An 849612-nucleotide genomic window follows, 5' to 3' on the forward strand; every position below is an offset into this window, starting at 1 on the left:
GGGCAGAGGGACAGGGAGACAGAGTCAGAAGCAGACTCCAGGCTCTGCGCTGTCAGTACAGAGCCTGACATGGGGCTTGCACCCACAAACCATGAGATCATGACCTGAGCTGAAGTCGGATGCTTTATCGACTGAGCCACCCAGGTGCCCCTGAAAGGGAACAAATCTTATACAGTGAAGTAGCTCTTCCCTTATACGAATTGATTCAGTGGAGTATACAACCAATTCTCTTCTCTTCTCATCTTATCTCACAGTATAAATGTACCACATCTTCTTTACCTATTTATCAATCAATGGACACTTAGGCTTCTTCCATATCTTGGCTATTGTAACTAATGCTGATATAAACATTGGAGTGCATATATCCTCTGAATTACTATTTTTGCATTCTTTTGGTAAATACCTGGTAGTGGAATTACTGGATCATAAGGTAGCTCTATTTTTAACTTTTTGAGGAAACTCCATACTGTTTTCCACAGTGGCTGCACCAGTTTGCATTCTCACCAACAGTGCCAGAGGGTCTCTTTTTCTCAACATTCTCACCAACACCTGTTGTTTCTTGTGTTGTTGATTTTACCTGTTCTGACAGGTGTGAGGTGATGTCTCATTGTGGTTTTGATTTGCACTTTCCCTATGATAAGTGATGATGAGCATCTTTTCATGTGTCTGTTGGACATCTGGATGTCTTCTTTGGAGAAATTTCTATTTATGTCTTCTGTTCATTTTTAAATGGATTATTCATTTTTGGGGTGTTGAGTTTTATAAGTTCTTAATATATTTCGGATGCTGTTTATCAGATATATCATTTGCAAATATCTTCTCCCATCCTATAGGTTGCCTTTTAGTGTTGTTGAGTGTTTCCTTCACAGTGCAGAAGCTTTTTATTTTGATGTAGTCCCAATAGTTTATTTTTACTTTTGTTTTCCTTACTTCAGGAGACACATCTAGAAAGAATTTGGTATGGCCAATGTCAAAGAAGTTGCTGCCTGTGTTCTCTTCTAGGATTTTTATGGTTTGAAATCTCACATTTAGGTCTTTCATCCATTTTGATTTTTTGTTTTTTTTTTTGTATATGGCATAAGAAAGTGGTCCGGTTTCATTCTTTTGCATGTTGCTGTCTAGTTTTCCCAACACCATTTGTTGAGAGAGACTGTCTTTTTCTCATTGTTTCTCTTTGTTAAATATTAATTGACCATATAATTTTGAGTTTATGTCTGGATTTGCCCTTCTGTCCTATTGATCTGTATGTCTATTTTTGTGCCAGTGCCATACTGTTTTGATGACTACAGCTTTGTAATGTAACCAAAAGTCCAGAATTGTGATGCCTACAGCTTTGCTTTGATTTTTCAAGGTTGCTTTGGCTATTCAGGGTATTTTGTGATTTCATACAAATTTTAGGGTGGTTTGTTTTAGCTCTGTGAAAAATGCTCATGGTATTTTGATAGGGATTGCATCAAATGTGTAGATTGTTTTGGGTAGTATAGACATTTTAACAATATTGGTTCTTCTAATCCATTAAAACATGGAATGTCTTTCCATTTCATTGTATCATCTTTAATTTCTTTCATCAGTGTTTTATTGTTTTCTGAGTAAAGGTCTATCACCTCTTTGATTAGGTTTATTCCTACATATCTTATGGTATTTGGTGCAATTGTAAATGGAATTATATTCTTAATTTCTCTTTCTGCTGCTTCACTTTTGGTGTATTGAAATTTCTGTACCTTGATTTTGTATTCTGCAACTTTACTGAATTTGTTTATTAGTTCTAGCTATTTTTTGGTGTAGTCTTTGGGTTTTCTCTATATAGTATCATGTCAACTGTAAATAGTGAAAGTTTCCATTCTTCTTTATGAACTTGGATTCCTTTTATTTCTTTTTGTTGTCTGATTGCTGTGGCTAAGACTTCCAGTATGTTGAATAACAGTGGTGAGAGTGGACATCCTTGTTTTGTTCCTGACCTTAGGGGAAAAGCTGTCTGTTTTTTCCTGTTGAGGATGAAGTTAAGTGTGTATTTTTTATATATGGCCTGTATTATTTTGGTGTATGTTCCATCTAAACCTGTCTTGTTGAGGGCTTTTATCATGAGTGGATGTTGTACTTTGTCAAATGCTTTTTCTGCACCTATTGAAATGATCATATGGTTATTAGTCATTCTCTTATTGATGTGATGTATTACAGTGATTAGTTTGTGAATATTGAACCACCCATGCAATCAAGGACTAAATCCCAATTGATCGTGTATTTTTGTGTACTTTTAAATTATTTTTGTATTTAGTTTGCTAGTATTTTGTTGAGAATATTTGCACCCATGTTCATCGGTGGTATTGGCCCGTAGTTCTCTTTTTTAGTGTAGCTTTTATCTGGTTTTGTTATCTAGATAATGCTGGCCTCATAAAATGAATTTGGAAGTTTTCTTTCCTTTCCTATTTTTTGGAATAGTTTAAGAAGAATAGGTATTAACTTGTCTTTAAATGTTTGATAGAATTCACCTGTGAAGCCACCTGGTCTTGGACATTTTTTTGTTGGGAGTTGTTTGACTACTGATTCAATTTCTTTGCTGGTGGTCAGTCTGTTCAAATTTACTATTTCTTCCTGTTTCACTTTGGGTAGTTTATATGTTTCTAGGAGTTTATCCATTTCTTGCAAGTTGTCCAATTTGTTGGCATATAGTTTTTCATGATATTCTAATTGCTTGTATTTCTGTAGTGTTGGTTGTTATTTCTTCTCTCTCATTTGTTATTTTTTTTATTTGAGTCCTTTCTCTTTTTTCTTGATAAGTCTGGCTAAAAGTTTAACGATTTTATTGATTTTTGCAAAGAACCATCTCCTGGTTTCATCGACCTGTTCTATTGTTTTTTGTTTTGTTTTGTCTTGTTTTAGTTTCTGTATCATTTATTTCTGCTTTAATGTTTATTATTTCCTTCCTTCTGCTGGTTTTAGGTTTTGTTTGCTTTTCTTTTTCCAGGTTAGGTTGTTTATTTGAAATTTTTTTTGTTCTTCACATAGGCCTATATTGCTATAAACTTCTCTTTAGAACAGCTTTTTGCTGCATCCCAGATGTTTTGAACCATTTTGTTTTCATTTTCATTTGTTTCCATTTATTTTATTTATTCTATGGTTTCCCAGTTGAGCCATTCATTGTTTAGTAGCATGTGTTTATATAACATGCATATGTGGGCTTTCCTGTGTGTGTGTGTGTGTGTGTGTGTGTGTGTGTGTGTGTGTGTGGTTGACTTCGGTTTCATAGCATTGTGGTCAGAAAAGATGCACAGTATGCCTTTGATCTTCTTAAATTTGTTGAGTCTTGTTTTATAGCATAATATGTCATCTCCTCTGAAGAATGTTGTGTGCACTTGAAAATAATGTGTATTCTGCTTTTTTAGGATGGAATATTCTCAATATATCTCTTAAGTCCATCTGGTCCAGTGTGTCATGCAAAGCCATTGTTTCCTCATTTATTTCCTGTTTAGATGATGTTTCCATTGATGTAAGTGGAGTGTTAAAGTCCCCTACACTTACTGTATTATTATAGGTTAGTTCCTTTATGTATGTTATTAACTTTTTTCTGTATTTGAGTGCTTTTGTGTTGGGTGTATAAATATTTACAATTGCTATGTATTCTTGTTGGATTGTCACCTTTATTATTATATAGTGTCCTACTTTGTCTCTTGTCACAGTCTTTGTTTTAGAATCTAGTTTGACTGAAATAAGTATTTCTACTCCATGTTGTTTTTAACATCTATTTGTATGATGTATGTTCTTCCATCCCTTGATTTTCAATCTGGAGATATCTTTACATCTAAAATGACTCTCTTCTAGTCAGCATATGTATGGGTCTTGTTCTTTTAATCCATTTTGTCACCCTATATCTTTTGATTGGAGCTACTGGTCCATTTACAATCAACATAACTATTGAGGGATATGTGCTTATTGCCATTTTATTACTTGTGGTAGTTTCTGAGGATTTTCTGTATTCTTTCTTGTCTTTCATGTTTTGCTGATTATTTAGTAATATGTATTTATATCTTTCTCTTATTATTTGCATGTTTATTAGTGGTTTTTTAAATTTTTATTTATTTATTTTTATTTATTTTTATTTTTTTTTTAATTTACATCCAAATTAGTCAGCATATAGTGCAACAATGATTTCAGGAGTAGATTCCTTAATGCCCCTTACCCATTTAGCCCATCCCCCCTCCCACAACCTCTCCAGTAACCCTCAGTTTTTTCTCCAGATTTATGAGTCTCTTCCATTTTGTCCCCCTCCCTGTTTTTATATTATTTTTCTTTCCCTTCCCTTATGTTCACCTGTTCTGTCTCTTAAAGTCCTCATATGAGTGAAGTCATATGATTTCTGTGTCTCTCTGACTGACTAATTTCACGTAGCATAATCCCCTCCAGTTCCATCCATGTAGTTGCAAATGGCTAGATTTCATTTTTTTTTGATTGATTATATATGTATATATACCACATCTTCTTTATCCATTTATCCATCGATGGACATCTGGGCTCTTTCCATACTTTGCCTTTTGTTGATAGTGCTGCTATAAATATGGGGGTGCACGTGTCCCTTCAAAACCGCACACCTGTATCCCATGGATAAATGCCTAGTTGTGCAATTGCTGGGTCGTAGGGTAGTTCTGTTTTTAGTTTTTTGAGGAAACTCCATACTGTTTTCCAGAGTGGCTGCACCACTGTTTGCATTACCACCAACAATGCAAAAGAGATCCTCTTTCTCCGCATCCTCACCAACATCTGTTGTTGCCTGAGTTGTTAATGTTAGTCACTCTGACAGGTGTAAGGTGGTATCTCATGGTGGTTTTGATTTGTATTTCCATGATGATGAGTGATGTTGAGCATTTTTTCATGTGTCTGTTGGCCATCGGGATGTCTTCCTTGGAGAAGTGTCTATTCATTTCTCTTGCCCATTTCTTCACTGGATTATTTGTTTATGTTTTTTGTTTGTTTGTTTGGTGTTGAGTTTGTTAAGTTCTTTGTAGATTTTGGATACAAACCCTTTATCTGATGTGTCATTTGCAAATATCTTCTCCCATTCTGTTGGTTGCCTTTTAGTTTTGCTGATTGTTTCCTTCGCTATGCAGAAGCTTTTTATTTTGATGAGGTCCCAGGAGTTGATTTTTTCTTTTGTTTCCCTTGCCTCTGGAGTCGTGTTGAGTAAGAAGTTGCTGCGGTCAAGATCAAAGATGTTTTTGCCTGCTTTCTGCTTGAGAATTTTGATGGCTTCCTGTCTTATATTGAGGTCTTTCATCCATTTTGAGTTTATTTTTGTGTATGGTGTAAGAAAGTGGTCCATATTGATTCTTCTGCATGTCACTGTCCAGTTTTCCCAGCACCACTTGCTGAAAAGACTGTCTTTATTCCATTGGATATTCTTTCCTGCTTTGTCAAAGATTAGTTGGCCATACGTTTGTGGGTCCATTTCTGGGTTCTCTATTCTGTTGCATTGATCTGAGTGCCTGTTCTTGTGCCAGTACCATACTGTCTTAATGGTTATAGCTTTGTAGTATAGCTTGAAGTCTGGGATTGTGATGCCTCCTGCTTTGGTTTTCTTTTTCAAGATTTCTTTGGCTATTTGGGTCTTTTCTAGTTTTCTGGTACAAATTTTCAGATTATTTGTTCTAGCTCTGTGAAGAATATTGGTGTTACTTTGATAGGGATTGCATTGAATATGTAGATTGCTTTGGGTAGTATCGACGTTTAAAAAATTTTTTTAATACTTTTATTTATTCTTGAGAGACAGAGATAGACAGAGATTGAGCAGGGGAGGGGCGGACAGAGAGGGAGACACAGAATCCAAAGCAGACTCCAGGCTCCGAGCTGTCAGCACAGAGCCTGACACAGGGCTTGAACTCACAAACAGTGAGATCATGACCTGAGCCAAAGTCTCACACTTAACCAACTGAGCCATCCAGGCGCCCTTGGCATTCTAACAATATTTGTTCTTTCTGTCTAGGAGCATGGTGTATTTTTCCTTTTTTGTGCATCTTCTTCAATTTATTTCATAAACTTTCTATGCTTTTCAGCGTATAGATTTTTCACCTCTTTGGTTAGATTTATTCCTAGGTATTTTATGGGTTTTTGTGCAACTGTAACTGGGATCAATTCCTTGATTTTTCTGTCACTTCATTGTTGGTGTATAGGAATGCAACCGATTTCTGTGTGTTGATTGTATATCCTGCAACTTTGCTCAATTCATGAATCAATTGTAGCGGTTTTTTTGTTGGAATCTTTGGGGTTTTCCATATAGAGTATCATGTCATCTGTGAAGAGTGAAAGTTTTATCTCTTCCTGGCTGATTTGGATGCCTTTTATTTCTTTGTGTTGTGTGATTGCAGAGGCTAAGACTTCCAATACTATGTTGAAGAACAGTGGTGAGAGTGGACATCCCTCTCTTGTTCCTGACGTGAGGAAAAGCTCTCAGTTTTTCCCCATTGAGGATGATATTAGCGTTGGGTTGTTCATATATGGCTTTTATGATCTCGAGGTATGCTCAGTCTATCCCAACTTTCTTGAGGGTTTTTATCAAGAAAGGATGCTGTATTTTGTCAAATGCTTTCTCTGCATCTATTGAGTGGATCATATGGTTCTTGTCCTTTTGTTTACTGATGTGATGAATCACGTTAATTGTTTTGTGGATATTGAACCAGTCCTGCATCCCAGGTATAAATCCCACTTGGTTGTAGTGAATAATTTTTTAATGTATTGTTGGAGCCAGTTGGCTAATATCTTGTTGAGGCTTTTTGCATCCATGTTCATCAGGGAAATTGGTCTATAGTTCTCCTTTTTAGTGAGGTTCTAGTCTGTCTGGTTTTGGAATCAAGGTAACGGCTTCATAGAAAGAGTTTGGGTTTTCCTTCCATTTCTATTTTCTGGAACAGTTTTAAGAGAATAGGGTTAACTCTTCCTTAAATGCTTGGTAGAATTCCCCTGGAAAGCCATCTGGCCCTGGACTCCTGTTTTTTGGCAGATATTTGATTACAGATTGGATTTCCTTACAGTTTATGGGTCCTTTCAAATTTTCTATTTCTTGCTGTTTCAATTTTGGTAGTGTATATGTTTCTAGGAATTTGTCCATTTCTTCCAGATTGCCCATTTTATTGGCATATAATTGCTCATAATATTCTCTTATTATTGTTTTTATTTCTGCTGTGTTGGTGGTGATCTCTCCTCTTTCATTCTTTATTCTATTTATTTGCATCCTTTCTTTTTTCTTTTTGATCAAACTGGCTAGTGGTTTATCAATTTTGTTAATTCTTTCAAAGAACCAGCTTCTGGTTTCATTGATATGTTCTACTGTTTTTTTGGTTTAGGTAGCATTAATTTCTGCTTTAATCTTTGTTATTTCCTGTCTTCTGCTGTTTTGGGGTTTTATTTGCTGTTCTTTTTCCAGCTTCTTAAGACATAAGGTTAGGTTGTGTATCTGAGATCTTTCTTCCTTCTTTAGGAAGGCCTGGATTGCTATATAGTTTCCTCTTATGACTGCCTTTGCTGCATCCTGGAGGTTTTTGGTTGTGGCGTTATCATTTTCATTGACTTCCATATACTTTTTAATTTCCTCTTTAACTTCTTGGTTAGCCCATTCATTCTTTAATAGGATGTTTTTCAGTCTCCAAGTATTTATTACCTTTCCCAATTTTTTCTTCCGGTTGATTTTGAGTTTCATAATGTTGTGGTCTGAAAATATGCACAGTATGATCTTGATCTTTTTGTACTTACTTAGGGCTGATTTGTGTCCCAGTATATGGTCTATTCTTGAGAACGTTCCATGTACACTGGAGAAGAATGCATATTCTGCCGCTTTAGGATGAAATGTTCTGAATACATCTGTTAAGTCCATCTGGTCCAGTGTGTCATTCAAAGCCATTGTTTCCTTGTTGATTTTTTGATTAGATGATCTGTCCATAGTTGTGAGTGGGGTGTTGAAGTCTCCTACTGTTATGTTATTACTATCAATGAATTTCTTTATGTGTGTGATTAATTGATTTATATATTTGGGTGCTTTCACATTTGGAGCCTAAATGTTTACAATTATTAAGTCTTCTTGGTGGATAGTTTCCTTGATTATGATATAATGCCCTTCTGCATCCCTTGATACAGTCTTTATTTTATTTTATTTTTTATTTTATTTTATTTTAAACGTTTATGTATTTTTGAGACAGAGAGAGACAGAGCATGAACGGGGGAGGGTCAGAGAGAGGGAGACACAGAATCTGAAACAGGCTCCAGGCTCTGAGCTGTCAGCACGGAGCCCGATGCGGGGCTCGAACTCACAGACTGTGAGATCATGACCTGAGCTGAAGTCGGCTGCTCAACCGACTTAGCCACCCAGGCACCACTACAGTCTTTATTTTAAAGTCTAGATTGTCTGATGTAAGTATGACTACTCTGGCTCTCTCTTTTGTTGATGGTTAGCATGATACCTGGTTCTCTATCCCCTTATTTTCAATCTGAAGGTGTCTTTAAGTCTAATGTGGGTCTCTTGTAAACAGCATATAGATGGATCTTGTTTTCTTATCCATTATGTTATCCTACATCTTTTGATTGGAGCATTAATTCCATTGACGTTTAGAGCGAGTACTGAAAGATATGAATTTATTGTCATTATGAGGCTTGTATATTTGAAATTTCTGATGGTGTTCTCTGGTCCTTTCTAATCTTTGTTGCTTTGGTATATATATATATATATATATATATATATATATATATATATATATATTCCCTTCAGGGAGTCCCCCTTAAAATTTCTTGCAGGACTGGTTTAATGGTCACAAACTCCTTTATTTTTTGTTTGGGAAACTTTTTATCTCTCCTTCTATTTCGAATGACTACCTTGCTGGATAAAGAATTCTTGGCTGCATATTTTTCTGACTGAGTGCACTGAATATATCCTGCCACTCCTTTCTGGCCTGCCAAGTTTCTGTGGATAGGTCTGCTGCAAACCTGATCTGTCTTCCCTTGTAAGTTAGGGACTTATTTTCCCTTGCTGCTTTCATGATTCTCTCCTTGCCTGAGTATTTTGTGAATTTGACTATAATATGCCTTGTTGATGGTCGGTTTTTGTTGAATCTAATGGGAGTCCTCTGTGCTTCCTGGATTTTGATGTCTGTGTCTTTCCCCAGGCTAGGGAAGTTTTCCACTATGATTTGCTCACATAACCCTTCTGTCCTATTTCTTTCTCTTCCTCTTCTGGGACCCCTATGATTCTGATGTTGTTGTTTTTTTTTTTAATGAGTCACTGATTTCTCTAATTCTTAAATCGTGCTCTTTTGCCTTTATCTCCCTCTTTTTTTTCTGCTTCATTATTCTCTATAATTTTGTCCTCTATATTGCTGATTCTCTGTTCTGCCTCATCCATCCTTGCCACTGCTGCATCCATCCATGATTGCAGCTCAGTTATAGCATTTTTAATGTCATTCTGGCTATATTTTACTTCTTTTATCTCTGCAGAAAGCGATTCTAAACTATTTTTGACTCCAGCTAGTATTATTATCATGATTCTAAATTCGGGTTTAGACATCTTGCTTGTATCTGTGTTGGTTAAATCCTTGGCTGTCATTTCTTCATGTTCTTTCTTTTGGGGTGAATTCCTTCGTTTTGTCATTTTGAACGGAGAAAAGGAATTAACGAGATCGAAAAATTAAAATTAAAAAAATAAAATTAAAAAAATATTAAAATTAAAAAAATTAAACACACACACACACAAATAGAATAAATGATGCTAGATCCTAGGTGTGTTTTGGTCTGGGTGTCGAAAGTGGTTTGACAGATTAGAGGAAAAAAAAGGGGGGAAGAAAAAAAGGCAATAATTTGAGAATTTGAAAAAATGAATACTTTGAAGTAGACTAAAATGAGATGATGGAAGTAAAATAAAATTTGAAAAAATATACACAAAAGTATAGAATATAATAGAGAAAATGAAAGAAAAATATTTTTTAAAAAAACTAAGTAGATACACTTATTCTTTTTTTTTTAATTTTTTTTAACGTTTATTTATTTTTGAGACAGAGAGACAGAGCATGAATGGGGGAGAGGCAGAGAGAGAGGGAGACACAGAATCAGAAGCAGGATCCAGGCTCTGAGCCATCAGCCCAGAGCCCGACGCGGGGCCCGAACTCGTGGACCGCGAGATCGTGACATGAGCTGAAGTCAGACGCTTAACCGACTGAGCCACCCAGGCACCCCGAAAAATATTTTTTAATAAAAATTAAAAATAAAAATGATTTTTTTCTTTTTCTATATTATAGAAAAATTAAGGAAACGAACAAGAGAAAAAGAGAAAAAAAGGAAATTGTTTGAAAATTTGAAAAAGTGAATACAGTGTAGTAGACTAAAATGAGATGATGGAAGTAAAATAGAATTTGAAAAAAATTACATAAAAGCAAAAAATATAGTGAAAAAATTAAAGAAAAATACTTTTAATAGAAATTGAAAGTACAAATGAAGTTTTTCTCTTTCTGCATTCAAGAAAAGAAATGAAAAAGAGAAAAAAAAGAGAAAGTTAAAAAAAAAAGGAGACCGTTTGAAAATTTGAAAAGGTGAATACACTCAAGTAGACTAAAATTCAATGATAGAAGTAAAATAGAATTTGAAAAAAATTACACAAAGGTAAAAATATTGTAATACAAATTAAAGAAAATATTTTTAATAAAAATTGAAAATAAAAATGTATTTTTCTCTTTCTGTATTGACAAAAAAGACATGTAAAAGAGAAATGAAGGAAAGAAAATTGAATAGATGGAGTTGCTAACAGATTGAAGTAGGACTGAAATTACTTTGTTCCCCCCTAGAAGTCAGTCTGTGTAGCGCTTTATAGTCCATAAATTAAGCCAGTGGTGAGACGTGTTTTTGAAGAGCAAAGTAGGCCCAGTTGGGCGGGGCTCAGTGTAATGGCTCTGCTCTCCCCTTGATGGTGCTGCTAGCTTGGGGTGGAGTGTTGTGGCACTCATAGGTGTGTATGTCCATGCGTGGGAGCAGAGAAGATGGCACCACCCAGCTACCCAGTCTGTTCTCCCGGATCAGCAATCACGCACCTGTCCTCTGTCTTCAGCTTTTGTCCACTTCCCGCTTTTTTACTCTCCGTGACCAGGCCCCAGGCAGCACCTCTTTCCCGAGTTTTGTCTCCGATGTGGCTGTTTTCCCTGGCCCCTTATTTCTGAAGGACTGTGGCTTTGACATGTTCCGCCCCTCTGTGGGAAGGTACCACTGAGCAATGGTCAAATAAGCAATGGCCAAATGTTGACTGCACCCAGGAATGCATGCTGGACCCTGTTGCTGTCACTGCCCAGGGACTATGGCCAGGTGCCAGCCCACCCCAGAAAAAGTTTGTGAAATAGTGTAGCAGCAGCGTTTCAGGGATTATGGAAAATCACAACACACATCTGGTACCAGGCTTTACCCTTAATGACCTTGTTCCAGCACCAGCGAATGTGGCCTTTCTCTGGGGTCTGCTGGGTCCAGGTGGCTTAAACAGTCCTTACCAAATGTCCTTCCAGCAGTGGAACCACTTTTCCCCATTTGGCCCTAGAACCTCTTGGGCCCCACTCTGTTCCTGGGGATTCGCCTTTCCCACCAGAGCACTGCCAGGTATCGAGCTACGGAGTTGCAGACTGCACTCCCCTTGTTTACAGTCTTAATGGAATTTAAACCCTCTCCTTTCTCCCTTTTTAGTTTAGTCCCTGAAGCTGTTTCCAATTTTCCACTTTCTCTCCAGCTGCTTTTGGGGAGGGGTGCTTTTCCTCTATTCTCTACCCCCCACCAGTCTCCATCCTCTCTCTACTCACAAAAGCACCTCCCTTCCTGCACCTTCTTGCTCCCCAAGTTCACTTTGCATCGTGTACCTGCTGAATTCTGTGGTTCAGGTTGTGCAGATTGTTGTGTTAATCCTTCAGGCAGTTTTCTAGGTGTGTAGGATGGTTTACTGTTGGTCTGGCTGTATTTCATGGACGTGAGACACACAAAAAACTTCCATGCTCTTCCCCCACCTTGGCTCCTCCTCCTAAATTATTTATATATTTGGGACACTCACCCTTTATCAAATATGTAATTTGGAAATATCTTCTCCCATTCCATAGATTTCCTCTTAGTTTTTTTTTATTGTTTCCTTTGATGTGCACAAACTTTTTGTTTTGATGAAGCCACAATATTTTTTAGTTTTAAGTTTATTTATTAGAGAGAGAGAGAGAGAGAGAGTGAGTGCTCACAAGTGGGGGAGGGGCAGAGAGAGAGGGAGAGAAGAATCAAAAAGCAGGTTCCAGGCCCCAAGCTGTCAACGCACAGCCCAATGCAGGGCTTAGACTCAAACCATGAGATCATGACCTGAGCTGAAGTAAGATGCTTAACCGACTGAGCTACCCTGGTGCCCTGAAGCCACACTATTTTATTTTTGCTTTTGTTTCTCTTGCTTCAGGAGACATAATTAGTAAGAAGTTGCTATGGCCCAATGCAAAGACAGTACTCCCTGTGTTCTCCTCTAGGATTTTGATGGTTTCCTGTCTCACATTTAGAACTTTCATAATTTTTGAATTTATTTTTCTGTATGTTATAAGACAGTGGTCCAGTCTGATAGTTTTTGCAGGTTGCTGTCCTGGTTCTCAACACCTTTTGTTAAAGAGAATGTCTCTTTTTCCTTTGGATATTCTTTCCTACTTGACCATTTAATTGTAGGATCATATCTGGGTTTTCTATTCTGTTCCATGGATCTATGTTTCTGTTTTTGTGCCAGTACCATATTCTCTTGATCACTACAGCTGTGTGAGGGATTGTGATGCCTCCTGCTTTGCTTTTCTTTTTCAAGATTGCTTTGGCTATTTTGGGTCTTTTGTGGTTACATACAAATATAGGATTGTTTGTTGTAGCTCTGTGAAAAATGCTGCTGGTATTTTGATAGGGATTGGTATTAAATATGTAGATTGATTTGGGTAAGAGAGTCATTTTAACAATATGTGTTCTTCCAATTCATGAGCATGTAATGCTTTTCCATTTCTTTGTGTCATCTTCAATTTCTTTCATTGGTGTTTTATAGCTTTCATAGTACAGATCTTGTACCTCATTGGTTAGGTTTATTCCTAGGTATCTTAAGGTTTTTGGTGCAATTTTAAATGGGGTTGATTCCTTAATTTCTCTTTCTCCTGCTTCATCACTGATATACAGAAATGCAACAGATTTCTGTACATTGATTTGTATCCTGTGACTTTACTGAATTTGTGTCTCAGTTATAGAAATTTTTGGTAGAGTCTTTTGGGTGTTCTACATAGAGTATCATGTTGTCTGAAAATAGTGAAAATTTGACTTCTCCTTTACATATTTGGATGCCTTTTATTTATTTTGGCTGTGTGATTGCTGAGGCTAGAACTTCTAGTACTGTGTTAAATAATAGTGGTGAGAGTGGATGCCCCTGTCTTGTCCCTGACCATAGAGAAAAAGCTCTCAGTTTTTCCCCACTGATGAGGATATTAGCTGTGGTTTTTTCCTATATGGCCTTTACAATGTGGAAGTATGTTCCTCTATCTCTACTTTGCTGAAGATTTTACCAAGAATGGATGCTGTACTTTGTCAAGTGCTTTTTCTGCATCTACTGAGAGGATAATATGGTTCTTATCCTTTCTTTTTGTAATGTGGTGTATCACACTGATTGATTTGTGAATATTGAACCAGCCCTGCAGCCCAGGAATAAATCCCACTTGATCATGGTGAGTGATTCTTTTAGCTACTGTTGGATTCAGTTTGCCTGTAATTCTCTTTTATAGTGGGGTCTTTGTCTTGTTTGGCATCAAGGCAATACTGGCCTTGTAGAATTAGTTTGGAAATTCTTCCATTTCTGTTATTTGGTATAGTTTGAGAAGAAAAGTTATTAACTCTTTTTAAAATATTTGGTAGAATTCCGCTGAGAACCTGTCACTAGACTTTTGTTCATTACTGATTCAATTTCTTTGCTGGTTTTACATCTGTTCAACTTTTCTATTTCTTCCTGTTTCAGTTTGGTAGTTTATATATTTCTAGGAATTTATCCATTTCTTCCAAATTGACCAAATTTTTGGCATATAATTTTTCATAATATTCTCTTATAATTGTATTTCTGCAGTGTTAGTTGTGATCTCTCTCATTTATGATTTTACATATTTGAGTCTTCTCTCTCTCTCTCTCTCTCTCTCTCTCTCAGTGAGTCTGGCTTGGGTTTATCAATTTTATTAATTCTTTCAATGAACTATCTCCTTGTTTCATTGATCTGTTCTACTGTTTCTTTTGTTAAGTTTCTGTATCATTTATTTCTGCTCTAATCTTTATTATTTCCCTTCTTCTGATGGCCCTAGGGTTCATTTGTTGTTCTTTTGGTAGCTGCTTTAGGTGTTAGATTAGGTTGCATATTTGAGATTTTTCTTGCTTCTTCAGTTAAGCCTGTATTGTTATATTGTTCCCTTGTATGACCTCTTTTGATGCATCCAGACGGTATTAGTCTCTAAGGTTTTCATTATTACATATTTCCTGTACTGTTTTATTTCTTCTTTAATTTCCTAGTTAACACATTCATTCTTTAGTAGGATGGTCTATAATCTCCATGTTTTTCTGGTCTTTCAAATTGTTTTCTTGTGGTTGACTTCAAGTTTCATAGTGCTGTGGTCTGAAAGTATGCATGGTATGTATGATCTCAATCTTTTTGTACTTGTTGAGGGCTGACACATGAACCAGCATGTAATCTCTTCTGGAGAATGTTCCATGTGCATTAGAAAAGAATGCATATTTTCCTGCTTTAGGGCAAAAAATTCTGAATATATCTGTTAAGTCCATTTGGTCTAGCATGTCATTCAAAACCATTGTTTCATTGTTTCCTTAAATGATTTTTCCATTGTTGTAAGTGGGGTGTTAAAGTGTCCTACTATTATTGTATTGCCATCGATGAGTTTCTTCATCTTTGTTTTATTTTTGTTGTTGTTGTTTATTTTTTCGAGAGAGAGATGCACAGTGTGAGTGGGAGAGGCACAGAGAGAGGGAGGCACAGAATCCAAAGCAGGCTCCAGGCTCTGAGCTGTCAGCACAGAGCCCGACGCAGGGCCCAAACCCCCAAACTGTGAGATCATGACCTGAGCTGAAGTCAGACGCTTAACTGACTGAGCCACCCAGGTGCCCCACTTCATCTTTCTTTTAAAGTGATTTATAGGGGCGTCTGGGTGGTTCAGTCAGTTAAGCGTCTGACTTCAGCTCAGGTCATGATCTCATGGTTCATGAGTTCAAGCCCTGCCTTGGGCTCTGTGCTGACAGCTCAGAGTCTGGAGCCTGCTTTGGGCTCTCTGTCTCCCTCTCTCATTCTGCCCCTCCCCTGCTCGTGCTCTGTTACTCTCTCTCTCTCTCTCTCTCAAAAATAAACATTAAAAAAATTAAACAAAAATAAAATGATTTATATATTTGTGTGCTTTCAAGTTGGAGGCATAAATACTAAAATTGTTAGATCTTATTGGTAGATTGACCCCTTAATTATGATATAATGCCCTTCTTTACCTCTTGTTACAGTCTTTGGCTTAAAATCTAGTTTGTTTGATATAAGCATGGCTACTCTGGCTTATTTTGTTTTCAATTAGCATTGTAGATGTTTCTCCATCCATTCACTTTCAACCTGCAGGTGTCTTTGGGACGAAAATGAGTCTCTTTTAGGCAGCATATAGATGGGTCTTATTTTTTTTTTTCATTTATTCTGATACCCTATGTCTTTTCATTGGAACATTTAGTCCATTTCCATTCAGAATGATTATTGATAAATATGTATTTACTATTATTTACTATCATTACTAACATTTACTATATTACCTGTAAAATCATTGTTTCTGGAGATTTTCTCTGTTCCTCTCTAGTCTTTGTTGCTTTTGTTCTTTATTTTGCATACTCAAAATGTCACCTTTAATATTTCTTTCAGGGCTGGTTTAGTGATTATAAACTTTTTATGTTTTTTGGGGGAAACTCTTTATCTCTCCTATTCTGAATGACAGCCTTGCTGGATAAAGTGTTTTTCACTGCATATTTTTCCCATTCAGCACGTTGAATATACTATGCCACTCACTTCTGGCCTGCCAGGTTTCTGTGGAAATATGCTGCTAACCTGATGTGTCTTCCCTTGTAGATTAAGAATTTCTTTTCCTTTGCTGCTTTCAGAATTCTTTTCTTATCTAAATATTTTGCAAATATTATTATGATATGTCTTGTTTTTGGCGTGCTTTGGTTGATTTTGATAAGATTCTCTGTGCCTCCTAGATTTGGATGTCTTTTTCCTTCCCCACATTAAGGAAGTTTTAAGATATAATTTTCTGAAATAAACCTTCTGCCTTCTTTTCCCTCTCTTCTTCTCTTGGGACTCCTATAATACAATGTTACTCTGTAAGGAGTTGCCGAGTTCTCTAAGTCTACATTCATGATCCAATATTTTCATTCCCTCTTCTTTTAAGCTTTGTTATTTTCCATAATTTTATCTTCTATGTCACTTGTTTATTCCTTTAATTCTTCCATCATTGTGTCATTATATACAGTCAGTTTTGCATGTTGGTTATAGCATTTTTTTACCTTGTTTTTAGGTATTTTGACCTTGTGGTAAGGGTCTCCCTGGTTTCTTCTATGCTTTTCTAAAGCCTAGCTGGTATCCTTATGATGGTTGTTTTAAATTCTGGATCAGGCATATTACTTGTATGTATTTTGATTATCTCCCTATCCATGACTTTTGTTCTTTTTTTTTGAGATGAAATCTTCCATCTTGGCATGTTATATAGGTTTTATATCTTTTGTGTGTTAGGAATTCCTTTGCCTGGTCCTATTTCCACTAGATCTGAAGCTTTTCAACACTCTATGATCAGTAGACCTGGTGTGTGTGTGGGGGGGTTCTGCTGGTTTTCTGTGGGAGACGGCCTGCTGCTTCTCTGGCTCTCAATCACACTTGCCCTTTGTTAAAAGGGCACAGCACAGCACAGAGGGCAGGGCTTAGTTTAAGCAGTTCAAGCATCCATTGTGTGTGTGGTTTTGCTTGCTAAAGTCCACTTGTGCTGATGGGAGGGGTAAAAAATGGTGTCAGCCTGCTATCTTCCCCACAGAGGGGAGTTCATGCCTGCCACTGTTTAGGAAGCCCTCACAAAAGAGCAAATAATTTCCCCACTTGTGTCCCAGGCTTCCATCAGATTCCTACCTTCAACTGGTCTATGACCAAGCCATCTGCCCACCCAGGAACATGCTGATCCTGTGTTTTATCTCAGGTGACTGTCTGGGTTTCAAAAGTCCAAATTTAAGAAAAGCAATATGCAAAACAATTTAATTCTACGCTGCCATTTACACAGTATGCTATTATTTGTGTAAAAAGAAGGAATACAAATTTACATATATGTATACATTTTATATGCACAGTATAGTTCTGGATGGATACATAAGAAACTATGAAGCAGTGGAAAAAGGAATCCTAAAAGCAAAACTTATCTTAACTTTCATAACTCAAATGAATTGGAAAAATTTCACATTTTTATATTTACACTTACATTTTTATAATAAAATTAAGAAATATTAGCTGAGAGCTTTGTGAAGATGGCAGCATAGGAGGACACTGGGCTCACCACACGTCCTGCTGATCACTTAGATTCCACCTACACCTGCCTAATAACCCAGAAAACAGCCAAAGGATTAGCAGAACAGAGTCTCCAGAGCCAAGCGCAGACGAGAGGCCCACGGAAGAGGGTAGGAAAGGCGGCGAGGCAGTGTGCGCTGCACGGACTGGCAGGAGGGAGCCGGGGCGGAGGGGTGGCCCGCCACCAAGAAGAGCCCCCGAGTCTGGCTTGCAAAAGCAGAGGGGCCAGACGCAGTGTGTTTCGACAGCAAGCAGGACTTAGCATCTGGGAGGTCATAAGTGAAGAGTTCTGCTCGGAAAGCAGGAAGGCTGGAAGACAATGGGAGGGAGAGTTGCTGAGCTCTGGGACGACAGAGCTCAGTTTGGCAGGGAACAAAGGCGCTCACCAGCATCATCTCCCTCGCCCATTCCCCAGCCAAAATCCAAAGGGAACCGGTTCCTGCCAGGGAACTTGTTTGTTCCACGCAAACACCCAACGCTGTGCTTCTGCAGAGCCCCCCCTCCGGCAGCGGGTCTGATCCCTCCCACTGCCACAGGGCCCACCCTGAAGTGGATCACCTTAGGAGAAGCGAGCTAAGCTTGCCCCTCCTGCCCCTGTGCTCCTTGCCTACCCACCTTGCCTACCCCAGTTAATATGACAGATCCCCAGCAACACAAGCCTGGCAGTGTGCAAGTAGCCCAGACGGGCCACGCCACCCCACAGTGAATCCTGCCCCTAGGAGAGGGGAAGAGAAGGCACACACCAGTCTGACTGTGGCCCCAGCAGTGGGCTGGGGGCAGACATCAGGTCTGACTGCGGCCCCACCCACCAACTCCAGTTATACACCACAGCACAGGGGAAGTGCCCTGCAGGTCCTCACCACTCCAGGGACTATCCAAAATGACCAAACGGAAGAATTCCCCTCAAAAGAATCTCCAGGATATAACAACAGCTAATGAACTGATCAAAAAGGATTTAAATAATATAACAGAAAGGGAATTTAGAATAATAGTCATAAAATAAATCGCTGGGCTTGAAAACAGTATAAAGGACAGCAGAGAATCTCTTGCTACAGAGATCAAGATACTAAGGAAGAGTCAGGAGGAGCTGAAAAACTCTTTACACCCACACGCTTCCAAACTCAATCAGGAGGAAATAGAAAGCTTGAACAGACCCACAACCAGCGAAGAAATTGAATTGGTTATCAAAAATCTCCGAACAAATAAGAGTCCAGGACCAGATGGCTTCCCAGGGGAGTGCTACCAGACGTTTAAAGCAGAGATAATACCTATCCTTCTCAAGCTATTCCAAGAAATAGAAAGGGAAGGAAAACTTCCAGACTTGTTCTGTGAAGCTAGTATTACTTTGATTCCTAAACCAGACAGAGACCCAGCATGAAAACAGAACTACAGGCCAATATCCCTGATAAATATGGATGCAAAAATTCTCAATAAGATACTAGCAAATCGAATTCAACAGCATATAAAAAGAATTATTCACCATGATCACGTAGGATTCATTCCTGGAATGCAGGGCTGGTTCAACATTCGCAAATCCATCAACGTGATACATCACATTAATAAAAGAAAAGATAAGAACCATATGATCCTGTCAATCAATGCAGAAAAGGCCTTTGACAAAATCCAGCACCCTTTCTTAATAAAAACCCTTGAGAAAGTCGGGATAGAAGGAACATACTTACACATCATAAAAGCCATTTATGAAAAGCCCACAGCTAACATCATCCTCAATGGGGAAAAACTGAGAGCTTTTTCCCTGAGATCAGGAACACGACGGGGATGCCCATTCCACTGCTGTTGTTTAACATAGTGTTGGAAGTTCTAGCATCAGCAATCAGACAACAAAAGGAAATCAAAGGCATCAAAATTGGCAAAGATGAAGTCAAGCTTTCGCTTTTTGCAGATGACATGATATTATACATGGAAAATCCGATAGACTCCACCAAAAGTCTGCTAGAACTGATACATGAATTCAGCAAAGTTGCAGGATACAACATCAATGTACAGAAATCAGTTGCATTCTTATACACTAACAATGAAGCAACAGAAAGACGAATAAAGAAACTGATCCCATTCACAATTACACCAAGAAGCAATTTGACAATAAATTTCATATATTGAAAAAAATAAATAAATAAAAATAAATTAAAAAAAAGAAATATTTGCTGAATAATTGGGTGAATACTAATTAGTGAATCAGTATCAACCACAAATAAATAATCTATATTGGACCACAGAACACTAGTCTCCATTCCGCTCGGAAAGGATAGGAATGACTTGGATGAGAACATAGATTACATAGTCATCAATTTCCATTATATCAGAAAACTCATAAAAATAAAAAATACATTGGATTGTTGGTCAGTGTTCAGTGCTCTTGTCAACCATAGTAATCTACATCCCTTAAAAAAACATTAGGATAAAAATAGAGAAAATAAGAGGAACTGACATAATTTTCATAAAGTTTATGTTTCTAATTCAAAATTTGACTATTACTATTTTCTCTACACTTGATAAGAGAATTAATTTGTTGAATTCCAACTCAAATGTGGATTGATAATTTTCTTTAAACCTAAATAAGAAAGTTTACTAATGTTTGCTGTTTATATCTGCCTATAAGCATTTATGAAATTTTTTATTATGAAATTTATTGTCAAATTGGTTTACATACAACACCCAGTGCTCATCCAAACAGGTGGCCTCAATACCCATCACCCACCCACCTCTCCCTTCCACCCCGCATAAATCCTCAGTTTGTTCTCAGTTTTCAGGAGTCGCTTATGTTTTGGCTCCCTGCCTCTCTAACCATTTTTTTTCTTCTGCTCCCCCACGGTCTTCAGTTAAGTTTCTCATGATCCACATAAGAGTGAAAACATATGGAATCTGTCCTTCTCTGTATGACTTATTTCACTTAGCATCACACTCTCCAGTTCCATCCACGTTGCTACAAAATGCCATTATTTTTTTTCTTTCTCATTGCCAAGTAGTATTCCATTGTGTATATAAACCACAATTTCTTTATCCATTCTTCAGTTAATGGACATTTAGGCTCTTTCCATAATTTGGCTATTGTTGAAAGTGCTGTTATAAACATTGGGGTACAAGTGCCCCTATGCATCAGCACTCCTGTATTCCTTGGGTAAATTCCTAGCAGGGCTATTGCTGGGTCATAGTGTAGATCAATTTTTAATTCTTTGACAACCTCCACACTATTTTCCAGAGCGGCTGCACCAGTTTGCATTCCCATCAACAGTGCAAGAGGATTCCCGTTTCCCACATCCTCTCCAGCATCTATATCAGCAAGCCTCCCGATTAGTTCATTTTAGACAATCTGACTGGCGTGAGGTGATATCTGAGTGTGGTTTTGATTTGTATTTCCCTGATGAGGAGTGACATTGAGCATCTTTTCATGTGCCTGTTGGCCATCCGGATGTCTTCTTTAGAGAAGTGTCTATTCATCTTTTCTGCCCATTTCATTACTGGATTATTTGTTTTTCAGGTGTGGAGTTTGGTGAGCTCTTTATAGATTTTGGATACTAGCCCTTTGTCCCATATGTCATTTGCAAATATCATTTCCCATTCCGTTGGTTGCCTTTTAGTTTTGTCAGTTGTTTCCTTTGCTGTGCAGAAGCTTTTTATCTTCATAAGGTTCCATTAGTTCATTTTTGCTTTTAATTCCCTTGCCTTTGGGGATGTGTCAAGGAAGAAATTGCTACGGCTGAGGTCAGAGAGGTCTCTTCCTGCTTTCTCCTCTAGGGTTTTGATGGTTTCCTGTCTCACATTCAGGTCCTTTATCCATTTTGATTTTATTTTTGTGAATGGTGTGAGAAAGTGGTCTAGTTTCAACCTTCTGCATGTTGCTGTCCAGTTCTCCCAGCACCATTTGTTAAAGAGACTGTCTTTTTTCCGTTGGATGTTCTTTCCTGCTTTGTCAAAGATGAGTTGGCCATACGTTTGTGGGTGTAGTTCTGGGGTTTCTATTCTATTCCATTGGTCTATGTGTCTGTTTTTGTGCCAATACCATGCTGTGTTGATGATTACAGCTTTGTAGTAGAGGCTAAAGTCTGGGATTGGGATGCCTCCTGCTTTGGTCTTCTTCTTCAAAATTACTTTGGCTATTCGGGGCCTTTTGCGGTTCCATATGAATTTTAGAATTGCTTGTTCTAGTTTCGAGAAGAATGCTGGTGCAATTTTGATTGGGATTGCATTGAATGTGTAGATAGCTTTGGGTAGTATTGACATTTTGACAATATTTATTCTTCCAATCCATGAGCAGGGAATGTCTTTCCATTTCTTTATATCTTCTTCAATTACCTGCATAAGCTTTCTATAGTTTTCAGCATACAGATCTTTTACATCTTTGGTTAGATTTATTCCTAGGTATTTTATGCTTCTTGGTGCAATTGTGAATGGGATCAGTTTCTTTATTTGTCTTTCTGTTGCTTCATTGTTAGTGTATAAGAATGCAACTGATTTCTGTACATTGATTTTGTATCCTGCAACTTTGCTGAATTCATGTATCAGTTCTAGCAGTCTTTTGGTGGAGTCTATCAGATTTTCCATGTATAATATCATGTCATCTGTAAAAAGCGAAAGCTTGACTTCATCTTTGCCAATTTTGATGCCTTTGATTTCCTTTTGTTGTCTGATTGCTGATGCTAGAACTTCCAGCACTATGTTAAACAACAGCGATGAGAGTGGGCACCCCTGTCGTGTTCCTGATCTCAGGGAAAAAGCTCTCAGTTTTTCCCCATTGAGGATGATGTTAGTTGTGGGCTTTTCATAAATGGCTTTTATGATGTTTAAGTATGTTCCTTCTATCCCGACTTTCTCAAGGGTTTTTATTAAGAAAGGGTGCTGGATTTTGTCAAAGGCCTTTTCTGCATCGATTGGCAGGATCATATGGTTCTTCTCTTTTTTTTGTTAATGTGATGTATCACGTTGATTGTGTGGCAAATGTTGAACCAGCCTTGCATCCCAGGAATGACTCCCACTTGATCATGGTGAATAATTCTTTTTATATGCTGTTGAATTCGATTTGTTAATATCTTATTGAGAATTTTTGCATCCATATTCATCAGGGATATTGGCCTGTAGTTCTCTTTTTTTGCTGGGTGTCTGTCTGGTTTAGGAATCAAAGTAACACTGGCTTCATAGAATGAGTCTGGAAGTTTTCCTTCCCTTTCTATTTCTTGGAGTAGCTTGAGAAGGATAGGTATTATCTCTGCTTTAAACGTCTGGTAGAACTCCCCTGGAAAGCCATCTGGTTCTGGACTCTTATTTGTTGGGAGATTTTTGATAACCGATTCAATTTCTTCACTGGTTATGGGTCTGTTCAAGCTTTCTATTTCCTCCTGATTGAGTTTTGGAAGAGTGTGGGTGTTTAGGAATTTGTCCATTTCTTCCAGGTTGTCCAATTTGTTCGCATATAATTTTTCATAGTATTCCCTGATAATTGTTTGTATCTCTGAGGGATTGGTTGTAATAATTCCATTTTCATTCATGATTTTATCTATTTATCTCCCTTTTCTTTTTGAGAAGCCTGGCTAGAGGTTTCTCAATTTTGTTTATTTTTTCAAAAAACCAACTCTTGGTTTCATTGATCTGCTCTACCATTTTTTTAGATTCTATATTGTTTATTTCTGCTCTGATCTTTATGATTTCTCTTCTTCTGCTGGGTTTAGGCTGCCTTTGCTGTTCTGCTTCTATTTCCTTTAGGTGTGGTGTGAGATTTTGTATTTGGGATTTTTCTTGTTTCTTGAGATAGGCCTGGATTGCAATGTATTTTCCTCTCAGGACTGCCTTCGTTGCATCCCAAAGCGTTTGCATTGTTGTATTTTCATTTTCGTTTGTTGCCATATATTTTTTAATTTCTTCTCTAATTGCCTGGTTGACCCACTCATTCTTTAGTAGGGTGTTCTTTAACCTCCATGCCTTTGGAGGTTTTCCAGACTTTTTCCTGTGGTTGATTTCAAGCTTCATTGCATTGTGGTCTGAAAGTATGCATGGTATAATTTCAATTCTTGTAAACTTATGAAAGGCTGTTTTGTGACCCAGTATATGATCTATCTTGGAGAATGTTCCATGTGCACTCGAGAAGAAAGTATATTCTGTTGCTTTGGGATGCAGAGTTCTAAATATATCTGTCAAGTCCATCTGATCCAATGTATCATTCAGGGCCCTTGTTTCTTTATTGACCATGTGTCTAGATGATCTATCCATTTCTGTAAGTGGGGTGTTAAAGTCCCCTGCAATGACCACATTCTTATCAATAAGGTTGCCTATGTTTATGAGTAATTGTTTTATATATCTGGGGGCTCCTGTATTTGGCGCATAGACATTTATAATTGTTAGCTCTTCCTGATGGATAGACCCTGTAATTATTATATAATGCCCTTCTTCATCTCTTGGTACAGCCTTTAATTTAAAGTCTAGTTTGTCTGATATAAGTATGGCTACTCCAGCTTTCTTTTGGCTTCCAGTAGCATGATAAATAGTTCTCCATCCCCTCACTCTCAATCTAAAGGTGTCCTCAGATCTAAACTGAGTCTCTTGTAGACAGCAAATAGATGGGTCTTGTTTTTTTATCCATTCTGATACCCTATGTCTTTTGGTTGGCGCATTTAATCCATTTACATTCAGCGTTATTATAGAAAGATACGGGTTTAGACTCATTGTGATGTCTGTGTGTTTTATGCTTGTAGTGATGTCTCTGGTACTTTGTCTCACAGGATCCCCCTTAGGATCTCTTGTAGGGCTGGTTTCATGGTGACAAATTCCTTCAGTTTTTGTTTGTTTGGGAAGACCTTTATCTCTCCTTCTGTTCTAAATGACAGACTTGCTGATAAAGGATTCTCGGCTGCATATTTTTTTCTGTTTACCACACTGAAGATCTCGTGCCAATCCTTTCTGGCCTGCCAAGTTTCAAAAGAGAGATCAGTCACGAGTCTTATAGGTCTCCCTTTACATGTGAGGGCACGTTTATCCCTTGCTGCTTTCAGAATTTTCTCTTTATCCTTGTATTTTGCCAGTTTCACTATGATATGTCGTGCAGAAGATCGATTCAAGTTACATCTGAAGGGAGTTCTCTGTGCCTCTTGGATTTCAATGCCTTTTTCCTTCCCCAGTTCAGGGAAGTTCTCAGCTATAATTTCTTCAAGTACCCCTTCAGCACCTTTCCCTCTCTCTTCCTCCTCTGGGATACCAATTATGCGTATATTATTTCTTTTTAGTGTATCACTTAGTTCTCTAATTTTCCCCTCATACTCCTGGATTTTTTTTTATCTCTCTTTCTCTCAGCTTCCTCTTTTTCCATAACTTTATCTTCTAGTTCACCTATTCTCTCCTCTGCCTCTTCAATCCGAGCCGTTGTGGTTTCCATTTTGTTTTGCATTTCGTTTAAAGCGCTTTTCAGCTCCTCGTGACTGTTCCTTAGTCCCTTGATCTCTGTAGCAAGAGATTCTCTGTTGTCCTCTATACTGTTTTCAAGCCCAGCGATTAATTTTATGACTATTATTCTAAATTCCCTTTCTGTTATATTATTTAAATCCTTTTTGATCAGTTCATTAGCTGTTGTTATTTCCTGGAGATTCTTCTGAGGGGAATTCTTCCATTTGGTCATTTTGGACAGTCCCTGGAGTGGTGAGGACCTGCAGGCCACTTCCCCCGTGCTGTGGTGTATAACTGGAGTTGGTGGGCGGGGCCGCAGTCCGACCTGATGTCTGCCCCCAGCCCACCGCTGGGGCCACAGTCAGAGTGGTGTGTGCCTTCTCTTCCCCTCTCCTAGGGGCGGGATTCACTGTGGGGTGGTGTGGCCCGTCTGGTCTACTTGCACACTGCCAGGCTTGTGGTGCTGGGGATCTGGCGTATTAGCTGGGGTGGGTAGGCAAGGTGCACGGGGGCGGGAGGGGCAGGCTTAGCTCGCTTCTCCTTAGGTGATCCACTTCAGGAGGGGCCCTGTGGCAGCAGGAGGGAGTCAGATCCGCTGCTGGAGGTTTGGCTCCGCAGAAGCACAGAGTTGGGTGTTTGCGCGGAGAGAGCAAGTTCCCTGGCAGGAACTGGTTCTCTTTGGGATTTTGGCTGGGGGATGGGCGGGGGAGATGGCGCTGGCGAGCGCCTTTGTTCCCCGCCAAGCTGAGCTCTGCTGTCCGGGGGCTCAGCAGCTCTCCCTCCCTTTGTCCTCCAGCCTTCCCGCTTTCTGAGCAGAGCTGTTAACTTATGACCTCCCAGACGCTAAGTCGCGCTTGCTGTCGGAACACAGTCCGTCCGGCCCCTCCGCTTTTGCCTGCCAGACTCGGGGGCTCTGCTTGGCCGGTGAGCTGCCCCTCCACCCCAGCTCCCTCCTGCCAGTCTGTGGAGCGCGCACCACCTCGCAGCCCTTCCTACCCTTTTCCGTGGGCCTCTCCTCTGTGCTTGGCTCCGGAGACTCCGTTCTGCTAATCCTCTGGCTGTTTTTTGGGTTATTTAGGAAGGTGTAGGTGGAATCTAAGTGATCAGCAGGTCACGCGATGAGCCCAGCGTCCTCCTACGCCGCCATCTTCCCTCTCCCTCCTACTGAAGTCTTTATGATGTTATATTACTTCATGTAATTCCAAATTACAGGGTGTTGATTAACAAGAATTCCTTTGGCCTTGTGGAAACCCAGGCTTGTTTAGAAATAGGTTTATAGAAGACATGAAAGGTCAAGATGTGATAAAAGCAAACTCTCCATGAAGAATTGTCTCAATCTCAAAGCACACATAATAAGATTAGAACTAACAGCTATAGAAAGAGAGTAATAAAAATATCAAGAAAAACCAAGGAGACAACACCTGGCCTCTTAGATCTAAATGAATAAATCTTTAAATTATAAGTATCCCTTAATGCAGCAAAGGTAGACCTAAGAGGGAAGGATATTGCCATACATGTCTACTTCAAAAAACAAGATAAGTATCAAATATACAACCTAACCTTATGCCTAAAGGAGCTAGAAAAAGAACAGCAAATAAAGCCTAAAGCCAGCAGAAGAAGGGAAATAATAAAGATTAGAGTAGAAATAAATGATATAGAAACAAACAAATAAAAAACCCAGTAGTATAGATCAAGAAAACTAAGAGCTTGTTTTTTGAAAGAATTAATAAGATTGATAAACCCCTAGCCAAACTTAAAAAAAAAAAAAGAGGACCCAAATAAAACCATGAATGATAGGGGAGAGATCATAACCAACACCAGAGAAATACAAATCGTTATAAGAGAATATTATGAAAAATATACAGCAACAAACTGGACCATCTGGAAGAAATGGACAAATTAATAAAAACACACAAAAACCAAAGCTGAAACAGGAAGAAACAAAATGGGAACAGATGCATATCCAGCAAATAAATTCAATCAGTAATAAAAAATCTCCCAACAAACAAAAGTCCAGGACCTGATTGATCCCCAGGGGGAAATCTACCAGACATTTAAAGAAGAGTTAATTCCTATACTTCTCAAACTGTTCCAAAAAATAGAAATTGAAGAAAACTTCCAAACTCAGTATATGAGGCCAACATTACCTTCATTCCAAAACAGACAATGACCCCCATAAAAAGGAGAATTACAGGCCAATATCCCTGATGAACATGGATGTAAAAATTCTCAATAAGATACTAGCAAATTGAATCCAACAGTACATTAAAATTATTATTTACCATGATCAAGTGGGATTTATTCTTGGGCTACAGCGGTGGTTGAATATTAGCCAATCAATCAACATGATAATAAAAAGAAAGGATAAGAACCTTATGATCTTCTTAATAGATGCAGAAAAAAGCATTAGCAAAATATGGCATCTGGTATTGATAAAAACACTCAAAAAACTAGGTATAGATGGAACATACCTCAGTATAATAAAGGCCATATATGAAAGAGCCACAGCTAATATCATCCTCAAGGGGGAAAAACTGAGAGCTTTTCCTCTATGGTCAGGAACAAGAACAGGATGTCCACTCTCACTCTTACTATTTAACATAGTACTGGAAGTCTTAGCCCCAGCAATCAGACAACAAAAAGAAATAAAATGCATTCAAATAAGCAAGGAAGAAGTCAAACTTTCACTCTTCTCAGGTGACATGATACTCTGTAGGAAACTTGAAAGATTCCATAAAAAATTGCTAGAACTAATACATGAATTAAGCAAAGTCACAAGATATAAAATCAACATGCAGAAATCTGTTGCAGTTCTATACACCAATAATGAAGCAGCAGAAAAAGAAGTCAAGGAATTGATTACATTTACAATTGCACCCAAAACCCTAAGATACGTAGGGCTAAACCTAACCAAAGAGGTGAAAGATCTGTACTCTGAAAACTATAGAGCACTTATGAAAGAGATTGAAGAGAACACAAAGAAATTGAAAAATATTCCATGCTCATGGATTGGAAAACAAACATTGTTAAAATGTCTATACTACCCAAAGCTATCTACACATTTAATGCAAACAAAGTACCACCAGCATTTATCACAGAGGTAGAACAAACAATGCTAAAATTTGCATGGAACCACAAAAGACCCTGAAAAGCCAAAGCAATTCTGAAAAAGAAAGGCAAAGCTGGAGGCATCCTGATTCTGGACATCAAGTTATATTACAAAGCTGTAGTAATCAAGACAGTATTGGTACTGTCACAAAAACAGACACATAGCTTCATGGAACAGAATAGAAAACCCAGAAATGGACCCACAATTATATGGCCCACTAACTTTTAACAAAGCATGGAAAAAAGACAGTCTTCAACAAATGGTGTTAGAAAAACTGGATGGCAACATGCAGAAGAATGAAATTGGACCACTCTCTTACACCATACACAAAAATAAATTCAAAATGGGTGAGAGACCTAAATGTGAGGCAGGAAACCATCAAAATCCTAGAGAACACAGGCAGCAACTTCTTTGACCTTGGTTGGAGCAACTTCTTAGACACATTGCTGGAGGCAAGGGAAACAAAAGCAAAAATAAACTATTGGGACTTCATGAAGATAAAAAGCTTCTGCAAAGTGTAGGAAACAATCAACAAAATTAAAAGGCAGCCTATGGAATGGGAGAAGATACTTGCAAATGACCTATCTGATAAAAGGTTAGTATCCAAAATCTATAAAGAACTTGTCAAACTCAACACCCCAAAACCAAATTATCCAGTTAATAAATAGGCAGAAGATATAAACAGGCACTTTACCAAAGAAGACATCCAGATGGCTAATAGACACATGAAAAGATGCTCAACATCACTCATCAATCAGGGAAATATAGATCAAAACCATGATGAGATACCATCTCACTCTGTCAGGATGGCTAAAATTAACAATACAAGAAACAACAGGTGTTGATGAGGATGAGGAGGAGGGGAACCCTTTTGCACTGCTGGTGGGAATGAAAACTGGTGCAGCCACCTGTGAAAACAGTATGGAGGTTCCTCAAAATGTTAAAAACAGAATTACCCTATGATGCAGTAATTGCACTATTAGGTTATTTACCCAAAGGATACAAAAATACAGATTCGACATAGTACATGCACCCCAGGATTATCAACAACAGCCAAACTATGTAAAGAGCCCAAGTGTCCATCAAGTGATGAACGGATAAAGATATAGATATTATATATAAAATGTATATATAGATATACAATGGAATATTATTCAGCCATCAAAAAGAATAAAATCTTGCCATTTGCAAGGACATGGATAGAGCCAGAGTGTATTATGCTAAGTGAAATAAGTCAGTCAGAGAAATACAAACACTATATGATTTGGCTCGTGTGAAATTTAGAAAAAACAAACAGATGAACATATGGGATGGGGAAAAAAGAGAGTGAGGGAAACAAACCATAAGAGACTCTTAATGATAGAGAACAAACTGAGGGTTGATGGAGGGTGGTGAGTGGGGAATGGGCTGTATGATTGATGGGTATTAAGGAGGCCACTTGTTATGATATGAGGAGCACTGGGTGTTGTACGTAAGTGACTAACCACTGAATTCTACTTCTGAAGCTGATATTGCACTGTATGTTAATAAACTAGAATTTAAATAAAAATTTGAGAAAAAAAAACTATGAGTATCCCTTAAGAAAATTTTACCAAGTTTATTTTCTAGAAAACTTCTAATGGGAAGGAATCCAAATAACTAAGTGTAGAGTCTGTTGTGTATTGATAAGTTTCCAACGGACTTTAACACTTAAGTGGTCAATGGCTAATTTTACTCCCTAGTATTTTTACTAGAATTTGAACCTTAATCTCTGGTAACAATTAAGATATTACTACATATCTGATAGATCACATTAAATATATGACAAATCTAGTTTGAATCTTTTCTAAAGTTGTCAAAGTACATTTATTTTTCAGTATTGCAAATAGTGATTGCAGCCTGTTCCATCTTTTCTTTTTACATTTCAGAATTTATAAAATTTGAAACATCATAATATATGTGTAATGTTCTATTGCTGAAAGCTCCAAATCTCTTTGCACAAAAAGGGATTTAGTAATGTGAGTGCAGCCCTATAGAGGGAGTAGGTTGGCTTTAGGATTTTTAATGCCTATAGAGGAATTTCCAAATAAAGGAAAAAAAAAGAAAAGAAAACAACTTTCCTTTAAAGTCAAATCTAAAAATTTCAATTACAAGTTACCAGAGATAAATTATTTTAACACACATCTTAATAAGCATTTCTGTCAAAACACCTGTTGAACACAGTTTAGGATTTATCTTTAAAAAAATTTTTTTATGTTTATTTATTTATTTTGAGAGAGAGCAAGCTGGAGGGGGGAGAATCCCAAGCAGGCTTGGCACTATTAGTGCGGAGCCCAATGAGGGTTCAAACTCATGAACCATGAGATCATGACCTGAACCAAAACCAAGAGTTGATTTTAACCCACTGAGCCACCCAGGCGCCCCAGGATTTATCTTTTAAAAAGCTGGTAAATATAAACATTTCTGTCAGTGCTTTTTGAAAACCTCTACTGCTTTTCTATTCCTTTTTGAAAACCTCTACTTTTTGTGGAAGCTTTTTCTGCCTCTGATTTCTCTTCTCAAATGTCCTTTTTTGCTCCTTCTTCTTTTTTTCCCACAATAACAACGTAGTAAAGATGATTTAATACCTTTTAAAAGTGTTTTATGCTTGCATGAATTGTAGTCTATTATGTTAGAGTCACTTATCACTGTATTCCAAAAGCAACTATCATCACAACTTCTTAACACTTTAACTCCATACAATTAAAAAATTGTAACAGTATGAAGCGATTAAAAGGATAGTTCTTACTACTTGTTTGATGAAATGACAAAAGGAGAAAATATGTTGAAGAGAGATACAGGAAAATCTAATTGAGGACATTTATGTCTCATTAAGGGGAAGGGAAGCCCACCCACTTTTCCTTTTTGATACTGCTATGTACAAGATCTAAATAGAATTCAGTAAAGATCTAAAATTATTTGCATTTTGGAACGATATTGGAGAAGTGGCCATAGCTGTATCATTGGTAACGTTTTGTAAGGAAATGAAGCATGGATTTCACTTTATGAATAACAGCCTGTAAAGGAAAGGAGCACAGGAAAGGAAACACCTCGATTTCAGAGAATCAAAAGCTCCACGGGAGTCTTAAAACAACTTTGCTGCAGTGATCTAACCACTTCATGCTGTGTGGAAAGGACCATGCCTTTTCCCTGGAATGTACCTTGCCTAGACATTTTGCTTATCGTGAAATCTAGTAGTGGGTTTAGGGGCACTTGACGTGGGGGAAGAGGAATCTTGAGCTACAGTGCAGGACATGGCGCTGTAATTACTGGGCCATCAAGCCCATAGATGAAGGAAGAAAATGTAGTATTAAAGAGCGCAAACCCTTGCTGTTCTCTCATATTCTGTAATGACTGTCTTGAGTCTTACGGGAACTTTTCCTATCATTTTTTTTTTTCCCCAGGGATGGGGCAGGACAATCTTGAAACTAGGGAAAGGAGACAGAGAAAACAGTCTGTTACTAGACAGTGAAGCAAGTGCGGTAAAATGAGGCGTCAGTCCACCACCTGCAAACCAAATCCCTTAGCCTACTTTCCAAAGTGATTCATCACTGGCTCACCGCGCCTGCTAGTGCTTAGGATTAGGGTTAGCAACCTGCAACTCTGATCTGAGTGCGGTTTTGAACGCTGGTTCCTCTGTGCGCTGAGTATTGGAGAATTTACACCAAGCGCTCTAGGTGGGCTGAACTCACTGGAGTCTTTCTCCTGGAAGCTGGGTGAAGCTATCTAAGACCCACAGAGTTTAGGAGCAATGTGCAAATGGAATTGGAGCTGCCACCACCCTTTCAGGAATTGAATCCAGGTGCAGGGTGGTTCAGGGTTGCGGAGAGGCATGTTTTGGACTCGCGCTTTGTGTTCCCACATCAACGTTGGTGGGGTATGGAGTGAGGGGCCTATATCCCAGGCCACTTTGAGAGTTCTGCGTGATAATTGGACGTTCTCTCCTCTGCCTGCTAGGCTAGAAGCAAAGGAACCACACCGCCCCCTTCTCAAGCTCCATCCTCTTTTACCAGCGAACCCTGAAAGCCCCTCAGGTAGTTGGGAGGCCGGCCAGAGAGTCTCCACCTCCTCGCGGGCAGCAGCCATTGGGCGCGCTCAGGAGCCGAGGCGGGTGGGGTCCATTGGCTGGGGGACGCTGCCAGTCTCGTAAGAAGGAGTGTTGGGGGTGGGTTCTCCGAACGCCGCGCGTCCGGGCTACTAGCCATTTGCTGCGTAGTGGGTGAGCGTGAACGTGAGTGTGAGCCGGGCTACGATAGACTTGAAAACAGCTTGGAGAGAGCAAAGCGCGCCAGAGTGTGGGAGCGAGTGCGAGGAGACCTAGAGGAGACAGGGCGAGAAAACAGGGCCCAAAAACCTACGATTTGAGACTGAATGACCATGGCTGTCTCCGTACCTCCGGTGATCTCTGCAACTTCCAGCGGTGCCGGCGTTCCGGGGGGCTTATTTCGGGCAGAAACCTTGTACTCGACTCCTGGGGAGCCTCCTCGTCTCACCCCTAATATGATCAACAGTTTCATGGCTAATAACCACAGCAGCAGCGCCAGGGGTGGCGGAGTTGGTGGAGCCACCGGAGGCAGTGGCAACACCAACACCGAGTGCAGGATGGTCGACATGCATGGGGTGAAGGTGGCTTCGTTCCTGATGGATGGTCAGGAACTGATTTGCCTGCCGCAAGTCTTTGATCTCTTCCTTAAGCACCTGGTGGGAGGGTTGCACACGGTGTACACCAAGCTGAAGAGACTGGGCATATCCCCCGTGGTATGTACTGTGGAGCAGGTCCGGATACTCCGCGGTCTGGGGGCCATCCAGCCGGGGGTGAACCGCTGCAAACTCATCACCAGAAAAGACTTCGAAACTTTGTTCACCGATTGCACCAATGCCAGGTGAGATACTCATTTTTTAGCTTACTCTTCCCTCTTTGCCCTCTTCTGCATGTTTCATCAACAGCATCCAACTTTGTAGAGTGCCTTAACTAGATTGCCTCTACTCTTCAGGCTGTAAGTCGGTGGGGAAAGGGGACTAGAAGGACTCATTAATTGTTCTTCCCTTCTGGTCTCCCCGCTCAGTGTCAGGGCATGGGTCTAAGTCCGGTACAAACTTCAGTTTGCTGTCCTCTACTGAAACTTTTCAGCTTTTCGTCCATATCTTGCATGGCATTTTTGGCTGCTTGTGGTTGTTAATTTCTCTATGTGGTTTTCATTCTTCTTCTGTGGCCATACGGGTCGGATAGGTTTTCTCCTGAACACAGACACCAGGGGCTTTTTTTTGGGGGGGGGGAGAAGGCTGGCAGAGCTGTAAACTGGTCTCCTAAACTGGCAAATCCAGAATACAGCATTTGGGGGAGGCAGAGGGTCTGAAATCTAGAATCCAACCCAGAGGGTGATTCTTTTCCCATCCTGTGTGTTTGTTGTGAGAGTGCACGGCGTGTGTGATGGTGGTGATGGTGATGGTGTGTTTATGAGTGTCTGTGTATGAAAGAGAGCACACACACACACACACACACACACACACACACACACACAGAGAGCGCGCAAGAGCGCGCGCTAGAGAGAACGCGTGTGTGTGAGCCAATGCAGATGCCTGCTGGGCAAAGCTCCCTGGTTCAGGATACAGAAAAGTCAATGGATCCCATTAAAAAAAAAAAAAAAAAAAGAATGACAACAGATGTCACTTTCCTGGGGTCGTCTCTTTTGGGTCATCCGCACAGGGCAATGTGGGGAATGAAACGCTGGGTCTGGGAACTGGTTGAGGGTTGAAGTAGAAGTTGGAGAGGATGCTTCCAGCTCTTCCCCACCGCCAGGCAAACAGTTGGAAGGATCCTATTCCCCCCACAGAGAGGATTCCTTAAATGATGATCATGACCAGCTTCTCTGGTTGTAAGTGTACCTTCTTCATATGACAGTTTAGAAGTACATTGTAGAACAGATGTCTATTCGCATATGCCCATAAGCAAATTGTATTCAGTATTTTCCGAGTTTAAAAAAAGAAAGTGAAGTAAACTATACTCAAGAGTATTTGACTTTTTAAAGACCTGTGAATTAGTCCTCTTAGTGTTTTTATTCCATCTCCAGGCTGGTAATCATGTTGTTAATGTACACATTTGGCATACAAACCAATAAATCATCACTGGGTTAAAGAGAGCAAAGGGATTTGTTGTAAAACAGCACTACTGTTGATCATTTTGCAGAAAACTTCTGCAGAGGTGGACTTTCTCACAGGGCAACTTTAAATCATAAGAGCCCTGGATTTACCAACTAAAACGAACTGAATTGTCACATCTGTTGTAAAATCCAAATTACTATGTATTGTTGAAGTTTACTGACGACTTGTAGACAAACTGTTGCTGACTGCTACAATAAAGTAATGCTACAGAACTTACAAGGGAACCTTTCTTCCCCCACTTTGAGCAGTGTTCTCCTGTGTTCTAGCAATTAAACAGAAACCTGTTTTATGAGAACTTCTAGGTGATTCATATCTGGGGCTTATAAACCTGGTTTATTAGATCAAATTTTCTCAAGGTAGATAGATGACATTAAAACACAAAGAATAACTGCTCCCTCGATAAAATAAGCAATTATGTTTTAAGAGTAGAAAGGAAATTTTATTTTGACCACAAAGCACTGTACTAACATACAAACTCAGAAAATTACCAGGGACTTCAGATGAAAGTCATCTAGTTCTTTTGCTGCCATTTAAAAAGACACATTTAAACAATTGCAGACATGAAAACCTATCTCCCCCACCTCCACTCTTACTCCTCCTCCTTCCCTTCCCTCTTCTTTATTACAAACACCCATTCTTAAAGTGGAACAATTATTATATGCAAGAAATTTGCCCTACTTCGATAATTAATTTACACATCCTTGAGCAAAATCTATGACTTTCATTTAAAAGTAAATAGATTAGTATTTTAATGTGACTTTGATACTTCCTCTGTAAATGGAAAGTTTTCTTTAATTAATTTTTACTACAGCTACTTACTGAAGGGAAAAATGATAGATTACTCTGTATCAAGAAGCAGGTGTTCTTATACTATTTTTGGACCCTAATATGTGATGTGTTTTTAGGTTATTATTTAATTCAGTTAAGTTTTATTTACTCCTTATCACAGCATTGGCAGTGCTAACTTTTTTGAGGGCTTAAATTGCTTTTATATATGTATATGCATGTATACAGGTCATAGGGAAATATTAAAAACATAAGAAGAAATATGTATGAGATATGATGCCTGTGCCTCCTTTTGCATTTATTTGTTTATGGGGATGTTATTTATTCACGTGCATTTTATATGAGTGACAAGTGTTACGATATATAATTGTAAAAATTTATGAAATATATTCTATGAATGCAGCCCATGAATGGAGATGAGGAAAACTACTAGAAACACATCTATAATGAAATTTCTAGATAGAAAAAAAAAACACAATATCTGGGAAAAATCTAATTAATGATAAAATAACATTACCCAATTTTATCAAAGCAAAATGCCCTCATAACCATGTTGTTAAAAGCTACAAAATGTGATAATGCTATATATAATGGATGCTTTATGACTTTAGGTAACATCATTTACAGAAATGTGTACCTTCAATCACTCCCAGTATCCAAATGATTTTATAAAATTGTGAGATTATTATTTAGATCAACGTTATTTCTATGACTTTTCCAGTCCGTGAAAAGAAAGGTGAGGGATGTAAATACGAATGGGGCCCAAGAGAGACAAAATGAGGTAGATAAGACATGAAGCCAGTAAGAAAAAAGAGATATAGGATATGAGCAGAATGATGCTATGAGAGGAGGTAAAAGATGAATCCGAAGAGCTTATAGAGATGCCTAAAAACATGAGCGATGAATCAATGGAGACTTGGCTAACGAAGATTGTCACTGAGGACTCAAGACTTCTTAGCTCTTTTGGTTAAAGGGGAAAATGCAAGGAAAGAGTATATATATGTTCAGTGAGTAGAAACTCTTATATGCGATTTTTATTTGAGAAAAAAATTCATCCTTATTTCCTGATGAATAAATTCCCATAATGTATTGTTCAGTTGAAGGCCTATTTGTAATGGTGTCATTGGTAATTTTCTTTTCCTACATACTAAACATTTCTTCCTCTCTGTGTCAGTTAACTGGGGAAGAGTATAAGTCCTGACTTAGGGTATTCTAATTTGGAATGCTTCCTACACTATTCCAGAAGACGCAAAATGGACCATTTTCAAATTGGTCACTTTCCAAGACCTTAATGTATTGCCACTAAGTGACATTTTGATTCAGCTGAGGACACATATTTATTTATGTGCACTGCCGAAGAGTGAATGAATAAAATACATACATGATTGTTTCTTTTACGGTACTGAGAGTCATAAGAACTCTATCAGTGGTTTATATTAATTATTTTGTTATTAGCTAATTTTCAAAATATTCCAAGTTGTCTTCCCAGAAAAGTATTTGGAAAATAATACTTGCCTCAGCTACTAGAGAATAGTAAGACTAAAAAAACTTCTTGACTATACATTGTTCTATTAATTAAACCAAGCTTTACATCACTGCAGTTCCAAAGGACTGTACAATATTTTTCCTGGTTACTTTTTTACTTCAGAAACTAATGGTATGGAGATTATTTTGAGGACTATTAAGAAAATGATGATAAAAAGAACTAAAACAAAGTTATCTTGTTTTAGTTTTTTTTTTTTTTTTGGCAGATGAGTCACCATGATTTTTTTTTTCATTTCTTGTGCAACAAAACTTGGAGTTTTTAATATCAGAGCAGGCAGATTCAGAAAGCAAATGTCTAAAAATCTCACTCCCATGCAATGAATTTTCCTTTCTAAATTCTTCAAAGTTTAATATAGCAGTAAAATATTAAATTAAAAATTGATACTCAGTAAATGTGAAAAATCAGCACGTTTTGGTGTTATCTATTTTTATCTATCTGTCTATGTAAAAGTAACATTGTTAAATTTCATCAGCATTTACTTTCATTTGGGGATCAACTGATTAAATGTTATTCAGTCATTTATATAGTTAAATGAATGCTTGGAGAAACAAGAATATATGATTAAGAAAACATTTTAACATATTTGGAGACACGACTCAACATATATTCAAAAGAATAAAATTCAGTTTTTATATTAAAAATTTAAATGATCCAATTGTAGTTAATTGTTATTTTGACTGTGTGAACAAAGCATAAATGGGCATCCATGTTAGAATAACTTTATGTGAATTATGACTTTAAAATAATTTAAAACTACTTTCAAATACAAGAAATGCAATTATTATAAATACTCAATGATTTTGGCTTTGTATTCACACTCAATGAATATAATTCATAATCTACACAGAATAACAATTTACTTTGAAAATTGATGTTTTCATTCATAAGAAAGTTATGCAAAACCAGATTTTTGAAGAACTTGCATCACTTTCCTGGGCTAATATTTTGAATGACTTAACATTTGCAGAAATAATAAAAATGTTTTAGAAGTTAATCTGGGTAGTAAATACAGACTATTTATTTCATGGGCTAATGAGAGGATAGTCAGATTGTCTATTAACAGCAGTCAAATAGTTGTCAATGATCTTTTATTAGAAGGATGATTCAATATTATAATTAAAGCAATTTAGTCATGTGCCAGTGTACATAACTTCCACATGTACATTTATTTTAAATGTACAGTTCTGCATAACTAACAATTTTTGTATTTATCTAAATACTCTAACTGGATTTAATATTTGTCCAAACACTCATTTATTAGGTGATGGATATTACATTAAAGAAATGATGCATGATATGATGGAGAATTTCTTTGGATATTTATGTGTGATATTACCCTTAATGTATAGTACATGAATGCCAGTAATTAGGAAGTAATGGTCTTCAGACATTAATGTTTTATATGGTTTCACACAGGAAATTCCTAATACTGTAGAAAATATTGTCTGAATTATTTGGTGCTTTCTTAAGTGATCTTTGTCTGAATGAAATCTCTATGTACTTTAAAAGTGCTTCAAGCAGGCAAATGTAATTGTAAGAAACCTTAATCATGATATGTTTCATTTGGCAATCTAGATCTTCAGGGTCACTTTATCTGGTGCGCTTAAAGATACAAATGATTTAGGTTTATCCACTATATGCATTTCAAATATGTATTAAAACCACCATAATTGACCAAAAGTGAAAATGTTGTTTTCAGAGAAAGGGCATCAAACCTTCTCCCAAAGCAAAACAATTAGGTATTAATGATATTGTTGCATATTCAAAAGGTCTTTTGTAGCATTTTCCCCTCTTTTTCTTCCCTTTTACCATCTCAACATGCAAAACTCTTCACTGTCACTTCAGATTACACAATTCTAAAAAGATAAAACAACATTTAAACACATTTGCTTTGGAAGGGAAAATGAGCATTTGTACCCAATAAGCCTGATTGTGGAACTGCATGCAAATTGCGTTTTGATTTATCTCTTTTACACTTTTTTCCATTTGAATTGATCTTGCATTAATTTCACCAAGCGCTCTGTGAGGCTGCAGATGTTGCCGTGTGTTTAATAAATCAATGAGACAGATCTGAATGAATCACTTCAGATGGATTCTCTGCTTGGTTTGATGTCTAGATGTTATTCTTAGCTTGTTATCATGACAGATGCATTAATGTTCCCATACTCTGCCAGCAATGTCAAAGAGATCGAAGCTTTTAAAGTGGCAGCATCCCTTTTTCCATTTTCTGCTAGAACAACTAAATTCATTTTATTTTATTTAGGAATCAGTGAAAAATATCAAATTAATCATGAGTTTCTTCATGGGAAAAAGTCTTAATTTTCATGCTATATTAATTATTCTAAAATCGTGGAAATCAATATATTAAAACCTAAATATAGTGTAGCTACTTAAAAGTGCCCCCCACATTAATACTTAATCATGGTAGGAAAAATGAGAGTAAGTAATATATGATTGGGACAAATTGAAAGTGTCACTATAAATACAATAATGCTGTATCCAAATTGATTACAAAAAGGATTATTAAATCCATACTAATAAGCTTCTTGTTGGTTTAATGCAGCTGTAATATACTCTTACCAAAGGATTCAGAACTCTTTCAGGATTTAATATTTCTTTTTAGTAGGAAGAAGATAGCCTGTCCATTGTATATGCATCATTCCTCAGTTTGTAAAGCTGAAAATTTTAGAAAAGTTTATTTCAGTTTAGTATATTTCAGTTATTTATATTCTGTGTAATTATTAGTAAGTCATTCAGTAACAATAAATGCTACTTTTATAATCTAATTTCTTAGACTGTAGAAAAGCATAGGCACACCAAAAGAACTTTATTGTAATGCTAGTGAAATTTATTGTTTACATGCATCAAATATCATAATGATCATACTTTATTTCATTTAACCTGTGGCTTTATTACCTTGATTTTAGGAGAGAAACAATTCTGTCGATTGTGAAATATTTTGAATTGAATGTTGTAGGTGTTATAACTTTTTAGTTAATCTCTGAGACAGGTTTTACTTTTTTTTTTGGCGGGCGGGAAAGCAATATAGTTTTAATTTTAGTTTTCACAAAGAGATACCAGTTGTATGTACCAGACGTCATTCTAAGCACTTTACATGTACCCATTTAATTTTCATCACGGTTCAATAGAAACAAAACTGGAGCAAATATAAACTTTGACTAAGAGAGGTACTTCAAATAAGGGTTCAGACTTACCATCTCAATTAAAGTGTGAAAATCTACTTTCAGTATCTAACATTCTCTGAGACAGGTTTTAAAAAAGAAATTCAATTTTTCTATGTTAAACTTTCTGAAGAATATATATTAAAAAATCAGCTTTTAGAGGTAGTTCCTCTTTGCAGACCTTTACAGTATTCTTTCATCATAATTTTGTTACCTTTATTAAAATAGGAAAACTGGAAACACTGTTAATTGATACCGTTGAGGTCTTAAATTCTTCAGGAGAATTTTTATCTCCACTATTAGGCTAATTTTAGAAGCTTAGAATACATGCTATTGTCTACAGTGTAAAGATAATTTTATAATGAAGTTTAATAAAGTTATGGACAGGAATCTTTTTTCAAATTTTGCTTAAAACATGGGAATGTTTTCATGATAATATTTTGCCACATCTTTCTTTAGAGCTAAACTTATATATTAGAATTGATGAAATTATCATATCAAGAATGTGAATATAACATAATGCATATTATTTTATGAAAAATTGAATGTAATAAAGAGAAAATTGATATATTTATCACTACCTATAATGATATTCTTAAAAGAGAATGGAATTTGTTACATAAACAAAACCTTGAATTTGTAATAATAATTTCTGAGGAATAAATTTTAACTTTAGTCATATTCATTGCAGAACTTCATTAAGCCTAATATTGTGTATATTTCAGGTACTTAATTCACATTTGTTAAATGAATAAACACATGCACACATGCACATTTATTCATCTTATCAGAATTCTTTGCACAAATTGCCATTCCTTTGAAAAGCTAGGAAATAGTTACATAAGGTATGCAGTTATTAAAGACACTAATCCTGAAATTTTAATTCCATTATAAAACCAATTTTATTCATGCCAGAAACTTTTCACAAATATACCTATAAAGGTATCAAAATCTAATATATGAAATTAGAATTTTGAATTGAAATATATCTTTAAAGAAAAAATGACTTCCTTATATTTCCTTTTAGTGAAAACCCACAGAAGATGCTCTAATATGAATAGCCAAGAATTAATAAATAAGGCAAGCCTACTACCATAAAATCAATCTCAGCTATATAGATTTATACTACTTGATATCAGCACCATGCCTAGTGACAGTTTACTTTTGATCTTTCAAACAGTAAATGCATGTTTATCCAAAATTAGTTGGTAAGAAGAGGGTTTTTCTCCCTTCTATCTATAGCCTGTGAATAGAAACACAAATACTTAAGTATTATGATTTACTTTTTCCCTGGATAATCTCAAGATCTATCCAATGCAACATTAATTTTCATGAAGTATCCCCCATCCATTTAAAGGAATAACTTAGTTCTTTCAGTTGTAATTAGTTTTGAAGAGTAAAATTTCCTTTCATCTAGGATCCCTGAGGTTGAAGCTACTCATATATATGTATTATTTTGACCCATTATAGTTATTTAGTTTATTAGAGGAAATTGTGATGAAAACTTTGCAATTGCACTACTGGAAAAATATATATATAGTATAGGAAAGTTAAAAAGAATAATGAACCACAGTATTTTTATTGCTGTATAACCATTTTATTCTTAAACAAGTTGACTGCTTAATAGTGTATAATATAGTGTGTATGTTAAGATAAAAAAACATTCCATTGCAATTGTATCCAATGATCTTATCAGGTTTCTGGCAACTGTTAGCTGGTAACAGCATTTAGGCTACATTTAGTCTATCTGCTATTTATGTGATGAGTTAAAAAGAAAAAAGTAATATTGATCTGTCTCTGGATTAAAGTTTGAAATGGGCAACAGCCTAAACACAAAAGGCTTTTTTTTTATGATTTCTCAGCTTGCCATTGATCTTCTAGTTTTATTGCATTCATTATTTATTAAAAGAATTTGCAAGCTAAACATAACGTTAAGCTAGTTTGCACACAGGGACCGCACTTAGGAAATTGAATGGAAATTGCATTAGACATGAACATCTGTGCTATTTTTCCACTCATGTGTTTATGGGTTTGTATAAAAGGTGTATTGGATTAACAGTTATAACCATTATAGCTTACAGCAATATGTTAGATTCTGAGCTTTTAGTTATTTTGGAAGAAGTCTGTCTTTCACTTATTTTGGAAGAAGTCTTTCTTTCACTTATTTGTCTAAAAAGCATAGTAATAGCATCACAAACATTGAGATAGATTTAATTTTTATTATATTTGTTAATTCATTATCTATATTATGTATCAATTGTGAAATACTGTGCTGTATTAAAGTAAAATATTAAAAAATACATACATAATTATCATTTAAGATTATTCTATCTCTTAATGGCTTTAGATAGTAGGCTACATAGGTGCAATTTACATAGTATCTATTTTAAGAACGTTGAGTTTAATGCCATATTAAAGCACACCAAATTCACAAAAACAATATAAAATCTTTAATGTGTCCATTTATACTATGTTATTATATATGCATGTTAGACCTTGTTCCTTCTGGGAGGATAATAACTATACAGACACTGAGGACTTGCTTTGTATAACACTATGAACAATAGGGTAGGATGCTGTATGATATGGGAATTTATTTACAAAAATTTCAGTACTTCAATCGAAACAGTTCTCCACAGAACATTAATTAGACCCTCGTATCTTTTTTGCAGTATTGTCTTTAATCTGTAGACATTTGAAGAACTCAATCTACCAATTTAATTATTGGTATTAAAATAAAAACCTCTTCATAATAATTTTGGTATTATGATTAGATTTGACATGAGTGTGTGTGTGTGTGTGTGTGTGTGTGTGTGTGTGTGTGTGTGTGTTTAGAGTATATTATGTGGTGCCAGACAATGTTTTAGTTGCTGCAAACAGAGTGAACACAACAGTCTTTTCTCTCATGGAGCTTACGTTCTAGAATCATGCTATCTTTAGCTTAGGGTATGTAAACTATATATCTCTCTTATTATATTTGCTAAATTGTGAAATCTTTGTGGTTACAAATATTTTGCTATATATCCATTGTTGAATACTTAAATTTCCTTTCTCATATCTGCCTCATGTATTATGTCAGTAAACACTAGATTGTTTTTAGTCTATAGAATTATACCAGAAATGTTCAACTAAAAATAGAGTTATTGAGATATAAAACACAATATTTAGTTTTATGAATGTAGAGATTACTCATGTTATAAATAAAATATACATCAAGAGGAGATTGGAATAAAACAGGTATTTCTACTTATAGAATGGCTATAGTTAATTGACTTTAGTATCTTTTCTCTGACATATATTTGCTGAATCTTTATGATATGAGCCCTTAAAAACTCATGAAATTAGCCATTCTGTGAGACATATTTTTGTAGTAAAATGTGCAACTTTGGATTAAAAACCATGTTTTTTTTTCCCTCATGTGCAAAAGCTTTCTTTCATTTGTGTTAGAGTTTTAAATAGATCCTTAAGCTTAGAGTTTGATTTGCTTTGGAAGAATATTTGCAAACATGTATAATTAAATGTTTAATATTAATATTTAGCTTGCTGCTTTGAAAATAGCCTGTGATCTGCTAAATTTCTAAATTTATTTTGTAAAAAATATTTATGAGTAGCCTCTAGGTTTTTATTTGAGGAAGACAAAAGGGGAGTCTATTCATAGAAAAAAAAATTACTGCATAGTATATTTTATAGATAGCATACAAGTTTTAGGTCTCATAAGCCAATTAGAATATTCAGTGGAACACACATATATTATATGTGTATATACAGATATATATAATATAAGTATATATGTGAGTATGTTTATAAGTATACATTTATAATGTTAACCAATAGTATGTTAATATTATATATTCATATGTAATATATAAATATTATGTACATGTATACATATATGTATAAGATATTTTCCAGGTCCATTCTTTTGTCACTTCATTTCAGCAAATATTTAATAAGTACATACCATTCATCTGAACAAGGCTACTTATCAAGGGGAAAGTAGTGGTCTTAAGAACTATCCAAATTCTTATTTTTCTTATTTCCAGATTACCCAGGTAGCGTTTTATTGTTACATTGTTAACTCTCAGCTAACATACATTAATGCAAGGAAAAGCAAATAATGTATGCAATTCAAAATTATGGAAAATTAATATAACATTAATTAGGTTTTGCAGTACATTATAAAATATGTATAGTATATTTACCTGTCTAAATATATTTTGCTTATTCTACTATTAAATCGTATTTACATTTTATGCGTATTCACTGGTGAGAAGGAGAGATAGCCCAGGAACATGCTAAGATTGAATTAAATCTGAAATTAAATGCTTTATGTGAAGAAAATATCTGAAATGAATAAATAATAAGCAGACACAGAGCTTATATGTTATAGCTAACCGTGTATTGGATCATGTTATTGATTAACTAAGTGTATTTTGCTTGAATTTATTATGTTGTCTATAGAAATACTTATATACGTAATGGATACAATAATCATTAAAACTCTTAGCAGATCGGGGCGCCTGGGTGGCGCAGTCGGTTAAGCGTCCGACTTCAGCCAGGTCACGATCTCGCGGTCCGTGAGTTCGAGCCCCGCGTCAGGCTCTGGGCCGATGGCTCGGAGCCTGGAGCCTGTTTCCGATTCTGTGTCTCCCTCTCTCTCTGCCCCTCCCCCGTTCATGCTCTGTCTCTCTCTGTCCCAAAAAAATAAATAAAAAACGTTGAAAAAAAAATTAAAAAAAAAAAAAAAACTCTTAGCAGATCAAAACCTGGAAAATTGCATGAAGCCAATTGTTGATTTTAACATATTTTCCTATGCTTAGGTCCCCTAAATGACCATCTTCCATAAGCTAAACAAACATTTGTTGACAGAAGAATCATGACTTTTGAGTGAAAACACACTGATGAGTATAGTGCTAAATCATTTCTGTGAAGTGTTTCTACTCTATGAAAAGAATAATTAATCTATTTTCAGCTTTTAGTTTTAAAAAAATGGAACATTTTAGTCTTAGTGCCAATCATGTCCTGCAAGAGTGGTCATTTTGATGATGGGCACATGTTGAACACCTTGACCTCTGAAGAGGGTAGTAACTACTCCAGAGCTTAGCTGATCTGAGTTTATTTGGTATAATCACTTTCTAACATTTGCAGTTGTTTTGGATTGGTCTTTGTTATACTAGAAAACTGACAGCTTTTTGTTATTTTAGGGGCATGTTCTTTTTCACAAGGTTGTGTGATGTTTACATATCTCCATGTTGCCAGAGTTGAAAGCTTTTATTATTCTTTGAAATTTAGTCCCATTGAATTGAATGATTGTTCTTCTGTGTATTTTGTTTTCAAGAGCACTCTCAGTTTTTAAATGTAAATAAAACTCAAGAAATTCCTTCTTTTAGATATTTTTCTGTATTAGTGGTAAAAATGTAAAAGTATTTGTCTCATGGATTCATGTTTCATCAAGGAAGAGGCAGTGGTGCTCAACTATTTAAAGTTTTCTGTCTAATTAGGAAGGCTCTTTAAAAAAAGATTTTGTCATTTTCAAGTAATCTCTACACCCAATGTGATGCTTGAACTCACAACCACCAGATGAAGAGTTCCATGTTCCCCTGACTGAGCCAGCCAGGTTACCCAATTAGGAAGGCTCTTAATTTAAAGATAGGAAGACTGTAATTTGGGTTATGTCAGCATTGATTTAGTTCCATTTGGGCATGGACAAAGAATGAAACTAAATAAAGGTGGAGAAGGCTTGGTGAGAAAATATTTCTCATGGAAATATTGAATGGATCAAGAACTAGCTGATAGATAAGAGGTAGGCAGTGTAGTGTGGACTGATAAAAGCCTTTCCACAGAATTCTTAAATGAATTATCCCATTTAATTGCATTCATTTTATTTTAGTGGTTAGTTTAAGCAGATTCCTGAACAGGAACAGAAAGCATAAAATATATTAGCTGTAAACAAAAATAAAAACTCTAAAGGCAAATGTGGAAATGTTATTCCATGTGAGATGAGCTGGTGGCATTTGAAACCATAATAGAACATTTTAATACATGTTATCACTAAAATATTTGTTTACTATGCTAGTAAATGTTAATTTAATTTCTAAAATATTTTATACAACATCCATTTACATTTCTTGTGTAAATTCTATTACTGTTACTGGTCTATTAGCCTGCTTCTAGCTTGCCATAGCACATTTTTAAAACACATGTTGACTGAATTTTTTAAAAAAGGTTACATTGTGCCTTTGGGTATGTGTGTGAAGTTTTATAGTATTCAATAATAACTAAGTGTGCATTTTAGGAAGTAATTTGAACCACTGCATTCAAGATTATTTAATGAACATTAAAATTTGAATTAAAGAATATCAAAGTGGCATTTTTGTCATTTTTGTATTTAATAAGTGCAGTAAAGTTTAAATATTTCCTTCATGCCTTCTGCCTGAAAATATATCTGGAAATTTAAAATTACTAGCTAGGTGTAATAGTAAAAACTTTACATGTATATACTGGTACATAGTTTATATAGTGCTTTCATATATGTTAGCTCATTTAATCTGATCATTAGAATAGCCTGCTTTTATAATTTTGTTGCGAAATTTCTAAATTTTTATAAACAGATGGCTGATCATTTTACAATATGGTACTTCTGGGGATCACTTAATCTCATTTAGATTTTCTTCACTAAATGCTAAATCAGCATCATCCATAGTTATAATGAAACTTATAATGCTTCTGGGGAATAATAGTACCTTATGTTTGTGCAGAATCTCATAGGCTACAAAGCTTGTTCATACAGTCTCTGCATTTATCCTCACAGCAACTCTATGAGGCAGGTCATCTGATTGTGAATTTAGGTGAGAAAATAGAAATGTAGGCAAGTAAAGTAAATTGCTTAAGGCCATAAAATCTAGTCAAGGCAGAACAGTTCTTGAATCTAAGTCTTCTGTTGTACCTCCTCTGTTGCACTTCCTCTGGTACACTATGCTCTCTATGCTGTCTATGAAGTCGTAAATCTTGACAGATGAGTTTGAGCAAACAAGTTTAGTTAGGTGGTGGATTCTTCCAGTTATTCACAGAATTATGGAAAAACTAGGAGTGGGAAATAGAGATAAGGAAACTAGTAGGGGAGATAAGCACTACACAAGATCTTCCCTGGAATTTCTTCAGGGTACATGCCCTGATAGGAATTTCTGCATTTTAATGATGATTTTTTCAGAAATACAGTAACTAAACTCCCTTGGTGGTGATTCAATTCCATATGCATGTACAGGAAGGTTTTGGGAACGAACAAAAACTTAACATTTTGAATGAAAAAGTGAAAAGAATAATAATAATTCAAGAAAATGTGTAGAGATGGCAGTAGTTCATTAAAACACAACATTGAAAGAACTTATGAAATTGACAGTAGTTCATTAAAGCACAATATTGAAAGAATTTATGAAATTGGGACCTAGTTACTAAAACATATGAATTTTGTCTTGTGTCCAAAATACTCTGTGGGTACCTTCAGAGAGCTTTAAATCTTATTGTATTGATAAGGTATACACACATAAAAAAGATTGTGTCATTCATTCATTCATTCATTCATCAAATAGCTTTTGGGTGTCTATTCTGTGTCAGGCACTCTTCTAGGTGCTTGGGATACATGTATTAAAAATAAACAAAGACCCCTGCTTATATTCTAGGACACTGTAGTGTGGATAGAGGAAGACAATAAACAATATGAATAATAAAGGAGTCAATTATATTGTAAGAAGGTGGTAAGTGCTATGGAAAAAATAAAGTAGAGCAAGGTACAGGTATGAGTGAACTGGAATTGGTTGCAGTTTTAAATAAAATGAGTATTATAGCCCTCATTGAGAATGTGAGCTTTGTTCACAGACTTGAAAGGGAGGGGAGTTGGCAAAGCCAAATCTGGGGAAAGAGATCCTAGGTTGAGAAAACAGTTGACCAAATGCCCTAAAGCAAGAGCATGCCTAGCGATTTTCAAGTGCAGTAAGGAGGCTAGTGAGGCTGGAGTAGAATGAGCTGAGGAGGAGAATAGTAGGAATCAGATTATAATGGCAATGTTGCGGGTGTGGGGGTGTCATATATGGCCTTTTAAACCATTTTAGTTTTTTTTTTCTCTAAAAAATGGGGCACCTGGGTGGCTCAGTCAGTTAGTTAAGCATCCGATTTTGGCTCAGGTCATGATCTCGTGGTTCATGGGTTTGAACCTTGTGTCAGGCTCTGTGCTGACAGCTCAGTCTGGAGCCTGCTTCAGATTCTGTGTCTCCCTCTCTCTGCCCATCCACCCGCCCCAATAAGTAAACATCAAAAAAAAAAAATTAACGAAATTAGGAGTCACTGCAGAGTTTTGAGCAAGGATGTAACAGGATTTGACTTAGGTTTTCAAAGGATTGATCTGGCTGCAAAATTGAGAATAGGCTTAAAGTGGAGCAAGGGTAGAAACAGGATGCTATTGCAGTGAACTGGGGGAGAGAGGGTGGTGGTTTAGACCACAGTAGTAGGGTAGAGGTAGTGAAAATTAGATTCTGGATAGGTTTTGAAGGTAAAAACAATAGGACTTCCTGAGGGATTATACACTGAGTGTGAGACAAAGAAGAGTCATGAATAACTCCAAGATTTTGGTATGAGCAACTGAGAAGATGAAGTTTTGAGTCATTTCAGAAGGGGAAGGCTATAGGTGAAACAGATTTGGGGAGAAAGTTCAGGAGTTCATTTTTATACTTGTTTTTAAGTATTTTTCTGCCTTTTCAGCAGAGATTTAGTCATGTATGCAAGTCTGGTATTTGGGAGAGACATCTGGACAGGAGATATAACTTTAAGACAGGAGTGATTGTAAATAGAAAAGAGGAAAATTTCAAGGACTGAATTCTGAGTCACATCAACTCAAAGGTTAGGAAGAATAGGAGGAATCAGCAAAAGCCTGAGAAAGAAAATCCAGTGAAATAGGGGGGAAAAAAGAGTATGGTGTCCTAGGAAAGAAAATGTATTGGGGCACCTGGGTGTCTCAGTCGGTTGAGCGTCTGACTTCAGCTCAGGTCATGATCTCATGGTCTGTGAGTTTGAGCGCTGTGTCTGGCTCTGTGCTGACAGCTCAGAGCCTGGAGCCTGCTTCGGATTCTGTGTCTCCCTCTCTCTCTGCTCCTCCCCCACTCATGCTCTGTCTCTCTCTGTCAAAAATAAAATAAATATAAAAAATGTTTTTAAAAAGAAAATGTATCAAAAAGGAAGGAGTGATCAACCATGCAAATGTGGCTAATCAGCAAAAATAACTAGGAGGACCAAGAATTAGCCATTAGATGTGAGAATGGAAGTCACTGGTGATCTTGATGAGAGCAGTTTTAGTGGAAAAATGGGAATAAAAAGTCTGAGTGACATGTGTTTAAGAAATAATAGAAGGAGAGGAATTGGAGACAGAGTATAGACAACTCTTTCCAAGGATTTGCTGCAAAGATAGCATACAACTCAAGGTCAGAGGGAGTAGCTTGAGAGCAGGGAGCAATGGATCAAGAGGTTATTATATTTTATTAAGATGGTAGAAATAACGGCATATGCAGTCAGCAATTTTCCAGGATAAATTTTTAAAAATTTATGTAGAGAAGAGAGAGGAGTATTGCTAAAGTGATATTCTTGAATAGGAGGGAGTGGATAGGTTCCAGTACACAAATAAAGTCATCAGTTTTAGATAGGAGCACAGATAGTGCATTTCCAGATAGGAAGCCTGAGTATGTGAGTGGAGATTCTGGTTGATCTGGTATTGGGACTCTATGGAAGTCGAGTACTGATTGTTTCAATCTTCTCAACAAAGTGGGAAACAAATCATTAGTTGGGAGGACTGGAAAAGAGGTGTTAGAGGTGTTGGAGGTGTTGGGTTTGCGGTGAAAAAGAAAGTGTAAAATAGCCATCTAGATGAGTAGGAGAGTAAAGTATTTAAAGAGGTTTAGTATGATTCCCAGGCAGCACCAAACACCCATTGAGGTTTTATGATCATAAATTCAAAATGGTTAGTGTGGTTGCATGTTTTAATCCCACTCTGTAGGGCTGCGTTGGTACTGGTGCAATGTAGGCAAATAATTGGCTTTAATGAGATTTATGGTTTTGCTAAGTGGTATGTGTATAAGAAAACCAGAGGTCAAGAGAGTTGAAAGTTTTTGCAAAAAGTTATTATAATTGATGACAATGCATTTTAAACTGCTAAGGGAAAAAAAAGGACATCAAGGATGTGAGAGATAGTGAAAGGATGGTAGTATCAATGAATTTGAGGTTCCAGGAAGAGGTCAAAGGATTGTTGGAGTTCGAGTATTAGAAGGTGTGAACAAGAAAGAAGTAGTGAGAGTCAGAGAGTAGGATGCACAAAATTAAAAATAAGAAAGTGTTGCAGTTAATGGTAAATTACATGGTTTAGGGTATAACCATGGGCATGAATGGCTGAAGTAAAGAGGGCAAGATATTTGGAAAGGAGGAGGTCAAGAAACTGAAAGGCTAGAGTGTTGGTCATATCATCTATGTGTACATTGCTCATTGAAATTGCTAAGGATTAAAAGATAAGTCAATGTATCATATTTCAAGCTTTATAGTACATTTCATAATGCTACCAGAGTTTGCTTTGTTTAAAAACTATTTTTATTTTATTTTATTTTTTTTAAACGTTTTTTTTTTTTTTTTTTTTTTTTTTTTTGGGACAGAGAGAGAGCATGAACGGGGGAGGGGCAGAGAGAGAGGGAGACACAGAATCGGAAACAGGCTCCAGGCTCCGAGCCGTCAGCCCAGAGCCTGACGCGGGGCTCGAACTCACGGACCGCGAGATCGTGACCTGGCTGAAGTCGGACGCTTAACCGACTGCGCCACCCAGGCGCCCCTAAAAACTATTTTTAATTTAATTTCTAAAATTTTAAAATTAAAGTTGTTGGAATTAAGAACTCAGGGGACTCAAATTGACTGAATTTTAAAAAGTATTCCTCATTCACTATATTATGAAGGTTTGAACATTTACTTTAACAATCCCTGTTTTGCCACAAGCATGCTGTGCTTCAGTTAAACTGTCCTGAATAAAATGGTGAAAAATGATGTTTTCTAAATAATTTAAATAATGTTTGTTTATTTGATCTATTAACCTTTTTTACAATAGATAATGCACTTAATTTTATTATGAGTTTTTATTTAAATTCCAGCTAGTTAACATACAGTGTAATATTAGTTTCAGGCATAGAATTTAGTGATTCATCACTTACACACAACACTTGGTGCTCTTCACAAGGACCCTCCTTAATCCTCATCACCTATTTAACCCATCCCCCCCATCCACCTCCCCTCTAGTAACCATCAATTTGTTCTCTATAGTGAAGAGTCTCTTTCTTGGTTTGCTTCTTTCTCCCCACTATGTTCAATTGTATGGTTTCTTAAATTCCACATATTAGTGAAATCATATGGTGTTTGTCTTTCTCTTACCGATGTATTTTGCTTAGCATAATACTCTCTAGCTCCATCCAAGTCATTGCAAATGGCAAGATTTCATTCTTTTTGATGGCTGAGTAGTATTCCATTGTATATATACACCACATCTTCTTTAACCATTCATCAGTCCATGGACATTTGGGCTTTTTCCATAATATGGCTATTATAGACATTGGGGTGCATGTATCCCTTTGAATCAGTATTTTTGTATCCTTTGGGTAAATACCTAGTGGTACAATTTCTGGACTGTTGGTAGTTCCATTTTTAACTTTTTGAGGAACCTCCATATTGTTTTCCACAGTGGCTGCATCAGTTTGCATTCCCAACAGTGCAAGAGGATTCCCCTTTCTCTGCATCCTCTCCAACACCTGTTGTTTCCTATGTTGTTAATTTTAGCTGTGAACTGAGTTTTATACCAGGAACATTATTAGTCCGAGGAAGCATGTGTGTTGATATTATTATGTCATATATTCATGAAGAGTAAATTAATTTCCTACTTTCATTTCAGTACATTGGTATTTTATAAACAGAGTACTAAAAGTTTGCTAGGCATAGCCCAGAACTGGTAGTCATAGTTCTTTACCTATAGATGGTTCATAATGCATTCTAAGTTGAAGAAACCCAATCAATATGTGTATGTATATATATCAGAGAAGAGCAGGTGCTAAATTCGTTATTAACCTCACGTGGAAGTTACTTAAACAGCTCCTGCTGTAGTCACCACTTCTAGCTTCTCTTTGACTACTGGTTGGATTTCTATGACCTTGGAGGTTTGGTGATGAAGAAATGGTTAAACTTTAAATGAGGTTCTCATGTGAAATCTTTGCAGAATAAAGCTAAGAAGTTGGTGATCCCAATAGCAATTCCTTGCTAATTACCTGGGAAACGAATTTTCTCTGGTGGAGTTTGCCCAGTCATTCACCTGGCATCTTAGCAAAGTGGTTGGGAAGAAGAGTTTGGTCAGCACTTTCAAACTCCCATTAGATTCTGTCACTGATCCTGAGTGAGTTTTAATTTCTGTAGCTGGAGAAAAGCAGGGAAAGCCAGATGTAGTAACATCTGCTATTAAGACTCTTGTTTAGGAAAAAAAAGCAGTTCCATTGTTAAAATTTGATTTTAGCTCTGTTGGGTTGATTTAAAGGATCTTGTTTCCCTTCCTTATGTAGCACTAAAAAAAGACATGTGCATACAATAGACACTGGATTATCTCAATCAGGATAGCCTGTCCAAAAAATGTAGAAATACTGTTTTAGGCACCGTGACCCTAGTATCTGTTATACAAAAGCAAAGTAGAGAAACAAATGATTTTTCATCCTGCCTGATATTTCAAATTTGGTGAGATTAAACTTCAAATGAATATTATATCCAATGAATGATCATTGGCAGTGCACTGATATAATATAAACTGCCTAAGGAACTGATATCAGAAAATGTTAATATTGAGATTCCAGGAAGAATAGCCTATACTCAAGAGTTTAAAACCATCGTTAATGATCTAGCTGAAGTCTTAACTACTCTGTGAAGACTTCCTTTATCACCTGCAGTGATTTCTTGCTTCTTTGAAATTTTATCTGCAGATAGCCTTCCTCCTCCTCCTGCTCCTTCTCTTCTTTCTCTAAATTGTTAAGTTTTAAGATGTAAATGTTTTCTCTTTCTCCAAACTACCTTCTAAATTATTCAAATTCAGGAACAGTCTGATGTTTGTCATTTTATCACTCATATTGCCTATTATAGTGCACAGATGTAAGTATTCAAAATGTTTTCACTTTTCTGTTTGACAGTGTAACTGTGATTTTTTATGATTAAATTATTTGCTTTGGGAAATATTCATATTTTAAGGAAATTCATTGCTATACCTAAAGGGTGTATTATTCTGATTCTGATTGACAGCTCCTCTTGAACAACAGAAACCTAGGGGATTACTGTTCTGTCTCAGATACTGGCATTTGTAGATATATAACCATCCAATCCTTAAGTTTCCATCTAAAAATGGGGATAATATTAGTTACATAACTGATGGGGTTAAGATTAATTGAGATCACATTCATAAAGTGCTTAACACATAATAAAAGTTCAGTAAATGTTAGCTTTTAATACTGAAAGTGGTATCACACTAATATGTATGAACCCACATGTATACCTACATTCAGAACACAAGAAAAAAGGAAAATCTCAATAAAATGAACCAGTTAGTTTTCAGAAATTTTTGCAACCAGTGCTAAATTAACTGGTTGACTGTGAGTGACACTCTATGCACTTCATATTCCAGGAAATTCTTGCATGTTGACTTTCTAGCCTGACATGGCAGCTGGTAGGCCATTTATTACCAGTTCTATTTTGATGGAAAATTCAGCCTTGTGTGTCATTTAGAGTTTTTGACACATGTACCCTCCTAAGGCTTAATGATTTGTCTGCATATGGGCTGTTATATATTACAGTCATGTAGAATGAAATTGATTGTCTTCTAAAATTAATTTTTCATTTGCCTCCAGCCTTCCTTTAATAGAGGACATACAGTTGCCTGTTTGCAGAAATACTGTTTAATCACATTAATATCTCAGCCCCCCAGGCTGGAGAAGATAATTGTACAAACTAACAGCAAAATCTGTATCTTTAACTTCTTTTTATGATTAAATTATGCAAATGAATTATCTCTTGCCCTTCCAAGCACTAATCATCTAATTGGGAATGATGTGTTAAAGGGATGGTTTTAAATCAGGGGAGGGATGAATTCAAGAAGCAGAAAATGGGGCTGATAATGAAACCACTGAAGGTACAGTAACGTGTACTAGATGAATCTATGCATTTGGTATGAAAAGAGGTGGGAAGGCTCATATATACTATCCATAGACCTGACATGTGGCATCTTTTGGCAGGAAATATAATTCCGTATCTCTGATGACATCATTTTTGGATTAACCTCAAATTTGTTGTAAGGCAAGTGTTAAGTTTCCTTTATTCTTGAACACCAAGTGATCTATGGTGTTTAACATTTCACTGAGTGAAGGAGTTGGCTTGCTCTTCCAATCCATGGAGGATAAGCTGCAGCAAAGGAATGGGACTCCACCTTGATCATGAACATACACTTGGTTTTTCAGACTACTTTAGCAGAAGCAGTTCCCTTTCCCTGAAAAAAATTAAACAAATTCAAGATATGCAAACTCAGAACAAATATAGTCTTCCTCTTAGGGAACTCAGGCTTAAATTCCAAGTTGTACTCTAGATATGTATTTGTAAGATCTGACTATGGTTTTGTGCATCTGCTTCCAGAAATTGACTGTATAGAGTTTTTAGCACAATAGTCCTATTTAGTTGTATCTATAATTATTCTATACAATATATTGTCTCTTTTTTTATAATAAATACTGTGTTAGCAATTAATAACTATGATAATAATAAATCATGTTAATGTTCCTTAGCAGCCATGTCAAACTTTGTACATTGACATAGTTCTTATAATAATGTAAAAATGTAATAAATCATATAGAAATAAAAGAAAATAAGCTTACTGTGTATATTTTAGAGCCTCTTGAAATCCTTTCCTATAAGTACATTTGTGGGAGTCAGAAATCATAACATTTATGTACTTTTCATATGGTCTTCTACTGATTTGAATTCTGTGCTTTAACTGGTTATTATGGTGAACTCCAGGGTATTTTCTTTTTATAATGTAAATCATTTCCCAATGTGTTTGAGAACAAAATCTCAAGAAATGTATTCTAAACAGAATATAAACATTTGTGGATTGCATCAGATAATTTTTTTCAAATTCTTGAGACCAGTGCTGTCATTCTTTTCTTATTTCTTGTAGAGCTTTTTCTTCTGCATGTGCTAGTCCAGTTCATTAACAAGACCCACTGATACCCAACAACTGTTATTTTCTATTGGAGTGTGGCACATCCTTACTATATTGATGAAAACTGTATATAGACATTTATATAACATCATTGCTTGTTAAGAATAGGCATCAAAATTCAGTTCATTTGATTTTATTGGGGAAAAATGTTTAAGCTATTTATTTAGACAATTGGAGCTAATGGGTGTAACTTGTTGGACATTCCAACGTTGACTTTTTTGAACTTTGGAGATTTGACATGTATTCCTGTAAGACAGCTATTTATAGATTTCTACAGTGAAGAGACCACTGCTTTCAGGATTGCACCAAATTAAGAAGGACCAGGTTATCCTATGGAAATGGAGGGTGATTCCTTTACAACTTATTCTTTTTTTTTTTTTTAACGTTTTATTTATTTTTGAGACAGAGACAGAACATGAACGGGGGAGGGGCAGAGAGAGAGGGAGACACAGAATCGGAAGCAGGCTCCAGGCTCTGAGCCATCAGCCCAGAGCCTGACGCGGGGCTCGAACTCATGGACCGCGAGATCGTGACCTGGCTGAAGTCGGACGCTTAACCGACTGCGCCACCCAGGCGCCCCCCTTTACAACTTATTCTATTGGTATCTCATGAAGCTTTATCTATCTTTTTTCCCTTTGGAAGCTAACGTGATTATTACATTCCCTCCCCCCAAAAAGTAGTGCATTACTGTATCATATGATAAAAACAATGAACTGAATATGCCCTTGTTAATACATTCTTTAAGATTGAGTTAATCCACAAAGTCATTGTTGTGGTTTTCCAAAAAATCTAAATAAGTTGAACAGACATTGCTTTGCTTTTAACGGAGACCAAGAAGAATGGTTTGAATATTTGGCAATAGTAGAAATCAATTTTATAATCCCTGACTTCTAGTAAGTTTTCCACAACATGTTATTTGCATAACAAGTATGAAACAGTTGTGTTCAAGCTCATTTTTATTATTTTATTATAATAAAATAAATACCTTTATGGTTTATCATTTTATCATTTGCATAAAAGTTTAACAAGAGATCTGCTTTCATTGATTGAGTCTCCACATTTCCACTGACTCATTCACAACATCAACTGCTACCCACACCTCCTGGGTTCTGAAAACACTTCTTCAGAACCCTGAGGTTATGAAAAGCAGATTTTAAAACATAGTATCGAGCAATTAAGTGATTTTTAAGTATTTTTAAGAAAGCTAGAAAACAATTTGAATCTAAAGCTCCAATAATTTTTTTTTTCATTCAAGGATCAGAATAAGGAATGCATAAACCAGTTGATTATTCACCAAATAAGAGATTAAGTGCCCTCTATGAAGGAGGCTTATATTCTCTGAGAATTAAAAAAAAAAACTCAGAGAAGTTTATCAGCAATTGTTGTATTAGAGTCAGAATTATGACATCACTCTCTTAAAATTCCAAACTATAGAGCTAAGCTTGAAATATGCCTCAGAAGGACTCAGAGGAATACCAAGTATGGAAGATTAATCTGATACTGTTCCATTTCTCCTACTCTTCAATAATTGGGAATGTTGAGTGATCTTTTGAAAAACCATACGTATATGCCATACATATATGTCAAACCTTAGTAAATGATCTCTCAATAAAGAATATGTATCTCTGGTTAACCCTACCTGTAAGAGGCAACCTTCTCAGCTTTCTAAAAATATAGGGAAGCACAGTCAATAGTTTTTCTCAATGCTTTACTCATTGATCTTTTTCTTTTTCTCCAATCCTTTTTTCTGTGTAGAGGTAGGGAATCTTTTTTTTTTTTTTCAATATGTGAAATTTATTGTCAAATTGGTTTCCATACAACACCCAGTGCTCATTCCAAAAGGTGTCCTCTAGAGGTAGGGAATCTTAATGACATGAGACATAGTCTAACCCCAGGCTGTAATTTCTAGGTAATTAGTTTAAGAGGCCGAGACAGGGAAGAATATGTCTTTTAGTTTTCTAAAGGGCCTGATTCCTTACCCAGTACATGGTTAACTTTCTGGCATGCTCAGTTCTCTAGAATCTTGCTCTTAGTTGATACAAGTTTGTAATACATTAATTAATTAATTTCTGTCTTTTTTTAATGGGGGATTTTGAAGTTTACTCATTTTAACAGTTCTAATAAACTACCCAGAGGGACATTTGTCAAATATAGAGCATTATATAGCTTTTTAAAAATACATATTCTGTATATAGCAGTTACTAAAATTATGAATAACTGTCTAACTGCCAATAATATTATTTAAGAACCTGATTTAGTAAATGGCATCCATTACCATGTATCTATACTCAAAAATAGACATGGCTGTTACACTATTATTAAATGAAAACTTGTAGATTAAGGTTTCTAGAAAAAAGTAAGCCTGCCATATTTTTATAGGATTTGAAGTTATAATAATAGTTTCTATTTATTGAGTAGCATCTGTGAGCCAAACACTGTCCTTGGCTCTTTTCATTCATTACCCAATTTAATGCTCATAACAACCTTATGAGTTTGCTACTGCTTCTCACTTTTACAGTTAAGAAAGGTGAAGCTAAGGGAAATTAGGTAAAAGAACTAGTTAGTACAAAGCCAGGAATTCACTGACACCAAACCCAGGCTCTTTTGATTATATAATCCTGTACTAACTAAAATAATACATTAATTAAACATCTTTAAATTATGGCACCAACTAGATCAGGTTTGAGGAAAGGCTATTTTAGATAAGGACATAAAAGTGAAATATATACTTTTGGTTGCTTATAATATGGAACACATTTTGATCATTGATATATACTAGTACATTTTAGAGGGGTGGTAGTATTGGCAAATGCTAGTTTTCTTCAGATATACTCCCATTAAGCTCTGATTACAAATGGGATAGAGATTGTTGTCTGTAAAATGAATACCTATGTATTTTGACAAGTCCCTTACCCATTGAACTTATCAGTGGACACCCCAAATCATGAAGAATCTATTTCAGGGGCAAATAGAGTCATTGAACCCACCATTGTTCTGGTTTTCTTCCCTACTGCCTTTAAATGATAACATGGTGTTTTTGAAGACAGGTGGTAACAATTCTCTAAAAAAAGTGTAATCTGTTGAATGTTAAGTGGGATATTTATAGGGAGCTATAAACTGGAAAGAGTCTTATGTTTCTACTGCACAGGATTTAATTATGCAATTTGTTGTGTCTTCAAGGAGAATGAGAACATTGTTTCATACAATATTGCAAAGGAAGCATATTGGGGAGAGGAGTAATGAGAATTCATACAAATTGGGGTCCAGACCCCAGGCAGGGATACAGAATTGGTAAGTCAATTAACATTTTCTTTTTTTTTTTTTCTTTTTTTTTTTGGGGGACAGAGAGAGACAGAGCATGAACGGGGGAGGGGCAGAGAGAGAGAGGGAGACACAGAATCGGAAACAGGCTCCAGGCTCCGAGCCATCAGCCCAGAGCCTGACGCCGGGCTCGAACTCACGGACCGCGAGATCGTGACCTGGCTGAAGTCGGACGCTTAACCGACTGCGCCACCCAGGCGCCCCAACATTTTCTTAATAATAGTGGTGATCTAAATTGTAGGGCATATGTGGACTCTCTTCTTCACACATATATTTTCATGATGCCTTTGTTGAGTTAGTACTATCTTATTTTGCAATTGGAGGAACCAAGTCACAGAAAGATTTAGTATCTTATCAAAGCAAAACTGGCAATAGTGGAAGAGAAATGGCAGTGTACTTAATTTGAGCCATCTAGTCACTGGACAATGTTTCCTATATCATTTTCATTGTTGTGTAACTCAATTTATTTAGGGATCTTGGAATAGCTTATTATCAATAGTTAATGAAATATCAGTTATATAGGATAACAATAAAACTTAATGAGAAGTATTTCATGAATAGAATGAGCTTTTTGGATATTGTGAAAACATGGTCAGAGGTGTCAACTACCTTGAGATTATAATTGATGCCACAAGAGGAAAATTTCCCCTAAATTTTTGGCATAGTATAAACCACTCTAAGAGTGTATAGACAAAGGTTTAGATATGGTCCCTACTTTCAAATCTTACAATGTAAGTGGGAAGCTATAAGATATTTTAGTTGATGTATAATTCCTATTCAACAGTAACTAATAAGTTAACTGTCTGACTTAGATGGTTTTGGGGAACACTTTTACAAAATTTTTCCAACTTGAGGCTAATAGTCTACCAGAATGTATATGAAATTCTTTAAGAAAGAAGGAAACTCTAGGACATAGGATATGAAAAGGGTAGTAATAAGATGGGATATGGGATAAAATAATACCTCTCAGGTTTGATTTTTGCATTATACTTCTACATAGTTTGCAGATAACTACTGACCTATCTTCAGCAACTACTAATAAGGAAATGCTATTCCAGTAGTGAAGGAAGTTATTTTATTGCTTAGATAGCCTGTTTAACCCCAAGAAAGGGAGCTTATAAAATTTTATGTGGTCTGATACATTTTAGTCATTTTATCTGTATGATTGATAAAATGAAAGGGACACTCAATAATAAATTCATACCAACAAATTTTTCCTGAGAGTATTACTGGCATGAGTTGTCAAGTCCATTCTCTTTTCTGTGGTCCACTGTATAATTGCTGAGAAGATAGTGATTGAAACTCAGCGTGAATCAGTAGGTGGGAAGAATTGTGTTGCCTTCTACTTTCAGCCTTTGGTCTACTTACAGGTAAGGAACTGTATCTTTGGCGGTGCCTATGATAGAGTATTTATCTTAGTTATACCACTGATTTTACCAGATAAGGTATTTGACATCAGTTTCTATTTTTTTAACGTTTTTATTTATTTTTGAGAGAGAGAGAGAGAGAGAGACAGAGACTGAGCATGAGCAGGGGAGGGGTAGAGAGAGAGGAGGCACAGAATCTGAAGCAGGCTCCAGGCTCTGAGCTGTCAGCACAGAGCCCGATGTGGGGCTCGAACTTGTGAACCATGAAATCATGACCTGAGCCGAAGTCAGCCACTTAACTGACTGAGCCACTCAGGTGCCCCAGTTTCTATTTTTTTAATATGATGTGTCCTGTGGTTGGCTGAATAACGGCCTCCCAAAGATGTCCTAATCCCTCGAACCTGTTTATGTTACCTTACGTGGCAAAAAAGATCTTGCTGATGTGATTAAGGCTTCATTTTAAAATTGAAATGAAGAGATTATCCTAGATTATCTGAGTGGATCTGACATAATCACAAGGGTTCTTATAAAACTAGGTTGGAGGATCAGAGTCAGTTGCAGAAGATGTGACAATGGAAGCAAGAGGTTGGAGTAGTATGAGGAAGGAGCCATGAACCAAGGAATTCAGGTAGCTTCTAGAAACTGAAAAAGGCAATGAAGTGGATTTTTCCTGAAGGAACCAGGGGAGATACCTTGAGTTTAGACTTTTGCCCTCCAAAACTGTGAAGGAATACATTTGTGTTGTTTTAAGCCACTAATTATTATAGTAGCAATAGGAAACCAATACAAGCCTTAAGCTCTGTTGTCTCTCCCACAATATCTGTCATGTGACTGAGTACATGGTAGACAGTAAACACTTTTTTGCTTGGCTATCTTTCCAGAAAACCTAGGAAATGATTAACTAGAAGTGATTCTGAGACTTTTTATATGATCAGTGGACAGTTGTTGTAAAGGACTTGGAAAATCTGCAACATTTCTCTAAGAAGCTGGAATTTTCCCTGAGCAGATTAAGGATTAATGTAATTAAATTCTATGCAAATACTGTAGGTACCCATATTCAAACACAAATATTTAGAAGTTATAGGAAGCTAATAGTCATTAGACATTTTGATTTTGTTATCATTTAACTCTAGCAGAAATGTTTACCTTGCTATTTTTCTCACTGGAATTAAAATCCAATTATAGTAAGTAGGAAGAAAGATAATTTGGGGTGTTTGGGGGGCTTTGGTAGCATTCACCTTCATAAACCATGTCAGTGAACAAATGTCATTTATTTAATTGCTTATTAGGACTCTATCATATTGATAGGTTCAAATAATGGACAACGGAATATTACAGCTAAGAATGTTTAAAATAACAGTAGCCTGTATGGCTCTATAACAGCCTTGGAATGAGTTCTATAAAACACTATGTTTGTTAGTATAGTCTGAAGGCCCTTAGGTAGGGTGCATTAATCATTAGTAGGTACCAAAATCAAAAGAATATAGATAAGAATTTTTTTAGTCTATGTTGCCAAAATTCTCATGTTATAAATATTATAGTTGAATTAAGAATACAGAAAATATTAAGAGAATATTCATATATTTTTCACATTCATATTTTAATGTCCTTCTGGCATTAAAATATCATACAAATGAAATTTATAATTTTCCCATTACCAGATGATCACACTTTTTCCATCTTGTTAATAGGGTCACCTAATCCCCTAGACTTTTGATCTTATAGTAATTTAAAAAAAAAAAAACCTTGACTTTGTCTTTCATATCCAAACTGTCAAATCCTGCTGATTCTTCTCATTATTTCTGAGACCATCTCCTCTCTGGACTCTTATGCAGATCTCTACATTTTGTTCTTTTATGTTCTTAACATAACCCCCTAAAATAGCTCCTCCTTTTTTCATTGTCTGCATATTTGACTAATGTCATTACTCATTGATCTGCATCATGGAGGCTATTCTGCAGACAGTTTAATCTGCTTCAATTTCCCTGATTCAAGATGCGTTCATCTCTGGAGTTCCCTTCCTGTACCTTTGCACTAATACATGTCTCTTACCCTTTCAAAACTACTTGAAAACATATGTTTTAAAGCAATCTCTCTGCATCAGTCTTTTTTTAAAAAAGTTTATTTTGAGAGAGAGAGGGCACAGGCTTGTGTGTGTGCACCAGTGCGGGAGGGGCAGAGAGAGAATCCCGAGCAGGTTAGTGCAGGGCCTGATGCAGGGCTTGAACTCATGAACCATTAGGTCATGACCTGAGCTGAAATCAAGATTAACTGACTGAGCCACCCAGGTGCTCCTCTTTATTAGTCTTACTTAACTTTTATTCCCCTTTATTCTTACTGTGGTTTTCAACACTTCCTGACTTCCTGACTTGTGTTTTGTATGTGAGGCAATATTGGCCTATACTCACAATAGCATGCCTACTGCCAAGTGCTCACCTTGCCTCAATCAGTGTTCAATATGCATGTAGTATCTGTACAGTGCAATTTCAAATTTATACCTAGGCAAGATTCACAGAACAATGATCAAAAATATTACTCCATATTCTCACTATTATGAATAGTGTTGAAATAAACAATCATTTGAAACCCCCTCCCCCCAAGAACCATAGCTAAAGAAAAGAGCATTTCGTGCATCTGGTTGCTTTCCTTGGTTGTTATCTCCTGGAAATCAGTATAAGCCTTGTGTGTTTTAATTTTTCCATTAAACAATGCCTTACATATAGGAGGTGCTCAATAAGTATTGAGTTTAATTGGAACATTATAGTGAATATTTTATTAAAAATTAGTTGATAAAAATAGCTACTTTTGTTTTTCATTATTCAATCTGTTTACAACCAGCTTTATTTTAACAGTGAGAAATATTGCCCAAATCATGTGATATGGTGAAAAATTCAGTATTTTGTGTGTGTATGTGTGTGTATTGTGTATAGCCTAGCACAAGGTGTGTCACATAGTGAATTCCCGGTTAATATATTTGAAAAGATCCAGTCTTCCTTTATGGGACATGAAGTAGAGATTTGGTGGATTGCTGTCATAAGTTGTTGTCTTGGTTAACTGCACCATGACCTTCTAAGATACATTTACCAAGTAGTGTGCACTAATGTATTTAGTAAATGACCTGTTCCTGTGTCCTGACTTCAAGGAATCCTATTTGGTGAACAATATGTGCACACATGAAGCAACAAAAGAGTATAATTAATTATCAAAATATGTAATATAGATTCTTTAGATTATGTAGAACTTTAGAAAAGGAATGGATCTTGATGTTTTAATAAAAAGTCTGGTTTTCATTTATTTTAGGATGGTGTGGAGAATCATAGTCTCCTTATTCTTACACATTTAAACTATATACTGCAAGAATTGTTTTTTTTTTTTAATGCAATATAGTGCCCTCTGGTGAATGTTCATTTCAGCATAAGAATTCTATTCCACTGACTTTTTTTTGTAAAATCATTTATTCTATGAAACATTACTGGAAAATAAATTCTATTTGCTCATTAGTTTCCAGAAAACAATGACAGGTGGAATAAGAGAAAGACAATATTCTGATTTATAATTAAAAATTTTAAATGATTACAATTTAAGCCCATGTAGATTTCTTTTACTCAGTACACTAAAAATTTGCCTGCCTTCTTTTTTCTGTTACTTCCTATGTGAGAAGTAGATTGAAATCCCTGCATCTATTGATAGTGTTGCCAGTTGCTACTTTTGCATTTTTTAAATGTTTATTTATTTATTTTTGAGACAGAGAGTGAGACACAGAATCTGAAGCAGGCTCCAGGCTCTGAACTGTCAGCACAGAGCCTGATGCAGGGCTCAAAATCATGAACCGTGAGATCATGACCTGAGCCAAAGTCAGACGCTTAACCAACTGAGCCACCCAGGTGCCCCTACGTTTGCATTTCTTAAAGGTAAAGAGGTGGTACTAATACTGATACTTCAATAAAATACAACAAAGTCAACAGTGGAATTATTCTACAGGGTAAAGCATTTGATCTGTAGGCTCAAATATCACAGATCAAAACTAGGTTTCATTATTTTTTCTCCTTATTTAAACCATAAATATTCTTAACCCTTTGCTTACAACATGCTTACTTAGGAGATAGATACTGTTTTTTTCTTCTGGACATAACTGGAAACTATCTCGTGCTTAAAGTGGTTCATAACAATATAGTAAGGTAGAGCAAATAGCTGTTTTAGACTGATATATTTGAAAAATTTTCAATATAGACCTCAATTTATAACCTCAGCTTAATTCTTTTTTTTAATATGAAATTTATTGTCAAATTGGTTTCCATACAACACCCAGTGCTCATTCCAACAGGTGCCCTCCAATAGCACTGCTAGGAATTTACCCAAGGGATAGAGGAGTGCTGATATGGGGCACTTTTACCTCAGCTTAATTCTTGACTATTCGTAGGGAATAAACCAAACTTCACCAGAACAAAAAAAGGTGAATATCTTAAAAGAACAGTGATGTCCTTCCCAGTTTTTTCTAGGCATGAAGAATTCCTTTAGACAGTTTATATGCTAAGAGGTAAGTGAAGGTAGTCATAAGACAATTAACTGCAGATTCCATCTACCATTTATGAATGATTCTATTGTTTTATTTAGATACTTGCATATGACATCTGTATTATAAAGATATTAATTTTGCTTTTGTTTTTTAAATGATTATAGGTCAAAGTGAATATACGTACATTCTTCTCATTATTTATAGCTAACTTAGCTGTTCACATCATTGTAAAGTGATCTTCATGCCCCGCTAGTAACCTCCATGTGTATCACTTGAAACTGACAGATTGATGGAATTATTTAGAATTTTGTGTGACATAGAAATAAACCAGAGTGACCCAAATTTAGCTAATTTTACTGAGAGAGACTAATTTGCATTGAGTTGTGTTTTGTAAAAGTATCCAAGCTGTGGTTAAACTTGGTTAAAGTGAATACCCATCTTATGTTGGGGAATTTAGTGCATCTTGGGAAAAATCCTACATATTCTTCATGAAGAAATGTATAAATTCATTAAATGTCATCTCCCGTTAAGATATACCTAAGTAGAAAAATTTGACAAGTATTATCTTATGCAGTTAGCTAAAGGTATTTATTTCAGTTAGTTGTTCATCCTAAAATTCTCTGCTATTGTAGTTTCTTAAACTACTTGTCAAGAGAGCAAAGATTGAACAGTTTTAACACGAGCAATTTTATAGAATGAAAATGAAAAATTATGGACTAATAAGATACATAACTTATTTAGTAGTTATGTTATCTATTAGTTTAACAGATTAAGGTATTTTTTCTTTTTTTTTTTAAATTCAGTTAGTTAATATACAGTACAATATTGGTTTCAGGAGTAGAATTCAGTGATTCACCACTTACATTCAACACCCAGTACTCATTATAATAAGTGCCCTCCTTAATACCCATCACCCATCTAGCCCATCTGTCACCAACTTCCTCCATCAATCCTCAGTTTGTTCTCTATTTTTAAGAGTCTCTTGTAGTTTTTTTCCCTCTCTTCTCTTCCTCTCACCCATATGATCATCTGTTTCATTTCTTAAATTCCAGAATATAAATGAAATCATATGGTATTTTTCTATCTCTGATTGACTTGTTTTTCTAGACATAATACTTTCTAGCTCTATCCATATCATTGCAAATGGCAAGATTTCATTCTTTTTGGTGGCTCAGTAGTATTCCATTATATATACTATATATTATATAATATATAATATATAGTATATATATAATATTATATAAGATTATATATATGTGTGTGTGTGTAATATGTATATACATACACACACACCACATCTTCTTTATCCACTCATTATGCAATGGACATTTGGGTTCTCTCCATAGTTTGGCTATTGTTGATAATGCTTCTGTAAACATTGGTGTGCATGTACCCCTTTGAATCTGTATTTTTGTATCTTTTGGGTAAATACCTAATTGTGAAACTGCTGAATTGTAAAGAAGTTCTATTTTTTGTTTTTTGAGGAACCTCCACAGTGTTCTCTAGAGTGGCAAAACCAGTTTGCATTCCTACCAGCAGTGCAAGAGGGCACCCCCTTTTCTCCACAACCTCACCAACAAGTGTTGTTTCTTGTGTTGTTAATTTTAGCCATTCTGACAGGTGTGAGGTGGTATCTTATGGTTTTGATTTGTATTTCCCTGATGATGAGTGATTTTGAGCATCTTTTAATGTTTGTTAGCCATCTGTGTGTCTTCTTTGGAAAAGTGTCTATTCATGTCTTTTGCCCATTTCTTCATTGGGTTGTTTGTTTTTTGGGTGTTAAGCTTGATAAGTTCTTTATACATTTTAGATACTAATCCTTTATCAGGTATGTCATTTAAAAATATCATCTCCCATTCCATAGGCTGCCTTTTAGTTTTGTTGAGTGTTGCCTTCATTGTGCGGAAGCTTTTTATCATGATGAAGTCACAATAGTTCATGTTTGCTTTTGTTTACCTAGCCTCTGGTGACAGGTCTAGTAAGAAGTTGCTCCAGCTGAAGTCACAGAGGTTGCTGACTGTGTTCTCCTCTAGGATTTTAATGGTTTCCTGTCTCACATTTAGGTCTTTCATGCATTTTGAATTTATTTTTGTGTATGGTGTAAGAAATTTGTCTAGTTTCATTCCTTGGCATGTCTCCATCCAGTTTTCCCGAGAACATTTGTTGAAGACACTGTCTTTTTTCCATTAGATATTCTTTCCTTCTTTGATGAAGATTAGTGGACCATATAGTTGTGGGTCCATTTCCGGGTTTTCTGTTCTGTTCCTGAGATGTATGTGTCTGTTTTTGTGCCAGTACCATACTGTCTTGATGACTACAGCTTTGGAATATAGCTTGAAAACTGGCATCATGATGCCTCCGGTTTTGTTTTTCTTTCTCAATGTTTCTTTGATTATTCAGGATCTTTTGTGATTCCATACACATTCCAGTTATGTGAAAAGTTCTCATGGTATTTTGAGAGGGATTGCATTAAATGTGTAGATTGCATTGGGGAGTATAGATATTTTAACAATGTGTATTCTTCCAATCCATGAGCATGGAATGTTTTTCCATTTCCCTGTGTTCTGTTCAATTTCTTTCACAAGTATTCTATAGTTTTCTGAGTACAGATCTTTTACCTCTTTAGTTAGGTTTATTCCTAGTTATCTTATTGTTTTGGGTGCAGTTGTAAATGGGATTGATTCCTTGGTTTCTTTTTCTGCTGCTTTGCTATTGGTGTGTAGAAATGTGACAGATTTCTGTGCATTGATTTTATATTCTATGACTTTGCTGAGTTGATGTATTAATTCTAGTCATTTTTTAGTGGAGTCTTTAGGGTTTTCTAGATAGAGTATCATGTCATCTGCAAATAGTGAAAGTTTTACCTTTTCCTTGCTGATTTGAATGCCTTTTACTTCTTTCTGTTGACTGATTTTTAAGGGTAAGGCTTCCAGTACTATGTTAAATACTAATGGTAAGAGTGGACATTCTTGTCTTGTTTCTGACGATAAGGGAAAGGCTTTCAGGTTTTCCCAACTGGGGATAATATTAGCTGTGGGTCTTTCATATACAGCCTTTATTATTTTTTTTTAATTTTTATTTAATTTATTTTTAAAATTTACATCCAAGGTAGTGAGCATATAGTGCAACAATGATTTCAGGAGTATATTCCTTAATGTCCCATACCCATTTATCCCATACCCCCTCTGACAATCCCCCCAGTAACCCTCTGTTTGTTCTCTATATTTAAGAGTCTTATGTTTTCTCCCCTTCCTTTTTATATTATTTTTGTTTCCCTTCCCTTATGTTCATCTGTTTTGTCTCTTAAAGTCCTCATATGAGTGAAGTCATATGATTTTTGTCTTTCTCTGACTAATTTCACTTAGCATAATACCCTCCAGTTCCATCCACATAGTCGCAAATGGCAAGATTTCATTCTTTTTGAGTGCCGAGTAATACTCCATTGTGTATGTATGTATGTATGTGTGTGTATATATATATATATATATACACACACACATATATATCTATGTCTAGATATATATATATATATATATATATATATATATATATATATATATACACACCACATCTTCTTTATCCACTCATCCATCGATGGACATTTGGGCTCTTTCCATTGTTGGTAGCATTCCCACCAACAATGCAAAAGAGATCCTCTTTCTCCACATCCTTGCCAATATCTGTTGTTGCCTGAGTTATTAATGTTAGACATTCTGACAGGTGTAAGGTGGTATCTCATGGTGGTTATGATTTGTATTTCCCAGATGATGAGTGATGTTGAGCATTTTTTCATGTGTCGGTTGGCCATCTGGATGTCTTCCTTGGAGAAGTGTCTATTCATGTCTTTTGCCCATTTCTTCACTGGATTATTTGTTTTTTGGGTGTTGAGTTTGATAAGTTCTTTATAGATTTTGGATACTAACCCTTTATCTGATAAGTCGTTTGCAAATATCTTCTCCCATTCTATTGGTTGCCTTTTAGTTTTGCTGATGGTTTCCTTCACTGTACAGAAACTTTTTATCTTGATGAGGTCCCAGTAGTTCATTTTTGCTTTTGTTTCCCTTGCCTCTGGAGACGTGTTCAGTAAGAAGTTGCTGCGGCCAAGATCAAAGACGTTTTTGCCTGCTTTCTCCTCAAGGATTTTGATGGCTTTCTGTCTTACATTGAGGTCTTTCATCCATTTTGAGTTTATTCTTGTGTGTGGTGTAATAAAGTGGTCCAGGTTGATTCTTCTGCATGTCGCTGTCCAGTTTTCCCAGCACCACTTGCTGAGGAGACTGTCTTTATTCCATTGGATATTCTTTCCTGCTTTGTCAAAGGTTAGTTGGCCATACGTTTGTGGGTCCATTTCTGGGTTCTCTATTCTGTTCCATTGATCTGTGGGTCCATTTCTGGGTTCTCTATTCTGTTCCATTGATCTGAGTGTCTGTTCTTGTGCCAGTACCATACTGGTTGATGGTTACAGCTTTGTAGTATAGCTTGAAGTTGGGGATTGTGATGCCTCCTGCTTTGGTTTTCTTTTTCAAGGTTGCTTTGGCTATTCGGGGTCTTATCAAGTTCCATACAAAAATTTTAGGATTATTTGTTCTAGCTCTGTGAAGAATGCTGGTGTTATTTTGATAGGGATTGCACTGAATATGTAGAATGCTTTCGGTAGTATCAACATTTTAACAATATTTATTCTTCCTATCCAGGAACATGGAATCCTTTTCCATTTTTTTGTGTCTTCTTCAGTTTATTTCATAAACTTTCTGTAGTTTTCAGTGTATAGATTTTTCACCTTTTGGTTAGATTCATTCCTAGGTATTTTATGGTTTTTGGTGCAATTGTCAATGGGATTGATTCCTTGATTTCTCTTTCTGTTGCTTCATTGTTGGTGTATAGGAATGCAACCAATTTCTGTGCATTGATTTTATATCCTTCCACTCTGATGAATTCATGGATCAGTTTTAACAATTTTTTGGTGTAATCTTTTGGGTTTTCCATAGAGAGTATCATGTCATTTGTGAGATAAAAATTTGACCTCCTCCTGGCCGATTTGGATGCATTTTATTTCTTTGTGTTGTCTGATTGCTGAGGCTAAGATTTCCAATACTATGTTGAATAACAGTGGCGAGAGTGGACACAAATGTATTTTTTCCTGACCTTAGCGGGAAGCTATCAGTTTTCCCCATTGAGGATGATATTAGTGTTGTGTCTTTCTTATATGGCTTTTATAATCTCGAGGTAGGATCCTTCTATCCCTACTTTCTTGAGGGTTTTTTATTAAGAAGGGATGCTGTATTTTGTCAGATGCTTTTTCAGCATCTATTGAGAGGAGATGTGGTTCTTGTCCTTTCTTTTATTGATGTAATAAATCACCTTGATTATTTTGTGGATATTGAACCAGCCCTGCATCCCAGGCATAAATTCCACTTGGTCGTGGTGAATAATATTTTTAATGTATTGTTGGATCTGGTTGGCTAATATATTGCTGAGGATTTTTGCATCCATGTTCATCAGGGAAATTGTCTATAGTTGTCTTTTTTAGTGTGGTCTTTGTCTAGTTTTGGAATCAAGGTAATGCTGGCTTCATAGAAAGAGTTTGGAAATTTTCCTTCCATTTCTATTTTTTTGGAATGGCTTCAAAAGAGTAGGTGTTAAGTCTTCCTTAAATATTTGGTAGAATTTCCCTGGAAATCCATCTGGCCCTGAACTCTTGCTTTTGGGGAGAGTTTTGATTACTAATTCAATTTCTTTACTGGTTATAGGTCTGTTCAAATTTTCTGTTTCTTCCTGTTTCAGGTTTGGTAGTTTATATGTTTCTAGGAATGTGTCCATTTCTTCCAGATGCCCACTTTATTGGCATATAATTGCTCATAATATTATCTTATTGTCTTTATCTCTGCTGTGTTGGTTGTGATCTCTCATCTTTCATTCTTGACTTTATTTATTTGGGTCATTTTTCTTTTTGATCAAACTGGCTACTGGATTATCAATTTTGTTAATTCTTTCAAAAAACTAGCTTCTGGTTTCATTGATCTGTTCTACTGTTGTTTTGTTTTGTTTTTCTTTCAATAGCATTGATTTCTGTTCTAATCTTTATTATTTCCTGTCTTCTGCTGGTTTTCGATTTTATTTGCTGTTCTTTTTCCAGCTGTTTTAAGGTGGAAGGTTAGGTTGTGTATCTGAGACCTTTCTTCCTTCTTTAAGAAGGCCTGCATTGGTATATACTTCCCTCTTATGACCACCTTTGCTGCGCCTCAGAGGTTTTGGGCTGTGGTGTTATCGTTTTCATTGGCTTCCATGTACTTTTCAATTTCCTCTTTGACTTCTTGGTTAGCCCATTCATTCTTTAGTAGGATGTTCTTTAGTCTCCACGTATTTGTTATCTTTCCAATTTTTTCCTGTGGTTGATTTCGAGTTTTATAGCACTGTGGGCTGGAAATATGCACGGTATGATCTAGATCTTTTTGTACTTGTTGAGGGCTGATTTGTGTCCCAGTATGTGATCTATTCTGGAGAATGTTCCATGTGCGCTGGAGAAGAATGTATATTCCACTGCTTTAGGGTGAAATATTCTGGATATATCTGTTAATTCCACCTGGTCCAGTGTGTCTTTCAAAGCCATTGTTTCCTTGTTGATTTTTTGTTTAGATGATCTGTCCATTGCTTTAAGTGGGGTGTTGAAGTCCCCTAGTATTATATTAGTATTATCAATGAGTTTCTATATGTGTGTGATTAATTGATTTATATATTTGGGTGCTACCACATTTGGAGCCTAAATGTTTACAATTGTTAGGTCTTCTTGGTGGGTAGACCTCTTCATTATTATATGTTGCCCTTCTTCATCTCTTGATACAGTCTTTATTTTGAAGTCTAGATTATCTGATATAAGCATAACTGCTCTGGCTTTCTTTTGTTGACCATTAGCATAATAGATGGTTCTCCATCCCCTCACTTTCAATCTGCAGGTGTCTTTAGATCTAAAGTGGGTCTCTTGTAAACAGCATGTAGATGCATCTTGTTTTCTTATACATTCTGTTACCCTATGTCTTTTAATTGGAGCATTTAGTCCATTGACTTTTAGAGTGAGTACTGAAAGATATGAATTTATTGCCAATTTGTTTCTTGTAGAGTTAGAGTTTCTGGTGGTGGTCTCTGTTCCTTTCTAGTCTTTGTTGCTTTTGGTCTTTTTTTTTTTCATCTTTCCTCCCCTCAGAGAGTCCCCCTTAAAATTTCTTGCAGGGCTGGTTTAATGGTTACAATCTCCTTTAATTTTTGTTTTTCTGGAAACTTTTAATCTCTTCTTCTATTTTGATTGACAGCCTTGCTGAATAAAGAATTCTTGGCTGCATATTTTTCTGATTCAGCACACTGAATATATCCTGCCACTCCTTTCTGGCCTGCCAAGTTTCTCTGGATAGGTCTGGTGCAAACCTGATCTGTCTTCCCTTGTAAGTTAAGGACTTTTTTCCCTTGCTGCTTTCACGATTGTTTCTGTGCCTGAGTATTTTGTGAATTTGACTATGTTATGCCTTGTTTATGGTCAGTTTTTGTTGAATCTAATGGGAGTCCTCTGTGCTTCCTGGATTTTGATGTCTGTGTCTTTCTCCAGTTTAGGAAAGTTTTCCACTATGATTTGCTCATATAACCCTTCTACCATTTTCTCTCTCTTCATCTTCTCGAACCCCTATGTTTCTGATGTTGTTCGTTTTTGATGAGTCACTGATTTCTCTAATTCTTAAATCATGCTCTTTTGCCTTAGTCTCCCTCTTTTTTCTGCACCATTATTCTCCATAAGTTTGTCCTCTGTATCGCTGCTCTGCCACATCTATCCTTGCCACCGTGGCATCCATTCAATAATGGAGCTTAGTTATAGCATTTTTTATTTCATCCTGCCTAGCTTTTACTTCTTTTATCTCCACAGGGAAGGATTCTAATCTATTTTCAACCACAGCTGGTATTCTTATTATCATGATTCTAAATTCTGGTTCAGACATCTTGATTGTATCTCTGTTGAGTAAGTCCCTGGCTATCGTTTCTTCCTGCTGGTTATTTTGAGGTGAATTCTTTTGTTTTGTCATTTTGAAGGAAGAAAATAAATTAATAAGGTAAAAAATAAAATTAAGATATTAAAAACAACACACACACATGCATACACACACACACACACACAAATCAAAAAAATGATGCTAGTTCCTAGGTGAGTTTTGGTCTGGTTATTGAAAAAAGCTTGAAAGATTAGAGAAAAATGGGGGGGAAAAAAGGAAAATCTTTGAAAATTTGAGAAAATGAATACAATGAAATAGAATAAAATGAAATGGTGGAAGTAAAATATAATTTGAAAAATTTACAAAAAAGTAAAAAATATAGTAGAAAAACTAAAAATATTTTTAATAAGAATTGAAAATAAATATATTTTTTTTCTCTTTCTGTATTCAAGAAAAATAAGAGAAACAAAAAAGAAAAAAAAAGAAAATTGAATAGATGGACCAACGAACATACTGAAATATGATTGAAATTACCTCATTTTCCCAGAGAAGCCAAACTGTGACAGCCTTTATATTCCATAAACTAAGCAGGTGGAGAGATTTGTGGTGTTCTTCAAGAGCTAGGTTGGTCCAGTTGGGCAATGCTTAGTGTAATGGCTCCATTCTCCACTAGATGGCACTGCTTAGCTTCCTGGGTAGATTGTTGTGGTGCTTGTAGGTGTGTATGTGTATGCATGGGAGGGGTGAAAATGGCATCACCCAGCCACCCAGTCTCTAGTATCTTAACTCTGGGCTCTCCCGTACCAGCAATTGCACACCTGTCCTTTGTCTCTGGCTTCCATCCACTTACTGCTTTTACACTGTCTGTGACCAAGCCATCAGGTTGCCAGGCGGTACCTCCCTCCTTAGTTTTATCTCAGATGAAACTGTGTTTCCCAACCCCTCACTTCTGAGGGACTGCGGCTTTAACTCATTCAGATCCTTTGGGGGAGTGTCTCATGAGCAATGGCTAGGTGCCAGCCACACCCAGGAATGTTAATGGGACCGTGCTGCTGCTGATGTCCAGAGACTGCAGCTGGGTGCCAGCCTGCCCCAGGAAAGTTCACATGATCATGTGGCAGTAGCATTTCCAGGATTATGGAAAATCACAACACACATCTGGCACCAGGCTTCACCCTTAGCAACCTTGTTCCAGCACCAGCGAATGTGGTTGTTCTCTGGGGTCTGTTGGGGCTGGGTGGCCGCATAGCTTCTATCAAATGACCTTCCAGCAGTGGAACCACTTCTTCCCGCATGGCCCGAGGACACCCCACTCTGTTCCTGGGAATTCACCCTTCCCACCAGAGCACTGCCACGTTTTGAGCTGCAGAATTTCAGGTTCTGCACTCCCCCTGTTTATAGAGTCTTAATGGAATTTAAACCCTCTCCTTTCTCCTTTCTCCCTTTTTAGTTCAGTCCCTGTGGCTGTTTCCACTTTTCCACTTTCTCTTCAGCTGCTTTTGGGGTGGGGTGCTTTTCCTGTACTGTCCCCCCATCTCTGTCCTCTCTCCACAAGCAAAAACAGCTCCCTGCTCTCCATGGCTTTTTTCTCCTCAGTTCACCTCTCTGCACTGCATACCTGCTGAGTTCTGTGTTTTAGGTTGTGAAGATTGTTGTGTTAATCCTCAAATCAGTTTTCTAGGTGTGCAGGATGGTTTAGTGTTGATCTGGCTGTATTTCATGGATGCACGATGCAAAAAAACTTCCATGCTGTTCCACCATCTTCCATATATGGCCTTTATGGTGTTCCCTTTAAACCTACTTTGTTGAAGTTTTTCATTGAGAATGTAAGTTGTACTTTGTCAAATGCTTTTCCTGAATCTATTGAGAGGATCATATGGTTCTTATCCTTTCTTTCAGTAATGTGGTCTATCATGTTGATTGATTTATGAATATTGAACCAGCCCTACATCCCAGGAATAAATCCCACTTGATCATCGTGAATAATTCTTTTAATATACTGTTAGATTCTATTTGCTAGTATTTGTTGAGAATTTTTGCATCCAGATTCATCAAGAATATCAGCTTTTAATTCTCCTTTCTAGTGGGGTCATTGTCTGGTTTTAGAATCAAGGTAATGCTGGGTTCATAGAATTAGTTTGGAAGTTTTCCTTCCATTTCTATTTTTTGGAGCAGTTTGAGAGGAATAGGTACTAACTCTTCTTTAAGATCTGGTAGAATTCTTCTGGGAAGCAATCTGGCCCAGGACTCTTGTTTGTTGGGAGATTTTTGATTTCTGATTCAATTTCTTTGCTGGTTATGGGTCTGTTCAAATTTTCTATCTCTTCCTGTTTCAGTTTTGGTAGCTTATATGTTTCTAGGAATTTGTCCGTTTCTTCCAGATTGCCCACTTTGTTGGCATATGATTTTTCAGAGTATTCTCTTATAACTGTTTATATTTCTGTGGGGTTGGTTGTGATCTCTCCTCTTTCATTTGTGATTTTATCTATTTGGGTCCTTTCTCTTCTCTTTGTTTTTAAGTCTGACTAGGGGTTTATCAATTTTCTTATTCTTTCAAAGAACCAACTCTTAGTTTCGTTGATCTGGGTTTTTTTTATTTGTTTGTTTCTTTATCACTTATTTCTGCTCTAATCTTTATTATATGCCTTCTTCTGCTGGCTTTAGCCTTTATTTCCTGCTCCTTCTCTCGCTCCTTTAGTTGTAAGGTCAGGTTGTATATTGGGTCCTTTCTTGCTTCTTGAGATACGCCTGAATTCCAATACACTTTCCTTTTAGGACTGCCTTTGCTGCATCCCAATGGTTTTGGACTGTTGTGTTTTCATTTTAATTAACTTTCACGTATTTTTTAATTCTTTAATTTCTTGGTTAACCCATTCATCCTTTAGTAGGATGTTCTTTGACCTCCATGTATATGAGGGATTTCCAATGTTTTTCTTGTGTTTTATTTCTAGTTTCTTAGCATTTTGATTTGAAAATATGCATGGTATGATCTCCATCTTTTTGTACCTGTTGAAGTCTGATTTGTGGGACCTGTATATGATCTATTCTGAATAATGTTCCATATGTACTCAAGCAGAATATGTATTCTGCTGCTTTGGATGTTCTGAATGTTCTGAAAATATCTGTTAAGTACATCTGGTCCAGTGTGTCATTCAAAGCCATTGCTTCCTTATTGGTTTTCTGCTTAGGTGATCTGTCCATAGCTGTGAATGGGGTGTTAAGGTCCCCTACTATTATTGTATTATTATTGACTTTGTTTATGTTTTTTATCAATTGATGCACATATTTATGATTTTTCAAGTTGGGGCATGAATATTTACAATTGTTAAGTCTTCCTGATTGATAGACCCCTTAATTATGATATAATGTCCTTCTTTATCTCTTGTCACACTCTTTGTTTTAAAGTCTCATTTGTCTGATATAAGTATGCTACCCCAGCTTTCTTTGACATCCATTAGCATGGTAGATGGCTCTCATCCCCTCACTTTCAGTCTACAGATTTTTTTCAGTCTAAAATTGGTCTCTTATAGGCAGCCTATAGATGGATCTTATTTTTTTAATCCTTTCTGATACCATATGTCTTTTGATTGGAACATTTAGTCCATTTACATTTAGAATGATTATTGAAATATATGAATTTAATGTCATTGTGTTACCTGTAGAGTTGGGTGTTTCTGGTGATGTTCTCTGGTCCTTTCTAGTCTTTGTTCGGTCATTTTTGTCTCCATTCAATGAGTTCCCATTAAATTTTCTTATAGGGTTTGTTTAATGGTTATGAAATACTTTAATTTTTGTTTTTCTGGAAACTATTTCTCCTTCTATTTTTTTTGACTATGTTATTTGCACTACACAGTGTGAATATAGTCTTTCTTTTTAATGTATTAAAAATATTTTTAATGTTTATTTTTGAGAGAGAAAGAGAGCACCAGTGGGGGAGGCCCAGAGAGGGAGACAGAATCCGAAGCAGGCTCCAGGCTCCAAGCTCTAAGCTGTCATCACAGAGTCTGACATGGGGCCCGAACCCATGAACATCGAGATCATGACCCGAAATTGGACACTCAACTGACTGAGCCACCCAGGTGCCCCTAGTCTTTATTTAAACATTAAAAAAAAAGTTTTTGAGAGAGAGAGAGAGACAGAGTGTGAGTGCAAGAAGAACAGAGAGATGGAGACACAGAACCCAAAGCAGGCTCCAGTTTCTGAGCTGTCAGCACAGAGCCTGATGTGGGGCTTGAACTCATGAACCATGAGATCATGACCTCACCCAGATTCAGATGTTCAGCTGACCCAGGCACCCCTATTTCTCCTTCTTTTCTGAATGACAGCCTTTGTATAAAGAATTCTTGGCAGTATATTTTTCACATTAAGAATGTTGAATTTTTTCCTGCCACACCCTTCTGGCCTGCCAAATGTCAGTGGACGGGTGTGCTCTTGACCTTATTTGTCTACCCTTGTAAGTTAATGACCTTTGTCCCTAACTTTCAGAATTCTCTTTATCTTCATATTTTGAAAGTTTCAGTATAATATGTCATGATGTTGACCTGTATTTGTTGATTTTTAGGGGAGTTTTCTGTGCCTCTTGGACTCGAATTCCTGTTTCCTTCCCCCAATTAGGGAAGTTCTCAGCTATAATTTGTTCAAATAAACCTTCTGGCCCCTTTTTCACCTCTTCTTCTGGGACTCCTAGGATATGAATATTATTTCACTTTATGGAATCACTGAGTTCCCTGTCTTCATGATCTAATAGTTTTCTTTCCCTCTTCTTTTCATCTTCATTATTTTCCATAATTTTATCTTCTATATGTTTTTTAAAATTTTTTTTCAATGTTTATTTTTGAGAGACAGAAGACAGAGCATGAGAGGGGGAGGGGCAGAGAGGAGGGAGACACAGAATCGGAAGCAGGCTCCAGGCTCAGAACTGTCAGCCCAGCGACCAACATGGGGCTCAAACTCACGAAAGGTGAGATCATGACTTGAGCTGAAGTCGGACACTTAACTGAGCCACCCAGGTGCCCCATATAATTTTATCTTCTATATCACCTATTCTTTCCTCTGCTTCTTCAATCCATATTTTGACTATATCCACTTGGTTTTGCATCTCAGTTATAGCATTTTTTATATCAGCCTGACTAGTTTTTATGTCTTTTATCTCTGCAGCAAGGGTTTCTCTGGTGTCTTGTATGCTTTTTTTCAAGCCCAGATTTTAAGTCTTATGACTGTTGTTCTAAATTCTTGTTCAGATATATTACTTATATTTGTTTTGAGAAAGTCCTTGGCTGTGATTTCTTCTTGACCTTTCTTTTGGGGGGAAGTCCTCCATCTTCTCATTTTGGCTGTTCTGTCTTTTGAAAACTTACTATGTTTACTGCATCTGACAGAACTATTATATGAAAAAGGGGTCATACAGTGCCCATGTCCTGGCACTTCAGGAATTGTTTCTGGTTTATACTGTTTGCACTTTGCTGTTGCATTCTGGCTGCTCTTTTCCACTGGTAAGTCGTGTGCAGAGCTCATCCTTGCTTGCATAAGGGGTGTTTGGACCTTTAACTAGGTGTGCTTTGATTTGTTTGTTGATATACATCTGGGGAAAAAAAAAGAGAAGTATGAAAAAAAAAGCCTAAATCAAAAAAAAAAAAAGGAAAATGAATAGGAATTAATAAACCAAATGATCAAAAAACTATAAGCCTGATTCTAAAGAAAAATTTCCAAAGAAAAAAAAAAGAAAAAGATATAAAGAAGCCCAATCCAGAAAAAAGAGAAAAGATAATGAAAAAGCAAACTGACAAAGAAGAAACTATAAGCCTGATTCCAAAGAAAAGACAAGAGAAATATAAAAGTCAAGAAGAGAGAGAGAGAGAAAAAAAGTAATCCTGGTCTTATTTCCATCAGAAATGCGGGTGACACTTTGAAGCACTCTATGTTCGGTAGACTTGGTGCATGCGGGGTGCTGCCTATGCTGGTTTTGTTAAGGAGAGGCCCACCTTGCTGCTCAGAGTCAGAACTGTCACAGTAAATATTCATTTGCCAGGCCCAGTTGGGTAGGGGTTGGTACAAGCAAGTCCTGCCTCCACTGGGGTCGCTGTGTTGCTCTCTGAAGTCTGTGTCAGTGGGAGGGGGAAACTAACATTCTCCCACTCTCTTGTCCCCAGACAGGGGATCTCATACCTTTCGCTGTTCAGGAAGCCCTCACAGAATAGTGAGGGCCATCAGTGTTTCCTTGCAATACAGTTCTCATGCGTTTTATCTTTGGTGCACAGCTGGGATTCAAAACTCCACATCTTAAAGGACCAGGTGCTGTGTAGACTTGGCCCCTCCTTCAGAGCCTCTCTCCATGCTGTGTCTGATTTCCTTTGTCCCAGACAAACAGTCCCATGCCTGTGTGGCCCATGGAATCTATGTTGTAATACTGCGAAAAGCAACAAGCAGATTTTCTGCTCTCTGTGAACACATCCGTTCCCTGCTAATGAAAGGCTTTTTGCTGGTACCTGCTGGGTCTTTTGTCCCTGGGGAGGCAATATCCCCTCTTTCAAATGTACTCCAAGAAGCATAATATTATCTCCCAGTGCAATCCTGGAGATCCCTACACCATTCTATGGGGCCAGTGCGCTCCTTCTCCCCAGGAGCTCATGCCATAGCTCTGCCCAGGATATAAAGTCACACACTTCCACGACCTCAGAGTAGGCTCCACACGCTGTTTGCAGAAAACCTGCAACACTCAGTTACCCTCAATCACCAGTCTGTGGTCCAGAGAGGTTTTCATCTTGTGGGAACCCAATGCTGCACTCTATCAGCCCCTCTTTCTTTCTCTCCCTTTTCTCTCTCCAAGGGAACGATTCTCTCCCTTCAGCAGCACCACCGTTTTTCTCTTCCACAATGTACTTCCACACACCTTGCACCTGTCACACTGTGTTCCTCCAGTGGAGATCCTTCTGTCAGTCCTCAGAATGATTACCTGTGTGTTCCAAGTGATCTGACCTCAATTAAGCTATGTTTGAAGGACAAGGAAAGCCTAGGATTCCCCTACTTCTCTGACATCTTAACTTCTCTCCCTAAATTAAAAGTATTTTTTATTTGGGCAGGCTGAGAGTAATTCCCCCATGATCCCAAATAAATTCAATCTAATTTCATACAACACGGGCAACTACTTGCTATGAATTTACATTCTTCAGTCTAGATACTTACTCTGAGTCAAGTGACTGAAGTTCTAGTTTGTCCCTCTCCCAAGTTTTCCATTTTTTTCATTTTTAAGAAGAATAATTGACAGAATTGTGTATTCTTGTGTCAAGAATAATTGACAACATTGTGAAATACACCGTATTTCGAGTGTAAAACATGGTGATTTTACATATGTGTACATTATGAAACGATTACCACAATCAAGTTAATTAGCATCCAGCACCTCACATAGATGTTTTTTTTTTTTCTTTTCTTATTCCACATGTAAGTGATACCATACAGCATTTGTCTTTCTCTGTCTGGTTTATTTCACTTCACATAATGTTCTCCAGGTTAATCCCCATGTTAATGCATATGGCAGGATTTCCTTCATTTTAGAGGCTGGATAATATTACACTGTGCATGTGTCTGTGTATCTCTGTGTGGGTGTATAATCACAATTTCTTTATCCATTCATCTGTCAGTGGATACTTCAGTTGATTTCATATCTTGTCAATTGTGAATAATGCTGTAATGAAAATGGAAATGCACATATCTCTAGAGTATGCTGATTTCATTTCCTTAAAATACATACGAAGAAGTGGGATTGATGGAGCACATGGTAGTTCTATTTTTAATTTTTTGAGGAACCTCTGTAGTTTTCTCTATAATACCTGTACAAATTTACGTTTCCAGCAACAGTGTATAAGGATCTGAATAGACATTTTTCCAAAGAAGAAATACAAATGCCAAGCAGATACATGAAAAGACTAATCATCAAGGAAATACAAATAAAAATCACAGTGGGATATCACTTCATACCCGTTAAAAATGGCTGTAATCAAAATGACAAGAAATAACAAATGTCGGTGAGGATGTGGAGAAGAGGGAACCCTTGTCCCTCTCTAATTTTTACTGTGTAATGTGGGGAAAGTCACCTATCCTTCCTCAGACCTGTTTATTTGTAAAAGAAGGATAATAACCGTTTAACATACTTATCTGAGTGATTGGAAAAATTAAATAAAAAAATGTGACTGTAGGTTTCCAAAACATCAATATACATTTTTATATTTTTTATCCTTCTTTTCACTAAATAATAATCTACTTGAAGACAGAAATGACATCTTATTGTCTTATCCTAGTTTTCATTTAGTAGGTACCAGCTATAAGCTAGGCTATGTTCTAGCTATTTGGAATAAAAAGGTTAATAAAATATAGTCTCTATGCTGAAGGGGCACATACTTTATTTTATGGAGGAAGAAAGGAGGGGATAAAGTGGGAGCAGTAAACAAATATTTAACTAAATATGATGCTATAGAGTTATGCAATAGAGGCATATTAAGACTGATGAATGAATAAAGAAGATGTATATATACACAATGGAATATTACTCATCCATCAAAAAGAATGAAAACTTGCCATTTGCGATGATGTAGATGGAGCTAGAGTGTATTATGCTAAGTGAAATAAGTCAATAAGAGAAAGACAAATACCATATGATTTCACTCATATGTGGAATGTAAGAAACAAAACAGATGAACATACGGGAAGGGGGAAAAGAGAGAAGGAAACAAACCACAAGAGACTCTTAACAATAGAGGACAAACTGAGGGTTGATGGAGGGAGGTAAGTGGGAGATGGGCTAGATGCGTGATTGTTATTAAGGAGGGAACTTGTGATTAGCACTAGGTGTTGCATATAAGTGATGAATCACTGAATTCTACTCCTAAAACCAATATTGCACTGTATATGAAATACGAACTAAAATTTAAAGAAATAAAAAATAATAGAGGCATATTAAAAATGCAGAAAATGCCATGACAATGGAGATGGGGACGTTATTGATCCTGACTTGGGATATTCAAACAGTTTTCCCAAAATGGCTTTAGAACTGATTCCTGATGCGTGGGTAGAATTTCTTTCCAGGCAGAATTGGAAAGAGAGGGCATTCCAAGGAGAAAGAAGAGGACAGAGAAAGTACAAATGTATGGAAATAATTTACATGTTCCGGAGAGACTGAGTAATTTGGTGTGGTTGAGCTGTAGAGTAGATGCATGGGGAACTGGCTAAAGATCCTGGGGAAGTTGGGAAAATATATTGGAGTGAAGAAGAGACTAGAGGCTGGGAAATTATCTAGGAGATTGCTGTAGTGCTCTGAGAAAGATTTTGAAGACTTGGTAGTGGCAGTGGAAATGGAGAAGGTTTTGTTTGAGAGCCATCCCAGAAGTAACACTGACAGGATTTGGTGACTGAATGTAAACCTAGAGGGAACCTTGTAAGTAAAGAGAATTAACCTTTTTAAGTCTTGTGACTCAGAACTATATACAGTGACTTGTACATAGAAGGGGGTTATTAAATCATTGCCTAATTGGATTGCTTAAAGCTCCTCACTAGAAGATGTTAATATCATCATAAAGATAAGGCTTTATTTTCTTGTATCCACAGCTGCCATTCCAGTAACTTTTAAGAGTATTAAATTCGCTATTAAATGATTTTTAGTGTCTCCAAGAGCAAAAAAAAACAATTCTATTTTTCAAGTAAAAATATAAAGAATTTATAGATTGGCTTCTTTGTTATTGAGGACAGGGAAGAATAAGGATATTCAGAAATTTGCTACTTATTATCATGTGAACAGAACTAGATTGATGTTTATCCTTTCAATATATACCTGGTAAAAGGATTTGCTAGACAGATTTATAGTATTTTATTTTTATTTATTTTTTTTTAATTTATTTATTTATTTATTTTTTTAATATATGAAATTTACTGTCAAATTGGTTTCCTTACAACACCCAGTGCTCATCCCAAAAGGTGCCCTCCTCAATACCCATCATCCACCCTGCCCTCCCTCCCACCCCCCATCAACCCTCAGTTTGTTCTCAGTTTTTAACAGTCTCTTATGCTTTGGCTCTCTCCCACTCTAACCTCTTTTTTTTTTTTTTTTCCCTTCCCCTCCCCCACGGGTTTCTGTTACGTTTCTCAGGATCCACATAAGAGTGAAACCATATGGTATCTGTCTTTCTCTGTATGGCTTATTTCACTTAGCATCACACTCTCCAGTTCCATCCACGTTGCTACAAAAGGCCATATTTCATTCTTTCTCATTGCCACGTAGTATTCCATTGTGTATATAAACCACAATTTCTTTATCCATTCATCAGTTGATGGACATTTAGGCTCTTTCCATAATTTGGCGATTGTTGAGAGTGCTGCTATAAACATTGGGGTACAAGTGCCCCTATGCATCAGTACTCCTGTATCCCTTGGATAAATTCCTAGCAGTGCTATTGCTGGGTCATAGGGTAGGTCTATTTTAAACTAAAACATTACATTTGCAAAAACTTTTGATTGCCCTAGGTAGTTCTCAAAAAAGCCCTCTGAAGTTGACAGAATATATATTACTATATTCATGTTGTAACTGAAGACACTGATACTGGAAGAAGAAAAAATAACTTCTCTAAGTATGACAGCTAGTCAATCTTAGTGTCAAGAATTCCTTTCATTTCTGATTTCAGTTTCTCAGCAAGACCCAGGAATATGTATTTTTATCAAGGTCTTTGGGTTATTCTTCAGCAGATAGTACTTAAGAATCATACACTTATAAACTAACTGGAGTTGGGAAATGAGAATGAAGTAGAGGAGAGGTGTTATCTAAAAGGAAAGTAGGTGTCTAAGGTGTTATAATGGGATTATGGAGGAGGGTGGGATAAAGTCCAAGAAAGGTAGGGAAACAGTCACATTTCTAAGCCCTTAATCTAATTCCTGGGTTTAGAAATGAGGAGCATTGTTCTTGTGATGGTTGTTGCTGCTGTTGTTTTTGCTGGCGTTTTATTATTATTTAAAAAATTTTTTTAAGTTTAAATTGAGAGAGAGAGACACACAAACAGAGCACAAGTGGGGAAGGGGCATAGAGAGAGGGAGACAGAATCCAAAGCAGGCTCCAGGCTCTGAGCTGTCAGCACAGAGCCTGATGCGGAGCTCAAACCCACAAACCAACTGTGAGAGCATGACCTGAGCCAAAGTCAGATGTTCAACCGACTGAGCCACCTAGGCACCCCATTATTTTATTATTATTAATTATTAATTATTATTATTAGCTTTTTAAAGTAGATGGGTAGTTAAGCACACGTGGAGCAAATTCAAGTTACTTCTTAAAAGTGTTTGCCTTCTCTCTGCCCCTCCCCCGTTCATGCTCTGTCTCTCTCTGTCCCAAAAAAAAAAAAAAAAAAAAAAAAAAGTTGAAAAAAAAAAAAGTGTTTGCCTTATCTTACCAAGACCTAATGGTGAATATGTGTCCATGACTTTGACTGAATGTCAGTATGCATTTCTTTCATTAAAATAAAAGTTCCAAGAAGGTAGGATTTTTGTTTGCTTTGTTCATTGTTGTCTTTCCAGAACTTAGAATTGTTTCTGCCACAGACTAGATATACCAGAAGCCTTTGTTGAATCAAATTTCTTGTAGAAAGACATGTCTAAATTCATACATTTGTTGTTGTTAAGCAAGGATACTTTTCTGTAATTGAAGTCTCAAGAGGTTAAGATATGTGACATAAACATGATAGTTTTTTGGTTATGTTGATGTTTGTAGGACTGCCACAAGTACTTCCCAGGACTGGACCAAGCAGTTTCTAAAGACCTGATCTCAGTAGTAGTTGGGTCTATTAGAAATAGAATGATTACTTCAGGTACTTATACATTAAATAGGCCTTTGTGGGCTGGCCTAGGGACATTATATTTTGAATGAGTTGTTTCAATTAACTTAAAATTTAGGAAAGGGGTAAATTGGAATACAAGGTATTATTTTGACATAATCAAAAAACTGTTCACACCTTAGCAATGGTTAATTTACACTGAAATTTCAAAGCATCAAAGAAATACTTTTCAGATTGGATTTAAAGCAATACATGATAAGAGTACAGTTAGAATAATTTGCTGCCTAGCACAAGTCCAACAATATAATAAAAGGTAATGAGAATTAGAAGTAACTAAAAATGAGGAATAATTTATAATTTCCGAGGCACTTTTACATGCCTTATTGCATTGGATTCTTGAAATAATGCCTATTTTATAGCAAGGAAACCAAAGCTCACAGAAAATAAGTGACTTATCCAGGGGTACCTGGCTGGTAATAGTTGTGTTCCACTTCTATAAAGTACATTTCTCCAAATGTATGCACACACACACACACACACACACACACACACACAAAATGAGTTTTGAGGGTTTTAAAGAATCCTCCTTCCCAAATGAGAGGAAAATCTATTTTCAAATGTCTGTGAAATCTAAATCGGTTTCTTAATGGCAGCATTTACAATCTTTAGCCTGCAAAATGCTAATTTGTATTCTCTTTTCACATATCTAAGTGGAAAAGGCAATAGACAAAGTTTTCTAATTATTTCTGATCATAGAACATTTTTCTTTTCACAAAGCCTTTCCTGAAATTGGTGTCTCTCAGAATTTACTTCAGGAAATGCTATTTCAGGACCTTGTTCTCAGCTGTCAAAGTCAAAAAGCATTGTCATAGTAGTGTAACTGCTAGAGTTATTTGACTTTTACTATAAGAATCTTGAAGATAGAAGTTTTCAAGTTCCAAAAAAAGTCCTTAATGCAATGATTGTCTTTAAACAAAACCAAGAAGCTGAGGTTGGCATCTGGGGGGGGGGCAGGAATTATATCCTGAGTGCTCCTCAAATTATATTATGTAAACGACTACCTATTCCATATACCTGACAGGAAACCCTATGTAGTTGACCTTGATAAAGAAACAAGGCTTTTGCATGAGGATATGACACATATTGTAGTATATTTTTTCTTTTCCTCCTTATTAATAAGAAAGGCAATTTATAAATGATTTATGCTTTTACTTATAATAAAAACAGAACTATATATTTCTAGCCCTTGGATACTTTAAATCAATCACTTGAAAATGATTTGAAAGTGGCTGGAATGATAGCCTTGGGGAATAGGGAATAAGTTTTCTTTTTGGAGACTATTTTATTTCATTCATTTTAACAACTCAATTCAATAAATGGGTTTGCTGAGTGAATGAAAAAAAAATCCATGAATGAATAAATGCCACCTGTGTATAATGTTCCATCTGAACAAGGAATTTTGAAGACGGCTAAGAGGTGGTTCTTTATCTTCAAAAGTTTGTAATGGAGTTATGAGCTCTTACCTGTTGCCTACTCCAAATAAATAGCTTTCATGCTTTACAAAGTGTTTTTACATTTATTCTCTCATTGAACCTTCATAAAACTCTGGTATGTAAAATCAGACTTTTCCCTCATTTTATAGGGAGGGAAAATGACTTGCCTGGGGTTCTATTGTAGAAAGATTAGTGTCAGCTGTCATCTATGTGTTGAAAGGCAAATTCTAATCAATCCTTTGCTGGCAAGCTATTCCTTATGAACCACGCCTGTTTTATCAATCTGTTTAGTAAGGATTCCATATGAATTTGAACTCCTTGGTATATACATTTAACTCGTTCTTAAGTTGTTTTCACTGGGACATGTTCCAAAAGGAAGAAGGTAGACTCGTTTTTTAAACCTTCTCTTAGTGTTTTGTTGGCACATGCTGAAGAATGCACTTCACTGAGAATCTTTGGGACCAGATGATGGTTGTGTCTGAGGTCTGTTTGGTACTTTCCCTCCTTGTATTGGCTATCTCCATGAACATTTTTGGTAAAGTACATACTGCATTTGTAAAATATAAAATGATTTGCACACTTGTCTTCTCAAAATACAAATATATGCATTCCACTTACCAGGAAGGCATCAGGAAAAACACCAGAAGCTAGACAAGAGAAGACCCAATTCAAGTTATGGCTCCAGAATTTACAAACATGTAGCCATGACAAAGTCATTTAGCCTTGCTAAATCTCTTTCCTCACTTATAAAGTGACAGGGTTACTTTTCTTTGTCTATCTATAGATTGGTATTTACAAAACTACTGGGCAGACAATGTCTTTGTAGAGGACTTTGAACTTCTACCAGGAAAAGCATTATAAAAATGTAGCTTTTATTATCATCATGCAGCCATTATAGCTGGTACAATTGGTTTTGGTAAGCATTGAAGATAAGGGTTCATGGATTATAGTGTCAGTTTTGTCATAAACTTCCTATTTGACTGTGAACACCCAACTTCACACTTTTGTTCCTGAATTTACCTTCTGTAAAATACAGATAGTAATATTTAACTGCATCATACAGGATGTTATGAAACTTTCCTTTTTCAATATTCTCAAGTATAAAGAAACATAACAATTATTAGCACTACTTTATTCTGACTGGCATCTTTGTAGGACAGTCTTAGCATATATGAATAAATTAGAGAGGTAAAGTCTTCTTTCTAGTATATAGTTAAAAATTTTTGCATATATCTTTGTCCTATATTCCCTCCTTAAACTGTTATGGAACCAGGCTGGAATTCTGGTGGAAAAACCAAGCAGCACTCGGAGATCTTGGTGGATTGGAGAATTATTTAACACCACCGGGCTCAGAGGAGACTGTTTCTCCAAAGATCTGAGTGCCGAATGCAAGTGGGAAGGGTAATTTATAGTTGCCAGCTTCCATATCTGTGGGGGTTTTCACGTGTGTGGCAAACAGGGCAAGAAGAACCTGGAAGAGGGGTCTCTAAGCTAGAGACTAGAGATTGTTTTAGTCCCATCGGCCTTCTTATGGTGTAAAATTTTATTCATTTTCTCAACATTCTCCCCTTTTATGCTTTTTAAAAAATCTTTTATTAGGCATCACTTTTTAGCTCTAGGGGTTGGTACCCTTGGAGGGCTAGGATATGTGCAGCAGTTTGGTGAGCAGCAGTATTTTCAATAAAACGTACCAGGGTATTTAGTATATAGGGGCCAATGGTCACAAGTAAAATTATGGAAAGGAGGGACCCTGCCAGGGAAAGGAGCCAGAATGCCCAGTCTGTGAGATTCCATCCTCTCCATTAACTGATATTTTCCTGTTGTCTATGTTGAACTCTTTCCTTGAGTTACTTAACCTTAGTCCTGACTATTCCTGATTTGCTTACAAAACAGCAACATTCCTCCTCCAGAAAGATACAAGCCCCTCCTTTTTTTGAAGTGAGGAGGTCGAGGGCTTGCCTATTTTGAAGGGACACTGCTTCCAGAGAGTTTATTTGGCTTTGCAAGGTTAACAGGGAGTCTGCCATCTGTTCCATGTCCAGTTTGTTGGTGCAGTCTCTATTAGCTCAACAGCAAGAAGCAAGATCAGGGCTATGACACCAGTAAGGGGCAAAGGCTGGCAGAGTTGCATCCAAACCCCTGGGCTCGGTCCATATGTTGATTCCTCAAGCTTCTGCCGTGAGCAAGCCAGCCAGCTTCTGGGGTGTGGCTGGAGCAGGGCAGGAGATGTCAGGGGCCAGTGTCTTTTTGAAGGTCAGTTTAAGCAGGTTGACTGGATCTGGATCATTTCACCAGGTTGCGAGGTCCTCTGAGTTGGCCTTCTTAACTCTGGAGTGATGGACCCATGGGGTGATACCTGAAACTGAATCCTCTATTTGGTGGTATATCTGTAAAGTCCACCTCCATGTTTTTGAAAGGGGTGGGTTTCTGGTAACTGTCAGATCAGGTTTAGGGAAGATATGGTTTGCATATTTAGAGATCCATCCTGTTTTCCAGTTGTTTAAATAATCTTATGCCCATGAGGTCTTATTATTATCCCCTCAGAATAATAAGCACAGAAGATTATCTATACATGAAATACTGTGACAATTTTTCTGAAGTTTACCTCAAGTTGTTTAGTTTAGGCAAACAACAAACATTTAAAGGCAATCATAACTAGAATTTAACATCCATAATGGTGCATTGTTGAAACATAGTTTTTCTCTCTAAACCCCACCCCCCCTTTCCTGAGATAGCCAAATTGAGACCAATGCATTTGTAGAACAAGTCCAGTCTTAAAAAACCTGGCCTAATTATTTACATAAGCTCAGCAAGAATAGCGATTGATTGAGGCACCTGGGTGGCTCAGTCGGTTGGGCGGTTGGGCGTCTGACTTCAGCTCAGGTCATGATCTCACAGCTTGTGAGTTCCAGCCCCGCAATGGGCTCTGTGCTGACAGCCCAGAGCCTGGAGCCTGCTTCAGATTCTGTGTCTCCCTCTCTCTCTGCCCCTCCCCCACTCATGCCCTGTCTCTCTCCTTCAGAAATAAACATTGAAAAAAATTTAAAAAAAAGAATAGAGATTGATCATGAGGCTTATTTATTTATTCGGTGAGCTTTTATTTTATTTTTTTAATATGAAATTTATTGTCAAATTGGTTTCCAAAGAACACCCAGTCTCATCCCAACAGGTGCCCTCCTCAATGCCCATCACCCACTTCCCCTCCCTCCCACCCCCCATCAACCCTCAGTTTATTCTCAGTTTTTAAGAGTCCATGAAGATCTTTTAAAGTCTGCTTTGCTGGAACCTTTTATAAGGAATCTCTGGGTTGAACTTTTAGCAGCCTCTCCAGGCCAGAAGCCAAGCCAAATACTTGCCATCAGACAGGCCTGCAATACCTGTAGAATTGGGTGAATTCCTCTTCATGAGGTCCCCAAGATATCCTGAGGTTCCTGCACCTGCCAGGAAGTGACCTTCTTTACTCACCTGGTGAGGCTGCTGGGAACTCTGTAAGCAAGGTATCAGGCCAACATTTCCAACGGGCTTTATGGTTCCATGTTTCATAAAGCCAATCTTAGTTCCTTAAAGCTGTCTGGTCATATCTGAGTTTATGAATGCCACTCTCAAATATGACATTCCAGTCAAAGCCTTGGTAAAACCAATATTTGAATGGTGACCTGTCACAAGATGAACAGATTCTTATTGAACTTATGCAAACAATTGTAATTGCTATGAAAGAAAGAATACTCACTGAGAGTTTTTGAATTTCAGGGGAGTTATGTAGAGAGAAAAGATAAATGCTTCAGTTTACAAATAAATACGTTATGACATTTCTGTATATCATAGATATCTTAAGAGAGAGTTTCCTTAATCTGGAAGAGCAAACATTAGAGAACCAGCAATATTTTCAACAAGAATCACAAAACTATAATGTTCCTCAGTTCATTTAATCCCATGTTCCTAATTCTTGTTCAGTTTGAATGCAGCTTTTTAGTTCTGGAAATTCTTACCCATTTTAGTATTAATCTTAAAGATGTCGAATACCTGCATTTGTCCCCAAAGTCCTTTTATAAATCTCCTTGAGGAAGAAACACGTTTTGTGAGAGAATAAGAACAATATAAATGATAAAAATCTCAGAAATAGACATTTTTAAAGATCTGATGAGAGTTCATTATGATGCAATTGACAAAGAAATTCGGTTATTTCTGTGACACATAACACTTCAAGTAATCAGAATATTAAGTGATGACCTTATACCAAAACATTAAAACTTTAGGAATTGCATATATATTTGGGCAGTTACAGCATTTACCTGTGCAATACAACCTAAGGTTTACCATTGTATGACAGTGCCTTTCCAAGTAACTTAGCATCCCAAATAAAAAGGCCTAATTGGTCAAAAAGACTTCATTTACCATTTAAATCCTGGGAAGTTTGTTAAAACCTTAGGAAGTTATAAGTACATCCTAAATAGGATCACAGATCATTACAAATCTTAAAACTTTATTTATTCAACCAAGGTGGCAATAAAAGATCCTATAGGTGAATGTATAGCATTATATAGTTGTTACCAAAACCTAGCTCCTTTAACATTGAGAAATTTTAGCTAGTAATCAAAGACCTGATAAAGATGAAACCTAAAACTTTGGTTTTCCTGGAAGACAAACCTTTGTTTGCATTGTCTTATCAAGAGCAGATCAACAATGCAAGAACACTTTGACATTTGAGCAGAGAGAAAAGCAGAATTTTAACCTTATACCAGTGTACTTTTAAAATTCCATTCATCTCAACCTTAGTCCATCCTGAGCACACATAAAATTCCTTTCCAAAGATTTCTCTTCATGAACCTTCTACAACTTTCCTTTGCCTTCAAACTTTGTCCCAAAGCCATTTCTCTCCAAATAACCAGTCTCATTTAAGATAAAATTACTTTCTTCTACCCTCAACAAAAATGTATTTCCATTCCTTATATCTTTCTTACATACTTCCTACTTTCCTACGTACAGGGTTGCTTTCCTTATTTCTATCAGTCTTAAGTACACTTAGCAGAATTTTAACTCTTAGGAAACCTTAGTCTCCAATTGAGGAGTTAGTAACCAAGTGAGAGGTGTTTACACCAGATTTTCTTTAGATGGTAAATTCATGAACCAATTAAGTACAAAGCATGTTTTCCAATAGGTCCAAATAGCCTTAATTTCTCTGCAATAAGAAGTTAAAAACACAAACCTGTGTTCAGTAATCAAAGCTTTAGCACTCCATCCTATTTTGAAAAGACCTAGATGTCCAAGGGGGTGCACTTTACTCCTTGACCTTGAGGATGGGAGGAGCCAATGGTGCCTGAGGCACTGAGGAGGGTATTGGAACCAGTTATGTAGACCACACCCAAGTTGGTGCAGAAACAACAGGGAGAGGGGAAGGCAGAAGAGGCAAGGTGCCAGTAGAAGTCAGAGAAGGAAAACCTAATTCAAAACCTTTACTCAGACAGAGGAGCAGACACCATGTTGTTTTTCCACCAAAGTGGAAATATGGAGTCCACATCAGTCCAGAGAAGACCGGGAATTTCCCTGAAACAAATGGAGTTTCAGCAACTGCTTGGGAACATTCCTTAAAGTCCCCATCCCGAGGTAGACTAACCACAGTTGGCTCCAATTACAGCTGTTAACCTGGGAAATGAGGGGGAATCCCTCACATCTATTAGGCAGAAGAGGGAGAGAGAGTCAGTGTCTCTTTCAGTCTGATTCTATATCGGCCAGACCAATAAGGTCCCCTTCTCAAGATTCCTCCTCCTGGTATCGGCTGGGTTTCTGGGACTTTCACTGGTTGGGACATTTATTATTTTAATGTTTTTTTTCCTTGCAGTAGGCTTACTGACCCCTTGCTAAGGAGGTTCTGGGCCTCCCCCCTTTTGTCGTGGTTCTTTTGTGCCTCTGGAGCAAACAGTGTGTAAACCTCACATAGTCTCTTATAATAATCCCTGGGGGAATCCCCTTGCTGCTGGGAATATTTATGGGCTTCTCAGCCCCTGTTCTGATCCCCTGGAGGAGAGCCTCTTGGTACCTGCAGGTGTGGACCGGCATCTGGAGAGCTCCTGCACCTGGCCAAGGGTGCAATCTGGCTGCTGATTCTTGTGGGGGAGGGTTCTCCGGTCCGGTGTGGGAGAGGAGACAAGGGCGGCAGCGGTGGAGAGACAGACTGGGGGAGGAGTTTCAAGCTCAGGGTCAGGGGGGAGGGAGCCCGGTGAGTCATAAGGTGGCAGAAAGACAGGATCTTCCTCCCAGTCTCCTGCAAACACTAGGGGAGAGGTGGGTTGCTTCTTTGGGTCCCTGGGTGAGTCTCTGGATAAAGCAGCTAAAACCTTTGCCTGGCTCTGCTTGCTATGGATGAATCACACCCAAGGCGGATGATTTTGGGCAATTTCAAGCCAGAAGTCGATGTATGGAAATTGATCAGGGTGACCTTGGTCTCTGGAGACAACATGCCAGATGCAGTGGACCATTGGGACATCTAAGGTTCCCTCAGAGGGCCCTCCTAAACCAAAAGTGGGCTGTTCTAACTCACATAGGGTCCTTAACATGCTGGGGGTTATCTTAATTCCATAGTCTCCCAAAAAACCCTTCTTTGGTCTGTCCCAACCCCATAATATTCCCGTGAGGCAGAGTCGCATAGACAGAGGGATAGGGGTGCCCCCTCTAATGAGGAGATGAGTCAGATGCCTGTCTGGCTGTGTCCTGAAGGAACTTAGGTGACGCTTAGCTGTAGCGGTCTCAGCTTTGTGACTTACGATCAGAAACTATTCCAATGCCACCATACGCTGTGTGGCATTCACCACGGAATCGCAGATGGGCTCACTCAGACTCCGTGGGCTTTTGGGGACCTTAAGGGTGCCTGCCCGTGGAGCCACAGAATTGAACTTGGCAGGCAAGCTAGACCGAGTTGCACACTCACTCACATACACACCAGAGGTTATTACATTCCCTCCCATAGAATTCCTACCTGTGAGACTTCTGAGGTCTCCGGGGAGTGATCAGGTCCCCCTTCCACTCTTGTGAGTGGGCCTGACTAGATTGGGCCCCAGCCTTACCGGTTCTGACCTCAGGTCCATGTCCTCACCTGCCAAGTTTCCTCGAGTCCCGCGGGAACGGCAGAGCTGGGCTGGCCTGAGGCAACCCAGTGGGAGACTGCTGAAATTCAGGCAGGGCGCACCTTCTCCCTTGCAATTCCTCCTTCTGTCACCGCCTCGCCATTCTTCCAAACTGGTGGCAACATATGGGCCAGCGTGTTTGGGTTTCCCTGTCAGGGAACCAAATATATTACGGAACCAGGCTGAAACGCTGGCGGAAAAACCAAGCGGCACTCGGAGATCTTGGTGGATTGGAGATTTATTTAACACCAGTAGGCTCAGAGGAGACTGTTTCTCCAAAGATCTGAGTGCAGAATGCAAGTGGGAAAGGTAATTTATAGTTGTCAGCTTCCATATCTGTGGGGTTTTCTCTCGTGCGGCAAACAGGACAAGAAGAACCAGGAGAGGGGTCTCTAAGCTAGAGACCAGAGCTTGTTTTAGTCCCATTGGCCATCTTATGGTGTAAAATTTTATTCATTTTCCCAAAACAACTAATATTTACTGAACTCCACCTGTGTGCCAGGAATTGAATTTAGTGCTGAGAGTTCAAAAGTGGCACTTCCCTGTACCTGCTTTAGGAGGTTTAGAAGTAGAGATCATAAGTTTCTTCAACTGAGTCCTGCTGCTGCTTCAGGTACAGTGCAAGAAAGCAGGATGCTGACAGGGTCCAACAAAGCATGACAGTTGAAACTATTAATGATGATGTCTACTATTTCATAGGAATGAGGCTTGAGGTGCTTACTGGGTCTTAGTTTCTACTATTAATCCATTACCTAGCTATGTGAATTTGAGCACATCAGCTCCACTCCTTGGCATCTCAGTTTTCTCATCTGCAGTCTTTAAGACATCATTTATTTTAGGGTTTCTGTCTTTCAGCTACAGGCAAAAGTTTATAAAGACAAGGGAGTTTGTTTCTTATGATTAGCTTCATTAGCCAATCAAGATTGGAAAAGAATGTCTGGGATGAATGGTCCCTTATGGACCTTTGAATGACTAACACCTTTCATGGTGTGTGTAAAGGGAAATGATGAATTTGTTGATCCAATGTAGCCCATTATAAATACAAACTCTCAAGCCAAGTTTGTTGTTTTCTTGGATTACATTTCCTTAATTTACAGGATCAATCAAAATTGGAGTTTACCTTGAGGTTAATGATATGTACAGTGTTAAGTGAAGGCAGAAATGAAATATTTTATTTTTCAGAGGGCTTTATGTGATTTACTCTATCTTTGTAGTAGGCAGATTTGTCTTGCTCAGAATATCCTTATTGTTTGTACTCCTTGGAGTCCTAAGAAAAATCATGCATAATTTCAATTTCAGTGCAGATAACACAAGCTTCCTAAAAGTTTCAACTTAGAATTTGTGTTTCTTTCCCCCTGCTTGACTTGAGTGGCAGGAGGCTTAAGGGGGTAGGGCCATGTCTCCTTCCACTTGTGTATCATGGCCCAGCAACTTGATGCTTTAGGCATTATTTAAAAATCCAATGTATTGAGTTCCGGAAGATGGCGGCATAGGAGGACGCTGGGCTCACCGCGCGTCCTGCTAATCACTTAGATTCCACCTACACCTGCCTAAAGAACCCAGAAAACCGCCAGAGGATTAGCAGAACGGAGTCTCCGGAGCCAAGCGCAGACGAGAGGCCCACGGAAGAGGGTAGGAAGGGCGGCGAGGCGGTGCGCGCTCCACGGACTGGCGGGAGGGAGCCGGGGCGGAGGGGCGGCTCGCCAGCCAAGCAGAGCCCCCGAGTCGGGCTGGCAAAAGCGGAGGGGCCGGACGGACTGTGTTCTGACAGCAAGTGCGACTTAGCGTCTGGGAGGTCATAAGTTAACAGCTCTGCTCAGAAAGCGGGAAGGCTGGAGGACAAAAAGAGGGAGAGCTGCTGAGCCCCCGGATGGACGGCAGAGCTCAGCTTGGCGGGGAACAAAGGCGCTCGCCAGCGCCATCTCCCCCGCCCATCCCCCAGCCAAAATCCCAAAGAGAACCAGTTCCTGCCAGGGAACTTGCTCGCTCCGCGCAAACACCCAACTCTGTGCTTCTGCGGAGCCAAACCTCCGGCAGCGGATCTGACTCCCTCCCGCTGCCACAGGGCCCCTCCTGAAGTGGATCACCTAAGGAGAAGCGAGCTAAGCCTGCCCCTCCCGCCCCCGTGCACCTTGCCTACCCACCCCAGCTAATACGCCAGATCCCCAGCACCACAAGCCTGGCAGTGTGCAAGTAGCCCAGATGGGCTACGCCACCCCACAGTGAATCCCGCCCCTAGGAGAGGGGAAGAGAAGGCACTCACCAGTCTGACTGTGGCCCCAGCGGTGGGCTGGGGGCAGACATCAGGTCTGACTGCGGCCCCACCCACCAACTCCAGTTATACACCACAGCACGGGGGAAGTGCCCTGCAGGTCCTCACCGCTCCAGGGACTATCCAAAATGACCAAACGGAAGAATTCCCCTCAGAAGAATCTCCAGGAAATAACAACAGCTAATGAACTGATCAAAAAGGATTTAAATAATATAACAGAAAGTGAATTTAGAATAATACTCATAAAATTAATCGCTGGGCTTGAAAACAGTATACAGGACAGCAGAGAATCTCTTGCTACAGAGATCAAGGGACTAAGGAACAGTCACGAGGAGCTGAAAAACACTTTAAACGAAATGCAAAACAAAATGGAAACCACGACGGCTCGGATTGAAGAGGCAGAGGAGAGAATAGGTGAACTAGAAGATAAAGTTATGGAGAAAGAGGAAGCTGAAAGAAAGAGAGATAAAAAAATCCAGGAGTATGAGGGGAAAATTAGAGAACTAAGTGATACACTAAAAAGAAATAATATACGCATAATTGGTATTCCAGAGGAGGAAGAGAGAGGGAAAGGTGTTGAAGGGGTACTTGAAGAAATTATAGCTGAGAACTTCCCTGAACTGGGGAAGGAAAAAGGCATTGAAATCCAAGAGGCACAGAGAACTCCCTTCAGACGTAACTTGAATCGATCTTCTGCACGACATATCATAGTGAAACTGGCAAAATACAAGGATAAAGAGAAAATTCTGAAAGCAGCAAGGGATAAACGTGCCTAACATATAAAGGGAGACCTATAAGACTCGTGACTGATCTCTCCTTTGAAACTTGGCAGGCCAGAAAGGCTTGGCACGATATCTTCAGTGTGCTAAACAGAAAAAATATGCAGCCGAGAATCCTTTATCCAGCAAGTCTGTCATTTAGAATAGAAGGAGAGATAAAAGTCTTCCCAAACAAACAAAAACTGAAGGAATTTGTCACCACTAAACCAGCCCTACAAGAGATCCTAAGGGGGATCCTGTGAAACAAAGTACCAGAGACATCACTACAAGCATAAAACATACAGACATCACAATGACTCTAAACCCGTATCTTTCTATAATAACACTGAATGTAAATGGATTAAATGCGCCAACCAAAAGACATAGGGTATCAGAATGGATAAAAAAACAAGACCCATCTATTTGCTGTCTACAAGAGACTCATTTTAGATCTGAGGACACCTTTAGATTGAGAGTGAGGGGATGGAGAACTATTTATCATGCTACTGGAAGCCAAAAGAAATCTGGAGTAGCCATACTTATATCAGACAAACTAGACTTTAAATTAAAGGCTGTGCCAAGAGATGAAGAAGGGCATTATATAATAATTACAGGGTCTATCCATCAGGAAGAGCTAACAATTATAAATGTCTATGCGCCAAATACCGGAGCCCCCAGATATATAAAACAGTTACTCATAAACATAAGCAACCTTATTGATAAGAATGTGGTCATTGCAGGGGACTTTAACACCCCACTTACAGAAATGGATAGATCATCTAGACACACGGTCAATAAAGAAACAAGGGCCCTGAATGATACATTGGATCAGATGGACTTGACAGATATATTTAGAACTCTGCATCCCAAAGCAACAGAATATACTTTCTTCTCGAGTGCACATGGAACATTCTCCAAGATAGATCATATACTGGGTCACAAAACAGCTCTTCATAAGTTTACAAGAATTGAAATTATACCATGCATACTTTCAGACCACAATGCTATGAAGCTTGAAATCAACCACAGGAAAAAGTCTGGAAAACCTCCAAAAGCATGGAGGTTAAAGAACACCCTACTAACGAATGAGTGGGTCAACCAGGCAATTAGAGAAGAAATTAAAAAATATACGGAAACAAACGAAAACGAAAATACAACAATCCAAACTCTTTGGGACGCAGCGAAGGCAGTCCTGAGAGGAAAATACATTGCAATCCAGGCCTATCTCAAGAAACAAGAAAAATCCCAAATACAAAATCTCACACCACACCTAAAGGAAATAGAAGCAGAACAGCAAAGGCAGCCTAAACCCAGCAGAAGAAGAGAAATAATAAAGATCAGAGCAGAAACAAACAATATAGAATCTAAAAAAACTGTAGAGCAGATCAACGAAACCAAGAGTTGGTTTTTTGAAAAAATAAACAAAATTGACAAACCTCTAGCCAGGCTTCTCAAAAAGAAAAGGGAGATGACCCAAATAGATAAAATCATGAATGAAAATGGAATTATTACAACCAATCCCTCAGAGATACAAACAATTATCAGGGAATACTATGAAAAATTATATGCCAACAAATTGGACAACCTGGAAGAAATGGACAAATTCCTAAACACCCACACTCTTCCAAAACTCAATCAGGAGGAAATAGAAAGCTTGAACAGACCCATAACCAGTGAAGAAATTGAATCGGTTATCAAAAATCTCCCAACAAATAAGAGTCCAGGACCAGATGGCTTCCCAGGGGAGTTCTACCAGACATTTAAAGCAGAGATAATACCTATCCTTCTCAAGCTATTCCAAGAAATAGAAAGGGAAGGAAAACTTCCAGACTCATTCTATGAAGCCAGTATTACTTTGATTCCTAAACCAGACAGAGACCCAGTAAAAAAAGAGAACTACAGGCCAATATCCCTGATGAATATGGATGCAAAAATTCTCAATAAGATACTAGCAAATCGAATTCAACTGCATATAAAAAGAATTATTCACCATGATCAAGTGGGATTCATTCCTGGGATGCAGGGCTGGTTCAACATTCGCAAATCGATCAACGTGATACATCACATTAACAAAAAAAAAGAGAAGAACCATATGATCCTGTCAATCGATGCAGAAAAGGCCTTTGACAAAATCCAGCACCCTTTCTTAATAAAAACCCTTGAGAAAGTCGGGATAGAAGGAACATACTTAAAGATCATAAAAGCCATTTATGAAAAGCCCACAGCTAACATCATCCTCAATGGGGAAAAACTGAGAGCTTTTTCCCTGAGATCAGGAACACGACAGGGATGCCCACTCTCACCACTGTTGTTTAATATAGTGCTGGAAGTTCTAGCATCAGCAATCAGACAACAAAAGGAAATCAAAGGCATCCAAATTGGCAAAGATGAAGTCAAGCTTTCGCTTTTTGCAGATGACATGATATTATACATGGAAAATCCGATAGACTCCACCAAAAGTCTGCTAGAACTGATACATGAATTCAGCAAAGTTGCAGGATACAAAATCAATGTACAGAAATCAGTTGCATTCTTATACACTAACAATGAAGCAACAGAAAGACAAATAAAGAAACTGATCCCATTCACAATTGCACCAAGAAGCATAAAATACCTAGGAATAAATCTAATCAAAGATGTAAAAGATCTGTATGCTGAAAACTATAGAAAGCTTATGCAGGTAATTGAAGAAGATATAAAGAAATGGAAAGACATTCCCTGCTCATGGATTGGAAGAATAAATATTGTCAAAATGTCAATACTACCCAAAGCTATCTACACATTCAATGCAATCCCAATCAAAATTGCACCAGCATTCTTCTTGAAACTAGAACAAGCAATCCTAAAATTCATATGGAACCACAAAAGGCCCCGAATAGCCAAAGTAATTTTGAAGAAGAAGACCAAAGCAGGAGGCATCACAATCCCAGACTTTAGCCTCTACTACAAAGCTGTCATCATCAAGACAGCATGGTATTGGCATAAAAACAGACACATAGACCAATGGAATCGAATAGAAACCCCAGAACTAGACCCACAAACGTATGGCCAACTAATCTTTGACAAAGCAGGAAAGAACATCCAATGGAAAAAAGACAGTCTCTTTAACAAATGGTGCTGGGAGAACTGGACAGCAACATGCAGAAGGTTGAAACTAGACCACTTTCTCACACCATTCACAAAAATAAACTCAAAATGGATAAAGGACCTGAATGTGAGACAGGAAACCATCAAAACCTTAGAGGAGAAAGCAGGAAAAGACCTCTCTGACCTCAGCTGTAGCAATGTCTTACTCGGCACATCCCCAAAGGCAAGGGAATTAAAAGCAAAAGTGAATTACTGGGACCTTATGAAGATAAAAAGCTTCTGCACAGCAAAGGAAACAACCAACAAAACTAAAAGGCAACCAACGGAATGGGAAAAGATATTTGCAAATGACACATCGGACAAAGGGCTAGTATCCAAAATCTATAAAGAGCTCATCAAACTCCACACCCGAAAAACAAATAACCCAGTGAAGAAATGGGCAGAAAACATGAATAGACACTTCTCTAAAGAAGACATCCGGATGGCCAACAGGCACATGAAAAGATGTTCAACGTCGCTCCTCATCAGGGAAATACAAATCAAAACCACACTCAGATACCACCTCACGCCAGTCAGAGTGGCCAAAATGAAGAAATCAGGAGACTATAGATGCTGGAGAGGATGTGGAGACACGGGAACCCTCTTGCACTGTTGGTGGGAATGCAAATTGGTGCAGCCGCTCTGGAAAGCAGTGTGGAGGTTCCTCAGAAAATTAAAAATAGACCTACCCTATGACCCAGCAATAGCACTGCTAGGAATTTATCCAAGGGATACAGGAGTACTGATGCATAGGGGCACTTGTACCCCAATGTTTATAGCAGCACTCTCAACAATCGCCAAATTATGGAAAGAGCCTAAATGTCCATCAACTGATGAATGGATAAAGAAATTGTGGTTTATATACACAATGGAATACTACGTGGCAATGAGAAAAAATGAAATATGGCCTTTTGTAGCAACGTGGATGGAACTGGAGAGTGTGATGCTAAGTGAAATAAGCCATACAGAGAAAGACAGATACCATATGGTTTCACTCTTATGTGGATCCTGAGAAACGTAACAGAAACCCATGGGGGAGGGGAAGGGGAAAAAAAAAAAAAAAGAGGTTAGAGTGGGAGAGAGCCAAAGCATAAGAGACTGTTAAAAACTGAGAACAAACTGAGGGTTGATGGGGGGTGGGAGGGAGGGCAGGGTGGGTGATGGGTATTGAGGAGGGCACCTTTTGGGATGAGCACTGGGTGTTGTATGGAAACCAATTTGACAGTAAATTTCATATATTAAAAAATAAATAAATAAATAAAATAAAAAAAAAATAAAGGAAACATTTCAAATCAAAAAAATAAATAAAAAATAAATAAGTAAATAAATAAAGCAAAAAAAAATAAAATAAAATAAAAATCCAATGTATTCAAACTTTGGCTTCTGAGAGCAGTAGAATCCGTACAAACAAATAATAGAGTGATAAATACAGAATTTTCATTAAGGAAAAGACTATACTGTGTCCTTTTAAATCAGTATTCAGAAGTTAATCTCAGCATTCACAACCTACTATGTGCTTTAGCTTTGTGCTCATGAAGAAAAGAAAGGAACAAAAAAGTTGATAGTTCTTCTTTCAAATATTATTGTGGCATAAAGAAATAAGTTTAATATATGCCAACAGTGAGCTCCACTAACATTGTGATATTAATTTAATGCTAGTCTCATTAATTTAATACAAGTCTCTTTGAGCCCTGCATAATTGCTGCCAAGAAAGATAGTGCAACTCAGTGAAGAAAAGTTTGTGCAGAGCCACCCCAAATTCGTCTGGTTTACTAGAGTAACACAACTGTTAAATTTTCTAGTTTTATTTTTCTTCACAGTATTGGTTCACTCATGAAGATAAAAAAAAAAAAGGAGGGGCTCTTTAAAAATACCCATGCATGATTACTATCTAGATTTTCCTTGAATTGCTTGTTACTTCATGTTCACAAAAGCTATTTTATATTAAAATGCATGAACTTTTTCATTTAGAATGTGTCTAATTTTTCTCAGTTGTGGTTATATCCTTTTAAGAATGATAATTTTAAAACCTCCTTCTTTTAACCTTGTGATACTTTAATTTAAAAAAACTTAAAAAGCAAAGGAATGAATTAGTAGTAGCTTTATTGTTGTTAGTCTATGGACTTTGACTCTGCAAACTTCTGTTCAGGATTCCTTTGATAGAGAATTAATTTAAAAGAAAATAAAAGAAAGACAAGAAACGCTGACATCAGCTCAAAAGTTTTTTGCTGACCTTTAGTTAACAAAGCTCTAAATGGCTACTAGTCTTCCACCTGCAATCAAGTGTAATAAACCTTTGCAGCAGAAGTCAAATTCTAGGAGAAAAAAAGTTGGAAGCACACACTTACACCATAAAACCTTATTTATTGCAACCATCAGTCTTCTAAGATGTGCTCCACAATGGGATTTGGTAAAGCCATTACAAGGTGCCGTATGAGTTCCATTTGCCTACAGTAAATAGAATGTCAGAAATGTCAGGGGGAAATAAATATCAGGCTGGTTAAAAGGGAGCAGAGATGGCTCAAAGCATCATTGAGAGGATTGATTTATCTGGCATGCTGTAATGACTGCAGATGTGGATCTGTTATTCTAGATGAGCAATGAATTTGATGAGCTGATAACATACGGCCAGAGAGCCTGGCTTTAATTACTGATGAGGAATTTATTTGTGAAGCACTATGATTTACAGAGGGTTTGTTCTGTTATTGACAGGTGACCTTGGGGCTTTTCTCTTCTGATGAATCCCCAAAAAGGAGCTTTTAAAAGAAATAATCAAACGAAAAGTATTTTATCTGTGCTTAGAACACAAGGAAGTCATTTGAGATACATTGTTGGGGTGGAAGCTACATTCTTGCTACACACAAAAAGTTTGCTGTTCTGGTTATTTGCTGCTTATAAATTACTGCTGATTTTTACTCAAGTATATTTTTATGTTTTTCCTCTAAAGTAAGCCTTAATTCTGAGACTAGATGTTGGTATTTATTAGTGTGCTTCTGTCAAGTCAGTTTGAAAAGTAGTTAACTAAATTTCTTTTTCAAACCTTATATCTTATTGTATTTCTTTCTTGTTTTACTTCTGAAGAGCTGGCGGGCATTGGCACTGAGATTTTTTGTGTGAGTATTGTAATGTTTTCTGCAAAAAGTATTATACAGTCTACAATGAAAATCTTAGCATAAATAGGCTGAGGCTTTTATATCTGCATTTGTTTGCATGTATAGAACAATAACTAAACTACTTTATACTATTATATTATACTATTATAATAATACTATTATATTTTATTTATACTGGATTTTATTAACTAATATCTGTCTTCTGTATTTCGGATGGGAGGATTTTATCATTAAGGACAAATGTGACTTATTTATTTATTTATTTATTTATTTATTTATTTATATGAAATTTATTGTCAAATTGGTTTCCATGCAACACCCAGTGCTCATCCCAACAGGTGCCCTCCTCAATGCCCATCACCCACTTTCCCCTCCCCCCACCTCCTATCAACCCTAAGAAAAATATGGAACGCTTCATGAATTTGCATGTCATCCTAGTGCAGGGGCCATGCTAATCTGTTCTGTATCGTTCCAATTTTAGTATGTGCTGCTGAAGCGAGCACAAATGTGACTATTTTAGAATAAATTTACACCCTAAATTGTGTTACTATAATGTAGAACTAATGTATATATATTCCTAAAACTAAGATTTTATTTAATTTATCAAAGCAGGTCGACTTGAAATTTTTTTAAATTGGAGGTTAATAAAGATTAAATAATAATTAAAGCAGGCTTTACCCGTTTTTTCCTGTTTTGTGGTTTTATATTTTTAGGTGGGAAACCTTTTTTTTTTCCTTTTGCTTTTTTTCTATTGTGGATTTACCATTATAAACTATATATAGACTTATTTTTTAATTTTTTTAATGTTTAATTATTCTTGAGAGAGAGAGACAGAGACAGAGTGTGAGTGAGGGAGGGTCAGAGAGAGAAGGAGACACAGAATCTGAAGCAGGCTCCAGGCTCTGAGCTGTTAGCACAGAGCCCGACACGGGGCTCGAACTCACAAGCTCTGAGATCATGACCTGAGCTGAAGTCGGACGCCCAACTGACTGAGCCACCCAGGTGCCCCTGTATATAGACTTCTGTATTTTCCCCTCAAGTAGAAGATTCACTTCTCATCTTATTCATTTTAGATAGGTTAAGTTCCACCAAACAAATGTCAAGTGTATGTTTTCAGGCAATGGGTAAATGCTCTCATGGTAGTATGATCTGTATTTTGGGAAGCTCAAGCACACTAAAAGGTCAAATAGCTAAAATCACAGTTTTCTTACCACAGAATTTTACCATGAGGCACAAGAGTCAGTTCCTACTTCAAAGTATGTGACTTACTTCCATAGAACAAAATATATGCATTTACACACTCTCTTTATATTCTTTCAGTGTAATCTCCTGACAGCATTTTATTAGTCTCCAAGGCCAATTTCTAAAGAAAATAGAAGTAAATGGAATAAATTCCATTTGCTATGGTGAGACTGAGGAACCAAAATTAAGTACTTTAAAGAAGTTGATTCAGAAAAAGAATGAGCATAATTAACAGGCTACTGCTCAACAAAGAAATAAAGGTAGATTAGTCACTGAAATATATCTACATCTACAATGTGTTTTTTAATCAACACATCAGAATTTATGCATCCAAACTAGTTATTTAGATATAAACTTTTCCAAATAATACTGCTTTTGCTCATAACATTTTTGAATCATGCTTTATGGAATTATATGCTAATCATATGTTTTGTTTTTATAAATGTAATCAGTAATAGCAGTCATTATCCTTTAGGATGAATTATTTTTCATTATAACCTCATAAATTTTACGTATTAGTGGAAAACTGAAAAACTCAGGTGATCTTTTTCCGGTCTTATTTTCCTTGACCTTTCTGCAGCTTTTGAAAAGATTGAAAATCTTTCTTCTTGCCTTCTGTAACAATATAATTTTCTGGTTTTCTTAGGTCTCTTTGATCTCTCTTCATCACTGTTACCTCCATAGCTAAAGAATAAAAAATTCTATTGTTGGCTCTGTTTTTCTACCTCTGTATTTACTTCCTTAAATAGATCATGACTTAAAACTACTACCTCTTCAAAAATGATCCTGAAACTCCAGAAACAATAGCTTTTCGTCTTTCCTGTCTTAGAATTCTAGCTGCCTTTAGTCATGTTTATATACCTCCAAACTGGGCTTAGAATTCTCATCTCTAAATCACCCTTCATAATTGTCTATATTAATATTAGTTGTATATATAATAATTGTATATATTTTTTATAATTGTGTATAGCAGTATGATTCCATTTTACAATGGAATTCAAACTTTACTGCCTTTTGACCCCCGCTTTCCCCCTTTTTTCCCCTTCCCTACTGTCCATTTCTAGTCCACCCTAACACACAGTAACTATAATGTTGGAATTGCCTCCTGGCTTTTTTCAGTCCCTTATTCTTCTGGATTACCTTCATATTGCTTCTAGCATAATCATTTAAAAAAATTGTATAGTTTGCTGTTTTTATTTTCCTTAAGAGTCTTTAGTGAATCTTTTCTTTAAGTTTATTTATGTGGAGGGGGAGGCAGAGAGAGAGGGAGAGAGAGAATCCCAAGCAGGCTCTGTGCTGTCAGCCTGACACCGCTCGCGATCTGACAAACCAGGGGATCGTGAACTGAGTGAGAATCAAGAGTTGGGGAGTCTTAACCATCTGAGCCACCCAGGCGCCCCATCTTTAGTGGATCTTTTATTGATTTTTAATTGCCTTTAGTATTAAATTTGAACTCCTGAGCTAAGAATTCAGTCTTTTCTATTATATGATTAACTCATACCTATTAAAACCTATCTGGTCTTCTGAGTTTTCATTCTAACAGCTTCAGTAATCACTCATGGGTGGGTGGCTCACAAATTGCTATCTTAAGTTTGATGTTGTCAGAAGAAGGATGAAACTGGTGGATCAAGTTACTTGGTTTTGCCTCTAGCCAAGTAAGTATGGATAAGTCAGTGATCTCCACAGTACATGCAGAAGACATTTAATGAATGTTGGTAGAATTAAAATACTGTCTTAAGGTGTTTCTCTGTGACTGTTTAAGAGTAGTTAAAGAGTTAAAGAGTAGTTTATTTCCATGGATGCACATCTATGTCACAAGTAAAATGAAATCCAGAGAGTTTTCTGTATTAGTTCTAGACCTCCTCATTTGCTTCTATTTAGTTTAATATAAAATTATCTTCTTTATGTAAGCTACATACAGTGTACTACTCTTCCTCATCCTTATATACGAAGGTGTGTTTTGTTTGTTTGTTTTTACCAAATAGAAAAAAAAAGTTAACTCCAAACTATTCTTTATTTTCTTTCATCTCTCAGCAGAGTTGGGCATTTGATGGCTTCTGGGCATTCTTATTTTGACTTCTCTGAAGTAATAATCTCAATTTTCTCCTTACCCACTTTATCTCATTTTAGAGATCTTAAAAACACAACACTTGACGTGTACATGGCATATAATTGGAAAAATCTTTATTTATTCTGATTTTCTTTTTTTTTACAGTTTAAAAAATTATTATTTAATTTATTTTTAAATTTTCATCCAAGTTAGTTAACATATAGTACAACAATGATTTTAGGAGTAGATTACTTAATGCCCCTTACCCATTTAGCCCATCCTACTCCTCCACAACCCCTTCAGTAACCCTCTGTTTGTTCTCCATATTGAAGAGTCTCTTATGTTTTTGTCTCCCTCCCTGTTTTTATATTATTTTTGCTTCCCTTCCCTTATGTTCATCTGTTTTGTAAAGTCCTCATATGAGTGAAGTCATATGATATTTGTCTTTCTCTGAAGAATTCACTTAGCATCATACCCTCTAGTTCCATCCACGTAGTTGCAAATGGCACGAATTCATTCTTTTTGATTGCCATCTTCTTTATCCATGCATCCATTGATGGACATTTTCTTTTGGAGGAACCATTCCTCTTATAGTGGCATAGAATGATTTATTGAGTTCAGAAATTTATATGGGATTTTACATCTGGTCTATGTAAGATTCAAAATGATGAAAATTAGTAGCTTTCATGGTTTTCATAGGGAATCATTTGGGTTCACAGTGAAGGACCTTGTGGTTGAACTGAATTTTCTTGCATCTATTTAGCTGAATAGAGGGGAATGCATAGTCGTTTAGCACTCTTATCATGTAAAAAATAAAGAGAAACCTAAACCTATTGTGTTAAACATAAAATTTATTTTATTCAAGTTATTAACATTCTAAAAAACAAATTAACATTAAATTATGAAGAAAGCACTTGTGATGTCAAGATATGGCACAAGATGTAGAGAGTGAGATAGTTTCACCTCTCCTCTCTCATTTTGGTTACAGTCCCTCCCAGTATGCCCATAATTACATTAACTTTATTTAATAATCACAAGTTATATAAGTCATACAGAGAAAGACAGATACCATATGTTTTCACTCTTATGTGGATCCTGAGAAACTTAACAGAAGACCATGGGGGAGGGAAAAGAAAAAAAAAAGTTAGAGAGGGAGAGAGCCAAACCATAAGAGACTCTTTAAAACTGAGAATAAACTGAGGGTTGATGGGGAGTGGGAGGGAGGAGAGGGTGGGTGATGGGCATTGAGGGGGGCACTTGTTGGGAGGAGCACTGGGTGTTATATGGAAACCAATTTGACAATAAATGTCATATTAAAAATAAATAAATATTTCATAACATAAAAAAATAATTACACTGTTTTCTTCTTATTGGAGATATTTCTTTCTCCATTTATTCCTCTACAATTTGTGGAAATAAATTACATAGTTGACAAATTGGATGCACATCTCTAGAATATGTGGATCTGAGGAAAAGGTAGAGTTAAATCTCAGGAATTCTATTTAAGAATTCTTGACATCTTATTACCTAGATGAACTGAAGTTTTGTTTTTGTTTTTGTTTTTTTTTGGTACCCTCCATGGGAAGAGTTTGCTAAGCAAAACAGTAATGGCAAAATTTAATATGTATTATTTTTAAAACTATGCTAGATAATTTTAAGTGTTTTAATAATATCTAATCATATACAAGTAATGGAGTACTATCCTATCTTGCAGAATATACATAGGCTTTTATAAAATTGAGGCTCATTATTTTTGAATAAGTAATGGATGCATGTGTTAAGAAAAATTACAAAAGAGTATGGGATAAAAAGGAAGTCTTCCTTCCATAGACTCCTGTCCGCTGGTCATCTATTTCTCTTTGATTGAGTTTACATTTGTTTGAGGTCTGTGCCACTTTGTTTCTGAGCACCTGCCCCTTACTAATTAACTGAGTAGCTTGAGAAGCAGTTGGTAAGGGTATATAGACACAAGTGCCAGGTCCTTGTGTTCTTTTTTATTTATTTATTTTTTTAAATTTTTTTTTCAACGTTTATTTTATTTTTTGGGACAGAGAGAGACAGAGCATGAACGGGGGAGGGACAGAAAGAGAGGGAGACACAGAATCGGAAACAGGCTCCAGGCTCTGAGCCATCAGCCCAGAGCCTGACGCGGGGCTCGAACTCACAGACCGTGAGATCGTGACCTGGCTGAAGTCGAACGCTTAACCGACTGCGCCACCCAGGCGCCCCAGGTCCTTGTGTTCTTGATAACATGTGAGGGGAGTTCTGCTATTTGAAGTAACTAGACAAGAGTAAAGATAGATCATGACTCATATTCCTACAAGAAAAGAAGTCAGTTTGACATGTGTTAGACTCAAAATAACTTATTATGATAATTGTAAATGAGCCATATCTGAGTATTACAGTGTTACTTCCTTTTGGCAACTTTGTTAGCAGTTTTCAGATATGACTATGTGGCTCTATATTCTATAAGTAGAAAAAATTTCACTATATCCAATGAGTATTTCCTCCATTTCTGAATAAACAAATTGATATATACTTATCAAACTCTAAGTTATGTATATTAATAACTTGTCCAGCAATATAATGATTTTGTGTCCATTATAACAACCACCTTTAAATATATTATTGATCTGAAATTCGATGCAGTATTTGAGCATATATAGACAAGTTGAGACCAGCAAATGTTGCCATGGAGATATCATGGCTTTAGAAAATATAACTATAAGTGAAAGTTTCATACTTTTGGAAATGGGTGTCTTTCTGAATACCTGTTTGGTAGTTTTGAATTGTGTTAAGGAATATTGGGTTGAATGCTGAATTCAATAAATACTGCTCCAGGGACTTTTCTTTCTTTTTTTAAAAATATAATTTATTGTGAAATTGGCTTATATACAATACCCAGTGCTCATCCCAACAAGTGCCCCCTCAATGTTCATCACCCACTTTCCCCTGTCCCCGACCCCCATTCAACCCTCAGTTTGTTCTCAGTATTTAAGAGTCTCTTATGGTTTGCCTCCTTCCCTCTCTGTAACTTTTCCTCCAGGGGCTTTTCAAGAGGGATTTGGTTAAAATTAATGTAGTTGAAATGGGAGGGAGATAACACTAGTGAGTAGCAATAGTTAATAAACATTGAAAAGTAATAGGATCGTAATAACTATACAGAGACTACTTTATTCAATATGGCATTGGAATACAAAATTGTATCTTTGAATAATGCAATAATAAAAGAATCTTTAAAAAGAAATAGAAATAATAGGAAAGTTAAGAATGAAATAAACATTTAACTATAGAGAACAAACTGATGGTTAGCAGAGGCGAAGTAGGTGCGGGGATTGGTGAAATACTTGATGGGGATTAAAGAGTACACTTATCATGATGAGCATTGACTAATGTATAGAATTGTTGAATCACTATATTGTACACTGAAACTAATATAACACCGTATTTTAACTATACTGAAATTAAGATAAAAAAAAAACTTGGGGTGCCTGGATGGCTCAGTCAGTTAAGTGTCCGACTTCATCTCAGGTCATGATCTCATGGTTGGTGAGTTTGAGCCCTGTGTTGGGCTCTGTGAGGACAGCTCAGACCCTGGAGCCTGCTTCAGATCCCGTCTCCCTCCCTCTCTGCTCCTCTCCCACTTGTCTCAGTCTCTCTCTGTCTCTCTAAATAAATGTTTAAGAAACTTAATAAAAATGAAATAAACATAGTATCTAAAATGCCTCATTGATCTTATGCACATCCTATTTGGAAAAAAAAATTTGCAAACCACTCGACCCCATTCTGCTCTTCTACTCTAACCTAATAACAAAACAATTATGCATTTGTTTTATGCATTATGCATAAATTTCTATTCATGAAATTTAAAAATGCCCTTTTAACCTTCATCCAGTGTTTGTAAGAATGCAAATTGGTGCAGCCTCTGTAGAAAACAGTTTGGAGTTTCTCAAAAAAATAAAAATAGAATTACCCTATGATCCAGTAATTTCACCTGTGGGTATTTACCCAATGAATATGAAAACACTAATTCGAAAAGATATATGCACCCTGTTTATTGGAGCATTATTTATAATAGCCAAGATATGGAAACCCAAGTATCTGCTCATAAGTGAATAAGGAAGATGAATATATCATACCATCCAGGCACTCCAAAACAAGTGTACTCTTAATCTCCTTTATTTATTTCATCCAACCCCCCACCTATCTCCCTCTGGCAACTACCAATTTGCTCTCTATATTTAAGAGTCTGTTTTTTATTTGTCTCCTTTTCTGCTCATTTGTTTGTTTCTTAAATTCCACACATGGGTGAAATCATGGTATTTGTCTTTCTCTGACTGACTTATTTCCCTTAACATTATACCCTCTAGTTCCATCCATGCTGTTGCAAATGGCAATATTTCATTCTTTCTTATGGCTGAGTAATATTTCATTGCATATGTATACACTACATTTTCTTTATCCATTCATCAGTCAATGGACACTTGGACTGTTTCCATAATTTGACTATTGTAAACAATGCTGCTATAGACATTGGGATGTATGTATCCCTGTGCATTGGTATTTTTGTGTTCTTTGGGTAAATACCTACTAGTGCATATCTGGTAAACGGTCAGTATCCAAAATATATAAAGAACTTATAAAACTCAACACCCAAAAAATGAATAATCCAATTAAAAAATGGGCAGAAATGAATAGACATTCTTCCAAAGAAGACATACAGATAGCCAACAGACACATGAAAAGATGCTGAACATCACTCATAATGAGGGAAATACAAATCAAAACCACAATGAGATATCACCTCACGCCTGTCAGAATGGCTAAAATCAACAACACAAGAAACAACAGGTGTTGGTGAGAATGTGGAGAAAAAGGAACACTTGTACACTGTTGGTAGAAATGCAAACTGGTGCAGCCACTCTGAAAAACACTATGGAGGTTCCTCAAAAATGTAAAAACAGAATTACCCTATGGCCCTTTTAGAAAATTAATGTATAAGCTCTAAATTCATTATTAGTAATAAAACTACAGAAAATATGTCACTCATCATATATAAATATTTACAATGGTAACTTGAGACAGTAATAATTGTTTAGAGAATGAAAGACCTATTTATTTGAATAGTATACTGGTATTTCAGGGAGTATATCAACACACATATAAAATGCATAAAATAGCAGTTAAGTCAGTAATCAAAACTGGCAGTGAAATATGGCCCTAAATTTAAGAATAATGGATAATATCAAAACTACAAAAATATTAGAAATATTGAGATCCTTACTACATATAAAACTAATAAAAAAGAAATACTAATACCTTAGAAAAAGAAACAAAGAATTTAATAACCTTGTAGAAGAAATCAGGTAGATGAAGAAGGAAAGATCATGTAGAAAGCAAAAGAAAGTGTTTAGGAATTATAAACAGAGTAAATACAGGTAACAAATATGATGTAATGGAAACTTTTCAGGTTACATTGCCATAGATGGACATATCTAATGTTTTTCCAGCTGTGGTTCTTGGAATTCCAAGATTAGGTAGATCAGGGGCCATCAACCAAAGTGCGGTCTGACAGTTATAAAGGATATTAATTAGAGCAATTATATTACATTATGGGCTTCCAGGTAGGATTACTTAAGTCAGTATAGAGTGGTGTATCTCTTCACTCTTCTCTGTCACTCTCCCTCTCTCTGTCTTTGTGTCTCTGTCTCTTTCTGTATCTCTGTCTCTCCCTTACTCTTGCGTTGGTTGATTGCCTAAAGTCTCACAACCAGTATGAGGAGAAGGCATGAATATCATGCTATGTGTTACACCTAAGATAGTGTGTAAATAAAACATCCAAGAAAAATATATGAATTTGTTACTCCTCAAAAACATTTAAATCTTAACTTTCTTGGTTTTAGGTTTTCAATAATTTTATAGAAAAATTGCTTATTAATTTTTATAATGTTTATTTATTTTTGAGAGAAAAAGAGCATGAGAGGGAGAAGGGCAGAGAGAGAGAGGGGACACAGAATCTGAAAAAGGCTCCAAGCTCTGAGCTGTGAGTACAGAGCCCAATGTGGGACTCAAACCCATGAACTGTTAGATCATGACCTGAGCTGAAGTCATACGCTTAACCCACTGAGCCACCCAGGCACTCTGAAAAAATGCTTATTAATAAGTATTTGTCTTGTTATCTAACTTTTTGTATTATATTTAGTGATTATGTAAATGGTTTCCTTAAAATAACAATTAAATTGCCTAATAATTTCCCCTCAATTGTTGAAAAATGTTTACCCATTTTCAAAAAAATGTTTACTGATTTTCTAAAATTGGTCATCAGCAGCAAGTTTTCTTGTGATTAGTGAGAATTAGTGGAATTCTACTGTATTGGTTAACTCATGGTTATCAGCACTATTACATTTATTGCTTGTTAATACTTTCTAATTATCCTTTGTATTAAAGTGTGATTGTTGATGGCATACACCTGAAGTGAATAATTGCATGAATTCTAATGAAGAATAAAGCACAATTCTGTGGAACAAAAGCTGCAGTTTTGTTGTGAAACTTTAAAGTTTGTAAGGGATTCCACTATCCCCTTTTATTCTTTTTGTGATTTCCCATTAGGATCTGCACATTATATAAATTCTGAGATTTAAATAAGGACAAGTATTTTTATATTATTTGTAGTCCATATAATATGGCTTAAAACTCCATTTTGTTAAAAAAATGTGCCTAAAGGGAAACACTTCCCCAATCCTATGAAACCTTAATCCTTATTCCTCGGTTGTAATTACAAGAAATGTGATAGAAGGATATTTAAAGAAATACATACAGGGTTGATTTGCTCTCATATATTCTTTGATATCCTTGTAGAACTTGTGAAAATAGTTTTAATGTCCATCAAATACACATTAATGGAAAGAAGATGTCTGATCCATTATTATATTTTTTTCTTTAGCACATGATTTTAGTAATAACTGGCACTGTGACAAACTACTTAATGCCAGTTTTGTAATGAAACATCTGTACAAACTCAGAATGTGAGTTAATGCATTTATAATGTAATAAATGTCTGAGTTTATGCATCATTTTCAAGGTGGGGGACACTTCATATGAAATAGATACCTTTTTAGCAATTGCTGAGAAGAGGATTTATGATACCGAAGGAATATTCCATGGAATTATTTTTCATATTATGTTGTTTAGTGCAAAAATGCTGTAACCAAACTACTCTTTGGTAAGTTGAAACTGATAATTTGTAGCACAACATTAAATTTTATATAATGGAATTTGTGGATCAAATTAAGACATAGAATGCCATTACATTAAAATAAAAATTAAATGAGTATATGGCACTGTAGTGAGTTCTAATTCTTGTTTCTTGAGAGAAACAATTCATGATCCTTGCCATTCAATAGTTGGTATATTTATATGCATATGTTAACATAAATATTTTTTTAATTTTTTATGGTTTATTTTTGAGAGAGAGAGAGAGAGAGAGAGAGAGCGAGCAGTGGGGAGGCAGAGAGAGAGGGAGACACAGAATCTAAAGCAGGCTTCAGGCTCTGATCTGTCAGCACAGAGCCTGATGCAGGGCTTGAACCCACGGATGGTGAGATCATGACCTGAGCCAAAGTTGGACGCTTAACTAACGGAGCCACCCAAGTGCCCCTTAACACAAATATTTATTAACATAAATACCAAACTAGAGTAATACTTATATCCAGCTGTATTTGTCTACCTAGCTTGCCATAACAAAATACTACAGACTTGTTGTCATAAACAACAGAAATTTATTTTCTCACAGTTCTGGAGACTGAATGTCCAAGATCAAGGTGTCAGAAAGTCTGTTTTCTCCTGAGGCTTCTCTCCTTGGCTTGTAGATATCTGATTTCTCCCTTTGTTTTCTCACGGCCTTTACTTTGTGTATTTGCACTGCTACAGAGTAAGATCTCTGGTGTCTTTCTCTTTTTATATGGACACCTGTTGTATTGGATTAGAATCCCTCTTTTATGACCTCATGTAACCTTAATTACCTCCTTAAAGGCCCTATCACCAAATACAGTTACATTGGGTTTTAGGGCTTCAACATATTAATTTAAGGGGGAACAATTAAGTCCATAATATCAGGTAAACTCTGCTCTGCAAGAAATAATTTTCTATACATGAAAATAATGCATTGAATTGTATTAAACATAAGAATAGAAATCTCACAATCCTCTCAAATATTTACAGGACGGATTGGGTCTCTAGAAATTATTGCTTCAAATTGTGAGAGGCTAATGGGTCAGTTCTAGAAGATGAACTGTCATGCCTAAAAGTAAGGATCTGCACATATATTCAGAATACTATTCTGGAAAAAGAAGATGGGCAAGATCTAGCTTAACAGCATCATGTAAACAAATGGCCTAAGAGCCAACAGTGCGAGAACAGGATCAAGGTAGGTATCAGTAAGATACCTGTAGTAGGTAGAATCAGTGTAGATTCCTTTGGCAATGTATACAAGACAACCATATTGGGACTGGGCATGGGGTCAGTCATTGGGTGGGAGGGTTTAGGCAGTTGGGGATAACAGAAAGACCCTAGGACTGGTATTAGGAGAAAGAAGCTGGCAGTAAAATGGTAGTTGAAGAGTCTCAAAATGCAGACTTAATTTCATGATTTTATCCAAAGATACTAAAAGGAGAACTAATGCAGCACTAGCAAATGGGACACAAAGCAGGCTACTTAACCAAGAGAGTTAAATCAAGGAAAATGGCCACCAACCAGGAGGGCATTGGAAATAAAAGTCTGAGAATATGACATGAAAGATGGAAGGGAAGTTACATTGGTCCTGTGTGAAGGGAGGCCAGTTTATAAGGACCAAATCTGAAAGTGACAAAAAGAATAAAATGCTTCAGAATGTACAATAAGAAAGTGATATGTGTGGGAGCAGGGAGAAAAGTTTAATGTCTAGGAAAGAGGGTACAAATTTTTTGTTATGATGCAATGTGAACTTGCCTCAAAAACCATACCACCAAATACCTACAGCTCTGTGAGGAGGTGGGGGAGGAGGGACTGTCGTCCCCACTGAGAAGGCATTTTGAGACCAGAAAACCAAGCACGCGACTCCATACAGTTTACACAGTTTTATTCAGGGTAATTTACTGACAGAGGATTGGTCAGGCAATGATCCAGAGCTGTGCAGCTATTCTCCACGAAGTTCAGACCTTAGTCCACAGATTTTACAGATCGAGGGAACGTGAAAGGCATTGTAGTGTGACCAAAGGGTCCATGTGCACCTCAAAGGGTTTGCTTGTACCTAATTGACAGTTAACCTTTAATTAGATCTCTGGAGCCATCTGTGTGTTAGGAAGGGGAGAGAGATATGTTATCTTTTCTTTCTTTCTTTAAAAAAAATGCCTATTTATTTAGAGAGAGCAGGCGAGTGAGGGAGGGGCAAACAGAGAGGGAGAGGAAGAATCCCAAGCAGGCTCCATGCTGTCAGTGCAGAGCCTATCGTGGGGCTCCATCTCACAAACCATGAGATCATGACTTGAGCTGAAAGCAAGAGTCCATGACTCAACCAACTGAGCCACACAGGCACCCCAGACTATGTTGTCTCTAACAAATTTACAGAGGGCCAAAGTAAGGCTTCCCATATCCTGGCCTTGGCAGGCATTTCTAAGGTATGTTTATTAATCTCCATAGGGCCCAAAACATCTAGCCTCAAGAGAGGACATGAACAAGATGGAGGGTTAAAGATGGAGTCAGTATTGTCAGCACTCCTACAAGCACCTGCTTGCAAAGTGGAGGGTATTCCAAAAGAAAGCCCCTTATTAAATGGTTCTAATGTAACTTGTGGATGAATTAGTGATTCATTGCTTTGTAAGCAGTAAGAATTCAATAATACCTAATTGATAATCACCGGCTTTGGCACTATAGCCATTTATCCTGTACATAATAAAGGATTGAAGTATAATCACTTTGTTAAACTTTATATTTTTTCATGTATAATGTACTGTACTTATTAGAGAACTTTGCCTCCTTTTACATCAAACTTCAAAAAAAAGTGTTTGTTTTTTACCTCTAGAGTTTGGTTTCTGTTGGTGCTTTTTAAAATTTTAGTCTGATCTCCTTTTTGTTAAGTCTCTTGCATTAGCATGATGTTGCAGCAATGAATTCCCCTCCCTGAGCTCAAGAATATTCTGAATTTTGATGCCTATAATTAACCTTACATACTTATGTATATTATGTAAGTAAATGTGTATTATTTTGTATGTATATATAAAGGACATATTTTTTTTTCTTTCCGTCATTTATTTGGTACCAAATAAAACAAAAACCTTTTTCTTATACCAGAAAATAGAAATGCGAGGCCTTTATAATAACAAGCTTACTATCAGCTCATAGATCATCTTGTCAACTTCTGTTTTCGAGGGAATGTCCAACAGAATGGGATATCACAGTTTGTCTCTTTGTCAAAGGGAAAAATAGACTTGAGCTTTAAGGAGAAATAACCTTTTGCTGTTCATTTGACTGTTAGGGTCGTAGTTACTTATCTTTCATTGGGTGCACATTCTAAAGCATTGAATGCTGAAATGATGTTTCCATTTTTAGACACTGACCATCTCTTGAGAAGTAGGGCCTTGGTGTATCACTATGTAGCTTGTATACTTCAATGACATGGTAAGCTGTGTCTTCATTTATCAAACAGGGTTTTCTTTGAGATTCTAGTTTCATAGCTTTCTCCATCAGTCTCTTCTGATTGTTTGGAATGTTGTTTCTCTTGTTTTGGCACTATTCCTCTGGTTTTTGCCTCTCCTATAGGAAAGAAAACTGCCATTTATAAATGATGTGAATTTCTATATTTATTCTGTTTTTTACCCCTTTAGGAACTGAAAATTGACTGAAGTGTGCACATTTATCTAAGGATGAATTAAATAACTTTAAGAAGTTATTTAGGAACATGCACAATTTTTTGTGAAGTTTTGGTCATGTGTTTTCAGAAAACAATCTTGAGAATTATCACGGGATTTTATTTGGTTCTTGTGTCTGTATTTGCTGCTGTGCTTATTATCTCTTGCCTGGGAAACATACTCCATACATATCTGTTGGTTAACACTGATATATATATATATATATATATATATATATATATATATACATTCTGTAACTTACTAATCACGAATCAGCACCTTCCACATTGAATTGTACAAATGCCAGTAGATGTTCCAAATTACCTAGAAATTTCAGAATAAGGTTAATAATCATCCTTATTTTTCTATTTGAAATGGTTGTTAATAACTTAAAAAGTGAAGTGGCTCATTACAAGTTTTTTAATTAGAATTTTTCTTTTTATATTTAATTGGGTGTCAAAATTTGCAAATATAATTAATAAAGTATTTAAGAGTAAAGAATTTCTTCAAATGCTGAAAACAGTTGGATTTTTTCAACAAGTTTAACATTCTGTTAGTCATACTTCTGAAATAATGATTGAATGTGCAACCATTTTGTACAGTTTATGAACAAGAAAATGCATAGCCTTCAAGAAAGTCTAAAGAGTTCTCTTATTACTGACATCACAAATAATGAATGCAATTTACACATCAAAGCTACTTTGTTGTATCTAATGCAACCCCAGCTCCCTTTTCACCCCTATATTTGGAGAGTCCGTTCCTGTGTGTGGCAATAGCCTTCAGTGAAGTTCTAAATGATCGGTTAGAGTTGGCAGTACTGACAGGGAATGGAGATGTTCTTTGTTAACAAAATGAGTGATAACTTGCTGTTCACTTCCTAGTGAGCTCTGCCTTTAATATTTCTTCAATAAAATTATGAATTTTTCACACACTGTTAAAAATTCATGAACACTCTAAAATGAGAGCCAATTTGTATTTCCAAATTTGCTGATCACCTGCATCTAGAAGTGTAGTGAATTTAGATATATCATTCTGGATTTAAGTTTCAATAAATAATTTTATTGTGATTTTGTTTACTTTCAATATTGCAAAATATTTACTGTCCCCTATTGCCATTTTAGGAGGCTAGTGTTCTTTAAAAAAAAAAGTTCTTCAATTAGCTGATTTTCATGACTCTGGTAATTTGTGCCTTGGGATGTTCTTATTTCAGATTTAGAATGGGAGTGACCTAGTTTTAGAATTTACCAAAGATATTTTCCCCCTGTTCTTTCTTTTTTTCATAAAGGGGGGTTTTAACTTATAAAAAATATTACAAAATTCAAAATTCTTCTCAGTGGATATTTTGGTTTTTGAATCTGGATCTGACATTTGTCTATCCTTTGCTTCACAAGTTTTCTCCTTTGGAAAAAAAAAAGTCTGGAGCTCTAAAGTAACCTATTTGTGCCAAAACTTATGAATAGGAGGGGAAGGGAGTGCTGAGGCCCATCTTTTAAAAAAGTTTTTATTTAAATTCTTAACGTGGTTTAACATACAGTGTTATATTAGTTTTGGGTGGGACACATTTGATAATAACAATCAGCCTTTGTAAGGATTTATTCCAGGCTACTAGCTGGTGAAATTATTTTGGGTAGTTAAAATGAAGTGAAATGAATTAAAGAACGTGAAGTAGAGCAAACAGAATGGTTTATTGATTTTCTTTGAAGACACAATAGTTATAGTATCTTTTTTTTACTCATTATCTATGTGGTGGATATTTAAAGCCAGGATTTTGAAGACCATGATGGCTGAATGAGGGCTATAAATCCAGGCTAAAGTGCAAATTTCTATGGCTAGCAGTTACTAAAATGGGATGCCAAAGACTCCAGTTCTCAAATTGTTTTAAATGATGAATATTCATAGTTGAAGAAAGGAGCAGGCACAGTTTTCCCCCTCTCTGAGGAACATCATATTAGAAGTGAAAGAACTAATGGTTGATTTAAAAAAAAAAAAAACATGTAATGAATATGGACATAAGAAGGCCATGCACCATCCAAGTCAGAACTGGTATTTGTTTCAGAAGTGTTTGAAAGTTTCCATCTATAAAAATGAAGGCAGTTTTGAATGTATGAGATAGTCAAGTGATTTATAATTCAATTAAAAAATTTAATCAGCTAGGTGACTTGGATCTTGGAATGAAGAAAACTTGTACTTTTAAATGTCTGGAAGCTTGGGGGCGCCTGGGTGGCGCAGTCGGTTAAGCGTCCGACTTCAGCCAGGTCACGATCTCGCGGTCTGTGAGTTTGAGCCCCGCGTCAGGCTCTGGGCTGATGGCTCGGAGCCTGGAGCCTGTTTCTGATTCTGTGTCTCCCTCTCTCTCTGCCCCTCCCCCGTTCATGCTCTGTCTCTCTCTGTCCCAAAAATAAATTAAAAATGTTGAAAAAAAAATTTTTTAATGTCTGGAAGCTTGAAGATATCAATGCAAACATTTCATGAGTTAGTATAGGGCAGCTTAAAAAGCACTTGGTTTTATGGTATTGTAGCACAGCTGAAAAAATAAAGTGTCATATCAGGTTGGGGTCACATTTGTCTAAGAAAAACTAACAGGATTTCTTTTGTTAACACAGGAGATGAGATTTATGATAAGGGAAAATTATACTCTTACCCTTCTCTTATGGAAGTGAGTAGAGATTAAAACCTCAGTCTGGAGTTGCATTACTTTTATACATTTTTCATGTAAAGCAATTTTTGCAAGAGAAAAATGATAACAAAAAAAGAGTCCATTTTTTTTTTTTTTGCAAAAATCACAAGTCTGTTTTGGATTTTCATTTTTATTTCTTTATTGGTATTCTTACAAATGGATTTGAAAGGATAAAAAGCGAAGTATTCCAAACCAAGAAATTGTGTGCATGCATACGATGTGTTTCTAATATGTCTGTATTCATCATAAGTTCTATATGAAAAACAATTTACTTATTTTTATTTCAATTAATGGAATATGTATTACAGTGTCAATATAATTTGTCATTGGCAAATTACACTATGTTTTTCAAGTTTTTATTTTAATTGCAGTTAATATACAGTATTATGTTAGTTTCAGGTGTACTATATAGTACTTCGACGCTTCCATACATCCCCTGGTGCTCATCAGGACAACTGTACTCCTTAAACCCCATCACCAATTTAAGCCAACCCCCCCACCCATATAGTAACCTCTCATCTAGTAACCATCAGACTGTTCTTTATAAGTGTCTTGTTCTTCCTTTGTCCCTCTCTCTCTCTCTCTCTCTCTCTCTCTTATTTTTCTTCCCTTTGCTTGTTTGTTTTGTTTCTTAAATTCCACATATGAGTGAAATCATATGGTGTTTGTCTTCCTCTGATTAACTTATGTCGCTTAGCAGTATTCTGTCTAGCTCTATCCATGTCTTTGCAAATGGCAAGATTTCATGGTTTTGTATGACTGAATTATATATATATATATATTTTTTCCTCTTTTTAAATATATATATTTTTATATCTATATTATGTATATATATAATTATATATATATATATCTTTTTTAATTTTCCTTTTTTTAAATATGAAATTTATTGTCAAATTGATTTCCATATAACACCCAGTCCTCATCCCAACAGGTGCCCTCCTCAATACCCATCACCCACTCTCCCCTCCTGCCCACCCCCCATCAACCCTCAGATTGTTCTCAGTTTTTAAGAGTCTTTTATGGTTTGGCTCCCTCCCTCTCTAACTTTTTTTTTTCCTTCCCCTCCCCCATGGTCTTCTGTTAAGTTTCTCAGGATCCACATAAGAGTGAAAATATGGTATCTGTCTTTCTCTGTATGACTTATTTCACTCAGCATAACACTCTCCAGTGACATCCACGTTGCTACAAAAGGCCATATTTCATTCTTTCTCATGGCCACATAGTATTCCATTGTGTATATAAACCACAATTTCTTTATCCATTCATCAACCCATGGACACTTGGCCTGTTTCCATATCTTGGCTATTGTAAATAATGCTCATATAAAAATAGGGGTGCGGGGCACCTGGGTGGCGCAGTCGGTTAAGCGTCCGACTTCAGCCAGGTCACGATCTCACGGTCCGTGAGTTCGAGCCCCGCGTCAGGCTCTGGGCTGATGGCTCGGAGCCTGGAGCCTGTTTCCGATTCTGTGTCTCCCTCTCTCTCTGCCCCTCCCCCGTTCATGCTCTGTCTCTCTCTGTCCCAAAATAAATTAAAAAAACGTTGAAAAAAAAAATTAAAAAAAAAATAGGGGTGCACGTATCCCTTGGAATTAATGTTATTATATTCTTTGGTACAATAGTGTGATTGCTGTATCATAAAATAGTTCTATTTTCAACGTTTTGAGGAGCCTCCATACTGTTTTCCAGAGTGGCTGCACCAGTTTGCATCCCAACCAACAGTACATGCATGATTGTTCTTTTTCTCCACATCTTCACCAATACCTTTTGTTTCTTACGTTGTTGATTTTAGCCATTGTGACAGGTGTGAGGTGGTATCTCACTGTAGTTTTTGATTTGTATTTCTCTGATGATGAATGATGATGAGCATCTTTTCATATGTCTGTTGGCCATCTGGATGTCTTCTTTGGAGAAATGTCTGTTCATGTCTTCTGCCCATTTTTAAATTGGATTATTTACTTTTGGGGTGTTGAGTTTTATAAGTTCTTTATTATTTTAGATACTAACCATTTATATTATATGTCATTGAGAATGTCTTCTCCCATTTCATAGGTTTCCTTTAGTTTTGATGATTATTTCCTCCATTATACATAAACTTTTTTTTTTAAGTCCCAATAAGTTATTTTTGTTTTCGTTTCCTTTGCCTCAGGAGACATATCTAGAAAAAAACTTGCTACAGCCTTTGTCCTCTTTACAGCCTGTATTCTCTTCTAGGATTTTTATGGTTTCCTGACTCATATTTAGGTCTTTAATCAATTTTGAATTTACTTTTCTGTATGGTGAAAGAGGGAGGTCCAGTTTCATTTTTTTGCATGTTGCAGTCCAGTTTTCCTGACACCATTTATAGAAGAGACTTGTCTTTTTCCTGTTGGATATTCTTTCCTGCTTTGTCAGAGATTAATGGACCAGGTTTATTTTTGGGTTTTCTATTCTGTTCTATTGATCTATGTACCTATATTGGTACCAGTATGTTACTGTTTTTGGATTATTACTGCTTTGTAATATAACCTGAAGTTTGGAATTGTGGTGCCTCCAGTTTTGCTTTCCTTTTTCAAACTTGCCTTGGCTCTTTGAGGTCTTTTGTGGTTCCACACAAATTTTAGGACTGTTTTTTGTGGCTTTGTGAAAAATGCTGGTAGGATTTTGATAGGAATTGCATTGAATATATAGACTACTTTGGGTAGTATAGACATTTTAACAATATTTGTTCTTCCTCTCCATGAACACGAAATATCTTTCCATTGCTTTGTGTCATCTCCAGTTTTTCTCATCAGTCTTGTCTAGCTTTCAGAGCAGAGGTTTTTCACCTCTTTGGTTAGGTTTGTTACTAGGTATCTTATTGGTTTTGGTGCAGTTATAAATGGGATGGATTCCTTAATTTTCTTTTCCCTGTTTCATTATTGTTGTATAGAAGTGCAACAGATTTCTGTACATTGATTTTGTATCCTGTGACTTTACTGAATTGGTTTATATGTTCTAGTAGTTTTTTTTGGTGGAATATTTTGGGTTTTCTATATATATAGTATCATGTTATCTTCATATAGTGAAAGTTTTACTTCTTTCTTGCAGATTTGGATTCTTTCTATTTCATTTTGTTGTATGAATGCTATGGCTAGGACTATGTTGAATACAAGTGGTGAGAGTGGACATCCTTGACGTTTTCCTGACCTTAGGGGAAAAGCTCTTAGTGTTTCTCCATTTAGGATGATATTAAGTGTGGGTTTTTCAAATATGGCCTTATTATGTTGAGGTATGTTCCATCCAAACCTACCTTGATGAAGGCTTTTATCATGAATGGATGTTGTACTTTGTCAAATTCTTTCTCTGCATCTATTGGAATGATCATATGGTTCTTATCCTTTCTGTTACTGATGTGATGTATTACATGGATTGATTTGTGAATATTGAACCAACCTTGAAACTCGGGAATGAATCATACTTGATTGTGGTGAATGCTTTTTATTGTATTGTTGAATTTGTTTGATAGTATTTTGTTGTGAATTTTTTAATCTATGTTCATCAGAGATATTTCCGCGTAGTTTTCTTTTTTAGTGTAGTCTTTATCTGGTTTTGGTATCAGGGTAATGCTGACTTCCTAGAATGAATGAATGAATGTGGAAGTTTTCTTTCCTTTTCTGTTTCTTTTTGAAGAGGTTAAGAAGAATAGGTATTGACTCTTCTTAATTTTTTCAAATTTTTATTTTAATACGAAATATTTTATTTTAATACTAGTTAAAATATAGTGTAATATTGGTATCAGGAGTAAAACTTAGTGATTCAGCACTTAAATATAACACCCAGTGCTCAACACAAAAGGGACCCTCCTTAATATCCATCACCAATTTAGAATAATCCCTGCCCACCTCCCCTCCATCAACCCTCAGTTTGTTCTCTATAGTTAAGTCTATTATGTTTTGCTTCCCTCTCTTTTTTCCCATGCCCTATATTCATCTGTTTCATTTCTTAACATTTTTTTAATGTTTATTTATTGTTGAGAGAGACAGAGACAGAGTGCAAGAGGGGGAGGGGCAGAGAGAGAGGGAGACACAGAACTAAAACAAGCTCCAGGCTCTGAGCTGTCAGCACAGAGCCCGATGCAGGGCTCAAACTCACAAACCATGAGATCATGACCTGAGCTGAAGTTGGATACTTAATAAACTAAACCACCCAGGCTCCCCCATCTGTTTTGTTTCTTAAATTCCACATATGAGTGAAGTTATATGGTAATTATCTTTATGTGACTGTTTTACTTAGGATAACATCCTCTGGCTCCATCCATGTCAATGCAAATGGCAAGATTCCATTCTTTTTGATGGCTGAGTAATATTCCATTGTGTTTATATACCACATCTTCTTTATCCAGTCATCAATCAGTGCACATTTGGGCTCTTTCCATAATTAGGCTGTTGTTGATAATGCAGATATAAACATGGGGATGAATGTGCCCCTTTGAATAACTATTTTAATATTCACGGGGTAAATACCTCATTGTATTACAATTGCTGGGTTGTAAGGTAGTTTATTTTTAACTTTTTAAGGAACCTCCATACTGTTTTTTCCAGTGGATGCACCAGTTTGCATTCCTACCAACGGTGTTAGAGGGTTTCCCTTTCTCCCCATCCTTGCGACAGGTGTTGTTTCTTGTGTTGTTAATTTTAACCATCCTGACAGGTGTGAAGTGGATTCTCATTGTGGTTTTGATTTGTAATATCCTGATGATAAACGATGCTGAGCATTTTTTACATGTGTCTGTTAGCCATCTGAAAGTCTTCTTTGGAAACATGTCTATTCATGTCTTCTGCCCATTTCTTCACTGCATTGTTTTTGAGTGTTGTGTTTGATAAATTCTTTATAGATTTTGGATAGTAACCCATTATCAGATATATAATTTGCAAATATTTTCTCCCACTCCATAAGCTGCCTTTTAGTGTTATTGACTGTTTCTGTCGCTGTGCAGAAGCTTTTTATCTTCATGATTTCCCAATAGTTCATTTTAGCTATTGTTTTCCTTGCCTCTTGGATGTGTCTAGTAAGAAGCTGCTACAGCCAAAGTCAGAGAGTTTGCTGCCTGTGTTCTCCTCTAAGATTATGATGGTTTCCTGTCTCATATTTAGGTCTCTCATCCATTTTAAGTTTATTTTTGTGTATGGTGTAAGAAAGTGGTCCAGTTTCATTTTTCTGCATGTCACCATCCAGTTTTCCCAATACCATTTGCTAAAGGGACTGTAATTTTTTCATTGGATATTATTTCCTGCTTTGTCAAAGATTAGTTGACCACATAGTTGTGAGTCCATTTCTGAATTTCCTCTTCTGTTCCATTGGTCTGAGTGTTTTTGTGCTGGTACCATACTGTCTTTATCACTATGCTTTTTAATATAGCTTGAAGTTCAGAATTTAGATACCTGCAGCTTTGCCTTTCTTTTTCAGGATTGCTTTGGCTATTTGGGGTATTTTGTGGTTGCATACAAATTTTAGGATTGTTTGTTCTAGCTCTGTGAAAAATGTTGGTGGTATTTCATAGGGATTGCATTACATGTGTAGATTGCTTTGGGTAGTATAGACATTTTATAACTATTTTTTATTTCAATCCATAAGTATGGAAAGTTTTTCCATTTCTTTGAGTCATTTCCAATTTATTTCATAAGCTTTCTCTAGTTTTCAGAGAACAGAGCTTTCACGTCTTTTTATTCCTAGCTATCATATGGTTTTGGGGGCAATTCTAAATGGGATGGATTTCTTGATTTATTTTTCTGCTGTTTCATTATTGGTGTATAGAAATGCAACAGATTTCTTTAATTTTTTAAAATGTTTTATTTATTTTTGAGACAGAGACAGACAGAGCATGAGCAGGAGAGGGGCAGAGAGAAAGGGAGACACAGAATCCGAAGCAGGCTCCAGGCTCTGAGCTGTCAGCACAGAGCCCGACGTGGGGCTCGAACTCATGAACCGCGAGATCATGCCCTGAGCCAAAGTTGGACGCTTAACCGACTGAGCCACCCAGGCACCCCAAATGCAACAGATTTCTGCGGGTTAATTTTATATCCTGTGAGATTCATATATTAGCTCTAGCAATTTTTTGGTGTAGTCTTTCGGATTTCTACTTAAAATATTGTGCCATCTGCAAGTAGTGAAAGTTTGCCTTATTCCTTGATGATTTGAATGCCTTTTATTTCTTTTTGTGGTCTGATTGCTGAAGCTAGTACTTCTAGTAATATGTTAAATAACAGTGGTAAGGGTGGGCATCATTGTCTTGTTCCTAACCTTAGGGGAAAAGCTGTCAGTTTCTCCCCATCGAGGATGATATTACCTGTGGATCTTTCGTATATGGCCTCTATGGTGTTGAGGTATGTTCTCTCTATCCCCACTTTGTTGAGAGTTTTTATCAAGAATGAATGCTGTACTTTGTCAAATGATTTTTCTGCATCTATTGAGAGGATCATATACTTCTTATCCTTTCTTTTATTAATGTGGTGCATCACATTGATTGATTTGTGAATATTGAAACACCCCTGCAGCCTAGCAATAAATCCCACTTGATCATGGTGAATAATTCTTTTAACGTACTATTGAATTCAATTTGCTAGTATAGTATCTTTTTAAGAATTTTTGCATACATGTTCATCTGGAATATTGGCCTGTAATACTCCTTTTCAGAAAATGGGGTTTTTGTCTGGTTTTAGAATCAAGGTAATGCTGGTTTCATAGAATGAGTTTGGAAGTTTTCCTTCCATTTCTTTTCTTTTTTTTTTTTTTTGGAACAGTTTGAGAATAGGTATTAATTAACAGTCTGGTATAATTCTTCTGGTAAGCCATCTGGTTCTGGATTTTTGTTTGGTGGGAGCTCTTTGATTACTGATTCAATTTCTTTGCAAGTTATGGGTTAGTTCAAATTTTCTATTTCTTCCTCTTTTAGTTTTGGTAGTTTGTATGTTTCTAGGAATTATCCATTTCCTCAAGATTTCTCAGTTTCTTGGCATATAATTTTTCATAATATTCTCCTATAATTTTTTGTATTTTGGTGGTGTTAGTTGTGATGTCATCTCTTTCATTTGTGATTTTATTTTATTTATTTGTTTCCTTTCTCTAGCTAGACGTTTATCAATTTATTAATTCTTTCAAAGAACTAGTTTCTACTTTCATTGATCTACTGTTTTTTTTTTTGTTTGTATATCATTTATTTCTGGTCTAATATTTTTTATTACCTTTCTTCTGCTGGCTTTAGACTGTATTTGATATTCCTTATCTACATCCTGTCAGTGTATGGTTAGGTTGTGTACTGAGAATTTTCTTTCTTCTTCACATAGGACTGTATTATAACATCCTTCCCTATTAGGACCACCTTTGTTGCATCCCAAATATTTTGGACTGTTTTGTATTCATTTTCTTTGCTTTCATGTATTTTTTTCTTTAATCCTGGTTAACTCATTCATTCTTTTTTTAAAAAAAAAGAATATGTGTTTAGATTCAAATTTTTTAACATACACTATAGTATTGTTTTCATGAATAGAACCCAGTGATTCATCACTTACATATAACAACCAGTGCTCACCCCAACAAGTGCCCTCCTTAATGCCCATCACTCATTTAACCCATCCCCCCATCCACCTCCCCTCCCATAACCCTCCGTTTGTTCTCTGTATTTGAGTCCTTATGGTTTGCCTCCCTCTCTGTTTTTATCTTATTTTTCCTTCCCTTAAACTATGTTCATCTGTTTTGTTTCTTAAATTCCACATATGAGTGAAATCATATGATATCTGTCTTTCTGTGGGTAACTTATTTAACTTAGCATAATAAACTCTAGTTCTATCCATGTTGTTGCAAGTGGCAAGATCTCATTCTTTTTGATTGCTGAGTGGTATTCCATTGTATGTATATATCACATATTCCTTATCCATTCATTAGTCAATGGACATTTGGGCTCTTTCCATAATTAGGCTATTGTGGATAGTGCTGCTATAAAAATTGGGGTGCATGTGCCCCTCAAATCAGCATTTTTTTAATCTTTGGAAAACACCTATTAGTGCATTTCCTGGGTTGTAGGGTAGTTCTATTTTTAATTTTTTGAGGAAACTTCCATACTGTTTTCCAGAGTGACTGCACTAGTTTGTATTCCCACCAATAGTATAAAAGGCTTCCCCTTTCTCCACACCCTTGCCAACACCTGTTGTTTCCTGAGTTGTTAATTTTAGCCATTCTGTCAGGTGTGAGATGATATCTATCTCATTGTGGTTTTGATTTGTATTTCTCTGATTATGATTGATTTTGTGCAACCTTTTCATGTATCTGTTAGCCATCTGGATGTCTTCTTTGGAAAAGTGTTTATGTCTTCTGCCCATTTCTTCACTAGATTTGTTTGTTTGTTTTTTGGTTGTTGAGTTTGGTAAGTTTTTTTTTATAGATTTTGGATACTAAACCTTTATCAGATATATCATGTGCAATAACTTCTCCCATTCCATTGTTTGCATTTTCATATTGTTGATCATTTCCTTCATTGTGTAGAAGCTTTTTATCTTGATGAGGTCCCAATGGTTCATTTTTGTTTTTATTTCCCTTGTATCCAGAGACATGTCTCATAAGAGGTTGCTATAGCTGAGGTCAAATTGGTTTCTCCCTGTGTTCTCCTCTAGGATTTTGATGATTTCCTGTCTCACAATTAGGTCTTTCATCCATTTTGAATTTATTTTTGTATTTGGTGTAAGAAAGTGGTCTAGTTTCATTCTTCTGCATGCCACTTTCCAGTTTTCTCAGCTCCATTTGCTGAACAGACTTTTTTCATTGGATACTATTTCCTTCATTGTCTAAAATCAGTTGGTCATACATTTGTGGGTCCATTTCTGAGTTCTCTATTCTGTTACATTTATCTATGTATTTGTTTTAGTGCATACTGTTTTGATGATTGCAGGTTTCTAATACAGCTTGAAGTATGGAATTGAGATGCTTCCAGGTTTTGTTTTCTTTTTCAACATTACTTTGGCTATTCAGGGTCTTTTCTGGTTCCATACAAATTTTAGGATACTTTGTTGTAGCTCTGTGAAGAATGCTGGTGTTATTTTGATAGGTATTGCTTTGTATGTGTGGATTACTTTGGGTAGTATAGACATTTTAACAGTATTTGTACTTGGAATCCATGAGTATGGAATGCTTTTTCATTTCTTTCTGTCTTCTTTAATTTCTTTCATAATCTTTCTATAGTTTTCAGTGTATAGATCTTTTACCTTCTTGGTTAGGTTTATTTGTAGGTATCTTATGGATTTTGGTGAAATTGTAATTGTGATCGATTCCTTGATCTCTCTCTCTATTGCTTCATCATTGGTATATACAAATGCAACCAATTTCTGTATGTTGATTTTATATTCTGTGACTTTTCTGAATTCATGAATCAGTTCTAGCAATTTTTTTTGGGGTTTCCACGTAGAGAACCATGTCATCTGCTAAGAGTAAAAGTTTGAGTTCTTTGCAATTTGTATGCTTTTTGTTGTTGTTGTTGTCTGATTGCTGAAGCAAATACTTCCAGTAATATGCTGAACAAAATTGTTGAGAGTGGACATCCCTGTCATGTTCCTGACCATAGGGGGAAAGATCTCAGTTTTTCCCCATTGAAGGTGTTATTGGCTGTGGGTCTTTCATATATGGCCTTTGAGATTTTGAGGAATATTCCTTCTATCCCTACTTTCTTCAGTGTATTTTTTTTAATCAAGAATGGATGCTGTATTCTGTCAAATGCTTTTTTTGCATCTATTAAGAGGATCATATGGTTCTTTTCCTTTCTTTTAGTAATGTGGTGTATCACGTCAATATTGAACCAGCCCTGCAGCCCAGGAATAAATCCCACTTGATCATGGTAAATAATAGTTTTAATGTACTGTTGGGATCAATTTGCTACTATCTTATTGAGAATTTTTGCATCCAGCTTCATCAGAGATATTGGCCTGTAATTCTCCTTTTTAGTGGGGTCTTTTTCTGGTTTTTGTATCAAGGCAATGCTGGCTTCATAGAATGAGTTTGGAAGTTTTCCTTCCATTTCTATTATTGAGAACAGTTTGAGAATAGGTATTAACTCTTCTTGAAAGGTTTGAAAGCCATCTGGTCCTGGACTTTTGTTTGTTGGGAGATTTTTGGTAACTGATTCAATTTCTTTGCTGGTTATGGTGCTGTTGAAAATTTCTATTTATTCCTGATTCAGTATTGGTAGTATGTGAGTTTCTAGGAATTTGTCCATTTCTTCCAGATTGCCAGTTTTTTGGCATATAATTTTTCACAATATTCTCTTATAATTGTTTGTATTTCTATGATGTTGATTGTGATATCTCCTCTTTCATTCATTATTTTATCATTTTTATTCCTCTTCTCTTTTTGATAAGTCTGACTAGGGGTTAATCAATTTTATTTATTCTTTCAAAAAACCAACTTTTAAATTTCATTCATCAGTTTTACTGGTATTTTATTTCTGTATCATTTATTTCTGCTCTAATATTTCTTATTTCCCTTCTTCTGCTGGTGTTAGGCTTTATTTACTGCTCCTTTTATAGCTCCTTTAGGTGTAAGGTTAAGTTGTTAATTTGGTACTGTTTTTCCTTCTTGAGCTAGGCCTGAATTGCAATGTACTTTCCTCTTAGGACTGCCTTTGCTGCATCCCAAAAGGTTTGGATTGTTGTGTTTTCATTTTCATTTCCTTCCATATATAAATATATATTTATTTCTTCTTTATTTTCCTGGTTAACCCAGTCATTCTTTGGTAGGATGTTCTTTCACCTCCATGTATTTGAGGGATTTCTAAATTTTTTCTTGTGGTTGACTTCCAGTTTCATAGCATTGTGTTCTGAAAATGTGCATGGTATGATCTCAATCTTTCTGTGCCTATTGAGGTCTGATTGAGTGACCCAGTATATGATCTATTCTGGAGAATGTTTCATGTGTACTATAGAAGAATGTGTATTCTGCTGCTTTAGGATGAAATTTTTTGAAAATATCTGTTCAGTCCATCTGCTCCAATGTGTCATTCAAATCCATTGTTTCCTTGTTGATTTTCTGTTTTAGATGATTTGTCCACTCCTGCAAGTAGGGTATTAAAGTCTCATATTCTTATGGTATTATTATCAATGAGTTTCTTTATGTTTGTTATTAATTGATTTATATATTTTGGATTTCTCAAGATGAGGCATAAATGTTTACAATTGTTAGATATTCTTGGTGGATAGAACCCTTAATTATGATATAATGCCCTTTGTCATCTCTTGTTATGGTCTTTGGTTTAAAATCTCATTTGTCTGATGTAAGTAAGGGAACTTTTATTTCTTTTACCTCCATTAGCATGATAGATGTTTCTCCATCCTCTCACATTCAATCTACAGGTGTCTGTAGGTCTAAAATGAGTCTCTTATAGGCAGCATATAGATAGATCTTTTTGGTTTTTTTTTCCTCCATTCTAATTCCCTATATTTTTTATTGGAGCATTTAGTAAATTTACATTCAGAATGATTATTGAAAAATATGAATTTTGTGCCTTTTTGTTATCTATAGAATTGGTGTTTCTGGTGTTGTTCTCTGATCCTTTGTAATCTTTTTTTTTTTTTTTTAAATTTTTTTTTTTCAACGTTTATTTATTTATTTTTGGGACAGAGAGAGACAGAGCATGAACGGGGGAGGGACAGAGAGAGAGGGAGACACAGAATCGGAAACAGGCTCCAGGCTCCGAGCCATCAGCCCAGAGCCTGACGCGGGGCTCGAACTCACAGACCGCGAGATCGTGACCTGGCTGAAGTCGGACGCTTAACCGACTGCGCCACCCAGGCGCCCCGATCCTTTGTAATCTTTATTGCTTTGGTCTATTTATTTCTCCATTCAGAGAGTCTCCCTTAAAATTTCTTGTAGGGCTGGCTGGTTTAGTGGTCATTAACTCCTTTAGGTTTTTGTTGTTGTTGTTGTTGCTGTTGTCTCGAAAAGTCCATATGTCTCCCTCTATTCTGAATGACAGCCTTACTGGATAAAGTATTCTTGTCTGTATATTTTTCCCATTCAACACATTGAATATTTCCTATTTTCCTATTCAACACATTGAATACTTCTGGCCTGCCAAGTTTCAGTGGCCAGATCTGCTACTAACTTTATATGTCTACCCTTGTTGGTTAAGGACCTTTTGTCTCTAGCTGCTTTAGGGATTCTCCCTTTATCTTTGTATTTTTCAAGTGTCACTATTATATGTCATGGTGTTGACCTGTTTTTGTTGATTTTTAAGAGAGTTCCCTGTGTCTCATGACCTTGAATGCCTGTTTCCTTCCCCTGATCAGGGAAGTTCTCAGCTATAATATGTTCAAATAAACCTCGTGTCTCCTTTTCCCACTTTTTTTGGGGACTCCTATGATATGAATATTGTTTTGTTTCATGGAATTTAGTTCTCTATGTCTCCCCTCATGATCTAGCAATTTCCTTTCCATCTTTTTTCAGATTTATTATTTTACATAATTTTAGCTTCTCTTTCACCTTTCCTCTCCTCTGCTTCTTCAATTCTCATTATCACTGTATCCACTTTGTTTTGAATCTCAGTTACAGCATTTTTTTTCCATCTGGACTAGTTCATAGGTTTTTGACCTCTGCATCAAGAGTTTTTCTGGTGTCTTCCAAGCTTTTCTTCAAGTCCACCTAATATTCTTATGACTGTTGTTCTAAATTCATGTTCAGATATATTGATTATATTTATTTTGAGTAAGGCTGTGATTTCTTCTTGACATTCCTTTTGCGGGGAATTCCTCAATCTTGTCATTTTGCTACGTTTATGTTTTTTGCGTGTTTTTAAAACTTAAAAACCTGAGAGTACTGCTATATTAAAAAGGGGTCATACACTGTGCCCTGGCACTTCAGGAAGTGTTTATGGTGTATGCTATGTGCACTCTGATGTAGCATTTTGGCTGGTCTTTCCCAATGGTCAGTCCTCTGCAGAACTCCTTGCTTGCAGTGGTGGAGTGGTAGGACCTTTAACTAGGTGTGCTTTGATTGTTTGTTGAAGTAATCCGGAAAAATAGAGGGTAAAGCCTGATACCAAAAAAAAAAAAAAAAAAAAAAAAAAAAAAAAAAGCAAAGGAAGGGATAAGAAAATCCAAACACTCAAAAAATAAGACTGCTTACAAAGAAAAAGAAAGGAAAAAATGATAGAAGAAGAAAAGAAAAAGGAAAGAATAAAATAGCCTGATCCAAAAAGAGGTAAACGGAAATGAAATAAAAATAAATAAAAAAAACAAAGACGACACTATGAGCCTGAATCCAAAAAAAAAAAAAAAAAAAAAAAAAACAAGCAAGCAAGCAAGCAAATAGCTGTAGGTGTAGTTTTGAAGTCCTAGATTTTTAGTGCATTTGGTGTGTGTGGGCTGTTTTCTGTGCTTGTCTTCTGGGAGGAGAGATCCACTGTTTTGACTTAGTCTTGCCACAGTAAATAAGCAGTTGCCAGGCATGGGGAGGTGGTCAGGGTTTGGTGTAAGTGGTTGCTGCCTCCACTTAGGGCTGCTCTGTTGCTCTATGGAGTCCCACCATGTTGGAGTTGGCAGGAAAATGGCTCCAGCCCAATCTCTTATCCCTGAACTGGGGATTTTATATCTCCTACTGTTCAGGCAGCCCTCTCAGAATAGCGAGGGTAGTAAGCTTACCCTGTGCCACAACTCTCCTGCTTTTTTTTCTTTAGCATATGGATGGCATTCAAAGACCAAATTCTTTTTTTTTAACAAATTTTTCTTGTTTTAAATTACTTTATTTTTTACTTTTTACTTTTTATTATTTTTTAAATATAATCTCTTGTCAAAATGGTTTCCATAAAACACCCAGGGCTCATACCAATAGGTGCCCTCCTCATTGCTCATCACCCACCTTCCCATCTCCCCCATCCCCCATCAAACCTCAGTTTGTTCTCAGTATTTAGGAGTCTCTTATGGTTTGCCTCCCTCCCTCTCTGTAACTTTATTTCCCCTTCCCCTCCCCTATGGCCTTCTGTTAAGTTTCTCAGGATCCACATATGAATGAAAACATATGGTATCTGTATTTCTCTGTCTGGCTTCTTTCACTTAGCATAATACCCTCCAGTTCCATCCATGTTGCTACAAATGGCCAGATTTCATTCTTTCTCAATGCCAAGTAGTATTCCATTGTTATATATAAACCACATCTTCTTTATCTATTCATCAGTTGATGGACATTTAGGCTCTTTCCATAATTTGGCTATTGTTGAAAGTGCTGCTGTAAATATTGGGGTACGTGTGCCCCTATGCATCAGTATTCTGGTATCCCTTGGGTAAATTCCTAGCAGTGCTATTGCTAGGTCATAAGGTAGTTCTATTTTTAATTTTTTGAAGAACCTCCACACTGTTTTCCAGAGGGGCTGCACCAGTTTGCATTCCCACCAACAGTGCAAGAGGGTTCCCGTTTCTCCACATCCTCTCCAGCATCTATAGTCTCCTGATTTGTTCATTTTTGCCACTCTGACCGGCGTGAAGTGGTATCAGTGTGCCTTTGATTTGTATTTCCCTGATGAATACTGATGTTGAGCATCTTTTCATGTGTCTATTTGCTATCTGGATGTCTTCTTTACAAAAGTATCTGTTCATGTCTTCTTCCCATTTCTGCACAGGATTATTTGTTTTTCAGGTGTGGAGTTTGGTGAGTTCTTTATAGATTTTGGATACTAGCCCTTTGTCTGGTATATCATTTACAAATATCTTTTCCCATTCTGTTGGTTGCCTTTTAGTTTTGTTGATTTTAGTTTTCTTTGCAATACAGAAGCTTTTTATCTTGATGAGGTCCCAACAGTTCATTTTTGCTTTCAATTCCCTTGCCTTTGGAGATGTGTCCAGTAAGAAATTGCTGGGGCTGAGGTCAAAGAGGTTTTTCCTGCTTTCTCTTCTAGGGTTCTTATGGTTTCCTGTCTCACATGCAGGCCCTTCATCCATTTTGAGTTTATTTTTCTCTATGGTGTAAGAAAGTGGTCTAGTTTCATTCTACTGCATGTTGTTGTCCAGTTCTCCCAGCACCATTTCTTTTTTTTTTTTTAATATATGAAATTTACTGTCAAATTGGTTTCCATACAACACCCAGTGCTCATCCCAAAAGGTGCCCTCCTCAATACCCATCACCCACCCTGCCCTCCCTCCCACCCCCCATCAACCCTCAGTTTGTTCTCAGTTTTTAACAGTCTCTTATGCTTTGGCTCTCTCCCACTCTAACCTCTTTTTTTTTTTCTCCTTCCCCTCCCCCATGGGTTTCTGTTACGTTTCTCAGGATCCACATAAGAGTGAAACCATATGGTATCTGTCTTTCTCTGTATGGCTTATTTCACTTAGCATCACACTCTCCAGTTCCATCCACGTTGCTACAAAAGGCCATATTTCATTTTTTCTCATTGCCACGTAGTATTCCATTGTGTATATATACCACAATTTCTTTATCCATTCATCAGTTGATGGACATTTAGGCTCTTTCCATAATTTGGCTATTGTTGAGAGTGCTGCTATAAACATTGGGGTACACGTGCCCCTATGCATCAGTACTCCTGTATCCCTTGGATAAATTCCTAGCAGTGCTATTGCTGGGTCATAGGGTAGGTCTATTTTTAATTTTCTGAGGAACCTCCACACTGCTTTCCAGAGCGGCTGCACCAATTTGCATTCCCACCAACAGTGCAAGAGGGTTCCTGTTTCTCCACATCCTCTCCAGCATCTATAGTCTCCTGATTTCTTCATTTTGGCCACTCTGACTGGCGTGAGGTGGTATCTGAGTGTGGTTTTGATTTGTATTTCCCTGATAAGGAGTGACGTTGAACATCTTTTCATGTGCCTGTTGGCCATCCGGATGTCTTCTTTAGAGAAGTGTCTATTCATGTTTTCTGCCCATTTCTTCACTGGGTTAATTTGTTTTTCGGGTGTGGAGTTTGATGAGCTCTTTATAGATTTTGGATACTAGCCCTTTGTCCGATGTGTCATTTGCAAATATCTTTTCCCATTCCGTTGGTTGCCTTTTAGTTTTGTTGGTTGTTTCCTTTGCTGTGCAGAAGCTTTTTATCTTCATAAGGTCCCAGTAATTCACTTTTGCTTTTAATTCCCTTGCCTTTGGGGATGTGCCGAGTAAGAGATTGCTACGGCTGAGGTCAGAGAGGTCTTTTCCTGCTTTCTCCTCTAAGGTTTTGATGGTTTCCTGTCTCACATTCAGGTCCTTTATCCATTTTGAGTTTATTTTTGTGAATGGTGTGAGAAAGTGGTCTAGTTTCAACCTTCTGCATGTTGCTGTCCAGTTCTCCCAGCACCATTTGTTAAAGAGACTGTCTTTTTTCCATTGGATGTTCTTTCCTGCTTTGTCAAAGATGAGTTGGCCATACGTTTGTGGGTGTAGTTCTGGGGTTTCTATTCTATTCCATTGGTCTATGTGTCTGTTTTTGTGCCAATACCATGCTGTCTTGATGATTACAGCTTTGTAGTAGAGGCTAAAGTCTCCCAGCACCATTTCTTAAAGAGACTATCTTTTTTCCATCGGATACTCTTTCCTGCTTCGTCAAAGATTAGTTGGCCATACATTTGTGGGTCCAATTCTGGAGTTTCTATTCTATTCCACTGGTCTATGTGTCTGTTTTTGTGCCAATACCTTACTGTCTTGATGATTACAGCTTTGTAGTAGAGGCTAAAGTCTGGTAATGTGATGCCTCCCGTTTTGGTCATCTTCTTCAATATTACTTTGCCTATTTGGGGTCTTTTGTGATTCCATACAAATTTTAAGATTGTTTTTTCTAGCTTTGATAAGAATGCTGGTGCAATTTGATTGGGATTGCATTGAATGTGTAGATAGCTTTGGGTAGTATCGTCAGTTTAACAATATTTATTCTTCCAATCCATGAGCATGGAATGTTTTTCCATTTCTTTATATCTTCTTCAATTTCCTTCATAAGCTTTCTATAGTTTCCAGCATACAGATCTTCTACATCTTTGGTTAGGCTTGTTCCTAGGTATTTTATGGTTCTTGGTGCAATTGCAAATGGGATCAGGTTCTTTATTTCTCTTTCTGTTTCTCCATTATTGGTGTATAAAAATTCAACCGATTTCTGTTCATTAATTTTGTACCCTGCGACTTGACTGAATTCATGTATAAGTTCTAGCAGTCTTTTGGTGGAGTCTGTCAAGTTTTCCATGTAGAGTATCATGTCGTCTGTGAAAAGTGAAAGTTTCACTTCATCTTTGCCAATTTTGATGGCTTATGTTTCATTTTGTTGTCTGATTGCTGATTCTAGGACTTCCAATACTATGTTAAACAACTTTGGTGAGAGTGGACTTCCCTGTCATGTTCCTGATCTCATAGGGAAAGCTCTCAGTTTTTCCCTATTGAGGATGATAATAGCTTTGGGCTTTTCATACATGGCTTCTATGATGTTTATGTTCCTTCTATCCTGACTTTCTCGAGGGTTTTTATTAAGAAAGGATGCTGTATTTTGTCAAATGCTTTTTCTGCATGTATTTACAGGACCACATGGTTCTTATCTTTTCTTTTATTAATGTGATGTATCACATTGATTGATTTGTGAATGTTGAACCAGCCCTGCCACCCAGGAATGAATCCCACTTGATCATGGTGAATAATTCTTTTTATATGCTGTTGAATTCAGCTTACTAGTATCTTGTTGAGAATTTTTGCATCCATATTCATCAGGGATATTGGCCTGTAGTTCTCTTTATTTGCTGGGTCTCTGTCTGGTTTGGGAATGAAAGTAATACTGGCCTCATAGAATGAGTCCAGAAGTTTTCCTTCAATTTCTCTTTTTTGGTACTGCTTGAGAAGGATAGCTATTAACTCTGCTTCAGGTGTCTGGTAGAATTCCCCAGGGAAGCCATCTGGCCCAGGACTCTTATTTGTTGGGAGATTTTTGATGACTGATTCAATTTCTTCACTAGTTATGGGTCTGTTCAAATTTTCTGTTTCTTCCCATTTGATTTTGGTAGTGTGTGGGTGTTTAGGAAGTTGTCCATTTCTTCCAGGTTCTCCAGTTTGTTGGCAAATAATTTTTCATAGTATTCCCTGATAATTGCTTGTATCTCTGAGTGATTGGTTGTAATAAATCCATATTCATTCGTGATTTTATCTATTTGTGTTCTCTCTCTTTTCTTTTTGAGAAGCCTGGCTATAGGTTTATCAATTTTGTTTATTTTTTCAAAAAAACAGCTCTTAGTTTCATTGATCTGTTCTGTGTTTTTTGGATTCTATATTATTTACTTCTACTCTGATCTTTATTATTTCTCTTCTTCTGCTGGGTTTGGGGTGTCTTTGCTGCTCTGCTTCTGTTTCCTTTAGGTGTGCTGTTAGCTTTTGTATTTGGGATTTTTCTTGTTTCTTGAGATAGGCATGGATTGCAATGTATTTTCCTCTTAGGACTGCCTTTGCTGCATCTGAAAGGGTTTGTATTGTTGTGTTTTCATTTTTGTTTTTTTCCATATATTTTTAAATTTCTTCTCTAATTTCCTGGTTGACTCATTCATTCTTTAGTAGGATATTCTTTAACCTCTATGATTTTGGAAGTTTTCCAGATTTTTTCCTGCAGTTGATTTCAAGTTTCATAGCATTGTGGTCTGAAAGTGTGCATGGTATGATCTCAATTCTTTTATATTTAGTGAGGGCTGTTTTGTGACCCAGTGTGTGATCTATCTTGGAGAATGTTCCATGTGCACTTGAGAATAATGTATATTTTGCTGCTTTGGGATGCAGAGTTCTAAATATATCTTTCAAGTCCATCTGATCCAATGTATCAATCAGGACCATTGTTTCTTTCCTAATTCTCTGTCTAGATGATGTATCCATTGTTGTAAATGGAGTATTAAAGTCCCCTGCAATTACCACCTTCTTATCAATAAGGTTGCTTATGTTTGTGATTGTTTTATATATTTGGGTGCTTCTGAATTTGGCGCATAGACATTTATAATTTTTAGCTCTTCCTGTTGGATAGGCCCTGTAATTATTACACAATGCCCTTCTTCATCTCTTGTTACAGCCTTTAATTTGAAGTCTAGTTTGTCTGATATAAGTATGGCTAATCCAGCTTTCTTTTACCTTCCAGTAGCATGATAGATAGTTCTCCATCCCCTCACTTTCAATCTGAAGTTGTCCTTAGGTCTAAAATGAATCTCTTGTAGACAGCAAATAGATGGGTCTTTTTTTTTAAATCCATTCTGAGACCGTGTGTCTTTTCGTTGGAGCATTTAGTACATTTACATTTTGTGTTATTATTGAAAGATATGGGTTTAGAGTCATTGTGATGTCTGTAGGTTTCATGCTTGTAGTGATGTCTCTGGTACTTTGTGGTCCTTGCAACATTTCACTCACAGTGTCCTCCTTAGGATCTCTTATCGGCCTGATTTAGTGGTGATGAATTCCTTCAGTTTTTGTTTATTTGGGAAAACCTTGATCTCTCCTTCTATTCTGAATTACAGGCTTGTTGGATAAAGGATTCTTGGCTGCATATTCTTCCTGTTTATCACATTGAATATTTCCTGCCATTCCTTTCTGGCCTGCCAAGTTTCAGTAGATAGGTCTACTACAACAATTATGTGTCTACCTTTGTGTGTTTGTGCCCGTTTATCCCTAGCTGCTTTCAGAATTTTCTTTATCCTTGTATTTTGCCAGTTTCACTATGATATGTCATGCAGCAGACCAATTCAAGTTACATCTGAAGGTAGTTCTGTGTAAGTCTTGGATTTCAATGCCTGTTTCCTTCCCCAGATCAGGGAGGTTCTGAGCTATGATTTGTTCAAGTATACCTTCAGCCCATTTCTCTCTCTTTTTCTTCTTCTGAAGAAATATGATATGGATATTGTTCCATTTGATTGAATCACTTAGTTCTCTAATTCGCCCCTCATAATCCTGGATTTTTTATTCTTTTTCTCAGATTCCTCTTTTTCCATAATTTTATCTTCTAATTCACCTATTCTTCCCTCTGCCTCTTCAATCTGTGCTATGACCTCCTCCGTTTTATTTTGCACCTCATTCATAGCATTCTTTAATTCATCATGACTAGTTTTTAGTCCCTTGATCTCTATAGCAGTAGATTCTCTGCTGTCCTCTATGTTGTTCTCAAGCCAGGCAATTAATTTTATGAGTATTATTCTAAATTCTTGTTCAGTTATATTGCTTAAATCTTTTTTGATCAATTCTTTAGCTGTGACTTCTTCCTGGAACTTCTTTTGAGGAGAATTCTTCTGTTTCATCATTTTGGCTAGTTTTCTGTCCCCTATGAGTTTTAAAAGCTTGTTGTGTGCTCTGCACCTGTGAGCACTGCTACATTAAAGTGTGGTCATACACTGTCCAGGGCCTGGCCCTTCAGGAGGTGTTTTTTGGAGAGTGTTACTTGCTCTCTGTTGTTGTGACTTTGGTTATTTTATTTTCCTACTCGTGGTGATGTATTGGGCCCTCCACCAGGTGTGCTTTGATTTGTTCCTTGGAGTAGCCCTGTAAAGGAAAACAGACAAACAGGAGACAGAAACACACAAACACACAAATAAAACAAACAAATAAACAAAAACAAAAAAACAATCCAACAGCAAAAAACCAGAAACACTGGCTACAAGTAAAAACATGGTGGTGGCGATGATGATGGAAGAGCACATACAAAGAGAGAAATGACAGGGGCAGGGAAAATGAAAACATAGACATTGTCTAGGCAGAGAGACTAAAAGGCTTAATCCAGAGAGAGAGAAAGGAAAATAAGGAAGGAGGTGGGGAAAAAGAAAGAAAGATAAAGTCACCCAGACAGAGAAACTATATGGCTTGATTATTGCAGAGAGAGAGAGAAAGGAATGTAAAGAAGAAAGTGTAGAACATGTATCAAGAAAATGGATTAAATATGTCTATTTAGACAAAGCAATAACCAGAGTAACCTTCATAGAGGAGGGAAGAGATAAGGAGTAGAAATGGTGAGGAGAATATATCTGTATATCCAGAATTGACCTTGAATTAATCCAGGCAATGCTGCAGTCCTGGTCTGTAGGAGCTGTCTGTCTGGTTCCATAGGGTCTGTCCTGCTCCAGTAGATACACAGTTACCTAGTGTGGAGGGGCATGGTTTGTTGTAGGCTGGTCCCGCCTCCACTGTGGACCCCTCCAACCCCATCCCTGAAGCCCCGCCTTGGTGGTGGTGGTGGTGGGGAATTGTGATCCCCCAGTCTCTTCTCCATGGACCCAGTAGGCTCCATTTGAGTCATTCTCACTGTGCCGCAGGCACAGATGGGGTGGTACTAACTCTGCCAACATCTCTGACCCTGCACTTGGCTAGGATTCAAAGACCCACTCCGTGCACTCTAGCACTGGGGAAGCACCTCTCTGTGCAGCCTGACATATGGTCCTGGCTGGCTTTATCTGTGCTGCATCACTTCTGGGAGGACCACCTTCTCCTACTGTGGACTGCACCACTGAACTCGCCACCAAGCCCAGGGGTGGAAGATGCAGGCAGGCTTTGTCCTATCATGCTGCCCTCCAGGGAGGGGACCACTTTCTCTTACTGTGGTCTGTGCCCCTGATCTACCACCAAACCCAGGGATGGCTCCCCTCCTCCCCGGGTGCACAACCAGGGAGCCACCCCCAGTCCAAAGAAAGCCCCGCAGTTAGAGATGGGATTTTTGTCATTCCCAGTCTGAGGATTTTCTCTTGTCCAGATATAGTCCTACACTTTGTCTCTCTGCAGAAGGGGATCCCTTCCTTCTGTGCCTACACAACCCATTTTATCTCCCACAACTCGCAATCACCCACCTATTATGTCTCAGTTTGTCCTGTTTTCTTCCTGGTATATTCAGTCTCTTTTCCTCCCAGACTCTTGGGTTTCAAAGCCCTTTGGCTTCAGCACTTCTTTGTTTGTGTGACACAGGAAGTATGGATCCCCCTACTTCTCCACCATGTTGGCCCCTGTCTATTTATTTTTTAGAAAGAGAGAATGTGTGAATGGGGGAGGGGGAGAGAGAGAGAGAGCAAGTGAGAGAGAGAGAGAGAGAGAGAGAGAGAGAGAGAGAATCTGAAGCAGGTTCCAGGCTCTGAGCTGTCAGCACAGAGCCTGATGCGGGGCCTGAACCCATGAATCATTAGATCATGGCCTAAACTGAAGTCAGATGCTTAAACAACTGAACCTCCCAGGTGCCCATCAAAGCCCAAAGTCTTAAAGGACCTGGCACCATGCAGATCCCTCTCCTCCTCTGCAGTAGAGCCTCTCCATGTTTTGTGAAGTCCTCTGTCCCTGAGAAATAGTCCCATGCCTGCATAGTGCATGAAATCTGTGGTGTAGCACTGCTAAAAGCAGCAAAATGTATATTTACCTCTAGGTGCACCTCTGTCCCCTGTTGATGAAAGGCCTTTGGCTGACACCTTCAGGGTCTTTTGTCCTTGGGAGGCAATAAACTCTCTTCCAAAAGTACTCTAGGAAGGGGAATGTTCTCTCCTAGTATGCCCCAGAATTCCCTACTCCATGCTATGAACTCCGGGGCTTGTTTCATTCTCCCCATGAGCATGTGCCACTGCTCTGCCCTGGAGAAAGTTGTGCACTTTCAAAACCTGAGTTTGAGCTCCAAATGCAGTTTTCAAGAAAGAACTGGGACACTCAGCACCTCTTGCTGCCCAGTGTGTGGTCTAGAGAGGTTTTCCTCTTGTGCTAACTCTATGCCACACTTTCTCAACCCCTCTCTCTTTCTCTCACTTTTGTTTCTCCATGGCAAGGGTTCCCTCCCCTCCTTGGCACCACCATTTTTTCTCTCCCAAATTCACTTCTGTGCACCTTGCAGCAGCCAAGCTGTCTCCCTCCTACCATCTGCAGATCTATATCCTGTGTGTTCCATGTAAACTGACCTCCATACAGCTGTGTTTGAGGGATGAGGAAAACGCAGTGTCCCCCTACTTCACCATCTTAACTCCTCCCCAACCGTTTCATTCTATAGTAGGATATTCTGTAATCTCCATGTGTTTGTTGGTCTTTCCAAATTTTGACTTGACATTGACTTCAAGTTTCATAGCCTTCTGGTCTGAAAATATGCATGGTATTATCTCAGTCTTTTGGTACTTTTTGAGGCCTGAGTTTTGACCCAGTATGTGGTCTATTCTAGAGAATATCCCATGTGCACTGGAAAAGAATGTGTATTCTGCTGCTTTAGGATGAAATGTTCTAAATACATCTGTTAAGTCCATCGGTCCAGTGTGTAATTCAAAACCATTGTTTCCTTGTTGATTTTTTGTTTAGACGATCTATCCATTGTTGTAAGTAGGGTTTTAAAGCCCCCTACTATTATGGTATTATTATCAATGAATTTCAGTATGTTTGTTATTAATTGATTAATATATTTGAGTTTCTCCATCTTGGGGACATAAATGTTTACAAGTGTTAGATCTTATTGGATAGACCACTTCATTATGATATAATACCCTTGCTCATCTCCTGTTACAGTCTTTGTTTTAAAATCTAGTTAGCCTGATATAATTACCGCTACTTTGGCTTTCTTTTGGCATCTATTAGCATAATATATGGCACTCCATCCCCTCACTTTGAATCTGCAGGTGTCCTCAGGTCTAAAACAGGTCTCTTGTAGGCAGCATATAGATGGATGTTTTTTTAAAAAAATCTATTCTGTTACTTTATGTATTAATGAAACATTTAGTGTATTTACATTCAGAGTGATTATTGATATATATGAATTTAGTGCCATTGTGTAATCTGTAAAGTTGTTGTTTCTGATGATGTTCTCTGTTCTTTCTAGTCTTTGTTGCTTTTGGTCTTTATTTCCAAGTCAAAGAGTCCCCTTTAATATTTTTTGCAGGGAGGGTTTAGTAGTCATGAACTTCTTTAGCATTTGTTTGTCTGGGAAACCTTTTATCCCTCATGCTATTGTGAATGAAAACCTTGCTGGATAAATTATGCTTGGGTGCATATTTTTTCCCATTCATCATGTTGCATATTTTATGCCACTCCCTTCTACCTGCCAAGTTTGTCTGGACAGATCTGCTGCAAACCTGATCTGTCTAACCTTGTGTGTTAAGGGCTTTTTTTCCCTTTCTGGTTCAGGGTTCATTCCTTGTCTGTGTATTTTTTAAATTTGACAATACGTCTTGGCAATGACCTTCTTTTGTTGAATTTGATGGGAAATCTCTGTTTGTATTGGATTTGATATGTTTCCTTCCCCAGATTAGAGAAGTTTTCAGTTATAATTTGGTCAAATAAACCTCCTGCCTCCTTTTCACTCTTTTCTTCTAGTACTCTTATGATATAAATTTTCACATGCTTTGAGGAGATTCTGAGTTCTCTAAGTCTACATTTTGATCCTATACTTTTTTCCCCTCTACTTTGCAGCTTCATTATTTTTCATAATTTTATCTTCTGTATCACTGATTCATTCCTTTGATTCATCCATCTTCATTGTTATTGGAAAACATCAGTTTTGCATCTAAGTTATGCCCTTTTGTATTTTGGGCCTAAGTAGTTTTTAATTCTTTTACCTCTGCTGTAAGTAATTCTCTAGTGTCTTCTATGCATTTATTAAGGCCAGGTAGTATCCTTATGATTGTTGTTCCAAATTCTGGTTCAGGCATCTTATATCTGTATTGATTAAATCCATGGCTGTTACTTACTCCTATTATTTCTTTTGGGGTGAATTCCTCTGTCTTGTCATTTTGTCTAGGTCACTGCTTTTTTTTTGTCTGATTGTTAGGAAAGCCTTTTACATTTTTGCTCCTGAGAGTAATGGCTATATTAAGAAGAGGTTCTGTACTGTCCTGGGCTGCATTCTTCAGGGGGTGTTTCAGAATGTGCACTTTGCTGTTCTGTTTTGGTTGCTCCTTCTCTCAGGTCAGTTCTCTGGAGAGATTCTCCTTGCCTGCGGTGGGGGGAGGGGGGTTGTACCTTGTCCACTGTGTGGCAAGGTTTAACTATATGTATTTTTGTCTGCTTTTTAAATGAAGCTGATCCTATTTTCCCTAGAGCTGAAGTTTTGCAGTGCTCTATGATCTGTAGTCTTGGTGCATGTGAAGGGTTTGTGCTGGTCTTCTGGGGGATGGGCCTGCTGTGCTGAGTATCAAGCAGACTTTCACTAGTGGAGATGCACCTGCAGGGTTCAAGGGTTGGGGTTTGGTTTACATGGCTCCAGCCTCCACTGGGGGGGCACTGTGTTGCTCACTGAAGTGTGTCAATGCTGATGGGTTGGGGAAAATGGCGTTGCTCCCTTCTATCTCATCCCTGGAGTGGTGAATTTGTGTCCATCACTCTTCAGGAAGCCCTCACAGAAGAGAAAACAATCTCCCCTCTTATGTCACCAACTTCTGTCAGATCCCTGCCTTCACCCTGTCTGTATCCAAGTTGTCAGTCTCTCAAGTGGCACAGTAATCCTGTGTTTTATCCCAGGCACACAGCTTGGTTTCAAATCTCCAAATTTTAGGGATCCATGCTGCATGGATCCTCTGTTGTTAGGGTCTTGATGTGCTTTGGCTAGTGCTGGTTTGTCTCAGAAAAGTGGTCTCATGGCTGCTTTATGGCAAAATCCAGCAAAAAGCTAACACCAATGTTTGTTGCCCTCAGCAGGTTTCTTTGTTTATATGCTAGTGAATAGGGAAGCATGTTGGCTCCCACCAGCCCTTTTGTCCTTGGAGATTCCATGCCACCACTCTGAAATGTAATCCAAGAAAGCGGACTGTTTCTCCCCTTGTGAGGATCTTCAGACCATGATGCCTGTTCCTTAGCCTCCAAGCTCCTTCCCCACAGGAGCTCCACTAAGCTAGACATGATCCCAGCGATGATGCAGACTTCTAAAACTTCAGACTTTGAGCTCCACTGCTTATAATTCTTGTGGTAGTCAACCTCTCTCCTTTTCCAAGTAGAGGGTTTTGGGGAAATTTTTTCTTGTGCAATTCCCTTTGCACTGCTTTCACTCTTTCTCTCTTCCTCCTGTCTCCATTATCAGAGCTGCCTACATTCTGCAGCACCTGCTATTATTTTCTTCCTTAAATCAACTCTCCACAGCTCCTACCTTCCACTATGTGGCTGATTTTTTACCTATAGATGTGTAGTTTGGTTCCTTCAATCCTCAGATTGATTTCTTTGGTATTCAGAATGATTTGTTATTTATCTAGCTTTGTTTGAGGGATGAGGCAAGCTTAGGGTCCCCCATACTCTACCAGCTTAATTCTTCCTCCCCCTATGTCTTTTTATTGTATAATTTAGTCTATTTACAATCAGAGTCATTATTGATAGATATAAATTCAGTACATTGTATTGCCTATGAAGTCATTGTTTCTGGAGATTTTCTCTGTTCCTTTCTAGTCTTTGTTGCTTTTGGTCTTTCCCATGCAAAGAGTCCCCTTTAATACTTCTTGCACTGATGGTATAGTGGTCACAAATTCCTTTAGTTTTTGTTTGAGAAATTCTTTCTCTCTCCTTCTATTCTGAATGACAGCCTTGCTGGATAAAGTATTCTGGGCTGCATATTTTTCTCATTTAGCACGTTGAATATATCATGCCACTCCCTTCTGGCCTGCCTAGTTTCTGTGCACAGATCTGCTGCTAACTTTATTTGTCTTCCCTTGTAAGTGAAGGATTCCTTTTCCGTTGCTGCCTGCATTTTTCAAATTTTACTACACTGTGACTCGGTGTTGGCTTGCTTTTTTTCATTTTGATGGTTATTGTCTGTGTCTCCTGGATTGGGTGTCTGTTTCTTTCCCCAGGTTAGTGAAATTTTAGCTATAATTTGCTCAAATAAGCCCTTTGCCCCCACTCTTCTTCTGGGGGTTCTATGATACAAATGTTATTACATTTTATGGAGTGGCTGAGTTCCCTAAGCCTACATTCGTGATGCAATATTTTTCTTTCGCTCTTCTATACAGCTTCATTATTTTCCATAATTTTATCTTCTATGTCACTTATTAGTTCTTGTACTTCCATCCTTTTTTTTATTAATTTATTTTTTATTTTTTAATATATGAAATTTACAGTCAAATTGGTTTCCATACAACACCCAGTGCTCATCCCAAAAGGTGCCCTCCTCAATACCCATCACCCACCCTGCCCTCCCTCCTACCCCCCATCAACCCTCAGTTTGTTCTCAGTTTTTAACAGTCTCTTATGCTTTGGCTCTCTCCCACTCTAACCTCTTTTTTTTTTTTTCCTTCCCCTCCCCCATGGGTTTCTGTTACGTTTCTCAGGATCCACATAAGAGTGAAACCATATGGTATCTGTCTTTCTCTGTATGGCTTATTTCACTTAGCATCACACTCTCCAGTTCCATCCACGTTGCTACAAAAGGCCATATTTCATTTTTTCTCATTGCCACGTAGTATTCCATTGTGTATATAAACCACAATTTCTTTATCCATTCATCAGTTGATGGACTTTAGGCTCTTTCCATAATTTGGCTATTGTTGAGAGTGCTGCTATAAACATTGGGGTACAAGTGCCCCTATGCATCAGTACTCCTGTATCCCTTGGATAAATTCCTAGCAGTGCTATTGCTGGGTCATAGGGTAGGTCTATTTTTAATTTTCTGAGGAACCTCCACACTGCTTTCCAGAGCGGCTGCACCAATTTGCATTCCCACCAACAGTGCAAGAGGGTTCCTGTTTCTCCACATCCTCTCCAGCATCTATAGTCTCCTGATTTCTTCATTTTGGCCACTCTGACTGGCGTGAGGTGGTATCTGAGTGTGGTTTTGATTTGTATTTCCCTGATGAGGAGCGACGTTGAACATCTTTTCATGTGCCTGTTGGCCATCCGGATGTCTTCTTTAGAGAAGTATCTATTCATGCTTTCTGCCCATTTCTTCACTGGGTTATTTGTTTTTCGGGTGTGGAGTTTGATGAGCTCTTTATAGATTTTGGATACTAGCCCTTTGTCCGATGTGTCATTTGCAAATATCTTTTCCCATTCCATTGGTTGTCTTTTAGTTTTGTCGGTTGTTTCCTTTGCTGTGCAGAAGCTTTTTATCTTCATAAGGTCCCAGTAATTCACTTTTGCTTTTAATTCCCTTGCCTTTGGGGATGTGCCGAGTAAGAGATTGCTACGGCTGAGGTCAGAGAGGTCTTTTCCTGCTTTCTCCTCTAAGGTTTTGATGGTTTCCTGTCTCACATTCAGGTCCTTTATCCATTTTGAGTTTATTTTTGTGAATGGTGTGAGAAAGTGGTCTAGTTTCAACCTTCTGCATGTTGCTGTCCAGTTCTCCCAGCACCATTTGTTAAAGAGACTGTCTTTTTTCCATTGGATATTCTTTCCTGCTTTGTCAAAGATGAGTTGGCCATACGTTTGTGGGTGTAGTTCTGGGGTTTCTATTCTATTCCCTTCGTCTATGTGTCTGTTTTTGTGCCAATACCATGCTGTCTTGATAATTACAGCTTTGTAGTAGAGGCTAAAGTCTGGGATTGTGATGCCTCCTGCTTTGGTCTTCTTCTTCAAAATTACTTTGGCTATTCGGGGCCTTTTGTGGTTCCATATGAATTTTAGGATGGTTTGTTCTAGTTTCGAGAAGCATGCTGGTGCAATTTTGATTGGGATTGCATTGAATGTGTAGATAGCTTTGGGTAGTATTGACATTTTGACAATATTTATTCTTCCAATCCATGAGCAGGGAATGATTTTCCATCTCTTTATATCTTCTTCAATTACCTGCATAAGCTTTCTATAGTTTTCAGCATACAGATCTTTTACATCTTTGGTTAGATTTATTCCTAGGTATTTTATGCTTCTTGGTGCAATTGTGAATGGGATCAGTTTCTTTATTTGTCTTTCTGTTGCTTCATTGTTAGTGTATAAGAATGCAACTGATTTCTGTACATTGATTTTGTATCCTGCAACTTTGCTGAATTCATGTATCAGTTCTAGCAGACTTTTGGTGGAGTCTATCGGATTTTCCATGTATAATATCATGTCATCTGCAAAAAGCGAAAGCTTGACTTCATCTTTGCCAATTTGGATGCCTTTGATTTCCTTTTGTTGTCTGATTGCTGATGCTAGAACTTCCAGCACTATATTAAACAACAGCGGTGAGAGTGGGTATCCCTGTCGTGTTCCTGATCTCAGGGAAAAAGCTCTCAGTTTTTCCCCGTTGAGGATGATGTTAGCTGTGGGCTTTTCATAAATGGCTTTTATGATCTTTAAGTATGTTCCTTCTATCCCGACTTTCTCCAGGGTTTTTATTAAGAAAGGGTGCTGGATTTTGTCAAAGGCCTTTTCTGCATCGATTGACAGGATCATATGGTTCTTCTCTTTTTTTTTGTTAATGTGATGTATCACATTGATCGATTTGCGAATGTTGAACCAGCCCTGCATCCCAGGAATGAATCCCACTTGATCATGGTGAATAATTCTTTTTATATGCTGTTGAATTCGATTTGCTAGTATCTTATTGAGAATTTTTGCATCCATATTCATCAGAGATATTGGCCTGTAGTTCTCTTTTTTTACTGGGTCTCTGTCTGGTTTAGGAATCAAAGGAATACTGGCTTCATAGAATGAGTCTGGAAGTTTTCCTTCCCTTTCTATTTCTTGGAATAGCTTGAGAAGGACAGGTATTATCTCTGCTTTAAACGTCTGGTAGAACTCCCCTGGGAAGCCATCTGGTCCTGGACTCTTATTTGTTGGGAGATTTTTGATAACCGATTCAATTTCTTCGCTGGTTATGGGTCTGTTCAAGCTTTCTATTTCCTCCTGATTGAGTTTTGGAAGAGTGTGGGTGTTTAGGAATTTGTCCATTTCTTCCAGATTGTCCAATTTGTTGGCATATAATTTTTCATAGTATTCCCTGATAATTGTTTGTAAATCTGAGGGATTGGTGGTAATAATCCCATTTTCATTCATGATTTTATCTATTTGGGTCATCTCCCTTTTCTTTTTGAGAAGCCTGGCTAGAGGTTTGTCAATTTTGTTTATCTCTTCAAAAAACCAACTCTTGGTTTCGTTGATCTGCTCTACAGTTTTTTTAGATTCTATATTGTTTATTTCTGCTCTAATCTTTATGATTTCTCTTCTTCTGCTGGGTTTAGGCTGCCTTTGCTGTTCTGCTTCTATTTCCTTTAGGTGTGGTGTGAGATTTTGTATTTGGGATTTTTCTTGTTTCTTGAGATAGGCCTGGATTGCAATGTATTTTCCTCTCAGGACTGCCTTCGCTGCGTCCCAAAGCGTTTGGATTGTTGTATTTTCATTTTCGTTTGTTTCCATATATTTTTTAATTTTTTCTCTAATTGCCTGGTTGACCCACTCATTCGTTAGTAGGGTGTTCTTTAATACCCATGATTTGGAGGTTTTCCAGACTTTTTCCTGTTGTTGATTTCAAGCTTCATAGCATTGTGGTCTGAAAGTATGCATGGTATAATTTCAATTCTTGTGAACTTATGAAGGGCTGTTTTGTGACCCAGTATGTGATCTATCTTGGAGAATGTTCCATGTGCACTCGAGAAGAAAGTATATTCTGTTGCTTTGGGATGCAGAGTTCTAAATATATCTGTCAAGTCCATCTGATCCAATGTATCATTCAGGGCCCTTGTTTCTTTATTGACTGTGTGTCTAGATGATCTATCCATTTCTGCAAGTGGGGTGTTAAAGTCCCCTGCAATGACCACATTCTTATCAATAAGGTTGCTTATGTTTATGAGTAATTGTTTTATATATCTGGGGGCTCCGGTATTTGGCGCGTAGACATTTATAATTGTTAGCTCTTCCTGATGGATAGACCCTGTAATTATTATATAATGCCCTTCTTCATCTCTTGTTACAGCCTTTAATTTAAAGTCTAGTTTGTCTGATATAAGTATGGCTACTCCAGCTTTCTTTTGGCTTTCAGTAGCATGATAAATAGTTCTCCATCCCCTCACTCTCAATCTAAAGGTGTCCTCAGATCTAAAATGAGTCTCTTGTAGACAGCAAATAGATGGGTCTTGTTTTTTTATCCATTCTGATAGCCTATGTCTTTTGGTTGGTGCATTTAATCCATTTACATTCAGTGTTATTATAGAAAGATACGGGTTTAGAGTCATTGTGATGTCTGTAGCTTTCATGCTTGTAGTGATGTCTCTGGTACTTTGTCTCACAGGATCCCCCTTAGGATCTCTTGTAGGGCTGGTTTCGTGGTGACAAATTCCTTCAGTTTTTGTTTGTTTGGGAAGACCTTTATCTCTCCTTCTATTCTAAATGACAGACTTGCTGGATAAAGGATTCTCGGCTGCATATTTTTTCTGTTTAGCAAACTGAAGATATCGTGCCAAGCCTTTCTGGCCTGCCAAGTTTCAAAGGAGAGATCAGTCACGAGTCTTATAGGTCTCCCTTTATATGTGAGGGCACGTTTATCCCTTGCTGCTTTCAGAATTTTCTCTTTATCCTTGTATTTTGCCAGTTTCACTATGATATGTCGTGCAGAAGATCGATTCAAGTTACGTCTGAAGGGAGTTCTCTGTGCCTCTTGGATTTCAATGCCTTTTTCCTTCCCCAGTTCAGGGAAGTTCTCAGCTATAATTTCTTCAAGTACCCCTTCAGCACCTTTCCCTCTCTCTTCCTCCTCTGGGATACCAATTATGCGTATATTATTTCTTTTTAGTGTATCACTTAGTTCTCTAATTTTCCCCTCATACTCCTGGATTTTTTTATCTCTCTTTCTTTCAGCTTCCTCTTTCTCCATAACTTTATCTTCTAGTTCACCTATTCTCTCCTCTGCCTCTTCAATCCGAGCCGTCGTGGTTTCCATTTTGTTTTGCATTTCGTTTAAAGCGTTTTTCAGCTCCTCGTGACTGTTCCTTAGTCCCTTGATCTCTGTGGCAAGAGATTCTCTGCTGTCCTGTATACTGTTTTCAAGCCCAGAGATTAATTTTATGACTATTATTCTAAATTCACTTTCTGTTATATTATTTAAATCCTTTTTGATCAGTTCATTAGCTGTTGTTATTTCCTGGAGATTCTTCTGAGGGGAATTCTTCCGTTTGGTCATTTTGGATAGTCCCTGGAGTGGTGAGGACCTGCAGGGCACTTCCCCTGTGCTGTGGTGTATAACTCGAGTTGGTGGGCGGGGCCGCAGTCTGACCTGATGTCTGCCCCCAGCCCACCGCTGGGGCCACAGTCAGACTGGTGTGTGCCTTCTCTTCCCCTCTCCTAGGGGCGGGATTCACTGTGGGGTGGTGTGGCCCGTCTGGTCTACTTGCACACTGCCAGGCTTGTGGTGCTGGGGAGCTGGCGTATTAGCTGGGGTGGGTAGGCAAGGTGCACGGGGGAGGGAGGGGCAGGCTTAGCTTGCTTCTCCTTAGGTGATCCACTTCAGGAGGGGCCCTGTGGCAGCGGGAGGGAGTCAGATCCGCTGCCGGAGGTTTGGCTTCGCAGAAGCACAGCGTTGGGTGTTTGTGTGGAGTGAGCAAGTTCCCTGGCAGGAACTGGTTCTCTTTGGGATTTTGGCTGGGGGATGGGTGGGGGAGATGGCGCTGGCGAGCGCCTTTGTTCCCCGCCAAGCTGAGCTCTGTCATCCAGGGGCTCAGCAGCTCTCCCTCCCTTTGTCCTCCAGCCTGCCCGCTTTCTGAGCAGAGCTGTTAACTTATGTCCTCCCAGATGCTAAGTCGCGCTTGCTGTCGAAACACAGTCCGTCAGGCCCCTCTGCTTTTGCCAGCCAGACTCAGGGGCTCTGCTTGGCCGGCTAGCTGCCCCTCTGCCCTGGCTCCCTCCCGCCAGTCCGTGGAGCGCGCACCGCCTCGCCGCCCTTCCTACCCTCTTCCGTGGGCCTCTCGTCTGCGCTTGGCTCCGGAGACTCGGTTCTGCTAATCCTCTGGCAGTTTTCTGGGTTCTTTAGGCAGGTGTAGGTGGAATCTAAGTGATCAGCAGGATGCGCGGTGAGCCTAGCGTCCTCCTACGCCGCCATCTTCTGGAACTCCCTTTACTTCCATCCTAATGGTTATTACATCCAGTCAGTTTTGCATCTGTGTTATAGGATTTTTTATTTTGGCCTGACTTGTTTTTAGGTCTTTTATCTCTGCAGGAAGAGTCTCTCTGGTTTATTCTATGCTTTTCCCAAGCCCAGCTAATATCCTTATGATTTTTGTTTTAAGTACTGGTTCAGGCATATTACTTATATGTATTTTTATTATCTTCCTGGCAGTGACCACTTCTTGTTCTTCCTTTTGGTATGAGTTCTTCTGTTTTGGCATTTTGTCTAGGTCTCTGTCTTCTGTGTATTAGGAAAGCCTATTATGTTTCCTGCAGCTGTGAGTAATGGCTCTATTAAGAATAAGTCATATATTCTCTCAACCTTATGCTTCAGGAAGTGTTTTTGGTGTAGCTGTGTTCCCTCTGCAGTTGTATTTTGGCTGCTCTTTCCCTCAGGTCAGTCCTCTGTGGAGTTTCTCCTCGCCTTCAGTGGGGAGTGTCTGGACCTTGTCCACTGTGTGCCGAGTTTTAACTAGTTGTGTTTTGGCCTGATTGTTAAAAGAACCTAGATACTATTTCCCCCAGAGCTGAAGCTTTGCAGCACGCTATGGTAAGTAGTTTTAGTGGGTGCAGGGGATTTATCCTGGTCTTTTGGGACCTGCTGTTCCTCTGACTCTCAGGCACCCTTGTCCTTGTAACAAAAGCATCTGTAGAGCACAGAGGCTATGGGGCTTGGTGTAAGTGGCTCAAGCCTTTTCTGTGTGCACTGTGCCCTTCGCTAAAGTCTGTCAGTGGTGATGGGAGGAGTGAAAATGGCATCAGGTGCTTTATTTCCCAGAGAAAGTAGTTTACATCCACAGCTGTTCAGGAAGCCCTCATAGGATAGCAAATAATCTCTCCTCTTGTGTCCCAGGTTTCCATCAGATCCCAGCCTTCACCCTGTCTGTGTCTGAGCCATCTGCCCACCTGGCAGTGCAGTGCTCCTGTGTTTTATCTCAGGAGCATGGCTGTACCTCAAAACTACAAATTTTAGGGACCTGTCATGTTGCAGACCCACACTGATCCTCTGGGAGAGGGTCTCGTTATGCTGTGCATGGCTTGGGTTTGTCCAAGAAAAGGAATTGTACAACTGCACAGGGACTTGACTCTTATGGTAAAGCATAGCAAAAATCTGGCATCCAGGTTAGCTGCCCTCAGCAGGCATCTCTGGTCATTTGCTAATTATTGGGGCAGCTCAATGTTGCCCTGCCCCAGCTCTTTTGGCCCCTGAGAGGCAGTGCTGCCTCTCCCAAATGCACTCCAAGAAGGGGAACTGTCTTTCCCAGTGTGACCTAGGGGATCCTCAGAGCACACAGTCCTCTCTCAGGACTCTGCCCTCCTTGTCTATAGGAGCACAGCTACAACTGTCAGGTTTGACCCTGGTGATGGCATGGACTTCTAAAACGTCAGACTTTCAGTTCTGCTGTTTGTAAAATCTTGAGATAATCAGCCCCTCTCTTTTTCCCAGTCAATGGTGTTGGGGAAGTGTTTTTCTTGTGCAGTCCCCATGTGTGCTGCTTTATTTCTCTCTGTCTTTCTCTTTCTCTCTCTTTCCTCTCTCTGTGATCCAGGCTTCCTCCCCACTGTAGTACCTCTGATTCTTTTCTTCCCAAATCATATCACCGCACCTCCTACCTTCCACAATATGGCCTCTTTTCTCACTCTAGTTGTATAATTTGTTCTCTCAGTCCTTAGCTCGATTTCCTGGGTATTCAGAATGATTTGATAATTATCTAGCTGTTTGGGGATGAGGAAAGCATAAGGTCCTCTTACTACTCCGCCTGCCATCTTAACTCCTTTCCAACTGTTCTTTAACTGTTTGGTAGAATTCTCCTTTGAAGCCATCTAGCCCTAGACTTTTGTTTGTTGGGAGTTTTTTGATTACTAATTCAATTTCTTTGCTGTTTAGTCTGTTCAAATTTCCATTTCTTCCTGTTTCAGTTTTTGGTAGATTATGTATTTCTAAGAATTTATTCTATGTGGTTGAATTTTTTTTCATAATTTTGTTCATAATAATTTTTCATAATATTCTCTTATGATTATATTTTTATGGTGTTGGTTGTTATTTCAATCCTCTCTCATTTGTGATTTACATGAATCCTTTCTGTTTTTTTCCTGATAAACCTCCTAGAAGCTTATCAATTTTATTACTTTTCTCAGAGAACCAGCTCTTGGTTTCATTGATCTGTTCTATTTTTTTTTAAATTTCTATATCATTTAGGGGTGTCTGGGTTGATTAGTTGATTAAGTGTCAGACTCTCGATTTTGGCTCAGGTCATGAACTCATGGTCATGAGACTGAACCCTTCATCAGGCTTAGCACTGAGTATACAGCTTGCTTAAGATTCTCTCTTGCTCTCCCTTTGCCCCTGCCCTGCTCTTGTGCATGCACACTTTCTCTTCTCTCAAAATAAAAACATAAAATTTATATCATTTATTTTGCTTGAATCTTTATTATTTCCTTCCTTCTGCTGGATTTAGGTTTTGTTTGTTGCTCTTTTTCTAGCTCCTTTAGCAAGGTTAGATTGTTTGAGATTTTTCTTGGTTCTTAAGATAAGCTATAAACTTCCCTCTTTGAATCACTTTTGATGCATCCCAGAGGTTTTGGACTACTGTGTTTTCATTTTAATTTGTTTCCATGTACTTTAAAAATTTCTTCTTTGATTTCCTGGATGAGCCATTCATTCATTATTGGCATGTTATTTAACCTCCATGTATTTGTGGTCTTTCCAGATTTTCTCTTGTGTTTGACTTCTAGTTTCTTAGCATTGTCATCAGAAAAGATGCATGGTATGACCTCAATCTTCTTGAGTTTGTTGAGGATTGTTTTATGACCTACAGTGTGATCTCTTCTGGAGAATGTTCCATGTGCATTTGAAAAGAATGTGTATTCTGTTTTAGGATGGAATATTCGGAATATCTCTTAAGTCCATTTGGTCTAGTGTGTCATTCAAAGCCATTGTTTCCTCATTGATTTTCTGTTTTGTGATCTGTCCATTGATGTAAGTGCGGTGCTAAAATCCCCTACTATTATTGTGTTATTATCAATTAGTTCCTTTATGTTTGTTATTAACTGTTTTATGTATTTCAGTGCTTCTACATTGGGTGCATAAATATTTACAATGATTATATCTTCTTGTTGGATTGTCCACTTTATTATTATATAGTGTCTTTCTTTGTCTCTTGGTACAGTTTTTGTTTTAAAGTCTGTTTTGTCCCAGAGCGACTGGGTGGCTCAGTTTGTTAAGCGTCCAACTCTTGGTTTCAGCTCACGTCATGATCTCACAATTCATGAGTTCAAGCCCTATGTTGGGCTCCAAGCTGAGCACATGGAGCCTACTTGGGATACTCTTTCTCTCCTCCCTCTCTCCTCTCTCTCTCTGTTCTTCCACTCTTTGTGCTCCCTCCCAAAAGAAATAACTTAAAAATGCCTATTTTGTCTGAAATTAGTATTGCTACTCTAGCTTTCGTTTGACATCCATTTGCATTTATAGAATTTTCTCCATTTTCTCATTTTCAATTTGTATGTATCTTTACATATGTTGTGAAATGAGTCTCTTGTAAGCAGCATATAGATGTTTTTTTTTTCTTTTTTTTTTTATTCATTGTGTCACCCTATGTCTTTTGGCTGGAGCACTTAGTTCATTTACATTCAAAGGAATTATTGATACACATGCATTTAGTGCCTTTTTATTACTTGTTTTTTTTGTTGTTGTTTCTAAAGATTTCTCAGATCCTTTCTTGTTTTTCTCTCTTTCATGTTTTGCTGATTTACTTTAGTGATATATTTGGATGTCTTTTTATTTATTCTTTGCATGTTTATTAGTGGTTTTTGATTTATTATTACCATTAGGTTTGTATATAACCTTTCCTGCGTATAGCAGTCTATATTAAGTTGATGGTCATTTAAGTTTGAACCCATTCTTTTCTCCTCTACTCCCCACATTTTATATATTATTAATTTTATATCCTTTTTTTAGTTTATTGACTGATTTTTTAGAGAAATATTCATTTTTGCGACTTTTGTGTTTCCTACATTTATTCTATCACTTTTGGTGTCTCCTTTCCACACCTAGGTTCCCCTTTAGTACTTATTAACAGGCTGGTTAATGGTCATGAACTTCTTTAGTTTTTGTTTGTCTTGAAAGGTCTTTTTCTCTCCTTCTATTTTCAATGATAGACTTGTTGGGTAGAATATTCTTGGGTACAGATTTTCCCCATTCAGCACTTTGAATATATCATGCCATTCACTTCTGTCTTGCAAAGTTTTTGTTGAAAAATATCCTGCTAGCCTTTTGCTTTCCATTTTAAGTTAATGACTTATTTTGCCTTGCAACTTTGGAAGTTTTTTTTCTATATCACTATATTTTGCAAGTTTATTACAATATGTCTTAGAGTGGGTCTGCTTTTATTGATTTTGATTGGAGTTCTCTGTGCCAAAATTTGGATATTTGTTTCTTTTCCCAGATTTGGTAAATTTTCAGTTGTTATTTCTTCAAATACATTTTCTGGTCCCTTTTCTTTCTCCTCTTCTGAGACTTTTATAATACGAATCTTATTACATCTGGTGGAGTCACTGAGTTTTCTAAATCTAGTCTCATTTTGTGTAATTCTTTTTTTCTTTTTTGTTTAGCTTGATTACTTTCCATTACTCTGTCTTCTAGGTCACTAATTTGTTCCTCTGCTTCTTCTATCCTGCTATTAATTCCATCAAGCATGTTTCTCATTTCATTTATTAAGCACTTTATCTCTTTAATATTATTACTTATGTATGTGTTAAGGGTCTCACTCATATATTCCACTCTTTTTTCAACTCCAGTGAGTATCTTTGTTGTCATTGGTTTAAATTCTCTCTCAGGCATGTGACTTAAATCCGTTGCACTTAGATCTCTGACTATAACTTTGTCTTATTCTTTCACTTGGGATGAATTCTGTGTCTCATCATTTTGTCTGCATCTCTGTGTCTCCTTCTGTGTGTTAAGAAATTCAGCTGTGTCTTTTGCTTTTGAAAGTAGTGAGTTTATTAAGAAGAGGATCGGGGTGCCCTTCAGTGCAGTGTCCTCTGTTCCCCAGAATCTGGCACTTCAGAAGAGTATCCTATGCATGTTACATAGGTCCTGCTGTTGTCACTTTTCCTTTCAGTGCAGTCATATTTCTTTTGTGGGCTGTTTTTACTCTCTATGGTGTTAGTGGGACTCAGGCAGGCTAGGTCTGAAGGGGTGTGACCTTCGGGGAACTTGGGAGAGGGGTGGTGGTGTTAGCAAAATTTGCACTGGGTCACTAGTCCTATGCCACATAACCTTAGGAACTGCAGCAACTGGGGGTTCTGTACCATGCTTATTAGGGCTCATGGCTGGGTGAGGTGCAGAAAGATGGCTGGGTACAGCTGCACTTGGTGCATGATCATGGCTGGATGCTTGCAGCTGTGCCTGGTGGGTTGACCAGGACCCAGTGCAGCAGCTGGGCATGGTGTTTTATGGCACCTGGTGGTGCCCTGTTGGGCAGGTGCAGTAGATATGCACATAGGGGCTGGTAGAGGTGCATGCATGGCTGTAACAAAATTTACTCTGATCCTAGAGTCCAGGCCAACAAGCTTGGATTAGGCTAGTTCTTCAGAGAACTTGTGGGCATGGAACACTGCCAGTGGGTCAAGTAGCAAGTGTCTGTGCAGCCCTGCCTCTGGCAGGTCACTCCGTGTTTATTCTGCTCCTGCAACTCCCCCATTTTTAGAGAAGTCACCCAACAAGCTCCAAAATCAGTATGAAAGATCTGTCTTCTGTTTGCCCCCAGTATTATGCAAACTTCTGGCTTTTTGTTGCCTTTCCATGCAGACTGCTCTCCCTTTAATGGCAAGGACCCAGGTATCACTCACCCTCTGGGTTCACCCAGTGCTGAGTCAGCAGACTTTTAAAACTCTAGTCTCCAAGTGCCATTGGCTTTATAAACTCACAGAATTAAGCCCCTCTGGTTTTCAAAGCCAAATGTTATAGGGATTATTTTTCCCCATGTGGGCTCCCTGGTGCATGGGCTTGTTTCTATGACCTCTCTGTTTTCAGAGCTCCCTCCCTCCTGTGAGTAGCTTCCCTCTGCCTTTCTGACCTTCCTAGATTTTCAGCTGCAGGTTCTTCTTTATATTTAGTTATGGAGTTTGTTCTTCCAGTCTTTGGATTTTTCTCTGGTTTGTTGACTTGGATGTGGATGATATCTAGCTCACAGAGTGAGCTCAGCTTTCTCCTATTCTGTCATTTTCTCAAGGTTCTCCAAAACTTTCCTATCAGCTATTAAATACAGCTTTATTTCCTCCTTTGAAAGCCTTCAAATATTTTCATGGCTGTCTGGTAGCACTAGATGCATGTGATACATTCTTGCAAGGAAGTAATCAAATCCTTCATAACAAAAAAGCAAATACCAAACTAGCAGCATTCTATGGTTATGAAACCTGTATTTTATTTGAGAGAGATACAGGGAGAGCATGAGTGAGGGAGAGGGGCAGAGGGAAAGAGGGAGATAGAAAGAGAGAGAGGGAGAGGGAGAGGGAGAGAGAGAGAAGAGAGAAGAGAGAAGAGAGAAGAGAGAAGAGAGAAGAGAGAAGAGAGAGAATATTAAGCAGGCTTCACACTTAGCATGGAGCCTGAAGCAGGGCTCAATTCTATGACCATGGGATCATGACCTGAGCTAAAACCGAGAGTCAGACGCTCAACCGACTGAGCCACCCAGGTGCCCCTGTGAAACCTATTCTTAAACTTTAAAAATGATATATATGCTGGTAAAAATATAATGTTCCAGCAAAAGTCATTGCCTGATTATTAAGCTACTACAACAGTACTATATTTATATAATGAAAAGTTGACATTTGGATAGTGTTTACTTTAATAAAATTGCTCACTGCTTCTTTCTGATTTTATCTATCTTTTGATAAAAAAAGTAATTCGGATATAATAATAGTTTGCATGGCATAATGAATGTGTGTTCCTACCAGTACATAATGCAACAACATGAAATTAATCAATATGTTTTTTTTTAGTTTCCAATATTGGGTGTTTGCTTTCATCTTGAGTTCAGTTGGTTAGTGGGATGACTGAATTTTATATTAAAATTCAATAAAGAGGGTTTTCATTTGAAAAATATTAGAGTTGTTCTTTAAACAAAACAAGCAAATGTAAATCATGATAATTAAACTGTGACATGATGGCTTTACTGTGTGTCTACTTATGAAGATTAATAAGGTGACTGCTAGTAAGTGCGAAGTACTAATAATGAAAGGAGAGCAAAGAGGAATTTTTAGGATTTGCATTATTGTTACCAGTGAGCCACTTCTCTCTAATAGAGAAAAGAGTAACGTTGCAATACCAAATCCTGTCCATCATAGTTTAAATCATAGATAATGCAGTATTATTACAAGTCAGAGTAATGGGATAAAGCAATCATGGTTGCTGGTGTGAACTGTGAAGTAACTAATTCAGGTTGTTAATTTTAGTTTTCTCTCCCCTCCTTTTAATGTAACATAAATACAAAGGAGTACACAGAGCATAAGTATACAACTTGATTAATTTTCATAAGGGGAACACACCTGTGTTTGTGAAGCCAGCAGCCAGATTAAGAATTAGAGCATCATTAGCACCCCAGAAATCCTTTTTATGCCCCATTTTATATACCACCACCCTGCCAAGGAATAAGCTGTATTCTGACATTTCTCATCATGTATTTGCCTATTATTGAGCTTCATCTAAATAGAATTATGACATATATAGTCTTTTGTATCTGGCTATTTTTTTATTTTTTTATTTTTTTAATTTAAATTTTAGTTAACATACAGTGTAATATTGGTTTTGGGAGTAGAATCCAGTGATTCATCAGTCACATGCAACACCAAGTGGTCATCACAAATGTCTCCTTAACACCCATCACCCATCTAGCCCATCTTCCACCCATCTCCATCCATTAACCTTCAGTTTGTTCTCTATTGTTAAGAGTCTCTTGTGGTTTGTTTCCCTCTCTTCTCTTTTTTACCCCTTTTCCCATATGTTCATCTATTTTGTTTCTTAAATTCCATGCATAAGTGAAATAATATTGTATTTGTCTTCCTCTGATTGATTTATTTTGCTTACCAAAATTCATTCTAGCTCCATCCATGTTATTGCATATGGTAAGATTTCATTCTTTTTGATGGCTGAGTAATATTCTGTATACGGCTACTTTTATTCACTATTATGTCTGTAAGATCTATCCACGTTTTTATGTGTAGCAGTTTGTTCTTTTTAATTGCTGCATTATAAAGTATTGTATGAATATATAAAATTTATTCATAGTAGGATGAATATATTCAATAGTAGAATGAATAAATATATGAAGTTTATATCAAATTTATTTATTCATTCTACTAGTGATGGATTCTTGGATTGTTTCCATTTTTGGGCTATTATGAGTAGTGTTTGAGTATTCATGTGTTTATCTTCCTATCTTTGATGGACATAAGCATACATTCCTATCATAAGATATATATGTTTAAATTTACTTTAAGCATTATAGATATTGCCAAATAGCTTTATACTCTCACCAGCAAACAGAGTGTGAGAGGTCGAGTTTTTTAACTTCATTATTAACATTTGGTATTATTCATATTTTCATTTTAGACATTCTTATGGGTGTGCAATGAGGTCTGTTGGAATTATCAGAAGGGAAAATATGTGTCTGCATAGAGGTTTTTAAATATAGAAAATTATGTTCAGTTAACATCTGTAAGTGATAACCTGATGTTGATTGTAGAGTCCTTTGGGAAGAACCAGTGCTCAGTGTCATCATTTTTCTATGTGGCAACTCAATGCCATTCACTTCATTTTGGTCTTTTCATCTCTCCAATTATAACCAAAGCAAGCAACTTCCAAAACTGATTCTATTTAAGCTGTCATTTTAAGCCAGCTCTGTAAGCTAGAGTACATCTTTGAAATAATCCTGAGAGACTAACCTGATTAAACCCAATTCTGAATTTTAAGCATACACTTACCACATTAGAAAGTTTTGTTGTTTTTTAATGATCAACAGGTAGGCTATGAATTTAGAGTCTATGGAACTTTTAAGAAATGTTAAAGTTCGATATCCTCAAGTTGAAATTTGAGCTACATTTTGCAATTGAATGTATTAAGAGAAGACATCACCATGGCTGCTGTTATCAGAGCATTGTTATTTTATTTCTTGTTCTGTATCCTTTCCCAGATGGTTTTTAAAACTAGGTGGCGGTGTAGAGATAGTTACTCTGTCAACCATCATTTTCTGATCAGTACCTGTTTAGGACAGATTATTTTTCATCTGCTTTAAACAGATTGTCTCAGTATGCTCAAAGAAAATGGATTTATAGAGGCAGAGAATAGTTTCTTTGGTATAGGCACCACTCAGGGTTCCTTCCAAGAAAGGTATGCTGTCCCCAGTCTCTGGTTATATTTTTTAGTTCATCATAATAAGTCTGTAGTTACAGCATAGAAAGAGATGTTTGGAAGATATATGGTCATTGTTTATGAAGGCCAACTCCTAATAGGGTATTCAATTAGGTCATCAATTAACTGTGAGGTGGCATTGTCTTCAGAGTCATGGAATCCATTTAGATTTTTCTGTCTGAAACTATGAGATTATTTATATTTCTACTCCATTACCCTAACATTAAGCAGTTGACAGTATTTTTGTAGAGTTATATTTAATATTTTAATATTTATTAAAATTTTTGAATGGATAGTACAGAATTACTCATTTTGATTTTACAATACATCAATATCTCACTGTGGGAAATTCATCAAGTGTCCTATATTTAGAAAGCAATATTGGTAGGCTAGGTCTACACTGTAATTCATTTTAAGAATTGATTATCTTATATGAAGAGGTAGGGTTTATTCCTAAAAGGACTTAATGTCTTATTAGGTTGGAAGAGAGGCCACACTGAAAAGCAACTCAAGAGCATTGGTTACATCATTCTGGGTTTATTGCGTGTCCACAAAGAATTTAAAAAGAGGACAAAAGTCTATTGTGTAATCAACCTCTGAGTGAATTGATTATCCTAATACTACAAATACTACTTCTAATACTGAAAAGTATCTTGAAAAGATAGAGTTATAACTAAGCCATGGATGGAATAATGAAATATATTTGTTTTTTTTTTAATATATTTGATTAGATAGATGGTAAGGCAGTGTGTTTTAGCAGAAGGAATAATGGAATAGGTGGCAGAAAATTTCTAGTTCTTGGTTGGCAGGGTCAGTTGCTATCAGTGTAGTATTATGAAAGTCACTTAACTTCTCTCGATCTTCGCTTCTTTATCTGTAAAATAAGAAATAGTCACTGTTATCACCTTATATATTCACCATAAGCATTAAAATCATTTGTAAACTTAAAGTATTTTGTAAATATAGTACACTATTATTAGGATTTTACAAATCTAGGATAGAGAGATTACCACTAAAAGTTATTACAGGAAGAAGGGACTCCTGTTGGGTGTCCAACTCTTGATTTTGGCTCAAGTCATGATCCCAGGATCATGGGATAGAGCCCCACTTTGGGCCCCACGCTGAGTGTGGATTCTGCTTAAGATTCTCTCTCTCCTTCTGCCCCTCTCCCCTGTTCATGCTCTCTCTCTAAAATAATAAAATAAAAATAAAATAAAATAAAATAAAATAAAAATTATCACTGGAAGAGAGGAAAACTTGGTTTCTGTTGGGTACACATTATATATGAAAACTGGTGAAATAATTGAACATAAAACAGAGAAACCATTCATACCTTGTGCTATGGTATATTATACAATCTTATTTAATAAGGTTTTGCACTATCAGTAAGATATAGTCTGATAAAGGATTTAATGCAGGACTATAAGAACAAAATTAATATAATTATAGAAAGTGATATATGATATAATGTAATAAAACCAGCAAAGCAAGGATATTAGTATATTTCTCTTCCTTTGAGTAAACATTGGAAAAAAAAAAACCTCACTATGCATTCTCTACCATTCATTCTTTCCCTTAGTGGCAAAGGAATTTAAAAAGTAAGTGTGTATATTAAAGGTTACCAAAGAAAAGCTAATGAAAATGTCATCAGTGAGATCATGTACATGTACTGGCTAGGTATATTTGACAACTGAAAGTCTATTATTTTGGTACTAGTTCACGAGGAATATCAAATACTTGCCTATCACTTGGATATTTTTAACTCAGAGTATTGTTTTGTTCTTGGACAACAGGTCCATATTCTTTTATGGATGTATATAAAATTAGTTGGAGTTATAAAAACAATTAATAATATTACATATTTTAGACACATACTATATCCAAATGCTTTTTACATCTTCTTCTCATTTTCTTCATTTTAAGTCATTACCAACTTTGAAACTGTTATCTGAGTGGTCAATATACATTCTTAATGTAAATTGCCTTTATGGGTAACCACAAAGGGCCAAGATCAGGAAAATTAGGATATACCATTCCAAATAACATGTATTTGGTTTTTAAGTTAATGCCACTGAAAAACCTCTGCAATATAATAATTCGATGAATCCACAGTAATTTAACACCAAATAAAGAGATTATATTATTGATCTTTCTGGGTTACTATATCTGCTTTTAAAGGTAAAGGAAGCATTAACACTGGAGACTGCAGCATTAATCATAACAGTGTCATTGTGAAAGCCTCATTGCTGTCAATTTAATTCTAAGATAAAATAAAGGATTAGCCTACCTTCAAAATCAGGTGGTTAACTTACTGGCCTGCAATGTGAGGTTTCCAGTTAGTTTCAACAAAGTATGTTTCCCTGTAGGAGTTCTGACTCCTAACTTTATAGATGCTGCAGGCATCAGATACTTGCTTGCATTGTATTCCCAGTAATACAGTGTATCCACATCTGCTGTGTATTTAAAAAAAAATGTTGCTAAAATAATTTATTTAAAGCATAGTTGTCCGTTAAAAATATACATATACATTAACGAGTCTTGGAGATGGTCTGCTTCACAGTCTCATGGAAATATCAAAGATGTGAAAGAAGATTTTATCTGTCTCATTAAATGAAGAAATACTTTAGCTTGTTTGATATTTCTTGATCGTTTATTAACAATCCTATCTCCTCTTAAATGACTACTTCCTAAATTCCCTTCTATTATGTTTTTATCACCCAAATAATCAACATGTTTTGCTTTTTTGATGTTGATGTGCGAATCAAATAATTTTTAAAAAACCCTTCCAACAAGACTAGCGAATTCAAGTTTAACATGTAAATATCCCTGGAAGATAAACTTCTCAACCAATTTTTCCCAAAGTCAATTTTGACACAATTTGACACAAATAATAGATTTTATGGTGTCAGTTTAAGAATTCTAGGGGAACTTTTTATAAACATGTGACTCTCAGAGGAATGTACTACTTGTCTACAGAAAAAACGTTTTGCTTTACCCTCTGTTTGCATTCATCTTTAGTTTAAGAAGCAGATGGGTTTTGAAAAACAAGAAGCTCTGGGATGGACAGAAAGGTAAAGAAAAGCTAAATCCATAAATGCCATGTAAGCCATCCAGAGGTCTGGTTGGATTCTTCATGCTTACTGTATTAGGGAAATTATATCAGAAGGGAAATGACACACATATTTACAGATTATGTTATCTGTATTTTTGACACTGTAATCAGTATGTTTCCCATATTTACAGAGAAATCTATTAAATCCTAACAAATATTTTGTATGGTTTATTGGGTTTTTAAGTGTTTCCTATGAATCTTATAAATAAAAGAATACTAAGTTAAAAGGAATTAGCTCCAAGAACAATCCCTGAGTATAGGGGGGACGTCAAACTTACTGTTTAGGTGATCAGCTTGTATCAAAATATATTCTACTTTGAATATAGTATCTACATCTCAGAATATGGGGAAATTGAGAGTTTCTGATGATTTATTCTTTCTAATATATGTAAATAGTTTAAGCATGTATTATAGATGATCATCATATAAACAGATATGTGTAACAGCATCACTTTAATATTATTTCATCTATTTCAGAGTAAGGCAAATATAATCTTCAGAATTATTGCTGGATATCTAAACATGGATTATATTATATATTTTCTTTCTCTTATTCATTACCTTTCAGAAACTAAAGAACTCATGTGATGCTCTCTCCTTCTTTTTTATGTCTTAAATACTTTTTGCAAAGAAATTAAAAGGCTTATTTCAGTAATTTACATCATGTGCCAAATTCACAAATAAGAGCTAAGAATAAAGTTTAGCTCTAGCAAGAAAGGCTTTTAAAGGGAAATCCTTGCATCTGTTCCAGTGACTTCCTCATAGTGATTAAGTCATTTCTTGACTCACTATTTCCATAATACTTTGCAAATGAAGCATTTTACTTTTTTGTTATTTCACAAGAACTAAAGAGGAGGTCATAAAAAGGGGAAGGAAGAAAAGCAAGTATAACTTAAGTTATACTGCCAAGTATGTGGTATATCATTCAAATATATATGTGAGGGGAAAGGTTTGTAAAACAAAAATTGTAGAAAATACATTTTCACAGTTTGTTTAAAGAAGAATCCACACAAGAAGTTTCTCTGAGATAAAGATGAAAAATGCACACTGGAGCAGGTGTTGCCATTAGTCCTGCTGTTGGGACTGATGGATCAGTACTGAAGTGGCATAAGGGCAGGGGGGCATCAGCCTCAGTAATGGAGAGATGTCTGGGGGAAAGATTGCTCTATCACAGTGATGGGTTCCTAGCATGTTATAAATCGAAGTTTGTTCTTTCCTGCCAATGAGATGAGCAGCCCTTTCTCCTTTTCCAAATTAAGTGTCGGACAGAGACGGGAACAAATGAAAACAAAAAAGTAAGGGAAAGTTTAATCTCCTTAATGTAAATCTCCAGAATCAATCTGCAGCTTAAACAGGAGGTGAAGAAAATACTTCCTTTTACCAATTCCTTCTCATCTCAGGATGCAGAATAGGTAGGTTATGATAGCAGTTTTCTTCTTTGCTTGGTGTAACTTGATTCTTAATTTAAAAAAATTGAAAACAGGGGTGCCTGGGTGGCTCAGTTGGTTAAGGCTTTGACCTCAGCTCAGATCATGATCTCCCAGTTCGTGGGTTCGAGCCCCACGTTGGGCTCTGTGCTGACAGTTCAGAGCTTGGAGCCTGCTTTGGGTTCAGTGTCTCCCTCTCTGTCCCTCCCCTGCTCTCTCTCTCTCTCTCTCAAAAATAAATAAACATAAATTTTTTTAATTGAAAACAAATGTTTTAATACATTCACACTTTTGGTTTAGCCTGAAAGACATGTTGAACTGGGATGATACTCAGAAGAAGGGACAGGATAGATTAAAATATGTAGAGCCCAGGTCTTGATTTCTGGCTAACCATAATTCTGTAAGTAAGTAAACCTGCAATTTTAAGCAAGGTACTCACCCTCCTTGAGTTTAGGTCTTCTCATAAGTAAACTGAGAACAGTAATATTGTTTCATAAGTTACTGGGAATATACATGGGATGATATGTAAAAAAAAAAAAACAAAAAACTAGCACAGTGCCTTGTGAATAATAAGTTATCGAAAAGTGTTAGTCTTTCCCTTTTTTACCAGGCTATTAACTTATGTAGCCAGCATTTATTTGCCTTTTCCTAGAAATGATTAAATGAAAACAAAAAAAACTTTTTTCTGATTATTAAAGAAATATTACTGTCATCAAGATGATATCAGCAAGGTTCTATATGTATAAATCACCAAGTTACCAAAATTGCTTGCACTTTTAATAAACAAAATGAAAGAAAACACACAAAATTTATGGAGGGATAATTTCCAACAAAGTATTAGGGTAAATTTGTAACATAGGCAGGGTGAAAACGTTATTATCATCATTTTAGCCACAGGTTGGTTAAGTGACTGGCCTAAAATACCATAGAGGATTAGTAGCAGAGCTAGAAATGAGCAGCAAGTCTTCTTTCTTTCCATCTAGCATTTTAGATTTTGGTTCATATAATTTGTTACTGGGCAAGCAAGAATCACATAGGAATTTTCTTTTTAAAAAAGTAAAAGAGAAAAGAAAATTAGCAGGAAAAAAATCATGCAACACAGACTTATATACCCCTTTTAAGGGAACAGGAAGAGCATCAGTGAGGATCCTAATTGATCTGTATGATAATTAATCATCATACTTGTCAGCTGTAAATGCCAAATTCTAACTTCTTGAAGAGCAGCATGTTGTTCCTTGACCTAGTCTATTTTGACCAAAGTCATAGATCATAACTTCCTCCTGAAGAAATATAACTGATTTCAATATGAGAATTATAGTAATTCACACACATACATGTAAAAAGAGAGAGAGAGGGAATCTGATTATAAAAGCAAAATACAGATTAGACAAAATTTGGGAATCTATATAAAGGCAAATATAAACCCCTTCTATTCCCAGCACCCATTGTTACTGCTTGATATTTTCTTTCTTTTGTGCACACATCTTCATATTTATTTAAACAAAATTGGGATTACAAAGTATACATATTTCTCCCTTCTTTTTCTTTTATTTAACTTTACATCATGATTATTTTTACAATGGTTTTAATAATCTTCAGAGACATGCTATTTAATGATGGTGTAATGATTTCTTATATATAATCTTTAAGCATTCTATTAATTGGGATCTAGATTATGTTTTATTTTTAGATATTGTTATTATCATCTTATCGTCTTGGCTTTTGTCATTATATCTAACATTTATTAGGTTCTAGTTATGTTCTAGGCACTGTGTTAAACTCTTAACATGCCTTAGTGCATTTAATCCACTTTTGGGATGTCTATTTCCTCTAAGAAATGGTCTTCTTCTTTCTTTTGTTCCTTCAATTCTTTCTATCATGGCATCTAAGTTGGTAGATCATACTTAAAAGGGAGCGTGATGGGGGTGTCGGGTGGCACAGTTAAGCATCCGACTCTTGATTTCGGCTCAGGCCATGATCTCACTCACAGTCGTGAAACTGAGCCATGTGTTGGGCTCTGCACTGAGTGTAGAGCCTGGTTGGTTCTCTCTTTCCCTCTTGCTCTGCCCTTCTCCCACTTGCTTTCTTTCTATCAAAATAAATAAATAAACATTAAAAAAGAGAGTATGATGTATTGGACCATCTCTTGCTTTTAACATATAAGAACCAAGGGAAACAACATCTAACTATTGCAGTCTAACTCATTCTAATGAACAGTACTGATATAAAAATACTGTGGTTATGTTTTCTTCCTGCTTGTTTTATGTGATTAGCTATGATGTTCTCTCTCTCTCTCTCTCTCTCTCTCTCTCTCTCTGTGTGTGTGTGTGTGTGTGTGTGTGTGTGTGTATGTGTGTGTGTGTCTTTTCTATTCAGGATTCCTTGGATGAGGGAATTTGCTTTACTTTGTTTAGTTAGAAATGGTGCAGATTTGGGTCCAGAGAAATTCTGCCTCACAGGTATGCAGTGTACTGCTAATTCCAGTTAACTATGTTAAGCATGCATGAGGACAATCAGGCAAAAGAGAGTGGATATCTCAGTATAAGCTATCCACAAGAATGGTGGAGTACTAACAACATTCCTTGCGTATTGAAAAAAAGTATTTTCCAGGACAAGATGCTAACATAGGAATTCTTAGTATTGCTTCATTTTCATACAGTTCTTTTTAAATTATTTTATCAGAAAATTGTTCATATTTTTTAGCTTGACTTTGCACACTAGATTTTTAAAAGTATTTGAGCATTCTAAACATCACAGACATGAGGAAACAAAGAACACATTTATTGAAGTGCAAAACTGGGAAACAATTTTCTTTAGCTGATTTTTTTTCTATTTTGCCCTTCATGAATATAACCAGTGAGTCTGATTCTGATTTAATTAGATAAGAAAATCAGAGGTTAATCAGATGTTGCCTCTTACCTGCATGTGCCATACCATTTGAAATAAGTGATTATTTTCTGTTACAATAAATATTAGCTATTATGAATACTTTAAATACCATATCCTATAGTTTATGTATATATGCTTTTTAAATATAGCATCTTAGGGGTGCTTGGGTGGCTCAGTCAGTTAAGCGGCTGACTTCAACTCAGATCATGATCTCATGCTTTGTGGATTCCACCCACATGTTGGGCTCTATGCTGATGGCTCAGAGCCTGGAGCCTGCTTCAGATTCTGTTGTCTCCCTCTCTCTCTCTGCTCCTCCCTGGCTTGTGCTCTGTCTCTCTCTCTCTCTCAAAAATAAATAAACATTAAAAAATTTAAATATACCATTTTATTAGAAACTCAGGTTAGAAGTGTAACAGCTAACAGTGGGAATGTTTTCTTAAAATAATTGATCAAAATGCATGAAGGAACAAGAATGCTCAGTCTAATACATTTTCCTCTGTACATACTTATGTGCCATGTTTAGCTTCAAAGTCATATTCTTTGAATAACTTTTTTATTTTCAGAACAGAATATTTTTTCAGAAAGTACCCATGTTATTGTGACAAGACTCATTAAACGTTGTGTTATTCAATACATCATTAAAATACATGTAGAAATTATTTATTTTAGGTTATCTGTATATCACATATAAAATGTTATTAATGTGCTGAGTTGAGGAGATTTTGCCTAGTCTTTGAATGAGTTTATTGTAATCTAATCTTTTGGGAGTATTTCCTTTCTTTAAGGAGACAAATTAAAATGAAATTTTATTTCTATGAGTGGTTGTGACAACCACATTTAAAAATGAGATGTTTAATGGAATTACAAATAAATGGAAATATATTTGCCTGCCAAAAATTAAATAGAAGTATTCTTTGACTAATATCAAAATCTAATCTAAAATAGTTTTAGCCATTTCATACAGGTGACATCTGTGCTTAAATATAATTTTCTATCCCTGTTCTGGTATTACTGTTAATTAATTACACAATGTAGTTGAACATTTAGTTAATAAATATGTCAGGCTTTTACCATAGCGTTCTTTTTGCAGAGTTGTGAATTTGCAATTAGTTTTAGATTTACATCATGGTGACAGACAGTGCTGTATAAATAGAGGTTAAACACACAATTTACATATTAATTTCATGATTCATTTAGTCAATGATTTATGTGGATATAGGTTGTATTTAATCTCTGTACTGTAGTTGTTTCAGGCATGATGAACAGAATCACTATACTGGCAGAGAAGTAATGATGAACTACGGGAAGTTCGGAGGAAAATAAGAAAAGTTTAGAAACACAATGATTCATTATCTTTAATACTCTCTGAGAGGCAAGTAAAAGCAATAATGGATTTTTAAAAGGACTACATCTGACAATCTTAAGAGTGGGGGAGGATGGAAATTAACCAGCGAGCACAGTGTAGCGCATAGTAAGGACTGCATCATTTGTTAAGTTGAAATGACTTGAATTTGGGGATGATAACATATTTCTAATTCTGGATAAAACCTAAATTAAACCTTAAGAAGTGTAAAGCAATTCCTTTTAACTGGCTTCCATTAATTAGCCTTGTTTCCTCATGACAAATACCCCTATACTTAATCCTCTTCTTATCCATTCATGTAGTTTTATTTTATATTCTTGGCCATATTGATACAATGTTAAATATAGATTACAGTAAATAAGAGATTTTCTTTCTGCTTATTTTTTGAAATATTGAAATATATGGACTACTGAAATAGATTATGTCACCTAATTTAAATTTTTTTCTAGTTTGTAGTGGACACAGGCCAGTTTTAAATTGATCTACTTAAAATTTTCAACATATTTCAAAAAAGATCTATTTAAGATAGGTAAATTCATGTATACTTTTCTTTTTGCAATATAAAACCTTGTAATTAAGCAGTTTAAATTGGACAAAACTTAATAATTATGGTAATATTTCTGGAACAGCTTATAGTCTTCAAACTGACCTCATTTTGCTCCTTTTAAATAGGGATCACATTGTGGATATTCCTTAACTTTAATGCTGGAAGGTTGACCTTATTTTGTTCTTCAGAAGGAGATCATGCCCTACAAGCCTCATATTCTCAAGACCCTTTCCTATGTGAACATATAGATGTAAAACTCATAAAGGACTGTGGAATGCTTGTTTACACAGGTCATTGGGCTAGATTCTCCCAGTAGGTAAACTACTTTGGACGTCTTTGTATTAAGCATATTTTCAAGCCACAAATGTTAACATTTAGTATAATAATTGCAAGTTTTGAAATGAAATAAAAAAACACCATTTATTTAATTTAATAAAATGAATCTATTCAATATGCATTTATTTAGCTTCTATTTTATGCTGGGTCCTTTTATATACTCAAAAGGTCTTATTTAATCCTTGCATATCCCTGAATAAGGTATTATCAATTCAATTTTGTGGATGAAAACTCTCAGCCTCTGAGAGATTAAGTAGCTTGTCCCATGGCCAATTTATGAAGATTTGAACCCAAAAGGGGGCTCCAACTTATTTTTTCTTTCACATTATGCTGTCTCCTGTTAAGGGAAGGAGTTAATGTGTTTGCAAATGTACCTAAAATATTCCAAGAAGTAAAAATAAAGGATCTAATTCAGAGTGCTCAATCTTCACTCTTGGCAATATTGGTTCCACTCATGCTTAAAGTTTCCCAGTCTAACAGTGTGTATGATGATTCCAGTAATTTTAGTGGATTTACTTAGTAGACAAAATTGATTTCTTCTGTTGTCTATATTGCCTTTTGTTGGTTCAGTTCCAACTATTTCTCATGTTCAGAGCTCCTGTATTCTTCAGAAAAGTTCTAAGAGCCAAAGAGTTAGATGATTAGTGAGTAAATGTTCACACTTCTTCACTCTCTAGTGTCTCAGCATTTTTCTTGAATGCAGTAGTTTCTTGTAGAAAACATACAGGTAGAGAGTTGGAGAGGGAATATGGCGGTGTAGGAGGACACTGGGCTCACCGCGCGTCCTGCTGATCACTTAGATTACACCTACACCTGCCTAAATAACCCAGAAAACCGCCAGAGGATTAGCAGAACGGAGTCTCTGGAGCCAAGCACAGATAAGAGGCTCACAGAAGAGGGTAGGAAGGGCGGCGAGGCGGTGCGCGCTCCACGGACTGGCGGGAGGGAGCCGGGGCGGAGGGGTGGCTCACCGGCCAAGCAGAGCCCCCGAGTCTGGCCGGCAAAAGCAGAGGGGCCGGACAGAGTGTGATCCCACAGCAAGCGCGACTTAGCGTCTGGGAGGTCATAAGTTAACAGCTCTGCTCAGAAAGTTAGAAGGCTGGAGGACAAAGGGAGGGAGAGCTGCTGAGCCCCCGGGCGACAGAGCTCAGTTTGGTGGGGAACAAAGGCACTCCCCAGCGCCATCTCCCCCGCCCATCCCCCAGCCAAAATCCCAAAGGGAACCAGTTCCTGCCAGGGAACTTGCTCCCTCCGCGCAAACACCCAACTCTCTGCTCCTGCGGAGCCAAACCTCCGGCAGCGGATCTGACTCCCTCCCGCTGCCACAGGGCCCCTCCTGAAGTGGATCACCTAAGGAGAAGCGAGCTAAGCCTGCCCCTCCTGCCCCCGTGCACCTTGCCTACCCACCCCAGCTAATATGCCGATCCCCAGCACCACAAGCCTGGCAGTGTGCAAGTAGCCCAGACAGGCCACAACAACCCACAGGGAATCCGACCTCTAGGAGAGGGGAAGAGAAGGCACACACCAGTCCGACTGTGGCCCCAGCGGTGGGCTGGGGGCAGACATCAGGTCTGACTGCGGCCCCGCCCACCAACTCCAGTTATACACCACAGCACAGGGGAAGGGCCCTGCAGGTCCTCACCACTCCAGGGACTATCCAAAATGACCAAACAGAATAATTCCCCTCAGAAGAATCTCCAGGAAATAACAACAGCTAATGAACTGATCAAAAAGGATTTAAATAATATAACAGAAAGTGAATTTAGAATAATAGTCATAAAATTAATCACTGGGCTTGAAAACAGTATAGAGGAAAGCAGAGAATCTCTTGCTACAGAGATCAAGGGACTAAGGAACAGTCACGAGGAGCTGAAAAACACTTTAAACGAAATGCAAAAAAAAAAAAATGGAAACCACGACAGGTCAGATTGAAGAGGCAGAGGAGAGAATAGGTGAACTAGAAGATAAAGTTATGGAAAAAGAGGAGGCTGAGAGAAAGAGAGATAAAAAAATCCAGGAGTATGAGGGGAAAATTAGAGAACTAAGTGATACACTAAAAAGAAATAATATACGCATAATTGGTATCCCAGAGGAGGAAGAGAGAGGGAAAGGTGCTGAAGGGGTACTTGAAGAAATTATAGCTGAGAACATCCCTGAACTGGGGAAGGAAAAAGGCATTGAAATCCAAGAGGCACAGAGAACTCCCTTCAGACGTAACTTGAATCGATCTTCTGCACGACATATCATAGTGAAACTGGCAAAATACAAGGATAAAGAGAAAATTCTGAAAGCAGCAAGGGATAAACGTGCCCTCACATATAAAGGGAGACCTATAAGACTCGTGACTGATCTCTCCTTTGAAACTTGGCAGGCCAGAAAGGCTTGGCACGATATCTTCAGTGTGCTAAACAGAAAAAATATGCAGCCGAGAATCCTTTATCCAGCAAGTCTGTCATTTAGAATAGAAGGAGAGATAAAGGTCTTCCCAAACAAACAAAAACTGAAGGAATTTGTCACCACTAAACCAGCCCTACAAGAGATCCTAAGGGGGATCCTGTGAGACAAAGTACCAGAGACATCACTACAAGCATAAAACATACAGACATCACAATGACTCTAAACCCGTATCTTTCTATAACACTGAATGTAAATGGATTAAATGCACGAAACAAAAGACATAGGCTATCAGAATGGATAAAAAAACAAGACCCATCTATTTGCTGTCTACAAGAGACTCATTTTAGATCTGAGGACACCTTTAGATTGAGAGTGAGGGGATGGAGAACTATTTATCATGCTACTGGAAGCCAAAAGAAAGCTGGAGTAGCCATACTTATATCAGACAAACTAGACTTTAAATTAAAGGCTGTAACAAGAGATGAAGAAGGGCATTATATAATAATTACAGGGTCTATCCATCAGGAAGAGCTAACAATTATAAATGTCTATGCGCCGAATACCGGAGCCCCCAAATATATAAAACAATTACTCATAAACATAAGCAACTTTATTGGTAAGAATGTGGTAATTGCAAGGGACTTAAACACTCCACTTACAGAAATGGATAGATCATCTAGACACACGGTCAATAAAGAAACAAGGGCCCTGAATGATACATTGGATCAGATGGACTTGACAGATTATATTTAGAACTCTGCATCCCAAAGCAACAGAATATACTTTCTTCTCGAGTGCACATGGAACATTCTCCAAGATAGATCATATACTGGGTCACAAAACAGCCCTTCATAAGTTTACAAGAATTGAAATTATACCATGCATACTTTCAGACCACAATGCTATGAAGCTTGAAATCAACCACAGGAAAAAGTCTGGAAAACCTCCAAAAGCATGGAGGTTAAAGAACACCCTACTAACGAATGAGTGGGTCAACCAGGCAATTAGAGAAAAAATTAAAAATTATAAGGAAACAAACAAAAATGAAAATACAACAATCCAAACACTTTGGGACGCAGCGAAGGCAGTCCTGAGAGGAAAATACATTGCAATCCAGGCCTATCTCAAGAAACGAGAAAAATCCCAAATACAAAATCTAACAGCACACCTAAAGGAAATAGAAGCAGAACAGCAAAGGCAGCCTAAACCCAGCAGAAGAAGAGAAATAATAAAGATCAGAGCAGAAATAAACAATATAGAATCTAAAAAAACTGTAGAGCAGATCAACGAAACCAAGAGTTGGTTTTTTGAAGAGATAAACAAAATTGACAAACCTCTAGCCAGGCTTCTCAAAAAGAAAAGGGAGATGACCCAAATAGATAAAATCATGAATGAAAATGGGATTATTACAACCAATCCCTCAGAGATACAAACAATTATCAGGGAATACTATGAAAAATTATATGCCAACAAATTGGACAACCTGGAAGAAATGGACAAATTCCTAAACACCCACACTCTTCCAAAACTCAACCAGGAGGAAATAGAAAGCTTGAACAGACCCATAACCAGCGAAGAAATTGAATCGGTTATCAAAAATCTCCCAACAAATAAGAGTCCAGGACCAGATGGCTTCCCAGGGGAGTTCTACCAGACGTTTAAAGCAGAGATAATACCTATCCTTCTCAAGCTATTCCAAGAAATAGAAAGGGAAGGAAAACTTCCAGACTCATTCTATGAAGCTAGTATTCCTTTGATTCCTAAACCAGACAGAGACCCAGTAAAAAAAGAGGACTACAGGCCAATATCCCTGATGAATATGGATGCAAAAATTCTGAATAAGATACTAGCAAACCAAATTCAACGGCATATAAAAAGAATTATTCACCATGATCAAGTGGGAGTCATTCCTGGGATGCAGGGCTCGTTCAACATTCGCAAATCAATCAACGTGGTACATCACATTAACAAAAAAAAAAAGAGAAGAACCACATGATCCTGTCAATCGATGCAGAAAAGGCCTTTGACAAAATCCAGCACCCTTTCTTAATAAAAACCCTTGAGAAAGTCGGGATAGAAGAACATACTTAAAGATCATAAAAGCCATTTATGAAAAGCCCACAGCTAACATCATCCTCAACGGGGAAAAACTGAGAGCTTTTTCCCTGAGATCAGGAACACAACAGGGATGCCCACTCTCACCGCTGTTGTTTAACATAGTGTTGGAAGTGCTAGCATCAGCAATCACACAACAAAACGAAATCAAAGGCATCAAAATTGGCAAAGATGAAATCAAGCTTTCGCTTTTTGCAGATGACATGATATTATACATGGAAAATCCGATAGACTCCACCAAAAGTCTGCTAGAACTGATACATGAATTCAGCAAAGTTGCAGGATACAACATCAATGTACAGAAATCAGTTGCATTCTTATACAATAACAATGAAGCAACAGAAAGACAAATAAAGAAACTGATCCCATTCACAATTGCACCAAGAAGCATAAAATACCTCGGAATAAATCTAACCAAAGATGTAAAAGATCTGTATGCTGAAAACTATGGAAAGCTTATGAAGGTAATTGAAGAAGATTTAAAGAAATGGAAAGACATTCCCTGCTCATGGATTGGAAGAATAAATATTGTCAAAATGTGAATACTACCCAAAGCTATCTACACATTCAATGCAATCCCAATCAAAATTGCACCAGCATTCTTCTCGAAACTAGAACAAGCCATCCTAAAATTCATATGGAACCACAAAAGGCCCCGAATAGCCAAAGTAATTTTGAAGAAGAAGACCAAAGCAGGAGGCATCACAATCCCAGACTTTAGCCTCTACTACAAAGCTGTCATCATCAAGACAGCATGGTATTGGCACAAAAACAGACACATAGACGAAGGGAATAGAATAGAAACCCCAGAACTAGACCCACAAACGTATGGCCAACTAATCTTTGACAAAGCAGGAAAGAACATCCAATGGAAAAAAGACAGTCTCTTTAACAAATGGTGCTGGGAGAACTGGACAGCAACATGCAGAAGGTTGAAACTTGACCACTTTCTCACACCATTCACAAAAATAAACTCAAAATGGGTAAAGGACCTGAATGTGAGACAGGAAACCATCCAAACCCTAGAGGAGACAGCAGGAAAAGACCTCTCTGACCTCAGCCGTAGCAATCTCTTACTCGGCACATCCCCAAAGGCAAGGGAATTAAAAGCAAAAGTGAATTACTGGGACCTTATGAAGATAAAAAGCTTCTGCACAGCAAAGGAAACAACCAACAAAACTAAAAGGCAACCAACGGAATGGGAAAAGATATTTGCAAATGACATATCGGACAAAGGGCTAGTATCCAAAATCTATAAAGAGGTCACCAAACTCCACACCCGAAAAACAAATAACCCAGTGAAGAAATGGGCAGAAAACATGAATAGACACTTCTCTAAAGAAGACATCCAGATGGCCAACAGGCACATGAAAAGATGTTCAACGTAGCTCCTTATCAGGGAAATACAAATCAAAACCACACTCAGATATCACCTCACGCCAGTCAGAGTGGCCAAAATGAAGAAATCAGGAGAGTATAGATGCTGGAGAGGATGTGGAGAAACGGGAACCCTCTTGCACTGTTGGTGGGAATGCAAATTGGTGCAGCCGCTCTGGAAAGCAGTGTGGAGGTTCCTCAGAAAATTAAAAATAGACCTACCCTATGACCCAGCAATAGCACTGCTAGGAATTTATCCAAGGGATACAGGAGTACTGATGCATAGGGGCACTTGTACCCCAATGTTTATAGCAGCACTCTCAACAATAGCCAAATTATGGAAAGAGCCTAAATGTCCATCAACTGATGAATGGATAAAGAAATTGTGGTTTATATACACAATGGAATACTACGTGGCAATGAGAAAAAATGAAATATGGCCTTTTGTAGCAACGTGGATGGAACTGGAGAGTGTGATGCTAAGTGAAATAAGCCATACAGAGAAAGACAGATACCATATGGTTTCACTCTTATGTGGATCCTGAGAAACATAACAGAAATCCATGGGGGAGGGGAAGGAAAAAAAAACAAAAGAGGTTAGAGTGAGAGAGAGCCAAAGCAGAAGAGACTGTTAAAAACTGAGAACCAACTGAGGGTTGATGGGGGGTGGGAGGGAGGGAGGGTGGGTGATGGGTATTGAGGAAGGCACCTTTTGGGATGAGCACTGGGTGTTGTATGGAAACCAATTTGACAATAAATTTCATTTATTAAAAAAAAAAAGAGAACATACAGGTAATATACAAATCCATGACATATGATCATTCCCTGGGGTAATCTAATGATTTAATACAGATGTATTTAGTGGAAAACAAAGCCATCTCATCAAAGCAATTGGTGTTAAAGCAAGCAGCAAATATCACAAACTAATTCTTTGTTCTTCTTCCCCTAATGGTTCTTATCCTCTTTCTTCTTCACTCAATTTTCTACTGCCACGCCACTTTCCAGAGGGTGAGGCAGGGATTAAGACTTGATTTAATCTGAAGACATTTTCTAACTACTTAAAATTTACAGCAAAAAGTACTGGTTTAAAATTGTCAAAAATGATTGACTAGTTGTGGAGGATGGAGAGGAATTTCTGGGAGGAAGATGTTTAATGGAGTATATTGTATTCTGGGGCCCATAGTTGAAATCGTCACTATTCCCATTTGATGGGCACATAATAGGAACCTTTCAGCTTGAGAAAATGGCAATAAATAAAATAAGCCTCTTCCCAATAAGGAAAGTTAGTTTATTATAGTCTTCTGCACTGCAAGCTGTCTTCTTAGCCAATGAGCAATGACACCTAAAGTATACATATGAAGGAAAATTGAAGACGTAGGATGAGTGAAGAGTCATTTCCAACAGCAGATAGACTAGAAAAAGGCAATTTAATGAATGAACAAACAGGTAGTCTTGGCAAGATTTCAAACATGATCCCAAAAATAAACACTTGAAATCTAAGGGCAGGAAAGGGTGCCAAAGCCTAAATATTCTTCTCCCATATAAACCCACAAAACTGCATTTCCATTTATTTAAATAATTTGCATATTATCAAGCAGTGTCTTGCTTTATAGATGAGTTTCTTTTGTCTTATTAGAGTTAAATCTCACTTTTAAGTCCCTTGAAATTGTAATGTGATGAGTAGCTGACTGTAGGGAGCAGGTGTCAAATAATACCTAAATGACATTCTCAATAAAAATAGATATTGAACCATCCTGTCACTTTGTTGAGGGAATAATCTGCTCTCCCAAAATCCCATTAATCGTATATCGCCTCTGACATTGTTCTTCAGGAATTATTTGCAGTTTATCTTCTGAGCTGGAGCCTTTTATCAGCACAGCAGTTGAACTACAGTGTAAAAAACTGGTAATTGAGTATTTTATCAAATGCTTCTAACAAAACGGACTTTGCAAGTCATAAATGAAGATTAAAACCATTGCTTGCAGAGATGAACAAATTGGAATGATTTATTATCGGAAACATCAATGTGTCGCTGTTCAGAAATAAAATAGAAAGAAACAAACAACCCTGGCTCCCCTCCACATTAACACTCCCCTCCCTACCCTACTCTCAGAGATATACATCCGAAGCATCCTTAGTTGCAGCCAAAGCAGTGGAAGGAAGGTAAGTACATTTTAATTATTTGTGCTAGCGAAACAGATAAAAAGACAGGAGGAAAAACATCATAATGATAGTCTAGCTGCTGTGGAGTACTATGTAAGAAAAAGAGACAGTAATAAAAGAACGGTGTAAAGGAAAGCAACTATGCATGCGTACTTTAGTGCTCCTGATTATAGAAACGAGGATTAAATATAACAAATGGGACGATTTAGAAAAGTGGATTTACTGCTTATGTTGAACACCTAAGTAGCCAATGCTTTTAAAATGGGCTTTATCTCACTTATCTAAAATTTAAAATGGGCTTTGTCTCACTTATCTAAAATAGCTTTAATGAATGATGTTAGAATAATATGCATTGCAAGAATATTCTGTCTTAATTATTTTAATTTTAGGACGATTTGGATTAATGCAGCATGTCTGCCTATTCAGAGTGCAGCCATGAGGGAAGTTAACAGCAAGTAAATAATTTATAGGAACTTGATATGGTTTTTCTCACATTTCATTAAATTAAATAATAAGTTTTTGTTTGCTTGTTTTTGTTTTTAAGAATTAAGTTGAGTAAAAGAAAAATCCCCTTTTTGGCGGTGGTTTAAGCTACTAAAAATGGTGTCATTACTTTGGACATGTCATTGAATAAGAATCTTTAGTTTCCTTCCAGGATTCCAGCAGGATACCATTGTCTTTGCTGTTCATTCTCTGTATGAACCTAAGAGCTTACTTATTCACTAAGTACAAATCAGATGTCCTTGCATCAGGTAGAAACCAAGGCTGCGAACTTTTTAAGGGATGTGACAATTAGGTACAGTTCTTTTGGTTTGGATAGAAGGAGCTTTATTCTCTTCCCTCATTGCCCCAAGGCTTCCATATTTTTCATATCTTTTGCATATAAAATTTAAGAGACAATAGATTGTTACACAGCAAGCATAGCATAATTTTATAAAGAAGTCATAAATGGTTGAATATTTTTTTAAAAAGCTAAAGAATCTGCTTCTCTGCTATGTTTCTGTCACATGAAAACAAAATGATTTCCTAAATATAATTTATATGTAATATATGCTTAAAATATTTCTGTGATTTAGATGTTGGAAGCAACTTGCAAAATGGGATTCATCTAGATAGATGCACATAGATTTGAGTAAAACTAGCAAATTTGTAGAAAAAAAGAAAAGATAAAATCAGATGTACTAAATGAGCAAAGGGAAAAAAAGAGAGAGATAAACCAAGAAAGAGACTCTTAACCATACGGAACAAACTAATATTTACCAGAGGAAGAGGGTAGGAGGATGGGTGAGATAGGTGATGAGGATTTGGGAGTGCACTTGTGATGGGCACTGATTGATATATGGAATTGTTGAATCACTGTATTGTATACCTGAAACTAGTATAACACTGTAAGTTAACTAACTGGGACTAAAATAAAACTTTAAAATTTGTTTTGTCAGGTGGGTTGTCACTCCACCTACCACTTTATTTGTACCTTCCATAAGTTTTGCAAACTCCATTTTTGATAGACAGTACAAAGATATTCAATATTTTATCTGTGAAACCACAAGATTAAGTCCTTGATATTAAAAGGCCTAGTATCTTTCCAACCTAGGTTAAGTAGATTGAGCTTTTAAAACCTGAAGATGCTACAAAACTACTCCCTTACATTTGAACCAACAAATTACTATGTGTGTCCATTTGTGTAACAATGCAAATTTTTTGAAGGTTTCTATTTTTGTAAGAGTTGGAAATATAAATAGTATTATTGAAAGAGAGGTATTATGGTGTTATAACAAGGACTGATGGGCAGGACATCAGGAGATGAGTTTTGCTGCTGATCTGGTCATTTGGCTAGAGTAAGCTAACCTCTCTAGGCTTCAGTTGTCTTATTTGTAATATGATAGAGGCTTATTTCCTTTAACTTTTAACAATCTGTGACTTGCCTGAAACTGGGACTAGAACCTTGGCATCCTGTTTTATAGCTGATGGCACTATGCTATATAGACTTGTACCTCACTGTGAAGGCTAGTTGATTGGTTTCTTTTGGACTAGAGAAGAAGACTTCCCAAGTTCTCAGCTTTCTGTGGGAAATATCTTTATTATGATTTTTGCTGAAATACAATCTTGGGATAGGGTAACAAGAGTGATGTAACTAATCTTTAGTCATAAAGCTACATGAGGTTTTGAGAAGGGGTGGGTAATCTCCATGGCCATTAGGTTCAAAGCCATCTTAGAAGTTTTAATATATATAATGGAATGTTAGTTATAAAAAGAATGAAGTCTTGCCATTTGCAATGACATGGATGGAGCTAGAGACTATTATGCTAAGTGAAATAAGTCAGTCAGAGAAAGTCAGATACCATATGATTTTACTCATATGTGGAATTTAAGAAACAAACCAAATGAACAAAAGGGGTAAAAAAAGAGGGAGGAAAACCAAGAAACAGACTCTTAATTATAGAGAACAAACTGATTGTTACCAGAGGGGAGGTGAGTGATGGGTTAAATATGTGATGGGGATTAAGGAGTACACTTGCTGAGATGAGCATAGAGTGTTGTATGCAAGTGTTGAATCACTATATTGTACACCTAAAACTAATATTATAAAGTATGTTAACTAACCACAATTTACATTTATTTATTTTTGAGAGACAGAGAGAGAGAGAGACAGAGCACAAGTGAGGGAGAGGCAGAGAGAAGGAGACACAGAATCTGAAGCAGGCTCCAGGCTCTGAGCTGTCAGCACAAAGCCCGATGCAGGGCTCAAACTCATAAACCGTGAGATCATGACCTGAGCCGTAGTCGGACACTTAACCTACTGAGCCACCCAGGTGCCCCAAATAACTGCAATTTAAATAAAAACTTAAATAAACAGTGGCACCTGGTTGGCCCAGCCAGTTAAGCTTCTTACTCCTGATTTTGGCTTGGGTCATGATGTCACTGTTCATGAGTTCAAGCCCCCCATATCAGGCTTTGCACTGTCAGCAAGAAGCTTCTTGGGATTCTCTCTCTCCCTCTCTCTCTACCGCTCCCCCACTTTCTCTCTTTCTCAAAAAAAGAAAAAGTAAACTTTAAAAAGCCTTTAAAAATTAAATAAAAATATAGTTTTAAATAGGAAAATAAATATTTAAATTATAAAACATTTTAATATATAAGTTCAGCATTGAAATATACAGAAGTGCATTTTGGAGAGAGTGTAGCAGTTCCTTATATTTACATGTTTCAATAGAAGCAGTTCCTTTTATAAATGAATGCACACAGGCAACACTACTGTGGGATGGATGACTGGTAAAACAGATTCTCCCAGTTTTCCTAGACTGTAGGTATCACCTCCTCTTAAGGAAACATTTATGCTTACTTCCAATATTGCATATTGTATTAACTATCTAAATGACTAGTTTCACCTTTTGCATTTTAAAAGACTTGTTATCACTTTTTCCCCTTTTTCAGTTGTTAACCAACATTCATAGAACAAAGACAAAAGGTGAAGGTAATCAAAAACAGAAAACATTAGTTCATTTTGCCATTGGTAATTAGAGTCTTTAAAAAATTCACCCATGAAACAATTCCAGTAACATTACTGTTTTGTCTTTTTAAAAAGTGCTATCTGAATAAAAGTAATCTGATGGGCACACTCTGTCTTTGAATCAACATTTTGAATGGTGAGTCAGTACATTTTTTCATACTATAAAATGAAAGAATAAACAGAATAAAAAGATAAAGCATTAACCACGCATCCCTATTTCTTTAGTTAGGACATTTCTTAGAGTCACTTGTATTCAAGCAACTTTTCATCTTATCAAAGAAGTGGTGCCTAGTATAATGTAGCCCATAGATGCTGAGATCAGAGGGAAAAGAGGAGGCATTTCACAATCTTTTTTTTAATATGAAATTTGTTGTCAAATTGGTTTCCATACAACACCCAGTGCTCATCCCAACAGGTATCCTCCTCAATACCCATCACCCACCCCCCATCAACCATCAGTTTGTTCTCAGTTTTAAGAGTCTCTTATGTTTTGGCTTCCTCCCTCTCTAACCTTTTTTTTTTCCTTCCCCTCCCCCATGGTCTTCTGTTAAGTTTCTCAGGATCCACATAAGAGTGAAAACATATGGTATCTGTCTTTCTCAGTATGACTTATTTCACTCAGCATAACACTCTCCAGTTCCATCCATGTTGCTACAAATGGCCATATTTCATTCTTTTTCATTGCCAAGTAGTATTCCTTTGTGTATATAAACCACAATTTCTTTATCCATTCATCAGTTGATGGACACTTAAGCTCTTTCCATAATTTGGCTATTGTTGAAAGTGCTGCGATAAACATTGGGGTACAAGTGCCCCTATGCATCAGCACTCCTCTATCCCTTGGGTAAATTCCTAGCACTGCTATTGCTGGGTCATAGGGTAGATCTATTTTTAATTTTTTGAGGAACCTCCACACTGTTTTCTAGAGTGGCTTCACCAGTTTACATTCCCACCAACAGTGCAAGAGGGTTCCTGTCTTCTCCACATCCTATCCAGCATCTACAGTCTACTGATTTGTTCATTTTAGACACTCTGACTGGCATGAGGTAGTATCTCAGTGTGGTTTTGATTTGTATTTCTCTGATGAGGAGCAACGTTGAGCATCTTTTCATGTGCTGTTTGCCATCTGGATATCTTCTTTAGAAAAGTCTCTATTCATGTTTTCTGCCCATTTCTTCACTGGACTATTTGTTTTTTGGGTGTGGAATTTGGTGAGTTCTTTATAGACTTTGGATACTAGCCCTTTGTCTGATATGTCATTTGCAAATATCTTTTCCCATTCCGTTGGTTGCCTTTTAGTTTTGTTGGTTGTTTCCTTTGCTGTGCAGAAGTTTTTATCTTCATGAGGTCCCAATAGTTCATTTTTGCTTTTAATTCCCTTGCCTTTGGAGATGTGTCAAGTAAGGAATTGCTGCAGCTAAGGTCAGAGACGTTTTTCCCTGATTTCCACTCTAGGGTTTTGATGGTTTCCTGTCTCACATTCAGGTCCTTTATCCATTTTGAGTTTATTTTGTTGATGGTGTAAGAAAGTGGTCTAGTTTCATCCTTCTGCATGTTGCTGTCCAGTTCTCCCAGCACCATTTGTTAAAGAGACTGTCTTTTTTCCATTGGATGTTCTGTCCTGCTTTGTCAAAGATTAGTTGGCCATACTTTTGTGGGTCTAATTCTGGGGTTTCTATTCTATTCCATTGGTCTATGTGTCTGTTTTTGTGCCAATACCATGCTGTCTTGATGATTGCAGCTTTGTAGTAGAGGCTAAAGTCTGGGATTGTGATGCCTCCCACTTTGGTCTTTTTCTTCAAAATTACTTTGGCTATTCGGGGACTTTTGTGTTTCCATACAAATTTTAGGGTTGCTTGTTCTGTATTTGAGAAGAATGCTGGTGCAATTTTGATTGGGATTGCATTGAATGTGTAGATTGCTTTGGGTAGTATTGACATTTTAACAACACTTATTCTTCCAATCCATGAGCTCGGAATGCTTTTCTATTTCTTTATATCTTCTTCAATTTCCTTCATAAGTTTTCTATAGTTTTCAGCATACAGATTTTTTACATCTCTGGTTAGGTTTATTCCTAGGTATTTTATGCTTCTTGGTGCAATTGTGAATAGGGTCAGTTAGTTTATTTGTCTTTCTGTTGCTTCATTATTAGTGTATAAGAATGAAACTGATTTCTGTACACTAATTTTGTATCCTGCGACTTTGCTGAATTCATGTATCAGTTCTAGCAGAATTTTGGTGGAGTCTACCGGGTTTTCCATGTATAGAACCATGTCATCTGAAAAAAGTGAAAACTTGACTTCATCTTTGCCAGTTTTGATGCCTTTGATTTCGTTTTGTTGTGTGATTGCTGATGCTAGCACTTCCAACACTATGTTAAACAACAATGGTGAGAGTGGACATCCCTGTCGTGTTCCTGATCTCAGGGAGAAAGCTCTCAGTTTTTCCCCATTGAGGATGATATTAGCTGTGGGCTTTTCATAAATGGCTTTGATGATATTTAAGTATGTTCCTTCTCTCCCAACTTTCTCGAGGGTTTTTATTAAGAAAGTTCTTAATTTTGTCAAATGCTTTTTCTGCATCGATTGACAGGATCATATGGTTCTTTTCTTTCCTTTTATTAATGTGATGTATCACATTGATTGATTTGCAAATGTTGAACCAGCCCTGCATCCCAGGAATGAATCCCACTTGATCGTGGTGAATAATTCTTTTTTATATGTTTTTGAATTCGATTTGCTAGTATCTTATTGAGAATTTTTGCATCCATGTTCATCAGGGATATTGGCCTGTAGTTCTTTTTTTCCTGGGTCTCTGTCTGGTTTAGGAATCAAAGTAATACTGGCTTCATAGAATGAGTCTGGGAGTTTTCCTTCCCTTTCTGTTGTTTGGAACAGCTTGAGAAGGGTAGGTATTATCTCTGCTTTAAATGTCTGGTAGAATTCCCCTGGGAAGCCATCTGGTCCTGGGCTCTTACTTGCTGGAGATTTTTGATAACTGATTCAATTACTTCACTGGTTATGGGTGTGTTCAGGCTTTCTCTTTCTTCCTGTTTGAGTTTTGGAAGTGTGTGGGTGTTTAGGAATTTGTCCATTTCTTCCAGGTTGTGCAGTTTGTTGTCCCATAGTTTTTCATAGTATTCCATGATAATTGCTTGTATTTCTGAGGGGTTGGTTGTAATAATTCCATTTTCATTCACTATTTTATCTATTCGGGTCACATCCCTTTTCTTTTTGAGAAGACTGGCTAGAGGTTTGTCAATTTTGTTTATTTTTTCAAAACAACTCTTGGTTTCATTGATCTGCTCTATAGTTTTTTTTTTAAATCCTATATTGTTTATTTCTGCTTTGATCTTTGTTATTTCTCTTCTTCTTCTGGGTTTGGGGTGTCTTTGCTGTTCTGCTACTATTTCCTTTGGGTGTGCTGTTAGATTTTGTATTTGGGATTTTTCTTGTTTCTGGAGATAGGCCTGGATTGCAATGTATTTTCCTCTCAGGACCTCCTTCGCTGCATCCCAAAGCGTTTGGATTGTTGTGTTTTCATTTTCATTTGTTTCCATATATTTTTTAATTTCTTCTCTTACTGCCTGCTTGACCCATTCATTCTTTAGTAGGGTGTTCTTTAACTTCCATGCTTTTGGAGGTTTTCCAGACTTCTTCCTGTGGTTGATTTCAAGCTTCATAGTATTGGGGTCTGAAAGTGTACATGGTATGATCTCAATTATTTTATACTTATGAAGGGCTGTTTTGTGACCCAGTGTGTGATCTATCTTGGAGAACGTTCCATGTGCACTTGAGAAGAAAGTATATTCTGTTGCTTCGGTATGCAGATCTAAATATATCTGTCAAGTCCATCTGATCCAATGTGTCATTCAGGGCCCTTGTTTCTTTATTGATCCTGTGTCTAGATGATCTATCCATTATTGTAAGTGGAGTATTAAAGTCCTTTGCAGTTACCACATTCTTATCAATAAGGTTGCTTATGTTTGTGATTAATTGTTGTATATATTTGGGGTCTCCAGTGTTCATCGCATAGACATTTTTAATTGGTAGCTCTTCCTGATGGATAGACCCTGTTATTTGTATATAATGCCCCTTTTCATCTCTTGTTACAGCCTTTAATTTTTGTCCAGTTTGTCTGATATAAGTGTGGCTACTCCAGCATTCTTTTGACTTCCAGTAACATGATAGATAGTTCTCCATCCCCTCACTTTCAATCTGAAGGTGTCCTCAGGTCTAAAATGAATCTCTTGTAGACAGAAAATAGATGGGTCTTGTTTTTTTATCCATTCTGATACCCTATGTCTTTTGGTTGGAGCATTTAGCCCATGTACATTCAGTCTTATTATTGAAATATATGGGTTTAGAGTCATTGTGATATCTGTAGGTTTCATGCTTGTAGTGATGTCTCTGGTACTTTGTGGTCCTTGGAACATTGTACTCACAGAATCTCCCTCAGGATCTCTTGTAGGGCTGGTTTAGTGGTGATTAATTCCTTCAGTTTTTGTTTGTTTGATAAGACCTTTGTCTCTCCTTCTATACTGAATGACGGACTTGCTGGATAAAGGATTCTCGGCTGCATATTTTTTCTATTCATCACATTGAAGATTTCCTGCCATTCCTTTCTGGCCTGCCAAGTTCAGGGGATAGGTCTGCTACTATTCTCATATGTCTACCTATGTAATTTAGGGACTGTTTATCCCTAGTTGCTTTCAGAATTTTCTCTTTATCCTTGTATTTTGCCAGTTTCAGTATGATATATCGTGCAGAAGATCGACTCAAGTTACGTCTGAAGGGAGTTCTCTGTGCCTCTTGGATTTCAATGACTTTTTCCTTCCCCAGATCAAGGAAGTTCTCAGCTATGATTTGTTCAAGTACACCTTCAGCCCCTGTCTCTGTCTCTTCATCTTCTGGAATTCCTATGATATGGATATTATTCCATTTGATTGCATCACTTAGTTCTCTAATTCTCCCCCTCATACTCCTGGATTTTTTTTATCTCTCTTTTTCTCAGCTTCTTCTTTTTCCATAATTTTATCTTCTAATTCACCTATTCTCTCCTCTGCCTCTTCAATCTGAGCTGTGGTCTACTCTATTTTATTTTGCACCTCATTTATAGCATTTTTTAGCTCCTCATGACTCTTTCTTAGTCCCTTGATCTCTGTAGCAATAGATTCTGTGCTGTCCTCTATACTTTTTTCAAGCCCAGTGATTAATTTTATGACTATTACTCTAAATTCTTGTTCCCTTATATTGTTAAATCATTTTTGATCAATTCGTTAGCTGTCGTTACTTCCTGGAGTTTGAGAGGAACTTTGGTAGGGAGGAGATTCTCTATGTTGGAGTATGAGCTTGGACATGTTGCTTCTCTGTGCCTCCTACCTCATGGGATTATAATGAATAAACTATTATCCATGTAAAAGTACATAAAACATGTTCCTGACCCACAATAGGTGTCATATAATGATCAGTAATCAATATTATTTGTCAATTATATAAACATATCTCTATAAAATATTTTATGAAATATTGAGCTAACTTTTCCTTTTTTGTCTTTGATATTTATATCCTGTATGGATGAAAAAATAGTAGTGAAATAATTATAATGATGTATGTATCTCAGACTATTTTCTAAATTATATTTTCTAAATGTTTGAAGCCAAATTTAAGTCTTTCAATTGTGTAATTATCTTTATATCGATAAATGATCATGAGTTTACACAAATGATTAGCCTCAATGTTGATATGTAATTTTTGAAAAGAATGTATCACTGATTACTGTGGATGAATTCTCTGTATACGTATACTGAGTATTCAGTATCTAAATGTTTGAGAATATTACAGTAAGTGCTCGAAAATAGAGATGAGTGAACACAACCTTATGCATTAGGACTTCTGCTGCTATTGAGATGTGTGTCCATATAAAGATATGAAGAGATAATCTGTTTATTTAAATATAAATAAGCATCTGAAAACCGTCCTGACTGGCATCTGAAATTTTAAATCTGAAAATTTCAAAAGCTATTGAATTTTTGAAAATATTTTCTTTAGCTTCTTGAGAATCAGTACCTGATGGGGTGCCTGGGTGGCTCAGTTGGTTAAGCATCAGACTTCGGCTCAGGTCATGATCTAGCAGTTCATCAGTTCGAGCACCGTGTAGGCTCTGTGCTGACAGCTCAGAGCCTGGAGCCTGCTTCACATTCAGTATCTCCCTCTCTCTCTCCCCTTCCACCGCTCATGCCCTGTCTCTGCTCTGTCTCTGTCTCAAAAATGAATAAACATTTAAAAAAAGGAAAGAAAAGAAAATCAGTACCTGAAATGAAGACTAATGATTGAATGCCTTCTTAAAGATGAATTAGTATGTTTATTTATGTCCCCAATATTTGTGTGTCACTGATCTATTCATTTAATCATTTTAGGCCTCAGTTACCTCAGCTGTAAATGTAGTCAGCTGTAAATGTAGTCAGGACATTAAGGTCCTTTTCATAGGACATTTCATAATGTTCTATAATTCTTATATTATTAGTACTATAAGAAAGTTATCATAGTAGTGTGCCAACATGATTATTCATATTCATGATCTGAATGTTTAAAAAGCATTCCTGACTTAGTATGTTACATACCTCTCCATTTTATGGCACTAAATATTATAATTCAATTCATTATAGATTTAAATCTTACCGTACATTGGCTTCACGGTTAGTATAGGTAAAACAAGTGCTCATTACTTGAATGTCATAGACTTCGCTCTGCCAGGTTAAATTCTGACACCCACTCTGCGCTATTTTTTCATTTCTATGTGTTTGTAGTTGGGAGAACACTGGTAGATGAGAACAATCAGCACGGGAGAAGAATTACTAGACAGCATAAAGAATGTTTTTTTCCAAAGCAAGTAATGATTTCAGCTCTGTGAATGAAAAGAGCCTGGTAAAGTTCATTTTATCATGTACCAAAGGACCATAGACTTACTTCACTGCTTTATTCATGTAATGGAAATATAATAATCTCAAATTTTTTAGTTCCTTGAGAAAACCCAGTGTGCAAGTTAAAAGTAATCATAGCAAATAGCAACTAACATTTAGTGAACACTTTCTATGTGCCAAGAATTCTTCTAAGTGTTTTATATATATTGACTCACTTAATCTTCACAAAAACCTTTGAGTAAGGTACTATCATTATCCCTGTTTTTCAGCTGAGGCACACAGAAGCTAAGCAACTTGACCAATGTCACATGGTAAGTAAAAGGTGAAGCTTATTTGAGGATTTAATACCATGCTAGTGGTAAACAGTACTCCTTATTGACTGTTATTACTAGGTGCAGCTACTTACCTGAGCTAAATATAAAGTAATAGTAGAGATCATTTTCTAAAGACTAAGGTTACACAATGATGATGATGCCTCAAAATTAATATGTAGGCTTCATCTAGCATGGTATTTGAAGGTGTGGTTAGGCTGCCTTTAGGTTTCTGTTGAGCATTCTACACTCTACTGCTGCTGTCTTTGGAAAAGTGTAAGTGTTGGTGAGAGCTCTTTTTGGTTTATCACCATATTTGGCTTGAATTTTTAGCAGCTAATTCTACATACAACATAAAGGGACAATTCACTGGCATGTATTTTAGTGACTCCAGCGGTATGCTGACAATTTTTTTAAAAAGTGTAAGCTCTTGACAATACAGATAATCAAATCTCATAATTCAGAGAATAAACTGGTCTCCTGCAAGGGCAGGGAGAAAATTTTCTTCCCTCAATAATTGACTCAATAATTTTCTTCCCTCAATAATTGCAATAATGCATTATTATTCTTAACCCCCATCCACAGCACCTGGTATTTTACCAAAGGCAGGACTAAGAATTATATTATGATGGAACAAAATTTATATAGAAATGACACATTAGGCACCAACCTGCAGAACTAGAGTAGAATGAGCTGAAACTACAGATATTACTTTTGCTGTCTAATGGAGTTCTTTGAGATTTTTCATTTTGTGTTAAAAATTACACTGAGACTTTAGGACTTTGCTGCTTGATTTTATACATGCAGTATTATTGTCTTTTAGGTTTCAATCTTAAAGCTAATGGGATGGCTGATTATAAATGTAAGGCTTTTCAGAATAGTGAATAGGAATCAATTCTCCACCCACTCCTCAAAATGGGAATCAAAGATGAAATTCATCTGTTAATTATATTTTTGTCTAAAGAGTTTACCAATGTTTACATCTATTTTCTAATTTATATTCAAAAGATTTGGGTTGGAAGTGAGGATGCATGCAGATTGCAGAATACATGGGTATATTTTGGTCGGTACAAAGTTGAGCAACTTGTTGAGATTTTTAAGGACTTTTAAGTTTTAATTCCAATATAGTTAGCATACATGATTATATTAGTTTCAGGTGTGCAATATAGTGATTCAACAATTCACCCAGTGCTCATCATGACAAGTGCACTGCGTAATCCCCATCTCCTATTTCACCTATTCCCCTACCCACCTCCCCTCTGGTAACCATTGGTTTGTTCTCTATAGTTAAGAGTCTTTTTTTTTTTTTTTTTTGGTTTCTATCTCTCTTTTTCCCTTTGCTCATTTGTTTTGTTTCTTAAAGTCCACATATGAGGGAAATACTATGGTTAAAACTAGAACTACCCTATGATCCAGTAATTGCACTATTGGGTATTTATCCGAAAAATACAAAAACAGTAATTCAAAGGGATATATGCACCTTCAATGTTTATTGAAGCATTATTTACATCAGCCAAAATATGGAAGCAGCCCATGTCCATTGACTTATGAATGGAAAAAGAAGATGTAGTATATATATACAATGGAATATTACTCAGCCATCATAGTTTGGCTATGTTGATGATGTTGCTGTAACCATTGGGGTGCATGTACCCTGTTCAAATCTGTATTTTTGTATCTTTTGTGTAAATACATAATAGTGCAATTACTGAATCATAGGGAAGTTCTATTTTTAGTTTTTTAAGGAAACTCCATACTGTTCTCCAGAGTGGCTGCACCAGTTTGAGTTCCCACCAGCAGTGCAAGAGAACTCCCCTTTCTCTGTATACTCATCACCTGTTTTTTAGTGTGTTGTTAATTTTAGCCATTCTGACAGGTGTGATGTGGTATCTCAGTGTGGTTTTGATTTTTATTTCCCTAATGATGAATGATGTTGACCATCTTTTCATGTGTCCATTAGCCATCTGGATGTATTCTTTGGAAAAGTGTCTATTCATGTCTTTTGCCCATTTCTTCACTTGGTTTTTTTGTTTGTTTTTTGGGTGTTGAGTTTGGTAAGTTCTTTATAGATTTTTGGATACTAACCCTTTATTAGATATGTCATTTGCAAATATATTCTTCCATTCCACAGGCTAACTTTTGTTGATTGTTTCCTTTTCTGTGCATAAGCTTTTTATCTTGATGAGGTCCCAATAGTTGATGTTTGCTTTTGTTTCCCTTGTCTTCAGCAACATGTCTAAAAAGAGGTTGCTCTGACTGAGATCAAAGAGGTTACTGCCTGTGTTCTCCTTTAGAATTTGATGGTTTCCTAGGGGTGCCTGGGTGGCTCGGTCGGTTAAGCGTCCGACTTCGGCTCAGGTCATGATCTCACGGTCTGTGAGTTCGAGCCCCGCGTCCGGCTCTGTGCTGACAGCTCAGAGCCTGGAGCCTGTTTCAGATTCTGTGTCTCGCTCTCTCTCTGCCCCTCCCCTGTTCATGCTCTCTCTCTTTCTCTCTGTCTCAAAAATAAATAAATGTTAAAAAAAAATTTAGAAATTGATGGTTTCCTGTCTCACATGTAGGTATTTCATCCATTGTGAATTTATTTTTGTGCATGGTATAAGAAAGTGGTCCAGTTTCATTTTTCTGCATGTCGCCATCAAGTTTTCCCAACACCATTTGCTGAAGAGACTTTATATATATATATATATATATATATATATATATATATATATATATGATATTCTTTTCTGCTTTGTCAAAGATGAGTGGACCATATAGTTGTGGGTCCATTTCTGGGTTTTCTATTCTGTTCCATTGATCTATGTGTCCGTTTTTGTGCCAGTAGCATACAGTTTTTATGACTAGAGCTTTGGAATATAGCTTAGAATACAGAATCATGATGACTCCAGTTTTATTTTTCTTTTTCAGGATTGCTTTGGCTATTTGGGGTATTTCGTGGTTCCATACCAATTTTAAGGTTGTTTGAGTTAGCTCTGAGAGAATGCTGGTGGTATTTTGATAGGAATTGCATTAAACGTGTAGGCCGCTTTGGGTAATACAGACATTTTAACAATGTGTGTTCTTCCAATCCATGAGCATGGGATGCTTTTCCATTTCTCTGTGTTCTCTTTGGTTTCTTTCATAAGTTTTTCTATAGTTTTCAGAGTACAGATCTTTTACCTCTTTAGTTAGGTTTCTTCCTCAGTATCTTATTATTTTTGGTGCAGTTGTAAATGGGATCAATTACTTGATTTCTTTTTCTGTTGCTTCATTACTGGTGTATAGAAATGCAAGATTTCTTGCATTACTGGTGTATAGAATCTGCAAAATGCAGATTTCTGCACATTGATTTCATATCCTGTGACTTTGGTGAATTCATGTATTAGTTCTAGTAATTTTTTGATGGCGTCTTTCAGGTTTTCTACATAGAGGATCATGTCATCTGCAAATAATGAAAGTTTGACTTCTTCCTTGATATATTGTATGGCCTTTATTTCTTCTTGTTTTATGATTGCTGAGGCTAGGATTTCCAGTATTATATTCAACAGTAACGGTGAGAATGGGTATCCTTGTCTAGTTCCTGACTACAGGGGAAAGGCTCTCAGTTTTTCCCCATTGAAGAAAATATTATCTGTCGGTCTTTTGTATATGGCCTTTATTATGTTGAGGTATGTTCCATCTATTCCTATCTTCTTGAGGGTTTTTATCAAGAATGGGTGCTTTATTTTGTCAAATGCTTTTTTCTACATTTATTGACAGGATAACATAGTCCTTACCCTTTCTTTTACTAATGTGGCGGATCATGTTGAGTGACTTGTGAATATTGAACCAGCCCTGTAGCCTGGGAATAAAACCCACTTGATCATGGTGAATAATTCTTTTATTGTAATGTTGAATTCAATTTTTTAGTATCTTGTTGAGAATTTTGCATCCATGTTTATCAGGGATATTGGCCTGTATTTCTCCTTTTTAGTGGGGTCCTTGCCTGGTTTTGGAATCAAGGTAAGGCTGGCTTTGGAGAATGAGGTTGGAAGTGATTCTTCCATTTATATTTTTTGGAACAGTTTGGAAAGAATAGGTGTTAACTCTTTTTTAAATGTCTGATAGAATTTCCCCTGGGAAATGATCTGATGCTGGACTCTTGTTTGCAGATTTTTGATAACTGATTCAATTCCTTTGCTTATTATGGAACTGTTCAAATTTTCTATTTCTTTCTGTTTCAGTTTTGGCAGTGTGTGAATTCCTAGGAATTTGTCCATTTCTTCACGATTGCCCAATTTGTTGGCATAATTTTTCATAATATTCTCTTATAATGTTTGTATTGCTGTGGTATTGGTAGTAATCTTTCATCTTTCATTTGTGATTTCATCTATTTGGTTCTTTTTTCTTTTCTTTTTGATAAGACTGGTTTGGGGTTTATCAACTTTGTTTATTTTTTTCAAAGAACCAGCTCTTAGTTTCGTTGATCTGCTCTACTAGATTTTGTTTCTATATCGTTTATTTCTGCTCTCATCTTTATTTTTTCCCTCTTCTGCTGCTTTTAGGCTTTATTTGCTGCTCCTTTATTTAACTAGTTCCTTTAAGCTTTATTTGCTGCTCCTTTATTTATCAGCTCCTTTAGGTGTAAGGTTAAATTATGTATTTGGGAACTTTCTTACTTCTTGAGGTAGCCCTAAATTGCAATATACTTTCTTCATAGGAGTGCCGTTGCTGCATCCCAAAAGGTTTGGACTGTCATTTTCATTTTCATTTGCTTGCATGTATTTTTTATTTTTTTTAATTTCCTGGTTAACCCATTCATTCTTTAGTAAGATGATATTTAACCACTGTATATATTTGTGGTCTTTCCAATTTTTTTTTCTTGTGGTTGATTTCAAGTTTCATAGTGTTGTGATCTGAAAATATACATAGTATGATTTCTATTATTTTGTACCTGTTGAGGACTGATTTGTGACCCAGTATGTGATTCATTCTGGAGAATGTTACATGTGCACTCAAGAAGAATGTGTATTCTGTTGCTTAGGATGGAATGTTCTGAATATATCTGTTAAGTCCATTTGGTCCAGTGCATCATTCAAAGCCACTGTCTCCTTGTTGAGCCTTTACTTAGATGATCTGTCCATTGTTGTAAGTGGGGTATTAAATCCCCTACTATTATGGTATTATTATCAATGAGTTTCTTTATGTTTGTTATTAATTGATTTATATATTTGGGTGCTTTCAAGTTGGGGGCATAAATTTTTAAAATTACTGGATCTTCTTGATGGCTAGATCCCTTAATTATGATATAATGCCCTTCATCATCTCTTGTTCCAGTCTTTTTTTTTTTTTTTAATCTAGTTTGTCTGTTATAAGTATGGCTATTCTGGCTTACTTTTGACGTCGATTAGCATGATAGTTGGTTCTCCATACCCTCACTTTTAATCTGCAGGTGTCTTTAGGTCTAAAATGAGTCTCTTGTAGGCAGCATATAGATGGATTTTTTTTCTTTTCCATTCTGATATCCTTTGTCTTTTGATTGGAGCATTTAGTCCATTTACATTCAGAGTGATTATTGAAAGATATGAATTTAGTGCCATTGGGTTGCCTGTAGAGCTGGTGTTTCTGGTGATGTTTTCTGGTCTTCCTAGTCTTTGTTGTTTTGGTCTTTTTTTCCCACTCAAAGAGTACCCCTTTAAATTTCTTGCTGGACTGGTTTAGTGGTAATGAACTCCTTTAGTTTTTGTTTGTCTGGGAAACTCTATCTCTCCTTCTATTCTAAATGATAGTCTTGCTGGATAAAGAATTCTGACTGCATATTTTTCCCATTCAGCATGTTGAATATTTCTTGGCACTCCCTTCTGGGCTGCAGAGTTTCAGTGGCCAGATCTGCTACTGACCTTATGTGTCTACCCTTTTACCTTAAGGACATTTTTTTCCCTAGATGCCTTTAGAATTCTCTCTTTATCTTTTTCTTTTGCAAGTTTCACTATGATATGTTGTGGTGTTAACCTGTGTGTGTATGTGTGTGTGTGTGTGTGTGTGTGTGTGTGTTTAATTTTGAGGTGAGTTCTCTGTACCTGTTTCCTTCCCCAGAATAGGGAATTTCTAAGCTACAATTTGTTCAAATAAACCTTCCCCTTTTTCCCACTTTTATTTTTCAGGGACTCCTATAATACAGATATTGTTTCATTTTATGAAATCATGTAGTTGTCTAAGTCTCCCCTCGTGATCTAAAAGTTTCCTTTCTCCCTTCTTTTCAGCTTCATTATTTTCCATAATTTTGTCTTCTGTATCACTTATTCTCTCCTCTGCTTCTTCAGTCCTTCTGGTGACTGTATCCAGTCAGTTTTGCATCACAGTTAGAGCCCTTTTCATATCAGCCTGACTAGTTTTTGTCTTTGATCTCTGAAGCAAGGGTTTCTCTGGTGTCTTCTATGCTTTTTTCAAGTCCAGCTAGTAGTCTTGTGAGTGTTGTTCTACATTCATGTTCATATATATTTATTATATCTGTTTTGGGCTAGTCTCTGGCTGTGATTTATTCTTGACCTTTCTTTTGTAGACTATTCCTCCATCTGGTAATTTCATCTAAGTTTCTGTCTTTTGGGGGTTTTGTCTTTTAAATGTTTATTTATTTTTGAGAGAGGGAGAGGGACAGTGTGAGCATGGGAGGGGCAGAGAGAGATGGAGCCACAGAATCTGAAGCAGACTCCAGGCTCTGAGCTGTCAGCACAGAGCCTGATGTGGGGCTCAAACTTATGTACTGTGAGATCATGCCCTGAGCTAAAGTTGGGTACTTAACCAACTGACCCACCCACATGCCCAATATTTTGCATGTTTTGACTGCTTGTTATGTTTCCTGCACCTGAGAGTACTGCTATATTAAAAATAGATCATACACTGTCTTCAGCCTGGCACTTCAGGATATGTTTCTGGTGTATGCTGTGTGCACTCTGCTTTTGCGTTTTGGCTGTTGTTTCCCACTGGTCAGTCCTGTGCAGAACTCCTTTTTGCTTGCAGTGGTGGAGTGTTTGGACATTTAACTAGGTGTGCTTTGATTTGTTTGCTAAAATAAACCTGGGAAAAGGAGGGGGGAACCTGATTCCAAAAAAGGAGAAGAAAAAAGGGAACAAAAAAAAAAAGAAAAAGGAAAAAAAAATAAAAAAAATAAGAAAAGAAATAAAAGAAAAAAAGAAGACTGGTCCCCCCAAAAAGAGAAAAGGAAGTGAAAAAAATAAACAAGAAACTGTGAGCCTGATTACAAAGAAAAAAAGGAGATTAAAAAAAGAGCAAGCCTAGTCCTATTTCCCCCAGAACTGCAGGTGTCTTTTTGAAACACTTGCTTTTTAGTACACTTGGTGCATGTGTGGTGCTGGCTGTGCTGTCTTCTGGAGGAGAGGGCCATTGCATTGGTCGAGAGTCAGTCTTGTCCCAGGAAATAAGCAGTTGCCAGGCATTGGTGGGATGGGGTTTGTGTAAGCGGTCCCACCTCCACTGGGGTCCACCGTGTGGCTCTCTGAAGTCCAACCATGTTGGTGTTGAGGGGGGGGATGGTGCCACCCCAATCTGTTGTCCTGGACAAAGGACCTCATGTCCCTCACTGTTCAGGCAGCCCTCACAGAATAGTAAGGGCAGTCAGCTTGCACTGCTCCACAGCACCCCTCATCTTTGATTTGATGTGCGGCTGGGATCAAAACTCAAAATCATTAAGGACCTGGCACAGAACAGACCCATATTCCTTTTCTAGAGTAGAGCCTCTCCACCCTGTATCTGATGTCTTTTGTCCCAGAAAAACAGTCCCACACCTGTGTGGTCTGTACAATCTGTGGTGTACCACCACTAAAAGCAGCAAAAAAGTTATATGTCCTCTGATTGTACCTATACTCCTGCCAATTAAAGGCCTTTTTCTGGTGCCTACAGGGTCTTGTGTCCTTGGAGAGGCAATATACACTCTTCTAAAAGTACTCTAAGAAGGGGATGTGCTTTCCCAGTGTGCCCTGGAGATCCCTACACCACACTGTGCAATACAGGGCCAGAACCCCTCTTCTCTCCAGTAGCATTTGCCACAGCTCCATTCCTGAGAAGATCACATAATTTCAAAACCTCAGAGTTTGAGCACCACAGGCTGTGATGCAAAAACAAACAAACAAACAAAAAACCACCAAAACCAAAACCAAAAAACAAACAAACAAACAAACAAAAAAAACCTGTGATACTCTGAACCTTTCACTCACCAGTCTGAGGTCCAGAGAGGTTTTCCTCTTGTAGGAACCTGACACTGCACTCTCTCAACCTCTCTCTCTTTCTCTGCCTTCTATCTCTTCATGGAAAGGGTTCCCTCCCTTCTAGGGAACCGCCCTTTTTCTCTCATGCAATTCACTTCCATGTACTTTGCACCTACCGTGCTGTCTCCCTCCAGCTGTGGAGATCCTTCTGCCAGTATGCAGATCAATTTCCTGGGTGTTCCAAGTGCTATAGAGCTATGTTTGAGGGACCAAAAAAAAATCAGGGTTCCCTACCACTCTGCCTTCTTAACTCCTACCACAAAATATGATTTTAAATATTAATGCCATTGTTTCTACCCAGAAACTAAATATAGAAAAGAAACAACACATAGATTTCTTTTTGAACCTATAGCAGGAGGCTCTGATAATGGAGCAAGTTGGAAAGGAAATTGAGACAATGATCATTAGGTATATTTCTCCATATGCATACTTGTGAATAGCTCACTCTATATAAGAGTTATGAGTTCAGTGTAATTTTCCAGCACCTCTAGAAATCATTTGGATTGGGAAAAATGGGTAGTTAGAGGTGGGAATAGTTTCATGTTGGATTTTTCTCTAAATATATAAGATTAATTCCTCAGTAGTTATTGATTTTGATGCTTCAGAACTATAAGCAAGTAATCAAATCCTTTCACTCTTTACACTTGCACGTTTTAGCATTTTTTCTTCCAAATCATTGATTATCACTCTTGCCAAATGTATAATGGTAAGAAAGGATGTAGACTCAATACTATTTGAAATATATTTTTCCATTTGATTTGATAGCAGACAGATTTCATCTGTTTCACTTTTAACATGCAAATGAATACAGATATCCTTTTTGCATGCTTATGGATTCCCAAAAGAGAAGATACCTCCTCTTAAAAAAATAATCAAAATAAATAAAATTAATATTTAGACAGATTTCTATAAAACCTTCCATTTGAATCAATCAATAACTATTGCTTAGTTGTCTACTATGTGTCTACTCTATAATATATGTTGTAAGGGAAATTTGTAAGAAATGTAAGATGTTTTGACACTCACAGAATTTATAGTGTCTTGCAGCATGACATACAAAAAAGAGTATGTGACAGCCCTATAGCAAGTAAGTGCAGAAATTTATATTATGGAGAACAAGCAATATAGGAGGTCAGGGGAGAGGTTGATATGAAATAGTTCCATCAAGGGCCTTCAAGCTTTTGAGTCTCTGAGTTTGTTAATTCTGGTCTTTCAGCTTTATAGTTCATCTTGACAATTTTTCCTTCCCCACCCCCTCCTCAAATTTCTGCTTGTAATATTTTAAGACTAATTCAAATTCTACCCTTTCCATGAGTTCTCACAGTTAGGTTTGATTTTTCCTTTTTTTGTGCACAGAATATCATAACATAATATTTCTATTATTTTATTTGCTTCTAGTGACTATCATAGTGCTTTGCTAATAATAGAATGTCAATATATATTTATTCAATGTATTTGACAATGGAATTGTTACTACAGGTGGGAATTGTATAGAAGCTGATCCATGAGAGATGAGTAGGAATTGGTTAGGGAGAAAAGTAAGGAACACAACTCTGGGGGTACAAATGAATTTGACCATTTAGAAGGAGCACAAAATGTGCATTTAAAAATATACACTTTGAGTATAATTTGTAAACTTTAATTCTATTCCCCAGAACAAATGGATTTTAATGCATGTACTAAAATATGTTACCTTAAATTTTATCATGCCTTTATTAAAATAGTTGTATAAGAAGGCATGGTGTATTTCCAATTATTCTTAAAATAATGCCTGTTATGTTAAATATACTGTTTTATTTTATTTATTTATTTATTTATTTATTTATTTATTTTTTAATATATGAAATTTACTGTCAAATTGGTTTCCATACAACACCCAGTGCTCATCCCAAAAGGTGCCCTCCTCAATACCCATCACCCACCCTGCCCTCCCTCCCACCCCCCATCAACCCTCAGTTTGTTCTCAGTTTTTAACAGTCTCTTATGCTTTGGGTCTGTCCCACTGTAACCTCTTTTTTTTTTTCCTTCCCCTCCCCCATGGGTTTCTGTTACGTTTCTCAGGATCCACATAAGAGTGAAACCATATGGTATCTGTCTTTCTCTGTATGGCTTATTTCACTTAGCATCACACTCTCCAGTTCCATCCACGTTGCTACAAAAGGCCATATTTCATTTTTTCTCATTGCCACGTAGTATTCCATTGTGTATATAAACCACAATTTCTTTATCCATTCATCAGTTGATGGACATTTAGGCTCTTTCCATAATTTGGCTATTGTTGAGAGTGCTGCTATAAACATTGGGGTACACGTGCCCCTATGCATCAGTACTCCTGTATCCCTTGGATAAATTCCTAGCAGTGCTATTGCTGGGTCATAGGGTAGGTCTATTTTTAATTTTCTGAGGAACCTCCACACTGCTTTCCAGAGCGGCTGCACCAATTTGCATTCCCACCAACAGTGCAAGAGGGTTCCCGTCTCTCCACATCCTCTCCAGCATCTATAGTCTCCTGATTTCTTCATTTTGGCCACTCTGACTGGCGTGAGGTGGTATCTGAGTGTGGTTTTGATTTGTATTTCCCTGATGAGGAGCGACGTTGAACATCTTTTCATGTGCCTGTTGGCCATCCGGATGTCTTCTTTAGAGAAGTGTCTATTCATGCTTTCTACCCATTTCTTCACTGGGTTATTTGCTTTTCGGGTGTGGAGTTTGGTGACCTCTTTATAGATTTTGGATACTAGCCCTTTGTCCGATATGTCATTTGCAAATATCTTTTCCCATTCCGTTGGTTGCCTTTTAGTTTTGTTGGTTGTTTCCTTTGCTGTGCAGAAGCTTTTTATCTTCATAAGGTCCCAGTAATTCACTTTTGCTTTTAATTCCCTTGCCTTTGGGGATGTGTCGAGTAAGAGATTGCTACGGCTGAGGTCAGAGAGGTCTTTTCCTGCTGTCTCCTCTAGGGTTTTGATGGTTTCCTGTCTCACATTCAGGTCCTTTATCCATTTTGAGTTTATTTTTGTGAATAGTGTGAGAAAGTGGTCAAGTTTCAACCTTCTGCATGTTGCTGTCCAGTTCTCCCAGCACCATTTGTTAAAGAGACTGTCTTTTTTCCATTGGATGTTCTGTCCTGCTTTGTCAAAGATGAGTTGGCCATACGTTTGTGGGTGTAGTTCTGGGGTTTCTATTCTATTCCATTTGTCTATGTGTCTGTTTTTGTGCCAATACCATGCTGTCTTGATGATGACAGCTTTGTAGTAGAGGCTGAAGTCTGGGATTGTGATGCCTCCTGCTTTGGTCTTCTTCTTCAAAATTACTTTGGCTATTCGGGGCCTTTTGTGGTTCCATATGAATTTTAGGATGGCTAGTTCTAGTTTCGAGAAGAATGCTGGTGCAATTTTGATTGGGATTGCATTGAATGTGTAGATAGCTTTGGGTAGTATTGACATTTTGACAATATTTATTCTTCCAATCCATGAGCAGGGAATGTTTTTCCATTTCTTTATATCTTTTTCAATTTCCTTCATAAGCTTTCTATAGTTTTCAGCATACAGATCTTTTACATCTTTGGTTAGATTTATTCCTAGGTATTTTATGCTTCTTGGTGCAATTGTGAATGGGATCAGTTTCTTTATTTGTCTTTCTGTTGCTTCATTGTTAGTGTATAAGAATGCAACTGATTTCTGTACATTGATTTTGTATCCGGCAACTTTGCTGAATTCATGTATCAGTTCTAGCAGCCTTTTGGTGGAGTCTATCGGATTTTCCATGTATAATATCATGTCATCTGCAAAAAGCGAAAGCTTGACTTCATCTTTGCCAATTTTGATGCCTTTGATTTCCTTTTGTTGTCTGATTGCTGATGCTAGAACTTCCAGCACTATGTTAAACAACAGCGGTGAGAGTGGGCATCCCTGTCGTGTTTCTGATCTCAGGGAAAAAACTCTGTTTTTCCCCATTGAGGATGATGTTAGCTGTGGGCTTTTCATAAATGGCTTTTATGATCTTTAAGTATGTTCCTTCTATCCCGACTTTCTCAAGGGTTTTTATTAAGAAGGGGTGCTGGATTTTGTCAAAGGCCTTTTCTGCATCGATTGACAGGATCGTATGGTTCTTCTCTTTTTTTTTTTTTTTTATTAATGTGATGTATCACGTTGATTGATTTGCGAATGTTGAACGATTCATTCCCAGGAATGAATCCCACTTGCTCATGGTGAATAATTCTTTTTATATGCCGTTGAATTTGATTTGCTAGTGTCTTATTGAGAATTTTTGCATCCATGTTCATCAGGGATATTGGCCTGTAGTTCTCTTTTTTTACTGGGTCTCTGTCTGGTTTAGGAATCAAAGGAATACTAGCTTCATAGAATGAGTCTGGAAGTTTTCCTTCCCTTTCTATGTCTTGGAATAGCTTGAGAAGGATAGGTATTATCTCTGCTTTAAACGTCTGGTAGAACTCCCCTGGGAAGCCATCTGGTCCTGGACTCTTATTTGTTGGGAGATTTTTGATAACCGATTCAATTTCTTCGCTGGTTGTGGGTCTGTTCAAACTTTCTATTTCCTCCTGGTTGAGTTTTGGAAGAGTGTGGGTGTTTAGGAATTTGTCCATTTCTTCCAGGTTGTCCAATTTATTGGCATATAATTTTTCATAGTATTCCCTGATAATTGTTTGTATCTCTGAGGGATTGGTTGTAATAATCCCATTTTCATTCATGATTTTATCTATTTGGGTCATCTCCCTTTTCTTTTTGAGAAGCCTGGCTAGAGGTTTGTCAATTTTGTTTATCTCTTCAAAAAACCAACTCTTGGTTTCGTTGATCTGCTCTACAGTTTTTTTTAGATTCTATATTGTTTATTTCTGCTCTGATCTTTATGCTTTCTCTTCTTCTGCTGGGTTTAGGCTGCCTTTGCTGTTCTGCTTCTATTTCCTTTAGGTGTGCTGTTAGATTTTGTATTTGGGATTTTTCTCGTTTCTTGAGATAGGCCTGGATTGCAATGTATTTTCCTCTCAGGACTGCCTTCGCTGCGTCCCAAAGCGTTTGGATTGTTGTATTTTCATTTTCGTTTGTTGCCATATAATTTTTAATTTTTTCTCTAATTGCCTGGTTGACCCACTCATTCGTTAGTAGGGTGTTCTTTAATCTCCATGATTTGGAGGTTTTCCAGACTTTTTCCTGTGGTTGATTTCAAGCTTCATAGCATTGTGGTCTGAAAGTATGCACGGTATAATTTCAATTCTTGTGAACTTATGAAGGGCTGTTTTGTGACCCAGTATATGATCTATCTTGGAGAATGTTCCATGTGCACTCGAGAAGAAAGTATATTCTGTTGCTTTGGGATGCAGAGTTCTAAATATATCTGTCAAGTCCATCTGATCCAATGTATCATTCAGGGCCCTTGTTTCTTTATTGACCATGTGTCTAGATGATCTATCCATTTCTGTAAGTGGGGTGTTAAAGTTCCCTGTAATGACCACATTCTTATCAATAATGTTGCTTATGTTTATGAGTAATTGTTTTATATATCTGGGGCCTCCGGTATTCGGTGCATAGACATTTATAATTGTTAGCTCTTCCTGATGGATAGATCTTGTAATTATTATATAATGCCCTTCTTCATCTCTTGTTACAGCCTTTAATTTAAAGTCTAGTTTGTCTGATATAAGTATGGCTACTCCAGCTTTCTTTTGGCTTCCAGTAGCATGATAAATAGTTCTCCATCCCCTCACTCTCAATCTAAAGGTGTCCTCAGATCTAAACTGAGTCTCTTGTAGACAGCAAATAGATGGGTCTTGTTTTTTTATCCATTCTGATAGCCTATGTCTTTTGGTTGGTGCATTTAATCCATTTACATTCAGTGTTATTATAGAAAGATACGGGTTTAGAGTCATTGTGATGTCTGTATGTTTTATGCTTGTAGTGATGTCTCTGGTACTTTGTCTCACAGGATCCCCCTTAGGATCTCTTGTAGGGCTGGTTTCGTGGTGACAAATTCCTTCAGTTTTTGTTTGTTTGGGAAGACCTTTATCTCTCCTTCTATTCTAAATGACAGACTTGCTGGATAAAGGATTCTCGGCTGCATATTTTTTCTGTTTAGCACACTGAAGATATCGTGCCAATCCTTTCTGGCCTGCCAAGTTTCAAAAGAGAGATCAGTCACGAGTCTTATAGGTCTCCCTTTATATGTGAGGGCACGTTTATTCCTTGCTGCTTTCAGAATTTTCTCTTTATCCTTGTATTTTGCCAGTTTCACTATGATATGTCGTGCAGAAGATCGATTCAAGTTACGTCTGAAGGGAGTTCTCTGTGCCTCTTGGATTTCAATGCCTTTTTCCTTCCCCAGTTCAGGGAAGTTCTCAGCTATAATTTCTTCAAGTACCCCTTCAGCACCTTTCCCTCTCTCTTCCTCCTCTGGGATACCAATTATGCGTATATTATTTCTTTTTAGTGTATCACTTAGTTCTCTAATTTTCCCCTCATACTCCTGAATTTTTTTTATCTCTCTTTCTCTCAGCTTCCTCTTTTTCCATAACTTTATCTTCTAGTTCACCTATTCTCTCCTCTGCCTCTTCAATCTGAGCCGTCGTGGTTTCCATTTTGTTTTGCATTTCGTTTAAAGCGCTTTTCAGCTCCTCGTGACTGTTCCTTGGTCCCTTGATCTCTGTAGCAAGAGATTCTCTACTGTCCTGTATACTGTTTTCAAGCCCAGCGATTTATTTTATGAGTATTATTCTAAATTCACTTTCTGTTATATTATTTAAATCCTTTTTGATCAGTTCATTAGCTGTTGTTATTTCATGGAGATTCTTCTGAGGGGAATTATTCTGTTTGGTCATTTTGGATAGTCCCTGGAGTGGTGAGGACCTGCAGGGCACTTCCCCTGTGCTGTGGTGTATAACTGGAGTTGGTGGGCGGGGCCGCAGTCCGACCTGATGTCTGCCCCCAGCCCACTGCTGGGGCCACAGTCAGACTGGTATGTGCTTTCTCTTCCCCTCTCCTAGGGGTGGGATTCACTGTGGGGTGGCGTGACCCGTCTGGGCTACTTGCACACTGCCAGGCTTGTGGTGCTGGGGATATGGCGTATTAGCTGGGGTGGGTAGGCAAGGTGCACGGGGGCAGGAGGGGCAGGCTTAGCTCACTTCTCCTTAGGTGATCCATTTCAGGAGGGGCCCTGTGGCAGTGTGAGGGAGTCAGATCAGCTGCCGGAGGTTTGGCTCTGCAGAAGCACAGCATTGGGTGTTTTCGCGGAGTGAGCAAGTTCCCTGGCAGGAACTGGTTCCCTTTGGGATATTGCCTGGGGGATGGGCGAGGGAGATGGCGCTGGTGAGCACCTTTGTTCCCCACCAAACTGAGCTCTGTTGTCCAGGGGTCTCAGCAGCTCTCCCTCCCTTTGTCCTCCAGCCTTCCCGCTCTGCGAGCAGAGCTGTTAACTTATGACCTTCCAGATGCTAAGTCGCGCTTGCTGTTGGAACACACTCCGTCCGACCCCTCCGCTTTTGCCAGCCAGACCCGGGGGCTCTGCTTGGCGGGCAGGCTGCCCCTCCGCCCCAGCTCCCTCCTGCCAGTCCGTGGAGCGTGCACCGCCTGGCCGCCCTTCCTACCCTCTTCTGTGGGCCTCTCATCTGCACTTGGCTCCGGAGTCTCCATTCTGCTAATCCTCTGGCGGTTTTCTGGGTTATTTAGGCAGGTGTAGGTGGAATCTAAGTGATCAGCAGGATGCACGGTGAGCCCAGCATCCTCCTACGCTGCCATCTTCCCTCTCCAGAAAATTTATTTTAAAAGTAATAGCAGAAAACTTCGCTAATCTGGAGAACAAAACAGACATCCAGATCCAGGAGGCACAGAGAACTCCCATCAAAATCAACAAAAGCAGATCAAACCAAGACATATTGTAATTAAATTTGCAAAATATAGTGACAAAATCTTAAAAGCAGCAAGGCAAAAGAAATCCTCAACTCAAAGGAAAACCCATAAGCCTAGCTGGAAACATCTCAGCAGAAACTTTGAAAGCCAGTAGGGAGTGGAATGATGTATTCAAAGTGCTGAATGGTAAAAATATGCAGCCAAGAATATTCTCTCCAGAAAGGCTATCATTCAGGATAGAAGGAGAGATAGAGTTCCCCAGACAAAAAAAAAAAAAAAAAAAAAAAAAAAAAAAAAAAAAAGCTAGAGGAGTTTGTGAGCACTAAACCAGCTTTGCAGGAAATTTTAAGGAGGACTCTTTGAATGGAAGGGAGAGACTAAAAGTGACAATGACAAGAAAAGACAGAATATTTTCAGAAAAAAAGAAAAAAAACAATTAATAATTTGGCACTAAATTTGTATCTATCAATAATTACTCTGAATGTAAATGGACTAAATACTCCAATAAAAAGACAAAGGGTATCAGAATGGATAAGAAGTCAAGACCCATCTATATGCTGACTACAAGAGACTCATTGAAAAAAAAATAAAGTAAAACAATTAAAAATTTCTCTTTCTGTATCCAAGAAAGGAAAAGAAGAAAGAAAAAAGAAAACAATTTAAGCAAAAACAGAAGCAAAGAAAACAAATAAATGAACCAGCAAACAGAATGAAACCCGAATGAGTTTACATCCAGTTTCCTCTAGAACTGAAACTGTGAAGATGTCTACAGTCCATACACTAAGCAGGTAGAGTGACTTGTGCTGGTCTTCAGGGGATGTTCTTGGAGGTTGCAGTTGGGTGGGGCTTGGTGTAACAGCTCCGTTCTCCACTAGGTGGCGCTGCTTAGCTTACTGGGGGCAGGGATCCCTGTGCCTGGGAGGGGGAAATGGCTCCATCCAGCTCTCTCCTCTCTGGTGCAGGAAATTTGCACTCTCACCAACCTGCAATCAAGCCCCCCTCCTTTGTCTCAGGCCTCTGTCTACTCCCTGCCTCCACACTGTTCATGACCAAGCTGTCCACCTGCCAGGCGGCACCTCCCTCCAGAGTTTTATCTCAGATGGGCTATATTTCAAAACCTCACACTTCAGAGACCCTGAGGCTTGGACCCACACTGACTCTCTGGGGGAGGGTCTTGCTGAGCAATGGCTGGGTGCTGGCTTGCCCTAGAAAATGTTTGTGCCATTGCACAATGCAGAGGTTCAGAGATTATGGCAAATCACAACATATAGCTGGTACTAGGTTTTGCCGCACTCTGACGTCTTTGTCCCAATGGCAGCAAATGTGGCTTCTCTCTGGGGTCCTTTGGGACCCTTGACCACGGGGAGACCTTATGGCCTCTACCAAATGCTACCAAGCAGGGGAACCATCTCTCCCCATGTGGCACATGGACCCCTCTGACTTCACTGACTGCTCCTGGGGATTCAACTTACTTCCTCACCAGAGCAATGCCAGGCACTAAACTCCGAACCTTCAGACTCTGTGCTCCACTGTTTATAGAATCCTGGTGTTAATGAAACCATCTCCTTTATCCCCATCAATGGCTTTGGGGAACAGGTTTCTTGCTCAGTCACCTGTGAATGTTTTCACTTTTTCTCTCTTTATCTCCAGCTGCTTTTGAGAGGAGTGTTTTTCTCTATAGAGTTTTTCACTATCCTGATATGCCACACTCTCCCCCTTGCTCTATCTCTCTCTGTCTACTGTCCGTGGAAATGGTTCCCTACCCTCTGTGGCTTTTCTCTCCCCCAGTTAACCTCTCCCTACTGCATACCTGGCAAGTTCTGTGGCTCAAGATATGCGGATTTTTGCATTAATCCTCAGATCAATTTCCTGAGTGTTCAAAATGGTTTAGTGCTGATCTAGCTATGTTTCAGGGATGAGACAAACCCAGGGTCTCCATGCTGCTCTGCCATCTTAGCTCATTCTCCCTACAAGAGACTTATTACAAGAGACACCCTCCTCCCTACAAGAGACACCTGAAGATTGAAAGTGAGGGGATTGAGAGATATTTATAACACAAATGGATATCCAAAGAAAGCCAAAGTAACAATGTGAATATCAAGAGAAACTAGACTTTAAAACAAAAAATCCAAAAAGAGACAAAGAAGGTCATTATATATAGTGTTAAAAGGGAAAATACAACAAGAAAATATGCCAGTTGTTAGTATTTATGCCCTCAACATGGAAAAACCCAAATATATAAAACAATTAATAACAAAAATAAAGGAAATAATTGAAAATAACAATAATAGTAGGGGACATTAATACCCCACTTACATCAATGGACAGATAATCTAAGCAGAAAGTTAACAAAGAAACAATGGCTCTGAAAGACACACTGGATGAAAGGGACTTAAGAGATATATTCAGAACATTCCATCATAAAACAGCAGAATACACATTCTTTCAAGTGCACATGGAACATTCTCCAGAATAGGTCACATATTAGGCCAAAAAATAGGCCTTAACCAATACTAAAAGACTGAAATCATGCCATGCATGATTCTGACCACAAAGCTGTGAAACTAGAAATCAATTACAGGAAAAAAAATTGTAAAGAACAAAAATACATGGAGACTAAAAAATATGCTACTAAACATTGAATGGATCAATCAGGAAATCAAAGAAGTTTAAAACACACTAGGAAACAAATAACTAGGAAACCAAAGAAGTTTAAAAAACACTAGGAAATAAATGAAAATGAAAACACAATGTTCAAATATATTTGGGATACAAAGACAGCAATCCTATAAGGGAAATAAATAGCAATAAAGGCTTACCTCAAGAAGGAAGAAAAATGTCAAATACGCGACCTAACCTTACACCTAAAGGAGCTAGAAAAACAACAAATTAAGCCTAACGCCAGCAGAAGATGAAAAATAATAAAGATTAGAGCAGAAATAAATGATATAGAACATAAAAAAACACACAGTAGAACAGATCAGTGAAATCAGGAACTATTTATTGAAAAAATTAATAAAATTGATATACCCCTAGCCAGACTTATCAAAAGAAAAGGGAAAGGAGCCAATTAAAATCACAAATGAGAGAGAGGGAATTCACAACTAACATGACAGAAATACAAACAATTATAAGACCATGCTATATGAAATCATATGCCAACAAATAAGGCAATCTGGAAGAAAAGGATAAATTCCTACAAACGTATAAACTACCAAAACTGAAACAGGAATAAATTGAAAACTTCAATAGACTGATAACAAAGCAATTGAATCAGGAATAAAAAATCTGCCAACAAACAAAGGTCCAGAAGTAGATGGCTTCAGAGGGGAACTCTACCAAGCATTTATAGAAGAGTTAATACCTATTCTTCTCAAGTGATCTCAAAAAATAAAAAAATGGAAAGAAAAATTCTAAACTTATTCTTTGTGGGCAGCATTACCTTGATTCCTAAACCAGACAAAGACTCCACTAAAAAAAGGGGACTATAGGCCAACATCCTTGATGAACATGGATGGAAAAATTCTCAATAAAATGCTAGCAAATCAAATCCTACAATACATGAACAGAGTCATTACCACAATCAAGTGGATTTATTCCTGGGTTACAAACATGGTTCATTATTGACAAATCAATCAACATGACACACCACATTAACAAAAGAAAGAATAAAAACCATACGATTTTCTCAATAGATGCAGAAAAAAAAACATTTGACAAAATAAATCATCCATTCTTGATAAAAACCCACAACAAAGTAGAGATAGAGGGAACACACTTCAATCTCATAGAGGCTATATATGGAAAACCCACGATAATATCATCTTCAGTGTGGAAAACTGAGAGCTTTTCCTCTAAGATCAGGAACAATGCAGGGATGTCCACTCTTACTGTTATTTCACATAGTACTGTGAGTCGTGGCCTCAATAATCAGAGAAAAAAAAATAAAAGGCATCCAAATAAACTAGGAAGAAGTTAAACTTTCACTATTTGCAGATTCCATGATACTGTATATAGAAAACCCAAAAGACTCCACCAAAATATTGCTAGAACTGATAGATGAATTCAGTGAAGTTGCAGTATGCAAAATCAATATACAAAAATCTTTTGTATTTCTGTACAACAACAATGAAAAGCCAAAAGAAAAATCAAGGAATGAATCCATTTACAATTGTACCACAACCAATATAATACCTAGGAATAAACCTAAATGAAGAGATAAAAGATCTATACTCTGAACACTACAGAACACTGATGACAGAAATTGAACATGACACAAGGTAATGGAAAAGCATTGCATGCTCATGGATTGGAAGAACAAATATTGTTAAAATGTCTATGTTACCCAAAGCAATATACACATCTAATGCAACCTTATCAAAATACCAACAGCATTTTTCACACGGTTGGAACATACCACTTTAAAATTTCTATGAAATAACAGAAGACTCTGAATAGCCAATGCAGTCTTGATAAAGAAAAGGAAAGCTGCAGGCAACACAATTCTGGACTTCAAATTATATTACAAAGCTGTAATGATAAAGGAATTATGGTACTGGCACAAAAATAAACACAGAGATCAATGAAATGGAATAGAAATAGAAAACCCAGAAATGGACCCACAACTATATGGTCAACTAATCTTCGACAATGCAGGAAAGAATATCCAATGGAAAAAAAGTTTATTCAACAAAATGTTGTTGGGAAAACTGGAAAGCAACATTCAAAAGAATGAAACTGGACCCTTTCTTATACCATACACACACACACAAAATTCAAAATGGATGAAAGATCAAAATATGAGGCAGGAAATCATCAATATCCTAGAGGAGAACACAGGCAGTGACCTCTTTTACTTTGGCCATAGCAAGTTCCTACTAGATACGTCTCCTGTGGCAGGGAAACAAAAGCAAAATAACCTATTGGGACTTCATCAAGACAAAATCTTCACAGTGCAGCACACAATCAACAACACTAAAAGGCAAATTTCAGAATGAAAGAAGAGTTTTGCAAATGACATATCAGAGAAAGGGCTAGTAATCAAAATATATTTAAAAAGTTATAAAACTTAACACCCAAAAAACAAATAATTCGGTAAAAATGTGCAGAAGACATGAATATACATTTTCCTAAAGAAGACATTCAGGTGGTTAACAGACACATGAAAAGATGCTCAATATCATTCATCATCAAGGAAATACAAATCAAAATTAAAATGAAATATCACCTCACGCCCATAAGAATAGCTAAACTTACAGCACAGGAAAAAAACAGATGTTGGCAAGGATGCAGGGAAAGGGGAACATTCTTACCATTTTGGTGGGAATGGAAATTGGTACAGCCACTCTGGAAAACAGTGTGGAGGTTCCTCAAAAAGTTAAAACTATAACTACCCTATTACCCAGCAATTGCACTACTAGGTATTTGTGCAGAAGATTAAAAAATAGTGCTTTGATGGGAATCATGAAGCACAATGTTTACCAGCACTATCAACAATAGCCAAATCATGGAAAGAGCTCAAATTTTGATCTACTGGTGTATATACAAAGCAGCTGTTGTGTATATATATGTGTGTGTGTGTGTTTAGTATGTCTATATACATATATATATTGTATATATGTATGTATGGGTCTATATACATATATATATATGTTGTGTATATATATATATATATATGTTGTGTGTGTGTGTGTATATATATATATATATATGTTGTGTATATATATATATGTTTGTGTGTACACACACACACACACACACACACACACACACAATATGGAATATTACCAAGCCATAAAAAAGAATGAAATCTTGCCATTTGCAATGATATGGATGGAGTGAAAGAATATTAGGCTAAGTGAAATATGTCTTTCAGAGAGAGACAAATTCCACATGATATTACTCATATGTGGAATTTGAGAAACAAAACAGATGAATATAAGGGAAAAAAGGAGATGGGAAAACCATTAAATGCACTTTTCACTATAGAAATCCAAGTGAGGGTTGCTGGAGGGAAGATGGATAGGGAGATTGGTTAAATGAGTGACGGGTTTTAAGGAGGATACTTGTGATGAGTCCTGTGTGTGGTATGTAAGTGATGAATCACTAAATCCTACTCCTGAAGCTAATATTATACTGTATGTTAAATAACTGGAATTTATTTATTTTTTTTATTATGAAGTTTATTATCAAATTGGATTCCATACAACACCCAGTGCTCATTCCAACAGGTACCCTCCTCAATGGTCAATGCCCATTACCCACTTTCCACTCCCTCCCACACCCATCATCCCTCAGTTTATTCTCAGTTTTTAAGAGTCTCTTATGGTTTGGCTCCACCCTCTCTTTTTTTTCCTTCCCCTCCCCCATGGTCTTCAGTTTCTCAGGATCCACATAAGAGTGAAACCATATGGTATCTGTCTTTCTCTGTATGGCTTATTTTACTTAGCATAGCACTCTCCAGTTCCATCCACATTTCTAAAAAAGGCCATTATTTCATTCTTTCCCATTGCCACATAGTATTTAATTGTGTATATAAACCACAAATTCTTTCTCCAGTCATCAGTTGATGGACATTTAGGCTCTTTCCATAATTTGGCTATTGTTGAAAGTGCTGCTATAAACATTGGGGTACAAGTGTCCCTATGAATCAGCACTCCTGCATCTCTTGGGTACATTCCTAGCAGTGCTATTTCTGGGTCATAGGGCAGATCTATTTTTAATTTTTTGAGGAACCTCCACACTGTTTTCCAGAGGGGCTGCACCAGTTTGCATTCCCACCAACAGTGCAAAAGGGTTCCCGTTTCTACACATCCTCGCCAAAATCTATAGTCTCCTAATTTGTTCATTTTAGCCACTCTGACTGGCGTGAGGTGATATCTCAGAATGGTTTTGGTTTGTATTTCCCTGATGAGGAGTGATTTTTAGCATCTTTTCATGTGCCTGTTGGCCATCTGGATGTCTTCCTTAGAGAAGTGTCTATTCATGTTTTCTTCCCATTTCTTCACTGGACTATTTATTTTTCGGGTGTGGAGTTTGGTAAGTCCTTTATCGATTTTGGATACTAGCCCTTTGTCCGATATGTCATTTACAAATATCTTTTCCCATTCTGTTGGTTGCCTTTTAGTTTTGTTGATAGTTTCCTTTGCAGTGCAGTAGCTTTTTATCTCCATGAGGTCGCAGTGGTTCATGTTTGGTTTTAATTCCCTTGCCTTTGGGGATGTGTCAAGTAAGGAATTGCTGCGGCTGAGGTCAGAGAGTTTTTTTCCTGCTTTCTCCTCTAGGGTTTTGATGGTTTCCTGTCTCATATTCAGGTCCTTTATCCATTTTGAGTTTATTTTTGTGAATTGTGTCAGAAAGTGGTCTAGTTACATTCTTCTGCATGTTGCTTTCCAGTTCTCCCAGCACCATTTGTTAAAGAGACTGTCTTTTTTCCATTGGATATTCTTTCCTGTTTTGTCAAATATTAGTTGGCCATACTTTTGTGGGTCCAATTGTGGAGTCTCTATTCTATTGCATTGGTCTATGTGTCTGTTTTGTGCCAATACCATGCTGTCTTGATGATTACAGCTTTGTAGTAGAGGCTAAAGTCTGGGATTGTGATGCCTCCCACTTTGGTCTTCTTCAAAATTACTTTGGCTATTCGGGGTCTTTTGTGGTTCCATACAAATTTTAGGACTGATTGTTCTGGCTTCGAGAAGAATGCTGGTGCAATTTTGATTGGGATTGCATTGAATGTGTAGATAACTTTGGATACTATTGACATTTTCACAATATTTAGTCTTCCAATCCATGAACACGGAATGTTTTTCTATTTCTTTGTATCTTCTTCAATTCCCTTCATAAGCTTTGTATAGTTTTCAGCATACAGATCTTTTACATCTTTGGTTAAGTTTATTCCTAGGTATTTTATGCTTCTTGATGCAATTGTGAGTGGGATCAGTTTCTTTATTTTTCTTTCTGTTGCTTCATTATTAGTGTAATGCAACTGATTTCTGTACATTGATTTTGTATCCTGCGACTTTGCTGAATTCATGTATCAGTTTTAGCAGACTTTTGGTGGAGTCTCTCAGGTTTTCCGTGTATAATGTCATGTCATCTGCAAAAAGTGAAAGCTTGACTTCATCTTTGCCAATTTTGATGCCTTTGATTTCCTTTTGTTGTGTGATTGCTGATGCTAGCACTTCCAACACTATGTTAAACAACAGCGGTGAGAGTGGATATATCCCTGTCGTGTTCCTGATCTCAGGGGGAAAGCTCTCAGTTTTTCCCCATTGAGGATGGGGCTGTGGGCTTTTCATAAATGGCTTTGATGATGTTTAAGTATGTTCCTTCTATCCCGACTTTTAGGAGGGTTTTTATTTAGAAAGGATGCTGAATTTTATCAAATGTTTTTTCTGCATTGATTGACAGGATCATATGGTTCTTATCTTTTATTAATGTGATGTATCACATTGATTGAGTTGTGAATGTTGAACAGTCCCTGAATCCCAGGAATGAATCCCACTTGATCATGGTGAATAATTCTTTTTATATGCTGTTGAATTCGATTTGCTACTATCTTATTGAGAATTTTTGCATTCATAGTAATCAGGGATATTGGCCTGTAGTTCTCTTTTGTTGCTGGGTCTCTATATGGTATGGGATGAAAGTAATGTTGGCTTCATAGAATGAGTCTGGACGTTTTCCTTCCCTTTATATTTTTTGGAATAGCTTGAGAAGGATAGGGTTATGTCTGCTTTGATTGTCTGGTAGAATTCCCCAGGGAAGCCATCTGGTTCTGGACTCTTATTTGTTGGGAGATTTTTGATAACTGATTCAGTTTCTTCGTTGGTTATGGGTCTGTTCAAGTTTTCTATTTCTTCCTGTTTGAGTTTTGGAAGTGTGTGGATGCTTAGGAATTTGTCCATTGCTTCCAGGTTGTCCAGTTTGTTGGCATATAATTTTTGAGAGTATTCCCTGATAATTGCTTGTATTTCTGAGCGATTGGTTATAATAATTCTATTTTCATCATGATTTTATCTATTTGGGTCATATCCCTCTTCATTTTGAGAAGTATGGCTAGAGGTTCATCAATTTTGTTTATTTTTTCACAAACCCAACTCTTGGTTTCATTGATCTGCTCTACAGTTTTTTTAGACTCTATATATTTTTTTCTGCTCTGATCTTTATTATTTCTCTCCTGCTAGGTTTGGGGTGTCTTTGCTATTCTGCTACCATTTCCTTTAGGTGTGCTGTTATATTTTGTATTTGGGATTTTTCTTGTTTCTTGAGATAGGCTTGGATTGCAATGTATTTTCCTCTCAGGATTGCCTTCTCTGAATCCCAAAGTGTTTGGATTGTTGTATTTTCATTTTCGAATTTTCCATATATATATATTTTTTAATTTCTTCTCTAATTGCCTGGTTGACCCATTCATTCTTTAGTCGGGTGTTCTTTAATCTCCATGCTTTTGGAGGTTTTCCAGACTTTTTCCTGTGGTTGGTTTCAAGCTTCATAGCATTGTGGTCTGAAAGTGTGCATGGTATGATCTCAATTCTTTTATATTTATGAAGGTCTGTTTTGTGACCCAGTATGTGATCTATCTTGGAGAATGTTCCATGTGCACTCAAGAAGAAAGTATATTCTGTTACTTTAGGATGCAGAGTTCTAAATACATCTGTCAAGTCCATCTGATCCAATGTATCATTCAGGGCCCTTGTTTATTTATTGACCTTGTGTCTAGATGATCTATCCATTTCTGTAAGTGGGGTGTTAAAGTCCCCTGCAATGACCACATTCTTATCAATAAGGTTGCTTATGTTTATGAGTAATTGTTTTATATATTTGGGGGCTCTGGTATTCGGTGCATAGACATTTATAATTGCTAGCTCTTCCTGATGGATAGACCCTGTGATTACTATATAATGCCCTTTTTATCTCTTGTTGCAGCCTTTAATTTAAAGTCTAGTTTGTCTGATATAAGTATGGCTACTCCAGCTTTCTTTTGACTTCCAGTGGCATGATAAATATTTCTCCATCCCCTCACTCTCAATCTGAAGGTGTCCTCAGGTCTAAAATGAGTCTCTTATAGACAGCAAATAGTTGGTTCCTCCTGTTTTTTTATCCATTCTGATACCCTATGTCTTTTGGTTGGAGCATTTAGTCCATTTACATTCAGTGTTATTATGGAAATATATGGTTTAGAGTCATTGTGATGTCTGTAGATTTCATGCTTGTAGTGATGTCTCTGGTACTTTGTGGTCCTTGCAACATTTCACCCACAGAATCCCCCTTAGGATCTCTTGTAGGGGTGGTTTAGTGGTGGTGAATTCCTTCAGTTTTTGTTTGGGAAGACCTTTATCTCTCCTTCTATTCTGAATGACAGACTTGCTAGATAAAGGAGTCTCAGCTGCATATTTTTTCTTCTGTTCATCACATTGAAGATTTCCTGCCATTTCTTTCTGGCCTGCCAAGTTTCAGTGGATAGGTCTGCTACCATTCTTATATGTCTACCTTTGTAAGTTAGAGCCTGTTTATCCCTAGCTGCTTTCAGAATCTTCTCTTTATCTTTGTATTTTGCCAGTTACACTGTGATATGTCGTGCAGAAGATCGACTCAAGTTACGTCTGAAGGGAGTTCTCTGTGCCTCTTGGATTTCAATGCATTTTTCCTTTCCCAGATCAGGGAAGTTCTCAGTTCTGATTTGTTCAAGTACAACTTCAGCCCCTTTCTCTGTCTCTTCATCTTCTGCAATTCCTATAATACAGATATTGTTCCAGTTGATTGCATCACTTAGTTCTCTAATTCTCCCCTCTTGATCCTGGATTTTTTAATCTCTCTTTGTCTCAGATTCCTCTTTTTCCATAATTTTATCTTCCAATTCACCTATTCTCCCCTCTGCCTCTTTAATCTGTGCTATGGTCACCTCCATTTTATTTTGCACCTCATTTATAGTATTTTTTTTAGCTCCTCATGACTATTTGTTAGTCCCTCGATCTCTGTAGCAATAGATTCTCTGCTGTCCCCTATACTTTTTTCAATCCCAGCGATTAATTTTATAACTATTATTCTAAATTATTGTTCTGTTACATTGCTTAAATCGTTTTTGATCAATTCGTTAGCTGTTGCTTGTTTCTGGTTTTCTTTTGAGGAGAATTCTTCTGTTTTGTCATTTTGGATAGTCCCTGGAGTGGTGCAGAACTGCAGGACACTTCCCCTGTGCTGTCTGGAGTAACATGTGTTGGTGGGCGGGGCTGTAGGTAGACCCAATGTCTGTCCTCAGCCCACTGCTGGGTCCACGGTCAGACTGGTGTATGCCTTGTCTTTCCCTCTCCCAGGGGCAGGAATCACTGTGGAGTGGTGTGGCCCCTGTCTGGGCTACTTGCACACTGCCAGGCATGCGGTGCTGCTTCTATGGGATCTGGCGTATTAGCCGGGGTGGATCAGCAAGGTGCATAGGGGTGGGAGGGGCAGGCTCAGCTTGCTTTGCCTTCAGTGGTCTGCTTTGGGAGAGTCCCTGCAGCACAGGGAGGGAGGAAGACCTGTCAGAGAGAAGGATCCACAGAAGCACAGCATTGGGTGTTTTCATGGTGCAAGCAAGTTTGGTGATGGGAACTGGTTCCCCTTGGAATTTCACCTGGGGGATGGGAGAGAGAAATGGTGCTTGCCAGTGCCTTTGTTCCCCTGCCTAGCTGAGCTCTGTCTTCTGGGGCTCAACAACCATCCCTCTCAGTGTCCTCTTGCCCTCCCTGTTCTCCAGGAGGACAGCTGTTGTCTTTTAACTTTCCAGATGGTAAGTCCCGCTGGCTGTCAGAACTCATGGAGTCTGGCCCCTCTGCTTTTGCAAGCCAGACTCGGTGGCTCTAACTTCCTGGGCGGGCTGCCCGTCCCCTGCCCAGCTCCCTCCCACCAGTCCGTGTAGCATGCACCGCCTGTCTGCCCTTCCTACCCTTTTCCGTGGGCCTCTTGTCTATGCTTGGCTCTGGAGAGTCCGTTCTGATACTCTTCTGGCGGTTTTCTGGGTTTTTTGGTAGATGTGGGTGGAACTAAGTGATCAGCAGGATGAGGTGAGCCCAGCATCCTCCTATGCTGCCATTCAAAGAGTCTTTCCTCTGCCTTCAGCTCCTGGGAGGCGATGTCCAATAACTGGAATTTATTTTTATTTTATTTTTTTAACGTTTATTTATTTTTGAGACAGAGAGAGACTGAGCATGAATGGGGGAGGGTCAGAGAGAGGGAGACACAGAATCTGAAACAGGCTCCAGGCTCCAAGCTGTCAGCACAGAGACCGACGCAGGGCTTGAACTCACGGACCAAGAGATCATGACCTGAGCCGAAGTCGGCCACTTAACCGACTGAGCCACCCAGGCGCCCCCAATAATTGGAATTTAAATAAGAATTTGGAAGAACAAAGAGAAAAAGAAACTACAAAAACAAACAGGAAATAGAAAACAAAAAATAGAAAATTTGAACAGATTGATGAATCAGTAATGAAAAGAAATTGAATCAGTAATCAAAACACAAAAGTCCAGGGCTTCACAGGGGAATGCTACCAAATATGTATGTATGTATGTATGTATGTATGTATGTATGCATGTATTTTACATTTTTGTTTATTTTTGAGAAAGAAATAGAGCACACAAGACTAGGGAGCAGCAGAGAGAGGGCGACAGAGGTTCTGAAGCCGGCTGTGTGCTTATATCAGTGAGCCGGACATGGGGCTTGAACTCACAAACTGTGAGATTATGACCTCCGCTGAAGTCGGACGCTTAACTGACTGAGCCACCCAGGCAACCCCAAATATTTAAATGAGTTACTACCTATTCTTCTCAAACTAATCCAAAAAATGGAAAAAGAAGGGTAAAGTACAAATTCATTCTATGATGGCAGCATTACCCTGATACCAATCCACATAAAAACTGCACTAAAAAAAAAAAAAAAGAACAACAGCCCAACATCTCTGATAAACAATTGTTAACTTGAGACAAGTACAGAATGGGAGAATATGATTGCAAATGACATATCTGATAAAGTGTTAGTATTCAAAAAATATAAAGAACTTACAAATCTCAACACTCTAAAAGCAAGTAATCTTATTAAAAAGTGGACAAATAACATGAATAGATGTTTTTTTTTCCCAAAAAGACAAGCAGATGGCCATTAGGCACATGAAGAAATTCTCAACTTCATTAATCATCAGGGAAATACTGATCAAAGCTACAATGAGATATCATCTCACATCTGTCATAATGGCTAATATCAACAGTACAAGAAATGACAGGTTCTGGTGAGGATGTGGAGAAAGTGGAACCCTCTTGTACTGCTGATGGGAGTACAAACTGTTGCAGCCACTCTGGAAAACAGTATGGAGGTTGCTCAATAAGTGAAGAATAGAACTACCCTATGATTCAACAATTACAATTCTTGGTGTTTACCCCTAAAATATAAAAATACTAATGCAAAGGGTGACATTTACCTGTTATTTATAGCAGCATTATCTACAATAGCCAAATTATGGAAACAGCCTTAATGTCCATCAACTGATGTATGGATAAAGAAGATGTGAATAAAGAAAAAAAAGGCTTAAAATTATATAATGAAATATTAGCTATAAAAAATAATGAAATTTTGCCATTTCCAATGACATGGATAGTGCTAGAGAGTATTATGTTAAGAAGAATAAGTCATAGAAAGATCACTACAGTATTATTTCACTATATTTCTATTTTAAGAAACAAAGTAAACAAGCAAATCAGGAAAAAAAGAGAGAGACAAACCAAGAAATAGACTCTTAATTATAGAGATCAATTTATGGTTACCAGAGGGGAGTTGGGTGGGGATGATTGAAATAGGTGATGGGGACTAAGAATTGTGCTTGTAATGAGCACTGGATGTTATATGGTAGTGTTGAATCACTATATTGTACACCTGAAACTCATATTACACTCTATGTTAACTAACTGGTATTTAAATTAAAACTTTTTTAAAAAGTTCTTAAAGGAATCTAGTGAAATGTGTTACATATACTGGAGTTAACACAACATTTTACTAGGCTTAGTAATTTTATTTTACTTGAGTTTATTCTTGAGGGTTCAGTATTATATGTAGAGTCTACACACAGACAATACAATAGTAGTTGTTACTGGCATTATCTTGTTGAAAGACAGTAAACCAAGGAAAAGAGATGTAGCCCATTTATACACATATATCGTATAATACACAATCCATTCACAAATATAGTTTTACTGGCTTTAGAGTCCTATACAGAAACATATACAGTCACATACAAAAACATAATTTGAATAGTTAAGGCAATGAAAACACCACAATTCTACCCACACAAAGTGTCAATTTGGTAATCTTATTATCGGGTGATAAGTAGCCTCCTTTTCAGAATATTATACAATTAAAAAAAAAGAGCTTTGACCTTCTTTGATTAAAATGCTTCTAAAAGCCAAGCCACAATCAAGCCCAAGTTCACAGTCCATGGGTCACATCTGGCTCCCAATATGATTTGATACAACCTATATTACTACCCAGTGACAGCGAGTGCCTTTCTGCTTTCTGGGTAAATAATTTGTCAGTTATATTGGTATGTGAGCAGCTGCCTGAACACTAAAGTATATAGCAACCCTATCATAGGAGGTTAGTTGTACTAGGAATAGGTGGTCCTGTGATTATATGATTTCATTTTATGTGGAACATTTCAGAAGCCTTTTAAATGAAATCTTTTTCTGACAAGAATAATGACAAAAGGAGAATTTATTGGAATTCAGTCAGATTGTAGGAGGCTGTTAAATTACTCTGCTGCAAGTGAATCAGGCTAAGTGTGTGAAGTGGTGGTAGCTGAAATGTGAGTGATAATCCTCGGAGGTCATATCATATTATGGCCTAGAAAATGTTTCATGTTGTACTCATACTGCTGTCTGAAGAGCAATCTCTGGATAAAGGAGGAAGTGAAGATATTTCTTCTAGTAGATAATTCTAGATATTTATTTTTGGTCAGTGAGATATTAATAGGGAGGCCATATAATTTATCTTCTTACCAGAATACTTTAGAGGGTGAAAGGGGTTACCAATAATAATTACATCAGTACAACTGGCATAAATCAGGAAGCACTTTCAGACAAACTGGAATGTATAGGTACCCTAAGAATGAGATATAAAATTTTATAAGATAGTTCCATAGGTGGCCCAGGACTAGCCATTAATGAAACTCATTGTCATTATCCTAGTACTGAAATGACATTTTTATAAATGAAATTTCCATATAATAAGTATCCATCTTATAACAGGATATAATATGGTTCCTGAACATGTTGTGTGTATGGATTTCCTTCTGAGCCCTAAAAAAGTTTGAATATGGTAGGGTATTGCAGCATCATTAGATGGAATGCCTGATACAATGGCTGTCATAAAAAATGATATAATTCCATAATTTCCACTAGTGTTTTGACCTTTTTGGCCTACTCGAGTTTCTGTTTCTTTCTCTTTAGAATTTTCATTTGAGACTGATTTACAGTCTAATTAAACATGCTATATTTAATTTGCTTCCTCTTTGAACCCAATTTTTTTCTGCATACCTAATATATTGTAGTTAAAAGAGAGGCTTCAGAGAAACACTTGATTCTCTGGTTTACTCTGATGCAATCTCCCTGGCCTCTTAGACAAATTATGAAGTGGTTTTGTTGATGTCTTTATGAAGTTTTATAATAAAGTAAAATGTGTGAGTGCATTTTATGCAACTTACTTAGGTTTTTAGCTGTAAAACAATATAGCTACATGGAGTAGTACTATCTCAACACACCCGCAAACTAAGCCCTTTGCAGATGAAACGTTCATTCACAAGTCTTTAATTTCTTGTTCAAAATGCTGTTGTAAAGATTTTTTCAATTTGAAAACACCTAATTATATCAATTTTCCACTGTCTTTGAATTATTTTTATAGAAAAGATTTCAAAGTTAAGGTGAAACTTGTAAAATGATGGTAAAAGTTATTTTAGCTATGAGCTGCTTGCCTAATTCACATTTGTTTCTGTCTTACTGTGCCTTTGATGTATAACTAGATTTACTAGATTTATTCTTATGATAGTTAAACATATGGCTAATGCTTCTTTATCTGAAAAATAAGCTGATCAGAAAGCTCAGCTAACTACTTACATTATTTCTTAATTTGTATCTTTAGATTCTAAGATCTGTTGAGTTTGTAAAGTTCTTCTTGGCTCTGTCAACATTTTTTTCTTTTTAAATAATTGCCCACTTTGTACTCACATATTTTAGTGACTTCAAGCTTTACTTTTGTAACCTAGACAGCTGTTTTTCATGAGTATATAGTATCTTTTATTGAAGGAGAATAGGCAATGTCAGTTACATTTTAGAATTAAGTTACTCCGGACCAACTTTTCCACCATAAATAAGAGGCAGCTGTATTATGATTCTTATGTTACATTGCAGTGGAGTTCACCTCTCTTTACCACACCTGCCCCCTCCCAACATGGGGATTTTCATTATACTTCTGCTTTTTTATATACAATGATATGTGTACATAATGATTATGTTAAACTATGCAGTGATTATGAAAGTGTTCAGCACAAAGTAGATGCTTAGTACATTTTTGCTGAATATATTGCCATAAAATTAACCCTTGTAACTCACAAAGATATATATGCTTTGATTACTGAAGGAATATTCAGGGCAACTGGGAGTTGTGATGGTTGCTTTAGACTAGGTTTTACCCACATTTGATGGGAGAAAAGGGTAATTACCTCCCCAAATTTGTTTCACATTCTGAGAAGACAGGTTATTCTGTAACTTGAAAAAGATGTCATTGCTCATTCAAATGAAGAAGCAATTGTTTCCAAATAATGTATATACACATAAAGCTCAGATTAAGATCAGGGCCATTTGTAGCATTTCTCCCCATTTGGCCTCCTCCATCTGTTAGCATTTTGAGAAGGGTCTATGTGTTTGTATACAAGTCATCTTTTCTATTGAAATTTTGAGTTTGCTTAAAGCAACAATATGAAACCTATTTTAAAGATTCTCTATATATTTTAAAATGCAGTCATCCAAGATAGAACACTTAATGAAAAAACTTGAAAGAACTAAACTTTACTTCTTTGTGAAAGAAAATTGCATCTTGGTAATTGAAAAGATATCTCTAATTCATTACTGATAATGTTGGGTTTTAATGGGATTTCACTTTACTGGTAGAATTTCTCCAGCTATGTTACTTTCATTTCATTATGAGAGATACTTATTTTTTAAAAAGTTTCCTTTATGAATATACCAGTTTTCAAATTAAAAAAAAGTTTTAGTAGTCTAATAAAAATAGCTGAAATTCATGTGGCTCATCTTAATTTAACTTTCCAGTGGCTTTGTACTTGGATGCTTGACTATACAATTTGTAGTAATTTCAGGATGTGGTACACAAAAATTCTATTTTGACAGCTTTTCTGCCCATTTATTTTCCTACAATTTAAGAATTATTAAAATTGAACAAATATTTTAGCCTCATCTAAGACAAGTTTTCTTGCAATATGAAACAATGAAAATATTAATGTCAGTATTGTGACCAATGTAATATGGAATGGATTCCTTTAGTGGTCCATATACTAAGGAAAGTAACAGGAAAAAGGAGAAGGTATTCAATGTATGTGTTATATGTGATCTATCTTGCCCATAGAATATTGTTTTTTTTTTTTCAAATTTTTATTTAAATTATAGTTAGGTAATATATAGTGTAATATTAGTTTCAGGAGTAGAATTTAGTGATTCATCACTTACATATAACACCCAGGACTCATCATAGCAAGTGCCCTCCTTAATACCCATCAACCATTTAGCCCATGCCCCACCTCTCCATCAACCCTCAGATTGTTCTCTATCATGAAGAATCTCTTATGGTTTGTTTCCCTCTCTCTTTTATTTCCCCTTCCCATATGTTCATCTGTTTTGTTTCCTAAATTCCACATATGAATGAAATCATATGGTATTTGTCTTTCTCTAACTGACATATTTTGCTTAGCACAATACACTCTAGCTCCATCCACTTTATTGCAAATGTCAGGATTTCATTCTTTTAGATTTTCTCTTACAATATTGAGCACACTGGACTTGAGAATGGTAAGAGGAATAATGATCATAAAGCATTTACAAGCATCCATTGCTTGTGGCTCTCAATTATTTCAGTCATGGAAAAATTGCACATAGGACAGAAATGAAATTATTCTATGTGCTCTATAATATTAACAAAGAATACCATAGAAATTTCTTAATAAATTTTTCACTGCAACACAATGGATTGGGCAACAGATATACATAACAGTATAATTTTCTTTGCTTCTACCAGTGCCAGATGCACACTAATAAATATATTATTGAGGGTATTTTAATTTTTAAAATCTTGTATTCCTGATTCAGTGCTGAAAATTACTCTTGAAATATTGAGAAAATTATTTTTGAAGTATAAAGAAACTGCCCTGTGGACAATGATAGTCTTAATTACCTGTCAATCAAAAGCAGAAGTTTGTTGAGACATTTAATTACAAGATAATGTAGCCATCAAGGTGTCATTGTGGTAACTGACAGCTCATTTTGGACTGAAAACATGCAACTTCTTCCCCTGAGGTCAGAGATGTTTGGAGGTTAACTTAGTAATGACAAGTCCTTTATTACCATATTATGACACTGAAAAAAATGCAATTATACTAATAAATTAATAACAGTAATAAAATGACAGTCATAATTGCATAATATACAAGTTATCAACTACATTTTTGTTACATGATTGGAATTTTTATCATATCAGTATATCTGCACTGTGTTAATTGTTCCCAATATGGCGTAGACAAAAAAGAATTTCTAAAATTTTTCAAAAGCCATGTCTATATTTACGGGTGGTCACTGTGTCCATATTTTTTGGTCCCATTTATCTTTTACTCTCCTCTTTCTCCCCCGCTATCTTACAAAACCTTAAATAAGGGAATTAATAGCTATCACCTGACCCAGTGTTAATATATAGCTAACATCCTTATTACTTCACCATGGTTAGTTTTCTGTCGACTCCAGATTTTTTTTTGGCTTACATGTCTTCTTTATGCATTATGATACATGAAGGGAAAAGGACATTTTGTATTTTTGTTCTATTTTCTTTTATTCTATAACCTTGACACTCGAGGAGAACACGTTGTATTCAGCCAAACATTTTGCACAGATTTACTCTAGAGTAGAGGCACTTTTTATGTTAAAATGAATGATTATGTCAGTAATTACTTCTAAACAGCTGTAAATACAGTTTTAGTACTTAGGTTAATCTAAATAGCTGTAGGCAAAATCTTTGGTTTCCTAATTTTACATAAATCTGGAAAGTAGATCTCTTTAGTATCTGACTTCTTTCTGGTATACTTTCCAGTTAATGTAATTTAAGGAAGGATAGACTTCTCTATGAGTAGATTATAAATGGATTTATGTGTGGAGTGATCTAGCCATGAGTTTGCACTTGGTAGTTGATATTTATTTATATAGAAAGCCTGTGAAAAGGTGTTTAGATGGCTTTTGTTTCCATTGATCTGAATTCCAGAGAGTTAATTGTATGCTTTTGCAAGCTTTCTCCTGGGATCAGAGAGGACTTTTATAATAATGATTTTTTTTCTTTTTATAGTTTTTCTTTATAGTTTTTCGTATCTGTTTATTTATATCTTCTTTTGGGTATGCTTAAAAAATTCTGGGTGTGCTGTGGAGAAAAGTTTTTCTCCTTGGGTTCCAGAGTCAGAAAGTTTACCCAAGTTACTGCCCAGGCTATAGGACACAATAGGACACACACACACACACACACATATATATATATATATATATATATATATATATATATGTATATACTAACAAATTACTAGTAAAATAATAATAATATAATAATATAATAATAAAATAATAATAATAAAATACTAGTAAAATATATATGCTAATATATATATATATATATATATATTTTTTTTTTTTTTTTTTTTTTTTTTTTTTCCTGAATAGAGAGGAGGAAAGCTCCAGATTGAAATATGTTTTAAGGAGACTAAAGAGTCATAGGAACTCACTGGTAATATGGTTGTGGATTGGGAGTGTTATGTAAGTTTGAAAAGAATATGAATGATAATAATAATAGCCAATATTTACTAAAAAAGTTTACTATATTTCCTGCACTGCTTTAAGAACATCACATATAGAAACACATATACCCCACCTAAAATCATATGAAAGAGGTACCAATATTATCTGTGTTTTTCAGATGTAGAAATTTAGGCAGAGAGGGTAAGTAGCTTGTCTCAGGTTAAACAACTAGTATGTTGTAAAGATTGGATTCAAATCCAGGCCATCTTTAGAGTCCATGTTCTTAAACCAGTAGGGATATCATAGGAAAATATACTTTAAAGATCACTGGGATGGGAATCAGAAGACCTGAATTCTAATCTTATTTTATTGATACTAAATAGTCCTATGATCTTGCACAAGGTGATTCATTGGTCCCAAGTTTCCTCACCTGCAAAATGGACAAGTTCAGGGGCTCTAATCTGGGGTTATGAGAGTTTCAAAAACAGACTAATTCATTTGGTATCCACTCCTTGCCCACTTTCTGTTTCAGTGTGTACCATTTGTTATGTTGTTATAGAGGGTGAACTTAAAAGAAAGTTTTCATCCAAAGGTGAAGTACAACTTGTTAGTCTAAGCTATCCAAAGATGGAATAGACTTACTTAAGTATATAGTGCATTTGCCATTAGTGAACATGTTCAAACAGATGTTGGATGACCACTTGATGGGATGCTTAATAGAGGATTCAAGTATCAGTTGGGCAGTGAAATAGATTGGATGACTTTCCTCCCTCACGCTTTATTGATATTTGAGTGACTAATAAATCATATAAATTCAAATTGTACAATGTGATGTTTTTATAAGGTGCACAACATGATGATTTAATATAGATGTACATTGACTTTTCATGTTCCTTTCTACCCTGAGATTTATGATTCTAAAAATCCTATCAATATCTCATTCATTCATTTAACAAAAGTAATCTATCTACAACTATATCTAAGTACGTATATATATGATTATGTGAATATACTGCATTCATTTTTCTTTAAGAACCAGACTTAAAGAATGAATCTTGCGTGGATTTCATCTGTTTAAAAAGCTAGTAGATGGTCTAGTTCTAAATAAGCTAAAATGTAACAGGTAATTTTGCTTATTTTAAAAACAGGCACACAATGTTTAAGAACATTGATTTATAGTTTAATATAGCATTGCACAGGAGGCTTCAGATATCTACCTAGCAGATATTTTGGAATGGAGCATCTCCTAAGTAGGTAAAATTTAATAAAGAATGTCACTGGGGCTAAGTTGTGCTCCCTTGACAATTTCTTCCTCATGCCTCAATTAAAAACAACCTAATGGCTATAAGTATAGGCTTTGGAGAAAACATCATCAGATTTCAATGAAGAATCTATCACTACTACTACCTGTGAAATTTGGGAAGCAATTTAACCATTTCAAATCTCATTTTCATCATTTGTGAACTGGGAGTAATAAGACACCTACCTCCTAGGATTATTGTTACAATTAAATTATTTAATATACAGGCCTTTTAGTTATTATTTTATATCTACATTCTATCTGGGTTTTTTTAATGTTTAATGTTTATTTTGAGAGAGAGAGAGAAAGAGAGAGAGAGAGAGAGAGAGAGAGAGAGAGAGAGAGAGAAAGAGATGAGCAGGGGCAGAGGGAGTGGGAGAGAGTATCCCAAGCAGGCTCTGTGCTGTCAGCACAGAGCTTGATGTAGGGCTTTGTGAGACCATGACTGAGCTGAAATCAAGAGTCGGACCTCAACTGACTGAGCCACCCAGGTGCCCCAATTTTTTTTGTTTATTTATTATGAGAGGGGGAAGGGGAGAGAGAGAGAGAGAGAGAGAGAGAGAATCCCAAGCAGGCTGCATGTTGTCAGCACAGAGCCCCACACAGGGCTCAAACTCATGAACTGTGAGATCATGATCTGAGCCAAAATTGAATCAGACACTTAACAAAATGAGCCACCCAGGTGCCCTTATTCTGTTTTTTTTTTAATTATTAAGTTTTTAATTTTAATTCCAGTATAGTTAACATGCAATGTTTTATTATTTTAAGGTGTCCAGTATTGTGATTCTACAATTCCATACATTATTCAGTGCTCATCATTATAAGTGTACTCTTTAATCCCCAACACCTATTTCACCCAGCACTCCCACCCACCTTCCCTCTGGTAACCATCAGTTTGTTCTCTATAGTTAAGAGTTTGTTTCTTGGTTTGTCTCACACTGTCTCTCTTTTTCCTTCACTCATTTGTTTTGTTTCTTAAATTTCACATGAGTGAAACCATATGGTATTTGTCTTTCTCTGACTGATTTAACTTAGCATTATGCTCTCTACCTCCATCCTTGTCATAAAAACTGGCAAGATTTAAATTTTTTATGGCTGAATAATGTCCCATTGTGTGTGTCTGTGTGTGTGTATACATACATGTGTATATATATATATATATATATATAGTATATTGTGTATATATGTATGTATATATATATATATATATACACAATATATACCATGTCTTCCTTATTCAGTCATCTATTTTTTATTTTTTAAATTTTTTATAAGTTTTATTATATTTTATCAAGTTAGAGAGAGCAAGTGGGAGAGGGGTAGAGGGAGAGAGAGAGAATCTTAAACATGCTCCATATGCACGGTGCCTGATGTAGAGCTCGATTCCACAATCCTGGGATCATGACCTGAGATGAAATCAAGTGTCAGATGCTCAACCAACTGAGTCACCCAGGAGCCCCTGTTCATTCATCTAATGATGGACACTGGGCTGCTTCCATAATTTATGGATTTATTATTGCAATTTAGTTATTATTGTAAATAATCTTGCAATAAACATAGGGGTGCATGTATCTCCTTGAATTAGTGTTTTGTATTTGGGGGGTAAATACCCATAGTGCTATTGCTTTACTGTAGGGTAGTTCTATTTTTAACATTTTGAGAAACCTCAATACTGTTTTCCACAGTGGCTGCACAAGTTTGCCTTCTCACCAACAGTGCAAGGGGGTTTCCCTTTCTCCACATCCTCACCAGCACCTGTCATTTTTTTGTATTGTTGATATTAACAATTCTGACAGATGTGAGATGATATCTCATTGCAGCTTTGATTTGAATTTCCACCATGATGACTGATGATGAACATTTTTTTGTTTATCTGTTGCCCATCTTGTATGTCTTTAGAAAAATTTCTATTCATGTCTTCTGCCTATTTTATAATTGGATTTGTTTTGGGTGTTGAGTTTTATTGGTTCTTTATATATTTTGAATAGTAACCCTTTATGGGGCATATTATTTGCAAATATCTTCTTCCATTTAGTAGGTTGTCTTTCTGTTTTGTTCACTGTTCCTTTCATGTGAAGAAGCTTTTTATTTTGATGTGATCCCAATAGTTTATTTTTCCTCTTATTTTCTTTGCCTCCAGAGACACACCTAACTACATCCAGTGTCAGACAATTTACTTCCTATGCTTTCTTCTAGGATTTTTATGGTTTCAGGTATTATACATTTAGGTCTTTTATCCTTTCTAGTTTATTTTTAAGCTTTATTGAAGTATAATTGAAAAAAAGTAGGAATTGCATATATTTAAGGTGTCCAACTTGGTGTTTTGTGTTTTATTTTTAAATATTATTCTATGTTTTTTTTTAAAGAGATGGGAATTTATAGAATACACTGGAAGGGAGCAGTGGGCAGGACAGCAAAGGAGAAACTATCTGAGATGAGGCGATGGTGAGAGGCCACAATTATAGGGTGGAATGAAGAGGTATGAGGATGTATGGAATTGCCCCTTTTTTGGTAATCTTAGGAACTATGCCCCATTGTAATATGTCAGTTAGGGACTATGGCTATTTTGAGGTAGGTTGCTTAATAAGCTTGTTTGCATTCAGCTCAGTGGTGGCTATAGGCCCTTTGCCTTGCTTAAGTTTCCATTGCTCAAGCCTGTTGCCTAAAAGCAGCCTCTATATTTCCCCCTGACAGACTGATAATAAAATTTTTTTGTCATCTGGGCATATATGTCATCTTCAGTAGCTTCTTTCTGCTGAATTAGGGGCATAGAGATGTCCCTACTTATGGGTCAGCATTGCTCAGTTGGGAATTATATGTAGGAATTATGAATGGCAGAGGCAGCCAAATTCAAGGTAGACAACATATATGAATTTCCCTGAGTAGAAAGGATAATCTGTTCGTTTGAAGGCATGGCAGTGAAGGAATCTTGGCAACAGGTGGAGACATCAGAAAAGATAGCAAAATAACTTATTATTATGAGAAAGAACAAAATACCTTTGATTGTTGACCAAAATCTACTTCAAGTCCAAGAGTTTAATCAATTTAAGATTAGAGAGAGATTGTTTAAAGCGCCAATTTGAGGGTTGCCTGGGTGATTCAGTTGGTTAAGTGCCTGACTCTTGGTTTTGTCTCAGGACATGTTCTCATGGTTCGTGAGTTTGAGCCTTGCATTGGGCTCCATCCTGCCAGTGCAGACCCTGAGAGAGGGATTCTCTCTCTCTCTCCCTCTTTCTCTGCCCCTCCCCCGTATGCTCTCTCTCTCTCTCTCTCTCTGTCTCTCAAAATAAATAAATAAACTTAAAAAAAATTTAAAGCACCAATTTGAGTATTCATATCTTCTAGTAACCCTGTCACATTTTTGTGGTAATTGGGAGTATATACATAGCATTCTGTTTTAATAAAGGCATAGATTCTTCCTTGAGCTACAGTCAAGATATCAAGGGCCATTCAATTTTGGAGGACCACCTTTTGAATTTGTGGGTAATCATGTCAGCCTTGATTAAAGTTGGCCACTGTATGCTTGGCTAAAGCCTCTATTTGCAATTTTATATCAATAGAGTCAGTTCTTGGGACAAATATGGCTAAGGGATAAAACCATCAAGAAGCCCTCTTTGTTTTATGTCTGGCCTTAACAATATCTTAATTATGAGGAATCACCAACAAGTGCAGTCTTGGAGAAGACTTGTCCAAGGAGGTAAGGGCATCCCCAAGTGCATCATCCAATCCAATCATAAGGAAGGTGGGGCTAACCATTATTTCCATAAGTCCATAGTCAATCCCATGGAGTGGGGTACACTCCAGCTTTTAAGGAATAATTTTGTCATTCCAGCCACACAGAATTGGTCAAGATGATAGTTGAGTTATACAATTGCTGGGGAATCCATCCCGTTTTCCAGCTGTTCAAATAATCGTATGCCCATGGGGTCTCTTTATTATCACCACAGAATAACAAGCATGAATATTGTTTATACATGACTTATAGTGACAGTTTCTCTGAAGTTTACCTGAAGTTGTCACACTTAGGCAAACAACATATATTTAAAAACAATTAATCAAAACTAGAATTTAACATCCACAAAGGTGTGTTGTTGAAAGGTGTATTAAGAGTTTCTCTCTAGATTCACCCTTATTTCCAGAGTTGACCAAATCAAGACTAATTTGTTTATAACACAAGTCCAGTTTTAACAAACTTGGCCTAATTATTTACATAAGCTCGGCAAGAATAGTGATTGATCATATAGATCTTTTAAAATATGCTTTGCTGAAAACTTTTTAAGGAATATCTAGATTGAACTTCTAACAGACACTTGAGGCCATAAGCCAAGTGAAATATTTGCCATCAAAAATGCCTGCAATACCTATATATTTGGGAGAATTCCTCTTCTTGAGGTTCCCCAAAATATCCTGAGTTTCCTGCACCTGCCAAAAATGACATTCTTTACTCACCTGGTAAGGCTGCTCAGAACCCTGTAAGGAAGGTATCAGGCCAACATTTCCAAAGGCTTTTTTGGCTCCATAAAGTCAACCTTAATTCCTTAGAGCTGTCTGCTCATATCCGAGTCTATGTGTGCCTCTCAAATATGACATTCCAGTCAAAGCCTTCGTAATATAACCAATGTTTCCAATGGTTTCCTGTTACAAGGAAAACATTCTTATTGAACTTATGTAAATAATTATAATTGGCATGGAAGAAAGAATACTCAACAGTTTCTGAATTTTGGAGGGTCCAAGTTGGGAGAAGAGTTAAATGTTTCAATTTGTCACAAAGGAACACTTTATCACATTTCTGTATATCATGGATATCTTAAGAGAACGTTTCCTTAATCTGGAGGAAAAAAACATTAGAGAACCACCAATGTTTCAAACAAGAGTCACAAAAGTATAATCATCTTTCTCAATTAATTTATTCCTATTACCAATTCTACCTGTTTTCATGCAGCTTTTTTGTTCTGGAAATTCTTGCCCAGTTAGGTTTTATGATCTTAAAGATATTAAATACGAATAATTGCAAAAAAAAATTCCTTTTCATGAATATCCTTGAAGACAAAACTCACTTTGCAAGAACATCCGAACAATTACTATAAATGATAAAAAACCCTCAATAAATGGACATAGGTAAAGATCTGATATGAGAGTCCATTATAATGTGACTGGCAAGGAAATCTGATTACTTCTGTGGCACATAACATTTCAATAATTCAAGTAATGATGTTATAACAGAAAATGTTAAAACTTGAGGAATTTCATATAATTTCTAGAATAGTTAACCAAGATGGCAATAAGAGATTATATAGGAAGTCATACAGTTGTTAGCAAATCTTAATTCCTTTAATATTGAGAGATTTTAACTTAAGTAATCAAAGACCTGATAAAGACAAAACATAAAAACTTTGGTTTTCTGGACAGATAAAGAAAAACCCTTTTGTTTACATTTTCTTATCAAGAGCAGACCAACAATCCAAGAAAAATTTGTCTTTTTAACCGAGAGTAAAGAAGAATTTTAAACTCATACTAGTGTACTTTTAAAATACATTCATTTCATTTTTTTTCAATATATGAAATTTATTGTCAAATTGGTTTCCATACAACAGCCAGTGCTCATCCCAAAAGGTGCCCTCCTCAATACCCATCACCCACCCTCCCCTCCCTCCCACCCCCCATCAACCCTCAGTTTGTTCTCAGTTTTTAACAGTCTCTTATGCTTTGGCTCTCTCCCACTCTAACCTCTTTTTTTTTTCCTTCCCCTCACCCATGGGTTTCTGTTAAGTTTCTCAGGATCCACATAAGAGTGAAAACATGGTATCTGTCTTTCTCTGTATGGCTTATTTCACTTAGCATCACACTCTCCAGTCCATCCACGTTGCTACAAAGGGGCATATTTCGTTCTTTCTCATTGCGCTGTAGTACTCCATTGTGTATACAAACCACAATTTCTTTATCCATTCATCAGTTGATGGACATTTAGGCTCTTTCCATAATTTGGCTATTGTTGAGAGTGCTGCTATAAACATTGGGGTACAGGTGCCCCTATGCACCAGGACTCCTGTATCCCTTGGGCAAATTCCTAGCAGTGTTATTGCTGGGTCATACGGTAGGTCTATTTTTAATTTTCTGAGGAACCTCCACACTGCTTTCCAGAGTGGCTCCACCAATTTGCATTCCCACCAAAAGTGCAAGAGGGTTCCCATTTCTCCCATACTCACCAGCATATATAGTCTCATGATTTGTTCATTTTGGCCACTCTGACTGGCGTGAGGTGATATCTGAGTGTGGTTTTGATTTGTATTTCCCTGATGAGGAGCGACGTTGAGCATCTTTTCATGTGCCTGTTGGCCATCCGGATGTCTTCTTTAGAGAAGTGTCTATTCATGCTTTCTGCCCATTTCTTCACTGGGTTATTTGTTTTTCGGGTGTGGAGTTTGGTGAGCTCTTTATAGATTTTGGATACTAGCCCTTTGTCCGATATGTCATTTGCAAATATCTTTTCCCATTCCGTTGGTTGCCTTTTAGTTTTGTTGCTTGTTTCCTTTGCTGTGCAGAAGCTTTTTATCTTCATAAGGTCCCAGTAGTTCATTTTTGTTTTTAATTCCCTTGCCTTTGAGGATGTGTCGAGTAAGAGATTGCTACGGCTGAGGTCAGAGAGGTCTTTTCCTGCTTTCTCCTCTAGGGTTTGGATGGTTTCCTGTCTCACATTCAGGTCCTTTATCCATTTTGATTTTATTTTTGTGAATGGTGTGAGAAAGTGGTCTAGTTTCAACCTTCTGCATGTTGCTGTCCAGTTCTCCCAGCACCATTTGTTAAAGAGACTGTCTTTTTTCCATTGGATGTTTTTCCAGCTTTGTCAAAGATTAGTTGGCCATACTTTTGTGGGTCTAGTTCTGGGGTTTCTATTCTATTCCATTGGTCATGTGTCTGTTTTTGTGCCGATACCATGCTGTCTTGATGATTACAGCTTTGTAGTAGAGGCTAAAGTCTGGGATTGTGATGCCTCCTGCTTTGGTCTTCTCCTTCAAAATTACTTTGGCTATTCGGGGCCTTTTGTGGTTCCATATGAATTTTAGGATTGCTTGTTCTAGTTTCGAGAAGAATGCTGGTGCAATTTTGATTGGGATTGCATTGAATGTGTAGATAGCTTTGGGTAGTATTGACATTTTGACAATATTTATCCTTCCAATCCATGAGCGGGGAATGTTTTTCCATTTCTTTATATCTTCTTCAATTACCTTCATAAGCTTTCTATAGTTTTCAGCATACAGATCGTTTACCTCTTTGGTTAGATTTATTCCTAGGTATTTTATGCTTCTTGGTGCAATTGTGAATGGGATCAGTTTCTTTATTTGTCTTTCTGTTGCTTCATTGTTAGTGTATAAGAATGCAACTGATTTCTGTACATTGATTTTGTATCCTGCAACTTTGCTGAATTCATGTATCAGTTCTAGAAGACTTTTGGTGGAGTCTTTCAGATTTTCCATGTATAATATCATGTCATCTGCAAAAAGTGAAAGTTTGACTTCATCTTTGCCAATTTTGATGCCTTTGATTTCCTTTTGTTGTCTGATTGCTGATGCTAGAACTTCCAACAGTATGTTAAACAACAGCGGTGAGAGTGGACATCCCTGTCGTGTTCCTGATCTCAGGGAAAAAGCTCTCAGTTTTTCCCCATTGAGGATGATGTTAGCTGTGGGCTTTTCATAAATGGCTTTTATGATCTTTAAGTATGTTCCTTCTATCCCGACTTTCTCAAGGGTTTTTATTAAGAAAGGGTGCTGGATTTTGTCAAAGGCCTTTTCTGCATCGATTGACAGGATCATATGGTTCTTCTCTTTTTTTTTGTTAATGTGATGTATCACATTGATTGATTTGCGAATGTTGAACCAGCCCTGCATCCCAGGAATGAATCCCACTTCATCATGGTGAATAATTCTTTTTATATGCCGTTGAATTTGATTTGCTAGTGTCTTACTGAGAATTTTTGCATCCATATTCATCAGGGATATTGGCCTGTAGTTCTCTTTTTTTACTGGGTCTCTGTCTGGTTTAGGAATCAAAGTAATACTGGCTTCATAGAATGAGTCTGGAAGTTTTCCTTCCCTTTCTATTTCTTGGAATAGCTTGAGAAGGATAGGTATTATCTCTGCTTTAAACGTCTGGTAGAACTCCCCTGGGAAGCCATCTGGTCCTGGACTCTTATTTGTTGGGAGATTTTTGATAACCGATTCAATTTCTTCGCTGGTTATGGGTCTGTTCAAGCTTTCTATTTCCTCCTGATTGAGTTTTGGAAGAGTGTGGGTGTTTAGGAATTTGTCCATTTCTTCCAGGTTGTCCAATTTGTTGGCATATAATTTTTCATAGTATTCCCTGATAATTGTTTGTATCTCTGAGGGATTGGTTGTAATAATCCCATTTTCATTCATGATTTTATCTATTTGGGTCATCTCCCTTTTCTTTTTGAGAAGCCTGGCTAGAGGTTTGTCAATTTTGTTTATCTCTTCAAAAAACCAACTCTTGGTTTCGTTGATCTGCTCTACAGTTTTTTTAGATTCTATATTGTTTATTTCTGCTCTGATCTTTATTATTTCTCTTCTTCTGCTGGGTTTAGGCTGCCTTTGCTGTTCTGCTTCTATTTCCTTTAGGTGTGCTGTTAGATTTTGTATTTGGGATTTTTCTCGTTTCTTGAGATAGGCCTGGATTGCAATGTATTTTCCTCTCAGGACTGCCTTCGCTGCGTCCCAAAGCGTTTGGATTGTTGTATTTTCATTTTCGTTTGTTGCCATATATTTGTTAATTTCTTCTCTAATTGCCTGGTTGACCCACTCATTCGTTAGTAGGGTGTTCTTTAATCTCCATGATTTGGAGGTTTTCCAGACTTTTTCCTGTGGTTGATTTCAAGCTTCATAGCATTGTGGTCTGAAAGTATGCATGGTATAATTTCAATTCTTGTGAACTTATGAAGGGCTGTTTTGTGACCCAGTATATGATCTACCTTGGAGAATGTTCCATGTGCACTCGAGAAGAAAGTATATTCTGTTGCTTTGGGATGCAGAGTTCTAAATATATCTGTCAAGTCCATCTGATCCAATGTATCATTCAGGAACCTTGTTTCTTTATTGACCATGTGTCTAGATGATCTATCCATTTCTGTAAGTGGGGTGTTAAAGTTCCCTGTAATGACCACATTCTTATCAATAAGGTTGCTTATGTTTATGAGTAATTGTTTTATATATCTGGGGCCTCCGGTATTCGGTGCATAGACATTTATAATTGTTAGCTCTTCCTGATGGATAGACCTTGTAATTATTATATAATGCCCTTCTTCATCTCTTGTTACAGCCTTTAATTTAAAGTCTAGTTTGTCTGATATAAGTATGGCTACTCCAGCTTTCTTTTGGCTTTCAGTAGCATGATAAATAGTTCTCCATCCCCTCACTCTCAATCTAAAGGTGTCCTCAGATCTAAACTGAGTCTCTTGTAGACAGCAAATAGATGGGTCTTGTTTTTTATCCATTCTGATAGCCTATGTCTTTTGGTTGGCGCATTTAATCCATTTACATTCAGTGTTATTATAGAAAGATACAGGTTTAGAGTCATTGTGATGTCTGTGTGTTTTATGCTTGTAGTGATGTCTCTGGTACTTTGTCTCACAGGATCCCCCTTAGGATCTCTTGTAGGGCTGGTTTCGTGGTGACAAATTCCTTCAGTTTTTGTTTGTTTGGGAAGACCTTTATCTCTCCTTCTATTCTAAATGACAGACTTGCTGGATAAAGGATTCTCGGCTGCATATTTTTTCTGTTTAGCACACTGAAGATATCGTGCCAAGCCTTTCTGGCCTGCCAAGTTTCAAAGGAGAGATCAGTCACGAGTCTTATAGGTCTCCCTTTATATGTGAGGGCACGTTTATCCCTTGCTGCTTTCAGAATTTTCTCTTTATCCTTGTATTTTGCCAGTTTCACTATGATATGTCGTGCAGAAGATCGATTCAAGTTACGTCTGAAGGGAGTTCTCTGTGCCTCTTGGATTTCAATGCCTTTTTCCTTCCCCAGTTCAGGGAAGTTCTCAGCTATAATTTCTTCAAGTACCCCTTCAGCACCTTTCCCTCTCTCTTCCTCCTCTGGGATACCAATTATGCGTATATTATTTCTTTTTAGTGTATCACTTAGTTCTCTAATTTTCCCCTCATACTCCTGAATTTTTTTATCTCTCCTTCTCTCAGCTTCCTCTTTTTCCATAACTTTATCTTCTAGTTCACCTATTCTCTCCTCTGCCTCTTCAATCTGCGCTGTCGTCATTTCCATTTTTTTTTTTGCATTTCGTTTAAAGCGTTTTTCAGCTCCTCGTGACTGTTCCTTAGTCCCTTGATCTCTGTAGTAAGAGATTCTCTGCTGTTCTCTATACTGCTTTCAAGCCCAGCGATTAATTTTATGACTATTATTCTAAATTCACTTTCTGTTATTTTATTTAAATCCTTTTTGATCAGTTCATTAGCTGTTGTTATTTCCTGGAGATTCTTCCGAGGGGAATTCTTCCGTTTGGTCATTTTGGATAGTCCCTGGAGTGGTGAGGACCTGCCGGGCACTTCCCCTGTGCTGTGGTGTATAACTGGAGTTGGTGGGCGGGGCCGCAGTCCGACCTGATGTCTGCCCTCATCCCACTGCTGGGGCCACAGTCAGACTGGTGTGTGCCTTCTCTTCCCCTCTACTAGGGGCGCGATTCACTTTGGGGTGGCGTGGCCCATCTGGCTACTTGCACACTGCCAGGCTTGTGGTGCTGGGGATCTGGCATATTAGCTGGGGTGGGTAGGCAAGGTGCACGCGGGCAGGAGGGGCAGGCTTAGCTCGCTTCTCCTTAGGTGATCTGCTTCAGGAAGGGCCCTGTGGCAGCGGGAGGGAGTCAGATCCGCTGCTGGAGGTTTGGCTCCACAGAAGCACAGAGTTGGGTGTTTTCGTGGAGCGAGCAAGTTCCCTGGCAGGAACTGTTTTCCTTTGGGATTTTGGCTGGGGGATGGGCGGGGAAATGGCGCTGGGGAGTCCCTTTGTTCCCTACCAAACTGAGCTCTGTCATCCGGGGGGCTCAGCAGCTCTCCTTCCCTTTGTCCTCCAGCCTGCCCGCTTTCTGAGCAGAGCTGTTAACTTATGACCTCCCAGATGCTAAGTCGCGCTAGCTGTCAGAACACAGTCCGTCAGGCCCCTCCGCTTTTGCCAGCCAGACTCGGGGGCTCTGGTTGGCAGGCGAGCTGCCCCTCTGCCCCGGCTCCCTTCCGCCAGTCTGTGGAGCGCGCACGGCCTCGCCGCCCTTCCTACCCTCTTCTGTGGGCCTCTCGTCTGCGCTTGGCTCCGGAGACTCCGTTCTGCTAATCCTTGGCGGTTTTCTGGGTTATTTAGGCAGGTGTAGGTGGAATCTAAGTGATCAGCGGGATGTGCGGTTAGCCCAGATACCTCCTATGCCGCCATCTTCCCTCTCTCCTATTAGTGGTTTTTAAATTTTTTATTTATTTATTTTTATTTTATTTTTTATTTTTTTTAAAATTTACATCCAAATTAGTTAGCATATAGTGCAACAATCATTTCAGGAGTAGATTCCTTAATGCCCCTTACCCATTTAGCCCATCCACCCTCCCACAACCTCTCCAGTAACCCTCAGTTTTTTCTCCAGATTTATGAGTCTCTTCCATTTTGTCCCCCTCCCTTTTTTATATTATTTTTCTTTCCCTTCCCTTATGTTCACCTGTTTTGTCTCTTAAAGTCCTCATATGAGTGAAGTCATATGATTTCTGTGTCTCTCTGAGTGACTAATTTCACGTAGCATAATCCCCTCCAGTTCCATCCGTGTAGTTGCAAATGGCTAGATTTCATTCTTTTTGATTGATTATATATGTATATATACCACATCTTCTTTATCCATTTATCCATCGATGGACATCTGGGCTCTTTCCATACTTTGCCTATTGTTGATAGTGCTGCTATAAACATGGGGGTGCATGTGTCCCTTTGAAACAGCACCCCTGTATCCCATGGGTAAATGCCTAGTTGTGCAATTGCTCAGTCGTAGGGTAGTTCTGTTTTTAGTTTCTTGAGGAACCTCCATACTGTTTTCCAGAGTGGCTGCACCAGTATGCATTCCCACCAACAATGCTAAAGAGATCTTCTTTCTCCACATCCTCGCCAACATCTGTTGTTGCCTGAGTCACTAATGTTAGCCATTCTGACAGGTGTAAGGTGGTATCTCATGTTGATTTTGATTTGTATTTCCCTGATGATGAGTGATGTTGAGCATTTTTTCATGTGTTGGTTGGCCATCTGGATGTCTTCTTTGGAGAAATGTCTATTCATGTCTTTTGCCCATTTCTTCACTGCATTATTTGTTTTTAGGGTGTTGAGTTTGATAAGTAGTTTATAGAATTGGGATACTAACCCTTTATCTGATCTGTCATTTGCAAATTTCTTCCATTCTGTTGGTTGCCTTTTAATTTTGCTGATTGTTTCCTTCGCTGTGCAGAAGATTTTTATTTTGATGAGGTCTCAGTAGTTCATTTTTGCTTTTGTTTCCCTTGCCTCTGGAGACATGTTGAGTAAGAAGTTGCTGCGGCCAAGATCGAAGAGGTTTTTGCCTGCTTTCTCCTCAAGGATTTTGATGGCTTCCTGTCTTACACTGAGTTCTTTCATCCATTTTGGGTTTATTTTTGTGGATGGTGTAAGAAAGTGGTCCAGGTTGATTCTTCTGCATGTTGCTGTCCAGTTTTCCCAGCACCACTTGCTGAAGATACTGTCTTTATTCCATTGGATATTCTTTTGTGCTTTATCAAAGATTATTAGTTGGCCATACGTTTGCGAGTCCATTTCTGGGTTCTCTATTGTGTTTCATTGATCTGAGTGTCTGTTCTTGTGCCAGTACCATACTGTCTTGATGATTACAGCTTTGTAGTATAGTTTGAAATCTGGGATTGTGATGCCTCCTGCTTTGGTTTTCTTTTTCAAGATTTCTTTGGCTATTTGGGGTCTTTTCTGGTTCCATACAAATTTTCGGATTATTTGTTCTAGCTCTGTGAATAATGCTGGTGTTATTTTGATAGGGATTGCTCTGAATATGTAGATTGCTTTGGATAGTCAACATTTTAACAATATTTGTTCTTCCTATCCAGCAGCAAGGAATCTTTTTCCATTTTTGTATCTTCTTCAATTCCTTTCATATGTTATCTAGTTTTCAGTGTATAGATTTTTCACCTCCTTGGTTAGATTTATTCCTAGCTATTTTATGGGTTTTTGTGCAACTGTAAATGGGACCAATTCCTTGATTTCTCTTTCTGTCCCTTCATTGTTGGTGTATAGGAAGAAAACCGATTTCTGTGCATTGATTTTAAATCCTGAAACTTTGCTGAATTCATGAATCAATTCTAGCAGTTTTTTGTTGGAATCTTTGGGGTTTTCTATATAGAGTATCATGTCATCTGTGAAGAGTGAAAGTTTGACCTCCTCCTGGCTGATTTGGACGCCTTTTATTTTTGTGTTGTCTAATTGCCGAGGCTAAGACTTCCAATACTATGGTGAATAACTGGCGAGAAGGGACATCCCTATCTTGTTCCTGACCTTAGGGGGAAAGCTCTCAGTTTTTCCCCATTGAGGATGATATTAGCGTTCGGTTGTTCATATATGGCGTTTATGATCTTGAGGTATGCTCCTTCTATCCCTACTTTCTTGAGGGTTTTTATCATGAAAGGATGCTGTATTTTGTCAAATGCTTTCTCTACATCTATTGAGAGGATCATATGTTTGTTGTCCTTTGTTTTATTGATGTGATGAATCATGTTAATTGTTTTGTGGATATTGAACCAGCCCTGCATCCCAGGTATAAATCCCACTTGGTCGTGGTGAATAATTTTTTTTTAATGTATTGTTAGATCCAGGTGGCTAATATCTTGTTGAGGATTTTTGCATCCATGTTCATCAGGGAAATTGTTCTATAGTTCTCCTTCTTAGTGGGGTCTCTATCTGGTTTCTGAATTAATGTAATGCTGGCTTCATGGAGAGTTTGGAAATTTTCCCTCCATTTCTATTTTTTGGAACAGTTTCAAGAGAAGAGGTGTTAACTCTTCCTTAAATGTTTGGTAGAATTCCCCTGGAAAGCCATCTGGCCCTGGACTCTTGTTTTTTGGCAGATTTTTGATTACTCATTCAATTACCTTACTGGTTATTGGTCTGTTCAAATTTTCTATTTCTTCCTGTTTCAGTTTTGGTAGTGTGTATGTTTCTCGAAATTTGTCCATTTCTTCCAGATAGTCCATTTTATTGGCATATAATTGTTCATAATATTCTCTTATATTTGTTTTTATTTCTGTTGTGTTGGTTGTGATTTTTCCCCTTTCATTCTTGATTTTACTTATTTGGGTCCTTTCCTTTTTCTTCTTGATCAAACTGGCTACTGGTTTATCAATTGTTAATTCTTTCAAAGATCCAGCTTTTGGTTTCATTGATCTTTTCTACTGTTTTTTTTTTTTCATTTTGATAGCATTAATTTCTGCTCTAATCTTTATTATTTCCAATCTTCTGCTTGGTTTGGGTTTTATTTGCTGTTCTTTTTCCAGCTCCTTAAGGCATAAGGTTAGGTTGTGTATCGGAGATCTTTCTTCCTTCTTTAGGAAGGCCTGGATTGCTATATAGTTTCCTCTTATGACTGCCATTGCTGCATCCTAGAGGTTTTGTGTTGTGGTGTTATGAGTTCCATTCACTTCCAAATACTTTTTAATTTCCTCTTTAACTGCTTGGTTAGCCCATTCATTCTTTAGTAGGATGTTATTCAGTCTCCAAGTATTTGTTACCTTTCCCAAATTTTTCCTGTGATTGATTTCAAGTTTCATAGCCTTGTGGTCTAAAAACATACATGGTATAATCTCGATTTTTTTTTAATTTTTTTAACGTTTATTTATTTTTGAGACAGAGAGAGACAGAGTATGAACTGGGGAGGGTCAGAGAGAGAGGGAGACACAGAATCTGAAACAGGCTCCAGGCTCTGAGCTGTCAGCACATAGCCCGATGCAGGGCTCGAACTCACGGACCACGAGATCATGACCTGAGCTGAAGTCGGCTGCTTAACCGACTGAGCCACCCAGGCGCCCCAATCTAAATCTTTTTGTACTTACTTAGGGCTGATTTGTGTCCCAGTATATGGTCTATTCTGGAGAGCATTCCATGTGCACTGGAGAAGAATGTATATTTTACTGCTTTAGGATGAAATGTTCTGAATATATCTGTGAAGTCAATCTGGTCCAGTGTGTCATTAAAGCCATTTTTTCCTTGTTGATGTTTTGACTAGATGATATGTCCATTGCTGGGAGTGGGGTGTTGAAGTCTCCTACTATTAAGGTATTACTATCAATGAGTTTCTTTATGTGTGTGATTAATTGATTTATATATTTGGGTGTTACCACATTTGGTGCATAAATGTTTACAATTATTAGGTCTTCTTGGTCTATAGACCCCTTGATTATGATATAATGCCCTTCTGCATCCCTTGATACAGTATTTAAAAGTCTAGATTGTCTGATATAATTATGGCTACTCCAGCTTTCTTCTGTGGACCATTAGCATGATAGATGGTTCTCTGTCCCTTTATTTGCAATCTGAAGGTGTCTTTAAGTCTAAAGTGGGTATCTTATAAACAGAATATAGATGGATCTTGTTTTCTTATCCATTCTCTTACCCTATGTCTTTTGATTGGAGCATTGAGTCCATTGACGTTTAGAGTGAGTACGGAAAGATATGAATTTATTGCCATTATGATGCTTGTAGAGTTGGGGTTTCTGTTGATGTTCTCTGGTCCTTTCTTATCTTTTGTTGCTTACATATATATATATATATATATATATATATATATATATATATGTAGTATCTATTCATCTTTTCTACCCTAAGAAAATCCCCATTAAAATTTCTTGCAGGGCTGGTTTAGTAGTCACAAACTCCTTTAAGTTTTTTTTTGTCTGGGAAACTTTTTATCTCTCCTTCTGTTTTGAATGACAGCCTTGCTTCATAAAGAATTCTTGGCTGCATATTTTTCTGATTTAGCACACTGAATATATCCCGTCACTCCTTTCTGACCCGCAAGTTTCCTTGGATAGGTCTGCTGCAAACCTGAACTGTCTTCCCTTATAGGTTAGGGACTTTTGTTCCCTTGCTGCTTTCATGATTCTCTCCTTGCCTGAGTATTTTGTGAATTTGACTATGATATGCCTGTCGATGGTCGGTTTTTGTTGCATCTAATGGGGGTTCTCTGTGCTTCCTGGATTTTGATGTCTGTCTTTCCCCAGGTTAGGAAAGTTTTCTGCTATGATTTGCTCATACAAACCTTCTACCCCTATGTCTCTCTCTTCCTCTTCTGGAACCCCTATGATTCTGATGTTGTTCCTTTTAATGAGTCACTGATTTCTCTAATTCTTAAATCGTGCTCTATTACCTTCATCTCCCTCTTTTTTTCCTGCTTCATTATTCTCTATAAGTTTGTCCTCTATCCATCCATCCTTGCCTCATCCATCCTTGCTGCCGTTGCATCCATCCATGACTACAGCTTAGGTATAGCTTTTTTAATGTCATTCTGGCTACTTTTTACTTCTTTTATCTCTTCAGAAAGGGATTCTAATCTATTTTAGACTCCAGCTCATATTCTTATTATCATGATTCTAAATTCTGGTTTAGACATCTTGCTTGTATCTGTGTTGGTTAAATCCCTGGCTGTCGTTTCTTCATGCTCTTACTTTTGGGGTTAATTCCTTCATTTTGTCATTTTGAAGGGAGAAAAGGAATTAATGAGGTAGAAAAATTGAAATAAAAAATTAAAATTAAAAAATATTAAAACTAATAAATTAAACACACACACACACACACACACACACACACACACACATTGAATAGATGATGCTAGATCCTAGGGTTTTTTTTGGTCTGTGTTGAAAGTGGTTTGACACAGAGAAAAAAAGGGGGGGGGAAAAAAAGAGGAAATCGTTTGAGAATTTGAAAAACTGAAAACACTGAAGTGGACTAAAATGAAATGATGGGAGTGAAATAGAATTTGAAAAAACATACACAAAAGTAAAGAATATAATAGAAAAAAATTAAAGAAAAATATTTTTAATAAAAATTAAAAATAAATATGAATTTTGTTATTTTCTGTATTTAAGAAAAAAGAAATGAAAAAGAGAAAAATTAAAAAAGAAAATAAAAAGAATAAAATCGTTTGAAAATTTGAAATATTGAGTACACTGTAGCAGACAAAAAATAAAATGATGGGAGTAAAATAGAATTTGAAAAAATTTACATAACAGCAAAAATATAGTAATAAAAATAAAATAAAAATATTTTAATATAAATTGAAAGTAAAAATGAAGTTTTTCTCTTTCTGCATTCAATAAAAAGAAAAGAAATGAAAAAGAAAAAAGAAAAAGAAAATAAAGGAATTTGAAAATTTGAAAAGGTGCGTACACTGAAGTAGGCTAAAGTAAAATGATGGAAGTAAAGTAGAATTGGAAAAAATACACTAAAGTAAAAAATATAGTAATAAAAGTTTAAGACAGATATTTTAATAAAAATTGAAAATAAAATTGAGTTTTTTCTCTTTCTGTATTCAAGAAAAAGAATTGTAAAATAGAAAAAGGAAAAATAAAAAAAAGAAGGAAAGAAAATTGAATAGATGAACCTGCTAACAGATTGAAGTAGGACTGAAATTGCTTCGTTTTCCCCTAGAAGTCAGTCTATGTACCTCTTTATTGTCCATAAATTAAGCCGGCTGTGAGACTTGTGTTCTTGAAGAGCGAAGTTGACCTAGTTGGGCAGGGCTCAGTGTAACAACTCTGCTCTCCACTAGATGGCACTGCTAGCCTACTGGGGTGGATTGTTGTGGGGCTTGTGTATGCACATGCGCGGGAGTGGTGAAAATAGTGCCACCTAGCTACCTAGTTTGTTCTCCCGGATCAGCAATCGCGGATCTGTCCTCTGTCTTCATCTCTCGTCCACTTCCCACTTCTCCACTCTCTGTGACCAGGTCCCAGGCAGTACCTCTCTCCCAAGTTTTGTCTCAGATGCGGCTGTTTTTCCCAGCCCCTTACTTCCAAAGGACTGCAGCTTTGACCCCTTCCACCCCTTCGTGTGAGGGTCTCACCAAGCAATGACTGAATGAGCATGGACAAATATTGGCTGCACCCATGTACACCAGCTGGACCCTGTTGTTGCCGGTGCCCCTAGACTGCGGCCAGGTGCCAGCCCATCCCAGAAAATGCTTGTGAGACAGTGTAGCTGCAGCATGTCAGGGATTATGGAAAATCACAACAGACATCTGGCACCAGGCTTCACCCTTAATGACCTTGCCCCAGCACCAGTGAATGTGGCCACCTTCTGGGGTCTGCTGGGACCAGGTGGCTTCAATAGTCTCTACCAAATGTCCTTCCAGCAGTAGAACTGCTTTTCCTCATGTGGCCCAAGAACATCCCAGACCCTACTCTGTTCCTGGGGATTCGCCCTTCCCACCAGAGCACTGCCAGGTAATGAGCTGTGGAGTTGCAGACTCTGTGCTCCCTTTGTTTACAGTCTTAATGGAATTTAAACCCACTCCTTTCTCCTTTCTCCCTTTTTAGTTTAGTCCCTGCTGCTGTTTCCAATTTTCCGCTTTCTCTCCAGCTGCTTTTGGGAAGGGGTGATTTTCCCGTATTCTCCCCCCCTCCCCAGTCTCCGTCCTCTCTCTGCCCGCAAAAACGGTTCCTTACCTTTCGCCGCTTCTTGCTCCCCATGTTCAACTCTTTGTGCCATGTACCTGCTGAATTCTGTGGTTCAGATTGTGCAGATTGTTGTGTTAATCCTCCAGTCAGTTTTCTATGTGTGTAGGATGGTTTAGTGTTTGTCTGGCTGTATTTCATGGACGCGAGACACCCAAAAAGCTTCCATGCTGTTCCGCCATCTTGGCTCCTCCCTTTTAGTGTTTTTTTATATATAGGTACCATTAGGTGTGTATATTGCCTTTTCTGCATACAACAGTCTATACCAAGTTGACGGTCGTTTATGTTTGAACCCATTCTTTTCTCCTCTCCACACCATGTAGGTATATGTTATTATATTTTATATCTTTTTTCTGAGTCCCTTGTCTGATTTTTACACAAATATTTATATTTATGGATTTTGTGTTTCCTACTTTCATACTGTCACTTTTAATCTCTGCTTTGCACTCAAAGTGTCTCCTTTCATATTTCTTACAAGGGTGGCTTAGTGGTCACAAACTCCTTTAGTTTTTGTTTGTCTGGAAAACTTTATCTCTCCTCTATTCTTAATAATAATAGCCTTGCTGGATAAAGTGTTCTTGGGTGCAGATTTTTCCCATTCAGCACTTTGAATAAATCATATCACTCCTTGTGGCTTATAAAGTTTCTGTTGAAAAATCTCTAGCTAGACTTAAAGGCTTTGCCTTGTAAGTTACTGACTTCTTTTGTCTTTTTACTTTAAAATTTTTTCTTTATCACTATATTTTACCAATTTAATTAATATATATCTTGGGTTGGGTCTGATTTTTTTGTGTGTGTTTTGATATGAATTCTCTGTGCCTCCTGGATCTGGATATTGGTTTCCTTCCCCTTATTAAGGAAGCTGTCAGCTATTATTTCTTCAATTATTTTGCTGTCCCTTTTTCTCTCTCTTCTTCTGGGACTCCTATAATATAAATGTTATTATATTTAATGGAGTCAGTGAGTTCCCTAAATTATTCTCATTTTGTGTATTATTTTTCCTCTACTTTGTTCAGCTTGATTACTTTCCATTACTCTGTCTTCTAGGTCACTAATTTGTCCTTCTGCTACTTCCATCCTGCTATTAATTGCATCAGGAGTTTTTCTTATTTTGTTTATTATGCCCTTTACCTCTGCTAGGTTATTTCTCATCTCTTTGTTATGATTTTCTCTCTTGTGTTCCACTCTTTCCTTAAGCCCAGTGAGTATTGTTATGCTTACTGATTCAAATTCTCTATTAGGCATGTTACTTATATCATTTTTGCTTTGGTCTCTGGCTGTGGCCTTGTGTTGTTCTTTCATTTGGAATAAATTTCTCTGTCTCTTCATTTTTTTCTGCATTTCTGTGTCTATTTCTGTGTTAAGAAAGTCAGCTGTATCTTCTGTTCTTGAAAGTAGTGACTTTATGAGGGCAGCTGGGTGTTTCAGTAAGTTACGTGTCTTACTCTTGATTTCAGCTCAGGTCATGATCTCACAGTTTATGAGATCAAACCCTGCAATGGGCTCTGCGCTGCCAGCACAGAGCCTGCTAAGATTTTCTGTCTCTCTCTGCCCCTCCCCTGCTCATTCTCTCTCTCTCTCTCTCTCTCTCTCTCTCTCTCAAATTAAATAAACATTAAAAAAATGAAAGTAGTGACTTTATGAAAGGGGGGTCCTGGAGTGCCCTGTAGTTTAGTGTCCCCTGTTCACCAGAACCTGGCAGTTCAGGAGAGTATCCTATGTGTGTTGCTTATGCTCTGGTATTGTGTCTGAGTCACTTTTCCTTTCAGCACATTCACCTGCAGTGACACACTGCTTGTTCTTGGTTATGCTTTCTCTCTGTGGCATCAGTGAGACTCAGACAGGGCAGTTCTGAGAGGGTGTGCCCAAAATGAAACTTGGGGGCCATGTGGTAAATTTAGCAACATTAGCAAAATTAGTTGTATGCTGGCTCCCCTAAGCACTGCAGTGGCTGAGGTCTATGGCAGGGGTGGCCAGGGACACAAGCCTGGGTGTGGTGTGTGACAATGGCTGGGTGTGGCTAAGCCCCATGTTGATGGTGGTTGGCATGTACAGCTGGGTATGGTGTGGCAGCTGGGCATGGTAGGTGGTGGTACCTGTGCACCTGGTTGCTGGGTAGAACAGTCAACAGCACTAACAAAATTTGCCCTGGGCCATATACCAAGGGTATAATTATTTGTGAAGCTCTTCCTCCTTTATGTGGCTCTGTGTTTATATTGGGAGGCAGGGGAGAAGCATGATGCCTGCCCACCTCATCATTTTCAGACAAGCCCCCCCAACATGCTCCCAAATCATTATGAACAGATGTCTCCCATTTGTACTTGACATTGTGTAAACTGCTCTTTTTATGTCGCCTCTCCACACAGCTGCTCTTTAAGGACAGCATTCTAGCTATCACTCTCCTTCCCCACATGCTCATTTGGCTCACCTAGTGCTGAGTCAGCTAACTTTCAAAGCTCCAGGCTCCAAGTCCCACTGAATTTACAAACACACGAGTTCAACCCTTCAGTATTTTAAATCCAAACATTATGAGGATTTGTCTTTCCTATGTGGGCTCCCTGGTGGGAGGGTCCATTCCTCTTCCCTCCACACATGCACCTGCCCCCTCTCTGTGGGCAGCCTCCCTCCACTCATCTGACCTTCATTAGCTTTCAGATGTAGCTTCTTCTCTATATTTAGTTGTGGAATTTGTTCTCCCAGTCTTCTGATTGCTTTCTGGTTTATTGACTTGGATCTGGATGATATCTAGCTCTAAAATTGGGACAAGGTGAGAGGAGGAGTTAAGATGGTGGAATAGTAGGAGGACTTTATGCTTACTTGGTACCATGAATACAGCTAGGTAATTATCAAATCATTCTGAACACCCAGGAAATCGATCTGAGGACTGAGAGAAAAAACTTCACAACTGGAGGGAGAAAATGGGCCACATCTTGGAAGGTAGGAGGTGCAGAGATGTGATTTGGAGAAAAGAATCACTGGTTCTGCAGAGGGGAATGAGCCCTGATCAGTGAGAAGAGAGAAAGAGAAAGAGAGGGAGAGAGAGAGAAGCAGGGCACAGACATCGCACAAGTAAAGCCCTTCCCCCAAACTATTGACTGAGAAAATGAGAGAGACAGATAATTGCAAGTTTTTATAAGAAGCAGAGCTCAGGGGCGCCTGGGTGGCTCAGTCGGTTAAGTGGCTGACTTCAGCTCAGGTCACGATCTCGTGGTCCATGAGTTCGAGCCCCGCGTCGGGCTCTGGGCTGATGGCTCAGAGCCTGGAGCCTGCTTCCGATTCTGTGTCTCCCTCTCTCTCTGCCCCTCCCCCGTTCATGCTCTGTCTCTCTCTGTCTCAAAAATAAATAAAATGTTAAAAAAAAAAGAAGCAGAGCTCAAAATCTGAAATTTTAGAAGTCCACACCATCGCTGAATTGTAGCCTGGCAGGCATAGAGGTGCCTATGTGGGGTAGGAGGGCAGAGGCCCAGGAGTGGACAGCATGGTCTGATGATCCCCTGGGTCACACTGAAAGAGACATTTCCCCTTCATGGACAGCATCTGGGAGAAGTGTCACTGGCTGTCTGAGGTCAAAGGAGCTGTTAGGCACCATTGAACTTTCCATTTCATTAGCATAGGAGCAGAGGGAGCTGGTGAAGGCAGCTAGCTTGGATACCAGCCTTTTGCTGCACTTTACCATAAACTCCAAGCCACTGAATGTTGGTGCCACTGCCCTTCTGGGACAAAGCTACACCAGCTACAATGCTGCAAAACCCTCCTCCAGAAGATCATTGGGTCTGCACTCCACCAGTCCATAAAATTTGCAGTTTTGAAATACAGCCAACGCGTCTGAGATAAAACACAAGAGCACTGCACCGCTGGGTAGGCAGACATCTCAGACACAGACAGGGTGAAGCCAGGATCTGAGGAAAGCCTGGAACAGAGAAGGGGAGGTTGTCCTCTCTTGAGTGAGGGCTTCCTGAACAGCAACAGGCATGAACTACTCTCTCCAGGGACATGAGAGCCAAGTGACATCATTTTCACCCTAGCCCATCAGCAGGGACAGACTTCAATGAGTAGCACAGGGCCTGCAGTGAAGGCTTGAGCCACTTGTACCAAGCCCTGTGCCCGTGTGCTGCAGGTGCTTTTTTAATATGGCAAGTGTGACTGAGAGTTAGAGCAGCAATGGGTGCCTCCCCTATAATACCACTTCAACCCCCCTGTATCCACTGTCTACTGACCATGCAATGCTGCAAAGCTTCAGCTCTAGGGGAAATACAATCTAGCCTCTTTTAACAAGCAGAACAAAATACATCTAGTTAAATCTCGACAAACAGTTGACAAACTCCAGGCAGTCCTCACTGCAGGCAAGGAGAAACTCTGCAGAGGATTGACTTGACTGAAAGAGCAACCAAAACACAACAGCAGAGTGTGCACAACATACACCAGAAACACTTCCTGAAGTGTCATGCCCTGGACTGTATATGACCTCTTCTTAATATAGCCATTACTCTCAGGAGCACAAAACATAAGAGGTTTTCCTAATACACAGGAGAGAGAGCTAGACAAAATGCCAAGATGGAGGAATTCATCCCAAAGGAAAGATCAGGAAGAGGTGATGGATGGCCAGGGATCTAATCAAAACAGATAAAAGAAATATACCTAAACCAATTTAAAACAATTATAAGGACACTAGCTGGGTTTAAGAAAAGCATAGAAGACACCAATGACTCCCTTCCCACAAAGATAAATTGCCTAAAAACTAGTCAGTCTGAAATAAAAATAATATCATGCAAAATTGAACTGATGTATTATCCACAAGGATAAAATAAACAGAGGAACAATAAGTGAAATAGAGACAAAATTAGGGAAAATAATAAAGCTGAAAAGAAGAAGGAAAGAAAAATATTGGATCACAAATGTAAACTTCAGAAACTCAACAATTATAGAAAGTGAAATAACATTCTTATAATATGTGTCTGAGAAGAAGAGAGGTAAGATAGGGCAGAAGGTTTATTTGAGAAAATTATAACTGAAAACTTCCATAATGTGGGGAAGGAAACAGAAATCCAAATCCAGGAGGCACAGAGAACTCCATCAAAACCAACAAAAGCAGGCCAACAAGAAATATCATAGTAAAATTTGCAAAATACAGAGATAAGGAAAGAATCCTGAAGGCAGCAAGGGAAAAGAACTCCTTAACCTACAAGGGAAGACAAATAATGTTAGCCATACACCTATCCACATAAACTTGGTAGGCAAAAAGTGAATGGCATGATGTATTCAATATGCAGAATGGGAAAAATATACAGCAAAGAATACTTTGTCCAGCAAGACTGTCATTCAGAGTAGAAGAACAGGTAAAGAGTTTCCTAGACAAACAAAAACTAAAGGAGTTTGTGACCACTAAACCAGCCCTTTGAGAAATATTAAAGGGGACTCTATGAGTGGGAAGGAAAGACAAAAAGCATCAAAGACTAGAAAGGAAGATAGAAAATCTCAGAAACACTGAATTTATAGGTAATACAAAGGCATTAAATTCATATGTATCAATAATCACTCTGAAAGTAAATGAACTAAATGCTCCAATCAAAAGACATAACATATCAGAATGGATAAAAAACATGACTCATCTATATGCTGCCTACAACAGACTCATTTTAGACCTAAATACACTTGCAGATTGAAAGTCAGTGGATGGAGAACCATTTATGATAATGGACATCAAGAGAAACCTGGTCAAGCATCACTATACTTGTATCAGACAAACTGGATTTTAAGCCAAAGACTGTAACAAGATCTGAAGAATAGCACTACATCATATAAAGGGGTCTATGCAGCAAGAATATCTAACAATTGTAAGTATTTATGCCCCCAAATTGCAACACACAAATATGTAAATAAATTAATAATAAACATAAAGAAACTCATTGATAATAGTACAATAATAGTACGGGACTTTAAAATAATACAATAATAGTAGGGAACTTTAACACCCCACTTAAATCAATGGACAGATTATCTCAGCAGAACATCAACAAAGAAACAGTGGCTTTGAATGACAAACTGGACAAGATGGACTTTACAGATATATGCAAAACATTTCATACCAAAGCAACAGAATACACATTCTTTTCAAGTGCACATGGGATATTCTCAAGAATAGATCACATACTGGGTCACAAATCAGGCCTCAACAAGTACAAAAGATTGAGATCATACCATACATATTTTCAGACCACAACACTACAAAACTTAAAGTCAACGACAAGAAAAAATTTGGAAAGGCCACAAATACATGAAAGTTAAAGAACATCCTATTAAAGAACGGATGGATCATGATTTCACTCATGTGGAATTTAAGAAACAAAATATATGAACATAAGGGAAGGGAAAGAAAAATATGATAAGATAAAAACAGAGGAGGCAAACCATTCGACTCTTAACTATGAAGAACAACTGAGGGCTGCTGGAGGGGAGGGTGGAGTGGATATGGGCTAAATGGGTGATGGGCATTAAGGAGGGCACTGTTTTTGATGAGCACTGGATGTTATATGCACATGATGAATTATTAAACTCTACTCCTGAAACCAATACTACTGTATGAATTAACTAACTTTAATTTAAATAAAGTATGGGAAAAAAAGAATGAATGGGTTAACCAAGAAATTAAAGAAGAAATACAAAATATATGGAAGCAAATGAAAATGAAAACATGACAGTCCAAAACTTTTGGGATCCAGGAGAAGTGGTCATAAGAGGGAAGTATATAGCAATACAGGCCTACCTCAAGAAGCAAGGAATGTCTCAGATACACATCCTAAACTTACACCTAAAGGAGCTAAAAAGGAATATAAAATAAAGCTTAAATCCAGCAAAAGGATGGAAATAATAAAGATTAGAGCAGAAATAAATGATATAGAAACAAAACAAAACAAAACAAAACAAAACTACAGTAGAACGGATCAATGAACCTATGACCTGGTTCTTGGAAAGATTAATAAAATCAGTAAACCCATACCTAGACTTATCAAAAAGAAATGAGAAAGGACCCAAATAAACAAAATCACAAATGAAAGAGGAGAGTTCACAGCTAACAACACAGAAATAGAAACAATTATAAGATAATATTATCAAAAATTATATTCCAACAAATTGGATAATCTGAAAAAAATGGATAAATTCCTAGAAACACACAAACTACCAAAAGTGAAAGAGGAAGGAATAGAAAATTTGAACAGATCCATAACCACCAAGAAATTGAATCACACTCAAAATTCTCCAAACAAACATAAGTCCAGGGCCAGATGGTTCCCAGGGGAATTCTACCTACCAGACATTTAATGAAGAGTTAATACCTATTCTTCCCAAACTGTTCCAAAAACTAGAAATGGAAGGAAAACTTCCAAACTCATTCTATGAAGACAACATTACCTTGATTGCAAAACCATAAAAAGACCCCATTGAAAAAGAGAATTACAAGTCAATATCTCAGATGAACATGGATGCAAACAACATCCATATCTTCTCAAAAAGATATTAGAAAATTGAATCCAGCAGTAAATGATATGAATTGTTTATCACAGTCAAGTTGGATTTATTCCTGATCTGGAAGAGTGGTTCAATATTTGCCAATCAAATGTGGCATATCACGTTGATAAAAGAAAGGATAAGAACCATATGATCCTCTCAATAGATACAGAAAAAGCATTTGACAAAATACAGCATCCATTATTAATAAAAATCCTCAACAAATTAGGAATAGATGGAACATACATCATCATCATGTAGGCCATATACATATACACCAATAATGAAGCAGCAGAAAGAGAAATCAAGGATTCAACCCCTTTTACAATTGCCCCCAAAACTATATGATAGCTAGGAATAAACCTAACCAAAGAGGCCAAAGATCTGTACTCTGAGAACTATGAAAAACTGATTAAAGAAATTGAAGAAGACACAAGGAATTGAGAAAACATTCCATGCTTGTGGATTGGAAGTACCATTATTGTTAAAATGTCTATACTACCCAAAGCAATCTACACATTTACAGCAATGGCTATGAAAATACCACCAGCATTTTTCACACAGCTAGAAAAGGCAATCCTAAAATTTGTATGGAACCACAAATGACCCGGAATAGCCAAAGCAGTCTTGAAAAAGCAAAGCAAAGTTGGAGGCATCTAGACTTCAAGCTGTATAACAAAGCTGTAGTGATTAAGACAATATGGCACTATTAGAAAAACAGACACAAACATAAATAGAACAGAATAAAAAAAAACAGAAATAAACCCACAACCATATGGTCAACTCATCTTTTACAAAGCAGGAAATAATTTCCATTTGAAAAATGACAGTCTCTTCAACAAATGTTGGGCAAACCGGACAGCAACATGCAGAAGGATGAAACGGGATCACGTTCTTACACCATACACAATAATTAATTCAAAATGGATGAAATACTTAAATGTGAGATGGGAACCCATCAAAATCTTGGAGTAGAACACAGGCAGCAACCTCTTTGACCTTGGCTGTAGCAACTTCTTACTAGACACATCTCCAGAGCCAAGAGAATCAAAAGCAAAAATGAACTATTAGGAATCCATCAAGATAAAAACTGTACAGCGAAGGAAACAATAAAAAACTAAAAGGCAATCTATAGAATGGGAGAAGATATATTTTTTTAACGTTTCTTTATTATTGAGAGACAGAGACAGAGCATGAGCATGGGAGGGGAACAAAGAGGAGAAGACACAGAATCTGAAGCAGGCTCCAGGCTCTGAGCTGTCAACACAGAGCCCGATGCAGGGGCTCGAACTCACAAACTGCGAGACCATGACCTGAGCCGAAGTTGGATGGTTAACCGACTGAGCCACCCAGGTGCCCTGGGAGAAGATATTTTCAAATGACATATCTGACAAAGGGTTAGTATCTAAAACCTATAAAGAACTTATCAAACTCAATGCCCAAAAACAAATAATCTAGTTAAGAAATAGGCAGAAGACATGAGTAGACATTTTTCCAAAGAAGACTAACTGACCCATGAAAGAGGCTCAATATTACTCATCATCAGGGAAATACAAATAAAAAGTACATGAAATATCACCTCACACCTGTCAGAATGGCTAAAATTAACACATGAAACAACAGATATTGACGATGATGCAGAGAAATAGAAACCCTCTTACAGTTTTGGTAGGAATGCTCTGGAAAACAGCATGGATGTTTCTCAAAAAGTTAAAAATATAACTGTCTTATAACCCAGTAATTTAAATACTAGATATTTACCCAAAAGATACAAAAATACTGATTCAATGTGACAACATGCACCCTGATGTTTGTAGCAGCATTATCAAAAATAGCCAAATTTTGGAGAGCCCAAATATTTATTGACTGATGAATGGCTAAAGAAGATGTGGTATATATCTATCTATCTATCTAATATATATATATATATATATATATATATATATTAGATATTAGATAATATATTAGATATTATTAGATATATAGATATTAGGTATATATAGATATTATCTATATTATCTATAGATATTAGATATATAGATATATAGATACTAGATATATTAGATATATATTAGATATATATTAGATATATATAGATATATATATTAGAATATTACTCAGCCATCAAAAGGAATGAACTCTTGTCTTTTGCAGTGATGGAATGAAGCTAGAGTGTATTTTAAGCATAACCAGTCAGAGAAAATCAAGTACCATATGATATCATTTATATGTGGAATTTAAGAAACAAAACAGATGAACATAGAGGAAAGTGGGAAAAGAGAAAGGGAGATAAACCATAATTGACTCTTAACTATAGAAAACAATCTGAGATTTGATGCAGGGGATGTGGGTGGGGGGATGGGCTTAATGTGTGATGGGTATTAAGGAGAGCACTTGTTTTGTTGAGTACTGGATGGTATATATAAGTGATGATGAATCACTGTTACTCTTGAAACCAATATTATATTATATGTTAACTCACTAGAATTTAAATAAAAACTTGAAACAAAAAAATAGTAAATTAAATAAACATGGGATGGAGTGAGCTCCGGGTCCTCCTACTTGGCAATCTTCCCAAGCTCCTTGAAGATCAAGTATACAAATGATTTTAGATCATCTATCTTCTATTTGTTCCAAATAAGAATTCTTTTGTGGAATGTGTACTTGTTTACATTGAAAATCTTGTTTAACTAGAAAGATCAGGTAAGAGGTTCCAGCTAATTGAAGTTAATCATAAACTTGTGTTGTCAACCCTTTTGGAAATCTTTTTAATATTACTGGTCCATTTTATTGCCTGCTTTAGCTAGCATAGTACAGTTAACATAAATACCACTTTATTTGGGTCATTGAGCTCTTAAGGCCTCAGAAACATCCTTATACTCACCAATTTTGATTGCATAGCAATATGTGAGTTAAGGTGTTATCCATACAGAAGCTATAGAGTTATCCGTATAGAAACTCTCTCCATATAGAAGTTTGTTCTTAGTGTGTTTTGGAATATACTTGAAATTTAGTGATGCTACACAAAATAAGCAATTTTTAAATATCACTTATTAATAATTTTAAAATGGTTTTTCTCTTAATAATAGTATAATTTTTTTAATGATATGGGGCTACGGGGTGGTGCAGTCAGTTGAGTGTCCAGCTCTTGATTTTGACTCAGGTCATGATCCCAGGGTCATGGGATTGAGCCCATGTCAGGCTTGGCACTGAGCATGAAGCCTGCTTAAGATTCTTTCTCTCCTATCCCTCTGCCCCTCCCCAACTCATGCTCTCTCCCTCTCTCTTTCTCTCCCTCTCAAAAAAATAAAAATAAAAAATGGCATTAACTGTTTAGCTAATTGAGTTTTAGATAATCAAGGTATTTAATTTGGGTCTTTGGATGGCAGTGAATGGAGTAGTATGAAGAAATACCCAAGTGGTGGCTCTTGGGTGGCTCAGTCGGTTGAGCATCTGACTCTTGGTTTCAGCTTGGGTTGTGATCCCAGGGTCATGGGATCTGCCCCATGTCTAGCTCTGAACTGAGCATGGGGCCTGCCTGGGATATATTCTCTCTCTCTCTCTCTCTCTCTCTCTCTCTCTCCTTCTGCCCTTCTCCCCAGCTCATGCTTGCACTCTCTCTCCCTCTATAAAATTAAAATTAATAATAATAATAATAATAATAATAATAAAAGAAATACACATGTTGAAAGCACCCCTCCCTTGAGGTGAAGGTGTTTAGTGACTGGAGGTGTATCATTTAGAATAGTTAGACCATGACCATGTGGATTTAGTCCCTAGTTCACAATTTCAACAACTATGGATAACATAATTTCAAATATACAAAGATCATCTGAATTTAGTATACTATTTACACATGTATTTTTATTTACAAAACCAGAATTTCACTGTTTCTCTGAGAATGAGAAAGGGAGAGTGTATTTTTCACTACAGAATTATGAAACAAACTGTACGATAAAAAAATATAACACTAGTCTTGTATTTTTACTTGGAAAGCTACTTTTAAAGTCTTTTGATTCACCATGGGTTTGCACATGTCAAAGCAAACATCTTTGGCTGTCATACATCATTGGATGAAAGGTTTATCAATTTACTACTGTTGGGATAGTTACAAGGGAGAACGTGGTGGTATTGGTAAATATAGGCTCCATCAGCAAAAACTAACCAAATGTGGTCAATTATACTGCTTCCTGACAACTGCTTAAAGTAACAGTAATGTCACTTGCATAGCATTCCAGACAATAGCCCTTTTCTAGATACAAAGAACCTTTATATTACCTCTAGCTTTAGAATATTAAATACTGTGAATTACCATAGGTCTCTGAAATCGAAAAAAAAAAGAAAAAGAAAAACAGAAGTAAGTCTGTCTGCCGTCTAATTTCTGACTTGTGCCTCTCCTCCTGGTTGACTTTGCTATCATATAAGGGATTTTATCTGCACTCTACTTTTACATAAGGGGTAAATGGCAGGAAAATGTGCATATTAGGGTTTTATTATGGAAACTCTCAACACTTCTATTGATTGTAGGTGATTTTTTACTACCAAATGTCTACTTTCCCTTACAATTAAAAAATCATAGATTAATACGAAAAAATATACTAGTATAGGTGTCAAACTTTCCATTTGTAGTGTGTGTAATTGGTGTGGTTTTGAGGAGAAGGAGGAGTAAGAGGTTTGACACAATTCCAGGATCTTACCCTTCTCAAAGCTTCAGGTACTTATCTTAGTGATGATGTGTAGAGTAAGCACTGTGAAGCCCTTGGAGGTCTGAACCATCAGAAAACAAAAGAAACAAATTTAAAAAAGGAAATGCATTCCCATTCTGAACTTATAAGACTCCACTTCAAAAGATTTTCATCAATGTGCACTTTTCTGTTTAATGCCCAGTTTACCTGAAAATTAAGCTTAAGTAAATCTCACACTTGCTTAAAGAGCATGGTAGCTAAGATTTCCCAGTAAAATGCTGATAAATTGTTTTAAATTTATAGCTTTATAGTCACTGAGTGTAATGTCTGAAAAACTACCAAGTGGTAAGTAAAATTTTTGTGACATATTGGTATATGTGCCTTACCCCTCTGGGTTATTTATTTCTCACCATTATTTTTGTAATAAATTATATGATTTTATTTTGAAAATGCCATGATTCTTCAAAATTAGCTGTGTCCAGTTAATAAATACTACTTTCCAGTATAGTAAATTGTATCTAAGGATCATAATTGTTGGTATGGTCTCACACTACCAGCTCTTTGTGTATGATCAGATCTAATATGTAGCAGTGTATTTCAACAAGTACATTAATACCTAAGGCTAATTTTGATTACAGTTCCACCTTTACTACTGAACTCAACTTCTTAATGAAAGTTGATCTGGAAATTAATGATTATAGTATCTGTCTTTGCTACTATTTTTGTATATGTGTATTAAGATAATATATTAAAGATCATTTTTAGTTTTTTTAAAAGAAATATTATCAGTAGACACATAACACTAACATCTCTAAAATACAGGGACCTGAGAAAATGTTGTACTGTTATCATAGAGGATTAGCTGTAATAGTGGCAATTATGATGAACTGAACATTTTCTTAAAGTAGACTTAAATTCTGAACATTTCCTTGTCTTTTGTGTTTGGTTATGAATAAGACTAAAATTACATAATGGCAGGCTGAAGAATTATACCAACACAATATACCATAACTTATTTATTTCATCCCATCATATTTTTAAGATTATATCACAGAAAAAATGCATTGAAAGAAAAGCATGTTTGTGTTTGTGTATGTTATATTTTGCTTAATGCTACAATTTTATTTTTTTAAGTTTTAAAAAGTTTTAAAATTTATTTTGAGAGAGTGAGAGAGTGTGTGTGAGTGGGGGAGGGGCAGAGGGAGAGAGAGAGAGAGAGAGAGAGAGAGAGAGAGAGAAAGAAAGAAAGAAAGAGAAAGAAAGAAAGAAAGAAAGAAAGAAAGAAAGAAAGAAAGAAAGAATGAATCCAAAGCAGGCTCCATGCTGTCAGTGCAGAGCCCAATGTGGGGCTCAAACTTATGAACCAAGAGATCATGCCCAAGCTGAAATCAACAGTCAGATGCCATCTGGTACTGAACAACCTGGGTGCCTCACTTAATGCTACAATTTTAAACAAAATTTTAGTAATTTATACTTAGTTTTTCATTGATATGTTGCTATGGCTAATAATTTGTAAATTGATATTATATTAATTTGTGAAATAAAAAGAAAACATACAGAAAGTACCTTGTAATTTAAAATATTCAAAGTCCAGAAATAAACCACTCTATGATTTAATGCCCCTAGATGTAGACTCCTTATATTTTCAATTTTTCTTTTTTCATTCTGTTGCTTTCCAACTTTTGAGGTTTTATATTTATCAAATAATCATTTAATCTCATTTCCTGGATCTCAAATAAAATAAAACTTAATAAATTATGTAATTGCATTTTTAAAAATCATGCACATATAAAAAAAGGTAAGTGCTGGATAATTTCAAAAGGCTGTGTCATTGAAAGATGATTGTATTTTATTGAAGGGAAAATGCAATAGAGGGCTTACTCCATATCTTTGTGTGAATTCTCTAATGAGTCTATGGAAAGGAATGACCTTGCTGACCTCACATTCTTAACAGTAGCAAGTGTAGTCGCTTTAGTCTGAATTGGAAGCAAGGGAGTCATGAAAAAAGCCTGAAGACTAACAATGATAATTAGTGACTAGAAGACAAGTTTAAACATAGGCAATAGTGCCCTAAATGACTTAAATTAAAAACCTGGCATTCCTTTATGTACCACTCTTTTCTTAATACTGATCAAAGTACAATCAATATTTGAGAGAAAATAGACAAAAAATCCTGTAAGGTTAATCTTGATCAAATGTTAACCCTTTGATAAGTATTTTTAAATTAAATTGAACATAAATCTGAATTTCATTTGCTGGAACAATATGAAACAGGACGTATCTTAAAATCTGATACTTTCTCTCAAAGAGCAATTACAATATCTGATGGAAGAACAACTTATTCCTTATAACATTATTTCAAAATAAGTCAGAGCAAGGGAACTCACCCATCAAAACTTTAAAATGTTGAAGTTTCATTTAGGAAGTAAAGTAGATTTTATGGACTTTCTGTCCCCCAAAAAGCAAATGAAACAAATTCCCTTTAATGTTATTGTAATGTTACGTGATTTATGAGAATAATCATCTTAGCAGACATTTATATCCCTTACTATTTTCCAGGAATTAACATGAACACTTTAATATATTTTGAGCTCACTGAATGTTGGCAACAGCTCTATGAAATAAACGCTAAATATTATTCCTACTTACAGATGAGCAAACTAAGGCACAAGAAAGCACAATTATGTACTCAAATTTACATGGCTAATAAGTGGTTGAATTTCCTGAATGAAGTTTCCCGTTCTGGCTTCATATTCCTGCTCTTTATCCCTGCACCACATTGCCTCTTAGGCTTGGTGCAAGCTTGCCAAGAAATCAGAAAAAAGGAAAGAATTTGAAGATCTGCAATAGTTTAAAAAAATTCTCTCTGAAAGTTTCTATTAAAAATATTAATATAATGCAGATTCACTATGTTTACCTGATTTTCTTTCCTTAATGAGGTTAAATTAAACCCTAGAAAATAGTAAATGAAATACCCTGGTACCACAACATTAAATTTTTTCCCCCACAGGGATTACTGCATGCTCTATCGAGAACTTGTTGGCTGTATAAAGTGCTTTAATAAACTTTGTAAATTATCTTTAAATAATTGCCAAACTTTTTAAAGTCCTTTTAAAAAGTTTTTAAATGGTTGTTTTCTTTCTTTCTTTCTTTCTTTCTTTCTTTCTTTCTTTCTTTCTTTCTTCTTCTTTCTTTCTTCCTTTTTTGGTTTTAGAGAGAGGGAGAGAAAGATGGAGTGGGAGAGAGTCAGAGGGAGAGAGAGACTCTTAAGCAATCTCCATGCTCAGTACAGAGCTTGATGGGGGGCTCTATCCCATGAACCTGGGATCATGACCTGAGCCAAAATGAAGAGTTGGATACTCAACCGACTGAGCCACCCAGGCACCCCTTGAAAGGTTTTTATCACCTTATCACCTGCACAGTTAATAACAATCAGTAAAAACACCTTTTTACCTTTTACCTAGCAAATGTTTTTAGCTTAGATGATTTTTTTAGGATGCCTTAATCTACTGTTCGATTTGGGTACTGGCTTATTCTTCATCCAGGAAGGTAAATGTCAAGTGTCAATTATTAAATGGAAAAATAATCTACTTCCATTGCAGAGCTATTTAATTTATAAGTAACTAAAAGTGGTACTGGTGGGGCGTGATTATAGTAGCTGTGTGACATCTCTTCATGTAATTCAGATACCAAGCTTCTAACAACAGTTCTTGATCAGGAAATTAGAGACTTGATCCTATCAACTGATCTGAATATGTTTTTAGTCTCAATTCCAATTTGTGTCATCTGTGCCCAGGACTATAGAATGACTTAGAGCCTAGTAAATTACAACCATAGAGGCTTATAATCATTCAATGGATGAAGTATCTATTTTTTAGAAGGTAGCATTCTGTTGCAGTCACTGATTGCCTAGAGGAAAAGAGAGACTATAGCTCAAATAATAAAGGTCAAGAATAGCAACTAAAATGATAATGATTCCCTTGGCATTAATAATGCCTTAGGCATTAGAGTTTGGACTTAGAGACTTCAAGAATACTGGAAGGTCCTTAACGCTTTATCTGCAGATTGAGAGTACCTCACAAGGATTAACAAGTGAAATTTGTGAAATAGTGTTCATTATATTAATGTTCTTGGAACCTATAATTTAAAAAAATCTGCAATATATTAAATAGAGGACAGATAATGGAAACTTAGATCACTATTTTTTAAAAATCTAGAATTTGAAGAACACCGTGAAAGAAGCAGCAAAAATCAAGGTCTTAATGGTATAGACCCAATTAAAAGTTAATTGGAGAGGATTTTATGTTACTGTTGATGCCTTTTGGAGACTCTAGTGTGGTTATGATCAGGAATTCCAGAGATTTACATGAATGAGCAGTACAATGATATTACTCTTCCTTTTGACTGAAATCATTAAGCTTTTCAAACGATTTCTTATTTTCCTGTAAAGTTTCTCTCCCCTTTCTGTGAAAAGGAGGTAATTTAGAGGCTGAATTCAACTTTAATTAACCAATCAGTGTTGCTGGTTATTGATGTCTTTATCCTGAAGAAGTTGCTCTGTCAGTTGTAGTTTCTTTACCCTTATGGGCTCAGGAAACTGGAAGTGTTGTGGTTGCATCACACTTTTTCCATTTCCAATAAACCATATTTTAATTGCCCTGTGAGTTCACTGTTGCAAACATGAAATGATGAAGGTAAGAATGCAGCTCTTTTCATTTATAGATAGGTTTCTTGAAAAGGATAAGGTTGTGTTTTTTTTTAACTCATTGCAGAAAAATAGAAGAAAGGAAGAGAAAAGGAAGGAAAAAAGAGAAAGAGGGGCGCCTGGGTGGCGCAGTCGGTTAAGCGTCCGACTTCAGCCAGGTCACGATCTCGCGGTCCGTGAGTTCGAGCCCCGCGTCAGGCTCTGGGCTGATGGCTCGGAGCCTGGAGCCTGTTTCCGATTCTGTGTCTCCCTCTCTCTCTGCCCCTCCCCCGTTCATGCTCCGTCTCTCTCTGTCCCAAAAATTAAAAAAAAAAAAAAAAAAAAAAAACGTTGAAAAAAGAAAAAAAAAAAAAAAAAAGAAAAAAGAGAAAGAAAAGATAGAGGAAAGGAGGGAGCAAGGAGTGAAGGATATAAGGAAGGGAAATAAAGAAAAATAGTCATTAAGTGAGAGAAAAAAGAATAAAAATTATTTGAATAAAAGTTGCGACTTTCTAGAGGTAAAACAATTCTTCGATGTGATTCAAAGAATTAACTAAGTTTATTAGGAAGCATAATGGACCGTTCAGCCTCAACCCACACCAACTGCCTGACAAGGCAAAGCTGGATTTATGCAAATCTCCTGTTTACCCAAGTATGCAGACATTTCCCTTACAAAATGAAACAGCCTTATCTTTTTTAGTCTAGTTCATTTTATTTACAAATTTGTTTTAAACAGTATTTCAGAAGCATATTTCAAGATTCCTAAATGAATGGACAGTAAATAATAATGCTTAGTGCTGGTAATATATATTTCATAGATTGCAAGACTAAAATAAAGTATTGTCAAACATACAAGTAATTTATTTTTTTTATTTTTTTCTATTTTCTTTTCTTTTCTTTTTTTCTTTTCTTTTCTTTTCTTTTCTTTTCTTTTCTTTTCTTTTCTTTTCTTTTCTTTTCTTTTCTTTTCAATATGTGAAATTTATTGTCAAATTGGTTTCCATACAACAGCCAGTGCTCATCACGAAAGGTGCCCTCCTCAATACCCATCACCCACCCTCGCCTCCCTCCCACCCCCCATCAACCCTTAGTTTGTTCTCAGTTTTTAGCAGTCTCCTATGCTTTGGCTCTCTCCCACTCTAACCTCTTTTTTTTTTTCTCCCCCTCCCCCATGGGTTTCTGTTAAGTTTCTCAGGATCCACATAAGAGTGAAACCATATGGTATCTGTCTTTCTCTGTATGGCTTATTTCACTTAGCATCACACTCTCCAGTTTCATCCACATTGCTACAAAAGGCCACATTTCATTCTTTCTCATTGCCACGTAGTACTCCATTGTGTATATAAACCACAATTTCTTTATCCATTCATCACTTGATGAACATTTAGGCTCTTTCCATAATTTGGCTATTGTTGAGAGTGCTGCTATAAACATTGGGGTACAAGTGCCCCTATGCATCAGTACTCCTGTATCCCTTGGATAAATTCCTAGCAGTGCTATTGCTGGGTCATAGGGTAGGTCTATTTTTAATTTTTTGAGGAACCTCCACACTGCTTTCCAGAGTGGCTGCACCAATTTGCATTCCCACCAACAGTGCAGGAGGGTTCCCGTTTCTCCGCATCCCCTCCAGCATCTATTGTCTCCTGATTTGTTCATTTTGGCCACTCTGACTGGCGTGAGGTGATATCTGAGTGTGGTTTTGATTTGTATTTCCCTGATGAGGAGCGACGTTGAGCATCTTTTCATGTGCCTGTTGGCCATCCGGATGTCTTCTTTAGAGAAGTGTCTATTCATGCTTTCTGCCCATTTCTTCACTGGGTTATTTGTTTTTTGGGTGTGGAGTTTGGTGAGCTCTTTATAGATTTTAGATACTAGCCCTTTGTCCAATATGTCATTTGCGAATATCTTTTCTCATTCCGTTGGTTGCCTTTTAGTTTTGTTGGTTGTTTCCTTTGCTGTGCAGAATCTTTTTATCTTCATAAGGTCCCAGTAATTGATTTTTGCTTTTCATTCCCTTGCCTTTGGGGATGTGTCAAGTAAGAGATTGCTATGGCTGAGGTCAGAGAGGTCTTTTCCTGCTTTCTCCTCTAGGGTTTGGATGGTTTCCTGTCTCACATTCAGGTCCTTTATCCATTTTGAGTTTATTTTTGTGAACGGTGTGAGAAAGTGGTCAAGTTTCAACCTTCTGCATATTTCTGTCCAGTTCTCCCAGCACAATTTATTAAAGAGACTGTCTTTTTTTCCATTGGATATTCTTTCCTGCTTTGTCAAAGATTAGTTGGCCATACGTTTGTGGGTCTAGTTCTGGGGTTTCTATTCTATTCCATTGTTCTATGTGTCTGTTTTTGTGCCAATACCATGCTGTCTTGATGATGACAGCTTTGTAGTAGAGGCTAAAGTCTGGGATTGTGATGCCTCCTGCTTTGGTCTTCTTCTTCAAAATTACTTTGGCTATTCGGGGCCTTTTGTGGTTCCATATGAATTTTAGGATTGTTTGTTCTAGATTTGAGAAGAATGCTGGTGCAATTTTGATTGGGATTGCATTGAATGTGTAGATAGCTTTGGGTAGTATTGACATTTTGACAATATTTATTCTTCCAATCCATGAGCAGGGAATGTCTTTCCATTTCTTTATATCTTCTTCAATTTCCTTCATAAGCTTTCTATAGTTTTCAGCATACAGATCTTTACCTCTTTGGTTAGATTTATTCCTAGGTATTTTATGCTTCTTGGTGCAATTGTGAATGGGATCAATTTATTTATTTGTCTTTCTGTTGCTTCATTGTTAGCATATAAGAATGCAACTGATTTCTGTACATTGATTTTGTATCCTGCAACTTTGCTGAATTCATGTATCAGTTCTAGCAGACTTTTGGTGGAGTCTATCAGATTTTCCATGTATAATATCATGTCATCTGCAAAAAGCAAAAGCTTGACTTCATCTTTGCCAATTTTGATGCCTTTGATTTCCTTTTGTTGTCTGATTGCTGATGCTAGAACTTCCAATACTATGGTAAACAACAGTGGTGTGAGTGGGCCTCCCTGTCGTGTTCCTGAACTCAGGGAAAAAGCTCTCAGTTTTTCCCCATTGAGGATGATGTTAGCTGTGGGCTTTTCATAAATGGCTTTTATGATCTTTAAGTATGTTCCTTCTATCCCGACTTTCTCAAGGGTTTTTATCAAGAAAGGGTGCTGGATTTTGTCAAAGGCCTTTTCTGCATCGATTGACAGGATCATATGGTTCTTATCTTTTCTTTGATTAATGTGATGTATCACATTGATTGATTTGCGAATGTTGAACCAGCCCTGCATCCCAGGAATGAATCCCACTTGATCATGGTGAATAATTCTTTTTATATACTTTGAATTCGAGTTGCTAGTATCTTATTGAGAATTTTTGCATCCATATTCATCAGGGATATTGGCCTGTAGTTCTTTTTTTACTGGGTCTCTGTCTGGTTTAGGAATCAAAGTAACACTGGCTTCATAGAATGAGTCTGGAAGTTTTCCTTCCCTTTCTATTTCTTGGAATAGCTTGAGAAGGATAGGTATTATCTCTGCTTTAAACGTCTGGTAGAACTCCCCTGGGAAGCCATCTGGTCCTGGACTCTTACTTGTTGGGAGATTTTTGATAACCGATTCAATTTCTTCGCTGGTTATGGGTCTGTTCAAGCTTTCTATTTCCTCCTGATTGAGTTTTGGAAGAGTGTGGGTGTTTAGGAATTTGTCCATTTCTTCCAGGTTGTCCAATTTGTTGGCATATAATTTTTCATAGTATTCCCTGATAATTGTTTGTATCTCTGAGGGATTGGTTGTAATAATTCCATTTTCATTCATGATTTTATCTATTTGGGTCATCTCCCTTTTCTTTTTGAGAAGCCTGGCTAGAGTTTTGTCAATTTTGTTTATTTTTTCAAAAAACCAACTCTTGGTTTCGTTGATCTGCTCTACCGTTTTTTTTAGATTCTATATTGTTTATTTCTGCTCTGATCTTTATTATTTCTCTTCTTCTGCTGGGTTTAGGCTGTCTTTACTGTTCTGTTTCTATTTCCTTTAGGTGTGCTGTTGGATTTTGTATTTGGGATTTTTCTTGTTTCTTGAGATAGGCCTGGATTGCGATGTATTTTCCTCTCAGGACTGCCTTCGCTGCATCCCAAAGCGTTTGCATTGTTGTATTTTCATTTTCGTTTGTTTCCATGTATTTTTAAATTTCTTCTCTAATTGCCTGGTTGACCCACTCATTCTTTAGTAGGATGTTCTTTAACCTCCATGCTTTTGGAGGTTTTCCAGACTTTTTCCTGTGGTTGATTTCAAGCTTCATAGCATTGTGGTCTGAAAGTATGCATGGTATGATTTCAATTCTTGTATACTTATGAAGGGCTGCTTTTTGACCCAGTATATGATCTATCTTGGAGAATGTTCCATGTGCACTCCAGAAGAAAGTATATTCTGTTGCTTTGGGATGCAGAGTTCTAAATATATCTGTCAAGTCCATCTGATCCAATGTGTCCTTCAGGGCCCTTGTTTCTTTATTGACCGTGTGTCTAGATGATGTATCTTTTTTTGTAAGTGGAGCGTTAAAGTCCCCTGCAATTACCACATTCTTATCAATAAGGTTGCTTATGTTTGTGAGTAATTGTTTTATATATTTAAAACATTTATATTATATATATATTTATATATGTGTTTTAATCTGCATAATTGTTAGCCAAGCTAGGTAATTAATTCTACTTATAGGAATTTCCAACCAAGAAGTCCAAGATAAAAATAACTGCTTAGAGAAAAAATGAAAATAACAGTGGCTTTCTTGATGAATGACAGCTTTTTACCTGCATACATGGTTATAAGAAAGATCTAAAAATTTAAAGGATATATGATGAGATTATAGCATTTCTATAACCTCACTTACATTATTATGTTTAGTTCTGTTTACCATATTTAAAAAAAGATGTAACATTTGAAAAGGGGAATTAGATTGATGTTATGCTACAAGGTATGAGCTGTGAAGACAGGATAGAATCCTGAGTTTATGTAACCTTTAAAGAGCAAAGGTTGAAGAATATTTAATTGAAAATAAACTCACTTCAGTATATATATAGATTGATAATGTCAACTCTGTTTTTACAGATTATTGTAAGGAGATGTATAAATTTTAATGGAAGTGAAACTTGACAAAAGAAACATCTGTACTCCTCAGCTTTTCAAGTCCATCTTTCTATAGCATGTAAGCAGAATAATGCTCTACTGATTTCTTCTATAAGTAAAATGTCTGAAAAATTTTCAGTGTTTGTCTGAAAGATAGAAAGGAGATGCCCTTAGCTGAATACCACTAAACAGACATCCTAATAACTGCTTATCAAAGGAAAGGAAAAAGAGTATGTCTTAGGAGTGGCAACTGAGTTGCAATTGCCACTAACTTCTCAGAGAAATTTAATTTTAATCTACCTGTATTTTAGGAAGATAGACAGCAATTTAGGAATCAGAGAACATAGGGTATTTGAGTTATTATGGATCACAGAGGTCAATTTGTCCAATCCTGGCTTTACAAATGAGGATACTGGGACCTAAAGAGAAGTCATTTGTTCATAGTCACACAGCTAGTTTGTTGCATAGTTGAGACTAATACCCAAGTCTCCTTATGCCTTGTTCAGTGTTCTTTCTGTTAACACTATTGCTTCCAGAATAGGTTGCTATTTGAAAATTGATTTATAACCTGGTTTCATGGAACTTGGAAAGTAACTTTTCATAGAAACAATGTCATAAGCTCAGAATTCTTCTTTGCTCTATTCTATACACAGTTACCATGTTAATTTAAGCTTCCAATCATATCAATGCTAGCTTTAGACTTTTTGTTGCACATGTTCCTTCCTTTTGATTCTCATCTCTACCAACTTGGTCATCTCATGCAGAGAACATTGAAGTAACCTCCAACCTGTTCTCACCTCCAAACTCTTTTGTAACAATTCATTCTGCCCATCCTGTCTGTTGCAATTTCCCAAAGTGTTTTTCTCCTTTTTCTGTCTTTGCTCTTCCAAACGTATCTTCACTACTCAAATCAAATTTCATCTCTTCCGTAATGACTTCACTGACTATTGTAGGTAAAAGGGATATCTTCATCTAAATTCTTATATCACTTAGTTTATATCACCTATGCATTTAACATTTGTTCATCAGATATTCTTTTTAAATATTTATTTTGAGAGAAAAAGGGCCCATGAGCAAGTGAGGGGCAGAGACAGAGAGAGAGAGGGAGAGGGAGAGAATCCCAAGTAGGCTCCATGCTGCCAGTGCAGAGCCCAATGTGGGGCTTGATCTCACAAACCATGAGATCATGACCTGAGCCAAAATGAAGAGTCAGCTTACCTGATTGAGCAACCCAAGTGCCCTGTTTACCAGATATTCTTGAGTGCCTACTCTATGCCAGGAAATGGTGTGGTTTATCACTCACAAACTTTCAATGTAACAATTTGGAACTATGATTTATCACTCTTCTTAGATTTTTATATTCTTGATATTATGAGCCAGGATTGAAAATCTTTATATTCTACATAGCTCATAGCAAAGAGCCTTTTGTACATAGTTGATGATCAGTAGGTATTTGTAGAGTAAATAGTGAACTAAAAAGCTGCTATTCATAGGGTGAAGAGATAAATGTGGCCTCCATGGGATCAGTAAACAAACTGTTAGATATCAATCATAAGTATGTTTGAAGAGCTTCCTTTCACTCTTAAAGAAGTTCTTTACGTATCATAAAAATGACACGATGATCAAGGAGAAAAAAGTATCAAGAAAAACAGTATTTCAGTCATATTCTGATAGATAAATATTGTGAACAACAAAAAGTGATGGAAGAGCATGGAATTGGATTTAAAACCCTTCAGTTTCAGCTCCTACATATGCAAAAGTGGGACGGGGCGCCTGGGTGGCGCAGTCGGTTAAGCGTCCGACTTCAGCCAGGTCACGATCTCGCGGTCCGTGAGTTCGAGCCCCGCGTCAGGCTCTGGGCTGATGGCTTGGAGCCTGTTTCCGATTCTGTGTCTCCCTCTCTCTCTGCCCCTCCCCCATTCATGCTCTGTCTCTCTCTGTCCCAAAAATAAATAAAAAACGTTGAAAAAAAAAATTAAAAAAAAAAAAGATATTAGTACTTAACATGAAATTTTAGATGCATAAATGAGCTATATTTAGATTTTCAAAAGGTAATCATTTGTAATTTTAAGTAATTGCTTCTGGTGTCTTACTTGGTAACGAATATACTTTATTTAATTAATTAATTAATTAATTTATTTATTTATATTGCATTTTATTTTGTTTTATTTTATTTTACTTTAAGACAGTACAGTGGTCTTTGTCGGGGATTAAGTCAGGGGATGAATGTTAAGGGATTTAACAGACTTTCAAGTAAGTAATCCTCTTCATTCCCACTCCTGCCTTTTAGTAATACATTGAGAGTATGTCTAGGACAAGATTTCTTTGCTCTGACCCTGCTTGATTGTCTTCATCTGTAGCTAGACTGAACCAGATAGGATTACCAAGAGTGATCAATTGGCAAATGAACTCATTTTCTTAGAAACAGCTTAGCTGAGTTCTACTTGCAGAACTGTCAGCATTTTACATCCAATTTAAGCTTCACTAAATAGGCCAAATGCTAGAAAAAGTTAGGGTATAAGTAAAACAAAATTTTAGAATATTTTTCTCTCTTTGAATAACTATAATGAATCTATATTTGTTTATCCATCAATAATTCAGTATATTTGATGTCATCAACTAAGTTTGGGCTCATGATGTTTCTGATCAACTTTAAGTATTCAGTGAAAATTTATACAGATTCTAAAGCACCATGGCTACCCTTATATAAATTAAGCATCATTATTAATAATTAAAACTGTGCTGCATAGTGAAAATAGATTAGTAAAAATATGTATTATGAAAATAAGCTTGAACACTCTACAATAATGAATTTGAATAAGAGTAAAGCATCCCTTTACACAGCCAACATTCAGTTTTTTTGACAAATATTTACTGGGTGCCCATTCTATCCCAACATCTCTGTTAGATTTTGGAGTGAAACAGTAGACAAGAAACACATACCCATTCTTTTATGGAGATTGCATTTTCATAGGAAGATAGATGTAAAACAAGTAAATAGATAAACTATTTACACATTGTTATCAATGCTATGAAGGAAACACCATTTTAGCAATTCAGAATTGGAGGTTGCTACTAAGTTCTCTACATAGGCAGCATACTGGTTAGGAAGTAGGTCAATTTACTATCATCTCAGTGTAATATCAAACCATCAAAGCTAAAGCAAACTAGAAGCTGATAAAGCAGTAATTGTGTCTAATGTGTCAAGGGTTTTGATATATATCTACCATAAATATTTTATTTGGTTTCTGCAACATTTCCTTAGTGCTTTCTGTCAGTCATTCTGAACATGCAATAGCAAGACAAGATTATCTATTAGACGGCATGAAATATAACTAATGTACCATGTTCAAAAAAGCCTTTATAGAAAGCTGGCTAGAACCCCATACAGATCAAAGGACAGGATTCAAAGGGCCACACTGTGTCTTTAGCCAAGTCTACAAACATGGATAACAAGACCATAAGGAGAAAAATTTCCAACAGAAATATGGAAAAAAGATGCCACAGCATTAAGAAATTTAAAATGTATGAAGATGTTGAGGGATATTTACAGTTTTATACAATATAAATGATTTCAGGTAGGCCATCTAATAGTCAGAGTTCATTTGTGTGACTGATATTTACTGAGTTTGAATATGTGGAAGTATATAGTTGAACAACATATCTGAGATGCACTTATAGTACCACTAAAGATATTTAATTGGTCTTTTTGATGGGACATATACTCATATTGTGCATATGGGCATATTGTGCACATTGTATTATGATTTTTAAAAGTTTATTTATTTTGAGAGAGAGAGAGAGAGAGAGAGCTAGCAAGCGGGGAAGGGGCAGAGAGAGAGGGAAAGAGATTCCCAAGCAGGCTTTGTGATGTCAGCGCAGACCCCAATGCAGGACTCAACTCACAAACCATGAGATCATGACCTTTGTCAAAACCAAGAGTCAGCTGCTTAACTGACTGACCCACCCAGGTGCTGGAGAAGAATATGTTATTCTAATTTTTTATAATTATTTCCTTGAAAAATACATTTGATATTCTGAACCATAATTCTATTTCTGAGATTCTTTGTTATTGTAGGACATATGAGAAATATCACTGAACCTACTGAGGCTCCATAGGCTAGATTGGCAAAGTACTGTCTGTATAAAAGATCATCTGTCAGGGGTGCCTGGGTGGCTCAGTCGGTTAAGCATCAGACTTCGGCTCAGGTTGTGATATCACAATTCGTGAATTCGAGCCCCAAGGTTAGGCTCTGTGCTGACAGTTCAGAGCCTGGAGCCTGCTTTGGATTCTGTGTCTCCCTTTCTGTCTACCCTTCCCCCACTCATGCTCTGTCTCTCAAAAATAAATAAAGATTAAAAAAATTAAAAAATATATCATCTGTCAGAGACAATTAGCATAGAGTCTTTCATTCTTTAAACAATATTGGCAGCCTTTGTTAATACAATACATATCCTGAAACTCTCTTTTGTACAAATTTTAAAACTACCACAGGCTCACTATCTTTACGATTACCCCACCCCATATTTAATTTTTCTTTTTCTTTTTTCTCTAGATTCTGATTTTAAATTTCTCCTACTTTTTAAAGAGTCAAGCTTATGCACCAAAGTCTTTCAGAAGAAGGAGATATTTAATATGACCAAAAGTTTTGTTATTCCCAAATAGTTCTAGGAAAAATAAATTTCTGAAAGGAGGAAAATGGTCAGTTTTAATTATTTGGGCGTTGAATCAGAAGAAAATGTTTTTGGAGAATTAAGTGATACAGAATTTGTTTGGATGTCTTCTGGATATAATATATCCAAGACTTTATTTTTATACTTTTATATTGAAAGATATTTTCAGTTCCTTTTATTTTTTGTTTTACATACATGTTTATAAAAAATTTCTGGGATTCCTAAAGAGATTAAATAGCTGCATAACAGCTGTTATGCAACAAGAGTTGGTATATAAAATGAATATAGTTATTAGCTAAGAGTAAGAAAAGCTCCCTGAAACCTCCAATAATGGAAATGCAAGAGTTAATATGATTTAATCATGTCTCCAAAGAGAACCTAAAAATGTTTTACTAACACATATTTACAGGCCATTTGTCCCCTACAGATGAAGTTGGGTGTGGGGGGGCAGGAGCATTGCTTGAGTTGTGTTCTATTTATTTGTTACATTTTTTTCCCAATCAACATTTTGTTTATTGTATTGGGCCAGAAAAAGAAGTTGCATGACTATAATATCTTGTATGTATAAGGGGCAGCTAAAGTTTAATGTAGTAGTCCCTGAAATATGGCAGTAAGTATGGCCAGGTTAACAGGTGACTTCAATTTCAAAGCATAAGAAACACTTTTTTTCTAGCTTTATTTAGGTATAGTTGACAAAAATTATATATATTTAATATATATAATCATTTCATATTGTATGCATATATTGAAGCATAGGAAACATGTTACTGATATGTTAGAACTTTAAATATGGTTACTACTCTGATTGATAATGTTTCTCTGAGTGTAATCAGTTTCTTATTGAATCTATTTTCATCTAACTTAATTTGCTTTAGGTGCTTTTTTATATGTAAAAAATAGTAAAATGGTGTCTACTTCAAGGGTTGAAGGCTTGTCTTTCCTCATTAAAGAAAGTGCATATGACTTTTTAGGTAGATAAACAATCTATCACTTTTAGTACACCCTCAATTAATAGTATACACATATATGGAAGTTTCCAGATATCTCATATTTTCTCTGAGGAAATTGACTACAGTTTGAAGTAAATTATGTCTACAAACTTTAAAATAGTGGCCATAAAACTCAAATTCCTACTGAAACCAGGGAGGTAAAATAAATTAATTTAGAGGGCTGGGAATACTCTCATAAGACACTGTGGGATCACAATTCTATAGGGGACAGAAGAGTACATGCTCTGTCTATGGGTAGCCACTACTTCTCTACTTCATCTAGCTGTGCTGAGCCAGTAAATATGTGGGACCAGATCTTTTGCTAGATATTTCTTTTCAGAGTACCTACTAGAAATTCAGATTTTATGTAAAAACCTCAGGTTTTCAAAGCTCTGGGAAGACCGAATAAAATATATTTGGCAGCCTTTGCTGGCCAGTTTGCAGTCCTTGCTTTCAAAGCAGTGTGATGTAGGGGGGCCTGGGTGGCTCAGTTGGTTAAGCGTCCAACTTAGGCTCAGGTCATGATCTCATTGTTTATGAGTTTGGGCCCCGCGTCAGGCTCTGTGCTGACATCTCAGAGCCTGGAGCCTGCTTTGGATTTTGTGTCTCCTTCTCTCTGCCCCTCCCCCTCTCGCACTCTGTCTCTGTTTTTCTCAAAAATAAACATTTTTTTTAAAAGGAGCATGGTGTAGAAAAATCACTTGCTTAGAGATCAAGAGAGCCACAGATCTTGTCTCTTCTACTGTCTAAATGTGTAGCACATCTGTTGACCTTATTATGTTCTCATGAGAATAAAAGAGATATGACAATCTTTGGGGGATATTTCAAAAAATGGTTCCCTAATATACAGTAGAGGAAGAGGGTGATGAATTCAGGGGCAGTATCTTGAGTTAGGAGTTGGGAGACTTCTGACATAAATTTTCTATGCAATCTTGGCCAAATAATTGTACATCTGAGCGGCTAATTTTCTCATCTGGTAAATGGTGGTGGTGGTGGTGGGTAGTAAAGTAGAGCAGTTCAGACTCCCAATATATTATGTAGAAAAAAATAGCTTCACTATTAATTGAAGGGATGAAAAGGAATGGCTCCCTCTTATCTTTCCTTCTACTAACCACCAGCACTTTCCTTAAGTTCCTTAGAGTCCAGTTTCAAATCCATTGGAGTGGATCATCTCAAAGTTTGACTATAAAATGCTCTATTTTAAGTAATTTTCTCTATTTGAATAATTAGCAAATGTAACACTTTATTTGGTTACCTTCACATCAGAGGTAGGACTTACTATGTGACATTTGATAGTGAATTTTCAATTTATCTTCAAAATGACTAAAATACTTAAATCCAATGGTTCTGTGACTTCTTAAGCGGACTCCTCACTTTGTAATATTTTGTTACCTCTTGTCATGTGTTTTGTATGCTGTTTATCAATTGTTAAATATGATTCTGTGGTCCAAGTTTAGGTTTCAAATGTAAGAATTCCATATCTCTGATTCTTCTACTAATCTGACTCCAATCAGAGAAGGATATGGGTGGCAAGCATTGCTATTAACTTTGTTGCCTTTTGTCCACACACTACAAGTTAGAAGAATCAAAGTATGAAAATGTATTTATAATTATTACAGATTAAAAATGATCTTGACAAAGTAGAAATATCACCTTCCCTCACTTATTCAATTCTTGAGTCTCAACTGGTGCAGAATCAATTTCTAGTCATAACTTGTGTATGGGGGAGAGTCTTCCTACAGTCAGGATAACTGGTGTTCTGATCATGTGCAGCAATGACGATGATTGGATCTGCTAAGCTGTGTAGAGACCCTTACTACTTTTGTAGAGACATTACTACTTTATCACAATATGATATAGGATCTTGGTAATAGTTTTATTGGTGGTAGTGATGTATTGAATATAGTATCTGACCCAGTGTTCTTGAACATGTATAACCCCATTTTGTCAGTAGCTTTATAAGAATGTGGTTGTTAGTATATTTCAGCCACAAAGATAAGTTCTAGTGAATTTCAGGCCCTTTATTCATAGTTTTAATTTCACAGCCAAACTTAGAAATGGAGAGAGGGAGCAAAAGGTAATTTCAAGAGACTAGGAGGTATCAGAGGGAGATAATCATTCTAGGCCAACTCCAGGAAACCCAAATTACAGCTGTTTTATACTGATTTGATAATATCTGTAGCATCATCTGCTTATTTAGTCAAATTTTCCAAAATGTTGATTACTTGGAAAAGTATAAGGAAATCTAAAATAAATTGACACACAGAATGAACAAATTCAGCAGTACAGAAGTCACACTTTTTTTGAATGTCAAAAATAATGTATATGTATTTAACTTGTCTATGAAGTCCTAGAGCCATAGCTAGTGTTAGGCAGTATTGTAAAATACATTCTCACACCTGACCAGACAAAGAAAAAAAATTTTAAAGTTAAGTGAACTCCTAATTTCTAAGAAATGTTAAAATCCTTAATAACAGAACAGTTAATTCATGGACATTTATATATTTATTGGATAATTGTAACAAGAATGTTTCAGTATTTGGTAATTTTATTTTATTTTATTTTTTAAATATTTTAATGTTTTTATTTATTTTTGAGAGAGGGAGAGACAGAGAGAGTCGGGGAGGGGAAGAGAGAGAGAGAGAGGGAGACACAGAATCCAAAGCAGGTTCCAGGCTCTGAGCTGTCAGCACGATGCGAGGCTTGAACTCACAAGCCATGAGATGACCTGAGCTGAAGTTGGATGCTCAACCTGGGTTGGGTGCCACTCAGGCACCCCAGTATTTGGTAATTTTAAAGTCTAAACTTAAATAATCTATGAATCTCAGGTAATAGAAGATGTAAATGATTTTTTTGAACTTAATATAATTATATACATATGGGGACAGCCAAAAAAGTTCTGTTGGCTTCAGAAAGTTTTGTAGAAACTTTGGAAAGAGAGGATATCACTACTAAAAGGAAAAATAAAATCCTCCAATCCAGTAACATATAGCCCATTGAATTAAGGAAGTATGCATTATCATTGACTTAGTATGCATGAATATATTTTACTTTAAGAAAGTGTCATTTCAAAACAGGTTGGGTGAGGGAACTATAAAGCAAAATCAAATAGTTCTGACAGTCAAACGACAGAACACAAGAATAGGTGAAAAAAAGGTTCACTTTCCTTCACTCCCACCTCCTTTCCCTAGCATCCCCAGATATATGTTTGCATTTCTGGTTTATTTAGTAACCTTTCTGCAGACCTTTAAGCAGAAAAGAGTTACCTTTCAAAACAAACAAGCAAACAACAAAAAAACCTGAAAAGAGACTTTTTTCAATTTAATTTTTAAAAATTCCAATAAAATTAACACAGTGTTATATTAGTTTCAGGTGTACAATATAGCAATTCAACAATTTTAAACTCAGTGCTCATCATGATAAATACACTATTAATCCCCTTCACCTATTTCATCCATCCCCCACCCACTGGCCCTGTCATAACCATCTGTTTGTTCTCTTAGTTGAGATTCTCTTTGTCTCTTTTTTGTTTGTTCATTTTTTTCTTTTATAAAAATTTTTTAATGTTTATTTATTTTTGAGAGAGAGAGCATGAGTGGGGGAGGGCAGAGAGAGAGGGAGACACAGAATCCGAAATAGGCTCCTGGCTCTGAGGTGTTAGCACAGAGTCCAACGCGGGGATCTAACCCACGAACCACAAGATCATGCCTGAGCTTAAGCTGGACACTTAACTGACCGAGCCACCCAGGTGCCCCCCCTTTTTTTTCTTAAATTCCTCATATGAGTGAAGTCATATGGTATTTGTCTTTCTCTTACTGACTTACTGGAGGAGATTTCTAACAAAAATGCTATTGCGAGAGATTACAGAAGGATGATGAACCAACTATATATATATTTGTAGTGGGCATTATAAGGAGGTTCCTATTTCTGTACTACCAAGAAAGTGTGCTAAAGCTCAAAAGAGCCAAATTGCAGTCCTTATAGTTTTTTTTAAAGCATATTGTTTTATTTTATATGTACTTTTTTCAGTTTTAGTTTTAATTCCAGTATACCTAACACAGTGTTATATTATATTCAGGCATACCGTACAGTGTTTCAACAATTCTATACATTACTCAGGGATCATCAGTACTCTTAAACTCTTCACCTATTTCACCTATTCCCCTACCCACCTCACCTCTGGTAACCATTAGTTTGTTCTCTATAGTTAGTTAAGAGTCTATTTTTTTTTTGTTTCTCTTTTTCTAGGTTCATTTGTTTTGTTTCTTAAATTCCACATATGAGTGAAGTCTTATGGTATTTGCCTTTTTCTGATTGCCTTATTTCACTTTAGCATTATACCTTCTAGATACATCTGTTTTTTGCAAATGGCAAGATTTTATTCTCTTTTGTGACTGAGTACAATTCCATTGTCTATATATACTTCATCTTCTCTATCCATTCATCTATTGATGGACACTGGGTTACTTCTATAATTTGGCTATTGTAAATAATGCTGCAGTAAAAATAGGCGAGCCTATATCTTTTGAATTCATGTTTTTGTATTTTTTGGGTAAATGCTGAACAGTGGAATTACTGGATCATACGGTAATTCTATTTTTAATTTTTTGAGGAACCTCCATACTGTTTTACACAGTGGCTGCACCAATTTGCATTCCCACCAACAGTGCACAAGTGTTCCTATTTCTCCACATCCTTGCCAACATCTGTTGTTTCATGTGTTGTTGATTTTAGCCATTCTGGCAGGTGTGAGGTGATATCTCATTGTGGTTTTGATTTGCATTTCCGTGATGATGAGTGAATTTGAGCATCTTTTCATGTGTCTGTTGACCATGTGGATGACTTATCTGGAGAAATGTCTGTTCATGTCTTCTGCTCATTTTTATTTGGATTATTTGTTTTCTGGATGTTGATTTTGTTAAATTCTTTATAGATTTTGCATACTAACCCTTTATAGGATATGTCATTTGCAAATATCTTCTCTCATTCTGTAGGCTGCCTTTTAGTTTTGTTGATTGTTTCCTTTACTGTGAAGAAGCTTTTTATTCTGGTGTAGTCCCAGTAGTTTACTTTTGCTTTTGTTTCCTTTCCCTCAGGAGACATATCTAGAAAAATGTTTCTACGGCTGATGTCAGAGCATTTACAGCCTGTGCTCTCTGCTAGGATTTTTATGATTTCAGGTCTCCTTCTGAAGGTTTTTTTTTCCATTTTTAGTTTATTTTTGTGTGTTGTGTAAGAAAGTGATCCAGTTTCATTTTTTTGCATGTTGTTGTCCAGTTTTCCAAACACCATTTCCCCTTTTTCATTGCATCTTCCTGCCTCCTTTGTCAAAGATTAAATGACCGTTTTTTCATGGGTTTATTTCTGGGCTGTCTATTATGTTATATTGATATATGTGTCTATATTTGTGCCAGTACCATACTATTTTGATTACTATGGCTTTGTAGTATATCCTTAAATCTGGGATTGTGGTATTTCCAGTCTTGTTTTTCTTTTTCAAGATTGCTTGGGCTATTCAGGGTCTTTTTTGTTTCCATACAAATTTTAGGATTGTTTATTCTAGTTCTGTGAAAAATATTTTTTGTATTTTGATAGGGCTTGCATTAAATCTATAGATTTCTTTGGGTAGTATGGGAATTTTAATAATATTTCTTCTCCCAATTCATTCGTATAGAATATCTTTTCATTTGTGTCAGCTATAATTTCTTTCATCAGTGTATTATGGTTTTCAGTGTAGAGATGTTTCACCTCCTTGGTTAAGTTTATTCCTTGGTATTTTGTTCTTTTTGGTGCAATTGTATGTAGAATTATTTTCTTAATTTGTCTTTATGCTTCTTCATTATTAGTGTACAGAAATGCATTGGATTTCTGTATACTGATTTTGTATCCTGAAACTTTACTGAATTCATTTATCAGTTCTAGTAGTTTCTTGTTGCAGTCTTTTGTGTTCTCTCTATATAGTATCATGTCATCTGCAAATGGTGAAAATTTTACTCCTTTCTTACCAATTTAGATTCCTTTCCTTTTGTTATCTGATTGCTGTGGCTAGGACTTCCAGTACTATGTTGGATAAACGTGTTGAGAGTGGACATCCTTATCTTGTTCCTGACCTTAGGGGAAAAGCTCTAAGTTTTTCAGCATTGTTTATGCTGTTAGCTGTGGCTTTTTCATATAAGGCCCTTATTACATTGAGGTATGCTCCCTCTAAACCAATTTTGTTGAGGATTTTTATCATGAATGGATGTTGTACTTTGTGAAATGGTTTTTCCTCATCGATTGAAATGATCAAGTGATTTTTATCCTTTCTCTTATTGATTTGATGCATCACACTTATTCATTGGTTAATATTGAGCCACCTTTGCATCCCAAAAATAAATCCCACTTTATTAAGTTGAATGATTTTTCAAATGTATTATTTGACTTGGTTTGCTAATATTTTGCTCGGGATTTTTTCATCTGTGTTCATTGGAGATATTGGCTTGTAGTTCTCCTTATCTGGTTTTGGTATCAGAGTAATTCTGGCCTCATAGAATGAATTTGGAAGCTTTCTTCCTCTTTTACTTTTTGGAATAATTAGAGAATAGGTATTGATTCTTTCTTATGGGTTTGGTAGAATTCACCAAACTTTATCAAAATTTATCAATTTTGTTGATTTATTTCAAAGACTCAGTCCCTGAGTTCATTGATCTGTTTCATTTCTTTTTTATTTTCTATTGAAAGTTTTTTAAATTTATTTTAAGAGAGAAAGAGACACACACACAGAATCTGAAACAGACTCCAGGCTCTGAGCTGTCAGCATGGAGCCCGATGTGGGGCTTGAACCCACAAACTGCAAGATCATGACCTGAGCCGATGTCGGATGCTTAACCAACTGAGCCACCCAGGCGCCCCCTTTTTATTTTCTATTTAATTTTAGTTCTGCTTGACTCTTTCTTTTTTTCCTTCTTTCTACTGTTTTTAGGCGTTGTTTGTTCTTTTTCTATATCCTTTAGATGTAAGGTGAGATTGTTTATTTGAGATTTTTCTTGCTTCTTGAAATAGGCTTGTATTACTGTGAACTTCCCTCCTAGAACCACCTTTACTGCATCCAGAATTGTTCTGACTGTTGTGTTTCATTTGCATTTATTTTCATGTAATTTTTATTTTTCTTTGATTTATTGATTGACCCACTCACTGTTTAGTAGCATGATATTTAAAAAAATTTTTTAACGTTTATTTATTTTTGAGACAGAGAGAGACAGAGCATGAATGGGGGAGGGTCAGAGAGAGAGGGAGACACAGAATCTGAAACAGGTTCCAGGCTCTGAGCTGTCAGCACAGAGCCTGATGCAGGGCTTGAACTCAGGACCACGAGATCATGACCTGGGCTGAAGTCGGGGCTTGAACTCACGGACCGCGAGATCATGACCTGAGCTGAAGTCGGACGTTTAACCGACTGAGCCACCCAGGCGCCCCTAGTAGCATGGTATTTAACGTCCATGTATTTGTGTTCCTTCCAGGTTTTTTCTTGTGGTTGATTTCTAGTTTCATGGTGTTGTCATTGGAAAAGATGCATGGTATGGCTTTGATCATTTTAAATTTGTTGACACTTGTTTTGTGGCCTAATATGTGACCTATTCTGGAAAATGTTCCATGTGCACTTGAAAAGAATATGTATTCTGCTTTTTTAAGATGGAATGTTCTGAATATATCTGTTAGATACATCTGGTCCAATGTGTCATTCAAAGCCACTGTTTCCTTGTTGATTTTGTTTGGATGATCTGTCCATTGATGTAAGTGGGTATTAAAGTACCCTATTATTCTATTACTGTCAACTACTTCCTTTGTTATCAGCTGCTTTATGTATTTGGGTGCTTCCATTTTGGGTCATAAATATTTACAATTGTTATATCTCCCTGTTGGGATTTTCTCTTTATGTAATGTCATCCTTTGTCTCTTGTTAACGTCTTTGTTTTAGAGTCTATTTTGTCTGATATAAGTATTACTACCCCTGATTTCTTTTCACTTCCAATTGGATGATAGATGTACACTAGAGGGAATGAAGAATAGACTAGAAGAAGCAGAATGACATAAATGTTTCTCCATCCCTTCACTTGTAAACTGCATGTGTCTTTAAGTCTGAAATGAATCTCTTGTTGGCAGCATATAGATAGGTCTGGCTATTTCTTCCATTTTTTTTCAATGGTACATATAGCCAATTAACTTTCAAAGTCATTATGGATACATGTATGTTTATTGCTATTTTGTTACTTGCTTTATGGTTAGTTTTGTAGTTTTCTCTCTTCTCTTGCTCTCTTCTCTCATAGTTTGCTGGCTTTTTTTAGTGACATACTTGGATTCTTTTTATTTTTTTGCCTATATATTACTAGTTTTTCATTTGTGGTTATCATTAGGCTTGTATATAACATCTCATGCATATGGCAGTCTATATTAAGTTGATGGTTGCTTAAGTTTGAACCCATTCTAAAAGCACTAAGTTTTTATTCCTCTTTCCTGAACATTTTAGATATATGATGTAATACTTTATATCCTTTTATATTGTGAATCCTTTGGCTGATTTTTATAGGTATAATTGATTTTAATGCTTTTGTGCTTCCTACTTTTATTACTCTTGCTTGTGGTTTTCTTTCCACTCAAAGAATCCTCTTAAACATTTCTTGTAAGGCTGGTAGTGGTGATGAATTACTTGAACTTTTGTTTATCTTGGAAACTTTGTCTCTTCCTCTATTCTGAATGATAGCCTTTCTGGATAGAGTATTCTTGGTTGTAGTTTTTTTTTTTTTTCTTTTCTTTCAGCACTTTGAATATATCATGCCACTCCATTTAATCCTGCAGTTTCTGATGAAAAGCCAACTGATAGCCTTTGTCACCACATTTTGCCATTTTAGTAACTGTGTGTCTTTGTGTGGACCTCCTTCGGTTGATTTTTTTGGGGCTCTCTCTGTGTCCCCCCAGATCTGGATTTCTGTTTCCTTCCCCATATTCTGGAAATTTTTAGCTGTTATCTCTTAAAATACAGTTTCCATCCCCTTTTCTCACTCTTCTCGTTATGGGATCCCTATAATGATAATGTTATGCTTTGTGGTGTCACTGAGTGTCTCTAAGTCTATTTTCATTTTATTATTATTATTTTTGCTATGTCATGTTCAATTTGATTGCTTTTCTTTATTCTGTCCTCCAAGTCACTGATCTGTTCTGCTTCTTCTAATCTATTCTTTATTCCTTTTAGTGTATTTTTATTTTCAGTTATTGAATTCTTCATTTCTGATTGGTTCTCTTTTATGTTTTCTATCTTTTAAAAGTTTATTTATTTATTTATTTATTTAGAGAGCACATGAGTAGGGGAGGGGGAGAGAGAGAGAGGGAGAGAGAATCCCAAGCAGGCTCCACACTGTCAGTGCAGAGCCCAGTGTGGGGCTCAAACTCACAAACTGTGAGATCATGACCTGAGCCGAAGTCAAGAGCTGGTGCTTAACTGAGTCACACTGACACCCCCTATATTTTCTATCTTTTTATTGAGGGTCTCGCTGAGGATTTACACTCTTTGTTCAAGTCCAGTGAATTATCTTTATGACCATTACTTTAAGTTTTCTATTAGTCATATTACCTATCTTTGATTCATTTAATTCTCTTGCTGTGTTTTCATCCTCTTTTTCATTTGGGTCATATTCCTTTGTGTCCTCATTCTGTCTAGCTCTCTGTGTCTGTTTCTATGTGTTAGGAAAGTCAGGTAAGTCTCTGTCTCTTGAAAGAAGTGACGTTATGAAGAAGAGGTCCTGTCATGCCCTGCAATGCAATGTCCCCTCTTTTCCATAACCTGGCACATCAAAGTTGTCTTCTATGTTTGTTGCATATACCCTGCTATTGTTGTGTCTGAGCTGTTTTTACCTTCAGTACAGTCATCTGCAGTGGCTCTCTTTGCCTCTTGTAGTCATGGTTTGGTCCCTGTGTTGTTAGTGAGTTTGAAGCTGCCTTAGGCTTGAGTTGAATCAGACCAGGCATTTGCCAGAGCTACGGCAGCACCAAACTGCAGGGCACTCTCCCTATCTTGTCCCCTGAGAAGCTGTCATTGGTGGGCGGGTCCTATAATTAGAGCAGATGTATATGCCTCTGCTGGGTTTGCAGTCAGAATTGCATGTGTGGGTATCTTCCTCTTTCCCTAGGGCAGGGATCACTTTGGAGTGGTGGTGGCCTCTGTCATGTTTGCTTCACCCTGCCAGACTTATGGCATTCCTTTGGATGGTCTCCTAACAAAGGCCTGTTGGAGAGGGCATGTCTATAGGAGAATGTGGGGTGGGGCGCACAGTGTCAGCAAGGTCTATGCTGCTGTACTGCAGGAGGTTAACTTCAGCCACCCTGGGAAAACTCTTCCCCAGTCTGGGATGGAGGGGATAGTCTGTAGATGAGCACAGGGGTGGGGCAAGATTTGTGGAGAGTATTCATCTGCAGTAGTTCCCACACTTGTCTGGGTAGGTAGGCTGTGGGGCAGGAGAGGGAAATGCCCCCTGCCAGCTCTTTTTTTCTAGAAGTCCTCAAAGAGCTCTTCCCCAGCACCTGCTCTGACATTAGTAAATAAATCTCCTTCCTGTACACCCCAGGCATTTTTCAAACCACTGCTTCTATGCTGTATTTCAGTGGGGCTGTTTGTTATGGTGTTTATTTAATGGCAGGCACTCAGGTTGCAATTGCCCTCTGGATCTTCCAGAGTGGAGTTGCTGAATTTTAAAGTTCCATGTGTTAAGCCCTACTGATTATTAAGAACACACAAAGTTAGGTTCCTTTGGTTTTCAAAGCCAAATATTATGGAGATTCATCTTCCCACTTTGGGTTCCCCATGCCTGTCATGTTTGGTGTAGGGTCTGCTCCCCTTTATTTTCTTTGCCCAAGGTATCTCTCCCTTCCATGGACAGTCCTACAGGTCAGTTTGACTCTCAACTATATCTCTGCCCTTTCTACCCTCTTTAATGTGGCATCTTTTCTACATTTATCTATGGAGAGTCTGTTCTGTCAGTCTTTGGGTCGTTTTCTGGTTTATTTACTCTAATGTGGATGTTATCTATGTGTAACCATGGGACGAGGTGATCCAAGGGTCCTCCTACTCTGCCATCTTCTCTGGAAGCAATATGTTTTAGATTTCACTGTTCTTCACTAAGGAGTTTGGAAACAGTGGGAAATACGATACTACTGGAAAAAAATGTTTGCTTTCTTAATTAAGCTAATTTTGTGGGTTTTTTTATTAATCTCTTTTGCATGTGTTTATTTTGTGTGGATGTGTGTATGACTCTGTGTGTGTGTGTGTGTGTGTGTGTGTGTGTGTGTGTGTAACCCTTTTGGGGAGGATGTAAAATAGTTCATTATTGCTCCAGAAATAAGTATACAGTGAGCTATGTGATTACATGGCTCCATGTTTAGAAAATTAAGACATAAAACTGATATTGGCTCACTGTCATCATCCTGTTGGCCAAATAAAAAAACTAAAAAAAACCTAGAAGGGGATTTTTTTTCCTCTAAAAGTATTGGAACACCCATTGGGATGGGAAGAAAGCTCTTGAGAGAGAAGAAGAAGACTCAATATTGCTGAATTTTTTTTTGAATTGTTATGACCCGAGGCCATTTTTATAAACGGAAATCTATAATCTTATTTCCTTGCCTTCATATATGGAAAAGCCCTAAACCACATGACATTTCAGATTATTCTTTACCCAGTGGGGATTAGACCAGAAATATAATACCATTGTCCATATAATTTAAAACATTATCTAATAACAATTCAGGATTTTCTACCTTCTTTGTGCTCTTCCTTGCTGGTGTTTCATTGTGTGTAACCTATCTAAAATTCTTGAAGAATTTAAGATTTTTGTGTGTGTGAAATATAATAAAGCCTTGATTAATTGGAAGCTAACTATCCAGAACTCTTGATTAACCAGTTTTATTTATTTATTTTTTGCTACACTCTCCTTTTAGAAGGAAGAGGCAAATGACAAGAAAACAAGCTGTTAACAGGTATTTATGTATTTATTTTTTTAAAATCAACTTTCTGGGAATGTCCTGGAGCCTGTACAAATTCAGCCCAACTTTAATAATTTTGTTTCCTGTACTATACTTATTAAGGTAGGAAAGTAGAGCCATTGAAATGTTTAAGAACAAATGTTGAATCTTTCTTAATCCTTGGTAAAAAGAAAAATGAAATCCAAATAGCTAATTAGATCCTGTCTATTTGAAGGTACTAGTTAATTTGTGTTGCTGTAGTTTCACTATTGACAGTAATCATTCATATCTCTTAACTGAGAATGGATCCTAGGACCATCCAGTGGGGAGATGACTTCCAGCCACAGGAAGTAACTCCTTCCCTGGGAACTAAAGCAGAGTCTAGAGAAAGGCTACAAAATTGATGTGGGTTGAGTGAGGGTCACTGACATGAAAACCATGACACCTTTGTAAAACAGTGAGAAGGTAATTCACTCCCCTCATGACTCTGTAATGCTTAGGAAGGTACATTCACTTTTGAAGGGCAGCACAGGCTATTAAGTGTGCTATAGTAATAGTGGAAAAAAAATAAGCCATCTATTCTTCTGTAATTATTCTAAGCATTAGGCATGGATATATTTTGTAAGCATGCTAGTAGTTCTAAAATATTCTAAATTATTTTTTTCTAAAAATATATTTTTAAAAAATAGTTTGAAATCTAGGAAGATTTATGCTTGAAACTTCCTGAAATATCTATGACAATTTCAGTTGAGTTGCAATCAGAGATACCATATTGCTCTAGGCTTTATACCTTTTAGGTTGTAATGGGGAAAATAATGGACAGTAACTCAGAGAAGCAAGGGAAGAGGAAGGCAACCCATCATGCTCAAGTACATTTTTTACAAAGATTTTTTTTTATCTTTTAAGTAATCTGTACACTCAACATGGGACTCAAACTCACAACCCTGAGATCTAGAGTCTCATGCTCTACTGACTGAGTCAGCCAGGCATCCTATAAAGTTCATTTTGATATTGCCTGGCAATACTGCCCCCTGTTCTCTTCCCTGTACCCTTCTCAGGTTAAGTCACCTTTTGGGGATTTTTCCCGAATATCTTCAGGGCTGCCCTTGATAAATATTTTATCCATATTTTTGTACAACAAAAATGTCATAGGGTTGTGGGGGAGAAGGGAACCACACCATGTGATTTATTCTGGATTTTCAACATAGAAAATTGAAAGCACTATGGTGATGTTTATAATATCTGGGATATTTCCTATACTAAATGTTACTTTTAAATATCATGCACACTAAATAATACCCAAGTGACCTGAAGCAGTGGATGCGCCTCCTTAAGTGCCAAACTTTCCATTGGACACTTTTGTGTTATGGGAGATTAGAACCCACTAGATTTCATTAATTAATGATTTTAACCGAAAAATTTAAATGGATTGAGTTTTGAGTTAAGGTTTGGGATTTTGAAAGTAATTTTTTAAAATTTTATATGAGTACAATTGAATTCAGACATTGAAATTTACTTTCATTGTATTTTAATTTTACTAGTAAAATGACATGCAAATTAATGCAATGCCCTCTTATTTAATTAATTATAACAGTTTATCATTATAGATTTATTTTTTTTTTTAATTTTTATTTTTGAGAGAAAGAGCACTCAAGTGAGGGAGGGACAGAGAGAGAGGGGGTCCAAAGCAGACTCTGCACTGATAGCAGCAAGCCCAACATGGGGCTGGAACTCACAAATTGCGAGATCATGACCTGAGCTTAAGTCAGACGTTTAACTGACTGAGCCACCCAGATGCCCCTGTATAGATTTATTTTATTTTATTTTATTATTTTATTTTATTTTATGAAATTTATTGTAAAATTGGTTTCCATACAACACACAGTGTGCATCCCAACAGGTGCCCTCCTCAATGCCCATCACCCACTTCCCACTCTTCCACCCCCCATCAACCCTCAGTTTATTCTCAGTTTTTAAGAGTCTCTTATGGTTTGGCTCCCTCCCTCTCTCTTTTTTTTTCTTTCCCCTTGCCCATGGTCTTCTGTTAAGTTTTTCAGGATCCACATAAGAGTGAAAACATTTGGTATCTGTCTTTCTCTGTATGACTTAATTCACTTAGCATTACACTCTCCAGTTCCATCCACATTGCTACAAAAGGCCACATTTCATTCTTTCTCATTGCCACATAGTATTCCACGGTGTATATAAACCATAATTTCCTTATCCATTCATCAGTTGATGGACATTTAGGCTCTTTCCACAATTTGTCTATTGTTGAAAGCTCTGCTACAAACATTGGGGTACAAGTGCCCCTATGCATCAGCACTCCTGTATCCCTTGGGTAAATTCCTAGCAGTGTTATTGCTGAGTTTTAGGGTAGAACTATTTTTAATTTTTTGAGGAAACTCCACATTGTTTTCCAGAGTGGCTGCACCAGTTTGCATTCCACCAACAGTGCAAGAGGGTTCCCGTTTCTCCACATCCTCGCCAGCACCTACAGTCTCCTGATCTTCATTTTAGCCACTCTGACTGGCATGAGGATATACCTCAGTTTGGTTTTGATTTGTATTTCCCTGATGAGGAGTGACGTTGAGCATCTTTTCATGTGCCTGTTGGCCATCCGGATGTCTTCTTTAGAGAAGTGTCCATTCATGTTTTCTGCCCATTTCTTCACTGGATTGTTTTTCAGGTGTGGAGTTTGGTGAGTTCTTTATAGATTTTGAATACTAGCCCTTTGTCTGATATGTCATTTGCAAATATCTTTTCCCATTCTGTCGGTTGCCTTTTAGTTTTGTTGACTGTTTCCTTTGCAGTGCAGAAGCTTTTTATCTTCATGAGGTCCCAAGAGTTCATTTTTGTTTTTAATTCCCTTGCCTTTGGAGATGTGTCAAGTAAAAAATTGCTGCAGCTGAGGTCAGAGAGATTTTTATAGTTTTATTTTATATTGATCAGAGCACACATTACATATGTACATATATAGGTAGTGCGTTCTTACATTTCCTGTGATCTGAGAAAAACCATTAAATGTTCTTAAAAGTATATGTACTGATTCACTCGCATAAACTACAGAGAAACAGGAGAGTTGCAAACTCTAATGCCTACTGAGGCAAGGCTGGTAAAGTAAATGAAAGACTATAAGCAATAGGGATTGGTGGGGACTATGGTGACCTAGAGAGTATGTATTCTTTCCAAAGGTGGCAGCTATTTTTTTTTTTTTTAATTTTTTTTTTCAACGTTTTTAATTTATTTTTGGGACAGAGAGAGACAGAGCATGAACGGGGGAGGGGCAGAGAGAGAGGGAGGCACAGAAGCGGAAACAGGCTCCAGGCTCTGAGCCATCAGCCCAGAGCCTGACGCGGGGCTCGAACTCACGGACCGCGAGATCGTGACCTGGCTGAAGTCGGACGCTTAACCGACTGCGCCACCCAGGCGCCCCTAAAGGTGGCAGCTATTACTTAGCTCAACTTATTGCTACCATCTGGGAATGTAGGCCCAATGTTGTTAAGCTCTCAGTTTTTATTTTTTTTTTTTTCATTAATTTTTTTAGAGAGAGAAAAGAGTGGGAGAGAGTAGAGGGAGAGGAGCATAGGGAGAGAGGGAGAGAAAGAATCTCAAGCAGGGTCCATGCCCAGCATGGAGCCTGATGTGCGGCTTGATCTCACCAACCGTGAAATCAAGACCTGAGCTGAAATGAAGAGTCGGTTACTTATCTGACTGAATCACCCAGGCCCCCCAGGTTCTGAGTTTTTAAGAGAAGCTGGGAATGCAGATTTTTACGTGAAATTCCCTAATTCTTCTTAAATGTTGGTAACCAACTCAATAAAAAGCAAAACAAAAACAAAAGAAAAGAAAAAGAAAGAAATACTATGCAGGTTAAGCAAAATCATCTGTGGTCTGCATCTAGTCCATGGGCTCTCAGTTTGCTTTAAATTGTAAATCCTCCTAGGGGCGCCTGGGTGGCGCAGTCGGTTAAGCGTCCGACTTCAGCCAGGTCACGATCTCGCGGTCCATGAGTTCGAGCCCCGCGTCAGGCTCTGGGCTGACGGCTCAGAGCCTGGAGCCAGTTTCCGATTCTGTGTCTCCCTCTCTCTCTGGCCCTCCCCCGTTCATGCTATGTCTCTCTCTGTCCCAAAAATAAAAAATAAAAAAAAAAAAAAAAAAAAAAAAACGTTAAATTGTAAATCCTCTAGGTATTGTAATTAAAAAAAATCACAATATATTATAAATACACCCAAAGACCTTGATGACAGAAAAATCCATGTAAAGTGAATTAAAAATAAATGGAGTGTTGGGTCACCTGTGTGGCTCAGTCGACTGAGCCTCCGATTTCTGCTCAGGTCATGATCTCACAGTTTGTGAGTTTGAGCCCCGTGTGGGGCTCTGTGCGGACAGCTCAGAGCCTGGAGCCTGCTTTGAGTTCTGTGTCTCCCTCTCTCTCCCTGCCCCTCCCCGCCCCTGCTCACACTCTGCTATCTCTCTCTCTCTCAAAAATAAATAAACATTAAAAAAATTCTTTTTAAATTAAAAAATAAATGGAGTGTTTGTAAATAATTCTCTTCATACTCAAAATTGCGGCTATGCACTTCGTGATTTTTCCTTGCTATATGGAAATAGCCAGGATGATTCTTCCTTAATTTGGTTTGAAAATTATGATAAAGTTATGAATATTTTGCTTTCATATTTATCAATGAAATGCAATATGAAAGATCATTACTTCCACATCCAAAGAGAACATTTAAATATAGGTTCTGTCACATAACATAATTAAAACTTCTGGTGTTTTAATAGGAAGAAAGCCATAAGAAAGCCATATATATATATATATATATATATGGCTTTCTTATGGCTTTCTTATGGCTATATATATATATATATAGCATGTGTTCTTTTAATTTTAAGTTGACTTGTCTTTCAACAAATTTCCAATTTCTTCTAAAAAATTCCTTTATTTTTTATAAATGGTTAAAATAGGAAATAAAAGAAATGTAAGTAGTTAATAAAAGTTCATTTGAACTTTTAATTGGCATTGGCAAATATAAAACAAAAGTTAGTTATCTGAAATTTTATTAAGAAGTAACTCTTTGACTAATGTGAGACTTCACTTGTTTATCTGTCTTGCCTTGGACCTTAGAATGTAATCTCACTGTGCTACAATGCTTTTAATATTTGTATACCCCTTTCATCACTGGCAATTCGAAAGCATATTTGTCTAAAAAGGAACAGGCACATGAAAAGATGTTCAACGTCGCTCCTCATCAGGGAAATACAAATCAAAACCACACTCAGATACCACCTCACGCCAGTCAGAGTGGCCAAAATGAAGAAATCAGGAGACTATAGATGCTGGAGAGGATGTGGAGAGACGGGAACCCTCTTGCACTGTTGGTGGGAATGCAAATTGGTGCAGCCGCTCTGGAAAGCAGTGTGGAGGTTCCTCAGAAAATTAAAAATAGACCTACCCTATGACCCAGCAATAGCACTGCTAGGAATTTATCCAAGGGATACAGGAGTACTGATGCATAGGGGCACTTGTACCCCAATGTTTATAGCAGCACTCTCAACAATCGCCAAATTATGGAAAGAGCCTAAATGTCCATCAACTGATGAATGGATAAAGAAATTGTGGTTTATATACACAATGGAATACTACGTGGCAATGAGAAAGAATGAAATATGGCCTTTTGTAGCAACGTGGATGGAACTGGAGAGTGTGATGCTAAGTGAAATAAGCCATACAGAGAAAGACAGATACCATATGGTTTCACTCTTTTTTTTTTTTTTTTTTTTTTATTTATTTATTTTTTAATATATGAAATTTACTGTCAAATTGGTTTCCATACAACACCCAGTGCTCATCCCAAAAGGTGCCCTCCTCAATACCCATCACCCACCCTGCCCTCCCTCCCACCCCCCATCAACCCTCAGTTTGTTCTCAGTTTTTAACAGTCTCTTATGCTTTGGCTCTCTCCCACTCTAACCTCTTTTTTTTTTTTTTTTCCCTTCCCCTCCCCCATGGGTTTCTGTTACGTTTCTCAGGATCCACATAAGAGTGAAACCATATGGTATCTGTCTTTCTCTGTATGGCTTATTTCACTTAGCATCACACTCTCCAGTTCCATCCACGTTGCTACAAAAGGCCATATTTCATTCTTTCTCATTGCCACGTAGTATTCCATTGTGTATATAAACCACAATTTCTTTATCCATTCATCAGTTGATGGACATTTAGGCTCTTTCCATAATTTGGCGATTGTTGAGAGTGCTGCTATAAACATTGGGGTACAAGTGCCCCTATGCATCAGTACTCCTGTATCCCTTGGATAAATTCCTAGCAGTGCTATTGCTGGGTCATAGGGTAGGTCTATTTTTAATTTTCTGAGGAACCTCCACACTGCTTTCCAGAGCGGCTGCACCAATTTGCATTCCCACCAACAGTGCAAGAGGGTTCCCGTGTCTCCACATCCTCTCCAGCATCTATAGTCTCCTGATTTCTTCATTTTGGCCACTCTGACTGGCGTGAGGTGGTATCTGAGTGTGGTTTTGATTTGTATTTCCCTGATGAGGAGCGACGTTGAACATCTTTTCATGTGCCTGTTGGCCATCCGGATGTCTTCTTTAGAGAAGTGTCTATTCATGTTTTCTGCCCATTTCTTCACTGGGTTATTTGTTTTTCGGGTGTGGAGTTTGATGAGCTCTTTATAGATTTTGGATACTAGCCCTTTGTCCGATGTGTCATTTGCAAATATCTTTTCCCATTCCGTTGGTTGCCTTTTAGTTTTGTTGGTTGTTTCCTTTGCTGTGCAGAAGCTTTTTATCTTCATAAGGTCCCAGTAATTCACTTTTGCTTTTAATTCCCTTGCCTTTGGGGATGTGCCGAGTAAGAGATTGCTACGGCTGAGGTCAGAGAGGTCTTTTCCTGCTTTCTCCTCTAAGGTTTTGATGCTTTCCTGTCTCACATTCAGGTCCTTTATCCATTTTGAGTTTATTTTTGTGAATGGTGTGAGAAAGTGGTCTAGTTTCAACCTTCTGCATGTTGCTGTCCAGTTCTCCCAGCACCATTTGTTAAAGAGACTGTCTTTTTTCCATTGGATGTTCTTTCCTGCTTTGTCAAAAATGAGTTGGCCATACGTTTGTGGGTCTAGTTCTGGGGTTTCTATTCGATTCCATTGGTCTATGTGTCTGTTTTTATGCCAATACCATGCTGTCTTGATGATGACAGCTTTGTAGTAGAGGCTAAAGTCTGGGATTGTGATGCCTCCTGCTTTGGTCTTCTTCTTCAAAATTACTTTGGCTATTCGGGGCCTTTTGTGGTTCCATATGAATTTTAGGATTGCTTGTTCTAGTTTCGAGAAGAATGCTGGTGCAATTTTGATTGGGATTGCATTGAATGTGTAGATAGCTTTGGGTAGTATTGACATTTTGACAATATTTATTCTTCCAATCCATGAGCAGGGAATGTCTTTCCATTTCTTTATATCTTCTTCAATTACCTGCATAAGCTTTCTATAGTTTTCAGCATACAGATCTTTTACATCTTTGGTTAGATTTATTCCTAGGTATTTTATGCTTCTTGGTGCAATTGTGAATGGGATCAGTTTCTTTATTTGTCTTTCTGTTGCTTCATTGTTAGTGTATAAGAATGCAACTGATTTCTGTACATTGATTTTGTATCCGGCAACTTTGCTGAATTCATGTATCAGTTCTAGCAGACTTTTGGTGGAGTCTATCGGATTTTCCATGTATAATATCATGTCATCTGCAAAAAGCGAAAGCTTGACTTCATCTTTGCCAATTTGGATGCCTTTGATTTCCTTTTGTTGTCTGATTGCTGATGCTAGAACTTCCAGCACTATATTAAACAGCAGCGGTGAGAGTGGGCATCCCTGTCGTGTTCCTGATCTCAGGGAAAAAGCTCTCAGTTTTTCCCCATTGAGGATGATGTTAGCTGTGGGCTTTTCATAAATGGCTTTTATGATCTTTAAGTATGTTCCTTCTATCCCGACTTTCTCAAGGGTTTTTATTAAGAAAGGGTGCTGGATTTTGTCAAAGGCCTTTTCTGCATCGATTGACAGGATCATATGGTTCTTCTCTTTTTTTTTGTTAATGTGATGTATCACGTTGATCGATTTGCGAATGTTGAACCAGCCCTGCATCCCAGGAATGAATCCCACTTGATCATGGTGAATAATTCTTTTTATATGCTGTTGAATTCGATTTGCTAGTATCTTATTGAGAATTTTTGCATCCATATTCATCAGGGATATTGGCCTGTAGTTCTCTTTTTTTACTGGGTCTCTGTCTGGTTTAGGAATCAAAGTAATACTGGCTTCATAGAATGAGTCTGGAAGTTTTCCTTCCCTTTCTATTTCTTGGAATAGCTTGAGAAGGATAGGTATTATCTCTGCTTTAAACGTCTGGTAGAACTCCCCTGGGAAGCCATCTGGTCCTGGACTGTTATTTGTTGGGAGATTTTTGATAACCCATTCAATTTCTTCGCTGGTTATGGGTCTGTTCAAGCTTTCTATTTCCTCCTGATTGAGTTTTGGAAGAGTGTGGGTGTTTAGGAATTTGTCCATTTCTTCAAGGTTGTCCAATTTGTTGGCATATAATTTTTCATAGTATTCCCTGATAATTGTTTGTATCTCTGAGGGGTTGGTTGTAATCATTCCATTTTCATTCATGATTTTATCTATTTGGGTCATCTCCCTTTTCTTTTTGAGAAGCCTGGCTAGAGGTTTGTCAATTTTGTTTATTTTTTCAAAAAACCAACTCTTGGTTTCGTTGATCTGCTCTACAGTTTTTTTAGATTCTATATTGTTTATTTCTGCTCTGATCTTTATGATTTCTCTTCTTCTGCTGGGTTTAGGCTGCCTTTGCTGTTCTGCTTCTATTTCCTTTAGGTGTGCTGTTAGATTTTGTATTTGGGATTTTTCTTGTTTCTTGAGATAGGCCTGGATTGCAATGTATTTCCCTCTCAGGACTGCCTTCGCTGCGTCCCAAAGCGTTTGGATTGTTGTATTTTCATTTTCGTTTGTTTCCATATATTTTTTAATTTCTTCTCTAATTGCCTGGTTGACCCACTCATTCGTTAGTAGGGTGTTCTTTAACCTCCATGCTTTTGGAGGTTTTCCAGACTTTTTCCTGTGGTTGATTTCAAGCTTCATAGCATTGTGGTCTGAAAGTATGCATGGTATAATTTCAATTCTTGTAAACTTATGAAGGGCTGTTTTGTGACCCAGTATATGATCTATCTTGGAGAATGTTCCATGTGCACTCGAGAAGAAAGTATATTCTGTTGCTTTGGGATGCAGAGTTCTAAATATATCTGTCAAGTCCATCTGATCCAATGTATCATTCAGGGCCCTTGTTTCTTTATTGACTGTGTGTCTAGATGATCTATCCATTTCTGTAAGTGGGGTGTTAAAGTCCCCTGCAATGACCACATTCTTATCAATAAGGTTGCTTATGTTTATGAGTAACTGTTTTATATATCTGGGGGCTCCGGTATTTGGCGCATAGACATTTATAATTGTTAGCTCTTCCTGATGGATAGACCCTGTAATTATTATATAATGCCCTTCTTCATCTCTTGTTACAGCCTTTAATTTAAAGTCTAGTTTGTCTGATATAAGTATGGCTACTCCAGCTTTCTTTTGGCTTCCAGTAGCATGATAAATAGTTCTCCATCCCCTCACTCTCAATCTGAAGGTGTCCTCAGATCTAAAATGAGTCTCTTGTAGACAGCAAATAGATGGGTCTTGTTTTTTTATCCATTCTGATACCCTATGTCTTTTGGTTGGCGCATTTAATCCATTTACATTCAGTGTTATTATAGAAAGATACGGGTTTAGAGTCATTGTGATGTCTGTATGTTTTATGCTTGTAGTGATGTCTCTGGTACTTTGTCTCACAGGATCCCCCTTAGGATCTCTTGTAGGGCTGGTTTCGTGGTGATGAATTCCTTCAGTTTTTGTTTGTTTGGGAAGACCTTTATCTCTCCTTCTATTCTAAATGACAGACTTGCTGGATAAAGGATTCTCGGCTGCATATTTTTTCTGTTTAGCACACTGAAGATATCGTGCCAAGCCTTTCTGGCCTGCCAAGTTTCAAAGGAGAGATCAGTCACGAGTCTTATAGGTCTCCCTTTATATGTGAGGGCACGTTTATCCCTTGCTGCTTTCAGAATTTTCTCTTTATCCTTGTATTTTGCCAGTTTCACTATGATATGTCGTGCAGAAGATCGATTTAAGTTACGTCTGAAGGGAGTTCTCTGTGCCTCTTGGATTTCAATCCCTTTTTCCTTCCCCAGTTCAGGGAAGTTCTCAGCTATAATTTCTTCAAGTACCCCTTCAGCACCTTTCCCTCTCTCTTCCTCCTCTGGGATACCAATTATGCGTATATTATTTCTTTTTAGTGTATCACTTAGTTCTCTAATTTTCCCCTCATACTCCTGGATTTTTTTATCTCTCTTTCTTTCAGCTTCCTCTTTCTCCATAACTTTATCTTCTAGTTCACCTATTCTCTCCTCTGCCTCTTCAATCCGAGCCGTCGTGGTTTCCATTTTGTTTTGCATTTCGTTTAAAGCGTTTTTCAGCTCCTCGTGACTGTTCCTTAGTCCCTTGATCTCTGTAGCAAGAGATTCTCTGCTGTCCTGTATACTGTTTTCAAGCCCAGCGATTAATTTTATGACTATTATTCTAAATTCACTTTCTGTTATATTGTTTAAATCCTTTTTGATCAGTTCATTAGCTGTTGTTATTTCCTGGAGATTCTTCTGAGGGGAATTCTTCCGTTTGGTCATTTTGGACAGTCCCTGGAGTGGTGAGGACCCGCAGGGCACTTCCCCTGTGCTGTGGTGTATAACTGGAGTTGGTGGGCGGGGCCGCAGTCCGACCTGATGTCTGCCCCCAGCCCACCGCTGGGGCCACAGTCAGACTGGTGTGTGCCTTCTCTTCCCCTCTCCTAGGGGCGGGATTCACTGTGGGGTGGTGTGGCCCGTCTGGTCTACTTGCACACTGCCAGGCTTGTGGTGCTGGGGAGCTGGCGTATTAGCTGGGGTGGGTAGGCAAGGTGCACGGGGGCGGGAGGGGCAGGCTTAGCTCGCTTCTCCTTAGGTGATCCACTTCAGGAGGGGCCCTGTGGCAGCGGGAGGGAGTCAGATCTGCTGCCGGAGGTTTGGCTCCGCAGAAGCACAGAGTTGGGTGTTTGCGCGGAGCGAGCAAGTTCCCTGGCAGGAACTGGTTCTCTTTGGGATTTCGGCTGGGGGATGGGCGGGGGAGATGGCGCTGGCGAGCGCCTTTGTTCCCCGCCAAGCTGAGCTCTGCCGTCCGGGGGCTCAGCAGCTCTCCCTCCCTTTGTCCTCCAGCCTTCCCGCTTTCTGAGCAGAGCTGTTAACTTCTGACCTCCCAGACGCTAAGTCGCGCTTGCTGTCGGAACACAGTCCGTCCGGCCCCTCCGCTTTTGCCAGCCCGACTCGGGGGCTCTGCTTGGCCGGCGAGCCGCCCCTCCGCCCCGGCTCCCTCCCGCCAGTCCGTGGAGCGCGCACCGCCTCGCCGCCCTTCCTACCCTCTTCCGTGGGCCTCTCGTCTGCGCTTGGCTCCGGAGACTCCGTTCTGCTAATCCTCTGGGGGTTTTCTGGGTTCTTTAGGCAGGTGTAGGTGGAATCTAAGTGATCAGCAGGACGCGCGGTGAGCCCAGCGTCCTCCTACGCCGCCATCTTCCGGAACCCTCTCTGGTTTCACTCTTATGTGGATCCTGAGAAACGTAACAGAAACCCATGGGGGAGGGGAAGGGAAAAAAAAAAAAAAAAAGAGGTTAGAGTGGGAGAGAGCCAAAGCATAAGAGACTGTTAAAAACTGAGAACAAACTAAGGGTTGATGGGGGGTGGGAGGGAGGGCAGGGTGGGTGATGGGTATTGAGGAGGGCACCTTTCGTGATGAGCACTGGGTGTTGAATGGAAACCAATTTGACAATAAACTTCATATATTGAAAAAAAAAAAAGGTCATATTTCATTCTTTCTCATTGCCAAGTAGTATTCCATTGTGTATATAAACCACAACTTCTTTATCCTTTCATCAGTTGATGGACATTTGGGCTCTTTTCATAATTTGGCTATTGTTGAAAGTGCTGCTATAAACATTGGGGTACAAGTGCCCCTATGCATCAGGACTCCTGTATCCCTTGGGTAAGTCCCTAGCAGTGCTATTGTTGGGTCATAGGGTTTATTCTTCAGAGAAGCAAGGTTGCTTTTAAAAAAGTATTAGTATAGATTACTCTGCTATTCTTTTATGATGGAATGAAGTCCTTAAACCCTGAAAAATCAGTTCTTTCACCCAATGCACTAAATGCCAAAATGAAAATATTCAAAAGTATTATACTTAACACTATTTTAATAACCTATGAGGATTGGGCAAGTCATGGTTTGTAAAAAAGAAGTTTTGCCATGAGTTATTCAAACAATTAAAAATAAATGTAAAAATGTCTTCTGTTACTGAAGGTAATATGAGTTTTTAACAAGTTTAAGTAGTAAGACATACGCTCTTAAGTAGGAAAATGGTTTATCCAAAGAGCACTTTAAGTTTTTACAGAAAGGGAAATATTAGAATTATAGGAATAAAATATGTTCATAGGACTTTCATTAATAAAAACAACATAAAATATGGTATTGACAGTATTATAAATTTAATTAAGAAGTTTATTAGAGGTGCTGCTGATGAAACTGGCATGGTTTAGTTTGTAGTAACAGAACTTAAAACATAGACATAATTTACGTATTTCAGAAATGTTAAGATATGTCTAGAATACATGAGAGAATGACTATTCCCTATAATAAACTTTGGTCAAGTGTTGGGAAAAATATACTTCAGATTTTTACTCATATTCTAACACCAGAACAAATCTATATCCCTATTTTCAAAGTTTCTATAGATAATAACATGTATTCTGTAGATAATAACAGGTCCATGGTCTAAAGAAGAGTTTTGGATCCTGATTTTTAAAAATCTTATTAAAATTACTTACTCTAGATATTTTTAAATGTAAACTTTCCATCTGAAGAATTTCATAGACCTAAAAGGAAAATGTAGGGGGGAAGGAAATGCATGTGAATCAACTCATGAAACATAAACTTTAGAATTAGTGTCAGGTTATTAATTTTTTCCTTCTTTTCTGGCCACCTAAGGTAAAACTACTTGAGCACAGCAACTTGAACTAACATGACTTAGCCTGAAAAGTTTCAGTTAATATAATAATGTGATAATCAAATAAGTGCATTTATCCATTCATTCCACAGTATTCAGAACAGATAGTGCTGTGCTACGTGCAGGGAATAAAGCTTGGAAATCTGGAAATCTAGCTGGGAAAACAGCACAGCAAACATGTATGAGCATGATAGGCCTGGATTTATATCCCCAGCTCTGTCACTTGTTTTGTGACCTTTTGCTACTTATATTATCTTATTTAGCCTCAATTTTCTTATTTATAGAAAAGGATAATTTCTAAATTATTTTTTGTTGTGAGAAGATATAATGCATGCAAAGTGCCTATCCCTTAGTACTCAATCAACCAAGGGTGGCTTTTCTTATTATAACACAAAATCTACAAATTTCAATCCATTTTCTGTGATTACAAGTCTGGCAGGATTAATACAGACAAAAGTTTTGAGGAGGGAGAGATCACTGTGGCCTATAACACTTTGTGAATCCATGGATAAGAAAATGACATTGAGGTTTTGTTGAATGTTGAAGTGTATTCAATTGCTAATGAATGGGGAAGAGTTTCTAAATGGGGGTATGCCATACCCAAAGATGCAGAGAAAGAAAGGGAGACAAGTTTGATAAGTCAATTAAGGCAGTTTTTTCTAGGGCCTTGAGGCCCAAAGGTCTAAGATCATGGGTATTACATCTTAAAAGGATAGGCAGAATATTCCATCTCAAGGATGGATGTAGATTTTGTATTAGATTTAAACAGTTCCTCAGAAGAATTGATTGAGCAATTGACAATGATGCTTCTTTTTTGGCTTGCATTTTTTATTTTACACAGTTTTCTGAGATTCCCAACCCATTTATTTCTCAGGCCATCCATGTGAAAAGGACAATAATAGATATTATTTTTCTTCTTTTCTTCAGATGAGGAAACAAATTTTCTAAAAGTGTTATCCTTATATAAATGTCCTTTATCCTAAAAGTAGTATATTAAATCATTTCACTGGGATTGGGATAGGTGCTTCAATTAGAAAGTAGTTATGATAACCTCAAAGTAAACCAGATAAATTAGTGTGAGGATCATGGGACTTGAGAAATAAGAGTCAAATTGAAGTGGAATAGAAAGAATATCTTGGAGGAGCTCTTCTGGGATGTGCATTTTCTACCTATTTCTGTTAGGTCCTTCACACAAGACAGTCCTTGAACTACAATTAGTAACATACACCATATAGGTTTTGTTTTCCTAACTATACTGCAAAGAAACTTGTTTTGATATCCTAGATCCAATATTGTGCCTATTGGTGATGCCCCATAAATAACTAAAATAAATAAATGAATCATTAAATAAATATGAATTGAGCAAAAGAAATGGTTGAACTAAGGCAGAAAGTGATATTAAATTAAATAGAAGTACATTAAGTCTTTACCCCAGGTCCTTCAACATCCTATTTTTATTCTTCCAGGTTACCCCAAAGGAGTAGTTTAATTTTGAGATTAGCAAAGGAGAGAAATATTTGGCTAATTATCTGTTGAATAGAGAATACTGAACGTCACTCTTCCTTGCTGAGGGTTTGTCAAGTTACTCATACAAGGCTGAATAATTTTTAATTATTTTTACAGACCATTACATATTTTACCATCCCTTGGGTTTGCATAGATATAATGTATGATGCAGCTGATTAAAAGACTATTCATAATTAAGTGATCAGTGATGATTGAAGCACCTGGAGTAGTAACTGGGTAGAGTGGTACTTCATATGGATATGCTGAGTGTAATATAGCAAATATAGGAAAGGGAGTAAAACTGATATTTTTCATATAGTTGATCTAAAGTTTGTTTCAATTTGACAAATGCCATCTGTCCAAACAAAAAACCAAACAAACCCAACTGAAAACTTGCTCTGAAGTAAACAGGTAGTTCCCCAAAGGCATTCTTAGTACATGGTCATTATTGAACCTCTGACTGAAAATAAACAATGTTGACAAGAATATGTTGGGGAGTTATGATACATGAACAGTGTCAATGCTGTAGGCTGATAACCTATAACTTGACATTCTTGTCTATAAACTTTGACAGATACATCACTTTGTTATTGTCACTTTATTAACTTCTTTGATAGCAAAAGATAATCTTCTCACTGTATGGAACAGCAGTAGTTTACTGAATGAAATATTTGGGAAGGTGTCAATGAAGTTCAGTTTTTACTAAGGACAATCCTTACATTGGATTTGTATTAATTAGCGATTTTTCAATATGGGGTAAAATTGTTTGCATATCAACAGTAAACTGATTTGTCACATTAAATTATTTATGCCAAATAATCATGACAGCCTCCTTTTAAAAATAATGCTTTGCTAGAAAATGTGGGTTAGGTTTCCTAAATTAAACATTGTTGCCTTATAAATTAATGTTTTGGTCTTGTGAACTTTAACTGGAAAATAACTGTTGTCCCTAGTTGGAAGTGACTACTTGCTTTTCTAGTAGTTTTCTACTCTGCGGATACAGTGGGAGTTACAAAAGCCTCCAGAAAAGCATGGGAAACTAAATAAGTTTCATAATATTGTGTCTGGGAATTAGAAAAATAATCTTCTAAAAACTATAGAAATCTTATGAAGGAAATTGAAGAAGATACAAAGAAATGGAAAAACATTCCATGCTCATGGATTGGAAGAATAAATATTGTTAAAATGTCAATACTACCCAAAGATATCTACACATTCAATGCAATCCCAATCAAAATTGCACCAGCATTCTTCTCAAAGGTAGAACAAGCAATCCTAAAATTTGTATGAAACCACAAAAGGCTCAGAATAACCAAAGTAGTTTTGAAGAAGAAGACCAAAGCAGGAGGCATCACAATCCCAGACTTTAGCCTCTACTACAAAGCTGTCATCATCAAGGCAGCATGGTATTGGCACAAAAACAGACACATAGACTAATGGAATAGAATAGACACTCCAGAATTGGACCCACAAACATATGGCCAACTAATCTTTGACAAAGCAGGAAAGAATATCCAGTGGAAAAAACACTGTCTCTTTAACAAATAGTGCTGGGAGAACTGGAAAGCAACATGCAGAAGAATGAAATTAGACCACTTTCTTACACCATTCACAAAAACAAAGTCAAAATGGATAAAAGACCTGAATGTGAGACAGGAAACCATCAAAACCCTAGAGGAGAAAGGAGGAAAAAATCCTCTGTGACCCCAGCCGCAGCAGTTTCTTACTTGGCACATCCCCAAAGGCAAGGGAATTAAAAGCAAAAATGAACTATTGGGACCTCATGAAGATAAAAAGCTTCTGTACAGCAAAGGAAACAATCAACAAAACTAAAAGGCAACCAATGGAATGGGAAAAGATATTTGCAAATGACATATCAGACAAAGGACTAGTATCCAAAATCTATAAATAGCTCACCAAACTCCACATCCGAAAAACAAATAATCCAGTGAAGAAATGGGCAGAAAACATGAATAGACACTTCTCTAAGGAAGACATCCAGATGGCCAACAGGCACATGAAAAGATGCTCAACGTCGCTCCTCGTCAGGGAAATACAAATCAAAACCACACTCAGATATCACCTCACACCAGTCAGAGTGGCCAAAATGAACAAAACAGGAGACTATAGATGCTAAAGAGGATGTGGAGAAATGGGAACCCTCTTGCACTGTTGGTGGGAATGCAAACTGGTACAGCCGCTCTGGAAAACAGTATGGAGGCTCCTCAGAAATTTAAAATAGACCTACCCTATGACCCAGCAGTAGCACTGCTAGGAATTTACCCAAGGGATACAGGAATACTGATGCATAGGAGCAATTGTACCCCAATGTTTATAGCAGAACTCTCAACAATAGCTAAATTATGGAAAGAGCCTAAATGTCTATCAACTGACAAATGGATAAAGAAATTGTAGTTTATATACACAATGGAATACTACGTGGCAATAAGAAAGAATGAAATATGGCCTTTTGTAGCAACGTGGATGGAACTGGAGAGTGTTCTGCTAAGTGAAATAAGTCATACAGAGAAGGACAGATTCCATATGTTTTCACTCCTATGTGCATCCTGAGAAACTTAACAGAAGACCATGGGGGAGGGGAAGGAAAAAAAAGTTAGGTAGGGAGCCAAACCATGAGAGACTCTTAAAAAACTGAGAATAAACTGAGGGTTGATGTGGGGTGGGAGGTAGGGGATGGTGGCTGATGTGCATTGAGGAGGGCACCTGTTGGAAGGAACACTGAGTATTGTATGGAAACCAATTTGACAATAAATTTCATATTTAAAAAAAGGGAAAAAAAGAAAAAATAATCTTCTGGTGACACTTTCCAACAGTTAGGTTTTTGTTTTTGTTTTTGTTTGTTGTTTTCTTTTTTTTTTGGTTTGATAGATTTCTTACTATTGACTTTATATCAGTCATTTGCTATTAGATTAAATCCTGGTATCAATTTGAAATTTGTTGCCTCCAATCCGAAACCTAATGTGTTTAGAACTGGGATGCAGATCCTAATTAAGTTTATTTTTCTCACCTTTTCTTTTCCCAAAGAATGTCCTAATTTACCCTATTTTCCCTGACAACATCTTTGCTATTCTGACCTCCACAGTGTCCTTGTTGTGTCCTGTTTCTGAGAATCTTTAATTGATGGTGCAATCCATCTTTCTACCATACTTGTTGGATCTGTACACTCATATTAATCTTACAGTTTATTGTCAAAGTTGTGCTTAGAACATGAGAATAGATTCATGAGTTATATAGCTTTGGTAAGTGTATCAATGGTTTGTCTATAAGAAAACAATATTCTCCTGATTTAGATACATTGCCAATATGTACTTAGCACATGTGTCTTATTAAGTAGACTAGCGTAGATGGAAAATATGATGCAAAAGCAGATTAAGAATATCATAGCTGGGATTTTTATCTTTTTGTTTTCAACTTAGAACCCATTTATGGAGAACGTGGGTATAAATGCTTAGTCAAGTTTATATAGTTTCCTTATTGCTCTCTATGGTGTGCACTGGAGAACAGAGCCCCATCAGAAGCAAACCAGTTCATATTTGTTTTCATTTGCTATAATTCTAAATTATCTTTTCCTTTGATTTTTCCTGTGATAAGGAAAAAATGAATTATGATTTCCCTTTATATATTTATTCTATTTTAGTAACATCATAATTTTAGACAATAGGCATCATGATTTTTTTATTTTAGTTCAGGAGATCATCTTGCTTTTGAGTTTGGTTTGGTGTAGGTTTTCCTTAACTTCCTCATACACTGCCTCCTCTCCTCTACATTCTTGGTACTGGCATTCAACTTTCTGTGTCATATGAAAATATTTCTTAATAAGATTACCCTCAAATTTATAAAAAAATAAAGTGTACTCATTATAAAACTTCATCTGGAGAAGATGTGTGGCTGCCATTGTACATTGGCTCTAGATAGATTTTCCAGCAAGAAGAATGTACAATATTTCCTCCACCAGAAAGAAATTATTAGAGGATGTTTGGGACAACTATTTACCTGATGCACTGAGAAACTCTACCAAAATGCTTTGTGTATATAAGATGATATCACTGCCTCTATAAACTATCAGGTTTCTGAGAAGGAAGAAAATAAGCTCATTAGTTTGATTCCTATTTTAAAAATTCTCAGTCTCTTTTTGCTTATATTCTTTGTTTGTAGTCAAACATGTTTGCTAGCCCTTATTGAGAAGCAGATGAACCAAAATAGGAGCCATTACTGGGAAATACAGAAAAATCCAGCAAAATCTGGGAGAGTGAGGTATATAGCTTTAAGGATTTAACAAGATTGTATGTACAGAAAACTCTTTTTGTACCTGAAAAGAAATTCGACAGAGGGATGAAGATTAATGTGTCTGTGAACTTATTTAAAGAAATGAGTGGTCAGTTTAAGTTCTTCAGATTGACTGGGTAGATTGACTAGGTAAGGTGGGAGGAGTATAACTCAGACAATTGACTTTAATAGTGAATGGATTCAAGTCACTTATCCTCTGATTTTAATATCTTCAATGCCTTATTTGGATTTATTATATACATATTTATGTATTCATTTATATATTTTTTATATACCAAATATATATTTTTATGTTTATTGTTGCAATTTACATATGATATTTTTATTTTTTTAATTTTTTTATTTTTTTTAACGTTTATTTATTTTTGAGACAGAGAGAGACAGAGCATGAACGGGGGAGGGTCAGAGAGAGGGAGACACAGAATCTGAAACAGGCTCCGGGCTCTGAGCTGTCAGCACAGGGGCCCGATGCGGGGCTCGAACTCACGGACCACGAGATCGTGACCTGAGTTGAAGTCGGCGCTCAACCGACTGAGCTACCCAGGCGCCCCTGATATTTTTAAAAATAAAAAAAAATACTATCTGGGGCACCTGGGTGGCTCAGTCTGTTTAAAAGTCCAACTCTTGATTTTGGCCCAGGTCATGATCCTCAGCCCCACATTGGACTCCGTGCTGAAAGTGTGAAGCCTGCTTGGTATTCTCTCTCTCTTCCTGTTTCTCTGTCCCTCCCCCTGCTCACTCCATGTCTCTCTCAAAATAAATAAACTTAAAAAAAGAAAGACTGTCTGAGGGGTGTGTATGTGTGTGCATTTATTGTAAATGAGTTAGTTAACAGAAACTTGAGTCCCTTCAGGTTGCATTTCTTTCTGGTTATAATAGTAGCAAACAGATGCAGAGATATCTGTTCATTAGGAAGGTGGGAATGAAAAACTCTAGATTTACTTAATTGTTTAAAAGGGAAGTGATGCCCTTGTGCAATGTGGAATAGGAATTTCATGAAGGTGTAGTTTTTGGGAGTGGTCTCAGAAAATTATGTGAGATGGTAACATCACTAGGTACATAGTTGCTTTTGTAGGTAATCTCCCAATTCTTGGATTGAAGGGAGGCAGCCATAAAAGCATACAGTCATTACTTAGCTTCAGGAAGTAGCAGGGTCTAATACAAAGGGCCGCAGTCTTTTGCATCAGACAACTCTTGGTTAAAATCGATGCACTATTTCTTCTAGCTATTGTGACCTGGGACAGGTTTCCTTAACTTTCTGAGCTCAGTGTCCTCAGCTGCAAAATGAAAATAATACGTATCTTGGAGGGTACATGTGTGGAGATTAAGTGGGACCTCACACGTATCAGTGCTCAATAAATGGCAGTCTGACCTGCAGTGAACATCCCTAGTTATACAGTTTTCCTATTGACTTCAGTTCCTGAAAGAGAACAAAAACACTTAAGGAATAAAGCAAAGTGGCTAATCAATCAAATTTGTCTCAATGATAGGAAGGCATGCCAGTAAATGCACGGTACCAGTACCATATGCCAGTTAAATAAATGATTGCACTTTCTGTGTCTATATTTTATTATTCTCTAGGTGTCTGAATAAGATATTTTTCTTTTGACCAGAAATAAACATCACTAGTGACTTTATCGTCTTGTGATGCATAAATGTGGAGTCAGGTTGTTAATAAATTTTTGTGATAGGCACAGACATGCACATTTTCTTCTTCTTATGCAATTGTTAATTAGCATCCTAAGAGAAGTTTTTCTTAAATATTTCAGGGAGTTTATGCCTTGCCTAATAAAATTACAAGTACTGAACATGTATTTGTGCCCAAGCATTTTCTTATTGTAATAGGACACAATTTCATAAATAAAAAACAGAACTTGTCACATTTTCCCTGTCATTTATTTTTATGCTATAATTGCATTACAGAAAATTTACCCTCTGTCTAACCTTCAATCATATTCACATGCATCTAAAGTGTATTGCTTAATGTGAGAAGTTAATACTAATATTCCTCATTTACATTTATATAAAATTGAAAGAACATAAGAAGTACATTTAAAGTGATCTGCTTCATTACAACACGAATTAATAAAGGGTTTAAGCCTATGAATTCTGTCTCTTAGATTTCAATACTTTTTATCATAATTTATTGCTTTTCTTTAAATTTTAACATTTATTTATTTTTGAGAGAGAGAAAGAGGGAGAGGGGGAGGGGCAAGGAGAGGGAGACACAGAATCCAAAGCAGGCTCAAGGCTCTGAGCTGTCAGCACCGAGCCCTACGTGGGGTTTGAACTCATGAACCACAAAATCATGACCTGAGCCGAGGTCAGACGCTTAACGGACTGAGCCACCCAGGCACCCCTATTGTGTGTTTTTTTTAATTATTTATTTGAGAGAGAAAGAGAGAGAGAGGAGAGAGAGAGAGATGGGCAAAGTGAGAGGGAGCTCAACATGGAGCCTGACATGAGGCTTCATCCCACAACCCTGGTATCATGACCTGAGCTGAAATCAAGAGTCAGATGCTCAACCGACTGAGCCACTCAGGTGCCCCCATATTTTATTGTTTTTAACCATAGAATATCTTGAACAGTTTTTTTAAATGTTTATTTATTTTTGAGAGAGACAGAGCATGAACAGAGGAGGGGCAGAGAGAGACAGGGAGACACAGAATCTGAAGCAGGCTCCAGGCTTTGAGCTGTCAGCACAGAGTCCAACATGGGGCTTGAACTCACAGACAATGAGATCATGACCTAAGCCAAAGTCAGATGCTTAACTGACTGAGCCACCCAGGTGCCTCTATCTTGAACAGTTTTAAAGAAGTTTAGTATATTGTATACTGCCCTTAAATTATTTTAAATGACTTTTTATATAATGAATCAAATCTAAGGAAAAATATAAATATAAATTATGTGGAAGTTTTTAGGAACTGACAGTGGAAGCTAATTTTCATCCACTTATATAAGCATAAAATGTATGTTTCTTTTCTAGATTTTGTTTTTTCTCATAATTTATCATGCTCCAAAGCGCACAATACTTCATAATGTACACTTGCACCCAGACTTTAATACAACTAAATGGTACATTATGAATAAAAACTTTATGGCATCTTCTCATAAAGCTTGAAGATTAAGGAAATATTTCATGGTTATGAGTAGATGCTTCCATTCATGTATCCAGCAAGTATTTTCACGGTGCTTACAGCAATAGTTTACAATTGTATATTACTTCATAATTTAGTAAGTGGTTTAACACATCTTATTTCATGGATCTTTAAAGCAGGCCCAGGAATTGGGTGGTGCTAAGTAGAGGCCTTTTAGAGTGACAGATCAAAGATGCTAGGATTATTAATGGCTGAGAGAAGATTTATTTATTTTTATTTATTTTTAGAGTTTATCCATTTATTTTGAGACAGAGTGTGTGCACACGAGTGGGGTGGGGCAGAGGGAAGGAGAGAGAGAATCCCAAGCAGGCTCCATGCTGACAGCGTGGAACCTGATGCGGGACTTGAACCCATGAACTGCGAGATCATGACTTGAGCAGAAACCAAGAGCTTAACTGATCCACCCAGGTGCCCCCAGAGAGAAGATTTAAAACCTAGTATTTGAGTATTACTTTGAAGGGTGATTTATTTGAATGGGTGGAGATTATAAGGATATTCAAGGAGGAAGGAATTGCACAAGAGTGAAATGAAGAGAAAGCATAGGGTGTGTCTGAGAAATGAAGACCAATTCTGTTGCATTAGAAATAGAAACAAAGGTTTTTAAGTGAAGACCTGGTAAAATAATTTCTTTGCCTTGCTAAGCTCTTTAAAGATAAATCCAAATTCCCAACACATAAATTTATTAATTGGAAATTAGGGTTAGCTGGTGGAAGTTTTTTCACAGAGCATTGATTTATATCATTTCTAAATTAATTTTTAAAAATCTTTTGTAGTATGAATGTATTGGTATCACCTTCCTTTGTCAAATCAACTTATATTATAAAAATAATCTTATATTCAGAATGTTACTTAGTTTTTAGCTGGAGGAGAAAAATTCTTAGACATGTGAAAGAATTGCTTATACTTTGTTTATTCCAGCTGGTTGTACTGAAAACAAGACCTGCCTAGTCACATAGGATAACATTTATAATACTTAAATTCTTACACTATTGACATTACACCTATGTAAATAGCTTCATAGTTTAATGGAAAACACAAAATGAGAGAAAGGCCCCTGGGGAGTGTTTAGGCAATAGGCTAAATAGGCTTTATTCAGACTAAAGCTGAAAAACTTAAATTTATGCCAATAATGTGCATGTAGGAACTACAATGAAAATTAGAGGGAAAAAACTCACACTGGGTAAATATAGTTTATTGTTTATTTTTTAGTTTATAGTTTATTATTTAAGAATATGGCATCATTACAATTAAGAGACTTTTTGTTAAGTTAGTACAGAACAGAAAGTAACTGACATATATAGTATGCATGGCAGAATGAATTAAGTAAATATTCTATGGGGAAAAAAGTTATAGATCCAAGTTTCTATTTGATATTTTTCTTTCTTTCTTTTTTTTTCCCTGAATCAACTGACAGGATAGTTTTAAAAAAACTATTTTCCCTTGTTTTGTTTTATATTATGATTCCATTATTTACCTTATTTGGCTATAGTTTTCCTTCCTCTTCCAGAGGAAGTTGATAGAATAGCACTGCCATATTTAGAAACTTTTGTGATACTTATGGGGAAAGGCTACCCTATAATTGTCCCTCATACATTAAAATCACCCTTTTGAGTCATTATTTTAATGTTTTTAAAAATTATTATTTTGTTGTGCTTTAGCTTTGTCTGTTATCTTATCTACACCCCCTTTTTCTTCCAATTATGTGCCTTTCAAGAAACCTTACTGGTGGTAGGAGACAGTCTGTAATTGTTGGCCCACACAGGGATCAAAACTTTTGCTTTGGCCCACCCCAGGGTTCTAACTAACCAGTCTATATTCATGATGAGTCAAATGCTAAATTGCAAAAAACCTTTTTTCAAATAAGCAGCCAACTATTATTATACTTGAGTAGTTACTTATTATACTGCCCTACTGACCTCAAACAGTTCATGCAACCTTTAGAAATAACATCATACTGTTAAGAATGATCCGTAATAGAAAATAATCATAATTATTAGGTTCATCATCTTTATCATATCAAATACTGTTCAGTAGGCATATATTTGTCATCTTTCCATGCTAGCTAGAAGTTATGTAGATGATTTGAATACAATGAGCGCTTCCGGAAGGATTTTGAAATTGAAAATGAGTCTGATGTACATCACCTAAAGGATATGTGGCAAGATAAAAACATTGAAGAATTATGCAAATAGGTAAAATATTTACATTATGTACTTGATACGGCTAAGTGTATCTTAGGTATGAGGACCGCAGGTAAATTCTTTTTGGGAGTAGAAAAAGACACAATTAATTTTGAGAGTTCATATGTTGACTGAATCTGGATATAGGAAAATGATCTCTCCTTCTTTGATCTTTCTAGGAAGTTTCAAGAAGGGAAAGAATATTTAGGAGCTATTAGTAAGAATAGCAATGAAAAGGTTTGGTGATCTTTGGAATCCTAGCTTTTCTTGTACCATTTGGGTGAAGCCCTTGCAGGAGAGGAAAGGGATTTGCCATATTTGACCTAAGTTTTTTTAGGGATGCAGGGTTAAAAGATCAGCTTTACTTACTCTAAAGAGTTCTTGCAGAGAACTGTGAAGCATACGATATTAAATGAAGTGATAAACTAGGGTTAGGTAAGGTTTAAGGCACAGTGTGACCCAGATAATGGGGTAAGATGACAGCATTCCTTACAGCAGCAAATAGCTATGCTTAGTGGTGTTAAAGGGTAAAAGAACAAGTTGGGAATTACACCAACTGGGATAAGCAGGCGGTGGACTGGTGTAAGATCAAAAAATAAATTCATACAGAGGAATGCTTAGGAGACTGGTATATTGGAATAATTTGCTATTTTAAAATAGCAAATACTTTAGTCATGAAATTGAATGATGACTGTTGACCTATTATTTCCCCTTTCCTATATGGACTTGGTGTGTGCATAAAGTTAGCTATGCAAAATCAGATTTATTACAGTATTAAAGTTGATGGCACTGCCATAGTTTCCATCTGTTGATGGTGGTGACATTACTTACATATGTGTATAGGTGGGGTGTGTGTGTATGCACATGCACGTAGCATCCTTTCCCCACTCCGTGTGCCCTATTTCTCTCTTTTTTTGGTAGCTATAGTTATTTCTTTAAAATCTGACATGCTTTTTCTCTCTACTTAAGAATAAGTCACATTCATTCTGAGAATTGATTTGACCATGCTGTCTAGGGTGTTTCTCTACAAACTTTTTAATCAGCAGAAGGAATTTATTTAAAGCTATATTTACTAAATATATTTTTTTGTAGAAATTTTTTAGATAACTTTGTAATGTAATGCATTCCAAACACTGAACAACTTTACTGATTTATACAGTTATTTAATCCCGGCCATTTCTAGATACTTATTTGTAGAATTTTAAAGATTATGCCTTTATTTACCTGTATACCTCCAGATTTCTCTCTCAGAGAAGATAATTTCTTGTCATCATGATTAAAATGTTTTAATTCATTATGCTTACCAGAATGCTAGTGTGTAGAGCTAGCATTTTCAGTCTAACAATCATTTCTCAATCTAACTCCAAAAAGAAAAAGTACAGGATCTCCCCAAAGTATTTATGCATTCTGAATATTTTTATTTGCCTTTATTTACAAAAGAAGATAAAAACAAATTAAAACAAAGCAGAAATATTTAAATAATAAACAAGAAAAACATTGAATAAAAATAAATTAAATCAAGTTTAGACTCTCCAGAAGAGCTGATGTATTTCTTTTTCTTATATAGATTTTTTTTAGCAAGTGCCTATCAGCCAAATGCAGAAGCAGTAGTAAAATATTTAGACTACATCCCTTGTTGTCAGTTTTCTTTTGTTATTTCTTTTGCCTGATGATTCCACTTATATCATTCAAAATAATTCAATCCAGATGACAGCAGCTCTTTGTTACATTTAATAACTTGCAAGAGCAATGTACTCTTACCTTAATGAGTCTGCCCTTTATCTTCTTTTTTTAAATATGAAATTTATAGTGAAATTGGTTTCCATACAACACCCAGTGCTCATCCCAACAGGTGCCCTCCTAAATACCCATCACCTACCCACCCTTCCGTCCAAACCCCCATAAAACCTCAGTTTGCTCTTAGGTTTTAGGAGTCTCTTATGTTTTGGCTCCCTCCATCTCTAAGCTTTTCTTTTTCCTTCCCCTCCCCCATGGTCTTCTGTTAAGTTTCTCAGGATGCACATAGGACTGAAAATATATGGAATCTGTCCTTCTCTGTATGACTTATTTCACTTAGCAGAACACTCTCCAGTTCTATCCACGTTGCTACAAAAGGCCATATTTCATTCTTCTCATTGCCACGTAGTATTCCATTGTGTATATAAACCACAACTTCTTTATCCATTTGTCAGTTGATGGACATTTAGACTCTTTCCATAATTTAGCTACTGTTGAGAGTTCTGCTATAAACATTGGGGTACAATTGCTCCTATGTATCAGTATTCCTGTATCCCTTGGGTAAATTCCTAGCAGTGCTACTGCTGGGTCATAGGGTAGGTCTATTTTAAATTTTTGAGGAACCTCCATACTGTTTTCCAGAGCGGCTGTACCAGTTTGCATTCCCACCAACAGTGCAAGAGGGTTCCCGTTTCTCCACATCCTCTCCAGCATCTATAGTCTCCTTATTTGTTCATTTTAGGCACTCTGACTGACGTGAGGTAATATCTGAGTGTGGTTTTGATTTGTATTTCCCTGATGAGGAGCGACATTGAGCATCTTTTCATGTGCCTGTTGGCCATCTGGATGTCTTCCTTAGAGAAGTGTCTATTCATGTTTTCTGCCCATTTCTTCACTGGATTATTTGTTTTTCGGATGTGGAGTTTGGTGAGCTATTTATAGATTTTGGATACTAGTCCTTTGTCTGATATGTCATTTGCAAATATCTTTTCCCATTCCATTGGTTGCCTTTTAGTTTTGTTGATTGTTTCCTTTGCTGTACAGAAGCTTTTTATCTTCATGAGATCCCAATAGTTCATTTTTGCTTTTAATTCCCTTGCCTTTGGGGATGCGTCGAGTAAGGAATTGCTGCAGCTGATGTCAGAGAGGCTTTTCCCTGCTTTCTCCTCTAGGGTTTGGATGGTTTCCTGTCTCACATTCAGGTCTTTTATCCATTTTGACTTTATTTTTGTGAATGGTGTAAGAAAGTGGTCTAGTTTCAACCTTCTGCATGTTGCTGTCCAGTTCTCCCAGCACCATTTGTTAAAGAGACTTTTTTCCATTGGATGTTCTTTCCTGCTTTGTCAAAGATGAGTTGGCCATACATTTGTGGGTCTAGTTCTGGGGTTTCTATTCTATTCCATTGTTCTATGTGTCTGTTTTTGTGCCGATACCATGCTGTCTTGATGATGACAGCTTTGTAGTAGAGGCTAAAGTCTGGGATTGTGATGCCTCTTGCTTTGGTCTTCTTCAAAATTACTTTGGCTATTCGGGGTCTTTTATGGTTCCATACAAATTTTAGAATTGCTTGTTCTAGCTTTGAGAAGAAAGCTGGTGCCATTTTGATTGGGATTGCATTGAATGTGTAGATAGCTTTGGGTAGTATTGACATTTTAACAATATTTACTCTTCCAAACCATGAGCAAGGTATGTTTTTCCATTTCTTTATATCTTCTTCAATTTCCTTCATAAGCTTTCTATCGTTTTCAGCATACAGATCTTTTACACCTTTGGTTAGATTTATTCCTAGGTATTTTATGTTTCTTGGTGCACTTGTGAATGGGATCAGTTTCTTTATTTGTCTTTCTGTTGCTTCATTATTAGTGTATAAGAATGCAACTGATTTCTGTACATTTATTTTGTATCCTGCAACATTGCTGAATTCATGTATCAGTTTTAGCAGACTTCTGGTGGAGTCTATCAGATTTTCCATATATAATATCATGTCATCTACATAAAGTGAAAGCTTAACTTCATCTTTGCCAATTTTGATGCCTTTGATTTCCTTTTGTTGTCTGATTTCTGATGCTAGAACTTCCAACAGTATGTTAAACAATAGCGGTCAGAGTGGACATCCCTGTCGTGTTCCTGATCTCAGAGAGAAAGTTCTGTTTTTCCCCACTGAGGATGATATTGGCTGTGGGCTTTTCATAAATGGATTTGATGATGTTTAAGTATGTTCCTTCTATCCCGACTTTCTCGATGGTTTTTATTAAGAAAGAATGCTGAATTTTGTCAAATGCTTTTTCTGCATCGATTGACAGGATCATTTGGTTCTTATCTTTTCTTCTATTAATGTGATGTATCACATTGATTGATTTGCGAATGTTGAACCAGCCCTGCATCCCAGGAATGAATCCCACTTGATCATGGTGAATAATTCTTTTTATATACTTTGAATTCGAGGTGCTAGTATCTTATTGAGAATTTTTGCATCCATATTCATCAGGGATATTGGCCTGTAGTTCTCTCTTTTTACTGGGTCTCTGTCTGGCTTAGGAATCAAAGTAATGCTGGCTTCACAGAATGAGTCTGGAAATTTTCCTTCCCTGTCTATTTTTTGGAATAGCTTGAGAAGGATAGGTATTATCTCTGCTTTAAACGTCTGGTAGAACTCCTCTGAGAAGCCATCTGGTCCTGGACTCTTACTTGTTGGGAGATTTTTGATAACCAGTTCAATTTCTTCGCTGGTTATGGGTCTATTCACGCTTTCTATTTCCTCCTGATTGAGTTTTGGAAGCGTGTGGGTGTTTAGGAATTTGTCGATTTCTTCCAGGTTGCCCGTTTGTTGGCATATATTTCCTAGTATTCCCTGGTAATTGCTTGTATATCTAAGGGATTGGTTGTCATAATTCCAATTTCATTCATGATTTTATCTATTTGGGTCATCTCCCTTTTCCTTTTGAGAAGCCTGGCTAGAGGTTTATCAATTTTGTTTATTTTTTCAAAAAACAAACTCTTGGTTTCATTGATCTGCTCTACAGTGTTTTTAGATTCTACATTGTTTATTTCTGCTCTGATATTTGTTATTTCTCTTCTTCTTCTGGGTTTGGGGTGTCTTTGCTATTCTGGTTCTATTTCTTTTAGGTGTGCTGTTAGATTTTGTATTTACATTTTTCTTGTTTCTGGACATAGGCGTGGATTGCAATGTATTTCCTCTTAGGACTACCTTTGCTGCATCCCAAAGTGGTTGGATTGTTGTATTTGCACTTTCATTTGTTTCCATATATTTTTTAATTTCTTCTCTAATTGCCTGGTTGACCCATTCATTCTTTAGTAGTGTTTTTTTTAACATCCATGCTTTTGGAGGTTTTCCAGACTTTTTCCTGTGGTTGATTTCAAGCTTCATCGCATTGTGGTTTGAAAGTATGCATGGTATGATCTCAATTCTTGTATACTTATGAAGGGCTGTTGTGTGGCCCAGTATGTGTTCTATCTTGGAGAAATTTCCGGGTGCACTCGAGAAGGAAGTATATTCTGTTGCTTTGGGATGCAGAGTTCTAAATATATCTGTCAAGTCCATCTGGTCCAATGTATCATTCAGGGCCCTTGTTTCTTTATTGACCGTGTGTCTAGATGATCTATCCATTGTTGTAAGTGGAGTATTAAAGTCCCCTGCAATTACCGCATTCTTATCAGTAAGGTTGCTTATGTTTGTGATTGTTTTATATATTTTGGGCTCCTGTATTAAGCACATAGATATTTATAATTGTTAGCTTTTCCTGATGGACAGACCCTGTATTTATTAGATAATGCCCTTCTTCATCTCTTGTTACAGCCTTTAATTTACAGTGTAGTTTTTCTGATATAAGTATGGCTACTCCAGCTTTCTTTTGGCTTCCAGTAGCATGATAGATAGTTCTCCATCCTGTCACTTTCAATCTGAAGGTGTCCTCAGCTCTAAACTGAGTCTCTTGTAGACAGCAAATAGATGGGTCTTGTTTTTTTATCCATTGTGATACCCTATGTCTTTTGGTTGGAGCATTTAGTCCATTTATATTCAGTGTTATTATTGAAAGATACAGGTTTAGAGTCAGTGTGATGTCTGTAGGTTTCATGCTTGTAGTGATGGCTCTGGTACTTTGTCTCACAGGATCCCCCTTAGTATCTCTTGTAGGCCTGCTTTAGCAGTGATGAATTCCTTCAGTTTTTGTTTGTTTGGGAAGACCTTTATCTCCTTCTATTCTAAATCACAGACTTGCTGGATAAAGGATTCTTGGCTGCATATTTTTTTGTTCATCACATTGAAGATCTTCTGCCATTCCTTTCTGGCCTGCCAAGTTTCAGTAGACAGATCTGTCATGAGTCTTATCGTTCTCCCTTTATATGTTAGAGCATGTTTATCCCTAACTGCTTTCAGAATTCTCTCTTTATCCTTGTGTTTTGCCAGTTTCACTATGATATATCATGCAGAAGTTTGATTCAAGTTACTTCTGAAGGGAGTTCTCTGTGCCTCTTGGATTTCACTGCCTTTTTCCTTCCCCAGTTCAGGGAAGTTCTTATCTATGATTTCTTCAGCACCTTTCCCTCTCTCTTCCTCCTCTGGTATCCCAATTATGCATATATTATTTTGTTTAATTATGGCACCTAGTTTCTAAGTCTCCCCTCATACTCCTGGATTTTTTTATCTCTCTTTTTCTCAGCTTCTTCTTTTTCCATAATTTTATCTTCTAATTCACCTATTCTCTCCTTTGCCTCTCAATCTAAGCTCTGGTCGCCTCCATTTTATTTTGCAGCTCATTTATAGCATTTTTAAGCTCCTCCTGACTGTTTCTTAGTCCCTTGATCTCTGTAGGAATAGATTCTCTGCTGTCCTCTATACTTTTTTCAAGCCCAGCGATTAATTTTATGACTATTATTTTAAATTCATTTTCTGCTATATTGCTTAAATCATTTTTGATTAGTTCGTTAGCTGTCGCTACTTTCTGGAGTTTCTTTTGAGGAAAATTCTTCTGTTTCGTCATTTTGGATAGTCCCTGGAGTGGCGGGGAACTACAGAGCTCTTCCTCTGTGCTGTTTGGAGTAACTTTAATTGGTGGGCAGTGCCACAGTCAGACCTGATGTCTGCCTCCAGCCCACCACTGGGGCCACAGTCAGACTGGTGTGTACCTTATCTTCCTCTCTCCCAGGGGCAGGACTCACTGTGGAGTGGTGTGGCCTCTGTCTGGGCTACTTGCACACTGCCAGTCTTGTGGTACTGCTTCGATGGGATGTGGTGTATTAGGCGGGGGTGGATCTGCAAGGTGCACAGGGGCGGGGGGGTAGCGTCAGCTTTCTTTGCCTTCAGTTGTCCCCTTTGTGAGGGGCCTTGCCACACCAGGAGGTAGGCAGACCCATCGGAGGGATGGATCCGCAGAAGCACAGCATTGTGTATTTGTACTGTGCAAGGAAGTTCTGTGACAGGAAGTGGTTCCCTTTGGGATTTGGCTGGGCGATGGGTGAGGGAGATGGCACCGGCCAGTGCCTTTGTTCCCCGCCAAGCTGAGCTCTGTCCTCTGGGGCTCAACAACTCTCCCTCCCACTCTCTGAGCAGAGCTATTGACTTATAACATTCCAGATGTTAAGTCCTGCTGGCTGTCAGAACACACTCCGTCTGGCCCCTCTGCGTTTGCAAGTCAGACTCGGGGGCTCTGCCTTGCCAGGTGGACTGGGTGCCCCTCAACTACCTTGGCTCCCTCCTACCAGTCCATGTAGCGCACACCACCTCTCCACCCTTCCTACCCTCTTCTGTGGGCCTCTCATCTACACTTGGCTCCAGAGAGTCTGTTCTGCTAGTCTTCTGGTGGTTATCTGGGTAAATTAAGCAGGTGTGGGTGGAATCTAAGTGATCAGCAGGAAGCGGTAAGCCCAGCATCCTCCTACGCTGCCATCTTCCCGGGCACCTTTTTTTTCTTCATGTATCAATATTAAGGAAACTTGTGTCTAAACTTATTTTTGGTAATGTATCAAATTATTTGGAGATAATATTGATTGATATTTCTTCCCTTTTATATAAATAAAGGGTAGGTTGGAGACTTAAAAGTCAAATATGTGGTTACAGGCTCTGTTAATCCAGGGCCTGATCTACTTGCTTTTCATTCTATTCTTAGTACTTGGCATGGCTCATTGCATATACAGGTTGTTGAATATATAAATAAAGGCCAGCTTAGATTATCTCTCAATTTGTCCTTTATAAAATCTTAGATTTTGTGGACTTGGAAAAATACAGAGAATACATTTATATACTTTTATGAAGAACACAAAAATTGGGATATTAACAAAGCTATATAAATAGTGTGAAAAATATCTCCATGGATTCACTTTAACTTGGCCCTATCATTTTTTCTTTTACCCGCTGCATTTCCCCTCATACTTCCTATAAATTGTATCCACTAGTATTTAAGTAAGCAAAATATTATTTTGATTTGGGAAAAGAAAAACACTTGGGATATTGAATTAAACAATACTTTCAAATGTAATCTAAAGGTGTTTTTGGAGGATGAAGTTCTAATATTTAATAATATAATTCAAAGAATAATGAGAAGGATTCTACATCTCTTCATTGTTTTTAATAAAATTACTGTTTTGAAGTGGGTTTCAAAATTTATGCTGTTTCTTTTCTGAAACGTAGAATGTTTAGAATTTCATAAAGATAAATCAGACATAGCAATAACACAACCTTTGGAGATGAAAATGAGAATTTCCTTTGTGTCAGTACTGCACAAAATGCAGAATATTTTCAAACAGGCTTTTATAGAATTCATCAGATTTCAAGGACTCTAGTGACAGATTCCTATCAATTTATGCAATATTGTGGCAAAGTTTGAGGAAGTATAGGCTAACTTATCTGGCGTTTCTAAACTTCTTTTTATAGTTTGCATTATATTTTCTGTAATACATTTTATAGTTTGTATTATAGTTTTATATTGTGTGGCTCTAAACCTGCAGTGTCCAATATGCTAGGTAGTAAAACCTGCAGTGTCCCATAGGCTAGGTAGTAACCAGCTTTTTGTAACTCTTGAGTACTTGAAGTGTGGTAGTCCAATTTGAGATGTCCTGTAAGTGAAGTACACATTAGGTTTTGAAGACTTAATATGAAAAAAAATTATACCAAATATGTTTGCAGTATTGATTATATGTTGGATTTATAATATTTTGTATATACTGGGTTAACTAAAATATTATTAAAATTAATGTCACTGATTTCTTTGTCTTTTTAAAAATGTGACTACTAGAAGATTTAAAATTACATGTATAATTCACATTGTATTTATTTTTATTTAACAGTGCTTTTCTAAACTGTTTTAATTCAGTTTTATCTGAATCTGGCAATTACACTGTAGGTGGTAGTTAGGGACTCGCTTTATAGAAGAGAACTGAGCATAAAGGGTCTAATCTATTAGTGCACTTCCTGGAGCCAACTGAAAATGCGTATTATTGTACCAGTCACATTTGATAGAAATATTATCTTGTCCTGAGGGGACAGACAGGAAGATGGAGGCATAGGAGGACGCTGGGCTCACCACGTCCTGCTGATCACTTAGATTCCACCCCCATCTGCCTAAATAACCCAGAAAACTGCCAGAAGACTAGCAAAACGGACTCTCCAGAGCCAAGCATAGACAAGAGGCCCACAGAAAAGGGTAGGAAGGGCAGAGAGGTGGTGAGCACTACACGGACTGGCAGAAGGGAGCCAGGGCGGTGGAGGGGCAGCCCGCCTGGCAAGGCAGAGCCCCTGAGTCTGACTTGCAAAAGCAGAGGGGCCGGATGGAGTGATTTCTGACAGACAGCAGGACTTAACATCTGGAATGTTATAAGTCAACAGCTCTGCTCAGAGAGCAGGAGGGCTAGAGGACAATGGGAGGGAGAGTTGTTGATCCCTGGAAGACAGAGCTCAGCTCAGCAGGGAACAAAGGCACTGGCCAGTGCCATCTCCCTGACCCATCCCCCAACCAAAATCCCAAAGGGAACCAGTTTGCTGCCTTGAAGTTGTCTACATTTTAACTATTGAGTTCATTGAGTAAATATCCTCTGTTCTTTAGGGTTGAGAGTTAAAATAATCTAGCCATAGCAGTCATATATAGTAATTTTTTAATGGATTCATAGCTTCTCCAATGAAAGACCGGAAGCTGCAGAAGGCAAACTTACATTCCTCTCATGATGGTTTTTAAAAATGTTTATAGCCAATTTAAGTCAATTTTGTGTGTCTTGAAAAATTGGGGTCATTTTTTAACCAAATTGGTTTTATTGAATTATCTAAGGATGAAGTAATGGCCTATGTAATGCTCAGAATAATTTTTAAAACCAATTGAGGGAAAGAGGTGAAAAAGAAAAATGAAACAAATGCTATTTCACTTAGAATATTGTGTTCAAATGGATTTAATGACCAGAAACTTTTTCATAATAGTCATGAATCACAAGAATAATGTGAGCTTTTGAAGATATGTATCCAACTGAGAAGATTAAAGATCAGACAGAAAATGTGAATGTGATGATTGTCATAGGTAGTGTAGTGAATGAAATGATAGAATTATTTAAATGCATGAGTCTGAATGCCATACACAGAGTGACTCAGCAACTCTGCTATAATATCATTACATTGCCACAGAATCATAACAAATATAATAAAAACAACATAATAGCAATGTAATGAGAACAATACCAGCAGTAATATTTATAGTCTCTTAAAATTTAAAGTTCTTAGTGGTTACATTATTTCCTCAAGATTAGTTGTATAATTTGTACCATTAAGTACACTGTGGTTGTTTTGAATTTACACTAGTCATCTATTTGACTTATGCCTTTTTAAACAACTCATGAAGTTAAACTTGTAAATATACTGTTTATTATTCTCTTTTTGATAAATATTTTTTCCAGTTTCTCTTTTGAGAGAGAGAGAGAGAGAGAGAGAGAGAGAGAAAGAGAGAAAGAGAAAGAGAAAGAGAAAGAGAAAGAGAAAGAGAAAGAGAAAGAGAAAGAGAAAGAGAGAATTCCAATCAGGCTCCACAGTGTCAGTGCAGAGCCCAATATGAGGCTTCATCCCACAACCCTGGGACCAAGTCTTGAGCCAAAATTAAGATTCAAACCCTCAATGGACTGAGTCATCCAGGTGCCCCTGTGATAAATATTTTAAGGTGACATTGGGAAAACATGCAAAAGAATGAAACTGGATCATGTTCTTACACCATATACAAAAATGAATTAAAAATTGGTTAAATACCTAAATATGAGACATGAAACTCTAAAAATCATAGAGGAGAACACAGGCAAGTAACTTTTTTGAGATTGGCCATAGCAACTTCTTTCTAGATATATCTTCTGAGGCAAGAGAAACAAAATAAAAAATAAACCATCAGGACTTCATCAAAATATAAAGGTTCTGCACAGCAACGGAAACAATTAACAAAACTAAAAGGCAACCTACAGAATTGGAGAGGATATTTGCAAATGATATATTTGATGAAGGGTTATATCCAAAATATATAAGGAACAAATAAAATTCAATACCCAAAAAAGGAATAATCCAATTAATAATGGGCAGAAGACATGAATAGACAATTTATCCAAAAGGACATACAGATGGCCAACAGACATATGAAAAGATGCTCAACATGGCTCACCATCAGGGAAATAGAAATCAAAACTATAATGAGATATCACATCACACCTGTCAAAATGCCTAAAATAAAAAACACATAAAACAAAAGGTGTTCACAAGGATGTGGAGAAAGAGGGACCCTCTTGCAGTGTTGGTGAAAATGCAAACTGGAGCATTCAGTCTGGAAAACAGTATTAAGGTTCCCCCAAAAGTTAAAAACAGAACTACCATATGATTCAGCAATCACACTACTAGGTATTTACCCAAAAGATTAAAAATTACAAATTCAAAGGGATACATGCACCCTAGTATTTATAGCAGCATTATCTACAATTGCCAAACTGTGGAAACAGCCCAAATGTTCATCAACCAATGAATGGATAAATAAGAGGTATATATACACTGGAATATTACCATAAATAAGAATGAAGTCCTGCAAATTGCAACAACATAGATGGAACTAGAGAGTATAATGCTAAGCAAAAGATGTCAGCCAGACTTAGACAAATACCATCTGATTTCACTCATATGTGGAATTTAGGAAATAAAATAAATGAGCAAAGGAGAAAAAAAGAGAGAAAGAGTAAGACCAAGAAACTGACTCTTAATTGTAGAGAACAAAATGATGGTTACCAGAGCAGAGTTGGGGAGGGGGATGGGTTATAGATGTTGGGGATTAAGGAGTGTATATGTGATGAGTACAGAGTTATGTATGGAAGTGTTAAATTACTATATTTTACACCTGAAACTAATATAACACTTCATGTTAACTAACTGGAATTAAAATAAAACTTTAAAATAAACAATTGAATTAACAATGAATTTTCCATATTTAGTTTGAGTTTTTATGGTCTTGGTGAAAAAAATCATTTGTTTTTTTCTGTATTATCAAATCCATAATAAACATTTCAAGGTCCAGAGAAAACTCATTTTTTAAATGTTTATTTTTGAGAGAGACGGAGTGGGGAGGGGCAGAGAGAGAGGGAGACACATAATCCAGAGCATGCTCCAGGCTCTGAGCTGTCATCACAAAGCCTGATGCAGGGCTCGAACTCATGAACTGTGAGATCATGACCTGAGCCGAAATTAGGACACTCAACCAACTGAGCCACCCAGGCGCCCCCATAGAAAACTCATTTTAACTAAAAAGAAAATTTTTTGTTTTATGTGGATTGACAAGCATGCTCAAGATACACTGTTGGCTGCCACTGAAACATGCTCCATCAGGGAAGTCTACAAAGTCCCCAAAGTAAGCTGAAATGTTAACATAGAATATCAGAATCTTGGGAAAGTTTGAGCAACAAGAAATGAACAGGTTTTCTTTTTTCATTTTGTTTGTAGGTGCAAAAAAGAATTCCGTGAGTGTTTACATCTTCTTATGACATTTTGCACTGCTACCGTTTTGAACAAGTTAGACTAGAATATTAAATAAAAACCACCAAATGAGCTCAGGGTTCTGTTTCCACTGGTACTGACAGTAATCCTCTCTGACAAAAGAGGGTTTGTTCCATTACTAAAAGCTGTTACGTAGTTCCCTCTGTAGCCTCTATAGTATATAGTAATATACACTGAGAAAGATAAAAAGGGCCAGAAATAGCAGACTGAGAAGAAATGTCATTCATGTGAAACTTGGAAGAACACTTAGGTGTTCCAGATGTCCCAGATAAATGTATATTATTTCCATCTTTACTGAGATATAATTGATATATCACAATGTGCAAGTTTAAGGTATACAATGTGATGATTTAATACACAAAAGTATTGGGAAATGTTTACAACAATAAAGTTTTAGTTAACATATCCTTCACCTCAGATAATTATCATTTTATTTTTGTTATGGTGAGAGCATTAAAGCTTTATTCTCAGCATTTTCAACTGTATAATACAGTATTTTTAACAATAGTCACTATGAATCCTATTCATCTTATAACTGAAAGCTTGCACGTTTGACCAGCATTTCTCCATTTCTCAAATCCCTCAGCCCCTGGTAACCACCATTCTATTCTTTGTTTCAATGAATTTGCTGTTTTTAAATTCCACATATAAGTGAGATCATACAGTATTTGTCTTTCTCTGTCTGACTTATTTCACCGAGAACATTCCAGGCAAATATCTTGATTATAGACATGTAAGTTGTCATTGTGTGACTTACACATAACAGTGTACATTGGAGACTCAAAACCTCATTTATAGAATGGCAGATTTATAAATGGCTCAAAGACTTATCTATGAAGTTACTTTCATTAGAATTTTATTTTTAGATTAACAAAATTTTACACTTATATGGCTGGATGAGAGTTGTACCCTAATTAAAAGTTGTGCTTGTGTATTTTGAATTACATTATGAAAATGAAACTGTTAAGACTACAGGATACAATTATGCCATTGGAGAATTGTAGAACATCAATAAAATCATTCTTAGAAGAAGTATAGTGTTGTGGTCGAACACATGAACTTTGGAACTAGACTGAGGAGACTCTAACTCTAGATTCCTCATTTGCTAGTTATGTGATCCTGGACACGTTGCTTAAACTGGGTGTCTTTTAGTTTCTTAATCTGTAAAACAAGGATGGTGATAATAATAGTATCTACCCCTAAGGCTAACTTAAGAATTAAATGAGTTATTATCTGTAATGGCCTTAGGACAATGCCTGATATACAGGAAGAGTATATGTGTCAGTGAAATACATACATAAAATTGGTGGAAGAAATACTTTCATCCCTAATCCATGAGATTATAGGTTGCTATTTTCTTTAGTGGTGTCTAGAAAAACATTGCCTGCTTAGGCCCTCATAGGTAAATATGTAAAGCTCGCATATGGTATTGCGATTTCTGTGATAAATTTGCTGGGTGTTTCAGATTTATCCAGATTAGCTTTAGCTTTCCTTTTCTACTTTTTTTATATACCTTCTGTATACCAGCTAGTGTGCTAGGCACTTAGAACTTTCACTAGAGCATGGATCAAGAAAATAAAAGGAGATGAAACTCCATTTTTCAAGTTATTGGTAGCTTTGATAGGTGATTTGGCTGGAAGAACCATTAAGCTGCAATTGTGGTAATAAATGCGTGGTTTAAGTTCATTTTTTTTGGTCTTTTTTGAGGGGATTATGTAGATAGATTGTTAAACTGTTCTGTAAAATCAGGCTAAGAAATTAACCCTGCATTTAATTTTTCAATGGTGGCATATTATCACGTGTTTACTGTACTAAGAAAGAAGAACAGGGGTGCCTGGGTGGCTCAGTCGGTTAAGCATCCGACTTCAACTCAGGTTATGATCTCATGGTTTGTGGGTTTGAGCCCCGTGTTGGGCTCTTCCTCTCTCTCTGCCCCTCCCCCACTTGCTCTCTCTGTCAAAAATAAATAAACTTAAAAAATTGTGCTTTTTCAGAACTTAAGGTGTTTTTTTCAATTATGATATCCTGATTGGTTACTGTATAATATTTTTCCAATCTCTCCAAGAAAAAAAACTTATCTCGATGGTTCACTTATTCATCTTGACATACATACTTAACTCTGTGACTCAAGTAAAAGTATAGAAACATATTTTATTATGCAAAATCATTTTGTAGTCTGAAAATACTGAAGTACAGCTGCAGAAATTTCTAAACTATCTATATCATGTGTATCCATTTTGTCTTTGCCATGTGTATCCATAGAAGTCCCTTCCTCCCACCACTGTTTTTTCCTCAATTCTCTTCAAATGGAATTTGGTGGAAAAAGTATCATTTGTCAGAGCTAAATTAAAGGAATGCCAAGTGAGTAAATGTGTTGTGACTCATAATCTGATGATTGGTTTAAATTTTGAAAAACATCTAAATTCTCAATTCTAGCCTCTGTTGTGGCAATTAATTTCCATAATTGTCAAGAATTTTCATCAACAAGGTTTTCAAATTGTGATTAAATATAAGATTATTTCAGAAATAATGAGCAACTTATACTGAAAATTTTTGTATTTCCCAGCTTGTATTAACTTGAACTTTTAAAATATTTTAAGTTTATTTATTTTGAGAGAGAGAGAGAGCACACGAACAGGGGAGGAGCAAAAAGAGAGGGATAGAGACAATCTGAAGCAGGCTCCATCTGTGCTATCAGCATAGAGCCTGATGTGGGGCTTGAACCCATGAACTGTGAGATCTTGACCAGAGCCATGATCAAGAGTTGGATGCTTAACCGATTGAGCCACCCAGGTGCCCCGAACTTGAACTTTTAAATTCTATGCCTATTATTAGAAACTTAAATCATAACATACTAAAACTTAAATTTGACCTGAATCAGAGCAAATGTGACTAACAAAAATTTTGATCCATTCAATATTAAGTTCTCAAAAACATGTGAAGTGTGACTTCAAAGAAATTTCCCAACTGCTTTTTTATTGGGTTTGGATACATAAATAGGGGATGTTTTGGATTAATTCTGAAAGGAAAATACAATTGCAGATTTATATTGTTTCTAAAGGCCTATGGACCCTGTAGCAGTGTATATAAATGGGTTTCCATTTAGTAAAATGTTAGTTTGCATACTCCATTTAGAGGAAACTGAGCCACCCAGGTGCCCCTGCATACTCATTCTTAAAGCAGCCTAGCCACCCTTTTTACAAGTAAAATAAAGGATTAGTGATCCAAAGAAATGAAATCTCTGTCTCCACTAAATTTGTGGCATTTGCATTATGAATATTTTTATTCCGTAATAATTTATGAGTATTGACTGATTTTAACTGAGTTTGATTTACTAGTAAATATATTCCAGAATACCTTAATATATCTTCTGTAATTGCCCTGAGGGAGATCTATAGCTCATTAATCAATACTTAATTAATTTACAATGTATTATGAAATATGAGCTGTCCTTTGAGTTATAGATTTCCCACTGGACAATACCATAATTCTAAAATTTCCGTTGATGTACTATTAAAAATTAAGTTATGTTCATAAGAAAATTTTTATCAACTATCCTTTGAATTAAGTGTATAGTGGAACCCTTCAATTAGTGTTCACCTTTTTCTCAAAATCAGTTGACTCTTGTTTTCATCTTGTTCAAGACTAAATTCCTGTGGCAAAGTGGAACTGAGGCCAGTTGCATTGTCCTCTTCCTGAGGTGTTTTTTTTTAAATATTTAATATAGAAAGCATAAGTATGAATACAACACAAGTAGTTTTCTCCTTTGGTTCATTCATGTGATGGAGTATATTAATTGATTATCAAAAGCTGAACCATACCTGGAATAAACCCCACTTGCTCTTGGTGTAAAATTCTTATTATACATCGTAAGTTTGATTTGCTAATATTTTGCTGAGGTATTATGAGAAGTTAGTCTGTAGTTTTCTGGTAATGTTTATACCACCTATTTTTTATCCATTTATCAGTAGATGGACATTTGAACTCCCTCCATAGTTTGGCTATTGTTGATAATGCTCCTATAAACATCCAGGTGCATGTGCTCCTTCGAAACAGTATTTTTGTATCCTTTGGGTAAATATGTAGTAGTGAAATTGCTGGATCACAGGGTAGTTCTATTTTTAAATTTTTGAGGAATCTCCACACTGTTTCCCAGAATGGATTTACCAGTTTGCATTCCTACCAACAGTGCAAGAGAGTTTCCCTTTCTCCACATCCTCGCCAATATCTGTTATTTTCTGTGTTCTTCATTTTAGCCATTCTGACAGGTGTGAAGTTGTATCTCATTGTGGTTTTGATTTGTATTTCCCTGATGATGAGTGACGTTGGGCATCTGTATGTTTTCTTTGAAAAAATGTCTATTCATGTCTTTTGCCCATTTCTTTTATTTTTTCCAAATTTTAATTTAAATTCCACTTAGTTAACATATAGTGTAATATTGTTTTCAGGAGTAGAATTTAGTGATTCATCACTTACATATAACATTCAGTCCTCCACAAAACAAGTGCTCTCCTTAATACCCATCACCTATTTAGCCCTTCTGCAGCCCACCTCTCCTCCATCAACCCTCAGTTTGTTCTCTATAGTTGAGAGTCTCTTATGGCTTGCTTCTGTCTGTTTTTTCCCTCTTCCCTTATGTTTGCCTGATTTGTTTCTTAAATTCCACATATGAGTGAAATCATATGGTAGTTATCTTTGTCTGACTTATTTTGCTTAGCATAATACACCCTAGCTCCATCCACATTGTTACAAATAACAAGACTTCTTTCTTTTTGATGGCTGAGAAATATTCCATTGTGTGTGCATATATATATATATATATATATATATATATATATATATACAGATGTGGTATGTATATGTATATATATATATATGCGCCACATCTTTACCCATTCATCAGTCAGGACATCTGGCCTTTTTCCATAACTTGGCTACTGTTGATAGTGGTGCACATGCCACTTTGAATCAGTATTTTTGTATTCTTTGGGTAAATACCTAGTAGTGCACTTGTTTGGTCATAGGGAAGTTATATTTTTAACTTTTTGAGGACCCTCCATAATGTTTTTCAAAGTAGTTGCACCAGTTTTCCTTCCCACCAACAGTGTAAGAGGTTCCCCATTCTCCCCATCCTCCCCTTCCCCCCCAAAATCTGTTGTTTCCTGTGTTGTTAATTTTAGCCATTCTAACAGGTGTGAGGTGATATCTCATCCTTGTTTTGATATGTAATTCCCTGATGAGGAGCGATGCTGAGCATCTCTTTTTGTGTCTGTTGGCCATCTATGTCTTCTTGTGGAAAATATATATTCATGTCTTCTGCCCAATTCTTGCTTATTTGTTTTTGGGTGTTCAGTTTGATAAGTTCTTTATAGATTTTGGATACTAACCCTTTATCAGATATGTAATTTACAAATATCTTCTACCATTCCATAGGTTACCTTTTAGTTTTGTTGATTGTTTTCTTCACTGTGTAGAAATTTTTTATATTCACGAAGCTCAATAATTTATCTTTGCATTTGCTTCTCTTACCTCAGGAGACATGTCTAGTAAGAAATTGTTCAGGCTGATGTCAAAGAGGTTGGTGCCTACATTTTCTTCCAGGATTCTGATGAATTCCTGTCTAATATCTATGTATTTCTTAAATTTTATATTAATTTTTGTGTATGGTTTAAGTGGTCCAGTTTCATTTTTTTTGCATTTTGCTGTCCAGTTTTCCAAACACTATTTGTTGAAGAAACTATCTTTTTTCCATTGGATATTCTCTGCTTTGTCAAAGATTAGTTGACCATATGGTTGTGGGTCCATTTCTGGATTTTTTATTCTGTTCCATTGATCTAAATGTCTGTTTTTGTGCCAGTACCATACTGTCTTTATTGTTTCACTTTTTAATATAGCTGGAAGTTCAGAATTGTAATACATGCATCTTTTCTTTTATTTTTCAGGATTGCTTTGACTATTTGGGGTATTTTTTTATTGATAAAACATTTTAGGATTGTTTGTTCTAGTTCTGTGAAAAATGCTGGTGGTATTTTCATAGGGATTGCATTAAATGTGTAGATTGCTTTGGGTAGCAAATTTTATCCATATTTTAATCAATATTTCATCAATATTTTTTCTTCAAATCCATGAGTATGGAACATTTTTTCATTTCTTTTTGTTACCTTCAATTTCTTTCATTAGTGTTCTATTGTTTTCAGAGAACAGATCTTTCACCTATTTGGTTAGAACTATTCCTAGTTATTGTATGGTTTGGGGGGTAGTTCTAAATGGGATGGATTCCTTGGTTTCTTTTTCTCCTGCTTCATTATTGGTGTATAGAAATGCAACAGATTTCTGTATGTTAATTTTGTATCCTCTGACTTGACTGAATTTGTGTTTCAGGTCTAGCAATTTTTTGGTGGAGTCTTTCAAGTTTTCTACATAGAGTATCATGTTGTCTGGGAATATTGAAAGTTTCACTTCTTCCTTGCCAATTGGGATGTCTTTTATTTCTTCCTGTTGTCTTATTGCTGAGGCTAAGACTTCCAGTACTATGTTAAATAACAATAGTGAGAGTGGTCATCCCTGTCTTGCTCCTAAACAAAGAGGAAAACCTTTAGTTTTTCCCCATTGAGGATGATATTAGCTGTGGGCCTTTCTTATATGGCCTTTATGATGTTGAGGTATATTCCATTTATCCATACTTTTTTGGGTATTGTATTTTGTTAAATGTGTTTTTTTTACATTTACATGATAAGAATCATGTGGTTCTTATCCTTTCTTTTATTAATAAGGTGTTTTATGTTGATTGATTTGTCAATATTGAACCACCCTTGGAGCCTAGGAATAAATCTCACTTGATCATGCTGAATGATTATTTTAATGTACTGTTGGATTTGATTTGCTAGTATCTCGTTAGGAATTTTGCATCCATGTTCATCAGGGATATTGGCCTGTAATGCTCCTTTTTAGTGGGGTTTGTCTATTTTTGGAATTAATGTAATGCTTTCCATGTAGAATGGGTTTGGGGGTTTTCTGTCCATTTCTACTTTTTCAAATGGTTTGAGAAGAATGAGTATTAACACTTCTTTAAATGTTTGGTAGAATTCCTCTTCAAAGCCATCTGGCCCTTCACTTTTGTATTTTGGGAGATCTTTGACAACCAATTCAGTTTCTTTGCTGGTTACTGGTCTGTCAAATTTTCCATTTCTTCCTGTTTCATTTGTGGTAGTTTATATATTTCTAGGAATTTATCCATTTCTTCTAAATTGTGCGATTTGTTGGTATATAATTTTTATAATATTCTCTTATAATTTATTGTATTTTTCTGGTGTTGGTTATGATCTCTAACCACTCCTTCATGATTTTATTAATCTGGATCCTTCTTTTCTTTTTGATAAGAGTGGCTAGTGGTTTATCGATTTTATAGTTCTTTCAAAGAAGCAATTCCTGGTTTATTTGATTTGTTCTAGTGTTTTTTTGTTTGTTTTTATATCATTTATTTCTGCTCTGCTTTTTATTATTTTCCTTCTTCTGCTGACTTTAGTCTTGATTTACTGTTCTTTTTCTAGCCCCTTTAAGTTTAAGGTTAGGTTGTGTATTTGAGATTTTTTTTGCTTCTTGAGTTAGGCCTATATTGCTATATACATCCCTCTTATGACCGCTTTTTGCACATACCAAAGGTTTGGACTGTTGTGCTTTAATTTTTATTTGTTTCTATGTATTTTTTTATTTCTTCCTTAAATTCCTTGTTAACCCATTCATTCTTTAGAAGGATGTTCTTTAACTGCAATGTATTTGTTGTCTTTCCAATTATTTTTTCTTGTGGTTTACCTCAATTTTTATAGTGTTTGTGGTTGGAAAATATGCATGCTCTGATCTTAATCTTTTTGTACTTGAGGCCTGATTTGTGACCCAGTATGTGAGGCATTGTTGAGAATGTCCTATGTGTTCTTGAAAAGAATGTTTATTCTATTTTAGGATGAAGTGTTCTGAATATTTCTGTTAGTAGACCCAGTCCAGTGAGTCTTTCAAAGTCATTGTTTCCTTGTTGATTTTCTCATTAGGTGATCTGTCCATTGATTCAAGTGAAGTGTTCAAGTCCCCTACTATTATTGTATTATTGTCAAAGAGTTAATTTGTTTTTTAAAATGTTTTATTTATTTTTGAGAGTGAGAGAGAGACAGAGTGTGAGTGGGGAGGGGCAGACAGAGGGGAACACAGAAGCTGAAGCAGGCTCCAGGCTCTGAGCTGTCAGCACAGTGCCTGATGTGGGGCTTGAACCCATGAACTGTGAGATCATGACCTGAGCTGAAGTCTGACACTTAACTGACGAGCCACCCAGGCGCCATATACTTTGTTTGTTTTTAATTGTTTTATATATTTTGTTTCTTCCAAGTTGAGGGCATATGTATTTAAAATTGTTAGATCTTCTTGTTGGATAGATCCCTTTATTATGATGTCGTGCCCCTGTTCATCTCTTTTTAGTTTTTGGTTTAAAATCTAGCTTGTCTGATATAAGTACGGCTACTCTGGCTTTCTTTTGATATCCATTAGCATGGTAAATTGTTCTCCATCTCCTCACTGTTTATCTGCATGTGTCTTTAGGTCTAAAATAGGCCTCTTTTAGGCATCGTATAGATGGGTCTTGTATTTTTATCCATTCTGATACCTTATGTATTTTGATTGGAGCATAGTCCATTTACACTCAGAGTGATTATTGATAGATATGAATGTAGTGCCCTTTTTTACCTGTAAAGTCATTGTTTCTGGAGGTTTTCTCTGTTTCTTTCTAATCTTTGTTACTTTTTCTTTCTTTCCCACTGAAAGAGTCCCTTTTAATATTTCTTTCCAGGTTTAGTGGTCACGAACTCTTTTTTTGTTTGTTTGTTTGTTTGTCCGAGAAACATGTTTTTTTATTTTTTACTAAATTTTTTTTAATGTGTATTTATTTTTGAGAGAGAGAGACAGAGACAGAGACAGAGAGAGGCAGAGAGAGAGGGAGACAGAATCCGAAGCAGACACCAGGCTCTGAGCTGTCAGTGCAGAGCCCGATGCAGGTTTGAAATCATGAACCATGATATCATGACCTGAGCTGAAGTCAGTCGCTTAAGTGACTGAGCCACCCAGGCAGCCCTGTCTGAGAAATTCTTGATCTCTCCTTCTGTTATCAATATCAGTCTTACTGTATAAATATTCTTGGCTGCATATTTTTTCCCATTCTGCATATTGGATATATCATGCAATTCCTGGCCTGCCAAGTTTCTGTGAATAGGCCTGCTATTAAACTTATTTGTCTTCTCTTGTAAGTTAGGGATTTCTTTTCCCTTGCTGCTTTTAGAATGCTTTTCTGTTTTGCGAATTTTACTACAATATGTCTTGGTGTTGTCCTCCTTTTGTTGATTTTGATGGGAGCTATCTGCGCCTCCTTCATTTGGATATCTCTTTCCTTCCCCAAATTATGGAAGTTTTTAACTATTATTTCCCCAAATAAATCTTTGGCTCCTTTTCCCCTCTCTTCTTCTGGGACTCCTATGATATGAATGTTATTACCTTTAATGGGTCACTGCGTTTCCTAAATATACATTTGTGATCTTATATTTTTCTTCCCCTTTTATTTCAGCTTCATTATTTCCCCTAATTTTATCTTCTATATCAATTATTAATTCCTCTGCTTACTCCATCCGTGTGGTCATTATAATCAGTCCATTTTGCATCTCGGTTATAGCATTTTTTTTCAACCTGACTACTTTTTAAGTCTTTTAATTCTGTGGTAAGTGATTCCCTGGTGTCTTCTATGCTATTCTCAAACTTAGGTAGTATCCTTATGATTGTCGCTTTAAATTCTAGATCAGACATATTACTTATATCTATTTCAATTACATCTCTGGCTGTGACCTATTCTTGTTCTTTCTTTTCAGATGAATAACTCTATTTTTGAATTTTGTCTGGGTCTCTGTCTTCTTCTCTGTGTTAGGAATGCCTGTTATGGTTCATGTTCCTGAGAGTAATGGCTTTATTAAGAAGAAGTCATATACTATTCAAGGCCTGGAACTTCAGGAAGTGTTTCTGTTGTATGCTTCTGCACTCTGCTGCTGTGTTTTAGCTGCTCTTTCCCTCAGGTCAGTCCTTTGCAGAGTTTCTCTTTGCCTGCATTGGGGAGTATCTGGACTTTGTCCAGAGTGTGGTGAGTTTTAACTAGTTGTGCTCCGGTCTGCTAGTTAAAAGAAGCCATATCCTATTTCCATTAGAGTTGAAGATTTTCAGCACTCTATGGTCAGTAGACTTTGTTCATGTAGGTTTTTTTTTCCCTGGTCTTTTGCAGGAGGAGTCTCCTCCTCTGGTTCTCAGTCACACTTTCTCTAGTAAAGAAGCAGGTTGATCGGGCTTGGTGTAAGCAGCTGAGGCCTCCACTGTTGGTGCTGTTTTGTTCCCTGAAGTTGCTCTGTGCTAATGGGTGGAGGAGAAAAATGGAACCTGCCATTTCCCTCATCCCCAGAGAGTGGAGTTTGCGGCCCCTAGCAGAAGGTCTGGGAAGCCCTAGCAGAAAAGGAAATAATCTCCCCTTGTGTATCCCAAGTCTCTGTCAAATATTTTTCTGGCTGTCAAAACAGCTAGATAAACATCAAATCATTCTGAACAAAGAAGAAATCCTTCATCCTGTCTGTTTCTGGGCTATCTGCCTGCCTGGCAGTGCAGGGAACCTGTATTTTATCTCAGGCAGACCAGCTGAGCTTCAACACTCCCCGCTTTAGGGACCTGGCCTTGCACAGACTCAAGCAGGTCCTCTGGTGGGAGGGTCTTGCTGGGTTGCATCAAAACTGATGCAGGTTTGTCCAAGAAGGACAGTTGCACTGGCACACAGAGCCAGAGAATTTAGAGCAAAGCACAGCAAAAAGCCAATGTCCAGGTTAGCTGCCCTCAGCAGGTGTCTCTGCCGCTATGCTAAGGAATGGGGCTGTGCAATGACACCCTCCATATCTTTTGTCCACTGTGGGGCAATGCCATCTCTTCCAGATGCACTTCAAGAAGAGGTAAATGTCTCTCCTTGTGTGTCCCAGGGGATCCTCCTATCATGCAGTCCACTCCAGAGCCTCTGCCCTCCTCCACAGGGGCACCACTGTGCCCACCAGACTCCACACTGACCATGGAATGGACTACTAAAACTCTCATTTTTGAGTTCCACTGGTTGTCAAAACTCATGATAATCAAACACTCTCATTTTCCTAGTCAATGGTTTTGGGGAAGGGTGTTTCTTATTTTATCTCCTGTGTACTGAGCTCTTTCTCTCTCCCTCTCTCCTCTCTACGACCAGGGCTCCCTCCCATCTGAAACACCCATAATCATTTTTCTCCCTCTAATCATATCTCTACACTTCTTACCTTCCACAGTGGAACCTCCCTCTGTTTCCAACCTCCCTCTGGTTGTGCAGTTCTGTCAGTCTTCAGATAAATTTCTTGGGTGTTCAGAATGATTTGGTACTTATCTAGCTGTGTTTGAGGGAGGAGGGCAAACATAGGGTCCTCCTACTACTCCACCATATCCTCCTTCAGCTGATTGTGTTTTTAAAGAATTGGTTCATTTCATAAAGGTTATCAATCTATGGGTATAGAATTGTTTATAATATTTTATATTATGCTTTTAATATCCATGAAATCTGTAGTGATGTCCCTCTTTCATTTCTGATATTAGTAACATTTGTGTCTTCTCTATTTTTTTTTTTTTACTTTCTATGGTTAGAGTCAGTGTTTTTATAAGATTTTTCAAAAAATCAACTTTTGGTTGTGTTGATTTTTCTCTATTGATTTCCTGTTTTCAGTTTCATTGATTTCCATTTCTCTTATTATTTTTTGTTCTTACTTTAGATTAAATTTGCTCTTCTTTTTCTAGTCATAAAGTGATTTTCAGATTTTTATTGAAAATGGTTTCAGATTTTTATTGTTTTAAAATATAGACATTCAGTGCTTGCCTCAACAGCACATAGAGTAAAATTGGAACAGAACAGAGAAGATTAGCAAGCATGGTCGCTGCACAAAGATGGTATGTAAAATATATGGATTCAGTGCTCTAAATTTCCCTTTTAGTACTGCATTCACTGGATCCCTCAACATTTGATGAGTTGTATTTTCACTTGCATTTCGTTTGAAATATTTAAAAAATATTTAAAATTTTTCTTAGTTCTTTTTTGACACATGTATTTTTAAATCTTCAAGTATTTTGGGATTTTTCAGCTTTCTGTTTATTTCTCCTTTAAATCCATTATGATATAACAGCTGACATTATACAATTTCTCTTTTTCTAAATTTGTTGAGGTGTATGTTATGGCCCTGAATCTGGTCTCTTTTAGTGAATGTTACATGTGAGCTTGAGAAAAATGTGTATTCTGCTGTTGTTTGTTGAAGTAGTCTATACATATCAATTATATGCAGTTGATTGATGATGCTACTGAATTCAACTATGTCCTTACTGATTTCTGCCTGCTGGATCTTTTGAAGTCTATGACTATAATAGTGGATTCATTTATTTTTCCTTACAGTTCTATCAGCTTTTGCCTTACATATTTTGATGCTCTGTTGTTTGGAGCATATGCGTTAAGGATTGTTGTGTCTTCTTGGATAACTGACCCTTTTATCATTATGTAATGAGTCTCTTTAACCCTAATAATTTTCCTTGCTCTGAAGTCTGCCCTGTCTAAAGTTAATATAGCTAATCCAGCTTTCTTTTTATTAGTGTTAGCATGGTATATCATTCTCCATCCATTTATTTTTAACCTAAATGTGTCTTTATATTTAAAATGGCTTGTTTGTAGACAACATATAGTTGGATCCACTCTGACAATATCTGTCATTTTATTGGTATATTTTAGGCCATTTACATTAAAATAATAATTTATATAGCTAGATTAATATTTACCATATTCATTACTGTTTTCTTTTTTTGTCCTTATTATTTGTTTCTATTTTTGTCTTCTGCCTTTCTTCTACCTTCTCTGGTTTTAATTGAACATTTTATATCATTCCATTTTCTCTTCTTTCTTAGCATATTAATTATACTTTCTTTTTTTTTTTTTACTTTTTTAGTGGTTGTCCTTGTGTATGCAATATACATTTTAAACAAACCCAAGTCTACCTTCAAATAGCATTATACTACTTCCCAAGTAGAGCGATTACCTTATAATAGCAAAATATATCTAATTCCTCCCTCCTGTACCTTGTGTCATTGCTATCATTCATTTCACTTATACATAAGCTATAATCATTGACCACATTATTATTATTTTGAACAAACTATCATCTGTTAGATAAATTAGGAATAAGAAATGTTAATATTTTTATTTTACCTTCACTTATTCCTTTTCTAATGTTAATGTTATCTCTATGTAGAAGGAATTTTTGACTTATTTCTTTTTCCTTCTCTGTGAATAACTTATTTTGACATTTTTTCTTTAAGGCAGATTGGGTGGGACCAAATTCTCTCAATTTTTTTTCAGCTGAGAAAGTGTAGTTCCTCTTCAATTTTAAAGGATAATTTTACAGAAAATAGAATTATACGTTGGTGTTTTTTTTTCTCTCAACACACTCTCTTCTTGCTTGCATAATTTCTGAGAAGTGAAATTTTGCTCTAAACTTTGCTTTACTATAGGGAAGGCATTTTTAAACCCAACTACTATGAAGATTTTTTTACTTACCTTTAAGTTTCTGCAGTTTGAATATGATATAGCTAGGTGTACTTAAATGTAGTTATAATACTGATGTCTTTTGCTTCCCTACACCTATGGAATAGAATCTGATGGTGAGGACTTAAAAATTGTCTAAATAGGGGCGCCTGGGTGGCGCAGTCGGTTAAGCGTCCGACTTCAGCCAGGTCACGATCTCGCAGTCCGTGAGTTCGAGCCCCGCGTCAGGCTCTGGGCTGATGGCTCGGAGCCTGGAGCCTGTTTCCCATTCTGTGTCTCCCTCTCTCTCTGCCCCTCCCCCGTTCATGCTCTGTGTCTCTCTGTCCCAAAAAATAAATAAAAAACATTGAAAAAAAAAATTAAAAAAAAATTGTCTAAATAATTTAGTTAGAATGCAGCCTTAAGCTGATGGCAAAATTATGGGAGAATGGGATGAATGAGTCATCTTAACAGCCTATGGTACTCAAAGATTTCTCACTCAGCAAGACAGATAGCATTTCTGTGAGTAACAACAATGGTAGGGGCCAGAGTACTACATGGCCTGTTATCTAAGCCAAAGGGAGAGAAAGGATCATGAACCTGGACTTTTATAGGATTAACTGTATTTATGACTGGTTGAGAGGAGCTAGGCATTCAGAGGCATTCACATGCAAGAATCTCATCAATCAATTTAACTTATATGGTTGTGTAAATTTAAATGTAACTTGTACCTAAATACAACCTATGAAATTCAAGGTTATTAATTTATTAATTAACAATTTCTATTGATAAAATTTGCTAGATTTTGTTCTAGGACAGAAATGCAATAAAGAACAAAACAAAATGACACCTTCATTATAATTGAGGAAGAAAGATTATAAAAAAATAAACAAGTAAATTACAGGTCATATGAAATAAGTGCTATGAGAAAAATAAAGCAGAGAAAACAAAATGAAAATGACTTTGGGATGTTCTTTCAATTAGGATTGTAAAGAAAGGATTTTCTGATAAGGTGACATTTGAGCCTGAATAAAATGAGTGAGCATGCACCCTACATATTGGGCAGGAATGTTTTAGGCAGAGAGAGCAGAAGGTGCAAAGGTTCTGAAGCTAACATTTCAAGGCCTATTTTGGTGAGAGAAGGATGAAACTTTTCTGTCCATTGGCATTTGATTGGGGGATGGCTGATCAAAGTGGATTGTCCTTGGGGATACTTACCAATACATTTATGAAATATGAAATACAACACAATTGTTGAGCTTGAATAAACACCTCTCTTCATTTAGTAGCTATATCTTAGTCAATTGTTCCAACAAATTACATGATAGGCAAATTTTACTTTTAAACCCTCTTTCTTATGCATCTCTTTTAACATCACAGAGTCTAAGTTTATAATTGAGCCATCCAATCTCCTCCTCTTACTTTTAAAGATGTTTTCTAGTTTATGTTCTTTTTGCACCATATTTTACATAAATAAATTGTCACAAAAAAGTTAAACATTGGGAAAATCTCCAAGTCAAAAATGATTCTTTAATTTGGCATTCATGATACAAATTGTAGGTCTTTATATATGTATATATATATAAATACACTTATGTGTTTAATATATTTTAATTTTAATTTCATTTATTTTATTTTATTTATTTTTAAATTTTATTTTTTATTTTTTAAAATTTACATCCAAGTTAATTAGCATATAGTGAAACAATGATTTCAGGAGTAGATTCCATAGTGCCCCTTAACCATTTAGCCCATCCCCCCCTCCCACAACCACTCCCGTAACCCTCAGTTTGTTCTTCATATTTATGAGTCTCTTCTGTTTTGTCCCCCTCCCTGTTTTTATATTATTTTGTTTCCCTTCCCTTGTGTTCATCTGTTTTGTCTCTTAAAGTCCTCATATGAGTGAAGTCATAAGATTTTTGTCTTTCTCTGAATGACTAATTTCACTTAACATAATACCCTCCACTTCCATCCACATAGCTGCAATGGCAACATTTCATCATTTTTGATTGCTGATTATATATATATATATATATATATATATATATATATATATATATAATCACATCTTCTTTATCCATTCATCAGTTGATGGACATTGGGGCTCTTTCCATACTTTGGCTATTGTTGGTAGTGCTGCTGTAAACACGGGGGTGCATGTGTCCCTTCAAAACAGCACACCTGTATCCCGCAGATAAATGCCTAGTAGTGCAATTGCTGGCTTGTAGGGTAGTTCTATTTTTAGTTTTTTGAGGAACCTCCATACTGTTTTCCAGAGTGGCTGCACCAGTTTGCATTCCCCCCAATGCAAATGAGATCCTCTTTCTCCCCATCCTCGCCAACATCTGTAGTTGCCTGAGTTGTTACTGTTAGCCATTCTGACAGGTGTAAGGTGGCATCTCAGTGTGGTTTTGTTTTATATTTCCCTGATGATGAGTGATGTTGAGTATTTTTTCACGTGTTGGTTGGCCATCTAGATGTCTTCTTTGGAGAAGTGTCTATTCATGTCTTTTGCCCATGTCTTCACTGGATTATTTGGTTTTTAGGTGTTGAGTTTGATAAGTTCTTTATAGAATTGGGATACTAACCCTTTATCTGATCTGTCATTTGCAAATATCTTCTCCCATTATGTCAGTTGCCTTTTAGTTTTGCTGATTGTTTCCTTCTCTGTGCAGAAGATTTTTATTTTGAAGAGGTCCTAGTAATTCATTTTTGCTTTTGTTTCCCTTGCCTCTGGAGATGTGTTGAGTAAGAAGTTGCTGTGGCCAAGATCAAAGAGGTTTTTGCCTGCTTTCTGCTCGAGGATTTTGATGGCTTCCTGTATTACATTGAGGTCTTTCATACATTTTGAGTTTATTTTTATGGATGGTGTAAGAAAGTGGTCGAGGTTCATTCTTCTGCATGTCGCTGTCCAGTTTTCCCAGCACCACTTGCTGAAGAGACTGTTTTTATTCCTTTGGTTATTCTTTCCTGCTTTGTCCAAGATTAGTTGGCCATACATTTGTGGGTCCATTTCTGGGTTCTCTATTCTGTTCCATTGATCTGAGTGTCTGTCCTTGTGCCAGTACCATACTGTCTTGATGATGACAGCTTTGTAGTATAGCTTGAAGGCTGGGATTGTGATGCCTCCTGCTTTGGTTTTCTTTTTCAAGATTGCGTTGGCTACTCAGGGTCTTTTCTGGTTCCATACAAATTTTAGGATTATTTGTTCTAGCTCTGTGAAGAATGCTGGGATTATTTTGATAGGGATTGCATTGAATATGTATATTGCTTTGGGTGGTATCAACATTTTAACAATATTTGTTCTTCCTATCCAGCAGCATGGAATCTTTTTCCACTTTTTGTGTCTTCTTCAATTCCTTTCATAAGTTTTCTATACTTTTCATTGTATAGATTTTTCATCTCTTTGGTTAGATTTATTCCTAGGTATTTTATGGTTTTTTGTGCAACTATAAATGGGGTCAATTCCTTGATTTCTCTTTCTGTCGCTTCATTGTTGGTGTAAAGGAATGCAACCGATTTCTGTACATTGATTTTAAATCCTGCAACTTTGCTGAATTCATGAATCAATTCTAGCAGTTTTTTGTTGGAATCTTTGGGGTTTTCCACATAGAGTATCATGTCATCTGCAATGAGTGAAAGTTTGACCTCCTCCTGGCCGATTTGGATGCCTTTTATTTCTTTGTGTTGTGTGATTGCAGAGGCTAAGACTTCCAATAGTATGTTAAATAACAGTGGCAAGAGTGGATATCCCTTTCTTGTTCCTGATCTGAGGGGGAAAGCTCTCAGTTTTTCCCCATTGAGGATGATATTAGTGTTGGGTTGTATGTATATGGCTTTTATGATCTCGAGGCATGCTTCTCTATCCCTACTTTCTTGAGGATTTTATTAAGAAAAGATGCTATATTTTGTCAAATGCTTTCTCTGCATTTATTGAGAGGATCGTATAGTTCTTGTCCTTTCTTTAATGATGTGATGAAGCATGTTAATTGTTTTGCAGATATTGTACCAACTCTGCATCCCAGGTATAAATCCCACTTGCTTGTGGTGAATAATTTTTTTAATGTATTGTTGGATCTGGTTGGCTAATACCTTGTTGAGAATTTTTGCATCCATGTTCATCATGGAAGTTGGTCTATAGTTCTCTTTTTTAGTGGGGTCTCTGTCTGGTTTTGGAATCAAGATAATGCTGGCTTCATAGAAAGAGTTTGGATGTTTTCCTTCCATTTCTATTTTTTGGGACAGCCTCAAGGTAATAGGTGTTAATTATTCCTTAAATGTTTGTAGAATTCCCCCGGAAAGCCATCTGGCCCTGGACTCTTGTTTTTTGGCAGATTTTTGATTACTAATTCGATTTCCTTACTGGTTATGGGTCTGTTCCAATTTTCTATTTCTTCTTGTTTCAGTTTTGATTTAATTCTTGATTTTTCATTTTTGATTTTATTTATTTGGGTCCTTACCTTTTCCTTCTTGTTCAAACTGACTAATGGTTTATCAATTTTGTTAATTTTTTCAAGGAACCAGCTTCTGGTTTCATTGATGTGTTCTACTGTTTTTGTTTGTTTGTTTTGATAGCATAAATTTCTGCTCTAATCTTTGTTATTTCCTGTGTTCCGCTGTTTTGGGTTTTTTTTTTCTGTTCTTTTCTAACTTCTTAAGGCGTAACGTTAGGTTGGGTATCTAAGATCTTTCTTTCTTCTTTAGGAAGGCCTGGATTGCTATATACTTCCCTCCTATGACCACCTTTGCTGCATCCCAGAAGTTTTGGGTGGTGGTGTTATCATTTTCATTCACTTCCATATACTTTCTAATTTCTTATTTAACTGCTTGGTTAGCCCATTCATTCTTTAGTAGGATGTTCTTTAGTCTCCAAGTATTTGTTACTTTTCCAAATTTTTTCTTGTGGTTGATTACGGGTTTCATAGGATTGTGGTCTGAAAATATGCACGCTATGATCTCGATCTTTTTGTACTTACTTAGGGCTGACTTGTGTCCCAGTGTATGGTCTATTCTGGAGAATGTTCCAGGTGCACTGGAGAAGAATGTATATTCTGCTACTTTAGGATGAAATGTTCTGAATATATCTGTTAAGTCCATCTGGTCCAGTGTGTCTTTCAAAGTCATTGTTTCCTTGTTGTTTTTTTGATTAGATGGTCTGTCCATTTCTGTGAGTGAGGTGTTGACGTCTCCTACTATTATAGTATTACTATTGATGAGTTCCTTTATGTGTGTGATTGATTTATATATTTGGGTGGTGCCACATTTGGTGCATAAATGTTTACAATTGTTAGGTCTTCTTGGTGGATAGACCCCTTAATTATGATATAATGCCCTTCTGCATCTCTTGATACAGTCTTTATTTTAAAGTCTAGATGGTCTGATATAAGTATGGCTACTCCGGCCTTCTTTTTTTTGACCATTAACATGATAGATGGTTCTCCATCTCCTTATTTTCAATCTGAAGGTGTCTTTAGGTCTAAAGTGGGTCTCTTGTAAACAGCATATAGATGGATTTTGTTTTCTTATCCATTCTGTTACCCTATGTCTTTTGATTGGAACATTGAGTCCATGGGAGTTTAGAGTGAGTACTAAAAGATATGAATTTATTGCCATTATGATGCTTGTGGACTTAGAGTTTCTGGTGGTGTTCTCTGGTCCTTTCTAATCTTTGTTGCTTTTGGTGTTTATTTGTTTATATATATGTATATGTATATATATATATATATATATATATATATATATATATTCATTGTTTCTCCCCTCAGAGAGTCCACCTTAAAATTTCTTTCAGGAATAGTTTAGTGGTCACAAACTGCTTTAATTTTTGTTTGCTTGGGAAACCTTTTATCTCCCCTTCTCTTTTGAATGACAGCCTTGCTGGATAAAGAATTCTTGGCTGCATATTTTTCTGATTCAGGACACTGAATGTATACCGCCACTCCTTTCTGGACTGCCAAGTTTCGTGGATAGGACTGCTACAAACCTGATCTGTCTTCTCTTGTAGGTTAGGGACTTTTTTTCCCTTGCTGCTTTCATGATTCTCTCCTTGCCTATTTTGTGAATTTGATCATGATATGCCTTATTGATGGTCGGTTTTTGTTGAATCTAATGGGGGTTCTCTTGCTTCCTGGACTTTGCTGTCTGTGTCTTTCCCCAGATTAGGAATGTTTTCTGCTATGATTTGCCCACATACCCCTTCTACCCCTATTTCTCTCTCTTCCTTTTCTGGGATCCCTGTGATTCTGATGTTGTTCCTTTTTAATGAGTCACTGATTTCTATAATTTTTAAATTGTGCTCTTTTGCCCTGATCTACCTCTTTTTTTCTGTTTCATTATTCTCTGTAAGTTTGTCCTCTATATCACTGATTCTCTGTTCTGCTTCATCCATCCTTGCCGCTGTTGCAACCATCCGTGATTACAGCTCAGTTATAGCATTTTTAATGTCATTCTGGCTATTTTTTACTTCTTTTATCTCTGCAGAAAGGGATTCTAATCTAATTTAGACTCCAACTAGTATTCTTATTATTGTGATTCTAAATTCTGGTTCAGACATCTTGCTTCTCTGTTGGTTAAATCTCTGGCTGTCGTCTATTTGTGCTCTTTCTTTTGGGGTGAATTCTTTCATTTTCTCATTTTGAAGGGAGAAAAGGAATTAATGATTTAAAAAATTGAAATTAAAGAAATTTTAAAAAGTATCAAAATTAAAAATTAAACACATACACACACACAAATTGAATAGAAGATGCTAGATCCTTGGTGTGTTTTGGTCTGCGTGTTGAAAGTAGTTTGACAGGTAAGAGAAAAAAAGGTGGGTGGAAGAAAAAAAAGGAAATCATCTGACAATTTGAAAAAATGAATACATTGAAGTAGATTAAAATGAGATGATGGGAGTAAAATAGAATTTGAAAAAATATACACAAAAGTAAAGAATATAGTAGACAAAATTAAGAAAAATATTTTTAAGAAAAATTAAAAATAAATATATACTTTTTCTTTTTCTGTATTTAAGAAAAAAGAAAAGAAATGAAAAAGAGAAAAAAGATTTTAATAGAGAAAAAAAGAAATCATTTGAAAATTTGAAAAAGTGAATACACTGTAGCAGACTAAAATAAAATGATGGAAGTAAAATAAAATTTGAGAAAATTTCATAAAAGTAAAAATATAGTAAAAAAATTAAATGAAAATATTTTTAATAGAAGTTGAAAATAAAATGAAGTTTTTTTCTTTCTGTATTCAAGAAAAAGAAAAGAAACAAAAAAGAGAAAAAAAGAAAAAGAAAGATAAAAAAGGAAATTGTTTGAAAACTTGAAATGGTGAATATACTGTAGTAGACTAACATAAATTGATGGAAGTAAAATAGAATTTGAAAAAATTTACGCAGATGTAAAAAATATAGTAATAAAAATTAAAGAAACATATTTTTAATAAAAATTGAAAATAAAGATGAAATTTTTCTCTTTCCGTACTCAAGAAAATTAATTGTAAAAGAGAAACAGAAAAGAAAGAAAATTGAATAGATGATCCTGCTAACAGATAGAAGTAGGACTGAAATTGGTTCATTTTCCCCTAGATGTGAATCTGTGTCGCTCTTTATAGTCCATAAACTAAGAGGTCAGTGAGACTTGTGTTCTTGAGAGTGTAGTTGGCCCAGTGGGCAGTACTCAGTTTAACAACTCCGCTCACCACTAGATGGCGCTGCAAGCCTACTTGGGTGGAGTGTTGAGGTGCTCATAGGTGCGTATGCACATGTGAGGGAGTGGTGAAAATGATGCCATCCAGCTACCTAGTCTGTTCTCCCGGATCAGCAACCATGCACCTGTTCTCTGTCTTCAGCTGTCGTCTACTCCCCGCTTTTGTACTCTCTGTGACCAGTCCCCAGGCAGTACCTCTCTCCCGAGTTTTGTCTCAGATATAGGTGTATTCCCCAGCCCCTTAATTCTGAAGGACTGTGGCTTTGACCCGTTCCACCCCTTTGCAGAAGGGTCTCACCGAGCAATGGCAGAATGAACAATGGCAGAATGAGCAATGGCCAAATATTGGCTGCACCCAGGAACGTCTGTAGGACCCTGCTGCTGTTGGTGCCCTGAGACTGTGGCCAGATGCCAGTTCGCTCCAGAAAAAGTTCACGAGACAGTGTAGCAGCAGCATTTCAGGGATTATGGAAAATCACAACACACATCTGGCACCAGGCTTCACCCTTCATGACCTTGCCCCAGCACCAGTGAATGTGGCTGCCTTCCGGGGTCTGCTGGGACCAGGTGGCATCAACAGTCTCTACCAAATGTCCTTCCAACAGTGGAACCAATTTTCCCTGTGTGGCCCGAGAGCCTCCAGACCCCACTCTGTTACTGGGGATTCACCTTTCCCACCAGAATACCATGAGGTATTGAGCTGTGGAGGTGCAGCCTTTGCACTCCCCTTGTTTACAGTCTTAATGGAATTTAAACCCTCCTTTCTCCTTTCCCCCTTTTTAGTTTAGTCCCTGTGTCTGTTTCCAATTTTCCACTTTCTCTCCAGCTGCTTTTGGGGAGGGGTGCTTTTCCCATATTCTCCCCCGACCCCCGCCACAGTCTCCTTTCTCTGCCCGCAAAAGCGGTTCCCTACCTCCTGCAGCTTCTTGCTCCCGAAATTCACTTCTCCATGCCACGTACTGGCTGAATTCTGTGGTTCAGGTTGTTCAGATTGTTGTGTTAATCCTCCAATCACTTTTCTAGGTGTGTAAGATGGTTTAGTTTTGGTCTGGCTGTATTTCATGGATGTGAGACATACATAAAACTTCCATGCTGTTCTGCCATCTTGGCTCCTCCCTATATATTTATTTTATATATGAAGTATATATATAATTTTAATTGTGGTATAGTTAAGAAGTATATGTATCTATCTCTTTCTATATATATATATATATAATTTTAATTCTAGTATAGTTAATATACAGTGATATATCAGTTTCAGATTTATAGTCAATTGCTGTAGTAATCAAACATCTCTATAAATTACTCAGTGCTCATCAAGGTAAGTGTGCTCTTAATCCCTTTAATTTATTTCACCCATCTCCCCACCTACACCCCCTCTGGTAGCCATCAATTTGTTCTTTTTTTTTAATGTTTATTTATTTTTGAGACAGAGAGAGACAGAGCATGAACGAGGGAGGGTCAGAGAGAGAGGGAGACACAGAATCTGAAGCAGGCTCCAGGCTCTGAGCTATCAGCACAGAGCCCAACGTGGGGCTTGAACTCACGGATTGTGAGATCATGACCTGAGCCGAAATCGGTCGCTTAACCGACTGAGCCACCCAGGCGCCCCCATCAATTTGTTCTTTATAGTTAAGTCTCTGTTTTTTAGTTTGTCTCTTTTTTTTTCTTGTTTGATTCTTAAATTTCACAAATGAGTTAAATCTTATGATATTTTTCTTTCTCTGACTGGTTTATTTCACTTAGCATTTTACCCTCTGCATCTATTCATGTTGCAAATGGCAAGATTTCATTCCTTTTTATGGCTGAGCAATATTCCATTGTCTATATATAGGAGATCTTTTTTATCCATTCAGCTATCAATGGATACTTGTAATGGTTCAATAAGTTGGCTATTGTAAATAATACTGCAATAGACATAAAGGCGCTTTTATCTTTTGAAATTAGTGTTTTCATATTATTTATTTAAATTTTTTTTAATGTTTGTATTTATTTTTGAGGCAGAGATGGACATAGCATGAGCGGGGGGGGGGGGCAGAGAGAGGGCAGGCTCCAGTCTCCGAGCTGTCAGCACAGAGCCTGACGTGGGGCTCGAACTCACAGACTATGAGATTATGACCTGAGCTGAATTCAAATGCTCAACTGACTGAGCCACCCAGGAGCCCCAGTTTTTTCATATTCTTTGCATAAATACCCAGTAATGGAATTACTGGATCATATGGTAATTCTATTTTTAATTTTTTGATGAACCCTCAAACTGTTTACTACAGTAGCTCTACCAATTTGCATTCTCACCAACAGTGCACAAGGGTTCCTTTTTTTCCACATCCTTGCCAATACTTTTTTCTTGAGTTTTTGATTTTAGCCATTCTGGCAGTTACGATACCACATTTTGGATTTGATTTGCATTTCCCTGATCATTAGTGATGTAGAGAATCTTTTCACATATCAGTTGGTGATCTGTATATCTCCTTTGGAGAACTTTTTATGTCATCTGCCCAGTTTTTAGTTGGGTTAGTTGGCTTTTTTTGGAGTTGAATTGCATAAGTTCCTTATGTATTTTGGATACTAATCCTTTATCAGATATGCCATTTGCTAATGTTCTCTCCCATTTAGTAGATTGTCTTTTACTTTTTGTTTGTTTGTTTCCTTTTCTGTGCAGAAGGTTTTTAGTTTGATGTAGTACCAATAGTTTATTTTTCATTTGTTTCTATTGCCTGAGGAGACATGTCTACAAAGATGTTGTTATATGTGATGTCAGAGAAATTACTGACTGTGCTCTCTTCTAGGATTTTTATGGTTTCAGGTCTCCCATTTGGATTCTCAACCCATTTTGAGTTAATTTTTGTGTATGGTGAAATATTCACACCATACACAAGATATGGTGAAAAGTGACCCAGTTTCAGTTTTTTGCATGTTGCCATATAGTTCTCCCAACATCATTTGTTAAAGAGGCTTTTTCCCAGTGCATATTCTTGTCTCCTTTGTCAAAGATAAATTGACAATATAACCATGGTTTTATTCCTGGGCTCTCTATTCTGTTCTGTAGATCTGGTGTGTCTGTTTTTGTGTAACTACCATACAGTTTTTATTAGTTCAGCTTTTTAGTATATCTTGAAATATGGGATTCTGATACCTTCAGCTTTATTTTTATTTTTCAAGATTCCTTTGTTTTTGGGGGGTATTTTGTGGTTACACACAAATTTTAGGATTATTTTGTCTAGTCTGTGAAAAATGCCATTGAAATTTTAATAAAGATTGCATTAAATCTGTCGATTGCTTTGGTAGTACTAACATTTTAACAATAGAAAATATTCAAAATAAAGCAGTAAGAGAGATTTTTTTTATTTTTTCAAGTTTTTATTTAAATTCCAGTTAGCATACAGTGTAATATTGGTTTTAGGTGTAGAATTTAGTGATTCATTATTTATATAGAACACCCAGTGCTCATAACATGTGCCCTCTTCAAGAGGGATATTTTTAATCATAAATATTTGATTTCAAATCATTTAAATATTCCCAAAATAATTTTTTCAACTCAAACGTGAAAATAACATGCTATTTTGTTCTTTGATTCTTTTTATAACGCATTTACCCATGTAAAACTGGTTTTCATATGAAGCTTATGTTGTAATTCAAAAGAAGTATTTATAGGAGCTCTATGAACTTAAAGACTATTAGAAGACATCTAGGTGCCACTCAAAAAAAAAATTTAAAGGTTAATTATAGTCTTGCAACAACATTTACTTTTACTTTAAAATGGTTTCTGAAAAACTTATTTCTGTTATTAAAAAACAAAAAGCCTTTGAGCACCCACTATGTATCTGGCAATATGCTATAAGCTTGCTTTATATGTTTGCTCACTTGAATTCATTAAGATACAAATGTATTTTACTAACCTCTAACTTTATGTGACAAGGTAATGTAGAATACAAATATATTTTTCTAACATTTAATTGGGCAAACATAACTTGTAAATATTAAAGATAATGTAAATGCCCTGGTTCATTCTTTGCCATCTCTGCTTTCTTAGATAAATGTTTAGTTTTACTTAGTAATTGACAGGCCTCTTGATTTCAGTTTACTAAATCTAATGATTAGAATGGTAATAGCTTTGTAATGAAAACAGCTCTGATATGATAATAAGTGTGCAGACCTGGTGCTATTAAGTAGAACGCTTAGCATTTATATTCCTAAAGATAAATTTCTTTACTCAAATTCTCTTTAATAAAATAAAAATACCATTAACAAGATCTTGAATTTTAATAGGCCATTAAGAAGCTGTCTTTGTATGATATTACTGATTTCATCATTTCTCACTGTTTAACTACTATGAAATTGTCCAGCAATTCTCAAAATGTGTTTCTACACTTGAATTGCTAATTAAGACTTAATTTGAAAATCAGGCTTGCTCCTTCTTAAATCTTAACAACTCAAAAACTTCTCTTTTATTTTTTTTGGTAATGCTACAATTACACATTTTATTGGTTATTTGCTTAGTTATAATTTTATTTTATTTATTATTTTTAATATGAAATTTATTGTCAAATTGGTTTCAATACAACACCCAGTACTCATCCCAACCCAACCCATCTCAACCCAACTCATCCCTCCTCAATGCCCATCACCCACTTTCCCTCCCTCCCACTCCACATCAACCCTCAATTTATTCTCGTTTTTAAGAGTCTCTGATGATTTGGCTCCCTCTCTCTCTTTTCTTTTCCTTCCCCTCCCCCATGGCCTTCTGATAAGTTTCTCAGGATCCATATAAGAGTGAAAACATATGGTATCTGTCTTTCTTTGTATAACTTAATTCACTTAGCATAACACTCTCCAGTTCAATCCACGTTGCTACAAAAGGCCATATTTCATTCTTTCTCATTGCCAAGAAGTATTCCATTGTATATATAAACCACAACTTCTTTATCCATTCATCAGTTGATGGATATTTAGGCTTTTTTCATAATTTGGCTATTGCTAAAAGTGCTGCTATAAACATTGGGGTACAAGTGCCCCTATGCATCAGCACTCCTGTATTCCTTGGGTAAATTCCTAACAGTGCTATTCCTGGGTCATAAAGTAGATCTATTCTTAATTTTTTGAGGAACCTCCACACTGTTTTCCAGAGCAGCTGCAACAGTTTGCATTCCCACTAAGAGTGCAAGAGGGTTACCATTTCTCCACATCCTTTCCAGCAACTATAGTCTCCTGAATTTTTCATTTTAGCCACTCTGACTGGCGTGAGGTGGTATCTCAGTGTGGTTTTGATTTGTATTTCCCTGATGAGGAGTTACATTGAGCATCTTTTCATGTGACTGCTGGCCATCTGGATGTCTTCTTTAGAGAAGTGCCTATTCATGTTGTCTGTCCATTTCATCACTGGATTATTTGTTTTTCAGGTGTGGAGTTTGGTGAGTTCTTTATAGATTTTGGATACTAGCCCTTTGTCTGATATGTCATTTGCAAATTTTTTTCCCATTCCGTTGGTTGCCTTTTAGTTTTGTTGATTGTTTCCTTTGCAGTGAAGAAGCTTTTTATCTTCATGAGGTCCCAAGAGTTCATTTTTGCTTTTAATTCCCTTGCCTTTGGAGATGTATCAAGTAAGAAATTGCTGAGGCTGAGGTCAGAGAGGTTTTTTACTGCTTTCTCCTCTAGGGTTTTGATGGTTTCCTGTCTCACATTCATGTCCTTTATCCATTTTGAGTTTATTTTCGTGAATGGTGTAAGAAAGTGGTCTAGTTTCATCCTTCTGCATGTTGCTGTCCAGTTCTCCCAACACCATTTGTTAGGGAGACTGTCTTTTTTCTGTTGGATATTCTTTCCTGTTTTGTCAAAGATTAGTTGGCCATAGTTTTGTGGGTCCAATTCTGGAGTTTCTATTCCATTCCATGGGTCTATGTGTCTGTTTTTATGCTAATACCATGCTGATGATTACATGATGATGTAAGCTTTGTAGTAGAGGCTAAAGTCTGGGATTGTGATACCTCCCACTTTGGTCTTCTTCCTCAAAATTACTTTGGCTATTCGGGGTCTTTTGTGCTTCCATACAAATTTTAGGATTGCTTGTTCTAGCTTTGAGAAGAATGCTGGTGCCATTTTGATAAGGATTGCATTGAATGTGTAGGTTTTTTTGGGTAGTATTGACATTTTAACAGTATTTATTCTTCCAATCCATGAGCATGGAATGTTTTTCCATTTCTTTGTATCTTCTTCTATTACCTTCATAAGCTTTCTATAGTTTTCAGCATACAGATCCTTTACATCTTTTGTTAGGTTGTTCCTAGGTATTTTATGCTTCTTGGTGCAATTTTGAATGGGATCAGTTTCTTTATTTGTCTTTTTGTTGCTTCATTATTAGTGTGATGTAACTGATTTCTGTACATTAATTTTGTATCCTGCGACTTTGCTGAATTCATGTATCAGTTCTAGCAGACTTTTGGTGGAGTCTATCAGGTTTTCCGTGTATAATATCATGTCATCTGCAAAAAGTGAAAGCTTGACTTCATCTTTGCCAATTTTGATGCCTTTGATTTCCTTTTGTTGTCTTATTGCTGATGCTAGGACTTCCAACATTATGTTAAACAACAGCGGTGAGAGTGGACATCCTTGTCATGTCCTGATCTCAGGGGAAATCTCTCAGTTTCTTCCCATTGAGGATGATATTGGCTGTGGGCTTTTCATAAATGGCTTTGATGATATTTAAGTATGTTCTTTCTATCCCCACTTTCTCGAGGGTTTTTATTAAGAAAGGATGCTGAATTTAGTCAAATACTTTTTCTGCATTGATTGACAGGATCATATGCTTCTTATCTTTTCTTTTATTAATGTGATGTATCACATTGATTGATTTGCAAATGTTCAGCCAGCCCTGCATCCCAGGAATGAATCCCACTTGATCATGGTGAATAATTCTTTTATATGCTGTTGAATTCGATTTGCTAGTATCTTGTTGAGAATGTTTGCATCCATATTCATCAGAGATATTGGCCTGTAGTTCTCTTTTATTGCTGGATCTCTGTCTGGCTTGGGAAACAAAGTAATACTGGCTTCATAGAATCAGTATGGAAGTTTTCCTTCCCTTTCTATTTTTTTGGATCGGCTTGAGAGGGATAGGTATTATCTCTGCTTTAAATGTTTGGTAGAATTCTCCTGGGAAGTCATCTGGTCCTGGACTCTTATTCCCTGGGAGAGTTTTGATAACTGATTCAATTTCTTTGCTGGTTATGGGTCTGTTAAATTTTTCTATTTCTTCCTGTTTAAGTTTTGGAAGTGTGTGGGTGCTTAGGAATTTGTCCATTTCTTCCAGGTTGTCCAGTTTGTTGGCATATAATTTTTCATAGTATTCCCTGATAACTGCTTGTATTTCTTAGGGACTGGTTGTCATAATTCCATTTTCATTCATGATTTTATCTATTTGGGTTATCTCCCTTTTCTTTTTGAGAAGCCTGGATAGAGGTTTATCAATTTTGTTTATTTTTTCAAAAAACTGACTCTTGGTTACATTGATCTGCTCTACAGTGTTTTTAGATTCTATATTGTTTATTTCTGCTTGGATCTTTATTATTTCTCTTTTCCTGCTGGGGTTAGGGTGTCTTTGCTTTTCTGCTTCTTTCCTTTAGGTGTGCTGTTAGATTTTGTATTTGGGATTTTTCTTGTTTCTGGAGATAGGTGTGAATTGCAATGTGTTTTCCTCTCAGGACTGCCTTCGCTGCATCCCAAAGCATTTGGATTGTTGAGTTTCATTTTCATTTGTTTCCATATATTTTTTATTTTCTTCTCTAATTTCCTGGTTACCCATTCATTCTTTAGTAGGGTGTTCTTTAACCTCCATGCTTTTGGAGGTTTTCCAGACTTTTTCCTGTGGTTGATTTCAAGCTTCATAGCATTGTAGTCTGAAAGTGTGCATGGTATGATCTCAATTCTTGTATACTTATGAAGGGCTGTTTTGTGACCCAGTATGTGATCTGTCTTGGAGAACGTTCTATGTGCACTCAAGAAGAAAGTATATTCTTTTGCTTTGGGATGCGCAGTCCTAAATATATCTGTTAAATCCATCTGATCCAATGTATCATTCAGGGCCGTTGTTTCTTTACTGATCCTGTGTCTAGATGATCTATCCTTGGTGTAAATGGGGTATTAATGTCCCCTGCAATTATCACATCCTTATCAATAAGGTTGCTTATGTTTGTGATTAATTGTTTTATATATTTGAGGGCTCCCATATTTGGCATGCAGACATTTATAATTGTTAGTTATTCCTGATGTATAGACCCTGTTATTATTATATAATGGCCTTCTTCATTTCTTGTTACCTTTAATTTACAGTCTAGTTTTTCTGATATAGGTATGACTACTCCAGCTTTCTTTTGACTTCCAGTAGCATGATAGACAGTTCTCCATCACCTCACTTTGAAGCTGAACATGTCCTCAGTCTAAAATGAGCCTCTTGTAGACAGAAATAGATGGGTCTTGCTTTGTTGTCCATTCTGATACCCCATGTCTTTTGGTTGGAGCATTTAGTCCATTTACATTCAGTGTTATTATTGAAAGATATGGGTTTAGAGTCATTGTGATGTCTGTAGGTTTCATGCTTGTAGTGATGTCTCTGGTACTTTGTGGTCCTTGCAACATTTCACTCAAAGAATCCCACTTAGGATCTCTAGGAGGGCTGGTTTAGTGGTGATGAATTCCTTCAGTTTTTGTTTGGGAAGAAATTTATCTCTCCTTCTATTCTGAATGATAGGCTTGCTGGATAAAGGATTCTTGGCTGCATATTTTTCCTGTTCATCACATTGAAGATTTTCTGCCATTCCTTTCTGGCCTTCCAAGTTTCAGTAGGAAGGTCCGCTACTACTGTTATGTGTCTCCCTTTGTAAGTTAGAGCCTGTTTATCCCTAGCTTCTTTCAGAATTTTCTCTTTATCCTTGTATTTTGCCAGTTTCACTATATGTTGTGCAGAAGATTGAGTCAATTTACGTCTGAAGGGAGTTCTCTGTGCCTCTTGGATTTCAATGCCTTTTTCCTTCCCCATATCAGGGAAGTTCTCAGCTCTGATTTGTTCAAGTACACCTTCAGCCACTTTCTCTTCGTCTTCTGGCATTCCTATGATACGGATATTGTTCCGTTTGATTGCATCACTATGTTCTCTGATTCTCCCTTCATATTCCTGGATTTTTTTTGTCTCTCTTTTTCTAAGCTTCCTCTTCCTCTTCAGTCTGTGCTATGACCTCCTCCATTTTATTTTGCACCTCCTTTATAGCATTTTTTAGCTCCTCATGCCTATTTCTTAGTCCCTTGATCTCTGTAGCCATAGATTCTCTCCTGTCCTCCCTGCTTTTGTCACGCCCAATGGTTAATTTTGTGAGTATTATTCTAAATTCTTGTTCTGTTATATTGCTTAAATCGTTTGTGGGTTTATTTCTGGGTTTTCTATTCTGTTCCATTGATCTATGCACCTATTTTAATGCCTATGCCATACTGCTTTAGTTGCTAAATGTTTCTAGTATAACTTAAAGTCTGGAATTGTGATGCCCCTAGCTTTGCTTTTTTTTTTTTTTTACCAAAGTTACTTTTGCTCTTTGGGGTCTTTTGTGGTTCTACATAAATTTAAGAATTGTTTCTTCTAGCTCTGTGAAAAATGTCATTGGTATTTTTATATGGATTACTTTAAATGTGTAGATGGCTTTAGGAATTAGAGACATTTTATAAATATTTGTTTTTTCAATCCATGAGCATGGACGTTTTTCCATTTCTTTGTGCCATCTTCAATTTCTTTTATCAATGTTTATAAATTTGAGAACACAAGTTTTTGATCTCTTTGGTTAGGCTTATTCCTAGGTATCTTATTACATTTTGTGGAATTGTAAATGGGATTGTTTTCTTAATTCCTCTTTCTGCTACTTCATTATTAGTGTAGAGAAATGCAACATATTTCTGTATATTGATTTTGTATCCTGTGACTTTTATAAATTCATTTATCAGTTCTACCAATTTATTGGTAGAGTCTTTAGGGTTTCCTGTATATAGTATCATGTCATCTGAAAATAGTGAAAGTTTCAGTTCTTCCTTACCAATTTGGATGTCTTTTATTAATTTTTTTTGTCTTATTGCTGTGACTAGGACTATGTTGAATAAAAGTGGTGAGAGTGGACACCCTTGGCTAGTTCCTGAACTTAGGAGGGAAGCTCTTAGGTTTGCAGCATTTAATATGATGCTCACTATGGGCTTTTTATATATGGTCTTTATTATATTGAGGTATGTTCCCTCTCAACCTATGTTAAATCAATATGGTTAGTATGTCATTCAAAGTCACCATTTCCTTGTTTATTTTGTGCTTAGATGTTATGTTCACTGATGAAAATGGGGTGTTAAAGCCCCTTCTATTGTTGTATTAGTATTGATTAATTTCATTATGTTTGTTATTAAATGTTTTATGTATTTGTGTGTTCCCATTTAGGGTGCATAAATATTTACAATTGTTATATCTTCCTGGTGTATTGTCTCCTTTTTTATTATATAGTGTCCCTTTTCATCTCTTGTTACAGACTTTGTCTTGAAGTCTATTTTGTGTGATATAAGTATTGCTACTCTAGCTTTCTTTTGACCTCCATTTACATGATAAATGTTTCTCCATCCCCTTGTTTTCAATCTGTGAGTGTCTTTAGGTGTAAAATTAATCTCTTATAGGAAGCATATAGATGAGTCTTTTTTTTTTATCCATTCTGATACCCTATGTATTTTGATTGGAGCATTTAGTCCTTTTACATTCAAAGTAATTATTGATACATATGTATTTATTGACATTTTGTTACTTGATTTGTGGTTGTTTTTGTAGTTTTTCTGTTTCTTCTCTTTCTCTCTTTTATGGTTTGTTGATTTTCTTTAGTGATATACTTTGGTTTCTTACTTTTTATTTTCTGCATATCTATTACTGCTTTTTTTAGAACAATAAACACCTTTATTACATGACCAGATATAGGGGGGAGGAAGATATATTGGCCTTTCTGAGTTTTATTTTCATCAGATTAAACTCTACCTCCCTGCCCTCTAGCATGTAGCCGTCTGCTTGGCCACACTGGCCTGGTCTTGAAGTGATGTATGCAAGAAGCTTTTCCTGCTGGAACTGCTCCTTCAGAAAACTGATGATTTTGACTTTCTTTTTCCTTTCATCATATTTCTTCTTCTTCTTTTTTTGATAGTTTTTTTTTGTTTAAAATCTCTTCCTTTGTCAGCTTGAGCCCTTTCTTGTGGCCCAGGAGCAGTGCGTAGCAGGACTCAATCCACTGTGGGTCCTGTGTGCTGTCAATGAGCATGACATTGTTCTTAACCAGGGTCTTGGTGCAGACCAGTTCATTGTTCGATGTATTGTAGACAACGTCAATAATCCTTGTTTTGTACATACAATACCTATAGTCTTAAGCGAAGTTCCCCACATCCATCCTCAAGGCATGGTTCTTCTTGTTGCCTCCCCAAATGTGGACTGTGTGTATGTGGCAGGGGCCAATCTCAGTGTTGGCAGTGGGGCATCCAAGCTCTTACTTCTGCTTTTTGTGGTAAGGCTTTCCCTTGCCCCCAGTATTGTGGTGATTGTGCCAGGTGTCCTGAGAGATTCCCATTACTTGGTACTAGCTGCAAAAGAGGTATTACTATTTTTTTTTAATTTTTGATTTGTGGTTAACATTTGGTTTATATATAACATCTTCTGCATATGACAGTCTCTATTAAGTAGATGGTTGCTTATTTTTGAACTAATTCTTTATTCTTCTCCCCTTCGTGGTTCAGATACTTGATATCATCTTTAACATCCTTTTATTTTGTGCTTTCTATTTTTCTTGCTTTTTTTTCCTACTCACAGAGACCTACTTAACATTTCTTGTAAGGCTTTTTTAGTGGTCATGAAAGTCATGGAGATTTGTTTACCTTTGTTTCTTTTAAGTTTGTTTATCTGGGAAATTCTTTATGTCTCCTATTCTGAATGATATCCTTGTTGGATAGAGTAATCTTGGTTGCAGATTTTTATCTTCTAGCTCTTCTAATACATCATGCCACTCTCTTCTGGCCTGCAAAGTTTCTGCTAGAAATAAGCTGAAATCATTATGGGGTTTCTCTGTATGTAACTGTCTTCCCTTATAATCTTTCAAATCATTTCTTTATCACTAGTTTTTGCCATTTTAATTACTATATGTCTTGGTGTGGACTCCTTGGGTTGAATTTGTTGGAGGATTGCTGTGTCTCCTGAATCTGGATCTGTTTCTTACCCCAGATTTGGGAAATTTTCACGTATTATTTCTTCAAATACATTTTCTGCCCATCTTTCTCTCTCTTCCTTCTGGGATCCCTATAATGCAAATGTTACTACACCTTTTGGAGGAACTGATTCTCAAAGTTTATTCTCGTTATTCAGTATTTGTTTTATTGCTTACATGCTCAGCTTTATTATTTTCAATTACTCTATCTTCCAGGTCATTGATATGTTCTGCTTCCTGTGGCCTATTATTTATTCCATCTGTTATATTTTTAATTTCATTTATTGAGTACTTCATCTCTGATATGTTATTTTTCATCTCTTTGTCAAGGGTCTCACTGATGTCCTCTACCCTTTACTGACATACAGTGAGTATATTTTTTCCATGTTTTTTTTCAGTTTTAATTTAAATTCCAGTTAGTTAATATACAGTGTAATATTAGTTTTAGGTTTCGAATATAGTGATTCACCCCCTCCATAAAACACCTGGTGCTCATCACACGTGCACTCCTTAATCCCCATCACCTATTTCACCAATCTCCCTGCCCACCTCCCTGCTAGTAATCATCAATTTGTTCTGTATACTTGAGAGTCTGTTTCTCAGATTGCCTCCCTCCCTCTGTTCCCCCCTTTTGCTTATTTGTTTTGTTCTTTATATTCCACATATAAGTGAAATCATATGGTGTTTGTTTTTCTCTATTTTGCTTAGCATGATATTCTCTAGTTTCATCCCCATCATTGCAAATGGCAAGATTTAATTCTTTTTTGTGGCTGAGTAATATTTTACTGTATATATATATTCCAATTCGTCTTTATCCATTTATCAGTTGGTGGAAATTTGGGTTCCTTCCACAATTTTACTAATGTAGATAGTACTGCTATAAACATTGGAGGTGCATGTATCCCTTTGAATTAGTATTTTTTATTCTTTGGATAAATACCTAGAAGTGCATTTGGTGGATAGTAGAGTAGTTATATTTTTAATTTTTTGAGGAAACTCCATGCTGTTTTCCAAGTGGCTTCACCAGTTTGCATTCCCACCAACAGTGCAAGAGAATTCTCCTTTCTCTACATTCTCACCAACATTTATTGTTTCTCATGTGTTGTTGAATTTAACTATTCTGACAGGTGTGAGGTGATATCTCATTGTGGTTTTGATTTGCATTTCACTGATGATCAGTGATGTTGATCATCTTTTCATGTATCTGTTACCCATCTGTATGTTTTCTTGGGAAAAAATTTCGATTCATGGCTTCTGCTATTTTTTAATTGGATTATTTGTTTTTGGGATATTGAGTTTGATAAGTTCTTTATAGATTTTGGATACTAACCCTTTATCAGGTATGCCATTTTCAAATATCTTCTCCCATTTCACCAGTTGCCTTATAGTTTTGTTGATTGCTTCCTCCACTATGCATAATATTTTTATTTTGATGAAGTTCCAGCAGTTTATTTTGTCTTTTGTTTCCCTTGACTCCAGAGACATATCTAAAAAGAAGTTGCTATGGCCAATGTCAAATTGATTACTGCTTGTGTTCTCTTCTAGGATTTTGATGGTTTCAGGTCCCACATTCAGGTCTTTCATCCACTTTGAATTTATTTTTTATGTATCATGTAACAAAGTTGTTCAGTTTCATTCTTTTGCATATTGCTGTCCAGTTATTCCAAGACCATTTGTTGAAGAGACTGTCTTCTCATTGGATATTATTTCTTGCTTTGTCAAAGATTAATTGACTATATAGTTGTGGGTTGATTTCTGGGTTTTCCATTCTGTTCCACTGAACTATGTGTCTATTTTTGTGCCAGTACAATACTGTGTGGATCATTACAGCTTTGTAATATAATTTGACATCCAGAATTGTGATGCCTCCTACTTTCCTTTTCTTTTCCAAGGTTGCTTTGGCTGATTCAGAGTATTTTATGGTTCCATACAAATTTGTGGATTGTTCTAGCTCTGAAAAATGCTGACGGTATTTTGATAAGGATTGTATTATATGTGTAGATTTCTTTGGGTAGTTTAGACATTTTAACAATATTTGTTCTTCTAATACATGAGCATGGAATGTCTTTTCATTTCTTTTTTGTCATCTTTATTTTTTTTTCATCAGTGTTTTACAGTTTTCAGAGCATAGGTCTTTCACCTTTTTGGTTAGGTTTGTTTCCAGGTATATTACTATTTTTGGTGCAATTGTCAATGGGATGGTTTCCTTAATTTTCCTTCTACTATTTGACTATTGGTGTATAGAAATGCAACAGAATTCTGTACATTGATTTTATATCCCACAAGTTTATTGGATTTTTTTTTTATCAGTTCCAGCAGTTTTTAGTGGAGTCTTTTGGGTTTTCTATACAGAATATCGTGTCATCTAGAAATAGTGAAAGTTTTACTTTTTCCGGAAAGGTTTGGATGTCTTTTATTTCTTTTTGTTGTCTGATTCTTGTGGCTAGGACTTCCAGTACTATGTTGAATAACAGTTGTGAGAGTGGACATCTCGGTCTTGTTCCTGACGCTGGTGATAAAACTCTCAGATTTTTCACCTTGAGGATAATATTAGTTGTAGGTTTTACATAGACGGCCTTTATTATGTTGAGATATGTTCCCTCTATCTCTACTTGGATTAGGGTTTTTTATCATGAATGGATGTTATACTTTCTCAAATGTTTTTTCTTCATCTATTGAAACAACCATACGGTTCTTATCATTTCTTTTATCAATGTGGCATATCACATTGATTGATTTGTGAATACTGCACCACTCTTGCAACCCAGGAATAAATCCCACTTTATCATAGTGAATGATTCTTTGAATGTACTGTTGCATTTGGTTTGCTAGTATCTTGTTGAGAATTTTTGCATACATATACATCAGGGATATTGGCCTGCCATTTTCTCTTTTTTTAATGTTTTTATTTATTTTTGAGAAAGAGAGTGTGAGTGGGGGATGGTCAAAGAAGGAGACACAGAATTTGAAGCAGGCTCCAAGTTCTGATCTGTCAGCACAGAGCCCAACGCAGGATTCTAACTCATGAACTGCAAAATCATGACATGAGCTGAAGTCGGATGCTTAACCAGCTGAGCCACACAGGTGCCTCTGTCATTCTCTTTTTTAATGGAGTCTTTACATGGTATTGGTGTCAGGGTAATGCTGCTCTTATAGAATGAGTTCAGAAGTTATACCTTCTTTTCTACTTTTTGGAATAGTTTGAGAAAAATAGGTATTAACCCTTCTTTAAATGTTAGATAGAATTCTCCTTTGAAGCCATTTAGCCCTGGATTTTTGTTTGCTGGGAGTTTTTTGATTATTGACTCAATTTTTTTCTGGTTATTAGTGTGTTCAAATTTTCTATTTCTTCCTGTTTCATTTTGGTAGTTTGTATGTTTCTAGGAATTTATCCATTTCTTCCAGGTTGTACAACTTGTTTCATATAGTTTTACATAATATTCTCTTATTGTATTTCTGTGGTGTTGGTTGTTATCTCTCCACTCTCATTTGTGATTTTGTGTATTTGGGTCCTTTCTCTTTTCTTTTTGGTAATTCTGACTGGAGGTCTATACATTTTATTAATTTTCTCAAAGAGCCATCTCCTGGTTTCATTGATCTGCTCTTTTGTTTTTTAGTTTTTATATTATTTATTTATGTTCTAATCTTTATTATTTCCTTTCTCCTGCTGGTTTCACGTTTTATTTGTTTTTGTAGTTCCTTTAGATATAAAGTTAGGATGTTTATTTGCGATTTTTCTTGCTTCTTAAGTTAGGCCTGTATTGTTATATACTTCCCTCTTAGGACTGCTTTTGCTGCATCCTAAAGGTTTTGGACCATTTTGTTTACATTTCTGTTTGTTTCTATGTATTTTTTAAAATTTCTTCTTTGATTTCATGGTTGAACCTCCATGTAGTTGTGATCTTTCTAATTTTTATTTTTCTTGTGGTGGACTTCTAGTTTCATTGCATTGTGGTAAGAAAATTTGCATGGTATGATTTAAATATTTTTGTATGGTTGAGGCCTGATTTGTAGCCTAATATTTGATCTATTCTGGAGAATGTCTCATGCACACATGAAAAGAATTTGTATTCTGCCATTTTCAGATGGAATGCTCAGTTCAGTTCATCTGGTCCAGTGTATCATTCAAAGTCATTGTTTCCTTGTTGATTTTCTCATTAGATTATTTATCCATTGATATGAGTGGGGTGTTAAGCTCTTCTACTATTCTGGTGTTATCATCAATTCATTCCTTAATATTTATTATTATTTTATATATTTCAGTTCATCCATGTTGGGTCCATTAATATTTATAATTGTTAGATCTTCTTGTTTGAGTGTCCCCTTTGTTATGATATTGTTCCCTTCTTTATCTTTTGTTGCAGTATTTGTTCTAAGGTGTAGTTTGTCCCTTATAAGTATTGCTCCTCTGGCTTTCTTTTGCTATCAATTTGCATGATATTTCTCCATCCTGTCACTTTTGATCTGCAGGTGTCTTTAGGCCTGAAATGAGTCTCTTGTCAGAAGCATATAGATGAGACTTGTTTTTTTTTTAATTCATTCTGATATTCTATTTCTTTTGATTGGAGCAGTTAGTGCATTTGCATTCAAAGTAATTATTGATGGATATGTTTTTAGTGCCATTTTATAACTTGTTTTGTCATTGTTTCTGGAGATTTTTCTCTGATCTTTTCTTGCCTTTGTCAATTTTTGTGTGTCTTTTCTATTCAAAGATTACCATTTAATTTTTTTGCAGGGCTGGGGTAGTGGTCACAAACTCCTTTAATTTTTGTCTGTCTGGGAAACTATCTCTCCTTCTATTTTGAATGATAGCCTTGCTGGATATCATATTCTTGGCTGCATATTTTTCCCATTCAACACTTTGAACTTATCATGCCACTCTCTTCTGTCTCTCAAGTTTCTGGTGAGAAATCTCCAGCTAGTCTTTTGAGTTTTCTCCTGTGAGTTAAGGACTTCTTTTATTTTGCTCCTTAAAGAATGTTTTGGGGGTGTCTGAGTGTCTCAGTTGGTTAAGCATCCGACTTTGGCTCAGGTCATGATTTCATAGTTCATGAGTTCAAGCCCACATTGGGCTCTGTGCTGACAGCTCAGAGCCTGGACCTGCTTTGGATTATGTGTCTCCCTCTCTCTCTGCCCCTCCCCCACTCACTCTCTCTCTCTGAGAAATAAACATTAAAGAAATTTTTAAAAAGAATGTTTTGTTCATTAACTTTTTTTTGTAAATTTAATTATAATATGTCTTGGTGTTGACCTGCTTTTGTTGATTTTGATGAGAGTTCTCTGTACCTCCTGGATATGTATGACTTTTTCTTCATATTAGGCAATTTTTTGGCTATTTTTTCTTCAAATATATTTTCTGTCCCCTTTTCTCCATCTTCTTCTTTTTGATGTCCTATAATACAAATGTTATTATATTTGATGTAGTCACTGAGTTTCCTAAATGTTTCTTGTGTTGTGTAATTCTTCCTGTCTTTTGTTCATTTTAATTACTTTCCATTATTTTCTCTTTTATGTCCTCTGCTTCTTCCAACTTGCTGTTCATTGCATCAATCCTGTTTCCAATCTTGTTTATTGAATTCTTCATCTCTGATTTTCTTTTTAAACTTACTTATCTCTGTGGTACATTTCTTACTCACATCTTCTTTTCTCAAGTCTAGTTAATATCCTTATGATTGTGTCCTTAAATTCTCCATCTTGCTTATAACTTATATCTGTTTCACCTAGATCTCTGGCCATGGCCTTATTTTGTTCTTTCATTTGGGAAAATTTCCTCTGTCATTGAATTTTGTCCAAGTTTCTGTATTCTCTGTTTTTGAAAATCCAGTTATGTCTCATGCTCCTGAAACTAATGGCCTTATGAAGAAGAGTTTCTGTATTCCCAGGGCCTGGCACTTCAGGTAGTGCCTCTAGTGTGTGTTGCATGCACTGAGCTATTGTGTTTTGGCTGCTCTATCCTTCAGATCAGTTGTATATAGAGGCTCTCATTGCCTGCTGTTGATATTTTTTATCTCTTTCATGAATGTGGTGTGTTTTAACTAGGTATGCTTTGGTCTGCTTGTGAAATGAGACCTGACACCTCTTCCACCAGAACTAAGACCCTCGGAACTCTCTGTTTGGCAGAGATTGTGTGGGCCATAGTTTTGCTTGTCTTCTGGAGTAGGGGTACTCTGGGATGAGACTCAGGCAAACATGACTAAGAAAGGCAGTCTAACTTGAGCTCAGGGGATTTGGGCTTTGTGTCAGCAGATAGGCAGCCAGTGTTGGTGCTAGGCTGCTTCCTGCAGGTAGCTCTGTGTTTATGCTGAGGAGTGGGGGAGAGAAATTATGCCAATCAGCTTTTTCTGTTCCTGGAGAGGTGTCTCCATAAATGCTCCCTCTCAGGGACATACTCTGGAAAGACTGAATAATAGTCCCTCTGTGTGCTCCAATTGTTCTACAGATTGATGTTTTCACACTGTTTGCCCCTGGATTGTTTGCCTGCCTTCTTTCCAAGAGCAGAGCAGTGCCCTCCAAGTTGTGTCTCAGCCAAGCCCACTGACATTTAAAATACCAGGCTTTTAGCCCTACTGGTAGCAGAAACTCATGAAAAACATCCGAGCTCATTTTCCAAGCCAATGATTATGAGGAAATATTCTCCTTGTGTGTTCCTCTGTGTCCTCCCTACACATACATATTTCTCAGTGACCATGCCTACCTCCAGCGTCCCTAAACCATGTCTCCACACTTCCTACTTTCTTCAGTGTGGCCTCTTCTCTCCCTTTTGTTGTGGAGTTAGTTCTGTGAGTCTTCAGGTTTTCTGGGGTATTTAGGATGGTGTAAAGTTTATTTAATTGTGTTCGTGGGCTCAGAGTAGCCTAGGGTTCTCCTACTTTGCTGCCATCTTTCTCCAATATCCAGTAAGTATCTTGATGATGACTATTTTATCATCTATCTATCTACCTATTCATTCAGCAGGCTGCAAGCCCAGTGTGGAGCCCAATTCCCGAGATCAAGACCTGAGCTGAGATCAAGAATCAGATGCTTAACCTACTGAGCCACCCAAACACCCCTATTTATGATGATTACTTTAAATTCTATATAAGGCATATTGCTTATTTTTCTTTAGCTTAGATATCCTGCTATAATTTTGTCATGTTATTTCATGTGGGAAGTTTTATTCTGTCTCTTCATTCTGTCTACCTCCCTATGTCTGTCTCTTTGTGTTAGGGAAGTTAGCTATGTCTTCTGCTCTTGATTCAGTGGCTTTATGAAGAAGAGGTCCTGTAGTGTCGTGTCGTGCAGTTTCCCCTCTTCACCAGAACCTGGCACTTCATGTGAGATTGCTATGTGTGTTGCTTGTGTTGCGCTTTATACCTAAGTCACTTTTACTTTCAGTCCAGATGTCTGCATTGACTCTTTGCCTGTTGTTGGTTGTGCTTGCTCTCTGTGATGTTAGTGAAATCCAGGCAGGCTGCCTCTGAAGGGGCATGACAGCAGAAGTGCTCGGGTTGGGGTCGCAGTGTAGGAAAATTTGCACCGAGTTGCTAGTTCTAGGCGATCCCTAGAACTAGGGATATAGCTGGGGATGTGGTGTACAGTAGGCTAGGGGCCTGCAGCCTTTGTGTGCACATGGCTGGGCACAATGTCTGTATGCCTGGTGGCTGAGTGTGGCATGCAGCATCTGTGTGTGTGGTGGCTGGGCACAGAGTGTAGTGGCTGAGGAAAGCCACACTTGTGTGTGGTGGCTGGGCAGAGCATGCAGCATCAGATTCTGTGTCTCCCCGTCTCTCTACCCCTCCCCTGCTCATGCTCTGTGTCTGTCTCTCAATAATAAATAAATATTTAAAAATTTAAAAAAAAGAATGAAAAATGTGGATTGATTTGGGTAATATGGGCATTTTAACAATATTAATTCATCCAATCCATGAGCATAGAATGTCTTTTCATTCATTTGTGTCATCTTCAATTTCTTTCATCAGTGTTTTATGATTTTTGGAGTATAGATCCTGATCTTTCACCTCTTTGGTTAAATTTATTCCTATGCATGTTTTTCTTCCTGGTGCAGTTGTGAAAGGTGTTTTTTGTTGTTGTTTTCTTTTACATTTCTCTTTCTGCTACTTCATTATTAGTGTATAGCAACACTATTAATTTCTGGGTATTAATTTTGTAGCCACTTTACTGAACTTGTTCATTAGTTCTAAGTATTTTTTTTAATTTTTTCATCTTTATTTATTTTTGAGAGAGAGAGAGACAGAGCATGAGCAGGGGAGGGGCAGAGAGAGAGAGAGAGAGAGAATCTGAAGCAGGCCCCAGGCTCTGAACTCTCAACACAGAGCCTGACATGGGGTTTGAACTCATGGAGCATGAGGTCATGACCTGAGCTGAAGTTGGCCGCTTAACCAACTGAGCCACCAGGCCCCCCCAGTTCTAGTAGTTTTTTGATGGAGTCTGTCATCTTCAAATAGTGACAGTTTAAATTCTTCTTTACCAATAAGAATGGCTGTTATTTCTTTTTCTTGTCTGAGTGCTGTGGCTAGGACTTCCACTACTCTGTTGAATAAAAGTATTGAGAGTGGACATTCTTATTTTGTTCCTGATGTTAGAGGGGATGTTCTTAGTTTTTCAGCATTAAGTATGATATTACCTGTGGGTTTTTCATATATGGTTTTTATTATGTTGAGGTATGTTCCTTCTAACCCAACTTTGTTGATTTTTTATCATGAATGGATGCTGAATCTTGTCAAATGCTTTTTATGCATCTATTGAGATGATCATATGATTTTTATCTTTCAGTTTGTTGATGTGGTTTTTTTTTTTTTTTAATTTCTTTTTTCAACGTTTTTTATTTATTTTTGGGACAGAGAGAGACAGAGCATGAACGGGGGAGGTGCAGAGAGAGGGAGACACAGAATCGGAAACAGGCTCCAGGCTCCGAGCCATCAGCCCAGAGCCTGACGCGGGGCTCGAACTCACAGACCGCGAGATCGTGACCTGGCTGAAGTCGGACACTTAACCGACTGCGCCACCCAGGCGCCCTGATGTGGTTTTTTATATTGATTGATTTGCAAAGATTTAATTCAATCTCTATCAAAATACCACAATTTTTTTTTACAAAACTAGAACAAGTGATAGAAAATTTGTATGGAACCACAAAAGACCCCATATAGCCAAAGAAATCCTGAAAAATAAGAATAAACCTGGAGAAATCACAATACCAGATTTCAAGATATACTACAAATCTGTAATAATTAAAACAGTTTGGTGTTGGCTCAAAAATGGACACATTCAATGGAACAGAATAGAGAGCCAAGAAATAAACCTATGATTATATGATCAGTTGGTCTATGACAAAGAAAGAAAGAATATACAGTGGGGAAAAGACGGTCTCTTTAATAAACAGTGCTGGGAAAACGGGACAGCTATATGTTAAAGAATTAAACTGGACCACTTAAAACACCATACACAAAAATAAAGTGAACATGGATTAGTGACTTAAACGTGAGACAAACCATAAAAATCCTGGAAGAGAGCACAGGCAATAATTTTTCTGACATTGGCCATGGCAACATTTTTCTAGATCTGTCTCATAAGGCAAGGGAAACAAAAAATAAACTATTGAGACTTCATCAAAATAAAAACCTTTCCACAGGGAAGCAAACCATCAGGAAAACCATAAGACAATCTACTGAATGGGAGAGGATATTTGCAAATTGTATTACCAATAAGGGGTTCATATCCAAATTATATAAAGAACTTATACAAGTTAACACCAAGAAAACAAACAATTAAAAAATAAGCAGAGGACCTGAATAGACATTTTTCCAAAAAAGATACAGAGATGGCCAACAGACACATGAAAAGATACTCAACATCATTAATCATCAAGAAAATGCAAATCAAAACCACAATGAGATATCACCTTCCACCAGTTAGAATGGCTAAAATTAAAATAACAATGAATAAAAAGTGTTGGTGAGGATGTGGAGAAAAAGGAACACTTGTGCACTGTTGGTAGGAATGTAATTTGGTATAGCCACTGTGGAAAACAGTATGGAGATTCCTCAAAAAATTAAAAATAGTAATACTATATGATCTAATAATTTCACCATTGAGTTTTTAGCCATAGAAAAGGAAAACCCTAGTTCAAATATATATATGCACCCCTATGCTTATTGCAGCATTATTTGCAATAGTCAAGATGTGGATGCAGCCTAAGTGTCCATCAGTAGGTGAATGGGTAAAGAAAATATGTAATATGTACACAATGGAATATTATGTAGCCCTAGAAATGATGATATTGTGCCTTTTGAGACAACATGGATGGACCTAGAGGGTGTTATGCTAAGTGATATGTTAGGCTGAGAAATAAAAACACCATATGATTTCACTCAAAAATGGAATCTAAGAGCAAATAAATAAATGAAAAGCAGAATCAGACCTATAAATACAGAGAACAAACTGATGATTGCCAGAGGGGAGGGGGGCAGGGTTTTGGCAAAATAGGTGAAGGGGAGAGGGAAACAGAGGCTGCCAGTTATAAATTGAATAAGTCACAGGAATGAAAAGCACAGCATAAGGAATACAGTCAATGATATTGTAATAGCGATGTAACAGGACCGATCGTAGCTATACTTGTGGTAAACCTAGCATAATATATAAATTTGTCAAATCGCTAAATGGTACCCCTGAAATGAATGTAACATTGTATGTAAACTATGCTCAAATGAAAAAAAGAAAAGAAAAAAAATGAAAAAAATGTGAAAGAACTGCCAGAGCAACCTTTAGTTGATGCATTCTTATTTGGATAGTATAGTCAATCAAAAAATGTATAGTAACTGTCAAAAGGTAATGGGTCAAGTTCATCAGTGCTTGGATAATGAAATAAAATAGAATATAGGCAAAATACTATGAAATATGTAAAGCCACTAACTTAAAATTTGGTTTTGGAGTATTGCTGACTACAGTAACGTAGTAAATACTTGGATATCGTTTAGGGAGTTTCCCCTTTATTTGGCTATATTTGAGACTTTGTAAGCTATTCCCCATTTTATTCATATTGTTATTTTCGTATTACTTATTGGTTTTCCATCTATAATTTTCTTTATTCCATTTTTAACTAAACATTTTATTTAACTCTTTTAAGGTGTTAGGCATGCTTTTTATTTTGCTGTCATTTGAAAGGTAGTGAAAATATTCCCAATTTTTTGTTTTGAATATTTTGCTAAATATATAAACTCATCTCATTTCCAGTGAAGACATCCATAGAATACCATTCTATATGCCGATTCCATGCTTGTTACTCCCAGAAATTAATGTACCCCACAAACAAGGTCAGGGAGTGTATTTTCTCACTATGTTGAAGACTTGTATTTAAAGTCCAACAAAGCCCAAAAGACAGTTATAATATGACATTGTCGAATATGTTGGAAATTAACAAGTTGCCTCATTATTTAGCATATGTGGTTTAAGAGGGAAGGGTGGGGCAAAGTAATAAGGACTAGCAGTTGAAAGAAGTTTAGTATCCTCCATTTCAATACCCACTCCCTAATGAGTCTGAAAAAGACAATAATGTTGGTAGGGGATATATGACAATAAATTTTTAAGGAGTTGCCAGTGGAAAATTAGAATGGATTAAATCATTACGTCATTCTGTAAACATTTAAGAGTTTACCATATGAAATGCATTCTCCCAGGCTCTGTTGATGTGAAAACGTGTATACGTACATATTATTTGTGTGTATACACAGTTTCCAAATTCTACTAAATCTGTAGTGAGTGTTAATCAACAGCAAATATTAAAAATTCAGTAATTATTTGCCATATCAAATGAATGAATTGAGATTGTTACTACCTTATCCTACAATTTCGACAATGGGAATTTAACAATATCTGTTTCTTGCCTAAATTCTATTGCTATCCTGACAGATAATATCAGGAAGTAATAGTTTTAATAGATATTATGATGTGGCACTGTTAATCTTATTGTGATTGAAAAAGGGTGTAGACAGCCAAATTGATGGGTGCTTATGATGAGACCATTGCAAAAGAAGTGGTAAAAAGGCTTCATATTTAGTCATACCTGGGGCAAGAATTATGACCTTCCTTAAAGTTATAATTTAGGAAATACTTTGTTTATTGTGCCTCTTTTAGCACTGTGTGGATTATCAATATATGTATTTAAGCATTTTTAATATCTTTGTATTTGGATTGACATACTTCTTGTCATTTTTAATGATTTTTTTGCGTAAACAAAAAATGATAAAGTGTCCCCATGGATAGAGCATTTATCTTTCTTAGTAGGTAATGTCTTTTCCAACACACAAGTTGTACAGCCAGTGATATATCTTATAATGCCATCAGATTCTTGAAGACAAATATTATACAGCATATTTATTGCATAAATTAATTGTTAGTTATAAAATATAAAGAGGAAATAAAATGAAAATTAATACAGTGTAGAAGGATGTTATGCTTAAAGTACACATGATTTGTCAAAAGACAAGATATTTTCCCCGTGATGTGATTTAGTCATTAGTCTAACCCTTTGCTATTATATAAAATAAGTATATTTGGCTATTATATAAATTAAGTGTTTGAACTAAACCAAATAATTATGTAAACATTCAGTAAGCCTTACTGAGCCATAATTTATAGGATCCAACTCTCCACATTATTATTATCATTATTATTTTTACTAAATCATAAGCTGAACGTGTTTTTAAATCTCATGATATGGTTAGAACTGGGATTGAATTTATAGATATTTCTATAACTATTAAAGTGGGAAAAAACTAGTATATAAAAATATTCTCTAAACTGAGCAGATATTTTGTTCAGTTCACACATTCTTACAGTAAAATATTTTATACTTCCTCTCTCCTTAAGATATGTTTAAAAATAAGCTTAGAACACTGAAAACATTGTGAGTTTTTCCCCTTTAATACTTTATTTATAGTGAATATTTGACAGACCTTTTTTCCTCTTTACTTCTGGTTTACAATATCTTTTAATTCACTAGTTGCTTTTTTCCCAAGTTTTTATTTCAGTTACAATTAGTTAATATACAGTGCAACATTAATTTCAGGTGTAGAATCTAGTGATTCATCACTTACATACAATACTCAGTTTTCATCACAAGTGCCCTCCTTAATAGCCATCACCAATTTAAATGGTCACTTTGCCCACTTCTCCTCCAGTAATCTTCAGTTTGTTTTCTTTTTTTTTTGACTTTTTTTTATTGCTCAACCAGAATATATATATTAATAATATTATATATGTATATATATTAATATGAAATTCATTATCAAATTGGTTTCTATACAACACCCAGTGCTCATCCCAACAGGTGCCCTCCTCAATGCCCATCACTCACTTTCCCCTCCCTCCAACCCCCCATCAACACTCAGTTTATTCTAAGTTTTTAAGAGTCTCTTATGGTTTGGCTCTCTCCCTCTATAACTTTTTTTTTTCCTTCCCCTCCCCTATGGTCTTCTGTTAAGTTTCTCAGGATTCACATAAGAGTTAAAACATATGGTATCTGTATTATTCTGTATGACTTATTTCACTTAGCATAACACTCTCTAGTTCCATCCACGTTGCTACAAAAGGCCAGATTTCATTCTTTCTCATTGTTGAGTTTGTTTTCTATAATTAAGAGTCTGTTTACTGCTTTGCCTCTCTTTCCCCCCATGTTCATGTGTTTTGTTTCTTAAGTTCCCCATGTGAGTGAAATTATAAAGTATTTGTCTTTCTCTGGCTGACTTATTTCACTTAGCATAATACTCTTTAGCTCTGTCCACATCATTGCAAATGGCAAGCTTTTATTATTTTTGATGGCTGAGTAATATTTCATTGTGTGTGTGTGTGTGTGTGTGTGTGTGTGTGTGTCCTTTGGGTAAATACCTACTAATGCAATTGCTGGATTATATGGTAGTTTTATTTTTAACTTTTTGAGGAACCTCTGTACTATTTTCTAGAGTGGCTGCACCAGTTTGCATTCCCACCAACTGTGCAAGAGTGTTCCCCTTTCTTGGCATTGTCTCCAACACCTGTTATTGTGTTGTTAATTTTAGTCATTCTAAAAGGTGTAAGGTCGCATCTCATTGTAGTTTTGATTTGTATTTCCCTGATGGTGAGTGATGTTGAGCATTTTTTTCATGTGTCTGTTGGCCATCTGGATGTCTTCATGGGAAAAATGTCTATTCATAACTTCTGCCCATTTCTTAACTGGATTGTTTGATTTTTGGGTGTTGAGTTTGCTATGTTTTTTTATAGATTTTTGATACTAACTCTATCAGATGTGTCATTTGCAAATATCTACTCCCATTTTGAACGTTGCCTTTTAGTTTTGTTGTTTCCTTCGCTATGCAGAAGGTTTTTATTTTGATGAAGTCCCAATAGTTTATTTTTGCTTTTGTTTCCCTTGACTCTAGAGACATATTTAGTAAGAATTTGCTATGGCTAATGTCAAAGAGGTTGCTGCCTGTTTTCTCCTCTAGGATTCGATGGTTTAAAATTTTTTTAATATTTATTTATTTTTGACAGAGAGAGAGAGAGACAGAGCATGATCAGGGGAGGGGCAGAGAGAGAGGGAGACACAGAATCTGAAGCAAGCTCCAGGCTCTGAGCTGTCAGCACAGAGCCCGATGCAGGGCTCAAACTCCCAGATCGTGAGATCATGACCTGAGCCAAAGTCGGATGCTCAACCAACTGAGCCACACAGGCGCCCCTAGGATTCGATGCTTTTAATTAATGTTTAAAATACTGAGTAACTTAGAGTTGATCTATATGTGGTAAAATGTCAGTCGTGTTATTTGGATTGTGGCAGTTTATTAACAATTAAATTTATTAATTGAATTCCCTTTGGTTTAAATTCTGCTATGCTTTTTCACTGAAGAAACATTTTCCTTTCTTTAAGAATTAGGAATTTAACCACAGTAAGCAAGGAAATGAAAAAACTGTTTTATAATCATTCAATAAGACATTATTGAATATGAGGGCTGTGTGCCTCTGAAAAATTTAAAAAAACTGTTTTTGGGGTATAGCATTTAACATTTTTTTTTCTGGAAGGAAGGAGAAATGTGTCTTTCTTGAAGAGAGAAATTTGGCAGGTATAATGCATTACTCTTTATTTATGGAAAGATACTAAAAGACAATTTTTAGTTGTGAATAGCAGTTATGATTTAAGACCTGTGTCCTGTAAGGCAAAAGCATTATAGCGGTAAATGATCACTAACAGTTCAGATACAGTAACCTTATGTTGTACGTATCTACTACTCTGCATTATTTAGAATTAAAATAATAGTTATTAGTCAGTTTAATTGTTGTAATGAATAATTATTCTGAAAATCTGTATAAATTTTTTTCGACTATAATACAACTACAGTTAGCTTCTTGATCATAATTAAAACCCATGGAAATTTAACAGAGCTGAGAAGTGGAAGATTTGAAGAAGGCTTGAAAAACTAACACTGAATGTTGGAGCATCGAATCCATTGAACATCAGTTATTTTGCTAACATTGTTAACTGAAACTGATAACCTGTGAGAGATTCTTTTGTTCAGAACCAAACTCAAATAGTTTTTCTCAGGGTTACATTGTAGCCAGGCTAGTAACATTATGCCTGCACACTGAATATTTTGTTTTATAGTACTATTTACTCCCATTCCAGATAGTAAAAATTCTACCTTTTATAAAGTTTAACATTAAATTTATATGACAAAAGTAATATAAACCTATTACTATTATCTGTTAGAAAGAAATCAGGATTTTGCTAGTTGAAATAAAAGACAAATATTATTTTCTTATAGAATAAATCCATTGTTGTTGCTATCTTAATATTCTAGCTAATTTTCAGCAGCAAGATATTTCCGAAGAGACTTTAAGATTGGCTCATAGTCAATATTTGACACATATAAAAGCACAGTTTATACTAAACTATCTGTACACCATGAAAAATAGTAGATAACTAGAAATAGAATGTTTATCTCACATAGTCTTATTTTTCATCTTTGAACATTAGTGAGATTCCCAAGCTAGTTTTGAATTTGTTTTTTTTTCTAGCAACACACATACTAAAATTGGAATGATACAGAGAAAGATTTATAGGACCCTCTACAAGGCATGCACATTTTTAAAAGTCTTCATATTTATCTTACTCATCTTTAAAGTACAAATCAAATGCCACCTCTTTTGATCTCCTCAGGTTGAAATTTATCTCTATCTTTTGTGCTCCAAATGCATTGTTTACATCAGTAGTTTAGTCATTAGTATATGTGTATATCTTTCTTACATCCATGTATAAAGTATCTTTATATTTCTCACAACATTTAACACAATTCCTTGTAGTAGTAGGCACTCAAAACATCTTTATGGATTTCAATTTCTATAAGTCACTTGTTGTTACTGCAGTATACACTTACACAAATACACAGGCATATAACTTATATAAAATAAATGTGAGAAGACCATATAAATTTTCCAGTTGCTATAAACTTTAGGAGTTTTCTGGATGTCCAGATAAAGAAATTGGTGACAAATTTTAGAGAGGAGAAAGGATTTTGTATGAAGGGAGAAATGTCCCTGGTTCAGGTGTCACTTTTTACAGCCAGTGGAATTCTGAAACAAATATATTAAACATTAAGATATACACTCATGCAAAATATTGTGGCAGTTGTTGATCTATGCTGGAAATAGCTTATCCTGTTAGGTCATTTAAATTGCTTCCTTGTTTCTTATATGTGGTGTTTTATAAGCATACCATTTTCCCTTTGGGACAACTGGAGTGAACTCTCTTGTCAGTATGTATAAAAAGTTAAAGGTATTTGTAACAGCTTTTGATCATGGAGAAAATGTATCTTTGCATCTGTTTGGTGGTAGACATGATACTGTTAAAGGCTTACAATTTTCTTCCCAAAAATAGTCTAAGAAAACTGAGATCTGGAAAAATTAGGGACATTTTATTTTTGCTACATCTTAAAGCTTTCTTTTTTTTTAATTTTCAAAAAATGTTTATTTTTAAGAGACAGAGAGAGACATAGTGTGAGTGGGGTGGGGCAGAGAGAGAGGGAGACATAGAATCCAAATTAGGCTCCAGGCTCCAAGCTGTCAGCACAGAGTGCGATGCAAAGCTTGAACCCACCAACTGTGAGATCATGACCTGAGCCGAAGTCGGATGCTCAGCCAACTGAGCCACCCAGGTGCCCCTAAATTACCTTTTTAAAAAAGGTACCTGAAAAAAAAAAGGTTTCTGATATGGTAGTTAAGACTCTACATCAAAACATTAATTTGAAAAACAAATTTAGAACCCCAAACCAACCAACGAATCAGCCAGTCAAAAAACATTGTCTAAATTCTCTGGATAGGTGTGTGTGAAATTATGCTTTTTGGATGAATTCGAGCCTTGGCTCAGGTCATTATCTCATTGTTCATGGGTTCGAGCCCTACATCAGGTTCTGTGCTGACAGCTCGGAGCCTGGACCCTGCTTCAGATTCTGTGTCTCCCTCTCTCTCTGCGCCTCCCCTGCTCACACTCTATCTCTCTCACAAATAAACATTAAAAAAAATTATACACAGAATTAGGATTCTTCAAGTACCATAAAGTGCTTCCTATGTCTTAAATCTTTCTGAATGAGCCACTGAACTTTGGTATTTTCACCTCCCCCTGCCTTAATATGTGTATGTGTGCGTGTGTGTGTATGTATGTATGTATGTATGTACACACACACACAAGTATATATATATTTTTTACTTTTTTCTTTACCTTATTCATATATGCCATGCTAAATTAATGGTTACCTTGTATAAACTTGCAGAGAATATTTTTAACTTAACTATTTTGGCTGACTATACTAAAGCTCACCAATGATTCTGTAACTTTACTGTAATTTTAAAACTTTCCATGAATGCAAGAAGAGCTGTTGAATTGCTACCAGTATGCAGTTGCACTAAGATTAAAATGAACATCTCTTTCACACAAATTTAGCTCAATAGAATCCATTAAATTATAGTCACAATTTTCTAAGTGTGCTTGGAACTCTGGATGTGCAAACAAAAGGCCATATGGAAATGGCTTTCTCTAAGGTACCAGTTGGTATGGTTTTGTGGGATGCATGTGCCTGTTGGCACTGTTGGCAGTTCAGAACCCTGGGAAAAACATTGCTTTCAAACATGAGTAATTGATGAATTGTATGTAATATGCAAATGTGAATACATAAATCTCCTGAATGACAGCTTAATTTATGTGAACTTTTAAGAATGTGGGATTAGATTTTAATTAAATACCGCAAAGGCACCCTGACTTTTTCAGATTTTTGGCTGCTATGTTTAGAAAGAAGTCGGGGAAGGTTTAAATCATAATTTTATGTAAATTATTCACATTTTTCTAATAAGTGGTCATTTTTTAATAGAAAAATCAAGGTATTTAAAGAAGAAAGGCATTTATCTTTAATTATAAAAACACTTCCATTATATTACAATGTCTGCAGCTTATCATATAGGATAGAAAAAAAATATGTGGTTTGAAAATTAATGTCGTATACTTCAAATATAATTCTTAAACATATTTCAGATACTACCATATATTTTAGTATCCCAAGTTGAACAATGGTAACTATAGATGACATTTCTTAGTACATGTTGTTGGGACATTAATATTGTATATTACATTCTACATATTATTACCTTCAAAATGGCTAAAATAAAGAATTGATGGAGATAGAGCTGTCAGTCCCCCTTTGCTCTTAAATATGTAATGTGTATAGATGCAGCTGTGTATGTGTGTAGTTTTAACTTCTGATAATATTATTTTGAACCTTACATAATATGCAGATTAGAATAAAAAGAAGCTAATAAAAATCTTTGAAATTTATGAGCATTTTATCCACCTAATCTTTCTATGTGATCAGCTATAAATTAACATTAACATGTATTAATTATTGATCTATCTAGAGTATGCTGTAAGTACTGTTGTTTTAAAATATTCACATTTTATAGTAAATCACATTATCCATAAGCAATAAATACATAAAAATCCTGACCAGTTATGGGCTTTGCCTAGTATTTCTTTTTTTCCTATATATTTGCTTTCTTTTTTTTTAACTATTTTTTTTAAAATTTATTTATTTTTGAGACAGAGAGAGACAGAGCATGAACGGAGGAGGGTCAGAGAGAGAGGGACACAGAATCTGAAACAAGCTCCAGGCTCTGAGCTGTCAGCACAGAGCCCCACGCGGGGCTCGAACTCACGGACAGTGAGATTGTGACCTGAGCGGAAGTCAGACGCTTAACCGACTGAGCCACCCAGGCGCCCCTGGTTTCTTATAATTTACATTAAAAAGCTTATTTTTTGACTACATGAAAAATTACTACCTATAACTCTTCACTTGAATATGTATTTCTTCTTTTTAAAAATTTTTAACATTTATTTATTATTGAGAGACAGAGAGACACAGAGCATGAGCAGGGGAAAGGTAGAGAGAGGGGGAGACATAGAATCCGAAGTAGGCTCCAGGCTCTGAGCTGTCAGCACAGATCCCGATGTGGGGCTCGAACTCACAAACTGTGAGATCATGATCTGAGCTGAAGTCGGTCGCTTAACCAACTGAGCCACCCAGGTGTCCCAAATATGTATTTCTTCTAATGTATCTTCTATATATCTTCTAATGTATCATTGTAGTGCTTGATTGCATAAACTCTGTAATCATACTTTATAGATTCTAAATCCCAGCTCTGTCACTACCTATTGTGTGACCTTGGGAAGATTATTTAATTGTGTCTAAGCTTCAGGATTTTTGCCAGAATGAGGGTACTGAATATAAAGTACTTAGAAGTGTGCCTGGAACTTGGTAAGCCCTATGCAACTTACTGTTATTATTTATTTCCACTGTTCCTATTATAACCTCATTTTTACCAGGAAGGCCTATCTCTTCTCTGATCCTAAAACAGCTTAATTCCCATCTCCGTGATTTAGTCTGGATTGTGTCTATCATGTGTCTTCTTGCCTAGGTCCCACCTAACCTGAGACTTGCTAAGGGCCTCTTTCCTCCATAAAACCTTAACTGACTCCCTCCGAACCAGTTCCACTTTTCCTTAGTTTTCTTCTATTATAGCCTTTGTTGTTTAATCATTACCTCATTTCTTTTAATTGTTCTAGGCTTATAGTTGTGAAGTTTATAGTCTGCGTATTTAGTATCTTTCCTGTAACTTAAAAATTACTCCTAGTGTGAAGTCTTAGCTCCCTTTATCTGATTTGCCTTTATCCAAATTTTGTAAATCATGGAGATAAAAAATGTTTCAAGCCCCAAATGAGTTCAGTCTCTTGCTTATTTTGTTCTTTTATGGTTGAGTTTATTTCTTCAACTCTGACAAGGTGCTCTTCGATTTATTAGAAATTAAGAACGGAAATGTAATTTATAGTAGGTTGAGAAATAAAAGTCTATGATACAGTGTATTTAGAGTCAGACAGATGAGGGTTACAGTCTAGATTCGCTGACTGGCCTTCAGCAAATAAGCCTTTCTAAGGCTTAATTTCTCATCTTAAAATAGTCATGGAATTATTTAGAAAATTAGATGAAGTTGTTGTAAACCCTAGAATAATGCTTGACACATAGTAAGTGTTAACTTGCCAGTACTTTTCCTTCCTATTAATCATTCAATAGCAGTAACAAAACTCATAATAATGGGTTATACAATGGAATAAAGTTCTTTCTTAACTGCAATCTGAAATGGAAGGAATGGAAGAGACCTGAAATGGAAGAGTTTTCCCTGGAGAAGTGTGGGACTAAATTTTCTAGTTTCTTCTTTGTAGAGAAAAGAATGTATGGATACCTAATTTTAATGGGTATTTTTTAAACTTCAAATATAATTAACATATTGTTATGTTTGTTTCAGGCATACAATGTAATGATTCAACAATTCTATATTCTTCTCAGTGCTCATCAAGATAAATACATTATTAATCCTCTTTATTTACTCTACCCAGACCCTCCCACCTCCCCTCTGGCAACCACCAGTTTGTTCTCTATATTTAAAAATCTGGTTTGTTTGTCTCCCTTTTTTCTTTATCTGTACATTTGTTTTTATTCATAATTGCCATATATGAGTGAAATCATGTTATTTGTCTCTAACCAACTTATTTTGCTTAGCATTATGTCCTATAGAACCGTCCATGTTGTGGCAAATGACAAGATTTCATTCTTTAATATGGCTGAGTGACATTCCATTAACATAACTTCTTTGTTCATCTATTGATGGACACTTGGGTTGCTTCCATATCTTTCTTTGGTAAGTTATTATTTAAATGCCTGTTCGTTAACTTACAGTGTAATATTAGTTTCAGGTGTACAATATAGTTATAAAACCCTTCTATACAACACCTGGTGCTCATCACAAGTGTACTACTAAATCCCCATCACCTATTTAGGACATGCCCTCACCCATCTCTCATCTAGTAAACCTCAGATTTTTCTGTATAATTAGGAATCTGTTTTTTTCTCTTTCTCTTATTTTTCTTCCATTTGCTTTTTTGTTTTGTTTTGTAAACTCCACATATGAGTGAAATCATGTGGTATTTGTTTCTCTGACTGAAATTTTGCTTACTATTATCCTCTCTAGCTCCATCCATGTTGCTGTAAATGGCAAGATATCATTTTTAATGGGAAGTAATATTCCCATTAAATAGTCTTTATCATTCATCAATCAATGTACACATGAGCTCTTTCCATGATGTGGCTAATGTAGATAATGCTGCGATAAATACTGGGGTGCATATATCCCTTTGTGTATTTGTGTATTCTTTGGGTAAATACCTGGAAGTGCAATTGGTGAATCACAGGGAAGTCCTATTTTTTAACTTTTTGAGGAGCTTCCATACAGTTTTCCAGATTGGCTGCACCAGTTTGCATTCCCACCAACAGTGCAAGAGGGTTCCTTTTTCTCCACATCCTCACTAGCACTTGTTTCTTTTTGGTTGCTGTTGTTTCCAGTTTTTATTTAAATTCTAGTTAGTTAACAAACAGTGCAACATTGATTTCAGGACAACTTAGTTATTCATTACTTATAACATCTAATCCTCATTCCAACAAGTGCCCTCCTTAATACTCATTACCCATTTAGCCCATGCCCCTGCCCACCTCCCCTCCAGCAACCCTCAGTTTGTTCTCTATAGTTAAGAATACTTATGGTTTGCCTCCCTTTCTTTGACTTTTTTACCTTCATTTGTTTTGTTTCTTAAATTCCACATATGAGTGAAAACATATGGTATTTCTTTTTCTCTGGCTGACTTGTTTCCCTTAACAAAATACACTCTAGCTCCATCCACATCATTGCAAATGGCAAGAATTCATTCTTTTTGATAGCTGAATAATATCTCATTATATATATATATATATATATATATATATATATATATATATAATTATTATATGCCACAGCTTCTTTATCCATTCATCAATCAATGGACATTTGGGATCTTTCCATACTTTGACTATAGTAGATAATGCTGCTATAAACATCAGAGTGCATGTGCCCCTTTGAATAAGTATTTTTGTATCCTTTGGGTAAATACCTAGTGGTGCAATTGTTAGGTCCTAAGGTAGCTCGATTTTTAACTTTTTGAGGAACCTCCATACTGTTTTCCAAAGTGGCTGCACCAGTTTGCATTTCCACTCCATTAAGAGTGTAAGAATGTTCCCCTTTCTCTGCATCATATACAAATCTGTTGTTCCTATATTAGTAATTTTAGCCATTCTGAAAAGTATAAAGTGATATCTCATTGTAGTTTTTATTTGTATTTTCCTGATGATGAGTGATGTTGAGCATCTTGTCATGTGTCTGTTGGCCATCTGGGTATTTACTGGGAAAAAGTTCTGTTCATATCTTCTGCTCTTTAAAAAAATTAATGTTCATTTATTTATTTTGAGAGAGAGAGAGAGAGAGAGAGAGAGAGAGAGAGAGAGAACAAGCAGGGGAGGGGCAGAGAGAGAGAGAGAGAGAGAGAGAGAATCCCAAGTCGATTCCACACTATCAGTGCAGAGCACAATGCAGGGCTCAATTTCATGAACCATGAGATCATGGCCTGAACCAATATCAAGAGTCAGATGCTTAACCAACTGAGCCACCCAGGTGCCCCTATCTTTTGCCCATTTTTAATTGGATTATTCTTGCTTAGGGTGTTGAGTTTTAATTTTTTTTTATATATTTTGGATACTTACCCTTTATCAGATATGTCATTTGCAAATATCTTCTTCCATTCCATAGGTTGCCTTTCAGTTTTTTTTTTATTGTTTTCTTCATTGTCCAGAACCTTTTTATTTTGATGGAGCCTGAAAAGTATATTTTTACTTTTGTTTCCCTTGCCTCAGGAGACATATCTACAAAGAAGTTGCTATGGCCAATGTCAAAGAATTTGTTGCCTGTGATCTCCTCTAGGATTTTACTGGTTTCAGAAATCACACTTAGTCTTTAATATATTTTGAATTTATTTTTGTGTTTGGTATAAAAAATTGGTTCAGTTTCATTCTTTTGCATGTTGCTGTGAAGTTTTCCCAACACCATTTGTTGAAGAGACTCTTTTTTCCATTGGATATTCTTTCCTGCTTTGTTAAAGATTCACTGACCATAGAATTGAGGGTCTATTTCTGATGTTTCTATTCTGTCCTATTAATCTATGTGTTTATTTTTGCATCAGTACCATACTGTTTGAATCACCACAACTTTGTAATATAGTTTGAAGTTGGAATTGTGAGGCCTTCAGCTTTGCTTTTCCTTTTCAATTTTGCTTTTGCTATTCAGGATCTTTTGTGGTTTCATACAAATTTTAAAATTATTGTTCTAGGTCTGTGAAAAATACTGGTGGCATTTTGATAAAGATTGCATTTAATGCATAGATTGTTTTTGGGTAGTACAGACATTTTAACAATATGTGTTTTTCCAATTCATAAGTATGAAATGACTTTCTATTTCTTTGTGTCCTCTTCAATTTATTTCATCAGTGTTTTATAGTTTTAAGAATACAGGTCTTTCACTTCTTTGGTTAGGTTTATTCCTAGGTATCTTAAGGTGTTTGGCACAATTGTAAATGGGATAGATTCCTTGATTTCTTTTTCTGCTGCTTCATTACAGGTGTATAGAAATGCAACTGATGTCTGTACATTGATTTTGTATCCTGCAACTTTAATGAATTTGTGTATCAGTTCTAGCAATTTTTTGATAGATTTTTTAAATATAGAGTATCATGTAATTTGTGAATAGTGAACATTTGACTTCCTCCTTGCTGATTTGAATGCCATTTATTTATTTATTTATTTATGCTGTCTGATTGCAGAGGCTAGGACTTCTAGTACTTTGTTGAATAACATTAGTGAGAGTGGACATCCCTGTCTTGTTCCCGACCTTGGACGAAAGCTCTCAGGTTTTCACAATTGAGGATTATATTAGCTGTGGTTCTTTCATATTATGCCTTTATGATATTGAGATATGTTCCCTTTTCCCCTACCTTGTTGAGGGTTTTTTATCAAGAATGGATCCTTTGCTGTGTGAAATGCAATTTCTGTATCTATTGAGAGGATCATATGGTTCTTATCATTTCTTTCATTAATGTGATGTATCACTTTGATTGATTTGCAAATATTGAACCACCGTTGCAGCCCAGGAATATATCTCACTTGACTGAGGTTTATGATTCTTTCAATGTACTGTTTGATTTGATTTACTAGTATTTTGTTGAGAATTTTTGTATCCATGTTCATGAAGGATATTGGCTTGTAATTCTCTCTTTTAGTGGGGTTTTTGTCTGGTTTTGGCATCAAGGTATTGCTGGCCTCATAGAATTATTTGGTAAGTTTTCCTTCTATTTTTTTGGAATAGTTTGAGAAGGACAGGTATTAACTTTTCTTTAAATGTCTGGTAGAATTTCCCCTGGGAAGCCATCTGGTCCTGGACTTTTGTTTCTTGGGAGATTTTTTATTACTGATGTAAATTCTTTGCTTGTTATCGTTCTCTTTAGGTTTTTGATTTCTTCTTGTTTCAGTCTTGATAGTGTATATGTTTCTAGGAATTTATACAATTCTTCCATATTGCCCGTTTTTTTTTTTACATATAATTTTTCATAATATTCTCTTATAATTATTTATATTTCTGTGGTGTTGGTTGTGATGTCTCCTCTCTCATTTGTGATTTTATTAATGAGTTTATAAATTTTACTATTCTTTCAAAGAACCAGCTCCTGGTTTCATGTATCTGTTCTACTGTTTTTGTTTGTATGTTTGTTTGTTTCTCTATCATTTGTTTTCCGCTCTAATCTTTATTATTTCCCTTCTGCTGGCATTAGCCTTCATTTGCTGTTCTTTTTCTAGTTCTTTCAGATGTAACATTAAGTTGCCTATTGGAACTTTTTTCTTGCTTCTTGAGGTAGACCTGTATTTGTACATACTTCCCTCTTATGACTGCATTTGCTGCATCCCAAATGTTTCAGATTGTCATGTTTTCATTTTCATTTTTTCCATGTATTTTTTAAAATTTCTTCTGTATTTTTTTGTTGATCCATTCATTGTTTAATAGGATGTTCTTTAACCTTTATATATGTGTAGTCTTTCCAAATTTTTTCTTGTAATTGACTTCAATTTTCATAGTGTTGTGGTCAGAAAATATACATGGTGTGATTTCAAAATATTTGTACCTGTTGAGGCCTGATTTGTGACCTAGTATGTGATCTATTCTGAAGAATTTCCCATGTGCACTGGAAAAGAAAGTTATTCTGCTGTTTTAAGATGAAGTGTTCTGAGTATATCTGTTAAGTCCATCTGGTCCAGGATGTCATTGAAAGCTATTGTTTCTTTGTTGCTTTTCTGCTTAGATGATCTGACCATTCCTGTAAGTGGGGTATTTAAGTCTCCTACTATTATGGTATTATTATCAATGAGATCCTTTATGTTTGTTATTGATTATTTTATATATTTGAGTGTTATCATGTTGGTGGCATAAATATTTAAAATTGTTAGATTTTCCTGTTCCATAGACACTTTTATTATGATATAGTACCCTTCTTCATCTCTTGGTACAGTCATTGGCTTAAAATCTAGTTTGTGTTATGTAAGTATTGCTGCCGCTGCTTTCTTTTGATGCCCATTTGCATAGTAAATTGTTCTCCATCCCCTCACTTTTAATCTGGAGATATCATTGCATCTAAAATAAATCTCTTGCAGGTAGCATATAGATTGGTCTTGTTTGCTGTTGTTGTTGTTGTTGTTAATCCATTCTCACCCCCTATATCTTTTGTTGGAGTATTTAGTCCATTTACATTCATAATAATTATTAATAGAAATGAACTTATTTTCATTGTATTATTTTTTTTTGTTAGCTTGTTTGTTTTTGGCGATTTTCTCTGTTCTTTTTTAGTCTTTGTCACTTTTGGTCTTTCTTTCCCACTCATAGAGTCTCCTTAAACATTTCTTGCAAGGCTGTTTTAGTGGTCACAAACTCCTTTAGTTTTTGTTTGTTGGGAATCTCTATCTTTCCTTCTATTCTGAATGATAACCTTGCTGGATAGAGTATTCTTGGCTTCTCATTTCCCCCATTCACCATGTTTAATATATCATACCACTCCCTTCTTGTTTGCCAAGTTTCTGTGGAGTGATTGGCTGCTAACCTTATTTGTCTTCCCTTGTAATTTATGGATTTCTTATGTCTTGCTTCTTTTAACATTTTTTTTATTTCTTTATTTTGCATATTTAACTATGATATGTCTTGATATTGGCCTGCTTTTCCTGATTTTGATGGGAGATTTCTGTGCTTCCTGGATGGATGTCTGTTTCTTTCCCCATATTAGAGAAGTTTTTAGCTATAATTTTCTCAACTAAACCTCTTGTCTCCTTTCCTTTGTTTTCTTCTTCTGATTAAATGTTATTTAAACTCCTATGATTAAAATGTTATTACATTTCATGAAATCCCTGAGTTCCTTAAGTCTACTTTCATGATCTAATATTTTTTTGTTGTTTTTCTTTTCAACATCATTATTTTCCATAATTCTATCTTCTACATCACTTATTTGTTCGTCTTCTTCCATCCTTGCATCATTACATCCAGTCAGTTTTGAATCATGGTTATTGTATTTCTCACTATGGACGAATTGGTTTTTTGCTGTTTTATATCTGTTGTAAGGGACTCTCTGATTTTCTCTATGCTTTTCTTAAGCCCAGATGGTTTCTTTGTGATTATTGCTTTAATTTCTGGATAAGGCATATTACTTATGTCTGTTTTGATCAGGTACCTGGCTTTGATCTTTTCTTGTTCTTTCTTTCTTTTGGGATGAATTCCTCCATCTTGGCGTTTTTTTTTTTTCTAGGTCTCTGTCTTATTCTCTATCTTATGAAAGCCTGTTATGTTTCTTCCTCCTGAGAGTAATGATTTTATGAAGAGGAGGTCATATACTATCAAGGGCCTGCTGCTTCAGGAAGTGTCTCTAGTGTATGTTGTGTGCATTCTGTGGCTGCGTTTTGGCTGTTCTTTCCCTCAGATCAGTCCTCTGCAGTTATTTTTGACTACAGTGTGGAGTGTTTGGACCTTGGCCAGAGTGTGGCAAGTTTTAACTAGGTGTGCTCTGCTGTGCTTTTCTTTTTTTTTTTTTTTTTTTTAAATTTTTTTTTTCAACATTTTTTATTTATTTTTGGGACAGAGAGAGACAGAGCATGAACGGGGGAGGGGCAGAGAGAGAGGGAGACACAGAATCGGAAACAGGCTCCAGGCTCCGAGCCATCAGCCCAGAGCCTGACGCGGGGCTCGAACTCACGGACCGCGAGATCGTGACCTGGCTGAAGTCGGACGCTTAACCGACTGCGCCACCCAGGCGCCCCTCTGCTGTGCTTTTCAAAGAGACCTGATGGCATTTCCACTAGAGCTGAAGTTTTGCAGCACTCTACCTGAGTATATGTGGTGTGTGCTGGGGGAAGGGGCCCCAATACCTGTTTTTCAGGCACATTTGCCCACAAAAAGCAGCACCTGCAGAGTGCAGGGAGGCTGGGCTTGGCGTAAACAGTTCAGGCTGCCACTATTGGTGCTATCTTACTTACTGAAGTTAGAAAATGCTGAGCGGTGAGGGGAGAGAAAGGGCACCAATACCTTCCTTTTTACCTGGAGAGGGGAATTTGTGCCCACTGATGTCTTGGAAGCCCTCCCACAAGAATAATCTCCCCTCACGTATCCAGGCATTCCTCAGATGGCTGCCTTCAGCCTGTGTGGGTCCAGGCCTTCTGTTAATCCAGTACTACAGTACTGTGCATCTGTGTTCTATCCCAGGCAAGCTGAGTTTTTAAACTCCAAACTTCAGGGATCTGGCATGCCAGGGACCCATGCTGGTTCTCTGAGGGGAGGTCTCACCATGTTGGGAGTGCTACAGATTTGTCCCAGAAGGACAGTTGCACCACAGCACAGGGGTATGGAATTTGGTGTAAAGTGTAGCAAAAAGCTGGTGTCCAGGTTAGCAGCCCTTAGCAGGTGTCTCTGTGCCTATGCTGATGGGCAGGGGAGGGTGGTAAAAACTCCCACCAGGGCTTTTGTTCCCAGAGATGAAATGTCACCCTTACCAGATGTGCTCCAAGACTGGGGAAAATCTCACTCACTGTTTTCCAAGCAATCATCAGATCACACCATCTTCTCCCCAGGCTATCTGCCCAACTACTCCACAGGAGCACTCATCACCCTCAGGGATACACATCAGCCACACAGGAGACTTCTAAAACTCCAGTCTTTGAGCTCTGCTTATTGTAAAAACTCACAATAATCAGCACCTCTCTCAGTCAATGCTTCTGTGGAATTGTTTTCCTTATGTGATCTCCTGTGCACTCATTTCTTTGTCTCTTTCTCATCCTTCTCTTAATTATCATGGTTCCTTCCCCTCCACAGCACCTGCAATCCATTCCTTCCCTAAATCATGTCTCCATACCTCCTACCTTCCATGATGTGGCCTCTTCCCTCCCTCTAGTAGTGCAGTTTATTCTTTTAGTCCTGAGATTGATTTATTGAGTATTGAGAATGATTGGCTATTTATCTAGCTATGTTTGAGGGTTGAGATTTCTTTGAGGACTGGTTTAGGCCATGAATTCCTTTAGTTTTTGTTCATCTGGGAAACTCTTTATCTCTCCCTCTGCTCTGAATTATAGCCTTGCTTGATAGAATAGTCTTGGCTGCATATTTTTCCCATTCAGCGCTTTGAATATATCATGTCACTTTCTTCTGGCTTGCCAAGTGTCTGTGGAGAAATCTCTAGCTAGCCTTATGGGTTTTCCCCTGCAAGTTAAGGACTATTTTGTATTGCTGCTTTTAGGATTTTTTTCTTTATTGCTATATTTTGCAAATTTAATTACAATATATTTTGGTGTTGGCCTGCTTTTGTTGATTTTGGTGGGAGTTTTCTGTGCCTCTTGCATCTGAATGTTTGTTTCCATCCCCAAATTAGGGAAGTTTTCTGTTAGTATTTCTTGAAATAAATTTTCTACCCCTTTTCTCTCTCTTTTTCTTCTGGGAATCATAATAGAGATGTTATTAGTTTTGAATGGGTCGCTGAGTTCCCTAAGTCTATTCTCATGTTCTATAATTCTATGTTATGTCTTTTTTGATCAGCTTCATTATTTTCCATTATTTTGTTTTTAGGTCACCAATTAATCTGCTTCTTCCAGTCTGCTGTCCATTTCATCAATATAATTTATAATCCTTTTTATTGCATTCTTCATCTCTGATGTGTTCTTTTTTAACTCTTTTATCTCTGTGTTAAGGGTGTCACTGATGTCTTCTATTCTTTTCTCAATCCCAGGGAGTATCCTTATGATCGTTGCTTCAAATTCTCCATCAGGAATGTTAGTTATATCTGTTTCACTTAGATCTCTGGCTATGACATTATCTTATTCTTTCATTTTGGTTAAAATTATTCCATCTTTGCATTTTGTGTTAAGTCTGTGCCTTGTTCTCTGTGTTAGAAAATCCAGTTATGTCTCCTGCTCCTGAAATTAATGGGCCTATGAAGAAGAGGTCATGTAGTGCCCAGGACCTGGCACTTCATGGAGTGCCTCCATTGTGTGTTGCATGCCCTCTGTTGCTGTGTTTTGGCTACTCTATTCTTCAGGCTAGTTTTCTGTAAAAGCTCCTCTTGCCTGCTGCAGGCAGTGTTTGATCCCTTGCCTGAATGTGGTGAATTTTAACTAGATATGCTATGATCTGTTTGTGAAATGAGACCTGTGACCACCTCCACCAGTGCTGACACCCAGCAGAACTCTCTGGGAGAGGTGGTGTAGGCAGGGGTTTTTGCTAATCTTCTGGGTCAGGGGCCCTCCAGGCTGGAACTGCAACAATCTTGACTAAGAAGTACAGTCCCATCAGAGTGCAGGGCATGGGGCTTGGGCTTGGTTTAAAGAAGTTAGACAGTCAGTGTTGGTGGTGTGCTGATTCCAGGAGGTGGCTCTGTTTTTATGCTTACCGAGGGTGGGAGAAAAATGGCTCCAGCCAGCTCATTTCTTTAAGGAGAGGAGTCTCAGTGAATGCTGCCTCTCAGGGACATGCTCAAGAAGAGTTAATTATCTCCCTTCTGTGTGCCACAGGTGTTTTTCAGATTGCTGTTCCCATGATGTCTTCCCCTGAGTTGTTTCCTTGTCTTAGTAATAGGGTAGTGCCCTCCAGGGTCTATCCCAGCCAACCCCATCGACCTTTAAAACTCCAGGCTTTAGGCCCTGCTGATTACAAGAACTCATGAAATTCTGTCCTCATTTCCCAAGCCAACAGCTTTGGGGGAATTTTATCATTGTGTGATCTCCTGTGTGCTCCTCTCTCTCTTTCCCTTGCCCTTTCCTGTTACCACAGCTCCTTTTCTCCCCTAAACCATGTCTCTGCAATTTCTATTTGCTTTGTTGTGGCCTCTTCTCTCCCTTTTTGTTTTGGAGTTAGTTCTATCACTCTTCAGTCAAATTTCTGGGATATTCAGGATGATTTGACAGTCATCTAGTTGTTTTTGTGGGATGAGACAAACCCTGCCATGATATTTCTGTCTCCTACTATTTCAGTAGTCCAAGTCAGAAAAATGAAGTAAAGGAGAAATCTTGAAAGGGATTATACTGATTATTACAGAAAAAGCTATGGATTGGAAATCAGTAAGCATGGGTTACAATCCTGGTTTCTCCTCTACTAGCTGTGATCATAGATAGAGAAGACATTTCACCTCTTTGGGCTTTTGTTTCCCTATGTGTACAAGAATGAATTTGCATGAACGACACTCTAAGATTCCTTACAGCTTTAACTTTCTAAGATTCTTTAAAGTCTTTGACTCTTGTGATAGCATAAAGTAGTGAATCAACGTCTGGACCTAGAATCACATTGCTGGTGTCTAATTTTAGTTCCCCAATGTAATAGCTGTTATGACTTGGGAAAGTCACTTATATCTCTTGAGCCACAACTTTCTGAACTGTAAAATAAGCATGATAATAATATCACATACTTAACATTGTAAAGAGTATTTTATACATACTTTACTGTGTTAAGAGTATTAAATAAGTCAAAATAAAGAATTTAGAAGAATTATTAATACATACTAAATATTCAATAACATTATATAATTTATTACCCAAAGCTGCAGAGGATGTACATTAATGAAGTACGTCCAACTTATATCAAATCTTGCTGATGCAAGCACATATCCATATGGCAGTCAGTTAGTGGGTATAGCCAGTAATGCAGTATTAGAAGGTGGAAGAAAGCCAGTGAAGTATCCTCTTGACTAAGAAGGCACTTAGTGTCCTCTTGACTAAGAAGGAATTTTAAAACCAAAAAGAAAAATGAATAATGCTACTCCATAATGTTTATTCAGAATTTTATTCAGGGTAACTTACTGGGGAGGGAGGGAGGTAGGGATTGGGCTGACAAAAAACCCGGGTACCACACAACTATTCTCCACCAAGACCAGAACCCAATCCATAGCATACAGTGAGGACATTGTACTGAGGTCAGAGTGTAGTTCCCTAAAGTGGTGCCACCTGTGCATCAGTCATCTCCACTAATTAATTAAATGGAGCCTTCTGTGTATCACTTTAGGGAAGATCAGAACAAGCCTTCCCACATCCTGGTGGGCATAAATTAACCTCCATGGGTTCTGGAACATGTAGCCCTGAGGGAGGTCATTGCACAGGCAGGAACAAGTTGCAGGGCCAAAGGTGGAGTCAGCGTTGTCAGCACTACATCTTTATCCATCTACTCTCATATTATATCTTCTTACTTTGAATCTGCATAGAACTGAATGACCTGAATTTAGGTTTAATGTTATATTTCTTGTATTGTTAGATATATTTTCATGAACTCATGTCTTTCATTTCCAAAGCATGTGAGGACAGAGTTAATGTCTTATATTTCCTGTTGCCCCTTATTCAGATTATGTGACATTGGATCTGGTCTCTAGTAGATACTCATGAAAAGTTGATTGATGGTACAGATTCGAATCCTTTTCAGAGTAGCATCATAAAAAAATCTCCAATGTTCTCATTTTTAAGTTTAATAAGAATTTAACCGAACATTTATGGAAGAACGAATCCTGAATCAGCATGAGAAAGTAAAATTGGACAATATGGATGGTAAGGATTACAAATGACGTTACCTCATAAATTACATTTTAGGGGCGCCTGGGTGGCGCAGTCGGTTAAGCGTCCGACTTCAGCCAGGTCACGATCTCGCGGTCCGTGAGTTCGAGCCCCACGTCAGGCTCTGGGCTGATGGCTCGGAGCCTGGAGCCTGTTTCCGATTCTGTGTCTCCCTCTCTCTCTGCCCCTCCCCCGTTCATGCTCTGTCTCTCTCTCTGTCCCAAAAATAAATAAAAAACGTTGAAAAAAAAATATAAATTACATTTTAGGCTAAACTGCTTTCACTTTTTTATGACTTATTTTTTTCCCAAATAAATATACTTATATATCCTCTTCCCAAATGCCAAATGCTCATTGTTGTGCAATAATGTTGGAAAAATATCTACTTGTTGTTAGAAGAAAATTCTTCTGTTAATGGAATTTGAAAGTCTAAATGTATTCTTTATAATTATGTAGAATGTATGCTTACTATGGTTTGCATGAGTCCTTAAAAAAATAGACCAGAAAGTTACTAGAAAATAACGCTTTTGGTCAACAAAGATATTTACACTGTCAGTAATGTTTACTTAAGAAAAAAGTTATGTAATCAAAGCCAGGAAGTCAAAGTACACCTTAGAAGGAATCTTAAGCTCTTTTTGCCTGCCACCATTTGGACATAGTTACATAGTGCATCCATGTGTTCTTATTCATTTTATTCATTTTGCAATTTATTTCTCCTCCATTATTTTTAATTTCAGAACACCCACATTATGTACATTGTAAAATGAAGACAAGTTGTTTTTCTCCTTGTTTCCTAAGTAGAAAAAAAAACATGTACAGACATCTCCTTCCTGCCTTGTGGGGTCAACATCCAACTCAATGTAAGCAAAATATTGCATGTCTCATTCTAAAAACAAACCAAGGCCCGGTTAATTTTGCAGAATGTCATAGCAAAGGGAAAAAGGGTAAACTTCCATTACTGATCCCTGTGCTGTAGGCATTTATGAATCTTAGAGCTATGTGCCATAATTGGTCACATAATGTGGAAGCAATACAGGAGATGGCTTTCAAAAATAGGAATAGTCAGGGGCGCCTGGGTAGCTCAGTCAGTTGAGCGTCCAACTTCAGCTCAGGTCATGATCTCACGGCTGGTGAGTTCGAGCCCCACGTCGGGCTCTGTGCTGACATCTCAGAGCCTGGAGCCTGCTTCAGATTCTGTGTCTCCCTCTCTCTCTGCCCCTAACCCACTTGCATTCTGTCTCTGTCTCTGTCAAAAATAAATAAACATTAAAAAAATTAAAAATAAAAAAAATAGGAATAGTCAGACTATCTGACTATATTGGAATAATAATACCAAGAAATGTAATTATGGTAACTAGCACTAGACTTAGGTCAAGTTTGATCATTTCTAGTAGAATCAGACCAAACATAGAGATTTCAATTCCTTTGAGTTATCTGGGTTGGAAGTGACTCTTTGCTGGTTAGATCCCATAATTTCCTGTGGCTTAACACTCACTTTCCTTTTAGTCAGTAGGTCTGGAGTTAGGCCTATGCAGTTGTAATTTTTAAAAGACATGTAATTCTGATGTAGGATTGAGAATAACTGGGTTACTCATTTTTTTTATATAAATTGTATCACATTTTCATTTTCTTCAGGATGAACTACTTCCCCAGTGAGACAGTAAATTTAATGAGCAATGTTATGCTGTAAACACTAGAGTCTTAACATTGCTGAACTTTATTTATTTTTCTTCAAATTTTTATTTAAATTCCAATTAATAAAAATACACTGTAATAGTAGTGTCAGGTGTGAAGTTCAGTGATTCACCACTTACATACAACACCCAGGGCTCATTACAAGTACCCTCCTTAATACCCATCTCCCATTTAACCCATCCCCCCATCAACCTCCCCTTCAGTAACACTCAGTTTGTTCTCTATAGTTAAGAGTCTGTTTTATGATTTGCCTTTCTCTCTTTTTTTCCCCTCTATGTTCATCTATTTTGTTTTTTAAATTCTACATATGAATAAACATAGGTATTAGTCTTTCTCTGACTGACTTATTTTACTTAGCATAATACTCTAGCTCCATAAATGTCATTGCAAATGGCAACCTTTCAATGTTTTTGATGGCTGCGTAATACTGCATTGTGTATATATATACCACATCTTCTTTATCCATTTATCAGTCCATGGAAATCTGGGCTCTTTTCCATATTTTGGCTATTGTTGGTAAGGCTGCTATAAACATAAGGGTGCATGTATCCCTTTGAATCAGTATTTTTGTACCCTTTAAGTAAATACCTAGTAGTGCAATTGCTGGGTCATAGGGTAGCTCTATTTTTAACTTTTTGGAGGGCCCCCATAATGTTTTCCAGAGTGGCTGCACCAGTTTGCATTCCTACCAACAGTGTAAGAGGGTTCCCCCTTCTCCACATCATCGTCAAATCTGTTGTTTCCTGTGGTGTTCTTTTTGGCCATTCTGACTGCTATGAGGTGACATCTCATTGTAATTTTGATTTGTATTACAGCTGATGATGAGTGATGTTGAGCATCTTTTTATGTGTCAGTTGGCCATCTGGATGTCTTCTTTGGAAAAATGTCTGTTCATGTCTTCTAGCCATTTCTTAACTGCATTATTTGGTTTTTAGGTGTTGAGTTTGATAAGTTCTTTATAGATTTTGGATACTAACTCTTTATCAGATATGTCATTTGGAAATATCTTCTCTCATTTCATAGGTTATCTTTTAGTTTTGTTGATTTTTTTCCTTAACTGTGCAGAAGATTTTTATCTTAATGAAGTACCAATAGTATATTTTGGCTTTTGTTTCCCTTGCCCCAGGAGATATATCTAGTAAGACATTGCTGCAGCCAATGTCAAAGAGGCTACTGCCTGTGTTCTCCTCTAGGACTTTGATGGTGTCTTATCACAAATTTGGTCTTTAATTCATTTTAAATTTATTTTTGTATATGTTGTAAGAGAGCTGTTCAGTTTCATTCTTCTGCATGTCGCTGTGAAGTTTCCCCAACACCATTTTCTGAAGAGACTCTTTTTTTCCATTGGACACTCTTCCCTGTTTTGTTGAAGATTCATTAACCACATACTTGTGGGTCCATTTCTGGATTTTCTATTCTGTTCCATAGTTCTATGCATGTGTTTCTGTGCCAGTACAACATGGTCTTGATCACTACAGCTTTGTAACATAACTAGAAGTCCCATGTTGTGATGCTTACAATTTTGCTTTTCTTTTTCAAGATTGCTTTGGCTTTTCAGGGTCTTGTGGTTCCATATAAAGTTTAGGATGTTCTGTTCTAGCTTTGTGAATAATGCTGCTGGTATTTTGATAAGGATTGCATTAAATGCATAGATTGTTTTAGGTAGTATAGACATTTTAATAGCATTTGTTCTTCCAATCCATTGAACATGGAATATTTTTGCATTTCTTTGTGTCATCTTAAGTTTCTTTCGTCAGTGTTCTGTAGTTTTCAGAATACAGATCTTTTACTCCTTGATTAGGTTTTATTCCTAAGTATCTTATGGTTTTTGGTGCAATTGAAAATGATATGGATTCCTTGATTTTTCTTTCTCCTGCTTCGTTGTTGATGTATAGAAAAGCAACAGATGTCTGTATTTTCATTTTGTATCCCGAGACTTTGGTGAATTCATTTATCAGTCCTTGTAATTTTTTTTTTTGGTAGAGTCTATGATTTCTGTTTTTTTTTTCTTTTTTTTTTAATATATGAAATTTATTGTCAAATTGGTTTCCATACAACACCCAGTGCTCATCCCAACAGGTGCCCTCCCCAATACCCATTACCCACCCACCCCTCCCTCCCACCCAGCCCTCAGCTTGTTCTCAGTTTTTAAGAGTCTCTTATGCTTTGGCTCTCTCCCAGTCTAACCTCTTTTTTTTTCCTTCCCCTCCCCCATGGGTTCCTGTTAAGTTTCTCAGGATCCACATAAGAGTGAACACATGTGGTATCTGTCTTTCTCTGTATGGCTTATTTCATTTAGCATAACAACAGCTCGGATTGAAGAGGCAGAGAAGAGTCTGTTTCCTACATAGAGTATCATGTCATCTGCAAATGGTGAAAGTTTGACTTCTTCCTTGCCAATTTGGATGCCTTTTATTTGTTTTTAGTTTCTGATTGCTGAGGCTAGGTCTTCCAGTGCTATGTTAAATAACAGTGATGAGAGTGAGTATTCCTGTCTTGTTCCTGAGTGTAGAGGGAAAACTCTCAGTTTATCCCCACTGAGGGTTATATTAGCTGTGGATGTTTCATATATGGCCTTTATGATGTTGAAGTATGTTCCTTTATCCCTACTTTGTTGAAGACTTTTATCAAGAATGGGTGCTGTACTTTGTCAATGCTTTTTCTGCCTTTATTGAAAGGATCTATGGTTTTTATCCTTTTTTTTTATTAATGTGGTGAATCATCACATTGATTGATATGCAAATATTGAGCCACCTTTGTAGACTGGGAATAAAACCCACTTGATCATGGTGAATGATTCTTTTAATATACTGTTGGATTCAATGTACTAGTATTTTATTGAGAATTTTTGGCATCTATATTCATCAAGGATATTGGCATGTAGTTCTTTTTTATTGGGGTCTTTGGTTTTGAGAGAGAGAATGCATCAGTGGGGACTGGGCAGAGAGAGAGAGATTCTCAAGCAGGCTCTTTGCTGTAAGCACGGAGCCCTATGTGGGGCTTGATCCCATGAACTGTGAGATGATGACCTTAGCCAAAATCAAAAGTTAATTGTTTAAATGACTGAGCCACCCAGGAGCCCCATTAAATGTTTTATATATTTGGGTACTTCCATATTGGAGGCATAAATATTTACAATTGTTAGAGCTTCTTGTTAGATACACCCTTTATTTTCATATAATGCTTTTCTTCACCTTTTGTTTAACATGTAGTTTGTCTTGATATAACTATAGCTACTGTGGCTTTCATTTCATATCCATATGTATAATATATGTTTCTCCATCCCCTCAGTTTCTATCTGCAGGTGTCTTTAGGTGTAAAATGAGTTTCTTGCAGGCAGCATATAAATGGGTCTTGTTTTTTCACCCATTCTGACAACCTATGTCTTTTGATACAATCATTTTTGCCATTTACATTCAAAGTAATTATTGACATATGAACTTAGTGTCATTTTATTGCTTATTTTGTCATTGTTTCCGGAGATTTTCTCTGATCCTTTCTAGTCTTTTCCTCACTCAAATTGTCCCCTTAGTATTTCTTGCAGAGCTGGTTTGTGGTCATGAACTCCTTTAGTTTTTGTCTGGGAAAATATTTATCTTTCTTTTCTGAATGGCACCCTTACTGGATAGAGTATTCTTGGCTGCACATTTTCCCCATTGAGCACATTGAATATATCATGCCACTCCCTTCTTGCTGCCAAGTTTCTATGTATAGATCTGTTGCTAATCTTATTTGTCTTCTTTTGTAACTGAGGGACTTCTTTCATCTTGCTGCTTTTAGGATTTTTTCTTCATCCCTATATTTTGCAAATTTATGATACATCTTGATATTGGCCTGCTTTTGTTGATTTTGATGGGAGTTCTCTGTGCTTCCTAGATTTGGATGTCTGTTTTCTTCCCTAGATTAGGAAAGTTTTGGATATAATTATAAACTCCTGTACCCTTTTCTCTCTTTTTCTTCTTCTGGGACTGTTATGATATGAATATTATTATGTTCCATGAAATAACTTAATTCTCTCAGTCTACTTTTGTGATCCAAGATTTTCTTTCCATCTTCTCTTCAACTTCTTTATTTTCCATAATTCTATCTTCTACATCACATATTTGTTCATCTGCTCCTACTATCCTTGTGTTCATTACATAAAGTCAGTTTTGAATCTCCATTATTTTGCTTTTCACTATGGTTTTATTGTTTTTTTACCTTCTTTTCCTCTATTGTAAGGGGCTCCCTGGTGGCTTCTTTGCTTTTCTCAAACCCAGCTAGTATCCTTATGATTGGTGCTTTAAATTCTAGATAGGGCATATTACTTATCTCTGTCTGAATTAGATCCCTGGCTGTGACTTTTTCTTGTTCTTTCTTTTGAGATGAGTTCTCTGTCTTGGAATTTTTTTTCAAGGTTTCTGTCTTCCTTTGTGTGTCAGAAAGCCTGTTATGTTTTCTGTTTCTGAGATTAATGGCCTCATGAAAAAGAGGTTACATAATGCTCTTGGCTTGGTGCTTCAGAAGGTGTTTCTGGTGTATGTTGTGTGCACTCTGCTTCTGTGTCATGGCTGCTCTATCTCTGAAGTCAGTCTTCTGCAAGGTTTCTCCTTGCCTACAATGGTGTGTTTTGGGACTTTTGCCAGACTGTGGCTTGTTTTGACTAGCGTGCTCTGATCTGCTTTTAAAAGAGACCCTGATGGTATTTCCCCTAGAGCTGAAGGTTTGCAGCACTCTATGGTCAGTAGACCTGGTGCATGTGGGGGTTTGTCCTGGTCTTCAAGGGGAGCGGTTGGCTGCAGTGATTCTCAAACACACTTACCCAAGAAAAGCAGTACCAGCAGAATGCAGGGTGGTGGGGCTTAGTGTAAGTAATTTAAGCAGCTTGTGTTTGTTCTGTGCTACTAGCTAAAGTTAGTATATGCTGAGGGGTCGGTGAAGGAAGTGTACCGGCCAACTCCTTTGTCCATGAAGAGGGAAGTTCGTGCCTGCTGTCTTCAGGGAAACCCTCACAGAAGAGGGAATAATTTCCCCTCATGTGTTGTAACTGTTTTCATACTGTCTGTGTCTGCATTGCTTGCTTGCACACTTTTTGTTCTATCTCAGCCAGGCTTACTGAGTTTTAAAACTCTAAACTTTAGAGACCTGGTGTGGCAGTGACCTGCAGTGGTCTTCTGGGGGAAGGTCTCACCATGCTGTGATTGATGCAGGTTTGACGCAGAAGGGTAGTCACTCCAGAGTGCAGAAGTATGGAGTTTGGAGCCAAGTGCGCTAAAGAGCCAGTGTCCAGTTTAGCCACCCTCAGCAGGTGTCTCTGTGCCTATGCTGAGGTTTGGGGCAAGGAAATGGCACCTGATGGCTCCTTTGTGCCCAGAGAAACACTGTCACCTCTCTCAGATACACGACAAGAAGGAGGAATGTGCATCTCAGGTTATCCACAGATCGTGACCTCTGTCCCCAGGTTACTTGCTTGCTTTCTCTACAGAAACACTGTAGCACCTTCAAGGCTTTATACCAGCCATGTTATGGACCTCTAAAACTTTAGTTTTTTTTTAGCAAGACTAGTTGAAAATACTTATGAAAATCAGCCCCTCTCATTTTCCCAGTCAATAGCTCTGGGGATGTGTTTTCCTTGTGTGATCCCTTATGTACTCCTCTTTCTCTTTTACCTTTCTTTGCAACCAGGGCTCCTTACCTTCCACAGAACCCACAATCTCTCTCTCTCCCAAACCATGTCTCTGCACTTCCTACATTCCATGAGGTGAATTCCTCTCTCCCTCTAGTTGTGCAGTTTGTTTGGTCAGTCCTTAGATTGATATTTTGGGTATTCAAAATGATTTGATGTTCATGTAGCTATGTTCCAGGGATGAGGCAAGCCTAATGTCTTCCTACACTCTGCCATTTTAGCTCTTCAGTGAACTTGTAAAACAAAGAGTTGTATAACATATTTTGTAGACATAGATCTTTCCAATCAGGCATGTGTGGTTTCATGAGCATAGTTATATGTGACTGGTTTTGGAGGATTGCAATTGAAGACCATTAGCCAAAATGGCAACATAAAATACATTAAAATCAACCTAGATATCAGAAATAAATTCCATGTAGAAACAAATTTGGATTGTTCAATAGAGATCCTTAGAATGATTCCACAAGAAAATAAATTTGTAGACCTAAAATGTGAAAAGTTCAGTCAGCCAGGCTGTATTTTGGCTATTTGATGCATACAATTCCATTTACTCCAGATGTTTCACTTGTATGGACATAATCATTGTACAGGACAAGCTCTTTAATGAGACGACTGAATTTTTCATTACTCATGTAGGTATTTTGTTCCAATACAGTTGACACTTCAAAATATTAAATCTGTATAGGAAAATAAGCTTTATATATGTGTGTATATATATATATACATATATATATATATATACACACTATATATATATATATATATATACACACTATATATATATTAATTTTAGAGAGAGAGAGAACATGAGCAGGGGAGAAGGGCAGAGAGAGAGAAAGAATCTAAAAGAGGCTTCATGCTCAGTGCAGAGCCTGATGTGAGACTTGGTCCCATGACCCTGGGATCATGACATGAGCTGAAATCAAGAATTGGACACTCAATTTACTGAGTCACCCAAGCGACCCACGAAGGGAATTTTTAAAATACAGGGGGCCTTAATTTATTTATAAAATAATCTATGTGCACATTGATGTCAGTAAGAGTGGTCATCATCAATATTCAAATAATCTATACACATAAGAGTGAAACCATATGGTATCTGTCTTTCTCTGTATGGCTTATTTCACTTAGCATCACACTCTCCAGTTCCATCCACGTTGCTACAAAAGGCCATATTTCATTCTTTCTCATTGCCACGTAGTATTCCATTGTGTATATAAACCACAATTTCTTTATCCATTCATCAGTTTGGGATGAGCACTGGGTGTTGTATGGAAACCAATTTGACAGTAAATTTCATATATTAAAAAATAAATAAAGAAAGAAAAAAGAAAAAAAAAGAAAAAAATAAAAAAAAACAAATAATCTATACAAAGATAAAAAACATTATATTCAACAAAATATTTGGTTCTATATGAAAAAAAGGAATTTTTATTTTAGCAACATTTCCAAAGGAAGCAAATGTTTTAGTCAGTATGGCCAAAATAAATGGTTTCTTTAAGGCTGTTAAGGCAGCCAAATGGTTTTACAGCAATTTCACAATGTTTCCACCCTTTATTTTCACAGAGAGAGTCAACTTCTCACCCAAACCCTATGGAAATATTTTGAGAATGTATTTTGACCATGGAAACAGTGAATACATTTTTTAAAAATGTTGTCTTTGTAAGTGTTAAAAGGATGCTCTCAAAGTTTAAGAAAGATTAAACAAAATGACAGTATGGTGCAGTTGAAAGAATGCTGGAAGCAATAGAAATAGATTTTAGTTTTGACTCTTTAGCTTGGTGCTTAAGTTACCTTTAGCTGATCAGCTCACTTCTTTTTCAGTTATTAATCAGGAAGATGAAAAAGTTTTACTAAATGCCATATAATCTACATTTTGCATTTTAGTAAAATATATATTGAATACATGTGTCTTCAAATATCAAAGTATCTTCTATATATTTAAAAAAATGTTTATTTATTTTGAGAGAGAATGAGAGAGCATGGGCAGAGGAAGGGCAGAGAGAGAGGGAGAGAGAGAATTCCAAGCCAACTCCATGGTGCCAGTGCAGAGCCTGACACAGGACTGGAAGTCACTAACTGTGAGATCATGACCTGAGCAGAAATCAGGAGTCAGATGCTTAATCAACTGAGGCTTTCAGGTGCCCCTATCCTCTATATTTTTAAATAAAAACTCACCCATATCATATTTTTTTTATTGACAAATTCTCTTACCTTTGTGTTTTAAAAATAAATAAATAAATAAAAACAAATAAAACACTCATAGTATTTTAACCTGAAGCAAGTATTGCCAGTTACTGTGTATGGTCTCCTCTAGCAGCTATGGATGGATTCAAATTTTTTCTGCTACAATACAATTTCCTCTAAAACCAGTTTAAATAATTTTCCTCTTTGCTTCAGTTTCCTAAACTGGGAAAGTAAAAATATTTGTGTTCATCTTGAGTTCAGTTTGATAATGAAGAAAAAAGTGAATATAAACATTAAGTGAACCATGAGTAGTACTTTTTTCTCTTTACTATCATTTGTGGTTTAAAATTTAGACTGCTTATGGAGTTCTAAGGAGTTTTACTTAAACAATATGGATAAGAAATTTAAGAAAAGTGAAATATGACATTTATTTCATACTATACTACAGTGAAAAAATACTACATCAATACTGATTTAACCATTGTAAGATTATTCATTGTACCACTACTACCAATAATATCTGTTAAATTATTTAACACTATTATTAACGACTACACACAAGACATCACTCTACAAGCATATTTTGTCTCTCTCTGTGTGCTTCTGTGTGTGTTTGGATGTGTGTATCTTTACTACAACTCTAGAGGTAGGTGTTAAAAAGTAAGTAAGTGTCGCTTCCAACTTTTAGATTAAGAATCTGAGATGTACAGAAGTTACATGACTTGCCTAGTATCAAGTGACTTGCCTAGGTATAGCTGGCAACAGGCTCAAACCTGGTCTATGTGATGTTAAAAGAATTTAAAACTTTTGTGTTTCTTTGTTACAAGGCTGTAGCAAATAACAGACTTTATATTAGCAATGCAGGAGGTAGATGAAGAGTATGAGCTAGACAGTTTTATTGGTTCCTAGAGACCTTTTCACTTGGACTTTACAATGAGATAGAAGCAACCTTGATTGCCTTGACAAATGATCTGTCTAAAGCAAGGCCCCAAAGTCAAACCCTGGTCATAATTCTTGGAGGTCTATTTTGTGCCATTTGACTTAGAAGGCTATAGATGCTTTCAACCCATTAGTGCAACCTAAAAGGAGAGTACTAGTCCTGCTCTAGCCTGACCATGGTTGCTGATCTCTGCCCAGTTCTGAATAGCAGTAAAATCCTTATGGGTGCAAGTGAGCAAATAGTATATCAAAATTACAGAAAGATATTTCTGTGACATTTTGCATACATAGAACAAGACTTTAGCAACTGAAGAAAGGTATCGGGGAGTAGAAGTTTTTAATTTATTTGTTTTAAAAATGGCTCTTGATTTGTGAATGCTTCAAAATTAGAAGTTTTCCTTTCTGGATCAACTTTTAAAACTCAAAAAATACTTAATGAATGCCTACTAAAAGCCCAGCAGTTGTTTAAAGTGTCAGTGATATATATATATATATATATATATATATATATATATATATGCAGGCAGTTAAATACAGTTAAGAAAAGAAAACATTAACTAAATTTTAAATTGGAGAGTTACATGAGAACATCAGACTATGATATAAGAAATGTCCCAATGAAGAGGAGTGTAATAAACTAAGTGTTATAACAGAGCTATGATTGGGCACCTAACTCCTAACTTTGATATCTTCTAATCAATATATTTAATTGCATATTTTTTTCTGGCATAAACCATTATACATATTTTTTTCTCTACTTCTGAATCACCAGTGATACACTTAGCTTTCTTCATTTTATCTCATCTTTTTCAGTAACTCTTGTTTTATGTCAATGGAATGAGATTTAGAAAACAAGAACATCATTTGATGCACCAATATTTACAAACATTAAGAATATATATTTTAGGGCCCCCTGGGTGGCTCAGTTGGTTAAGCGGCTGACTTCAGTTCAGGTCATGATCTCGCCCTTGGTGAGTTCGAGCCCCATGTTAGGCTGTGTGCTGACAGCTCAGAGCCTGGACCCTGCTTCCAATTCTGTGTCTCCCTCTCTCTGCCCATCCCCACTCATGCTCTCTCTCTCTCTCTCTCAAAAATAAATAAACATTAAAAAAATTAAAATAATCAGCATTTTAAATGTTTACATCATATCAAAAAACTTATTTAGTAGCATTGTGCATTAACTACCAGCATATGCATTGACAGCTTATATCCTTTGAAATATTCTACTTAGATTATAAAAAAAAACAAACAACAATTTTGAATGTGAAATAGCTAATCTTATCTGGAAGTAAGGACACTGTTTCTCAGAATGCAATTTGTTCACTATGCTACCCATTTACTTTTGTGTATATTTTTCTTTTCAAAAGAAAAAACAATTGAGACTCCAAAAGGGTGCAAGTTGCTATTGAATTCATAAGCCATCCTGACTGCTATCTTCTCCCATACAAAGATAGGAGAAATAGATCTGTATGGAGGCAAGTTAAGGCTCTATGATATTATCACAAAGATCCTATAATATTAAACATAAGGAAAGGAATTTGTTTCAATTGATATATTTAGCTTGTAAATATAGAGCCCAGGGGTATTAGGTGATTTGCCAAAGATTGCAGAGATAATAATGGCAGTTCCAAACCTGATGTAACACTTTCATGCCTCTAACTATGCTCATTTCCATGGCTACTAAATGTTCAAAAAAATGGCTTTCCATATGTTTCAGTACATTGATATGTTTCCCATCCTTAAGTTCTGCTAGAATAAGATACTTTACAATCTCTTCATGATTTTTCATTGCAGATATAATGGTTTTATCTTCAATTATATAAAAAATGAAAATGGCAAGGTCAAATGAAATATTTGATTTAGAAAACATGACCACAATGCTTTCCTTTCAGACAGTTGTGTGCTGGTAAATGTTTAACAACTGGCTGGAGGTTAGAGTGGGAGTGGATTCCTTACTTGTAATATTTGCTGATTTTCATTGTGTAAATACTCCCACCATAGGCTATTTCAAGCTACACACATGAGATCCTCAATGCAAAATTAGGAATTAACACACACAATTGATGCTTGCAAGCTAGTACATGTTGGTTCAAGCACATCAATGCTTTCAGAGCATAAATGACAGAGTGGGGATCTAATTCAGGGTCTTTTTTTTTTATCTCACTTAGGTCCTTATTTTCAGTTTATGTACATATATACACACTCATACATACACTTTACTCCAGGATTTCATGTTTTTGTCTGTAATCTCTTTAAGTCCAATATTCATTGTTTTGGTAATAGATACTATTTCTCCATATATTGTAAATATTGTTTTGAGTTACAGATACTTATTCATAGGAGGATGTAAACCTTAACATTAATCAATAACTTTCAGGAGAAAAACAACAACAAAAGAAAAGGAAATTACCAACAATACAAACAACAAAACTTGGGAAAAATCTCAATGTCTTTGATTTTGACTTGAGGTCCTAAAAAATATGATACACTGCCTTTATCCATATTCCACACTCCAACTCACTCCTTCAAGAAATGCAATTGTAAAAAAAACAATTCTGTTTAAAGTCGAAATTTTGAAAAATAAACCATAAACTTCCAGTGTAAAGTTTCAACGGAGGATAGAAAAATCGTGTATTCATTGCAATTTATCAGAACACAACTTAACTTTGACTGTCTGTAGTACTCTTATCAGAGGTGATTACCAATTTTAGAGCAACAACAATTGCAGTGTTAGTTTAATTAGCAAAAGGGAAGTACCTGTAGTGTGGAGGAAGCCACTCCAAGATTAGACTATCCACATTCAAGTTGTAACAAAGGACAAATTAAATGAACATACTATTTATCTTCAGTGAAAATACAGTTGCTGAGTTGTTAGATAGCTCCAACTCATGGGAGATGCAAACAGTAAACTTTTGCATGTATATTTCATTTCCGGCTTTTTACCAATAAATTCCAGTGAAAAATGTTTGTGAGTTTTTCTGTTTTTTCAGCACAAACAGAAGCTTGTTGTGTTTGGGACAGTTAGATCTATCACATCTTCAGTTTAATATGTCATGATTTGCACTTGAGATATTACCTCTCACCCAAAAAATTGATTTGCCACCTTCACCAAATTATCTTCTTCATTGGCCTTCCTCTATTCAAGTGTAAATTGTTTTAAATTATTTCTTAACACCTTTCCTTTGCTGCCACTTTCACATTTATAATTATTATTTTACTAAAGGATAAAAAGATTTACAATGATTATTCTTTGGCAACAGGCCTAAGGTGAAACCCTGTTGTAGTTAATGTGCAAATTATAATATGTGCAGTTGTAAAGATGAGTTTGTGAAATGCTCATGTAACTACAAGAATTTAAAAGAAGCTGTCAGAGAGTTTGTACTTTTTAGAGGCTAATATTCACTTAAAAGCATCTCATAATATGTTATATCTGAAGGGTTAATGAGTAGTTTAAGTTAAACACAACCACTAACTTTCTTTCTGGAAGGCAGGAAGATAAGGGATATGGTTGCCTCTCAGAAAGAATGTAGGAAAATTCAAAACCTCTTCCTTTTTTACCATTATTTTGATGCTTATTTGGAATGATTAATTTTCCTGTGGCTTGATGTAAATTGATGATTAGAGGCTGTTACCTTGCTGACCTTGCTTCCCCCGTTTTCAAGCTAAACTTGTGGATGGCTTTTCTAGCCAAGTGTATTTGAAGTAGAATCAATTCTTTATATAGGAAACTAAAAAAAAAATTCAGTTTTTATTCTACCAATTTTCAAGAAAGTTTCCTTTCTAAATTTAGATTGCAAAAATATTCAGCATGCAGCTCTCTTTTGCAGTAATTGGTAACCCTGCCACCTTTTAATTTTGGTATTTTAAACCAGTTCTGGGAGAGTTTAGGAGAAAGTCCATGTATTTGTCTCTCATTTCTATCTCCCAAGTTTCAAAGGAAACTCACAAAAGTGCTTACATAGCATACTGTACAAAGTATTTTTGCAAAATATTCAAAATAATTCTCTTACCCCACATTCCCTTTGTCCCTTTTTCCTCCCTCCCTCCCTCTCTCCCTCCCTTCCTCCCTTTCTTCCTCCTTTCCTTCCTTCCTTCCTTCCTTCCTAGTTGATGTTTATTTTGTAACAAGAACTATGCTAGGCATAATCATGTAATACTTATATACAACAAGATGCAATCTCTATCAACAAGAAAATGATAGTCTAGACAAGTAGCTATAATCTATTTACATTTAAGTCTTACAATAAGCAGAGCAGGACAAACTGCTCACTTAACCCTGGTGCTGATATGAATTTAATTTACATTCCTGCAGTACCTAAAGGATGAAACTGCTATACACATGCAGGAAACCTCTTGCTGCTCTGATGATGGAAGGAATGTTAGAATAAGGGGCATCATCAGCTCTTTCAGGAAGTAAATGTTACAGTGCTCTCAGCATACCCCATTGATGGGTTTAAATTGCCAAAAATGTTTAAGAACTTTAAATTTCCTATGGTTTTGACATTGATAAATATATTTTTTTCTCAAAAAGGAGAAATAATCAACAGACTTTTACTTCTTAGGGAAGGCTTTAAATTGTATTCAGCAATTATATAATAGGAGTATGTTAGTTGAAGTTATCTTAGAAAAAGGTATCAGTGATGAAACATTTTTAATTTTAGGGTACAAAGGTGTATTTCTATCTATATTCCCCTCTTTGACAGGGTGTTATTTAACAGTGTATTTGTTATTGTATAGCCAGCTAAGCTAGAAAATAGCATTCCCTCAAAGCAGAGATAACTCTCAGAAAAAGAAAGTCCAAAGACAATTAATATATACACTGTGAGATTATTTTACAGAAAGTATTTTCTAGTAAAATAATTATAATAATAGTAATATAAGAGTAATGGGATAAATAAAAGCATGATACAAATAAAGCAAAAACACAGAGAATAAATACATGTGCTCACTTCTCATTTATAAATACAGCTCCTTCATCAAAACTTTGAAAAGGTTTTTAAAGTTTTTCACTCCCTTTCCCTCCCTATATGTAGGGATATATTTTGTGATATCAAGTATTAAATGGTGAACATTAGAGTGAATGTATATAAATACATTTTCTCACAGTGAAATTATGGTTTTCCACATTTAGCTGTATCAGGACATTTTCTAACCTTGAACTGCGCTGTGGGTGTAGCTATCAGGAATGTGTCTGTAACAACATATCCTATTCCTATAGGCCTTTACAAGATTTGAATCTAAAGATAACTTATGGATAAACTTGTTTCTGTTCTAGTTCATTTTATACTGCCAATATTGTGCACATGGAGCATGCACAGTTTGTGATTCAAGAACATGCCATTTGAATTGACATTTTTCCCACTGACACTAGTAACTAATGCAGAAGCAAAAAGCCATCAGCTGCAGCAGTAGGAGGAATCCCTGCATCAAAGAGTCTTCAAGAAGAAATGCAGGCTTTCTGAGGTTCTTCCTTCTTCAGGCTTGGTTTCCTCATCCACAAGCCCCAGTCAATTCTACCTAATGCTGGGAAGTCCTCTTGCTTCCCACTGCTCCCAACTCCTTTATAACAAAGAAGGTGAATCCTTGAATTAGTCTGCTGATTGGTGTCCTGTTGCTAGGAAACTGTGAAGTGAATGTATAATATTTCATAATAAAAATCCTCTGACCCACCCTTGGAAAGACATGCACAATGAGTTAAGGCCCCATATGGAACAGGCCTGTGCTGGCCTTCTACCTCTTCTTTATTCTGCTCCCTTCTGGGGTCATTGTGAGATAACTAGTTGTTGTTAATAGTGGTCACTTTCTGGCCACATGCAGGGCTATCTGTGGCCTGACTTAGGGTTCTGTCCATGGCTAAGGTTGGGAGAGTGGCCATCCATTGCCAGAATGGAGTCTCAGTCTATGATCAGGATTGACAGGATGTTCAGCTCACAACTAAGTTTCAGTGCTTAGTCTAGAACTGGGATTAGGGTTTAGGTTGTTGCAAAGTTCTATTCGGGAAAGAAAAGAAGAAACTGATCATTAGAGTATTGACAGTTGAATTATAATAAAAATGACTTACCTAAAAAAATAAGGATTACTCTTTTTGAAACCTTGTCTTATTGCTAGTAGGAACTATAGGATCAAATCATCCTCAGTAGTATTAAAGAGATTCTCACTTGAAATGGAGACCCATATTAGTCTAGGTGCTATTAATTTCATTTCTCTCAGAAAGTAGTAAAACATTATAGTGGGAATCAAATGTACTCATGAGGAAGCATTAAAAAGCAGACCATAAATTATGCAAATTACATTTATTTTATTTTTTTTCTATGGTTAAAGACATAAGTTATAGGTATGGGGGGAAATACCATGTTTTTAGGGAACCGTTCTCTTTGATAGAGGAAGCTAGAGAGAAATAGGAAAATAATCTTTGCCAGCTTTCAGATTTGGCAATTTTGTTTACTTGAAGACAGTAAAGTAAAAGGATATTTTTCAGGGATTAAATAATGAAGATGATAATATTTTTGACTGAAAACAGCTCAAAAAAGATGAAACAGCTTCAAGGATACCCATACGAAAACATCAAAGTAATTGTATGGTGCAACATACCACTACACACCACTACTATTTAAAGTGAGAATCTATTTAAATTAGAAAATTCTGTTCAAAGAAGCTCACACATTGGCTGTTTCTTTTCCCTTCTTGCATATTATTTAATTAGGGAGGATTTTAGAGAAAGGAATTTCCAATTTCTCATAATACTTTGAATCAAATCATTTCAGTACCCAGTTAGCAGATGATGAAACTGAAGCATAGAGAGGTTGAGTTTCTCAGAGTCACAAACTGAATTCACAGCTCACTGCTGGCCTATTAAATTGTGCTGCCTTGTGGAAATGATGATTTAAGAAGATAAATGACTTAAATTTTTTTTAAAGTTTATTTAATTTTTTTTGAGAGACAGAGACAAGAGCATGACTGGGGGAGGGGCAGAGATCATGACCTGAGTTGAAGTCGGACGCTCAACCGACTGAGCCACCCAGGTGCCCCAAGAAAAATGACTTTTTAGAAAAGTGTGTTAATCTGTAACTAGGCTGCTGTGTCTCAAGATTTACTTGTTATATTTTAATCTACCCAAATTTACCTCACTTCAAAATGAAAGTGAGATGGGGCAGGGAACTTTATGAGCCAATCTAGTTGCTCACAAGCATGTCCACTGCCATGGCAACCTTAAAGCTCTTCATGCCCATTTATTAAAGTCTATAAATTTATTCATGATCATGTTACAATCAACAATAAAGACAATTATAATTTAGTTCTCTATTTCCTAGTGAACTACAATGATCTATTTTTTCTTTGATGAAAATTATCTTATTTCAAAACAGTAAAGAGATATGGGACAAAGTTTTTTGTGAAGAACAGAAATACCTAAAAAATGTTTTCCTGTCAAAGGAATGGGGAAAGGAAAATAATGAGAAAAAAATCTGTGTATAAACATGTATTAGAGTTACCTTAAGATAAATTAGAATTGTGAAATTAAAATATAAAGCTTGAACTGTTGAATTATGCCTTAGAAGTAAGGACTTCTTGGGATGTAAACTAAGTATGTGGTAGGAGATGGTTGGGAGAGTTGGCAATTCTTCTAGTACCAGCCATCTTAGCCATTTTTAAGTGTAGTGTTCAGTAGTGTTAACTACATTCACATTGTTGTGCAACATATTTCTAGAACTTTTTCATCTTGCAAAATTGAAACCATACTGACTGAACAACTTCCCATCCCCCACATCCCACCCCCACCCTGGACCTAGGAAAGCACATTTCTACTTTCTATAAATTTACTACTATATATACCTCATATAAGTGGAATCATACAATATTTGTCTTTTTGTGACTGCCTTATTTCTCATAGCATAATGTCCTCAAGGTCCATCCATGTAGCATGTATCAGAATTTTCTTCCTTTTAAGTTGTTTAGCACTTTTAGCTTTTCAAACCAGTGTTCATATATATTGAAAAATTACACACAGCTATCAGGTAATGATAATGCTATGATATTATGCACACATTTTGTTCTTTTTTGGGATAAATTTCCATGGAATCAGTCCAGAAACAATGTAACTTAAAATATAAGCTAAAGTAGACATACAAGAAAGTGGAAAACTTTGTATATTTTGAAGTTAATGAGTTATCTGAATTTGACCAGAAATATAACATGGTTCTAGTGATCAGATTCATAGATTATTTAGTTTACATATCTAATCTTAAAGTGAGAAAGCATATTTAGAATAGTCATGTAATTTGCCCATGGTCACATGCCTCACTAATGGCAAAACTGGTGTACTAATTTTCTGTTGTTATATAATCAATTGCCTCAAATTTAGCTACTTAAAACAACACCCATGTGTTATCTCAGAGTCCTGTATATCAGAAATATAGAGAGGCTTGACTCGGTTCTCTTCTTGAGTCTTAGAAGGCCAAAATCAAGGTGTTGTCAGGCTGTGTTCTTAATCTGGAAGATCTTGGGAAGAAGATACTTGCAAGCTCATTGAAGTTGTTGGCAGAATCTAGTTCACTTGTAGGATTTGCATACCTGTTTCCTTGTTGGCTGTCAGCCCAGGATTGCACTTGGCTTCTAGAAGCAACATTCATCTCTTGGTGCATGGCTCTCTATATTTAAGCCAGCAATAATATGTTCTCTGACTTCTTTTCTGTTTTTAAAGGGTTTATGTGATTACATTGGATAAATCTCCTTTCTTATTAACTCAGAATCAACTGGTTAGTTAACTTGATCACCTGCACAAAATACCTTTGCCATGTAATTGTAACAATCCCAGGTGTAATACCATATTCACAGTTCTAGTGATAGGGCTGGAAATCTTGGGATGGAGGATGATTTTGGAATTCTGCCAACCACAACCAGAATTAGAATTCAGATTTAATTTCTAGAGCTTTCCACATCACCCCAGTGAATATCCAAGATTATTTAAAGTAGTTTTATTTTAGTACAAGTTGCTAATATTTATCCATGAAAAATTAAAAAAAATAAATTAGCAAGGAAACTGGCATCTGTGCTTATCAATTGAATGTGTGCTACCAGGCTATATCGCTAACAGTAGAGACTAATGCAGTCAGGTTAATAGTGATTGTATTCCTAAAGATCTTGCCCAACTTTCTAAGCTCTCCTGAGTTGTGATATTAATCTCATTTTCCTGCATCCTGAGTTGTGATATTAATGTCATTTTCCTGAATTCTCTGATTGACATTAAAATTTGAAATGTTAACTATTAAGATAATCATAGGATTATACACAGACTGTGGTAATAACCAAAGGGATTTTATTTGCCAGACATGAAAAACAGTATTTTGGTTAGTTGGAGAAGTTTCCTTAATGCTGGTACTAAAGTGCCCTTCGTGAGCCATTTAAGAAAGCCTGTATATGATGATATAAAATAAAAGGCAGTGGACTTTAAGAAAAAAAAAGCAGCAGTTACAGCAGGTTATACGGAAGCCTTCCCAAAGCAGTGGAACTTAACAAAGCATGTGTCCAGGAACGTTGATACTTTGAAAATGTTTCACAGTGAAAGGGTTCTAGCTTCAAATACTATGCTTAGCAGACAGTGAATCAACTCGTCCAGCTGGAGTAGAAGACTCAAGAAGTAATTAGAGACAGGTGCCTGGGTGGCTCATTTGGTTAAGCATCCAACTCTTGATTTCTACTCAGGTCATAATTTCACAGTTTGTGAGAGTGAGCCTCATATCAGGCTCTATACTGACAGTGTGGAGCCTGCTTGGGATTCTCTCTCTGCCCCTCCTGACTCTGTCTTTTAAAATAAATAAATAAATAAATAAATAAACAAACTTAAAAAAAGAAGTAATTGGAGAAAGAAAAGAAATATATATTGGGGAAGATTGCCACACTAAGACATTTAGACTTTGTTTTGTATGCAGTCAGGAATTATTGAAGGTTCTAGTGCAAAAGATGACATAATGAAAGGGATGCTTCACCAAAATTCATAGCAGAGTTTTTGTAGAATGGATTGGAACAATGATGCAACCTGTTAACAATAACCTGGGCATGAAGTGATGAGGAACTGAATTAAGATTTTAGCAATAGAAGAAGATGGAAATCTGCAACACACATTACAATGGAGCAAAAATATTGGAGACTGAAAATGAAGGGAGAGGAAGAGGGAGAATCAAAATTACTCTCAAGTTTATAGTTTTGGCAACAGAGAGGAGACATGTCTGTACTACTGACAAAAGAGAAGACTTTATTGGAGAGTGGGATTTGGGGAAGCATATGTTGAGCTCGAGATGCTAGTGGAATACACCAAATGTGAATGTTAAATTCTTATCCATTCTCTTAATATCAGAAGTTTTGCACAGTGATCTACTCTTTGAATTCAAGAATGCCTTTATTTTAAAACCATTGTATCTGACAGTGATACGATATACTTTAGAAAGGGAAGTGTTTATTTAATGTGATTTATTTTAAGATTTACTAAGGTGCACTGATTTCACTGAAGTTAATAGGAATTACACAAATAGAACAAAAAGAGGCTGCTGAGAATTCAAGTCATACACCAGCATTTCTTTTATACAATATTTGTTAATTATACTAAAACCTTTATTAGAATTCACTTAATTTCTGACAAAAAGCAAACTTGTTTAAAGGTACTAACACCAAGCCTGGAGCACATTTAATTTAAATAGGGAACAGAGTCAAGTAAATGAAGTGTAAAATAGTTTCACAGTTATACTTTCTATCAAGTGAGTAGTCAAGCTTTAAATTGTCTATTACATCAGATTTATTCTTTATTGAAGGAAAAACAGAAACTCAGCATTAGCAAAGGAATTAAAGATTACAATTAAGATAACATCTATAAATAATTCAATTTATCACAATTGTAAGATTAATGCATAAACATGGATTGCTCTACATGATCCTCGATATTGTAATGTGTGACCCATAAGCAAGTGGAGGTTTTCCTTCATCCTTTAAACACCCTTTTGTTAAGAATAATTTCTTTAACTTCCCTAACTCTAATAGAATCCTGGTGTTGGTATTTCAATATATGCACATTTAAGTTTGGGATACCTGTAAGAACTGAAAAAGGTATACCTAAAACTATTATGTGTCAATTATACTAAAATTCTACTCCTGAAATCATAATTACGCTATATGTTAACTAACTTGGATTTAGATAAAATTAAAAATAAACTAGAAAAGGGAGTAAGTGATAATGGAATATAAATTATTTTTCCTCTGGTGTATTTTTTTTTTGTTTCTTTTTCCTAGAGACATGATGAGCCACACTTTTAAGTTCCCATGAACCAAGGGCCGATTGATGCCCAGTTTAACATAAGCACCATTTTATGAGAGTTACCATAGTGACCAGGTTACAGTTATCAGCTTGAACAATTTCATATATGATTAATGTTAATTGCCCATTTTTCATGGATAACTTTTTCCCAGTTGCTGAATTGGTTGCTGCTGACTTTGATCTAGTTGGGAATATAATCCAGTGCAATAGTTAGACAAATTATCAGTTTGCCAACACTGAGAGAAGATGGATTCAGGTTGCTGTGAGGTCAGAGTTTGTTTCCCTTCATAAACACTGAAAGGTCAGGTGGAGTTTAACTACCATTGGCATCCTTGAAATATGGTAATAAATGTCAGGCCTAAGACATTATTATTAATCGTGATGCAATTAAAAGTTTTACTGTTCTGGCAAAAATAGTCTTATTTAATTTAACAAGCACATTGAAAATCACAGCAGCACTCTCACAGGTAAATAGCCTTCAAAGTTAATGTCATTCTTGGCTTCTAATGTGAGTGAAAAAATGATGCATTCAGAGATTATCTCAAAGTATTTTGAATATCAGTGATAGCTCTGAAAAGTGAATCCCAGGTCATTGCTAACACCTCCAGGAATCCAATTGCAGTGGTCTTACAAATGGTTGCTAATGCCACCCTAGCTGCCACTATATCTTCAGCAATTTGCTCAGTTTGTCCCAGAATGTTGCAAATATTTCTTTAAAAGTAGTAAGCAAAGCTTTCATTGAAGAGGATGACATAACTTGTGATTCCTTACTAAATCATGTGCTGACCATATGATTTGTATTAAATATCCTGAAGGCTCATGTCATCACCAACTAATTTATTAACAAGATTTTTATTCTTTGAAAAACAAAATCACTCACCTTATTTAGTTGCTTATTCCTTGATTCATATACAAATGGCTGATGACATGAGATAAAAATAACTCCAACAGTGAAACTTTATAATCTTAATGAGTAAAGTATTAGCTACTTTATTTATTACAACTTGGAATAGATATGTCATGGAATGTGTCATATCTTGTTGATACCAGAAGACCTGCTGAATTTCCCTCTTACGGGAGTGCCAACTCTACAAAGTTTATAAACTGTGAGGTAACGCTCTGACGGTAATCCACTTCAACTGCAGAAATATGAAATATTGTAGATTTATATTGAAGTTGGTTTATACTTTTACCTCAGGAAGATGACTTATTTTATTTCTTCTAAACAAGTGTACAGAATAAAGGGGAACTACATATCAGGATAAATTATGTTAAATAATGATCTGGGCCCAGAGAAAATCTTGATTCTTTAGTATAATTTCCCTGCAAACAACCTGTTAATTTAACATGTAAGGTTGATTGTATAAACTGAAGCTCCTAAATATTTAGCTGAGCTATTTAGTAGAAATTTTGCTATTTTATGGCATTGTTTGCCTTGTACCTTAACAACTTTTGTCTTTGATGCTCATGGGTGACACATCCACTGAACCATTTGGGTGGGAAATTTTTTTTAAGGCTGTTTTATTTTACAGAGTGTGAATTACTTTGTAATTAAACAGAAAACAAATAATTAACAACAAGAAATTATCATTCAATTAAGGAGTAATTACAGGGTTATCTGTTCTCTGTAAAATAAAGCATTACTGAAATCAGTAACACAATCAATATTTCAGCAAAGACAGGATGCTGCAATGATGGACCTTTCAACCTGTGCTGATTAAATTGTCACCAAATAACAGTTTTCTAGTTAAATCACTGCATGTTTATTTGTCTTGATTAATATGTAAATATCTGCCTGATGATAATAAACCTCTTAAAGATTAAAAGTATAGCAGGGTCATCTATCAAAAATGATCTTTTCCAACTTTCTACAGAGTCCTCCATAGTCTTGCATCATGTTGTTAGATTTGTGCTCTTTGAAAAGAAATGCAGGAACTTTAGTGCTAGAAGTGCCTTACTACAGAAGATCTAAATCTTTAGAACATTAGCTCGAAAAGTAAAAACAAAGCTATCTTATGTTAGTATGGAACTTTCTTAATTATAAAACACTTTTACAAACTTGATTCTAATTAATTTACTCTAGGGACCCAAATATTATTTCCAAGAGTAGAAACAAAGACATCTGAATGTGATTTTTGCTCACTGATAAATTTAAACAAGGTTGGATATCACACAATCATACCTACTAAAGAGTTAATCGAAATTTTAAAAAATAGGTCAAATACACATCTCTATCATTAGATCATAAGATCCTCAAAGATGGAAGCTATTCTGGATATTCACATTATATCAATGAATGAAGAGACCAAATTCCTTACCTAGAAAGGCTTGAGAACAAGCTTACATTTTAACCTCTATAATCCTTATATGTAATACTGTGCCAGATACACACTGAATGGGCATCTAGAGCATGTTTGCTTACTGGATGATTGAATAAATGATATTGTCACTGCATATGTATAACTCCAGGGACCTTTAGTCCTTGAGTGGATCTTGAAGCTTGCAGGGTCTTTTTTAACCTTGTACATAGTCAGATTCAAGTGGATCATATTTTGAAGCTCTTATAATTGTTGTGGAGTCCAAGACTTAATTACCTGATGATTAAATGATGCAACTGTCTTACTATTTATGCAGTCAAGGGGAGTAGAGCAATTCAAGGAATATTTGGAAACTGTACCAACAATGAAATATTTCCTTTTATTATTAACTGAATTAATTAACTATTTACTAGACCCTACTGTGTGTTTGATACCATGAGAATTGCTCAGGATGCAGTGACAAAACCAGAAATAGGCTGCCTTCATAGAGCATACATTCTTTTAGGGGAGACTCAATTGTACCAACCAACCAACCTAAAAGGGTGTTAGGATTGAGAATATTATCCTGTTAGTTTATGACATATGTTGTAAATATTACCAGGACATTTATGACATAATCCATGAATTCTCCCATATAGATCTGATGGTGGGAAATTTTACCATTTCTTTTTCAAATCTTGGAATTTAAGGTAGAACCATCTGAGAGGCTTCTAATGCCTCTCAAACTTGAGTCAGCTTATTGGAAAAGAGCCACTTCAAATTGTGAGATTGACCAAGAAATTTGGAACAAAGCTAGGTAAACCTTGAAGGGTTCAAAGTATATTATCAACAAGTGGCTCATTATGTGGAAATAGAGAGAGTGTCAGGCTGCTTAGTTCTGGAGGCAACCTTTCTGAAAGTGATGGTCAACCTGAAGACAGCACTGCAATGTTTACATTGAAAAAGTATGAAGCAATCAGGTATACTTGAATACAGTTAGTAGGTTTGTGTTCTGACAACCGAAAAGACACAAAGTAGCACTTAGAAAGTATAGATTTGGTGAAGATTATTCAACTTCTAATGGTTGGATATACATTGATGAACATTATTCAGTGACCTTGGGATCCTTTAGGGCGTTTGAAGTAAATAGTGCATTTCTCTTATCCTTAAAAGAGTTAGGAAACCATAAAACAAAGTAAGGGCAAACAGAATAACAATACTGAATTAAAAAAAGATAAATTATGGCTCAGAATTGAGTAGAAAGTAGAGGAGAGTCAGTTTATAAAATTGAAACATTGAATGAGAAAACAAAATCTTGCACAATAGATTGATATACAATATTGATGTACAGAGCAGGGCGCCTGGGTGGCTCAGTTGGTTGAGTGTCCAACTTTGTCTCAGGCCATGATCTTGCAGTTCACAGGTTCAAGCTCCGCATTGGGCTCTGTGCTGATGCTCAGAGCCTGGAGCCTACTTCAGATTCTGTATCTCCCTCTCTCTCTGCCCCTCCCTAGATTGGCTGGCTCTATCTCTCTCTTTCCCTCTCTCTCTCTCTCTCTCAAAAATAAGTAATAAAACATTTTTAAAATGATTTAAAAAGTATTGATGTACAGTGAAAGAAAATAACATCAACAGAATGTGTGAAAAATGAATTGGGCAATGGTACCTTCACATAAGGTTGCTAAAAGTTGTCTTCATTTAAAAAGTTGAGTTTGTCTTACATTGATGGAGCACTTTGCTACTGCAAAAAACAAAAAACAAAACAAAACAAAACAACAATAACAAAACAGAGTAAGGATTAACGTGTGTGTGTGTGTGAGAGAGAGAGAGAGAGAGAGAGAGAAAACCAAAAGTCCTTTTTGGAAATGTTTTCTATCTGAATCTCATATATTTTTGTGGTTTGAGCTAGTTAATATTGTATTTTTCAGTATTTTGTCAAAATCCCTATTAGTCAGCTTTTAAACTGCATTTATACTTGGGGTACCTGGGTGGCTCAGTCAGTTAAGTGTCTGACTTTGGCTCGGGTCATGATCTCAATGGTTTGTGGGTTCAAGCCCACATCAGGCTCTGTGCTGAGCCTGGAGCCTGCTTTGGATTTTATCCCTTCCCCCTCTCATGCTCTCTCTCTCTCTCAAAAATAAATAAACATTAAAAAAATTTAAACAACATTTATAGTAAAAAAAAAACAATAGCAATATCTTAGGCAACATTAGAAAGTAATATGTGAGATATATTGGGTGACTTGAGAATAAATTGATCCTAATGTTTGATGCCTTGTAAGTCTCTTCATTGTGGTGACAGCTTCCAAATGAAGCTGACTTCATTATTCATTACAATGACTGTATTACGGTATAACATGAAAGCCAGATACTGACTTTATATTTTATTATTTTATGGATTAATACTTACAACTGCAATTCCGGCACTGTTCACACTAGGGTGAAGAATGTGCAGATAGAACAGGTTAGGTGAATAAGTTTAGCCTCAACTTGTCAGTTAAAAACACTAATAAATCTGTGAGAAAAGAAACACCAGTAAATCTGTGAGAAAAGGAACACTAACAAATCTGTGAGAAAAGACAGCCTAGATTGCAAAGGTGGCAGGTTTTGTTAGTACAGCCACTCTAAAAGAGTGCACTGATGGTTATATAGCCTGGTGTAAATAACAGGTAAGAAAAAAACTCTACTGAGGGTGGGGGTCTTCTGTTCCTTTTGGTCTCCTGGAAGCTATGGAAATGCTAAAAAACATCAGATCTTACTCTACATCTCTTAGCTCTTTACCCCTTTACCTCTCTGGGCAGAGACTTAACCACTTCACATTCTATAAAATCTTAATTCTGTGAATCACTATCTCAGATCTCAGTAGCATGTATGAATACCAGTAATCAAATGTAGCTTTAAGGACGGAGGTAACTTTGGGTTTCTTACAAGTAAGCTGTATTACAAAGTGCTGCCTTGAAAATAGAATCTAAACTAAAAAGTAGTCTTTTATGGTTTTAATGTTTGCCATAACTACATTGGGAAATTTAATAGAAAGGAAAGTATTGGTTTTTGTTAATCAATGAAAATAGTCTTTAATATAAAATTCTATCACTCTTGGCAGTTAAACAAGATTTATGAGGCAAATGTAGCAAGTGATGGTATTTCCAAAAAGAGTACATTTTTAACCTGATCTTTGTTTGTGTTTTTCAACAGTTCCAGGCCCGGCAGGCCTCCTAAGCGTTCTTTGGGAGTGTTTCAGGACAATGTTCGCCTTCTGCCCCATTCAGTCCCAGGCCTTTTATCACCAGGACTTATCACTCCGACAGGTAATAAAACCCATTTGATGATCAGCCTTGTCTGTTCATGCTGCCCAGAATTAGAAATAAACTAATATTGATCTAACTGCCTTGTCCTTCTGAGCTTTTCAAGCTGTACTAAAGGTTACATTATTGAATTTTTAAAGTATTCGTGAAAACAGTTTTGTTACTCCAGTGACTCAAATCAAATGGACATGACTCTTTAAAAAAATTAATTGTCATTTCCTGGCAGGAAATCCCTTTCAAGGCCTTATTGTATGTATGTTTTTATGTGTTGGGGGCAGGGATGAGGGGCACTAGCCAAACAAGCCTTGTCTCGAAACCTCCTATAGGATGCAGCACACCTGCTCACTTATATTTCTCAATAATATATATTCTTCTTTGTTTTTAAGGGTTTGGGGCATTTGTGTATCATGTCCAAGTTTTACTCGAGGTTAAAAAGTAGAAAGAAGATGTAGCTTTGATAGAGAAGCTTTCTGATTAGAAAAGAGAACATCCAAATGGACATTGTCATAAATAATAATTCAGTGTTTATTAACACTGTGATAAATATCATACCCCTAAAAACACCACTTTCATAATTTAGCATTGAGCTTTTTTATTCTCTGCAAAAGAACTTAATAATGCATGAAACACTTAAAATAAGCTTAATATTTCTTTAACTGAAACTTTAAAAATCAGTAAAGTTATTACATGGTAAAAAAATGAAAATGAACTTAATGATAATGTGATATTTATACCTTTAATAACACAAAATTTTATAAAGCACCTACTGTATTTGAGTATTATGTCTAAGGTAATAAAAATTATATGAGTATCAGTACTTGCCTATAGTTGAACTAGAGAGAAGGACATGTAAACTAATAATTATAATAAAGTATGATATAGACAATAATACAAATACATACCGGATGCTTTAAGATCATAGAAATGGGAGAAACTAAATCAATTTAGTAAGTTGGGTAATACACACAGGGATGGAAACTTTGGAGCTATGTTTTGTAGACTGAGTGTTGGACAGAAGGTAAATCAGTAGAAAAACATTCTAGGCAGAGAGGAGACTGTAGACAGATATACACTGATGAGAAAGAGCCTAGTGTGGGGAAATATCAATTAAGGTGAAGAGACTAGAGAAGATATTTGAGGTGGGAGACTCATAGGCAATATGTTTAGAATAGAGAGGGTGGGAAAAGCCAACTTGTGAACCTAGCTTTTTATTTATCAGGTTTAGCAGTTTAGGATTTTCCCTATAGACCAGTGGTGTCTTTCAAAGACTTTCCTTATTGCTGACATGGAATTGGGGAAGTACTTCCAGAATCCCCACTTTTGCCTCAGAATTTTATATATTCTAGTTCACATAAGATTTTGTTTAAATTTTTTAAAAGTCTGTTGTAGATAAAAAGAACCACTGCTAAGAAACGGTAAATGTTCTGAAAACAATTATTGTGGAGTTTAAGTAGCAATGAAAGCAACAAAAGGAAAGAAGGTCACTTGTTACAGTTCAGGGGAAAAATACTGAGGACTGGAACTAAAGAAAGTTCAATACAATGAAAAAGATATTTAGAATGGCTTAGTAATTATAATTAATCACACTTGATAATTGACAAAAATGGAGAGTGAGAGGATGAAGTCTAGAATAATTCATGTCTAACCTGGGTAACAAGCTGGATGATAGTGTCATCCAAGACAGAGAATTTAGGAAGAGACACAGGTTTTGGGGGTTAGAAAATTATTTTTTAGAGTACATATTTATAAACAAATTCTCAATTTTTCCTGTGCATATAAAAGAATATAGAAGGGATAACAGTGCCTGAAATATATCTTGGTGCTCAATAAATGATAATCTATTTCTTGACTTATAAAATAAAATACATTGATAGAGCCTAGAAATAGTACCGTGTAAATAATCAGGCCCACGTTCTGATTTTGAGGGAATGTGTAGATGAAAGAAAAAAAAAGGATTTTAGGGGTGCCTGAGTTGCTAAGTCAGTTAAGTGTCCGACTTTGGCTCAGGTCATGATCTTGCTATTCGTGGGTTCGAGTGTCGCATTGGGCTCTGTGCTGACATCTCAGAGCCTGGAGCCTGCTTTGGCGTCTGTGTCTCCCTCTCTCTCTCTGCCCCTCGTGCTCATTCTCGCTCTCTCTCTTTCTCTCTCTTTCAAAAATAAATAAATATTAAAGAAAACAGAAGAAAAAAGGATTTTATTTTATTTTTTTGGTCTTATTTATTTATTTATTTATTTTTAATATAATTTATTGCCAAATTGGTTTCCATACAACACCCAATGCTCATCCCAACAAGTGCCTTGAAGTTAATGTACTCTTGAGTAAACTATATCTGTTATCTGAAGAAAATCAGTAATATATGTTAAATTCTTATTATATACCAGGCATAAGTGTTAAGTGTTTTATATGCACTTCATTTAATCTTCACTGTAGCCTTATGGATTTAGTCTTCATTTTTCAAGTGAACAATTTATGGCTCACTGAGTTTACATTAATTGCTTAAGGTCACAAAGCAATTGAGTGGCAGAATTGGATTTCAGACCCAAGTCTTTTAAACTCCAGAGTCCATACTCTTTCCTCATCTTCACGATGTCATATAGTACATGTGAGAATCCAGTCTGAGGCTTTCACTTTCTCCTAATTTACTTGGCATATGTATTTCATTTTTCTTAGAGCCTCCTTCCTTGCAATATTAGGGCCTTGGCCTTCCCTCCTACAGCTTGGATTTATCACACTGAGAGCCAATGAGAGAAAAATCCTCAATTCTTAACTCTTTGCTTGTTCCTAGAATGAAATGATAGAGATAGATAAGATGTTGAGTGGGGAAAGGCATGAGCATTTCTGTCTAAAAGACGAAAAGTAGAGAAAAAAACATTAAATAGGGGGAGATGGAGGAATCTTCACAGCTCGATAGTAATTCCTCTCCTTAATTTACATGACTTTATTTTACAAGCCAAAGAATATTCTACTCACCTATAGTCAGATGTAAGAGGAAAACGTTGTGTAAAACCAAGTGGAAATAATTCTAGGATTATGCATTATTTTGGATTAGACATACCACTTCACTCCTCCATTAACAAAGATAATTGACAATAAACTCTCAATTTAGCTATCAACAAGTTTAATATTTGACATTATACTTACTATACCTTTCAAGCTTAACTTTCATTAATTTCATTAATTTTATTTATTTATTTTAGTTTTATTTGAATTCCAGTTGATTTTTTGTAGTTTCAAGTTTTTATTTCAATTCCAATTAGTTAACATACAGTGTAATATTAGTTTCTGGTGTAGAATTTGGTGATTCATCACTTATACACAACATCCAGTACTCATCATAGACAGTTGCTATTTGTAATACAATCTGTTATGGATTGAGATTCATCCTCACCCCTCCCCCACAACGATTATTGAAATATTTTACAATACTTTTAGTTCCAGATACTTGTGTCTCAAAATATTTTTTGTAAAGAAAGATACAATGTTATACAGTTGTGTGTAATTTATATACAACATACAAATTAATTATTGAAGAGTCTGCTGGGGCCTCCTGTTTCAGTATCATATGTGTGGAGAAGACCCTCTGAACCCTGGTAAATTTGCCTAAGTAACGGAACTTGTTCTATATTTGTATCATTTATTTCCATTTATAACCTAAATATGGTGTCTAAAGGTAACAATATAGAATGATCAGGTTGTCTCTTTTAAGATATTATGATGTTTTTTTATGTTACTTTTGTTTTTAATTTATTGTTTTCCCCCAGCAGTTGCCAGCAAAAAACTCATGTAAAAAGGATTAGAAATGGTTAAGGCATCATCATTTGATTTATTTAAGAAGAGTTCTCAATTTATTCATATAGCTTGATATATACATCTTTAAAAATGCAGAATAATATTAAGTATGCCATATTATTATATCTGCTTGGCATAAAGGTAATTTCTTTTACTTTGTATTTTCATATGATTTTATTTCCTTTTCTGATGTAATTTTTTTTTTCATTTCAAAGATGTTCATTTTCTTCTTGGCTATATTTCCCCTATATAATGGAACCTGATTCATTCAAGCTTCTCTAATTCAGGATTTGAGATAATTTGGACAGTGGCTATGCTAAAGTCTCCAATATTAATAAAAATACCTTAGCAAACAAAACTACAAACAAGAAAGAAATGTACATGGGTGTGAGTAAGTGCATTGGTGTAGGGTTAAAAAACTTGCGAGGTTTAAATTTACTTAGGGACCTAAAGACTACTTCAGCAAGATCTGATTCTTTATAAATAATCAACATACGTACTATTGAAGATAGGTTTTTATTCACTAAAGTAGGACCCATAGGATTTATTCTTAAAAATATTGCCTGATATTCATTTAGATATTATACCTATGTAACTATAGATAGATATAGTATCTATCTATATTTCTATTAAATATATATATATTAATATTATATATATTAATATTTCTATTATATATGTTCATTCTTTTCATTTAACATATATCTATTGAGTATATTGAGCATTTATTCTGCACCAAACAATATGAGAGAAACTTATAACACCTTAAAATAAAATGCATTTTGTGAGTCAGAGTTTTTCCAAATTTCATCCAGCCTTTTCCTTAGTTATTACAAAATGATGAAGTTTGACTGTGTTTTACCTTCATATATTGAACTGCTTGATGTTCTGAACATTTCATGTCTCTGTCTTGGTTCCTATTGTTCAATTCATATCTTAATTATTCATTGTACATTAATACATGGTAATCTTATTTTCTGGTATTTTTTCAATAAAATCTTTTGGTCTATTAAGGGAAAAAGGAGAAGGAATATTATCCCCATCTTTCTCTGCAGCTCTGCAGAAGTACTAATATCCCTGGATCACACTGAAGGGATGGATTAGCTGTGTATGCCTTTGAATTTCCCAAAAGATGACTGCTTGCTTTTCTTCAGCTTATGAAGCATTTCAAATAGATGTGGAATTTGGCTTGAAAGAGATTTAAACTGGCAGCTTACAAAGAAGTAATATAGTGCTTTAGATGGAATTCTGTAGTATTCATTTCCTAAAAGGTAGCAGATTCTTCAGTTTTGTTTATTTTTTATTATATTTTTAATTTTGATTCTAGCTCTATTGTGGGAAAATATTTTCAGGAATTTCAGCTCAAGTCCCTGGTGAAGAGACCAGTCCACAAACCAGTGAAGATAAAATGCAGTAATAGTGGCTACAGCACTCAACTCAGAATTGGCAGAACCATAAATAGAATCATGCCAAGTCTTGGCAGTGTGATGCCAACTTTATGATATGATCATAACTTCAATTATCCTGATACCACTTTTGAATCAGTGTCCCTTCCTTTTCACAATACATTTCATATTCTCACTCAGTCTGGAGGCTAAGAAGTGGTCTTAAGGAGCACAGAAAGGTCGTAGGCTTTTCTTTTATCAGTGTAAAAAGGAAAGCTCAATCTAGAAAAAAAAATCAACCTTTTGATGTTTGATTTAAAACATGCCTGTTTATATGACTTTCCTTGGGTTTTTCAATGAGCATTATTGTAAAGCACGCTTCATATCACACAAATGGTACCTGCTTTTATGTCATTAGATTTTCTTAGTTATTTCTTGTGTGTTCATGAAGACTATTGGCCTAGTAGGAACCAGAGGTTGAATTACTAATATTTTCTAACATAGAGTGCAGTTTAGACTTAATATGCAATTTTACTTTCTTTACTAAATAAAAAGCTTGACTACATCAGTTTGATAGCAAGAACCCCATTCATTCTATTAGTTGAACCTGGGTTTCCCAAATCTCAATTTCTTTGTTAATTTTTTTTCTATATGTGTTCTAAATATTTTAATATAAAAATGTCTCCACCCAATTTTTTTTTTTAATTTTTTTTCAACGTTTTTTATTTATTTTTGGGACAGAGAGAGACAGAGCATGAATGGGGGAGGGGCAGAGAGAGAGGGAGACACAGAATCGGAAACAGGCTCCAGGGTCCGAGCCATCAGCCCAGAGCCTGACGCGGGGCTCGAACTCACAGACCGCGAGATCGTGACCTGGCTGAAGTCGGACGCTTAACCGACTGCGCCACCCAGGCGCCCCTCCACCCAATTTTTTTTAAACTTCTGTAAATTATTTTCATCCTGCATGAGAGTCTCACAGAGCAGATTCCTTTGCTGATTTTCAATGTAGACAGATGGGAAAACTTTGAATTTAAGCAAACCTTACAGGATGGTGGTTGTGGTGATGATGATGATGATGGTGGTGGTGGTGGTGATAATTTAAATAATGCTTTTATAAAGCACTTCTATATCGTTAATGTAGCTCTTTCAAAAGAATGATTTTAAAATGTTTTCTCATTTGATCTTTTCAGCAATCCTGTAAAGTTAGCATTAATATTTCTGTCTAACAGATGAATAAAATGAGTTTTCAAAAGTTAACTGACGGGCTTCAAATGTGAGAGACAGTAAAGTATGAAGCCGAGTCTCTTTTTTTTTAAATTTTTTTTTAACGTTTATTTTATTTTTGAGACAGAGAGAGACAGAGCATGAACGGGGGAGGGGCAGAGAGAGAGGGAGACACAGAATCGGAAGCAGGCTCCAGGCTCTGAGCCATCAGCCCAGAGCCCGACGTGGGGCTCGAACTCACGGACCGTGAGATCATGACCTGAGCTGAAGTTGGACGCTTAACCGACTGAGCCACCCAGGCGCCCCTGAAGCCAAGTCTCTTGACCATTAATTTATTTTTCCCCTTTTCAATATTTATTTTACTTTATTTTTTAAGTATTAATTTAAGTCCTAGTTAGTTAACATACAGTGTAATATTAGTTTCAGGTATGAAATACAGTGATTCAACACTTCCATAGAACGCCTCATGATCATCACAAGTGCACTCCTTAATTCTAATCACTTATTTAACCCATCCCTCCATCCACCTCCCCTCTGGTAACCATTCATTTGCTCTCTGTAGTTAAGAGTCTTGACCATTAATTATAAAAGCTGAGATCTCTTGACCATTAATATCATAATTTTATAAAGACACGGAACTACATCTCTCATGCAAAAGCTTGGTGTTGAGAATTTAGGCTGTAAATCATTAGGGTTGTATCAGAACTACTTAGGTATGAGAGATAAGATGTCAGGTGTGTCAGAATAGGAATTCCTGGAATAATCCATGTAATAAACTGTTGGTGACTGCATAACTTCAATAAAATAAAACCTTGATGTTTTCCTTTACTTTTTTGAAATCATTTTTATAGTATTTTATAGTGTGGGAACCTAGTATAATTAGATGTATCTATAATTTTTCTTTCCAAAGAGTATAAAAACAGTCTTCTGAATGAATGCAACCTACTTTTCCTGTAAAGAAACGTAACAGTTATAAATTGTTCCTGTTGTGACAATTCTTGAGTAAATAACTTTGATATGTATGGATTGAATTAATATGGTCAAGTTAATGACAAATACAAATGTTGCCAAACTCCACTAGTTTGAGTGCAATGCTATTTTTTCATTTACAGTTCTAACTTCCATCTGTGTTTAGAGGATCACTGATGACTACACACTGTCATTGTGTTAAGTGATATATCCCACATTGCCCTGCTTTCCATCTAATCAATCCTCAAACCATCCCCAAATGAGATCTTATAAAAATCACAAAGTCACAGCACACCCGTATCATTCATATGAGGACTTTAAGAGACAAAACAGATGAACATAAGGGAAGGGAAACAAAAATAATATAAAAACAAGGAGGGGGACAAAACAGAAGAGACTCATAAATATGGAGAACAAACTGAGGATTGCTAGAGGGGTTGTGGGAGGGGGGATGGACTAAATGGGTAAGGGGCATTAAGGAATCTACTCTTGAAATCATTGTTATACTATATGCTAACTAATTTGGATGTAATTAAAAAAAAATAAAAATTAAATTAAAAAAATCACAAAGTCACAAGGCAAATCTAGTGTATTGTAGAAAGACACATTTGCATCTCTAGGGCTCACATCCAACTTCATTTTCCACATCACACAGAATTTCCATAAAATGAAATATACAACTCTTCACCTACTGCATGTATCATTTCTTCAGTGCCTGGTCTTTATGCTGACTTACTTTTCCCAGGGGAGAAATCATACATTTAAATAGCACAGTAAAACTTTCCATTGTATAATATGTTTGAAAGATGATAAGCTGCCTCATGAATACTTTATTTTATTGGAGTCAGTAGATGGCTGTATTGAAATAACTCATTATATTAAAGCATGTAGTTAGGAAAACACACTAAGTATCAATAATTCAAGGAATCCTACAAAGCAAAAATAAATTTCTTATCATTTCCTATTCAAGTGATAGAGGATAATAAGAGTTAAAATCTACAAGCATCACCTTCATATTGTGACTAGAAATGAGTAACAAAACATAGCCTTGATACATAGTGCCCAACTACAAAAAAATCTATAGGTCATAAGATATCATGCCTCTGTTATCAACCAAAAGTTGCGGGTAGGGGTTGGTTACTGTGGTGTTGGTGGTGGTGGAAATTTTTTGTGTGACCTCTGGCTTCCCTTTTGCAACATATAAACTTTGGATCATGTTGTCAACTCATTTTCTTTATATTTAATATAGGTAAAATCCTGAGAGTTCGCAAAAATTTTCATTGTACACATGACTGAATCAATATAGATAGTACCTTTGTATTGAGCTTAAAAATGTTATTAGTGCATGATTTTCCTTTCATGAGTGCTCTCAGTAATTTTAATGTACAGCTGAAAGTGCCAGGTAATAGCTTTTTAAATCTTTATATAAAATAAATATGGGTTAGTAAATAATTTGATATACTACTTGTATATAATCGCTAAAAATAAAAAGTAGAATTCCCTTGCCTTTGGAGATGTGTCAAGTAAGAAATTGCTATGGCTGAGTTCAGAGAGGTTTTTTGCTGCTTTCTCCTTGAGGATTTTGATGGTTTCCTGTGTCACATTCAGCTCCATTATCCATTTTGAGTTTATTTTTGTGAATGTTGTAAGAAAGTGGTCTAGTTTCATTCTTCTGCATGTTGGTATAATTATACAGTATTTTATTCATATATTTCCCTCTTGTAGTTTAAAGTGATGTAGAATACAAAGTTATGGAAAATTATGGAAAAGAAGAGGAAAAAATATTGGATCACAAATGTAGACTTAGGGAACTCAGTCACTCCATAAAGTATAATAACAGTTGTACCATAGGAGTCCAAAAAGAAGAAGATAGGGTAAAATTGGCAGAAGGTTTATTTGAGCAAATTATAGCTGAAAACTTCCATAATTCTATAATCTTGGGAATTATCTAGACATCCAAATCCAGAAGGCACAGACAACTCCCATCAAAATCAACAAATGCAGGCCAACACCAAAACATATCATAGTAAAATTTGCAAAATTCAAAGATAAGGAAATAATTTTGAAAGCAACAGGGAAAAGAAATCCATAACCTACAAGGGAAGACAAGGTTAGCACAGCTAACTATTGAAACTTGCAGATCAGAAGGGAGTATCATGATATATTCAAAGTGGCGAATGGGAAGAATGTGCAGCCAAGAATACACTTTCCGGCAAAGATGTTATTCAGAATAGAAGGAAATACCAAGGGTTTCCCAGACAAATCTAAAGGAGTTCATGACCACTAAACCATCCCTGAAAGAAATATTAAAGGGGACAGTTTGAGTGAGAAAGAAAGAACAAATGTGATAAAGACTAGGAAGGGACAGAGAATATCTCCAGAAATACCAACTTTACAAGTAACACAATGGCATTAAATTCATATCTATCAATAATCACTCTGAATGTAAATCATCTAGTGCTCCAGTCAACACATTGGGTATCAGAATGGATGAAAATGCAAGACCCCTGTTTATTTTGCCTACAAAGACTCATTTTAGACCTAAAGTTACCTGTAGATTGAAAGTGAAAGGATGGAGATCCATTTATTGTGAAGATGGACATCAAAAGAAAGTCTGAGTAGCTGTACTTATATACAATGAACTAGATTATATGGCTGTAACAAAAGATAAATAAGGCACTATATCATAATAAAGAGGTCTATGCAATAAAAATAACTAACAATTGTAAATATTTATGCCCCAAACTTGAAACACCCAAATATATAAATCAATCAATAACAAACATAAAGAAACTCATTGATAATAAGACAATAATTGTATGGGACTTAAGCACCTCCCTTACAGCAATGAACAGATCATCTAAGCAGAAATTCAACAAGGAAACAATGGCTTTGAATGACACCCTGGGTCAGATGGACTTCACAATTACATTCAGAACTTTTCATCCTAAAGATGGAGAATATACATTCTTTTTTAGTGCACGTGGAACATTCTCCAGAATAGATCACCTACTGGGTCACAAATCAGGCCTCAACAATTACAAAAAGACTGAGATCATACCATGTATATTTTCTGACCACAACACCATGAAACTTGAAGTCTACGAGAAGAAACATTTGTGAAGACCACAAATTCAGAGACTAAAGAACATCCGAGTAAAGAATGAATGGATTAACCAGGAAATTAAAGAAGAAATTAAAAAATACATGGAAGGAAATGGAAATGAAAGCACATTAGTCAAAAACCTTTGGGATGCAGCAAAAGTTGTCAGAAGAAGAAAGTATATAGAAATAGAGGCCTACATCAAAAAGCAACTAAAGTCTCAAATGCATAACCCAACCTTACACCTAAGGGAGCTAGAAAAGGAACAGAAAATAAAGCTAAAAGCCAGAACAAGAATGGAAATAATAAATATTAGAGCATAAATAAATGATATAGAATAAAAAACAACAGTAGGACAAATCAATGAAACTAGGAGCTGGTTCTTTGAAAGAATTAATGAAATCGATAAACCTCTATCCAGACTTCTCAAAAAGAAAAGAGAAAAGACAAAAATAAATCATGAATGAAAGAGGACAGTTAACAGTTAACACCCTGGAAGTACCAACAATTATGAGAGTATATTATGAAAAATTATATGCCAAAAAATTGGGCAAGCTGAAAGAAATGGATAAATTCCTAGAAACATATCAACCACCAAAACTGAAACAGGATGAAATAGAAATCCCGAACAAACCAGTAACCACCAAAGAAATTGAATCAGTAATGAAAAATATCCAAACAGAAGTCCAGGGATGCATGGATTTCCAGGGCAATTCTACCAAACATTTAAAGAACAGTTAATAGCTGTTCTTATAAAACTGTTCCAAACAATAGAGATGGAAAGAAAACTTAGAAACTCATTCTACAAGGCCAATATTACCTTGATTCCAAAACCAGATAAAGAACCCACTAAAAAGGAGAAATGCAGGCCAATATCCCTGATGAACATGGATGCAAAATTTTCAATAAGATACTAGCAAATCAAATCCAACAGTACATTAAATGAATTATTCACCACGATCACGTGGGATTTATTCCTGGACTGGAAGAGTGGTTTAATATTCACAGATCAATCAATGTGATTCACCACATTAAGAAAAGAAAGGATAAGAACCATAAGATTATCTCAAAAGATGCAGAAAAAGCAGGTGACCAACTATAGTATCCATTCTTGATAAAAATTCTCAGCAAAGTATAGATACAGGGGACATACCTTAACATAATAAAGGCCATATATGAAAGACCCACAGCTAATATAATCCTCACTGAAGAAAAATTAAGAGCTTTTTCTCTGCCATCAGCAACAAGACAGGGATGTCCAGTCTCACCACTGTTATTTAACATAGTACTGGAAGTACTATCCTCAGCAATCAGACAAGAAAAAGAAATAAAAGTCTTCCAAATCAGCAAGGAAGAAGTCCAACTTTCACTATTTGCAGATGGCATGTTGCTCTCTATATAAACTCAAACGACTCCTTGAAAACACTTCTAGAGCTGAAACACAGATTCAGCAATATCACAGGATACAAAGTCAACCAGCAGAAATCTGTTGCATTTCTATACACCAATAATGAAGCAGCAGAATAGAAATCAAAGAACCAATCACATTTACATGCAACAAAAGCCACAAGAAAACTAGGATAAACCTAATCAAAAAGGTAGAATATCTGAAGTCTGCAAACTATAAAACATTTATGAAAGAAATTGAATAAAATACATAGAAATGGAAAAACTTTCTATGCTCATGGATTGGAAAAACAAATATTGTTAAAATGTATATACTACCGGGGCACCTGGGTGGCTCTGTTGGTTAAGCTTCCGACTTCGGCTCAGGTCATGATCTCATGGTTTGTGAGTTCGAGCCCAGTGTCAGGCTCTGTGCTGTCAGCTCAGCGCCTGGAGCCTGCTTCGGATTCTGTGTCTCCCCATCTCTCGGCCCCTCCCCTGCTCATGCTCTGTCTCTGTCTCTCAATAATAAATGTTAAAAAAAATTTTAGGAAAAAAATGTATATACTACCCAAAGTAATCTATACCTTTTTTGCAATCCATATCAAAATACCACTAGCATTTTTCTCACAGCTAGAACAAACAACCCTAAATTGTGTGTGGATCCAAAAAATACCTTGAATAAACAAAGCAATCTTTAAAAAGAAAAGCAAAGTTAGAGGCATCAGAATTCCTGATATCAAGCTATACTACAAAGCTGTAGTGATCAAGACAGTATGTTACTGGCACAAAAATGAACACATAGATCAGTGGAACAGAATAGAAAACCCAGAAATGGACCTACAGATATATGCTCTACTAATGTTTGACAAAGCAAAGAATATCTAACAAAAAAGACAGTTTCTTCAACAAATGGTGTTGGAAACTTGGACAGCAACATGTAGAATGAAACTGAACCACTTACACCCTATACAAAAATAAATTCAAAATGGATGAAAGACATAAATGTGAGACAGGAAACCATCAAAATCCTACAGGACAACACAGGCAGCAATCTCTTTGACATCATAGAAAATTCTTAGTAGACATGTCTCTGGAGGCGAGGGGGACAAAAACAAAAATGAACTACTGGACCTTCATCGAGAGTGAAGAAAATAATCAACAAAAGTAAAAAGCAAACTATGGAATGGTAGAAGATATTTCCAAATGAGACATCTGATTAAGGGTAGTTTCCAAAATCTATTAAGAGCTTATAAAACTTAACACCCCAAAAGCAAATAATCCAGTGAAGAAATGGGCAGAGGCATGAATGGAAATTTTTCCAAAGAAAATATATAGATGGCTAACAGACACATGAAAAGATGCTCAACATAACTCATCATCAGGGAAATACAAATCAAAATTACAATGAGATATCGCTTCACACCTGTCAGAGTAGCTAAAGTCAACAACACAGGAAATAGGTGTTTTAAGGATATGGAGAAAGGGGAACATTTTGCACTGTTGGTGGGAATGCAAACTGGTGAAGCCACTCTGGAAAACAGTATGGAGGCTCCTCAAAAAGTTAAAAAGAGAAATATTCCTCCATGCAGCAATTGCAATACTAGGTATTTACTCACATGATACAAAAATATTGATTCAAAGGGACACATGCACACTGCTGTTTATAGCAGCATTGTCAACAGTAGCAAAAATATAAAGGGAGTCTAAGTGTCCATTGACTGATGAATTCATACAGAAAATGTGGTATATATACACAATTGAATATTACTCAGCCATAAAAATAATGAAATCTTGCCATTTGCAGTGATGTGGATGGAGCTAGAGTGTATTTTGTTAAGGGAAATGAGTCAATCAGAGAAAACAAAATACCATCTGATTTCACTCGTGTGGAATTCAAGAAACAAAACAGATCATACGGGAAGGGTGTAAAATGAGAAGAGACCACCATAAGAGACTCTTAACTATAGAGAACAAACTGAGGGGTATACTAGAGGGGAGGTGGGAAGGAGATGGGCTAAATGGGTAATTGGTTAATGTCAGTGAGTAATCACTAAATTTGACTGGAACCGATATCATACTGTATATTAACCAACTATAACTTAAATAAAAACTTGAAGGAAATGAAGAAAAATGTCCAAAGTATTTTCCACCTGAAAAAAAAGAAATTTTAAGAATTTAAACATTTTTTTATTTTTGAGACAGGGAGAGACAGAGCATGAACAGGGGAGGGTCAGAGAGAGGGAGACACAGAATCCGAAAAAGGCTCCAGGCTCTGAGCTGTCAGCACAGAGCCCGACGCGGGGCTCAAACTCACGGAGTGCGAGATCATGACCTGAGCCAAAGTCGGCCGCTTAACCGACTGAGCCACCCAGGTGCCCCAGAAATTTTAAGAATTTAAAGAAATGCATTCCTTAACAACCTATCCCTGAAACCTGAATTCAAGTATTTGCACCAAATACTGTCTCCTTTTCAACAGTTAATCCTTAACTTAAAGCAAGTTATACTTTGTTTAATCATGTGACCTTAGTATAAATGTGTATCCATTTCTACATAAGTATAGATTCATAGTTGATGAGAATGGAGACTGAGGACCAGGATGAAGGACACATCCTTTGGTTTGTTTCTGTGCAGCATTGTGGACCTTGACATTTTGAGGCAAAACAAAAGAACAGGTGGAGACAAGAAGCAATAATAAAGTGGAAAGGTGACCAAAATGACCTATTCCTATTTCACAATTTATTCTAGGGTCAGCCTAAGGTGTAAATAGATAAATATTCGAAAACTGAAAGTTAGAGTTATGTTTTGTGATTTTGTTGTTCTACACAGTTGGCTTTTTAATCAAGGATTGCACTTGAAAACTGAAATAGAGGTTTCTTGGAAAAAGAAGCAAATTCAATAGTTTTGTTTGAAATAATTTATAGGAAGGGCTTTATGAAAAGGGCACACCATAGCCCCTTGGGCTTAGATACCTTGGTCACAATGGATAAAAGACCTAATTGGGAAATAAGAACAAAAATTAACTATTGGACCTCCATCAAGATAAAAAAACATGCACAGTGAAGGAAACAATCAATAAAAATAAAAGGCAGCCTATCAAATGGGAGAAGATATTTGCAAATGATATATCTGATAAAGGGTTAGTATCCAAAATCTATAAAGAACTTATGAAACTCAACACCCAAAAAACAAATAATTCATTAAAAATATGGGCAGAACACATAAATAGACATTTTTCAAAAGAAATATCTGGATGGCTAACAGACACAGGAAAGGTGCTCAACATCACTCATCATCAGGGAAATACAAATCAAAACTATGATGAGATACCACATCACACCTGTCAGAATGGCTAAAATTAACAACACAGGAAATAAAAGGTGCTGGCTAGGATATGGATAAAGGGGAACCTTTGCACTATTGGTGGGAATGCAAACTAGTGCAACCACTCTGGAAAAATAGTATGGAGGTTCCTCAAAAATTAAAAATAGAACTACCCTATGACCCAGAAATTGCACTACCAGATGTTTATCCAAAGGATACATAAATACTGATTCCAAGTGGCACATACCTCTTATGTGTACTAACAATTATTAACAATAGTCAAATTATGGAAGGAGACCACATGTCCATAGACTGATGAATGGACAAAGAAGATGTGGCATACATATACAACGGAATGTTACTCAGCCATCAAAAAGAATGGAATCTTATCATTTGCAGCGACGTTAGTGGAGCTAGAGTGTATTTTGCCAAGTGACATAAGGCAGGCAGAGAAATACAAATACCGTATGATTTCACTTAAATGTGGAATTTAAGAGACAAAAGAGATGAACATTGGGGACTGCAAAAGAAGAGAGGGAGGCAAACCTTAAGAGATTCTTAACCAGAGAGAACAACCTGAGGGGGTGCTGGACGTGAGGTGGGTTGGGGGATGGGCTTAAATAAGTGTTGAGTATTAAGGAGGATATTTGTTGTGAAGAGCACTGGGTATTATATGTAAGTGATGAATCACTAAATTCTACTCTTGAAACCAATATTCACCTATATGTTAACTAGAACAAAATAAAAACTTTAAAAAATAAAGAAAGGTAATATTAAAAAAAGACCTAATATACTTTCCCTGGAAACACTCATAATATATTACACCTGATTGTGGAATTGTGCTTTGAAATAAAAGCTTAATTAAGGCAATTAGATAAATGGTTATTAAATGGTAAAGAACATTGTCCTTAAACTGTGAGAAATGTAATGTATTCCATCACCCTGTCAAAGTAAAATAGAAGTTTGAAGTCAAACATTTTCTGGTGTATATTTTAGTGAAGAAGGTATGATTTATAGAGTGGACCTTTTCATTTTCATAACTTTTATGCCCATTCCCTTTAAAAAAAAAAAACTTTTGTCCCAGCTTGATGTTTGATATCTACATATTAGTTTTTCTTTTAGGACCAGAGTATCTGTTGTGTGTTTTGAGAAAGGTAACTAAAATGACTGAAGGCATGGAGAGGCTTGCATATGAAGCAAACTAAAAATGAATAGTACCCTTTAGGCAAGATAGATACAATTTAAAAGGGGATATTATCTAAGTATATTAGTCCATTCAAGACATGAATTTAGGGATTGAAGACCTTTTCACTGGTTTAGAGAATATGAAATAAATATATTGAAGATTAAGGGACGAATTAGGAGTAATCCTTGAAAACAATTTAGACTGAAAGAAAGAGAGAGCAATGGCTTTTAGGTTTAAATATTTTTTGTCCCAATTGTAGTCCAGTTCAACTCATGTTAGAATTTATCGAGATAACAACTTCATAAAGAGTGGTGAAGAAACCTTCAGGATGTTCATGATAAGACCATTTTTTTTTTCTGAAGGTGACATGTATTGGAGTTAATGATCACAGTTTCCCACAAAGTCATCCTCAGGTGTTCTTTTACAGGTAGAAAAAAATAAAGGTTTATCTTCACATGACATTGCTTATATTGTTCATTTCTAAAGAGATAGCATTGTTTAAAGAAGGTATGCAAAATAAAAGTCTTTTATTCTTTTTTATGTTTTTTTGAGAAATTCCAACTAAAACCATTTATTTCCTTCTTGGTTTTGTTCATTTGACCAGCAATGATCAATCCTTTAATAACTTGCATTATTCAAATTTATTTTGCATTTAATTTTATACTCATAATTTACAATGAATATTAACTGAAAATTTCATATAGCTTCTACTGATATAGTGTAGTTTTCAAAAAAATAAACATAAAAATTAGCTGAAGAGAAAACACATATTTTTCATAATTGTGTTCTTTAAATTCTGAAAAGAACATTACTTTAACATTATTCCTTCCTACTTATAGTCAACAGACAAATCCTCCTCTAACAATGTTCTGATCTTTCAAAAATACAGATTTGTTATTATCCCTTGCTTGAAACTCTACTATGCCTTTTCACTGACAGCAAAATGAAGTTCAAATTTCTTAAAATGGAAAGTCTTTCTGATCCTGCCTCAGCATAACTTTCTATCATCATCTCCCATAAGTTCTTTCTCAAATATCATGTACTGTATAATCTCATTGAACTTGTCTCTATTCTTCAGATACTCTATGTTCTTTCACACATCCATGACTTTGTGTATGCTCTTCCCTCTTGTCTGCTTTACTTATGAAGATGAGTAAAACTTCAATACAGAATCTCTCTTGACATGGGAACTTTGGAATTAGTATAGCAAGATATTAATTATATACAGCTATAATAATTTCTTTACAATGAAAATAAAATACTTGAATAGTATGAGCATTTCAACCAATTTACTGTGAGTATCAAGTTCTTTCAACAAAATTATTTAATGAATAATTATTGAGCACCAATTACATTTTGACTCTTGTGAGCTCTTTGATGTTGCTAATTGTGTGCAATTTTAAGGTTTTTGATTCCAGAATGGCAGGGCCAAGGATTCTAGATAAAGCAAATGATATCCCTGTTATGTCAAATGTATGCAAAAGCAAGAACTTCCATGATGACATCTCTATCAATTTGATTACTTCAAAAAGCCACTGCCAATTTTTGTGGTCTCCTAAGAATTACTACACTTGTTTTGCTACCCAGAAAAGTGACTGACAACTGAGACTGTTAAAAGTACTCTAGTATATTGATTCATCTGTTAGTAGATTCCCTACAGCCTTATTTTTAATTTTAATTTATTAATTTGAAGGCTAAGTCACTTGTTTATAGTATCTTATGAAGGAGTTGGGAAGTTATTGCAAGGCAAGGAGAAATAAAAGATGATGGAAAGGAAAGTACCCTAAGATTAAGGTTCACCACAGTAAGGTTAAAGTGTATGGAGTATGGGAAGGGAGGAAAGGAGTTTGTATTTGTATTTGTCTAGTTAGGAACAATTGTGGGTTGTGGGTTGTATGCAGTGTTTCTGTTCGCAGGATAGAAAACCAAAAAAAATTATTTCTGAATTTTATTGCCTGTATTGAGTATAGAAAGATGACAAATAAATTGGTAAGGAATTAAAAAATTGTTTGAAAGGACAATGTATCTTCTCTTTCATTAACATTCTTCCATAACAATGAAACAAAAATTAAACACCTATATGAATTGAAGACTGTACTGCTCAATAGTTTGCAGTCTCACCCTATTGGTCAGATAATATTCGACCTGAGCTAAATCATGCATTAGATTACACTTACCCTTCTTTCCATACTCAGAAGTACACCCCTTCATTTCTATGGTTGATCCAATAGCTAAAACTGTATTTCATATAGCCCTATAACTTTATTAAAATCCTTTTTTTCCTTTTAAATTAAATGTTTATTTTTCTCTATGGATCTTCTGTAGTCATGCCTCTTTCTTCTTGAAAACCTTGTGTGCTTTTTGGCTTTATGACTGTACACTTCTCCTAAGTTTTCTCTGAATGTGTCCCATTTTCTGTTTACTTAATTTTGTACGTTTTTAATGTTATTTTTAGCATTTTTAATTTGTCCTGTCAATGATCCTCAACTAAATATAAAACAAAGAAATCCAATTATATGATTACATTCAACATGTTTATAGTTTTCCTATCAATTACGAATTTACTTAGAATACACAAAGAGATGGAAAGGACTGCCTATATATATATATATATATATATATATATATATATATATTTAATTGTGATATCCCAAGCAATGCATAATTAAAAGTTATTCATAGTTCTATTTGGAAAGCAATGTTTTTATATTTACATTTTTTGAGGTGGAAGTAGTAAATTTATTTGTGTAATGTCTTGTTCATTCAACTCATTCATTAAGTATTTAGTTAATATCTGTTATTTGCCTAGAAATGAGGATTCAAAGTTTAATATGACATGTCCTCTGCCTTGAAAGAACTCATCCAACCTATTGGGAGAGTGTCCGAGTATGTAAGCAGTTTTGAGATAATTTAACTTGTCTCTGTGCACATGCAAAAGAGTATTCCATGAAAGAGAGGGGCTGAGAATGTTTCAGAGAAAAGAAATAATTATGTAGTAACAATCTTTGAATGTATAGAGAGACAAGGGAGTTTACCATAACAAGAAAGTGGGACACAGTTCTGTGGGTATCAGTGTAATAAGTGCAGGATGGAAGGAGTGATGACATACATTCTAAAAGAAAGATATTGGTATTCATCATAAAGATGAATCCTTTTGAGGACAGCTCCAGAAAGAATATCTTGAGAGTCTCGTCTTCCCATCATTTTATAAACACTTAAAACTGTTTATTTTGTTGGTGATGATTACTCACTTAAGTGTTCATAGTACTTTAGAGATTTTAAAAATATGGTGACTATTACCACATTAAATTATTTAAGGTAGACAGAGTGGAGTGTTTATCTTAACATTTTCCTGATAAGGACACTGGGGCCTCAAAAGTTAAATGATTGCTCAAGAATACACAGTTAATAGCAGTAGAGTCAAAATAGAAATTTAACTTTTTCTGACACCATGTTTAGTGCTCTTACAATGGGAAAAAGATGCAAACTTCTATATAGATAACTGGGTGAATAATTTAAATGTGAGGCATACAAGGGTGTTATATAATTAGCTCTATGACTCTAAGCATATTACCCTTTCTATTCTGTACCTGACTTTCCTCATTTGTAAAATGCAGATAATAATAGTGTTGACCTTGTAAGAGTTAAATGACATTATGCATGTATATAACTTAGTATTGTGTCCGGCATAATAAGCATGCAGTAATGGTCAGCTATTATGATATTATTGTTTGGGAAACCTAACTTAAAACCATGAAGCTGTGGCATAAGGGTACTATATTAGTTGACCCATCTGAAAGGGGGTCTTTCCATACACAACATGACTTGGGAGGTTTAAAAATGAGAAAAAATAATTTATTAAAAAAGTGAATGATGACAAACTTATCGTCATAAAGCAGCCTATTTTTCCTTGACCTAAAAAAGTTATAAAATAATGTCACATTTAGCTGTTATAAACTCAATACATCTTTAAGACATATATGTTTGAACATAATTTTATTTGACTTTTGCCTGGATATTTTAGAGAATGTGTTTGATTCATTTTTCTGCTTACTGGGTAGTTGCTACCTGCCAGTTTTCAGCTAGTACTAAATACTTCTCAATTGACCTCTTTTTACATTTGAAGAAAATCAGGAGCAGGTGGTACCTGTAAATCATTTAGCATCTACACTGGGCCTCCTCTCTGAAATAAGATGCCAGGAAGATCACAAACCGAGAAACAGGATGTTAAGTGTGAAAGATTCTGAGGACACTATGACCATGATGCAAAGAAAATATGCATCACCTAACCTGTGTGAGAGACAATACTAGCTTCAGATCCATTTTTGTAACCACATTTGTATCATAAAAAGTATCCCAATCAGCAGAATCATTGCCAAGTATGAAGAATGATAATATGTCTTGATCTCTTCTGCTGACATATTTAGTACACATTTTTTGGTCAATATCCAAATTGTGCCTGCTGGTCTGGAAATTAAGTTGCTGGACTGATAGCTGTTCCTTAGTTGAAACATGGCAAGAGTTTGTTTATTTTATGTAGCATAGAGCTGATTCACTTGGTCTCAAACTTACAAACTCCAAATTAGATAAATATTTGCTTTGTTTTGTAATTTTTAGTGTTATGATTGCTATAATTTGTTGCTATTCTGACAGGCTGTGAAAAAGATGTGGGTCTTCACTACATAAAAATACAATAAGTCAATGGTAACTACTGTGATAGAGAAGTAATAGTCCATATGTTTATGAATGCTGATGGAATGCCTGGTTGACATCCAGGAATGTTAGGAGTAAACAAAGTTTCCATCCAATAATGAATATCATCTCTCCCTCTTTTGTCTATGAGCAAAGGCACTGAAATATTCATGACCAAATGCTTACCTGTGAAAAAGCCATGTATTGCAACAATGTTTGCAGTGTTTGGTTAAACCTGTAAATCAGAAACGCATTGGTGAGCAAAGCTGACTTTCTTTCCTGCTTTCTTTTTTAAGTTGTTATTTAAATTCCAGTTCGTTAACATACAGTGTAATATTATATTCAGGTGTACAAAATAGTGATTTAACACTTCCATACAACATACAGCGCTCATCACAAGGGAACTCCTTAATCCATACCACCTATTTAACCCATACCCCCACCACCTCCCCCCTGGTAACAATCAGTTTGTTCTCTATAGTTAATTAAAAGTCTGTTTCTTGGTTTGCCTCCCTCTTTTTTCCCCCTTTACTCATTTCTTTTGTTTCTTAAATTTCACATATGAATGAAATCATATGGTATTTGCCTTTTTCTGACTGACATATTTTGCTTAGCACAATACTCTCTAGCTCCATCTATGTTACTGCAAATGACAAGGCTTCATTCTTTTCTATGGCTGAGTAATATTATATATATATATATATATATATATATATATATATCCACTTATCCACTTATCCACTTAACCACTCATCAGTTGATGGAGTTTCTATAATTTTTGGCTGTTTATATAATTTGGCTATTGTAGATACTGCTGCTATAGACATTGGGATTCATGTATCCCTTTGAATTAGTATTTTTGTGTTCTTTGGGTAAATACCCAGTAGTGTGATTGCTGGATAGTAGGGTAGTCCTATTTTTAATTTTTTAAGAAACCTCCATACTGTTTTCCAGAGTGGCGACACCAGTTTGCATTCCCAATAACAGTGCAAGAGGGTTCCCTTTTCTCCACAGCCTCGCCAACACCTGTTGCTTCTTGTATTGTTGAGTTTAGCCATTGTGACAGGTGTGAGGTGATGTCTCATAGTTCTTTTAAGTTATTTTTTAATATTTGTTTTTGAGAGAGACACAGAGTGCAAACAGGGGAGGGTCAGAGAGAGAGAGGGAGACAAAGAATCTCAAGTAGGCTCCAGGCTCTGAGCCATCAGCACAGAATCCCATGTGGGGCTCAAACTCTCAAACTGTGAGATCATGACGTGAGCTGAAGTCAGGTGTTTAACTGAGTGAGTCACCCAGGTGTCCCTTATGTAATTTTGATGTATTTTTTTGATAATGAGTGATGTTGAGCATCATTCCATGTGTCTGTTGGCCCTCTGTATGTCTTTGGAAAAATTTCTATTCATGGTTTCTGCCTATTTTTTAAAATTGGATTATTCGCTTTTTGGGTGTTGAGTTTGATAGTTCTTTATAGATTTTGGACACTAAACCATTTATATACACCAATAATGAATCAGCAGAAAGAGAAATTACGGAATCAATCTTATTTACAATTGCACCTTTCTTGATTTAAAATACATTTTTGACTAAATACATGTCAATTTCTCATTCCTATTGTATTGAGTTTGCAAAATACATGAGAATATGTAATTGTTACTTGATGTTATTAAAATATATGCTCCATACCATCCAATTTTGTCTTCTGTGATAGTGCTTCTTTACATCTATCCTGAGTAATAGTTGCTTTCCTCCCACCACAGTTTATAGGCTCATTGTATTCTGAGTCCCTCCAATTACCCCTCCCTGACTCTATTTAACACTGTGTATTGCCTTTAATAGATTCTCACTATGTGTTTGTTAAATTGAAATGTGCATATAAAGATATGTGATTTAAACTGGCTATAAAGATATGTGAATTAAATTTGCTAGACTGAAAAAAAAAAAGAGGTAAAGCTTGGTCACTTATTAACTCTTTGTCCTTGATAAAAAGAGTCCAGGTCCCTTTGGGTTAACATTTGTACACCTTAGTTTGGAAAATGGTAAAAGGGAAATGTCTAATTTTGGCCTAAAATTATTATTAAAAAGTTGGGCAAAGAGGATTTCAATAATGCTAAACTTATTTGACATTACATTTAAGAGAAAAAAAGTAATAGACACTATTTACTGAAAATTCTGTATGTCTGACAATATGCTGTACATACATTATTTCATTTACTCTTTTTTTAACCGCTCACAACTTAAAAGTACAAGCTGGAATCAGGATTCCGGAGCAGAAACCTTACGGCCAACATTTATGGTGATAAGTACTCTTATTATTCTGATGTTATAGATAAAGAAATATGCCACAGGACTTAGTAGGTGATTTGACATTTTCAAGAATCAAGATTCCATAAGATTTAAACTCAGGAGTCCTGACTTCAGAGCTTGTATTCTTAACCCCTGAGCAGTTTAAAAACAAACAAACAAACAAACAAAAAACTTTTTTTTGAGGGTTGGGGATTTATTAATCAATATCTGAAGAATTTGGAAGTATTTATATGTTTGAATAAAATCCTTATCTCCAACCAATACTTGCTTCATTCATTATTTCACTTTGAACAATATATATATATATATATTATATATATATATTAATATATATATATATACATACATATATATATATGTATGTATATATATATTTTTTTTTTCAGAGATGATTATATAAAGATGTAGGACACTCCATCATTGTCTGTTGTTTTTGTTTTTTTGGTCTTTTTCTCTGGTTGTTTGCTTTACTACCAGACAGTTAAAAAGAAAGCCAAATTCCCTGGAGGAAGAATAAGGTATCAGATTTGTTTTGGCATTGTAATAACCCTTTCAATCAACACAGATAGTTTAGAATTTAATATAAATCTTCAAGTTTTAAAAACATAACTAAGTGCAAAGAATTTTTTTAAATGCTTATTTATTTGTTTTGAGAGACAGTGAGTGCGACCAGGTGAGGGGCAGAGACAGGGAGAGAGAGAATACCAAGCAGGCTCCACGCTGTCAGTGCAGCAATTTCTTGATCCCATGAACCATGAGATCATGACCTGAGCCAAAATCAAGTTGGACATTTAACTGAGCTACCCAGGCACCCCAAGGACAAAGATTTTAAAGTGATTCAGAGCCCATGTTTTTTTGTAAACATCAAAATTTTCCTTCAACTCTCAGTCTATTCTGGGAAGTTAGATACATAATGTTACTGTTATTTTCACATCTATTATTTAAATTAGAAATGAGATATATATTAGATAAATGAAATTTAATTAAGAGCAAATGATGTCAAATAACATTTTTTTTGTAACTGAGAAATATGGGCAGTTTGAAAAGTGAACTCTGAAAAGAAAGAATATCCTCAATAAATGAAAGATATAGTATTTTATAAGTCTTATATTGAAAGAGTATTTCTATGCTGTTTTATTAAATTAGGCAAGATAACCATTTCATTTTACTAATAAAGATGGTTTGTAAGATGGTGCATTTCATTCCTAGGGAAAAGTGGATAAATCATATATTAGAATATGAAATAAAACATGAGCTAAAATAGTAACTTAAGTGGAATTTAATAGCGTGTTCCATTTTCAATTATTTTTGTAGCAGTTTTTTTCCCCTTGAATGGCTCAATTAATGTGAGAATAATGCATGTGCCGATTGATTTGCTATGCTTCTCATATGCACTATTTCCAGAATTCCAGCAGCAGGTGGATTCAACCTAAGAGTCAATGTTCAATGTCTGGCTTGGTGAGCTGATCCTTTTTTTTTTTTTAATGTTTATTTATTTATTTATTATTTTTTTAAATATGAAATTTATTGTCAAATTGGTTTCCATACAACACCCAGTGCTCATCACAACAGGTGTCCTCAATGCCCATCACCCACCCTCCCCTTCTGCCCACCCCACATCAACCCTCAGTTTGTTCTCAGTTTTTAAGAGTCTCTTATGCTTTGGCTCTCTCCCACTCTAACCTTTCTTTTTTTTCCTTCCCCTCCCCCATGGATTTCTGTTAAGTTTCTCAGGATCCACATAAGAGTGAAAACATATGGTATCTGCCTTTGTATGTATGACTTATTTCACGTAGCATAACACTCTCCAGTTCCATCCACGTTGCTACAAAGGGCCATATTTCATTCTTTCTCATTGCCATGTAGTATTCCATTGTGTATATAAACCACAATTTCTTTATCCATTCGTCAGTTGATGGATATTTAGGCTATTTCCATAATTTGGCTATTGTTGAAAGTGCTGCTATAAACATTGGGGGAGCAGATCTTTTTAGATCTGAAACCTTTTCAATAACTTGCTTTAAAACTGGATGATGGGAACATATGCATCTGAGCTATTGTTTGTCAATATATACTTATATACTCTACTTTTTTCTTTTTTTTCTGTTTTTTCAAGTTTTTATTTAAATCCCAGTTAGTTAACATATAGTGTAATATTAGTTTCAGAAGTGAAATTTAGTGATTCGTCACTTACATACAACACCAAGTGATCTTCAACAAGTGCCCTCCTTAATACCCATTACCCATTTAACACATCTATCCACCCACTTCCCCTCCAGCAACCCTCAATTTCTTCCCTATATTTAACAGTCAGCTTTATGGTTTTCCTCTCTTTTTTCTCCTATGTTCACCTGTTTTGTATCATAACTTCTACATATGAGTGAAATCATATGGTATTTGTCTTTCTGACTGACTTATTTTGCTTAGCATAATACACTCTAGCTCCATCCATGTCGTTGCATATGGCAAGATTACATTCGTTTTTTATGGCTGAGTAATATTATGGCTCAGTATATATACCACAGCTTCTGTATACATTTATCAGTTGATGGACATGTGGGATCTTTCTAAAATTAGGCTATTGTTGTTATTGTTGTTATAAACATTGAAGTACATGTGTCCTTTCCAATCAGTATTTTTGTATCTTTTGTCTAAATACTTAGTAGTGCAATTGCTGGATAGACAGTTCTATTTTTAACTTTTTGAGGAAACTCCATATTGTTTTCCAGAGTGGCTGCACCAGTTTTCATTTCTTCCGACAGAGCAAGATGGTTACACTTTCTCCCATCCTCACCAGCAATTATTGTTTCCTCTGCTGTTAATTTAATTTAATATTTACTTTACTTTACTTTAATTTAAAATTATTTTATGATTTTTAATGTTTATTTTTGAGAGAGAGGGCGGGGGGAGGCAGAGAGATAGGGAGACAGAGGATCCAAAGCAGGCTCAAATCCATGAACTGAACCATGAGATCATGACCTGAGCCAAAGTTGGATGCTTAACCTAATGAGCCACCCAGACGCCCCATCCCAACACCGTTTTTTGAAGAGACTGTCTTTTTTCCATTGAATATTCTTTCCTGCTTTGTCAAAAAATTAGTTGACCATATAGTTGTGGGTCTATTTCTGGAATTTCTTCTCTGTTTTATTGACCTATGTGTCTGTTTTTGTGCTAGTACCACACTGTCTTGATCACAACAACTTTGTAGTAAAACTTGAAGTTCAGACTTGTGATACCCCATGTTTTTTTTTTTCTTTTTCAAGATTGCTCTGGCTATTTGCAGTCTTTTGTGGTTGCATACAATTATAGGGCTTTGTTCTAGCTTTTTGAAAAGTGCTGGTGGTATTTTTTAAATTAAAATATATATATATATTTATTTATTTTTGAGAGAGAGCATGAGCGGTGAAGGGGCAGACAGAGAGGGAGACACAGAATCCCAAAACAGGCTCCAGGCTCTGAACTGTCAGCACAGAGCCTGATGTAGGGCTTGAACTCATGAACCGTGAGTTCATGACCTGAGATGAAGTTGGTGCTTAACTGACAAAGCCACCCAGGTGCCCCATGGTATATTTTTACAGGGATTGCATTAAATGTGTAGATTGCTTTGGGCAATATAGACATTTTAATCATATTGGTTCTTCCAATGCATGAGCATGTAATGTTTTTCCTTATCTTTGTGTAACCTTCAATTTTTTCATCAGTGTTCTTTAGTTTTCACTGTATAGATCTTTTACCTCTTGGTTAGGTTTATTCCTCAATATGTTATGGTTTCTGATGAAATTATAAATGGGATCAATTCTTTGGTTTTTCTTTCTGCTGCTTCATTATTAGTATATAGATGTGCAACACATTTCTGTACATTGATTTTGTATCTTATAACTTGACTGCATTTGTGTGTCAATTGTAGCAATTTTTTGGTGGAGTATTTTGGGTTTTCTATATAGAGTATCATGTCATATGCAAATAGTGAAATTTTGACTCCTTTCTTGCTGATTTGGATGCCTCTTATTTCTTTTCATTGTCTGTGTCGAGGCTAGGACTTCCAGTACTGTGTTAAATGACAATGGTGAGAGTGGACATCCCTGTCTTGTTATGGACTGTAGAGGAAAAGTTCTAAATTTTTTTCTATTGAGGATGATACTAACAGTGTGTCTTTCGTATATGGCCCTATTACGTTGAAGTATGTTCCCTCTAAACCTACTTTCTTGAAGTTTTTTGTCAAGAATCGATGCTGTACTTTTTCAAATGCTTTTTCTGCATCAACTGAGAAGACTGTATGGTAATTATCCTTCTTTTTATTAATGTGGTGTATCATATTGTCTGATTTGCGAATATTGAACCACCCTTGCAACACTGGACCAAGTATGCAACACAGGACTAAGTCCCACTTGATCTTGCTGAACGATTCTTTTTCTGTACAATTATGTACAATTCTGTATTCAATATGCTAGTATTTTTGTTGAGAAATTTTGCATCCATGTTCATGAGGGATATTTCATGCTATTCTCTTTTTTAGTGAGGTCTTTGTCTGGTTTTGTCATCAAGATATTGCTGGCCTCTTAGAATGAGTTTGTAAGTTTTCCTTCCATTTCTATTTTTTTGGAACAGTTTGAGAAGAATTCTTTAAACGTTTTGTAGAATTCCCCTGGGAAGCCATGTGGCCCAGAACTTTTGTTTTTTGGGAGATTTTTGATTGCCGAATCAATTTCTTTGCGGATTATGAGTCTATTCATTATTTTTTACAAAGAGAGCAAAAACAGGGGGAGGGGCAAAAGGAGAGGGGAGAGACAACCTTATGCATATTCCATGCCCAGCACAGAGCCTGACACAGGGTTCAATCTCACAACTGTGAGATCATGACCTGAGCTGAAATCAAGAGTCAGACACTTAGCCAACTGAGCCACCAAGGCACACTGGGTCTGTTCAAATTTTCTATTTCTTCCTCTTTCAGTCTTCATAGTTTATATGTTTCTAGGAATTTATCCCATTCTTCCATATTGCCCAGTTTGTTGGCATATAATTTTTCATAATTTTCTATTTTAATTGTTTGTATTTCTGTGGTGTTAGCTGTGATTTTTCCTCTCTCATTTCTGATTTTATTTATATGGGTCATTTCTCTTTTCTTTTTGATAAGTCTGGCTAGGGTTTTTTCAAATTTATTAAATCTTTCAAAGAACCAGGTCTTGGTTTCATTGGTCTGATCTACATTTTTTGCTTGTTTGTTTCTGTATCATTTAATTCTGCTCTAGTCTATTATTTCCATTCTTCTGCTGACTTAAGGCTTCATTTGTTGATATTTTTCTAACTCCTTTACGTATAAGGTTAGGTTGTGTGTTTGAGATTTTTGTTGCTTCTTATAGTAGGCCCATATTGCTATATATTATTCTCTTATGACCACTTTAGCTGCACTCAAACCTTTTGGACTGTCGTGATTTCATTATCATTTGTTTCCATGTATTTTTTAAAGTTTCTTGTTGTTGTTGTTCTTTGAGAGAGAGAGAGAGAGAGAGAGAGAGAGAGAGAGCATGAATGGGGGAGGGGCAGAGGTAGAGAGAGAAAATCTTAAGCAGGCATCATACCTGGTGTGGAGCCTGACACAGGATTGATCTCCAGACCATGAGATCATGACCTGAATTGAAATCAAGAGTTGAATTCTTAACCAACTGAGCCACCCAGGTGCTCCATTTTTGATTTCCTTAATCCTGGTTAAAACATTCTTTATTAGGTTGTTATCTAATCTCCAGGTTTTGGTGATCTTTCCAAATTTTTCTTGGGGTTCACTTCAAGTTTCATAGCATTGTGTTCAGAAAATATGCATGGTATGATCTCAATCTTTTTGTGTTTGTTGAGAACTGATTTGTGACCCAGTATGTGATCACTTCTGGCAATGTCCCATGTGCACTCGAAAATAATATATATTCTGCTGCTTTAGGATGAAATGTTCTGAATATGTTTGTTCTTTCATCTGGTCCAGTGTGTCATTTAAAGCTATTGTTTCCTTATTAATTTTCTGCTTCAATGAACTGTCTATTGATGTAAGTGGGATGTTCAAGTCCCCTACTATTGTTGTGCTATTATCAATGGGTTATTTTATGTTTGTTATTAATTGTTTTATATATTTGGGTTCTTTCAAGATGGGGGCATAAATATTTAAAACTGTGAGATCTTTGTGTTGGAAAGATGTGTTTATTATGATGTAGTGCCCTTCTTCAACTCTTCTTACAGTCTTTGGTTTAAAATCCAGTTTGTCTCATACAAGGATGGCTATTCAGGCTTTCTTTTGACACCCATTGGCATGATAAATGGTTCAACATCCCCTCACTTTCAATCTGCAGGTGTCTTTCGGTCTAAAACAAGTCTCATGTAGTCATCAAACAGATGGGTCTTGTTTTTATATCCATTCAGTCTCCATATTTGTTTTGATTGGAACATTTATTCCAGTTATATTCAGGAGTGATTACTGACAGATATGAATTTAATGCCATTGTATTACCTGTAAAGTCATTATTTCTGGAGATTTTCTCTCTTCCTTTCTAGTCTTTGCTGTTTTTGGTCTTTCTTTCCAAAGACCAAAGGGTCACCTTTAATTTTTCTTGCAGGGCTGGTTTAGTGCTGATGAACTCCCTTAGTTTGTTGTTGTTGTTGTTGTTGTTGTTGTTGTTGTTGTTAGGAAACCCTTGATCTCTCCTTATATTCTGAATAAGTTTTGCTGGATAAAGTATTTTGGTAAACATTTTTCTCATTCAGTACATCGAATATATCTTGCTACCCCCTTCTTGCCTTCCAAGTTTTTTTTGGGGGGGTGATAATTATACTGATTACCTTTATGTTTTCCCTTCTAAGAGATTTATTTTCCATTGCTGTTTTAAGGTTTCTTGGTTATCTCTGTATTTTGCAAATTTTACTATGATATGTCTTAGTGTTGGCCTGCTTTTTTTCATTTTGATGGAAGTTTTTTCTGCCTCCTGGATATGGATGTCTGTTTCCTTCCCCAGATTAGGGAAGTTGTCAGCTATATTTTTCTCCAGTAAACTTCTATCCCTTTTCCCTCTCTTCTTCTGGGGCTCCTATGATACAAATGTAATTGTACTTTATGGAGTCACTGAGTTCCCTAAGTCTTTATCCATGATCAATTATTTTTCTTTCATTCTTCTTTTCAGCTTCATTATTTTCCATAATTTTATCTTCTATATCACCTATTAGTTCCTTTGTTTCTTGTGGTCATTACCATTAATCAGTTTTTCATCTCAGTTATAGAATTTTTATTTTGGCCTTACTAGTTTTTAGGTCTTTTGTCTCTGAAGTAAGGGACTCCCTAGTATCTTCTATGCTTTTCTCAAGCCCAGCTGGTATCCTTATTATTGTTGTTTTAAATTCTGGTTCAGGCATATTACTTATATCTGTTTCAATTAGATTTCTGGTTTTGACCTTTTTTCATTCTTTCTTCTGGTATGAATTCCTCTATCTTGGCATTTTGTCTCAGTCTCTATCTTCCTCTGTGTGTTAGGAAAGTCTGTTATGTTTCTTAATCCCGATAGTAATGGCTTTATAAATAAGAGGTCATATATTTTTCATGGCCTGGCGCTTCAGGAAGTGTTTCTTGTGTATGCTGTGCATGCTGTACTGCTGTGTTTTGCCTGCTCTTTCCCTCAGGTCAGTCTTCTAAAGAGTTTCTTCTTGCCTGCACATGGGAGTGTTTGGAACTTTGCCAGAGTGTAGCAAGTTTTAACTAAGAGTGCTCTGGTCTGTTAAAAGAAACCTGATGAAATCCACTAGAACTGAAATTTTGCAGTAGTCTATGGTCAGTAGATGTGATACATATGGGGATTTGTGCTGGTCTTCTAGGAGAGGGGCCCACTGCTCTGGTCTCAGGCGCACTTGCCCTAGTAAAGCAGTACTTTCAGAACACAGTGCGGTAGGGCTTGGTGTAAGTGGTTTAGGACACAACTGTTGTCACTGTACTTCTTCCTGAAGTTAATTTATACTGAGGAGAAGGGGAAGAAAATGGCACCAGACCTCTCCTTCATCCCCAGAGAGGGGAGTTGCCACTTGCCAATGTCCTGGAACCCCTCACAGAAGAGCCAGCAATCTCTTCTCTTGTGTTCCATATGTCACTTAGATCCCTGCTTTCACCCTGTCTGTATCCAGATAATCTACTTCCTGGAAGCTCAGTGCCCCTGTGTTTTCTTAGGCACACAGGCTGTTTCAAAATTCCAAACTTCAGGATCCAAATATTTCATGGACCCATGTTGATCTTCTGAGGGAGGGTGTTACTACACTGAGGCTGTTGCTGGTTTATCACAGAAGACCAGTCACATCAACAGACAGCAGCTTGAAGTTTAGAGTAAAGTGCAGCAAAAAGCCTGAGTCCAGGTTAGCTGCCCTCAGCAAGGCCGGAAGTTGGAAGTGCAGGAAGTGCAATTTTGTGTCCTGAGAGGAATGCCACCTCTTTGAAGAAGGGGGGACTGTATCTCCCAGTGCTTTTCAGAGGATCCTTAGATCGCACTGTCTGCTACAGGTCTATCTGTCCTCCTTCTCCACAGGAGTACTGCAGCACCTACTGGGGTTAATACCAGCCATACCGTGGACCTCTAAAACTTCAGTCTTTGAGCCCTCCTGGTAATAAAACCTCATGATAATCAGAACCTCTCATTTTTGCAATGTCTTTGGGGGAAATGGTCTCATTGTGCAGTCTCCTGTGCACTTTCTCTCTCTTTTTTGTCTGTCCATGACAAGTGCTCCCTCTTTTCCACAGCACCCATGATCTTTTTCTTCTCCAAATCACATCTCCACACCTTCTAACTCCCACAATATGTACTCTTCTCTCTCTCTCTAGTTGTGCATTTTGTTCTGTAAGTCCTCATATCAATCTCTAGAGTATTCAGAATGATTTGATATTTATCTAGCTATGAGAAGGCAAACCTAGGGTCCTCCTCCTACTCTGCCATCTTACATCTCTCTCTGACACCTCTACTTATCTACTATTTTTACAGGTTATAAACAAGTTGAACTGTGTCCGCTTTTACTTTCCTTAATATTAGCACTGTAGAACTTGACCCTGTCCTCCCTTTTTCATGTTGTGTGAACTTTACTCTTGAAGCCCCTTTACCTGGACACTGGACATGCAGAGTATAGAAAAGTTTGGGCTATGTGCCTGTAGGTTAGATGCATCTGTTTTTAGTGAAGGAGTGAAAGCAATGTAGATTTCTCCAATACTCCAAACTAGTTGTTTTGTCTGATGCTCATTTGATATTCCAGAGAGAATCTCCAGTATGTAAAAGTAAAAGGTCAACTTGTGGAAACAAATGTATATGTGTTCAATGACATTTTGTTGAACACCTACTAAGTAAATGGAAATTAAAATAAACCATGGAAGTTTCCTTAAAGGGTACTTACAGTTTTATTGGTCAGTGAGAATGTTATTATGCATTGGTTGCAAATGAAAATACATTTTGCAAAGGTCACCACCTATGAGTTAAAATTTGTATTTATAAATTCTTGTTGTTTTCTTATTTCTAAGATCATTTCAGTGTTGTGATTTGATGTATTGTCTTGCCTTATGTTGGGATGTTGCCACCTTAGTCTTCTTTTAGAATACATGAAACCTAAAGTGCCATAGCATGCACATGTGCACACACACACACACACACACAGCTGCCTAGAGTAAAATACATTATTGACATGATTTAATTGGAGGATATATGGTGTCACAATGTTTACCTTTGTAACTCTTTTGGTTGATTTTATTTGTATTTATTTTTATTTTTTAAGTATGAATTTGATATCTATTAGTAAAGGAAGGAAACCTACCATTACCACTGATTGGAATGGGTGGTTACTTAAAGTAAGATGGCTCTTTTTGACATTACATATTACACGGAAAGGAAAGCACAATCATGAATTAGGAAGAGTTGATTCTTACTATCATTAATGCCCAATAGTTCTGCACATATATGTGAAATTCGGTTCTTCTTTTTACTCCCTGAACACACTCAGTGCTTAGTGGAATGCAACTGCCTTGGCCTTAGCAATTGCTGAGCAAGTGACTTGATTACACTGAAATCAGGCAGAAAATGCCCTCTTCTGGCCATTCAAGTGAGTCAGTCAAATTATTGAGTGGCAAAACTAATTCTATGCTTTGGGCCATCAGAGCTGCCAGTTCCTCTAAGTCAAGTCATCACTTAGTTTGAATTTTTTTATTTTATTCTCTTTCATTTATAATGCTTATTTCAGCTAATACATTTAGTGAATGTGAATCAGCCAGTGTGCTTGGGTGGGTCTAGATTTGCGACCTCCAGATCTAGTGGTGCTGAAATACTTTAGAGTTGCAATCTGTTTAGGAAACATCTAAAATTTATTATGATTCATATACTTAGCAAGTACAAAGCAATGATTATGATTTAAAAATAAGACACGGTTTTTGAGATACAGCCTTGCGTCAGGCTCTGTGCCAACAGTGCAGAGCTTACTTGGGATTCTCTTTTTCCCTCTGTCTCTGACCCTCCTTTTACTTTCTCTCTCTCCATGTCTCCCCTCCAGTAAAAATAAATAAATAGACTTTAAAAAAATGAAAATGAGACACAAAGGGAAAGAAAGATTAAATAAGGTGAGTTTTAATGAAATTTTACTCCTACTACATTTTTCTTAATGGAAGTATAAATACTTAAACTTTAGAACTGGGACATATCTTTGGTTAAATTAAGATTCTTAAATGAGAGATAATTAGCTCTTGATTAAAAAAAATAGGTTCTTCTGTCCATCTCTGAAGTAAATCTCCATGCAGTTCCTTACATACTACTGATTTTCTGAATCAGATCTATTATTAACAGAATCATTGTTATCATTGTGCATATATGTCGATAGTGAAGGTACAAAATAGAATTATTATATGCACATTAACTTTTACTTGTCATCTGAATGGGACAAAATATTTGTACCATCTTAAAGTATTTAACAAAGAGTTTATGTATCATGCAGTTTTCCATCCACTTCTACTTATTGTTTATACATAATAAGAAAATGTACTGGTTTTTGCAGCAATCAAAACCTGAACTTAAGACCAACATTTAAAAAAATAGCCAATACTTACATATATTATTGTGATTGGGAGCATCTTTTTGATGCTGGTAGATTCCTTCAAGAGTTGTTCTCCTACTACAGAATGTCTCTTGTATTTTGTTACAAAATGGCAGTTGAATTGTTGAGAATTGTTTGCCTACACATATGCATTTAATGAGCTTAGATTTTACTTAGAGAAGTGGATGAGCTATAGTGTAGGATGTCAGATGTCAGATGTCATACACTTACATTTCATGTTTACAGTTGGGATTCGAAATCTCATGTGCTACATATTTTGTTTGATATCTCAAGAGGCATTTATGTATTTTGTGATATACAAATATGAATCCTTTTCTCTTGGAACAGTATATACAAATTATATGTGATATATTTGTAATAATCACATTAATCTTTTCTCTCAACATAGCACAGTTTGTATCCATAATGTATGCAATATTCCTGGTAGAAATGCTTTTAATTTCTGTAAGGGAGTTCCTAGGAAATAGTTTTAGACATGTTTCATAAAGTTTTCCATAATTTTGAAGTACAGTTTTATAAAATTCTAACAACATGTAAAATAAATATTTGAAATTTTATTTAAAATGTATGAAGAAAGGAGAGAAAGAAGGCGTCAGAGTATAAGGACCCTAGGCTCATCTCTTCCCACAAACACAACTGAATAACTATCAAATCATCCTAAATACCCAAGAAATCAACCTAAAGACTGACAAAACAAGCTCCACAAATAATGGGAGAGAAGAGGCCACATTGAAGAGAGTAGGAAGTGTGGGGACATGGTTTAGGAGAGAAACAGGTCATCAGTGATGTGGAGGAGAGCGAGCTGTGGTCACAAAGGTGAGTGAGAGTAGAACAAACAGGGAAATGCACAAGGAGAATGTTTCCCCAAAGACATCGGCTTAGAAAATGAGAGGAAATGAATTTCATGACTTTCGGCAAACAGTGGGGCTTAAAGCCCAGAGTTTTAAAGGTCAACTAGCTTGACTCAGATAGAGCCTGGAGGGCAGTGCAATGCTCCTGGAAATATGGCAGGCAAGCAACCTGGGGGCAGAGAGCATGGAAAAACAGTGATTTGAAAAACGTTTGGGGCACACACTTGGGAGATTATTCACTATTTTAGGAGCACTTCCCTGAGAGGGCATGTTCAGGGAGATGTCTCTCCAGGAACAAAGGAGATGGCCAAAACCATTTTCCTTCCTTGCCCCTCAGAATAAACACAGAGCCACATGTGGGAAACAGCTCAGCACTAACACTGGCTGCCTAACTTGCTTACACCAAAACTCTTGCCCCTGTGCTCTGGCAAGTTTTCCCTTCTCAGTCAAGATTGTCTCATTCCCAGAATGGCAGGCCCCTCCCCAAGAAGACCAGCACAAACCCCTGCCCTCACCACATCTTTAGAGACTGGAGTTTTAAAGGACAGCAGGCTTGGCTGGGATAGAGCCCAGAGGGCCCTATTCTGCTTCTGGAAGAAGGAATAAAAAAAACTCAGAGGAAGACAGCATGTAAACAGCAATTGGAAAAAAAACACATGGGGCACACAGGAGGGAAGATTATTCAATCTAAGAGCACTTCCCTGAGAGGCAGCATTCACAGAAATGTCTCTCTTGGAATAAAATAGCTGGCAAGCCTCATTTACCTACCCTGCCCTTCAGCATACACACAGGGCAACCTGAGGGGAGCAGCTTAATGCCTACACTAGCTGCCTTTCTTTCATTAAGCCCCACCCCCTTGTGCTCTGGGAAGTCTGCCCTTTTCAGTCAATCTTGCTTCATTCCCAGTGTGGTGGGCCATTCCCCCATAAGACCAGCCCAAATCCCTGCTCACTCCAAATCTCTGAGCCAGAGAGTTTTGCAGGGCCTCAGTGATGGTGGAATTGGTATCAAGTTTCAAATAAAAAGGAGACCACTCACCATATTCAGGTCAGGGAATAAACACTGCCCACAGCAGTCAAGGAGAGCCTGTTCAGAAACTGACCTTAAGGATAGAACCGTGATACCACAACAGCAAAGCACAGGCAGCACACACTGGAAGCAATCCCTAAAGCACCAGCCCCTAGGCACTACATGACTTCTTCATAAGGCCATTACTTTCAGGAGTAGGAAACATAGCTAACACACAGAAGAAGGCAGAGACTTAGACAAAATGCAAGAATGGAGGAATTTATCCAAAATGAAAAAAGATAAAGTCACAGCCAGAGATCTAATCGAAAAAGATATAATTAATATGTCTGATGGAGAATTGAAAGCATCAATCATAAGGATACTCACTGAGCTTGAGAAAGGAATAGAAGACATCAGGGAGACCCTTACCAGAGACATAAAAGGGTTAAAAAAGAATTAGTCAAAAATAAAGACTGCAATAAAAAAGATTGGAAACAGGCTTGAAGCAATGAGCAGCAGGATGGAAGAAGCAGAGGAATGAATTAGAGATAGAAAAGACAAAATAGTGGAACATAATGAAGCTGAACAAAAGACAGAATAATTATTGAACACAAGAATAGACTTAGGAAACTCATTGACTCCATCAAATATAATAACATTCATATTATAGGAGTCCTAGAAAAAGAGAGACAAAAGGGGGCAGAAAATGTATTTCAAGAAAAGATAGCAGAAATCTTCCCTAATCTGGGGAAGAAAACAGACATCCAGATCCAGAGGCACAGTGAATTCCCAACAAAATCAACAAAAGCAAGCCAACACCAAGACATATTGTAATGAAATTTGGAAAATATACTGATAAAGAAAAAAAATCATAAAAGCATCAAGAAAAAGAAGTCCTTAACTTACAAGGGAAAACCCATAAGGCTAGCTTGAGAGTTCAGCAGAAACTTGACAAGCCAGAAGGGAGTGGCATGATATATTGAAAGTGTTGTGGGAAAAATCTGCAGTCAAGAATACTCTATCCAGGAAAACTATAATTCAGAAGAGAATGAGAGAAAAAGAGTTTCCCAGACAAACAAAAACTAAGAGTTTGTGACTACTAAACCAGCCCTGCAAGAAATATTAAGAGGGAGAGGCTCTTTGAGTGTAAAGGAGAGACCAAAAGTGGCAAAGATAACAAAGGGACAGAGAAACAGAAACAATGACCAAACAAATAATAAAATGGCACTAAATGCATATATATCAATAATTACTTTGAATGTAAATGACTAAACAATCCAATCAAAATACATGGGGTGTCAGAATAAATTTAAAAAACCAAGACATATTTATGTACTGCTTATAAAAGACTCGTTGTAGACCTAAAGACACCTGCACATTAAAAATGAGCATGTGGATGGGGCGCCTGGGTGGCGCAGTCGGTTAAGCGTCCGACTTCAGCCAGGTCACGATCTCGCGGTCCAGTCCGTGAGTTCGAGCCCCGCGTCAGGCTCTGGGCTGATGGCTCAGAGCCTGGAGCCTGTTTCCGATTCTGTGTCTCCCTCTCTCTCTGCCCCTCCCCCGTTCATGCTCTGTCTCTCTCTGTCCCAAAAATAAATAAAAAACGTTGAAAAAAAAAATTTAAAAAAAATAAAAATGAGCATGTGGAGAAACATTTATCATGCCAATGGATGTGAAAAGAAAGCTGGAGTAGCAATACTTATATCAGTAAATCTAATTTTTATTTATTTATTTTTTTAAATTTTTTTTAAATTTTTTTAACGTTTTATTTATTTTTGAGACAGTGAGAGACAGAGCATGAACAGGGGAGGGTCAGAGAGAGGGAGACACAGAATCTGAAACAGGCTCCAGCTTCTGAGCAGTCAGCACAGAGCCGGACACAGGGCTCGAACTCACGGACCGAGAGATCATGACCTGAGCTGAAGTCGGCCGCTCAACCGACTGAGCCACCCAGGCGCCCCAGTAAATCTAATTTTTAAAACGAAGTGCGCAACAAGAGATAAAGAAGGGTAATATACGATAATAAAGGGAATAACCAACAAGAATATCTAACAATTGTAAATATTTATATACCCCAAATGGAGCACACAAATATATAAAATAATTAACGACAAATATAAAGGGACTAGTATATAATAACACTAATATTAAGGGATACTAACACTTCACTTATATCAATGCACAGATTATCTAAACAGTGAATAAATAATAAACAATAGCTTTGAATGACCCACAGGACAAGATTGACTTAACATATATTCAGAAAATTCCATCTTAAAACAGCAGAATATGCATTCAAGTGCACATGGGAAATTTTTCAGAATACATCACACACTAGGTCACAAATCAGGCCTCAACAAATACAAAGAATTGAAATCATACCATTCACCTTTTTTGACATGGCATGACAGTGCTATGAAATTGGAAGTCAACCACATGAAACAGTTTGGAAATACCACAAATAGTTGGAAGCTAAACAACATACTACTAAACAATAAATTCGTCAACCAGGAAATCAAAGATAAAATTTTAAAAATACATGGAAACAAATTAAAATGAATACATAACAGTCCAAAACCTTTTGGATGCAGCAAAAGCTGTCCTAAGAGGGAAATACATAAAATAAAGACTGTTTCAATAAGCAAGAAAAATCTCAAATAACCAACCTTACAACTAAGTCAGCCAGAAAAAGAACAACAAAGAAAACCAAAAGCCAGCAGGAGAAAGGAAATAATAAAGTTTAGAGAAAAAAATAAATCGTATAAAACTAAAAAACAATAGAAATGATCAATGAAATCAGGAGATGGAACTTTGAAATTTGATAAACCTCCAGCCAGACCTATTAAAAAGAAAAGAGAATGTCCTAAATAAATAAAATCACAAATGAGAGAGGAGACATAACAACCAACACAACAGAAATACAATTATAACAGACTACTATGAAAAACTATGTGCCAAATAAATGGACAATTAGGAAGAGGTGGACAAATTCCGAGACACATATAAAGTAACAAAACTAAAGCATGAAGAAAAAAAATTTGAACCATATGATACCCAGCATAGATACTGAATCAGCAATAAAAAACTCCCAACAAAAAAAGTCCAGGGCCAGATGACCTGGAGGAAGTCTACCAGACATTTAAAGAAGAATTAATACCTATTCTTCTCAAGCCATTCCAAAAAATAGAAAAGGAAGGAAAACCCACATTCATTTTATGAGGCCAGCATTACCTTTATACCAAAACCAGATAAAGATTCCACTAAAACAGAGAACCACAGGCCTACATCCCTGGTGAACTTGGATGCAAAAATTCTCAATAAAATACTAACAAAAAAAATCAAACAATAGGTTAAAAAACTCATTCAGCATGATCAAATGGCATTTATTCCTGGGTTGCAAATGTTGCTCAATATTCGTAAATCAATCAACATGATACACAACATTAATAAAAGGAAGGATAATGGGTGCTTGGGTGACTCAGTTGGTTGAGCATCCAACTTTGGCTCAGGTCATGATCTTGCAGTTTGTGGGTTCAAGCCCCGCATCAGGCTCTGTGCTGACAGCTCAGAGCCTGGAGCCTGCTTCATATTCTGTGTCTCCCTCACTCTCTGCCCCCCTCCCAATCACACTCTGTCTCTCTCTCCTTCAAAAATAAATAAACATTAAAAAATTAAAAATAATAAGTAAAAGGAAGGGTAAGTATCATATAATCATTTCAATAGATGCAGAGAAATAATTTGTCAAAGTATAGCATCCATTCATGATAAAAAACCATCAACAAAGTAGGTGTACAGAGAACATACCTCAACATCATAAAGGTCATATATGAAAAACCCACAGCTAATATCATCCTCAGTGGGGAAAAACTGAGAGCTTTTTCCTCTATGGTCAGGAATAGGACAGGGATATTCTCTCTCACCACTATTATTTAACATAGTGCAGGAAGTCTTAGCCATCGCAATCCCACAACAAAAAAGACATAAAAAGCATCCAAATTGGAAAGGAAGAAGTCAAACTTTCACTGTTCACAGATGATATGGCACTCTGTGTAGACAACCCGAAAGACGCCACCAAAATAACGTTAGAATTGATAATTCAGTAAAGTTCTAGGATACAAATACAAAGTACAGAAATCTGTTGCATTTCTACACACCAATTCTGAAACAGCCGAAATGTTAATCGTGGAATCAATCCCATTTACAATTGCACCAAAAAAAAAAAAATGTTCCTAGGAATAAACCTAACTAAAGGGCTGAAAGACCTGTATTCTGAAAACTATAAAACACTGGTGAAAGAAATTGAAAACAGCACAAAGAAATGGAAAGACATTGCATGCTCATGGATTACAGTAACAAATATTATTTATTTATTTATTTAATTTTAATTTTTAAAATTTACATCGAAATTACCATATATGCAACAATGATTTCAGGAGTAGATTACTTAGTGCCCCTCACCCATTTAGACCATCCCCCCTTCCACAACCCCTCCAATAACCCTCAGTTTGTTCTCCATATTTATGAGTCTCTTCTGTTTTATCCCTGTTTTTATATTATTTTGTTTCCCTTCCCTTATGTTCATCTTTTTTGTCTCTTAAAGTCCTCATATGAGTGAAGTCATATGACTTTTGTCTCTCTCTGACTAATTTCACTCAGCATAATACCCTCCAGTTCTATCCACATAGTTGCAAATGGCAAGATTTCATTCTTTTTGATTGTCACGTAATACTCTGTTGTATATGTATACCACATCTTCTTTATCCATTCATCCATTGATGGACATTTGGGCTCTTTCCACACTTTGGCTATTGTTGATAGTGCTGCTATAAACATGGGGGTGCATGTGTCCCTTCGAAAGAGCACACCTATATCCCTTGGATAAATGCCTAGTGGTGCAATTGCTGGGTCGTATGGTAGTTCTATCTTTAGTTTTTGAGGAACCTCCATACTGTTTTCCAGAGTGGCTGCACCAGCTTGCATTCCCACCAACAATGCAAAAGAGATCTTCTTTCTCCGCATCCTTGCCAACATCTGTTGTTGCCTGAATTGTTAATGTTAGCCATTCTGACAGGTGTAAGGCTGCATCTCATTGTGGTTTTGATTTGTATTTCCCTGATGATGAGTGAAGCTGAGCATTTTTTTCATGTGTCAGTTGGCCATCTGGATGTCTTCTTTGGAGAAGTGTCTACTCATGTCTTTTTCCCATTTCTTCACTGGATTATTTTTTGGGGGTGTTGAGTTTGATAAGTTCTTTATAGATTATGGATACTAACCTTTTATCTGATACGTAATTTACAAATATCTTCTCCCATTCTGTTGGTTGCCCTTTAGTTTTGCTGATGGTTTCCTTCGCTGTGCAGAAGCTTTTTATTTTGATGAAGTCCCAGTAGTTCATTTTTGCTTTTGTTTCCCTTGCCTCTGGAGACATGTCAACTAAGAAGTTGCTGTGGCAAAGAGCAAAGAAGTTTTTGCCTGCTTTCTCCCTGAGGATTTTGATGGCTTCCTGCCTTACACTGAGGTCTTTCATACATTTTGAGTTTATTTTTGTGTATGGTGTAAGAAAGTGGTTCAGGTTCATTCTTCTGCATGTCACTGTCCAGTTTTCCCAGCACCACTTGCTGAAGATACTGTCTTTATTCCATTGGATATTCTTTCCTGATTTGTCAAAGATTTGTTGGGCATACGTTTGTGGGTCCATTTCTGGGTTCTCTATTCTGTTCCATTGATCTGAGTGTCTGTTCTTGTGCCAGTACCATACTTTCTTGATGATTACAGCTTTGTAGTATAGCTTGAAGTCTGGGATTGTGATACCTCCTGCTTTGGTTTTCTTTTTCAAGATCACTTTGGCTATTCGAGTTCTTTTCTGTTTCCATACAAATTTTAGGATTATTTGTTCTAGCTCTGTGAAGAATACTGGTGTTATTTTGATAGGGATTGCATTAAATATGTAGATTGCTTTGGGTAGTATCGACATTTTAATGATGTTTGTTCTTCCTATCCAGGAGCATGGAATCTTTTTCCATTTTTTTGTGTCTTCTTCAATTTCTTTAATAAGTTTTCTATAGTTTTCAGTGTACATGTTTTTCACCTCTTTGGTTAGATGTGTTCCTAGGTATTTTATGTGTGGTTTTTTTTTTTGTGAAACTGTAAATGGGATTGATTCCTTGATTTCTCTTTCTGTTGCTTCATTGTTGTTGTATAGGAATGCAACTGATTTCTGTGCATTCATTTTATATCCTGCGAATTTGCTGAATTCATGAATCAGTTCTAGCAGTTTTTTGGTGGAATCTTCTGGTTTTTCCATGTAGAGTATCATGTCATCTGCAAAGAGTGCAAGTTTGACCTCCCCTTGGCTGATTTGGGTGTCTTTTATTTATTTGTGTTGTCTGATTGCAGAGGCTAAGACTTCCAATACTATGTTGAATAACAGTGGCGAGAAAGGACATCCCTGTCTTGTTCCTGACCTGAGGGGGAAAGCTTTCAGTTTTTCCCCATTGAGGATGATATTAGCTTTTGGTCATTCATATATGGCTTTTATGATCTCAAGGTATGCTCATTCTATCCCTATTTTCTTGAGGGTTTGTATCAAGAAAGGATGCTCTGTTTTGTCAAATATTTTCTCTGCATCTTTTGAGAGGATCGTATGGTTCTTGTTCTCTCTTTCATTGATGTGATGAATCACGTTAATTGTTTTGTGGATATTGAACCAGTCCTGCATCCCAGGTGTAAATTCCACTCGGTTGTGGTGAGTAATCTTTTAATGTATTGTTGGATCCGGCTGGCTAATATCTTGTGGAGGATGTTTGCATCCATGTTCATCAGGGAAATTAGTCTATAGTTCTCCTTTTTAGTGGGGTGTCTGGTTTTGGAATCAAGGTAATTCTGGCTTCTATGTGCTGTTAAAAGTGACCCACTTTAGACCTAAAGACACCTTCGGGTTGAAAATAAGGGGATGGAGAATCATCTATTATGCTAATGGTCCACAAAAGAAAGCTGGAGTAGCCAGACTTATATCAGACAATCTATACTTTGAAATAAAGGCTGTATCAAGAGATGAAGAAGGGAATTACATCAATATCAAGGGGTCTATCCACCATGAAGACCTAACAGTTGTAAACATTTATGCGCCAAATATGAGAGCACCCAAATATATAAATCAATTAATCAGAAACATAAAGAAACTCATTGATAGTAATACAATAATAGTAAGAGAATTCAACACCACACTTACAACAATGGACAGATCATCTAATCAAAAAATCAACAAGCAAACAATGGTTTTGAATGACACACTGGACCAGATTGACTTAACAGATATATTCAGAACATTTCATCCTAAAGCAGCAGAATATACATTCTTCTCCAGTGCACATGGAACATTCTCCAGAATAGACCATATACTGGGTAAGAAATCATACCTAAGTAAGTACAAAAAGATTGAGATCATACCGTGCATATTTTCAGACCACAACACTATGAAACTCAAAATCAACCACAAGAAAAAATTGGGAAAGTTAACAAATACTTGGAGAATGAAGAACATCCTACTAAAGAATGAATGGGCCAACCAAGAAGTTAAAGAGGAAATCGAAAGAATATAGAAGTCAATGAAAATGATAACGCCACAACCCAAAACCTCTGGGACACAGCAAAGGCAGTCATAAGGGGACGTATATAGCAATCCAGGCCTTCCTAAAGAAGGAAGAAAGATCTCAGATACACAACCTAAACTTACGCCTAAGGAGCTATAAAAAGAACAGAAAACAAAACCCAAAACCAGAAGAAGACAGGAAATAACAAAGATTAGAGCAGAAATTAATGCTATCAAAACCAAACCAAACCAAACCAAACAAAACAAAACAGTAGAACATATCAATGAAACCAGAATCTGGTTCTTTGAAACAATTAACATAATTGGTAAACTACTAGTCAGTGTGATCAAAAGAAAAGGGAAAGAACCCAAATAAAATCAAGAATTAAAGAGGAGAGACCAACACAGCAGGAATAAAAACAATAAGAGAATATGAGCAATTATATGCCAATAAGATGGGAAATCTGGAAGAAATGGACAAATTCCTAGAAACATATACACTACCAAAACTGAAACAGGAAGAAATAGAAAATTTGGACAGACCCATAACCAGTAAGGAAATCAAATGAGTAATGAAAAGTCTCTGAAAAAACAAGAGCTCAGTGACAGATGGCTTTCCAGGGAAATTCTACCAAACATTTAAGGAAGAGTTAACACCTATTCTCTTAAAGCTGTTACAGAAAATAGAAATGGAAGGAAAAGTTCCAAACTGTTTCTATGAATAAATATTATTTAAAAGTCTATATTACCCGAAGCAATCTACACATTTAATCAGCATTTTTCACAGAACTAGAACAAACAATCATAACATTTTTATGGAATTGTAAAAGACCCCGAATAGCCAAAGAAAACTTGAAGAAGAAAAGCAATACTGGAATCATCACAATTCCATATTTCAAGTGATATTACAAAGTGTAGCAATCAGAAAAATATGATACCGGCACAAAAATAGACACACAGATCAATAGAACAAAATGGAAAATCCAGAAAGAAATCCACAACCATATGGTCAATTAATCTTCAACAAAGTAGGAAATAATATACATTGTGAAAAAGACAGTATCCTCAACAAATAGTGTTAGGAAAACTGGGTAGCAAAATGAAAAAGAGTCAAACTGGACCACTTTCTTCCACCATACATAAAAGTAAATTCAAAGTGGATTAAATATCTAAATGTAAGATCTGAAACCATAAAAATCCTAAAGAAGAACATAGGCAGTAACCTCTTTGACATCAGCTGTAGCAACTTCTTTCTATATATGTCTCATGATGCAAGGTAAACAAAAGCAAAAATTAACTATTGGGACTTCATCAAATAAAAAGATTCTGCACACCAAAAGAAACAATAGACAAAAGTAAAAGCCAACCTACGGAATTGGAGAAAATAATTTCAAGTGGCATATTTGATAAAAGGATAGAACCCAAAATAAATAAAGAACTTATAACACTCAATACTCAAACAACAAACTAACATTGTCAATCCAACAATAATTGGATTATTAAATCCAATTTAATAATTGGATTTAATAAGAATAAATGAATGAAGGGGCGCCTGGGTGGCGCAGTCGGTTAAGCGTCCGACTTCAGCCAGGTCACGATCTCGCGGTCCGTGAGTTCGAGCCCCGCGTCAGGCTCTGGGCTGATGGCTTGGAGCCTGGAGCCTGGAGCCTGGAGCCTGTTTCCGATTCTGTGTCTCCCTCTCTCTCTGCCCCTCCCCCGTTCATGCTCTGTCTCTCTCTGTCCCAAAAATAAAAATTAAAAACATTAAAAAAAAAAAAAAAGAATAAATGAATGAATAGACATTTTTCCAAAGAAGAAATACAGATGGACAGCAGACCAATGAAAAGATGCTCAATATCACTTATCACGGAAATACAAATCAAAACTACAATGAGATATCACCTCACACCTATCACAATGACTAAGATCAATAACACAAGAAACATCGGGTGCTGGTGACGATGTGGAAAAAAGGGAACCCTCTTGCACTGTTGGTGGGAATGCAAACTGATACAGCCACTGTGAAAAACAGAATGGTGTTTCCTCAAAGAGCTAAAAATAGAAACACTCCAGCAATTGCACTACTAGGTATTTACCAAAAGAATTCAAAAATACTAATTCAAAGGGACACATGTACCCCAACTTTTATATAAGCCTTAGGTACAATAGCTACATATGGAAACAGCCCATGTGTCCACTGATGAAATGATAAAGAAAAAGTGGTGTGTGCATATATATATATATATATGTATATGTATACACACACACACACACACACACAATGGAATAGTACTCAGCCACAAAAAAGCATGAAATTTTACCATTTGTAAGTACATGGATGGAGTTAGAGAGTGTCATGCTAAGTGAAATAAGTCAGTCAAAGAACAAATACCACATGACTTCACTCATATATGGAATTTTAGATACAAAACAAATGAACAGTGAAAAAAAAAGAGGGAGGCAAACCAAGATACAGACTCTTAGGTATAGAAAACAAACTGATGGTTACCATGGGGGAGATAGGTGGGGGGATGGGTAAAATGTGTGATGGGGTTAAGGAGTGCATTTGCTAAGATGAGTAGTCGGTGTTGTATGAAGGGTTGAATCACAACATTGTATACCTAAAACTAATATTACATTTTTCGTTGACTAACTAGAATTTAAATTAAAAAATTAAGAAAAGATTAATTGTAGAGGAATGTTTAAGAATGATATAGGAAAGAGTGAAAAAATCATAATATATTATGAGGCCAAAGAAATCTGGAAAAATGTGAATATCTAGAATATGGAAATGAAGAAATGACATACATCGGCCAATTACAGAAGTATAAATGGCCAGTAAACATGGCAATGATGTTTAATCTCACTACTCCAAAGTTGCCAATTCAATCTTTGACATCTTTGAGACATAAAATTTTTAAAATATATGAATACATTTGTTTTCACATGATGTACAATTGACATACAATTCATATTAGTTTCAGGTGTACCACATAATGACTAGACATTTATATATATTAAATGATTACCATGGTAAGTCTAGGTACCATCTGCTACCACACAATATTATTAAAATCCTATTGACTATATTCCCAATGCTTTACTTTTCATCCCCATCACTTATTTTATTACTGGAAGTTTGTTTCTCTTAATCCCTTTTACTTATTTCACCCATGGCTCCTTCCTATTGGCAACAACCAGTTCTCTTTATTTATGAGTCTGTTTCTATTTTGTTTCTTTGTTTTGCTTTTCAGATGCCATGTATTAAGTCAAATCATATGGTATTTGTCCTTCTCTGAGTTACTTAATTCATGTTGTCACAAATAGCAAGATTTCATCTTTATGAAATAAGTAATATTTTGTCATATATATTTATATCTTATTCCATTATATATATCATATATAGTATTCTGTTCTATATCTATCTATATATAAATATAGATATAGATATATAGGATATATCTTATATCTTATAGATATATCTTATATCTTATATGTAAGCATGGATCTCACAACTCTGAGATTGTTACCTGAGACAAAATCAAGAGTCAGATGTTTAACCAACTGACATACTTGGGTGCCCCTCATTGTGCTTTTGATTGGCATTTCCCTGATAACTAGTGATGTTGTCCATCTTTTCATATGTTTGTGGGCCATCTGGATGTCTTCTTTGGAAAAATGTTTATTCAGATCTGCTGCCTATTTTTTAATTGGATTATTTGCTTTGTGTTGAATTGTATGAGTTCTTTATGTATTTTGAATATTCACCTTTTATTAGATCTATAGTTTGCAAATATATTCTTTCATTCAGTAGGCCATTTCATTGTTGATGATTTCCTTCTCTGTGTAAAAGCTTCTAGTTTGTTGTAATCCCAATTATTTATTTTTGTTTTTGTTGCTTGAAGAGACAGATCAAACAAAAAATTTCTAAGACCGATGCCCAAGAGTTTACTTACTATGTTTTCTTTTATGAGTTTTATGGTTTCAGGTCTTACATTTAGGTCTTTATTCCATTTTGTGTGTTTTCTTGTATATGGTGTAAGAAAGTTACATTCTTTTGCATGTAACTGTACAGTTTTCCCAACACAGTTTATTCAAGTGACTATCTTTTCCTGTCATATATTCTTGCCTCTTTGTTTTGTAGATTGATTAATCATATAAGTGTGGTTTATTTCTGGACTCTCTATTCTGTTTGAGTGATGTGCCAGTACCATAAGATTTTGATTACTATAACTTTGTAGTATAGTTTAGGATAGTTTGTAGAATAGTTTGAAATCGGGGAGTATGATACCTCCTGCTTTGTGATTCTTTCTCAAGACTGCTTTGGCTTTTTGGGGTCTTTAATGATTCCTCACAAATTTTAACATTATTTGTTCTAGTTTTATGAATTGGTATTTTGATAGGTATTGCATTTAATCTGTAGATTGTTTTGGGTAGTATGGATATTTTAATAATATTAATTTTCCCAGTCCATGAGCAAGGTAAATATTTCCATTTATTTGTGTCATCTTTAATTTCTTTAATCCATTTTTTTATAATTTTCAGAGTACAGGCCTTTTCACCTCCTTGATTAAGTTTATTTTTAGAATTTTTTTTTGTTTTGATGCAATTGTCAATGGGATTTTTAAAAAAAAATCTGGTAGTTTGTTATTAGTTTATAGAAATATAACAAATTTATGTATATTAATTTTGTATCATGTAATTTTGCTGAATTTATTTATTAGTTGTAATAATTTTTAAGTGGAATCTTTGGGGTTTTCTATTTATAGAATCATATTATCTTCAAATAGTGATGTGTTTGCTTCCTCCTTACCAATTCGGATGCCTTTTATTTCTTTTTCTTGTCTGATTGCTGTGGGTAGAACTTCCAGTGCTATGTTGAATAAAAGTGGCAAAAGTGGGCTTCCTTGTCTTGTTCCTTATCTTAGAGGAAAAGCTTTCAGCTATTACTTCTTCAAGTAAGTTTTCTACCTCCTTCTCTCTCTTTTCTCCTTCTGGGACCCCTACCGTGCAAATGTTAGTACACTTGATGTTGTTTCAGAGTTTTTTGAAACTATTCTCATTTTTTTTTATTCTTTTTTTTTTTTCTTTTCATTGACAGCTTGGGTGATTTACCTTACCCTGTCTTCCAGATTGATGGCCTGTTCTGCATCATCTAATCTGCTGCCAATTTTTTCTAGTGTATTTTTCATTTAAGTTATTGTATTCTTCAGCTTTGATTGGTTTTCTTTTTATTTTCTCTCTTTGTTGACGGTCCATGTGTTCATCCATTCTGGTCACCAGTTTAGTGAGCATTGTTGTGACCATTACTTTGAATTCTTTATCAGGTAGATTGTTTTCTCCATTTCATTTATTCCCCGCCCCCCCCCCCCCCCGCGAGGTATTTGTTGTGTTGTTGTTTCATTTGGAACATATTCTTTTCCCTCCTCATTTTGCTTCATTCTCTGTGTTTCCATGTATTATGTTGATCAGTTACATCTCCTGGTGTCGAAGGAGTGGACTTATGTAGGAGGTGTCCTGTGGAGTCCAGAAGTGTACCCTCCACCTTGGTCCAGGCATTGCATGGGTGTCTTCTTTGTGGAATGCATGCAATCTCCTCTTGTGGCTGGGTTTACTGCTGTGAGTGTGCTGGTGGACATGGTTTTGAGGCCCAGCTGTGACAGTCACAGGCACGCTTGTGGATGGGGCTTTTTTTTTCCACACTGCCGGCCCCCCCCCCCGGTGGGAGCCACATTGGGGATGGCATATGTACTGGCTAAGGCTGCCTGCAGGGTGTGGCAGGGTGTTATTTTAAAAAATCATTTAAAATAAAAAACAATCATTTAACATTTTTTTATTGGATTCCATTAGGGATGTAGTAAATGAATTTAAAAAGTATATGTAAAAAAGATGAGTCTGGAGTGAGAGCTTTTTTCTCTTTTATATTCTTTCAGGTGTAAGTTAAAAACACAGCTTCTCTTTATGTTAATTTTGGAGTTATGAAGGCTTTTTAAACTAAGTGTTTTAAGAACTAACACTTATATTTTATTGTCTACATCTGACATTACTGGTATTTTCTTAAGAACAGTTAATTGGAATAAAACGTATTTGCATATTAAGATGTTTAATTTAAATTTTCACGTTGCAACTTAATTTCCAGGTATACTTTTTTGGAGTGAAAAATAAATTAATTAAAAATAGTTATTAATCAAACAGCACTTACCTTTAATAAGTGACTAGATTTATACTGATAATGAGCATAGTCTTCAATCACTAGTTTCTTTGAAAACTGCTTTTTATCAACAAATGATAAGGTTTATTTTCATGGCTCATAAATGTGTATATCTATAAAAATAATTACCATTATCTTTGTATTGCATATTGGAGTCTTTGGAGCCTAATGGAAGTCACATTTGAATCTAAAATCATATACCCTGGTGAGATTACAACTTGGATGTTCAAAATTTCTTAGGGATAATCAGAAAATAGTATTGAAATACTTATTTGGATCCTTTCAAACTTAAATGAAGCATTTGAAGACTACTGAAAAGTATTCAAAGCCATACAGCCAGGAAAATTTTGATTGATTAGATTTTAAATTTTTTGAATTTTTCAATATTTGATTTAATAAAATTGAATTTAATCTATGGAAAATTAATATGTTTGTTTTTTCTCCTTTTTGACAGGTGGTAGAAATATGTTTGTGTAAACTAAATGTATAATAAAAAGCTTCTAGGAGTAAACTATTAAATAGATGAAATCAAGTACTGTGTGGAAAAATTGATAATTTTTTTCACAGTGCAACTTATTAGTGAAAACCCTGATTAAGCGTAAATGCAAAAAAAAAGATAAAAAAGAAAAGAAAAACAAAGAAAAGAAAAACAAGGGCCATATTGTGATGTTATTGTGCAGTTCTCAGGTATAAACAGCCTGATGTTTTCCTTCCTGGAGGGAAAACAAATTCCTGGATCCAGAGAGTTTTACGGATAAAAAGTAGGCTATTGGTAATGCTGTCTGCTTTCACTTTACCAGAATTACAAGAGGAAAATGCCTCAGGAAGAAGTCAGTGGTAAATTCCCTCATTAGGTGTTTGCCACTTAAAGACTGGCTAAAATTTAGAACATTGTCATGAAAACTACTGGGTATTATGTGGGAAAAATAATCCAATTATTGTGTATCTGAAAAATTAATTCCCAGAAGCTCATTTTACATGGAAAATAGGTCTTTTGAAGCAAGCTTTTAAAAAGTGAAGGGATAAAGTGGGATGTAGAAGTATGGTTCCAGCATTCTCTGAGGGGCAACAAATGAAAGATTTGTTCCTCATTAAACTGTTTCTTGATGTTTCCTAATGGATTCTGAGCTGAATACTTGTTAATCTCAAAGCATTGACAAGAAAGTCCTGCAGAATTAGGCCAACCACTGCTACAGATAGCTAGTGTATGTTAAGTGGTAATCATTGCTTCATAGTCTATTATTAGATTAACTTCATAGGGATTGCTTTTTTTCTCCTGGGAGTTCATGCATAAATAACATGCTGTACCCTCCAATAAATCTAATAGCAGAGTAACTATAACATGAGGTTCATAGCCCTTGGTCTCATGACAGATTATTTTTGATTGCTACAGGAGTTTGGAGAAGCTTCAAAACATTAAAATTTAAAAGCATCATTGAAATGTTACAACATACCTAACTCATAAAGACTATTTCAGATTCTGAGTTATGTTCATGGGTTTTTGTCCAATGATCTCAAATAAAACTTTGTAAGTAGTTTAGGAAACTGAATACAAATCATCAATTGAGCTGATAAACAAATTTACCATAAGGCATAAGAATGATTGCTCTGTGCCTTCAGGATTTCTAGCATTGATCAGTGTTACCAGAGAGAATTTCTGTCAATACTATCTATGTTAACACCTCCTTTTCTCTTATGAGTTACATTAGAAAGGCATGGTATTAGATGCCAAGCTTCTACTATAGGAAATTCTAAATACATTCTCTCTGTAGAAGAACAGTGTTTTGTTTGCATGCTTCAGGAAATCAGTAACTTTTATTTTGATATTTCCTCCCCACCTCAACATATGAGTTTTGGGTTATTTTTCCTGATAACTTAAATCCAGTCTGTATATTATTTATTATCTTGTGAAAATGGTTTAGATAAGTGCTTAGGATAAAATGGAATGAGAGCATGCTTTTTCCAGGTTTCAGAACCTTGAAGCTTTTCACTTTTGCAGGCCTGTTTCCAAGTGCTTCCTGATTCCTTTTCAGTTTAACTCAAAGAGGATCTTTATGTGTTAAAATTAGGGTGATTCATTTTCCTGGGATATTTTTGGTCTATGCCTGTTCTGATGTCCTTCCCAGTTTATTAGTGTTCATCAATTTCAAAAGTGTCCTTGTTTGAAAGATAAATTGTATAGTTATTTTGGTTATTAAAAAATCTAATCTTTATGTGAGTAAATTTATCTTAATGCCTTTTGGAGCTCAACATGTATATAAATGAATTCTAACATTATTGGTTCTCTCCTATTTATAACCAGTACCTCTCAATTATCATTTTTTTTTACTGTAAGAGAATAAAGAGGCATAGGATATACAGTAGGACACTTCATTTCAGATACTTTTATGTGGAGACAACTGGAATACAAAATTGGGTCTAAAAAGTTTAAAATTGCTATACCCACTGATTGATCATCACCCTTTCCAGAGATAAACTGGTTGTAAACTAGCACTTTAAGTACCCCAATTTTTTTCTGTATTATTATAATGTTAGGCACTAAGATATATTTAATGATATGCTTCTATTCAGTGTATTAGGCACTAGCATTATTGCAAAACACAATAGGCAGCACAACTAATGAAGGAGCTAAGGATGGGTCTCTTCTTAGGAAAGATTAAAATGAAAACTAACTTTGAATTGCTTTAGTCAGAAATTTTGAACATTTTAAGAATTTACAAGTAACAATGTAATCCATGCTATGAAAATTCATGGTATGCTTGACTATAGCTTCATATGAAGTAAAGCATACAATTATTTGATTGAGAAATGCCTTCATTAAATTTAAAGCAAGATTTGTTACACACAGAGTCTAAAGCTAATGTGTATCTAATGTAATCCAGTGAGTGTTTATTAATAATAGACTTCTCTGGCTTCTATATTCAGTATATAGTAGCAGTTTGACAGCATTGAAAGTCCCACAGGAAAATAAAAATGTTCCCGACATAATGATGTTTATTGATATCATGTAATACATTTTACTAACTAAATATACATCAAATCATACACTGTATGGTATATAATCATGGAGAAACACACACATTTAGGGAAGAGAATTTATTTCAAAGAGAGAAAAAAATAAATTTACATAGCAATGGTAGATAATTAGACATTTAGCAGATAGGTAGGAAAGTTTAATAGCTAGGTAAGTTTAGAAGTAAAACGAATATGTTTTGTTTCATACAGTCAACTGTAAAGGCCAAATGTGATGAAACACTAATTCTTACTTTCAGGTTGCTTAGATCTCTCTCATGACAAATAGCGTTTCCTGACCATAAGTTAAAAAAATATTCTAACCATATTTCCCAAGCATAAATTATTAATGAATAACAATAAAGAAAAACAACACATGTCTGAGTACTGAGGTCAGAGTACCTCAGTCAGTGACTACCCAGGACAATTTTTTTGTTTTGTTTTACAATGTGATTTGAAATTGAAACAGTTTGTGTGTGTGTGTGCGTGTGTGTGTGTGTGTGTGTGAGAGAGAGAGAGAGATAATATTTGATTTCTATAATGCATCTAATTAAGAAACATTTGATGATTGATACATTTGTATTACATCAAGTTTTCATAAATGAGAAGTTAATATAATTCCTTTGATGCTTTAGTTGGGTTTGTTATTGTTTTCATAAATATAAGTGGAATAGTGTGATAGTATCACCCAGAGGCATTTTGTATACTAGAATAATAATAATAACATATTATTATTATACAAAGTGTAGCAACTTATTAGAAATATATTTTCTTCTTTACTCAGAGTTTTAAATAGTCAATTCATTTTATTATTAAAGTTTTTGCCATGTACATACTCAAGATGAATACACTATATCACATGGAAAGTTCCACTTCTTATTTTTAATTTATTTTGAGAGAGAGAGAGAGAGAGAGAGAGAGAGAGAGAGAGAGGAAGCGGGGTAGGAACAGAGAGAAGAAGAGACAGAATCCCAAGCAGGCTCTGCACCACCAGCACAGAGCCCAGTGGCAGGGGCTCAAACCCACGAACTGTGAGATCATGACATGAGCCAAGATCAAGAGTCAGATACTTAACTGATTGTGCCACCCAGGTTCCCTGGAAAGTTCTACTTCTCAACAGACTTTTTTAGAGGGGCATTATTAGCGTATAGTAATATGTCTTTTGTAATAGATATGAAAACATATATTGTTTTAATTATAAATTACAGACTGGGATGCAACTGGGCAAGAGGAAATAAGTTATATTAGCTTCTATATAACTTACATAGAATACTTCTTATAACTTGAAGAGTGTCATGATATTTCTTTTCTTCTGACACAGTTATGGCAGCATGATGCTTATAGAATGAGACTGGGGGCGCGTGAGTGGCTCAGTCGGTTGAACTTCCGACTTCAGCTCAGGTCATGATCTCACGGTTCATGGGTTCCAGCCCCGCGTTGGGCTCTGTGCTGACAGCTCAGAGCCTGGAGCCTGCTTCGGATTCTGTGTCCCCCTCTCTCTCTGCCTCTCTCCTGCTCGTGCTCTGTCTCTGTCTCTCAAAAGTGAATAAACGTTAAAAAATAATAAAAAAAAAGAATGGGACTGGATTAGGTCCTAGAAAATAACCAATTAAGGTGATTTCTGGTAAATCATATTTATTTTTTGAAGGAATATTTTTCTCATCGGTAAGATGTTCATCTTTTAGGTTACTATGGGGTACAAATGAATGCATGAGTTGTGTGTAAAAATGCCTTGAAGATACAAAATACTGAATGTAGTTCTACTCTTATTGCACTTTGGTTTTCTTTTCTTTTTATCAACGTTTTAATATTAACATATGCTATATTATAGAATTAGACAATAGATTCCTTGTAATGTGAAGGAAAATATTTTGACTTTGTTGATATCATAGACTAACTCATGAGCTGAATGAAGTTTTTCGGACCTATTAAATATACTTCATCTCAAAAAGAAAAGGGAGATGACCCAAATAGATAAAATCATGAATGAAAATGCAATTATTACAACCAATCCCTCAGAGATACAAACAATTATCAGGGAATACTATGAAAAATTATATGCCAACAAATTGGACAACCTGGAAGAAATGGACAAATTCATAAACACCCACACTCTTCCAAAACTCAATCAAGAGGAAATAGAAAGCTTGAACAGACCCATAACCAGTGAAGAAATTGAATCAGTTATCAAAAATCTCCCAACAAGTAAGAGTCCAGGACCAGATGGCTTCCCAGGGGAGTTCTACCAGACGTTTAAAGCAGAGATAATACCTATCCTTCTCAAGCTATTCCAAGAAATAGAAAGGGAAGGAAAACTTCCAGACTCATTCTATGAAGCCAGTATTACTTTGATTCCTAAACCAGACAGAGACCCAGTAAAAAAAGAGAACTACAGGCCAATATCCCTGATGAATATGGATGCAAAAATTCTCAATAAGATACTAGCAAATCGAATTCAACGGCATATAAAAAGAATTATTCACCATGATCAAGTGGGATTCATTCCTGGGATGCAGGGCTGGTTCAACATTCGCAAATCGATCAACGTGATACATCACATTAATAATAAAAAAAAAAAGAACCATATGATCCTGTCAATTGATGCAGAAAAGGCCTTTGACAAAATCCATCACCCTTTCTTAATAAAAACCCTTGAGAAAGTCGGGATAGAAGGAACATACTTAAAGATCATCAAAGCCATTTATGAAAAGCCCACAGCTAACATCATCCTCAACGGGGAAAAACTGAGAGCTTTTTCCCTGAGATCAGGAACACGACAGGGATATCCACTCTCACTACTGAATTCATGTATCAGTTCTAGCAGACTTTTGGTGGAGTCTATCGGATTTTCCATGTATAATATCATGTCATCTGCAAAAAGCGAAAGCTTGACTTCATCTTTGCCAATTTGGATGCCTTTGATTTCCTTTTGTTGTCTGATTGCTGATGCTAGCACTTCCAACACTATGTTAAACAATAGCGGTGAGAGTGGACATCCCTGTCGTGTTCCTGATCTCAGGGAGAAAGCTCTCAGTTTTTCCCCATTGAGGATGATATTAGCTGTGGGCTTTTCATAAATGGCTTTTATGATGTTTAGGTATGTTCCTTCTATCCCGACTTTCTCGATGGTTTTTATTAAGAAACGTTGCTGAATTTTGTCAAAGGCCTTTTCTGCATCGATTGACAGGATCATATGGTTACCTTTTCTTTGATTAATATGATGTATCACGTTGATTGATTTGCGAGTGTTGAACCAGCTCTGCATCCCAGGAATGAATCCCACTTGATCATGGTGAATAATTCTTTTTATAAGCTGTTGAATTCGATTTGCTAGTATCTTATTGAGAATTTTTGCATGCATGTTCATCAGTGATATTGGCCTGTAGTTCTCTTTTTTTAATGGGTCTCTGTCTGGTTTAGGAATCAAAGTAATACTGGCTTCATAGAATGAGTCTAGAAGTTTTCCTTCCCTTTCCATTTTTTGGAATATCTTGTGAAGGATAGGTATTATCTTTTCTTTAAATGTCTGGTAGAATTGCCCAGGGAAGCCATCTGGTCCTGGGCTCTTATTTGCTGGGAGATTTTTGATAACTGATTCAATTTCTTTGCTGGTTATGGGTCTATTCAAGCTTTCTATTTCTTCCTGATTGAGCTTTGGAAGCGTGTGGGTGTTTAGGAATTTGTCCATTTCTTCCAGGTTGTCCAGTTTGTTGGCATATAATTTTTCATAGTATTCCCTGATAATTGCTTGTATTTCTGAGGGATTGGTTGTAATAATTCCATTTTCATTCATGATTTTATCTATTTGGGTCATCTCCCTTTTCTTTTTGAGAAGCCTGGCTACAGGTTTATCAATTTTGTGTATTTTTTCAAAAAAACAACTCTTGGTTTCGTTGATCTGCTCTACAGTTTTTTTAGATTCTATATTGTTTATTTCTGCTCTGATCTTTATGATTTCTCTTCTTCTGCTGGATTTAGGCTGTCTTTGCTGTTCTGCTTCTATTTCCTTTAGGTGTACTGTTGGATTCTGTATTTGGGATTTTTCTTGTTTCTTGAGATAGGCCTGGGTTGCAATGTATTTTCCTCTCAGGACTGCCTTCGCTGCGTCCCAAAGCATTTGGATTGTTGTATTTTCATTTTCGTTTGTTTCCATATATTTTTAAATTTCTTCTCTAATTGCCTGGTTGACCCACTCATCCTTTAGTAGGTTGTCTTTAACCTCCCTGCTTTGGAGGTTTTCCAGACTTTTTCCTGTGGTTGATTTCAAGCTTCATAGCATTGTGGTCTGAAAGTATGCATGGTATGATTTCAATTCTTGTATACTTATGAAGGGCTGCTTTGTGACACAGTATCTGATCTATCTTGGAGAATGTTCCATGCACTCGAGAAGAAAGTATATTCTGTTGCTTTGGAATTCAGAGTTCTAAATATATCTGTCAAGTCCATCTGATCCAATGTATCATTCAGGGCCCTTGTTTCTTTATTGATCCTGTGTCTCAGTGATCTATCCATTGTTGTAAGTGGGGTAATTAAAGTCCCCTGCAAATACCACATTCTTGTCAATAAGGTTGCTTATGTTTGTGAGTAATTGTTTTATATATTTGGGCGCTCCAGTATTCAGTGCATAGACATTTATAATTGTTAGTTCTTCTTGATTGATAGACCCTGTAATTATAATGCCCTTCTTCATCTCTTATTCCAGGCTTTAATTTAAATTCCTGTTTGTCTGATATAAGTTTGGCTACTCCAGCTTTCTTTTGACTTCCAGTAGCATGATAGATAGTTCTCCATCCCAGGGATGAATCTCAATTGATCATGGTTAATAACTCTTCTAATGTGCTGTTGAATTTGGTTTGGTAGTATTTTCTTGAGAATTTTTGTACATATATTCATCAGCAATATTGTCCTGAAGTTCTTTTTCTTGTAGTATCCTTTTCTGGCTGTGGTATCAGGGTATTTGTGGACTTTATCTTTCTTGACTTATTTAACTGGATAGGATTCCCAATATTATGTTAAATTGCAGTGGCAAGAGTAGGCATCTTTGCAGTGCTCTTGTTAGGGAAGTATTCATTCTTTTGTTGTCAAGTGTGATGTTAATTGTTAAGATTTTTGTAGTGTCCATTATCAGATAGAGGAAGTTACTTTCTATTCCTATATTGCTGAGAATTTTTACCATGTTTGAATATTGGTTTTGTCAAATTCTTTATTCCAGAATTAAATAAGATCATTTGTTTTTTTCTTCTTTAGACAGCTGATATAATGAAATACATTGATAGATTTTCAAATACTAAAACAGCCTTGTAGCCCTGGAATAAACTTCAGTTGGGTGTATAATTTATATATATATACCTGAATTCTATTTGTCAATATGTTGTTAAAGATTTGTGTATCTGCATTGGTGAGGGAAATTCATCAGTAATTTTCTTTTTTTGTAAAATCTTTGTGTTGACATTATGTTAATGTTTGCCTATCAGAATGAAACAGGAAACGTTCCCTTCTCTTCTGTAATAGATGTGTAGAATTGCTGCTGGTTTTTATTTAAATGTTTGATAAAATTCTCCATTGAAATCATATGGGCCTAGAAATTTATTTTTGGGGAAATCGTTTTCAATGTTTAGAGGAGTATACTGTCTGCAAACTATCTGTATCTGTTTGGGTGAATTTTGGAGGCCTGTAGTTTTCAAGATATTGGTCGCTGTATTATGAATTGTTGAATTTATGTGCATAGAGTTGTTCATATTAGTCCATTATTATTTTTTTGAAGTCTTCAAGTATGTATGATATCCTCTTCCATTCCTAATATTTGTGTCTTCTTTCCGTTTATCTTTTTCATTGCTTGATGATTTTCCAATTTATTCATCCTTTAAAAAAGAGCTTTTGTTTTCATTGATGTTTTTCTACTTTTTTGTTTCCACTTTTATATTTACATGATCCTCCCTTCTGCTTTATTTTTCTCTTTTTTTCCTAGATTATTAAAGTGAAAACATAAATTGTTAATTTCGAACCTTGTTTCTTTTCTAATATAAGCATTTATTGCAATAATTTTCCTTTCAGCATTGTTTTAACAAAGTCCCACAAATTTTCGTGTGTTGTATTTGTATTTTTGTTCAACTCAAAATATTTTTTGAAAAATCTTGATATTTTATCTCTGATCCATCGATTTTTAAAAATATGTTGTTTAATTTATAAGTGATTGGAGATTTTCCTATGAATTTTCTCCTTTATTCCTAGTTTGATTCAATATTGATGGATCATATTTGTCTAATTATTTAAAGCTGTTTGTTTTATGACCCAGTATATGTTCTATAATGACAAATGTTCTATTTATACCTTAAAAGTTTGTGTTTGTTGCTGTTGCAGAGTGCGAGTTCTATAAATGTCAGTCAAATTCAGTAGGTTGATAGCATCATTTAGTTTTTCTATATTCTTGCTGATTTCTTTCTTCTTATTCTATTAATTATTAAGAAATAATTATTAAAGTTTTGAAATAGAGAAACTTTTCCATCAAGTTTGTTTTATTCTCTCCATTATATATATATATATATATATATATATATATATATATATATATATGGCACAAACACACATATTGCATCTATATACAGAGAAAAGCCCATTAAAAAATGCTACACTTTTTGCTTTCATTTGTCAATCCTATTTAAAAAGACTCAAGACCAGAATAATTGTCTATTATATTTACCTAGATATTTATCATTTGTTATTCTTCCTTCATTCTTGGTATTTCAAGTTTCTTTCTGTTGAAATTGCCCTGAAAAATTTCCTTTAGCAATTCTTTTGGAGCTGGTGTACTGGCAATATTCTTCTTAATTTTTATTTATCTGAAAACATCTTTTTTAAAGTATTAAATATAATTTATTGTCAAATTTGTTTCCATACATCACCCAGTGCTCATCCCAACAGGTGCCCTCCTCAATGCCCATCACCCACCCCCCCCCGTCCCCACCCCCCATAAACCCTCAGTTTGTTCTCAGTATTTAAGAGTCTCTTATGGATTGCCGCCTTCCCTCTCTGTAACTTTTTTTCCACCTTCCCCTCCCCCATGGTCCTCTGTTAAGCTTCTCAGGATCCACATATGAGTCAAAACATATGATATCTGTCTTTCTCTGCCTGACTTATTTCACTTAGCATAATACCCTCCAGTTCCATCTACATTGCTACAAATGGCCAGATTTCATTCCTTCTGATTTCCAAGTAGTATTCCATTGTATATATAAACCAAAATGTCTTTATACATTCATCAGTTGATGAACATTTAGGGTCTTTCCATAATTTAGCTATTGTTGAAAGTGCTGCTATAAACATTGCGATACCAGTGCCCCTATGCATCAGCACTCCTGTATCCCTTGGGTAAATTCCTAGCAGTTGTATTGCTTTGTGATAGGGTAGATCGAGTTTTAATTTTTTGAGGAACCTCCACACTGTTTTCCAGAGCGGCTGCACCAATTTGCATTCCCACCAACAGTGCAAGAAGGCTCCAGTTTCTCCACATCCTCTCCAGCATCGATAGTCTCCTGATGTATTCATTTTAGCCACTCTGACTGGCATGAGGTAGTATCTCAGTGTGGTTTTGATTTGTATTTCCCTGAGGAGGAGTGACATAAAAATATGGAATGCTTCACGAATTTGCACGTCATCCTTGCACAGGGGCCATGCTAATATTCTCTGTATCGTTCCAATTTTAGTATATGTGCTGCCAAATTGAGTACTGAAAACATCTTTATTTTACCTTTAGTGAAGGATATTTTAAGTGGATATAGAACTGTGGGTTGAGAGTATTTTTTTTCCTATCAGTGCTTATAAATGTGCCACTTCATTAAGCTCTTCACAGCTTCTGATAAGAATGCCATGGTCATTCAAACAGTTGTTCTTGTTTAGGTAATGCATAGTTTTTGTTTTACTGCTTTTAAGATTTCTCATAGTCTTTCCTTTTCAGTAGTTTGATTATGATGTGCCTGGCATGAATTTCTTTGGGTTTATCATGTTTGAAGTTTACTAAGCTTCTTTAATCAGGAAGTTTATGTATTGTGAGAAACTCAGGAAGCTTTCTGCCACTATTTCTTCAGCACTGCTCATATTGTTTTCTGTAGGACTCAAATTATATGACTATTGCAACTTTTTGTTATTATTCCACAGATCTCTCAGGTTCTGCTCAACTTTTTAAAACTTTTTTATTGGTTGTTGAGATTGGATAATTTTAATGGTCTAGCTTAAAGTTCACAACTTTTTCCTTTGAATCTCCATTCTCCTATTGAGGCTATCCAGTGAGTTTAAAACTTTTGTTATTATATTTTTAAGTTCTAAAATTTCCATTTGGTTTTTATATACATCTTGTATCTCTTTTCTAATGTTTGTGTTTTTGCATTGTTTTGAAAGTATTTATGATAATTTTGTTGGAGGGATTTTATAATTTCTGCTGAAACATGTTAAAGAAAGCCAACAACTCTGTGATCTCAGCCTTGGTATCTATTGATTGTTGTATTTTTAAGAACTTTATTGAAATATAGTACACCTACCATACAATTAAACCATGCAAACTATACAATTCAATTATTTTTAATATATTAATAGATTTGTGCAACTCTCACTACAATCTAATTTTAGGAAATTTTTATTATCCCAAGAAGAAAATCCTATACCCATTAGGAGCCAATCCTCATTGCCTCTCTTCCCCCATTGTCCTAAGCAATACTTTCTATCACTATAGATTATCCAGTTCTGTACATTCAATGTAAATGGAATAATGTAAATATGTGGTCTTTAGCATAATATTTTCAAGACTTTTTCATGATATAGCATATGTAGTTTATTTCTTTTTAATGACAAATAACATTACATTATATGGATATACCTTGTTTTGTTTTCCATTCAGTAGTTGATAAAAATTAGGGCATGTTACCATTTTTTGGCCATTATGAATAAAGATGCTGTGAACATTCATGGTCAAATTTGTTAACCATTGCTTTGATTATATCCATCTTAGTGGTGTTACCTCACATTTAAAAATTTGTAGGCTATTTTTAAAGTTTATTTATTTATTTAGAGAGAGAGCACAAGCAATGGAGGGAGGGAGGGAGGGAGGGAGAGAGAGAGAGAGAGAGAGAGAGAGAGAGAGAGAATCCCAAGCAGTCTCCATGCTATCCGTGCAGATCCTGATGTGGAGCTCATAACCATGAACTGTGAGATCATGACCTGAGCCAAAGTCAAGAGTCAGATGCTTAACTGACTGAACCGACCAGGTACCCATAATCTATAGGGTATTTTTAGGCCAGTTTTAGGTTTACAGAGAATGTGAAGAAAAACTATGGAGAATTCCTTATTTATTTATTTATTTATTTATTTATTTATTTTTATTTTTCCAGGAATAGAATTTAGTGATTCTTCACTTACTTGCATGTAACACCCAGTGCTCATCCCAACAAGTGCCCTTCTTAATGCCCATCACCCATTTAGCCCATCCCCCCACCCAACACCCTTCCACTAACTCTCAGTTTTTTTCCTGTATTTAAGAGTCTTTTATGGCTTGTCTCCCTGTGTTTTTATCTTATTTTTGCTTCCCTTCCCCTAAGTTCATCTGTTTTGTTTCTTAAATTTCACATATGAGAGAAATCACATAATTTTGGTCTTTCTCTGAATTACTTATTTTGCATAGTATAATACACTCCAGATCCATCCACATTGTTGCAAAGGGCAAGATTTCATTCTTTTTGATTGCCAAGTAATATTCTATTGAATATATATAGCACATCTTCTTTATCCATTCATCTGTTGATGGACATTTAGGCTTTTTCCATAATGTGGCTATTGTAGATATTGCTGGCATAAACACTGGGGTGGTTGTACCCCTTTGAATCAGCATTTTTGTTTCCTTTGGGTAAATACCTATTAGTACAATTCCTGGGGTGTAGGGTAGTTCTATTTTTAACTTTTTGAAGAATATCCATACTGTTTTTCAGAGCGGTTGCACCAGTTTTTATTCCCACCAGCAGTGCAAAATGGTTCCCGCTCTGTGCATCCTCACCAATATGTTTCCTGAGTTAATTTTAGCCATTCTGGGAAGTGTGAGGTGGTATCTCATTGTGATTTTGATTTATAGTTCCCTGATGATGAGTGATGTTGAGCATATTTCAATGTATCTGTTAGCCATCTGGATGCCTTATTTGGTAAAGTGTCTTTTCATGTCTTTTTTCATATCTTCACTGGAAGATTTGTTTCTTGGGGTGCTGAGTTTGATAAGTTCTTTATAGATTTTGGATAATAACCCTTTACCTATATGCCATTTGTAGATATCTTCTCCCATTCCATTGGTTGCCTTTTAGTTTTGCTGATTGTTTCCTTCACTGTGCAGTATCTTTTTATCTTGATGAAGTCCCAATAGTTCATTTTTTGGTTTTGTTTCCGTTGCCTCCAGTGACATGTCAAGTAAGAAGTTGCTGCAGCTGAGGTTTCATGTTTTCTCCTCTAGGATTTTGATGATTTCCTGTCTTACATTTAAATCTTTCATCTATTTTTAATTAATTTTCTGTATGGCACAAGAGAATAGTCCAGGTTCATTCTTCTGCATGTCACTATCCAGTTTTCTGAACACCACTTGCTGAAATGCTTTTCTCCATTGGATACTCTTTGCTGCTTTATCAAAGATTGTTGGCCATATGTTTATAGGTCCATTTCTGGGTTTTCTATTCTGTTCCATTGATCTATGTGTCTTTTCTTGTGCCAGTACCATACCATCTTGATTATTATAGCTTTGTAATACAGCTTGAAGTCTGGGATTGTGATGCCTCCAGATTTGGTTTTCTTTTTCAACATTATTTCGACTACTCAGGGCTTTTTCTGGTTCCATACAAATTTTAGAATTGTTTGTTCTAGCTCTGTGAAGAATGCTGATGTTATTTTAATAGGGATTGCATTGAATATGTAGATTGCTTCGGGTAGTATTGACATTTTAACAATGTTTGTTTTTCCAATCCATGAGCATGGAATGTCTTCTTCAATCTCTTTCATAAGCTTTTTATAGTTTTCAGTGGATATCTTTTACTTCTTTGGTTAGGTTTATTCCTAGGAATTTCATGTTGTTGTTGTTGTTGTTGTTGTTGTTGTTGTTTTTGGTGTAATTGCAAATGGGATTGATTCCTTGATTTCTGTTTCTCCTGCTTCATTATTGGTGTATAGAAATGCAATCCGTTTCTGTACATTGATTTTATATTCTGTTATGTTGTTGAAATCATGTATCAGTTTTAGCAGTTTTTTGGTGGAGTTTTCCACATAGAGTATCATGTCCTCTGCCAAAAATGAAAATTTGACTTCCTCCTTGCTGATTTGGAAGCCTTTTATTTCATTTGTTGTCTGATAACTTGGGCTAGGACTTCCAACACTATGTTGAATAACAGTGGAGAGAGTGGACATCACTGTAATGTTCCTGTGTTTAGGGGTAAAGCTTTCAGTTTTTTTCCCCATTGAGGATGATATTAGCTGTGTATCTTTCTTATATAGCCTTTACAAAGTTGAGATATGTTCTTTCTATCCCTACTTTCTTGAGGGTTTTTATCAAGAATGGATGCTGTATTTTGTCAAATGCATTTTCTGCATCTGTTGAGAGGTTCATGTGATTCATTTTAACTTGACTAGACTCTTTGTTTAAAAAATATAGTTTGTCTGATATAAGTATGGCTACTCTGTCTTTCTTTTGATCCCCATTAGCATGATAGATGGTTCTCCATCCTCTTACTTTCAATCCACAGGTGTCTTTAAAAATGAGTCTCCTTGTGGCACCTGGGTGGCTTTGTTGGTTGAGCATCCAACTTCAGCTGAGGTCATGATCACATGGTTCATGGGTTTGAGCCCCGCTTTGGGCTCTGTGCTGACAGCTCAGAGCCTGGAGACTGCTTCAGATTCTGTCTCTCTCTTTATCAAAAAAATAAAATTAAATTAAGTTAAACATAAAATGAGTTTCCTGGGGGCGCCTGGGTGGTGCAGTTGGTTAAGCGTCCGACTTCAGCCAGGTCACGATCTCACGGTCTGTGAGTTCGAGCCCCGCGTCAGGCTCTGGGCTGATGGCTCGGAGCCTGGAGTCTGTTTCTGATTCTGTGTCTCCCTCTCTCTCTGCCCCTCCCCCGTTTATGCTCTGTCTCTCTCTGTCCCAAAAATAAATAAAAAACGTTGAAAAAAAAATGAGTTTCCCCTAGGCAGCTTATAGGTGGGTCTTGTTTTCTTATCCATTTTGTTACCCTTTGTCTTTTGATTGGAGCATTTAGTGCATTTACATGTAGATTGATTATTGAAATATATGAATTTAGTGCTATTATGTTGCCTGTAGCGTTGGTGCTCCTGGTGATGTTCTCTGGTCCTTTCTAGTCTTTGTAACTTTTGGTTGTTTTTGCTTTGTTTTGTTTTCTCCACTTAAACTTCCCCTCAAAATTTCTTGCAGTGCTGGTTTAGTGGTCACGAATTATTTTTTGTTTTTCTGGGAAACTCCTTATCTTTCCTTCTATTTTGAGTGACAGCCTTGCTGGAAAAGGAATTCTCGGCTGCATGTAATTCCTATTCAGCATGTTCAATATATCCTGCCACTCCCTTCTGGCCTGCCACGTTTCTGCGAACAGATCTTTTGTGAACCTTATCTTTCTTCCCTTGTAGGTTAAGGACTTTTTCCCCCATTCCTGCTTTCATAATTTTTTCCTTGTCTGTGTATTTTGTAAATTTGGCTATGATATGCCTTGGTGATAGTAGTTTTTCTTTCTTTTTCTTTTTCTTTTTTTAATCTAATGGGTGTTCTCTGTGTTCTTGGATTTTGATGTTTGTGTCCTTCCCCAGATTAGGAAAGTTTTCCACTATAATTTGCTCACATAAACCTTCTGCTCCTTTTTGTCTCCTTCACCTTCTGGGACTCCTATGATACAAATGTTATTCCCCTTTAATAAGTCACTGAGTTCTCTAAGTCTTGTATTGTGATATTTTTGGCTTTTTTTCCCTCTTTTTTTATGCTTCAAAATTTTATCTTCAATATTGCTGATTTGCTGCTCTGCTTCATACAACCTTGCTGTCATGGCATCCATTTGAGAGTGCATCTCAGTTATAGGATTTTTAATTTTAGCTTGACTAGATTTTAGTACTTTTATCTCTGCAGAAAAGGATTCTCTGGTGTCTTCTATACTTTGTTCAATCCCAGCTAGTATTCTTACAATCATGGTTTTTAATTCTAGTTCAGACATCTTACTTATATCTGTGTTGATTAAATCCCTAGCAGTCATTTCTTTCTGTTATTTCCTTTGGGGTGAATTCCTTTGACTTCACATTTTGGAGGAAGAAAAAATAAATAAGATAAAAAAAAACTAAAATTAAAAAAATTAAAAAGACAGGGGCACCTGGGTTTCTCAGTCAGTTGAGCGTCCAACTTCGGCTCAGGTCATGATCTCACAGTTTGTGATTTCGAGCCCTGGATTGGGATCTGTGCTGACAGCTCGGAGCCTGGAGCCTACTGCAGATTCTGTGTCTCCCTGTTTCTCTGCCCCTCCCATGCTCATGCTCTGTCTCTCTCTGTCTCTCAATAATAAACATTAAAAAATATTTTTTAAAAAATTAAAAAGACAACAAAAAAATCACAGAAAAGAAGGTAGATCCTAGGTGTCTTTCAGTCTGCTTGTTCAATGAAGCTTTATAGAATAGAGAAAAAAGAGAAAGAAAATAAAAAAGTTTTTAAAAAGTTAAAAATTAAAAAAATATATAGAATAAAAATGAATATGATAAAATAATGAAAATAAAATAGACTAAAAATTGTTTTATTACAAATAATAATAAAAAAATAAAAAATGAATTTGTTCTTTCTGTATCCAAGAAAGAGAAAGAAAAGAAAGAAAAGAGACAATAATTTAAGCAAAAACAGAAGCAAAGAAAATGAACAAATGAACCAGCAAACTGAATGAAACCAAATGAAGTTACTTCCAGTTTCCTCTAGAACTGAAACATTAAAGCACATACTATAGTTCATTCACTAAGCAGGTGGGGGAATTTGTACTGGTGTTCTGGGGGATGTGCCTAGCGGGCGCAGTTGGGTGGTTTGGTGTAATGTCTCCGTTCTCCACTAGGTGGCTATGCTTAGCTCACTGGGGTGATCTATATATGTGTGTGTGTGCATGCACGTGTGGTAGAGGTGAAAATGGTTTCACCCAGCTCTCTAGTCTCTGACTCAGTAAATTCAAGTTCTCACCGAACTGAGATCAAGAACCCCTCATTTGTCCCAGGCCTCTATCCACTCCCCACTTCTATCCTGTCTGTATCCAAGCTGTCTGCCTGCCATGTGCCACCTCCTTACAGAGCTTTATCTCAGATGTGGTTGGTTGTGTTTCAAAACCCCACACTTCAGAGACCCCTGCCGCTTGTACCAATGCCAATCTCTAGGGGAGGGTTTTGCTGAGCATTGGCCATGTGCCAGCTTGCCCCAGAAATCTTTCGTGAGATACAACAGCAGACGTTCAGAGATGACAGCAAATTACAACACACAGCTGATGCCAGGCTTTACCGCACTCTGACATCTTTATTCCAATATCAGCAAACATGGCTGCTTTCCAGGGTCTGCTGAGACCTTTGGAGGGAGGAGGCATATGGCCTTTACCAAATGCACTCCAAGAAGGGAAACCACCTCTCCCATGTGGACCATGGACCCCTTAGAACCCGCTGCCTGCTCCTAGGGATTCACCCTACTTCCTCACCAGAGCACCACCAGGCACAGAGCTCCAGAACTTTATACTCTGCACTCCACTGTTTATAGAATCTTGGTGGTATTGAAACCCTCTCCTTTCTTCATCAATGATTTTGGGGAACAGATTTCTTTTTCAGTTCCCCGTGAGTGTTTTCACTCTTTCTATCTCTTTCTATCCAGCTACTTTTAGGGGAAGTGCTTTTCTTGCATGATCCCAATACGCTGTACTCTCCCCATTTCTCTGTCTTCTCTCTGTGAAAACAGCTCCCTACTCTCCACGGCTTATCTCTCCCTCAATTCACCTCTCCACACCACATACCTGCCAAGTTTTGTGGCTCAAGTTATGCAGATTGTTGTGCTAATCCTTGATCAATATCCTAGGTGTTCAAAATACTTTGGTGCTGATCTCGCTGTATTTCAGGGATGAAACAAGGTCAGGGTCTCCATACTGCTCTGCCATCTTAACTCATCTCCTATAGAGAGTTCCTTTATACCTCTCTCTTTTCTCACACAGTTTATCCTATTATTAATTTCTTTCATTTGTATGTTATAATTGACAAACCAATATTAATATTTATTTATTATTAAGTAAAGTTCATATTTTATACTGGGATTCATTCCTGTGTTATAGAGTTCTATGATTTTCCACAAATATGCATCATATATCTACCATTACAATATCATGCAGAATAGTTTCAACAACCTAAAAATCTCTATGGTTAATCAATTCACCTCTACTCTTTCCAAAGCTCTGACAACTACTGATCTTTGCAGTATCCATAGTTTTGATTTTTTTCAGAATGTTATATAGCTGGAATCAGGCAGTATGTAGTGTTTTAAGCCTGAATTCTTTTACCAAGGTATATGCATTTAAGATGACTTCCTGTCTTTCCATAGCTTGGTATTCATGTATTTTTGTTGGTGAATAATGTGCCATTGTATGGAGTACTACAGTTTGTTTATCCATACCTATTGAAGGACATCTTGATAGCTTCTAGGTTTCAACAATTAAGAATTATGTTGCTATAAATATTCTCATGCAAGTTTAGGTGTGGAAATTAATTTTTAACCTCATTTGGGTAAAAATCAAAGAGCACAATTGTTGGATCATATGGTAAGACTATGTTTCATTTTGTAAGAAACACTCTGTCTTCTAGAGTGCCTGTACCATTTTGCATTCCTACCAGTAAGTGAAGGTGAGTTCTTGTTGCTCCACATCCTTGCCACTGTTTCGCATTGTGAGTATTTTGAATGTTGGATATTCTAATAGATGTGGAGGATATACCATTATCGTCTTAATTTGCAGTTCCTTCATGATACATGATGTTAATGTTTTCATATGTTTATTTTCTATCTGTACATCTTTGGTTAGTTGTCTGCTCAGGTCCTTGGCTGAATTTTTAACCAGGTTGTTTGTTTACTTATTGTCGTTTTAGGAATATGTTGTATATTTTGGAAGAAGGCCTTTGAAATATTTTCTCCCCAAATCTGGGATAAATCTGGAAAGTTGCTTTTTTATTTTCTTAAGAGCCTTTCTGGCAAAGAAGAATTTATTAGTTGTAATGAAGTCCAAATTATCCATTTTTTTTCTTTCACATACTGTGCTTTTTAATATTGTGTCTAAAATGTCATCACCAAACCCAAGGCAATTTAGATTTTCTTCTATGTGATCTTCTAGTAGTTTTATACATTTGTTTTTCATTTAGGATTATGATCTAATTTTAGTGAAATTTTCGTGAACAGTTTAAGATTTGAGTCTAGATTCAATTTTATTTTATTTTCTGCATATGGATGTCCAGCTATTCTAGTACCATTGTTGAAAACCAGATCAGTTGACTATATGTGAGTTTATTTCTGGGCTCTCTACTCTGTTCCATTGATCCCTTTGTCTCTTCTTTCACCAAAATAACACTATCTTGATTGCTGTAACTTTATAGTAAGTTTTAAAGTAGGGTAGTGTCAGTCCTTTGACCTTGTTATAATTTTTAATATCATATTGCCTATTCTGGGGCTTTTGCATTTCAATATAATCTTTAGAATGAGTTTGTTGATTCCACAAAATAACTTCCTGGTAGTTTCATTGGAATTGTGTTGATTTTATAGATCAAGTTGGGAAGAATGAACATTTTAATATCAATGAGTTTTTGACCCATCAACAAGGAATATCTTTTCATTTATTTACACCTATTTTGATTTCAATCATCAACGTTTTCTAGTTTCCCTCCTATATTTCTCACACATAAGTTAGATTTATACCTAAATATTTTTATGGTTTTGCCGCTAATATAAATGAAGTTTTGTTTTTAATTTCAAATTGCAATTGTTCATTGTTAGTATGTAGGAAAGCAATTGACTTTTCTATATTATTTTTTTGTTCTGTAACCTTGCTATAATCACTTATCAGTTCCTTGAGTTAGTTTACTGATTATTTGGGTTTTTCTGTATAAAAAATCCAGTCATTTACAGTTTTATTTTTTTCTTTCCCAATTTGTATACCTTGCATTTTCTTTTCTTACTCATTTTGCTAGGACATTCAGTATGACGTTGAAGAAGAGTAGTGATAGGGGACATTACTGCCTTATTCTTTTTTTCAGCAGAAAAACATTTACTTTGTTACCATTAATTATAATGTTAGCTGTAGGATTTTTGTGGATATTCTTTATCAATTTGAGAAAGTTCTCCCTCTAATCCTAATTTAATGAGAGTTTCTATTATGAATATGTACTGGATTCTGTCAAATGCTTTTTATGTATCTATTTATATGATCATACAATTTTTCTTCTTTATTATCCTTTAAATGTGATGGATTACATTAAATTATTTTCCTATGTTGAATCAAACTTGCATATCTGGAAGTGAGAGTTTCACTTGATGTTGGTGTATAATTTTTTAATACATTGTTTCATACAATTTGCTAATATTTTGTTTAGAACTTTTGCATCTATGTTTATGAAAGGTATTCATCTATAATTTTATTTCTTTTAATGTTTTTGTCTGATTTTGGTATTTTCCAATGATGCACTCCTAGAATTAATTAGAAAATATTCCTTCTGCTTCTATTTTCTTTAAGAGATTGTAGAGAAAATGGTGTAATTTCTTCTTTAAATGTTTCTTTGCATTCCCCAGTGTACCCATCTGGGCCTGGTGCTATCTGTTTTAGGAAGTTATTAATTATTGATTCAATGTCTTTAATAGGACCTATTTACACTATTAATTTCTTCTTGTGTGACTTGTGGCAATTTGTGTCTTTCCAGTTCTATTTCATGTATGTTATCAAATTTGTCAATAGAGTCTTTTTTAATATTCCTTTACTTTTTAATGTTTATAGGATTAGCAGTGATGACTTATTTCATATCTGATATTAGTAATTCATGTCCTTTCTCTTTTTTAGCCTTATTACAAGTTTATAAATTTTATTGATCTTTTCAAGTAATCAGATTTAGTTTCATTGACTTTCTGTTTTCAATTGTTCTAATTTTACTGTTACTTTCCTTCAGCTTTCTTCAGATTTAATTTCATCCTTTTTTTTCTATGCTCCAAAGGTAGAAGTTTGGATAATTTATTTTATTTTTTTCTTCTTTGTAATATATTCATGCAATTCTATAGGTTTCCCTCTAAGCCTTCCTTACTGTGTTCATCATATTCCACAAATTTTGATAAATTATATTTTCACTTTTATGTTGTTTAAATATTTTTAATTAATCGTGAATTACTTTGATCCATGTGTGATGGAGAAGTTTACTATTTAATTTCTATGTATTGGGGTTTTATAGGTATCTTTGTGTTTTTGATATCCTGTTCAATTTCACTGGGATCGGAGAGCATACTTTATATGGTTTGTATTCTTTTATATTTGCTAAGGCATGTTTTATGGCCCAGAATGTGGTCAGTTTTGGAGAATGCTCAAAATAGTTTAAGAAGGTGTGTATTCTGTTATTACTGGATGAAGAATATGTAAATGCCAATTAGATTCAGTTGATTGATAGTGCTATTCAGTTCAACTGTGTCCTTGCTGATTTTCACCTGCTGAATTGATCTGTTAATTAATGACACAGGGGTGTTGAAGTCTCCAACTATAATAGTGGATTAATTTTTTTCTACTTGAAGTTCTACCAGTTTTTGCCTCACCCATGTTGATGCTTTGTTGGGCACATTCTCCTTAAGGATTACTAAGTACTTTTGGAGGATCTACCTCTTTATCATTATGTAATGCCCCTCTTTGTACGTGATAATTTTCCTTGTTCTAAAGTCTGGTTTATTTGAAGTTAATGAGATGACTCCAGTTTTCTTTTTGACTGTTGTTACCATGGTATGTCTTTTTCCATCTCTTTTAATCTATCTGTGTTTTTATATTTAAAATGGTTTATAATAGCATATAATTGGCTGTTGCTTTTTAAACCATTTTTATAGTTTCTTTTAATTGATTTATTTAGATCAATATTGAAAAATGATTATTAATATAGTTGGATTAATATCTATCATATTTATAACTATTTTATATCCATTACCCTTATTCTTTGATTCTACTTTTCACTTTCATTCATTTTCTGCCTCTCTGGTTTTAGCTGAGCATTATATGATTCCATTTTATCTTCTCTTTTACATTCCAATCATATTTTTATTTTGATATTTTTGTGGTTGTCCTAGAGTTTGTAATATGCATCTATGACTAATCCAAGTCCATTTTTCAATAATACTGCATTAAATAATTTACAGTTAGTACAGTTACCTTATAACAGAGAATTCCCAATACCTCTCTCTTGCCTTTTATAATATTACTGTCAATCAATTTGCTTATCCTTACAAATTGCCAAATTCACTGTTGCTATTGCTATTTTGAAAATACTGTTAACTACTAAGTCAATTAAGGGTAAGGAAAATAACCTTCATTTATTTCTTCATACCTTCATTTATTCCTTGTCTAATACTCTTCTTTACTTCATGTAGATCCAGATTTTAGAGCTGCATCATTTCCTTTCATTGAGAAGACTTTTCTTTAACATTTTTTTATGCATGGCTGGTCTATTACTAAAAAAAAATTCCCTAAATTTGTGTTTTTCTGACAAAATATTTTTATTTACTTTTGAAGAATAATGTCACTCGGAAAAGAATTATAGATTGGTGTTTTATTTTTTTTCTTTCCACACATAAATATTGTACTTTACTCTCTTCTTTCTTGCATGGGTTTTGAAGAAATACATATGTAAATCTTGATCTTGCTCCTCAATAGGTATTTTACCTCCCTCCCTGCTTTCTTCTTTTATGATTTTCTGTTTGATTTTGATTTTCTGGAGTTTGACTCTGTTATGCCTAATTGATTACGTGTGTGTGTGTGTGTGTGTGTGTGTGTATGTAATTCACCTGTTCTCGCATGTTATTTACTTTTTCTGTTAGTACCCTTAGCGTATCAATCATAGTTAGTTTTAATTCTCAGCCTGATAATTCCAAAATCTGTCTTATATAAGTCTCACTTTGATGCTTTCTCTGTCTTTATGTAAAAAAATAAAATTTTTATATGAGTATAGTTGACACATAATGTTACATAAGTTTCAAATGTACAGTTTATTGATTTGACAACCTTATACATTGTGCTATGTTCACTACAATTGTAGCTACCATGTGTCGCACTATATCACTATTAAGATACCATTGAGTGTATTTCTTATGCTGTGACTTTTATTCTTGTGATGTATTCTTACATAACTGGAAGTCTGTATTTCCCTCTCTCTTTCACCCATTTTGCTCAACTTCCCACCTCCCTCCCCTCTGGCAACCATCAGTTTGTTCTCTGTATTTATAAGTCTGTCTCTGTTTCCTGTTTGTTTATTCATTTTTTTTAGATTCCACTTATGAGTGGAATCATATGGTATTTGTCTTTCTCAGTCTGACTTATTTCACTTAGCATAACATTCTCTAGGTTCATCCATGTTGTCTCAAATGGCACAGAACTGCATTCAACATGTTAAAACCTTAAATAGTGTCTAGAAATGAAATTTTTAAAGGGGTAATAGAGGTATTTCCCTTCCCAAGGTCAGTTATTTTCTGGTAAAAGCCCAGTCAATTAGGCTCTGGTAATATACTTTCCCTGAGAGCATTTTTTTTAAACTGAAAGAATAGAACGCTCTGGATATATTTCAAAATGGACACTTTTCTCCTCTTCCTGCAGAAAGCATTAAGGGATTTTTATCTGGTTTTCACTGTAAGAACCTGGTAGGACTCTTGGAGGTAAAACCCAGGAAAGTGTAAGCCCCTTCTAAGATTGGATCTCCCTGATGTTTAACTCTCAAGCTTGTCTAAACTGAGCCTTTGGTAATTTGTCAATTACAGTTTAAGTTTTCTACTATGGTTTTGTTTCTAATGGTAGATTATATTCCTAGGTTTCTGGTCTCATAAGCTGTGATACTGTGTATTCACTTGTAATTTATAATTTTGAGGAAATGTTTCACCCTGTGACTTCAATTCCCTGATGGATCTAAGAAAAAAAATCTTCATTTTCAGTTTGTTCAGGTTGTTTTTTTCCTATTGTGAGAATAAGAGTGACAACTTCCAGAAAACTCTTATTGTGGCTGTAAATTGCATTTTCCTGATGGATAATGATGTTAAACATGTTTTCATGTGTTTACTGGCCATATTTATATAATTTGTTAGAGAATTGTCTATTCAGGTCCTTTGCCCATTTCTTAATTGGGCTATTTGTCTTTTAATTTATTGAGTTGCAAGACTTTTAGTTTTTAGAGTATTCATTTTCCACTTTTTTAAAATAAAGTTTATTCCTAACTATTGTATTTCTTTTGATTCTATTGGAAATGAACTATTCTTTCAATTTCATTAATTGGTCTTTTTAAGTGTTTATAGAAATACAATTATTTTATGTATTGATTTTTTTTATTGTACAACCTTGTAAATCTACTTTACTCAATAGATTTTTTTAAACTGAATTCCCTAAATTCAAGATCATCTCATCCACAAATATAGATAGTTTTATGTGTTTTTCCTAATCTCATTGCCTTTTATTTCATTTACTTGACTAATTGCTATATAGCTAGATCTTACTGTACATTTTTAACAGAGGCGGCGATAGCAAACATTCTTTTCTTTATCCTGATCTCAGGGGGAAAGCATTTGGTTTTTCACCATTAATGATGATGTTCTATAAGATTTCATATATGTCCTTTATCAGATTAAGTTCCCTGTATTTCTACTTGTGGATGTTTTAAATTTTATTTCATTTTTATTTTTTATTTTTATTTTTTGCTAAGAAGGGGCATTGTATTTGTCAAATGCTTTTTGTTTCTATTGATACAATGTGCTTTTGTTTTATTATTCTATTGATATGGTATGTTATATTAATTGATCTTTCTATGACAAGCCACTCTTGCATTCCTGAGATAAATTTTAATTCGTCATAGTGTATAATATTTTATGTTTCTGGATTTGTTTTACTAGTATTTTGTTGAGGATATTTGCATCTAGATTATTTTTTTAAGTTTATTTATTTATTTTTTGGAGAGAGAGACAGAGACAGTGTGCGTGGGGGAGGGGCAGAGAGAGAGGGAGAGAGAGAGAATCCCAAGCAGGTTCTGCACTGTCAGCGCAGAGTGTGGTGTGATGTTTGAACCCATGAACCGTGAGATCATGACCTGAGCCAAAATCAAGAATCAGGTGTTTAACTGACTGAGCCACCCAGGCACCCCTGCATCTAGATTATTAAGATATATTGTTTGTAGTTTTCTTATGATGTCCTTGTTTGATTTTAATATCAGGGTAATACCTTCCTCATAGAATGAGCTGGGGTATGTTCTCCCTTCTAGTTTTGGAAAGAGTTTGTGTAGAATTTGTGTTAGTTTATCTTGTAAATCTTGGTAGGATTCTCCAGGGAAGCTATCTGATTCTGGATTTTTCTTTGTGGGAAAATCTTTGTGGGAAATCTATTTTCTTGTTATATATCTATTTACATTTTTATATTTCTTCTTGAGTTAATTTTAATAGTTTTTGTCTAGGAATTTGTCCATTTAATTAGGCATTTAATTATTTTTTTTCTGTAAGTTCTTTAATATTGTCTTTGCTTTTATTCCTGATTGAATTAAATTCAATATTCTTTCTTTTTTTGTCAGTCTATCTAAAGTTTGCCAATTTTGTTGATATTTTAAAGAATCAACTTTAAGTTTCCTTGATTTTGTTAAATGTTTATTTATTTTTGACAGAGAAAGCACAAAGGGGGAAGGGGCAGAGAAAGAGAGGGCAGAAGATCTGAAGTGGGCTCTAGGCTGACAACAGTGAACCCTATGCAGAGGTCAAACTCATGAACCATGAGATCATGACCTGAGCCAAAGTCGGATGCTTAACTGAATGAGCCACCCAGGTGCCCCTCAGTTTCCTTGATTTTGTGTCATGTTTTTCTCTTCTCTGTTTCATTTATGTCTACTATAAGCTTTACCATTCTTTTCTTGGTTCATAAAATGGAAGATTATTGTTTTGAGATCTTCCCTTTTTGTGATAAAATACAGATAACATGACATTTATTATTTTAACCATGTTAAAGGGTACACTTCAGGAACAGTAAATACCATCACAGTGTTATACAACCACTATGTTGTTCCGGAATATTTTCATCACCCCAAAGTCAAACCCCATACACATTAAACAGTCACCTCTTCATATCTCCTTTACCAGCCCCTAGCTTTCTGTCTCTGTGGATTTGCTGGTTATGGAAATTTCATGTAAATGAAGTCATACAATACATGGCCTATTGCACATGTTTCTTTCACTAGTATGATGTTTACACCATAATCCATGGTGAAGCATGTATCATTCATTATTTTCTATGTCTGGAGAATATTCCATTATATAGATATATCACATTATGTTTATTCATTTATCACTTGATTGGGCTATTCCTATCATTAGACTGTTGTGAATAGTATTACTATGAACATTAGTGTACAAGATTTTGCTTTAATACCTGCTTTAAATTAAGGTATATACCTAGGAGTTGAATTACTAGGTCATATGGTAATTCTATTTTTAACTTTTCCAGGAACCACCAAAATGTGTTCCATAGTGAATTCACCTTTTTATTTTAATTTGAGTATAGTTGACACAATGTTACATTAGTTTCAGGTATACAACATAGTGATTCAACAACTCTATGTTACGCTATGCTCACCACTAGTGTAGGTAGCAGCTGTCACCATGCAACACTATTACAATACCATTGACATTTTCTCTGCTGTATCTTTTATTACTGTGACTTATTCATTCCATAACTGGGAGCCTGTATCTCCCACTCACTTTCACCCATTTTTCCCATCTCCCCCAGCCCCCTACCTTCAGGCAACCATCAGTTTGTATTCTGTTTTTATAGTTCTGACTCTGCTTTGTGTTTATTTATTCCTTTGTTTTGTTTTTCAGATTTCACATATAACTGAAAACATATCGTACTTATATTTCTCTGACTTATTTCACCTAGCATAATACCCTCTATGTCCCAAGTGGCAAGATCTTATCCTTATTTTTTTTTTATTTTTAATGTTTATTTTTGAGAGAGACAGAGAGTGAGTGGAGAAGGGGCAGAGAGAGAGAGGGAAACACAGAATATGAAACAGGCTCCAGGCTCTGAGCTCTCAGCACAGAGCCTGATGCAGGGCTCAAACTCGGAAATGGAGAGATCATGACCTAGGCTGAAGTCAGATGCTCAACTGACCGAGGCACCCAGGCGTCCCAGAGCTCATCCTTTTTTAATGGCTGTGTATATTCCATCGTGTGTGTGTGTGTGTGTGTGTGTGTGTGTGTGCGTGTGCGTGCGCGCGTGTGTGTGTGTGTGTGTATGTCTGTGTGTTTACATCTTATTTATCCATTCATCTATTGATGAGCACTTGGGTTGCTTCCATATCTTGGTTATTGTAAATAATGCTGCAATAAACATAGGGTGCATGTGTATTTTTAAATTAGCTTTTTTCCCCCATTTTTTGGTAGGTAAATACCCAATACTGGAATTTGGGGATAATATAGCATGTCTATTTTCAATTTTTTGAGGTACCTCCACACTGATTTTCATAACAGCTGTACCAATTTACATCCCCATCAACAGTGTGCATGGGTTCCTTTTTCTCCACGTCCTCACCAATACTTGTTATTTCTAGTTTTTAAAGTTTATTAATTTTATTTTGAGAAAGAGACAGAGAGAGTATGTGCAGGGTAGGTGCAGAGCGACAGTGAGAGAGAGAATATCAAGTAGGCTCTGTGCTCTTAACACAGAGCCAAACACGGGGTTTGATCTCACAAACGGTAAGACCATGACCTGAACTGAAATCAAGTGTTGGATGCGTAGCCAACTGAGCCACTCAGGTACCCCTCTAGATTTTTTATTACCAACCATTCTGACAGGTGCAAGGTGATATCTCCTTGTGGTTTAGATTTACATTTCCCTGATGATTAGTAATGTTGAGCATCTTTTCATGTGTCCATTGGCCATCTGTATGTCTTCTTTGGGAGAATATTTATTCAGGCCCTCTATTTTTAAATTGGATTATTTGTGGTTTTGGTGTTGCATTTTGTAAGTTCTTTATATATTTTGAATATTAACCCTTTATGAGATATGACATTTGTAAATATCTTTTACCGTTTAGTAAGTTTTTTTTTTCCGTTGATGGTTTCCGTCTTTGTGCAAGTTTTTATTTTGTGTAGTCCCAAAAGATTATTTTTGCTTTCGTTTTTCTTGCTTTAGGAGACAGATCTAGAAACATGTTGCTAATGTTGATGTTGAGAATATTACTACCTACATTCTCTTCTAAAAAAATTTATTGTTTCAGGTCTCACATTTAGATCTTTAATCCATTTTGTATTTATTTTTGTGTTTGGTCTAAGAAAGTGGTCCAGTTTTATTCTTTTGCATGTAGCTGTTCAGTTTTCTTAGCACTATTTATTATAGAAACTGTATTTTCCTAATTGTACATTCTAGTCTCTATCGTAGATTGTATACGTGTGTATCGTAGATTGTATAAGTGTGGCTTTATTTCTGTACACTCTATTCTATTCCATTGATACAAGAGTCTATTTTTGTGTCAGTATTATTCTGTTTTTGATTACCACAGCTTTATAGTATATCCTAAAATTTGAGATTGTTATATCTCTAATTTTTTTTTCTTTTTCAAGATTGTTATGGCTATTTAGGTCTTTTGTAGTTCCACAGAAGTTTTATGATTATTTGTTCTACTTCTGTGAAAAATAGTTTTTGTGTGTTTTGATAAAGATTGCATTGAATCTGTGGATTGCTTTGGGTTGTATGGACATTTTAATATTAACTGCACCATTTTACAGCCCCACTAAAAATGTATGCAGGTTCTAATTTCTTGACATGCTAGCTACCACTTATTTAATGCATTTTTTTCCTTGTTCTGGCCATCCTTGTGGGTGTGAAGTGGTATTTCATTGTGGTTTTGGTTTATTTTCACTAATGACTAATGACATTGAGCATTTTTTTCGTGCTTAATGGCTGTTTGCATATCTATTTTGAGAAACGTATGTTCAATGCCTTTGTCTATTATTTGTTTTTTATTTTTATTTTTTAAATGTTTATGTATTATTGAGAGACATAGAGAGTGAGTGTATGCAAGCATGGAGGGGCAGAGAGAGAAAGAGGGAGACAGAGGAACTGAAGTGGGCTTTGTACTGACAGCCCTGATGTGGGGCTTGAACTGATGAATCATGAGATTATGACCTGAGCCAAAGTCAAACATTTAATGGATTGAGCCCCTAATAGTCTGTTTTTTAATTGTACGAGTTTATATATTCTGGATACTAAGTTCACATCAACTTTATGACTTGTAAATATTTTCTCCTGTTCTGAGTTGTCTTTTCACTATCTTGATGGTGTTATTTGATGCACAAAAATGTTTAACATAATTATTTCAAATTTATCTATTTTTTCCTTTAATTTTTGTGCTTTCAGTGCTGTATCTATGAAACCATTGCCAAATCCAAGGTCATCAAGGTTTATCCTTAGAATTTCTTCTAAAAGTTTTATAGTTAGCTTCTCTTATCCCAGCCTTAAACACTTGTTTCCCCATTGAATAGTCTTGTCACCCTTGCCACAAAAACAATTAACCACAGGTTGCCTGTTAGATTTGTTGATTGTTTCCTTCCTGTGCACGTTTTTTATCATTGTATTGTATTGTATTGTATTGTATTGTATTGTATTTATATTCAAGTTAGTTAACGTACAGTGTAGTCTTGGCCTTGGGAGTACAACCCAGTGATTCATTTCCTATATGTAACACCCAGTGCTCATCCCAAAAAGTGCCCTCCTTAATGCCCATCATCCATTTAACCCATCCCTCCATCCACCCCCGCTCCAGCGACCCTCATTTTATTCTGTATTTAAGAGTCTGTTATGGTTTGCCTCCCTCTCTGTTTTTTTTCTTATTTTAACTTCATTCCCCTGTGTTCATCTGTTGTCTTTCTCAAATTCCACATATGAGTGAAACCATATGATATCTGTCTTTCTCTGACTAACTTATTTCACTTAGCATAATAACGTCTACTTCCATCTACATTGTTGCAAATGGCAAGATTTCATTATTTTTCATCTCTAAGTAGTATTCCATTGTGTGTGTGTGTGTATTTATATTTATAAAGAAGGTGTGGAATAAAGAAGATATATACACAGCACATTCATCAGTTGATGGACATTTGGTCTCTCTATAATTTGGCTGTTGTTGATAATGCTGCTATAGACATTGGGGTGCATGTGCCCCCCTCTTTTTGGTAAGGATTGCATAGGGATTGCATTAAATGTGTAGATTGCTTAACAATATTTATTTTTCCAATCCATGAGCATGGAATGTTTTTCCATTTCTTTGTGTTTTCTTCAGTTTCTTTCATAAGTGTTCCATAATTTTCAGTGTACAGATGTTTTACCTCTTTGGTTAGGTTCATTCCAAGGTATCTTATTATTTTGGTGCAATTGTAAATGGGATCGATTCCTTCATATCCCTTTCTGCTGCTTCATTATTGGTGTATGGAAATATCAAGATTTCTTTATGTTGATTTTATATCCTATGACATTTTTTAATTCATGTATGAGTTCTAGCAATTTTTTTGTGGACTCGTTTGGATTTTCTACAGAGTATCATGTCTGCAAATAGTGAAAATTTGACTTCTTCACCAATTTATATGTCTTTTATTTCTATTTATTTTCTGATTCCTGAGGCTATGACATCCAGTACTATGTTAAATAACGATCATGAGAGTGGACATCCTTCCCTTGTTCCTAACCATTTAGGAATAGCTCTCAGTTTTTCCCCATTGCATATGTTATTAGCTCTAGGTCTTATATATATGGCCTTTATGATACTGAGGTATGTGCCCTCTATCCCTACTTTGTTGAGGGTTTTTATCAAGAATTGATACTATATTTTTTTTCAAAAATTTTTTCTGCATATACTGGGAGGATCATATGGTTATTATTTCTTTTATTAATATGGTATATCACATTGAGTGGTTTGTGAACCAGTCCTGCAGCCCAAGAATAAATCCCACTTAATCATGGTGAATAATTCTTTTAATGTACTGTTGGATTCAATTTGCTGGTATCTTGTTGAGTATTTTTGCATCCATGTTCATCAGGGATATTGGCCTGTAATTCTCTTTTTACTGGTGTATTTGTCTGCTTTGGGAATCAAGGAAATTCTGGGTTCCAAAAGAAGTTTTGAATTTTTTTTTGATTTCTAGTTTTGGGAACATTTTGAGAAGAATAGGTATTAACTTTTTTCTTTTTAATGTCTAGTAGAATTGCCCAGGGAAGTCATCTGGCCCTGGATTTTTTTATGTTGGGAGATTACTGATTACTGATTTAATTTCTTTGCTTGTTTTGGGTGTTTCAAAATTATCTATTACTTCTTGTTTCAGTTGTGTTAGTTTGTATATTTCTAGGAATTTGCCCATTTCTTCCAGATTGCCCAGATGGTTGGCATATCATTTGAAAGAATATGCTCTTATATTGTTTTTATTTCTGTGTTGTTTGTATCTCTCCTTTTAATTTGTGATTTTATTTCTTTGGGCCCTTTTTATTTTCTTTCTTTCTTTCTTTCTTTCTTTCTTTCTTTCTTTCTGTGAGGCTTTATAGGGGTTGATCAATTTTATTAATTGTTTCAAAGTACCCGATCTTAGTTTCATTGATTTTTCTTCTGTTTTTGTTTGTTTGTTTCTGTATTATATCTTTCTGCTTTTATCTTTATCATTTTACTTATTCTCCTGGCTTATGCTTCATTTGCAGCTCCTTTTCTGGTTCTTGTATGTGTAAGGTTAGCTTGTGGTTTTGAAACTTTTCTTGCTTCTTAAAGTAGGCCTGTATTGGAATGTATTTCCCTCTTTAGACTGCCTTTGTTTTTTCCCAAAGGTTGTGGGCTGTCGTGTTTCCATTTTCATAGGCTTCCATGTAGTTTTTACTTTCTTCTTTAATTTCCTGGTTAACCCACTCATTCTTTAGTAGGATGTTATTTAATCTCCATATATTTGTGGTCTTCCTCAATTTTCCCTAGTGGTTTACTTCAGGTTTTATAATGTTGTGATCTGAAAATATGCATGGTTTCATCTCAGTCTTTTTGTACTTGTGGAGGGCTAATTTGTGACCCAGTATATGATCTGTTCTGGAGAATGTCCCATGTGCAATTGAAAAGAATGTTTATTCTGCTGCTTTAGGATGAAATATTCTGAATATACCTGTTAACTCCATCTGGTCCAATGAGTCATTCAAAGTCATTGTTTCCTTCTAAATGTTTGGCTTAGATGATCAATCCATTGATGAAAATGTGGTGTTAAAGTCTTCTATAGTAATATTGTCATCAATGAGTTATGTTTGTTATTAATTTAATTATATATTTGTGCTCTTCCAAGTTGGGGACATAAATATTTACAATTAGTAGATCTTGATGGATAAACCTCTTAGTTATGTTGTAATGCCCTTCTTCTTCTCTTGTTATAATCTTTGGTAAAATCTAGTTTGTCTGATATAAGTATGGATACTCTGGCTTTCTTTCTTTTTTAAAATAATTTATTTACTTTTTAAATTTATATCCAAGTTAGTGAGCATATAGTACAACAATAATTTCAGGAGTAGAATCCTTAATTCCCTTACCCATTTAGCCAATCCTCCCTACCACAACCCTTCCAGCAACCGTCTATTTGTTCTCTATATTTAAAAGTCTCTTAAGTTTTGTCCCCCTCCCTGTTTTTATATTATTTTTGCTTCCATTCCTTTATGTTCATCTGTTTTGTATCTTAAAGTCCTCATATGAGTGAAGTCATATGACTTTGTCTTTCTCTGACTGACTAATTTTGCTTAGCATAATACCCTCTAGTTCTATCCACGTAGATGCAATTGACAAAATTTCATTCTTTTTGATTGCCGAGTAATACTCCATTGTATACATATACCACATGTTCTTTATCCATTCATCCATCGATGGACATTTGGGCTCTTTCCATACTTTGGCTATTGGTGATAGTGCTGCTATAAACATTGGGATGCATGTGACCCTTCAAAACACCATACCTGAATTCCTTGGATAAATACCTAAGTAGTGTAATTGTTGGGTCATAGGGTAGTTCTATTTTTAATTTTTTAAGAAACCTCCATACTGTTTTCCAGAATGGCTGCACCAGTTTGCATTCCCACCAGCAGTGCAAAAGATCCTCTTTCTTCATTTTCTCGTCAACATCTGTTGTTGCCTGAGTTGTTAATGTTAGCCATTCTGACAGTTGTGAGGTGGTATCTCATTGTGGTTTTGGTTTGTATTTCCTGATGATGAGTGATGTCGAGCATTTTTTCCTGTATTGGTTGCCCATCTGGATGTCTTCTTTAGAGAAGTGTCTAGTTATGTCTTTTGCTTATTTCTTCACTGGATTATTTGTTTTTTGGGTGTTGAGTTTGGTAAGTTCTTTATAGATTTTGGATACTAACCCTTTATCTGATATGTCATTTGCAAATATCTACTCCCATTCCATCAGTTGCTTTTAGTTTTGTTGATTGTTTCCTTCTCTGTGCAGAAGACTTTTATTTTGATGAAGTCCTAATAGTTCATTTTTGCTTTTGTTTCCCTTGCCTCCAGAGATGTGTTGAGTAAGAAGTTAATGGGGCCAAGGTAAAAGAGGTTTTTGCCTGCTCTCTCCTTGAAGATTTTAATAGCTTCTTGTCTTTTGTTTAGGTCTTTCATCCATTTTGAGTTTATTTTTGTGTATGGTATAAGAAAGTGGTCCAGGTTCATTTTTATGCATGTCACTGTCCACTTTTCCCAGCACCACTTCCTGAAGAATGGTCTTTATTCCATCGGATATTATTTCCTGCTTTATCAAAGATTAGTTGGCCATATGTTTGTGGGTCCATTTCTGGGTTCTCTATTCTGTTCCATTGATCTGAGTGACTGTTTTTGTGCCAGTACCATACTGTCCTGATGATTACAGCTTTGTAGTACAGCTTGAAGTATGGAATTGTGAAGCCTCCAGCTTTGGCTTTCTTTTTCAAGGTTGCTTTAGCTATTCGGGGTCTCTTCTGGTTCCATACAAATTTTAGGATTGTTTTTTCTAGCTCTGTGAAGAATGATGGTGTTATTTTGATGGGGATTGCATTTAATATGTAGATATCTTTGGGTAGTATTGACATTTTAACAATATTTCCTCTTCCTTTCCAGGAGCATGTATCTTTTTTCCATTTTTTTGTGTCTTCTCCAATTTCTTTCATAAGCTTTCTGTAGTTTTCAGTGTATAGATTTTTCACCTCTTCAGTCTTCAGGTCAATTTCTGGGATATTTAGGATGATTTGATAGTTATCTAGTTTGTTGGTAGGATGATACAAGCCTAGGGCCCTCCTACTTTTCCACCACCTTCCAGGTCTCAATATTTATGATCAAGGAATTGATCTATTTATGCCAGGACAGAATTTCTCATTCATATTGTACATTCTGTGTTTTAAATGTAATTGCCATTAGCTAAGTCTTTGCCGTGCTTTCAAAATCTCAACTTGGTGTGCATTATCTAGGAAATTCTGTTGCTTTCTTAGTGCTGGTTTAGTTTATCTCTCAAAGTCTTTGGTGTGCATATTAAGATAAGATCTCCATGCCTTCACTGTTAAGAACTAATGCCATAGTTTCATAAGCAACTTTATAGGCTAAAGTCTTGAGTGATTCCCTCTTTCTAATCTCTCCTGTGATTTCAAGTTTTGGGGTCTCTTGTGTTCAGTCATTTGTACCAATTCTTGGGATTTAGTTATTCAACTATATTGGCATTTTCATCCCTGTGCCTGTATTTAAGTTCAAGTGGTCAAAAGTGTGAACAAATGTCATAGTGTTAGCACTACCTTCTTTGTACCAGGTCCCATTAGAACAGGGAGATTTTGGTGCCTCTGTTTCCATACTACAGACTATGTGAGAGCTAGGATGTGAGGGACTGGAGAAAGTAAAAACAAAACAAAACACAAAGCAAAAAATCAAGTGTTTCTACAGGCTTTGAACAGTAAGAGTTCCCTTTCTTGCTCCTTGATCCAGTAGTAGATGACTGCTCCTATTTTGTTATCTAATGCATCAATGCCCATTTATATGTTTCAGGCTAAGTTGAGTTCCTGCTAGGAAATACTAGAGGGAAAATTATTCATAATCCTTACTGGATCAGTAGTGCTTTGAATTCAGATGTTCTTCTTCTATCTTCCTGCTGTCGTACTTTTCAAACTTCTCAAACATTTACATCATGCATTTTGTCCAGGTATCATTGTTCTATGTGAGAGATAAAGTGTTGCAAGTGTTGACCATATTTTATGTGAAACTACCATCAATTTTGTTACAGTAAGTATTTTGGGTTTTCCCTGTATGCTTAGGTACATCATTTCTAACCCACTAAGCACACAGGTAAATCATAAGATTTAAGTACTCCTTGCTTTCCTTGTAACAAAGATCTTGAGTTTTGATGAACTTTGGTTAAGATTACCCATCAGTCTACTTATTTCTTGTAGTAATCCTAAAAGATAGAGGAAATATATAGTAAGATACTACTGCGAAGCACAAGTAAATGTACAGTCTTATCCTTTACAGTTTAACCTTTTAGAATTTATTTCTTTTGTTTCTAATGTTTACAAACTCTTAAAAGTTTATAGCTCAAATGCTTATTTTAATGAATATTTTTTTTTATTTTATTTATTTATTTATTTATTTTTTATTTATTTATTTTTTAATATATGAAATTTACTGTCAAATTGGTTTCCATACAACACCCAGTGCTCATCCCAAAAGGTGCCCTCCTCAATACCCATCACCCACCCTGCCCTCCCTCCCACCCCCCATCAACCCTCAGTTTGTTCTCAGTTTTTAACAGTCTCTCATGCTTTGGCTCTCTCCCACTCTAACCTCTTTTTTTTTTTTTCCCTTCCCCTCCCCCATGGGTTTCTGTTACGTTTCTCAGGATCCACATAAGAGTGAAACCATATGGTATCTGTCTTTCTCTGTATGGCTTATTTCACTTAGCATCACACTCTCCAGTTCCATCCACGTTGCTACAAAAGGCCATATTTCATTTTTTCTCATTGCCACGTAGTATTCCATTGTGTATATAAACCACAATTTCTTTATCCATTCATCAGTTGATGGACATTTAGGCTCTTTCCATAATTTGGCTATTGTTGAGAGTGCTGCTATAAACATTGGGGTACAAGTGCCCCTATGCATCAGTACTCCTGTATCCCTTGGATAAATTCCTAGCAGTGCTATTGCTGGGTCATAGGGTAGGTCTATTTTTAATTTTCTGAGGAACCTCCACACTGCTTTCCAGAGCGGCTGCACCAATTTGCATTCCCACCAACAGTGCAAGAGGGTTCCCGTCTCTCCACATCCTCTCCAGTATCTATAGTCTCCTGATTTCTTCATTTTGGCCACTCTGACTGGCGTGAGGTGGTATCTGAGTGTGGTTTTGATTTGTATTTCCCTGATGAGGAGCGACGTTGAGCATCTTTTCATGTGCCTGTTGGCCATCCGGATGTCTTCTTTAGAGAAGTGTCTATTCATGTTTTCTGCCCATTTCTTCACTGGGTTATTTGTTTTTCGGGTGTGGAGTTTGATGAGCTCTTTATAGATTTTGGATACTAGCCCTTTGTCCGATGTGTCATTTGCAAATATCTTTTCCCATTCCGTTGGTTGCCTTTTAGTTTTGTTGGTTGTTTCCTTTGCTGTGCAGAAGCTTTTTATCTTCATAAGGTCCCAGTAATTCACTTTTGCTTTTAATTCCCTTGCCTTTGGGGATGTGCCGAGTAAGAGATTGCTACGGCTGAGGTCAGAGAGGTCTTTTCCTGCTTTCTCCTCTAAGGTTTTGATGGTTTCCTGTCTCACATTCAGGTCCTTTATCCATTTTGAGTTTATTTTTGTGAATGGTGTGAGAAAGTGGTCTAGTTTCAACCTTCTGCATGTTGCTGTCCAGTTCTCCCAGCACCATTTGTTAAAGAGACTGTCTTTTTTCCATTGGATGTTCTTTCCTGCTTTGTCAAAAATGAGTTGGCCATACGTTTGTGGGTCTAGTTCTGGGGTTTCTATTCGATTCCATTGGTCTATGTGTCTGTTTTTATGCCAATACCATGCTGTCTTGATGATGACAGCTTTGTAGTAGAGGCTAAAGTCTGGGATTGTGATGCCTCCTGCTTTGGTCTTCTTCTTCAAAATTACTTTGGCTATTCGGGGCCTTTTGTGGTTCCATATGAATTTTAGGATTGCTTGTTCTAGTTTCAAGAAGAATGCTGGTGCAATTTTGATTGGGATTGCATTGAATGTGTAGATAGCTTTGGGTAGTATTGACATTTTGACAATATTTATTCTTCCAATCCATGAGCAGGGAATGTCTTTCCATTTCTTTATATCTTCTTCAATTACCTGCATAAGCTTTCTATAGTTTTCAGCATACAGATCTTTTACATCTTTGGTTAGATTTATTCCTAGGTATTTTATGCTTCTTCGTGCAATTGTGAATGGGATCAGTTTCTTTATTTGTCTTTCTGTTGCTTCATTGTTAGTGTATAAGAATGCAACTGATTTCTATACATTGATTTTGTATCCTGCAACTTTGCTGAATTCATGTATCAGTTCTAGCAGACTTTTGGTGGAGTCTATCGGATTTTCCATGTATAATATCATGTCATCTGCAAAAAGCGAAAGCTTGACTTCATCCTTGCCAATTTGGATGCCTTTGATTTCCTTTTGTTGTCTGATTGCTGATGCTAGAACTTCCAGCACTATATTAAACAACAGCGGTGAGAGTGGGCATCCCTGTCGTGTTCCTGATCTCAGGGAAAAAGCTCTCAGTTTTTCCCCATTGAGGATGATGTTAGCTGTGGGCTTTTCATAAATGGCTTTTATGATCTTTAAGTATGTTCCTTCTATCCCGACTTTCTCAAGGGTTTTTATTAAGAAAGGGTGCTGGATTTTGTCAAAGGCCTTTTCTGCATCGATTGACAGGATCATATGGTTCTTCTCTTTTTTTTTGTTAATGTGATGTATCACGTTGATCGATTTGCGAATGTTGAACCAGCCCTGCATCCCAGGAATGAATCCCACTTGATCATGGTGAATAATTCTTTTTATATGCTGTTGAATTCGATTTGCTAGTATCTTATTGAGAATTTTTGCATCCATATTGATCAGGGATATTGGCCTGTAGTTCTCTTTTTTTACTGGGTCTCTGTCTGGTTTAGGAATCAAAGTAATACTGGCTTCATAGAATGAGTCTGGAAGTTTTCCTTCCCTTTCTATTTCTTGGAATAGCTTGAGAAGGATAGGTATTATCTCTGCTTTAAACGTCTGGTAGAACTCCCCTGGGAAGCCATCTGGTCCTGGACTCTTATTTGTTGGGAGATTTTTGATAACCGATTCAATTTCTTCACTGGTTATGGGTCTGTTCAAGCTTTCTATTTCCTCCTGATTGAGTTTTGGAAGAGTGTGGGTGTTTAGGAATTTGTCCATTTCTTCCAGGTTGTCCAATTTGTTGGCATATAATTTTTCATAGTATTCCCTGATAATTGTTTGTATCTCTGAGGGATTGGTTGTAATAATTCCATTTTCATTCATGATTTTATCTATTTGGGTCATCTCCCTTTTCTTTTTGAGAAGCCTGGCTAGAGGTTTGTCAATTTTGTTTATTTTTTCAAAAAACCAACTCTTGGTTTCGTTGATCTGCTCTACAGTTTTTTTAGATTCTATATTGTTTATTTCTGCTCTGATCTTTATGATTTCTCTTCTTCTGCTGGGTTTAGGCTGTCTTTGCTGTTCTGCTTCTATTTCCTTTAGGTGTGCTGTTAGATTTTGTATTTGGGATTTTTCTTGTTTCTTGAGATAGGCCTGGATTGCAATGTATTTTCCTCTCAGGACTGCCTTCGCTGCCTCCCAAATCGTTTGGATTGTTGTATTTTCGTTTTCGTTTGTTTCCATATATTTTTTAATTTCTTCTCTAATTGCCTGGTTGACCCACTCATTCGTGAGTAGGGTGTTCTTTAACCTCCATGCTTTTGGAGGTTTTCCAGACTTTTTCCTGTGGTTGATTTCAAGCTTCATAGCATTGTGGTCTGAAAGTATGCATGGTATAATTTCAATTCTTGTAAACTTATGAAGGGCTGTTTTGTGACCCAGTATATGATCTATCTTGGAAAATGTTCCATGTGCACTCGAGAAGAAAGTATATTCTGTTGCTTTGGGATGCAGAGTTCTAAATAGATCTGTCAAGTCCATCTGATCCAATGTATCATTCAGGGCCCTTGTTTCTTTATTGACTGTGTGTCTAGATGATCTATCCATTTCTGTAAGTGGGGTGTTAAAGTCCCCTGCAATGACCACATTCTTATCAATAAGGTTGCTTATGTTTATGAGTAACTGTTTTATATATCTGGGGGCTCCGGTATTTGGCGCATAGACATTCATAATTGTTAGCTCTTCCTGATGGATAGACCCTGTAATTATTATATAATGCCCTTCTTCATCTCTTGTTACAGCCTTTAATTTAAAGTCTAGTTTGTCTGATATAAGTATGGCTACTCCAGCTTTCTTTTGGCTTCCAGTAGCATGATAAATAGTTCTCCATCCTCTCACTCTCAATCTAAAGGTGTCCTCAGATCTCAAATGAGTCTCTTGTAGACAGCAAATAGATGGGTCTTGTTTTTTTATCCATTCTGATACCCTATGTCTTTTGGTTGGCGCATTTAATCCATTTACATTCAGTGTTATTATAGAAAGATACGGGTTTAGAGTCATTGTGATGTCTGTATGTCTTATGCTTGTAGTGATGTCTCTGGTACTTTGTCTCACAGGATCCCCCTTAGGATCTCTTGTAGGGCTGGTTTCGTGGTGACAAATTCCTTCAGTTTTTGTTTATTTGGGAAGACCTTTATCTCTCCTTCTATTCTAAATGACAGACTTGCTGGATAAAGGATTCTCGGCTGCATATTTTTTCTGTTTAGCACACTGAAGATATCGTGCCAAGCCTTTCTGGCCTGCCAAGTTTCAAAGGAGAGATCAGTCACGAGTCTTATAGGTCTCCCTTTATATGTGAGGGCACATTTATCCCTTGCTGCTTTCAGAATTTTCTCTTTATCCTTGTATTTTGCCAGTTTCACTATGATATGTCGTGCAGAAGATCGATTCAAGTTACGTCTGAAGGGAGTTCTCTGTGCCTCTTGGATTTCAATGCCTTTTTCCTTCCCCAGTTCAGGGAAGTTTTCAGCTATAATTTCTTCAAGTACCCCTTCAGCACCTTTCCCTCTCTCTTCCTCCTCTGGGATACCAATTATGCGTATATTATTTCTTTTTAGTGTATCACTTAGTTCTCTAATTTTCCCCTCATACTCCTGGATTTTTTTTATCTCTCTTTCTTTCAGCTTCCTCTTTCTCCATAACTTTATCTTCTAGTTCACCTATTCTCTCCTCTGCCTCTTCAATCCGAGCCGTGGTGGTTTCCATTTTGTTTTGCATTTCGTTTAAAGCGTTTTTCAGCTCCTCGTGACTGTTCCTTAGTCCCTTGATCTCTGTAGCAAGAGATTCTCTGCTGTCCTGTATACTGTTTTCAAGCCCAGCGATTAATTTTATGAGTATTATTCTAAATTCACTTTCTGTTATATTATTTAAATCCTTTTTGATCAGTTCATTAGCTGTTGTTATTTCCTGGAGATTCTTCTGAGGGGAATTCTTCCCTTTGGTCATTTTGGATAGTCCCTGGAGCGGTGAGGACCTGCAGGGCACTTCCCCCGTGCTGTGGTGTATAACTGGAGTTGGTGGGTGGGGCCGCAGTCAGACCTGATGTCTGCCCCCAGCCCACCGCTGGGGCCACAGTCAGACTGGTGAGTGCCTTCTCTTCCCCTCTCCTAGGGGCGGGATTCACTGTGGGGTGGCGTGGCCCGTCTGGGCTACTTGCACACTGCCAGGCTTGTGGTGCTGGGGATCTGGCGTATTAGCTGGGGTGGGTAGGCAAGGTGCATGGGGGTGGGAGGGGCAGGCTTAGCTCGCTTCTCCTTAGGTGATCCACTTCAGGAGGGGCCCTGTGGCAGCGGGAGGGAGTCAGATCCGCTGCCGGAGGTTTGGCTCCGCAGAAGCACAGAGTTGGGTGTTTGCGGGGAGCGAGCAAGTTCCCTGGCAGGAACTGGTTCTCTTTGGGATTTTGGCTGGGGGATGGGCGGGGGAGATGGCGCTGGCGAGCGCCTTTGTTCCCCGCCAAGCTGAGCTCTGCCGTCCGTCCGGGGGCTCAGCAGCTCTCCCTCCCTTTGTCCTCCAGCCTTCCCGCTTTCTGAGCAGAGCTGTTAACTTATGACCTCCCAGACGCTAAGTCGCGCTTGCTGTCAGAACACAGTCCGTCCGGCCCCTCCGCTTTTGCCAGCCCGACTCGGGGGCTCTGCTTGGCCGGCGAGCCGCCCCTCCACCCCGGCTCCCTCCCGCCAGTCCGTGGAGCGCGCACCGCCTCGCCGCCCTTCCTACCCTCTTCCGTGGGCCTCTCGTCTGCGCTTGGCTCTGGAGACTCCGTTCTGCTAATCCTCTGGCGGTTTTCTGGGTTCTTTAGGCAGGTGTAGGTGGAATCTAAGTGATTAGCAGGACGCGCGGTGAGCCCAGCGTCCTCCTATGCCGCCATCTTCCGGAACTCCCATGAATATTTTTATTTAACTAGATACCATTATTTTTTTTTAAATTAATGTTTGTTTATTTTTGAGAGAGAGAGACAGAGAGAGAGAATCAGCCAGGGAGGGACTGGATAAATACCTACTAGTGCAATTGGTGGGTCATATGGTAGTTCTACTTTTAATTTTTTGAAAAACCTCCATACTGTTCTCCAGAGTGGCTGCATCAGTTTGCATTCCCACCAACAGTGAAAAAGTATTCCTCTTTCTCTGCATCTTTGCCAACATCTGTTGTTTCCTGAGTTATTAATTTTAGCCATTCACAGGTGTGAGGAGGTATCTCATTGTGCTTTTGATTTCTATTTCTCTCATGATGAGTGATGTTGAGTAACTTCCTATGTGTTGTTAACCATCTGGATGTCTTCTTTGGAAAGTGTCTATTCATGTGTTCTGCCCATTTCTTCACTGGATTATTTGTTTTTAGGGTGTTCAGTTCGCTAAATTCTTTATAGATTTTTGATACTAACCCTTTATAAGATATGCCATTTGCAAATATCTTCTCCCACCATAAGTTCCCTTTTAGTTTTGTCAATTATTTCCTTTGCTGTGCAGAAGCTTTTTATCTTCAGGTAAGAAGTTCCTACAGCTGAGGTCAAAGAGGTTGTTTCCTGTGATCTCCTGTAGGATTTTGATGGTTTCCTGTCTCACATTTAGGTTTTTCATCCATGTTGAGTTCATTTTTGAGTATGGTATAGGAAAGTGGTCCATTTCATTTTTATGCATGTCACTGTCCAGTTTTCCCAACCCCATTTGCTGAAGAGACTCTCTTTTATCCATTAGATATTCTTTCCTGCTTCATCAAAGATTAGTTTGCCATACATTTGTGAGTCCATTTCTGGGTTATCTCTTCTGTTTCATTGATCTATGTGTCTGTTTTAGTGCAGTACCATACAGTCTTGATGATTACAGCTTTGTTATACAGCTTGAAGTCCGGAATTGTGATGCCTCCAACTTTGCTTTTCATTTTCAACATTATTTTGACTATTCAGGGTCTTTTCTGGTTCCACACAAATTTTAGGATTGTTTGTTCTAGTTCTGTGAAAAATGCTAGTGTTATTTGATAAGGATTGATTTAATGTGTAGATTGTTTGGAGTTGTATAAACATTTTAATGATATCTGTTCTTCCAATTCATAAGCGTGGGATGTTTTTTTTCCATTTCTTTGTGTCTTCTTCAATTTCTTTCATAAGCTTTCTATAGTTTTCAGTGTAGAGATATTTTACCTCTTTGGTTAGGTTTATGCCTATGTATGGTATGGGTTTTTTTGTGTAAGTGTAAATGGTATTGTTTCCTTGATTTCTGTTTCTGCTGCTTCATTATTTGTGTATAGAAATCCAACTGATTTCTGTATGTTGATTTTATATCCTATGATTTTGCTGAATTCAGGAATCAGTTCTAGCCTTTTTTTTTAGTATTTTGAGTTATCCAGGTAGAGTATTCTGTTGTCTTCAAAGAGTGAAAGTTTGACTTCTTTCTTACTTATTTGGTTTCCTTTTATTTCTTTTGTTATCTGGATGCTGAGGTTAGGACTTCCAGTATTCTGTTGAACAACAGTGGTGAGAGTGGGCATCCCTGTCTTCTTCCTGACCATAGGGGAAAAGCTACACTTTTCCAGTGAAGGTGATATTAGCTGTGTGTCTTTCATATATGGCCTTTATGATGTTGAGGTATGTTCCTTCTATCCCTAATTTCTTTTGGGTTTTTATTAGGAAAGAGTATTGTATTTTGTCAAATGAAATTTCTGCATCTACTGAGAGAATTATATGGTTCTTATGCTTTCGTGTATTAATGTGGTGTATCACATTGATTTATTTTCACATATTGAACCAGCCCTGCATCCCAGGAATAAATCCCACTTGAACTTAGAGAATAATTCTTTTGGTATACTGTTGAATTCAATTTGCTTATATCTTGTTGAGAATTTCTGCATCCAGATTCATCAGGGATATTGGCCTATATTTCCTTTTTACCGTGTGCTTTGCCTGGATTTGGAATCAAGGTAATGCTCATTTCATAGAATGAATTTGGAGTCTTCCCTTCCATTTCTATTTTTGGAACAGTTTGAGAAAAGTATCTGGTGGAATTCCTCTGGGAGCCCATATGGCCAAGAATTCTTGTTTGTTGGGAGATTTTTGATAACTCATTCCATTTTTTTTTTTGGCTGGTTATGGGTCTGTTCAAATTTTGTATTTCTTCCTATTTCAGTTTGGGTAGTGTTTGAGTTTCTAGGAATTTGTCCATTTCTTCTGGATTGCCCAATCTGTTGGCATATAATTTTTATAGTATTCTCTTAAATTGTTTGTACTTAGGATTTATGGTGATTTTTCCTCTTTCATTTGTGATTTTATCTATTCGGGTTCTTTATCTTTTCTTTTTGTTAAGTCCAGCTGAGGGTTTATCATTTGTTAATTCTTTCAAAGAACCAACTCTTAGTTTCATTTATCTGTTCTACTGGTTTTTTGTTTGTTTCTTTCAATATCATTTATTTCTGCTCTAATCTTTATTTCCTTTCTTAGACTACTTTAGTCATTAATTGCCTCTCCTTTTCTAGCTCCTTTAAGTATAAGGTTATGCTGTGTATTTGGACCTTTCTTTCTTCTTAAGAAAGGCCTGAACTGTAATTTACTTTCCTCTTAGGACTGATTTTTCGGCATTCCTAAGGTTTTGAAATGTTGTATTTTCATTTTTATTTGCTTCCATGCATGTTTTATTTCTTCTTTAATATCTTGGCTAACCCATTCATTCTTTAGCAATATGTTTTTAACCTCCATGCATTTGGAGGCTTTTCAAATATTTTCTTCTGCTTGATTTCTAGTTTCATAGCATTGTGATTTGAAGATATGTGTGGTATTACCTCAATATTTTTGTACCTGTTGAGGGTTTATTTTTGACCCAGTATGTGATCTATTCTGGAGAATGTTCCATGTGCACTTTAGAGGAATATGTATTCTGTTGCTTTAGGATGAGATGTTCAGAATATATCTGTTAAGTCCATCTGGCCCGGTTTGTCATTCAAAGCCATTGTTTCCTTGTGGACTTCCTAATTAGATGATGTGTCCATTGTTGTAAGTGGAAAATTAAAGTCCCTCACTATTATGGTATTATTATCAATGAGTTCTTCATGTTTGGTATTAGTTGATTTATATATTTGGGTGCTTAAAATTTGGGATATAAGTATTGACAATTATTAGATCTTCTTGATGTATATCCCTTTAATTATGATATAACACCCTTCTTCATCTCTTGTTACATGCTTTGTTTTAAAATTTACTAAGTCTGATATATGTATGGCTACTCCAGCTTTCTTTTGACACCCATTAGCGTGACAGATGGTTCTCGATCCCCTTACTTTCAATCTGCAGGTGTATTTAGGTCTAAAATGAGTCTCTTCTACGCAGCATATACATGTATCTCATATTTTTATCAATTCTGCTACCTTATGTCTCTCGATTGGAGCATTTACTCCATTTACATTAAGAGTGATTATTGAAAGATATTAATTTAGTGTCATTCTGTTACCTGTAGAGTTTTTGTTTCTGGTGATGTTTTGTCATCCTTTGTAGTCTTTGTTGCTTTGGACTTGTTTTTTTTTTTCTCCTCTCAGATTGTCACCCCATGAAATTTCTTTAAATCTGGTTTAGTGGTCACAAATTGCTTTAGATTTTGATTGTCTGGGAAACTCTTTTTCTCTCTTATTCTGAATAACAGTCTTGCTGGATAAAGAATTCATGACTGCATAATTTTTCCATCCAGCATATTGAATATTTCCTTCCACACATTTCTGGCTTGCCACATTTCAGTGGATAGGTCTGCTGCTATCCTTATGTGTCTACCCTTTTAAGTTAAGAATCTTTTGTACCTAGCTGCTTTCAGATTTCTCTATCTTTGTATTTTGCCAGTTTCATTATGATATGTCATAATGTTGACCTGTTTTTGTTGATTTTGAGGGGAGTTTTCTGTGCCTTTTGGACTTGAATGCCTGTTTTCTTCCCCAGATTAGGGAAGTTATAGGTATAATTTGTTCAAATAAACCTTCTACTCCTTTCTCTCTCTCTCTTCTTCTTCTTCTGGAACTCCTATGATACGGATATTATTTCATTTCATGGATTCAAATAAGTCTCTTATTCTCCCCTCATGATCTAATTGTTTCTGTTCACTCTTGTCAGTTTCATCATTTTCTATAATATTATCTTCTATATCACCTTTTCTCTCCTCTGCTTCTTCAGTGTTCATGGTGACTGTATGCAGTCAGTTTTGCATCTCAGTTATAACATTTTTTTTAAATTTCATTCTAACTAGTTTTTAGGTCTTTGATCTCTACATAAAAGCTTTCTCTGGGGTGTTCTATGCTTTGTCAAGCCCAGCTACTAGTCTTATGACTGTTGTTCTAAATTCATGTTCAGATATATTGCTTATATCTGTTTTATGAAAGTCCATGGCTATGATTTCTTCTTTCCCTTTCTTTTGGGGAGAATTCCTCTGCCTTGTCATTTTGGCTAAGTATCTGTTTTTTTTATTTTTTTAATGTTTATTATTTTGGGGAGAGAGAGACAGAGAGAGAGAGACAGAGAGAGAGAGAGAGAGAGAGGAATCAGGGGAGGGACAGAAAGAGAGAGGGAGACACAGAATCCAAAGCAGGCTCCAGGCTCTAAGCTGTCAGCATATACCCCGACTCAGGGCTCAAACCCAGAGATTGCAAGATCATGACCTGAAACGAAGTCGGCTGCCCAACTGACTGAGCCACTCAGGAGCTCCAGTTAAGTATCTGTTTTTGTGTGTATTGGAAGCTTGTTGTGTTTCCTGCACCTGAGAGTACTGCTATATTAAAAATGGGTCATACACTGTTGAGAGCCTGGCACTTCAGGAAGTGTTTCTTGTGTGTGGTATGTGCACTCTGCTGTTGTGTTTTGGCTGCTGTTTCCCACTGGTCAGTCCTGTGCTGACCTCCTCTTTGCTTGCACTGGGGAGTGTTTGGACCTTTAACTGGGTATGCTTTCATTTGTTTGTTAAATAAGTCTGCATTCCCACCAACAGTGCAAGAGGGTTCCCTTTTCTCCACATCCTCAAAAATTAAAAATAAATATACCCTATGACCCAGCAGTAGCACTGCTAGGGTTTTACCCAAGGGATATAGAAGCACTGATGCATAGGGACACTTTTACCCCAATGTGTATAGAAGCACTTTCAACAATAGCCAAATTATGGAAAGAGCCTAAATGCCCATCAACTGATGAATAGATAAAGACATTATGGTTTATATATACACTGGAATACTACTTGGCAATGGGAAAGAATGTAATCTGGCCTTTTATAGCAACGTGGATGGAACTGGAGAGTGTTATGCAAGTTACATAACCCATCCAGAGAAAGACAAATACCATATGTTTTCTTTTTTTTTTTATTTTTTTTTATTTTTAAAATGTTTCTTTCTTTCTTTCTTTCTTTCTTTCTTTCTTTCTTTCTTTCTTTCTTTTTTAAAATATGAAATTTACTGTCAAATTGGTTTCCATACAACACCCAGTGCTCATCCCAAAAGGTGCCCTCCTCAATACCCATCACCCACCCTGCCCTCCCTCCCACCCCCCATCAACCCTCAGTTTGTTCTCAGTTTTTAACAGTCTCTTATGCTTTGGCTCTCTCCCACTCTAACCTCTTTTTTTTTTTCCCTTCCCCTCCCCCATGGGTTTCTGTTACGTTTCTCAGGATCCACATAAGAGTGAAACCATATGGTATCTGTCTTTCTCTGTATGGCTTATTTCACTTAGCATCACACTCTCCAGTTCCATCCACGTTGCTACAAAAGGCCATATTTCATTTTTTCTCATTGCCACGTAGTATTCCATTGTGTATATAAACCACAATTTCTTTATCCATTCATCAGTTGATGGACATTTAGGCTCTTTCCATAATTTGGCTATTGTTGAGAGTGCTGCTATAAACAGTGGGGTACAAGTGCCCCTATGCATCAGTACTCCTGTATCCCTTGGATAAATTCCTAGCAGTGCTATTGCTGGGTCATAGGGTAGGTCTATTTTTAATTTTCTGAGGAACCTCCACACTGCTTTCCAGAGCGGCTGCACCAATTTGCATTCCCACCAACAGTGCAAGAGGGTTCCCGTCTCTCCACATCCTCTCCAGCATCTATAGTCTCCTGATTTCTTCATTTTGGCCACTCTGACTGGCGTGAGGTGGTATCTGAGTGTGGTTTTGATTTGTATTTCCCTGATGAGGAGCGACGTTGAACATCTTTTCATGTGCCTGTTGGCCATCCGGATGTCTTCTTTAGAGAAGTGTCTATTCATGTTTTCTGCCCATTTCTTCACTGGGTTATTTGTTTTTCGGGTGTGGAGTTTGATGAGCTCTTTATAGATTTTGGATACTAGCCCTTTGTCCGATGTGTCATTTGCAAATATCTTTTCCCATTCCGTTGGTTGCCTTTTAGTTTTGTTGGTTGTTTCCTTTGCTGTGCAGAAGCTTTTTATCTTCATAAGGTCCCAGTAATTCACTTTTGCTTTTAATTCCCTTGCCTTTGGGGATGTGCCGAGTAAGAGATTGCTACGGCTGAGGTCAGAGAGGTCTTTTCCTGCTTTCTCCTCTAAGGTTTTGATGGTTTCCTGTCTCACATTCAGGTCCTTTATCCATTTTGAGTTTATTTTTGTGAATGGTGTGAGAAAGTGGTCTAGTTTCAACCTTCTGCATGTTGCTGTCCAGTTCTCCCAGCACCATTTGTTAAAGAGACTGTCTTTTTTCCATTGGATGTTCTTTCCTGCTTTGTCAAAAATGAGTTGGCCATACGTTTGTGGGTCTAGTTCTGGGGTTTCTATTCGATTCCATTGGTCTATGTGTCTGGTTTTATGCCAATACCATGTGTTTTCACTTTTATGCGGATTGTGAGAAACTTTACAGAAGACCATGGGGGAGGGGAAGGGAAAGAAAAAGTTAGAGAGGGAGGGAGCCAAACCATAAGAAACCCTTAAAAACTGAGAATAAACTGAGGGTTGATGGGGGGGGTGTGAGGGAGGGGAAAGTGGGTGATGGGCATTGAGGAGGGCACCTGTTGGGATGAGCACTGGGTGTTGTATGGAAACCAATTTTACAATAAATTTCATGGTAAAAAATATAAATAATTAAATAAATAAATCAGTCAGTCTTGGGAAAAGGAAAAAAAAAACTTGATCCCCAAAAAGAGGAAAGGAAAGGGAACAAAAAGAATCAAACAGAAAATTTAAAAACAATATGGCTGATTCCAAAACAAAAAGAAAAAAAAGGTAAAAAAAGAAGAAAAAAGAAAGAAAAAAAAAGAAGGCTGATTCCCTCCAAAAGAGGAAAGGAAATGAAAAAAGCAAAAAAGTAACTATAAGCTTGATTCCAAAAGAAAAAAAAAAAGAAGAAAGAAAAGAAAAATAAAAATAAATTAAGTCTGGTCCTGTTACTACCAGAGCTGTAGGTATCGTTTTCAATCACTTGATTTTCAATATGCTTGGTGCATGCAAGGTGCTGCTATGCTGGTCTTTTGGAGGAGATGCCCAATTCATTGATGCAATCAGGCTTGCCCCAGAAACTAAGCACTTGCTAGGCTCTGGGGGATGGGGTTTGGTGTAAGTGTGTTCTACCCACACTGGGGATATTTGTGTTGCTCCCTGATGTCCCACACTGTTGATGTTGGGAGGAAATGGCACCACCCTGGTCTCTCATCCCCTGACAGTGGCCTCATACCCACTGCTGTTTAGGCAGCCCTCTCAAAATAGTGAGGGCAGTCAGCTCACCCTGCACCACAACTGTCCTGTATTACTTTTTATTTTTATTTTTTGGCATGTGTCTGTGCTTCAAAACTGGTAGTGTGTAAGGACCTGTCATCCTGGGACCCAACCCTCTCCTCTGGAGTAGAGCCTTTCCACACTGTCTGAAGTGCTTTATCACTGAAAACCGGTCCCACACCTGCTCAGTGTGCAAAATTTGTGGTGTAGCGCCATTAAAAGCAGCAAATTTTATATTCTCTCTCGGTGCACCTGTTTCCCTTGTCAATGAAAGGCATTTTGCTGGCAACTACAGGGTTTTTGCCATGGGGAGGCAATATACCCTCTTCCAAAAGTACTCCAGGAAGGGAATGTTCCCTCCCATTGCTCCCCAGAGATCTCCACACCATGCTAAGCACTCTGGGGCCAGTTCCCTCCTCTCCAGGGGCAAGTGCCACATCTCTGAAGCAGAGAAAGTCACACACTTCCAAAACCTCAGAGTTTGAGCTCCAAAAGCTGTTTACAAAAAATCTATGACAGTCAGTACTTCTCAATCCCCAGTCCATGGTCCAGAGAGGTTTTGCTCTTGTGCAAATCCAATGCCACATTCCTTCAACCCCTCTCTGTCTCTCTGTTATTCTCTTCATAGGAAAGGTTTCCTCCTGTCTGTGGCACCACCTTTTTTCTCTCCCTGTATTCACTTCTTTAAACTTAACACCTGCCACACTGTCTCCCTCAACCATGGAGATCCTTCTGATACTCCACAGATTGATTTTCTGGGTATTCCAAATGATCTGATCTCAATAGAGCTGTGTTTGTTGGACTAGGAAAGCTCAGGGTCCCCCTATTCTCCACCATCTTAGTTCCTCCTTCAACAAGTATACTTATTAATGTCAAAATATTCTTCTAGACAAGCATTGTACCCTGGAACTGGTTTTTTTTCAATGATGGAGATGTTCTAAATATGTGTTGACCAATAGTCACTAGTGTGGCACTTGAAATACGGCAAAACAACTGAGGAACTAGTTAGAGACTACATTACACACTACAGTTCTAGATGTTGTTGCAAACACAAATATAACTATTAATAATGAGTTAGTATTTATTGTGGGTTGCATGGTATTAACATTTTTTAATATGAAATTTATTGTCAAATTGGTTTCCATTCAACACCCAGTGCTCATCCCAACAGTAGCCCTCCTCAATGCCCATCACCCACTTTCCCCTCCCTCACACCCCCCATCAACCCTCAGTTTATTCTCAGTTTTTAAGAGTCTCTTATGGTTTGGCTTCCTCCCTCTCTAACTTGTTTTTTCTTCCCCTCCCCCATGGTCTTCTATTAAGTTTCTCAGGATCCACATAAGAGTGAAAACATAGCTCATTATGCACATTCATTACAACTTCCTTATTTTATTGTTTATGGTGGAAGAAACCATGGTTGAAGTAAAATAACCTTTCCAAAGTCACACACTTATTGAATGCCAAAAGTTGGCTTTATACTTAGTTATGTATTGAGAGCCGATTTTGGAGCCTGCACTATACATTTTTTTAAAGTCAGGATTATTGAACTATAGTTTACATATATAATTACATATATAATTCACCATTTAGAGTATACAGTCCTATACATTTTGACATTTATACAGTCACCAAAATGAACACATGGAAAATTCCATCACTCGGGGCGCCTGTGTGGCTCAGTCCTTTGAGTGTCTGATTTCAGCTCAGGTCATGATCTCACGGCTTGTGAGTTGGGGCCTTTTGTCAGGCTCTGTGCTGAGTGCTCAAAGCCTGGAGCCTACTTCAGATTCTGTGTCTTCCTCTCTCTCTGCTGCTCCCGTGCTCACACTTTGTCTCTCTCCCCTTCAAAGATAAACGTTTTAAAAAAATTAAAAAAAGAAAATTTCCATGACTCAAAAGTTTATTTTGCCCCTTTGTGAATAATCCCTTGACACACTCTAAGGAATTACTACTCTGTTCTTCTGTACCTATGGTTTTGCCTATTCAAAATGTTCTATAAAGTGAAATATGTGTTATATGTAGCTTATTTGAGTGCAGTTTCTTTACATTCATCAGTGTTGTTTCCTTTATCAGTAGTTGGTTATTTTTTTTAAATTGCTGTGTACTTTTCCATTTTATAGGTATCAAACTTTTATCTACTCACAAACTGAAGGTTATCTGTTTTGTTTTTAGTTTTTGTAAACTATGCATACATTTTCTATAAACACCTTAGTACAAGTTTTTGCATGATTACCTTGCACATATCAGAGAAACACCCATCAGTAAGGTTCTGAGTTAAATGATAATTCATATTTAATATTTTTACATCTAATATATTATATTTGTATCTTGGTTTTCCACAAGCCAAACTAACCTCTTGCTTATATAATATTTTGTTCTTTATTTTTTTTCTCTTAATTTTTCAGGTACGTGTTTTCTTCTTTTTTTTAATTTTTATTAACTTGTTTTATTTATTTATTTTTTTAAATTTTCTTCCAAATTAGTTAGCATATAGTGCAACAATGATTTCAGGAGTAGATTCCTTAGTGCCCCTGACCCATTTAGCCCATCCTCCCTCCCACAACCCTCCAGTAACCCTCAGTTTGTTCTCGATATTTATGAGTCTCTTCTGTTTTGTCCCTCTCCCTGTTTTTATATTATTTTGTTTCTCTTGCCTTATGGTAATCTGTTTTATCTCTTAAAGTCCTGATATGAGTGAAGTCATATGATTTTTGTCTTTCTCTGAGTGACTAATTTCACTTAGGATAATACCCTCCAGTTCTCTCCATGTAGTTGCAAATGGCAAGCTTTCATTCTTTTTGATTGCCGAGTAATGTTCCATCGTGTATATACATATATATACCACATCTTCTTTATCCATTCATCCATTGATGGACATTTGGGCTCTTTCCATACTTTGGCTATTGTTGATAGTGCTGCTATAAACATGGGGGTGAATTTGTCCCTTTGAAACACCACAACTGTATCCATTGGATAAATGCCTAGTAGTGCAATCACTGGGTCATAGGTTAGACTCAAAAAACTTTTAGTTTTTTGAGGAAACTCAATACTGTTTTCCAGAGTGGCTGCACCAGCTTGCATTCCCACCAACAATGCAAAAGAGATCCTCTTTCTCCACATCCTTGCCAATATCTATTGTTGTCTGAGTTGCTACTCTTAGCCATTTTGACAAGTGTAAAGTGGTATCTCAGTGTGGTTTTGATTTGTATTTCCTTGATGATGAGTGAAGTTGAGCATTTTATTTATTTATTTATTTATTTATTTATTTATTTATTTTTGGATGAAATTTATTGCCAATTTGGTTTCCATACAACGGCCAGTGCTCATCCCAAAAATGCCCTCTTCAATACCCATCACCCACCCTCCCCTCCCTCCCACCCCCCATAAACCCTCAGTTTGTTCTCAGTTTTTAAGAGTCTTTTATGCATTCACTCTCTCCCACTCTAACCTTTTTTTTTTTTTCCCTTCCACTCCCCTATGGTCTTCTGTTAAGTTTCTCAGGATCCACATAAGAGTGAAAACATATGGTATCTGTCTTTCTCTGTATGGCTTATTTCACTTAGCATCACACTCTCCACTTCCATCCATGTTGCTACAAAGGGCCATGTTTCATTCTTTCTCATTGCCATATAGTACTCCATTGTGTATATAAACCACAATTTCTTTATCCATTCTTCAGTTGATGGACATTTAGGCTCTTTCCATAATTTGACTATTATTGAGAGTGCTGCTATAAACATTGGGGTACAAGTGCCCCTATGCATCAGTACTCCTGTATCCCTTGGGTAAATTCCTAGCAGTGCTACTGCTGGGTCATAAGGTAGGTCTACTTTTAATTTTTTGAGGAACCTCCACACTGTTTTCCAGAGCGGCTGCACCCCACCAACAGTGCAAGAGGGTTCCCGTTTCTCCACATCCTCGCCAGCATCTATAGTCTCCTGATTTCTTCATTTTGGCCACTCTGACTGGTGTGAGGTGATATCTGAGTGTGGTTTTGATTTGTATTTCCCTGATGAGGAGTGACGTTGAGCATCTTTTCATGTGCCTATTGGCAATCCAGATGTCTTCTTTAGAGAAGTGTCTATTCATGTTTTCTGCCCATTTCTTCACTGGATTATTTGGTTTTTGCGTGTGGGGTTGGTGAGCTCTTTATAGATTTTGGATACTAGCCCTTTGTCCGATGTGTCATTTGCAAATATCTTTTCCCATTCCGTTGGTTGCCTTTTAGTTTTGTTGATTGTTTCTTTTGCTGTGCAGAAGCTTTTTATCTTCATGAGGTCCCAGTAGTTCATTTTTCCTTTTAATTCCCTTGCCTTTGGGGATGTGTCAAGTAAGAAATTGCTACGGCTGAGGTCAGAGAGGTCTTTTCCTGCTTTCTCCTCTAGGGTTTTGATGGTTTCCTGTTTCACATTCAGGTCCTTTATTCATTTTGAATTTATTTTTGTGAATGGTGTGAGAAAGTGGTCTAGTTTCAATCTTCTGCATGTTGCTGTCAAGTTCTCCCAGCACCATTTGTTAAAGAGACTGTCTTTTTTCCATTGGATGTTCTTTCCTGCTTTGTCAAAGATTAGTTGGTCATACGTTTGTGGGTCTAGTTCTGGGGTTTCTATTCTATTCCATTGTTCTATGTGTCTGTTTTTGTGCCAATACCATGCTGTCTTAATGATTACTGCTTTGTGGTAGAGGCTAAAGTCTGGGGTTGTGATACCTCCTGCTTTGGTCTTCTTCTTCAAAATTACTTTGGCTATTCGGGGCCTTTTGTGGTTCCATATGAATTTTAGAATTGCTTGTTCTAGCTTCGAGAAGAATGCTGGTGCAATTTTGATTGGGATTGCATTGGATGTATAGATAGCTTTGGGTAGTATTGACATTTTGACAATATTCATTCTTTCAACCCATGAGCATGGGATGTTTTTCTATTTCTTTATATCTTCTTCAACTTCCTGCACAAGCTTTGTTATAGGTTTCAGCATACAGATCTTTTACATCTTTGGTTGGATTTATTCCTAGGTATCTTATGTGTCTTGGTGCAATTTTGAATGGGATCAGTTTCTTTATTTGTCTTTCTGTTGCTTCATTATTAGTGTATAAGAATTCAACTTATTTCTGTACATTGATTTTGTATCCTGCACTTTGCTGAATTCATGTATCAGTTCTAGCAGACTTTTGGTGGAGTCTATCGGATTTTCCATGTATAATGTCATGTCATCTGCAAAAAGCGAAAGCTTGACTTCATCTTTGCCAATTTGGATGCCTTTGATTTTCTTTTATTGTCTGATTGCTGATGCTAGAACTTCCAGCACTATGTTAAACCACAGCGGTGAGAGTGGGCATCCCTGTCGTGTTCCTGATCTCAGGGAAAAAGCTCTCAGTTTTCCCCATTGAGGATGATATTAGCTGTGGGCTTTTCATAAATGGCTTTTATGATATTTAAGTATGTTCCTTCTATCCCGACTTTCTCGAGGGTTTTTATTAATAAAGTTTGCTGAATTGGTCAAATGCTTTTTCTGCAATGATTGACAGGATCATATGGTTCTTATCTTTTCTTTGATTAATGTGATGTATCACATTGATTGATTTGTGAATGTTGAATCATCCCTGCATCCCAGGAATGAATCCCATTTGATCAGTGTGAATAATTCTTTTTATAAGCTGTTGAATTCGATTTGCTAGTATCTTATTGAGAATTTTGCATTCATGTTCATCAGGGATATTGGCTTATAGTTCTCTTTTTTTACTGGATCTCTGTGTGCTTTAGGCATCAAAGTAATGCTGGCTTCATAGATTGAGTCTGGAAGTTTTCCTTCCCTTACTATTTTTTGGAATAGCTTGAGAAGGATAGGTATTGTCTCCACTTTAAACGTCTGGAAAAACTCCCCTGGGAAGCCATCCGGTCCTGGACTCATTTCTTGGGAGATTTTTGATGACTGATTCAATTTCTTCGCTGGTTAAGGGTCTGTTCAAGGTTTCTATTTCCTCCTAATTGAGTTTTGGAAGTGTGTGGGTGTTTAGGAATTTGTCCATTTCTTCCTGGTTGTCCAGTTTGTTGGCATATAATTTTTCATAGTATTCCCTGATAATTGCTTGTATTTCTGATGGATTGGTTGTCCTAATAACATTTTCATTCATGATTTTATCTATTTGGGTCATCTCCCTTTTCTTTTTGAGAAGCCTGGCTAGAGGCTTATCAATTTTGTTTATTTTCTCAAAAAACCAACTTTTGTTTTCATTGAACTGCTCTATAGGTTTTTTTTCGATTCTATATTGTTTATTTCTGCTCTGATCTTATTTCTCTTCTGCTGGGTTTGGGGTGTCTTTGCTGCTCTACTTCTATTTCCTTTAGGCGTGCTGTTAGATTTTATATTGGGTATTTTTCTTGTTTCTTGTGATAGGCCTGGATTGCAATGAATTTTCCTCTAAGGACTGCCTTCACTGCATCCCAAACCTTTTGAATTGTTGTATTTTCGTTTTCGTTTGTTTCCATATATATATATATTTTTTATATTCTTCTCTAATTGCCTGGTTTACCCATTCATTCTTTAGTAGGGTTTTTTTTTAACCTCCATGCTTTTGGAGGTTTTCCAGACTTTTTTCTGTGGTTGATTTCAAGCGTCATAGCATTGTGGTCTGAAAGTATGCATGGTATGTTCTCAATTCTTGTATACTTATAAAGGGATGTTTTGTGACCCAGTATGTGATCTATCTTGGAGAATGTTCTATGTGCACTCGAAAAGAAAGTGTATTCTGTTGTTTTGGGATGCAGAGTTCTAAATATATCTGTCAAGTCCATCTGATCCAATGTATCATTCCTGGCCCTTGTTTCTTTATTGACCGTGTGTCTAGATGATCTATCCATTTCTGTAAGTGGGGTGTTAAATTCCCCTGCAATTACCACATTCTTATCAATAAGGTTGCTTATGTTTGTGAGTAATTATTTTATATATTTGGGGGCTCCCGTGTTTGGCACATAGATATTTATAATTGTTAGCTCTTCCTGATGGATAGACCCTGTAAATTATTATATAATGCCCTTCTTCATCCTTTTTACAGCCTTTAATTTAAAGTCCTGTTTGTCTGATGTAAGTATGGCTACTCCAGCTCTCTTTTGACTTCCAGTAGCATGATAAGTAGTTCTCCATTCCCTCACTTTCAATCTGAAGATGTCCTCAGGTCTAAAATGAGTCTCTTGTAGACAGCAAATAGATGGGTCTTGTTTTTTTATCCATTCTGATACCTTATGTCTTTTGGTTGCCACATTTAGTCCATTTACGTTCAGTGTTGTTATAGAAAGATACGGGTTTAGAGTCATTGTGATGTCTGTATGATTTATGCTTGTAGTGATGTCTCTGGTACTTTGTCTCACAGGATCCCCCTTAGGATCTCTTGTAGGGCTGGTTTCGTGGTGACAAATTCCTTCAGTTTTTGTTTGTTTGGGAAGACGTTTATCTCTCCTTCTATTCTAAATGACAGACTTGCTGAATAAAGGATTCTCGGCTGCATATTTTTTCTGTTTAGCACACTGAAGATATCCTGCCATTCCTTTCTGGCCTGACAAGTTTCAGTAGAGAGATCCGTCACTCGTCTGATTGGTCTCCCTTTATATGTTAGAGCACGTTTATCCCTAGCTGCTTTCAGAATTTTCTCTTTATCCTTGTATTTTGCCAGTTTCACTATGATATGTCATGCAGAAGATCGATTCAAGTTACGTCTGAAGGGAGTTCTCTGTGCATCTTGGATTTCAGTGCCTTTTTCCTTCCCCAGATCAGGGAAGTTCTCAGCTACTAATTCTTCAAGTATACCTTCAGCACCTTTCCCTCTCTCTACCTCCTCTGGAATACCAGTTGCGTAGATTATTTCTCTTTAGTGCATCACCAATTCTCTAATTTTCCCCTCATCCTCCTGGATTTTTTTTATCTCTCTTTTTCTCAGCTTCTTCTTTTCCTATAATTTTATCTTCTAGTTCACCTATTCTCTCCTCTGTCTCTTAAATCTGAGCTGCAGTCGTCTTCATTTTATTTTGCAGCTCATTAATCACATTTTTAGTTCCTCCTGGCTGTTCCTTAGTCACTTGATCTCTTTAGCAACAGATTCTCTGCTGTCCTTCAGACTGTTTTCAAGCCCAGCAGTTAATTTTATGATTATTATTCTAAATTCACTTTCTGTTATATTATTTAAATCATTTTTGATTAGTTCGTTAGCTGTTGCTATTTCCTGGAGATTCTTTTGAGGGGAATTCTTCTGTTTTATCATTTTTGATAGTCCCTGGAGTGGTGTGGAACTTCAGCGCACTTCCCCTGTGCTGTCTTAAATAACTTGCGTTGGTGGGCGGGGCCAGAGTCAGACCTGATGTCTGCCCCCAGCCCACTGCTGGGGCCACAGTCAGACTGGTGTGTACCTTCTCTTCCCCTCTTCTAGGGGCGGGATTCACTGTGGGGTGGCGTGGCCTATCTGGGCTACTTGCACACTGCCAGGCTTGTGGTGCTGGGAATCTGGAGTATTAGCTGGGGTGGATTGGGAAGGTGCACAGGGGCGGGAGGGGCAGGCTCAGCTCACTTATCCTTCAGCGATCCACTTTAGGAGGGGCCCTTTGGCACTGGAAGGAGTCAGACCTGCTGCAGGAGGGACAGATCCGCAGAAGTACAGCATTGGATGTTTGTGCAGTGGAATCAAGTTCCCTGACAGAAACTGGTTCCCTTTGTGATTTTGGCTGGGTGATGGGCGAGGGAGATGGTGCTGGTGAGTGCCTTTGTTCCCCACTAAGCTGAGCTCTGTCGTCTGTCCGGGGCTCAAAAACTCTACCTCCCATTGTCCTCCAGCCCTCCCACTCTCGAGTAGAGCTGTTATCTTATAACCTTCCAGATGTTAAGTACCGCTTGCTGTCAGAACACACTGCATCCCGCCCCTCTGCTTTTGCAAGCCAGACTCGGGGGCTCTGCTTTGCCAGTGGTCTGCCCCTCTGCCCTGGCTCCCTCTCACCACTCCATGTAGCGAGCACCGCCTCTCTGCCTTCCTACCCTCCTCCATGAGCCTCTTGTCTATGCTTGGCTCCAGAGAATCCATTCTTCTAGTCTTCTGGTGGTTTTCTGGGTTATTTAGCTAGGTGTGGGTGGAATCTAAGTGATCAGCAGGACGCGGTGAGCCCAGCGTCCTCCTAAACTGCCATTTTCCCCTCAGAAATCCTGATGTTGAGCATTTTATTATGTATCTGTTGGCTATCTGAATGTCTTCTTTGGAAACGTGTCTATTCATGTCTTTGGCCATTTCTTCCCTGGATTATTTGTTTTTTTTGGGTGTTGGGTTTGATAATTTCTTTATAGATTTTGGATACTAACCCTTTATCTGATTTGTCATTTGCTAATATCTTCTCCCATTCCGTTGGTTGCCTTTTAGTTTTGCTGATTGTTTCTTTTGCTGTGCGGAAGATTTTTATTTTGATGAGGTCCCAGTAGTTCATTTTTGCTTTTGTTTACCTTGCCTTGGAGACGTGTTGACTAAGAAGTTGCTGTGGCGAAAGGCAAAGAGTTTTTTGCCTTTCTCCCTCAGGATTTTGATGTCTTACTGCCTTACATTTAGGTCTTTCATCCATTTTGAGTTTATTTTTGTGTATGGTGTAAGAAAGTGGTCCAGGTTCATTCTTCTGCATGTCGCTGTCTAGTTTTCCCAGCACCATGTGCTGAACATACTGTCTTCATTCTGTTGGATATTCTTTCATGCTTTGTCAAAGATTACCTGGCCATATGTTTATGGGTCCATTTTTGGGTTCTCTATTCTGTTCCATTGATCTGCGTGTCTGTTCTTGTGCCAGTACCACACTGCCTTGATGATTACAGCTTTGTAGTATATCTTGAAGCCTGGGATTGTGATGCTTCCTGCTTTGGTTTTCTTTTTCTAGATTGCTTTGGCTATTCGGGGTCTTTTCTGGTTCCATACAAATTTTAGGATTATTTGTTCTAGGTCTGTGAAGAATACCGGTGTTATTTTAATAGGGATTGCACGGAATATGTAGATTGCTTTGGGTAGTATTGTCATTTTAACAATATTTGTTCTTCCTATCCAGGAGCATGCAATCTTTTTCCTTTTTTTACGTGTCTTCTTCAATTTCTTTCATAAGCATTCTATAGTTTTCAGTGTATAGATTTTTCACCTCTTTGGTAGATTTATTCCTAGGTATTTTATGGTTTTTTGTACAACTGTAAATGGGATCGATTCCTTGATTTCTCTTTCTGTCACTTCATTGTTGGTGTATAGGAGTGCAACTGATTTGTGTGCATTGATTTTATATCCTGCAACTTTGCTGAATTCATGAATCAGTTCTAGCAGTTTTTTGGTGGAATCTGGGTTTTTCCATATAGAGTATCATGTCATCTGCGAAGAGTGCAAGTTTGACCTCCTCCTGGCCTATTTGGATGCCTTTATTTCTTTGTGTTGTCTGATTGCAGAGGCTAAGACTTCCAATACTATGATAAATAACAGTGGCAAGAGTGGACATCCCTGTCTTGTTCCTGACCTGAGCGGGAATGCTCCCAGTTTTTCCCCATTGAGGATATTAGTGTTGGTTCGTTCATATATGGCTTTTATGATCTCGAGGTATGCTTCTTCTTCCAACCTTAACTTCTTGAGGGTTATTATCAAGAAAGGATGCTGTATTTTGTCAAATGCTTTCTCTGCATCTATTGAGAGGATCATATGGTTTGCGTTCTTTTTTTTTATTGATGTGATGAATCACACTAATTATTTTGTGGGTATTGAACGAGCCCGGCATCCCAGGTATAAATACCACTTGGTCGTGGTGAATAATTTTTTTAATGTATTGTTGGAGCCGGTTGGCTAATATCTTGTTGAGGATTTTTTGCATCCATGTTCCCTATTCACCAGGGAAACTGGTGTATAGTTATCCTTTTTAATGGGGTCTCTGTCTGGTTTTGGAATCAAGGTAATGCTGGCTTCATAGAAAGAGTTTGGAATTTTTCCTTCCATTTCTATTTTTTGAAACACCTTTAAGAGAATAGGTGTTAAAATTAAACACACACACACACACACACAAAATCTAATAAATGATGTTCTATCCTAGATGTGTTTTGGTCTGGGTGTCAAAAGTGCTTTGACAGAGTAGAGAAAAAAAGAGGGGAAAAAAAGGAAATCATTTGAGAATTTGAAAAAAATAAGTACAGTGAAGTAGACAAAATGAGATGATGGGAGTAAAATTGAATTTGAAAAAAATTACACAAAAGCAAAAAATATAGTAGAAAAAATTAAAGAAAAATATTTTTAATAAAACTTTAATAAATGAATTTTTTCTCTTTCTGTATTCAAGAAACTGAAAAGAAACTTAAAGGAGAAAAAAAAGAAAAGAAAAAAAAAGAAATCATTTGAAAATTTGAAAAAAAGTGAATACACTTTATTAGACTAAAATAAAAACATGTAAGTAAAATAGAATTTGAAAAAGGTGTACATGCAAGCAAAAAATATATTAAAAAGTTAAAAAATATTTTCAATAGAAATTGAAAGTAAAAATGAACTTTTTCTCTTTGTGTATTCAAGAAAAGAAGTAAAAAAGAGAAAAAAAGAGAGAAAATTGGATAGACCTGCTTACAGATTGAAATAGGACTGAAATTACTTTGTTTTCCCCTAGAAGTCAGGCTATGTAGTGCTTTATGGTTCATAAACTAAGCAGGCAGTGAGACTTGTGTTCTTGAAGAGTCAGGTTGGCCCAGTTGTGACAGGGCTCAGTATAAGGGCTCCGTTCTCCATTAGATGGCACTGCTAGCCTACTGGGGTGGAATGTTGTGGCACTTGCAGGTGCGTATGCGCATGCGCAGAAACGGTGAAAATGGCATCACCCAGCTACCCAGTCTCTAGTATCATAACTCTCTTCTTTCCGATCACCAATCGTGCACCCCTCCTCTGTCTTCAGCTTTTGTCAACTCCGTGCTTCTTCACTGTCCGTGACCAAGCCCAAGGCAGTACCTTTCTCCTGAATTTTGTCACAGATGCAGCTCTTTTCCCTGGTCCCTAACTTCTGAAAGACTGTGGCTTTGAGCCATTCTGCCCCTCTGTGGGAGGGTCTCACCAAGCAATGGCTGAATGCTGGCTGCACCCAGGAATGCTTGCAGGACCCTGCTGCTGCTGGTGCCCTGAGACTGTGGCCAGGTGCCAGCTTGCCCCAGAAAAGTTCGTGAGATAGTGTAGCAGTGGGTTTTCAGGGATTATGGAAAATCACAACACACATCTGGCACCAGGCTTCACCCTTAACAACTTTGTTCCAGCACCAGCGAATGTGGCCATTTTCTGGGGTCTGCTGGGACCAGGTGGCTTCAATAGTCTCCACCAAATGTCCTTCCAGCAGTGGAACTGCTTTTCCCCATGTGGCCCAAGAACGTTCTTGACCCCACTCTGTTCCTGGGGATTCACCCTTCCCACCAGAGCACCTCCAGGTATCAAGCTGCCGAGTTGCAGATTTTGCACTCCCCGTTTACAGTCTTAATGTAATTTAAACCCTCTCCTTTCTCCTTTCTCCCTTTTTAGTTTAAATCCCTGTGGCTGTTTCCAATTTTCCACTTTCTCTCCAGCTGCTTTTGAGGAGGGGTGTTTTTCCTGTATTCTCCCCACCGACCCCAGTCTCCATCTTCTCTCCACCTGCAAAAGCGGCTCCCTGCCCACTGCTGGCTTCTCTCTCCCCAAGTTCACCTCTCCACGCCATATACCTGCTGAATTCTGTGGTTCAGATTGTGCAGATTGTTGTGTTAATCCTCCAGTCAGTTTTCTAAGTGTGTAGGATGGTTTAGTGTTGGTCTGGCTGTGTTTCATGGATGCGAGACACACAAAAATCTTCCATGCTGTTCTGCCATCGTCCATATTTAATTTTATTAGACAATGCCAAACTATTATCCTAAGTGGTTGTATCGTTTTGAATTCCCATGACAATGACCTAAAGTTCCATTTGATTCATATTATGGTCAGAAATTGATATTGTTGGTTTTTTTAAAGAAATTTAGGGGTGCCTGGGTGGCGCAGTCGGTTAAGCGTCCGACTTCAGCCAGGTCACGATCTCGCGGTCCGCGAGTTTGAGCCCCGCGTCGGGCTCTGGGCTGATGGTTCGGAGCCTGGAGCCTGTTTCCGATTCTGTGTCTCCCTCTCTCTCTGCCCCTTACCCATTCGTGCTCTGTCTCTCTCTGTCCCAAAAATAAATAAAAAACGTTGAAAAAAAAAAGAAATTTATTTTAGGCATTCCAATGTTGTTATCTAATTATTATTGATTTGCATTTTCTGAATGACTATGGATACTGATCATCTTTTTATGTACTTTTTGCCATATTTATATATTTGGTTAACTGTCTTCTAGAGCTTTTGTCATTTGCTATTGGGTTAATTTTTCTCATTACTCAGTTTATGTATTCTTGATATAATTCCTTCATCAGATATGTCATTTTCAAATATTTTATGTAAGTTTTTGAGTTGTCTTTTCATATTTTAACAGGGTTTTTATAAGAACCAATGTTTTAAATTTTGATGAAGCCCAACTTATCAATTTTTTTAATTAAATGATTTTTTTTCATTGTATCTAAGAAATATTTGCTTTATCCAAGGTCACATTATTTTATGCTATATGTTCTTCTAAAATATTTTATGTTTTGGGGGCACCTGGGTGGCTCAGTTCGTTAATTGCCTGACTTCAGCCCAGGTCATGATCTCACGGCTTGTGAGTTTGAGCCCCACATCGGACTCTTTGATGACAGCTTGGAGCCTAAAGCCTGCTTCAGATTCTGTCTCCCTCTCTCTGCTCATCCCTCAGTGACACTATGTCTCTCTCTCAAAAATAAACATTAAAAGAATTCTTAAAAATTGTTATAGTTTTGTGTTTTACTATAGGTCTAGTATACAGTTGATCCTTGAACAATGTGGGGATTAAGGACACTGACCCCCTACACAATCCAAAATCTGTGTATAAATTTTGACTCCCCCCAAACTTAACTATTCATAGCATACTGTTGACCAGAAACCTTACCAAGTAAACAGTTGATTTACACATATTTTGTATATGTATTGTATATTGAATTTTTATAATAAAGAAAACTAGAGAAAAGAAAATGTTAAGGAAATACACTACTGTACTGTATTTATCTAAATAAATCCATGTATAAGTAAACATACACAGTTCAAACCCATGTTGGTCAAGGGTCTGCTAACTGTATTATTTGGCTAGGGTGGTTATAACAAAGTACCACAAACTGGTTGGGTTAAACAACAGAAATTAATTTGTTCACAGTTCTGGTGGCTGTAAGTCTAAAATCCAGGTGTCAGCACAGTTTACTCCTTTTGATGGTTATGAAGGAATGATTTATTCCATGCCTGCCTTCTTGGCTTATAGACAGCTTTCTATGTATGTCTTTGCACATATTCTTACCTTTATGCATGTCCTTGTGTCCAAATTATTCCCTTTTGGAAGTATACTAGTCATATTGGGTTAAAGCCCACCCTAATTGACCTCATTTAATCTTGATTATATCTATAAAGACCCCATATCCAAATAACTTAATATTTTAAAGTACTGAATATTAGGACTTCAACATATGAATTTGTGATTGGCACAGTTCAACATATAACACTCCTTCTGCTCCCCTGAATTCATGTCCTTCTCACACGGAAAGTACATTTTCCCTATCCAAATATCCCCAAAGTCTTAACACATTTCAACATCAACTGTAAATCTAATACCTTATCTAAATCCATTTAAATTGGCTGTGGGTGAGATCTGGGAATGACTCATTCTGAGGCAAAATTCCTCTTCAGCTGTTACCCTGTGAAACCAGACAAGTTATTTGCTTCCAAAATAAAATGGTGATACAAGGTAATGTAAAAGTGAGATATCAGAAGGAATAAAGGGGTCAATGGGTAACAAGCAAATCAGAAACCTAACACGAGAAATTTAAGTAAATTTTAAGTCTTGAGAATGTTTTTTGGCTCCATGCTTTGTCTTCTGTGCCCACCAGATGGCAAGCCCACCCCTTTTTCCTGGATAGTGTCCTCACGTCCTCAACCTGTACCTTCTTGGCATGAGGTGGCATTGGCAGTTTCACCAGGCTCTGCATCTGTGACTCTGTCCTCAAAGTCATTCTTCCTTTATTTTGTACCATCTCTGTTTTCTTCAATTGAGGCTGTAATTTTTTTTCATGGTTTAACATTCTCAAAAACTTTGCTATCCTTTCTTGCAATTCATGAAATCCAAGCCATCAAACAAAATGTTCCTCCTCCACATATCTCTCCTATATAACCAAATTTCTATTCCTTACTTTTGCTAAGATGGTGTATTGAATCCACGAGTCATAGGCCTATTCTCTTTAGCACACAGCTGTACAACCATGCAATTGGCTTCATTTCTAGAGATACTCTCTGGTTAGGCAGAGAATTTTCCAGATCTTCAAGTTCTGGTTCCTATTTGCTCAATAATTCCACCTTTAATTTACATTTGTCATCTCTCATTTAACTATAAGTAGCAAGAAAAAACGAGGCTGCACCTTTAGCACTTTTGTTTAGTAATTTCAGCTAAATAACCCAAGTTCATTGGTTACAACTTCTTTTCATCCAATAGAATATAATTCAAAGGAGTTCTCTGCTACTCTATAATAAGGATCACATTTCCTCCCATTTCCAATAACATCTTCCTCATTTTCATTTGTGATCTTACCAGAAACATTTTTAAAACTCATATTTAAAATACTCTGTTTATGGCAAAATATGTACTCTTTAAGATGATAGAATCTTTATAACTATCCTCTCTTCTTTTTGAACTTTTACCAGAGTAACTTCCAACATTTATACTTCAACCAACAGTCCCTTCACAGCAATCTAGGCTCTTTCTAATATGCATTGTGAATTTTTTTCAGCCTCTTCTCATAACCTAATTACAAAGCCACTTCTGTATTTTTATATGTTTGTTATAGCAGAGCTCCACATCCAGGTACAAAGGTCTATGTAAATTTGTTATAGCTTCCATAACAAGTACTACAGACTAAGCAGCTTAAATAACCCAGATGTATTATCTTACATTTCTGAAGGCTAGAAATAAGAATTAAGTTTCTGGCATGAAAAGATACCCAAAATTGCTGATAATCAAGGAAATTCAAATGAAAACCACAATAAAATATCATCTTAAGCCTGTCAGAATGACTAAAATCCAAAAACACAGAAAAGGAGCAAGTGTTGGAGAGGATGTGGTAAAAAAGGAACCTTCATGCAGTATTGATAGGAATGTAAGTTGATACAGTCACTATGGAAAACAGAATGGAGGTTATTCAAAAAAGTTAAAAATAGAAATACCATATTATTCAAAAATTACACTATTGGGTATTTACCCAAAGAAAATGAAAACACTAACTCAAAAAGATACATGGACCCTCTTTTTTTGTATCAATTTTTAATTTACATTATAGTTAGTTAACATATAGTGTAATACTGGTTTCAGGATTAGAAATTAGTGATTCATCACTTGCACATAATACCCAGGGCACATCGCAACTGCCCTCCTAAATATCCATTACCAATTTAGCCCATCCCCTGCCTACCCCCCCTCCATCAACCACTAGTTTTTTCTCTATAGGTAAGAGTTTCTTATGGTTTTCCTACCTTTTTTATTCCCTTCCCATATGTTTATCTGTTTTGTCTCTTAAATTCCACATATGAGTGAAATCATATGGCATTGGTCTTTCTCTGACTGACTTATTTAGCTTAGCATAATACATTCTAGCTCCATCCATGTGCATGCAAATTTCAAGATTTAATTCTTTTTGGTGGCTGAGTAATATTTCAGTGTGTGTGTGTGTGTGTGTGTGTGTATACACACATGTATATACATACATACACACCACTTCTTCTCTATCCATTTATTGGTTGATGGATATTTAGGCTCTTTCCATAATTTGACTATTGCTGATAATGCTGGTATAAACAATGGTATGCATGTGCCCCTTCAAATCAGTGTGTTTGTATCCTCAAGTAAAAACCTAGTAGTGAAAGCACTGGGTTGTAGGGTAGGTTTATCTTTAACTGTTTCCCACAGGGGCTGCACCAGTTTGCATTCCCACCAACAGTGTAAGAGGGTTCTCCTTTCTCTGCATCCATGCCAATATATGTGTTTTCCGGTGTTGTTAATTTTAACCATTCTGACAGGTGTGAGATGGTGTTTCATTGTGGTTTTGATTTGAATTTCTCTAATGATGAGTGAGAATAGCATCTTTTCATGTGTCTGTTAGCCATCTGGATATCTTCTTTGGAAAAGTGTCTATTCATGTCTTTTGTCCATTTCTTCACTGGATTTTTTTTTGGGGTGTTGAACTTGATAAGTTCTTTGTAGATATTGAATACTAACCCTTTAGCAGATATGTCATTTGAAAATACCTTCTACCATTCTGGAGGTAGCTTTTTAGTTTTGGCGATTGTTTCCTTCCCTGTGTAGAAGCTTTTTTTGATGAAGTTTCAAAAGTTCATTTTTGCTTTTGTTTTCCTTTCCTCCAGCTACGTGTCTAGTAAGAAGTTGCTCTGGCCAATGTCAGAGAGGTTGCTGCCTGTGATCTCCTCTAGGATTTTAATGGTTTCCTGTGTCACATTTAGGTCTTTCATTTATTTTGAATTTATTTTTGTGTATGGTGTAAGGAAGTGGTCCAGTTTTATTCTTCTTCATGTTGCTTTCCAGTTTTCCCAACACCATTTGTTGAAGAGACTTTCTTTTTTCCATTGGGTATTCTTTTCTGCTTTATCAAAGATTAATTGATCATACAGTTGTGGGTTCATTTCTGGGTTTTTTATTCTGTCCCATTTATCTATGTGTCCATTTTTGCACAAGTACTATACTGCCTTGATGACTAGTGCTTTGTAATATACCTTAAAGTCTGTAATTTTGATGCCTCCAGGTTTGCTTTTATTTTTCAAGATTGCTTTGGATATTTGGGGACTTTAGTAGTTCCATACAAGTTTTAGGATTGTTTTAGCTCTGTTCAAAACACTGGTGGTATTTTGATAGGGATTGCATTAAATATGTGGGTTGTTTTGGATAGTATAGACAAATTCAACAGTTATTTTTCTTCTCATCCACAAGCATGGAATGTTTTTCCATTTCTTTGTGTCCTCTTCAATTTCTTTAGTCAATGTTTTATAGCTTTCAGAATATAGGTCTTCAACCTCTTTGGGTGGGTTTATTCCTAAGTATCTTAAGGTTTTTCGTGCAATTGTAAATGAGATTGATTCCTTGATTTCTCTTTATGTTGCTTCCTTGTTGGTGTATAAAATTGCCACAGATTTCTCTACGTTAAATTTGTATCCTGCAAATTTGCTGAATTGTGTACCACCTCTAGCAGTATTTTGGTGGAGTCTTTTTTTTCTTCCCCTCCCCCATGGTCTTCTGTTAAATTTCTCAGGATCCACATATGAGTCAAAACATATGGTATCTGTCTTTCTCTGTATGACTTATTTCACTTAGCATAACACTCTCTAGTTCCATCCACGTTGCTACAAAAGGTCATATTTCATTCTTTCTCATTGCCAAGTAGTATTCCATTGTGTATATAAACCACAATTTCCTTATCCATTCATCTGATGAATGAATATACTCCAATTTAAAAACAGAACATTACTTTCATATCCTTCCTTATCCCTGCTGAGTCCAGTAAAAATAAATTCACACAGAATATTTACCTGGGAATGTAATCTGTTTTCCAGGAATACATGGTACAGAAGATAAAATATTACATAGGTCAGTTACTCAACTCTAAACATAGATATTCCAATACAGTGGATGTGGCTTTCTCAAAACATTTTTACATAAAATTATTTTGTGCCTTCAGATGGTAGAGTTCTTAAAAGACTGAATCAACAGGCATTTAAATATTTCATCTTCTCTTCCTTATTTTACAAGAATATTTTCAATATCCTGGTTATATTTGATGATCAAACTTCTTTACAAGGACTGACAAAAATTTTCCAATTGAAAGGAATTCACTTTAAATTATCATACACATTTTCATAGAAAATTATAAATCGATATGAAGAGCTGGACTATATGGGAGAAAATGCATGATACAAAGTGTGAGATTTAAAAAGCTAAAACTGTGCAGCCACTATGGAAAGCAATATGGAGGTTCCTCAAAAAATTAAAAATAGAATTACCATATGTTTCAGTAACTCCATTACTGGGTACATACACAGAGAATACAAAAACACTAATTTGAAAAGATATATGCACACATATATGTATTGCAGTATTATTTACACTAGGAAAAATATGGAAGTAACCCAACTGTCCATTGATAGATAAATGGATAAAGAAGATGTGATATGGATTATTAATCAGCCATAAAAAAATAAAATTTTGCCATGTGCAACAACATAGATTGGTCTACATGGCATTATGCTAAGTTAAGTCAGAGTAAGACAAATTCAATATGATTTCACTCATGTGGAATTTAATAAACATAAAAAATTTAAAAAATGTGAACAAAGACAAAAAACAGAGACATATAGAACAAACTTGTGGTTTCTGAAGAGGAGGAGGTTGGAGGGATCAGTGAAATAAGTGACGGGGATTAAGAATACACTTATGATAAGCATTGAGTAATGTATACAATTGATAAATCACTATATAGTACACCTGAAACTAATATAACACTGTACATTAATTATACTGGAGTTTTAAAATAAATAAAACTACAGAAAAATAAAGTGTGTTTCTTCTACACAATAAAAACATTTTTATTTTTATTTTTTAATATGAAAAGTATTGTCAAATTGGTTTCCATACAACACCCAGTGCTCATCCCAACAGGTGCCCTCCTCAATACCCATCACCCACACTCCCCGCCCTCCCACCCCCCATCAACCTTCAGATTGTTCTCAGTTGTTAAGAGTCTCTTATGGTTTGGCTCCCTCCATCTCTAATTTTTTTCCCCCTTCCCCTCCATTTTTAAAATTAAAAGCCAGAACTGAACCTAAGTCATGATGAGAGATGATTCTGTATACATTAAAAATGACCTAATAGATGTTGTAAGTAAAATTAAAAACATGAAGGAAGACAACTTCAGTGGAAAATTCCATGTGGATTCTATAAATGAGCAAATATAAATACCTTTTCCCTAAAATTGCCAAAACTTTTCATTTTAAAATCTATATATTTCTAAATAACTGGAGTAGAATTGAGAGGTAGATGAAACATAAGTTAGTTAGATATGAGAAATCGAATAGTAAATTACAGAATGTTGAAACTACTTATGAAAAATCTGGAACTCCAAATATTGCCTTTTAATTTTGCATAATATCATCTACACACGTATTTGGCTATTTAAAGATCAATATTAATAATAGTTTACATCTATATACAGTTTACGTAAAACATATTTAATATATAATATCAATTAAACATCAGAAAATTTCTACAAAGTAGTTCAAACTAGGCTTGGATCATTGAAATAAGTATATATATTACACTATGTACAAGACACATTTATTTTATATCTATACGATATTATATATCATAGATAAAAACAAACAGAAACACAGAATAGTTTTTACATAACAGTGACTACTGCATTTTTCTATTTTATTCAAAATTAACAAAATAGAGTAGTATATTTGGCACTGAATCAACAAAATAATGCTCATTGAGCTCATATATTGTTTCTGGCTATATGATAGTTTCTCTAATACACATTATCTAAATTAGTTTTCCCAGTAATTCTAAAGGAATTGAAAGTTGTCTCATTTGGCAGATAGGGAAAGTGAAATAAGTAGAAGTTAATATCTTGGGCCATTCACATAAGTAATGGTGGAACCAGAGTTCAAGGCAAGAGTTTTCATTATAAGCTAATGTTTTAATACACTAGCTTACTTCAGGATACAATGTTTCAAACTATATTTTTTAAGTAAAAAACAATTCCTGATTCTGTTTTAAGAAATTACATTTTTTAAATAATACTTGTATTTGAGATGTTTTTGATGACAGGAAAGGTACTTTTTATAATGATATTTAGTTACTTTATGTGTGCTTAACATTTGCCATGTGAGGGCTGATACAAATGTTACCAATATTTGTAGAAAATAAACGATTATTCGTGTTTGCAAAACCAAACTTATTTTTTAAGCTTTTATTTAAATTCTAGTTAGTTAACATACAGTGTAATATGACTTTCAGAAGTACCATACAGTGATTCAATACTTCCATAAAGCACCCTGTGCTTCACAAGTGCATTCCTTAATCCCCATCACCAATTTAACCCATGTCCCCACCCACTTCCCTTCTGGTAACCATTAGTTTCTTCTCTATAGTTAAGAGTCTGTTTTTTGGTTTACTTCTTTGTATTTTTTTTCCTTTTGCTTGTTTGTTTTGTTTATTAAATTCCATATATGAGTGAAATTAAATTTTGTCTTTCTCTGAGCAACTTGTTAGCAAAATACTTAGTTTAATACTCTTAGCATAATACTCTAACTCCATCTATGTTGTAAATGGCAGGACTTCATTCTTTTTTAAGGGTAATATTCCATTGTATAAATATGCCAAACTTCTTTATCCATTCATCAGTCAATAGTTTGGCTATTGTAGATAATGCTGCTATAAACATTGGAGTGCAAGTATCCCCTTGAATTAGTATTTTTGTATTTTGAGGTAAATACATAGTAGTTCAATTGCTGAATTATAGGATAATTATTTTTAACTTTTTGGGGAACCTCCATACTCTTTTCCAGAGTAGTTGCACCAGTTGCATTACCATCAACAGTGAAGAGGGTTCTCCTTTCTCCACATCCTCATCAACACCTGTTGTTTCCTGTGTTACTGATTTTAGTCATTCTGATAGGTGTGAGAAAATATCTCATTGTAGTTTTGATTTGCATTTCCCTGTTGATGAGTGATGTTGAGCATCTTTTCATGTGTCTGTTGGTCATCTGTATGTCTTCTTTGGAAAAATGTCTATTCATGTTTTCTTCTCATTTTTTGATTGGATTATTTGGGGGGGGTGTTGAGTTTTACCAATCAAGAAAATTAAAAGGCAAGCTACAGAATGGGAGAAGATATTTGCAAATTACATATTCAATGAAAAGTTAGTATCCAAAATACATACTTTTCTTAATGTCCCCAATATCATATTTTTCCTTTTTTTATTTTTTACATGTTTATTTATTTTTGAGAAAGAGCCAGTGGGGGAGGGGCAGCAAGAGAGGGTGACGTAGAATCTGAAGCAGGCTCTGTGATGTCAGCACAGAGCTCAACATGAGGCTTAAACTCACAAAGTGTGAGATCATGACCTGAGCTGAAATCAAAAGTCAGTCGCTTAACTGACTGACCCACCCAGGCACCCCCTCCTTTTTCTATTTTTTTGAATATAATTTCAGGAATCATTCTTCAAAATCTGAGTACAATATTAGAAATAAAGTCTATTACATATTAAGCTTGCTTGATTTTTTTAAAATATGAAATTTATTGTCAAATTGGTCTCCATACAACACCCAGTGCTCATCCCAACAGGTGCCCTCCTCAATGCCCTCCCACCCCACATCAAGGATAAATGGTCTTAGAGCCCATTGTTATGGGATTAGTCTTCCCCAAATGAGCTCTTTGGTGTGAGGGCTCATTTCTCTGCCCTCTCTGTGCAGGCAGCTCCATTGCTTTTCTGGGTAACCTCCCTCCATATTTCTGACCTTCATAACATTTCATATGCAATCTCTTTTCTCTATTTAGTTGTGGAGTTTGATATATTATCCTCTGGATTGACTTGGATGTGGATGATATCTAGTTGTAACATGGTATGGGGTCAGCTCAAGGGTGTCCTACTTTGCCATCTTCCCAATCTATTTCGTCATTAGCTGTTGTTTGAGATACTTCAGTACTTTAGCAAATATATCCAGGTCCCATCAGGAAAGTTGAATTTTGCTTTATATCTCCCTCTAAATACTTGACCTATGACACTTAACTGTGAGACTATTTCCTCATCTTCAAAAGGAAGAGATTGAACTAGGTAGCTCTGAAATGTCTTTGTAATGTTAGCATATTTTGATTCTTTACTACCTTACCTTAATATTATTTTCTGAATTTGTTTGCTGATATTTTTTTCAATGATATCATACAGATAGCATTTGGTTGAAAAAATGCATAGATATTGGAACTTTCTATCTTTTCTATGAATTAAAAATATGTGGGAACTCTTGCTCATTAATTGTCTTAGTGTCATTGCATAAGACACATTTTATCTGGAATTCTGCCTATAACATATTTTGCTGACTTGTTTTTCACAATACAAATCTATATATTGTTCACAAAAATCTACTACTTGCTCTACCAATAATAAACAACAAATAATTTAATAATTGTCATACTCAGGATCCAGTCTGGATTAATAGAGTAGTTGGTGTAAATTCTGGACACTTTTCCTGATACGTCTTGGGTTATGAGGCACTCAGCCCTGGCAGTCCTTTGGTTTATTTAAATAATTCCCATCATATTTTCATCCTAGTGTTACCCTTTGATGGTGGGCAGGTCATTGAGGGTCTGGAATTCTGTAAAGCTAAATATGGCAAGAAAATCTCTGGGATCACCTATATAATGTACAAATGTATATCTTCAATTCTGAAACTAAAGCAATTTCTTTCAGATTATTTCTTTGCCATAATTTATAGATGGGCTAATGTAGTGAAACGTTCACTTCATTTGGAGTTTTCCATGCATTGTAAAGAGTACAGGATGGCAAAATAGAAACTTATTGATTATCCCAATACCTAACACAGTTAGATATTATAGGCTTTACTTACTTCCCCTTACACCTTTCATAAGGGTAAACCCTACCCTTTAGAATCAGATTCTTGTGATGATGGCAGTGATTTTCTTTTTACCACAACTAATATATGTCTTATTTTCCTTGATTTGTATTTGCATGGGAGAATAGATTTAATTGAATTCTAAAAGGCTGTGTTTTAGTTTTTTCATTTTTTCAAAATTTTATTTAAATTCTAGTTAATATGCATATGCCTGCAATACACACTGTGTTTTAAATTGGCCAGTTTTTTTTTTTTTTCCTTTTTGGCCCATGGCACCAGTGCGCCAATAGATGGTTAGGAATTTAGGCAGTATATACAAATAATTAAGTTGAATTCAGTAGATATTTTGGAGGACATTACTGGAGTATGGCTTGTTCCATTTTTAGTATACATTTTCCTATATGTCTTTATGATACTGCCTGGTATAGACTTCCTAGGAGAAACAATTTCAAATTTAAGCACTCAAATTTTCTCTTTAAGTTTTTTATTTCTACCTATTTATACCATTATACAGAGTTTTATTTTTTTTTCTTTTTTTTTTATTTATTTATTTATTTATTTATTTTTTAATATATGAAATTTACTGTCAAATTGGTTTCCATACAACACCCAGTGCTCATCCCAAAAGGTGCCCTCCTCAATACCCATCACCCACCCTGCCCTCCCTCCCACCCCCCATCAACCCTCAGTTTGTTCTCAGTTTTTAACAGTCTCTTATGCTTTGGCTCTCTCCCACTCTAACCTCTTTTTTTTTTTTTCCCTTCCCCTCCCCCATGGGTTTCTGTTACGTTTCTCAGGATCCACATAAGAGTGAAACCATATGATATCTGTCTTTCTCTGTATGGCTTATTTCACTTAGCATCACACTCTCCAGTTCCATCCACGTTGCTACAAAAGGCCATATTTCATTCTTTCTCATTGCCACGTAGTATTCCATTGTGTATATAAACCACAATTTCTTTATCCATTCATCAGTTGATGGACATTTAGGCTCTTTCCATAATTTGGCGATTGTTGAGAGTGCTGCTATAAACATTGGGGTACAAGTGCCCCTATGCATCAGTACTCCTGTATCCCTTGGATAAATTCCTAGCAGTGCTATTGCTGGGTCATAGGGTAGGTCTATTTTTAATTTTCTGAGGAACCTCCACACTGCTTTCCAGAGCAGCTGCACCAATTTGCATTCCCACCAACAGTGCAAGAGGGTTCCCGTCTCTCCACATCCTCTCCAGCATCTATAGTCTCCTGATTTCTTCATTTTGGCCACTCTGACTGGCGTGAGGTGGTATCTGAGTGTGGTTTTGATTTGTATTTCCCTGATGAGGAGCGACGTTGAACATCTTTTCATGTGCCTGTTGGCCATCCGGATGTCTTCTTTAGAGAAGTGTCTATTCATGTTTTCTGCCCATTTCTTCACTGGGTTATTTGTTTTTCGGGTGTGGAGTTTGATGAGCTCTTTATAGATTTTGGATACTAGCCCTTTGTCCGATGTGTCATTTGCAAATATCTTTTCCCATTCCGTTGGTTGCCTTTTAGTTTTGTTGGTTGTTTCCTTTGCTGTGCAGAAGCTTTTTATCTTCATAAGGTCCCAGTAATTCACTTTTGCTTTTAATTCCCTTGCCTTTGGGGATGTGCCGAGTAAGAGATTGCTACGGCTGAGGTCAGAGAGGTCTTTTCCTGCTTTCTCCTCTAAGGTTTTGATGGTTTCCTGTCTCACATTCAGGTCCTTTATCCATTTTGAGTTTATTTTTGTGAATGGTGTGAGAAAGTGGTCTAGTTTCAACCTTCTGCATGTTGCTGTCCAGTTCTCCCAGCACCATTTGTTAAAGAGACTGTCTTTTTTCCATTGGATGTTCTTTCCTGCTTTGTCAAAAATGAGTTGGCCATACGTTTGTGGGTCTAGTTCTGGGGTTTCTATTCGATTCCATTGGTCTATGTGTCTGTTTTTATGCCAATACCATGCTGTCTTGATGATGACAGCTTTGTAGTAGAGGCTAAAGTCTGGGATTGTGATGCCTCCTGCTTTGGTCTTCTTCTTCAAAATTACTTTGGCTATTCGGGGCCTTTTGTGGTTCCATATGAATTTTAGGATTGCTTGTTCTAGTTTCGAGAAGAATGCTGGTGCAATTTTGATTGGGATTGCATTGAATGTGTAGATAGCTTTGGGTAGTATTGACATTTTCACAATATTTATTCTTCCAATCCATGAGCAGGGAATGTCTTTCCATTTCTTTATATCTTCTTCAATTACCTGCATAAGCTTTCTATAGTTTTCAGCATACAGATCTTTTACATCTTTGGTTAGATTTATTCCTAGGTATTTTATGCTTCTTGGTGCAATTGTGAATGGGATCAGTTTCTTTATTTGTCTTTCTGTTGCTTCATTGTTAGTGTATAAGAATGCAACTGATTTCTGTACATTGATTTTGTATCCGGCAACTTTGCTGAATTCATGTATCAGTTCTAGCAGACTTTTGGTGGAGTCTATCGGATTTTCCATGTATAATATCATGTCATCTGCAAAAAGCGAAAGCTTGACTTCATCTTTGCCAATTTGGATGCCTTTGATTTCCTTTTGTTGTCTGATTGCTGATGCTAGAACTTCCAGCACTATATTAAACAGCAGCGGTGAGAGTGGGCATCCCTGTCGTGTTCCTGATCTCAGGGAAAAAGCTCTCAGTTTTTCCCCATTGAGGATGATGTTAGCTGTGGGCTTTTCATAAATGGCTTTTATGATCTTTAAGTATGTTCCTTCTATCCCGACTTTCTCAAGGGTTTTTATTAAGAAAGGGTGCTGGATTTTGTCAAAGGCCTTTTCTGCATCGATTGACAGGATCATATGGTTCTTCTCTTTTTTTTTGTTAATGTGATGTATCACGTTGATCGATTTGCGAATGTTGAACCAGCCCTGCATCCCAGGAATGAATCCCACTTGATCATGGTGAATAATTCTTTTTATATGCTGTTGAATTCGATTTGCTAGTATCTTATTGAGAATTTTTGCATCCATATTGATCAGGGATATTGGCCTGTAGTTCTCTTTTTTTACTGGGTCTCTGTCTGGTTTAGGAATCAAAGTAATACTGGCTTCATAGAATGAGTCTGGAAGTTTTCCTTCCCTTTCTATTTCTTGGAATATCTTGAGAAGGATAGGTATTATCTCTGCTTTAAACGTCTGGTAGAACTCCCCTGGGAAGCCATCTGGTCCTGGATTCTTATTTGTTGGGAGATTTTTGATAACCGATTCAATTTCTTCGCTGGTTATGGGTCTGTTCAAGCTTTCTATTTCCTCCTGATTGAGTTTTGGAAGAGTGTGGGTGTTTAGGAATTTGTCCATTTCTTCCAGGTTGTCCAATTTGTTGGCATATAATTTTTCATAGTATTCCCTGATAATTGTTTGTATCTCTGAGGGATTGGTTGTAATAATTCCATTTTCATTCATGATTTTATCTATTTGGGTCATCTCCCTTTTCTTTTTGAGAAGCCTGGCTAGAGGTTTGTCAATTTTGTTTATTTTTTCAAAAAACCAACTCTTGGTTTCGTTGATCTGCTCTACAGTTTTTTTAGATTCTATATTGTTTATTTCTGCTCTGATCTTTATGATTTCTCTTCTTCTGCTGGGTTTAGGCTGCCTTTGCTGTTCTGCTTCTATTTCCTTTAGGTGTGCTGTTAGATTTTGTATTTGGGATTTTTCTTGTTTCTTGAGATAGGCCTGGATTGCAATGTATTTTCCTCTCAGGACTGCCTTCGCTGCGTCCCAAAGCGTTTGGATTGTTGTATTTTCATTTTCGTTTGTTTCCATATATTTTTTAATTTCTTCTCTAATTGCCTGGTTGACCCACTCATTCGTGAGTAGGGTGTTCTTTAACCTCCATGCTTTTGGAGGTTTTCCAGACTTTTTCCTGTGGTTGATTTCAAGCTTCATAGCATTGTGGTCTGAAAGTATGCATGGTATAATTTCAATTCTTGTAAACTTATGAAGGGCTGTTTTGTGACCCAGTATATGATCTATCTTGGAGAATGTTCCATGTGCACTCGAGAAGAAAGTATATTCTGTTGCTTTGGGATGCAGAGTTCTAAATATATCTGTCAAGTCCATCTGATCCAATGTATCATTCAGGGCCCTTGTTTCTTTATTGACTGTGTGTCTAGATGATCTATCCATTTCTGTAAGTGGTGTGTTAAAGTCCCCTGCAATGACCACATTCTTATCAATAAGGTTGCTTATGTTTATGAGTAACTGTTTTATATATCTGGGGGCTCCGGTATTTGGCGCATAGACATTTATAATTGTTAGCTCTTCCTGATGGATAGACCCTGTAATTATTATATAATGCCCTTCTTCATCTCTTGTTACAGCCTTTAATTTAAAGTCTAGTTTGTCTGATATAAGTATGGCTACTCCAGCTTTCTTTTGGCTTCCAGTAGCATGATAAATAGTTCTCCATCCCCTCACTCTCAATCTAAAGGTGTCCTCAGATCTAAAATGAGTCTCTTGTAGACAGCAAATAGATGGGTCTTGTTTTTTTATCCATTCTGATACCCTATGTCTTTTGGTTGGCGCATTTAATCCATTTACATTCAGTGTTATTATAGAAAGATACGGGTTTAGAGTCATTGTGATGTCTGTATGTTTTATGCTTGTAGTGATGTCTCTGGTACTTTGTCTCACAGGATCCCCCTTAGGATCTCTTGTAGGGCTGGTTTCGTGGTGACAAATTCCTTCAGTTTTTGTTTGTTTGGGAAGACCTTTATCTCTCCTTCTATTCTAAATGACAGACTTGCTGGATAAAGGATTCTCGGCTGCATATTTTTTCTGTTTAGCAAACTGAAGATATCGTGCCAAGCCTTTCTGGCCTGCCAAGTTTCAAAGGAGAGATCAGTCACGAGTCTTATAGGTCTCCCTTTATATGTGAGGGCACGTTTATCCCTTGCTGCTTTCAGAATTTTCTCTTTATCCTTGTATTTTGCCAGTTTCACTATGATATGTCGTGCAGAAGATCGATTCAAGTTACGTCTGAAGGGAGTTCTCTGTGCCTCTTGGATTTCAATGCCTTTTTCCTTCCCCAGTTCAGGGAAGTTCTCAGCTATAATTTCTTCAAGTACCCCTTCAGCACCTTTCCCTCTCTCTTCCTCCTCTGGGATACCAATTATGCGTATATTATTTCTTTTTAGTGTATCACTTAGTTCTCTAATTTTCCCCTCATACTCCTGGATTTTTTTATCTCTCTTTCTTTCAGCTTCCTCTTTCTCCATAACTTTATCTTCTAGTTCACCTATTCTCTCCTCTGCCTCTTCAATCCGAGCCATGGTGGTTTCCATTTTGTTTTGCATTTCGTTTAAAGCGTTTTTCAGCTCCTCGTGACTGTTCCTTAGTCCCTTGATCTCTGTAGCAAGAGATTCTCTGCTGTCCTGTATACTGTTTTCAAGCCCAGCGATTAATTTTATGACTATTATTCTAAATTCACTTTCTGTTATATTATTTAAATCCTTTTTGATCAGTTCATTAGCTGTTGTTATTTCCTGGAGATTCTTCTGAGGGGAATTCTTCCGTTTGGTCATTTTGGACAGTCCCTGGAGTGGTGAGGACCCGCAGGGCACTTCCCCTGTGCTGTGGTGTATAACTGGAGTTGGTGGGCGGGGCCGCAGTCCGACCTGATGTCTGCCCCCAGCCCACCGCTGGGGCCACAGTCAGACTGGTGTGTGCCTTCTCTTCCCCTCTCCTAGGGGCGGGATTCACTGTGGGGTGGTGTGGCCCGTCTGGTCTACTTGCACACTGCCAGGCTTGTGGTGCTGGGGATCTGGCGTATTAGCTGGGGTGGGTAGGCAAGGTGCACGGGGGCGGGAGGGGCGGGCTTAGCTCGCTTCTCCTTAGGTGATCCACTTCAGGAGGGGCCCTGTGGCAGCGGGAGGGAGTCAGATCCGCTGCCGGAGGTTTGGCTCCGCAGAAGCACAGAGTTGGGTGTTTGCGCGGAGCGAGCAAGTTCCCTGGCAGGAACTGGTTCTCTTTGGGATTTTGGCTGGGGGATGGGCGGGGGAGATGGCGCTGGCGAGCGCCTTTGTTCCCCGCCAAGCTGAGCTCTGCCGTCCGGGGGCTCAGCAGCTCTCCCTCCCTTTGTCCTCCAGCCTTCCCGCTTTCTGAGCAGAGCTGTTAACTTCTGACCTCCCAGACGCTAAGTCGCGCTTGCTGTCGGAACACAGTCCGTCCGGCCCCTCCGCTTTTGCCAGCCCGACTCGGGGGCTCTGCTTGGCCGGCGAGCCGCCCCTCCGCCCCGGCTCGCTCCCGCCAGTCCGTGGAGTGCGCACCGCCTCGCCGCCCTTCCTACCCTCTTCCGTGGGCCTCTCGTCTGCGCTTGGCTCCGGAGACTCCGTTCTGCTAATCCTCTGGCGGTTTTCTGGGTTCTTTAGGCAGGTGTAGGTGGAATCTAAGTGATCAGCAGGACGCGCGGTGAGCCCAGCGTCCTCCTACGCCGCCATCTTCCGGAACTCCCCATTATACAGAGTTTTAAAAATAATTGCTTCGGGGCGCCTGGGTGGCGCAGTCGGTTGAGCGTCCGACTTCAGCCAGGTCACGATCTCGCGGTCCGTGAGTTCGAGCCCCGCGTCGGGCTCTGGGCTGATGGCTCGGAGCCTGGAGCCTGTTTCCGATTCTGTGTCTCCCTCTCTCTCTGCCCCTCCCCCGTTCATGCTCTGTCTCTCTCTGTCCCAAAAATAAAATAAAAAATGTTGAAAAAAAATTAAAAAAAAAATAATTGCTTCATATCAATACAAAAGAAAGTAATTATACTACAGGGGGTGGTATACATTCAGAGGTTTCATGCCATGTTTTCATTTATTTGGTCTCTCAATGTAAAAGCATAAGGAAGGTAAAAGGTAGAAAGAGAATCTGAAATAATCCTCCCCCATCTTTCCCCCTCACTTCTAAGATAATTCTCACAGCCACATCAGTTCATCCTTTAGCAGAAGTCCCTACAGTAATACTCACTGGAAAGTATTTTCATCAAGTATTTCACAGATTTTCTTCTGACAATATTATTTTAGATGGAATTTAATATACATTTAATGATTTTTTTTTAGTTTTAAACTATCCATTGTAAGATGTAGTAATAACAGGAGTTGAAAATTACTTTGCTAAAGGATATTATTCATAAATTAGACATGGGTTTTTCTTTGGCTTGTGCTATGCAGAACAGACCTGTTAAACAAATGTATACAGCTTTCAGTTACATTAAGAAATGGTCCCCATTATAAAAAGAATGGTTCTGATTTTAGGTATAACAGCTGCAGCAATGGCTGAGGCAATGAAACTGCAGAAGATGAAGCTTATGGCAATGAACACTCTTCAGGGAAATGGAAACCAAAAAGGGGCTGAATCAGAGCCTGATGATCTTAATTCTAATACAGGTGAGTGTCTTCAGGATTACAAAGCAGGTGAGTCTTACTAAAATATTCTGAGATTGGAGAGAGGAGGGATGAGGGAGAGAAGAGAGAATCACTTGTATATGTTGATTAAAAGCAGTTACTGCAGAAGGATGCTTAGTCCTCCCTCTAATTAGTACAGTGAAACTAGAAAACCATTACAGGTTATAATTACATTCCAGGAAACATTCAGTTATCTTCATTTTTTTGGTAGTGGAATTAATTACTAATTTTTATAGTGATATTTTACCTTCTGCCTGTGAAAGGATGTTCCCTTCAGTTTCAGCCTATGCTTCTTACTTCAGCTTTCTCTAAACAATCTGCCACTTACAGGCATGTCTGAGAATCCACCTTGGCTCAGCTGCAGTCACTTTAGGTGGAGTGCCACCTCCTTAGATAAGTAAAGGTGCTGGCATACTTAAGTCATTGGAAGGGGCTAAGGAAAAGAGGTAGAACAAGTAGAAAACAAAGAAAAAAGGAAGGAATAGAACAGAAAGAGGCCTGTGGAGTGGAATATACCCTCTATTCTTGCTATTTGTTTTTCCTCCTTTACCATGTGATAATTGTACTTTGGTTTTGATCATAAGACCACCCCTCAGATCTCTTTTGGAAGTAACTTGGATTTTAACTATCAACATGCATTAACGGATGCATAAATAAATGAAAAAGTTTTAATTTTAGTGGAAAATGAGAAAGGACAACCAAAAATGGTCTCAGGAGCCATAGGTTTCCAATCTAACTCTGCAGCTAAATTCAATGTAATGTGATAGACATATTGGTAGCAGTATTATCTCTGTTCTTTTAAGCTCCTAAAAGTGTAAGCATGGTTGAGTCTTATCTTGGAGGGGAAAAATGTTAATTAAAGAGGGAAATAATTGACTCAGATCAGTAGGATAAACTACCTTGACTTTAATATAGTATAGCTCTACTCATCTAAAATTGAAATGATCATGGCGAACTATAGAGTGGGAGTTGTTCTTCAACCAGTTCTCACATTCAGGAATCAATGGAAAAAAATGCATTCTTTTACTGAATTTGTTTTAGCTGGAAGCAACACATAGATAATACTAAAATTAAAACTAAACAAAGAACAATAACAACACTAAGAAGTTACCAGTTATTAGGTACTAAGTATCTCCCACGTTTCTTCTTTAGTTCCAAACATTTTTTATTTATATATAATTAGAATATAACATTGTGTACGCTTAAAGTGCACAATGTGTTGGTTTCTTATACTTATATATTGCAATATAATTAACATGATAGTGTTAACTAACACCTCCATCACGTCACATTATTTTTTTTGTGTGTGGTGAGAAACGGTAAGATCTAGTATCTTAGCAACTTTCAAGTGTATAATACAGTATAGTTAACTATAATCTCAGTGTTGTGCAGAATTTATTCATCTATCTTTTGTGTTACTTAATTCTTACCAAATTTCCAGAAGGAAAAGCATTTTCAATACTCCCATATGCAGATCAGGAAACACAGGCACAGTATGTTTCAGCTTTACTCATACTCAGGAAGATAGAAACTAGCAGAGTTATGTTTCAGTCTCCTGTCTGGTTAAGTCCAAAGTCTGCTTTATTCACATTATTCCTCATCTTTAATGCTGTTTTGTAGCAGATATTTTATTTTATCAATTTTTTTCAGATAAAAGTTGTTTTTATGATGAGGAGACACTGATAAACTGAAAATCAGTTTACTAATCCTAACACCTCTTACCTCATACTAGCTTTCAAATCTTACAGTGTCTTAGAAGTGACCAACATTTGACAGGAAATATCTTCTATATAAAGATTTTTGTACCAATAAAAATAACTGGGAGTTCAAGCAGTAATTTCTTCCATGCTTTTCTTAGGTATACCAGTTTATGAAAAATATTTTGGACAAAAATTTTATGTTGTTCCTTTTTTAACAAGATAACAAAAATATTTTGAGAAATATACTGGTAACCTAATTTCTGAATTGATAAGTAGTTAATTTTCCTGACTAAATATAATGTGGCCTACCTCCAAATATCTGTCATTGTGATAAAACAAAGTATTAGGTTCCCATTTATGTATAATGTTATACTTGGAGCTATAGAAATGGAATTAGAGTAGTCACTGTGTTTGACCATGCAGAGATTGAAATCTATCTGTATCTTGACGTAATGAAGGTAAGTAGATATAAAAAATAATGATAATGATAATGATGGTAATGGTGATGATGATGATGATGGTGATGATGATAGATATTTAAATGAAGAAGTCCCTGAGAATTTCTAAGTCTATAAATGAGCACTGCTGCCATGTGCATACCTGAACACTAGATTCTGTTATCAAGAGGGATCCCCATGGTCATAACTTACCCATATAGGGGGAAGGGAGAGCAGGAGGACTTCAGCAGTGTTTGCCACTGAGGACTACAGCAGCTCTCTTTGTCACCACAGACACCCACAGATTTGTCTGACAAACAACCTCACATTCACTTCAAAAGGTAACCTCACCTGATGGAATTTCACAAAATCAATACTTCCCTGCCCTCCTCATTCCTAGATCTGGAGCTGCCATTGCACTCTCCTAATGCCAAAGCTGCCACACCACAGCCAGCCAATGTCTTTGTAGCCACCTGCATGTGAAGGTCTTTTCCCACTGAAGTGAGTCCATAAGGTCTGAAAGAGCTGCCTATTGCCTCAAATGTGCAGACAGAAATGCAAACTCATATAGAACATGAAACATCGATAACTATCACCACCAAAGGAACAAAATAGTTTTTCACTGACCCCAAAGACATGGAGATCTATGACTTACTTGACAAATTTGACAAATCCAAATAATAATTACATAATAATTGTTTTATGAAAGCTGAATGAATTATAAGACACAATTAAGCAACTCAAGGAAATCAGTAAAACAATACATGAACAAAATGAAGAGTTCAACAAAGAGATAGAAATCAATAACAGAATCTAGCAGATTCCAATCTGGAATTGAAAGATTCAATATCGGGCATGATCAATCAGAAGGAAGGAACTGTGAACTTGAAGATAGGTCGTTTGAAATTTTCCAGTCAGAGAAGAAACAGGAAAAAAGGAAACATAGGAAAGAAAACCTACAGGATTTATAGAATGTCAGGATTTATTGTTTTTCTTGCACTGATAAATGCATCATTTGAGTCCCAGAGGGAGAAAAGAGAAAGAATGAGGGGAAAAGTTTATTTAAAGAAATAATGAATAAAAAAAAAATAAATCTAGCGAAAGAAATTAACATCTAGGTTAATGAAGCTCAAAAATCCTCGGGCTACTGGGTGACTCAGTCAGTTAAGCATCCAACTCTTGATTTTGGCTCAAGTCATGATTTCACAGTTTGTGAGTTCAAGCCTCATTTCAGGCTCTGCTCTGGCAGTGCAGAGCCTGCTGAGAATTCTGTCTCCCTCTTTCTGAGCCTCCTCTGCTCATGTTCTCTCTCTTTCTCTTTCTCCCTCTCCCTCCCTCCCTCTTCCTCTCTCTCTTTTTCAAAAATAAACTTAAAAAATCCTTAAATATTATCGATCCAATGAAGACTACAATGAGACACGTTATAATCAGATTATCAGAGGTCAAGGAGTGGGCAAGAATTTTGAAAGTAACAAGGGAAAAACAATTTGTTATATATGAAGAAATCATAAAATATAAGTGAATTTCTCAGCAGAAACTTTGCAGGACAGAACAGAATAGGATGATATATGTAAAGTACTAAAAACAAATTTCATGCCAAAAATACTGTAACTGGAAACATTGTATTTTAAAAAATAAAGAAGTATCCAACTACTTATTTCAACTCATGTCATGATCTCACAGTTTGTGAGTTCGAGCTCCCCATATGACTCTGCACTGACGGTGTGGAGCTTGCTTGGGTGTCTCTCTCTCTCAGACTGTCACTCACTCTCTCTCTCTCTCTCTCCAGATAAATAAATAAATATTTAAAAATAAATAAAAACAAAAAATATAGAAGTAATAGTGTTTCCCAAATAAACAAAAACTGAAGGATTTCATCATCAACATTAGAATTGCCTTAAACACATGCTTAAGGGAGTTCCTAAAATTAAAATTAAAACACACTGAACATCAATTTTAAATTGTAGAAATGCATAAATATCACTGGTAAAGCTAAATATATAAATGAAGATTAATGTACTACTGTAATGGTGCATAAATAATTTTTAAACCTAATAAAAATTAAACGATAAAAATTTGTTAATGAATACATGATATAAAAAGAAGCAAACTCTGACTACAGAAAGTGTGTGGGAAAGTAAAAGTGGAGAGTTTTTTATGTAATAAAAATTAAATTGCTATTAACTTAAAATAAAAATTGAAAGTACATATTTTATACACACTTACGTTAAACAGAAAGTAAAAAGCTATGATAGATACACAAAAGATAAAGACAAAAGGATCAAAGAAAATCATTCATAAAACAACCCAACAAATATCAAAGAAAGGTGGCAAGAGAGGAAGAGAAGGATAAAACAAGTATAAAACAATAACAACAAAACTATTAACAAAATGGAAAGAGTAAGTCATTACCTATAAATAATTAATTAAATGTAAATGGGTTAAGCTCACTAATTAAAAAGCACCAAGTGGCTGAAAGGATTAAAAAAAAAAAAAGATCCAGCCAAGTGGGATGTATTCTAGGTTTGCAAGTGTGGTTCAATATTAACACAACAATCAATGTGATATATCACATTAACAACCCTGGGTTTGGCATCAGCTGTTCATCCTTTATGGAAGAAGATGAGTGCTCAAAATTTGTAGACACCATGTTCCTTACCTGAATAGCCTATACGGCAGTGTGAGTTCCCTGTGGAAGAAGATCTGCACACAAAAATAGTTGTGTGCTTTGTAGAGCAGACCAGGATGCCTCTGATATCCTCAGCAGAGACAAATCCCCTCTGGCAAAGTACCAGATCCACCTTGTTAAAATTGTGCACCCCACCCACGATATTCAAGAGCAGGAGATGTAGTTGACCTTCCTAACACAGAGAAACAGATACAGAGAGTTAGACAAAATGATGTAGAGGAATATTTCTCAGATGGAAGAATAGGACAAAACCACAGCAAGAGATCTAAGTGAAATGGAGGTAAATAATATGTCTGATAGAGAATTTAAAGTAATGATTATAAGAGGAGGGAAAGGGGAAGTGGCAAAGGAGTAGGAGGAATCTTGGTTCTTCTAGTCCCATGAGCACAACAAGACAACAATCAAATAATTCTAAATATCCCAGAAATCAACCTGAAGACTGACGGAACAAACTCCATATCTACAGGGAGAGAAGAAATCACTTCAAAGAAGGTAGGAAGTACAGAGACATGGTTTCTGGGAGAAACAGGTTACAAGTGCTGAGAAGGGGCAGGAGCTGTAGTCACAAATAAAGGTGAGATATAACAGAGCATACAGGGGAATGCACAAGGAGAATATTTCCCCAAAGCCATTAGCTGAGAAAAAGAGAAGAATTGATTTTCATGAGTTCTTGAAACCATCAGGGCTTAAAGAATGGAGTTTTAAATGTTAGTGAGCCTGAGTGGCTCAGTTGGTTAAGCGTCCAACTGTTGATTTTGACACAGGTCATGATCTCATGGTTCGTGGGACTGAGTCCCATGTTAGGCTCTGCACTGACAGTGTGGCCTGCTCGGGATTCTCTCTCCTCCTCACTCTCTGCCCCTCCACCAATTATGATCTCTCTTTCTCTAAAAATAAATAAATAAGTTTAAAAAAATCAGTGGACTTTGCTTGGATACAGCCCTGAGGACACTGCCTTATTCCTGGACAGAAAGCAGTCAAACAATCTGTGAGCAGATGGCATGGACACGGTGATATGAAGTAGGCCTGGGAAACATAAGGGGGAGACTATTCCTTCCGTTGAAGTGCATCCCTGAAAGACAACATTCTAAAGTCTCTCTGGGAACAAAGAAAGTGGTTAGCTTCATTTCCCTCCCTTGGCCCTCAACATATAGACAGAGCCACAGACTTGAACCAATGCAGTGCCCTCAGTGGCTGCCTAACTTGCTTAGATCAAGTACCACAATCCTTTCCTCTGGACAGAATTCCTCTATCAGTCAAGACTCCCTCAGGGGGCCTCTTCACCAGAAGACTAGCAGAAAACCCTGCCTAAACTGTGCCTCCTGACCAGATGTTCTTCAGGACTTCAGTTCTAGTGTAAGTAGTTCAGGATTCATTTCACAAGCATATCAGAGCACACCTAATTAAAACTCTCCACATTCTGGTCCAGGACCAAATATTTCCCACTGCAGTCAAAGAGAGTCTCTACAAACAATTGACTTGAAGGATGGAGCAGCCAAACATAACAGCAGGGGGAATACAACACATACCAGAAATACTCCTTAAAGTGCCAGGCCCTAGAAATTATATGTCCTCTTCTTCACAAAACCATTACTCTCAGGAAAAGGAAACATAATGGGCTTTTCTGAGACAGAGAAGAAGACAGAGACTTAAACAAAATTCCAAGATGGAGGAATTCATCCCAAATGAAAGAAGAAGATAAGGTCACAATCAGAGATCTGAGCAAAACAGATATAAGTAACATACTTGATGAAGAATTTAAAGCAAAAATCATAAAGATACTCACTGGGCTTGAGAAAAGAATGGAGACTCAAGGGAATCCCATACCACAGTGATAAAACTGTTAAAAAAGAATAATTTAGGAATGAAAATGAAATAACAGTTTGAAAACAGGCTTGATGCAAAGACACAAGGCTGGAAGATGTGGTGGTATGAATAATTGTTATAGAAGATAAAATAATGGAAAATGATGAAGCTGGACAAAAGAAAGAAAAATCATGGAAGACAAGAATAGACTTAGGGAACTCAGTGATTCTATCAAATGTAATAGCATTTATGTTATAGGAGTTCCAGAGGAAGAAGAGAGAGACAAAGGGCCAGAAAATTTATGTGAGGAAATAAAAGCTGAAACGTCCCTAATCTGGAGAAGGAAACAGATCCAAATCCAGGAGGATCCAAAATCAACAAAAGTAGACCCACAGCATGGCATATTGTAATTAAATTTGCAAAATATAGTGATAAAGAAAAAGTCTTAAAAGCAACAAGACAAAAGAAGTCATTAACTTACAAGGTAAGGCACATAAGTCTAGCTGGAGATTTCTCAACAGAAACTTGGCAAGCAAGACAGGAGTGACATAATATATTAAAGTGATAAATAAGAAAAAATCTTCAGCCAAGAATGATCTATACAACAAGGTTATTATTCAGAACAGAAGGAGAGATAAAGGGTTTCCCAGACACACAAAAACTAAAGGAATTTGTGACGACTAAATAAGTCCTACAGAAATATTAAAGGGGACTCTGATTGGAAAGGAGAAACCAAAAGTGGAAAAAAAATAACAAAAGAACAGAGGAAATCTCCAGAAATAATGACAAAACAAGTACTAAAATGGCACTAAAAGCATCTATCAATAATTACTTTGAATGTAAATGGAATTACTGTTCCAATAAAAAGACACAGTGAATTGGAATAGGTCAAAAAAAAAAAAACAAGATGCAGCTACATACTGCCCACAAGAGACTAATTTTAGACCTAAAAACACCTGCAGATTGAAAGTGAGGGGAAGAAGAAACATATACCATGAAAATGGACATCAAAAGAAAGCCAGAGTAGAAATATTTCTATCAGACAAAGTAGACTTCATTTTTTGAAGGTGGTGGGGGGACAAGTGAGTGAGGGACAGAGAGAGAGAGAGAGAGAGAGAGAGAGAGAGAGAGAGAGAGAGAGAGAAGCGGGTCTCACCTGAAGTGGGGCTCATGGTCACCCGATATGGGACTCAAACTCATGAACTGTGAGATCATGACATGAGCTGAAGTCAGATGCTTAACTGACAGAGCCACCCAGGCACCCTAGACTTTATTTTTTAAAGAAGTTTATTTACTTATTTTGAGAGAGAGAGAGAGAGGCAGAGACAGAGACAGAGACAGCGAATGAGTGGGGGAAGGGTAGAGAGAAAGATACAATCCCAAGCAGACTGCATGCTGTCAGCAAAGAGGTGGGGCTGGATCCTAGGAACCGTGAGATCATGACCTGAGCCTAAGACAAGAGTCAGATGCTTGACCAACTCAGCCATACAGGTGCCCCCAGACAAACTAGACTTTAAGCCAAAGACTACAACAAGAGATGAAGAAGGGCGTATCATAATTAGAGGGACTATCCAACAAGAAGATCTAACAATTGTAAATATTTTGCAACCAACATAGGAACAGACAAATGTATAAAACAATAACAAATATAAAGAGAACGATTGATAATAATACAGTTATCGTAGGGTACTTTAACTTTCCATTTACTTCAATGGACAGACCATCTAAACAGAAAATCAACAAGGAAATAATGGCTTTGAAGAACACACTGGACTACATGGACTTAACAGATATATTCAGAACATTTCATTTTAAAGTAGCATAATACATATTCTTTTGAAGTGCACATAGGACTTCTCCATATTAGATCACATACTAGGTCACAAATGAGGCCTCAACAAGTAAAAATATAGATTATATCATGCATATTTTTTACCACAATTCTATGTAACTTGATGTCAACTGCAAGAAAAAAATTAAAAGATCACACAAACATGGAGGCTACACACCATGCTATTAAACAATGAATGTGTCAACCAGGAAATAAAAGAAGAAATTTAAAAAGTACATGTAAACAAATGAAAATGCAAACAAAGAGGTCCAAAACTTTTGGGATGCAGCAAGAGTTGTCCTAAGAAGGAGGTTTATAGCAATACAGACATATAGGAAATGGATAAATTCCTAGAAAAATATAAACTATGAAGACTGAAATAGGAAGAAATAGAGAACTTAAACAGACTAATAACCAGCAAAGAAATTTAATCAGTAATCAAAAATCACCCAAAAAATAAAGTCCACGGCCAGATGGCTTCAAAGGTGACTTCTACCAAACATTTAAAGAATTAATACCTATTCTTCTCAAAATTCAAAAAAATAAATAGCAAAAGAAGGAAACTTCCAAATTCATGCTCTGAAGCCAGCATTACCCTGATAACAAAACCAGATAAAGACTGCTGAAAAAGAGAACTATAGGCCAATATCCCTGATGAATGTCTATGCAAATATTCTCATAAAATACTAGCAAACAAAATCCAATATTACATTAAGAATAATTTCAAAATAGATGAAAACTAAAATGTAAGACTTGAAAAAAGAAAATATAAGAAAAAACCTTCTTAACATTGATCTGGGCAATAATTTTTTTCGTTATGACACCAAAAGCACCAGCAAAAAAAGTAAAAATAGACAAATGTGATTTTCTAAAACTAAAAAGCTTCTATACAGCGAACAATCAACGGAGTGAAAAGGCAACCTATGGAGTGGGAGAAAATATTTGTAAACTATATATTTAATGAGGGGTTAAAATTCAAAATATATAAGAAAATCAAACAATTCTATAGCCCAAAGAAACCCCAAATAATTCTGGTAAAAATGGACAATTTACCTGGATAGTCATTTCTCAAATGAAGACATGCAATCACCAACAGTTATTTGATATGGTGCCCTACTTCACTAATAATCACAGAAATGCAAGTCAAAACCACAAGATACCATCTCATACCTGTTAGAATTGCTATTATCAGAAAGACAAAAAGATGACAAATATTGACAAGGTTTTGGAGAGAGGGAATTCTTGCACACTGTTGATAAGGAAAATTGGTACGACCATTATGGGAAAGAATATAGTGGTTCTTCAAAAAATTAAAAATAGAGCTACCTTATGATCTAGCAATCTCACTTCTGGGTATATATCCAAAGGAAATGAAATCAGGACCTCAAGATAATATCTACATTTCTGTGTTCATTGCATTACTGTTCACAATAACCAAGATATGGAAGCAATTTAAATACCTTTCTAAAGATGAATAGATCAATAAAAGTGTGATATATACTGGAATATTATTCAGCTGTAAAAAATACAAATCCTTCTATTTCCAACAACATAGATGAACCTGGAGGATGTTAAACTAACTGAAAAAAGCTAAATGCAGAAAGTCAAATACTACATGATCTCACTCACATGTGGATTCTAAAATAGTCAAACTCATGGAAGCAGAGAATAGCAGTTACCAGGAGTTGGAGGGTGGGAAAATGAAGAGCTATCAATCAAGATATACAATATTTCAGTTATTCAAGATTAATATGTTTTGGAGATCTAATGTACAACAATGTGAGTATAGTTAACAATACTGTATTATAGACTTGAAATTTGCTAAGATCTTATGTATTCTCACTACAAAAAAAAGTAAAAAAAAAAGAAAATGCTAACTATGTTAGGTGATAGGTTAATTCACTTGATTATGGGATTATTTCACAATGTATATGTATATCAAATTATCAAGCATATATCTTATATATTTTTTGTCAATTATACTTCAATAAACGTGGGAAGAGTCTGCATAAATGACATCTCTACTCACTAAAAAATAATAATCTACAGTTTTACAAGTGATCATTTGCAAATGGAAATTTATATCAAGAATTTTAGATCTGAAATTTGTTTGATAATCCAAGGAGTAGTATGTCCTTGATACTTTTTGGGTATCCTACCTCAGGACTTAAATTGGTTATGCTCTTTAATTGTTTGAGATCACACACTGAGCGTGACTTCTCTTGTTTTGATTTCCATGGTTATAACCTTTTGATTTACTTTAGTGCCTTCCAGAAAGGGAAAGAAACAGGTAGATATTGACAAGGGAGCTATCAGTTAACAGCATTTAGGGTCTTGTTACTATTTATGGGCATGGTATTTCTGAATGTTTGTGGTTCAAGTAGAAATGGGAAATCAGACATTCAAACCAAAGGTAAGCTAGGTATTGGAGGATCACTAAGGCTCTATTTACAAGGTAAGTACTAGATCCAAGTCAAGAAAAATCAGTCAGTGAAGTAATAATATTCAATCAAGTGGGTTGTGAAGATACAGGAAAACATATTGCATCTTTCATATTATTTGTGTGGTGACCTAGATTCTGAACGTTCAGTTATGATCTAAGTTGGTTATTTTCAGCTTTGGTTACACAGAATTCCAGTGGTATAGTTGAAGTGACTAACAAATGATAGACATTTACTAAAGGTCCAGTATTTGAGTGCAATGAACAGTATGGATAATGATCATTAATAAACCACTCCATTAGGGATTAGAGTAATTCTTGAATGATTATTTACTAAATTAGTTTTCATCCACAATGTATAACATTCCAATAATTAAAAAGGCAATACTATGGGAAGAAAAGTAAAAGAATAACTGGCTTTCAAAAGCTTATGATCTAGGAGAAGAAATATAAAAATGAATCAATATATAAATGACTATACTCTGAAATGGAATGGATTGAAAACAATGAAAGAAACAAAGTACTGTGAGAATATAGAGAAAGAGGAAATTTCTTTTTAAATTTTTTTTTCAACGTTTTTAATTTATTTTTGGGACAGAGAGAGACAGAGCATGAACGGGGGAGGGGCAGAGACAGAGGGAGACACAGAAGCGGAAACAGGCTCCAGGCTCTGAGCCATCAGCCCAGAGCCTGACGCGGGGCTCGAACTCACGGACCGCGAGATCGTGACCTGGCTGAAGTCGGACGCTTAACCGACTGCGCCACCCAGGCGCCCCAAGAGGAAATTTCTTATGAATAAGAGAATCAGAAAGAAATTAAAGTGTAGGATGAGACATTTTAACTGGTCTTTGAAGGATGTGAGAAATGGGAAAATGGATGGCCTTGAATGATGTAAGGAGATTATACAGTGAATTCTCCAGGACATTCATTTTCAAATTGTGGTTCTCAGATCCCTCATCCTTTCTCTAGGAGTAGGATAAGAGTTGTGGATTTGGCTTGAGGAAATATTATGTTTAATAACTGGGAAGTTTTGATTAATTGCATTCTTAGATTAGCTATAAAACACCTGTTACAGTCTTACTGATTAGTATTTTTAAAATTAAATTTTAGAGTACTAAGTGATTTTAACTAATTAAGTGCCACCTCATCATTCTACAGATGATGCTTGGAGGAGAAATGGGCTTAGTTTTGGTGACACAGCTAGATAATGAAAGAGTTGACACTGATCTTTCTGTTATAAAGTTATGCTCCAATGTTTGAAATGATTTTCCAGTATAGTATAAAGAATGTAATGGAATTTCTTTCATTAACATTGAGTCTCAATCAATAAGCCTAGATATGGAGATGTAGCTGATAAATGAGACTGTCCTTAATTTGGCCTGCCCAAAGTTCTATTTACAAGGTAAATCCCAGACCTCTGTTCAGAACGTGACCTGACCTCACGATCTACTGTGGGCAGTACTATTTTGACAATATCTCTTACGGGTTTTCTTTCTTGACAGTATTTTTTTCTTCTAAATTAAGTGTGATGCAGAAAAGAAATTTTTGTAGTTCTGAAATTGGGTCCAATTAATGATGCCTTAAAATATGCTAGACTTGCAAATATTGCAAAAATGATTTAGAAATTTCTATAATTTTTAAAGTATAAGCTCAAGGACTTAGATCTCAGCTCTCAAATCAATCTGACTAAATGCTCTTATTTTTCCCTACTGGGCAGGATTTGTTCTTATAAGGTAAGTTTTTAAATAGACATGAATACTCTCTCTTCTTCCCACTTATCTGTGGTCATGTGAACATTTTAACTTGGAAAAAGATTTTTGACACTTATAAACCATTTTAACAGTGATCTATATAACCAGAAAACTAAAAAAATGAAGTTTTTTTTAATTTCAAAAAGAGCATGCTCTGTTTTAAATGCCACATTGTGACAAGCTTTTATTCAGTTTCATCATTGTTATCAGTTGCTACGTCCTCAGAGATAAAATTAAGGCAGCTGTAAAAACATATAATGTTCAATTAAATTTTTGTGTAGGTGTTAATGTTTATCTGTCTCATCATTTAAAACAAATCGTAATTTATTTTCTCTGCACATTCCTCATAACTTCTTATTCCAGTCCCTACATTGCCTGCTTGACTCTTGCCATTTATTTGTGGATATCTTGTCTTTTGTTTGTGGTAGGTTTTGTCAAAATGTGGAATGAAATATCATTTTCTTCATATTTACACTCAACAGGAAAATGTGCAGAGACGTAACATTTTCCTAGAGGGTATGAAATCAGCCATTGCAGATTATACTCTTCAAAACACAACTAGGATAGTCATAAAGCACATATTCCATAACAAAATGTAATTTCCAAGCTTATTGACATATCTTGAAATAAGCAGGGCAGGAAGCCTGCATTTAGTTGATATGTTTGAATGTGAGTTAATAGGAATTTTCCTTCTGTTAATTCTTAAATCACCTTCTGTTTGGTTAAAATTGGTATTTTTGGGGGCGCCTGGGTGGCGCAGTCGGTTAAGCGTCCGACTTCAGCCAGGTCACGATCTCGCGGTCCGTGAGTTCGAGCCCCGCGTCGGGCTCTGGGCTGATGGCTCGGAGCCTGGAGCCTGTTTCCGATTCTGTGTCTCCCTCTCTCTGCCCCTACCCCGTTCATGCTCTGTCTGTCTCTCTCTGTCCCAAAAATAAATTAAAAACGTTGGAAAAAAAATTTTTAAATTGGTATTTTTGGAATAACATGAGACTTAAAAAGGAAAAACAAGCATAGACTTTAGAAAATTCTTAGGCAAAAACATTTTCTCTTTTAAAAATAGACCTATAGTTTCTTTGATTCAAGATTTTGTTTAATAGCTTCTATAATGGCTGCACCATGACTTTGCATCAAGATTTCACTATGAATAACAATCTGTTCATGTTTCATTTAGCTCCAAATGAGAAATTCTGTATTTTATTGTTTTAGGAAATTAGTCTGTGTACTATTGCTCCTGGAGCTTTATAATGAATCGCTAAAGGTTATGGCTGTGGGGAGTTTGTGGGAAATATATGCCTGAATTATTATAATTATAGCTGTCAAATCAGAAATATAGTTATACAGCAGCAGGTATTTTTATTCTTTTACTATAACAAAGACTTTGAGGGTTGCTTATTTAGAAATAAATGGAAATAGAAATGTGGAGTATTTTTCAACTACATTGCTTATTTCAGGAAGAACTGTGCACAGTGACTTCCTCTGGAGAATTCACAGTGATAACCATGTAAATCTTTATCCTCTGACTCCCTGCTTGTTCCGATTTGTATGTTGATTTAGCTTCTGAGCAGATGTTGAATATTTTACCTTTTAGAAAATATAACTTATTATGGAAAGAATCAAAGTATATATGGTTGATTAACCTGCAAAGTTTAATTAGAAAATCCCCAGTTACCTTCATTCTTTATGTTATCCAAACACCTCATTATATAGGAGCAAAATGTTTCTAGAGAATCAAATGAAGCATGCTTTTTTTATTTGATCCTGATTCAAGGAACTGTTTTTGGCTTTTCTCATAGAATTGTAAACTTTAAGCATTCTACCTGTCTTACTTTCATGCCTATCTGACTCTTGATATCATCTCAGGTCATGATCTTGCGGTAGTGATCTCTTGGTCTTGTGATGAAGCCCTGTGTGGAGGTGAGCGTGGAGCATGCTTGGGATTCTCTCTCTCTCTGTCTCTCTCTCTGTCTCTCTCTCTTCCTCTCTCTCTTCCTCTCTCTCTCTCTCTCTCTGCCCCCATTTGCACTCTCTCTTTCTCTCTCAAAAATAAATACACTTTTTTAAAAAGAATGTAAGCCAGAATAACCCATTTTTTAAAAGTAATCTCTACACCCTACATGGGGCTCAAACTCACAATCCCAAGATTAAGAGTCACATGCTTTCCCAACTGAGGAAGCCAGGTGCTCCCAGAACCCATTGTAGTTTTAAAGACCCTTCTCAAAACTTGTTTCAGGCATAAGCAGCTCTGAGTAATGGAGAATTATTATGTTTACTCTTAATAAATCACATAGCAGATTAAGAACTTGTTCTGTCAATGTTATTAAGGCAGTTTGTATAAAAGCATGTTCAGGTTAAGCCTAAGCATTATCTTTTTTTCACAATGAATAGTTTGAAATGATGTGATCTTTCCTTATAGATCTTATTTTTCCAGCTGTAGTCATTCTGTGTCTTTATTCTTAATACTTTTCTCCCATCCTGCCCCCAAGTAGACTATGTTTAAAATTTTTTTAATGTTTAGATTTGAGAGAGAGAGAGAGAGAGAGAGAGAGAGAGAGAGAGAGAGAGAGAGAACGAGTGGGGGAGGGGCAGAGAGAGAAGGAGACACAGACTCGGAAGCAGGCTTCAGGCTCTGAGCTGTCACCACAGAACCCAACATGGGGATCAAACTTACGAACTACAAGATCATGACCTGAACCGAAGTCTGATGCTTAACTGACCGAGCCACCCAGGTGCCTTTCTTTAAAAAAAAAAATAATAATAAGTTTATTTATTTATTTTGAGAGACAGAGTGAGCAGGGAAGGGACCGAGAGAGAGAGAGAGAGAGAGAGAGAGAGAGAGAGACAAAGAGAGAATTCTAAGCAGGCCCTCAATGCAGGAGACCAGAGCCCAATGCAGAGCTCAAACCCACAAACTGTGAGTTCACGACCAGAGCTGAAACCAAGAATCAGATGCCCAACTGACTGAGCCACCCAGGTGCCACCCAATTAGATTATCTTTAGACCAAAGGGCAGAACTCCATGTCTTTAATTTTTTTTTGAGTTTATTCATTTGTTTTGAGAGAGCACGCCAGCGGGATAAGGACAGAGAGAGAGAGAGGAGAGAGAATCCCTAGCAGGCTCCACACTATTAGCACAGAGCCTGATATGGTGCTCAAACTCACAAACTGTGAGATCATGACCTGAACCAAAATCAAGAGTTGAATGCTCAACCGACTGAGCCCCTAGGTGTCCCTAGAACTCCACTTCTGAGGAAGGATCTAAGTAGTGTTGAATTTACTATCTTGGTTCCTACATGTTATGCTCCTTAAGAATTTCTGTGCTTTTATACATTAATTTTAAATATGTATTTCTGCTACAGTTTTGTTCTGTGATTTTGAACAAGTCCCTTTCTATTTTTGTACTGTAATTACAATGAAGGAGTCTGAAATAATCATTATGGCTTTTGAACTCTAATCATCATTCTATGATACTTGAACATCTTTTTTCTGTCCCTATTATCTGCTTGTATTATTTATACTTAATGGATACTCTCCTGAATCCAATGATCTGAAATTCCATCATTTATTTCTTTAACATTTAAAAAAATTAATGTTTATTTATTGTTGAGAGAGAGAGAAGGAGAGAGAGAAAAAGAGAGAGCATAGGTGGGGTAGGGCAGAGAGAGAGGGAGACATAGAAGCCGAAGCAGGCTCCAGGCTTTGATCTGTCTGCACAGAGCCTGATGCGGGTCTTGAACCCACTGAAGGCGAGATCATGACCTGAGTCGAAGTCGGACACTTAACCTACTGAGCCACTCAGGTGCCCCCCCCCCCAATTTTTTAAAATGTTTATTTATTTTTGAGAGAGAGAGAATGAGTGGGCGAGGGGTAGAGAGAGAGGGAGACAGAATCTGAAGCAGGCTCCAGGCTTTCAGCTGTCAGCATAGAGCTTGACATGGGGCTCGAACCCGCTGAAGGCGAGATCATGATCTGAGCCAAAGTCAGATGCTTAACTGACTGAGCCACCCAGGCACCCCATATCATTTATTTTTTATTGTGTCTTACATTTAGCAATGTAACTTCAGATTCTGAACTCATTGTCAGAGTTTTGGTCTAGTGTCACTTGGTTAAAATGTCCTATGTTCGTGTTCAGGACACTGATACAAATGTTTGTCTGCCCTTGAGATCTAGGAGATATTTTGTATCATTGCCCCAAACTGACATTAATCCATGGATGATCATTCTTTGAGTGCTCCTCTCCTGCCTTCTGGGAACTCTCTCTAGCCCTGTGACCTGCCTGGATTTTCCACACTTTATTGACGAGCCAATTGTTTATATTGGTCTCAAAAACCTTGACAAAGTCAAAATAAATTACATCTATTGCTTCCCCTCTATCCTCAGGCTGTCATTCTGTGAAAGAAGGAGATTAGATTTATCTAACAAGTCTTGATCTTTAGGAAGTTATACTGGGTATTACCCACCATACAGTTCTCTTCAAGGTATTTTCAAATTGATTTGCAGCATCTTCTAGGAAACACATGTTTTCCTTACAGATGAAATGCAAACAGGTGAAAAAAATAAATGCCAACAGGTGAAAAGCAACAGAAAAGGATAATGTAAGCAATAGCTCTTGAACTAGACCAAGAAAAATAAAATTTTAATTCCTTTATCTAAAACCTTTGGAGGAATTATTGTAAATGAGTTGTTATGTATATGTTACTTGGGAGATTGTGTTCATAAATGGTTTTTACAATAGCTGACTATTGGTATATTTTATTTTTAAAAAGGTCATTTGTAGGGGCGCCTGAGTGACTCAGTCAAGAGTTGGACCCTTGATCGACTGAGCCACCCTGGTGGCCCTGGCGACTGCTAGTCTAATAATTCATTGTACTGTATGAATTTGTCTATTTTAGACATCTTATATAAGTGCAATCCTACAAAATGTGATCTCTTAGGTCTGGATTTTTTAACTTGATAAAATGTTTTTATGGCTTTGTAAGTTTCTAATTCTAGTTAATTAACATACATTGTTATATTAGTTTCACGTGTACAATATAGTGATTCAGCAATTACATACGTCACCTGGTGCTCATCATGACAAGTGTTTGACTTCATCCCCATCACCTATTTAACACATCCACTAATCACTCTCTCCTCTGGTAACCATCAGTTTGTTCTCTATAATTAAAAAAAAATGTTTATTTACTTTTGAGAGAAGAAAAAAAATGCATGCGTGTGAGGTAGGGGCAGAGATGGAGACAGAGGATCTGATACAGAATCTGCCCGTAGAGCAGAAAGCCGAATGCAGGGCTTGAGCCCATGAACCGTGGGATCATGACCCAAGCTGAGATGCTTAACTGACTAAGCCACCCAGGTGCCCCTGTTCTCTATAATTAAGAGTCTGTTTCTTGGTTTGCCTCTATTTCTCTTCTTCCCTTTGCTCATTTGTTTTGCTTCTTAAATTCCACATATGAGTGAAATCATATGGTATTTGTCTTTCTCTGACTTATTTTGCTTACATTATACTGTCTAGATCTATCCATGTTGTTGCAAATGACAAGATTCCTTTCTTATGTCTGAATAATATTGTAGTGTATATGTATATATCACATCCTCTTTATGTATTCATCATTAGATGGACACTTGGGCTACTTCCATATCTTGATTAGTGTAAATGATCCTGCTATAAATATAGGGGTGCATGTATCCTTTTGAATTAGTGCTTTTTTATTCTTTGGGTAAATACTGAGTAGTCCAATTGTTGGGTCATAGGGTAGTTCTATTTTTAACTTTTTGAGGAACTCCATACTGTTTTCCAGAGTGGCTACACCAATTTGCCTTCTCGCCAACAGTGCAAGAGGGTTCCCTTTTCTCCACATCCTCACCAACACTTCTCTTTTTTTTCTAAATATAATTTATTGTCAAATTGGTTTCCATTCAACACCCAGTGCTCATCCAAACAAGTGCCCTCCTCAATGCCCATTACCCACTTTCCCCTCTCCCCCACCCTCCATCAACCCTCAGTTTGTTCTCAGTATTTAAGAGTCTCTTATGGATTGCCTCCCTCCCTCTCTGTAACTTTTTTTCTCCTTACCCTCCCCATGGTCTTCTATTAAGTTTCTCAAGATCCACAAATGAGTGAAAACATATGGTATCTTTCTCTGCCTGTCTTATTTCACTTAGCATAATACCCTCCAGTTCCATCCACGTTGCTGCAAATGGCCAGATTACATTCTTTCTCATTGCCAAGTAGTATTCCATTGGATATATAAACCACGTCTTCTTTATCCATTCGTCAGTTGATGGCCAACAGACACATGAAAAGATGCTCAACACTTCCTGTTCGTTGTGTTCCTTATTGTTGATTTTAGTCATTGTGACAGGGGTGAGGTGATATCTTATTGTAGTTTCGATTTGCATTTCCCTGATAATGAGTGATGTTGAGCTGTGTCTTTTTCATGTGTCTTTTGACCCTCTGGATGTCTTCTTTGGAGAGATGTCTGTTCATGCCTTCTGCCAATTTTCTAATTGGATTGTTTTTTGAGTGTTGAGTTTTATAAGTTCTTTATATGTTTTGGATACTAAACCATTGCCATATATGTCATTTGCAATTATATTCTTCCATTCTATATATAGGTTGAATTTTAGTTTTGTTTATTGCTTCCTTCACTGTGCAGAAACTTTTTATTTTGATGTAGTCCCAACATTTTAGTTTTTCTTTTGTTTCCCTTCCCTTAGAAGTATGTCTGGAAAGAAGTTGCTATAGCCAATGTCAAATGAATTACCGCTTGTTTATTTTCTAGGAGATTTATGGTTTCAGGTCTCACATTTAAGACTAATCCATTTTTTATTTATTTTTGCATATGGTGGGAGAAAGTGGTTCACTTTCTTTCTTTTGCATGGTGCTATCAAGTTTTCCCAACATCATTTGTTGAAAAGACATTTTCAACATCATTTGTTGAAAAGACATTTCCTTCCTGCTTTGTTAAAGATTAATTGATCAAATAATTGTGGGTTTATTTCTGGGTTTTATATTCTGTTTCCTTAATCTATGTGTCTATATTTGTGCCAGTATCATGCTGTTTTGATTACCATGACTTTGTAATATAAAGTCTGGAATGATAATGTCTCTACCTTTGGTTTTCTTTTTCAAAATTGCTTTGGCTCTTTAGGGTCTTTTGAGGTTCCATACAAATTTTAGAATTGTTTGTTCTAGTACTGTGAAAAATACTTCTGGTTTTTTGATAGGGATTGCATTAAATGTGTAGATTGCTTTGGGTAGCATAGATATTTTAACAATATTTTTTCTTTCAATCCATGAACATGGAAAGTCTTTCCGTTTATTTGTGTCATCTTCCATTTCTGTCATCAGTATTTTATAGTTATCAGAGTACAGATCTTTCACCTCTATGGTTAGGATTATTCCTATTTATCTTATTATTATTGGTGCCTTTCTAAAAGAGATTGCTTTCTTAATGTCTCTTTCTGTTGCTTCATTATTGGTGTATAGAAATGCAACAGATTTCTGTACATTGATTTTGTATTGGGACTTTACCTAATTTATTTATTAGTTCTAACAATTTTTTGGTGGAGTCTTTTGGATTTTCTATATAAAGTATCACGTCATTTGCAAATAGTATAAGTTTTACTTCCTCCTTATCGATTTAGATGCCTTTTCTTTCTTTTTGTTTTCTGAATGCTGTGACTAAGCCTTCCAGTACTATGGTGAATAACAGTGATGAGAGTGGACATCTTTGTCTTGTTCCTGACCTTAGGGGGATAGCTTTCAATTTTTCCCCATAGAGGATAGTGTTATCTGTGTTTTTTTCATATATGGCCTTTATCATGTTGAGTTATGTTCCTCTAAACCTACTTTGTTGAGGGTTTTTTTTTTATTATGAATACATGTTGCACTTTGTCAATATTTTTTTTCTGAATCTATTGAAGTGGTCTTATGGTTATTATCATTTCTCTTATTGATGTCATGTATCACATTGATTGATTTGTGAGTATTGACCCACTCTTGCAACCCAGGAATAAATCCATCTTGATCATGGTGAATTTTTTTTAATGTATTGTTGAATTCTCTTTGCTATTTTTTTGTTGAGGATTTTTTGCATCTATGTTCATCAAGGATATTGGCCTGTAACTTGACATAATATTTTCCAGTTTCACCTGTATTGTATCATTTTATCAGTATTTCTCTGCTTCTAATGCCTGAATAATTTCACATCATAAAAAAGTACTACATTTAGTTTCACCATTTATCTGTTGATGGATATTTAAGTTGTTTCTACCTTTTTCCTCTTATAAATAATGCTGATATCAATGTTCATGTGCAAGTTTCTAGGTGGACATGTGTTTTCATTTCTCTTTGGTATATACCTAGAAGTGGAATTGCTAGGTCAAATGGTAACTCTATGTTTACCATTTTGAAGAAATGCCAAACTATTTTTCAAAGTGACTACAACATTTTACATTCGCCAAATGAAGTTTGTGGATTACACATCCACAGATAGTTTTCAAAAAATAGATTGTAATTTATCATGCATTTCTTGGATACTCTGCACTCTATGTGCTCTCTTGTGCAAATGTCATGGTATTCCAACATTATAATTCCCTTTTTTACAGGGAAGCTGTTCCTGCTGAATAGCAGAAACTGCAGTGCCCCCAAGAATGTTGAGAAGCTCAAAGGTTGTGCCTTAAAGGAATTTAAGAACTGACATATGATAGTTTAGTTGATATAGGGAGAGAAGAACTGACCTCTGACTTTTCTAAAGTTTAGAGTATATCAATATGCAACATATAAATCATACCGCAAAGGAGTCATTATAATAGTATTGTCATCAAAACCCATACTTTTCTACAATCTTTCTAGAATTAGCTTAGCGTTCCAACTCTTGGCTACTGCTCACAGGTCGAGGTAAGATTGTTTAGGAGACAAAAGATTAGTCAAAGAATAATGCAAAGAGTACTGCTACCAGGGATAAACACATGCCTATTTGACACTGGGATAGCAGGAGGGTTGCACAAGAATTTCCTGCTGAAATAGCATGAGCATGAAAACAAGATGAGAAGAAATTTTATATTGAGAAGTTTTCCACTAGTTGAACTGTCTTAGGATACATTGTTCATGGATTCAAGTATATCCTCAGGGCAATTATACTCTCAGGATTTTTCCTTTCTCTCCTGCCTTACAATATGGAGAGAGATAAGCCTCAGTCTTAAACCTTAAAACGGTTAAACAAGAGCAACTTCAAGGGAATTATCACACCCCAAATCACACACAAACATTTATATTTGTGTATCATACACACATACATATATTCTTTATCTGAATATAAACATATAATTTAATGATAAAAGGATAATGCTTACACATAAGTGTTTATCAAAATACTCTGAATATATTTCTGCCTATTTTTAAAAAGTTTATTTATTTATTTTTAGAGAGAGAGTGGGCAAGGGAGGGGCAGAAAGAGAGGGAGAGAGAGAGAGAATCCAAGCAGGCTCTGAGCTGTCAGCACAGAGCCCGAACCCGATGCAGGGCTGGAACTTACAAACTGAGAGATTATGACCAAGAAGAGACCATGAGTCAGATGCTTAACCAACTGAGACACCCAGATGCCCCCTAAATTTTATTAATAAATAATTAAGCAGCAAGATATATACTGGAGGAAAAACAAAAACAAAACAAAACAAACAAACAAAAAACAAGTACACACAGTGAAAGTCAGTAGCTCTCCAGGAATAAACAGAGTTGGAGAAACTTCACAGGAATCTCCATTAAGGCCACTGGCTCTCAGGATAGAAACTGAATATAGAAACTTAATGTAGTCACTCACTGTATGAAATATTTATTTCACTCATGTGTGAGAGTTTTGGTCTCTGACTTACTGAGGGAAGTTGACTGGGCAGGATTCGAAAAAACATGCTCCCTTTAGTAAACTCAGATTTAATTAATGAATAATATAGGACACTTCAACAGAGCTGGTTTTATCTGTAAGTAAAACGATTTCATGGGCTCTGGCAAATCACAATGTTTCTGGCATTGCCAACTCTCTTAGTACCTATCTAATTCAAAATACAAAATTCATTTTAAATCTCCCTAGGGTATTATAATTTTTACATTTGTAAGTTGTTTACACATTAGTGTGAATGAAAGTGTGAGAGGAGCTGCTGATGAGAAGGTGGAGTTCCCTGGGCAAAGCCCAATGGACAGAGATTGTGTACAACTAGGAGAAAAGAGAACTGAAAGTCAGGGACCCAAATACTTAACTCTGCCTGTTTCACAATTCACTTCTTTTTTGAACCCAAGATATTTCCTAAGGAAAGGTATTTCTTTTTTTTTTTTTTTTTTTTTTTTTTAGTGTTTCCCAACTTTTTTTTTATTTTTTTTATTTTTTAATATATGAAATTTACTGTCAAATTGGTTTCCATACAACACCCAGTGCTCATCCCAAAAGGTGCCCTCCTCAATACCCATCACCCACCCTGCCCTCCCTCCCACCCCCCATCAACCCTCAGTTTGTTCTCAGTTTTTAACAGTCTCTTATGCTTTGGCTCTCTCCCACTCTAACCTCTTTTTTTTTTTTTCCCTTCCCCTCCCCCATGGGTTTCTGTTACGTTTCTCAGGATCCACATAAGAGTGAAACCATATGGTATCTGTCTTTCTCTGTATGGATTATTTCACTTAGCATCACACTCTCCAGTTCCATCCACGTTGCTACAAAAGGCCATATTTCATTCTTTCTCATTGCCACGTAGTATTCCATTGTGTATATAAACCACAATTTCTTTATCCATTCATCAGTTGATGGACATTTAGGCTCTTTCCATAATTTGGCGATTGTTGAGAGTGCTGCTACAAACATTGGGGTACAAGTGCCCCTATGCATCAGTACTCCTGTATCCCTTGGATAAATTCCTAGCAGTGCTATTGCTGGGTCATAGGGTAGGTCTATTTTTAATTTTCTGAGGAACCTCCACACTGCTTTCCAGAGCGGCTGCACCAATTTGCATTCCCACCAACAGTGCAAGAGGGTTCCCGTCTCTCCACATCCTCTCCAGCATCTATAGTCTCCTGATTTCTTCATTTTGGCCACTCTGACTGGCGTGAGGTGGTATCTGAGTGTGGTTTTGATTTGTATTTCCCTGATGAGGAGCGACGTTGAACATCTTTTCATGTGCCTGTTGGCCATCCGGATGTCTTCTTTAGAGAAGTGTCTATTCATGTTTTCTGCCCATTTCTTCACTGGGTTATTTGTTTTTCGGGTGTGGAGTTTGATGAGTTCTTTATAGATTTTGGATACTAGCCCTTTGTCCGATGTGTCATTTGCAAATATCTTTTCCCATTCCGTTGGTTGCCTTTTAGTTTTGTTGGTTGTTTCCTTTGCTGTGCAGAAGCTTTTTATCTTCATAAGGTCCCAGTAATTCACTTTTGCTTTTAATTCCCTTGCCTTTGGGGATGTGCCGAGTAAGAGATTGCTACGGCTGAGGTCAGAGAGGTCTTTTCCTGCTTTCTCCTCTAAGGTTTTGATGGTTTCCTGTCTCACATTCAGGTCCTTTATCCATTTTGAGTTTATTTTTGTGAATGGTGTGAGAAAGTGGTCTAGTTTCAACCTTCTGCATGTTGCTGTCCAGTTCTCCCAGCACCATTTGTTAAAGAGACTGTCTTTTTTCCATTGGATGTTCTTTCCTGCTTTGTCAAAAATGAGTTGGCCATACGTTTGTGGGTCTAGTTCTGGGGTTTCTATTCGATTCCATTGGTCTATGTGTCTGTTTTTATGCCAATACCATGCTGTCTTGATGATGACAGCTTTGTAGTAGAGGCTAAAGTCTGGGATTGTGATGCCTCCTGCTTTGGTCTTCTTCTTCAAAATTACTTTGGCTATTCGGGGCCTTTTGTGGTTCCATATGAATTTTAGGATTGCTTGTTCTAGTTTCGAGAAGAATGCTGGTGCAATTTTGATTGGGATTGCATTGAATGTGTAGATAGCTTTGGGTAGTATTGACATTTTGACAATATTTATTCTTCCAATCCATGAGCAGGGAATGTCTTTCCATTTCTTTATATCTTCTTCAATTACCTGCATAAGCTTTCTATAGTTTTCAGCATACAGATCTTTTCCATCTTTGGTTAGATTTATTCCTAGGTATTTTATGCTTCTTGGTGCAATTGTGAATGGGATCAGTTTCTTTATTTGTCTTTCTGTTGCTTCATTGTTAGTGTATAAGAATGCAACTGATTTCTGTACATTGATTTTGTATCCGGCAACTTTGCTGAATTCATGTATCAGTTCTAGCAGACTTTTGGTGGAGTCTATCGGATTTTCCATGTATAATATCATGTCATCTGCAAAAAGCGAAAGCTTGACTTCATCTTTGCCAATTTGGATGCCTTTGATTTCCTTTTGTTGTCTGATTGCTGATGCTAGAACTTCCAGCACTATATTAAACAGCAGCGGTGAGAGTGGGCATCCCTGTCGTGTTCCTGATCTCAGGGAAAAAGCTCTCAGTTTTTCCCCATTGAGGATGATGTTAGCTGTGGGCTTTTCATAAATGGCTTTTATGATCTTTAAGTATGTTCCTTCTATCCCGACTTTCTCCAGGGTTTTTATTAAGAAAGGGTGCTGGATTTTGTCAAAGGCCTTTTCTGCATCGATTGACAGGATCATATGGTTCTTCTCTTTTTTTTTGTTAATGTGATGTATCACGTTGATCGATTTGCGAATGTTGAACCAGCCCTGCATCCCAGGAATGAATCCCACTTGATCATGGTGAATAATTCTTTTTATATGCTGTTGAATTCGATTTGCTAGTATCTTATTGAGAATTTTTGCATCCATATTCATCAGGGATATTGGCCTGTAGTTCTCTTTTTTTACTGGGTCTCTGTCTGGTTTAGGAATCAAAGTAATACTGGCTTCATAGAATGAGTCTGGAAGTTTTCCTTCCCTTTCTATTTCTTGGAATAGCTTGAGAAGGATAGGTATTATCTCTGCTTTAAACGTCTGGTAGAACTCCCCTGGGAAGCCATCTGGTCCTGGACTCTTATTTGTTGGGAGATTTTTGATAACCGATTCAATTTCTTCGCTGGTTATGGGTCTGTTCAAGCTTTCTATTTCCTCCTGATTGAGTTTTGGAAGAGTGTGGGTGTTTAGGAATTTGTCCATTTCTTCAAGGTTGTCCAATTTGTTGGCATATAATTTTTCATAGTATTCCCTGATAATTGTTTGTATCTCTGAGGGATTGGTTGTAATCATTCCATTTTCATTCATGATTTTATCTATTTGGGTCATCTCCCTTTTCTTTTTGAGAAGCCTGGCTAGAGGTTTGTCAATTTTGTTTATTTTTTCAAAAAACCAACTCTTGGTTTCGTTGATCTGCTCTACAGTTTTTTTAGATTCTATATTGTTTATTTCTGCTCTGATCTTTATGATTTCTCTTCTTCTGCTGGGTTTAGGCTGCCTTTGCTGTTCTGCTTCTATTTCCTTTAGGTGTGCTGTTAGATTTTGTATTTGGGATTTTTCTTGTTTCTTGAGATAGGCCTGGATTGCAATGTATTTTCCTCTCAGGACTGCCTTCGCTGCGTCCCAAAGCGTTTGGATTGTTGTATTTTCATTTTCGTTTGTTTCCATATATTTTTTAATTTCTTCTCTAATTGCCTGGTTGACCCACTCATTCGTTAGTAGGGTGTTCTTTAACCTCCATGCTTTTGGAGGTTTTCCAGACTTTTTCCTGTGGTTGATTTCAAGCTTCATAGCATTGTGGTCTGAAAGTATGCATGGTATAATTTCAATTCTTGTAAACTTATGAAGGGCTGTTTTGTGACCCAGTATATGATCTATCTTGGAGAATGTTCCATGTGCACTCGAGAAGAAAGTATATTCTGTTGCTTTGGGATGCAGAGTTCTAAATATATCTGTCAAGTCCATCTGATCCAATGTATCATTCAGGGCCCTTGTTTCTTTATTGACTGTGTGTCTAGATGATCTATCCATTTCTGTAAGTGGGGTGTTAAAGTCCCCTGCAATGACCACATTCTTATCAATAAGGTTGCTTATGTTTATGAGTAACTGTTTTATATATCTGGGGGCTCCGGTATTTGGCGCATAGACATTTATAATTGTTAGCTCTTCCTGATGGATAGACCCTGTAATTATTATATAATGCCCTTCTTCATCTCTTGTTACAGCCTTTAATTTAAAGTCTAGTTTGTCTGATATAAGTATGGCTACTCCAGCTTTCTTTTGGCTTCCAGTAGCATGATAAATAGTTCTCCATCCCCTCACTCTCAATCTAAAGGTGTCCTCAGATCTAAAGTGAGTCTCTTGTAGACAGCAAATAGATGGGTCTTGTTTTTTTATCCATTCTGATACCCTATGTCTTTTGGTTGGCGCATTTAATCCATTTACATTCAGTGTTATTATAGAAAGATACGGGTTTAGAGTCATTGTGATGTCTGTATGTTTTATGCTTGTAGTGATGTCTCTGGTACTTTGTCTCACAGGATCCCCCTTAGGATCTCTTGTAGGGCTGGTTTTGTGGTGACAAATTCCTTCAGTTTTTGTTTGTTTGGGAAGACCTTTATCTCTCCTTCTATTCTAAATGACAGACTTGCTGGATAAAGGATTCTCGGCTGCATATTTTTTCTGTTTAGCACACTGAAGATATCGTGCCAAGCCTTTCTGGCCTGCCAAGTTTCAAAGGAGAGATCAGTCACGAGTCTTATAGGTCTCCCTTTATATGTGAGGGCACGTTTATCCCTTGCTGCTTTCAGAATTTTCTCTTTATCCTTGTATTTTGCCAGTTTCACTATGATATGTCGTGCAGAAGATCGATTCAAGTTACGTCTGAAGGGAGTTCTCTGTGCCTCTTGGATTTCAATGCCTTTTTCCTTCCCCAGTTCAGGGAAGTTCTCAGCTATAATTTCTTCAAGTACCCCTTCAGCACCTTTCCCTCTCTCTTCCTCCTCTGGGATACCAATTATGCGTATATTATTTCTTTTTAGTGTATCACTTAGTTCTCTAATTTTCCCCTCATACTCCTGGATTTTTTTATCTCTCTTTCTTTCAGCTTCCTCTTTCTCCATAACTTTATCTTCTAGTTCACCTATTCTCTCCTCTGCCTCTTCAATCCGAGCCGTGGTGGTTTCCATTTTGTTTTGCATTTCGTTTAAAGCGTTTTTCAGCTCCTCGTGACTGTTCCTTAGTCCCTTGATCTCTGTAGCAAGAGATTCTCTGCTGTCCTGTATACTGTTTTCAAGCCCAGCGATTAATTTTATGACTATTATTCTAAATTCACTTTCTGTTATATTATTTAAATCCTTTTTGATCAGTTCATTAGCTGTTGTTATTTCCTGGAGATTCTTCTGAGGGGAATTCTTCCGTTTGGTCATTTTGGACAGTCCCTGGAGTGGTGAGGACCCGCAGGGCACTTCCCCCGTGCTGTGGTGTATAACTGGAGTTGGTGGGCGGGGCCGCAGTCCGACCTGATGTCTGCCCCCAGCCCACCGCTGGGGCCACAGTCAGACTGGTGTGTGCCTTCTCTTCCCCTCTCCTAGGGGCGGGATTCACTGTGGGGTGGTGTGGCCCGTCTGGTCTACTTGCACACTGCCAGGCTTGTGGTGCTGGGGAGCTGGCGTATTAGCTGGGGTGGGTAGGCAAGGTGCACGGGGGCGGGAGGGGCAGGCTTAGCTCGCTTCTCCTTAGGTGATCCACTTCAGGAGGGGCCCTGTGGCAGCGGGAGGGAGTCAGATCCGCTGCCGGAGGTTTGGCTCCGCAGAAGCACAGAGTTGGGTGTTTGCGCGGAGCGAGCAAGTTCCCTGGCAGGAACTGGTTCTCTTTGGGATTTTGGCTGGGGGATGGGTGGGGGAGATGGCGCTGGCGAGCGCCTTTGTTCCCCGCCAAGCTGAGCTCTGCCGTCCGGGGGCTCAGCAGCTCTCCCTCCCTTTGTCCTCCAGCCTTCCCGCTTTCTGAGCAGAGCTGTTAACTTCTGACCTCCCAGACGCTAAGTCGCGCTTGCTGTCGGAACACAGTCCGTCCGGCCCCTCCGCTTTTGCCAGCCCGACTCGGGGGCTCTGCTTGGCCGGCGAGCCGCCCCTCCGCCCCGGCTCCCTCCCGCCAGTCCGTGGAGCGCGCACCGCCTCGCCGCCCTTCCTACCCTCTTCCGTGGGCCTCTCGTCTGTGCTTGGCTCCGGAGACTCCGTTCTGCTAATCCTCTGGTGGTTTTCTGGGTTCTTTAGGCAGGTGTAGGTGGAATCTAAGTGATCAGCAGGACGCGCGGTGAGCCCAGCGTCCTCCTACGCCGCCATCTTCCGGAACTCCTCCAGGAAAGGTATTTCTAAACTTTATTGAAGATGTTTAAATTCTCTTTCTTGCCAAAAAAATTAAAGTCATTTCACAAGGATTATTCTTCATGTGAAAATTGAGTCCACGTCTGCTTTACCTAACGCATTCCCACAGCAGGTTTCTTTTTCTGTATGAATCAAAATGTCAAGCCTCTCTAATTGGGTCATGAATGGTTACAAGTGCCTCCTCTAGGAGATCATTATAAGATCCTAGTATTTATCTAAAATAACTTGTAGAAATTTGTCAGGAAACCTTTAGTAACCCCTAGGACTTATTTGTATCGAAATCATTTTTAACCATGAGGCAAAAGTTCTTTTCTCTGGATGCTAAAAGTTTACATTTTATGGGGCAACAGTTTCTCTGAAAAAATATACCTTATTTATAACAATAGAACACAAGAGGTGCCTGCGTGGCTTGGTTGGGCGTCTGACTCTGGACATCAGTAGAGGTCATGATCTTTCGGTCATGTGATCAAGCCCCGTATAGGGCTCCAGCCTGAAAGTGGAGCCTGCTTGCAATTCTCTCTCTTCCTCTCTCTCCGCCCCTCCCCGGCTGTGCTCTAAGTAAATAAGTAAATAAAACTAACAAAATAAATAATTAAACTTAAAAAATAGAGCTCGAATGCTATTCTCTTAAAACTTTCTGGCTTCAGACTTCTTTATCCTGCTAAGACATAATCAATGGAGCATCAGTGCATTGTCCTGGAGACCATATCTGTTTTCCTAAAGGACTGAACAAGGAAGAAAGCATTTGTTTTCCTTGTGTTGCCTCTGAAGTTAACATGTATGATTTAATGAATGTGTTTTTCTCTCCCAAGTGAGATAATAAGCAGCTGCATGTTTCAATAGTATTTCCTTAGAAGTTCAAATGTTTTTAGTGTAGACATTTTGGAGTGGGAGGTTTAGGAAGGATGACATTTGAAGAATCAAGAGTGGGGAAAAGTGTCTGGTTTTAAAGTTTTATTGTTTTTGTAACTTTTTTTCCCAACTGCACCTGCCATGGTGTTATAAATGTGAACACTTCATAATCTGTTTAAAAAAGAAAAAACACAAATACATCACTGAGAGGAATATTTAAGGAATTACCAAGAGGGAAAAAAAACTCATTGGTTTAATGGAATACTGTCAAGTTAAATCAGCACCATAAACAACACTGGGGCAGAATTGAAACTTTTGCACTGAGATGTTAGAGGAAAAGCCCATGTATTATTTAGAAAACTCAGAAATCTGTCAGCTGTATGATTGCTGAGTTAGCAGAAGCAGGAGGATGCTGTTCAAGTTGAAAAGAAATGCTTAGGCACAGGTCCATATTGTAACCTTTCATGTTCTCCACCCACCATGAATGGCCAGCTATTATGTAGTCAGCATTTTTGAATTTTTCTCTTTTAAATTTTCAAATGCTTCAAAAGGCAAAGGAGGTAGTTCTTTTATTCTAAAAAAAGCAAAATGTCTAGGCTGTTATTTTAGTATTAAAGATGACAAGACCAAAGAAATACTGTTTTTCATCTTTGTGAGTAGTGTGCAGGTTTCCCAGGAATGTTTTAGGGTTATTAAGGTATGTATTATTTTACACATTTATCCCATGAACAGAGTATTTTCTTAACCATTTTCCCTTCAATTAATAGGAGAAAACATTCTGTTTTGGTGCTCTAACCACACTAGCATATCAATTGTAAACATGGAAAATTTTCTTTTCCACTAATATAAAAATGACATATACATATATACATGTCAACGTTTTAAATCATTTTATTAAATACATATTGTCAAAATATAGTTCTTGACCTCCTCATACCCTTGTATTACTCCTGTGAGATAAGTACTCTTCCTACTATCATAGAAAAGAAATGCACACACAAAAAAATCCAGTGCCTTCCTTAAAGTTATAGAGTTTAACAATAGGAGAAAATAGTGGTAATAGAAACAAGATTTTTTATGCTTTCAGTTTAGTGAGTCTAGTGTATTTTATGCTGTAGTTATACCCTGACTTTTCTCTGTAAGTCACTGTGCATTTATAAGTTTATTTGCCTCTACGTCAGAAAACTACATAGAAATCTTCTACTCCATATTAGCTTAATTAAATATTCTATTTTAATAAAAATATTTTTTTAGAGAGAGAGAGCACTCGAGTGAGGGAGAGGGGCAGAGGAGGAGAGAGAGAGAATTTCAAGCAGGTTCCACACTCAGTGTGGAGCCCGATGCAAAGCTTGATCCTATAACCCTGGGATCATGACATGAGCTGAAATCAAGAGTCAGACACTCAACTGACTGAGCCACCCAGGTGCCCCTAAAAAAATTTCTATTCCATGTTAGCTATTAATTTATAGCCAATGTAGAAAAAAAATCACATAACTAGCTAACCAGGAATAATGGCATAAAATTGGAAAATAAGATTTTTGGTGCTACTATATTTTGGAAAAGTCTGTCAAGATAGATTGTACAAGTTGAATTTATAATGCGGTGGTCCAATTTCAAATTGCACATTACTTTGGTAGAAAATTATAAACCTTAGGGGCGCCTGGGTGGCGCAGTCGGTTACGCGTCCGACTTCAGCCAGGTCACGATCTCGCGGTCCGTGAGTTCGAGCCCCGCGTCGGGCTCTGGGCTGATGGCTCAGAGCCTGGAGCCTGTTTCCGATTCTGTGTCTCCCTCTCTCTCTGCCCCTCCCCCGTTCATGCTCTGTCTCTCTCTGTCCCAAAAATAAATAAAAAAAAAATTAAAAAAAAAAAAAAAAAAAGAAAATTATAAACCTTCTGATATTACCACTGGAAATAATGCATAAGAGTAATTTATAGAACACATGTTATCCCTTGATTTCTGGGTCTCTAGTCTTTCTATGGAGAGAGATGTGCATATGATGGTTAAGCTTCCTTTTTGTGAGTTCTTGTGGGTTTTGTTACATGAAGGACTTCCTTGGAAGAACCATCAATTTACACTTTTTTTTAATTTTCATAAAACTCGTCATTATCACCATTATCTTCAGTTTCTACTGACAAAGTCAGCGAAGTGAAACACAGAGCTAAATTAATATTTTCAGTCTACCTGTGGAATGGTCTGAGGTATAAATGATCAGTTTTGCCTAGCTTATTTGTTTCTTAATGCTGTTTTCCAACTTTATACTCTCCTTTTCCTCTTTACCAACCTGTTTTTACTGCATTTCTGAGCTGTGTCTACCTTTGGAATTAACTGCTGGATACAGTAATAACATTTCATAAACTGCAGTAATGTTTCTGGAAGTGTGTAAGACAGAGGGAAAGAGAGAGAAAGGAAAAAAGGAAGAAATACATGTCCTTCCTATGCAAAATATTCCTATTTCTGATTATTTAGCATTTTTGATGGTATCAAATTCTATTGTAATTATTTATAAAAATACATTTGGTACATACTTCACTTTATAAAGTACCTGTGTTGATTGTAGATAACTGGATTACATTTGATCAGGCTGAAGCCCTTCCCTCAAACAAGAAACAAGAACTTCCAGGATGGTTTGGAAATGAGGAAAAATAAGAGGATATATTTGAGATTAAGTTGCAGGGTTGCAGAGAGAGCCAATTGATTATTGGATGTTATAATTACATGGGTTCTAGAACCACCTCTTCCAAGAAGCAATTCTCTTCCAGTACCTGACCCTGGGTTTTTTTATGTCTAAAAATAGGAAGAGAAACTAAATGACATTTAAAGACAATACCAGCTATGGTAATTCTACCTTTGTGCATAGGGTAAATGGTTATTCCTCGCACTCTAATTTCAGAAGGGAGCAAGAGAAGTGTTCTATACATATGAAAGGGTGACCATTTTGTTCAAAAAATTACTATAAATAAATTGTATAAAACTAATAATCTATATATGGTTTGTCAACCATCTGATTCTTTTCTAGAATTCTAATGTAGCCAGAATATATCTGCTTTACACACATTAGATAGCACTGAATTGCTATGTAATGCATCTCAATAGTACATGGTAAAGAAATTGGCCCTGGTCCAAAACTCCCATCCCCACAATAAAAAGGTAAAAAAAAAAAAAACTAATATAATATATTGTGGAAGAAGAACTGGGTTTATCATTGTTCTTGAAAGAGTTAAAACCTAAATGAGAAGCCTTCTCTCTCCTTTGAAGGACAAGATCAATTATATTTATCTTCCTTCAGTTTAGAAAAGCTTTGATCTCTATGAACTTTATGGTTTAATATACTATGAATAGCAAACATTAAGGTCTATTTGGACTACCTTGGCAGACTTTACATAAGAAAATTTATAAATAAATAAAATACTATAGATTGTGTACTTCAGTCATTTAGGATATAGTCTTCCTTGGAAGCATTAATGTTAATGAGCACTGCATACATTTATTGAAGGAAAATATATACCTCTTAGTTTGTATTTCAGCCATTTAGGCATATTGTATGGTCTACTTTACTTTATTTATCTAGTCTGTAACTTTTCGTGTATTCTAAGAACTGGTACTGTGTTTTAATAACAGAAAAAGTAACTTAGCCTTATAAAATCAAAATTACCTACTTGCAAGTAGTCCATTTTTATATGTAACCTTTGTTGTACCAAATTTACTTTCAAGTATGAGGAACATGTCTTTGTAGAGCAAAAGAAAATACCTCCAGGCAACTGCCAAGTAATAGGGAAGGAACGTCTCAGTTTCTCGCTATTTTTACTATAATAACTAAATGCGATGGAACAAAAAGTAATGACAAAATGCAAGTATCACAGTTAAACTGTTTAGAATGAAGCATTTTTACATGTCTGTCACCTTGCTGATATTCCACAAATTTATGGTATCTGAGTGCAAAGGTATAAATCTTCAAAGCTTGAAAAACAGAGGTGCAACATGAACTAATCTTGACTTTTTCCTCTATAATCTTACATCAACACTAATGGAAATGTATTTTGTTTAATTACTCTGAAATCCTGTTTGTAATTAGATGTGGGAATTGGTCTTACTTTGTAACAGATGATACTGGAATAATAATATGAGAGATGCTACACTGAGACCACTATCCTCCTAAATCTATATCATTTTTCATTTTATTGACAGGAGATGCATATAAAGAACAAAGAAATTTATTTTAAAAAGGAGGAAAATAAGATCTAATAAAAACTTCCAATCCAAATATTTTAGTGTTACTTTCAATATACTGACTGCAGTGGAGAAGGAAAGGGCATGCACCTTGTGTTTAATTTTAAGAAACAAGGGTTTTAGATTTGTTGCTTTGTTCCTGATAATGATCTTTAAATGTTGTTGCAAAGACTAAATAAAGAAGTTTAATGAAGTGGCAGAAACCATATTATTGAAGCATGTATTATTTGTTAGCATGATTACACAAAATAATGTCTTCTTTGAAATAACAATTTTATCTTCAAACAAAGAACTTAAAGAGTGGGCAGACTGAATGCAACAGCTATTCTGTATATCATGTTCTTAATTGTCAGTAAGTGCTACTGCCACAAATAATTCTGGTCACTAAAGATTTAGTAATGTTTGTAGGTCTTAGATCGTTTTCCATTACTACTAATGGACTCCAGGAGCCACAGAAAGACTTACACAGAAATAAGATGTATTGTGGATAAGTTTCATTCTCCTTTCAAAACACATGTATTATTGGCATTTATGGTAATAAGAATGCTTGGACACTTTCTTGTAGATTTTGATTAGTACATACTTAATAGTATATGATGATCAATTTAGTTGTTATTGCATTCTTTTGCTTTCTAATTCACATGTTTGACTCTTCTCAGTAGATCCAAGACTTGGCAAAAGAGAAAAGAGAAAAAAATACTGTGAGTCATTTCCTCGGAAGCTCAAATTTGTTTAGCAATTTAGTTCATGAATCAGTTTCACACCTATTTATTTCTTTTATCACAAAAATCCTGCAAAGTAGAACACATATTATTATCGTTTTGTTAGTTGAAGAACTAAAGCCCAAAGAAGCTCAGCAATTTGGTTAAGTTCAAATAGATAGTGTATAGCCAAATACATTACTTTAAAGTCCAAAGCCATCATTTTTCCATGGCAAAATAACTCATGGGTGAAGAATTAAATTGAGAATGCATATGGTTCCATCAGTATACAGGTTAATAGATTTTGGTGACTTCATAATGGATAGGAACACAATGTAATTAGAATAGAAATTTCCCCAAACAGCGGGTACATGACCCTACTCACATTGTAAAGTAATGGAGTAGGTTTCAATTTGATGATGGTGAACAGAATCCTTTATTTGCTATCATAACAAGCATTTTTTGTCACCTACTCTTTCCTTGCAAAAGAAATCAAATAGCATATCTGTGACAAAGCAACAATTATAAAATCCTTTTTTCTTAAGATTAAAAACAAGGGATGTGCACATTACATTTCCTATTGCAATATATTGCAAACATCAACCTATTTGTATTGGAGTTTATCATTAGATTTTCTTTTTCTACTTCTTAAAAAGAATGCCTTTGTTATTTTCACAGATAATATGGTAGCTATAATGGCTAATAAAATTACTCGAGTGCAAATGTACAAATTAACTCTAGGGGTTCTAGATGCTTCAATACAAAATACTAGAAATCTCCTTATATATATGCAGCAACATAATTGTGTAGTTTTCCTGTTTATATTAATTAACATAGAATAATGTCTTATATAAAGTTTGTATGGTAAATATATAAAAGATAGATTAATTCTATCAGCTTTAGCGTATGTTTCTGGAATATGGTGGATAATCAGTAAAGATTTCCTGGATGCTGATTATGTAGTATGCCATTTCATTATACAGTAAAACCTTGTTTTTTGAGCATAGTTTGTTCTGGAAACATGCTTGCAATCCAAAGCACTTATATATCAAAATGAATTTCAAGGACCATTGGCTCAGTTGTGGTCATGTGATGTTTGGCATCACATACTACTCGTATTGTAAGACATCGCTCATTTATCAAGTTAAAATTTATTAGAAATGTTTACACATCTTGTGGAATACTTGCAGAACAAGTTACTCAGAATCCAAGGTTTTACGGTTTATGTAATACTGAAAGTCCTATGGATTAATATACTGTAGGACACAAAGTAATTCTAGCTCTGTCTTCAATATTGACAAAGATTCTTCTGTCAATACAAAGAACCACATTTCCCTGAAATGTCCAAAGTAAATACATAAATGGAAATTATATAACTAACATTATTTATCTTCTAAACAGCCTACAGGGAAGTATAAAGATAAAATAGTTACAATGAACAATTCTGTAATACGTTTAGAAAACTAATTTAGAAACTTCAAAGGAAAACACTAAGTTTGTTGCTGTGATTTACTCCTGTGAAAAAATTTAATTGGAATACTACAGTATTTCTTATCAATGTATTATTTTGAATTACTTTCAGTTTGAAGGATAAGCTTTGTCTTAGTGATGGAAGCAGTAGAACATGGAAATTCAAGTAATAGGCATGGCAGGTAAAATGAAAGAATGATAATAGAAAATTTGGAGAAAATCCAAACAACTGAAAGAACTAGGGCATAAGACACACACACACACACACACACACACACACACACACACACATATATATATATATATATATATAATGTTTTAAGTTTTGATTTAAATTCTAGCTAGTTAAAATATGATGTGATATTAGCTTCAGGAGTACAATTTAGTGATTCCTCACTTATATATAACACCTAATGCTCATCACAAATGCCCTCCTTAATAGCCATCACCCATTTAGCCCATTCCCCATCCACCTCAACACTAGCAACCCTCAGTTTGTTCTCGATAGTTAAGTGTGTCTTTAAAGGTTTGCCTCCCTGTCTTTTTTTTCTTCCCCCTAGGTCCATGAGTTTTCTTAATTTCCATATACATGTGAAGTAATACCGTATTTGTCTTTCTCTGACTGATTTATTTTGCTTAGCATAATACACTTTAGCTCCATCCATGTCTTTGCAAATGGCAAGATTTTATTCTCTTTTATGGTGGAGTAATATTCCACTGTATATGTATACCAAAACTTCTTTATCCATTCATCAGTTGATGGACATTTGGGCTCTTTCCCTAATTTGGCTATTGTTGGTAATGGTGCTATAAATATCAAGGTGCCTATGCCACCTTCAAATAAGTATTGTTTTATCCTTTGGGTAAATACCTAGTAGTGAAGCTGCTGGGTTGTAGTGTAGTTCTATTTTTTAATTTTTTATTTATTTTTATTTATTTTTGAGAGAGACAAAGCATGAGTGGGGGAGGCACAGAGAGGGAGACAGAATCTGAAGCAGGCTCGAGGTTCTGAGCTGTGAGCACAGGGCCCAACATAGGGCTTGAACTCAAAAACCACAAGATCATGATCTGAGTTGAAGTTGGACACTCAACTGACTGAGCCACCCAGGCACTCCATTGTTTTTTAACTTTTTAAGAAACATCCATACTGTTTTCCAGACTGGTTTAACCAGTGTGCGTTCCCACCAACAATGTAAGAGTCATGCCCTTTCTCCACATCGTTGATGATATCTGTTGTTTCCTGGGTTGTTAATTTTAGCCATTTTGACAGGCGTGAGGTGGTAACTCAGTGTGGTTTTATTTGTATTTCCCTGATGATGAGTGATCCTGAGCATCTTTCCATGTGTTTGTTGCCATCTGTTTGATGTCTTCTTTGAAAAAAAAAATGTCTGTTCATATCTTCTGCCCATTTCTTAACTGGATTATTTGTTTTCTGGGTGTTCAGTTTGATAAGTTCTATATAGATTTTGGATACTAATCCTTTATCAGATATGTCATTTGCAAGTACCTTTACCCATTCAATTGGTTGCCTTTTACTTTTGTTGTTTGTTTCCTTCACTGTGCAGAAGATTTTTTTATCTTGGTGAAGTCCCAATTGTTCATTTTTGACTTTGTTTCCCTGGCCTCCAGAAACATGTCTGGTAAGAAGTTGCTATGGCTGAGGTCAAAGATCTAGCTGCCTGTGTTCTCCTCTAGAATTTTGATTGTTTCCTGTCCCACATTTAGGTGTTTAATCTATTTTGAATTAATTTTTGTCTATCATGTAAAAAAGTGCTCTAGTGTCATTCTTCTGCATGTTGCTGTCCAGTTTCCAACACCATTTGATGAAGACACTGTCTTTTTTCCATTGGATATTATTTCTCTCTTTGTCAAACATTAGTTGAGCATATAGTTCAACTATATGGCAGTTTATTTCTGGGTTTTATGTTCTGTTCAATCAATCTATGTGTCTCTTTTTGTGCCAGTACCATACTGTCTTGATGATTAAACCTTTGTAATATAGTTTGAAGTCCAGAATTGTGAGGCCTCCAGGTTTGTTTTTCTTTTTCAAGATTGCTTTGGATATTCTGGGTCTTTTTTGGTTCCCTATACATTTTAGTATTGTCTTTCTTAGCTCTGTGAAAAATGCTGGTGGTGTTTTGATAGAGATTAAATTAAATGTGTATATTGCTTTTGGTACTATAGACATTTTAACAGTATTTGTTCTTCCAATCCATGAGCATAGAATGTTTTTCCATTTCTTTACGTCATCTTCAATTTCTTTCATAAGTGTTCTATAGTTATCTGTGTACAGATCTTTTACCTCTTTGGTTAGATTTATTTCTAGGTTTCATTGGTTTTGGTGAAATTGTAATTGGGATAGGTTCCTTGATTTCTCTTTCTGCCACTTCATTATTGGTGTATAATTGTTACAGATTTCTGTAGATTGATCTTCTATCCTACAACTTTGTATAATTTGTGTATCAGTTCCAGCAAATTTTTTGGTGACATATTTTTGGTGTTCTACATAGAGCCTCATGTCATTTGCAAATAAAGTTTGACTTCTTACCTGCCAATTTGTATGCCTTTTATTTATTTTTACCATCTGATTGCTGAGGCTAGAACTTCCAGTACTATGTATAATAACAATGGTGAGGGGACCCTGGATGGCTCAGTCTGTTAAGCGTCTGACTCTTGGTTTTGGCTCAGTTCATGATCACATTTTGTGAATTCTAGCTGTGCCTCTGCACCATCAGTGCACAGCCTGCTTGGGATCCTCTCTCTGCCCCTGCCCTTCACATGTTTTCTCTAAAAACAAATAAAAATTAAAGAAAAAAAAGAAGGCTTAGAAAAATAACAAGGGTGAGAGTAGACACCCTGTCTTTTCCTGACCATAGAGGGAAAGCTCTCAATTTTTCTTTATTGAAGATGATATTAACTGTGGTTCTTTCATTATAGGACCTTTATCATGTTGAGATATTTCCCTGTATCCCAACGTCATTGAGTTCTTATCAAGAATCAATGCTGTAACTGTCAAATGCTTTTTCAGCGTTTTTTGGGAGGATCGTACGGCTCTTATGAATTATTTTATTAATGCGGTGTATCACGTTGACTGATTTGCAAATATTGAATTACCCTTGCATCCCAGGAATAAATCCCATTTGATCATGGTGAATGATGCTTTCAATGTACAGTTGGATTCAATTTGCAAGGTTTTTTTTTCTTTTTAAGAATTTTTACATCCATGTTCATCAGGGATATTGGCCTTTACTTCTCCTTTTTGGTGGGATCTTTGTCTGGTTTTGGAATCAAGGTAATGCTGACTTCATAGAATGAGTTTGGATGTTTTTCCTTTTCTATATTTTGGACAAGTTTGAGAAGAATGGTATTAACTCTTCTTTAAATGTTTGGTAGAATTCCCCTGGGAAACCATATGGCCCTGGACTTCTGTTATTGGGAGATTTTTGATTACTTATTCAATTTCTTTGCTGTTTATTGGTCTGTTCAAATTTTATATTTATTCCTGTTTCATTCTTCAAAGTTTATACGTTTCTACAAAGTTATCAATTTCTTCCAGACTGTCAAATTTGTTGGCATATATTTTTTCATTATATTCTTCTATATTTGTTTTTATTTCTGTTGTTTTGGTTGTAATCTGTCATCTCATTTGTGATTTTACACATTTGGGTCCATTCTCTTTTATATAAGTCTGGCTATGAGTTTATCAATTTTATTAATTCTTTCAAAGAACCAATTCCTACTTTCATTGATATGTAAATGGGTTTTTTTGTTTCTATATCATTTAGTTTTGCTCTAATCTTCCTTATATTCATCTCACTGCTGTCTTTAGGTTTCATTTTTTGTCCTTTTTCTAGCTTCTTTAAGTGTAAGGTTCAGTTGTGTATTTGAGATCTTTCTTGTTTCTTGTGATAGGCCTGTATTGCTATATGCTTCCCTCTTGGAACAGTTCTTGCTGCATCCCAAAGATTTTGGACCATGTGTGTTCATTTTCATTGGTTTTCATGTATTTTTTTTTCATTTCTTCTTTAATGCCTGGTTTACCCATTCGTTCTTTAGTAGGATGCTGTTTAACCTCCATGTATTTGTGGTCTTTCCAAATTGTTTCTTGTAGCTGACTTAAAAGATTCATAGTGTTGTGGTCTGAAAATATGAATGGTATGATGTAAATCTTTTTGTATGTATTGAGGCCTAATTTGTGACCCAGTATGTGATCTATTCTGGAGAATATACCATGTGCATTCAAAAATAATGTGTATTCTGTTGATTTAGGATGGAATGTTCTGAATATATCTGTGAAGTTCATATGGTCCAGTGTGTCATTCAAAATCATTTTTTCCTTGTAGACTTTCTGCTTAGATGATGTGTCATTGCTCTAAATGGAGTGGTAAGGTTCATACTAATATTGAATTATTATCAAAGAATTCCTTTCAGTTTGTAATTAATTGATTTATATGTTTGCACATTCAAGTTGGGGACATAAATATTTAAAATTGTAAGATCTTGTTGGATAGGCCCCTTTATTATGATGTAGTACCCTTTTGCATCTCTTGTTACAGATTTTTATTTAAAAAATCTAGTTTGCCTGGTATAAGTATTGCTACACTAGCTTTCTTTTGACATCTATTTGCATATTAAATGTTTCTCCATCCATTAACTTTTAATATGCAGGTTTTTTTATATATCAAGTGAGTCTCTTCTAGGTAGTATATAGATGGGTCTTTTTAAAAAATCCATTCTGATACCCTAATTCTTTTTATTGGAGCATTTAGTCCATTTACATCCATGAATTGAATGCCATTGTATTACTTGTTAAGTCATTCTTTCTGGAGATTTTCTCTGTTCCTTTCTAGTTTTGTCACTTTTGGTATTTCTTTCCCCTTCAGGGAATATTCTTTAATATTTATTGCAGTAATGGTCATGAACTCCTTTAGTTTTTGTTTTTCCTAGAAACTCTTTATCTCTCCTTCTATTATGCATGATAGCCTTGTTGGATAGAGTATTCTTGGCTGTATATTTTTCCTATTCAGCATGTTGACTATATCATGCCATTCCCTTCTCATCCACCAAGTTTCTGTGGTGGCATCTGCTGCTGTTCTCATTTGTATTCCATTGTAAATTAGGGATTTCTGTCCCCTTGCTGCTTTTAGGATTTTTTCCTTATCTCTTTAGTTTGCAAATTTTAGTATGATATGTCTCAGTGTTGGCCTGCTTTTATTGATTTTGATGGGAGTTCTCTGTGCCTCCTGGATTTGGATGTCTGTTTCCTCCCCCAGTTTAAGGTAGTTTTTAGCTATAATTTGCTCAAATAAATTTTCCACCCCTTTTATCCTCTCTTCTTCTGGGACTCCTCTGATATAATTGTTATTATGCTTTTTGGAGCCACCGAGTTGCCTAAGTCTACATTGCAATGCAATGTTTTTATTTCTTTCTTTTCAGCTTCATTATTTTCCATAATTTTATCTTCTATATCACTTTTTCATTCTCCTGTTTCTTCTATCTTTTTGGCCATTTCATCCAGTTAGTTTTGGATCCCAGTTACAACATTTTTTTATTTAGGTCTGACTAGTTTTTAGGTCTTTTATGTCTGTGGTAAGAGACTCCCTGCTGTCTTCTATGGCTTTCTCAGTCCCAGATGATTCTCAGTCCTTTATGATTGTGGTTTTAAATTCTGTATCAAGCTTATTATTTATATATGTTCAATTAGATCATTGAACATGACCTTTTCCTCTTAATTTTTGGGAGATGAATTTCTTCATCTTGTTATTTTGTCCAAGTCTCTGTTTCTTTTCTGTGTTAGGAAAACCTGTTATGTGTCCTGCTCCTTAGAGTAGTTGCTTTATGAAGAAAAGGTCATATACTCCCCAGGACCTGGTGTTTCAGGAAGTGTCTCTGGTGTATTCTGTGTGCACTCTGCTTCTGTGTTTTGGGTGCTCTTTCCCTCAGGCAAGTCTTCTGCAGAGATTCTCCTTGCCTGCAGTATGGAGTATTTGGACTTTGTCCAGAGTGGGGTGAGCATTAACTAGGTTTTCTCTAGTCTGTGTGTTAAAAGAGGCCTGATTTTCTTTCCATTAGAGCTTAATCTTTGCAGCACTCTATGGTCAGTAGACATGATATATGTGGGAAGTTTGTGCTGGTCTTATCAGGAAGGGGCCCACTGCTCTGGCACTCAGGCACAGTTGCCTTGGTAAAGAAACACTTGTGCAATGCAGGGGGTGGGGATTGGTGTAAGCAGCTCAGGCTTCCAGTGTTGATGCTGTCCTGCTCTCTGAAGTCAGTCTGTGCTGATGGGCAAGGGAGAAAAATGGGGCCAGTCTTCTCCCTAGTCACTAGAAAGGTGAGTTAATTCTTGACATTGTATAGGAAGCCTTCACAAAAGAGTGAACAATCTCCCCTCATGTGTCCCAAGTATCCCTTAAGTCCCTGCCTTCACCCTTTCTATGTCTGAGCCATCTCCCCACCTGGCAGCATGATACACCTGTGTTTTATTTCAGATGTGCTGGTTGGGTTTCAAAACTTCAAATTTTCAGGACCTGGTTGTAGCAAGGGCCTATGCTGGTCTTCTAGAGGTGGGTCTTACCCTGCTAAGGCTGGTTCCAGTTTGTCTCAAAAGGCCAGTCACACTAACGCACAGCAGGTTGGAGTTTAAAGTGTTGCAAAAAGCCTGAGTCCATGTTAGCTACCTCAGCAGGTGTCTTTACATCTATGCTTAAGGGGCTTGGAGCACAGTTGGTACCCACTGGCTCTTTTTCTCCTCAAAGGCAATACCACCTATCCCAGATTCCAAGAAGGGCAAACTGTCTCTCCTAATGTATCCCAGGGGATCCTCAGATCATGCCATTCTCTTGGGCCTCTTCATTCACAGAAGCAATGCAGCATCTGCTAGGTTCAACACCAGTCATGGTACAGACTTCTGAAACTCCAGTATTTGAAGTCTATGGGTTTTAAAATCTCATGATAGGGGTGCCTGGGTGGCTCAGTCAGTTAAACTTTCAACTCTTGATTTCATCTTACGTCATGATCTCATGATTCATGAGATTGAGCCCAACATCAAGCTGTGTGTGACAGCATGGAGCCTGCTTGGGATTCTCTCTCTTCCTCTCTCTCTGCTCCTCTCCCACTCACACTTATTCTCTCTCCCTCTCTCTCTTTCTCAAAATAAATAAATAAACTGAAAAAAATTAAATAAAATCTCATGATTATCAACCCTTCTCCTTTTCCTGGTCAATAGCTTTGGAGAAGTGTTTTCCCTGTGTTCTGCTCTTTCTGTCTCTCTCTTTCTCTCTCTCTCTCCACATCCCCTTTCTCCATGATCATGGTTCCTCCCCCTCTGCAGCACCCATCATCCTTTTCTCCCCCAAATCACACATCTCAGTACCTCCTACCTTCCATGATGTGGCCCCCATCTCCCTCTAGTTTTGCAATTTGTTCTGTCAGTCCTCAGACTGATTCCTTGGGTGTTCAGAATGATTGATATTTATCTAGCTATGTTCAAGGGACGAGGAAAGCATAGGGTTCTCCTACTACTCACTTATCTTAACCTTCCCTTTAGAGTATAAGATATGTTGCTGTGATGCTAATAATTTTTATAGCATGTGTCATAATAAATAGAAGACCGTGGGGGTGTTGGTCAGTAGATATAAAGCTAGAAGAAAGTGGAACAACATAAACCACACCAATGGGGGCCTAGATATCCCAAAAGCAAAAGCCAATTAATTATTGGAATGGAGTCTTTGGAAATCTGGGAAAAGTCATGATATTGAATATAAAAGAGGCTCAAATAAAATAAAATCCCAAAATACCCTATTAGAAAGGTCAGTAAATAAGCAAAAAAAAAAAAAAGAACAAATGTAGTCATGTCTACATTTCTTTCACCTATTTGTGGAAGTGCTCAGAGAATCTCATCATGTCTTAGTTGAATTTAGTTATACAGACTATACTGAATTAGGATATTTCTGAAGGTATGAATGCAATATAAGACAGAAAAGAAACAATCTTAAAACTATAATACTAAAGAAGAATAAGGGTGAGATTGTATTCTTAGCCATCTAAAATATCATTACAATATAGAATTGGAGACATTATAGATATATTGCCAAAAATACCCTAAAATAAATGACATATTTGTTATTTTTATTTTTATTCATTTATAGATCCACCCAGTACATCTATTCTTCTTTTCTTTCTCTGTGGCATGGCTGTTAAGGAGAATTAGACATAGTCCATTACTTGGAGACACTCATAGAACTGTTGTGAAGATAAAATAAAATAATAGATTAAAATGTGCTTTGAAAAGTTAAAGTTAGGCAAATACTAGGCATTTTTTATTGTAAACACCCAGTAGCTGTGATGATTATTTAATAAACTTGGATAGTGTATGCAGATAGTTCATTTAAGTGAATTTGGCCTTGTGACCATCTTTTTTTTCTTAATTTTTAAGGTAATTCTGGGAAATATATGTGGAAAGAAAAGGTTTTAGTAAGATTTTTCTATATAATTACAATAATATAGTTACATAGATCATACAGAACTTTTTGTTTCAAAGAAGTTTTATGTCCTTATTTCATGATTTCATGTTGGGAAAATCAGAGACCATTATGGATGTAAAATATACTTACTAAATTCTAATTGTCACATATGTGAAGGGCAATTATTTATTTTAAGAATGGAGATTGTTTTTCTCTCTCAGGAGAGGTACCTCTTTCATATCCCTGCAAAATCTACCCCAGATTCCAGTTTGAGCTGATCCCTATCCTGCCCCTGTGCTTTAGTGCAGACATACCTCTCTACCTACCTTTTTGACTGATGAACAAAAACAGTTTTTAGCAGTTCAACCACTATGTGGTAGTATGATATTTAACCCTCATCTGTATGAATCTGTTTCCTCCATCTAAAAAGTGGCAATTTAGTGGATGATAACACCTTGGTAATGTCAACTCCTGAGTGTGCACTGGGGAGCCAACCTTGGAGAGCCGAGCATGCGAGGGGAAAAAAAGATCATTTAAAAAGTTTCACTAAAAATGAACTACTTAGACCTCATCAAAATAAAAATCTTCTGCACTGCTAAGGAAACAATCAGCAAAACTAAAAGGGAACCAAAAGAATGGGAGAAGATATTTACAAACAACATACCAGATAAAGGGTTAGTATCCAAAATCTGTAAAGAAGTAATCAAACTCAACACCCCAAAAAACAAATAATCCAGCAAAGAAATGGGCAAAAGACATGAATAGACACTTCTCCAAAGAAGACATACAGATGACCATCCGAGACATGAAAAAATGCTCATCTTCACTCATCATCATGGAAATACAAATCAAAACGACTATGAGATATCACCTTACACCTGTCAGAATGTCTAACATTAACAATTCAGGCAACAACAGATGTTGGTGAGGATGTGAAGAAAGAGGATCTCTTTTGCATTTTTGGTGGGAGTGAAAGCTGGTGCAGCCACTCTGGAAAACAGTATGGAGGATCCTGAAAAAATTAAAAATAGAACTACCCTACAACCTAGCAATTGCACTACTAGGCATTTATCCAAGGGATACAGGTGTGCTGTTTGAAGGGACATCTGCACCCCCATGTTTATAGCAGCACTATCAACAATAGTGAAAGTATGGAAAGAACCCAAATGTCCATCGATGGATAAATGGATAAAGAAGATGTAGTATATATATACAATGAAGTATTACTCAGAAATCAAAAGGAAAGAAATCTTGCCATTTGCAACTATGTGGATGGAACTGGAGGGTATTATGTTAAGTGAAATTAATCAGAGAAAGACAAATATCATAGGGCTTCACTCATAAGAGGACTTTAAGAGACAAAACAGATGAACTTAAGGGAAGGGAAACCAAAATAATATAAACACAGGGAGAGGGACAAAGCATAAGACTCTTACATATAGAGAACAAACAGAGGATTACTGGAGGGGTTGTGGGAGGGGGGATGGGCTAAATGGGTAAGGGGCATTAAGGAATCTGCTCCTTAAATCATTGTTGCACTATATGCTAATTTGGATGTAAATATAAAAAAATAAAATTAAGAAACAAAAAAAAGTTTCAGCTGAAATGGGCTGTTACTATAAGCACAAATTAGAATTTGTTGTTTCTCTTATCTGTAACATGAAGGAGTAGGATATGGATAATGTATGATGACCAACTAACCAGCATATTTTCATTTACCCCTTATTGTGGTTTAGTTGTCTTTTCTGTGGAGTCAGTGCTATGTAGCCATTTGGTAAAGATACAATTGCTGGTGACAGAAATAAATGGGAATAGGGTGTTTTCAAAAAGATATATTAAATATATTAATAGTAATGGACTCACAACCCAAATTCTTAGTGCATATTCACTTGGATTGAATTGTTTCATTTTTAGGGATGTAACAATTGAATTTCATTTAGTATAGTGACAAAAAACTATGTCATCTATACTATATGAGTATAAAGTGGACTGGATACAGCTGCAAATAAATATAATTATTTTATAGCACTACAATTCTCAGTGATCCTAATTTTATATATGTGATAGCTTCTAATTCTAATTCTAATTTTAATTCTAATTCTAATTCTAATTCAGGATCAGCTATATTCCATATTAGTTTGTCTGTTAATCCATGCATGTACTAGAAAAAGAAGCATTAACTTAGTAAAATAAATTTCACTAGTTTTAGTTCAGTAACTTTGAAAACAAAAGTGTTATAGAGGAAGAGTCTTTGGATAATTTTGTTTCTTACATAATTCCTTAGAACTGTAAAAACTTATTGCAACCCTCTGCTCTTTTCTTTATGCTCTCAGTGAGAGCCCAAATTCATCATTGGTTCATTTTTACATGTGCATTCAGAAGGCATCATTTATTGCTGTTGTTTGAAAGTCACTTTACAGACTGTCAAAGGAGAAATCACCTGCCCCTACCTAGACACAATCTCTCATTTGACAGTTTTGAAAGCCACAATTCAGTATAAATGTCCAAGTGTTCTACCAGGAAAGAAGGCTGTAAAGGCTCCACTGTAAACCTTGTTCTATCTTGAATTGATTTCTTACTGGTGTATATGGATGGTTGTTTTTTTGTTTTTTTAAAAATTTTTTTTTAATGTTTATTTATTTTTGAGACAGAGAGACAGAGCATGAATGGGGGAGGGTCAGAGAGAGGGAGACACAGAATCCAAAACAGGCTCCAGGCTCCGAGCTGTCAGCACAGAGCCCAATGCGGGGCTCGAACTCACGGACCGTGAGATCATGACCTGAGCCGAAGTCGGCTGCCCAACTGACTGAGCCACCCAGGCGCCCCTGGATGGTTGTTTTTGATCTTTTACAGCTGACTGGTCAAAAAAGCAGACTAGAATGATGTTCAGAGTAAATCAAGACCAACACATTAAGATGTTTAACTTATTAAGGATAAATAACATCATTGTGAACAGAAATATTTTGGGTATCCAGTGTTTCTGTTTTCTAGCTTAGGAATGACTTATTGCATGAATTACAAATCAGTTACTTTTCTGGATTTTGGTTTGTCATATTTGAAAAATGAGGAAAATACAAGATTCCTATCTCATAAAGAAATAACAATTTTGAGCTAGTTTTGAACACTCTGAGCAATGTGGACACATCATTTTCTCCTCTCCCATCTTAAATCTCCCAGTATTTAATTAAAAGAAGTATGTCGTAGTGTTCCGGAAGATGGCGGCGTAGGAGGACGCTGGGCTCACCGCGCATCCTGCTAATCACTTAGATTCCACCTACACCTGCCTAAAGAACCCAGAAAACCGCCAGAGGATTAGCAGAACGGAGTCTCCGGAGCCAAGCGCAGACGAGAGGCCCACGGAAGAGGGTAGGAAGGGCGGCGAGGCGGTGCGCGCTCCACGGACTGGCGGGAGGGAGCCGGGGCGGAGGGGCGGCTCGCTGGCCAAGCAGAGCCCCCGAGTCGGGCTGGCAAAAGTGGAGGGGCCGGACGGACTGTGTTCTGACAGCAAGCGCGACTTAGCGTCTGGGAGGTCAGAAGTTAACAGCTCTGCTCAGAAAGCGGGAAGGCTGGAGGACAAAGGGAGGGAGAGCTGCTGAGCCCCCGGACGGACGGCAGAGCTCAGCTTGGCGGGGAACAAAGGCGCTCGCCAGCGCCATCTCCCCCACCCATCCCCCAGCCAAAATCCCAAAGAGAACCAGTTCCTGCCAGGGAACTTGCTCGCTCCGCGCAAACACCCAACTCTGTGCTTCTGCGGAGCCAAACCTCCGGCAGCGGATCTGACTCCCTCCCGCTGCCACAGGGCCCCTCCTGAAGTGGATCACCTAAGGAGAAGCGAGCTAAGCCTGCCCCTCCCGCCCCCGTGCACCTTGCCTACCCACCCCAGCTAATACGCCAGCTCCCCAGCACCACAAGCCTGGCAGTGTGCAAGTAGACCAGATGGGCCACACCACCCCACAGTGAATCCCGCCCCTAGGAGAGGGGAAGAGAAGGCACTCACCAGTCTGACTGTGGCCCCAGCGGTGGGCTGGGGGCAGACATCAGGTCTGACTGCGGCCCCACCCACCAACTCCAGTTATACACCACAGCACGGGGGAAGTGCCCTGCAGGTCCTCACCGCTCCAGGGACTATCCAAAATGACCAAACGGAAGAATTCCCCTCAGAAGAATCTCCAGGAAATAACAACAGCTAATGAACTGATCAAAAAGGATTTAAATAATATAACAGAAAGTGAATTTAGAATAATAGTCATAAAATTAATCGCTGGGCTTGAAAACAGTATAGAGGACAGCAGAGAATCTCTTGCTACAGAGATCAAGGGACTAAGGAACAGTCACGAGGAGCTGAAAAACGCTTTAAACGAAATGCAAAACAAAATGGAAACCACCACGGCTCGGATTGAAGAGGCAGAGGAGAGAATAGGTGAACTAGAAGATAAAGTTATGGAGAAAGAGGAAGCTGAAAGAAAGAGAGATAAAAAAATCCAGGAGTATGAGGGGAAAATTAGAGAACTAAGTGATACACTAAAAAGAAATAATATACGCATAATTGGTATCCCAGAGGAGGAAGAGAGAGGGAAAGGTGCTGAAGGGGTACTTGAAGAAATTATAGCTGAGAACTTCCCTGAACTGGGGAAGGAAAAAGGCATTGAAATCCAAGAGGCACAGAGAACTCCCTTCAGACGTAACTTGAATCGATCTTCTGCACGACATATCATAGTGAAACTGGCAAAATACAAGGATAAAGAGAAAATTCTGAAAGCAGCAAGGGATAAATGTGCCCTCACATATAAAGGGAGACCTATAAGACTCGTGACTGATCTCTCCTTTGAAACTTGGCAGGCCAGAAAGGCTTGGCACGATATCTTCAGTGTGCTAAACAGAAAAAATATGCAGCCGAGAATCCTTTATCCAGCAAGTCTGTCATTTAGAATAGAAGGAGAGATAAAGGTCTTCCCAAACAAACAAAAACTGAAGGAATTTATCACCACGAAACCAGCCCTACAAGAGATCCTAAGGGGGATCCTGTGAGACAAAGTACCAGAGACATCACTACAAGCATAAAACATACAGACATCACAATGACTCTAAACCCGTATCTTTCTATAATAACACTGAATGTAAATGGATTAAATGCGCCAACCAAAAGACATAGGGTATCAGAATGGATAAAAAAACAAGACCCATCTATTTGCTGTCTACAAGAGACTCATTTGAGATCTGAGGACACCTTTAGATTGAGAGTGAGAGGATGGAGAACTATTTATCATGCTACTGGAAGCCAAAAGAAAGCTGGAGTAGCCATACTTATATCAGACAAACTAGACTTTAAATTAAAGGCTGTAACAAGAGATGAAGAAGGGCATTATATAATAATTACAGGGTCTATCCATCAGGAAGAGCTAACAATTATAAATGTCTATGCGCCAAATACCGGAGCCCCCAGATATATAAAACAGTTACTCATAAACATAAGCAACCTTATTGATAAGAATGTGGTCATTGCAGGGGACTTTAACACCCCACTTACAGAAATGGATAGATCATCTAGACACACAGTCAATAAAGAAACAAGGGCCCTGAATGATACATTGGATCAGATGGACTTGACAGATATATTTAGAACTCTGCATCCCAAAGCAACAGAATATACTTTCTTCTCGAGTGCACATGGAACATTCTCCAAGATAGATCACATACTGGGTCACAAAACAGCCCTTCATAAGTTTACAAGAATTGAAATTATACCATGCATACTTTCAGACCACAATGCTATGAAGCTTGAAATCAACCACAGGAAAAAGTCTGGAAAACCTCCAAAAGCATGGAGGTTAAAGAACACCCTACTAACGAATGAGTGGGTCAACCAGGCAATTAGAGAAGAAATTTAAAAATATATGGAAACAAACGAAAACGAAAATACAACAATCCAAACGATTTGGGACGCAGCGAAGGCAGTCCTGAGAGGAAAATACATTGCAATCCAGGCCTATCTCAAGAAACAAGAAAAATCCCAAATACAAAATCTAACAGCACACCTAAAGGAAATAGAAGCAGAACAACAAAGACAGCCTAAACCCAGCAGAAGAAGAGAAATCATAAAGATCAGAGCAGAAATAAACAATATCGAATCTAAAAAAACTGTAGAGCAGATCAACGAAACCAAGAGTTGGTTTTTTGAAAAGATAAACAAAATTGACAAACCTCTAGCCAGGCTTCTCAAAAAGAAAAGGGAGATGACCCAAATAGATAAAATCATGAATGAAAATGGAATTATTACAACCAATCCCTCAGAGATACAAACAATTATCAGGGAATACTATGAAAAATTATATGCCAACAAATTGGACAACCTTGAAGAAATGGACAAATTCCTAAACACCCACACTCTTCCAAAACTCAATCAGGAGGAAATAGAAAGCTTGAACAGACCCATAACCAGCGAAGAAATTGAATCGGTTATCAAAAATCTCCCAACAAATAAGAGTCCAGGACCAGATGGCTTCCCAGGGGAGTTCTACCAGACGTTTAAAGCAGAGATAATACCTATCCTTCTCAAGCTATTCCAAGAAATAGAAAGGGAAGGAAAACTTCCAGACTCATTCTATGAAGCCAGTATTACTTTGATTCCTAAACCAGACAGAGACCCAGTAAAAAAAGAGAACTACAGGCCAATATCTCTGATGAATATGGATGCAAAAATTCTCAATAAGATACTAGCAAATCGAATTCAACAGCATATAAAAAGAATTATTCACCATGATCAAGTGGGATTCATTCCTGGGATGCAGGGCTGGTTCAACATTCGCAAATCGATCAACGTGATACATCACATTAACAAAAAAAAAAGAGAAGAACCATATGATCCTGTCAATCGATGCAGAAAAGGCCTTTGACAAAATCCAGCACCCTTTCTTAATAAAAACCCTTGAGAAAGTCGGGATAGAAGGAACATACTTAAAGATCATAAAAGCCATTTATGAAAAGCCCACAGCTAACATCATCCTCAATGGGGAAAAACTGAGAGCTTTTTCCCTGAGATCAGGAACACGACAGGGATGCCCACTCTCACCGCTGTTGTTTAACATAGTGCTGGAAGTTCTAGCATCAGCAATCAGACAACAAAAGGAAATCAAAGGCATCCAAATTGGCAAGGATGAAGTCAAGCTTTCGCTTTTTGCAGATGACATGATATTATACATGGAAAATCCGATAGACTCCACCAAAAGTCTGCTAGAACTGATACATGAATTCAGCAAAGTTGCAGAATACAAAATCAATGTATAGAAATCAGTTGCATTCTTATACACTAACAATGAAGCAACAGAAAGACAAATAAAGAAACTGATCCCATTCACAATTGCACGAAGAAGCATAAAATACCTAGGAATAAATCTAACCAAAGATGTAAAAGATCTGTATGCTGAAAACTATAGAAAGCTTATGCAGGTAATTGAAGAAGATATAAAGAAATGGAAAGACATTCCCTGCTCATGGATTGGAAGAATAAATATTGTCAAAATGTCAATACTACCCAAAGCTATCTACACATTCAATGCAATCCCAATCAAAATTGCACCAGCATTCTTCTTGAAACTAGAACAAGCAATCCTAAAATTCATATGGAACCACAAAAGGCCCCGAATAGCCAAAGTAATTTTGAAGAAGAAGACCAAAAGAGGAGGCATCACAATCCCAGACTTTAGCCTCTACTACAAAGCTGTCATCATCAAGACAGCATGGTATTGGCATAAAAACAGACACATAGACCAATGGAATCGAATAGAAACCCCAGAACTAGACCCACAAACGTATGGCCAACTCATTTTTGACAAAGCAGGAAAGAACATCCAATGGAAAAAAGACAGTCTCTTTAACAAATGGTGCTGGGAGAACTGGACAGCAACATGCAGAAGGTTGAAACTAGACCACTTTCTCACACCATTCACAAAAATAAACTCAAAATGGATAAAGGACCTGAATGTGAGACAGGAAACCATCAAAACCTTAGAGGAGAAAGCAGGAAAAGACCTCTCTGACCTCAGCCGTAGCAATCTCTTACTCGGCACATCCCCAAAGGCAAGGGAATTAAAAGCAAAAGTGAATTACTGGGACCTTATGAAGATAAAAAGCTTCTGCACAGCAAAGGAAACAACCAACAAAACTAAAAGGCAACCAACGGAATGGGAAAAGATATTTGCAAATGACACATCGGACAAAGGGCTAGTATCCAAAATCTATAAAGAGCTCATCAAACTCCACACCCGAAAAACAAATAACCCAGTGAAGAAATGGGCAGAAAACATGAATAGACACTTCTCTAAAGAAGACATCCGGATGGCCAACAGGCACATGAAAAGATGTTCAACGTCGCTCCTCACCAGGGAAATACAAATCAAAACCACACTCAGATACCACCTCACGCCAGTCAGAGTGGCCAAAATGAAGAAATCAGGAGACTATAGATACTGGAGAGGATGTGGAGAGACGGGAACCCTCTTGCACTGTTGGTGGGAATGCAAATTGGTGCAGCCGCTCTGGAAAGCAGTGTGGAGGTTCTTCAGAAAATTAAAAATAGACCTACCCTATGACCCAGCAATAGCACTGCTAGGAATTTATCCAAGGGATACAGGAGTACTGATGCATAGGGGCACTTGTACCCCAATGTTTATAGCAGCACTCTCAACAATAGCCAAATTATGGAAAGAGCCTAAATGTCCATCAACTGATGAATGGATAAAGAAATTGTGGTTTATATACACAATGGAATACTACGTGGCAATGAGAAAAAATGAAATATGGCCTTTTGTAGCAACGTGGATGGAACTGGAGAGTGTGATGCTAAGTGAAATAAGCCATACAGAGAAAGACAGATACCATATGGTTTCACTCTTATGTGGATCCTGAGAAACGTAACAGAAACCCATGGGGGAGGGGAAGGGAAAAAAAAAAAAAGAGGTTAGAGTGGGAGAGAGCCAAAGCATGAGAGACTGTTAAAAACTGAGAACAAACTGAGGGTTGATGGGGGGTGGGAGGGAGGGCAGGGTGGGTGATGGGTATTGAGGAGGGCACCTTTTGGGATGAGCACCGGGTGTTGTATGGAAACCAATTTGACAGTAAATTTCATATATTAAAAAATAAATAAATAAAAAATAAATAAATAAATAAATAAATTAAAAAAAAAAAAAGAAGTATGTCGTACATACTCATGTAGCACATCCTAATTCTAAATAATTTGCTTCTTAGTGCCAAATGGAATATCCAAAGTCTATTGTGTGTGTTTTTCCCATTATTATCTTTTTAAAAATATTTAAAATGTAAAACAATGTAACACATGTGTAAATTACAAATAATAATAATATAAATGCCAGTGAACCCACCTTGCAACTCGAGAACTAAAACATTATCAACAATTTGCATTTTTTTATGTGCCCATTCCTTTTCTTATACTTCTGCCCCCTGCCAAAGGTAAGCACTCCTCCAAATTTTGTGTTTAACTTCTTACTGTTCTTTTACACTGCTTATTTGAAATGAAATATTTATGTTTAGAAGCAACTTAGAAAATTATAGAATGCCTGAGCTTGAATGAACCTGTGAGAGCATTCAGCTCCACTCCATCATTTTATGTAAAGGGAAATTGAGACCCATAGGAGGCAGAATGAAGATGTCTGGCTTTTGGGTGGGAATTTGATCCTTAGTTGGAAGGTGGGAAATATACTAATTATCTATGAGTTTGCTATCTATTCAGTAATAACTGCAATCATAACAATTGATACTAAAATACTCAACAATAGGTAGAGAACATGGAAGATGGCGGCGTAAGAGGACACTGGGCTAACTACATCCTGCTGATCACTTAGATCCCACCCACATTGGACTAAATAACCCAGAAAACCACCAGAAGACTAGCAGAACCAACTCTCTGGAACCAAGCGTAGACAAGAGGCTCACAGAAGAGGGTAGGAAGGGCAGAGAGGCAGTGCACCCTACACGGACTGACAGGAGGGAGCTGGGGCAGTGGAGGAGAAGGCCACCTGGCAAGAGAGAGCCCCCGAGTCTCTCATGCAAAAGCAGAGGGGCCCGAGTGCGTGAGTTCTGACAGCCAGCGAGACTTAACATCTGGAATGTTAAAAGTGAAAACCTCTGCCCTTGGAGAGTGGGGAGAGTGAGAGGACACCCGGAAGACAGAGCTCAGGTCAGCAGGGAACAAAGGCTCTTGCAAGCGCCATTTCCTTCTCCCACCTCCCAGCCAAAATCCCAAAGGGAACCAGTTCCCATCACCCAACTTGCTTGCACCACGCAAACACCCACTGCTGTGCTTCTGTGCATCCATCCCTCTGATGGGTCTGCCTCCCTTCCAGTGCTGCAGGACCCCTACAGCAGGGGTCCACCAATGGCAAAGCCAGCTAAGCTTGTCCCTCCCACCCCTGTGCACCTTGCAGATCCACCCCAGCTAATAGGCCAGATCCCATCAAAGCAGCACCACAAACCTGGCAGTATGCAACTAGCACAGAAAGGGGTGACACCACTGTACAGTGAGTCCTGCCTCTGGGGGAGGGGAAGATAAGGAACACAAGAGTCTGACTGTGGCCCCAGCGGTGAGCTGGGGGCAGACATCAGGTCTGACTGTGGCCCTGCCCACCAAAACAAGTAACTCTGGACAACATGGAAAGTGTGCTGCAGTTTGGAACCACCCTAGGGACTACCCAAAATGATGAAACAGAAGAACTCTCCTCAAAAGAAACTCCAGGAAGTAGCGACAGCTAACAAATTGATCAAAAACGATTTAAGCAATACAACAGAAGAATTTAGAATAATAGTCATAAAATTAATCACTTGGCTTGAAAAAAGCATAGAGGACAGCAGAGAATCTATTCCTACAGAGATCAAGGGACTAAGAAATAGTCATGAGGAGCGAAAAAATGCTATAAATGAGGTGCAAAATAAAATGGAGGCGGCCATAGCATGGATTGAAGAAGCAGAGGAGAGAATAGGTGAATTTGAATATAAAATTATGGAAAAAGAACAAGCTGAAAAAAAGAGAGATAAAAAAATCCAGGAGTATGAGGGGAGAATTAGAGAACTAAGTGATGCAATCAAATGGAACAATATCCGTATAATAGGAATTCCAGAAGATGAAGAGACAGAGAAAGGGGCTGAAGGTGTACTTGAACAAATCAGAGCTGAGAACTTCCCTGATCTAGGGAAAGAAAAATGCATTGAAATCCAAGAGGCACAGAAAACTCCCTTCATACATAACTTGAACCGATCTTCTGCACGTCATATCATAGTGAAACTGGCAAAATACAAGGATAAAGAAAAAATTCTGAAAGCAGCTAGGAATAAACATGCTCTAACATATAAAGGGAGACCTATAAGACTAGTGGCAGACCTATCTACTGAAACTTGGCAGGCCAGAAAGGAATGGCAGGAAATCTTCAGTGTGCTGAACAGAAAAAAATATGCAGCCAAGAATCCTTTATCCAGCAAGTCTGTCATTCAGAATAGAAGGAGAGATAAAGGTCTTCCCAAACAAAAACTGAAGGAATTCATCACCACTAAACCAGCACTACAAGAGATCCTAAAGGGGATTCTGTGAGTGAAATGTTGCAAGGACCACAAAGTACCAGAGACATCACTACAAGCATGAAACATACAGACATCACACTGACTCGAAACTCGTATCTTTCAATAATAACACTGAATGTAAATGGACTAAATGCTCCAACCAAAAGACATAGGGTATCAGAATGGATAAAAAATCAAGACCCATCTATTTGCTATCTACAACAGACTCATTTTAGACCTGAGGACACCTTCAGACTGAAGGTGAGGGGATGGAGAACTATCTATCATGCTATTGGAAGTCAAAGGAAAGCTGGAGTAGCCATACTTATATCAGACAAACTAGACTTTAAATTAAACAAGAGATTGTAACAAAATTGTAGAGATTAAACAAGAGATTAAATAAAATTGCAACAAGAGATGAAGAAGGGCATTATATAATAATTACAGGGTCTATCCATCAGGAAAAGCTAACAATTATAAATGTCTATGTGCCAAACACGGAAGCCCCCAAATATATAAAACAATTAATCACAAACATAAGCAACCTTATTGATAAGAACGTGGTAATTCCAGGGGATATTAACACCTCACTTACACCAATGGATAGATCATCTAGACACACAGTCAATAAAGAAACAAGGGCCCTGAATGATACATTGGATCAGATGGACTTGACAGATCTATTTAGAACTCTGCATCCCAAAGCAACAGAATATACTTTCTTCTCGAGTGCACATGGAACATTCTCCAAGATAGATCACATACTGGGTCACAAAACAGCCCTTCATAAGTATACAAGAATTGAAATCATACCATGCATACTTTCAGACCACAATGCTATGAAGCTTGAAATCAACCACAGGAAAAAGTCTGGAAAACCTCCAAAAGCATGGAGGTTAAAGAACACCCTACTAAAGAATGAATGGGTCAACCAGGCAATTAGAGAAGAAATTTAAAAAAATATATGGACACAAATGAAAATGAAAATATAGTAATCCAAATGCTTTAGGACACAGCAAGGGCAGTTCTGAGAAGAAAATACATTGCAATCTAGGCCTATCTCAAGAAACAAGAAAAATCCCAAATACAAAATCTAACAGCACACCTAGAGGAAATAGAAGAATAACAGCAAAGACACCCCAAACACAGCAGAAGAACAGAAATAGTAAACATCAGAGCAGAAATAAACAATATAGAATAAAAAACAAACTGTAGAGTAGAACATTGAAACCAAGCATTGGTTTTTTGAAAACATAAATAAAATTGATAAACCTGTAGCCAGGCTTCTCAAAAAGAAAAGGGAGATGACCCAAATAGATAAAATCATGAATGAAAATGGAATTATTACAACCAATCCCTTATAAATACAAGCAATTATCAAGGAATACTATGAAAAATTATATGCCAGCAAACTGGAAAACCTGGAAGAAATGGACAAATTCCTAAGCACCCACATACTTCCAAAACCCAAACACGAAGAAATAGAAAACTTGAATAGACCCATACCAGCAAAGAAATTGAATCAGTTATCAAAAATCTCCCAATGAATAAGAGTCCATGACCAGAAGGCTTCCCTGGGGAATTCTACCAGACATTTAAAGCAGAGATAATACCTATCCTTCTCAAGCTGTTCCAAAAAATAGAAAGGGAAGGAAAACTTCCAGACTCATTCCATGAAGCCAGCATTACTTTGATTCTGGAACCAGACAGAGACCCAGTGAAAAAAGAGAACTACAGGCCAATATCCCCGATGGACATGGATGCACAAATTCTCAATAAGATACTCACAAATCAAATTCAACAGCATATAAAAAGAATTATTGACCATGATCAAGTGGGATTCATACCTGGGATACAGGGATGGTTCAACATTCACAAATTGATGTGATGCATCACATCAATAAAAGAAATGATAAGACCATAGGTTCCTGTCAATCAATGCAGAAAAAGCATTTGACCAAATTCAGCATCCTTTCCTAATAAAAACCGTCAAGAAAGTCAGGATAGAAGGAACATACTTAAACATCATCAAAGCCATTTATACAAACACCACAGCTAATATCATCCTCAATGGGGAAAAAACTGAGAGCTTTCCCCCTGAGTCAGGAACAGGACAGGGATGTCCACTCTCACTGCTGTTGTTTAACATAGTGTTGGAAGTTCTAGCATCAGTAATCAGACAACAAAAGGAAATCAAAGGCATCAAAATTGGCATAGATGAAGTCAAACATTCACTTTTTGCAGATGACATGATATTATACATGGAAAATCCGATAGACTCCACCAAAAGTCTGCTAGAACTGATACATGAATTCAGCAAACTTGCAGGATACAAAATGAATGTACAGAAATCAGTTGCATTCTTATACACTAATAAAGAAGCAACAGAAAGACAAATAAAGAAACTGATCCCATTCACAAAATGCACCAAGAAGCATAAAATACCTAGGAATAAACCTAACCAAAGATGTAAAAATCTGTATGCTGAAAACTATAGGAAGCTTATGAAGGAAATTGAAGAAGATACATAGAAATGGAAAAACATTCCATGCTCAGGGATTGGAAGAATAAATATTGTCAAAATGTCAATACTACCCAAAGCTATCTACACATTCCATGAAATCCCAATCAAAATTGCACCAGCATTCTTCCCGAAGCTAGAACAAGCAATCCTAAAATTTGTATGGAACCGCAATAAACCCCGAATGGCCAAAGTAATATTGAAGAAGAAGACCTAAGTAGGAGGCATCTCAATTCCAGACTTTAGCCTCTACAACAAAGCTGTAATCATCAAGACAGCATGGTATTGGCACAAAACCAGACACATAGACCAATGGAATAGAATAGAGACTCCAGAATTACACCCACAAAAGTATGGCCAACTACTCTTTGACAAAGCAGGAAAGATTATCCAATGGAAAAAAAGACAGTCTCTTTAACAAATGGTACCAGGAGAACTGGACAGCAACATGGAGAAGATTGAAACTAGACCACTTTCTTACACCATTCACAAAAACAAACTCAAAATGGATAAAGAACCTGAATGTGAGACAGGAAACCATCAAAATTCTAGAGGAGAAAGCAGAAAAAAACCTCTCTGACCTCAGCCGCAGCAATTTCTTACTTGACACATCTCCAAAGGCAAGGGAATTAAAAGCAAAAATGAACTATTGGGACCTCATCAAGATAGAAAGCTTCTGCACTGCAAAGGAAACAATCAACAACACTAAAAGGCAACTGATGGAATGGGAAAAGATATTTGCAAATGGCATATTGGACAAAGGGCTAGTATCCAAAATCTATAAAGAACTCACCAAACCCCACACCTGAAAAACAAACAATCCAGTGAAGAAATGGGCAGACAACATGAATAGACACAAGACATCCAGATGGCCAATAGGCACATGAAAAGATGATCATTGTCACTCCTCATCAGGGAAATACAACTCAAAACCACACTCAGATACCACCTCTAGCCAGTCAGAGTTGCTAAAATGAACAAAATTTGGCGACTATAGATGCTGGAGAGGATGTGGAGAAATAGGAACCCTCTTGCACTCTTGGTGGGAATGCCAACTGGTGCAGCTACTCTGGAAAACAGTGCAGAGGTTCCTCAAAAAATTAAAAATTGATCTACCCTCTGACTCAGCAATAGCACTGCTAGGAATTTATCCAATGAATACAGGAGCGCTGATGCATAGGGGCACTTGTACCCAAATGTTTATAGCATCACTTTCAACAATAGCCAAATTATGGAAAGAGCCTAAGTGTCCATCAACTGATGACTGGAGAAAGAATTTGTGGTTTATATACATAATGGAATACTATGTGGCAATGAGAAAGAATGAAACAGGGCCTTTTGTAGCATTGTGGATGGAACTGGAGAGTGTTCTGCTAAGTGAAATAAGTCATACAGAGAAAGACAGATACCATATGTTTTCACTCTTATGTGGATCCTGGGAAACTTAACAGAAGACCATGGGGGAGGGGAAGGAAAAAAAGAGGTTAGAGAGGGAGGGAGCCAAAACATAAGAGACTTTTAAAAACTGAGAATAAACTGAGGGTTGACGGGGGTGGGAATGAGGGGAGGGTGGGTGATGAGTATTGAGGAGGGCACTTGTTGGGATGAGCACTGTGTGTTGTATGGATACCAAGTTGATAATAAATTTCCTATTAAAAATAATAAAAATAAAATACTCAACAATAAAACATAAAACTTCTGCACAGTGAAGGAAATAATCAGCAAAACTAAAAGTCAACTTATGGAATGTGAGAAGATATTTGCAAATGACATACCTGATAAAGGGTTTGTATCCAAAATCTATAAAGAACTTATCAAAGTAAATATCAAAAAAACACAAATAATCCAGTTAAAAATGGGTAGAAGATATGAATAGAAATTTTTCCAAAGAAGACATCCAGATGGCTAACAGACACATGAAAAATGCTCAAGATCACTCAGCATCAGGGAAATACAAGTCAAAATCACAACGAGATACCCCTTCACACCTATCAGAATGACTGAAATTAACAACATAGGAAACAGTGGATGTTAACAAGGATACAGAAAAATGGAATCCTCTTACACCATTGGTGGGAATGGAAACTGGCACAGCCACTCTACAAAGTAGTATGGAGGTTCCTCAAAAAGTTAAAAATAGAACCACCCTACAACCCAGCAATCACACTACTAGGTATTATCCCTAAGGATGCAACAATAGTGATTCGAAGGGGCACATGCACCGTGATGTTTTTGGAGCATTATGAACAATAACCAAGTTATGGAAAGACCCCAAATGTCCATTAACTGATGAATGGATAAAGAAGATGTGGAATATATATACAATGGAATATTAGTCGGCCATCAAAAAAAGAATGAATCTTGCAATTTTAGATGATGTGGATAGAGCTAGAGTATATTATGCTAAGTGAAACCAGTCAGAGATTATGCTGAGTGAAATCAGTCAGAGAATGAAAATACCATATGATTTCACTAATATATGGAATTTAATAAACAAAACAGATGAATATAAAGGAAGGGGGAAGAAAAAGATAGGGAGGCAAACCATAAGAAACTCTTAACTATAGAGAACAAACTGAGAGTTGATGGAAGGTTATGAGGGTGAGAGTCTAAATGGGTGATGGTTTCTGATGAGCACTGGTTGTTGTATGTAAGTGATGAATCACTAAATTCTACTCCTGAAATCAGTACTATACTATATGTTAACTAACTAGAATTTAAATAAAAACTTAAATAAATAAATAAATACCATCTTGGAAGGAGAATTATTTTCTAAGATTATAAAATTAAAGAAAAATAATAATAAAACTAGGTGCTGTGGTTCTCAAATCAGCATTCTTTGTGATTTAAAATATAAGAACTGGGGCACCTGGGTGGCTCAGTCGTTTAAGCAACCAACTTCAGCTCAGGTCATGATCTCATGTCTCGTGAGTTCCAGCCACGTGTCAGGTTCTGTGCTGACAGCTCAGATCCTGGAGCCTGCTTCAGGTTCTGTGTCTTTCTCTCTGTCCCTCTGCTGTTTGCACTCTGTTTCTCTCTCTCTCAGAAATAAATAAACATTTTAAAAAATTTTAAATATAAGAATTATTCAATAACATATTTATAGAAAAACTGCCTATAAATCAAAATTATATATATTGTACCTTAGTCTATGAATTCTATTATATACCTGGAGTATCAGCCCTATTAAAAACTTTAAAATTTGTACTAAATTCTTTTAAAAGACACATTTCAGTGAAATGTAATTTCTTTTTCTAAATTTTTTTAATCTTTATTTTTGGAGAGAGATAGAGACAAAGCACAAGTGGGGGAGGAATGAGATAGAGAGAGACAAAGAATCTGAAGCAGGTTCCAAGCTCTGAGCTGTCAGAACAGAGTCTGACACGGGGTTAGAACTCATTAACCATGAGTTCATGATCTGGGCAGAAGTCATACTATTAAGTGACTGAGCCACCCAGGTGCCGTGAAAAATAATTTCTAATGAAAATATTAAACTATTCTGATTTTCTTTAGAATTATATTACTGCATACATTAAATAGTATGGTGAAAAGATAAAGTGTGTGTGTGTGTGTGTATGTGTGCGTGTGTGTGTGTACACACAATTACTGTATTGAACTTATGCAGTAATATAATTCTAAAGAAAACTAAAGCAGATATACATATATACAGGTAATATATGTATATACATATACATACACATACATATATACATATATATGTATACATATATACATATATATGTATACATATATACATATACACACATACATACATACACAACACACCATGATGTGTTTTTAGTTATTTATCAACTGAGGCTATTTTAACTAGAGCTTCTTACTCTCCTAATGATGAAATTAAAGGAATTCTGAATTCTTTTGTAAATTGAGGGTTCAATATTTGATTTATCTGTTCTTTAATTTATAGTTTTGTCCACAGTTCAATATCACTAATTTGCATTAATGGGGAAGTAGTCTGAAATATAGACCAGAACTGACCAAGAGAACTTTCTCTAGTGATGAAAATGATTTTTCATGATGTCCAACATGATAACCACTAGACAGCTGTGAGTAATAAAGCACTTGAAATGTGGTTAGTGTCATTGAGGAATTGAATTCTTAATTTTATTTATTTAAATAATTTAAATAGCAACATGTGGCTAATGGCTACCACACTGCACAGCTCATAAAAACTCAAAAGATTAGTTTGGTGGTATTCAAGAGATAAGGATGTAACCATTAAGAGTCACCCTACTAGACATGTTTTCCTGAGTTGACAAGCATTTGTAAATAATATTCTCTTTTTTTAACATAAATAATTTTAGCCCAGTTTGTTATGTGAGTGAAACACATAAAAATTGAAACAGTGTTTATTTTCTTGATACAGCTCTTTTTATAATGTGGTGAGAAATTCATCAGCCTACACTCTATTAGTATAGTTACATATTCTAAATTTATTAGTGTAGAGTTATTGTTTTCTTACATGGACTAAAAACAGAGAGGCACACAGTGATATGATTTTTTATTAAACACAAGAAATAATTAGAATAATTTCAATGGCAAAGTAGAAGAAAAGCTACCTTTCGAAATACTGGACTTCAAAATATTTAGTTCCTATGATAGCATCTTAACTAAATACCTGGCATAACCATTTCTGTGGTTAGGAAAAGTGATCTTAGAATGAAGTTAGTCAGTGCCTAAACATCTTTGTGGTTAACTTTTTATTGAATTGCCACTTTCATTTAGGAAGCATAATAATGAGGGGTGGCTGGGTGGCTCAGTGGTTAAGCATCCAACTTTGGCTCAGGTCATGATCTTGCGGTTTGTGAGTTTGAGCCCCTCATAGGGCTCTGTGCTGACAGCTCAGAGCCGGGAGCCTGCTTCGAATTCTGTGTCTCCTCCTCTCTCTGCCCCTCCCACGTTCATGCTCTGCCTCTCTGTCTCTCAATAATAAATAAACATTATTTTTTAAAGGAAGCATAATAATGACAATGATGACCTTAATATCATTATGTAAACTTCTATCCATGAAAATATTGGTTTTTCCAATCTCTAAAGATCCATTAGAACTGGTTTGTAAAGCAGTCCATACTTTTTCATTGAAAACTCTCAAAAATAATGCTATTTTCATACTATATTCCTAAAATTAGAAGAGAAGTTTCTTTCATTGACTCTGAAGAGTTCTCTTGGCTTCTAATCATATAAAAAAGAAAACATTGCTATTATGTCCTAAACACTGGACCATAATTAAGGTAAAAGAAATCCTCACTGTACTCATGTTGTAAACAGTAGCCTGACATCAACTGAAAACAAGGAAATAAGTTGTAGGGTAGATTATTCCTAAAGTATAGCAGATGCAGAAGTCCTGTGTGATACAGACATTGAGAACATGTTAAAACAACTTTACCAAAACAACTTACTCAGTTATCAGAAATGAAAAGTTAATTATCAAGGTTTACTATGTGCAAGAGCTTTGTGAAATGTATATTTGTCATTATGGTTAATTTGCACATACCTCACTGATGAAAAGGCCAGGGGAGCTAGGCTGAGAACACAGCTGTACAGCAGCTCAACTAATTGCCTCTTCATCCTCAACCTCATTTATCTTTATTTCTTCCCAATTATACCAAATTATCAATAGTCTCTGTTGTATCAGAGTCTTAATCCCCTTTATTCAGGCAGCATTACATAGTGGCAGATGGATTCTTGGAGGGAGTCAGAGTAAATAGCCATGAAATGCCACCTCTGGCAGATGGCACTGCTCACAAGAAATGAGACAAAATATTTGGAATTTGTAACTGAGCATTGGTATGAAGATGCAAGCTGTTAATATTTTTTTAAGATAATCAAGTTGCTACCTGGTAAAAATGTAACCTATATTTTAAAGAAAAAATACAAAGGTTCATGTGTTCACATCTCAAAAATAATACGTTTTTAGATGGTATATTCCCACTGAGTACTGTAGCCATGAAGTCCTTTCATGCCATGATATCTTATGATAATAAATGGCCTATTTTCATTTGAAACAAAGAACAGATATTCTGAATTCAAAGATATAATATCATTTATTTTTCTCTCCTATCAAATTACAGACTGTGAAATATTATTGTATCTACTGCCATATTGAAAATATGCTTCAAAATTGAAAAACAAACTGAACATAAAAAAGAAAAAAAACATCGTGAGAAAACAGTTTGGAAACGTAAATTCTTTATTTGGTAAAAATAAGTCATTTTTTATATCACTTACAAAATATCAGTAATAGAAATCTAAAAAAAATTCTTTTCATTTGATCAACAAATTTTGTTGATTTGCCAAAATAAGTACATAGCAAGTATGTTTTTATGAATTTAATATTCAGAAGCATATTATCTATACATATTATTACATAGACGCAATGGCTGAAACAAACGATAAATAAATGACAGTAACTTTTAAAATGAAATGTGAAATAATAAAATAGGTCACTTTAGAGTATTTTATTTTCAAGACAAATATATTTTAACAAGAGCTAGTGGATTTTTCTTTGAGCTTTTCTATAACACAGTGCTGCTTAAGGAGTAGGTATCTCTTTGTCATACACACACTGGATGCTGAATTCAATAGAATTACCACAAATTTTGTCCCGTTTGTCAGAGACACAGAGGGGGAAAGTGGAAAAAACTATAAAACTGCTTGCTTCCTTGGTATCCACGGTTCCAATTCTCTATGTCCTTTTATATACTACCCCCCCCCGCCTTTTTAAGTTTTATTTATTTATTTAGAGAGAGAAATAGAGCATGAGCAGGGGAAGGGCAGAGAGACATGGAGAGAATCCCAAGCAGGATGTGCAGGGGTGTCATGGAGCCTGATGCAGGGCTCAATCCCAGCAACCATGAGATCATGACCAGAGCCAAAAATCAAGTCAGCTGCTTAAGCAACTGAGCCACCCAGGAGCCCCTTATAGACTTCTTCTTAAGCTACCCCTTGGCAACTGTATCTTACACCATTGTCTATCTTCTACACTGACCTATCCAAGTTATATCCTGTAAATATTCCTTCTCATCTCAATTTCTTCAATAGTTTAAATTTTTCATGTTCACTTTACAAAATGTTTCTAGACTGCATGAAGTGAACATGTGTGAATTGAGCTGTTAATTGAGCTTGGAAAATAATAATTTCTAGCATTTTCTCCCCAAACTAACTGTTGAGGTTTCTTAAATTTGAAACCAAAATTCCAAGGCTACTTTGTATTGTACACTGTTAACTTGGGACAGTTTAGGAAATTTGTGTGAAAACATAAGTATAAATTGTCCTGACACTGATCTATCAAAAGTTCATCCCACTTTTATTTAGAGTTTGGATCTGTGCTGTGTTCTGTTCTATAGCCTGGGAAAAACATATTATTACTGTAGACAGACTAATGCAAAAAATATTATAGACAAATCCAAACTTTTGAGATGCCTATAGTATTATAATGTCAATAACTCTGGAGCTACTATTATTTTATAAAATTTTGAAAAGTTAGTTTAAACTGTTTAAATGTTTATTTATTTTTTGAGAGAGAAGGGGAGGGAATGAGCAGGGTAGGGTCAGAGAGAGAGGGAGATACAGAATCTGAAGCAGACTCCAGGTTCTGAGCTGTCAGCACAGAGCTGGACATGAGTCTTGAATGGATGAACTGCGAGATCATGACCTGAGCCAAAGTTGCTCAACAAACTGAGCCACCCAGGCACCCCAAAAAGTTAGTTTTAAAATGCAACATAAATTCTCTGCTTTCATTCTGAGGCATAGGTGATGTTATTTTTTTTTTTCCAAATATATTCATCATGCCTGATTGTCATCCTTGGAAACAAAAGTTTGTAAATTAGCCAGACATTTTTGCTACCTTTGATGCATTGCCAGACCTAATAAGCTGAGTCTGTGTGGTTTGCCAGTGCATATTTAACTCTTCATCCTTACAAGAATGAGTCTGGGCTTAATAGTGGTTATGCGTTGGGATTTAGTAGGCTGTGAACAATAAATAAAGAATCCCATTTAAATATAAATTGAGGTGTTTGATTTTTTCCGGAAGATGGCGGCATAGGAGGATGCTGGGCTCACCACGCGTCCTCACCTCACTTATATTCCACCTACACCTGCCTAAATAACCCAGAAAACCACCAGAGGATTAGCAAAACCGAGTCTCTGGAGCCAAGCACAGACAAGAGGCCCACGGAAGAGGGTAGGAAGGGCAGAGAGGCGGTACCCACTGCACAGACTGGCGGGAGGGAGCAGGGGCAGAGGGGTGGCCCGCTGGCCAAGCAGAGCCCCCAGTCTGGCTTGAAACAGTGGAGGGGCCGGATGGAGTGTGTTCTGACAGCAAGCAGGACATAACATCTCGGAGGTCATAAGTTAACAGCTCTGCTCAGAAAGCGGGAAGGCTGGAGGACAAAGGGAGGGAGAGTTGCTGAGCCCCAGGATGACAGAGCTCAGTTTGGCGGGGATCAAAGCTGCTAGCCAGCGCCATCTCCCTCGCCCATCCACCAGCCAAAATCCCAAAAGGAACCGGTTCCTGCCAGGGAAGTTGCTTGCTCCGAGCAAACACCCAGAGCTGTGCTTCTGCGGAGCCACCCCTTCGGCAGCAGGTCTGACTCACTCCCGCTGCCACAGGGCCCCTCCTGAAGTGGATCACCTAAGGAGAAGGGAGCTAAGCCTGCCCCTCCTGCCCCCATGCACTTTGCCTACCCACCCCAGCAGATCCCCAGCACCACAAGCCTGGCAGTGTGCAAGTAGCCCAGATGGGCCACACCACCCCACAGTGAATCCCGCCCCTAGGAGAGGGGAAGAGAAGGCACACACCAGTCTGACTGTGGCCCAAGCAGTGGGCTGGGGGCAGACATCAGGTCTGACTGCGGCCCCGCCCACCAACTCCAGTTATATACCACAGCACAGGGGAAGTGCCCTACAGGTCCGCACCACTCCAGGAACTATCCAAAATGACCAAATGGAAGAATTCCCCTCAAAAGAATCCCCAGGAAATAACAACAGCTAATGAACTGATCAAAAAGGATTTAAATAATATAACAGAAAGTGAATTTAGAATAATAGTCATAAAATTAATCGCTGGGCTTGAAAACAGTATAGAGAACAGCAGAGAATCTATTGCTACAGAGATCAAGGGACTAAGGAACAGTCAAGTGGAGCTGAAAAACGCTTTAAACGGGATGCAAAATAAAATGGAAACGACCATGGCTCGGATTGAAGAGGCAGAGGAGGGAATAGGTGAACTAGAAGATAAAATTATGGAAAAAGAGGAAGCTGAGAGAAAGAGAGATAAAAAAAAAAAACCAGGAGTATGAGGGGAAAATTAGAAAACTAAGTGATACACTAAAAGGAAATAATATACGCATAATTGGTATTCCAGAGGAGGAAGAGAGAGGGAAAGGTACTGAAAATGTACTTAAAGAAATAATAGCTTACAACTTCCCTGAACTGGGGAAGGAAAAAGGCATTGAAATCCAAGAGGCCCAGAGAACTCCCTTCAGACGTAACTTGAATCGATCTTCTGCACGACATATCATAGTGAAACTGGCAAAATACAAGGATAAAGAGAAAATTCTGAAAGCAGCAAGGGATAAACGTGCCCTCACATATAAAGGGAGACCTATAAGACTCGTGACTGATCTCTCTTTTGAAACTTGGCAGGCCAGAAAGGCATGGCAGGAGATCTTCAATGTGCTGAACAGAAAAAATATGCAGCCGAGAATCCTTTATCCAGCAAGTCTGTAATTTAGAATAGAAGGAGAGATAAAGGTCTTCCCAAACAAACAAAAACTGAAGGAATGCGTCACCACTAAACCAGCCCTACAAGAGATCCGAAGGGGGGTCCTGTGAGACAAAGTACCAGAGACATCGCTACAAGCATAAAACATACAGACATCACAATGACTCTAAACCCATATCTTTCTATAATAACACTTAATGTAAATGGACTAAATGTGCCAACCAAAAGATACAGGGTATCAGAATGGATAAAAAAACAAGGCCCATCTATTTGCTGTCTACAAGAGACTCATTTTAGACCTGAGGACACCTTCAGATTGAGAGTGAGGGGATGGAGAACTATTTATCATGCTACTGGAAGCCAAAAGAAAGCTGGAGTAGCCATACTTATATCAGACAAACTAGACTTTAAATTAAAGGCTGTACCAAGAGATGAAGAAGGGCATTATATAATAATTACAGGGTCTAACAATCAGGAAGAGCTAACAGTTATAAATGTCTATGCGCCGAATACCGGAGCCCGCAAATATATAAAACAATTACTTGTAAACATAAGCAACCTTATTGATAAGAATGTGGTAATTGCAGGGGACTTTAACACTCCACTTACAGCAATGGATAGATCATCTAGACACACGGTCAATAAAGAAACAAGGGCCCTGAATGATACATTGGATAAGATGGACTTGACAGATATATTTAGAACTCTGCATCCCAAAGCAACAGAATAGACTTTCTCTCGAGTGCACATGGAACATTCTCCAAGATAGATCATATACTGGGTCACAAAACAGCCCTTCATAAGTTTACAAGAATTGAAATTATACCAAGCATACTTTCAGACCACAATGATATGAAGCTTGAAATCAACCTCAGGAAAATGTCTGGAAAACCTCGAAAAGCATGGAGGTTAAAGAACACCCTACTAAAGAATGAGTGGGTCAACCAGGCAATTAGAGAAGAAATTAAAAAATATATGGAAACAAACGAAAATGAAAATACAACAATCCAAACGCTTTGGGACACAGCGAAGGCAGTCCTGAGAGGAAAATACATTGCAATCCAGGCCTATCTCAAGAAACAAGGAAAATCCCAAATACAAAATCTAACAGCACACATAAAGGAAATAGAAGCAGAACAGCAAAGACAGGCTAAACCCAGCAGAAGAAGAGAAACAATAAAGATCAGAGCAGAAATAAACAATATAGAATCTAAAAAAACTGTAGAGCAGATCAACGAAACCAAGAGTTGGTTTTTTGAAAAAATAAACAAAATTGACAAACCTCTAGCCAGGCTTCTCAAAAAGAAAAGGGAGATGACCCAAATAGATAAAATCATGAATGAAAATGGAATTATTACCACCAATCCCTCAGAGATACAAACAATTATCAGGGAATACTATGAAAAACTATATGCCAACAAATTGGACAACCTGGAAGAAATGGACAAATTCATAAACACCGACAAACTTCCAGAACTCACTCAGGAGGAAATGGAAAGCTTGAGCAGACCCATAACCAGCGAAGAAATGTAATCAGTCATCAAAAATCTCCCAACAAATAAGAGTCCAGGACCAGATGGCTTCCCAGGGGAGTTCTACCAGACGTTTAAAGCAGACATAATACCTATCCTTCTCAAGCTATTCCAAGAAATAGAAAGGGAAGGAAAACTTCCAGACTCATTCTGTGAAGCCAGTATTCCTTTGATTCCTAAACCAGACAGAGACCCAGTAAAAAAAGAGAACTACAGGCCAATATCCCTGATGAATATGGATGCAAAAATTCTCAAAGATACTAGCAAAACGAATTCAACGGCATATAAAGAGAATTATTCACCATGATCAAGTGGGATTCATTCCTGGGATGCAGGGCTGGTTCAACATTCCCAAATCAATCAACGTGATATATCACTTTAATAAAAGAAAAATAAGAACCATACGATCCTGTCCATCGATGCAGAAAATGCCTTTGACAAAATTCAGCACCCTTTCTTAATAAAAACCTTGAGAGAGTCGGGATAGAAGGAACATACTTAAACATCATAAAAGCCATTTATGAAAAGCTCACAGCTAACATCATCCTCAATGGGGAAAAACTGAGAGCTTTTTCCCTCAGATCAGGAACAAGACAGGGATGCCCACTCTCACCGCTGTTGTTTAACATAGTGTTGGAAGTTCTAGCATCCGCAATCAGACAACAAAAGGAAATCAAAGGCATCAAATTTGCCAAAGATGAAGTCAAGCTTTCACTTTTTGCAGATGATATGATAGTATACATGGAAAATCTGATAGACTCCACCAAAAGTCTCCTAGAACGGATACATGAATTTAGCAAACATGAAGGATACAAAATCAATGTACAGAAATCAGTTGCATTCTTATACAATAACAATGAAGCAACAGAAACACAAATAAGGAAACTGATCCCATTCACAATTACACCAAGAAGCATAAAATACCCCATTGAGGATGGTATTAATGTTGGGTCATTCATATATCGCTTTTATGATCTTGAAGTATGATCCTTCTATCCCTTCTTGAGGGTTTTTATGAAGAAAAGATGTTGTATTTTGTCAAATACTTTCTTTGCATCTATTGAGAGGATCATATGGTTATTGTCCTTTTTTTATTGAAGTGATGAATCACATTAATTTTTTGGGGAATATTGAACCAGCCCTGCATCCCAGGTATAAATCCCACTTGGTCGTGGTGAATAATTTTTTTTTCAATATATGAAATTTATTGTCAAATTGGTTTCCATACAACACCCAGTGCTCATCACAAAAGGTGCTCTCCTCAATACCCATCACCCACCCTCCCTTCCCTCCCACCCCCCATCAAACCTCAGTTGGTTCTCGGTTTTTAACAGTCTCTGCTGCTTTGGCTCTCTCCCACTCTAACCTCCTTTTTTCTTTTTTTTTTCCTTCCCCTCCTCCATGGTTCTCTGTTAAGTTTCTCAGGATCCACATAAGAGTGAAAAGATACGGTATCTGTCTTTGTCTGTATGGCTTATTTCACTTAGCATAACACTCTCCAGTTCCACCCATGTTGCTACAAATGCCATATTTCTTTATTTTTCATTGCCACATAGTACTCCATTGTGTATATAAACCACAATTTCTTTATCTATTCATCAGTTGATGGACATTTAGGCTCTTTCCATAATTTGGCTATTGTTGAGAGTGCTGCTATAAACATTGGGGTACAAGTGCCCCTAGGCATCAGTACTCCTGTATCCCTTGGGTAAATTCCTAGCAGTGCTATTGCTGGGTCATAGGGTAGGTATATTTTTAATTTTTTGAGATCCCCCCCACTGTTTTCCAGATTGGCTGCACCAATTTGCAATCCCACCAACAGTGCAAGAGGGTTCCCGTTTCTCCACATCCTCTTCAGCATCAATAGTCTCCTGATTTGTTCATTTTGGCCACTCTGACTGGCATGAGGTGATATCCGAGTGTGGTTTTGATTTGTATTTCCCTGATGAGGAGCAACATTGAGTATCTTTTCATGTGCCTGTTTGGCCATCTAGATGTCTTCTTTAGAGAAGTGTCTATTCATGTTTTCTGCCCATTTCTTCACTGGGTTGTTTGTCACGTGTGGAGTTTGGTTAGCTCTTTATAGATTTTGGATACTAGCCCTTTGTCCAATATGTCATTTGCAAATATCTTTTCCCAGTCCGTTGGTTGCCTTTTAGTTTTGTTGGTTGTTTCCTTTGCTGTGCAGAAGCTTTTTATCTTCATAAGGTCTCAGTAGTTCCTTTTTGCTTTTAATTCCCTTGCTTTAGGGAATGTGTCAAGTAAGAGATTGCTACGGCTGAGGTCAGAGAGGTCTTTTCCTGCTTTCTCCTCTAGGGTTTTGATGGTTTCCTGTCTCACATTCAGGTCCTTTATCCATTTTGAGTTTATTTTTGTGAATGGTGTGAGAAAGTGGTCTAGTTTCAACCTTCTGCATGTTGCTGTCCAGTTCTCCCAGCACCATTTGTTAAAGAGACTGTCTTTTTTCCATTGGATGTTCTTTCCTGCTTTGTCCTGCCATACATTTGTCGGTCTAGCTCTGGGGTTTCTATTCTACTCCATTTGTCTATGTGTTGTTTTTGTCCCAATACCATGCTGTCTTGATGATTACAGCTTTGTAGTAGAGGCTAAAGTCTGGGATTGTGATGCCTCCTGCTTTGGTCTTCTTCAAAATTACTTTGGCTATTCGGGGCCTTTTGTGGTTCTATATGAATTTTAGGATTGCTTGTTCTAGTTTTGAGAAGAATGCTGATGCAATTTTGATTGGGATTGCATTGAATCTGTAGATAGCTTTGGGTAGTATTGACATTTTGACAAATTTATTCTTCCAATCCATGAGCATGGAATGTTTTTCCATTTCTATATACCTTCTTCAATTTCTTTCAAAAGCTTTCTATAGTTTCAGCATACAGATCTTTTACATCTTTGGTTAGATTTATTCCTAGGTATTTTATACTTCTTAGTGCAATTGTGAATGGGATCAGTTTGTTTATTTCTCTTTCTGTTGCTTCATTATTAGTGTATAAGAATGCAACTGATTTCTGTACCTTGATTTTGTATCCTGCAACTTTGCTGAATTCATGTATCAGTTCTAGCAGACTTTTGGTGGAGTCTATCGGATTTTCCATGTATAATATCATGTCATCTGCAAAAAGTGAAAGCTTAACTTCATCTTTGCCAATTTGTATGCCTTTGATTTCCTTTTGTTGTCTGATTGCTGATGCTAGAACTTCCAACACTATGTTGAACAACAGCAGTGAGAGTGGACATCCCTGTCGTGTTCCTGATCTCAGGGAAAATGCTCTCAGTTTTTCCCCATTGAGGATGATGTTAGCTGTGAGCTTTTCATAAATGGCTTTTATGATGTTTAAGTATGTTCCTTCTATCCCGACTTTCTTGAGGGTTTTTATTAAGAAACTTTGCTGAATTTTGTTAAATGCCTTTTCTGCATTGATTGACAGGATCATATGGTTCTTATCTTTTCTTTTGTTAATGTGATGTATCACGTTGATTGATTTGGGAATGTTGAACCAGCCCTGCATCCCAGGAATGAATCCCACTTGATCATGGTGAATAATTCTTTTTATATGCTGTTGAATTCGATTTGCTAGTATCTTATTGAGAATTTTTGCATCCATATTGATCAGGGATATTGGCCTGTAGTTCTCTTTTTTTACTGGGTCTCTGTCTGGTTTAGGAATCAAAGTAATACTGGCTTCATAGAATGAGTCTGGAAGTTTTCCTTCCCTTTCTATTTCTTGGAATAGCTTGAGAAGGATAGGTATTATCTCTGCTTTAAACGTCTGGTAGAACTCCCCTGGGAAGCCATCTGGTCCTGGACTCTTATTTGTTGGGAGATTTTTGATAACTGATTCAATTTCTTCGCTGGTTATGGGTCTGTTCAAGCTTTCTATTTCCTCCTGATTGAGTTTTGGAAGCGTGTGGGTGTTTAGGAATTTGTCCATTTCTTCCAGGTTGTCCACCTTGTTGGCATGTAATTTTTCATAGTATTCCCTGATAATTGTTTGTATCTCTGAGGGATTGGTGGTAATAATTCCATTTTCATTCATGATTTTATCTACTTGGGTCATCTCCCTTTTCTTTTTGAGAAGCCTGGCTAGAGGTTTGTCAATTTTGTTTATTTTTTCAAAAAACCAACTCTTGGTTTCGTTGATCTGCTCTACAGTTTTTTTAGATTCTATATTGTTTATTTCTGCTCTGATCTTTATTATTTCTCTTCTTCTGCTGGGTTTAGGCTGTCTTTGCTGTTTTGCTTTTAGTTCCTTTAGGTGTGCTGTTAGATTTTGTATTTGGGATTTTTCTTGTTTCTTGAGATAGACCTGGATTGCAATGTATTTTCCTCTCAGACTTCCTTCACTGCGTCCTAAAGCATTTGGATTGTTGTATTTTCATCTTCATTTGTTTCCATATATTTTTAAATTTCTTCTCTACTTACCTGGTGACCTGTTCATTCTTTAGTAGTGTGTTCTTTAACCTCCATGCTTTTGGAGGTTTCCAGACTTTTTCCTGTGGTTGATTTCAAGCTTCATAGCATTGTGGTCTGAAAGTATGCTTGGTATGATTTCCATTCTTGTATACTTATGAAGGGCTGTTTTGTGACCCAGTATGTGATCTATCTTGGAGAATGTCCCATGTGTACTGGAAAAGAAAGCATATTCTGTTGCTTTGGGATGCAGAGTTCTAAATATATCTGTCAAGTCCATCTGATCCAATGTATCATTCAGGGCCCTTGTTTCTTTATTGACTGTGTGTCTAGGTGATCTATCCATTTCTGTAAGTGGAGTGTTTAAGTCCCCTGCAATTACCACATTCTTATCAATAAGGTTGCTTATGTTTGTGAGTAATTGTTTTATATGTTTGAGGGCTCCTGTATTCGGCACATAGGCATTATAATTGTTAGCTCTTCCTGATGGATAGACCCTGTGATTATTATATAATGCCCTTTTTCATCTCTTGTTACAGCCTTTAATTTAAAGTCTAGTTTGTCTGATATAAGTATGGCTACTCCAGCTTTCTTTTGACTTCCATTGGCATGATAAATAGTTCTCCATCCCCTCACTCTCAATCTGAAAGTGTCTTCAGGTCTAAAATTAGTCTCTTGTAGACAGCAAATAGATGGGTCTTGGTTTTTTATCCATTCTGATACCCTATGTCTTTTGGTTGGCGCATTTAGTCCATTTACATTCAGTGTTATTATAAAAAGGTATGGGTTTAGAGTCATTGTGATGTCCGTAGGTTTCATGCTTTTGGTGATGTCTCTGGTACTTTTTCTCACAGGATCCCCCTTAGGATCTCTTGTAGTGGTGGTTTAGTGGTGACAAATTCCTTCAGTTTTTGTTTGTTTGCATAGACCTTTATCTGTCCTTCTATTCTAAATGACAGACTTGCTGGATAAAGGATTCTTGGCTGCAAATTTTTTATGTTCAGCACATTGAAGATCTCCCTCCATTCCTTTCTGGCCTGCCAAGTTTCAGTAGAGAGGTCGGTCATGAGTCTTATAGGTCTCCCTTTCCATGTTAGAGCACGTTTATCTCTAGCTGCTTTCAGAATTTTCTCTTTATCCTTGTATTTTGCCAGTTTCACTATGACATATCGTGCAGATCGATTCAAATTCAGTCTGAAGGGAGCTCTCTGAGCCTCTTGGATTTCAATGCCTTTTTCCTTCCCCAGATCAGGGAAGTTCTCAGCTATTATTTCTTCAAGTACACCTTCAGCGCCTTTCCCTCTCTCTTCCTCCTCTGGAATACCAATTATGCCTAGATTATTTCTCTTTAGTGCATCACTTAGTTCTCTAATTTTCCCCTCATACTCCTAGATTTTTTTATCTCTCTTTTTCTCAGCTTCTTCTTTTTCCATAATTTTATCTTCTAGTTCACCTATTCTCTCCTCTGCCTCTTCAGTCTGAGCCCTGGTTGTCTCCATTTTATTTTGCAGCTCATTAGTAGCATTTTTTAGCTCCTCCTGGCTGTTCCTTAGTCCCTTGATCTGTAGGAATAGATTATTTGCTGTCCTTTATACTGTTTTCACACCCAGCAATTAATTTTATGAGTATTATTCTAAATTCACTTTCTGTTATATTGTTTAAATCCTTTTTTATCAGTTCGTTAGCTGTTGTTATTTCCTGGACGTTTTTTTGAGGGGAATTCTTCCTTTTTGTCATTTTGGATAGTCCCTGGAGTGGTGCTGGACTGTGGGACACTTCCTCTGTGCTGTCTTGAATAACTTGCATTGGTGGGTGGGGCCTCAGTCAGACCTGATGTCTGCCCCCAGGCGACCACTGGGGCCACAGTCAGACTGGTGTGTACCTTCTCTTCCCCTCTCCTAGGGGCGGGATTCACTGTGGTTTGGCGTGGCCCGTCTGGGCTACTTGCACACTGCCAGGCTTGTGGTGCTGGGGATCTGGCGTATTAGCTGGTGTGGATAGGCAAGGTGCACAGGGCGGGAGGGGCAGGCTCAACTTGCTTTTCCTTTGGGGATCCTCAGAAGCACATTGTTGGGTTTTGCTAGGTGCAAGCAAGTTCCCTGGCAGGAAATGGTTCCCTTTGGGATTTTGGCTGTGGGATGGGCGAGGGTGATGGCGCTGGTGAGCGCCTTTGTTCCCTGCCAATCTAAGCTCTGTTGTCAGGAGCTCAACATCTCTCCCTCCTGTTGTCCTCCAGCCCTCCAGTTCTAGGAGCAGAGCCGTTAGCTTATAACCTTCCAGATGTCAAGTCCTGGTTGCTTTCAGAACATACTCTGTCTGGCCCCTCTGCTTTTGCCAGCCAGACTCAGGGGCTCTGCTTGGCCTGCTGGCTGCCCCTCTGCCCCAGCTCCCTCCTGCCAGTCCGTGTAGCACCCACCGCCTTGCTGCCCTTCCTACCTTCTTCCCTGGGCCTCTCATCTGTGCTTGGCTCCAGAGACGCCGTTCTGCTACTCTTCTGGCAGGTTTCTAGGTTATTTAGGCAGGTGTAGGTGGAATCTAAGTGATCAGCAGGACACGGTGATCCCAGGGTCCTCCTAAGCCCTACTCCACCTTTCTTTGACATCCATTTGCATGATAAACATTTCTCAATTTCCTCAGTTTCAATTTATAATTGTCTTAGGTCTGAAATGTGTCTCTTGTAGGCACCACTAGATGGCTCTTCCTTTTTTTAATCCATTATCACATCCTATGTTGTGTGATTGAAGCATTTAGTCCATTTACATTCAAAGTAATTGCTGATAGATATGTGTTTATTATCATTTTATTATTTGCTTTGTAATTGTTTCTGAAGACTTTCTTTGATCCCTTCTTGTCTTTTTTGGTTTTGCGGTTTGCTGATTTTCTTTAGTTATATATTTGGATTTCTTTCTATTTATCTTTGCATATTTATTAGTTGTTCTGGATATATGGTTACCATTAGGTTTGTATATAACCCCTTCTGCGTATAGCAGCCTATATTAAGTTGATGGTCATTCAAACTTGAACTCATTTTTTATGCTTATCTTTCCCATGTTTAGGTATGTGTTGTTATAGTTTATATCGTTTATTTTGTGAGTTCTTTGACTTTTTTGCAGAAATATTTATTTTTTACTAGTTTTGTATTTCCTACATTTACACTGTCACTTTTGGCCTCTCCTTTCTATTTAAAGATTCCCCTTTAGTATTTTTTGAAAGGATGGTTTAGTGGTTATGAATTCATTTAGTTTTTGTTTGGGAAACTATTTATCTCTCTTTCTATTCTGTATGATAGCCTTACTGAATGGAATATTTTGGGCAGCAGTTTTTTCCCATTCAGCACATTGAATATGTCATGCCACTTTCTTCTGGTTTCCCAGGTTTCTGTTGAGAAATCTCCTGCTAGCCTTACAGGTTTTCCCTAATAATTTGCTGTCTTCTTTTGTCTTGAGGTTTTTAAGATTCTTTCTTCACCACTATATTTCCCCAATTTGATTACAATATATTTTGGTGTAGGGTGTACTTTTGTTGATTTTGATAGGATTTATCTGTGCCTCCTTGATCTTGATGTCTGTTTTCTTCCCCAAATTAGAGAAGTTTTCAGCTATTATTTCTTCAAATAAATTTTTTGCCCCCTTTTCTCTCTTTTCTTATGGAATTCCTATTGTACAAATGTTATTATATTTGATGGGGTCACTGAGTTCCCTAAGTCTTTTCTCATTTTGCATATATTTTTCTGTCTTTTTTTTAGCTTGATTAATATCCATTGCTGTCTCTATGTAATTAACTTATATCTCTCCTTCCAGCCTGCTGTTCATCCCATCAGGCATTTTTCTCATATTGTGCTTGAGTCCTTTATCTCTGCTCTGTTGTTCCTTATCTCTGTGTTAAGGGTGTCACTCATGTCTTCCACTCTTTTCTCAAGTCCGGTGATTATCCTTATGATCATAGCTTTATATTCTCTATCAGGCATGTTATTTATATCTGTTTCACTTAGATTTCTGGCTATGGCCTTGTCTCATTCTTTCATTTGGGATAAATTTCTCTGTCTACTCATTTTGTCAGCTCCTCTGTCTGTTTCTTTGTGTTAAGAAAGGCAGTTATGTCTTCTGCTCTTGAAGGTCAAGACTTTATGAAGAAGAATCCTGGAATTCCCTGCAGTGCAGTGTCCTCTGTTCAGCAGAAGCTAGCACTTCAGGAGAGTATTGTATGTGTGTTGCTTATGTCCTGCTGTTGTGTCTGAGTCCCTTTTCCTTTCAGTGCAATCATCTGTACTGTCTCTCTGCCTGTTGTAGGCTGTGCTTTCTCTCTGTGGTGTTAATGGGACCCAAGAAGGCCAGCTTTGAGCGGGTGTGCATGCGGGGGAATTTGGCTGTGGTGCAGCTTTGGCAAAATTTGTGCTGAGCCACTAGTCCTTTGATGGATCCCTCCAAGCCCTGTGGCTGTTAAGGTTCTGCACACCAGTGTCACTGTGGGTATGAGGCTGTGTCCTGAGCTTGGCAATGGCTGGGCACAGCTGGGCATGGCATAGTGATTTGGGTTGTTGCTAAGAGATGACTTGGCACAGCGCATGGTGGCAGTTGTGCACCTGGTGGCTACATGTAGTGCATGTGCAGCTTTAACAAAAATTTCCCTGAGCCCAGAGCTGAGGCTAACAGGCTTGGAGTGGATCAGTCCCCAGAAGAAATCATGTGCTGGTGTATTGCTAGTATGTTAGGTAGAAAGTGTCTGTGCCACCTATCCTCCTGCAGGTGGCATTGTGTTTATGCTAGGGGGAAGGTGAGGAAAATAGCACCTTCCAGCTCCCTCATTTTCATACTCCAATATCAGTATGAACAGATCTCTCTCCCCTTTCCCCCAGTGTTGTGTAAGCTGCTATTTTAATGTTACCTTTTTGGAAGCTGGTGTCTCTTTAAGGGCAGTGACCCTGTTGTAACACATATTTTCTTGAAGTAAAGGTGAAGGTTTTGATGAGGCTTCCCTAAACGGCTTCCTACTCAGTTTCTAAGACATGCCTTGTTGCCATGCTATCCAGTTTTTTTTTCCTGTTTATTAGAAGGATTGCTTCAGAAAGCGAGTGTGATCTGGTTCAATAAAGGGTGCTTACTCTAGTATTATGGGATGAATTGTGTCTCTTCAAAATTCATTTTTTGAAGTACTAACCATCATTACCTCACAATGGGCCATATTTGGAGATAGCATCTTTAAAGGTGTGTTTAAATCAAAATGAGAGCCTTAATCCAATATGACTGGTATCCTTATAAAAAGAAAAAAAAATTGACATACAAAGAGTTACCAGGGATGTGTGCACACAAAGGAAAGACCATATAAGGAAACAGTGAGAAGGTGACTACCTGTAAGTTAAGAAGAAAGGCCTCAGGATAATCCAAACCTGTTGACATTTTGATCTTGGACCTTTAGCCTCTAAAACTGCGAGAAAATAAATTTGGTTGGTTAACTGTCCATTCTGTGTTATCTTAGTCCTTTTGGACTGCCATAACAAAAATCCATAATAAAAATATCATAGACTAGAAGATTCAGTGTCTGGTGAGGCCGATTTTCTTGTTCATGTGTTCTCCCATGGCATAAGGGGTCTCAGGAGCTGTTTGTCATCTATTTTATAAAGGCATTTATCCCATTCATGACCTAATCACTTCCTAAGGGCTCCATCTCCCAATATGATCACATTGGAGATTAAGATTAAACATATGAATTTGGGGGGACACAAGAATTCAGTCTATATGTCATCTTTTGTTATGGCAACACTAGCACACTAATATAGATAGGTAGATAGATAGATAATAGAAAAAAGAAAGTGGATATTCAAGCCCTCCCCCTACACAGTGATAAAAATGTTTGACCCTAGAATAGATTGATAAAATAATGTTTTAGCTTTAAGGGCAGTGGATGTTAAAATCAGATGTACTAAATGAGCAAAGGGAGAGAAGGAGGGAGGGAGGGAGGGAGGGAGGGAGGGAGGGAGGGAGAGGGAGAGAAATAGACAATTATAAATAACAAACCAGAGGAGAGGTAGGTGAGGGAAATAGGGGATGCAGATTAAAGAGTACACTTACCATGATGAAAATAAAATAAATAAAAATAAAATAAATATTAAGTATTAGTCTAATATTATATACATCACATATTTCAAATATAAAAAGTGTCCTACACTCACTTCATATACTGTTGCCTTTGGGAAGCAGGATAATTTCTTATAGCTATATTCAGTGAAGATGGGAATAGCTGGTAACCACCTTCCTATCATTTTTAACACAATAATTAAAAAGAAGAGAGTTGTTGGGAAACATTCATCTAAACCTGTCAACAAAGCATACACTTGGAATTCTTTAATAAGGTTTAAAAAAACATTCTATTCAAATTTATTTGAAATATGTGCTTGTCACAAGTGCACTCCTTAATCCCCATCACCTATTTAACCCATGCCCTCTCTGCCCCCTGCCCCAAGTCCATAACCACCACCACCTTCTTCTCTATAATTAAGAGTCTCTTTTTTTGGATTTTTTCTCTATTTTTCCCTTTGCTAATTTGTTTTGTCTCTTAAATTCCACATTTGAGTGTAATCATGATATATCACATCTTCATCCGTTCATCAATCAGTGGATACTTGGACTGTTTCCATAATTTGGCTATAGATAATGCTGCTATAAACATCAGGTACATGTATCCCTTTGAAATAGTATTTTTGTATTATTTGGGGTAAATACCCAGTAGTGTGATTCTTGAATAATAGGGTAGTTTTATTCTTTTAATTTTTTAAAGTTTTAAAATTTATTTTGAGAGAGAGAACACAAGCGGAGGAGGGGTAGAGAAAGAGAGAGAGAATTCCAAGCAGGCTCTGAACCATCAGTCCAGATGGGGCTCGATACCATGAAACACAAGATCATGACCTGGACCAAGATCAAGAGCCAGACACTTAACTGACTGAGCCACCAAACCGCCCCTATTTTTAATATTTTGTGGAACCTTCATACTGTTTCTTAGAGTGGCTGAACTAATTTGCATTTCCACCAACAGTACAAGAGGATTCCTTTTTTCTCTGCATCCTCACCAACACTTTTTTTTTTGTTTCCTGTGGTTTTGATTTTAGCCATTCTGACAGGTGTGTGGTGATATCTCATTGTGGTTTTGATTTGCATTTACCTCTTGATGAGTGATATTGAGCATCTTTTCATTTGTCTGCTGGCCATCAGGATGTCTTCTTTGGAGAAATGTGTCTTCATGTCTTCTGCCCATTTGTAATTGTATTATTTGTTTTGGAGGGTATTAAGTTGTAATATACCATTCAATATTAAATGTGGACTAAGAGATTTTCAATTTATAAAATATTGGCATAATTTTAATCCTAATATTGATGTATACTGTTGTTGCTGTGATTGTACTATACCATGTTAATATCAATGATATAATTTAGTGTCTTATAAATCTACCTTTCTTTGTCAATGTTTTGCTAATCATTTTATAATGTGCAGTTCTGGAATAATAAGGTAATTTGTACCTTGGACATAGTATTAAAATGATGGAATGGTTCTGGTTTTGCTCAACAATTGATCTCTCACGTTTTTGCATTTTCTGGTATTAATCCTGTTTATTGGTGCAATGTTTTTGTAAAGAATTGTCACTGTTGCAATGTGGTTTCTTGAATTATTTATTAAAATCCTTCACTTCACCTCACCATTCCTGTTCATTAAAGCATAACAATATCTTATTGATCATAATTGGAATTTCAAATTCGTTAATGTAAGATTCTATCAATGCATCAATCATAAATTACCTCCCTGCTCCTAGGCAGTAACTTTACAGCAGCAAACATCTGGATGGAAAGAGAGAACCATTGGGGTAATCACAGGAGTGTGGTATGTTTTCAACGAATACACCAAGCTTCAACATGATCAGGAAAATGCTTTCTGGTCCATTAAGCCATTGCTATCATATTCAACCAAATTTCCTACCTTCTAAGCTTCCATGCATGCTAACTGAATGGCTTATATCAAAAACAGAACAATTAGCTACTTATTTCTTCCCCATTTGATTAAAAAAGCTTCATTCATATAGGCAGGGACAGGTACACCTCAGGGTTTATATACACTGCTGGAGAATCTGGTGTTTGTTTTTTGTTTTTTTTTTAATGAAACTTATCTAGTTGGAAACTGGCCAAGACTCTCACTTTAGGATTAGAGATTTACTTCAGCCACAAGGGAGCTTGAAGAGTCCTGAGGAGGAGATTCCCAAAGCTGGGTAAGAGTAGATGAGTGCATAGAAAGGTTAAAAAAGAAACCTCTCAGATTCTAGAATATAGTTTGCTTAAATAAATTTTAAATCTTCAGGAAGAATACCAATTGGATCTGAAAACATACAGTAATACAAATAGAGATACTAATGTCGCAATCCCAGAATGGGAATGGTAGTAGAACCACTTACCCCTGAATAAATTAACCACATCAAGCAAATATATGGGGCAGCCCATACAATCATTTTCTTTTCTAAAGCCAGATAGTTTGCTACTGCAGTGATTGGAATTCAACCCTTACTCCTCTTTTTGAAGCATTGTGCTTAAAAGGATGCCCTAGAGATAATTCTGTGGTTGTTTTGCATATGACTTTAAGCAATGGTTCTGTCTCCACAGTATTCTAAGTCCCAGATTAAGTAGCTATGTTGTTGCAGATCATTATAATAATATAGTAGTCTGCACTTTACACACACTTTTCTTCATTCTCTAGTGTGGAAGATCAAAGTAGAGTACAGTTTCAAATTGGGGGCCATGGTTTTATGTTTTATTCAGTTTTTTTTTGTACAAAAGCCTGCTGTGTATGAAGAGATTAGCCTCTGTAAGACCAGATCTGAGAACAGAGTAACTGATCATTTTGTTTTTACCACATATTTTTACATGTTATCATGCTCTTATTAATGAGTGTATTCTTTGTGAGTTAAAAACAACTATTCTTCATTAAAACTTTATACGTGTATGGTAAAGCATTGGAATGGGAGGCAGTAGTGGTCAGTTAATGGCTTTCAACATATTAGCACTTTCGATAGTGCTAATTCATTATGATCCCAGATTTGTTTAGATTGCTTGTAAATATACCATTAGTAAGTGTTGTTTAGTCTTCTCAGAGGCAGCTAAAATCCTAGGCTATTAAAGTTTTTGAAATCATTATTAAAATGAGTTATCTATGCTTAATAATACTTTCCTGAGAAGTAAGACTAATAAATTCAACTCTAAAAAGGGAATTTTCACAAAGCCTTCTCATGGAATGTTGTCAAATTGCAGTCTGTTCATACAAATGTTTTTCAGGTGCAAGTGAATCCTCCTGGGATAAGGATAAGTTGCAGTCTCCTCTTGCTGCTCCTGGACCCCAACATGGACTTACTCATGCAGCCCTGTCTAACCAGCCAGGTCTTGGGGGTACTTCTACCCTCAATCCACTGCAGCAGAACAACCTACTGACCAATAGTATGTATGATGTAATTTCAAAACTTGGTGTTTTGAAAAAAAAAATACCACGCAAGACCAATTGGACACCTTTGGCTAGCAGGGCTAGTACATTTTTCTTCAATAAGGTTTAACAGTTTGAAGTTAGAAGGGTAAATAGGGATTCATTTGTAAGCATGGGATTTATAGAGATAGATCAAGAGGCTACGTAGCAGAGTAATTAAGAAAGTTGGCTATAGTCACATAAACTTAGGCTTGAAATCCAAATCTTTTGAATTTCATATTACTGTTTGACTTTGGAGGTTTCACCTTTTACAGGTCTCAGTGTTCACAACTATAAAGTAGGAAAATAATATATACCCATTTAGTAAGGTTATTGTGAGAGTTAAAAATAATAAAAGAAGCTTTTAATAGTGACTTGTATATAGTAATTACTGCATAAATTGTAAGTATTATTACTCAGCAAACTACAGCTAATGGATACAAATTCGGGTTTAGATGATGATTTTAGGAACTTCAAAAATTCAAAACTCTTTCTGCAGAAAAATGACTGATATACATTACTGGACTAAAATTTTACTTTACTTGTAAGCAGGAATGTGAGAGAAAACTTACATTATTCCTTTCCCTGAGATATTCATTCTGTCACTAAACCTAAGATTAAAACAACAGAACAGAGGAATTCTGAGATATTTTAACACAATATTATAAATCTTAATGAAATTCATCAGTTATGAAGCATATAAAATAAGTTATAGGGTCTTACTTTAAAGATATTATAAATTCAAATGTGAAAGATCCCATAAAATAGAATGTTAAGCAAAGGTAAATAAATAAATGCCAGAAAAGTTATAAATATCTTATGAGAAGTAAAAATAAAAGCCTGATTAAAGTAGACTTATTTCATAAAGTAGAGGAATTTATAAGACTTCTGGTTTCTGGTCTGACATTTAAAGAGTTTAGAAGTTGTTACTCCTCCTCAAAGCAAGATCAACAACTCCTTTAAATCCATCAGAGATTGAGTTCACAGGGCAAGGCTATTTCCAAAACTGGAGAGATAGGCAGAAACAGAGAATCAGAGTTTACAGGGAACAGAAGCCACAGCTGGACCCTGGTAGAAACATTTAAATTGCTGGAGACTCAGTGTGAACTTAGATGAGAGATAAATATCCCTGGGGGCCAATCCTTAGTGGATCACTACACTTTAATGAGTTTTACCTCCAGGAACCCCATCAGGTTCTCATGGTGAAGACTTGAGAAAATTCCCCTCATGTTTCTGGCTGGGAGACAAGGAAAATACCCATTTCAAAATATACCCAGAGTGTTCTGTTCTCCTTAACAAAGCCTTGCCCTCAAAGGAAACTATTTTACCAAAGTTAAACTACTTTCTTTTTAACAGAGCCTAACTGATGTGGGGGAAAGGATATATTAAAATCCACCACCCTGTAGTCATTGATATAAGGGAAAGGAGATGCATAACTCCAGCCCCTTTAGCATTTCCTGTGTAGCAGCCTCCTCACACAGTCAAGACACTGAGACTTTTCTTTCCAAAAAGCAACTTTGTTCATGTTGACAGGGACTCAAAGGGTTCTTTTCCAAAAGACTGAGCCCCAAACTCCAAATGTGGGGTGATGTAGCCTTTTATGCATTTTCTACTTCATTGTCTCCCATATATGGGTAACATATAGACATACAGTCTGGGTGATCTCATGTTACAGGGTCTTGAGAGAAGTCACTTATGCACTTAGCCAGGTTGCCTTCCCTTATCTTGAGGTCTTTTCTTACCACATTCTTTAGGGAGGGGACTTTACCACACCTTTGGGGAAAGAAATACTCAACTCTAGTCACCTCTAGCCTTTCTGTCTTACCTAAGATGGAAAAAGCTAAAGAGTACTTGTGAAAGTCATAGCCCGAGGACACAGGCCCACAGATTGAGACCTGATCACATCTTTCTCCTCCCTACACATTTTACCACAACCACAATAGGGCTCTGTATAAGAACAGTGGGTTACAACAGAAAGAACTGAAATCCTCAGACTGAACTGAATTTTATTCTCTAGGATACACCAAAGATAACAGGAGGATGAGAAATGACAGCCACTAATATAACAGGTACAGCAAATAGTAAACATAACCTAATTTTTTGTCAGATAAAAATAAAGCCTTCCACTAGAGGCATGCTTGTTTCAGTTTTCTTTAGCTAATATACCATGTCTGGCTTTAAAACAAAAATTACAAGGTGTGAAAAAGGCAAAAAACATAGTCTGAAGAGATAAAGCAAACATCAGAACCAGAATTCGATATAGCACACATTTTAGAATTATCAGACTGAGGTTTTAAAATAACTATGATTAGTAAGCTTAAAAGAAGGGAAAACATACAAGACTACATGGGGATATTAAAACTGTATGTTAATTATACTTGAATAAAAAATAATACATGGGAAATTTAAGTAGAGATGAAAATTGAGAAGCTAAAGTAAATACTGGCTCAAAAACACTCCAAAAAAAAATGAATACCTTTAATGGGCTCATCAGTAGACCAGACAAAGTCAACAATTGAAGTATGTCAATAGAAACTTCCCAAAATGGAAATAAATGTGGAGTAAAGATTGGGAAACAAAACCCAGAATAGAATATACAATTATTGTACAGCAATTACAAACAGTGTAGCATAAATGTAATAGGAATATGAAAATAATAAGAGTAAGGGAAAGGAACAGAAGAAATGTTTAAAGTAACAAGGACTGAAAATTTTCCAAACTTAATGAGAGGCACCAAACAAAAGCTCTAGAAAGCTCAGAGAATACTAAGAAAAATAAATATATTTAAAAAAAGGCTACACCTATGCATATTATAGTCACACTGGAAAATCAAACACAAAGAGAAAATATTTTTTTTTAAAAATTCAGAGATAAATAAATTCTCCTTACCCATAGAGGAACAAGGATAAGAATTACATTGAACTTCACTTCAGAAACCAGGCAAACAAGAATACAGTGGTATTAAATACAGTGGTGTGACTACTTGAAAGAAAAAAAACCCCCACCAACCTAAAATTCTGAATTCTGAAAATTCCTTTTAAAAGTGAAGACAGAAATAGAGATTTTCTCAAACAAAAGTTGAGAGAATTTATTATCATACAAAAAATCTGCCCTGTAAAAATGTTAAAAGAAGATCTATAAAGAGAAGGAAAATAATATAGGTCAGAAACCTATATGTACATAAAGAAAGAATGTTAGAGAAGGAATAAATTAAGGTAAATAATACATATTTTTTCTTATTATTTTTTCAAGTTTATTTATTTTGAGAGAGACAGAGACAGTGCAAGTGGGGGGAGGCAGAAAGAGAGGGAAAAAGAGAATCCTAAGCAGGCTCTGTGCTGCCAGTGCAGAGCCCAGTGCAGCCTTATAGTTTTTTTGATTCTCTGTTTTGTTGTTTTTGTTGTTATTGTTGTTGTTTTTGTTGTTTCCTTTCCTTTTCTCTTTTTGGGTGATCAGGGTTTGTTTACTTCCCCCTTTTTTCTATTTATGTGTTTAATAAACAAGTCAAAGAGTACTTAGTTAAAAATCCAAACACTCTTCACTGCAATCAAGGAGGCGCTCTGCACAGGACTGACTGGTAGGAAAGAACAACCAAAAAACAACAGCAGAGTGCACACAGCATACACCGGAACACTTCCTAATGTGCCAGGTCCTGGATAGCGTATGGCCCCTTTTTAATATAACATTACACTCAGGTGCAGGAAACATAAGCTTATAAAACCTGCAAAAGACAAAAATTTAGCCAGAATGACAAGGAGTAATTCTCCCCAAAAGGAAGGTCAAGAAGAAATCACAGCCAGAGACTTGCTCAAAACAGATATAGGCAATATATCTGAACAAGAATTTAGATGAACATTCATAATACTACTAGCTGGGCTTGAAAAAAGCATAAAAAACACAAGAGAAACCTTAGCTACAGAAATCAAAGACCTAAAAAAGTAGTCAGGCTGAAATAAGAAATGTTGTAACTGAGATGCAAAACCAACTGGATACAGTCACCATGAGGATTGAAGAAACAGGGGAGAGAATAGGTGATATAGAAGATAAAATTATGGAAAATAATGAAGCTGAAAAGAAGAGGGAAAAGAAACTAATAGATAATGAGGGGAGACTTAGAGAACTTAGTAATTCCATAAAATGAAACAGTATCCATATGATAGAAGTCCCAGAATAAGAACAGGAGGAAAAAGAGGCAGAAGGTTTATTTGAACAGATTACAGCTGAGGACTTTCCTAATCTGGGGAAGGAAATAGGCATTCAAGTCCAAGAGGCACAGAAAACTCCACTCAAAATCAACAAAAACAGGTCAATACCATGACATATCATAGTGAAACTTGAAAAATACAAAGATGAAGAGAAAATTCTGAAAGCAGCTAAAGATAAAAGGTCCTTAAACAACAAGGGTGGACATATAAGGTTAACAGCAGACATGCTCACTGAAACTTAGCAGGCCAGAAGGTAGTGGCAGGAAATATTCAATGTGCTGAATGGGAAAAATATGCAGCCAAGAAATCTTTTTAAAAATATTTTTTAGGGGCGCCTGGGTGGCGCAGTCGGTTAAGCGTCTGACTTCAGCCAGGTCACGATCTCGCGGTCCGTGAGTTCGAGCCCCGCGTCAGGCTCTGGGCTGATGGCTCAGAGCCTGGAGCCTGTTTCCGATTCTGTGTCTCCCTCTCTCTCTACCCCTCCCCCGTTCATGCTCTGTCTCTCTCTGTCCCAAAAATAAATAAAAAACGTTGAAAAAAAATTTAAAAAATATTTTTTAATGTTTATCTATTTTTCAGAGACAGAGAGAGAAAGCACAAGTGAGGGAGGGGCAGAGAGAGAGAGAGACACAGAATTTGAAGCAGGCTCCAGGATCCAAGCTGTCAGCACAGAGACTGATGCAGGGCTCAAATTCACAAACTGAGAGATCATGACCTGGGCTGAAGTTGGATGCTTAACTGACAGCCACCCAGGCTCCCTGAAGCCAAGACTTCATCATCCAGCAAGGCTGTCATTCAGAATAGAAGGAGAGATAAATAGTTTCCCAAACAAAAACTAAATGGGTTCATGACCACTAAACCAGCCCCGCAAGCTGCAATTTTAAGGAAGAGTCTTTAAGTGGAGGAAAAAAAAAAGACTAGAAGCAAAGACTAGAAAAACAACAAAGACGAGAAAGTACCAGAGAACATTATCAGAAACAAACTGTCTCTACAGGTAACAAAATGGCACTAAATTCATATCTTTCAATAATCACTCTGAATGTAAATGGACTAAATGCTCCAATCAAAAAATAAAAGAATGGAGAAATATATAATATTTTAACACTAATCAAAAGTAGGAGTAGCTATATTAATTTCAGACCAAGTAGATTTCAGAAGAAAAACTGTAAGGATGAAGAGAGGTATTACATAATGATTAAGAGCTCAATTCTTCGAGAAGATATTAACAAGTCTTAATGTGTTTGCTTTTATTAACAGAGTATCAAAAAATAGGTAAAAACTGATAGAACTGTCAGAAGAAATAGATGAATCCACTCTTTTAGTTGGAGACCTCAATACTCTTTTATCAGAAATGGGCATATTCAGGAGGCAGAAATTCAAGAAGGGTATAATTGAATTGAAAAGCACCATTAATACACCTGATCTAATGGACTTTTATAGAATATTTCATCCAACAACAGAAGAATATACATTCTTCTTAAGTTTACATAGAACATTCACTAAACTAGATACGCTAGAGGCAAAAAGCAAATTAGCTTTACAATAGACCTCCAGGATCCCGTAAGTCTTCTTTAACATATGGAAACTTCTTTTATCTCTACCCCCTCCAACTTGAAAGTATACAATCAATCAGTCTGTACAATCACAGTGCAGCTTTTTCTGCCCATGAGTACTGTGAAAAGCACCTATTTGCACAAGGAAAAAATGATAGATTACATTGCAGATACTTTAAGGAATAGAAATCATACAAAATATGCTCTTAGTTGTAATGGAAATAAACTAAAAATTAATAACAAAAAGACACCTGGAATATCCAAAAATACATGGAGAGTAAACAGCATATACAGAACAGCATTAAATAATAAAAAAAGGGATCGATACAACACGAAGATACAACAATTTTAAATATCTATGCATGTACATTGGACCACCTAGACACATAAGCAAAAATTAGACAAATATAGAGAAGTAGATGTTAATACAGGAACGGTATGAGACTTAAACACACTACTTACATCAATGGGGAGATCATTCAGGTAGACAATCAATAAGTAAACAATGTCTTTGAATGATACATTAGACCAGATAGACATAATAAATACATACCATAGTCCATCCGAATACAACAGAATACACATACTTTTCAAGTGCACATGCAACATTTTCCAGAACAGGTAACATGTTAGGCCACAGAGCAAGCCTCAGTAAATTTAAAAAGGATTGAAATTATATTACACATCTTTTCTGATCACAATAATAAGAAACTAGAAATTAATCACAAGAATAAAACTAGAAAAAATACAAATATATGGAGGTTAAATAACATGATATTAAACAACCAGTGCATTAGCTAAGTAATCAAAGAAGAAATAAAAAATATGGCAACAAAAATACAAAAGATAATGAAAGAATATTATGAAAAATTATATGTCACAAATTGGACAACCTAGAATAAGTGGATAAATTCCTAGCAACATACAATTTTTCAAAACTTGGCCATGAAGAAATAGAAAATCTGAATATACAGATAACAAGTAACAAAATTGAATCAGTATGCAAAACACTACCAAAAAATAAAACTTCCAGACCAGATGTCTTCACAAGTGAATACTACCAAACATTTAAAGAAAAGTTAATACTATTTTCCTCAAAATATTCCAAAAAAATAGAAGAAGAAGAAAGGTTTTCAGATACATTATACAAGGCCATCCTTTTCCTGTATCAAAACCAGACAGGCACCATAAAAAAAAGAAAACTACAGGTTTATATCCCTGATGTACATAAATGTAAAAATCATCAACAAAATACTAGCAAACCATATTCAACAATAGATTAAAAGGAGTACTCACCAAGATCAAGTAGGATTTATTCTGGGGATGAAAAGATGGTTCAATATTCACAAATCAATCAACACCATACACCACATCAACAGAACTAAGGATAAAAATAATATGATCATTTAAATAGATGCAAAAAAAGAATTTGACAAAATTTAACATCTGTTCATGATGAAAATTCTCAACAAAATGAGTACTGAGGGAAAATAGCTCTAAATTTAAAGGCCATATATGAAAAACTCATAGCCAACATTTTAGTGAAGAAAAACTGAGAGCATTTTCTCTAAGATTAGGAACAAAAAAGGATGTCTAATCTTGTCACTTTTATCAACTGGAAATCCTAGCTACAATAGTAAGACAAGAAAAAGAAATTTAAAATTATCCAAATAGGTAAGAAAGAAGTAAAACTTTCATTAGTTTCAGATGATGTGATACTAAATACACAAATCCCTAAAGACTCCACCAAAAGACTACTAGAATAAATTAATTCAATAAAGTTGCACGATACAAAATTAAAACCCAGAAATTGGTACCATTTCTATACACTAATAACAATGGAGCAGAAAGAAATTTTATGAAAACCATCCATTTACAGTTCCACCAATTAGGATAAAATACCTAGAAATACAGTTAACCAAAGAGGTAAAAGATCTGTACTCTGAAAAACACAAAACACCCAGGAAAGAAACTGAGGATGACACAAGCAATTGGAAAAAAAATGCCACTCTCATTGATTGGAAGAACCAATATTGTTAAAATGTCTATGCTACCCAAAGCAATCTAGAGATTCAATGCAATATTTATCAAAATACCAACACTTTTAACAAATCTATAACAAATAATACTAAAATTTTTGTGGCACCACAAAAGACACAAATTTCCTAATGCAATCATAAACACACACACATACACACAAACCTGGAGGTATCACAATTACAGGTTTCAAGGCACAATACAAAGCTGTAATAAAATAGAATGGCACTGTAACAAAAATAAGACACATAGATCAAAGGAACAGAATAGAGAACCTAGAAATAAACCCACAATTATATGCTCAACAAAACAAAAGGCAACCTACTGAAGGGAAGGATATATTTGCAAATGATATACCATATAAGGTGTAAATATCCAAAATATATGAAGAACTTATATGGAGTTTAGAAGATGGTAGCAAACTAGGAAGACCCTAGTCTCACTTCATCCCACAAACAAAATTACATAACTATCAAATCATCCTAAATACCACAGAAATCACCTTAAGACTGACAGAAAAAAACTACACAAAGGTAGAAAATAGGCCACATCAAAGAAGGTAGTAAGTACAGAGATGAGGGTTAGGGAAGAAACAGATCACAGCTGCTGCAGAAGGAAGGAATCCATGGTTCTGGGCAAAGGCATAAGAGAGAGGATCACACAGGGTAATGCACATGGAGAATATTTCCCCATGGCCATTGGCATGGAAAAAAAGAGGGATGGGATTTTGAGGGTTCTTGCAACCAGCAGGGCTTAAAGCCTAGAATATTAATAGTCAGTGGGTATGACTGGAATAGAGCCTGGAGGGTATTGCTCTGCTCCTGGAGAGAAGGCAGGCAAACAGCCCAGGGCTGGACAGCATAGAAACAGCGATCTGAAGAGCACCTGAGGCACACAGGAGATTATTCACTGTTCTCGGAACACATCCCTGAGAGAGTCAGCACTCAGAGACACTTCTCTAGAAACAAAGGAGCTGGCTGGTGCTATTTCCATCCCAAACCTCTCAGCATGAACACAGAGCCACCTTCAGGAAGCAATGTAGTACTGACACTGGGTTCCTAACATGCTTACACCAAGCACCATCACCTGCACTATGGTGGAACCACCCTACTCAGTCACACTTGCCTCAATCCCAGCCCGGAGGGCCCCTCCCCCAGAAGTCCCACACAAAGCCATGCCCACACCACCTCTTCCCCTCCAGAGAGTTTTGCAAACCCTCCGTTCTGTTTGAGGTGGTGTTAGGGCTCCTTTCACAAGAAGACCAGAATACATCCAGTTAGAACTCACCACATTCAAGCCAGGGACCAAACACCTCCCACAGGAGGCAAGAAGACACTCTGCAGACAACTGGCCTGAGGGAAAGAGCAACCAAAACACAAGAAAAGAGCACATAAAACACACACCAGAGATATTCCCTGGTTCACCAGACTCTTGACTCTACATAACATCTTTTTCAAAAAGCCATTAATTTCAGGAACAGGACATATAATGTCCTTGCCTAACACAGAAGAAGGCAGAGACAAAGACAATTTCAAGAGAGAGGATATCATCCCAAATGAAAGAACAAGACAAGGCCACAACCAGGGATCTAAGTGAAAAAGATATAATTAACATGGATGATAGAAAATTTAAAGAAACGATGACAAGGATACTCACTGGGATTGAGAAAAGATTAGAAGACATCAGTGAAATCTTTATCACAGAGATAAAAGTTAAAAAAAGAATCAGAGAGGAAGTGTCCAATAAATGATTACTAGAACATGCTTGATGCAATGAGAGCAGATTGGAAAAAGCAGAGAAATTAATGACCTAAAACACAAAGTAATTGATAGAAATGAAGTTGAGCAAAAGCGAGAAATAAGACTTATGCAAAAAGATAATAGACTTAAGGAACTCAGTGACTCTATCAAACATTATACAGTTGTATTATATGAGTCTGAGGAAAAGAAGAGGGATAAAACTGGGCAGAAAATTTATTTGAATAAATAATAGCTGAACACTTCCCTAATCTGGGAAAGGAAACAGATGCTCAGATCCAGGAGGTACAGGAAACTCCTATCAAAGTCAACAAAAGCAGGCCAATACCAAGACATATTGTAATTAAATTTGCAAAAATACAGTGATAAAGAAAAAGAAATCTTAAAAGCAGCAAGACAAAAGAAGTCCTTAACTTACAAAGGACAACCCATAAAGCTAACTGGAGATTTCCCGACAGAAATTTGGCAATCCAGAAAGGGAATGGCATGATATATTCAAATTGCTGAATGGGAAATACCTGCAACCAAGAATACTATATCCGGAAGGCTATCGTTCAGAATAGAAAGAGAGATAAAGATTTTCCCAAATAGAAATTAGAGGAGTTCATGACCATTAAACTGGCCCAGCAAGGATTATTAAAGAAGGCATATCTAGAGGAAAGGAGAGGCCAAAAGTAACACAGGTAGGAAACAACAAAGCAGTAAATATGAATACTACCGTAAAATTCTGTCAAGAAACTCACACAAAAAAGGATATAAAATATGATAATATATACCTAAAACAGAGGAGAGATGAGAAAAGAATGGCATCAAAATTTAATGACCATCTGGGGCGCCTGGGTGGCGTAATCGGTTAAGCATCCGACTTCAGCCAGGTCACGATCTTGCGATCTGTGAGTTCAAGCCCCGCGTCAGGCTCTGGGCTGATGGCTCGGAGCCTGGAGCCTGTTTCCGATTCTGTGTCTCCCTCTCTCTCTGCCCCTCCCCCGTTCATGCTCTGTCTCTCTCTGTCCCAAAAATAAATTAAAAACTTTGAAAAAAAAATTTAAAAAAAAATTAAAAAAAAATTTAATGACCATCAACTGAATATAGACTGCTATTTGCAGAAGAAGATACATACAAACCTAATGGTAGCCATACATTAAAAAAGCACTAATAAACATGCAAAGAATAAAGATAAAATAATCCAAATATATTAGTAATTAAAAAATCAACAAAACATGAAGGAGAGAAAGACAAGAAAGGGTCAAAAAAAAATCTCCAGAAACAATTACAAACAAGTAATAAAGTGGCAATAAATACTTATCTATCAATAATTATTTTGAATGTAAATGGACGAAATGCTCCAATCAAAAGTCATAGGGTGTCAGAATGGATAAAAAAGGCCAATCCAAATGCTGCCAGAAAATATTAGTTTTCAATTTAAAGACACTGGAATATTGAAAGTGAGGGGATAGAAGAACATTTTTTTATGCAAATGGATGTCAAAAGAAGCCAGGATAACTATACTTATATTAGACAAACTAGATTTTAAAAAATGTTAATGAAAGATAAAGAAAGGCACTACAAAATAATAAAGTAGACTTTATTAAAGTAGACTTCTACCCAAGTAGAAGATATAACAATTGTAAATATTTATGCATGCAGCATGTAATACCCAAATATATAAAACAATTAATAACAACAAAATGTACTTAATTGATAATAATACAATAGGGGATTTTAACACCCCACTTACATCAATGGACAGATCATCTAAACATAAAATTAAGGAAACAAAAGTTTTGAATGACACACTGGACCAGATTGATTTAACAGATATATGCAGAACATTACATCCTAAAACAACAGAATATGTATTATTTTCATGTGCACATGGAACACTGTCCATAATATATACCTATTAGGCATCCAAACAGGCCTTAATAAATATGAAAAGATTGAATCCATACCATCCACCTTTCCTAACCACAATATGATGAAATTAGTAGTCAAGCTAAGGAAAAAAAAAACAAACAAACTGGAAACACCATAAATATATGTTGGTTAAACAGCATGCTAGTAAACAATGAATTGTCAACCAGGAAATCAAAAAAGAAATAAAAAAATACATGGAAACAAATGAAAATGCAAACAAAATGGTCCAAAACGTTTAGGATGTAGCAAAAGTTGTCTTAAGAGGGAAGTATTTTGCACTACAGTTGTACCTCAAGAAATGAGAAAAACCTCAAATAAATAACATAATCTTATACCTAAAGGAGCTAGATAAAGAACCACAACCAAAGGCTGAAACCAGTGAGAGGAAGGAAATTATAACGATTAGAGCAGAAATAAATGATATAGAAACTCAATCAATAATAGATCATAAATGAAACCAGGAGATGGTTCTTTGAAAAAAAATCAATAAAATTGATAAACATCTACCCAGACTTATCAAAAACAAAAAAAAAGATTCAATTAAATAAAATCACAAATGAGAGCGTAGAAATAACAACCAACACCACAGAAACACAATTGTAAGAAAATATTATGAAAAACTATATGCCAAGAAATTGGACAACCTGGAAGAAAAGGGTAAATGCCTAGAAACATGAAACTATCAAAACTGAAAAAGGAAGTAATAGAAAACTCCAACAGACTGATAACCAGCAAATAAATTGAATCAGTAATCAAAAAATTCCCATCAAACAAAAGTCCAGAACCAGATGGCTTCAAAGGAGAATTCTACCAAACTTTTAAGGAAGAGCTAATTAGTACCTATTTGTCTCAAACTATTCCAAAAAATAGAAAAGAAAGGAAAACTTCCAAATTCATTCCATGAGGCCAACATTACTCTAATACCAAAACCAGATAAAAACACCACATAAAAGGACTACTTCAGGCCAATATCTCTGATGAACATATACAGAAAAATTCTCAATAAAATTCTAGCAAATCAAATCCAACAACACATTTAAAAAATCCTTTACATGATCAAATGAGTTTTCTTCCTGAGTTCCAAGAGTGGTTCTATATTCACAAGTCAATCAAGGTGATGCATAACATCAATAACAGAAAGGATAAGAATCATATAATCATTTCAATAGATTAAGGAAAAGCACTTGACAAAGTACAACATCCATTCATGATAAAAACTCTCAAAAAAGTAGGTTTAGAGGGAACATACCTCAATGTAATAAAGGCCCTGTATGAAAACCCCACAGCTAATATTATCCTCAATGTGGAAAAACTGAGGACTTTTCCTCTATGGGTAAGGAAGAAGACAAGGATGTCCACTTTAACAACTGTTGTTTAACATACTACTGGAACTCCTAGCCACAGCAATCAGAAAACTAACAAAAAAAGAAATAAAAGTGATCCAAATCTTCAAGGAAGAAGTAAAGCCTTCACTTTTTATGGATGACATGATACTTATACAAAGAAAATCTAAAATGCACCACCTAAAAACTGCTAGAACTGATAAACAAATTCAATAAAGTCACAAGATACAACATCAATGTACAGAAATCTGTTGCATTTCTATACACTAATGATGAAACATCAGAAAAATAAATTAAATAATTAATCCCATTTACAATTACACCAAAAATAATAAGGTATCTAGGAATAATCCTTACCAAAGGGGTGAAAAACCTGTACCTTGAAAAGTATAAAACACTTATGAAAGGAATTAAGATGAAACAAAGAAATGGAAAGATATTCTATGCTCATGAATTAGAAGAAAAATATTGTTTAAATGTCTATACTATCCAAAGCAATCTGCATATTTAATGCAATCTCTATCCAAATACCACTAGCACTTTTCACAGAACGAGAACAAACACTCTGAAAATATGTATGGAACCACAGAAGATCCTTAATGGCCACAGCAACCTTTAAAAATAATAGCAAAGAAGGAGGCATCGCAATTCCAGACATCAAGCTATATTACAAAGCTGTAGTAATGAAAACAGTATGGGACTAGCACAAAAAATAGACATAGAGATCCATAGGTGAGAGTAGAAAACCTTGAGATGAACCAATAATTATATGGTCAACTAATCTTTTACAAAGTAGAAAAAATATATCCAATGGGAAAAAGACAGTCTCTTTAACAAATGGTGTTGGTAAACCTGGACAGCAACATGCAAAAGAAAGAAACTGGACCAATTTTTTACACCACACACAAAGTAAATTCAAAATGGATTGAAGACCTAAATGTGGTATCTTCTTTGACATTGGCTATAGCAACTTCTTTCTGGATATGTCTCCTGAAGCAGCAGAAACAAAAGCAAAAATAAATTATTGGGACTACATCATAATCAAATGGTCTGCACAGTAACGGAAACTAAAAAAAATTTAAAAGCAACCTACAGAGTGGAAGAGGATATTTGTAAATGACTTATCTGATAAAGGGTTAGTACCCAAATATATAAATAACTTAAAAAATTTAACACCCAAAAAACTAACAATCCACTGAAAAAATGGGCAGAAGACATGGATAGGTATTTTTTCCAAAGAAGACATACAAATGGCCAACAGACACATGAAAGATGTTCATTATCACTTATCAATGGGGAAATGCAAATTGAAACTACAGGGAGACACTACCTCACACCTGTCAGAATGGCCAAAAAACAACACAAGAAAGAACAGTTGTTAGTGAGGATGTGGAGAAATGGGAACCCTCTTGCAGTGTTGGTGGGAAATGTAAATTCATGCAGCCACTCTGGTTAACAGTACAGAGGTTCATCAAAAGGTTAAAAATAGGATCCAGCAACTGCACTACTAGGTATTTACCCAAAGAATACAAAAATACTAATTCAAATGGATACATGCACGATGTGTATAGCAGCATTATCTACAATAGCCAAATTATGGAAGCAGCCCAAGTGTCCAGCAACTGATGAATTGAAAAAGATGTGATATATATGTACAATGGAATACTACTCAGATATAAAAAAATAATGAAATCTTGCCATTTGCAACCACATGCATGTAACTGTACAGTATTATGATGCTAAGGTAGTCAGTCAGGGAAAGACAAATACTACATGATTTCACTCATATGTGGAATTTAAGAAACAAATGAACAAAGGGGGTAAAAAGAGAGAGAGTGTGGCAAATCAAGAAACAGATTCTTAACTATAGAGAACAAACTGATGGTTGCCAGAAGGGAGTTTGGTGGCAGGAAGGGTTAAATGGGTGATGGGGATTAAGGAATACAGTTGTTGTGATGAACACCAGGTGATATATGGAAGTGCTGAATCACTATATCGCACACCTTAAAGTAATATTATGCTGTATGTTAACTAACTAGAATTTAAATTAAAACCAAAACAAAATGAAGTTACAAGACTCAACATCAAAAAAACAGGCAAGCAAACAATATGATTATAAAATGGGCAGAGAACCTGAATAGACATTTTCCCAAAGGCATATACAGTGGCCAATATACACATGAAAAGATGCTCAACATCACTAATCATCAGAAAAATGCAGATTAAAACTACAAACAGATATCACCCTACACATGCCAGAATGGTCAGTATCAAAAAGACAAGAGATAACAAGTTTGGTGAGGATATGGAGAAAATGGAACCCTTGTGTACTCCTGGTGGAAATGTAAATCTGTGTACTAATTCATAAAGCAGTATGGAGGTTCCTCAAAAAATTTAAGCCATAAAGATCATATCCAATAATCCCTCTACTGGGTTTTTACCCAAACAAATCAAAACATTAAGTGTAAATTTATATTCACCACTATATTTATTGAAGCATTATTTATTATAGCCTAAATAATGAAAACAAAATGCATCAATTGATAGACAATTGGATGCAGAAGATGTAGTGTGTATACATACATAATATTTTTCAGCCATAAAAAAGGATGAGATCTTGCCATTTGTAAAGCATGGATGTACCTAAAGGGTATTATGTTAAGTGAAATAAGTCAGAGAAAGATAAATACCATACAATTTCACTCATTTGTGGAATCTTAAAAAAGAGAAATAATCCAATGGAAAGCAGAATCAGGCTTGTTAGTAATGAACAAGCTGATGGTTTCCATGTGAGGGAAATGGGCAAAATAGGTGAGGGGGAGTGGGATATACAGCCTTCCAATTATGTAATGAATAAATCACAGGAATAAAAGGTACAGCATAAAGAATGTGGTCCATGATATTGTAATAGTGTTGCATAGTGACAGTAGCTACACTTGCGGTGAGCATAGCATAATGTATAAACTTGTGAACATGTAACATGGATTGTCAACTACACTTGTAGAAAAAAAATTAAAAATAAAAATTTGAAGAAATGTGAATGAATATTTCTAAGTGAAAAAACGCCAGTCTGAAAACACAAAATAGTGTATGATTGCACCTATGTGTCATTTAGGGAAAGATAAATCTATAGAGACATTAAAAACCAAGGGTAATAATGAAGGCATGAACCCGTAGAGCACAAGGGATTTTTAGGGCAGTGAAACTGGTCTTTATGATACTATAATGGTTGATACATTATATTATGTATTTGTGAAAAGCCATAAAATGTGCATCACAAATAATGAATTCTAATGCAAACTATGGACTATAGTTAGTAAGAATGTATCAACATTGATTCACCAATTATGGCAAATGTACCAAACTAATACAAAATGTGAATAAGCAGAGAAACTGCTGGTGGAGAGGAGATATATGAGAATTCTCAGTAATTTCTGCTCAATTTTCTGTAAACCTGAAAATTCTCTAAAAATGAAGTCTGTTGATTCAAAAAGGGAGGACTTTTACCATACCCAAACAAAAAGTGTAAGGAGGTAAATTCCAGAGAGAGGCATGAATAAGAGTGAGGTTAAGGTGAATTAAAATTGTAGAGAGCTGCAATTAGTCCAGTGGGGTTACAGTAGAGCATACATAGAGGAATATCCTGAGATATCAAAGCTAAAAAATTCAGTTCACAACAAACCAAAGAGCTTATACTTTATTTTGGAAACAGTAAGTAGCCACTGGACATCTTAAAATTGGAGTGGAGAGACAAATGAAATGGTGTTGAAAAACCAATCAGAAAGCCAGGGTACCAAACGGTTATGATAGGATTGGTAGCTGACTGTAGAAATGTGAAGATATTACAGAGGTCAACATGACTTGGATATCAAATGAGTGTGGGATTTTAGGAGTATTAGCGTTTTACTGAAGTTTATAGTCTTAATAACTAGAAAGAGGTGATGCTATTTACTTACATAAAAGTTGTAAGATTTGCTGGAATACCAAGATGCTTTACAAATAATGCTTATAGTAGCTGGCATGATGACCTTGAGGTTAATAGGAAAGAGATGACTCATTTTGGTGATTAAAAAAATGATTTTAATTACCATACTATTCAAAGTCTATACATTTCTGGTATGTGACTAAAATGAGCCAGATTGCTGAAGTGTGGTGTACTTTTGATGGCTCTAAATTTAATGTTTTCAACTTTGGTAAAAGGTTGACTTACATAATTCAGTATTTGCATATGCTTTGCATGTGCAACTCATGTGGAGTCACTGTTAAACTGGTCAGTGATGTAAATATTAGTTTAGAGTCTAGGATATTATAGTCAATTAACGGTTATTGCAGGTCATGATCTGAAAGTATAACATTTAAGTCCTGCATGGTCATTTGAAATGTTGGATTAATTGTATTTTAAAACTGCCAATAGGATGTTAAATTCTGTTTATAGTTTGCATTTAGTTTGCAAGTCATTTGGACTTTAAGTAGGCATATGACTTGATATGGCCAGATGGTGTCTGGATGATGCTGAAAATCTTTGGAGAGTGAGGAATTATTACATTGTTAAGAAAAATGTAAATTAAACAAAGGCTTACTTAAACATATGAGTGGTAAAAGGAGGCACTGATGGCTACTTTTCATATACAGTTTTATCAATTTTCTACTAAGACTTTGAGTACACAAAGAAGAATTGAAGTCTATAATTACGTTTGGTAAATGAGAGCCTTATATAGAAACCTATTTGCACCATTGATGGTTACTATTATGTTAAGCATAAAGTGAAGATTTCAGGGAAAAGATAAACAATGATTAAATTAATATATGGTATACAATATCTTATTATAGCAAAGTCATATGATGACTTTGCATATATGTATATGCATATATGTATGCATATATGTATATGCATAAAAATGCATATACATCAAAGCAATTTTGGAAGGCCATTTTTTATTTTATTTATTTATTTTATTAAAATTTTTTTTAATGTTTATTTATTTTTGAGACAGAGCATGAATGGGGAAGGGTCAGAGAGAGGGAGACACAGAATCTGAAACAGGCTCCAGGCTCTGAGCTGTCAGCACAGAGCCAGACACAGGGCTCGAACTCACGGACAGCGAGATCATGACCTGAGCCGAAGTTGGCCACTTAACCGACTGAGCCACCCAGGTGCCCTGGAAGGCCATTTTTTAAATCTGTGCTTACACTTTATTAAGGTTTCTCTAGGAAATTAAAAATCACAGGGGAAATTTTCATAACTAAAAAGTTTGGTTTGGTAGATTGCTTCTTAAAAGGATTTGGAGATAGTGAGCCATAAATCAATTAATAGGGGAAAGTTTGAAATATTTTGTTAATATTCTGTGGGGATATGCAGTCATGGAAAGTACAGAGTATGTTCTCCTTGGTTTCCATGCAGAATTTAAGTTTCTAACATTTTTAAATCCTTGTGTAATTTTAATAACAGTATATTTATGGCTGTTTTGATCACAAATATTAGTGACTATTGTGTTCTTTATATAGGAGTTCCTTTGGTTTTTTATGAGACCTGTTAAATGTGTTTTACTACATTGCACAACTTTGAATTTTTTCTGGTTTTATTCAACCATCATTGTTGAGCCCAAGAGACAAACCTTGAATCAATTAACAGAATTTTTGTCTAGCCTGCTTTTTCTTTTAAATGTATGTGTTTTGACAATTTTTATTACTGTTACTGTTGTTTACAGGAATGATATTTAGGAGGACTCTAATTATACTTTCTATAGATTCATCGTTGTTCACTAGTTTTTGTGGTTTTCAAAGCAAGAAAAAATGAGGGAATGGCAAAGAGGATCAAAGGATATTATTAATAGTGGATAATTGCATTTGGGATCAACATAAGCACTGTCTATTGTAGATTTCTATAATCTGCAATAATTTAGGAAAATTATAGGCAAGTGTATTTTAGAACATCTGTTGAAGATTACTTGTTTCTCGGTTTCTGTCCAAATGAAGGCAAGATTACTGTTGAAGCAATAGTTTAAAATATACTGTAAAGTGTTATGGTTTACTTATCATAGTGATGTTAACATCCATGTTAGGCTAAATTTCCCTAGCCTCTGTTCAAACATGTTTCCTCACAAATCTCAGGCTCATAAGGGATAAGAAGAAAAAATTTCAATTTGTTACCCTTTTCATGTTGACATATCTGTGGCTACCATAAGTATAATGTGGATAATACCTGAAAGATATTAATTGAGAAATTTAAAATACATGAAAACTATTTCACCTTACATAAGAAAACAGAATTATAGACATTAATCAATGATGTTGGTATTTGTTATTAAACTGAAAATACGTTGAATATTTTGATAGGGCATTACTCCTTATTGACGGAATCTTCAAATTAGAGCCATAGCATTCATTTTAGAGATATATGACTAAAAGTGTAGACCATATTCCACGTCTTATTTTCTTCAATAATTCTGAAACCTAGACAATCTACATACTGTCATGCCAGCATCACTATTATATATTCTAAAAATGTGTTAAGTTAGAAGCTGGTAACACATCAATATATTGTAATGATTAAAAATAAAGTTACTTGTTAAAAAAATGATGTTTGGCTTAAAGATTTTGGTTTCATGAGTAAAAGAAATTTCATCTTATAAATACTTTAGGAGAACAAGAACAAAGAATATTAATAAATAAAAGCTTATGGATATAGGAATATTTTTTAAATTATAAAGCAATATTAAATCCTAGATACCATTAATTGCCCAAAGAGATACTAGGGTATAATAAAACTTACTTTAAAAGAAAGAATGAATTCAGATACTTTTTTTTTTTATTACTTCTACTATAGTATCAATTTTGATGTGATTTTCCTTTGACCAAACAATGTGACAAATATAATAATTTAACATATACTGTCTCTTTTAGGACTGGATCTGCCATTTATGATGATGCCGCATCCCCTACTTCCAGTCAGCTTACCTCCTGCATCAGTTGCCATGGCAATGAATCAGATGAACCATCTCAATACTATTGCCAACATGGCTGCTGCAGCCCAGATTCACAGTCCACTCTCCAGAGCTGGGACCTCTGTTATAAAGGTAAGAATTATGATTTGGAAGAGGACAAAGATTTTAATTACATGTAAATTTTGAGAAAATATTAACATTACCACTGCAACTTCAGTATAAACATACGGCTCATTGACTCAGTTGCTTAGCATATAGATAATATTGATGAATTTTATTTATGACTATTCCTGCTAAGGTAGTTTGTGTTTGTTTGCTTTTATTCAATGACCACAGAGCTCACCTTTAATTCTAGCTTCATATCTTGCAGTCATGAGCACAGTGTGTGAGAGGCATAGAAAGGCTAATGGCAGAGTACAGTAGTGTATAAAAATCACTACCATTGCTGGGTGAAATAAACACTGTACACCTTTTTGGTGTCTGGAAGGCAATTGTTGAGTAGTATATATCATACAGGACTTGTAAACAGAAAGATCTTAGGTTCAATTCTTATTCTGCTACTTAGCTGAATAACATTGGATATGATATTTAACCTTGTCATAACAAGCATGAACTTGTTTCCTCAATTGTAAACGATATGTCATAGTAATAATCTATCCCACTTACTTCGTTGGTTGTCCAGAGATAATGTGAGTAAAATAGAGGTTAAAAACTATGAAACACTGGGGTACCTGGTTGGCTCAGTTGGTTAAGCGTCCAACTTCAGCTCAGGTCATGATCTCATGGTTTTTGGGTTCAAGCCCCATATCAAGCTCTGTGTTGACAGCTCAGAGCCTGGAGCCTGCTTCATATTCTGTGTCTCCCTCTCTCTGCCCCTCCCCTGCTCATGCTCTGTCTCTCAAAAACAAAGAAACTTTAAAAAAATTCAAAACTGTGAAACATTAAACAAATATTTATTATAATTTATAGAATTATCATTATCATCATTAGAATACTATTTTTTTTCAAAATCTCATGACCATTGGCTATTGAAACACAAACAGTATTTTATAATCTGTCCTGATGTCTTCTGTTAGTTTGGCATAGGATCTCTTTGCCCTCTCTCCCAGTATCATGTGAACTTTGCTTAAAAAGCCAATATGTATTTTCTTTTGGCAAAGAGATAATATAAGTGTATATAGGATCAAAAGAGTATAGTTAGAGCAACCCATTGATTTGTCCCTTTATTCCTTTTTATATTCAACAAATATCCTATCCTTGATAAATGCATGCTGTAATGGACAATATGGGAAAGAGATAAAGAAGATATAATTAATCTCTCTCTTCCAGTACAAACTAAATGTGATATAAACAACAAGTACCCATTTTATTTGCACAACAAGCAAACAAATTTAACAAGCAACAATTTAACACTGATTGATATGTAGGCTCCATGCCCAACGTGGGGCTTGAACTCATGACCCTGAGATCAAAAGTCGCATGCTCTCCTGACTGAGCCAGTCAGGCACCCCCAATACAGTTGTTATTAAAAGACAACTACACATGTACACATACATATAAACACATATTTAACGTTAATGTATTAATACTTCATACATTCTGTGTATACTACCATATTTCCAAGGATGTAAAGGAATATTGAGGTGAAATAAAGGATCTACATGAAAATGAGCAGAGTTGATAATTTAGTGCCAATAAACTACATCCTAAACCAAACTTACAGTGTTACACCTTGTATTAAACTGAATATTGACCCTGCTTTTTATACTTTCAAATGATTCAATATGATGAACATCTCCTTTGACCATTTGTGATATAAACCACCCCAAAACGGGAAGAGTATGATGTAAGAGGGTATAATATGTACTAGTAAATAACATTTTCTATATATTTTTTTTAATTTTTAGGAATAAGCCTTGAACTATGCACATATATGCTAGAATCTGAATTATTATTGTAGATGATTTTACTAATAGACTTTGATTTGGGGAATTGATTGGGTAAGTATGTATCAATTTTGGAAATGTCTCTCCTCTGCTACTTTGAATCTGGAGAAGACTTGTAGTGTTTCAGAAGAGCTACAGCTGTTTTACATGGGGCCCAAATGAAATACGTGAAGAGTAGCAGGCTTGTAAAAGTCATAAATGCAAATAAAATTAAGTCATCAATGACTAAAAATGATTGGGATTTTGGAGATGCAATTTTCCTTTTTAAATTCCCTTATTTATTTGTTGCAAACACTGTTAACCCTGTATTTGGCAAATGATGAGGACATTATCACTTGCTTTCTCATTTGTAATAAAACAGATTAACTTGCTGTGAACTTTTAACTAGGCTGAGACACAACAGTAGCCACCTAATGAGCCAAAGCACATTGCAGTTAAGTAGCTAAATAGATGCATACTGATACAGGAATGAAAAATGGATCTGTTTACTTGCAGAAAAGAAATTGTTCATAGAACTATTAATTATTTTAAGAGAAATTAAACATTCCCAGCTACACACACACACACACACACACACACACACACACACATTTTAACCCCACCTAACTCTTAATCAATATAAGGCACTAAACTTATCTAATACAGTTTATATGGTGAAAAAAAGTCTGATCTCTGCGATACCTTAGAGAAACAATAACAATGAACTGAACGTTGACTGAATTTGGAAAGTGCAGACTATAAAATCTTAAAGCAGAAATAAAACTTCATGCAAAATGTTAGTCACTCTAAATCAAGTTTTCAAAGTTAGTTTATTGTTTTACCTAATATGATGTTGAAAATGTCAAAGAAGGAGTTGAATAGAAAGTTACTTGAGTTCATATTATTTGATCATTTGCTAATTTTAAACATTTGTGGGGGAGGCATCTGGGTGGCTCAGTAGGTTAAACGTCAGGACTCTCAATCTCATAGTTTGTGAGTTCCAGCCCCGCATCAGGCTCCATGCTGACAGTGCAGAGCTGCTTGGGATTCTCTCTCTCTCTCTCTCTCTCTCTCTCTCTCTCTCTCTCTCTCTCTGTCTCTCTCTCCCATTCTCTATGACCCTGCCCCACCTATGCTTCTGCTCTCTCTGTCTCAAAAATAAATTAATTTAAAAAGTAAACATTTGGGGATCCTCCTTTATAGTATTGTATTTTTTCTCATTTTCATAGCATTTTATATTCATGTAGATGCCCTTTCAATTTTTTTTTAATCAAAGTAAGCTTTCATTTTCTATTAGGCAGAGTGGACAAGAGCAAGTACCACTGTGAGTTGGATTCTCTTGCTTCTCCAAACCATCGATTTTATGAATCACTTAATTTTTTTCTATTTTTATTATGGCAGCATATATTACTGTGTGTATGATTCCTGTTTGCCACCATAGAGTGATTTTGTTTGTTCAGTTCCATTTTTGCCCCATATAACTGCTGTAATTTGTCCATATCCATTCATTCAGATGCCCATGAAACTTAAATGTAGTTCATTGAATTACATATATTTTTTAGCAATTTTCCAATGTTACAATCAAAGACAAATACTGAATGTTCTACATTTTATACACATATTTTGGGAAAGAATCATTGGGGCTATACAACAGTGAAAGGCAGAGAAATAATTTTGACCTTATATATAAAAACCCTTGCATTGGTGGGGCATCTGTGTGGCTCAGTCAGTTAAGTGTCCGACTTCAGGTCATGATCTCATGGTTCATGAGTTTGAGCTCTGTGTCAGACTCTGTGCTAACAGCTCAGAGCCTGGAGCCTGCTTCGGGTTCTGTGTTTCCCTCTCTCTCTGCCCCTCTCCCACTTTCAGAAAATAAAACAATGTGGTACAAGGGCTATATATATCTTGCTGCTTATCCTCATACCATTACTGCAGAATACAAGTATAATTATTTGGGGGAAAAAGTTGATTATTTTATCCTGCTTTGTTTATATGTTTCTTTCTATTTTGTCCTGTATATATAGTGTTACAAATAGGTAATTATCTGTATAATAATTATAAATGAAATGTATAATTCTGTCTTAAAACATTGTTTTTGAGGTCTGATAACAGTTATAATTATCAGTATTAAATTAAGATATAATACTGCAGCTAATATACTCAAAGTCTACTATTCATTTTACTAAAATTATCAAATGTTAATTATTTGCTAGACAATAATATAAAACACCATGTAAAAAGTGAACCTACTACATTGATGACTATATTAGTGTTTCATTGCTGCTGTAACAAAATATGACAAATTTTGTGGCTTAAAACAATGCAAATTAATTTTCTTGTAGTTCTATAGGTCAGATATCTAACATGGATATCACTAAGCTAAAATCAAGGTGTTGGCAGGGCTGCATTTCTTTCTGTAGCTTCCAGGGAAGAATCTGTTTCCTTGACTTTTCCAACTTCTAGAATGCACCCACATTTCTTGGCTCATGGTTCCTTTCATCCATCTTCAAAGCCAGAAATGTTGCATATCTCTGATTATTCTCCCATAATATCTCCCTTTGACCTTCCTTTTATGCCTCCAAGTGTGATTTATCTCAAGATTCTCAGTCACGTCTGAAAAATCCATTTACCATGTGAGGTAATATATTCACAGGTCTTGGTCATTAGGTTGTGGAGGGGATATTTAGGGGGCCATTATTCTGCCTGCCACAATGAAAGACACTGCAAAATGTTAACTTCTACTAACGAAATAATAAGCTTTAATTCTCATGCTATTTACTTTTGTATTTAAACAAACAGCAGTTTTATCTAGAGAATTTATAAATTTAAGCCTCTCAGGCAAAATCAATGTGAAAATGTATAAGCACATATTTGACAAATTAATTTTTAACATTATTATGATTTGAATACTGATGTTGTAATTACAGATAATTAGAACAATTAAGAAATTTATTAAGGATGAATTAAATATTTTATAGAACAAACATTCTCTGTCCCAGCATGTCTATTACCCAGTCACATTTATTGCATAAATGCATAAAACAGCAATTTGGTTATTTTAGTGATCAAATTAAATGAATGATTGTCAGATTTATTCATCAAGTTGTGATGTACAAACATAATGAATAACTTCAGAGATTTATAGCAATATTCATAATCACAAAAGTCTTGAGGACTATTAACAGTTACTGAAGAGCTATGTAAAATAAATATTTTATTTTTATTCAAATTCATTATTCAAAACTATAAATGTCTAAACAATACTAAGCAATTGATATTCATAGGTCTTAGTTTTAGTTTGCAAAACCATCATTGTGTACTGTGATTACCAAACCATTTTGCTGGGAGAATTCAAAATAAATTTCTAAGGTCTGATAGAGGAGGTGTATACTGTTTCTGTAATTTTTATTTGTGCAGAAAGACTCAACGTGTACCAGATGCCACTATTTGTGATTTTTATTCCTAGGTTTTCAAGTGTTTACCTTAGGGACATCTTAGAGAGTGGGATCACCCTCCATGCTTGGTATATACTTTATATAAATATAAACATTTACAATAATAATAATCTTCACTGCACACCTATGTTCATAATATAGAATGTATTTCTTTTTTTCATTATTACATATTTTATTCTGACATACCATTATATTAATAAAATCATCATTAAAATGCCAATCTTGGCTATTACATAAATGATACAGTGAGTAGGTTTATAGGGAAATATCAAGGTAAAATTTTAATGTATTTCTTAAGAAAGGAAATGGAAATTAACTTTTCTTAAACCTCTAACATATATCAGCATCGTGCTTATTGCTTTCACCCTCTCTTATTAAATTCTCATAATACCTCATTAATTTTGCAAGAAAAAAATATGTATTTGTCTAAAGTTACATGTTAAATACCAGGTATCATGAACATGCCTGCTTTTGGGATAAGGGAGAGGTCAACATTTCAAAAGTCATGGACTCAACCAACATGAAAAACTTGGTGCACACATGATATTTCCTTTTGTGTCTCCTTTTGTGTCAGGAACGGATCCCAGAGAGTCCTTCTCCTGTTCCCTCTCTGGAAGATAATCATTGTCCTGGGAGTCAAATTTCCTCCCACCCCAGCAGCAGTGTGTCCAGTTCTCCTTCTCAGATGGATCACCATTCAGAGAGGACGGGTAAGTATCTCGCCCAAAACAAGGAATTTAAAGAAATTCTTTCAGGAAATTCGTCATTAGTCAATAGAAAGTGGAGAAAGAAGCTGGGGAGCTGATGCCTCCTTAAAAAATGGCTTTTTGAAGTGGCCTTTTTTAATTGCTGAAGCAATATGAACAACAAAATGAAACTTATGGTGTTATAAGTTTCTTCTCAGAAAGGGTCTTTATTTACTGTGTCACTGGATTCCAGGGGAACAATATGATGGGATTTTTGTAGAGTATATGCTAGTTCAGTATGTTGGTATATAACAGTTTATGTGATACAATATACTTGCTACATTCACAGCATCCTTTGAATAATGAAAGATAAAATATATTTTAAACAGTTGATCATTTAGAATGATTAAAAAGTAAATCAATATATAATTTGCTACAATCTCAATAATTTAGATCACAAGTATTTAACATGCCTTTCCCTTTATTTTTTTTATCATCTCACAAGTCTTACACCAGAGATACTACTCCAGAAATGCTATAGTGTTATTGTCAGTGATGTGGCATATGGGAGACTTGAATATAGCCATAGTTCCAGCGGTGACTAGCTATGAGAATGTAACTTGGGTATGTAACTTAACCATTATGAATTTCTTTACCCAATATATAGAAATAATTACTTCCTTGCCTAAGGCACTGGATTTTTGTGAGATCAAATGAAATAATATGTAGAAAAACACTTCAGAAACTTAAAGTGCTAAGGGAATGTGAGGGACAAGCACTATTTTTCTCTGTGTGGCTTTACCTTGATTGTTTATCATCCCTTGCTGTCTGATTTTACTCAGGTATACAGATATTACCATATTGTAACAAATTCTCCTTTAGTATATAATAATTATGAACCAATTGAGTTAGGTAAAATATTTGTTAATCTTATGTACCTACACAATTCAATTTCCTAAATATCCATTTCATTTAGGAAAAATTATTTCTGCTTTTCTTTTAGCCTTACGCTATATGGATATTCATTATGTAAACTCTAAATTTTTACACATGGTAATAGTGATTGCTTTAAGCCTCTTCAAAATAATGTTTTGGTGGGGGGTGAGGGGGAGAAGAGTAATTTGAGGGATTAGTGGAGGTGTTAGTTTCCAAATTTGTGTTAGGGAAGGATGAATATGATTTCTCCCTTGTGGAAATTCATGCAAGTCTCACTTAGCCTGTCAATATTACACATTGTTTGTGGCTCATAGTATGCCCAATGAATCTCAAATCAGGCTCCCCATTATAATTGCAAATTCTGTGAGCATTTACAAATCTGGATGATCAGACTACGTGCTCAGAGTCTGATTTACCTAGTCTGGAATAAAGCATGGCAGCAGCATTTTGTTTTTATTTTCAGTATCTCTTCATCAAATTCTAATATGCAGCCAGAGTTATGAACCACTGAGCTAGAACTTGCAGCTAAGGAAGTAAATTTAATTCCTGGAAGAGGTGACAGATCTTCTAGCTTTACTTTGTCACAGCTTTTGGACACAGACCACCTGATTATTACAACATTGTGCAACTGATTCAAGGGAGACTGAGCAAGGCAAACAGATATAGCCAGAAGACCATTGATGAATCAATAAACCAAAACACACATTATTCTGTCAGGATAATCTTTGTGTTGATGAGAGGTGGGAGAGAAAGAAAAGAGAGATTATTGAGTGCTGTCTAAAAGCAAAGCACATAGGGAAATATATTTTGTGATAGATACATTGTAAGAGAATGATATCTTACACTTAGAAGTAAAATCAAATATTTTCAAATCAATGTAATATTCTTAAAAATATATTAACCACGTAAAACATTTCTTATTGCACTGGCAGTAATTAGGCTATCTAAGCACATTCCCAGTTGTACAGACATGATAGTGAGATTGTCTCTAAATGAATACAAATATTTGATGATTTTTCATTTATAGTGACCATATTTTATTTATAGAACATTATGATATTTTAATAAAATATAACAAAAATGAATTAAATGATCAAGTATAAAAATTGGCATGTATTTCTCTTTCAATAGAAATATTTTGTGAAGGAGCATTTATAATAATTACCAGAAAGTTAGACTTCACCTTTTAATTTTGCTGTATATATTTGCAAAAACTTTATAAGGTGAGTTAAATGCATAATTATTTTATTTTTTTTTATTTTTTATTTTTAATATATGAAATTTATTGTCAAATTGGTTTCCATACAACACCCAGTGCTCATCCCAAAAGGTGCCCTCCTCAATACCCATCACCCACCCTCCCCTCCCTCCCACCCCCCATCAACCCTCAGTTTGTTCTCAGTTTAATGCATAATTATTTTAAACTCACGAAATTAAGTGATAAATTCTTTCCAGAAATACTTTGGGAAATATATTATTAATTATGCAGGTAAATAGCTAATTTACATATGTATTTTAAAAGAGGAAATATTTAAAATGATCTAGAGAAAATATGTGGGCAATTATATATGTGCCATATATTAATTCCACTTTAAAAATTCACATGATTAAAGCAGCTTATCAATTTTTAAATTATATAATCATCAGACCAAATTTCTCCACTGTTTCAGAAGTAGAGGTGTATACAATCCATGTTACTACTTACTGGAGTAAAATACCTATTTATCTAATACTTTTCTGCCTTTCTTTTGGGTACTTTGCAAAAATATTACTCAGTTATATCTTTTATTTATAGTCATGATGCCCAACAATAGAGAAGAACTTATTGTTGATCAGGATAATGGACCAACCATCAAAAGGGATAATAAAGGTAAAATAATTTTTGCTTATGTGGTTGACATATAAATATTAGATAGTAAATGAATTAACATCCCAGTACTGTATATTGCATCCATATTTCCTAAACAAAATAGATTTATACTGTCTTTGGATAAATTACTATAGTAGTAAAAAAAAATTATGTTTACCAGAGACTTGTTTATTTGATGTTCTAAATTACATGTCAGCCTAAAGTTTTTCTGTGCCTGTGGTTGGAAATTTTACTTTAAGCCCTTTTATTATGCCTGATCAGAGACATCTGACTCTCTTTTTATTACATATTCACTTTGTTATCCATGTTTAAATAACTCACCATTTGATAGTTATGTTTGAAAAACTGAGTTGCTGCCATGGAGAAGAAATATTCCCCTCAACTATGAAAAGAGGTTTTTAAAATATATGCTAATTTGGGCATTTCAAATGAAAGCTTAACAAGTTACTCCAGCAAAGTATTTATCTGGAATGCAGATAGATATGATGCCAATCTAGCTTTTGATCCACTGAGATACATGTATATCTCCATAGTATCTACTTTTTTCTTTTTCTTTTTTTTAATATGAAATTTATTGTCAAATTGGTTTCCATACAGCACTCAGTACTCATCCCAACATGTGCTCTCCTCAATACCTATCACACACCTTCCCTTCCCTCCAAGCCCCCATCAACCCTCAGTTTATTCTCAGTTTTTAAGAGTCTCTTATGGTTTGCAACCTTCCCTATCTGTAATTTTTTTCGCTCTTCCCCTCCCCCATGGTCTTATGTTAAGCTTCTTAACATCCACATGAGAGTTAAAACATATGGTATCTGTCTTTCTCTGTATGACTTATTTCGCTTAACATAACACTCTCCAGTTCCATCCACATTGCTACAAATGGCCAGATTTCATTCTTTCTCTTGCCACGTAGTATTCCATTGTGTATATAAACCACAGTTTCTTTATCTATTCATCACTTAATGGACATTTAGGCTCTTTCCATCATTTGGCTACTGTTGAAAGTGCTGCTATAAACATTGGAGTACATGTGCCCCTATGCAACAGCACTCCTGTATCCCTTGGGTAAATTCCTAGCAGTGCTGTTGCTGGGTCATAGGGGAGATCTCTTTTTAATTTGGGAGGGAACCTCCACACTGTTTTCCAGAGTGGCTGCACCAGTTTGCATACCCACCAACAGTGCAAGAGGGTTCCCATTTCTCCACATCCTCTCCAGCATCTATAGTCTCCTGAATTGTTCATTTTAGCCACTCTGACTGGTGTGAGGTCGTGTCTCAGTGTGGTTTGATTTGTATTTCTCTGATGAGGAGTGACATTTAGCTTCTTTTCACGTGCCTGTTGGCCATCTGGATGTCTTCTTTAGAAAACTTTCCATTCATTCTTCTGCCCATCTCATCACTGGATTACTTGTTTTGGGGTGTGGAGTTTGGTGAGTTCTTTATAGATTTTGGATACTAGCCCTTTGTCCAATATGTCATTTACAAATATCTTTTCCCATTCCCATGCCTTTTAGTTTTGTTGATTGTTTCCTTTGCAGTGCAGAAACTTTCTATCTTGATGAGGTTCCAATAGTTCATTTTTGCTTTTAATTCCCTTGCCTTTGGAGATGTGTTGAGTAAGAAATTGCTGCGGCTGAGGTCAGAGAGGATTTTTTTCCTGCTTTCTTCTCTAGGGCTTTGATAGTTTCCTGTCTCACATTCAGGTCCTTTATCCATTTTGAGTTTATTTTTGTGAATGGTGTAAGAAAGTGGTCGAGTTTCATCCTTTTGCATGTAGCTGTCCAGTTCTCCCAGTACCATTTGTTAAAGAGACTGTCTTTTTTCTATTGGATACTCTTTCCTGCTTTGTCAAAGATGAGTTGGCCATACTTTTGTGGGTCTAGTTCTGGGGTTTCTATTCTATTCCATCGGTCTATGTGTCTGTTTTTGTGCCAATACCATGCTGTCTTGATGATTACAGCTGTGTAGTAGAAGCTAAAGTCTCGGATTTTGATGCCTCCTGCTGTGGTATTCTTCTTCAATATTACTTTAGCTAGTTGGGGTTTTTTGTGGTTCGATACAACTTAAGGATTGCTTGTTCGAGCTTCCAAAAGACTGCTGGTGCAACTTTTACTGGGATTGCATTTGAATGTATTGATTTCCTTGGGTAGTATTAACATTTTAACAATATTTATTCTTCCAATCCATGAGCACGGAGTGTTTTTCTATTTCTTTGTATCTTCTTCAATTTCATTCATAAGTTTTCTATAGTTTTCAGCACGCAGATCTTTTACATCTTTGGTCAGGTTTATTTCTAGGTATTTTATGATTCTTGGTGCAATTGTGAAAGAGATCAGTTTCTTTATTTGTCTTTCTGTTGTTTCATTGTTAGTGTATAAGAATGCAACTGATTTCTGTACATTGATTTTGTATCCTGCGACTTTGCTAGCAGACTTTTGGTGGAGTCTATCGGGTTTTCTGTATATAATATCATGTCATCTTCAAAAAGTGAAAGCTTGATTTCATCATTACTAGTTTTGATGCCTTTGATTTCCGTTTGTTGTCTGATTGCTAATACTAGAACTTCCAACACTCTGTTAAACAACAGCGGTGAGAGTAGACATCCCTGTCGTGTTCCTGATCTCAGGGAAAAAGCTCTCAGTTTTTCCCCATTGAGGATGATGTTAGCTGTGGTCTTCTCATAAATGGCTTTGATGATGTTTAACTATGTTCCTTCCATCCCGACTTTCTCGAGGGTTTTTATTAAGAAAGGGTGCTGAATTTTGTCAAATGCTTTTTCTGCATCAATTGACAGGATCATATGGTTCTTATATTTTCTTTTATTAATGTGATGTATCACGTTGATTGATTTGTGAATGTTGAACCAGCCCTGCAGCCCAGGAATGAATCCCATTTGATCATGGTGAATAATTATTTTTATATGCTGTTGAATTCTATTCACTAGTATCTTATTGAGAATTTTTGCATCCACATTCAATAGGGATATTGGCCTGTAGTTCTCTTTTTTGGATGGGTCTCTGTCTAGTTTAGGAAGTAAAGTAAAGCTGGCTTCATAGAATGAGTCTGGGAGTTTTCCTTCCCTTTCTATATTTTGGAACAGCTTGAGAAGGATAAGTATTATCTCTGCTTTAAATGTCTGGTAGAATTCCCCTGGGAAGCCATCTGGTCCTGGACTCTTTTTTGTTGGGAGATGTTTGATAACTGATTCAATTTCTTCGCTGGTTATGGGTCTGTTCAAGTTTTCTATTTCTTCACGTTTGAGTTTTGGAAGTGTGTGGGTGCTTAGGAATTTGTCCATTTCTTCCAGGTTGTCCAGTTTTTTGGCATATAATTTTTCATAGTACTCCCTGATAATTGCTTGTATCTCTGAGGAATTGGTTGCCATAATTCCATTTTCATTCATGATTTTATCTATTTGGGTCATCTCCCTTTTCTTTTTGAGAAGCCTGGCTAGAGGTTTATCAATTTTGTTTATTTTTTCAAAAAAAACAACCCTCGGTTTCATTGATCTGCTCTACAGTTTTTTTAGATTCTATATTGTTTATTTCTGCTCTGATCTTTATGATTTCTCTTCTTCTGCTGGGTTTGGGGTGTCTTTGCTGTTCTGCTTCTATTTATTTAGGTATACTCTATTTGGGATGTTATTAGGTGTTTGTATTTGGGATTTGTATGTATTAGGTGTTTGTATTTGGGATTTTTCTTGTTTCTTGAGATAGGCCTGGATTGCAATGTATTTTCCTCTCAGGACTGCCTTCACTGCGTCCTAAAGCATTTGGATTGTTGTATTTTCATCTTCATTTGTTTCCATATATTTTTTTTCAACTTTTTTTTATTATTATTTATTTTTGGGACAGAGAGAGACAGAGCATGAACAGGGGAGGGGCAGAGAGAGAGGGAGACACAGAATCGGAAACAGGCTCCAGGCTCCGAGTCATCAGCCCAGAGCCTGACGCGGGGCTCGAACTCACGGACCGCGAGATCGTGACCTGGCTGAAGTCGGACGCTCAACTGACTGCGCCACCCAGGCGCCCTCAATATATTTTTTAATTTCTTCTCTAATTGCCTGGTTGACACGTTCATTCTTTAGTAGGGTGTTCTTTAACCTCCATGCTTCTGGAGGTTTTCCAGACTTTTTCCTGTGGTTGATTTCAAGCTTCATAGCATTGTGGTCTGAAAGTATGCATGGTATGATCTCAATTCTTTTTTACTTATGAAGGGTTATTTTGTGATCTATCTTGGAGAATGTTCCATGTGCACTCGAGAAGAAAGTATATTCTGTTGCTTTGGGATGCAGAGTTCTAAATATATCTGTCAAGTTCATCTGATCCATTGTATCATTCAGGGCCCTTGTTTCTTTATCGAGTCTGTGTATAGATGATCTATCCATTGGTGTAAGTGGAGTATTAAGATCCCCTGCAATTACCACATTCTTATCAATAAGATTGCTTATTTTTGTGATTAATTGTTGTATATATTTGAGGGCTCTCATATTTGGTGCATAAACATTTATAATTTTAGCTCTTCCTGATGGATAGACTCTGTAATGATTATATAATGCCCTTCTTCATCTCTTGTTACAACCTTTAATTTTAAGTCTAGTTTGCCTGATATAAGTATGGCTACTCCAGCTTTCTTTTGAGTTCCAGTAGCATGATAGATAGTTCTCCATCCCCTCGCTTTCAATCTGAAAGTGTCCTCAGGTCTAAAATGATTCTCTTGTAGACAGCAAATAGATGGGTCTTGTTTTTTTTATCCATTCTGATACCCTATGTCTTTGGTTGTAGCATTTGGTTCATTTACATTCAGTGTTATTATAGAAAGACATGGGTTTAGAGTCATTGTGAAGTCTGTAGGTTTCATGCTTCAAGTGATGTCTCTGGCACTTTGTGGTCCTTGCAACATTTCACTCACAGAGTCCCCCTTAGGATCTCTTGTAGGGCTGGTTTAGTGGTGATGAATTCCTTCAGTTTTTGTTTGTTTGGGAAAACCTTTTTCTCTTCTATTCTGAATGACAGACTTGCTGGCTTCATATTCTCAACAGATTCTTGGCTACGTGTTTTTTCTGTTCATCACATTGAAGATTTCCTGCCATTCCTTTCTGTCCTGCCAAGTCTCACTATATATGTCTGCTACTAACCTTATGTATCTACCTTTGTATGTTAGGGTCCATTTTTCCTAGCTGCTTTTAGAATTCTCTCTTTATCCTTGTATTTTGCCAGTTTCCCTATGATATGTTGTGCAGATCTGTTCAAGTTATGTCTGAAAGGAGTTCTCTGTGCGTCTTGGATTTCAATGCGTTTTTCCTTCCCCAGATCAGCGAAGTTCTCAGCTCTGATTTGTTCAAGTACACCTTCAGCCCCTTTCTGTGTCTCTTCATCTTCTGGAAATCCTATGATACGGATGTATCAAATCAAATGCAATCCATTTGATTGTAGCACTTAGTTCTCTAATTCTCCCCTCATACTCCTGGATTTTTTTATCTTTTTTATCTTTTTGTCAGCTTCCTCTTTTTCCATAATTTTATCTTCTAATTCACCTATTCCTTCCTCTGCCTCTTCAATCCATGCTATGGTGCCTCCAGTTTATTTTGCACCTCATTTATAACATTTTTTCGCTTCTCGTGACTATTTCTTAGTCCCTTGATCTCTGTAGAAATAGATTCTCTTCTGTCCTCTATGCTTTTTTCAAGACCAGCGATTAATTTTATGACTATTATTCTAAATTCTTGTTATATTGCTTAAATCGTTTTTGATCAGTTCATTAGCTGTCGCTACTTCCTGGAGCTTCTTTTGAGGAGATTTATTTCATTTTGTCATTTTGGGTAGTCCTTGTGGTGGCTCCAAACTGTAGGGCACTACCCTGTGCTGTCTGGAGTAACTTGTGTTGGTGGGCAGGGCGACAGTCAGACCCAATGTCTGCCCCCAACCCACTGCTTGGGCCACAGTCAGACTGGTGTGTACCTTATCATCCCCTCTCCCAGGGGCAGGACTCACTGTGGAGTGGTGTGGCCCTTGTCCACAGCTGCTTGCACACTGTCAGGCTTGTGGTGCTGCTTCCATGGGATCTGGCTAAGAGTGTATTAGGTTGGATCCACAAAGTGCACAGGGGTGGGACCGGTAGGCTTAGCTTTGCTGTCAGAGGCTCCCTGCAGGAGGGGCCCTGAAGCACCTAGAGGGAGGCAGGCCTGCCTGAGGGATGGATCCACAGAAGCACAGCATTGAGCATTTGCAGGGTGCAAACAAGTTCAGTGATGGGAAATGGTTCCCTTTGGAATTTTGGCTGGGGAATGAGAAAGAGAAATGGTGCTTTCCTGTGCCTTGTTCCCCCACTGAGCTCTGTCCTTCCAGGTCTCAACCACTCTCCCTCACAGTGTCCTCTTGCCCTCCCTTCTCTTTGAGAGCAGAGCAGTTGTCTTTTAGCATTCCAGATGTTATGTCCTGCTGACTGTCAGAATTCATGGAGTCCGGCCCCTCTGCTTTTGCAAGCCAGACTTCGGGGGATTTGCCTTGTCAGGTGGACTGCTCCTCCACCACTCCAGGCCCCTCCCGCCATTCCTCGTAGCATGCACCACCTCTCTGCCCTTCCTACCCTCTTCCCTGGGCCTCTTCTCTGCATTTGGCTCTGGAGAGTCCATTCTGCTGGTCTTCTGGCAGTTTTCTGGGTTATTTATTCTGATGAGGGTGGAATCTAAGTGATCAGCAGAATGAGGTGAGCCCAGCAGTCTCCTATGCCGCCATCTTCTGAATCTTCAATCACTTGCTGCTGGGTTTTAGATGCCTGGGTTGAAGTTGTTACAATTCTGTGTGATGTCTACAGTGCTCAGGGGCCTGACTCTGACCAGGTAAGGCCTGTTGGGTTTGGGGAGGAGATAGTTGTGGTGGAATACATAAAACAGTTTTTTCATAGGATATGAGGTTAATGAAGATTGGGAGAGTAAAAATTTCAAAGGTATGCTATCTTGATATGAAAATTGAGTAAGCATTGGAAGACTCAAAGGTAAAAGAAAAAGAAAACATATTGGCATAGGTTTTAGGCTATACATTGTGGCTGTCATCATGAGTTAAACAGTAACAGTAAGCTAAAGACCTTAAACCAACAGGTAACTTATCAGATCATCAAATGGTCTCTTTGTACTTCAATATAGGATGTATTTTTTCTAACTCTACTAAAGATACTCAATATATAGAAAAAAGATTCCATGAGCTGAAGAGTTAATGGAGAAATTTATCTTTCTTCTCTAGACTGAACTTGCTTCCTAATTATATAGATAGGCACTTTAGTTAGAATTTGGAATGAAATTTTAATTTCATTGATCCATGGTTGGTTTCCTTGTCACATGTTTAGTCATTTCTTATCCAAACACTGAAAGGCTATACCCCCGGGACTCCAAGATGTAAATGATTGATTTCCAAATATTTGTCAGAATGGAAGAAGTCAGTTTCAGTATATTTAAAAACCCAAACTCTTACATAAGTAATGAAATTCTAGTTAAAGATGAAGTCTCATTCTTAACCCAGTAACAATTTGTTCTTTACCCCCATTCATGACTATTTGAAGGACAGTGTGGTAGCAAAGTAACTTTCTAGGAAAATCTGAAGCTGTATAATATATATATGATTCTATTGGAACTGCAATCCCCATAAGTGAAAATGGCATTTAGGACTGGCCTGTGTGCTGCAGTGCTCGAGTACACACTACTGTGTCTTTTGAAAAATCAGCTGGAACGATAGTACAGATATACAGTAACTGATTTTCATAAAATACACAGTGGTATATACTGGTGTTTCTGAATGGAAGTTTTACTCATTTCAATCAAATGGGTTTGTCACACATTCTGATGAGGACATTAATAGAAAGGAGTGGCATATTAAACTGCACCCAGGTTATGGTGGAAATCTCTCTTTTAATTGAGATTTTTGATGTGAAATTTACCAGTTATATATGTGATATTAAGATAAAATATATTTTCTTCAATATATTTGAGTTAATAAAAGGAAATGAAGTTAAAGTAGAAGATTTAACATTTATAGAATATGACAAGTAAGCGGTTTATACAGCTATGGCAGACATATGTTTTCATATCTGTTTTGAGTAATATCATCATGATTTAAAAATGATTTATAGCTATGGAAATTATAAAATGCCAGCTTTGCTATTATGTCGAAAATTCAGAAAAATGAAAAGAATACCATTAGAGTAAACTTCATGTAGCCCACCTCTTTCTGTGCTTTGTAAAATTGGGTGACAATGTAATACATATCTCACTAATTTGCATTTCTCCTTGAATTTTCACACGCAGACATTTCCAACTCTGTATGACCTGGGCTTTCCTGGCAGTGGTGTCCATTTATACTGTGTCCAAAATTACTTACCAAAATTGGTACTTTGGTTTTGACTCAAACATTTTGACTAAACTGACTGATCAGACAAGTGAAGCCTTTGATTTTATTTTTCCATAGATTTGTCAAACAAATTGAGCAAATCAGTTGCATGTTATAATATTATGTTGTGTGATTTTTAACAGTCAGTTCTGAGATTCCTTTAACAGTCAGTTCTGAGCAGTTGTGACTATTCACTGTAGTTAACCCATGTGGAAGCAAAGGCACACAACAAGATCCTCTGCCCATGACAGCCACTGGTCTCCCAAACCACTAGCAGGAATAGAGGTTTTCATATTTTTATTTCATATTTAATGTATTTATTGAAAACTTTACATGTGCAAGAATCACTGATGATCAAAACTGGAATTCTATAGAAACAGTGGGACAATAAATTTATCATCTTGTCCAAGACTTGAGTCCACTGAAACATTACATTTTAAATCAGTCCACAGGCTATAGATGAAAAGCTAATAATTTCAACTTCCTTTGATCATCAGAACCTAAAGTATATCTCATCTAGAATATCACATTTGTTTTTATGAAAATGGAATAATTTCAGTTTAGAAGAGGATTGGGGCTATATATTGACACTCTAATAATGTAAATATTCTCTATTCAAATGCTTTTCTCTCTTTATTCCTGAGAGAATGTTAGATACTGAATGAAAACTTTCAGACCAAGTGATACTATTTAGGTGTTTGGAAATTATTGTTGATTTTGGTTAAAATGAAAAATATATCTTCTGAGTATTATATTATTTTGAATGAGAGGCAAATGTATTGTGCCAAGTAAAATTCAAAACTCATTACAAATAAACTTTATGATGAAGCTAAAGTACGTAAAGGAAAGTGAAATATATAGTTCTATTCATTTTATGCTGTTCAGTGATTCTAAATATAAATGAGAGGAAAAAGGGACATATCTCACTGGAAATTTTCTTTTAGCAATAATCATGCTTCGGACAAACCTCATTGGCTATGATGCTGCCACTGTGCAAAGCTTGGAAATCTTCTTTGAATTACTTCATTTATTTTTTTTTAATTTAGAAACAATTGTCAATTGACAGTAAGAAGCAAAAAGAATACAGAAAAATCTTATGTTTCTTTCAGCCAGTTTCTCCCAATGGCAATGTCTTTTACAACATGAGTATAATATGAAAGTCATAAAATTTACATTGATATAACCAAAGACCTTATTCATTTTCACCAGTTTTACACACACTCTTTGGTGTGTGTGTGTCTTTCTGTGGAATTTTATCACATGTATAGATTTGTATAACCACCCACACAAATCTGTACATGTTCCATCACCACAGGGTTTTCTTCTGCTGTACCTTTATCGTCTACCCCACCCCCATGATCCCTAGCTTCTGAGAACCACTAAGCTGTTTTCCATCTCTATAATTCCATCATAAGAATGTTCTAAAAATGGAATCATAGAATATGTGACTTTTTGAGATTACCTTTTATTTCACTCATCTTAATTCCGTTAATATTTATCAAAATTTTTTTGTGTGTCAATAGTTTTTCCTTTTTGTTGCTGAGTGGTTGTGTAACCATTAATGTATTGTAGGACATCTTGTTTCAGTTTTTGCATATGATTAATAAAGCTACTATGTACATTTGTGTACATGTTTTTATGATTACATAAAAGTTATATTAATAACTTTTATTTCTCTGGGACAAGTGTCCTAAAGTGCAATTTCTGGGTCGTATGGTAAGTGTGTGTATAGTTTACAACAAACTGCCATATTGTCTCTCAGAATGGCTGGACCATTTTTATATTCCCATAAGCAACATATAAATGGTCCAAGTTTTCCACATGCTTGCCAGAATTTTGTGCTGTCTTTTGTTTTTAATTAGCTTTTCTCATAGGTGTGTCTAATGATATCATTGTGATTTTAATTTCTATTCTCTAATGGCTAGTGATATTGAAACTTTGTCTGTATATCCTCTTTGTTGAAATGTCTCTTCATGTCTTAATCCTTATTTTCTAATTGTTTTCCTTGTTTTCATATTGTTGAATTTTGAAAGTTCTTTATATATTCTAGATTCAAGTCCTTTGTCAAATATGTGGTTTGCAAATATTTCTCCCATTCTATTACTTGTTTCTATATTCTCTTAGCAAGGTCTTACACACAGCAAAATCTTTTAATTTTGATGAAGTTCAATCTGCCATGTTTTTTTTTTTTTTCTAATATGGTGCTTTTAGTATCAAGTCTGCAATCTCTTTGTTTAGCCTCAGGTCCTGAAGATTTTCTCCTGTGTTTTCTTCTATACGTTTTATAGTTATACCTTTTACATTTATGATCATGATCTCAGATCGATACTTTTGTTTTTCTGCTCCAGCACCATTTGGTGAAAAGGCTATTTTCCTGTATTGATATTTTTTTGCACTTTTGTCAAAAATCAGAAATCTGCACTTGCCTAGGGTTATTTCTGGGTTCTTTATTCAGTTTTATTTATCTATGTATCTATCTTTCTGCCAATACCATGAACTTAACTATTAAATCTCCACAATAAGATTTAATATCAAAATAATTCCTCCTATTTTATTCTTCAAAATTGTTATGGATCTTCTAAAGCCTGTGCCTTTCTAATATATTTTACAAAAGCTACTTTAAGTCCATAAAAATCCTTGCTGGAATTTGGTAAGAATTGCATTAAACCTACCGAGTAATTTGAAGGAAATTTGACATTTTCGCTATTTTGACTTTTTCAATCCATCAACACAGTACATCGTTCTATTTATTTTCATTTTATTTGATGTCTTTCATAAGCAAATTTAGCTTTTGGCATATAAGTCCTATACAAGATTTGTTAAACTTATACATACGTATTTCATTATTTTTACAATTATAAATGGTTTTGGATTTTCAAATTCAGTTTTCACACTACCTCTTTCTTAGTATATAGAAATACTGTTGATTTTTATATGTTGATCTTGTATCTTGGCATCATACATAGCCCCACTCATTACCTCAAAAACATTTTTGGTTTGTTTTAATCTTGGGGATTTTCTGCATAGACAATCAGGCCATGTTATCTGAAGATAAAAAGTTTTATTTCTGCCTTTTTTATTTGTATGATTTTTATCTCCTTTTTTTACCTTTTGATGGCCAAGATTTTCAGTACTACATTGAATATTAGTGGTGGAAGTGGGCATCTTTGACTTGTTCCTGATTTTCTTAAATGTGTATGTATATATTTTTTAGACAGAGAGAGAGAGAGAGAGAGAGAGAGAGAGAAGGTGCATGAGTAGGGGAAGGACAGAGAGAAGGAAACAGAAAATTCCAAGCACTGGGACAGTGCAGGGCCAGACGTGGAGCTGGATCCCATGAAACATGAGATCATGACCTGAGCCAAAATCCAGAATAAGATGCTTAACTGAGCCACCCAGGCACCCCAGACTTGTTCCTGATTTTAACAGAAAAGCATTCAGTTTATCAACATTATGTTTGATGTTCTTTGTAGACTTCTTTGTAGATACTCTTTATCAAGTTGAGGTAATTTATCTTTATGGTCACTTGCTGAGAGGTTTTTTTTTTTTTTTTTTTTTATTTATTTTTGGGACAGAGAGAGACAGAGCATGAACGGGGGAGGGGCAGAGAGAGAGGGAGACACAGAATCGGAAACAGGCTCCAGGCTCTGAGCCATCAGCCCAGAGCCCGACGCGGGGCTCGAACTCACGGACCGCGAGATCGTGACCTGGCTGAAGTAGGACGCGTAACCGACTGCGCCACCCAGGCGCCCCAAGAGAGAGGTTTTTTTTTTTCATGAATCGGTGTTGGATTTTGTCAAATACATCTTCTACATATATTTTTGTGATCATATGATTTTTCATTTTTAGCCTGTTGATATGGTGAAATACATTGGGTGATTTTCCAATGTAAAAACAATCTTACATACCTGGAATAAATCACACTTGATCATAGTGTCTAATTCTTTTTATATATTGTTGGATTTGGTTTGCTAAGTTTGTTAGGAATTTTTCATCTATGCTCAGGAGGTATTGGCCTGCAGTCTGGGTTTTGTAATGACTTCATATTTAGTATCAGAGTAACATTTGTTTCATAAGAAAATTGAGAAGAGTTTCCCTTTCTTTTATTTTCTGGAAGAAATTATGTAGAGTTGGTGTTAATTCTTCTTAAAATTCTTTGTAGAGTTGCCCAATGAAGCCATCTGTGTGCTGTTATTTCATTTGTGGGGGAGGGGGGTAAGTTCTGAGTTTAATTCCTTTAAAGTTACTCACACTATTTTTCCTGTTAGGCAAGTTTGAATAGTTTGTGCTTTTTGAGGGGTTGGCCCATTTCATTCAACTTCTTTCTTTATTTTTTTTTTTCAACGGTTTTTATTTATTTTTGGGACAGAGAGAGACAGAGCATGAACGGGGAAGGGGCAGAGAGAGAGGGAGACACACAGAATTGGAAACAGGCTCCAGGCTCCGAGCCATCAGCCCAGAGCCTGACACGGGGCTCGAACTCACAGACCACGAGATCGTGACCTGGCTGAAGTCGGACGCTTAACCGACTGCGCCACCCAGGCACCCCTCATTCAACTTCTTTAATTTATGTGTTTAGTATTGTTCATACTATTCCTTTTTATTATTTTAGATCTTTGGTAACTGTGGTAATATTTCCTTTTAAGTACTGATATTGGGAATTTGTGTCTTTTTTTGGTCTTTATCATTCTAGCTAGAGCTTTTCAAATTTTATTGATCTTGTCAAAGAATCTGCTATTGTTTCTTTAATTTTATTTATTGTTCTTCTGCTTTCACTTTCATTTATTTCTGTCCTTACCTTTATTTTTATGTTTTTTTTTCCTGCTTACTTTGGTTTTAGTTTGCTATTCATTTCTTTATTTTCTAAAGGTGGGAGATTAAATCATTTGTTTTACCACTTTTCTGATTTATAAGATAAACATGTAATGCTATAACATTTTCTTTCAGTACTGCTTTAGCTGAGGTCCACAAATTTTGATATGATCTAATTTTACTTTCACTTAGTTTTAAGTGTTTCATAAATATTTACATATTTGTTTACTCTTTATGTTCATTTCTTTCTGATATTCAATTTTTTCTCTTATTTTCTTTCAGTTAAGGGGCTTCTTTAACCATTTTTTTCTTTAGCCATTCTTTTAGAAAAAGTTGGATGACAACCAGTTCTCTTAGTTGTCCTTCATCTGAGAATTTCTTCATTTCCTCTTCATTTCTAAGAATATTTTCACCAGATACATAATTCTGGTTGATAGTTATTTTTTTCAGCACTAGAAAAATATACCATTTTCTTCTGGCCTCCGTGGATTTTTATTAGAAATCTCTTCCTCTTTAAATTGCTTTTCCTTCAAATGGGGTGGAGTTAAGATGACAGAGTAGTAGGAGGATCATATGCTTGCCTTGTCCCTTGAACACAACTAGATAAATATCAAATCATTCTGAACAACCAAGAAATTGATCTGAGGACTAAGAGAACAAACTGCACAACTATAGGGAGACAAGAGGCTGCATTATGGAAGTTAGGAGGTGTGAAGATGGGATTTGGGGGTGAAAAGGATCTTGGGTTCTGTAGAGGAGAGGGATCCTTAATCACAGAGAGAAGAGAGAGAGAGGGAAAGAGAGCAGTGCTGAAGGGATTGCACAAGGAAAACACTTCCCCCAAACCACTGACAGGGAAAACGAGAGGGGCTGATTATGGTGAGTTTTAACAACCAACAGAGCTTAAGAACTGGACTTTTAGAAGCCCATGCCATGGTCAGCGTTGAGCCCCGTGGGTGCAACAGTGCTCCTAGGGAAAAGGAGGGCAGAGGCCCAGGAGCAGAGAACAAAATCTGAGGATCCCCTGGGGTATACTGGGAGACAGTTTCCACTTCTTGGAGTGCATCTGGGAGAGGAGGTATTATCTCTCAGGGTACAAAAGAGCAGGCAGGCTAAATTACACTATTGTATTCTTTGGCAAAGTGGCAAGGACATCTGCTGAAGGCGGCTAACCTGGATTCACACTTTTTGCTGCACTTTACTCTAAATTCAAAGCTCCCAAGTGTCGGTGCAAATGCCCTTTAGGAACAAATGCACCTGCCCCAGTGTAGTGAGACCCTACTCCACAGGACCAGTTCAGGTCCACACTGAGCTGGGTGCCTAAATTTTGGGCTTGAAACTCAGCTGATGTGCCTGAGATAAAACACAGATCCACTGTTTTGTTGGGAAGGCAGATGGCCAGACACAGGGTGAAGGCAGGGATATGAGGGACACCTGGGACACACAAGGGATGATTGTCATTCTTCTGTAAGGGCTTTCCAGACAATGGTGGGCAAGAACTACACTCTCCATTTATGAGGGAGAGAGCTGGCAACATTTTTCTCCCCTGCCTATCAGCACGACTGATATCAGTGAGAATAGCACAAACTGTGGAGGCCTGATTCACTTACACCATGCTCCACCTCCTTGTGTGCTGCAGGTGTTTCTTTACTAGGGTAAGTGTGCCTGAGAAAGAGAGCAGTGAGCCCCTTCTCCAGAAGACAAGCACAAACCCCCTCATGCACCAAGTCAACTGATGATAGAGTGCTTAAAATCCTCACCTTTAATGAAAATAGGATCATGCCTCTTTTAACAAGCACCTGGAGCAAATCTAGTTAGAATTCTCCATACTCTGAACAAGATCCAAACACATCCCACTGCAGGCAAGGGGAAATTCTGTAGAGAATTGACATGAGGGAAAGAGGAGCCAAAACATAGCAATAGACTGATGCAACATACACCAGAATACTTCATGAAGTCCCAGGCCTTGGACAGTATATGGTCCCTTCTTCATAAAGCCGTTATTCTTAATAGTAAAAAACATACGAGGCTTTCCTAACACAGAGAAGAAGAGAACTAGACAAAAATCCAAGACAGAGAAATTAATCCTCCCCAAAAAAAGAGCAAGAAAAAGTCATGACCATGGATCTATTTTTGAAATATATGTACTTAACATATATAAGTAATATATGGTTGATCCAGAATTTAGGACAACAATCCTAAGGATGCTAACTGGGCTTGAGAAAAGCATAGAAGATGCGAGAGAGTCTCTTACCACAGAGATAAAGGAACTAAAAACTAATTAAGTTGAAATTGAAAAACTGCTATAAATAATATTGACAACTGACTGAATATAATAAACACAAAGATGGAAAAAGAAAGGAATGAATATATTATATAGAAGATAAAATTATTGAAAATAATGACGCTGAAAAGAAGAGGAAAAGAAAAATATTGGATCACGAATGTAGACTTAGGAACTCAACAAGTGCATAAATTGTAATAACATTTGTAACACAAGAGTCCCAAAAGAAGAGAGGGAAAAGGGAGCAGAAGTTTTATTGGAGCTAAGTGTAGCTGAAAACTCCCCTAATCTGGGAAAAGAAACAGATATCCAAATCCAGGAGGCACAGAGAACTCCCATGAAAATCAACAAAAAGAAGGACAACACCATTACATATCATAGTACAATTTGCAAAATACAGAAATAAAAAAAAATCCTAAAAGCAGGAAGGGAAAATAAATCCCTAACTTACAGGGGAAGACAAATAAGATTAGCAGCAGACCTTTCCACAGAAACTTGGCAGGCCAGAAAGTAGTAGCATGATATATTCAACTTGTTGAATAGGAAAAATATGCAGCCAAGAATATTTTATCCAGTGAGGCTGTTCTTCAGAATAGAAGAAAAGATAAGTATTTTCCCAGGCAAACAAAAGCTGAAAGTTAGTGACCATTAAACCATCCACGAAACAGCGCACCTGGGTGATCAGTCAGTTAAGTGTCCACCTCCTGGTTTCAGCTCAGGTAATGCTCTTATAGTTCATGAAATTGAGCCCCATGTTGGTCTCCATGCTGTGTCACAGAGTATACTTGGAATTCCCTCTCTCTCTGCCAGTTCCCCTCTTGTTCTCTCTCTCTCTTTCTCTCTCTCTCTCTCAAAAATAAATTAATAAACTTTAAAAAAATGTTTTAAAAATCCCAGCTCTGCAAGAAATATTAAAAGAGATACTTTGGGAAAGAAAGACCAAAAGTGACAAAGTGGAATGGAGAAACTCTCCAGAAACAATGAATTAACAGCTAATGTAATGGCATTAAGTTGATATCTATCAATAATCATTCTGAATGTAAATGAACTAAAAGCCTAAATCAAAATGCATAGGGAATTAATGTATATTAAAAAACTGGGCCCATCTATGTGCTGCCTACAAGAGACTCATTTTAGAACTAAAGATGCTGGAAGATTGAAAGTGACAGGATGAAGAAATATTTATTACACTAATGAATGTAAAAGGAAAGCCAGAGTAGCCGTACTTATATCAGACAAACTAGATTTTAAACCAAAGTCTGTAACAAGAGATGAATAAGGGCACTATGTAATAATAAAGTGTTCTATCCAACAAGAAGATCTAACAATTGTAAGTATTCATACCCACAACTTGGGAACCCCCAGATATATAAAGAATTAGAAGCAAACATAAACAAATTCATTGATAATAATACAATAATAGTAGGTGATCTTAACATTCGACTTGCAGCAATGGACAGATCATCTAAGCAGAAAACCAACAAGAAAACAATGGATTTGAATGATATACAGGAACAGATGGACTTAACAGATATATTCAGAACATTGCACCCTAAAGCAATAGAATACACATTCTTTTTGAGTGAACATGGAATATTCTCCAGAATAGGTCTAATACTGGGTCATAAATCTGACCTCAATAAGGACAAAAATACTGAGATCATAGCATGTATATTTTCTGACCACAACGTTATGAAACATGAAGTCAGCTACAAGAAAAAAAAATTGGAAAGACCAAAATACATGAAAGTTAAAGAACATGCTACTAAAAACTGAATGGATTAAACAGGAAATGAAAAAAAAATACTTGAAATAAAAAAAATACTTGAAACAAATGAAAATGAAAACATGAAAGTCCAAAACATAAGGGATGCAGCAAAAGTAGTATTAAAAGGGGAGTATATAGCAATACAGGCCTACATAAAGAAGCAAGAAAAAATTCAATTACACAGCCTAACCTAACACCTAAAAAGGAGCTTGAAAAGGTATAGCAAATAAAGCCTAAAGCCATCAGAAGAAAGTAATAAAGATTAGAGCAGAAATAAATGGTATAGAAGCAGGAAAAAAAAACCAGTAGAACTGATCAATGGAATTAGGAATTGATTCTTTGAAATAATTAATAAAATTGATAAAACCATAGCTGGACTTACCAAAAAGAAAAAAGAAATAAATCAGAATCACAAATGATAAAGGAGAGATCACAAGCAACACCACAGAAATACAATCAATTATAAGAGAATATTACGAGGGGCACCTGGGTGACTCAGTCGGTTAAGCATCCAACTCTTGATCTCGGCTCAGGTCATGCTCTCATGGTTTGTGAGATTGAGCCCTGTGTCCAGCTCTGCACTGATAGCACAGAGCCTGCTTGGGATTTTCTCTCTCTGCCCCTACCCCACTAAAAATAATAAACATTTTTTAAGAGGGTATTATGGGGCACCTGGGTGGCTCAGTCAGTTAAGTGGTCTGATTTCAGCTCAGGTCATGATCTCATGGTTTGTGGGTTCAAGCCCTGTGTCAAGCTCTATGCTGACAGCTCAGAGCCTTGAACCTGCTTCAGATTCTGTGTCTCCCTCTCTCTTTTCCCCTACCCTGCTCACACTCTGTCTATGTCTCTCTCTTGCTCAAAAATAAATAAGCATATTTATTTTAATTAAAAAATAAGGTATTATGAAAAATTATATGGCAACAAAGTCAGCAATCTGGAAGAAATCAATAAATTCCTGAACACATATAAACAAACTACTAACCTGAAACAGGAAAAAAAAAATAGAAAATTTGAACAGATGAATAACCAGCAAAAAATTGAATCTGTAATAAAAAAACAAATCTCCCAACAAACAAAACCAGGTACAGATGGCCTCCAGGAATAATTATAACAAATATTTAAAGAAGAGTTAATACCTATTCTCATACTGTTCCAAAAAATAGAAATGGAAGGAAAACTTCCAAACTCATTCTATGAAGCTGGTATTACCTTGATGCCCAAACCAGAAAAAGACCCACTAAAAAGAATTACAGGCCTATATCCCTGATGAACATGGATGCGATAATTCTGAATGAGATAGTAGCAAATCAAATCCAACAGTACATTAAAAGAATTGTTTACTGAGGGCCTTGGGTGTCTCAGTTGTTTAAGCGTTCAACCCTTCATTTTGGCTCAGGTCATGATCTCATGGTTTGTGAGACTGAGCCCTGCATAGGGCTCACTGCTGACAGTGCAGAGCCTACTTGGAATTATCCCTCTCCTCTCTCTATGCCCCTCCATCCACACTCTCCATCTCTCTCTCTCTCTTTCAAAATAAATTAATAACCATTAAAAATAGAATTATTCATCACAATCAAGGTGGATTTATTCCTGCTTTGCTAGGTTGGTTTAATATTTGCAAATCTATCAATGTGATACAGCACATTAATAACAGAAATGATAAGAAATATATGATGCTCTCAATAGATGGAGAAAAAGTTTTGAGAATGTACAGTGTCCATTCTTGATAAAAAAAAAAAAACCGTCAACAAAGCAGGGACATAGGGAACGTACCTCAACATCATATAGGCCATATACAAAATATCCACAAATAATATCATCCTCAATGTGGAGAAATGGAGAGCTTTTCCTCTATTATCAGGAACAAGACAAAGATATCCACTCTCATCTCTGTCATTTATCAGCATATTGGAAGTCCTAACCACAGCAATAAGAAAACAAAAAGAAATGAGTCATCTAAATTGGCAAGGAAGAAGTAAAACTTTCAGCATTTGCAGATGACATCATACTCTATGTAGAAAACCTGAAAGACTCCACCAGAAAATTGCTAGAACTGATACACAAATTCAGTAAAGTTGTAGGTCACAAAATCAATATCCATAAGCCTGTTACATTTTATACATCAATAATGAAGCAGCAGGAAGAGAAATCAAGGAATCAATCCCATTTATATTGCAACAAAACCCATAAGATACCTAGGAATAAACATAACCAAGGAGCAAAAAAGGTGTACTGTGAAACTATAGAACAATGATGAAAGAATTTAAAGAGGACAGAAATAAATGGAAAAGATTTCCATGCTCATGGATTGGAGGAACAAATATTGTCAAAATATCTATACTACCCAGGGTAATCCACACATTTAATGCAATACCTATAAAAATACCGCCAGCATTTTTCACAGAGCTAAAACAATCTTAACATTTGTATTTAACCAAAAAATACCCCAAATAGCCAAAGCAATCTTAAAAAAGAAAGGCAAAGGTGAGACATCACAATTCCAGATATCAGGCTATATTACAAAGCTGTACTCATCAAGACCATATTGTACTGGCAACAAAACAAACACATATATCATGAAACAGAATAGAAAACCCAGAAATAGACCCACATCTGTATGGTCAACTAATCTTATACAAAGCAGGAAAAAATATCCAATGGAAAAAAAAGTCTCTTCAATAAATGGTGTTGGGAAAACTGGACAGCAACATGCATAAGAATGAAACTGTACCACTTTCTTACATCGTAAACAAAATAAGTTTAAAATGGATGAAAGATCAAAATGTGAGACTGTAAACCATCAAAATCCTAGAGAACTATAGGCAGCAACTTTTTGTCATTGGCCCTAGCAACTTCTTACCAGACACATCGCCAGAGGCAAGGGAGAGAAATGCAAAAATTAACTATTGGAGCTTAATCAAGATAAAAAGCTTCTGCAAAGTGAAAGAAAGAATCAACAAAACTTTTAAAAGGCATCCTTTGGAATGGAAGAAGATATTTTCAAATGACACATCTGATAAAGAAATTGTATCCAAAATTTATAAAGAACTTATGAAACTCAACACCCAAGAAACAAATAATCCAGTTAAGAAGTGGGTAGAAGACATGAATAGACATTGGCAAGGAAGAAGAGATACAGATGGTGAACAGATACGTGAAAAAGTGTTCAATATCACTAGTCATCATCAGGGAAATACAAATAAAAACCACAATGACATAATACTTCACACCCAGCAGAATGGATAAATTTAACAACACAGGAAATAACAGGTGATGGCTCGGTTGCAGAGAAAGGGAAACCTTCTTACACTATGGTGAGATTTCAAATGGATGCAGCCACTATGGAAAACAGTATGGAGGTTCCTCAAAAAGTGAAAAATGGAACGACTCTACAACCCAGCAACTGCACTAATAAGTATTTACTCAAAGTACACCAAAATACTTATTACAAGGGACACATGCACCCAGATATTTATAGCAGCATCATCAACAGTAGCCAAATTAAGGAAAGAGCCCAAATGTCCATCAACTGATGAATGGATAAAGAAGTTGTGATATATATTCAGACAGATATAGATAGATATAGATATAGATATAGATATATAGGTATAGATGTAGACATAGATCTATATACACACAGTGGAATATTACTCAGCCATCAAAAATAATTACATTGTGCCATTTGCAACAACATGGATGAAACTAGATTATATTATGCTAAGTGAAATAAGTCAGGGAAAGAAAATACCATATAATTTTACTCATGTGGAGTATAAGAAACAAAACAGATGAAATTAGGGGAAAGAAAAAAAAAACAAGAGGGAGGCAAACCATAAGAGACTCTTAAATATAGAGAATAAATTGAGGGTTGCTAGAGGGGAGGTGGATAGAGGGATGGTCTAAATGGATGATGGGTATTAAGGAGGACACTTGTTATGTGCACCGGGTGTTATATGTAAGTGCTGAATCATTAAAATTTTACTCCTGAAACTAATATTACACTATATGTTTAATTATAACATAAATAAAAATTATACATTTTCTCCAATAAGCAATAGGTTGTTATTTTCTGGATCTTCTCAATATTTTTCTTTGTTATTAGTTTTAAAGTTTGACTATGATGTATCTTGGTAAAGATTTCTTTGGATATATTCTGTTTGGGATTGGCTCAGTGTCTTGAATATGTTGTTTTATCTTTTGACAAATTTGGGAAGTTTTCAAACCTTTTTTTCTTTAAGTAGCTTTCAGTCTTACCCTCTTTCTTCTTTCATGAGACTCCAATGACACAAATGTTGAATTTGGTGTTATAGTCCCACACATCTCTGTAGCTCTTTCTTTCTCTTTCTTTTTAAAAGTACATTTTCTCCCTCTTTTCAGATTTAGTAATTTCTATTTTTCTATCTTGAAATTCACTGATTCTTTCCACTGTCCTCTACATTCTTCAATTGAGCCTACTCATTGAATTTTGAAATTCTGGTTATTGTATTTTCCAGTATTGAATTATTCATTTGCTGATTCTTGATATTTTTATTTTTATATTTTGTCTAACTTTCAATTTCTTTAATAAAAATTTCTATTCTTTTATTTGTTTCATATATCTTTGTAATTGTTTATTGAAGCATTTTCTATAATGCCTGCTTTAAAATCCTTTTCAGCAAATTATTAATTTTGTGAAATTTTGGTGTTGGTGGCTCTTCACTGTCTTGTCATTCATTTAATTTGAGATATTCTAGGTTTTTGGTTTGACAAGTGATTTTTAAAATTGAAATCAGGAAAATTTATGTATTATGAAACTATGGATCTTATTTAAATCTTGCATTTTCTCTGATTTCTGTTGACACAGCTCCAGTGGAGCAATGGAAGCAAGACTGCCTCATTTCTACCAAGTGTGGATGGCATTCAGATTCTTCACTCTTTTCCATTAATATCCTGGGATTACGTGGTACTACATTAGTGTTGAGTGCAAGTAGGGGTTCAGGATCTTCATTCTGTTGATACCAGCCTTTCTAGAAGGGATTTCTGCTCTTCCATGTGGCTTTGCTATACACAGCTGGAGCATGTATCTTCATTCTCACTGGGTATTTGTGACAGTCTTGACTTGCCAGTATCTTTTGTCTGATACCACCACAGGTAGGAGGGTAAAGGGTATTGGATAGAAGCTGGAAGTCTGAGTTTTCCATGTAGTCTCCAGTGACACTTTGTGTGTGTGTGTGTGTGGGGGGTCTCATTAGTGCTAAGCATGTCTGACTCTCCCCTAGCCTTCTTCTCTGACACCAGTCTTGCTGGGTGGATGGGGTACAGAGTTTGGAGGGGGTACAGAATTTGAAAGACATTGGCCTAATTACAGCCCAGCAAGAGTGAAGGTTACCTTTTCCACTTGGCCTTTGCATGTAGGGTAGGAGTGGGACTAGATTTTTATGAGGTATCTGTTTGAATTAAAGTAGTTATTGTCTAAAATTATTTAGTATTGCTAAGCTACCCATTCCTGATCTTTTGGCTATAGAGAGAATGCTTTTATTGGGGATTGTTTGTGTATGTGTGAATGTGTGCACATTCATTTATGGGTTTTTGAGTTGCTAGCTTTTCTACTATTCGGTCATGGATATATGAGACAAAAAAGAAAGCTGAGGATCATCCTTGCTATGTTATTCCTCAACTTCCAAAGTCACTAACTGATCCTCCTTTCTCTCTACATTTTCAAAGTATTCTTAGGTTTAATATAGCAAATGCCCAGAGGTTTTAGCAGTACTTAGAGGGAGGAATAGGACAAAAGTGTATATCTACTCCATCTTTTGGAGGCAAAAGTCTCTCTACCTTTCCTTCATTTCTTTAACAAATTGAAATGTACCTCATATATAACAGAGCTCACCCATTTAAAGTGTACAATTTATTTTTTTATTATATTATCAAAGATGCACAAACACCACTACTATATAACTCAAGAACATTTTCACAAACCAAAAAAGAAACCCCGTACATATTAGTTGTCACTGCCAATTCCCCTTGCCTCCACCCCTGGAAACCACTAATCTGATTTTTATCTCTAATGATCTGCCTAATATAGATATTTAAATTGGAATGATGTAATGAATGGCCTTTTGTGTCTTGCTTCTTTCACTTAATGTAATATGATTTCAAGGTTCATCCGTAATGTAGAATGAATAAATACTTTATTTCTTTTGTTTTCAAATTCTTATTTAAATTCTAGTTAGTTAACAAATAGTATAATATTGGGTTCAAGAGTGGAATTTAGTGATTCATCACTTCCATGTAACACGTAATGCTCAATACAAGTGTTCTTCCTAACACCCATCACTCAATTAGCCTATTCTTCGTCGCCTCCCCTCCATCAACTTTATTTGTTTTCTATAGTTAAGAGTCTCTTATGGTTTGCTTCTCTCTCTTTGTATTTTTCCTTTCCCTATGTTCATATGTTTTGTTTCTTAAATTCGACATATGAGTGAAATCATATGGTATTTGTCATTCTTTGACTAATTTTGCTTAGCATAGTACATTATATGTCCATCCACGTTGTTGCAAATGGCAAGATTTCATTCTTTTTTATTATGGCTGAGTAATATTCCATTGCATACACACACACACACACACACACACACACACACACACACCATGGCTTCTTTATACTTTCATCAGTGGATGGACATTTGAGCTCTTTTCATAGTTTGGCTATTATTGATAATGCTGCTATAAACATCAGGGTGTATGTGCCTCTTTGAATCAGAAATTTTGTATCCTTTGGGTAAATACCTAGTAGGAAATACCTGGATAGTAGAGTACTTCAATTTTAACTTTTTGAGGAACCTCACTGTTTTCTACAGTGGCTGCAACAGGTTGTATTCCTACCAACAATGTAAGAGAGTTCCCCTTCTCAGCATCCTCACCAACACATGTTGTTTCCTGTGTTGTTAATTTTAGCCATTCTGACTGGTGTGAAGTAATATCTCATCATGGTTTTGATTTGTATTTCCCTGATGATGAGTGATGTTGAGAGTCTTTTCATGTGTCAGTTAGCTATCTGGATGTCTTCTTTGGAAAAATGTCTATTCATATTTGCTGTCCATTTCTTAACCAGATTATTTTTTCTTTGGATGTTTAGTTTGATAAGTTCCTTATATATTCTGGCTAATAATCTTTTGTCAGATATGTCATTTGCAAATATCTTCTTGCACTCTGTAGGCTTTTATTTTTGTTGATTGCTCCCTTCACTGTGCAGTACCTTTTTATCTTGTTGAAGTCCCAATAGTTCATTTTTGCTTTTGTTTCCCTTGTGTCCAGAGACATGTCTAATAAGTTGCTTTGGTTAAGGTCAAAGGTTGCTGCCTATGTTCTCCCCTAGGATTTAGATGGGGTTTAGTCTCACATTTATGTCTTTCATCTATTTTAAATTTATTTTCATGTATGGGGTATGAAAATGGACCAGTTTCATTTTTCTGCATATTGTTGTACAGTATTCCCAACACTGTTCAAGAGACTGTCTTTTTTCCATTGGATATTCTTTCCTGCTTTGTCAAAGATTAGTTGACTCTATAGCTCTGGGTCCATTTTTGGGGTTTCTAATCTGTTTCATTGGTCTATGTGTCTGTTTTTGTGCCAGTACCATATGGTCTTGATGACTGACTATTACTTTGTAATACTTTTTTATGTCTGAAACTTACTCTATTCTATGGATATACCATATTTTGTTTTATTCCTCAGCAGATGGACATTTGGAATGTTTCCACCATTTGTCTATTATAAGTAATACTACTATAAAAATTTTAATCACTTATATTTTTTATATCTCTAGGTATATATCTTGTGTGTATACATATGAGTAGAATTGTTGGATCATATGGTAACTTTACATTTAACCATTTCAGGAACTGTCACACTGTTTTCCAAAATGGCTACAGAATTTTAAATTCCCACAAGCAATGTATAATGGTTCCAGTTTCTCCCCACACTCTCCAATACTTATTATCTTCTTTTTTGTTTATAACCATTCTAGTGGATATGAAGTGTTAATTCATGGTTTTGAATTGCATTTCCTGATAAATAATGATTTGGGCATCTTTTCAGGCATTTATTATCCATTTGAATATCTTTTCTGGAGAAATATCTATTTCAGTTCCTTTTCCATTTTTCAGTTAAAATATTTGCCTTTTTTTGTTTTCAACTTTAAAGAAGTCTTTATATATTCTGGGTATAAGGCCCTGATCAGATACATGATTTGCAAATAGTTTATCCCATTCCTTAGAATGTATTTTCACTTTCTTCACAGTATTCATCCATTAACAAAAGTATTTAATTTTAATGAAGTTCCATTTATCTTTTTTTTCTTTTATTCTATGTTCTTTTGTTGTCATATCTTTGAATCCTCTGCAAAAATGAAAGGTTACTCCTTGAATATATGCTATTTTTTTTTATCTAAGAGTGTTGTAATTTTAGCTCTTACACTTAAATATATGATGTCTTTTGAGTTAATTTTTGTGTTTGATGTTATGTAGGGAACCTATTTCATTCTTTTGCATGTGGATATCCAATTGTACCAGCACCATTTATTGAAGAAGACTTATCTCCTCAATACATTATGTTGGCACCCTTGTCAAAAATCACTTGGCCATAAAATAAGGATTTATTTCTGGACTCTCAATTATATTCCATTATCTGTATGTCTATCCTTATGCCAGTATCTCAATTGCTGGATTATTGTAACCTTATAGTAAGCTTTGAACTTTGGGAATATGAGTCCTCCAACCTTGTTTCATTTGTTTTCAAGATTATTTTGGAAATTTCAAAATACATTACATTTCCATAAGAACTTCTGCTAAAAAGGTAACTGGAATTACAATAAGGATTATATTGAATCCATACACAAATTTGGGGACTATTGCAATCTTAACAATATTAAGTTATTTGACCCATGAACATCAGATGTCTTCCCAGTTTTGTACATTCTATTTAATTTCTTATAACAATGTTTGTAGTTTTCAGAGTATATGTTTTGCACTTATTTTGTTAAGTTCATTCATAAGTATTTTATTTTTTAATATTTTTATTTAATTGTAAATGGATTTTTTTCCTAATTTCAATTTTTAATTGTTCACTGCTAGTGTATAGAAACAGAGTTGATTTTTCTATATTGATTTTGTATTCTTCAACCATGTTGATCTTTATCATTATTTATAATGGTTTTTCTGTAGATTCTTTAAGGTTTTCTATATCTAAATTCATGACATCTAAAAATATAGTTCTACTTCTTCTTTTCCAATCTGTATGCCTTTATTTTTTCTTATCTAATTATTCTGGTTAGAGCCTTTAGTATAATTTTGAACAGTAGTGGTGAGAGTGGAAATTCTTGTCTTATTCCTGAAATCAGGGAGAAAGCATTCAGTCTTTCATCATGAAGTATAGTGTTAGCAGTGGGTTTTTCATAGATGCTTTTATCAGGTTAAGGAAGTTTCCTTCTAGACCTAGTTTGTTGCATGTTTTTACTATGAAAATATGTTAGATTTTGTAACATTATTTTTATGCTTTAATTGAGATGATCATATGGTTTTTGCCCTTTATTCCATTAATAAGTGTACTACATTGATTTATTTTTTATTTTTAAGGAAAATTTTACTTATAATAATAAAAATAATATTTTTAACATTCTATTGTGATAAAAACATTTAACATGGCATCTATCCTCTTAAAAAATTTAAGTGCACAATAAATTATTTTTCACTATGGCACTATAGGCACAATGGTGTACACCATACCTTTAGGATTTATTTTCCTGCACAACTGAAAATTTATATTCATTGACCAAATTTCTATCCCCCTCTCTCCTGGCCCATGCAACCATCATTCTCCTCTTTGTTTCTGTGAGTTTGACTATTCTAGATACCCCACATTGTGGAATCACACATCACTTATCTTTCTGATTGACTTACTTAGCATAATATCCTTAGTTTCATCCATGTTACACATGCCAGGATCTTCTAGTTTTAATGCTGAATATTATTCCATTTTGGATATATAACACATATTCATTAGCCATTCATCTATTGATGGAGATTTATGTTGTTTCCATATTTTTACTATAGTGAATAATGCTACAATGAATTTGGTAGTACAATATCAGTTCAAGTTTCTAGTTTCAATTATGAATATATACCCAGACATGGGATTGCTGCATCACATGGTACTATTATTTCACATTTTTAAAGGAACATTCATAGAGTTGTCCATAGTAACTGCACCATTTTATGTTCCCACCAATAGTGTGCAAAAGTTCCAATTTCTCCATGTCCACACAAACACTTGTTATCTCTTCTTTTTAAGATTTTATTTAAATTAGTTTAAATTTAAATAATTTAAATTTAAATTATTTAAATTAGCCAACAGACAATGTGATATTAATTTCAGGTGTACATTATCATGATTCAACACTTCCATACAACATCCTGTGTTCATCATAAATGTGCTCCTTAATCCCCATCACCTTTTTAACCCATTTCCTTATCCACCTCCTCTCTGGTAACCATTGATTTGTTCTCTATAGAAAAGAGTCTGCTCTTGGTTTGTCTCTCTTTTCCTTTGTTTTTCCCTTTACTCATTTGTTTTTTTTTCTTAAATTCCACATACGAGTGAAATCATATGGTATTTGTCTTTGACTGACTTATTTCACTTAACATAATACTATCTACCTCCATGCACGTTGATGCATATGGAAAGATTTCATTCTTTTTGATGGCTGGGTAATAAATATTACATTGTGTGTGTTTGTGTGTGTACACTTCTTTATCCATTTATCAGTCAATGGACATCTGGGCTGTTTCCATAATTTGGTTATTGTAGATAATGCTGCTATACACATTGGGGTGTAGGTATAACTTTTAGTGAGTATTTTTCTGTTCTTTGGGTAAATATTTTATAGTGAAATTGCTGGATCATAGGGTAGTTCTATTATTAACTTTTTGAGGAACTTCCATACTGTTTTTCACAGTGGCTGCATGAGGTTGCATTCCAACCAACAGTGCAAGAGTGTTTTCCTTTCTCCATATCCTTGCCAACACTTGTTTCTTGTGTTGATTTTAACCATTCTGACAGGTGCAAGGAAGGAACTCGTAGTTTTGATTTGTATTTCTCTAATGATGAGTGATGTTGAGCATCTTTTCATGTGTCTGTTTGCCATATTGAAGTCTTCTTTTGAAAACTGTTTATTAATGTCTTCTACCCATTTTTAAATTAGATTGTTTTTGGGTGTTGAGTTTTATAAGATTTTTTATATATTTTGGAAACTAACCCTTTATCAGAAATACTTGGTATGTTTTTAAATAACTATCTTAACAGGTATAAGGTTATATCTCACTGTTGTTTGGATTTGAATTTTCCTGATGATTAGTGATGTTGGCAATATTTTTATATACCTGTAATCCATTGTTTGTCTCCTTACTATGTGTATTTTAATAACTTTCCACTTTTATTTGTTTTATGTTTTTATTGAGTTGTAGGATTTCCTTATATATATTATATATCAACTCCTTATTAGACATATATTTTGCAAATATTTTCTTCAATTCTGTGGGTTACCATTTTACTTTGTTGAATGTACAAAGCTTTTTGGCACAAAGTTTTTTTTTTTAATTTGAGGTATTCACACTTGTATTTTTTGCTTTTGTTGTTTGTGCTTCTGGTGGCATATCCAAGAAATCATTGCCTAGACACCTGTCATGAAGTTTTCCCCTGTATTTTCATCTAAGTGTTTTACAATCTTAGGTTTTATATTTAAGTATTTAATCTACTTTGATTTTTTTTTATAAAATGTAAGACGGGTGTCTAATTTCATTATTTTTCATGTGGATATTGAGTTTTTACAGCATCATTTGTTGAAGATACTATCCTTTGTCCATTATTTATTCTTGGCACCTTTGTCAAAGTTCAGTTGACCATATGTGAATAGATTTAATTCTGGTCTCTCTCGTCTGTTCCATTGGTCTGTGTATTTATTTTTATGCCAGTACCACACTGTTTTGATTACTGTAGTTTTGTAATATAATTTTAACCAAGAAGTATGCTTCAAGCTTTGTTATTTATTATTTTTTCAAGATTGCTTTTGACATTTGGATTCTTTTGTGGTTCCATATGAATTTTAAGATTGTTTTTACTATTTCTCTAAGAAATGTCATTGGGGCTTTGATAGAGATTGCATTGAATTCGTAGATCACTTTGGGAAGTATGAACATTTTAACAATGTCGAGTCTTCCAATTCACAAACATGAGATATCTTTCCATTTATGTCTTCTTTAATTATTTTTCAACAATATTTTGAGTTATGAGTGTAGTTTTCAATGGTATTTTGTAGTTTTCAAGTTTTAACCATCCTGGTTAAATTTATCTTTAGATATGTTATTCTTTTTGATGCAATTGTAGTTGCGATTGTTTCTTAATTTCCCTGACTGATAGTTCTTTATTAGTATATAGATACATAAGTGATTTTGCATCTTGCAACTTTAATGAAATTGTTTATTAGTTCTTACAAGGTTTTGTGGAATATTTAGTATTTTCTACATATTGGATCATGTCATCTGGAAAAAGTTTCATTGTAATTTTTATATTGAACTAAAATTTTGTTCTTTGGATAACATATTCTGGCCATGGTGTATAATCATTTTTACATGCTGATAAACTTCAATTGCTCATATTTTTTAAGCATTTTTTGCACTAATATACATAATTGGTGTTGTTCTACACTTTTTTTTTCTTTTCTTGCGATGTCTTTGGCTTTGATATCAGAGAATTGCTGCCTCATGGAATGAGTTGGAAAACTAGTCTTATGGAATTTGTTTGAAATTTTATCTACCTCCATTTTAATCTCACAGATTTCATTAGTGGAAAAATACATTGTACAATTTGAGGTACTTTTTTGACAAAAGAATTTTTTTTTACAGTGATCAAGGAAGGTTAGATGAAACAGGTCTACAGCACTTTAAACATCAAGAGGTAAATGTGATATGAAGATTAATTCTCTAGAGGTGTTGTTTTTTTAATTTTTTTCTTTAAATTCTAGTTAGTTACCACACAGTGCAATATTGTTTTCAGGAGTACAATTCAGTGATTCATCACTTACATATAACACTCTGTGCTCATCATTAACCTATCATCCATCTAGCCCATTTCCCACCCATTTCTCTCCATCAACCCTCAGTTTGTACTCTATCTTTACTTTTTTAATGTTATTTATTTTTGAGAGAGAGAGAGAGAACGAGAGAGAGTGAGGGAGCAGGATAGGGGCAGAGAGAGAGGGAGACACAGAATCTGAAACAGCCTCCAGGCTCTGAGCTTTCAGCACAGAGCCTGATGTGGGGCATGAACCCACAAACCACGAGATCATGACCTGAGCTGAAGTCAGACGCTTACTTAACCAACTAAGCCACCCAGGTGCCCCTGTACTCTATATTTAAGTCTATTGTGGTTTGCTTCCCTTTTTTTTTTCCTTTTCCCCTCCTATATGTTCATCTGTTTTGTATCTTAAATTCCACATATGAGTGAAATCATTTGGTATTTGTCTTTCTCTGACTGATTTACTTCACTTAGCATGATACACTCTAGTTCTATTCATGTCATTGCAAATGGTAAGATTACATTCTTTTTGATGTCTGAGTAATAGTAAGATTACATTCTTTCTGATGGCTGAGTAATATTCCATTGCATATATATACCACTTCTTTAACCATTCATCATTTTGGCTCTTTCCATAGTTTGGCTATTATTGACAATGTTGCTATTAACATTGGGGTGCATGTATCACTTTGAATCATTATTTTTGTATTCTTTGGGTAAAAGCCTAGTAGTTCAATTGCTAGATCATAGTGTATTTCTATTTTTAACTTTTTGAGGAACCTCAATATTGTTTTCCACAGTGGCTGCAGCTGGTTGCATTTCTGCCAATAGTGCAAGAGTTTTCCCTTTTATCCACATACTTTACAACACCTGTTGTTTCTTGTATTGTTAATTTTAGCCATTCTGACAGGTGTGAGGTGGTATCTCGTTGTTTTGATTTGTATTTCCTTGATGATGAATGATGAGCACATTTTCATGTCTGTTAGCCATCTAGATGTCTTCTTTGGAAAAATGTCTATTCATGTCTTCTATTTCTTCTCTGAATTATTTTTTGGGGGTGTTTGATAAATTATTTACAGATTTTGGATACTAACCCTTTATCAGATATGTCATTTCCAAATATCTTCTCCCATTCCATAAGCTGACTTTTACTTTTGTTGATTGTTTCCTTCCCTGTACAGAAGCTTTTTACCTTGATGAAGTCACAATAGTTCATTTTTGCTTTTGTTTTCCTTGCATCCAGATATGTGTCTAGTATGAAGTTTCTCTGGCCAAGGTGAAAGAGGGGCAACTTGTGTTTTTCTGTAGGATTTTGATAGCATCCAGTCTCACATTTAAGTCTTTAACCCATTTTGAATATATTTTTATCTATGGCTTAAGAACATAGCAGTTTCATTCTTCTGCATGATGCTGTCCAGTTTTCCCAACTCCATTTGTTAAAGAGACTGTCTTTTTTCCATTAGATGTTATTTCCTGCTTTGTCGAAGGTTAGTTGACCATATACTTGTGGGTTAATTTCTGGGTTTTATTCTCTAGAAGTTTTTTTTTTTTTTTTTTTTTTTTTTTTTTTTTTTTTTTTTAGAATTAAACTGAAAACATCCAGATGGGGGAACAAGGTACAAGCAATGAGCTGAGAAACCAAGGTATACATTAAACTTAAATATTCTCAAATGCAATGTTATTTTACAATAGCTGGAAAATGTTTAGCCTATTATTATTATCGATTAGTTGTGAACTATGATCTACAGACTATTTTCATGCTCTTTTTGAGGTAAATAGTTCAAAATATGATTTTATATTTGTCCTCAAGACTGTTTTTGTTGGTAAACGTATATCTTTATATATATTTCTATTATAATCATCTTTTTAAAAAAATTTTAAATTTTTATTTATTTTTGAGAGGGAGAGAAAAGAGTGATTTGAGGGATGCGTGGGCAGAGAGAAAGGGAGATAGAGAATCCAAAGCAGGCTCCAGGATCCAAGCAGTCAGAACAGAGCCTGATGCAGGGCTTGAACTCACGAACCATGAGATAATGACCTGAGCCAAAGTTGGACACTTAACCAACTGAGCCACAAAGTTGCCCATAATCATATGTTCAGATTAAAGATCAGCTACTCTTTTTTCCCATTTGGTAAGACCATTGCACATAAATCCTTTAATGTTAATAAGTAAACATTGCAGATTAAAATGACAAGTAGCTTTGAAATAAACTAACATTACCTAAATTCCTATTACCCATATCTGAAAATCACATTAGAACAGAGTCTAACACTGTTTATAAGGATGTGATTACCATGAAGGCCACTTCTGGAAATAATTTGACAATCTCAAAAAAGTCAGAACAACCTAGTAGCTTACACTTTTTAGAAACCCCTTTTGAGGTATTTTTTCATTTGTATCAAAATCTGTCAGGGTCAACTGCAACACTTTTGACACTATCTGACCCATTTGATCAATATGACTGGCTTTCATATATAAAAAAAATATTTGCACCTTATATGCAGATTTGTTATGGTTCTCAAAACAAACTTACTTAAATAATCATCTTAAAAACCAGTAATAACGATCTAATTTGGGGAGCCTGGAGGAAGATGGCAGTGAAGGAGGACGCTGGGCTCACTGCATCCTGCTGATCACTTAGATTCCACCCACATCTGCCTAATTTACCCCGATAACCACCAGAAGACTAGCAGAACAGACTCTCTGGAGCCAAGCATAGACAAGAGGCCATGGAAGAGGGTAGGAAGGGCAGAGAGGCGGTGCGTGCTAAACAGACTGGTGGGAGGGAGCCAGGGCAGTGGAGGAGCAGCCAGCCCCACTGGCAAGGCAGAGCCTCCGAGTCTGGCTTGCAAAAGGGGAGGGGCCAGACGGAATGTGTTCTGGCAGCCAGTGGGACTTAACACCTGGAATGTTATAAGTCAATAGCTATGCTCAGAGAGTGGGAGGGAGAGTTGTTGAGCCCCGGAGGACAGAGCTCAGCTTAGTGGGGTATAAAGGTTCTGGGAAGCACCATCTCCCTCACCCTTACCCCAGCCAAAATACAAAATGCAGCCATGTCCCCTCACAGAACTTGCTTGCACTGTGCAGACACCCAATGCTGTGCTTCTGTGGATCCATCCCTCCGACGGGTCTGCCTCCCTTGCAGTGCCACAGCACCCCTCCCCAAGCAGACCACTGAAGGCAAAGCAAGCTGAGTCTGCTCCTCCAGCCCCTGTGCACCTTGCGGATCCACTCCAGCTAATAGCCAGATCCCATCGAAGGAGCACCACAAGCCTGGCAGTGTGCAAGTAGCCCAGACAGAGGCCACACCACTCCACAGTGAGTCCTGCCCCTGGGAGAGGGGAAGATAAGGTACACACCAGTCTGACTGGGCCCCAGGTCTGACTGCAGCCCCACCCACCAAGGCAAGTTACTCCAGAGAGCACAGAGGAAGAGCCCTGCAGTTTACGCCACTCCAGGGACTATCCAAAATGATAAAACGGAGGAATTCTCCTCAAAAGAAACTCCAGAAGTAGCGACAGCTAACGAACTGATCAAAAATGATTTTAGCAATATAGCAGAAAATGAATTTAAAATACTAGTCATAAAATTAATTGCTGGGATTGAAAAAAGTATAGAGGGCAGCAGAGAATCTTTTACTACAGAGATCAAGGGACTAAGAAACAGTCAGGAGGAGCTAAAAATGCTATAAATGAGCGGCAAAATGAAATGGAGGCGACCACAGCTCGGTTTGAAGAGGCAAAAGAGAGAATAGGTGAATTAGAAGATAAAATTATGGAAAATGAAGCTGAGAAAAAGAGATAAAAAAATCCAGGAGTATGAGAGGAGAGTTAGAGAAGTAAGTGACATAAGCGAAATAATGTACGCATAATTGGGATTCCAGAGGAGGAAGAGAGAGGGAAAAGTGCTGAAGGTGTACTTGAAGAAATCATAGCTGAGAACTTCCCTGAACTGGGGAAGGAAAAAGGCATTGAAATCCAAGAGAAACAGAGAACTCCCTTCAGATGTAACTTGAATCGATCTTCTGCATGACATATTATAGTGAAACTGGCAAAATACAAGGATAAAGAGAATTCTGAAAGCAGCTAGGGATAAACATGCTCTAACATATACAGGGAGACTGATAAGACTTGTGACAGATCTGTCTACTGAACCTTGGCAGGCCAGAAAGGAATGACAGGAAATCTTCAATGTGATGAACAGAAAAAAAAAAATGCAGCTGAGAATCTTTTATCCTGCAAGTCTGTCATTTTGAATAGAAGGAGAGATAAATCCTTTATCCAGCAAGTCTGTCATTTAGAATAGAAGGAGAGATAAAGGTCTTCCCAAACAAAAACTGAAGGAATTCATCACCACTAAACCAGCCCTACAAGAGATCCTAAGGGGGATCCTGTGAGACAAAGTACAAGAGTCATCAATGCAAGCATGAAACCTACAGACATCACAATGACACTAAACCCACATCTTTCAATAATAACACTGAATGTAAATGGACTAAATGCTCCAACCAAAAGACATAGGGTATCAGAATGGGTAAAAAATCAACACCCATCTATTTTATGTCTATAAAAAACTCATTTTAGAGCTGAGGCCACCTTCAGATTGAAAGTCAGAAGATGGAGAACTATCTATCATGCTACTGGACGTCAAAAGAAAGATAGAGTAGCCATACTTATATCAGACAAAGTAGACTTCAAATTAAAGGTTGTAACAAGAGATGAAGATGGGCATTATATAATCATTACAGAGTCTATCCATCAGGAAGAGCTAACAATTATAAATGTTTATGCACCGAATATGGAAGCCCCGAAATATATACAACAATTAATCACAAACATAAGCAACCTTATTGATAAGAATGTGGTGATTGCAGGGGACTTTAATAGTCCACTTACAACATTTAATAGATCATCGAGACACAGGATTAATAAAGAAACAAGGACCCTGAAAGATACACTGGATCAGATGGACTTGATAGATATATTTAGAACTTTGCATCCCAAAGCAACAGAATATACTTTCTTCGCAAGTGCACATGGAACGTTCAGCAAGATAGATCACATACTGGGTCACAAAACAGCCCTTCATAAGTATAAAAGAATTGAGATCATACCAGGCATACTTTCAGACCACATTGCTATGAAGCTTGAAATCAACCACAGGAAAAATTCTGGAAAACCTCCAAAAGCATGGAGGTTAAAGAACACCCTACTAAAGAATGAACAGGTCAACCAGGAAAGTAGAGAAGAAATTATAAAATATATGGAAACAAATGAAAACGAAAATACAACAATCCAAATGCTTTGGGATGCAGCGAAGGCAGTCCTGAGAGGAAAATACATTGCAATCCAGGCCTATCTCAAGAAACAAGAAAAATCCCAAATACAAAATCTAACAGCACACCTAAAGGAAATAGAAGCAGAACAGCAAAGACACCCCAATCCCAGCAGAAGAGAAATAATAAAGATCAGAGCAGAAATAAACAATATAAAATGTAAAAAAAAAAACTGTAGAGCAAATCAATGAAACCAAGAGTTGTTTTTTTAAAAAATGAACAACATTGATAAACCTCCAGCCAGGATTCTCAAAAAGAAAAGGGAGACGACCCAAATAGATAAAATCCTGAATGAAAATGGAATTATGACAACTAATCCCTCAGAAATACAAGGAATTAACAGGGAATACTATGAAAAATTATATGCCAACAAACTGGACTACCTGGAAGAAATGGACAAATTCCTAAACACCCGCACACTTCCAAAACTCAAACAGGAAGAAATAGAAAACTTGAACAGACCCATAACCAGCGAAGAAATTGAATCAGTCATCAACAATCTCCCATCAAATAAGAGTCCAGGACTAGATGGCTTCCCAGGGGAATTCTACCAGACATTTAAAGCAGACATAATACCTATCCTTCTCAAGCTATTCCAAAAAATATATAAAGGGAAGAAAAACTTTCAGACTTATTCTATGAAGCCAGCATTACTTTTATTCCTAAACCAGACATTGACCCAGTAAAAAAAAAGAACTACAGGCCAATATCCCTGATGAATATGGATGCAAAAATTCTCAATAAGATACTAGCAAATCGAATTCATCAGCATATGAAAAGAATTATTCACCATAATCAAGTGGGATTCATTCCGGGGCTGCAGGGATATTTCAACATTCACAAATCAATCAATGTGATACATCACATTAATAAAAGATAAAAACCATATAATCCTGTCAATCATTGCAGAAAAGGTATTTAACAAAATTCAGCAAACTTTCTTAATAAAAACCCTCGAGAAAGTCGGGATAGAAGGAACATACTTAAACATCAAAGCCATTTATACAAAGCCCACAACTAATATCATCCTCAATGAGGAAAAACTGAGAGCTTTATTCCTGAGATGAGGAACACGATGGGGATGTCCACTCTCACCGCTGTTGTTTAACATAGTGTTGGAGGTTCTAGCATCAGCAATCAGACAACAAAAGGAAATCAAAGGCATCAAAATTGGAAAAGACAAAGTTAAGATTTCCCTTTTTGCAGACGACATGATATTATACATGGAAAACCCAACAGACTCCACCAAAAGTCTGCTAGAACTGATACATGAATTCAGCAAATTTGCAGGATACAAAATCAATGTACAGAAATCAGTTGCATTCTTATACACTAATAATGAAGCAACAGAAAGACAAATAAAGAAACTGATCCCATTCACAACTGCAACAAGAAGCTTAAAATACCTAGGAATAAAACTGATCAAAGATGTAAAAGATTGTATAGTGAAAACTATAGAAAACTTATGAAGGAAATTGAAGAAGATATAAAGAAATGGAAAAAACATTCTGTGCTCATGGATTGGAAGAATAAATATTGTCAAAATGTCAATACTACCCAAAGCTATCTACACTTTCAATGCAATCCCAATGAAAATTGCACCAGCATTCTTCTCGAAGCCAGAGCAAGCAATCCTAAAATTTGTATGGAACCACAAAAGGCTCCGAATAGCCAAAGAAATTTTGAAGAAGACCAAAGTGGGAGGCATCACAATCCCAGATTTTAGCCTCTACTACAAAGCTGTAATCATCAAGACAGCATGGTATTGGCACAAAAACAGACACATAGACCAAAGGAATAGAATAGAAACCCCAGAACTAGACCCACAAACGTATGGCCAACTAATCTTTGACAAAGCAGTAAAGAATATCCAATGGAAAAAAGATAGTCTCTTTAACAAATGGTGCTGGGAGAACTGGACAGCAACATGCAGAAGGATGAAACTAGACCACTTTCTTACACCATTCACAAAAACAAACTCAAAATGGACAAAGGACCTAAATGTGAGACAGGAAACCATCAAAACCCTAGAGGCAAAAGTAGGAAAAAACCTCTTTTACCCCAGTCACAGCAATTTCTTACTGGACACATCCCCTAATGCAAGGGAATTAAAAGCAAAAATGAACTATTGGGACCTCTTGAAGATAAAAAACTTCTGCACAGCAAAGGAAACAATCAATAAAACTAAAAGGCAACCGAGGGAATGGGAAAAGATATTTGCAAATGACATATTGGACAAAGGGCTAGTATCCAAAATCTATAAAGAGCTCACCAAACTCCACACCTGAAAAACAAATAATCCAGTGAAGAAATGGGCAGAAAACATGAATAGACACTTCTCTAAAGAAGACATCCGGATGGCCAACAGGCACACGAAAAGATGCTCAACGTCACTCCTCATCAGGGAAATACAAATCAAAACCACACTCAGATATGACCTCATGCCAGTCAGAGTGGCTGAAATGAACAAAACAGGAGACTATAGATGATGCATAGGATGTGGAAAAATGGGAACCCTCTTGCACTGTTGGTGGGAATACAAACTGGTGCAGCTGCTCTGGAAAACTGTGTGGAGGTTCCTCAAAAAATTAAAAGTAGACCTACCCTATGACCCAGCAGTAGCACTGCTAGGAATTTACCCAAGGGATACAGGAGTATCCGGGCACTTGTACCCCAATGTTTGTAGCAGTACTCTTAACAGTAGATAAATTATTGAAAGAGCTTAAATGTCCATCAACGGATGAATGGATAAAGAAATTGTGGTTTATATACTAATGGAATACTATGTGGCAATGAGAAAGAATGAAATATGGCCCTTTGTAGCAACATGGATGGAACTGGAGACTCTTATGCTAAATGAAATAAGGCATACAGAGAAGGACAGATTCCATATGTTTTCACTCCTATGTGGATCCTGAGAAACTTAACAGAAGACCATGGGGGAGGGGAAGAAAAAAAATGGTTAGAGATGGAGGGAGCCAAAACATAAGAGACTCTTAAAAACTGAGAAAAAACTGAGGGTTTATGGGGTGGGAGGGACGATTGGGTGGGTGATGGGTATTGAGGGCACCTGTTGGGATGAGCACTGGGTGTTCTATGTAATCCAATTTGAAAATTAATTTCATAATAAATAAATAAATAAATAAATAAACCAGTAATAACACATAAAACAAGCTGGACATAGTCAGAGTGTATTTCTGTTTTCTTTAACCTGGAGCCTTTCATACATGATTAGAAAAGCCATAGTGTGTGTGTGTGTGTGTGTGAGAGAGAGAGAGAGAGAGAGAGAGAGACACTGTGTGTGTGTGTGTGTGTGTGTGTGCATGTCTTTTCATTGAAACTAAATTCTAAAAGCAACATTCGCAAATATGGATCACATCTTCCTTATCCATTCATCAGTCAATGGACATTTGGGTTCTCTCCATAATTTTGCTATTGTTGATAGTGCTGCTATAAACATTGGGGTGCATGTGCCCCTTCAAATACTACTTAACAATGAAAAAGAGGGGCGCCTGGGTGGCGCAGTCGGTTAAGCGTCCGACTTCAGCCAGGTCACGATCTCGCGGTCCGTGAGTTCGAGCCCCGCGTCAGGCTCTGGGCTGACGGCTCGGAGCCTGGAGCCTGTTTCCGATTCTGTGTCTCCCTCTCTCTCTGCCCCTCCCCCGTTCATGCTCTGTCTCTCTCTGTCCCAAAAATAAATAAAAAATGTTGAAAAAAAAAATTAAAAAAAAAATAAAAAAAAAACAATGAAAAAGAATGAAATCTTGCCATTTGCAACAATGTGGATGGACCTAGAAGGTAGTATGCAGGCAACAGAAGTCAGTCAGGGAAAGAAAGGTATCATGATTTCACTTATATGTGGAATTTGAGAAACACAAGAGATGAACATAAGAGGAAGGAAGGAAAAATAAGATAAAGACACAAAGAGAGGCAAACTTAAGAGACTTAAATACAGAGGACTAATTGAGGGTTACTGGAGAGGAAGTCTGTAGTGGAATGTGTTAATTGGGTAATGGGCATGAAGGAGGGCACTTGTTGGGATGAGCACTGAGTTTCATATTTAAGAGATGAATCACTGAGTTCTACTCCTGAAGCCATGGCAACAATCTATGTTAACTAACTTGAATTTAAAAAAAAAAAGTACCCCCCTGCAAAAAAAAAAAAAAGAAAGAAAGAAAGATAAGCAACATGGACTGAAGGATAATGGGTTGGATTATCAAAAGTGTTACAAGTTATGCTAAAATATCTGCACTCTATGCTGAAAGAATGAGGGAATAAATGATCATGTATAGAGAAGTAGGGGATCTAATTTTTATATTTAGGGTCATTAATTGGTTTCAATAAGAATTCCTGAATACTTGATGAAAAAAAATAAAAGCAACATTTGAAATTGCATTGAATTAAAATATGAGATCTCAAATAATATAAACTTACTTGTTATTACTAACTTCACATTAATTGTCTCATACTCATATTCATAAATCTCTGGTCTAAGAAACTTCCTAAGGTGTTATTATAGGTGTATTATTAGTTTATATGTCTGTATTCAGGTTTAAACTAATTTAAAATATAGTTATTTGAATACAAAATTTTAACTTGATTCTTCCCTATTATAAAATATAGCACTTATAAATGCATTTACTCTCTTTGCTTTTTTAAGACTTCCGTAGTCACTTATCAGTCTAGCAATATTTGTTATGCAAGGATCAAATCTGCTGTTAATAATTAGAAAATTGATATATTCTGATTTAAAACAATTTATAATTTCATTGACCAATCATGTAGTCATAGTAATGTATTTTTATTTATTCTAATTTAGTTATTCTTGTCCTCTAGAATTTATTTGTTGAGATAAAAGCACCACATGTTAATTACTATAATCATAGAATGATGATATATATTTTTAAAACTAAAAAAATGTTTTAGGTTAATCTAATAATAAACAATTTTGTAAATGTTTTTATTTATTCATTATGGGTGCATTTGTTTGATAATCATATTTTACATGTCCACCATTAAAAAAGGTAAGAATTTAAAAGTTTTTTTAATGAATGAAAGTGTAGTTACATACATTAGTTACTGTGTAGGTTTTCATAAACAAAACTCTTCATGATTTCAAAGATGAAAACAGGTCAGAGCTGATCTTGTTAAAGTACTATAATACTGAATGTTATCAAAATCAAAATAGCATTTTATAAGGCAATGTTAAAATAGGAAAAAGAGTTTACACATACATACTTTTCTCAGGATTATAATTTGGGTCCCTACTGTGATTTCAATTAAGTATTTTTATAAATAATGTTTTCTGTGTCCTACATTAATACAAGTGTTGGAAATATTATGATGAAGGATATTCTTGTCCTCAAGTAAGTTCACAGATATTGCTATAATTCTATTGAAATAAGTGATATATTCTTTAAATAGAGACTGTTTTCTGTGAGTTTAGAATTTAGCATAAGAGTCTGTACATTTACATGAATGTTTCTAATAGATATATGTAATATTGTTTTTAGAATATTTAAAACTATTTTCTTGCATATTAGTAGGTATCCTGTAAATTAAAATTTTGCACAAATGTGTTATATAGTGAGCTTAAACTCACAGTGACACACATATTGAATACATATTGAAAGTTGGCTTTCAACAATATCAAGTTAGATACACTGAAGGCTCTCTCGATACAATATAATTAAGTCTTCATTAAAGGAACATGCTTTTTAATGCATTGTTGGACTCACAAGGGGTAATTCCTAGTAAACCAGAAAAAAGAAGAGATAAAATAGAGAGAAAGGAGAAGAGGAGGGGAATAAAGAATAATGAAAGGCAAAAAAAAATGCATGGAATTGAAACCAATAGTTCAAGAAAGTTTCTCTAAATAGTAATAAATAAATAGGAAAGCTGGGTTGCCATCAATATAAAGTAAGGTGAAGATACTGAAATTGAGAATCTCACATTAAGCCAGGATCTTCATATCAGGAGCACCACCTAGCTCCTAGCATAAACACAGTTTTTTGTTTGTTTATTTAGGTTTTTTGTATAGTTTTTGTTTTTGTTTTTCTGAAGAAAAGCATCTTCAGTTTACACCCTTGAGGTCTCACAATTAAATTTCACCAAATATGAGCTCACAAGAAAAATAGTCTTCAAACACCCATAGAATCAGACCACAACAGAAAGTCATAGAAACAGAAGCCATAGATTTAGATCCCTAAGGACTTCAGATATACAGTTATTTCATACTTTATGTAAATTCCCTAAAGAAAGAAAAAATGAGATTAAATTAATGAGCAAGAAACTAGAGATTATACAAAATTGCTCAACATATGTTTATTTTTTTAACCATAAGAGACTCTTTTTTTGAAGTTTATTTATTTTTGAGATAGAGAAAAAAAGAGAGAGAGACTTGAGGAGGGTCAGAGAGAGGGAGAGAGAATCCTAGGTAGGTTCCGTGCTATCACCACAGATCATGATGCAGAGCTTGATCTCATGAACCGTGAGATAATGACCTGAGCTGAAACCAAGAATCAGATGCTTAACCGGCTGAGCCACCCACGTGTCTCTTAACATATACTTCTTGACTGAGGGTTAAAAGCCACTCTGAAGAAATCATCTTTTAAATCATCTAGCTACTATAAATGTGCCCAGTAAACATCTATGTAGAACCAAAACCTGGGTAGATAAAAAATCCCACATTTTCTTAATACCCTAGTTGGATTAGCCTTTATTAAGTGAAGATACAAAATTTTGGGAGCACCTGGGTGGCTCAATAAGTTGAGCGTTCGACTTTGGCTCAGGTCATGATCTCACAGTTTGTGGGTTTGAGCCCCTCATCTGGCTCTGTGCTGACAGCTCAGAGCAAGGAGAAGCTACAGATTTTGTGTCTCCTTCTCTCTCTGCCCCTCCCCTGCTCATGCTCTCTCTGTCTGTGTCTCTCTCTCAAAAAAAATAAAAACATTAAAAAATTTAAAAAAAGAAGATACAATATTTTTTCATCAATGCATTAACTGTCCTCTACATTTATAATCTTTATCTTGGTTGAATTCAATAACCTTGACGTGACTACAGAACGCATATTAGACATCTGTTCTCTTGGATTTCTTTGTTGAAATCTTCGCAAAATAGACACTATTGAGAAAAATATAAAAGGAAAAAAGTATGTGAAAATCTAATCTTCACGTTCTGAAACAGATACAGAAATTGAGAGCTACTGAAGACAGAAACTGTAGTGCCAATTATTATTCCAACTACTTTAATGTCTAACACACTACTTTGATTAAATATGTACTCAACATACTGCATTGAGAACACTATGTAATTTGCTTGCTTATCTTATTGTTGTATTCTATACAGAATTTTAGCACAAATTTTCTGTAAGACAGAGTATGTTCCCTCATGGAAAGCAATCGGTAGTTTAATAAATAAAAAGTTAATAGAGATTTATGGGGGAAGATGGTGACATAGGAGGATGCTGGGCTCACCTCACCCTGCTGATCACTTAGATTCTGCCCACATAACCCAGAAAACCTCCAGAAGACTAGCAGAACAGACTCTCTGGAGACAAGAGTAGACAAGAGGCCCACAAAAGAGGGTAGGAAGGGCAGAGAGGCAGTGTGTGCTACACGGACTGGCAGGAGGGGGCTGAAGCAGTGGAGGGGCAGCCAGCCCAGCAAGGCAGAGCCCCCAAAGTCTGGCTTGCAAAAGTGGAAAGGGCCGGATTCCCTGAGTTCTGACAGCCAGCAGGACTTAAGATCTGGAATGTTAAAAGTCAACAGCTCTGCTTTCAGACAGTGGGGAGGGCAAGAGGACACAAACAGGGAGAGTTATTGAGCCACAGAAGACAGAGCTCAGCTCCATCGGGGAACTAAGGCGCTGGCAACCACCATCTTCCTCTCTTATCCCCCAGCCAAAATTCCAAAGGGAACCAGTTCCCATCACCCAACTTGCTTGCACCATGAAAATGCCCAATGCTGGGCTTCTGTGGATCCATCCTTCCAACAGGCTTGCCTCCCTCCCAGTTCTTCAGGGCCCCTCCCACAGGGGACAGCAAAGCAAGCTAAGCCTGCCCCTCCCGCCCCAGTGCACTTTGCAGATCCATCCCTGTAATACACCAGATCCCGTGGAAGCAGCACCACAAGCCTGGCAGTGTGCAACTAGCCCAGACAAGGACCACACAACTCCACAGTGAGTCCTGCCCCTAGGAGAGAGGAAGATAAGGTATGCACCAGTCTGACTGTAGCCCCAGAGGTGGGCTGGGAGCAGACATTGGGTCTGGCTGTGGCCCTGCCCACCAACACAAGTTACTCAGGGCAGAACAGGGGAAGTGCCATGCAGTTTGGAGACACCACAGGGACTAACAAAAATGGCAAAATGGAAGAATTCTCCTCGAAAGAAACTCCAGAAAGTAGTGATAGCTAACGAATTAATCAAAACTTATGTAAGCACTATAACAGAACAAGAATTTAGAATAAGAGTCAAAAATTAATTGTTGGGCTTGAAAAAAAAAGCATAGACACAGGATAGAATCTATTGTTACAGAGATCAAGGGACTAAGAAACAGTTCTGAGGAGTGAAAAATGCTATAAATGAGGTGCAAAATAGAATGGAGGCGCGATAGCATGGATTGAAGAGGCAGAAGAGAGAATAGGTGAATTAGAAGATAAAATTATGGAAAAAGAGGAAGTGGGCAAACAGAGAATAAAAAAATCCAAGAGTATGAGGAAAGAAGTAGAGAACTAAGTGATGCAATAGGAACAATATCTATATCGTAGGAATTCCAGAAGACGAAGAGAGAGAGAAAAGGGTTGAAGGTGTACTTGAACAAATCATAGCTGAGAACTTCCTGATATGGGGAAGGAAAAAGGCATTGAAATCCAAGACTCACAGAGAACTCCCTTCACATGTAACTTGAATCGATCTTCTGCACAAGATATCATAGGGAAACTGGCAAAATACAAGGATAAAGAGAAAATTCTAAAAGCAGCTTGGAATCAATGGGCCTTAATATACAAAGGTAGAGACATAAGGGTAGTAGCAGACATATCTACTGAAACTTGGCAGGCCAGAAAGGAATGGCAGGAAATCTTCAATGTGATGAACAGAAAAAGTATTTAGCCGAGAATCCTTTATCCACCAAGGCTGTCATTCAGAATAGGAGAGATAAAGGTTTTCCCAAACAAACGAAAGCTGTAGGAATTCATCACGACTAAACCAGGACTACAAGAGATCCTAAGGGGGATTCTGTGAGTGAAATGTTGCAAGGACCACAAAGTACCAGAGACGTCACTACAAGCATGAAACCTACAGACTTCACAATGACTCTAAACCCATATCTTTCAATAATAACACTGAATGTAAATGGAATAAAAGCTCCAACCAAAAGACATAGGGTCTCATAATGGAAAAAAAAAGACCCATCTATTGGCTGTCTACAAGAGACTCATTTTAGACCTGAGGACACCTTCAGATTGCAAGTGAGGGGATGGAGAACTATCTATCATGCTACTGGAAGTCAAAGGAAAGATGGAGTAGTCATACTTATATCACACAAACTAGACTTAAAATTAAAGGAAGTAACAAGAGATGAAGAAGGGCATTATACAATAATTACAGGGTCTATCCATCAGGAAGAGCTAACAATTATAAATGTCTATGCAACAAAAAATGGGAGCCCCCAAATATATACAACAATCACAAACATAAGCAACCTTATTGATAAGAATGTGGTAATTGCAGGGGACTTTAATACTCCACTTACACCAATGGATAGATCATCTATACACAGACTCAATAAAGAAACAAGGGCCCTGAATGATACATTGGATCAGATGGACTTGACAGATATATTTAGAACTCTGCATCCCAAAGCAACAGAATATATTTTCTTCTCGAGTGCACATGGAACATTATTCAAGATAGATCACATACTGGGTCACAAAACAGCCCTTCATAACTATGAAAGAATTGTGATCATACCAGGCATACTTTCAGACCACAATGCTATGAAGCTTGAAATCAACCACAGGAAAAAGTCTGGAAAACCTCCAAAAGCATGGAGGTTAAAGAACACCCTACTAACGAATGAGTGGGTCAACCAGGCAATTAGAGAAGAAATTTAAAAATATATGGAAACAAATGAAAATGAAAAGACAACAATCCAAATGCTTTAGGATGCAGTGAAGGCAGTTCTGAGAGGAAAATACATTGCAATCCAGGCCTATCTCATGAACAAGAAAAATCCCAAGTACAAACACCTAATAAAAACAAATCCCAAATACAAACACATCCCAAATAGAGCACACCTAAATAAATAGAAGCAGAACAGCAAAGACACCCCAAACCCAGCAGAAAAAGAGAAATAATAAACATCAGAGCAGAAATAAACAGTATATAATCTTAAAAAACTGTAGAGCAGATCAATGAAACAGAGAGTTGTTTTTTTGAAAAAATAAACAAAATTGATAAACCTCTAGCTAGGCTTCTCAAAAAGAAAAGGGAGATGACCCAAATACATAAAATCATGAATGAAAATTGAATTATTACAACCAATCCCTCATAAATACAAGCAATTATCAGGGAATACTATGAAAAATTATATGCCAACAAACTGGACAACCTGGAAGAAATGGATAAATTCCTAAGCACCCACACACTTCCAAAACTCAAACATGAAGAAATAGAAAACTTGAACAGACCCATAACCAATGAAGAAATTGAATCAGTCATCAAAAATCTCCCAACAAAAAAGAGTCCAGGACTAGATGGCTTCCCAGGGGGAATTCTACCAGAGATTTAAAGCGAGATAATACCTATCCTTCTCAAGCTGTTCCAAAATATAGAAAGGGAAGGAAAATTTCCAGACTCATTCCATTACTTTACTTCCTAAACTAGACAGAGACCCATCCAAAAAAGAGAACTTCAGGCCAATATCCCTAATGAATATGGATGCAAAAAATCTCAATAAGTTACTAGCGAATAGAATTCAACAGCATATAAAAAGAATTATTCACCATGATCAAGTGGGATTCATTCCTGGGCTGCAGGGATGGTTCAACATTCACAAATCAATCAACGTCATACATCACATTAATAAAAGAAAAGAACCATATGACCCTGCCAATTGATGCAGAAAAGCATTTGACAAAATTCAGCATCCTTTCTTAATAAAAACCCACGAGAAAGTTGGGATGGAAGGAACATAGTTAAACATCATCAAAGCCATTTATGCAATGCCCACAGCTAATATCATCCTCAATGGGGAAAACCTGAGAGCTTCTCCCTGAGATGAGGAACAGGTCAGGGATGTCCACTCTCACGGCTGTTGTTTTTATTTTTTATTTTTATTTTTTTTCAATATATGAAATTTATTGTCAAATTGGTTTCCATACAACACCCAGTGCTCATCCTAAAAGGTGCCCTCCTCAATACCAATCACCCACCCTACCCTCCCTCCCACCCCCCATCAACCATCAGTTTGTTCTCAGTTTTTAAGAGTCTCTTATGCTTTGGCTCTCTCCCACTCTAACCTCTTTTTTTTTTCCTTCCCCTCCCCCATGGGTTTCTGTTAAGTTTCTCAGGATCCACATAAGAGTGAAAACATATGGTATTGGTCTTTCTCTGTATGGTTTATTTCACTTAGCATCACACTCTCCAGTTCCATCCATGTTGCTACAAAGGGCCATATTTCATTCTTTCTCATTGCCACATAGTACTCCATTGTGTATATAAACCACAATTTCTTTATCCATTCATCAGTTGGATTTTTAGGCTCTTTCCATAATTTGGCTATTGTTGAGAGTGTTGCTATAAACATTGGGGTACAAATGCCCCTATGCATAGGTATTCCTGTATCCCTTGGGTAAATTCCTAGCAGTGCTACTGCTGGGTAATAAGGTAGGTCTATTTTTAATTTTCTGAGGAACCTCCACACTGTTTTCCAGAGTGGCTGCACCAATTTACATTCCCACCAACAGTGCAAGAGGGTTCCCGTTTCTCCACATCCTCTCCAGCACCTATAGTCTCCTGATTTGTTCATTTTAGCCACTCTGACTGGCGTGAGGTGATATCTGAGGGTGGTTTTGATTTGTATTTCCCTGATAAGGAGCGACATTGAACATCTTTTCATGTGCCTGTTGGCCATCCGGATGTCTTCTTTAGAGAAGTGTCTATTCATGTTTTCTGTTCATTTCTTCACTGGGTTATTTGTTTTTCAGGTATGGAGTTTGGTGAGCTCTTTATAGATTTTGGATACTAGCCCTTTGTCCGATATGTCATTTGTAAATATCTTTTCCCATTCCATTGGTTGCCTTTTAGTTTTGTTGCTCGTTTCCTTTGCTGTGCAGAAGCTTTTTATCTTCATAAGGTTCCAGTAATTCATTTTTTGCTTTTAATTCCCTTGCCTTTGGGGATGTGTCAAGTAAAAGATTGCTATGGCTGAGGTCAGAGAGGTCTTTTTCTGCTTTCTCCTCTAGGGTTTGGATGGTTTCCTGTCTCACATTCAGGTCCTTTATCCATTTTGAGTTTATTTTTGTGAATGGTGTAAGAAAGTGGTCTAGTTTCAACCTTCTGCATGTTGCTGTCCAGTTCTCCCAGCACCATTTGTTAAAGAGACTGTCTTTTTTCCATTGGATGTTCTGTCCTGCTTTGTCAAAGATGAGTTGGCCATACGTTTGTGGGTCTAGTTCTGGGGTTTCTATTCTATTCCATTGGTCTATGTGTCTGTTTTTGTGCCAATACCATGCTGTCTTGATGATGACAGCTTTGTAGTAGAGGCTAAAGTCTGGGATTGTGATGCCTCCTGCTTTGGTCTTCTTCAATATTACTTTGGCTACTCGGGGCCTTTTGTGGTTCCATATGAATTTTAGGATGGCTTGTTCTAGTTTCGAGAAGAATGCTGCTGCAATTTTGATTGGGATTGTATTGAAAGTGTAGATAGCTTTGGGTAGTATTGACATTTTGACAATATTTATTCTTCCAATCCATGAGCAGGGAATGTCTTTACATTTCTTTATATCTTCTTCAGTTACCTTCATAAGCTTTCTACAGTTTTCAGCATAAAGATCTTTTACATCTTTGGTTAGATTTATTCCTAGGTATTTTATGCTTCTTGGTGCAATTGTGAATGGGATCAGTTTCTTTATTTGTTTTTCTGTTGCTTCATTATTAGTGTATAAGAATGCAACTGATTTCTGTACATTGATGTTGTATCCTGCAACGTTGCTGAATTCATGTATCAGTTCTAGCAGACTTTTGGTGGAGTCTATCGGATTTTCCATGTATAGTATCATGTCATCTGCAAAAAGTGAAAGCTTGACTTCATCTTTGCCAATTTTGATGCCTTTGATTTCCTTTTGTTGTCTGATTGCAGATGCTAGAACTTCCAACACTATGTTAAACAACAGGGGTGTGAGTGGACATCCCTGTCGTGTTCCTGATCCCAGGGAAAAAGCTCTCAGTTTTTCCCCATTGAGGATGATGTTAGCTGTGGGCTTCTCATAAATGGCTTTTATGATCTTTAAGTATGTTCCTTCTATCCCGACTTTCTAAAGGGTTTTTATTAAGAAAGGTGCTGAATTTTGTCAAAGGCCTTTTCTGCATCGATTGACAAGATCATATGGTTCTTATCTTTTCTTTTATTACTGTGATGTATCACGTTGATCGATTTGCGAATGTTGAACCAGCGCTGCATGCCAGGAATGAATCCCACGTGATCATGGTGAATTATTCTTTTTATATCCTGTTGAATTCGATTTGCTAGTATCTTATTGAGAATTTTTGCATCCATATTCATCAGGGATATTGGCCTGTAGTTCTCTTTTTTTTACCAAGGCTCTGTCTGGTTTAGGAATCAAAGTAATACTGGCTTCATAGAATGAGTCTGGAAGTTTTCCTTCCCTTTCTATTTCTTGGAATAGCTTGAGAAGGATAGGTATTATCTCTGCTTTAAACGTCTAGTAGAACTCCCCTGCGAAGCCATCTGGTCCTGGACTCTTATTTGTTGGGAGATTTTTGATAACCGATTCAATTTCTTCGCTGGTTATGGGTCTGTTCAAGCTTTCTATTTCCTCCTGATTGAGTTCTGGAAGAGTGTGGGTGTATAGGAATTTGTTCATTTCTTCCAGGTTGTCCAGTTTGTTGGCATATAATTTTTCATAATATTCCCTGATAATTGTTTGTATCTCTGAGGAATTGGTTGTAATAATTCAATTTTCATTCATGATTTTATGTATTTGGGTCATCTCCCTTTTCTTTTTGAGAAGCCTGGCTAGATTTGTCAATTTTGTTTATTTTTTCAAAAAACCAACTCTTGGTTTCATTGATCTGCTCTACAGATTTTTTAGATTCTATATTGTTTATTTCTGCTCTGATCTTTATTATTTCTCTTCTTCTGCTGGGTTTAGGCTGCCTTTGCTGTTCTGCTTCTATTTCCTTTAGGTGTGCTGTTAGATTTTGTATTTGGAATTTTTCTTGTTTCTTGAGATAGGCCTGGATTGCAATGTATTTTCCTCTCAGGACTGCCTTTGCTGCATCTCAAAGCGTTTGGATTGTTGTCTTCTCATTTTCATTTGTTTCCATATATTTTTTAATTTCTTCTCTAATTGCCTGGTTGACCCACTCATTCTTCTGTAGGGTGTTTTTTAACCTACATGCTTGGAGTTTTTCCAGACTTTTTCCTGTGGTTGATTTCAAGCTTCATAGAATTGTGGTCTGAAAGTATGCATGATATAATTTCAATTCTTGTATACTTATGAAGGGGCTGTTTTGTGACCCAGTATATGATCTATCTTGGAGAATGTTCCATGTGCACTCGAGAAGAACGTATATTCTGTTGCTTTGGGATGCAGAGTTCTAAATAGATCTGTCAAGTCCATCTGATCCAATGTATCATTCAGGGCCCTTGTTTCTTTATTGACCGTGTGTCTAGATGATCTATCCATTTCTGTAAGTGGGGTGTTAAAGTCTCCTGCAATTACCACATTCTTATCAATAAGGTTGCTTATGTTTATGAGTAATTGTTTTATATCTTTGGGGGCTCCTGTATTCGGCGCATAGACATTTATAATTGTTAGCTCTTCCTGATGGATAGACCCTGTAATTATTATATAATGCCCATCTTCATCTCTTGTTACAGCCTTTAATTTAAAGTCTAGTTGTGTGATATAAGTATGGCTACTCCAGCTTTCTTTTGGCTTCCAGTAGCATGATAAATAGTTCTCCATCCCCTCACTCTCAATCTAAAGGTGTCCTCAGGTCTAAAATGAGTCTTTTGTAGACAGCAAATAGATGGGTCTTGTTTTTTTTTTTTCCATTCTGATACCCTATTTCTTTTGGTTGGCGCATTTAATCCATTCACATTCAGTGTTATTATAGAAAGATACGAGTTTAGAGTCATTGTGATGTCTGTATGTTTTATGCTTGTAGTGATGTCTCTCGTACTTTGTCTCACAGGATCCCCCTTAGGATCTCTTGTAGGGCTGGTTTAGTGGTGACAAGTTCCTTCAGTTTTTGGTTGTTTGGGAAGACCTTTATCACTCCTTCTATTCTAAATGACAGACTTGCTGGATAAAGGATTCTCGGCTGCATATTTTTTCTGTTCAACACATTGAAGGTCTCCTGCCAATCCTTTCTGGCCTGCCAAGTTTCAAAAGAGAGATCAGTCACGAGTCTTATAGGTCTCCCTTTATATGTTAGGCACGTTTATCCCTTGCTGCTTTCAGAATTTTCTCTTTATCCTTGTATTTTGCCAGTTTGACTATGATATGTCATGCAGAAGATTGATTCAAGTTATGTCTGAAGGGAGTTCTCTGTGCCTCTTGGATTTCAATGCCTTTTTCCTTCCCCAGTTCAGGGAACTTCTCAGCTATAATTTCTTCAAGTACCCCTTCAGCACCTTTCCCTCTCTCTTCCTCCTCTGGAATACCAATTATGTGTATATTATTTCTTTTTAGTGCATCACTTAGTTCTCTAATTTTCCCCTCATATTTCTGGATTTTTTCTTCTGGTTCACTTATTCTCTCCTCTGCCTCTTCAATCCGAGCCGTGGTCGGTTTCATTTTGTTTTGCATGTCGTTTAAAGCGTTTTTCAGCTCCTCCTGACTGTCCCTTAATCCCTTGATATCTGTAGCAATAGATTGTCTGCTGTCCTCTATACTTTTTTCAAGCCCAGCGATTAATTTTATGACTATTATTCTAAATTCACTTTCTGTTATATTATTTAAATCCTTTTTGATCAGTTCATTAGCTGTTGTAATTTCATGGAGATTCTTCTGAGGGGAATTCTTCCGTTTGGTCATTTTGGGTAGTCCCTGGAGTGGTGGGGACCTGCAGGGTACTTCCCCTGTGCTGTGGTGTATAACTGGAGTTGGTGTGCGGGGCCGCAGTCAGACCTGATGTTTGCCCCCAGCCCACCGCTGGGGCCACAGTCAGACTGGTGTGTGCCTTCTCTTCTCCTCTCCTAGGGGCGGGATTCACTGTGGGGTGGCATAGCCCGTCTGGGCTACTTGCACACTGCCAGGCTTGTGGTGCTGGGGATCTGGCATATTAGCTGGGGTGGGTAGGCAAGGTGCACGGGGGCAATAGGGGCTTAACTCGCTTCTCTTTAGGTGATCCACTTCAGGAGGGGCCCTGTGGCAGCGGGAGTTTGTCAGACCCGCTGCCGGAGGGGTGGCTCCACAGAACCACAGCCCTGGGTGTTCGCTTGGAGTAAGCAAGTTCCCTGGCAGGAACCGGTTCCCTTTGGGGTTTTGGCTGGGGGATGGGCGAGGGAGATGGCGCTGGCTAGCGCCTTTGTTCCACACCAAACTGAGCTTTGTCATCTGGGGGCTCAGCAACTCTCCCTCCCTTTGTCCTCCAGCCTTCCCGCTTTCTGAGCAGAGCTGTTAACTTATGACCTCCCAAATGCTAACTCGCACTTGCTGTCGGAACACACTCCATCTGGCCCCTCCACTTTTGCAAGCCAGATTCGGGGGCTCTGCTTGTCCGGCAGGCTGCCCCTCCACCCCAGCTCCCTCCAGCCAGTCTGTGCAGCGGGCACCACATCTCCGCCCTTCCTACCCTCTTCCGTGGGCCTCTCGTCTGTGCTTGGCTCCGGAGACTCCATTCTGCTAGTCTTCTGGTGGTTTTCTGGGTTATTTAGGTGGGTGTAGGTGGAATCTAAGTGATCAGCAGGATGCGCGGTGAGCCAAGCGTCCTCCTATGCTGCCATCTTCCTCTAACCCTGGGTCCACGGCTGTTGTTTAACAGAGTGTTGGAAGTGCTAGTATCAGCAATCAGACAACAAAAGGAAATCAAAGGCCTCAAAACTAGTAATGATGAAATCAAGCTTTTACTTTTTGCAGATGACATGATATTAATTACGGAAAACCCTATAGACTCCACCCAAAGTCTGCTAGAACTGATACATGAATTCAGCAAAGTTGCAGGATACAAAATGAATGTACATAAATCAGTTGCATTTTTATACACTAATAATGAAGCAACAGAAAGACAAATAAAGAAACTGATCTCCTTCACAATTGAACCAAGAATCATAAAATACCTAGAAATAAACCTGACCAAAGATATAAAAGATCTGCGTGCTGAAAACTATGGAAAACTTATGAATGAAATTGAAGATAAAAAGAAATAGAAAAACACTCCATGCTCATGGATTGGAAGAATAAATATTGTTAAAATGTTAATACTACCCAAGGAAATCAATACATTCAAATGCAATCCCAGTAAAAGTTGCACCAGCAGTCTTATCAAAGCTAGAACAAGCAACCCCAAAATTTGAATGGAACCACAAAAGACCCTGAATAGCCAAAGTAATTTTGAAGAAGAAGACCAAAGCAGGAGGCATCACAATCCCAGACTTTAGCCTGTACTACAAAGCGGTAATCATCAAGACAGCATGGTATTGGCACAAAAATAGACACATTGATGAATGGAGTAGAATAGAGACCCCAGAATTAGACCCACAAAAGTATGGCCAACTAATCTTTGACAAAGCAGGAAAGAACATCCAATGGAAAAAAGATAGTCTCTTTAACAAATGGTACTGGGAGAACTCGACAGCAACATGCAGAAGAATGAAACTAGACCCCTTTCTTACACCATTCACAAAAATAAACTCAAAATGGATAAAGGACCTGAATGTGAGAGAGGAAACCATCAAAACCCTAGAGGAGAAAACAGGAAAATACCTCTCTGACCTCAGCTGCAGCAATTTCTTACTTGACACATCCCCAAAGGCAAGGGAATTAAAAGCAAAAATGAACTATTGGGACCTCATGAAGATAAAAACCTTCTGCACTGCAAAGGTAACAGTCAACAAAACTAAAAGGCAACCGACAGAATGGCAAAAGATATTTGCAAATGACATATCGGACAAAGGGCTAGGATCCAAAATCTATAAAGAGCCCACCAAACCCCACACTGGAAAAACAAATAATCTAGTGAAGAAATGGGCAGAAAACATGAGTAGACACCTCTCTAAAGAAGACATCCGGATGGCCAACAGGCACACGAAAAGATGCTCAACATCACTCCTCATCAGAGAAACACAAATCAAAAGCATACTCACACCAGAGTGGATAAAATGAACAAATCAGGAGACTATAGATGCTGGCAAGGATGTGGAGAAACGGGAACCCTCTTGCACTATTGGTGGAATGCAAACTGGTGCAGCCACTCTGGAAAACAGTGTGGAGGTTCCTCAAAAAATTAAAAATAGATATCCCCAATGACCCAGCAGTAGCACTTCTAGGAATTTACCCAAGGGATACAGGAGTGCTGATGCATAGGGGCACTGGTATCCCAATGTTTATAGCAGCACTTTCAACAATAGCCAAATTATGGAAAGAGCCTAAATGTCCATCAACTGATGAATGGATAAAGAAATTGTGGTTTATATACACAATGGAATACTAAGTGGAAATGAGAAAGAATGAAATAGGGCCTTTTGTAGCAACGTGGATGGAATTGGAGAGTGTTACGCTAAGTGAAATAAGTCATACAGAGAAAGACAGATACCATATGTTTTCACTCTTATGTGTATCCTGAGAAACTTATCAGAAGACCATGGGGGAGGGGAAGGAAAAAAAACGGTTAGAGAGGGAGGGAGCCAAAACATAAAAAACTCTTCAAAACTGAGAGCAAACTGAGGGTTGATGAGTGGTGGTAGGAGGGGAGGAGTGGTGATGGGTATTGAGGAGGGCACCTCTTGGGAGCAGCACTTGGTGTTATATGGAAACAAATTTGACAGGAAATTTTATATTAAAAAAAGGTGATTCATTAAAGAGAAAAAAAAGATAAAAGAGAGAATTTTATTTTATTATTAATTGTTAATGTTTATTTATTTTTGAGAGAGAGAGTGTGACAGAGCATGAGCGGGGGAGGGCCAGAGAGAGGGAGACACAGAATCAAAAGTAGGCTCTGTGCTCTGAGCTCTCAGAACAGATCCCGACCCGGGGCTCGAACCTCGAACCGTGAGAACATGGATTGAGCCGATGTCAGAAGCACAACCAACTGAGCCACCCAGGCTCCCCAAGAGAGAATTTAATACCAGCAAGAGAAAAGCAACAAAGTTACCTGCAAGGGGAAACCCATAGGCTATCAGCTGATTTTTCAGCCGAAACTTTTCATGCCAGAAAGGAGCGGCATTATATATTCAAAGTAGTGAAAGGAAAAACCTGCAAACAAGAACACTTTACTGGAAAGGTTATCACTCAGATTTGAAGGAGAGATAAAAAGTTTCCCATTCAAAGAAAAGTTAAAGGAGTTAAGTCTAGACTAATGAAGACTAGCATGACCCTGATATAAAAATGACACAAAGACACCACACACAAAAAAAGAAAACTACAGGCCAATATCCTTGATAAGCCTACATGCAAAATTCTTCAACAAGATATTAGAAAACTGTATCCAATAGTACATTGAAAATATCATTCACCACCATCAAGTGGGATTTATACCAGGGATGCAAGGATGGTTCAATATTCATAAATCAATTAACATAATACACCATGTTATCAAATTTAAGGGTAAAAATCATACCATCATCTCAGTAGATGCAAGAAAAAAACATTTGAGAACATTCAACTTATATTCTTAATAAAAACTTTCAACAAAGTGGGCTTAGAGGGCACATGCCTGAACATAATAAACTCCATGTATGAGAAACCCAGAGAGCTAACATCATCTTCATGGATGAAAAACAGAGCTTTTCCTCTAAGATCAGGAAAAAGACAATGTTGTCTACTCTCATCATTTTTATTCAACACAGCACTGGAAGTGCTAAGTGACAGCAGTTAGATAAGAAAAAGAAATTACATGCATCCATATTGGTAAGGAAGATATTAACCTGTCACTATTTGCAGGTAACATGTAGTATATAGAGGAAACCCTACATATTCCACCAAAAATTATTAGAAATAATAAATCAGTAAATTTTCATGATACAAAATCAATATACAGAAATTAATTGCATTTTATACACTAATAACAAAGGGACCAAAAGAGAAATTAAGAAGACAATCATATTTATAATTACATGTGTACATTGCACCAACATAATAAAATATCCAGGAATAAACTTAAATAAGTGAAAGACCTGTACTCTGAAAACTATAAGATACTGATGCAAGAAATTGAAGACAATACAAAGAAATGGAAAGATCGTCCATGCTCATAGTTTGGAAGAATTAATATTGTTAAAATATTCATACTAGCCAAAATAATCTAGAGACTAATGCATACATTGTACATACATACAAGGGAACATTACTCAGAGTTAAAAGAGAATGATATCTTGCCATTTGGGCCAACATGAATGGACCTAGAAGGTATTATGCTATGTGAAATAAGTCAGAGTAAGACAAATACCATTTGATTTCATTTATATGTGGAATCTAAAACACAAAACTAACAAACAGCAGAAATATACCCATAAATATAGAGAATAAACTGGTGATGGTCAGAAGACAGGGCTGTGGGAGGATATGCAAAATGGGTGAAAGGAGTTGTAGATACAGGCTTCCAGTTATTGAATGAAAAAGTCATTTGGATAAAAAGTACAGCATAGGGAATATGTCAATGGTATTACAATAGTGTTGTGTGGTAACAAATGTTAGCTAAATTTGTGGTGAGCATAGTGTAACTGATAGAATTGTCAAATCATTATGTTGTATACCTGAAACTAATAAAAATTAAAAATAAATTTAAAAGTGTAAAGAAAGGAGTAGGTTTTATTCCCAAATCACTGGAGACATTCTAATCTATGTATCAGTTATTCTTCACATATCAAGAAAGTGTACCAAGTCATTAATTTGAGGTTTAATTAGATTAAAGAGCATGGCCTTGTAGTTAAATAAGTACTAAGACCAAAGGAAGATGTGAAACAACATATATTGCAGAAAAATATTATTCTGGACTTGGAATGAGAAGGCCTGGGTTATGGTTCTACACTCTTCACTTGCCAGATGTTTGATGTTGGATAAATCACCTAGTATTTCTTTCTCTCTCTCTTTCTCTCTTTCTTTCTTTCTTTCTTTCTTTTCTTTTGTTCTTTCTTTTTTTTCTTAGTACTTCTCAACCTTGGTTACTTCATAGGTAAAATGGAACTTACATTTCACTCTGTTGTTAGGAAGGTTAAATGAAATAATGTACATGAAAGTGGTTTGTACTATACACATGTTAGATATCAATTATAAGTCTTTAAAAATATTGGTGAGGGCTCACTGTCAGTAGTAGAGCATGTGACAGTAAGAATTATTCTAGGGTAAAGCCACAGCAGCACCATAATTAAGACATAGTATTTAACATGATGACACTGAATCTTGAAGTATTTACTCTTTTCTTCCATTTCTTTTATATATGCATTCCTATTTAAAATGAAATTATTCTAGACCTTAGTCACATTCTAGGAAAACCCATTTTGCACTTGATCCAGAGTAATCTTTTGTTTCACAATACATAAAATACCTGTGTAACTATGTGTTATATAGTAAATGTACAGTAGTACATGACCTCTAGCATGTCATTTTGCTTATTTTTTCCCACCTAGGGCCTTTTCTAAATCTTAAGGATGCTTGGAAATTAATGTCCTCTACAACTAGCACTTCAGTCTTAAAAACATATTTCTTTCTTTTATGAATTGGCTCTATTTTGATCTTCCTGTTTCATTTCTGGCTATTCTTTTTATGTACTTCATTGGTAAGCTCCTTTCCCTCCTTTAAGTTTAGATATTTCACAACATTCTTTCCTCAGAGCTCTTCCTTCTCTAAATACTTACTCTTGGAAATCCTTTCCACGTCTGTGGCTTTAATGTAGAGCTCTAGATAAATGACTCTCAAGTCATATCATTACTCTGCTAAAATTCTTCCATTGTTCACACTTGTCTTCTAAGATAAATATTTTCCTGACTGTTAAACACAGTAGTGTCCTGAAAAGTGTTTATCAATCAATCAATCAATCAATAGCCCTGATTTTTAGAATTTAACAAATTCTATGGTGTGAATTCTCCTTCTGTGGCCAATTCCAAGCTAACAAGGTAATGTCACTGAATGCAGACCTGATAAGAGATGCTAATAGTCATTTTCAGAAGCTTGTGTGAGGCCAACTCCAATAAACCACTGTTTGTACCACCAGTCTTCAAATTCTATCTTCAGTGTTATCTTGTGGTTTTGCACCAGGTTAGATTAAAATTATTTTCTGAATGTGCACCACACATTTCTTCCTGAATGACTTACACATTGTTATTTTGTTTATGCCATTGGCTAAATTTAGAAAAACTTCGCACTCCACCTTTACCTACTGAGATGCTAATAAGCTTTTCAAGGCCCAATTCCTCAGATTTTCCTGGTATTCACATGAACTTACTCTATATTATATTCTTTTATGAATTGCTTTTACTAATTCCAAACATCCCTATCTATTTTACCACCAAGATTTTAATATCTCGAGTCCAGGAAATTGTTCTTCTTTCCAGAGTCTTGGCTACATCCTTAATATGTGCATTTGAAATAAATTAACTGCTGGTGGGCAAATCAATATCTCAATTGCAGCTGATTAGTATGATGTAATGTATTCTAGTGGTACATTTAAACTCTCTCCCTCTTCATTTTGTAAAGTAACAGAAACATGTTTCCTAAAATAGATCACCCATACCTCATAAAACCAGTTGTTTAACCTTCTATAGACTTGACCTATTTCCAATGAATCATTGCAGTGGACAATTGTCTTTAATAATTAATTTAACATTAGGGATTTAACTGACTGTAGAATTTCACTATTTTGGGAAAATTAGTACCACTGAACTCCTGTGCTTTTTCTACTTTTAGGTTGCATAAAATGTGAACAGAAATTAATTCATTGGCTAGAACCTCACAAGCAATATTTATTTCTGATAATGCTGCTAATTTGTATTTTACTTGTGGCATTGTTTAAGCATATATTTCTCTCCTTCCTCCCTAATTTAAGCAAAATGCCACAAAGAAAGGAATGTACCTTAAGTATTCAAATTATATTTTCATTTTTCCTAGAAAGCAAAAAAGGAGAGCACCTGCCAGAACTGTAGGGGAGTGGATACTCTGAGAATCTATTTGTATAAATAATTAGAGTGCAAGCTTTTAGAGAATTTTCCTTCTGGTACTATTAACTGAATTATAGGTTAGCACACTAATGTCAACCTTTTTTTTTTTTAAGGCAATGTCTTTTTTAAAAAAGTTTATTTATTTCAAGAGAGACAGAGACAGCGTGAGCAGGGGAAAAGAAGAGAGAGAGGGGGAGAGAGAGAATCCGAAACAGGCTACATTCTACCAGCTGCAGGGCCCAACATGGGGCTCCAAACCACAAACCATGAGATCATGACCTAAGCCAAAATGAAGAGTCAGATGCTTAACCAACTGAGCCACCCAGGCACCCCACTGGATGACAACTCTTAATTTGACATTTTCTGTTATTTGCTACTCTGTGAATTCTCCTTGGCCAATTTGATTCTGAGGCTAACTCAGGTGGTCTAGGCCATATGTAACATTTTTTTTTAATTTCAATGTAGTTACCATACAGTGTTGTATTCATTTCAGTTTTACAAAATAGTGATTCAAAAATTCCATATAGTACTGACTAATAAAAATAAGTCTGCTCTTCATCCCCTTCACCTATTTCACATAGCCCCCACCCACCTGCCCTCTATTAACCATCTGTTTGTTCTCCATAGTAAAGAATCTATTTTTTTTAGTTTGTTTCCTTTTTTTCCTTTGCTCACTTATTTTCTTTTTTAAATTCCACGTATGAGTAAAATCATATGGTGTTTGTCTTTCTCTGATTGGCTAATTTGTTAAGCATTATACTCTCTAGATCCACCCATATTGTTGCAAATGGCAAGATTTTATTCTTTTTTATGGCTGAATGTATACGTGTGTGTGTGTGTGTGTGTGTGTGTGTGTGTATTGTTTATCCATTCATTTACCAATGGGTTCTACTTAGGTTACTTCCATAATTTGACTATTATAAATAATTCTGCAATAAATACAAGGGTGCATGTATCCCTTTGAATTAGTGTTTTTGTATTTTTTGGGTAAATACCCAGTAGTGCAATTACTGGATCATAGGGTAGTTCTATTTTTCACTATTCGAGTTACTCCCATACTGCTTTCCACAGTGGCTGAACCAGTTTGCATTCCCAACAGTGGAAGAGGTTTTACCTTCTTAGGCATCCTTGCCAACACCTGTTTTTTCTTGTGTTGTTGATTTTAGTAATTCTGACAGGTGTGAGGTGATACTCATTGTGGCTTGGATTTACATTTCTATGATGATGAGTAATGTTGAATATCTCTTCATGTATCTGTTGGCCATCCATATGTCTTCTTGGAGATATGTCTGTTCATGTCTTCTGCCTATTCTTAAATGGATTATTATTATATTTTGGTGTTGAGTTATACAAGTTCTTTATGTATTTTGCATGCTAACCCTTTATCAGATATGTGGTTTGTAAATATTTTCTCCCATTTAGATCTTCCTTTAGTTTTATTGATTATTTCATTTGCTGTCCAGAAGGTTTTCATTCTCTTGTAGTCCAAATAGTTTATTTTTATTGTCTTTCCCAGGCCTAGAAGACATATTTACAAAGATGTTGCTAGGGTTGATGTGAGAGAAATTACTGCCTGTGCTCTTTTCTAGGATTTCTATGGTTTCAAGTCTCACATTTAGATCTTTAATCCATTTTGAGTTTATTTTTGTGTTTGGTGTAAGAAAGTGGTCCAGTGTCATTATTTTGCATGTAGCTGACCAGTTTTCCCGATACCATTTATTGAAGAGAATTTTTGACATTGCATATTCTTGCTCCTTTGTTGAATATCAATTGACCATATAACTGTGGGTTTATTTCTGGGCTCTTTATTCTGTTGTATAGACTTATGTGTCTATTTTTAAAAATTTTTTAATGTTTATTTTTTGAGAGAGAGAGACAGAGCTTGAACAGGGGCGGGAAAAAGGGAGAGAGAGAGACACAGAATCTGAAGCAAGCTCCAGGCTCTGAGCTGTCAGCGCAGAGCCCAATGCGGGGCTCAAACCACAAACCATAAGATCATGACCCAAGCCGATGTTGGGTGCTTTAACCAACTGAACTACCCAGGTGCCCTTGTGTCTATTTTTGTGCAAGTAACATACTTACACACCTTTGTGTAAGTTTTACTACTACACCTTTGTAATATAACTTGAAGTCTGGAATTGTGATACCACCAGCTTTGTTCTTCTTTTTCAAGTTTGCTTTGGCTATTCAGAGTCTTTAGTGGTTCCCTAGAAATTTTAGGATTATTGTTCTGGTCTGTGAAAAATGCTGCTGGTATTTTTATAAGGATTGCATTAAATGTGTAGATTGTTTTGGGTAGTATAGACATTTTAGCAATATTTGTTTTTATAATCCATGTGCATGGAATGTCTTTCCATTTGTTTGCATTGACTTGAATTTCTTTTATCAAAATGTTATAGTTTTCAGACTATGGGTCCTTCACCTCTTTGTTTAAATTTATTCTGAGATACTTTACTATTTTTAATGCAATTGTAAATGGGATTATAATGTAAAATCGGTTGTAAATGTTTTCTTAATTTCTCTTTCTGCTGCTTCATTATTAGTGTCTAGAAATGCAATGGATTTTTGTACATTGATTTTGTATTCTGTGATTTTCCTAAATTCATTTATTAGTTTAATAGTCTTTTGGTGGAGTCTTTTAGGTTTTCCATATATACTATCATGTCATCTGCAAATAATGATAGTTTTACTTCTTCCTTACCAATTTGGATGCCTATTATTTTTCTTTTCTGAGTGCTGTGGCTAGGACTTCCAGTACTATATGAAATAAAAGCAGTGAGTAGACATCCTTGTCTTATTCCTGAGTTTAGAGGGAAAGTTCCTAGTTTTTTGCCACTGAATATAATGTTAGTTGTGAGTTTTTCATATAAAGCCTTTGTTACATAAATATATTTTCCTCTAGACCTACTTTGTTGAGGGATTTTATCATGAAAGATGTTTCAGATTGTCAAATGCTTTCTATTTCTATCATCTATTCAGCATCGATTGACAGGATCATATGGTTCTTTTCTTTTTTTTTGTTAATGTGATGTATCACGTTGATCGATTTGCGAATGTTGAACCAGCCCTGCATCCCAGGAATGAATCCCACTTGATCATGGTGAATAATTCTTTTTATATGCTGTTGAATTCGATTTGCTAGTATCTTATTGAGAATTTTTGCATCCATATTCATCAGGGATATTGGCCTGTAGTTCTCTTTTTTTACTGGGTCTCTGTCTGGTTTAGGAATCAAAGTAATACTGGCTTCATAGAATGAGTCTGGAAGTTTTCCTTCCCTCTCTATTTCTTGGAATAGCTTGAGAAGGATAGGTATTATTCTATCATCTATTCAAATGATCATATGGGTTTTATCGTTTTTCTTATTGATGTGATATATTACATTGATTGATTTGTGAATAATGAACCACCTTGTATACCAGGAATTAATTCCACTTTATCATGGTAAATAATTTTTAATCTATTGTTGGATTCAGTTTGCTAATATTTTGTTGAGAACTTTTGCAGCTATGTTCATCAGAGATATTGGCCTGTAGTTCTCTTTTTTGTGGTTTGTTTATCTTGTTTTGGTATCAGGGTAATGCTGGCCTCATAGAATGACTTTGGAAGTTTTCCTTTCTCTTCTATTATTTTGGAAAATTTGGAGAAGAATAGGTATCAATTCTTCTTTAAATGTTTAGTACAATTCACCTGTGAAGCTGACTAGTCCTGGTCTTTGGTTTGTTGGGGTTTTTGGATTACTGATTCAACTTCATTGCTGATAATTGGCCTGTTCAAATTTTCTACTTAGTTTTGATTCTGTCTCAGAAGGTTATATGTTTCTAGGAATTTATCCATTTCTTCTAGGTTGCCCAATTTTTTGGTATATATATATATATATATATATATATATATATATATATATCTAATATCCTCTTACAACCCATTGTATTTATGTGTTGGTTGTTATTTCTCATTTTGTTTCTGATTTTGTTTATTTGAGTTCCCTCTCTCTCTCTCTCTCTGTCTCTCTCTCTCTCTCTCTCCTTTTTTTAATCAGTCTAGCTGATAGGTTTTTCAATTTTGGTGATTTTTTTTAAAGAACCAGCTCCTGGTTTCATTGTTCTGTTCTATTGTGTTGTTTTGTTAGTTTCTATATCATTTACTTCTGCTCTAATCTTCTATTTCCTTCTTTGTGCTGATTTGTGTTTTATCTGTTCTTCTTCTAGCTACTTTAGGTGTAAGTTTAGGTCATTTAGTTGAGATTTTTCTTGCTTCTTGAGGTAGTCCTGTATTGCTACAAACTTTTGTCTTAGAAATGCTTTTGCTGCATCCCAAATATTTTGCAGACTTGTAATTTCATTTTAATTTATTTTCATATTTTTTAATTGTTTTCTTTGACTTCTTGGTTGTCCCATTCATTGTTTTGTGACCTAATATGTGAACAATTCTGGAGAATGATCCACGTGCACTTGAAAAGAATGCATATTCTGCTATTTAAGATGGAATGTTCTGAATATATCTATTAAATCCATCTGGCCGGATGTGTCATCAAAGACACTGTTTTCTTCTTGATTTTTTAAATTTAAATTCCAGTGTAGTTAACATACAGTGTTATATTCATTTCAGGTGTAGAATAACATGATTCAACAATTCTTTACATCACCCAGTGCTCGTCATGACAAGTGCATTCCTTGTTGATTTTATTTTGATGATCTGTCCATTGATGTAAGAGGCGTGTTAAAGTTCCCTACTCTTATTGTATTACTGTCTATTAGTTCCTTTAAATTTGTTATTAACTGTTTTATGTATTTGGGTGTTTAATGTTGGGTGCAAAAATATTTACAATGTTATGTCTTCTTGTTGAATTGTCCTGTTAATGATTATATAGTGTTCTTCTTTGTCTCTTGCTACAGTCTATGTTCTTAAGTTAATTTTGTCGGATATGAGTATTGCTACCCTGGCTTTCTTTTCACATCCATTTGCATCATAAATGTTTCTCCATCCCCTCACTTTCAATCTACATGTATCTTTAAGTCTGAAGTGAGTCCCCTGTAGGCAGCATATAGATGGTTCTTGTTTTATTATCCATTCCATCACCCTATGTCTTTTGATTAGAGCATTTAGTCCATTTACATTCAAAGTAACTATTGATAAACCATTCCTATTTGTTTTGTGTTTGTTTTTGTGAAACTTCATTGTTCCTTTTTTCCCTTGCTCTCTTCTCTCACTATAAATTGGCTTTCTTTAGTGATATACTTGGATTCCTTTCTCTTTATTCTTTGCATATCTACTACTGGTTTAGTTACTATTAGGTTTGTACATAATGCCTTTTGGGTATAGTAGTCTATCTTTTTTGGGTGGGTACAGTAGTCTATCTTAAGTTGATAGGTGCTTAAGTTTGAACCCATTCTTTACTCCTCTCCTCCTCACATTTTAGGTTATGTGGTGTCACACTTATTTCCTTTTATTTTGTGAGTTCCTTGACTGATTTTTAAAGATATACTTATTTTACTGCTTTTGTTCTTCCTACTTTTCTTCTTATTTATGGTGTTTCTTTTTCACTCACAGAATGCCCTTTAACATTTCTTGTAGGGATGGTTTAGTGGTCATGAATTCCTTTCTTTTGTTTGTCTGGGAAACTCTTTCTATCTCCTTATATTCGGAATGACAGCCTTGCTGGATAGAGTATTTCTGGTTGCAGGTTTTTTATTTATTTTTTTTTGTTTTTACTTTTAGCAGTTTTAATATATCATGTCATTCCCTTATGGCCTCTAATATTTCTGTTGAAAAATCCAGTGATAGCCTTATGGGGTTTAATTTGTATGAAACTGTCTTCTTTCTTTAGCTGCTTTTAGAATTCTTATTTATCACTGATTTTTGCCACTATTATGTATCTTGTGTACCTCCTTGGGTTGGATTTGTTGGGACATCTCTGTCTCTCCTAAATCTGAATTTCTTTTCCTCCTCCAGATTTGGGAAGTTTTCTGCTATGATTTCTTCAACTAAATTTTCTGTCCCTTTTTTTCTCTTTTTCTTCTGGGATCCCCACAATTCACATGTTATTATGTTTGATGATGTCACTGAGTTCCCTAAGTATATTATCATTTTGCATATTTTTTCTCTCACCTGCTCAGCTTGATTAATTTTTTATTACTCTGTTTCTCGCGGTCACTTATTTGTTCTTCTGCTTCTTCTAGCCTACTCTTTATTCAATCTAGTGTGTTTTTAATTTCAATTATTGTGTTCTTCATCTCTAATTGGTTCTTCTTTTATCTCTGTGTTAAGGGCCTAACTGATGTCCTCCACTGTTTTCACACATCCAGTGAGTACCTTTATGATCATTACTTTAAATTCTCTATCAGGCACGTTACTTATCTCCACTTTGCTGAGGTCTCTTGCTGTGATTTTGTCCTGTTCTTTTTTGGGGGGCATATTCCTTAGTCACCTCATTTTGCCTAACTCTCTGTGTCTGTTTCTCTGTTGTAGGAAAATCAGCTATATCTCTTGGTCTTGAACATTGTAGGCAGGGTATACATTTTTAACAAGGCAGTGGTTGTCCTCTTCCATAGGAGATGCACAACTACTGACAAAACCAGGGCCAGACATGATTACCCCATAACATAGGTGTGGGCAGGGGCGTAGTGACCGTAAATTGTGCATGGAGGTTCTCTTCCACAGGGGACACACCTCTGCTGCAGAAACCAGGATTGGGTGAACCATCCCGAAAAGCATGTACTGGTGGTGGGGGGGTGCAGTTTCAGTAAGGTGCACACGTCCTCCCTTGGAGGTGGGAGTTGAGAGATACAGTGTTGGCAAGTTTTGCACCAGTGTTCTGGTGGAGAAATCTGCAGTGCTAGGTCTGAGTCAGTCCCAACTGGAGGAAGCGGGGAGTAGCTTAAGCAAGTTAGTTAGTGAATTATATGTATCTACATTGAATGAATTAAGTGGTCAACAAATAACACAAAACACTTAATAGATGGGTTCTGTTCAAATAACTAGTTAAGAATATTAGTGAAGAGAAAGGTTTGGCAATTTGGTAACTTCGACACAGATAATAAGCATTACACCAAAATTTGACCCCAGGTGTGAGATTGCCCTATAGCAGACTGCTGGACTATAAAATATATTCAGGGTTCACCCTTTAGAGACTTGTAGATGAAATGCAGGAAAAAATCAGTGGGATCCAGTTGTTGAGTGTCAAGATTTTCAGGGTAAAGGGTTAGTAATTTATTTTATAGGTCTTAGATTAATGTGATCAAAACACTGCTTTTAAGTGGCAAATTAGAAAGGAAAATTATATTAAAATCATATAATACGTTTCACAATCAAAAGAATGGGCTACTTTGGATTATTCCTTGTATTGGATTTTTCTTTCCTTGGCACCTTCTCTTTTTATCAGTCATTAAGAATTGGCTCTATTATTACTATAATAGGTAACAAATATTTTCCATGTAGGGTTGTATATGAAATAGTATTTCTTTTTCCCCCCTCCCCTCCTCCTCCCTCCCTGGAATAGTATTTCAAAGTGACAGATCATTCACAGCTTTAAGCCAAACTTAAACATGAATTATCTCACCATGTTTGATTTTTCTAAAGTGGTTAATAGTATTTTTGTAACACTAATTAATTATCAGTATAACATCAAGATAAAAATATTGTGTTAAACAGAATTTCATGATTAGTAATGTCAGCTTCCAAAATTATATTTACCTTCCCTATTTCAGGATACAAGTTTTTCAAATTCATTCTAGGCAAAAAATTGAAAACTGTCAGTTGTGTTTACAGTCCATGTTTTTCTAATTGTGTCTTCTTATGTGTAAGCAAATTTCAGTACAATCTAGAATTTGCTTTCAATTATTTGAAAATAATTGATCTTGGAGCACCTGGGTGGCTCTGATGGTAAGCATCCGACTTCAGCTCAGGTCATGATCTTGCAGTTTATGGGTTTGAGCTCTGCATCAGGATATGTGCTGACAGCTCAGATCTTGGAGCCTGATTTGGATTCTGTGTCTCCCTCTCTCTCTCTGCCTCTTCCCTGCTTGCTCTCTCTCTCTCTCTCTCAAAAATAAATAAACATTTAAAAAATTTTAAAAAAGAAAATAATTGATCTTGCAGAGGATTCATAGCTTTATGATAAATGGAATTAGATGATAAATCAATATATCTTAAAATAAAATTATTTTTAATATTTTCTGACTAATTTTTAGAAAAAAATAAGGGTCTGTACATTATTAACTCATTTGAGGTAAGTTGGAGTGTTGTAATATTAGTTTGTGTTTTTTAATTTATACGAGCATATATCTATAATCATGTAGGAATATAGTCATATACTCATACAGAAATTAAGGGCATAGACATTCTCATATTTTTGGCAGTATCAGGGTAGATTGGGGTAAAGTCATTTCACATTAAGGGTCACATTTATTATTTTAATGACAAGATACTCTACTGATTTGGGCACTCAAAATGATACCAGAAGCTCTGTGAGATTCCTCAGATATTCCAGTAGTAGAAAACTATAATTACAATTACCCTTTAGTCTGCCTTCATTTTACATGGGGAATGTTCAGTAAAGTCACCCAGAATTTTAAAGCACATGGATACATACAAACATACACTCATCAGTGATTAGATATTAGCCACTCACTTATTTTTTCACTCAAGCACTAATATGCCCATATATTCATGCGGGTGGCTACATTTTCACAGCAAAATTATTATGGAGAGCCATTGTTGGCTCTAAGGAAACTGTGGAGCCCTAAGAAGAATCCTAAGTTCAAGGTGTCAAAGAATTCCCAAATGCCAGTCCCTTAGCTTCAGAACATCTTTTGAAGAAACATGACTTGAGGTGTTTGTAAGCAATTCACTTGAATTGCCTATGCCTTTCCCATATCAGATTAACCTTTTTTTCTAGCCAATTGCAAACATAAAACAAAGTTATCCCTTTTCTCCCTGTCCAAATCTCACCCACAAATGGTATATGAAAGTAAATGGTACATTTATAAATGCATCAATTCCTTTAGTTAGAGATGGTAAAAGAGTATATCTCAACTGACAGTTTCTAATCACTAGGTCAGGTGACAAGGTAAAAGTATCAAATGTGGCCAAATACCTTTTTTTCCTCAGAGAAAAATAACACATTTTGAGGCATAATTTAACTATGTACAAATAATTGATTCAGTATTTTTTTTTTTAATTCTGGGATATTCTGGGGGTCTAATAATAAAAGCAACTAAAATATAAGACATTATTTGAAGACTATGTCCTTATTTTCTGTTGAAGTGTTAGTGCCTGATACAGTCATATCCCCTAATTGTACTCACCAAATGCTAGATAAATATAGAGAACTTTGTAAAGTGTTCAGTGCATAATTCTCTGGGAAAGACTAATGTCCTCAAGCATTGATACCTTAATATATAACATTGGTGCATGCTTATATCCCATATATTAGCTATTTAATTTTTGTGTTTATACTGATATTTACTGGGTAACACTTTTGAAAAACATAACAAAAGTAGTCATGGTCTTTTTATATGGGCATCATAGAAATGTTATATGGCTTGCTTAAAATGAAGTGTTGTAGTCACATAGTAGCTAGGACTTGAGTTCAGTTTTGCTTACAAGTCAATTTGATGCTGAGGCTGCTAATGTATGTAAACTGCTTTTGTTTGTTGAATTTATTCACTTATTAAATTGACTTTAGGATGCTCTTCATTTGTGCTTGATCTAAAGTAACAATTAAAATAATAATATTTCATGTTTAACTGGATTATCTCATCGCTAAACAAAATATACAAAAATTTAAAGATAAACACTGAAGAGGCTTTCTACATTACAATTCCTTATAATTATAAATTCAAACAACTATTTCACAAATACCTGAAGTAGATATAAAAATTATGATTTCTGTGCGGAGGAGAGATATTAAAGTTAGTACTATTTTGTTTGCTTTGAAAGAATAGTTTGAAGTTTATATTGATGCTGCAGTATTAAAGTGTTTAACTGTGAAGATAATGTTAACTCAGCAGTATCAGTGCTTTGATCTTTGTTTAAAGTCTTACAAAACTAGATTGCTATTTGATTGACAGCCTTGTCAAAGAGTGAAGACTGACACCATAATATTGAAATGCAGCATTTACAAAACTTTAAGCCATGTTTTTTCATGACATTGCTTATTTTGTGGAAGAGTGCATTTTACATTTAAGAAAATAAATGCGTATGCTGCTAGATATAGCTAAACCTGATGGGTCTTATATTTTGGCTTCCTGGATCCCATTCACCTACTTAGACATGTAGATTAGGTATGTCCCTATTAGCCATCATGACTGAGAATCTTTACTGTAAGGAAATTTAAAAACCTCATTGTCTTAGTGTCTGTTCTTTTTCAAAGTATGACTTTATGGGTTTGTAAAATGTTGACACATTAGTTCAGTGTACCATAAGCCAGACATTATGCTGTGTATTAAGAGACAGTTGTTAAAAGCTCAATATAGAGTCAAACAGAACTGCATTTACTTCACACAGCTTTGCTGTGTGGTTTGATCAAGTGTTTTTTAATCTCTCAAAGTCTGTTTCCTCAGCTGAAAAATGGGGAATAATAGTACCAATCTTATGTTGTTGCTATGAGGATTAAATGAGATGATAAATGTAAAGTGCTTAGCATAATGCTTGTCACTTATTATTATTATCATTATCATTATATAGTGCTTAGTATGATATTGTGCTCACCAAAACAATCAAGAATGCTTGACAAAAAATGCTTAGAACACCTATTTATCTTAGAGTATTTAGTTGTCCTGCTAACAAGAGTGACTAGAAGTCAGTCTCATTTGCCTCTTATGGAGGTTTACAAATCTAGTTTTTATTTTGTTGATCCTAATTTCACCTTATAGAAGTATTCATGCTATATAAACAGATAGTAAACTACCCATTTATTTTCATTATATGTAACTGGCAAGATTGTGTAAACATGCAGATTGTGAAATTATTATAAAAATAAGTCATGGATGCTTTGTTTTTCTCTTCATCTGGGAATAGTGGTGATAGAATGCTATATTTGGAAAGGGTAGGAGATATAGAGGAAAAAAAGACATTGTCAGAGTTCCAGTTCTCTTTTTATTTATTTTTATTTAAAAAATGTTTATTTATTTATTTTTGAGAGAGAGCGCGAGAGAGTGAGAGAGCGAGAGAGAGAGAGAGAGAGAGCGCACAAGTGGTGGAGGGGGCAGAGAGAGAAAGGGAGACACAGAATCTGAAGAAGGCTCCATGTTCTGAGCTGTCAGCACAGAGCCCTAAGTGGGGCTTGAAGTCACAGACTGTGAGATCAGGACCTGACCTAAGGACAGACTTTCTTCCTTACTATATGGAACAGTTATATTTCTAGTATTGTTTTATTAAGGAAATCATCATAAGCCCCCACATATTGAGCATTTAATCACATGCTTCTGTGGAAATACTAGAACTACTCAAGTCTATCTCCTACTTTCCAAAACCTTAAAATGTGATAAACTAAAATTTCATTCACAAATCCAATATTAAAATATTTCCAACTATGGTAATGATTATTTCTAATCCAAAGGATCAATTTATGTGGGTAACCAGCTCACCTCATTTTTATTTTTTAAGTTTCTATAATTTAATGCTCTGAAGAGGATTCTAGTTTTTTTAAGACCTGAAACTATTTATCATAGTGTTTAAGAATCTTGGCAAGAAATATGAATAACTGGGATTCAAGAATATATAGGTAATTAGCTTAGTATTCATTGCCTGCATTTCTTTATGGAATTTTCAGAGTAAAATTTAGGTATTGGTTTTAGTGCAACAAAATTTCATTGCTCCTAAAGGGAAAAGTGATAGAATGAAGTGTTGAAAATTGTTTTGTTTTGTATATAATGTATATGCTTTAGCTTGGTTTATCACAAATCTGATTTTAGCTCAGTATATTTTATCAGCAAATAACTGTTATTTTCTTTCAAAGTATTTTTCAATGTTATGATTTGATTATTTACACACTTTTATGATTGAAATTTACAACTTAAACTATCCATTTGTAAATATCAACATAGCATTAATGAGAACAATTCCAATATCATAGTATTTTTTCAATATTTATGTTTTTTGTCATGTTTAATACTTTAACACATTCTCAGGGTCACTTATTGGTGTCATTGGGAAGAGCCAATGAAACTCATTACACTTATATCTTACTGTCAGCATCTTTACCATTATATAATCACCACATATAAGAGCCATTTAGCATTATCTTTTGTAATTTTCTCTTCCCTTTCTGATCATGTCCATTTATTTTGTGATTTATTCTTATTTTTCATCATTGTACAAAATGGCTAAATTAGGCATTGATAAGCTAGTTAACTTCTACTTGAAAAAATATTCCTATGGTGTTTCAACTAATAACTCAAGCTTAGAAAAGCTATTAATATTTCCCTCAAAATGTATTTACAAATCAAAATAATTCCTATGTAAATAACAGTTTAAATAGCTCCCTGGTGCTTTGAGCTTAGGATAGTGCCTTAAAAAGAGATAAGTTACTGCCACGCTTTTAAAACATGAGCCTTCATTTACTGTTTCCTTTCATCTGTCGAAATGATTACTCTCTTTTCTACATTCAATAGTTTGTTCTGGTCATTAATATTTCTGTAAAATTAAGTTTGAAAGGTGCTTTGAATGTTCAAATAGACTGCAGTGCACATTGGCTATTAAATTCAACCTACTTAAAGCTGAACTAATGTTTAACACTTACAGCTATTTGAAGTAGTTCACTGCCAGTTTAATGGTGCTGCCAAAGGCAATGTCCATATTACTCACTATAATATTCGAGGGGTTTGTTATTTTTTTTTTTTAATTTATTTATTTTTTTATTTTTTAATATATGAAATTTACTGTCAAATTGGTTTCCATACAACACCCAGTGCTCATCCCAAAAGGTGCCCTCCTCAATACCCATCACCCACCCTCCCCTCCCTCCCACCCCCCATCAACCCTCAGTTTGTTCTCAGTTTTTAACAGTCTCTTATGCTTTGGCTCTCTCCCACTCTAACCTCTTTTTTTTTTTTTTCCCTTCCCCTCCCCCATGGGTTTCTGTTACGTTTCTCAGGATCCACATAAGAGTGAAACCATATGGTATCTGTCTTTCTCTGTATGGCTTATTTCACTTAGCATCACACTCTCCAGTTCCATCCACGTTGCTACAAAAGGCCATATTTCATTCTTTCTCATTGCCACGTAGTATTCCATTGTGTATATAAACCACAATTTCTTTATCCATTCATCAGTTGATGGACATTTAGGCTCTTTCCATAATTTGGCGATTGTTGAGAGTGCTGCTATAAACATTGGGGTACAAGTGCCCCTATGCATCAGTACTCCTGTATCCCTTGGATAAATTCCTAGCAGTGCTATTGCTGGGTCATAGGGTAGGTCTATTTTTAATTTTTTGAGGAACCTCCACACTGCTTTCCAGAGCGGCTGCACCAATTTGCATTCCCACCAACAGTGCAAGAGGGTTCCCGTCTCTCCACATCCTCTCCAGCATCTATAGTCTCCTGATTTCTTCATTTTGGCCACTCTGACTGGCGTGAGGTGGTATCTGAGTGTGGTTTTGATTTGTATTTCCCTGATGAGGAGCGACGTTGAACATCTTTTCATGTGCCTGTTGGCCATCCGGATGTCTTCTTTAGAGAAGTGTCTATTCATGTTTTCTGCCCATTTCTTCACTGGGTTATTTGTTTTTCGGGTGTGGAGTTTGATGAGCTCTTTATAGATTTTGGATACTAGCCCTTTGTCCGATGTGTCATTTGCAAATATCTTTTCCCATTCCGTTGGTTGCCTTTTAGTTTTGTTGGTTGTTTCCTTTGCTGTGCAGAAGCTTTTTATCTTCATAAGGTCCCAGTAATTCACTTTTGCTTTTAATTCCCTTGCCTTTGGGGATGTGCCGAGTAAGAGATTGCTACGGCTGAGGTCAGAGAGGTCTTTTCCTGCTTTCTCCTCTAAGGTTTTGATGGTTTCCTGTCTCACATTCAGGTCCTTTATCCATTTTGAGTTTATTTTTGTGAATGGTGTGAGACAGTGGTCTAGTTTCAACCTTCTGCATGTTGCTGTCCAGTTCTCCCAGCACCATTTGTTAAAGAGACTGTCTTTTTTCCATTGGATGTTCTTTCCTGCTTTGTCAAAAATGAGTTGGCCATACGTTTGTGGGTCTAGTTCTGGGGTTTCTATTCGATTCCATTGGTCTATGTGTCTGTTTTTATGCCAATACCATGCTGTCTTGATGATGACAGTTTTGTAGTAGAGGCTAAAGTCTGGGATTGTGATGCCTCTGCTTTGGTCTTCTTCTTCAAAATTACTTTGGCTATTCGGGGCCTTTTGTGGTTCCATATGAATTTTAGGATTGCTTGTTCTAGTTTCGAGAAGAATGCTGGTGCAATTTTGATTGGGATTGCATTGAATGTGTAGATAGCTTTGGGTAGTATTGACATTTTGACAATATTTATTCTTCCAATCCATGAGCAGGGAATGTCTTTCCATTTCTTTATATCTTCTTCAATTACCTGCATAAGCTTTCTATAGTTTTCAGCATACAGATCTTTTACATCTTTGGTTAGATTTATTCCTAGGTATTTTATGCTTCTTGGTGCAATTGTGAATGGGATCAGTTTCTTTATTTGTCTTTCTGTTGCTTCATTGTTAGTGTATAAGAATGCAACTGATTTCTGTACATTGATTTTGTATCCGGCAACTTTGCTGAATTCATGTATCAGTTCTAGCAGACTTTTGGTGGAGTCTATCGGATTTTCCATGTATAATATCATGTCATCTGCAAAAAGCGAAAGCTTGACTTCATCTTTGCCAATTTGGATGCCTTTGATTTCCTTTTGTTGTCTGATTGCTGATGCTAGAACTTCCAGCACTATATTAAACAGCAGCGGTGAGAGTGGGCATCCCTGTCGTGTTCCTGATCTCAGGGAAAAAGCTCTCAGTTTTTCCCCATTGAGGATGATGTTAGCTGTGGGCTTTTCATAAATGGCTTTTATGATCTTTAAGTATGTTCCTTCTATCCCGACTTTCTCAAGGGTTTTTATTAAGAAAGGGTGCTGGATTTTGTCAAAGGCCTTTTCTGCATCGATTGACAGGATCATATGGTTCTTTTCTTTTTTTTTGTTAATGTGATGTATCACGTTGATCGATTTGCGAATGTTGAACCAGCCCTGCATCCCAGGAATGAATCCCACTTGATCATGGTGAATAATTCTTTTTATATGCTGTTGAATTCGATTTGCTAGTATCTTATTGAGAATTTTTGCATCCATATTCATCAGAGATATTGGCCTGTAGTTCTCTTTTTTTACTGGGTCTCTGTCTGGTTTAGGAATCAAAGTAATACTGGCTTCATAGAATGAGTCTGGAAGTTTTCCTTCCCTCTCTATTTCTTGGAATATCTTGAGAAGGATAGGTATTATCTCTGCTTTAAACGTCTGGTAGAACTCCCCTGGGAAGCCATCTGGTCCTGGACTCTTATTTGTTGGGAGATTTTTGATAACCGATTCAATTTCTTCGCTGGTTATGGGTCTGTTCAAGCTTTCTATTTCCTCCTGATTGAGTTTTGGAAGAGTGTGGGTGTTTAGGAATTTGTCCATTTCTTCCAGGTTGTCCAATTTGTTGGCATATAATTTTTCATAGTATTCCCTGATAATTGTTTGTATCTCTGAGGGATTGGTTGTAATAATTCCATTTTCATTCATGATTTTATCTATTTGGGTCATCTCCCTTTTCTTTTTGAGAAGCCTGGCTAGAGGTTTGTCAATTTTGTTTATTTTTTCAAAAAACCAACTCTTGGTTTCGTTGATCTGCTCTACAGTTTTTTTAGATTCTATATTGTTTATTTCTGCTCTGATCTTTATGATTTCTCTTCTTCTGCTGGGTTTAGGCTGCCTTTGCTGTTCTGCCTCTATTTCCTTTAGGTGTGCTGTTAGATTTTGTATTTGGGATTTTTCTTGTTTCTTGAGATAGGCCTGGATTGCAATGTATTTTCCTCTCAGGACTGCCTTCGCTGCGTCCCAAAGCGTTTGGATTGTTGTATTTTCATTTTCGTTTGTTTCCATATATGTTTTAATTTCTTCTCTAATTGCCTGGTTGACCCACTCATTCGTGAGTAGGGTGTTCTTTAACCTCCATGCTTTTGGAGGTTTACCAGACTTTTTCCTGTGGTTGATTTCAAGCTTCATAGCATTGTGGTCTGAAAGTATGCATGGTATAATTTCAATTCTTGTAAACTTATGAAGGGCTGTTTTGTGACCCAGTATATGATCTATCTTGGAGAATGTTCCATGTGCACTCGAGAAGAAAGTATATTCTGTTGCTTTGGGATGCAGAGTTCTAAATATATCTGTCAAGTCCATCTGATCCAATGTATCATTCAGGGCCCTTGTTTCTTTATTGACTGTGTGTCTAGATGATCTATCCATTTCTGTAAGTGGTGTGTTAAAGTCCCCTGCAATGACCACATTCTTATCAATAAGGTTGCTTATGTTTATGAGTAACTGTTTTATATATCTGGGGGCTCCGGTATTTGGCGCATAGACATTTATAATTGTTAGCTCTTCCTGATGGATAGACCCTGTAATTATTATATAATGCCCTTCTTCATCTCTTGTTACAGCCTTTAATTTAAAGTCTAGTTTGTCTGATATAAGTATGGCTACTCCAGCTTTCTTTTGGCTTCCAGTAGCATGATAAATAGTTCTCCATCCCCTCACTCTCAATCTAAAGGTGTCCTCAGACCTAAAATGAGTCTCTTGTAGACAGCAAATAGATGGGTCTTGTTTTTTTATCCATTCTGATACCCTATGTCTTTTGGTTGGCGCATTTAATCCATTTACATTCAGTGTTATTATAGAAAGATACGGGTTTAGAGTCATTGTGATGTCTGTATGTTTTATGCTTGTAGTGATGTCTCTGGTACTTTGTCTCACAGGATCCCCCTTAGGATCTCTTGTAGGGCTGGTTTCGTGGTGACAAATTCCTTCAGTTTTTGTTTGTTTGGGAAGACCTTTATCTCTCCTTCTATTCTAAATGACAGACTTGCTGGATAAAGGATTCTCGGCTGCATATTTTTTCTGTTTAGCACACTGAAGATATCGTGCCAAGCCTTTCTGGCCTGCCAAGTTTCAAAGGAGAGATCAGTCACGAGTCTTATAGGTCTCCCTTTATATGTGAGGGCATGTTTATCCCTTGCTGCTTTCAGAATTTTCTCTTTATCCTTGTATTTTGCCAGTTTCACTATGATATGTCGTGCAGAAGATCGATTCAAGTTACGTCTGAAGGGAGTTCTCTGTGCCTCTTGGATTTCAATGCCTTTTTCCTTCCCCAGTTCAGGGAAGTTCTCAGCTATAATTTCTTCAAGTACCCCTTCAGCACCTTTCCCTCTCTCTTCCTCCTCTGGAATACCAATTATGCGTATATTATTTCTTTTTAGTGTATCACTTAGTTCTCTAATTTTCCCCTCATACTCCTGGATTTTTTTATCTCTCTTTCTTTCAGCTTCCTCTTTCTCCATAACTTTATCTTCTAGTTCACCTATTCTCTCCTCTGCCTCTTCAATCCGAGCCGTCGTGGTTTCCATTTTGTTTTGCATTTCATTTAAAGCGTTTTTCAGCTCCTCGTGACTGTTCCTTAGTCCCTTGATCTCTGTGGCAAGAGATTCTCTGCTGTCCTGTATACTGTTTTCAAGCCCAGCGATTAATTTTATGACTATTATTCTAAATTCACTTTCTGTTATATTATTTAAATCCTTTTTGATCAGTTCATTAGCTGTTGTTATTTCCTGGAGATTCTTCTGAGGGGAATTCTTCCGTTTGGTCATTTTGGACAGTCCCTGGAGTGGTGAGGACCCGCAGGGCACTTCCCCCGTGCTGTGGTGTATAACTGGAGTTGGTGGGCGGGGCCGCAGTCCGACCTGATGTCTGCCCCCAGCCCACCGCTGGGGCCACAGTCAGACTGGTGTGTGCCTTCTCTTCCCCTCTCCTAGGGGCGGGATTCACTGTGGGGTGGTGTGGCCCGTCTGGTCTACTTGCACACTGCCAGGCTTGTGGTGCTGGGGAGCTGGCGTATTAGCTGGGGTGGGTAGGCAAGGTGCACGGGGGCGGGAGGGGCGGGCTTAGCTCGCTTCTCCTTAGGTGATCCACTTCAGGAGGGGCCCTGTGGCAGCGGGAGGGAGTCAGATCCGCTGCCGGAGGTTTGGCTCCGCAGAAGCACAGAGTTGGGTGTTTGCGCGGAGCGAGCAAGTTCCCTGGCAGGAACTGGTTCTCTTTGGGATTTTGGCTGGGGGATGGGCGGGGGAGATGGCGCTGGCGAGCGCCTTTGTTCCCCGCCAAGCTGAGCTCTGCCGTCTGGGGGCTCAGCAGCTCTCCCTCCCTTTGTCCTCCAGCCTTCCCGCTTTCTGAGCAGAGCTGTTAACTTCTGACCTCCCAGACGCTAAGTCGTGCTTGCTGTCGGAACACAGTCCGTCCGGCCCCTCCGCTTTTGCCAGCCCGACTCGGGGGCTCCGCTTGGCCGGCGAGCCGCCCCTCCGCCCCGGCTCCCTCCCGCCAGTCCGTGGAGCGCGCACCGCCTCGCCGCCCTTCCTACCCTCTTCCGTGGGCCTCTCGTCTGCGCTTGGCTCCGGAGACTCCGTTCTGCTAATCCTCTGGCGGTTTTCTGGGTCCTTTAGGCAGGTGTAGGTGGAATCTAAGTGATCAGCAGGACGCACGGTGAGCCCAGCGTCCTCCTACGTCGCCATCTTCCGAGGGGTTTGTTATTCTACTAATAAAGGCAATCAATGACTTTTCTGAACACAGTGACTGTAATCCTTTACATAGTGCTTCCCACTAACAAGCTACAAGTTGTAATTTCAATGGTTACTGTAAGTAGGAGTCATTACCTGAGATCTATTTCATGGAAATCCATTGAGAAAAGAAATTATATTCATGACACTATTATGTATAAGTTTGTGTATATGCATGCTTATATGCCCACAAATAATGATGTATTTATGTGCACATGATGAGTATAAATTCATGAGACAAGTAGTTTTTTATATGAAATTTAAGAATCAACCTTATTATATTATTACCATGTACAAAGCAGAATGGATTAAAATACAATCAACAAATAATCATTGTGAATGTACAATGTGTGCAAAGCAGTGTTAAAGGTGCTCTTGGAATGTAAAGGAGTGATTAAATAGAAGACAGGCCTAAGGACTGAGCCTTCCTGTCATCCAAAATAGGTCTTGGAGACAAGAGGAACTTGTGAAGGAAATTCAGAAGGAACAGTAAATGAAGTAGGAAGAAAACTAAGAGAGGGGTATCTCAGAATTCAAATGACACACATACTTTAATGGCATGATTAACGATGTCAATAGCTGCTAAGTGAAGTAAGATTGGGGTTAATAATTGATTCCTGGATATAGGAATGTAAATATTGGCCACTTTTAAAAGAGTAGTGTCTGTGGACAGGTGGGAGTAAAAGCTTAATTGAAGTAAGTTTGCAAGAGAATTGGCTACTGCAAACATAGACAATTCTTTCAATGATTTTTTTCTATAAAATGTAATAAGGGAACTGGTGTCATAAGAAGCAAATATATATAGAAATATATATGAAGAGCCATGGAGAGAAGTTTGAATTCCTCTCCTTTCCATAACCAAAGTAGACCATTAATTACTCTCTAACACCAGACTACCACATATACTTAGGTTGTGGGTTTGGGGGAGGTGTAGGAGAGAGAATGCAGAAAGGAAGAGAGGCAGGTAATCACTTAGAAGTGGGGTGGCAGATTTGAAATGAACAAAATATGCATCTGGGCTCTTTTATCTCCCTTCAAACTGGAGCAGACAGAAATATCAGAAGTTTCTGGAAGAGTAAGTAGGACAGTGGAGATGCTCATGCATGTATGGACCTAAAGAACAAGCGGCTGCCCATTAGGTTGTGAATGTTTGGTGATGACATCATAGCTGATACATCAGTAACTTCCAGGGACCAAGCCACCAGCAGTTAGCGTTGGTGTCATGGTTTTCATCATGATAAGGAGGCAGCCAAACTAATTACTCAAACTAATGGATGAAGATGTGGATGGAAACAGCATGTCCAAATCAGTGTGATGAAAATTCTTATTGGTTTTTGATAAAAAGTTAGCATCTAGAATGTTCACAATAGTCTTGGTTAATTATTTATTTACCACTTATAAATACTTCTAACATTTTCTAACATTCTTCTCTCAGTATTTCATGTGCCAATTATGACACAACATTGTTGCTATTGGATTTGCAAACCTTTTTTGCTTAACAAACAGGAGCTGTGAACAAATTTAAGACTAATTTAGTAGATCATATTTTCCTGCAGAAATAAATTTATTTCATCATCATTGCCTTTAATGAGGGGTTGAAAAATAAATCTTTAAACAATACCAGTAAAATTTAGTGCCAACATAGAAAGAAACATATGTCTAGAGGATTAAATGGGGAAAAATGTGTTTTGACACTTTAGAGTGAAAATTTAAAGTTTTATTTTGCTCTGCTAGGGGTAGAAAAGAAGTTAGAGTTTATTTTATAGGGAAAATAAATATAGATACACAGGCTATGATGTGATACAGAGCAAATAGTATTTTTTTGTTTTCAAGTGCATATCTGTTGAGACCTCATTCAATGGAATTAAATTTGTTTTTACATATCATAAGCCTTGGGACAATTGTTGAACTACAATGACATGCAATTTTTTTAATTATACCACTTTCCCATTTTCATGTTCTCTCTTTCTTTATTTTAATTAATAATGCCCACACATTAAGCTAAGAGGGGTTTCCTTTTCCCCTTACTTAATGGACTCCCTCTTACCAATGCTTGTATTACAGAGGTGAGGAGAGAATAGCTCAGAAACAGACAGTACAAGGAAATTTATATTTGTATTACACAGAAGGCACATTTAAGACACTGGAGAATCACTTTATGTTTTAAGTCACTGGAGAATCACTTTAAAATTCTCCTTTGATTTTTCACCTCTTGATAAACACCTACGTGATTAAAATTTAATGATATTCTAAGAATATATAGCAGTTACTGATTTTTTTAACATAGGCTGGTTCTACTCTTAAGGTACATCTAATTACACTTACCCATCTCTGACTTGTCCTTTCATGTGTGGCTAGCCTTCTAACTTGTGAGAATTTTGAGATGTATTTTCAAAAAGATTCCATATATCTACATTTGAGGATTTAGTTATACTTAAGGGTTGATTTCTAGGCCAAATATTTATTCTCAATTTATATAACGATCATTTTTATCGTACATCTAAAAATATGTGTAATCATGATTAGTGTTTCACAAAATAAGAACAAAGTTGTTATTGTTATTGAAAATGGTTAAATTTTAGAGGTTTCTCTGTGGTTTGTGTAATGGAATAGGACAGTGGCTCCCATGAGGTAATTTTATCTTCATCATAAAATTCGAGAACCACCTTATCTCTGATGGATATTTTCGTAAAGCTTTCCATCTTCAAGTACTTCATAGTAGGTTAGGTCTTAAAAGGATGGTTGACAATTTGGATTTTGTCTTGTCTGCATAGTTAACACAGGTACATTTCCCCTAACTTTTAGGTAGTAACAACCTCTTGAAAACTGTAGAAGCCCAAAATATTTTATCTGGTATTATTTTTTTAGTTGCGAAAACAACAGATGGAGCCGATTTCAAATGCTACATATAATTTGGAAAACATATCTGTATTTTTTAAGTTTTATTCATTTATTTATTTATTTTTGAGAGAGAGAGAGAGAGAGAGAGAGACAGAGGGACTGTGTGTGTGTGTGTGTGTGTGCAAGAGAGCAACGGGGAGCGGGGAGCACTTGAGCATAAGCAGGGGAGGGGCAAAGAGAGAGGGAGACAGGGAATCTACAGCAGACTCTGTACTGCCAAGGCAGAGCTCAACGCAAGGCTCCAACGCATGAACTTTGAGAACATGCCCTGAGCCAAAGTCAGACGAATCAACCATGCGCTCCAACATCTCTATTTTTTTAATTATCTTCAATTACAATAAAAAAAACATTGTGTTTTTTCAAAAAGTGTAAAAAAAAGTTTAATACCTATTAAACTCCAAATTACAGCATATAGCTCTGTCTATCCTGATTCTTCTAAATGAATTTGAATAGGTTTAAGATACTGCTATCTGCACAACACTGAAAGGAAATATGAGACAAAAGGGAGTTAAATATTATACATTTATGTGTAAATGACTTGTTTGTATATAGAGCTATTGCAGCATAGAAATAACATTTTCTTCTGCATATAAGATACAATGCCGAAAGATTTATAAACCTACCTTTTTCTTAAGGTATTAGAAATAGATGTGACCTATTTCATAAATGATGTAATTTAACAAAAATAGAGGAATGAAATCAACCGAAGGAAACAATATTGAATTAATTTCCCAGTTGCAATTCCATTTAGAATAATGCTTAGGTACTATAGAAATTCTTTCATTTTGTATAGAGAGAATATTTCACTGTGTACCTTATTTCTAGGTAGAAATGAAGAGGAGGGCTTTAAGGGTTATGTGCACTTGATTCCATCACACACGCACATGCACACACAGGTTGGTCATTAAAATTGAATTGGAAGGGGTGCCTGGGTGGCTCAGTTGGTTAAGTATCTGATTTCAGCTCAGGTCATGATATCCCGGTTCGTGAGTTCCAGCCCCATATCGGGTTCTGTGCTATAGCTCAGAGCCTGGAGTTTGCTTTGGAGTCTGTGTCTCCCTCTCTGCCCGTCCACTGCTCGCACTATATTTCTGTTTCAAAAATAAATAAACGTTATTTTTTTTAATTGAATCAGACAATCAATTCAATCTGAAAACAAGTCAACTCTGTAAGATAATCGAGTGGTTTCTTTTTCTTTCAATTTACTAAATGTTTAATACCAAATCAGTTCAGTGAAAGGGATCAAAATAGTTGTGTGCATAGACACAGCTTAAGTTGCATACTACTATGATTATTAGTCTCTTAAGAGTGTAGTATTCAAGATTAAATTATATATTTTTGTACATAATAAAGAACAAATACAAAAGAGCTTAGAATCCACATGAAATTTCACTTTTTCAAAATGTTAGATGTTGAATTGAAGAAAAACTCCAGTTTAAATTGTAAATAGCATGTTGTTATTAAGGATGAAAAACACTTATGTAATCAACTATTAGAGAACAAGAACCTAGTTCCTATCAAGCATAAAATGTTGCTTACAGAAATATTAAGTAATGGTAGGAAAATAATACATTTTCTTTTCTACCCAAAAACACTTATTCAATTTGGATTTAGGAAATTGTCATTTGTTTAGGATTGAATCAATACCTCAAAATCCTGTCCCCATTATTGACTTTCTGACCAAGACATGTCAACAAGTTGTAATAATCTCATTCAAACCACAAAATAGATGTTATCCTGTTGAGTGTTCTTTCCTTAATTTGGGGATCATGGGAAGTTTCCAAAGATTCAGAGCCTAAAAAATCTATTTACTTTCATGCTTCTGCATTCTAAGTCTTCATGTATGCTCTCTAGATAGCCTTAACCTCTTTAAAATATTCTTATTGTTTCCCATCCTATGTAATTTAGAAATCAAACTACAAATATGTATTGAATGAACAGTGTGCATAGTAGTTTCTGCAGAAAAAAAGAGAACAATAAATAGGCAATATTCCCTACTCTCAAATTATTTAATGTCTAAATTGGGACTTAAGGCATTAATATATAAATATTCAATTACTAATAAAAGCTGTAAATAACACTGTGAGAGACATAGTTAGGTAGGTGTATTTTGGTTTCTCTATGTGTGGTTTTGAAAGTTAACTAAGAGAAGTGGAAGGTTATTATAGGCTGAGGTAGTCTGTAAAAGCCTTAATGGGAGACCTTAATTTAAGATATTAAATGCCGATAATATTTAGAAATGTGAAGGGGATAGGTTAATATTCTAGATATGTGTGTTGAAGAAAAATTATAGAAATGAGAACGCTTTAGGAGTAGTAGGCAACAGGGAGTTAAACAGGTTGATTACAGCTTAAATTTTTGTAAGGGTATTTGTAGATGAAGCACAAAAGGTAGGGTAAAACTAATGAGGCTCTCAAGAGCCTATTAGTTTGTTCACAGGGGGTAAAATTAATTTGGGGCAGTTTAATCTAGAGTTAGTGTCCAAAATGGCATAGCAGAGGGAAAGACCAAAGCTATAGACTCCAGCTAACTATCCAAGTGTGAGGTGGTTGAAACAGGTAGCAATGTGGATGGAACTGGAGAGTGTTATGCTAAGTGAAATAAGTCATACAGAGAAAGGCAGATACCACATGTTTTCACTCTTATGTGGATCCTGAGAAACTTATCAGAAGACCATGGGGGAGGGGATGAAGAAAAAAAGAGGTTAGAGATGGAGAGAGCCAAAGCATAAGAGACTCTTAAAAACTGAGAACCAACTGAAGGTTGATGGGGGGTGGGAGGGAGGGGAGGGTGGGTGGTGGGTATTAAGGAGGGCACCTTTTGGGATGAACACTGGGTGTTGTATGGAAACCAATTTGACAATAAATTTGATATTTAAAAAAAAAGAAACAGAAGATATTTTAAAGGTAGTATTAAGAGGACCTGTTTACAGATTAGATGTGATGAGAGAGACAAAAGAGAAAGAAGAGTCTAAATGAGTAGGATGATTCAAGCCTTGGTAAGAGATGGTAAAAATGAATAAGAATCATGATATGAAGTAACATTTGGTTGAGGCCTATGGTTGGACTATAAGTGATCTTAATAAAGTGATAGGTTTGCTTTCTGAATAGTTCCATGTCATGATAGAATATCCTGGTGAAAGTGTCTAGTGGAAAGTAGAAAGTGCAAACTGGAGCTAAGGGGAAAACACAGACTAAAATAGACTTTAGTTATTCTTTCCCTTTCAAAGAAAGACAAAATGGTACTGTAACTTTTCTTTCTTCAATAGTGTGGACATCTTTAAGAGACAGGGAAGAATGATTATTTATGAGATGTTTAAGATGCTTCAATATTTTGCCAGATATAACATAACTGAAAAAAGGTAGCTGGATAAAAACTAATTGGTAGAAGTTTTACATTTCATGATCATATTTGTATTTGTTTGGAAGGACAATTGGGAACCACCGGTAAGTTTTGAAGAAAGGTGCTAGTTAATAAAATTGATTATTTAAATGCTTATAAAAGAATAAACTTTTTGATATAAAACAAGGAAGTGGAAAGTACCCTTTCATGTTATCTTGAATTGTAGGAGAGAATACACACACACACACACATACTTCCCATTCACAAACATAGAAATGAAATTCATGAGGACTAAATAGAAGGCAATAGATAACAGTGAAGAACTTAATTAATTGCTAAAACTTTCTAAGAAATCAAAAAAGCATAAAACAAAAGGAATTATCCCCAAATTTTAACTCCAGAAATTCTGAATTCAGGATTTGGCTGTCTTTTCTTCTAATTTAAATTCTAATCTATTCTACCATGAGGAACTCATAGGGCATTTTTCCCTACTCTGGCTTATTTGAAACTTACCAAAACATATATAGCACATTAAGTATGTATACTGTAATTTTTCTTTACTAAGTTACAGTCATCAAACTATATCTTGTGCAGTAAGAGTAAAACCTACTTTGAGGGGGAAATGCATTTCTGGCTTCATATTGGTAAATATCATAATGCAAATTTGTGATTGCATTGCAATTAAAATCTTTTTAAATTTCAAGAATAAGTCCTGTGAAAAATTGAGGAAATTGGAGGAATTTGAGCTTTAGTATATAAGAAGACCTGTTCTATGCTAGCTCTTAAAAAATTTTAAACAAGTGCTGTGGGAAGCCATTGCGTTTATAAGGCTTTTAATGTTTATAGCAAAACATTTTTCCCAGTGATTGATTTTTTCAAAGTACTGAAGTACTGTTGAGAAATACATTTTCCACTAGTTTTATGGCTCTCTAGATACATTTTCTACAAATTTTGTATCTGCTTGGACACAAGCAGTATTGTAAAAAGACAACTAACTATACTATTTAAATGGGATGTATAGCTTTGAAAGTATATGCACAACATACAAATAGGAATGTCAGTGTCATAAGAAAAATACAGTTCAAAGGCTACTCTTTTATTAAAGTGGACATGCATAATTTATTCCTATTTTATATCTCTATTTTTAGTAGTATTTTACATGTGTGAAAATACTACTGTTGTGTCTATACTTTTTGGCTTCAGTGGATGGCATGGGATATGATATTTCTGAAGTCTAAGCAAGGGAAGACATAACAGCAGAATTATCCTTTACAACATGTTTTATTCCATTGAAAAGTAAATGAAAAATAAATATCTGGGACCTGAAAATGACGTTTCTGTATACTTTAAATGTTTGGAAGGGCTGACAACGTTTAAAAAGCTATGAGGTGTGATCAGTAGAATTTTGCTAATCACAGAGCTCACATTCTAGGCAAGAGGGGGAATCTATTACCAAGAAATTCTCAAGTACAATCTGTATCACAGATTCTTGAGAGAACTTACTAATAAACCAAGAAATCATCTAACTTTACCTAACACTGTCTCTGAAACAGTCTGATGTTTTAAGAAAAACTATCAGAGTGTAAAAGCAATGAAATAATGCTATTTAAATTTGAATAATAGTGTATATTGCTTTATTGCTTCAGCTACAACTTCCTAGAGGATACTTTCTTATCTGGATACTCACAGTACATGTTATCTTCCCACTTTTGCCTAGAATGTGGGCTCTGTGATTAGCAAAATTCTACTGATGACACCTCATAGCTTTTTAAACTTTGTCAGCCCTTCCAAACATTTAAAGTATACAGAAGCCTCATTTTCAGGTCCCAGATACCATATGTTTTCACTCTTATGTGGATCCTGAGAAAGTTAACAGAAGACCATAGGGGAGGGGAAGGGAAAAAAAAAGAGAGGGAGGGAGCCAAACCATGAGACTCTTAAAAATTGAGAATAAACTGAAGGTTGATAGGGTATGGGAGGGAGGGGAAAGTGGGTGATGGGCATTGAGGAGGGCACCTGTTAGGATGAGCACTGGGTGTTGTATGGAAACCAATTTGACAATAAATTTAATAAAAAATAAAATAAAATAAACAAAATACTATACTTACAAAACCTTAATAATTGCTACATTAACTAAGTCCTTTAATCAATTTACTAAAAGAAATTAATAAGAAATTTCATGGGAAAACCTGAAAATCAGTGTATATTCAATGCAGTTTTTATTTTCTTAAACATCCTGAAGCTAACATAGCTTCAGATCCAGCTAATTTTTACTGAGGATCTACTAAAGCTAAGTACAGTACTAAGTGCTTCCACTATAGTTTTCTAATTTAAACCTCCCACAAATACTCTGTGAGGTGGTTCATCTTATTCTACAAATAGGTACATTGAGGTTTAGAGATGTAACATCCCAAGATGCAGAGAAATCCAGTCATACTTATTATGTTATGAGTAGAATAGCTGACTGATACATTTGAGGGAAATAAAGAGTTACCATAAGAAAGTGGGGTCATTTGGTGATTAACCCTTGAATAACCATTGAAGTTAAAGTTGGATGCATTTGTGAAATTTCCAATTGAGATTTTTTGAAGTTATTTCTCTTTGTCACACAGGCAAACTTTAATTATCTAATGAAGTTATTGGAGGAAATCACTACCACACTTTTCAATTTACAAGTCTGTAAACTCATTTTAATTTATACCACGATATCATGCACTCCAAGTACCCACTGTTTCTGATAAGTCATTAAATTAGGTATGGGTATTGAAATAGAAGAGAGGAAAATCAAAATAAGCCCTACAAACTAAGTAGAAATGAAAATGAGTAAGAACAATGTTAAAACAGGAAACAAAATGGCACATTAATATGTTCTACTGATGATGTTTACCCCTCTCCCCTCAGCTGTATCTTCTAAATTATTATTATTATTATTATTATTTGTTATTACTATTTTAACAAAAAAGAGCTTGTTCAGTGCATGATGTAAGTTCTCATGGCAAGAGACAACATCCAAATGTAGGATTGTGCATTTTGTGAAAGTTGTTGAATGGAGCATTACTGATAGATGACTATTTCCTTGATAAAACTTTAGAGATTTTCAGAGGAGAAGCAACAGATTTTATGGTCTTAATGCCTACATTACACAAGAAAGAAAAATTTGAAAATTACAGTATTTGCCCTATTAAAATTTATTTAAAAAAATTAAGCTTTGTAAAATAATTAATCAATTGGCATCATTTTGAACTGGCTAGGTTTACAACAATGTTGCTATTATGATTTCAAGACTCATCTATTAGGAAATTTTATAATTTTATTAAAAAAATTTATTAAAAATATGGTGCCTTAGTGACTCAATTTCTTATTTCTTACCTAATACAGAACAATCAGCATATAGTCTCACCAATGTGTGTGTGTGTGTGTGTGTGTGTGTGTGTTCATTCATGCATGTGCACGTTTGTCTGTGAGAGAGAATATTCTTAATTTTCTACCATCAGTATGGTGGCAAAATAAAAAATATGAAAATACACAGATTATAAATAGGTATAATTGCAGTTATTAGTGAGGATATCTTTATAAATGTTAAACCTGTATATCTATTCATTCCTTATTAATGAGTTTATAGGAGGTGACAAATTATAAACTGCTATATAGACTTTCTTGCCAAGTTTTCTCATGGGTTTTTGGAGTGATGGTGGGGTTCAGAGCTGATGGCCAAGAAAGAATTCTTGAAGACGTCTTTGGTGCAAAAAGGTGATTTTATTCAAGCATGGGGACAGAACCCATAGGAAGAAGGAGCTGCACTGGGATGGTGAAGAATGATTGGTTATATACTACGGAGTTGGAGGGAGGTAAAGACAAAAGGGAGGCTTCCAGAAGGACTTTAATATGCTAAAGAGGACTCCTAAGATACCTGAGGCCTTGCTATTGTTAAACTAAGGTTTTTCCTCTAGTAAGGCATTCACAGTAGGACGTTAGGGAGTTCCTGGAGAAATATTATACTCCCTGTTTTCCTCAAGTATTTGTCAATGCGCTGCAGGTTATAAGGAAATTTAATTTAACCTGCCATTTCCTTCTTGCCTTTTTCCCAACATCATTATGGAGGGGAAGGTGACGTTAGGGCTCCAGGAAACTGAATTTATAGGCTTCTGGAGATTAAGCTAATGATAAGAATCCCTTTTTTCTTATACTTTATTAAGATATTTGTAAACTGATGGAGACTCATGTCTTGCTTGACACTGATCTCTATTAGTTAATCATTTGTTTTCCCCTTTCTTTTGTTCCTGGGCAGCCAGGAGTGCCTGAGGAATATCACACATATTCCACCTGGGGGGGTGATATGCTAGCTTGTACTTTGCCCTCAGCCTGCCTTATGCTCCCTCATCATTTTCAACAACAGTGTCATTCTGATTGTGAATCATCTTTAATTTTTAATCTTAATCCCACCAGAATACCCACTTTCCACCTTTCTTGGATAGAAGGAAATAGTATGTAAGAATTAATCCATAGAACTGTGGCTTTCCTTATTAAACAATTCCTTATGTTAAATTCATTTTTAGAAAAGAATTTTGCTTTTATCTGTATAGACTCACATTTTTTACTCTTTTGTTTCTTGATTCAATGTTTACAAATAGATTCCATTATACATTTCTTTTCATTGCAATGTAAATTGATTTTTAGAATCTACAGGTCTGTAGAGGAGGCTAGTTGATGTGTCTTTAATTTCATGCAATTATGAAAGCTGTGAAAATATGTACTTAAAAGTAGTTATCATTTTGAAAGAGTTTCTTAAAATTGTACAGACTAGTTAAAAAATATTGTCATAGGAGGCAATGTTAATCATCTTTAAATGTAGCAAAATCTGACTTTTATATAGGCCAGTGATTTCTCAAACTGAGGTCCCAAACTACCAATATCAACTATCAATCAGGTACTCGGAAATTCAAGTTGCCAGGCCCTACCCTAGACCTGCTGAATCAGAAACTTCAGGAGTTGGGAACTTTTTAAAAAACACCTTCAGAACATTCTGATGCATGATAAAGTTTAAGAACAATTTCTGTTAAAATGCTGGATTAGTATCCCCTTCCCTTGTACGTTCCACTGATACTCTCTACTCAGATATGTTAACTAGGTAAACACACACACACACACACACACACACACACAAAGCAAAGCAAAGCAAAGAAATAACAGTGATTTTAAAGTTAGTACAGGGGCGCCTGGGTGGCTCAGTCGGTTAAGCGTCCGACTTCAGCTCAGGTCACGATCTTGCGGTCCGTGAGTTCGAGCCCCGCATCGGGCTCTGGGCTGATGGCTCAGAGCCTGGAGCCTGCTTCCGATTCTGTGTCTCCCTCTCTCTCTGCCCCTCCCCCATTCATGCTCTGTCTCTCTCTGTCTCAAAAATAAATAAACGTTAAAAAAATTTAAAAAAAATAAAGTTAGTACAAGCAATTCCAGGTCAGAGCAATAAATTTATCTTCCCGATTTGTGCCAGATTAAGAAGAGAGGTCTCTTTCCTGGTTGATGGAAAGGATTGCACATTTCCTGACACACCCCTAAAGGCAAGGGAATTAAAAGCAAAAATGAATTACTGGGACCGGCAGAAAAACAAAGTGAGAAATCTGCTTTACAGCTTCTGCAGTCAGCCAGATTACTGAAGGTCTAGTAAGGGTAAAAGCAGGGTTATATTGAAACCCTGAAGCCATTTTAAAGATAAGCCAGCATAATAAAACATTATCACGTGGAAAGGTCAGCTAATTGATGGAAATGTATGTCCTTCCCACAATCTTCCCTAAACATATCTCTTTAAAACATCAGTTTCCTGGGGACCTGGGTGGCTCATTCAGTTAAGTTTTCTGATCTCATGGTTCTTGAGATTGGGCCCCTCAGTGCTATCAGTGTGAAGCCTGCTTCAGATTCTCTTTTCCTCCATCTCTGCCTCTCCCCCTCTCTTAGGCTCTCTCTCTCTCAAAATAAGAAAAAAAAAAACTTAAAAAAAAAAAACAAGCCATCAGCTTCCTTCCCGCTTTAGCTCTTTTCCCATGCCTGCCTCTTGTTTGTCAATTTCTGACCCAAACTGTTAAATTATTACTTCCCACTCGGTTAGTGTTCTCCTCTCTGCAGCCTTTATCACAAAAGTAGCCAAGGTGGTTTTCTGGAGAAGGGACTTGCACATGCCTCTGATACTGTTTGGTTGTTTATATTAGAAATTTTTGTCTGTCTTTCAGTTTTAGAGCAAATTTTGGTCTATGTATAAAGTTTCTATGGGTGCATAGGTGGCTCAGTTGAGCATCTGACTTCGGCTCAGGTCATGATCTCAGGGTTCATGAGTTCCATACCCTCATTGGGCTCTGTGCTGACAGTTCAGAGCCTGGAGCCTGCTTCTGATTCTGTGTGTCCCTCTCTCTCTGCCCCTTCCCAGCTCGTGCTCTATTTCTTTCTCTCAAAAATAAATAAACATTTTTTAAAAAGTTTCTTTCTATGCTGTATCCTCAGACTTTTACTTATTTCTAGGCTCTAGTAAATATAGATCTACTTTAAAAAAATTAGTCAGGATCACTTTATCTTTGATGCAATAATACATCATCTCAAAGATGATGGGGAAGTTTGTGTGTGAGCCAGAAATATTTATATTTTACTATTTTTTGCTCAAAGGACTATGATATGTAGACAAGTTCAATAAATATACAGTATATAACATGTCGTTATGACAACTCTATCAAGTATTTTTCAAAATTGCAAAATTTCAGTTTGTCACATCTGTATAATAATCATTGATGTTATTGGAAAGTCTGAGATTTGACCAGAAGCTCTTTATCTCCACCTCCCCATTCCTCCTTTCTCTGACTATATACTTATAACTATATTTTAAAATGATATATTCATGTACAATCTTGTCATTTTGAATAGAAAGATACAATGGAATCAACCTGATGTTTAGAAATCTTACATCAAGTTTTAAGATTACCAGTCTGCATATCCAAAGTCATTACATGTATTGTAGACCCAGGATAGCTTCTACTGTAGATACTGAGAAGACACCAAGTGAGAAAAATTTTAAGACACATTTACCACTCTCATGAAGAATATATTGTAGTGAGATACAATATGTAACAAAAATAGTAAATAAGTAAGTTATATTGTATATTAAATGGTGATAAATATTCTATGAAAAACAAACCATGTTAAGAGGGTAAGAATACGGTGCAGACTGCAATGTTGAATAGGATGTTCAGTAGATTTCACTAATAAGGTGCCACTTGAGCAAAGAACTGAAGTCAGGGACCCAAAATTAAATGCATACTAACTCTAAAACATACCTTGTATTGTGTTAATTCTAATTCATTGATTTAACATTATTATCTTATTAAGTTATTAAACATTCTAGTAGAAGTTAAGTGCAGAAAGATGGCAGGACCAAATCCACACTTCCTCAGTTTTGACTGGCGAAAATGTCTCCAGCCATCACCAAATGTACTTTGAGCTGCAAAATTACTCTCAGTTGAGAACCACTGACCTTGACTTAAGAAGTCTCCTCAGACCTTTGATAACTGAGAAGGTAATACTGCCCTAATTTAGGGTGAAACCAGACTCATCTACTACCTAAAAAAGGATCTTGTCACATGTTTTAAGAGGTCTTAATGGATGCTTAGCTGGTCAAATATTTTACTATAGGCTCCTCTCCCACTCCTGGGAATTTTCAATTGCCACTTAATTTATCTAACAAACTCTTATTTTGCATTTCATTTGGGTCGTGATTGTTCTACAAACTTTACAAATAGTAGCTCATTAATCTTTATAACAACTTTATGAGATAAATATTATTGTCCTAATTTTACAGATGAGGAAATTGGGCACAGAAAAGTTTACTTTCCCAGGGGCTTGCAAATTATAGAGCAGAGTTTCAAACCTACACAGCCAGGCTTTGGTATCTTTTGCTCTTCATCACTATACTCTCAGCTGCCTAGATTAACATGTAATATACGGTAATACTTAGAACTAGCTTTTAAAAAATTAATGTTTATTTGTTTTTGAGAGAGAGACAGCGTGCAAGTGGGGGAGGGGCAGAGAGAGAGGGAGAGACAGAATCTGAGGCAGACTCCAAGCTGTCAGCACAGAACCTGATGTGGGGCTTGAGTCCACAAACCGTGAGATCGTGATCTGAGCCGAAGTTGGACACTTAACTGACTGAGCCACCCAGGTGCACCAGCACCAGCTTTTTAAAGGCTCTGAGTTTTTCTGCTTTAATAGATTTAGCAAATAATAAAAGAAAACAACATACCCAGTGAAATTTGAATTTCAGATAAACAACTATTTATTTTTTAGTGTAACAAAGTCCCATAGAACATTTTGGACATACTTATGTTGAAAAACCATTTGCTGTTTATCTGCAATTCAAATTTAACTGAGCACCCTGTAATTTATATGCTAAACCTTGCTTTAATTAAAATTGTTTATCATTGTTTAACACAGGTTTTTCAACACTAATTTGAGCAAGGAAATTGTTGGCATACCTAATATCTTGGGGAAGTCCATGGGACTGTATTTTGATGACAGTGGGAACACTTTTCAGATAGAGAATGAATGGATTATTTTAAGTGCTTAATCCACACTACAGTAATCTCTCCCATGAGAGGCCCTTAACAACCTATGTCACGTGATTTTAAACTTAATTGTCTACTTCTATAACTTGTTGACATTTATTTAAAATGTATCAGCTCCTAAATGACAGGGACTGGGTATCATACTTGTTCCAACCCTTCACTGTGTACAATATTTATTATTAGCATGACATTTTATCTGAAAAATGATTTATTTCTAATTCATAATGTATATAGGAATCTGTTATGCCAAATTGTTAATCCAAAGATCCAGAGTAAACTAAGGCCATACTAGTTTTAGAAGTATTTTATCTCACTTTTTCAGCCTGGTAACCCTTCATTTTTTTGCTGCTAGTTTTCTGTTTTCATTTGTCAGTATTACCTTTTTTTTCATCACTCTAAAGAAATATAATAATGTGAGGATCAAGATTTAGTTTTCCATATTTGATGATGGCAACATTTGAATCACAATTCAACTCAGAACACTGTTTAATAAAGAACACTTCTTTATATTAATGGAAGTCACATCACTACACAGCAGTTGGTCATTTTCTTGTTATTGTTCTTCAGTTTGGAAGAGGGAAGAAGGTGTCTTGCTTGTGCCAAATGTAATACTGATGGCACCAACAAAGGAAAGTCTTTTGAGATAGATGTATTTAGGGGAAAACACTCAAATGAAATTGTGAAATATAATTTATTTGTTAAAGAATAAAAACTGATCACCTGATGGCAGGTGGCGGCATTTTTCCACTGCTGAATGAGTCAGTGGTGTTTATTTTCTTTTTTTTTTTAATTAATTTTTTTAATGTTTATAATTTTTGAGAGAAGGAGAGACAGAGACAGAGAGAAAGCAGGGGAGGGGCAGAGAGAGAGGGAGACACAGAATCTGAAGCAGGCTCCAGGCTCTGAACTATCAGCACAGAGCCCGATGTGGGGCTTGAACTCACAGACCTCGAAATCATGACTTGAGCTGAAATCAGCCATTTAACTGGCTGAGCCACCCAGGCACCCCAGTGGTGTTCATTTTCTTATCCTGTATTAAAATCCTCAGTCCAGAGGAAAGAGGAAACACTGAACTCCATGAAAAAGTGGGAAAATAAGCACTATGTTCACATAGAAAGTCTCTTGAAACTTTGACTTTATTTTTTAGGGGGACTTTTTCATTCTGAGAATTTACTGTGCCTTTTTATTTTTTTTCTACAAATAAAATTTTTGTCAACTTTTTACATCTATTCGTCTGGGCCCTAAGAAAGAAATTCAAGTTAAGAGCTGGTTCTGCAAATGGATTCCCAAGTGCTATTACAAAGTATGGCAAGTTTGACCAACAGGCTCAATAAAAGTGGTCTCCACTTTGCTTCAGTAAATGAAGAGGTTGCTTATGTCCTCAGCTAGGTAGCAGTTTTCCTTTCTTTATCTTTTAGTTTATACTATTGCATAATGTGTGTTTATAAAGGTTTAAATATATAAAATTTGAACACAAGCCTTTTAAAGTGCTCAGTCAAAACATTTTCTCCCTGGCTTACAAAGAGATGCTCTTATTTAACTGACAATCTATGGTTCTAGTACTTGTCCATATGTAATTCATTGCCAGTTAGGATTTCTCAAGGCTACTGAATAAATTTCTACATAACAGTGCATGTATTCAAACTGAGCAAAATGGTGATGTCATACAGATGTGAAAACCTATTACAAGATTGAAATATATTTCCAACGAATTTATTACACATTTTTGTAATATATGATTTAAACGGGAAAAAACCATGACAAATGGTTTGACACTTTTCACTAATATACAACAAAACATAATACACTTTGACTAGCTTTTGGCCATTATGGTCCTTAGCATGCAATGTGACCTTAGTCTGAAAAAGCATGTTTGGTTAGCACAGAAACTTAATCATAAGAAGTCATAAGTAGAATCCTTCTTCTTTACTGCCCTTTTCTAGGACTAGGAAATTTATTGCTTGTGGGACAGGTAGGATATGAATAATGGGCCAAATAGAGTCCAGGGCTGTCTCATCTGTGTGAAAACTACTGCTGAAAATCAATGTGACCCCTGCTACACTGTCATCCCAATTCCCACCTTCTGTGTCCTATTTGTCTTTTGGTAGAAGCTTAGATCTGTGTGCTGTCTCTATGTGTTTCTCTTGGGCCAGATTAACAAAATGAATCATTGCCTGCATACCTCTTATATTTCTATTCATTTTCCTGATGTTGACCAGGTCTGATGAAATATGATTCTTTTTGCATTTGATCCTCACTGCAGCAAGCAACACCTAATTCAACTGTGTCCATCTCTTTAAAGGAGAATAATGCTATTTTGAAACTTCAATCTACTGTAGAGCAATATTGCAAACCATAGACCATGCAACCTGTCTTCATAGTCAATAGTAATTTTCCTTTCAGCCAATTTAATAGCATATCTTTCATCTCCAAATATAAGACTTCTGGTAATTTTAATGTAATTATAATTTTGTTTTATGCATAGTGAATATATTGCTTTCTTTTTTGGGTATCTTGTTTGTAGGACCTCAGATTCTCACCGCTGAGGTTACATGTGCATAGAGTGATACATAACAAGGAATCCATTAATTTTAATAACTCTTCCCCTGATGCAAAATATTTATTCAGAGGAAACATATTATCTCTGAATCGTAGGATGTCAATGTTCTAACCGTGTAGCAGTTCATTTTGTAAAAATAGATCTTTCAGGCTACATAAATTCATACTTTAAGATTTTTAGACATCAATACAAAGGTATAGAAACTCACTAGTTATTATCAATAAATCATTATGAAGTTATTCTATCCACTTAATGCAATCACATGCAGAAGACAAAATGCTACCTAAATACAGACTTTAAGCAATACAAATCAAACATAATATTCCTTGGTTAGGTGTTGAGAAATGTACTTTAGAAGCATTAGAGCTGCTGCCAAAGATATTTCAGAATTGTTTTTTAATGACATATTTCAAATATTCAAACCTTGTAGTTGAAACAGATCACAGAATTTGTGATAATGTGCTAACTCCTTCTGGAATACTTCACCTCTACCAAAACTTCCACTGGCAAGGAGGCAAGTGGGAAAGGAAAGAAGGAAGGAAGGAAGGAAGGAAGGAAGGAAGGAAGGAAGGGAGGAATGGAGGAAGAAAGGAAGGAAGGAAAGGGGTCAGGGTTAATTTTACATCAGGGGAGTTGTACAAAACACATGAATCATGCATTTATAATAAAAATGTTATTTTTTAAGTGTTATGAAAAAAACCTGAATATGCTCATTATACCTTCTTGTATTAGAAGAAAATGAACAGGCTAGCTTATACATTTTATTGGATTATTTACAACCAATAAAATGCTTTTTATAACATTTTGGATTCAAATAATATGATAGTGTTAATTCTATAAAATAATTGCTTACCACTTTTTATCCCTGTAGACTTTAGAAAATTACAAGTTGTAAAAAAAATTGTAAAAGTGATCTCTAATAAAAACATCTTATTCAGAGATAATGCTGTCCCATTAAAAATTTCCAGAAGGGGGACACATGAGTGGCTCAGTCAGTTAAGCCTTGGACTCTTGATTTTGGTTCAGGTCATGATCCCACAGTTCCTAAGTTCGAGCCTGGCATCAAGCTCCACACTATCAGCAAACCATGATGACTATGAAATCTGTGTGGTTCAAGCTCTGCACACTATATGTATAGGCTTCTTGCAATTGAAAAAATGAGATTTAACTGTATGATAAATCTATATTTCTGTCCCTACTGGAACCAGAACCAAAACATCTCATTAAACAACAATTCTATTGGTGTCTCTTTACCTGAAGCTAAGAGAGAATCTTGATAAAGTAAGGATAATGTGGGAGAAGATAATATAAAAATAAGGAGAAAAGACATAAATTGTTTTTTTCACACCACAACTGATATTTTTTCATAAGTAATATTATTCAAAATAAAAGGTAACACTGGAAATAATCCAAAAGCATGTCAACTAGTGAATAATTAAACAAAAATCAATATGTCCATGTAATGGAATACTTTCCAGCAATAAAAAGGAAGAAACGACTGATACATGCTACTACATGAATGAACCTCGAAAACATTATGATAAAAGAAGCCAGACAAAATGACTACATATTATATAATTCTATTTGGAAAATATCCAGAAGAGGCAATCCTATAGAGGCAGAAAGTAGATTAGTTGTTGCCAGGGGATGGGGATGGGAAAGGATATTAACTGTAAGTGGGCACGAGGGATATTTTGGGGGTGATCAAGATGTTCTTTTTTTTTTTTTTTTAATTTTTTTTTTTCAACGTTTTTAATTTTATTTTTGGGACAGAGAGAGACAGAGCATGAACGGGGGAGGGGCAGAGAGAGAGGGAGACACAGAATCGGAAACAGGCTCCAGGCTCCGAGCCATCAGCCCAGAGCCTGACGCGGGGCTCGAACTCACGGACCGCGAGATCGTGAGCTGGCTGAAGTCGGACGCTTAACCGACTGCGCCACCCAGGCGCCCCAAGATGTTCTAAATAGATTTGTGATGATGGTCTCACAACTCTGTAAATTTACTAAAAATCTTTGAAGTGTGCACTTAAAATAGGTGAATTTTATTGTATGGAAATTAAACTTCAGTACAGCTATTAAAGAATGGAGATGATAGACTTGAAAATGAAAAAAAAATCAGTGTATGCATTACAAGAAGGATATGATTATTTAATTTATAGGCATTCATAAACATATGATAATTTTTCTCCAAGTCTCATGCCTCTTTGGCAGTAAATGTTGCTTCATTTGCACTGATTATTTACTGAAACATTTATTTTGAGAAACTACAGGCAGCTGGTTTCTCAATACATATGACTTCCTATTATGAGTTTGCCATCATTTAGTTTTAGAAAGAAAATCTTTATAAGATGCTATTAGAAGTAAAGGAAACAGAAAATTTTTAGCTGTTAATTCATGAACCTTCTGATAATAATTTTGGGGTTTGTGTTTGTTTGTCTTTGTTTTTGTTTTTGTTTTGCAGAAGAGGTACCATTTCAAATTCCAATGATCAAGTCACCCTTGGACAAGATCCAGTTGACTCCTGGACAGACATTACCTCCTGGATTCCCTGGACAATTCATTTTTGCTGATAGTTTGTCCTCTGTGGAGACTCTGTTGACCAACATTCAGGTCAACAATATTTCTATAAACAAAATAAATGTAATACAAGACATTAGCATCTACATAAATTATTTCATATTTGAGAAACTAAAACAGATAAGATGAACTGCATGTCATTTTCCGTACTTTGACAGGGCCTACTGAAAGTGGCTTTGGATAATGCTCACATCCAGGAGAAGCAGATTCAACAAGAAAAAAAGGAAATGCGAATGGAGCTCTATAGAGAGAGAGAAATTAGAGAAAACCTTGAAAGACAACTCGCAGTTGAACTTCAAAGCAGAAGTAAGTTTAACAAGTTCAATTACAGAATAAATATTTTGTTGCAGATATTTTCTTTTTTTCTTTTTAAAGTTTTTTAAATATTTATTTATTTTTGAGAGACAGAGAGAGATAGCATGAGCAGGGGAGGGGCAGAGAGAGAGGGAGACATAGAACATGAAGCAGGCTTCAGGTTCTGAGCGGTGAGCACAGAGCCCGACACGGGGCTCGAACCCAGGAGCCCTGAGATCATGACCTAAGCCTAACCTAAGCCGCAGCTGGATGTTTAACCAACTGAGCCACCCAGGCACCCCTTGTTGTAGATATTTTCTTTTTTTTTTTAAATTTTTTTTTCAACGTTTTTTTAAATTTATTTTTGGGACAGAGAGAGACAGAGCATGAATGGGGGAGGGGCAGAGAGAGAGGGAAACACAGAATCGGAAACAGGCTCCAGGCTCCGAGCCATCAGCCCAGAGCCTGACGCGGGGCTCGAACTCACGGACCGCGAGATCGTGACCTGGCTGAAGTCGGACGCTTAACCGACTGCGCCACCCAGGTGCCCCAATATTTTCAATAGTAGTATAAATATTCTCAGGGATAGCTTAGAACTATTGAAAAATAAGCTAAGAATCAAATACTGTGTGTAATCCACAAGGTAAGATATTTATACTATTTCTCTTTATTATAAAAGATAATGAATTAGATCGACTTCAGGCTAGCTGCAGATTTGGAAAACATGAATATTCCTAGTTTTCTCGTAATTTCATAAAATACCCTGCATATAGATAATCAAATAAATTCTTATAGATGGAATGCTTACTCTTTGCCAAGGACAGTGCTGGATTCTGGGGATTTCAGATAAATAAAACTCAGCCCCTGTCCTTGATAATTGTACATTTTAGAGGGCTAGTACAACCAACCAGTTAATTTCAAGTCAAAATGCAAGAGCAAGGATGCACAGTATATGTGGTTATATAGAGAGGGGGTAATTAGTTCAGCTTGGTGGGGGAATGAATGGTTAAGGAAGGCTTCCTGACACTGACACTTGAAGCTGAGTCTTGAAGATCAGTAGGATAAGAAAGGGCATGAGAGTGCCTAAGTGATTTGGAGTTTCTAGACAGAGGTATCAGAGAGCATAGGCATGAAGGCAAGAAGTCTCATACAAGGGCAATTATAAACAGTTTGTTATTACTGTGACTCTGCATTTTATGAAGTGAATGATGGGAAATGATGGAGAAAGATGAGGGTAAAAGCTAGGGCACCTGGGTGGCTCAGTCTGTTAAGTGTCTGGTTCTTGATTTTGGCTCAGGTCATGATCTCAGGGTTCGTGGGATCAACCCTGCATTGGGTTCTGCACTGACAGTGCAGAGCCTGCTTGAGAGAATCTCTCCTCTCTCTCCCTCTCTCTCTCTGCCCCTCCCCTACTCATATGTGTGTGCATTCTCTCTCTCTCTCTCTCTCTGTCTCTCTCTCTCTCAAAATAAATAAATAAACTTAAAAAAATATGAGTGTAGAAGCTAAATTGTGAAGGACATTTTTTAACCATGCAAAAGATTAACTTGGATTTTGTCCTATAGGTGATGGAAAATAGACAAAGATAAGCAAGGGGATGATTTGGTCTGTGTTCAATTAGACCACTTTGGTGTTGGGAATATATTAGAGGGGGCTTGAAGTAAAACTAGAAACAAGGAAAGTATGTAAAAGGAATTTGCTCTCATCCAGGCAATGGTGATGAGGACTGAACTAGGGTAGCATAAGTACGGATGGAGACAAAAGGGAGAGAATGGAGAAATAATGTTCACAAATAGAATTAACTTTTTAACTGTGGGTATCCATTAAATTATATACAGATATGGACAAAGAGACTAGTTTATTCCAAAACCAGAGAAAATTTAAAACTTCAACTCAGCCAATAATCTCCACCTTTTCCTTATATTTACCATAAAATACTAAACAGCAGCAAAAGTGATGATTGTGAATTTCATTCAGTTTCTTCTGTTCTCTACTTACTCTTCTACGGAAGAGTCACAAAGTAATAGTTAAATAAAATAGTTAAAGAATGGGAAGGAAAGTCAATGAAAGGGAGAGAAAACCCACATGTAGATAATGCCTCCCTGAACAAGGAAGAATAATTCCAGTTGAATGAAATCCACTTACTTTACACTATACCAAGGTAGTATATTATACTCCAAAAATTTTGGCAAGTAATTAAAAACTTATTGTATATTTTACTTAAGACCTAGGAATAATTATTATTCCAGTTCAAAATATAAAGTCAGTCACTGCATTTAAAAAGAATTAAACCTCTTGGGGTGCCTGGATTGTTCAGTTAGTTAAGCATCTGACTCTTGATTTGGGCTCAGGTCATGATCTCATGGTCATGATATCAAACCCCACATGGGACTCCATGCTGAGCATGGAGCCTGCCTAAGATTCTCTCTCTCTCCCTCTCACTGCCCATCCCCTGCTCACGTGCTCTCTCTCTCTCTCTCTCTCTCTCTCTCTGTGTCTCAAAAAAGAAAAAAAAATAACCTCTTCGAAAAATAAATAAGATATGAGGAAAAGAGGCTCAGTTAGAGGAACAGGTGACACTTGATCTTAGAGTTGTAAGTTCAAGCCTCACATTGTGTGAAGAGTTTACATACATATATACAAATCTTAAAAACAACAGACTTAAACCTCTTATTATCTTGCCAAAGTCATTAAATACTATTTAGCAAAAGCCAACCTGTCTTTTTAAAGTTTAGAAAAAATCATTTATTTCTGGTATTTGATATGCAAAATACATTATTATGATTAGCTATCATAAAAACCACATTTTTAGTAGGATTTTTTTATACTAAAGAACCTAATAATTATATCTTAAACATAATAACATTGTCAAATTGACTTATGTATATCTACTACATAGAGTAAAATTGGCTTCCAACTTTTAGGTATGTGCTCATGACAATTTCTATTTACTAACTTCTCATAGACTCTTAAAAGTCTATCTTTATAATTACTATCATATCTATTGTCTTTTAAAAAGGCATAAGCATGGTAGATGTAATATTCAATATATTATCAAGCATATTATGAAGTATTTGTATTTTATTAATGTAGCATATTATGATATAATAATAATACCACTGCTACTATCATTACTGTCACTATTGCTGCTACTGCTGCTACTACTACTACTACTGGCTAATACTTATCAACTGTCTGCTATGTTCTAGGCATTGTTTTTAATATTTTACATCTAGAATTAACATAATTATATGAAACTACTGTTATCCTCATTGATTTAGAAAAAAATATCTACTTCATCTCTATGAAACAGTATCCTCATCTATTACAGTAGATGAGCTTTAAAATCAAGTAAGTTCTTTTCTAGTTCCCTAAATATCTCATACCCAGGATAACTAACTTTTTATGACAAATGGTGAATGCTTGCTTTATCTCAAGTCATATGATTGAAAAGAAAGAGGGGGGGAAATTGATCTTATGGTTAAAAATGACAACTGTCCAAGGATATAGAAAGAAGCGTAACTACATAACTATATATATGTATGTATATGTGTATATTTGTAAAACAATTATATATAATAATTGTTTATAATAACAATTATATATAATAATTATATATATATATATATATATAGTCCTTATTACTATCTTTTTTTCAATTAAAGAAAGTAATAAGACAGAGTCCCAGAAAAATGCTCATAGTAGGTTCTAAATAAATGATAGTCATTATCATTTATTGATATAATTTAAAATGTAATATGCGGTTGCTATGGAATTGTTGAGAGTGGCAGTCAAGAAAAAATTCTTGAGATATTTTATGGTGCAACTTAGTAAGTTTATTTAAGTTGCATGGGACAGGACAATGGGCAGAAATAACTGCACTTTTTGCTGTGTGAAGCTGGTGATTATATGCTTAATGCTCAAAGGGAAGGGGGCATGCAGGGAGTATTACATCATAAATGTCTGTCAAATTTCTACTCATAAAACTGCTTTTTTAAGATTTCTCTGGTTCTTATCATTCAGATCAATATGGACTGTCGGTGAGATTTACAGGCAGTCATGAGACCCTTTAAGAAGGTAGCAACCAGGGGTGCCTGGGTGGCTCAGTTGGTTAAGCCTTCGATTTCGGCTCAGATCATGACTTCATGGTTCTGTGAGTTCGAGCCCTGCATCTGGCTCTGTGCTAACAGCCTGGAGCCTGGTTAAGATTTTGTGTCTCTTGCCCCTCTCTCTGCCCCTCGTATGCTCATGTTCTGTCTCTCAATAAATAAAAAAGTTAAAGAAATATATTTTAAAAAATTAAAAAAAAAAGAATGTAGTAACTAGCACATATGTTAGCATTGTTGAAACAATGCAGGCTATAGGTCAGCCTTCTGAGTTAAAAGTGAACATTTTTTTTTGCTTCTATCTGTCATCACTGTAACATTGTTTATACCATATGTAATTATAAATTTCAAGGGAATCAACATATAGCATATTTTTGAACCAATAATTTTACTGGAAGCTAACATTTGTGTTATCAAGGACATTAAGTTATATGTTAATTTGAATAAATCTAGATTGCTGGTTTGAATAATTGGTTGAATACTTTATACGAATTATTATAATTATAATAGTAAACTATTTTTATGTTCAGCCTCACTTAATAATCTTTCATCAAAAATAACAGAAACTATACATCCTCAGCGTCATTGTTTCAAGTTTTCCAATTTTGTTTTTACTTCAGACTTATGAATTTTTGACTCACATGAACATAAATTTACTTGGGTAACTGATTCTCTTCAAGGTGCTGGAGGTCATTTATATGAAAGACAATGAACTGTGAAATAAATATAATTGAAACTTAAATTAATATCATAATTAGTTTAATAAAAATATTTAATTATATGTGAGCACTTTTAACAATTTTTTAAATGTCATAAACATTTTAATTTTGTGTAATGCTTCTTGAATGTTTTTCTATCACCACAATGTCAATATCTTAATTTTTAAAAATTGATTCAGAAAGACTGTGAAGGTTGGTATGCTTAGAACCATGCTGTGAACCAATAATTGCAGGATCCCAAAAATTATATCTAAAAAATTATCAAATATTTAATACTATCATTTAATGCATGTACTTAGTGAAAGTAGAAAATGATTTTCTACCGTTAGTGCCACTGCCATATAAATGTATATGTATTATAAAGCATACACACTGGAAAAGTGAAAGCAAAAATAAGTAAATCACATGATTGAACACTGGTTGAGTCTAATGAGAATTGGAGTCTAAAGAAGCTAATCATATGCAGTAAATATCTCTCTCTGTATCTGTATCTATGGTTTATAATACATAAAAATTGGCAACGTATTTTATTTTACTTACCAAAGTTTTGCAAACGATTTACCTTTTCATGCTTTAGCTACCATGCAAAAGCGTCTGAAGAAGGAGAAAAAAGCCAAGAGAAAACTGCAGGAAGCCTTGGAATTTGAATCAAAACGCAGGGAACAAGTGGAACAAGCACTTAAGCAAGCCACTACTAGTGATGGTGACTTGAGGCTGTTGAAAGGTAATGTCTCATTTAAAAAAGATAGGAAGAAGGAAGGAAGGAAGGAAGGAAGTAAAGAAGGAAGAGAAAGAGAAAAGAAAATAAAAAGGAAAGGAAAAGAAAAGAAAAAGGAAAAGAAAGGAAGGAAGGAGGGAGGAAAGGAGGGAGGGAGGGAGGGAAGAAGGAAGGAAGGAAGGAAGGAAGGAAGGAAGGAAGGAAGGAAGGAAGGAAGGAAGGGGCTTTGCTCAAGAATCATTAAAAAATCCATTTGAAGCCAAATGCTTTGGGTTATTAATTAAATGTGTCAAAATAATCCCTACTCTGAGAGATACAAATAGGCTAGGAATAACAGGAAATCCTGCTGACTTTTGCAGTAGAAGCAGTAATATTGATAACATCCTTGCACATAAAATGTGTTTTACTCTTATGTGGATGCTGAGAAACTTAACAAAAGACCATGGGGGAGGGGAAGGGGAAAAAGAAGTTAGAGAGGGAGAAAGCCAAACCATAAGAGACTCTTAAAAACTGGAAATAAACTGAGGGTTGATGGGGGGTGGGAGGGAGGGGAGGGTGGGTGATGGGCATTGAGGAGGGCACCTGTTTGTGCAAACCAATTTGACAATAAATTTCATATTAAAAAAATGTAAGTGTTTTAGGTCCATTCATATTAAAATATGCTGATATTTGGTGTACTCTATTTTAATGAATTATAGGATCCTGATTTCTTTAATGTAGATTGCATCAATGTTGAGGGTTTAAGGAGGACCTGGTTGAAAAAGAATGCTCTAAGTACATCCTGGAAATTCTGTGAGAAGAGAAGCTTCTGTCATGAAATCTCTTAATTCCAAATTTTTTATTACATTTTCAATTATTAAATCCCACATCATTTCATCTCATAGAATATTCAGGTTCTTCTTTCATAGCTCATTGACAGCTTGTATGTTTAACTGATATGTTAAATACACAGGTGTATATTAACTGATAGATATGTGTAACAAGTATAAGCCTAAGAATTTTATGCATACATGTATACATGCTCTATTCACATGTATAACACACACACACAAAACTAAAAGAGTGCTTCAGAGTCCTATATTAAAAATTAATAAAGAATTTTGTACAAACGTCAGTCATATTCTTTCTTTCCAAAAGTTCAATTCCCTTTTTACTGTGACTGTCTTGGATCATTGTGCTCACAATCAGTACAAATATAGTGCTAGATTATTTTAGCTCATGCTAACCATGCCTCATTGAGACACAGTAAAGAAAGAATAAATAATATCTCACACAATGGGGCATCTTAGTGGGAGCCAGAATCCTTGCTTATCAAAGATTTTAAAAGGAACATTTCTTGAATAGCAATGGGACATATGTTCTGTGTACTCATTATTATTATTTGAGGCCCTGAACTTACTCTGAAATGGTTTGACTTTTTTTTTTTTTACATATTTAAGATCCACCCATAAGTAAACTCCATTTAGGTTTAGCTTTTCTATAAAGCTGTATAGTATAAAGTAAAAGTATAAAGGAAAAACAGCTGTTTCTACAGCATGATGGGTACCTTGTATTCAAATCATTTTCTTCTCACATTAATCTTTGATGGCATTGGGTGATACGCTGGGATCTGTTATCACATTACCCAAGGGTGTCCAGGAAAATGTATATATACACAAATGCTCATATAATTATATACTTTATGGATATGGATAACTTTTAGATAATCACATCTCATATTTAAAATTAAAAATAAAAACCTAACTCTTATTTCTCTTTCTTGAATTTTTTCAAAAACAATTCATGTGTCCCTTTGCTCTTATAGCCAGTACTGCATAAAGACCACAAACCACAATTTGTGTTTTGGTGTTCAGTACACTTAACATAGAAATAATCTTATTATCTACAGCATTTCACAAATGAAAAATATACCATAAGATGGGGCACTTCCACTTATGCAATCTTATTCCACAGCCATGGCATGTTACTTGATAGTCTGAGGGGATTTTTATGGACAGATTATTTTCATGAGAATTATCTCTAGAGAATGAAATAAAAAAGTATTTACTATATATTTTAAAATATATGCCAAATTGTAGAATTCTGCTGCAGTTTATAATCCTCCCTTTTACCACTACAAAGAAATAGACATACAAAAACAAAAACAAAAATGCGTTCCAAGGTCTTGTGTTATCTATAGGACCAAAGTACTGGTTTCACTTTAAACGGAATCAGAAAAAACAGAATTGTGCCTTAATGTTAAATGTCACTTCTTTCAGATACTGGAATTCCAGATATTGAAATAGAAAAAAATGGGACTTCTCATGATAGTACCTCTATTCAAGGTACAGTAAACAGCATACTTCTCTCTATAACTGCCTGATATGAAGTGGGCATGAGCTCCTATATTGATATTCTTTATATAAGTAAAAGAAATAAGTTTAATTCTTACTTTATGGCAGAGGCAGAAGTATTCATGTGTTTTTTGAGATTATATATATAGGGGCTAATAATTTTACATATACAATGTGAGCAAATTTCTTGTATGTTTAGCTGTTAAAAGGGTGTATATTTATGTGTTAGGCATATTCTAAAAATGCATAAATGTGAATATAATTTACCTTTCTGAAGTGTACAATAGTATACTTTAAAAATATCACTGCTGTTTGTAAAAACCACAATTAGAAAAATAACAAACTATCAATATTTTTAAAGTGTTCTAGACAACATTTTTTATCAATCTTTAAATTCTGATGCTAAATTTAGATAACTAGAAACTGTCTAAATATGGAAATAAGACTACAACTTGTTACTCATGATTTTCAGGATTCCAATAAATGCTTAGATCCTTTAAAAATTTTAAAATACTTAGTAGTAAGAAAATATATAAAACAAGTCAATATAGATTTTCACTGGAGTGCAAAATTATCTAAAAATAAAAACCGAATTTAACCACTGGAGTTTTTCCAGTATGATTCTAATGGAGTTTTCTAGCCCTTTGGATGTAGATTACATTTACTTTCATGTTTAATGTGAAGAAATTTCTCACTCAAATAAAAAAGAAAAGGCATCTCCATGAGAAAATTATTTCTTAACTTCAGAAAGGAAGACAACCATGGATATGTTGCTTGCTAGAGGTTTGACTAATCACTGCCTTTTCACTGTGTAACGAATAGATCTACAAGAAGGCAACAAACTGGATGTGACTGACAAATACATTTGAGGGTCACCATTTATCTGGCAGCTTCAGGAAATTTAGAAACCTTCATTCATGTAGAGTTGCCCATCATTTTTTACAAAATAAAGAATGTCAGAGCTCATGGATCTTCTGGTAATGCCTGATTCTGCTGCAGTTGGGTAGACCTAATAAATACCTTAAGTTTGCTAATTGTGAAAGCATGAATGTTTATTTCATTCAGTGAAATTTTTGCTGTTTCTTATCCCTCTTTTGTTTGCCTGCTTTCTTCCTTTAACTTAAAGGCTGTGTCTATGTGACCAAAGCCAATTTGGATGGGACTCAGTGTTTGTCCAACTTGCCACAGTTAAATTTATGAAGAAAACCCCACTAGTTGTAAGCTACCACTAACTGAGGTTGCTCCCACATATCAGGGCCAAGGTAGGGTTTAATAAGCCTGAAGCATCTGATGCCTTCTTAATCAGTATAAACCCAGTCTTTAGGGAACATTGAGCTTGATTGTGCCCCCCTCTTTGAGTGGCATCTAAGGTCAGTTTTGGAACTGGAGGGGGTAAACCAAACATACCATCAGAGGGTTCTATCTTTATTATCTTTTAATCCTATATTTTCAGATAATTGCTGTTTGTTTAATGTATATGATGCCTTTAATTTGCAACAGTAACATCTTTCCCAACTCTGAATTAATACAAGCTTTTGAACTATCCTAAAGTTATTTCATTTCCATGCAACAAAAAACAGATATCTTACTCATGGGAGGTCAATTGGATAATATAAATCAAAAGCCTTCCATTTGGCTCATTTTTTTTTTACTTTAACAAAGTTTGCAAAGGATGGCATTTGCATATTAATTTGTGATTAGGGGAGAGAACATTTAATATTTATTTTCATTGAGCATACTTTTAAAAGTTCTACTTTTTGCTGGATAAACATGAGTAAATTAGTGTACCTTTAAAAGGGTTAAAGATAGAATTTATTTTAAAGCAATGGAATTAACTTTTATTATATTTTTCTAATTACAGATCAACTTGTCTAATATTTTTGGTTAATATTATCAATATATGGCAAAGGAAGGTGTGTTAGAAATTACTTATTGAATGTCAACCATTTAGGTTATATTATATAATATTCTTGATAAATGTGATAAAAATGGAAAAGTACACATTCTTATCTCAGCATAGCATTTAAGCACTGTAAATGATAAAGTTCCCGTCATCAATTTATGGAAAACTAGAGTGAATACTTCATGTTAATATGACAGTAGAATCATGATTTAATATCTAAAATAAGTTTATTTTTGAGCAAAAAAAAATATTAGCCAGGGGAATAGATGCCTGAAAATATTATTAGACCTATCTTAAGGTGCAGTTCACAAAATCAGTCAATTCAAACAATTACCTGTAAATCCTGATAATATTAGTTATTATTTAAAATGCTCAGAATTCAAAAATTACTTTTATATGTATATATGAACTTCAGAAAATGTATAACACCTGGAAAACATAAAATACAAACTTAGCCATTATTTTTTCATTCTTTCTAATAGTTTTGCTCTTGTGTGTCATAGTTTTTATCTTTTGTGACTTACTTTGATCCTGACTTCATCTTTCCATTTCTCTCAATTACCCATTTTTTACCTTGGAAGATTATTTCCTAATATTGCTTATGAGGGTCAATTCATGCATGCCAATCAAATTCCGTTTCCAAAACTCATCTTTATCACAGCAAAGAATTCCAACATCAGTGAAGTCTTTTCTCTTTCTGTTGTCAATAGCTCTGCTGGATAGAAATATATCAATCACCTAGTGCTCTCACTTTTGAAATTAAATTAGTTCCAAAGGGATAGATCCTCAAGAGAATTTAAAGAGGAGTTGGAAGAATGTTAGTTGGTCATCTTTAAAAGTAATACAGTCTTATAAAGTTTTATGATAATTTTCACATAAAATTTAGTACAAAGATACTTTACAGTAAGTTTCTTATATGTATTCTAAATCTCTTTAGCTTAGTTATTTCATGTCTTTTATGCCTTGAATATTGGTTGACAGACAAGGTATCTATGCATAAACCACCTTCTGATATAAGGATTTCTGTATACCTTATTTTAGCAGTCTATTACAGCAGCTTCTTCTGAATATTTTAAGGTGATCAAACAATGAATACATACTCATTCTGATGGCTCTGTCCACTATTGCTGGAGGTGAAGGATTCGGTGGAACATATAAACTAACATTCTCCCACCCAGATTCCCATAACTCAGTTGAGGGCTTATAAGACAGTACATTAACCATCTTATCAACCAATCTCTGTTTCACATAAAATAAACATATGGGTATCATTAAATGCACCTTCAGATAAATGACTTTTGCAAATGACATTCAAGTACCATTTGTGTAGTGCATTTTTGCTGATAAAAACAAAGTAGCACAACTACAAATGCACTGATAAAAACTAAGACTGAACAGCAGTACCATTAACTAACAAAGTAATATTTTCTCTTTACTGTGTTGGGCCATTTAGTTATTAACCTATTGGAAATCTAGTTATATAATCATTTTACTCCCTAGTCAAACTTCATAGTTTTTGCAAGCTTAGCACTGACAAGTGATTTCATTATATTTGATTACCCACACCCAGATTGACTTAACTTCACTTGCACACCTAAAAGCCCTCTGAGTTTCTCAGATTCCATATTTGCACATTATAGCAACAGCTCCTTTAATTAATTAGCATGAACAGCAGTAACATGAACTGCTGAACAAAAAATAACAGCATTTTATGATCACAGGGAGACTTCCCCTTTTGCATGTTTATACCTTAGTTAACTTTTGTATGACTGTATTTCATTGTGAGGGGCTACTGGTGCAGTTGACAGTGCATGTTTCTTAAATTTTTGAGAATTGACACCATCATCTTAATGATAACAGATAAAGCAAATCCAGGATATGAAGCTATTAAGTTTTAGAAAAAAACATAACAGACTTCATGAACTGACTTTCCAGTAATAAAAGAAAATCATAAAAAAAAGTTCAAGGGAGATAGCATCATAAAGTGCAAGAGCACAGTGACACATTACTTCTGTTTCTGTCATTGTATTTGTTTTGGGAAAAGAAAACAAACTAGCAACTGCTTTTCCAAGAGGAATATTAATCTCTGAATAATTTTTACATTTGCTTTTTTTTGCCTACATGTTTGACACACCAGAAGTAGATATTAAGTGCAACCTACATGTAAAAAGTAAACCCAAATTTGATGCAAAAAATAAATGTACTAAAAATTTTTCCCTGCTGAACCATTTTTGTTCAAAAAAAATGTGAAAGCTTAGTCAGAGAATATACACTAACCATTGTAAAATACAAAATGCATGATCTCATCCATACAGCTCTTGGTGAAGATGCCGCTGAAGAATTAAAAGCAAGGTAACTGAAGTGTCATTTGACTCTAAAAGCAGCAGACACAATTTTAACACTTCTTTGCTAAAAATACCCTTATTATATCTTACAGTGTAATTTAATATATATTTATAATGTAGAAATTTTAATATATACTTATACTATGAAATACATATGAATATGTATATTCTCATCTACTCTCTCAAAATCCATTTGAGCAATGTCTAGCCTTCCTTGACCTTTGAAACTTCCTTATATTCTCTCTTTGCTGCTCATTTGGTAACCTAGAATAACATTTATCCAATGAGCTTAAGGTAGAATGCCAATATTTACTGAAAACAGTTACACTTGGGCTAAGATTGTCATTTCAGAATTTTGTATAATAGCATAGAAAGTGATGATAGGAACAAGTAAGGAGACTGGAAAAGGTAAATCAAATATATTACTTGCCATGTATATGATATGACAAGAAAAACTAAAGGGAGAGAAGGTAGAATTTCTCTATAGGCTTTTCTACTAACTCCCACCACATTGTGCTCTACATCTTTCTCTTGGGGTTCCATAGACTACTTCCTGCCCTATCCTCATCAATCATTAATTGTCCTCCCCTTTTATGTCTTGTACTATGTTGGAAGGTATGCATAGGCACTTTAATATTCCCATTTTAAAGTGGAAATGTTCTTTTGTAAAGTGTCTAGAGTGTCAGAGATTAGAAAGATTGTGGTAAGTGGGTCTCCTTTCCTCTTAAATGCTTCATTTGAGAGTAGGAGCCTTTTTACTACTCAGAGAAACATTACTACAACTGCCAATATAGAGTGAAAAAAATTATCACACACCCCACAGAGAAGGTTTGAGTAACTTTCTCTAAAGCAGCAGCAAGTATTTATTTCTCTCTCATTTCCTTCATCCTTCACGGGATTTTTTATCTTGATTAGTAGTACATCCCAGTGCATATCATACATTTTTCTATGAAATACCTGTCAGAAAACACACATTATCCTTTTAGTTCTTTCTTAGGAGAATGTAAAGACCTTACATTACTTGATAATTTAGGGCTTGTATGTCAAGGGATGGCTTGCACCACCTACCATTGCATTATTATCAGAATATTTGCAATGACTGAACGGATGCCACACTAATGATGATGCTAAAATCTCATCTACAGATCTAAGACTTAAAATTCCAGTTAATCTCACACAATACATGAAATTGTAGTTGTAGTGATAACAAGATAGTGGGAGTTACAAGGTAAAAAAGGTTGCTCTGCTACTCAGCATTTTGGAAGTCTATAGAACTAATTCATCAATCAGCAGGTCTTTCTGCCTATAATCTAGGAAGGGTTAACTCAATTCTGATAACTACCTAACTAGTTTATGCTCCATCCTCTGTACTTATGCAACACATTTTTAAGCATAAAATTCAATCCATCTGGGGGGGGTGGTCCTGGGTGGTTCGGTTGGTTAAGTGGCTGACTCTTGATTTCAGTTCAGGTCCTGATCTCATGGTTTCATTAGTTCGAGCCCTGCATGCTGTTCTGTGCTGACAGTGTGGAGCCTGCTTGGGATTCTCTGTCTCCCTCTCTCTCTGTCCCTCCCCTGCTTGTTCTCTCTCTCTCTCTCTCTCTCTCTCTCTCTCTCAAAAATAAATAAATAAGATAAAAAAATTTCATTCCATCCCACCCCAAACCCAGATACGCCTGTGGAAAATTCCAAGGGAAAATCTTTCTCTGAATGTTCCTCAGTTTCACATTTGTGTTTTAATTAAAAACATACATAGAATTTTCATACAAGCCTGTATTAATATGTCATTGTTGTCACACCACTTTTTAAAAAAGTAGAATAAAATGAAAAAAAGCAGAATTATGTTGCAGCCACATAAATGTATGGTGGTTCTATGCTAACATGCTTATTTGATAACCCTAAAAATGGAATAGTGAAAAAAAGAAAGGTAAGATCTAGTATTTGTATAGCCTGGTGAACTTTGTGCCATTCTTTTCTTTTTTGGGGATGGAGTGGAGGAGGGCTTAATTTAAGAAAACAACTTATTAGGTGACTTAACTGAAACTTTCAGGGATAGATTCAGGTATGGCTGGATCCAGGAATTCAAATAATATATACATTCAAGGTGTTTCTCTTCCCAGTTCCCTCATCTCCCTTCCCTTTGAAAACCTTGGGTTTTATTTAGACTTGGCTAAGTTTATCTGTTCCATTGCTCAAAATGTGGCAAGTCTAGGCTTAGTAGCAATTCCATCAGAAAGAGGATTTTGTCTTTGTGCCATTTTTAACACACACATTCTCTACCAGGATTATCCCTGTGTGATAAATAATAAAGGTATGATTAACCCATTTTATAAGTAGGGAAACAGCCTAGGAAAAGCTAATTAGATTGTTATTGATAATGGGTTCTAAAACACAGTAATCTTAACTCTCTCACTCATTATTCTCATTATCAATTCAAATTGATATTATCACTTTCAGCCTATACTGTAAAAATCTCTCATAGTCAGCTAACTAGGATATATATCTTAACTGTAATATTATCCTATGCAAAACAATGCAGCAGGATCTAGATGGAAGAAGGCTTCTCTCATTTGTAGTTACTTAACCAAAATAGTCTAAAACCAACTATAATTAATCACTTCTGCCTTAAAACTGCAGAGATTGGGGTAGTACTTATAAAAATTACACAAATACCATATAGCTCCCTTTTCTATTTATAACTGTATAGGGAAGCTGAAGTAGAAATAGAAAATTTTCAATTTGTGGCAAAACTTACATCATCCTATCAGAACAAGACCCTAGCATATCCTCTATTATGTGACTTTAGGCCAGATTCTTTACCATGGTCCATTAGCATAAAGTTTTATTTGTTCACCATAGGGAACTGCTTTCTCATTTAAAATAGCCATATAACAATCAACTTTTGAAATTAAAGTGACTTCAAAGAGAAACATTCTTTAGAATGTTATACAGACCTCCTCGGAGTCCCCTAATTTGATGATCCCCACAGTTTATAATTCACTTGTTTAATGTTTGAAAATTAACATTAGTAATATTCTGCATACTGAAGCTGGAATCTACTTACCTCAATAATGCAAATAGGTATTTGGACAACATTTTCACCAATTTCTCTTTTAAGAAAGCAGCATTTTAAAAGCATTCCTTCACTATTTCCCTATTGCACCATAAATGTTTAAGTCCTCTTATTTTCTTAAAAAAAATACAAATGGGGGCTGCTGGGTGGCTCAGTCAGTTAAGCATCACACTCTTCATCTCAGCTCAGGTCATGATCTTGGCACAGGTCATGATCTCACGGTTGGTAGAATCGAGCCCCTCATCAGGCTCTGTGCTGACAGCACAGAGTATGCTTGGAATTCTGTGTACCTCCCCTGCTTTCTCTCTCTCTCTGTCTGTCTCTCTCTCAACAAATAAATTTTTAAAAATACAAATGGATATCATGTTGATCTCAGCATTGGTGAGTAACCATTTAAAATGAGTGAGGCAAAACCTGCAACTCAAATCTTACAATCTCCTGCTAACTGTATTTCAACCCTCTATGGGAAATGCTGGATGTGGTCATTTTTAATGTTGTTCAAGTAAACATTAATGTCTTCCCATTACTTTCATTTTCATTTTCCTCCATATTTTGAGTGCACATTTTAATTCCTTTGAAATGAGGGATTTCTAGTGTTTTTCTATTAGTTTAACATACAAAAGGAATACTTAAAAGTTATAAAAGAAGAACTTAATTGTACTCTTGCTTTTCTTATTTTTAGAGAGAGAGAGCATGATCAGCGGGAAGGGATAGAGGGAGAGAAAGAACCGATCTCCCAACTGTGAGATCATGACCTGAGCCGAAATCAAGACTTGGGTGCTTAACCGACTGAGCCATCCAGGTGCCCCTTAATTGTACTTTTAAGTATTAAATTAAAATATCTGCAATATGCATCCTAAACAACACTCAAATAAATTTGACCTTTACAAAACATTTTATACCTTATTTACTTATGAAAGGTGAGTGATATAATTAATTTTAGATTTTTAGAGGAATGACATAAAAACATAAACAACTTACCACTTTTCATCGTGGAATTATCTATAATAAGTAGTGAACGAATCTGGAATTCCACATGTGAAACAAGTGCTTAGAATGACTTAGTATGTTTCCTAACAATCAATGTTCCATAGATACTAGTTTTTATTTATTCTTTTTTTCTTTTTGTTTCTCTTCTCTGCAGGAAAGTAGAATTTAAGTACATCTAGATCTTAGTGTGGCTCAACAGTTGCAGGTCTGTGTACTGGACACATGTGATTTTATTGACATTTTATAACTGGTCTGTGGGAGACACAATGAAGTAGTAGGAAGAGCACTAATCTAGTAGTCAGAATTATTTACTCTCTAACTCGGTTGCTAACCTTGAAGAGTCATTCAACCTCTCTCTGCCTTAATTTTAGTAAAATATTAATTATATTTGCCTAATCATCCTCATCAGAAAGTTAGATCCATACTTGTCAGAAAGTATGACAAATACAAGATATCATTATTACATTACCCTATAAAATATATATGACGTTATTATTTGTGTTTCCATGTGTAGATTTTAGTAAGAGTGAAATATTCGGCATAAAACTGATGTGTAAAACTTGCTTTAAAACATTCTCTTCAGTATATAGTTATGGCAAATATATTTTCATAATTTATCCTCAGAACACCAAGTACTGTGCCTTATGTAGCAAGTGCTTAATAAAAAATGAATAAATGAGTTAATATTTGAATGAATGAAATAAATCACCTTTTAAGGGTGGCTTACAAGGACTAGAAATTAAATAAAGGGGAAAAAGGTATATTAAAGAATTAATAAAAAAAAACAAAGTGAGCTAAAAGTGAGCAAGAGAGGTTGATATTCCACTGTGAGTAAGAAAAGACAGCCTATACTGATCTTTGTTTTGATTAAAGCATATATCAGAAATTTGGGGGGGGGCTAATAAAGTCAAGTGGTTACTATTTTCAAGAAACTTCCATTTTTTAAAATACCACATTATAAAATCAACACCAGATACTGCTAAAGATAACTCTAAAGCAATGCTTTCTCTAGACAAAAAGTAATAAAATGTTGTACTATTTTATTATCTTCCCATTTCTTACATTAGTGTACTTTCCCTACTTTCAGATTAGTAGCTCTGTATTTTTACTACTGTACTAATGACAAACTGGACCCTAAACTATTATCACTTATTTGATTTGGGAATGCCACATTCTGAACAAGTTTCCACAATTTAAGTAGATCTCATACAATTAATTGAATATTTAATTTGGGTTGAACCTAAGACTGAAGTGGAACATTAACCAGCACAGTGTTTTATCTCTCTCTTATTCAGGTTTGGAAAACATGGCCTTTCAGATGTGATCTTATCTAGTGCCAAATAATATAGTGCCCATTAATTAAACAACTTAAATAAAACATGAAACTAAATACTTAGTTGGAGAAATCATTTATAAAATATTGCCATTAATTCATGAATAATGTAGCTACCCCAGGGGCACCTGGGTGGCTCAGTCGGTTAAGCAGCCAACTCTTGATCTTCACTCATGTCATGATCTCACAGTTCATGAGATTGAGCCCTATGTCAGGCTCTGTGCTGACAACACAGAGCCTGTTTAGGATTCTGTCTCTCCCTCTCTGTCCCTGCCCCTCCCTCACTCATGCCCATGTGCACTCTCTTTCTCAAAATAAATAAAATTTAAGAAAGGAAAAAAGTAAGGTAACTACCCCAAAATAAATGTTTGATAGCCCAAAGTATGCCTGTGATGAAGCCTATCAGTTCTTAGGAAAATCCCATGTTTTTTTTTTAAGTTTTTATTTAAATTCCAGTTAGTTAGTAATAAACTGTATAATATTAGTTTCAGGTATACAATTTAGTGATTCAACAATTACATACAACACCTGGTGCTCATCACAAGTTCACTCCTTAATCCCATTGTTTATATGAGTGACTAAGTGGTGAGGAAACACTTGGAAGAAAACATGAACCCTGGGTAAGAAAAATATTTTTTCTCTAAACATAAATTCAATCTTCAAAAACATAATAGACTCATTTATTGGCTTTCATCTTTGCTTCCTGAAAATATAGGCTTCCAGTTATGGAATGAATGAGTCACAAGAATAAAAGGCACAGAATAGAGAATACAGTCAATGATATCGTAATAGCCTTGTATGGTGACAGATGGTAGCTACACTTGTGGTGAGCATAGCACAATATATAAAGATGTTGAATCACTATGTTTTACACCTGAAGCTAGTGTAACATTGTGTGCCAACTATACTCAAATAAAAAAAAATTAAATAAATACACAATGAGAAGTTACTTATAAATAACCATTCTGTCAGGGAAGGAAATCTCATCCTGAGGGGAAATTGCAATTATTAGTAAAGATTTTGGCACAGAGAAAATGGTGTGGATCTATATTCACATTTTATATTATAAAGGGGGGGAAACCTTTCTAAATGCCTTGCTTATTAGGCTAGTAATTCATTTCACTGCAGGTTGTAAAGATGTAGCACATGCACAAGGGGCTCATAAGGATATTTTAGAGTTAGAAAATATCATTTATACTATTTTTATATTGTCAATATCACCTGTAGAGAATAAGATTAAACTTTACACTACTGTAAATCTACAGTTTTGCTCACCTTTGTGTAATTTTGTTTTTAATAGAATAAAACTCACATGAGTGAATATATGTTTAAGGGATAAGCCTAATAAAATAATAGATTTATTGCACAGAGATTTATTAAATTCTTGAACATATATAGCACAAAAAATACTGTAAAGCCAGTTAGTGGTTTTCAGTGAAGTTCATTGAATAGATTTTAGGTTTTCTTTGTTGTAATGAAATTTTGACCAGGTCTTATTGTTTTTTCTGTGCAGCCTGAACACTGATGACGGAACTCCAACTGATCATAAGCACGAATAGAGTGCTGTAGCAGTTACCTGCTTATCTAGTGCTGTAATTCTTTAGAATTAATACTCAAATTCTTAAAATATGGAACCTTCAATTGCTATTTGTTCATTACTGATAAATAGAACCTTGCCCGTACAGGAAAAATGTGCTAGAGAATGGGCTTCACAAGTTTTTAAGGAATAATCATAATGATGATAGAACATGATACTTTACACTTCTATAACCCCTTTCTTCCATGGAGCTCATAGTGCTTCATAAACGTTATCACAGTAATCCACACAGCATCCTAGTGGGGTAAGCAGGTGCTAGAATTTTTAAGACAGAGAAAATGCTATTTCTAAATGGTGTGACAGAAATTTAAATGTAGACCCACTTAAGCTGTTATTACTATGAAATAGCTTTATATTTGCCTGACCTGGGATTTAATAGGAAGTATGTGAGGAGATAACGCATTTGTGCAAATGACCAATATTTGTTATCACTGCTTTGGAGCTCACTTTTCTAAAAAAAAAAAACAAAAACAAACAAACAAAAAGCACGTTACCTGTAGTGTTCTCCAAGGGAATATAGACAAATCTAGTTTGTAGATTTTACCATACCTAGTTCTTCCTTTGATCTGTTGATGGTAAAGCAAGTCATTTAATCTCTACTAGCACATTCATTATTTGTAAAGAAGGCAATAATAAAAAATATAGCCAAGCTACTAAAAATACCCCTTTTATTCTTTTCTGCTCTCCTCCTATCTCCAATCCTGCTTCCTCTTTATTAATTAATCAACAACTAACCAGACTGAAAAATGTATAGACATAAGAAAGGAAAAAGGCAGATATGATGGATCGGTAACATCATGATTATTTTCCGTTGTTCACCTCCTGATCTAGATATGACCAGATGCCTAAGATGTTCCAGTAATTAGAAACAAATGGGTCATTTGTCCGAATTGTCCAGGAAATTCCCACAAATATTTTTAACCATTTACTTAATGGAGACATGACTAAAGACCTGTCATCATTATGGTGGCAATACCTGTCATCATTGCGTTCATGCCTCTTAAGAATCTAATAAAGTAGTATTCCAATGTGTTAAGTGGCATCTAGTGATAAAAAAATTTTAATGTCTCATCCTATAATGCCCTCCTTACACCAAACAAAATCTAATCTGTTATGTTATTTTTACAACTGCCTAGAATTAAATTCTGATGTGACAAAAACACCACTTTTCTTATGTAAAAGGCCAATTCTGTGTTTAATCCATTCTCCAATAATCAGTTCCCTGTGGAAGTACATGCAATTTCTGTTGTAATGACCACCTACTCTACACATTTTAAAATGTTACATTAATTAATATTAATGTGACAATTCAGTCATTCCATACTCTGAAAAAATTTCTTCTAAGACACAGGAATTTGGCTTCTTGTGCTCTTGATAGTCTGTAGAAGGTCTACTTGTGTAGAGTAGGTGTGCTACTTTAACCTAATTCAGTGAAATAAGATCAGAAACAAGTCATGGACAGAGGCAAATAAAATTTTTAAAACTTGTTTTAATATCAAATATCTGAATTTAATAATAAAAAGTTATGACTAAAAATATAACATCCAGAAATGTCTCATTATTTGATAGTCAAACAGCATAAAAACAAACTAATGTCTTTTTACAAATAGATATGTTTAATTCATTTTGATTGAACTATAAGAAATCCTCATATGTTTTGTTCTAGTCCTTTCCCACATATTTGCCTTTTTGTAACACCTTATTTTAGCTTTTTCCTTTCATAAGCTTAAGATGTATGACACAGAAAGCCAATCTCACACTTTCTGAGTTTGTAACAACTTGGTGTGGCCTTTTAAACATAACTGATCAGCAGAAGCTCATACTCAGACTCTTGTGCCATGGTGCATGTCCATGTCTGGCAGTGCTGTATAAATGGAAGGACTATATGGGCCAAATTTTTAATGGTCACATTTGTGTATGTCACATTCACCCTTTTACTTATCTGGTAAATCTTAATGGAATAAACTGTGTCAGCTCTTCCCAGATGTCATTGTGTACCACTCCTTATAAATTTCCAATCTCCATAACATTCCTCTAGAGAGGTTTTGTTGGTTGCTTTTCCTGATCTTTAATCTTATTTATATCTAGGGTGCATATTATAGAATTTCTTTTGGAAGTCAAGTACAAATCCTGTTAAAAACATGAGACATTTAATTACTAATTAGCTGTTTCCTGTTCCTAATGAAGTGAGCATGCTGGGTTTGGATTGAAATTCAGCTTTTGCTCTCCTCTATTTATGGTTCCAGATGTTTTCTTTTATCTAAGAGTTTACTTTGACAGCTACTACTAAATGATTAATCACTCATTATAGCTAAAATGTATTTTGAAATTGAAATGTGGCAAACTTTGAGATTGTTCCAAGGATCAGTATCAGTTAGCAGGTCAATATTGGCTTTTTCCTGATGATCACTCAGTATTGGTATATGTAAAACAATAACAGAATATGTGTCAGCATTATACAGCATGCTGCACAAGAATCTATTTTGATACTCTCCTCCAAATTAGGAGAAAAATTTTACTACTATGAAATCTTAATTTATTGTATTCTGGGTAGAAACATTGATTCATATTAATACTGTCTTCTTCTTGTTAGCCTAGTTTTACTTTGGATTTCAGCTGCTGTGGAAATAGTTCCTGATAGGCCTTGTAAACCAGCACTTTTAATGAAGGTTGTGGGCAGATATGTTTGTCTGTTTTTATAAAGGCAGTAATTAAACATAATAAAGAAAAGAGGTTTTTAAGAAACCATTTTTCTAAAGGGTAAATGGTGATTGCTTTTTACCATTTGTTACTGGGTTTATGGACCTTTTCTATAAGATATTATTTTGTTTTGCCATTGCTTTCATGTTTGTAATGTTCACAATTTATATTGCATGATTTAAACTTTAGCTACATTGTATAAAATTCAATCCTGATAAAATGACCATTTTCCATTTGAGGCTGAAGAGCTTTTCTTTGACCTTTAAGCTGTGTGTACAGAAGATGAGGTAGAATGGAAAATTGAGCAGGTATCTGGTGAATTTTATCAAATATCTGTGCTCAGATGCCACAAAGGAATCTAAGCAATTCTCCAGGCTGACAGACTACTTAACAATTCCCCCAAATTCAACCTATTTTTCTTCTGGTCCTAGGAAAAATTCAGGTGAATTCCACAGACTCTTTGGCAAAATATCTGGTTGCCGTTTAATGAAGTTTGACCCTCTAGATCATCTAACACAGACTTTTATTATTCTCTTACCTTATCATACCTTTATTTTTGGTTCTGAGGTATTATCCAGAAAATTCCAGCGACTCCCCACAATACCTCTATAGAGAAAGAATAAATATTTTAAATATTTTATACAAAAGGCATAAAAAGTGTATATTTTCCTCCTGGCAATGCTAAACTTTGACTAGACTGAATTAATATTTTAGACTAGAAATATCAGTCCAACAATGATAATGTACTCTCTTTCATGTGTGAAGTTGATACATTTGACTCACAAACACAGACTTTAGGTGTTTCTTAAGCATGGGTGATGGATTTGTACATTAGGTGTTTCTTAAGCATGGGTAATGGATTTGTACATCCATACTTTCTTTCCTGATTCTTCTTTTGTGACAAAAGGTGAATTGTTATGAGGTAGCTGGATAGAGACTCAGCCCATAAGCCATGGCTATGGAAGAGAGCAAGGTTACACAAAAAGATGTAGAATTGCTGTTTGAAAATTGTTTCCAAATATAATTTTTATCCACAGAAACAAATATGGATGGTATGGATTCTTATGATTGTCAACATTTAAGTAGATACTGGTTTGACCAAACACGTGGTTAAATTGATACTCATAATTAGTCTGCCTTCATGCAGTATACACAGTTTCAGGGTTAAGCTTAGGAGGGGAAGTTATAAATGTACAATGCTATCATTACCTTAGATGATAACCATACACTCCTTCTTCCTTGTTGTGGTAAACCATAGGGATCTCAAACATACCATTATGTACAAAAAGAAAAATTTTTGTGGATTACTATAAACATCACGGTTTATGAAATTAGTCTTATCAGTCTTCAAGGTCTTCAGTGCTGTGGGAAGTGGAGACACTATAGCAAAAAACTTGAAAGATCTTTAAAAACTGACACTTTACCTATAGAAATGTTAAGAAATTTTAAATTTTACCAATCTAAATCAAGTCTCTTACATCAGATTATTTGGATTCCTGAAAATAGAAGTTCAGTATTTTTAAGCACATATGAGAATTATTTCTCAGAAGAACTAACTTGTTTTTTAAGGAGGTAGCTATTACTGTTTAGCAATGGCATAACAGTTTTATTTAGCATGAAAGGTCTTCGCTGGCTTTACATAAATGAAGATGCTTCTGATTCCAGTTTATCTCTGAAACTATTCAACATGGAGTTATTTCAATTGCGTTTATAGCAAAGCTTTGTTTACTGAAGCATTTATTCAATCTATATTACATTTTAAAAAATGAACATGTGTACAGTTTAAATGCAATGATGTAACTTTGTCCTTGCATTCAGTTGATCAGTTTAAGAATATGAGCTAAGTCCTAATGGGTAAAGTAACCTGACCATATTTGAGGCTTTTCTATGCTCAATTCAGCTTGGCTTTTTGTATTTTAAGGGGAAAAATGCAGTAGTGTGTTAGAGATTAGAAACATGTATGGTTTCTCTGTTCTATCATATATTAAGTTAAAGTACACCTTCTTTGTTAAAAATGTACTTGCTCACTTCAGTATAAATAAAAGCATTTGACTTTGTCAATTGTCACTGAGTTTTTATTTTCAAATTTCAAACTGCAGTCATTGAAGTAGAGTCATAGTGCAAATCAAAATTCAGGAACTAGGTTGGTGTTTGCAAAGCTTCCTTTTGTTTGGTTCTTTCCAAACAAATATGAACATACATCTTATTTCAGTTCACTTGTTTAAACAGGCCAATATCCGTGTCTTCAGTTGTTCTATTGAGACATATTAGATTGCCTTTTCCTGGCTGTGTGTGCTTAGTGAACCTGTTTTTAGGAGGAAAGGCTGTACTGGGAAGCAAAAAGAATGTAGTGAAGCAAAGACTGGAAAATCATTTCTGAACATCTATTATTTCTAAAAAGTTTCTTCTTGAGAACTACCTGCAGTGGAGAACAAAAAAAAAAATGGAAAAGGCATCTAACTATTCTGTCCCAAAGAAATTTCTGTACATCCAAATATTCATTGTAGCCTAATGAAAAACCAAGGCCAGAATTTTTAAAAGCCTAATGAAAAAACAAACTGAAACCATGGCCCTGCCTTAGTTTATCTAAAATGTTTTCACTTTCTCTTCGGTTCATTTCCACTAAAATCCTTGAGTCCATCCAAATTCCTGTCCAATAAGGAACCTCTCAGTTATTCCTACACATTACCATTCTGCTACTCACCTGGTCTTGTAAAAGTTGTGTTGTATTTCACAGTATTTCTAGCTGGCTCACCACAGACTTTAGGTCTTCTAGTTTGGAACCATATTGCTTACTTCCATATGTTTCCTCTCACCATCTTTGTTTATTGAAGTTTAAAGAGTACTGAGGAGACTTTAAGTTCTTTCTCTGCTCTAGAGGAGAAAGGCCACTATGGGTTTTTTTTGTTGGCTAAGCAGGCCTGCTCTGGTAGTACGACCTCTCCCCCACCATAACACGATAAGAAGGGTACCAAATAGTCAATCGCATGATATGCAGTGTTGCATTATTTACAGCTTAATGTAATGATCATAGGAAGCCTGTGCCCTTTGCTGCCCAACTCCCAGGGGTGTAGGTGCCAAATCTGACTATAGTTTAACCCCATCTGGTAGCAGTTATCCACACTGGCTTGACATTGTTGGGTCAATTTGAATCTGAGTCTGGTGGACTGGTTGGATTTCTTGGGAAGTAGAAGCACCTATGGGAATCTACTGGTTATTTGAAGTTCACTCATTGGCCTTTGTGGGGAGAATGGAATGGGATAGGAAAACAGTGAGATTGAAGCCCACCCTGCACCTTCATGTTTCCTGGAATAGAATTGCTTTCCATTTCAATGCAAATGTTTGACTACCCTTCCGCAACCTCCTCCTCACCACTACCTCCCTCATCAGCATAAGAACCTTAACCTAGAGAAAAAAGCTGGTACAAGATAGGGATTCTTTCATTGCAGGCCAGTGGTTTCCCTGTATTTCAACTCTTTCTTAGAGTAAACTGTCTTCTAGTGTTGGGAAGATCAATGTTACATCATTCCCCCCTCTGTGGAGATCCTACAATTTTCATTCATCCTGAGACTGGCTAGATATCTGCTGCATGAAAACTTCAGAGACTCTAACCTCAAGTTCACTGCTTATGCAGTAACAGTGGGGGAACACAACTGCTCATACCTCCATAGGTGTATAATCATAGTATCTTCATATATAATTATAATTCTAGTATAAGGATGTCCCCATATCTTTCAAAGCACTTAACAGTTTTGGAGATCCAATTGTTGTCACGCTTCCCAACTGATCATGTACAAATGAATGTCAGGGGATTTAGTCATGAAAGCCCCCGTCCATCAACAAATACCAATATTGTGCCTTCTTACTCAGGGAAAAGTGACTCTGGATGATGTTCAAAAAATAGCTTATAATAGAATCTTAGATTAATAGATGAGTAGGAGGATCTTTGAATACCATCAATAGCCTGATACCTCGATGTAGGCACACAGTTAACATATGAACAATTATAATGCCAACAAGGCTACTTTTTTGTTAGATTTTAGTATTTGAAAGCACAAAACTGATACTGAAACAAAATTTTGCCACTTCAAATTGCACTTCATGGAGGAAAACTACCCCCAATCATAAACACAGCTAAGACACTCATTATTAAAAAATCATAGAAATCCATCAGGTGTTACTGGTAATGTAAAATTAATCAGCATGGATTCATTCCTGTTTGAACTCATGTGCATGCATGTGTGTTCACACACAGTATATACACAAAAAAACACATCTGCTTTTCTTTCTCAATGAGTTACTAAAAGTAAATCTGAACGTTTTAAAAATTTCACATGATTCAATTCTCTCTGGAATAATATGTGCAGCTAATTTATGATGTATAAAAAGATGTTGTAGACTCTAAGTCTAAAGTTCTCTTTTGGCCAGCAAAAGAGTGGGTGCAGGTTTAAAGTGAGAGATGGCTAATATCTGGGAAAAGACAAGGCCCCAAATAAGGGTCCTTGTCCCGTTTTTATTAGGATCAGAAATATTACAAACATGGTTATGGACGTGCACAAAGGGACAATGAATCTGTGATCATTAACTTGTGGACGTGAGGGAAAGGGGGTCTTGAGGATATTTGTGGTTAGGGGTTTGGGTTAATGCAAAACAAAATCCGGGTGCCGGGCAGTCTGGAGGAAGGTTGTTTACAGCAGACATGAGGAAGCACCTCTGTTTATCTTAGCTAGCCTAGGGGATGAGACAGGGGAAATAACCTCAGGGTTGACAAGGCACCTTTTCTTTTGTTAACCATCTCCACTCTGGGCTGTTTTGCCTGCAACACCGCAGTCCACAGTCCCATTCACCAATTTACCTAACCTGGCCTTATTCCCCTGTGAAAGCAGCTTTCTGCTATAGTACTAAATTTGGGGTGTTTTCACCCTAAATATCTAATCTTGTTCATTTCATATTCCTATGTATTGGGCATCTTTGTGCCATTTCTATTTCAGGCCTTTGCCTCTACCTCTCAATTTTGGGGTGCCTTTGCACCTCCCTATTCCAGGCATTTTTGTGCCCTACTATTCTCGGGTGTCTTTGCAACCCCTATTCATGGAGTGCTAATCTGGTTTACTCAAACTCGGGTGTGAGCATTTTATGACTTTGTATTACTTTATGCCTTGTTAACCCATTGGTGTAAGTCTGGGGGATTCCTAAGCTTATCCCCCACAAAAAGAAAGGTATTAGGGTAGTTAGCTATCATTGGGAAGGGTGGAAATAAGTTTATATATTAAATGCCTAGATGTTGATAATAATTCTGAAACACAGCTCTTTAATAGTTTAAAGTCCCTTCTCTTGACTCACAATGTCCATGTGAGATTTCCCCCTTTTTCAACTTATCTCAGTTAAATTGCAATCTTTCTCTACAGTTTCTAGTTTTAAATTAACAATAACAGAACTGAGAACACAGACCTGGGACCCTGTTTTAAGTCATGATACATTAGAGAAATACAGGAAATAGGAATTTTAGGAAGGCAAATACACTGATTTAGCAATAGTAGGGCTGCCTAGAATATCTGGGCATATTTATTAAAATTATTAGAATTGACTTATACCTCATCAACAACTTCCCTTACCTATTTAAATCAGAGAGCTATGGTAACTAGTATGCACTACAATAAATGCAAATGCAGTTAAACTCAACTAATGAACTCTTTAGGCCATGTCATGAGAATTCATTATGTTATGATGGGAGGAATGTTTCTTCATCTTTGGATGACTTTTTTTTGGTAGAAAGCTAAGCCAATAATACAGTAAATTTATGATAAAAAATATACAATAGGTAGCAATAAACATAACAGGAACCCATTTGAGAGATGAATCTGAAAGCAGCGTGGGATGGATTGAACAGAGATGGTACAGGAAGAGAGACAGTTACCTGTCATAAAATAACATTAAAAAACATGTTTTCTGTTAAGTTTCTCAGGATCCACATAAGAGTGAAAACCCATGGGGGAGGGGAAGGAAAAAAAAAGAGGTTAGAGTGGGAGAGAGCCAAAGCATAAGAGACTGTTAAAAACTGAGAACAAACTGAGGGTTGATGGGGGGTGGGAGGGAGGGGAGGGTGGGTGATGGGTATTGAGGAGGGCACCTTTTGGGATGAGCACTGGGTGTTGTATGGAAACCAATTTGACAATAAATTTCATATATTGAAAAAAAAATTAAAAAAAACATGTTTTCCTCTACATATTTCTAATTTAAAAGCAGTATTCCTTGTAGTTAGGGATGACACACTTGTTATCAGTTTTTACTGATGTTTAAAATCTTAGTGAATTATGAAAACATGACTTATTCTCAGGATTGATCAATATGAAGAAAGGTTTAATATTTGGATTTAAGCCTCTACAAACATCAATAAAATCATTTGCCATAGAAAGTTTTATTTGAAATAAACCTTTCAACTGAAGACTTAGTCAACTTAATTCTTACACCTTTACTAATACAGGCAATCCTTGAATACTAAATGGCATAGCAAGGATCATCTTTTATTTATGAACGATGGCTCCAGCTTTCCCTCATCTCCTTTCCTACCACTCAAAGTTTCACTCCTTTTGCTACTTTATTTTTTTTTATTTTTTTTTATTTATTTATTTATTTTTTTTTATTTTTTTTTTCCTTTTGCTACTTTAGATGTAGGCTGTTCTACCACTTTGACATGCTCCCACTGAACCCTCACTCACCCTCTGCCACCTAAACTTCCTTGTCCAGGCTAACGCCAACGTCAGACCTTCTACAACATTCACGGTCCCATGAAACTCTTTGTCTCATCACTCAATAGACTGAAATGATGAAATAATTCCATATCTTGCTACTAAGGATACACTGGTTGTTATATCATTTGGGTCTATTATGGAAATCATAATGAGGTCATTTTTTCCTTGTGGAAAATATTGTTAGATTTGATAAGTAGCTGGAAGTTTTAAAGCAGTGATGGTTCTATCTATAGATCAGCTATTCCATTAGTTTAATTGTATTTCTTGTTGGTTTAAGAAGGTAAACATTACAAATGACAAGACTGATATAAAAATGTAGTTTTTATTCTGAACAAAGAAATCATTGAAATTCTTGAACACATTCTATTTGAAAATCAGAAGTTGCTTAGAAGTAATACCACATAATTAAACTTTAAAAGTGAAGAAGAGGGGCGCCTGGGTGGCTCAGTCGGTTAAGCGTCCGACTTCAGCTCAGGTCACGATCTCGCGGTCCGTGAGTTCGAGCCCCGCGTCGGGCTCTGGGCTGATGGCTCAGAGCCTGGAGCCTGCTTCCGATTCTGCGTCTCCCTCTCTCTCTGCCCCTCCCCCATTCATGCTCTGTCTCTCTCTGTCTCAAAAATAAATAAAACGTTAAAAAAAAATTAAAAATAAAATAAAATAAAATAAAAGTGAAGAAGATAAGGTACATAAATAAATTTCTCAATGACTAAAATTATTTTTTTGTTTAATAGTCACTGTGCTGTACGTTACATCCTAGAACTTACTTATAACTAGAAGGTTGTTTTTAATGTATTTTTTAAATTATTATCCAAGGTTTATATATATGTAGTTATATATATAGTTATATACATATAATATATATAGTTATATACATATTATATATATAATATATATAGTTATATACATATTATATATATATATTATATATATATATATATAGTTATATATAACAATATATAGTTAACATATAGTGTAATAATGATTCCAGGAATAAAATTTAATGATTCATGATTCATCACTTACATATAACACCCAGTGCTCATCCCAAGTGCCCTCCTTAATGTCCATCGCCCATTTAGCTCATCCCCTCACCCAACACCCTGCCAGCAAACCTCAGTTTTTTCTTTGTATTTAAGAGTCTCTTGTGGCTTGTCTATCTGTTTTTATTTTTGCTTCCTTTCCCCTATGTTCATCTATTTGGTTTCTTAAATTTCATGTATGAGTGAAATCATGATAACTTTTTTCTCTGACTGACTTATTTCACTTACCATAATACACTCTAGTTCCACCCACATTGCTGCAGATGGTAAGAATTCATTCTTTTTTTTAAATTAACTTTATTTTTTATTTTTTTAAATTTACATCCAAATTAGTTAGCTTATAGTGCACCAATGATTTCAGGAGTAGATTCCTTAGCCCCTTACCCATTTAGCCCATCCACCCTCCCACAACCCCTCCAGAAACCCTCAGTTTGTTCTCCATATTTATGAGTCTCTTCTGTGTTGTCCCCCTCCCTGCTTTTATATTATTTTTGTTTCCCTTCCCTTATGTTCATCTGTTTTATCTCTTAAAGTCCTCATATGAGTGAAGTCATATGATTTTTTGTCTTTCTCTAATTTCACTTAGCATAATACCCTCCAATTCCATTCACGTAGTTGCAAATGGCAAGATTTCATTCTTTTTGATTGCCGAGTAATACTCCATTGTGTGTGTGTATATATATATATATATATATATATATATATATATATATATCTCACATCTTCTTTATCCATTCATCCATCGATGGACATTTGGGCCCTTTCCATACTTTGGCTCTTGTTGATAGTGCTGCTATAAACATGGGGGTGCATGTGTCACTTCAAAACAGCACACCTGTTTCCTGTGGATAAATGCCTAGTAGTGCAATTGCTGGGTTGTGGGGTAGTTCTATTTTTAATTTTTTGAGGAACTTCCATACTGTTTTCCAGAATGGCTGCACCACCTTGCATTCCCACCAACAATGCAAAACAGATCCTCTCTTTTCCGCATCCTTGCCAACATCTGTTGTTGCCTGAGTTATTAATGTTAGCTATTCTGACAGGTGTAGGGTGGTATCTCATTGTGGTTTTGATTTGTATTTCCCTGATGATGAGTGATGTGGAGCATTTTTTCATATGTTGGTTGGCCATCTGGATGTCTTCTTTGGAGAAGTGTCTATTCATGTCTTTTGGCCATTTCTTCGCTGGATTATATATTTTTTGGGTGTTGAGTTTGATAAATTCTTTATAGATTTTGGGTACTAACCCTTTATCTGATATGTCATTTGCAAATATCTTCTCCCATTCCTTTGGATGCCTTTTAGTTTTGCTGATTGTTTCTGCTGTTTCGCTGTGCAGAAGCTTTTTATTTTGATGAGGTCCCAGTAGTTCATTTTTTCTTGTTTCCCTTGCCTCTGGAGACATGTTGAGTAAGAAGTTGCTGTGGCCAAGATCAAAGAGGTTTTTGCCTGCTTTCTCCTCAAGAATTTTGATGGCTTCCTGTCTTACATTGAGGTCTTTCATCCATTTTGAGTTTATTTTTGTGTATGGTGTAAGAAAGTGTTCCAGGTTCATTCTTCTGCATGTCGCTGTCCAGTTTTCCCAGCACCACTTGCTGAAGAGACTGTCTTTATTCCATTGGATATTCTTTCCTGCTTTGTCAAAGATTAGTTGACCATACGTTTTGGGGTCCATTTCTGTGTTCTCTATTCTGTTCCATTGATCTGAGTGTCTGTTCTTGTGCCAGTACCATACTGTCTTCTATTCTGTTCCATTGATCTGAGTGTCTGTTTTTGTGCCAGTAGCATACTGTCTTGAGGATTACAGCTTTGTAGTATTGCTTGAAGGCTGGGATTGTGATGCTTCCTGCTTTGGTTTTCCTTTTCAAGAATGCTTTGAATATTCTGGGTCTTTTCTGGTTCCACACAAATTTTAGGCTTATTTTTTCTAGCTCTGTGAAGAAGGCTGGTGTTATTTTGATAGGGACTGCATTGAATATGTAGTTTGCTTTGGGTAGTACTGACATTTTAACAATATTTGTTCTTCCTATACAGGACCATGGAAGTTTTTTTCCATTTTTTGGTGATTTCTTAAATTTCTTTCATAAACTTACTATAAGTTTCAGTGTATAGATTTTTCACTTCTTTGGTCAGATTTATTCCTAGGTATTTTATGTTTTTTCGTGCAACTGTAAATGGGATCAATTCCTTGATTTCTCTTTCTGTTGCTTCGTTGTTGGTTTATAGACATGCAACCAATTTCTGTGCATTGATTTTATATCCTGCAACTTTGCTGAATTCATGAATTGTAGCAGTATTTTGGTGGAATCTTTTGGGTTTTCCATATAGAGTATCATGTCATCTGCGAAGAGTGAAAGTTTGACCTCCTCCTGGACAATTTGGGTGCCTTTTATTTCTTTGTGTTGTCTGATTACAGAGGCCAAGACTTCCAATACTATGTTAAATAACAGTGCTGAGAGTGGACGTCCTTGTCTTGTTCCTGACCTGAGGGGGAAAGCTCTCAGTTTTTCCCCACTGAGGATGATATTAGTGTTGGGTCGTTCATATATGGCTTTTATGATCTCGAGGTATGCTCCTTCTATCCTTACTTTCTTGAGGATTTTTATCAAGAAAGGATGCTGTATTTTGTCAAATGCCTTCTCTGCATCTATTGAGAGGATCATATGGTTCTTGTCCTTTCTTTTATCGATGTGATGAATCATGTTAATTGTGATATTGAATGAGCCCTGCATCCCAGGTATATATCCCACTTGGTCACGGTGAATATTTTTTTTAATGTATTGTTAGAGCTGGTTGGCTATTATCTTGTTGAGAATTTTTGCATCCATGTTCATCAGGGATATTGGTCTATATTCTGCTTTTTAATGGGGTGTCTGGTTTTGGAATGAAGGTAGTCCTGGCTTCATAGAAAGAGTTTGGATGTTTTCCTTCCATTTCTGTTTTCTGGAACAAGTTCAAGAGAATAGGTGTTAACTGTTCCTTAAATGTTTGGTAGAATTCCCCTGGAAAGCCATCTGGCCCTGGACTCTTGTTTTTTGACAGATTTTTTTTTATTACTAATTGGATTTCCTTACTGGTTATGAGTCTGTTCCAATTTTCTATTTCTTCCTGTTTCAGGTTTGGTAGTGTGAATGTTTCTAGGAATTTGTCCATTTCTTCCAGATTGCCCATTTTATTGACATATAATTGCTTATAATATTCTCTTATTATTGTTTTTTTCTGCTATGTTGGTTGTGATCTCTCCTCCTTCATTCGTGATTTTGTTTATTTGGGTCCTTTCCTTTTTCTTTTTGATCAGACTGGCTAATGGTTCATCAACTGTGTGAATTCTTTCAAAGAACCAGCTTCTGGTTTCATTGATCCGTTCTACTGTTTTTTTGGTTTTGATACCATTAATTTCTGCTCTAATCTTTATTATTTCCTGTCTTCTTCTGGTTTGGGGTTTTATTTGCTGTTCTTATTCCAGCTCCTTAAGGCGTAAGGTTAGTTTGTGTATCTGAGATATTTCTTCCTTCTTTTGAAAGGCATGGATTGCTATATACTTTCCTCTTATGACCACCTTTGCTGTGTCCCAGAGGTTTTGGGCTGTGGTGTTATCATTTTCATTGACTTCCATACACTTTTAAATACCTCCTTAACTGCTTGGTTAGCTCATTCATTATTTAGTAGGATGTTCTTCAGTTTCCAAGTATTTACATTTCCCAATTTTTTCTTGTGGTTGATTTCAAGTTTCATAGCATTGTGTTCTGAAAATACACAAGGTATGATCTTGGTCTTTTTGTACTTACTTAGGGCTGATTTGTGTCGCAGTGTATGGTCTATTCTGGAGAATTTTCTATGTGCACTGGAGAAGAATGTATGTTCTGCTGCTTTAGGATGAAATGTTCTGAATATATCTGTTAAGTCCATCTGGTCCTGTGTGTCATTCAAAGCCATTGTTTCCTTGTTGATTTTTTGATTAGGTGATCTGCCCATTGTTGTCAGTGGGGTCTTGAAGTCTCCTACTATTATGGTATTACTATTGATTAGTTTCTTTATGTTTGTGACTAATTGATTTATATATTTGGGTGCTCCACATTTGGCGCATAAATGTTTACAATTGTTAGGTCTTCTTGATTGGTGGATAGATCCCTTGATTATGATATAATGCCCTTCTTCATCTCTTGATACAGTATTTATTTTAAAGTCTAGATTGTCTGATATAAATATGGCTACTCCGACTTTCTTTTGTTGACCATTAGCATGATAGATGGTTCTCCATCCCCTTATTTTCAATCTGAAGGTATCTTTAGGTCTAAAGTGGGTCTCTTATAAACCACATATAGATGGATCTTGTTTTCTTATCCATTCTGTTACCCTATGTCTTTTGATTGGAGCATTGAGTCCATTGACATTTAGAGTGAGTACAGAAATATATGAATTCATTGCCACTATGATGCTTGTAGAGTTGGAGTTTCTGTTGGTGTTCTCTGGTCCTTTGCCATCTTTGTTGCTTTTGATATATGTATGTATATATATATATATATATATATATATATATATCATTTGAGAATTTCTTCACTGAAGAAGACTAAAGTGAAATGATGGTGGTAAAATGGAATTTGAAAAAATATACACAGAACTAAAGAATATAGTAGAGAAAATTAAAGTATTTTTATTAAATATTAAAAATAAAAATGAATTTTTTCTCTTTATATATTCAATAAAAAGAAAAGAAACAAAAAAGAGAAAAAAAGAAAAAAGAAGAAAAAAGGAAAGGAAATCGTTTGAAAATTTGAAAAAGTGAATACACTGTAGTAGACTAAAATAAAATGATGGAATTAAAATAGAATTTGAAAAAAATTACATAAAAGCAAAATATAGTAAAAAAATTAAAAAAAATATTTTAATAGAAATTGAAGGTAAAAATGAAGTTTTTCTCTTTCTGCATTCAAGAAAAAGAAAAAAAAAGAAAGAAAGAAAAAAGAAAAAGAAAAAAGGTGATTGTTTGAAATTTGAAATGGTGAATATACTGAAGTTGACTAAAATAAAATGATGAAAGCAAAATAGAATTTGAAATAATTTACACAAAAGTAAAAAATATAGTAATAAAAATTAATGAAAAATATTTTTAATAAAAATTGAAAATAAAAATGAATTTTTCTCTTTCTGTATTCAAGAAAAAAGTGCAAAAGAGGGAAAAAAAGAAAGAAAATTGAATAGATGGACCTGCTATCAGATTGAAGTAGGACTGAAATTACTTCTTCTTCCCCCAGAAGTCAGTCTATGTAGTGCTTTATAATCCATAAACTAAGCTGGCTTTGAGACTTGTGGTCTTGAAGAGCGAGGTTGGCCCAGTTGGGCAGGGCTCAGTGTGACGGCTCCGCTTTCCACTAGATGGCGTTGGTAGCCTATTGAGGTGGAGTGTTGTGGCATTCATAGGTGCATAGGCGCATGCGCAGGAGTGGTGAAAATGGCGCCACCCAGCTACCCAGTCTGTTCTCCAGAATCAGCAATCAGGCACCTGTCCTCTGTCTTCAGCTTTTGTCCCCTCCTTGCTTTTTCACTCTTTGTAACCAGGCCCCAGACAGTACCTCACTCCCGAGTTTTGTCTCAGATGCAGCTCCTTTCCCCAGCCCCTTACTTCTGAAGGACTGAGGCTTTGACCCCTTCTGCCCCTCTGTGGGAGGGTCTCACCAAGCAATGGCTGAATGTCGGCTGCACCCAGGAATGCTTGCTGGATCCTGCTGCTGCTCGTGCCCCGAGACTACAACCAGGTGTCAGCAGCCCCAGAAAATGTTTGTGAGATAGTGTAGCAGCAGCATTTCAGGGATTATGGAAAATCACAACACACATCTGGCACCAGGCTTCACCCTTAATGACCTTGTTCCAGCACCAGTGAATGTGGCCACGCTCTGGGGTCTGCTGGGACCAGGTAGCCTCAACAGTCTCTACCAAATGTCCATCCAGCAGTGGAACTGCTTTTTCCTAATGGCCTGAGACCCTCCCGGACCCCACTCTTTTTCTGGGAATTCGTCCTTCCCACTAGAGCACCGCCAGATATGGAGCTGTGGAGTTGCAGACTGTGCTCCCCTTGTTTACAGTCTTAATGGAACTTAAACCCTCCCTTTGTCCTTTCTCCCTTTTTCCTTTAGTCACTGCGGCTGTTTCCAATTTTCTACCTTCTCTCCAGCTGCTTTTGGGGAGGGATGCTTTTCCTGTATTCTCTCCCCCCCGCCCAGTCTCTGTCCTCTCTCCGCTCGCAAAAGCACCTCCCTTCTTGCGTCTCTCGCTCCCCAAGTTCACTTCTCCATGCCACGTACCTGCTGAATTCTGTGGTTCTGGTTGTGCATATTGTTGTGTTAATCCTCCAGTCAGTTTTCTACATGTATAGGATGGTTTAGTGTTGGTCTGGCTGTATTTCATGGACGCGAGACACACAAAAAATTTCCATGCTGTTCCACCATCTTGGCTTCTCCCTCTCATTCTTTTTGATCACTGAGTAACATTGTGAGATTATCTCTGAGCAAACACTGGTTCCTAAATATGCAGTTCAAGTTAACTAATCAGAACACATACATTGCCTTTGTGTAACTTCCATGTGAATCAGGCTGCCAGAAAACGTGATAAATAATATTTCCATTTCAAAGATGCTAAAGAACTTCATAATAGTAAAGGATTTTCTTTCAGGGCTAATGTTCCCTCATATCTTGAGGAAGTACACAGTGATGGATATAGACAAAATCAAAGTGCATATGTGTGACTGCAGTCCAGAGATATCATTTGTAGAGGCCATAAGCACTAAAGCAATATTCATGCCATAAAAGCATAACTCCAATAGTCATCTGGACAGAATTTCTTATTATGTAATCTAATGTTTAAAATATTTATTTTTAACATGGTCTGTCTCACAAAGCCTAATGATAAATCACAGCAATGGAATCCTATTCAATACATTTAGATTTATTTTTCCTTAAAAGAGGAGTTTCATCACAGAACAACAGTCTCTAGTGGAAAACTGAGGGCAAAGTACATTACTTTTAGCCACTAATATGTGATTCCATTTTGAAAATTAAAATGGCTCCAGTTATGTACAAATTAAAAGCCATAAGCATCTACTTAATATTAGCTTTCTTTAACTAAAAGGATAAAAATCATCAGCATCATTATCATCAAGACAAACTTATTAGATCTACACTTATCTAAAATAATTACTAAAGGAAATTTTGGTTGATAATTGGTGTAAAATATGTATGGCAGCTAATAAGAGTACACCTCAAATTACATAGTCTAGTTTGACTGCATGGACTATAAAAATATATATAAAAGTGTTATTATGATTTTATGCCAACACTCCTCAAATGTATGGAAGTGAAATATTGACATACTAAAAGTGTAAATACAGCAATGTTTTGAAAAGTAGCTTCTGTAAGATGTTTTAAGATACAACCATGACAACATAGTGAAAAATTATGACTAAAACATCAGTTGTATGATAAAGACCCACATCGTTAACATGTATGTGCACATATCCCTATACAGACAATACAGATGCTTCTAAAGGAGAGAAGAAAATAGTTGATTTGCTTAAATATATACAAATGCACATTCATATCTATATCTATTCAAAGCCTTATGATAGTAGTTATAGAATATTAAAAATATATACTAGTAAATATTCTTTTTAAGATTGAAAATCATTTGCATTCATTACAAGATATATTTAAATGTGCTTATATGGAATTTTCAAGTGTAATGACTGCTAAATTTGAAAGTATAAATTTTGAAAGAAACCATACAAGTAATTAAACCATTATAGATTAATATCTATATTGTGTTGTGAAAAGAAAAGCCTCTCTAAGCATAACCCTTAAGACAGAAACCATTAAGGAAAAGACTGAGGGATTTGAATCTTAGTAATCAACCATATCTGCATATTAAACATACTGTAAGATAAAAGTTAAAGGAAAACAACAGGCAATATATCTGCACTACAGACTGACAAGGGGCTAGTAACATTATTATATAAAGAGTTATTTAAAAAAAAGAGTTATTGCCATTTAATAAAAAAAGTCAAATGAAAAATGGACAGATTAATGACTTTAGTAAACAATTCAAATTTGGGGGTGTCTGGGTGGCTCAGTTGGTTTAGCATCAGACTCTTGATTTCAGCTCAGGTCATGATTCCAGCATTGTGGGATCGTGCCCACATTGGGCTCCATTGTGAGTGTGGAACCTACTTAGGACTCTCTCTCTCTAATGAGCCCCTCTTCCCTGCTTGTGCTCTCTCTCTAAATTATATATATATATATATATATATATATATATATATATATTTCAGATTTGAAGCACACTCAATCCTACTTGCAATAAAATGCAAAGTGAAATAAGAACCCTATTTTATATATAATAACAGAAAGGAAAAAGAATGCTTAGTATTAATGAATATGGGTGGAAAATTGATACACACATGGCAGTAGATATTGTTTGCTGTTAAACTTTTTGGAGGAAAATTTATCAATATGTTTCAAAAACTTCCTATTTGCAGATTTTTGACTTAGTAATTATCTTTTATAAATTTATTTTGTAAAATCCTTCCCTTAACTTATAAAAACGGATATACAAGATTATTCACATTAGCATTTTTTTGTATCAAGAGAAAATAAAATTTAAATGTTTAACTATAGGTATTAGTTAAATAAATAAGCACCTCCATTTAGGGAGCTTTTCTGCAGCCATGTATATTTTGTATACATAAAGGTCTTAACAAAATGTTCATAATTGGGGCACCTGGGTGGTTCAGGCAAGCATTCAACTCTTGGTTTTGGCTCGTGTCATGATCTCATTGTTCAAAGGTTTGAGCCCCACCTCAAGGGGGCGCTGCCAGTGCAAAGCCTGCTTGGGATTCTCTCTGTCTCTCTGTCTCTCCCCCCAATTCGTGCTTTCTTTCTCTCTCAAAAATAAATAAAGTTAAAAAAAAAAGGAAAATGTTCACTATATATAAAAAAGTGAAAAAAACCTACAAAACTATGGGTACCACAATCATACAGAAACACACACACAAGCACGCACACACACACACACACACACACACACAGACATCTATAAGTCTCTAAATACTACACTGTAAGGTTGGAAATGTTACCTATAGAGTTGATTATTTCTGTTTCTAAAGTTTCTAACTGTGCTACAATGAGTTCGGAATATTATTATAGGTGGTATTTTTAAATAAAAATATGTATTAATAAGCATTGTGCTAAAACCCAGAACTAGGGTCAGTCATATTTTGTTATTTAGGTTGAATTCGAATTCATAGGTAACTTTCTCTATAAAAGTTAGACAGTGATTTACAAAATGCACAAACATTTCCAATTGCACTGTTATTTTCACAAAATTTATTTTTTCTCATTACAAAACAATATAATTTCACTGTAGATGATGTTTGAAATATGTAAAAAGACAAAGCAAATTCTGCCTACCATTTTACTACTAATATATAATCCCTTTTATAATTATTTTTTAGTTATGCCCTTTTCATCTTGTTTTTTTGTGTGTGTGTGTTTCAAAATAAATATATGGATATGGTCTAAAGCTTTTCTTTTTTTAAAATAATCTCTACATTCAACGTGGGGCTCGAACTTACAACCCTGAAAACAAGAGTTGTGTACTCTACTGACTGAGTCAGCCAGGTTCACATGGCTCTAAAGCTTTTAAAAATTCAAGTCATAATGTACATACTATTTTGAATATAACACATGTTTGGGTCTTGTTACCACTCTGGCAATTTCTATCTTTTAATTAGTGTATTTAGACCATATTTAAGGTTATTATAAATATAGTTGGTTTAATCCAACACATACTTATCTATGTTCAATTCATTGCTTTGTTATTTTTTCTTTTGCTATTTTGTCTTCTACTCTTTTTATGCTTTCTTTGGCTTTAATTGAGCATTTTATATGATTAAATTTTTGTCTTCATACTTAACATTTCAAATAAACTTATTTAAAAAATTGTTTATTCATTTTTGAAAGACAGAGAGAGCACAAGCAGGGGTGGGGCGGAGAGAGAGGGGGACACAGAATCTGAAGCAGGCTCCAGGCTCTGAGCTGTCAGCACAGAGCCCAACACGGGGCTCGAACTCATGAACAGTGAGATCATGACCTTAGGTGGACGCTCAACTGACTGAGCCACCCAGGCGCCCCTCAAATAAATTTATTTTTAAAAATTCTAAGTGGATGCCCTCCATGTTGCAGTATATATTTACAATAAAGCTAAATCAACTTTCAAATAATACTGTACCTCTTCACGGATAGTGTAAGTATTTTATAAGGTATTATTCCCAATTCCTCCCTCCCATTTCTTATATTGTTATTTATTTCAGTTATCCACAAACTATTTTCATTGTATACATTGTTGCTATTATTATTTGTTTTTTTTTACTAGAGGGCGTGAGTGAGCAAAGGGCACAGAGAAGGGGCAGAGAGAGAGAGAGAGGAAAAGAAACAAGCAGGGCTCACCTGAAGCAGGGCTAGTACTCACCTGAAGCAGGGCTCAAGCTCACCCAAAGTGAGACTAGAGCTCATCCAGTGTGGGAGTCTAGCTCATGAACTGTGAGATCATGACCTGAGCCAGTCAGATACTTGATTGACAGAGCCACTCAGGTGTCTCCTTGCTAATGTTATTTTGAATAGTTATCTCAGATTGTTAAATCATTCTTTTCATCTTTGTATTTATGTTTTAAAAGTATCTATGGACATATTTTCAAGCTCACTGATCCTCTCCTTGGCCATGTTTACTCTAATGATGGCCAACTGAAAACATTATTTTCTTCTTTTTATAGTGTTGTTGATTTCTACTACATCCTTCTGATACTTTTTTATCATGTCCATCTCTCTGCTTACATTACCTGTATATTTTCCCATGCTGTTCACTTTTTCTATTGGATTCCTTAGCATATTTATCACAATTATTTTAAATCCAGTTGATAATTCCAAAATTTATGTTATATCATAGTCTAATCTTGGTATTTGTTCATCTTTTCAACTGTGTTTTTTGCCTTCTAGCATGTCTTGTAAGTTTTTTGTTCAAAATCAGACCTGATGTATTGGTTAAAGGTTTTGTTTTCCTGGCTTGGAGATAGTCTGTGTTTACTGTTTGCTGTAGCTGAAGTTAGAGGAGGTTAAATTTTTCTCTAGAGTGCTTGTTTTTATTTCCCTTGTTGTCTTTGGATTTCCCTAAAGAGTTATTTTTAAATACGGTGTGAATATTGTAGTTACGTTGTAATCCATTATTATCACACAGGAACAAGATTGATATGGTGGTATGGTGTGAGGGAGAGGAAGAATTATATACTCCTATGACTGGGTCTCAGTAATTTAAGGAGCATGTGTCTCTGGACTTTCACAAGTGCCTCTTAGATTTTTTTCTCTTAGATGAGCAGAACAACCAGAGGGAACTGAAGTTGGGTATTTCTTTTCCCCCAGGTTAGTCTCTGGTAAAATAATAATAATAATGACAATGGTAATAATAATAATAATAATTAATAATAATAATGTGGGTTAGTCTTTCATGCATGGTTTCTTCTGAGAATGTGCCATGGTTAAGGAGAACAGAATGCTCTAGGTGTTTTTCAAAATGGTTACATTTTCCCTTCTTGTACCAGGAGGATCAGAGGATTTTTCTCCAACCTTCATCCTGTGGATTTGTTTAGGTTCCTGGAAATAAAACATAAAGTTTTTGGAGCCCCACCAAAACTGGACTTGCCAAGTTTTTAATTCTCAAGTTAGTCCACCTTGAGCCTCCAGCAATTCATCAATGAGAGTTTAAGTTCCAACTAGTCCTAGCTTCAGTGGTGGATTCTTAGTATCAATTTCTCAAATTTTCCTGGCAATTGTTTGCCCTCTGACCTCAATTTCCTGATGAATATAAGAAGAGTTGTTGATTTTCAGTTCACCTTCTTGTTGTGAAGACAATAGTGATAACTTATAAGCTCTTAACACATCAGAATATCCTTGTACATAATATTTTAGAACTGTTTATTCAAATAACAATATATAGCATCATTTTTTACAGTGCAACATGCTGTTTTTTTAAAAAAATAACATTTATTTATTTTCAAGAGACAGAAACAGAGTAAGAGTGGGGGAGGAGCAGAGAGAGAGGGACACACAGAATCCAAAGCAGGCTCCAGGCTCTGAGCTGTCAGCACACAGCCTGACGCAGGGCTCAAACCCACCAACCATGAGATCATGACCTGAGCTGAAGTCGGATGCTTAACCAATTGAGCCACCCAGGCGCTCTGCAACATGTTTTTTTTAATGACTTCATTGTATTGCACAGTTCAGAGGTACAATAATTTAAAGTACCTCATATGTTAGACATTCAGGTTGCATAAAATAATATCATGTTGAGCAGGATGGCAGAATAGGAAGTCCCCTGCTGATATGTCCCCACAACAGTAATTTGGCATCCATTTATGGTAAAAAGTGCTTTTGTGGGAGCTTTGGGATCCATGTAGGAAATTATAAAACAATGATCTAGCCCCAAACCAAGCAAGGCAATTTTAGAAAGCAGGCTCATGCCCAGGTCACAGGATCTTTGATTGTGATACAGGCTAAAGACCCAGAAGCCCTGTGTACTTAGCTGGAGCCCCATTTGACTTTGGTCCTGCCACCAACACATTCTGCCATGGGACCTAAGACACCGACCAGCTGGATTTGGTCCTGACTATGGACACTGAAGTAGTCTGTGGCTTGGCTCCAGCTTCATTCAGCTGTGGTCTGGGAGCAGTACGGCCCACACAGGGACTCAACAAGAGACGTGCCCATGCATGCCTCAGTTCGCAGGTCTGCTGTGGCCTGATTGCAGATCCTGAAGCAGACCTCTGACCTGGCTCTAGCCCATATTGGTCACAGTCCAGGGAGAGTATCACTTGTCCAGAAACTTGACAGAAGGCATATATCTCTGTAACCCTAAAGATAAGACTGAAGACTTCAGTCCTAGTTGTTGACACTGATATTGCCCTGTTATTTGGTTCCAGTCTTTCTCAGCTGTGGTCTGCGTCTAGTCCTATCCACCCAGGGATCTTGCCCAGTGACTTGGCAGGGTTGCTCTTAAGGACCTGATGAGAGCCACACCTACCTGGTAACATGCCTGCCCTCTGTGGACCTAACTTCTTTGAAGCAGACTTATGTCCAGCACTAACCCTACTGATAAAGGTCCTGGAGGCAGTCCTGTTCTTCCATGAATAAGGCAGGACCCAAGCCCACCTAAGTTCCAAGTAACAGTTGCACAAACGACGGACTCCACTACAGACATAGTGACAGCCATGTTACCTGACTCAAGCCTTACTTAACTGTGATCCTGAATGCAATCCCATAAGTCCAGGAACCTGAGAGGAGGTCTTTACCTGCTGAAACCATTTTGTAAATATGGGAAGGGGTATTTGCACTTTTAAATGAACAAACACAGGATGCCTGGATGGTTCAGTCAGTTCAGTGTCTGACTTGATTTCAGCTCAGGTCATGATCTCATGGTTCATGGCATCAAGCCCTGTGTTGAGCTCTGCATTGTTGGCACAGAGCCTGTTTGGAATTGTCTCTCTTCCTATCTCTCTGCCCCTCCCCCACTCCACTCCCTGAACACATTCTCTTTCTCTCAAAATAAATAAATAAACATTAAAAAATGAGCAAACACAAGGCTACATGGGCCAAGAAGATTCAGACAAATATAACATCGCCAAAGAAAAGTTCCGGTAATTGATTCCAAAGAAATGGAGATCTACAAATTGCTTGACAAGAAAATGAAAATAATTATCTGAACAAGATAAAAGAAAACACAGATAAACAACTAAATGAACTCAGAAAACCAATGGATGAACAAAGTAAGAAGTTTAATAAGGAAATGAAAACCATAAAAAAGAACCAAATAGAAATACTAGAACTGAGAATTTAATGACTGAGATTTAAAAATTCAATACATATCTTCAACAACATAATCAATCACTCAGAAGAGAGAAACAGTAATTCAAAGGAAGCTATTTTAAATTAAGCAGTTAGAGGAACAACAACAACAACAAAGAATGAAAAAGGGTGAAGAAGGGCATACTGGTTATGAGACATGACCAAATGAATTAATATATTCTATGTGGGAGTCCCAAAAATATAAGATAGAAAGGGGCAGAAAGCTTATTTAAAAAAAAATAATAATGGCTGAAGGAGTTAAGATGGCAGAGACGTAGAGGGACCTTGGGGTATCCTGAATCCTCAAACACAGCTGTATTGAGGTCAGATTATTTGGAACACCCAGGAAATATATCTGCAGAGGGACAGAAGGATCTCCACAATTGGAAGGAGACAGCTTGGCAGATGCAAGGTGTGTGGATGTGAATTTCAGGAGAAAAAAAAATGGAGCTGTAGAGGGGAGGGAACACTTTCTGTGGAAAGACAAAAGGAGAGAAAGAAAGAAAGGTTGAAAAAGTGTGGCATCGAGTTAGTGCAAGAGGAGAACCTCTCTGGACCATGGACTGGGGAGTGAGAAGTACTGAGTATTCAGTTCTTTTTTGCAAACAACTTTTAGACCTCAAACTGACATTTTGGAAATGTGCAACTTTCTTGGGAGCAGAGCTGTGGTGCACAATCCTGGGGAGGAGGGAGCTGGCCCCAGAGTTCAGAGTGTGGTATAGTGATTTCTGGGGTGCACTGGGAGAGAACAGTTCCCTTCCTGGAGTACATTTGGAAGAGGATTTATTCTCTCCCCAAGGACAAAAGACTCTACAGGTGTCAACCAAAAGCCTTTCATCAGTACGGTGGAGATGTTCTACTCTGGAGGAAGGGAGAAGATCTGTGCCATTTCAGGTCTTTTAAGACTGGATTTTGAATCCCAGCTGTGTGGGGGCGGGGGAGGGGAGGGTGGTGGTGGTGGTGGTGGAAGTTTTGGTACAGGGTGCTCTGACTTCCCTTGCTCTCTTGCTATTCTCTGAGAGCTGCCTGAACATCAGGGTTGAAATCCAGTCAGGGCACAAGAGATTGGGGTGGTGCCATTTCCTCCCTAACACCAACATGGTGGGATTCAGAGAGGAACACAGCAGCTCCCAGTGGAAGCAAGACCTGTTTACATGAAACCCTGCCCCTCCATGCCTGGAAACTACTTATTTACTAGGGTAAGACTTACTCTGAGCCAATGCAGCTGGCCTCTTCTTCAGACCAGCACAGCCACTACCACCCAGACACCAATAGACAACCACTTTTTTTTCTTTTTTACCTCCTTATTCTTTTTTTTTTTTTTTTTTTTTTTGGAATCAGGCTCATAGTTTCTGATATTTATTTTTTTGTCATTTCTTTTTATCTTTTTTTTTTCCTTTTTGGAACCAGGCTTTATTACTCTTTTCTTTTTCCTTATTTTCTCCATTCTTCTGCTTTTTTTCTTCTTTTCTTTTCCTTGGAATCAGACTTATAGCTTTTTGATTCTCTGTTTTTCTTGTTGTTGTTGTCATTGTTTCTTACCCTTTCCACCTTTTGTGGGATCAGATTTTATTTCCCCCCAGGGTTACTTTTTAACCCTTATCCCCCCTCTAGGGTTACTTCAACAAAAAAATCAAAGCACATGTAGTTAAAGGTACAAACACTCTGCCACTGCAAAAAAGGAGGAGCTAGGCAAAGGACTAACCAAATGGAAAGAGGATCCCAAACAAAATAGTAGAGTGCACACAGCATAACCCCCCCCCCCAAAAAAAAATGGTGTTCCAGGCCCTGGAAAGTGTATGACCCCTTTTTAATATAGTAATACTCGCAGGTGCAGGAAATGCAACAAGCTTTTAAAACATGCAAAAAAATTGCCAAAATGACAAGATGGAGAACTTCTCCTCAAAAGAAAGGTCAAGAAGAAATCACAGTCAAAGACTAGCTCAAAAAAAGAGATAAACAATATATATGAACAAGAATTTAGAGCAACAGTCATAAAACTACTAGCTGGTCTTGTAAAAAATGTATAGAAGACACCAGAGAAACCCTTGCTGCAGAGATCAAAGATCTAAGAACTAGTCAGGATGAATTAAAAAATGCTCTATCCAAGTTGCAAAATAAACTGGATATGGTGACAGGGTGGAAGAAGCAGAGGAGAGAGTCAGTGAAATAGAAGATCAATTTATGGAAAATAGTTAAGCTGAAAAAAAAAGGGAAAGGACTGCATAGATCATGAGGGGAGCCCTAGAGAACTAAGTGATCCCACGAAATGAAACAATATCGGTATCATAGGAGTCCCAGAAGAAGAGCGAGAAAAATGGGCATAAGGTTATCTGAACAAATTATAGCTGAGAACTTTCCTAATCTGGGGAAATAAACAAGCATCTAAGTCCAAGAGGCACAGAAAACTGCCTTAAAAATCAACCAAAACATATCAACACCATGACATATCATAGTGAAACTGGAAAAATACAAGAATAGAGAGAGAATTCTGAAAGCAGTTAGGGACAAAGGTCCTTAAGCTAAAAGGGTAGATATAAAAGGTTAGTAGCGGACCTGTCCACTGAAACTTGGAAGACCAGAAGGCATTTGGCAGGAAATATTGAATGTGAAGAACAGGAAAAATATGCAGCCAAGAATCTTTTATCCAGCAAGGCTGTTATTCAGAATAGAAGGAAAGATAAAGACTTGGCCAGACAAACAAAAACTAAAGGAGTTTGTGACCATTAAACCAGCCCTACACAAAATTTTAAGGGGGACTCTCTGAGTGGAGGAACAAAAAAAAGGTGAAAGCAGCAAAAACTGCAAAGGACCAGAGAACATCACCAGAAACACAAAATCTACTGATAATACATTGGCACTAAATTAATATTTGTCAATAATACTTGGAAGGTAAATGGACCAAATGCTACAATCGAAAGACATAGGGCATTGGAATGGATAAAAAACAATATCCATCATTATACTGCCTACAAGAAACTCATTTTACATCTAAGGATCCCTACAGATTAAAAATGAGTGGATGTGAACTATCTATCATGCTAATATTAGCTAAATGCTAACTATTTATCATGCTGGTAAAAGTATCATGTACTTTTGATCTATCAGTCAAAAGTAAGCTGAAGTAGCCAAACTTACATCAGACAAAGTAGGTTTAAAAAAAAAGACTATAACAAGAGACGAAGAAGGTCATTATATCATAATTACAGGGTCTATTCATCAAAAATATGTAAGAATTATAAACATTCCCCCAATGTGGGAGCACCCAAATATATAAATCAATTAATAACAAACATAAATAAACTCATTGGTAATAATGTCATTGTAGTAGGGTACTTCAACACCCCACTTACAGAAATGGTCATTATGTAAGAGGTTATCCAAGAGGAAACAATGTCTTTGAATGACACATTGGACCAGATGGACCTAACAGATATTCTCAGAATATTTCATCCTAAAGCATCAGAATACACATTCTTTATGAGTGCACATGGAACATTCTCCAGAATAGATCACAAACTGGGTCACAAATCAACCCTCAATAAGTACAAAAAGATCAAGATTATGCCATGCATATTTTTAGATCACAACACTATGAAACATGAAATCAACGACAAGAAAAAATTTGGAATGCCCTCAAAAACAAGGAGGTTAAAGAACATGCTACTAAAGAATGAATGGGTCAACTAGGAAATTAAAGAAGAAATAAAACATACATAGAATCAAATGAAAATGAAAATAAGATTATCCAATCCCTTTGGGATAAAGCAAATGCAGTCCTAAGAGGAAAGTACATTCCAATTCAGGGCTATACCAAGAAGCAAGAAAGGTCCCAAATATACAAGATAACCTTACACTTATTGGAGTTAGAAAAGGAGCAGAAAATTAAGCTCAAAACCAACAGAAGGGAAATAATAAAAACTAGAGCATAAATAAGTAATATAGAAACAAATAAAAACACCACAGTAGAACAGATCAATGAAACTACAAGCTGGTTTTTTAATAGATGAAACAGAATTGGTAAGCCCCTAGCTAGATTTATCAAAAAGAAAAGAGATAGTACCCAAATAGATAAAACGATGAATGAAAGAGGAGAGATCACAATCAACACCACAGAAATACAAATATAACAGAATACTATGAAAAATTATGCCAAGGGACTGGACTGTCTGGAAGAAATAGACAAATTCTTAGACATGCACACACTTCCAAAACTCAAGCAGAAAGAAATAGAAAATTTGAACAAGCCCATAACAAGCAAGGAAATTGAATCAGTTATCAAAAATCTAACAAAAAAGAGTCCTGGGCTAGGTAGCTTCCCAGAAGAATTCTAATAGACAGTTAAAGAAGAGTTAATACCTATTCTTCTCAAACTGTTCCAAAAAGCAGAAACTGAAGAAAAGCTTCCATACTCATTCCATGAAACATCATTACCTTGATTCCAAAACCAAAGATCTTACTAAAAATGAGAATTACTACCCAATATCCCTGATTAAAATAGCTGCAAAAATTCTCAACAAGGTACGAGGATATTAAATTCAACTGTACATTAAAAGAATTATTCACAATGATCAAGGGGAATATATTCCTCAGATGCACACCTGGTTCAATATTACAAATCAATCAATGTGATACACCCCATGAATAAAAGAAAAGATAAGAATCATATGATCCTCTCAGTAGATGCAGGAAAACATTTGAGAAAATACAGCATTCATTCTTAATAAAAAACCTTCAAGAAAGTAGGGATATAAAAAACATACCTTAACATAGTAAAAGTCATATATTATAGGCTCACAGCTAATATCATCCACAAAGAAAAACAGAGCTTTCCCCCTAAGGTTGGGAACATGACAGGGATGTCCACTCTGAACACTTGTTCAACATAGTACTGGAAGTCCTAGGCTCAGACAACAAAAAGAAATAAATGGCCTACAAACAGGCAAAGAAGAAGTCAGACTTTCACTCTTTGAAGATGACATGATACTCTACATGTAAACCTGGAAGACTCCACCAAAAGATCCTGCTAAAACTGATACGTGAATTCAGCAAAGTAGTAGGACATAAAATCAATGTACAGAATGTGAATTTCTTTAAAAAACATTTTTTTAATGTTTATGTATTTTTAAGAGACAGAGATAAATAGAGCACAAGCGGGGGAGGGTCAGAGAGAGAAGGGGACACAGGATCCTAAGTAGGCTCCAGGCTCTGAGCTGTCAGCACAGAGCCTGACACGGGGCTTGAAGTCACAAAGTGCAAGATCATTAACTGAGCTGAAGTCGGACGCTTAACCAACTGAGACACCCAGGTGCCTCATCTTGGTTGCATTTCTACACAGCAATAATGAAGCAGGGGAAAGAGAAATCAAGGAATCCATCCCATTTACAAATGCACACCCACACAAAACATGATACCTAGGAATAAACCTAACCAAAGAAGTAATAGATTTGTACTCTGAAAACTGTAGAAGCCTTATGAAATAAATTTAAAAAGACACAAAGAAATGGAAAAACATTCCATACTCATGGATTGGAAGAACAAATATCATTAAAATGCCTATACTTCCCAAAACAATCTACATATTCAATCAAATCCCTAGCAAATTAGTACCAGCATTTTTCATAGAGGTAGAACAAACTATTCTAAAATTTGTATGGAACCAGAAAAGACCTTGAACAGCCAAAGTAATGTTAAAAAGGAAAATCAAAGTGGGAGGCATTGGAATTCTGGACTTCTATCTGTAATACAATGCTGTAATCTTCAAGACAGTATGGTACTGGCACAAAAACAGACACATAGGTCAATGGAACAGAATAGAAAAACCAGAAAAGGACCCACAGCTATATAGTCAACTAATCTTCAACAAAGCATGATAGAATATTCAATGGAAAAAAACAGCCCTTCAACAAATGGTGTTGGGAATAGTGTATAGTGACATGCAGAAAAATGAAGCTGGACCACTTTCTTACACCATACACAAAAATATATTCAAAATGGATGAAAGACCTAAATATGACATGGGAAACCATGAAAATGCTAGAAGAGAACACAGCAACCTCACTGACCTCCGCCAGAGCAACTTCTCATTAGACATGTCACTAGAGGCAAGGGAAACAAAAGCAAACATGAACTATTGGGACTTCAAGATAAAAAGCTTCTGCACAGTGAAAGGAGCAATCAACAAAACTCAAAGGCAACCAGTGGAATGGGAAAAGATATTTGCAAATGACATATCAGAATAAGGGTTTGTATCCAAAATTTATAAACATCCTTTCAAACTCAACACCTAAAAAACAAATAATTCAGTTAATAAGTGGGCAGAAAACATAAATAGACACTTTTCCAAAGAAGACATCCAGATGGCTAAGAGGCATATGGAAAGATGCCCAACTTCACTCATCATAAAGGAAATACAAATCAGATCAGAATAAGATATTACCTCACACCTTTCAGAATGGCTAAATTTAACAACTCAGGAAATTAGATGTTGCTATGTTGCAGAGAAAGTGGAATCCTCTTACACTGTTGGTGGAAATGTTAACTGTTTTCAAACATCCATGTTTGAAAAAAATTTGGAGTTTCCTCAAAAAGAAAAAAAAATAGAACTACCTTATGACCCAGCAATTTCTATACTGGGTATTTATCCAAAGGATACAAAAATACTGATTTGAATGCAAACTACACCCCAATGTTTATAGTAGCACCACTGACAATCGCCAAATTATAGATAAAGCCCCAATTTGGAATGACAGATCAATGGATAAAGAAGATGTGATATATTACTCAGCCATGGAAAAGAATGTAATCTTGCCATTTGCAATGACATGGATGGAACTATTGCATTATACTAAGCTAAATATGTTAATCAGAGAAAGACAAATAGTATATGATTTCATTCATACATGTAAATTAAGAAACAAAACAGATGAACATAGGGGAAAGCAAATAAAATAATATAAAAACAAAAGGTTTTTAACTTTAGTCAACAAACTGAGCATTACTGGGTGGGAGTTGTTGGTGGGGGGATGGACTAAATGGGTAATGGGAATTAAGGAGGGCACTTGTGATGAGCAGTTGTATACATAAGTGATGAATCACTAAATTCTACTCCCTACTCCTGAAACCAATACTATACTATATGTTAAATACTTGAATTTGAATAATATCTTGTAAGAAAAAAAGAACAAGAAAAAATATATATGTGCACCCAACAATGGAACACCTAAATACATAGAGAAAATATTAACAGACAGATAAAGGGAAATTGATCATAACCCAATAATAGGGGACATTATCACTCCACATACAGTAAAACCTTGGTATGTGAGCATAATTAATTTTGGTAACATGCTTGTAATCCAAAGCACTTGTGTATCAAAGTGAATTTTCCCATAATAAGTATTGGAATCTCAGATGATTCATTCCAAACACAAAAATATTCTTATAAAAATGATTACAATGCTGTATTCTATATAATACAAAATAATAAAGAATATAAAGAAAATATATAGAAAAATAAACAAATTAACCTGTGCTTACCTTTGAAAATCTTTGTGGCTGGTGTGAGAGAGGCAAGAAAGAGGACTGTAATTCTGTAGGAAAACTTTCATTACCACTAATGGATGTTGACTACAGTATAGTATTAATAAAATTTTGTCATGTACTGTATTTAATGTAACTGACAATAAAGCAGCAGAGGAAAAGGTCTATATCTGTAGCAGCCTGACATACAATGAAGCAAAACATTCCTAAGCTTACTTTTGAATGGAAAAGCAAAGGACTGTCCATAGGTGCTTTGATGTGACAAAAAATGCACTAATGTCACTTGTGGACACCTTCCAATGTAACGAAAAATCACTGATTTCTGCCAAACACTGAATCCTGAGACTAAGCATCCAATCATGGGAGACAATCACCCACAATCTCTAAGCAAGAGAGAGAAGAACCATTGGCTCATTTATGACCATGTGACACTCGGCATCATATACCACTTATATTGCAAGACATCACTCCTTTATCAAGTTAAAATTTATTAGAAATGTTTGTTCATCTTGTGGAACACTCGAAGAACAAGTTACTCACATTCCAAGGTTTTACTGTATATCAATGGACAGGTTAGATGAACAGAGAAACAATAATGAAACAATATCTTTGAATGAAACATTGGATCAGTTGGAAATGACAGACTTATACAGATTATTCCATCCAAAAATAACAGAACACACATGATTTTTTTTTTCAACGTTTTTTTTTTTTTTTTTTTTTGGACAGAGAGAGACAGAGCATGAACAGGGGAGGGGCAGAGAGAGAGGGAGACACAGAATCGGAAACAGGCTCCAGGCTCCGAGCCATCAGCCCAGAGCCTGACGCGGGGCTCGAACTCACGGACCGCGAGATCGTGACCTGGCTGAAGTCGGACGCTTAACCGACTGCGCCACCCAGGCGCCCCGCATGATTTTTATGTGTACATTGATCCTTCTCCAGAATATATCACATGTTAGCCATAAAACGTGACAGTTTTTAAGAGAATTAATACCTATTCCCCTGAAACTATTGCAGAAAATGGAAGAGAAAGAAAAGTCTCCAAATACATTCTATGAGACAAGTCTTACCCTGATAGCAAAACCAGACATTACACACACAAAAAAACAAAACTATAAGCCAATATCCCTGATGCAAATAGATGCAAAAATCTTCAACAAAATATTACCAAACTACATACAACAGTACTTAAAAATATCACTCACCACCACCAGGATGCAAAGATCATTCAGTATTTGTAAATCAATCAACATCACACACCACATAAACAAAACAAAATATAGAAATTATGATTATCTCAATAGATGCATAAAAATTTTTGACAAGACTCAACACATTTATCAAAAATCTCAAAAAATGGGGAACAAAACTCAACATAATAAACACCAAATATGAATAACACACAGATAGCATCATCCTCAATGGTGAAAAATTGAAAGCTTTCCATCTAAAGTCAGGAAAAGGGCAAGGATGTTCATTCTAAGCATGTGTATTCAACATAGCACTGCAAGTCCCAGCCACAGCAATAAGACAAGAAGAAGAAGGCATCCATATGGATAAAGAAGAAGATAAACTGTCACTATTTGCAGATGAAATGACACTATATGAAGAAATCTTAAATATCCCATAAAAAATTACTAGAAGTGAAAAAAATTCAGAAAAGTGGCAGGATGCAAAATGAAAACCCAGAAATGGGTAGCTTTTCTAAAGACTAACAACAAAGTTGCAGAAATAGAAATATAAAAAAAACAACAACATTTAAAACTACACCAAAAAGAATAAAATACCTAGGAATACACTTAATCAAAGATGAAATACCTATACTTATAAAACTATAAAACCGTGATGAAAGAAATTGAAGATAGCACAAACAAATGGAAAGACATTACGTGGTTATTGACTGGACAAATTGATATTGTCAAAATGTCCATACTACACAAAACAATCTACATATTTGATGCAATCCCTATCAAACTACCAACAGCATTTTTACAAACTAGAACAAATAATACTAACGTTTTTATGAAACTACAGAAGTCCCTGAATAGCTAAAACAATCTTGGTAAAGAACAAAGCTGGAGGTATCACATTTCCATATTTTAAGATAGACTACAAATCTGTGGTAATCAAAACAGTATGCTACTGGCACAAAAATAGACACATAAATCAATGGAACAGAATAGAGACCCCCAAATAAACCCACATTAAACTGTCAATTAAACAATGATAAAGGAGACAAGAATGTATAATGGCGAAGAGACAGTCTTTTCAGTAAATAGTGCTGGGAAAACTGGACATCTACAAGTAAAAGAATGAAACTGTAATATATTCTAATATCATACACAAAGATAAGTTCAAAGACCTAAATGGGAGACCTAAATCCATAAAAATTCAGTAAGACAATACCAGAAGTAATTTCTGTCATCAGGCATAGCAACACATTTCTAGATATGTCTTCTAAAACAAGGAAAACAAAAGCAAAAATAAAATATTGAGACTACATCAACATCAAAAGGTTTTGCCCAGTAAAGGAAACCATCAGCAACAACAAGACAACATAGTAAATGGGAGAAGATATTTGCAAATGATACACCTGATAAGAGATTCTTATCCAAATTATATAAACAACTTAAACAATACAACACCCAAAAATCAATTTGGTTAAAAAGTTGGCAGAGGACACGAATAGACATTTTCCTAAAAAAAAAGACATATAGATGGTCAACAGACAGATGAAAATATGCTCAACATCACTAATTATCTGGGAAATTCAAATAAAAACTAAAGTGAGATATTACCTCAAGTCTGTTAGAAGGCATGAAATCAAAAGACAAGAAACAAACAAAAATAATGGTGAGGATGTGGAGAAAAAGAAACACTCATGCACTGTTGGTGAGAATGTAAATTGGTAAAAGAGTATGGGGCTTCCTCAGAAAAATTAAAAATGGAAATTCTTCTCTGGCTTATTTCACTTACCATTAAACTATCTAGTACCCTTCATGCCATTGCAAATAGCAAGATTTCATCCTTTTTATGGCTGAGTAATACTCCCTTGTACATATATACAACTTCTTCTTTATCCATTTATCAGTTGATGGACACCAGGATAGCTTCTATATCTTTGCTATTGTAAACAATATTACTATAAGCATAGGGGTGAATGTATCCCTTTGACTTAGTGTTTTTGTATTCTTTGGGTAAATAACAAGTAGTGCAATTGCTGGATTGTAGCTTAGTTCTATTTTAAAATTTTTAACAAATCTTCACAATGTTTTCCAGAATGGCTGCACCAGTTTGCATTCCCACCAACAGTGCAAGAGGTTTTTATTTTCCACATTCTCATAACACTTGTTTTTTGTCATTCTGTTTTTAGCCATTGTGACAGATGTGAATGATATCTCATTGTAGTTTTGATTTGCATTTCCCTGGTGTTGAGTGATGTTGAACATCTTTTCATGTGTCTGTAGACCATGTAGATGTCTTTACAGAAATGTCCGTTCATTTCTACAGCCCATTTTAATTGGATTATTTGGTGGGGTTTTTTTTTTTTTTTTTGGTTGTTGAGTTGTAAAGTGTATTTTAGATACTAATGTATATTAGCAAAGATACTAATGTATATTTTAGATACTAATGCCTTATGGGATATGTCATTTGCAAATATCTTCTCCCATTCCACAGGTTATCTTTTAGTTTCATTGGTTGTTTCCTTTGCTGTGAAGAAGCTTGTTATGTTTATGTAATCCCAAAAGTTTATTTTTGCTTTCATTTCCCTTGCCTTTGGAAGCATATTTAGAAAAAAATGTTGCTATGTCTGATCTCAAAGAAATTATGGTCTGTCCTCTCTTCTTGTACTTTTTATGGCTTCAGGTTTCACATTTATATCTTTAATCTACTTTGAATTTATTTTTGTGTATGGTGTGAGAAAGTGATCCAGTTTCATTATTTTGCATGTAGCTATCCAGTTTGCTGAAGAGACTTATTCCCATTGGATATTCTGCCCTGCTTTGACAAACATTAATTCGCCATAGAATTGTATGTTAATTTCTGTTTTTTTCTAGTTTGTTCCTTTAATCAATGTATGTATTTTTGTGCCAGTACCATACTGTTTTGATCACTACAGCTTTGTAATATAAGTTGAAATCTGGCATTGTGATACCTCCAACTTCGCTATTCTTTTTCAACATTGCTTTGGCTATTTCGGATATTTTGCGGTTATATATAAATTGTAAGATTGTTTGTTCTAGTTCTGTGAAAAATGCTGATGGTGTTTTGATAGGGATTGCATTAAATGTGTAGACTTCTTTGGGTAGTATAGACATTTTTACAATGTGTGTTTTTCTTCTAATCCATGTGCATGGAATGCCTTTTCATTTATTTGTGTTGTTTTCTACTTCTTTTATCAGTGTTTTATACTTTTAAGAGTACAGTTATTTCACATCTTTGGTTACGTTTATTCCCAGATATCTTACTATTTCTGATGTTACTGTAAGTGTTATTGTTTTCTTAATTTGTCTTTCTGCTGCTTCATTATTAGTGTATAGAAAAACAAGAGATTTCTGTATTTTGTGTAACCTGCAATTTTACTAAATTTATTTATCAGTTCTAGCAGTTTTTTTTTGGTGGAATATTTCACCTTTTCTATATAGAGTATCATGTCGTTATGAATAAAGATGCCTTACCGATTTGGATGCCTTTTATTTCTTTTTGTTGTCTTATTGCTTTGGCAAGGGCTTCCAATACTATGTTGAATAAAAATGGTGAGAATGGACATCCTTGTCTTGTTACAGAAATTAGAAGGGGGGATCTCAATTTTTTCCTCATTGAGGCTAATGGTAGCTGTGTTTTTTTTATGTTTTAATTATTTTTGAGAGAGAAAGAGAGCGAGTGAGTGAGAGAGGCAGAGAGAGAGAGAGACAGAGAGACAGAGAGAGAGAGAGCACAAGCCAGGGATGGGAAAACTGAGGGGGACAGAGAATCCGAAGTGGTCTCTGTGTTGACAGCAGAGAGCCTGACATGGAGTATGAACTCACAAACACCTTGACCATGACCTGAGCTGAAGTCAAACACTTAGTTGACTGAGCCACCCAAGTGCCCCAGCTGTGATATTTTCATATATGACTGTTATTATGTTGATGTATGTTCCCTGTAAACCTACTTTGTTGAGGGTTGTTTTATCATGAATGGATTTTATACTTTGTCAAAAATTTTGTTCTGCATCTATTAAAATGATCATATTGTTTTTATCCTTTCTCTTATTGATTTGATATATCATGTTATTTGATTTGTGAATATTGAACCACACTTGCATCCTGGGAATAAATCCTACATTGTTGTGATGATTGATCTTTTAAATATGTTGTTGGATTTGATTTGGTAGTATTTTGTTGAGAATTTTTGCATGTGTGTTTATTAGATATATTGACCTGAAGTACACATTTTTTTTTTGTGATATCATTCTCTGGTTTTGGTGTCATGGTGATTTTGCCTCATATAATGAATTTACAAGTTTTCTTTCTTCTTCTATTTATTGGAATAGTTTGAGAAGAATATGTATTAACTCTTCTTGAAGTGCTTGGTAGAATTCATCTGTGAAGACTTCTGGATCTGGACTTGCATTTGTTGAGTTATTATTTTTTTTTTAGACAGTCAATCTCCTTACAACTAATTGATCTGTTCAAATGTTTTATTTCTTCTGATACAGTTTTGGATTGTTATATCTTTATGGATAATTATCCATTTCTTCTAGGTTGTCTAATTTGTTGACATGCAGTTTTTCATAGTATTCTCTCAAAATTCTATATATGTGGTGTTGGTTGTTATTTCTCCTTTTTCGTTGGTGATTTTCTTAGTTTGAGTCCTCCCCTCCCCTCTTTTTTGGTGAGTCTAGCTAAAGGTTATCAATTTTATTGGTCTTTTCAAAGAAGCAGCTACTGATTATATTTATCTATTCTGTTGTTTTCTAGTTTCTACATAATTTATTTCTGTTCTAATCTTTAGTATTTCCTTATTTCTACTGGTTTGGGGTTATGCTTTTTCTTCCTTTACTATCTCCTTTAGTTGTAAGGTTATTTATCTAAGATTTCTCTTGTCTCTTGTTGTAGGCCTGTATTGCTATAATCTTCCCTCTTAGAACTGCATTTGTTGTATCCCAGAGTTTTTGGACCTTTGTGTTTACATTTTCATTTGTCTGCATGCATTTTTTTTTTTAATTTCTTCTTTGGCTCCCTGGTTGACCCATTCAACGTTTAGTAGCATGTTATTTAAACTCCAGGTATTTGTGTCTTTTCCAAATTTTTGTGTGTTTGATTTCTAGTTTCCTAATGCTCTGATCAGAAAAGTTGCATGATATGACTTCAGTATTTTTTTTTCATTTGTTGAGGCTTGTTTTGTGGCCTAATATGTGATCTATTCTAAAGAATGTTCCATCTGCACTTAGAACAAATGTATAATCTAATGTTTTAGGATGGAATGTTCTGAATATATGTGTTAAATCCATCTGGTCCAGTGTGTCATTCAAAGCCACTGTTTCCTTGTTAGTTTCCTTTTGGGAATATATCCATCAGTGTAAGTGGGATATGAAAGTCCCCTACTTTTATTGTATCACTATCAATTAGTTCCATTATGTTTGTTTTTAACTGTTTTATGTATTTGGGTTCCTCCATGTTGGGTGCACAAATACTTACAATTACTATATTGTCTAGTTGTATTATCTTCTTTATTATTATATAGTGTCCTTTTTTGTCTCTTTCTACAGTCTTTGAATTAAGGTCTATTTTTCTGATATAAATATTGCTACTCCAACTTTCTTTTGACATCCATTTGTATGATAACTGTTTCTCCATCCTCTAACTTTCAATTTCCAGGTGTCTAGGTATGAAATGTGTATCTCCTATGCAGCATACATATGGGCCTCTTTTTTACAATTCTGTCAACCCATGTCTTTTGATAGGAGCATTTAATCAATTTACATTCAAAGTAATTATTGATAAATATGTATCCATCATCATTTTGTTACTTGTTTTGTGATTTTCATAATTTTTCTCTGATTCTTCTTTTTCTCTCTTCCATGGCTTGCTGGTTTTCTTTAGTGATATACTTGGATTGGTTACTCATTATGTCTTGCATATCTATTACCGTTTTTTGATTTGTGATTACCATTAGGTTTATATATAACATCTTGTGCATTTGGTGTTCTATATTAAGTGATTGTCACTTAATTTAAAACTCATTACTACTCCTCTCCCAACTATGTTTCAGATATCTGGTATTATATTTTACATCCTTTTATTGTGTGTCTCTATTGACTTATTTTTATAGGTATACTTAATTTTTTTTCTTGTGTACTTTCTCTTTTTCTTACTCTTACTTATCAATTTTGTTTTCTGGCCACAGAATCTCACTTAACATTTCTTGTAGTGCTGGTTAAGTAGTCATGAATTTCTTTCTCTATGGCACCCTTTATCTCTCCTATTCTGAATGATAGCCTTGCTGGATAGAGTATTCTTGGCTACAGATTTTTTTTCCTTTCAGCACTTTTAAAACATCATGCCACTCCCTTCTTGCCTGCAATTTTTTTTAATTTGATGTTTATTTATTTTTAAGAAAGAGAGAGAGAGAGAGAGAGAGAGAAGCAGAGTATGAGTGGCAGAGGGAAGAGAGAAAGGGAGACATAGAATCTGAAGCCGGCTCCAGGCTCTGAGGTGTCAGCACAGAGCCTCACATGGGGCTCAAACTCACAGACTGTGAAATCATGACCTGAGCTGAAGTTAGATGCCCAGCTTTCTGAGTCACCTAGGTACCCCTCACCTCCAAATTTTTACTGAAAAATCAGCTAAAAGCATTATGGGTTTTCCTTTTAATGTAACGATCTCTTTTCTCTTGGAACCTATAAAATTATTTATCACTTTTTTTGACATTTTCATTAGTATGTGTGTTGGTATGGACCTGCTTGAGTTGAATATTTTGGGTGTGTCTGTATCTCCTGAATCTAGATCTCTGTTTTCCTTCTCAGGTTTGGGAAATTTTCAGCTATTATTTCTTTAAATACATTTTTTCCCCTTTTCTAGCTTTCCTCCTTCTCAGATCCCTATAATATGAATGTTATTATGCTTCATGGAGTCACTTAGTTTTCTAAGTCCTCTATGTCTAATCTCACTATGCAGTATTTGTTTGACTGTTACTTGCTCAGCTTGATTGCTTTCCATTACTCTATCCTCTAGGTCACTGATATGTTCCTCTTCTTCTTATAGCCTTCAATTTATTCTATATATTGTGTTTTTATTTTCATTTCTTTAGTTCTTTATCTCTGATATACTATTCTATATCTCTTTGTTAAGGGTCTCACTGATGTTCTTCATCATTTTCTGAGGTCAAGTGAGTATCTTTATGATCATTACTTTAAATTCTATAGCATGCATATTACTTATTTCTGTTTCACTTAAATATCCTGTGATTTTGTCCTGTTCTTTCATTTGGGATGCATTCCCCTGTCTCCTCATTCTATCTACCTCTCTGTGTCTGTTTCTCTGTGTTAGGAAAGTCAGATACATCTTCTGCTCTTGAAAGTAATGGTTTTATGAAGAAGATGTCCTATAATGCCCTGCAGTGCAGTATCTTCTGTTCATCAGAACCTGATACTTCAGAGGAGCTTTCTATGTATGTTGCTTGTGTCCTGTTTTTGTGTCTGAGTCCCTTTTTCTTTCAGTCCAGATGTCTACACTATCTCACTTTCTGTTGTGGGCTGTGCTTACTCTCTGTGGTATTAGTGAGACCCAGACAGGCTGGCTCTGAGGCAGCGTGATCATGGAAGAACTCAGGAGTGGGGTAGTTGTGTTAGCAAAATTTGTGCTGAGCCACTACTCCAAGGCTGGATCCCTGAAGCATAGTGAGCATGGTGACAGCCACAGGTGTGACATGTGGAGGAGGCTACAGCTGCAAGATGCATGGTGCCTGTGTGTGCAGCATTAGCCCACATTTGCACTGAGCCCAGGGCCAAGGCCAGTAGACTTGGCATGGGCACTTCCTCAGGAAAACTCATGGGTAAGGCACATAGCTAGCAGGTAAGGTAGCATGTGTCTGTGAAATGCTGCCTCCTACAAGTAGCCCTGTTTTTATGCATCGGAAGATGAAAATGCTGTCTGCCTGCTCCTTTATTCCCAGAGAAGACACTAATATGCTCCGAAATCAGAATAAACAGTTCTTTCTCCATTTTCTCAGGCATTGTATAAACTGTTGCTTCTATAGTGCCTCTCCAGGGGCTGTTGCGCCTTTAAGGGCAAAGACCACTATCACACTCCAGAATCACCCAGTGCTGAGTCACCTGACTTTTACAGCTCTAAGCTCTATGTCCTGCTGGTTATACAGTCAGGAAATTCAGCCTTTCTGGTTTTCAAAGCCAGCCATCATAGGGATTCATTTTACCCATGAGGGCCCTCTGATGTTATCCCCCTCTGAGTCCATAGCTTTCTCCTTGTAGACAGTTCCCCAACACTGTTTCTGACCTTCCTAACCTCTCAAAGGCAGCTTCTCTATATTTTAGTTGTGGAGTTTGTTCTTCCAGTCTTCAGATCACTTTCCAGTTTATTTATTCAGATGTGAGTGATATGTATCTGTAAACGCTTGGCAAGATAAGCTTAGAGTCCTCCCATTCTGCCATCTTCCCAAGCTGCTCTCCTAGAAAAACAGTCTTAAAGTTTATATGGAACCACAAAAGACCCTGAATAATCAGAGAAATCTTGAGAAAAAACAGAGCTGAAGGTATTACATATTTTGATTTCAAACTATATTACAAACCTGTAGTAATTGAAACACGTGGTACTGACATTAAAAGCAGACACATAGATCAGTGGAACAGAAAGAAGAGCTGAGAAATGATCCCACACAATCATGGTCAACTAATTTTTGACAAGGGAACCAAGAACAGTAATTGGGAAAAGGATAGTCTTTTCAATAAACAGTGTTCAAAAACTGAATAATCACATGCAGAATAATGAAATCGGACTCCTATCTTACTTTACTCATAAAAATTAATTCAAAATAAACTAAATATTTAAATATAAAACCTGAAATCATTAAAATTCTAGAGGAAAACATAGGGAAAAAGATCCTTGACATTGGTCTTGGTGACAGTGTTTTTAATATGATACCAAAATCACAAGCAACACAATAAAACAATTACTATTACTACATCAAACTAAAATCCTTTGTTTTTCACAACAAAAGAAACAGTCAATCCAAGTGAAAAGGCAAACTATGGAATTGGAGAAAATATTTTCAAATTACATATCTCATAAGGGATTAATATCCAAAATATATTTTAAATACTCAGAGAAACTCAATAGCAAAAAAACAAGCAATCTAATTTAAAAATGGGAAGAGGAGGGCAACTGGGTGGCTTGATTAAGCAGCGGACTCTTGATTTCAGCTCAAGTCATGGTCACACAGTAGTGAGATTGAGCCTCTCCTCAGGCTCTGTGCTGGATGTGGAGCCTCATATTGAGACTCCCTCCTTCTCTCACTGCCCCTCCCTCACTTGCACTCTCTCTCTCTGTCTTTCTTTCAAAAAAAAATGGGAAGAGGAACTAAATAGACCTTTTTTTTCCCAAAGAAAATGTATATGTCTAACAGGTATATATAAAGGTACCCAACCACACTAACCATCAGATAAATGCAAATCAAAACAATAATGAAGTATTGAGTAACATTTAAAAAAATGTCTATCATCAAAAAGGCAAGAGATAACAAGTGTTTTTTAGGATGTGGAAAAACAGAATCTGTGTATAGTGATGGTGGGTAATATAAAATTGTACATCTACTGTAAATAACAGTATGGGTGTTTCTCACAAAGTTAAAAGTAGAACTACTATACAATTCAGCAAATCCACTTCTGGGTATATATTCAAAGAAAGTGAAAACAGAATCTTGAAGAGATAATTGCATTCCCAATTTTATGGCAACAGTATTTACAATAACCAAGATATAAAAACAATATCAGTTTCTGTCAATGGGTGAATGGATAAAGAAGATTATATATATACCTATATATAGCCAATAGAAAGGAGGAATTCCTGTCATTTGTAACAACATGAGGGCACTATGTTAAGTGAAATAAGTCAGGCAAAGAAAGATGAATACTGTATTATGTTTATATGTGGAATTAAGAAATGTGAACTCATAGAAACAGAGAGTAGAAACGTGGTTACTAGGGGCTTGGAATGAAGAAAGGAGATTTTGGTCAAAGGGTACAAACTTCCAGTTATATGACAAAAAAGTTTCCAGGATCTACTTTATAGCATGGTGGTTACTGTTAATAATATCATAGTATATACATTAGATTTGCTAAGATAGTAAATCTTAAATGTTCTCACCACTAAATTGCAACAGAAATTATGTGATGTGATATAGATGGTAGCTAACTCTATAGTGAGCATTACAATATGTGAGCATAACATATCAACGCATTTTATACCTCAAACTTATACAATATTATATGTCAATTATATCTCATTGAAGATAGAAAAATTGTAAAAAAAAAAATAAGCCACACATAGAGTCATTTATAGTCAAACTGCTAAAAATCAAAGATAAAGAGAAAATTTTTTCAGTCAGAAAAAGAATTAACTCAGAGGAATATGTTAAGTATGGTTACTACTTTTTCATAATAATCAATAAAAACTAGAAGACAATAGAATTATATCTTAAAAGTGCTAGGATAGAAAAGGAAGCCTAGGAATTCAATATCCAGCAACAACATCCTTCAAACATTAAAGCAAAATAATTTTTAGGTGAAAAAAAATCAAAAGCTTGTGTTGCCAACAAAACTACATTATAAAATTTACTAAAGGGAATTCCTTATATTAAACGGAAGTGAATTTATTAATCCCCACCAACTATCTAACCCATTCCCCCTCTCCTCCTTCCCCTCTGGTAACCATCAGTTTGTTCTCTATGATTAAGTCTGTTCTTGTCCTGAAGAGAACCAAGTGATGTATGGAATTGTTTAATCACTATATTGTACACCAGAAACAAATATAACACTATATGTCAACTAACTGGAATTAAAATAAAAACTTTTAAAAAATGGTGGTGCCTAGGTGGCTCAGTTGGTTAAGGTCCGACTTCAGCTCAGGTCATGATTTCCTGGTTGGTGGGTTTAAGCACTGCATTGGACTCTGTGCTGACAGCTCAGAGCCGGTTTCAGATTCTGTGTCACCCTCTCTCTCCGCCCCTACCCCCTCATGCTCTGCCTGTCTCTCTCCAAAATAAATAAACATTAAAAAAAAACCTTTAAAACAATAAAGGGTGGGTAACTGGCTGGCTCAGTCAGTAGAGTGTGACACTCTTGATCTCAGGATTATGAGTTTGAGACTCACATTGGCCATAGAGATTTAAAAAATAATAATAATAAAAGAAAGTGATACTTGAAAGAAATTTGAATCTACAAGGAAATTCTATAAAAGGATCACCAGAAATGTCAAATATATAAATAAATTTAAAAGTCTACTTTTATTTCTTAATTTTTAAAAGGAAAATTTACTGTTTGAGACAAACTGCATACCAAAAGTTTGGAAGGGCAAAATAATTACCCAATTTTAATTTCTTATAGAGGTAAATTGTTACAATATTAATTTCAAGTATTCTGTGATAAGGTTGGATATTGTAACAATTAAAAATAACATAAAAGCAGATAGCAAAACAGAGGACAGAGGAAATAAAACAAAATATGACAGGGGAGAGGAAGAACGTTTGAGAGAGAGAGAGAGAGACAGAGAAGAGAGAAGACTGGAGCCTGCCCCAGAGTCTGCCTCGGATTCTGTGTCTCCTTCACTCTCTGTCCCTTCCCCATTCACTCTCTCTCTCTCTCTCTCTCTGAAATAAACATCAAAAAAAGTATGCTATTCAAAAAGTTTTAAGGGGCGCCTGGGTGGCTCAGTCGGTTGGGCATCCGACTTCAGCTCAGGTCATGATCTCACAGTTGGTGGGTTCAAGCCCTGCATCGGGCTCTGTGCTGGCATCACAGAGCCTGGAGCCTGCTTCCAATTCTGTGTCTCCCTCTCTCTCTGCCCCTCCCCTGCTCACACTCTGTCTCTCTCTGTCTCTCAAAAATAAATAAAAATGTTTAAAACTTTTTTAAGGTTTTAAGTATTTGGAATTTAAAAACACTTTTTGAAATATCCCACAATGGAAGAAGAAATCACAAAAGATATTTTTAAAATATCAATATTGTAGAAATTTAATTAAGGGAAAATTATAATTTGAATGTTCATATTATGTAAGAAGAAAATTGTAAAGCCCATGATTTAAGCTTCCAAAGCAGAAGATAATAAGTAATAAAAAGTAAACATAAAAAGAAAAGTTGGAAAAAATAAAAACAATAAAGCCTAATGTTCATTCTTAAAATGGTTAATAAAATGGATATACACCTAGTAATGTTGATAAAAAAAAGAGAGAAAGCAAACTATCAGTATGAGGAAGTAAAGAAGGACATCTCTACAGATTTTGCAGATAATGAAAATATAACAAAAACATGGCTTAAGCCAATGTATTCCACAAAGTAGACATAATATGGAATCCTTGAAAACATAGTTTGTCAACATGGACAAAAGTAAAAATACAAAATGTAAATAGTTTTATATTTGTTATATAATTTTAAATATGTAATTTAATATCTTCTCCACAATAATCTGACCCAGATGGCTTTACTGGTGAATTCTATCAAACATTTATGGAAGAATCAATATAAATCTTACACTTTCAGAAAATGAGAGCTATCATTCCAATTCATTTTGTGATGCCATAATAAATCTGATACTAAAACCTGAGAAGAATAGTATTTTTTAAAAAAATGCAAAGTACTTAAAAGTACAAATATCCCACATGAACATAGAGGGAAAACAACACTAACAAAAATATTAGCCAATAAATTCTAACAACATATGTAAAAGATAACACTTCATGAGCAAATTGCATTTACTCCAGGAAAACATGTTGATTTAACACTTGAAATCAAAACTTACATTAATAAGCAATTTGAGTCCATTTGGGGTTTAAGGAATCTCTTACCTCACAGATACATAAAAGATAAATCAAAGTCATACATATGTTTCCATATCTACTAAAGCCACAAAATAAGTCCTCACCCATATACTTCTTATTCCCTTTGTAATTCTAGACATCGTTGATAGTGACCAAGGCACCCATGTCACTTCAGAGAATACAAAATACTAGGCTGTTGAACAAGACATTTAATGGAACTTTCACCTCACTAACATCCTTAAGCCTCAGACTTCATAATGTAACATAATGACTTCTTAAACAAGTTATAATTCAATGGGCCACAACATGGTACATTCAGTGATCAAACAGCAGGAGTAGATTATAATAAAAAGTCTGATTCCAGGGGCTTCTGGGTGGCTCAGTTGGTTAAGCATCCGACTCCTGATTTCAGCTCAGATCACTATCTCACAGTTTATGGGATCAAGCCCTGCACTGTGTTCCACATTGACAATATGGAGCTTCCTTGGGTCTCTGTCTCTCTGTCTCTGTCTCTATCTCTCTCAAAATAAATAAAGTTAAATATTTTTTAAAGTCTGATTCCATTTTTCTAATATTCAACTAATTACAGCTTTTAAAGAGTTAACCACTTTGTTTTCCCCATCTGCCCCACATCTGGGAAAGCAAATTAAAATTTCTGGATGCTCACTCTGTTGGTGCTGACAAAAAGTATATACCTACCACACATGGTAACCCTCATATCAATCATAACACCTAAAGACCATAAAAATCCCAAGCCAGTTTCTTTTCTCTGCTCTCTTAAGCCATTTTCAGACCTGATTAAGAGCCAGTCTGCTTTTTCCAGAAAACCTCATTTTGTGAATAATAAAACTTTTCATGCTCTGTTGATGTAGCGTGGCATGAACATATAAACTGAATGTTAGGGACACCTGGATGGTTCAGTCTGTTGAGTGTCCGACTTAGGCTCAGGTCATGATCTCGCGATTCGTGTGTTCGAGCCCCGCCTTGGACTCTGTGCTGATAGCTCAGAGCCTGGAGCCTGCTTCAGATTCTGTGTCCCCCCTCTCTCTCTGCCCCATCCCTGCTTGTGCTCTCTCTCTCTCTGTCTTTCAAAAATGAATAAACATAAAAAAAATAAACTGAATGTTAGATAGGGGACCCTACTATTTCTGAGGAATGACCACAATAATATAATTAGCCACATTCACAGAATAGAGTAGAATAATCATATACTTATCTCAACAGATGGAAACAACATCAAAGAGCTACAAACTAATAATAAAATCTTAGCAAACTTTCTTATTCTAAAGCTTCTAGCAAAATGCTCTTCCTAATATCATACATAATGCTGAAAATTGAATATTTTTCTTTTAAGCTCTGAAAAAGGCAAGGATAACTGCTGTCACCACTTTTATTCAACATTTTATTAGAAATTCTAGCCAACGAAAGGAGAAAAGAAAATTATAAAAGGCTCAAAGATTGCAAATGAAGAGGTCTCTATTTGCAAATGAAATGAATGATTACATAAAAAAGTCTAAGAAATGTACAAAAGACCTACTAGAAGTAATCAATTAGTTTATCAATGTTAGTGGAGACAAGGTTAATATAGAAATTTTGATTGTATTTTGATAGGAATAAAAATTTAAAAACAACATAAAAGATAGTATTTGAAAATTGTATGACTATATACAAAAACATCAAAAGACAATATACCTATGAATACATGAAACAAATATGTATAAGAACCCAAAGTGAAATATACAAAATATTTCTGAAAGAAATTAAAGATCTGTATTTGTGAAGATGTTACCTATGTTTACGAATTTCAGGACTCAATATTGTTAATTTTACTCTAGTTTTTCTATATTTAAGTCAGTACCAATCAAAATCCCAGTAGGATTTTTTTTGTACAAATTGAAAAAAATGAGTCTAAATTTTACCTACAAATAAATATAGAAAAGTTAATACTATTTTGAAAAGAAGAAAATTTCACAATTTATATCATTTCACAATTTACATTATTTCATTTTTAGATGTACTATTAAACAATAATAATCAAGAAAGTTTAATAATGTCACAAAGGGAAACAAATACATCAATAAAGAAAGAAAGGTCAGATATATACTTTATGTTAATATAGTCACTTTTATTTTAACAGCTTTATAGACCTAACTCACATAGCATAAAATTCACTAGTGTACAGTCCAGGGTTTCAGTATATTCACAGTGTTGTACAACTATCTTCACTATCTAATTTTTGAATATTTTTATTCATCAAAAAGAAAACCCATATTTATCAGAAGTCATTCCTTAATGCCATCAACATACTGACCCTTGACTACCACTCATCTACTTTCTATCTGCATAGATGGCATATTTTGACATTTCATATACATGGAGTGATTCAATATGTGTCCTAATATGACCATCTTCTTTCATTCATCATAGTGTTTTCAAAGTTCATCTATGTTGTGCCACTTATCAGTATGCCATCTCTTTTTATTGCTGAATAATATACCATTTTATGGATATGTCAGTTTTTATTATTCCATTCTTCAATTGATGGACATTGTTTCCACTTTGGGGCTAATATAAATAAATAATGTTACAATGAACATTCATGTACAATTTTTTATGTGACCACATATTTTCACTTCTCTTAGGTACATAGGTAGCAATAGGTTATGTGATCAGAAGGTAAATGTATGCTTAAACTTTTGAGGAAATGTCCAAAAGTTTTCTACAACAAGTCCTTCGTTTTAGATTTTACCTTCAGCACAGCATGAAGGATCTAATTTCTCCACATTCTCACCAACACTTATTATGTGTCTTTTTAAATTTCATCCATCTTTGGGTTTGTGAAGTAGTACAATATTGTGGTTTCGATTTGCACTTTGATAGCTATTGAAGAAAAACTTTTTATTGCATATTGAGCATATGCATATATTTTTGGAGAAATGTCTATTAATATTTTGGACATTGTAATTGTTATTAATATTTTTTATTATTGAGTTGGAAGAGCCAATTATATTCTGGATACTAAAAACTTGTTAGATTTTTTTATTTGAAAATACGTCCTCCAAAAAAAAAAGAAAAGAAAATATGTCCTCCCATTCTGTGTGTTATCTTTTTTTTTTATTTTTAAACAAAGCAAAGCTTTTTATTTATTTATTATTAAATGTTCATGGATTTATTTTTGAGAGAGAGAGAGAGACAGAACATGAGTGGGGGAGGGGAAGAACGAGAGGGGGAAAGAGAATCTCAAGCAGGTTTTGCACCATTAGCACAGAGCCTGATGCAGGACTCAAACTCAGAAACTGTGAGATTATGACCTGAGCTGAAATCAACAGTCAGGCGCTTAACCCACTTAGCCACCCAGGTACCCCATTGTGGGTTATCTTTACACATTCTTGACTATGTAATTTGAAGGGCAAAATTTTTAATTTAAAATTTTCTAACTGCTTATAATTTTGTCACTTGTGCTTTTTTACACATAAAATAAAAGTTATATAAAATAAAATTAACTTTAAAAAAAGGTTGTTTTTCAGAGAGAGAGAAAACACAGAGGAGAGGCAGACAGAGAGAGAGGGAGACAGAATCCGGAGCAGGCTCCAGGCTCCAAGCTGTCAGCACAGAGCCTGATACGGGGCTGTAACCAAGGAACCATGAGATTATGACCAGAGCCAGAGACGGACGCTTAACTGACTGAGCTACCCAGGCGACCCTAAATTTAACTATTTTAAAGACTACAATTCAGTGCCATTTAGTACATTCAAAAAGTTGTGCTATCATCTCTGTCTAGTTCCAAAATATTTTTCACCCCCAAAATAATCTCCATTTCCATTAAGCAGTCTTTCTTCCTTCCTCACTTTACTCTGGTCTCTGGGAAACATTAAATTGCTTTCTGAATTTATGGGCTTATTTATTCTGGATATTCATATAAATATAATCATACTGTATGAGACATTTTGTGTGTGGCTTCTTTCACTTATAGTGTTTTCAATATTTATTTATGTTGCAACATATATCAGTATTTTATTTGTTTTATGGCTAATAATATTCCATTATATGGTTATATCATGTATTTTAATCAATTCATCAGTGGCTGGACATTTATGATGTTTCCCCTTTGGGCTATTGTGAGTAGTGTTGCCATAAACATCCACGTACAAGCATTTTTTTTTATACCTATTCTTCTTAATGTTTATTTGAGAGAAAGAGAGAATGAGCAGGGGAGGTGCAGAGACAGAGAGAGAGAGAGGAGAGAGAAAGAGACAGAGAGAGAGAGAGAGAGAGAGAGAGAGAGAGATTCCCAAGCAGGTTTTGCACTGTCAGTGTAGAGATGGGGGTGGGGCTCAATCTCACCACCATGAGATCATGAAGTGTGTCAAAATCAAGAGTCAGATGCTTAACTGACTGAGCCACCCAGGCGCCCTGTGTTTGATACCTATTTTTAATGCTTCGGGGTATATATCTAGGAGTGAAATTGTTATTTCATGTGGTAATGCTACATTTAGTTTTTTTAGTGACTGCCAAAATGTTTTCCATAGTGGATATACCATTCTATGTTTTCATCAGCAATGTACAAATTTTTCAATTTATCCACATCTTCACCCACAGTCATTCTTTTCTTTTTTCAAATACCCCTCCTACTGAATGTGAAGTGGTAACTTATTTAGGCTTGTTTGCATTTTCCTGATAACTAATGACATCAAAAATCTTTATATATGCTTGTTGGCCTTTTGCATATTTTTTGGAGAAGTGTCTGTTTAAGTCCTTTGTCCATTTTTAAATTGGATTATTTGACTATTTTTTTCAGTCGTAAGAGCTCTAAAAAAGCAGTTATTTATACAGTCTGGTTAGTAAACCATTATTCAGCATAAGCTTTGCAATTTTTTTTACCATAATGAAGGTTTTCACTTTCTTGACATCATCCCTTGATGCACAAAAGTTTGTAATTTTGATGATGTTCAATTTATTTATTGTTTCTTGCTGATTCTTTTATTGTCATATCCAAAAACCCATTAAACAAATCTAAGGTAATTAATATTTATGTATAAATTACCTACTAAGAGTTTTATACTTTAGGCTGTTAGAGTTAGGTTGCTAGTGACTTTTGAGTTAATTTTTAAAATTTTTTTAAAGTTTATATTTTTTGAGAGAGACAGATACAGCATGAGTGAAGGAGGGGCAGAAAGAGAGAGAGGGAGAGAGAGTATCCCAAGAAGGCTCTGTATTGTCAATGTGGAGGCCAATGTTGGGCTCAAACTCATGAACCACAAGATCATGATCTGAGCAGAAACCAAGAGTTGGACGTTCAACTGACTGAGCCACCAAGTGCCCTGAGTTAATTTTTGTATATGATGTCAGGTAGCAGTCCAACTTCATTTTCATATGGATATCAAGTTGTCTCAGCATCATTATTTAAATGCTTATTCTTTCTCCATTGAATAATTTTAGCATCCTTGTCAATAACTGACCATAGAAGTAGGGTTTATTTATGGATTCTCAATTCAATTTTATTGGTCTATATGTCTATGCTTATGCTAGTACCACACTGTTTTGATTAATATATTTTTTAGTAAGTTTTAAATATTTAAACAGAGAATGATGAGTTTCCTTTGTTATTCCTTTTCAAGACAGTTTTGGTTATTCTGGATCCTTTGCAATTTTATATGAATTTTAGAATTAATTTTCCCACTTCTATCTAAAAAAACCCTTGGGTATCCCTGATGAAATAGATGCAAAAGTCCTCAGCAAAATACTAGCAAACAAAACTCAATAATATAATTTAAAAACTTCACCATGATTGTGTGAGATTTATTCCTGGAGTTCAAACGTGGCTCAATATTTGCAAATCAATCAATATGATACACCACATCAAAAAAAGAATGTATAAGAACAATATGATCATATCAATAGATGCAGGAAAAAAAACATTTGATAAAGTACAATATACATTCATGAGAAAAACCTTCATAAAGTATGTTTAGATAAGACATTCCTCAACATAACAAATGACATATATGAAAAACCCACAGCTAACATCATCTTCAGTGGGGAAAATCTGAAAGCTTATCCCTTAAGATCACAAGCAAGACAGGTATGTCCACTCTCCTTTTACTCACAAAGTACTGGACATCCTAGCCATACCAATTAGAATACATAGAATACATAAAGAAATAAAAGGCATCCAAATTGGTAAGAAAGAAGTAAAACTTTCACTATTTGCAGATGATGATACTATATAAAGAAAACTTGAAAAATTACACAAAAATACTGCTAAAACTGATACATGATTTCAGTAAAGTCACAGGATAAAAAATCAATGTGCAGAAATCTGTTTCATTCTTATATACTAATAATGAAGCAAGAGAAAGAGAAATTGAGAAGACAATCCTATTACAATTGTACCACAAACCATAAGACACCTGGGGATAAAATTAACCAAAGGGTGAAAATCTGTACTTTAAAACTATAAAACATTGATGAAAAAAAATCAAGATAGCACAAAGAAGTGGGAAGGCATTCCATGCTCATGGATTAGAAGAACAAATATTGTCAAAATGTCTTTGCTATCCAAAGCTATCTATGCATTTAATTTAATCCCCATAAAAATACCAACAGCATTTTATACAGAACTAAAAGAAACAATTCTAAAATTTGTACGGAACCGGGAAAGATCCCAAATAGCCAAAGAAATCATGAGGAAGATAAGCAAAGTTGGAGGCATCACAATTCTGGATTTCAAATGATATTACAAAGGAGTAGTCATCAAAACAGTATGGCACTCGCACAAAAATAGGCACGTAGATAAATGGAATAGAATAGACAACAAAGTAATGAACCCACAACTATGTGGTCAATTAATCTTTGACAAAGCAGGAAGGAATATCCAATGGAAAACAGACTGTCTCAGCAACAACTGGTGTTGGGAAAATTGGAAAACAACATGCAAAAGCAAGAAACTGTAATAAGGTATACCATATTACACCATACAGAAAAATAAATTTAAAATGGATTAAATACCTAAATATGAGACCTGAAACCATAAATATCCAGAAAAGAACATAGGCAGTAACTGCTTTGGCATCAGTCATAACAACTTTTTTCTAGATAGGTGTCCCGAGGCAAGGGAAATGAAAGCAAAAATAATCTGTTATAACTACATACAAATAAAATGCTTCCACACAGCACAGGAAACAATTAACAAAGCTAAAAGGCAACCTACAGAATGGGAAAAGATATTGCAAATGAAATATCTGATATAGGGTTAGTAACCAAAATTTATAAAGAACTAATAAAACTCAACACCCCCAAAGTGAATAATCCCATTAAAAATGGGCAGCAGACATGAACAGACATTTTTCCAAATAAAACATCCACATTGCCAACAAACACATGAAAAGATGTTCGCCATCACTTCCCATCAGGGAAATGCAACTCAAAACTACAATGAGATATCACCTAACACCTGTCAGAATGACTAAAATCAACACAACAAGAAACAACAGGTGTTGGCGAGGACATGGAGAAAGGAGAACCCTTTTGCACTGTTGGTGGGAATGCCAACTGGTGCAACCACTGTGGAAAACAGTATGGAGGTTCCTCAGAAAGTTAAAATTAGAACTACCCTATGATTCATCAATCACACTATTGGGTATTTACCCAAAGAAGACAAAAACACTAATTCAAAGGTAAACAAGCACCCCTATGTTTATAGCAGTATTATTTACAGTACTCAAGATAAGAATACAACCCAAGTGTCCGCTGATGAATGAATGGAAAAAGAAGATGTTGTATGTGTATACAATGGAATATTATTCAGTCATAAAAAAAGAATGAAAACTTGGAGCACTTGGGTGGCTCAGTTGGTTAAGCATCCAACTCCTGATTTTGGTTCAGGTCATGATCTCATGGTTTGTGAGATAGAGCCCTACATTGAAGCTGTCAGCACAGAGCCTGCTTGGGATTCTCTCTCTCCCTCTCTCTCTCCCTCCTCTGCTCATGCTGGCACTTTCTCTCTCTCTGTCTCTCTCTCTCTGTCTCTCTCAACCTCCAAAAACAAATAAGTAAACATTAAAAAATGAAATCTTGCAATTTGCAGTGACATGGTTGGAGCTAGAGAGCATAATGCTAAGTGAATTAAGTCAGTCAGAGAAAGAAAAATACTGTATGATTTCAGTCATGTGTGGAATTTAAGGAAAAAAAGCAAATGGGCCAAGGGGAAAAAAAGAGAGAGAGAGAGAAATCAAGAAATAGACTCTTAACTACAGAGTACAAAGTGATGGTTACCAGAGGGGAGGTGATTAGGAGGATGGGTTAAATAGGTGATGGGGATGAAGTGCACTTATCATGATGAACACTGGGTGATGTATGGAATTTTAATTGTTAAATCACTATACTGTGTACCTGAAACTAATATAATAATGTATGTTAACATACCTGAACTAAAATAGAAACTTATATAAAAAAACAAAAAAAACCTTTGTGTTCATTACAGAGTTTGTGTTGAATCTATAGATTGTTTGGTTAATATTGCTATCTTAATATTATCTTCTATCAATGAACATAAAATATCTTTCCAATTTTGTAATTATTTAAAAATTATTTCAACAGTGTGTTGTAGTTTTTAGTGTTCAAAATTTGAACATTGTTAAATATACCTATGTATTTTATTATTTTGATTCTAGTGTAAATGGAATTGATTTCTGAATTTTATATTCATCCCTTGTGTGTTTGGTGTCATATAAGAAGGCATTTTTTTAATACAAATTCAGAATTATTTACTTCAATATTTTCTTCTGAGAGTGTTATAGTGTTAGTCCTTACATTTAGATACATGATTCATTTGAGTTAATTTCATGTATAGTATAGTGAAGGAGTTAAATTTCATTCTTCTGCTTGGGAATATCCAGTAGTACAAGTACTATTTGTTGAAAAGTTTACTCAATAACCATTCAAACATTTTGTTACCCTAGACAAAAATCAATTGACCATAACATTTGAGGGTTTACTTCTAGACTTTTGATTATATTCCATTGATATGCATACCTAATCTTATTACAATACAAACTTATCTTGATTACTTTGGCTTTGTATTAATTTTGAAATCAGAAAATGTTTACCTTCATTTTTTGTTTTTTTATCTCAAAATTGTTATGGTTGTTCACCATACCTCACATTTCTATATTAATTTTATTTTCAGTTGTTAATATTTGCAAAGAAATCAACTGTGAATTTTATAGTGATTTGACTGAATCTGTAGGTCAGCTTGAAAATTATTGCCACATCAACAATATTGTCTTCCAATACATGAACATGGGATGTATATTCACTTATTTTATTTATGTCTTCTTTATTTTAACAATGTTTTGTGATTTTTAGGGTATATGTTTTGTACTTCTTTTGATAAATGTGTTACTAAATGTTTTGTTTGTTTTTTTATTTATTTATTTATTTATTTATTTATTTATTTATTTATGAGAGCACTAATGGGGGAGAGGCGGTGAGGAGAAAAGAGAGACTCTTAAGCAGGCTCTATGCTCAGTGTGGAGTCTGATGTGGGGCTTGAATCTACGACCCTGGGATCATGATCTGAGCTGAGATCAAGAGTCTGACTCTCAACTGACTGAGCCACTCAGATGCCTCATAAATGTTTTAACATTTTAATGTTATTTTAATTTGGTAGTTTTCTTAATTTAACTTTTTATTGTTCATTGATAGTGTGTAGAAACACAATTGTTACTGTATACTGATCTTGTATCTTGCAAATTTGCTGAACTCATGTTATCTCTAGTAGTTTGTGTGTGTGTGTGTGTGTGTGCGCACGCGTTTGTGTTTGTATTCCTTATGAGTATCTACATACTAGAACATGATGTTTTCAAATAAAGATAGATTAACTTCTTCCTTTCCAATCTGGATAACTTTTATTTGTTTCTTGTGTAAACTTTTTGGCTAGAGCTTCCAGTACAATACTCTATAGAAGTGGCAATAACAGACATTCTTGTGTTGTCCCAATCTTAGGGATAAAGTATATATTCCATGATTTTAGCTATAGATTTTTTCATAGTTTTATCAGAGTGAATAAGTCCTCTATTTCTAGTGTGTTGAGTATTTTTGTCATGATGGGCTGTTCAGTTATGTTAAATTCTTTTGTGTGTCTATTCACACCACTTTGTGTTTTTGGTCTTTAATGATATTCATATGATGTAGTACATTGATTTTTATATGTGAAACCACCTCTTGGAATAAATCTCACTTGGTCATGGTGGCTTTTTTTTTTTAAATTTTTTTTTTTCAACATTTTTTATTTATTTTTGGGACAGAGAGAGACAGAGCATGAACGGGGGAGGGGCAGAGAGAGAGGGAGACACAGAATCGGAAACAGGCTCCAGGCTCCGAGCCATCGGCCCAGAGCCTGACGCGGGGCTCGAACTCACGGACCGCGAGATCGTGACCTGGCTGAAGTCGGACGCTTAACCGACTGCGCCACCCAGGCGCCCCCATGGTGGCTTTTTTAAATATGTTGTTGCATTTGGTTTCCTGGTATTTTGCTTAGGAATTTGCATCTGTATGATGAAACACTGGTATATAATATTCTTTTTCTCTTTTGCCTTTTTCCTGATATTGGAGTTACATCAGTCTCAAAGAATGATTTGGGAATTGTTCCCTTTTCTTCTATTTTTTGGAAGATTTTGTGACTTATTGGTGTTAATACTTCTTTCAATATATGGTATAATTCACCAGTGAATTCATCTGGGCTTGGACTCTGTTATTTGCTGTTTTGGTTTTTTTAATGTTTGTTTACTTTTGACAGAGAGACAGAGCACTAATAGGGGAGGGGCAGAGAAAGAGGGAGACACAGAATCTGGAGCAGGCGCCATGTCCTGACCTGTCAGCACAGAGCCTGACACAGGACTTGACCCATGAACCATAAGATCATGACCTAAGCCAGAGTTGGATTCTTAACAGACTGAGCCACCCAGGAGCCCCACTGTTGTTGTTTTCAAGTATAGCTCACACACAATCTTACATTAGTTTTAGGTGTCTAACACATTGCTTCAACTTCTGTATATGTTATGCTATGCTTACCATAAGTATAGCTACCATTTGCTACCATACAAGACTATTACAATATCATTGATTATATTTCCTATGTTGTGCATTTTATCCCCATAACTTATTCATTCCATAACTGGAAGCCTGTAATTCCCACTCTTCTTCACTCACTTTGTCAATCCCGCAGGCCCTCTCTCCTCTGGCAACTATCAGTTTGTTCTCTATATTTATAGGTCTGATTCTGCATTTTTTAAATTTTTTATTATTATTTTTAAAATTTACATAAAATTTAGTCAGCATATAGTGCAACAATGATTTCAGGACTAGATTCCTTAGTGCCTGTTTCCCATTTAGCCCATAACCCCACAACCCCTCCAGTAACCCTAAGTTTGTTCTCCATGTTTATGAGTCTCTTCTATTTTGTCCCCCTCCCTGTTTTTATATTGTTTTGTTTCCCTTCCCTTATTTTCATCTGTTTTGTCTCTTAAAGTCCTCATATGAGTTAAGCCATGATTTTTGTCTTCTCTGACTGACTAATTTCACTTAGCATACTCCCCTCCAGTTCCATCCACATAGTTGCAAATGGCAAGATTTCATTCTTTTTAATTGCTGAGTAATACTCCATTATATATATATATATATATATATATATATATATATATATATATACACCACATCTTCTTTATCCATTCATCCATCGATAGACATTTGAGCTCTTTCCATACTTTGGCTATTGTTGATAGTGCTGCTATAAACATTGGGATGCATGTGTCCCTTCAAACAGCACACCTCTATCCCGTGGATAATACCTATCAGTGCAATTGCTGAGTGGTAGGGTAGTTCTATTTTTAGTTTTTTGAGGAACCTCCATACTGTTTTCTAGAGTGGCTGCACCAGATTGAACTCCCACCAACAATGCAAAAGAGATCCTCTTTCTCCGCATCCTTGCCAAAATCTGTTGTTGCCTGAGTTGTTAATGTTAGCCATCTGACAGATGTAAGGAGGTATCTTATTGTGGTTTTGATTTGTATTTCCCTGATGATGAGTGAAGTTGAGCATGTTTTCATGTGTCGGTTGGCCACTAGGATGTCTTCTTTGGAGAAGTGTCTATTCATGTCTTTTGCCCATTTCTTCACTGGATTATTTGTTTTTTGGGTGTTGAGTTTTATAAGTTCCTTTTAGATTTTGGATACTAACCCTTTATCTGATATGTCGTTTGAAAATATCTTCTCCCATTCTGTCGGTTGCCTTTCAGTTTTGCTGATTGTTTCCTTTGCTGTGCAGAAGCTTTTTACTTTGATGAGATCCCCGTAGTTCATTTTTGATTTTGTTTCCCTTGCCTCTGGAGACGTGTTGAGTAAGAAGTTGCTGGGGGCAAGATGAAAGAGGCTTTTGGTTGCTTTCTCCTTGAGGATTTTGATGGCTTCCTGTCTTATATTGAGTTCTTTCATCCATTTTGAGTTTACTTTTGTGTATGGTGTAAGAAAGTGGTCCAGGTTGATTATTCTGCATGTCGCTGTCCAGTTTTCCCAACACCACTTGCTCAAGACACTGTCTTTATTCCATTGCATATTCTTTCTTGCTTTCTCAAAGATTAGTTGGCCTTTAGTTTGTGGGTCCATTTCCAGGTTCTTTATTCTGTTCCATTGATCTGAGTGTCTGTTCTCCTGCCAGTACCATACTGTCTTGAGGATTACAACTTTGTAGTACAGCTTGAAGTCCGGGATTGCGACCAAAACCTCCTGCTTTGGTTTTCTTTTTCAAGATTGCTCTGGTAATTCAGGGTCTTTTCTGGTTCCATATAAATTTTAGGATTATTTGTTCTACCTCTTTGAAGAATGCTGGTGTTATTTTGATAGGTACTACACTGAATATAGATTGCTTTGGGGAGTATTGATATTTTAACAATATTTGTTCTTCATCTCCAGGAGCATGGAATCTTTTTCCCTTTTTTTGTGTCTTTTCATTTTCTTTCATAAGCTTTCTATAGTTGTCAGCATATAGATTTTTCACCTCTTGGGTTAGATTTATTCCTAGGTATTTTATGGTTTTTGGTGCAACTGTAAACAGGATTGATTCCTTGATACCTCTTTCTGTTGACTCATTGTTAGGGTATAGGAATGCAACCGATTTCTGTGCATTGATTTTATATCCTGCAACTTTGCTGAATTCATGAATCAATTCTGGCAGTTTTTTGGTGGAATCTTTAGGGTTTTTCATATAGGGTATCATGTCATCTGCGGAGAGTGAAAGTTTGACCTCTTCCTAGCTGATTTGCATGCCTTTTATTTCTTTGTGTTGTCTGATTGCAGAGGCTAAGTCTTCCAATACTAAGTTGAATAACAGTGGTGAGAGTGGAGATCCTTGTCTTGTTCCTGACCTGGGTGGGAAAGCTTTCAGGTTTTCCACATTGAGGATATTAGTGGTGGGACTTTCATATATTGCTTTTATGATCTTGAGTTATGATCCTTCTATCCCTAATTCCCTCAAGTTTTTATCAAGAGAGGATGCTGTATTTTGTCAAATGCTTTCTCTGCATCTATTGAGAGGATCATGTGATTCTTGTTCTTTCTCTTATTGATGTGATGTATCACATTGATTAGTTTGCAGAATTCAACAAGCCCTGCATTCCAGGAATAAATCCCACTTGATCATGGTGAACAATTCTCTTAATATATTGTTGGATCCACTTGGTTAGTATCTTGTTGAGGATTTTTGCATCCATGTGCATCAGGGAAATTGGTCTGTAGTTCTCCTTTATAGTGAGGTTTTGTCTGATTTTGTAATCAATGTAATGCTGGTTGTATAGAAAGTGTTTGGAAGATTTCCTTCCATTTATATTTTTTGGAACAACTTCAAAAGAATAGGTGTTAACTCCTCTGTGTTTGGTAGAATTTTCCTGGAAAGCCATCTGGTGCTGGACTCTTGTTTTTTGGGATATATTTTATTGCTAGTTCGATTTCTTTGCTGGTCATGGGTCTGTTTATATTTTCTATTTCTTCCTGCTTAAGTTTTGGTAGTGTATATGTTTCTAGGAATTTGTCCATTTCTTCCAAATTGCCCATTTTATTGGCATATAATTGTTCATAATATTCTCTTATTTTTGTTTGTATTTCTGCTGTATTGGTTGTGATCTCTCCTCTTCCATTCTTGATTTTATTTATTTGGGTCCTTTCCTTTTTCTTTTCAATCAAACTGGCTAGGGGTTTACCAATTTTGTTAATTCTTTCAAAGAACCAGCTTCTGGTTTCATTGATCTTTTCTACTGTTTTTTTGTTTGTTTGTTTGCTTGCTTGTTTTGTTTGTTTTGTTGTTTGTTGTTTTTGTTGTTGTTGTAGCATTGATTTCTGCTCTAATCTTTATTATTTCTTGCCTTCTGCTCGTTTGGGTTTTTATTTGTTGTTCTTTTTCCAGTTATATAAGGTGTAAGGTTAGGTTGTGTATCTGAGACCTTTCTTCCTTCTTTAGGAAATCCTGGATTGCTATACACTTCCTTCTTATGTCCACCTTTGCTGCATCCCAGTGGTTTTGGGCTAGGTGTTATCATTTTTATTGGCTTCCATATACTTTTTAATTCCCTCTTTAACTTCTTGGTTAGCCCAGTCATTCTTTAGTTTGATGTTCTTTAGTCTCCAAATGTTTGTTATCTTTCCAAATATTTTCTTGTGGTTGACTTCAAATTTCCTAGTGTTGTGGTCTGAAAATATGCATGATATGATCTCGATCTTTTTTGTGCTTGTTGAGGGCCGATTTGTGTCCCAGTATGTGACCTATTCTGGAGAATGTTCCATGTGCACTGAAGAAGAATATGTAATTCACTCCTTAAGATTAAATTTTATGTCTATATCTGTTAAGTCCACCCAGTCCAGTGTGTCATTCAATGCCATTGTTTCCTTGTTGATTTTCTATTTAGATGATCTGTCCATTGTGTTAAGTAAGGTATTGATGTTCCCTACTACACTGGAATTATTATCAATCAGTTTTTTTTATGTTTTTGATTTATATATTTGGGTTTTTCCACATTTGGAGCATAAACGTTTACAATTGTTAGGTCTTCTTGGTGGATGGACCACTTAATTATGATATAATGCCCTTTTTCATCCCTTGTTACTATCTTTATTTTCAAATTTAGTTTGTCTGATATATGTATGGTTACTCTGGCTTCTTTCTGGCGACCATTAGCATGATAGATGGTTCTCCATTCCCTAATTTTCAATATGAAGGTGTCTTTAGGTCTAAAATGTGTCTCTTGTAAACAGCTTGTTTTCTTATCCATACTTAACCCTATATTTTTGATTGGATCATTGAGTCCATTGATGTTTACAGTGAGTACTGAAAGATATAAATTATTGCCATTATGTTGCCTGTAGAGTTGTGGTTTCTGGTGGTGTTCTCTGGTCCTTTCTAGTCTTTGTTGCTTTTGGTCTTTTTGCATTTTTTTTTCCATTTTTCTTCCCTCATAAAATTCCCCTGAAAATTTCTTGTAGGGAAGGTTTAGTGTCATGAACTCCTTTAATATTTGTTTGTCTGGGAACCTTTTTATCTCTCCTTTTATTTTGAATTACAACTTTGTTGTATAAAGAATTCTTGACTGCATGTTTTTCCAATTAAGCACATTGAATATATCCTGCCACTCCTTTCTGGCCGGCCAAGTTTCTGTGGATAGGTCTGCTGCAAATGTGATCTGTTTTCCCTTGTAGGTTGAGGACATCTATTCCCTTTCTGCTTTCATGATTCTCTCCTTGCCTGAGTATTTTTTGAATTTGACTATGACATGCCTTGTTGATGGTCAGTGTTTGCTGAATCTAATGTAGGTTCTCTGTGCTTCCTGAATTTTGATGTCTTTGTCTTTCCCCAGGTTAGGAAAAATTTCTGCTATGATTTGCTCACATAAACCTGCCAATTTTTCTGTCTCTTCATGTTCTGAGACTGGGTCAATTGCACTGTTGAGGAATACTACAAGTCTCTCTGCCTGATTATTTTATGGCCTATAAAGTGCTTCAGAGTTTGATTTCTAGAGGAAACACAATGTAATTCAATAATATTTAATTCTTTTCACTGGCCTAGCTACTCAATTTTCTTTCTTTCTCTTTTCCTTTCTCATTCTTGAATACAGAAAGAGAAAACAATTATTTTTATTTTCCATTTTTATTGAAAAGATTTTTTGGAAATTTTTTACTATATTTTTACATTTTTATAAATTTTATACTCTATTTTACTTCCATATTTTCATTTTATCTCATTATATTCATTTTTTAAAATTTTCAAACATTTTCCTTTTTCCTCTTTTTTCTTTTCTTATCTTTCCCTTTCTTCTGTAATCCATCAAGTTTCTATAAATAACTAGACCAAAACACACCTAGTTTCTAGAATCCTTTATTTGATTTTTTGTGTTGTTTTTAATTGTTTAATTTACATATATATTTTTTACTTTATTAATTCCTTATCTATCTTCAAAATGAGGAAACGAAGGAATTCACCCCAAAAGAAAGAACAGGAAGAAATGTGAGCCAGGGACTTAATCAACACAGATAAAAAGCAAGATGTCCAAACCAGAATTTAGAATCACGGTAATAAGAATACTAGCTTGGCCGCAGTAACTTCTTACTCAACAAGTCTCTGGAGGCAAGAGAAACAAAAGCAAAAATGAACTACTGGACTTCATCAAAATTGAAAGCTTCTGCACAGCGAAGGAAACAATCAGCAAAACTAAAAGGCAACCGACAGAATGGGAGAAGATATTTGCAAATGATATATCACATAAAGGGTTAGTATCCAAAATCTACAAAGAACTTATCAAACTCAACACCCAAAAAACAAATAATCCAGTGAAGAAATGGGCAAAAGACATGAATAGACACTTCTCAAGGAAGACATCCAGATGGCCAACAGACACATGAAAAAATGCTCAAAGTCACTCATCATCAGGGAACTACAAATCAAAACCACAATGGGATACCACCTCACATCTGTCAGAATGGCTAACATTAACAACTCAGGCAACAACAGATGTTGGCGTGGATGTGGAGAAAGATGATCTCTTTTGCATTGTTGGTGGCAATGCAAGCTGGTGCAGCCACTCTGGAAAACAGTATGGAGGTTCCTCAAAAAACTAAAAATAGAAATAACTTATGACCCAGCAATTGCAATACTAGGCATTTTTCCTTCAGATACAGGTGTGCTGTTTTGAAGGGAAACAACCCCTCTACTCCTGAAATCATTGTTGCACTATATGCTAACTAATTTGAATGTAAATTAAAAAAAATAAATAAAAGTAAAAATCAAATAAAAAAATAATACCTGCTGTTGTTGAAAATAAATTAGAATCCCTTTCTGCAGAAATAAAACAAGTAAAAGTTAGTCAGTATGAAATACAAAATGTTATAACCGAGCTGCAATCTTAAATAGATGCCACGGCAGTAAGGATGGAAGAAACAGAGCAGCTAATCAGCGATGTAGTGACAAACTTATGGAGAATAGTGAAGCAGAAAAAAAAGAGGAAGACTAAAGAGCAAAAGAGCACAATGTAAGAATTAGAGAACTCAGTGGCTCTTGATCTTTCTTTTGGAGAGAATTCCTCCATCTTGTCATTTTGTATATGTTTTTGTCTTTTGTGTTTTATGAAAGCTTATTTGTTTCCTACTTCTGAGACTAATGTTGTATTAAGAGGGAGTCATACACTGTCAAGGGCCTGGCACTTCAGGAAGTGTTTCTGGTGTATGCTCTGTGCCCTTTGCTGTTGCATTATGGCTGCTCTTTCCCACAGTTAAGTCCTCTGAAGAGTTTTTTGTTGATTGCAGTAGGGAGTGTTTGGACCTTTACCTAGTTGCTTTGATTTGTTTGTTACAATAAGTATGATTAACAAAAAAAACCTGATCAAAAATAAATAAAAAGATAGGGAGAGAAAGACAAACAGCAAACAAAAACTATAAACAAGATTCCAGAGGTGGGGCAGGGGGAAGAAGCCTGATCCAAAAAAGAGAAAAGGAAACAAAGAAGAAAAAGACTATAAGCCTGATTCCAAAGGAAATACAATAAAAAAGTAATTCCTACTCCCATTTCCACCAGATCTGAAACTGATGCTTTGGAGCACTCTATGATCAGTAGACTTGGTACATTCGGGGGCTTGTGTTGATCCTCTGGTGGAGAGGCTTGCTGCACTGCCTCACAGTCAGACTTGCCCTATAAGGCTGTCTCTGCAAGGTGCAAAGGAGTGGGATTTTGTGTAAGAAGTTTCACATTTCTGTGGGGCTGCTGTGTTGATTACTGAAGTCTGACCATACTGGTGGGCTTAGGGAACATGGCACCAGTGTAATCTCTCCTCTGGGGAGGGGACATCACCACCACTTTTGTTCAGAATTCCCTCATAGAAAAATAATCTATCCTTTTGTATCCCAGGCTTCAGTAAGAAACCTTCCCTCAATCTGTCTGTGCCTGGGCCATCCACATGCCTGGCACCACAATTCTCCTGTGTTTTATCTTTGGTGGTTTACTGGGATTTGAAACTACAAATCTTAAAGAATCCATCTTGGCATTGAACTGCTTCTCTCCTCCAGAAGAGAGTCCCACAGTGTTGTGTCTCTTGTCATTTTCTCCATGAAAATCAGTTGCAAGACCAATACGATGTCTGGAATTTATGGTGAAGCACAGAGAAATGTTGGAACTGGGTATCTTCCTCCAGTGTACTCTTCTGTCCCTTCCTGATGAACCACTGGTCAAAGGTGCATGCCAGGTCTTCCATCCTTGGAGAGGCAATGTTCTCTCTTCCAAATGTACTCCAGGAAAGGGAACATTCTTTCCCAGTGTGGCCCAGGGGATCCCTTCACCACACTTTCTGATGTCTGCTCTGGGAATCTGCCCTCCTTCCCAGGAGTTTTGCTGCCCACCCAGGTTGATAGCGGTGAATGGCAGGTACTTTTAAAACCTCAAAATATGAGCCCCATTGTTTGTAAAATCTTGGGATACTCAGTTCCCCTTAATTCTCCAGTCAATCATTTTGGGGGAGTGTTTTTCCTGCATGAACCTGATGAGCTCCTCTCTCTCTCCTCTCTTTGGAAAAAGGTCATCCTCCCTTCTAGGGTACCATGGCTTTTCTCTCCCACAATTCATATCTCTGTACCATGTACATATCATGTTCTCTCCCTATAATTGAGCAGATTGTTTTTTCTTAATTCTGAGATCAATTTTATAGGTGCTTAAAATGATTTAATATTAATCTATCTGTGTTCGAGGGATGAGGCAAGACCAGGGTCACCCTACTACTTAGCTATTTTAACTCTTCACCCATGGGTGCATAGATATTTTTAATTGTTCTATCCTCTTATTGGATTAATCTTTGTATCATTATAATATCCTTCTTTGTCTCGTTACACTCTTTAACATTTATTTTGTTTGATATAAGTAGTTCTACCCTGTTGTTGTTGTTGTTGTTGTTTTTGCTCCCATTTGCATGCTAAAATATTTTCCACTCCTTCATTTTCAGTCTGTATGCATCTTTAGGCCTGAGGTGAATCTGTTGTAAATGGCATATAAATGGGTCTCTTAATAAAACCTCATTAATTTTTTTTTTTTTGCTGTTTAGATTGTATGCTTGCCATTACCTTGTCTTCCAGATCAGTGATACATTCTTCTGCATCTTCCAATCTACAGTTGATTCCCTATAATGTACTTTTTATTTCACTTGTACTCTTCAGCTCTGATTGTTTTTTTAATACTTCCTGTCTCTTTTTCTGAATGTCCTACTGAGTTTTTCCATTCTTTTCTTCAGCCCAGTGAGTATATTTACAATTATTACTTTAAATTCTTTATCAGGCATATTGCTCATCTCTGTTTCATTTAATACTTTTACTGAAGTTATTTTCTTGTTATTTTTTCTGTAGCATATTCTTCTGTCTCCACCATTTTGCTTGAGTTTCTGTGTTTGCTTTGGTGGATTAGGCAAAATAGTTACTTCTAAACTTGAAAGAATGGTATGAAGGAAGGTATGGTGACCCCTATGTAGACTCTGTGTGTTTGGTGACTTTTGCTGGCTCACTGGAGCTGTGACTGTACATACTAGTTACTATTTTAAACAATAGTGTGTCTTTGTCTCTTGCTATTCTCTTGTGACTCTCTCTGTCTTTGATGGTTCAGTAGCTGTTCAATGAGCCCTCACTTCTTCAGGAATAAATATTTTATTAATAGGTGTAATTTGGTGTGGTCCATGGAGGAGGTGAATTCATAGTTCTTATGCTGCCATTTTGAATCAGAATGCCTGCTAATTTTGTTTGTTTGTTTTCGTTCATATTTAAGAACATATTGCCTAAACCATAGTCATAATATTTAAAGCTATGTTTCCTTCAAAGAGTTTTGCAGTTTCAGGTCTTATGTTTAAGTATTTAATTCACTTTTTTGTGTGTATGATGGAAGATAAAGGTCCTCCACATTTAAAAAAAATTGTATAAGGACATCCAGTTTTATCAACACCGTTTTTGAAAAGATTATATTGTACCCATTTTGTATTTTTTTGCACCCTTATCAACGATAGTTGACTGCATATGATTTTTTTTTTCTGTGCACTCTCCTCCGTTGTATTTGTCTATATGTCTGTTTTTATGTCCGGACCATTCTCTTGATTACTGGAGTTTTCAGTAAGTGTTAAAATCAGTTTGTGTGAATTTTCAAACTTGGTTCTTCTTTTCAAGATTTTTTTGGCCATTCAGTGTCCTTGCATTTCCATTTTATTATTAGAATTATTTTTCTTCTATTTACTTAAAAACTGTTGGAATTTTATAAGAATTTTTTTAAATCTGTAGATTAATTTGTTGAGTATTGTTATTTAATAACCTTAAATCTCCTGATCTAAAAACATGGAATATCTTTCTATTTATTTAGATCTTCTTTAATTTCTTTACACAATGTTTTGTAGTTTCAGTACACAAGATTTGAACTACCTTCCCTAAATTTGTCTTTATGTATTTTATTTCTTTTGATGTTATTGTAAATATGATTATTTTACAATTTAATTTAAGATTATTCATAATGCATAGAAATACAACAAATTTTTATATTTATCTGCAAATTTAATGAACTCACTTAGTAACTCTGAAAGTTCCCCTTCCCCCATGGATTTATTACATTTTTCCATATATAGTCACATGATATTTATGAATAGAGGTAGGTTTATGACTTTATTTCTAATATGGATGCCTTTTTTATGTGTAATTTCACTAGCTAGAACTACGAGTATGATGTTTAATGTAAGTAGCATGAGTGGGCATTGTATTATTTCTGATTTGAGGGAGAAAGTTTTTATTCTTCACCATTAAGTATGATGCTATTTGTGATTTTTCATTGATGCCCTTTAACAGTTGGGGAAATTCCCTTCAGTTTTGTTTGTGTAATTTTTTTTAAATCATGAGGAGTGTTAGATTTTGTTAAATATTTTTTCTGTATCTATTGAGAAGATCTGAAGTATTTTTCCCTTAATTCAATTAACATGTCACATTCCTTTTATTGATTTTCATATATCAAAGCAATCTTTAATTCCTGGGACACATTTCACTTGGTTGTTGTGTGTCATCCTTTTAACATGCTGCTAGATTTCACTTGCTAATGTTTTGTGGAAGATTTCCCATCTATATTCACAAGGAATATTGGTCTGCCAGTTTTCTTTCTTTTGTTGTATCTTTTTCTGGCTTTGATATCACTCTATAATAATAGTGGGAGACTTCACTATCCTAATTTCAATAATAGATATAAGACCCAGACAGAAAGTTAGTAGGGAAATAGAGTATTTAAACAACACTTGAAACCTGCTAAACTTATCAGACTTATAGAGAACATCACACCCAGTGACAGCAGAATACATTATTCTCAACTTCACACAGATCATTCTCTAGGATAGGCCATATGATAGCCCACAAAACTAGTTACAACAAATTTTACAACCAGGAAATAATATGAAGTGTCTTCTCTAACCACAATGGAATGGACATAGATATCAAAAAGAAAAGGGAAAGTGGAAAATTTAAAGATATGTGAAAATTCAACATGTACTCTTAACAAAATCAATTGATTAAAGAAGAAATCACAAAGGACATATGAAAATAGTTAAAAATGGAAAAACATATCAAAACTTATAAGATGCAGTGAAGATAATATTTAGAGGGGAATCTATAGCTGCACATATTTAATGATAAAGAAGAAAGAACTCATATCAATTACCCAGATTTACACCCAGAGAGAATAGAAAAAGATGAGTAAACTAAAACCAAAGTTATTAGAAGAAAGAACATGATAAAAATTAGAATAGAAATAAATAAAATAGAGAGTTGAAAACAATAGAGAGAATAAGGGAAACCACAGTTGTTTCTTTGAAAATATCAGCAAAATTGACAAAACTTTAGCTAGACTAACAAAAAATAGAGATAAGGTACAAGTAACTACATTTGTAAATTTAAGTGTGTACATTACTACCAATATTACAGAAGTAAAAAGTGTCATAAGACTATACCATGAGCAATTATATCAAGAATGAGATAACTCATATGAAATGGACAAATTCCTAAAACCACACAAATTATCTAAAGTGACTCAAGAAAAAAAATCTCAACAGTGCTATAACAAGTTGAAGATGCTGAGTCAGTAATCAAAAATCTTCCAATTAAGAAAAGTCCAGCACTAAATGGCTCCACTGGTGAATTCTACCAAACAATAAAAATGATTAACATCAATAGTTCTTAAACTCTTCCAAGAAACTGAAGATGATAGAACATTGTTCAAACTCATTCTATGAGGCATGCATTACCATGATACCAAATTCAGATAAAGATACCACAAGTAAAGAAAGTATGGACTAATATCACTTATGAATATAGATACAATAATTTTCAACTAAATAATAGAAAACTGAATTCAACAGTATATGAAAAGTAACAGAGCAAAGTGGGATTAATCCCAGACATGCAATGGTTCAACATAAGGAAGCAAATCAATGTGATAGAACATATAGGAAATCAAAGGGAAAAACACATGACTATCTCAATTGATGCAGAAATGCCATTTATTTGACAAATGTCATAACTTTTCATTATTTAAACATTTAGAATGCTAGGAATAAAGTGCACTTCTTCAATACAACAAAGAAAATTATGAAAAACCCATAGGTAAAATCATACTCACTGGAGAAAAAATGAAACTTCCCTTCTAATATCTGGAACAATACAGGGCGCTCACTTTTACTACTGTGCTATTCAACATTATACTTTAAGTTATAGCCAGAACAATTAGAAAAGTAAAAGAAATAAAAGTTGGAAAGGAAAAAGTAAAACTATCTCTATTCTCAGAAGACATTTTCCTATATGTGGAAAAATCCGAAATATTTCACAAAAAAAGCTACTGGAGCTAATAAAAATTTCAGTAAAGTTGCAGTATGCAGCATCAACACACAAAAATCAATTGTATTTCAAACACCAGCAATGAACAAACCCAAACTAAATTTAAAACAGTCTCACTTACAATAACACCAAAAAGATAAAAATATCTAAAAATGCATTTAACCAAGGAGGTGAAAGCCTGTATATCCTTCATTTTTGCTGAATTCATTTATTAGTTCCAACAATTTGTTTTAGGAGTTTTTTGGTTTTCTACATATAATTTCATGTCATCAGCAGTCAGAGATCAGTTTAATTATCCCTTTCTGATTTGGATGTCTTTTATTTGTTTATCTTGTCTAGTTGTTTTAGTTAGGACTTTCAGTACTACATTGAATAAAAGTGACAAAATGGGCACCCTTGTCTTTTTCCTGATCTTGGAGAAGTTTTCAGTTTTTCCCCATTGAGTAGATTAGTTGGCTTTTCTTACGTGGCCTTTATTATATTGAGGTAAATTCCTCTTAAATCAAGTTTATTGAACACTTTATCATGGAATAATTTTTAGTTTTGTCAAATACTTTAATGCATCTATTGAGATGATCATATAATTTTTATCCTTTATTCTGTTAATATGTTGCATCACATTAATTGTGTATGTTGAACCATCCTTGCCATCCAGGGATTAATACCTTTGTCATGGTGTATAATCCTCTTAGTGTAATGTTAAATTCAGTTTGATAACATATTCTTATAGATTTTTACATATATTTTTATCAAGGATTTTTTTTTTCTTTTCTTGTGGTATCTTTGGCTTTGTTATCAGGGTGAGGCGGTCTTCATAAAATGAGTTTGAAAGTGGTTCTTCTTCTATTTTTTTGGAAGAGTTTCAGGATGATTGGTGTTACTTTTTGTTTAAATGTTTGGTAGAATTGACCATAGCCATTTGGCATGGAATTTTCTTTGTTGGGAGGTTATTTATCATTGACTTAATATTCTTATTTATGATTTATCTGTTCAAGTTTTCTATTTATTCATGATTCAGTCTTGGTAGGTTTTGTGTTTCTAGGAATTTATTCATCTCTTTTAGGTTATTCGATTTTTGGAGTTATATAATTGTTTATAATAATCTGTTATGATCTTTTTATTTCTGTGCATCAGTTGTAACGTCTCCTACTGGTATTTTATTCTTGTCTATTTCTCTTTTTTTGGTCAGTGTTTTCTTTATATATGTAGGTCCTCTGATACTGAGTATACATATGTATATATATATATATATATAGAGAGAGAGAGAGAGAGAGAGAGAGAGAGAGAGAAGTATCGTCCTGATGAATTTATCCTTTCATGATTATATAATGGTCTACACTATTTTTGTGACATTTTTTGACTTGAATTTTATTTTGTCTGATATTTATATAGCCACTGCTCTTCTCTTTTGCTTACCACTTGAATAGAATATCTTTTTACATCAGTTCACTTTCAGTGTATATTTGTCCTTAAATCTAAAGTACGTTTTTTTGCAAGTATATAGTTAGGTCTAAATTTTTTATGCATTCAGCCCCCTTATGTCTTTTGAATACGGGGAACTTAATATTACCATTTTGTTTATCGTTTTCTGTCTTCATTTTGCTATTTCTCATTTACTTTCATTCTTTCTTCCTTTTCATTTCATTGACTCTTTGGTAGTGATATACTTTGGTATGCTTTAATGATAAGCTGGTATTATTTTGGTAGTAATATACTTTCATTTCATTGATTTTTAGGTAGTTATGTAGTTTCTCTTTTTTTGTGTGTGTCTTCCATAGGTATTTTCATTGTGGTTACATTGAAAGTTATATAAAACATATTTTTTTAAGTTAAGACAGTCTATTTTATTTTTTTTTAATTTTTAAGTTTATTTATTTATTTTGGGAGGGAGAGTGAGAGAGAGAGGCAGAGAGAGAGAATGGAGAGAATCCCAAGCAGGTTTCAGGCTGTCAGCACAGAGCCTAATGCAGGGCTCAAACTTGCAAACCATGAGATCATTACCTGAGCCGAAACCAAGAGTTGGATGGCCAACTGACAGAGACCCAGGTGCCTCTACAACAGTGTATTTTAAACTGATAACAATTTAACTTTAATCACACACAAAAATTCAACTGATTTGCTTCTCCCCCCACAGTTTATGTTAGTGATTTCCCATTTTACATCTTTGTGTATGTGTGTACCATTACCAAATCTTTGTAGTTATACTTATTCTAATAATTTTCAACTTTTATACTTAAATTAAAAGTAATTAACACACACTATTATAGTATTATAGAATTTTTACCTGTCTATATGTTTATCTTTACACTTTATAAGCGAGTTTTATATTTTCATATGTTTTAATGTTGCTGTTTATCATTTTTTCATTTTAAATTGAAGAGTAAATTTTGGAATCTTTTTACAAGTCTAGTCTAGTGGAAATCAATTGTATCTGCTTCTGTTTGTCTGAAAAGTTCTTTAACTCTCCTTCAATTTTTAGGATTATTCTGTCATACATAATATTCTTGATTGGCAGTTTTGTTCTTTCAGCACTGAATGTATCACACCATTACCTTTTAGCCTTCAAATTTTCTGCTGAGAAATCCGCTGAGTCTTACGGTGTCTCTCTTGTATATAATAAGTTGCTTTCATTTTGCTGATTTGTAAATTATCTTCCTTTATGTGAAATTGACAATTAGATTATCATGAATCTTGGTTCAGACTTCTTTTGATTCATTCTACTGGAGACTTTTGTACTTTACAATTCTGGATGCCCATTTACCTCCTCAGATTTGTAAAGATATCAGCCATTGTTTCTTTTAATGAGTTTTTTTTACTTCTATGCTCTTCTGACTCTGCCTTAATAGGTACATAGATTCCCTTGCTAGGGTCCTATATATCCCTTAGCCTTTATCCACTCTTTGTTTTCCTTTCCTTGTAGTTTGTCTGCATGGACAATTTCAAATAATCTCTC

General features: G+C 36.3%; 1 protein-coding gene, 4 non-coding genes and 2 pseudogenes across 5 annotated transcripts; 3 read left to right on the plus strand and 4 right to left on the minus strand.

The window, feature by feature from the left end:
• Positions 1 to 32258: 32258 nt before the first annotated feature.
• On the plus strand, positions 32259 to 780324 carry DACH2 (dachshund family transcription factor 2). The gene is made up of 13 exons (XM_058712506.1): positions 32259 to 33007; positions 285502 to 285540; positions 416059 to 416171; positions 547017 to 547148; positions 630964 to 631122; positions 650860 to 651032; positions 656855 to 656990; positions 659698 to 659772; positions 757709 to 757857; positions 757983 to 758130; positions 763521 to 763667; positions 765920 to 765985; positions 777152 to 780324. The coding sequence occupies exons 1-13, from the start codon at positions 32496 to 32498 to the stop codon at positions 777154 to 777156; spliced, it is 1854 nt and encodes a 617-aa protein (XP_058568489.1). The 5' UTR covers positions 32259 to 32495; the 3' UTR covers positions 777157 to 780324.
• Positions 102376 to 102478, minus strand: LOC131503261 (U6 spliceosomal RNA). Its single transcript, XR_009257365.1, has one exon. It is a non-coding gene; the product is annotated as a U6 spliceosomal RNA (small nuclear RNA).
• LOC131503307 (U6 spliceosomal RNA) lies at positions 334565 to 334678 on the plus strand (annotated as a pseudogene).
• On the minus strand, positions 354910 to 355564 carry LOC131502974 (small ribosomal subunit protein eS8-like; annotated as a pseudogene).
• On the minus strand, positions 476924 to 477030 carry LOC131503259 (U6 spliceosomal RNA). Its single transcript, XR_009257363.1, has one exon. It is a non-coding gene; the product is annotated as a U6 spliceosomal RNA (small nuclear RNA).
• On the plus strand, positions 592310 to 592385 carry LOC131503325 (small nucleolar RNA SNORD55/SNORD39). The gene has a single exon (XR_009257415.1). It is a non-coding gene; the product is annotated as a small nucleolar RNA SNORD55/SNORD39 (small nucleolar RNA).
• LOC131503377 (U4 spliceosomal RNA) lies at positions 669020 to 669153 on the minus strand. The gene has a single exon (XR_009257442.1). It is a non-coding gene; the product is annotated as a U4 spliceosomal RNA (small nuclear RNA).
• Positions 780325 to 849612: the final 69288 nt, after the last annotated feature.

This window comes from Neofelis nebulosa, chromosome X, assembly GCF_028018385.1.
Source record: "Neofelis nebulosa isolate mNeoNeb1 chromosome X, mNeoNeb1.pri, whole genome shotgun sequence".
Lineage (NCBI taxonomy): Eukaryota > Metazoa > Chordata > Mammalia > Carnivora > Felidae > Neofelis > Neofelis nebulosa.

Excerpts from the sequence above, each read along its gene's own strand:
- DACH2 (XM_058712506.1), top strand. The coding sequence starts at position 32,496 with ATGACCATGGCTGTCTCCGTACCTCCGGTGATCTCTGCAACTTCCAGC. Across the intron at positions 33,008-285,501 it reads ACCGATTGCACCAATGCCAG|AAGGAAGAGGCAAATGACAA; the intron begins GTGAGATACTCA and ends CTCTCCTTTTAG. Across the intron at positions 656,991-659,697 it reads TCACCATTCAGAGAGGACGG|TCATGATGCCCAACAATAGA; the intron begins GTAAGTATCTCG and ends TTTTATTTATAG.